Source organism: Heteronotia binoei, chromosome 3 (assembly GCF_032191835.1).
Source record: "Heteronotia binoei isolate CCM8104 ecotype False Entrance Well chromosome 3, APGP_CSIRO_Hbin_v1, whole genome shotgun sequence".
Classification (NCBI taxonomy): Eukaryota; Metazoa; Chordata; class Lepidosauria; order Squamata; family Gekkonidae; genus Heteronotia; species Heteronotia binoei.
Window position 1 is genome coordinate 161,686,103 of NC_083225.1, and position 1,153,433 is coordinate 162,839,535.

Here is a 1,153,433-nt window from a genome sequence, read left to right on the forward strand (position 1 = left end):
TCTTCAGAACTGAGGGGGCTGTCTGTGTGCAAGAAAAGGGTTGCCCCCGGTACTTGTGAAAGAGAACTGTTATTATCCAGTAGAGGTTGCAAATAGTTGATGATGCATTGAACAGTTTGAGTTGAGAGCTGTATGTGACCACTACTGGCATTCTGTTACTGTCTCTTTGGGGCCTATAATGCAACAGATTTTTATTTGAGTACCATTCTGGCTTTGTTAATCTGTTTGTTGACTTCGTCAGGTGGATACTTTAGTTCCAAAAAGGTTTGTTGTAGATCCTTCAAATGGGAAACCCTTTGAAGATTGGAGCCTGGCTGTATACAGTGGATCACTTGGTATGTTTAGGATAGTAGCAGGAGGCGTGTTGGTATGTTTGTTGGTCAGTAGGTTTCCAGTATAAGGTAGTGTCTTTTGAGTCCATTATTTTTACAGTAGTCTCCAGAAAACATATTTCTTGCATAGATTGACTCATTGCCAGGTTGATAGTGGATTGCCTGGTAAAATATGTCCAGATGATAAAAATGACATCAGTGTATCACAGGTATAAGAGAGAGGAGCAGGCAAGAGTTTAGAAAGTGTTGCTCCAAGTCAGCTATAAAGATGTTAGCATACTGTGGGGCCATGTGGGTGCCCATAGCTGTACCATTGATCTGAAGGAACAAGTTATCACATTTGAAGTAGTTATGGATGAGAACAAAACGGTTTGGTTGCAAAGTAAGCTCTGGTGTAGTCAGAAATCATGTTCCTTATTGTTTGTAATCCAATTTTGTATGGGATGTTGGTATACAGATTGCAGTCACGATGGCTAAAATAGTATTCTCTGGAAGGCCGCTCAAAGATTGTATTTTCCTCAGAAAGTCTGTGGTGTTGTACACATAACTAGGAGCATTGATGGCATAGGGTCTTAGAACAGAGGCCATGTATCCAGATACCCCCACAGTGATAATGCCTATGCCTGAGAGAATGGGGCATCCTGGATTGCCAACTTTGTATATTATGGGTAGAATTATGGGTACCTGGTAGAGGTGATAAAAGGTACCTGGTTGAAGTTCCTGTGGTGTGTCTGAAAGGATTTGTTCCTGAATGTGCAGGGGTAATTCCTTCATAATCTTGTTTAGTTCTTTTTTGTATTCCTGAGTCCCACCCTGACCAAATCCAAACATATTTGCATGATGTTTCTGTAAGACAGTGCACAGGTCTCATGGTTTAAACCTTTTGCTCATAAGCCAGCTCTTCACGTAATTACATCATGTATTTAGTATCCCATAGAATAGCCATCCAATCCTGTTACTTCTTTCATCTTCAATTAAATAGCACTGTTTAGCTTCAAAATTAAAAAAAAATGACACTGAAGGAAACTACTTCTGCTTGCCTATATTTTTAATAGAGATTAGAATGGCATAGTATTTATGAACAAAAATTGCTTCCTCTAACAAACATGTTCCCTCATCCTCGAAGCATAAAAGATACTCATTTGTATTGCATTTTGAATACTCACACCACAAAAGGTAAACAGCTATTGCATCTTTCACAGTTGTTTTGAACAAACTAAAATTAGCCAGCCATGAAGAAAACAGGGACTTGTTCTCAGAAATAATGCAAGGGTGGTAGTGTGGGACTGAACGCACGTACAAAAGGAGTAATGGCAAAGAAGGGAAGGAAGTCAGAAGATTCAGAAATTGAAATTTAAAAACACGAAGAGATGACAATCAGTGAAGAAACAAATTGTTTCAAGGCTAGACGCCAAGAATCTTCTTACTGTGGAGGCAGCTGTTTTTGAATGGCTGTTCCTTGCAGGCACAATGGTGATGTCTCCTGGGTTATTCTGAAGCACCTCCTATTCCAATGGATAAAAACAGGGAATAGATGTTTGTACAAGAAATCCTTCATCAGGCACCATGTTGGCCATCACTGGGGTAGCAGGAAGACCCATTGGTCAGTGGCAGACACTGCTCAGGACCTCAGATTTGATGAGGATTGCAGAGAACAGGGCCAAGATAAGATAGACTTTCATCTAAGACACCAAGGAGCCACCATCAGCCAAGCAGACAGTACTGAACAAGGTAGATTGTCTGACAATTAAAAGGCAACTTCATAAGATCACCTTTCTCCCACCAGGATTCCTCCTTCATGTTTTATTCCTAAATATGTATTCCCTTTGTCAATCTTCTCCATTATACAATTAAGGACTCTTATGAGAACTTCAAAAGTATACAACTGGGCACATACAAATATGCATCTATATGTATGGCTGTCTTAAAACACCAAACATGCCTTTAGAGGACATGGCATTAGCTTGTCTGAACACGCTTCTTATTTGAAGAAAATTTGTGCCTGCTGAATTCCTGACATGAACTTGCTACCCCCCACATGGGAGCCCCTGCAAATCAATCGGAAGGCAGCACACAGCCAGCGCATAAATAATTCACATCTCCCCAGAATACAAATTAATAATGCAACAGCCAAGCCACTGACACACATCTCCCCTTCCCCCTGCTAGAACCACTGGCTCTAGGGCTTATTTCAGGGCATGGGCCTCAGAGACACAGGTAATTTCTGAACCAGTCCTCAAAATGCTAAGCAGCCATTTGGAGGTTTCTTTGAAGATTTTTACACAAATGCTTTTAATCCCACTAGCTCCTAGTTGACGTTACAGAGAAAAGGGGTTTTGTGACTGTCCAGATTAGGAACAGGAAATTGTGTACATGGGAGGGCAAGGGTAGACTGCAGCTGATGCATCAGAAGCTTCCAAAGACTGAGAGAAGTTTTACAACAAAACCTAAAGCAGCTTTTCCTTTGCTGAAAGTCTTCAAGGAGAGTCCACCTCTGGTGGCATGCTCGAAGTTTGAGTTGCCTGTATGGAACAGGGGGCTAGACTAGACAACCTACAAGGCCATGTCCAGCTCTAGGATTTTGTGATTTCTATGTAAGGGTGAACACCCTATTCAGAAGGCCACTCTGAGGAAAAGAACACTCCCACGTTTCCCAATCTGGTCTGCCAATGGAAGCAGCCTTCGTACTTGTAACTCTTTACTCATGTGTCAGATGTGTTGGCAGCTGAAAGGCTTTAGGGAACTCTCTTCAGCTCTAGGGCCTCCACCTGCTCAACTTACCGTAAAGCCAAGCTCATATCCCCATCTGCATCATTCATGAAAGGCATATGCAGTAACAGCTCATCATTTGTCAACCTTAAGCATGACCACAATCTCTACAATACCGAGAACAATGGAGGCCAACCCACCCCCTACCACGAGCCTATCTTTCTGGAGAAGCTAGCAAGCAACTTCATTAGCAACCTTGGAACAAGGAATATTTTCTATTAAGAAGTGTTTTTTTTGTGGTGGTGGAAAGCGCCAGATCTGAAATAAATGAGGCCTTGTTGGGCCAGGCCCATGTGTGTCATAAAATGTAATGCCAGGAAGCAGAGATACAAACAGAGGTGCTTTCTTTGTATCTCTCATGGGATCAAGGGAACTGGGCAAAGAAAGCTCTGGCTCTTTTCTTCCTTCCCCAGGGAATGAGGATGGGGCGGAGCCTCAGCCAATAGAAGGAAGAGAGGCTTGGCTCAGTAGCTTTGCTGTGCAATTGAGAGAACCTGGGAAAGCAAGCTCTCCCTCCTCCCCAAGGGAGGACCCTCAGCCAATGGAGAAAAATAGAGGTTTTGCTCTGTAGCTCCTGTGTGATTGAGCAAGCCTGGCAAAACAAGCTGTAATGCAGAAGGAAGCAAAAAAGAAAGCAGATTTGCTCAAGGACCTGACAGGAGTCTTCCAGGGGCCTCATTTGGCCCCTGGGCTGCATGTTTGACATCCCTGCTCTAGGGGATTAGCAAGAGACCACCGTTGGTGGTTTGCCATTGTCTGCCTCTGCATAGTGACCCTGGCCTGTCTTAATGCTTTCCCATCCAAGTACTAACCAGGGCCAACCCTGCATAGCTTCTGAGATCCAATGAGATTGGGAAGCTTTTTAGGGGCTAGTTTAATTACTTCCTCTTAAGGCATTAGCTGCCCCAAGCAGGTCTCTGGAAAGACTAAACAAAATAAATAAGCTTGAGTCCAATGACACCTTCAAGGTGCCAGTGGACCCAAGCTTTGTTCTGTTGCTAACCCACCTGAAAATAAGCATTAACTCTAGAGTGAATTGCCCCAAGGAGTTTAGGGTAGCATGGAGCATTCTGTTCTACAAAATAGGTTAAGAAAGTTTTCTGATCAGCTTTTTTTCCTTGTCTGCACAGCCTGATTGGCAGAAATCATTTTGTATAATTTACTCTTTAAAAATCTTCCTGTAGCCAACGTGCTCAGACTGTGGTATGCATGGCATGAATTGAACTGTGGCTAAGTGCCAAGTGTGAATGCCATGGAATTTAGAATTGTGAGGAACCAAAATTCTCTACCATGATTACAAATGAAAATTTCACTAATTCCTCCCCTTCATGCTGTTCCTGGGGGCTGTCCCCCAGGGCAGCATTCTGGGGGCAATCGTGCAACAGTGGGGTGAGGGAATAAAAAAATCATCTGCTGAGAAATCCTGAGAGCCAGTTTGGTGTAGTGGCTAAGTGTGCAGACTCTTATCTGGGAGAACAGGGTTTGATTCCCCACTTCTCCACTTGCACCTGCTGGAATGGCCTTGGGTTAGCCATAGCTCTGGCAGAGGTTGTCCTTGAAAGGGCAGCTGCTGTGAGAGCCCTCTCAGCCCCACCCACCTCACAGGGTGTCTGTTGTGGGGGAGGAAGGTAAAGGAGATTGTGAGCTGCTCTGAGACTCTTCAAAGTGGAGGGCGGGATATAAATCCAATATCTTCTTCTTCTTCTAGGAGTGGGTATTTTAATCACGGTTCAAGCCTGTATCTGGTTGGATCACTGAGAATTTCACCCACACTTCAGGGAAGTGGGTGTTTGAAGAATATAAATGCAATGTCCAGTTCTGAATTATAATTCTATTCTAGACTAACCACACCTTTAAGGCAGTATTTCAGCATTCTACACCTCCAAAACACTAGTTAAAAACCTTTTATTCTTTGGTTATGAATCAGGGCAATCGCTTGATTTTTTTTTTTTTTAAAAAAACCTACACTAATTAGTAGTTATTCTTAAACTTGAAAAATATTGGGTTGGGGTCCCTTCCCACTACACACCAGAGGCACTTCCACTCACAAAAGATGGAAAGGCTGATTTCTGATATCTCCCCCTTGTAGCTACCTGCCTCCGTCACCATCCAATGGTCTTGAACCAGGAAGGCGGGGGGGGCGGGGAGGTCAGATCGATTCAATGAACAACACTCTACACATGTAGCATGACCAAAGTGCTTCAGGAGGCTGCCCAAGAAAGGAAAAACAAAAATACTTCATTACATTAGCACTCCGATCTGAAGCACATTTAAAGGATATCAGTGGGCACTAATTCATGGCATCTGGAATTAAGACTGAACTGACGGACCCTGATAATCCTGGAATCACTATCAATTAAACAAACGTAAAGATTAATCTATTTGCAGACGACATGGTCCTGTTCCTTTCTGACCCTCAAAAATCACTCCCTAAAATTGTTCATCATCTTGATACATTTGGTACAGTTGCTGAGCTTAATATGGATAACACTTTACTTTTTCCAATTACCTTGTCCAAAGCTAACACCTGTTATATAATGGGCTTTTATAAATCAATTGGATTGCACCCTTCTTAAATCTTCGTTCGCGAAGCCAAGCCGAGAGAGAGAGAGAGAGAGGATGATGTCTAAATGGAAATATTTGGGAATATATGTTCCTCGTAACCTTATAGATCTGCTCAAGGTTAACCACATGGAAATCTCAACTGCTTCATAAACACTTTAATCATTGGTCTACAAAATTACTTCCTTTAGTAGAGCAGGTCCAACTAATCAAGTTGATGATTTTACTGAAAATTATTTTGTATTTTCGTACCGTACCAATCCCCATACCTCTCTCACTCCTGCAAAAATGGCAAGCTAGCATCAACAATTTCATCTGGCAAGGTTAACCACCCAGGTGTTAAAATTCAATACTATCTGTGCCACTACACAAAAAGGTGAACTAGCTGTTCCTGATAGTTGCACATAGCCATTTTCTTGACAACCATAGTCAAACAATACTGGTCCTCCTATATAGCTGAGTGGAAGCGCATGGAAGAATTCCATTTGTCCCCCTACACGTTTCAGGAAGCCCTATGGCACAGTAGTAAATAGTTTGTAAAGTCTCATGTTCTCAGGGTGCAGGCAGGCTGGAGTCCAAAGCCAGTCTAAGGTCAAAGTCCAGGAAGTCAAGCAGGAGCCAAGTCACCAATACAGAATCACAAACTGGAATCAGAAGTCAATGTCCAAAAGCCAAAAGGTCAGGGTGCCAAGGAAATCAAGCAGGTCAGGATCAAGAAGGAGCATGGATGCAAGCCAGAGAATAGACTTGTTGCTTCCACAAGGTTACTAGGTCTTGGGTGGGAGCTATATGGGAGTCTCAATCAGCCTGCTCCCTGGGTGGTAGTGACTCTGCCAGAACTCAGGGCTGAGAGATGTGAAGCATCTGCGAGCTTGTGGACCTCGTATTCCTTCTCGTCATCGACCAGGACAGGAGGCGGCGGTGCTGGAGGTGGCGGTCATATGGAATCCAGTGGTGTAGCAGGAACAAGGAGGGACCAGTGGAAGACCAGGTGGATACGGAGGGTGGCTGGCAGCTGAGAGGGACAGGCGCTGCTTCATGCTTGGCGGTGGCTTTCCAGGCAGCCATCGATGTGGAGACACAGCGTGATTAGGCCTTGCAGTGTGGCCGGTTGGTCTACTTGTGCCAGATCAAAGACTTCATCAGCCAGCCCCTCTGTCCATGAGGGCAGCCTCATTCCAGGCTAGGTCTTGAGCCAGAAGCTTGAACTCAGTGGAGTACTGGGAAACCGAGTCCCTACCCTGCTTCAGGGTCTGGATCTTCCGATTGCCAGTGGTTAGCAAAGGCTACCGCCATATGATCCAGAAAGCCCCGGTAGTCAGTCAGCAGGGGCAATGGGGCTAGAAGCAAGGGGGTAGCCCATTTAGCTGCCTGCCCCTTTAAGAGACTGACAATGAAGCATACCTTGGTCTTGTCGTTGGGGAAATCTCTGGCATGTGATTCAATATACGGGTCGCACTGTACTAGGAATGTAGGAAACTCCACCACCTTCCCAGCGAACTTCTCTGGGGGAAGCACCGGGCACTTGGGTGGGGCAGCGAGAGTGGCTTGCTGCTGATGTTGCAAGTGAGCCACCATTTGAGTGAGGTGCTGTACCTGAGTAAGCAAGGCTGCTAGCTGCACAGAGCCTCCGCTTGCCTCCTCATCCATCTTGTGGAGTGAGTGTGTGGGTGGAAGCAATCTGTCATGTTCTCAGGGTGCAGGCAGGCAGGAGTCCAAAGCCAGACTAAGGACAAAAGTCCAGGAAGTCAAGCAGGAGCCAAGACACCAATGCAGAATCACAAACCAGAATCAGAAGTCAATGCCCAAAAGCCAAAAGGTCAGGGTGCCAAGGAAATCAAGCAGGTCATGATCAGCAAGGAGCGCGGATGCAAGCCAGAGAATAGACTTGTTGCTTCCACAAGGTTACCAGGTCCTGGGTGGGAGCTATATGGGAGTCTCAATCAGCCTGCTCCCTGGGTGGTAGTGACTCTGCTAGAACTCAGGGCTGAGAGATCTGAAGCATCGGCGTGCCTCATGTCTTTGCTCTGAAAGTTCTTTCTGGAGCCTGCTTCAAACTCTTGAGCTGTGAGGAGAGGTTGGAGGAGACTGATCGTCAACAGCTGACACTGGTGCCTGGAGAGTGATTGATGAGCCAGCTGCTGTTTGTTCAGCTGAGGAACTGGCTGGCAACTCTTCCAGGTCTGTTAACCCTTCCAGCTCCTCCTCGTTAGGGCTCATGACATAAAGAATCTTACCCTTTTTTGAAAGCTTTTTTGGTATGGAGAAGGTTGTATCCTTACCTGGCCCTACCAACCTCTCCCCTCACAGAATTTACTAGGCACAAAATTTTCCTGCCAGGCTGCCCAAGAAACTCCTTCCTAGCTTGGAGGCATGGTATCTCCTGTTTAGTGGACATTCTAGCCCAAAGTGACATGAAGCAAAAAAAGCACCTTGGAAAATGAAATTACATCCACAATGCCATGGTTTGAATACCTTCAACTGCAAAACTTTCTTTCATTGCATAATTTCTGTCCTTCCCTCCGAGCAGTTAACAGATTTTGAATGCATCCTATATACTGACCACATCCCAATTAAGGGTCTGATTTCTAAACTCTACTCCATCCTTCTCAACACTGCCACTATTTACTCCAAAAGCAATGAAAGAACAGTGGAGGTCAATATGGACATCAGAGCCAATGCAATCCAAATCTATTAATATACAGCTGCAAGAATACAAAGTCTTCCCAAGGTGGTATCTGACTCCTGTTAAATTATTACACATTTTGCCTTCAGTTCAGCCTTGGTGCTGGAAGAAATGTGGTGAGTGAGGCACTTTCTACCATAACTGGTGGACCTGCAACATTCTGGCAATGAATACTAAAAAATATCACCAGCCGGACGGGTGTTACACTGCCATTAAACCAGCTTTTAATTTAACTGAACCTATGGGGTGCCTTTCTGTTACCAAAATCACAGCAGGAATTTATCTCTCTTGTTTTCACAGCAACGAAACACACAATAGCTTCTACCTGGAAGTCCAAACAATCTCAGTCATTAAAGATATGGGCCCACAAACTCTGGGAGTACTTTAACCTGGATAAGATAGCAGACTTACGTCAGACCAAATGAGACAGCAACACACAACATCCCCCGCTAAGCAAGTGGCAACCATTACTCCTTTCGAACTTTAGTTCTAGTGAACAACCTCACTCAACAGCTTTTGTAGATTATTTGACAATTATTGAATTATACTAAGAATGCACGTTATGGCTTTGTGCCAGGAACTGGACCTGTAGTAATGTCTGTACTGTTTGAAATGTTTCTATTAGCAATATATCCTTTTTGTGTTTTTGTATGTGAAACAAATTATCTGTATCGTTTTGCATTTATCAATAAAAACCACCTTCTTCGAAAAAAAAAAGACTGAAATGCCACTGGAATTAGTATTTCTACCAAATTCAGCACTCATTTATTATGAAGTGCACTGTCACAAAATATTCAGACAAGTGAGCACTAACACGTATTTCAGTTCTCTAAAAGATTTTATTTTGTAAATATACATTATGCCATGAACTCATATGGAATTGGTTCCAGAAGCTCTGGCTCTTTGCCATTGGTTCTCACAAAGTGTGCTTCTCTTGGAGGAGCAGGCTGTAAGTAAAGAAAATAAAGAGAAAACCTTCATTAAAAGCATTATAATTGAACTATAACTGTTTTCACTGCAAATCGGAAATACAAATCTCTACTTGGTTGTTTTTGTACAGTAAGCATGTATTTGCCACATATATTCAGTAAGCCTTCCCTCAAAGTTATTGCTGCTGTTGGAAGATCCCAAATTTCAACACTATACGGAGGTGTTCCCTCCAGATAATTGATTTATGCTAGAGTGCTTAATGGGATGTAGCAATAAGATTATCACATGTACTTACAGGCTGCTGGTGGTTTGGTGGTAGGCAAACAGCTCCATGAATGCATCATTTGGTGAAGTTTGTCTTTTTTTTTTTAAAGAATCCTTTTTATGCCAGACTTTGCTACTCTACGACTTGAGAATGACAGTCCTGCAGCTATTTTTATTTTAATGATGTGGACATAGGAAGTTTTATTTCTCTTAAATGCAGGGGTGGAATTCCAGCAGGAGCTCCTTTGCATATTAGGCCGCATCCCCCTGATGTAGCCAATCCTCCAAGAGCTTAAAAGGCTCTTTTTTGTAAGCTCTTGGAGGATTGGCTACATCAGGGGAATGTGGCCTAATATGCAAAGGAGCTCCTGCTAGAATTCCACCCCTACCTAAATGTGTACAAATAGGACATCTGTAGGAACCAAAAATCGATGGACAGCAGCATACGTGGGCACAATGTCTCCAGCAATGTTTATAGCTTGTAAGTCAGTTTTCCTGAAAGTGACAGGCACAAATCCAATCCAACTCTCTGCTCCCTCATGAACACTTAAGGTCTTCCTCCAATTTTAGAAAAGCCCTACAGATGTTTGGCCCCCTTATGCTATTCCTTTCTTTTAACAGAACTTCAGATTTGGTTTAGTACCGAATAGTGATCATCTATTAGTGCATATGATATATTACCTGGCGTTTCAGTTCAAACCAAGTGCCTTTTGCCTTTGCTTCCTTTTTCTTTCTTTCATTTTCCTTCACACGCTGCAAGAAGCTGTCTCTACTCTTAGAATGCTTAATATGCTCAATACGCACATTAATTCTCTTGGCGAGGATCTTGCCCCTAAAATATGGAAGATGCTGACAGTGTTTATCATATACTGAAAAGAACAGCTAACATCTCAACTAAGTTAGTTGACAATTATTGATTTCAGAATCATAAAGCAAAGACAACACAAGCAAGCTCTCCTCGCTGGGCCAACCTAGACTAATATAGGAATATACAAACATTTAAGTTAAGCAGAAATGTTCAAATTCTGTTTCCTCTGACAGGATCCAAGCCAATTAAGTATAATCTGGTTGGGTTTTAAAAGGATATTCTTTACCCCACTTGAATGGCCAATGAAGACAAGAAATGTCTCAGTGGCAAAGTGAAGCGGGAGATGGAAGCACTTTGGTGTAATGTAGCCACAAATTTAGGAGTCAACAACTAAAACATACTTACTTAACCTTCTTGTTCACAATAATACCAACAGCATGCTGGGTAATGTTGTATACCCTTCCTGTTTTGCCATGGTAACATTTGTGGGGCATTCCTTTCTGAACTGTACCCATGCCCTGTTAATATAAGAAAATTAAAATACACATCATTCTACAGTTTAAAACTGCCAAAGCAGTATATACAGCTGTAATAAAGCCACAGGAAAAGCACCTGAAACACCAACTGTTGACACAACTGGTGTCACAATGAGCCAGCTAATCACTACTCAAAAATGGCTGGATATAGACCACCAATTATTAGATTGAAGCAAAATATTTTCAGATACCAAGAATTTCATAGGAGCAGCTTTACCTTTAGTTTACTACACTAACTACAAAAACCTGAGATTAATCTTCCTTTTGTATTGTCCTAAATCCAGCTAATGTTTTCAAAACACTTTTCCTAAAGCTAGCTAGGAACTCCAGAAGTACAGACTTAATCTTTCAGCAAAATGTTCCATTACATAACTGCAAGTAATCAAAAGGTCACAGTAGTTTTTAAATCTACTGACTTATTCAGTGTGCTTCTAAAATTCCCTCCAGTTCAGAAGATCTAATGCAGGAGGGTCAAATGTACAACCTGGAGGTTGGAACCAGCCCGTCCAGGGCTCTTATCTGGCCCCACGAGCAACTGGCGTTAGGGAGGGAAGGCAGGAGGCTGCTGGGGATGGGGTGAGCTCACATGGTGAGGAGTGTGTGGTCAAAGCTGTCAGGAAATGAAGGAAATGGCTAGGGGGTGGGTACAGTATCCCTTGGAAAAAAACTAGTCTTGCATATGATTAAATACATTTATTGGGCCTTTTATGGTTTCCCTGGTAGATTGTTTTCACTTCTCAGAATCAATTGCTTTTGTTTGTATTTTGAGTAAAAAATAATATTGTTAATTGGATTTGCCTGAGTCATTTATATCTCTGGTACGTGACATTAAATTTTATGGCACACGTGGCCCAGCCTGACAAAGTAACATTTATGTCGGATCTGGCTCTCATAATAAATGAGTTTGACACCTCTGAACTACTGTTTTCCAGTTACCCCCAAAGAAGAACCTTTAAGGTTAGTGAAGAGGTAAGCAAATGGAAGATGAAGGTGTTCTAAAAAGGACATGAAGGATAAAAAGGGAGACAAAAAAGTGGATAAAAGAGGCTTCTAGTTACATGAAGTATGGAGATTCAAGCAGCCAGGCTGAGGGCATCACAACAGCTTAAGCTAATGTGATGGGTGAATGCACAAGTGCCGGCCTGAATCACAAAAGATATGGATTCTCAACTGATCTAAACCATTTATCTGTCACTGTATTCCAAGTGTCCTCAAAGCCAATCCCTGTGCTAACAAGAAGACGCAGTTCTATTCCTGAGGATTAAAACCACTGCTCAGTCTTGGGCTTCTCTATTCCCTGCTTCAGCAGAAAGAAAAGTGCCAAGAAACAGCTGTTTTAGTCGCTTGCCATTTGTTTTTTAAGGAGTCTAATCACACAGCAACCAAATCCAGATTGCTATATGGATCTGTTAGAACACATTTTGAGTAGACCAATGAGCCAGAGCAACTGTTCCTCTATCTTAACATTATTCAAGCAGCCAAACAAAATTAAATACACAGGACAGCCTCATGACAACTCTGATTTGCTTTCAGTGCCGGTGAAATGATTTGCTCACTTTGCTATTATTAAAGCAATCATAGGAGACAGTCATCATCAAGCCCCAGAGTATCAGAGGTGTAGCAAGGCAATGCTCCAATAGGTTGTGAAATTGAACATTAATTCAAGGTTTTGTATTGGTACTCATGCAGTACACTGAAGATGGGTGCCTTTAACAAGTTTATATGCAAGAAATATTAGAAGAGTTTTACTGGAACATTTTTCAGGAACAAATTCCACATTTAATGCCAAGCGAGGAATTACCAGTTCTTGCTACAAACAGCAAAAACTTCAGTGTGCTCGGATTCACTGAAAAGACTGAACTGTATAGCTTTTCCTTAGTATACTTTATAGCATGCATTAGGCAACAGCAGATGAAAAGCAAGCACAACATGGTACAAAATCTAGGATTTTATACTCTGGGGCAATCCAGAGAACAGCCGTTCTATTAAGTAATACTTTCTTATTGTTCAAAAAGAACACAGCAATTTTGACACTAGAGCAATATTTAAAAACTACCTTGATGTCCACAATATCACCCTTCTTGTAAATGCGCATGTATGTGGCCAGAGGGACAACACCTATTAAAAACACAGGAATCAGTCATTTTTATTAGATTTCTATATACAAAAGTGACAGATCTGGGAACCAGTAAAACTCCAGAGTTATTGTAAAAGTTACAGATTCATCCAGTTACCTTTTCTTTCCCTTTGTCTGATGCCTGCAACCAGGGATCAGCCTTTCGGTAAGCCACCTTGAGTCATTAGGTTTGGCAGAAATCATGGCAAGTTATTCTTTGCTTGCTGGTTCATTAAACTAGCAAGCAAAGAATAATTTTGATATTACCTCTAAACTGAAGTCACAGGAGTATGAAACTAGCTTTCAATTCCATAGAAGCTCGGGTTATTTATTTATACATCTTTATATTAAAAACCATCTCCTTTCCCCAAAATTCTCACCCTGCAGATAGCAGCCCTTATAGAAAAGAGTTGTCATTATCCTAGTGATAATGGCAGTTATGGGCACAAAGCATTCTATATTTTTTAGTAAATTTAACAAAACTGCACAAATTCAATTGATCCTGATTAGCTCACTATTGGCTATGAGGTGTGAAGGGGTCACTAAATCCTCCCCTTGAAGGTCAGCCCAAATCACTCCCGTTTGCTCTCCAATCAGTAAAGGCTATTTATAGAACAGCTGGAGCAAGTAACCCACTCACTATCACACCCCTGACAACTACACTGGTTCCAGTACTAGTACTTACCATGTTTGCGGAAGGGTCTCGAGAACATGTAACGAGTCCCTCTCCTCTTCCCCTTTGTATTGGTCATCTTGTCTGATTACTGTGAAAGGAAAAAAAAACAACTGCATAAATAAAAACCTACATGCTTAACTGCAGGGGTCCCCAACCTCCAGTCCGTGGACCAGTACCGGGCCATGAAGTGAGGCAGAGGCTCCGCCCCTTTCACTTGTCTGGGACGAAAGAGGCAGCGCAGCCTCACTCCGAAGCACTACCTCTTTCATTCGCCCAGGTCCTGGGTGGCCCGAAGAGGCAGCGTGGCAGTGACCTTTGCCTAACCCTCATTTAAAGACCGCCCGTGGGGGGCAGGTACAAGGTATGGGCATGGGTACAGTAGTTCTCTCCAAATAAATGAGAACACACTTTGCCCTAATGGATGCCATGCAACCCTAACACACGACAATAACTTCCTAATATATGTTATACAAAGTCATCCTACAGCACTAGTACCACATGGCTATGATACCACCCAAACACTTATAAGTCAACCCCAGGCCAGATGCTTCTGTCCGTCCAGGACTACCTATGAAGCCAAATGGCAGATCAGTCTACAGCACCATAGCACTTTGCATTTTAAATGTGGTACCTGCACTGAAGACCAAGGACCTCACTGGCTATCTTAAAGCTGAATAAAAATCTGTTTTCTTGATGCACCTTGTTCCTCTCACTGATGTGTAAGCTGTGTTCCATAGTATCCAATTCAGGAACATAACATAAGAACATAAGAGAAGCCATGTTCGATCAGGCCAATGGCCCATCCAGTCCAACACTCTGTGTCACACAGTGTCAGATTTTATATATACACACACACTGTGGCTAATAGCCACTGATGGACCTCTGCTCCATATTTTTATCTAAACCCCTCTTGAAGGTGGCTATGCTTGTGGCCGCCACCACCTCCTGTGGCAGTGAATTCCACATGTTAAACACCCTTTGGGTGAAGAAGTACTTCCTTTTATCCGTTTTAACCTGTCTGCTCAACAATTTCATCAAATGCCCATGAGTTCTTGTATTGTGAGAAAGGGAGAAAAGTACTTCTTTCTCTACTTTCTCCATCCCATGCATTATCTTGTAAACCTCTATCATGTCACCCCGCAGTTGACGTTTCTCCAAGCTAAAGAGTCCCAAGCGTTTCAACCTTTCTTCATAGGGAAAGTGTTCCAGCCCTTTAATCATTCTAGTTGTCCTTTTCTGGACTTTCTCCAATGCTATCTCCAGGATGGAGCTTGATGAGTGAGCATGACTGTCAAGACTTCTAACGATCAGTATAAATTGTCTGACATCCAGCTTCAAAACCCAATATAAGGTGCAGCAGTTAATGCAAGCTGCAAAAATATGAGAAATTTGATTCTATTTCATAAAAGCTTCTGTGACAAAAAGTGCGATATTTTAAAGACCAATTTTGATTGCTTTTCATTGCACAAAACCAACATGGATATAGCTCTCGGCCATGCTACTTTTCTGTAACCAAAAGCAACCTAGATTGTACTATGGAGACTTTACATTTAATGAAATGGATACACTTTGGGTGCTTCTTGGCTGTCCAGACAGCCAGGGAGGTGCCACGGAGGCAGCCCAGTGAAAAGGCACCATTTTCAATGTGGTGCCTTTTCAAGCTGGCAAGCTGTGGAGGGCTCAGGGCCAGGAGGGGGGACAGCAGGCAGATGTGTGTAGATGCGCTTTTTAGATCCATCTGCAGTCCCTGGGCCCATCTGTAAGCAGCCTTTGAGGCCAATTAAAGACATTCTGCACATTTCCAGTGGTAAAACCTGCCCTACACTACATTCCTTTGTATTGCTAATTTTAAAAAACTTTTATTTCAGTCTCTCTACCAGAGCTCCAAAGCAAATCACGTGAGCAATCATTTAAAATCATACAACCATAAATAAAATTAAAAATACACATTGTAATCTACCTATGTCAGCAAAATTTTTAAAAATCCACCTACTCGATGCAATTATAAGCAAACAAGCAAGGGTCATATGGCACCAAAATTACAATGACTAAGAGAGCACTTAATTCAAATGCTATCCCATAGCGGGAAGTGGTGCTTTCTGCTCTTCGAAAGAGAGCCTGTCAGGAGCAGAGATTCTTTTGGCCACCTCTGTGTCTTGCCCGGCCCCTATGACTAGTTTTAGAAGCACGGGGAGCAGTCACACATGCAACCCCTTTCTTCTTCTCAGGACGCTGGAGCAGCAATCCGATCCAACAGGATACTTTTTTACTTTCTTACGAGTCTAAGAAAAGCTTCCCCAATTAAACGCCTACAGATCGCACGAGCAGGCCCTAACTCAGAAAGAGAATTTGGGGGGGGGGGGGCTCACGGCAAGTAGAAAGAGGCGTCGTCCTCCATCACGAGGACAACCTAAACTTGCACCACGTGCGCCAGGACCCCCCCCCCGTCCCTCTGGATCACCTTAACCAAGATCACCATCCCCGCTGCCGCCCCCTCCTACTAGCTGCGTTTGCTCTACTTTCTCCTGCCCCATCTGCCGCCTTCCACGCGTTCTTTCCGTCGCTTTCCTGTTCCCTCCATGCTCGCTAAGCCACGCCATCCCTCACGGAGCCGCTGACATCCAATGTGGCTCTGTTTTCCTTTTCCCCTTCCCCAACCTCACCCCAGAGGGACCCCGGCTCTTACAAGCCCCGTTAGCGACTCTGAAAGGAGAACAGAAGAGCAGCGGGCCTCGGCCATGTACCTGCAAAATGGCGTCAGAAGCCGAAAAGAAAGAGGGCGGGGTTTCCTCAGCTCTCCTTCCGTCCTTCCTCCCAGGGTTGGCGATTTACGCTATAAGTGCTGTCCTTCAAGTGCCTGACTGAAAGGTCGAGGAAAAAAAGAAAAACTCTGAGGATGGTCCTGTAAACGGAAGACAAGGAGGCACCCATCTGGCCCCGAAAATCCCCCTCCCCTGTCTACGTAAAAGTTGCCGTAAGCACTGAAGCAGGCAGTCAAGTAGACAGGTTTCGCAAAGGTCCTCTATCGCTCGTATGATTTAAAGGCGACGGAAGCTGAGGGGCGGGGAACGGAACGGGCAGGCGATGTATGGCCGCGTGACGCCCGTGAGAGACTGCGGATTAAGCCCTGCCGTGACCGAGTTCGAATGCAGCGGTGCTGTTTTCCGGCTCTTGTTTGGCTGGCTGAGTTGTAAGAAAATGATCCGGGTGGCGGCTGTGCTGGTCTGAAGCAACAGAACAAATTTGCAGTCCAGTGGCACCTTTAAGACCAACAAAAGTTGCCAGTGGACTCAACATCTGTTGTAAGAAGGTGGTTATTGGTCATTATTGCAACCTAGACTGGAATTTTTAACATAGTTAATTTTTTTTCTCGATCGCAGATCTGCACGCATGTCAAATCACTGCTAATGTAATCCTAGAGAGTTAAGGGGAGTTTAGAAGTAACTACTGAGAATCAAGCTGCTACACAGCCTGTTAGTCTTGTACAGGGGTGGTCAAACTTGATTAATGTAAGACACATAGAATGTCAGATGTTTGAGAGCTGGAAGACATGAGCATCAGATGTTTGGCAGCTGCAAAACAGGAAGGAAGGAAATAAAATAGATGGAGAGGTGGAAAGAAAGCAACTTTAAATGCACTGGCTAGCTTGGAGAAGTGATTTAAAGTGGACGATGGGGGTGATGGGGGGCTTTGAGAGCCACATGATATTTGTGAAAGAGTCACATGTAGCTCCTGAGCTGCAGTTTGGCTGCCCCTGGTCTTGTATCTACATAACCCTGTTTTGTTTCTGGGTCATCATAACTGAGAATTCTGGAGGGCATCTAGCTCACTAGTAGAATCCATGGCTTTCAAGCAGCATACCCAAGATAGATACTATGGTGTCTTCCTAGTTCAGTTGGGATTGCAAAGACTTGAGATACTTGAGATGTTGGAGAGCTACTGTCAAGTGGAGTATATAGCAGCTGGCTCAAGGTTGACTCAGCCTTCCATCCTTCTGAAGTCGGTAAAATAAGTACCTAGCTTGCCGGGGGGGGGGGGGGGGGAGTGTAGATGACTGGGAAAGGCAGTGGCAAACCACCCCATAAAAAAGTCTGGTATGAAAACATTGCAATGCGACGTCACCCCATAGTCGGAAATGACTGGTACTCACACAGGGGACTACCTTTACCTAGCTGGTCTGGTTCAGTGTAGGGCAGCTCCCATATTATTATTATATCCATCTGAAGCTTTTATTTCATCCAAGCCTTTGTCTTGAGTAATGCAAGCTATTGTGAGGGATGTCACGCTATTAAAGTTTCCTTTATCTGCCTGGCCTTCCATCAGTTGATTGCAGAGCTGGAAGTGTGAAAATATGTAATGAACATAATGATTTTCTTTACTAAACAGATGTTATTTATTTAGGGGAAAATTCAAATCAGACTTATTGTTTGCAGCAAGAGATGCAGCTCACTGCTTTTACAATTCATTACTATACAGCACCTTGCATGGAAAGTAGATGTGATTAAAAATCTGATAACTACCCAAATTTTCAGTCTCTAGAATAGATGATTATAGATTGTTACCTTCAGACCCATTTTGCTGTAGGAGCAGTTTCTATAGAGAAATCAAGCTATGCATTAATCCACAATATGCATCTAGTGTGGCATGCATAGGAAGAAAAACTGCCCAGCCATTGCTGTTGTCATATATGGTAGTTTAAAAACTATTGGCAGTTACCCCATGTCCCAGCTATCTGAAAATCACAAATATACTTGATAAATAATAAAGTAGTTCTTCTTATGAGTTGCTTTTCAACTGTAAAACTTCTCAAAGTTTGCTCCCAAAATGAGTTTAAAGGAGCCATGTATAGCAAATATACAACTCTCACTTACGGGCAATGTGTGGTTGCTTACTCCAAACAGTGAAGGCCAACCACTGGGTCAAGGGTCCCTATAATACCACAATATTTGCTGCATCTTGAATGGACCTGCGGCTAGTATGCATGCATACAGGGCAAGGGCCACACCCCTAAACTCTCACTTTGCCTATGGGCAGCATGGCAAGGTGAACTTAGTGGTGGTGAAGATTCCACTGATGCTCTAACCCTTGGCTTGTTCCTTATTACAAAATACTTCTGGTGCTCAGCTTGTGCTTCCTGTCCCTCACTCTCTTGTTCTGTTGCTCACAGTCCTGGTGTTGACACCAGTGAAATCATAATGCCATCCTGCCAGGGCCGACACCAGGATTTTTGGTGTTCTAGGTGAGCCCCAGCACACCAGCCTCCCCCTCTACTGATAGCCCCATGGTGGGTGGGTGGAGTGGCTGGCTGTGTGTTCCCCCCCGCCCCCCCCCCCCCCCCCCCCCGCAGCCCAGAAAAGACAAAATCCCAAGGAACTGTGGTGCTCCAGGAATTGCTCCAGATGAGGACAGGCTGGCCGGACAGCTCTTTGGGGTGCAGGGAGCCCATGCCAGGGATCTGTTGAGGCTGGGTGAGTGGGCGTCAACGTGGCAGATGAGGTTCAATGTGGCCATGTGCAAAGTAATGCACATTGGGGCCAAGAATCCCAGCTACAAATACAAGTTGATGGGGGTGTGAACTGGCAGAGACTGACCAAGAGAGAGATCTTGGGGTCGTGGTAGATAACTCACTGAAAATGTCAAGACAGTGTGAGATTGCAATAAAAAAGGCCAATGCCATGCTGGGAATTATTAGGAAGGGAACTGAAAACAAATCAGCCAGTATCATAATGCCCCTGTATAAATCGATGGTGCAGTCTCATTTGGAATACTGTGTACAATTCTGGTCACCACACCTCAAAGATATTATAGCATTGGAAAAAGTGCAGAAAAGGGCAACTAGAATGATTAAAGGGCTGGAACACTTTCCCTATGAAGAAAGGTTAAAATACTTGGGGCTCTTTAGCTTGGAGAAACGTCGACTGCGGGGTGACATGATAGAGGTTTACAAGATTATGCATGGGATGGAGAAAGTAGAGAAAGAAGTACTTTTCTCCCTTTCTCACAATACAAGAACTCGTGGGCATTCAATGAAATTGCTGAGCAGTCAGGTTAAAATGGATAAAAGGAAGTACTACTTCACCTAAAGAGTGATTAACATGTGGAATTCACTGCCACAGGAGGTGGTGGCGGCCACAAGCATAGCCAGCTTTAAGAGGGGATTGGATAAAAATACGGAGCAGAGGTCCATCAGTGGCTATTAGCCATGGGGTATATATATGTGTGTGTGTGTATGTGTGTGTGTGTCAGCGGGTATGGCTGGTAGAGTGGGTAGGCAGGCAGCCTTTGTTTCTGTGGTGCAGCAGGTCCAGCAGTGACAAGGCTGATTCCCTCCAGCTGACTGCCCTGAGGGCCACCACCCTAGGTGATAACCTGAGTCACCTGGTGGGCACGCTGGCCCTTCATCCTGTCAAGGGATTCTTATGTTGTGCTTGCAACTCAGAAGGGAACCATGTTTAGTGGGTCCTCCTAGGTCCAGGAGGGTTGAAGAGCACTCATGTGGAAGATCAATTAAATGCCCTGTATTTGGAGGGTACAGAAGCCAAATGATAGTCTTGAATATTAGCATGTGAATAAGCTGGAGTTAATATATTTCATTCTTAAATACAGCCAGGTGGGACTTTTAAATTAACTTGCCATCTGCAAGTGCCTATCAAAACTGCAGGTTTCCTAGACATACAATATTCCAAGAGAGGAAGAGAATCAAAACGATTGTACTTTGGTTTTCTTGACAACAAAGCCAGCATTCTTTAAGAATTGATTGCCATACAGACATAACAATTACTCTGCAATCAGCCCTAAACAAGCTGCTACCAATTGTCCCATATTTTCTATCACAGGAAACATTACAACAAACAGCATTTCAATTGACACAGATTTTTAAAATTTTATTTTACAGAGTATCTTTCACAATCCTGAAAATGTTTAATCAGGCCAATCTACACTTTGCAAAAAAGCTGCTGACCAATGTCGCCAATGTGTGTTGAAAAAAAGACATGTGATGTCATTGCATTATACCCTGCTCCATTTGTCTGCCATTTCATGTAGCAGAGCATCAATACAGAAGGGGTTTTTTTTAAATTAACTATTATTCAGACCACATATTTTTAATTTTATCCATTTGTAAAATATAGTACCTTTCCTAGCCTTTGGCAGTTATTAGAATAAAACAAAATCATGTTATTTTATTTGTAGTGTGCCTTTCTCAGTGACATCTGAGGCAGACTACACTATATAAAATAACATGAGAGAGCTACAAAACCCTACCTAGTGCCAACAGGAAAACCTCTACATCAGTGGCTCCCAACCTTTTTGGCACCAGAGACTGGTTTTATGGAAGACAATTTTGCCACAGATGGGGGGGCACTGTTTTGGGTTTTTTTGCTGCCCCTTGCCTGCATTCCATCCTGTCCCTGCCGTCCATGGGGGGAGGGACTGGAGCTGCTTTTGCTGCCTCCCTGCTAGGCGTCCAGGTGGCAGAAACTGCCAATCTGCCTCCCCCTCCCATTTAAAGACCACTACCAATCAGTTGATTGGCGGTGGTCTATAAATGAGAGGTAGGCGAAGGTCACAGCAGCACTGCCCCTTCCGCCCACCTGCGACCCAGGCAGACAAAAGAGGCTATGTAGCCTTCCTTCAAGGCTGTCGCCCCTGCAGGGGTAGGCAGCTTCAAAGCAAGGCTGTGCTGCCTCTTTCATCCGCCCATGTCTGGGAGGGCGAAAGGGGACCCCTGCTCTACATGAATGTTGAAGTCCCCCAGATCAGTCAGTCTAGGGGCTGATATTAAACCATTTCCATCTTCTCAGAAACATCTATAATTTTCTTCCACCCACGTCTCAGTAGATTGGGTGTCCAAACCACTGTCACACAAAACCTAACCTCACCCGGTTATTGTGATGATAAATTAGAGGAGAGCAGAAGCCACTTTGAGGGCCTTTTGGGGAGAAAAGCAGGATATAAACAACATGAAAAAGATTCAGCACAGAGGTTTTGCTCTGGTTTGGAGCATTCTAGGGTTACCAGGTCAGTGTTGGAAAATAGTTGGAGACTTTGGGGGCTGGATCTAGGAGAGGATGGGGTTTGGGGAGGGAAGGGGCCTCATCATAGTACAATGCCATGGAATCTACACTTTGAGACAGCCATTTTCTCCAGGGGAGCTGATCTATGCCAGCCGGAGATCAGTTGTAAAATCAGGAAATCTCCATGCCCCACCTGGAGGCTGGCAACCCTAAAGCATTCATCCCCACCCATCTAGTTTTTGAGTCTCCCACCCACATACATTTTGCTCCAATCTTTCTCAAATTGTATTTGCCTCATTTATAGTCTGTCTTTCTCATCAAGACTCATGGTGAATTACATACTGTACATTAAACAGACAACAGAACGGAATGTCAAACAGAGCAATGGGGATTGGACTGCAAAAAGCTGAAAACAAGCAGAAATCTAAAACTGAGCTGAGACAAACCTGAAACGAAGCATATGGATATAAACAAGGCAGTTAAGCAAGCAGAAATTACCTTAGTAGGGCCATAATTACCAGAGCAGACAGAACACAGTATAGTCCACATTCCCTACCAAGAGAGACGTGTTCCTGCACCGACTTGCACCCCTAGCCTTGGAGGGAGCGCACTTTAAAGAGCCACGCTTTACCACTTGGGCGAGGGAGACCCATTTCAAGTTTGAAATGGAACCAAAGTAGCATAGGCGTGCAGTGAGAGAAAACGCATCTCCTGAGCGGAGATATGATTGGCTGCGCTTCGAGGTCCTGAAACCTGCCACGCGCTAGGATCCAAGTGGAACTTATTTTTGCTATTATTCAACAGCTGCAAACAGACATAGCGGAGAGCCGGAAGAGGGGCCGGCTGGTGCAAGTGTGTATGCGCGCGCAGCCCCTGGCCGGGTACGTGTGTGTGTGGGAGGGGGGAGCGTGAAGAGAGTAAATGGGATCTTTCGCGCGCTCTGGATGCTTGTGCGCATGTGTGTGCGCTCTCTCGCGCCTGCTGTTTCGGTCGCTCACGCGCACGCCCTTCGGCTGTTGAAACTGCTCGGAATAGTTTTCTTGAGGCGGGCGGAGCCGCTGTGTGTCCCGCGGTAAACAGCTGGTTGGAGGCGGCGCCGGGCTGCTTCCCTCCTCCGCTGGGACTCCCCCAGCTCGGTTCGACGTTGTGATTGGGTGGAAAATGGCGCTGCGCGGATGGAAATCCTAATGACAGTCTCCAAATTCGCCTCCATCTGTACCATGGTGAGCCCCTTAGCCGCCCTTCCACGCTGGGGTGTGTGGTGTGCCTGCGTCGAGAAGCGCGGCTCCGCGGTCGGAGGCTGCTCGTGGGTGGGCGGGTGGGTGTGTCTCCCGTGTCACTCCGTAGAGACCGAGGCGTGTGTCGAGTGGAAGAAGGGTGGCGGGCGGCACTGCCCCGGAGGGACACGGATGTACGTAGGCTACGTGTAAACAGCCGGGCTGGGAGCCATGCAGCCTGATCCAAGGCATGTTTCCCTCGAATTAAGCCCCATTTGAGTTCGTTAGGGCTTGCTTCCCCAGGCACGTTTGCATTAAACGGAACTGGGCCGGGGTGTTTTTTTGCAATTCAAACAGCCATTGCAAATCATTGCAAATGTGCCAGGTCAGAAGGTAAAGCTAGATGTGTAGAAAAGCTTGGAGAACGAAGCGGTGGGCTGGAAGTCGTCGTCACATGGTTGTGGTGATGAAAGAGGGCGTATGTGAACAGATTGTGGTGTAAAAAAAACTCTTGAGAGAAATGTGTGGGTGGGAGGGATTTAGGAGACGGGCCTTGAGAAACGTGTGCTCGGTAGAACTGGAATTGTAAGTGTGTACGTGCTATGGAGCTGCACCGAGTTTACCGCAAGGAACGTACCGCTTTCTCTTACAAGGAGACTCAAACCAAGGGGGTTACCTTTATTGGCCTTTTGCAACAAAACAACAACACGGAGTCCTGTGATACCTGATAACCAGGGGTTTTTTCCTAGTAAAAGCCCAGCAGGAACTCATTTGCATATTAGGCAACACCCCTTTGCCACCATTGTTTCACACACAGCTTTGCTGTAGAAAAAGCCCAGCAGGAACTCATTTGCCTATTTGGCCACACCCCCTGACACAAAGCCAGCCGGAACTGCATTTCTGTGAGTTCCTGCTCAAAAAAGGCCCTGCTGATAACATAACTAGATAGCTGTTTCGGTTCACAGCAAAATCCAGTAATGAAAGCCATGGAATACTGTTTAGCACAGTGTGCTATATTATTTTGGTTTTGGCAATGCCTTTCAGCTTAAAGTCCAATAACTATACTGTAGTGTATATGTTTGGTGAGTTGGGGTCTGTTTATTTTACCTTTCTCTCTGAGACAGAATGCAAATTACATAGTGAAAATATGAACAACAGGTTGGGACATCGGTAAACAATGCAATAGGATTTGGATTGCAGAAATCTGAAAGAAAGTGTAACCATTAACATTATACATTAAAGATGTAGTAATTACATAGTAGGATCATACTTAGAGCTACAGGCGGTATCTAGTATGCACAGTAGTGTAGTCCCTATCATTTTACCAAAGCATCTTACTAAGCCATTTTGTTAAGGTACAAGCCTACCACCTGTGCGAAAAACCCATTCTCAATAACTCAGTTTTGCATAGCTTGCCAAAAGCCAGGAGAGTGGGATTCTCTGGGCAGAATGGATGTGCTGGTCCAAACCACAGCGTCTCGTATTTAGGCTTATTTTTTTTTTTTACAATGGTTTGCATTTGATTATGGCATTTCTTTAAAAAAGAGCACAGATTTAAAAGTGATGTTAATCAGCTTTAAAGGATCCAGCTTTTAAAGAATACAAGACAGGTAAATTTTGACATATGTTTTTATTTTACTAGCTATGTAAGAGTCAGACAAATGGGATTCTTTAATTCAGAAAGTCACCTAAAACAAAAAAGCCACAGAAAGAGGAAGCTTCTTCTAAAATCTGGTTTAGCATATGGAGGTGTGTGTTCTTAATCCATGTGTACTGTGAGCTTTTTAAAAGAAAAATTGGAGCTCATGAAAACCATGCTGCTATTTTCTCTTTCGCAAAAGACTGTAAATGTCTCCTTATCAGTATTCAGCTGGTTTATGGTACATCTATCTTGTTGTTCTACCAGTGAGGAAAAACTGAGGGGTCAAAGGTGATACTGATACGTGATTAAGTGAAAGAGTATCAGCCAGCAGCATCTTTTCTCTTAGAGCCTTACGTGCAACATGTATAAGACTTTTTTTCAGTAATAACTCATCACTCCCTTCTCCCCTTTGTTCAGCTTGCCATACCTGTAACCTTGTCCTGCAAAATTTACATTATTTTCATATCTACCGCTCTCTTTCTCCTTCCCTCTGCCTTCCCTTTCACTCAGGTTCAAATATTTCTGCTTTTTATAGTTTACACAATTCCAAATTTTTCTTGTTTTAAAGAGTGAGCTAGCAAGGAAACTTTTGAGTTTTCTATCCAGTTGTTTCTTAAGAGATTCATTAGGGCCCTTTGCAAGATATACACATGAGAATCTATGCTAGTAATGCACAAATGATTGTTTATTTACTGTCTCCTTGCAAATTCTTTTGCATGATAGAGATAGGTAGATTTATTATTCATTAACTGGGTGGGTACATAATTGGAAATTATTCCCTTATACTTAAGTTGCAACTTCTGTTGTTTTGTAGATCTCTATAGGTTATTGCTTCCCTTGGTTACCCTTTAAAGCAGCTTTAGATTCATCTTAATCCCTGTAGTAGAATATACCGTACTTACTGTGCTTATATCTGGCCAGGGCCTAAGACGTAAGTTTTACAGTGTTGCTTCTCCTCAGGTATTAGCCTTTATTTATGAAGGTTAGGTAAACAAAATGATGTTGTTATTCTTTCCCCAGTCTTTACTGGGGGGAAAGGGTCCTAAAATAAGTAGTTTGTAAACATTTTGTCTTTTGAGATTGCGTTTTGTCAATTATCACTTTTCTGGAGCAACAGAAATTATTTCTTCTTTGCATTCTGGTAGACCTAGTCTTGCCAGATAGTATGATGGCTATATAGATGTTCATGAAAACTTGATTCTTCCCTGTATTACTACAGTGGCAGGGAGAAAGCTTTTATTATTTAAAGCTTTGAAGCAAAAAAAAAGTTTGAAAGTCATTTAACATGAATATTTTGGAAGCTTTTTCTCACACAGATTGGTGAAGCTGTCTTTGACAAGCCAATGGAGTTAATAGGTTATGTTTGCTGAACTGGCTTGTAATGTGAGAAACCATTAAGCTTGTAAAGAATTAATGGACTAAACAGAACTGTGAAACATAATTATTTCCAAAGCAATCTTAGTGAAACATCACCACAGCAACACTGAATAATTGTATTACTGCAGTGTCTGCGTGGTTCACAAGGTCTGCTGTTAAGAGTTTTAAATGTGACTTGCTGCTCTCAGTTTAGTCACCAGTCGAACTTAATGCTTTGGTAGGATCAATCAGGGTAACTAAACATCTTTCCAGGGAAGATCAGGTTGTTCTTTTCTGTGTGACTACTTCATGTATAACCTCTGTGAAAGCACTTATCTCTAGTGCTCTGAGGTGTTGTGTGTTACACTGCCTCCTTGCCTTCCTTACTTTTGCTATCATCAAAAGCTCTTGCTTTACAATTCTTAGGTGGACCCCAAAAACAGGATGTCTTAGTTGTATATGATATATTGACAGAACTGTCAGAACATGGTAGTGGCTCTGAGGTGAATGGGGATGCTTTTCTCTAAAATAAAGTGTATCTTAAACACAAGTAGAGTTTATTTGTAACTGAAAAAACACAAGGGTTTCAGGTAGGTATATAAATGTAATTTTAAACACATTTTAGCCATACAGGCTTATTTTCTTACTTGCCACAGGCTAATAACTTCAGCAAAGCTTAACTTCCTCACTTGCAGCTTAGGCTTATAACTTTCTACACAATTATTTTTGTCACTTGCCACTTAGGTTCATAACTTCCACACAGGTTTATTTTCCTCACTTTCCATCAGGCTGATAACTTCCACACATCTTAGCTTCCCAGCTTGCCATGCAGAATAACAACTAGGGGTGTGAGTTTGGCAGTGCAACTCAGCAAGCGAACTCAGAAGGCTTTTTAAATGCTTTTTTTCCATCCACTGAAAGCAATGGAGGATGAGGGCACATTTTGGCCCATAGAATTGGACTCCCGGAAAATTGGGGGGGGGGGGTTGTGTGTGAGGAGAAGCACCAGTAGCTATGCCAATTTGATGCCTCTGCATTAAAAAAAATAGCCCCCTCAAGCCTTAAGTACCTCTAGATCAGTTCTCTATTACACCCCATTACAGTCCCCATAAGGTATAATGGAGTTCGGTTTTCCAAATATTTACCTGAATCTCAGTACCATATCAGTATTGGGATTCAGGAAAATTGGGGAAAACCAATATTTTTCTGGTCCAATAGATAAAAAAAAAAAATTAAGTGGTTTTTTTCCTGCCCTACTAATAACTTCAAAACAGAACACAGGTTAGTGGCACTTCAGTCAGGCTCCTTCCTTGACATGTACACACTCTCTGTGAATTATTTGGTCAACTCCATCCCCATATGGTACAGCTACCATTTAATCAGAAGACACTTCACTCTTTCATCCCCCCCTTTCTTATTCTATTGGCCTACATTTTAGCTCACATCACAGCAACATACATTTAAAACTCCACTTTAAAACACAGAAATAAAATGTGTAGGTATTTACATGGCAAAAACCACAGATAGGTTCAAGAAAATATGGATGCTGTGTTGAAAATGCAGGGCTTCATCTTTTCATTTAATTTGTGAAATAGCCTTCAGACACAGAATATGAAAGCAATCTGATTTTTATTTGAGGTGTTTATTTAGTTTTATTTGAGTTTAATGCATTGGAGTTGTTCATTAGAATAATTACTGATAATTCATACGCAATTCAAATTGTTAGTTGAATTAAAAGGTACTAATATAGCATTTTAGTTGTGATTCATTAGTAGGTCATGCACTGTTTGATTTGTATTTATATTGGAACACTACATTGGTTACTATTGGCTGGAGACCATCATTTCTCAGCTAAAATTTATTTATTTAATTTTATTTATATCCCGCCCTCCGCGCCGAAGCAGGCTCAGGGCGACTCAAAACATAAAATCCCACAAATAATTAAAATTAATGAGTAGTAAAATTACACATTCAATAATAAAATAGATATGCAATAATTAAAACAGTTATATATTATAATAGTTAAAACAGAATATTGAGTTGGTGCTATTCTGGTGGCAACGGCCTTCTTCCACTTCTCTTAAATACCGGTGCCGAGTCAATTGAATGCCAGCTGGAAGAGGACAGTCTTGCAGGCCCTGCAGAACTCCACAGGGTTCCGCAAGGCAGTTCATCTGGCAGTTGGTTCCACCAGCAGGGGGCTACAATTGAGAAGCCCCTGTCTCTGGTTGATTTCAGTTGGGCCCGGGGATTACTAATAGATTTTGTGATCCCGATCTGAGTACTCTCTGGGGAACATGTGGGGAGAGATGGTCCCTAAGGTAGGCAGGTCCTAGGCCATATAAGGCTTTAAAGGTAATAACCAGCACCTTGTAACGAATCCGATAAACTATTGGCAGCCAATGCAGTTCCCACAGTCCCGGCTGAATGTGCTCCCACCTGGGGAGCCCCAATAACAGCCGGGTGGCCGCGCTCTGCACTAGCTGCAGCTTCCAGGTTTGGCATAAGGGTAGCCCCATGTAGAGGGCATTACAGTAGTCCAATCTCGAGGTGACCATTGCATGGATTACTGTTGCCAGGTTGCCATGCTCCAGGAAGGGGACCAACTGCCTTGCCCGCCTAAGATGGAAAAACGTGGATTTAGCAGTGGCTGCTACCTGGGCTTCCATTGTCAAGGGAGGCTCCAGTAGCACCCCCAAGCTCTTGACCTTGTGTACCATTGCCAGAGGTGTACCGTCAAATGCCAGTAGGGGAATTTCTCTTCCCAGACTGCCACGACTCAAGCAAAGGACTTCTGTCTTCGCTGGATTGAGCTTCAATCTACTCAGCCTAAACCATCCAGCCATGGCTTGTAGCGCCAGGTCCAAATTTTCTGGAACACAGTCAGGCTGGCCGTCCATCAGTAGTACTGGTATCAACTCAACCCATACCTCCAGGCAATCTGGGCAAGGGGGCGCATATAGATGTTGAACAACATCGGGGAGAGCACTGCCCCCTGAGGCACCCCGTAGTCAAGCGCGTGCCTCTGGGACAGTTCACCTCCAAGCACCACCTTTTGTCCCCGACCATCAAGAAAGGAGGAAAGCCATTGCAAGGCCAACCCCTGAATCCCTGTGTCAGTGAGATGGTATCAAACGCTGCCGATAGGTCCAACAACATCAGTATCGCTGAGCCGTTTCAATCCAGATGCCGCTGGAGGTCATCCACCAGGGCGACCAGTACTGTCTCCGTCCTGTGACCTGGGCGGAAGCTGGACTGGTGAGGGTCTAGGACGGAAGCATCATCCAGAAAGCTCTGTAATTGTAGCGCTACTGCCCTCTCAGTAATTTTACCCAAAAAAGGTAAATTCGAAACCAGCCGGTAATGTGCCAATTCGGCCGGGTCTGATGTCGATTTTTTTCAGGAGAGGGCGGCCCATAGCCTCTTTACGAGATGTTGGAAAACGCCCTTCCGCAAGGGATCTATTTATGATATCCCATATAGGATATCTTTGCTCCCTCTGGCAAGCTTTAATTAGCCGGGGGGGGGCAAGGGTCCAGATCACAAGTTGTTGGGCGTACTGTAGAGAGGATCCTGTCAACTTCCTCTAGGCTGAGTGTATTGAAGCGGTCCAGAACAGAACCAGAAGACAGGAACAGGGCCTTGAGTTCACATACTGTCTCCAATGTGGTGGGGAAGTCGTGGCAGAGCGACGAGATCTTATCTGCAAAAATGTTCGCAAAAGCCTCACAGTCCATCTCCAATTCCCTAGAATTTGGCCTGCCTTGTGGCAGTATTGTAAGGGTCCAAATTGTGTTAAAGAATTGTGCCGGGTGCAAAATTGCAGACGCAATCTTGGCCGCAAAGTAAATTTTCTTTGTGGTTTTGACTGCCATCTCATAGGACCTCATAAACTATAAGATGTTCTAGTCGCTTCGTCTCGAGTACGCTGCCATTGCCTCTCTAGCCGTCTGAGACTTCGTTTCATTTGCAGCAACTCCAGGTTGTACCATGGTGCTAGCTTAGAGTGAGGGCGCAGAGGACGCTGAGGTGCAATCTCATCGATGGCTCTGGAGAGTCTGTCATGGCAGGACTCAATTAGGTCATTCAGGGAATTGCCAGGGGGGCAGGAATCCCGTAGAGCCATTTGGAACCGTTCCGGGTCCATCTGGCTCCGCAGGTGAGTTAAAATGTGCTCACTGCCTAAATGGGCTTCGGGTGGGACATCCACACATGTTAGCCAAAATGCCCTCAAAACGAGGTTGGGGAATTAGTTAGGTGGGCACCTGGCTCACTAGGAATCTTTTTACCAATTTATACCAGGCTCAACCATCCAGAGGGTAATTGCTCAATAAAAAGGACTCTAATTTGATAAAGACCAATTGTAATTTATTTAGAATAATAGTTCTTTCACACAAGATAAAAATACAAACAATCACACATTCACACAGGTCTAAGAAACACAGATAGATTGATAGGGGAACATATAAGGGTATACAGACAGGGTAATATTTACCTCTCACAGACTTCAAGGAAGGCTCCGGTGGCGACAGTTGAGGGAATGGGGGAGGACCCGAAACTGATCAGGAATCGGGGATGGATCTATGCAGCGGAAGGTGGGTTGCTGAATAGAAGCACACCTGTGGGTAGCTAGTCCACAGGTTATAAGGCCTCACCTGAGCCCTTAGGGGGTGGGAGGCAACGGGGAGGAGGAAGGGGAGGCTCTGTGATGACCATGAAGGCTGGACATTAGCAGAGCCAATGGCGAGTCCCTTGGTGACACCTGATTGGGTGTTTGCTTTGACCAAAGAACTTCACCTTCGTCCTGGGCAACCTGGAAACTTCCAGGTTGCGACAAGGCCTGGGGCGGCTCCAAAGGTGTCAGTATGGAAATGGCTAGGTACTTGGGATTAAGTGGGCTTATCTGGAAAGCTGACAATAGGGAATCAAATATTGACCTAGGTATCCCCGGTGTATACAAAGGACTTGGTTGAGACAGGAGATGTTCTTCCTTTTTTCCAACATCTTCTGGGCAAGAGTTATTGTTTAGGGTATTGCCAGGTAATTAGGACTGACAGTTGAGCTGTTAATCCATTCATGGGGCGAATGGGTTGCTTGCGGGCTAAGGGTGACTCAGGGTGTGTACGTGAGCTTCTCACTATGAAGGAATTAAGTCCAGCCTGGCAGGAAGATGGCTACAAGTGGTGTTAGCGAGACACAGTGGATTCCATGCTCAGCGCTTCAACACCGATCGCCTGGAGAGCTCCGTGGCGGCGCAGCTTCTTCCCTACCATGGCGGACCCACGCAGTGACGGGGAAACGTCCGTGTACGTTGGCAAGCACTCTATACCGGTTTTTGAATGCCTGCACACTTAGGTTGTTTGCACACATGAGTCCCTTTTAGTCCCTGGATGGTTTTGCTCACAACCTCTGGCCAAAGGTGTGTGAGCTCACTTCTCCAGGCGCCCTGGCAACCATGCTGGTGACTATGATATTGGGGAAAGAGGGGTCTTTTCCTCACACACAAGCCTTGAGGACATAGTGGTCCGACAATGGCACTGCTTCAGCAGTAATGCCATCCATTAAAACTCCCGCCACAAAGATCAAATTGAGCATGTGCCCCACCTGGTGAGTGGGCGTTGTAACAAGTTGGGAGAGTCGCAGTGTCACCATGGATGACACTAGGTCCATCGCCTGACTGGAGGTCGTGTCATCGGCATGGACATTGAAGTCAGCCAGGATCAAAAGCCTTGGGTACTCTAATGCCCAGCCTGTTACAGCCTCCCTCAGGGATGGTAAGGCGCCGGCTGGTGCATTAGGCGGACGGTACACCAGCCAGATCGCCAGCCCCGCCCCAACATCCCACACCAGACCGGCACATTCAGTGCCATTAATCTCTGGGGCCAGGAGAGCCCGGAAGGAGTAAACCTCTCATATGAATAGAGCCCCCCCCCACTAGTCCATGATTGGTGAAAGACTGAGTATCCTGGAGGAGCCGTGTAGGAGAGAGTTACAGTCTCCCCATCTTACACCCAGGTCTCAGTCATGCAAGCCAGGTCCACATCCTGCTCAAGCAAGAGCTCCCGAAGGATTGAGATCTTCTTATTTATGGACTTGGCATTATGTAACACCAATGACGAAGGCGAGTAATTCAACCTGACCCCCCTACCTGCCACCATCGGGATGGGACGCAGACTGGAAGGGGACCGAGTGCTATCATGTCTCGGCCTCCTTCCCTTATAATTCGGTCTGTTCCCACCATCATACCTTCCCCTCCCTAGGAGTACTGGAATCCCCAGGCCGGTCATCCCCTGCTGGTCTCCTCCACAGCCGCAGACCAGCTGTGAATAGGTCTGGCTCATCACCCTACTCTGGGTGTTAAACAACAAGCTAGCTCCCCAACCCTCTCCTCTCTCGCCAATCAGTCAGTTTCCTAATTTAAACTAACCTGCTAATAATTTAATAGCTAATTTAATCTAAAACCCCAACCCCACAATTTCCCCTTTAATCAGCTAAAATAATTTAATGAATTCTGATGGCTCCTTAATTGCCAAGACCCACCCAGCCAGTTACCCGCCCCCAATTAATTTGCCAGAAATATAAAATTCATCACATAGCCAATCAGTTAACCAATAGTCAAAATTAATTAACCAATAAGACAATTACTTAACAAATCAGTTTAGCAGTCAGCATTTCAAATTCCCCGTGTGTATTAATCGTTAAGAACAGGTTAAAATGGTGCTGGATAAAAACGCTGCAGTGCTTAAGATGCAAGGTGTTCTTAAAGTGCTGTCCGAACCCCAAGCAGCCCTCCTTCACACAGCTTAGGAGACCCGGGGGGGTGGAAGCCTCCCCCGTGTCCCCCCAGCCGTGCGGTTAAGCACTTCAGGCACCCAGCTGGTAACAGGCACCTTGCAGCCATGTTGGGGTCATATAGTCCAACAGCCCCTGCAATCGAGCACACCAGACCTTCCCACGCCACCCAGCCCCACAGCAGGGCCTCTCAATCGCGGGGCTCCTGGTCGTCGACTAGGCTGGTAGGCAGCACTCCAACAGCCGCCAGCAACAGACGAGGAAGGCTATCCGTGGGGGATGAAACTCCGGGAGAGAGGAGGGAAGCCGCCACCCTGCCAGACAATATCTAAGCCGCCGTAAAGTGTGAAGCCTTCCTTTCAAGAAAGTTCTTTGTGTCAGAGAGAGGACAGAGTGGTAAGAGCTAACTGAAGACTTAAAAAAAAAAAAAAAAAACGGCCATCCAAATTCTTCCTATTTTTTTTTAATGACTATGGTGTTATAGTGCTGCACATGCAAAATATGCTAGTATGTAAAAACATGGTTGTTGCAAGATTGAGTAGGACTTGTAAAGTGGTTGTAGTTACACTTGGGTCTAATTGTTTAATGTGTAATACATCTTTTAAAACATTTGTTTTGAGCAATATAAAAGATTCAGCCGCTGGCTTGTGCTCTGTCTCTCAAAAAACAGACCTGCAGGATATTTAAAGAATCCATGTTATCCCCCATGCTGTTTAGCATATACATGAAGCCTTTAGGAGAGGTTTTTATCTAATCCTGGTGCATTTTGGTTTCTGAATGAGTGCGTGGAGAATATGATAGGCTGGAAGAAAGTTAACAAACTGAATTTCAATCCCGATAACACAGAATTTAGTGAACTATCTAATTGATAGACCTAGTTCCCTATGTGGTGCATGTGGGTGCCCACCAGCAACTTTTCTGGTGCCCATCAAGTGCTTTTAAGAAGTGGGTGGGGCCAGATAGGGCTTTTGCCCAGCAGGCTTCTAATCGACTATTGGAGATTTGATTGACTGTGGTGATTTTTTAAAAAAATGTTGCTTCGGCAGCAACTACCACCATAGCACAATGATCTGTGTGGTGTTACTGAAGTTAAACGGTGGTAGTTATTTTCTGGATGGCTCTGCCTGCTGTGGCAGCCATTTTGTTGCTTTTCCCACCATGTCATATAAGAATTCTAAATGTGCATGTAAGCTTAAAATGGTTGGGGACCCCTGTGATACAGTATTTAGTATGTTCAGTGTTTCTGGTCACATGTTTTGTTCTTAGATTCTCAGTTTTGGGATGCTTGGACCAGGCTTTCTTATTTAATTACTACCGTGATAGATATGGCTAACAACTTGAGCTTGTACAGTTTGGACCAAGCACTAAACTATGGCTCTAGAAGACCACAGAATTGGGAATAGGTTTCAGAGGGTAGCCATGTTGGCCTGCAATAGAACAGCTAGATTGGAGTCCAGTAGCACCTTAGAGACCAACAAGATTTTGGGGGTAAAAGGTTTCAAGAGTCCCTTAGTCAGATAGAGTTGGGGAGAGAGTGGAGAGAAGGGAACATATGACCCTGTGCATGTTCTTAATCCCCAGTCAATCTGATTTCAAGGTAGACTGAAGTATAATTAGCATTCAGTGTTCGCTGCCGCAGTCCAATTTTTATTAAGGAGACCTGTGATCTGCTGTACTGCAGTGGTTCTCTGGGTGCTATTAAGAGATACTGTCAGCTAGGTGGTGGTTGTATACTGCAGCACCAAATCCAAGGCTGCAGTTCTGTGCACTCTGGTTCAGGGGTAAATCCTGTTGAAATCTTTGGCACTGATTCTTCAGCAAGGATACTCCCTGTTTGGCTGTCACTATAATATGGTTGTGTTGACCTTGGAAAGCATATCCTTTCCCCCAGCAATCCCATTTTTGTTTCTCACTAGGAATGCTGTATGACAACAGAGGAATGGAGAAGACATGTATGTTTCAAGCACATGGCAATTTCATGAGGAATTTATTCCCCTTATCTAAAAATTCGTTTGGAAAGTACCAATTGAAATGCAATATCCCATGTTTGGGGGGTGGGAGGATGGGGCTCAATTGGTTGATATATGATAATTTTATGGTGTCTTCTAGTTATCCTAGCAGCTGAAACTCCTCTGCAGAAACCTATTATCCAATCATGTTGAATTCACCACCCCTAACCCAGTGCAGCAGTTCAAACAATGTTGCCAAGTAATTTTTTTACATTGTAAAGCTGAGTGAACTGAAAATGTTCCCCTTTATTTGCAAGGGCACTGGGTCTATACCAGAGTCTTTACTGATAGCCTCTTATTTTACATAGCTTGAAGATATCACAAACTTAGATTTTTATCCCAAAAGTGCTACATTTCCTAAGGCATTTTGTTGAGGGGAACCTTTTGCAAAGATCATCCCCTGCCCCTTAAGCATCCTCATGAGATCTTATCTTGTTTCATTGGACTTTTGGGTTAAAACTTCAAGCACAATATCTGTTACAAGTCATGGGCTCTGATATAAAGATGAACTGATAGATTACAGTTAAATATATCTGCATAATGCCAAAATTTCATGATTGGTGTCTTTTGAAATCGCTTACAATAGATAAATGCTATTGCAGAATGACAAAAGAAAATGCTATCTTCACTGCTTCTTTTTACATTATAGTGCCAGTTATCTTCCAGGAGATCGATATGGTCATATCAATTACATTACTTAGGTAGCAGTACCAAAGGAAATGGTTTTATTGTGGTTGTCTGTTTTCTGGATCCATTGGTTATGCACATACTGAAAGCTATATGTGCGCCTTGGATTCTTGGACCTCCAGAAGTTTTTACCATCAGCTAAATAAATAAATAAATAAATAAATTTTATTTTTATATCCCGCCCTCCCCCACCAAAAGGCGGGCTCAGGGCGGCTCACAGACATGACTACGTCATGATTCAATTAAAAGCAGATAAACATTATGAATACAATACAATTACATATATAGATTAAAATACATAAAAATAGGTGCTATAATTTCTGGTGTCACAATTACATATTATCAGCTTCAGTTACAACATAAGATGGCTAGAGTTAGAATGATTTTATCAAGTTAGTCTGGTCCTAATTCAAATGCGAGTTGGAAAAGAGAGGTTTTGCAAGCCCTGCGGAACTGGTTCAGGTCCCGCAGGGCTCGCACCCCCTCTGGGAGTTGATTCCACCAGCGCGGGGCCACTAATGAGAAGGCTTGCTCCCGAGTTATCTTCATTCTAGCCTCTCTTGGCCCAGGGATTTGTAGGAGGTTTTGGGAGCTAGATCTTAACGCTCTCCTGGGGATATATGGGGAGAGGCGGTCCCTGAGGTAGGCAGGTCCTCGGCCATATAGGGCTTTAAAGGTAATAACCAGCACCTTATACCGAACGCGGTAGACGACCGGTAGCCAATGCAGATCCCGCAGCACCGGCCGCACATGTTCCCACCTAGGTAGTCCCATCAACAGCCTGGCCGCTGCGTTCTGCACTACCTGAAGTCTTCGCGTTCGGCACAAGGGCAGCCCCATGTAGAGGGCATTGCAGTAGTCTAGTCTTGAGGTGACCGTTGCGTGGATCACAGTTGCTAGGTCGTCGCGTTCCAGGAAGGGAGCCAACTGCCTCGCCCTCTTGAGATAGAAGAAGGCGGATCTTGCGGTGGTAGCTATCTGGGCCTCCATTGATAGCGAGGATTCCAGTAGCACCCCCAGGCTCTTGACCCTGCGCACTGGTGTCAGTGGCGCACCGTCAAAAGCTGGCAGAGTGATCTCCCCCCCCGGTCCGTCCCGACCCACGCAAAGGACCTCAGTCTTCGTTGGATTCAACTTCAGCCCGCTCAGCCTGAGCCAGTCAGCCACGGCCTGTAACGCCCGGTCCAAATTTGTAGGGACATCACCAGTCCGGCCTTCCATCAATAGATAGAGCTGGGTATCATCAGCGTACTGATGACAACCAAGCCCATACCTCCGGGCAAGCTGGGCAAGGGGGCGCATAAAGATGTTGAACAATGTCGGGGAGAGAACTGCCCCCTGAGGCACCCCACAATGAAGCGGGTGTCTCTGAGACAGCTTCCCCCCAATTGCCACCCTTTGTCCCCGATTTTCAAGGAAGGAGGAGAGCCATTGTAAGGCTAGCCCCCGAATTCCTGCGTCGGCGAGGCGGCGGGTCAGCAGCCGGTGGTCGACCATGTCGAACGCCGCCGACAGGTCGAGCAGCAGCAATACCGCCGAGCCGCCCCGATCCAGTTGCCGCCGGAGGTCATCTATGAGGGCGACCAAGACTGTTTCCGTCCCATGGCCCGGGCGAAAGCCGGACTGGCATGGGTCCAAGGTGGAAGCGTCTTCCAGAAAATCCTGTAACTGCAACGCCACAGCCCTCTCTATAATTTTGCCCAAAAAGGGCAAATTTGAGACCGGCCGATAATGTGCCAATACGGCCGGGTCTGATGTAGCTTTTTTCAAGAGAGGGCGGACCACTGCCTCTTTCAGAGATGTTGGGAAAACACCCTCCGAAAGAGATCGATTTATAATGTCCCGTATAGGACATTTCAATTCCTCCTGGCAGGCCTTAATTAACCAGGAGGGACATGGGTCCAGATCACAAGTTGTGGATCGTGCAGTGCCAAGAATTCTGTCAACTTCCTCCAAGCTGAGCGGGTCGAAGCAGTCCAAGGTTACATCCGAAGACACGCATTGGGCCTCAAGTTCACTTACTGCGTCTAAATTGGCGGGGCAGTCGTGGCGGAGCGATTGGACCTTATCTGCAAAAAACTTCGCAAAAGCCTCGCAGCCTATCTCCAATTCCTTAGCTTTTGGGTTGCCCTGTGGCAGTGAAGTAAGGTTCCGAATTATTCTAAACAATTGAGCTGGGCGCGAATTTGCAGATGCAATCTTGGTCGCAAAGTATGTTTTCTTTGTGGCCTTGATTGCCATCTCATAGGTCTTCATAAACTTCCTATAAGATGTTCTAGTCGCTTCGTCGCGGGTACGCCGCCATTGCCTCTCTAGCCGTCTAAGGCCTTGCTTCAGCCGGCGCAGTTCCGGGGTATACCACGGAGCCGGCTTAGTCCGAGGCCGCAGAGGACGCCGAGGTGCAATCTCCTCGATGGCTCTGGAGAGCCGATTATTCCAGGACTCAACCAGGCCATCGAGAGAGGTGCCAGAGGGCCAGGGATCCCGCAGAGCCATTTGGAACCGTTCCGGGTCCATCTGGCTCCGCGGGCGAGCCATAATAGGCTCCTCGCCTAAACAGGTTTGGGGAGGCAAGTCTACACGGGCCTTGAGGGCAAAGTGATCCGACCATGGCACCGCCTTGGCGGTTATATCGCTCACAACAACCCCGGCCGCAAAGATCAGGTCTAACATGTGACCAGCCTGGTGAGTGGGGGTTACAACAAGTTGAGAGAGTCCCAGTGTCGCCATGGAAGACACTAGGTCCATCGCCTGACTTGAGGACGGGTCATCAGCATGGACGTTGAAGTCACCCAGGATTATCAACCTTGGGTGCTCCAACGCCCAGCCCGTCGCCGCCTCCAGTAGGGATGGTAAGGCGCTGGCTGGTGCGTTAGGCGTACGGTACACCAGCCAGACCGCCAACCCCTCTCCAGCCTCCCACGCCAGGCCGGCACACTCAATACCTTCAATCTTTGGGGCCGGGAGTGCCCTGAAGGAGTAAGCCTCCCGTACAAACAATGCCACCCCTCCCCCCCGCCCACTAGTCCGTGATTGATGTAGGACTGAGTAACCTGGAGGAGTTGTTTGCGCGAGGGCCACTGTCTCACCCTCCCGGGTCCAGGTTTCAGTCACGCAAGCCAGGTCCATATTTTGTTCGAGAAGAAATTCTCGAAGAATTGAGGTCTTATTATTAATGGACCTGGCGTTGCACAACACCAATGACGGAGGTGGGTTATTCCGTCTGGCCCTACTACCTGTCTGCCTTGGGATGGGACGCAGACTGGAAGAGGACCGAGCACTGTCTTGTCTCTGTCCTCTTCCCTTATAATATCTGCTCCCACCGCTGTATCTCCCCCTCCCCAGGAGCACTGGGATCCCTGAGCCTGCCATCTCTCGCTGGTGGCATGGAAGACACTAGGTCCATCGCCTGACTTGAGGACGGGTCCATCTGGCTATATATTTTGGGAAAGCATCCTGCCCCTTTTATGCACTTCAGTCTGGCTTGTGAGATAAAATAATCCACAGAGTCCTAGATATACACTAACAAGCTAACAGGGAAGTGTAAGGGGTTAGAAATACAGAATATAGAAAATAATAAAAGGACAGTTTTCTTTCTACCTTTTGAGATGACTCCGTCCTGCAAATGGATCACATTCCCCCCAAAAGGCATGTGGAAGAATGCATGACAAAATTGATAAAGCCTTCCTTTCAGTTACATATTTCAAGGAATTTCTCAGAAGCAGGGAGCTTCTGTGGGCCCAGTCAGAAAGTAGGGTGCTCATTTGAACTTTCCACCAAAGGAAGATCTCGCTAATAAGCAATTTCCCCAGCACCAGGGGGACCATTGCTCACAGGATCTACACTGCAGAAAGCAAAAGGAGCAAGTAGGGTTGGGGAGGGAATGAATGTGTGTCTGATCAGACGGCATTCTCCACTGATTTTCTTCCCGGGTTGATATTTGCTATGGCACTGTGATTGACAACCAGGAGTTACACTGGTACATTGATCACTCCCTTTTTGAGATACATATTTGCTTTCCTCTTCACAATATAATTTGTGAAGTTGGTAGAAGACACCACAGAGCTTGGCATGTTTTGTTCACAGAATATAGGGATGTACTCAAGCAGGACTCACGTAGCAAAAGTCCTGTAATTCCACAGATTCACTGAATTCAAAAGAGTGAACTGGAACTGCAGTATGGTATCCAGTTGTGTGTTGTGTGGTTTGCTGGATATTCTTGCCAGAACATTTGATCAAGTCTAACAAAATTGAGCTTGCTCTGTAAAGGCATTAAATGATGTCTTCACTGACTGTTCCAAGTGGGCAGCCATGTTGGTCTGGAGTAGTAGAACAAAATAGTTTTATTCAGAACGTAAGTGGCTGAATTTAAATTCTGCTCCCTGCTTTTGAAAAAAGGTGATTGAGTGTGCAGAATGGAGTTGAGATACCTTGCTTCATCATTTAGTAGAACATCTTGTGATCCCTGGATGAGATCAAACCTTGTCAGGTGAATCTTGCCATTCTCCTAGAAGAGATGAATGGATTAGGGTCTTATTTCTCACCTGCACTGCCAGAACTGCAACATTTATAGGTGTGGGTTTGGTTTTTGATACCTCGTAACCACCAGTGGGTATGCCACCAGTGTTGCACAAGTAGTGCTTAAGTGAATTTCTCTTCTAATGAATGTCTGATTTTAACAATTCTACTTATTGATTTTTGAACTTATGCAATTTTTGTTTGAGGTACATGAGCTATATTTTTGTCTACTGTAGTTCTGCATATAGATACTTTATTTTAAGGATTATAAGCATCTAGATACTGATGAATTTTAGCTGCCTTCTGAAATTTAAGAACTTTAAATTACTGTGATTTAAAATTTATTTATTCGATTTATATCCCACCCTCCCCACCACGGCGGGCTCAGGGCAGCTACTGCACTGAAGTGTGTCTTGTTCAAAGAACAAGGCATTAGAAGCGAAAAGTGCCATCTATTTGAAAGTGGAATAGGCAGGTTTCTAATGTATTTCCTGAATATGCATGTGTAGTAACTTACTGTTGTAATAGTTTAAACATATGCTGAGGGATGGAGAGATCTTCAGAAACAGTATGAGGAATTTAAGCTCTGCCACACTGTGTAGGGGATCAACAAACATTGCCCCCCCCCATGTAAGTGGAGCTTTTCCATGGGATCCAACCCAGTTATTCTTCAGGACATGAAACGCATGTAACATTTTATTGACAGACTCAAAAGTATTCTTAGTTTGTATAATCACAAATAGAACTGACCCAGTGTGTCATATATATTGCTTTACCTTGGGTCACATTTTTACCTTTATTTATTCTTTTTACTATGATTGTTTGATAGTAAGGAATTTAGTTTTTAATTATGTCAGCTTCGAGATAGCATTTTATGCTAGTTTCAGATGAGTCACTATGGCAGTCTGTTGTGCCAAAAATAAACTGGGTTTCTGTGGCGCCTAAAGTTTAACAGAATTGTACTCTAGTAGAAACAGAGAGCCAATTTGGTGTGGTTAAGTGTGCCAACTCTAATCTGGGAGAACCAAGTTTGATTCTCCACTCCTCCATATGCAGCTGCTGGTGTGATCTTGGATCAGCCACAAGTTTTCAGCAGAGCTGTTCTCTTGAGCAGTTTCTGTCAGAGCATTCTCAGCCCCACCACCTCACAGAGTGTCCGTTGTATGGAGGGGAAGGGAAAGGAAATTGTAAACCACTCTGAGACTCAGAGTGAATGGTGGATTATAAATCCAATCTCTTCCTCCATGATCATCCTGGGTGGTATTGTAAAGTCTCTCTTTCCACAGATTCCTACTACAAACAGAGGCTTACACTGATTGTACATGGTGGTAGGTATTAGAGCAAGTTAGGGCCTTTGCTCTTGACATTTATGTAGCTTACTGGTGAATGTCCTGGCTAAGCGACAGATGTGACTTCTGGTCTGGTGTTGATCCCTGAACTGATGACTTTGGATGATTTCAATATTACCACTAATACCACCTTGCCTACTTAAGGCTCAGGACTCCATGCCTACTATAGTACCCACGAGAGTGGACAAAGTTGTTGTCCTGCCCAGTGCATGAGATCAATAATATGCTGAATCAGGGTTTGTTTGTTTTTTTACCAAGCAGGTTTCTGGCGATGAGTTCAGGAGGACACAAGTGAGCCCACACATCCATAAATTGTGACAAGGCCTTATATCCAGCTTTTATTTTTTGCTAGCCAGCTGCAAAGTCCAGTCTCACTGCAACAGTAAGATAATTCCCAGACTAATTGGACCTTACATTAATTGTGCTAGCAAAAGTAAAGCAGTTCTTAAAATTTCTAAGAATTAAATCAGCTATCTCAGTGCTTGCTGTTTTCAGTTTTTTCAAAACTAACACACACATGAAATGTTTTTATTTCAGAATATTATTTTATATCTTCAGCCATTTTGTCTTTTTAACTGGTTTTTGTATTGGTCATCAAGGTTCTGATTTGGTACAGGAAAATTTGCATCATTAGCCTTATTATGGTTTGATGTCTTTCTTTAGTTGTTTTTGAGCAAGCTCCTTTGACCAGTCTATCTGCTTACTTGAGCTATGGTTATAGAACAGTTCCTAGCAATGCTAAACTTTCCTTTTTCCCCCCAGGGCGCTAATGCCTCAGCTTTGGAGAAAGAGATTGGTCCAGAACAGTTTCCAGTCAATGAACACTATTTTGGCTTAGTAAATGTAAGTCCTGTATTTTGCTTGTATTGAAATATTAAGAGGGAAAGGGATTGGGCTGAATCATTATGAGAGAAGTTGTTGAAATACATATAAGACATGAGAGAAGTTGCTAAAATACCATTTGCTTCTGTCTAATGGGATCTAGTATAAGGAAAAAGTATTATTATAAAAATTATTACAGTCCCCAATTAAATACAGTTTATGTTTAAACTAGTATGCACTTTGTCAAGTGTTGGTGCCTTAACACTCTGTATTGATACACCCAAATGCTTTTTCAGCTGTGTTCCAGAGAACCCTGGAGTTCATTTGGATTTCAGCAGGGGGCTCTCAGAACATCAGCAGTGGCAGACAAGGTTTTGTGAAATGTAGCTTGCCCATCTCATTCTTCCCCTGCAGTGAGCAGCCAGATGAGTGTTAGATGTCCTCTAAAACATACTTGTTTATGTGAGACAGTTGTGAGGCTCCATGGCTTGTGTATAATTAATTGCATTTTTATTCCATCCTTTCAAAATGCTTCTTTCTTCCTTCACTTTTCACGTAAGAATCCTGATGAGGTTGCTGAATTGAGATGTCACCCAGTGAGTTTTATAGCAATGTGAGAATGTATGCCTGGGTTTCCCATCCTATCCCCACATTCTAAATTATTTTTTTCCACTTCTTTGTTGCACACTGTAGATCATGCCTGGAGTTTTGTTGCAGTGTTCTGGGGTTTTGTGGCAGATACTCATTGCCAATGTGGAAAAGGTTCCCTGGTAGTATAAAATGCTGGAAAATCTCTGCTCTGCAGTTTAAAAACAATTAAAATAAGGTCATATATTCAGTAGGTAATGCTGCCATGAACTGCTACTATCATAGTTTGCTCTCTTGGTGGCATTTGTGACTTTAGCAAGGAAGGAATTATATTGAAAGTGAAATTTTTAGCAAATGCTTTAAGTTGGTGTAGTTGACTGGAAACTAAATAGATTTAAAAATGCTTCAGGTGTTTAATTTAAGCAACTTATAATGTGGGGTTTTTTCCTAATATGGTAGTTCTGTGCTCACAGAATGATGTAAATACAGTGTTTTGCATCTCTTAAACAGGACTGAGATAATAGATTCATGTGTTCAAAATTTTCTCTTTATTGGCGGTAATTTCCCTTGTCAGCCTTAACCATGGGGTTCATGTTTATTTTCAACATGTGACTACCGTAATCACAGGTCACATCTAAACCAGGGTGTAAATTACCTTTAGAAACCCTGCTTAAGTGGGAACAAGTCAGCCGTAGGTGGAATGATAACTCATAGTGACATCTGATAAGGGAGGCAAAGGGTTGTGCATGACTCTGCAGCCCATTTTGATCTCTTAATCTCATTGAAGAGATCTGCAACATTACATCTTCACTGAATCCTTGTGTTATACAAACTGGACTTTTCAGTGGATGCAGCACAACATAATAACAAAGTTTTTCTGATGTGTTTTCCAAAATCATAATGATGGTTTTGCTGATGCATAGTTATGCATCATGGAAAGGAACCCAGTGGTTACCGGATGCTTCTAAATATAAAACAAAGAAGCCAGATGGCAGTAAATATGTGCCTATACCGCTGACTGTTTAATCTACCACTGGTTGCTGGGTAAGTTACACTTCAGTACTTAAAAAAAAAAAGTAATAAATGTGTCTTAGCAAATTTTCCTTTGTTTCATGCGACTTGCTTACTGGGCAAAGTTTCAGTCTGGGCTAATAGATCATTTCCTTGTGTTCTAGTTTGGAAATACATGCTACTGCAATTCAGTTCTTCAGGCACTTTATTTCTGTCGTCCCTTTCGAGAGAAAGTCTTGGCATATAAGAGTCAGCCTAGAAAAAAAGAGAATCTACTTACCTGCTTAGCTGATCTCTTTCACAGCATAGCCACTCAGAAGAAAAAAGTTGGAGTGATACCTCCAAAAAAGTTCATAACAAGATTGCGAAAAGAAAATGGTAATACTTTATTTTGCTCTTCATACTAATGAAATAGTTGCTTCTCTCATATTTAGTTTTACATAATCAGGGAGGGATCTACCTGTGTGTCTCTCCCCTTTGTTAATAGAAATGGATTTTTGTTTGGTGGTGGTGATGTTCATCTGCCAGCTCTTAGGCAGCTGTTAATTCTGTCAGTGTTTTTCTCAAATGAAAGTTGTTTCTTGACTTTTGGTAATGGCACAGATTTGTTTTGTGGTAGGAAGGGCATCTAGCTGAATGATGATCTAGTCTGAAAGGGTGAAACAATTGTGTATGTGTGCTAAGCACTTTCAAGTCCTTTCTAGCTTATGGCAATCCTGTGAATTAATGACCTTCAAAACATTGTATTGTTAACAGCCTTGCTCAGATCTTGCATACTGAGAATCTACTTACCTGCTTAGCTGATTTCTTTCACAGCATAGCCACTCAGAAGAAAAAAGTTAGAGTGATACCTCCAAAAAAGTTCATAACAAGATTGCGAAAAGAAAATGATGATTGAGTCAATCCATCTTATGTTGGGTCTCTTAAATAGTCTTTAACTTGGAGCTTGGTCTGCTTGCCCATCCAGCAGCTCACTGCACTTGCAATATTATAGGGCCCGTTCACTTGTTCATTCTGCAAGCAAATACAGAAATCAGAATTTTGCCCATCTCCTGTAATAAGTATTTTCAGTGCATTGTGTTGGTAGCAAATTCCTATTCTTTAAAAGGAATCAATTAGGACACCTGAGTGTTAAAACATACAGTATTTTGGATTTTAATTAGTTTGGTTAAGAAACTGGCAACGTGTGTGGGTGGGTGTAAAATACCATCAAGTTGCAGCCAACTTATGGCAACCCCTCATGGGGTTTTCAAGGCAAGAGACTTCAGAGGTGATTTGCTATTGCCCACCTCTGCATTGTGATCCTGGACATCATTGGTAGTCTCCCATTGGTTGACTCTTGCTTAGCTTCTGAGATCTGACAAGACCAGGCCATCCAGGTCAGGGCCCAGAAAGTTGTATCCACATACTTTTCCTCAGGTAGCATTTTTGGACACTACTCCAAATGTATGATTTGATACAGACCTGCAACTCATCTTCTCTAGTCTCTCATGGAACACCAGGAAGTATTTTTCAGAAGTCCTCAGCTAATACAATAGTTTCTCCTCCTCCCAATAAGGTTTTTCTTCACAAATCTTGTAGTATGTGGTCTGAAGCTTCAAGTGTAGCCTTGTGATACATGGTACACCCATCATATACTGAGAGTCTATGCTGTTGTTCACAGTTTGGCTTTAGCTGTTCCTTTACCAGTATTGTAGGTCATCTGTTGACATATTTAACAGTAGTTGCAACTGCAGGAGAATGTGCATGCCTTTAGGTTAAGGGTGTCAAATGTCTGGCCCACCCAGGGCTTTAATCAGACCCCCTCTTCCCCCGCTCCTGTCTTCACACTTTGATGAACCAGTTTGGTGTAGTGGTTAAGTGTGCGACTCTTATCTGGGAGAACCAGGTTTGATTCCCACTCCTCCACTTGCACCTGCTAGAATGGCCTTGGGTCAGCCATAGCTCTGGCAGAGGTTGTCCTTGAAAGGGCAGCTGCTGTGAGAGCCCTCTCCAGCCCCACCCACCTCACAGGGTGTCTGTTGTGGGGGAGGAAGGTAAAGGAGATTGTGAGCCGCTCTGAGACTCTTCAGAGTGGAAGGCGGGATATAAATCCAATATCATCTTCTTCTTCTTTGAACCTCCAAGGCTGCCAAAGTTCACAGCTCCTTCTTCCTTATCCTTGCAGGCTGAAGCAGGAAGCAATTCTGGGCTTGCAAAGCTGCAAAGAAAATGCAGAATGGACTTTCCATTAAGGTCTCTGTGCCCAGATAGACTACTCTGGAAAATCCATTCCGTGTTTTCTTTGCCGCTTTGTCTGTGCTGCAATATATTTTAATGGACTGGAGCTCAGTTTCACTTTTCAGCGTTTATATGGCCAGTTAGAAGCTGTTCCCTGCTGAAGTTGTGTGACCTTGCAAATAAAAAGTTGATGCTTAGAACCAGCATGTCTCTGCTGAATGGACCTTAAAACTGATGCCTTGTGAGTATTCTAAATTGGGAACCCACAGGCAAAGGGAGATATTGCCAATCTGAGTAGACTTGGGGGCAGAAGGAAAAGCTTGCAATGCCCAGCTGTTTCATTTTTTCCTAAGCCCAGAGCATTTTATATTTTTTGTTTATATTTTTAGTTTCTGCTGTGATCCTTGTGCTTTTCCGTGACATTTTATTTTTAGAATTGCATTGCTGGATCCCACATTCCCCCACCTTTTAAGCATGTTTGTATTTTAAGTAAAAAACAATACATTTGTGTTTCTCTGTACCCTTTATAAAGTTTATATTTCCGCTAACTGGCATTACTTTTTATCATATGCATGGTCTGGCCTGACGAAGTCCCATTTATGTCAGATCTGGCCCTTTTAACAATGAGTTTGACACCCCTGTCTTAGGCACTTCTATTTATTTCCAGTAAACACCAAACAGCCCTCCTTCTTCTCCATCTGTGTAGCTGTGGCTTCCCTTTAAACTTTGATCTTGGCAAAAGTCTGTAAAACAGACCCCTATAAGAGGTTCAGTGGTTGCTAGGACAACCATTGCTTAAGGAAGTACACAGTAACAGAAAGGAGTTATTTTTGAAGCATAGATCTGAGAATTTAAGTAAAACGTGTTTGTTTTGTAATGGAGGAGATATTCTTCACTCTCCCTGTCATTGCTGCCTACACTTTCCTGGCTTCTAGCAAATAAACTGTTACTTCGGTTGCAAATAGCAGATATGTGCTACAGATAATCTGGGCCAGGATATTTTGATTCCCTTCATTTTTGGTGCTGCATCTCCTACAAGCATCCTGAAGCTAGTGGCCACTTCGGAGACTCCTAGCTTTATTTTCTCATGAGTTATATCTGCGACAGCCAGGCATGCTCAACCTTTTATTACAGATTGTAAGACAACATGTTGGACAAAGAATTATTCACATAATCATAATTTCAGTTAAGGTTCACAGAGGCTTTTACCTAAGCAGAGAGTTCATATTTCTTCACTTGGATTTTCATCACCCTTTAGCTTCCAAAAAGTGATATTGTATTACTATGGGACTGATGTGCACTGCTGATTAAACCGCATCTGGTAAAGATATTGGCACTGCATCTGATAGAGATCTAAGACTCGAGAAGTTGGCAAACTTTGCTTCTGCTTAAGATATTTTGTCTTATTTAATAATATTTAAGAGATATTTGCACCCAACTTTCAATATCATAACATGCATACTTGGATTGCTTTCTTTGAGTCACTAGTCCTCCAGTGCTTGGGACATGTGTTCTGCCTGTTCAGAGCATTCTACAGATAAGTTGTGTGTTCTTTGCCTCTAACATCTTGAACAAGGCTAGCAGAATGTCACTGAGTGCAGTGTGTGACATGAAAGGGTTTTTATATTGTAAGAGCTCAGTGGTGGAGGTGCAATGCCAATTTGTGAGGTTTCTTGATCTTGCTTCAAGTTTTCTTTCAATAAGACCAAGCTATCCGGTATTAGGTGTGGAAATCAGGTTTTGCCCCCACTGTAATTAATTTTGTTTCTTGTAGGAATGAATGGCAGGTATTAACTTGCATGCAAAAACTTGACCCAGAAGACAACTGGAAGGAGTTTTTTTTTACCACATTAGAGTGTGAAAATCTTTGGGAGATCAAGATGGATTATTAGAACTGTCTTTTATTTAGATAGGGAACATGGCCTAATAAGCAAGTGATATCTCATTTTATCATCTCATTGTAGAGCTTTTTGACAACTACATGCAGCAAGATGCACATGAGTTCTTGAACTATCTGCTGAATACAATTGCTGATATTTTGCAAGAAGAGAGAAAGCAAGAGAAACAAAATGGTCGTCTACCAAATGGCAGCATTGACTGTGAAAACAATAACTGCCCCCCAGACCCCACATGGGTTCATGAAATCTTTCAAGGAACGTTAACGAATGAAACAAGATGTCTTACTTGTGAAACAGTAAGTCTTTTGTGTACATCATTCTTATTTCACACAGTTTTATTTAGAATAACAATTATGGTTTATCACTTTTGGCTAAGATTGTGTGTGTGTGTAAAATTATGGTTTTATATTTTAACTGCCTGTGTAAAACTGCACCTCTGATAGCACTGCTTCACCTGTGTTGTTTTTATTATTGGAAGCTCCTAAATTATTAATATAAGTGATGTGCTTTTATTCAGATTCCTGTAATCAAAGTTCTAGTGCATTTGTTATTAGGTCATATTGAATGTATTCTATGTAATTCATTTTGACTCTTGCTGAGAAAGGCAGATTCATAATATAGTAAATAATGAACGAGCTGAGCAAAATGGGTGTAAGACTAATTCAGGTTTCCCCTATTTAAGTATTCAGTATAATAATAATGAAAGCTGAGCAAAATTGGTGTAAGATCAATTCAGGTTTCACCTATTCAAGTATTCAGTATAGGAAAAACATACAGCTGCTCATTTTACAGTGTAACTTAATGGAACAATATAGTGGCTGTTATTTGTGTGATTTCTATCTTGCCCTTTCTGCCAAAGCATGCTTAGGGCGGATTACAGCACAAAGTCAAACAATAAACGTATCATGTAATAATTTATCTCTATTTTTTTTTAAAAAATCATCAATTTAAATAACATTTAAATAACAATTTTAATAACATTTACTTCATTGAAAAACTTCTGGCTCATGGTGTTTCTTGCTAAAGACCCAAAAATCTACAGTGTTCTGCCAATGTAATGGCAGTCATACTGGCAGAAAGGCATTTTGATGTGGGATGGGAATGTTGACTCCTTTATCCCATTGCAGATCCCCACTGTGTCTCCTATACTGTTGCTGAGAGTCATGTGATAGCCCCTCCCCCCAGGAGCAGCATATCAATGGGCAGCAACAAGTAGGGAGAAGTCCTACCATGCCAATTCCATGCTGCTTGTGGTGCTTTTAATCTAACCTTATAATAAATAGCAGCTAGGGTTTAAGATGAAATCTTGTCTATTTAAAACAGATAAATCTTTCAAAAATCTTATAAAGCCACCAGCCATAGGCCCTCTTGAAATGCAGCCTTGTTCAGATATTTCCATTTGTGCAGAGTGATCTCAAACTGAAGTATAATTTTGTGAACAAATACTGATTAGGGCTCCAGTTAAAAGAATGACACATTTTCTACAACTTTTCTCTGTAGTTTAGTTTAGTTTGATTTATATCCTGCCCTCCCTGCCGAACCAGGCTCAGGGCGGGATATATTTACAAATAAGTAGCAGGGTTCTTCTGGGTACTCGCTGGTTTTTTTTTAATTACCATTTGGTACAGGGGAGAGTAATAATAAAATACATGTGTTTTGTTTTAGTGCTATATTTTGCTGGATTTATAAGGTTTATTCTCAGCAGACAGATCATTTAGAAAATTTTACATCTATTACACTTGCTGGAATACAGTTTCCAGTCCATAATTCATTAATATAACATTATCCAACATTTTGATGAAATATGCATAGGAGATAAATGAGAAATGGAACTTGCCTCGGCAGGTCATTATACTTGAGTATTTGCACCTGAGTTTAGGCCTCTGGCCCATCTCCAGTGTCTGGCTATTGCAGAACTTTCTGTTTAACATGGCTGATAGTTCTTTTGGTCCCCTGGTCCATCTGTAATACTGATATGATTGCTCCTTGATGCCCCCGTCACTCAAGATCAGCTCCCTTGTTTCCCCCAGAATTTCAGCTGATGGCAATAAAATCACTCCCCCTTATGAGTATACCACATTCAAAGCTTTATCCAGTGCTTCAGAAGTCATACAGCAACAGTGTTGCAATGGGATGTTCTCTCTCTGAGGCAGAGGACATCTTGACAGTGACTCTCACCATACCGTCAGGGAAACAGGAACATTTTTTTTCAGTGAGAGCCAGTTTGGTGTAGTGGTTAAGTGTGCGGACTCTTATCTGGGAGAACCGGGTTTAATTCCCCACTCCTCCACTTGCACCTGCTAGCATGGCCTTGGGTCAGCCATAACTCTGGCAGAGGTTGTCCTTAAAAGGGCAGCTGCTGTGAGAGCCCTCTCCAGCCCCACCCACCTCACAGGGTGTCTGTTGTGGGGGAGGAAGGTAAAGGAGATTGTGAGCCGCTCTGAAATTCGAAATGGAGGGCGAGATATAAATCCAATATCTTCTTCTTCATCATCTCTTGCCTGTGAGAGTCACCCCCAGTTTCTTTCCTGCCTCAACAGAGAGAACAGCTAAAGAACAGGCTTTGCCTTTTTCTACACTAAAATCTATTTTTACATTTCTTTTTCAGTCCTTCACTCCTCACTAAAAGTTTCTTCTACTCAAGCCTCAGTTTCTTCTATTCTATCCTGTCACCCTCCTCTAAGCCCTCCTTTGACCCAAACCTCTTCCCTTCCCCTATTTCCGGGAGACTGGCAAAGTACAGCTGTCAAGCTCACTCTTAACAACAGCAACCATTTTGTGGCAGCAACAGAGAGCGAGACATTTGGCTGCTCCAATGATGGTGCAGAAGGGCAGCAGCAGTGCATTTCTATCTGAAGGAGAAACTGACCCATCCTTAATGTTGGACACAAAGGCAACTATTAGAGAAACCAGCAAGGCCTTAGCAGCCACAGCTAACCCCTTCTTGTGAGGAGAGAAAAATTGCAACCCCCCCCCAAAAAAAAAAAGCTAGATGAAGAGCACACCAAGGGAGCATTGCCAGTTTGAACCTTTTGGCTAACAACTGTGGCCATTTTACACAGCCAACTCACAGAGGCAGCTCTTATGCAGGCATGGCAATCCAGAGGATATGAAACCTTGCTGTTCTGTTCTGTCACATCAGTAGCTGAATATCATGTCATTGTGAGATCAGTATAATGTTATAATAATGGGTGTATCAGGTTCATTAAATTCCTAGCTTCCACTTTAAAAAAGTAAGTCTCTAGACCTTTTCCTTGCTGAAATACAAGGGGAAAGGCATTTATGTAAATGGAAAAATGGGAAGTAGGAATTCAGATAACTTGATATATGGATTTTTAAAACAATATATTTCAGTTTAGCCCCTCCCCCAACTGAAGTGAGAGATGGCTGCTATGGGGACCAGGACAGAGAAAATGGCTGCCGCATGGGTGGAACTGGGAAAATCTGCTCACACAGCAGCTATTCAGCCTCTGCTGCAATCTTTCCCAAAACGTTGCAGCAAAGCAGGTTTGGGAAAGATCATAGAAAAGCTGAACAAAAGCATTGAGGTCCATGGGAGCACCACAGTGCTGTTGCAAAGCAGGAGGAGTAAAACTTCCCAAAAGCACTGATACCAGGGCAGATAGCAAGCACATTGGTGAACTGGGGATATCATTTGAGTTTAGGCTAACAGCACAGAAGCAAGGAAAACAAATAGAACATAAGTCTTGGAGACCAGGAGAGTGCTTGCAGATGAATTCATAGCATTGTCCCTGATTTTAAAAAGAAAGAAATATGGATCTTCCCCCACACAGGCTATCTGTTGCAGAGTTCAGCAGGTTTCCAAATCACTGTTCAAGAGCATTTGTTTATAATATACTGGGTTAGCTAATGTCTTTGTCCCTAGTGGACATATCACCACTACAAAAGCTAAGAGGAAATCCAGAAAAGTGACTAATATCTGTTGGTCTTAAAGATAAACTAAGTTGGTCTTAAAGGTGCAATTGACTCCTATTTTGTTCTACTACTTCAGACCAACACGGTTGCTTATTTGGATCTATCTAATATCTGTTCTGTCTGTGAGATTAGTGGAAAAGAAAAAAAGCACACTCAGAGATGCTAAACACTGGACTAAAGGCAGAACTATTGTTGAGAGAAACTGCACTTTTTGAAAGTTGACTCGAAAATATACAATAGGTCTATTTATGAGAAGTCAACCTCAATTAGGAATACCATAAACCTGCCTCCCCACCCCCGCTTTGTATAGATGGGTTTCTGTTTAAAAGGTTTGCAAGTGTGTGATCTTTGGCTATGACAATAGGGCACTGAAGAAGGCACATTGAGCTGAAACACATTTGGCTTGTTGGTTTTATGTAAACAAGCCTTTTGGTCTATAATGAAGTTTTGACATATTGATGGTACTATTCAACTATTGTATTTTATTTTTCAAGTATTTTCACATTTTTAATTGTTATAGAGTAGAATTAATATATGTGGCTTGTTTTAATTGTCAAACTCAACTTTTCTGTACACACCCATTAGTGAAAAAGAAACCAGATCTTTTGGTTTTGATCCAAATTTTAAAATCATACTAAAGAGAAGATTGTATTTAATCTTTTGGTGTACCAACAAGACCTGCTTTCCAGATTAATTGCTATGATTACCTTTATAACTAGCACATTTGTTGGTCACTTTGAGTTCTTTTATATATACACACACACACACACACTCTGGAAGAAGAAATGGGTAAGAGGTTTTTTTTCCTTATTTGTAGATAAGCAGCAAAGATGAAGATTTTTTAGATCTCTCTGTAGATGTGGAGCAAAATACTTCAATTACTCACTGTTTAAGGTATGAGATGTATGCTGTCAGACTCTTGATTCTGTGCTTTCTTGCATGATTGAAAGTTCATTTAAGAGATGAATTAGTTAAAACTGCATGTTTTGTTAGATTAATCTAAGTTGATATTAAATGTAGCAAACTTTTGCATTTCACATATTTTAGCAGACTTGGTGCTAACCAAACTTTGACCATTAAAGATAGATTCAGGTGTGTAGCTGTGTTGGTCAAAAGCAGCAGAACAAAGTTTGAGTCCAGTGGGACCTTTTAAGACCAACAGTTTTATTCATAATACTAGCAATAAGGCCATTGCGGGGGGGATACAACGGGCTCCAGAAAGAGATTCTGGGCAAGTGCCCCCCCTTCACTGTCTTCCCACCCACTCACCCAAGTGGAGGATTCACTCCCCCCAACCTTGGTGTCTTCCCACCCACCCAAGGCAGCTTTTTTCTGTAGGGGAATTGATCTCCTCCCCCCTTCTTGCAGCCTTTACCTAGGAAAATACCAAAGCAGCTTACATCATTCTCCTCTTCCCCTTTTGATCTGCACAACAACCCTGTGAGATGTAGGTTAGGCTGAAAGTTTGTAACTGGTCTGAAATTACAGTGTGAACCAAAGCAGGAGGGAAGCCTCCTCAGCAGGGCATAATGACAGAATCCACCCTGCAAAGCAGCCATTTTCTCCAGGGGAGCTGATTTCTGCCATCTGGAGAACAGTTGTAATTCTGTGTGAGCAACAATGGCTCCTTAGGAGGAAGTGGCTGGTTTGGAGAGTGGAGTCTGTGGCATTGTACCTGTTTGAGGTCCTACCCTTCCTCAAATTCCACCCTCTCCAGGCGCCACCCCTCAAATGTCCTGGAATTTCCCAGCTTGAAGTTGGCAACCCTATCTCCTTCCCAGCAGCAGTAGCAAGCAGCTAGGCATAGGGTGACCATCCTCCAGGAGTCGGAAGATCTAGTATCACAACTGAACTGCAGAAAAAAGATCTCTCTCACCATGGAGAAAATAGCTGCTTTGGAAGGTGAACTCTGTGGCATTTAGAAGCCTCTTCCATCTCCAAACTCTGGCTTCCATAGACTCCACCACAAAATCTCCAAGAATTTCCCACCAACCTGGAACTGGCAACCCTAGTCAGGACTGGGCCCAATGAGTTCTCCCTCAAAGGCCAAACGAGGCCGCATCCTCCCCCCCCCCCCCCGCCTTTTACTGAGAGAACCAAACTTGATTGCCTTTTACTGACAGATGCAAGATCAGTTGCCTAGCAATAGCTACTGTTTAGTAGCTTCCCCAGTGGCCCAATCCTTGTCTGTCCTGGGTCTAGCAGCGGGTGGGGGAGAGGAACATAACCAGCGAATGGCACAGAAGAGCAACTGACTGGCGGTTCATGGGCCAGTCAGTAATATAGTGCACACCACAGCCAATGGGTAAGCCGGACTGGGCCAATTCCATTAGGGAATATTATAGATGATGATATGCTTTTGTGTGCATGCACACACATGAAAGCTTATACTTTGAATAAAATTTTGTTGGTCTTAAAGGTGCCCCTGGACTTGAACTTTGTTCTGTTGGCTATTAAATACCACATTTGTATTTCCTTTCCTTTGAGACCAATGTGTCAATCACAATCTATTGGATTGAAGAATGGAATGTTTTTATTGCTGTACATAGTATCTAGTTTTGTTGGAGGGCTACAGATTAACTGGTATAATTGTGTATTAATCAGTATTCATTCCTTGCATCTTGATGGGTGTTCTCGTGTTTTAGGGGTTTCAGCAACACAGAAACCCTGTGCAGTGAATATAAATATTATTGTGAGGAATGTCGCAGTAAACAAGAAGCACATAAAAGGTATGGAAATGTATATATGTATTAGAATTTGTTAGCAGGTTATTCAAACACTTCTACCTATTTCATCAGCAAGGATAAATGCTTCTATATTATTCAAGGTGTGATTAAAGCTTAATGAGACTTCTTGTTTAAATATGTAATTTCTGTCTCTTACACAGGTACCTAATTTTTTCAATTTTGTTAAAGGTTTTCATAGTACTTTTAAATGTCTTGTCTTTGTCTCCTCCTTCCCTGTCGTCCTCATTTGCAAATGTACTGCACTGGATAAGCTGTAAATATACTTATTCTGGCCAGTGTTATTCCAAATTAAAATCGCCAGAGCTGAGTAAAATGTTTTGAAATGTTATCAGAACATGATTTGTCAGTGGAAAGCAATTCTAAACTACACCTGACCAAAGAGGGACCAGAAAGCAATCGCTTTCTGATTGTGGATGAATGAACTTTTAATGAGTTCATCAGTTGCCAGTCAGTGTAGTGGATCTAATTTTCCTGCTGTAAAGCTTATCCAAACAGCTCTATCTAGTTCTTCATCTTTTGCTTCTATCTTTAAGACATTTCTGTCAACCCTCTCTTCCCAGAAGACCTGGGGTGGGTATGATTAAGCAGAACAAAACAAAAAAGACAACAAATTAAAAACAAACCAACCCAGAATTTAAAATAAACTGCATGTGGATGTTATTCATTTTCTGTATATAATGTTCATAAGAGGCATACTTGGGATGTTCATTCCATTTGCATGCTGCCCAGCCAGACTACTGTGTGAGAATGGGTCAAAGTGGGGAAATTGTTCTTCCCCCTTGGGAGCTATGTCTCATAGAATCACAGAGTTGGAAGGGGCCATACAGGGCATCTGGTCCAACTTCCTGCTAAATGCAGGATCACCCTTCTGCATACCAATATATAAAGTTGCCAAAAAGAATGGGTACTTTTCAAAGGGGAAGAAATCACTAGCCACATTAACCCACCATTTCAGTCAGCTTAGCTTTTAAGTAACAGCACACCTGAGTAGTTTGGGGAGCTGATTCTTCAGAAGTTCTATCTCAAGTTCTCAAAACACATTTTAATTGTAATACATAATAAGGTTGATGCTTTATTTTGTACTATCCACTGGTCCTTTTTTGAGTTCAGCATTTGGAAGGAGCACGGCAACACTTAGCAGGTCTGCCTGATGGCCCTGATTAGGCAGAAAGGTGGGGTACATATTTTTAAAAACATAACTTTATCAGTTTATCACAGTTTTCAGCAGGTGGTAATGGCTGAGATCTGTTGATTTAAGTTCATTCTTGGAAGATTTGCATGCTATCACAAACTTGAATATGAACTGTGTTTTGTTTATTAGTATATTGATTTACTTTATTTCAGAATGAAAGTGAAAAAACTACCAATGATTCTAGCTCTCCATCTGAAGAGGTTTAAGTACATGGATCAGCTACATCGATATACAAAGCTGTCTTATAGGGTAGTATTTCCCTTAGAGCTTCGACTATTTAATACTTCGGGAGATGCCACTAATCCTGACAGAATGTATGATCTTGTGGCTGTGGTAGTTCACTGTGGAAGGTAATAAAATCTGTGTAACCGAGGTAGTATGGTACATTACTGCCTTCAATGTATAGAATGATAGTGCTGTCATATGTCAAGAATCCCTTGATGGCATAAAATATACAGTTATGTTATACCACTGGTTTGAGGAATATAAATGAGATAAAGAAATGCAACAACTACATAGCTGTGTAACTGTGGACCAGTTCTTAATGTACTTGTATGGTGTTGTTTCTGCCTCTGTGAAGGAGGAAAGACAGAGAGGGGAAAGAAACTTAACCCAAAAAAACTGGAGGAAGAAACCTGAAAGGTTAGTATCGAAACTAGAGGGCCAAAAATTAAAAGCTTCAGTGCACTACACATAACTTTTGGCACATAGGCTCTGACCTTACATTGACTTTGATCAATTCTGGACATATTGGTGAGGCATACAACAAGACACTTGATTTAACTTGTATGCCCATGATTAGGACGTAAGGCTGTAGAATAAGAGGCCTTAAGTGCATCTTTGAGCTTTTGTCACTTCTTTAAATTTCCTTGTGGTCCAGCATTGTTCTATTGATTTATTGTATTATGTACCTGTATGTGTATTATTTGTTTGACCTCTGAAGAAGACCAGTCTAGGTCGAAATGCATCAGGTCAAGTAGTTTCCCATTGTGGTTTTATGATTTTATAAAAGAAAGAGACTAATGATGGGCCCCTAAATGTTTTTAACCTTATATAATAAATACATGTATTTTTGTTTATGATTTATTATATTATATATTTTGCTTTTAATTTTTGGCCCTCTAGTTTGCACATTAGCCTTTCAGGTTTCTTACTCTGCTTCTGTGAGGTCTTATGCCACACTGCTCCAGTAATGTCTGAATTCAGACATCACATGAAATGGGCAGTATGGCATATGATTCTGCAGTCCCCTGCTGCATATGTTCTGTAGGTTAACAGAGTAGTGTGGGAAACAGCAGCTATGCTGCTAATGTAATACAGTATTTCTGTATTTAAATCTGTGTATATCATATCTGACATTCTGGCTCCCACATAGTTTCAGAATTCCTAAACTGGTCATTGCAATACATTGCAAAATCTGTTTCCTAACGAAGACTGGTGGTAGTGTGCCAGTAAAAGCAGCAAGGAAGCTGGCCGCTGGCTATCCTTCACTTGCATTTCATGCCAGCTGTGCTGACTGCCAGTGTGGTTCTGGGGCAAATGCAAAATGTGTAAAAGAAATTGTTAAATTAATTCTTGCCAGTTAATCATACCCTGAGACCAGGAGGGCATTAGGCCACTGTTCTTGAGCGAAGAAATCTTTGGAGGAGGATCCCAGAGGCCACAGCATGAATGTAAGAAAAATTATTTGTAAATCAACTGGATGGTATTACATCTTAAGCATCCTATTGTTACATTCCTATTCAACACTTACACAATCATTGTCCAGTTAGTTAGATGGCCAGTCTGAACCAATGGCTTTGAGTATTACATTTAAAGAGGGGCTGTGAATGGTCTGATAAATATTACCTATACACTGTTAGAAGTATGATAACTAGTCTCATCAAGTTATTTTGTTGGAGAGAAAGAAACAGGAAATAAATGGCAAGACTCTCCCACCCCATTCCATAGCCTTTTAGGAACTGTGTTCCTTTATTTTATTTTATTTTTTGAGTGAGCATTCCAAAAGCAACAAGCATGCTCAGAATTCATAAACGGAGGGGGGGCATTTCCTGCATCATTAGGAAGTTCTCCAGGTATCCAAAAAACCAGCCTTTTACATGGGTGTTTCCGTTTCACTTCATATTAGGCTATCAAACATAATGTCTGGTAGATTCAAATCTAATAGTATCTTAGAGAACATCAATATTTCCAGGGTATAAGCTTTTGAACATCACTGCTCCCTTTGTCAGTCAGCGAGTAAAGGAAATAAGTTGGGGTCCCATTAAAATTTTCTGGAGAATGGGAAAGAAGGGAAGACATATTTTTTGGTGTACCTGGGGAGTCTGTCTTACCCAGCACATAAAATTGCTTGCCTTGCCTGTGGCTGGGCCTGGGTTTGTTGCTTTTGTGATTGGCTAAAACTGTCCACTTAATAATAAGTTACAGGGAAAATGATAATATCCCTTTAGAGTGTTTGTTTATCTAAGTAGTCACAGGCCATGATGAGCATGTTTCCCTTCTTTGCAGTGGACCTAACAGAGGACACTACATTGCGATAGTGAAGAGTCATGACTTCTGGTTGCTCTTTGATGACGATATTGTAGAGGTAAGGACAGCTATAAATCTAGGCACAAAATAGTAGCTCAGGAACAGCACTCTGTTTTGCCAAAAAGTTCTGGCTATTCATATATGTTTTCCACAGCATTTTCTTTTCTTCTGTTTGATAACTATGAGGAGCCTTTCATAATAGTAATCTTTGAGCCTGTAAATTATATCATTTATTGAAAAGTTAAAGAACTTTATAAAACTTCATAAAAATTAGAATGGGCTTTGAAAATGATAACCTTTCTATTTTCTTACAGAAAATAGATGCACAAGCTATTGAAGAATTCTACGGGTTGACAACGGACTCCTCTAAAAACTCTGAGTCTGGTTATATCCTCTTCTATCAGTCTCGGGACTGAATGGGATCTGTGGTGAAGAGTGACTTCCAGCCTGACTTCTTTTCTGGCTGTTGTGGAAAGGAGAAAGCACTGATTCTTTTCTTTTTCTTTTGTTTTTTCTTTCCTTCTTTCTTTTGTAAAAGGAATGCAGGGAGTCAAGGGGGTGGCAGCACAGTTTGCACAGAACAAAGCAAAGATTTCAGAGAGGCTTTTTAAAACTCTTCATATCATGTTAATTTAATTTTGCTCAGGTTTCATGGTGACAATGTGATCCACCACAATTGTCCTGTGGGAGCAAATGACAGATAGTCCTGTAAGAGTTTTCCATCAAGCAGCTGAACTGTATCTAGATTTGATCCAAAGTCCATGTCAGTGGAAACACTTTCATACTTTTTAGTATACTTTGAATTTTGGCCAGTGTTGCCCTGAAAGCAAGTGCAACAGAAACAATATAAATCTGACATACTAATTCTCATGTTTATTTTTTTATTATGAGAAGTGCAAATTATTTGGGTGTTTTTTGTTTTGTTTTGTTTTTTGCTTACACTCAGTTCTAAAAGTATAATTTTTTTCTAATTTTCTTGCATGCCTAGTTAGAGAGAGTTAGCCTAACAGTTGCCTTCCTGGCCAGAATAAATTAATAAAATTGATATTTAGACTACAATTAAGAAGGCAAGTATGTTTTGCTTCCTTTAAGAAGCTTACATTACAGTAATATGTACCTCTATGATTGGGAACAGTTTGGGCTTTTAAGCTTCCTATGGGGAAGAACTATAGCTTATTTTTATTTATGCTTTATTGTAACTTCCGGAGGTTGTATATTTTGTATTCTCTTCAATTTCAACAAGTTTTTGGAACCTAGTTTTGTATATTAGCTTGTATCAGATTTGAATCTTGTTTCATGGTTCATCTAAAAGAATTATTTCAACTCTTCATAAAATACCTTCAGAATCTAGGAAAGAGATGTTATTTGTGCGGTTTGGCTGTCACCAGACAAACTGGTATGTTTGGCTATATTGTCATAATTCATTCTGAGAGTCTGAAATTGAAATTTTCTTCTGAAGCTATAAAAAGACGAGTTGTTTTATTGCAATTTGATGCTGGGGCATTGGTGGTGAGCCAGTCATTTTCTTTTCTAAAGAGCTTGACAGTAGGCTAGAATTGCACTGGGGAATACAATAGAACTGGGGAGGCGAAGACATTTGTATTACTTGGATTAATCTGAAGTACCTTTTTAACCATCAATTCCATGATATATTGCAACTTTGTTTGATCCAGCATTAATGTTAAGAATTTAACCAACAAGGTATTCTGAAGGTATGTTACAATGTACAGTCTGTAGTTGGGGCAGAACTGAAAATTTCAGGGCCTTCCTCCTGGATTATTTCATTAAATGGATGAATAGCTGGAAGACTCCTTGCAGTCCTGTGATAGCTATACCAGTAAATTCTAAACATTAATAAAATAGCCTCTGAGATTTGATAAGATTTACAGCAGAAAGGGATAATAGCGCTCAACTCTTGTGATGGATACTTCCAGTCATTACTATATTGACTGACAGTGGCTGAATGTAACTTCTTGGGCAGGAAAAGGCTGAGCATACATTCCCAATGAGTAATCATGCCTATTAATTTGGCATCCTTTTTTCAGAATGTGGGTTTTTTCCTTGTAGTTCTTGTTTTGTTTAAAATGTTAAAAGTTTTCTGTTTGCTGCTATAGTTAATGCGTTTACTTTACACATCTGTTAGCTCAGGAAAATGACTTTCACCTCTTCATGTAACAGATTTTTAAAACAGGGTCACTAAGTGAGCTATTTAACAAATGTGAAAAGGTCATATCAAACTGTAAAGAATTTTTTTTTATAAAATGTTTTGAAGTTTTGTCTTGAACATTCTTTTGTATGAAATAATGTTGTTTGGCTACAACATGAGGATTGGAAAAATTAGCAATCTAGCAAGCTTTTGAGAAGAGTAGGGCATGGCTCTACATGCTACTTTTACATGGAGTCCCTTAAATCTTAAATATTTCTTCAGCTGTTCAATAGGAAGAGTGTGCGGTGAGTCATACCATATTGCATGCTGGGAAAAGTGCACATCTTTTTCACATGTTGCAAAGCAGTGTCAGTAAAAGATACCAGTACAACAGTAGTGAATCACATTTTATCAGTAATGACACTAAGACCAAGATGAGTGGCTAAGCAACAGAAACTGAAGTACTTTTTTAACCATCAGTTCCATGGTCTATTGCAACCTTGTTTTATCTAGTACTTCATAGGACACATGTGTGCTCTGAAAAGTATCCAGAAATTGTAAAGAGACACAGTGTTTAGTGTAAACTGGTCCAAATATCTGTTTTTCTGGCATATTTTGTATTTGAGTGAATTTAACCTTGTTGAAAATTGGTAGGGAAAATCCACTAAGATGTCTAAATGTGATTGGCTTATCCAGTGGTAAGTAGGTATCTGATGCATATTAATAAGGTAAGCAGGTCTATTCTATACTTTGAGAGAACCTAGGAAACTCAGAAATGCAGCTGTGAGCTCTGTGGAGGAAGGATAGGATTGAAGTCCAAGAACATCTTATGGGTCTTAGCTCCTTGCTGTATGCAGCAAAGCATGGTTAGTTCATATATGGGGCTTCTTCATAAAAGGAGCAATGACTTCTACAGTGCATATTAATAGATGGCATTGTTTCACAGCACTGTTTTCCAGACCTTGTTCAAGAGTTTTGACATGTGTGCAACAACCTGTACATACACAGTCAAAAAAAATTGGGCTGGAGTGGATGGTTTCCTTTGAGATAAGGAATCTTTTCAAATAACAGCTCATTGTTTAGTGGAACAGAACCATTTAACTCACGCCAGTGTTTTGATTGAGTTACTTGAGCGCCTAATATCTATGCCGTATTATATCTATCTTGGAAACTCCCATCTACTCCGAGAATAGCTTCCCTTGAAGGGGAGGAAATTACTCTCAAGAAGACCACATTCAAAGCACTCTCGAGCTCACAGAACTGGTTGCATGGCTTTTGGGATCCTGAACATGACATTTTTACTAGTGATATTGAAAACACACACATCTTAATATCAAGAGTTACATACACCAAGCTGCAGCTTAATTTAAGAAATAATGAATTTTTTGTTCAATATGTTAGTCACAGTTTCCACTTTTATGGGATGACGTTAAAACATAACGATGAATACAGTATAGAACAATAACATATAATGTAGAACATCTACTTGGTCCTTGAGCTCATGAATCCATAAATTCCTTCCTAATAGTAAAGGCATAAATTGATCATTTGGAAAATGACTGGCATATTGAGGATATGGGGACAAATGTCTTCAGATGTAAATGAAGCGAATGTCCCAGTGCTGGTTTAAATGATTATTGGAACTGTAGTTCACAGTCTTTTATGTTTGGGTAAGAGCTCTGATATGTTTTCAGTATTCTGTACAGAACCTACTTTATCTCTCTGCATTAATTTTTCAGCTATATGTCCTCAAACTTTAGAAAAAGATCTTTAATTTTTTGCTTTGTTTCATGTGTAATAAATGTAGTATAGAACACCTAGGTCTGGTGATTATGATGGAACATTTTCTGATTGGTAAGCAGTACAAATGTGGCTGACTTTGTACTCTATTTTACAATGCTTTGGTTTCATTAAGCTGTTGTTCCTTTGTATGTTTCCCCTCTATTATTTTTCATATGACATGGAAGTCTTTTCCAACTTAAACCTTAAAAACACATCTGGGATTTGTCTGAAGCCTCTAACTTCATTTTGTTCTTTAATACCAGCAAAATGGCAAACTGAGACAGATTAGCATGTTGAAATAAATGTCCTTGTTGATCATATCTGGGGATGTCAAGTTGGTTCTTGCATCTAAAATGCTATGGATGGTATACAGTAGCTGTACTTGTATATAAGGAGGGAAGAGAATAAGGTTATAGGGCAAACAGACATGGATGATACAAAAAAATCCTTCAGACATGGATAATACAAAGCAGTCTTGGACCAGGGTTCGTTAGAACTGGAATATTGGAGCATAAGGTTATTTTAAAAACTTCATTAGAACAGTGGTTTTCTGGCAAATATTTGTCATCGGAAAAGCATGCATCCAATATGAGTGAACTAATTTGAGTCTATGACAGGAAGCTTGGTGTGTATCTTGATTACTTGTTCTAAGGACCTTTTGCTTTTTTATTTTGAACAGAGTTTTAGGACCTGTGATTTTTTCCCCTCTATCAGCAGAACCTTATTTTGATACAAAGCCTTCCTCCTACTCCATTATTCTGTTTGCTGGTATTTCAGATGCAACCATAAGTTTTGATTGGTATAAAGCAGGTTCTCAACCTTTTTGAGCCTGTGGGCACCTTTAAAATCCTCACACAGTGTGGTAGGCACAATGACAAAATGGCTGCCCCAGCAGGCAGAGCTGCGCACACAGGAAACCCAAGCGCAGGGGAGAAGAGAGAATTTAATAACATTGGGATAGAGGGGTGGGAGAGGACAAAACCAACCCTGTGGTGGCATCTCCCACTGAAACATTCTAATCTGCACAGCCAGCCAGTGCAGAAGCCTTGCTAAACAAGAGTCCCACACTTTCTCAAAATTTCATGGACACTAGGAAAGATTTTGGCAGGCACCATGGGGACTGTGTTGGGGTCCTGTGGTATCAAAGAAATCAGTCAGTATATGGGAGTTACATACTGAGCCTGTTTATCAATTTATAGCCAGCATGTGGCTCTACATAGGACAAATGGCCCTTTGGCCAGTAGCCCAGTGCCCATAGACTCAACATATATCTGGCAGAGCTAACCTGTTGCTGAATTTAGGTTTGCAGCATAGTTTGTAGGTCTTGCCTCCAGCAAAAAGGAGCACAGTCAGAAATCCTACAGTAGATGAGGTTAGACAATCAGTGCTGGAATTATTTGTTCTTAACTTCAGACACAATCACAGCATATCTGCCACTCGTAGTCTTGAATTTTTTACACATCGTCTTACCGATAGCCGAATTTAATGGCTTTGTCTGAGAAATGAGTGTTGGAAACTGCTAAGCTTCAGCTGCTTGGTTCATAACTACCCTAGTTCATAAAAATTTTACGCACTGATTTTATATATAGATTTTATGTATCATAAATACTTAAGAACTGAAGCTTGCAAACCAAATATGGTATGTAGCTAAAAATCACCAGCTGAGGGCAAACTAGCTGACAGGAGAACAGGAACACTGCATCAGTGTTGGCATCTTCCTAAATAAAGAGCAACTTGCCCAAGTGGAAGACTTTTGGCTCATTGCAGGGTAACGTGGCTTTTGTTTTGATTCAAGTCCAGATGACTCAGTGATGGATTATGAGCCAGTATGAAAATAGCCAGCTCTTGTGAGTTGGTTATGTCAGATATTCTTGTACCCAACACTTGAAACTTGAGCATGATGTTTATTTCAAACCAGAGATCAGCACAAAAGGAAGCTGAGCTGCTGATGGGATGTGGCTTGGGTTTGGTGGATAGTGTGCTTACAGTTGCAGCAAGGAACGTTATGCTTGTACAAGGAATTTCTGAGAACACTCCAGATCTTCAGAATGCCTTTATCCATGCAATAGAACATAATTCTGCTTTATATGTAGTTGTATTTAGTCTTTGTAGCAAACCAAAACTCCAGCGGCACCTTGAAGACTTAACAGCATTATCGCAGCTACTTCTTCAGATATGTGAAAGAAAATTCTTAAGCAGAAGATTGGGGGGGGGGGTGTAGATAAGTCAGTGAATGAATTCTGCTATGGATCTTTGTGTGGAGGGGAAAGTGGCAGAGAAGGCGTGAATCCCGTCAGAAAACTTCAGTGTATGAACTCTGTTTCTGAAGCAGAATTAACAGTTAAAATAACAGATGAAGAGAGAGAGGTGCTCTAGGCTGATCCTGCATTCAGCAAGGGATTGGACTAGATGGCCCCCTTCCAACTCTTATGATTCTAGGTCAGAGGTTCAAACAGGTGTAAGGAAAGTGATGAAGTGAAAATTAATATATACAGATTCAATATTATAGTCTGGTAAAAACATCAAAATATACAGATTCAATATTATAGTCTGGTAAAATCAAAATTTCTGCAAAGTGGGTCCTGCAGAACCATTAAAGGTTGTAATGAGTAAGGAAAGCCCAAGATGGCATCTAATTTAGCACTTTTTACATTGTATATTCACTTGGATTATTTATTTTTTAGAACTGTGACTTTAGGGACTTTAATATCATGTATGGTGAGATAAAAATGTGCAACACTGGGTTTTTAAAAAGTTTCTTATATTTGATTTGTGTTGATTTTCTTACCAAAAGTCAACCTGTTTGTTCAGGCTTATCAACTTGCATATCATGATGGCACATGAGGTTGTGTGATATGGAGGTTGTTGAGTTCAGGATGGTGCAGCTGATGTTATTAGGTCCTGAAACTGTATTAACAGAATATATATGGGGACAAAGTTAGCATCTAGCCTTGGTTATAGGATGTAGCTACAACAGAGTGCTACAAAGTTCTGGTACTGACCTTCAAAGCCCTATATGGCTGAGGACCTGTCTATCTAAGGGACCGCCTTTCCCCATATACACCCCAGAGAGCACTGCGTTCAGGAACCCAAAATCTGTTATACATCCCCGGGCCAAAGGAGGCCAGACTAGGCTCTACACAGGCTAGGGCCTTCTCAGCGGCAGCACCAACACTATGGGATGCTCTTATGGCAGAGGCCATAAGGGCCCTGTGGGACCTCTCCCAATTGCGCAGGGCCTGTAAAACAAATCTTTTGACAGACCTACAACAACTAATGGGGGATGAGGCTGCCACTGTTATGCCACTGAGCAATACTATCTGTACGATCACTAACAGAAGAACTGATATATATATATATATAACTGATATATATATATATATAACAGCCTGCATTAACATCTTTTTCATAGCACTAAACGTTTGGTTTTTTAAATTGTCTATAAATGTTAACTTTTTAGAACTGTAATTTTAAAATGTTTTATTATGACTGTTAGCCGCCCAGAGTCCACTCACGGAGTGCGCAGCATATAAATCCAAAGTAAATTAAATAAATAAAAGCTGCTATGGATGTGGGGTGCCTAGGCTGAGAGCAGGTGACTTGCCTTGGGTTTTCTAATGAGTTCACAACTATGGTGCCAGCGCACACAGTTACTTCTCTGCACCAGGTCTCAAGTGAACAGTAAGTTTCTTTGAGCTCCTGAACACCAGGACCTCTACAAAATGTGCAGCAGGATAGACCATATCTCATCCCAAAACGTTTGTCTCGCCCACAAGAATAAATTCTCACAGAGCAGGACTGAATACTTGCCAAATATGCAAACTGACAGGATTATTATTTCACGTTTCCAGCCTGCCCTTCCCAAAACTGGGCTCAGGGTGGGTCACATCAATAATAAAAACAATTACATAGGTTCTAAAACAGCTAACTAAAACATACAACCAGATAATACCAATTTAAAAGTTCAGGTGGTGACCATTTCAAAACCCAATCCTTGGTTGAACAGATGGTGACAACAAAATCAATTGAAGTTCCAGACAGGGCTCATGGGTGGACCAGCAGGTGGCAGAGAGGCCACATTGATAATCAGTGATGTCCACTGCCTCAACTGAAGGCCTGGTGGAACAGCTCTGTTTTGCAGACCCGGCGGAACTGCAATAGGCTCCATAGGGCCTGGATCTCCAGTGGGAGCTTGTTTCACCAGGTGGAGGCCAGGACAGAAAAGGCCCTAGCTGAAGCTAAGTGGACATCCTTTGGCCAGAGATAACCAAGAGATGCTGCTCAGCAGAGCATAAGGCTCTCCAGAGGGTATATGGGGAGAGGCAGTCCCTCAGCTATGCTGGTCCCAGGCTTTAAAAGTTAACACCATTACCTTGAAATGGATCTGGTACTCAACTGGCAGCCAATGCAGTTGGCAGAGCACCAGCTTGATAAGTACCCATATGGGCATCGCAGTCAGCCACATGCCGCCATATTTTACACCAGCTGGAGCTTCCGGATCAAGTTCTAGGGCAAGCCTACATAGACTGTAGTCAGTTGACGCATGCAGGAAAAAAAGGAAGGAAACTACCTGAATAATTTGGGCAGGATGTAATTTTTCAGCTGCTATCCATTCATGATGAAACTTTTAAGATAATAGACATTTGTTCTGGAAGTATTATCTTGATTGTGGGAATTGAGTGCAAATAGACAGATGACTTAGCTAGTTATTTGTACGGTATTGTAATTCCATTGTTTAAATCAAAGATTTAGACAATTATATTCATGTATAGGTTATACTAGGGCATTCATATATGGGTTCCACTCTGTTGATCTGACCTCCAAATGAACAAAGTTTGAGAGTCCAGTGGCACCTTTAAGACCAACAAAGTTTAATTCTGGGTATAATTTTTTGTGTTCATGCACACCAAAGCTTGTACCCCAGATTAAGCTTTGTTGGTCTTAAAAGTGCCACTGGACTTAAACTTTGTTCTGTTGCTTCAGATCAACACATCTGCCCACCTGAATCTAGACCTCCAAATGTTAGAAAATATTTGGCAACCTGTTTTCTCTTTGGTCCCTTTCATCAAGGTGGGTAGAAGCTCTCCCAGGAGTGACGAGTTACTCTCTGGAAAACTAAAAGTCCCTCTCCTCCAGTGCTCCTTAAAGCTACCACACACAGAGTAGCAGCTTCTGTCCTCTTTCTCTTTCCCATGAATATACCTTTGCTCTAGATGGGAGAGCAGCAGCAGCATCCTTTATCATCCATGTCATCTTTAGTGTGCCTGTATGCACCCTTGCTCTGGATGGGAAAGGAGCATGCTGTTGTCTCTTTCCTTGTGCATCAAAGCTGCTATTTGCATCTCCCAGGAGAAAGATAGAGGTAACTGGTATTTGCCAGGTTATTGTACTGTGATGGTGTGTATGTTTTAGGAAGTCTATCATGGGCAGAAGGGCAGAGCTGCCTAAGTTGAAAGAGCCCAACAGGAATGCAACTGAAGACAACGGCCTCTTCTCCTTTTTTGGTTTTAGTTCTCCAAGCTGATCTTCAGCTCAAACTCAAATCAATCTGGGTGCAGGGCATGTAGAATGAGCTGAATAGTACCTAAAGCTGCAACATCTCTCTGAAATATAGCCAAACCATTTTCTTCCATGTAATGAATCTGTTTTCTCCCAGCCTACACTTTGCAGCTAGGATCCTGGTTGATTATTGGCTACTTGTTTTGCTTTTTCTTTCCCCATACCTTTCATAGGCAAATGTCCATAGCTGCCTCTTGAGTGAAGAGAAGACAGACCTTTTGAGAGTCTGATTAGAGGTCTCAGCCTAGCTGCAGACCAAGCAGGGCAGGAAACCTAAGTGATTTCATGGCTCACTCAGAGTCCCCACTGCCCAGTTTTAATGGCAGCATTCTGGAGCCTGTTCCCTGTCCTTTCCTGCCTCCCAGAGTAGTCAGACCTGTACTCCCAACTTCATCGTTTATCCTGAGATTATTTTCCTGTGAGTGTTCTTGTGTCTCAGTTCATTTGTTTTTGTTCCATCAGTGGATAGCTCTGAGAAGGGAGGAAATAGCTGGGTGGGGTCGCATGTTGCCAGGTCACTTAAAATTTGTGTTGGAAGATGGTATGAGATGCAGGGGGTGCCCTTTTGCCCTGAGTAAAACCTAGCTGTGGTTTCTCAAGGACACCAACCAAGGTCCTGCAGCTTTGTTTTGTATTGCCCAGCTTTCTTATTGTCAGTGAATTTTGAAAATGAAAAGGGTGAGTGCTTGAGCATCCCACAATGAAAGCTGGCGTATGCGTGCCGGAGCAGGTGATGGTAGATTGGTTGCACCACATCAGACTGCAGGGGGTGGATTTCACCTTTGTAACTTCACATTGAAAACTCCATGCAAAATGGAAGCTGAGGTGGATCCTGCCTCCATCCTATCTATCCAACGTCAATCATAGCTGACTTATTGCTGCCCTGTAGGGTTTTCAAGGCAAGAGTCATTCAGAAGTGGTTTGCCATTCCCTGCCTCTGTCATAATGACACTGATATTCTTTGGTGGTCTCCCATCCAAATACTGACCAGGGCCAACATCTCCACTGCCTCTGTGTTCAAAAAATACCTTTTTGTATTTGTCCTTGGTTCTAGCATGCATCTGAGAATACAGTATGATTATTCTGCTAACCATAAGCAGGCCTCAGATTCAGTGGGAGCTCACAGGAGCACAGCTCCTGAACCTTTTTTAGAGTTCCACCTCCTTGTCCATTGAATAGTATGTGCAGCTGAATAACAATCCCTGGATTAGCTCTACCTATTTTTCTACAAAATGACCCCTGACCATAAGGTTTCCTGTCCCTTGGGAGTTTGTGTGCAAAGTCAGGAAGAGACACCAACTACAACTTCAGAGCAATGTGTATAACAGAACTGTGATGCTAGTCTCTCATGGAAAAAGAGCAGCTTTTGGTGAAGGATTTTGGGCGGGGGTGGGGGGGTGTACATGCACACATGTACTTCTGTTTCACCTTTTTCTTTTCTGTCTTTTCTCAGCTCTAATTGGCACCCCCAGTAACTTAACTTTGTGAAGCAAAAATGTAAGAAAACATGCATAAGAGCCATGCTAGATTAGACCAATGATCTCTCAAGGGCAGCATCTTGTTTTATAAGTGACCAACCAGTTGTCCTGGAATGCTTTTGTTTCTGTGAACTTAGGGAGAGGTATCTGTGAATTTCCTGCATTGTGCAAGGGGTGGGACTAGATGTCCCCAGAGGTCCCTTCCAGTTCTATGATTCTGTTGCCCATTGGCATTAAGGAAAAAAAGTCAGACTTCCTTCTATTTTCCTGTTCAGATTCCCCACCCCAGTGCTCATTTTCTAACTGCAGCTGACCTCACAGGTATTGCTCATGAATGCCATTAGACTGAGAAAGGAATGCCATTGAGCTGAGAAAGGAAGCCTTGCTAATAACATACTGAAAATTCCACCAGCAACATGACAAGGGGGGATTCTCCATTCTGCCCTCGTTGCTGCTCATTTGTGTTGCCTGCAGGGAACTATAGAAAGTCTCTAGGTGTGACCTACTTTGGCTTAATGACTTTACAAGATACAGACATTCAGACATCACACAGGCTATTGCAGTACAAATTTACAAGATGAGCCAGTAGAGTTTTCCTGTGTGAGCTAAGCAGCATCATTGTTTCAACTCAGTTGACCTTTCATTACTGGAAGTAAACTGACATTCTGGAATATACACTATAAAAGGATGAACCTTTCTATTTTCTTCCTTTTTGACATTGTGTGGCTGATTTCTAGAAATGACACTATGAGATTCCTTAGGGCTTTTCCAAGCAGTTTTTAAGACCTTTGCTACTGTCATTTAAGGCTAGATGCCCCTGACTAAAATTCAGCTCCTGTAACCTGGCCCAGTTGCCAACAACAACAAAAATCTGTGTTTGTTTGGAAAGTGGTACCTCTGCAAAATAATCTGCTAATAAAGCTGCTTGCCCCTCCCCAGTGCAACAGCAATGCCAAATCCAGTGATATGTGGATACAGCCCCTTGTAGCATCTTACACAAGGCAAACAGCTTGCATAAGATGCTTTTCAAACTCCCAGCTGGCACTCAGGAAAAAACAGATAAGCATCATGTGGAGCACCTGGAATGTGTCACCTTGAAATGCATAGAGAGGTGAATGGATAAGCCAGTTCACTAGTAGTTTATTCATGTCTTAAGAATCTATCAGACTTTCATTACAGGAGGAAGTTGCTTCCATGTTTCTTCTGTTATCACTTGGGCCAAGAGAAGGAATCAGCAAAATTTCCTAACTATAAAACTCAGAGCTTATAAGCACTAAGTGACCTGGATCCAACCATGTTAAAGATGCTTAAATGCTCTTAAGTTTTCTTATGGGGTGGTGATCTGTTGCTAATTCACACACACAATGTTCCAACTAAGCTGTGGAGTCTTGTGAGCAGAAATTCTACTTTGTGAGCTACTGGCATTAAAGTGAGCTACTGCAGAAATTAATTTGCTCTAGGGCCATTTTTCCTGAGCTGGAGGCTAAAAAATTGTGAGCTAGCTCACACTAACTCAGCTTAGAGGAAAACACTACACACAAATGTTCCTAAAGATCTGCTGACCCACCCAACCCTAGAACAAAATTTCCTCAGATCTGGGAAGCTAAGCAGGGTTGGCCCTGTTTTAGTATTTGGATAGGAGGCCCCCAAGGAAGTCCAGGTTCACTATTCAGAGGCAGGGAACAGCAAACCACCCCTTTTCATCTGTTGCCTTAAAAGCCCTTATGAGTTGCTATAAGTCTGCTGTGACTTGAAGGCAAAACACAAAAAAAGCAGGTCATGCCCTAAGGTAGTCTAATGTCAAGGAAGTGAGCCATCTTGAGGGGAAATTCCACGTACAGACTTCTCTTTGCCCTGTGGAGTCAACAAGTGCTGCCTACACCTCCATGCAGAGATTATTACCATCAAGGTCGCTCAAGTTGGCCTATTCATTAAGTTCATTGGATGCAGATGGGAGGGGGGATTTGCTCTTCTTTCAAAAGAGACCTTGGACACAGTGCAGTGATAACTGGTAGGAAAGGGTCAGGAGGTCTATGGCCTGCATTTTCCAATGTTGTATATCCCTGCCATGCTTTACCCATAGTAAAGTATGGGCTGTTGGCACAGGGTTGGAAAATACCTGGTGATTTTGGGGATGGAGCCTGGAGAAGGTGAGGCCTGGGTCAAGAAGAGACTTCAGTGGGGTACAATGCCACAAAGTCCACCTTCCAAAGCAGTCATTTTCTCCAAGGGACAGATCTCTGTAGTCTGGAGATCAGTTGGTCAATGTTTTGAGCCTAAGACTCAGGAAAAAACATTAAATGGTTGGGTATTGCAAGCTTTTGTACTTAAGTAACTTCATGCGCTGGTCAGCCAATGGAGAAAATAGAGGCTTTGCTCTATAGCTCCTCACTATTGAGCAAGCCTGGCAAAGCAAACTGATGCAGAAGGAAGCAAGAGAGAGAGAAGGAAGCAGATGACAGTGAGGGGGACCAGGGCAATATGCCTTCCAGTGCCATCTCTCCACTGAATGCAGTGCCACCAAATCATCTTCCATTCCATCAGTCCTCTTTACTCACACATCAGGGCTAACAGGAATCAGAGAAAGCCATTTCTCCCAGTATCTGTCTGCCCAGGAAATAGGAGATTGCCCTAGAGGTGGGGCCTCTGAGTCAGTCTTCCAATTCCTGCTGTGAATAGTTTGGCCAAGTGACTCATCAGAAGTCATCACCATGCAAAGCAGTGTGCCTCAGCTGGTGCCCAGCCATGCTTGTACCTGGTGCCAGCTCTGAGTTTGAGAAGTGAGTTTGGGCATAACTAAGGCTCCTCTTTTAAGTTCTATGAGCTGTGATGTTCTGGTTGTACAATATCCACATGGCAGTCATTTCTCAGTCACTTGGGTGAAGAGAAAAACGTGCTGAGATCTGAATGACAGAAAAAGAGGTGGTGGAACCCACCTGTGTCACCAACTTGCCTCTTCCTCAGGGAAATGATGATAGATCCAGGTGGGCAGCCAGGTTGGTCTGAAGCAGTGGAACAACTTTTGAATACAGTGGCATCTTTAAGTTTATTTAAGTATGAGCTTCTGTGTGCATGCACACTTCCCCAGATTAATTGAAATGGAAGTTTAACTGTTAATATATATAGGCGGATGCCTTTACATAGGTGAACAGCATAAAATGTAAGATGTTTTGACATATGCAAAGACTAAACAGCAACAACAAGCTAAGTTTATAGGTCACAATATGTTTACATTTAATTATGGGGGGAAACTGGAGCAATAAATATGTCAAAGTAGGAGACTAATGTGTAAGAGTATCCTTCTTACTGGTTAAGAGTAATCAAGACTCTGTTGTTATGCTCCATTCATCTCCTCTCAACCATAGAGTTAGTTAACAGCATTCTTTCCTTTGAGGTGCAAAGTTACCGTACATCAGAGGAACACATCCAATATTCATTACATTCACTATTCCAATATACTGTTCCCAAAAAGGAATACACTAAATACAGAGGATGTATAGCCCTTCTTGGTGAGAATATATATATGTAAGGACTGAATGAGTTTAGCATATGTAATGAGATAAGAAACCAATATCCCTGTTAAGTCCAGGGGGGGGGGGGTTGTTCCCAATTTTGTAATAACTTTTCAGTCTGTTTTTGAAGATTGCTTGCAATAAAAACTTTGAGGTCACCTGTTGAATGTCCTGGAAGGTTGAAATGTTCTCCTACAGGTTTCTCAGTCTTGTGATTCCTGATGTCACATTTATGTCCATTTATCCTTTGGTGTAGGGTTTGTCCTGTTTGTCCTATGTAGAGAACTGAAGGGCATTGTTGGCATTTAATAGCATATACAGTGTTAGAAGATGAGCCTGAAATGGTGTAGTTGATGTAGTTAGATCCAGTGGTTTTGTCTGGGTGTATGTGACAGCAAAGTTGGCATTTGGATTTATTACAAGCTCTGGCATCAGTGTCCATGTTCAAATGAGATGTTGCATTGTTGTGGGTGGGGAGTTGTTTGAGATGCGGGGGGGCTGTCTATGTGCAAGAAAATGTTTGCCCCTCAGTACTTGTGAAAGAGAGTTGTCATTATTCAGTAGAGGTTGTAAGTTGCTGATGAGGCATTGATCTCTTTTGAGTTGAGAGCTGTATGTGATCACTAGTTGTGTTCTGCTGTTATCTCTTTTAGACCAATCTTGCAACAGGTTTTCTCTGGGTATCATTCTGGCTTTGTTGATCAGTTTCTTGATTTCATCAAGTGGATACTTTAGTTCCCAAAAGGTTTGTTGTAGATATCTCTGGTGAGAATCTCCGTCTGTAGGGTTGGAGCAGATGCAGCTGTAGCATAGAGCCTGGCTATACAATGGATTGTTTGATACGTTTAGGACGGTAGCTGGAGGCATTTTGATATGTTTGTTGGTCAGTAGGCTTCTGGTATAAGGTGGTGTCTATGCATCCATCGTGTACTTTTACAGTAGTGTCCAGAAAATGTATTTCTTGCATCAGTTGGTTTATTGTCAGGTCTGGGAAATTAAGCTGCTGATGGAGTTGCTAAGGCCTCTTGCTTTACAGTCCCTTCCTCTGAGGAAGAGAGAAGTCAGGATGCCAGTGCACAGAAAAGGAAGGAAGTGATAAATTAACCAAAGAGAAGAGAGAGATCAAATTTTATATCGACTATACCTACCAGCTTCTAGCTCTCTATAAAACAGGCAGGATTTGTAAACATAATTAAAACTCTTCCAGAAAGATTGAAGCAAATTGCTAATAAGCTGGGGGACAGTCACAGCACACTGCTAATTGAGCATTTAAAAACCTGAGTACATTTGACATCACCTCCCTATTAAGTAGTAATTCCAAATCTGATATTCTACCCCGGCTGAAATCCCCTTGATGAATGAAGCTGCAATTTGCCTGTAATCATCCCAACTCCATCAGCTGTAATCTTTCATAAACATAATTATCAACTTCTACAAGTCATCTGGCTTCCACACCAGTAGCAAAATATGTTTGTGTTTGGGAAGGGTTCCTTCTCCCCCCGCCCCAAGAGAGATGCTGGAAAACCATTGCAGAAGAATTACACTCATTATTTCCCCCAACACCACCTCCGTTGATGTCACTAGCAGCAGCATTTCCTAGCCTGGATGAGTTCCACAACTACCCAGCACACTGTCTGCACGCAATAGGTTGTATGGGAAATCAACGAAGGAGCTATAATTTATCTCTCCAGCTGGGGCCGGTTCAGCTGCACAGCAGAAAGGTGCTAATTGACTGGTATTCATTCAAGAAATGATGAGCACGGTGCCCTTTCTGGCTGGTAGGTAATATGAGGGGCTGCTGGGGATTTAATCTTGGAGAGGGGAAAACATCTTTGTATTTGCATTGAGAGTAGAGCAAATGGCTGTCTTAATTTTGTCAGGTTGGATTAACCGCTAGGCTATGTAAACAGCACAGCAGTCCCCAGTGTCCTCAAAACCATTTAATGAAAGTTATCCTTGATTTCTTATTAAGATGCTATCAGTCGTAATACTTAAATGGAACCTCCCTATATCAAGGCAGTAGAATAGTACATGTTTAGCTCTCTCCCAATGAGATCAATGGGACTTACAAAGTGCTTGGAGTTGAAACAGGCTCACAAAATAAAGCCATCAGCTCAAACAGTGCCCTATCTTGAGCACTTGGACTGACAGGTAAGTTGCCCATATTCCAGTCTGCCCCATATGATCTCTGATTTGCATGTTATGCAAACTGCTTGCTAAGCATATGAATCAAGTACCTGAATTGTTTCATTGTCTACCAGATGCTTTGTGTCTGCTCCGGGCAACCCCACAAATTCATCATCGTCTTCCTGTACAGCCCCACATTGGAACTGCCTCAGGGCAGGCCTGCTGCAGAGATAGATTTACTAGCTTATATCATTTCTAGAACTGGGCGGTCCACCCTTGGAGAATAGTGAGAATGCTCGTTTTCCCACCTCAATGGTCATCTGATCTAAGGCAAACTGCCCCCATTCCCTCAGTTCCACCACCACTGTCATAAGCTCTGAAATATTAAATAGAATGAGAGCTCACAGGGGGGAAGGCAGGAGGAAATATGTGTCTGCACAGAAAACATCAATGAACAATAGTTACAGATAAGTGCAACCCTGTTTTGTGGAGGAGGAATCACAAGAAACATCTCTTTACTTTAGGCCAATTGTGCTTGTCTCAACCTTGCTTCTGACTCCACCCCCAAAGTCTCCAGATATTTCTTGAGTAGGACTTGGCAACCCTAGAAGTTGCACCTGAAATTCCATGCTAGAAAGGCAGTTCCCACATGCACCGAGGCTCAATTCAGATCACAACTAGTGTTTACCTGCCCTGAGTAGGCAAATGGCCAGCCTAGGCTAGATACTGGGTCTTGATCTACTTTACCAAGTTTTTGTGAGGATAACAGAGAAGGGGAGAATTATGCATGATGGCCTGGAGTCCTTGGAGAGATAAATATGGAAGTAATAATATCACTTCACTCAAGCAAAGTTTGAAGATTTCCTTCAACCAAAGGCAGCTTCCTCCAGCTTAATCTTTCTCCAGTTAAATCTTCTTCTTCTTCTTCTTCTTCTTCTTCTTCTTCTTCTTCTTCTTCTTCTTCTTCTTCTTCTTCTTCTTCTTCTTCTTCTTCTTCTTCTTCTTCTTCTTCTTCTTCTTCTTCTTCTTCTTCTTCTTCTTCTTCTTCTTCTTCTTCTTCTTCTTCTTCTTCTTCTTCTTCTTCTTCTTCTTCTTCTTCTTCTTCTTCTTCTTCTTCTTCTTCAGCTGAAGGAAGACTCCTCATACTGGAGTCTTATACTGAGCAGACTGGTACACAGCAGAGGCCAACAGTGTATGCTGTCCAGTTCCATGGTGGAATAAAAGCAGGGTATAAATTAGGTAAGTAAAATAAACATCCTGTTTTGGCAGGCATTGGCAGACTGTTGGCTCAAGGCCTGTTCTAGGCAACACATCAAGGAAGCAAACAGCTTTGTAGTACTAGAGATGGTTGGACATGAGCCCCATTTGAAGGCCCAGAGGCCATCCCACTTCTCCCATACAAAACTGCCTTATTGTGAGGACTACTGTGGGAATTTATTTTAAACCTTCAGATCCCCATTTTGAACCAAAAGTCTGGGTCCAATTAGGCCCTTCTACCAAGGTGAGTCCAAAGACTCCCTAACCTGCACAGTGCTTTTCCCCTGGCCCTCCCCTCATTTCTCTGGCTATAAGTTGCTAGGGCTGCCAATCCTCAGGGAATCTTACAGACATGTTCTGAACCTTGTTGGTCTCCTGTGAATGTATTGTAAAGATTGGGTTCCAGTGATAAATAAGCCTCCAAACTGAAGAAAGACGGATGAAACGTCTTGATATCTAGAACAGACATCTTTGGAAGGGATTCTTTTAGTTCCATGAACTAAATACTGGAATATTGTCATTCCTTTGTGATTGGAAAGACTGCTTTTGAACTGTATTCTGTTATTGTTTTTTTTTTTTTGCTACATGCTATTTGAAGTTCTACGTGCAAGCTTTGTCAGAACAACACTGACCTCTACATTACACTGTCTTGTTTAAAATTTATGGTGTCTCTTAGCATTTTTTTTATTTACACAATCCTCAGGTGGGAGCAGTGGATCCCACAGTTTGGAGGGCCTCCTCCTACTTCAGGGTCATCAGAAAGTGGGAGGGGGAGGGAAATGTCTGCTGGGCACGCCATTATTCCCTATGGAGACCAATTCCCACAGGGTATAATGGAAAATTGATCCATGGGTATCTGGGCCTCGGGGGGGGGGCTGTTGTTTGAGGTAAAGGCACCAAATTTTCAGCATACCATCTGGTGCCTCTCTTCAGAATTCCCCCCCCCCAAAAAAATTCAAAAAGATTGGACTGGGGGGGGGGGTCCAATTCTTTGAGCCCCAAAAGAAGGTGCCCCTATCCTTCATTATTCCAAATGGAAGGAAGGCATTTAAAAGGTGCGTGGTCCCTTTAAATGTGATGGCTAGCACTCCCTTCAGAGTTCAATTGTGCTTGTCTCAACCTTGCTTCTGACTCCACCCCCAAAGTCCCCAGATATTTCTTGAGTAGGACTTGGCAACCCTAGAAGTTGCACCTGAAATTCCATGCTAGAAACACAGTTCCCACATGCACCGAGGCTCAATTTAGACACAACTAGGCAAGAAGGAGATTCATCCTTCCTCAACTCATACACACATTTTTCTCCCAACGAAGATTGTAGAGCCTGTGCCCCCTGTTGGAGAGGCCCAGGTGTACCCCATCTGTATACGTAGAGCACCCAGTGAGGCAAGTAGCACCTCCACAGGCCATTTCAGGTCAAGAAAATGCCACCGGGGGCCTGAAGCCCCTAATCCTCGTAGACCATGGTCCCAATCCAAATCAGCCCCAAGCACACTTAGGAATTGAGTTCCCAGCATGAACTCCCAGCACACGCCTGATTATGTGGACTTTGGGGGAAACACAATTTGTATTAAAATACAATTAGAAGGAAAGGAGGCTCTGGATCCAACCTACAGTTTACAAAATGACTCAGAAGCTAATTAAAGATGGATCAACAACAATAACAGGAGTGCAAGGGAGAGGAGATAATGCAAGATGCAAAGTTCTTTAAACACCCAAAAGTCTCCGTGGAAATGCGAAGTGCTACTGCTGCTTGGCATTCACAAAATGCTACAGAAGTGCTTGCATGTTTTCCCCTCAATGATTTCTTAAAGCCATCAGATGAATAGCAAGTTGGATTGCCTTAATATAAGCTGCCAATTTGCTTTAACAAGGACTTCTGCTCAGCTTGTGTATCTTGGCCAGCAGTTTATGCACAAAAAAACAGCTTATGTTCAGCTGGAACGCAGACTGTTTAGCAAGTGGTGCCTTCGTATAATTGGCTGTTGGCATTTAATCCACTGTTGCTGCAGTTCACAGTTACCATAAGCTAAGACAGGGGTGTCAAACTCATTTGTTTTGAGGGCTAGATCTGATATAAATGAGACCTTGTTGGGCTATGCCATGTGTGTCATAAAATGTAATGCCAGGAAGTGGAGATATAAACTTTATAAAGGCCACAGACTAAAGATTTTTAAAAAAACCCAACCTTAAAGTATTAGGACTCTTGCAATATTGTGGTCTGTATCAAAGCAAGCTCTCCCCCCCGCCCACTTCCTCCCCAAGAGAGGAGCCTCAGTCAATGGGGAAAATAGAGGCTTTGCAATTGAGAAATCCTGACAAAGCAAGCTGTGACACAGAAAGAAGCAAGCGAGAGGAAGAAGGAAACAGATTTGCTCGTGGGCCTGATGGGATCCCTCCAGGAGGCTAATCTGGCCCCGGACCACATGTTTGACACCTCTGAGCTTAAGAACTCCAATGTTTCTTGCAATATCCACCTCCTTTTGCTCAATTTGTTGAGTAGCAGCTTGAAGGAGGACTAAATGAGCAGAGATACTTTTTAGGCATTCCTGAACAAACATCCCATTCCATCCAAGGTACATCTTATTCCTTCTGATATATATATATCTTGCAAGAACTGTTTCAAGAGTACCTGTGGGCAAATTTGTTGTGCAGCAATGGTCAGGAACCCGGTTCTCTTTGACACAAGGACACTTTGTTAGCATGAAATTAAGTGTCTCAGTGGTAGAACACGGAATTTATTTGATCCTTCAGAACAGACTGACCCACACTGGATGCCTCAGTGGGTTTAAAGAAAAGAGGTGAAGAAGGCTATTGATGACCCTCTAAGCTCCCAGCACCATCTGGAAATTAGCAGGTTGCATAACAGAACTTATGAGACACTGACTGTTCCCTCTTTTCCTCTCTCCAAAATAAATATGAAATGCATTCCTTTCTCTGAGCATTTCCCTCCCCCTGCTGTCTCCTTCCATAAATCACAGCCATTTAGATACAAAACGAAGCAATCCTAATTCCCCCACACCATCAATGAATCAAAGACTTTATCTGAAAAGGGAAAGGCGGTGTGCATTTTTTAAAATCTCCCCAGTCATTGCTGGGCTCACTCAGGAAAGGATCCAGGCTCCTGTTTCTCTTTCTGTTGGAAGTGCCAATACAAGTGGCCTTATTACGTAAAAACATCTGGGCAAATCTCACCTTTTTGTAATGCCTGTCAAAGACCTTCCCTCTTATTTTTCTTCTTCTAGTAAGTGGGATGTCTCAGGCATGGGCCCAGCAGCTGGACTTGAGCAACCCTTGTGCTCTTACTTTTCTGGCACCTCTGGATGATGGAAAAACTTACAATTGGATGTGAGATGATCACTGGTCTTTTCAGTTTGGCGCTCAGTTACTTGAATGCCTGCCAAGCAGATTGACGTTCATTTTTTTCCCTCCAAAACAGTGCATATGCAAAAGCACTGCAAATCCAGACTACCAGCAATTAACATGCATTACTAAAAGGAGGGAAGGCAGCATGGAATTGCTTGATCTGGCAAGATCTCAGAAGACAAGCAGGGTCAGTACTTGAGCGGGGGGGGGGGGGGCGGGCACAAGATTCTGCAGAGGAACGCAATGGCAAACCACCTCTGCTACTTGCTTGCCTTGAAAGCCCCTTGCTGGGGTTGCCATGAATCAGTTGTGACATGACTGCATGTATGTACATAATATCACTAAAGAGTGCTTAGGAAACAATGAATGGTAAGGTCTTTTTAAAGTGGTTATTTATTAGTGGTTTCTCTATTTGTTGGTGACAAATTTATCAATTCACAGGGCTGTTGTGTAGAAAAAGGCCAGCAGGAACTCATTTGCATATTAGGCCACACCCCTGGTGTCAAGCCAGCCGGAACAGCATTCCGATGTGTTCTCCTCAAAAAAAAGCCCTGTCTATTTAAACTGTCAGCCAAGCAGAACAATGGTGCAGCAAGAGGTAGGAAGGTACTAGAGGGTTATATGAAATGTGCATGTGTGGAAAGTTGATTGCTGTGTACTGTACTGTGAGGAAAGAATGCAATGAAGCAACCTGCTGAATGGCCACAAACCAATCAAAGGTTCCACTCCTTTTCAAACCTCCAAAGAAAAAATGCATTTCTTCACCTTGAAAAAGTTCCCTGCTTATACAAAACTAGCATATAAAAGGGCAGGGAAGAAAGTCTCATTTTGGCATTTGGTTTTCCCTTTGCAGAGAGGCTTGTGGGGGTTAATATAGAAGAGCAGTCATTCACAGTCTGAAAGAGCACAATTAGGCCTTAGCAAGCTCAAGATGTTGCTTTTACTGTGGTTGCACATGCTGCTACTTTCATCATGGAAGTAAAAAGGAATTTGTGTGATTTGCTCTGGTGTGGGAATGCTGAACAGTATATAATGTTCTCTTGTGAACCAGGGCCAGCATGAAGGGTAGCCTTAGGTGGGCAGTCGCCTACCAATGAAAGCTGCTGGTGGGCCTCATCACTCAGCCCTAATTTAGGCTCCACTGTATAATCTTGACCAAGTCACTACAGCTTTTTCTAATCAATCTCTCAGCGTTATTCTCAGATATTTATTTATCTCCGTCTTTCTTCCTCACAGTGGGAAAGGGCCCTGGTTAAATTCCCTTGCCTGAAGCCTACAAAAACCTGGAACCAGCCCTGATGTGAGCTGAGGGCGAACTGCATGTGTCCTGTGTAGTAGCAAGATGCTCTCACTGGTCCAGCCAGATGTAAACCCTGCTGGGTCAGAAGTGACACTACACTGAAGCAAGGGGGTAGGATCCTATCCTACAGCTCACTAGCTCAAAAGGGGAGGATGAGCTCACAGGGAAGCAGGACAGAAGCCCTAACAGAGATGGGGCTGGGCCTCCCACAGTAGGATTCACCTCTGGCTCCCTGGAAGGAGAGAGGGAGGTCAGCAGATAGGGAAGAGGGCATCTCTGTCTCCCTAGCAATGCTTACCTGGCAGCACAAGTACAAGATGGAGGAAGGTATGATGGTATGGGCAAAGCAGTTTGGTGAAGGATTGGGGGAACAATACTGAGTCTGTAAGAAAAAGAAAAATGGCATGACAGTGAGTAAAAGGACAAGGAGAAAATAAATAGGGGGACCCAGAGGTCAAAGGAACAGGCCCAGAGGAGGTCTGAGGATCCTACTACCTGAAGTTACCTTAAACTAAAACCTGGTTTACATACAGGTCGACTAAAAATAATAAATACATTTGCAACATGTACATCTGTGTTAGAAGAAGCAAGTGACATGAAGTGTGAAAAAGAGCCACGTGGTTGCAAACTTGCAGGGAAATCCTGTGGAACCATCTCAGCAACTCATTGACTTGTGTACACCCCATCATCATAAGCAGCAGCCTGTATCCAATCACCCGTGAGCCTCCTGGAGTAGGGCTTTGCCACTTCCCCCTCCTCTTGCAGCCCACTAAGCCTTCCTCAGTTTTGTTCCTCAGGGTCAGTGGACACTCAGGACTGGCCGGGGGGGGGGGGGGGGCAAAGCAGGGTTTGGCAGTAAGAGGGGAATCAATGGAAATGGCCACCTTCATCTTCCATGTACAAAAATGCCCTTTTGTTAGTGGAACTGTGCTGCTGGAAAGGTACCACTTTGCTATTCCATGAGTTCCAATTCATTTGGTACAAAGTCTGCATGATGGAGACCTGGCTGCCTGGAGGACTTTGGGTCAGGCACACTCCTTGAGTTTCACATCTCAGGCACACACAGGGTCAGTTCAGGCCACAAGCATCACAGGTGAAGAGCAGAGACTTCAGTTTTCCTCTCCCTGGGGGGCTGTTTTCCTGAACCCCACTGTACAAATGTGTGCCTAGGAGTCATAGCATAGGACAATGCTTGATTAGTCTTTTCTGTGAACCAATGGAGAGGCAGTAGTTAGAGTGTTAGACTAGGAACTGGGAGAGCCGGTTCAAATCCCCACTCCACCACGAAAACCTGCTGGGTGACCCTGGCCCAGTCACACCCTCTCAGCTAACCTACCTAGCAGGCTTGTGATGAGGATTACATGGAGGAGAGGAGAACAATGTAAGCCACTTTGGGTTCCCACTGGGGAGAAAGGTGGGGTATAAATGAAGTAAATAAACATCTTCAAGGACCTGAACGGCTGTCATCTAGAGGATGGTGCAGAATTGTTTTCTGTTGCCCCAGAAGGTTGGACCAGAACCAGCGGGTTGAAATTAAACTCAAAGAGTTTTCAGCTAAACTTTAGAAAGAACTTCTTGACAGAATGGTTCCTCAGTGGAACAGGCTTCCTCAGGAGGTGGTGGGCTCTCCTTCCTTGTAGGTTTTTTAAGAGAGGCAAGATGGCCATCTGACAGCAATGCTGATTTTGTGAATTTAGGCAGAACTTGGGGGGGGGGGAGTATGAACTTAGGGGGGGGTATTTGTGAGTTTCCTGCATTGTGCAGGGAGTTGGACCAGATGAGCCTGGAGGTCCCTCCCAACTTGATTCTCTCTTTCTCAAAATTTCTCTATGATTCTCTCTTCCTCAAAATCCTCCATAAACATGCCTTTTTAACTGTTGGAGAGTACTCTTGTCTCCCTCTGTGCAACTGGGAGGGGGGGAGAAACAGCTTGAAGGGAAGCATTCTGAATAGAAAATGGCTATGGGTGGGGAGGATGAAGCAACCCTTTTCTCTTGCTTGACCCTTCACACAAACTTACAATCTCACATAGCTGCTGCTTATTATAAAAAAGAAAACACTGGAGCGACTGTTAGACTCATTTGTCTTGTAATGTTTAGCTACAGATGACACTGCTGCGATGAAGCATTGGCTGTTGAAATGAATCTTCCGGTAAGAATCAAGGACGAACGCAATCTTCATAGGGCTGTTGTCGGCCTGTGATATCATCTGGCACAAAGCCCTCCTGCTGAAGCTTTGGAGTGCATTGCAACATCACAAAATATGATTCCACTTCAGAAGACAATGCTCACCCCGTCATCTGCTTCCTGTCAGCGAAAGGAGATGAGCCAGAACAGAACAGCTCTTGCGCAAGGGCATCCAAGGAGGCTCCCTCTCAGTGCTGTCCTTTCCCCTGAATGCAGCAGGAGTAGCTCTGCCATGAGGGAGACATCTCTTGCTTCCAGACCAGCCAGGAAATGGCCTGTCATGAATGGCTGAAGCTCCCTTGGGGGGAAAAGGGGGGGGGGGTGAGGGGAACACATGATGCTACCTTATTCTGAGTCAGACCAGCTGTGCATTGAGTTCAGCATGGTCTATTCTGGCAGGCAGTGACTCTTTGGATCTCAGGTAGTGAGACAGGAAGACCTGAGATTCATTAACTGAATGCTGCATGTGATCTGCCTTTTTGGATTGGATGCTGGATTTATACCCCACCCTTCACTCTGAATCTCAGAGTGGCCTATAATCTCCTTTACCTTCCTCCCCCACAACAGACACCCCATGAGGTAGGTGGGCTTGAGAGAGCTCTCCCAGAAGCTGCCCTTTCAAGGACAGCTCTGCGAAAGCTATGGCTGACCCAAGGCCATTCCAGCAGCTGCAAGTGGAGGAGTGGGGAATCAAACCCAGACTCCCAGATAAGAGACTGCACACTTAACCACTATGCCAAACTGGCTCTCAGCCCCTCTCAATGTCCTTTTTCATGTATTGGACTTCTGGCATTTGAAATTAAACTTGGGTTGTACAGTGGGAAGAAACTAGCCCCTGCTTTGCACATTAAAACGGCTCAGTTTTACAACTCAGGTTTCAATTTCACACACACACTTCTGGCATATATAACTGTACACTTGCACATGAACACATGCCAGACTTCAGTCTACAGGATGGAACATAATGCATGACATAATGCAAAAATTACTTAATTGGAGTCTGCTTATAGCAACAGATAGTATAGTCTACAGTCCCTAACCCTCTACCCAAAGCCTCTTTTCTGAACTACACTGTTACAGTGCAGCCCGATTTCCTGAGCAAAAGGCCCGTTGGATTAATTCAGTTTTGCACAGCTTGCAGAAAGCTGAGGGAGCGAGAGCCTTCCTAGTATCATCAGGCAGCCCATTCTATAAGGTGATGGCCACAACAGAGAGTGCACAGGTACAGACTGAGGAGGAGGAAGAGGATAGGTAGATGACAGATACTATACTTCTTGTATTTGTTTGATTTTTCACTGTCACATAATTGTTAAAGGTTCAGTGACTATCAGGAGAAAAATAGGAGCATTGTGACTCTCTGAATCTGAAGAAATTTAAGGTCAAATGAAAGGTACCAATCTGTACAAGGCAGCAGTGATCCTAAACTAGTAACTTTCCCCCCTCTGGATCCCATCATGCCTTAATTTCTAAGAAGGAAAACATAGCAGAAGGAGTCTTGAGAACAGAATATACTTCTGGCAGTGCAATATTGCCCTCTGGTGGCTTTTAAACCCATTACTGCAACCCATTTCAAACCACTTTTTCACACATGAGAATTAGGGCTACTGACAAGATTATACACTGACCATTTTACGGTCTTGTTCCCACCTTTGCCAAAAGAATAGGGATTGCAAGGATAGGGGTCCTTGTAGAGGAGGACTGAGGAGAAGGAGGGGACCTGAAGCCCTTCCAGGCTTGCCAGTTTTTCTCCTGCCAGCACCTTGCAGCTGTGAGATCCATAAGTCAATCACGTGTTGTCTGAAAATGCACTTTTCTTTGTTTGTTCTCCCTCCTGACATTCCACCACATGTGCAAGTTGGGTCCAGAGGGACACCCCTTTACAGTAACATCTGCATCACCTTGAAAATGCCTCTTGCTCTAGTCTATCCAATTTGTAAAGCCCAGGTTAGTCAGAATGTACATTTACAAGGTCCTGCCCCTGCTTCATGGGTGAAAATATCCTAGAATCGATCCTCTGCTATTAGCAGTGGTCATTTTCCAACGATACATTGTCTAAGGGTACATGTTTGTACATGCATTTATCACATCAGGAGCCACAATTTTGTTGGCATGGTAACATGTTGCCATGGTCCACCAATGGCAGATGGTATATTTCCAGAAACATAGCACTGGATATCAGTCAGTGGCATACTAAAAAAGTGTGACCCAGAGTTAAACACTTTGAATGTGCATTGAGACAAAGCAGTGGGCTCTCAGAGCCTAACTACACATTTTATTTTTAAGAGATTTTTCCAGGAGTTCCCTGTTGAAACTTGAATTTTCAGGCCTGCAGAGGCCCAATTGGATCGGGGCATATAGAGAAAAGGGGCCTAAGCCAGGGTTGCCAAGTCCCTCCTCCTATGTGGTGGGGGACTTCTCACGCATGCAGCATGATGACATCACCCGGAAGTGATGTCATCATGCTGAGCATGTCACATGGGGGATGCTCTAGGAATTGCAGTAAAACTCTTTGGGGGCAGGGATCCCCCAGCAGCCTCCTCTTTGCTGGCGGGTTGGGGCCCCCCAAACCAGGGGATCCCCCGCCCCCAGCAGGAGCTTGGCAGCCCTAGCTTAAGCTCTCCCTGTAATAATTCCACAAGCACACTGTGCCAAAATGATTGAAAGTTTTGTTGGAACAACAGCAAGGCCTTTCCTGACCTCTCTTTGAACAGAATCAGCCAACAACCACAACAGGAAGTAAAACCAAACTACAGCAAAGGCTTTTCAGCCCTCAGGGACCAGGGGAAAGAACTAAAGGGCTCAATAAGGGAATGTAACTAAATCCACAACTTGCCACAATATAATACTCCCCATGACATTTTCCTAACCAGAAATGGACCTTGTGACATGTTGCAACAGGGAATTGCAAGCATGCTCTGCTTGACAGGTTTCTGGGAGGACATTGGGGTGGACCCTGAATGAGTGTAATGCATAGGCAGATCTCAGAAGCAAAGAAAAACAGGGCCCACAAAAAGAGGAACAAAGTGGAGCCCCAATGAGAGAGAGGCCTGAAAAAATGACTTTGCTGGATTTCCTTTGAATCCGCTCTTTCTACCAGGATGCTATCAATAATCATACCTGAATCTAAACATCTATGAGTACATTTATGCTGTCAGTCATTTGTTTACTTATTTGCTCTGTTGAGTTTTCACTCTCCAGTTCAGAAGCTTAAAGTATGACTGAAAGAGAGGATTAAGAGAGTGTAGGGTTACCAACCACAAGGTGGGAGTATGGAGTTCTCTCAGCATCTCAACTGATCTCCAAAGAACAGATCAGTTCCTCTGGAGGAAATCGCAGCTTCAGAGAGCTTATTCTTTGGCATACTATACCATAGACTAGGAGAAAGAGAAGTACTCAAGCAACATCCCATTGAGCTCCCTCCAACCCCAACCCCAAATTCTACCTTCCTCCAGTGCACTTCTCAAAATCTCCAGGAACTGCTCAAGCTAGAGAATACAATCCACCTTTTATCATGATAGCAGCTGTTTCTACGGGAAGAGGGCTTTCCAGTCGCTCACCACTTCTTCTCCAGTGCTGCCCATCTAGTCTGATACTTCAAATCTCAGCTAAGTTTGCCACCTTCTAGTGGTAAGATTTCTTTTTCTCTTTCCTGCATCACTTTAAGAGTTTCAGGATGCAGGAAAAGCAACTATTTGTTGGTCATGGAGAGCCAGTGTGGTTAAGAGCAGGTTTGATTCTGCACTCCTCCACATGAAGCCAGCGGAGTGACTTTGGGTCAGTTACAGCTCTCTCAGCCCCCCAAAATAAGTCTAGCTTGCCACCTACTGGTGCACAGTGCAAAAAGAACTAGAACTTAAGGCTGCCAGACAATCCTAGGATCTCCTGACTACACATATTGTCATATCATAGGAAACAATGAATCTTTAGAAAGGGATAATTTCCCACAGAAAAATAATGCTGATAAGACCATTTATGGGCATTTTGTAATACTTTTAACAGCTTAGTATCAATTAAATAAAAACGTGTTCATCAATGTTATTTTTCTTTGGGAAATGGTTCATTTCTAAAGATTCATTGTTTCCTAAAGTTAATAATAATGAAAAGATGTTATTGCTGACACAATATTAGGCAAGCTTGGCAGTAAAAAGTACATGTATGTTCCAGGGAGAGGGGGAGCAATGCAGCCTAAAATGTTAGGGTTTGTAGAAACTTTCGGGCTCAAGTGCCGTGTTCTACTGGAGAAAGTATTCCTTCCAGATGTTTCATTCTCAGCTGCGGAGAACATCCTCAGTGGCATTGCAGCCGGAGCAGGCGCTCTGACCTTCTTGGCTGCTGTGCATTGAGTGAGGCCAGGGCTGCTGGAGAGCTGCTATTTCTAGGCTGGAGGGGGTGTGATGAAAGGGCAATTGGTTTGTGGATGTGCCCATTGTTTGGTGGGGCTTCCTGGAAGGGTAGTGATAAGGAAACTGGCTGTTGAATGTGACCATTGTTCTGTGTTAATTGCTGGGAGGGTTGGGAGGGGTGTGAAGAAAAGGAAGATGGTTGTTGACTGTGCTGATTGTTCTGTGGAATGTGCTGGTTCTGTGAATTTCTGCAATTTATAGTCTGTAGGGTGTTTTGCAAAGCTGGATACCAAGATTGGTGGATGGAAATGCCTTCTTCCTTTCTGTTAAAGTTGTGCTGGTGTTTGTAAATCTCAATAGCTTCTCTGTTCAGGCGGGTATGATAATGTGAGGCCGTAGAAAGGACTTCAGTTCTTTCAAAGTGGATGACGTGATCTCCTTCTTGAAGTGCATGTTCAGCTACAGCTGATTTTTAGCAGGGAGTTGCAGTGTATTATAAAGACAGCCCTCCATCCTCATGGAATGAATCTTGCAAGAGTTTGGGAATCCCTCTAAAATATGCCACCTGGGTTCTAAAAAACGCCTGCGAGATAGAGACAGATAACAGTAGATCCTCTAGTTCCCACTCCATGCACAAAATGCTGTGAGCCACCGTTGTGCATGGACATGTACATCCAGATGTTTACATCCCAGGTGTAATACAAAAATTAAGGCTGCAGTTCCATACATGCTTATTGAGGCACACCTACTATAACAGTTAAATCTGAGTAAATATGCTCAGGCTCACCCCACACACAATTTTTACTGCTTCGATATGCTCTCAAGCAACCTACAACCTTCCAATTCCATTCTCAATGCTCCTTAAGCACAGTAGCCAGAAAGGTATTAATCGCCATAAAACATTCCTGTGGAGACGAGAAGCTTCCTATTTTTAAGACTCTGAACACTGAAAAGATTAACAACAACAACAACCTTTACTGGCAGAGCAACCATATTAATAACTGAAAAAGAAGAAAGGACAATTCAAGCAGTTATTGGCCCAGTCTATTAATACATTACTCGCCTCACAGATGCAAGGTACAAGAATTTAGCCACAGTTTCAATCACCATTTGATTCCAAGAAGATAACAGAAAAAGGTTTTTGCATTCATCCGATTTCCCAACTTGCTCTCTCAACAAGGGTTCAATAAGTATGGAGTGTGCATCAAGATAGCAAGCACAATGCGAAAAAAAAATGTTCAACTGAAAGGAGTAGAAATATTGAAGACAGTCTTCTTATGAATAAGATTGCTAAGAAAGACTTTGGCTGAAATGTGCCAATACATATTAATCTTTAAAATAGCACTGATTAATATGCAAATAAGTAGAAGAAGAATTGTTTTCTATGCTCTGCTTTTCTCTGCCCTAAGGAGTTCCTTTAAAAAGGTAGTCTCCTGTGCAAGCACCAGTCGTTTCCGACTCTGGGGTGATGTTGCTTTCACGTTTTTACGGCAGACTTTTTCCTTAGCAGCTTACAATTACCTTTCCTTCCTCTCCCTGTAACAGTCACTTTGTGAGGTAGATGGGACTAAGAGAGTTCTGAGAGAACTGTGACTGGTCCCAGGTCACCCAGCTGGCTTCATGTGGGGGAAGAGTGGGGAATCAAACCAGGCTCTCCAGATTAGAGTCTGCCACTTTTAACCAGTCCCCCCCGCTGACTCCCATGTGCCACAGACTCCTAAGATGGTTTATTTAGAAGAAAGTCCCACTTTGTTTAGTAGAGCTTGCTCAGGTACGAATGTATCAGATTGCAGCTCAAGACACAAACACTGATTTTATTTTAATGTAACAAATTTGCCATTTATTTTATTTTTAACTCATTAAAAGGACATTTTGATGGGGCTCCTTCAAGCATGGCTTGCTGCATGCAGAAGCAAATATATGACAAAAAGTGGACTGGACTGTGCCAGTCACCTGGGTCAGTGAAGCAGGAGTCCTCCTGAGGTGATTTCACAGAAATCCAAGCACAGCTGAGGTTATGTAAACTGAAATTAGGTAGCACCCAAAAGTACGTGCCACTAAACTGTTTGCTAATGTAAACTCTCCTTCATCTACATGGACGATATAAATATGCCATTTTAAAAGTTATGGCCTTTTTATTGGTACTTGCAGGCAAGGCAGTGAGCACTTATTCATTTCTGTTTATCTCTCCACTGTAATGTTTTTAGCCTGCCAAGTAAAGGTAAGAGATAACTATAGTGAAACACAGACTGAAAGGCACCAGAGGCGTATTCAAGTTTGGTGTGGTTTTTTTTTTAATTTTAAGAGGAAATATAATTTGATGACCCTCCCTTCCTTGTCTACATGGAACCCTTGAACCACACAGGGACACCAGGAAATAGTTCAAAGAGAAGTCTGTGGTTTGGCAAGCCCACTGTACGATGATGATGAAAATAAAACTTTTTAAAAAAACATTAAACTGATATGGTGGAGAAACAGCTCTGAAGCTACCGTTCTGCATTTATTTTTGTAATAAAATCCCTTGAGGTAATGGAACTGCTTCAAAGAAAATCCTTGGCCATTATCCAGTCAAAGTTAAGTATCCTGCTCACAGTGAAAGATTCCAACACATGACTAGCTGGAATCAATGAGAAACAAGGCCCATTTCATGTTAGTTTGGGGACATATTATCTGAAGAAGTAGGGTCTTTCTTAGGCCATGAAATTAACACCAGGATTCAAATATACACCCTTTTTTGTTTATTTTTTGACTAAAGAAGTCTTCAGCTGAATCCCTAGCATCTTCACCTAAAAGATCCAGGGACTCAATTAGACAAAATTAGACATCACAATTGTGGACAGTTTCAGTTTGCTTATAGGCTGTGCAGGGAGGAGACGGGGGTTTAGCCCCTCAATCCCCATCTCGTTTTGCTGTTCAAAAATCCCCTCTTCCTACTCTATTGACATTTTAAAATGTTGCTAGCAGAACAAGATAACCAATTTCAGATACCAAAACCAAGGGTTAATCTGCCTCTACCTTCCTTGCATGTCCCTGAGGCAAAGAGAGGCTGCATTTTATGGACAGACTGACAGAGAAGCATGATCTTTGTTTCCTCTGTTCAAGCCCTCAGAGAGAGGGTTTCTGTCAATAAAGGCCACTGTCAATAAAGGAAGCTAGAGAAACACCAGCTTTGAGATGAGATGTGCTATAGCCTCTTCCTATGTAGCACAAGACTACTGATACTACCTGCATGACACTGGAAAGAGATGTGCCACAGCAAGCCCCATGTAATTAGGGGTTGCTAACTGGCCTGATGGGAAAAGAATGTCCAGTCCTTTTAGGAGCGGTTTAATGTGATGTTATTTACCACCAAGTCATGAACAGCTGCAAGATACCCATTTGCACACATTGAACCTCTATGAAAAGGACAGGGGATTTGCTTCCTGGCCACTTGACAACCATGGAGCAATACAACAGAATGTAAGAAGGTGTCTTTGTAGATGTTCTATGTACTGTGGAAAATTAGGTGTTAGAATTCTGGACTGCAGGTGGGTCACAGTTCTGAAAATGCCTGCCTCCATATAAAAAGTACATCAGAGAGAAGTCAGGGCTAAATTTGTGTCCCAGATCTGCTAGACTGCTACATACAATTTTTTTCTTAAACCAGGACATATGAATAAATATGGATAAACACATGGAATCCACATATTTCTGTGGCACCTCTCCCTCTCTGACACAGGTGCCTGATAAGAATTGCCATAACGGCACTTCTGCCCATGCCTCTGTACATCAAAATGGTTTCGTGGGTTTCTATCTTCCACGATTATTTAATCTCCTATTAAAATTCTTCAATTTTTTGCATGAGATACAGATTTTCTTTTATGAGCTCAGTGGTGCAGAGTGTTAAAGCTGCAGTACTGCAGTCCTAAGCTCTGCTCACGACCTGAGTTCGATCCCCGGTGGAAGCTGGGTTTTCAGGTAGCCGGCTCAAGGTTGACTCAGCCTTCCATCCTTCTGAGGTCGGTAAAAGGAGTACCCAGCTTGCTGGGGGGGAAGTGTAGATGACTGGGGAAGATAATGGCAAACCACCCCATAAAAAGTCTGCTGTGAAAACGTGAAAGCAATGCCACCCCAGAGTCAGAAACGACTGGTGCTTGCACAGGGGACCTTTCCTTTTCCTAAGTGTTTTATTATATAGGTGAATACTGTTGGGTTATATGGATAGCAGAGTGCACAAGGTTAATAGTGCAGATGAGCCTACCTGGATCATATGCTAGAAAGAAACAAATTCACACATGCAGCCTCTTTATCTATGCAAAACTCAGGGCTTTTTTTGTAGCAGGAACTCCTTTGCATATTAGGCCACACACCCCTGATGTAACCAATCCTCCAAGAGTTTATAGGGTTTTTATTACAGGGCCTACTGTAAGCTCTTTGAGGATTGGTGACATCAGGAATGTGTGGCTTAATATGCAAAGGAGTTCCTGCTACAAAAAAAGCCCTTGGAAACTAATATGAATTCTTTGTTATACAGAACTCCAGTCTGGAGAGGGTAACATAGCGATAGATTCCTAATTTAGCCTAACTTACTAGGATGGATGGAGAGACAGGAGCCATGTCCTGCTCTCATGCTGCCAAGATGGAAAAGACTGGCACTGTGTGGAGCAAGGGCAAAGCCAGAAAGAAGGAAGTTTCCCCTAAGAGTAGCAATCTACATTTCAAAGGGATAGTATCAGAAAAAGAAGGAAAGGATGTTTCATGTCCTAGCCTATCTCTCTCTCTGACTCTCTCTAAGCTAATTTCCCACACTAATGATTAAACAACCAATTAACAGATTAGCCAAGGAAGACATGTTATTTATATCAACCAGTAGCTTCTGGCAAGAAAGGAACAGCCCCATGAGTACTACTAGTCAACTTTATTGTTATTTGCATCATGTGATTAAAAATACCATGTTAACAGAGGTGATGACAGTACTAAGAAAAACACATGATTTGGTTATCTGAATAGAAGCCAGTGCAAGCTGAATGCATTGCTGAATGATCATTAACAATGTGCTTCAAGCAGAATGTTAGCTGAGAAAAGCCTAAACCAAAACTTGCTTGAAGTGATTCTTTCAGAAGTTGCCTCACTTAAAGCCACCAAGTATCCATGACACTGTTGTAATGCCCACCTATGACAATTGTGGCGTCTTTAATCTCTCTGTGGTCATTGTTGAACAAAGTTTGAGACTAGTGGCAGCTTTAAGATGAGTTTTTTTCATGGTATACGCTTGTGTATGGAAGTATACTTTGTCAGATAAAATTTTGTTGGTCTTAAAGGTACTACTGGACTCAAACTTTGTTTTGCTGTTTCAGACCAACAAGACTACCCCACCTGAATCTGTGGCCATTGTTGTATAGCATGAATGCCCAAAATTTGGTAAATGTTAACATATTCACATGTAAGTGTTGAAAACTACAGATAAACCTCTGTGAATGTCCAGCAATAGATAAGAACATAAGAAGAGCCCTGCTGGATCAGACCAGTGGTCCATCTAGCCTAGGTTTCTGTCTCAGATGGTGGCCAACCAGTTCCTCTGGGCAGCCAACAACAGGACATGGAGGCTGAGGCCTTCCCCTGATGCTGCCTCCTGGCTCTGGGATTCAGAGGTTTAGTGTCTCTGACTAGAGGTTCCCCCCAGTCACCATGACTAGTAGCTATTGATAGACTTGTTCTTCCATGAGTCTATTTAATCCCCCTTTAAAGCTATTTATTCCTGTGGCAATCACTACATCCTCTGGCAGAAAATTCCACATTTTAATCACTCTTTGTGTAAAGTAATATTTAGAATCATAGAGTTGGAAGGGACCTCCAGGGTCATCTAGTCCAACCCACTGCACAATGCAGGAAACTCACAAACACCTCCCCCTAAATTCACAGGATCTTCATTGCTGTTAGATGGCCATCCTTTTATCCATCCTGAATCTACTGCTCAATTCCAGGTTATTTAACTAGGACCTCCTATAGACATTCCGGGCTTTCTCTTTAGCTAACAGATTGGTTACAGTAAACATATGTGACTTCCTGTTGACTAACAAAGTTAACTCTATAATTACTGAAGTGTTGCTAATTTGCTAATTCCAACTACTGTAATTTTTTGTTGTTTCATCTCCATGATGCTCTTGTGCATTTCCCGTTTGTTTCAACATGGCTTACATAAGAGAACTACAACTACCCACTGGGTTGTGCCCATAGCAAAAGCTAACAGATCAAATGAATTTGAGACAGATTCAGACAACTATCTGGGCCAAATTACAGAAGCATTTGAGTATCCTGCAGGTTTTCTGTGCTTGGGAAATGGCATCAGATTAAAACGGGGGCAGGGGAGGGAACCCTTTACTAATTGATAACAAGGAAATGATGGCCCAGGGAGTTTTGCCACTGCCCTGTTAATTATTACAGTGGAAGAGCTGTATTCTTTGGTCTCTCTGACCTGTTTGTGGCCCTGGAGGGTTTATTGCAGTCAGCATAGCCTTGGCTGGTATTTGGATTGTGCAGAGAGACACAGCCAAATTGGCAGCAGTCCAGGTCTCTGCAATATGGTACAGTATGCATTGACCCCCTTGTGTTCTGTGGACTTCCTAAGAAGACACTTACCACACCTTCAGCTTTATAATAGAAGAGAACTCTCAGGGTTTTCCTGTTGATTTCCCCAAGACAGAGAATAGTAATTTGAGATAATATCATGTAAAAATGTCCATTTCTTTGGCGGTGGGAAGTGTTAAGTTGCAGCTGATGTACCTTGAGGCAAGAGAAGAACAGAGGTGGTTTGTCATTGCCTGCCCCTGTGTAGTGACCCTGGACTTCCCTGGTGGTCTCCCATCCACATACTAACTAGGGCTGACCTTGTTTAGCGTCTAAGATCTGATGAAAATGTTACACTGGAGGGGCAATTCTGCACAAAACCCAACCCTAATTTTTTTGGGTAGTCTTCTACTCTACCACCTCATCTACTACCTTGAATTAATTTGCTTTTCCCCCTTCAGATGGAAATTGTTTTTCATTTGTTGGGACTTTTTTAAAAAACAAAACCTCTATTAGTAGTAAGATAAGTGATGCAGAAGTTCAACTGGGAGAACAAAACAAGCTTTTAGAAAGAGACTCTCTGTAAGCGAATTAATATAACAGACACATATATTAGTTAAGATAAGCACTGCAAACAGTGTACTTTTTCTCCCCTCAGTTTTTTTTAGAAGTAACATTAAAAGCCTCCATGACTGGGGAGAAAGGCATGATATAAATTTTTACATTTAAAAATATATAACAATATAAAGAAACAGATGCGATGGTCTGATTTGTGAACAATAATGTGAAATTCTTCCCAGGGGGTTGTAAAGAGGTCCAGGAGTCTTTGAATCCCCAGAAACAGTTTAAGAAACCAACTTGTGTCTATTCATGTGTAATGCAGAAGTAAAAGAAAATGTTTTCAATCCAGATCATTAATTTCATTCGCTTTGAAAATGGGGTCAAAATGGTTTCAGACTATGAACCCTTAAGTCTGTCATGTCCCTTGTCACAATAAACAAATACTTAAATTGATGAATCTACCAATTAAAGCATGCAGCCTATGTAAGTAGCAAAACAAGTTTTAGGGTGAAAAATTTGGACACATTTATAGCAAGATCCTCTGTGATATTTCTACAAAAATCATAGACAGTCATTCTCTTGATTACAGGGGCGGCAAGAGGGGACTCAGCTGAGACCAACTACAGCTCTGGAAGCATTTGCTAGGATCCTGTCCCCAGTAAAGAACCACCTCATCCAGCAGAGCTTCCATTCTCAGTCTGCATGAAGCAAGAAAGTCAGACACAGTGGAAGAGAATTCCAGATTAGCTTCTCCACATTAAGGTGTCCCTTATGGTATCTTCATAAACCCTTTGCAGGAAGAGGTACAAACAAAACTTGTTCCCTCCCCTTTACAGAAATGCTTTACCAGTGTTTGGTGATAGAGTAACACATACCTCCACTCAGGTTGCCAACTTCCAGATGGGGCCTGGAGATCTCCCAGAATTACAACAGATCTCCAGATGACAAAGATCAGTTTTCCAAGAGAAAATGGCTGCCTTGGAGTATATGGCATTATCCTGCTGAAGTCTCTCCCATCCCCAATCCCACTCCACCCCCAAAATCTCATGGAATTTTTTTTAAAAACACACACACACACACTTAATCCCCCCTTCAGCTTCTGGACTTTCTTCTAGGGAAGCAAATAGCTTTAACTGGAAGGAAGTTAAAAGGCCACAATGAAGGCAGAGCAAAACCTAATTGCACCATAGGCCGATGACTGCAGTATGAGGGAAGAGAAGCCTATTTCTAACCCCCTCAGTAATCTGTCCACTTGTAGTCCTGTAAACCTTTCCCACAGAACAGTGCCTAGGACCCATAGTACTTTTAGGGGCTCACAAAAGTGAATTAATTTCTTTTAAAATCAGGAGAAAAGTGAACTTTTAGAGTCAAAGAAAATGTTTTCATTTTTGTTCTCACATCAGAAAAAAATGAAATGTTTAGGACCCACATTTTGCTTTAAAAAGAAAAAAATGAAATGTTGAAGCATTTAAAATTATATTTCAGTACTGATATTATTATGGTGGGAAGGGCCCATGAAGACATCATAGCATTGCCAGAGCCCTTGGTGCAGGCAGGGATCACCCAGTTTCAGGCGCTCCTCTCTGCTGGGGGCCTTCTGGCTGTTGGGGGGAATTACACCCCCCCCCCCCCAAAAAAACAGGCATGAAGCTGAAAATAAATGTGATGTGCCCATGCCACCTGGAAGTGATGTAAGCATGTTGATGATGTGGGGGAAGGGCAATGCTTTGGATTTTGGGCAAAACTCTATGGTTAGAAGCTAATTCTACCACAGAGGTCTTGCCCACAAACCAGAGCATCACTCCCAACATCCCTGATGTGTCTGTATCACTTCCAGGTGACACTGGCACAACACATTGATTTCCAGTTTCTTCCCTCCCCACTCCAGGTAAGTTCATCCCCATTCCCTGCCCACTGGTGCAATGGACCTGGAAACCCTACTTAAGTACTTTGTGTCCATTAAACTTTTAGGGCCTGCAAAAATGTTTATTTTTTTTCCGTTAAATGTGAAAAATTAGAATTTTTTTCACAGCTTTAGGCCTAGAAAGTGTGGTTATACTTGTCTTTATACCAGTGCAGTTGTATAATTTTTTAAATATTTTAATAGAGGGAAGGGGCAGGGCCCACAAAAGCAAAAGTGGCAAGGGCTCCCGAAAGTCATAATGCAGCCCTGTTGAACAGAATATGGCTGAATGTGCAGGGATGCCAAGCTAGAGGACAGCTGGAATCTGGCCAAGGTATGTTCCTTGTCAGACCAAATGCTGCTTGCCTGTCCCAAGGGAAACCATATTAGGCTGATTCTGGCTAAATCAATGTGCAAGTCCTTCTATTTTAAGTCTTAGTCTATATTTATTCCCCTATATTCCTCTTTGCCCTGGAAATCTGTAACTTCTTCACTTCTTTCTTATGTGTATCCTGCTTATCTCCTTCATGGGGACTCAAAGCAGATTATCACATCTTTCTCCCCTTTATCGTCACAACAATAACCTTGTAAGGTAGGTAAGGCTGAAAGATTGTGACGGTCCTAAGGTCACCTGGCAAGCTTTCATGGCACAGCTGCTGATGTTGCCTTGCTCCACATTCACAGGAAAGATCTGTGGGGCCCAAAGCGTGACATTTTCTGTGTTGGCACCCATCTTATATTTTGACCAGCCCTACAAAGCAACTTCTGCATCTGTTACATGACAACTCAAAATGTTGTTCTTAGAAGTATTCCCAGATACTGGCTAATGTAATTTTAAAGTTTAATGCCTCATTTATATTATGTATATACTTTACTGCTGAATGTTATGTGGATACATTTGGTGGTGGTGGTTTTAAAACCGTTGTTTATATTTTGCACTTTTGAAGGTTAGTTTGTAAAAACAAATACAAAAATGCGATCAGGATTATGCATCTGTAGAAAGACAATCCATAGTTTTAAATAACTCTTAATACCTTGTTTTCAACCACCAGATTTTGGAAAAAGCCACCTCATTCTGCTCATTCCAGGGTGGGAGTCAGTGTGGCATGGTTAAGAGTGTTTGGCCAGGGAGACCCTGGTTTGAATCACACATTCTGCTAATCTATTTTACAGGGTTGTTGGGATGACAAAATGTGGAAAGGGAGGACCAGAACCAATGGATTGAAATTAAATCAAAAGAGTTTTCAGCTAAACATTAGGAAGACCTTCCTGATGGAGCGGTTCCTCAGTGGAACAGGCTTCCTCAGGAGGTGGTGGCCTCTCCTTCTTTGAAGCTTTTTAAACAGAGCCTAGGTGGCCATCTGATAACAATGGTGATTCTGTAAACTCAGGCAGATCATGAAAGGGAGAGCAGGAGGGATTGCATCAGTTCTTGTGGTCCCTTCTTACATGCCCAGGGAAATGCTGGCCATTTTGCGGGTCAGGCAGCAATTTTTCTCCAGGCCATTCTGGCCAGGGATCCTGGAGGTTTTTTGTTATCTTCTGGGCATGGAGCAGGGGTCACTGGGTATGGGGGTATTTGTGAATTTCCTGCATTGTGCAGGGGGGTGGACTAGATGACCCTGGAGATCCCTTCCAAACTCTAGGATTCTATGATTATAGACCACTTTGAGGAGAAAAGCAGGAGATAGATAGATAGATAGATAGATAGATAGATAGATAGATAGATAGATAGATAGATAGATAGATAGATAGATAGATAGATAGATAGCCAAGTAATATGACACCACATCCCTGCCTTGGTGGATGGATGCTGAACTGGGACAAACACATTCCAAACAAAGCAACAATCTCTACAGCCGGGGAAAACTCTGGGCAAAGATTTTATGACAGGGTGAAATTGGAGGGGTTATGTTTGCTGTTTAAATAGAGGGACCTTGGAGTGCTAGGAAGGGCCTTTGCTGTGAAGCTGCTGACTCCTGAAACGTAGCGCCCTGTTCCCTTATCAACCCTGGTTTATGGCAGGTTTTGTAAATGTTTTATAAGATGCCGATCATTGCGTGGGCAAGGGGGGGACAGGGTGGTGGCTGCTGTCTTTGACTTTCTTTGCACTGTTGACAAAGGATCAAAGGACAGATTACCAGTTTGATAAGATTCCGGGGGTAGGATAAGGATCCAGCCATGGCTTTTTGCCTCTTTGGTTCTAAACAACATATTTGCTGAAGCACAGATTGCAGAGACATAATTCATCTCTTTCCACTGATTTCCTCATCGGCAGAGAGGGGTTTTTTTTTCTTTGTTGAAGACATTTATTTCCCCATAATCAACAGCCCATTTTAAATGTACAGTGAGGGGTCCACAGTCAGATCCCCAGAACCACCACCACCAACGAAACAGTCTAAGGTTGCCAGGTCTGTGTTGAAAAACACCTGGATACTTTAGGGTGGATCCAGGAGAGGGTGGGGTTTGGGGAGGGGAGAGGCCTCGGCATAGTACAATGTCATAAGAGTCCACTCTTCAAAGCAGCCATTTTCTCCACCGGAGCTGATCTCTGCCATCTGGAGATCAGTTGTAAAAGTGAGAGATCTCCAGGCCCCACCTGAAGGCTGGCAACCCTAATAACAGTCACTGTGGAAAGGGAGGGAGGAACATAGTATAGATCAGGGCCACAGCACAGGAGAAGGGAAGGTTAACTCTCCCACACACATAGATTGTTTCCCCAATTGGAAATGTGCTACCTGGGCCAACTTTTAGCTCCAGTAGAGAACAATCACAAAGTAAAACACAGGTACCTGTGTTATTGCTGTGGTGAGTCTAAAAGCAGCAAGATGAGAGAAACACTAGCGAGGAAGAGTTAACGCCTCCTATTCCCAGCACTGTGGCCACAATCCATATTGGGCACCCCACAGCCATTTTGGAGAACTCAATTGAGCATCTGGGGATCTGATAATCATGGATCCCATTATCTACCTTATCTACCATCTGATTTGACCCTTAGTGAATATGCATAGCAAGGGGAGAAGAGTTTTAGCAGCAGACCCCCTCTTACCTACACGTTTGCAGTACCCCATGTGAACAAGAGCCCCGTGGCACAGAGTGGTAAAGCTGCAGTACTGCAGTCGGAGCCCTCTGCTCACAACCTGAGTTCGATCCCTGGTGGAAGCTGGGTTTTCAGGTAGCCAGCTCCAGGTTGACTCAGCCTTCCATCCTTCTGAGGTCAGTAACATGAGTACTCAGCTTGATGGGGGGAAAGTGACTGGGGAAGGCAATGGCAAACCACCCCATAAAAAGTCTGCCACGAAAATGTGAAAGCAACATCACCCCAGAGTCGAAAATGACTGGTGCTTGCACAGGGGACTACCTTTTTCTTTATAATGTGAACAAGATCTACCTGCACATAGTCAACATAAAGATCCCAACTGTGTGACTAGAGATTATACACCTGCAGTTTGCTTTGGCATAAGAGCTGTTCACATGGGCTACTGATCATGTGTAGGTTGAGGGCAAGGGCTTTGCTGCTGCAATCCTGTCCCTGATCTACTAACCCTGTTTGTCTCCTAAAAAGAGCATTTTCCTGTGGTCAGTCCAGAGTTTGTAGATAAGACATCTTAACCTTGAGAAATTCTTATATTCTTTTCTGGAGATATGCTCACTCCAACCATTTGCAATGAATTTTTAGGCAGCATAAATAAATGATATGATGACACCAATAAGAGAGAAATGTTATATGCAGGAAGAGGAAACGCTTTTGTTCCTTCTGTGTACCTTTTTGGGAGACAAAAGCAGTAATGAGCCCCCAGATCTCTGGCTTTACAACATTGCACAATGGGTAGACACTGGTTAGCTCATTCAGTTAATTATTCAGCTTCAAGGTTGGTGGTGGTGGAGGTATCTGCAGGTGACAGAAATAGGAGGTAGAGCTCTCCACGTCTAGCTAAAGAAGTGCTTGGAGTCCATGAAATGACATCACAGTTTCCATCTCAAGAGTGAAATTTTATTTCTAGTTATTTGATTCTCAGTTTTCTTCTCTGTTCCTTGAGAGATGAAAATGTACTTTTTTCTACCTGTGATGAAAGTTATTGCACAAGTGACCAAGTGCAAGCCCTTCCTTTTTTTCCTTTGCAAAGTGCAAAACCAAATTTCGAACTCATGTTGAATTGGAAAAAAAACATAATTAAATTATTTCATAAAGGGATCTGAAAACAATAACCTTACTGGGTTATAATTAATCACAATTAACAATTTAGGATTACACAAATGGTAATTACAGTAACCTTTAAAAACGGAGCAAACTTCCTCAATTTATATAGTTAAAGCAGCAAAAAAAAATGCATTTCAAAATATTGTTTATCTTTAATTTTCTGTTGTGAAGTATAGATTTTACACAATACCTACAAAAGGAATGATGTTTTGAAAAGAAAATTGGATCTACTCTGCTACGAGAACAAGTGACAAGATACTATAACATAGATCCAGGTGGGCAGCCATGTGGGCAGGAAGCATTAGAACAAAGTTAGAGTCCAGTGGCACCTTTTAAGTCCAACAAAGTTTTATTCAAGGTATGAGCTTTCATGTGCACACACACTTCTTCAGATGCAATGAAACAGAAAAAGAATAACAGTCATACATATAGAGAACATAAGAACATAAGAGAAGCCATGTTAGATCAGGCCAATGGCCCATCCAGTCCAACATTCTGTGTCACACAGCGGCCAAATATATATATATATATATATATATATATATATATATATATACACACACACACACACACACACACACACACTGTGGCTAATAGCCACTGATGGACCTCTGCTCCATATTTTTATCTAACCCCTTCTTGAAGGTGGCTATGCTTCTGGACGCCACCACCTCCTGTGGCAGTGAATTCCTTTTATCCGTTTTAACCTGTCTGCTCAGCAATTTCATCGAATGCCCACGAGTTCTTGTATTGTGAGAAAGGGAGAAAAGTACTTCTTTCTCTACTTTCTCCATCCCATGCATTATCTTGTAAACTTCTATCATGTCACCCCTCAGTCGACGTTTCTCCAAGCTAAAGAGCCCTAAGCGTTTCAACCTTTCTTCATAGGGAAGGTGTTCCAGCCCTTTAATCATTTTAGTTGCCCTTTTCTGAACTTTCTCCAATGCTATAATATCCTTTTTGAGGTGCGGCGACCAGAACTGCACACAGTACTCCAAATGAGACCGCACCATCGATTTATACAGAGGCATTATGATACTGGCTGATTTGTTTTCAATTCCCTTCCTAATAATTCCCAGCATAGCGTTGGCCTTTTTTATTGCAAACGCACACTGTCTTGACATTTTCAGTGAATTATCTACCATGACCCCAAGATCTCTCTCTTGGTCTGTCTCTGCCAGTTCACACCCCATCAACTTGTATTTGTAGCTGGGATTCTTGGCCCCAATGTGCATTACTTTGCACTTGGCCACATTGAACCGCATCTGCCACGTTGACGCCCACTCACCCAGCCTCAACAGATCCCTTTGGAGTTCCTCACAATGCTCTCTGGTTCTCACCACCCTGAACAATTTAGTGTCATCCGCAAATTTGGCCACTTCACTGCTCACTCCCAACTCTAAATCATTTACGAACAAGTTAAAGAGGATGGGACCCAGTACCGAGCCCTGCGGCACCCCACTGCTTACCGTCCTCCACTGCGAAGACTGCCCATTTATACTCACTCTCTGCTTCCTATTACTCAGCCAGTTTTTGATCCACAAGAGGACCTGTCCTTTTACTCCATGACTCTCAAGCTTTCTAAGGAGCCTTTGATGAGGAACTTTATCAAAAGCTTTCTGGAAGTCAAGGTAAACAACATCTATCGGGTCTCCTTTGTCCACATGTTTGCTCACCCTCTCAAAGAAATGTAACAGGTTAGTGAGGCAAGATCTTCCCTTGCAGAACCCATGCTGAGTCTTCCTCAATAACCCGTGTTCATCTATGTGCCTACTCATTCTGTCCTTGATAATGGTTTCTACCAACTTTCCCGGTATTGAAGTCAAACTGACTGGCCTGTAATTTCCCGGATCTCCTCTGGAACCCTTTTTAAAGATGGGGGTGACATTTGCTACCTTCCAGTCCTCAGGAACGGAGGCAGATTTCAATGAAAGATTACAGATTTTTGTTAGAAGATCCACAAGTTCAACTTTGAGTTCTTTCAGAACTCTCGGATGTATGCCATCCGGACCCGGTGACTTATTAGTTTTTAATTTGTCTATTAGTTGTAGGACCTCCTCTTTTGTCACCTCAATCTGACTCAGGTCTTTCAACACCCCTTCCAATATTAGTGGTTCTGGGGCGGGCAAACACTTCTCATCTTCCACGGTGAAGACGGAGGCAAAAAATGCATTCAGCTTCTCAGCCATTTCCCCATCCTCCTTCAGGAATCCTTTTACCCCATTGTCATCCAAGGGCCCCACTGCTTCCCTGGCTGGTTTCCTACTTCTAATATATTTGAAGAAATTTTTATTGTTGGTCTTTATGTTTTTTGCAATATGCTCCTCATAGTCCCTTTTTGCCTGCCTGATCACAGTTTTGCATTTGATTTGCCACTGCCTGTGTTCCCTTTTATTAATCTCACTTGGACAGGTTTTCCACCGCCTAAAGGAGTCCTTCTTACCTTTTACAGCTTCCATTACTTTGTTTGTTAACCACGCTGGCCTCTTCTTATACCTGTTTGTGCCTTTCCTAACTTGTGGTATGTATTTTATCTGAGCTTCTAGGATTATAGTTTTAAATAGTCTCCAAGCTTCCCCAAGGGTTTTGACCGTATTTACCTTTCCTTTCAGTTTCCTCCTCACATGCCTCCTCATCTCAGAGAATTTACCCCTTTTAAAGTTAAATGTGGTTGTGGCGGTCTTTTTGGGCAACTCCCTATTTATACAAACGGTGAAATCAATAACATTATGGTCACTGTTCCCAAGCGGCGCAATCACTTTTACGTCTCTCACCAAGTCTTGGGCATTACTTAGGACCAGATCCAGGATCGCCCCACCCCTGGTAGGTTCTGAGACCATCTGCTCCATAGCACAGTCATTGAGAGCATCAAGAAACTCAATCTCTTTCTCTCGACCAGAACACATATTGACCCAATCAATCTGCGGGTAGTTAAAATCACCTATTACGACACAGTTTTTACGTTTAGCCGCTATCTTTAATCCCTCCATCATATTATAATCGTCCTCTCTCTTTTGATTTGGTGGGCGATAACAAACTCCCATAGTTAAATTTCCTTTTGGGCCCTCTATTTCAACCCAAAGCATTTCTAAAAGGGAATCTATTTCTCTGACCTCAGTCTTACTGGACCGTATATCCTCTCTGACATACAGAGCCACCCCACCTCCAACCCTTCCCTCCCTATCCTTCCGATATAACTTATATCCAGGAATCACCGTGTCCCACTGAGACCAGAGGGTGTCCCAGAGGGTGGGCATTAAATTATTGTTGGAATACAAGCTATGTACATTCCAGCCGTTATAGAGTTACCGGTAACTGTTTGTTTACCTGAAAGAGGAAATGATGTATTGTAACCTAAACCCAATTGTAAGCGGAATCTTTCTTTACCCACAAAAGATGTGAACACAACATTGGTCAGAAAGGATGTTAGGTGTGAAATGCTTTGATCTTGTATGCAAGTTGAATTGCTCTTCTTCCCGGTGAAATGCTCTTTGGGAAGAAGAACTGTTAGACAAAGGGGTTGTAGCCATGCAGGACAGACATAGTTAGACTAGCTGGTATGCTAAATTGTTTTTCTGTTTTATCCCAAGTACCCTATCCTGATGTTTTCTAGTAAACTTTATTTCTTTTGATAAGCTTAAACCTCGACTCCAATTATTGCCACTCCAACCCTCTGAATTTAACATGTATTTCCCATCAATTATGCATACAGAATAATAAAGATGTTTTTAACAGATTAAAAAAGAATAACAAGCTTAGTTTATATGGCTATCATCTATTTGGGTTCAACTCCCGCGGAAAAACATAGCAAGGACATAAATATGTCAGAATTGGAGATTGATGTATCCTTAGTTGTGGAATGGTGAGAACCTGTCATTGGCTTCCCTCTGCCTCCTTTCAAGCATGGAGGTGACCTGACTGCATCTTTTTCTTTGAAGTGGGGCAACTGACTGTGTAGAGTTATTTTTCTTGTCCCCAGACCAGAGAAATATAAATGTATATTTATACAAATTATATACCAAGTGTTGGCTCTGCTGGGAGGACCAAGGAACAGAGCCAGGAGTGTCTTCGCAGAACTACAGTAGAGGTTATGGACTCTGTGCAGCATTCAAATGAGCAATGAGAAGCATTCAATTGCTGGTTTCCTAATTTCATTCCTTCTGTTTGGAGAGTTGAAGCTGCTTTCTTGTCCTTGAGGAGGAGGTCCAGGAACTGCCCCATTCAGTCGCACAGGAGCATCTGGTACCTCCCCACGAAGCCTGTAAAGTTAGTCACCTGGAGGCCCATCATTCCAAAGGTATAGACCAAACAGAGGTGGCCAAACTATGGCTCAGGAGTCACATGTGGCTCTTTCACACACATTGTGTGGCTCTCAAAGCTCCCACCACCCCATTGGCTGGCTTGTACAAGGCATTTATCTCTTTAAATCACATCTCCGAGCCAAGCCAGCTTGTGGCTTGAAAAATGCATTTAAAGTTGCTTTCTTTCAACTTCTACCTCCATATGTCTTCCTTCCTTCCTTCCTTCCTTCCTTCCTTCCTTCCTTCCTTCCTTCCTTCCTTCCTTCCTTCCTTCCTTCCTTCCTTCCTTCCTTCCTTCAATATCTGATATTAATGTCTTGTGGCTCTCAGACATCTGACATTTATTCTATGTGACTCTTACATCAAGCGTGTTTGGCCACCCCGGTATAGACTTTCTTCCCTAATGAATTCACATTACATCGCTCTTTGTCAAGGGGTAATGCAAAAGACCTTGGTCTTTGCTTAGATGGGAGAACTTCTGCCCCAAATGAGTTGCCTGGGAGTGAGTAAGGAACTTACATCCATCCTCTTTCATTCTGCAAACATTCTCCAGCTTCTTGACCATAGTGGGGATGGAAGCTAGCTTTGACCAAATCCTGCCTGCCATATCCTGAAGGCAGCCAGACCCACGTTCTCTGAATATAAAGCCTTCAGGATCCAATCTGATGGCTTTGGATCTAATGGAGCTACATCTAAATCCAGGAGCTTAACCATACGTAGAAGCTACTCCTTGGGCCAGCCCTAGACTATCTGGCACCCTAGGCAAGGCTAACTTCTGGTGCTCCTTCCCGCCCCCTCCCCCCTGATAACCAATTTTCAAAAACGGATGAATTGTGGGGGGAAATGAAAAGCACAAAACTTGAAATTGCTCCCTGACCTGGATAGTTTAGTGCTGCCGTCTGCAAATGTATTAAGCAGAGCCATTCTTCACTGATAGCTAAGGAAAAGGACCACCAAAAATTGTAGAGGAAAAAACCCACAAGGTGACAGCTCTGGACAAACAATCCTCTCCTCGCGGTAGGGAAGAGAAGACTGAGGGAAGGTCACTCCACATCTGCCAGTCACATGCCTATTTAGGCAGGAAAGGCAGGCTCTGGATGGGAGGGGGGAGAGCAGTCTCTTAGACTCAATATCTCTTAGACTCTCTAGAATCTTGCAAGTCCTCTCTGTGGTTGGCCTTTGCATGTGTAGTCCCATGTGGGCACAGAAGCCATGAAGACGAACATTTGGGCAGTCAGACAGAGTTGCCCAGCTTAATATTGTGCCCTAGATATAGGAAAACAAGAAGATCATAATGGAAAGTTACAGCTGACTTATGGTGAGGGGTTCAGAGGTGGTTTGCCATTGACTGCCTCTGCATTACTACCCTGGTGTTCCTTGGAGGTCTCCCAAGGGCTGACCCTGCTTTCAAGATCTGACAAGATCAGGCTAGAAGGAGAGAGAGAGAGAGAGAGAGAGAGATTTCAGTTCAAGTGGAAGAAAATATTCTGGAAGGAAATGTTCCATAGGCTGCCAGGATGACAGCTGTAGCCCCAGCAGTGGAAACAGCCAGTAGCTTGAAAACAGTGCAACTTTATGCTGCCTTCAACATGATTGCAAGCAACCTCACATGCCACTGAATTCAGATTGGAAAACATCTCTTGCTTGGCATATGTCTAGTTGATCCTTTTTGCACAGTTACCTGATTTGCATACATAATGAGAGAACAAATATGCAAATAAAATTAATTTACAAATGCAATAATTAGAAAACTGCTCAGGCACAAAGCCAAAATTTTCCACAAGCAAGATGAAATTACCATTACTAATCCCTAATAAACCAGTAAAATAAGATCTGTTGTATGGTTTTTTATTTCATGAGCAGTCTGCTCACAGAACACACATAAAACATCCTTCCTATTATCCAGAAGACCATATTTGAGTTGTCAGTATATAGAATTGGCACCCTCAACAACTTTCACTGTCATTAATTCTACAGGCATTTGTTCCTATCAACCAAAAGTAAAGGTTACTGAAAAAATGACAGTTATTCACATAACATAATTGCAAATTACTATCTTTTCCCATCAGTATCCTTGATATTAAATTATATTGCTTAACTAATGGAATATATGAGCTGGTTTGCTGGATCACACAAACTCTAGATCTGCAACAGCTACATGTCATCTGGAAACTTACAAATAATTGTGAATCGAAAGCAACTAACGGCCTTTTGTTACTGAGTATGAAAGTTCTGCCCAGTTGTTTCTGAATTTCAGTGGTTTTTTAAAAAAGGACCGGCCTATCTACTAGTCATCTCCATATCTGCTGGATTTTCATGCACAATTTTATCTTTTTTTTATCATGACCTGCCATGGACCATTTTTGGAAAGGCAGGATACAAATGTTTTAATTAATAACACATTGTATAAACTATTTCATTGTCCATTATGAACTTTGGTCAATAAACTTGATTGCTGAGGCCCAGCTGTACTCCTGAGAATATCCTCATCATTCATCATGTCATAAACATCTGCCATAGTTCCCCTGAAGCCCACTTTTCAAATGCAGCAGAATAAGGTAGTAGAATTCACAGGTAACATAATGGGCTGAACCACTTTCAAGTGCAGGAGCTGGGGGGGGGGGTCACATGACTAATACTCCACCACTGCCAGTATAGAAACTCCCTGCTAATTAAAAAATGTAGTACATCACAGAAAACAGTTCTTTATCATTTGGATGCTGTACTAGTTTTCTACTCATCTATGTCACCCTTCACTTGCAGTCTGAAGTTGTGCAACCCATTCTGTCACCTCATTCTGCCATATGTATAGATCAGAATTCAGCGATCTTATTTCTAAACTAAAAGTGCCAACTTTTCTCTTACAATATACCAAAGATGCTTTAAATTCTTATTGTCCCATTTCCCAAGGGAGTCCTGAGAACTTTAGCTCAGGGGAGAATGTAAGATCTTTAACAGAGGATTTGCACTCTGTCAAAATACAGGAAAACTGTGACAAAGTAGTATAAAACCAATATATGCACGTAGCATAGACAGGACTTTACTAAGTTAACAGTCAAGTCGCACCAAGTATCTCAGCCTTGCTTAGTTGTTTCTTTTTTCTTTTTCTTTTTTTTTGGGGGGGGGGGGTTATTTGTTTGCCAGAATTGCCAACTCCAGTTTGAGAAATTCCTGGATATTTGTGGGTGGAGCCTGGGGATGGTGGAATATGAAGGGAGGAGAGACCTCAGTCCACCCTCCAAAGTTCTCATTTTCTCCAAATGTGGAGATGTTACACATCCAGATCTTTACCTCTTCCCCACCCCCAGAAAGTTGGCAGTAGCAGACAGCAACCGTATTTATTTTGAATCCATATCCTAACATTAAAACTATTGCCTTTAATTTTCACTGGAAAGCCGGCAAGATTTTATAGTGAACTAAAGGTGGTATTAATTACTGTCAGGATTACGCCGTTAAGTCATTTACACCTTTCTTTTAACATCAGTATTTCTATATTTTGACACAGGAGAATGATGGAAGATTATAAAACTCCAGCAAACTGTGTCAAGCCCAGCAAGTGCAGACCAGCGTCCTTGCTGAGTTTAAAGGCCTGTTCAATGCCAGTATAAATGTCATTTGCAAGAAATCCTCTTTCCACCAGTGTGGTTTTACTGCTTTGTTCTTTTTACTGTAATATTATAATTAATCTCATCAGGCTGCCTGTTGGATTCCCAAGGCTCACAAGCTTAATTTTGGAAAAGACAGTCTTCCTGCTGTGGTAGGTTGGTACCATGCTAAATATGTTTAAGTGTAAACAAAGGCCCTAGCAGAGTACAAAGGTTTGTACATATTAAATCTGTACTGAAAGGACAGGACTTTTTTCCTGGCCAGTTGGTAACCATATTCTCCACATGCCAGAGCTACAATCCTAATTGGTCAACACATTGTGTGCAGGCATTAAGAAGAATCCACAACTCACATCTGTTACTCATGGTAGTGTACTTACACCAACCTGTGTACTCTGCAATGCATGAACTGGATTTGGGTTGCTACTTTTTCTCCCCCCCCCCCCCCCCGTGTAAACTACCTGCTAAAGAGCACTTCACACATTACTGGGAAAGACAACCTTATCCTTTATACTCCCACAGTGTGTCAATTACAACACCTCTATAACATTTGAAGATAAGACTTGTATATGCAAACATACACTTCAGTCGGTCACAGATCCTACAGGAGACTTTCCCAATTTTGGGTTTGTTTAATTTATAGCCTGCCCTTCCTGCAAAGCAGGCTCAGGGCGGGTTACATCAAAAGGTCAGACGATCTAATGGTTAAAACCAGACTAAAATATACAGATCAAATTACTAGACTCAAAAACTAAATGTGGGTTCACATGCAAGTATCTTCCCTTTACAGTGAAGACATGATAAAAAACACTCCAGAAAAGCAGGCATCTGTCTTTGCTACAGCAAGAAAAGGAAACAGAAGGCTGCTAAAATATTTAAAACAATGACAAATGGGCAGATCCAGCCCTGATTTTGGGTATCCGTCTCTTCTTCCTGCTTTCACCTGGCATGCCTAGAATAAAATGGGAAGATATCCCAGGCATCACCATAATCACAAAAAGGGCTTAATGGTCAGAAAGCCCCCTGTTTTCCAGATTTAGTGATACCAGCCTCCAGATGGGACCCCCTGGAATTACAGCTCATCTCCAGACTACAGAGATCAGTTCACCTGGGGAAAAATGGATGCTTTGGAGGGTGGACTCTATGGTATTGTACTCCAGTGAGGTCCCTATCCTCCTCAGACTCCAGCCCCAAACCTTCAGATTTCCCAACCAGGATCTGGTAACCCTACCCCCATCCCCCACCAGTGAACAGCAGGGACCTAGAACTCTACCTGATAGAAATATCCAGATTGTCATCTCACCTCTTTTGATGATGTTACTTCTGAGGGTGTGATGGTTCCAAATCAGTTTTACTAGAGATTTCATCTCATCCCAGTGCCAAAGAAGTTAAAAGTTCTCAAACCCATGAAACCCATACTTTCCTTTCTACCAGAACTTCAGACACCAAGGCCTTTCCCAAGAAATGTTGGAGGAATGTGATAGCTTGAAATGAAATTCTAAGTATTGTATTGACTTTGATTTTTATTGTATAGTTTTATATTGTAAACCCAAATCTTAAGCAAGATGTTCCTATAAATGAGTGCTGCAACCTTATACCATAAAATGCAGCTGAATCAACTCCTAATGGTAAATACTGGGTGAATATTTATGATGTGGTAACCAGCTTCTCACTTCTATCATTCTGCCAAGTGGCCACAGTTACACCATGTTTCTAATTAGAAATCTAGGAAAATACAAAATTCTACTTATCAATAGGCAGGATAATACAGGGGCAAATGAGATGGGATGCTGGAAATTTATAACAAGTTTTCCTTTCCCTTCAAAGTAATTTTAACAGCATCTGCAGGGGAGGGCAGATTTGGATCAAGGCCACCACAGTATTGTGGGGAAGGTTAACCCTTTTCCCCGTGGACACTTGGTACTGCAAATCAACCCCCTGTTGTGCCCTGTTAGGGAAAATTAAATCATATTTACATCCAGGAAAAGTTGCAGAGGAGAGTCAATTCTCCCTTTGCTCAGAACAAAGTCTCAGAGCTGCACTTTTGAAAACTTTAAAGAAACAGATCTGATCATAGTTCACCAATGTCCTATCGTATTTGCCCCCCCAGACAATAAATTTACCCATTGGTTACAAGCATGGGTGAGTGATCATCTCTATCTACTCAACATGCTACTCATACTGTTAATGAGAATAAAGTCTAGTTCAGTGGCACCTTTAAGACCAACAGTTTAATTCTGGATCTAAGCTTTTGTATACATGCACACATCTTCAGATGAGAGTTAGTCTGAGATGGGTAACTCTCATGCCCAGCTATGCTTTTCAAGCAGGGTTGAACAAAAGGACTGGAGAAAAATGTCCTGCTCCTTTAATGGAGGCTTAATATGTAGAAATGGGCATATGAAGCTTTTCATAACACAGAGGTAAGCAGCATCACCTGGTAATTAACATCCTATTAAGCCTCTATTAAAAGGACAGGACCTTTTTCACCTTAAGAAGATTGACAAGTGAGAGACTCTATCAGCATTCATTTGCATTTAATATTTAAAAAGCAAATAACCATTCTGAATTTTTATTATATATGAAAACCCTCTATTTTACATAAGAAAAGTACCATCTATGGCTGCTGCTCTTCATCACTCTGGGGAAAAGAGAATAACCAGAAAACAACCACATCATATCCCAGAACCAAACCTGTTTCTGTGCCCCCCAAAGTCTACCAACACTGACCTCTATCAACATTTAGAGACTACCCCCAAATCTTGAGTCATTCCTAGCCTATCACAGGGAGGTTAGATGTTAGATTTACCAGGAGGCATAAGGTCATGTACCTTTAAGGAAGAACTATAATTCAGCACTTTGTTGACAGGGATTTTTAAATAGATGAAGTTCAGTAAACAGATGAAGTTCAGATAACCAAGCTGACTAACTCCTTCAAGGTCATCTGGCTTATCATAGCCCTTATCACACGGCTTAACTAAGGATACATTAACTAAACCTAGGCACGAAGCTCTTGAATGCTGAGGCCTTTCTACAGCATGTGTTAGAATGTTCCTTAACTACATGGATACAGAAGTTAAGTATACTGTTCTGATACAAGCATCAGAAAGCATGCTGGGTGTTGCGGCTCCAAAACAAAAGTTCCTCCAAATCAAACCAAACCAGATTTCAGAAACGGCCTCTGACTTATCCTGATTTGTTACCTCTTATTCCGAGGAGTCCTTCATGGTGTGCATGAGTTCCAAAGTGCCCAGCCCACCAAGTATTTGTAGAAAGTGTGAGGGAACAAGTAAGGTTTTTTGAATTGTTGTTGTTTATGGTTTAATGCTAACCATGGCTTAACATAAAGTTCTTTACCTGTGCAAATAGTAGATTTTAAAAACAAGGTGGGACTTGCATCTAAAATGCTCAATGCATCTACATGGAATCTCTGTTGAAGCTATCACAGGGGTGGCCAACGGTAGCTCTCCAGATGTTTTTTGCCTGCAACTCCCATCAGCCCCAGCCATTGGCCATGCTGGCTGGGACTGATGAGAGTTGCAGGCAAAAAACATCTGGAGAGCTACCGTTGGCCACCCCTGAGCTATCAGATATTCCCAATTTTAATGTAATTTTTCTAATTTAGGTGGTAGTTGATAATAATACCACTACAGTAAAATGTGTTTTCCTTTTCAAGATTTTTATATCCCAATCAAAATCTAGACAGAATCTCTGCCTTACTGCACACATGTGCAAGACACTCTCACCACCTTTCAGCATTAAGTCTGTCCTTATTTTAAACGAAACTGCAAGTTTAAAATGGCTGTGCTCATGAAAGATGGGCTCACATCAAGGGCAAAGACAGGAACAGAAGCAATTTCCCCCTATTTGTATATGCATCAGTGCATTCCTTTTCCATTTGCATCAGCACTTGCAAAGCAAAGACAGATACTGCCAGATGAGGGTTTCTTAGCTAGCTAAATGTGTATATTTGTTTTGTATATATAACAGAAAATATTTTCAAACAATATCAATTTAAAAGGCATTCTTTTAAACATAGCTTCTGTCTGAAATGTTGAACTGTTTTATCTGAGTTACACATTACTTCACAACCAAGAATTTGTAGTTGGCTCTGCCTCTCATAGCAGCCATTCTGTGGCTGGTTCCGCCGCCTGCAGCAGCCATTTTGTGACTGCACACACCACCCTACCATAGAATTGCTGGGATTCCTAGAAAGGTATGACATCCCTTCTGCAATTTTCCTGGAAGAGATGCTATGCCATCATTCATAGGCTGCCCCTTCCCAGACTCCTGCTGGTTGCCAGACTGGGCCTGGCAGAACTACTTTGGTGTTTACAGTTGTAGTAATAAACTAATTTTAAATATAAACCTGCTCTGAATTTTATTTTTTTTACATTAAACTGAAATAAAATGTAAATCCCCAAAAGATGGGAAATTAATATTTATTCATTTGTGTTGGAAATGAGTGGTACAGAGGACACCATATCAATACTATTATTTGCCAAGGAGCTGTTCAAAAGCACTAGACAAATTTGAACCTTGCATGTGCCAGTTCCACTAAACACTCCCCCCCCCCCAAATCAGGATTAGCTGTTTGCACATTATTTTCTGATAGCACATCCAAAATACCTTTCTTGTTCTCTGCCAGTGAGGAACCAAAACAATTATTTAGTGGCTTTATACAAATGAATAATCATCATGTTAATCTAGTAATCCAGATTACCTGGAAGTATAAATGTCATCATTCTTTTCTGGCAATTTGGTTTTTACTGCTCTTCATTGAGATGATGCCTGAAATTAGGCTTGCCTTTAATAGTTTCCTAAGGACTACAATTTGATAGAGATGTCAACAGTTTTCACCTCTTTAAATTAAGAGTAATTGTCTTTTATAGCACAGCATAAAGATATCAGCTGGTAAAGACCAGGCCATCAATGGCTCTATTTTCTTCCCCTTTATCTATTGATATAGCCCTAATTTGACACTTCTGTGTAGAGTCAGCTTGTAAAGAGGGAAGTCAGCCCTGTAAAGTTGCTTACATTTAGATTAGTCTTACAGCTCACTTAAAAGGCCAGTAAAACGACAAATTAACTGATGTGGCTGTAAACCATCAAGTATATGAAATTAGTTTCATGCCCTCTTGTGTCAATACAACCTCATTAATACTTACTTCTCAGAACAAACATTTATATTGTAGAAGGCACTCCAAATACATTACGAGCTGCAGGCTGGGCAGATTCTCCACCCACATTTCCATTCATTCACAGGCACAAGCAGTCTTCGCCTGTAAAAGCCTACCTGGAACCTTCTTCAGAAAAAGCACATCCTCTGTCATATAAACTATCATCCTGTAGATCTTCCCACAAGGCCTGCTTTGTGTGCCGCCACCATAGGAGGATTAGGGGAAGGCAGGGCCTTTTCTGTGGCAGCACCCAAGATCTGGAACTTTGTACATGGAGGGTCTGACTGGCCCCCTTTAGGCAACAAGTCAAGGTGGCATTGTTTACCTGTACATTTGATCTTGGCTATGCTCGCTCATCTATCCATCCATCCAATTTATACTTTGCCTTTGTTGCTGGGATGCAAGACAGACTGCAAGGTATTTTTTTAAAAACCCAGACAGTAGGGGTGCCATTTTCAACTCAGGAAATATCTGAGGACTTTGGGGATGGAGCCAGGAAACTTTGGGGGTGGAGCCAAGAGCAAGGTTGTGACAAGCATGACTGAACTCTGAAGGAAGTTCTGGCCATCACATTTCAAAGTACCACACTCCTTTTAAATGTCTTCCCTCCATTTGAAAATAATGGAGGATGGAAGCACTTTCTGTGGGGGCCCATAGAATTGAACCTTCTGGTCCAATCTTTTTGAAAGTTGGGAGGAGTTTTGAGGAGAGGCACCGGATGCTATGCTGAAAATCTTGTGTCCCTACCTCAAAAAACAGTGTCCCAAGTCCCAGATGCCCATGGATTGATTCTTCATTATACCCTATGGGGACCAGACTCCATAGGGTACAATGGAGTGTCCAGCAGAGATTCACTCCCCAGTGCACCTGCCACAGTGGGCACACTGGGGAAGGCTGAAGCCATTGGAGAGGTATTTAAAGATGCCTCCCTGCTCCTTCCCCAGCGTGCCAGCCAGAGCCCTGGCCAGCCCAGGCCAAACTCCGCTCCTGTGCTTTCCTGCCCCTCAAAAGCCCTGGTATCATCTACTCTGACTGGCAGTGCCTTCCCAGAGTCTTGGGTGCAGAAGATTCACATCACCTCTGTAATGTACTGGGAGACGAGACGTGGTAAAGGCATTGGTCTTTAATCGCTGGTACATTACAGAACTGGGGAACACGCGGCCGGGTCCGCTAATATATACATGCACCCCGGATCAACCCCCCTGCTGGCCAGCCCAATCCTGGCCAGTTAAACTTCCCGCGCTTGGTCTTGATTGGCGGTGACTTTTCCCGCGCTGCGCCAGGTAACCCGAGGACGTCCCGGCTTGCGCGGCGCGGGTGCAGAGTCCGATACTCAACACTCCTCCCCCCTTAGTTTAAACCACATAGTCCCGGAGGTACGCCGGTGCTCTCCGTTCCCGTGTCGATCTCCTCGGGGTCGCTCTTGGTGCGGAGGCTGGTTCCGTTGTGGGCGATGCTGCTTCTGGCTGCGGGATGTTGGGGTCTGTTTCAGGCTCCGGCTCTGGTTCGGTGTCTCTGGGGGCGTCATAAGTGGGTAGTTCCTGTATTGGCGAGCGCCCTTCCGGACCTTCGGTTGCCCGCGGTTCCCTATTCCCTACCTCCTCTGTTTCTTCGGGTAGGGTGCGGCGGCGCAGCTGATCTATGTGCCGCCTTAGTACCTGGCCCCCTTCGGTGGTCACCTCGTATGACCTGGAACCTGTCACCCTAAGGACTCTCCCCGCGACCCACTCGGGACCGCTTGCGAAGTTCTTCGCGTATACCGGGTCACCCGGAAAGAACCCCCGCACCGCCTCCCGGACCTCTGGGGACCCGCGGACCTCGGGGGCCCGGTCGGGGTGCAGCCTGTCTAGGCGTGTTGTCAGTTTCCTCCCCATAAGCAGTTCTGCGGGGCTGGATCCCGTTATAGGGTTTGGGGTGATCCTGTTGTGGAACAGGAAGGCTGAGAGGCGGTGGTCCCAATCCCCTTGTACTATTCTCCCCAGTGCTTCCTTGGTGGTCCGCACCATCCGCTCTGCCTGGCCGTTGGTGGCCGGATGGAAGGGTGCGGATCTTATGTGTCGTATGAGGTACCTCTCCGTGAACTCCCGGAATTCCCGGGAGGTGAATGCAGTACCGTTATCCGTCACCAGGGTGTCTGGGATCCCGTGCGTGCATAGGACCCTCCTGAGTGCCCGGACGGCTGCTGCTGTGGAGGTCGAGGCTACTGGAATCACCTCCAGCCATTTTGTGTAGGCATCCACAAGTATAAAAAAGATTTGGCCCTGATACGGGCCTGCAAAATCTAAGTGGAGGCGGGACCATGGTCGCCTGTTAGACTCCCATCTGTGGACCGGGGCTGATGGGGGATCGGGCCGGGATTCTTGGCAGGGTTGGCACCTCCTCACCCACCCCTCTATCTCCTCATCCATGCCCGGCCACCACACATAACTACGGGCCAGGGCTTTCATCCTCACGATGCCCGGGTGGGTCTCGTGGAGGTCTTCCAGCACCTGCTTGCGCAAGGGGGGGGGAACCACCACCCGGCTGCCCCAAAGCACACACCCCTTGTGGGTTGATAGCTCGTCCTTCCTGGACGCGAATGGCCTGAACGCGTCTTCGACTTTGCCTGATGGCCACCCCCTCCCCACCCAGTCCCTGACCCGTGCCAGGATGCGGTCCCTCCCTGTTGCCCGAGCCACCTCCGCCGCGTGCAGGGGGCGCTCGGGGAGCGATTCAATGAGCATTACCCCATGTGCAGGGGCGGGATCCGGTTCTGTCATGGGGAGCGGCAGGCGGCTGAGGGCATCGGCGTGTCCCATGGCTTTACCCGGGCGGTGGACCAGTTCATACGTGTAGGAGTTCAGGAACTGGTTCCACCTCAGGACCCTCTGGGATAGGATTTGGGGGGTCTGACGGTCTGGAGCTAGGAGGCCCAGGAGCGGCTTGTGGTCCGTGGCGATGGTGAAACGCCTACCGTAGAGGTAGTCGTTGAACTTGTGCACCCCCGCCACGATCGCCAAGGCCTCCTTGTCAATTTGAGCGTAGTTCCGCTCCGCTGGAGATAGAGTCCGTGAATAGTACGCGACTGGCACTTCCCTCCCGTCCGGGAGTTGGTGCCCCAAAACCGCTCCTACTCCGTAGGGGGAGGCGTCGCAAGCTAGGATCAGGGGTAGGTTTTCGTCGTAGTGGTGAAGTACCGCGTTAGAGACCAAGAGGTCCTTCACTGCTTGGAACGCCGCGGCTTGGCGTTGGCCCCAGACCCACGGGGCCTGTTTATCCAGCAAACGGTGCAACGGTTCCGCTACGGCGGCTTTGTGCGGTAGGAACGTGTGATAAAAGTTCAACAATCCTAAAAAACTCTGTAGTTCTGCCTTGCATTTGGGCGCAGGAGCCTGGACTATGGCCCTGGTCTTGTCCGCCGTCGGGTGTATCCCCGCCGCGTCCACGGCGAACCCCAGGAACTCCACTCGCGGGACCCCTAACAAACATTTCTCCTTTTTGACTCTCAGCCCCGCCGCTTGGAACCGCCTGAGGACCTCGCGCAGGCGGCAGCAGAACTCTCCTTCATTGGGGGCGGCGATTAAAACGTCGTCAAAGAAGGGTTGAACTCCGGGGATCCCTTTAAGGAGAGAGTCCATTATGCTCTGGAATATCCCCGGAGCCACACTGACCCCGAACTGCAGCCGTTTAACCCTGAACGCGCCCCTGTGGGTCACGATCGTCTGCGCCTCCGCTGTCTTAGCGTCGACCGGCAGTTGCTGGTATGCTTGTGCTAAGTCCAGCTTCCCAAAAACCTTCGCCCCGGCTAGCGCTGCTAGGACGTGGCTGACCACCGGGACTGGGTAGGGGTTGTCTTGTAGCGCCTTATTGATCGTGCACTTGTAGTCAGCGCAGATCCTCACCTCCCCATTGGGTTTGACGGGCGTTACTATGGGGGTTTCCCATTCCGCGTATGTTACCGGTTCTAGGACGCCCTGGGCCGTTAGGCGGTCCAGTTCTGCCTCTATTTTCGGCTTAAGGGCGAACGGGACGCGCCTCGCTTTAAGCCTTATGGGCCTGACCATTGGGTCAATCGGTAGGGTGATGGGCGGACCCTTATAGCTCCCCAAAGACCCATCAAAGACCTCGGGGAACTCTCGGCAGACCCCGTCGAAATTGCTTGCCTGCAAGTGGTCCACCCCCACCAGCTGGATCCCCAGGGGATTGAACCAAGCCAACCCTAGAAGTGTGGTCAGTTGGCGCTTGACCACTAGGATGTCCAGGGGCCCTCTGAAACCCCTTCTTTCCACATGCACCCGGGCCCACCCCACGATGTGTACTGGGTTCTTCTGAAAGTCCCTCAGTACGAAGTCCGCTGGCCTCGTTTGAAGGCGGCGGTGGGGGCATAGTTTCTTGAGGGTTTCCTCCGAAATGATGGAGATGGAGGAACCCGAGTCCACTTCCATGGTGCAGGGGGCGCCCTCGATTAGGACCGACATTTTGACCTTGTCTGGGGCCGATAGGGGCAAGTTCAATACCTGCAGAGTGGTGGATGCCGTCGTGTGGGTGTCCAGGGAGTCGTGATGCGCTGATGGTTGTCGGCGGCTGTTCTTGGCCCGGCAAGCCCGAGCGATGTGGCCCGTCTTTCCGCAGCTGCGGCAGTCCAGGTTGCGGTACGGGCAGTCCCGGCGCTCGTGGGGGTCGCCGCAGCTGGCGCACCTGGGACCGGTGGTGGCGGTGGCCCTCTCCGTCGCTCGCTGTCTAGTGGGGGCCCTTGTGTCCGTTCTTTGGGGCCGCCGGAGTTGAAACGCTTCTTCCTCTGTTCGGTCTTCTGGCTCCGTTTCCCCTTGGTGGACTGCTTCACCTCGTGGCTGGCCGAACGCCTTGGTGGCCCTCTCGAAGGCCGTTGCCTCGTTGAAGGCTTGTTGTAGCGTTAGCTCCTCCTTCGCGAAGAGCTTCTGCTGCAATCGCTCGTCGCGGAGGCCCCAGACGAAACGGTCCCGCAGGGCTTCGTCCCTTTTGTCAAAGTTGCAATTTCCGGCGATCTGCCGAAGGGCCGCCAGGTAGACCGCCGCTGTCTCCCCCGACTTTTGGTCCCTCTTGTGGAAGAGGAATCGGCGGGCGACGATGGACGGTTGGGGTGAAAAGTGGCCCGTGAGGAGCCTCACGACTTCCCGGTAGGTCCTCTCCGTCAGCTTAGCTGGAGCGGAGAGACCTCGTGCGATCTCGAAGGTCTCTTCGCCACAGACGCTCAGCAGGACGTCTCTCTTTCTCTCGTCATCGTCGATCAGGTTCGCCCGCAGGTAGCACTCGACCCTTTCGGTGTAGGTCTCCCATCTCTCGGGGTGCTCCGGGTTGAATTCCGCAAGATGGCCCGTCGTTACGCTCGAGTTCGCCATGGTGGCGGCGGGCTGCCCGATCCTGCGGTCTCTCGCCTTCCTCGTCTCCGGCCGGACCTATCTAGATCCCACCTTCGTCGCCAGTGTAATGTACTGGGAGACGAGACGTGGTAAAGGCATTGGTCTTTAATCGCTGGTACATTACAGAACTGGGGAACACGCGGCCGGGTCCGCTAATATATACATGCACCCCGGATCAACCCCCCTGCTGGCCAGCCCAATCCTGGCCAGTTAAACTTCCCGCGCTTGGTCTTGATTGGCGGTGACTTTTCCCGCGCTGCGCCAGGTAACCCGAGGACGTCCCGGCTTGCGCGGCGCGGGTGCAGAGTCCGATACTCAACAACCTCCTACATGGTCTTTCTCAATGGAAGGATGCTAGAGACTAGACATGGGGCCTTCTGCATGTAAAGCAGATGCTTTGAACCATGTGCCTTATCTAAAAGACAAACAGAGGGCCAGGGGACCAGCTGTGAAGAGGTGGGGAAAGCAAATAAAAGCTGATGATACAGCAAAAACAGGACCTCTGGAGGGTGCTGGGCAGGTTGGTAGAAAAGCAAGAGGAATGGTGAAGGCTGGGGAAGTGTGATTCAGGAGCCCAGGAGAGAATGAGGCATGAAGAGACAAGGAGGAATGGGGTATTACTTTGGTGGTCTATGCTAGTAAAATCATTCTTCTTTCACCAGAGGAAGGAATAATCCCAACCACACTGCTCTGCACCTGAAGCAGAAAACAAGAGGCAATTGGACCAAGTTCCGTTCTTTAAGAGAAATCCTGTTCTAGTAAATGTAGTTCTTCACTACAATAAATGAAGGATGAAGGGTATTTCCTTGTCTTAACTCCGTTATTTCACTCTTGCATTTTTAATAATGCTGATTACTCACAAATAATTTATTAAGATCAGTGACAATTACTCCGTGCCCCAGGACCAAATGTGGCTCTTTGGCAAGCCACATAGGGCTCTATTGAACAGTTTTCCCTAGCACCTACTCCATGTTCCAGGAAAGTAAGCAATTTTTAAGAAATTGGAATAATTTCATCATTACTATGGGCCCAAGATAAAACTGGCTGGTTTTTAAAATGTAACTTGTCATGACAATCATATCAAGGCCGTGGAGATGCAAGGGCTCCACATGAGGTGAGATCAACATATGCAGTTGAATAGTGAATACTAACACATAAAACTCCCAGAAAAGGGGAAAGGTAACTTTACATGCTCAGAGGTACTCTGGTAATGAAATTAGCTCCATCAGTATTATATATTATTGTTCGTGTGTCCAATCTTGTACAGAGTGGTGTACAGGGCATATAGTAATCCTGTGTCGCTTTTGACTGATTGGAATTGTGAATGTGGCTCACTGTGATTAACAAAGAGGAGCACTGGTTTAGATCTTGTACCTTCAACTTTGGACCAAGCCATCCTTATTGTACAGATATGCAACAATGCTGCCATCTTTTGGTGAGAGATACTCTAATGCCATGAAAGCTATGCATACTGTCACCTAAGGAAAGAACATTTGTCAGGGATGCGCTAAGCCAGGGGTGGCCAAACGTGCTTAATGTAAGAGCCACATAGAATAAATGTCAGATGTTTGAGGGAAGGAAGGAAATAGATGGGGAGGAAGAGGAGGAAAGAAAGCAATTTTAACTTTAAATGCTGCCTTGGCTTGGAGAAGTTATAAGAGACAAATGCCTTCCCCGCATTGGCCAACAGGGCAATGGGAACCATACAATATGTGTGAAAGAGCCACATGTGACTCTCAAGCCACAGTTTGGCCACCCCTGCATTGACCAGGGAGTTGGACTAGATGGCCTGTATGGCCCCCTTCTAGTTCTGTGATTCTCTGATTCTATGAAATACGTTTTAAAAAAAAACTTTAATCATTAATTATATTCACATTAATTATACTTGAGTCATTAATCATATTATTTGATAGATAAATCGTTCTAAATGGGAAACACCCACTTTATTTAAGTTTAAATGCAAGAGTTGCACACAGGCATCACTGCAGAAGGGGCTTCCTCACTTATCTCAAACACAGAAGACCTCTTCCAAGGGTGGTCGCTAGCTGCAAAACTGAATAAATACAACAATCTTTTGCCTGATTAATCACAGGCATCTTTTCAAAATATGTTATCTATATATTAATGGCAATGTGTGGCCCTCACCTGCAGACACCTACATCCACAGATTGTGGCCACACTGATGCTAAACAGATTTTCCTGCAAACTTGGAAGATTCTAAAAAAAAAAAAAAAATGCTGTGTCATTTCAAATCATAAAACACTGAATTGTCAAATGTACTGTATTATTAACATACCCCTAGGGTGAGTTCACACTACACAAAACAATGCATTTTGCGACTGGATTTTTGCTATTCTTACACAGTAAAAATCCAGTTGCAAAATACATTATTTAGTGTAGCGTGAATGCACCCCAAGACATATACACTTCATACCAGAATCCCATGCCCATGCATAAAGTAGTTCCATAAAAAAAAAAGTCCTAAACCACAAAGAGTGTCCAAAAACATCCAGTCAGTAGTAGTCCATATTGAAGATACCAAAGATGTTACTCCACAATTCTAAACAAAATCCCAGACTCCCAGTAGTGTTTCTTGATCCGTAGTCAAACTTTCCCAATGGAGAATCACTGCTGTATGTCAGGCACAAGCTATCAGGCATACGATGGACTTCCAACGCCCAAAACTGGCATCATTCAACATGGATGTAAGCATCTATCCAGCTAGGGTTAGGAAGAGGACAGGGGACAAAATGGATTGCCAACCTGACCAGCAGGGCTCTTCTCATTCTCTGTAAAAATCAACCTGCACTAGTAGCAAGCTTTATAACATACCTTTCTTACTACATTTGTATTTGTCCTGCACTGCTTCCAAGGAGTTCCCCCACTGTATCTTCATGGCAGTCCTGTAGAATAGCTTAAGCTAAGAGACAGTGGTTGGGCCACAGCTACCCAGTTTGTTATCCCATCCCCCACCAGTGGCTGGGGGACCTGGCAACCCTAGTTATGGCTGAGCAGGGATTTCAATCCACCAGCCCCTGACTCTTTCACTACAGTTCTCTGGAAAGGGACTTTAACTGAGCATCTACTATAGCAATATACTCACCGCCACTAGAGGGAGCAAAAGCTCTTATTAAAATAACATGTACATCCTTTGAGCGCTGTGTGGTTTTTGGGGTGGGGGGGTGGGGGGGGAGAGATGCCAAGCTGACCTACTAGCATGCTGTAAATAGAATATAAACCAAAGGAAGACAGGGATGAACTATGATGAGATTAAGTCCTAAATGGTGTCAGTTTAAGCGAGATTAAAGGGTTCAGGTAGTAGATGATGTGAAAGACCTCTACCTGAGAACCCGGAGAGCCACTACCAGTCAAACTTAAACAATACTGACCTGGACAGACTGAAGGATGCTGCAATCACACAGGAATATCACTTTATTCAAAACAAAAGCCCCTGAGACCTACTACAATGGCTTGCCTAGACAACATATCCAGAGCCATAAATAAAACCGGGGTTGGAATTTATCCAGACTCTGATAGCCTTGAGCAAATATAAACCATGAAATGGACTTCTGAATATTGCAACAGGCCTGGGAAAAAATGTCTTGTCCCTTTAGTAGAGGCTTAACAGAGTGATATATAGCAGCCCCATGGCACAGAGTGGTAAAGCTACAATACTGCAGTTGAAGCTCTCTTCTCACGACCTGAGTTCAATCCTGGCAGAAGCTGGGTTCAGGTAGCTGGCTCAAGGTTAACTCAGCCTTCCGTCCTTCCAAGGTCGGTAAAATGAAGTCTGCTGTAAAAAAAAGTCTGCCATGAAAACGTTGTGATGCGACATCACCCCAGAGTTGGAAATGACTAGTGCTTACGCAGGGGACTACCTTTACCTTTTTAACAGGGTGTTATTTACCAGGTTATATTATTTACCTCCATGCCCATTTCTACACATTAAACCTCTATTAAAGGAAGAGGACATTTTTCTCCAGGCCTGTTGCTCTGAACTAGACAATAGAGTAAGGTTAGGGAACCATACACTGGTCAGTTCAGACATAAGTCTCATGTTATTCTGTGGGATAAACTCCAAGAAAGGGTCTTTACTAGTGTTGCCAATCCCCAGTTGGGGGCGGTTTGGAGGCCCTCCCCCTGCTTCATGGTCATCAGAAAGTGGGGGAGGGAGTGAAATGTCTGCTGGGAACTCCATTAATCCCTATGGAGATTGGTTCCCATAGGGTATAATGGAAAATTGATCTGTGGGTATCTGGGGCTCAGGGCAGAGGCTGTTTTATGAGGCAGATGTATCAAATTTTCAGCATAGCATCCGGTGCTTCTGCTCAAACCTCTCCCCCCCCCCACAATGTTTCAGAAAGATTGGACCGGGGGTCGAATTCTATCAGCCCCCAAAGAAGGTGCCCCTATCCTTCATTATTTCCAACTGGAGGGTAGGCATTTAAAAGGCATAAAGTCCCTTTAAATGTGATGGCCAGAACTCCCTTCGGAGTTCAATTGCGCTTGTATCAACCTTGCTTCTGGCTCCACCTACAAAGTCCCCAGATATTTCTTGAGTCAGACATGGCAACCCTAATCTTTACAATTACTGGCTGAGACTACAGGAGTGTACTTACTAAGCATGCACAACTGGGGATTCCAAAGAAGCAATGAGCCAGTAATGAGCCAGGTGAGACCTGAATGGTTCCTCAGTTCATCTGATTATGCTGGGTCAAAAGCTGCACAATGGTACAGCAGAGCAGTAGAAATTTAGGCTGTCTGTTTCTTCTGCTGCCCTGGTGACTCTGCTTTAAAACCTACTCGTTTACATTATTCCTTCAAGAAGAGCAATATGTGGAAGTGATACCATTTATCCTCTCAAGAAATGGCAGGGTAAGATTCATCTGAGGGAGAGAGACTAACACAAATTTACCTAGTGATCTCCATTGTGGAGTTCCAAATCCAAAAGTATGTGCATCACAATGTACCCAAATAGCAACAACAGATGCCCAAGAAGCACAAGTCAGAATATGTAGGAATGATCTCCTTTTACCCTCTCAAAAATTAGGAACCAGAGCAGCAAGAGTGTCGGTTACTTCCTGGCAGACCTTTTTTTGTAGAAAAAGCCCAGCAGGAACTCATTGGCAGAGAGTTTGGTGTAGTGGTCAAGTGTGCGAACTCTTATATGGGAGAACTGGGTTTGATTCCCCACTCCTCCACTTACAGCTGCTGGAATGGCCTTGGGTTAGCCATAGCTATCACAGGAGTTGACCTTGAAAGGGTAGCTGCTGTGAGAGCCGTCTCAGCCGCACCCACTTCACAGGGTGTGTTGTAGGGGGAGAAGATATAGGAGATTGTAAGCCACTGAGTCTCTCATTCAGAGAGATGGGCAGGGTATAAATCTGCAGTCTTCTTCTTCTTCATCATATTAGGCCACACACCCTGATGCCAACCCAGCCAGAACTGTGTTCCTGTGTGTTCTAAAAAAAAAAGCCCTGCTTCCTGTTAAAGGGGGACCATTTCAGGGAGCTCTTGTACAAGCAGCTGGAAACAGCACTGCATAGAAAGCAACCCCCATCTCCACTACTTTCAAAGGATGAACCTACTGATAATATCCCACCATCAATACAGCAAAGGTATAGTGCGTTGAAAGGCAGGTAGTGCACCTCTCCTGCCCAGCAGACTTCTGTGTCTTCAACAACTGCACAACAGCCAGGGAGGTCCAAAAGGCAAAGCTTCTCCCATCACAGCACCTGCAAGCTGGCAAAACTTTGTCCCATTAAATTTAGGGGTGAGGCAGTGGCTCAGCAGCCAAGCATCTCTCTGCATGCACAAGGGCTCAGGTTCAGTCCTCAGCATTTAAAAAGGGTCAGGGAGCATTTGAGCTGAAAGCCTTCTGAGATCATGGAGAGAGACCCTCTGCCTGTTGTATTGTTGCAAAAGACACAGGATTTCCATTTAGGGTCAAATGATGCCCAGAATCACATGGAGACTGTAATGTACTGAGTGACGAGACGTGTTGAAGGCAACATGCTTTATTAGCGAGTACATCACAAGGCAAGGCAACGCGGGCCGGGTCCCGATTATATACATACCCCAGAACAACTCTCCATCTGGCCAAGTCCAATCCTGGCCAGTTAAACTTCCCGCCACAGATCTTGATTGGCGGAGCGTATTTGCGGAGCTACATCCGGGGACCAGTGGACTTCCACTGGTCACCTCCATAGCATCCGCTGTGTTGTAATTTCGGGACTGAAATGCAAGACACAACAGAGACTGAAACACGGGACAGCCCCCTGCCATTTCCAACTGTGTCATCCTAAACAGAATTAAACAGGAATCCAGTGGTACCTTAAAGATTAACAGATTCAAGTGGGTAGCCATGCTAGTCTGGTCTGAAGCAAGAGGACAAAGTTTGAGTCCAGTGACATCTTTAAGACCAACAAAGTTTAATTTTGAGTATAAACTGGACACCAACTTTGTTTTAAAGACTGACAGAATTTGTTCCAGCATAACTTTTCATAAGTCAGAGCTCCCTTCAGCAGATGCAGTAGGCTAAAACCAGTGTTCCCTCTAAGCTGTGTTAGTGTGAACTAGTTCACAGTTTTTTAGCTTCCAGCTCAGGAAAAATGGCCCCAGAGAAAACTAATTTATGCAGTAGCTCACAACTTTAATGCCAGTAGCTCACAAAGCAGAATTTTTGCTCACAAAACAGCTTAGAGGGAGTATTGGCTAAAACCCCTACCCTTAAAAAGGTAAAGGTAAAAAGGTAAAGTCGTTTCCGACTCTGGGGTGATGTCGCATCACGACGTTTTCACGGCAGACTTTTTACGGGGTGGTTTGTCATTGCCTTCCCTAGCCATCTACACTTTCCCCCCAACAATCTGGGTACTCATTTTACCAACCTCAGAAGGATGGAAGGCTGAGTCAACCTTGAGCCAGCTACCTGAATCCAGCTCAGGATTACACCCTTCTAAGTCCATTGATGGCAATGCCTATCTAATAGCATAGGTGGGGACCACACTGAGTACTTTACATCCACATGTGCATCAATTTCTAAGCAGGGTGGTCCTGCCTAGTGTTTAGATGTAAGACCTCCAAGGAATATCAGGGTTGTGACATGGAGGCAGGCAATAGCAACCCCCCTCTGAACATCTCTTGCCTTGAGAACCCCACAGGGTCACCAATAAGTCAGCAGTGACTTGATGACACTTTCCACCCCTCCCCCCTCATAAGAGAAGCGTGATCGAGCAGGGGAATCTGGATTTGGAACCTTTGTTTCTAAGAGTGAGTCTCATTTGCTGGACTGGGAAGAAAGATCACATAACTCTGGTTGGCTCATGTGCCCTTTGATTTGAATCTTGCTTTCCTTTCTTCCTTGCTCCACCCTGAATCCATGCACATCTGGCAGCGTTTGGGAGGAGGGGGTGATATGACTGCACAACAGAAGAAAAGGTACACAATCATGCAGGGAAAGAAAGTGAGCAAAGGGACCAATGGAGGAATGGAGCACAGGGCTTTTTTGTAGGAGGAACTCCTTTGCATGTTAGACCACACATCCTTGATGTAGCCAATCCACCAAGAGCTTTCAGGGTTCTTCGTACAGGGCCTACTGTAAGCTCCAGGAGTATTGGCTACATCAGGGGTGGGTGGCCTAATATGCAAAGAAGCTCTGCTGCAAAAAAAGCCCTGGAGCACAGGAAGATGGGACATCATCTCTCACAGCCTTGAAACGGCCAAAGAATAGTATTATCTCTGGGCTTCAACAAAGTAGAATAAATACGACAAAAGCACATGCTGTGCATAATTATAACATCCTATATTACTTTATTTGGCATTTTCTACTGTTCCCCAGGCAGAAGAGCAGGCTGATGCAATCAGCTATATCAGCGGCTAACTGCAAAAGAAATCAGAATATAGAATTACATTAGAAGCCTCTAATTAGATGGCAAATGAGTCTCCCAAGAATTGGCTTTATAGTCCATCGCAGACTGCACAGGCAGACAGATGATATTCTCGTATTCCTCCTAGGTCATTATGAATAACCTTCCTAAGCGAAAATATTCTGAGCAATTACAGCTGATTTATTTTGTGGATTTTTCTTATCAGATTTAGTTGGCACAAGGCTTGGTGGAACACAGCAAGGCCCAGCACAGCAGGGAAGAGATTTGGGCCTAATATTTATAAATGAGCAGCAATTACCTTATGTTCTTGGATGCACGTTGATGCCAGCCCTGTACACTGGGGACAGATCAGAGTGATTGCAGAGCTGCACGCATTAAAAATTATCCTCCGACATATTGTCAATAACTGGCACCAGTTCCAGTGAAGCAGGCAGCAGGATTTAATATATTTTCTTCCCCTGGGGCAGTCCTTGCACCTATAGAGTGATTAAGAGGTTAACTATATTGTTTAATGAGAAAATGGAAAAAGCTGGGGAGAGGGAGTGTGGAAGAGAGAAAGAGAGAGAGAGTCTCAGAAGCCTCTTGTACATTGAAGCTGCCATGCTTCAAGCACATGTAATCAGCCAAGGCTCTGCAAACTAGACCTCGGGGCAGCTAGTAGCATCCCATAACAGCGTTATGAGTACAATCTCTCAGGGAGGGACTGTGGCTCAGTAGCAGAGCATCTGATTTGCATGCAGGAAGTCACAGGTTCAAGCCCCAGCATTTCAAATTAAAAAGACTCAGCAGTAAGTTAAATGTGGAGATCCACGACCAGTCAGACCAATAGTTTCCTAGTACCCACCCAGTATTTTTAGAAATTCGGTAGGACTAGGTGGGGCTTTTGCCCAACAAAGTTTCTGATTGGCTGTGCAGATTTTTTAAACATTTCCTTTGGTTGCAGCTACCACCATAGCACAAGGATCTTCACCATGTGACCAAAGGTAAACTACAGCAGCCATTTTGTGGCTAGCTCCTCCTCCTGAAATTGCCATTTTGTGGCAGGTATTTTATGGCTGAGCCTAGAGCCTCATGTCAGAAAGAATCCTAGAAGCACCCCCAGTCCAGACTCAAAAATGCTGGGAACCCCTGGAGTAGACAATACTAACCTTGAAAGACCAGTGGTTGCACTTAGCATAAGGCAGCTTCCTGTGTTCAAAACCTGTCTAAACCAATGGCCGAAATTGTTTTCCTTGTGATTAATATCAGGAGATAATGCCTAAAAAGAAAACCATCTGGCGTAAAGCTTGCAAGGTCCCAACTCAGGGCCTTGACCTGTATCTAACTTAAGGATGAAATCCCATCTAATGTATACTTACTCGGAAGCTAGTCCCATTGAACGCAGCAGGTCTTGCTTCTGAGTCAACATGCATCACCTGTTTCAGGAGCTCAAAGGAAGAGAGCAAGCAGGCACCAACACTGTCAACTCTCTTGTCATGCAGCTCATGGTACCCCTTCCCTTTGCTCCCCTATCTCAAGCCACCAGTCTCTTGTAGGAAACCAAATTCCAATTGCATCTCATATAAAAAGAAGTACTTCTTCACCCAAAGGGTGATTAACACATGGAATTCACTACCACAGGAAGTGGTGGCAGCTACAAGCATAGCTTCAAGAGGGGATTGGATAAACTATGGAGCAGAGGTCCATCAGCGGCTATTAGCCACAGCGTATTGTTGGAACTCTCTGTCTGGGGCAGTGATGCTCTATATTCTTGGTGCCTGCGGGGAGGGGCAACAGAGGGAGGGCTTCGAGTGTCCTGGCCCCACTGATGGACCTCCTAATGGCACCTGGTTTTTTTGGCCACTGTGTGACACAGAGTGTTGAACTGGATGGGCCGTTGGCCTGATCCAACATGGCTTCTCTTATGTTCTTTGTTCTTACCTGAGAGAAAAGAAAGAATGATTGTAATAATGGAAATGGAAGAGGAGCACTGCTGCACACCGTCACATGCTATCTCTGAAATTCTAACTTCAGACTTCAGAGACAATGATGGTGATTTAATATATCACACATCCTGGCTCACGCCAGACTCTGGGCTATATACATCATAAGAGCTGAAAACAACAACAGTTTGATCTGCGTGTGCATCCACAGAAGTCCTTGTATAATTTGGTAAATAAACACATTATGTTAGGGCACCACTGGGGTGGACTGGCCATTTCACTTCCAGGGAGATCTCCCAGTGGGCCACTGCAATAGAAGGCCTCTGGTGATGAGCATAATCATAGCTCTAGTACTCCAGTCAGAGCTGCAGGGGCCATTTGGCTCCAAATGTTCATCAGCAATGGCAGTTATTAGTGTCAGTTCACCAACTGTCATTTCCTCACTCTGCTGCCAGTTTTCAGAAGGGAGCAATGGCTGAGCTACTGCCTGTTGCTGGAACTGCTGGGCTGAACATCCCCAGCAGTGCTGACTTGTAGCGCCAGAAGGGCTACTTGGCTTGGCTTGTTCCAGGGCATTTTCACTTCTCACACCTGGAATGTCACATCCATATCCACAGCATGAGAGTCGGATCTGGCACATTGTTCTCAGTGTGGATAGTCATTCATGCAAATTTAGAACGTGTCCCTTGAATCCAGGTGGCTACGGAGAGTTGTAGCCTGCCCGTCTGGTTGAACCAGCTCAATCTATCAATCAATACATCACTTTTTTAACCCTGCTCTTCCTTCATACGGCATAGGTCATTCTCCCCTCCTTTTCTCTGCAAGGCAGGTTAGGCTGAGAAAGAGGGACCAGTCCAGTGTCACCCTGGGAGTTGCCTGAAGAAGGGGGGATTGGAACCCTGATTCAAGTCGAAGACTGCTCACTGACCACACAGGATGTTATCCCTGTCATACAAAGCAATGCTGAGAATGCAGGTGGACTCTTATATGCACTTCTCCCCTATTGTCTTTTTCTCTACTTTCCCCAGCTCTGCCTTGATCAAAGAGAATACCATTTCAAATTAGGTTATTCCAGGAAAGAGGTACCACAGACCTCTCTCAGGAGACTGGCTCACAGCAGGGAGAAAAGATTCCCTGCCTGCCATCACCACAGTAACAGATTATTAAGTTCAGCACCATTAGATGCTGAAGTTGCATATCCATTAGCAATAAAGAGGACCCTTAGACTTCCTGCAGCCTATCAAATGCAATGGTGACATTTTGGCAGCTCTGAGTATAAATAGCAAAATGGCTGCTCGCTTGAGATGACAGGCTTCTGTTCTAATAATAGAAAGCTTGAAGCAGAGATCAGGAAAAAAAAAGTGCAACTCACCAGTTCTCTCCCATTTGCAAAGAGTCTCCAGTCACAGATGTCTCCGTGCTTTTGCTCTGCCAAGTCGAAGGACAGGAAACTGCAAAGTACAGATTCATTCTGGGGAAACAATAATACAAAAGGTATTTTTAGGAAAGATGCACACAGTGATCTATGCACCATCACTGAGAAGTGAGGTCACTGACAGACAACAGCAACTGGATTGTTACAAACCTTACAACCTACCTGAAAGAAACAAACTGCCCACTGTCTTCAATTTTAGAAGCTGTCTGCTCTGAATGAATGCTCCTTTACAGTAGCCAACAGTGGCATTGCTAGGTTGGCCAGAAATATTATTCCTAAAAGAATAGTACATTGCTCAAAAATATAAGGGCAAGGGCTGGGATACAAAAATGTACAGTAGTGAAGGGTGGCTCACATTTCCCGCCTCTGTGCCAACTTACATCTCCCAAAGAATCTGTTGGGAGTTTTGTGCTCTGGGTGAGGCCTGGAGATCTCTCACTTTTACAACTGATCTCCAGCTGGCAGAGATCAGCTCCCCTGGAGAAAATGGCTGCTTTGAAGAGTGGACTCTATGGCACTGTATCATGCTGAGGCCCCACCCCTCCCCAAACCCCGCCCTCTTCTGGATCCACCCCCAAAGTCTCCAATATTTTCCAACACAGACCTGGCAACCGTAGTTGCCAGCTTCCAGGTGGGACCTGGGGATCTCCTGTAACGAGGGGTGGAATTCCAGCAGGAGCTCCTTTGCATATTGGGCCACACACCCTGATGTAGCCAATCCTCCAAGAGCTTACAAAAAAGAGCCTTGCAAGCTCTTGGAGGATTGGCTACATCAAGGTGTGTGGCCTAATATGCAAAGGAGCTCCTGCTAGAATTCCACCCTTGCCTGTAATTACAACTGAGCTCCAACTAACAGAGATCATTTCACCGGGAGAAAATGGCTGCTTTGGAAGATGGATTCTATTGCATTGTACCTCACTGAGGTTCCTCCTCTGACCAGTCCCTCCCCAGGCTCCATCCTCCTATATCTCCCAGGAGTTTCCCAACCCAGAGTTGGCAATCCTGTCCCAGACTTACATGTACCTTTTTCTTCTCATGGCCAAGGCCCGCAGACAGAAACTGTAGCAACTTTCCTCTCTGTTCTGTTTTCTCCTTAAAGTATCCTGAGCAGCTGATATTGGCTCTCTTTGAAAAATCATGTGACTTTACCACTGCTTCTTCCTGTGCACAGCAGCTGCCAGAAGAAAAGGACATTGCAATATGTAAACTGACTTGATGGAATCATGGAAGCAGGGTTTTAAAATCCTTAATTCTGGATGGCTAATTGCACTGAGAGGTTATCCACTGATACACTCTGGCAACCCCAGTCTTTCCATCTCTCAAAAGCGGGTTGGCAGTCAGGAAGACAAAGGCAAAATAACCCTGGGTTTGCTAGGTGATCTAAAGCACCTTCCCATTCATCAGTTCCATCTTTGGGGGTATATGCTTTGGAACTGGAACTGTAGAAAGTTTAAAACAGAGCATGAAAGGAAATATATAGTTAAGCAGACAATACTGTTGCACAGTGCCGGATTGAACCCTGTGGAGGCCCCTAGGCAGTTGAAATCTTGGGGGGGGCCCTTGCAAATTATCTCAGAGTCTGAGCATCTGCCCCACCACCCACAGCCCCGCTGCAGCCTGCAGGCACCTTCTTAAAAGCCTCTTTTACTAAACTGTGAGGGAGAGGCAGGAAGAGGCAAACTTGGCGACAATGCCAGCAGATAGGGTTGCCAAGTCCAATTCAAGAAATATCTGGGGACTTTGGGGGTGGAGCCAGGAGACTTTGGGGGTGGAGCCAGGAGCAAGGGTGTGACAAGCATAATTGAACTCCAAAGGGAGTTCTGGCCATTACTGTTAAAGGGACCACACACTTTTTTAAATGCCTTCCTTCCATAGGAAATAATGAAGGATAGGGGCACTTTCTTTCGAGGGTCATAGAATTGAACCCTCTGGTCCAATCTTTTTCAAACTTGGGGAGTGGCTATGGATGCTATACTGAAAATATGGTGCCTCTACCTCAAAAAACAGGTGCCCCCAGAGCCCCAGATATCCGCAGATCGATTTTCCATTATTTCCTATGAGAATAAGTCTCTATAGAGAATGATGAAGTGCCCTGCAGACATTTCCCTCCCCTCTCCCCACTTTCTGATGACCCTGAACTTCTGAAGTGGGGAAGAGCTTCCAAACCGGAGGATCCCCTGCCCCCACCTGGGGATTGACAACCCTACCAGCAGCAGTTGCAGCAGGCAAGTCGGGCAAAGAGCAGCTCAGTTGCTGGCTGCTCATGCAGGCTGGGAGGGCTGCAAGCAGAGGGAAAACCTGAGGAGGGGAGCCAGCCTGAGGCCCCTAAAGACATGGGGGCTCATAGGCTAGTGCCTACTTGGCCTAATTGTTAATCCAGCTCTGCTGTTTCAGGAACCTGCTATATGAGCATAATTAATCTTCCTGTCTTTCTCATATAAGAGAGAGTATAAAACATGTAGAAAGATCACATAGTGGTGGGGTCTATTAAGAGGAAAATAACAATAGTATAATACTTTTATATTAAATGTAAAGGTAGTCCCCTGTGCAAGCACCAGTCGTTTTCGACTCTGGGGTGATGTTGCTTTCACAACGTTTTCACGGCAGACTTTTTATGGGGTGGTTTGCCATTGCCTTCCCCAGTCATCTATACTTTCCCTCCAGCAAGCTGGGTACTCATTTTACCGACCTCGGAAGATGGAAGGCTGAGTCAACCTGGAGCTGGCTACCTGAACCAACTTTCGCTGGGATCGAACTCAGGTTGTGAGCAGAGGGCTCTGACTGCAGTACTGCAACTTTACCACTCTGTGCCCCGGGGCTTTTTATATAAAGTATTAATAAATAACAAAAGAACAATAGTATAATGCTCTTTTTACCAACCAAAATATCACACAATACAGGACAAGCCAGTTCCCCAGAACTCAACAGAACTCAAGTTCCCCAGAACTCAACAGTTCAGAAGCCTATTTATTAATTTTTATTCCATCCTTCATCTACAGTGGTCATGGTGATATATACCATTCTCTCCACCCATTTTGGATTTGCACAACAACCTTACTGAGGAAGTTAGGCTGAGAAGGATAGGCTGGCTCCAAGGTTTGTGGCAGTCAGAGATGTGAATCTGGGCTGGCTTCTCCAGACATAGCCCAGCACTTCAACTTGAGGTGAGCAACATTTTATCACTCAAGAGCTAAACTACATCAAAATTCAGAGCAAAACACCAGCAGAGATCCAGTATAAGAAAATCTGCTTCACATAGTTGAAAATACACAGCTTAATATGACTGAAAAATGACAGTTGATAATCCTTAACGTTTCCACAGCTCAGGCACAGGTGGTTGTTAATCCTTTCTCAGGAAGCGGCATACACAAGGTCTTGCAATAAGTCACAAATATACCCAGGAGCATTCTGAGCATTCATTTTAGTTCTCCAGCATAAATCTGTGCATGCTTCACACTTGAATTACTGGCAGGCAGCTATGTACCTCTATCCTTTCCCTTCTTGTCAAGCAGGGATGCTGTGGTGGCAGCTGCTGCCAAAGCAGGTTTTTTTAATGTCTGGCCAGCCAATCAGATCTCCAATAGTCAATCAGAAGCCCTGCTGGGCAAAACCTAGGGTTGCCAGTTCTGGGATGGAAAATACCTGGACACTTTGGGGGCGGAGCTGGGAGAGGGCAGGGTTTGGAGAGGGGAGGGGCCTCAGCATGGTACAACGCCATCGAGTTCAGCTTTCAAAGCAGCCATTTTCTCCAGGGGAGCTAATCTCTGCCAGCTGGAGATCAGTAGTAAAAGCAGGAGATCTCCAGGCCCCACCTGGAGGCTGGCAACCCTAGCCATACCCGGCCCTACCCACATGTGGGAAAATGTGTGGTGGGCCCCCTGGTTCCTGTGGGTACCATGTTGGGGGCTCCTACTTTAAAGGATCTCTAAGGATGATTACAGACCAGCACTTTGGGCTGACTCAGAGACGGCTCTGAAATCAATCCAAAAAACCCTTACACACACAAACATCTGCCGCTCATCCCGTATTCACCCTGTCCCCCAGCCTCTGCAGACTGGCTCAAAAAGCTACCACTTCTGAAGTGGTAGCAAATTTCTGAGTCAACAGCCAGTCACCCAGTTGGAATCTGGAAGCAGCAGGATAGATGCAAGGTGACTTGACTATGTGAAAGCGCCAGGCTGCCCCAAACCACTTCCACCTCCCCCCCCCCTTAACTGTTGGGAGTGCTTGAGCACATGAGCACTTGAGAGCTTAACTTGTTGGGGTGGGGGGAGAGAGAGCGGTCCGGATTCTGAGGGGCCTCTGCATCTGGAGGCATCTGGCCACCTTGCAGACAGGATGCAGGCGCTTCGCTGGAGAGTGTTTGGAGGCTTCGGGATGACTCTTTTCCAGCTGGCCCGATTTGGGACACCTCCCAACCGCCCCAAACTGCTCGTCTGTTAGCAGCCAATGCAAATGGTTCCTGAGTCTGGCAACCACTCTGGATGTTCAGCAAAAGGTGGTGAATAAAAATAAAAAGGAGAGGGGGGGAGGTGTTTCAGGGCATTAATATCTTGCTGGAGAGACTGCTTGACATGCATCTGTTAGAGAAACACAAACTACTGTAGTGGAGGGTGGCTAATCAGTCATAAAGTACAATGCAAGGTCAGCAGGTAAGCAAATGGAAGGTCAAGTATCATCACATAATTTCAAATGAGATTATATTTGCATCTGCTGTTGTTCACATAAAGCCAGATTCCAGAGCGGCAATGAGGAAATAAAACACCTTGAGGAAACTTACTAATGCATTCAGCTGGTGTGGGAGGGATAAGGGTGAGGTATATCTAAAGAGAAAAGGGGTGTCAAGCCTCCAGAGGTGGCTTAGTGTGCAATATTTTCACCCCACTGAGAATTTCTGCAAAATAAAATAAAATGTGTGCAGCATGGGTGGGGGAACGATAGTACACACGCTGACTTTGTCATGCCTTTGGAAGCCCAAACAGGCCTGACACTTCTTAAAGTGTAGTCGCAGCAAAGTAGATACTCAAGCTGTATTTCACAGCTGATTTTTCTTATATAAAAAGTGTCAGATATGAATTGGCCACTTGGGGGAAAGGGGTGGAATTGTAAGGTCATTAAAACGATATATCACAGTGACCGCTTTTTCCCCCTTGGAAGATACTCTTGTTCCTTGTAACAGTGAGAAATTCAGTTGGTTCCTCTTAACCCATCACTACTGATCCATAAGTGAGTTCCAGATCAAATCAAGCCTGAATTCACCCTAGAAGCCAAAATGACTAAACTGAGCCTGTCATACTTTGGTCACATTGTGAGAAGACAAGAGTCACAGGAAAAGGCAATAATGCTAGGAAACGTTGAAGGCAACAAGAAGAGAGGAAGAACCAGCATGACTTTTTGCATGTTACCCGTATTTAAGGCATGCACATCATCAGTTTATCTTCGGTAGTGCACACACAAACACTCAAAGCAATTGCTGCCAACATTATACAGTACGCCTGTGATGCCAACCCCAGTTCTACCTGATGCCCAACACCTCCCCATTCTCCTTGCCTTTCTTGAGGTGCCAGAGTCCTTTTACCCATTATGTAACCCCCTCTTGTCCTAAAAATTGGTCCTTTTCTTCTGTCTGCCTGAAATTATTTAAGGAGGACCCTTTAAATTAATGTTACAATTTCTGAAAATTCTGATTTGGATGAGAAACAAAGAAGTTATCCCCTGATGTTGCCTCCTAACTCAGGAATTCAGAGGTTTAGTACCTCTGGATGGGAAGGAGATTTCCCTCAGTCACCATGACTAGTAACCATTGATTGACTTATCCTCCATGGATCTATCTAATCTCCTTTGAAAGCTTACTCCTGTGGTCATCACTGCCTCTGGCAGCAAATTCCACATTTTAATCATGCTCTGTGTAAAGAAGTATTTCCTTTACCTTACATATAATACATACCCATCAAAGCCACGGTATGAAGAAATCACATGACACAGTGCCTCAACCTTTCACCTAATGTAGTAGTATATTTAAGGCACAGGAAACATTATTAATGTATTGGAGGAGTTTATATCACACCTTTCCTGTGTGCAGGGCAACAAGCAGCAACAGCAATCAATACAAATCCAATAAATAATATCTGGGACCCGGCTCTTCTCCTGATGAGAATTGGTCATGCAGTTCCTTCAGCACTAGCATAATTCAGACTACATTTACAGGGAATCTATACAAGCAATAAGCCAGTCTCTTTATAACTGCTATGACTGCAAAATTCATTACTGTGAATGAGACCGATGAATGTAATAAAAAACTCAACTCTCCCCACGTTATAGTGGTAGTTTAAGGCCTTACTGATTATGCTTTCAAAAATACAAACGCAAGAAGGATTAGACAACTTTGGTTATAAAATATGGAGGAGGGATTGTATATATAACCTTTCTGAAATTTTATTGTTTATGCTTCAATTTTGTTCTTCTTAAAAAATAAATCCTCCCCAATGGGGACTCAAAGCAGTTTACAAAGTTGTTCTCCTCTCCTCCATTGTATTCTCACAATAACAACACTGCAAGGTGTATATGAATTTTTATGCCTATCTGTGCCTTCAGCAACAGCCTGTGGCACAGAAATTTATCAGGTAAAATTCATTCCTTTCATTTCAATTCTGTTTGGTAGTGGCATCGCCTGCTGTGCATCAGGCAGTGGTTAAAGCACTAAGACTAACAACATGAGCTTAGAACAGGTGATTGAACTATGAGAGCTCTGAAGTGGAGGAAACGCTACTGATTCTTTCAGGAGAGTAGGCTGCTTGTCTGCAATACAAGAACTACATCTGAGTCCAGTAGCACCACAGAGTATGGATGAATAAACCAGGAAAATGTAATTAGTGGGTCATGGCATGCCCAGTTCATAAGCCACAAACTGTCATGAACTTTTGGGTGTCAAACTGGTACAGTCTGAGATATTTGTGATGTGATGAGGCAGGACCGGCATGTGGGAGTCAGCGAAGTAGGCTGCCACTTCACCGCAGGGGCAGGAGGTGGGCGCCCCCTTCCCGCTCATGCCGTCCCCACTCATGCTGTCCCTTGCCTGGCCCTCTCTGTCTTCAGAGGGAGTCAGGAAGTGGCAAGAAAGAAGGAGGTGGTCTCTTCCCGGCTTCCTTTGGAGCGGGGGAGGGCCAGGCAAGGGTTGGGCATGGGCCGCACGTTCTTTCTTTGCGAATGCATGTTTTGGCACACCCCCGCCCCTTGCCCACCCCTCTCCCACTTCAAAGGAAGCCAGGAAGAGACCACGTCCTTCTTTCTTGTGAAGAAAGAGGGAGGCGGCCTCGTTTCCAGATCCCTCTGAAGCCGGAGAGGGCCGGGCAAGGGGTGGGGGTGTGCCAAGCCATGCATTCTCAAAGAACATGCAGCCCATGCCTGCCTCTTGCCTGGCCCTCTCCCGCTTCAGAGGGACCCAGAAACGAGGCCGCCTCCTTCTTTCTTCACAAGAAAGAAGAATGTGACCCCTTCCCACCTCTCTTTGAAGCAGGAGAGAAGCAAGCTGAGTGGTCGCGCAAAGCACATGCGAACATAAGACTGGAAAGGGGCAGAGGCGTGGAGTTTGGCCTGGGATGCTATAACCCCTAGCGCTAGGCCTGAGAACAGGTGCCCCTGGCATGCTAGAGACACCACCCTTGCAGGGGACCTCCAGCTGATTCTCCTCTACCTGCCCTCTAAGTTTGATGAGGATTGGATTTAGTGCCCTAGGCAATCATCTAGTTTGCCTTTGATCATAGCAAACCAGCTTTGAGCAAGGTTGCAGCAAAGCAGGGGGAAACTAGAAAAGTGGATGATTAGGGGGCAACATTCTGTGAATGTTCCCAACAAAACTTTATTCAGTTTGGACACCAAGCCAAAACAGCTAGAGACTCATGGAGCTTCAGCAATAAAAGATTTGTCAAAAAGTTTCCTTCTAGCTGTCAGGTTCTGCACAGTTCTCAATAACTCAACCTCTTTGAAATAATTCAAATAAAGTTTTACTTAAATGAGCATCATGTTCACAGTCAAGACGTTTTTTGTTAGAACTGACCCAGCAGGGCCAAGCAATACACTTACCCTTTATCCCAACCATTAATCATGTAAGAAACTAGGATGCGAAGTCAGTGCGGGAAGAGAATTCAAAAGGTATTCTTGGGCAGATGCCCCCCCCCCCTCACCAATCTTAAACTGCTTTCAGAAGAATCAAAAGTCACTGTCTCTGGCTGTATAGATAACAGATGACCTTCACAGCTGCACTGAAGAATGTGTCTTAGCCCATAGAGAGGCCTTTCTGTAGCCAGGGTAGAGAGAGTACATATGATATCATTCCAAAGACATAATACACAGGCTTAGCGCAAAAAGCATGACTACACAGAAGCATTTGATATATGCAATCTCAGAACTACACAGGAATATTTGAAATAGTTGGTGCATACAATATCGACAAGAACCAGTTCTTGACACTAGCTGCCTTCTGTTCCCAACAAATACAAGTTAATTTTTAGTCCTTTATTGGACACTCCGATTCCCTCCCCCACCAAACACACACACACACACACACACTAAATTTCTATTTAACACATTATAGAGAGCATCTGGCAAGGCATATGTACTAAATATGCCTTAATTTACACTCGCTCTTAAGAAAATGAAGCTAGAAATTTCACTGCCCTTATAACTGGGCCAGAATGGAGATTTTATGTTGCCACAAAAGCTTCTGAAATGAAGCCTCAGTCACCGTGCCATGCCTCTGTAAGTGAATGCTAAAATATCTATTGGGCCCTAAATAAGAGTAATTTATGAGCACATTCAGCAGTGTCTCTCTGAGTGGCTGTATATTTCAGGAAGCTGAATGAAATATTTGTATGGAATATCATTTATATAACTTCATTGGCTTTTGCCAGTTGCCTTTTAACTATAAGAGAGAGTATTTAATTCATTTGAAAGCCGAAATGGAAGTGAATGTTGCTCTCTCCTCCTCCAGTTTGGTGTAGTGGTTAAGTGTGCGGACTCTTATCTGGGAGAACCGGGTTTGATTCCCCCCTCCTCCACCTGCACCTGCTGGAATGGCCTTGGGTCAGCCATAGGTCTGGCAGAGGTTGTCCTTGAAAGGGCAGCTGCTGTGAGAGCCCTCTCCAGCCCCACCCACCTCACAGGGTGTCTGTTGTGGGGGAGGAAGGTAAAGAAGATTGTGAGCCGCTCTGAGACTCTTCGGAGTGGAGGGCGGGATATAAATCCAATATCATCATCATCTTCTTCTTCTTCTCCTCCTCCATGTTTTTCATTTTGATTGGGGGGAGCATCCTATTTAGAAATCCCACCCTGTGGAGATGGTTATAGAACCATGTTGTTATCCAGGGACAACACTGATGCCCTTGCTGCCAATACAGAAACATCAGCTGCTTGTAACAAAGGCCAACCCCATGTTTGTGGTCCTTGCTGTGGTTACTCTGTAGTATCTTATTGTATTTTTCATCACTTTTATGGAAGTTTTACACTAGTTTTGCAGCATTAGGATTACTAGGGTTGCCAGATACATTAATGACATGTGGAGTCAGAGAAAAGGGGCAAACCCCTCCCTGCTCCATTGCCTCCTTTTCAACAGGTAGAAGCAAGGTGTAACAGAAAGCCAAAGATCCTTCTCCCACCCCTCAGCATTCCTTCACAGCTCTGAGCAAATGAGCATTTTTTCAGTTCCCCCAAAGTCTGTCTGTCCACAAGTCCATTTGGTCATCCACCACCTGGCATGCGTTGGGTGTATCATGTAGCTTGGCCCTCAAGATTGCTATAGACATCTGAGTACTGTCCTCAGTGAGGCTGGAAATTCAACTCTCTATTAGAAACTGGACTTTGTTACGATCCTGAAGAAAACTGTAGCAGAGGAATCACTGATGCTGGAGTAGGCAATGTTGTGTTGTTTCTAGGAATGCTGCAAGTAAAGAGGTTTGGGAGGCAAATGTATTGATTTGGCACCACCACCACCCAGCATTCCCTCTAAGCTAAGTTAGCATGAGCTAGCTCACAGATTTTTAGCCTCCAGTTCACACATTTTTGTTTTAGCTCAGGAAGGAAGTAGAATTTTTGCTCACAAGACTCTACAGCTTAGAGGGAACATTGCCATCAACACTCATGAGCCAACCTCAGATCTGTAAGCTGTGGTATTTGATTAGTTTCTTTTTACCTTGCAAGCTCCTTTTGTATTTGCATAGTAGGTGAAATGAGCACTGTAATATTTGCTTAATATAGCAGAGTTTTTCCAGTCATAGAAGCATGATATTGTGTGCAGAAAAAATAAATCTCCCAAGAAGTATATTGCAAAAGTAAAACTTACATTTAGTCAAGTAGATCCAGTTCACATTCAGGTTGCAGTCAAAAGAAGAGAGAGAGAGAAAAGTCTAATCTAGAGTATTTTCCCTATTACAAGTGAACAGCTAAATCAGACATCATGCATGTAGAAGTATGAGGACATAGTTTCTGTAGGAAAGACCTGTAAAGACATGTGACTCTAAGAAGAAGTTTGTGAAGAATGGGTGAGAATGAAGCACACAGAGAGAAAAGAGGGGTCAGAGGGCAATCCCAGGTGAGGAGAGAGAGAGATCCCATTCAAGGAAATAACACTTACACACACTTAGAATGATGTGCCCCCCCCCCCTTCCAGGCATGCTGAGTCACTCACTTCAACAATTCTTCTCCCCTAGGGTCATGGAACTGCCAAATCACCTGGTGCAAAATCAGGCCATGAGCAAAACTGGCATGTATTTGAGCATCCCTGCTTGTTGTTTACCTGGATTTGTTCCATGGATGCCATAAAGAACACACTCCATAAACTGTACGGAGATATTGTTCATGCAGAAGTTTTTTTAAAGTATTGATAACTGAGCTATCAAACTGGTAGAGGTTAAAGAGCTATAATGAAGGTGGGTCTTTGCAGTATATTATGGAGCTATCAACTCAGGTTTGAGGACTTCCTGGAGACCTGGATGAGGAGCCTGAGGATGGCAGAGTTAGGAGAGGGAGGGAGCTCCATAAAGATGTGATACCATCAGGGCTTTTTTTGGTAGAAAAAGCCCAGCAGGAACTTATTTGCATATTAGGCCACACCCCCTGACACCACCATTGTTTCACACAGGGATTTTTGTAGAAAACACCCAATGGGAACTCATTTGCATATTAGGTCCCACCCCCAGGTGCCAAAGCGAGCTGGAACTGCGTTCCTGTGCTTTCCTGCACAAAAAAAGCCCTGGATGCCATACTCCAGGGGAACTGATCTCTGTAGTCTGAAGATCAGTTATAATTCCAGGAGAACAACAGCCCTTAGCAAGGCTAAAATGATGACAGATTCAAGTTTGCATACCTACTAAAATGGACAAAGCACAGAATACTGAGCAGGTTCAGGAGCAGATGGATGTCTGGAGAATAACCATTGTGTGTGCAGGAAGCATACTGTGAATCCCTTGCTGGATTTTTTAACAAATGAGGATTGATTCGTGTTGCAACAAGATATAATAAAACACCTCCACATACTCAGATGTCTGAATGTGATAAGAGACAGAAGCAGCTAGGATTGGTTCAGAAGACACTGTATATTAATTAGGAGCTTTTTGTCAGATCCAGTCAAAAGAAATAACATGCTGTGGTTCAGAATGAACTCAAAGGCACAAAAATCTCTAATAAAATAGCTGCCGGAAAGAGCAGTGATTATTTGAGAAAACTTGTTCTGCATAGCTGGACCATCAAGGCAGCTCTATGACCAATTAAATCCATTTAACACATCCATGTACCATGTGGACTGCCAATGAAGCCCTGTTGACAAGAGCCTGTTGCCCTGTGAGGGAGAGAAAGCAGCTCAGCTGACTGGCCCCAAAGTCACCCACCAAGCTTCTGTGGTAGAGGTGAGATTCAAAGCTGGCTCTCCTACATAGTCACTAATCACCGCACAACACTGGCTCTTCTTAAATCCCTTTTGTTTTGTAAAAGAGAGAATATGTTTCATCCTCCCCCTCTGTGCAGCCTTCCTTCCCCAGTATGGGCCCAAAGCAACTCATGTTGTTCTTCTATCCTCCATTTTATCCTCACTGAAAGAATCCGTGAGGTACATTAGGCTGGGAGGGATAACTGGCCCAAGGTCACCCAGCAAGCTTCCATGGCAAATTGGAGATTCGAACCTGGGTCTCTTGGATTCTAGCCAGACACTCTAACTCAAGGGTGTTGAACTCATTTGTTATGAGGGCTGGATCTGACATAAATTACTTTGTTGGGCTGGACCATGTTGGGTTGGGCTGAGCCATATCAGGCTGGACCATGTGTGTACCTATTTAAGATTATGCAGCAGAGATATACATTTTATACAGAACACAGACAAACACATATATATATTTTAAAAAACTTAAAGCATGCTTAAAATGTTAGCACTCACTGGTCTTAAAGATGCTTTCTTTGTATTTCTCCCATGCGATCCAGGGAACTGGGCAAAGGAAGCTCTGGCTCTTTCCTTCTTTCCCCAGGGGACTGGGGGGGGGGCCTCAACCAACAGAAGGGAGAGAGGCTTGGCTCAGTAGCTCTGCTGTGCAATTGAGAGAGCCTGGCGAAGAAGAAGAAGAAGAAGATGTTGGATTTATATCCCGCCCTCCACTCCGAAGAGTCTCAGAGCGGCTCACAATCTCCTTTACCTTCCTCCCCCACAACAGACACCCTGTGAGGTGGGTGGGGCTTGAGAGGGCTCTCACAGCAGCTGCCCTTTCAAGGACAACCTCTGCCAGAGCTATGGCTGACCCAAGGCCATGCTAGCAGGTGCAAGTGGAGGAGTGGGGAATCAAACCCGGTTCTCCCAGATAAGAGTCCGCACACTTAACCACTACACCAAACTGGCAAGCTATTCCTCCCCTCCCTTCTTCCCCAAGGGAGAAGCCTCAGCCAATGAAGAAAATAGAGACTGCTCTGTAGCTCCTGTGCAATTGAGCAAGCCTTGCAAAGTAAGCTGTTATGCAGAAGGAAGCAAGATATAGGGAGAAGAAAGCAGATTACAGCCAGCTGCTTGGGGGCCTGATAGGAGCCCTCCTGGGGCCTGATTCGGCCCCTGAACTGTATGTTTGACACCCCTAACCATTACATCATACTGGCTTTTATAGGTCAAGGAAGCTGTTAAACAGAAGGGATATTTTCTCCCTTCCCTGTCTGTTCTGCCTGCCCTTGCTGGCTTCTGATAAGTAAAACTTTGCTTTCATTGCAAATCACAGAGGGATGGTTAAGAAGCTGGATGTTCCAGGATGTTCCAGTTCCCTTTATTTTTGGGACTGCAATACCCATCATCCAGAAGCTGGTCAATTTTGAAATGCCTAGCTATATTTTCTGAACAGTTATGCCCCTCATAGACAACCTTAACTTCCATTGCAAATAGCATCATGGACTTTTGGAGATAAGCTGGGCCCAGATGTCCTGATATCCTTCAGTCTTGGCACTATGGCTTTCATCATCATTCTGAACTGGGTTGCCAGTTTTCACATGTATTCTGATACCCTACACCTGTCAGAGACAAGTACAGCTTCCAAATGCAAAAGGCAGGGTGGTGAAGTGGGGGGGTTCTAGAGACTAGATGGGCCAGGATCTTCTGATTCCCTTCATGTTTGGCACTGCAACTCCAATGATCATCTTGGAGGCTCCTAGCTTTTATTTCCTGATGAATGACACATGCTGCAGATGGATGGATGGACAGATCCTTTTATTACTGTAGACTAGTGATGACACCATTGATAAACTCTTACTCGCTACATCCAACACTTCGTTTCTCCATGAGCAGAGAGCATGAGCAGAATCCATGACACTTTCACACCCAGGTTTCATGGGGAAGGAGAAAGTCATGTTAAAGCCCATTCATTTATGTCTTCTGACTTTCTATGAGGCTCAAGGTGATGCAAATGGTGGGCACTCAGCCATGTGGCATTTTTGTAGATTAAAAAGAAGTGAGATTTGAGGCTGATGTCATGAGTTTGCAGCCAGGCTCATTTCCTTGCCTAGTACAAGGTGATGCTTACTTTTGCAATGCAGGGGTGTGAGTCTCTTCACCCTCCCAAAGACAGACCAAAAGGAAAAATAGGATAAATTCTTTTGCGGGAGTGGGGGGGGGGGGGAGAGAGTATAATTTAACATGCAATCTATTTCAGCATGTTGGAATTATATTAAGCATACTGTTTCTCATCCAAACTGAGTTTGTTAATATTGACACTATATGAGATTTATGTCTATGAAGCAACACATTTTTGGACATCCAAGCATATCAAGTACTGCAGAACCATATAATTAATTGTTACTCTCGGGGCAAAAGACCACATTGGCTATTTAAATCCAATTTCACAGTCAGGCAAAGAGACCTAAATCATTGGGCTACAACTATTGTGTGTGTGTGTGTGTGTTTGTGTGTGTGCTTTGAGGTATATGCTTTGGAAGTCAGCCACTGAGTTGCTAATCAATAGAAATTTAATGGGCTTCTGTCTCTGCAGCTCAGAGCAAAATTCATTTTAATATATTATGCAGCATTCCAGGAATCCTTGAAAAGACACTGTAAAGTCTGCATGGCATCCCAGTGCTGCTGCTGACCTCTTGGTAAATCTGTGTTTATTCCAGAATAGACTTTGGTGAGTCAGATTTTGCTTCATCAGAAATGCAAAATTATATGCTAAAATAAATGCTGTTAGTACTTGAAGTGCCACTGGACTTCTGTTTTATTCTGCTGCTACATATCCACACAGCAAATCATTTTAAAAACTGTTTATTCTTTGCCCTATTTTTTTAAAAAAATCAAGAGTCCTATTTTTTTTTAAAAAAAAAAATCAAGTGAAGTCTGATGGAAGGGTGCCTGCCAAGACCTCATGTCACTTGAACCTCACTCTGATTTTAATTGATAGAGAATTCTGAAAACACCACAGTGGAGGTTGCACATGAATGCACATGATGCGGCCTTCTACAGAATGAGACCACTGGTCCATCAAAACCAGTATTGTCTACTCAGACTGGCAGTGGCTCCCCTAGGCCTCAGGCAGAGGTCTTTCCCATCACCTGTTGCCTGGTCCTTTTAATTGGAAATGCTGGGGGATTGAACCTGCAACCTTCTGCATACCAAGCACAGGCTCTTCCACTGAGCCACATTCCCTCCCGAATGGCACCAGGAGAAGCACTAGGTAGTGCCTTCCACAAATCATACCGCTTGAAGCCCAAGAATAGCTAGCCAGCGAATTATACTCAGTCAGGATATAATGTCAACACAGGACAGCTGTCCACTGCAATTTTCTTTATCCCCATTTGTTTTTTGTCCTGAATGTGATTGTTCTCTGTCTTTATCTCAAGAGATGGTCAACAGATGTTCAGCAGATATCCTGCACCTCTCCATCACACTCAAAGCACTGCTTGCACGAATAAGCAGCTAAGGGGTATATGATCATTATCACCACATGATTGTCCGTTTTTTAAAAAGGCTTTAACCGTCTTTCTGAATATGGGTTGTGGGGAGGGAGTTTTACCTATTCTTTCAGTGCACACTTTTAAGTTGAAGTGGGGAACTTAGTGACTGAGGGTAGGAAGTGGGATGATGATAGGTTTATGAGCTTAACTAATTTTTCCCTACTGCTCCTTGAATCCATACCAAGAAACACACACACCTCCAGCTGCCAGTTTCACTGAGCGCTCAGCAAGCAAGACAGCTTGTCAAAGCCACATCAAGTCATCACAGCTGACAGGTTCTATTTCCAGACCCAAAATGTTGAAGGGAGGGGAGAGGAAGGAGAAAACGCCATTGTGAAAATCACCCCAAGACTGCAGAGTGCTTCAAGCCAAAGTTGACTGGCTGACATGATGCGGTTAGCACAGTCAACACATTAGTAGCATTGCTGAAGGACAATGTCCAAAAGAGGAGGTGGACAGATGGGCAGAACAACAGGGATACGTTTGTGCCATCATCACTCAGGCGATATTGTCACAAGCAGGCAGCCTTTTCTGAGGAATCATTCTTGTGTGCATAATTGATCACCATGTACGAGGAGCCCATCAGCACCGACTGTGGGGAAAAACTATCATACATAGACAATGTAGAAAATATCATTTACCAAGTGCTGTGGTGTTTTTTGAGGATCTTTATGTCACTCATCTTTTCAAAAGTCCAGAAAGGTCAGCCATTTTACAGATAAGTCATTAAGGCTAAGTGCATTTGCCCCATGACCAGCATTGAACCCATGGTTAAGAAAATTTGCCAGGTCCCCCAAAATCTGAATGTAGTCAATGTTCAGCCTAAGCCCCACTTCAGCAGATCTCTGAAGAGGTGACATAAATATATATTAAATAAATAAATAGGCATTGAGTCTCCTGCTTCCAGTTCTGTCCCCACCCCCATTCATTCCAGCTTCTCCACCATCTCAAGTCCCCTACTATATTCATGGTAATAATCTGAAAGGGCTTCCATGTGGCAGCCATCTATTATTATCCAAAAGGGCAGTGATATATAATGATTATAGTGTCAAGTGAAGCTGTAGAAGACTTGGGTTCGGTTTCCCGCTTTAACACAAAGTTTACTGGGTGATCTTTGGCCAGTCACTGAACCTCAGCTTAACCCACCTCACAAGATTGTTGGAGTTATAAAGCAGGGAAGGAAGAAACATGTACAACACTTGAAGCTCCTTAGAGGAGGGTTGGCATAACAATGTATGAAATATACAGAATGGCATGCCATGTGCAGTGCAGTCCTAAAGAGAGTCATGCCCTTCTAAGTCCATTGCAGTGGAAGAGTATCACTGTGCCTGGGATTAAACTGCAAAAGTTATCATGGGAATAAAATGGGCTCACCCAGGCAAGAACATGAACATGCTATCATTAAATTCTGCACATTCTGATCACGATGTTCTGACTATGCAAAGATTCCTGAAAGATCAATAGATATGCTACCTGCGTTTGTGTGTATTCTAAGGAAAGAAATGAGAAAAAGGTCTCTACAGAACATTGTGTAGAAATATCTGTGTCCACATAAAATAATGTAAATATTTTGTCAGGAAAAGCAACTTTTTACACTGTTTACAAATTGTGCAGTTTTAGGGAAATGTGCTGCTTTCTCTTATTCTGCATAATTTTGCAAATTCTCTCCACTTTTATAATTTATTCTCTGCTTGCTAGTCAAGAAGACCAAGAAACTACGCAGGGTACCTCAGGCTCACATTTTGACCACTAAGAATTGTATTTAGCACCCCAACATTTCAACTGGCATTCTGTATATGCTTTCAATAATATCTTTGCATACTTTTTTGTTGTAATCCACTTGCTGCTGATTTATGGCAATCCTGTAGGGCTTTTAAGGCAAGAAACATTCAGAGTTGGTTTACCATTGCCTGCCTCTGTGTAGCAACCCTAGTATTACTTGATAGTCTCCCATCCAAATACTAATCAGGGCCAACACACAGGAGCACATGAAGCTGCCTTATACTGGTCCATCAAGGTCAATGTTGTCTACTCAGACTGACAGCAGCTCGCCAGGGTCTCTGGTAGAGGTCTTTCACACCACCTCCTACCTCAGCCTTTGAACTGGGGATTGGACCTAGGACTTTTTGCATACCAAGCGGATGCTCTTCCACTTAGCCACAACCCTGTGTAGTTTCTAAGATCCGGATAGCTTGGGTTTTACAGGCATAAAGGCTAGAAAACTGCTTTTTGGATGAAAGTGGGAGATTCTCAGGAAACAGAATTCTTCTGTATTTCCCCTACAATTGTGCTTTATAAACATACACATCTACACAGTCCTCCCAAAAGTCAACAAGTTATTCCTGGAGATTTCAGTGCAATCCAATGAGATAATTTCTCCATATTCTCATTGTGCCCATAATTCACACACGGCAATCCTAAGAACACCTTCCTAGGATAGTTTCAGAGGGTAGCTGTATTGGTCAGCAGTAGAACAGCTAGACTCAAGTCCATTGGCATTTAGAGACCAACAATATTTTCAGTATATAAACCTTCCAGAGTAAAAGCTCCCTTCATCTTGTTGGTCTCTATGGTGCTGCTGAATTTGAATCTCACCTTCCTAAAAATAATGCCAACTGAGTAGAGTTCAACAAAATTCTGAATAGATCTGCTTAGGACTGCATTGTTCCTTACTTGCAATGGATGCTGGCACCCCAGCAATTCAGTTGTGGCCATCATGTTTCTTTTTTGACAGTGTGCATATGTGCTGTATCATAAGGAGATGCAGCATCTGGGCTGATGTCTTAACAATCACTTGGCAGGCACTGGCTGTGATCCAAAAAAAACCCCTTAGCACAGGGGTGGCCAAATTTGCTTAACGTAAGAGCCACATAGAATAAACATCCGATGTCTAAGAGCCGCAAGACATGATGTCAGTTGTAGGAAGGAAGGAAAACATATGAGGGAGGGAGAAAGGGGAGAGAGATGGATTGAAAGCAGCTTTAACTGTAAATGCATTCCCCAAGCAGCTGACCGACTTGGCTTGGAGAAGTGATTTAAAGAGAGAAATGCCTTCTCCAAGCCAGCTGATGGGGCACCATGGGGGCTTCAAGAGCCACGCAATATGTGTGAAAGAGCCACATGCAGCTCCTAAGCCACAGTTTGGCCACCCCTGCACTAGAATCATGGCATAAACATGAAGTTTCGAAGCACAAAACAATAACTACTCTGAATTAAAAGCTCTCTGATTCATAAATAATTATAATTTGGAATACCTTCCAGGCAAGAGTCTCTACACTCATTCATCAGTGCCAGTAATCACTCCAAAACCTCAATTATTTTCTTGCCTTATTGACATTTGGCAAAGGATTGAAGATTTATTGGACATCTTTGTCTTAATTAATAATATGAAAAGTCACACAAAAAGCCCTGTGGATCTTCATGAACAAAGGTGACAAGAAATCTATTAAAGTGGTCTGTTAGGCTGAGAGAGGGGGTTGTGGGTCAGATGAAGGAAATGAATGAGATCATAGCCGCTCACGAAGCCATTGGCAATGTGCCTAGAGCAGAAAGCAACGAATGCATCTTCGACATGTCATCACTCACTTGGCTGTAATTCTTTGACAGCTCACTTGACTTCTTCGTTTGAAAGGTGGACATTAATTAATGGTCTCATCCATATTCATAATTGTCGGGGAAACGCCAAGGCCCAGCTGCAGGAGACCAATGACAAAGGAGCAAATGAGTTTGTCTAAATACATTCTGAGCAGTTTTGAGTATGATTGATGGCAAGCGAAGAACAGGGCATGGCTTTATTAAATGATTAATTTACAGTGGGTGCAAAATTAGTGTCAAGGCCATCTGATCCTTAACTCCAAACTTCACATTGGAGAGAGGGGGAGGAAATGGTTGCTAGCTCGATAATGATCATAAAATACAACACAAACACAAGCTGCTGACTTTGATCCACATCATTCTCACAGCTTATACTCTGCCTAGCTTTGAGGTTGCCTTTTGCTTTACGATCATGCTAGCCAGTGTGCCTTCCATGGGCCAAGTCCACCTAATGAGGGCACAGCAAAACATTCTCCTCATGTTCCTCTTAAATGAAGGCATTTGCTCCATTAGAAATTCAGCCATGGTTGCCAACTCCAGCTTTGGCAATCCCTAGAGATATGATGGTGGAACCAGGGGAGGCAGAATTTGGGAGGGCAGGAAGTTCAGTGGGGATGTGTTTCTATAGAGCGCTCCCTCCAAAAATGCCATTTTTCTCCAGGGAACTGACCTCTGAAGTCTGGGGATCACTGTAATTTTGTGAGAACTCCAGGCCCCAATTGAAGGACTGCAATCCTAAATTCAGCAGAATCTCAACTGCAGAGACCCAACTGAAACTGATCATGGGGAAAGCATGTGCCTTTGTTGTTATTCCATATGGCTGCTTCTCTCATTTAAATGTTCTATGTGCTTCACTTTATGGAAATATGAAGGCCTGGGAGAAAACTGGGGAAATTCAGGATTCCCCTACCTTCTGGGACTCTTTTCAGTCTTTTCCAAATGGGTTGCCAATCTCCAGGTGGAGGCAGGGGATTCCCCAGTTTGGAGGCCCTTCCCTTGCTTCAGGGTCATCAGAAAGCAAGGGGGAGGGAGGGAAATATCTGATGGGCACCCCATTATTCCCTATGGAGACTGATTCCTATGGGGTATAATGAAGAATTGATCCTTGGGTATCTGGGGCTCTGGGGGGACTGTTATTTGAAGAGGCACCAAATTTTCAGCATAGCATCTGGTGCCTCTCCTTGACACATCCTCCAAGTTTCAGAAAGGTTGGACCAGGGGGTCCAATTCTGTGAGTCCCCAAAGGAGGTGCCCCTATCATTCATTATTGCCAATGGAGGGAAGGCATTTAAAATGTGTACAGTCCCTTTAAATGTGATGGCCAGAACTCCCTTTAGAGTTCAACTGTGTTTGTCACAACCTTGCTCCTGGCTCCATCCCCAACATCTCCTGGCTCCACCCCCAAAGTTCCCAGATATTTCTTGAATTGGACATGGCAAACCTATTTACAGAGGAACCCTAAATAAAAACTACAGTGATTCCCCCCCCCCTTTGGAATGAATGAAATGCTTTTTAATACAAAGTTCCATTATCTCAAAATGTCTAACATAAAAAAGCAAGCGGCAGGGTGGGGGGGGGGAGCCCCTATGATCTTTTTTTCTTTTGGAATTGGTGAAATGTATAAAGATAGAATAGGATGCAGCAGTTTGCAGTTCTCTCACTTTAGAGATCAATCCTAAGCATGTCTACTCAAAATTCTACTGAGGTCTATTCAGTGGAATTTATTCCCAGGAAAGTATTCTTAGGATTGCACTACTAGCATTGGGTATATCTGCAGTCTTGCAAGTAGAATGAAGGCATTTATACATTTAAATTCCATAAATATGCCAATTAATACAATTTTAGAAAAACAGCCTGATAGCTTAGCCAAGCCCAGTCTCATCAAAGCCTGAAATATACATGGCTTGACTATGGTTAGTACTTGGAAGCAGAACCAGCCTTGTCTGGCACCCTAGGCAAAGTTAACTTCTGACACACACACCCTCCGCACCACAAACGTCACCAAGTCACATGGGGGGCACCCAATTCAATGCCCCCAGAAGGCTGGCGGCCTAACCAATTGCCTAGTTTACCTAGTAGTGGGGCCAGCCTTGCTTGGAAGAGAGAACAGCAAAGGAAATCCAGGACTGCTATGCAGAAGAAGGCTATGGCAAACCACCTCTGCTTATCTCTTACCTTTAAAACCCCATAGTCCTGAGGTTGCCATGAGTCAGTTGTGACTCACACATAATTATTAAGTTATAAATGGTGTGCTTTGTGTTGTTAAACCATCTGATAGTTTGGGGTGTAATAGGAAAGTAAAGCACAGCTTTCTGCATTTCGTTTCCTTCCTTCAGTGTTCAGTTTGCTATTTCCTCAGGTTTTGTGAGAGTGGTTTTGTCATGTTTTTCCGCTAGTTTTGCTTCCAAGCTGAAGATAAGTCAACAGCATACAGATTCCCTCAGATCCCCCCCTCCCGCCCTGTCCCCAGCCCTCATAGGCCACTCCTCCACCTACATTTTAAATTTTTTCAGGCAGTGTGAGTCTTGTGATAGGAAAAAAGTGAATAGTGCTTTGAGTCAGTTGTAACAGTTATTGTCCAATAGGTTTCCTCAACAATAATGCAGCTTTGCACCACATTGCTGCCAACAGCTGTTTGACTGAGAAAGAAGATGGCTGAACTCTTCACAACTAAAGAGATTAAAGCTTACTATTATTCCCCCCAAAACTGAAAATCATAAGGCAGACTTGATGTCAATATACACGCAAATATATAATTGATTTTAGTAAATTGCATATCAAAACCTAAATTGCTCTTCAACCTTTTCTTCTTAATCATCCACAGCATTGTTATTTACTTCATTTATGCTCTGCCTTTGTCCCCAGAAGAGATCCTGAGTAGTTTACCATTCTCTCCCTTCTTCCACGTTATCCTCACAACAGCCCTGTGAGGTAGGTTAAGGTGGGAGTAAGTGAGTGGCCCAAGGTCACCCAGCAAGCTTCCACAGCAGATCCTAGTCTGACATTCCAATGCCCACAGTGCTTTTCAAGACTGTGCATCTCTTAGAAGAAGTGGGAGAATAAGTTCATTTTCTCCTTTATATAATTTGTAGTGCTGCCATTGTTATCCTAGCATCCTCCCATCAAAGACGAAAGGTTCCATCAAAGCCAACTGCTTCAGTTCTAGACAACGTTCCTGGCAACTGTGTTATTGTTTTTTCTTTTTAAAATTATTCCTAGGACACAAGCCAGCTGCTTCTCAACAGAACTAACACCATACAAGGAAACAAGATGTAAATTTTTGAGAGACTCAACACCCCACAAGATTGTTTCCTGCAGAAATGCCATCTGTAGCTATTTTGCAATCCAAAAGCTCAGGTAATCTTTTATGTTTATTGCCTGCTTTCTGCCAAGGAAAGGAGAAGGGGGGGTATCATTGAAATCTAAGCATTTTCCAAAGGAAATATTTGTTCTAAGGAAAATGTTTGTAGGCTGAATGCAGATACAATAGCATAGAAGTGGCCCAGACAGTTTAATCATGCTTCAGAATGTGCACATTTGGGGGGGCGGGGGGAGCCTGCATGGTATAGTGGTTAAGATTGGTGTACTCTGATCTGGAGAACAGGGTTTGAACCCTCACTCCTCCACATGAAACCTGTTGAGTGATCTGAGGCCAGTCACAGTTCTCTCAGAACTCTCTCAGACCCATCTGCCTCACAAGCAGTGTTGCCTTTAAGCTGAGTTAGCGTGAGCTAGCTTACAATGTTTTAGCCTCTGGCTCACACATATTTGCCTTAGCTCAGGAAGGATGGTCCCAGAACAAACTAATTTATGCAGTAGCCAAATTGCTCGCTCACAACTTTAATGCCAGTAGCTCACAAAGTGGAATTTTTGCTCACAAGACTCCACAGCTTAGAAAAATATTGCCAAAGGAGGGAACTGTAAGCCTCTTTGAGACTCCTTAGGTTAGAGAAAAGTGGGGTATAAAAATCAACCCTTCTTCTTTTTAGTCTGAAAAGGAATTCAGACTTTTGGTATGGTGATTGAATGGTGAAAAATGAGCTTGCTGATCTAACAAATAAACTAACTAAATAGGTGTGTCTCCACAAAGGCTTCTGAATAAATTTAACAGTCATGGTCTAAGAGGATATGTCCTTTCATGGACTGGTTTAAAAAAGAGGAAGCAGAGGGGGAGAGTAAATGTGCAGTTCTTGTAATAAAGGGAGATGAGCAGGGGATCCCCCTGGGGCCTGTGCTGAGGCTCAGTGCTATTCCATTTATTTTTAAATGACCCAGAACTGGGGATAAACATAAAGGCAGAGGCAAACTTTACAGATTGCACCAAATTGTTCAGGATGGTAAACACACAAGGAGATTACAAGGACCTCTCCAAACTAGGTGAATGGGCAGATGCATGTTGGGGCAAACAATACCACCTGGTTTCATTTTTATGCTGAAGGGAGGATGACAGCCCAAGAAAAAACTGTGGGAGTTGGTGGGTGTTTATTAGGAATAGGCACGAACTGGGAAAACACAGTTTGGTTTGTGGCTCAAGGAATGCCCATTTCACGAACCATGGGCCGTCATGAACTGGTGGTAAGCAAACCAGTTCGATTTCTGAGGTCCATAATATGGTAGAAACACACACATCCCGGCATGCTAGAGTCACCAAACTTGCATGAGGTCTCTGGCTGGGTCTTTTCTACCTGCCCTCCTGGTTTGGTGATGAATAGATTTACAGGGTCTGAGTTACACCAACCAAAGAAGGTGCCCCCAGGAAAATGCTTTCTGGGGAAATGACAGGTGCAGGTTCAGGAAGTATAGAGTGGATCCTGTGCAAGCTAGAGATACCAAACTTGCAGAGGACCTCTGGCTGACTCTCCTTTACATGCTCTCCATGCTCTCTGCAGACTAGATTTACAGGGTCTGAGTTCTGACCCATGGGAGAACAGGCGTTCCCTTGGGATACAGCTCCAGTGTAAAGGCCAGCTCCTGGTCCAGCCCTCAAATCAGGAGGATGACTTGCCCCAGGCTGGCCGTACAAGATGGGTTGGCTCAGAACTTTGAGTCCACCTAGCACCCCGAAACCCCAGCAGGGGAGCAGTGCTCACAATCAGGAAGGAATGTGCTCTGCTAGTCTGCTTTTTAACAAGTTCCTTGCCTCTCTATGTAACTGTCAACAACTGACAGAGGGTGAGCTGCTGAGCTGAGCATATATATAGCATTCTGATCCCATAGAGCAGAGTGGGAACTTTATTATTAGCAGCCACCAGTGACTGTTAAGCTTTGGAAGACTCCTATTGGTGTTTCCAACACTGGAGAATTCTGCTCATCCCCTCTGATTGCCTTGGAGTTTTTTAAATGGTTTAATTGAGTGCAGACAGTCTGTATAGAAATATATTCATTCACAAACCACGACAAACTGCACCAATGTTTGTGAAATGGTTGTGCGGGGCACCTTTCCGTGAACATTGCTCTGCAAACCACAAATTTGCCAATATTCCTGACAAACTTTACTTTGTGAGCCAGTTTGTACCCATTCCTAACCCTGCATGCAGCAGTGACATTCCATCTCAAAAAAAGATATACAGAAACTGGGAGAAATACCAAAAAGGGCAAACAAAATGATCACAGTGCTGCAGCAAGGCTAAAGGATCTGGAATTGTTTCTTCAGGAAAAAGATGACTGAGGAGTAGGGCTGCCAATTCCAGGCTGGAAAATTCCTGGAGATTTTGGAATATAGTCTGACCTAGGCATGATTTGGGTAGGGGAGAGACTTCATCAGGTATAATACCATAGAATAGTTCTAATAGTATTTTCCTGGAAGTTGGCACCATTTAACACGCCCTGAGTAGACCTACTTAGGGTTGCTCTGACGGTCTTATTGTTATTTCCATTGTGTTGTCATCAATTTGCTTCCAACTTTTATGATGATTGTATGAATTAATGTCCTCCAAAACGTCCTATCATTAATAGCCTTGCTCAGTTTTTGCAAACCGAGGTCCGTGGCTACTTTTATTGAATCAATTTTATTCATCTCATGTTAGATCTTCCTCTTTTCCTTCTGCATTCAAGTTTTCCTAGCATTAACGCCTTCTCCAGTGACTCTTGTCTTCTTGCAGTTTGTCCAAGTATGATAGCCTCATTTTAGCTTATAGGGAGAATTGAGGCTTGATTTGATCTAGAACTTATTTTTTCGGCAGTCCACAGTATCCATAAAACTCTCCTTCAACACCATGTTTCAAATGAATCAACTTTCTTCCTGTTATCCATCCATCATAAAGCTCCATTTATCAAAACTGCAAGGAGAAACTAATGCTTGAAGAATGACATTAATTGAATTTAATGACCATACTATGAAACTTGCTTACCCATGTGACAAAGATGTCAGAATACTATCCTTTCAAATGTGTCTAAAGACGCAAGATCGAGAAAGATCACTGCAAGTTTCAAAAAAAATTATTTTCATTCTCACATGCATACCAGTGGGGTCCAAAAAATTATTCAAAAGAAAATCAAGATCCTGACACACAAACTCATGACATGTTTAAAGTTATTCACAAAGCAAAGTTAAATAAATAGCTCTGTTAAAAAAGAACCTGAACAGTCACAACATGGTAGGCTTCCCAATCCCCAGGTCCCAAGGGGGATCCCCTGTTTTTACAGGCTTCCCCCTGCCCCCACAGTCACCATGTATCTCTAGAGCTCTGGCAGGTTCAAAAACCTGCAAACAGGTCCGTTTTTAAAATATGTGCTTTTAAAGCTAAGCAGGAAGCAGGAAACAGGAAGTGCTTCTTGGGAAAGGGTCAGTAACAGTTTCGTCAGAGAACAGCCCCTCCCTTTGTTTTGCTTTCATTTTCAGAGCAAGTAAAGTTGTGCAGGAACCAGACCCAGTAAGTGTTTGTGTGTGAGAGAGAGGGAGGGGGCAGGGGATTCCTTGGTTTGGAGGCCCTCCCCCCACTTTAGAAAGTGGGGGGGCGGGGAGGAAATGTCTACTGGGCACTCTATTATTCCCTATGGAGAATGATTCCTATAGGGAATAATGGGGAATTTATCCACGGGTATTAGGGGTTCTGGGGGAGGGACTGTTTTTTGAGATAGAGGCACCAAATTTTTAGTATAGCATCTAGTGCCGCTCCCCAAAATACCCCCAAGTTTTGAAACGATTGGATCAGGAGGTCCAATTTTATGAGCCCCAAAAGAAGGTGCCCCTATCCTTCATTATTTTCTGTGGAAGGAAGGCATTTTAAAAAGTGTGCTGTCCCTTTAAATGTGATGGCCAGAACTCCCTTGGAGTTCAATTATGCTTGTCACATCCTTGTTCCTGGCTCCACCTCCAAAGTCTCCTGGCTTCACCCCCCCCCCCAAGCCTCCTGGCTCCACCCCCAAAGTTCCCAGATATTTCTTGAATTGGACTTGGCAACCCTACAACATGGTCTATTTATTCATAAACATACCTATCATTGAGAAAGTATTTTTCTGGGCCTGGGAGTAAAACAGAGAAATTGAAACATAAATAAATGATGTACAGAAGGACAGTGTTTCTCAGTGGCCACTCTCTCATGTAAATATGGCCCTGTACCTTTAACATCTGCACAGCATGGATATATCTGGAAAATGCACCTTCTCCCAATGCAGAGGACCTGTGAAAATAAACTAATGGCACATTCAGAAATACAGGCATAACTTTCAAGTAAAGATCTAGCAATCTTAGCTATGGCTGCCAGCTCACATTTTACAGTCCTCTCTGTACTCTTGTAAACCAAACTTACATGTCTATCATTCTTGTACCTGCATCCAGTGGTGGACTGGGCAGGGTGTCAGCTTGCCCAATGGCAAGTGGGCCCCTGATGAAGTGGGTCCCCCTTAAACTTTAGACAATATGTTAAAAACGTTAATGACTTTTTAGTAGCTTGAAAATATAATAGACGTTCCAATATCAGTACTGTAATGCAACTAAAATTTAGGTTGTATTTAGGTTGCCAGCCTCCAGTTGGGGCCTGGGGATCTCCTGCTTTTACAACTGATCTCCAGTTGACAAAGATCAGCTCCCCTGGAGAAAATGCAATCTGTGTTTACATTTAGTATCTACTGTATGCTGCCAATAATATGTACAATATATGTACACTGTAATGACTAAAATATATATACTTTATTTTGCAAAAGTTTTAATTGTACCTTTTTCCACTTACATATTTTTCAAAATTGTATTTATTTATTATACAAATTAAATGACAGCCTTATAGTTGTGGGTGGGCCCCCTATGTCTCCTGGCAACCAATATTTTTAGACCCAGTCTGCCACTGCCTGCATCCATCCTCTGGGGACCCAAAGGTGGCATACTTCAAGTTATCTTGTTTTCTCTTCACAATACAACATGGGAGGTTAGGCTGCTAGAGAAAAAAAAAGACCAGACAGTGAATTTCATAACTGGTATCTGAATGTAGACCTCAGTTCCACTCCTCAGCAATTCCTAATGTTACCTATATCCCTGAATGACATTGGTAGAATTGTTCTTCTGCACAGGCTGTGTTTACAATGAAGAATAAGAACTACATCTGGACATGAGTACCGTTGACCTTATTTTTTAGTGTTCTCATCATGCCTCGAGCACACCTTGTTGTGTCACCAGAGGTAACTTGAGGTGAGGTACATGCAGCTCTTTCCTTCATAACCAGATGGCTCAGATGACTGCACGGGTGCTTTAAATAAACACAGCTGCTCCTTTTCTCCGCTTCATTTTCTCTCTTTCCTTCAGAACTTACATCAAAACTCAGGACAGCTGAGTTTTGCCATTCAAGCAGAGGACAAAAGGCCAAAATAGACACAATGGTGGCTGCCATATTTGTTGTTTACATGTCTTTCCTGCTTAGATATGAAGCAGTGAGGTGAGGTGAGCCAGACCCTGTGCTCCTGTACTCTGTTCTCCACAGCATTTTAATTTTACCCTAGTTCCACTAACAGAAATAGGCAAACTTGGAAACCAAATGTCTTGGGCAATGAGCTAGGTGGGGTCAGGCAGGTGAGACCAGCTTGGTTCCCCCACCTGTGTTCTTCTTACTATCTTAAAACTAGATCCACCATCTCCCACTTCATACATGAAGAGGTAAGATCCTAAAGCAAGACCCTTCACATAGCAAAAGAGGGCTGTAGGATCCAATCCATTTCAGTTTAACATAAAACATATTGATTTGGGGAAATGTAGATCAGGTCTTAATTCAGGTCACTCTATGGGCAGCTGCAGTTTACTAATTCAATTGCAAAGTGTTGTAAGAATAATAAGATTTTGCAGAGTTTAATGAAAAGGGACCCACAAACTCAATAAAATTATGCTACAAGAATGAAAGAGATGTCTTCATCAGGTTCAGATGAATGATACATTCTACAAACAGTTTAGTGCTATCTACTTCTCAGAGATGTTGGTAGATTTTTCCAAGATGTCAGCCTCTGTACCTGGTATCTTTTAACTGAAGAAGCTGATGATCAAACCTGTAAAGCATCCCTTTCCTTTTTCAGCAAAAATATTTTATTCAAATGCACTGAGATAGCCAAAATGTTCACACAAGAAGTCTGCATGAAAACCTGTTGGTTGGTTACACAGGTTTGTCTTGACATGGATCTGGTCAGAAGAAAAAACAATGTGAGTGCTGATGACCAGAGATTTAAAATAGAGATGAATCAAAGCACTGGAAAAATTCAAATTTTGGCAACATGCAAGAGTTCAGATTCAGATTTTATTTTTTTTCGATAGATCCAAAATTTACTTTAAAAATTGGCCTGATGGAGATTTCAAAGGTCTTGGTGGTGAATTTTAGAACAATGTTAACTTTGCTTGAAAATTAAGCTGCAGAATATAAATATGACCCCTTTTGGGAAGCCTGTGCTACAAGCCTGTGAAATAAAAGGCTTAGTGGTGGGAAGTGGAAATTAATTCAACCCATTCCCCAGACTGTCTAGGGCAGAGCTTCTACACTGGATACTCAGCTTGTAGCCACCCCACACTTACCGCTTTAAGTTGGAGCAAAATAATTTTTTCCCCTGTTTGAATGGAAATATCTGAGTCACATTTGCCATGGGAGGGGCAATGGCTCAGTGGCAGAGCATCTACTTGGCATGCAGGAAGTCCAGGTTCACTTCCTTGCTTTCTTAAAAAAGTATCAGTTAGTAGGTGATGTGAAAGACATCTACCAGAGAATCTGGAGACATGCCGCTAGTGCACAATACTGACCTTGATAGTTCAATGGTCTCATTCAGTACAAGGCAGTTTCATGTGTTCATGTGTAGAAGCTCTGCAAAACAAACAAACAAAAAAATAAAGTGGGTGCATTCAGCTGGTCTCCATGGGATTATGATAATGCTTTTTTTTCCATGTCTCCTTCCATAAGGAACCACCATATAACACAAGTCTCAAGCATTCGGTTTCCTGTAGTAATAAAACAAGCTGGGGAGGGTAACTGATCTGACTGCTGCCATGATGTAGAACATCCTGTGCCACACAAAGCTGTCATTCTCCCATACCTCACCACATAAACAAGCAATTACCTTCTTGTCACCTCCAGTATTCCCTTTAGAGTAAAACATGGAAGAGACAATTGAGAAAAAAAATTATACAGACATCAGAAATACAAACATATTCCCATATGCAAAGCAGAGGAAGTCAAAATCAGACAGAATACACACATGGCCCATTGAAGATTATATCACCCATATTTGGACTGCATCTCTTATTTGGGATTTATTTCCTAGCTACAGTTGAGTCAGAGCACAGTGTCTTGTCTGTTCCGCTTCCATTTGAGCTGTAACAAAGCCAGCCAATGGAAAGAACACTCTCGCAGCACTTGAACATTTTGTGATGTGTCTTTGCTAAGAGGATGGTGCACTGAGGGCATTGCCTCACAGAAGACAAATCCAAAGGGCAGATTTATGTGACCGTTCTTCCACAAGTGAGAACAGCTTTGGAAATCCCACTGAAGCTGAGAAAGAGGAAGCATAACAGACCTGCAGTTTTCTCTCCTAAGCCTCGTCTGAGGAGAGGAGATTAAAAAATCCTCTTCAGAGAGATCCACATTCTGTTATTGTTTTGCGAGAATGAACATTTCCTTTTGGACGAGACTCAAAAATGCAAGGAAAAGAAGTGCCAATTGTTAAGCATTCCTTTTCCTTCTGCTCTGGAAAGAAAGCTAGCTTATAAGGAGAGGATAAACCTTGTTTGCAGCAGTCCTGAGGTTCAGGTGGAAAGTGTTGTCAAGTCACAGCCAACTTATGGCAACCCCGTAGGGTTTTCTAGACAAAAGACAAAGAGTTTGCCATTGCCTTCCTCTGCATTAGCAACCTTGACTTCTTTGGTGGTTCACCATCTTAGGTAGTAGCCAGGGCTGATCCTGCTTAGCTTCCAAGATCTCACTAGATCAGGCTAACCTGACCCATCCAGATCAGGACCATTTCTCTATGTCTCAAGTTCCTAGGCAGATTTGTAGTAGAGAGCATCTAATATTCACCACAGAATCCTAAACAGAATTACATGCTTATAAGTCCACCGAAATCAGTGAAGTTAGAAGGATGTAATTCTGTTTAGGATGGCACAATCGGTGTCCCATTTTCATGCCACTGGAAACAGATGTCTTGAAGTCCTGGACGTACTGGCAAGATAGGTTTTACAAGGCAAGGAGACATCTAGCTAACTTCACAGTAATGAGCTCTCTATGCCAGCTAATAGGACAGAACAAGAGCTGCTACAGAGTGATGTTGCAATGACAGAGCCCAGAAACTACTGAACAGGTATATAGCTAGCCCTACAGCTCCAAACTCTTTCTCCACATTGATGCTGTCATTTAAGAAGAAGACAATGACATTGGATTTATATTCTGCCCTCCACTCAGAGCCTCAGAACGGCTCACAATCTCCTTTATCTTCCTCCCCCACAATAGACACCATGTGAGGTGGGCGGGGCTGAGAGGACTCTCACAGCAGCTGCCCTTTCAAGGACAACCTCTGCCAGAGCTATGTCTGACCCAAGGTCACATCAGCAGGTGCAAGTGGAGGAGTGGGGAATCAAACCCGGTTCTCCCAGATAGGAGTCCGCACACTTAACCACTACACCAAACTTACTCTCAAGCCAAGTGGTGCCTTTCCTCCCACGCAGAACTATGCCTCCTGCAGGTAAACAAGCACTCTACCTTCTCAGCTGTGGATTTTTCCAACTCCCCCCCCCCCTCCAGCTGACCTTTCTATCCCCTGGAAAATTTATTCCAGCACTACAGTGCCCATGCGGACCAATAGCCATAAGAACATAAGAAGAGCTTTGCTGGCTCAGACTAGTAGTCCAACATCCTGTGATTCCTGTCTCACACAGTGGCCAACCAGTTCCAACAACAGGACATATAGACTGTTGTGTCTTGCATTTCAGTCCCGAAATTACAACACAGCGGACGCTACGGAGATGACCAGTGGAAGTCCACTGGTCCCCGGATGTAGCTCTGCAAATACGCTCCGCCAATCAAGATCTGTGGCAGGAAGTTTAACTGGCCAGGATTGGACCTGGCCAGACGGAGAGTTGTTCCGGGGTATGTATATAATCAGGACCCGGCCCGCGTTGCTTTGCCTTGTAATGTACTCGCTAATAAAGCATGTTGCCTTCAACACATCTCGTCACTCAGTACATTACATAGACTTTCCCCTGATGTAGCTTTCTGGTACTGGATTCAGAAGCTGACTGCCTCTGAACATGGAGGTTCCTCTCAGTCACCATGGCTAGTAGCCCCGATAGACCTATCATCCATAAAATACTCCTCTTTTAAAGCTGTCTATAAATGTTAGGAATGCACAAAAATAACTGCACATTGGAGCATATCTGCCGAAGCCAAGTAAGTACCATTATAGGTCTGATCAGTGCCTAATGGAAGATCTGATGGAAACCTTGTTTATGGGGCCTTGAGTTCCTTGAGGGAAGAGACATGAGACATATATGTAGCAGATAATAATTTCACCTTTTAAGAGTCTGTCAATTCATTAGCATCTAATTTTTACAACTCTGCCTGTTCCCAGGCAGCTGTTGAAGGTCAGAGGGCAACTTAGTATGTCCTCTGTTATGCAGGGGAAATCACTCAACCCACAAGCTGAGACTATACTACTGTGTATAGTAGGATACTGTGAAACTAGGATACTGCTTTGGAATGTTGCATCATTTACTGTGTCATGTTAATACTTATGCTTTACTTCAGTTCTTTTCTTTAGACTTCTGATTTGTCCTTACAACTCTAATTTCTACTGCGTTGTTCATTGAATGTCCCATCCATCAACTAACTCGCTCTGGTGTAATCCAAATTGAGTCCACTTGCACAGGCAGTGCTTCTCTCTCTAAGATATACCAGGTGCCCCTACAATGCTGGTGCCCATTGCCTTTGCCCAGTCAGCCATTATGGTTGAACTGATCCTGCCTAATTGAACCAGGCCTCCATCTGTTGGTCCCTCCCCACTTGACCTAGCATTGTCACTCGGTACAGCACAAGTGTAAAGACACATTGGGATTTGTTAGGGAGGATCTCATGTCTCCAAGGCAACTTGGAGTGCACCCATGGTTGCCAGCTCTGGGTTGAGAAATACCTGGAGGTTTCATAGCTGGAGCTTGAAGAGGGTGAGGTTTGGGGGTAGAAGGGACTTCAAAGGGGTATAATGCCCTTATCTTCCAAAGTGGCCATTTTCTCCAGGTGAATTGACCTCTGTCACCTGGAGAACCAGTTCCTCTGGACGGCCAGAGACAGGGCACAGAGGCCAAGACCTTCCCCGATGTTGCCTCTTGGTTCTGAGAGTCAAAGATTTCGTGCCTCTGAATGTAGAGGTTCCTCTCAGCAGCCATAGCTAGTAGCTACTGATAGATATAACCTCCATGAATTTAATTTAATTTTTCAATTTATACCCCGCCCTATCCCACAAACGGCTCTGGGTGGCTTACAACATTAAAAAACCTTAAAGAAAGATTAAACAAACCACATCCAGACTAGACAATATCACAATTACAACATCTGTAAAATTACAGAATCATAGAATTAGCAAAATAGTATCCAACATAACTTAAGCACCTAGATGGTAAGGTGCTGATAAGGTGCTGGGGTAAGTGATGACTTCAAGGGTCAACCGTCTGGATCAAAGCCTGGTGGAACTTCTCCGTTTTACAGGCCCTGCAAAACTTGGATAGGTTCTGCAGGGCCTGGATCTCCAACGGGAGCTCATTCCACCAGGTGGGGGCCTGGACTGAAAAGGCCCTGGGCCTTGCTGAAGCCAGTTGGGTGTCCTTAGGACCAGGGATCACAAGATGTTGTGCAGCTGACCTCAGGGCCGGGGGTGGGGGGGCGGAATCTATCTAAACTCTTTTTAAAACTGTCAGCCTCATGAGATCTCCAACTACCACTTGAAAGTTGGCAGTCCTAACAAACTTGTCTCACATTTGAGAGCTCTAGTATAAGAGACACTTAGAAATAACTAGCCAGTTCCAATTCCAAAGCCTCTTGCTCCATGTAACTCGCAGAGGTGATTCCCAGCTTTACGTTTTGTAATCATAGATACCCATCTACAAAATATGCAGCCCTCCTAATTTCAAAGTCTGAAACTCTCCTTTTCTATTTCAAAGTAAACCAAAGATGGATTGATTTAATGCTCTCTCCCTCTGCTCTCGGGTACACTAACAAGCATGTTTGTTTTATAATCAGGTAATGTGAAAATTGGCCCGCTGAAAGTAAAAGGGGGATATATTTAAGTTAAAACATCCCTGGGCCAACTTTACTTTCTGTTTATGTTCTCACCTGGCCTTTCCTTAGGAAGTTATTTTTTTATTACATTTCTCTAATCGTTAAAAATACTCCTCTGCCACAAATTCCCCTGCAGCTACTGAATGTGATTGGGCAGCGTTCAAACAGAGCCATGACAAAGCCAGCAAGAAACTGAGCCAGCATCCTGCCAGAACAGAAAGCCTGATCCAGCATCCAAAAGAGAAGCACCAGCTAATAATTTCATTACTATCTCACTCTGCAAACTATGAACACTTCCTCCTGCCTTAGGCTATCAGGCAATTAGAGAACTAATTAGTCAATTAAATGTATAATTCATAAAATATGCATTTATTGGCACATCACTGAGCAATAATTCTGAAGCCAAATTATACCTTTTTGTCCAAACTGCCCTCCCCACAAAACCCATAATTAGCACACGTGTGTTGATCTTAGCCAACCTTGGGATGGCCCAACTTGCTTAACGTAAGAGCCGCATAGAATAAATGTTAGATGTTTGAGAGCTGCAAGATAAGAACATCAGATGTTTGAGAGAAGAAGGGAGGGAGGGAGGAGAGGAGGAAAGAAATCAACTTTAACTTTAAATGCTTTGAGAACTACACAATATGTGTGAAAAGCCATATGTGGCTCCTAAGCCACAATTTGGCCACCCCTGCCTTAGCCAGGAAGGAAGGAAGGAAGGGGGAGAGGTGGAAAGAAAGCAACTTTAATTTTAAATGCATTCTCCAAGACACCAGCTGGCTTGGAGGAGTGATTTAAAGAGAGAAATGCCTTCTCCAAGCTGGCCAACGGGGTGGTGGGGGCTTCAAGAACTGCACAATATGTGTGAAAAGCCACATGTGACTCCTAAACCACAGTTTGGCCACCCCTACCTTAGCCCATAAGGGTAGCTGAGGAAGGAAGGGGACATCACAAGGCTTCCCAGTTATATGGATGTGTCTAATCAGAGATTTGTAACTAACTGCATATAATCCACTATGCTGCATCAGCCTGCGCTGATCCTGCACCAAGCCCACATAGATCTACAAGGATCTATCATCCGATTCAGTAATTAAAAAGATAATACTGGCTATTCAACTTTGAATCTGGGGCTTTTCTTCAGACAGAAGGGAGGATGGCAACTATACTTGCCTGCATGGTGGAGTGGTTAGAATGTTGGACTAGAATCTGGGAGTCCCAGCTTTTATTATCTCTGATCTGCCCCAGGTGACCTTGAGCCAGTCACATACACTCAGCCTAACTTACCTTACAGGTTGTGAGGTATACACAGAAGAGGAGAGAATAATGTTGTAAGACACTTTGGGTCCCCACTGGTATAAATGCATAAAACACTTCCCATCTAATAGAATTAGTATTGACTTACCTTGAATGACCACATCTCCTCTATGGAGATGACCACATCTCTGATATGGAGGTAAAAAGAGATGCAAATTCTACAGCTTAGAAGACTAGAAAGCCTTTGAACAAAAAGTCAGGGGTCCTACAAATGAAACTTCACCGCCTCAATGCTCCTGTACCAGACCTGGGCACTAAAATCCATTCCAATAGGGGCTCTAGAATGCTTTGTAAATCTAGCTTAATGGCGACCAAAAGGAGTGACACAATGGCACAGCTGCTCTGCTTTTACAACTTGCAGGGCAGGCAGACATCCAACAGGTTATTAAGCCTGCAGTGGGTTGGATCCAAAGAACTGTGAGTAGAAAGGAAATTGCTACTAGCAGTGTTCTGGGCACCAGTACACACAGTGCTGTCATAAGCAGGTTCTACTGGAGTACTCACATTTCTTCTTCTGCAAGAAGCTGCCTAAGCTGCTGGAAAAGGGGGTGGGTTACGTTTTTCAGTATTCTAACATGAGGTATAAAACAGCCCTCCCTGGAGAGGAAAATGTCTTCTGCATGCAAATGGACCTCTCTGGATCCAACCCAGTGCTAAGGAATGCTGGAATGCTTCACTTAACACATTTCTTCCTTTCCTGCAACTGTTGAAGGCACAGGCAGGGCTTTTTTTGAGCAGGAACACACAGGAACGCAGTTCCGGCTGGCTTGGTGTCAGGGGGTGTGGCTTGATATGCAAATTATTTCCTGCTGGGCTTCTTCTACAAAAAAGCCCCTTGTGGAACAGTGGAGATGTCAGTGGGTGTGGTTAATATGCAAATGAGTTCCTGCTGGGCTTTTTCTGCAAACAAAGCCCTGGGCACAGGTATATCTCATTTGTGTGGTGGTGCTCTGGCCCCACCTCCTTTTGCTGCTACATTGTACAATGTTATTTTCCTGTAGCTTCTCCCACCTCCCTCCCCCCCCCCCCAAAAAAGTTTCAGAAATAAAGCTCAATGGCATTGTATGCAACAAGTATTCGGGCTCTTTTGTTTTGGCAGGAGATGGGCCAGCTGCAGGTGGCCAGGTCCCCCCAGCCACCAGTGTGGGATGGGGGTCAGGGTTGCCAGATCCAGGTTGGGAAATTCCTGGAGATTTGGGGATGGAGCCTGGGGAGGGCAGTGGATTACAATGCCATGGAGTCCACCATCCAAAGCATCTATATTCTCCAGGGGAACTGATTTCTGTAGTCTAAAGATCAGCTGTAATTTGGGGGATCCCCAATTCCCACTTGCAGGCTGACATCCCTAGTGTAGGCTCCCATGAACCTTCTGAGTTCCCTTCACGGCCATCTTGGCTGCCACTTCCTTCTCTTTTGATCTGTCATGTAATATTCATGATACAATCTTTCCAGGATAATAATGTTGCTTGCTCAACGTTCAGCAATCAGCAAAATTTCCAACAGTACAATCCCAAACAGAATTACACCCTGGATTCAATTCCAGTGAATTCAATAGGCTTACAAGGGGGTGACTTTGTTTAAGACTGCAGCTGAGAAATTCACCCAGTAACATTTATTTCTAAGGTCTTCTTGCATCACTGGCTAGTATCATAAAAGAAGAGCAGGTAGTTGAGAGGCAGGCTGATATAAAGCAAAGGGATTACCCTGAGCAAAATTAAATTCTACTAAAATGGTCATGAGGATATTAGGATTGCACTGTTACTTTATAGCAGTGCAATATACTATGTATTACAGCCTTAAATTAGAAGAGTTTTTATAAAGGACTAGCAGAATTACATCTGATGATATAAAAAGTCATTTTCATTTTTCATTATCAAGATGCATCTAGTATTTTCTATTGGTTTAGCTTTTTCTATATGTGCGGTTCCTCTTATTTTTGACATTGGATTGGTACAGCTGTTGTTTGTAGTTATTGGTATATATAGAAAAAATTAAAAAGCAAGCTGGTAAGCTCTCTCATAAACAGGTGTCACAAGCTTCTCTGGACTGCAAGGCATAAAATCCATGTTGTGTGTGTGTGTGTGTTTGCACAGCCTGACACTCCACAGAAGATTTCCCAAGATGACAGCTTCCAATTGCTTTTGTTCCACTGGGAAGAAGCCTCGAAGCTCAGTCCTTGCCAGAGAAGTGAGTCCTTTCCCTACATTTTAAATCCCCAGACATGCTTCCTGTAGTGGCTCTGATTTCCCTGGTGGACTGTTTTCAGCCATCCAGCCAAGTGATGTATAAAACAGCACATGGAACTGAGGCATGGAACTGCCAGGATAAAAGGTATAGAGCCTGCTGCTAGGTAATTTAATAAATTCTTGGCCTTCCCCCCCCCCCCCCACCCCTTGAGAAGGAACAAACTAACCGTTTAAAATAAGACCATAAAAGAATTTCACAGGGGAGCTGTTGCAACCAATATACTTAATGGAAACTTTACCAGAACCCTGGGTTAATAAATGCTGGGGTTATAGTACATACATCTGGAACAAAAGCTACAGTAAAGAAATTCCACTGGTGGCAATATTATTTTTAATATGTAGGTATGTGGCACTATTTCCATCACTTGACATCCAAGCACTAAAATATATTAAAATAATTACGCTACTGTACACCCAGTCATCACCAGACAACTTGTGGCCCATTCCTTGCCTGCATTTTTTTTAGTGTTCTCTCTTCTCCAAGACATTTGGTGTCCGTAAGGCATGCACCAAACCAAAGCCTACATTTTACTTCCCCGTCTTTCAAATCTATACCTTTCTTTATTTAATTACTCATTCATTTAATTATGTACCTATATTCCACAGTATCTTGTTAAGGCCCACAGCAATTTCCAATGAAAAGAAATAATACAAAAGCTGTTAAAACAATATAGAACAAGAAAACCAGGAAACAGCATAAAATGCACAAAACCGTATAAAAAGTACAAAACAGCATAAACGTGTAAAACCAGAATAAAATCACAAAGTCACATAAAAGTTTTCATCTTTGCTTCCTCCGTCCTTTCCTCAGGGAATTTATCATTGAAGCAGATGGAAATTGCTCTTTCCTCTGGTGACATGGTTTTCTAAAACAAACCATGACATTCTAGTATATTGTTTAATGTTATAGTACAGGGGTGGGGAACGTCTGTCCTGAGACACATCACTTGGTCTCACAGGAACGTCCGTCCTGAGACATATCACTTGGTGTGGCTCTCGGGGTTTGCTGGGCTGAGTCAAGCCACATGGCAGCCTCCCTGGGGCCTGGCTGGCCAGCAAGGATTGTGGGGCCCAGGCGCACTGTGCAGCAGCCTCCCCAGGGCCTGACAGGGATCACAGGGCCCAGCTGCACTGTGCGGCCCTGGGGCCTGGCTGCCTGGCCAGGATTGCTGCAGGGCCTGGAAAAGTTACTGTCACAGGTAAGTTTTCCCCTCATTTCTTTATTTCCGTTTCTTTCGATTTCTTGCCCCAATTGTTTTATTTCCCTTTTTCCCATTTCTTTATTTCTCTTTCTTCTCCCCTTTCTTTCCATTTCTTCCCCACATTTCCCTTTCTTTGTTTCTTCCCCCTTGTTTACCCTTATTCTCCTTTCCTCCTTCCCTTTCATTTTCCTTTATTCCTCTTTCTTCCCCCATTTTTAATTTCCATTTAATTTCCATTTATTTTCCTTTCTCCCCCCCCCCATTTCTTTATTTTCCTTTATTACCCTTTCTTCCCCTCATTTCTTTATTTTCCTTTATTTCCCCTTCCCCTTTTCTCCCTTTCTTTTTTCCTTCCTTCCTCTCTCTCTTTCTCTATGTGGAGCCTGTGTGGTGGGGTATGTGGGTGCCTTTAAAGGACTGCTGGGACCAGCTGCAGTTTCTGCATGAAGGGAGGGAGGGGTGGCAGGGGTGGGGGGTGGGAGCCAGCTACCACCAGTTCAAGTTGCACTTGATTATCCCAGATGGTGTGGCCTAATATGCTAGTATGTGTGATCTAATAAGCTAATAATAGGGGATGTGGTCTAATATGCTAATGAGTTCCTGCTGGACTTTTTTAACAAAAAAAGTCTTGGACCTATGTATTTGCATAGGGCAGTGAACCGTGTGTGTGCGTGCCAGATTAGGTTCTCCCACACGACTTCAAATAGAAAAACAATTAGTTGCATTAATTTTGCCGGCCTGAATCGTTCTCTCTTGGCACTGTTTTTTAAGTTGATAATTTTGTATGGCCTGCAAATGATGTTATAAATATCCATATGGCCCTTGGCAGAAAAAAGGTTCCCCACCGCTGCTATAGTAGAACTCCAATGCCAATGATATTATTTATTTATTTATTAGATTTATATCCCATCCTCCCTGTTGAAGCAGTTTCAGAGTGGCTTACATATCAATAAAGCATTTACATAAAACCAATGAAAACAAATATAGAAAGTAACACAGCAAAAATGTTAAAACAATGACAGGTGCTATATCAACAATCTAGAAATGGTAATATATCTAATGATGGCAGAAGCAGCAAGCAGCAGGGGACTGAGCAACTCGTGGGAAGGGCGGGATATAAATTCTAAATAAATAAAAAAAAAATAAAATACCGTAAGTCTATTTCATATTTTCAACTGTTTCATCCGGATGTTTCATAGAAACATAGGATCAAATCTGTGCATCGTGGTGGTCAAGTATACTTGTTCATTCCTGCTATTTTCCTTACTGTTTTCCTCTGTCAAAGGAACTAGTAAGAATCTATGGCTGTGGATTAATCTATGAACACCTCAATATGGGATCAGAATATTTGCACCTCTATCAGACTATGATTCAAGATTGTGTGCCTGTATTATTAATTTAGAAGCGTGGCTTGATAAAAAGGTATGATTTTAAAATGCCTAGAATTCTGGTGAAAAGAACACTTTATACATGTTTTTTCTTTTAATTTATGTGGAATATTTAGTTGGTAGGGTTTTCAAACTATAACATCAAAGCATGCTAAATTAGCATGCTTGAAGTCTGTGCCACTTCCTGTCCTGACAGCTGCTAGTCCAAAACAGAGATGTCTGACACAAAACCATGACCATCAACCCCAAGGTTTCATTTTGAAAAGTTCATTTTAAATGTTGTAACCTCTGGGTTGGGAAATTCCTGGAGATTTGGGGGTGGAGCCTGGGGAAGGCAGGGCTTTATGCCTGGGAGGAATCTCAGGGGACTACCATGCCATAAAGTCTGCCTTCCAAAGCAACCATTGTCTCCAGGGGACTGTAGTTTGAATCAGTTGTAATTCTGGGAGACTTCCAGGCCGCACCTAGAGGCTGGCAACCCCTTCCATTTTCTTTTGAAACTATAGATGCTGAGGAAGCAACAGTTTTCTGCTTGAGACTCTTTCCTACAATTTTTAGGGTTCCTGTACATAGGTACAAAAGTAGTGCAAGTCACAACTAAGTTATGGCAACCCTAATAAGGAGCTTTCAAGGCAACTGAAAAGCAGGGATGGTTTGCCACCTCTTGTGGAGTCTTCCTCAGTGGTCTCCCATCTCAGACCCAACGAGATTGGGCTATACCAGGGTGGCCAAACTGCAGCTCGGGAGTCACATGTGGCTCTTTCACACATATTGTGGGGCTCCTGAAACCCTCACCACCCCGTCAGCCAGCTTGGAGAAGGCATTTGTCTCTTTAAATCATTTCTCCAAGCCAAGCCAGCCAGTGGCTTGGAGAATGCATTTAAAGTTGCTTTCTTTCCACCTCCATCTCCCTCCCCACCATCTATTTGTCTTCCATCTTTCCGGCTCTCAAACCTCTTATGTTCATGTCTTGTGGCTCTCAAACATCTGACGTTTATTCTGTGTGGCTCTTATGTTAAGCAAGTTTGGCCACACCTGGGCTATACCGTGCCACCTTCCCTCCCAGGCTCCCTTGCAGACAGAATTATCAATTTCAATCCGTGGTGTAGATTAATTTAAATCTGTGGTGTAGATACATCAATAAAGCACATAGCACCTCTATAACGTTTACCCAGATTTCGAGCAATAGTACATTAATGCCACAAGGAAAGGGAGAATATAAATATTTGTATTATTATCGATAATGATGATGATGATGGAATTAAGACTGGTTCAAAAGCAGAGACATACAGGAGCGTGCTGCCTCGAAGGAGCCATCAGCTCCTCCGCCAGGAGTTTGCAGGACGGGCCAATGAGTGCTTGTCGCTTCAAGGTCTTTAAACGGCCAAAGGCAGGTCAGACTCAGAATGCGAATCGAACATATTTTCTAGGCATAATACTTAGCACGCTTAATTGCATATTATGTAAGCCATCTAGCCCTGGTTTGCGCGACCAAGGAATGTGACCAGGCTACACAGGATTCAGGGGCAGTGTCTACTGTGCAAAACGGGAAGAGGCCTTCCAAGCTTGCCAGCCGCTGTGGCCGCACCTACCTGCCTGCCTGCCTGCGATGGAAAGGCACTCCGCACATGTCCAGAAGCAGCCTTCTCATATCCAGTTTTCATCACAAGACTACTAACTCGGGCTCACAGGAAGGGAATGTGGGGAGTAAGAAGTGAAAGCGACGGCGTGACTAAAAGGGGGCCGTAGAACTAGGAGCAATTCGGCGATGAGCGCGAGGCACAGCTCAGGAGGCGGCGGAGGCTGCGTGCCACTCTCGGCACCGAGAAGGTCGCAGCTGCCCAAAAGCTGCCGCCGCGCGTGCGCACTGATCAGCAGCAGGTGTCCTCCTCCTCCTCCCTGCCAGCGCCTCCGCGCGGGAATCTGCGCCCCGTTCCAGCCTCCCCTGCGCGCGCCGCTCCGCCAGCCTACCTTTCTAGCCCAGCGGCTCACGTGGTGCCGAGCGCGGCGCGCCCTCCTGCCTGCCTGCCTGCCTTCCCCTGCTGGCCCTCCGCTGTGCGCGTGCTTGCGCCTAGCTCCGTCTGCGCCAAGCGCCGCGTGCACCCGGGGCCGGCGCAGAAACGGCGGCTGGGCTCGAGCTACCTGCGCTCCTTCTCTGCAGAAGCCCCACTTTGGAGCTCGCGCCGGCGGCTGCTTCGCCCTGCTTGTGCCTGCGCTGTGCAAAACAATGAGCGTGCAAGAACCGTCCGTAGCAGCAGCCGCCCCTTGCCTTGCTGCTGCATAGAAAGGAGACGGGGATCTTCCTTCTCCTCTTCCAGAGGAGAAGCCAAGGTGACGAACCTTCGGAGGGCTAGTCCCGCTGTCTGGCTGTTGTGCTCGTCTCTGTGTATGTATATCCATCGCCTCCATGCGTCTCTCTGTGGGAGGTTAAGGCATAGCCACCGCCACCATTCCTCTGCATGATACCTCCTCCGTTCGCCTCCAGCCTCTATGCTCATCCCCCACCGCCCCGCTTGCTGCCGATTCAGTGCCGGGGGGGGGGGCGATAAAAGCTCTGCAGCAGCGGTGCCCCCACGATCCGTTGAGCCGTAGATGCTGCTAAGGACACGGCCGCTGCCTTGGGAGTTGCAAGACTTTCTCCTCTTAATCGAGGTCAAGAAAGCCTGCGCTGTAGGGCGCCCGCGACGGGTTGCTTGTGGGGTGATGGCTGCATTAATTGGAAGAGCGGAGCCATGGTGGACCTCTTGCTTCCAGCTCCGGGCTGCTTCCAGACAGTGTGGCAAACCGGCGCGGATACCCATGTCTGTATTCAAATCCTTCTTCGGAAAAAGTCTGCCAAACAATTCTAGCTCTCCTGTGGTATTTTATTAGCCCCTTCTCTCCCCTCGTCCCTGCATTTCTCTTTCGTTTTGATAAGAGGGGAGGAGATTGCAGCCCCTGTCCTTTTCTTCCCTTCCCCCTTTTATAAATAAAAAAGGAAGAGTTTTAAATTAAGTGTTTGCCGTCATTGTTGTGTGCTGTAATGTTGATGTATTAAAGTGCCTGCTGGTTTTATTTAGCTGTCTAATATATATATGTGTGTGTATATATATATATATATATATATATATATACATATATGCATGCTGCTGAATAAGTGCTGAACCTCAACATTTAAAAAATTGTTTTTTCATTGAAGAAGAACGGGGTTTAAATATGAATGAAGACCTGGAGGTTAATTTAACGTGGCTGCCTCGGGATCACTTAGAAGCCGGTGCCACAGAGAATGTTTCGGCCGCTGTCACCTCTCTGGTTCCTGTCAGTGACCCCGAGCCTGAGTTTATAGTAAATCCTTGGGACATTGTGCTGTGTACCTCAGGGACCCTGATCTCCTGCGAGAATGCCGTGGTGGTCCTTATTATCTTCCACAATCCTAGTCTTCGTGCCCCTATGTTCCTCCTGATAGGCAGCCTGGCCCTGGCAGACCTCTTAGCGGGGATTGGATTGATCTTCAATTTTATTCTTGCCTACCTTCTCCAGTCTGAAGCTACTAAGCTGGTCACGGTGGGACTAATCGTCGCCTCTTTCTCGGCCTCAGTCTGCAGCTTGCTGGCCATCACCGTCGACCGTTACCTCTCACTTTATTATGCTTTGACTTACAATTCCGAGAGGACCGTCACTTTCACCTATATCATGCTCGTTTTGCTCTGGGGAGCTTCCATCTGTATCGGATTGCTGCCCATCATGGGCTGGAACTGCCTCCAGGACGAATCCACCTGCAGTGTTATCCGGCCGCTCACTAAGAATAACGCGGCCATCCTCTCTGTCTCTTTCTTGCTTATGTTTGCACTCATGTTGCAGCTGTACATTCAGATCTGTAAGATCGTGATGCGCCATGCCCATCAGATAGCCTTGCAGCACCATTTCCTGGCCACTTCCCACTACGTGACGACTCGAAAAGGAGTGTCCACTTTAGCCATTATCCTGGGGACCTTTGCTGCGTGCTGGATGCCTTTTACCCTCTATTCTTTAATAGCTGACTATACCTATCCTTCTATATATACCTATGCTACCCTCCTTCCAGCCACGTACAATTCCATCATCAACCCTGTGATTTATGCTTTCCGAAATCAAGAAATACAAAAAGCACTCTGGCTCATCTGCTGTGGCTGCATCCCTTCTAACCTTTCTGCGAGAGCAAGATCACCCAGTGATGTTTGATTAAGTGAATGGGGGGGCTTTGTTTAGGGCATTGTGTTATGTCGCTTTTGCTGCATTTCATTACATTGTACATAAATGCATACTCAGTCCACAGGGAGTATTGGCCTTTGCAGAAAGAGGAATCCTGCTGATCGAACGAAACCATCTTACGTTGTTCCAGGAGCATTCTTGGAAGCAAGGTGATCTTTTGCCAACTTCTACGTGTAGCTCAGGTTCTGTTGATGTACAGCTAGACCAGTTCCCTTCAACCCAATGGGTTGTTTCACAAGCATTTGCTGTTCTTTCAATGAAGGGGGCAGACCTTTGCACAGGAAAGGATGTTATGTGCAGATCTGCTTTCTCCATTGGAGTGAATGAGGAGTCCACTTGCACTGGAGCTCTGGGTGTGAATCAGAACATGCGTGGGGCTCTTAATCAGGGCCAAGTCTGCAACCCACAACCAACTTTCTGTAGAGCAGTTCCATTGACATTAGTAGAACTGTCTGTCATGGGGTTATTTCTGATATTACTTTTTAAAAGAGATGTATAACTGTTTCCGAAGAGTTGCATGTGGTTCTTAAGATGTGTTGCCGTGATCCAGAGATACTCATACGCAGTATGGCCTTGTGCTTAAGACATTAGGCTGGAATGTACTTCATTGTTTGCCTTGCAAGACAGATAAAAATGCATGGTGTATTGAAAGGCCTGTTTCTGGGTATACATCACAAAGGAGATGTGTGCATTCAGGTGTCTGTTTGCATATGCTCTCTGTGCATGGTACCTGATCCTGCAAGGAACGCCATGCGCAGAAGTTTGCTTAAAATGTAACTTCAGAAGTGACCTCTGTTTTCCTATCACTTCTCTGAAACAAGCAAAAATTTAGCCTCTTTCCAAATTGTTTACATAATTTCAATCAATTATGCTGCATGTATTCCCCCCCTCCCCAATTTTTTGGTCTTGGAAAGACAGAAAAGAGCCAGCGTTCCTGTTAATATAAGCCAAACTGTACATCGAATAGGGATCTTTAGCAACCCTGTTAGCATCGACTAATTTTGTGCAACTAATTTGCAATAAAAGAGATCCCCCCCCTTCCAGGAATAAAGATCAGTATATTCAGTTTCTCAAACGAAATCTTTCAGGCAGTCTTGTCGTTAGTTAGCCACTCACCCACACACTTTGGGTGAGTAACAATTCCTTCTGGTTGTGTAGTTTGCCAAACCCAGTATTCAAGCCATCCTGCGAGATGTCGCTGCACACGAGCAGGCATGCAGGCTGATGACAAAATTACTCAGTGAGCTGGTAATTTCTTTTTATATCCATCTTCCAGACTACAAGAGCAATGTAATGAAATAACTTACTTAAATTCAGGAGTTAACATTTTCAACATGATCTGTGAAGCTTGTCATAGGTTTTTGTGCATTATCTCTGTTTTGACCTCGAATTCTGGAATTTTGATATCCATTCCATTACTTTGCCTAGTGAAATACAGATGAAATTGGTACCCTTTCTGGTTTTCTAGCAGTTCTGTACGTAAATTCATTACTTCTTTTGACGTGCAATAATATATGTATGTCATTCTGTTTCTTCCTAGGATATTAGTTCTTGTCTTGGAGGTCATTGCCTTAACTAGTTAAACCAGGGGTTCCCAATCTTATTAAGCCTGCAGGCACATTTGGAATTCTGACACAGCATGGTGTTTGCAGCAACAAAATGGCTGCCACAAGAGGCAGGTCTAGCCACAAAATGATTGCCACAACTTAACGTCAGTAACAGTGCTGATCTTTGTGCTTTGGTGGCAGTTGCTGCCAGAACAACATTTTAAAAAAACCAAACAGCCAATCAAATCTGCAATAGTCAATCAGAAGGCTTGCTGGGCAAAAGCTGTACCTGGCCCCACCAACTTCCTAAAATGATTTGGTGGGCACCAGAAAAGGTGTTGGTGGACATCATGTTGTGGACCCCTGAGGAAAACTATGTTTTACATCATGAGACAAAACACACTTTTGTAGTTGAAAAGTTTTATCTTTTTTTTTCTTTACAAATGAAAAATCTTGCTGGAGAAATATTGAGGTTGTTGGGATTTCTTCTGTAAATGGCATTTAAAGGGCATTTGTGCTAACTCATCAAATGAAATTTTAATCATTTTGATGAGATGTCAGTGTGTCTATTTCTGCATGAGCCAGAGAGGGGAGATTCTTCAGGTATGTGTCAGTCAGAACCCCAACCTTGGGCTTCTATGCCTCTCTGCTAAGGAGTCAGAGCAGACTGAACTTGGGGGCTACAGGAGAATGAGAAACACTCTTTTACCTCTCCTGTACAGCTAGTAGTACTTCCTCCTGTTTACTGATTCTGTGCCTTTCACTGACTGCAAACAGCAATTTAACATGGGACAGCTTCAGTCAGGAAACACACATACAGCACAGTATAGGGAATTATGGGAGAGTGAGGAATTATAGGACAGTGAAAGAGAGACAGATCCCCTTGGGAGGGGGAGAAAAACAGTGTTATGAGGAGTCAGAAGTATATGAGCCTGGACCTAGAATGTATGTCAAAAGAGTGTGATTGCTATGCATTAACTTGAGTTTACATGTCTTCTGAATGTTAAAGAGATACATTATATTGTTTCTTTGGTATGTTTCTGTACAAACCATGAAAATTTTTTTAATTGTATAACAGAAATATTTAAAGTTATATTTTAAAAGAAGAAGCTGTATAATATATAGATGGAAGAAATTACCGTGTTGCTGATATTCATCTTATTAAATAAATGAAGGGCTGATTCATTCTTACAAAGTTAGTCATAGCAAAGTCTTAAGAGTACAGTAGAGTCTGTTGCCTCATTTTCCAAGTGGGGAATCTTCTGGTCTAGTGCTTTCTCCAATACGTGCTAACTTTTTCATGTAGGGTGCTGTTTTTTCTCTCTTCCCCACAGAGCACTCTTTTAAAATGAGCAATTCCTGCCCTAAAAGTTTAGTTTGTTTGGACCCTGCATTTGGGCTGTGCCTCCTCAGTTAAAGCTGCAATCATAAGGATGCAATTCCTATATTATTCTCACAGGATATCATGGTACTTCCTTCTGAGTAAACCTCCTTACGAGTGCTCAGTTACAGCACTTGAGTTGGTCCTTATTCCTTGTTATTCTGATGACTGCGACATTTTTGTGATTTTGACACAATGGGACTCGCTCCTTGGCTCCTGGGGAGTTGCATTCACATTTACCATTAGCTAAAAGAGCCTCATGACTTCCATGTGCTCTATACACCACCCCAACAAACACACATGCAATAAGAGACAACTATTAATATTAAATAGATAACTATACCTTTTTTTTAGAACAAAGTAGGAGTCAAGTTTCACGTTTTAAGACCAACAAAGTTTTATTCAGAACATAAGCTCTCGTGTGCTCTAAGCACACTTCATCAAATGAGGAATCAGGTACAGTGAGCAGAGCTACATATAGCTGGTAGGCAGTGGTTTAGAATGCAAAATGGTACAAATTTAAAATCCAATGACAAAATAGTAAAATTAACAAATTGAGCAAACCTTTGATCTGGGTAGCATGTGCGTGAGAAAACTATAAAACAGTAACATGTCTGTTCTACAGCTTCAGACCAACACGGCTGCCCACTTGGATGTGAATAAAACTTTGTTGGTCTTAAAGGTGCTACTAGACTCCTACTTTGTTCTACCGCTTCAGACCAACATCGATCTATAGACCCTTTTTAATTACTGGAGTACTTCTGTGTCAGTAGGGCTGTGTTTCCCCATCACTGTTGAACCATAACTGGCCCTTGTGTATCTGAGTGAGGAGAAGAGCCCCCCTCTCGGCTGCCCTGCTCTCTCTCTTCAGCATGAGGCCCAGCAGGTCAGCCAAGAACATGAGATTGCCCAGGTGCCTGGGGTAAGGCTTGTTGGCTGTGGAGAAAAGGGAGTAAAACCACCCACATGCCTACAGCTTGGCTTTTTCTTGGATGGGTACTGTGGTGGGGGGTTTCACTTTCCATTCTCGTTGGCCAGCTTGCTCTATCTGGCAGCAGCATAGCTACTAGGATGAGTGTGGGGAGGCTGCATAGAAGAGTTTGAGGGGTGTTGCTAGAAAGGATATGGCATTTATTTCCATCTCTGACATGAGGCCCACAGGTCAGAGTGGCTTGCAGCTTACCTATCCTCCAGTCCTTCCAGTGTTTCAAGGTGGGAAGTACCTGCTGACCACAAGTCCTGCTGAGCAGTGGGCTGACTCCTTTTACTGGAATTTGGGACAGGCGCTATGGAAACCACGCTCAGAAGAGCCACTGTTGGCATGTGAAAGAGGCTCCCCAGCCACTGAGCGAGTGTCACAGATTGTAAGGTAGATGCAGATAGGATTTCACTTGTATATAGGTCTCCTTTTGTTTGAGATTATAGAGGTTTAAACTACAGTATCTTCCTTTTTAAGCCTCTTGTTTGAAGTTTTCATCTGTAAATTTCTAAGAGTTTATCCTGATCTGTGTAGTAAACCTACCGTGAGTTCTGCAATTGTCAGATGAGTAGATCTGAGCAAGAATCAAGGTCACAATACTGTAATGTATTTCTTTGCTTAATAAGGCAGTTTTGGTGATTTTCAGTTTTCTGTTGTATAATCAGGAAGCATCATTTCATAATGAGGTCTAATATGAATTCTGTAAATTTTCTACAAAGTGTATAACATACACAATGTGACAACTATGTGTTAGTAGCTTGTTTGATAAGATTAAACAGTAAATTTATTTTTTAAAATTTTGTTGTCTGGTAAGACAAATAAGATGTTTGACAACAACTCCTCCTCTTTCTCCCTCTTCAGCATCTTGAGTAATCTGATCCATTGTCTGTATGAACTTGTAAATAGCTACCTGCCTGTAACAAATATGAATCCTTTTAGGTGAGAAGGGCAGGGTAGCTTTTGTGAATTGTAAGGAACTTTGGTCTCCCTGTACACACACAGACTTTCTTTCAGGCCATGAGTGTCACAAATATCTAACACAGGTATGTGTAGGCAGTAGAGTTGCTTGGACAGAAATATCTTCTGAAGCTTGTCATGACATGGAGGTCAATAATATCACCTGAAAAATAACATCTCATTGATTGTGGGAAGCATCATCAAGTTGCAGCTGACTTACGGTTTTCAAAGAAAGAGACGTTCAGAAGTGGTTTGCCGTTGCTTGTCTCCACATAGCAGCCCTGGACTTCCCTGGTGGTCTTCCATCCAAGTACTAATCATGGCTGACCTGATTTAGCTTCCAAGACCTGATGAGATTGGGCTAGTCTGGGCCATCCAGATCAGGTGACCAGGGCCGGCCCTAGGGCACATGGTACCCCAGGCAGACTCGCTGCCCACCTCCCCCCTCTGCGGCACCTCCTCCTCCCTCCCCCACCATTTCAATGCCCGGAAAGGGGCACTTTCTGGGGTATTTAAAGCCCCTCCCCCCGCCAATCGGCTGATTGTTGGGTAAAATTGCCCTGGAGGCTCGCAGCTTCTATGCTGACCCTCTAGTATGATCACTATCAGTGCAGGGTTGAGGGGACAGCAGGGAGGACAAGCAGCCGCCACTGCTTCCTCCTCCCTTTCTTCCTGGATCACATGGGAAGGAAGGGAGGAGGAGGCAGCGGCTGCTCTTTCGGCAGCTCGTTCATCTTCCCGCTGCTGCTGCCCCCTCAACCCCTCACTGATAGTGATCGTGCCAGAGGGCTGGCATAGGAGCTGCGAGTCTCTCACACCATTTTACCCGCTGATCAGCTGATCAGGGGGGCTATAAATAGCCCGGGAAATGCAATGCTCCACCGCCCCTTCCCAGGCTATGAAATGTTGAGGGAGGAGGAGGAGGAGGCTGGGGAGTGCAGCCCTCAAGGCAACTAAGGGATTTGCCTAGGGGGAGGGGAAAGGGCTGAATTTGGTGCCTCCACCCTGCTGGCACCCTAGGCAAATGCCTAATTTGCCTAGTGGGCAGGCCGACCCTGCAGGTGACATCTCATTAATCACCTATTAGAGGAACAGGACATTTTCTTCTCTAGGCAGGTGACAAGCCTAGCAGGCAGGTTGGCTAGTAAAAGCTCTTGTGAGATAATAACTATAACAAACACTTAAGACTTAGGGCCAATTCACATGCTATATAAATCCCTCGTATCCCCCACCTCACATAATCTATTGAGAAATGCTGTCTGGGAATTTCATACTTGGAGCTTAATTCTCAAGCTAGTGAAGGCATAATTTGGATCAGGATCACAGCATGCAGGGAGAGTGGTTTACGTCCCCTTCCCCATGTTGTTTTCCTAACCTGAAACAGCCCCAGGAAGCCACTATTTACCTCACTGGGGAAACTTACACATAGCCATCAGTACACTGGCCACCTTTCCACACAAAAGGATTAAAAACTTTACTTAATGCTTCCTGTGACCTTACATAGTTGGTTAATTTTGTCATTAGCACCATTTTGTGAATTTTCTGGTGCCATTCCATAATAGAAGGAGGTTAGGGCCTTTTTTCAAGTTGCTTCTATACAGAGTTTCGCTGCTGTAAGCATGCTCAAGATAATCTCCAAATCAGATTCTGAAGCTGTCCCCTTCCAAAAATTCAATAATATTGTCTTGGGATCAAAGGGTAATTAGCATCTTGTAAAATGAATCAGATTTATAACTGCATGCCAGAAATTTTGAATTGGAGAGTAATTCCAGGAAAATGTGCAAAAAGCCAGCTGTACTTCCCTGGTATCACAGCATACACCTGGAATACTGTCAAGTGGTGTGGCATAAGATATTTTTCAATAATATAGTCTGTTTCGGGCAATAGTTTGTACCAGAGTATGTTAGCCTTCAAAGTGCTGCCTATCTCTTTGTCTTGTTTGCTGTTTCCACAAGTTTTCCTTGCCTGCAGGGCATCTCTGGTTGGTGAGGCTCATTCGTTCTTGTTCTCTGGTGATAACATTGTCATAATTGCTGAAGTGATTTAATGTGTAGGAAGGCTGATGTGGAATAGGTATGAACTCATAGACGTTCTGTCCCATCATATTTTCTAAGGAGAGTGCCCTCCTTGCTTCTGCATAGAATCCACACAATGATCTAGAGACTGGTGTTCCCATAGGTGCAGATTTGTTAAGCTCCTTTCAGAAGTGTCTGTGAGGCTTTGATCAGGAACAAATATAATTTGCTTCTCCTCTGCTGGTTGTTGCAGGTACACTCACAGCCTCAGAGCATAGTTGTTTAAGTGGTGGGGCACTGGAGGAAGACTACACCACAGCCACAATCCCTACATCATTTCCCACAGCAATATGGATCAGGCCTGTGTGCAAGACAAGCTCACATGGGCGATGTTAAAAAGTGATGGCCAGATTCTGTGGGGCTCCTCACATTGGCAATTATGGATGTAGGCCCCAGTTTAAAGTAAGGATGTGGGAATGCCTAAAGCTCATATACTCCTCCACAAGTATGGTCTGCTATCATCCCAGTCTGTGTGAACTGGCCCTAGATAACCTCTGTCGTATTAAGTATATTCCTTGTGAACAGCACTTCATTTTCAAGAAAAAAGGAGTGGCATCTTGGGAAATGATGTTGCTCACTTTTTAACCAGCTAGATCTTTTCAACCAGTAGAGAATAACTAAGAGCCTTTTGCAGGCCGTCCCCAGATGTTCAAAGCTGTGAGTCACATCGTGATGTTAAACATGGGTTTCTTTTCAGTTTTGCTTTGGTTTTCTTGGGGCTGTGTTGCAGATTTCCTTCTGTGCATTGCATTCTCAAACATATTTTAGGAAAGCAGACAGCAAATGGCCATAGCCATGTATCACTGTGACACAAAATTGATTGAAAGTAAGGCTTTCCAGGGGTTGAACTACACATTACATTTTTCTATGTCCTCCCTGAGTCTGCACAATAAGACAGATGTTGCAAATTCATGCTAGGAACTTAATTCCAAGCACATGTGGGGCCAATTTGGATTGGGATGATAGCACACAGGGGGTAGCACATGTACAATCTCCACCACCACCCCCAATCACTTTCGCACCTTCAAATGGCCTTGGTGGACCCACTAATGTGCCACACCGGAGTGGCTTCCATACAGCTAGTCAATAAATTTGGTTTCCCAATGAAGTGAGTAATGCCACATTGAAGTCTTTTTAGGTGCACATGTGCACATGAAGCTGCCTTATGTTAAATCAGACCATTGGTCTATCATGGTCAGTCTAGTCTGACTGGCAGTGGTTCTCCAAAGTCTGAGGCAAAGGTGAAGAAAATAGCACAGTGGAACACATATAGAGCAAGATAGTGCAATACCACCCCTTGAACTTGTCTTTGAGGGGAGGGAGGGCTTCAGATTGTGTAAATAAATCCTAAATAAAATACTAGCTCAAGGAAAGACCTGTGATAGGGTGTAAACAGGCTGAGCAAATCCCTGTTAACAACAGTAGGAAAATTGCCAATTCAAAAACAATATTAGGTTCCTTTCACACCTCAGCTTTTTACCTCATAAAAAAAGAACAAACCGTTTTGAGATTCTCTTTCAGTTTTTTCTCCCAGAAATGTTTGCTATAAAGGCAACAATGGTTTTAAAAACTAAAATTTAAACCAGAAACATAATGTCCTTTGTTGTCCCTATCCTGTTTGCTGTGGTATTTTTCCTCATGTGTGAGGGTGATCTGGTGGTGACATCTGAAGGGTGTTCTTCCCTCTAAATGTGCACACAAATCCCTGCCCGCCTTGAATCCCTGTGAGAAAGGTAGACTATAAACCAAGTAAATAAATAAAAACAATGTGTGAATTACAGTATTTTTTGCACCATAAGACTCACTTTTCCCCCCAAAAAAAGTGGAGGGAAAAGTGTGTGCGTCTTAAGGAGCGAATACTGCAAAAAATTCACACAAATGCCTCTAAATTCACACAAACGGCTCTAAAAACTAGGTGCGTCTTATGCTCAGGTGCGTCTTATGGAGCGAAAAATACGGGTAAGTGCCACCAAGCTGCACTCCCCTTATGGCGATCCAATATGGTTTTCAAGGCAAGAGTCATTTAGAGGTGCTTTGCTATTGCCTTCCTGTGTGTAGAAACCCTCAGTCTCCCACCCAAATCCTAACTAGGGCTGACCATGCTTAGCTTCTGATGAGCTCGAGCTACCCTGGGACACCTGGCTCAGGGCACAATACATCTTATAAAATCCACAAAAAACTTTCCTCTCTAAATTTAAACATCACAGAGATCCAATTGATGTTGTAACTGCTGCAGTAGGAATAAGAGCTCCATGAATAAGGCTGAGGAAGCTCCCACATGTTTGGAACTTTGAATCATGCTCGTAGTGACTCAGGCTCTGTGTCTGTACCAGATCATTTTCATGCAAGCCATCACTAATAATAGCATGAAGATCTGGTGTAAACAACTTCTTTTCCTATGTTTTACATGATTCCCTTTGATAAGCAAGCTGCTTTCAGGTTTCTGTGAATAACTGTTGTAGTTGAATTGGTAGTACTTCCTGCAATTAGTATGTAAGAGTGTCCATCAGCCAGGTTATTGGCCCATCTCTTCACCCCAGTTTTTAAGATAAACTTAGATTATTTGCACAAATACATCAGTTCATCCTAAACACAGAGTAAAGAGAAGGCTGTTTGTGATCTTACACAAATGTAACCTGTTGTGGGATCTGTTGGAGTTCTCTCAAGGTTTTCCCCTTTGCTTTTCATACCACATAACTCGTTGGTACACATATGCATTCATGGGCTGGCATCTCTCTCGGCTTGGCTTCGCGAACGAAGATTTAAGAAGGGTGCAATAGTCCACGTCTGCTGCAGGCTCGCTGGTGGCTGACAAGACCAATGCGGGACAGGCAGGTCCGGCCACAGTCAGAATTCCAAGCAGTGGTATCTGCATTTATAGTCAACGCAAAAAATTAGGAATGAAATGAGAGTTGTCATGATATTTGCCCAGGTTGTTTGCACTGCCATGGGAAATCCTAACTGATCCTAGTGGAAGGTATTAATGTTTCCTTCTGTTTAAACAACTCTTTCATTTCACAGAGAGCTGTGATTCCTTACCTATAGGTTCATGTTTTGGTTTTCAAATTTTATCTGTGGTGGCATGTAGGGTTACTTCCACAAAAAAGGTAAATGGTAGAGATGTGTAGCCTGGTAATTGACTTGTAAATCCCTGCATGCATTTCAGATATGTTGTTTTTCAAGGTAGTTATATAAAAGATATTTCCATTTCATTTTGAAAGCCAAATGTTAGATTACATAAGAAAACCACAATGCAGAATTTGTCCTGAGGTAATATATACATAAGCAGGCCGCAATCCTATTCTCACTTATTTGGGAGTAATTCCCACTGATCTTGGTGAGATAATTCTCTGCCTAAGTGTGCACAGGACTGGGCTGGCAGACGGCCAGGCTAACCCCACAACATTCTTCAATAGAAGACCAGCTGTGTTGTGGTGGGGTGGCCAAGTCTATGCCTCAGCTTTGAACGGCTATAAAAATGTAACACTGAGCTTCCTACACATTTAGGTTGCAGTTGAACCTCCATGTCTATGAAGCTCTCTGGAGTTCTTTGTGGCTCAGTTTATACATAATACAAAACCATAGTTTATTTCTGGTTCTATTAATCTGTGAGACCAGTGTTAAATCCTGGTGTTCTTCAATAAATGCTGATTTAGTTGCCTATGCTCTGGCATCTCTATAGCTAGGAAATGAGTGAAGACAGTATTATGTATGTGAAGCTATGTCTGGTTTTAGGGTTGTAGTTCCTGCCTGGCTCATTGGAGCCATTTAGGACTGAGCTTGGGGTCACTGAAACAATGGGAAGCAGGATCCAAATCTTTGCTTTCCCGGACCAATCACAGCCCCCTACAGCTTCAAATGAGCCAATGACATTTTAGCATGGGAACTTGAGCTCCATGAAACCACAGCTGAGACTAAGTTAAGATTTCATACCACGATTTGAGATTCTAATGGTGATGGATCACAATTAGTGGAGTTGGTTGCATTTGGAAGATGTCATTAACCATAGTTGGTTTAATTTTAAAACATGGTTTCATTTTATGAGGGAATGGAGCCTATAATTTTGATCCACTGGGCTGTTTCTGTGAATGGAACAATTTCCACTTGGGGGAGCACAGATTTCTCCCCCCCCCCAGTGGCATTTTGGGCTGTTGCAAGATGGGTGAAGGCCAGAAAGTCATGCTCTGCATATGGAAATTGCTCCTATGGATACAAGCCTGTGCCTTTAGTTTGATCTTTCTAATATTCCCAATAAAAAAGAAAAGCCTGGTATTTACTGCTGCCTGGATGCAAAAAACACTTTGGCAAATTTTTAGCAAATTCACAAAGAAATCTGATGAGTACTGTTACAGACACTCATGAGCCTGTTCCAAATGGTTCCAGGTACTTTTGGCTTCAGCTGTGTGAAGAACTGTAACCAGGGCTGACCCTAGACTGTCTGGCACCCTATGTCCCCCTGCACTGATAATGTCACTGAGTCATATGGGGGCACCCAATTTGGTGCCCCATGAAGGCCAGCGCCCTAGGAAATCACCTACGTAGTTTGCCTAGTGGCAGGGCCTGCATTGACTGTAATCACTGACCCAGTTCTGATCAGCAGCAATCCATGTGTGGAAATTGATTTGTAAAGGATGACCATCCCCACCATGTTGGGTAGAGAGAAGTTCCCCATAATCAACATTTGTGTGACCATATGGTTGGCGACCCAACACTGAGGCAGAGAAATTACTTGGAACTTCCTATTTTCTGCTTCATTTGCCCTTCCGATATTATCCAGGCCAGCGGGGCATCATTTCCATTTTAGACCTCTGACTCAGGGCAGTGGTCAAATCTGCTGCAGCCATCTTCTAGTCAAGGAAAATGTTTCTTCAATTTGACCAAGCATTTGATATTTTTAGCAATAATGCATACACATACATCCCCCTCTCCTACCATCCCAACCAGTATGGCACAAGTGAAATATAATTTCATTGCTTGATAGCATCTAGCACAGTTTCCTGACATGGATGGCCCAAGCTAGCCAGATCTTGGAAGCTAAGCAGGGATGGCCCTTGTGAGTATTTGGATGAAAGACCACCAACGATGTCCAGGGTTGCTATGAAGAGGAAAGCAAGTGCAAATCACCTCTGTCTCTTGCTTTGAAAATGCTACAGAGTTGCCACAAGTCAGCTATGACTTGATGGTACTTTACACAAAGACATCTAGCACAGCAGGCTCAAGCAATAGCAAATAAGTAATACAACAATGAAAAGTAAATGAAATCATGAAGTGTCATTTGGTAGGTTTTATCGGAAGGTAAAACCTGAGACAGCCAAACCAATCAGATGTTATTAAAAACACTGAAGAAAGCACTAGCATGGACAAGAGGTTCAGTTTCATGTAAAATGCTAATAAGCCTCATAAATTGTATTATAAAGCCTCCTAAGGCATCATGCTGTTTATGCTGGCAACCTTCTCTGTGACATCAGAGCAAAGGCAGTCAGAATATGCATCATTTGCATGGCCAAGGTCATTGTGACATTAGTGGACCAGTTTTGCTAATTGGCCAGTAAATTAACTAAATCTCTTTTTGGTTATTTCAGTAGATCAGAAGTGTCGGTTTCTAATCATACTTTGTAAAGGGCATGTTTTGCTCCATGTTGAAAAAAACCTCTGCAGGGTACATAAACTAAGATGAAAAAAGATGCCCTCCTAGAATTCTTTTCAGATAAACATTTAGAAAAAATAAGATGCATGCTTATCTGAAATATTTTCGTAAAGAGAGCCTTATAGTGCAGTAAGAATTTTGACTTGGTAGAGCTTGGTTCAGATTCCTGCTGAGCATTCACTGGTTGGTCTTAACACTTTTTTAAAAAAAATATTTATATCCTGCTTTTCTCCCAAAATGGAACATTTCTTTTTTAAAATTGATATCCTTATGTAAGGTGCGGACTCTCATTCTTGGCTTTCAGTCTGCAAAATGGGAGTACTAATGGCTTATCACACCCTGACCTGGATAGCCCAGGCTAGCCTGATCTTGGCAGATCTCGGAGGCTAAACAGGATCGGCCTTGGCTAGTATTTGGGCAGGAGACCACCAAGGAATGCAAGGGTCATGGCACAGAGGCAGGCAATGGCAAACCGCCTCTGAATTTCTCTTCCCTAGAAGACTCTATGACAGGGGTGTCAAACATGTGGCCTGGGAGCCGAATTAAGCCCTCCCGAGCAACTGGCTGTCATCCACTTCCTTCTTCTTCTCTTTTACTTCCTTCTGCATAACAGCTTGCTTTGCAAGGCTTGCTCAATTGCATGGGAGCTACAGAGCAAAACCTGTATTTTCTCCATTGGCTAAGGCGGCTCGTTCCTTGGGGAGGAAGGGGTGGGAGGCAGAGCTTGCTTTCCCAGGCTTTCTCAATTGCACAGCAGAGCTACTAAGCCAAGCCTCTCCTCTTTCTATTGGCTGAGGTTCCTCCCCCTACTGGTCCCCCGGGGAAGGAAAGAAAGAGCCAGAGCTTCCTTTGCCCCGTTCCCTGGATCCCAAGGGAGAAATACAGAGAAAGCATCTTTAAGACCAATGAGTGCTAATGTTTTAATCATGTTTTATTTTAAGATTTTAAAAAAAAATATATTTAATTGTGTTTGTCTGTGTCCTTTATAAAGTTTATATCTCTGCCACCTAATCTTAAATAGGTACACACATGACCTGGCCCAACCTGACATGTCCCAGCCTGACAAGGTCTCATTTATATCAAATCTGGCCCTCATAACAAATGAGTTTGACACTCCTGCTCTATGGGGTCATACTCACCATAAGTCAGATGTAACTCGGCGGTGCTTTCAACCACCATGCTGGCTTATCTCACAGCTATGGTGACAAAGAGAAAGATACCCAACCTTAAATGTTTTCCTATGTTATCCCATGTTATTCAGTGGGACTTAACTCCAGCTCCTAGACCACTGCCAAGAGGAAAACAACAAGCCCCTAAAGATATAAAAGTTAGCCATAGTGGCAAGATAGTTGGATTCACCAGCCTTCTGGTTTCTCAGGCATAACAGCGAAATGTGTGACACAGAAGGAGAAATATAAGCTAAGCTTGCTTTTTCTGAAAGTCACAGTTTTCTGTCAGAATCTTTTTCAGTAATTGGGCCATGTACTGAATACATCATTCCTTACTGTATAAAATTTAATTTATTCAGTATGTTAGTGATGTGTCAGTTATAGATGGGATGTGTTTTTACATTTGCACTGCTCGCAGTCGAACAGACATAGCAGACTTTGAATATGTGACTAAGGATTCCTCATAATTGGCAGCAATGACAATTTCTCTCTCTGTGCCCTTCCATATTCACATTGCCTACGGTCTTGTATAAGCTGCTGCTGTGAAGACTCATGGTGGCTTATAGACAATTAAAATCAGTATTAATATTTATTAACAATACATTAACGATCTTTAAAAAAAAATCAGCCACAAGGCTTCCCTAATTGGCCACTCTTTGAAACAAGATGCTGGACTAGGTGGACCACTGATCCCATTCAGTAGACAAACCTTATCTGTTCCTCTGGGTCAACAAATGTGTCATTAACTAGGGCTTGAAACTTTAGGGTACCCAGCCCTGGATGCATATCTTGCAGTCATTTGACTGCCAGTTTTATTTATTTACCTCATTTATAGTTCCTCTTTCTCACTGAGACTCAAGGCAGATTACACAATAAAAACATTGCAATAAGAACAGTATAATACGATCAAGTGGGATTACAAGATTGACTGTTTATTGGAATGCTTATTTCCAGCTTTTCCCATCCCAATGGGGACCCAAAGTGATTTACAGCATCATTCTCCCTTTCTCCACAACCCTGTGAGGTAGGCTAGGCTGAGAGTATAACTGGCCCAACATCACACAACAAGAGCCAGTGTGGTGTGGTGGTTAAGAGCAGTGGACTCTAACCTGAAGAGCTGGGTTTGATTCCTCACTCCTGCTGGGTGACCTTGGGCCAGTCACAATTCTCAGAACTCTCTCAACCCCATCTACCTCAAAAGGTGACTATTGTGGGGAAGGGAAAGTAATTGCAAGCCACTCTTAAGAAAAGTGGGCTATAAAAACCAACCCTTCTTCCACGGTGGAGAAGGGATTCAAGCCTAGGTCTCACAGACCCTCGTCTGACACTGGAACCCCTGCATCATGCTGTAAAATAGACCAAATCTTTCGGCAGGTCAGAGAGCCAACTCTAAATAGGCAGTTACCAGCCAAGCTTGCAGGAATTCAGAACAGGGAATGGCATGAAAGCTGAAACTATTCCATAATACAAATGAGGGGAGCTGACCATGCTCTCTGACCTGCATCCTATCTTTACCTCATTCTGTGCGTGATTGTGTTCTGATCATGGTCCGTTGCTGCCTCTTTTCTGCCCTTCTGCTGTGCCTTTGACCCCATCCCCATAAAAAGAAGAGAAGAAGGGATTCTATCACAGAGATAGCATGATTTGACCAGCTTAGTGTCTGCATGCCAAATTGTTCCTTAAAATCATAGAAAGACGTGAGCAGGGGGAGGGGGAGAGGTTAGCTGGACATGTGATCATTCAGCTCTTGAAGCAGCTCTTGCTAGCTTCAGTTTTGAATAAGAGTAAAATAGGCAGTAAGGATCAAATGTGCAAAGCAAAAACTCTGTAATATGGGCCAGGTTTACCAATAGGCAGATTAAGCATATACATAGGGGCATGAATTCTTGAGGGTCCTCAGAATCTTTAAAAAAGAAAAAAATGCCCTGGGCAGAAACTCCATTGACACCCCCCACCAATGAATATTTACAAGAGGAAGGTCTGCAAGGACTCAGGGGCAAGGGGACCCCCCCCACACACACACTGCTTCCTTCTTTCTTGCTCCAGCATTTCCCAGCTTCCTTTTACTCCAGTTTTGAGTCCTTTCCCTGATGGCCCTTCTTCTCACCCAGTCTTTTTTTCTATGCCCATTTCATCCTGCTGATGCTTTTACCTTTTCCTTGCTCCCTACCCCCCACCCCCTTTGGATCTGCTCCTTGGTAGTTGACACTGGGTGCTTTCACACACACTAAATAACGCACTTTCAGTCTACTTTCAATGCACTTTGGCCTATTAAGCTCGGGTGTTTTGCCTCACTTTCACCCTGCATGTCCGTCAGGTGTTCTTTTTCATTCTGTGTTGTTTTTTCTCCCTTCAGTGCTCAGTTTGCTGGCTCCCCGTGTTTTCCCTTGCTCCACTTCCAAGCTGAAGGTAATTAAAAAGCATACAGATTCCCTCTTATTTCCCCTTGCCCTTTCCCCACCCCTCGTAAGCCAGTACTGGTCTCCTTACAGACAAGACTATTTATAGCAATTAATGATGTCACATTTTCATCAATTAACTAATTGGTTGATCTCAACAACAGCAGAAAATAATCTTTAATTATCTGAACCAGGGCTTTTTTTTGTAGCAGGAACTCCTTTGCATATTAGGTCATAGTAAGCCCTGTAAGAAGAGCCCTGTAAGGTCTTGGAGGATTGGCTACATCACGGCGGTGTGGCCTAATATGCAAAGGAGCTCTTGCTACAAAAAAAGCTCTGAGAAAAAAAAGAGGCATATAGATAGCTGACCATAGCTGGGCACTCCTCAGATTCTGAACACAGACAACGCCCATTTCTTAGCAGGCTTCAACAAGATGCTTTTAGATGTTTCGCTGGGTGGATTTGGAGGTGGACTTTGCTTGTGTGCCCCTTTTCTTTTGCCAGTCTGTCTCCACTGAATCTGATAAGGAAGGCTCTGCCAGTGGGGGAGTTCTAATACATGTATCTGAGCCACTGCAGTGGAACTATGGACTGCTGTAGATGTAAAAATAGGCCAGACATATTTTTTTTTTCCTTCCAAGTTTAATGATGTGTTCCAATTGCTTCTGGAAAAAGCCCTTAACCCTTGTTTCTTGAAAGGTTACATTACACCTACAAGCTTCACTGAGGCTGATCATTATACTTCTTTACCAGAGACTTAATGAGCCTTCCGTATGGGGAATAAGCATATTAGGTTGCGTTTGAAAATTTGTAGTGACAGAAGATGCTGAAAAATAACAAGTAAGGAATGAAGGTTAGAAGAATCTCATAAAAGGGGATTATAGGGCATTTTTTTTGCACATGCACATAACATGATAACAAAGACAGCAAAAGCATAAATAACTTTTAATAGGCATCCATTTTACTATGTGAGAAATGCAGCAGGAACCTGCTCTTTTTCTTCTTTACCCCCTCCATTCGGGGGGCATGGGCAATCATGGGACCCAGGGCAACTGCCTCTGTTGTCCACTGGCTAAAACCACACCATCCACAGTCACCTAACACTATAGTTAGCCATACTTGTACCTTCTTTTTCATTCATCACAATTCCTGGCTCACTGTAGCCAGGAGGACCATGTTAATAGACTGGATACTGTAGCTACTCAATCCCCTAATGAAATAGACAGTCCACCTAGAAACTGTTCTGCAAAGGCATGATTGAAAGAAACTGAGATAGGAAAGCATTTTCCATTCACTTCAGTGATGCTTGCCCAGTAAGCTGTATTTCAGTAGGATTTTGTGCTTTCTGTGATGTATGTTTACAAAGGTGTGTGCATTGCTTTGTTCTTGTGGTGCTCCCACTGAAATCTATGGGACTTTCACAGGTATCTTTCTGATGGATTGCATTCATTCTGAATTGTAATCCACACAGCGGTGGCTTAACTAACCTTCAGATCTCATGGAATTCCATTAACTTTCCTTTCAAGAGAAAATAAATCATCAAGGCTTTATACACCAGAGACATTATACAATGCGTCTTTCTCATTCTGCAGCAGAAACCTGCACTTGGAAATGGGTTTATGCATATAGATTATCTGTAGTGAGTATGCAAAATGTGCTTCCATGTGCAGCTCAGTTTTAGCCTGCGTGAAAATTACCACTACATTTGAGACTGGTGGCCCATGTCCAGCATTAGAGGTAATTTTCATGAACCTCATCATGTTACCCATTTTGATTCCTATGTAGCCACCTTAGTTTAATGAGCAGGGAATGGAGCCTCTGGAATGAAGTTGTACTAGGTGCATTCTTAACTCCCTAGGTCACTTCCTGAACCTATCAGTCAGAAACCTCTTTGAGTTAGTGGCATCATTTAATTATTTCATTGATTGGACCATAGGGAATATTGGTTTTCATTTCTATGCTATGTAATAAATTGTAAAACTGATAGTACATTGAACTAAGGGAGACCATGGTAGAAATCAAGGGAAATATACTTTATTGCAAGTCATAATAAAAGGAAGCCCACTTCTTATTCCCCTTTTAACATTAAATTGGTAACAACAGCTGCAATACATGTATCTAAATGTACACCTCAGTGAAAATTTAACTCTTACCATTTGAATGTTTTTTAATAAAAACAGCAGTTATGGGATGTATGTTCAAGTTTGCTGCAAGTCTATGAACATAAAGTTGAACTTTGCTTTGAATTGAAAATGCAGAAGATCTTGTGTACAGAACATTGATTAATGCACTTTATTTTTTTTTACAAATAGCACAATTAATACTTTGTTGATAAAGTGTCTGTCATTTGCACTCTGCTGTAATCAGCTGATGAATTTAAAACTGTACAGTTTTGTAGTCTACATCATAATGACTTTGTTAAACACAACTAAAACAACTGTGTGAAAATTAATTTTATATATTGTATATGTAATTAGAATTTTTTTTTTCGTAAAAAAGAGACTACATTACATTACAGAAGTCTGTACATTACAGAAATGTTGTGTCTTGGCTACTGGATGGTTATTTTATTCTTTCTTTAAAAGGGGGAGGGCAATGTGCAGTTCTGCATCTAAAATCAGGTGCATGGTCTTGCAAACTTATTTGCACTTTGAGCTGCTTAGTCCTAATGTCTCAGTACCAGCAAAAACAGTGTGGGCTGTGGCGCTGCTCCTTGATGTCACGCTCAGATCTATTTTATTTTAATTGAGGTACAAAACATTATTTGGCTAGCAATCACGGACATTTATTACTTTTACTTTGTAGCAAACTGGTTAAAACAAGTACTCACAAAATACTTCACTGATATCCAGTGCAATTCTAAGAACACTTTTGTGGGAGAAAGTCCCATTGAACTGACCCAAGTAGGCTTCTGAATAGACCAGTTTAAGATTGCTATCATCATCATATATTCTGATAGTCAATTATGGCCTCATCTGCCACTACTTTGATCTGTGAATTGGGGCCACCTTGACAGAAGAGAGATTTTTCTCCTAACTTGGGGAATTTCCCAGGTTTGTAGAAAAATCTGAGAAGTTTAAAAACACAACTTAGGTTATAAAACCTTAGGGTTGCCAAGTCCAATTCAAGAAATATCTGGGGACTTTGGGGGTGGAGCCAGGAGACATTAGGGGTGGAGCCAAGATCAAGGCTGTGACAAGCATAATTGAACTCCAAAGGGAGTGCTGGCCATCACATTTAAAGGGACAGCACACCTTTTCAATTCCTTCCTTCCATAGGAAATAATGGATAGGGGCACCTTCTTTTGGGGCTCATAGAATTGGACCCCCTGGTCCAATCTTTTTGAAACTTGGGGGGTATTTTGGGGAGAGGCACTAGATGCTATACTGAAAATTTGGTGCCTCTACCCCAAAAAACAGCCCCCCCAGATACCCGCAGATCAATTCTTCATGATTTTCTATGGGAATAAATCTCCATAGGGAATAATAGAGTTCCCAGCAGACATTTCCCTCCCCTCCCCCCGCTTTCTGATGACCCTGAAGCAGGGGGAGGGTCTCCAAACCGGGGGATCCGCTGCCCCGACCTGGGGATTGGCAACCCTATAAAACCTTCAAACACAGGAACATAGGGTTCCCAAGTCCAATTCAAGAAATATCTGGGGACTTTGGGGGTGGAGCCAGGAGACTTTGGGGGTGGAGCCAGGAGACATTAGGGGTGGAGCCAAGATCAAGGCTGTGACAAGCATAATAGAATTCCAAAGGGAGTTCTGGCCATCACATTTAAAGGGACGGCACACCTTTTCAATTCCTTCCTTCCATAGGAAATCATGAAGGATAGAGGCACCTTCTTTTGGGGCTCACAGAATTGGACCCCCTAGTCCAATCTTTTTGAAACTTGGGGGCATTTTGGGGAAGGGCACTGGATGCTATAGGGAAAGTTTGGTGCCTCTACCCCAAAAAACAGCCCCCCCAGAGCCCCAGATACCCACGGATCAATTCTCCATGATTTTCAATGGGAATAAATCTCCACAGGGAATAATAGAGTTCCCAGAAGACATTTCCCTCCCCTCCCCCCGTTTTCTGACGACCCTGAAGCGGGGGAAGGGCCTCAAAACCAGGGGATCCCCTGCCCCCACCTGGGGATTGGCAACCCTACAGGAACAAGTTATCTGTGCAAATACAGACAACATAAACTTAACAGCTGTGGGGAAGGAAGGAGGAGCCAGGTGAACCCATGCTCCCAATTGCAGCTCAGCCTACCTCCTCTGGAGAATGGTGGGCTAAAAAGACCAGTGAGAGCTGTAGGAGTAAGGAGCCACTGCTTCCCTCCTTCGGCCAGCCAGGTTGGTGGGTGGGCAGGGAAGGGAAGCCAGAAGCTGCCATGCCGCGTCCCCAGCAGTGTTCCCTCTAATTTGAGTTTCTGTGAACTAGCTCACAGGGTTTTTTGCCTCTAGCTTACACATTTTGTCTTAGCTCAGGAAAAATGGCCTGAGAGCAAATTAATTTATGCAGTAGCTCAAAACTTCAATGCCAGTAGCTCATAAAGTAGAATTTTTGCTCACAAGACTCCACAGTTTGGAGGGAACATTGCCTCCAAGTAGTAGGGAGATGGACTGGTGGGTGGGTTCTGCTATCACACACACTCGCCCTCAACAGCTTCAATGTGAACTACTTGCTGGCCTGGCTCACATCCCTGTTCACTCACTGATTCTTGGTGTGTGAAATGCGGCATGGTTGGGGGGGGGGGGGGTAAGAAGGCAGCTGCTGCAGAATGAAAGGAGCAAGAAAGTGTAAGTGAGAGAGAGGGGAGTGTGTGTGTGTATGACAAAAGGCATTGGGGGACAGAAAGAGGGAAAATAAAAGTTAGTGTGTGTGAGAGACAGAAAGCACAGGGGGGATGGAGCAAGAAAAGGAATGAATGGCAGCAGGGGATGGATAACAGAATGAGAGAAAAATTGAGAAGCAGTGGTCCAAATTGTGGAGAAAGACTGTACTTTTCCTTGGCAGAGGCTGCAGGGAGGAGGAAGGCGATGGAAATCTGAAGTCAGATCAATTCCTCTACAGAAAACAACCACCTTGGGTGAGTGGGAAGACAGCAAGTGTGGGGGGAACTTGCCCGGAGCCTCTTTTTAGATCCCTGTCACAGGCTGGGGCCGGGTCAGGCAAAGTCCAGGGGCAGTCCAAGGTCTGTAGCTGGTGAGCAAAGAGGGCCCAAGGCGCCAAGACCGAATCGCAGTCCAGGTATCGTAGGTCAGAGGTTCAGAAGCTGAAGTCAGGGGGTCCAGAAGTCAACGCCAAAGTCAGGGAGTCCAGAAGCCAAAGTCAAAAGCCGAAGTGGATGCTAGAATGTCAGGTAAGTGACTAGTTGCTTCCACAAAGCCTCCTCCCAAAGCCCACAGCTATATAGCCCTCTGCTGTCTGTTGCCCATTTGGGCTAATTGCTGGCTCAGAGAGGCAGCCAGGATCCTGCTGAGACTCAAGCATCCTCACTCCTAGAAGGGCCAGAATCCTTTCAAAACTCAGGGCTCAGGGAGCGTCTTGCTTGTGAGCGTGCCGCCCTCCTCCGATCCCTGAGGTCCTGACGAAGGCGGTCACGCACACGAGCCAGGGGGGCTTGGATCTTCTCCAGCAGGAGGCAGGGGCACTGGTGCAGGTGGCAGGGGCACAGTTTCTTCTGCAGGCTCAGCTTCTTCTGCAGGGTCCCCAGCACCCATGACAATCCCATTTTATTTCCCCCCACAACAGGCCTTATTCCTAATATGTCATAAGAACATAAAAGAAGCCATGTTCAATCAGGCCAATGGCCCATCCTGTCCAACACTCTGTGTCACACAGTACAGGAAGCAATTTTCTCTAGGCCAGTTTTGTGAGAGATCCTGGAGGCTTCTTTGTTATCTTCTGGGCATGGAGCAGGGGTCACTGGGTGTGTGTGTGGGGAGGTAGCTGTGAATGTTTTGCATTGTGCAGGGGGTTGGATTAGATGACCCTGGAGTTCCCTTCTAACTCTATAATTCTATGATCTTTGTAATTTATTTGAATAGCATTTTCCCCTAACCAGGAAAAATAAAGGTTTGGGGATACTATGGATGCATTCACCCTACACTAAATAATGTGCTTTGCAACTGGATTTTTGCTATTCTTACATAGTAAAAATCCATTTGCAAAACACATTATTTAGTGTAGGGTGAATACACCCTATGTAAAGCTTCTGTGCTTCCAAGGCAAACTTTTTTTTTACATTTAACCTAATAATCAATGCTTAATTTTAGTAAATAAATTTATTCTGCAACCATCTCCACTTTCTAAAAATACAGCCCCAATTTCATCCTTCCAGCATGAATCAGTGAAAAACTGGAAGTTCTGTGGGTGGTTGTTGAGTTTTAATTGTATTTCATGTTGTGACAGGGGTTCTTTTGTTAAGAGAGTGCTTAGCATGATGGAAATGTTTTTATTTCAGCAGCCAGCTCCATCACCACTTCCACTTCTGCTCCCAAAGCAAGTGCCTATAAAAAGACAGCTTCTTTTTTTTAAAGGGAGCTCTTTCCAGTGACTGCTGCAGAGCAACTAACGGCACTAGAAGAATAAGACTACAGTTACACAGCTGCCCTCAACAACAACAAATGAAAAAGTGTTCCACCCTGTGGTTCCATGTTATGCGGGTATTCCAGAGCTTTATTGCAGAGTACAAAAGCTATGTGCCATATGACTCGGCAAGAGCAACTTGCATACAGGATCAGCTTGCCTCTGCAGAGCAGCCTAAAGCTGAGCCAGATCCACCCAGACCGATATAATCTGTCATGTAGTAAAGCATAAAGCTAAACACACACACACACACACAGGTCTGCAAACTGAGAGTACCACAAGGGATTTGGGAAATTTGGCAAGGTAGGGAACATGGTGCTTCAGCTGTTGTGTAATAGAATCATTATGACAGGAGTTACCTGCCTATTTTCGATACTCATAGAGCCAAAACTGCATGTTGCAATGTTCTATGTTATGTCTGCGTTCCCTATCCTGACTTCAAGCCAGTTAGTTTGCATGTCAGCTGTGAGTTCCCTGTTGGGAATTCATTTTCAAAGCACACAAGGAGAAGATGCTTAAATTCTCTTTCCTCTGTTGATAGCTGTGCAGGTAGTGTAGGGTGCAGGCTATGTGTGGAGCCCCTGATATGGCAAATAGCACCCCTTGGGCCATTTAAAGTCAGGAAGACAGGGCAGGGGTGAGGTCCAGGAGGCTTGAAAAGAGCATTGTGTGCTTGGGTTAATATTTCCCAGTGGATAACTTGCAGCTGGTGTGTGTCTAACTGATTCAAAGCCAGGCTGGGAATCCTGATGCAACATGCCAAAAATCAGAGTATGTAGTTTGGCCTTTAGTGTAACATCTAAAAGCATACCTTTAATTTTTTTTTTTTTAAAAAAATTTTTTTGTATGGTTATAATTACATACACAGAGAGAAAAGGAAATATATCTAGATTAGATTATAGAAATGCACTCTAAATGTGTTTGGAAACTTCAGTTGGTACAAAACACTGCAGCCAGGATGTTGAGTCATATGGACTATATCATTCCGGTCTTGGCCCATCTACACCTGTTTCCAGGTGCAATTCAAGGTGCTGGTGTTGGCCTTTAAAAACCAATATAGCTTGGGACCAGCATACCCTGAAGGACCATCTACTTTGCAATGAACCTACCTAAAGCCCTGCTTTAGGGGCCCTGCTTTCTGAGATTAGGTAGGCAGCAACCCAGGAGAGGGCATTCCTGGTCATGGCACCAAAATAGTGGAACTCTGTCCCCCGAGACACCTGTCGAAAGAACATAAGAAGAGCCCTGCTGGTTCATCTAGCCCAGCATCTTGTCTCACACACTGGCCAAACAGTTCGTCTGGAAGGCCAACAACAGGGCATAAAGGCCAAACATTCCCCTGATGTTGCCTGCTAGCTGTGAGATTCAGAGGATTAGTGTCTCCGAATGTGGAGCTTCCCCTCAGTCACCACAGCTGGTAACCACTGACAGACATCCTCTATGAATCTATCTAAAACCCCTTTTAAAGCTGTTTGTTGCTATGGTCATCATTACATCCTCTGGCAGTGAATTCCACATTTTAATCACTCTCTGTGTAAAGTAGTCTTTCCTTTATCCATCCTGAACTTACTGCCCATCAGCTTCGTTGGATGTCTTTGAGTCCTAGTATTTTGGGAAAGGGAAAAAAATTGTCAGCACTCTCCACCACATGCATAATTTCAGGGCTTTCATTGTAGAAAAAGCCCAGCGCAAACTCATTTACATATTAGGCCACACCCCCTGAAAACCAAGCCTGCCAGAACTGCATTCCTGCTCAAAAAAAGCCCTGCATAACTTAGCCTTTCCCAATAGGGAAGGTGCTCCAAAATGGTTTTTTTTTTAAGATACGGTGACCAGAACTGTACACAGTATTCCAAATGAGGCCACACTATAGATCTGTACAAGGGCATTACAATATCATCTGTTTTATTCTCAGTAATAGTTTACCTTTTTTTCATTGCTGCAGAACATTGGGTTGACACTTTGAGTTATCCACTGCAACCCCAAGATCTTTTCCCCTCTCAGCCTCAACAAGTTCAGACCCCATTAGCCTATACTTGAAGCTGGGATTTGTTGTCCCAGTGTGCATCACCTTACACTTACCAACATTGAACTTCATTTACCACATTGTGGCCCACTCACCCAGTTTGTGGAGGTTCTTTTGGAGCTCTTCACAGTCAGCCTTGGTTTTCACCTTCCTGAATAATTTGGTGTCATCTGCAAACTTGGCCACTATGCCAGTTACCCCTAGTTCCAGATCAATTATGAATAAGTAGTAACCATCCCAATGCTGAATCTTGTGGACTCCACTGCTTACTTCCCTCCTTTGTGAGAACCAGGGCTTTTTTTGAACAGGAATGCAATTCTGGCTGGCTTGACATCAGGGGGTGTGGCCTAACATGCAAATAAGTTCCTGCTGGGCTTTTTTCCTACCAAAAAAGCTCTGGTGAGAACTGTTCATTTATTCCTATTCTTTGTTTCTGGTAATTTAACCATTTTTTTAATCCATAAGAGAACCCATATCCTTATCCCATGACTGCTAAATTTAATGGTCACACCATTAAATCCATCTGCGATGCACCTCTATTATAATCCGCACAACCAATTTTCCGATCAGACAACAGCCAGGCTCCCGTTCTATCCCATGTGGGTCCCATCAGAGTGCTCTACCGGACCTCATTTCATGAGACTTCAATCTGCATTAGCGCAGGCACAGTGATGCCCGTTATCTGCACTATCAAGCAGATCCAGCATCTCCTCCCTTCTCCACGAGAGACCTTGCACATCCACCATGACCTCGTTCTTGAGGGCGGGGATGCACGTCGCTTTTAAATGGGTCAGATCACTAACAGTTTTGCTAGTCCGTTGGCACTATTTTTCCAGCACGAGCACTACGCATGCAGAAAAAACCCCAGGAATTCAAATCAGTTCACATCTAGTTTCAAAAGTGAGTTTTGTTTCCGGACATAGGGATGGGTAAACAATTTATTGAGCCAACATTTGCTCGCTCATTCACTGGCGCAGTGATATCACTTGCAGGGGGCTTTGGGAGGGAAGCGGTGGTGCGCTTCCGACGAGTCGCCAACGATGGAGTGTTCAAACAGAGAAATTCCGCTCAGGAACCGTCAGAAGAATTTTGTTCCGGATTTGAAGCAGTATCAAATTAGTCCGCGCCCCAGTCGTCTCAACGCGGGACTCGAACGAGCTAACCACCATTCGCAGATGCTGACGTTTGGACAACTGCTTAAAATCCGACATGTTTCCGGACTCGACTCATGCCCGTAGCAGGATTTTCTGAACGTCTGACCTCACCCTCAGTTTACTTTGGTGAGGTACTTTGTCAAAGGTCTGGGACCTGGGGGCTGGCAACCCTATTTGCCACTTTCCAATCTTCTGGTAAAGTGGCTGAATTTAGTGATGTTACACATACAAGTTAGTAGATCAACAATCTCACATCTGAGTTTCTTAGAACTCTTAGGTATATGCCATCAGCACCCAGAGATTTATTCCTTTTAATTTGCACAATAGTTCTAGAACATTATCTTTGGGCATCTCAATTTGGCTCAGTTCTTCAGACTCCCTTCATGAAAATAGGGGCCATGGTATGGGTACAGGCCCCACTTTCCACAGTAAACACAAATGCTAAAAAGTCATTGAGCTCCTCTGCCATCTCCCCATCATCCTTTAGCAATCCCTTGATTTGTCACCCAAAGGCTCCACTGCTTCTCTGACTGGTTTCCTGCTCCAGATAGATTTTTAAAAAATGATTATCTTGATGCTTTTAGCAACCCGCTCTTCAAAAATCTCTCTTTGCATGCCTAGCTTTTTTTTGCCAGAGCCTTTGGTCCCTCCTGTTCAAATAATTGGAGCAGACATTCCACTTTTTAAAAGAAGCTTACCGTATTTACTTTTTATAGCTTCCTTGACTTGCCCTGTTAACCACATAGAATGCATTCCACAGGTTAGAAAAGCCTAGTTGGGCTTCATTAGTGTGGTTTTAGCTTCCAAGCATCTTCACTGATTTGACTCTCTTGTATTTCCCCTTAAACTTACATTTTACTATTCCCCATTTGATTTCAAAAGATGGGACTTTACTGTTCTGTAAAGTTCCATCTTTTGAAATAAAATGTTACTATTTTGGACTTTAGGGGTAGCTTTCCATTGACTTGAATGCTGAACTTAATAGCACTGTGGTCACTGTGCCCAATTGGTATAACAACCTCTACATCTCTCACCAGATCTTGAGACCCTCTCAGAACCAAGTCCAAGACCACTACCCCTCTGTGACCATCTGTTCCAGTGCACAGTTCTTTATGATGTCTAGGAATCTCATCTCTATAGCATGACTTGTGCACATGGTTACCCAGTCAATGTGAAGGTAGTTGAAATCTTCCAGTATTTGGTTTTAATGGTTTTTAAGATATGTTTTTAATATATTTCTACCTTGATGGGCCTGATGAGGGGAGAAAGGTAGGATATAATTTTAACATAAAAGATATATTTCCAACAAAAGAAATAAAATATTAAAAATCTCTCTAGAACAAATCATAATGGGCAAACGGTTAAATCTTGTCACGTTATTCATTAAATTTCTTCTTTTTTATATAAAATTGCTTATTGGTGTTCTCATGGCTTTAAAAAAACAAATTTTACCATGTCTACAATGTGTGAAAGAGCCACACATGGTTCCTGAGCCACAGTTTGGCCACCCCTGGTATAAGGTATTAATTAATTCTGGAGTCTGTTTGGCCATGTAAATATTCTAATATCCAAAATCATATTGCTACAAAGTCTGTTTGAGAATTAAAACTGTTGGTTTCATCATATCATTCAATTTAGCCATTACATATATTTTCCAGAGTTTATTATACCAGAGTTCTAAACTGGGACCTTTTTCTGCTTTCCATTTGCTAGCTGTCACTATTGTAGCTGAAAATAGAAGCAATGACATTTTTTTAAAAGTTATATTAGAGGCTTTTACTTCAATTCTTGAAATTAAAAGCAGTGTTTCTGGAGTCAAAAGTTTTTGTCCTGTATTTCTTTTAATACTTTTCTCCAAAATAGTTGAATTTTAGAACAGTCAATCAAACAATGTATATATGCACCGATCTGTTTACAGCATCTCCAGAAATGTGGTTGTACATTTTTTGACATATATTTGTAAAGGGGTGAGATAACAAAATGTCATAATTTTAAGACTGAAATCTTAAAGTAGTTATAGAGGAGCTATTTTCAAGTTATTCCAAATCTCGTCCCAAACTTCTAATGTTAATAGCATTTTACATAGTAGTTGCACAACTGATAAACCTCTTCTCCATGAATTTGGCTAACCCTCTTAAAAGTCACTTATGCTCACAAGCCATCACTATCTCCACTGGTAGCAAATGCAAAAAATTTTACTTGTTGAGTAAAGAAGTATTTCCTGATGTCCATCCTGTACCTACTGGACACCCACAAGTTCTAATATGGGTGAAGGAGATAAACTCCCTCTAACCATTTTTCCCACCCCATGCTGTTTTATAAACCTGAGCCATCCTTTTCTAAACTGTAAGGTCCCAGATTTCTGCCCCCAAATGTAGCTTGAGAGCAATTCTGCCTCAAAACTCTGAAGCAGACTCATCACAGGAGGTCTAAAAATCTCTCTCCGCCACACCCCCACTGCACCCTGAAAACTCACAATAGAATTTGTGGAACATGTTTATTGTTCCTGTATGTTCCTCATTCTTCCCTGTTGCCTGCACCTGCCTCCTCCAAGGAAACGGAAAGCCATTATGAAATGCCTAGAGCTAAGCCCTAATTAATGGCAGAGGAAAATGCATTTGACAAAAAGAGAAACACAGCTAGATAATTTAGTCCCCATGGGAAAAGGATCAAAATTGCAATTTTCTTGCATGACCTTTCCAGTTTTCTACTCTTCTAGCCCCTTTTGTTCTCATGTAGGCTTACAATTTATTGCCTATTAATGCTGATATGCAAAGCAATAGGGGAAGAGATTGACCTGTCTTTGTTTCCTAAACTACCTTTCATTCTGCGTGTAAAAAAACTTTGGTTATTGCATGAGGCTAAAAGTCTCGATTTTCCAAACATAATCTCTGAGGGCCTCTGTTCCCATTGTATATGCAGAGGCAAGGTGACTGATTAGTAGATGCAGAGGGCGATCTTCTCCTTCAAGTCCAGTTTATCAGCCTTCTTCCTGTCAACTTTCGTCACTGTCTGACTTTTACACCCATACATAAAATCACTGGTTTGTAACCTACCACTCCACTTATGGAAGTCTGAAGCCTCCACTTATCCCAGGACTCCTTCCTTTAACAGAATCTTTAGGAATTCACTGAATCTGGAGGAAAAGCCACTTCATCAAAGGAGGGCTCTTTAGGTTAGCCGCCCTGAGTCCGCTTGCGGAGACGGCGGGATATAAATGCGAATGAATGAATGAATGAATAAATAAATAGGTTAGAGAAAAAGCCTCCAACTTTCCAACACAGAAAGTGCAAGCCACTGGTTTCAACCCCAAAACGGTCACTTGTGGATTTTGGCACTGTCCAGGGTTCACAAAAAACCCAGGTTTGCGTGCTGCATCAGACTAGGTCATATCAAAACCAGAAAAAGAAATGGATTTTCTTGACCGCTGTTATAGTTATTGAGATATAATTTCCACAGTTGGCCACCAGAGGTCAATGTCTTTCTACAGAAATATAGCTTTCCCAGCTGCACAGAATCTTGCCCATTTAACATTTAGCTGCTGCTTTGGAAAGTACTCCACAAGCCATCTATATTTGTTTTAAAAACCTTACCAAAAAATGATACAGCACCTGTAGATGAGCTCCACTCAGGCAAAGGAAGACTTCAGCTGAGAGTGCTTAAATGTACTTAAGGATATAAGAGAAGCCATGTTGGATCAGTCCAATGGCTCATCCAGTCCAACACTCTGTGTCACACAGAGGCCAAAACCCAGGTACTTTAAATGAAACATTTACATGTGCTATGTATACCCACTGTTCCCCACATCAGAGATGGCCAACTTATTTGGTCACCATACCACTTTTTTATTTCCTGTGGTTGTTAACCATTCAAAATACCCTAACACACATTAAATGTTCCCATCTCCTAACACTTGTTGCAAGAGAAGCTAATATATGGGCACTACCTAACTGAGATTAAGCAGCTGAAAAGCCATTCACTTAATTGGGAGAAGTGAACATATGCAATTTGCTTTTACTCAGTGCGTAATCAGGTAGATAAAAATAATGTAACAAAGATGTGCATTTGTGATGGCTGTCTTCAAAGATGTTGGAGACTAGTGAAATACGACAGTATTAAGAACTTAAACTGCAACATGATAGCAGAATACCACATTTCCATTGAAGGTAAAGGTAGTCCCCTGTGCAAGCACCGCGTTGTTACTGACCCATGGGGGTGACGTCACATCATGACGTTTTCTTGGCAGACTTTTTACAGGGTGGTTTGCCATTGCCTTCCCCAGCCATCTACACTTTACCCCAGCAAGCTGTGTACTCATTTTACCAACCTTGGAAGGATGGAAGGCTGAGTCAACCTTGAGCCGGCTACCTGAATCCAGCTTGTGCCAAGATAGAACTCAGGTCATAAGCAGAGCTTGGACTGCAGTACTGCAGCTTACAACTCTACGCCATGGGGCTTTTAGCCAGAATCAAAAGCATAAACAAATATCAGTATACAAAGTCCAAAAATGAGCTTTTATTCATAACTGTAAATTTTTACATAACCCAGAATAACATATATAAACATAAAAGTTAGTGTAAATTTAGCACTAAACTTAAAATACATATTTTATTAAAGAAATACTGAAAGATGACAAAAATAGCTTAGAAAAAAAACTGCCTGCCTATGAAACCTCATCAATTCCAAAATCACTTATTCAGTAGTAATTTAAAGTTAATTCAAAATACAAACGTCCTGCAATTCACTCATTTTGTGCTAAAATATATTTTTCATATTTCTACAGCTGAAACAATTGTGACATCTGAATGTTTTATTCAATTAATAGAAAACCTCTCAGAAAAGTATTTTACATCCTGACACTAACAGAGGAGAAATGCAACAGTATTACCTGCCCTACAGCACTACATCGGTTCCATCAAAAGAATGTACTGGTACCTTCACAACCAATACTTATTTCATTGCTATGATTGCCATCCTCGAGCAATACCCAACTGTCAACTCTGCTGCTATCCTAAAGAACATCAAGACTGAATGCATGAAGCAAAAGTAGCCACTGAAGATCTGTACCCATTGTGAATCCAGTACTTTGAGTGGAAAGATCAGGTCACTTGCTAGATTAATCACAACCACCTTTGCTTCCTATAATTCAGCATTGAAATTCTCAGAAAACAGACGAATTCACACCTGTGTAAATGATTAACCATCCTCAATGACAGGGTCCTTTTGTATCATGCATATGAACCACTTTCAGTTCTATATGCAAGGCTAGGAGTAAATTTTCTCAACCTTATTTTAAGGCAACATGAGTACCTACCTGGAAAGTGCTAAGGATTTTTACACAGAAATTACAGTTGTGCTTTGTTTATGGAGATGCTACTCAGTATAGAGCAAGCTTCAGACTCTCTCTGGGAATTAATCAAGAGAGTAAAAGCAATTCTTGTTATATATGTACTTACAATATAAATTGCCCATGGTGGGAGTCCAACTTGGTTAATTGTTTACAAAAGAATATGCAAGTTCCTGAGACAAAGAACTTACCAGGAAAATTTTTTAGTTTTACATGTTATTTTCAGTTTTACATGTTATAAAGCAAAGGACTGCTAGAAATATGAATAAATATGTTCCACACTGTATGTAAAGGAAGTCTTGTTCATTAGGTGTTGTAGTGCCTTCAGCAAGGGGAAAGAATGGAGACAGATAATTTGGGCACAGATCAGCACAAGGAGCTGCTTTTACTGACTGGTGTGGTACTTTATCCAGCCTGTAGCTAATTTTGTAGGATTGGCCAGTTTGCCATATTTAATCAGGCAGTATTCTCAGCTGACCTGCCCACCATCTTCAAGTGTGTAGGCAGTCATTATCTTAGTGAAGTACTAATACCTTTATATTGAAATCATGCAAGGCTGCCTCAACCAAGAAGGCAAAGCACATGTATTAAATATAAAGTACTAATATTGTGAAAATGACTGCATAAACTTGAAACTCTGTACTGAACAAAAAAGCATGTTTCCATCTTCAAACAAAATTATATTCTTAAATTCCTTTTTGTAAGTGTGAGTTCTATGATGCACTGTTCTGAAAAAAGGCAAATCCATTTAAGGTTGTCACATTGCTCAGAAATACATTTTTCCCCCTACACTGTTTAATTTCCACAAGGGTAGTAGTTAGGTTTAGCTGGAGACCCTAATCATGAATGGAATAACTTTAAAATTTCTGGGGCTGAATACTGGTTCAAATTTCATTGCCTCTTCGGTTTGGCTTGTGACTTGCATGAAGCTCGTTATTTCTACAATGAACACTGTGCTGTACAAAACTTGGAATGTGCTCTTAAAATAATTTTAAGATGATAATTCTATATGTATATTTAAATGTGAGCTTTAAATCCCATTATTTCATTACATTCCACCATTTTTGTTGTGACAGAAAGAAACAGGGATGGAGGGAGTACTATTGGTTGGGACAACAATATGTCTTGGACCCTTGTGTGATGGACAGGTTAGGTTCTACCTCTCCCTAAGAATGACCAATGAGAGCTGATGGAATGTTGGGGAGAAACTGCTGGAAAAGGGCAATTGAGGAGGTGGCACCTAGGAGGGTGAGATGGTAAAGAAAAGTGCATCTGACTGAGCGAAGCTAATGTGAAGATCAGCTTAAAGCTAGCTGACTAAAAGAGTCAATCTGTATGACAAGATCAAAAAAACTGGATTAGGGGAACAGTTCATAAGTTCAACAGAAGCTATATATAACTTCCACATTACTTTCTTCAGTGTTATGTTCAAACCACAAATAAAAATTAGCTTTTTTGTTTAACGCTGTAGGCTGTGTATCTCGGAAAGAAACATACACACACAAGTAAAGATCTCAGTATACATATATATTTAGGATATAAATAAATGGTGGTAGCTATGAATGGAACAGTGTGTAAGCCTCCTACCCCAATTACTCAGTGAAGTGTTTTAGTGAGAACCTATTATTAAAGGGGGCTGGGCTACTTTGTCAGCTGATGTTTCTGTGAGTGAGAGGATCTGAGGTGTGAAATAGCCATGGCTCTCTATTTTAAGAGACAAGAAGGGTGGCAAGTATGGTGTCCTGACCTATGTGTAAACCAGAACTTGTGTGAGAGGTTTTAGAGGGCGGTGGGCACTCTGTGAGTGGAAAGGGGCATTGCACCTAGTTATAAGGTCCCCCTCTCACTTATTCCTACAGACAGATGTGGCAAGAATTCTCTATACCAAAGTTGTATTTAAGGTAAATAGCTATCAAGTAGTTAAAATGCAGTATATGAGCATTCCAAGATAAGATGGACAGCCGAGTTGTTCAGAGAGAATTTTCAAATGCCTTACATCTGGTATAGGGGGAAAGGAATGAAACGAAGGAAGGAGTATTCAAATGAAAAATGGATAACTAACTCTTAACCTTTTGGTCAAACTCAAAGTACTTAATCATATGAGATGTGGAATTATACAGTTTTTACTTGCTTTGTTATTTATCAAATGCCCCACATACAAGTCTCAATCAGTATATACATGAGTCTGTGCAACAGCAGCTTTCAATGGATTTTTTCCAAACTTCCTATGCTATGCAATATAAGCAGCATTACAGTATCTGGAACTGTAGCCAATGGGGGTGGGGGATTAGTATTATACTCAATTATAAATAACATGTGAATAATGGAACAAAAACTACAGAAATTTTCTTGATGTATAAGCTTAACACAAAGTGAGGGTTGTAAGCCACTTTTTAAAAAGGGGGCACATGAGAATAAAACATGATGATACAAATGCACCCTTAAGCTGACAATGGCATTACATTACCCATGTTACACACACAATATTGTAACTGTACATGAGAATTATCTATATTACTGATGATTTGAAGCCTATAGCAATAAAATCTAGAGGATGTATTTAGTGGTAGCACCAAAAAAACACTGTTCTTGTTTTCTAAAGAACAGGGAAGAGATAAGGAAACTATCCATATATGTCAACATCAGTTATTCCTAAGAAAAAAAGAGTTCAGTTTTAACATTCATTCAGTGTGCCTGAAGTAAATTAGATTTTTTTATATTATGAAATCAAAATAGTCTAAACAAATAATGATGGCTGGAGGAGCAGATTAGCATTCCAATATATTCCAGTCCTTTTCAGACACAATTGAATACAATTTCTAACTCAACCCATCCAAAGCCCTGAATAATTTAAAAGTCTAGTTAAGATGGTAAATATTAATGAACATACACACAACATGCTAGTGAGAATAGGGCTTAAAAAACCAAAAGAATTTAACTGTTGTCAGTCTAAGGAATTTAGCAAAGTTAGACCAAAAACACAAAATAATGAGATTTTCAACCTGAGTGTGTTGGCCTGCCAAGCAGTACAACTAACCTCCAGCAAGATCTAAACAACCAGTTTCAAAAGAACCAAGGGATACTGAAAATATCAAACAAATATATAAAGAAAAATGCTGCTTTCCCTTTGGTCACATGATTTGCTACATTCAGCGGCACTTGAGTATTATGAAGTAAATACTAAAGACAAACCAAATTTGGGGATCTTCATAAACAGAACATTTCCATGAAAGGTACTACACTAGCAATTTAGGATACTTGTTCAACATACATCCATGCCCACATGGATAATTCGTAACAAAATCCATTAGAATGCTTTGGTGCTCCAGCCTCAGTCTGACCAGTCATTTTCATCACATTCCGAATCATCATCTGAATCACTATACTCCACAGCAATGCGCCTGGAAAGAATTGTGGCCACATCATTTCCAACTGGCTCACGCTTAGCTTCCTGTTCACGCTGCTCTTGTACTTTTTTCAGCTGAATTCCTATAAGATGGCAATCAGACAAGAAATCCTGTAATACATTTTACTGGCACAATTAAAAAACAAAATTATGAAAAAAGTTATGTAAATAAAATTTGTTCATTTACAGGCAGGATTCATAGATTATCCTGATACAATACTAGCTGCATTCATGTGTCACAACACACTGAGTTTGGCTACACACACAGTTTGTTGCCATGGTTCCCTGCTTCCTTGTTCTGCCCACCTCACTTCAAAGATGATGCTCGATTCCAAATTTCCTAGTTTGATCAAACTACAGTTCACCATGACATCTGAATAAACAGCTAGATCTCGGGCATAGTGGAATCTGCTTACTCTGCAAACTGGGAAATCTAAACTGCAATTAGACTGTAAGTAAACAAACTCCAGTCTGCTGAATTATCTGCATTCAGCCCTCAAAGTCAAACCAAGAATTTTTGAACCTAGATGAGAAAATAAAAAAGAAGTGGATGGGTGAAGAGGAGCATGAAAGCATAGCAATGAGCTGAATTCATGTCCAATTTCTGCTTGTCATGATTTCTGAATGCAACCACTGTCTTTGTAAACAAGGAATTCAATGATTCAGCTGCATTACCTGTTGACTGTCCAAGTTTTTTTCAGAGGTCATTGTAGTTCTCAATGGAACTGAGGTCTACCAGGGAAAACAGCCATCCTGGTATTCTTTAAACAAACGTCTTTCCCCATGAAAAAATAATTTAAATCTCTGTGGATTTCACATTAACAGAATCCATACACTTATTTCAAATCCTAATTTATGCTTTGAATATGCAGAATGTCTCAGCATAACTACATGGTGTGTTGAATGTTATATGCTATTTGCTATTGACAATTTGCTAGTCTCACCCTGTTTAAACACACAAATATACCTACCAGTCATTACTGCAATGGTTTGTTCTACTTTCAAGTTTTGAACTTCTACTATGATTTTTATACGAAAAGGCCGCTTTGACAGAACAATACACTGAAATGGCTCTTACTATTTCTATGTTGCTGCTGAGTTTTTGAAAGGATATTACAAGTTTTGGTTGATATTTTTTATGGCAACTATAAACTGAATTAATGGGACAAGAAAGGGATTAAATCCTTTCCTTCCACTCTCCCAGTTAAAGGACAGATGCAGATTTTGAATTTTTAGATGAGGAAAACCTCTTCTCTAGATTTCCAAAGCCCTTCCATTTAATTGTATAAAGCTGTATGGTAATGGAATTTTTTTTAAAAAAATATCCACACTCAGTTTCTGCATAAAATACTAAAATTTTGGATCAGCTTTCCTTAAAAAGGAATAATCACATGCAAAGAATGAGTTGAAATCAGATACTTCAGATACGTCCAATAGCTAGAACTTTCTCAGTGATCTCTTAATTTAAATTAAAACCCTCAACACTTTCTAGCAGTAGAAATCACTTTCCCAAAACGAACACTATTTATATACTATTTATATAGAATAAGAGATGTATCTGAGCACTGTGTCAGATAATGCGATAATCTTACCAGTCTTATACTTCTGATATGCTATCAGCAGACACTGAATCACAACTGAAATATTATTTCCTGAGGAGTAAACAACAACCATTTACCTGCCGATTATTTAATTCAGTTGTGATGAATTCATAAGAACACATCTCACCTGCTGCAGGTAATTTTGGCTACCATCCCATCATGAGACATGAATGAACCTGGCTTTTTGAAAGAACCCAATGTGTGTTCTAGGTCATTACAGAATGGCAAGCTAGTGTTTGCCATTAGCACAGGGAACCAGGAGCCACATCTGAATTCTTTACAAAATCCTACATGTTAAAAAAAATTGAAGTCAGCAGGAAAAGAGGGAGACCCAACATGAGATAGACTGACTCAGCAAAGGAAATCCTAGCCTTTGGTTTGCTTTCTCTCTCAAGACCCGAGCAAGGCTGTTAACAATAGGATGCTTTGGAGGTCATTAATTCATAGAGTCACCCCTAAGTTGGAAGCAACCTGATGGCACATTAACATACACATGAATTTCACTACACTGTGCACAAAAACATGTTAGGAAAATAGGAAGCTATGAAAGCACAGGAGTGACTAGAATGCTAATCTCTAGTTTTCACTATACAATACTCTGTTCACAGACCAGTGATATTTATTTATTTCTATTTTTAGCCCGCCCTTCCTTTAGAACAGGCTCAGGGCAGATAGAGTATGTGCAGTTAAAAACCCCAAATAGTTCAACACAAGAACACAGAGCAGGTTGGGGAATGTTTTAGTGTACACTTACCCATCCGAATAGCAGCAAGCAGATCACTTCGAGCATCACTGACTGGGGACTGTGAGGACTCATGTCGCTTTGCCTCAGCCACTGCAGGAGCATGCATCGGAGAGGATGAGAGAGAGGATCCTGCAGCAGGAGGGCCTGGAGGGGGAGGAGGCGGGCCTGGAGGAGGGGGAGCTGTAACAACAAGCCCAGTAGAAGGTGGATGAAGAGCAGCAGAATACACAGATCCAGTCACTAGTCCAGGATGGGAAGGTGGCACAGGGATTTGGAGAGGACTAACAAAAGCAGTCTGTGCAGAAGGAATCATGGGTGGAGGGGGAGGCGGCAGGGGTCCTGAAGGATTGTAATAATCCACCATCTGAGCTGCAAGCATCCTATATACAAAATAGAACACAATATTTGTTAAACCAAAAAGTGTCAGTCGGCAGATATGCAGTGTGCACCTGTAAACAAAGGCTTCGTTGTTGTTTGGACTGTGTGCAAATGCTGGGCTATTGCTGTTTGTCTCCACTTTCCCAACAACTGAACTTTTCCCAGGACAGGCTTGAGCAATCAGTATACATTAGAAGTTGTTTCCAACAGTGTCTTCTTACTCATTCAATAATGCACACACAAAAAAAGCATTTAGGCTCTTTAAGGCAAATTGAACACATGTTCAATTAGGGGTTGGGGGGAGGTATTTGTGAGTTTCCTGCATGATGCAGGGGTTGGATTAGATGACCCTGGAGGTCCCTTCCAACTCTATGATTCTATGTCTCAGTTTCAATGTCAACATGTCCTCTCTTTTCCTCACATTAAGCAGCTTAAGTGTACCACTGGGAAACAGTAATTTCCATTTTCCCAACTTTGCTGGGATATTTTATTTACTTTATTTATTTATTGGATCTCTATTCCACCCTTCCCAAGCGGGGAGGCCTGAAAGCTGTTTATCCCAGCCTGAAAGCTGTTTACTGGAGCAACCTAGTTATACTACATGCACATCCCCGACATGGACTTTTGTGAACATCAACCAGGGTGAAAACAATAGTTTTACCCATAATCTGCTGGTGCGAGTGGTACAGTGCCATGTTGTCCATCTAGGGCCTGGGGTGGGGGTGGAGGTGGCTGCTGAGGTCTGTTTAAAGTAGCGTGTCGCATTGTTGTGGAAGGTGGCCTATATTCATGTTCAAGGCCCTGGTTTGCAAGCATATATTGAGACCCATCTCCTGCTCCGTACGAAGGCATCACTGGCTGCTGATGGAGAGAATGATTTGGAGTAGCAGGATACGAGTAGTTGATAACATCTGAGACATGGGATCTAAAATTCAAGTAGGAGAAGGGGAAAACTTGAATGAAATATCAATTGCAAATATCCTACTTAAAATTTTTCAGTTTTTGGCAGGCCACAAAACAGGTAGCAACAATTATTAACGCGACAGCAAATCACAGTTCATATTCACAGGATCTGAATGCTCATACTGACCGAGTTGCCTGGCACACAGAAGCCCTTAAAACTACTATGGAAGGTTAACTGTTCGGGGTAAATAACAGCGTCAGGATAGTAAGAAGAAAAGTGAAAGATATAAATTCAGAATATTATCTTTTGCCAAACAAACCAACTTCAAGGCTTTCATCTTGTAGAAGTTGCTTGTTTGTTTGGCTTTTTGCAAATAAGCAGTTGGATTAGAGAGACAGAAAGAACCATTAGCTGAACATGGAGCTCATAAAGATACAAAGTTTCTAGTGCTCATCAACAGAGGCCCATGGACAATTCAAATACCTAAGCTGCAAAAAAAAAGCTGCATTAGTAAGACAAACTGCGCCAAAGCTGTTACTTGGTTAATAAGGATGTCAGTAAAACTGAGGTTCATATTCAGACATTAGCCAGGCAAGCGACAAAGCACCAGAGCTTTGAGAAAAACAAAATGACAAACCCTTTGGGCATCTTGGCCTCTTTTGTCCTTCCTGCCTGCTCTTGTTTCTTTGAATCACTTATGAACTCAATGCCCATTTTCCTTCTCTCCCACTCTTCTCTTCTTGTCCTTACTTTCCTCACATTAATTTGCTGGTGCCGGCTTGGATTCAGTTTGTGTCTTTCTCTCTGAATCACAGTGGGCATAATATAAATGCATTGTAATTAGGCTTCCAGTTAGGAAATAACTTAATTTCCAGTTCCAACAGATACATTTTAAGGACTTTTATAATCAAGATTTATTTTATGTTTTCAGTGCTCTGCATCAGAACAAAGCTGCTTTTACAATACATTGATCATGATTTACTCACAACGAGGCACAGTTTTCACACTATAGAAAAAGATAAAAGAGAAATGTGTTGGTATAACCCTTAAGTAAATTAAGTTGAAGGACAGCACTGTGCCTATGACGGAAGTGAATCAATTCAGTTAATAATGAGTGGGGTGGGTGCTTGATGCGATTCTTATAATGGCAAGAAAGCAGAACTTGCTATTAAGTGACAGGAATATTAACATAATTTCAGAAACATTTTCTTGCTAAAAGTTAGAATAATTTTACAAAGAAATAAAAGATGCATCAGCAGGCATCCAACCATGCAGCTTTGTGTATGAAATGACATTTTCTTTTGTGGAAAGAGGAATTTCTGCCAATTCCTGTCCCGATACAGACTCCCACTTTCTCCCCTGCACTATTGCTGACAGTTTGCTACTCCAGAAGAAAACGGGGGAGGGGAGGGCTCAGCAGACCGAAGCAGGAGAAGGAAGTACCATCCTACAAAATCTGCAAGAAGCTGAATACACGGCAGCACATTTTGTACACTATTTATAAAAAATATTTGAGAGTCTTGCCCTAGTGCAGACAAAGCATCCAGACAATACAGATGGAATCATAGGCGAAACTGGAACGTACCACTATTAGCAAAACTGACTTATTATAAAAAGGAAAGAAAAAATAATCAAAGTAATACATTTGTAAAGAATTGGATACTATTAATTGAACACTGAAGCATCACATTTTGGGAGCCTGTACAACTTTGTGTAATATTTCCCCCCCTACAATAATTTTAAAAATTCTGAATATGAACATTAGAAATAGCAGGTAATTTCCATTTGTATCTTAGCTTCCACAGTAGTTAAAGTCTTGAAGACTTCTTGACCTGCAAATACCACTCTGATTGCTTTCCTGGCCTGTGGTTGTAAAAGGCAGCATAAGGAACAGATGATAGTGAAACTGAAGTTATGCTAACCTACACTTTTTTGTGTTTGTTCCTTGCTCCCAAATACATTAACTTGCAGAACTAATATGAAGAAGTCATGGGACTGCTAGCCAAACAACTTGAACTTTCTGGTTTCTTTATGAGACCTCCCACTTAGCTCAAAGTCAGCGGAGCACCAATGCAAATTCTGCTGTGCTTTGGAAATGTTCTCACTTAAATCAATTTGCTCTAAAGAAAAGTAACAGGTAGGATCCTAAACAACTTCTCCACTGACAGTGTTGTTTTCTTTTTGTATCTGTGGAAGAACCTTCACTCACACCAAAGGAAAACACTATCACTAATGGAAAAAGTTCTGTATGATCCCACCCAACTCTTCTGTAGCTCCCCTTTGAACACAACTTTAATATCATATGAACAAATTTCTTATTATTCGGATCAATTATTAGAAAAAAGTGTATTTCTTTTTATGTTTAAACACTGCTTCTTGAACACCAAAATTAAGCCAAATTTCTCCCACAAAAACCCAATTGCCTTGAAATTATCTGTAATCATATAGTGAAGAAAAACATTTCTACTGAATTGATTATATCAGTGTAACAAGTCAATCCAGAAAAGACAGACATAGTCAACAGACACACATAGCATATTTACAGCATATTTTTATCATTTCGAGATGCACCTGTTCAATTTCTACAGTTAAATGCTTAATGTGTAATAAATCGAAGGATACTAAGTATCTGAATGCTTGCTATAAACATACTTGAAAACAGACCTAGTATCAGGGGACAGAGATCCCTCGGATGATGCTCCATGGTACACATTTTGAGACAACCTGTTGTCTGGTCTAAGCTCTTTGTCATATGCCATCATATTCCACTCTTGGCGCCTGTTCCTTGCTTTTCTAACTTTTTTCACCTCACGGGCTGTGCCATCTATACGTTTTTGTTCCTAACATTATGCAGAGAGAAAGCATGCGAAAGAAAGAAAAGCAGAAGACAGCAAGTTAAATGCTATTAAAAGTATGAAAATAAGCAGATAAGCAGATGAGGCAGGTCAAATACCACCACCACATGTGTAACTTTTGATTACATTTACCATCTTGATTCATTCTCAGCCAGATTCCACAAGCTAATTTTAAATCTTTTTGTGCTTTCTGGTTTTAGCTCCTGCTAGTTGGGTTAAGTTTTAAAGTTAATTATTAATGAGTTTTAGGTTGCACGTTTTATAGCTCCTTAAGCTTTTGGAAAATATCTACATATAATACATACAAAAAATATTTCACTAAGAAGCCATCAAAGCATATCCTTTGATAACTCACTACTAACAAACAAGAACTGTCTTCTTTTCAGATTCTTCCTCATATTGCTCTAGGCATTCTTAGATGATCAAGGTTATCTAGATAACTACCAGTCTAATTTCAGGATAAACTGCCTTGGACACTTTCGAAGATAACTTAGATCAAGCAAGGAACTGTGGTAATTGTTCTCATCCACTCTGCAGCCCTTGATACAAGTCTAATTTCAGGATAAACTGCCAGTCTATCCTTTAGGGCTGCAGGCCCTTTTTTGCAGTACTTTTGCCTCTATCTCATGAGCAGAGCCCCAAAACAGTCCAGCAAGATTTTTCTAGTGAAGCTTAACCTTGTGGAATGTCATGATCTGAAATGCTACAAACTCCATAAAGTATGCTAGCGTTATTATCTGCTTATTATAGAAGGGAGCCAAATACAAGTAAAATAATCCTGTTTAGGTCACTGAAAGTTAGTTAGATATTAGCTAAGAAATACAAAGCTATCTTAACTGTGGTTAAGATTCAGGTTCAGGATGGACAAAAGGAAATATTACTTCACACAGAGAATGATTAGAATGTGGAATTCACAGCCAGAGGATGTAGTGATGGCCACAAGAATAAACAGCTTTATAAGGGAATTAGATAGATTCATGGTAGATAAGTCTATCAGTGCCTACTAGCCATGGTGACTAAGGGGAACCTCAACATTCAGAGGCACTAAGCCTTTGAATCCCAGAGTCAGAAGGCAACATCTGGGGAAGGCCTTGGCCTCTATGCCCTGTTGTTGGCTACCCAGAGGAATTGGTTAGCCACTGTGCGAGACAGAATGCTGGACTAGATGGACTACTGGTCTGATTGAGCAGGGCTCTTCTTATGATATGTTTAACCATAAGATCACAGGTTATGGTTATAGATAACCAGGAATAACTTTTAACCAGAATTTGAAGCTAGTTTGCATAGATGGTCCATTTTTGCCCATGTTGTGTTGAAGGCAGATATGTAAAATGATGCATATAGCTTTCAACGGAAATTTTGAAGAGAAAAATCAATTTACCAATTTCTTATCATTAAAAGATATCAGTCACAGCTGATCTAGACCCTAGCACCCACAGCTAAAAGCATAGAGTAGATGGCAAAGCAGAATGATGGAACAAACTGTAATAGAAGCCATGCTGACAATCAGGTATTTCATTAGTTAGATAGAAAATTAACTTTAAATACATAAATCTTTAAATAAGTAAATCATAACACCCATTTTGTCAAACAGCAACAAAATTAGAGCTTTGTTAAGACATTTGCAACATCTGCAATGTACAGGTTAGAAAAGGAATCAGAAATGCAAGTTTCTATGAAGTACTTAGTTCTAAATAAAACTTTTCCCCCTACATTTCTGAACTCAAAGTTGATGATGAAACAGATAAAGTGACTTTAAAAAATAATTCCAAAGACTTTTCCCATCTTCAAAGCAATAGCTAGCAAGCCAGCAAATTCTATACCTTCGGAAGAGATACACTTCTGGGAAAGTGTGACACAAATAAAATAATGCTTTTTATCCAGTACAAAACAAATTTGAGGAAAATTGAAATATATGCAGTATTTTCCTTATCAGCTATACCACTGTAAGTACACAAAACACATATGTAATCTGGATAACACACAAAATTACAATGTTTGGTACATTTCTGAACTTTTAATGTATGTATTTATTCAATACTTACAAATATACTCAAGTGTTAAAATAGACAAAGCAGAACATTTTATATAAAAGTACGTGCTGTAGTTTGTGCCAATTGGAAAAAAACAAGAAAAGAGACTGAAGCAGAAAATAATTGACTCTGTAGTATATAAAGGAAGTTTTTAATTAGATGGATTTTTTAAAAACATCTTTGTTGTGTGCAGCCAACATTAGCCAGAAACAACACAAAATCTTGTTTATCAGAAGCAATAGTAAAATTAGCCTGCACACCTAAAGCAATCATCCCTCTTTCCAATTGCTTCCAACTTGTTAAAAGAAAACTAGGATCCAACTTTTCTCCTCTGGCAGATATATCAACTGGAGTAAAACAGGATGGTGTTTTGTTGCTTATGTTGTATGACATATACAACCTAAGCAACAGATGTTTTCTACTGGCTTTATAACATTTTATATTTTAACTTGCTTGCTATACAGATTCATACATTATGAAATGCAGAAGTTGGGTCTGGGATTCATACTGTGTGTTAGAAATATTGGAGAGATTTCTGAATAAGAAAAAAAAATCTTCCATTTGTATACTTCAGTGGAACCAATTTACTAAAGGAAAAATAACTTTAAAATGAAAGAATTCCTAAGAAAGGGATATTTATTTTCTAAAACTACTAAAAAGTTTTGATTGTCATTAGCAAGTACTCATGATTTTTTCAAAGAAATGATAGAAAAGTACAGATTTATATTTGAAAGATAAAAGTAAAAATCCTACAATTTCTTTTACAGGCATTCTTATGTGAAAAAATAATTAGAATGTAAACTATTTAGCCAAAAACATGACTGAATCTGTGTGTATGCATGCATTTCCCACCCTCAAGTTGTATCTGTTTACCTTTTGTCGCCTTTTCTCTTTCCGTTTGTCTTCTGTGTCTTGTAACATTTTTTCTTTCCAGAGGTCAAAGAAATAAGAAGGATCAGTATAGAATTTTAATCCATCTTTGTTGTCATCTCTGTGAACACAACACAGCAAATTTTGGGAAATAGTCAACACACAGCAATTCCTCCTGCAGACTGGGTGTTTACTCATGTGTAGGCCCTGAAGGCAAATCTACATAGGAAGTAATGTTAATCTTTTCCCACTTAATTTTAATTGTACCTCCTACATGAATCTGCACTTGACCTTTACAGGTATCAGTATGATCTCTATAAGATTTTTAAAAATGTATTTATTATTATTTATGGGATTTATATCCCACCCATCCCACCAAGATTTTCCCCACTGGCAACCAGCAGCTCTGGGGATGGTGCAATTAAAATGAGAAATATGTCAATGGGAGAAGAAAAAACCTCACTGAGATTAAATGCCAGATTAGGGCTTTCTACAATTATACTTAAAAAGCAAGAGCAAGAGATCCTGATCATAGATCACCTATATCAGCATGTATTAGAGCTTTAAAAGCCCTGTTTAAATCATTAAGATGTATAGAAGAGCTTCATAGTCAGTCTTAATGCTTTCAATGGTGTTCACGGCCATGTCATGGTTCCCACATGGACCATCACAAATGGATAGTCCTCTGAGTTTCAGGATCCTGTAATACTTTTAATTTTAATTCCTGGCAATCAACACACCTCTCAAGCCAGGGGGTCGGGCTGGACACATAATGTTCCATAGGGAGTCACCTATGACCAACACCTTCCTTTCCCTTCCTGTGCCATTTCTTTGTATCTCCCTGTCCACCTCCTTCCATCTCCCTTGTGTTTGTGATACTTCCGCTGGCAGTGTTTCTGCCTCCACTTCAAGGGCCTGGAATCAATTCCTTAGTTCTAATGACACTGAGTGCCATCTCACTTGACACCTTTGGGGTTAGGCTGTAGCACTCTGAGGAGTTTCATTAAGACAGTCAACCACACTGTTGTCCCTTTGACTGCTCTCTCTTTCCCTATACAGGACATCAAGGCTTCTGTTAGTGAACTCCTCTCCTTCCTTGATTTCATGAAGAGTAGCAGTCCTTTCCTCCATGCTCCAAACCTTCTCCTCTTCTATCAACTTACACTTTTGACAAGTGTAGTCCTTCTTGTCCTCAGGGAGGAACACAAACATGGCACACTCCCAGGGGACTGGAAATGGTCCAGAAGCATTCATCATCACTTTCTGAGTCTTGCACCTAGAAATACCTTGATATACCCCACTGATGTACCCTGAAACTTAAAGAATTAACCAAACTGCTACCTGAGGCAAAAGGAGTAAAGCACAACAATGCAAACTTTTCTAAACTACCTAAACTTTTTCTAAACTACCCTAGGCCCAATCTCCAAGCTAAGAGCCCTTTAGCTCTTGCCCTTCAATCACACTAAAGGCTCACACCTCTGGCAAAGAGAAGCTTTGCAATTTCAAGGCTCACAGCCCCCTCTTATGACTCAACAGTCAGCACAACAGTAGAAGCAAGCATCCCCAAGTAGAACAGCAACCATCTCCAAGCAACCAGGCCTTTCTTTCTCAGCAACAAACTGGACAAAAAACACACATAAGAAACCCCTCTCCAGCAATCTCCAAGCACTCAACTCTCCCTCACATGGTGCTCTCTCACAGAACAACCTCATTTAATGCTCCCCAGCAGTTTAGGAAAAGCAAAACTAACACTCACTATGACTATGAAGCTCTCAGGAAGAAGCTGAAAGGAATGGGGGCACAGGTGGTGTTCTTGTTGCCCCTTCTTGCCATAGGAAGGAGAATATGACAAGAGCAGATATAATGAAGGTAAACCACTGGCTGTGTTGGTGGTGCCAGCAGGAGCAATTTGGATTCTGGGACCACAGGCTAGGTTTTCTAGACGATAATCTACTAGCATGTGATGGACCTCACCTGACAAGGTCAGAGAAGAATGTGTTTGGAAGAAACATGGAGAGATTCATCAAGAGGGCTTTAAACTGACACCATGAGAAAAGGAGACAACCAACACAGGAATTAAAATGGAGAGCAAACAACAGAGGCCCACCTGGGAGGACTGGGTCTAATGGAGTGTCTCTGTACCAGTGCCTAAAGCTTGGACAAAAAGAAAGAAAAGCTTGAGCTTCTAATGCAGACAGAGGGATATGATTTACTAGGCATACAGAGACTTGGTGGGATGATTTCCATGACTGGAATGTAGTAGTGGATGGATATGAGTTGTTCAAGAAAAAAACAAAAGGGTTGAAGAGGAGGCAGAGTGGTGCTGAATGTGAAGAAAGGGTTTGTTGTCAGGAAATACTGGAGGAGCAGGGCAACAGCTCAGTGGAAAGTAGCTAGGTGAGGATAAGAGAGGGAAAGACAAACAATATTATGGTTGGAGACTGCTGCAGACCTCCTGTCAGGATGAAGAGGTGGATGCTTCCCTCCCTGAATAACTTGACAGTGTATCCAAACAACATGACCTGGTAGTGATGGGTGATTTCAGCTTCCCTGAAGTGTGCTGGGAAACAAACTTTTGCCAAGTGTCCACAGCCCCACATGTTTCTGACCTGTCTGGCCAACAACTTCCTTCATCAAATGGTGAAGGAAGCTACAAGGGGCTCGGCCATACCCAACTTAATACTTGACCAACAGGAAAGAGATAGTAGATGGGATGAAGGTGGTGGGGACCTTAGGGGGAAGTGACCATGCCCTGCTAGAATTCCTTTTGCTGTGGGGGACCAAGGAAGTTTGTAGCAATATGTGTATGTTAGATTTCAGTTGGGCAGACTTTAATAAACTCAGAGGCATGATGAGAATTATTCCATGGGCAAGACTTCTGGAAGGCAAAGGAGCAAATGAGGGGTGGGCTCTCCTAAAAAAAGAGCTCTTGCAAGCAGAAGCCATTATTATTTCCACAAGGAGGAAACATGGTCGGGGATCCAAAAAGCCAATGTGAATGAATAGAGACCTCTGTGATGTGTTGAGAGAAAAAGGAAATGTTCAAGTACCTGTGGGTTGCTAGGCACTGCAGGTCAGCCAGCAGAGAAGCCAAAGATCACAGTGAGCTAAAGCTGACCAGGGAGGCTTGCTGCAACAAGAAAATCTTCAGGTGAGGAGCAAATGTAAGATAAAAGAGGCGATGGAAATGGAGAAACTCTGACAGGACACAGAGAAAGCAGAAAGGCTGAATGCTTATTTTGCCTCAGGTTTTTCCTGGAAAAAGAATACAGGCTCACCTACAGATGGTAGCAGGCAAGACACAGCATCTGTGCTGCTGGTTAACATGAACAGAAAGGTAGCTGAGAAGCACCTGGCTGCACTGAATGAGTACAAATCCCCTAGGCTGGGTGCACTAAAGAGTGCTCAAAGAACTTTCTAGAGAGCTTACAGAGCCTTTGTTCATGATCGTCCAGACCTCCTGGAGGATGACAGATGTTATTCCCATTTTCCAAAAAGGGAGGAGGGATGACCCAGGAAACTACAGGCCACTCAGTCTGACCTACCCCAGGGAAGATATTGGAGCAGATTTTAAAGGGATCAATCTGCAAGCATCTAAAGCAGCGGTGGCCAAGGGCAGCTCTCCAGATGTTTTTTGCCTACAACTCCCATCAGCCCCAGCCAGCATGGCCAATGGCTGGGGCTGATGGGAGTTGTAGGCAAAAAACATCTGGAGAGCTACTGTCGGCTACCCCTGATCTAAAGGACAACTTGGTGGTCCGGGTAGGTCAGCATGGATATGTCCCCAACAGGTCCTGCCAGATCAACTTCATTTTCTTCTTTGAATAACAAGCTTACCGGAATGCTGCTCATGTTGTTTAACTAGATTTCAGTAAAACTTTTGACAGGGTTCCCCATGATGGGCAAACCAGAGGACTGTGGACTGGACTAGAATAGTTAGGTGGATAGGGAACTAGTTGGAGAGCCACACTCAAAGTGTAGCTGTCAATGGCATTTCATCTGAATGCAGGGAGGTGGCCAGTGGGGTGCCACAGGGTTTGGGGCCCAGTACTTTTCAATATTTTTATCAATGATTTGGATGGTGTAAAGGGGCTAATTAAATTTGCAGATGACACCAAATTGCAAGGAGCAGCAAACACACCAGAAGATATAGAACTCAATGGGATCTGAACATACTGGAAAAGTGAGTGGAAGTGAATGAGATGCAATTTAACAAGTGGCAAATTCTATATCTGGATAACAAAAATGAGGAACATGTATACTGGATGGGGGATACACCTCTGAGTAGCGCTGTGTGTGAACAAGATCTTGCAATATGGGTGGACCATAAGTTAAATATGAGCAGCCAGTGTGATGCCACGACAAAAAAAGGCTGTGATCGTGGGGTGTATCAACAGAGGTATAACATCCAAATCACAAGATGCCTTAGTCCCACTGTACACTGCATTGGTCAGGCTGTACATGGAGTACTGTGTGCAGTTCTGAAGGCCTCACTTCAAGAAGGATGTGGACAGAATGAAGCAGGTGCAAAGGAGAGCAATGAGGATGATCAAGGGCCTGACGACCAAGCCCTATGGGGAAAGGGTGAGTCACATGGGAATGTTCAGTCTGGAGAAGAAGAGTCTGAGGGGGGACATGACTACTCTCTTTAAAGGAGAAGAGGAGGTTGAGAGGGGACATGATTGCTCTCCTTAAGTATTTGAAGGGCTGTCAGAGGAGGGCAGGGAGTTCCTGTTGGTAGCAGAGGATAGCACTTGCAATAATAGGTTTAAATTAAGGGTGGGAAGGTACCTGCTGGATATTAGAAAAACTTCTTTTATAGTAAGAGTTGTTTAACAGTGGAATCAGCTACCAAGGGAGGGGTGAGCTCCCCCTCACTGGCAGTCTTTAAGCAGTGGCTGGATGGACACTTGTTGGGGATGCTCTAGGCTGATCCTGCATTGAACAGGGGGTGGGACTAGATGGCCTGTGTGCCCCCTTCCAACTCTATGATTCAATGAGAGGAAAGCCTCCTTTTAATAGCTTATATCATACAAAGTTCGACTAGCGCAGGCCAGATGAAATGGACAAAGTTACTGTACCTATATGCTGTAAGAATATTCAGTGGAGGTGGTTTGTCACTCAGGTTATAAATATCAGCCACAGGGTTGGGAATACTGTTCTTTGAAACCACTTGCTGATCCTGTATTGTAGAACTTTTGAAAGCTTTCTTCATGTTGATATCCTGTAATGAAACTGTTCATAAAGGAATTAGCTGTATGCATAATAATAAATAATGAATGAATGTATCTAAATCTAATGGCAAAACCAAATTAAAAATATTGAAAAATATCTAAAGAGCAAAATTGATTATATTCTTGTTCTTACATATGTCTTGTGTCGTTCACATAACCTTGGGCTGGAGATTAAACACAGTTACATTCCTTTCTGATCTGATTAGGACATACATTAGCCAACCAAAGTAGGCCAGACCAACTTCTTGAATAGTGGGATACATCAAGATTTGCCCAAAAGCACTAAATTGGATGTAAACTTCTGCAAACACAGCAGAGTCCTCATTCTCTCTCTAATCCGATTTCCCAACTTCCTTCCAAATAAAAATAGCTCCAGACATTTGGATAAGCTTCAGAAATAGTATGGTATACAAATGGGGTTGGAGGAGATGCAGTCAGTGCCGGCTCTAGGATGCGTGGCACCTTAGGCAGGCTCCCTGATTGCTGCCCCAACTCTGTCACCGTCCTCCCTCCCTCCTTCCACAGCGCTTCAACACAGCACCACGCTCCGTTGCCGGGCCCAATGCAGCTGATAGGGCATCAAATCCTTTGAAGCGCGCACGGGAGAAGGCTTCTCCTTCCTGGAACCAGAAGTGAGGGGGAGCGAAACCTTCTCCCGTGCATGTTTCAAAGGATTAGATGCCGCACCGGTCACATCGAAGCCGGTAGGGCCCAGTCTCAGCATGCTCCTTTAATCGTATGGGGGGGGGGGGAGAGGCAAAGTGCAAGGGAAGGGAGGGGGCAGGCAGCGGGAGGGGGGGAGACCCCGTCGCTCTTTCTGGCTCTCTCTGCGTCATTCTTTCCCCGTGTGTGTGTCTCTGTCTGTCTGTCTGTCTTTCTCTCTGTCATTCTCTCCCCCCCTCTCTCTCCTTCCTTTCTTCCTATCATTTCATGTTTTCCCAGGCTGAAAGCATTTTATATTTTTAGTTTTCTGCTATGTGATCCTTGTGCTTTTTCTTTGATTTTTAAAATTGCATTGCAAAATCCCACTATTCTCCTACCTTTCCCAAACAAAATACTGCAAGAGTTTTAAGCATGCTTGTACATAATTTCCTGGCTCCTGGCTCCACCCTCAAAGTCTCCTGGCTCCGCCCGCAAATTTTAGTGGGCCACAAAGGAGAAGTGTAAAAATAACTGGGCCATGGGAGGGAAAAGTTTGGGAAACCCTGCTATAGTGCAAAAGATATGACAATAGATTTTGCATTATGCTTCTGGGTAGTCTACAGGAAGATCCTGCTGGCTTGCTGATGTACCTTACAAAAAGCAAACAAGCTCACTTTATATTTCTCCCTTGCACAATATCCTTTAATGATTAATAGGAGACTACAATTCTTTCATTCAAAGCCCTCTGAAAGCCCTGGTAAAAGAGTGAGATGGGACTGCTTTTAAGAGATGGAATGATTCTTACAAACAAGATAGCCATAACTGTATTTTCACAGGGCTTGTATCTCTTTGATCTCAGCAAAAATGCTACCTGAGTTAAAATGCAGTACATCACAGTGTTAACTAATACTCACCTTCAAATAGATGCACTATATTCTGACAGTTCTGACTAGAATTACAATTAAATTTAGAATCAGTATTTATACATTTAATTTTAGAATTAAAATTTGCAAGAAAGGCTTTTAAATTTCTGTATGTGTTTGTTTTACTTTTGAGGATGTGATCCTTGACAGATTTCAAAAGCTTATATTTGCTTAAGTTTCCACATTGTCCAGGATCCTTAATGAACATAACTATTTTTGTCAGCACATACTAAGGAAGTTAGGGGATAAGCGTTCATTCAGGATGCAATTAGTGTGAAGTCTCCAGAGGCAGTGTATATATGTGGCACCAGTACACTGTGGTTGCAAACTACCATTCTACTAGACAAGCATGATGATCCTTTTACAATTCAGATGATATGCAGAAGGTACCTGAAGCCACTTCTGTGGTACAATCACTCTATGTGGCAATTCATTTCACACATATAAGCTAACTATGGCATCCACATGGTGACAATGATCTATGTTGATTCCATTGCTGCTATAAATGCAGACACTTTTGTAGCAGTGAAAGAGAATCCACAGCATCAACTAAGCAGTGAATTCCCACACAATTCCAGCTGTCTTGCAGCTTCCCCTTTCCATGCCTTCCTAGGAAATCTGGATAAAAACTGCCTGGATCTTCTATTGCCACAACTAGTAGGCTGAAATGAAATGAAAGCTGGGAATTCTGAGGAACTAAGAGATTGTGGTAACAGATGGTTATAACACTATTTTACTACAGTACAATAGTAATTATCACCTTTTTAAAAACCCTCTGGCGATGTGGGAAAAACACTGGCCACAAGGTGCTGATGGAAGGAAATGGCTGACAATGTGGGTGGGATCTTTGAAAATGCATGCCTTCCCATCCAGATGGTGTGCAAACAAGATTGGACTGCTTTATTTTTAGAAGTGTCATAGCATGCCAGGTCTGGGAAAGACCTAAGAAAAGAATATTTAAAAATACTCCAGTTTGGAAGCAAAGGTGGAGAAAAACCTGTGTGGAAGCAGCACATTAAATAACTTGCTTGTATGATGCTGCTTATCAATGAGAAGGGGGCCAACCACAATAAAATCAGTTACATACAGCATCACAATCTTTATGTCCAGTGTTCTAAGAGAATTTGCTATAAATTGTCAAAGAATGAGTGCTTTTTGTGTGTGACAAATCATCCTAATGGGTAGATCTTCCACCCATCCCCAGTCTAGATCTTTTCCCAAAATGCCTACTTTTAAGAGAAGGCAAAACAAAATATGACTCAACAACAGCTCCATGGGAAACGTGCCTGTTGTTCAATTAATTACTGTGCTTTTGTCAATATTACTTCTGACTAGATGCTCAAATTCAATCATCTACCTTCTTCAACAGTTGAATCCAACTGGGTTACTTTGATAGCAAGGCGATCAATTCTGTCTTGAAGGGAGTTTGCTCTAATATAGAAGTTGTTGGCCTCATTAAACAGCTCACCAAATATGTCTTCAGCATGCTTGCCTGTAGAGAAATAAGAGAACATTTCCCTAAGACTTGAAAAGTTTATTGAATCACAGTATGTATTATTGATAAATTAATGTACAAAGCAACCACACAGTTCTTCAGAATTCAATATTCTCACTACACTGCAAACACTATATACAAGTGATCACAGAGATTAAGAACTCCCAGCTTTATCCTGCAATTTGATTGAAAGACATTTGTTTTGGCACAGTCTTTCAGCTGAAATGCCACACATCTCCACATAACCAAAGCAATTCTAAATCCCAGATAAATAGAGACAAACAAGAGATCAAGCTGATAATTATAAGGCCAGGGCATCTGCTTAAGAAAACCCACAGTGCTTCTTCTGCTTGGACTGGCACTCCACAGCAGAAGAAGCACCATACAGAAGCATGTAGCCAGGATGGTACAGCATCTATCCCACTCTCTCTTAGCATAAAATGAATAGTGGGAATGTGAACCACAGTTATCATAGGACAGCTAAGAAAAACTTTTTTAAAATGCTGAACTTACTTAAACTGCTTAGCTGGCGTATAATAGCAGCAAGAGTGCTATTGGTCACACATTCTAATTCACTAGTAATTCCATCAGGCAGAGCTCCTCGGCAAAGGTGCCGAGGTTCAATGTTCCTTTTGACCAATGGCATGATTTAGAATCTGTGAAAGAAAATAATACTACATTAAACTAATACTGATATAACCAACTGATCTAAACATTAAACTAATACAGACATAACCCATTCTCCCTTTCTCACAATACAAGAACTCGTGGGCATTCGATGAAATTGCTGAGCAGACAGGTTAAAACGGATAAAAGGAAGTACTTCTTCACCCAAAGGGTGATTAACATGTGGAATTCACTGCCACAGGAGGTGGTGGCGGCCACAAGTATAGCCACCTTCAAGAAGGGTTTAGATAAAAATATGGAGCACAGGTCCATCAGTGGCTATTAGCCACAGTGTATGTGTGTATATAAAATTTTTTGCCACTGTGTGACACAGACTGTTGGACTTGATGGGCCGTTGGCCTGATCCAACATGGCTTCTCTTATGTTCTTAACCAACTACCATTGCAAATTGATCAACCATTGTGGCGTTCAAATCTTGGTTCCTTTCAGTAAGAGGCAAGGCAGAGGGCCCTTTCTAAGACTATTCTGAAGTCCCAACTCCCCTCCTTCCTACCTTGGAGGGAGGACTCCTTGAGGTCTCACCTAGTATCAACCACCAGGCAATGTGTAAAAGGCTTTGAAATTCCCGATTTCTTCTGGAGTCTGAGTAGCAATTACTTTGTTGCAAAGATGATCACAGTCTTTTTGGAAACTTCCACAGACACTCTTCATATGAAACTGGCTGGGTGGTCTTGAGCAAGTCACATTTCTCTCAAAACTCTCTCAGGCCCACTACCTCACAAGACACCTGATGTGAGGAGGGGCTTGATGTGAGGAGGGGAAGGGAAATGCGATTGTAAGCCATTTTGAGACTCCTTAAGGTAGAAAACAAGTGGGATATAAAAAACCTCTTCTTCTCTGCTGTTTGTATATTCTGCTGTTTGTAGGTCAAAGGAGACACCTTCCTTTATTACCAGTAGAAAAAACACCTGGCTCCAACCCCTTGTGGCATATGAACAAGTGGAATTAGCTGTGAGGTGATGTTCTGGAATTCACAAGGGTTCAACTTGAATACATTTACAGGGCTTTTTTTTTTTTAGCAGAAACACACAGGACCATGTCAGGGTGTGTGTCCTAATTTGCAAATGAGTTCTGCTGGGCTTTTAAAATATTTACATAACCAGTAATGCTCAATATAACAGAGCTGTGAATAACCTGCTAGCTGGGAAAAGACTAGTATAATTCTGAAAACGAAGATAATATCCTCAAGGGAATCCCCACACAGTGCACAAATATTCAAAGCTAAAAGATTAGGATGAATTGTAGCAGTATTTGAAGATTTACCTGCTGTTTATAGAATTTTATTTATTTCATTTATAGTTCACTTTCTCAGACAGAAAGACAGTAAGGCTGCAGTTCGTATTACACTTATCCCAATAAATAAAATAGGCCTGGCTTGTGAGAATACATGCTTAGCATTGCACTGTATACCACTCTGATGCTGGTAAACAAAGACAGGTATCAGAAGATTATTCTAATAGCTGGAAAATTATCTTCCCCTGAAGAGTGAAACATCCAGTACTGACATAAAATGCTGTTCAACTTCACTATTTGCACATCAAATAAAGATACTTGACAGCTCATCAACAGCAAGGCTTTATGCATTAAGTATGCAGTAAAAAACAAAGCAAAATGTTGATTTAGTTTCAAACTCATATGCTTTAATTGCCATACCAACCATTTTTGTTTAGAATGTACATGAATTCTAACATGGCAAACTCGATTCAAATTTATATATTGCCCCCCTTCCCCTGTGACTCAACCACTCTGGTTTTGGCCCAAAGTGCAGCACTTTCAGAAGCATTACTAATATGGAGGTTTCTAAGTAAATGACACCTCATCCCCAGGTATCTGTAAAAAATGGCTATTTTACAAAGTAAATGTTGAATTTGTGAATTCTATCATACCTATATTTTCCTTTCTATACATTCTGCCTTTACTTATATTTCCATGCATGTTTTTATTCTTAATGATATAAACACCAACCTTCCCATCGAAATTCAATTAACTAATCAATTACGTATCTTTCCATAGAAAGGGACTGATGGAAAGCAATAAGAGATAAAATAAATAAATAAATAGGTATCAAAAATATCAAAGATCAAGTCCATAGGCCAAATAAAGTAAAAATGAAAATATGAAACAGAAAGAGTTAGGGGAGAGAATAAACATAATTCATCATTAATTTGTGATAATTCATTCCAATTTAGCACAAAGTATTTAATTACCTACTTAATTCATTTCTAATTTGAATATATCTAAAACACTTTAGTCAGATAATTATAATGTCCAATAACTCCATATAATATCTGTACCAGTTATCCTTATGAGTTTTATGCGTCTTTATATGGATCTATTTCTATAAATATTCACACCACCCAGCCCTCTCATTGCACTAGGCAGCTTCATATGTTCATATGTTCACTCTTATTTATTATTATCCATTCACATATGCCTTTAGAGAGGGTTGGCTGAGAGAGAAGGAAGAAAAAAGAAAGGGGAGGGGGAAGGGGTTAAAAAAGGAGGGAGGGAAAGGGAGAAACCTATGTAAAAGAAATGAGGCGTGAAAAGGAAATAAAAAAGGGGGGGAGAAATGGGGAGGGGGATAAAACCTTTTATCATTAATTTATATCAATTCATTTCTTTTTTAGTTTAATTTTGTAGTTATCCAATTAATTCATTACTGGTTTATACACCCACACACCATATATGTATATACACCCACACACGATATATGTATATACACACACCCATATATATATATATATATACACACACACACACACACACATTCATACTCCTACACATACATATATACATCCACACACATCAGGCACTTAAACTAGTCAGATATTTATACTATAAGATATCTTCATTTTTAACATCATCATATCTTTAACAGTTGCTTCTATGAGTTGTAGTATGTCATCCTATAAGTAAAATAATAATAATAATAAAATAAAAATAAAAACATGAGAAGGAAAGCTTCTTCTTATGTATCTTCCCATCCTATACACTCTGTTCATTTCATTAGTGTTCCAGCTGCAGAAGTATCATCATCAGTAGAAGTTTTTTTTTTCCAAAGTCTAATATTATTGAAAGTCATATCTAAAGTCTGTAGGTGGTAACATAAAATACTTTAAACAAAATATATAGCCATGTTGCAGACATCACATTAAGTACAGTCTCATTGTTATTAAAAGAAAGTTGTCAGTGTTTCACTTCTCACTTATCCTCTGGGACATTTTTAATTTGTGAATTCTAAACATTAAGCTAGACCCACCTAACCCTAACCCTTTCCATTCCATGTAGACAAAGACTTCATATCAAGTTCTGTCTTTCACTCTATCATCATGTTAACCAAATGCCAATTCATACAAAGTGTTGTGCATCTAGATATGTCAAGCACCACAAGACTACAACACTCACTTGGTACACCACTGCATTTGGTTTGGTGGTGCAGGCCCAGCCTATATCCAGGAGTTCTGCCAAGCTCTTCAGCTGAACTGTTTTGCTACTTCCTTCACCTTTTTCCCATCTCTTGATTGGGATATCAACTTTTTCCTGATACCACTTCTACTGATGTACTTTATTGTACTCCTGTAAGCCTTATATCCTGACTGTAAAAGCAGAGCAACAAAGGCCTACTGATTCCAATGGAAATGATCAACACAAGGGGTTTGCCCACTTTTCCTCAAAAATTCCTTATTAACCTTACATAGCAACATTATCTGCCAATGAGTTTCGACTGTAGTCTACAAATAAACTGAAGAATTCTTCAGAACTGGAGTATGGGAATCAGAAGCAATTGATTAGGGGTGTGCTTTAGGTTCGGTAGAACCAAACAGACCTCCAAAAACCCCGATTCGGAAGTATACGGCGTCGTATACTTCTGAATCCAATTTACAGGCATTATACGGGAGCCGTATATGCAGAAGTATTCAGAAGTCCATAGAAAAGGCGCTTCTGCAGGCTCAGGGAAGCTGCTTGCCTCCTTTCCCGCCTTTGGAAGCCTTTTCCCACCTCTCCCATAGCCTCCCTGGGATCAGGGGGGGAGGGGGAGAGGAGCCCCAGCAGCCAATCCAAAGCATGCATTTGCAAAATGCATTGCAAATGCATGCTTTGCAGGGCTGTCGTGTAGCTGATGGCTGGGCTAATCCCCCAACCATCAGCAACATTGTTGTTCTTTTGTTTATTTGGGTATCCAAGTAAACACTGTTCTCTGGCCAATCACAGAGCAGTGGTATTTTTTGAAACTGCTCTGTGTAGGGCCAGAGAACCTTTTTAAGGAGTCTGCCTGGCTGGACTCCATTCCATTGCTGCTGCGTTGGTGTGAGAGAGGCTGTGCTGCGCCGGTCCTTGGCCTCAGTTACTGCTGCTCTCTCAGCCTTGCCTGACCTGCCTGGAGAAGAGACGACATCTGTAAGACAGTCTTGGGGTTCTTGTTTTTATTTTAGTTAGGATAAAAGTAAAAGGACTTTTTAAGACTCAGAGTCCCTTTACTTATCCAAATTTGGGTGGGTATTGGGTAGCTTATTTGGGGTTAGGGTTAGGGGGTTCTGCTGGGGTTGGAGGCCTGGGGTGGGGGGGGTTGCCAATTTGCCTATATCTTACTTTAGTGAGAGGATTTTTAAAATTGCAGTATGCTTTTACTTTTCCTGATTTGGGTGACTTGGATTTCTTGGGGTTAGGGTGATGGTTTTTTGGGGAGGGATTGGTAAAGTCTGGGTTTTTACTGTTTTAAAAGGATTCTGTGTTTGATTTGTTGCTGCTGTGTTGTGCTGCTGTTTCTCTTCTGGGGTGGGGGGGCTGTTTGGCCTAATTTTTATTGTTAAAAAGGTCAGTTTTTTAACAGTTAAGTTTGTTGGCCTTTTCTCAGTGATTTGTTTGGATCTGTTGTTGTTGGTTTTGCATCCTGTCCTGTTGTCCCTTTTCCTGGTTCTGGTTTTGGGGGGGTGGGGTTAAAAGTTAAGTTTCTTTCTGTCACGTTTTGGGGTTTTTAAATTACCTCTGGTTGGTGTGAGGGAGTTGGTGTGTGGGCTGGGTCACTTTCATGTTTTTATAGAGTTATGTTTGGAGTCTGAGGGTGCTTTCAGTTTTGCTAGGGCCACTAAATAGGCTGCCCCACTAATAAGGGTGTTTTTAGGGATTGTGTTTTTTTAAATTTAAAAAAAATTAATCCAGTTTAGGGCTTTATCTTCTTTCAAAATTCAACTAGGCCAGATAGGGGCAATTTAAAAAGATTTTAGGTTTCTCATAAAAGGCAGCATGACTACTAGGCCACATCAGGCTCCCTTTAAAAGACACTAGGGTTGCAGTGCATTTTGCTTTCAGCCACTGAAAGCCGGTGCATCCTTAGATTTCCATAGGGTAAACCACAGCTTCTCTCTAGTTAAAGGGAACACCTGATTTCTAGTTTGCAAGGAAATCCGGTTTGTCCCAGGATCTAGTTAGGATAAGTTTAACTAAGAGGATATAACAAGGATTGCCTTCATCTCAAGATAGCCTTTAAAAAACTGTAGCCAGGGAGAGGCAGGATCACCTAGTCTCCTAAACTTTACCAGACTACTACCCCAACCCAAAAAAGGACAGGTTAGGGACCAAAAAAAAAAAAAAAAAAAGTTTTGGTGGGAGGGTTTTTAAAGAGAAGTCAGGGCACCTGTTGGTTCAGGGTACAGTGTAGTGAGTTAGGTTTGTAAAAAACTCCACTCTCAGTTCAGGTTGTGTGAGACTGGCCAAGGGTGACATGAGTGACAGGCAGCAGAAGAGGGGACCTGGGGGCAAGGCCAAGGAGAAGACTAGAGGGATGGAGGGGAGGGGGAGGACCCAGGTTTCCCCCCCACCTGTGCATAGGGCCACTCCACAGCCACCTTCCAGCACTCTGACTCTGGCCGGAGCGTGATGAAGAAGTCCCGCCTTGGGCCCTTCATCAAGGCTGCCGCTGGGGCGCCCTCAGCAGAGGTGCCATTAAGTGCTGGCACTGAGCAGGGGTCTGCTGCTCAGGCAGTCTCTCCTCCAGCTGATGTCGCTCGGCCTCAGCAGCAGGAGGAGTAGCAGCAGCAAGAGCAGCCCTCCTTGGAGATGAGCTTTGGGGACAGTTTTCTGTCCAAAACAATCACCCCAAGGAGGGTGCAGAGCGTCGTGCAGGAGCTGAAAGAAAGCTGGTTGAGGAGGACCAGCCCCCTTCTTCAGTTCCTTCGGGCACCAGCAGTCCTTCAAGGGATGGCCAGGAGGGGAGGCCACATGCGGTGGAAGGGGGAAGAAATGGAGACACACAAGGTGCTCCATCTCCACCCACTTCCCCCCGGCAGCCAGCTCCTCCTGCCACCCCGAGACACGATGTGTCTGCCCTGAGCACCTCACAGGAGGTGGCTCCGACACCCAAGCTGCTGGTCAGCTTGGGCATCTGTACACCTCCGAAGTCTGGAAGCATTTCCAACTTACGGAGGATCCACACTATACACAGTGCCAGCTGTGGAAGGGCCTGGATCAGTCATGGGTGGGACCCTGCCCAGCTGACTCCGGGGGATATGTGGAACCACCTACGGAAGCACCACCAGGTGATGCTTCTTAAGGGGGAGAAGCAGGCTGGTGCTGGGGTGCCCAAGCGAGTCCTACCGCGACTACCTCTAGAGCTCTCCAGGAGAGTTCCGCAACAGGGCAGGGACACCAGGCATCTCTGCCTGAGATGTTTGGTGGGGGGGGGGGCACCTGTGTGTCAAGAAGGGGAATCAGGTACGGCAGGAGGGTGATCAGCTGGAACCTTGCCAGGTCGGTCGCCCACGGGCTTCCATTTCCAGTGATCGAGAATCCTGGGGTGCTAGGGTTGCTCGAGTACCTGATGCCCTGGTACAAAGTTCCTGCTAGGACCATTAGCAGGACCATTGTGTCATCTGTTTTCAGGGCGACCAGATCTGTGGTGAAGGAGCATTTGTCCCGTGCTGGTGGGGACGGAGCTCCCAACATGCATTCAAGGGGTATCTCTCCCTGACTGCGCATTGGTGGCAACCCAGTAAGCTGCAGAGTGGGGGTGGCAGTAGCAGCAGGTAGGATCAGGGCCACTAGGCCGGCTATCGCTGGGCCTTGCTGCACGCCGAAGCAGTCGACACACTGCACACGGCTGACACTCTCGGAGCCATCCTCTCATGGCAGTGAGAGGGCTGGGTAGGCAGCGGGGACGTCGCCATGGGCTTCGTGGTGACTGACGGTGGCTCCCCGTTGACAGCGGCGCACAAGGTCAAGAGTTTGGGGGTACTATTGGAGCCTTCACTGACAATAGAGGCTCAGATAGCAGCCACTGCCAAGTCTGCATTTTTTCATCTTAGGTGGGCGAGGCAGTTGGCTCCTTTCCTGGAGCATGACAATCTAGCAACGGTGATTCACGCCACGGTCACCTCGAGGTTGGACTACTGTAATGCCCTCTACATGGGGCTGCCCCTGTGCCAAACCCGGAAGTTGCAGTTAGTGCAGAATGCCACTGCCCGGCTGTTATTAGGGCTCCCAAGATGGGAGCACATTCGGCCAGGGCTTCGAGATCTGCACTGGCTGCCAATAATATACTGAGTCCGGTACAAGGTGCTGGTTATCACCTTTAAAGCCCTATATGGCCTAGGACCTGCCTACCTTAGGGACCGTCTCTCCCCACATGTTCCCCAGAGAGTACTGAGATCGGGTTCTCAAAACCTGCTTGTAATCCCTGGGCCAAAGGAGGCCCGTCTGAAATCTACCAGGGACCGGGCCTTTTCGATAACAACGCCTTGCTGGTGGAACCAGCTGCCGGAAGAGGTGAGGGCCCTGCGGGACCTTGGGCAGTTCCGCAGGGCCTGCAAGACAGTCCTCTTCCGGCTGGCTTATAGCTAACTGACACTGGAAACTCAGGGCCTAAAACGCCTTCCTTGCGTGGCCCATCTTCTCCACTTTGTGGTTAAGGACACATTGGGCCAGACGAAAAGTCAGGATCGTCGGTATCTAGCTGTGACCCATAAGTACCGACTTCTGCTCCAGAAGCGTCAGCACATCACGGGTCACTTCTCACGCAGCGATACGGACTCGTATCTGCTGCGTGAGAAACAGACACTGACAGGTGTGCCAGGGCACCGCCTGATCGGTGATTTCAGCACATGCTGGAACTCCACCTGTGCCATGCTGGAGCGCATGGTGGAGCAGAGAGCAGCCCTGGATGCCTTTGTCTCCGAGATGAGGGTCTTTCGGGATGAGAATCATCTCGCCCAAGAGGATTGGGTGGTCATTTCTCAGACTGTGGAGGTTCTTGTGCCCTTCAAGACCCACAGAAATGCTCTCATTTGACATGGCAAGCATCGCACTGGTCATCCCCATGGTCCCCATGGCCCGGGAGGACCTGGCCTCGTTTCTAGTGCCAGCTCAAGGCCGTGCAGACGTTCTTCCAGCGGTGCGCGTCCTGGTTGTTAGGCTGCAGGAAAGGCTTGAGGCCCACTTTCAGACTTTCACGCAGGATAAGGTCACATGATGGCAACCATGTTAGACCCGCGCCTTAAGGGCATGATTGCAGAGCGGGCCAATGAGCTCGAAGAGGAGGGACGGTGGCTCAGTGGTAGAGCATCTGCTTGGGAAGCAGAAGGCCCCAGGTCTAATCCCTGGCATCTCCAAAAAAGGCTCCAGGCAAATAGGTGTGAAAAACCTCAGCTTGAGACCCTGGAGAGCCGCTGCCAGTCTGAGAAGACAATACTGACTTTGATGGACCAAAGGTCTGATTCAGTATAAGGCAGCTTCATATGTTCATATATCGCTGGCAAGACAAGCTCTCCCAGAAGGTCGAGCGCTGCAGAGTCAGGGCGGGCCCAGTGCCGGTAGCTGAGGAGGAGGGGGGTGGAAGCAGCTCATTTGCAACTTCCACTGCTGTTCATCCCCAACCTCCCCGGCTAGGCAGAGTTTCCCACCAGACTCACGCCAAGAAGAGTGCCAAGATGACTGGGTCATGAAGGAGGGGGTCTGGCCGGCCCTATCCTCCGTGGCCAAGGCGTTCCTCTGATGCCCACTGACAAGCATGCAGAGCAAGTGCATCTTTTTGCATATGGACGACATTGTCTACCCACATTGCAATTGCCTGTAACCCCGAACAGTTGAGCAGTTGGTCTTCCTGAAGGTCAACTTGCCTCTGTTCAGCTCCCAGAACGTAGACTTTGAGAGTGAATGATATGAGCATCTACTTGTGCCTGCATCCTCTCTTGGTCCGCGCTTGGAAGGTGCTTGTAAAACGCTCTCCCACTAAACATAGACTAGAGTCCAAAGACAGCCCAAAAACTCACTCACAAATTGATTGGCAGTGCACCCCCCACCCCTCCCCAAACCAAAAGTGAATTAAAATTTGCAAAGCAATCCAAATTTCCCCAGTCCCCATCCACACATGCCTAATAATACTGAAAGGCAATTGCAGCCCCCAACTGTAACCAACAGTGCCCATAGGCCCAGCCAGGATAACCCAGGTTTTTTTTCAGGGGCAGGAGGAAGAAAGAGGGAGGTGCCAGTGATGATGACAGGCAGGCAGCAGCCATACCAATGCTGAGGTCCTTCTAATGGGACAGTGATAGCTGGTATATTGCTGCTGAGCTGAGAGAGAAGGAATGGTTCCCTTCCTCTCACACAATCTGAGGCCCTCCCAGTGATCTTCCTCATTTGGGGTGCAACTCTACCTTGCCTCCTCGTGGTGCACCCTAGGTAACGCAAAAGAGCCTGGACCAGGCAACCACCCATCACTCAAAGTAAGTCTAAATGCTTCTTGCTTTGTGTCAGATACAGAATGATGTGGAGCTAGGTGTGGTCCACCACTTCTCTTGTTTGAGAGTTGTGTTGTTTGGGGCAGGGCTGGAGAGCTGGCATCTGTAGATTGCGTGTTCTGTGGCAGGGAAGCTGGCATCTGGGTGAGAGACCCAGAAAAAGCATGCCTGTTGTACTTGGCCAGTTCTCCTCGCGTTGTTTGGGGCAGGGCTGGAGAGCTGGCATCTGGGTTTACTGCAGCCAGGTCTGCAGAGCAGACCTGGAGCAGATTGTGTTTTGTGTGGCAGTGATGTTGGCAACTGGGTTTATGTTAGTTCCAGGCCAGCAGGGTTCATAGAGTAGATAGATGGATGTAGTGCATTTGGGTCCTATAGAGATTCTCTGGTGTGAAGTTAGGTTTGGCTTTGGGTGCCCCAGGAATTGGACCCCCTGGTCCAAATTTCCTTTGGCCTTGCAGGTTTTGTGTGGGACAGTGCCCTGAAGCTGCACAGCAGTTGGGGGGGGGTCTCCTCAAAACCCCCTGCTCCTCAGAGCCACTTTTCCCACATTAATTGCAGTGGGGGAAGTAGCTCTAATTCGTTTTTTCTCACCATTGGGAACAGTGTTCCTTTTGGAGTGCCCACAGATGCAGTCTTTTTGGACCAGGGGGGCTGCATGCGGGGGAGTCCCCTGAAGCTGCCCTGCAGTTTTGGGGCCTCTCCCTCAAACCCCCCTCTGGCCAGAGCCACTTTCCCCAGCATTAGTGGCAATGGGCCTTTTGGGGAGCCCAAAGATAGGGACCCCCTGGCCCTGCGGGTTCCCTGCAGTTTTGGGGGCTCTCCCTCAAACCCCCTGCCCCCCAATAGCCTCTGATTATGCCCTATGTTGCCATTGCTACCAAATTGCTACCTCTTTAGGTGCCCCTGGAATGGGAACCCCCGGCCCAATCTTTTTGGGACTTGGGGGGTTCATATGGGAGAGTCCCCTGCAAATTTGGGAGCTCTCCCTCAAACCCCTCTCCTCCAGGTGGCTTCCAATATACCCTATTTTGCCATTGATTTCAATGGCCCATAGGGTATAATGGGGCCGTGTATTCGGAAATAGCCGTATATCTCCAGTATATACAGCTATTCCGAGTACTGGTATTCGGAAATATACGGTATTCCAAATATTTTGGCCCCGTATATTTCTGAATCCAATTATTTCCATTTTTTTTTTGCACACCCCTACAATGGATCACAATTTCAGAGCTACATATAGTTGTTTTGGAAATGGATCACAGAAAGAAGCTCTTAAATCAATGTCAGAATGGGGCCTGTAGCAGGAGCAACATTCTCTGAAGCCTCTACAAATGCAGTATTTCTCAAATAACAACCAGTAACAACCACTGATCTAGTTCTGGAGCAAGGGGTGGCTTTCTGGTAAGCATTCAGTGACTGCTTGGTAAACTTGGGAAAGCCACCACTAGCTGGCTCATGCAAACAACATCAAAAAGGGAGGGAAGACAGAACAGCTTCTACCTCTCCTAGCTTCAACCTACCACTGATTGTTACTCAGAACTCTAGAGGACAGTTCAAGTTCAGTGTTTTGCATTTTTTTAGTGTAAGGACAGCGATTCACCATATTAACTGGCTTGTCAAAACCGAAATGCGAACAAGTTCATCTTAGAAGACACAGAATATGTACAGTCATACATGCCATAGATACAGCTCCTAAAAATCTAATGTTTAGTCCTGAGTTAAGTTTTGCGGACTTGAGCCCCTTCCTCATGCATCTGAAGAAGCAGACTCTAGCCTGCAAAAGCTCATGCTGGAATAAAATGTGAAGTACCCTGGACCACATGGCTCCTTTGTCCATGCAAGACCTACAACCCTCCTAGCTTTCTGGAGGTCTAGGAGGCTAATTCCCAATCTTATGTACAATCTTGAATTTATACCTAATTAACTATTCAACTGCTTGTCCCTCTAATATACACACTCCATTTTGCTTTGCTGCTCTTTCAAATGGTGACCAGATTACAGAATTAACAAGAGAAGATGTTAATCCCCTTCTTAACTATAAAAGCTGCTCATCTGCACATAGTATTTTCCAGATGGTTCAGAATGAGATGGGCAAGGCAGAAAGCAACAGATCTCATGCAATCTCAAACCTCTTCAATTGTCTTTGTAGCAAATGTATTTTAACCTCAGTGTACTCACAAAATCCTTCCTCGAAACTGATAGTGTCTTCATTCTGTGTCATAATTTGTACACAATTTACATAAACACACTAGGTCAAATCCAATCTAATTAAAAACACTAGTTACAAGTATTTAATTTTGTTTGAATAATTTTTAATGTTCATTAGCTTAACATTTTTTATTTTCTAACCACTTCAAATAAATTTATCAGGTATTTTTTCATTTCACCATATGATTTGACTTGCCAAACTTCTCACTAATCACCTGAGTTTTCCAGACAATTAAAAGGTAGAATATTTCTCTGGCTTAGCTCCCTCCCAATGCTTGAGAACTGCACCCATCAATGAGATACTTCCTGAAGAGTTTAAACAATTAGGAGAAAGGGCCTCTGTATTATAGGCAACAAGACTTCCCACTTGCAGAGCAGGCACATGGAGGCAAAAAGCAGCACTAAATCACCCTTTCAGACACAAGGCTGCCAACAGGAATGCAAAGTAACTTTTTTTCACAGAATCATAGAGTTGGAAAGGACCTCCAGGGTTATCTAGTCCAACCCTCAGTACAATGCAGAAAACTCACAAATACCTCCCCCACACACAAATCCCCAGTGACACCTGCTCCACACACAGAGGATCGCAAAAACAAAAAACAAAACCCTCCAGGATCCCTGCCAAAACTGGCCTGGAGACAAATTTTCCCTGATGTGTAAGAAGGGGCCATTAGAACTAAGCACTGAAGCAACCCTTCCTGCCATCCTTTGCATGATCTGCCTAAGTTCACAGAATCAGCATTGCCATCAGACGGCCATTTAAGCCTCTGTTTAAAAACTTCCAAAGAAGGAGAGCCCACCACCTCCCATGTAAGCCTGTTCCACTGTGGAACCACTCTTCCAGAAAGTTCTTCCTTATGTTTAGTCAAAAACTTGAATTACTTCATTTATACCCCACTTTGTCCCCAGTGGAGACCCAAAGAGGCATACATCATTCCCTCTTCCATTTTACCCTCACAGCAACCCTGTGAGGTAGGTTAGGCTGAGGGTATGTTACTGGTCCAAGGTCAACCAGCAATCTTCCATGGCACAGTGAGGATTCAGACCTTTTGTCTCCCAGATTCTAGTCTGACATCTACCCACTGTATCATACTGACCCTGACAGTGTGACAGAGAAGCCATAAAATACATAGCCTCTCCATGACAAGATATAAGCAGGGATATGGTGGCCAGTTAATCTAACACAAACCTCAACGAAGTCCATAAAATGCAATAAAGCATCACAGAAACATTGTTTGCCAGTTTGGCTTGTGTTAACAAAAAGAAAAGCCACCAAACTTTAAAAAAAACCCTTCTATGTACTTAAGAGCCCCATGGCACAGAGTGGTAAAGCTGCAGTACTGTAGTCCTAAGCTCTGCTGACGACCTGAGTTCAATCCCAGCAGAAGCTGGGTTCAGGTAGCTGGCTCAAGGTTGACTCAGCCTTCCATCCTTCCGACGTCAGTAAAATGAGTACCCAGGTTGCTGGGGGGAAAGTGTAGATGTCTGGGGATGGCAATGGCAAATCACCCCGTAAAAAAGTCTGCCATGAAAACGTCATGATGTGATGTCATCCCAGAGTCGAAAACGACTGGTGCTTGCACAGGAGATTGCCTTTTTCTATATACTTAACTATAATCTTTGAACTGTAACATGCTTCCATGATACATTGTAACTGCCTGCCTGCTAACAAGACAGTAGGATGGTTCTTATAATATAAACCAGGGGTGGCCAACTGTAGCTCTCCAGATGTTTTTTGCCTACAACTCCCATCAGCCCCAGCCATTGGTCATGCTGGCTGGGGCTGATGGGAGTTGTAGGCAAAAAACATCTGGAGACCTACAGTTGGCCACCCCTGATATAAACTATATACGGTACTAGTTTATATAACTTCTCCCTTGCTTCAACCTTCAGCCCCACATCCCCCAACTACTCATGAGAATTTGAGACCTATCTGGCAGCTGCAATACGGGGGAATTGGCAGGAATCATGCATATTCCTGCACAAGCTCTTGCTATATTTGAGGAAAGAGTTTACACAGTAGGGTGTGAAGCAATTTTTACTGATTTCTCCTCAAACTACAGCTCCTGAACTGCCTCCCACTAATCCGCAATGGTTCCCCAACCTACAGATACAGCTTTTCAGGGAGTTTAGATAGCTGCAGGCTGAAGGAAGATAGATCCAAGCCATGTACGCCCTCATTTTGTGGCTCCTAAAAGTCAACCCAGTGAGAGTAGATTTGATTAACATCCTTCACAAGAACACATCAAAGTCATTATGTAACAGGCCAAAGATTAACACTGATATGGAGAAATACATAATCTGTTCTGACAGGACACTTATCTTTACAAGATAAACAGCTGTTCAGAAAGCATATCTTATTTGGCATAAAATTGAAGCGTAGTACAGATTTGTAGCAATTATTCTTATAAAGCAAGGGATACTTCTCTAACCAAATTGCTACATTTTCTTCTTTAACATACATTTATAGTTGTGGACAATACTATCACTTCAGCAATCCAGCTGTCTAATGAGTACAGGGAGTCAACCAGAATTAAGCAGAGGAGTTTTTGGCTTTTGTATGAGTGGAAAATACTCAAACTAGAGAGTATTTTAGTTTTCACTAATAAAACTTGCAGTAGTCTAATTTGAGAACAGTTTAGGGTTTTTAAAATAAATCTAGTAATGCAAGATTTTCTAAACATCATCACCTAGTCCTAGAACATTCTGATTAAATAGTGAAAAATTTTATTCATCACATTCTAACTCACTCTTCCTTCCAACAGCTCACGGTAGCATGTGTGAAAGTCTTATAACAACCACCCTGTTGAATAGAGTTAAGAGATAACAACTTGCCCAAGACTTCCCCAAGTTAAAAGTTGTCTTTAGGTAGTCAATGTAGATAGTGCCACCAACAAAACATTGAATTATTATAATTATAGCTCATCAATAACTTCTATCCAGAGATAGATTAAACTGGCAATAGTCATGAACGCACTCAGGTTCAGGGTTTGACAAACCCCAGGTGCCAGATCATGATGGTGCCTAAAAACTTCATTGTGGCACCTAGTATTTCAGTATTAGATTTTGTGGTAGCAGTAATTAGAAAATTTGGTAATTAAAATAGAAAACATTTAGAGAAAAGTCCAAGAGCAATTTTTTTTGTCAAGGTCTGTTCTTATTATAAACCCATCAATTTGCATGATATAATCAACACAGTACTCTCAATTTAATTTCTGGCTCCTTTAGCATTAAGTACTACAAATGTTGAAAAATAGATTGTCACATCACATGTATTACATAAATAGCTTGCCAGAAATTTTACATTTATGCTAAATTTCAAAGCCCCCTCCCCAATCTTTATGACTCTTGGAAGGGTACATACTGAGCCATATTTATTCCCCAGAAACTGAAAGTTTTGCCCTAACATATGCAGTTCAAATGATAAATCTGATAATCCTTTAAAGCAAATTAATGCAATAAAAATGCGTGAGCTTGCTTTTTCCCACCCTATCTTGGTTGTGAACTAAGTGCCATCACCTCCAAACATGAGCTGTGGTATAAAACAGAATTGCACTTACATGTAACTGTTGTTCACCAATGTCTTCTATACAGACATACATGGACTGTGCTTGCACAGGCCGGCCATGAGACCTTTTCTTTTGATCTCAAAGACTCCAAAGAGGGGACGCACCGCACCTTTCGGAACTAGTGCATGCAAACCCAACACATCACATGCTCTGTCAGCAGGCACTCCCCTTTGCCCAATTCAGTGAGAACATTTTTCTTAACCATAACTACAGCAGTAGGGGAAAACTCTCAATGGAGAGATAAAAGTGATATAGAAGGGAATACAGGCTCTACAGGATGACTGCCATATTCATGGATGGCTGAAAGGGACCTAGTGTTAAGTGTGCACTGGCTGTACAGTGGTGAAGTATTCAAGGAAGACATGTACACAAGCAAGTATACTACCCCTCTCACTCTCCCTCCTCAACTTCTAAAACCATTCTGAAAGCTGAAGCTGCTACTCACTCAGGGTCAGTTCTACCATTATAATATAGTTGATCAGCAGCTTGTTCCTTGTTAACTAGCCAAAGTTATAAAGCTACATCCACAATATGATTCGTAGTTGCATTTCTGCAGTTACAATTTTAATTTATTCAGAGACCATCCAAACTAACTTAGATCAAAAGGATATCAGTTGACTATCTTAGCCTTCTAGTACTGGTTCTCAACTTATTTACCATATTGCAGCAGGGAAGTGTGAGATCATCACAAGGCTCTGAGCCAAGTCACGTCTATATGGACTGCTGCTGCAAATTAGTGGTGCTATTTATGCAATAGCAGTAGCTCCAAAAATGCTATGCTATGATTTCAGTGATCACATATACAAAATTCACATGGCAGAAAATGTTCACACATAAGGCATCTATTCAAGATGTTGTGAGTTTAACGGTGCCCCCCTACCAAGATGTAAACAGCCCTTGCTTATCAAGCAATCAGTTAAATATTCCAAGCCTCACAGGTAAAGCAGTTATTCTATGAACACTTAGTTTGAAATGCTTTCATAGAATAGAGTAAGCTATTTACACACATGTCAATCAATAGAATTTCCATTGATTTGACTGCAATGATTTCAGCTTGCTTACATGCTGCGGCAATACTGTTTAATGAAATGGCATCCTCCCTCTTCTCCAAAGAGAAGGCAGCTGTTCCTTTAAAGATTCGTAAGATACCATTCACCTCATCTATAAAACAGAAGATGCAAAACACTAGTTAGTAAAAAGTTGACCTCAGCTATTCAAATAATTTTTAACAAACCAAAGCAGATTTGCAATGAACACAGTTTAACTATAGTTTATACTAGATTAACTTCCATTAACAGGACAACTTTATGCAGCTTTTAAATGCTACCATTTTAACTGCAATGGATGAAACATCCAGCAAGAAATATAATATATCACTATATAATTTTATTCATATTGCCATTATCACCAATTCCCCTCTTGCACAACTGGGCCTTTCTTCTACATTTCACAAAGTAACACAAGAAAAAAAAGAAATGAAACCACACCATCTCAGAACACAGTACCTCTCAATATTTTAAACTCTTTTTTGTTCATATTCTACAGAAAAATTATGAAAAACTCAAATTTGAGAACAGCCAGACTTTCAAAGCAACAACAACACATGAGTTTTCCATCCCAAATGCTAGAAGAAATTTGATATGTAACAGATAGATAGATAGATAGATAGATAGATAGATAGATAGATAGATAGATAGATAGATAGATAGATAGATAGATAGATAGATAGATAATTTTATTTGTATCCCGCCCTCCTCGCCGAAGCAGGCTCAGGGCGGCTAACAGCATCATTTAAATTCCAACTATACAAAGAAAGGCAAAGAAAACAGATTACATTTAAACATTAAAATTCTGATTAAGTTTAAAATTAATTAATTAATTTAGTAAAAGTGCTAATGCTATTTGTTCTTTTATGATGGCGGTTATCATTAGCAATTTCTTTCTTCGTCAGCGAAAGCCAGTTGAAAGAGGAAGGTCTTGCAGGCCCTGCGGAATTGTTCAAGATCCCGCAGGGCCCGCATTTCCTCTGGAAGTTGGTTCCATAGGCTCGGGGCTACAGAGGAGAAGGCCCGGTTACGGGTGCATTGCAGCTTCACCTCTCTCGGTCCGGGAGTAGTCAACAAGTTTTTTCCGGCTGACCTCAGTGCTCTCTGGGGTTCATATGGGGAGAGACAGTCCCTAAGGTAGACAGGTCCTCGACCATATAGGGCTTTAAAAGTAATGACCAGCACTTTGTAACGAACCCGGTATATAACTGGCAGCCAGTGCAGCTCGCGCAGTCCAAGCTGTATGTGCTCCCATTTAGGAAGCCCCAGCAACAGTCTAGCCGCTGCATTCTGCACCAGCTGCAGCTTCCGGGTTCGGTACAGAGGCAGCCCCATGTAGAGGGTATTGCAGTAATCCAATCTCGAGGTGACCGTTGTGTGAAGTACCGTTGCCAGATCTTGGCGCTCTAGGAAGGGAGCCAACTGCCTTGCCCGCCTTAGATGGAAAAATGCTGACTTGGCAGTGGCTGCAATCTGGGCCTCCATTGATAACGAAGGCTCCAGTAAAACTCCCAGACTCCTAACCCGGTGCGCCGCTTTCAGCGGCGCCCCGTCGAATACCGAAAGAGGTATTTCCCCTTCCTGAGCGCCCCGACCCAGACAAAGGACTTCTGTCTTCGCTGGATTCAGTTTCAGCCCGCTCCTCCTCAACCAAGTTGCCATATCCTGCAAGGCCCGGTCTAAATTCTCAGGGACGCAGTCAGGCCATCCGTCCATCAGCAGATAGAGTTGGGTGTCATCTGCATATTGATGGCACCCAAGTCCATATCTCCTGGCAATCTGGGCAAGAGGGCGCATATAGATATTGAATAACATTGGTGAGAGAACTGCCCCCTGGGGCACCCCACAATCCAGTGTGCGCCTCCGGGACCGCTCGCCCCCGATTGCCACCCTTTGTCCCCGATTCTCTAGGAAGGAGGACAGCCATTGTAAGGCAGACCCCCTCACCCCTATATCGGCGAGGCGGCGGGTCAGTAGCCGATGGTCGACCGTGTCGAACGCGGCCGACAGATCTAACAGCATCAGCACCGCCACACCGCCCCGATCCAGGTGCCGTTGAAGATCATCTACCAGGGCGACCAGTACTGCCTCCGTCCCATAACCCGGGCGAAAGCCGGACTGGCAAGGGTCTAGGATGGAAGCATCATCCAGAAAGCTCTAAAACTGCGACGCCACTGCCCTCTCTATTATTTTACCTAAAAATGGTAAATTAGAGACCGGCCGGTAGTTTGCCAATTCGGCCGGGTCTGCTGTACTTTTTTTCAAGAGGGGTCGGACCAAAGCCTCTTTCAGGGATGATGGAAAGCGCCCCTCCGAGAGGGATCTATTTATGATGTCCCGTAAAGGACATTCAAGCTCCCTCAGGCAAGATTTAATTAGCCAGGAGGGGCATGGGTCCAAATCACAAGTTGTAGGGTGCGCAGAGGAGAGGATTCCGTCAACTTCCTCCAGGCTGAGCGGGTCGAAATGATCCAGAGTTAAATCAGAAGACAGGCATGGGGCCTTGGGCTCATATACTGTGTCTAAGGTGATGGGCAGGTCCTGGCGGAGCGACGTGATTTTGTCTGCAAAAAAATTCGCAAAAGCTTCACAGCCTATTTCTAATTCTCTAACGTTTGGTCTGTTACATTGAAGTAACATTAATTATCTTTGCCTAAGGATGATCTCACAATTGCTGTTTCAGGCAAATGAGAAAATCCTGATCAAGCAGCACCACCACAAATCACTCCTACCTGCAACACTAGAGCATCAATTCTTTCAAACTGCAGGGTAACAATTGTGAGTCATAAATGAACAGCTAAGTGCTAGTAACAGATTTCTTTCTAGATTCAGCACGTTTTCACACTGATCCATGCCTCTGCAATTTGTATGCTGGATTACTGGAACACACTCTATAGTGAGCTGTCCTTGAATGGAGTTTCAATTAACAAAAATTACTTCTGAGTGTAATCTGAGGTGCTGGTTCTCAGGGCCCAGACAACGAAAGGCCTCTCTCTCTCTGTAAGAACTCACATTACCCTTCTTCAAGCAACTGCTGCTCAATGTCTTTTCCCACCACATGGTACCAGTGACAGCAAGTCACTCTCAAATGTTTTATGCTGGTGCCCTAACCCAGTGGTATGGCTCGTCTGAAAATCTATGATGGCACCACTGATGGCAGTTTTCAGGAAAGAACACAAAGCAGCGCTGTTTAGGGATGTGCAAAAAAAAAAAAATCAGTATTTTTCAGATTTGGATTTTTTTGACCCATAAAAATTCAGTATTGCCTTGAAAACCCAAATTCCAATATTGGTATTGTATTGGAATTTGGAAAAATTTGGGAATCCCAGGGTTTGTTTGTTTTTTGTTGACTGCACTATACCCTATGGGGTCATTGTAGTCAATGGCAAATCTCCTAGGGCCAGGGTGGCTAAACTTGCTTCATGTAAGAGCCACACAGAATACACACCAGATGTTTGAGCACTGCAAGACAGAAAGGAAGACAGGAAGGCAAATATGTGGAAATAGAGGTGGAAATAAAGCAGCTTTAATTTTAAGTGCATTCTCCAAGCTGTTGGCTGGCTTGGCTTGTCAAAGTGATTTAAAGAGAAATGCCTTCTCCAGGCCGGCTGGGGTTGGTTGGGGTTCTGAGAGCCAGTTTGGCCACCCAGGTCCTCGGGTATATTCACTCAGGAGCAGGTTTGAGGTAGAGGCACCAAAATTGCAGTGTAGCTGTTGGAGCCTCTCAGTGTAGCTGCTGGAGCCTCTCACCAAAAGAACTTCCAAGTTTCAAAAAGATTGGATCAGGAGGTCCACTTCTATTGGCACTCAAAGAAGATGCCCCTATCCTCCATTGTTTCCATTGAGGGAGGAAAGCAACGCAGACATACAACAAAGCCCAGCAGATTCTCTCAGAGTGTCTCTGTAGTAGAAAGCGGGTGTGGGGAGAGGGCATGCTTGCAAGGCCAGCAGCAGAACCAGTGCAATGTGCCCAAGCAGAACTAGTGCCACTGTGGTGGTGCCAAAACCCAACAGGACTAAGGTCAGAACTGAGAATCTCTGAAGTAAAGGGGGGCATTTCTGTAAGGACAGAAGAACCAGTGTAATGTACTCCCAGCAGCAGAACCCAATGCCAACCTACTGATAGCCAGTAACAGAATCCAGTGCCAACTTACTAGTGTCGAGCAGCAGAATCCAGTGCCAGCGTGGCAGCGACAGAACTAATGTCACACTAGAGACTCCCAGCAGAACAATCAAAAGTGCATGATGGGAGGCATTTTTGTTAGTCCTCCTGAACTACAGCCAGCCCAATACACAAAAGGCCAGTGAAGATGAGCTGCCATTTGCTAAAATGGCACTGGGTCCTGCTGCTGGGCAGCCACTACGGCGCTGGTTCTGCTGTCCTGCAACCTACCTCCCCCTTGCTTGGATTGTGATTGTGTGCTTGCTATCAGTCCTCTTAAGCTGACACTTGCCACAAAGCCACTGTGTGTTGCTGCTGGGCACTAGTAGATTGGCACTGGGTCCTGCTGCTGGACAGCCACTAAAGTACTGGTTCTGCTGTCCTGCAACCCACCACCCCCTTGCATGGATTCTGTGCTTGACATCAGCCCTGCTGAGCTGGCCTAGCATTTGCCACAATGGCACTGGGTTCTGTTGCTGGACTCTGGCACTGAGTTCTACTGCTGGGCACTAGTATTTTACGCTGGTTCTGCTGTCCTTACAGACATGTCCCCCCTTAATTCAGACATTCTCAGATCTAGCCTTAATCCTGTTGGGTTTTGGCACTGCCACAGTGGCACTGGTTCTGCTGCTGGCGTTGCAAAAAAGCCCCCCCCCCTTACACACACTTCATTTTCAACTGCAGAGATTAACTGGGGACATACTGCTGAGCTTATATTGTCCTGCAACTCCCCCCCCCCCCAAGAAAACAATGAGGATGGGGACACGCTGTTTGGGTGCTCCTAGAATTGGTCCCCCTAGTCCAAACTTTTTGGAACCTGGAAGTTCTTTGGGGGAACAGACTTCAGCAGTTACATTGCAAAATTGGTGCCTCTACTTTAACAGCCTCCCAGCCCATTGATTATATTCTAGGAGATTAGCCATTGACTATAATGACCCCATAGGGTATAATGGAGCCAAAAAAATCAGGATTCCTGAATTCAGGATTCTCTTATAAGTATGCTTAACTAATGTGTGAATCATGCTGAAAAGGCATGATTCAGGTATTAATTTGGCTCAGAAATGCCAAATGCACATCCCTAGCTGTTCCACAGTAGGCTCTGCTGACTCAGTTACTTACTCAGTGTTTGCTCACTTTCTGGCTACTGTAGTCTTCTGCTGATTTTACTGTTATGTTGAAGTTGTTATCAACTGATGGTGAATTGTATAGATTTATATTAAGATTGTTCTTGATAGAGGCATAATAGGGTGTTATCTGCTATGTAATATTCTTAATGCCATGTCATAAAAAGCTTCAGCTGCTCACTTCTACACATTAACCCTCAATTAATGGAACAGGGCAATTTCTGTCCAGGATGTTTGCTACCGTATGTGTGAACCTGGCAGGTACACAGAGACCAAAGCAAGCAGAGAAAAGCGGTAGATGCTGCAGGGCAGAGAAATGACCAGACACAGAGGTGTCAGATGATGCCATTAGCAATGCTTTGCCATTCCAGTCCTTCAGACTTGACTAACAGATGAAAACAACTACACTATATGGAAAGCCAAAGCACCATGCAGGTTTTAATTTGCCAACTCTGACTGCAGAAAAGGCATGACTGAGAAATGTAAAACCATCCCATTACCAAAACAGCTAGAGACTGATGTGATGGACAGAGTTGGTCTGTATGTATAAGATAAACAGGGAATACTCCATTCACATAACACAGGGGTGGCCAATGGTAGCTCTCCAGATGTTTTTTTTTGCCTACAACTCCCATCAGCCCCAGCTATTGGCCATGCTGGCTGGGGCTGATGGGAGTTGTAGGCAAAAATCTGAAGAGCTACCATTGGTCACCCCTGACATAACAGACAGTCAAATGAGAATGAAAGTAAGGAGGAGGAAAGAAAAAGATGTTCCTGAGATCTGTAGTTAGGTAGAGAGAGGGGTGGTATACGTGTATGAAAATCTATGTTGGAATTTACCTATTAAAACACTGGACTCTACTGAAATAAAGATTGCTAAATGCCTAAATTATCTCTCTTACAAGAGATGGCCACTACTTCTTTGAATATCTCCTTAAAATTCAACTCTTTCCTAAACCTTTATTTTAAATGTCATACATACCCGTACTTGCTCACATGCACCTCTTGTTATGCTCATACTCTGTTCCCTCGTCTTTTTTGTTTCCTCCAATCTCTGGTATACCTTGCAATCTGTTTGGGGGTTATATTTTTTCTTACAAAATTCTGGGAGACAACATATAAGGCTATACATACAAAATCAAAATTAATGCTAATTAAGTGACCTTAACAAACTGGTCACTGTTTTGGACTTTTTTGTTATAACATATGTGGTATAGATTTCATAAGAATTCCCAGTCAATGTCAGCACTCACTATTAGTTCACTCTTGAAACTTAAGTCCCATGTTGGGAATTCTGTGAATTTTTAAGTGTTTTCTTCCATTTAAGAAACAGGCACACTGGGGTCAAAACTCAAACTGAGAGAGCACAGAACAAAAGCCTTCCCAACCTGAAACGTACCACAGAACTGTAATTTGCCCTGCTGAGGCAAACATACAAGTCTTGATTACTATTTACCTATTTGCCGCACACAGGATAAAAAGCCACTCAACAGGGTACATCATGTTAAGAAAACAGCATAGAAGGGTCCCACAAGATTCCAGATCTGACTCATGGCCCCAGATGCCTGCTTTTTAAGTGGAAAGCAAGCACTTGGGAACCTTGTTAAAGCTGCAGTAGAATTATCTGTCTTCAGGGGATGCTGCCCATTAAGTCTCATACAAATTACTATTCTAGGCTTGCCTCTTTCCCATCAGGAGGCATCCTCAGATCAGTGATTCATGCAGAAATGCAGGGGGACTGCCTTCTTATACACACTCTAACAGCAAATCTTTTCCTATACTAAAGTTTCCCTCCAATTTTAATTTTTCCTCCAATTTAATTAATTCAGCTATCAGAACCTCAAGAAACACTGTACTAATTGTTGTGGTCACATGTGGTTTGGATTCAGAAAAAATATTGCAGGGTTGCCACTACAATTTTATTTTTCATTTCCCTGATTCTCCCAGATCATTTGTCAATTTCCCTGACCACCATTCAAATATAACTACAAGTTAATGTGGTCGTGTTGCATTAATGCAAGGCTTAATGAAATGTTCCACTCTACAACTATACAAGTCTCAACTGCAAAAATATTTGTCAGAGATTTAATATCAGCATCTTTCAACATTAACTGCAGAAACATCTGTTTTGCAGTTGCACCAAAAATTACACCAAGATACAAACGTCAATTCAAGTAAACTGAATGCTAACAAATACTGTATTTTTCGGACCATTAGACGCACCGGACTATAAGACGCATCTAGTTTTTGGAGGAGGAAAACAGGAAAAAAATTTTTGAAGCTGTGCACCCAGATCTGGGCACCTTCCCCCTCTCAATCCTGCCTCCGATCCCAGCCATTACTAGAAGCAGCAGCTGAAGCCTGGCAGACAGGCACAGAGGAAGCCCCCCCCCCCCGCTCCGCAAACCCAGCGCTTCGCGAAGCGCTGCATTTGCGGGGGGGGGGGCCTTCCTCTTTGCCTGGCTTCAGCTTCTGCTGATAGCAAGGGCTGGGATCCGAGGCTTGGCTGCCTCCGAACCCAGCCCTTGCTATCAGCAGAAGCTGAAGCCACGCAGACAGGGACAGAGGAAGCCCCCCCCTCCGCAAACCCAGCGCTTGGCCAAGCGCTGCCTTTGCGGAGGGGGGGGATTCCTCTCTGCCTGGCTTCAGCTTGTGCTGATAGCACAAGCTGAAGCCACGCAGACAGGGAAAGAGGAATCCCCCCCCTCCGCAAAGGCAGTGTTTGGCCAAGCGCTGCCTTTGCGGAGGGGGGGGGATTCCTTTCTGCCTGGCTTCAGCTTGTGAAGCCACGCAGACAAGGAAAGAGGAATCCCCCCCTCCTGGCCAAGCGCTGCCTTTGCGGAGGGGGGGATTCCTTTCTGCCTGACTTCAGCTTGACAGGGAAAGAGGAATCCCCCCCCCTCTGCAAAGGCAGTGCTTGGCCAAGCACTGCCTTGGCGGAGGGGGGGGGATTCCTTTCTGCCTGGCTTCAGCTTGTGAAGCTGCGCAGACAGGGAAAGAGGAATCCCCCCCACCTCCGCAAAGGCAGCACTTGGCCAAGCGCTGCCTTTGCGGAGGGGGGGGGGGATTCCTTTCTGCCTGGCTTCAGCTTGTGAAGCTGCGCAGACAGGGAAAGAGGAATCCTTTCTGCCTGGCTTCAGCTTGTGAAGCCGCGCAGACAGGGAAAGAGGAATCCCCCCCCTCCGCAAAGGTAGCACTTGGCCAAGCGCTGCCTTTGCGGAGGGGGGGGGGATTCCTTTCTGCCTGGCTTCAGCTTGTGAAGCCGTGCAGACAGGGAAAGAGGAATCCCCCCTCCTCCGCAAAGGCAGCGCTTGGCCAAGCGCTGCCTTTGCGGAGGGGGGGGGATTCCTTTCTGCCTGGCTTCAGCTTGTGAAGCCGCGCAGACAGGGAAAGAGGAATCCCCCCTCCTCCGCAAAGGCAGCGCTTGGCCAAGCGCTGCCTTTGCGGAGGGGGGGGGGGATTCCTTTCTGCCTGGCTTCAGCTTGTGAAGCCACGCAGACAGGCAAAGAGGAATCCACCCCCCTCCGCAAACCCAGCGCTTGGCGATGGGGGCGGAGGGAGCGATCTCGCTGCTTGTCTCCCAGCCAGGCACGCAAGCGCGGGGCAAGCACGCCTGGCTGGAAGACAAGCGGCGAGATCGCTCCCTGCAAAGTGCTGGGTTGGCTATGGGGGCAGAGGGAGCAATCTCGCCGCTTGTCTTCCAGCCAGGTGTGCTTGCCCCGCGCTTGCGATCTCGCCGCTTGTCTCCCAGCCAGGCATGCAAGCGCGGGGCAAGCACGCCTGGCTGGGAGACAAGCAGCGAGATTGCTCCCTGCAAAGTGCTGGGTTGGCGATGGGGGCGGAGGGAGCGATCTCGCCGCTTGTCTCCCGGGGGCTGCAGGCCCCCCCCTCATCTTTTAGTATTCGGACCATAAGACGCACGCACTTTCCCCCCCACTTTTATTTCCCTGACTTTCCAGAAAGTGGCAACCCTGCATTGGTAATAAGCAGACTTTCTTGTCTCAAGGAAAGCTGGCATGCCATTATTGACCCTGTCCTTATGAGGTTCCTTTAGTCTGAGGAAGTATCACGTTAATAGCCTAGAACATATGTCACAAACTTCTAACAGGTTAAGCACACTTCTGTTTTTGCATTAAAATTAGAGGCACATTTCATTCTTACAATTGAGAAGCAGGCAAAAGTAGAAAATGTTCTCAGGAGAACTCATTCCTTCTGTGTTCGTGTGAGATCCACTTTCCTGTGCATGCTTCCTCTGAAGGCAGGTAATTTTACTGCATCCAAAATGACTGAATACGGCCGTGTCACATTTTAATGTCTCCTGTCTAGAAGAACTACAGCTGTGTTTTGTTTTGAAAGCCAAATAACACCATTACTATTCAATTTAAGTTTATAAACACATTTCAGCTAAAGATGCAAGTCAGATGCATGTTTTCAAGGAAGTATGTACTCATTTAAAATAAAAAAGCAGTTATGACAGACAATTTGGAAATTTTCAAACAACAGCTGAAAAAAAGAAAAAGATTCTTGATCTTCTCTCCAAGAATAACATTTTGTAGTTGCATGAAATGTGTAAACAGCTGGCTGAACTCAAGAGGAATGTATGGCTGTCACGGTCATGTTTCACATTCCCTTCCACTCAAAACCATCTGAAGTCACATGAAGGAAAAACATATCATAGACAGGCAAATTTATTTTAAAAGAAATTCAGAAGGATGAAGTCTCTGCAAGCACATATTAAACAAGAATGATTATTGTAGCACATGACCTCTTTGTGAAGAAGGTGGTTTTAAAGGAGAAGATGGCAAGGGCACAGAACCACAACCCGACAGAATACAGACAACTCAGCCACTAATGCACTGAAGTGACAGATTGTGATGCAGAATCAATACTATCCACTCTACAAGGAAAGGGTGGAAAGCACATTTTGGTTAGGAAAGGAAAACAAGAGGTCTATGTCGACAGACACACACACTCTCTTTCCCCATATTAAGAGGATGACAACTGTGAAGGTTGTCATCCTCATAAAGGTTTTTCCTTTATGAGTATGTGCCAGTCTTGCAAAGTCTTACAATCTTAAACAGTTATACTCTTCTAAGCTTACTGACGTCAGTGAATTTAGTAGCATATAATTCTGTTTAGGATTGCACTCTTCATTATTTACATAGTGCCCAAAGTCCTTTCAAGTACTTTCCAGGAAAAAAAACATACTATCAAATTCTAGAAGAGCAATGCTACAAAATCCATTTATGATAGGACAGGACTAGTACTACACCAGTTGATGGTACTTCATCAACTGTTTCCTCAATTGACTACAAGTATCAAATATTAAATCAGCTTTATACCCTTGATCTGATTTTTTCATAGATGAAGTTTTGAAAGATTTTAAAACAGCATAAGTATCTAGTTTATTAACCATGAAATTACAGTCTTCTACTTATTAAACATTAAAAATTTATTATTAGTCCTCATTACCTCAAAAAGCTGCTTTTATAAAAGCTGCTTTTATAAAAGCTAACACATAAGCATTTATTTGTCCAAATGTTTAGCAACATTATCTGTTCAAAGGTTTCCATTATGGTTTAAGGTCCTAAATGGCAACTCAATTAACACAGCAATATAAGGATGCAAGTTTAATCAATATGATCAAGGTTAAAGAGTGAAATTTAAGAAGTGACTCCCACCATAGCTAAAATTCCGAACTAATGAAGGAGAAACAACAGGAGAAAATGAAAGTTTAGCAGAATACTCTGACATACAGATGTCTCATCTCCCTTCCTTGTTGATGTACCACTAGGACAGATTCATGCTTAGACAGTGTCTCAGACAACACATACAATCTTCTAAAAAAGACTATATTCATTCAAAAAGTAAAATATGCAAGGGGAAGGCTGTATACTTAGGAGCATGCAGAACTGCATATATCAGAAATGCCAAACCAGAGATCAAATGAAAGATATACACAGATCACAAAGCCCTTTTACAGTATGTGGTATTATTCTAGCATACAGAAGAACTAGAAATGTCTTAGACAGAAAAACAGCATTAAAAATAACTGGAGACAAAAACCAAAGCAGTAGCACTGCAGGATCAGGGTGCTCCAGATACATAGTATATATTCCTTTTTAAGTAATACACTGATAAGCAGTTGACAGTATAGAATCAAACAGTTGTCAGTTCCAGACTGATCAAAGGCCTTTAAGAGAAAAACTGGACACTCCCCCCGCCCCAAGCCAAACAGGCTATGAACATGTGTTCCTTAAAATAGTTTTCAGTCATCAAAAAGACTGAAAAACTCACATCTAATGGGAACAAAGTTCATAGGTTCGGAGTAAGAAGGTATTATCAATTAGGCAAATATGATAAGGTACGATGAATGCAGGCCACTGATGCTTCCACATGCATTGGCAGTGAGCACATTATAAATGTATGTCATCTTACCCCTACACAATGGAGATTGCCCAAATGCATACAGAAAGCTGTATTCAAAGGAGCTATTTGTATGCAGTTCATGCCTAAGTCAAACTGTGAAGCTAATATCTAGCCAAATATGCACAAAGACTATTCAATGGTATGAACATTTTGTTCAGGTTCTTTCAGTTACTTTGGTACAAGAACCAAGCATAACCACCATAATGATTTTTTCATTAAAAACTACTTGTGCAATTAATAGAACTATGCATTTAATTATAGTTATTTACATAGTGCAACAATGCCACACATCATAGAATTAGAAATGAAAAAGGACTCTACCAATCAGCGACAATTTGCAAGTTTGCAATAGACCTGAAGAACATTCTGACTCAGACACAATTCATGTTTCGTAAAAGTGACATCAATAGTATTTTAATATGAATGAGTAGTCATGCTGGATTCTTGTTTAAACAGTAAGAAAGGAAGCAATGATAACTATTGTTTCTTCTACAAGAATAAATACCAACAGTCAGGGCTTTTTCTGTAGCAGGAACTCCTTTTTATATTAGGACACACACCCCTGTAGTTAATCCTCCTGGAGTTTACAGTAGTCCCTGTACTAAGAACCCTGTAAGCTCTTGGAGAATTGGCTACATCAGGGGTGTGTAGTCTAACACGCAAAGGAGTTCCTGCTACAAAAAAAGCCCCGCCAACAGTGTTAATGTTAACAAAAATATATCTTACAAAAAGCATTATTTTGTTAGAATCATTAAGATATGTGGAACCATCTTATAGTAGTCATAAAGTATTTCAACATCTGCTTATTTAGCACTCATAGCAGCAGATGTTAAGATTCTCATCATGTAATTTAAAAACAAAAAAACCTAAGTTATCAGAAATCCAGAGTAGAGATAACAGAGTTGCAGTAGATGTTGTTCATCAACGTCTTCTGTGCAGACACACATTGGGAATGTACCTGTGCAGGTCAACCACAGACATTTTCTTTCGAGCTTAAAAACTCCAAAAAGGAGGCACCCTGGCCCTTTTGGAGCCGGTGCATGCAGATTCCCCATTCAATGTGTCATGTGCTCTGATAGTGTCCCCTTCCCTCAGTTTGGTGTCGTGGTTAAGTGTGCAGACTCTTATCTGGGAGAACCGGGTTTGATTCCCCACTCCTCCACTTGCACCTGCTAGCATGGCCTTGGGTCAGCCATAGCCCTGGCAGAGGTTGTCCTTGAAAGGGCAGCTGCTGTGAGAGCCCTCTCAGCCCCACCCACCTCACAGGGTGTCTGTTGTGGGGGAGGAAGGTAAAGGAGACTGTGAGCCGCTCTGAGACTCTTCGGAGTGGAGGGCGGGATATAAATCCAATATCTTCTTCTTCTTCTTCAGTTCCCACTAAGCTGCTGCAAGCCCCTTTTCATGGTGTCACAGGCGCTGTGAGAGCTCAAAGCAAGACAGGGCGGAGGAAATGTGTGTCTGCACTGAAGATGTTGATGAACAACAGTTACAGGTAAATGCAACTCTGTTTTCATCATCCATCTTCTCATACAGCCCCACACTGGGACCGTTAGCAAGCTACTCACCATAGGAGGTGGTGAGGGGAGTCTCTCACTGGATCAGCACCTGTAGAATAGCATTGCCCACATCTGCCTCCTTCCTCACCTGAAGATCAAGGACATAATGCTTCACAAATGTCTCCTCCGTCAACCAGATTGCTGCCCTGCCCCTGCAGATATCCAAAAAGGGAACTCTTTGATGAAATGCGGCAGACGATCGCTGCACTCGGGTGGAATGCATTTTCACATTAAGAGAGAATGGCTCCTGGATGCCCTGTAGCAGAAACAGATGGCTGCCACCATCCATCTGGACACAGACTGGACTGAGGCAGCTTTTCCCTTCTTGGGACCCCCAAAACAACAAAAAATCCTTACAGAATAGTTTCTTTCTAAATAGTAAAGGAGGGTCCTCCTAATGTCAAAAGTATACAGGGCCTTTTTTGCCTCCAAGGTTGGAGTCAGGAAAAATACTGGTAGGACCACTTCTTGTGCTAGGTGGAATGTGGAAACTACGGTACTTTAGGTAGGAAGTCCAGACAGGTATAAAACAACCTGCTCACTGAATGCCTTAAGAAAAGCGGGTCTACTATAAGTGCTGCCAGTTTGCTGACCCATCTGGTCACTAAAGGTAATAGCCTATGAAAACACCATCTTCCCTGAGAGTAATGCTTTAGGTTCAAAAGGAGGATTCATCAGGTTATAATACAAAGGGCAACAACCACTGTGGGACACTATGGAGTGCAGGGGTAAGACACTGGACAATCCCTTTAAAAAGCGCTGAGCCAATTTGTGAGCAAACATAGTAGTTCCTTGCATCTCCTCATGAAATGCAGCAATAGCTGCTAAGTGGGTCATACCTGAAGACAGTGCCAAACTGTCCTGTGCTAGTGAGAGCAAGTATTCCAGAAAAATGACAACAGGCAAGTAAAAGGGCATTCCCCTCTAGCAGATGTCCAGGGCTCAAATCAAGTCCACTTCCTCCCATAAGAATACTGAATTGAGTGTTTATGGGTCTAAAGCAAAGTATCTCATACAAACCTTACAGCAAGTCTCTAGAGGGAGAGCAATGTTGTATAGCCACGAGTGTCTCCAGAGAACTATGTCAGATGTCATAGATCTGACTGATACATCCACAGCGAACCTACCCACAATGATCTCTTTTTTTGACAGCTTAATTCCCTCATATTCAATAAGTTTTGCCAGGGACTTGGATTCATCAAGCAGTTTGTCAAAGTAATGGGAAAGGCTCTCAGAGGCAAAGTCAGTAGCCTGCCATAATCACTTGATAATTTGCAACTCAGAAATTAAGATCACATTATGCATAAAACTTCCTCCCCAATGTGCCCACACAGTGGCTTTCTCTGTCTACTGGGAATGAATGCTGACCTTGTTAAGAACATAAGAGAAGCCATGTTGAATCAGGTCAATCGTCCATCCAGTCTAACATTCCGTGTCACACAGTGGCCAAAAAAACCAGGTGCCATCAGGTCTATCAGTGGGGCCAGAACACTAGAAGCCCTCCCACTGCGGTTGTTGGCATGCCTACATGTCCTCTGTGACCAAAAAGGATAGTGGTGGGCACGTGGACAGAAACACATAAGAATCCTGTTTTACTCTATATAAATTCTCAATCTTACAAGGTATAGCTTGGATTGAGGCTGGTTTCTACCATAATGGAACCATGATGTCTAATAGGGCCTCTAAGATCAGAAAAGCCACTACTCCTGGAGTGTCAGAATAGAGTATATTCAGAATCCTGTGTTTCAGATGCCTGTCTGAAGTAGAAACATCAATATCAATGGCTTTTCACTATTCTCAGCGTCTGTTCTCTGTGTTTCAGATAGTTGTCTGAAGTGGAAACATCAATATCAATGGCTTTTCACTATTCTCAACATCTGTTCTCTGTAGAGATGGAGGTCTTTGCCAGGAGATCTGGACTCAGATCGCCCACAGTATCATTGTGTGATTAATTTGAAGCACTCCATTATAACAAGAAGCTATGGAGACCTCTTCCTCTGGTTCATGGTACAGGTACTGGAATGGAACCAACATGGGGTGAGGCCTCTATGTAAACCCCTGCATTTTGGTCATGCTTCCCCAGAATCTGAGAGTGATGTCCAGTCCATCTATTCAAGTAGGATGGTGACATATAGTAAGAGTGCTGGGGAGGGCCCACTGGTTGCTAAGACAAAGGAGATCCAGATTCTGATGGAACCAGTTGTCCCACAGGGATGCTAGGTTAAGTGTCATCTGCATCTGACAAAGAACCAGCAAAGGAGCGTAGGTGAGGTAACGGGGTCTGCAGTGGAATCAGGATGACATCCTGATTAGGGATGTGCATTCGGTTCGGCCGAACCGTATTTACAGCCAAATCACCACTGATTCGGCTGTATACGGAATAGGCTGCAGCCGATCCCCATAGGCGCCCATTATACGGCAGCCGAATACGGCTCGCCGTATACTTACGAATGGCTATTCGGAAGTATACGGCTGTCAATTCAAAAGGCGGGAAAGTAGCTTCTGCAGCCTCAAAGGAGCTGCTTGCCTACTTTCCCGCCTTTAGTTGCTTTTTCCCACCTCTCCCATAGCCTCCCTGGGATCAGGGAGGGGGGGGAGGGGAAGAGGAGCCCCAGCAGCCAATCCAAAGCATGCATTTGCAAAATGCATTGCAAATGCATGCTTTGCAGGGCTTTTTAAAGAGTCTTCCTTCCTGGCTGGACTTCTCCATTGCTGCTGTGTGTGAGAGATTGTGCTGCTGCTGGCTGGCCCTTGGCTTCAGCTGCTGCCTGCTGCTCTCTCACTCAGCCTTACCAGACTTCCCTGGACTAGAGAAGATAAGGTAAGACAGTCTTGGGGTTCTTGTTTTTATTTATTGTTGGTAAAAGGACTTTAAGACTTAGAGTCCCTTTATTTATCCAGATTTGGGTGGTGGTGGTGGTGGTGGTGGGGTAGCTTATTTGGGGTTAGGGGGTTAGGGGTTTCTGCTTGGGGAGGGGGCCTGGGGTGGGGGGGTTGCCAATTTACCCATATCTTAATTTAGTGAGAGGACTTTTAAAAGTGCAGTGTCCTTTTACTTCTCCTGATTTGGGTGGCTTGGATTTCTTGGGGTTAGGGTGAAGGGTTTTTTTGGGGGGGAGGGGTTGGCAAAGTTAATTTTTTTATTGTTTTAAAAGTATTCAGTGTTTGATTTGTTGCTGCTGTGTTGTGCTGCTGCTGTTACTCTTCTCTTCAGGTTCTTGGGGGGGGTGCTGTTTGGCCTAATTTCCATTGTTTAAAAGGCCACTTTTGTCCCCCTTTTCCTGGTTCTGGTTTTAGGGGGGGGTGTTGTTGACTGATTTGGCCTGAGCTTTCTTATTGGTGAAAAGGCCATTTTTTAACACTTGAGTTGTTTGGCCTTTTCTCCTGTTGTCCCTTTTCTTGGTTTGGGGGTGGGGGTGTTGTTGACTTATTTGGCCTGAGCTTTCTTGTTGGTGAAAAGGCCACTTTTTTAACACTTGGCCTTTTGTGATTCTGCTGGTTTTGTTTTGGTTTTTTTAAATTACCTCTGGTTGGTGTGGGGGTTGGCGAGGGTGTGTGTGGGCTGGGTCACTTTCTTGTTTTTATAGAGTAGATGATGTGTTCTGTGGCAGGAAAGCTGGCACCTGGGTGAGAGACCCAGAACCAGCAGGCTTGTTGTAGTTGGCCAGCTCTCTCCGTGTTGTTTGGGGCAGGGCTGGAGAGCTGGCATCTGTAGATTGTGTGTTCTGTGGCAGGGAAGCTGGCACCTGGGTGAGAGATCCAGAACCAGCAGGCTTGTTGTGGTTGGCCAGCTCTCCCCGTGTTGTTTGGGGCAGGGCTGGAGAGCTGGCATCTGTAGATTGTGTGTTCTGTGGCAGGGAAGCTGGCACCTGGGTGAGAGACCCAGAACCAGCAGGCTTGTTGTGGTTGGCCAGCTCTCCCCGTGTTGTTTGGGGCAGGCTGGAGAGCTGGCATTTGGGTTTGCTGCAGCCAGGTCTGCAGAACAGACCTTGAGCAGATTGTGTTTTGTGTGGCAGTGACGTTGGCAACTGGGTTTATATTGCTTCCAGGCCTGCAGGGTTCATAGAGTAGATAGAGGGATGTAGTACATTTGGGTCCTATAGAGATTCTCTGATGTGGTTAGGTTTGGCTTTGGGTGCCCCAGGAATTGGACCCCCTGGTCCAATTTTTTTTGGCCTTGTGGGTTTTGTGTGGGACAGTGCCCTGAAGCTGCACAGCAGTTTGGGGGGGGGGGCTCTCCTCAAAACCCCCTGCTCCCCAGAGCCACTTTTCCCACAACAATTACAGTGAGGAAGTGGCTAATTGGGCTTTCCCCATCATTGTTGGCAATGGGCCTTTTGGGGAGCCCAAAGACAGGGACCCCCTGGCCCAATCTTTTTGGGACTTGGGGGGGTTGGAGGGGAGAGTCCCCTGCAGGTCCCTTGCAAATTTGGGGGCTCTCCCTCAAACCCCCTGCCCCCCAGTAGCCTCTAATTATGCCCTATGTTGCCATTGATTTCAATGGCCCATAGGGTATAATGATGGAATAGGGGCACCCTCTTTGGGTGCCCCTGGAATGGGATCCCCTGGCCCAATCTTTTTGGGACTTGGGGGAGTTGAAGGGGAGAGTCCCCTGCAGGTCCCCTGCAAATTTGGGGGCTCTCCCTCAAACCCCCTCCCCTCCATGCAGCTTCAAATATACCCTATTTGCCATTGATTTCAATGGCCCATAGGGTATAATAGGGCCGTATATTCGGTAATAGCCGCGCACCTACCGTATATGCAGCTATTCCGAATGCGGTATTCAGGAGTATACGGGGATTCCGAATTTTTCCCCCCGTATACTTCCGAATCCGTGTAAAACCGATTTTTTTTTTTTTTTTGCACATCCCTAATCCTGATCTGGCTCCAGACCCTTAGAAGACTTAAGACTTGGATGCAAACTTGGTATTTTGTGCTTTGATTTCTTAAGCTTTTTTGCAGTAGGTTCTGAATGCAATCAGGCCTTAGCCAGAGATTCTGGTGAAGGTGAACCTAGACACCTAGATTCTGGCTCCAGGGCAACAGAAGTGGCCCTCTTTGGAGGGATTGGAGCCATCCTGATAGTCAGACCTCCAGAAACTGAATGGACCCTCAAGGTTTCAGTAGTCAGAGCTGGGGGCAGACCTATGACAGTCAGACCTGAACTCTGAATTGCTTTAGGCAGAGCCGAGGAGGACAAAGCCTTCTCCCACAGCGTAGCTTTCAGCCTAGAGGCCCTGTCATAAGCAGGGGGACCAGGGAGGGCCTCTACAGGCTGCCACCAATCTGGTATGGGTCTGTCTGGGAGGGCCCAGAGCACACACCCAAACCCCTTGAAGCAAGCACCTTTGATCTGTGACAGAAGAGGCCTGCAGACCCAGGCAGTATAACAATAAGTTTATTGTGAGTGCTCACAAACAAGTGGGTTGTATTTTTAGTGCAATACTGAAGAATAAACAAGACAGTAAAGGTGGCTCAGAGAAATAGAAATCCTGACACGATTGGCTACATGTTCCCTTCTTCTGCTTTCAACTCACTCACCCTTCCCTGGATGAGGGAACCCTCATAACTGCAACCTCTCCCCAGCTCAGAGAAAACATTCTTGACTGCAGCTTTCCTCCAGAGAGAACAACTCTCCCTCTGTCAATTGACCTTTTATTTCCTTCTTCCCAGGTCTCACCCCTCTGGCAAGTTTTCCCTCTTAATCTTCTGCCCACCCAATCAGAGAGACAGAAGGGATCCTGGGAAATGTAGGCCTGGTTACTACTCTAACGCAAGCTTCCCTGAAGCCTATAGGTCTCACTAGGCCTAGGATCATGACAGGTCCTATCCGAACAAGCTTTTGGGATAAGGCACTGGCAAACTGGGCAAGTTCCAACACTGTGGACCTCTCCTAAATACAAAAGGCAGAGCCCATTCTCATTGCTGTGCATTATTTTTGTTCTACATTTGGAACATTTTTTAAGCAGTGCATTGAACATCATGATGAGGGACCACAAACAGAGAGAGCCCATCTTATGATTGGGACTGCCTTCCACCAGATAAACTCCTAAAGGAGTGAAAACACAATTCTTCAAAAAGAGAAAGAGGAGTCTATTTTGTCTATACTGATGATGAACATCACAGTATAGCCACAGTCTGTGTGTGTGTGTGTGTGTGTGTGTGTGTGTGTGTGTGTGTGTATATATATATATATATATATAATTTTTTTTGGCCACTGTGTGCCACTGTTCTTAACATCAACAGAATGCACTAGAAAGCTTCCTATCCTCACAGTGATGCAAATGGAACTGAGGGAAGGGGGTGCCTGCCATCAGAGCATGTGACATGTTCGGCAGGGAATCCCACACAAACACCACCTCTGAAAGGGGCAGAGCACCCCCTTCAGAGTTTTTAAGTAGAAAGAAAATGTCCATGGCTAGCCTGTGCAGGAGTAGTCTAAGTGTGGGGGGCTGCACAAGAAGACAGGCAAATAGACAGGTTCAAGAGGGGGTTAGATAAAAATATGGAGCAGAGGTCCATCAGTGGTTATTAGTCACAGTGTGTATATATACGTGTGTGTGTATGTATAATTTTTTTGGCCACTATGTGACACAGAGTGTTGGACTGGATGGGCCACTGGCCTGATCCAACATGGCTTATCTTATATTCTTATGTAATAAAGACTTTCAGTTAAAAAAACAAAATGGGTTAATAATGTCATCAACTCAGCACATATGGGTACAAATTCAGCAATAGCAGCACTGAGCTGTGTGCTGATTGAGTTTATATCCTGGTTTCCTTCCATGTAATCAGTGGCATACACAATGTTCCAAGGATGTCTTGTATCTAGGCTCAGAACTAATGCTGGTCTTCTCAGCTTCACCAGTTTTGTTGCATGCTACCGTTGACTTTTCAGTACTTCCTATCCTGCTTCCTTTTCTGTGCTATCATTGTTGGGAAGTTGCCATCTGGGTGCAGCTTCAGGACAAACATAGTACAATGAAATCTAACTGTGAACTTGTTTACTTAGCATACAGTTTAATCTACAACATGAAAATTCACATGTCAGCTAGTTTCTGTGGTATCTTCTTACTGCTCCAGATAATTCTTTTCTTGGGCAAGTTATTTTTAACAACAGATGTACTCAACCCTTATTTTTTGTTCAAATCATGTGAATAACTGATTCAGTATTGAGGCAGAGAGCCATGCATTTCCTGAAGCTTTCTGAAATGCCAACTAACCAACTTTGGTCTACTTGTCTTCAATAGCTTATAAGGAAGGCAGCAAATCTGCTAAACGTCACCTCTTACTATGTCAAAGCATACAAAATAAGGTGGCTGACATATCTATAACATAGCCTAGGGATATTCACTGCATTTATAACTGAGCTGAAATTGTCATTCATCTGTGCTGACCACCACTTATGGTATGTCATTAACAACTACAATATACTGCTTTTGTTACTAACAAGTACACATATTACACTTATTGAATACAACAGCTTCAAACTAACCCACATGATTTCCTGTAGCAAGTGCTCTAGCTACAACAGATGTACACAAGAAAGCCACTGTGGAAAAATATACCTACATTAGAGGTTACTCCCACACATCTTGCAGTAAGTCATTCCATGGACTGTTTCTAAGTACTATGGGAAGACAATATGGATCCTGGAGAAAATATGATCCAACACTGAGAAGAAGGCAAGCCAAATTCTTAAGATGTCAGAAGAGCTGATCAATTTGGAGCAGTTCATCTTTCATACTCTATCCAGTCAGTTCCCCAGGTATATAAATTCACTCTTATTGCATGTGGAGATATAGCAGTATATTACTCTAAGCTACAGTTAACGCAAACCATGATTTGCAAGTCCTCTTCAGGCATAGTTCCCAATTCCATTTTACTAGGCAATTACAAACCACGGTTCATCAGTTCAGATACCATGCAAACCACAGCTAAGATCGATTAACTCAGCCAACATGTTCTGCAAACACTGAAGCTATCAACCTTCAGAACTAGCTTTACAAAGAGTGCACTAATTAAGCCTTGATGTAACAAAGGCAAACTGTGATAGTACTGTGAAGGTATTTTAGGTACAATCCTACATCCTTCTAAACCCATTGAAGTCATTCCACTGTTCTAGTATGAAGCATGACTTTATTCTAATAATGGAACATGCCCAGCAATCTAGGTGTGCTGAGTGTTATATTAATACTGAAATTGTGCTTGTACAGACTTTGCATTAATTTTTCTCCAGGGTCTAGGTCCCTTGCATAATGCATTTCTGTTCTCCACATTTGTCTTCTTTCCTGATCATGGAATCAATCCATTTCCCTCTGCCTGCAGCCCTAGAAAACTTCTCCTTTCTCATTCTCTTCCCCCCCCCCCTGCAAAGGCAAGGCAACCAAGTGAAAATCTTAAAATTCTCCATCCCCAATAAAAACAAGTATAAAATAATTGAACAGAAAACAGATCCAGGGGTAACTTTGCTTGTGAGTTAAGGACACCTGAGTTGCTCGCACAGTCAATCCCTCACTTTAAACACACAACCTCCCCTCCCCAACCGTTTTTTCAAATGTAAAATCCCTCTAGGTCTCAATATCACATTCAGCAAAGTCCCAAGGGAGAAGTTTCGAAGAAATGTTTGGAGAATACTCAGACGCAAAACCAATTCCGAACACTATAACGAGCGCAAGCCTTACCTACTCTGAACACGAGGGATCTCCAAATTTCAGGGCAGAAAACGCTCTGCTCGGGATTTTTGTTTTTTAGCAGAGAACGACAAAAGGGAACTTCGAACTGTGGGCGGAGGGGCGAGAAGAGGGAGCGGCGGGGGGAGGGATTGCTCCAGTATGGAGGCAGCATGCAAACCGGGTCACAAAAGCCCCAGGGCGGCCGCGGGGAGGGAGGAGAAAGGAGAGGCGACGGGGTGGGGGTGGGGCAGCAGGGCTTCTCCCTCGCGCACTTTGTTGGCAGAGGAGGACCCAACTCCAGCGGAGTTACAGCCGCCGACCGAGCAGCCAGCCCCCCGAGACTAACTCCAGCCGCCAGCTCCCGAAGCCCGGGCTGACCCAGGTCAAGCGCCGGAGCTCGACGGGGTACTTCATCTCGCGTCCCTCCAGCTCCGCACGAAGCAGCTCGGAGTGGCGCTAATCCCCCTGGAGGCGGAAGGAGAGGGAGATTAACGCTTCCCTTTGGGCGGGAAACCTCGAATTACAGAAGACGGGGAACAATTAGCCTGACCTTCTTAAGGCGCAAAACACTTGAGGGAAGGGAGGTTATTGCCACAGGAGGAAAATGCCGCCCTCCCTCCCGGAATGCGCGCTCTATGTCGAACCCCACTTCTCCCGCTTGACGACGGAGGGGGCGCTTAGTCTCAAAATAACGGTTTTATTCGAGGGGGGAGGGTTGAGGGCGCGCGCTTCCCTTACCTCGCGCCACATTCCATCTCGCTCCTCAGTCGCGGGTGGGCGGGCGCGCGCGCTCCCTAAACGGCGCGCGAACACGACTTTCTCCCCTCCTCACACTGGTGGGAGACTCATAGTAAGCAGCAACTAGCTCTCCATTCCACCATTTCGTCCCCTCCCCTTTATCTGGTCCCGCCCACTGCCTTCCTCACGGTGGGGGAGGGGGGTCAGGGCATGTCCTCTCGAGCAAAACTGATTGGAGCTGGCAGTTCTGTGTCTCGCGGGTTTATTTATTTATTTTCAAACCGACGGTGGCATCCCAACAGCCTCTCCCCCTCCCCCCCCGTTGTATCTTCGCCCTGTTGGCCGCTGGTCGGGATCCGTTTCCGTTCTTAATTCAGGCTGACCAGGCTTCACTCTCTCGTCACGCACTGCTCAGGTAGCTTCCGACTCCCTCCAGAGCTCTTAACTCACAGGGCCATGTAGAGGTCCCCACAGGATTCCCCTTCTGAAGGCAATTTTCATTTTAGAAGAGGAGGAGGGCAGAGGGAGTCTGGAGGTCTCACTGAATCCGGCAACACCTTAGACTAGAGACCAATGGGATGTTCAGGGTATAAGTTTTTGAGAGTCAGGGAACTTTTGGAAAATTCATACTTTGGAAATCTTGTTGGCTGCTGGACTCGATTCTAGCTGCTTTACTGCTAACCAACAGTAACTGTCTGGAGGTCTTATTGTTGCTGTTCTAGACTCCATTTGAGAGACCCAAGTTCAAATTCTCAGTTAATCAAGTTCACTTGGTGAAGTTGGGCAAGCAGACTTTCTTCTATTTAACTTGCAGGTTTGTGAGGATAAAACGAGAGGAGGGGGGAAATCCTATTGCCGTTTAAATATTCTGCCTTGCGCACAAAAGGGTTTTTGGCTGCCTCTCTGACTAGGCATGTAACTTTTAAAAGTATAGTTTAATAAGGAATTTTCCTACCACTAGCCTTGGCTATTGAACTTGAAGGTATTTGTTTTCCATTGAATTGTTTTTAGGATTAGATTACTCTTCTCTTCCCATTTATATACATTTCCCCACCAATTATCAAGGCATTTAACAAGAGTATTTATTTTTGTATTTCCATGGAGGATATTTAAAGTTTTGCAGGAATAGGTCTCAATTTCATTTTTAGAATACTGCAGAAGAGGGAAGTGTTGGTCAGGGTAAAGGAGGGAGGTCTCTATCTTGCCTGTATTAATTAAACTAATGTTGCATGAAGAATGTGACCTCATCTTTCTTTGCTTGGGATTTTGTCCTTTGCAGCTAGCTTTGTGACAAAGGCTTTTGTTTAGTTTGTTTAAGGAACCTTAGGAAAAATTTAGCCAGCTGTCATATAAGATTTTGAAGAGTGGGAAGAAATAGGTGATCTTCCCTAACATTTCAGAAAACAGGATTTTAAAGTTATCTTAAATCAAATGCCAATTAGTCTTTTTTAAGCTACCTGAGCAAAGTGGAGGGTTTTGTCCATTATTTTCATTTTAACCCTTGTGGGGCTGGGGATTTGTGAGGGACAAGGCACAAATTAAAACCACAGGAAGCATAGTCGCTAGATCCTCCATAAAGTATTAAGGCCCCTGTTGTATCTGATTAAATATAAGCAGCTTGGCAGATGTGTTGTTAGAGGTATGGACAAAGCCCTTACCTATTCTGCCTGAGATCTTTATATACTTACAACTGCTTAGAGGCTTGGCTACCTTTTTCACATCCAGACCTGCAAACCACATATGCATGTGTAAGTTTATAATGATCTTTTTTAAAATGCATGTTTCTTGATCATCAAAATATGCATTATGTTTATGAATGATGCGTGTGAGGAGAGTTTTGTGCTGAAGCAGAATGTGAAATACATTATCTTTTCCAAAACTCTACAAAAAGGTTTCTGAGCCTTGAATTAAATCATTGAATTAGGGGGAAAGGCCAACTACGGAAGATAACATCCATTGCATTAGTAAGTGAAGGGCAGTTTCCAGGGACAACCAAATTCATAGTACAGTGTCATAGCAATTTTTCCCCTTTTCTTGGCTAATTCCTTTTCTTTTCCAGGAAATATGTTTTCTCCCTGTCTTTTCCTTAAAAATGGATTGCTGCCCAACAATGAACGTAAGCTGGTAAAGGCCAATACAGGGTAACAGCAAGAAAGTGGCACATTCCAGTCTCCCACTTTGAGCTCCCTGAGAGAGTCTGAATAAGAAATTTAAGTTACTTTTTAATCCTTGCTGTATCCTGTACTTTTTCTAACAGGACTTTGCATTATTCCCCCACTTCCAAATGTATGGTAACAACATATTGTATTCTACATGTTTGGATATGGTTGCTAGGTCCAACTTAGGAAACATCTGGGGAGCCAAGAGACTTTGGGGGGTGGAGCCTGGAGACCTTCCAGTTCCCTAAATAAATACAGTAGTGCAGTTTCCCTGAATACAGTCTTCGTTTCCTTGTCCTCTCTTTTGCCTACCCTGGCAGCTGCACTTCCCCTGAATGAAAGTGAGATTTGTCATACCCCCACAAGTCCCCTTGACGGGCTTTGGAAGCATTTCCAAACATGACTTTTAAAAGGGACACATATACGCACTCACAAACTAACCAAAATAAACAGAGTTTGCAAGCCCACATTTTTGTGATCTCATAGGGGCACTTTACTCATGGGAGTTGCTGATTGTAACCATCGACTGTATTTCATCCAGCATCTTCAGACAGGAACACAAAAGGCAAGCAGCCTAGGGGGTGGAGTTTTCCTTCACCCATAATCAGGTTTTAGCTCTTTCTAGCTCTTTCCTGTCCATTTTACTAAAGAAGTGAAACAGAGGGACTCTGGTCTCTACCATTCTCACAAGCTTCACACACTCATGGTTCTGCCTGATCAGCCTGCCCCCTGCTTTCCTCCTGCTAACATTTAAAGGCACACACATTTTCAAAACACAAACAGTTGCAAACGCCTTGTAAGCCTACCGAGATTTAAAGGCACACGGTGGCTGTTGGGGCAGGGCTTTCTCCTACCAGCCAGCTGGCTGGCGGCAGGGAGGAGCCTGCAAAACTGGGGGACCCCCTGCTGGGACCTGGGGACTGACAATCCTATGTTTGGCAGGAAATTATTCTATGCATTACAGAATTTCTCTAGTTTGTACTTTTAAAAGGTAAGTGATACTGGCTTTTTAAAATTATGTGTTAAAATGATGTATATTTCTCATTTCTTTAAACTGAAAAAAAAACCTATAAGGGAAAAAAATCAAAATCCTGCAACTAAATAGAATTTTAAAGAAAAGAAAAGGTGGCGGGCGGGGGGGAAGGGTATATTTAAAGTGGAGACAAATACATAACAACTATGGTGGTAGATCTACACATAAGTTTCTATAAAAAGTTGCCAAATATCTAAAAATAAATCCATACGCGGTTGTCATCTATATGCTTATGCATTCAAATATCCATAAAGCTCTAAGGTTGTCAATTCATTGATTTATTAGAGGTGGGCATTTATCTTTCCAGTGTTGTAAATATTACAATGCTGTATATGAATCAGCCACATTCTGTTAAGAGAATGGAGCTAGCTGAATCAATAAATCATTAGATTCTGTCAGCAGTCCTGTTGTAAACACATCAAGCATCAGAATGCTTAAAATGTTTGCTTTGATTAGCACAACTTTTGGTAGCTTGTCCCTTGACACAGGCTAAAACAACCTCACCAACACATCACTATCATTTATATCTGTTGTAGCAGGAGAAAGAAAATCTATTTTTAAACAAGCTTCCATGCAGAAGTTCTGCCTTCAATCATCACACCATTTCTCCTTTAAGTTGGAGCAAATGAGGCTTTTTCTTTGTGCTGGCTTAAAAGGAGAAGTCTCAAAAGCCCCATGAGTCTTGCTTAGGAAGAGCATGACATCATGTTGAAGCATCCCCAGAAACTGAGGGCATGCTGTGTGAAGCAATCCGAGAAAGTCTTTAAAAAGAGAGTCTAAAATATTCAGAATTCTAGAGCTGAATTGTTAAGACAGGCTGTAAATGCATTCTGGGGAGGAGATATTAAGTCTGCGAAGATATTCTAATGGAAAATATTTGGTTTACCTAAATATTTGGTTGTTATAGCAATCTCTGTATTATTTATATGATTTTATCCTTAGGTAGTAGTGTGCAGAAAGTAAACTATGGTCTTCTGGTCAGTGGACCAACTAGTGCCTGCTGGCTTCTGGGATTCTTTCAAAGACTGATGGATTAAATGAATGTTGTCTCATCCAGAGAAGTACCTTTTATATTCTTAAACAAGAGACCAGTTAATATAGATGAAAAAGGTAGTCCCCTGTGGAAGCACCGAGTTGTTACTGACCCATGGGGTGATGTCACATCCTGACGTTTTCTTGGCAGACTTTTTAGGTGTGGTATAGATTAGTCCCACCTTAACTGATGAGATATCCTGAGTATGCAGACTGGCTTTGTACATTCAAACCACACTAGTAAGCTATGGAAATAGTCATTAAAACAAAGTAGACAGTACAAGACTGAGCATCCACCACTGCCTTAAAGGATATTTTCCTATGTACATGCATACTTCTACCAAGAAATATAGTTGGAAGAGGCCGTGAAAATTAGTTCAGTCAAATTGTATTTTGATTTGATCAACTAACATAATGTTTCATCATTCAGGTGACTTCCAGGAGCACTACACATGACTACCATGCAACAAAACACCACAATATACAAGTATGCAGGGATATTAATGGCCAATGGTTGTATTCAGTAGAGGAACTGAGTGTTAAAAAATTGTTTTACTTTGGGATACTATTTACATATGTGCATGGGGAGAACCTGGTGTTCATATGACACTGCCTCATAGTGAATCAGGCCATTGATCTATCAAAGTCAGTACTGTCTACTCAGACTGGCAGATGCTGGGTCTCAAGAAGAGGTCTTTCACATCAGCCACTACCTGATTCTTTTAGATGGAGGTGCTGGGGAGTGCACCTGGGACCTTCTCCATGTCAAGCAGCAGATGCTCTACCACTGAGCCAGGGCCATCTCCCAATTTATGTTGCAGATTTCATTTTCATTGTTGAGAGCTATACTGACTTCTCTTTTAAAATAATCACATTTAATATTCTCTCCTTGCACCCTCTCAAAACCTAACACAAGGGTGGGGGGAAGCATGTGATACAGAATGCTAAGATGGATCTTTGCCCCCAAGATGATAGTGTTTTTACATGTAAGGAAGTATTAAAACATAATCTAGCCTCAGTTGTACATTATAGGTAAAGTATATCCTGCTGAATATATAAATACCATGTATTGTTGCAAAATTTTAAAGACAAACTCTATTGATTTCATTTGGACTAAACGCCAGTTAAATATCCTTAGAATCACAGATTCACTGTTCAAGAGCAATCCTGAATGTGTGATGACTAATAATTATTTCTATAACAATGCCTAGTACACAAAATTTATGTTTCATTTATTCTATTTGCCTGAAAGGAAGGCAAGTTTTTTTTTCCATATGCGCTGTCAAGAAAAAGAAGGGTGTGTCTTAAATTTGTCTACAAGGTACAATTTCTACAGAAATAAAAACCATTTTGTATATAACCATTTTTGTAGGGGGCAGCAATATTAAACTCAGGGTCATCTTCCTTTCAAATAAATGTAGGTATAGAATCAGAGTTAAAAGGGGCCATACAGACCATCTAGTCCAACCCCCTGCTCCATGCAGGATCAGCCTAAAGCATCTCCAACAAATAATCATCCAACCACATTTTGAAGACTACCAATGAAGGGGAGCTCACCACTTTCCTAGGCAGCTGGTTCCACCTCTGAACTACTCTGACGGTTAAAACAAAAAGTAGGTATTTATGTGAACAAGCTCTTAATTTTGTCAAGCATTAAGTCGTGTATTAATGTCCAGCCTTTTGTTCAGTCAGATATGTAAGGTATAAAAGTCAATATGTAAGGTATAAAAGTTCATTCCCACTTAAGGAGTACTTCTCACATATACTAAATATGAATATAGAGCATACAAACACATGGCAAAAGCAGAAACAAATCTGCTTACCTATAACTTTTGTTTATCTGGTCCAGAGTCAGTGATATTGCTAGCTGGCACAACTAGATGCACTTCTCTGCACAGCTTTTCTTTTGTATGAAAGAGAATAGTCCAACTATGAAAACCAAACTAAAAGGATTGTAAGAAACAGTAGCAGATCACCAGTTCAACTGATACAATAATTGCAAGCATTGTTAGTTGGTAAAAGCAGACATTTTGGGGAAACAAGAGCCTATTATTTAAGAAAAAGAAGATGTCAAAATTGAAAATGATTATCCCTGCACAATAAATGGATAGCAGAAAAGGATAAAGAGAGACCTTAATTTAACTATAATTCTAGCTGAATTCTTTTCCAGTGAGCGTTGAGTTTCCTGGGAAAAGATGTACTTTTTGTGCTTTATACATCAGAAGACCGATTTGATTTCTCATGGGATAAATAAACAGTAATGTAAAAGTAACAAATATGTTTAGAAAACACAGAACATAGCATTTCTCTTAAGCATCTTAATTCAAGAGTTTATTTTTAGCATTACTTTGTACCTGCTTGTTTCTGTGCAATCTGACATTCCAATTTCGTATTATGTACTGTGACAAGGTTCTAATGCACCTGTATTTCTGAATAGTGTAGACCATATTCTTAGTGTAATGCATGAAAGTGTATTTATCTGTTTTCTAATATTGTAGTGCAATTTCTAAATACAGGTTGAATGCTTTACTGTTTTTTAAGTGCCTTGATTCTTTCTATGTCTAATGCTGGTATCAAAATTTTTTTGAATAGGAAGCACGTCCATTTATTTAAAAATTATCTACAAGTACATGTGTTTAGATTCATATCCATGTGGCATGATAAAAATAAGCTGTAACAATAATTAATGTATTAAAAACTTGGCATCACTTTGATACACCACTATGGATTGGCCCTTCTGAACTAAAGATGATAGCTTCCAGATGATGGGAGCTGTTTTTCCCCTTTTTAATTTTTTTTTGCCAAGACCTTCCCCTCCCCTTTTTTCTCTGGTGGAAAAATATGGCATTTTGGAGAACACTGGGGGGGGGGGGAACTTATGAAAAATTTTCCTCTTTTGGAATTAGTAAAATTCTTTTAAAGACAATGTTTTGGACACTTGGGATATGCATTATGAAGATTTTAATATGAAGCAGTTACAACATTAGATAATGGTAATTCCTGTGTGTGCTGTAGACATATACAACATAATTTCAAGCATATATTGCCAAATGTGACTAATTTTGATCTCTTATTGTCTAATCTGATTGGCAGCTAATGCTGGAGATTGAATCTGGAACCTTCTGCATGCAGAGTAGATATGTCCCATAATGGAGCCATGGCCCTACCCCATCCAAATGTGCTCATAGCCCTGTTATGATTGCATCAGAATATTTTATGAAGATAACACACATTTTTTCCTTCACAAAATTTGTGTTTTCTGTTTTCAACTTTAATTTTCCCCCTATGTCACATATGGCAAAAGTAAGGTATTTAGAAAAGAGTGCAGTAGTTGGCAGCAGTAGTTTTTTCTTTGGGTAATAGGTATACCCAATATTGTTCTTGTAGAAAATGAAGGCATATTTCATAAATATGACAAATAATACAATTTTATATGCAAAGTTATAAATGATGCTGTGAGGGAGCCAGTCAGAAACTTTACTCGGGAGGCGAACACTTTACATTTCTCCCCGGTCATCTTCCCTCAGTCCCTCAGTAACACTCCTAGAAATCCTGTCAGAACTATTAATAATTAATAGACGATTTTAAAGTCAAAAACTACAAAATATTTATTAGGTAACAAAAGGCAAGGAAGAGGGGTGAAATAATATTGATTATAACTGTTCAATATTAAAAGGCAGCTGGTTGGCAGAATAAATCAATTACAGAGAGTTGAGACTAATCAGACTGAGGTGAAATATAACACTACTTGGGCAGAATATCTTTAAAATAAACAATAAACCAGGCAGGTTTCAGAATCCCACCAGATTATATTTCACACAGGCTGTGCCTTCTGGGCACTCAAAATGCTGTTACTACAGTTGTTTTACCCCTAGCTTTGGCAGTGCCAAATCATAAGCATAACAAACTTCAATCACTCTTCCACACACACATAGAGAACTGACTGCTGTCAGTATTCTCCCTCACAGACCCTTTCACACTAGCTATCTTCCAGGACTCGCACCCCTCAATACCGATGTGTCTCAGCCCCACAGCTAGTCTTCTGGTCTGAGTCTTGGGTAACCCTGCTGATCACCAGACTCCAGTTCTCCCCTCAATGTGCATTTGTGTGATCTTATTTGTACTTGGAGATTGCCTGATGCTCTGGCAAAATCTCCCTTAGAGAGTTTCAAACCACTTGAAAACTCCCTCTTCCAGACAGAGTCCACTCAGCTCTGTCTCCCACAAGGAGCCCAGCCACTCTGGCCGCTCTCAGCCCCTCGTCCAGTTGGTTTTACAACTGCCCGGCCTAAGCCCACTGTCTTCACTTCAGACTGGTATACTGAAGACTTCTCTCAAAAACTCCCTGGCTCAGACTAAAATCCTGAGGTGTTTCTGCTGCTAAGAAAAACCTCAAAAGGATACTTTTCTGTTGCTCGGGCAACATTCCAGCCAATCGTTGCAAGCCTGTTTCTCAGCTCCTCAGGCTAAGTGCCTGAGTTCGTCACAGATGCATTTTCAGTTGTTAAAGTAACAACTGAATGGCCATCCAGACTCTGCCTCAGATCATCTGTCTGAGGCTTTGGGAGCCATGGCTATGTGGTTGCAACAGAGCTGGTTGAGGCTTAATCTAACCAAGACAGAGGTCCTGTACCTTCGCCAAGGTGGAGTAGAGTTGGTTATCCAGCTCCCAGCCCTGGATGGTGCACTACTTACACTGGCCCAGAAAGTGAAGAGCTTGGGAGTGACCTTGGATGCCTCCCTTTCTATGGAGGCCCAGGTCACTGCAGCTGCCAGATCTATTTTTTATTATCTTTGGCAGATCAGGCAGCTAACACCCTATCTCTCCCCTCAGGACTTGGCTACAGTGACCCATGCAATGGTCACTTCCAGGTTGGATTACTGTAACTCACTCTACACGGGCTTGGCCATGGGGCTAATCTGGAAACTCCAGCTGATGCAAAATGCAGTGGCATGTTTGCTAACTGCATTGCCTTTCTGGGCAAGCATACGGTCAGTTCTGTGCCAATTGCACTGGCTACCTATTGAGTACTGGACTCTCTTCAAGGTTTTGGTACTGACATTTAAAGTTTTGCATGGCCTGGGACTGAAATATCTGAGGGACCATCTCTCCCCATATTTGTCTCAAAGGATTTTGGTTCAGCCAATCACTATCTGCTGGTTGTCCCCAGCCCAAAGAACATCCATCTAGCCTCGACTAGAGCCAGGGCTTTTTCTGCCCTGGCTCTGACCTGGTGGAACATACTTCTATTTGAGATTAGGGCCCTACCTGATTTACTATCTTTTTGACGGGCCAGGACCAGATGTACATTTTTTTGAGCGGTGGCAAAATTAAAAAATGATGCCATCTTGTGGCCCCATTCTATCTTATGGGCCCATAAAATAGAATGGACTCTATACCCAATTTGGCGCGCACCCACTCCACAGTGCCCAGGGCAAGCACCCTCTCTGCCTCTCCCTAGATCTGGCCCTGCATAGGGCCTGTAAAATGGAACTGTTCCGCCAGGACTTTGAGTGAAGTAGCAATGCCCATAGTACATTGAGTCTGGCCTCTATTGTTGCAGCATTCCACTGTCTATCAGGTCTATTGAGATATTATCAGTTCCAGCTTTGTTTGCACTATGGCCAAATTAGTTGTCTTCCACCTGAAATGTAGTAATGTTATTGTTTTAACTGTTTAATTTACTTCTAATTTTATTGCTTATTGTTATTGTTTAAGTTTGTTGTAATCCGCTCTGAGTCCATTCACAGGATAGGGCAGACTAGAAATTAACAAAAATTAACAAAATTAAAAAATAATATTAGACTTATTATTTATTTATTTGTTTTAATTAACAGAGGATTGTCAAAGGGGATATACCCTATGTGTCCTTGAGAACACAATTCAGCACAATTAAAGACAATTCAAGGGCCCAGTTTTAAGGATGCCCCATGTGTAGCTAACTGCTTTTGTTTACGATGGGGTGGTTCTACCACTCCACTGAGCAAAGTTGGAAGCCTTCCTCCAAACTTAAGTTCATACAAAAATTAAACTTTTGATTTTGAAAGTACATTTTTAATTTTAAAATGTTATTTTTTAAAATTGCATTCCATATAAACTTTCTCACTGCTTCTGAGGTGCAGTGATCATAATTTAAAAACTAGTAAAACCTATCAACCATAATCAACAATTTATTGCAAAAAAAATCAAATATTACTGAAAGTCTGGAATGAATTAAAAAGCCACTAACCAACAGAAACAGATGACTGAATATTAAAAAAAAACAACCCTCACTCTCTCAACACAACCAACACCAGTTACTAAAATTAGCCAGGTTAGGCACTAGGAAAACAGCTACAAGGAGGGTTATAGAGATGAGGTACAACAACAGAAAAGGTCCTGTATCAGTGTACACACCTCTCATTTGCAAGTTCAGGATGTATCAAGCAAGACTTTTGCAGACGATCTGAACTGATGGGTAAATTCATAAGTTTATGATGCAGTAGATATATGCAAGGGAAAATATAGCATTATTTTCCATAATAAATCTGTCTGCATATCCATTCTCTGAATTAATCCACACACACATGTTTAACAATAGCAATATTTAATGAATTTTAAAATAATATCTGGTCAGATCAACCATCTGTCTGGAATAGTCTACTATTCTGATAGCTCTTCTTGGCAGATACAAAAGAGCTATTACAAAGTATAAATTACCCATTTCTTCATTATTCATTTTCAGCTTCTGCCCATTTAAGGATTTAACACTGAAGAAATATTTGTTCTATAAATATAAACAATCCTTTCCCCACACAAGCCCCAGAGAGCACTACAATCAAGTTTGTTAAATCTGTTAAAGATCCCCGGGCTAAAGGATGCCCATCTGACTATTATGAGGGCAAGAGCCTTCTCTGTGGCTGCGCCTGCCCTCTGGAATGCCCTCTCTGAAGAGACCAGGGCCTTGCAGGATTTGCTACAATTCTGCAGGGCCTGTAAGACATACCTGTTTAGGCAGGCTTTTAATAACTAACTGGAGGTGCTCCTAACATCTACGGGGGTGCGCAGTACCCAGCATCCCACAGCATTAACATAAATTATTTTGAACCAGTCAGAATGCCAACTGAAACTGTATTTAAAACTGCTTTTAATATTTTAATGTTTTATTGTAATAATTTAAATCTTTTATCAAATTGTTAACTGTTGTTAGCCTCCCTGAGCCTGGCAGGGAAGGGTGGGATATAAGTGCAAATAAATAAATAAATAAAATCCTGAATTTCTATATTATGTTAATGTCATCCATTATCAGTTTCTCAGAATTGTGTCTTTGTAGTAGAAATATGCAAATTGCTTCAGTGTTTTTATAACAGTCTGATAAAGCTACTTGGAACGACCCCTACAGATACTGATAATGGTCACTGTAATAGGTCAGGATATTGCTTAGTCAACTTATCTGGATCAGGAGATTTAAAATACTGCATTTTAAGCAGTTTCTTTTAGCAAGGCCATCTAGCCAGTAAAAAGTACAACTTACATAAACCATATAATTTCATATTTGATTTGGTACCAATCTTGTGTGATTAATCTGGTAACAAACCTTCTATTATATATGACCAATAAAGAATGACAATTTGACTTCTATCCCTTTAATTTTGTGGTGACCTTTAAAGGATCGATACTTTCTTGGCACTAAGGCAAATTACTTAAGGGATCTTGAAAGCAGTGCTAGGGCTTTCCTCTGTTGTGTCTTTGATTACAACAATTCCCTTTTGCTTATCAATAGAGAGATAATTCGTGCTATTTCTAGTATACAGTCAGCACCATGGAGAGCACTAGTTTCCACTACTAATGCAACACTGAGCAGACCATATAGTAAAGACTGGTAGAATCTGAAGACTGCAGATTATTAATATCACAACTGAACACATCTTTAGAGATTTCTCCTAGTACCATTTTCAATTTCAATTTTACATTTTTATTAGTTCTGAATGCTGCATGTGAAGGCCAATGTGAGTTTGCAAAATAAGCTAAATAAAAACCATCTTATATTCTATTGACCTTTCACATTCCTCATAACTGTTGCTCTTTCTATTATTAACTTACAGCACAATCCTCTGTGTGTTTATTCAGAAGTAAGTCCCATGTTATTCAGAGGGGCTTATTCCTAGGAAGCTGTTTTTAGGATTGCAACCATAGTTTCCCAACTGTACCCTTTGGAAAAGAGACCTTGCTGTATGACATGAAGGTCAGATTTAATGACACATACCATTATTTATTTCAGAGGTTTAGCAGCCAAAGCTCATTATATTGTATGCAGTTGTCATGCCCTCTGAAAAGGCCATTGAGAAAGATGTTTTTAAAAGAGCTTATTTTAAAGCTTGGAAAATTTCAGACTAGTTCAGGAGTATCGAATAAATATGAATGAATAAAACCAAATATTTTCCATATATTTATATATAATAAAGTACATATAAATATGAATGAATAAAACCAAATATTTTTTCAGATACTTCAGCCTTATAACAAGCTTAAATTCATTGGTCATAAATTGATATTTTATTGTCATTTAAAGTGCAGAATTGTATTTATGTACTTTACTTATCGTTCACCCAAGGTAGATTAAATATTTTTAAATGCAGTAAAACCAGTATAATATATATAAATATTAAAACAGGATTAGAGTTAAAGAGTGCAAAAATGACAATATAATACATACAACAGATAATTCAATAAAAAGGTTACAAAATTAGAGAACAATTTTGTGAAACTGAATAATATTTAGAATAAACAATGTAATAAAGATGGATTACAAAATCAGAAAAATGCAAAACGAGTTTGACAGATGCAATAAACAATTCAGTGGAAATTTCCTACATTTTCTCATAGCTATCAAAACTACAGTTCTACCTCCAGGTGATGACTGGAGTTCTCCTGGAATTATAACTGATCTCCATGTGACAGATCAGTTCACCTGAAAAAAATGGCCACTTTATGCCACTTTATGCCTCCTTCCTCAGGTATCTCTAGGTATTTTTCAATCAGCAGCTGGCAACACAAATAATGTTATATCACTAAAATAATTTAATGTAATTTAAAAGAATAATGCAAAAAGTTCATTGGATATCCTTAAGAGTCCGGGCACACATGAAATTGCTTTTTTAAATCTTGGTTATCATCTACAGTATACATTTTTTTAACTGGGTGAGGAAGGACAAGAAAACATACAAATATTTGTGCATACATGTGATTATCTGTTTGCATTTCCATTTTTTCCCTAGTCTCATACTTTCAAATAGTGAATGGCCCACAGCTGCAGAAGGGAAGTTGTAGACACTCTGTAATTTTACTGTCAAACAGTCCTGGAGAGGTCTGTAATTTGTGCAAATGGCATTGTTGCTCCAGTTATTCCTTAAAAGACCATCCTTTACAGAGCTTTCCAAGATTCACAATGCAATCTTATGCAAAGTTGCTCCAGGCCTGAGCCCGCTCATTTTAGTGGGCTTAGATTGGAATAATTCCATATAAGATTACTTTGAAAAATAATCAGAGGTTATGGGAGAGATTTTTAAAATTATTGTGTCAGCTATTTTTCTTAAGTAACAAGCTATAGTTTTCTCAAATGGGCCAAGAAGATGGTGTCATGCAAAATCAGCTTTGCATATATGGCTATATCTACTACAAAGTCCAGACTCAGATAAAGTGATACAATTATATTATTTATTTAAAACATTTCTGTGCTGTCTATCCATCCAAATAGAGTGAACATCAAACATTAAAACATTTCAACAGTATTTCTAATAGATAAATTCATAAAGAATTCAATAAAACATACAAGGAACAACACGGTTGGGGAAGAGGGCCAATAACAGTTATTGGGTGTACACCAAGCAAAACAGACTTTGTCTGCTGACAGAAGACAATGATAGAGGAAGACAGAAAATCTCGCTGGGGATGGAGTTCCAAAGTTTTGGTACCATAACACAATGTCCTTTCTTGGATTGCTACCATTCTAGTCTCAGATGGCAGGGGCACCAGAGATAACAGTCTCCAAAGATAACACAAGTGGACAGGTAGGTTCATATGGGAGAATGTGGTCACCTGAACACATTAAACTGCCTTATACTGAATCAGACCTCTGGTTCATCAGTCAGTATTGACTACTCAGACTGGCAGATGTTCTCTAGGGTCTCAAGTAGAGGTCTTTCACATCACCTACTACCTGATCCCATTAAATGGAATTGCTAGGGATTGAACCTGGGACTTTCTCCATGTCAAGCAGATGCTCTACCACTGAGCCACTGCCCCTCCCTTAATGCATGCTGGCCACAAGCTGTATAGGTCTTTAAAGGTCAATATAAAGTGATCACCTTGCTGGATCAGGGGAATGCTCTAGACATCATTTATCTTGATTTCAGTAAGGCTTTTGATAAGGTTCCACATACTATCCTTGTTGACAAGTTGGTAAAATGCGGCTTGGATCCTGTTACTGTTCGGTGGATCTGTCACTGGTTGTGAATGGTTCCTCATCCTCTTGAAGAGGAGTGACAAGTGGAGTGCCTCAACGATCTGCCCTGGGACCTGTTTCGTTCCACATCTTTATCAATGATTTGGATGAGGGAATAGAGGGAAGGCTTATTAAATTTGCAGATGATACTAAATTGGGAGGGGTTGCAAACACAAAAGAAGACAGAAACAGGATACAGGATGACCTTGACAGGCCGGAAAACTGGGCTAAAATCAATAAAATGAATTTTAACAGAGACAAAGGTAAAGTTCTGCATTTAGGTAGGAAAAATCCAATGCATGGTTATAGGATGGGGGAGTCTTGTCTTAGCAGTAGTATGTGCGATAAGGATCTAGGGTCTTAGTGGATCATACGCTGAACATGAGTCAACAGTGTGATGTGGTGGCTAAAAAGGCAAATGCAATTTTGGGCTGTATCAACAGAAGTATAGTGTCCAGATCATGTGATGTGATGGTATTGCTTTACTCTGCTCTGGTAAGACCTCACCTGGAGTATTGTGTTCAGTTTTGGGCACCACATTTTAAGAAGGATATAGACATGCTGGAATGGGTCCAGAGGAGGGCGACAAAGATGGTGGGGGGTCTGGAGACCAAGTCCTATGAGGAAAGGTTGAAGGAGCTGGACATGTTTAGCCTGAAGAGGAGGTGGCTGAGAGGTGATATGATCACCATCTTCAAGTACTTGAAGGGCTGTCATATAGAGGATGGTGTGGAATTGTTTTCTGTGGCCCTGGAAGGTAGGACCAGAACCAATGGGTTTAAATTAAATCAATAGAGTTTCCGGCTCAACATAAGGAAGAACTTCCTGACCATTAGAGCGATTCCTCAGTGGAACAGGCTTCCTTGGGAGGTGGTGGGCTCTCCTTCCTTGGAGGTTTTTAAACAAAGTCTGTACTCCCCCGTTCATCTCCCAGCACAGGTCATTCATCAGAGTGACAAATGTCATTTCACTCCCATAACCAGGCCTGAGAGCGGATTGGAACAGATCCAAACAATCAGCTTCATTTAGGAACGATTGCAGAGCAATCCTCCCCCTGCTGGCTGGAAGCCAATAGGTTCTGACCATCTAGAAAAGTTCCACAATTCAACGGTGGCAGAGAAATATTGCTTCTTCACTGCCATCACCATCATGAAGTAGGCTTTAAAATGAGGTCAGGTCCATCCTTTTTTGGACTTGCCCTTTCTTCACAATTGCTCTAGCTGCCTCTCTTGTGTTTTCATCATCCATGGCCCCTCAGTATAACAAGAGGCTACTTGGGCTCTCAGACCTAGAGGGCTGCCTAGAGTGAACATGTCAGTTGCCTGGGTCATTTTTATTCCAGAGGTCAGCCATGGAATTGACAGGGGTGCTGACCATATCAGTAGAAAAATCTACTAATGCCATCTGAAAATGAGTTGGATCCCTCAGGTTGCAGAGTGAATAGTCTTAATTTCCCATCTCTGCAGAGTCTTAGTATCCCTGTGCAACTAACCCCAGCAAGTAAAGATCTGTCTGTGACTAGAGGACTGTCTTTATCTCTCTGGCTTTACTCTAAGACTTTTAAGAGTACCTTGAACTTCAGTTTCCAGACTGCACTAGGGAATAGACATGACCATTCCACCAGATCGGTTTAAGCACCCACGCCTCAATGGTCCCTAATGCTCAGAGATGGATAACGGCTGTTGACAGACACAGCCTTTATGAATTTCTCTAATTCCTTTTAAAGCTATCTAAACTATTAACACCAGAATCATATCTTATGGCAATAAATTCATGCTGTGAGATACCCCCCCCCGCAAATGTTATAGACCAAAGATACTAAATATAATACTCCTATAACTTTTCCACCCCAAAATCCTTTACTAATACAAGGAAAAAACCCATATGAGTATAAATTCAGATTTAAAATACAAATTTGAGCTAAATGGGTTTGCACTGGAGCCCTTCACCATTAATTTATTTCTGCAGGAATAAATCTGGTACTTCTAAGAGTACTATTTAAAGCTAGCAAAGTCCTAGAAGCCAGCTGTCTGGAGTCTAAGTATTTCAGATTGTATTAGCACCAAGGTTTTAGGCATTTGGAGGATTTTCCAGTCCTGTTGCTACTTATTAAAGTAGCATTACTTTTTAAGCCACGATTAAAAAAATAAACAGCACCAATGAGAATCCATAAGCAATTAAAAATTTGTAAACATACATCTTTTCTGTTTCTTTTTTCCTGCTGGATATAAATGTAAAACTGTCTACCAGTCTTTTTTGAAGTGGTGAGTGGAACTCTAGAGAACAGTGTCCCTTTCACTGCTCATGACTATCTTCAGTCAGAATGCATGACTGTACCTAACATGTTCTCAGGCAAAAATATTAATAATTACTTAAGGATGCTGAATTCTTGACATTCTAGTGACCTTTCTGTTAGACAAATCTGTTGGGTTGAAGTCTGCACATATTTGTGGTGTAATTCTAATCAGAGTTGTGGTGCAGTCCTGATCAGGTAACTTCAAAAATGTGTAACTTGCTTCAGAATTTAATCGTTAATCATCAAGTTGAATAGGAAAGATTTTAACAGATTTGAACAGGAAAGATTTGGATTTGTAGAAAAGTCACTGCTGAATAGAGCTTCTTCAGAGAAGTCTCCTAAAATTTAATCTAAATCTTATATTACAGCTGTGTAATTTGGATTTGGATTTTAAAGGCTTCCCTGGTAAAGCTGTATTTCACAGACCATATTTTAATTCCACTGGACTGCCAAAATAAAGGGCAAATGCCAAGGTTTAACACCTCAGCAGAGGTAAACAGCATTGTTATTCCTGATTAAGCTGTATCCGAGTCTGAGCTATTTCACACATTACACATCAACAAGCCTGAATTTTCCTCTGAATGTACCCAGAAGGGAGCCACATTCAATTTCAGCTATTTTGATAATTGTACCTATCTAATACATATATTTTCAAGTGCCAGATTGTCATTCACCATTTACAATTGATGTATTTTTCAAAGATCCATTCAGAGGCTATAAGACAATGGCCGCTTTGACTGATAAGGCTTCCATTTGGTTACAAAGCAATTTCTAAAAAAATAAAAATAAATCTCTGCTGTAAGGTACATTTGATTTTTCTTCCAAATTCTCTCCACATTAGCACTACTTTTTGTGGCTAAAAAAACATGAAGGAGAGGCAAATGTACTTATTAATGTCATATATAAAAATGCCTCACAGTCTGATGAACTTGCTGTAATTGGTGTACCAGTGTACCGTCAAACTCATTAGCTGCTGGAGAGAATCATAAATATAATGTTCATTGTTCTCAGTGGTTTTGACATTCTAACCATGGCTTCTATGCTGAGGTCACTTGTGTACTATAGAGGAAAGTGTATTAGAGAGGGATTATGAAGGTATCCCTTTAAATTTTCATGAACATCCCTTGAAGTTAAAAGTTGAATGTTTTAAGTACAGGGTGTGCATTAAAATACTATGTATATACTCCCATGTTCTACTAAATATATTGAGTTGCCCTAGAATCTAGGGATTATTCCATGTACAATAGATTGTTGAAGGGAAAATCATTTATTATTATATGGATTGGGCACATTTAATTATATTGTACAAGTTTTTTGTAAATGAACCAGGCATATTCAGTTTTCATGACTATTTGTACTTTGAATGGACAGACAGCTACTGCTCTTGGATGCAGGAAAGGATCAGCTGTTAATTCCCTGAAGCCAAATCAGGACACACACAAAGTCCCTTTTGTTCCAGTCTCCAGCTTCTTAGCAGTTTCCTCACTCCTCAGATCTCTTTACTGTTTCGACAGTCTCCATCTGTCAGTATTTATGTAGCACTCACAGTAAGCAAGAAGGGAATTGAAAGAGTTCTTTGAAAAACCAAGCAAGATAAAGAGAAAAATCTGATGGGATTTCACAATCTCTATTTATAATACTGTACTTCACAATTCTGTTTGTCTTATTCTTTCCCAAATGTGCTGTTGACTTTCAATGTACTTCTGCTCTTAACCTATTGTTTTTCTTCTCATTCTTCCCCATGAATCTCAAAAGATGCAAACAATACAGTCTGTTCCAACTCTTCTAAAAATGTATTCCTGGGATCACACACAAACAGTAATGTGGGTCAAGGGGTTGCAGTGAGGTAATGAAGGGAGGTGAAATCATTCCTCTCCTGTCAGCAGATAAGTGCTTGCAGATTTCACTCTTTCCCCCTCCTCACTGCAACCATCTGATCTACATGACTTTCCACATGAACCCAAAATTCAACTTTCTGAGGGACAGAAGAGGCTGCAGGGAAGTGGAAAGCATGGAAAAAATTCAATCTCTGCTGACAAAACTGCTGGATTCAATCCATAAAGTTCTGCCCCAAAGAGTAAAATATCCATATCCACCAGCACCTTCCACTGATAGATTGCTGGATTGAAGCCTATGGGATGTGCCACCCTTATGTTGCTCTACAATGGATCTTGTAGATTGACTCCTGTACTATGCTCAATACATTATTCACTCAAAGATGGTTCAGAAACAGCAGCTGATGCAAAGCACAGTTCGTTGTTGGCCAGAGTTATCTGTACATTTTACATAACCACTGTAACAGTGGTAGTAACAGAAACAGTAGTAACAGAACTTCCTCCTGTTTATTTATATTAGTTGTTTAGCACATTCACATCAGATTTGGGGCTGGTGCAAAGAGATATTGGTATGTAAAGGAGGATTTAAAGGCACACTCTTAAAGTATTCATGGCTAAATTACCAAGGAAAAAAGTTTCTAAGAGCATTAATCCAGCTTCTAGTACACCTTAACTATGGAAAGTTTATTAACACAAAAAGCAAAAGGTCTTTTGCTGTTTAATTATTTATAACAATAGTGCTCCAGTCAATATTTTGAACTAGTAATCTGGAAGAGATTATTCTGATGAATAATCACAATGGTTACTGCACGCACAGATCTCTAATGACAACCCCTATGGCTGCCATTTTATATTGTAACCTTCTAGGCTAGAATATTTTGAACACAAGAAGTGTAGAATCTCACAATTTTAACAGGGGGTTGACAGATTTTACATTGATACTACATATGGCATGAGTTCTTTAATTCCCTTACTAAGCATAATTGGCAGACTGAGCAACCACATGCAAGAGTGGTAGTAATTATCCACAGCACATGGGTCTATCCTTGTCACTGCTTTCTTTGGTCTAACACAAGAAATCCATTATAATTAATCTTCTAATGTACTGACAAAACAACTAAAACATTTCTCATCTATGTAATGTCTTGATTGAAGTAGGATTTCGGAGATGTTCTTGAGCACAAACTTATATAAAACTGAACGTTCTTTCCTTAAAAAAATTATTAGCATATATTTACCCTCTTAAACTCCACCTCATGTGTTGCTCTGCTGGATTTTGGCGAATGAAAGGATACTCTTTGTTTTCCTGCAACTGTCAGCATTCCCTGCATCCTTTTCCACCTCTGAGCTGAAGATCACTCTGCATAGTTACAGCATAAATTCCAAAGATCACATTTTAAAGGGGAAAAAATGGAATGTATACAAATATAATTTGGTTTAATTAACATTATTGTAGAAAAAGTTTTGATGGTGGGTGCAATTTAAAACTCAATTTTTCGAGGACTTAAAAATTCAATCTTTGAAACAAAAACCTGAGATATTTGCCCTCTGGTGGACTCTGTAAAAACTGCATAAGAAGCACTTCAAATAGTGCAGTCTCAGCTAAAAAACACATTTAGGCAGCTAAAGATAAAGGTAGTTCCCTGTGCAATCACCAGTTGTTTTAGACTCTGGTGATGTTGCTTTCACAACATTTTCACTGCAGACTTTTTACAGGGTGGTTTGCCATTGCCTTCCCCAGTCATCTACACTTTCTCCCCAGCAAGGTTGGGTACTCATTTTACTGACCTTGGAAGGATAGAAGGCTGAGTCAACCTGGAGTTGGCTACCTGAACCAGCTTCTGCTAGGATCGAGCTCAGGTCATGAGCAGAGGGCTCTGACTACAATACTGCAGCTTTACCACTCTGTGCCACAAGGCTCTTCTATTTAGGCAGCTAGCATCATTTAAACAGTAAAAGCAATAATAAGTAAAAATAATGAGTGAATAGAAAGCCACAGCAAAACCTAAAGCAAGAAAAATAAAACCAAGAAAACAGTAAGTATCAGAGCAGCTTAAGGGTCCGAAACTCCAGGTGGGGCCTTGAGTTTTCCTGGAATTACAACTGACCTCCAGACTGAAGATATCAGTTCCCCTGGTAAAAATGGCAGCTTTGGAGGATGGACTCAATAGTATTTCTTAAGAGTCTAGGGGAAACAGAATTCCTAGAGTGATATCACATCACTATTGAGCTCCCTTCCATGCCAGCACTTTGCGATCCCCAGGCACTGTTCCAAAATATCCAGGAATTTCCCAAAATAGAGCTGGTAACCCTCTAATTCAAATCAATGTAAAAATAAGAAAGCACCAGTCGTTTCCGACTCTGGGGTGACATTGCTTTCACAACGTTTTCACCGCAGACTTTTTACAGGGTTGTTTGCCATTGCCTTCCCCAGTCATGTACATTTCTCCACCAGCAAGCTGGGTACTCATTTTACCGACCTTAGAAGGATGGAAGGCTGAGTCAACCTTGAGCCGGTTACCTGAAAACCCAGCTTCCGCCGGGGATTGAACTCAGGTCATGAGCAGAGCTTAGGACTGCAGTACTGCAGCTTTAACACTCTGCGTCACGGGGCCTTAGAGCAGGTATCAAAACAACCATAATAGAAGCAAGTGTGATGACGACCTCTGTCCACAATAGGTACAATTGTTTCTTATGCTTTTTGTATGCTTCCTCCTTTCTTATAGCTTTCTACTTTCAGAAAACTTGCATTAAATTGTTTTTTGTTCCTAACCCAGACCACATTTCACTCCCGCACTCTTGATCTTGACACATCACATGTCCTAGTGAGCCACTGATACCAAAATACAGAGGAGAGCTTGTGAAGAAAATGTTTAAAATATTATAGCCAGAGATATTTGTTTAGGAAACTGAAAGTCATGTTTAATTATTTTCTTAACAATGGCAACCTGTCTTGCAGAGTTCATTGTCATTATGTCTGAAGGTGAAGTTAGATTTGAATTTCTCTCCCTTCTCCCCATTTTTCTAAATTATAAGTACGGTATTATTCATACTAGCAAATATTTATTTCCATTGTGAGTTATAGCCCCTCTATTATATTCTTATCGTGATCAAACAATAAGATGTGAATCCAGTATTAACAAAATACTTTTAAATCCAATCATAGGAATGTTTTACTATTGATTTTTAAAAACACTGATATCCCAATGCATTTTGAGGCATCTGCTTCACAAAAAGTGATAGATTTAGGATTTTCTTGCTGAATCACAGACAGTAGCGGGTTTTTAAATCTATCACATTTTAATCCCACCCTACTTCCAAGGATCTCAAGGTGGTATGCATGATTCTTCCTTCCGCATTTTGCCCTAATAGCCTTGTAAGGTAGGTTAACTGAAAGACTGATTGGCCTCAAAGTCACCCAATAAGTATTGTGTCTGAGTTGGGATTTAAACCTGGGTCAACCAGGTCTGCATCCAACACTTTGACTATTGCAGCTGCCTGAAACTGACTGGCCAGATGTCTCTGGGTAGTTCATATGCAGGATGTGGTTGTAATGGCCATGTCTGTAGCAGCTGATACTCTAGCAAAACATTGCTGTCTCAACGTGGATATTTGCAGGTCAGCTCTAACCAACCCACGTTAAAAGCCAATCCATGGATCACTTAATCTGAATATATTTTGGCCTGATGGTTTACCCTACCAACACATTCCAGAGTCTAATTGCCATTTTCTAATTTCCGTTTTTTTAAATAGAGATTATCACCTCTAGTTCTTGAACCCTTCATTAGTGTGAGAAGTTCTATTAAATCATTTTTATTGAATACTTCAAAATGTAACTCCTGGGATTACTGAATTTCAGGTGTAATCTTACCACAATGAGATAAATCACCAACATATTAACCTCACTCTATTAAATGCACATCATCCTGAGGCATCTTGCTCATGATAGGTATCATACATCAAGAGCCTGGATACCTAAAGCAGCAATTTACCCATTTGTGCTAGACAGGAAACACCAAACAACCTTCAGCAGCAGTGGTCTCTGGAGTGCAGTTACCTCAGATATTTATTAGCAGTAAAATTGTCTGCATGCCATTTCAGAGCTAAAAGCCCAAGGTAAGTTTTCAAGCATCTCTTCATGTGCGAGATTTTTTTTTCCAAGTAGAGGAATACTCCATTATAGTCAGCCTTCCAGTGGAGCTATCACAGCATGGTCTTTATCTTTTGCAAAATAACAAGTACAAATCTACTGTGCAGGAACAGAATGGAATCATGTAACAAGGAAATGACACAGTATTTTCTAACTAGGTTTTTTTCCTGATTACTTTCTTGTGCAAGCCATTCACAGCAGTACTTCCCAACCTCAGCCGCCCTGAGCCCGCCTCGGTGGGGTAGGGCGGGATATAAATCGAATAAAATAAAAATAAAATAAATAAATACTAAATGAACAGTGCAATCTTAAACAGAGTTAATCCTTATAAATAAATTGAAGCTCTAGATAGGAATGTACAGTAAATGTATGGGTTCATAGCTGATGGAAGTACACCGAATCTCATTTTGGCATAACGAACAAAATTCTTGATTCTTTTTCAATGTACTATGGCAGGGGTGGCCAACAGTAGCTCTCCAGATTTTTTTTGCCTACTACTCCTATCAGCCCCAGCCATTGGCCATGCTGGCTGAGGCTGATGGGAGTTGTAGGCAAAAAAACATCTGGAGAGCTACCTTTAGCCACCCCTTTACTATGGTTTTGGGGAACTGGGCTCTTCCTAATATAGTCTGTTTAGAGAAAATAATGGAAGACCTACCATGTAAGCCTAAGAACACATTTCCCAGGGAGTAAATCCCACTGAATAGACCTGAGTAGGATTCTGAGTAAACCAGTTAGGATTGCTGTCCTAGTGCCTTTGGAATTATGAAGACATACCTGATAAAGTAGGACATGAAATTCATTATTAATCTAGGATATTGGTGGCCAAAAATCTTAAATGTGCAATTAATCTCTATTACCATTCACTCAGTCCCATCAGGGTCTGGGCTACGTGTGTTTGCACCATGTTAAATACTATAGCAAAACAGTTATTCTGTTGGTATACTGATCACCCCACCACCTAAGTCTCCTTACCTTAGCTTGCAGAGGTGGTCTTGACATTAGTGATAGAGACTTCTAGGCAACTGCCTAGACCAGGGGTGGCCAACGGTAGCTCTCCAGATGTTTTTTGCCAGCCAATGGCCAGGGCTGATGGGAGTTGTAGGCAAAAAACATCTGGAGAGCTACCATTGGCCATCCCTGCCCTAGACGATCATCAGTATTCACACCAAGATTGCCTTGTAATGGCCCCCATTATAACTGTGAGGCTATCCCAGAAGGTTAAAGGCCCAACACATACTTTTGATTTAGTGTTTCCTGCTTGGGCTAGAAATGGTTATCTGTGAGTAGTGACCATTTCTACTGCTCCATTGTCATATACAGATCATTATCTGGTGAAGTTTATTAAGGCTTCACTGGGACTTGCTACCTCTGTAAGGACGGTGGACAAGTTTGGTTGATCTGCCCTGGGAGATCCAGGCTATTTAGAAGCAGTGCTTGATTATTATTACAAAACAGCATGGGCAATTCTGTGAAAGGCTTGCAGGACATCTAGAATCAGATGACCTAGGCAGCTGACACAATAGCTGTTAATTAATAATTATATGGCAGTGTGTGCAGTATGACCAGGTTATAGTTTCAGTTTATTGACCACCCTGCCCCTGAATACAGCTCAGGGTGGTGAACAACATAACAATAAAATATTAATAAATAACAAAACACTTTAACCCATAGATAAAAACATTCTTAGATGGTGCTGAAAAGACCGTCTGGCAGCCAGAAGTTCTAGCTCTTTTTTGGCATTATGCATCACTAGATGGCAGGCTAGACTTGTTTTTAAGGCAAGAGACATTTCAGAGGTGGTTTGCCATTGCCAGCCTCTGCGGCACACCTCTGGTATTCCTTGGAGGACACCTATCCAAACACTAGCCAGGGCTGGCCCTGCTTAACTTCCAAGATCTGATGAGATCAGGCTAGCCTGGGTTATCCAGGTCAGGACTCTAAGATGTTCACTTCCTTCCAAATGAACCTGTTCAGCAATATTGGAAACAGCATGGATAATGACTGTATAGTAGGTAGAGGAACCCTTGGGATGAACACAACTGAACTCAGCCTACAGCCTACTCTGAGCATGTAATGGCAGGAAAGAAATTAATTCTCCGACCCCATCTTATCCAGATCTATTCAGCGGAACTGTTCTGTATGGCAATATATCTGTTTTATACAAGGTCGAACTGCAAGGCCACGGACTTCCTGAGCTAGGTGAACAGTAGTGGTTCTACTACTCTAGGTGCTTTTGGATGAAACTAAATTTCTAGATTTATTTCAACTGGACTTAAAAAAACTTGTTTCAGAACAAAAACTAGCTAAATGGGTGCCCAAAGTAGTTAATGTGTTTGACCACAACAAATCAGCTAAATCACTTCACTAGATCTGGACACTATACTCCTGTTGATACAGCCCAAAATATGCTTCTCCTCATTTAGAAAGTTTGGTTATTCATTTGGGGGTATATATAGTATATATACTTTTTAACATCAGTTAACAATAAAATGGGCAAAATTCGTATGCAGATTTATGAAAAATAATTTTATTACATAACACCTTGTTTTTAACAATGTTGATTTTTTAAATTCAGAATACCTGTGTAATTCATGTAAAATAGTTGATACAGTACATTGTATGGTATAGTTTTTCCTCAAATTCTAAGGTTCTCCTAACACCTTAATCCTTTGCTTTAATAAGGGTGCTCCCTAAACAAACGTGCAAACATATTCAAAAATAACAGAATTTAAAAACCACTACATCAAGTCAGCTCTCAAAAATTGTGACAAAAAAATCTGAACGAATGCCGCACTTTGTTTTTGCAGGGAGCGTCATTCATGCTTTTTAAAATTCCAAAGCATGCTCAAAAATCAATTAACACCAACAGGAAAAAATAAAACACTATCTATGACAATCATTTTAGTTTGTTTTCTGGACCAAACAGGTTTATCTCAATAACACACTCATTTACTATTGAATAGCAGCTTTAATACCAGTCAAGTCATAGATTTGAGAACAAAATAAAAGTATGTTGAAAATTAATCTTTGGGAGGCTTGTAAATCTGCTGGAAAATGCTCATTTTATATCGTTTTTTTAAAAAAATCTTCTTGTAGCAAATTTGTTGGTCATAAAACATTGATCAGTGTGGAAAATGAATCAACCCACAAAAAAGTCACTAAAAATCAATGTATATCAAAATCTTCTCAATTGGAGCCACAGTTAGTTTTTCATCTTGTTAACACATACTGTATGCTTCAAATACCAGTTAAGAGATTTTGCGTACTATTGGTCAGATAATGTTGTTAACATCAATAGAATTCACAACAACAAAAATGCTTGCCCCTAGCACATTTCACAGCTTCAACTGCTACAGACTGTCACTGAAAACAATGCATTGGTCAGTCTGAACCATGTCAAGTAAACTATGGAAGTAGCATATCCACAACACAAACTGTGCTAGTACTTTCTTTTCAAGTCTAACTCCTTAAACGGGTACAATCTGAGGGAGCCACTACCCCCAACCTGTGAAAAGTAGTGGAACTTGGCTATCAGACATTTTGAAGATGCGATAGTTACAGTACATTCTTGCAGCCCAAGCCAGGTTCCAGGCAGACAGCAGCACGGCCAGTCCTGCAGCCTTAGCAACAGTGCATTGACTTATCCAGGTGCAGCTCAGTACCGGTGCGTCTGGTGAGAGTACTGTGGAGGCTGCTGGGAGGTAGTTGAATATCCCATGCTGCTCTGTGGCTGCGATGTGCTTGGTCCAGGATTTGGATAGGCAGCATGGGGATTGGAACGCTGAAAGAGACATTGGGAAAGAGGTAATTAAGACTGTTCTGCTGTTTGAATTCTGCTGCGCATTCGGTAGCCTGCAGTGAATCAAGAAATGTTATATACCCTCTTCCTTTGAACCACTGCTATAGGAACTTAATCAGGCTCCTTAGGATACAAATATTACAGGATGTTGAGGGCATAAAAAGCTACCCATCTTGTGTTCTGAACTCTTCTACATCATTAATAGCTATTTCGAGATTCAAAGACACTTCATGATCATCTCCCTCAAAGCAATTTCTAAAGCAGGAGTGGCCAAACTTGCTTAACGTAAGAGCCGTATAAAATAATCATCAGATATTTGAGAGCCTCAATACATGACTGTCAGATGTTTGAGAGCTTCAAAAAAGGAGGGGAAAAAGGCAAATAGATGGAGGGAGGGAAGAAGAGAGAGAGGTGGAAAGTGGGCAACCTGAACTTTAAATGCATTTTCCAGGCTGCTGGCTGGCTTGGGTCTGAGAAGTGATTTAAAGAGACAAAGGCCTTCTCCAAGCCAGTCAATTGGGTGCTGGGACTTCCAAGAGCCACACAGTGTGTATGAAAGAGCCACTTGTGGCTCCTGAGCCACAGTTTGGCCACCCCTGTTCTAAAGCAAAGAACAGAATGCAATCTTTTGTGGTGTATGGAATTTCACTTGGAATTTGAGATTCAGGAAGCAGATTTTTACTAACACTTATACATATCTCATTAACTGTTCCTTTCCATGAGGTATATTCTAGGTTTGGAAAGTACATGATACTTAACTCACTCAGACCACACCAGTAGATAGGTCAAAGGAAAAGAGTACTTTCAACACTTTTTTTTTAGTCAAAAATAAAATGGTACTCTATTGTAAAATCACTTCTTTGGAGAGTCCTGCAGGTAGGAATTACTGTTGCAAATTCATGGAGAATTGGGCCTGGGGGCAGGACCCATTTGGGGGGTATAATGCCACAGAGTCTATTCTCCAAAGCAGCTGTTTTCTCCAGGAGAACAGAAACACAATGATTATCATACTCTGCTCCTGTTAACTGAAGCTATACTGTCATTGACCACAGAGTTTCCTATCTAGCTGTCACAACTGATAAAATTATCCATGAATTTGTACAGCCCTTTTAAAAAGGCATATTAGTACCCCTATATTAACTGTGAGGGGAAAAAATACTTACAGATGAACATGTATCCATTTTTCCATGCATATATATAAAATAGATACTTTTGTTTCATGTGATTATGTCCATGTGTTGGATATGCTTCTCATTATATATCAGGATCACTGAAGGAAACTTGTTTTTAGTTAGGTTTTTCTAATTTAAAAAGTTAGATCTTTTCCTATATCCCCCCAGACAAAAAACCCCTCTCCACTTCCCAATTTAATATATTTTTGAACCTGATACAGATGGCATTTGTCAGACTGGCCACAAGGATTTCAAAAATGACCAAAAGAAATTAACTCAGAACATCCAACAATCATTTCTGAATGAGGAGCATACTTTGGAACATAAGAACTGCCCTGCTGGATCAGACTAGCAGCCCATCTAGTCTAGCATCCTGTTTCATACAGTGGGCAGCTTGCTGTTCTGGGGGGCCAACACACAGTGCATAGAGGCCAAAGGCCATCTTCAGTTATATTATTTACTGCATGCATATCACACTTTTCTCCACAATGGGGACCCACAGAAGCTTTTATCGTTCTTCTCTTCTCCATTTTATCCTCACAACAACCTCATAAGGTAGGCTGGGAATGTGTGACTGGCCCAGTGAATTTCTGTGGCAGACTGGGGACTCAAGCTTGGATCTCCCAGATCCCAGTCTAAAATTCTAACCACTACATTACACTGGCTTTCATGGGGTGGCAGCAGTTGAACAGCTGCAAACAGTCAGGCTTGGGTGAGTCATGCAAGCTGGGTGGTAACAAATAGCCAGGAAGCTGCTAGCAGACCAGGCTATGATAAGTCCACCCTTAAGGCCAAAATATAAATGCTGCTTCCATTATTTTGAGTGCTTTTAACCCCTCCCCATGATGTATTATTCTGGAAACCTGGTGTCTTTTCAGGTTTGTAGAAAGATTTGTGTTGTCCATTGCTAGTCTCTGGATTTAAGATTTAACCATGTTGAGAATCAGATATACTGATTTGTAGTATAACATAAAAAATACAAAAGTTTAAAACAGATACCTGATAGTCTGAGGTCATAATAAGTCCACCTGAGGTAGTGGTAGGAGGAACAACTCTCACTTTTTTCAAGGGAGGCCCTTGTGTATGACTGTTGTCTTGGTTCCCTGGGTGACCAGTTCCATTTGTATGGTTATTGCCCTGCTGCTGCTGCTGGTTCTTCTCAATTGGTTGAAGACAAAGTGTAAGGTAATAACTCAGAAGCAGTTCACACAGAACACACACAAAACCTCATAAAAGATTACATGATGTATAAACCTAAATATTTCAATACCTACGATAGTAGTTTCATAACATTCAATCATTATCAATCAAAGTAGTTTCATAACATTCAATCATTATCATGTAATAATATGAGCCTGCCTAGGCGGGGAGGGCGGGATACAAATAAAATTAATAATAATAATAATAATAAAGTTCTACCCTACACATAATTACTCTAATTTATATAGGCTACACTTTATATGTTGATAACTGCAGTCTTAGTCAAAACCAATGAACATTAAAATTAGAATCAGCTGCATTTTTTCTGACATTGGAGCCATCTTATAAAAAAACCATACACTGCTGGGATTTTTATTGGTCTCCCCAAGATGGAAAATCAATTGTAAGGCTAGAAATAAGAGTTACCATGAAGCTTCACTCTTATTGAATGAATAATGGGGCAGTCTTCCAGATGGAAAGAGACCTCCTCTTACTTGCAGACAGCTGCCACAGTGCAGCAACAAGGGGAGAAGGGGCTTCTTCTGAGACTCTAGACCAGGGGTGGTTAAACTTGCTTAATGTACGAGCCACATAGAATAAACATCAGATGTTTGAGAGCCACAAGACATGAATGCCAGATATTTGAGAGCTGGAAAGAAGAAAGGAAGGCAAATAGATGGGGGATGGAGAGGTGGAAAGAAAGCAACTTTAACTTTAAATGCATTCTCAAAGCCAGCTGATGGGACAGTGGTGGCTTTAAGAGCCACACAATATGTGTGAAAGAGCCACAGTGGCTCCCGAGTTGGCCACCCCTGCTCTAGACTAAGAGAAGGTCTGCAAAAGCCCCTATATTCATACCCTAAAAACCGAGATAAACTGGGGGGAGTGGGGACACTTGCAGAAGTTTTTGAAGAACAAGAAAAGTAAGAAAAGATCCTCCCCATATCCAAACTAAGGGAATGAACAGTTATGCCCTCTGGAGGTTGTTCTCCATGGATTGTTTCAAATAGCATATGCACTCCTAATGCCAGTTGGATTAAAAAGAAGAGACTGTTCTTCCTAGAGAGGATTTTAAAAGAACACGAACAGGGCTTCTGATTCTTTGGTTCTAGAGATGTAATAGTTAAGAGTTCTACAAACATCAACATTGTCCCATTCAGATCCTGTTTACTGAACAGGACTGGGACCAAAGGAAGGATGACTTCTTCTGCCCTGTGAAAAACAGAGTTCTTGTCAGAAATACAGTGGAGATCTATATAGAGCACCAATGTCAGTATGTAATATACATAGCTCTCTTTTAACAGAGCGTGCAATATATTCTAAGAGAGGTAAGTGAGAGAACGTTCAAGATATGTGGCCAAAACCTCAGAAGGAGATTTGATTAGTGCTGGCAGAGCTCTATCAAGGTTCCAGGTGGGCAACCTGTGAATTCTGCGAAGTTTGATTAATGATACTCTACTTAGGAATCTACAAATATGCAAATGTGAAGATGGTGTGGGAATAATTTTCCTTCATTATGATATCAAATGATACAAATGGTTGTCAGTACTTCAAGGTGCTCAAAGTCCAGACTTTTCTCCAAACTTTCTTGTAGGAAATCTAGGATGGATTCCACCTGTGGGGTGTTAGGGAATTCAAATAATCAACAGAAGGTCTGCCATGTGGTATTCTAAAGTTTATTAGCTGATAAGGGAGGCAAGAAGTGGCATTTTTGAATTAGCTTAATTAGATGAAGTTCTGCCTTTCAATTCCAAGCTGGAGTTTAGAAGAATATGAAGAATGGAGGATTGGTTCTGGTAAGAGGAAATCTGTTACTTGGGAGATGCCATAATTCCTGGGTGGACCATCTCAGAAGGTCTGCAAAACATGAGCTTCTTGGACACTGAGGAACCAACACTTCCACCTTGTGGTGCTGTAACTTCCATGGGCTCTTGGGAATTAGGTTAATTGGAGGAAACACACAAAGGAATTCTGTTGGGTATAAGCTGTTCAGGGTGTCTATCCCATATGCTTTCTGACAGCAGTAGTGAGAGAAAAACTTGGTCAGCTGATGGTCCTCTGCGGAGGCAAAGAGACCAACTTGAAAAGAGATCAACCTGCAGATTAAGTGGTAACAAATGTGACTCAAAACTGAGTAAAGACATCATCCGATTGGCTCAACATATTAGAGTGCTGTGTTGTTGCCCCTCGTATCTTATCTCTATGTGATATCTCTCTAAATGTATTTCATCCCGTGGAGCTGTGGCCTTTGAGGCCTGTTGATGAATGCCAGTCATTTCAGCTGAAGCCAACTGATCGGCAGGGAAAGTTGGGAAGAAAAAAAGGTGATAATATGAATGATAATAACCTTTTAAAAAACAGACACAGATGAAGAAATTGCAACTGAAATGATAACCAAAAAGCAGTAAGAGGAAGAAAAAAAGCAGAACTCTCTTTGCCCACGTGGTGGAGACAGGAAAGAACTGAAGATTAAGGGCACCATCAAAAAGAGCAAATGGAAATACCAAGTTCTTCCTGCCTCCAAGATGATGAGAAAGGTGGTCTCAATATTCAATGTTATGGCTCTTTTTCAAGTAAAGCAAATGGTAGTGAAATTATGGACATCAAATCTCTCAAAATACTACCACCAATCTTCTCTTTCCTGGCCAGTGGTGAGGAGAAGCACACTGAAAGAAGAGAGAAAATGATTCATCTGTCTGTTCTTGTGTTTTGTGCCTAATTAAAATTCCTCAGAATGCTGAAGCTCTTGGTTTTTCCCAGCTAAAGGCACAGAGAAGAAAAGGGAGTACTGATAGAAAATTTTCCATAAATTAGCTGGTAGAAACTCCACGAATGGGGCTATTATAGTGCTTTCTCCTGGCTAAAAGAGGGGAGAAGAACAGAGAAAACACAACTGTTCATCAGCTTCTAACCCTGAGCAGCCCAGAGCCCCCAAGCTTTTTGAGCCTGTGAGCACATCTGGAATTCTAATAAGGCATGGTGGTGCACAGCAACAAAATGGCTGCAACAGGAAGCAGAGCCAGCCACAAAATGATTGCCATAGTGCAGTTTCAGTAACACAGTGTAGCTCTTTTTGCTGTGGTGGTAAGCTGCTGCCAAAGCAACATTTTTTAAAAAATCTGCAGTGTCAATCAAATCTCCAGTAGTCAATCAGAAGCCTTACTGGGCAAAAGCCCCACCTTCCCTCACCATATGAACATATGAAGCTGCCTTATACTGAATCAGACCTTTGGTCCATCAAAGTCAGTATTGACTTCTCAGACTGGCAGCGGCTCTCCAGAATCTCAAGCTGAGGTTTTTCACACCTATTTACCTTTTTTGGAGATGCCAGGGATCGAACCTGGGACCTTCTGCTCCCCAAGCAGATGCTCTACCACTGAGCCACTGTCCCTCCCCACCAACATCCTGAAAACACTGAGCAGGCAGCAGAAAAGGTGTCAGCAGGTGCTACTGAACTCCCAGGCACCACATTCGGGACCCCTGCTCTAGACACTGCTGCTCTTGCATTCTTCCCCGGCAAAGATGAAGAATCAACTTCCCTAAGGTCTATGAGTGAAGGAGGGGAATGTATGTATTTATTTGTTTGTTCAGTTTAATGAATTACTCCAGTATAAGAATGGTGTGTGTTTTTCCTCCTCAAGCTTCAGCTTGATGGGGAAAGATGCCAAACTGCACCATCCTAAGAAGAGGGAGAATGGAAAGAAATAATTGTTGAATGAGCAGAACCAAATTGCTACCAAACTGGCTACTTCCTTTGCTGCTCTGCATAAATTCAAGAAGAGCCGCCTCCCTGTCTTGAAGACTGCCCCACCCCAAGATTGCTTAAATTGTGTTTGTCTATCACCTGTTTTCTCAAAACACTTTGGTAATTTTAACATATTTTATCACAACCTTCAAGACAGAGTTGAAGCTGAGCACCATATTTCAGAATTCCATAATAAAGAGACATGTGCTAAATGTTACTTCTTTGCTTACATCCTTGTCAAAAGTTTAATTTTCCTTCTGTTCTTTCCCATTAATACAATGTTTTGTGCAGCTTCTCTGCATACATAAATTGAATTGAATCCATATGCAACCCAATACATCAAGTAAGTGCAGCAAAGTATACACAATTTTTGGTATGCTATTTGAAAAATACATCCAAATCAGGCACCAAAATTTTTGGGGGGTCCAATTTAATTTCAAAGTACAGTCACTGGAGATGTCAAATCTATGGACTATAGATATTAATCACTGTTTTTCTATATTGGTTTTAGAAACTGATTTTTTAAAAATTCAGTTTATTCCAATATTTGATGTCTGGATTATGGATTTATCCAATTCTGTACAAGGCTATATATGAACGAGTCATCAATGCTGAAAGTGTTGTTGTGAATGCCAAACAATAGCCCCTGAAGAAATTTGATTTTTTTTTTAAGGTACAGGTGCTGCTTCTGTTATTTTGGGTTTTTTTTTAAAAAAAAAACACCCACCATATTATTTATTTTAGATTTCAGATTTTTAAACAAACTGGGGCCTTTTTTAGTATTTGTAGAAATATCCGTCTTGTCTGTTTATAGCTTCAGTCTCTGGATTTTATTATCTACAGAATTGGCCATGCTGAGAATTAGATATAGTGATAAAAAAGTATTCCATCTCTGCAAATAGAAACATTAACATGATCAAAAATACAACTGCCAGTTAATCATAGAGTAGCATGTAACATTTAGCACACATTTGCAAACTTACTTTTCCCATCACAGTTCAATATCTACTTCAGTTCAATACCTACTTTATCTCCTTTGTCTTCCGGTTCTTCTTCAGTTAAAAATTCTCGTTTTGGGTATGGGATCTGACAACCTGCAAACACACTGCCAAAAAACCAAACAAAAAACAACCAGAAAAATCAACCATATTTATCATATGAAATTAGTTAGAACCACAGGTTAGTCCCCCTCCCCACCTCTATAAATGATGCATTTCTATCTTAGCAGATGGCATAAAAATGTTAAATAAAACATTAAGTATGACCCATGATTAATAACAGCAGCAAATGACCTTTACAGCTGTTGAAGCTATGCTTTGCTATAGCAGACACTTGCCATTTTACAGAGTAACTCTAGCCTTCCAAGAGATTATACTTCTACTTTTGGGAGCTATCAAAGTCTTCTATATGTACATGAAGAATTACTTACACTACTTGTCAGGCAGAGATAGTTATGTACTTTATTGTCTAAATATTGCCTTCAAATCTGTGCCTTCATAGGCCTGATTGCCTTCTGTATGAGGGAGGCAGGACAAATGCATTTACTCCTAACTTATGATGACTCCTGAGATTTATCATATCTCCCAGCTAGAAAATGCTTTGATGTGTCTTGTCCAATTTCATAGTATTGAAGAGACTGTGATTTGGGAACCACCTTCTCTTCCTGTCCTTTCTTATAACATCCCTTGTGATGCAGCCTTCACTACAAGTCCAGTCTCTACACCCTTCTGGTTGTATAAGTAAACCAATACTGACTAAGCTGATATATCTCAATTTTTAGTATATATGCAGTTAAGACAAACACCAGACTATATCTTCTAAATCAGGAAGAACATATTCTTTTATCGCGAAGACATACCCTCTGAAGAAGTGTGCATGCACACGAAAGCTCACATTCTGAATAAAAGTTTGTTGGTCTTAAAGGTGCGACGTGACTCCTGCTTTGTTCTACTGCTTCAGACCAACACGACTGCCCACCTGGATCTACCTCTTGCACCAATTACATGGAAATGTAATGGTTCTGATCTAGAAGGATTCCAATAAGCTTGATATACCCCACTTTATTTTTTGTCCTTTTAATTAAACTGCTAAGGAAGATGCTTTCAAACATAACCTCACAGATATAAGATTTTCAGTATGTTATTTCTATCCACAAAATTCTACATCTGAGGAGTGCTTTTACAACCTCCTTGACAGTCATCTCTACTACCTTTTACACAGTCTTCCCAGTGACCGCTGAAGCTACTTATTGCTTATTACTTTTCTAACAAGTTGAAATGCCAAGATTTAAAGAGAAAAATGCTTTTGCTAAGGGCAATTTAAACAATACCAAGTTAGCAGTTTGATGACTGGCTATAAAGACTGACATGCTCCAGTGAAGTTCGTTTTCAGAAATGGCTTTAAATCCTCATGCTTATATTCAGAAGCAAATGACTTCCCCTCTCCTACCTGTCATTTGCCAACAGTAAAGAAAAGCTTTTATAATCAAGTGTGTGGTTGTTGGGTTTTTGAAAGACCTAAAGCTCAAAATATTGGGATGTATCCTTGAAATAAAGGCCATTTCCCCACTGTAATCAAGAAGAAAACTGGATGTATGAATCAAATCAGTACTCAAGGTCACAAAAAGACTAGGCATGAGTCAATTATAAGTCTGGACTATATTAATTAGGATTTTTTTTAAAAGTCACTGTTCCTAATGATACAAATAATTTTTAGGTTTTAAAAAGTGTGATTATGCTTCAGTTCAGACTACGGTTTTGCCCTCTGAAGGCAGACACTTGTGCTTTTGTCCACCTACTGAACTTACAAAGAAAAATAAACCAATTAGTTAAGTGTCATCTGGTATTTGAGAGGAGACAACTGGACCTGCAGGCAGTTTGCAGTTGCCTGTGAAGATCTATAGCATGCATAATCAACCTGTCAGTGAATAATAGGATTAGTGCTATGAATAATAGGATCAAAGACTCATAAAACAAGAGATTAATGAGGACATTACTTAAAAATGGCAAATGGTAAAGCTTATTATAAATGGTAAGCTTATTTATTTTACTTCTTGAAATTTCTTTTACTGTTATTTTCAGCTGCCACAACCCTACTCCATATTCACTCTCCCCTGGACAGGCTTAGCTAATAAACTGACTACTTACTCAGATGTTGGAAGTGGATCTTCTAAGAAATAAGGATCCTGCATAGCCTGTTCTGAGGTAATTCTCTTTATTGGGTCCATAGTAAGCAATTTCTGTAGCTAAACAAATTTAAACATAAAACATTCAGTGTTATGAAATTAACTACAAAAATATTTTTGCATTACAACTTAATATATGAAGTTGCCTCTTCACAGTGAAACACAATAATATGCCTTAATACCCTGAAAATTTAATTATCAATATGGGGTCTATGATAACACTAATCCTGAAGAAGCTGCATTATAGAATAATGCTTCTAGTCACAGAAGTAGATTGCACAACAGATCACATCTATGCTATGAGCTATGCAGCACTTTTAATTTTCTCTGCAGACAGTTCAGTGTGCAATTATAACCTATAAAGACATAGTCCCATTAAACTTTATATTCCTCCATTCTCCAGTTTGTGATTCTAAGATGATTTTATCATACTTCCCACACACCAAGCCTACAAATAAACACCTTTTTAGCGCTTTTATCATGATCTTGTTATTTGGGTTGGTTTTGATGGCTGGATTTAAGCTAATGGAGGGGAAAGATAATATATTTTAATGAGTTTTTAGAGCATGGGTGTGTGTATGTTTGCGATGTGCTGCCAAGCTGCTTCTGATTTATGGTGACCCTATGAATTAATGCTCTCCAAAACATCTTATCATTAACAGACATGCAAAAATACCCTGCAAAGCAGTGGCTCAATCCTTGTCTGTCTTGGGGCTGGAGTGTGGGAATTGCTCTCCCTTGAGATTGAGTGACAGACAGTTCAGCCAATGGGAGTTTAGGTGAACCCATGACCAATCTGTCTGGAGAATTATATTATATGATGATGATGATTACTGCGCTGCGGACTTTCCCTAGGATAATCTTTCTTTTCTGAAAACTGTGTATGGCACCAGCCTTAGGGGCATGTCTTCATGGTTTTGTGAAGATAAAGTGAATTTGTATTTAATTCGTACTTAAACTGGAAAGGATTGTCCATCTACCTCCAGAATTAACTCACAGCTACTAGATATACTACATAAAACTAGCTTGTTCACATGCAATTATTAAATAATTCATGCACATTGATCCTTTAGGCAATGTAGGTCTTGACTACTGGTCCCCAAACTTTTTGAGCCTGTGGACATCTTTGGGATTTTGAAATTGAGTGATGTGTGCCACCCCAAAATGGCTGTTGCAAGGTGGAGCCAAACCTAATGTCTCTCTGCTTGGTTTGCAAAATAATCCCAGAAAACGTGAAGGGAAGCCAAAGGTGGGTGGGGTGGACCATGGAATAAAAAGAAACAAAAAAAAAAGTCTGAAGAGGGAACGAAAGAGGAAGAAAGATTGTGAGGAAAAAAAAGAAATGAAGAATATTCTGGGGGGAAAGAAGGAGAAAGAGAAGGAGGAATAAAAAGAAGGAAGGCCTAAAGGAAGAATGGAAGCACATATTGACTAAGAGAACCACAGGTGCCTACCAGTGTTCCCTCTAAACTGACTTAGCGTGAGCTAACTCACAGATATTTAGCCTCCAGATCACATTTTTGTCTTAGCTCACGAAAAATAGCTCCAGAGCACAATAATTTATGCAGTAGCTCACAACTTTAATGCCAGTAACTCACAAAGTAGAATTTTTGCTCACAAGACTCTGCAGCTTAGAGGGAACATTGGTGCCTACCAATCCTATGGTTCTCCAGCCCAGTGGTCCCCAACCTTTTTGGCACCAGGGACCGGCAGGGTGGGGGAACTGAATTTGGCCTTCCTCACCCCCCCCCGCGCAGCTGCCCTGCCTCCTCCTCCCTCTGTGTTCATTATGTTAAGCCAGGGGAAGTATCTTCCTGACTCTTTAAAAGTTCGCTTCCTCCCCCCGCCCCCCACAGCAGCAGCAGCGAATGATCTGCTAAACAAGCGGCGCTGCCTTTGCCTCCAGAGGCAAGGGCAGCGCGGCTTGTTCAGCAGTCGCTGGCCACTGCTGCCGGTTTCCCCCACGGATCAGCTGCTGCTGTGGGGGAGGGAGGTGAGCTTTTAAAGAGCCGGGAAGGTGCTTTCCCTGCCTTAACATAACAAACACAGAGGGAGGAGAAGGCGACACGGGAGGAGGAGGTGGCAGCACGGGGGGCGGGAGGCTGTGGGGGGTTCAGCTCAGCTGGTGGCCCGGTTGCTGATGGGCCACGGACCAGTATCGGTCCGGGGGCCCAGTCGTTGGGGACCGCTGCTCCAGCCAATGCAGTTGGTACTGCAACTGTGGAAAACTTTCCTTTGAATGAGGGCAGCCAGGAAAAGTCTGATCTTACAATGACACCCCATTAGGTTACCACAGGCCAGTCACATACTCAAAGCATAACGTATCTTATAAGGTTGTCATGAGAATAAAATGGAGGAGAGGAGCTGTCAGGGCTGCCATGGGCACCATGTCAGGGAATTCTGAGCAAGACCCTAATTCTGAGCACATGACAAATACATGGTTATGGACTTTCAAACTACCTTGGAGATTTAATATAGCTATTAAAAATATGAAGCGTGTTTATTTCCCCAACAAAGGCACACATTCCAGCAATACTGTTCTGGTGTGCTGATTAAGGAAGTGGCTGAATGTCAGATATTTCCACTGATTAAAAACATGCAGACATAAAGCAAAGACTAAATACAGAAAACCTCACAATTACTCATTTCTTCAATAAACGGATCTGTGTGCAGATATTTATTCATTTATTTAAAACATTTATTAGCTGCCTTTCTGCCTTGCAGAATTCAAGGTGGCTTGCAATATTATTAAACAATGATTATAAAAAACACAATAAAAGCTACATAAATAAACATTAATTATAAAAACACAAAATATTTTTATTTAAAATCTCACATTAGACTGCCAATAAATAAAAACTAGATTAGTCAAATGCGGTCCTAAATAAAACTGTTTTCAATTGCTTCTAAAGATTAAAAGTGAGGGGGGCCAAGTGTGCCTCTCTGAGAAAGTTTTTCCATAATTGTGGGTATAATGAACAAAATTTTAAAGGTCTCCAATCAATACTTTTAGAGACAGTAAAAATTCCCATGGACAGCATAATCCTAATAAAAGCTTACCAAGTGGAATGCTTTGCTATCCGGTTTAACTTTATGTTTTTCCATATATTTGATAAGGCTGCAGTTGGTATACCTGAAAAAAGTTGATTTATAGTGTCAGTATCTTCAACATCAAACCGAACAGAAGGTATATTTATGATGAGCGGTATAAAACCTATGGCACTCTTTTCCTTACTTGCTCAGTTACTCTAAACTGAATGGCTTCCCATGACCATAGATCTGGCATGCAATCAAGGGAGGGAAAGATTGAAAAACTATTAGTAACCAACAGTTTAGTTCTTCCCCTCTAAATATTGTAGGTTTTTGTAGTTAGGATTCTCATAATCCATTTAAAAAGCCATTAAAATTAATATTGTGAATTTAACACTTAGAGGTCAAATTACTGTTGGCAATGCTGTGCCAGTCCCATCCCTTTCCTCCCACATTTTCTGCCAGGACAGAGAATCTGGGGATAAGGAAGTACATCTTAAAAAGCAGTACAAGTTTCTTGCTGCTTCTGTCTTAATGCCCAGTGCAAACTGACATACCTCTCCCTCTTCTTGCAATTCAAGCAGAACATTAGGAGAAAAATCTTCATGTGGGAGTCCAAGACAAGAAAAAATGAAGTATGTGAGCTACTGAATCTGTGCAGAACTTACGTATTTCTTCTAAAGTCTTTCATTAATGTTGAATGTTCAGGCATCTTTTTAATATCTTCCCAATCTTTATCTATGAAGTGAGCATTTATTAGTATGTGACTTGCTTTACTTTACAGAGAAAACAGAAGAAAATCACTTCCATGTTCAGAACTGCTATCTTAGCTCTAACTCTTCCACATTTGCTTAACTGTGCTTCTTTCTTGTTCATCTCTGATGAATCTGTTAAGAGTGGAGAAAGTCTCTCTCTCTCATTTTGTCCACAATACCTGCATCAAAGTTCCAAATATGGAACATGCGTTTATTATTCATTTTTGAAATGTTTATTTTGAGGGTTGCTTGCCAATTAACCCGCCCCCACTGCAGTAATTACATGTGGTAGTTCTACAACAGCCACAAGGCATTATTATAAACTGTATGCTGAAAACATACAAGTTCAGCCTTCAAATTATGCTGCTTTATATCTGTCACATTAAAATGTTCAAACTTAAAAATAGCATCAAGACATGGGAATAAATATAAATAACTTTCCCCTCTATCCATTTAAGATAGCGAAATGTTCAATGTATTTCAGTGCTGCACAGTTTACAATATGTTCTATAGCAGCATTACATTGTTTCAAACTGAGCTTTTAAGGTACATTAAAGGTATTTTAATAGCTTTATTGTTCTGACAATTAATGTGAAAAGGCTACCCCCAACAACTCTATCCTGGTTGCAATAGTAGAAGAAACAGCATATATATACCTGCAGGAAATCCCATTACATTGAATATTCTGTCCAGTTGGTCATGGTGATACGGATTACTAGTTTTTATATCCTCTTGTCGGCAGTGGAAGATTGGCTCTGACGTTAGTAGTTCTGCAAATATACACCCTATAGCCCAAATATCTTTACAAAAAGGAAAGAGAAAAACATATTTTTCTAAAAGGAAAAAGCATGGTTTTAGAAACAGCAGCACAGCTTTCATACAGCCTCTCACAGCAATCAAATCAGCTTTTAAATGATTTGGAAATTTTTTTTTTATATTTTAATCTTAACTGTGCTGTATTTCAAGATTTGCCCTTCAGTCATACAACATATCACAATGCCAGACCTCAGCATATGAAATAATGTTTTATTCTTTGGATTAAATAAACAAGACACACTATTAAAGCTTTTAACCTTTGATCAAATTTCTTCTAATGCTGCTTTTTCCTTTCCACTTTTCTTTTCAAAATTTAAGCATGAGCCACCATGCACTCAAAACTTGTTCCACTAGCACAACGTAGGCCAACCTAAATGTTATATTAAAAATGCATCTCTGGATGAAGAGCAGCTGAACATTTAGCTCCCATCTGTGAACTTTACTATAAATTGTTCATGTCGTCATATCACAACATTCTGTTTCTTGCCCCCTGCTCCTCATTCCCATCAAAAGCAACCAACACTACAGAGGGGCAACAGGGAAATGAAGTTCAAAGATGTCAGGTAAATTTTACTAGATGTTACAGAAGCAACAGCTAAATACATGACTTCATTTCTGGGAACATCTATGCATTGAACATACATACATACATACGAAGCTGCCTTATACTGAATCAAACCCTTGGTCTTATTTCACTTGGTTCTTGTTTTAAAGTAATTTTCACGTTTGTCATCACAAATAGGAATGTTTATGGAACCACAAAGCAGAAAGTTCCCAAAGACTGATCTTTAAGGTATCCAGGGATAGTATGCATTATCTCACAGGACACAGTCCAGGGAAACCCTCAAGTCTGGGGACAGGAGAAGGCAAGAATCGATGCAATCCTCAATTACTTGAGCATACTTCTTAAGCAAATAATCCAAAAACTGAATTCCTATGTAAGCCAGTGAGCCTTGCCAGTGAGTTATCCTGGTGCCTGTTTACTCTCAATAAACCATCTCTTCCCCAAAGGTAGTCCAGACCTTCTACCTCACTGGAGGATGTTGTGCTGCAAAGAGGCATCATCTTTGTGTTTGCAGGAAGCACCTCATTCAGAGGCAGCTGTCTCCAGTGTGGGAAGATGGTTGACTTTGCAGCTTCCCAACATTTAATAATTGGCCCCTTCACTCAGTGGAAGCCATTTTGCAACAGATGCCCATGGTAGTTTTGCGGTGATGTCAGTTCCCTGTCCTCAAAATTCCAAAAGTGCCCACAAGCTCAAAAAGATGGGGAGTGCTGTGTAAGCACTCCAAGCCTAATTGGGCTAATTAGCAGCCCTGTGGCGCAGATTGGTAAAGCTGCAGTACTGTAGTCTGAACTCTCTGCTCACGACCTGAGTTCGATCCCAACGGAAGTTGCTTTCAGGTAGCTGGCTCAGGTTGACCCATCCTTCCATCCTTCCAAGGTCGGTAAAATGAGTACCCAGCTTGCTGGGGGGAAAGTGTAGATGACTAGGGAAGGCAATGGCAAACCACCCAGTAAAAAGTCTGCTGTGAAAACGTTGTGAAAGCAATGTCACCCCAGAGTCGGAAATGACTGGTGCTTGCACAGGGGACTACCTTTACATTTTATTTTTTATTTATAGCCCACTTTCTCACTGAGACTCAAGGTGGGTTACACAGTGTACACTTGATGTAGCAGAGTACCTAATTAAGAAAGGGGAGGCCCATGTTTAAATAATCACCTATGAATCTTACTGAAACAGTCAATTTCCTGCTGTATAATCTACCAACCAGGTTGTTATAAGGATAAAATGAAGTTGGAAAGAATCAAATACAATGCCTTAAGCTCCTTCAAAGAAAATCAGGAGAAAAGTAAATGACAGAGATAACCATCTCATTTTTCTCCATCCCTAGTACTGCTCCACATCAGCTGGAGGACAAGAAGGGGAGGTTTTCTAATGTTTGGTTGGTTGGAAAGCATCTTCAAGCTCAGACAAGTTAAGGAACTGCAAGACTTTCTTGCTCCTAAACCTCAAGAGTCTTTGTGAACTAGGCCTTGGGTTAGCTCAGGGACAGCTCAGCTCCCCAAAGTATTAGGATTCAGTCTTTGGATAGCACTTATTTCTGTTAAAATCTGCCAAAACTGTGAAATGAACTAACTTTGTTGTATTTTATAATGGAGTATCATATTGACCTATGAATTAGTTAACAAGGAATTATTCTCATAAGGTTATTCTTGAGGTCAAATTGCTACATGTATACATGACTTGTATAGAAACCAAAAGTATCTGCCTCTAAGGGGCTTGTGCATAGCTAATTCTAGATTCTATGATCTGGACAGAAGAGAAAAAAGTGAAGGAGCATTTGAAAAGATGCTGTCAGGTGGGTTGTTTTTTTTCCCCTTAGCAGAACTAGAACAAAACAGATTTCTTGCAGTTCTAGATAAGACTGACAGAATCAAAACATTTCTGTTGCTGTTCAACAGTAGGCACATGCTTTAGGTTGAAACGCTTGGGACTCTTTAGCTTGGAGAAACGTCGACTGCGGGGTGACATGATAGAGGTTTACAAGATAATGCATGGGATGGACAAAGTAGAGAAAGAAGTACTTTTCTCCCTTTCTCACAATACAAGAACTCGTGGGCATTCGATGAAATTGCTGAGCAGACAGGTTAAAACGGATAAAAGGAAGTACTTCTTCACCCAAAGGGTGATTAACATGTGGAATTCACTGCCACAGGAGGTGGTGGCGGCCACAAGTATAGCCACCTTCAAGAAGGGTTTAGATAAAAATATGGAGCACAGGTCCATCAGTGGCTATTAGCCACAGTGTATGTGTGTATATAAAATTTTTTGCCACTGTGTGACACAGAGTGTTGGACTTGATGGGCCGTTGGCCTGATCCAACATGGCTTCTCTTATGTTCTTAGATAACAGACATTAATCATTTTATTTATTATTTATTCATTTAAAACCCTACCCTTGTTCTTAGCCAAAACACAAGAGATTTATTTAAAACATTTATTAGCCACCTTTCTACCTTGCAGAACTCAAGGCAGCTTACAACGTAACGAAAAACTGTTAGAAAACTGCCACAATTTAAAATCTCAATTAGGAATGTTAATTAAAAACAGTAATTTAATCAAATGCAGTCCTAAATAAGACTGTCTTCAACTGCCCTCTAAAGACTGAATGTGAGGGGGTTAGGAGGCTCTCCTTGGGGAGGCTGTTCCATAACTGTGGGGTTGTCAACAAAAAGGCCCTCTCATGTGCCCACCAGATGTGCTTTATTTGGTGGGACACTCAGGAGGGCCCCTCTCTGCGGTCTCAGTCCCTGGACAGGAATGTATGGCAGAAGATGGTCCTTCAGATATCCTGGTCCCAAGCCATGTAGGGTATACAAAGCCAACACCTTGAATTGGGCGCAGGAGTAGATCAGCAGCCGGTGTAATTGCTGTAGTATTAGGGTCACATGCTCCCAGCAGGTTCCCCCCCAGCAGTCTAGCCCCAGTGTTTTGCATCATCTGCAGCTTCTGAATGCTCTTTTAAGGGTAGCCCCAAGTAGAGTGCATCATAATCAATATTAGAGACATTAATTAGTAAGATTCATATGAAATAAAAGTTAATGATTAAATACATTGCAAGTATTTGAGATTTATTTTATATTATTCACAAGTCTGGGCAACTAATTTATTTACAAATTCTATACTCTGGCTTTCTCCCTTCATCAGATCCACCAAGGCAGCTAACAGGTAAAATAAACATTATAAATGTTAAAGTTTCAGCAAGATGTAGAAAAAAACAAAAACAAAGTTCAACACATTTCTTCTCCATGTTCAAAATGTATTCTTAGATGGATTTTTGTTTTTTTACACATGCAAAGTCACTTTGGTATAACCAGAATATAAATATGCTGTTTTGATAAATCACATATAATCTGTTGCACCAACAACGTGAAACTTACCAATAGCTTTGGTATAATGTCTTGCTCCAAGCAGCAACTCTGGAGCTCGATACCAGAATGTTACAACTACTGGATCCAGATCGGCTAAAGGCTTCAAAGGTGAATTAAATAGCCGGGCAAAGCCCATGTCAGCTGCAAAAGGACGAAGGGAAAAGTGCTTTACATTTTAGCATACAGCCTGCTTACTATGAACTGACTCAGTTCAAATTCACACGCTCTGGTAGAAAGAAGGCCTTTGAAGTCTCTCTTAAACAACCTAACAGAACTTCTTCCAAGATTATTGAGAAAATGTAGCATCGTAAGTCATAGCTAACAGAGGATTCGCCAGTGTTCTGAATCAAAGCTCATCAAGTCCTCAGAAAGCTGTGAAACCCAGACTAGTAGGGGAGAATCAAACCCACTGGAAAATGCCACAAACATTTTTTAAAATATAAAGAGAAGGTGTAACAGGGTAGGTGATATACTAATCTGACAAAAAAAATCAAATTATTAGACAACCCAGGTGTCTAGGAACATTGTATATTTCACCTATACTAATACAAGAAGCCTAGAGAGGCTGGATAGATGACCAATTTAGCTTGGTTCTCTTCAAGCCTAACTGGGAACTATTGCCAATTTTTGCCACTTTTTCTCATTTCAGTAGTTTTTATTCACTTGAATACTAAACACAGAGTGCATTCACATCCATGCTCTCAAGTAGCAGATTACTCTGGCAGTATATATATTTTTTCTGAACCGTCCAATTGAGGGATGATGCAGACTGTATAGAACAGAAATATTTTACTTCTGGATTTTAATGCTGTTGTAAATTATTCCTGTTTGAGAGCGCAGATCAAAATGCATTCCTGCTTGCAAATTCCTTTATACATGAGAATTTGATGTTGCGGTTTTGGGCACAAATGAAAATGAACCATCTCTACGGATACAGAGCTTATATTATTATGGAGCAAAGGCTGCAGATCTTGTGTGTTCACCAGAGGAAAAACTCCTTTAACTTTTCCTGTAAACCGAATGCATATCTTTCTATACATAGACCTATTTAAAAACTGTATTATTTTCATTTTAATAGTTGGAAGCAATCTGCAAGTTTATCTACTGAAAAGCAAGACAAGCATGTAGTTGCTAGGGGTAAAAATAAAACCAAGCTGACCATCTTTTATGGCTGTATAGAGATAGAGTGCAGAGTTTATATTTAAACACCTGTGCTTAAAAATGCAGGTCTAGCACTCTGGAGTGGGGTGGTCCAAGTAAAATGAGTCTTCTGCTTTAATCACACTGTTGACTCACAGGGAAGGGCTCTTTCCTGTCCATCAGCAAGTGTAACCAATCCAGGGAGCAGAATGTTGCAAAAACTGCTTGCAGAAAGAATGGGTGGTCAATTTCTAGTTAACAATGGATAAGTTGTATCACAAGCAACATCACCATAATTAATACTAAATACATTTAGACACTGACATACCCTTCACTGTCTATGTTTTGCTGACAAGAGGACTGCAATCTGCCAGTGTTAGTACTGCTGTGTTTGTTTACAAAACTTGGAGTCTAGAGTGTTCAGCATTACTTTGATTCTATTCCTTCTGAACTGAACAATGAATCACTCATTGACTTCAATTGGAAATAGCTGAAAGCCAGCAATAAGCACAAAAAAATGGCTCCCTGGTTAGAAGATTAATGATCAATAGCCTCGTACAACCAAAAAACATGTAACCATGGAATACTATGTAAGCTATAAAAAGAAATCATCTCAAAGTAGGAGTCAGAGGGAAGAGAAAAGAAAAAAAACTTTAAATATTCAATATGGATTTTTGGGTTATATTAGCTTTATACAGAATGCATATTGGGTATCACCTTGGTGCAATTCACTTATGTCCTCAAGACACCAAGCACATCAGTGAGATGATGGGTTACACTATGAGGAGGATTTTATTCTTGGACTAAAGTTTAATTACTGTTTATAGAGTTTTTAAATAATGGGATTTCTAAAGTATAAAAAGCTCTCACAACCAACATTTGCCCCTATACTTTCATCATTCTCATCTATTTTTAAGATATACTTTATTGGGTATTTCCCTCAATTAATGGGCTTTTTTCTTTGCCTCCTCTAATTGAAGAACCAGCCTACCATCTCAATACTTCACCCAGCCCTCACTAACACCAGATTTTATTACTCAGCATTTTCAGTGAAACAATAATTTTCAGTGAAAGTAAAGGAAATTTTAGGACTTCCCTTGTTCTCTATCCCTCCAAACTGCCTGATGTCGTCCACCATTAATAGAGTTTACCTTCCATTTGATGGGGTTTTTGTCTGAGATCCAGAAAGCATTAACAGTACTATTGACCTGTGCAACTAAACCTTTAGAACATTCTGTCTTAAATGCTACACTGGGACTTATCAAAGATATAAACATACCAATTTTTACTCTTCCTCGCTCAGGACCTTCACCCATAACTAAAATATTAGCAGGTTTCTGTGGAAAAAAAATAAATACACAATACATATACCAAGATAAACCTAAACATTTGTGCCTGAAATTAGCAGATGTTTCCAATTTCAAATTAAAATGCAGTGGTGTATCATATAAATAGTGCCTGTAAACAAGGCTACACATGGAGTAAGTTTCTTGGCCAATTTGGAGCTACTCTCTGTTACAGAGCTTCCCTTCAGTAACTCTTCTCTCTCAGTTAAGAATCAGAGTTCACCCATAAAAACTATTGCTTTTCCCTGCCTCTAAAACATCCAAAATTAGGCAAGTACTGAACATAATCTTTTCCCCATCTTTTCCAGGATTAATTAAACTAATCGCTGTATAATAATTCAACAATAAAGCTAGAGATTCCAAAACCATGGAAGTGAATTACAGTTTTTAAAATCAGCCAATTAGCCCTCAAGAACACACTGCCTTACAGATACTTTCCCCTTTGCAGATATGTTTTTAGGTTCTTTTTCTGAATTGTCAGCCCTCAGTTGGATTTTAAAGGCTTGCTATTAAGGCTTCTTAAAATCCCTTACTTTGGGGCACTGTTTTTCTTCCTCAATGATATTAATGATAATAATATGACAAAAAAAATTGTAACACTTTTGAAAGAGCTGGAGAATCACAATATTAACACGTTGCTATCTTAGGTTATATAAAGTAACTTTAACTGTAGTGGTCTAAACAAAGTAGTATATCCAGCTCTCAGACCTCTCCCCCACTTCAAATCTGAAGAAGAAATTACTACTTTTTTAAAGAAAAAAAAAGAAATCTAGCATCAACAACTCAGAGCACAGAGCTTTGAAGCAGGCTATCATTTAAATATGCAATAAAGGCAATTTTTTACTTATCATTATTGTCACAACTGTGAAAGTGCTATGTGACCACATACTTCTGACCTTTAAGACAGCATAAAATAAGTTTGATAAAAGTAGCTTAGGAAGGCTTTGGATGGATGAAAACACCTTTGATATGAACAGCTGTAACCTGCCATCGTAACAGGGGCAGCATTAAATGTGTGAAAAATTAGTGAAGAGCTGATTTGAAAAGGGATATGCATGACTCTGGACAGGGTTAAAGATGGCCAAAATGCAGTTCCATTAAAATATGTGCCCTTAGCTAAAAAACCCCTATACCTACTATACAGCACTGTTAAGCAACCTGGCTAGTAGTAGTGGTACAACAGATATTTAATAAAGATCAGCCAAAAAGGTAATTCCAACATTGCAAATACTGTGCAAGGAAATAAGTATTTCACAGAAAGATGGAATAACAACATAAATTGGGGCTGGATGCCATTTTTAAAAAATTACTAAGTAAAGGGGATTCATTCTGAGAGGTTTGGAAGAGTCTCATGATCTGTAACCCAGCCTTCCTTTTCTTCTCCCTGTTCTTTCAAGAACAGAGGAGTGATTGCTACTAACTCAGGGGATGGTTAGCCATTCTGCTCTGCTCACCTGTACTGTTACCACTCCTCCCACCACCTCTGCTCTGCTGCCATGGCACTGAACACAACTCTGTTTTTCTCCTTTTTAGTGGAGAAGTGTCTGAGGCAAGTGGTGCAAAGTACCAGGCAGGCTGAATCAGTCTCCCTTTTCCTCCTCTTGAATCCCACTGAATCACAGGTGTTCTCAGCCTAAATGATGCACTTCCATACACTGCAGGGTTTTTTGTTTTTCTAAAAAAGGAAGCAGGGCTGAGAAAAACCCTAACTTTTACGATATGGTGCACAATTGTATAATAACCAGGAAATAATCAGTCTAACATCAGTGAGCTTCCTGCATGTTTAGGTTATTTTGACTGAATTTAACATGAGGAATACCACATATCCATGAGTCTACAGAGTGAAACTAACATGTACTTCTCACACATGTAACAAGGTCCACTGTGTGTGAAGTAGCTCTCTAAAGATTTTAATTCTACTCTAAAGGAGAAGGATTCAACAAACTACTGGCTGAAGTCAGGCAAAGAAACTATGGGGCTTGCTATTTTTCTTCCTATAAGCCAGGCCAAATACTACTATGATATGCAGTTTGCATGCTTGATACTAGAATGCTGGCACAGCTATGTTTAAGCTGTTCAGACTTTACATCTAAGTCCATCTATTTCAGTATAAATCTTTAAAATGGTTACATGTCAAGAGGCTGTACAGAAAGTCCAATCACATTCATTAGAATACTCTTCTGCAGAAAATGTTATTTCACATGTTAGAAAGTATAAGTTAAGGAAATGTTACTGAGAAGTAGCATATCAAATTGTTAAATAAGTTACTACCTGCAGCCCTAAAAGGTAAGGCGAACTATGTGTAAAAAAATCAGTCTCAAAGATAGTATTTATTTTAGGGTTTTCTACTGCCAGACTTACAAGGGGTATAGGGCACATGCAAAGGGTGGATTGAGGTTAAGAATGTCATGGGATGCTCTATGCACAATACTGTGCAACGACAATGCCATGGATGAGGCTACCTCATCAGCAACACACAACAGAGAAGAGATTCTTGCTGAAGAGGGTGAAAGAAAACAAGCTCTGAATACTATTATCATAAGAGGCACTGTTATTGCAGAACTTCACTGCATTATGCTGCAGTGCACTCTGACAATGTCAGGCTGCCATGGCATAGCTCTTATAAATTCCTATTTTGTACAATCATACTTTAGCTCACTACTCATTGGATATTACTTCTGAGAACAGGAAATATTCTTACAATGAAGAGAGACGCTACAGGCAGAGAGAGAAAGTCAGGTGCACATCTTTACTCTCTTTTTTTCACTGGTACAAAGACATGTGATGACTGCATGTTCTCACCCTTTCCTAACCGCTTTCAGGCATTTGTATTTATTCCTTTGAATGGTTTTTGTAAAAAAATCATTTCAGAGGGTAGCCATGTCAGTCTGCAGTAGAACAGCTAGATTCCAGTAGCATCTCAGAGACCAACGAGATTTGGGGGATATGAATTTTTGAGAGTCAGAGCTCCCTTCATCAGATGAGAGTCAGAATGGAAATCTCAGTCCTTGTCTCCCAGTCAGAAAGTGAGAGGGATGCTGCAAAGAAGGTACTCTGGATGCAGAGGTACAATCCATTTTGTCTTGTATCTGATGAAGGTACCTTTGACTCTCTACAGCTTATGTCCCACCCCCATCTTGCTGGGCTCTAAGGTCCTACTGGACCTGAATCTAGCTATTAAAAATACAATACAGTACTTAACTGGAGTTATCACAATATCTCATCTAATATTCCAATCATAATATTAATACAGGTATAAAGATTCAGAATACACACAACAAAATATAGAGGGGAAAATCTACTACCCTACATGGAAAGAACCAAAGTAGCTACACAAAAGGCTTCTGACAGCATTTTATTCTTTAAAAACCCAACCTAAACACCTAATATACGTGCACACACACATAATTTAAACAGGCAATCCATTGCTAATTAGTCTTTTCCTGATGCAACAAAGGTGAACTCTCTTACAAACGGATGCTTCCTTAAAGTTTCAGGATATGAACTGAACATCTGCTGAATAAGGAATTACCAATGATTCAGTTATTCTGCCATCCAGTGTACTATATACCAAGGTTAGAAACCACTGTTAAGCCATTTTATCTGAACAAGCATGATATCTCAAGTATAATACTATCTCAGCCTAAAATTACTTCTAATCTTAACTACTTTTGCTTACAAACTCATACCCAGTCAGATATTAATTTTCCACAAGGCATACTCCCATACCCCTCAGGAACATATTTATTGGCCTTAGGAACATATACTTCATGGATGATGAAGTGAACTTGGACTCTCAAATGCTTACTCTGGAATAAATTGTGTGATAAAGTAAGAGTCCAATGGCACTTTAAAAACTAATTATCTTGGGGCCTTATTTTCCACAACTTAAGTACAGGAACAAGTGGATCACCCAGTTCTTTCTGCTGTTCTATTCAATCTTTCTATATCTTACCTTTCTGTTAATTAGTCCGCTTTCCAGAGCATCTGATTTATTTTCCAATGTTATCATTCAATCTTTATCTTGCTGAACTGATCTAAGCCTTGGTAAATATGATACCCTAACCCGGGGTCCCCAACCTTTTAAAGCCTGAAAGCACCTTTGGAATTTTTACACAGGGTAGCAGGAACAACCACAGAGTCAACCTCAAAATATCAAGGAGTGAGGTTATGCAAAAATCTAAAAGTATCTCTTCAACATTCCAGGCAGAAGCTCTGTTTAACAGAGCTTTTAAAATGTCTTCTGCCTTTTAAAATGAACATGTTGTTTAAAAATAATTTCTTCCATACACACAGCTTACCTTCAGCCACATAGTGAAGATCCTTGTGCTGTGCTGCCAGTTGCTCCCAAAGCAATCTTTTAAAAAAATCTGCAAAGTCAATCAGCTCTCCAGTGGCTATCAGAAACCCTGCTGTGTTAGTCCCACCGTCTCTGTCTACTTACCAAAAACACCTGTACAGGGCCAGCCCGACGCCCTGGGGCGCCCTAGGCAGACTTGCTGCCAGGTGCCCCCCCAAGTGCCCCCCGCCCCTCCCTTCCCCATGTGTCAACTGCAATGCTGGAACTGGCTCTAATGCCACGTTCCAGCGATCTAAACCCCCCCCTCCACCGGTGATGACTCGCTCTGTGGGTAAAACTGTGCCGCGGAGCCGCGCTTGCACTCTGTCTGGTGGACCGGCGGCCTGAAAGGGCGGCCTTGCTGTCGCTGACTCCTCCCCTCCCCGCTTCCTGGATGGGAGATGAGTCAGCAACAGCGAGGCCGCCCTTTCAGGATGCCAGTCCAAACAGTGTGCAAGCAAGGTCCCGCAGTGTGGTTTTACCTGCAAAGCCAGTCATCGCCGGCGGGGGGGGGGGGGGGGAGAGCGCTTTAGATCGCCGGAACACAGCGTTAGAGCCGGTTCTGGCATCGCAATTGACACATGGGGAAGGGAGGGAGGATGTGCGGTGGGGAGGCACGGCGGGGAGGGGGAAGGCGCGGTGCGGCGGCGAAGGAAAGGGAGGGGCGGCAGGGCAGCTATGGTGGGCAAGGAGGCAGGCAAACTAGGTGCTTGCCTGGGGCACCGGGAGGGGGTAGGAAGCTGAATTTTCTGCCCCCAACCTCCCGGCGCCCTAGGCAACCACCTAGTTTGCCTAGTGGGAGAGCCGGCCCTGCACCTGTAGTGCACCACACACCCATACGCACTGTGTTGGGGACCCTTGCCCATACCTGTCAGTTTCAGCTATAAGTATTATAGTCCTTCCAACATAGCATCCTCAATGGAACCCACAGCTTGCTAGAAGTAGCTTACAAGTAAAACAGTATAACATAATGAAACAAATACTGTAACCAACCTCTAAAGCTGATAATATGCAGGTCATACATTTTCCAAATATATACATTATTATCTACAGCAACATCCCAGTATGAGATTTGCTTACACTAGAACAGGGGTGTCAAACATGCAGCCTAAGGGCCAGATCAGGCACTTAGAAAGATACTATCAGGCCCTTGAGCAGCTCACTGCCTCCTTCTCCCTCTTGTTTCCTTCTGCATTACAGCTTGTTTTGACATGCTTGCTCAATCACACAGGAGCTACAGAGCAAAGCCTCCATTTTCTCCATTGGCTGACCAGCACACAAAGAAATTTATGTACAAAATGCCCAGCCATTTTATGCTTTCCTTTAGGTTTTAGGCTCAAAGCATTGACCGTAAGATTTCTATAATGGATGTCAATAAATCAAAAGTAGGTTTGCAACTTACAGATACACATCTGTACACTCAAGATTGCTACAGCACAAACATTGTCTCCAGATTTTGATGCAATAATTCAGAGCAAGAGGTGTCAGTTATCAGAGACTGTTAAATGAACAAAATATTGCCAGAATGCTAATGTTTTAAGCATGTTTTATTTTAAGTTTTTTAAAAAAATCTTTAATTGTGTTTGTCTGTGCCCTTTATAAAGTTTACACCTCTGCTACCTGGCATTAGAGTTTATGACACACATGGCCCAGCCTGACAAAGTCTCATTTTTGTCTGATCTGGCCCTCATAACAAATGAGTGTGACATCCCTGCACTTAGAAGATTGCCCTGCAGGATCTAAACCACTAGTTTTTGCTAGGTTGTCTGAAAAAGCCCAGCACAACAGATACTGTAGCCACTATATGTCTAGACGCTTAGTTTTCTGTAATATGCCCCATGAATAACATCTGCATAGTCTATGATAACCCACTTCTACTTGATGCCTGCATAGAAGAAATAAAGTAAGATTTTGGGGAGAAAAATGCTTAGTTCTCATATTTGAATTCTTTAGTAGTGTTTACTTACAAATCATCATTTCTGAGCAAGAGTAAGACTGAATAAGACACATTTATGGTTCACTCAATTGCTATAGAAAGGGGAATTCAATTAAGGAATCTATGTTTAATATTTCTTAACCTTTCTTAGTAAGAATGACATGTAAATCTGTGCCTTTGTATCACTTCTGCTCATACTGCAGACATTTGGAATTTATCTAATCTAGTCTCTCATGGTCAGATGTACATTATTTGAAGAAAATTACATAGGATAGGCTTTTAAAAAGAGATCAAACTTTAGTCTTCAAGATATTTCACTGGGGATGATGAAACCAGACTGATTTAGCTGCCCAGTGACCTATATTAATTTTTGATCTAGTGGCAGATTCCTATGTAGGGCAATGCCTATGTTTTTTTATCCCATTGCAGCATCACTATTTTTTTTGAGGGGGGGGGGAATCACTGTATATCCCATATGATGTTTGTATGAAACAGATACTGTACTGATGGTTGTATGAAACAAAACATCAACTAAAGTGGTACAGTTTTGGATTAATTGGTAGTTCTGCAAGATAAAATAAATGAACAGCTTATATTTCCATGATGTTTCATTTTTTCCTTCATTTTGTTAAAATTTATACCGGAGGAGCCAAACTGCAGCTTGAGAGCCACATGTGGCTCTTTCACACATATTGAGTGGCTCTTGAAGCCCCCACTGTCCCGTCAGTCAGCTTGGAGAAGGCATTTCTCTATTTAAATTACTTTGCCAAGCCAAGCCAGTCAGGGGTTTGGAGAATGCATTTAAAGTTAAAGTTGTTTTCTTTCCACCTCTCCCTCCCTTCTCCCATCTTCCTTCCTTCCTTCCTTCCTTCCTTCCTTCCTTCCTTCCTTCCTTCCTTCCTTCCTTCCTTCCTTCCTTCCTTCCTTCCTTCCTTCCTTCCTTCCTCTAACATTCATGTCTGTGGCTCTCAAACATCTGATGTTTATTCTATGTGACTCTTATGTTAAGCAAGTTTGGCCACCCCCGATTTACACTGTTATTTTTTCATTCTGATAGCCCCTGTTAGATATTTTATAAAATTGCTCTGGAGAGCTCAGCACCAAAGACCAGGGTAAACATGTTACATACATATATAATAGTGCTGTTTACTGTGGCTTTGCCTCTACTGTACTTAACTGTGGGAATCTGTGAGCAGCAGCACAGCACTATGTCACAGTCAAGCCCCCAGGAGTTGTCCAGGTGTAATTTTTTTTATTTGTTGCAACTGCCACTGATGGCACCCACGTTGCAGAGGTAGGTCATGTAATACAAAATCCCCCAAACAACTGGTTGTTTTGTGCAGCAAGTCAAACCTTTCCAACTGCAACCACAGTTTAAAGGTCAACAACTTATTATAAAACAGCCAAAAAGTAATTTGCAAATGGTTACAATCTAGTCCAGTGATACCCCAATGTGACCTGATGGGAATTATGCTGCCTCCTGCTCTGTTTCCTGGTGCCCATTTACTTCCTACCTAAAGCAGATAACCACTCCTGGGTTTCTTCCACCTCAATGAAGCAAGAGCTGCTTCAGAGGAAACAAGGAGGAATCACTTGTAACTTTGCAGGGAGCACCTATTCAGAAACGACTGCCTCCATTGCTTCTTTCCACCTCCTAACAAATTGTTAACAGGCCCAGCCAGCAATGGTGATACAAGTTCTCCATTATCAAAATTCCAAAATATCTAGGAACTCAACAAACTGAGGACCCTAATTGAGACTGCATTCAAACTGACTAACCTACACAGATCTGTTTTATTTACCCATCTCTCAAATCATTCATTTCATAAATGCAACACTCTTGCATCCATTTTTAAGTTGAACTTGTTTTTTTTTACTGTTCAAAACATTAAACATGAAAAATTTCCTTGATGCTAGTAGTTCTCCGCTTTCGGTGCTACATGAACATCGATGATCATAACATCAGCTGCGCATCTGACAGAAAGATGATCCATGAACTTCAATGTATGTGCAAAGAGTTCCAAGAATAGTCTGCCAAGAACAGCTTTGTACAGAATTCAGTTATTTGATTTTCAAGAGTTCATCCAATGCCTACATTTTTTCTTTAGCACTGAAATTACTTTAAAAGGTTCTTTTGTAACCCCCCCCCCCCACACACACACACACACACTACTCTACTGATTTTCCACATGGTCAAAGTGACTCATGGTCACACAGTTCAGTTTTTCATAAGATCCTCTGCACACATCAGAGCTGCATCTGCAGTGTTTTGGACTGAGCCTTACTATTCTGAGGTTTGCTCCAATAATCAATTTTGCTTGATCTTTTAGTCTGTAACAAGAAACCTGCAAGCCATTTACACTGGCAGCATCAGAAACATTTGCTGGGCAGGAGGATGAAAGACAAATTATCTATGATGGAACATATTTTCAGGGATGATCACTACACTATATGAAAGACCTGAACACTGCAGATGCTGTTCCGAAAGCGCTGAGCAATGCATTAAAAGTATGAAGGCAAACTAAAACTCCAAATGTGTATGAATGCAAACAGCTATTTCCTAAGTGATGTGTGTTGTAAGCTATGTATCCCAGCATTGTTTTACAGATCAAAGTTATTAAGCTAATAAGCAATGTCATTGCTATTGCTGAAAATCAAGAAACTACCACAACTGCTATCTCAAACATAAACAAAAAGTAATACAACATGGGGATGCATACTTCAGCAGACGTACTCCAAAACATTTAACCTGATGTACTTCAAAACATTCAACCTCATTTACAATTCTCTAAGCAGGCTTCTTACAGGTAAGTATCAGTGAGAAAGGCGGACTATAAGTAATGTACATAAAATAATCTTGCAGAAAGTACATTTCCAAAGCCTGAGCTATGGGGAGGTGGGGTTGACGAAGAAGAAGAAAAGAACTGCAGATTTATACCCCACCCTTCTCTCTGAATCAGAGCCCCGTGGCGCAGCATGTTAAAGCTGCAGTACTGCAGTCCTAAGCGCTGCTCACAACCTGAGTTTGATTCCCGGTGGAAGCCAGGTTTTCAAGTAGCCGGCTCGAGGTTGACTCAGCCTTCCATCCTTCTGAGGTCAGTAAAATGAGTACCCAGCTTGCTGAGGGGAAAGTGAACATGACTGAGGAAGGCAATGGCAAACCACCCCATAAAAAGTCTGCCGTGAAAACGTTGTGAAAGCAATGTCACCCCAGAGTCGGAAACGACTGGTGCTTGAACAGGGGACCTTTCCTTTCCTTCTCCCTGAATCAGAGACTCAGAGCGGCTTACAATCTCCTTTACCTTCCTCCCCCACAACAGACACCCTGTGAGGTGGGTGGAGCTGAGAGGGCTCTCACAGCAGCTGCCCTTTCAAGGACAACTTCTGTGAAAGTTATGGCTAACCCAAGGCCATCCCAGCAGCTGTTAAGTGAGGGATGGTACCTTGTCTAATACCTGCTAATGTCTTCTTGTGGTGGTAGCAAAATAAGTTTAGACATGAAGCTACATGATAAGGAATGTAAGGGCATTGTTCTCCATGACATCCTTTCTGCATAATCCTTCAACTAAGCCCTTTCTATGCAATAAGTGAGGACAGTGGTTGAACCTTATGCACACTGCAGCAGCAGCAACTTATGTAAATAGGGGTAGGGAAGGAGAATATTCCTCTCCCTGTCTTTCTTCTCACAGCACTTCCCTGGAACCTTAGCTCATAAACAGTGGGTTAGTGGCAGAGGGAGGAAGTACTACTACATAAAAGCATTAAAAAACTGTTCAGCATTTGGACTTCAGGATTTAACTCAACGTTCACACTACCCAATAGCATGCTTATCCAGCAGCTGAAGGAGGTATGTATTCTTTTTTATATTAGGAAATATAGGGTTGCATCCTATGGTTGCAGAGCAGAACGATTTCACCAAAAGGGTCTTGTCTCACTGAAACTTCATGGAAGAGTAGAGATTCCAACCTGGTTCTCCCACATCCTAGCCCAGTACTCTACCAGCAATTCTCTACATGATCCCAAACCACACAGTTAAAATCAAAGGAACAACCAGGGACTACATGCCACACAGTAAGCTGCAGTACAGATGGCAAATTTGTCAAATTTGCCTTCCGTTGCTTCAGCACAGTGCTCTAACATCACTTGGCAAAGCCCACATGAAAGTATCAGAGGACATTATAATATGTTTACTATCCATTATGTAATTTTTATACTACCCTTCCTTCAAAGAGTTCAGGGTGCTGTACATCATTCTCTCCTTCTCCATTTTATCCTCACAATAATCTTGGGAGCTAGGACAAGCTGAGAAAAAGAGTAACTAGTCCAAGGTCACTCAGTGAGCTTCTTGGCAGAGTGGAGATTTCAACCTGAGTTTCCCAGGTATTAGTCCACCACTCTTAACCACTACCCCATGCTGGCACTCAGTTTGAATACTGTTCTTGTCATCTCTCCTCAGGAGTTGGAGTATCTTCTGGGGTGTTTTAGAGAGGAGGGAAAATGAGAGGGGAATATGTAAGTGGATAGAGTGAACAGCGTATCTCTCAAAATACAACTATTTTGAAGAGAAGTTATCTAATGAAAGTGATTGGCAGCAGATTCAGGAAACAAAAGAATTTGCTCATGCAACACAGACTGCTTACAAAATGAGTTGATGACTAGTCAACTAGATGGCTTTAAACGAGGGCTGTATACAATTCTGGAGGGTAAGTCTATTAATAATTATTAGGAATAACAGTAAATCCATGTTCAGACTCATTGAATTTCTGATTATGACAAGCTGAGGGCAAACAGTGGGAGATGACTACATCCAAGTAGTTTTTGACTGGCCACTGCCAAAGACAGTGATGGATTAGAATGGATATTTGCTCTGATACAGCAATACGATTTCTCATTTCCTTAAAAGGTTAGCATGCATATAAGACAAAATTTCAAAGAAATATCGCTTATGTGATGACAGATGCAACTTAACAATGAGAGTTAATTTTGCTCTGATTGTGGTATTGCTTTTATTCAACCACACAACAGCAGCTACAAGAGAAAAGCATTTCCCTTATAAGACAAAAAGAACTTCCTAAGAAACACACTCAAGCTTAACTGCTAGACATTTAATACAACTGTTAGTAACTCCATACCTAACATCTTCAGTAAAACACTACTAAATATAAGCCTTGCATCTATTTCTAATCCCCACTGTAGAACTACTTACCAAATCCCTGTGTAACACCCAGTTAGCATGTAGGTAATGAATACCATCTAGAATCTGATATAATAGCGATTTCACCATCCCCCGAGGTAACTGAACTGGCTTCTTGTTTGCCTTAGAAGCTCTGTGAAACTTTATAATGTGCTGAAAAACAGAAAACAAGCATGCCTAATAAACCTATATGATAATATTTTGACACGGTGCTTTCATTAAAAATCTCATCTGAATTCATTAACCAGTGGGGCATTCCTTGGGATTTAAACAAAGGAGTGTGCATAGTTCTCCCATAGCAAGATTTATCACCTCCCTTTGGCATCAGTATGATATTCCCACTTAGTACAGCAACCATTGTTTTGTAAATGCTCAGTGTAACTTTGTCCTTAACTCCCATGCATATAAACGCTTCCCACTCACACATAGCCAGTTCAAAGGATTGGAACCAAAGTTGCATTTCTCTGTTCATATTTTAAAGATGCCAGTATTGGTGACATAAACACAGAATGGAGTCTCATCAGAAAGATCAGGCATACATCTGAAATGTGATCACTGTTCAAAAGCTCCACAAGTATCAAAACTGCTTCACACATTTCCAAAGGGAAAACTCAGAAACCAATGGGGAAGTAAGTGTTTCAGTCCTCCCTGGATATTCAGTAATTGAAAGCTGCAGTATTTCAGCAGAAAAGTATGAGAGGGAAATTCCAAGGAGAAACTGCTGTTGGAATTCATATGGAAATATATTATCAGACTCAAATTCAATAGGGATTTTGGGTAGTTAGCTCATTATGAAGAGCAGTTGTTTCCCCCTTACAGGTTCATGTACACTATTCTGATCCATCCTGCAGTATCGGTTCATCAACAGCTGGGAGGGGTCCACAGCCAATCTGAGCAAGCTGTTTATGCTCTTTTGACTGGCCCATGCCTTTTCATCTGGACTTTTTGAACTCTCTTTATAAGAGCTCTCCCCCTATGCCACCCTAGCCCCTAACATGACAGTTCTGTTTCTTGTAGCTCTCTCTCTCTGACAGTTCTTCATACATTTGACAGAATCACCTCTGGCTGACAAGTTTATGCTATAATAAATTTGTTTTTAGGAAGCTGGAAGACTAACACTGCTGCTCCCCTAAAATTTCCAATGTTCTTCACAAAGAGTGATTCCACATTAGCCTTTATCCTGGTCTTGCTCTCGGCTTTTGCGTTTGCATGGGGCAGGGAGTAAGCAGCCCCACTCCAGAGATGCCAATGCAGAATCTGGGGGAAACGGCTGCTGTGAGGAGCCCTGCACAGAAGAGAGGCAAGTGTAAATGTGGAATCAGTCAATGTGTGTATATGCAACGTTCACTGCATGCTTCTAATATATTCCTTATATATACACTTATCTGCACCTTAGACCTGCCCTACTCTTCCTCTGGCAATTCCTTCCTTTTGTGGGATGCATTCGCTCACCACTCTGAAGAGCATCAGCCTTTTAGGTGGTTGCTCCCACTCTGGAGGAGTCTGATAGGAGAGGTACCTGGAGTTTCTACTCTGGCTAGGTTTAAGAAACTCTAAGGCAGCCCTATTCCAGCAGGCTCTTGGTAATTAATATCTTTTTGTTCCAGCTGCTGTAGTGCTCTAACTTTCCATGTGTTCTTAACTGACTGGGCTCACTAACTTCCCTTTTCCAGAGTTTGCAAAAGAGATATTAAGTTTCTGCTATCACATTTGTCTTGGAAATTATATGGGCTGTTTGATGTATCAATATTTTATTTTTGCTAGTTTATATTTATGGCTGTAATGCATGAGCCACTTCATGCAAATAAGCAGTGGGACAGAATTTTCCTCTAAATAAGCACAGGAAAACATAGATCATAGTAGCAGCTCATGGCTTGACAACAATTTTTATTTTGTCATTGACATAATCCCAAGGCCTGGGTCATGGCTCAGTAGAAGAATATCTGCTCTGCATGCAATAAATATCAGGCTCACCCCCTGACATCTCTCATTAAAGGTAACAGGTAATGTGGGAGACTTCAACCTGAGATCCTGAAAAGCAGATCACAGTCAGACAAACTGGTCTGACTCAGTATAAGGAAGCTTCATGCATGTTCAAATTTTAGAAGACAGAACTGAAACACAATATGCTGAAGTATAACTTACGCTTCTGTCCAGACTGACAGCCTCACCTACAGTCACTGACAGCTGTAACTATCACACATTATTTAAAGTTTATTCACCAAGGTTCACAGTCCTTGAATATTTTTAGATACAGAACAGACATTGTCCAAGGACAGATACAGAATGTGTTTCCCAGCACTTCTCATTTATTTATTTCTGAACTATATATTAGAACTGGAAAATATAAAGACATCCAGAAATTTCCTACTAGTATCTAAGAGTTTGAAAGCTGAGACGAGTGTGACCAAAGACCCCTTTTACAGATACTTGAGAACATTACCCTCTTTCCTCAAATGAACTTTAGGGAAGATGCAAAAATGTGTTAGAGTCAGGCCATCACTCTGCATCCACATATTATGATACAATTGCACTGTACTTGCAAATATGGACTGGCATATGTCCAAATATAGGTCCTTGAACCAGGGATCAGCAACTGGAAGGTACTGGACCAAATATGGCCTCTTCATGTAAGGCACAATCCAATGCCATCTCAGCTGCCAATCCAGTGGTATAAAGAGAATGCGAGGGAAGCAACACCTGGCAATGTGTTGGCCAGTTGCTTAAGAAGAGAAGATAGACCTCTATCATTACTCACACAGTTCATAAAGCATTTTTTTTTACTAGTTTCTACTTTTCTCCAGCGAAGGACTAGATTTTGCAGAGAGGATTAATTTTTAAGATTATATGATGTTTATTCATCCATATGCTTGAAATGTCATTGAGGCCAAGGGCAGCTCTGTATGTTCAAGTGCCATTTTTGGAGAACATAAGTAAAGCTGCCAAAGATCAAGGACAAAAATGCATTTGCAAAGAACAAAAAAAAAAATTGAACATGAAGCACTACAAAAAATGGTATGAACTCCTTAGTCACTTCCTTCCATTGCAGCATGCCTCAGTGACAAGCACTTTGTTGTAGTACAAGTTTTATCTGTTGCTGAACAATTTACCCAATTACCTACAGTAGACTTTCTTACCCATAGGTCATGTTCCGCATAATCAAAGAGAAGCCACACTTTTCTGTCAGCATGAGACAGAAACACCTTCTGCAGAGAAATAACATTTGGATGCTTGAGTTCCCGCAGCAGCTGCAAAACAAATGCTATCCATTAGAAAGGTGTCCATACAAGCCAGAGATGAGAACTGACAATTATTTGTATAATTTAGAGCCTTATGAATATGCATGTTTCGCAGTATTAATCTTTGAAGTTTTTAAATCCACAAGTAAAAGCAGCATAAGCTTCATTTTAATTAAGGAATTCCTTATAAATGTAAATCAGACTACAACTAGGGCAAATGAATTTCCCTTAGGACACAGATAGTACTATTTAAGTTTAAATGGTTATAATAAAAATATTAAGTTTATCTACCAGGAAAACCGTGCTTCTTACATAAAAAGATCAAAACAGAGTTTGTTTTCCTGACTTCCTTTATGTCTTTTTTCTAGTAAGAATGAGACTCTGCAAAAATTTATTTAGGTATTGATACCTTGCTTTTCTTCAAATGGAGACCCAAAGTCACTTAGATAATTTTCTCTTCCTCCATTTTATTTTCACAACACAGTAATGTAGTTTAGGCTGAGAGTTCCTGCCTAAGGTCACCAAGCAAGCTTCAATGACAGAGAAGGAATATGAACCTTCCTCTCCCAGATTCTAGTCCAACACTCTAAGCCACTATCCCATAACACATTGTAGTTGTATGGTTTTCTAAAATGTCATCATACCAGTACTTCTCCCCACATCAGAAATGCTGATTTCCCCCTTAAAGGAAGTCCAAAAAGTGGAGTCACTGACATTAGGTCATCAATGCAGATCAGAACAGACAGCCTCATTAGTGAAAAGTCACAGAAAATGTATTCAAGTAGTCTGGTTAAAATAAGTCTTTAAAGAGCTTCATAACAGGAATTTAGTCTCTTTTTTTTCGATTTTATAATTTTTATTAATTTTAACTACAAAAAGAAAAAGCATAAGCACAAGTACAGAAACATCAAGAGGGAGGGGGAAATGCAGAGTGGGAGATCGGAAACAAAGAAAGCTGTAAATATATCAGTTACATTTTTACCTCAAAACAAAATACCTAATCCTTTCTACCTGCAAGTATTGAATTTTCCCCTTATATTCTACCGTCTTCATTTTCCATTATACACTTTTTACTAAAATTTTACTTAAAATACAAGTCTGAACTATTCTTCTTTAGCAAACATGGATATAAAAAAAAGTCACCAAGGTCTCAACACAGAACTAACTGGATAAGCATAACCATATTAAAAATACAAATTGACTTGTTATTTTAACAATGTCATCATTTAGGATAGGCATAAAAAACAAATATTTCTTTATCCTTCTAACTTACATATTTCAAACGGATAGAGAAAAAGATCAAATTTAAAATAACGTAAAATGTGGAGAGATAAGGAAGAAAAATGGTAAACAAGGAGCATATTAGTTTATCTATCTCAATATAAGCAGTTTCCCCAAACAAACATATTAAGAGCAGATCTACCAGATTACAAAAAAAATGTGTTGTCTGTCTTCTTAAAAATTAATCCAAGTTAACTGTTTATTTATCTAAATTTCTTTTCAGAACTTTTCAGTCCTTTAGTTCTTATGTCCTTATTAATCAGAGGAACAAACCTATGTCTCAAAGATCTCACTTTGCCTTTTAAAACTGCATATCTTGCTGAGAGTTCCATATTATCCAGTTACCTACAGAAAGGGAAAACAATTTAAAATCCCTTCTTTCTGAAAGTTTTCCACGTTTTGATTTTTTTGATGAAATGTGCATCCTCTTTGAGTAACGACAGTAAAAATCCCACGACATTAGATCCTCTCAAAAAAACTTCAAACTGCCTTAACTTCCGGTTCTTCTTAGTAACTGCTCCATAAGGTTCCATTTTAGTTTTCTTCTTTTCGTTTCCCGACAGATCTTTTTCCATTTCCAACTCCACAGACGTCACCAAGATCTCTTTGTCACTCTGCCCATGTAGATTCAAGTTTTCACTAGCTTTCAACATAAAAGCTCCCATTTGCTTTTTTATCAACTCTGTTAATAAACCAAGGTCCTGCTTTAGAGCAAATATCTTTTTTATATTTTAGAGCATTGTATCTTTTTTATGAAACATTTTGCTTTGTGATGCCATTTAACTCCACAGAATAACTCAGTCTAATAATCAAAGTTGAAAAGTAACTCAGAGATCCAGTTAGTCTATCCTTCCAAATCTCCACCAGCCGTATATCTTGACTGTTGTCATTTCAGTTGCACTCAGATGACAAATATAAATCTCTTTGGAATATATATCATTTGTTCAGACCAAATTAATCAAATAATAGTCTCTTTATCACTTATTCAATCATAATCTGGGTCGATTTAAGTATCTATATTCAGTCAAATTCAGATTGTTGCAGGCAAAGTTGTTCTTTTTATCTTTTGGAAGCCGGATTCACGAGAAAGTGTGTGTGGGGGGGAATTCACCTCTTTTCCTTCCTTTGAACTGGCCCGTTTGTTGTTATGTAAAACGACCCATTAGCCAATGGTATGAAAAGCAAACTTACTTGCAGAGTAGAATTGCCGTGTTTGAGATAGGAAAGCGATACATCAAAGGTTTGTTAGCAGCAAAGAAAGCAAGCGGTCAGGTGTTCACCTCTTTCTGCCATAATGGCAATCAAGGCAGTGGAGCATTGAAGCACACAAGAAGAGCAGGAACAGCTGCTGCTATATCCCTATCTTCCTGTAAAAGCCCCATGCCGAAAGGAAATCCCTCCAGGGTCCCCCCTAGAGGCACCTCTCCAACTGCCCGATTCAAGGGGCCGCAAGAGACAAGCTCCATGGACCCCCACTGAGCTCAAGGCGACGAAACCCGGAAGTCAGGAATATAGTCTTTACTGGTCTGTTTACTAAATTCTGTGTATTAGGGCTTGAGTATCACAAAATATTTCTTAACTTCTTGGAAGTTTTTTAAAGAATGTGTTTATAGCCACACACCCTTGTAAACTTATTCCACTGCCCATTATGCATATTCTCATTGTAAGATGTCTTAATTTTCCCCAAGTATTTGGCAAAATGGCAAATAATTCTACAGAGATACTAAACATAGCCTAGCCTGATGAAGTTATTTGGACACATAACCTTATTTTTTTCACTCAAAATAAAATGTCCCAATAAAACACACATTACAAAATCCTTGCCCTATCCAGCATATAAAGAAATTCACCGATTTAAAACCCTACATAAAACGGTCTCAAGAAATATGACTGAACTGTGAGAACATCTTCCTGAATTTTGGATTTTGTTCAGTGTCTGCTTCATTATATCGAGGGACACTTTTAGGGCACAATAATTTACTGGTGCAGCTTGCTGTGGCCCCTCACACCACACTCAGTTTTTTGTAACTGCCTTGCAAGTACAGAGAGGCTGGTCCCTTTTGAATACATTTACACAGAAAGTAAATATTTCATTCTTTTGTCTTAAACTTTTTTTTGCTGTCCAGTCACAGCTGACATATGGCGACTCCAGAGGGTTTTCAAGGCAAGAGACATTTAGCCTGCCTCAGTAGCAACAGTGGTATTCTCATCTTCCATCCAAATACTGACCAGGCCTGATCTTGCTTAGCATCTATGATCTGAGAAGATCAGGATAGTCTGGGTTATTCAGGTCAAGGTGTCATAGGCATACACATATCAGAATATATAAACTAAACAGATATGTGCATGGATTAGAACAGCAGATGAGATGTGTCATACCTTAATGCCAGAAGGATATCATTACAGTTTGTTCCACATTTAAAACAAAGAGGTATCCCTCCTGGCCAAGAGTAAAATGGCTGCATTTATACACAAGTTGTGACATGCAGAAGGCATATCCCATCTAGGGGTGTGCATTCAGCAGTAACTGAGCCAAATAAATACCCGAAAAATATCGATAAAGTATTATGTAAGCCCAACTTACAACAGTGATTCATGCTACGGTCACCTCGAGGTTGGACTACTGTAACGCCCTCTACATGGGGCTGCCCCTGTCCTGAACTCGGAAATTACAGCTGGTGCAGAATGCCGCGGCCCGGCTGTTACTGGATCTCCCAAAGTGGGGACACATTCAGCCAGGCCTTCGGACCCTGCACTGGCTTCCAGTGATGTACCGAGTCCGGTACAAGGTGCTGGTTATCACCTTTAAAGCCCTATATGGCTTGGGACCTGTCTACCTGAAGGACCGTCTTTCCCCGCATGTTCCCCAGAGAGTACTGAGGTCGGGAACACAAAATCTCCTTACTGTCCCTGGGCCGAAAGAAGCCCGCTTGAAATCCACCAGAGAAAGGGCTTTCTCTGTTATGGCCCCTACATGGTGGAATCAGCTGCCGGAAGAGGTGAGGGCCCTGCGGGACCTTGTCCAGTTCCGCAGGGCCTGTAAGACGACCCTCTTCCGGCTAGCCTATACCTAGTTTGAGAACTTAACGTACTTGCCAGATCTCTTTTATATACACATGGATTATTTATTAATTTTAAGGTTTTATCTGTTTTATCTGTTTTAAATGTTTAACCCTTTACATGCCTAAATATTGTTTAATTTTTATGTTGGATTCATTATTGGAAGCCGCCCTGAGCCATTCGTGGGAAGGGCGGGATATAAATTCTAAATAAATAAATAAAAATAAATAAATAAAACTTAGATCAGAAGTTTATATTCAGCTACCAATATAGCTGAGCCCCACAAAATCTGATTTTGTGTTCTTTGAGGTGGCCAAACTTGCTTAATGTAAGAGCCACATAGAATAAATGTCAGATGTTTGAGAACCACAAGACATGAACATCAGATGTTTTGAGCTGGAAGGAAGGAAGGCAAATAGACAGGAGGAGGGATGGGGGAGAAAGGTGGAAAGAAAGCAACTTTAAATGCATTCTCCAAGCCTCTGGCTGGTTTGGAGAAATGATTTAAAGAGAGAAATGCCTTCTCCTAGTCACCCAATGGGGTGGGGGCTTTGAGAGCCACACAATATATGTCAAAGAGCCACATATGGCTCCTGAGCCACAGTTTGGCCACTTCAGGGCAGGGGAAGCAAACGGAGTACTGAAATGGCTTCCTCCCAGGGAAACCAATAAGCTCGGCAGGTCTGCCTGTCAGCGGATTGTGTTCTCTGGGAGGGAGACTTTAAAGCCCTCTGCTTTGCAGATTTACCAAGGAGTTAAATGGCTTCCTCCCAAGGGATGCTGATTAACCTTGTGGGTCACTAACCTTATTGGCTCTTTAAACCCTTCTGCTCCCTCTCTCTTATTGATTTAAACTTTAAATACCTCCCCTTCCCTCCCAGAGTCATGCTGCAGCAGTGGCATGTGATTCAGGGAGTCAAGGAAAGATATTTAAAGGGACTACTACCTTCCCTTCACTCCCTGACACATGCTGCAGCTGCCACAGCATTTGGGGAAGGAAGGAAGGTAAAGTATGGTGCCAAATAAATTCAGCAATACTGATTATTTCTTCAATCCCAATATTATATCGATATTGGGATTTGAGAATATTGGTATATACTGGTATTTTTGAGTTTAGTATACCCCCCCCCCAAATACTGATTTTTTTGTACACAATGCCTAATCCCATCTCACCTTTGGAAAGAATTATAAGAAGCCATAAATTAAGTTCCATTTAGTTCCAGAAAGACTCGCTTAAAATTAACATTACTTACTGCTATTTCTCTGCAAGCAGACATAGAAATTCCAGTACCTTCTATTTGCTTTAGAGCATAATCTTTATCGTCTTTCCTGTGAAAAAAGAAAACAAGAAGAGTCTTGTAAAATTGAAGCATTACAAGCACAGTTTAGAATTCCCCCTTCCTCCCACAGATATTTGGAATGGAGAGTAATGCCAAGCAAGGAGGCCTCAACAAACTTTCTTTGGACTGAGGAGTCAACCCAAACAATTAAAAAGTCCATATCGAATACAATTTCCCCCAGCTGTCATATTGAGTGTAATGTTGCTTCTAATGGAGTTGCAAACTGGCCTGAAGAAATGTTCTGTCCTGTCAAATAATGCCCCTTCACCAGTTATCTAGAGTACCAACCCCCCTCTACAACCTCTCTTATTCAGAATATGGGTTATACATAGGTGATGACATTATTATCATTATTATTATTTATTTATTAATTTCATTTATATCCCGCCCTCCCCCACCTCGGCAGGCTCAGGGCGGCTAACAACATTTTATAAAAACATACAGTAATAAATAGAGCCTTAGATTTACAATATAAAACATTAAAACATTAAGCTTAATAACATTAAAACCAGTCTAATAAATGCAGTTATACAGCGGTATAGGTCTTTAGACCGCGTTGGCGGATCCTTAATTACCGATCCTTTTTAGCAGTCCGAGTGTGCAAGTTTAAAAAGGGTGGTCTTGCAGGCCCTGCGGAACTGATCACCAACCAACATTACACTCACCAACCTTCTTATCTCTTCTAAAATCTACAGAGAGACATGACAATTTCACATCTCAGGTCTTCTCTCTCACTCCCAGAGACATCCACAGACAGGGTAGCCAAGACCCCTTTAATAATCAGCCCTCACTTACACAGAGCTACAGGGCATGGGGCTCAAACACCGCTCCAGTCACTTGCCGATGCCATCACTTCATTCAGCTGAATATAAGCAAACTGGGCCTAAACTAATGGGCTCCAGTGGGGTAGCCCTGTTAATTTTGTGGTAACAAAAACAAGAACCCTATGACACTGTAAAGATATGTCCTACAGCATAAGCTTTTAACGACTCACGCCTTTTTTGTTTAAGCTAATGTGGAAAGGAGGGCCAATTGCTACCTCTAGACTACTATGTAAATAGAACAGAAGTGAAAGAATGAAAATACCCAAGAATTAATCTCTTCTCAACTCAAGTACAGTGTGTGTGCATGTTTGTGAGAGAGAGAGAGAGAGAGAGAGAGAGAGAGAGAGAGAGAGAGAGAGAGAATGAATAGATTTTAACAGGAGTCCTCACTTCAGCGATTCAGTAAACCTGGATCATAATACTGTGTACATAATTACTACACCGTCTAAATATAAAACTAGTCACAATGCACTCTATCTGTGCTCTGAATGATTCCTATGCATTGGAAGTTGGCTTGAAAACTGAAAGGATTGTTACTTCCTCTCTGGGCCAGGCTTCCCATCCACCCTCCCCCAACATGGGGAAAGGTCTCTTACCTCTGCCCACTTCACCAAGCACAGTCACCTGCTTGACAGAAATACACAACCAAAGGCAAAAGAGAGCCAGAATCCTCTGAGCCCTGTCTGCAGCAGCGCTCATATCCTAGCAAAAAATGCTACAAGTTTTGCAAGGCATTTCTTCTAAAGGTTGACTCCTTTCCTCCCTCCATCTTTTTAATTCTATAACAGAGTTTATAGGCTAAGGGCCCCCAGAACTTTAGACGCTCTACAAGCAAACATCAGGATGCCTGAAATTACTACTGGTATAGGAAAATGAAAGACAAAACAAGCTGTTGAACATACATTGGAGACCTCCACTTCTGATAAATTAAAATATGACTTTTGTATAGTATACACATCAGATGAATCAACTGCTTGTTGCAGATACATCAAAGCTGATCCCAGGAACACAACGTCACATATGATTATTACCTACATCCCCCCACCCCCAAAAGTACAAATACCTCTATAAGTCACAGGTAACATTATCCCTCAAGAGTTCAGATTTTATACATGCTTTTGAGAACAAATCTTTGCCATGGCTCCAACATGTGAAACACAGGGAATGAAGTATCTATACAGATCAGACCTAAAAGACTCTTCCTTGGATATACAGCAGCAACTTAAATACACAACTATAGTAATCAAGATGACTAAAAATTCAGTTTAAATTTAAGATGAATCTACAGGACTAACATTAATGACATGATTCAAGTTAAGATGTAAACCTTTTTGCAGTGGAAGAAAACTGGCCCAATTAGAAACTGCTATCCTTGCTTCTGGATCATAGATTTCTATCCAATAAAAGCAACAATAAGTGCTGAGACAGATAAGAATTACTCCCAATTTGGTCCCCTTTAAACCTGCTTAAAGCATCTCTGAAATAAGATTATTGTAGAATAGCCACTCAAAGAAGTGGCAGACAGATCTGATAGTATCTGAGAAAATGCTTGTCCTAAAAAATAAAGAAACAACCCCCCACCTTGTCTTCCCCGTCACAATAATGGTGCATAAGAGATCCAAACCACCCAATCTTGCTTGAAGAATATGGACTTTTCCAGCAACTTAACATGTTAACATCTTGCAACTCCTACTTTCAAACAAATATCTTGCATCACAAGTACACCAACTCATCTTTTCTCTCTGTGTATGTCAAGTGCTGAGTTGTTTAGGACTGGAAGCAGGTTCTTTTACACCTGGAGACAGACAACGCAATCCTAAGAAGAAGTCCACTAATTCTGAATAGACCTGTTTAGGATTGCACTGAGAGCCTACTAGGCATTAAACCTGATTTCTCATTCTCTGGCATATTTTCTAAGCCTGAATCGTAGCGCTTCTGTGTCTAGTGAACCCTACCCTTAAACATTCTAGATTGCTGCCTATATGCTCATCATTATCTGTTTTGCACAATCCTATGCTGCCCAACAGTTCATAATATAAGTAAAATATAAATGCCATAAAACAATAAAAACCAGCAACAGCGAAATTAGAAGAATCACTGGACAAAAGATAAATAAAAACAAAAATAATGCAGCTGTAAAACAATAGAACAGCCCAAACTAGGATACAAGTTTGGATACACTGATAGGACTATTCCACTGCTCATTTATCTTTGGTCCACAGCCCCAAGTTCCATTCAACTTTGCTTGCTGCTCACCAAGACACACTGCTCACCTAATGGAAATGGAAACCACTGCTTGTTTCTAAGCAAACCAAGCCCTAATTCCTTGCTTAGCAGGCCTGGCTACCAGCACCTTTAGTATGAAGATAACTTACCTGCCTTTCATCTCTCCAGATGAAGATACACCCTTGAAAATCTGCTCCTAAGGATCAGTGGATGCTTACAAACAGTGCAAGTAGAGATGAAAGGCAGAAAAAGCAATCCTGGAAAATTTCCTGGAAGTTTCTGACTGATCTGGTTTAGCATATTTATTTTAACTTTTATTCAATCAAAATGCATCCGATGTTACTTTTCTCCTCCAATGGTAAGAAAAATGGTTTAAATGGTACATTCAAACACATTCAGAGTTGTACTTGGAAATTATTTTTATTGTAATAATTCTTGTGTAAATTTAAAAATAGTGGCTTAGATCTTGTGTCTTTATTCTACATTTGCTTCTCGCAGCTGCTGCAGAGAATGCTTCCTCTTGCATGCCCACCAACTGCTTGAAGTTTATAATATACTTATTCTGCATTATAGCAGAGTAAATTATTCTAGTGGTACCTTTAAGAAGTTTTATTCAATCTTATACCTTAAATAAAATGTTAGTGGTCTTAAAGGTGCCACTGGACTCAAAACTTTGTTCTGCTGCTTCAGACCAACACACCCACCTGGAATTAAGCTTTCTCAGTGAGCCATGCCTGGGATGCTTACATTGAGACAGCAAGATATAATATCTTAAACTTGGTAACTGATGCTTTTGCAAAGACTAGCTCAATAATACAAGGACAGGTATGTGTGATAGGCAATGAAAATATGTGGTTGAGTTTCCTCCTGTGGGTAGCAGAACAGCAGTATTCAGGGCACAGAGTGCCTCTTGCAGTTGTCATGACATCTGTCCACAGAGCATCATGCGCAGAGAAGGCACTTCCCTGTTGCTAACTCTGTAAATTGTTTGAGTTTTCTGGAAGTTTAGCTTTTTTAATTAACACTGGATGCTGGTCATCTGAACATGGTCTACTAAGAACATAAGAGCAGCCATGTTGGATCAGGCCAATGGCCCATCCAGTCCAAAACTCTGTCACACAGTGGCCAAAAACCAAAAACAAAACTCAGGTGCCATCAGGAGGTTCACAGTGGGGTTAAAAGCCCTTCCGCTTTGCACCCCCCACCACAAGCACCAAGAATACAGAGCATCACTGCTCCAGACAAGAGTTCCAACAATACACTGTGGCTAATAGCCACTGATGGACCTCTGCTCCATGTTTATCCAATCCTCTCTTGAAGCTAGCTATGCTTGTAGCCGCCACCACCTCCTGTGGCAGTGAATTCCACATGTTAATCACCCTTTGGGTGAAGAAGTACTTCCTTTTATCCGTTCTAACCTGACTGCTCAGCAATTTCATTGAATGCCCACAAGTTCTTGTATTGTGAGAAAGGGAGAAAAGTACTTCTTCCTCTGCCTTCTCTATCCCATGTATAATCTTGTAAACCTCTATCATGTCACCTCTCAGTTGTCATCTCTCCAAGCTAAAGAGCCCCAAGAGCTTTAACCTTTCTTCATAGGAAAAGTGTTCCAACCCTTTAAACATTCTAGTTGCACTTTTCTGCACTTTTTCCAATGCAATAATATTTTTTTTTATGTTATTGACCAGAATTGTACACATAATTCCAAATGAGGCCACACCATCGATTTATACAGGGGCATTCAATCAGTTGGGCTCTGAGAGCAGGAAAGGGAGCTGCTCTTGATTCTGGCTAAAAATGTTTAAGTGTTATTTATTACGTTCAATTTCTATTCCACCCTCTCCACAAGCAGACTCAGGGCGGCTAGCAATCAGTTCTATAGTACAATTTAAAACCAATAAAATACAATTTAAACCGTTTTGTGTTATAAGAGGCCAGAGCACTTTAGAGCAGGTCAGTGAATATACAGTCAATGAAAAATATACTAATGTAGGGTTTCAGGACAGGGCACCAAGTGTGGTATTTGTCTTCTTGCACTACACTGAGATAATTCTTAGAAAGTTAAACCAGTCTTGATTGCACAATCCATGCTTACTTTATCTAGTATCTCAACCATAAAAACCTTCATCTTATAAAAGAGCGATCAAAGATAACACTAAAAGCTGTTCTCAGGATGTGGTCAAAGAACATGTTATATCTTGCACCCGCCATCATGCTAGCTTTCCAAAGTACAGCTTCCTCCACGCCAGTGTTCAGATGAAGCAAGCCTCTGTGGTTTTAAAACTCTCTCAAGAAACCTGATCAGAAATAGGACAATTTCATAATCCATGCATTTGAAAGCTTGAGAAAAGAAAAACTGTGTTAAGAATCACAGGAATCATCTTTATTCAGAAATGCAAAATCCTACTGCACAAAAGCTTGATTTTTTCCCAATAATAATTTTTATTAATTTATAAAGTTTTACAATATTTTGTAGAGTTTTAACAGAATGTTTACATAAAGTGTAGTACAATATACTAAAAACTATCATTTTGTATAATAAATAAAAAAAGGTTAATTCAACTAAAATAAATCATAGAATGACATATGGGATTCTTGGTATAATTTCTTGTTCCATCAGAAATGTCAAAATAGGAAACCAGTTCTACTGCCTTATGATAAGAATTCAGAGAAATGTTATTGCAACTACATGCTGGTTTACTTAAAATAAAACAATCCCATAATTTAATTAACTAGTTATCTATAGTAGGGACTTTTATCTGGCTATTTGTACCCAATAAGTGTTTTTGCAGCTAATATTGAAATAGAATTTTTTTTTAACTTTCTTCTTATGTTCTTTGCCATTTCTCTAGCAAAACTGCTTCAGGAGACCGTGGTATGGCCAGCTGAACAGCAGCTGGCCCATCAATCACTCGCCAGGCACCAGTGTCAGCTGTTGACTGATCAATCTCCTCCAAGGTCTCTCCCATCTCAAGAGTTCAAAGCAGGCTCCGGAAAGAACTTTCAAAGCAAAGACATGAGGCACGCCGATGCTTCTGCTCTTTCAGAAGAGTTCTAGCAAAGTCACTGCCACCCAGGGAGCAGGGAGCTCCCATATAACTCTCACCCAGGAAACAAGAAGTCTATTCTCTGGCTCACATCCAGGCTCCTTCCTGATTCCTGATTCCTGATCCTGACCTGCTTGATTTACTTGGCATCCTGACCTTTTGGCTTTTGGACATTGACTTCTGATTCCGATTTGTGATTCTGCATTGGTGACCTGGCTCCTGCTTGACTTCCTGGACTTTAACCTTGGACTGGCTTTGGACTCCTACCTGCCTGCACCCTGAGAATGTGACAGCCACTTGGAGGTTCTGATTAACTAAGTTTCTTATTCGTTGCCAGGTGGCAACAAATATATTTGTTGTATAGGTGGACAAGTCCACTAGCAATGAAAAAAATTCCTTATGAGCCAAATTGTTTAGGACAATATGACCAAAGCTCGTTTTTTTTTTTAACAAACTGACTAAAAATTCAAAATTGCTCCAACCTGGATAGTCCAGGCGAGCTGGATCTTGTCAGATTTGGAAACTAAGCAAAGTCAGTCCTCATTACTTCGGTACTTGAATCGGAGACCAAAAAAATGTTCAGGGTTGCTACCCAGAGGCAGGCAAACCACCTGGAAGGACCGGGCTTGATTCCTCACTTATCTACAAGAAAGCTGCTGGTGTGACCTTGGGTCAAGTTGTCTCAGAGCTGCTCTCTCAAGAGCAGTTCTCAAAAGAGCTTTCTCAGCCCCACCTTCCTCACAGGGTGTCTGTTGTGGGGAGGGAAAGGGAATGGAGATTGTAAACTGCTTTGAGACTCTGAGTGAAGGGCAGGGCATAAATCCAATCTCCTCTTCCTCTTATTCATGTCTCTTGCTTTAAAAACCCTCTGGGGTTGCCATAAGTCATCTGTGACTCAATAGCAAAATAATAATAATAATAAAAAAGCTATTTCTTCCCTCCTCCATTTGACAGGTAGTTCTATATTTCCAATTGTTTGTGATAATATAAAGATAAACTGATATAGTCACTCTTCAGCACAAGTCAATCCAGCACTCCAATAGGTCTAGGCCACGAAGGGCACAACCCATTGTCTTTAACTAAATCTTCCAAAAAGGATGCAACTGTTAATCTGAATAAGACAACGTTTCAACAACAGAAGCTTTCATGGTAATTTAATACTGAAAGGATTTTGCTTCGACTTCATTATCAACTGCATCCCTTTTGCTACTCAAGGGGACATAATATTCCCATTCAGATTTATTCAGTGGGGCTTATGCCTATGAGTGTTCCTAGGATTGCACTGTAATTGAATGAATACTTTTGAGCAGGACAGTTGCTCAATATACACAAGATAGCTGCTTAGCCTTGAAACTTTTTTGGTGTATACAATGGAAAATTGAGGATAGCATAAAATATAAGGCAAGACTGTATTAGCTGCATGCCAGTTTTAACAGTGCAAGTGATTACCGAGGAAAGCTTACTGTTATTGCATGTTCAGTGATTTTTAGCCAGGCTCACATTTTTACAACTAGACAGATATTGTTGGCTAACATTACAGTAGACTACTTGTTTAGCACAGCAGAACTGTTGGCTAATGTTACAATAGACTCCTTGTTTAGCCTAGAGAAACCTACTGGAATTCTCATGAGCTGGAGACTACACATTTGATAGAATTTTCATCATTAGAGTAGGTGGCTGCTTACAGTCTGAGAATACCTTGCATTTCTAAATAGTCTTAGTTTTCCTAACATACTGTTTCAAACAACCTAATCTATTGTTTTCATGTTAAGAATAAATAGGTTAGCATGGGAGATAAGACAGAACCTTGAGGAACTCCATTAATAGAAGAACAGTAGTTTTCCCAGCACCTCCTTCTGGAACTATCCTGCAAAACAGTGAAACTACATTACACTTACGTATTTACATTTATATCCCAACTTTCTCTCAAATGAAGACTCAAAGAGGCTCACACCATTCTCCTCTCCTCTTGTTTTATCTCCATAACACCCCTGTGAGGCAGGTTGGACTAAGAGTGTGTTATGGGCCCAAAATCAGGCAACAAGCTTTCACAGCAGAGTGAGGATTCAAACCTGGATCTCCCAGATTAGTTCCACGCTATTATACTGCATTGGTTCTAACTCCAGTGCGTTTACTTCTAATCCTCAACAGCAGTCCAGAATACCATCAGTAATGGTACTCAAAAGCATTTTGGTTTACCTGGAAAATTAACAGAACCACACTACTCATTCATTTCTCTTTATCTTCTGACACAGATAGGGTAACACAGGCTGTTTCTGTCCTGCACTCCAGCCAGAAGTGAGATACAAATGAATCTAAAAGTTGGAAAATATTTTACCTTTAATTTCAAGGATGACCATAACAAAAGATGTTTTTATTTTGAAAGACTTTAGCCTAGCCTTGAAAAATCTTGATATTTATGTCATGAAAAATACTAGGAAGACACTCACTTTAGCTTCTTCTTCCAGGACCTTTATGAATTTGCAAGGTGAGGGGGGAAATTAGCTTAATGGAGGGGCTGAGTACAGCCCCTATGTGTAGAACCTTTCTCTAATAGAAAGAAGCCTTCCTCCGTGGGAGGCAGTGCACATCCAATGCTAAATTTCTACTTACAGCGGAGGGAAGTTTTGCTGATTTTTTCTCCTTTTTGACTCCAAGGTCACCCAGTGAACTGCATGGCCAGGTGGAGATGTGAACCTTTGTCTTCCAACCCAAGTCCAACAACTGAATCACTGCACCACACTGCTTGTAATGATATTGTTTTCAAAAAGACTGCATTATAACAAGTCAAGAAACACAGGATACACATCCTCATTAACCTTAAAGTAGGTTGTTCTACTTGCAGTGCATTCCATCAGAGCAAGAAGCTCTTGAGCGGGTGTAATGTGCTGTCCCTAGCTGCACACAGTAGTAGGAGACAGTCCATATACTGTATCAAGAGAACACTTTTTGTATAAGCATTTGTATAAGTCACATAAAATATCACTGAGAGTATCTAACACTAATGATTCTAAACATATGAACCTCACAAAGGTTGAAGATCCCCACTAGAGTGCAAAGGCAAATATGAATTCTCTCCAGTAACAAATATACCTCTCCCCCCACCTGAAAATGAGCCTTTCCACCAAGATATATAGATGTGCACAGTTGTTCTAAGAAGGACTGCCATAAAGTACAATTATTAGTACACTGGAGGAGACATGGATTTCTAACCTTGGAAGCTAGTTAACCTGCACAATTATGAATTTCAGTACCAAACCCATATTCATTTCACAGACTGCTTTTGCACTAATTTCCAGTGGAGTTTTTAAAATTATGGCCTCTTAGGCTTATCAATGAAGCAACTAATCATGACTTAGATAAATATAATGATGACAGTCTACTTTGTAGATAGAAAAGATTTAAGCAAGATATGCACAGTGCTATGGCAGCTTGAGGGTTTCAGGGGCACTAAATGAGAACACCAAATACACTATGTCTAGGCAAGCTCCCTCAACCTCTACCACAAAGGAGAACCCAAAGTTTTAATTAACAAACCCTAGTCAAGTGACATCAGGCAAGACACTTTCCCTTAGTCTCCACCACTGCTACACATCACTTAGAGCAGGGGTGGCCAATGGTAGATCTCCAGATGTTTTTTGCCTACAATTCTCATCAGCCCCAGCCAGCATGGCCAGTGGCTGGGGCTGATGGGAGTTGTAGGCAAAAACATCTGGAGAGCTACCATTGGCCACCCCTGACTTAGAGGTAGTTAAGGCAATCTAGACATATTAATGGTTGAACCAATGCCCAACTGGATAGTCCAATAATGATTACAACCTTCACAATTAAACTTTATATCCTGGATATAAGCAACACTCATTGGAAAATAAGCCTATCTACATTTATACTCTGACAGGTACAGGTATATGGGTCCCTGAGGAGGGGTCATGATTTGGTAGCCAAGTATCTGCTTTGCATGCAGAAGGTCTCAGATCCAATTCCTGGCATCTCCATTTAAAAGGATCATGTAGTAGGTGATGGGAAAAGCCTCTTTTAGAGACTTTGGAGAGATACTGTCAGTCAGACTAGACAATACTGACCTTGACAGATCAAGATTCTGATTCAGAATGAAGTAGTTTCATGGGTCCCATTTACTGTTTACAAAGCTATAATTGGTCAGAAAAACAACTGTCTTTGAAGCATTAGAGAAAGCTCCCAGAAATACAGGTAATGAGGTGAACCTGCAAAAAAAAAAAAAGGCTACTTTTACAGTTAATTTGTAAAAAGTCAGAACACAACAAACCTCAAGATTCCTTATACTAGCCATTCTGAAGGAACATGGAAAACCATGTCAAACACCTGTAATAGGCCCAGGGAAGGTTGGTTAAAGGAGGGGTGGGTGGGATGGACATGCCTTGCCTAGAAAAGGAAAGCTTCAAGGCACCTTAATAAGTGTTGGTATATTATTGGCATGAACAGCGTTGCCAGAATACTTCAATGTATTGTATACCAACAGTCAATCCAGAAAACAATCACTGAAACATCGCAGACAGCATACTTGGGCTGCCTGAAATATCAATAATTCATACAGAGCCAAACACAGATATTCTTATTTTGTTCTAACAATATTTGGCACTTTGGAAATAATATACTTTCTGGTACTATTAACTGATTTAAAACATTAGAATGCTTGAAGAACAGCAGTACTTCTAGTTATCTGAAATAAAACTAATCCCACTACCAATGCATTGGAACTATGCACTACCAATCTGAACTGGAACAGTGCTCTAACAATGTACCTGAAATCATGCCAGTTTCGTAGACGTTGCAGAAGTCTTTAACCTGCTTCTTATTTATTTTATTTATTTATCAGATTTATATCCTGCTCTCCTCTGACAGGCTCAGAAGGGCATGTAGATGATACCATGACATTTTATGTAATAGGTAAGCAACCTTTTTCTGTCTAAGAGTGAAAGAACAGCAGCATCCACCTGCAAAGATATTGGTACACTAACAAACAGAGAGAAAAGGGTTGTGCTTCTCAGATGGACTAGGAATAAACAAGTTCACAGCAGCATCACTAACAGCACTAACACCTGGCTGGCAGTTGCATGGGTCAGGGCCATGTCCATCATAATCTCCCACAGCACTTGCTTCAGTGGAGGTGCCAAGTAAGATGATCTGGCACAAAGCTAAATGCCAGGGGTTTCCTACCTCTGGTTTACAACTAAAATGCTGGTGTGACCTTTCACAGACTTCTTTTGGATAGTCTGCAAATTACATCATCTGTGAAAAATAAATGGTTCACAAAAAGAGTGATAAACATTCACACACCTCTGATCAATTTTGGATAAAATTAATTTTCAGTTTTCTGTTTTCAGTACTGAATGGCATTTTCACAAACAGGCATGAAAAGGAGGTAACCGATGTTCCCACCTGCCTTTGAGTTTCACTGTTCTGCATGTTTATTCATGTATAAATTAAATGTACGGATCACCTAATCCCTGAGTCCGCAGGGCTCTCAGCAATACACAACAGCAAATAATAAAATACAATATAAACATACGATCTTAAAAACAGTTGCCAGATGGCTTCCATAAATCAGATTTTAAGCCAGTTCTGGACTGTGCTGCTGCCTCACAGGCAGGGTAGGGAGGAGGCCAAGAGAAGAGAAAAGATGGAAGAAAGGAGGGGGGTGCCAGCCCCTTGCTATCTTCAACCAAAAGCCTGACAGAAAATCCCTTGTCTTGCAGGCCCTGTGAAATTGCATTAAATCCCACAGGGCCCTGATATCAGTTGGCAGAAAGTTCCACCAGGCTGGAGCCAGGGCCAAAAAAGTCAGATGTCTTTGAGGCCAGGGATCACCAGCAGATTGTTCTCAGCAGAGCGCAATGCTCTTTGGGGGACATACCAGAGGAGGCGGTCCCAAAGATAAAATGGTCCCTGACTGCTCATGGTCTTGAATGTCAACATCAAAACCTTGAACATGACTCAGTAGTTCACTGGAAGCCAGTGTAGCTGGCACAGCACAGGCTGAATATGTGCCATCCATGATGTTCCCATCAGGACTCACGCTGCTGCATTCTGGATCAGTTGAGAATTTCTGGGTCAGTCTCAAGGGCAGGCCAGCACAGAGTGAGTCCTGATGGGGTACAAGCACAACTCAACCAGGAAAACTCTCTACACCCTCAAATCCATGTAATGGAGCAGCAGATGAAATTCACATATCTGTAAAGGCAAGCAACCGCTCATACTTCTTCCTGAAGATCAGATGTATTCAAAATGTTGATGCAGAAGACACCATATCAAAAGTACACTGTTGTGGAAATACTCCAAGCTACCTCAGGACTGAGCTCATGTTCCAAAATAATATCACTCTACTGTGAGGGAGAGGGGGGGAATGGGACACCAACAGATGAGTGGCATATAACTGGATAAAAAGGAGGAACGAAAGAGAAGAATGAAATCAGCTATGCTAAAGCAACCCGACAACTCTAATATGATAAATGTTCACAGGAGCTACAAATTAGAAATTACAAAGAATCACATATGACTGCCCTGCTTTCACTGAACATTCTTATAGTGGCATATATACCTAGGATAGTATGCTAAACTTCAAAAAGCCAAGGATTTAATGCAGTTATGTCTATTTTATTCACACTGACAACTAATGTTTTTAAAAATCTGGCAGACAAAATGAAAACAATGTAAGATACACACTGTCGTGGCTGTTTTAAGGCTAACAAATTTAGTAAAATAAAGGTTGCAAAGCCAAAATGATCCAAAATAAAACTTCCCAGTTAGTGTTTATACACAAGCAAATGAACCACTAACTCTTAGAAATATTATTTTTGAAAAGCCAACTGTAATTTAGTTCAGAATACTGAGTGAATCTATTATCCACAGAGAGCACACAGGATTAAGGCATAATTGTATATACCAACAGCAGTCAAAAACTGATAGCTGCCTTGCTGGTCCACATTATAGTAAGGAAGAACTTGTAAGTTAAGGGATACAATACAAGAACCATACAACTGTGACAACATCACACCAACCATGTATTGGCACACTCGCTTCAAAATGGATGGAGCTACAAGTGAGCGTGATATGCAGCTTTGGATTTTTCACACTCAGAAACTTTACTATTCAGTGTTTGAACTGTTAAATACTACAGAACAGAAGAATAAAAACAGGAGAGCAACCTCAGAACTCAAAGCCAAGAGACCTTTTTCATCCAAATAAATTGTAGCACTCAAGCAGATGTGAGCAAAACATAGCTGCTGCTGGGAATGTATTTAAAATTGAAAACAATTATCTGCTTTATACTAACAACTATGACATAAATACTATTTGCAACCACAATTACAATTATTTTTACCAAGAGCTATCCCTTTTAATATACAATGGTCTTAGACATACAGTGCACAAATAACCATCAGATGATTCTCTCTGATGGTTCAAATGAATTTATATTCCCCTTCTCTGAATTATTTTTTAAATCATTCAACAAGCTTAAACTCAATAGTCTGATAGTTCAGCTCTTCCCTCCCAGATTAAAACTGTTCATGTCATAGCACAGCCATGTAAGATTAACCATTATGTTGAACTGAACAGAAAAAAAAGCTGTAGTATTCAGCACACAAAACAGACTTCCAGTTCTCTGTAAAGATTAAGCTGTCTGATCAGCCAGCCACACACACAGGTTGCCCTTATAACCAACAAATATTTTGAGAGCACAGGTTAGGTTACAGTTTCTGCAGTGCAAGATTTTCCTTGTAATAGAGTACATTTTTACAAACTTTTACAAGTCCATGTTGCTGGTGAGCATGATAGCACACGCAATGACAATTTCCTCTCACCTCTAACCATACCCACCCACACCAACTGACCCAAAGGGGCTACATAGCACTTTCATCCCTATGTGCTATTCTAAAATGTCCAGGATTCTTGTGGCACCTTAAAGACCAACCAGTTTTCATTTTAGCACTAACTTCCATGGACTAGAACCCTCTTCATCAGAGACAGAGAGTCAGTCCTACATGCCTTCACATTGACACTTCACCACACATATGAAAAGGTCACATAACAGGTGGCTATACTGCCAAGAAAACGTTGCAATGTGATGTCACCCCATGGATTGGTAATGACTCAGTGCCTGCACAGGGGACTACCTTTACCTTTATATTTTGGAGAACGACAACCAAAAGCTCTAAAAACCCATCCTGAGCCCATATTCGGGAAGGGCAGGATAAAAATCTAAAATAATAAATAAAAACACCTAGTATGTATTTATCACAAAGGCAGACAGCAAGAAAATACAACATGGTGACAAACTACAAATCATGGAACAAGCTATGAAAATTCAGGGCAGCTTGACAAAAACAGAAACTGTGGTTCTGAAATACATAGAGCAATGTATTCAACCCAGAAAGCTCTCCTTATCAAAAAGTTACACAAGAGGATCACTACAGCTGGATACAGCTGGTCATCTGAAGGATCTACTATAACAGGATACTATAGGATGTAAAACGAGAAATGCTAAAAAAAAATTCCTAGGACTAAAACTCTAGTTACTAAGCAGGGCAGGTATGAGATGGAGAAAATGCTAATAGAAACGCAGGAGACAGGAAGCATTGTTAAGGGAAAAGCCAAAGACAAAACGACTGTAAGAAGATAGGAAAAGACAGGGCACATAACTGAAGATTGTTTAACACCCATACTTCTTACCACTTTTTATTCATTATTGGGGAACCTTAGTGTCAATTCTGCCCAGGTATGTTTGCACATGCGATTAGGCATTCTAATCTGTCACCACAAGTGATTGTGAAGACACAGCCAGTAGGTGTCAACTATTCAATCTTCCAAACGAATGAGCTCATGCAGATTAGAGAAGGAAGAGAAGTAAAACGCTGAGATAGAAGGTGATCAAGAGCTTTATAAAGTGGGGAAGGGAGACTGGGAGACAATATATGCCTATGGGCGTGGAGAAAGGGAGTTACAGCTTACCAAAGGAAAAATTACTCTGGTCAAAGCCAACCTAGACTGGAGTAGTAAGTAGGGGTTATATAGGTGAGGGAGCCATGTTAGAAGGTTGTAGCAGAACCAGACAGAACACCAGTAAAGCAATTTTAACCAGCGTTCATTTCAACAGCCTTTCTCGGTAAGCTTTCATTTCGTCAACACGTAGCTGCTTTCGACGCTAGTCCTTTAAGCTAGCTGCCCCTGAACTCCAGTTTGTACTGGGCGCAGCGCAGGAGTGCTTCGTTCGCTTGGAAGCAGGCCGGAGCGCAACTGGCAGACGAACCCAGGACCCCTGCAAGGAGCGTGCTTCCAAGAAGAGATGGGAGAGCTGCCGCCAGGGAGGTGGGGCTGCAGAAGGGCCCGTGACTTTCTCCGGGTTCTGCGGAGCGCTGGGGCCTCTACACACCCACCCCTGGAGAGCGACGGCCAGGCAGACAGCGTGGCAGGCGAGGAAGCCCTCCAAGGAGGGGGCGGGGGGGAGAGGCGGAAGGAAAGGCAATGGAAGGAGGAGGAGAGGAGGGAGGGACGGGTGCGCAGGGAGCCCCGGGGATGTCTGTCTGCCGGCCGACCGGCCCTCCGCCCATCATCACTCACCCGTCTTTCCTCTTGGCCTTGTAGACGTGCCCGTAGGTCCCCCTGCCCACCTTGCAGCCCTCGTACTCGAAGAGGTCCTCCACGCGCTCGCGCTCCCCGGTCAGCTTCACCTTGAAGTCATAGTCCATCTTCATTCAGAGCCCGGACCCGCCGCCGCCTTCACACAACACCGTCCTGCGGAGCCCCCGCCCGCCGCCGCGGCCGCAGGCACCAGGGAGGAGGACGACGACGAGGAGGAGGAGGCCCCGCAGCCGCGGCGCGGACCATCCAGGTGGGGGGAGGCGAGGGAGGGCGTCTGCCGCGCGCGGGGACCGAGGGGAGGAGGCGGGGAGCTTATTTTTCCGCCCCCTTCTTCTTCTCCCCTCCTCAGCCGGCGAAAGAGCCAAGCCGCACAACAGCCGGTATCTCGCGACTCGGAATACGGCAGCCGCGCCTGACTACGTTGCTGCAAAAGGAGAGCGTCGCAAAAAAAAAAAGCCTCCCCCCCGCTTCCTAGGCTCTGCTCTTTCTCCGGATTTCTCCCTCAGTACTAGAGCGAGAGCACACCACGTGGAATCCTACCGGCTCTTCGTCTGCGCCTCCCACCATGCACCGCATCATTCCACCCATCCCAGTTGCCGAATGGAAGCTTGGGAAGTGTAGTCGAAAGTTGAAAAAGAAGAGCCTCACGAAGCGTTATCAAAACAGCTGTCAATTGCGCCTTTAAGACCAGCGTAGTTTTATTCAGAACGTAAGCTTTCGTGTGCATGCACACTTCTTCAGACGAGGAATGGGATACAGTAAGCATAGCTGGTGGGGTTTGGAATGCCAAGTGGTACAAAGTTAAAAACCAATAGCAGAATAGTAAAATTAACAAATGCAGAAAACCTTTGATCTGGGTTGCATTAGCGTGGGAAACCATAAAACAGTAACATGTCAGAATGTTATCAAGTGCATCTTGGGAGTTGTAGGCACGCTGTGATGCCGTCAACCCAAGCATGACGGGAGTGGACGTCTTGGCAAAGGGCCGCCGCGTGTGTTTCCTGGGAGTTGTAGTCAGAGACTCTAAATAACGGAGATACGGATTTGTGGTTCGTGGGAATGGAGAGGGTTCGCAGTAAAGAATAACACAGAAGTCCAGTGGCAACTTAAAAACTGGCACAATTTGTTTCAGTGTGAGCTTTCATTTAACGATTGAAGGCGGAAGAGATGGTTAATACTGAGTCTGGGATTCAGTCCACTAAAAACAACCTGTGCCCCTCTGCAATAGTTGTCAAGGTGGCGCTGCTAGTTTTAGTCTAAATTAGGGTGGTGCCATAGGCGGGATAAGGGTTGTCCTCTAGAACTGGAAAACTTTTTAAAATTATTATTCAGACAGCAAGTGGCTGATTCATGCAGGTATTAAAAACATCTCTGGGACAGACTTTTTCCATCTTGACTGTCAGAGTTCAGTTTAAAACTTTAAATACTTAAACAAAACATGTGCTGTGGTAAAATGGGTCTTTTGTGTCCCGCTCCAAGAGGCTGACAATTTTTGAATCACTTACCTTTAAAAAATCGAGAAAGAGCTGTTGTCTTTACCAGCTTCCCACAGCATTGAGATTATTTCCTACTAGAATCTGTCCTTCATACAAACCGGTTGTATACTTCTCATGGTTTCATTAATGTGTTTCCTCCAGCTGGGCGTTTTCATAACGCCCTGCTATTGTTCCGGATGAGGGTTCACTCATCCAGAAAGATAGACCCAAGTGGGCAGCTGTGTTGGTCTGAAGCAGTAGAACAAAGTAGGAGTCAAGTACACCTTTAAGACCAACCAAGTTTTATTTAGAACGTAAGCTTTCGTGTGCTCCAAGCACACTTCATCAGATGAATACAAAATGGTGCAAATTTAAGATCCAATGACAGAATAGTAAAATTAACAAATTGAGCAAACCCCTTGTTCTGGATAGCATGAGAAAGCAATAAAACAGTAATATGTCAAAATGTCTGTTAATCACTCTGTTGTATTAGCCTTGGCCAAAAAGAGGGCATTTCTTTCTCAGAAGTTTTTCCCATTCAACTACGTAATTTACCTTTTAACATGTAACATACATATAGTTTGCCATTAGAAGAAAAATACATTAAAATATAGTGGAAGATGGGTTTAGTATATGTAATGAGATAAACAGCCAATATCTCTATTTTAGTATGTCAATACAGAGAAATACATTGGATAGTGATGTTCTTGTGCACCTAATTTACTATTTAACATGTAAACATCATTCTAGCCATTAGAAAAAAAGAATACAATATAGTGAAAATGGGTTAAGTATATGTAATGAGATAAACAGCTAATATCCCTGTTTTAAGTATGTCAGTTCCAAAAATTATTCTGATACACTATTCTAAAAGAGAGATACATTGGAATACTATGGATGTATAACTATACTCAGTGAGAGTGGCTTTAGCATCTGTAATGAGATAAAAAACCAATATCCCTGTTCAGTCCTGGAGAGGTGTTTAAGTTTCATAATTTGTAATTTAGCAGTTTCTCTCTCCATTCTGTTTTTGAAGTTCCTTTGCAGTAGAACAGCTACTTTGAGGTCACCCATTGAATGCTCTGGAAGGTTAAAGTGTTCTCCCACAGGTTTCTCAGTTCTGTAATTCCTGATGTCAGATTTGTGTCCATTTATCCTTTGGCATAGGGTTTGTCCTGTTTGTCCTATGTAGAAAACTGAAGGGCATTGTTGGCATTCATTGGCATATATAATGTTGGGAGATGAACAAGTAGATGAGCCCAAAATGTTGTAGTTAATGCTGTTAGGTCCAGTGATTGTGTTGTCTGGGTGTATGTGGCAGCAAAGTTGGCACCTGGGTTTATTGCAAGTCCATACTCAGATGAGATGTTGTAAGTGAGGAGTTGTTTGAGATTAGGGGGCTGTCTGTGTGCAAAAGGTTTAACCCCACCCCCCACCCCGTACTTTTGAAAGAGAGCTGTCACTATCCAATAGAGGTTGTAAGTTGTTGTGTTGAACTGGTTTCAGTCGAGAGTTGTGTGTGACCACTAGTGGTGTTGTTATTGTCTTTTGGGGGTCTGTCTTGTAACAGGTTTTCTCTGGGTATCATTCTGGCTTTGTTAATCTGTTTCCTGACTTCATCAGGTGGGTACATTAGTTCCAAAGAGGTTTGTTGTAGATCCCTCGGGCTCATTCACCTGTTCATCTAATTTAATATGCCATTAAATGCCAGCAATGCCTTTCAGTTCTCTACGGAGTTTGGACTGCAGTACTGCAGCTTTACCACTCCATGTTTACTCGGATGTAAAAGCTGCTGTGCAACCTAGCTTCAGGATTAGCTGCTGGGTACAATTATGCCACAGTTGGTCAAATCAGATTTTTCACGGTTGCACAGCAAACCAGAATATGCAATCGCTGAGCTTTGGCACAGTTATAAGGGGAACACGCGCCTGTTTAGTAAACAATATCTTTTATTTAGACCATATGTAAACAGAAAGCAACTGCATTTTCTACCCGTGGCTGATGCGATTGCACTCAAAGGAATTTCGAGCTACAAATACCTGGAATCGGGCTACTGACAGAAGGCTAAACTACAGCAGGCCGTAAACTCTCCTACATCTCAGCGGAAAACAAAGATCAAATATCCGGATCAGGCATTCCCCTCCCCTTCCCGCCCCCCGAAACATTCCCCAAAGTTCCAGTTGGATGAAACAGATTTTGGGGATGCTTGCGCACGCGCAGTGCACGGCGGAACCTTCAGCCACGCCATAGGGACCCACCGGTTCGGTATCAACGTTGCACTTCGGTGCCTGGAATCTGCTTGGGGCTGGTGGGTCCTGTGCCTGAAAGACGAGGAGGTGGTGGGTCTGTGTGTGTGTGTGTGTGTTTTAAGCGGGACTGTCCCTGGAAGGTGGCTTCCTTCTTCCGGTGCCGTTACGTAGCTGCCCTGACGAAGTCGTGATCTGTCTTCGAGCCCCCTTCCCCTTGGCTTCGCTGGGTGCAGGTGGGAAGTGATGACTGGCCCGTTTCCTTTTACCCCCGCAGGTGCCTAGCTGTATAGCAGTTTTCTCCGTCATTCTCGCTTAGTCCTCCCTTGTCCTCTTAAGCGTGCTAGCGAAGGGGAAGGGACAGTCAGTAGCTCAAGCCAAAATCTGGGTGTTTTCCCCCTGGCCGGGTAAAGGCAAAGACGAGGAAGAATTATCGCCCCTGACTTGGAATACGAATTCCTTTGGTCTAGAAATAGGCTCGTCTGTTGCATTAAAAGCAACAGCAACTGGACAAAGAGTCTAGAGGCAGTTTAAAGGCAGACCAGTTTGTGGTGACATGCACTTATGTGCGCGAGAGCCCATTTCATAAGATGCATGAAAGTGTGTCTTCAGTACAAAACTACGCATATGTATATGGGGATGTATGTGTGAAAGGAAACTGAACTGTGGAATGCGTTTGTCTTGTATGTGCTTGAGTAGAAGCGTCGCATACTATACTTCTTCCATTCTATAGCTTTTAAAAACCATTTTTCAGGATTTCTCCCTTTCCCACGTGAGTATGTATTTCCAGACTTCTTTGTTTGACTTAGAATAATAGCTGGAAGTGTGGGCTCAGGAAGGATGGCAAGGGTCATCCATAAAGTATGTCCTCAAGAGTAGAGATATAAGGACCTGGAATAAACTCCTCCAAAAATGCATGGGGGGAAAGTTGTCTCCCAACACAGTTTTCTGATGGAAAAATTGGGACATCTTGGAGACCACTGAAAATGTTTGTTTCTTCTTTGAGTGAAATGATCTTTAAATATGAATTTATTCATTCAAAATATACAAAAAGAAAAGCTGAGAACTTTTTAAAAAACAGTGGAAATTGGAGGCACTGGGGAAAAAAAACTCCTATGAACTATTTTGGAATGAAATAAATGTTTTTAACACAAGGTTTACTCATTCAAAATGTACAGTGTTAAAGTTGGGAGATCTGGATCAGAACTGCAAAAAATCCCCCCCCCCTTGATTTTTTTTAATTGGAATGAGTTAAGTGTGTTATAAGACAAAATTTTACTCACTGAATATCAAAATTTGGGGCTTAAAAACTTTTATTGTGGATGTTTCCCTTATGATTTCAAAATGTTTGATAATATTGAATCTCTCTTCTGGGGGATTGTAAAACTATGACAGAGAAAGAATTTTGTTTTGCTTAAGTTCTGTAAACATGTGCCATGCTTTTATGGATGAGCTGTCATCATTTGTTGTTTCTTAACAGGTGCCTTTATCTACAACAGCTGTAAGACTGCAGAAGTATAATTGGTGCATTTTCTGTCTCCGTAATTGGGGGCAGGGGGGAAACTGCTGTTCAATTTTTCTCTGGTCACTGATATTTTGGAGCTTCTATCACAGATTAAAGCAACTGTGGTTGACATACAGCCCATAACTACATGTAATTTTCTTGTCTTTCTAGTTTGTAAAACGCTGTTCTTCCCACAATGGACAGTTCTGGGTCTGACTTGGGAGAAGGTGGTGGGCAGACCACCTTTCGAAACCCCAGTGGTGAAGATAAAAGGCAGTGGCAGCAGGAGCGCCTTAACAGGGAAGAAGCCTATTACCAATTTATTAATGAACTCAGTTACGAAGACTACAGGTTAATGAGAGATTGCAACATCCTTGGGACTCCAGGTATGAGATGTGACATACCTATTAGACTTTTATCTTGCCCTTCCTTCAAAGAGCTCAGGACAGAGTATATGGTTGTTTCCTCCCTTTTGTCCTCTGCTGTAATTCTGAGCCATGTAGCTATATGTTTAATCCATCACTTTGAGTGTGTGAAAGAAAAATGTATAAATGAAATAATACTTATTCTGCCTTGAGTCCAAGGAGAATAAGGCAGGACAGATATATTTTAATTAAAATAAGTAAATGCAGACATAATTATTTACTTCATTTACACATCGCCTTTCTCCCACCATGGGACCCAAAGGAGTTTACATTGTTATCTCCTCCTCATTTGTTGTCTTCTCCATATTATCCTCACAATAATTCTGTGAGGTTGGCCAGGCTGAGAGTGACACTCAAGTCATCAAGCAACCATCCATGGTAGAGTGGGGATTGCAACTTGTGTGTTACAGATCCAAGTCTGACACTGTACAAAAATTTGGTCCTAATGTACCTAGGGAGTGCTTTAATTCTAGTTTTCTGGATTCAATTGGAACTTGTATTGTATTGCAAAGTTATTTTTTGTATTTATTACATTAGATTTATATTTCACCCATTCTGCGAAGACTCAAGGCGGCTAACAACATAAAATAAACAGAGGCAACATTTAGTAAACAGTATTAAAACTATAACAATAAAACAATCAAAGAAAATCACAGTGGTGCTACTGAAACGATCATTTCAGAAGATAGCTTGCATTTCAGAGGATAGCTTCAGTAGGTCAGCTAGGTCTGAATCCAGTAGCACATTAGAAACAACAAGATTTTAGGAGTGTAAGCTTTTAGGAGCCAAAGCTCCCTTGGTAGTTAATTGCAGGGAGTCTGACTCTTGAAAACTTATTCCCCCAAAATCTTTTTGGTCTCCGTGTGCTACTCGACTTGGATCTAGTTGTTGCAAATCATGTTCCTGTCCCCCCCCCCCCAATTCCTTGGTTTAGAAAGATGCCTTCAATTGTGCAAAATAGAAGAAATACTTTAGATTTCAGTTCCTTAAACTTTAAATCTGATTCGAAAACATAATACACAGGGAGAAGTTAATTCCAAGATAGGGACCTCAGAACTGTATGTAGGATTTATCAGAATTTTGGTAAGTAGTTGCAGTGTTGAATCTTACTCTCTCTCCTGTTTCTCAGATGCTTTTGCAACTCCATCTTGTTTCTTGTCATTCCAGATTATTTCCCACAATCTTTTTATTGATTTCCAAATTTTATTTCTTCTTTTCTCTTGTATGTCATAGGTTAAAAAAACTGCCCTGTTTGTGTGTACTGTTCAACCAGTAATAACATTGACAATATCATGTGCAACGTTTCAGGAGAAATAACAGCAGATGAGCTGCAGCAACGCTTGCAAGGTGCAAAGGAGCATCTGGTATCCCGAGATGATTCAGAAAATACAGAAGGAGATGCAGTTAGATGTAAGCTGTTTTCTCTGTAACAAAATAGTCTTTGCTACATTGCTGTGAAAACACTGAGTTTTCATCTATAGTATTTTCCTGAATAAAGTTAAGCTAATGAGTTGGGAAGAGCTACAGTATTGGAAAAGTGACACATGGAGTTTCTGAAGCTGGTCTGCAAGATCTACATGTCAGCTTCTCTTAGGGTTCTAGTGTTACGTAACTGCTTCATTAACACCCATTTTTTCCCATTCTCTGACCTTATTTTGCCATTTGTGCAGTATCATTGTCTTATGAAAGTGATGTGTAAACTGCTCAGTACTTCTTTATTATTTATCTATTTATGTATAGCCAACCTTTTTTGCTGATACAATCTAAAACATGAGACAAGTAATCAGCACAAGGCAACCAACAAACAATGCAGTAGGATTAGGACCACAAACATTAGCAACAATTAAATCTGAGATTAGAACTTCTTGTTTCCCTACTCCCCAATAATTACAAATGACTGGAATAGACTTCTAAGGTGATTATTATTGTAATGATAGGACATCTGACACCCATTGCTTTAGTAGCTGCTGTTTACCAGTAATTGCATTAAACTTCATGTCATATGTCAGACAAGTGCATTGGAGAATAATGATAAAATCTTACTTTATAGTTTCACAACTACAAACTTGAGTGAACATAGATTATTAATAATTCAGATTTATATGGTTATAGCTTACTATGGTGGGTACAACATACTATGACAGGGTTTCCCAAAGTGGTACTCATGGGTGCCATGGCACCCACCAGCACCTTTCCTGGTGCCCACCAAATGTTCCCAGAAAGTGGGTGAGACCAGGTGGGGCACTTGCCTAGCGGGCAAAAATAGTGGGGCTGACAATAGTGTGTGCCCTTAGTTCCTGACACATGCACATCCAGCAGTTATGTGAGCATTAATACAGCAATACAAGGTTGCAGGGCTGTCTGCTTAACTCTGAACAAGATTCATTGTTACTCATGGAAGTTGCTTACATTGCGCCTTCCTCCTGTAAATTTTGCAACATTTGTTTATTTTGTGAGTCTGGCTTTTTAGATTTCATAGCAGTGCCTCAAGGGAAGTGGAATGTGAACCCTTTCTGTGATGACTGATTATGTGGTCACTGAAGGTTGTCATTTCAGATATTCCATTTATCAAGAAGTGCAATTACTTCCCTTATATCTCTAAAGTCTTAACACCTTGCAAAATGTGTTTCATTTAACCACTTACAGATTCCGAGATTCTTGGGCTAAACCCAGCCAATGTTTCCCTGCCAGAATGGCAGAGTATGTTCCATCGTGCGGGAAATTCCACCCGCAGTAGCGAACAGAGGGGGAACCAACCTTGGAGAGCTGTGAGCCGGGTGACCCCAACTAATGGAGGATTCCGGTTTAGTCTCGAAATAAATATAGATCATGAATATAATGGTGGGGATAGTCCCACTGAAGAATTTGATGGCATCTCACATGGCTACATGGTCAGAAGCCATGCAGAAAACACATCTCCAGTAGCAGATAGCCCAATAGCCAGCCGAACTAGGAGCAGGGTAGTGAGAGAGACATTTAGCCATGCACTTGCCTCCTCTGAAAGTGGTAGCATAAGTGATTCAGTGGCACAAAGTGGTGAAGAGACACCTCGACTTTTCTTAGGCAGACACAGCAGTAGAAACAGCAGCTTAGCAACACACACCTTTTTAGATGACAATGAACACAACATTATTAGACAGAGGAGAGTACAAAGAGTTACATCAGTGAGACTTCACAGCAGGAGAGCCAGAGCTAGAAACTGGAGGAGGGCAAGACAAAGATCAGAAGCATTGAGGAGTCAGAGCCAGACCCTGTTGGAAGGACAGCAACATAGGGATACTCAGGAAACCCAAAGAAGGTCTAGAAGGATGCATACAGTCCATTCTCCCCCACAACAAGGTGAAATGCAAGTGCCGTCACTGGATATAATTGTGGAAGAGGAGGAATCTGGGAGATCCACAACCATACTTAGAAGACATCCTGCTATTACATTAGATCTTCAGGTAAGAAGAATTCCTCCTGGAGCATACAGAGACCGTCAAAGGATTGGTATAAGAACTCTCTCAGGAGCAGGCATGGCAGAAAACTTGGTTGCTTCTGAAAGTAATAGTGAGGGTTTTCATTGGACCGTTTTACAACCTGAGCACACAGGCATGCAAACTTATGGTAGTGCCATACCTCCTCACAGAATATCAGAAACTGGGCTTAGGGAGTCTTCATCGGTGGCTGTTGGATCAGTCATAAGGCAAATTATGACTGAGTTAGGAGAACTAAGTTCATTAATAGACATAGATAATGAAATTCGGAGGAGTGTTCGGCACTTATCAGAGATGCAGTCAGAGCTGTCTGACTTGCAAAATCTAAGCAGTATTGGTGAATTCAGAGACGCATCACTTGAAAGCAGTCCTGCTGAACATGATAGGAGGGAATGGCAAGGAGAGACCAGTGCTGTGCAGGATGGCCATCATGGTGATGGAGCTCAAGATAACAGTCAGTTTCAAGACACAAGCAATTTAACTGGAAATGGGACACTTTCCATTCTTCGACTTATGCCTGATCTTTTGTTAGATAACTATACCAATGACCGCTTGAGAGGATTAACCAAAGACCAAATGGACAGTCTCTCCACTCGCAGTTATGGGACCACCATTGCAGAGGAAAGTGAAAGAAGTATGACCTGTAGTGTATGCATTAATGACTATGTGGTGGGAAGCAAGCTAAGGCAGTTACCATGCAAGCATGAATTCCATTTTCATTGTATTGATCGTTGGCTTTCTGAAAATTCCACTTGTCCGATCTGTCGGCAATCTGTAGTAAACTAATAGACAGTGAAGTCTTCAAATTCTTGACCCCTCTGAGTCTTGAAAGCTGGCTGATATTTGTGTACCATGAATAAGGGGAAGGGAATTGATGTTTACAACTGGAGAAAATCTGAATATAGGGAATGAACAAGTCTCATTTTCTGGGTAAGGGTAAATGTCATTCTAATAAACTTCATAAAATTAGAATAAAACAGAAATGTAATACCTTGTGCTGTTGAGAACTTGATCTTGTTTCGTTTATTCAGTTTGTTTCATGCAGTTATCAAATAGTATTTCATTTAGGTTGCGAACACCATCTGTTACAAAAGTCTTCCTGGCTGTCTTCCAGGATACTTGGCAGAAGCTACTTAAGTGTTTTAATATGTGGTGCATATTTATGGATATCATTAACATTATGCGCATTTGAGTTTATTTTATAGGCAGTTTTTGCATGTTCTGCCATTTCCTATTTCTGTGTTGACTTTCAAACATTAATTACAGAATGTTCAGGGTGTTTGATATATATTACAACCAGTTCCCATTACTTGGGTTTTTAACAACAGCTAAAGGTTAAAACTGCCAAGGATAAGCAACCTACTTACAGCCTGCATGAAGAATTTTTGCCTGCAATTTTATCAGTTTACTGTAAAACTGTCACAGATGCATAAAACTTGTAGTAACATTGGTCAATCTCAAAGGAAGAATTTCCTGGCCATCAAATGCTATCAACTGTTAAGATAAAATGTACATCAGTTGCTGAGTATTAAGCACAGTTGTATACCTGGACCTTAAGGTTTATATTAATACCTGAATAAAACTGCAGAAACAGAGAGTACATTGTGTGAATCACTTACATACTGTTAACTAAAAGGTAAATGAGAAGGTTGTCATTTGTAATAGTGGTTGAAGCCATACAACTCATTGCATCTAGCTTGCAGAAAACAGTTTTTCTCTTCCCATATGTGTGCATAAATTTTAGATTTAAATGGAGCTACATCAGGAAACTCAAAAACTCAGTCCAGCTTCCTTTGTAAGAGCAGTATTTAATGGGTGGGGGGAAAGTAATATAAAGTTAATACTTAAAAAAATTCCTGTTTCATTCCTATGGCATGTGACATCTATGTTGAAACACAGTTCCAGATTTCAAAATATAGAAAGTCACATATGTATCCCTAACTACAGCTAGATTACTTCAGTATAGCTACAGAATGCTCAGGTGCTAACCTTGTCAGACAACAAGGGAGAGAACAGTCCTTTAGAACTTATCCCTATATGCTTTTCAAATAGTATTTGTGATGAACATAGGTATTAAAGCAGTTTCTGAGTTATAGAGGGCTCAATTTGTTCTTGATGATGATCATCGTGATCTCTGTATCCACAATAATTCTGCCCTGTTTTGTTCCCAAATAGTTCTTAAACTCAGCATTTCTTAACACAATAGCTAAATGCTGGATTCTTGGTCATTTTAGCAGAATGTATTTTCACAGAGCTGATTCATCAGCCGAGCAATGGAGAACTAGTCTATGGTTTTATATGATAATGATGCCTTCATCATGTACATATGGTATCTATCAATCCAGTCTTAATGAAGATGGAAATGGAGCCTGATGAGTCTTCATAAGACAATATTCATGATAATTCTTAAACAATACTTTCCCTTTCTTAAATTATAATATGGAGTTAAATGATCATTTTTCCAGTGAAGCCATACAATTAATTGCATCTAGCTTGCAGAAAATAGTTTTTCTTCACCCCCCCATATGTTTACATAAATTTAAATGGAGTTATATCAGTAAACTAAAAAAATTAGTCCAGCTTCCTTGTGAGAGCAGTGTTTCATGGGTGAAAAAAAGTACTAGCATGCTAGTATATGTAAAAGTACTATCATGCTAGCAACTGCTATGATCTGGGCTGAGTTTGTTTTTTCCTCTTTGCAGGTATTTCCAGTGCACATGCTTAATCACCTTAGGGCATAAGTTTCCCTTTCAGTCTTTAGCATGTGCATAAGCATTAGCCCATTAGTGGGGGATGGAAGGCTGGCGTGCCTCTCCTGTAGCCCTGTCCTGCTCTTCCTCCTGCTTCCACAGTAAAAGGAAAAGTGGGGTATACATTTTTAATAGATTGATTGATAGGGAGGATTGGATTAGGAATGTGGCAGATGTGTACAGGCCACTCAATCTCTGTAATGGCCTGGTAGGCTGAGTGTCCATGAGTGGCCCAGAATACGGGTGTGGTGGGGAGAGAAGCAGGCCCATCTTCAGTCTGTCAAAAGCAAGACGAAACTAAAGGCTACAATCAGCAGTAGTTCCTCGCCTTGGAAACTTAATGAGTTCTGCAGGGGGTCTTTAGATAATAAATATAGTACCTGACATTTTCTAAAGATATTATTTCCACTGCTTCATAAAAAAGCTAATTTAAATGTAATTTTATTTTAGCGCCCCCCCCCCCCCAGAACTCATTAAGTTTCCAAGGTGAGGAACTATTGCTGATTGCAGCCTTCAGTTTCATGTTGCTTTTGACAGACTGAAGTTTATATGAATGATGCTTTATGCAGATTCATTCACTCAGCCACATTCAGCCCTCAAATAAGTTAGTCTGTATGAACCTTATGGGACACTTCTAAAATAAACAGCTTGGTAGTTCTGCCTTAACATTTGTGCCTCTGAACAGACAAAGTCCATTTTGCTCTCATGAGTAATAGTCATTGATGGACCATGTACAATTTTATGTCAGATACATATTAATGATAAAAATAATGAGAAATTTGATTTGGATCCAAACTAGAGATGCAAATATTTTTGCTCATGGAACACAATTCCCACCCCAGCAGTCCAAAATGTCCCCTGAAATCCTAGAATAAAGAGTCCAATGGCACCTTTCAGACCAACAAGGTTTTGTTCAGGGTGTGAGCTTTCCTGTGTACGCTCACTTTCTTGTTCTGTACACATGAAAGCTCACATCCTGAATAAAACTTTGTTGGTCTGAAAGGTGCTGTTGGACTCTAACTTTGTTCTGTTGCTTGAGACCAACATGACTACCCACCTGGATCTATCCTGAAATCCTGGTTTTGGAGCAGGCAGGTCCCAAGGTCAAGATTGGGGGCATTTTGACCTGCTGTGGGAGGAGGATAAACCATTATTGATTTTATTTATTTACTTAGTAGATTTATATTCCGCCCTTTTCCATGACGGGCTCAGGCATAATAACTGTTAAAGCCCAACAATAAAATAATAAAAACAGTCAAAACAAACACAACAAGATAGAACACAGCACAGGCAGTGTGGGCATATCTTACAGATTAAAACATAGATGTCAGCCCGAAATCTAAGAGTCAAGATGGTAAATTAATAGGTCATTGTAGGGGAGGACAAATAGATGGTATAAGCAGTGAAGTGAGGATACCCGCTTGCCTCAACCAAAAGCCTGGCAGAATAGCTCCATCTTGCAGACCCTATGGAATGGCAGTAAGTCTTGTAGGGGCCGAATCTCTGTGGGGAGCTGATTCCACCAGGTCAGGGCTGGGGTCAAAAAAGCCCTGGCCCTAGTTGAGGCAAGCCAGATGTCATTTGGGCCGGGATGGCCAAAGGATTGCAGTAATCTTCAGGGCTCATATGCGAAGAGGCGGTCCTGCAGGTATGTTGGTCCCAGGCCTCGTAAGGCTTTAAATGTCTGTACTAGAACCTTGAAGCGGATCCAGTATTCAATTAGTAGCCAGTGCAATTTGCTCCATGCTCCAACTGCAGAAATACTGATGCCCACAGAAAAGTTAATTTATAGCCAATTCGTAATTTTTACTACCACAGATTAAAGTATCAGGCTAATAACCTCAGCAAGAGCTAGTTGTTGGAAATACAGTGTGCTGCATTGTTGTGAATGCAGTGGAACTAGCCATGGTGCTGAAATTTGTTTAAGATCAGTGGGATAGCTGTAGCTTCCTCTTTGATACTGTCTACTGTTATGTGTTTATTTAGATTTCTATCCCACCCTTCCCAAAAACAGACTCAGGGTGGATCATATCAATACATTTTACATAAATATAAAATAACTAAATAAAACTGCTAAAAGCAAATCTCAAATTTTCAGAGGCAAAATGCCAATGATAGCCAGGTCAAAATCCTAGATCTTGGCTGGCACAGACAAGTAGCAGCGATCAAAGACAGTACCTGCTCAACTAAGACTCGCACTAGGGCCTGCATGTGGAGGCCGTGTTGATGTTTAATGATGTCCACCACCTCAACCAAAGGCCTGGTGGAACAGCTCTGTTTTACAGGCCCTGCAGAATTGCAACAAGCTCCGCAGAGCTCAGATCAACAATGGGAGCTGGTTCCACCAGGTAGGGGCCTAGTTGAGGCTAAGTGGACATCCTTTGAGCCAGCAACAACCAGACAATGTTGTTCAGCAGAGTGCAGAGCTCTCTGGGGGTATATGGGGAGAGGCGGTCCCTAAATTCCATACAATCACTCTCGAAAACAGCTGTAATATTCCTGCACCCCATATTCACATGTCAGTAACTCATTTATAGCAATGTGACTTGAGAAAGATGGGTAAGAAGTTCTACCAAAAAGGTTTTCAAGTTCTCTTTAACTAATACTTTTCACTACAGAAATAGCTACTGTGTAGAATAGCCAAGTTATTTTTAAAGATACCCTTGTAGACCTTGTAGGCGCCCCGTGGCGCAGAGTGGTAAAGCAGCAGTACTGCAGTACTGTGGTCTGAACTCTCTGCTCATGACCTGAGTTCAATTCTGGCGGAAGCTGGATTCAGGTAGCCGGCCCAAGGTTGACTCAGCCTTCCGTTCTTCCGAGGTCAGTAAAATTAGCACCCAGCTTGCTGGGGGGAAAGTGTAAAAGACTGGGGAAGGCGATAGCAAACCACCCTGTAAAAAGTCTGCCGTGAAAACGTTGTGAAAGCAACGTCACCCCAGAGTCGGAAATGACTGGTGCTTCACAGGGGACCTTTCCTTTCCAGTAGGCCCCTAGGATAACAGAACACTGAGCCTCAGTACCCAACTGACTGATTTAGGAAGTCCCTGGTTCAAATGTTGCTGCTGCCATGATATGACTTAGCAAAATGGAACAGCCTGGCCTTTCTTTTGCTTCATGTAAATATTGACTGCATATTGAATGAGTAGCCATTTCCTATTCTTTGCCTACACTGACCTCTAGTGTCTTCTAACAGCTCTGAACACAAAGGGGCAAAGATGGCTACATTTTTGCATGCTTATGTACATGAAAACAAAATTTAGGAGGCAGGCTTTAAATATTTGCTCATTTGGAAGTGAGAGCTGCTATCTTGAACTTGGATGTGAATTCATGGGAGCCCATTCAGTGTGTATGTTTTCTTTTTTATGTGAATTTATTCAGTCCTACATGGTATATTTCATAATTTTGTGATCTTCATCCATCTCCCTAAGTGAGCAAAGCTATTCGGTTAGGAAAAGATCCTTGCCAGTGTGCCTTCTAAGCTGAGTTAGTGTGAGCTAGCTCACAGATTTTTAGTCTCCAGCTCACACATTTTTGTCTTAGTTCAGGAAAAATTGCCCCAGAGCACAATAATTTATGCAGCAGCTCACAACTTTAATGTCAGTAGCTCACAAAGTGGAGTTTTAGTTCACAAGACTCTGCAGCTTAGAGGGAACATTGGTCCCTGCCCACACATGATGATCAGCCTTCCTATGAGGTTACCTCGTGGCTCTGGGATTCAGATTGAGGTTCCCCTCAGTCACTATGGCTAATAGCCATTAACAGACATATTCCTCCATGAATCTATCTAATCCCTTTTAAAGCTGCTTATTCCTTTGGCCATCACTACATCCTCTGGCAGCAAATTCCACATTTTAATTACTTTAGTCATTTTAATCATATTCTGTGTCTCAGTTCATGTGGGATGAGAAGAGACCCAAATATTAGTTTTTAGTTTAGGCAAAAATGGAGAGCTAGGCAGCTGCCTCTTTGCTTTTGCTAAAACTGGAATGCTGCTGAGCAGCTGCCTTTTTGCTTTGGGGGAATCTGATGCAGGATCAGCAATGTTGTTGCCCTTTTAAGGAATCTGCTTGTTTGCCAGGTGCCTCCAGTGCTCTCCAGTTCCAAAGAAACTGACCCAATTAAAGGAGCCACCTCTGACACTTAGAAGTGCTGAGGAAAGCTGGGTGAGCTCCCTCTTCATAAAAGTTTTAAATATACTGCTTTTCATGGGCTCAGTTTGGTGACCAATCCATCATGTGTTTGCAGAGAGAATGGCACAACAGACAAGTATTAATCTTTAAACTAAATTCTGAAACAACTTTTTTTCCTGAACTCCCATTAAACAGCTCTAATTGAGGTAATGGCTGCCTTGTTTTCAGATGTAGCATCCTTCACTCCACTTCTAGGACTGAATCAGACACTCAACAGGACCAAGCATAACAAACATGAGCTAAAGCACTGCTTTATCAGTGTCTTTTTCAGTACATACTTTATATTAGTTCTCAGGGATTAATCTCATCATGAAACATTATTTTACAATAAGCACATACTCAAGCATTTATTAGCATACAACACTGATAATGACATTTCATCAGGTTGTATAACAAGGTGATCCAATTCCATCCGATAGCGAACAACTAATTTTAAGTCTATACTGGAGCATGTCATAAGAACGCTCTAAATGAGCTCCATAATGCTGTTATGAGATTGCTGATTCTCAAACAATATGCTTTACATAAAGTGATATTCCTGGTGGGAGCCAGGGCTTCTGACAGCAAGAATGTTAAGAAGCCTTTGTGAATGTCGATGTTTTTGCAGTGGGACTTGAATGTTAGGGGGGCTATTTTCAAGTTCCCATCAGAGGCTTGTCTAAGAGAGCCCTTCCCGAAAGAATAGCTTAAGTGAGGAAAGAGAGAAGCAGAGAGACATCTGTGAGCTGGCTGAAGTGCCCTGGCCACAAGGGGATCCCTGCCTCTCTTTGTGGATCTGATCTGGGATAGCAGAGTTGCTGTTCTATAGGACTGTCTTTACCAATATTCCCTCTAAGCTGCAGAGTCTTGTGAGCAAAAATTCTACTTCGTGAGCTTCTGGTATTAAAGTTGTGAGCTACTGCATAAGTAATTGTGCTCTGGGGTCAGTTTTCTTGAGCTAAGAAAAAAATGTGTGAGCTGGAGGGTAAAAATCTGTGAGCTAGCTAATGCTAACTCAGTTTAAAGGGAACACTGGTCTTTACCTGTTCTCTACTAATTTTAATAAAGCCAGGATTACAGAACTGTACTAGCATTCCAGTGCTCTCTCCTCTCCTGACAGCCCCTCTTCCACAAATGGGACAGGAACTTCACTTCCTGAGAAGTGAAATGTATATCACATGCCCTAGGACTTATTTGCTACATTTTTATCCTGCAAGGAGCTCTAGGTGGCATACACTGGACTACCTGCCTTCATTTTACCATAGCAACACCTGTGAGAGGAAGGTTAGGCTGAGACAGAGGGACTGACCCAAGATCCCCAGTGAGTTTTCATGGTTTGAATCTTGATTTCCCAGATCCTAGTCAAGCACACTAACCCTAAGCTATGATACAAAGTGGATAGGTGCTCGAATCTCCTTGAAAAGCATATGAAGCTGCCTTAGACTAAACCAGGGGTGGCCAAACTGCAGCTCAGGAGCCACATGTGGCTCTTTCACACATATTGTGTAGCTCTTGAAGCCCCCATTACCCCATCAGTTGGCTCGGAGAAGTTATTTTTCTCTTTAAATCACTTCTCCAAGGCAAGCCAGCTGGCAGCTTGGAGAATACATTTAAAGTTGCTTTCTTTCCACCTCTCCTCCCCAAAATCTATTTTTCTCCCTCCCTTGCAGCTCTCAAACATCTGATGTTCATGTCTTGTGGCTCTCAAACATCTGACGTTTATTCTATGTGGCTCTTGTATTAAGCAAGTTTGGCCACCTTGGACTAAACCAAGCCCTTGGTCAATCAAGGTCAGTACTGTGTACTCAGACTGGCATCAGCCCTCCAGGGTCTCAAGCAGAGATCTCTTGCATGAACTACTACCTGATCCTTTCAGCTGGTGATGCTGGGGATTGAACCAAGGACCTTCTGCATGTCAGGCAGGTTCTCTACCACTGAGCCATGGCCCTTCATAACAAGAGAACATTGTAATGAATGATGGCTTAGGCCAGTTGCATTTAAAGACATTGAAACAGAGTACTAATCATTCCAATCAGTCCTCTTGGAGATGAGAGGTAGCAGCATACTTTCCAGGCTAAAACCCCAACCTGATAATGCCAAGTCAGTTTATCACACAATTATATGCTGGGGACTGGGAATCCTGTGACTGTCGTGGTGTGCTTGGGAGCTCTTCTGATGCATTTGGCTGGCCAGTATTGGGAACTAATTGCTGGACTAGGTGGAGGCAGGCCTCTTCTTGAAGACCCACAGAGTGTGGGCTCCACTGCCACATGATGCAGAAGATCAGCACCCCATGGTTTTTTTACAGCAAGTAGTTGAGAGAGGGACAGGGCTGCCAACCTCCAGGTAGCACCTGGAGATATCCTCCTATTACAGTTGATCCTCTGATGACCAAGATTGGTTTCCCTGGAGAAAATGGTTGTTTGGGAGAGCGGATTATTATACACACTGAGGTCCCTTCTGGCCTTAACTCACGCAGCCTCCAGACCCCGCCCCCCAAAAAAATCACCAGGTATTTCCCAACCCTGAGCTGGCAGCCTTAGAGGGGGAAACCCAGTGGATGTTTCCCTTGTCCCCGTATTGTTTTCCTAACAAATCCATCAGCACTTCTGTTTCCGTTTCCTAGTACCAGCACGTCCCCTCCACAGCATGGAGCCAACCACCACTCTAGTGAGGGGCGATCTGCATGAGGAAACCCTTGCCAGGGAAACACCCCTCTCTTGCACAGTATCAACATCCTGTGGCTGCTGCCTGCTTTTTCACAAAAATTCAAAGGAACAATAAGACACCCACATCATGGATCTGACATGTACTTCGGTGCTCAGTTGATGGCCTAGATAACTGCATGTGGTCCTTCCGGATGGTCTACTCTGCACTGGTCCAACCAGCAAGGAATGGGGGGTTGGGGTAGCCTTACCCTCGGGCCTTAGCGCAGCTCTAATTGGGCACGCACGGGGTAAGTCATGGCCTTTGGGGGAACCGGGTTGCTGGCAGCCCCTGGCTCTTTCGCACATATTGTGTGGCTCTTGAAGCCTCCACTGCCCCCATCGACTGCCTTGGAGAAGGCATTTCTTTAAATCACTTTTCCAAGCCATCTGGCGGCATGGAAAATGCATTTAAAGTTAAATCTGCTTTCTTTCCCTTTCCTTCCCCCATTTATTTGCCTGCCTGCCTTCCATATAGCTCTCGAACATCTGACCTTCTTGTCCTACAGCTCTCGAACATCTGACATCTGTTCTGTGCGGCTCTTACGTTAAGCAAGTTTGGCTACCCTTGGTCCAGGACGGGCTTGTCAAGAAGACACGGGCTTTAATGGTCTCACCCCGCTGCCCGGTCGCCGCCCTTCCTGGCCAAGTTTCTAGCCCACCGCATCACCAGTAGCCGATTGACGATGACAAACGGCAGCCTTTGGTCCTCGGAGGCCGACGGGCACGGGATCGGGCCCGGCTTGCTGCTAACGGGATTGCTTCTACTTGGCTGCGGGCCAGACCGCGAGGGGAATCCGTGCGGTGCCCAAACACCCCCCCCCCGCCCTCCACGCCCCAGCGCCTTCCCCGGGCTGCACTCGCGCGGCTTTGCCCGGCAGCCTCCGGAACAGAGCCACCCCCCCCCCCCCGGCCGGCCGCCGGGCTCCGCAGCCAGGAGGCGAGGAGGCCAAGGGGTCGCTCGCTCGCTCAGCCGCTCCTCCTGCTGCAAAGGAGGCCGAGGCGCCACTGCCAGCCGCAGTCGCCACGCCGTGCGTGTGGGCGGGAGGGAGGGAGGGAGGGAGCGGGCGAGGGGACGGCGCGGCTCCTGCCGCCCTATGGACTCCTGTGCTGGGCGCCGCCGCCGCCTCGGCCCTGAGCTCGCAGCAGCAGCAGCAGCATGTCCAACGCCGGCGGCCTCGACAAGGCGCTGAAGATGTCCCTGCAGAGGAGGAAGTCCAAGATCCACTCGGCGGCCGGTAAGGCGGAGGGAGGAGGCGGGCAGCCCCCCCCCCTCCCTTCTCCCCCCAGCCTCCCTCGGGCTGCTGCGGGCTTGGGGGGCTCCGCCTGTGCGGGACTGAAGAGCGCCTGCATCTTGCAGCTCTGGAGGGCGGGAGGGCGGGAGGAGCCGGGCTGGAGGTGAAGGGCTGCAGCACGCGCGCAATACACACATCCCCCCCCCCCCGCCCCCGAGCCGGTGAGCTCATTTTGCGACCGTGCGGGAAGGGAGTGAGGAAGGATGTGGCGGAAGTTGCAAATCTCTCCGGATCGATCGCTTTCCAGTTTCGCTTTTAGTGTCCTCCGCACCGGAGGAAGGGGGCGGGGGAGCAGATCCGGGAGGGCTGCTTGGTTGCCCGTTGCAATGACCGGCGGGATTTTGGAACTGAGCCCCTCCGCCGCCTCTAGCGTGTGTTTTAACATCCTCTGTTCAAATGCAGAGATTTGAACCTACAACTAGTGCCCGCGGTCCCAGGCGCAGGTTCAGAACACAGATCCATGCCCGGCGTCCTCCTAACCGCATCTACACACGCAGCTCGTTTGCACTCTCTGCCGGCGTGTGATGACGTTCTGTCTGTATCGCGGCCCTTCCCCGCCCACCCTAGATTTGGGAATACCGACGACTCAGCCAGGTGAGACGCCAAGTGCAAAAGACTGGGCTGCAGATCCATTCTCGGCTCAGGGTTCTCTGCCATCTCCTCTCTCCCCTCCGGAATTTAAGCTCCGCATTACCTTCAGCGATCACGGTCCCTTCCCCTGGGGGCACATCCAGTACTTGGAAACTGACACCAATCCAACTATGGCAGGCAGAAGAAGGGAGGCCTGTGGGGACCAATGGGGACCACTTGCAAATGGCACATGTAGAGTTGTGTTTAATTAGGCTTTAAATTGGGCTATGTGCATTCCTGCTTCTCAAGATGCTTAAAAATAAACTCCCCTCTTCCCCCGCCCACCCACCAGGCACACCAAGAACTCATCAGGTCTTAGTTTCTAGACTGCTACACTGCCTGATCTGGGCAAAGCAGCTCTCCCCAAGCTTCAGATGAACGTGTGTTCTGGCTTCCAGTTCTTCTGCTCAGGTCATTTGTTTGCAGGGTTTCTTGACTTTTTGGTTCACCTTCTAAGTGTCACCATAATCTCGTTTTCAACAAATGTAGCCATCTGCTCAGTGGATAAGAGCATCACAGTCCTCACATGGGTATGCGTTTGCAGCGTGGAAGTATATTTGAGTTGAGATGAAATGCTCTTAAAGCTGGTTTTGGTTGGAGCGATCCATCCTGCCTTTGGCTCCCAGTCCTCTTAGTCCAGAGGTTTCAAACTCATTTGTTCCAAGGGTCGGATCTGAGGTAAATGTCGCTTTCCAGGCCATGTGTACCATAAAATGTAGTGCCAGGTACCAGAGATATGAACTTTACCAAGGACACAGGCAACTCCAATTAACAAGATTATGTTTTATTCCAAATACAAACATGCTTAAAACATTAACATTCTTACACTATTTCCTTACAGTAGCTCCCTGATGCCCAGCTTCCCACTTCCACCACCCTGCTATGCATTAGCACTGGGACAGCATACAAGGACATAATACACAGCCTCTGTCATCTGGCAGTAAAGGCAAGTAGTTGCTCACGGGATAGATAAGAGCTCTGGATAGGCCAGTTCTGGCCCATGGGCCGGATGTTTGCCACCTATCTTAGTCTTGGCTAATTTAGTTCCCTTCACTCAAATACTAAGGGTCAAACTATGTGGAGTGAGCCAGGGCAGTGTACAGGTTAAAGTGTCATAGAGACCTACGTTTGAATCTTCGTGTTACCATGGAAAGTCGCTGAGTGACCTTGGGCTAGTCACATACTCCTCATCTAACCTACTGCGCAGGGTTATTGTGAGAATAACATGGAGCCAAGGAGAAGGATGTAAGCTGCTTCCTCCATTGGGGAGAAAGGCAATGGGATAAATGAAGTCGAGGGAAAGTCCATTTTTGGTAGGGTTGCCAGCTCTTTGTTAGGACATACCTGGAGATTTTGAGGGTGGAGCCTGTAGAGGGCAGAGTTTGGGGGGGAGGGACCTCACCAGGGTATAATGTCATAGAGTCCACCTTCCAAAGGGGCTATTTTTTCCAGGTGAACTGATCTCTGTCATCTGGAGATCAGCTGTAATCTGGGAGATAGCAAGCTGCCACCTGGAGGTTGTATAAATAAAAAACCTCTAAGAGACACCATAAATTTTAAACAAGACAGTGTAATGTAGAGGTCAGTAGTGTTCTGGCAAAGCTTGCACATAGAACTTCAAATGAACAAAAGCATGTAGCAAAAAGACATTCACAGAAGACAGTTCAAAAACAGTCTTTCCGATCACAAAGGAGTAACAATATTCCAGTATTTAGTTCAAAGAATTAAAGGAAGTCCTTCCAAAGATGTCTGTTCTAGATATCAAGACATTTCATCCGTCTTTCTTCAGTTTGGAGGCTTATTTATCACTGGAATCCAATCTTTACAATACATTCATAGAAGACCAACAAGGTTCAGAACATGTCTGTTAGATTTTCAGGCTGAACCTCCTTCCCCAGATCATTTCTTCAACAAAAATCACACCAGCATCCCACATGCAATTACCTGCATGGGGGTGGTGGGGAGAAATATATTTTGTGTCTGCTGGTTTTCCTTACAGTAGTGGCCCAGGCTAGCTTGGCCTTATCAGATCTCAGAAGCTAAGCAGGGTTGACTCTGGTTAGGATCTGAATGGAATACTTTATCCCATTCCTCATTCCTTTTCCTGTTTAAAACCAATAAAACTTTTTAAAAACCAGGATCTGAATGGAAGACTGCCAAAAAATTATAGAGTCGCTATGCAGAGGAAGGCAATGGCAAGCCACCTCTGTTCGTCTCTTGCCTTGAAAATCTTATGGGGTTGCCATAATTGGCTGTGACTTGACAGCTCTTTAAACACACACACAAACAAGAGAGGTAACAACAGTTTTCAAGTGCACCTCTGTTATGGGAATGGCACAAGAGGAATTAGCCCCCTTCCCCTCAACGTTAAAAAAAAAAAAGTGAGGTCCAGCCAGTGATCTCTCACATAAGATGTCATGGGGCCTCAAGTTCACCTTGGGAGGGAACAAGTCTTCCTAGAGCTGGAACTAGTCTCAAATGAGAGGTAAGCAGACAGAGTCTGCTTGCCGGGGGTGGGGGTTTGACATGAACACAGTGCCCACACCACTAATGGCCAGCTCTCTGTATTTGGAGGGCATACAGCATTTGCTGAGTAACTTTCCATTCCTCTCGCCTCCTACTTCCCTTTCCCATAGTTGAGAAGATCATTCCTCACTGAAGAGGAACAGCTGTGCAGGTTGGTAGGCTGGAGAGTGGAGGGACCAGGGGGTGAAAATGAGTCCCTTCCTCTGCAGAATTACACTTGAAGAAGTAGGAGGAGGAGCAGTTTCGTCCCTTTGTGCATACCCTTTCTGATCATGGCTGTTTGTATTGTGTGAATCCCACAATCATGGGAATTATCTTTCCACAGATGAGAAGGGGCTGCAGGAACAGGGAGGAATGCAGGAAAACTCCAGTCCATCTCCATTCAAGGACTGTTAGGATACATTGCAATAGTGGTGGAAACTGATGTTAAGTTGCAACTGATTTATGGCGACCCCTGCAGGATTTCCAAGGCAAGAGACATTTAGAGGTGGTTTGCCATTGCCTGCCTCTGTGTTGGGACCCTGGTATTCCTTAGTGGTCTCCCATCCAGATACTAACCAGGGCTGACCTTGCATAGCTTCCAAGATCTGATGAGGTTAGGGTGTATGGCAGTAAAAGCAGCAAAAGGCATTTTGATATCTCACACCAGAAGATTGCAGTGCCCCCTAACAAGGGTGCTGTCCTTTGGGACACTCCTCTAGGGGAGGCAGTGTGAAAGAACAGAGGCTGCCAAGAGCACATGCCTCCCCTTGTATAGCTTCCGTTTATTTTAACAACATCCCAGTGGAATGTATCCCATGTCAGTTAATGAGAGGGAAAGAGCCGGTGTCATATGGTGGTTGATGTGCCGGATTAGGCTCTGGTAGCCCAAGGTTCAAATAGGGGGATCTTCTGTAAAGCTCATTGGTTGATTTGGGCCCAGTCACGATGTTTCCTCACAGGGTTGTTGTGAGGGCATAAAGTTGGAGGAAGGGTGGGATGGAAGTTGTCACTCTGCCATGAATTTCTCTGAGTCGCTCTCCTTCAGACTAATCCAGCTCCCGGGATTATTGTGAGGGATGAACTCCATCCATCATCCTTGGAAGAAGTGCATGATTTTTTTTTTAAAAATGGGTTTTGTACCTCAGGGCCCTCAAACGTATGGGTCAGGTCTCTCTTTCTCCCATCTGTCTGCCATTCACACCACCCAAAATATGCTGTCCTGCATGGCTGCCTGCTTCTATCCAAGAGCCTCAGGGTTTGAGATTGGAAGTTTTAAATGGAATTACTAGGGGCTAAAGGTGGGATGCCCTGACCGGATAGCTCAGGCTAGCCTGATCTCGTCAGACCTCAGAAGCTGAGCAGGGTCAACCCTGGTCAGTATTTGGATGAGAGACCACCAGGAAATATCAGGTTCACTGTGTGGAGCCAGACAATGGCAAACCACCTCTGAATGTTTCTTGCCTTGATAACCCTACAGGGTTGACATAAGCCAGCTTTAATTTGATGGCAAAAAAGTGGGTCCTGTGTACGTGTTCTTCCGCCACTGATCTCTGATTTTCCTGGGTGCTGTTGAGCTCTAGAATCAAGCTCGCATCTTGTCTGCAGGCATAGATTTTCGGAGTTGGCTGGAATGGGGCAAATAGGTTTAGAAGAGTGTATGCTGAAGACAGGACTCAGTAGAGATGTGAGGTTCCCAGGAGGGGGGCAGCCAAGGACAGTGCTGTCTGTTGCCCTTCTGGCTTCTTTCAATTCACAGGGGAAAATGCCCCCCGCCATAAAATAGTTTCCTCATATTTCAGTGAAGAAAGGTCTGCTGAGGGCATCTGCTAGGTGGAATCACATCTGCAAAGTCATTTGAAAAACACCGGCACAATTTCTGTGAGCTAATGTATCTGCATTGAGACCTATCTGTACAAAATACTGTTAATGGCCAAAAAAAATCCAAGACTTCTGGGAACCGCTGAAAACTGGCTGTAGTCCTGAAATTTTGGTTAGATGTTTGAAATGCATATGTGGAATTTCTAAAAGATCTGTGGGACTTTCCCTTATCAGTTAGAATTCTTTGAAAATAATTCCAGGTACCTGTGACTCTGCATTATACTGAATCTGAATGCTAACTTGTGACACAAAAACTCAGTGGTGTTCCCTGCCTTGCTATTTGATCCTTTAACTGGAAATGTTGGAGATTGAACATGTGCTAACATTAAACTAATGTGCTAACATTAGTCCCATTCTCATCAAAAGGTGTCACCTTGAATTCTCTCTCTGCCATTCTCATACCTTGTCCGTAAAATAGTGCTGGCTCCCAAAAATTAGGCCGTCACTGAGAAAGTTCAAGGTTTTTGCAGTCCTGCTGAAGTTCTTTCATAGGTGGTTTGATGGTCTCTGATGCTAATCCTCTCCCCCCCCCCCCCCCGGCCAAAATTGTAGGACAGTGTACATCTACTAGAAAATGAAACATTTTCACATTCTTGCAGCTTGGATTTAGGCTTAGATTTCATTATGTTGGTTTGATTCAATTTCTGTGTCAATTCTTGCTACCTGTTGTAAATCTTTGGGAGGGCAAAAGTTGTGTGTGCGTTCTGTGCTGTCCTGTTGCTTCTGACATACAGTGACTTTGTGAATGAATGACCTACAAAACATCCTAGCAATGATAGCCTTGCTCAGGTACTGCATATTGAAGGCTGTAGCTTAATTTACTGAGAGTCAATGTGTCTCATGTTGGTTCTTCCTTTTTTCCTGCTGCCTTTTCTTAGCATTATTGTCTTTTTGAGTGAATCTTGGTCTTCTCATGATGTGACCAAAGTACAATTGTCTCTGTTTAGACTCAGAGCAAAAGGTAACAATCTAACAAAGTAAGAGAGCCAGCATGGTGTAGTGGTTAAGAGCAGCACACTCTAATCAGGTTTGATGCCCCACTCCTCTGCTTGTAGCCAGCTGGGTAACCTTGGGTCAGTCACAGTTCTCTCAGAGCTCTCCCAGCCACACCTGCCTCACAGGGGGTCTGTGTAGTGAGGACAGGGTATAAATTCTTCTTCTTCTTTTCCTTCCTCCTCCTCCTCCTTCCTCAGTCTTTCCCCAAAACCCTCCTTACTACAGCTTCTGTTCCACATGGCTTTTGTGCATGCAGGCCCCATGATCCACAGCTGGTCAAAGGTGACTCCTCCTTCCTTTGTGAGCAGCAGAAAAAGCTGGTAGAATCCAAACCATTGGATAGCTATATTTGCTTATTGTTTTGGTACTGTACTAGTGAGGGGCACTACTGGACGTTTTGTAGAGGAATAAAGGGATTTCAGTGGAGTACAGGCATGGCAAAATTCCCAACATGGGTCAAAAGCTTGTTTCTGGAGACATTCAAGATTAACTGCCTGGCCTTGTACAGTGTTAAGGACAACTTAGCATATTAAAGCCAATGGATATTTGGATGCCCAGTTCTGTGCAAGACTGTATTTTCAGAAGCTTTGTTTCAGCAATGCTTTTCTGTTGTTAAAGGAGGATGCCTGAGTACTACCAGTCTGCTCAGGAAAGTTTCAAGTATTTCTCCAGCCAAGGGGATCCTTTCTCCAGTGGAAAAGCCCCTTCCTGCAGCATAAGACTTATTAGGCTTCATGAAGGCTTCAAAGTTTTCCTTAGCAGGCTGCTAGGATACAAGCCAGAGGTTAAAAGCCTACTTAGCTGTTGGTCCCTGTAATAGTTTGTAAGAAACTTTTGTGCAGACCTAAATAAGCTGAACAGCCACTGAGCTTGTAAGAATCCCTCATGGAGAGCCAGCAAGGTTTCCTTGAGGAGTGATCACATGTCGTCTGAAACATGCTGAGGTCAGAGGTGTCAAACTCATTTGTTATGAGGGACGGTTCTTACATCATTGTCACTTTGTTGGTGTGGGCCATGCATGCCATAAAATGTAATGCCAGGTACCTCAAAATGCAAACAAAAGCAATTGATTCCTAGCAGTGAAAGCAATTGATTTACTGGAGAGCCCACAAAAGCCCCAAGAAATGTATTTAATCAAATTCAAGATTAGGTTTTTCCCCAAGGGATACCATAAAAGGGGGAGTACCTTGTATTTCCATACCTACAGGTTACTTGTGGGCCAGGTTAAAGCCCTGAATGGGCCAGTTCTGGCCCCCAGGCCTTATGTTTGACACCCTTGATACATCTTCCAAACGCCGCTCTTATTGGTTAGCTACAAAGGAATCATTTTTTTAAAGTAATCAGATTTTATTAATTAAAAAACCTCAGTTATATGAAGTGCCCCTTCAAACAACACAAATAAACATACTGAGACTTCCACTCCTACACACTTCACAAAATCTCTAGCCCTATAGCAAACATAGCTTGGTTATCTGAGTTTTTAAAAAAAGTACAATGCATAAAAGAAGGATTTTTTGGATTAAGCATTAGAAATATGACACAGCAGACTGTGCATTAGTACTGAGCAAAGTGTGACACCCCCCCCCCCTCTGCAACCTGCCCTGTAAGTGGTTCTTTTTTAGAGATCTTCTAGCACCCGCTGAATAATCTTTATTCCAAAAAGGCTTTTTTGAATTTTGACCCCAGTACTTTAAAAATGTAGTATTGTAGCCGGATTCGTTCGTTATGAAATTATTTTAAAAGTAGAAATATGCAAATACAAACATCTACTATTTATTAAGAAAGTACAAGTACAACACAATCAATTCTCAATCGATCTTAAAAGTTTCTACGCTGAAAACCATGTTGCTCTCTGAGGCTACTGGATTTTAATTGCTTTGCTATATCCTGGCTACCCTCTGAAATCACCAGTGGTTACTGGGCAAAACAGTAGTAACAATTTTAATAGAACAGTAGTAATGATTTAAGAATTAGGTGTTAAATAATGACCAGAGATGAATAAGACAGCAATACAAAGAGGGACATTTTCATACAACAGTAAATTTATTTAGAAAAAAAATTGTATGCCGTCTCTCAGTGCTGGTTCCAGGTTTTGGAAAGCCTTGGACTGATTGTGCCCAGGGACCCCCCTCTGCCTACCATCGCCCCTCCATGCTTCCTTTTACACCCACCCACCTGGAAAACCAGAACAGCAATGCAACAGTTCAAAACCAGCCTATCAACAATTTGCCTTATCGTCCCTGTAGCTTGAAAGAGCTCTGCTCAGATACTGCTATCAGAAGCATCATATTTGAAAGCAAGGAAGCCTGCAGTTCCTTCCTTTCCACTCCTAAACCAGAGGTGATCCCAGCCGCTGTTTCTGCCAGATTAGTGAGATCCAACATTTCCTGTAATAAACCCATATCCCTTCAAAAAAAGTGCTTGATTCAAGGTCCTGATCTCTCCTCCCCCCACCCCCCATCCCCACACACCCATGCTCTCTTCTTCCCTTCGATTTGGACCGTGCCATAACAGTTTTGAAATATGAAACGCAACCAGGTCTTGGCCCCATGAAAACATGAAGCTGCCTTATACCCATCTCTCTAGTGCAGGGGTGGCCAAACTGTGGCTCAGGAGCGACATGTGGCTCTTTCACACACATCGAGAGAGAGAAAGAGATTGAGTTTCTTGATGCTCTTTCTGTGCTATGGAGCAGATGGTCTCAGAACCTACCAGGGGTGGGGCGATCCTGGATTTGGTCCTAAGTAATGCCCAAGACTTGGTGAGAGATCTAAAAGTGATTGTGCCGCTTGGGAGCAGTGACCATAATGTTATTGATTTCACCGTTTGTATAAATAGGGAGTTGCCCAAAAAGACCGCCACAACCACGTTTAACTTTAAAAGGAGTAAATTCACTGAGATGAGGAGGCATGTGAGGAGGAAACTGAAAGGAAAGGTAAATACGGTCAAAACCCTTGGGGAAGCTTGGAGACTATTTAAAACTATAATCCTAGAAGCTCAGATAAAATACATACCACAAGTTAGGAAAGGCACAAACAGGCATAAGAAAAGGCCTGCATGGTTAACAAATAAAGTAATGGAAGCTGTAAAAGGTAAGAAGGACTCCTTTAAACGGTGGAAAACCAGTCCAAGTGAGATTAGTAAAAGGGAACACAGGCTGTGGCAAATCAAATGCAAGACTGTGATCAGGCAGGCAAAAAGGGACTATGAGGAGCATATTGCAAAAAAACATAAAGACCAACAATAAAAATTTCTTCAAATATATTAGAAGTAGGAAACCAGCCAGGAAGGAAGTGGGACCCTTGGATGACCATGGGGTAAAAGGCTTACTGAAGGAGGTTTGGGAAATGGCTGAGAAGCTGAATGAATTTTTTGCCTCCGTCTTCACTGTGGAAGATGAGAACTTTTTGCCCGCCCCAGAACCACTAATTTTGGAAGGGGTGTTGAAAGACCTGAGTCAGATTGAGGTGACAAAAGAGGAGGTCCTACAACTGATAGACGAATTAAAAACTAATAAGTCACCAGGTCCGGGTGGCATACATCCGAGAGTTCTGAAGGAACTCAAAGTTGAATTTGTGGATCTTCTAACAAAAATCTGTAATCTTTCATTGAAATCTGCCTCCGTTCCTGAGGACTGGAAGGTAGCAAATGTCACCACCATCTTTAAAAAGGGTTCCAGAGGAGATCCAGGAAATTACAGGCCAGTCAGTCTGACTTCAATACCGGGAAAGTGGTAGAAAGCATTATCAAGGACAGAATGAGTAGGCACATTGATGGACACGGGTTATTGAGGAAGACTCAGCATGGGTTCTGTAAGGGAAGATCTTGCCTCACTAGCCTGTTTCTTTGAGGGGGTGAACAAACATGTGGACAAAGGAGACGCGATAGATGTTGTTTACCTTGACTTCCAGAAAGCTTTTGATAAAGTTCCTCATCAAAGGCTCCTTAGAAAGCTTGAGAGTCATGGAGTAAAAGGACAGGTCCTCTTGTGGATCAAAAACTGGCTGAGTAATAGGAAGCAGAAAGTGAGTATAAATGGGCAGTTTTCGCAGTGGAGGACGGTAAGCAGTGGGGTGCCGCAGGGCACGGTACTGGGTCCCATGCTCTTTAACTTGTTCATTAATGATTTAGAGTTGGGAGTGAGCAGTGAAGTGGCCAAGTTTGTGGATGACACTAAATTGTTCAGGGTGGTGAGAACCAGAGAGGATTGTGAGGAACTCCAAAGGGATCTGTTGAGGCTGGGTGAGTGGGTGTCAACGTGGCAGATGCGGTTCAATGTGGCCAAGTGCAAAGTAATGCACATTGGGGCCAAGAATCCCAGCTACAAATACAAGTTGATGGGGTGTGAACTGGCAGAGACTGACTAAGAGAGAGATCTTGGGGTCGTGGTAGATAACTCACTGAAAATGTCAAGACAGTGTGCATTTGCAATAAAAAAGGCCAACGCCATGCTGGGAATTATTAGGAAGGGAATTGAAAACAAATCAGCCAGTATCATAATGCCCCTGTATAAATCGGTGGTGCGGTCTCATGTGGAGTACTATGTGCAGTTCTGGTCACCGCACCTCAAAAAGGATATTATAGCATTGGAGAAAGTCCAGAAAAGGGCAACTAGAATGATTAAAGGGCTGGAACACTTTCCCTATGAAGAAAGGTTGAAATGCTTGGGACTCTTTAGCTTGGAGACACGTCGACTGCGGGGTGACATGATAGAGGTTTACAAGATAATGCACGGGATGGAGAAAGTAGAGAAAGAAGTACTTTTCTCCCTTTCTCACAATACAAGAACTTGTGGGCATTCGATGAAATTGCTGAGCAGACAGGTTAAAACGGATAAAAGGAAGTACTTCTTCACCCAAAGGGTGATTAATATGTGGAATTCACTGTCACAGGAGGTGGTGGCGGCCACAAGCATAGCCACCTTCAAGAAGGGTTTAGATAAAAATATGGAGCAGAGGTCCATCAGTGGCTATTAGCCACAGTGTGTGTGTGTGTGTGTGTGTGTGTGTGTGTGTGTGTATATATATATATATATATATATATATATATATATATATATATATATATATATATATATATATATAAATATATATTTGTATGTATATCTATCTATCTATCTATCTATCTATCTATCTATCTATCTATCTATCTATCTATCTATCTATCTATCTATCTATCTATCTATCTATCTAAAAATTGCCACTGTGTGACACAGAGTGTTGGACTGGATGGGCCATTGGCCTGATCTAACATGGCTTCTCTTATGTTCTTACATCGTGTGGCTCTTGAAGCCCCCACCAGAGAAGGCATTTGTCTCTTGAAACCATTTCTTCAAGCCATGCCAGTAAGTGGCTTGGAGAATGCATTTAAAGTTCAAGTTGCTTTCTTTCCACCTCTCTCTCTCCCTCCCCACCTATTTTCCTTCCTTCCTTCCCTCAGACATCTGATGTTCAGAGAAGGAGCCAGGCTTTATCTGAAAGAGGTTGTGTGTCTGGTGGCTCTCACACATCTGACATTTATTCTATGTAGCTCTTATGTTAAGCAAATTTGGCCACCCCTACCCTAGTAGGTCCCATCTAACCCCTCCCTAAAACTTCAGGAACACCTGCAAGGAATTTTCCTCTGTGTGTTGTGCTTGGGGGCTGCATTGTGGTTGCACCCCCCCCATGTCAGAATTTCAAAGGTGCCTACAAGTTCAAAAAGGCTGGAGTGCCCTGTTGTCTCTCTGAAGGAGGCCCAGTTAGGGTTGCCAAGTTTGAGTTGGGAAATACCTGGAGATTTGGGGGAAGGAGCCTGAGTTTGGGGAGAGGAGAAGCTTCAATGAGATATGACTCCAGAGCCTCGTGCACGGGGGAGGGATGACGAGGGAACACGCGTGCCCACAGAGAGGGCTCTGAGTGCCGCCTCTGGCACCCGTGCCATAGGTTCACCACTACTGGGTTACTGGGTTAGGCTGTCTCCTGGGGAGGGGGAATGATTCCAGGGCTGCTTGCCTTAACTGTAGCAAGAGAGTAACTGCCTGCTCTGTTTTAGGAGGTACCCAGAGGTGGTTTAACTGCTCAAGGATGAGGTGGTTGCCATTGTATTCCTGGGGACAAACTCTGAAGGCCTTCTGATCTCTTCTGGCTATCCAGGACATTGACTCCTCTGCCAGGGGGTGGGGGGGGGAAAGCAGAGAAATAAGAGATGGGGCAACATGAAGATGAGAAATATCCTGGCCAGCACCTGATAATTTCCACATGCTTATAGGTAAGCTGCTCAAGAGGTGGGCAAGAATATTACTTTCCCAAGGGCAGCTATCCCCCACCCTTTTCTGGCCTTGCCCTCAAATTTGGCTTAGCTTTTGCCTGGCAGAAGCTGAATCCTTCTCTCCACAGTACTGTGCCTTGAACTGGTCATAACTGAGGCCTTCAATTGATTCTGATATAAATGATTCTCTAAGAAGCCTGCCTCCCTTTTCTGTGGAAGCCACAGACTGCTAAGACATTCCTCCTTCCCTTCCTGGCTCTTTTAAGGTCCCTAAAAATAAGGCATTGTCAATAGCACACGGGGTGGTTGCAAAGTGCTTTTCCCCTTTCTTCATCAAGAAGACCGCTGAAGGCTGGCAGAAATACAGAGGTCAAATGCTAGCTTTGTTAATATTGATCAAAATAAAGGAGTGCTGTTGCAATCTTTTGTGATCACTCTCCTTTGGAAGGCAGCACACTGCCACAGCAAAGCCATACTTACAGTATCTCTTTTCTAGATCTTCAAAACTGAATGGTAAATGTTAGATTTGAATGGTATCAGGCTGACTGGGAAATATTATCTGTCTGCTTTTCTCAACATGGCTGGTCATCAGACTTGGAGAAGGTGCTGTGCCCCTCTATTAATATCTTACTAAACAATATTAAAATCTGTGTAGTAGATACTTTCAGGAAACACTGTTGCCTGATGCAGATGTAGATGTATGCTGTGGGTCATGCTTTAGGGATCCAGTACTAGCCCAAACGTGTTTCCTTTCTGCTCTCCTGCCCTTTTCAGATTATCTGGTCCGTTTCCTCTTTTTAAAGCAAACACAACAACTAGGCTCTCATTTCTTTAACTCTCTAATTTTTAAAGAATCTCCCAATAGTTTTTAAATACATCTTGCACAACGCTAACTGTGGTGAATGCTAAACAGGTTTCCACTGAGCCAGTAATGGAGGCCAGATTTTGAGGTGCATAGCCCTGTTGGGGCTAGACCAGGTGGGATATTGCCTATTGGGAAATAATTCTCCATGTAAAATCCTGTCCTCTTTGCATGTAGAAAATTAGAATATTACAGGGAAGGCTAAGCTAGAACACCATGACTTGGCTGGCTCAGGCTAGCCTGATCTCGTCAGATCTCAGAAGCTAAGCACAGTTGGCCCTGGTCAGTACTTTAATGGGATACCACTGAAAAACTCCAAGATTGCTATGCAGAGGCAATTGCAGAGCCAGATCTGTTTATCTCTTGCCTTGAATACCCTATGGGGTTGCTGTAAGTTGGCTCTTCCTTGATGGCTCTTTCTTTTCAACACCACCAGCCTAGAACAGTTTTCCTGATGTACTAGTTTGGCAAGAAGCAGCAGAAAAGATTGGATTTATACTCTGCCCTTCTCTCAGAGTATCAGAACGGTATACATTCTCCTTCCCTTCCTCTCCCCTCAATAGACACTCTGTGAGAGGATAGGTGGGGCTGAGAGAGCTGTGAGAGAACTGTGACTGGCCCAAGGTCAACCAGCTGGCTGCATGTGGAGGAGTGGGGAATCAAACCCTGTTCTCCAGATTAGAATCTGCTGCTCTTGACCACTACACCAAAGTGGCTCTCAGTGCACTGTCTCTGCACAATCCTATTGGAAAGTGCCACTGCACTATGGAACCATTCTTTAATTACATAGGCATAGAAGAAGAAGAAGATGATATTGGATTTATATCCCGCCCTCCACTCCGAAGAGTCTCAGAGCGGCTCACAATCTCCTTTACCTTCCTCCCCCACAACAGACACCCTGTGAGGTTGGAGGGGCTGGAGAGGGCTCTCACAGCAGCTGCCCTTTCAAGGACAACCTCTGCCAGAGCTATGGCTGACCCAAGGCCATTCCAGCAGGTGCAAGTGGAGGAGTGGGGAATCAAACCCGGTTCTCCCAGATAAGAGTCCGCACACTTAACCACTACACCAAACTGGCTCTGCCACTAAGTTTGGAAACTTAGGATCTGCCGCTAAGTTTGGAAACATCACTTATTATTTTGTTTTTAAACATGAGGCAACACTCAGCCATGCCGTTCTCACCCTTGCAGTTTGAGATGGATCTACTTGTTCTTGTGCCACATTACCAGAGCTTTTTTTGTAGCAGGAGCTCTATTGCATATTAGGCCACACACCCCTGATGTAGCCAATCCTCCTGGAGCTTACAGTAGGCCCTGTATTAAAAGCCCTGTGAGCTCTTGGAGGATTGGTTACATTGGGAGGCAGGGTGGCCTAATATGCAAAGGAGTTCCTGCTACAAAAAAAGCTCTGGTTTTTGTGCCACATTACCATTCTGAACATAAAGATCAATCCAAAGAACTGCTTGGTAGTGAAGTAAGGACTGTACATCATTACAGTATATACTAAATACCATCTTGTGCATACTTTGACATCTGTCCAGATTGCAGTTTAAAATACGTGTGCAAACAAGTCATCATCGGTGGGGAGGGCGGGATATAAGTGGAAAAAATAAATAAATAAATCTGGACCAACTGTGCATTGACAGGACTGAACACATGACAACCTCTGCGTAAGTCACCTAGTAATCATTTCCCCCAGATAAAAGAGAGTATGTGTAACTGGGCTGTTATTCTTTTGCCAGTCAAGTGAAGTTGAAGTTTATTACTTATGTAGTGCATTTTATGTAACTGCTCCTCCAAGGAGCTCAGGGCGATGCACATTGTTCTTCCCTCCTCCATTTTATCCTCACAAGAACCCTGTCAGATAGGTGTGGCTGAGAGTATGTTAGAAGAAGAAGAAGATATTGGATTTATATCCCGCCCTCCACTCCAAAGAGTCTCAGAGTGGCTCACACTCTTCTTTACCTTCCTCCCCACAACAGACAACCTATGAGGTGGGTGGGGCTGGAGAGGGCTCTCACAGCAGCTGCCCTTTCAAGGACAACCTCTGCCAGAGCTATGGCTGACCCAAGGCCATGCCAGCAGGTGCAAGTGGAGGAGTGGGGAATCAAATCCGGTTCTCCCAGATAAGAGTCCGCACACTTAACCACTTCACCACACTGGCTCTCCATACTAGCCCAAGTATGCCCAGCAGGCCTCCATAGCAGAGTGGAGATTTGAACTGGGATGTCCCAGATCCTAATCTAACACTTTAATCACTGGTTAAGGTAGTGGTTATTGCCTCTGGAGGACAGTTTTTTTGCATTCACAGCCTGCTCTTTATCCTTGGAGCTCCAGGTGAACAAATGCAACAATAACAATAAAACCAAGGCATGCAGGTGATTTTTGATCTACTCATTTGTGTGTTTGGTAGCATCCTGACAAGCAGAAATGGAATGCCATCTCCCTTCCAAGAAAAGCGTCAGCTACTAAACACATCAGGCTACTTTGGAATTGCACTGGAGCAAGACCAGTAAAAAATATTGGCAATCCTGAGTACTCCACCCTCCTGAACTTGCTGATGTGTGCACATTAGTATCTCCATGGGTCTCTCCATGACCTGCTTCATACATCGGATGTAGGAGTCTCTGGCTCACAGCTGCTCCTGCCACACAGGCCTTTTGGAAGCAAAAAAATAATAATTGCATTTTCTGATGCTGTATCCCCCTCCACAGGCCTGTGCACTTGCAACAAGATGCATGTCATTGGTCCTCTCCCAACAGTAGGCAGAGAAGGAGCCAGGCTTTATCTGAAAGAGGTTGTGTGACCTTGTCTGCAGCACGTAAAGGGCAGCCTGTTCAAATGAATGCCTCACCACTCAAAATCTCTTTGGGCATCCCTGTGGTGGACCAGCGTTAGCAGCTGGCCTCTCTGGTGTCAACTATGAATTGGATTTGCCTGCCCTTTGGGCTGACATATATTAAGCTTTCTTCTCTGTCTGTTTGCATTTGCTCTGGATCCTAACCCTCCCCCTCAGATCATTTGGGAGGGGACGCAAGAGCTGTGATGTGTAGCCATATAAAAGCTTTATACATAAGAGTTTCCAAGATACCTCTCCAAGATACCTTTGTAGGCTTTTCTAGAAGGGAATGCAAAAGAGTTTTCTGATTTCAACACTTTTTGAACACATAATTTACTGGAGCAATTGTGCACCCCTATATCATGCATAAGTTAAAACAGTGGCAGGTTCCTGAAAGCTGTTTGTCCCAGCTCAAAAGACAATGCCATCTCTCCCTGCTCCTGACCAGTTACACAATCTGTACTACACTGAGCAAGCAAAGAGTAGTTGCACTCCAAAATAAGTGCAAGTAGAGTACAGACCTTCAGAGGATCGTTCATGGAATTTTGGGAGGCTGAATGTTACAGTCCTACAGGCCACAGCCTAGTACCAAGAGGTAGACTGGCACCATGGCAACTTGTGGGATACCCCAATTTTACTGAGCCTGTGGGCTCTTCTAGAGAGTTGAGAACAGGGAGTGGGTGCCACTGCACTGCACAATGGTTGCCATGGGGCATTGAGATGAATCACAAAATTTAGGGAGTTTGCAAGCCAATGATCACTCTGTTTCCAAATATGTACACCCTGCAGACATAAAGGTGAGATGGCTCAAGAGTCCTTCTGAAACACCACCTGCTTCAGTGAGAGAGGAGGCTGGCTATTTAGTTTGGGGAAGGGGTGCTTTTGGGAAGAATCAAATGAGTGCTAGAAAACCCACTGATGGACACTGTGTTGGAGATTACTGCACTATATTGTAGCAGTTTCTCTCCTTACTTTAGTTGTTCATTGTTCTATGCCACCCTTCATATTTATTTATGTATTAGAATTGTTTAATGTCACTTTATACTGTGCTTTACACACAAGTTTACATGTAGGTTTACAAGTAGTTTAATACAACAAAATCAAAAAAGCCATCAAAAGAAATCCAAACATCACCTAATTATCCTAAATCTCCTTCAGCCAAATGCTATTCTAAGGAGGAAGATCTCATCTTCTATGGAAACTTAAATATAGCTTTCCTGACAAGAAGGTGGAGGCCACCATCAACAAAGCTCTGATTTATATTAGAAAAAGTGGCTGAGGCTACAAGATTAATTTTAGACCCCTTACCATGACAGATATGTTGATTGCCAGTCAGATAAGGAAACGTACACCCTTCTAAGTCCATTGATAACACTTAGAAGTATGTAACTGATCTCAGTTATGACTTGGATGGCCCAGGCCAGCCCAATCTCATCACAGTCAGTTTGGTGTAGTGGTTAAAAGCAGTGAACTCTAATCTGGAGAACCAGGTGTGATTCCACATGCAGCTGCTGGTGTGACCTTGGGTCAGTCACAGGTCTCTCAGAGCTGTTCTCTCAACTACAGTTCTTTCAGAGCTCTCTCAGCCACCGCTGGAGATTGTAAGCTGCTCTGAGACTCCAAGTAAAGGGCAGGGTATAAATCCAACTCTTCTTCTTCATCAACATCAGGGTTGGTTGTGGTTCCTATTTAGATGGGAGACCACCAAGGAAGATGGGAAACCATGCATCCACCACAAATAAGTGAATGTGCACAAGACTTGCAGGACGATGTTATTTTGCAAAAAATTAAAACACACACAACTTAGGTTAAATGCAGGAACCTACATTAGGAAAACTGATGAGACTTTAGCCACATGTCTCTTTTGTGGCAGAGTTGCCCCATATGGAACAGGATTAGATAGATCCAAGAGAAATGCAATGGGTCAGAAAGGATATTACTGAACAACGTCTGGAAAAATATTTCTAGTTCAAGACACCGCTTTTAAATGGTTGCCTTGGATATTTTAGCCACTACACATGGCTGAGGCATATTTCAGCAGGGAGGAATAGCCTGCTTTGCCAAGCTCACTCAATTGCACAGCAGAACTACTGAGCCAAGCCTCTCTTCCTATTGTTGGCTGAGGCTCCACCCCCCCCCCCCCACCAGTCCCCTGGGGAAGGAAGGAAAGAGCCAGAGCTTCCTTTGCCCAGTTTCCTGGATCCTATGGGAGAAATACAAAGAAAGCACCGATAAGACCAATGAGTGCTAATGTTTTAAGCATGATTTAAGTTTTTTTAAAAAAATGTGTTTGTGTCCTTTATAAAGCTTATATCTCTGCTACCTAATCTTAAATAGGTACACACATGGCCCAGCCCGACAAGGTCTCATTTATGTCAGATCTGGCCCTCATAACAAATTTGACACCCCTGTGTTAGCCATTTCTCCCCCCCCCATTTATTCAGTGACCCAGAGAAAAGGAAGCCCAAATGGGTTAAACAAAGGGGGGAGGGAAACCCACTGTAAATATATGGATTAAAAGAACATGATTGTGTAGCACCTAAAGGGAAAAACTGCTTGGCACGGAGGAAGCTACTGAAGGATCAGAGAGTTTCAAAAAGCCAATTAAAGGATAACGGGCCAAATTCTGAACATAAGAGATAATTATAGGCTGTGCAGGCAGGATTAGAATAGAATAGAGTAGTTGGCATGGCATGTCCTCAGGAACAAAAACGATTACAGCTCATTTGCCAGAGGAGAGAGCAAGAGAGCACAAGGCAAGGTGAGACTGAGAAGAGAAGAAAGTGGTGGAGGAAAAATGGAGACGAGGGACATGAGTGAGGAAGGGATTCAAGCCAACTGGGAGGAATAAACTCTTGGAAGCTAGAGAGGATGCTTTGTTGCCTTTGCACAGAATAGGAGGCATGGGAGACTTAAAGACTGTAATTTTGCTGGACAAATAGTAATTAAAAAGAAAAGTTATCAGCAAGTTCACAGTAGTGTTATTGTGAGGATAAGATATTAAAACCAGGTATGGTACCTGGAAGAACAGGTAGGATCCAAGGGGATAGATGGATAGATCCACTCCTTCTCCAGATGTAATGAATATCTGTGTCAGAGCTCTCCACAAGCAAGGAGACTTCTGTACCAGTGTCTCCTTTGCCATATGTGCAGAACTACATGTGCAAATTGTATATGAATGCCAAGGACTAGATCACTGATTACTTTTTAATTGATCACACGATGTTTAGATAATCAATCCACCTAATGGTGCAGTCCTAGCATACAGCTTTTAGATGATGATGATGATGATGATATTGGATTTATATCCCGCCCTCCACTCTGAAGAGTCTCAGAGCGGCTCACAATCTCCTTTACCTTCCTCCCCCACAACAGACACCCTGTGAGGTGGGTGGGGCTGGAGAGGGCTCTCACAGCAGCTGCCCTTTCAAGGACAACCTCTGCCAGAGCTATGGCTGACCCAAGGCCATGCTAGCAGGTGCAAGTGGAAGAGTGGGGAATCAAACCCGGTTTTCCCAGATAAGAGTCCGCACGCTTAACCACTACACCAAACTGGCTCTCCAGCTGATTAATTTTAATTGATAAAGTGTGGGGACATGTTTGGGCAGTTAATCTAATAAAGTGACCAAGAGCTGCTATTCTAACTTAGTTTTTGGTGTGGATAATGACTGTGAATCAGAGATGTGCACATAACAGCCAGATTTACTGCTTTTGCTTACATCTGCACTTGGCCTGGTCCTGCAGAACCACAAATTACTTTCTGCGCACAGGGGAACTTTAGAATGTGGTTTCTCTGTGTGCTGTGCAGGACTGCAAAATGGCACGTAACTTCTTGAGCTTGCACTAAGGTCTTGCTGGACTGAAGTCAGCCCCTTAATAGAAGATAAGTGGCTGAAACATTTTTCTGCCCAGAACTCTTTTTGCAAACATCTATATACATCATTATCGCCAACAGTACTTATCTAAATGGACCTAAAGCCTTCTGTGGTATAGAGGTCATCTCATCAATGAGGGATATATGAGCATATCACTGTAAATTTCTAGTAGGCATTTTTCAATTTTTGGAAGGGGTTTAGTGTATATTAGGGTTTTAATTAATGCTGTCATTGACTACTGTCTTGTCATTGTCTGGTTCTATTAATTTATTTTAATGGCTTTTTGGCCTGTATATGCCCAGGATATGTGCACTGTGTGTGTGTGCACACACAAATAGTAGAAAATCAGGGTATGACTATTATAAATAATCCCCTCTAAACTTCAAAACTCTGTGAAGCAGGAAAGTCTGAGAGTAGGAATACCATTCCTCAGGTGGGGGTGGGGGATCCCCCACTTTTGTAGACTCCTGCCTGCTGATGGCCCACTGGGCAGCAGGAAGAAATCCGCCCCCAAACAGCAATGCTGTGTGCAACATGCTGATGTCACCCAGAAGTGACATCAGCATCTCAGTGTCATTGTGTGTATGCATGCTCAACGCTGTGCTTTGGGCAGAACTCTATGGTTTGAAGCCAATTTTACCATAGAGTTTTGACCAAAAAGCAGAGCATCACCCCCAATGTCACATCTGGGTGGTATCAATGTATCTTGCAACATCCCCACACACTCCTGTAATGCCCCCTGCTGGTATGACAAAGGGATCTGGCAACCCAAGCTGAGAGCAAGAGATTGGCCCAAGATCACCAGCAAGCTTTTGTGCATGGAGTGAAGGTTTGAACCTAGGTCTCCTAGACCTTAGTATGACATCCGGTGCAACATTACTCAGTTCTATTGCTTTATGGTAAAATACTTCTTGCCACCATTGGCTTTAAATAGTTTTACATCTGTTTTAAACAAATATAATTCAAAAATATATATGCTGCTTTCAAATGTTAACTAGAGCCAGCTTTTCATCTAAAGGACACAGGAAGAGCTAGAAGCTGAAGGAAATGGAAACAAGCTTTTGGGTAATTGAGTGTACAAGCCTTACATTTGCCTGGATCTTCCAGAGGTTTTGATAATTTGTTTTGTACACATATATTTAAGCACTGCAGTATCCAGATTGTATCTGCTGTTCCCATAACACAACAGTAGCTATTTTGAAGTAATTCATCTGGAAATGATGAGTGTTTGGTCTGTGTTCTTACAGTGAGTTCTGTAGGACTTTTAAATCAAGTCTGGTGAACTGCCAGATAATCTCCAAACCTCATCAAGATGCAGCCTGTATTTTAATGTGTGAAACATCATGCAGAAGGTTTGCACTGAGAGGTGATGAATAACTGGCCTATAAAGTTACCAAAAATGTTATGAGAGTCTGTTTTTGAGGACAAATAAGGATTTGGGTTTGCTGCTGTGTTTGTTTATACAATATCATGTAGAATCCTTAGCAGAAAGTGATTAATCACACAGCCTCCTTCTAAAAAAAAAAAATCCTCACAGATCAGTCTTTAACACAAATTTATCCTGTGGTAAAGTATTAATTTTTATTATGTCCCGTTTCCCTGGGGTGCTTATAAGGTCATGAATTGTGTTTCTAAATAAAGCCCTAGAAGAATTTTTGCAGTCTGTGGAGATAATTGTGGAAAGAGTATTTTGTGTGTGTGTTTGTAACCTTCAAGTAGATTTTTCTTTAGCCACCTACAGCAAGTCAAATTTGGCAGCAGCTCAGTTAATAATAATAAACACATACAGGGAGAAAGGAAATTTGAGGAGGGAAAAAAGGGTTTTATCTGCCAATATGATGAATGTTAGTCACTGATACTCATCAGCTTCAAAACATTTTATAAAATCGATAGATGATTGTGCACTAAAGCTTTTGAAAAGTGATAAATACAACTGGAAGATAACTCCTGTTTTGTTGGTCTGTGAGGGGAGGGGCCTTTAACAGCTTCTGGGGCTATTTTAGGTCAGGGAAGCAGGATGAGAAGAAGGCTCAAGCCTCCCCAACTCAAAATTAGGGTTGCCAATCCCCAGTTGGAGGCAGGAGATCCCCCAGTTTGGAGGCCCTTCTCTGCCTCAGAGTTAGCAGATGGAGTCTGGTACTCCATTATACCCTATTGTCCCCATAGGATATAATGGAGAATTGATCCTTGGGTACATGGGGCTGTGGGGGGGACTGTTTTTTATATAGAGGCGCCAAATTTTTAGCATAGCATGTGGTGCCTCTCCTTAAAAAACCCACCGAGTTTCAAAAAGATTGGACCAGGGGGTCAAGTTCTTTGAGCCCCAAAAGAAAGGCCCCCCATCCTCTACTATTTCCAGTGAAGGGAAGGTATTTAAAAGGCATGTGATCCCTTTAAATCTGATGGCCAGAACTCACTTTGGAGTTCAATCATGCTTGTCACAAGCTTGCTCCTGGTTCCACTCCCAAAATCTCCTGGCTCCACTCCCAAAGTCCCTAAATGTCATGGTTCTGACCCAAACTGGATCCTCTCCTGTGGCTGAAAATTAAGGTTCAATACAGAACTCCCATTGCTTGCCTGGCTTGACATGATTCAGTCCAGACCCAGAAAGAGTCTAACATTTGCTTAAGCCCTCAGAACATGGCAATAGAACTACAAACGGCACAAAGCACAACTGAATGAATGTGGTTAACACCAGAATACATATAAAACCTTATTTCTTTATATAAACTATACAGTCAAAGAGGAACAGAATATACAATTTTATGCAGATGAACATATATATAAGGCATGTCAAGAGTCCAGTTACTTTCCTGTCTTCAGACATTTTCATAGGACTCTGGAGATATCAAGCGGTTTTCTGAATCACTGCATAACAATGATGTATCTATTCTTATTGCTTGGTTACAATTCCAAAACCTTTTAAACTGAGAGAAATCCCATGACCTGCTTGGCCCTAATGGGCTGGCAATCACTTCCTCAGACACTGTTGCAGTCTCAAAAACTCACCATTAACATTTCTTTAATGTCTTCCAACTTATCAAATATACCCATAATAGTCACTGGAGGATTTCTTCAATTGGTATCACAGCTCCCAAGGTCAGTTGCTAAATATCATTTAGCAGAATAATTTTGTATTTGAATCACAAAAAGGTGGACAATTTCAAAGTTCTTCCTCATCGCCCCCGAAACCATCCTGCAACGGCTCTTGCAAAGGGGCTCAGTTTATGTTCCTACTATTACACATCACATCAGGGGGCAACTTCTTTGCTTTCCAGTCAAGTTGGGTAAGATTCTAAAGGACTGAGCCCCTCTCCCGAGGGATCTTCCCTACCAAATTTCTGGCTGGACGTTTTGAAGAAAGGCAATGAAACATGTTTGCATCAATAATTTTATTATTTTACAGCCAGTTAGGATTTTCAGAAATTATAGTCCTTATTGAAGTGACCCTTCCTGGACAATTTCAGGCAGACAGACAGACAGGTCAAGGAAGATCACTGACAGCCCATGAAGACGTGCAGAATCATACACCAGACCCAGGGTCTTGTGTTTCAGTTGCACGGTGCATCCCAAGGAGGCTGACAGATACGAAGAGTGCATAGGAAGGCATTTGGCAGTTATTGTGGCAGAACCTTGGTCTTAGGCAGCACCTGATCTCTTGCTTATAGTTTTGGCAACTGAGTGTTAGAGCAGGCATTTGGGTACCCTGAGTAAGGCAGACAGCAGCAGTAAAATGGCAAGGCGGGTTCCTCCCCCACCATGTTCTCTCCTCTCTTTGGGGGGGGAGGGGCACCAGTCATGTCCATTGTTCAAGCAGTGAGTCTTTGAAGCACACAACTCAGTGTTTGGGGGTGCTGTGAAACTCCCACAGGCAGAATACAGAATTAATAGACAAATGTACACTAGAAATCAGTGCTAAAGAGAATAGGGGAGAGCCTCACATGTTAGGTAAATAGCAGCACTCTCACACATTTGTCAAAACAACCAGTCTTTCAGACTCTCTCACAGTCCAGACTTTCATACTCAGATCAGTCAGAGTAGATGCACAGTTTGCAAAACACCAGAAAGAAAGATGCGCAGTCCCTTTGGGAACAAAACAAGTTCAGCAAAGGAGGTACAGGGTAGGACACAGACCATCAATAAACAGTTAAGCCCACTCCTGACTGGTAATGGTTGATATAAATGCTATGGAGGGGACCCACCCCCAAGGAAATTCTAGTTTATTGAGAGACATGCTTAATTCAGGGGATTGGAAACATTCCTGTCATTTTCCATATCAGTCCCTCCCTCCTACCACTAAGCCCAAACCCAGATAAGTAAGCTTCAGAACAGGGCATATCAACAAAATATTGTTAGTCTAGCAATTACAATAATGAATGGGACTTTTTTTCATTAGTTAAGTAATGCGTGCACATCCCTGGTGTCAGAGAACAGGCTAATTTTATTTATGTAAGTATGCAAACATTTCACAATGTAACCCTGACCTGGATAGCACAGGCAAGCCTGATCTCATCAGGTCTTGAAAGCTAAGCAGGGTTGACTCTGTGGTTAGTATTTGGATGGGATACTGTCCTTTGAAGTATCCAGTTGAGAGGATAGGGACAGGCTCTATTCATGCCCCCTCTCTGAATATCCTCCAGGCCCCCAGTAGGGGCCAGTCACCAGAGGCTGACATGACTTCTATGTGCAAACATGCACACAACATGCATGTGCACACATGCAAATTATACATTTTTTTTTTTTTAAAATCACAATGTCCATGATCACTGAACCAAGCTGGCAAACAGTACAGTTAAAGCCATCACCAATCCAAATCCACAAACCAATAACATCTGGCAGTACATCACCCTAGCATCTTCTGTAGTCACACGGTCACTGCCAAAGGCCCACCTGAACAGTGTAGCCTTATGCTGTTAGTAAAAACAGAAGTCATTGTAGGGGCATTCCTCGGATCCTCAGGGAGAATGTCCTAAAGGGTTGAAATGAGAGTTCCCAAATCCAGATTGGGAAATGTTGGGGATCTTGGGGTAGAGACTAGGGAGGGCAGAGTTTGGGGATGGGAGGGACCTCAGCAGAGTAAAATGCTACAGAGGCCACCCTCCAAAGCAGCCATTTTATCCAGGGGAACTGACCTCTGTAGTCTGGAGATCACTTGTAATACCAGAAAATCCCCAGGCCCCGCCTGGAAGTTGGCAATCCCAGTTGGAACCACTGCTGAGAAAGGATAAACTCAGATTGTGACCAAGCAAATAATTTCAAGGGAAGAGTCTATCAAGAAACCCTGGGAAGATTTGAGATAGTATGCAGGCCCTCAGTAGGCAGCCTTTGGGCTCTTCTGCCATTTATGTTGTGATGGACATTCTTTGAATTATATTGTCCAAGAGTTATATCGGCCATGGGAAGGGCTGTAGCTCAGAGGCAGAACATCTGGTTGGCATGCAGAATGTCCCCTGTTCAGTCCCTGGGGTCTCCAGGTAGTAGATGATATGAAAGACTTTTGCCTGGGACTCTGGAGAGTTGCTTCCAGTCAGAGGAGAGAGCACTGGATAGACTAATGGTGCCTGTGATGGTGTAAGTCAGATCTGTGTGTTCTGCCCAATCTGCCTGTAGAATTGTGACTGTCTTCTTTTTTCCAGTGGCAAAGAGTGCACTTTTTTATGGATGGTAGGGCTCAGCTGGGCAGAGCCCCCAAGAGTATTCCCCAAATCATGATGTGCCTTATCACAATGCCAGCCAGCTGTTATCTTGTGTGATCTTAGTGGTATGTGTGTGTCTACAAGAAAATTATCGCTCCTAATTGCTGTCTGATGCATTTCCCGTTGTCAGCTGGTTTGTTTGTTATGCTGTGAACATGTCTGGGAATGTCAGATCTTCGTTAAGGCCAGATTGAGCAGGTGCGCAATGTAAATAATTAACCACTCGAGCTTGCATGCTTCATGTGTGCCTCGGTAATGGTGTCTGGGAGAACTCATGACAGGATTGAGAATTTGCAGTTCTACGGAAATGTTGCCCTTGGGAATTTTGCTAAAGCAATGAAGGAGATTTGTGAGGGAGACTGCTGGTATCATGCAATTTATTTTGTGGAACACTGGGAGCACTTTTCCTTCCCCCAGTCTTGCTTCCATAGCTTGAGAAAAATACCAATAAAGTACTGAAAAAGCCTGGCAGGCTTGCTTTGGTGGTGGAGACGGCCTTTGTAGCAAGGAAATGATGATAATTGTGTTAGCATTTGTATAGCGCTTTCAGTATTCAAAGTGCTTCATATTTATTATTACATCAGTCTTTCTTTGCAAGAGCCCTCGTAAAGTGGGCTGTTGTTGCTGTTACCCCATATTGTAGATTGGGGATGGACTGAGTCAAAGAAGGAATGACTGTTCTAATGTCATATAGTGAGTTGGTGGCAGAAATTAGATTTAAACATGTGTGTGATCCTCTGAATCGCGGGTAAGATCTCATCCTACAAAATAGTAGATGTTGGCTTTAGCAAACCTGGTCTGAAGCAAAAGGGATCATGTGAAATTGTGTGTTCTTGAGACGGCAAACATTGCTGTGGGAAACAGTTAACCTTGAACTGGCTTGCAAAGGGCTTCATGATCACTCATACATAAATAACTCATCTCCTATACTGAAAAGAAAAAAAACCCACCCACTAACTGTAAAGACCATTCCAAACCTACTCTTGTTATGGGCATCAGGCTGTTTGTCCTTTACAGGAAAAAACACCTTCGTCCTCCTGTGGCGCAAACACTAACAAACCGATTCTGGCTGCCCCGTGGCCAGGAGCAGGGGAACCCCTGATTGCTGTGGGGTGGAAGGCCATTGCAGAGACCTGCCCCTTCAAAAAGCTGTAGGCTCAACAGCTGATTTTCAGCAGCAAGGATCAGCTTAGGCAGGAGGAGAGTCACAGCCTTTGTCACAGGCTGGCCAGGCCTCTGGCACTCATGAAGGAGGGAACTATCTCAAGATGGCCAGAGGGCATGTGTGGCCCACTGTGCTGCCTTTAAATAACCAGAAAGAAGCTGACGAGGACAAGTATGAGAGGGAGTCATCAAGATGGAGGATTAAGGTTCTGGAGAAATTTATCCCTTCCTGATTCTGAGGTCATTGGGAGCATCAGTGAGAGACATCTGGAGATGGATCAACAGAGGCAGAGGACTTTGATCCCTCCCCACAGCAGAACAAGCTTTTTGAGGCCCAGGGGTGGCCAACGGTAGCTCTCCAGATGCTTTTTTGCCTACAACTCCCATCAGCCCCAGCCAGCATGGCCAATGGCTGGGGCTGATGGGAGTTGTAGGCAAAAAACTTCTGGAGAGCTACCGATGGCCACCCCTCATTTGAGGTGTATAGTACACTGTGACATTGCTGAATACACACATGGGTCCACTGTGGGTGAAAGTCATTGTTTCGTAAGCACAGTTTGTGAAGAAATGCCTTTTTTCTTTGAAGGTTTGAAATTAGCCAAACCTCCACTTTGAGTTTTAAGGGTTTTTTCTCTCTGGGCAGAGAACAAGTAGGAGGAGGGGAGGGGTTAGTTCAATTGTTTTCCAGACTTACCTCAGCTCACCTTTATACAAATGCTAATAGATCTAGCTAGAGATAATAGGAGGATCCAGTCTCCCTTCTTCAAGCAGGGAACAGAGATTTGGAAGTGTTAAATGCCAGAGAATCTTCAGGAAGGAAAACGCTGGAGGCTCCAGGAAAAGCCTCTTTGACCCGGTTTAAGACAGGCTATTTTAAAGTTGCACCAAGAAGAAGGCAGTCAGTTGGCAAGTGGCTATTCCTCTAAGTGCTTACAAGGCAGTAAAATGTCCCTGTGGTGACCAGATGCTGGGCAGCAGGAGACACAGAGGTAGGGCTGCCAAGTTCCCGTGTGGGGACCCCAATGTCACCAACGCAATGATATCACTCGCACTGACGTCATTGCACTGGCAACGTCGCGTGCTGGCCACTCTAAGAGCTTCCTGGATGTTTTCCTGGATGCTTTCACAATTTGGGAGGGAAAACTCTATGATAACTATTGTACCATAGACTTTTCCCTCCCAAATTGCTAGAGCATCTGAGAAAACCATAGAGGTTCCCTGAAAGCTCCTAGAGCAGCTGGCATATGCCAGTGCGATGATGTCACTTGTAAGTGAAGTCATCGCAACATGCACCAGAGACTACTGGGGACTTGGCAACCCTACACAGAGGCAAGGCCTCAGAACTCAGAAGGGAAGCTGGGAACCCTGATCCTCCCAGCAGACAATTCCTTACAAAGGTCAAGTGGTGATGGCAGGTTACTGGAGAAAGAGAAAAGCCTCTCCAGGTGTTGTAAAAACCATGGAGGGCAGGGTAGAATAGGGCTTGCAGGCCAGAGCAGGCTGGTTCTGCCACACTGTTTTTAAAAAGAGGAACATACTGAAAGCAAGATTTCCATGAGTGAAACAACTGATAGAAGTACACAGGATTCCACAAGGGATCAAGAAGCCAATAGATGGGTCCAGGCATCCATATGGTCAATAACTAGACCAGAAAACACATGTACATGCAGATGTATAATAGCTGGGAATAACAGTCCCTATAAAGACCAGCATAGGGAAAAGTTAGGGAATTGTTTTTTGCACAGTGGGAGAAGAAAACACACATGTACCATGTAAACCACTGACCACTGTTTGCATCATAGAATTATAGAGTAGGAAGGGTCCCCCCAGAGTCATCTAGTTCAACTCCCTGCACAATGCATTTTACATCTATCTTTGCATTGACACAAAGGTTAGTAAATACAGCACCTACAAGAGCTGTATAACTAAGGGGGAACCCTGTGCCACCCTCTTTATTTCCCCTAGGGTTGCCAAGTCCAATTCAAGAAATATCTGGGGACTTTGGGGTGGAGCCAGGAGACTTTGGGGGTGGAGCCAGGAGACATTGGGGGCGGAGCCAGGAACAAGGCTGTGACAAGCATAACTGAACTCCAAGGGAGTTCTGGCCATCACATTTAAAGGGACAGCACAATTTTTAAAATGTCTTCCTTCCATAGGAAATAATGAAGGATAGGGACACCTTCTTTTGGGGCTCATAGAATTGGACCCCCTGGTCCAATCGTTTTGAAACTTGGGGGGGTACTTTGGGGAGAGGCATTAGATACTATACTGAAAATTCGGTGCCTCTACCTCAAAAAATAGCTCCCCCAGAGCCCCCGAATCCTCCAGATCAATTCCCCATTATACTCTATGAGAAATGATCTCCACATAGGGAATAATGAAGAAGTTTCCCTCTCCTCCACACACACACACACCCTTCTCGCAAATCTGATGTAGGGGATTGGCCTCTCTACTCACCAGCCAGCTTCTTCATAGTAACACAGACACAGAAAGTTGAAGCCTTTCACCACCGCCGGAGGTGCAAAGGCACATGGTCCTTTGGGGCGGGGCAGGAAGCAGCCTGGGAAAGCTCTGGCTGCTGCGATGGAGCTGGGTGGGAAGGGGAGGAGCAAGGAGAAGCTGCTGCAATCCAAGGTGAGAAGGGAAGGGAGGAGGAGAAGCATCAGGGATCGGTGGGAAGGGGAGAGGAGAAGCTGCTGGGATCTAGGCTGCGTGGGAAGGGCTGCCATCCCCCCCCCCTTTCTGGATTTTGGGCGATCGGGGGGAGGAGGCTCCAAATCGGGAAGCCTAATATCCACCCCTCCAAATCGGGAAGCCTAATATCCACCCCTCCTTCCAGTGGCTCCCTGGGCTCTTGTGCTCTCTTTCTCCACTCTAGGTCTCTGGGCGACCTCTGTGATGGAAGAGAAGAGTTTGCAAGCCTTCCTATTTCCTCCTCTTTCCCGCCTTCACACACAGTGGAAATAGCCCCTACTTATGAGTCTGCGCTCAGAAGCTGATTGAGGCCCCATTGCTAAGCACACTTACTTAAGACAAGGCCTGCATTAAGGCCTCCTTGACCTCCAGGAGCTGCACAACGTGTGAAAGGGCCACATGTGGTTCCTAGGGTTGCCAATCCCCAGGTGGGGGCAGGGGATCCCCCGGTTTGGAGGCCCTCCCCCCGCTTCAGGGTCGTCAGAAAGCGGGGGGAGGGGAGGGAAATGTCTGCTGGGAACTCTGCTATCCCCTATGGAGATTTATTCCCATATAAAATCATAGAGAATTGATCTGCAGTATCTGGGGCTCTGGGGGGGCTGTTTTTGGGGGTAGCATCTAGTGCCTCTCCCCAAAATACCCACCAAGTTTCAAAAAGATTGGACCAGGGGGTCCAATTCTATGAGCCCCAAAAGAAGGTGCCCCTACCCTTAATTATTTCCTATGGAAGGAAGGAATTGAAAAGGTGTGCCATCCCTTTAAATGTGATGGCCAGAACTCCCTTTGGAGTTCAATTATGTTTGTCACAGCCTTGATCTTGGCTCCACCCCTAAAGTCTCCTGGCTTCACCCCCAAAGTCCCCAGATATTTCTTGAATTGGACTTGGCAACCCTATTCCCAACACTACCTTGGGAAATTTTGGGGGGGTGGCACTTGTGGAGGGGAAGGAGATCGGTGAGATGTGTCACATCCTGTGACATCATATCCAGGTCAAAGGACATCTCCAACTTCTTCCCTTCCTGTGAAGCCACTTCCAAGTTTTAAATCCAAATTAACTGCTTCATATCACTTATCATAAAGGTGTGCCATTCCTTTAAATGTGATGGCCAGAACTCCCTTTGGAGTTCAATTATGCTTGTCACAGCCTTGATCTTGGCTCCACCCCTAATGTCTCCTGGCTCCACCCCCAAAGTCTCCTGGCTCCACCCCCAAAGTCTCCAGGTATTTCTTGAATTGGACTTGGCAACCCTAGTGGTTCCTGAGCTAATTTAACTACCCCGGTGTAGTGGTTAGAGTGTCAAACTAGGATCTGGGAGCCCCAGGTTTGAATCCCCACTCTGCCATGGAAGCTCACTGGGTGACCTTGGGCCAGTCATACCTTCTCAGCCTAACTTATCTCAAAGGTTTGTCATGAGGATAAAGTGGAGGAGAACAATAAAAGTGACTTTGAGCCCCCTTGTGGAGAAAGGCAGGGTATAAATGCAATAAACAAATAAAAAATTGAGCATTCATTATGACTAATAGCCATTGATAGACCTCGCCTACATTTATTTGATTAATAAATACAATAAACCCCACATCTTGTGGTAATGAAGTCCATTCATTAATCATTAATTTAGTAAATTAATGCCTTCCTTTTCTCTGGCCCTCGTGGTAGACAAGATTGTGGGTATGGTTCATATTTAGTAAGGGAATAGCAACTTGGTCACACTCTACATGGCTTGGTGGTGTCTGACAAGGGCCTTCACGTCTGCTTATCTCTCTGAAATGTGTGGTGGTAGATGAAGCATCCAATATACTAATTATTTTAGATTTTAGGGACTTGGCTTCAAAACCACCTGCTATTCTGCCATGGAGTTACTTAAGCATGATTAGAAAATATTTCTTTCAGCTAAAAGTCACACATGTATACAATCGGGACTGTCATAACAATGATTCACAATGCTATGTTGTGCCCTTAAATCATTTGCTGTTAGAAATTTCACAAGGCAGCTGCAATTCTGTAATGTCAGGGTAAGTCAATTCCCACCCACCCCCAAAAGCTACTGCTTATAAAAGGTAATAAATTATTAGCATTGAAGATCCTTTAGTTTGGTGTTACAAAAATCAGCACGACTAAACAGTATCAATCTGGTGTCGCACCCTATCTCTGTATAGCCCAGAGGAGAAACCCCATCTCTAGCAAAAATACCTACTTTAACTGACTTGCTTGCTCCCTGCTCCCCAACCCCCATCCGTTGAATTTAACAACAAATGCAATGATTTGCAACAAACGAAAGCAATTGTTACTGGATTATATTTGAGGCTGTAAATAGGGAAATTATTTGATTGAACACTTTCTAATTCAAGTAAACATGATGTACAAAGTAAACTGGATGAAAAGTGCCTTTATTTATTTATTTTAAATATTTATATATCATTTTTCTGTCATATCTTCAAAGTTGTTTGTTTCCTATGACATCATCAAAAGAAGTAGTAAACTGTACCTCTTGAGATAAGGAATGTTTCAACTACCCCCCTCTTAGGGTTGCCAATCCTCAGGGCAGGGGATCCCCCGGTTTGGAGGCCCTCTCCCCGCTTCAGGGTCATCAGAAAGCGGGGGCGGGGAGGGAAATGTCTGCTGGGCACTCCATTATTCCCTATGGAGATCAATTTGATTCTACAGTGTAAAATGGAGAATTGCTCCTCGGGGCTCTGGTCCCCTATCCTTCATTATTTCCAGTGGAGGGAAGGAATTTAAAAGGTGTGCAGTTTCTTTAAATGTGCTGGCCAGAACTCCCTTTGGAGTTCAATGATGTTTGTCACAACCTTGCTCCTGGCTCCACCCCCAATGTCTCCTGGCTCCACCCCCAAAGTCTCCAGATATTCCTTAAATTGGGCTTCGCAACCCTACCACCCACCCACCCCCACCCCGTTCAGTTCTTAATCAATAAAAAGCTAGTGTGTTAAGGAATAGGCCATAGAACCATTCTCCTAGACATCTGGCATCAGTATGCTGGGATTATTTTATTAATGAAGAAGCATTCAGTCATATGTGACCAAAAACCAGGAGACATCATACGGTCCACCAGTGGGGCTAGATTCCAGAAACCCTGCCACTGTTGCCCCCCCCCCCCCAAAGCACCAAGAAAATAGAACATCACTGCCTCAGACATAGTGTTCCATCTATACCTTTTGGCTAATAGCCACTGATGGACCTCCGCTCCATATGTTTATCTGATCTCCTCTCAAAGCTGTCTATGCTTGTAGCTGCCACCACTTCATGTGGCAGTGAACTCTACTGTGTTAATTACTCTTTGGGTGAAGAAGTACTTCCTTTTATCTGTTCTAAACCTACTGCTCATTAATTTCATTGAATTCCCAGGAGTTCTTGTATTGTGAGCAAGGGAGAAAAATACTTATATCTCTGCCTTCTCTATCCCATGCATAATTTTAGCTCTATAGGGTCACCCCTGTCATTGTTTCCCCAAGTTAAAGAGCCCTAACCTAGAATAATAGAATCATAGAGTTGGAAGGGACCTCTAGAGTCATCTAGTCCAACCCCCTGCACAATGCAGGAAACTCACAAATACCTCCCCCTAAATTCACAGGATCTTCATTGCTGTCAGATGGCCATCTAGCCTCTGTTTAAAAACCTCCAAGGAAGGAGAACCCATCACCTCCGGAGGAAGCTTGATCCACTGAGGAACCACTCTAATGGTCAGGAAGTTCTTCCTAATGTTGAGCTGGAAACCTCCTTAACCTTTCTTCATAGGGAAAGTGTTCCATCCTCTTAATCATTTTAGTTGCCCTTTTCTGCACTTTTCCAATGCTATAGTATCTTATTTGAGGTGCAGTGACCAGAACTGTACACAGTATTCCAAATGAGGCCGCACCATCGATTTATACAGGGACATTATGATACTGGCTGATTTGTTTTCAGTTCCCTTCCTAAAAATCCCCAGCATAGCATTTGCCTTTTTTATTGCTGTCGCACACTGGGTCGACATTTTCAGTGAGCTATCTACCATGACGCTAAGATCTCTCTCCTGATCAGTTCAGACCCCATCACAGTGTATTTATCATTAGTATTTATCATTAGCAGAGGTCCATCAGGGGCTATTAGCCACAGCGTATTGTTGGAACTCTCTGTCTGGGACACGATGCTCTGTATTCTTGGTGCTTGGGGGGGGCACAGTGGGATGGTTTCTAGCCCCACTGGTGGACCTCCTGATGGCACCTGTTTTTTTGCCACTGTGTGACACAGAGTGTTGGACTGGATGTGGCCTGATCCAACATGGCTTCTCTTATGTTAGGACTGGATCTCCTGGTGGGACATGGTTTTTGACCATTGTGTGACACAAAGTGTTGGACTGGATGGGCCACTGGCCTGATTCAACATGGCTTCTCTTATGTTCTTATGTTAGCCAGAAGTGTTATAGCCCAGATCCAGATTTATTTGGGCAAAGTTTAGTGATACCTCTTTTAGTTCATGTAAATATTTGCTGTCACAAGTGTGAAGCAAGAACAGTGTTACCTCATGACCTGCTGCTAGTGTATATTGATCCTAAGAAGTCAGACAACTGACAGTTAGAAGGAACAAAGGGGGAAGAAACCCATCCAGAGAAACAGTGTGGGTACTCATTCTGGGGATGCTTAGTAATAGTGCTGTGGGCAGGGGTCATTTTGTAGAAAAATAGGTGGTGGAGCTCATACAGGAATTGTTATGCAGCTACAATACTATTCCATGGACAAGGAGGTGGAACTCTCAGAAAGGTTCAGGAGCTGTGCTCCTGTGAGCTCCCATTGAATATGAGGCCTGGCTGTGGGTAATGAACAGACAGTGGTGATGAGGGGCAGAGAAATGAGTGAAACCAGCAATTGGTGGGCAGGGACTTGGGGAGATAAATTTGTAATTTGCCTTTGGGAGTAACCTCTTTAAGGACCCCTTATCAAGGAGAAACAGCAATGGTGCATGAATTAGATACCCTTCTTCATTTTAATTTTTACCAGCAAGGGAAATGCACCCATGGAAGCAGCAACTGCAATAATAATAGGAGGTTCAGGGTATCATCTTTTGAGAGTGAAAGCTCCTCTCTAACACACACTTATACCCTGAAACTCTTGTTGGTCACTCAGGCACTACAAGACGTACTAACCTAATGAAATAATGGACCCTGAGGGAATCAGTTGACTTTCAATGATTCTTTATGTTTCACCTCAGAAAAAGTTTTGTGAAGGAGCTCCAGAATGAGTTCCATTCGTCAGTGTTTGATTTCTTCATTCCTTGGTGGTAGGATTTTTCGATGTGAAGATTAACAGTAAGATAACAGCAACAGACAAGTCGCTCAACCCTTTGCTGATCTTATTTCTCAGGAAGCTTTGTTTCCATGGAACTATTCCAGACTTGATTGTTTGTCACTGAACAGATCAACAACTTGTCATGATGACTCAGCACAGCCTATTCCAATTAGTTTCAATGTTAACTAATGGCACTGGCAGTTTATTAAATTACTATTGTATAATTGCTTCCTATATTTTGAAAAATGTGCACAAGTTCCCTGCACAGAGATGACTGACATCTTTTCCAGAACATCTGTCTTTCAGTTCTTTCATGTCTGTGGTATGATTTATTTAAAATGTTTTTTTCCCCTGGGGAAAAAACCACTGTGAATGCATTCAGCATTTTCAAAACCAACTAGATGTTCATCAGCATCAATGTTTATAAAAAGCCAAGCTGCTTCTACAGTATAATATGGTGGTGTGTAATTCAGGCGTTTCCACCAAACTTTAGGTATTGCGGGTGGGGGCAGAATTCCTTGGAATTGTATTGGGAATTCTTCAATGAGAAAAGCTATAGATCAGAATTTTGTATTCTGCCTTTACAAGGAAATGTACTCAAGTGTTAAAAATCATAAAATCTTATTACGTAAAAATTCCTATGAAAATCTAAAATGAAATCTAAAATGCTGGCAGCCTGTATAATTACAAAAGTTCAAGGCAGGGGTTGAAATCTAAACCATAAGCAACAGGTTAATATATCTGTTCAGCTTAAGGCAGCAGAAGTGTGGATTGAATCTTAACCCAAGTGGGGAGTCTGCGGTGCAGTAATATTTTCATCTGCTGTTCCAGCTTCAAATTTCCCCATGGTTCTCCTTTCTCTTCCCATGCCCAAGACTGATAACAAGACGTTTTTGGCGGTAGTGCCATCCCTTTTGGACAGACTTCTAAAAGAAGTCATAGAATCACAGAGTTGGAAGGGGACATACAGGCTGCCTAGTCCAACCTCCTGCTGAATGCAGGATTGGCCTAGCCCAGGGGTGGCCAAACTGTGGCTCAGGAGCTACATGTGGCTCTTACACACATATTGTGTAGCTCTCGAAGTCCCACCACCCCCATTGGCCAACTTGGAGAAGGCATTTCTCTCTTTAAATCACTTCTCCAACCCAAGCCAGCCAGTGGCCTAGAGAATGCATTTAAAGCTAAAATTCCTTTTTTCCCACCTCTCTATCCCTCCTCCCTACCCATCTATTTTCCCTCCTGCCTTCCCTCCCTCCCTCACAGCTCTCAAAAATCTGACATTCATGTCTTGTGGCTCTCAAACATCTGACATTTATTCTATGTGGCTCTTATGTTAAGTGAGTTTGGCCACCCCTGGCCTAGAGTATTCTAGACAAGTCAGGAAGACTTTGGCCTTTCCAGATTCTAGGGAGCACTGCAAATTCTTGCTGGGTAGAAAAGCTTTTGATAGTTGCTAACCCTGTATTCAACAATGTCTGATTTTTAGGTGGTGGAGATTACTGTGGGTTCTAATTATTGTGATGGTACATTTATTGTTGTGTGACTTCTGGTACATGCTGCTTTGTAAGCTGCTTTGAGCCTCCATGGATGGGGGAGAGGGAGGATATAAATATTTCAGTAAATAAATACAGACTTTGGCAGTTATCCATTAGCAGCCTGGCCACTGTATTTTGTACCAATGGTATTTTTTTAACAGTCTGCCTGTAGAGGGTACATTAAAGAAATGCACCTGAATAGGTTGCCAGGTGTAGTTTCTTTTCCTGGAAGTGACATTATCCCATCAACCTGACAGATCCCCCACTCCTGCCAGGGGCCTGGCAACCCCTAACCCTGGATGTTATGAAATTCATTAAATGATGGCCAGGTCTTGGAATGATGGGGTTTGGCTGCAATCACATATGCAAAATAATTCAGTTTCAATCCACTCCACTTTCCAGCTGGATTTTACTTTGAACTGGCAAAATCCAGTTTGAAAGTGCATTGGAAGTGGAATGAAATTGCATTATTTTGCATGTGTGATCACAGCCTTTGTGTGTAGTAGAGGCACAGTATTCCAGGATCCTTTGTCATCCAGGGTTTTGGGGAAAATCGCAGAGGATGATAATGGCATACAGCAGAGTTCTGTTACACTGACTTGGATCAGTGTGGTCATGCATCTTCTTTAATGTCTGGTTTCAAAGAACCATTGATTGAGATCATTGGAAAATTAAGAAACGATATATATGTGTGTGTACATCTGTAATAGTAGTTGTATTATTAATTTATCTTATTAATCCATTTCTGGAAGTGTATCTAATACCATATTAATGTAGATGGAAGCATTCCAAGAAGTTTATATATTGAGAAAAACAAAGCTTGTCTTAATTATACCAATGCAGTTCTATTGCTATAACTGAAGAATGATTTTTTGTGTAGAATGACACAAGCTTGCTAATTCTATCTCATGGTAGGTTGCTATTATAGGTGTCCAGAACTTGCCAAATCAAAATAAGAGCCTGCACCTTATCACTCCACTACAAAGTATAAAGACTTCCTCCAGTTTAAGAAAAGTCAACCAAAATTGGAGGAAGACTTCTTAGGCTGGAAGATGACTTCATCCTTAGCCTGCAGGAATTTCTTCCAGCCTAAAACAGAATATTTCCCAGTATCTTTATCTGGAATAACTAGCATCTGAGGAGATGGAAGCAGTATTTCAGGTTACATGGCACTCATCTTAAGGATTTGGAATATGGAAGAAATTTAAAATAATATATGTGATTGGACCCCATAATTTTTCCTCTAATGGGAAAGGGGGCAATTTTGGTCAGAATTCCACTATAGATGTCTGACTCCAGCCTCAGGGAGTTATTCCTATTGGAAAGTATTTCAAGGATTATTTTGGGCTGAAGGAGGAAGGTAAAAGTGAAGAAGTGCTGTTCTGCTGATGGAAATTGCTTCTATCAGCAGAGATTTACTGTGAGATCTATACGTCCATTGATCTGCCTAGTTATAGTACCCAGCATCCCAATCCATAAGAACATAAGAGAAGCCATGTTGGATCAGGCCAATGGCCCATCCAGTCCAACACTCTGTGTCACACAGTGGCCAAAAAAATTATACACACACACACACATATATATACACACTGTGGCTAATAATCCATGTTTGCAAACTTGCCTGATCTTGTGACCCAACTAAGATGACTGCCATTATACTTCTTCCCATGTGGCTGCAAAACCACACAGTTGCCATCTTACCAAGATCAGACATTAGTTAGTAGGATGGATACTTTACTAGATTACAAAAAACAGTCATGCTGGCAGTGTTTCAAGTCCCCTTACCACTTGGATGGCCCCAGTCATGTTGCCTTTGGGATTAAAGCACATTTTTCACTTCTGAATCAACTCAATTTCTATCAGTCCTTCCTGTTTTTTCTAGTTATATGGTATGTTTAATAACCTGGAGGCAAATGATTTATATGTGCTGGCCAAGCTTGCCTCTTCCTCATCTCGAACAATGGACTGCAGATCTTTTAGTTGCTTGATGAAAAGACGGCTGCCACCGGACATCACACAGAATGCCGGTGATCACTGCTTGGAATTTTAATGCCGCTTATAATGTATGGATTCAGCACTATATAATGGTTTTAAAAATTGTAATATGTTTTTAAACTGGAAAATGTAAATTATGGTTTTATATATTTTATTGGTTTAACTGTGTAGATGATACTGTGAGCCGCCCTGAGTCTGCTTGCGGAGAGGGCGGGATATAAGTCAAATGTAATAAATAAATAAATAAATGCTATTAAATAAGCTGTGCCTATAGGAACCCTTTTATTTGAACCAAAAAGTTTTTAGGAAGGACAGGTAATCAAATTACTAAACACAATGATTTGTTTTTAAGCTCTACATTCTTTGTTTTTGATCTTTTTCTCTGGATTAAAAGTAAGTTATATATTAAGAAAGACATTTGTTCTGATTAGAGGGCAACAAGTTTCTTCATGTGTACCGTGACTGCACGAAATGTAGTCATGGAGTCACTTATGGTTGTTTTTAGGTTGGAATTGTTTCACGTTAGTTTATGGATTACTGTTTTAATATATATTTGATGTATGCATATATTTATTTTGGGCACTTTTAATCTACTTTTATCCAGGCCTCAGATTCAGTGGGAGCTCACAGGAGCACAGCTCCTAAAACTTTCTGAGAGTTCCTCCTCCTCCTTCAGAGAATTCCACCTCCTTGTCCATTGAATAGTATGTGCAGCTGCATAACAATTCCTGAATGAGCTCCAATCGCTCCGCCACGACTGCCCCGCCAATTTAGATGCAGTAAGTGAACTTGAGGCCCAATGCGTGTCTTCAGATTTAACCTTGGACTGTTTCGACCCACTCAGCTTGGAGGAAGTTGACAGAATTCTTGGCACTGCACGATCCACAACTTGTGACCTGGACCCTTGCCCCTCCTGGCTAATTAAGGCCTGCCAGGAGGAACTGAAATGTCCTATACGGGACATCATAAATCGATCCCTTTCGGAGGGTGTTTTCCCAACATCCCTGAAGGAGGCAGTGGTCCGCCCTCTCTTGAAAAAAGTTACATCAGACCCATCCGTATTGGCACACTATTGGCCGGTCTCAAACTTGCCCTTTTTGGGCAAAATTATTGAGAGGGCTGTGGCGTTGCAGTTGCAGGGCTTTCTGGAGGACGCTTCCACCTTGGACCCATGCCAGTCCGGCTTTCGCCCGGGCCATGGGACGGAAACAGTCTTGGTCGCCCTCATAGATGACCTCCGACGGCAACTGGACCGGGGCGGCTCGGCAGTATTGCTGCTGCTCGACCTGTTGGCGGCGTTCGACACCGTCGACCATCGGCTGCTGACCCGCCGCCTCGCCGACGTAGGAATTCAGGGGCTAGCCTTACAGTGGCTCTCCTCCTTCCTTGAAAATCGGGGACAAAGGGTGGCAGTTGGGGGGAAGCTGTCTCAGAGACACCCTCTTCATTGTGGGGTGCCTCAGGGGGCAGTTCTCTCCCCGATATTGTTTAATATCTTTATGCGCCCCCTTGCCCAGATTGCACGGAGGTATGGGCTCGGTTGTCATCAGTACGCTGATGATACCCAGCTCTATCTATTGATGGAAGGCCGGACTGGCGATGTCCCTATAAATTTGGACCGGGCGCTACAAGCCGTGGCTGGCTGGCTCAGGCTGAGTGGGCTGAAATTGAATCCAACGAAGACTGAGGTCCTTTGCGTGGGCCGAGACGGACCGGGAGGGGAGATCATTCTGCCGGCCTTTGACGGTGCACCACTGATACCAGTGCGCAAGGTCAAGAGCTTGGGGGTGCTACTGGAATCCTCGCTATCAATGGAGGCCCAGATAGCTGCCACCGCAAGATCCGCCTTCTTTCATCTTAAGAGGGTGAGGCAGTTTGCTCCCTTCTTGGAACGCGACGACCTAGCAACTGTGATCCACGCAACGGTCACCTCAAGATTAGACTACTGCAATGCCCTCTACATGGGGCTGCCCTTGTGTCGAACACGGAGACTTCAGGTAGTGCAGAATGCGGTGGCCAGGCTGCTGGTGGGACTACCTAGATGGGAACACGTGCGGCCTGTGCTGCGGGATCTGCATTGGCTGCCGATCGTCTACCGTGTTTGCTATAAGGTGCTGGTTATCACCTTTAAAGCCCTATATGGCCGAGGACCTGCCTACCTAAGGGACCGCCTCTCCCCATATATTCCCCAGAGAGCACTAAGATCCAGCTCCCAAAACCTCCTACAAATCCCTGGGCCAGGAGAGGCCAGACTGAAGATAACCCGGGAGCAAGCCTTTTCATTAATGGCCCCTCGTTGGTGGAACCAACTTCCAGAGATGGTGCGAGCCCTGCGGGACTTGAACCAGTTCCGCAGGGCTTGCAAAACCTCTCTTTTTCAGCTCGCATTTAAAACAGGACCAGACCAAACTGATTAATTATTGTAATTTTAGCCACCTCATGTGTAATTGGAACTGATGTATGATAATGCGTAAATTGTGACCGATAGTATAGCACCTATTTCTATCTATTTTTCTATTTTCTATTTTAAACTTTAATTAATTTATAACTGTACCATTTAAATCATTGTGCATCTGTTTTAACCAAATCATGGCTTGCCATGTCTGTGAGCCGCCCTGAGCCCGCCTTTTGGCGGGGGAGGGCGGGCTATAAGAATAAAATTTGCTTTGCTTTGCTTGCTTTGCTTTGCTTTGCTTTGCTTTGCCTGCATAAGAAGGTGTAACATGAGGCCACAGGATAAGCTATCTCAGGCTAGCTTTCAGAGGCAGTGGCATTCCTGAAAGGATTAGCTGATGGATTTTATTGAGATTCTTGGTATAGCCATGTAAAAGGAGAAGAAACTTTCTATAGAGAATTAACGTGTTTCTGTTAGAAAGACTCTCATACATTATGTAGGACTAATGTTAAGAGAATGACAAATGTTGTGCAGTGTGCTAATATCTTCATTGAAAACTCTCAATAAAATGATGCCAATGCAAATACTATACAATTTAAAACACTGAGCTAAGACTTAATGAGAGCGAAAGACTTAATGAGAGCTACAATTTCAAACATTGAGCTAAGACTTAATGAGAGTTAAAATGGATTCTGTATGAGTAGGATAGCGCATGGCAATGAATTCTGTATGCATCTTGGAATTTCAGAGAAAGGGAGGTTCTTGGATCTATGAATTCTGCTGACTCTATTAAAATTGAGTGCACTTCCTCTTTCAAAATACTGCAATGTATTTTGACCAAGACTATTTTGAAAAGTGTGGGAGATCTGCAGAAAATCTGCAGAAGCATGAATTAAATCTCAGTAACCCCATTAAGATGAGAGTATGTTTGGCACACAGGACCTGGGATCCTAAGTGGCCCAGGCTGGATCTTATTATTGCTGCACTGAAGCCATCGAGGCATATCATTCTTAGCAAGCTGTTGCCTCAATCTCCTATTAAATTTGTTTCTTATCTACCCATTTCTTCAAAAGTCCCCAGATGGGACATTTTTATGATTAACCTAGGCATGACATTTCCTCAGTGGAGAACCAGGCAATCCAAATATGGGACAGAACATTTGGTGTAGGCATATTTTATAACTTGGCTGAATTTGGTAGGACTCAGAGGTTGGTGGTCTCCCAGTAGCTGTCAGAGGCATGGCTCTGTAGAACACAAGCTTTCTTTACTGGGATGTGTGAATATGGGGAATGTAGTTATTTTGTCTTTCATGCACACATATATGTTCACCCTTCATCTGTAAATCTTATAAATAACAATTGGAGACATTCATTCTGTAGGTTACTGCAGGGGTCCCATTAATCAACTCTGAGCCCCTCTCATGCTTCAGAAGTCTTAAGGTAATTGCTGCTGATTTCATCATCCTGCTATGCAAAAAAAAAAAAAAAAGTGGTGGTGGGGGAGAATGAACAACATGCCTCTGATATTCTACCGCTGGAGGTAGGGTTGCCAAGTCCAATTCAAGAAATAGCTGGGGACTTTAGAGGTGGAGTGAGGAGACTTTGGGGGTGGAGCCAGGAGACATTAGGGATGGAGCCAAGATCAAGGCTGTGACAAGCATAATTGAACTCCAAAGGGAGTTCTGGCCATCACATTTAAAGGGACAGCACACCTTTTCAATTCCTTCCTTCCATAGGAAATAATGAAGGATAGAGGCACCTTCTTTTGGGGCTCATAGAATTGGACCCCCTGGCCCAATCTTTTTGAAACTTGGGGGGTATTTTGGTGAGAGGTATTAGATGCTATACTGAAAATTTGGTGCCTCTACCCCAAAAAACAGCCCCCCAGAGCCCCAGATACCCGCAGATACTGGAGAAAGTCCAGAAAAGGGCAACTAGAATGATTAAAGGGCTGGAACACTTTCCCTATGAAGAAAGGTTGAAACGCTTGGGACTCTTTAGCTTGGAGAAACGTCGACTGCGGGGTGACATGATAGAGGGTTACAAGATAATGCATGGGATGGAGAAAGTAGAGAAAGAGGCACTTTTCTCCCTTTCTCACAATACAAGAACTTGTGGGCATTCGATGAAATTGCTGAGCAGACAGGTTAAAACGGATAAAAGGAAGTACTTCTTCACCCAAAGGGTGATTAACATGTGGAATTCACTGCCACAGGTGGTGGTGGCGGCCACAAGCATGGCCACCTTCAAGAGGGGTTTAGATAAAAATATGGAGCAGAGGTCCATCAGTGGCTATTAGCCACAGTGTGTGTGTATATATATATATATAAAAATTTGGTCACTGTGTGACACAGTGTTGGACTGGATAGGCCATTGGCCTGATCCAACATGGCTTCTCTTATGTTCTTATGTTCAGATCAATTCTCCATGATTTTCTATGGGAATAAATCTCCATAGGAAATAATAGAGTTCCCAGCAGACATTTCCCTCCCCTCCCCCCACTTTCTGATGACCCTGGAGTGGGGGTAGGGTCTCCAAACCGGGGGATCCCCTGCCCTCACCTGGGGATTGGCAACCCTAGCTGGAGGAGATTCCTGTCTGTAGGCATATGTGCTGTTCAGCGGCTACTTTCTTTGTGCCTTTAATGAAGCTGTTGAAGCAGCAAGAACAATGCATTGAAGCAGAAGGTCAGTCTGCATGTAGAAAAATCTTTAATCTTGCACTTAGAGGCTGTGAATTGTAGGCCTAAAAGCTGCAGGGAGGCCAGGCACCAGAGGTTTAGGCTGGAGGCACAGAAAAGGAATGGTGCCTTTGTTTGCCAACAAAAAGAAAATGAAAAAGTGCCAACTGGCTGGATGACAGGGTCTGTTATACCACTGGGCAGCAAATTAGATCCACATCTGAGGTATATGGCTAGTCGAAAATACATTACCACAGAAGTGGATAAACAATATGTGTGTGGGGAAGCAGCCATGTGCAGTTATATGTCAGAATCATTTCATAATGTTGAGGAAGTTAAAGATATCTTTGAACAAGTAGAAGAAGCGGTGGAGTGGGGGGCGGGTCACTACATAAAATGATTGTTCTTCTTTGTGTTGTCATGTCAACCAGCACTGTTTTATGAGGGGGAAACAGCTATGTCTCTGGCTCCCCCATGGTCCACACATCTCATCAGCACACCACACTGTAGTAAAACATGAAATGCTTAATAGAAGGCTGAAATTAAAAATTGCCTCATATGAAGTAAAATAGAGCATCTGCTTAAAGTAATAAGTGGGGGGGTGGGGGTCCTCATCCACGGTCTTCCCCCTCCGGCCTGTTCAATCCTGTACAAATGGTTTCTTGCTCCTCCTCCTTATTGATGGTGTTGTGGTGGGGTTTGTAAAAAAAGAATGGTATTGACTGAAGGCACCAAAATCTGATGCTTAAGTATGTTGAGGTACTGCGGTGTAGTAACAAAACAGAATATAGATTATTTTTCTATTTATGATCAAACTCTTTATGAAAATGCTGAAGCCACTGCAAGAAAGGAAAAGAGACTGCACAATGCAATGTCTGCTCATTTTTATGGTTCTGGCTGTAAATCAAGGAAAGCACTGGGATTTTCTTCACATTTGCCAGTATGCAAAGATCTGCAGATGTTAGAGTTGTACAGCATATGAGGCATAAATGATATTTTCATCTACACAGTAGCTCAGGAAAGGGTTGGGGGGGAAAGTGCACATATCTTGCCATGTACTGGCTTTAGACAGTTTCACTTTGCCTGCTTTCTAGTAGCCTTGCTGTGGAATCCAGAGCAGAGTTATAACTGTAATAGAATTACTGGGGGACCGCAGTCTCCAGCGGCCATGACTCTGGCCTAAGTCACAGTTTCCTTTGTCTTGAGGGGAGGAGGGAGAGGACAGAGAAAAAAGAGAGGGAAAGGAGAAGGTGGAGGTCTGTACAGAAAACTGCAGCAAAGAGTGGCCTGTGAGAGCTGCAAGGATGCCAGTGAGGCTTGTGGAAGTTGAAGCAGAGGATTTGAATGCCTGTTGTCAAACTGAAGCTTTAGTTAGATGCTTGTTATATTGCCTGTGCCAGTAGTGCCCTGGGAAGAAGGGCCTGGTACCTGGGATGGCATTTCTGCAGTTTTACTCACAAGCACAAAAGGCCTAGTTAAAGCCTTACCCCTTGGAACCCAGTCTCATGGGAACTTTCCTGTTTACTTTCATTACTGAAGTTCTCACTGCTGTTAGTCCTTTTCAAACTGTCTTCTATTTTAATAACTGGTTGCTGATGGGTTTTTTTCTGTCATTTCAGACAGACCCATTTTAGTAACCGGTTGCTAGCAGAATTTATTTACCTGTAAATACAAATCTGTTTGTGTTAGGTTACCAAACCATGGTTGAGCCGCTTTTTAGGAAAATTGCTTTCTTTGTTTTCTACCCCATTATGCTTTTGAATCACTGGGATGCTGTTTAAAATGTCCATAGTGCTTCCTACAGTGCCATTTTTCCCTGCCCTTTTTTGCTGCACAATCTTCCTCTGACATTTTTTGAATGTTCTAACCTGAGCGTGCTATTGCGCTAAACTAATATAGCACTTCAGTGTTTATAGCGGCACTATGATCCCTTGACTCCATTGACTCAATGCATGTTTCCTGTATTCCAAGGCAATTGTTATCTGAGCAAAAGATGTGTCTCAAAACTGCTTCAGCCGCACTTTGAATGTCTTACTCATCCCTGAGATAACAACTGAGGATTAGTGAGTGAACTGTACTTGAGTGTGACTCATTCATTGGAATGAGTTATTGCATATCTTATTTCCTTAGGTGCAAATTTAAAAAAACCCCTACAAAGTGGGGCACTGGGGTTAGGGTGTAACTTTCTGCAAACTCGAGTTGATGTCCCAGGTTTGCACAAAAATATACCAAATTTAAAATTACAGCAGATTAAAATATACCAGATTAATCCACACCCTCTGCAAAGTAGCTAGTGATGTCTGTGCTTGTGCAGATGTAAAGAAAAACAAAATCCAGCCAATATCTTTGGTTGTCTAGCAACTCAAGATGCTCTTTGAGGGAGTTTTTAAGAAACTGCACTATTTTACTGGAAATCAGTGCTGATCTGGGTAAAAATAATTTTTGTTCTGTTTTTAGTCTGTTAGAATCTATTGAAGAAAAAGAATGGGGAGGAGTTGCAGCTCAGTGTTAGAGCAGCTGCTTGGTTTGCAGAAGGTTTTGGGTCCAATCTCTAGCATCTTCAGTTCTGGGGACTGGGAAGTAGGTGATGTGAAAGACTTCTGTCTTAGAATCTGGAGAGCTGCTACAAGTCTGAATAGGTAATACTGATCCTGAGGGACCAAAGGTCTGATTTAGTATAAGAGAGTTTCATGTGTTTAAATGATTATATGGAGTTGTAGCCAGGATTTTTCTAAATGTTTCTATGCACTGCTCTGAAGTTACATTACAATTTTTTTTGAAAAATCCCCAATATGTTTCCCTTTTTGCTTTCTTTATTTTTATTCTTTTAATTCCCCTGTAGCCTGGATGGTGACAGGATGCCTCCAATGACCCTGCTGGAATGAAAATTGACTAAGGCAGAAGTGTTACACTGCTGGGAAGGTGAGGCTGTCCTGCTGGCTGACAGCCCTAAATTTTGATGACCAGAGAAAGTCAGCAGTGGATGCCAGAGTGAGGGCAGGAAAATAGACAGCAGCTGGAGGGCCTGAGTAGCCAGGAAAAGCACCAGACATGGGGGGCAAGCCAAACACCTGGGTGAGCCCAGCAGCTGGGGCAGGAGACCAGAAGGAGTGAGGGGCGCTGACAAAATTGGCTGTGGGGCCGTGAAAGACTTGAGGATGTGGGATGATGAGGAAGAGAGGAGGCTCTGGAGTGGAGGGGGGACCTGCCTACACAAAAACAGCAGTGGCAAGGGCCCTGAAGAAAAGTAGGAGGGCCAGGAACCAGAGGCCTGAGACCAGTGTAGATTGGAGGGGATTGCCTAAGAACTCCAGAACTGCCTTGTACTCAAGAGGGACAAGGGGACAGACTGTAGAGCATGGGAAGGCACAGAGGTTGTAGGGTGAGTGTGCACTGGAACTGGGCACTTGAGATCGGCTCGGATGCTTGACTGTTAAATCAGGTGGCAGAAGAGGAGCCTGGGAGGGAAGCCTTTGCACTCTAGAGCAGAGGCTCCCACAGTAAGCAGTGACATCTCCAAACTAATTTTTTAACTTATGGTTTTTAAGATCTACAATTAAAATTCTGTTTTTCAAAACAAGGGTATTAAAAGTGTTTGTAAGGTAGTCACTCTTAGAAAGGGTGTAATGGCTCACGTATCAATTTTGTGATGTTAATCTTTCTCTCTTGGATATTATTTCTGGTTAAAAGATTCTGGTGCTCTGTACATTCTAAACAAATTTGGTCCTTGTACTTGCTTTTAAAAAATCTCATCAGCACATATTATGCACAACATCATAGAATCATAGAGTTGGAAGGGATCTCCAGGGACATCTAGCCCAACCCCCTGCACAATGCAGGAAACTCACAAATACATCTTCATTTGTCTTGGCCAAACTATGCATATGCAATCCTTTTAATTAAATCCAGCAACTGCTTAATTTCTCTAATATGTTCTTTCCATTCCCTCCCTTTCCACACGCACATAATTTTTTGGGTTCTCTTGTATGGCTGTTGAGAAGAGGACTTGGCTAAATGATGTAGAACAACATTATGGCACCCCTCGTTTTCCTGATATGTAGCAGGAACAAAATTACACTGGGGACACAACATTGCACTTTGCATCTAATAATACAATTATACTCTGACTACTGCCGGCCCTGTTAATTGCCAAGCATCTGCTTCCTGTTTAAAGCTGTGCTCTTCTTTAATTTTCCTCAATTATGTTAGGGTGGCTGCATACTGTACTCAAGCAATGTGATTGCTGCATGTATATTGATAACTCCAGTGTTATCCTTTTCTGCAGCAAACATGTCTACATGTGTCTTTATATCAGATTGGGTCAGATTTCCCAGATGCATGTACACATGAGTTCAAAATTGGTTGAAATATATTATTAGGGTTGCCAGTGACCAGAATATACTGGCCTAACTTGGTTTTCTGTGTGAACTATGGTAATCAGCACTAAAACTTATACAGGTGAGGTACCTATGGAAGTGTTTGGTGAGAACAAAAGATACCACTGCTCTTTACAAGGAACTAATTATTTCTAAGAACTGTCAAGAAGATCCAGGAGAAAACTGTTTCGATTGACAAAACACTTTATTACTGTTTGTCCTTTAGGCCTTCCTCATTTACAATCTTTCTGAGTCACTGTTAGAATCTTGCTGAATCACAGCAAAACTGATGTATCTGCCATAAGGCTGAAAAATGCATCACAATAATCACTTGCATATATATCTACACATCAAGTTTCTGTTAAAGGTTCAGCTGCAATAGCATACTGAAAAGCTGTCAACCTCATGTTGGCAATTTCTGATGCTCTGACTACAGACAATACAACATTAACCTTGGTTTTTCTCACAACAGCCAAGCACTGCCCCCATAAAGGTGTATCTTTGGTTAAACATACAGGTACTCGCTTCATGTACCTGCTGAGTGATTCAGGATGCTTTCCTCTTTTATCTCTTATCTTGCTTTGACATTTTATTTCCATAGGCTTTCCACCAAAAATAGGGCTCTTTGAAAAAACATTTATCTGATCTTAGATGAAAGAAGAGTGTAAGGTCCCCACCTACATTCTTTCACTGCATGATCTAAGCTTTTTGCTCAGAAGCAAGTCCTAGTTAGTTGTCCAATGAGTTGTGACCATCAGGTGGGTAACAGGGCTGTATCAGCTGGACTGTGAACATCTATAAAGTTACTTTCCTTTTCGTCTTCCTTTCTACCAGGCTCAGCCACCTCACCTCTGCCAGTCAGTCCTCCAATGTTCCAGTTGTGCTCACAGTAGAGACTCCCCTAAGTGAGGTCATAACTGGCCTGTTCTCTTCCTGTCTTGTGCCAGTCACATGACTTCCTGTACCACACTTACATCTCAGCTGCCTCTTGAGTGTTAAAGCTGTGTCCTGAGTCTAGAAGAGCTGAAGTCCATGTACTAAGTTCAGTTAAAGTTCTTTCCTAAAAGTGTGCTGAGGATTGCAGCCTTATGTTCTTGGCATTAATGGAAACCTATGTGCCGATTGCCAACATAAAACAACAGAGAAATATGATTAATGAGTCGTTTGTTTCTTTCCTTCTCCATTCATTCTGTGATTTACTGTGAAGCCCTAAGCAGAGTTACAGTGTTCTGAATCCACAGTCAATAGACTTAGAAGGGTGTAATTCTGCTTAGAATTGCAGTGTTAATAGTCACTGTCTTTGCTAGTAAAGCATTGGTTCAAACTGTATCATGTTCCTCCATCACAGGAGCACTTCTTAAAAACTGATCCAAGTGGCACTCTAAGCAGAAGTGGGAAGATCTAAACACCTTTTAGCATATGCATCTCTTGAAAGATATGCAATGTTAGTACACCATCTCCACCAGCAGCTGCTGGAAAGAGCAATACTGGCATGGAATGCTGTACTTCTTTGTGAGGAGGGTTTTACTGCTGCTTCTCTCTCTATGTGAAGAGCTATTGGATGTAGAAGGCTATAATTGTGCTTAGGATTGCACTGCTAATCATGCTTGACTCTTCTATTAACATCTATGAAATGTCCTTTCCATTTCTTCTTAAAGCTATTCATAGAATAAGAATATTAGAAATATAAAAATCACATTATAAAGCATTGAAAGATATATACTGCCTTTTGCTTAGCCAGAACATTGATGTAGGCAGCCCAGTATTGCCCACTCTGACTGGCAGCTGATCTCTGTGGTATCGACTCAGGCAAAGAAAGATGTTTCCTGGTACCTACTACCTACAATGGAGATGCCAAGGATTGCCCTGATGACCTTCTGCATAGCTTGTGTTGTGCCACTGAGTCATAGCAACTGGGTGAACACAACAGTAAAATCAAAAGCGGTTTAAATATACTGTTGCTCTATCTAAAATGAGGTAATTTTCAAAGACAAAATGTCCTTCATAACAAAGCTGTTATTGTCAGCTTTCTAAAGATGGAAAGAGAAATGGGCAAGGAATTCTCTAACTGGGGTTCCACCACAAAGAAGGCCCTGGATCACTCAACTGCCTGCCACACTTCGGCTGAGCATGCACAAAAGTGCTTCTTCAGTCTTAGTACTTCAGAAAGAATATATAGGATGCCTCAACCCCCTAAGCACTTACATGAAAAACTGGTGCTCTGTGGGACTGCTTGTCTGGTTTGGATCCCACAGAAGATTTTGGGGGGTGGAAGTGGGAGGGGGGTGATTTTCAACAATCCCCTTGCTGCAGAACCCCCAATGTATTCCTGGCATCCCCCATACCCCAGGAACAGTATTTGAAGGGGTACTGTGGTCTGCTGCAAGATGGGAGATTAGGCAAAAACCACCTTCTCTTCTTTGTGCAAATGATATTTTAGGCAGGATCCCAGCCTATCTTATTAAATGCTTCGGCCGCTATCTTCTATGTTTCCTTTACTGTGCAAAGCTGTGCAGCTATATGAGGGCGAATTAATTTTTTTAGGAAGTCATGCACATTTCAACCTTCCTGCTTTTACTTATTATTGAGTTCTCTTGCCATAATGCCATAACGTTTTTTCCTTCCTGAACTCTAAATACATTTTATCTTACTACCTGCTAAAGATCGTTTTATTGCTTGTGCCTACTGAAATGGCTTAAGTGGTGGTTACAGCATCTGCAGGCCAGGAATGATTACAGAGTTACATTGTGGCAAAACTCTGCAAGTTCAGCAGCAATCCATCAAATCTAAGGGACAGCAATCTCATTTACCTTCCACTAGATTTATTTTACTTTGGAAATAAATGTTTTGAAGGACACATGATATTCCCTTCATAAACAGATTTTATATTCTTCCCAAGGGTGAAAAATGATCAGAAATTAATAAGCTTGATCTCTTCCTGTGCTTTTCACAGCAGCTTGATGTACAGACATGTGTCTGTGTGTGAGTGTGAAGTGCTATGGAGTTGCTTATAACTTATGGTGACCCTATGAACTAATGACTTCCAAAACCTCCTGTTGTTAACAGCCTTGCTCAGGTCTTGCAAACCGAAGGCCATGGATTGAATCACTCCTTCTCTTGTTGGGTTTTCCTGCTGCCTTCCGCTTTTCCTAGTAATATTGTCTTTTCCACAATGTGACCAAAATGCAATAGCCTCAGTTTGGTCATTTTAGCTTTCATCTACCATCCACTTATTGGTTTTTCTTGCAGTCCATGGTATTCATAAAACTCTTCTCCAACACCACATTTCAAATGAATCAACTTTCTTCCTGTCAGCTTTCTCCACTGTCCAACTTCCACATGCATGCATAGAACTGAGGAATACTACAGTACGAATTATCTTGATCTCACATCCTTATACTCAAAGATATTTTCTAGCCCCTTCATAACTGCCCTTCCCCGTCTCAGTCTCTTAATTTTGGATGATGATGGAGCCAAGAAATAGAAAATCTTTAACAACTATACAATAATTAAAGTTGTGTAATTCCTCAATAGTTATTACTTTTTGTCTTCTAGATGTTCAACTGTAAACCTGCTTTGGCACTTTCTGTTTTAACTTTCAGCAGTAGTTATATCAGGTCTTCACAGTTGTATTAGTAGGTGATAAATATTTATCTCCAATGTTGTGAAAAGTTCAATTTACTAATGTAACTAAAAATGTTTCCCAAGCTACGAACTGCAATTGAAATGGCTACTCTGTTCTCTCTGTGCTTTTATCTTAGCAGAGGCATACATCTATTTTTAAAGTCCATGGCCATTTTTTTTTTTTTGCCAAATTAAACCACATACAATTTGCCTGCACACTTTGAGCTTTCTAAGAATGCCTGGATGGTATAGAAGGCTTAAGTGGTCTCAGAATGTTTCAATGAAATACCATTGAATGAAATACAAGGACTCTGGCTGCTTCTAATATAAAATGATTGACAGTCATTGAATGGTCCTAAATTAAATGAAAGGCCACAAAACTAGCACGGCAATCCTATGCTCATTGACTTCAACAGATGGATGTAAGTCTGTTTAGGACTGTACTGTAGGGATGCTTCATGTTGCCAGCCAGACTTCAAGACTGAAGACTAGTTATATAACTCATCTATGCTGCTGTAAAAATATTCAGCTAGCTTTTTTCTGTAAATTCTTTTAATAATACTTTGTAGCAATTCTTCAGCTCCAAAGCAGACAGGTTTGTGGAATTTGCAAAGCAAGTTACTTTTTTAAATGAAGAGTTCATTTTCATATACTCAATTTTAAAATTAATTTTAGCAATTTTTTCATTACACAATAACAATGACAACATAAAGGCAACACTAATAATCTTGCACTTTCTTAATTATAGTTACAAAAATAGATTATCATTATACATTTTTCACACAACATAAAGTCAGCAACTCAGGTCTGGCAAAACATCTCAAGATCCAAGAGTGGAACTTGATACAGCAAATGACAATGCACTTAATGTTACATTACAACACAGCTTTTTGCAAAATTTGGAGAATACTTTAGATATGTAGGAAGGTAAATTCTATTCTGTTAGCTTCTGTTGCCAGTCAGATTATTTTTAAATCTACAATGAATCATTCCCAGAGAAGATAATTATTAATACTGAGCTCATTTTTTTAGGAAGGGGAAAAGGAATTGAAATGTGTGAAAGTATTTTAAAATCATGAGGTAATTGGAAGCAGCACATATGCCAATGAGATTTATGTTTATTTATTTAAAATTGTATACCGTCTTTCTCCCATGCACCCTAGGACCCAATGATGATTACAATGTCAATCTTTATTAAAGATACAGTATTTCAGTAGTCCATATGTATATATCAGAGAGAAGGGGCTGTGGCTCAGTGGAAGAGCCTCTGCTTTGCATGCAGAAGGTTCCAAATAAGTTCAGTCCCTGGCATTTCCAGTTAAAGGGTCCGGACAGGAGATGGATAAACATATTGAGCAGAGGCCCATCAGTGGCTATTAGTCACAGCATATTGCTGGAACTCTCTGTCTGGGGCAAGTGATGCTCTGTATTCTTGGTGCTTGGGAGGGGCAACAGTGTGAGGACTTTTAGTGTCCTGGCCCCACTGATGGACCTGGGTTTTTTGGCCACTGTGTGGCACAGAGTGTTGGATTGGATGGGCCATTGACCTGATCCAGCATGGCTTCTCTTATGTTCTTATGATGTGAAATATCTCTACCTGAGACTCTGGAGAGCTGCTGCCAGTCTGAGTAGACAATACTGACCTTGATGGACCAATTATCTGATAGCGCCAAGGGTGTTCAACAGATGGGACATTTTTGTGATACTAATTTTGAACAGAGTGAGGGCTTGGAATACAACAGCAAGGAGGCAGAAGATGTGTTCCATAAACTGAGCAAACAGTTTCTGGGTCTAAAGTTTGTGTCCCATCTAGCCCCATTTTAAGTTCAAGAATGTAACAGCCCTGCTGGATCAGATCTGTGGTCCATTTAGCCCAACCAGTTTCCCTAGAGGGCCAACAAGCAGGGCATAGAGGCTGAGGCCTTTCCTAATATTGCCTTTGAAAAGTCCAGGAATGGAATGTTCACTTGATGCCTCCCTTCTTTCACACTGCACTCTATGACAATATAATTTTCCCCTAAGAGAAATATATATGTAACACTGTTAAGATTTTACAAAAACCCTGTTGGATTCTCTAGTAAATACTAGTACTTCTTCTGCAGATGGAATCCTGCAAATTGTTTACTGGTTTCTTGGACCTTAATTGAGTCTGCCTTATTTGTTCCTCCCCTTTTAAGAGCCTTTCTTGCCTAGCCTCTCTGTGATATCAGAGCATGCCAGCCAATTACTTTCAGTTCTTCATGACAACAGAATACCTTATTCATTATAATTTAGATTTTGATATTTAAAAATAACAAAACTGATCTGTCCCTATTTATTATGTCTCAATAGTCATTTAATGTGCTTTGAGTCTTTCAGCCTAGGGGCATTTAAGTATTGTCGTATTGGATGATAGCCAGGCTTATACTTACTTAGTTCTTTTAATTTCCTCTGCAATCAATTTATGTGGTCCTACAGTTATTTTTGTAGTTTTCCTTTCCATTTTCCCAGTATGTACATTGTAAGGGATTTTGTGGTGACAGCAGGGATGAAGCATCAGTTGGCTGTGGTGAGGTGATGTTATGGAATATTTGCAAACATTTTATCTTTTGCAGGAAGTTGTAACCAATAGAATATTAGTAGCAGTCCACTTCCATGACTTTATGTGATTGGTCATTGAATCACAACAGCACAGGTACTAAAGAAGAAGACCGTCGATTTATATCCTGCCCTTCTCTCTTAATCAGTCTCAGAAAGGCTTATAATCTCCTTTATCTTCTTCCCCCACAACAGACACCCTGTGAGGTGGATGGGGCTGAGAGAGTTCTCTGAGAAGCTGCCTTTTCAAGGACAACTCTACGAGAGCTATGACTGATCCAAGGTCGTTCCAGCAGCTGCAAGTGGAGGAGTGGGGAATCAAACCCGGTTCTCCCAGATAAGAGTCTGCACACTTAACCACTACACCAAACTGGCTCCATGCTTTTTGTCCCCATACTAAATGGTCCAGAATGGTCAGAAGATTAAGGAATGCAAAGTTCAGGGTCAGAGCCAGGGCTTTTTTTGAGCAGGAATGCACAGGAATGCAGTTCTGGCTGGCTTGGTGTCAGGGGGTGTAGCCTAATATGTAAATGAGTCCCTGCTGGGCTTTTTCTACAAAAAAGCCCCAATCAGAGCAAACAATATCTCAAATGCATTCCTGTTACTAAAAATGACTAATTCTCCACCAACACCATTACAACCACCCCACAATGTCTAATGAAACTTACCTGTGTCCTTATTTTGTGATGTTGCTGTACCACATCATACTGTGGATGGCAGAGATGGAGAAATGCAGAGGATTGTGATGTCATGGCATGCGTTAACTCCTGCTTACGATGCAGTTGCTTTTTTCTGTGTGAAAGGAATGGAGACAGAGCTGCAGAATTTGGTGGATGACAGATTTCCTGACCTGTGCTGTTGTGTTTCTGTGGTATTGTCAGTGTTTGAATAGGTGCTTTCTTGACAAAGGACTGCAAGAAGAGTCCTCCACATGTCATCGCTTTCTAATAATAACCCTTTCATTCCTCAGGCAGACTGTTTCTGCCACTGTAATTTGCAGTTAGTGCCATGTTAGATCATAGTGTGTTGCACTTATAATTTAGCCTTTTGTCCTCATGTTTTCACTGTGAAACAAAAGAACAAATGGTCAGGTTGTTCAAAGACAGCTAGCATAGTTCCAAAATAATCCTTCTGCTAGAGAGTCACCCAAGTCACCTGGACTTCTTTTAATATACATGACAAAATAGACTTGTGAGAAGCTGTCCATATTTCTCTTACATCTCTAAACTCCACCAAGTGAGCAAAGGCAGTATTCAAAAGTTATTTAATACTAGAACAATTTGGTTGTCCTCTCAAATTGAATTTTCTGATTTGGAATGTGGAACTGCTTAGTTTCATTTGTTTTTCCAGAAGGTAGCCAAGATCATGTATAAAACAAATTGTATGGCAAGAAAACAATATCAAGCCTAATAATTTTATCCTCTTTATTGACCCTCCTGTTTTTAAAAAGGTCTTTTTGATAGTCCCTTATACCTCCCTCCCCCCCACACTCTTTCACTTCTTGGTATGTGTAGGTTATGTTTTTTAAACTTTTCACACTCTGTTATAATCAGCTCTGACCTAGATGGCCCAGTCTCCCCAGATCTTGGAAGCTAAGCAGAGTTGGACCTGGTTAGTACTTGGATGGGAGACCATCAAGAAAGTCCAGGGTTACTTTGCAGAGGCAGGTAATAGCAAACCGCCTCTGAACAGCTCTTGCCTTGAAAACCCTATAGGGTCTCCATAGTTTGGCTGTGATTTGATGGCAATTTTCATCACCATTAATCCATTATTATAATCAACAGGAACTTTTGTTTGCATTTCATAAAATCTTTGATATGGCCTTGGGCTAAACAATAATGTTTTGATTCCTTGATTCATTCTGGGATCAAAGATGTTTTTCTAAAGGTGACTCTGTAGCAGAAGTAGAACTTGAACCTAAGATTCCTACATGGGGTGGGGGGAGGGAAGCATATTGTATGCCCCCTGGACCACATGTCCTATCATTTGATGGACTCTGTCCAAAATTCACTGAAGTCGGTATAGTATTTGGACAAGTTCTTAGTGACCTAACAGTGACTCAAGAAATTAATTACTTTGCACGCATGCCAAAGAGTCCTTTAGCTAAAGTAGCAGGGTTAAAAGAAGAAAATGGAGCTTTATAATGCAATTGATATCTTGCTTACCCTGACCTGTTGCCTGAGGTGAGCCTATTCCTTTGACCATTTAAAAACTGTTCTTATTATAAAGATCTGAATGTGCCCCCAGTGCTGCATGTGATTTTAAGGAACAGAGAGCCAGTTTGGTGTAGTGGTTAAGTGCACGGACTTACCTGGGAGAACTGGGTTTGATTCTCCTCCACTTGCAACTGCTGGAATGGCCTTCGGTCAGCCATAGCTCTTGTAGGAGATGTCCTTGAAAGGGCAGCTGCTGTAAGAGTTCTCTCAGCCCCACCTACCTCACAGGGTGTCTGTTGGGGAGGGAGGTAAAGGAGATTGTGACTGCTCAGAGATTCAGAGTATAGGGCGGGATATAAATCCAATATCATCATCTTCTTCTTCATGAATGAAAGTCACTTTGTACAGTCACCTTATGCTGCAGTTCATGACCTTATGGGTCTCACTCATGTGGTTATTATTTTAGATATTTTGGGGAAGTGGCTCTTGCTTCTACCCCATGGCATATATTGTTTCCTCTTCTTCTCCTGTGGAACATGGTCTGCCCATAGTCTCTCTTGCAATGCCTCTATTAAATTTCAACCCTTCCTTGAAATCACCCTTTTCCCTTCTCTGGTGTAGTGGTTAGAGTCCTGGACTCGAATCTGGGAGACCCTGGTTCAGATAGCCACAGTGTGTATGTGTGTGTGTGTGTGTGTGTGTATGTGTATGTATGTGTGTGTGTGTGTGTGTGTATATATAAATAAATTTTTGGCCACTGTGTGATACAGAGTGTTGGACTGGATGGGCCATTGGCCTGATCCAACATGGCTTCTCTTATGTTCTTATCCCCACTCTGCTGTGGAAGCAGAAGTAAATTTGAATAGAGGTGGAGAAGAGTTTATCAGGAAAAAGAAGAAAGAAAGAATGAGGATAAGGCTACAAACACAGAAAGAACAAGAAAGGATAACAGATAGTAACATATTGATGAAATAATGGGGAAAGCAGGACTTCAAATCACCTCTATAAACGTTAATGGGTTAAATCTAGCACAAAAAAGAAGGAAGATCTTTCATCTACTTAAAAAATTACAATCTAACATAATATGTTTACAAGAGACTCATGTTAAAAAAAAAGATATCAAATTACTTCAAAATAAAAGATTGGGTCAGCTTTACATCTCGGCGGACCGGAAGAAGAAGACAGGAGTTGGGATATATGTTAAAGAACAGATAGAAGCAAAATTGTTGTACAATGATGATTCTGGTAGAATTCTCTTGTTTGAAATAGGTTATGATGGGGGGGAAATGTTGCTCGGGAACATATATGCCCCAAAGGAGAACCAGGAACATTTTTACAAAACTCTACACCAGAAGATTGTTGAATTTGACTACCAAAATTATTGTATTGTAGGTGACTACAATGCTGTCTTTGAGTTGGAAAAAGATAAGTAATTTGGAAAAAAGAATGCCAAAAAATCACGTAGTCAACTTCCTAGATCTTTTTTTCAGAATGGCAGATGAGTTGAATCTAATCAATGCATAGAGAATGAAAAATCCCCAAACCAAAGATTTCTCCTTTTATTCAGATATGCATAAATCTTGGTCAAGGATTGATATGGCATGGATCTCAACATTATTAGCACCGTCATTGGAAGAAGCAAGCATATTACCAAGAACGTTTGCAGACCATAATCCAATACAAATTGTATTTTAGAATAGGATAAAGAGCTTTCGATGGTCTTTAAATCTGCAGATCTTGAAAGAAGAAGTATTTATAGAAGAGGCCAAAAAAGAAATAAAAATGTTCTTTAATTATAATTTGGAAAAAGATACGCCCGTACAAGTAATTTGGGATGCTTTTAAAGCCTTTTTTAGAGGTATTGCAATAAGATACTCCTCAAGAAGGAAGAGAGAAAGAACAGAAATTTGCAATCAACTGATAGAAAAACTAAGTAAACAGGAGAAAATATAAAAAGCGAAAGACACAAAGGAAGTTAGAATGAAAGTTAAAAATATCCAACATCAGATAAACTTATTGTTGAATGAAGAAATAGAGAAAAAACTGAAGTAGATGAAACAAAATTTATTTGAAAATGCAAACAAAACCAGTAGATGGCTTGCATCCAAATTAAGGAAAGAAAGAGAAAAGAAAATAATAAGATCGTTAAAAAATGAAAACCAAGAGGAAGTTACTCAAATGACACAAATTGAAGGAGTTATTAGACAGTTTTACCAAAAACTGTATAAAAAACAGGAGAAGGAAGCACAGCAAGATGAATATATTAAACATGCCAATATAAAACAAATTTCAAGAGAGCAACAAAAAATCTTAGATGGACCAATAACAATGCAAGAAATTGTAGGCGGGATAAGAACCCAGAAAAGTGGAAAAACACTGGGACCAGATGGTATACCAGCTGAATTTTATAAATGTTTTGAAGATATGTTATTGGATCCATATAAAAGAGTGATAGAAGTGATAAAAGAAACATATAAAGTACCAGACTCTTGGAATGAAGCTTTAATTTCTTTAATACATTAAGAAGGGTCAGAGCCAACAAAGATCCAAAATTTCAGACCAATTTCACTCCTGAACACAGATTATAAAATTTTTGCGACCATTTTGACAAACAGATTGAAGAAAATTATACCAGATGTCATACACGAAGATCAAAGTGCTTTTATTCCGAGACAGCAAATGAGTCAGAATATAAGATACATATTGAGCATACTGGAATACTATCGAGAACATCCTGAAAAGCAAATGGCATGTATTATGTTAGAAGTATCAATCCATCCGAATCTTTTTCAGTGGGAACATAATCATAACTATGGGTCCTTATTAGATGATAAAGGTGATTTACAACTTGATGGAAATTCCTTAGATTGGTGGGTTAAATTACAAATTAGATCAAGATATAAAGCTGACAAAAAATTAGGTTTTGTTAAAAAATTTAACGAATTTGACACCTTAATTTTAAGTACTGATCAAAAGTTGATCTCAGAAATTTATAATTGGTTGTTAGAGGTAAGAATGCAGGATGAAGTAGTTAAAGAAAGTTGGGTAAAGTGGATGCAGGATTTTGGTTATAACAGAATTAGTGGATTGGGAGAAAATCTGGAAAGAAAATCTTAAACTAACTAAATTGGCTACACTTAAGGAAAACCTCTATAAGATGGTATATCGTTGGTACTTCACGCCTGAGAAATTAGTAAAAATTTACTCTAACTCATCTAACAAATGCTGGAAATGTAATAAGACAAAAGGAACTTTATATCATTGTTGGTGGCAATGTGAAAAGGCCAAAAAATACTGGGCCCAGATTTACGTATGGGCAAAAAAAATATTGAAAATAAATATACCGCATACACCTGAATTATATCTGTTAAATATATGTAAGAACTCCATTCCTAAAGTAACCAGAGAATTATTATTATATATAGTAACTGTGGCTAGACACATATATGCTAGACACTGGAAAACCCAGCAAGTGCCAGGGAAAGAAGAATTTTTTACAAAAGTTATATGAAGTGGCAGAAATGGACTTTTTAACGACTAAACTGAGAGAAGGAAATACAGAGAAATGTAAAGAAGCTTGGAAACCGTTATACGATTGGGCAAAAAAGTATGATATAGGGTTGCCAAGTCCAATTCAAGAAATATCTGGGGACTTTGGGGTGGAGCCAGGAGACTTTGGGGGTGGAGTCAGGAGCAAGGGTGTGACAAACATGATTGAACTACAAAGGGAGTTCTGGCCATCACATTTAAAGGGACCGCACACCATTTTAAGTGCCTTCCTTGAATTGGAAATAATGAAGAATAGGGACACCTTCTTTGGGGGCTCCTAGAATTGGACCCCCTGGTCCAATCCTTTTGAAACCTGGAGGGTATTTTGGGGAGAGCCATCGGATGCTATGCTGCAAATGTGGTGCCTCTACCTCAAAAAACAGCCCTCCAGAGCCCCAGACACCCACAGATCCTTCTCCATTATACCCTATAATTAGTCTCCATAGGGAATAATGAGTGCCCAGCAGACCTTTCCCTCCCCCCCCCCCACTTTCTGATGACCCTGACGCGGGTTTTTTTTTCCAAACCAGGGGATCCCCTGCCCCCACCTGGGGATTGGCAACCCAAAGGGGACAGGAGGCGCTGAAGGGGAGCCTCCCCACTGCTCACCCGCACACCCTTCATCACTGTCATGTTGTCGTTCTCGTCCGCCTCAAAGGTGACTCTCCGCGAAGTGCTACCACCGCCTCCCATCGCCTCAAGGTCGGTCGGTCACCTGCAGCACCCGACTACGCTGCAAAGCAGCACGGGGCTCAAGGAGACTCGTGCTTCGCCCTCAAGGCCCCCGCCAAGTGTGCCATTGGCCCGTCGCTCTGCTCTTCGCGCCTCCCGCTCTGGAGAGTGCCTTTGCTATTAGTCGGCATGCGGTTGCCCTTAGCAACTGCCCGGCCCGGCAAGTGACAGGAATGTGGAAACTTTTCCTCCCTCATGGGCGACAGAAGAGAGAAACTTCGTTGGGAAGCGCAGAACGAGTCCCAGAATGCATCTATTTATTTATTTTTATTTATTTTATTCTATTTATATCCCGCCCTACCCCACTGGGGTGGGCTCAGGGCGGCTTATCTAGGCAGGGGGTAAGGGCGGGTTGGCACAAGGAAGGCCGGGGTGTGTGGTTCGAAGTAGATTACGGCGGCGCAAGATAGACTGGCGTGCCTTAAAGTCGTGCAGCATGCTGGAGTCTGTAGTTCATACTGGAGGATGAATTGCAGAGTGACCGGGGCCTGGTGGGACGGAGGGATAGGAGACCCTCTGCCGCTCTCCTCAGGCAGCCTGTAGCTCGGGCGGCGATGGCGGTGGCTGCTGCCTGTGCTTGTGCCCGGGCCGGCGGCGCTGGTGGTGGCGGCGCTGGTGTTGCTGTGGTGGCGGCGACCGGGCGCTGTGATGAGGAAGCGCCATCCCCCCCCCACGCTTCCAGATTTTTGGAGAGTGGGGGAGGAGGCTGCAAATTCAGGGGTCCCCTGCCAGGGCGGGGGGGTTAGGAAGCCTTTTATGATAACGGAAAAGATGGAACATGATTCATGTAATGATTTAATGATTTAATCCTTAAGCTCCTTTGTTTGTTATTTATTTATTATTTATTAATTTCATTTATATCCCGCCCTCCCCCACCTTGGCAGGCTCAGGGCGGCTAACAACATTTCATAAAAACATACAGTAGTAAATAAAACCTTAGATTTACAATATAAAACAATAAGACATTAAAACATTAAATTAAAACCAATCCAGTAAATACAGTTATACTGCGGTATAGATCTTTAGACCGCATTGGCGGATCCTTGATTACCGTTTTTCTTAGCAGTCCGAATGTGCTAATTTAAAAAGGGTGGTCTTGCAGGCCCTGCGGAATTGTTCGAGGTTCCACAGGGCCTGCACCTCCTCGGGGAGTCGGTTCCATAGGGTAGGGGCCACGATCAAAAAGGCCCGTGCTCTGGTACTCTGATGTTTAATTTCCTTCAGCCCAGGGATAGTCATTAGGTTTTTCCCCGTTGACCTCAGTGCTCTCTGGGGTTCATATGGGGAAAGATGGTCCCTCAGGTAGGCAGGTCCTCGGCCATATAAGGCTTTAAAGGTAATGACCAACACTTTGTACTGGACCCGGTATATAATCGGCAGCCAGTGCAGTTCATGTAGCCCCGGCCGTATATGTTCCCGTTTTGGTAGTCCCAACAACAGCCTGGCCGCCGCGTTCTGCACTAGCTGCAGTCTCCGGGTCCGGCACAGAGGTAGCCCCAAGTAGAGGGCATTACAGTAGTCTAGTCTTGAGGTGACCGTTGCGTGGATCACTGTTGCGAGGTCCCGGCGCTCAAGGAAAGGGGCCAACTGCCTTGCCCGCTTCAGATGGAAGAATGCTGACTTGGCAGTGGCTGCTATCTGGGCCTCCATCGATAGTGAAGGCTCCAGTAAAACACCCAGACTCTTTACCTGGTGCGCTGCTTTCAATGGCGCACCATCGAAGGCCGGGAGAGCTATTTCCCTTCCCAGAGCGCCACGCATAGGACCTCTGTCTTCGCTGGGTTCAACTTCAGCCCACTCAGCCTGAGCCATGTCGCAACAGCCTGTAAGGCCCGGTCGAGGTTCCCTGGAGCGGGGTCGGGCCATCCATCCATTAGTAGATAGAGCTGGGTGTCATCTGCATATTGATGGCAACCCAGCCCAAACCGCCGGGCAATCTGGGCAAGGGGGCGCATATAGATGTTAAACAACATCGGGGAGAGAACTGCTCCCTGGGGCACCCCACAATCCAGTGTGCGCCTCCGGGACCGCTCGCTCCCAATAGCCACCCTCTGTCCCCAACCTAGGAGAAAGGAGGAAAGCCATTGCAAGGCCAACCCCTCAACCCCAATGTCGGCGAGGCGGCGCGTCAGTAGCCGATGGTCGACTGTATCAAATGCAGCCGACAGATCTAACAGCATCAGCACCGCAACGCCGCCCCGATCCAGTTGCCGTTGGAGGTCATCCACTAAGGCGACCAGCACCGTCTCCGTCCCATGGCCCGGCCGGAAGCCAGACTGACATGTTATGTTAGTTTTTTATTTTTCTTGTATTGTTTCTTTGTCGGGTTTTGTGATTTTTGTTTTATCCAATAAATTTCAAGAAACAGTAAAACAAAAAAGAAACTTGCAGAGTGACCTTGGGCGAATTACACAGGGGGTTGTTGTGAGGATAAAATGAATATAATAACATAAGAAGAGCCTTGCTGGATCAGAACAGTGGTCCATCTAGTCCAGCAGCTTGTTTCTCACAGCAGTCAACCAGTTGTCGGGGAGGTGCAACAAAGAAGATAAAGTGGCCAAGGTCTTCTCTTGATGTTGCCTCCTGGCTCTGGGTTTTCAGAGGTTTGACACCTTGAATATGAAGACTGCCTTTACTCAGTGTGGCTAGTACCCATTAGTGGACATATCCTCCACGAATCTGTCTAACCCCAATTTAACGTCATCTATGCTTTAATTAAACTTTACAGCTTAATTATGCACTGAGTTAATAATAATAATAATAGTTGGTTTTATAACCTGTTCTTTACTACCCAAAGGAGTTTCAGAGCAGCTTACATTCAGCTTCCTTTCCCCTTTCCACAACAGACACCCTGTGAAGTAGATGAGGCTGAGAGAGCGCCAAGAGAGCTGTGACTGACCCATGGTAACCCTGTAGGTTTCTATGTGGAGGAGTAGGGATTCAACCCTGGTTCTCTAGATTAGAGTCCCCTACTCTTAACCGCTGCACCACAGCTGGCTCTCTTTGAGTAAGTAGAGGAGAGGAGAATGATGGAAGCTGCTTTTGATCCCTGTTAGGGGGGAATGTGAGGTATCAATGAAGTAAGGAAATACATACATAATGTATGGAGGTTTATACTACCTTAAAGGCAGAGAGGAAAGACAAAGAGATTGCATCTTCTCATGCCTCAGCAGAAATACCAGTATGTAAATATTTACTACGCATTCCATCTCAGAGAATGTTCTTGGAAGAAGCAGAGATATATGAATATTTCAACCACAATTTTAAAGTGCCATCAAGAAGTTTCAGCCAACTAATGGCAACCCCTTCAAGGCAAGTGAGAAGCAGAGGTAGTTTGCCATTGCCTTCCTTTGCAAATTCTTTCTCAGTGGTCTCCCTTGCAAGTATTGACCCTGCTTAGCTTTCAAGATCTAAGGAGAATGGGCTATACCATACTACCTCCCTTCCCTTGCACATTTTTACCCGGTGAACATAAGGAAATCTGCTGATAAATCTAAAAGTGTAGTAGCTCTTAGTGAGATTAGTGACAGCCATTTTAGTGATGAGGTCTGCTGCGTTTCTTCCTGACAGAGCCTCTGTTAAAAAAGGTTTTTTCCCACCATAGAGCTGTAGTGATGGGGGAAGCTAAATTTGCTGAAGTAAAAAAAGAGAGAGATCTCATAAAGATGTCTCTATAAAATTTTCAAATGTATTTAAAAGGGAGGAAATAAAAGATTAAAAGCCTTCATAAATGTGGAGAAAGTTTCGAATAATAGCAGAAACTGCCAAATGCTTGTCCAATAAAATCACTGCCAGTACAGAGGGGACATGGCAATAAAATGGGGCCCTCTTTTGACAGGCATCAGTCTTTACACAGAAAAATGGCTGTAGGATCTGCAAGATGGAAAAAGGTGTGGTATTTACAGATTGGAAGCAATGGGGGAGGGGAATTCATTATATAAAGTTGCTTGAAAATTGACTTGGAAGAGATGCTATATCAGCTAAGTTGCTAGATGTAATAATTCTGGTATCACATAGTAATTCAGATTGGACAATTGAATTGGCCCTCCAAGCATCCTGTTTAGAATTACAGCACTTCTGGGACTCTGTGGAATCAAAATAAAATGTTTGGGAGCACATACTTGAGTGTTTTTATGGCCTTTTTTCAAAGAAACCCACTTAGGTGCAGGTCACTGCTTCGTTTTCCACAGAGAAGCATTTGAATGTGCTGCATTTTGAACTACCTGCATCCTGAAACAATCATATGAGACTGGTATCATAGAGTCATGCACAAACTAGACCAAAGTGTGCTTTAGATAGAGTTCTGAAAGGACACTGCTAATAGTTTTATTGGAGTCCAGTTAAGTATTGGGCAGACTTTCCTGTGAATGATTCTGTGTCTGTCTGTCTGTCTATACCTACCGACCCACCCACCTACCTACTATAACAATAATCAGGGCTTTTTTTCTGGAAAAAGAAGTGCTGGAACACTTAAGAGGGAAATGAAGGAGAAACACACGGGTATCCCTCATAAAATTTTAAACTTTTTTTAGTTTTATTTCCCAGAAGAGGCTCCAGAACTCTGTTCCACTGCATTCCCCAAGGAAAAAAAAGCCCTGACAATACTTAGAAGATAATGAAGAAGATATTGGATTTCTATCTCGCCCTCCACTCTGAATTTCACCTTTATCTTCCCCCCCCACAAAAGACACCCTGTGAGGTGGGTGGGGCTGAGAGGGCTCTCACAGCAGTTGCCCTTTCAGGGACAGCTCTGCAAGGGCTATGGCTGACCCAAGGCCATTCCAGCAGCTGCAAGGGGAAGAGTGGGGAATCAAACCCGGTTCTCCCAAATAAGAGTCCGCACACTTAACCACTACACCAAACTGGCTCTTAGTGGGGTTGCCATGTCCCACTTGGCAACTGGAAAGGGATAGGGGAGGAGAGGTGGGTTGCCCAATCCAGGTCAGGAATCACCTGGAGATTTGGAGATGAAGCCTGAGGAGGACAGGGACCTCAATGGGATACAATGCCACAGAGTCTCCTCTCCAAAGCATCTATTTTCTCCAGGGCAGCTGGTCTCTGTGGTTTGGAGATAAGCTGCAATTCTAGGGGATCCCCAGGTTCCACCTGGAGGCTGGCATCCCTAATACTTAGTCAAGGTTTTAGAGTGTTCTAGGACAATACTAAGCCATGTTTTTAGAGCATGCAAGGTACATCTCCCTTTCAGGGATTTTTACAGCAGTGCTCCTGGTAGGCTGCCAATATAATTATCCTTACCTTGCTAATAGTGGCTTGTTAAGGCTACCTCGCAGTTCAGGTGGAGGTGAGATTTTGGAGATATTCCAAGAGTGAGCTCTGCCTCCTGTCCACTGCAATAAGCCAGTATTCACACAGAGGAACTGAGTCATATTAGCAGAGGTCTTTTGCCTTGAGGGGAGAACCCCAAACTCTTTAGTTGGACTCTCAAGAAGAGAACTCAGAAGCTTTGCTGTTCATGTCCTCCTCTGGGCTGTGACCTTTCTCTTGTTTCATTGTTTCTTCTCTGGTTTGAGTGTAAGAGAGAAAAGCCACAAACACATGTATTTTTTCCTAATGGCAAACTAGAATGATGTATATATTTATGTTAAAAGGTAAATTAGTTGGACAGGAAAAACTTCTGGGAAAGAAATGCCCTCATTTTGACCCAGGTTTATTAGCAATAGAATAATTAACAGGCATTCTCACATCCTGACATGTTACTGTTTTATGGTTTCCCATGCTAATGCAACCCAGATCAAAGTTTTCTGAATTTGTTAATTTTACTATTCTGCTATTGGATTTTAATTTTGTACCACTTTGCATTCCAAACCCCACCAGCTATATGTGGCTCTGCTTACTGTACCTCATTCCTCGCCTGAAGAAGTGTGCATGCACACGAAAGCTTATGTTCTGAATAAAACTAAGTTGGTCCTAAAGGTGCAATTGACTCCTATTTTTTCCTTTAATCCCGCCTCTCTCCCCCCCCCCCCCCGGGCGTGGTTGAGATCCCCTTTTCCACTGGGGTCTTGCATTATTCATCACAGCCGTTCTTTCAGCTGAAGATCAGGGTGGAGACTCCCCGAGGGAAGAACAAACCAACCGAACGATCGCTTCGATCCACCCCGTTCCCCCTTCGCTTCTGCCTCTTGCCTTTCTTGCAGATTTCTTGGGACCTTTCGACTATTTTATCCTCCAAACCCCGGGCACGTGCGTCTCCGCATCCAGTCAAACCCCAAACCCCTCCGCTGTGCAAACTAAATCCATCGTTGCATATATTGTTTATCAAGGAGCTCCTCCGGTTTGCTGCCGCCGGCGGTGCCAATCAATAAGGGGATGGACTTCCAACTCGTAGCGCCGGCCCTGGAGGGAGTGTAGCCTGGTGCTGTTGGCGTGACTTTGATTATTGTTATTATTAGCTGCCTGCGCGAGCGCCGGGCCAGGTCTGCGCCGCTTCCCTTCCTCTCGCTCTCTTTCTTGCTCGTGCGGCCAGCCGGGCTTTCTGGGGCGCTGCTGGTCTTGCATACACACAGGCGGGCACGCCCAGGGCTGGGCTGGGTAGGGTAGGGCAGGGACGCCGAGGTTTTGCAGCTCTTGCTGGGCTTCCTCCTTCCCCAGGACCGTTTCTCGAGGCGCGGACGCTGCGAGGGGTGGAGGCGCCGGATAAAACGCGTGGCGCTTCTCTCGTCCGGCTGCTCCCTCTCGACTCTTTCTGAGCACTGATTTCTCTTCTCCCCTTTTCTTTCCCTCCTCGGCGGCGGCGGCTGCTGTGCAGGACCCCTTTGCCCCCCTTCGGGCTACAAGAAGGCGGACGATGAGATGTCCGGGGCCATGTCCTCTGTGGACCAGGAGGAGGCAGCAGCCCGCACCATTTACTTGAACCAGCCCCAGCCCTGCAAGTTCCATGACAACCGGGTCAGGTAAGTGCCGGCGAGGGGAAGCAGGCGACGGGAGGCGAGGGAGAGGGGGACTCACTGGGCAAGGGACCAGCAGGAACCCACCGTCTCCTGGATTTATCTTTCTGCATGTTTCTCTCACACGCGCAAACCCTACTCCTCTGCTCATTGGAGGGGAGGGCTGCTTTGAGAGGACACAGGAAGCTGCATCACATTCAGTACAATCTAGTCCGCGTGGCAGGGGCTCTCCAGGGTCTCGGGCAGAGAGCTTTCACATCACCTCCTGTCTGATTCATTTACCTGGAGTTGCCTGGGATTGATGCTGGGACCTTCTGCTTGTGAAGATGCTCTCCCACTGACCCATGGCACCTCCTCCTTGCTTTGAGTGACATGCGGAGGGCCAAGTCCCCAGAATTTCTCCAGTGTCTTCCTAGCTTGCCTCAGTCTTATTTTTCCCTCCATGTTATCTTTGGTCTCTGAGTTGGAAACCGGGAGTATAACTAAGGGGCCAGATCTGGCCCAGAGATTTCCAGTTGCTGAGCTCCCTACCCCAACCAAGTACAGGTTTTTAAAGTGGGGGAAATGAGATTTCATTCTAATCTAGAAATATTTGATTAGCAACTTTGAGGAAGGCTGAAGCTAGTAGGTGTCCATACCAGCCTGATTTCACTTGTTGTTGTTCCTCTTATTGCTGGAAATGATTCCCCCCCCCCTTTTCCCAGTTGTCTCTGGGCTGTGATGAAGCCTTGCCTCTTGAGCAAGGGCAGTAATAGGGTAAAATCAGTTGATTGACAGCATAGCCAGGCAAGAACCCAGTGTGCTTCCTCTGATCAGAGCAGCTAACACAATAAGGGTAAGGTCAGTGGCAGGTGATGGATAATAGACTCTTATTTGCAGAAGAATAGTGTGAGAGTCGGTAACAGGTGGGGCACAATAGCAAGAGATCAGTTACAGAGACTGTACACTGGCTCTCTCAGCAAGACAATTATGAGAGCTAATAACAGACGGTACTGTTTAACTGTTCCCATAACAAGAAGCAGTTGGAGAGGGGGCACAGAGAGATATTCATCCTGATGTCCGGCTCTTGAATGGGTGGTGTGATATGTTACGTTTATGCAGTGGATAAATGTCAAACTCACCCGGAAGTCTCAGACCCTTGGCTCTGTGTGATGTGGAAAGACCAGTTCCTAATATCAGACAAGCGAAATCAGATATCTGAAAATACCAAAATATATTACAAGTTTTGGAAGTACCAGTTCTGAAACGCTGCAGATCGCTTAAATCTGTTAAGGAATTCATTTCTTTAGGTGAAGAACACAGATGACTCTTCATGAATGTGATAAAGTGAAGTGTATATGTTGCATAAGCTTGTTTGGTAAAGATAGGAATCAAAATGGGGTTGGTAGTTTTTACAGGATTGTTTCAAGTCTTTAAGGCTGGCCAAGACTAGATGAATTATTTCCAGTTTTGGCCCCTTTTAACTGATTTGATGCGTTTTAATTGGACCACTATATTCTGTATATTGAGCACAGTTGATTAAAAAGAAGTTACTCATATAAATTGTTTTGGTTTACTGTGTTTGGTTGGGAGTTGAATTTTATTTTATTTATTTATTTATTTATTTATTTATTTATTTATAAATTCAATTTATATACTACCTTCCTTTGTGCACAGGGCAGTGTACAACAATTCTAATAGCCACAGTTACAGATTAAAATAGAACAATTAAAACAATAAAATACAGAACAATTCCAAATGTCAATGAAAGTTAGACCAACCTTGCCTCATGGGAAGAGAACAGAGATGGACAAGCCAGACTGGATGGAAACCATTTCTGTCCTCACCCATAGGCCTGGCAGAACATCTCTGCCTTACATTCTCTGCAGAACGGCATTGGGTCCTTCAGGGCACAAATGTCCTTTGGCAGATAGTTCCACCAAGTTGGGGCCAGGGCCAAAAAAAACCATGCCTCTGGTTGAGGACAGCTAGATTTTTTCTGGGGGGGGGGGCAAGGGATCACCAGACTTTGAAGGTTAATATTAAAACCTTGAACCTGATCCAGTATTCAACTTGAAGCCAGTGCAGCTGGTGGAGCACTGGTGGTCCAGTTGTAGTTTTCAGATCAGTCTCAAGGGCAGCCCTGCATAGAGTGAATTACAGTAGTCTAGCCTAGAGGTAACTTTTGCATGGATTACTGTGGCTAGGTCAGGGCAAGATTGAAAGGGGGCCAGTTGCCTGGCCTGGCACAGCTGGAAAAAACAACAGTCAAGCAAAAACAAAGTCTTGTGTGGTATTTGTTGGAATGTCCCAGACAAGCTTTTCACAGTTTTCCTTAGTGAGTGACACATGTTTGGTGCCTAGTTTCTAAAGAAATGTTGAAGATGAAGGTTTCCTAGATAATGTACTTTTGCCATGTAAACCCATGTCCATCTTTCCAGATGTGTGGAAGATGGTATTACTCAGTGGAGAGGGGAAAGGCTACTCTATACTGTACAAGGCATGTCGCATGAATGAGCCCTGAATTTGAAGACAAGTTCTGCAGATACACCTACAAATCTGGCTCAGATTCAGATCTGTGTGGACTAAGTTCTAATGTATGACGGGTACACACTTTGTGGCATAGTTGCAATTTGGAAGGGAGCCCACAGAGCACTGAAAGTGGCTTCAGCAAAGTCAGTATTAATGGCAGATGGTCTTTTTAGACAGGCTAGAATCAGAGCTGCTGCCCTACGGTTATCTCTCCCTTTCCACCTTGCTGCTGCATGTGGTGATAAATATGTTAATTTACAATTTGAAATACAAACCCTGCAACAAAATAAAACTTGCAGTGGATAGCAAGTTGTAAAAAAAGAAATTCAATTAGGACAATGTTGCTAACAAAGGATGCTTCAGCATTTGGTTGAAGACATTAATAACCCTAATAAATAGGAAGGCTTTGGTCAGCAGGGTTGCGGTGCCTTTGATATGATTGCATCCATTAAAAGAGGTCAACAGTTTGATACAGTGATACAAACATTTTATAAAATGGTGAAAGGAAAATTAAATACAAGGTTAATGGTCTTTAAGCATACACAAAGTTTGTCCAAGTATTGGATTATGCATGTAAAATAATGCACTGAGCATGGAAGGGGGGAGACATAGAAAGGGACTCTCAGAGTCATTGACTACATCCAGAGGAATGAGCCTAAGCATTATGCTGTTGCCTTTTTACACATGCTTGTTCTTGGTTAAGTTTCCGATGGGTTGGTTCCTAATGTTTGTGCATTACTGTGAATTACTTTGTTTAGAGAAGCTATGTTTTATGATGGTTACCTATTATGTAGGGGCTTTTTTCTTAAAATCTGTCTGAAAATAGCATGCACCTTCTGCTGTGTCTAAGTATATAGTGCCCTATTAATTCTACACAACTCCTTGAATAGATGTACTCCTACACAAATACTAGCTTATTTTGTACTGTCCTTAAAACTGTATACAGAATTTTATTATTAAAAATATGGTTTTCCAGTTTTGTCTTAAATGCTGAACAGCTTTTTTTGTTCTACCACTTTTCTGAGTTTCACTTATTCCACTCTGCTACAAGTTAGTTTATGGAATTAGAAGACACCTCCTAGTTTTAGCTACTTGTTACAATAATTTTTGTGTCTCCATTCAATGTACAAAGTGCTTTGCAGATCTCATATCATGGTCCTAACCTTCTTGGGCAGGTTAGAAGAATGATTTCTGTAGATATACTGGTGCTTTTGTTTTATATGTATTCTAAAGGATCAAGCAGTAGGTGATATGAAAGACCTCTGCCTGAGACCCCGGAGAGTTTCTACCAGTCCGAGCAGACAGTATTGACCTCGATAGATCATTTGTCTGACTTGTATAAGGCAGTTTCATATGTACACATGAAATAGCCTTATTGGCTTAGCGCCACTCTACATGTCACAACAGTCGTGGATCCAACTCTTGGCCACCAGTGCCATTTTAGAAGAAAATTTAGCTCGTTAAAAATTGCCGCTGCACTTGTGGTGGCACCAAACAGTCTTGTTTCCCCCCACTCCTTGAAAAGGCACAGGAAGGGGGAGAAAAGGGATTGGGCCCTTGAGGCAATAAATTTCCCTCTGAAATGTTTGTAATGTGTAGTTTGGCTCTGAGTGTATAGACTTTATGGTGTCTACTGTATGAGTCTCAGCCATATGCTTGAGCTGTCTCATTCTCTCTTTCTGAACATATCAGCAACAGAGAGGAGAGGGGGGCCACTCAAAAGATGCCCTGTGCAGTCTTTAGGGGGACATGGCATTGGAGAGGCAGAGGGAAGGCAGAATAAGTAAGATGGCTGATGTTGAAGTTTCCCAAAGTTCTGGTCCATGGTATTGTTTTATTGTTGCTATGGTGCTTTGCCGGCTTCTACCCCATAATGGTTTAGAATCTCCAGAGAAGGTGGCCCTGTTTATCTTTTCTAACAACATTATCAAAGAGCAGTCTGTAGTTCTTTATTAGATTAGCTCCTCCATTTGTGTAATTTATCTATTTACATTGTTTATGGCCTGCCTTTCTCACTGTGACTCAAGGCAGATGACACAGTGGAAAACAGTGCAATCAAATAACCTGAGACATCCAGTAATGCAGTAGGACCAGAATAACAAAAACTAGAAACATTGCTAGAAGTAGAACACACACTCTCTCTCATATATATATATATACATATGACAAAATTTGTCATAAATAATGCAAAAAGAGAGAGAAGAAAAATTCAGTTATATATCTTTGTAGTGTCAGGTTGCAACTGACTTACTATTGTCCCAGCAAAGGGCTTTCAAAGCAAGTGAGAAGCAAAGGTCACTTACCATTGCCATCCCCTGCAGAGTCTTCCTTGGTGGTCTCTCATTCAAGCACCAACCCTGAATAGCTTTTAGGATCTGACAATATCAGGCTATACCACACCATTCCTCATCCCCAAGACAAAGTATATACATACAATACAGAGAAGGGAACTGCAGTCATGTTCCCTTTATAAAAGCATCCTCCATTCTGTTATACTATGGCTTTATTCCCGTTACAGAAATGCCCTCCTGAACAATTCTGTTTTACCCAGTTTGTAGAATGATTTCAAATATTAAGAGATTTATTATGGCATGAAAACAGCCAATACAGGTTTTATTTTTCTTTGCTAAGACTAGAAGAAGATGCTCTTTGGAAACCCTGCTTCAGGAATAAGCACTTCAGATTAATTTTTTTTACTTCAAAGAGGCAGCTGCCTCTTTAAAGAAACATTTATTGTAGTATAAATGTTTATGGATTAGATTCTTCTTAATTTGATCTGTATACAGATTGGTCTACCCTATGAGATTTTATGCAACAATATTTACTTGAAGTTTACTTTTAGTTTAAAAAGTATTTGTTTTATTTGTTTTTATTTATACCCCTCTTTTTCTCTCCAATGTGGAGTCAGTGGCTTACAACATCATTCTCAACATCATCCTCAACAATAACGATGTGAGGGAGGTTGGGCTGAGAGAGAGGGAGGGAGGGAGACTGACCCCAAAGTGTAATCTGAAGCAATGTTGATTGTTCAACTGGATTTCTGCAGAGTATCTCCTGTTTGTTTTACCAAGCAAAAATAAAACCTGTCTTGGCTGTTTTAATTATTGATTTAAAAGGTTTACTGGCACAAGAGACACTGAGAGTAAAAACACATCTCAAGCACAGATGTGTCCAGGGAACAGCAAAATGGATAAAGCTATGCTACATATCTGTGCTGGTTGAAAGTCAAAGGAGGGTGCCGCGTGGATTAATGCTGCAAGCTAAATCATGACTTACGATAGTGGATCTGCAGTGATCGATAGGTAACAAGCCCCTTGGTGAGTCAAAAAGCCTAATAAATATTTTGAACTATAGTTGAGGGCATTACATTTTTAGCTTTGTGGAAGAGATACTTCTTGATAATGTAAAGAGAGGAGTGTATTAAGCTTACCAAGTGATATGGGGCTGATAACTATCAGTGCACTGCCCAGCAGAGTTGTGTGTTTGTGTTAAATGCCATAAAAGCACTTCTGACATGTCAACCCTATGAATTAATTAGTCCTAGAATGTCCTGTCATTAGCAGCCTTGCTCAGATCTTTCAAACTGAAGTCTGTGACTTCCCTGATCGAATCAGTCCCTCTCCTATTGGGCCGTCCCCTTTCCCTGCTGCCTTCAACTTTTCCCAGCATTATTGCCTTTCCCAGTGACTTTTTTCTCATAATGTGACCAAAGTACGATAGCCTCAGTTTAATCATTTTGGCTTCTAGGGAGAGTTCAGATTTGATTTGATCTAGAACCCACTTATTTGTCTTTCTAGTGGACCACGGACTCTAGTTGGACTCTCCTCCAACACCACATTTAAAATAATCAACTTTCTTCCTGTCAGCTTTCTTCATTGTTGAACATTTAAGCCCATGCATAGTAATGGGGAATACCGTCTAAGTCCATTTAAGGCTCTGGGCTTGGAAGAGTATAACCATGTTTAGGATTTCAGTGTATGTCTCAGGCAGCTAAGCTGCATTGCAAGGATAAAGTGACTGGAGCCCTGTTTAAGAGCCCTTTCGAAGGGGAAATTAATAAAGAAATTAATAAAGAATTTAAAAAGAAGGAAAAGTAAACAAATAAATAAAATTAATAATGTTGCATACTCCATTACCACAACTCAGTCTGATTGGTAGGAGTTCTATTGCCTGTGGGATGTATAATGAAAAGAGGAGTTTCCTCCTAGATTGCAGTAGTGCTCTTAGCAAAGGTGTCATGTGAAAATTCTGCTATGATCGTGGCGGAAAGCAGGCTGGAGACATTGTGTGCCCAGCAAAGATCCAGTCCTATGAAAAAGTGACCTCTCCACACCATCTCAAAGTCCTGCCTATTGTGACAAAAATATGCTCCACTCAGAAAAAAATCTGCTGAATTTCCCTTGCCCCCCCTCCGCCCCCATTCTCATATCCTTTACTACATCCTGTCCTCACTTGCTACTTCTATGTACTTCCAGGTCTGCCTAGCTTACCTTATGGTGATGTAGTAGAGGTAAAAGGGGTAGAGGTACTCAAATACATTGCAGGGCACACATGTAGTAAATGTAATTACTTATCCTGTTTGTATTCTGCTTGTCTCCAAAGAGTTTAGCATGGTATCAAGAGATTATACCATTGTTATTTCTTGACAGTAAGTGTAAGTTGTGGGAGAGTGGCTGGTCAGGACATAATATGATGCTCACTACCCCACACCGGTGCAGGCTTGGAAATGGCTAGTTATTTGGGAGTCTAGCCTATAACTAGTTGAAATTGCTCCCAGTCTAGTAGGCAGGGAAGTTCTGCAAATGTTGCATCTTTTTTTTTTTTTTATGTCAGTGTGTGAGGCAGTTGAGGGAACATCGAAAGACTGAGCACTGTCCACAACTTAAGAGTCAATGCTCCTTTTCTCAGAGAAAAGGAGAGTTAACTCTTAAGTTATGAATGGTGCTCTATCTTTCAGTAGCCCCACAGCTGACACACAAGTTTTCTATGTGATGTCAGAGACCCCATGTGCTGTAGTGCTTCAAGTGTCAGGCTTGAGTTCTGGGAGATCCAGCTTTGAATCCTTATCTGTCACTCTTTCAATCTGCCTTGTGTTCTCGGCTTCACAGGGTTGCTGTTGCAAGGATAAAATGGAGGAAGAGAGGACAATGTTGTAAGCTGCTTTGAACTCCCATTGGGCTGTAAAGTGGAGTACAATTTTTTTGAATAACTGAATGAATGAATATGCTTCTCTGTGATGCACAACCACATAGACAGTCAGCATTATCATTGCTGACGCTGGTTGTAGGAGGGATGGGAGCTAATTCCAGGTCTTCCATTCATCCTTTTACAGAAAAATGGACATTACCCAAACTGACAGTGATGACCATCTGATCAGCAGGAGAGCTCTTTGCACACAGCCTATTCCTTCAGTGCCCTTTGAATCATGGCCAGTACATATAATGCTTCCCTGAAAGCGCATGTATTGAGAAGACCATTTTGCACTTCCAAAACAAATGTGTTGGTTGGCCAACAGTACTGCTTTTAGTGCTTCTGGAAGGAAACTGAAAAGCATGAAATACAGCTTATGGGCCCAGGTTATGAAACATTGGAATGCAGGAAAACTTGGTACATGATTGTTTTTCCTTACAGGCTATATGATACAGGGATTAGTGGAAAAAGAGTAACCTTATGATGCCTTGGATTTTGGCAAGAAACCCATTATTTATTTCATGGGCCATAATCTTATTAATTCTTCCCCCCACACACACTCAGTTTCCTGTATAACACTTTTATACAGAACATTTGCTTCCAACCAGTGAAAGACACAGCTACAGACACCAGCACAGGAACAAAGGAAAGTGAAAGCCTCAAAGGTGCTCTTGAAACAGTTCACCCAAGCCCATTGTGTTTGGAGAGTCTGATGGCTTTTCTTCAGGTGCATCAATGGACTGTTTCATCAAGAGACAGCATGCAAAACTGCCTGAGTTTTCTCTCAATTAAACTGGTTCAGTTGGCCTGTGCTGAAGAGTCTTCAGGTTCAAAATATGTCAGCTCTTAATAAACAGTTTCAAGAACTCTATTGAGGGGCTGTCTTCTCTTTGTTCCAAAAACTGGCAAGGGAAAAATGAAAGGGCCATACCAATTACAAAGAAAAGGCAGGCAAAAAAGCAGTGGTGCAATAAAAGAAAATAGCATATTAAATTAATCCCTGAATGGCAGCCATAAATATTCCCTTAAGAACTTTAAAAAATGTTTCTGAGAGTAAATAAAGCTGGAATAGACAACTGGAGGCCCAGGGGCCAAAATTCAGCCCCACTATCCCATCCCCAGCATAGACCTTGAAGCGAAGGACCATGCAATATGCACACCGGCTGCTTTCTCATAAACTGTGACTCAGGCTGCACCTAAACTTAGTTGGATGTTGTTCCATGGTTATGCTATAGCACTCATTCGCTACTGGGTTTCCTTCTACATTTAAGACAGTCTAGGAACTGAAGAATGGCTACAGCATAACAGCATAGTTTCCAGAGATGTGTGTGTGTGTGTGTGTAGTCCAGCAGTCTTTTTCACCCTCTTCTCTGTAGTGTGAACAGCCAGAAAGGCATTGGTGGAAGCTCTGCTTTCAGATATTTCACTTCTGCTTACTCCCATGACTATGCCAAGGCAAACAATAGTTAAGTTAGTATGGTCAGGTGATCCTTATTTCCTTATTATCTTACAAAAGTTATGATGCTATTCCTGAATTGTATTGTTGAAAGATTAGCTCCCCAAAGAATGCTTTAAGAGCGGCTTTGCATCATGATGTCTGTTCCCTGCCATAGTACAAACAATGTTGTGTTCTTTGCCAACTCTTGCCGTGGTTGTTCTGCTTCATGAGCCTCTTAACTGGCTGTCAATTTGTAATAGAAAATATTACTCAACAGCCTGTCACTTTTTCTATAGGGTTTCTATAACAGAAAGGACAAACAGCTAGTACTTCCTCTATTGTTTGTGTGATGGATATTGTTAGAATTTACAGGGTGCAGTGCTCTACTGCTAGGTCATTACAGTCATTTGCAGGAAGGGGGGGGGGTCATCCAGTTCAATGAGCAACAATAATAACTGTGATCAGTTTGTGTCAATCCTATAAAAAGAAACTCAGAAAGGTTATACACCCAATGGGTGGGAAAGGTCGAATAACTTTGGGTTACTTTATTCAGGGTCCTCTTTTTTTTGGTGTCTATCCTCTTTGGGACTCTTTTTAAAAAGCTGATGAAAATCTTTTTGTGTTAGAAGGAGGTTATGAATATTCTTAGTTACTAGCAATTAGCAGGAGTATTTAAAATGAGATTTGTCATAGTGATCACTTGTTTGTAGAAGTCAGTCGGGAAATATGTCCTCTTTTTATTTTCAAAGTATAATAACCCTACTTTGTACTAAGATGCCTGCGAACTGAATAATAGGAGAAACACAAGTGAATAAAGATCATTGGAATATGGAATTAAAGATTTCCTACTGTGCATACTTACCAATGTACACAAACGACGCTGTTACTGAAAGTAAATAACCACTGTTTGAGAGTATAGGTATAAATTAAGTCCTGGGTATGCGTGTGGCGGGGGGGGGGGGGGCTTGGACTTCACAGGGACAGAAGAACTGTGCAGGACTTTCTTTTTCTTAACAATATGTGAAGCTGCCTTGTACAGAACTGGAGCACTGGTCTTTCTGGGCCAGTATTGTTTGCTCCAGCAGCAGTTCTCCAAGGTATCATGCAGAAGTCTTTCCAAAACCTGCTACATCTGAGATCCCTTTCCCTTGAGATGCAAAGAAATGAACCCAGGATATTATGGGTGCAAAGCAGTCCCTCTACTGCTGGCAGAGTCTTGTGGCACTTTAAAAGGCTAACGTTGTTACTGTAGCATAACCTTGTATGAGCAAGAGCCACCTTCACTGAATGCATGGTTCAGTGGGCAGAGAGAGATATGTACCTCTAAGCTACAAACAACTGAAAGGTGATGGGGATGCAAAGCAGGTACACAGGTGCCAGAAAACACAGAAAGGATTCTGATATCACATTGCAGAACACAGATGGAAACTTCAGAAGAGCAAAAAAAGCACTCAGATTGGGTGTGGACGACTCCCAGCTGCTGATAATTTAGCAAAGTAAATATGTCTGATCCTGAAAGGAGAAGCAACAGGATGTGGTGACAGGTAGAACATGAGGGACCTAAGGGAGAGAGGAGAGTCAGATAAAACTGAAGATTTGTGTTGTTCTAGGATAGATGGAGCCACTGCCGATAGAGGTGGAGAATTTCCAGGAAGGTTAAATCTATGCAAGAGGGAGAAGGCCAGAAAACTGATTTGGGGCATCAAGTTTGAATGTATGGCTTCACAAGGAATTAATGTTCAGAAGAACTGGAAAATTATGATTAAAAGGTGTTATTACATATTTTAGGGGTGGGAGTCGTAGGCAAAAAACATCTGGAGAGCTACCGTTGGCAACTCCTGACATATTTTGTTATAATAGAAGACTGCGGTCTGAAAGCGTCAGGTCAAAATGTTTAAATAGAATCCTGCACCTGCTAGAAACCAGAGATTCTAGCCCTGTATATACCTTCCAGTTGTGTGTTTGACCACTGCACGTAGTTGGTTTGACCCTACTGGCCTTGTCCCTACCTCCTTGTGATCACAAGTCAGTGATCCTGGGGAGGGGCTGTGGCTCGCCAGAAGAGCCTCTGCACAAGATCTTGGGTTCACCTGAAGTGAAAAAGGACCAGGCAGTAGGTGACGTGGAGACCCTGGAAAGCTGCTGCTCATCTTGAGTAGGCAGGACTTACCTGGGTGGACTTAGGGTCTGATTCAGTATAAAGCAACTTCATGTGGATGTTGGTGTGGGCCAGCACATTCCTACCAGTTGCACACATTGGTCAAACACACAGTCAGAAGCTTATGTACAAGGCTAGAATAACTGAATAATGTATGCCAGGTACCTTCAACAGGGGCAGGCAGTTGCAGTTCCTTAAGATTTGTCAGGAGCATCTGTATGGCTGATGCTGGGTTAGGTGTACCTTGCTCTGATCCAAGAGGGCTGTTCTTAGGTCCTCCCAACATTTGGTCCTTGTGGTACCTACCAGCAAAGCAGTGTGAACCTTTAGGTCATCCCTCTAAGACACAGCAAGCAGAGGACTGGGTTCTATAGCTCCCTTCCACCAAGCTGACTTCCAACAGAGAAAGAGTTCATCCAACAAAGAAAGATGTTTCTCCATCAGAACAAAAATCATTCTCATCGGAGAAAGTCTTTCTCTGTTGAATGAAGTCCCAGTGGAAGAAAGTCAGAGGAGGCAGTTAGCAGAAGTCCATCAATGGCTATTAGCCACAATGTATAGATGGAACATTATGTCTGGGGCAGTGATGCTCTGTAGTCTTGGTGCTTGGGGGAACAGTGGTGGGAGGGCTTCTGGAGTTCTTGCCCTGCTGGTGGACCTCCTGATGGCACTTGGGTGACACTGAGTTTTGGACTGGATATGCCATTGGCCTGATCCCACATGGCTTCTCTTATACTCCTATTGAACTTCACATACTTACATTTGTATGCCAATGATTATTGCCATTGCTAGATGTGGGGTAATGATATGTAAAGCTGTGGCATTACATTGTACTGAGAGACTTCAAACAACACCGTGTGCTGTTACTGCTCCATATATTGGCAGGCAAGGCTATTCTATTCCCTGGGAATGTGGAAGAATACTTTCAGACCCAGATGTCATCTTTGTGAAAGTCTCCACTTTTCCATAAAGTAGTCCTTACAGTTTCAAGAATATGCTTGAATGGCGGGGAATGTCAAAATCAAAATAAGGGCTAGGATAAGATTTCTGATGGTTGTGTATAGAGTTTAAGTGCTGTACATAATTCCTTGCTGTGTTGTAAGAAGATGAGTTTAAACTATGCTAAATAGCAAAAAATACAGAAGAAAAGAAATGATGGGTTTGTTTCTATAACTTATAGTGGGCACAGTATGATTTTTAGTACAATGCTTACATAGCCCTGTCTGTAGGACTTGGTGTCAGCTTGGTCTGCTTAAAAATTACTGTGAAATGCCAGTTCAGAATTATATGATACAAGTGTGGGCCTGTGAGACTGGTGTGGGAGGGATCCTATCCCCCCCCCCTTTTGGGGGGCCTGCTGCAACTCCCAAGCTCCCCTGTACCTGCCACTGGGTGCACCATGGCTCCCAAGCTGTTCGGCAGCTGCTACCAGGCCCACTATGGCTCCCAGCCTGCTTCACTGCCACTGGGCCCGCTGTGGCTTCTGGATGGCTTTTATTTTTTTTATTTAGGATTTATATCCCGCCCTTCCCACAAGTGGCTCAGGGCGGCTTCCAGTGATAGATCCAACAAAATTACAGTATTTAAACATATAAAGGGATCAGCATTTAAAACAGATAAAAACAGATAAAACCATGGTTATCAATAAATATTAATAAATATTTCAACTGTATATAAAAGAAATCCGGCAAGTTACATTAAAATTCTCAAGCTAGGTATAGGCTAGCCGGAAGAGGGTCGTCTTACAGGCCCTGCGGAACTGTACAAGGTCCCGCAGGGCCCTCACCTCTTCCGGCAGCTGATTCCACCATGTAGGGGCCATAACAGAGAAAGCCCTTTCTCTGGTGGATTTCAAACGGGCTTCCTTCGGCCCAGGGATAGTAAGGAGATTTTGTGTTCCCGACCTCAGTACTCTCTGGGGAACGTGCGGGGAAAGACGGTCCTTCAGGTAGACAGGTCCCAAGCCATATAGGGCTTTAAAGGTGATAACCAGCACCTTGTACCGGACTCGGTATATTACTGGAAGCCAGTGCAGGGTCCGAAGACCCGGCTGAATGTGTTCCCACTTTGGGAGACCCAATAACAGCCGGGCCGCGGCATTCTGCACCAGCTGCAATTTCCGAGTTCGGGACAGGGGCAGCCCCATGTAGAGGGCATTACAGTAGTCTAACCTCGAGGTGACCGTGGCATGGATCACTGTTGCTAGGTCGTCGCGCTTTGCCACCACTGAGTTCATTGCATCTCCCAGGCTTCTTCACTGCTGCCATTGCTGGGCCTGCTGCAGCTCCTGGGCTCTGCCATGTTGAAGGGGGGATTGAAACTCTCCAGGGTATTTTTTTTTTAAGATGTCAGATTTTTCTGCAAATTTGGGAGGGGGTGTTACTTGGGGTAAATCCATTTCATGCAACTGAGGCCCCAGTTTGTGGGTTTAGATACCTACAGATGGGGGGGACACGCTTGAGAAACAGCTGTATGCATTCCTGCTGTGCTTTCCCAAATGCCGTACTGCAGTAGTTCGAAATTTTTGTTTGTTTTGGGGGGCAAGGTTATAGATTTAGGCTTTAAAACCAGGCTTAGTTTTTTTCCTGCAGTGGGAAAAATATTGTTTTCCTCGCATAGCTTTTCTGAACTCTCCCTTTTAAACAAATCACACTTTGTCAAAAGATTAGCTGCTCTGTGGCGTGCTTTGTAACCGAAGAAAGATCCTGTGGATTTTAGAAGGGAGATTTCCTTGTGCACACTAATGTGTAAGAGGATTGTAAACTTACAAGGCTTGGCAGCAGACCAAATCGACCTGACAAGACTCCACGTTTGAGGTGTCTTTCTAGCCGCATTCCTTAAACAGTAGGTTAGTGTCACCAGTGGAAACAGAACCAATGGACCGGAAGGGATCAGCCACATAATTACTGGGTGTGTGTATGTGTGAGACAGCATCAGTAGTGGCTGTTACTTGCAGTGTGTGCTCCCATGGTGAGAAGTGGCACTTATTTGCTATTCTAAGGGAAGCTAGTTTTGCTCTTTTCTATGATACATGCTGGGTATCATATTGAGGATGCATTCAAATATCAGCTCCCAAGTTTGACATTTTTATTTTATTTAGTTAGAATATTTATATGCCACTTTTGTCCTGGAACATAGGACTCAAAGTGGCTTACAGATTTTAAAGTCATAAACTATCTAAAACAACAGCGTAATCACTCAAAATCCAAACACATCAAGACATCTGTTGTTCACACCTCAGAACTCAAACTGTCACGGAACCCAACAAAGTTCAAGTCCAGTGGCATGTTTAAGACTAACAAAGTTTTATTCAAGGTTTAAGATTTTCATGTGTAATCACAGTTCTTCAGACATGTGGAGCCCAGTCTTGACAACATTCAGATCTCACAAGTTTCTTTCAACAATTGCAAAAAAAAAAAAAAAATCTCTAGAGAAATAATTAATCTTGGGGTGAAATCTTTGCCTCTAAAAAAAAGAAAAGAAAAGAAAAATCTGGCAATTGGCTTTTATTTTTAACTAGGAATAAGGTCCATTGTGAAGTAAAGTCCAGTGGGCTCTAGAAAGGGGCTCTGGGCGAGTGTCCCCCCTTGCTGTCTTCCCACCCAAGTGAAGGTATTCATTCCACACACACACACCCAGCTCAAGGGGAGCTGATCTCTGCTATCTGGAGAGCAGTTGTAATTCTGAGTGATCTCCAGCCTTCACCGGGAGATTGGCAACAGTGGTTCCGCAGGAGGAAGTGGCATTGTACCTGTCTGAGGTCGCACCCCTCCTCAAGTCCCAGTCTCTTTAAGCCCCACCCCTTACATTTCCAGGAATTTCCTAACCTGAAGTTGGCAACCCTAACTTTATCTGCCCTTCTGACTTCAGCTTTCCATCGCCTTCCCCCTCCCAGCAGCCTCTACATAGGAAAAGGACAGTCTTTCTCCACAGTGAAGGGGGGGGACCAAGGCAGATTAAATCGTTCTCCTCTCACAACCCTTTGTGGTAGGTTAGGCTGGAAGTCTGTGACTGGTCTGAAATCATCCAGTCAGCTTCCACAGCAAGAACCTGTGTCTGGCAGACCCTGCTCTGAAGCTGTAACTCCTATGCCCTCCTGAAACTCCACCACAGAATCTCCAGGAATTTCCCACCAACCTGGAACTGGCAGCCATAGTCAGGACTGGCCCCAATGAGTTTTACCTCAGAAGCCCGTAGTGATGCCTTTCACACCAACACATTCTCTCTAACTTTCTCTGGGTGTCTCCCTCCTCCTCCCTCCATCAGCCAATTGAAGGAAGGCTTTCTTTCTCTCCTCTGTGAATCAATGCGACAGGCGGCTCAGGCAATGGGAGAGTAGGGAGAACCAGTAAGTGCCAGAACTAAGGTCGTTTGCCTTTCACTGACAGAACCAGCTTTGCTGGGTAGCAACAGCCACTTGGGCAGGAGAGAGGAGCTGACTGAACCAATGGCACGCAAGTACTCTTGATTGATAGTTTGATGGGCCAAAGGTTGATGCAGTGCAGTCCCATCCAGTCACCACTAATCAGGGAGTTCAGATTTGCCAAGATGAAATCAGTTTAATGTCTATAGGATAAATAAATGGTGGTAGCAGCAGGCTTGGTAAAGTCACCTGTTGGTGAACATACTTCATATGAATTTGAGGATCAGTCTTCATTATTGCAGTGGAAAAACATTGCTCTGCAGAATGATGGGGTTTGATTTTTGAGATCTGTTAATAGACAGCATTCAGTTGTTGTGTTTTAGTTCTGGCTGTGCCTCAACAAGATTTCTCCTGCCATGTCCATGGAAGCAGAGGCAGAGACCCACTTCATTAATAACATCCCTGCAAAGAAGGCAACAGCCATGCAGGAAGTCATGAGCATGTCAATTGTAACAGGGCATGCATAGATTTTACATACGAGCTTACAGACATGCCAAAGCTATCTAGTAAGGCCCAGTCAGGTATAACCACTGTCATGAGGTTCAGTGGGTGGCCACACCCAGCAGGGCCTTTTCATTGATGGCTCCAGTGGTAATGTGCCTGTGAGGCACATTAAGCATTATCCTGCTTGACTTTTTAGAAGTATGGTTAAAGCCCCTTTTCCTTGCCAGACTTTTTATTAGCTAATTAGTTCTTGAGGTTAGTTGGTTTTAGTTATCCTGAGCTGCCGTGGCTCTTTCAAAAGTTATAATTAAAAATATTATGTTTTGATTGCTATTTTGAAGTTTTGAAGTGTTTGCCAGATCATCCTTCCCACATCTCATTTTCAGCTCTGATCCTGCACCAATTCTGCTTATAGAGGTGGTGCTGTAGAGACCATCCATCCTCTAGCTTGTTATACCTTGTCTCCAAGGTCAGAAAGAAAGTCTGTCTTGGGTGCTTAGAAATCATTTTTAGACTCTAATCATTTTACATTATAAGTTCAAAAACAAAAAAATGCAGGGCCAGCATTACCTGAAGATGGTAATAAAGTTCAGTGCCAGAAAAAGGCCTTAAAATCACATATTTATTGCTTAGGTTTTGGTTTCATTGAAGTTTCAAACAACACTACATAGTGCCTTTTATTAACATACTTTCTTAAATACAAATGGGGGGGATTGATTTTCACCAGGGTTGCTTTGTATGCTGTTCAAAGCAATTGCAATCCTTTGTAAAGTATTTACTTGGAATATGGAGCCAGCAGTTTCTAAAACCACTTCTTCTGTTCCATTCTCTTGCTTTGATATATGAAATATGAAAGTGTTTCCCCATCCCCCATGGTTCTGCAAACTTTGCCCTTTATAATCATTTAAAAATTCAAATTTATTTTCTAGTTAATTTTTTGTTTTGGGATAGGGCATGCATAATGGGCAAGGTGAAGCTTTTTAGCATTAAACTTTCTGTAGCTAGGATGGCAGGACTAAAGACATTTCATCACTTGTACCCCAAAGTTGAGGAGTTAGAGCTGAGAATAATTTTAGATGCAGAATGAGACGGCCAATTGATGTGTTAAAATTCTGCTGTATCACTCCAGCTGCGTGTTCATATACTTGAAAAAAGCACAACCATCCCTGCATGCAGTAAACAAGTAAATCAGGGAGAGGAGTTTTGGTACACTTTTTCTTGGAGGTGCACATTTGCTGCATGGGGAGATTTTTTAAAAAAAAATTACCTTGGTTTGCATGAGAATTCAAAAATATGGCTGTTTCCCAATCTGAATCTTCAAGTTTACCATATTAATCTACTGTCTTATTATATATAATATTTCTTGAACCAGATCTCCTGGTACATTCTCATGTGCCAGTTATGCTCTTTGGACAGCCTTCCAAGTTTGACATTTGCTTCCAGGTGGTTTTTAGGTACAGCCACCAGACCTAAACATGTCCTGGAGAGAAGGACAGCTTCAGAGGGCACTCTGTGACCTCCCACCCCTGATGAACTCCCTCCTGTCCCCAGACTCCACACTCTTCAGCCACTGCCTCTGAATATCTTGGTATTTCCAATCTGGATTTGTCAACTCTAATTTGTGGATTGGACTATTAGGGCTGGATTGTATAGTGTTATTGCCCCATGTGGCAAGCTATTTGTTATTTAGAAAATTATACAATGGAAAACATGATACAGTAATAACAGATAATAAAAGTTGTTACATAAAAACATCATTAAAATTAACAACCATTAAAATCCAGCCAATAAAAAGACAAAAAGCATAAAATAGTATAAAAACCAGCAAATAAAATATTCAGCAGCCTAATTGATCCTCATAAGAGGCTAGAGAGGATGTCATCAAGAGAGGATTGTGCTTGGTGCCTTTTTATGATGGCATTGAGAAATCAGTACCCTTCCATACACACAGAAAGCACCTGTGCAGAAAACTCTCTCCATATGGTGGTAGCTGCTACATGAGCAATTCTACAAGATCTATGCCAGATTTATTCACGAATAGTCCTGAGACAAAATTGTCTGTTCAGCGAGTTATTGAGGAGGCTGTTTTCTTTGGCTGATCATTAAAAAAAATTATGTTCACACATTGTTACACCACTGGTCTGCAGTGCAGCATATCTTGCAAATGACTCTGAAAATATGTCAACAATATTTTGATTTTTCTCTCTCTTCAATCATCTGTTAAGGAGGCAAGATTAAAACGTGTGCTGCTATTCACATGCATTGCAGATGAACTGGCAACTGTCTGAAATGGGAAGTGATGATAAACTTTGACAGATATAAGTAAGATGATTATTTAAAACAGAGATGGCAATCTGGTGGCCTACAGACTGCATCTGATCCTCAACCAGATTTTCTTGAGCCTTCTCCCCATTGCTCTCTCTAAAACTGGTTGTTCAAATGACCACTTCTTACCTAGTAGGTGACTTCCTTGTTCCCTAGTGGGAGAGGCATAGAATTCAACCTAGGGAACTAGACTTTTCCATGGCTTAAGAAATCAGACTTTTCATTTGTCTGGAGAAATACCAGCTCCTAAGAATGAAGGTTTGCTTCTAACAGATACTTCAGCCATTTTAGAAACCTTTGGAACACTGACTTTGCTGCAAGAATAGGTTTGTATTATGGAGATCAGAGATAAACCTGAATCATATTTAGCATCTTCATTCTTAGAATTATGTCCACTCAATGGAAATGAGATGTCACTCCCATCTCACTTTCCTACCTACTTTGACAATGCTTTCAACTACTGGGATAGGAAAAGATGCTCCACCTATGGCTGTAGACACAACCAGCTGCAACTCCAAGTCAGAAGGTCAAGCTTAGAATGAATGAGATGATGTCACCAAACTTATGTCAAGATCTCTGTCTTTTTTGGGGGTGTGTGTGTGAATAATTTTTATAGTTAATGGAGGCAGTTGTGAGTGTATAAGGCCTAAAAACCACTGGAGATCACAACAGAAGAAGCTGCTTTAAGCCATTTTGCTCATGAGGATCATTCTTTTTTGGAGAGATCAAAGTTTTTACACAGGGACAAGTTCTTCTTCAACCCCTGTAGTTAAAGGCCTTACACAGTTAGCAGTGTTACTGATCCCTCCCTTATCTGGATACTGGGGGGGGAATAGAGTTTGCCCCATAGATCACTACTAGTATATTTCCCCACTCCATGTATTCCAGTGTGCTGATATCATGTATGCCTAGGATGGCACTGACCTGTTTGTTTTTTATAGATATAGATTTGTTAATTCTGTTTGGCAAATGTATAGAAATGGACTGTCTTCATGCTTCAGTTTCTTGCTATGAGACAGTCATAGAGCTTCCCCATTGTCCATTCCGTGTGGGACCAATGGGGGCTTCAGTGCAGAGTTAGGTGGCTGAATCCAGTGAATAAATAACATGCACATGCTGCTGGTATGTACACTGCGCTCTATATTGGATAGAACATCCAAAGGTTTGGAGTATAAATCTCACATTGAAGCTGAACAATATGAAATTGGTTCTGGTCAAGCTTGATAAGTGTGCAAGCATTTGCGGGGAGTAATAAAAGCCTCCATCAATCCATGTTGGTATTATACCACATACTATTAACTCCAAAATAGTTTTCATTGATTTCTCTGAGAGTGTTCTAGAAGAAGCTTGCATGGCACAGCCAACAGGGGGTAGTTCATAAAGGGTAAAGATTTCTCATTACTGTTTATAGTGCCAGCCATAATGAGGAAATGCATTAGTATGAAACAGAAGTGAAATCACCTATTTTTTTAAAAAAACTCCAGATTTTGAGCTCTGGTTTGTCAAAATTTAATTGGAAAGAGTTGATTTGCTGAGTTTGGGGTCCACTTGATGGTCTGTCAAAAGCTGAAGCCTTCTTCCAGCCTCAGAAACCTGGAAGGGTCCTTTTAGTTGGAGGAAGGCTGCTTAAGATGAAAGAATTTCCTCTAAGACAACGTAGGCTACTACCCAGTGTGTTGGAAACAGGTAAACAGCTACTAGCACCGTTCTGCAAAGGCTTGCACAAGAATTCATGCAGTGCCATGACAGGTTGGTTCTCCTGCTGTTTTCCTGCTTCTGGGGACCTTTATGGAAGGAAAATACATTTTTAATTTAGTTTCACTGTCCCTGCTTATTTTAAAATCCTTTTACTCTGCCTTTTTCTTGCAGAGTAGTGCCCAAGGAAGATTATAACAAAAGACACTCTAAACAGGTATAACAGTGTGATGTGGTGGAACATGCCAGCAAGTCACAGCTGACTTGTGGCAATCTGGTAGGATTTTCTAGCTAAGAGATGTTCAGAGGTGGTTTGCCATTCCCTCACTCTGCATGGAGACTCTGGACTTCCTTGGCAGTCTTCCATCCAAATATTTTAGGACTGAACGTACTTAGCTTGCAAGATCTGATATGTCCAGGTCAAGGTATAGTAGTATAATAAGCCACACTAAACCTTTCATATGACATTGCTCAGGTCACAGTCCTTTCCCCAAGGCACAGTCCTTGGAGGGCTTCATGGGGTGCAGCTGAGCACAGTGAATGGAAGATATCTTCTGCATGTAGAGGATGGCTAAACATAAGGTTCAAATATACTCATATATGCAACAGTGTGGTATAGTGGTTAAGAGTGTAGAAGTAGTATCTGGGAGACCTGGACTCGAGTCCCCTTTTGTGCCATGAAAGCTTGCTGGGTGACCTTGGGCCAGTGTCTCACTCTCTCAGCTTAACCTAGCTCATAGGGTGGTTGTAAAGATAAAATGGAGGAGAGAATGATGTATGCTGCTTTGGGTCTCCTTTGGGGAGAAAGGCAGGATATAAATGATTTGAACCAATCAATCAGTATAAAGTTGCACTGATATCCACCTGTTCTCCCCTCAAGACATGGGAGGACCCCCCAAAAGATGGTGGTACACCATTACAGTGAATGCTGTCACCAAAAAAGCCCTGCCCAGTTCATTTTTGAGTGATGAAAAATGTCTCCTGTCTCTGGCAAATTTTAGAAACATTGCATTTTTCAAAGCTCTTTGGTGATCTTTTGTTGCTTCTTCTCAGAGCCATTTATTTTCTTCTTTGCTCTCACTGGCATTTCTTGACCTCACTGTTGTTTAATCTGATTTTCTGCCATAACTCAACCCATATGATTTTGCTGATGATGTAACAATACTAGATGTGATATGATATTGTGTAGAATGGTAGACAGAATCAGTCGAGTCAGTGTAGCCAACAGGATTAGATGGGAAGGTGGGCAAAGATGACAGAAAAGGACACTGAGAAGAAATAGCAAAGCAAAGGGGGTGCTGAGCAAACTTCATAACAATGCAAATGTTTGGTAAAACAAATCTTTTCTTTTAATATTCATTGACAACAGGCGTTATAATGTCAGAGCAAATTTTTGTCTAAATGAGCATCCATTTGTTTATGTACTGTTCACCTCACCCTTTTCTTTTTCAAAAAAAGAATCCAAGATACCTTAAAGCCATTAAATAGTCCTTCCAAAATAAAACCTCAACATAGAAGGAGTTCTTAAAAAGGAACACTGTAAGAGCAAACACCAGGTTTGGAGGTTCAAATCATGATCCTAAAATGAACATGGGACTAGATCATCAACAAATCACATCAAATGAGCAGCAGCAGTCTTCTGTGCCTGCTGGTCTAACTTTAGAGAACATGTTGTTTTCTTGGTTTAGTTATCAGACGGAGAGGAAACCCAGGTATATTTTATAACAGTGGATATGGACAAGGACTCAGATTTTCAAAAATAGCTAAGATAGCATTACAAGGTGACTAGCATGATGTCATGCTTAGTACATCATTTTTTATTATTTGGTTATTTTAGGATAGTTGTGCTGTACATTGAAGGACTGCTTATTTGTTCCCTCACCCTGTGTTCTTACTGCATCTAATACTGTGAATTCATATTGCATATACCACACATTCAGTTCTTCACCCATAACATACAGGAATATTCTTGTTGTGAAGTGACACAATCAGATGAATTTTCTGAACTCTTGGCATGATGTTGTATGATGTTGTCTCATACAGTGACTACTTCTACATAGTATGAGGCACAAGAATTTGATTGAAGGATGCTGTTTTCCACAGCATCTCCATAGTGCTGGTAAAATACAGTTGAGGATATAAAATAATACACTATTGGAAGGGAGCTCTCCATGGTTCTGAATTTGTCTTGTAAATTTACAGTATGTTGGTATGGTTTTGTTGAACAAGCAAGAAGTGGTTTGTTAGTTGCAGAGACTGGGAACCAGTTTTTAAGGTGTCCTGTAGAGTTTGTCTTGAGAGAGGGAGAATTATGTTGTTGCTTATTTTCTAGTGCAAAAATATAAAATCCACCTTTGAACATAAGAACATAAGAGAAGCCATGTTAGATCAGGCCAATGGCCCATCCAGTCCAACTCTGTGTCACACAGTGGCAAATTTATATATATATATATATATATATATATATATATATATATATATATATATATATATATATATATACACACACACACACACACACACACACACACACACACTGTGGCTAATAGCCACTGATGGACCTCTGCTCCATATTTTTATCTAAACCCCTCTTGAAGGTGGCTATGCTTGTGGCCGCCACCACCTCCTGTGGCAGTGAATTCCACATGTTAATCACCCTTTGGGTGAAGAAGTACTTCCTTTTATCCGTTTTAACCTGTCTGCTCAGCAATTTCATCGAATGCCCACGAGTTCTTGTATTGTGAGAAAGGGCGAAAAGTACTTCTTTCTCTGCTTTCTCCATCCCATGCATTATCTTGTAAACCTCTATCATGTCACCCCGCAGTTGACGTTTCTTCAAGCTAAAGAGTCCCAAGCGTTTCAACCTTTCTTCATAGGGAAAGTGTTCCAGCCCTTTGGTTCTTCAATATTTCCTCAAAACAAATTGGAACTACCTGGGACAATATTATGGCTGTTTATAAAATCTATATGGTCTCACAGGAAGGATTTTATGTTGATGGCAGTGATGAAGCCTCTAGCAGTGATTGGCTGAGCAGCCTGCAAGTAATGGATGGGCTGGGCAGTTTGAAGGATCATGGACTGCCGTTGGCTGAGCTACTTGGGTCTTTAAAAAGGGAGGAAGGAAGAAACTAGAGGCACCCTGCTTGTTTTTGTAAACAGCAAGGTCAGTAGTGGAGCATCAGCTTTGCTTTTTTTTGGGGGGGGGGGAGATCAGGCAGTAGGGGATGTAGAAACCCTTGCTTAAGAACTTGGAGAGCTGCTTGCCCGCAAGAATAAACAATACTGAGCTTGGTAGGCTGATGGTCTCTCTCAGTAGAATGGAGCTTCATGTGACCCTTATATTGGCTCATAAGAAATTCATAGGGTAGTGGAAGTAGGATAGGGAGTGGAGGGACCAATTAAAGGAATACAGGAACATAGATGGAAGCATTAGAAGAGAGGAGAGCTGCATGCCAACTTTACAGGAGTTCTTGGAAGGTAACTGAAAGCTGACCATCACTGATTCAACAAAGGTTCAGTACTGAATGTTGACTCTTTCTGGCTGAATCTTACCTGATGTTTTAAAATGTAAGATTGTAATTTAGAATAAGTATTTAAATGATTGTGCATTCTTTTTGTCTAGGTTACAGTGCAGTCCAAAGCAGTGTTACACCCTTCTAAGCATGTTGAGTTAAATGGACTTAGAACAGGGTAACTCTATTGGGATTGCACAGCTATATTGTATAAGCCTTTGGTTTTATGCATATCACAAAGAAATATGTAATAAAAAGGGCATGCATTGCAGAGCTAAAGGGGTTGTGAAGTTCACATATATTAATTTAAAATGACCAGCTGATCTTGAGCTTCAGGCCACTAGTTTAATTTAATACTGAACAACTTGCTCCACTTTTCTTCTTATTGACCTTTAACTCAGTCTTCTTTTTTCATTTCTGAAAACCTGCAGCACAGCCAAGTACAGTGTGGTGACATTTCTACCTCGATTCTTGTATGAGCAGATCAGAAAGGCTGCTAACGCTTTCTTCCTTTTCATTGCCTTATTGCAGGTATGCCTCTGTCACTTAAACACATTAAATTAAAATGACCATGTCTGTTATGCCTTTCTTTAACACAATTACAATTGTGAATGGCCTGGAATAGTGCTGTTCCTTCACATTGGTTTTAGCCTTGCTGGTTCTAAGTGGGGCTTAGGCATACGTAAAAGTTGTGTTACACTCCCTCTCCTAGGAGGGAGCATGTGAATACATGTGTGCGCTCTTGTATTGATGTTATGGGTGCTGTATTCATAGATGTACAATGCCAAGTCCACCCAATAAACCTGGAGGAAGTGTGAACCTTGTATAAGACCTGTGGAAGCATTTAGTGAGCTGGGTTTAAGATATTGGATGTAACTGCCCTGGAAAACTATAGCTGCAGCATTTCTTGGTCAGGAGTGTTTTTCACCAGGAAAGCAAACAAATGCAACCTCTGAAGGGCTTCACCATGGTTGTTATAGATATCAAAATTTACAATCTAAAACTCATTTCTTAGGAAAAGAAATTCTGGAAAGAAACTTTCAGGGCTTGAAAATTCCTTGGTCTTGTATTTTCAACTTAGAAATATTTATTGTACTATAGATTTTACTAAAGTCAACAGAAGGGCAGATACTGTGTTTGAAAAACAGGTGCTTGCCGCTGATCTGGCAGATAAAGGCATTATTTCAAAACGGTCCTCTATGTTAACTTAAACCATTCATAAGAATAGAGTAACAGTTATGAATATATGGGAGAGAGACCTTTGGGTTTCCTTAACTGATAATGACTGGCATAAGGTGTGGACATCATATGCATTCATCTCAGAGACATTAAATATTCAACTTTTATCTTTCAAAATTTGATTGAGATGGTATCTTACCCTACAAAGGTGGCATTTCTGTGGAAAGATTCCAAATGTAGGTTGGGAAAATGTATACAGGTGGGATATTTCTGTCATTATTGGTGGCAATGCCCATCCATTCAAGGGTTTTGGAACAGTGTACTTACCATGATTCATAATATCTGTAATCTAAAGTTAGGACTAGATTCCAAATGGCTATCTTTGGATTTACCTTCTTGTAAGGATATTGATACATCAAAGCTTAAGCTTATTTCAGCTTTACTGGTGACGGCTCATTTGTGTATTGTAACAAACTGGAAAAAGGGTAAACCTTAGTCTTTAATATTGTGGAAAGTTAAAACATGGGACCTTCTGGTTATGGAGAAGATCTCTTTAATGGTTAACCCAACAGATTCAGGCTATGTGGATGCGGGACAAGTGATTCCTATTATCATAAAGGTGGGGAAATTCCCTTCAAATATAGTTTCCTTTTTTCATGATTGTTCAATATATATTTCCTGAAACTGTATTTTGTTTGCTGGTTTTAATGAGCATAGGGCTTAACATCATGCCTGCAGTTTTTGCTCCACTGTAATTGTTGTGTTCTATTTGATTTTATGTATGTGGGATTTCATTTTATTGTTAAGATGTTTGAAATTCTAAAAAAAAAGAACGAGGCTAGGCAGTTGATAGCAGAGGCAGTCTTAAATGATCCTGGGGCCCTGGAAAAGGGTCCAGGAGGAGGCTACAGAATCACCGCCTTCATCTCACAGGGACAGCCTTCATCTTGTGCAAAGTAGGTAGGTGGGCAAGGGAGCCCAACTGGCCAACTGATGCCTGAGCCACAGGGAGAGCAGAAGAGTTTATTTTTATATTTAATTCAATTTAAGAGTGTAGTGGACACCAAACTAGCTGCTGCTCAAGCCTCAGAAGGGACATGTGTGCATGGTGGCTGCTAATGCTGAACCAGCTATCCAAGAGCCAGAAGGGATGAGCATGGCAGGTGTCAGGATCTTGCCTGCTCTTCCTCTTCATTTCCCTTCCATCAGGGGGAGGGGCCATGAGCTCCCCTCTCACAGCACAGGGCAGCTTCCTCCAATGCCTTCTGTCTGATCACCTCTGATTAGTAGTTCTGCTTTGAGCTTGTTGTTTTATGAATACTCTTAGAGCCAGGTTGGGGTGCATCAGGTACTGCCGTGTTGCAAAACGAAGTCACAAAGCCATGCTGCTAATATTTATACCAGTGTGGCAAAACCTAGAGTACCACAGTACAGATCATCTGTATAATGGTGTCTATATAAATATTTATACCAGGCCTGACCAATTAAGACTTTAACTGTGGCTGCCAGTCGCAGGAGTCAGTGTTCTATGTCCCTATATGGCCTTTGTAGCTTCCTAGGTTCAATTAATTGCACATTTCACACACACACACACACACACACACACACATATATACAGGAGGGTTTTTTTTAAAAAAAAAATTACAGCATTTAAAATGGAGATGTAGTGTGCATGTGAGAGGGATGCTTGACTGTTTTACCACCTGCTGCTTCTTGGCTCCAGATTATTCCACCAAGGCAGATTTCCATCATGCTCAGAGCCCCACTGAAGAACACCAATGGAGGGTGGGGGGAAGAGCAATTTGGAACAGAGAAGCAGCAGGGATTGGAAGGGTTAAGTAGTCTACCTCAGTTCTAAATTCCTTACTTCCTGTTTCTAAAATGGCTTTTAATATGTTCATTTGCTTTTCAATGCATTCTCAGAATAAAAAAAACCTATTTTGGTATAACCATCCTGCTCTGTAATCTTTATTTTTAACTTCTTTTTGTTCCTTTTCAGCAAATTCCAGATGTCTCCCCAACTGGAAGATATACCACCTTGGTGCCATTGCTATTTATTCTAACCGTTGCTGGCATCAAAGAGATTATAGAAGACTATGTGAGTCTGTCTAAGGCATTTGAGGGAAACAGGCCACTATTCTGTCCCAGACCCTCTGCAGCTCATCTCAGATTAGCTCTGCTGTGCGATGCAAGAGGTTGGGGGCAGGGAGTGAAGCTGGGCAGATGGAGGCAAAGCCATGATAGATACCTTGCATGATAGACAAAGGACTGTTGCCGTGGCCCATGTATGAGACCCCATTATGTCTGGGAACTAGTAAAGATCTATTTGTTTATATGATTTTTTTTTTAAATCTTGTGTTTCCTGCCTAAGGACAACTGCTTATAAAACCATTCCAAATACAACAAACAAACATTAAAAATGTGTATATTAAAAGGTATATTTATTTATTAAAATATTTATACCTTGCCTTTCCTCTTGGCTGAAGGTGGCTACAAACACAATGCTGTCACCCACTTGAAGACATGGCAGTCAATATGAATTTCAGTTGATTGATTGATTAAATCTATATATATTTGCATTAAAGTTGCCAACTACCTAGAAAAAAATGTCCTACCTCTTTAACAGAGGCTTAATGCAATGCTATTTACCTCCATGCCATTTAAAGGTTTGGCTGCACATTTTCACACACTAAAGGAACAAGACAGCGACCTGACTGGGAGGCCCAGTGGAAGAGCCTCTGTTTTGCATACAGAAGGTCCCAGGTTCAATCCCTGGCATCTTCAGCTGTTTGGCAAACATGTGAGCTATAGAAAGACCTCTGCCTGAGACCCTGGAGAGCTGTTGTCAGTCTCAGGAGACAATACTGACCTCAGTGGACCAAGCAACTGATTCAGTATAAGGCATCTTTTATGTGTCTTACACAAAGTGGTGTGGGTGCTGGAAAATTTTCATTGGAGGATAGGTTTATCTGTGGCTACTAGCCATGGTGACTAGGGAATTTGATGACTAAAGGGGGCCAGCACATTCAGAGGTGGTAAACCTCTGGATCCTAGTCCCAGAAGGCACCACTGGGGAAGGTCTCAGCCTCTGTGCCCTCCTGGACCTTCCCTGGAACTGGTTGGCCACTGTGTGAAACAGGATGTTGGACTAGATGGACCCCTGGTCTGATCCAGCAGGGCTCTTCTTATGTTCTTATGACCCTTTTCAGTTTTGTCCAGGCCTGTTGGTCTACTCTAGTTTGTGTATGAATAAATCAATAATTCTGAAGAGAAAAGTACCATTTTGTTTCGAGACAGACATGAAAATGTTGACCAGCAACCATTTTAGAAGAGGCATTCTTTCTTACATGAGAGAAATGCTTCATCTAAAAAGGACACCTTTATTTTATTTATTTTATTCGATTTATATCCCGCCCTACCCCACCTGCTGAACCCAGGTTTTGTATTAAATGTAATTAACAACTAAAAATAATGTGCTTCCCAGTTAATTAGGCATTTCTCTTTAGTTGGTCAAAAATGTTGAATCAGTTATTCTAATGACTGAGTAATCCTTTGTAAAATTACTCCTGTCTAAACCCATTGGAATCAATGGATTATGGTGTAAAACTTTACGGTGTAAAACTTTAATAGAACAACAGCAGCATACTATAGTTGTCTGATGAACAAAACCTCCCTCTTAAAACCCAGGAGGGAATTAGCCCCATGGATTTTCAGGCCACCACAAATAAGGCCCTGTCCCTTATAGATTGCAACTTCTATAACAAAAATACCTGGAGTAGAGCCCATCTTCAAGATCTCAATTCAGAGGAAGGTTTATGGTATTTTTACAAACTTTCAGCAGTTTAAAATGACCAGGAAGGCACAACTAAGTCATGCTGAAGTTGTGCTTTATTGGCCATAGTTGGGAAGCCTAGAGGTTGGTCTAAAGGCAAGTTCAGTAATTGTGTTGTAGTGAAGCTGAGTGACCTGATCAGCTGGTTTTATAAACTTCCCAGGAAGGTGGGAATCTAAGAATCATAGTTAAACAGTTCTTTGGAGGAATAAGTGTATCAAACAATGTCAGATTGTGCTGTTGCAAATAAAGGAGCTCACAGGATTCAGACAGCATTTTTTTTTTTGCAAGAGAGGAGCCTTTCTTAAGAGCTGCATCCTTGGAGTGGAAATACAAATGCCTTCTTGCCACACTCCACAATTGCCTATTCCATTTGCTGTACACATCCATTGGTGCCTCCCATTTTTTTCTTCCAACCATAAGTCTTTATATTATATTAGAAACCACTCCTAAAGATCCCTGGAGTTTTGGGAAGGGTGTATGGGATTTCTTTGCAAAGGAAAGTCTGGAAGAAACTGCTGTGTGGGCAAAAGCTCTCCACAGGCCCCTTTGGATCCTGGCCTAATTCGCCTGGTATCTATTTGCAAACAGAACCTCTCATCTTTGCCTTTAAGATCGGATCTTGATTGAACATTAGTGAAGTGACGTCACTAAAAGAATTTGTCCTCTGGGATATTTCTGCTAAGGGCTCCACTGTGTCTGCACAGCCTTAGAATTACCGGCACAACCTTGTGTTTTTGTTTTTGTTTTTTTGCCTCTAAAATGCATTGGGAACGTGATACAGAGTATGTTAAATCTGGCTTAGAGCTCCTACCTCAATTCTGTGGCTTGAAGAGCTAAATTGGGAAATGTTTTGCATGCAAAGCAGAGAGCCAGAAATGATCTGCAGTGCTCCCATGGATTTGGATTTAGGACCTGGGAGAGCTGCTTGGCACAGAATGGTAAAGCTGCAGTACTGCAGTCTGAGCTCTCTGCTCACGACCTGAGTTCAGTCCTGGCAGAAGCTGGGTTCATGTAGCAGGCTCAAGGTTGACTCAGCCTTCCATCCTGCCGAGGTCAGCAAAATGAGTACCCAGTTTGCTGGGGGGGGTGGAGTGTAGATGACTGGGGAAGGCAATGGCAAGCCACCCTGTTAAAAAGTCTGCCATGAAAACGTGATGCGACGTCACCCCAGAGTTGGAAATGACTGGTGCTTGCACAGGGGACTACCTTTAAAAAAAAAAAAAGATGAGGTTCAGATCAGTGCTCATCACAGATGTCTTAGGGTGAAACTAGACATTACAGGGGATACCAGAGGTCAGATTTCCAAGTGCTTTATTTTATATGAACAGGGGGAGGGTGGCTGGATTGCTGCTGTGGTGCAGCACTTTTAGGTACCAGTCACTTTTTTTCCTGCTGTGACTGGATGAGGAGAGGCAGTTTTTGGGAGAGAGGAGGGAAGGGATTACACTTATGATTTGGCGCCACACCCTGATCTTGATTGCAACTCCCCCTATGGATGAGTTTAACATTAAAGAAAACATCTGGAGGACTGATCTTGGATCTCCTATGTAACATGTAGTTTGATGCTCAGTTCCCATCTGTAAAATTGCAATATTAATGACCTATCTCGTACGATTGCTGTGTGGATAATATAAAATAAGGGTTGGAGGAACACACTATGCATGTTAAAAGGGTTATGAGAAAAGAGACACAGAGTTTTAAAAATCAGACGGTGAATCCTACCCCCATCATCCCATTTCACTGATCAAAGTTTGAAGCCTTCCTCCAGGCTAAGGTACCTTCCTCCAACTTAAGCAGCTCTTCTGTTGGACGATGAGCCACTGAAATTGGAGAATAGCTCCTTGGACTGGAGGGAGGCCCTTTGGAGGACTGTTATAATCCTTTAATTCTATAACACTTTTTTAGAGCTAGCAGATCTCTTTGGCTTCATCAGGTAGCCCATGGAGGTGGTTAGTCTGAAAGCTGATTCTTTGAATTTTGCATTCACTTGTAGCCACCCAAGTGCCAATTACATGAGCCTCTCATAAAGAGTCACAGGCACATTTGTGAAATACCTGGAAGCAGAGGTCTGCTCTTTTCCCAGTTACTGACACCAAATATTACCATTACTTTCTCATCCCTCATGGGATAACAGTGCCTTGCTGGATTGCAAGGATTATGAAGACAATATAAAGTGCTTACAATATTCATTATATCATTGCAAAAATTCATTGTATATGCATCTGCTTGCCATGAAATATGAGAGAATGGGGGATGTAGGTGATCTTAGGTGACTGCTTAGGGTGCCAGAAGTTGAGGGGCATCAACCAAAACAGCAGCGTGCTGCCTGGCCTCCCATCTGAGGCATCGGGTTTACTCTGAGATATGTCCCAGACCCCAGTGGGAAGCCTGCTTCCTCCTCTCTTCCCTCTATTGGACAAGCCCAGTCTGGGGCCTGGCCCAACCCTGTACCTTTTTCCTTCTGCCACATTTTGCCTTGCTTGACAATGGTCGGAGGATGAAGAGGCAGGCATCTGCTTCCTACCACCCTGCACTGTATGGGGCAAGGAGGATGGGTACTTTGGACTGGACTTTGTTACTTTATTTAACCTTGTTACAATTGCCAATTTTCTGCCTATTGTACACAAAAAGAAACTGACATTCCTTGAAAGAACAGTTGTATCCTCCTTGCCTTTGAGTCCTCCTGCTTTGCTCTAACTTTTTGGCATAGTAGTCACTTATTCTGAATCTAATGAACCATTTCTGTGCTTCCTTATAGAAAAGACACAAAGCTGACAGTACAGTGAACAAAAAGAAAACAGTTGGTAAGGTCATATTTTACATTCTTTCAAAAATAAAACCCTACAACCCCACACATGTGACTTGAAAGAAAAGACCTACTCATAGAATAATTACTTTATTCTTAGTTTGGGTATTAAAATGAGTAAAATATGATTAAATTCCAAGAATTTGCTTTAAAAACCTTGGTTGACATGTGCTAACTTCAATGAACAATAAATGAAAAAAGGTTTCAGATTGATAGTAAATACCCAGTTCTTTCAATGCAATATGGTGGTGTTTAGTGACAGGAGATTTTATCCCTTGTCTGGTTATTATAAAGACTTGTATCCTAATTCACCAAGCAGTGTTGGAAGCCCTACTCTAATCTAAGGAGCCTTCCTTCAATTTAAGAGTCTTTTGCTCCAACAGAAGAGCCAAGTGGAAGAAGTCTTTTTAGATCAGTGGAAATTCTTTCAACCTGGAGTAGGATACCATCCACTGAAATGTGTTGTGGGATTATTAATCTTACCAGCTACCTAAGGATACATGTTTCATTGAAAAAAGGAGCATTCTGCCAATGGAACAGCTGTGCCAATGGAACACATCCAACAATGATAGAATGTATCCTGAGCCAATAAAATATGCTGCCCTTTGAGTGTCATGGTAGAATACAATCCATGATCCGATTATACATTCTCTTACAACTTGTTTTAATCATTTGTTTTTGCTCTGTATTTAGCTCCTTTTTATTTGCTGTCTTGGCTGTTGGCTGATTTGCTGTGATGAGAAGTGATTTCTACTAGCAGTAGATGTGCAACTTTCCACAGCTAAGTCCCACAGCTACAGACAGACATTAGTAATTGTTAGAAAAATAAAAAAACACGAGGAGGGGACAATGCTTGTCTGCAATATCCCATCATTTTCAATTATGTAGAATAATTTACATTAGACATACATTGGAAATGAACTATATTAGTACCTGAGGTTCCATTCCCTTAAATGATTTTAAGCAAAGGCAGTCAATATCTGAGATAATAATTTCATTGATGTATACAATTACTGTCAACTTCCATTTTTATGCACTCTTGGATTCACTGCCAGTTGGGTTGCATAAGAAGGGTTGTTTCCCCCCTGCTGATATGCACCTACAGACAGCATTCAGCTCAAGTTTCACTTTTTTGCTAGAAAACAATCTACCACTTCAAAGAAGTAGAACAATGTAGGTTGAAATCAACAGCAGTTGTGTGGATAAATCTGCCCTGCCACCCACCAAGGCCCCTAAGGGAAGGAGAAAGCCATTGGCTGCAGCAAACTTTCTGGTAAAACAATGTGGGGAGAGGCAGACTGGCTTCTGCTTGTCCACCCACACTTCCCCCCCAAAGATTCGTCCTTCAGCAAAATCAGTTGCCAGCCAGTAATGTGGGAAAGGATATGTTCATTATTTCATAATCAACTCTGGAAAAGTTAAACAAGATGTGTGTGTTTTTTGTTTTTCAGTTTTAAGAAATGGAATGTGGCAAAACATTATGTGGAAAGAGGTAAGAACTGTTTTAACATACGCTCTAGGAATTAGTTACTTTTTGAAGGGGTATTTGATGAACTGGTATTCTTTGGGGTTGGGGTACCAAAATTGATGCTGAGTGTTCTCTTTTGCCACATCTTATAAGAGCATTCAAGTACATTTCAGGACTTATTCTGATTTTTCTTCTTTTCATTCCCAAACTAGTATTTATTAATAATGCAGATATGCAACTTCCATTATAGCAATTATTTGTTTAATATTTTAATTAAAATATTTATATCCTGCATTTCAAAGAGGGTTAGGATTGCCAACTCTTAGTTGGGAAATACCTGGAGATTTTGGGGTGGATTCTGGGGGGGGGGGCAGGGACCTCAATGGGGTATAATGCCATAGAATTCACCCTCCAAAGCTGCCATTTTCTCCGGGTGATCTCTGCCCCCTCCTTCCAAGAGATTTCCTGCTACCACCTGGAGACTTGCAACCCTAAAGAGGGTTCAACATGCCTTACAGACTGCATCTGCAAAAAGAAGGCACAGCGCAAAAACAATTAAAAACCAAAACAAAATGCCAGTGACAATAGAGTATCCCCTGAGAAAAGCAACCACAACGCAGCACAGATTAGCTTCCAAAACTGCATTTCTTCCTTTGCCTTATCTTCTTTGGAAGGCTGTTCTAATGGGAAGGAGACTGTTGTTGAAAATGCCTGATTGGGATGTAGGCAAATATTGTAGCACTGGGGACAGAGGAATGGATAGGAAGAACTTGGTGAAGAAGTGTTTATCAGGAGATCCTGTCTTTGGCTACACAAGTGGAGAGAGCTCGGGCTTCTGCATATATTCAAACATGCTCAGAATAGCTGTAATTTCTATTCCAACACACAATTAAAAATGAATTTCCTTAAATCTTTTTGCAAAAGAGAGTCACTAAACCATTGCCTGAGCCTAATTTTATAAAATGCCATTTACACAACAGCAAGGAAGTGATAAAAACCTTGCAAGCCAGGAAGACCATGGCTATCGTTCACCTCTTAACTCACGTTGATACCTCTTGTTTTATTCTGCAGGGAAGGCCAATATAAATGCACAGAATAAACATATTTAATTTAGTTTTGTACTGAATCAGCATAACGTTCTGTACAGTATGGCTACCTGTTTAACAGTATGCAAATTTCTAAGACTCAAGTGAGTGTGTTGATAGAAATGAATGATAAAGAAGATTTGAATTGTCTTGGCCAGACAGAAATTGTTTTGGCTTTCAGAAAACAAAATATGCTTCAAAATCTCAAAGCAAACGTGAGTTTGCAAGTGTAAAGAGCTTCTGCGGTGGATTTGTCAGACAGCTGACAAAAAAGTAGAATAGGACTTTTATTTTTCAGACCACTTAAATGTTACCACACTCAGTTGTGTTTCAGCAGATTAATTTGTATTCAGGTTTGTAATCTGACATACTGCAGCGGCATGGAGTAGAGTTTCATGTGTGTAAGCATGCAACAGGATGTGAGGCATACTTCTTGAATATCCCCCCCCCCAAAAAAGTCAAAATCATACACTTATTTATGCTTGCCCCTGCAAATACCAGTTTACCCTTGTTGTGTCAGGTGTCAACTATTGGTGGCTCTGGAGTAGCACCATCAGGGCTTTATTGTAGCAGAAACCTCTTTGCATATTAGGTCACACACCCCTGATGTAACCAATCCTCCAAAGGCTTACTGTAGGCCCTGTACTAAGAGCCCTGTAAGCTCTTGGAGGATTGGCTCCATCAGGGGTGTGTGAACTAATATGCAAAGGAGTTCCTGCTGCAAAAAAAAATCCCTGAGCACCATCATCAGAAGGTTTGTTCCCCAGGAAACAGGAAACGGCAGAGCTGGTCAAGCAGTTCTGGGCTCTGACTGTTCTTGTATGGCACACACTGGCTCCACCTTCTCTCTCCATTTCCTTGATGTCCTGGATCCTTTTTTTTCTGAGGATACCTTTTCTGATGTGATTGCATCAGTGTCCACTCTGCTTTTTCCAGTCACACAGCTTGACTGGTTGAGTAAAAGATCCCAAGAGCTGTGAATATCCATTAAGATATGCCATTGCTTTCTTCTCTGGGCCTGGAGGACTGACTAAATAACAGTGTGGGTGGATTCTGTCTCTCTCCCTTTTTCTTTCTGTACTAATTTTCTCTTTTCACGCTGCTGCACTCCTGCCCCTGAATCACTAGGTGGCAGTGGGAGATATTGTCAAGGTCACCAATGGGCAACACCTCCCAGCAGACATGATCATTTTATCTACCAGGTCAGATATTCTGAGTGGGTGTGCAACCATGGTTCTGCTAAACTGAGGCTCTGCAGAAAGATTACTGTGGTTGTTTTTGTTGTTAAAAATTTACCAAGTGTCTTGCAAATAATAAAATAAAAATCTTAACTAAATAGCCTTTAGAGTTAAGCAATTTCAGTTCTACCAAATGTCATACTGTTCCCCTCTTACTAGCACAGGTCACACCCAGGCGTTTCCAGACTTGTAGCTTTTCTTTGTCAAAATGGAGATAGATCAAGATGTGTAGCTGTGTTAGTCTGTATGTAGCAGTAGAAAACAGTAAGAGTCCGGTGGCACTTGAAGGACTTTAAATTTGTGGCAGGATACAAGTTTTTGTGAGTCACTGCTCGCTTCTTCAGATACAGCTAGAATGTGAGTCTACCTGTCCAATATATTGGAAAGTATATTGGAAAAATCACCCCACTTTCCAACATATAGGATAGATAGACTCACATTCTAGTTTTATCTGAAGAAGTGAGCAATGATTCACGAAAGCTCATACCCTATCACATATTTTGTTAGTCTTTAAGGTGCTACTGGACTCTTTTTTCTATTGTCAAAATGTTTTTTGCTGCACTACTACCTATATAAGACCAAATTTCCTGGTATCCTTGATATCAAGGGCAAAATATATAATTTGCATTATATTTACATATTATATTATAGGGCACTTTCACACACACACAATACACTTTCAATCCACTTTGCAACTGGATTTTACTGTGTGAAGTAGCCAAATCCACATCCAAATGGTTGCTGAAGTGGTCACTGAAGCATGTGTGAGAGCGCTCCTCTATTATGCCCTGACCTGGATGGGACAGGCTAGCCCCATCTCCTCAGATCTTGGAATCTAAGCAGGGTCAGCCACCAAAGAAGTTCTTGCCTTGAAAACCATACAGGGTTGACATAAGTCAGCTGCAACTTGAAGGCACTTTACATGCACACATATTATGTGAGAGGCAGCCAACTCATAGGAGCCAGATGAAATGCGCAGAGAGAAGTTTTTTCCCCTCACACTAGTATCACTTAGTTTAGTGGATAGATGACTTTCACTTGAGAAGGAGCCACATCAATCATTTTGCAGATTTGGTTTTTCCATTCAGATTTTGCCAGAAACAGCTCCACTGCCTCCCCCCAACCCAAGTGCTCATTTGTGAAGGGATAGACAGCAACAGAGAGAACTTGTTGGACATGAAAAAGGCTGATCATAGCCTCTTCATCTGACAACACAAATCTCACAGTCCCTGAATTGACTTGGGAGGCAATCTCATTATGCCAGCAGGACATGAAAACTGGAAATATGAGGCTTGTATTAATTTTTAGTTGAATATTATGAGCTTCCCTCCACTTAGTTCTTGTCCCTTAATCCCCTTGCAAATGTGAGCTTTTGTTGAATTGGGATGCAAGGGACCTATAATGACGGATGCCCATTTGGTGCTAAATATGAGAGTTGTGGGTTTTTTCCAAGTACTCAGCAGGGCTTTGTTTCTCAGGCTTAGGCTGAGAGGATTCACTATAGTTCCCACAGTGCTGTGATATTTATTGTATAAATTGAGCGCAATATCCCTTTTAACTCTTTATAACGTTGCATCATTATTTACATAAAACATTGCAGAGATGTTTCGTTTTTGTAACAAAAGCCTCAGTTCACCAGAGTGTGCATGCTCTCAATGTGGTGTTTCCTAATTCTGGATAAAACATTTGTTGTCTTAAATCGTTTTTGTCTGTGTGCATATTTTTTAAAAAGATCATTGGCTGTCAAATCCCTTGTGGTACAAAAATGAACATCAAATTAAGTTAATAGCTTGTGGGGGGAGAAATCAGTTCTGCTGTTTTGGAAATCTGGTGTGCATTTATTATTGTTTGTTTGGTGGGCTTCTTTTTGTGATAGGGTATTGTTAGAGCATGGTGCCAAGTAATTATGTGGTTGATAGATAAATAAAATGCTATTGTGCCTTTACAGTGAACCTCAGGCCATGTGCTATATTGAAACATCTAATCTTGATGGGGAGACAAATCTTAAAATCCGACAGGTAAATCTTAACTGTTTTTTTTCCATTTTTGAAAGCCTGTGAGATGACAGAGAGAGATAGCAGAGAGTCTTCTGCTGTTAGTTAAGAAGAGATGTGCAGCTAAATGCCTGAATGTTGGTTTTTCTATTCAAGTAGCACCATAAACTTATTCTGGTTGCCTTCCTTGGCATGACAGAAAAGCCTATGAAAAAGTGGGAGAGGGGCACAGAGTGACATTCCTGAGTATGTGTTTATTGGGCTGATTTGTTTATATTTTTACTTACTTCTTCTAGAATTTTATTGTTTTAAGTGTGAGATGTCTCACATCTCTCCCCATCAAAAAAAAAAAGAATAATACCTCCTTCTCCAGGATTATAGCCACAAGCTTAGAATGTGTATCTCCTTTGGCAGATGAGAAAACAGAACAGAGCAGTTTGGTTCCCCATTGGGCAGCTACTGCTGGCCTCATCTTTTATCACCCTTAGGAAACTGCCAAGAAAATTGAGGGCAGATGCATGATAGTGGTTTTACATGTGAACATGGAGATGCTGGGCTCTGGGGTGAGCATTTTGTCTTCCTGCACACCTCTGATTTTCACCACAAAACCTATTTTTCAGATTTTTTTTTGTGGTAGAGTGAATATTGGAATCTCACAAGATCCATTTTTTTCAGGGTTCCTGGAAATGTCTGATCTTTCTAGGCCTCCTGAAGCCTGATTCTAGTTTCATTGATTTGTTTGTTTATTTAGGACTACACTTTGTCACAATTTCCATAAGATAAAAAATAAAGTTTAAAACATTTATTAAAATAAGGCAAAAGTGTAAAATCTGTGACAAAAAAAACCTGCAAAAAAGAGACACTTTTTTTTTAAAAAAAGAGCAGTTTAGCAAGAAATGAAAGATTTTTTTTAAAAAAAAACCAGAAAGCAAAGGCGCTAAAATTAACCCAAGTGCCTCAGCAAAAAGAGAAGAATAGGTCTTCCTCGGGTACCTAAAACTAAGCAGACCAGGTACCAAGTGAGCAGGTATAGGGAAGGCCTTCTACCCCCAGAGCTGCATCACAGAAAACTCCCCCCCCCTCCATACTTGGGAAGTAGTTATTTCCCACCCCCTCCATACTTGGGAAGGTACAGGCACACAAAGGAGGGGCTCTGATATTGATCTTAACTGATGGGCAGGTTATACAAGCCACCTGCAAGTACTTTAATTCCAGGCAATTTAGGGTTTAAAAGGTAAGAACCAGTCTTTTGAATTGTGTCCAGAAACAAACCAACAACCATAGAAGTTCTATATGAACTGGCAGGATGCAAATTCTATGGCCCAGGGCAGTTAGCCACCTCGGTGCCACATTTTGTGTCATTTTTCTTCCAAACTAGACAATGAAGGCAAAATGAGATAATATTTTTAACACGAGTCAGACCCTCATCCAATTTGCTGTCATATGTGCCATTGGGGAACTAACATCCCAAGTATGCCAGAGCCCAGTTTGGCTGAGGAGCACGGCACAGGTTGAAAAGGGGTTTCAGCCTCCCCTCCTGTGCTGTTCTCCTGAACTGAAATGGCCATGGAGGAGGGGAGTTTGCCCTGCTGTGGGCACATGTACTAACTGCAGCAGCCATGGAGGAGGGGCGTTTGCCCTGCTGTGGGCACATGTACTAACTGCAGCACATGGAGCCCCAGAGCAAGGCAAACAGAGATATCCACTGCTGTTTCAGCATGGGAAAATGACATGAGAGGGGGATTGTTGAAGCCTCTCCTTCCAGTCTGCTGTCCCAAGCTGAATCAGGCCCTGACATGCTTCAGGATATCAGTTCCCCAATGGCAGATGCAGCTGTAAGTTGGGTCAGGGAAAGCTTGACCAGACTCATGTCAAACAGAAACAGATCATCTAGTTTGGTCTGTAGAATCCCATAGGAAGGAAAAGGGAAAGGTCCCCTGTGCAAGCACCAGTAGTTTCCGACTTTGGGGTGACGTTGCTTTCACATTTTCATGGCAGACTTTTTACGGTGTGGTTTGCCATTGCCTTCCCCAGTCATAGGACTGGCTCCTAAACCTGAGGAGTAGGTATACATAAGGCCTGGTAGAATTCTGTCTGACTGCCAGGTTTCAGGTGCCCATAGGATAGTTACCTGTGTGCTCAGTTTACACCAAGTCAAGCATAACTTCTGTTGAGAGATCCATTGAATGAGTAAAAACATAGAATCAAGGAGTGATGGAAAGAGTATATGAAAACTATAGACTGTACTTTTTCAGTAATTGGGTTTTGATTCTTCAGTGAAGGAGGTTCTTTTTATGTCCTGAAGTCTTGTGTCCATTTACCAGTCAAGAGGAATGTACATTTAGAAACAGCCTAAAATAAAGACAGGGCTGTTATGCTACAGTGCCATTAGGCAGATGTATGCTAAGCAATCTAGACTAAAAATGCATGAGGTCCCAATGGGTGTGTGTTGATAGAGAATACCTGTGTACGTGTTGTACATCCTTCCTCCCTCTGGTCTGTGCCACCTTGGATAAACATATGATTCCCATAATGTGTCATAGAGACAAATGTCGAATGAGTCTGTGCTGATTTAATTGGCTCATCAGAGTCCTGGAAGAGAAAACCCACAACTCAAGTAGGAGGGCAGATCCTTTGCATACCAAAGGTTCTAGGTTTTGCTGCCAGCTTCTCTAGATCTTGTATCTCAACTGGTTCGACAACCTGAGATGTTGAATAGCTGCTGCTAGTTAGAGCAGATCATTAGGGCATTATATGGACCACCATTCTGATTCCATATAATATATGATTACATACTAATATGCTTTTCTATAAGGCCTGGCAAGATAAATAATGATTTGATGATCGTGGTTCCTTGCAGGGCTTGACACAGACTGCTGGTCTCCAATCAAGAGAACAGTTGATTAAAGTGTCTGGGAGGATAGAATGTGAAGGGCCCAACCGCCATCTTTATGACTTCACTGGAAACCTGCGGTTAGATGGCCAAAGGTATTTATTTAACCACTGCTGCCACTTTTTCAAAAACTGTGAGGGCGGGCATAAATGGGGCACTTGCCTAAGGGCAACTTGCACAGTTGGGGCCAACAGCATGCAGGGTAGGGGTCTTCCCTCCATGTGGTGCCCCTCTCCCCTGGACTTCTTACTTGGGACTTTGTCTTTAATTATAGCACCATGGTGCCTATAGTACAGGCTTTCCCTGGTAGTTACTTCACTCCCTGCCTTTAGCTGCTCTTGGAGAGAGCCAGTGTAGTGGTTAAGTGTGCAGACTCTTATTGGGAGAACCAGGTTTGATTTCCCCACTCCTCCACTTGCAGCTGCTGAAATGGCCTTGGGTTAGCCATAGCTATCACAGAGCTTGCCCTTGAAAGGGCAGCTTCTGGGAGAGCTCTCTCAGCCCCACCTACCTCACAGGGTGTCTGTTGTGGGGGAGGAAGATAAAGGAGATTGTAGACTGCTCTGAGACTCTGAGTGGAGGGCAGCATATAAATCCAATGTTGTCTTCTTCTTCTTGATGACCAACCCCAACTATGCTATACCATGGCCTTAATGGCCTTCCCCAGCATCAGGACCTAACCTCTTATTCCAGCCTCTGCCTGCTTAGCCCAGAATCCTTGTAGTCTGAATGACACCACTTTACGGTTAAGGACTGCTGAGACAGCTAGCCACCCTCTTCCCACCATTCTGGTTCTGGGTCAATCCCACACTACTGATTGGCTGGAAGCCTCTGTTCTCTTCATGCCTTGGGTCTCCAGATTTCTTCCTGGGCTGTAGTCCATCCCATGCAGGAGGGCAGAGACCTCCATGTGCCTCCGCCGCTCTGTGCTTGAGTTTTATTCTGGAATATTAAAGCACTTCATTAACACAAAGGAGCCTTCTGCAGTTTGCTTCAGAAGCAGATGGTGGCTGAGGCTGAAGGAAAGTGGCTTGTGGAAGTACGTTTGGGGAAGTGGTGGGATTTGATCGCAGGGCCACTACAGTGCAGGTCATTTTCTTAGTCAAGGACACTACACCAACTTCAGACTGAGCCAAGTGCCATGTATGTCTACAGTGATAGCTCAACTCTTTCCATCCATCCATCCATCCATCCATCCATCCATCCATCCATCCATCCATCCATCCACTGAATTCATTTCAGAGGGCAGTTGTGTTGGTCTACAGTAGAACAGTAGCACCTTAGAGACCAAGATGATTTTTGGGGTAGAAGCTTTTGAGAGTCAAAGCTGGTATCTGACAGAGGGAGCTTTTGACTCCTGAACGCTTATACCCCCCCAAAAAATCTTGTTTGTCTCTAAGGTAATGCTGGGCTTGAATCTAGCTGTTCTACTGAATTAATTAAACACTCATTTAACTGGCTTGGTAATGCCTATTTAAAGTTTTAGAACATCTTGTTTTAAGACTGCATTTTTGACATTACAGCTTTTTTGCTTTTCAGTCCGGTTCCAGTTGGACCTGATCAGATCTTACTAAGAGGTGCACAGATAAGAAACACGCAGTGGGTTTTAGGAATAGTCGTCTACACAGGACACGATACGAAACTTATGCAGGTAAAGTAGCTTTGGTTTTTTTTGTCAATAGTATTGGCTTATTTTTTTACTTATTCTCATTCTTAGTCCCCCTTGCTTGCTGAGATTAAAGACAGATTACAGTTAAGAACAATATAAAACGTACAACCAACTGTGAAGAAATCTGGATGAGAAAAATTAGAGAACAATGCACTAGAAACAGTGTAATGCATTCAGTGGAAAAATATAATATGAAGAAATTGTGCAATGGGACTGAAATGCAGAACTGGAAAACAGTGCAATAAAAAATAGGTAATATATACAAGAAACAAAGCAATGAAAGCTGCCCAGTTTTCACAGACTTTAACTAAAACCTTATTCCCTAGTAAAACATGCTCCTAACACTTATGGGTGTCTCCCCACATGGGGAAGACCAACATTTTTTGACAGTTGTTTTTATTTCATTTGGTTGCCGGCTTTTCAGCTGGCCTTTGTTGCTGTTCCTTTACCATAGACTCGATATGCACTAATTAGCGAGCAAAACATTCCATAGCACATAAATAAATTCTACTACATGGGAATTCCTACAGACCAGTCTTCTGCTAAAGATACAGCTTCAGAGTTCATTGGCAAAGGCTTCAATGCTGCTGAAGAGCAATTATTATAAGACAACCCTTTACTCTTCATTGACATCAATTTAGAATTGCCAACTCTGGGTTGAAAAACTCCTGGAGATTTGGGGGTAGAGCCTGGTGAGGATGGGGTTTGGGGAAGGGAGGGACCTTGGTAGGTGCAATGCCATACAGCCCACCCTTCAAAGCAGCCATTTTCTCCAGGGGAACTGATTTATGTAATCTGGAGATCACTGGTAATTCTGTGAGATCTCCAGGCCTGACCTGGAGGTTGACAACCATGACATCAATACTTGGTGACCACAGTAGCGCCTAACTTAAAAGGCTACTGAGCACTGAGAGAGAATCAGGCATGCTAGCCTCCATCTCTGCCCCTAAATTAGAAGATCGCACAATCTTGACCAGAATGCCAGCATGAAACAGGACGAGTTCCTCTTGTGGAGAAATATATAAGGCAGGGCTTTTTTTATAACAGGAACTCCTTTGCATATTAAGCCACATGCCCCTGAGGTAGCCAATCCTCCTAGAGCTTTACAGTAGGCCCTGTACTAAGAACCCTGTAAGCTCCAGGAGGATTGGCTACATCAGAGGGTGTTATTAGCTATATTTTTTCCTGGCAGAGCTCATGTGTCTTTTAAAAGAAAATGACAGGTAAAACTTCAGGTTGTCTAGCTGTTTCAGATGCAGTGATGGGGAAAATTGTACCTGCTGAGTTTTGGAAGCAATGCATGATTCAAAGCTCTGGAGCACTGTTAGGGAAATAATAGGCACCACACTTATTTATTAGCACTGCAAACATTTGTATGAAGAAATACTCTGCAAACATTTGCTAATAAAAAAAACCCACTGGGGGAGGATTGCCATGTCTACTGCCACCCCTGGCACCAGTGTTCCCTCTAAGCTGAATTTATGTGAGCTAGCTCACAGTTTTTTAGGCTCCAGCTCATACATTTTTGTCTTGGCTCAGGAGAAATGACCCCAGAGCAAACTAATGTATGCAGTAGCTCACAACTGTAATGTCAGTAGCTCACAAGGCTCCACAGCTTAGAGGGAGTATTGCTTGGCACCTATTTTAAAAGAGCACCTTGTCTTAATTTCCTTTGTGTTTATACCCATGTCTGTGAGTTGCTAGACCAGTCACTGTTTGAAATTGGTCTCAGTGACATCATCACCTGTAGTAGCAATGCTCTTGTATTGGAAGCAGAGGCAGGGCATCCTGTTGATGCAGCAGCTTGACACAGTCAGTACACATCAACCAGCACTGAATGTATAGTATGGCCCAGCCACATTGCACCAGAACTGTGATGCAGAACAGATAGTGGTAGGGCTGAGGGCATGCAGGGGCAGAAAAATGAGGCTGAGGCTGGGGCTGATGTTCTGGGAGAACCAAGTTGCCATCAGAAACAGCAGCCTTGCCAGTCCAATCCTAAACAGATTTACTCCAGTTAAAGTCCATTAATTCCATTAGGCTACATTAATTCTGCATTGGATTGCACTTGTACATCTTGCTTCCTCTCCCATTGCCAGTAATGTCCAATGATACTGGAGATGGGGAAATGTCTTTTGAACTGCTAGAGATTACATGGAGAAGAGAAAAATGTGAAGTTTCTGTTTTCAGCAGCAGGCATGGATTTGCTATAACACCTGGTCCTAGCCTGAGAATTTCTATACACCTGAGAATTTCTATACAGAGCAGCCGCTCCTGTCCTTTATAATGAGTTCTGTTAAAGATGATTTATTTAAAATATTTCAAAACCTGCAATTGTCCCCCCCTCCAAATTGTGCTTACATTTTTGCTCCTTTGCAGAATTCAACCAAAGCTCCCTTGAAGAGATCAAATGTGGAAAAAGTGACCAATATGCAGATTCTTATTTTGTTTTGCATCCTCGTTGTCATGGCTCTTGTGAGTTCTGTGGGTGCCTTATTATGGAACAGAACCCATGACAAAGTCGTCTGGTACCTTGGCTCAAATGGTAAGCGGGAGTACGATTGCACGATGTTAGTATTCACAGAAAGAGATGCCTTGCCAAAAACAGGTGTGTGTGTGTGGGGGGGAAGAATAAGTAAAGGCTTAGAAACAACAATGGATGTCCAAACATACATTTTGTCTAACCTTTCACAGACTGTGGTCTGTGGATTTCTGGGCTTTATGGAAAGAGCTGAATGGAGACCAGCAGTGGCGGACAACTGTTCCTGAAAAACACAATGCATCTACTGGCAACCTCTACCATGCTCGGCCACAAGAGTGGATTGCAGGATGCATGTACCTTCAATGTGGCCTGAGTACAAAAGATCAAACAGGCCTGCTAGGATGTCCTGTTTAGACTGAGCCTGCTTCAGAATCCTCTGCAATATTGCAAGTGTTCCATGGCAGGCAGGCAGAGTTTCTTCGGAGTACAAGACAATATGGAAGAGTGATCAGCGATGGTGGAAAGTTTGGAAACTTTCACAGCATAGATTTCCCTCCTCCAGTGAAATTAGCCCCAAACTGGGTTGATGGATTCATCATTTTATATGTATGGAGAGCATACAGTCACAGGAGCTATGTAGCAGGTCCCATTGAAGCCTCTGCTTCATTCAAAAACAAGATTATGGCACTCACCTCCCTCTTAGTTGCTGTTGGCTTCTTCCTGCTCTGATGTGTTGGGGTGCTTCTGCCATTGCTCATGAGCCATGATTACCAGTTGACTGAAACACAGTGGTGAGGAAAAAGCTTTCCCTGCTTTTCTTAAATGGAATCTGTGGGCTGCTGTACAGATACCTGTTCTGCAGTGGAACGGAAGAGATTTTGGTGCAGATGTTCTGACAGTGCTTTGTGGATCTTACTGATCATATTTTATGTCAAGGGAAAATTTAGATGTCAGGTTCTTAAAATGCTTTCTGGATACTATCAGGTGAGGCAGTCATACAAACAACAAATGAATGCCTCTGAAACAGTGTGATGAACGCCTGACTGATAGCCAGAGCCATTGTGAGCTCTTTTTCTCTTGTTGATTTAGATATGTTTGCCGGTTGGGTAGGCCTATTGACAAAACTCTAATCTCCTCAGAGGGCAGAAGCTCTTCTAGAAGGCTTGTAGAGCACTAGAAATGTCCCATCTGGAATGGGCTTCAATTATAGCTTCTGGACAGAATGCTCTTTCCTGCCTAATGGTGTCTTGTTGCTAATTTCTCTTTTTCTTAAAAATAGTTCTGCCAAAATTAGAACAAGAACAAAACAAAAGGCTAGATGGTAAATTTACTAAAAATGGGAGAGGGAGAAATTTAGAGGGAGAGGGAAGGTGGCATGGAATAATCTGATTTCATCAGATGCTGAAAGCAAAGCCGGAGTCAGTGCTTGGATGGGAGACCCTTGAAGAAGTCTCTATGGAGGAAGGCAATGGCAAGCCACCTTCTACTTCTCATTCACCTTGAAAGCCCCTTGAGAGCAAACACTTAGGGCTTCTATACTCCCATGCTAGCGTGGCTCCAGAGCATTTGTGTTCTTTTCATCACACTATATAAATCTCAACTGATTCCGCACATGTTTCCTCAAGCAGCACATGTGGATTCCTAGACAATTTTGTGCCTCTTTCCAGATTCAGAAATGTATTGCTAAAAAAAGTAAGGGATTCAATCCCCTTGAAATAGGGTCTTCCTGCAGTATTCATCCTTGGGAGCTGAGGGTTTTCCAAGAGACATCCCATTCACCTTTTTCTGCCCTTCCCAGTCAAATTTGCCCTTGAGATTGCATGTTCTTCAGACCTTGTCATGCTCTTGGTAACGTGAACATGTAGGGCTCAACAATGGACAATGGTTTAGCTGTTGCTTCACTGCAGAGAGTTAAGTAATCTTTCGCCTTCTAATCCTACATTTTTAAAGGATGCTTTGATCTACCAACCACATGATCCTCCAAACGAAGATGATGCTCGCATGGGGTTAACTGCTTTCCTTTTAAAATTTATATCACTCCTGTATAGTAGAGTCTGATGCTCATTTGCACGTTCCTCTTTTTTGAAGTCTAAGTAGCTTTTGGAGAGTGTGGTTAAGCGCTTGCCTCTCTAGTGACTCTCTGTTGTCCACATTGGCCCACAGAAGCGCTGTCAGTCAACTTTGGATATAATCTGCTCACCTTCATAATCTTGTACAACAACCTCATTCCCATCAGTCTGCTGGTGACTCTGGAAGTAGTGAAGTTTACTCAGGCTCTTTTTATAAACTGGGTGAGTATAGGGATCTTAATGGGAGGGAAACATATCAAATAATGCTATAAAAAGGGCAGCAAAGCTAAATTATAAATATGCAATATGCTTCTGGCTGCCAGTCATAGCTATAAGGTTTTTCTTTTCTTTTTGAGGCAAATTTTTAAAATGGGAAAGATGATCCTTCTATGGACATGCTGAATTCAGGTTTCTTGACTCCGGAGAGAGACCACGGTTGATCAGACCTGATAGCAATATGCAGAAATAACACATGGCACATTTCTTCTTAGCCTGTAGCATTTCTAAACACAAGTGAAACAACTGCATGTTTGATCCTTCCATCACAGGGAGGACATCCTTCATTTGGACAGCTAGCATGTATGTGGCAAAATTTCCAGCCTAGCTTTCTCCCTGATAAGCAAAATTATCATGTGCAAAAACCTGTTGATATAGTTGAATAATCGAACATGGTATTCTCCACCTACATTCCAACCCTTGACTCAACCCTCATTATTTTTTGACCTACTGATTACAATTTTTTACTTATGTCTCTCTATATCTGCTAAATAAAGACATACTTCATGCATATGATAAAGTGGGCTGTAGTCCACAAAAGCTTATACCATGGTAACAAAGTCTGTTAGAGGCCAGAAGACTCTTCTTAAAAAAAAGGTTTTATACTACTGCTGTGTGATTGCAAAAGCCCCATGAAAGAAATAATCCCTCTTCATTGTCAGGGTTTAGATTTGTTCTTGTGCTTCCAGTATCTTCTCTTATGAATATACAGTATTTATATTTAATTAATGTAGAATGTTCCACTGCCCTGATTCTCTCAGTTACTGCCCTGGAGTAGCTTAAACCCAGCTTGAAGCCACAGTTTGTGCACGCATCAGAACCTGGTGAAGACTTGGCAGCAGTGTCGATCAGCCAGTTTCACTGTGAAAGGGCGAAAGTGAATGAGTGGTATCAGAAAGGTGCCCCTGTGAGCACTATGTAGTAACTTTACCAATTAAGAATCCATGTTAAGAACACACCTATAAAATATAAATTATAAATACAAGAAAAGGTATGATAAGTTTGCTATGGATATAACATTAAGAGCACTTCTACCACAGAACATATTTTTACCAAAATCTAGTTAAGTTCAAAACAACCCAAACTAGGTTCCCAAAAGCTGTAGGTGATGATCATACAAATAAAACACTCTATTTGGTATCATATTTACTTAGTGCCCTCCCGTGCTGCACAAGGGAGAACCTCAGATGTACAGCAATGTGTGCCCATACGATGGAACACTGGATTTCAATTTTTCACATGATTGAGTTCTGAGTGTACTCACTTTAAAAAGAAATACGTCACTGGTTTCACTAAAAATAGGCTAGCCAAAGCAGTACAAGTGTTGTTTCAGCACGCGCCATTTCCTTGTACCATGGATCGGCACTCATTCCCCCCAGGATTACGGCTGTTGTTTGAAATGAGATTACTGCCAGTGCAAAATGCATCCTGTGAGCACTAGGATTGGGTGGAGCCTGCTAAAATCATGTTTGTGGCTTCCCTGATATTGTGCATGATGTTTCTACCATCCCTTGTAGATGGCAGTGGGTTGAGGATCACACATTGCACACGACAGTGCTCCTTTTCCACAATGGGTGAGGTTTATCCACGACTAGACAATCAGTGAAATGAACTTTGTTCTATCTCTGCTTTCTAGCACCCTCTTTGAAAGATTTGGGGCAAACTGGAATGGTTATACTATGAAACTGCCACAGATTCAAATGTAGATTAAACTTCATGCCTTTTGCTTGCTTTCACCCTTCTTTCAGGACATAGACATGTATTATAATGAAACAGACACACCTGCAATGGCCAGAACTTCAAATCTTAATGAGGAGCTTGGCCAGGTGAGATCGTGAGCATTTGCTGCTGTATTGAAGCACTTTCATGAAAAAGGAATTAAGGGATCCAGAACTTGGTTGTTCAACTTTTGCAATCTGTGAATGTGCTTGAGGTGTCAGGGAGGCCAGCCCTGAAGCTGCAGATTGCCCCCACCTCACAGCAATGAGCCACAAGATACCTGCATCTCCATTTTTGAAGGCACACCTTCTTAAGCTTTAGATTACCGTGGAAGTTTGCGCAATGCCTAATACAGTATGTTGTGGTACTTTTAGCTTCTCGCTGAACAATGTCACATATCCTACACTCTGTGTTCAGTTAAAATCTCCATTGAAAGGAAGCTTTACATGTTCAACCATTCCTTGATGTGCTTTTTAGTCACCTGTGAATAGAACCTCTGTTTTGAAGCCACAATGCAAAGCAAGATCCATTGTTCAGTGATAGAGCATATGTTTTGCAAGCTGAAGATAGCAGTTTCAGTTCCCAGCATGGGAATGCAGGGAATAACCTTTGTTTGAGAACCTGGAGAGTCCACTGCTTCAAACAGTACTGGTCTAGAGAATAACAGCATCATCAGAGATACCGTACTTCTTTCGAAGCAAGTAGCCAGTAGCACCCTGAGGATTAACAAAACTTGTAGCAGGGTATGAGCTTTTGTGAGTCACTGCTCACTTCTGAAAAGGTGAGAGGGCTTCTGGAGAAGTGAGAAGTGACTGAGGAAAGCCCCACCTCCAAGCTATGTCCCCTAGGTTCATCCCCAACACCTAAAACACACACACACACACACACACTCCCTACACTCCAAACACACACATACACAGCCCCTACACCCTAAACACACACAGTCCCCTACATATACAGCTCCTACACTCAAAACACACACACATCCCCTCCACACAGTCTCTACAACACACACAGAGCCCCTACACTCAAAACACACAGATACATGCAAAGGTGAACCCCCCCACACCTGGTTGGAAGCCTCTCTTTCCCCCCCTCCCCACCATACTGAGGCCTTCCCCCCCCGCCATGTGATCCCCCATGGCAGTCCTGGGGATCACTTGATATAAAGCAGATTCAGATCCTAAATATTTTACTTGCCTACATTTTACTCTCCTAATCTGGCAGTTGATACTTGAACACAAGAAGCTGTTGTATAGTGAGACTGTTGAGGTAACTATGGTCTGCTTGGACTGGCAAAAGCTCTCCCAAGGTCTTTCACATTTCCTGCTACCCCAATCCCTTTATATGGAGATGTGAGGAATTGAACCTGGAGTCTTCTGCATGCAAAGCAGATGCTGTGCTATTAAGCCGGAGCCCCCCCTTTTCTGTTCTGGGGACATGGCCTCTCCTGCAAATGTGCAGTGATATTGGCAATAGGAGAATCATTGTTTGTTGATAATATTGGCATGTTCATTTAAAAAAACCACCAAAAGTGAAAAATGTGGAATCAGCGGTTGTTGATATGCACATACTTTTAGTGCATAATAAATCTGGCCTCCTTTTATAATGGTTTGAGTCCTGTGGTGAGTGAGAAGTTTCCTCTAACAGAAGGAATCCTGTGGAGATAGGTGCCTTCCATCAGAGGAAGACTATTCAGGTTACACCAAGAGATTGTTGGATCAAGCCTTATCCTATGATGACTCAGTCTTTAATATGTTCAGGATTGCAAAAAAAAAAAAAGACCGTTCAAGTTCACAATTCAGGCAACATTAAGCAATCTGGAATTAAATTGGAGAGATTTAAGCACATGCTTAACTCTTTGAAATCATTGTGGTCTAAAAGGGCTACACTTTGCTTGGATTGCAGTTTTGCTTTGCAGTATACATAGTTTGTATCAAATATTGTTTATTTTTATGATGTTGACAGTTCTGGAGCCAGATAATGGGCTAGTGTTGTGTAATGCCATTCTGCAAATCTGTATAACCTTAAAAACATAGCACATAAATGGGTGGTCCTTCAGCTGTGCTGAATTAATCTTTTGTGGATTTTATTATAAAAAAGTGTTTGGAAATTCTATCACTTTCTGGCTAATTATGCCTGTTTCTGTTTCCTGTGATTTCCTTGACTGATACTCATGCATTATACCTCACTGCATTTCATTTGTATTCTAGGTAAAATACCTGTTTTCTGATAAAACGGGTACCTTAACATGCAATATCATGAACTTCAAGAAATGTAGTATTGCTGGAGTTACATATGGGTATGTATCTTTGCAGTATACACTGTAGTAGCTTACTGGTCTAGTGTTATTGGAGTGACAGATTCTTTGGTTTTACATAATACATTGATTACACTGTTACATTTTTTGGGGGGATATTCTTTTCCTCCAGATGAGACTGTAAAGATGTTTTTCTCATCTGAGTTTTGCAAGCAACCCAGATGTTAATAGCAGAATATGATAGCTAAGATACTTCTCTCTGGCCTCCAGTGGGAAGAATCTAATCCCATGGCCATAAGTCATGGCTGATTTGAGGAATGAGGGAAAACTCCTTTCTGTATCCATAAACTTCCATTGAATTCAGAACAGATTGTACATTTTAAGGTTTCCTAAATGGTAAATCCTAGGATTATTTCCAATTTGAAGCTATCTGGCTATCCATTTGTGTTTTTGGTGTGTCATTCTGTTTTTAGTATGAGCACAAATACTTACAGTAGTGGCGTCTATATTTTTCACTGCACTCTGGCTCAGTGGTAGAGCATCTGCTTGGTAAGCAGAAGGTCCCAGGTTCAATCCTCGGCATCTTCAAAAAAGGGTCCAGGCAAAAAGGTGTGAAAAACCTCAGCTTGAGACCCTGGAGAGCTGCTGCCAGTCTGAGTAGACAATACTGACTTTGATGGACCGAAGGTCTGATTCAGTATAAGGCAGCTTCATGTGTTCATATGTATCTCTCTTGGATAACGTGGAGAATACTCAGTTAAAGATCACTGACTAAAAATGGAAGCCTTGCCTTTCAGACATTAAAGGTGGATAGAGTGAGACCAGATAGTGGAAATAAATGCTCCTGACATTAACATAGCCATAAGAGAGTTCCAACAATACACTGTGGGTAATAGCCACTGATGGACCTCTGCTCCACATGTTTATCCAATCCCCTCTTGAAGCTGTCTATGCTTGCAGCTGCCACCACCTCCTATGGCAGTGCATTCTATGTGTTAATCACCTTTGGGTGAAGAAGTACTTCTTTTTATCTGTTCTAACCCGATTCTCAGCAATTTCATTGAATGTCCATGATTTCTTGTATTGTGAGAAAGGGAGAAAAGTACTTTTTTTTCTGCCTTTTTTATCCCATGCATAGTCTTGTAAACCTCTATCATGTCACCCCGCAGTTGACATTTCTCCAAGCTAAAGAGCCCCATTTTAACCTTTCTTCATAGGGAAAGTGTTCCAATCCTTTAATCATTCTAGTTGCCCTTTTCTGCACTTTTCCCAATGCTATAATATCTTTTTGAGGTGCGATGACTAGAATTGTACACAGTATTCCATACTTCAGTAGTTCTCAGCATTATTAGTGGATACATAGGTCTGCTTGTTGGGAAACAGGAGGGAATGTGGCAATTCTGGAACACTGGTCTTAATCAACCATATTATAAAAATAGGGTGGAATCAAGGAGGAGCGCCATAGAGAGCCCAGCCATTATACACCCTGTTTCATAACTTTCTTTGAAGCTGTTATCCCACTGGATACTTAATCTATCCTGGGAAGGAAGAGCATGTAGTCCTTGCAAGTGGCAGGGCTTGGGTTTCTTTGCATTTGAAACTGCATATTTCCATTCCTAGATTCACTTGGCTTTGTCTTTCTGTTTTACTCATTCAGAGGCTCCATTGGATTCAGGTGAAGCTTTGCAACTTTTAGTATGTACTCTTTTATTTTGGCCAGATGGTTAATTAGTTGTGCTCATTCCCTTTTAGTCACTTTCCAGAACTGGCCAGAGAATGTTCATCAGAAGATTTCAGGTAGGTAAACAATCGCTGGCAATATTTTGACATTATTTAGTGGGGAATTCCTCTTATTACAAACCTGAATTGTCATGGGCAAGTGACAAACCTGAATTGGCCCTAGGCAAGTGTCTCGAATGGTTCAGGTGGCAGACATCTGGCACGATTATTTCTGACAGCAGCAGTGCAAGTTTAGGAAATGCAGCCAGAAGAAAGGGTGCCAGAGAAAGCTATAAGCCACATCATATCTGCAACAGAACTAAAGGAAGTATGTTTACTGGAAGCAAATTTATCCTGCCTTTCCACAATTTATTCCCCCAGCCTATAACGAATAAGATCCCAAGATATAACAGGATTTTGGTGTGATGTCTAAATAAAACTCCATTCCTTGCAACCTCCCAAGATACCCCCATCTTCCTACGGTCTCCAAACAGTAATATTTTAGATTTATGTTGACATTTATTTATTCAATTCCACTTTTATCCTGCCCTCCCCGCCAAGGTGGGCTCAGGGCTGCTCACACAGACATGCATGTGCATGAGTCAACGTAATAGTACAGCATTAAAACCATAAAACATAGAGTAAAATAGACATAAAATACATTTAAAAAAATTTCGGTGCCATGATCTTACATTTTTCAATTTTATGCTAAGTTGCTCCATTTCACAGTAGCCAATAAATTAATTTATTTGATTTCTTAAATCCTGCCTAGTCAATCATAGTAGGAGGACATTGTCAGCATAAAGCATTGTGTTAATTAGATGCCCCTCTAACGATGGAGCTATTACAGTCCCTTTTAACAAGAAGGGACTCCGATCATTTAAGTAGAGTGCAAAAAGTGTTGAAGCCAAAATGCAACCCTGCTGCACTCCTTTTACCATAGGTATATTATCTCTTAAAAGATCTTTCCTCAACCACATGACCAACAGAGTTGTGCTAGAGTGCAGTAATTGAATTAGTAATAAACATTTTGAAATTGCATGCTTTTGTAGCTTGGCCCACAACTTTTCTCTCCTTACAGTATCAGAAGCTGATTTTAGTTATTAAAAAGGCAGGATATAGTCCATTTGTCTTTAAATATATTTCAGCCAAATGTGACAAGATTATCGTGTTATACATTATAGAATAACCCTTACTAAAGCCAAATTGTTCAGGTTCCAAAATACTCACTTTGGCAGCACATATACTTAAACCAATGCTTAATTAAACAGTTGTTCCAAAGTGTTCCAAAGAAAAGGAATCACTGCAGAAAAGACCCTATAGCCAGTTTGTCAACACCTTGAACTCTGAAGGTGGGTGGGGTCATCTGGAGCAGGATTTAAGATGAAAATCTTGGGGTTTAATTATACATGACTTGTGACCAGAATCAGATTGGGGATCCCCTGACCTGACCTATATGAAATCAACATTAGCACCAAAATTGTTTTAAATCGTTTTAAACCGTATTAATATTATTTAATTAGTATTAATTGTTAAAATTTTAATTGTTTATTTACTGTTTTATTGTTTTGCTTTGACTGTTGTTAGCCGCTCTAAGCCTGCTTTGGCAGGGAGGGTGGGATATAAATCCAATAAATAAATAAATAAATACAGTCACACATACATTGAGCAACTCATCTTAAAAACTGCTGTATCACTCATGGGGGGGGGGAGCTTCCGCCTTCAGTCCTGCACCCTTTTCCCTAGGAGAAATGTCCACAGAGGGGTCCTGTTTGCCTCTTCCTCTGGCTCCTTGACCACATAATTCCAGGACACATGGACCCTAAGGAGCCAACAGCTTTCCCATGGTTTAAGAATGAGAAGTATGAACATTCTAAAAAGATTATGTGATTAATTTGGCTGCTGTTGTCTAAGTCAGCTCAAGTTTCCAAATGTTCTTCAAAGTCATATATGTGAGTAGGGAGGTGTATCCAACCAATTGCAGACTTTGCAGAGTGACATTTTCCACCTTTCCCTCTCCCACTGCCATCCACTGAAAGCCTGAAAAATTGTTCCTGAGGACCAATGTTGGGAGTAAAATGAAGGTCTATAGCAGGCACGTCCAACTTCGAAAAGGTCATGATCTGTTTTTTTCGGACAAAAGTGCTGGTGATCTACCACCATTAAAATTAGTTTCGAATTAGATTTTAACCCACCAAAGTTGGGTTCCACCGCTCCCCCCCCTTTACAATGCACCTTCTGTCATTTACTGGTAAGTAAAATAAGCAAAAACAAAACAGAGAGACAAAGATCCAGAAAGAACTGCGAACAGTTTTTCTTAACTTTTTATTGTTATAACTTTCTTTAACTGTCTTAATAACTTTCTTTAATTTTTATTGAGTAATTTGTGTTAAATGTAGGTCAAGTATTGATCCAGGCTGATCTTGCCCAATCTATAAAACTTTGCCCTTGCTAATTAGTGAGACGTCTGAGCCTGCATTTCATCCACCAGCTTTTTGAAGTTGGGTGAATATTGCGTGAGGGCCAGTCTCAGGGAATCCAGAAGATGTTCATCTGTCATGTTGTACTCTTTGTCATTTTCAGATGGGAAAACGCAGATTCACACAAATAAGTTGAACTGAAACAGGAGTGTACAGCTTCACTGCGTCTTCTCAAGTTGGGAAATTTGTCTTTAGGCACTAGCTTCCAAAATGATTCTTGCTCAGCACGGGTCTTGAAAAAAATGTCATTTTTAAGGGTTACTATTTCATTTTCAAGAGATGTCTTGTATAATAAGTAATTTTTACTGATAGCAGCTGCAGTTTCCTTAATGTCCTTATCTGCTTTGAATGGGTATGACAAGTACTCCACAACTTTTTCAATTCTTTGGAAGTCACAGAATCTTTTTTCGAATTCCTGGATAACAGAGCAGATTTCTGTCACATACTTCTCGTTCTGAAAAACAAAATTTGGATTTTGTCCCAGATGGTCCTGGGTATTAGGAAAATGATCAAAAGTGTTGTTTGCAAGGTCAGTCATCATTAGCTCAAATTTGCTCTTGTAGGATGAAACTGTACTCATCTCACCAATGCATTTGTTTTTACCTTGTAGTTCAATGTTCATATCACTTAGTTTGCCTGTAAAGTCAGCGAGAAATGCCAGATCACATAACCACTCCTCATCTTCCAACTCTGCTTTGTCATCTTCCCTCTCCGTCAAAAACCTTCTTATTTCATTCAGCAGATCACGAAATCTTTGCAGAAATTTGTGCCTACTTAGCCACCTTACATCTGTGTGCAAAATGATTTCTGCTGCCCCTTCATCAAGAGTAAGATTGAAAAGCCGTCTTTGAAGTGATCTTCAACGAACTGAATATACATTTTTGAAAGTGATGTCCATGACAGTCTTTGTATTGAGTCTCTTGCTTGCCAAAACTTGCTGGTGAATGATGCAGTGGTAAGAAAGGAAATCTGGAAAGTCGTCATACTGTCTACAGAGGCCTATGAAACTGTTAACCTCACCTGTCATTGCTCTTGCTCCATCAGTAGTGATGGAAACAAGTTTATGCAATGGAAGATTACACTTTGTCACAAAAGAATGGAAAGAGCTGAATATTTCCTGACTGGTAGTTCTCCCTTTTAAAGAAATCATTCCAAGTAGTTTTTCTTTAACATCTGGATAATGACTAGTAACTGGGCTGTGTCTCTTATGTCTGTAGATTCATCCATCTGGAATGAGAAAGCAACACAAACTGAAACATCCTCCAACAATTGTTCAGTTGTGTCTCCACACATCTTTTCTATTTGCGGCACGACAGTGTTTCTTGACAATTGTACATCTTGAACAGCAGCTATGATCTCTTTCTTATTCTTAAATCCTTCAAAAAGATTGTCTGCTGCTTCAAGAAAACAATCTTTTACAAATTCTCCTTCATTGAAAGGTTTGCATTTCTTTGCGATCAGGTTGCTGACCTTGAAGAATGCCATGGTTGCATTGACCAAATGTGACCTTGGCTTCGCCAACAACTGTTGTTGTGCAGCCAATTTAGATTTAAGTTCTTTGAGCTTCAGTTTATAAATTTCACTTTTGGGTGGAAAATCAGCATCAAACTTATTGCTATGCAGAGCCTTATAATGATGCTCCAGATTACCCTTTTTGGGCAAGAATACAGAGGTGTTACAAAGTAGACAACAACACTTGTCTTTCACCATGATGAAGTAGTAGTCCATTTCTCATTCATCATGAAAGTGGTAGGTTTTGCTCTTCTTTGGAACACTCATCTTCATTATACAGGGGTGGCTGGGGTGCTAAGTTAACACTGGCTGAATCTGGTCCAAAACTGTCACTGTCCCAAAGTATTAAAGATCAACAGGAACTGAAGACCTCTGGATGATGCCAAAATCATACATGAAATTCTAAAAGTAAAAATAAGAATTCATCATGCTGGCACCAATAATCAAATACCACCACACCAAACAATCATCAAAACCCCCCCAAACTAAGTCTTCAGAACTGCAGGGCTGAATACATGTCAGTGTGCATTAGAGAGACTATTTCATCATCTTCTTTTCAGAACTGCACCCCAAGCAGAAGGCAGCTAAAAATATTTCTTGAAGAGCCTTGCTGGCAGAGAGCCAAAGTTAAATAGTAGAATGTGAACTCTATTTTTCAAGAACCTAGATATTGTAATATTTGGTTAGTATAGCAGAGTTTTGCCCATAGAAGCATGACTCTGAGTACAGTAAATACATTCTCCAGAAAGTTTATTGCAAAAAAGGTAAACTTGCATTTATTCAAGTAGATCCTGTTTACATTCAAGTTGCAGTCAAAGGAGAGAGAAAAACTTACATTTAAAGAGTAGTTTTCCGCATCACAAATGGCCAGCTTGTCCAGCATGGGAGTATAAGGACATTACAGGAGAGACCTGTAGAGATATGTGTCTCCATGGAAGGCCATGTGAAGTGAGAGAGGAGGGGTGAGAGGGCGGCTCCCAGAGTAAGACAAAGAGAGGCATCCCATTCAAGAAGATAACATGCTGTCTAAGCCAGTGTTTCCTCTAAGTCTTGTGAGCAAAAATTCTACTTTATGAGCTACTGGCATTAAAGTTGTGAGCTACTGCATAAGTTAGTGTGCTCTGGGGTCATCCTTCCTGAGCTAAGACAAAAATGTGTTAGCTGGAGGCTAAAAAGCTGAGCTTGCTCATGCGAACTCAGCTTAGAAGGAACACTGGTCTCACCCCATAGCGCCCAGGCATGCTCAGTCACTCCCTCCAACACTTGTCTTATTCCCTGACATTTGTGATGAAAAGACCTTAGGGACCAAGACTTGGGAAAAACTTATTCTCCCTGATGCTCTGGAATATTGCTACCAGTCAAAGTAGATGACAATGAGCCTCAATGGACTGATTAAGTTTAAAGCAGAGGCCGTTTTCGCACTCACGTTTTACTGGCGCCACGACCCTCCTGACGCCGGCGAATCTGCATGGATTTCGCACCAGAAGCGCCGGCGCACCCAGAAGCGCCGGCCACTTCCGTCGCTAAGCCGTCGCTAAGCCAGCGCAAACGGAAATCGCAAAGATGCAGGAAAACGTTTGCGCTGGCTTAGCGACGGAAGTAGCCAGCGCTTCTGGGTGCACCGGCGCTTCTGGTGCGAAATCCATGCAGATTCGCCGGCGTCAGGAGGGTCGTGGCGCCAGTAAAACGTGAGTGCGAAAACACCCAGAGAGTTTGTGCTTGATGGTCTATGCTGTAATATTTCAGGTTTTTGTGTACTACTAATTGCAATGAATGTTTTAAGGCAATTATAATGCTTCGTTTTATTGTGTTTGTAGCCAGCTGTCTCCTTCCACCAGCGACTCTTGTGAATTTGATGACCCAAGACTGTTGCAAAATATTGAATCTGATCATGTAAGTTTACTTTTCCATTGTGAATGGTTCTGCCATTTCCTGCTAAACATCCTTTTTCTTTGGGTTGACTATTAGCTTAAGCCACTGAGCTGGTTCACATTTAGGGCAGCCCCTGGTTTGCACAATTCAGGAGCAGGTGAGGATTGTGGCCAAGCTCTGCTCATGAGAAGAACCTTTTGTTGTAACTGCCTCTCCACGCCTCCATTTTTCCTTTCGTTCACCACCCTGTGAGTTTGGTTAGGCAAAAGAGAATGATAGACCCAAGGTCACCCAATGAGCTTCATGGATGTCTTGAGGGCATGAGTTTGGTAATGGCCGCTGAAGGCTCCCAACAGCTTTAAGAACATACTGGATCAGGCCAGTGCCCCAACATTCTGTCACACAGTGGACAAAAATACCTCAGGTGCCATCAGGAGGTCCACTAGTGGGGCCAGGATGCTAGAAGCCCTCCCACTGTTTTCCCCTCCCCTAGCACCAAGAATACAGAGAAGAAAGATGATATTGGATTTATACCCCAGCCTTCAATCTGAATCACAGAGTCTCAGAGCACTTTACAATCTCCTTCACCTTCCTTGCCAGACGGAAAGTTTAATCTATACCTTGTGGCTGATAGCCACTGATGGATCTCTGCTTCATATGTTTATCCAGTCCCCTCTTGAAGCCATCTATACTTGTAGCCGCCGCCACCTCCTGTGGCAGTTAATTCCATAAAGCCTTGTGTGATCCATATATCTTTTGAGACAATGACAGCTGTAATCCCAAATGCTTTTAAACCCAGCCAACGTGATTGCTGGGAGCCTCTGTTTTCTTTTGTGGCTCATTCTGGCTCTTTGCCCATGGCAAGTGGGATCAAGTACAAATTTGGTCAGTTGTTCAGAAGCCTGCATTAGTCATCTGCTGCAGATCAAGAATCACATGATCTAAGAAAGACAAGCTGGCAGTACAAATGGACCATGGCTGGAAGTAATAGTCACCATTGAAATCTGTGGGTCTTCCTTCCAAGCAAATGTATTTATAGTCAGTGTGTCTTGCATTAAACAGAAATATTGTACAGCTTTTGAAAATGTCATATTGTATAAAGGGTTCTGGTAAAAGCAATAACCAAGAGATAGATATAGCAGAAAAAAAAAGATTAATTTCTAAGATTAATAAGTTTTAGCTGTGTGTTTCTTGGCAGAAAAGAGTAAGGCCAGGGTATTTGATTAATATTTTTTTCTTTAGCAAATGTATCAATTTCCACCAGAGGTTATGTATAAGCTCTAAAATGAGAAGCAGCTCAAAGCAATTAAAAACCCAGAAAAACATGCAGAAAGCAGCAGAAGCAGAAGTGGGAGGGCTTCTAGTGTCCTGGCCCCACTGATGGACCTCCTGATTGTACCTAGTTTTTTTGGCCACTGTGTGACACAGAGTGTTGGACTGGATGGGTCATTGGCCTGATCCAACATGACTTCTCTTATATTCTTATGTTCTTAGAATTAGTTTCCACCATTCAGTCTAAAGCATTGGAGAAAATAGGAAGGTTTGCACTTTCTGCCAGAATGTTAACAATGAAGCAGCCTGGCAGGCCTTCTGGGGCGCCTGATTTTACAGCTGCAGTGCTGCTACTGAGAAAACCCTGCTTGGAGGCCCAGAAGATTTCGCATCATGCAATGTGATGACCTGGAATCGAGCAGAGCAGATCTAAAGGATCCACTAATTCCATTTGGAAGGAGTCTCTAGTGGGGATGACAGTACTCTAAACTAATAAGTGATATTATATCAGGCTCACTTCATGTGTTATTTATGTGGTGCAGGATACTTTGAGATTTGGTGCTGGGGCAGCAAAATAAATATTCAGTGTTAACCCAAGTCTAATAGATAAAGTGCAGGTTAAAATTACTTTCCCCAGCTTGAATAAAGCACTGGAAAATAAAGCAACATGTACCACCCACAAATATCAGGACATTGTTATCTCTGAGGTGGTGTTTTGAACATTTTCTTTTGGCATTAAGCAGTGGAATAAATTCAGGACTGCAGGTTACACACTGTATGTCAAAGAGAGAACAATAGTTGTGTAGTGGAGCTGAAGCGATAAGGCAGGCCTCTTTGTTGCTATAGAATCTGGTGGGTGGAATCTATTGTGTGCTGGGAAAATGGAAGGACAAAAGCAGACTGAATAATTGATTTCATACAGGGAGATTATGGGGTGCCCCCTCTAACGTTCCAATGTGAAACAAAGCTAGATTGTTCTCTGCTGGCTGATGAAACTTGAGATGAGGGTGTGTAGTTGGACAGATGATGACAGCTGTCATACAGACAATAAGAGCCCACAGTGATTGGCCAAGAACTGAGATTGGTCTGATCCACTGAGGCTTTACTTTCAGTCTTGGAGGTAGTAAGTCTGTTTATTTTAGTTCTTGTGTTTGCCAGCCCATATGCATGAAGAGGACCGAGTACACTGGAGCTGGTAGCTTCATCCCGAACCCTGAGATCCACAATGAATTTAGGGAATGACATGCAGTCAGTTTAGGAGGAAGTGATTTGCTTATAATCATGCTGGGAGCCCTTTGTTGGTTTATTCTTTAAGAGATGTTGCAGAGTATAAGGCAGGGAGAAGTGGTTTTAAAACAGTGTTGGGAAATCTAAGGTGTGGGGAAGGTAGCAATTAATCAGTACTTAAATACTAAAACGCGAGGTTCCGGAATGACACCTGCCTGCAGATTCCTTCCTCCATCCTAGAAATTAACTTGTAATGCCAGACAGGTAGATCTGTGTGGTTATTGTGTAGTGAGGAAAAAGTATCCTGTACATGTGCAGAGAGTTTGCAGTCGCTCCATTCATAGAACATATGAATGTAACTCAGATTCACTAAGATTCTCCCATACTACTCTATACTGTACTTGAGAATTATGCCTCCTCAGTCCTTTTACCGTAATCCCAGATTTGAGGAAGGTGAAGACAGGGAGTTTGACACTGTTTGTTGTGAGTTCAGCACATGTTCAGAGATGTACATTCTTTTACACAAGCAAGGTACAGCAAGGTGACTTGCAATGAATGATTCTAAACAGAATCTTTTTTTTTTTTTTTTGGCTTCTGTCTTGGTGTTCCACCTACTCCTGTGAGCCAAGTTGATGTAACAGAGTATTGAACTGAGGATTTTGGGAGACCCAGGCTCGAATCTCTACTCTAAAGACCTCTACAAGACATAAACAGATTGACCAGATTGCATAAATCTAATGTGTATGTATAATTTTTATATGAAAAACACAGAAATTCAAGGAAGCAAAACCATATGTAATATGTGACAATATCCAGAGCTTACTTAAATACACATAAGGCATATATGAACGTGGCGATTTTGTAAGTTGCATAAGAGAAGCTCCCAGCATTTCAAAAATGATCTTTTTCTGTTAGTTCTAAACCTTCCCATTAATTGGTTCTGTTTTGCCACATAAATCTTGAACAAGTATTAATCAAAAACATTTGCAGTTGTAGTAATGAGCAGGGAGTTTAACCATGACTCTTCTCAGCAGATAACCTTTTCTCAGAACTGTAGCCTTCAATCCATTAGAACTAACTGAAGACGATTATTTTTCAAAATGAGTAATATATGGAAGCTCCTGTTATGTGACTTACATAATCTTCATGTTTGCATGCCTCCTATGTGTATTTAAAATGAGCTTTGGATATTGTCACATATTAAACATGGCATTGTCACTTTGGATTTTTGTGTTTTTCATGTAAAACTTATATATACACATTATATTTAGGCATGGTTATCAATTTGTTTACACTTTGTAGAGGTCCTTATTGTGTAGTTTATTTCTTGTTTGCCTTTGTATTGGGACCTCTCTCTCTTTTTTTTTGTATTCCCCCCATGAATCTCCACTCTGCCATGGGCATTTGCTGGGTAATCTTGAGCCACGCACAGGCTCTGAGCCTAACATTCCTCACAGGGTTGTTGTGAGGATAAAGCAGAATGATGTGAGCCACTTCGGGTCCCCACAGGAGAGAAAAGTAGGACATAAATGAAGCCAATAAAATGGATTCTTTGTTGTAAGCAGAGGAGGTTGTCCTAAATAATATAAACATTACTCAAGCTTTCAGCTCAGTGTTCTATGCCCTTGTCACCCTTGACATAAAAGAGAAAACAAACAAGAAAGAGGCAAAATGGGCCGGGGGAGAAAAAGGGATGGGGCCAAGCAGGGAAGAATGAATTTCATAAGCAATTAACTGACACAGTTCAAGCCTTCTTTCAGCCCCCTCTCCCTAAACAATCTGGACAAAAACTGCTTGTATGTTTGCCCTTATAGTTTTACAATGAAAAAGGCGGGAGACTTAATTTTTCTTTCAAAGAAAGTGGGAATTCAGAAAGAGGGGCTTCTGTCTAGCCAAGGGCCTGTGTTTTTGACATGTACTTAGAAAATGACTACATAGCAGTTAAGAAGAATACCAGTAGCCATCATTTGCTTGCTCCTCATAGCAATCAGGGGTTTAGAAGCTCCCTGTGGCATGACTCATTGGATTTAATTGGGTCTCGTCTTGTAGCCCACAGCTGTTCACATCCGGGAATTCCTCAGGCTCTTGGCTGTGTGTCACACCGTTGTTCCTGAAAGAGATGGAAACAAGATAATCTACCAGGCTTCCTCTCCAGGTTGGTCCCTGACTCCCTTTGTGGGAATAGAGAGCCCTTACAAAGAAACAAGTTAACAAGTGTGCTGATCCCAACCACTTAAGAAAATGGCTTTTGAGAGAGCCCAGAGGGCAGTTCACCACAAAAAGGGGCATGTTCTTTCCTTCAAAAATGCTGTTCTTGTGTGTTGTCTATTTTGGCTAGTTTGCACAGAGCAGAGATCTGCCTTGGTCATGATATAAGATTCAGCCCCATCTTCTTGATATGATGAAGGTGGTAGAAAGGGCCATCTAGTTGCAGCCATCCTATGGCACCATCTTCTGGCTGAGTAGCAAAGTGCTCACCCTGGGTTGGCACATCACAAGCATTTGCTTTTAAGGATAAACTTCTAAGGCATTCCCAAATTCTGTGCAACACATGTTGAAAACCACTAGTGCTGTGGGGCAAATGCTGCAATCTTAGAAGCATCTGCTTGGCATGCAGAAAGTCTCTGGTTCAATCCCCAGCATCACCAGTTAAAGAATCAGGTAGAAGGTGAGGTGAAAGATCCCTACCTGAGACCTGAGGGAACACTGCCAGTCAAAGTAGACAATACTGACCTTGGTAGATCAGTGGTCAGCTTCACAAGTTAGTGCTAGCCTGGACGTAAAGCTCTCAGACCCAAGAAGTGCAAGTTAACTACAGTTTGGAGTTGTATTTAACAAATGCATACACAACTTAAAGGGACAGAACAATAAAGAAAGTCTTCTGCCTCCTAACCAGACTTCCAGTGATATATGTGCTTATGAATACTGAATATTGTATGACCACACAGTGAATAATCTTTTAAAAAATATTTTTAAAATATTTTATGTAAAGGCAGTCTCTTTTTTATTGACAGATGAAGGAGCCTTAGTGAAAGGAGCAAAGAAGCTTGGCTATGCCTTCACTGGAAGGACCCCAGATTCTGTTATCATTGATGCGGTAAGAACACACCCAAAACGTTAGGACAAAGTGGTGCATTCTGGGAAGACAGCACACAAAGGGACAGAGAGGCAGATGGAGCGAGGAATGTGATTGGCGTGAGGTGTGGCTGGGATGGAGAAATGTCCTATAGACAGGAAATCAAGCACAAAGCCAGGAAGAAGAAAAACATGGTGCTATGGTGACCCCACCTAGGCAAGATATAAGCACAGGTGGTTTGCCATTGCCCTAGTCTTCCTTGGTGGTATCAATTTACCCTGCTGAGCATCCAAGCCCTGATAGAAAAGGAAAGATCCCCTGTGCAAGCACCAGTCGTTTCCGACTCTGGGGTGATGTCGCTTTCACAACGTTTTCACGGCAGACTTTTTACAGGGTGGTTTGCCATTGCCTTCCCCAGTCCTCTACACTCCCCCCCCCCCGCAAGCTGGGTACTCATTTTACCGACCTCGGAAGGATGGAAGGCTGAGTCAACCTTGGGCTGGCTACCTGAATCCAGCTTCTGCTGGAATCGAACTCAGGTCATGAGCAGAGAGTTCAGACCTCAGTACTGCTGCTTTACCACTCTGCACCACAGGGCCGCTAAGCCCTGATAAGCTCAGGCTAAAATGGGCTACTTGGGCAACTCACATAAAGAAAATGTTCTGGAAATCTACTGTGAGCTTGAAGACAAAATATGATTTGCATAATTACATGTAATTAACATAAATTACATATCAGCTTAATTAAGGCAGCAGTTAAGAGGTTTGGTACTGTAATCCTGAGCAGAGTTACACACTTCTGTGTCTGTTGAAGACAGTGGCTTTAAGAAAGGTGTAACTCTGTTTGGGATCACACTGCAAATTGTGGAACTGAAATGAACGTCTTTTAAACAGAACAGCCACCCCCCCTTCTCCCACATCACTTTGAATGGGAGCTCAGTGGAAGATTCCTAATGAAGTCCCAGAGATTATGCTCCCGGAGACTGTGCTCCAGCAGTGGGCAGCGCTTGAAGAATTACCATGAAATATATGGATAAACAGGAGTAATTAAAGGATTGAGAAGTACACTATTTTCAGCAGCAGAGGGAGTAGTCTGCACATATTTCAGTGCATGTGCTTGCAAACAAAATGGTTCCTCCTATATTTTTGCCATTGCTCATTGTAGTTTTTCCATATTAAAGTTCTATTTTCCATCTCTTTGCAGCTAGGTGAAGAGGAGACATATGAGATCCTTAATGTGCTGGAATTTTCAAGGTAATTTCCTTTTGAAGCTATTTCAATACTGAAGAGAAGATAAATATGAGGGAAAACTCCCAACTATTTTCTGAAAGTACTCTAGGTTCAAAGGCTTCCTATTATAGCCGTAGTTTAATTTCATTAGGTTTGAGCCTCTTCAGAATTATTATTATTTATTAAACTTGATGAATTGTCCGAAGCTCCGCACCAGCTGCACAAGGGGGCACATATAGACATTGGTGCTACGGTTGAGTTCTCTATTAATGATCTAGAACATGTTCCAAAAGGCCTCTCTTTTCAAGTGATAATGCCTTCTACTAGGAAGCATTTCACCCATTTACCATTTTCTGCTTTAGTTTGACAGCATCAGGGCTATCACAGGTATTCCCTTTGCTAATTTTTTTTTTTTTAAGTTCCATTTTCTCAGAGAAGTTTACAGTAGAAACAAACATCATTAATTTAGCCTTAGCCTTTCCTGGCTGCTTTCTCCCTAATAAATCTGATCATTTTCTAATTTTTGAGATAGCCACCAAGACAAAAGCTTCCTCCATCCTTTTTCCTCCATCCTTTTTATCTGTGTGGGTGGAACTAAATAAGAGCTAAGAAAGCACAGAGGAAATAAAAAAGAGCCATTTGTTGTGTTAGATATGCACTTGTTTTAAGTGTACAGCTAAATCTGTAAAATAACTGTGTAAACACATGACATTGTCTTTTAGTGAATTAGACTGTTAGTCTGTTGAGGTCAGCGTTGTCTACTCAAAAGTGGAAGGTTGTATAAAGTCTTAACGTTTGTTTTCTGCGTGTTTCCTTGCAGTATAAATATGTTTAAAATAAGTGCACTTATTCATAATAATTTTTTTTGTTCTGTATTATTTAATGTCTCTGTCCCTCTTGCTCAGTGTAATTGAATAATTATCTGGGTTTTGTGACATTAATTTAATCTCTAATGAGGCACGCATATATGTTTGTAACTGAAGTGGATTTTAAAAATATTTTTTTAAAAAAAAGCAAACTGCTGATTTTTTTTTTTTTCTAATTCACCAATAGAATTTGATGGGTGCTCAAATCACCGTTTTCCTTCACTGACTAAAAGCGCTATGTAGGAATGAAGACTCTCGACACGTGTATTGAGGAAGTGAGGAAAGCTTGCTCTCTGCAAGTCCTCGTTTTATTTATACATCTAGCTGATGCTACTCAGGCAGTTAATGAAACAGGAAGCATTTGTTCACTAGCATGAGGTTATGTCTTCATAGCCTCCAAGATTCGATACAGCCAGCAATTTATCAAGAATACATATGTCAGCAAAAGGAAGCAAGAATATGAGTGTAAGATCGGCGCCTTTTTAGCCTTTCAGACACAACATGGGCGGCTCAGGCTGATATACCAAATGCGTGATTCACCCACATTTCTGTCTTCAGGCTTTGTGTGGTCTGGGGGCTCAAGCGCGTGAGCCCCACATTCCACTCTTTTTTCTTTTTATATGGCTGCTTACATGGGGCAGCAAAACATCAATTTGATTTTGACATTCCCAGGATGGAGTGAAATAACATTACAATGGGATTACGAAGGAGTGGACAAATACAGATGGGGCAAAGATAAGCCACAGGTGGGAAACAAACGATGGATTTATGCATTCACACTGGCACATCTTAGTATTTAATTTTTGTCCATCCAGAAAAGATGCATGTATAGGGGAAGAAGGGTTATTCAGAGGCAGACTTTTGGCTAGGCAGGCCAGCCTTCCACTACAGAGCTGTTTAAGTCTCCATCATGGGACTGGGTATGCAGGCTAGCGTGAGAGGGCCCACCATGTCTCTTGAGGCTAGGCTACCCCCTCTAGCATGAGAGGGCCCACCAGGTTTCTTTTGAAACTAGGCTACCCTCTTTATACAATAGCACTCTGGTATCAGTTCTCCCCCCTCCTGCACTGTACAATTCTTGGAGAGTGTATTCCAAATTGCATGATGTGCTCTCATTTAAGTTTCAAACAACCAAGGTTGAAACACAGTTGAGACAAGAGGGGGATGGGAATGTCAGTTACCAAAAAGTTGGCTCTTCCTGAATGAGGGAAAGCTATGTGTCTTGGTATTGACTATTCTTTATCAATAAACATTACTAGTTATGTTGCAAAAATATAAGATGAATATCTTAACTTCTAGGCACATAAGCAATACTGAGGGACATATGCAAGTAACATGCTATACACTGAATCAATTCATGTGCCTTTATGGCAAACAACATATTGTAGCCTAGGTGATCAAGATACACACATTCAGACATAGGTGAGAGCATGGCCAGAAATGGGCAGTCCATACTGGCCATATTAACATAGGTGAAAGCATTGCCAGAAATGGGCAGTCCATACTGGCACATTATTACAATATAACAACCATTTCAGTGTTCGTTTTTTGTTCCCGTCTTCTTTTAGTCTAACAAAAGGTCTTTTCTCTTGAGTTTATGGAGAGTTTGCGTGCTTTATGCATGACAATCTTTTCACAGGGAAATGTGTTTCTATTGCAGCCAAAAGGAATTCTTTTTATTTGGAAGTACAACTTGGAAGTGGCAGTGGGACTGCTTTTGTGATCTCGCTGGGGCCTCTAGCCTTTTGCTAGGCAGAGGAATTTTCCTGGAAATAAGTTTTTTCCATAACTTAGTTTGGATGGGGTTTTGGGGGAAGCCTTCTTTCCAACATCAATGAGGCATGGCCATGCAAATTTCAGGACCTCTGGATAGATATGGAAGAGCCTGGAAAACATACTTGGAGAAACAAACAAACAAACCAAGCAACAATAATAGATACTTTTTTCCTTTTAAAGCTTTTCTTGGCTGTCCACAAATTGCCATAACTTGAGCTCAACCCTGTTGAAATAGGGTTGCACACATTAGATAAATTACCACACTTGTTTTGGACTGGAGACTTTCTTCTCCTCACATGGAGTCTTAGTTTGACAAGGTCTCTACCCTTCCAATGTTAAAGGGCAAATTTTATACACCATACATTATGCAAAATACAAATTCACAATATAAACCTATGCATCACTTCTCATGATTCAGGCTAGTGTACACCCATATAGAAAGCATGTACCTAGAGATTCATGAGAGGCTTTTTACTTTGTTGCAACAGCTATGAATTTTAAAAAAGAAAACATGAAATTGTGCACAAGATTGGCGCTCCAAAAAGAGATTACCAGAGTTGGAATTACCCCTGGATTCTGAAAATGGTCACAAAAAAGGAAGAAATTTTTTTGCTATAGCTTTGGAACATATGAAATTGTCAAAAATAAAAACTTCAAAAACAAACAAAACAAAACTGAGGCTTCAATAGAACAATGCTAGCTTTAACATACATGTATATGAGGGATCAGACTCAAAATGATTAGAGAACTGGATCAGAGAATTGAAATCAGTGGGGTATCGAATCCCACTGAACCCCATTTTTCTCTGTGCCAGCTCATCCAAAATTTGTTCTGTGGGTCTCACATAGGTGTGAGAGAGGGTTTCAACAAACTTTAACAACAAAGTCCTAAAAGCAAATAATAATTAATTCTTAAACAAACAATTTTTAACAGACATACCTGCAATTCTTAAAACCATCATGATGAACATGCATTTAAACTTGACTTGCAGGTCCAGATTTCCTGCACAGGATATTGAAAAAAAAGATGGGCAAACTTAATAAAACAATGAAAAAATCCTAGAAATCAAATTGTTAATACCTGGTCAAAAACACAAAACAATTCTTAAATTTATTTATAATAAGCATGCAATATATATATAAACTTAGGAGAAAACCTAGTAAGGAGCTTGCACAACCAAGGAGATGTGTGGGGCAGTGCAAAGATAGAATTTAGAACTGATGCATAAAGCAGGGTGCTAAAACATGCACCTTGATGAAGAAGGTTGAAATAATGGAGAGGCTGAAACTTAAAACAAGCAAATGGAAATGTGTAATCCAGTAGCAAGCCTGGCCAGGACTGTAGACTGGATTGAAACACAAAATGAAGCAAAACTGAAGTCCTACCATGGTAAGAACATGAAATATAGAAAGGAATTTTTTAAACAAAACACTCAGAAAAGGTCAAACTCTAGCAAGATACTATAAAGGCATAAAATAAAATAAGCATGTAGATGCCTCTTTCCACAGGTAAGAGGTTCACCAAATAGCTAAATAGGAAGATTAATATACACAGTTCATAGATGAAACATAACTATAAATGACATTAAAAGAGCAAATGAAGATATATATTTGAGGAATGCAGAACATTATTAAAGTCTAGATTTCTAATGAAGACCAAGAGTTTTCAGGAATTCTGCCTAGTGAATTACCAACAGATCTAGAAAAGGTATTTCTATGAGAAACATGACACTGAGAATAATTGGGTCACTGATAAGACAAGGTGTTAGTTTTTCAAGACTTAAGAGAGAAGATGCACAGTGAGAGGGTAGTTTTATCCAAGGAAGGGTACACATGTTCTTCTATAACACATGCTATAACTTTAAATGAAAAGAGGTCTTGTAGGAACCAAAATTTGTGAGGTAGAATTTTAAAACACTGTTCTTTTCAGAAAATAAAAATTCAGTACCTACAACAAAAAGGAATTTTCAGATTTAAATGAATAAAAATTGTGACGCAATTCAAAGTAAGATGAAAACTGTGTTAAATGTAACACTAGTAGCCTTGACAGGAGACAAAATACTTAAATACAAACAACAAAGACTAGTCATGGATTTCATTGTGAGTTGCAAAAATAGCAGCCACCAAATTCTCTGGAGAAGGCTCTTGCCCAGCCTCTTCCAACGTTTGAGGCTGAGATTGAAATTGGGAATCAGATTTGGGAGACCCTGATGCCATGCCATCTTTAGCCAGGCGAATACAACGTGCCAGAACCCACAAAAGACCTGCAAGAGAAAACACATTAGCATACCTGCACCCCCAGGTAAGGGGGGAACTGGACCATGCCAAGTTAATAAGACCAAATTCAATTTGAACCTACATTTGGATAAGAACCTTCATTTTCACTCCTTTTAATTGTTTTTGAAGAGTGGAAGTACATGAAATGCCATGCTGGAATTAAATGTTCCATTGTGTACAAAAATCAACAAATTCAGAAAAATAGGTAAAATAAAATGGAATTCAGCAAAAGAAATACAAAAATATAGATAAAGGCCTTGTCTAGCATGTACAAAACTAACAGGCACATAGTAAAATCTGTTATCACCCCCCTTGTGTTCTTGCAGCAGGGAGGATGTATGTCCGGAACCATTGTTTGTTACTGCTTCTTTCCAGAGAGGACAGATTTTCAGATGCACACTTGTATGGGCAATTTGAAATCACCAGGGCCATTTTTACTGCTGGTGTGTGTACATGTGAGACCATATCTTAACTCTGGAAAATATTAGAACACACTTGAGATTAAATCAAGAAGAAACAAAATTAATTTAGCTCCATGCAAAGAAGCACTAAGCTATTTATTGCTCAGGTGAGACTCTGCTCATTTCCTGTTTTTTTCTAAAGGCAGAGGAAAAGAGGAAACTGGCTCTAAGCACATGTCTTTGTTTGTTTTAATTTAAAAAATTATTCTATGGGGGAAGGAGCAACTTTTGTAAAAAAAATCTGGCTGGGTTTTTTAAGTAATGCTATCTGTCTGTCTGCCGCTCCTCTATTGGCAGTAGGACTTTGTGGGCTGGTTTTTTTTTGTCTGCATTGCACAAGCCTGTTGTTTGTACTTGACCCGCCTTGCAGGGCTGGCGTGCAAGCTCAGAACAGAGTTGTTAGTGATGAGGAAAAAAAATGGGTAAGTGTGCCAATTGCTTTTGGTTCCTACTAAGCATTCAATGAAATTGCTGAGCAATCAGGCTAAAATAGATAAAAGGAAGTACTTTTTCACCCAAAGGGTGATTAACATGTGGAATTTACTGCTACAGGAGGTGGTGGCAGCTACAAGCATAGCCAGCCCCAAGAGGGGGCTAGATAAAAATATAGAGCAGAGATCCATCAGTTGCTATTAGCCACAGTATAGATACACATATATATGTGCATGTGTGTATGCATAGAAGAAGACATTGGATCTATATTGTGCCCTCCCTCACAACAGACACCCTGTGAGGTGGGTGGGGCTGAGAGAGCACTGACAGAAACTGCTCTTAACCAGAACAATCTCTGAGAGGGCTATGACCGCCCAAGGTCACTCCAGCAGTTGTAAGTGGAGGAGTGGGGAATCAAACCCAGCTCTTTCAGATAAGAGTCCACAAACTTAATCACTATACCAAACTGACACATATATTGGTTGCTGAATGACACAGAGTGCTGGACTGGATGGGCTGTTGGTCTGATCCAATACAGCCTCTTCTATGTTTTTATGTTAGTTTGCAAACCACACAGGTTAACAGCATAATCAGGGAGATTAAAATGACTTTAAATAGTGAGCAATGAGAAAAGTAACAACAAGAAATTAAAACCTGCAAGATTAAAAATATAGCCAATCAAATTAGGGTCAATTTGGAAAAATACATGCATCAGGAAGTTGGTGAATCAAATTAAGTGCATATAAGGTATCAACTTTTAAGTTGAAAGCCTGTGTGAATAGTAACAATTTCAACCTGCTGCACTGAGCATTGCCACAAAGCAAAGTGCGTCGTTTACACTTCCTCCCAGCAAATTGAGTACTCATTCGATCAACCTCAGAAAAATGGAAGGCTGAGTAACCTTGAGGCAGCTACCTGAATACAGCTTCCACCAGGATCAAACTCAGGCCGTAAGCAGAGCTCAAGACTGCAGTACAGCAGCTGTAGCACTCTGTACCACGGGGCTCTTTTTGAATCCAAATTAGCATTTTCCTTGGCCAATTTCATCATCAATTTTCCTGCTGCATCAGAATTATCAACCTGTCTTCTGGTTGCTGCCTGAAGACAATTGATAAAGTCTAAATAGGGCTCTTGTGGCTTTTGACAGACAGTTGCAAAACTATGGGCTGGTTTTCCTTCTGTAGGTACCTTGACAAAGGCCTGTAAAGCACATTTCACAGTGTATCTAAAAGATTTTGCACATTGGTTTCCCCTATGCCCATACCTCTGATAGCCTTTACTGATAGGTCAGGCAACTCTTCCCCTGTCAAATGTATAGGGCAAATAGACAACATTTCTGCCAATTCTGGGACATCTTCCAATTTAGCCTGATCAAGTTCCTTCTCCAAAACTTCACAGACCATGCGTCCTGGGGCGTTAGATGGTGGGCCCATGGGTGGATCTGCTGGTGGAGGAGGGGGAAAAGGAGGAGGAAGAAGAGGAGGGGCAGGGGGCACAAGTTGGACACCAGTGCCTTTTAGGAGGCAATCTTTGGAGAGCTGGCTTGGGTTAGAAACAGGCATAAATTTCTCTACTGCATATCTGCATTTATGCCAGACTTGCAGCAGTTCAATAGAAGCTCGGGGCTCTGTGTGAAAGGTTTTTCCTATCTTCTCCCAGTCCCGAAGTTTAAAGGAACCTCCCTTCGAATACCAGGGGCATTGCTTACTGATCTCTTGTAACAGAGTCTTAAGTTGGCCAGAAGTCATGGACCCGCCGGATTTTTGGATCAAAAACTTTAACTTACCTAAATGTTTCTGCTCAGCCTGAGAAAACTGTCCACCCATTACTTACCAAATGAAAGGGGTCGTTTGAAAATGATGGAGTGTGCACGTGGGGCCTCTGCCAGGCATTTGATAAGAAGAGCTGAGCTGCTGGGCTGTGCCAGGTGATACCTGAAAGCAGGAGCCCTCCCTTGTCCCGGGAGCTGAGCTGTCCTTGCTTCGGTGAGCTGTCCCTGTTCGGGCGCCACATGTAGGAATGAAGACTCTCGACACATGTATTGAGGAAGTGAGGAAAGCTTGCTCTCTGCAAGTCCTCGTTTTATTTATACATCTCAGGCAGTTAATGAAACAGAAAGCATGAGGTTATGTCTTCATAGCCCCCAAGATTCGATACAGCCAGCAATTTATCAAGAATATATGTGTCAGCAAAAGGAAGCAAGAATATGAGTGTAAGATGTCTGCGCCCTTTTAGCCTTTCAGACACAAAGTGGGCGGCTCAGGCTGATATGCCAAATGCGTGATCCACCCACATTTCTGTCTTCAGGCTTTGTGGGGTCTGGGGGCTCAAGTGCATGAGCCCCACAGCGCTATTGGTGGGATCTTCTGTTTAACCTAATAAAGAATGAGAAAAAGAATGCTTTCATTTGAAATCCAGTTAATTTGTATAGACAAGATTAGGAAGAGCGGTTCAGGTTTCCCGTGTTGTGGCTTTGCAGGTTTCAAAGGACTCAGAACACATCTGTGGCATAATTGCTTCCTCCCATAAGTTTTCCTTGTATGTAACTTTGGTGTTTTCATTGTGACCTTTACAGTGATATTTCTTTTAGTACTTTCAGCAGTGTTTGTTCCAACCATAAAATGATCTATACTTTCTTGCCTTAACACATAAAATTAGAAGGAATTGTAAAGCTGCAATCTGAAGGTACACTACCAGATGTAGTCAGTCCCATTATGCTTACTAGGACAGACTTCCATGTAGGCACAGTTAGTGTCACATTCTCAGGATGCAGGCAGGCAAGAGTCCAAAGCCAGTCCAAGGTCAAAGTCCAGGATGTCAAGCAGGAGCCAAGTCACCAATGCAGAATCACAAACCAGAATCAAAAGTCAATGCCCAAAAGCCAAAAGGTCAGGGTGCCAAGGAAATCAAGCAGGTCAGGATCAGGAAGGAGCGTGGATGCAAGCCAGAGAATAGACTTGTTGCTTCCACAAGGTTACCAGGTCCTGGGTGGGAGCTATATGGGATTCTCAATCAGCCTGCTCCCTGGGTGGCAGTGACTCTGCTAGAACTCAGGGCTGAGAGATCTGAGGCATCGGCATGCCTCATGTCTTCGCGCTGAAAGTTCTTTCTGGAGCCTGCTTCGAACTCTAGAGATGGGAGGAGGAGAGCATGGAGGGGAGAGTGCCTGGAGAGTGATTGATGGGCCAGCTGCTGTTTGTTCAGTTGAGGAACTGGCCGGCAACTCTTCCAGGTCTGTTAACCCTTCCAGCTCCTCCTTATCAGGGCTCATGTCAGTTAGGATAATTGTTAAGAACTTTGTGCTCCTGCCATTTTACAATTGTACATCCTAGTATATTGAAGTGTAATTTTATATTAATGTGGGTGATCACAAACTCCATTCTATGGGAAACTTCTTCCTGAATCTGATTAGGACACTCTTCCTGATTCTGCAATTTTGCCTATTGCTCATATTTATATGTCTTTAGAGAACTGTAAACTATTCATCCTTCCTCGTTGGGTCAAAGGCTCTATGCTGTAGGTATTTTTCCTTTCCATTGGGGTTTTACATTTACTGGTAGTCTCATAGTCAGCCCTCTGTTTTACTCCATGTGTTTCTCATTCTCCCCTCATGTGTTCTGCTAGCAAGATTTTTTTTTCTCATTTGTGAAATACAGAAGTGCTGGTGACATTGTTTTCCAACAGTCATGATGTGTTGAAGATTTCACACATTCTGTCATTTGTGCACTCGTGTTGTACACATACACATAATTCACAAGTCCCAGGTATAATTTTTTTGGGGCCTGATATAGTCTTGTGTAATGAGCCCCTCTCCCATCCCATATGTAGACTCTCAATCTCATGGTTTACATGACTCATACATAGAGTCATATGATTCATAAAGTCATACATGATTCATTTCAACCCAGGTTGGGTCCCCATGCTCAACTCATGGAAATTCTGGGGGTTCGCCTCTTGGTGGTAGAGAGTGCCAACGTCACACAGCTGACTTATGGCGACCCCATAAGGTTTTCAAGGCAAGAGACATTCAAAGGTGGTTTGCCATTGCTTGCCTCCGCATCAGGACCCTGGTATTCCTTGGAGGTCACCCTTTCAAATACTAGCCAGGTCTGATCCTGCTTAGCTTCTGTGATCTGATGGGATCAGGCCAGCCTGGGCTATCCAGATCTGGGTATTTGCCTCTTAAGGCAGAGCAAACAACAGCAATAAAAACAGCCTTCTCCTTTGCTCTGACTTAAAAGGAGAATGGTGGTTCTGCTGCAGGCACAGATTCTGAATAAAAGCTCTGATTGCAGCTATGCTTCTAATAGCTTCATTTATTTAATCTATAATTCATTAATCTGTAATGTTGCCTTTTACAAATATCATGTGCTGCTTTGTGGACTCTGCCCAAAAAGTAATCAGTCACACAACTGGTTTGTACTCTCAGATCTTTGCATGCCTCACTCCCAACACATCTCACACAGTCATGAAAAAAAAGAGTTTGGAAGGATATGAGCAACAAGCAGCATGGATACTCTGTTAATGTTCCCACCCACTGATGGGCATTTTGCTTATTATTCATAATAATTAAAAATGTTACAGTGAGGACATTTTTTTCTTCTTCTTCCCAGTAATAGAAAGAGAATGTCTGTCATTGTTCGGACTCCAACGGGGCAGCTACGTCTCTACTGCAAAGGAGCTGTAAGTGTCCTGTTTCTGTTAAAGAGACGTTTGTCACCCTGATATCTGTTACAATCTTGACATTTTGTGTTTCGTAAATTAGTGTTCTGTGTAGTAGGGCTCCCATCAGGGTGTAGAAATTTTGGGGTTTCAGCTGAACAGCATTATCACTAAAGCACAGTCCTAAGCATGGATGGCACCTGCTCTCTGGCAAGTATGTTGAGGAGTGCAGGCATACTGTCCTGATTGCTGGCACACACCAAGCACATGGAGGTAGTTTCTAGACATCAGGGCTGGTCTGATAATGGTTCCAAGGTTCAGATACTGGCTAGATGACACTCATGGCTTTGAGTATGAAGGGGAATCCAATATCAAGGTGTCTAGATACAGGCCAAAGTCAGAAATGAGATCAAGGCAAGACGCTAACAGACAAGATGCTTCCACACAGCCTACTCCCTTTTCTGGTGCTTTTAAGCCCCACACTGCTAATTCACCTGTATTGCATCATGTATCTTACCACTGCCTCAGTCCTGCTCCTGCAAGCAGTAATCCTCACTATTGATACTGGGCCATTGTTGTCCCGCTAGCCAGGCATTGCACCGTCTGACTTGAGGGTCTCTCCTTATCTTCATCAGAGGGCATTTCCAAGGCTCTGGTGATGGAGGAGGTGATTTGGCTGGCAACTAGCTCTCTGTGACCAGGCCAAGGTTGGGAAGCTGAGAGGCCGGTGTGCTGGTTCCTAGCTGAGGATCTATGTCAGGCCCTTCAAAGACTGCCTCCTCCTGCAGTGCATCTGCCTCAGAGGACTCCTCACCATCCTGTTGCTGTGCTGGACTTGGCTGGTCCATGACACATAGTCCTGCTTTCAGGATTGAAGTTATGGGATCAGGATAAAACTGGTGGCCATTTCTGTCAGTTGTGATGATGCAGGTCTTCTGCATAGGGGTGAGTCTCAGTTGATCTGTGTGCAGAGGAGTGCAGTTGTTGTTTGCTGAATGTCCATCCTCGTGTGTGGTTTTGTGACTTGGCTGCTATCTTCCTTGCATATAACAAATATATTTCTTGGATTGGCTTTATATTTTTTGGAAAGGCAGAATAGAAATAGCTTAATTAAATTGATAGATATTATATAAACAGTCTGTGTAAATAATGTTTGTTTGTTTACTTCCTTATTGGCAGGATAATGTCATTTTTGAGAGGCTTTCCAAAGATTCCCAGTACATGGAGCAAACGATGTGCCATCTTGAATATTTTGCCACTGAAGGTAGGCAAGATCCTTTAATAGTGTTGGATTTCAGACTCTTTGTATAGAAAAACAGAACAGAGTGCTGTATAAGGCTAACAGACACTTCTGTCTGAGTGGCAAAATTGTCATGATACAAGGATTGTTGCCTATTGTGTATACACTTCCACTTTTCTGCCTCTGGTAAAAAAAGGGCTTGTGAGTTTTCATAGGGTTTCCAAAAATATGAAAAACTGGTTTAAACAGACATGTAACAGCTCTGCTGGATCAGACTGCTGGTCCATGTAGTCCAGCAACCTGTTTCACCCAGCCACCAATCAGTTGTTTTGGAGGGCAAACAAATGGGGCCTAGAGGCAAGGGCCTTCCCCTGATGCTGCCTACCCACTCTGGTTGCTGTCTCTGACTGTGGAGGCTCCCTTGAGTCACAATGGCTAGTAGACATTAATAGAAAAAGGATGGAATAAATTGAGAGTGTGTATACACTAAAGGGGAAAGTGCATCTCATATAATTTTCAACCCTCTTAGTGCTGTAATTTGTCTCCCACCAGAAGTGTGGCTGAAGTGTGACTTATCCGCATCTCAAGCATCCTTCTTAAGCCAATAGTGAAATCTTGCTAGGCAAAAGAGGGACAAGGTCTGTCAAAAACAATGTGGACAGAATGGAGTGGGTGCAAAGGAGAGTGATCAGGGGCCTGGAGACCAAGTCCTATGAGGAAAAGGCTGAGGCACTTGGGAATGTTCAGTCTGGAGAGTGAGGGGGGACATGATTGTTCTCTTTGAAGGGTTGCACTTAGAGGAGGGTAGGGAGCTGTTCCTGTTGGCCACAGAGGAGAAGACTCACAGTAATGGGTTTAGATTAAGTGTGGGAAGGTACCAACTGGATATCAGGAAAAAAATTTTTACAGTAAGAGTTGGTCACTGGTGGAATCAACTACCTAGGGAAGTGGTGAGCCCCCCCCCCTTAAGCAACAGTTGAACAAACACTTATCATGGATGCTCTAGGCTGATCCTGCATTGAGTAGGGGGTTGGACTAGATGGCCTGTATGGCCCCTTCCAATTCTATTTTAATCACTTGAAAGAATGGTAAAGAGCATATTTTGGCTCGCCCGCGGAGCCTGATGGACCCGGAACGGTTCCTGACGACCCTGCAGAATACCTGGCCCACTGGCGATTCCCTGGAGGTTCTGGTTGAGTCCTGAAACGATGGACTCTCCAGGGCTATCGAGGAGATCGTACCTAGGCGTCCTCTGCGCCCCCGCCTCAAACCGTCTCCCTGGTTCAATCAGGAATTACGGCAATTGAAGCGGGACCTCAAACGACTAGAGAGGCTATGGCGGCGTAATCGAGACGAAGTGACCCGAACGTCTTATAGAGAGAGTTTGAAGACCTATGAGATGGCAATCAAATCCGCAAAGAAGACTTACTTTGCGGCTAAGATTGCGTCCGCAACTTCGCGCCCGGCACAATTGTTTGAGATAATTCGAGATCTGACTACCCTGCCCCAAGGCAGACCAAATTCTAGTGAATTGGAGATAGGCTGTGAGGCTTTTGCGAACTATTTTGCGGACAAGATCACATCACTCCGCCTCGACCTCCCCGTCAACTTTGAGACAGTTAACGCAACCGAGGCTCCGAGCATGTCTTCGGATAATATCCTGGACGGTTTCAGCCCCCTCAGCCTGGAGGAAGTCGACAGGATCCTCTCATCTGCCCGCCCAACAACTTGTAAATTGGACCCATGCCCTTCCTGGCTTATTAAATCTTGCCAGGGGGATCTCAGATATACTATACGGGATATCATAAACAGATCCCTAACGGAAGGGCTTTTTCCAGCGCCACTTAAAGAGGCTGTGGTCCGTCCCCTCCTAAAAAAACCATCTCTAGACCCGGCCCAATTGGCACACTATAGGCCGGTCTCAAACCTGCCCTTTTTGGGCAAACTTATTGAGAGGGCAGTGGCGAGGCAGCTACAGACTTTCCTGGAGGACGCTTCCATCCTCGACCCACTTCAGTCCGGCTTTCGTCCAGGTCACGGGACAGAGACGGTGTTGGTTGCCCTGGTAGATGACCTTCAACGGCATCTGGATCGGGGTGGCTCGGCAGTACTGATGCTGTTGGACCTATCAGCGGCATTCGATACGGTTGACCATCAGTTGCTGACTTGCCGCCTCGCTGATGCGGGGATTCAGGGGCTGGCCTTGCAGTGGCTTTCCTCTTTCCTTGAAGGTCGGGGACAAAGGGTCGCGATTGGGGGGGAACTATCCCAGAGGCGCTCACTTAACTGTGGGGTGCCCCAGGGAGCGGTTCTCTCCCCGATGTTATTTAACATCTATATGCGGCCTCTTGCCCAGATTGCCCGAAGGTATGGGCTGGGGTGCCACCAGTATGCTGATGACACCCAGCTCTATCTACTCATGGACGGCCGACCGGTCTGCGCCTCAGATAACCTAGATCGGGCATTACAGGCCGTGGCTGAGTGGCTCAGACTGAGTGGACTGACACTGAATCCTGCGAAGACAGAGGTCCTTTGTTTGGGCTGTCGGGGGCCGGGGGGGGGGAAATCCCCCTGCCAGCTTTTGGTGATGTTCTGCTGAGGCCGGCGGACAGGGTCAAGAGCTTGGGGGTGCTACTGGAGCCGTCCCTAAATATGGAGGCTCAGATAGCGACCACTGCCAAGTCCGCGTTTTTTCATCTTAGACGGGCAAGGCAGTTGGCCCCCTTCCTGGACCCCGACGACCTAGCAACAGTGATCCATGCTACGGTCACCTCGAGGTTGGATTACTGCAATGCCCTCTACATGGGGCTGCTCCTGTGCCGGACCCGGAAATTGCAGCTGGTGCAGAATGCCACGGCCCGGCTGTTATTGGGCCTCCCATGATGGGGGCACATCTGGCCGCGTCTTCGGGCTCTGCACTGGCTTCCAATAATATACCGAGTCCGGTACAAGGTGCTGATCATTACCTTTAAAGCCCTATATGGTCTGGGACCTGCCTACCTGAGGGATCGTCTCTCCCCACACGTTCCCCAGAGAGTACTGAGGTCTGGGACTCAAAATCTTCTCACCATCCCCGGGCCCAAGGAAGTGTGTCTCAAAACAACTAGAGACAGAGCCTTTTCCACAATGGCCCCTATGTGGTGGAACCAGCTACCGGAAGAGGTGAGGGCGCTGCGGGATCTTACTCAGTTCCGCAGGGCCTGTAAGACGACCCTCTTCCGGTTAGCCTACGCCTGATTGGAAAATGTAGCTTTCTAGATTTTTTGTGATTATACTGTATAGTTTCAATGTAAAAATTTTAAGGTTTTTAGGTTTTAAATGCTTGATTTTAAATGTAATAACTTTGTTCCGATTTTATTGTTTTATTGTTTGTTGTAAGCCGCCCTGAGCCACTTGTGGGAAGGGCGGGATCTAAGTTACGGAATGAATGAATGAATGAATAAATAAATAAATAAAGTAATAGATGTGATGTGACTGAACCTCTTAGCTGGAACTAGGGGAGAGATCAGAAATTGGCATATGGGGAATAAAACAAAGGGAACTGAAGAGCAAATGAAATATATAGTAGCTGAATTAGGATAATAGAACCATAGAGTTGGAAGAGACCTCCAGGATCATCTAGTCCAACCCCCTGCACAATACAGGAATTTCACAAATTGTAAAAGCTTAAGGGAAAAAAGTGGAAAAAATTGCATTAAACCTTATGCTCCCACTGGCTTTCCTTAAGATAGAGCACTTATGAGTTTTATACGAAATCAAATATGCTGATCTTATTTCAGAGGAACTCAATGCTAAAGTACAACAACTTGGGGAATGGGCTATGTTCCCTTTATTAGCAACCAGTTTTGGAACCAAATTGGAGAAAGAACCTTATGTCTTCCCAGAACTGAAACATTCTCCCCCCTCCCCAACTTTTTGTTCTGGGAACTCCCACATCCTCAATAATAAAGTATTTTATATGGCCTGCTCTCTCCTTTCCTGGTTGACTTGTGCCAGAAGAGAAATCATTACTTTTATATATGTTGAATTCTGTCAGTGGCCCAATAAAATAACGTTGTTCATATTCCATGTGGACTTTTCCTTCAGATCATTGTGCGTGGTTAGGCCATGTCAACATCAGTGTGAATTACATGTGTCCCGTTAGACGGAAATACCAGGCATTATGCTATTTGCAGTTGGACTATAAATGTGGAGCTGTTCACCTACCTCATGTCATGGTTCTGTGACTTGCAATTTAATTTCAACTATGTTACAGTCAAATATTTCCCACCCACCCCCAACATCGGAAAGCTTTATGAAAGTACTGGAGTTGTTCCTGGATTTTCTAAGATGACAAAAATTGGGTTATTGTAATGCTGCAGAATATTGAAGATGGCACAGCTCATGACCCCAAATATAAAGGACAGATGCACTCTTGCAAAAGAGTGAACAGGTTTCTTTGTTCTGTTCCATTGTTATTTGCGTGTCTGTTCCATACAGTGTTCCTTCATTCCAGTTTAACTAGGATCATGCCTAAAAATTCTAGAACTGCAGCATGTGCACTTGGCTGCCATTTTTACTTCCTTTGGCTTATTTGCCTTTTTGGTCTTTTTTGACATTACCAGTGCACATATTGGCAACAAAAAAAAAAAGACACACTAATGAAATATGCACAGTTAGGATTGAAAGAGAATAAAGTTATAGTCCAGTGGCAACTTAAAAACCAACAAAGATTTATTCAAGGTTATGAGCTTTCACACGTAGGCACACTTTTTTAGAGAAAAAAAATGGAAGAAAACAATTCAAACTTATAGACAGAGGCTCAACATCAAATTAGCATATAACATGATTATTTTTTTCAGTGATGATAATATTTGAGACAAAACAGAAGCAACAAGTTAAGTGTATAGGGTCAACAGCTGTATGGATTTAATTAAGGGGGAAACAACATTTTAAGCAATAAATATGTCAAAATAGGAGGTAAGTGTTTAAGAGGATCCTTTTGATTGTGGTTGACTGAGACTCTTTTATGACAATTGAACGAGAACTAGAGATGAGCATGTGGTTTCTTTAGCAACTCCTTACCGCTTCTAGGTGATTGCCATTCCCATACAGAGCAGGTTTCTTTTTAGCATACATATCACACTATATGCAAATCTTTTTACGGGAAAAGGCGGAATATAGGCCTATTAAATAAAGTAACATAAATAAATTTTTTGGACCAGTTACATTGGTGCCAATGTCATTGCCTTAGTCCCCCAATGCAATCAGCCCCCTCCCCTGTGCTACAGGAGAGCTTTTTTAGTACTTAAAAAAACTTAATAGCTATAACTTTATAGTTCTAAATGGCTTGGGGCTAGGGCACTTCCATATTGTTCTACTTTATATACTTATTTTAGAACACTTATTCGACTCATCCTTGAGTATATAAAGGGTATCAAAGAAGCCTTTGCCAAGTAGGACTTTGGGGGGTTCCAACATCTGGCTATTATCTGACACCTACAGTACGTTCCTAAGAAAAGTTGTGCTCTTCTAAGTCTACTGAAGTCAATGAGATTATTAGGATGAAACTCTGTTTAGGACTGTACTGCTGGTTTCTGATGCATATAAGCCCCTTTTTAGAGCATTTTAGTTGGCTTTAAAGGAGGATTAGACAGATTTGAGGAGGATAGATCTGTCTGTGGCTAGTAGCCATGGTGACTAAAGTGAACCTTCACATTCAAAGGCAGCAAACCTCTGAACACCGGTGATGGGAGGCAACATCAGGAGGAGACCTTGGCTTCTGTGCTGTCTTTGTGGGCCTTCCATGGCAACTGGGTTGCCATTTTGTGATACAGGATACTGGACTTAATGGACCAGTGGTGATCAAGCAGTGCTCTTTGATCTCAAAGGAAGATTTCCCTCCCCCAACATATACCATCAAGAAAGAGAGGGGAGTCTTAAATTTCATACAGGTTACCAGGGCTTTTTTTTTTTTTTTAGAAAAAGCCCAGCAGAAATTCATTAGCATATTAGGCCACCACCCCCCATCACAACATTGCTTCACATAGAGCTTTTTTGTAGAAAAAGCCCAGCAGGAACTAATTTGCATATTAGGACACACCACCTGTTGCTAAGCCAGTTGGAACTGGGTTCCTGTGTGTTCTAGCTCAAAAATAAAAAGCCCTGCAGGTTACAGTTATATACGATAATAACCATTTATGTATAACTGCTTTTTAAGGGGATTTTTTTACATTCAGTCATCTTCCTTTTGAGTAAATGCAGTATCTTATGTTTTTTACAGAAGACTTTGAGCTTGATCCTGTCCAAAATGTCTATGACTGCCTCGTGTTGTTTTGGGAGGATAGTGGAAATCCCAAGGAGCACTAAGAGGGGGAGCTGTAGAGCTGCTGCAGGAGGGGGAAATTGCCAGCCCCTCCTCCTTCCATATGTGGATGTTTTCATGGGACCTAGCCCATTGGGGTCTGCTCTGCATGTGCTTTTCTGAGGATTTTTTTTTCTGATTTGCCCCCTCTTAAACACACATTCACACTTTTTTTTGTCAAGTTATTGGGAGGGTTGTAGGGTGACCATAATGTCTGAAGGCCAGCCAGGGACACTGGGGGGGGGGGGGTGCGCGCGCGAAGTGCACGCGCCGCCGGAAACAGGAAGTGACGTCACTTCCGGTGACGTCACTTCCGGTAACGTCATGCCACCACCGGAAACAGGAAGTGGCATCACTTCCTGTGACATCATTTCCCCCGCGTCACCTGCCGGAAACAGGAAGTGACTTCACAGCACTTCCTGTGACGTCCCCAAAAATCCCCCAAATATCACCGCCGGAAACAATTTTGTTCTCAAATCCTGTATATACTTCATCAGTATATGGGATAAGGCACTTTCTCAACTGTGCTGCATAATGCAGCCTATTTATTTTGTCCTGTTGGCTCTGTTGGCTCTATCTGCGCCACCTTCATCACTTTCGGGGTGTGGATCCCCCAGTGGGGTGGTCTCCCGACTCCCTCCGCTGACTGTTTCTGATAGCCCTGCGCCCCCTCTTTCATTTGATATGTGTCCCGTGCGGGTGCCACCCTCCCGCCGGGAGATGCCGCAAAATGAGCCCCCTTGAGGCTTATGGCGGCAGGGCTCGGGGGAAGCGAGCTAGACTGCTGTTCTTTTGAGGGGTTATAGAGTGTTTCGAGCCCGTCCCTGTGGCATCGGTCCCATCGTTGTGGGACCCAGGGGGCCGGCGCAGCGGCACGCCGAAGCAGCCTGTCACTAATAACACCGGTCAAGATGCAGGACAGGAACCTGGAAGTGACCGACAGGCTGCTTCAGCGTGCCGCTGCGCCGGCCCCCTGGGCCCCACAATGATGGGACCGATGCCACAGGGACGGGCTCGAAACACTCTATAACCCCTCAAAAGAACAGCAGTCTAACTCGCTTCCCCCGAGCCCTGCCGCCATAAGCCTCAAGGGGGCTCATTTTGCGGCATCTCCCGGCGGGAGGGTGGCACCCGCACGGGACACATATCAAATGAAAGAGGGGGCGCAGGGCTATCAGAAACAGCCGGCGGAGGGAGTCGGGAGACCACTCCACTGGGGGATCCACACCCCGAAAGTGATGAAGGTGGCGCAGATAGAGCCAACAGAGCCAACAGGACAAAATAAATAGGCTGCATTATGCAGCACAGTTGAGAAAGTGCCTTATCCCATATACTGATGAAGTAAATACAGGATCTGAGAACAAAATTGCACTAGAAGACACAAACACAAAGCTCCCTTACACTGAATCAGTGCTTGGGTCCACCAAAGTCAGTATTGTCACATAAGAGAAGCCCTGTTGGATCAGGCCAGTGGCCCATCCAGTCCAACACTCTGCGTCACATAAGAACATAAGAGAAGCCCTGTTGGATCAGGCCAGTGGCCCATCCAGTCCAACACTCTGTGTCACATAAGAACATAAGAGAAGCCCTGTTGGATCAGGCCAGTGGCCCATCCAGTCCAACACTCTGTGTCACATAAGAACATGAGAGAAGCCCTGTTGGATCAGGCCAGTGGCCCATCCAGTCCAACACTCTGCGTCACATAAGAACATAAGAGAAGCCCTGTCGGATCAGGCCAGTGGCCCATCCAGTCCAACACTCTGCGTCACATAACAACATAAGAGAAGCCCTGTTGGATCAGGCCAGTGGCCCATCCAGTCCAACACTCTGCGTCACATAACAACATAAGAGAAGCCCTGTTGGATCAGGCCAGTGGCCCATCCAGTCCAACACTCTGCGTCACATAACAACATAAGAGAAGCCCTGTTGGATCAGGCCAGTGGCCCATCCAGTCCAACACTCTGCGTCACATAACAACATAAGAGAAGCCCTGTTGGATCAGGCCAGTGGCCCATCCAGTCCAACACTCTGCGTCACATAACAACATAAGAGAAGCCCTGTTGGATCAGGCCAGTGGCCCATCCAGTCCAACACTCTGTGTCACATAAGAACATAAGGAGGGAGGGAGGGAAGGAAGGAAGGAAGGGAGAAAGGGAGGGAGGGAAGAAGGGAAGAAAGGAAGAAGGGAGGGAGGGAAGGAAGGGAGGGAGGAAGGGAGGGAAGGAAGGAAGGAAGGAGGGAAGGAAGGAAGGAAGGAAGGGGGAGGGAGGGAGGGAAGGAAGGAAGGAAGGAAGGGGGAGGGAGGGAGGGAAGGAAGGAAGGGAGGAGGGAGGGAGGGAAGGAAGGAAGGAAGGGGGGAGGGAGGGAGGGAGGGAAGGAAGGGGGGAGGGAGGGAAGGAAGGAAGGGAAGGGAGTGAGGGAAGGAAGGAAGGAAGGAAGGAAGAAAGGGAGGGAGGGAGGGAGGAGGGAGGGAAGAAAGGAAGGCCGCCCCCCGCCCCCCCCGCTTTCGGCCCCCTTACCTTATTCCAGGGCGGCGGAGTCCAGCGGCGGCGGCGGCGGGGAGTCCTCCGGCGGCGGCCTCGCGGCGAGGGAGGGAGGGAGCTGCCGGCGCTGGCCTCTGGAGGCCTCCAGGGACCAGCGCCGGCTGCTCCGCGGCTTCCCCGCGGCCTCCGCTGGTCCCTGGAGGCCCTCCAGAGACTCTGGAGGGCCTCCAGGGACCAGCGGAGGCCGCGGGGAAGCCTTCGCTGGCCGGCGTTGGTCCCGGAAGGCCTTCCAGAGCCTCTGGAAGGCCTTCCGGGACCAGCGCCGGGTGCCCCGCGGCCTCCCCGCGGCCTCCGCTGGTCCCTGGAGGCCCTCCAGAGACTCTGGAGGGCCTCCAGGGACCAGCGGAGGCCGCGGGGAAGCCTTCGCTGGCCGGCGCTGGTCCCCGAAGGCCTTCCAGAGGCTCTGGAAGGCCTTCCGGGACCAGCGCCGGGTGCCCCGCGGCCTCCCCGCGGCCTCCGCTGGTCCCTGGAGGCCCTCCAGAGACTCTGGAGGGCCTCCAGGGACCAGCGGAGGCCGCGGGGAAGCCTTCGCTGGCCGGCGCTGGTCCCGGAAGGCCTTCCAGAGCCTCTGGAAGGCCTTCCGGGACCAGCGCCGGGTGCCCCGCGGCCTCCCCGCGGCCTCCACTGGTCCCTGGAGGCCCTCCAGAGACTCTGGAGGGCCTCCAGGGACCAGCGGAGGCCGCGGGGAAGCCTTCGCTGGCCGGCGCTGGTCCCCGAAGGCCTTCCAGAGGCTCTGGAAGGCCTTCCGGGACCAGCGCCGGGTGCCCCGCGGCCTCCCCGCGGCCTCCGCTGGTCCCTGGAGGCCCTCCAGAGACTCTGGAGGGCCTCCAGGGACCAGCGGAGGCCGCGGGGAAGCCTTCGCTGGCCGGCGCTGGTCCCCGAAGGCCTTCCAGAGGCTCTGGAAGGCCTTCCGGGACCAGCGCCGGGTGCCCCGCGGCCTCCCCGCGGCCTCCGCTGGTCCCTGGAGGCCCTCCAGAGACTCTGGAGGGCCTCCAGGGACCAGCGGAGGCCGCGGGGAAGCCTTCGCTGGCCGGCGCTGGTCCCCGAAGGCCTTCCAGAGTCTCTGGAAGGCCTTCCGGGACCAGCGCCGGGTGCCCCGCGGCCTCTCCGCGGCCTCCGCTGGTCGCTGGAGGCCCTCCAGAGTCTCTGGAGGGCTTCCAGCGACCAGCGGAGGCCACGGAGAGGCCTCCACCACTGCCGCCGGGCCCCGCGCGCGGGCGGGGAAGGCGGCGAGGGAGGGAGGGAGCGTCCCTGCGCCTGCGCAGGGGCCCTGCGCAGGCGCAGGGACGCTCCCTCCCTCCCTCGCCGCCTTCCCCGCCGGCGCCCGCGGCCCACCGGCTCCGGGGCTGCCTAAACCGGGACCTTTAATGGTCCCGGTATAGGCAGCCCGGGATCCGGGATTGGGTGGCCAGATCCGGGAATGTCCCGGGAGACCGGGACGGTCTGGCCACCCTAGAGGGTTGATATGCAAACCCTTCTGAGTGTTCAGTTCATTGTTAATTTCTCCCAGATTGTAAATTGCATGGCTTTTTGACTGAGTAGTGTTCCATATGATATTGTGCCTGTGTTTCCTTTTTAGGTTTGAGGACTCTGTGCATTGCATATGCAGATCTCTCAGAAAACTCTTACCAGGATTGGTTGAACATTTATAATGAAGCCAGCACCATTTTGAAAGACAGGTCTCAGAAGCTGGAGGAGTGCTATGAGATCATTGAAAAGGTAATGAACAATGGAAGATTTTTCTCCTGCTAACAGCTGAATCCTTGTCCATTTGCATTCACTGTTCTTGCAGTTGGCATTAAGCGTGACTTTATTCAGATGAAGTAATCAGCTTGAAGACAACATGCTGTTCCATTATAAACAGAGGACTTACTTTGCTTGATTGGAAGCAACACCACATGTATTAATTTTAGAACTCTCAACCAGCGTGCTTTAACAAATGGTTTCTCCATTCCTTTAAAAGTACAGTGAATTTCATAGTTAACAATGTATCATTTTGAAAGAAGGAAATCAGAGCATTTCAGTATACTGGTTCATCAGAGTATGGTCTACTCAGAGTGGCAGTGGCTTTCCAGAGTCTCAGGTAGAGGTCTTTCACATCACTTAGTAACTAATCCTTAATTGGAGACATCAGGGGTTGAACCTGGGACTTTCTGCATGCCAAGCAGCTGCTCTTCCACTGAGCCATGACCCCTTCCCAGACTTGCTATACTGGGGGATTCCTGGGTTGTTGCTGGTAGAGAAATAAACCACTTCTATAAGTACTGCTTCCAAAAGCAGGGTTTAAAAATACCATTTGATGTCCATCTGAGGGTGTCTGGAAACTGTTCCCAGCTAAACATTTGAGTGCCAAACATGAAATATTCATGTAGCTGACCAAACATTGCTGGATGTCAATACATTCAGCTTGAGAGCATGACTGTTCCAGTTCTGCAGCTATGGTATCTGTCTAAGCAAGGCAAGCTGTGAAGATCTAGGCAGCCTCTAGGCTACATCCATGTGAAGGATGTGTTTTGGCTTGTGTTCCAGATTGGAGTGGAGTTCTTTTTAGCATCCACATATCCTAATTCAGGGGTGTCAAACGTGCAGCTCAAGGACTGGATCAGTCCTCCAGAGGGCTCCTATCGGCCCTGTGAGCAACTCACTGTTACCTGCTTCCTTCTTTCTCTCTTGCTTCCTTCTGTATCACAACTTGCTTTGCCAGGCTTGCTCAATTACTCAGAAGCTACAGAGCAAAGCCTCTGTTTTCTCCATTGGCTGACCAGCACATGAAGCAGCTTAAGTCAGAAGCTCTCATTGCTCAGCCATTTCATGTTTTCCCCATGGCCTTAGACTCAAAGCATTGACCATGCATTTTCTGTAATGAATGTCAATAAACCAAAAGTAGGTTTGCAACTAACAGACACACACCTGGACAACACCTGAACAGCATACTCAAGATTGCTACAGCCAGGACTTTTTTTGAGCAGGAACACACAGGAACGCAGCTCTGACTGGCATGGTGTTGGGGGGTGTGGCCTAATATGCAAATGAGTTCCTGCTGGAATTTTCCTACAAAAAAGCCCTGCGTAAAACAATGGTGATGCCAGGAGATGCGACCTAATATGCAAATAAGTTCCTGCTGGGCTTTTTCTACAAAGAAAGCTCTGGCTACAGCGCAGACATTGTCTCCAGATTTTGATGCAATAATTAAGAGCATGAGGTGTCATTTATCAGAGACTGTTAAATAAACAAAATATTACAAGAGTGCTAATTTTTTAAGCATATTTTATTTTAAGTTTTTTTAAAAATATATATTTAATTTTGTTTGTCTGCATCCTATATAAAGTTTATCTGCTACCTGGCATCACATTTTATGACACACATGGCTCGTCCTGACAAGGTCTCATTTATGTCAGATCTGGCCCTCATCATAAATGAGTTCAATACCCTGTCCTAATCTTTTTGGAAAAATCACATTAGTGCCATTTTCTTTGCCTCAGCACCCCAGGGCAACTAGCTCCCCCCATGCCATTTAAACATTTTTTTAAAAATGACTTGAGCCCAGAGTACCTGAAAGACCGCTTCCTCCCATATTGTCCAGCCCACCTGTTAAGATCTGCCTCACTAACTCTATTCTTTTTGCTCCCACCTTCAGAGATGAGATGGATGGAAATCAAAGACAGGGCTTTTTCAGTAGTAGCGCCTCACTTGTGGAATGTCCTTCCCCTTCTGCTTAACCTGGCCACCTACATTGCTTTCAAAAATGTTAGGTACCAGGACAAAAAGTTTCTGTTTATGCATGCTTTTAATTAAGGGATTGGTCTTTTATTTCTTTTTTAGTTTGGAAACGGTTATTTTAAGCTGTCTGCTTTTATGGTCTGTGTTTTTATGCTGAGCTGGGGTTTTAGTGCTGGATTTTAATCAGTACCTTTTAGTGTTTTGTTTTTGTTATTTTTATTCTGTAAGTTGCCTGAGGCAGGTTCCTGGAGAGGGAGCAGAATTCCGTCTCTCCAAAATAAATAAATAAATATCATGCGCTAACACTACAGTGGTATAGTAGTTGCCACATTTTTAAAAAACACTCTCCTCCCCCAAATCTTTCTAGTGCCTGAGGGGAGGGGAATGGTGACTGCTAAGGGCTAAGGTAAGGAAAGTGCAGGGAAAACTGCTGTGTGCCTTTTCCTTTGCTAGTGTAAATGCTTCTGTATTCAGCATGTCAAGGAGAGATACACAGGGGTATCAGCCTTGGGTAGAAACAACCATAGTCTGATGCTAAAAACAATCTTTTGAGGCTTTTGGTGGACACCAGGCTGCACCAGCATCTAGAGCTCTGTTTCACTCTTGCGGGGTTTAGAATGGAGCTCTAACTATAGCTTGGAAACTATATCGCTTGTGGGGAGTTTGGGTCTAGCCTCTGGTCCTGGGGAGCACTGAATGTCAGGGCTGAAGGAGGCTTTGCCTGGGACCATGGAGGGTTGTGAGAAGACTGTATTGGGCTGGATGTTAACTAGAACAAGTATATTAAATTTAAAAATTGTGTTCTAGATGTAGGCAATGAACCCTTGTTTATATCCGTCTGTTATCTGAAAGAGGCGGAAGGGGCCCCTGGCATTGATGGGATCAGCTTAATGCTGGGCACTATGCTCTACTGCTTGCAAATTTCAGCAACTTACATCATGCAATCTGATGTTAAGCATTTTTACTGAAAAGTAAGCCTTTCTAAGTTCAGTTGGACTTTATGCCTAAATAGGTGTGCATGGGTTTTAAGCCACTTTTTTTTGTTTGTAGATCTATATGTGCATAAACGGTTAAATGATTGTTTCATTTATACGTGCAAAGTGATTTAGTCAAGTGATAGCTTCATTTTGAATGATTTGCATCTAGTTCATATTTATATTTTGAGACAGGATGTATTTTTAATGACACAATGCCACGCTATCTCTGTTTTCAGAACTTAAGAAATACACCAATTAAAGCTGTTAAGGACGTTGCTATGGCAATCTGGTACATGCACGGCTACATGCCTTTCTCCACTGGCTATCGTTTAAGTTGCAATTACCATTAATTGCTTTTGAAACATTGCCCTCCTTCTGATCAAAGCCCTCACTTCTCTGATAGTCCTCTGAAATGTTCAATTTTCTTCCAGAAGGAACAATGAAAGTTAACTACTTTGTACATCTCTTGTCAGAGGGCAGTAGAAAGGACATGGCACTGGCTGCTGTCATTAATTTGGTTTTTTGAGCACAGTCCAAGCAGAAATTGGTCTGAAGAGAAGAAACGCTCCCAATTCTTTTGTCTCCCATCCATTTTAGGATTTACTGCTTCTTGGAGCTACAGCCATTGAAGACCGCCTTCAAGCTGGTGTCCCAGAAACCATATCCACATTAATGAAAGCAGAGATCAAGATCTGGATATTGACGGGGGACAAACAAGAAACAGCTCTGAACATAGGTAACATCCCTTCAAGTTTTCCAGTAAAGTTGCCCTATTCAAACCAGGCACACAGCAGAAGTGTTTGGTGGATTGAACATGTATGTTTTTTTTTAAAGGTCATTAACTTCACTGATTCAGACTATTAAATCATTGAACTAGGTAAAAGGGGAAAACGCGGAAAATGGATTGCTAAATGTGTGCCGAATTCTATTTTGGCATCTATAGAGATCTGGCATGCTGTAGAAAAAGAAGAGCAGATTTTTATACCACACTTTTCTATATCTTAAGGAGTCTCAAAAAGGCTTACAATTGTTTCCCTTCCCCTCCTCACAACAGGAACTTTGTGAGGTGGGTGGGTCTGAGAGAGTCCAGAGAGATCTGACTGGTCCAAAGCCACCAGGTTTCTTGTGCAGGAGTGAGAGATCAAACCCAGTTCTCCAGATCAGAGGTTGCCTGTCTTAATCACACTTACACCACACTGACTCTCCACTAGTTAGAGTACTGGTTAGAGTGCCAATCAAGACCTGGGACACTCAGATTCATAGCCTCACTCTGGAAGGGCACTGGGTGACCTTGTGCCCCTCACAGCCTCTCAGCTTAACCTACCTCACAGATTTGGTGTCATGAGGACAGAGGAGAGGAGAGAAGAATGATGTGATAAGCCACTTAAGGAATCCCACAAAGGAGAAAAGCAGGATATAAATTAAACCATTAAACTAATAATACACACCACGGGGAAAAAAATTTCACATCCCTGTTCTGTTTTAGTCTTGTATATTTTCACTAATAGTAATTTTTACTTCTTTCCATTTTAATCTCTTCATCTCTTTTTAATTACCGTAATTTGTACACCAAGATCTTTGAAGTCCCCAAAGACAGGACATACAAAAACCTGTGAGATTGGTAGTTAATTTAAGACTAGTTTGAATGCCAAAATTCTGATGTTCTGTGACATCACTTGCATTACCTCAGTGAAGTTTTGGACAGCCAGTAGTTCTTTTTATTTACATTTTTAAAAGATTGCTCTTACTTAAAAGTAAACGTTTAGATGCAGCCTCAATAAATCATAAAAGCTTTGCTTGCTTTACCCCTGCAGAGAAAAAGATTTTAAATGTATTTTTCATTGTAAGACCAAACAAATCAAGGAGGGCATTCTGAATTGATCTTGATAGAATGATTTAATGTGGCTGTCATTTTGAAGGTCCAGATTGCTACTACACCTGGCTTCAAGGGTACATAAAGTCAAGTTTGTAGATTTTGTTTACAAGCCCAACACACAGTCGCTTATGTATACATTTCATGGAAGTCTATGAGGGAACAACATTCTCTTAATTTGAATTTTGATAGTGTGATTGGAGCTGTGAGGTGAAAGTGGGGAAATACAAATTGCTTTCTAAGTCCCCAGTTCAGGTCCTCTAGCACCTTTACAATATGACCATTCATCACAGGTGTGTACTGAAAAGCAACCCTTTCTGAACAGACTCAAAACAAGTAAGGATATTAAAGTGGAAAGCACCCATCACGGAATACTACATGAATTCAGAATCCTGTCTGACTAATCGCTGAGAAATCCAGTAGAACTGCCTTTTCCATTGTTGCTCAAGACTCTGTCTTCCAGCATCAGTTGTCGAATGGCGCCTTTACTTGATTTGAAAGATGTAAAATAAAACAGCCAGCAGCAGCTTAGAAATTACTGTTCATTGTTGCAGCTGTTGTTCCAGTCAAAAACTACCAGAAAATCCCTTTGAATTAGTTATACCGAATTTGTAACACTTAGAGCTGCAGTCGTTCCCTGGGGAAAAGACTGTGCCTGACACGGAGAGACATGGTTGAAGCTATAGGTTTCTTTTCTTTTTCTTTTTTTCAGTGAAATCTTAAAATAAAGATTAGCTTGTAGTGCATGGCCTGATCTATAAATCCTAAGTATTTAAATAAAATTCAGTATGTTGAATTTTATTTTTTTAATAGAGGTTTAAAGAATCTGAATGGTTTTTTGGTCAAAATTCACTCCCCCCTTTATACATGTATTAAAGATTTGGAATAAATCTTTGGAAAGCAGAAAGTCTTCTAAACTTACTGAGAAGGCAAACAAGCCCTGAAGAAAAATGGAGTTCTGTGCGTATGCCTGTATGAACACTGAGTGACCACACTGACTTGAATAAGTGACTGGAACATCACAGAAAAAAGGCCTAGTTGTTATTGGGTTCAACAGTGTTTCTTCGTGACATGTGAAGAACATATCCATGCTATCCAACTGACATAGTCCTTCTTTTGAGTGATAACAAATAGCATATTGGGTAATATTTGACCTCAAAAGTCACAAGTTTGCATTTGCTACATCGACATAGAAAAGACTACATGTCATGGTGTTTAACAGGAAGTAATGGATTCAGTTCTAAAAGATTGTATGTGTACACTTTAATATGGTTGTTTGTATTACATTATGGCAGGGGTTTTTTTTTGAGCAGGAACGCACAGGAATGCAGTTCCGGCTGGCTTGGCATCAGAGGGTGTGGCCTAATATGCAAATGAGCACCTGCTGGGCCTTTACTACAAAAAACCCCTATGTTAAACAGTGGTGATGTCAGGGTGTGTGGCCTAATATGAAAATGAGTCCCTGCTGGGCTTTTTCTACAAAAAAGGCCCTGCATTATGGTATTTAGATATTGGGAACATTTTATCCAGTTTGGGCTCTTTCCATCTATGCTAGATCAGAATCATGTAATCAGAAAAGCACCAGTTCTTGGAATTTTCCCAGTATAAGACTGAAAGGGATGGTCTCTGGCCCACCTCAGCTGAGTGTGTGAATGTGTGCCACATAGGCTAGGTTCACTGGTCCTAGCTTCTGCGCCTCACTTTTTTCTGGGTTTCTCTCTCACTAAAGACTGGGATGTCTGTCAGGGTGTTTATTCTTGCATAGCCTTCATGATCTGTGAGCTTAGATGGCAGGAGTCATTTCTGCAAGAAATTTGCTCTCCCCCAGGATCAGGTGCATAGAAATTTTTTAAATTCTGTTTTTAAAGCTGCATGCTTAAAGTCTTGCTGAATGTAATGAACTTTTATTTGTATCCTTAGTATTAACATTGTTAGACTTTTTCAACTGTTTCTACAGTAAATTCCTCTGGTTGGATAATAGTTGCTGATGTCCACAGTTCCATTGTAAGCCAGTCAGTGTTTGGTTTTGTGTGGTGTTGGATATTATCTTTGTGAGATAAGGTAGGCTGAGATGACTAACTCAATGCCCGGTGTTGGATATTATATATATATATATATATATATATATATTATCCTACCCCACCTATACTACATAGGCCACAGTACATTGTCTTACTGCTCCATTCTGCCCTCACAATATCTTTGTGAGATAAGGTAGGCTGAGATGACTAACTCAATGCCCGGTGTTGGATATTATATATATATATATATATATATATTATCCTACCCCACCTATACTACATAGGCCACAGTACATTGTCTTACTGCTCCATTCTGCCCTCACAATATCTTTGTGAGATAAGGTAGGCTGAGATGACTAACTCAATGCCCGGTGTTGGATATTATATATATATATATATATATTATCCTACCCCACCTATACTACATAGGCCACAGTACATTGTCTTACTGCTCCATTCTGCCCTCACAATATCTTTGTGAGATAAGGTAGGCTGAGATGACTAACTCAATGCCCGGTGTTGGATATTATATATATATATATATATATATATATATATATATATATTATCCTACCCCACCTATACTACATAGGCCACAGTACATTGTCTTACTGCTCCATTCTGCCCTCACAATATCTTTGTGAGATAAGGTAGGCTGAGATGACTAACTCAATGCCCGGTGTTGGATATTATATATATATATATATATATATTATCCTACCCCACCTATACTACATAGGCCACAGTACATTGTCTTACTGCTCCATTCTGCCCTCACAATATCTTTGTGAGATAAGGTAGGCTGAGATGACTAACTCAATGCCCGGTGTTGGATATTATATATATATATATATATATTATCCTACCCCACCTATACTACATAGGCCACAGTACATTGTCTTACTGCTCCATTCTGCCCTCACAATATCTTTGTGAGATAAGGTAGGCTGAGATGACTAACTCAATGCCCGGTGTTGGATATTATATATATATATATATATATATATATATATATATATATATATATATATATATATATATATATATATATATATATATATATATATATTATCCTACCCCACCTATACTACATAGGCCACAGTACATTGTCTTACTGCTCCATTCTGCCCTCACAATATCTTTGTGAGATAAGGTAGGCTGAGATGACTAACTCAATGCCCGGTGTTGGATATTATATATATATATATATATATATATATATATATATATATATATATATATATATATATATATATATTATCCTACCCCACCTATACTACATAGGCCACAGTACATTGTCTTACTGCTCCATTCTGCCCTCACAATATCTTTGTGAGATAAGGTAGGCTGAGATGACTAACTCAATGCCCTCTGAGGAAGCTGGGGCTTTGAAGCCAGTTTCTGTCCTGTGCTAGTTCTGTATTCTAACCACTTCATAACACTGGCTCTCAATGTGGTGGTCCCAGTTGAGACTGACTTTGTCCATGTTTCATTCTCTGTCAACTCTCATTCACTTTAACAATTGTCTAGGTTTTTTAAAATTTAATAGGCCTCTTACCTGATTGATAGCTGTACTCCTTTTTGTTTAATTGTTGATGTTTAACTTTGTGGTTACAATTGCAAAAGCGAAAGTATTGTAGCCAATGTGAGCAGCTTTATCTTTTATTGCGTTGCTTAATTTGTCCGTCTGTTGGTATCTCCATAGGCTACTCCTGCCGGTTAGTGTCTCAGAGTATGTCTCTCATCCTTGTGAATGAAGATTCTTTGGATGTAAGTAAATGTTTGTCATTATTTCTCTTGATCTAAGCAAACCAATGATATGAAATGATGTGACTGAATGTGAATTCATCCTCTTGTTTAGCTTCAGGCAACTTTGGAGTAAAATGCTTCTATTAGATACTAAATAAGGGAGGGAGCGGGGGAGGGGTGTTCACTTCGGAAAAAATCACTCTGTAAATAATTAGATAGTGTTATTAGTTATAGGTGTTAGGGAATTTAGGAGTATAGGAACCTTTCTTAGGATTTCCATCCCACCTGGCTTGACAAGGGGAGAAGTTGAAACTGGCAGGAACTCCATAATTTGTGTGAGAGAAACCTGTTCTAAAGTATTCATGGTTTATTGAAAGAAAACTATATTGCACAAATTTTCTAGCAAGAACCAGTTTCGGTATTCATCTTACAGAAGGGAAAAGACAAACCAATACTTATAAACAAATAGTGCATTTATTATCTTTTTAGGAATGCACTCCAGCCACTTCTGGCAAGACATAACCACGGTGCTGGCAATAGTGCGCTTAATACCTTTTTAGGAATGCATTCCAGCCACTTCTGGCAAGACCTAACCTCAGTGCTGGCAATAGTGCATTTAATACCTTTTTAGGAATGCATTCCAGCCACTTCTGGCAAGACCTAACCACGGTGTTGGCAGAGGAGCCATTATCATCTCGAACACTGGTGTTAAATGCCAGGTTTAGAATCCAGATTAACTGTCACTCAAGAAACCTGATGGTCCTGACGAAACCAGACCCTTCCCTTTTCTGACCTGAGTCATTGCATCACTAGGTTAAAACACCCCACTGTCAAGACAACAGCTTGGAGTCTCAGGTTCTCTTATCTAGATGTTTTGGCTTCATGGCTGGAACTCAAAAATGTAATTATAAACAGTTCTTTTAGAGCAGAGTGCAGGGTGCATTGTCAGGCAGAAGAGCATCCTTCAACACCTTATGGGAGAGAACTAAACAGAGAGGCCTAAGCAAATTCAGGCTGCTGTACAGAACTGTCCTGTCTCGCCTATATAATTCCGCCACAATAGGTCAACTCTCCTTAGCTCAGTTTGAAACTAGTTTGCTATTAGTTTTTGTAGAATAACTCTGTTCAAATCTGAGGACTGAAAGCTGAACAACTTTGTGTTCTGATTGAGATAACTATAAATTCCAGCAGTACTCCTTATTGCCTTGTGTATTACCTCAGTACTGTACGGCCCATGCTTGTTTGCAAATCAAATACATCTGAATGGGGAAAGTTTATATAGCAAGTTGTTGGTACTCAGTCACAAGTTCAAAAGGGAATCAAAGTTATCAGAAGTATCTGGTAAATTCCAGAAGTAATGGAAGCCCTGAAAATTTTGCAAACCATAAAGGGAGAGAAACCAAGACCCTGTTGCTTGTCAGACCATTGGAGAACTGGTTGATTTATATCTATTGTCCTCCTGAGTCTAGACAATTGGTGATTACATGGTCTGCTTTGAGTATGTGCCATGAGAAATATTTAAGCAAAGGCTATGCTTGAACTTCTGAAATGTTTTTCCACCATTAAAAAACAACCCTGACTGATCAAGGACCTGTTTGGTCTAGTCAGTGTTTTTGTGAACCATATCAGTAGCTCATAAGGCAAGAACCCTTTGGTGGCCCCTAGCATTCAAAGGCTTACTGCCTGTGAATATGGAGTGGTCATTCAGTAGTCTTTGCTAATAGCCATTGTTAGGCCTATCTGCCATGAATTTTCCTAATTCTTTTAAAATGCCGACTATGCTAATAGGTCTCACTGTGGCTTCTCAAGTCAATTATGCATTGTATAAGAATGTTGTTAGCTTCAACATGTAGTATCCCATTTATGGAAGAATGCCAGCTAGCTGGAAGTGTCTAATCAGCACAATATCTCTCTGCATTACATCATAAATGCAGGAAGGCTTATCAAAAATACATCAGAGCCTGTCTGTTCTAAGTCCAGACACTCAAGACAAGTACATCAAGGCAATAAGCTAACTGTTCACAGGAGCAACCTACTTCTATAAGCTATTTATTGAGAGTCCGAACTCACACAAGAACACTTTTCTTTTAGAAAATCATGTTGCAGTTTTCCTTTTCCTATTCCTTTTCCTGCAATGCTCTCTGTGGAGGCTGCCCTTGAAAAGTGTTTGTAAACTTCAGTTGATGCAGAATGCTGCAGACAGGATGTTGCTTGGAGTGGGTTGTAGGGACCATATCACTCCAGTTTTGGCCACTACACTGGCTCTGTTTCTGGTTATAATTCAAGGTGCTGGTGTTGACCTTTAAAGCTCTGCATGGTTTGGGACCAACATGCGTAAAGGACACCTACTCCCTTATGAACCTACCCAACAGCTATGGTTAGCTTTGGAGGCCCCCACTTCTGAGATTAGGTGGGTGGCAAGCAACCTGGGAGAGGGCGTTCTTGCTCTTGGGCGTTCCCCAAACTCTGGAACTCTCTCCCCAGGGAGACTCATCTTTCCTTTCTGTTGGCATCTTCAGGGTTCATTGCCCTTTTTAGTTGGTCTGACTTATTGGCTACTTGGTTGACCTCTGAAATTTGGATGTGACTCAGCCTATTGATGTGGTTGTTCCAAAGCTGATTAGACAATTGGATATTAAGCTGTAATTATACTACAGATGTAATATCAAATCTATCACTAGAGGAAGCAAAAAACATGTGGAAAAAGGGGGAGAAAGCCCCAAAGCAATAGCAACATACAAGCAAGGAAAATGAGAATGCAGAAGAGCCCGGATATGCACTTTATTGCCTCTTGGACTCACACACTTGCCAGCCATGTCCAATATAAGCCACTGAGGTTTTGGCTCCACTGCTTCCTCCCAGTTTATCTTGCTGAGTACAGTCAACATCTCCCCCCCATGCTGATTTACCAGCACACCAACATCTTCACAGGTAGATGTGTATTTTTCCAGCACTCAGCCCCAAAAGATTGCCTACACTTAAGCTATCCCTTGTTAGTATTCATTAGCATCAGATAAGCAGAAGTGTATACTGCCCTGAAAATCATAGTGACTCAGCAGCATTAACTATGAAAGGATTCTAGGCAGACTTCTAGTGAAAAAATGATAATATATCTCCCCTTGTGTAATTCTCTTTTATGCTTGAATAAGTTCAGGTGGTATCAAATTACTGATGTTGCTCTGGTGTCTAAAAGTTACTGCTTTTAAAAAATTAGAATATATCACGTGAGCAAGGAAAAATCCATTTTATTACTTTTTACACTATTTTTTTTTAAAAAAATTGTTTTAAAGTGAATTTCATTAATCTTTGTGTTATTCTATTATTGTATACATAAGTATGGGGCAAACATAAGTATTGTATATGTAAGCAGGGCTTTTTATATAGATAAAGCTCAGCAGGAGCTCATTTGTATATTAGACCACATCCCAACATCACCATTGTTTCACACAGAGCTTTTTTGTAGAAAAAGCCCAGCAGGAATTTGTTTGCATATTAGGCCACACCCCCTGACACCAAGTATGGGGTATACATAAGAAAGATCACCCATTTTCATTTCTTAAGTAATTAACATAAAATTACTGCACAAGAATGAAATTGGAATTTCAATGTAGTAGAACAGTTTTCCTATTATGATAGAACCTGTGGTTAGTGTGATAGAACTTGTGGTTAGTGTAGCTTTCTATGCTCTGTGAAGGGAGAAGAAATGAGAAAGCTTTGGAAGTATATGTAATGTTAAGAATGACACAGGGCTTTCTAATGCAGTAAAAGTGCCAGTAGGAGTCTTATAATATTATTGGCATCAGTGATGGATGTCTTGATGTATTTCGATTTTGAGTTGTCTTATTGTTTTAGATTGTTTCTGCCTTTAAAGCTTGAGACCACTTTGGGTCTTATGTTCTAGAATAAAAGTGGCATATAAGTCTTCTAAATAATAACGGTGAGTATTAAAAAGTATGCTCAAAAAGGTGCTATATATTTCATAAGATATTGAAATGTGATTACAGTATCTGAATACTGAGGATTGCTGCCTATGTTAAAGAAGAAGCATTTATACTCATTTTATTGGTGTCATGTGTTGTCTGAGGCAGTTGGTCATCTTTCATTTATTTTCTCCATTAGTAGAAAATAAACTCCATTCAAAAACTCACATTGGGCTGTGGCCAATCATGATACTCCCAGCTTTTTTGTTGCAATCATGTAATAATAAAAATATTTAATTTATATGTAAAAGTATGTGCCTGCCATACTGTTCTCAAACACTGCATTTTAGCAGTGCCATGACTGGAATGTTGGACTAGGACTTAACAGATGTCGTTCAAATCCCTGCTCTATCCCGGTGGTCACTGGATGACACTGGGCCAGTCATGTCTAGCTTACTCCCAGTCCCAGGGCTGTTGGGAGAAGGGAGAAACGTGTGCATTACTAAGAACTTTGTGGAAGAAGAGTAGGCTAAAGGTATAATAGACAGAAGTTACACATATATAACATCATCTGTGCAGAAATTCTTAGATTTCGTAGTGCCTGGAGGGACATTGTATGAGAAATATGGACTACAATCATTAACTTTTTTGCTTTCCATTCTCTTATCCATGCTCTTTTAAAACTGTAATAGACTTTACCCCATAGGTGCTACAGTTACAGAACAGAACTCTTCTCAAATTTTATCTATAGTCTGTCTTTTTCACTGAGACTCAATGCATCCTCAGTGTAAATTAACGCAATCAGCATGATGAAGTATCTAAATAAGCAATGAAAGAGGAATATGGCTCCAAATATTTGAAACAAAGCAAAAAGTGTTAGATGTGATAGCAAACAATTATATTAAAAATGGTATTATAAAAATGGAAAGCAATGCAGTAAAAGCAGGATAATGCAAACAACAAACAAGTAGTAGAAGAAGATGATATTGGATTTATATCCCGCCCTATACTTTTTAGTTGGAGTGAGTGAAAAGTCAGTGTAAACCAAGCTTATTACCTAGTCAAACTTGCTAGATTCATTTTCTTCCCTTTGAATTGTCCTTTTGCTTATCAGCTAAAATCCCAGTGTTCCCAAACTAGACAGGTCTCTCTTTGATTGGAGGATAAAGATAAATTAATCCTGTGACAGATGCTTGAGTTAAGAGAGGTTTTGTATGTATATAGCAGCCAGTGGCTGCACCTTAGCCAGATCGCCCATTCCCCAAACCCGTGGGACCTAGGAGTGGACTCTGGTGTGAGAGAAGCTGCAGCTGGAAATTGAAAACAGAGAAGCCACTGTACACACCCTCAAGTGCTTACACATGTCTAAGCCACACTTTGGATCCCAGCCATAATAACTGTTTCACATATGCAATTTATGGCATAACGCACACTTTAATCAAAACAATTTGAAAATATTTTGCCAAAACGTTATTGAAGGCAAGATTATATAACCCAAAGTCAATTATTTCAGACTTAAAACTCATTTGCTGTTTATTTCAGTTACACTCAAAGTAGAGTTTAGTGAGTATGAAAAGTTTTTAAATGATCAAGTATTGTGTAGTAAAAGTTATTATATTGCTTAATAAAATCAGGTTTTAAAGTACATTTTTTGTGTGTAAAAATCAAATGCATCCCATTTCCAAGGACCAATAGAAGAAGATACTTTGAAGTTAATTACAAGTTATTTAATTTTATTATTTAGGGACTAAATCTGCTTATTCATTTCATTTCCCTGTTCCAGATATAGAGATTTTCATGCACAACCAAGCCCCTATATTAACATTCCTTGCTAGATACTGGCTCTGGAACTCTTTTAATCATATGTGCCTCTGGATCAGGCCCATAAAAAGCAAACCAGTCTACTGTATTTTTAAATGCATCAACCAATACTACCAGCAAGTTGCATAAAGTAGCATGTTAATGCTGATTTCTGGGTTTGGCATGTAAGAAACAAATCAAGGGATTTTTCTCTCATTCAGTAATCAGCAGAATAATTTCAGTATGTGAAGACAGTAGGTTGGAAAAGCAGTAGGATAAATACATAATGGTTAAAAAAACTAAATGGGGTTTTAAGACTCAGCAGTTTTGCAGATCTTGGACTCTTTTTCCTGAGGGAGGCAGCTATGCTGTTTGTATAATATCTAGGGAAGGAGCACAGTTGTCTTAATCATCAGCTAGGCTTGAGCAGCAATTGGTTATTGCAGGCTCTAGTGGGACTTAGCAAAGGAGACTAATTAGGAAAATTGGGGGAGAGAATACATGGGAGGGGGTTTCAACTTCACTGTTGATTTTTATTGCTTGCAGATTTTTAATTTTTCCTTAATCTTTTAGAAATGCTGAGCCACACAAGGAACTGCATCCATCAGATGAAACCACAAGAAATGTGGTTAAATGGATGGAAACCTTGTCTCTCACCGACTCTCTGGGAGGAACAATCGCAAAGTTGCAGAGTGATAATTAGACATTCAATAGCATGTACAACAAGGCAGCAGTGCAAATGTGAAGTAAAATATACAGTTCCCCACATCAAAAAAGAAAAGTTCCTTTCCAGTCTTGAAATCTTTGCCTACAATTACAAGCAAAAGTCCGGCGACTGAATTCCAGGTGCTGGCTAATTGGGCCTCCAGGTTTAAATACACAGCGGTCTGGATAATTCAAGTGTTATTGAATTTCCATTTCTTTGAGGATTTGAACTGTGAGCTGTGGATGGCCTGAAATATTTTTTTAAGAGAGTGTGCCTATAGTTCCATGTCTTACTCACCCTTCCCTTGTTCTGTGCTGTGTGGTAACTGCTATGTTTTTGCTGCAAGATGGCAGCATAACCTTCAGCATCACAGCAGGCACTTGCTTCGGTTTGTACTGATAATGGGAGCACATTAGATCAGAAGTCTCAGCAAGGCTTGCAGTTCAAAAGTTAGCTCTCTGAAGAATCTGGATTTCGCAATTCCTGCTAAACACAGCAAAAGTAAAATAAATGCACCAGCAGAGGAATCTTTACAGTTCATTTTCCATTGCTTCAGTTTGTTCTTTAGTGATCAAGCAGAGCAAAAGGGGTTTTTATTCACTGTTTGCCCTACCTCAGTGCCACAGATTTTTGTCTGAATCAGACAGAGGCCCAAGGAAGCTCTGGTCCCAGCTATTCCTAAGCTGAATGATTGAACTGCATCATGAAAAATAAATAGAAATGAATAGTTAGCATTGTATAAATTCCATGAGAGATCTAAGCGCTTCTCTGTGGTACCTGATATACCCGAGCCGGTTAATTTATGAGGATGTCTGAGAAAATAAATACCCAGGGGTTTTTTTTCCTGCAGAAGAAATGTATATGATCTTGATATCCATGAAGGCTTACCCTTAGTAAATTAATTGGGGCTTTTGCACAGGTTAGTTTCACTTGGCGTAAGGAGAAAGGATGGTAGAACATTTGTGGAAATTTCCTTCTTACTGGAAAGAAGCAGACAAATAATACATGTTTAGCATCTTATGAATATAAATAATTATGGAGGATAATAGATGCTCAATAATCAGTCACCCAATTCATCCACATTGATAAAAGTCTGTTGCAACGGGCAATACAATAACATTGGGCTATTGGGTAATGCAATAACATTGCCACGAATAACAATGGACAGTCCAGGCATTTGATGAAGTGAGCTTGTATAGAAACTTATGCTGGGATAAAGGTGTTTCAGGACTTGTGTTTAATAGTGCAGCAAATATGGAACTGGCACTCAACAAACAGACCCATGAGGTACCATGCAGGATGGCAGGGGGGGGATGAGCTGCCTAAGAGCTATTAAGTTGCAGTTCTTTATGTCTGCAGGTGAAGGCCACAGTCATAGCCCAGTAATACTGGTGAATGCCTCTTTAGCATCTGACTCAAGTTTCATGTTGGTGCTGAGATTCTACCATCCCATTCCATGAGCTTCTGTGCTTCCATAAAGGCCCACTTTACTTGTTTACTCTGGTAGAGTGGCTGCTGATGAACCACATCTCTCAGTGATTGCTTGGAAATTTGGGGGCATCCCAACACATCTTCATGTTGATGCATGTAGCCCACCATATAAGAACATAAGAACATAAGAGAAGCCATGTTAGATCAGGCCAATGGCCCATCCAGTCCAACATTCTGTGTCACACAGCGGCCAAATATATATATATATATATATATATATATATATATATACACACACACACACACTGTGGCTAATAGCCACTGATGGACCTCTGCTCCATATTTTTATCTAACCCCTTCTTGAAGGTGGCTATGCTTGTGGACGCCACCACCTCCTGTGGCAGTGAATTCCACATGTTAATCACCCTTTGGGTGAAGAAGTACTTCCTTTTATCCGTTTTAACCTGTCTGCTCAGCAATTTCATCGAATGCCCACGAGTTCTTGTATTGTGAGAAAGGGAGAAAAGTACTTCTTTCTCTACTTTCTCCATCCCATGCATTATCTTGTAAACTTCTATCATGTCACCCCTCAGTCGACGTTTCTCCAAGCTAAAGAGCCCTAAGCGTTTCAACCTTTCTTCATAGGGAAGGTGTTCCAGCCCTTTAATCATTTTAGTTGCCCTTTTCTGAACTTTCTCCAATGCTATAATATCCTTTTTGAGGTGCGGCGACCAGAACTGCACACAGTACTCCAAATGAGACCGCACCATCGATTTATACAGAGGCATTATGATACTGGCTGATTTGTTTTCAATTCCCTTCCTAATAATTCCCAGCATGGCGTTGGCCTTTTTTATTGCAAATGCACACTGTCTTGACATTTTCAGTGAATTATCTACCATGACCCCAAGATCTCTCTCTTGGTCTGTCTCTGCCAGTTCACACCCCATCAACTTGTATTTGTAGCTGGGATTCTTGGCCCCAATGTGCATTACTTTGCACTTGGCCACATTGAACCGCATCTGCCACGTTGACGCCCACTCACCCAGCCTCAACAGATCCCTTTGGAGTTCCTCACAATCCTCTCTGGTTCTCACCACCCTGAACAATTTAGTGTCATCCGCAAATTTGGCCACTTCACTGCTCACTCCCAACTCTAAATCATTTATGAACAAGTTAAAGAGGATGGGACCCAGTACCGAGCCCTGCGGCACCCCACTGCTTACCGTCCTCCACTGCGAAGACTGCCCATTTATACTCACTCTCTGCTTCCTATTACTCAGCCAGTTTTTGATCCACAAGAGGACCTGTCCTTTTACTCTATGACTCTCAAGCTTTCTAAGGAGCCTTTGATGAGGAACTTTATCAAAAGCTTTCTGGAAGTCAAGGTAAACAACATCTATCGGGTCTCCTTTGTCCACATGTTTGTTCACCCCCTCAAAGAAATGTAACAGGTTAGTGAGGCAAGATCTTCCCTTGCAGAACCCATGCTGAGTCTTCCTCAATAACCCGTGTTCATCAATGTGCCTACTCATTCTGTCCTTGATAATGGTTTCTACCAACTTTCCCGGTATTGAAGTCAGACTGACTGGCCTGTAATTTCCCGGATCTCCTCTGGAACCCTTTTTAAAGATGGGGGTGACATTTGCTACCTTCCAGTCCTCAGGAACGGAGGCAGATTTCAATGAAAGATTACAGATTTTTGTTAGAAGATCCACAAGTTCAACTTTGAGTTCTTTCAGAACTCTCGGATGTATGCCATCCGGACCCGGTGACTTATTAGTTTTTAATTTGTCTATCAGTTGTAGGACCTCCTCTTTTGTCACCTCAATCTGACTCAGGTCTTTCAACACCCCTTCCAATATTAGTGGTTCTGGGGCGGGCAAACACTTCTCATCTTCCACGGTGAAGACGGAGGCAAAAAATGCGTTCAGCTTCTCAGCCATTTCCCCATCCTCCTTCAGTAATCCTTTTACCCCATGGTCATCCAAGGGCCCCACTGCTTCCCTGGCTGGTTTCCTACTTCTAATATATTTGAAGAAATTTTTATTGTTGGTCTTTATGTTTTTTGCAATATGCTCCTCATAGTCCCTTTTTGCCTGCCTGATCACAGTCTTGCATTTGATTTGCCACTGCCTGTGTTCCCTTTTATTAATCTCACTTGGACTGGTTTTCCACCGCTTAAAGGAGTCCTTCTTACCTTTTACAGCTTCCATTACTTTGTTTGTTAACCATGCTGGCCTCTTCTTATATGTGTTTGTGCCTTTCCTAACTTGTGGTATGTATTTTATCTGAGCTTCTAGGATTATAGTTTTAAATAGTCTCCAAGCTTCCCCAAGGGTTTTGACCGTATTTACCTTTCCTTTCAGTTTCCTCCTCACATGCCTCCTCATCTCAGAGAATTTACCCCTTTTAAAGTTAAATGTGGTTGTGGCGGTCTTTTTGGGCAACTCCCTATATTTGCTTTGGTTTTATGTACTGAGTAAATGTTAAATGGTCTGATGGGAGGATGTTCAAACTACTCTGTTCTTGTGATCTGGCCATTACCGGGTGAAGTTTAAATTAACCAATTCAGTCTCTACCGTGGTGAGCATGGGTTCACATGTTTGCCCCCAGGGTTCATTATCTAGGCTGGTATACCTGTTGGATCCTTGGTTGACTCTGGAACTTCAATATGACTCAACATGTTGATGCAGTTGCTTCTAGGTTCCATCTAACTACCATTGGTTGTTGTGCTATCATTATGCTATAGCAGTCATTTACAGTTGGACTGGCTTTGTCCACACAGGATAATCCAATTGCAAAGGAGTGCTGTAGCCCACTGATGGTGCACTATCCAGTGATGTATAAATGCAGCCTTAGATTCTCACTGTCTTTTAGCACAGCCATTTAGCTCCTTGGTTTACTGAGGTGGGGAGAAGCTTAGAGTGCACATAGAAGGAAACTCAAGGGTGTGAATGACCAAAAAAAAGGTACAGCACATTTTTGTGCCTACTTTATGGAAATGATGATGGGCAAAGCACAATTAATCTTCTGCTATTGCACTTTGGTAAGATTGTCCAACATAAATTTTGAATGGTGAACAGCTTGTTTTATTTGATACTGCAAGAGAAAAAAAATGTGGATCATTTGGAAGTCTGCTGTGGTTTCTTTGTGAGACTCTTTGCAGATGAATATTCCTCTCTTTCTCCTTGATTTAGGCTCACTGTTCTCAAGGGATAGTCAGATAAAGATCTTGGAGTGCTGTCTGGCCATAATCGCTTGAATAAAATTTTAATTTTTTTTCTTGGCCTGAGGAAACAAAGAAGTTTTACTACCATCTCTCAACTTTTGCTACAGTTATTTAAGATTGCCTCTTCTCCAGAGATCTGCTTGACTCAATTTCTTTTGTGGTATGAATTTATTATTTGATGGCCAGGTCTGTGATATTTGATATGCACCAGAATGTTAATATTATCAAACTCTATAGACCTGTGTGGCCAGAGTGCAGTATTAACTCACTAGAGATAGCTAGTTGGATTAGTAAATATTAAAAGAGAAAGCTATTCTTTTTGGCCTCCAGCAAAATGCTGTAGGAAATTTAATTTTGTTTCTTTTAAGTTATTTGATAGTGGTTGGTGTGTATTTTTTTCTTTTGACAATTATTTTTCCATAATAATTAGATTAGTAATTTGATGAACTTTAATAACTTTTCAGAAAGACATCCATGTCTAGTGTGCCTGATGGAGAATAAATTTTCCTCATCTCTTAAAATTTATTTGTATTTTTGTACTGCCTACTAAAAATGTAGACAGTGTCTACTAAAAGTGTGAGCAGTCCACTAAGTCTGTGAGTACTGAATCAGTAATTTCAGAACAGGCCCAGTGACAGTGTTTAGATTATTCTGTCGTAATTATTTTGAGAGCTGTAGGCTTCATTTGCAAAGAACAGTGGGCGGTATCCTGCCTTAGTATGGAGGATGTTCTTTTGCCTAAGGCAGGGGTGTCAAACATGCAGCCCCTGGGTCGAATCAGGCCCCTGGAGGACTTCTATCAGGCCCCCGAGCAACTGGTCATCTGCTTTCCTCCCTCTCTCTTGCTTCCTTCTGTATCACAGCTTGCTTTGCAAGGCTTGTTCAATTGCTTAGGAGCTACAGAGCAAAACCTCTAATTTTTCCATTGGCTGAGGCTCCTCCCTTGAGGAGGAAGGGGGTGGGTGGGAGAGTTTGCTTTGCCAGGCTCTCTCCATCACACAGCAGAGCTACTGAGCCAAGCCTCTCTTCCTTCTATTGGCTAAAGCTCCTCCCCCTCCTGGTCCCCTGGGGTAGGAAGGAAAGAGTCAGAGCTTCCTTTGCCCAGTTCGGGAGAGATACAAAGAAATCACCTTTAAGTTCGAGTGCTAACGTTTTAATCATGTTTTAATTTTTTTAAAAAGCTTTAATTGTGTTTGTCTGTGTCCTTTATAAAGTTTATATCTCTGCTGCCTAATCTTAAATAGGAACACACATGGCCCAACCCGACATGGCCCAGCCCAACAAGGTCTCATTTATGTCAGATCTGACCCTCATAACAAATGAGTTCGACACTCCTAGCCTAAGGAGCCTTCCTTCAGCTTAAGTGGCTCTGTCATTAGGGGAAGGACCGTGGCTCAGTGGTAGAGCATCTGCTTGGGAAGCAGAAGGTCCCAGGTTCAATCCCTGGCATCTCCAAAAAAGGGTCCAGGCAAATAGGTGTGAAAAACCTCAGCTTGAGACCCTGGAGAGCCGCTGCCAGTCTGAGAAGACAATACTGACTTTGATGGACCAAAGGTCTGATTCAGTATAAGGCAGCTTCATATGTTCATATGTTCAAGGCTCTGTTGCAGGAAGAGCCACTTAAAGATGAAGGAAAGCTGCCTACATTGCTTTATGGTTATTCGGGCCTGTAAGTAAAATTTTTCAAAGGTACTTTCAAAAATTAGCAAAGATGTCTGTATTCTTGAACATGGCATGAATCTCTATGAAAGGGAAAGCTAGGTCTTTTTGTAAAGGTAATGACTGATGGCCCTGACCTGGATAGGCCAGGCTAGCCCAATCTCACCAGTTCTTGGAATTTACGTAGAGCAGCCCTGGCTAGTATTTAGATGGGAGACCTCCAAGAAACACCAGGGTTGTGATGCAGAGGCAGACCACCTCTGAACATCTCTTGCCTTGAAAACCCTATGGAGTGGCATGTCAGCTCTGACTTTCCATTACCCCAGGTGGTTGAAAGCGAATGTCAGCATGCAAGAGCAGTGCCATTACTGAGGATATCCAGCATGATTTTGTTTGGCCAATGACATGTCAGGGTCATTTGATTTCATTTGTGATTGGTCCAGTACATACAGGAAATTAGAAAAGTGGCAATTGGAGGCATCTATACGCTGTCACAGATTAACCCACTTAAGCAAGCAAAGGTATCTTGTGCTGTTCTAACTGACCTTGTGTATTGAACCCATGAACTACTTTCTGAGAATCATCCTGCACAGTAGAATTATGTGAAATTAAGGTGTGGAGGGAGAGCAGGGAAGGTGAGTACCAGGCTGCAAAAATCCTTTGAGTGGCTTTGCTATGATGTGACAAGTGGCCACTTCTTAAATTCTTCCTTCTACATAACCATGAGATGTCCCATCTGGCCATAACCCAAATTAATAACACATTACTGCTTGTTGTTTAAAATAACTGCAACCATCCTAAAAAGCAAAACAAAGGTAGAGGTAATTGCTAATAATTTGACTTTAAAACAATGTGAAGGCTGAAGCAGCGTTTTAAAAAGAATTCCTACATATAGAAAACACAGCTTCCCTTCTTGTATGAAAGCAAGCATTAAAAATGAAGATTTTTTTTAACCTAACCACAATGTATGGCTAATTGGTTTCAATGGAACTAACATCACAGTAAATGTGTTCAGGCCTGCAATTTAAATCAGGTGAATTATAGTGTGAATTTAACACTCTGGATTAGTCATGGCTGGGGCTGTGAAGAACAGTGGCTGAAAATTTGGAGCACAGCTTTAGGCTCTCTATTGCTACCTAATAAATGTACTTTCAATAGGACTCTTGCCTACTGGATTTCTATGTACAACACTGACTAACTACGATATACACTTCCCCATTAAGCAGCTTTGGAATACAGGCTTGCTTTATGAGCAAAGGTTAATTAGGACCTGAAGGGAGCCTGGGGCAGAAACGTACAGATGCAGGAACTGCAGAAATGAGGTCCACTGGCCAATTTCCCTGATTATAGAGCTGTTACATTTCATTTAAGGCCAGGAGAACTGCTCCCTACCCTCATCAGGCCTGGGACCTTCCAAAAGTCAATGTTCTGCAACAGATAATCTGCATGTCCAATGTACAATTGAATCCTTAACTCCCAGCTGATAAGCGTTTCGGTTGTTGTAGTTTGAACAGGCAGCCTGAATTATTTAAAGGTGAAGATGATGATCTCGAGCCCATTATCAGAGGGTGGGGCATATGTATGAGCCCATGGCCAAATTCAACACTTGCAGAATGCTGTCTTCAAATGGTGGGGCACACATAATCCTGCCTAACAATCCTTCAGGCAGAGAGCAGTAAGAAAGGAAGTGATCCATAGAGCCAGGACATTGTTCCATAATCACATTCTGGTGGCTGGTTATTGATGGGTCCGCAGGCATTGTGCAGCTGAGAATCAATAGGCAATCCAGAGAGGTTCCAACAAGAGAAGGGTAGACCCCAGGAGATTTATTCATTTAGATTTTATATCTCAGTTCAGGCAGAAGGTGAGGAACAAAAGCTGAAGGGAATAAAACAGACTAAAATGTCAACCGCTTACAATGCACTGACATTTCTTCATTGTTTTCTGACTGAACTCCTGGACCTAAAGGCCAACCCTAACATGCAGGTCTCACTCTGTATACGCACTGAGCACAAAGGGTGAAGAGTGGCAGGATCTTGGCAGCAAGTGCCATGCAAATGCGAAGAAGAGGCAAAGAAAATTGGTAGCAAGGAGGCCAAAGCGAAGTTGAATAATTGCCTGAGGGGATATTGGCATGGAGATGGTTCACTGAGAATATTTCTAGTCTTAATTGTAATTATGTTATGCACAGACAGGTAATATTCCTTAACCACCAGCTGTGACAACTTGGCTGAATCCCAGCCTTTTAATGGAAGATATATCCCGTGTCAGCGGTGGGACTGGCTTCTGTGGGACATGTAAGCAGGAAAATTAGCCAAATTTGTTTCCACCTTTTGCTATGCCACAAAATCCCAGTCATCCCATTCCAGGAAAGGCCTCCATGTGTGCAGTTGATGCACATCTCTATCTATGTGTACACACTGCTGTGTTAATCTAGACCCCACTGAACTTGGTGGATGCCAGGGCTTTTTTTGTTGCAGGAACTCCTTTGCATATTAGGCCGCACACCCCTGAAATAGCCAATCCTCCAAGAGTTTACAGGGCTCTTAGTACAGGACTTACTGTGAGGTCCAGTAGGATTGGCTGCATCAGGAGTGTGTGGCCTAATATGCAAAGGAGTTCCTGCTACAAAAAAAGCCCTGGTGGATGCATATTTCAATGGAGATAGAGGTGTGCTTCCCCCATCTGTGACTTGTTGTTATGTGGGATTAGTGATGCATGACAAGAGCTGGACTGGAGCCAGTGAGTATTTGTTCGAATTTTAAATTATGTACAGTGCAATCCTAAACAGTGTTGTACTCTACTAAGCCTATTTACTTAAAGAAAATTAGAAAGGTATAATTTAGTTTAGGATTGCAGAGTCAGTGTGGTCTTTAAATGATTGAGTTAGATTTTAAAGTTGCCCATTCATAAACAAGGTTGGAAGCAGCTGTTTCCATAAGATACTGTGGGCTATTAAGGGTGCCTTATAATAATTATAATTTAGCATGAGGGATGCATGTAAGACCATACTTATGTGGTTTTCTAAATTACAGCCATTATGTTACAAATCCCCCTGCTGGTATTAGAAGCTCAAAGATACATGTGCAGAGACAGAATATAGCCTTACCTCCAAAGTGTTTATACTCTTAATTTTCCAGTAAGTGATCACATATGGAATTTCCTGCTCCTAATTGATATCATTCACATCCCCTGGCCTTATAAATGCAATAAGTTACATTTTGAATGCGAAAATTAAGAGGAGGGAATAAGTTCTGATGGAACTTCTTTATCCTTGGAATGGTTTTTTGGATTTAGTTCTGAATTCACTCTCAGCAAAACCTTTTGTATTAAACACTCATCCAGTTGGTCAAACTGAAGCTCACAAAAAAGTTCTAAACAGCCACCTTTTATATGGTACAAGTCCTCTTTCAGCTTGTCAGTGCAATCCTAAATAGAGTGGCATCCTTCCTAGTTCACTGATATCAGTAGACTTCGAAGGGTATAACTGTTTAGAATTACACTGGATATATCTGGGAAGTGGCCAAGGATGGGGTGGGACATAGAATGGAAAGAATGTGCGTTGGGAGGCACCGGATATTTGTTTAGTCCCCCCCCCCCAGTTGACCTTGTGGGCTAGCCAAGGGAATGCATGTCTTCCCAGAGCATCTTCTTCAGTATCCTTTGAACAGTACTTTATGCCAACGATGCGCATTAAATGTTATGATTTATATGTGAAATGTTCAAACCTTTTGATTTTAAAAAGATATTTCCTGGGACCCTGGGAAAAGGTCAGGGGCTGAAAGAAACATTTAAAAGTAAGTTGCCTTATTTTTAGTGGGAAATGGCTGTTTCCTATGGATTTTAATAGAATACCTAATAATTCAGTTACCCCAATTTTTTTTTAAAAAATTTCTGAAATCCAAAGGGGCATAATCCCAAGTTTTGGTGCTGGTGCAATTAGTGGATTCATTCCCTGGTATCAAGACAGCAAAATATAAGTAGGCGGATATATGATTCAGCCAACTTGGTTTTCTGATCTCTCTAACTAAAATGACAAACATGTCAAATGTTGTGCACTGCTAAACAATGTATTTGCTAGTGTACACTCTGGTCAAATTAAATAAGATCCCCCTCCCAGACATATGGAACTTTTCTAAAATGGTTAAATAATGCCTATTCAAATGTAAACACATCAAGACATTCCATTTCATTAATGAATAAATATAATTTCTTCTCAGCTACTGCATGAAAACATTAGCTATTCTGGAATAAATGTCTATGGGATTCTTATTCTGTGGCTGGAATGATAAATAGATGTTTTCAAGCTGCAGGTAAACATTCAGAGCTGGGGATATACTGTGTCAGGACCAGGTCAGGCCTGGGGGCAGCAATACTTGATCTAGTAAGCCTGGAGGATCTCCCACTCACTGACCCTGAGGTCACTGATTTGAGCAGAGGAAGTTAGAAATACTCCAGACAAATGACATGACTCCAATGGCCAGCAAAGGCCAGAGTTCTACTGTTATACCAGTGCTTTATATTGCCTACTGAGGACAGCAGACGGTGGTACAACCCCTGTGCTTTACTGTGCCGAAAGTTGGACTTGATGGTTGAATCCACACAAGACATGGTAGTTTACTAATATGGGCCTGCAGTTTTCCCAGGTGTCATCTTAGTGAATAACACTTATTCATTTCCCTATTTAGAAAATGTAAATTCTGCCTCCGAGACCTTCTCAGGGCTTACAACTAAGAAGATAAATCACAGCCATTAAAAGCCAAAGCCATTAAAACAAGCCAGGTCATGACAACAACATAAAATACACATTGAGCAGCCCAGAAATGTGTAGATAAAATTGCTCTCAGGACAGAAGAAGACTGTACATCAAGGGTTTAAAAAATAAAATATCTTGGTTAAAAGGAGTTTTATCCTGCTGCATTAAAGAAAGCAAGGTAGGCCTCAGGTGAGCTTCAGAGGGGAGGGCATTCTCAAGGTGAGGTACTGTGACTGAGAAAGCCTGGTCTAATATGCGATTGACTTTTGAGCAGACATATTTAGGATTGCTCCTGAGGTCCCAGGCTTCAGGACATCCAGTGTGTGCTGAAGTCTTTTTTCTCTTTCCATTTTCTATAGAAGTTAAAAAGAAGTATCAGTGAATGTGGGGCTTTTTTTGTAGTAGGAAGTCCTTTGCATATTCGACTGCACCCCCCTGATGTAGCCAATCCTCCAAGAGTGTACAGTAGGCCCTGTAAGTTCTTGGAGGATTGGCTATATTGGGGGGATGCAGCCTAATATGCAAAGGAGTTCCTGATACAAAAAAAGCCCTGAGTGAATGAATGTAACTTACTCTGTGTGTGTGTGTGCGTGCTTACTAGATTTGCTTTATTTCTAGATGCTGTCAAGAAACTGGATCATTCATTGCCTTAAGTCTTTTTCTTGCCGGTTTGATTTGGGCTTTAGCCACATACTCTCACTTTCACACATACAGAGACACACATAATTTCATAACCTGGTTACTTCCACCATTCCATCTCCAATATAAACTCCCTTAGGCCAAATTTCTTGACAGGCCTCTGGGGCACAGGAATTAGGAAGCTTTGACTGAAGCTGTCTTCTCCAAACAGATGGTAATTCCCCCCCCCCCTTCCTCTATGTCCCCCAGGTCATAGTTAAGGTACACTGGAAAATTTGCATCAGCTTTGACAGCAAAATATCTGCTTGACTATGTTCTACAGTTAGATAGGCTCTGTTTTTCTCAGTACTTTGTGACCTATTCAATTTGAGGAAAAAAGATCAAATTCACTTCATCTTTCCAGTAAATTTAAAACTATTTTATCATAGGTAGATACCTGTATTGCTCCAATGAGTAAAGAACAACGGCAAAAGAAGTACCAAAGAAAAATAGATTTTTCATGGAAGTACATGGTCAATAAATTCTGATAGGTTGTAAATAGTTGTGCTGCTTAACTCCCACAGAAGTTAGTAGGATTTAAGCTCCATGACTGTGTAAGAATTTATGTATTTAGATTGTACTACTCCATTTTTCTCCACAGTGGAAACACAAAGTAGCTTATAACCCCTTCTCCCCTTGTCCATTTTATCCGCAGAACAACTACTCTGTGAAGAAGGTTAGGCTAAATGACTAGTCTAAGGTCACCCAGTGGGTTTGGCAGAGTAAGGATTCAAACTTGGCTCTCCCAAATCGTAGCCAAGCCTCAGATTCAGTGGGAGCTCACAGGAGCACAGCTCCTGAACCTTTCTGAGAGTTCCACCTCCTTCTGAGAGTTCCACCTCCTTGTCCATTGAATAGTATTGCAGCTGCATAAAAATCCCTGGATGAGTTCCACCACCTATTTTTCTACAAAATGACCCCTGATTGTAGCCCTATACCTTAACCAGTGTTCCCTCTAAGCTGAGTTAGCATGAGCTAGCTCACAGTTTTTCAGCCTCCAGCTCACACATTTTTGTTGTAGCTCAGAAAAAATGGCCCCAGAGAGCAAACTAATTTATGCAGCAGCTCATGAAGTAGAATTTTGCTCACAAGACTCCACAGTTTAGGGGGAGCATTGCCCTTAACCACTTGGGCTGTCTAGGAATTGTAATAATAAGCCTGGACCCAATAAACCATTCTACTTATTTTCATATTAAACCTTTTTATGTTTTGTATATTCTCATTTGTATTTATTATGCCATTAAAGCTCTGGCATAGTATTTTCCATATCTAATCCAGTTGTGTCACTAAGTAGGATTGCCAGCCTCCAGATGGGACCTGAAGATCTCTCACTTTTACAACTGATCTCCAGCTGGCAGAGATCAGCTCCCCTGGAGAAAATGGCTGCTTTGAGGGGGAGGGTTTCTATGGCATTGTATCATACTGAGGCTCCTCCCTTCCCCAAACCCCGCCCTCTCCCAGATCCACCCCCAAAGTCTCCAGGTATTTTCCAGCACAGACCTGGCAACCCTAAGAACAGCACTTTTTGAACTTGTCCTCTGCTCTTCCCTAGTAGTTACTTGAACACCTTCCGACCTGGGGGGTCCTGTCTACCAGCAGTATACCTTCTTTCATTGTGAGTTGTCTCATCATAGGATTTTCAAGGTATGAGATAATCAGAAGTGGTTTACCATTGCCTTCTTCTGTACAGTACTAACCAAGGTTAGCTGGAGTGTCACTGCCATAGTGACCTTTGCCATTGCCACCTTTCACCACTGCAGCTGCCTGGTAGTTGGAGAAGGGGAGGATGAATTAAGGTGCTTTAAGATGCTTTGAGTCCCCACTGTGGAGAAAGTGGCCTAGAAATGAAGTAAATAAACAATACTTATAGCTGAAGATGGAGGGGCAGATAAAAAGTTTATGGGTGGGTGAGAAGGAAACAGAGGAGGTTGATGATATGAGGGTTGTCAGGGGGAGGGGAAGAATAAACGGTGCGAGGAAGCTGGAATGTGGGGAATGGGTGACCTTGCTGGTTCCCCACTATGCAATTGCGCCTCCACGGCAACTGGCACTGCACATCTAGATCATAGTTTTCCTGGGTCAAGGGGGCCAGGGGTACAGAAGGGTGGAAAACTGGAGATGGGGAGAAAAAAAAGGTAGGCTAGCTGGTGAATGGGAAGACGAGGAGTCAGGAAAGAGGGAGATGCTATGAGGGCTTCCAAGGAAAGGGAAAGAGGAAATGGGAGGGGGAGTGAAATTCACCCCTTAAGTCCTTGTGGGATCTAACTTGTCCCTCCTGAGTGCTGTGCTTGGTGCTTCCTCCTATGGCAGGACTGTGTCTAGTTTGTACAACTTAGCGAACTGCACTTCTTCTCTTACCTCTTAACACCCTTACTGTGGTCATATAAAATATCAATGGGTCTGATTTTTGTTGTTTATTTGCTAAGTTCTATTGACTAGTTGCAGTCCCGTGTATGTTTTTAAAAAGTGATAACACACAAAGAAGTCATCCCAAGGTTTCTTGCAGAACTGCAGGAATATGATCCTGAGAGCAGACCTCCCATGAGTTGTTCTTCAGGATATTCTAATTCTCAAGTTTGTCAACAAATTACTCTCTCTGCTTTAAGATTTATAACAGTTACCCTACTGTTCAGCATGAAATCCTCTGGAGAACAAAATAAAATTATACAGGTCACCAGAGTCAGAAAGTTTGTTTTTTTGTAAACAAAAATTGTATGTGAACAATATTTTAATGATTGCCAGGAGCCTTGTGGTTATGCTTGCAGCTTTTTGAGCGGACAGATGAGAAAATTGAAGTAGTTAAAATGTTTTAGGGTAAAGTTATGGGGGAGGGAGTGGCCAAATGTTAACTACTGCATTTAATTTGCTAATTTAATATGATTCACCATTACATTTGCCATCTTATGGGTTGGGTAGCACAGGGCAACCAAGCAGGCCTTTTTTCTCTGAATTTGTTTATTGCTTTCTCTGTAATGCATCAGACTATCAATCAAAACAGTGCCATTATAGGGCCATGTCATGTTTTTCAGTTATAAGGTCATACTTCAGGGGGCATGTCTAGGTAATTATGACCAGTGGTTCATCAGGGCTAGGTTTGTGGGCAGATGTTCAGGGTTTTAGGCAACTTGTGGTAGGGAAGGGTTAAATGCAATACCTATTGAGTATAACGAGACTTACTTCTGAGTCAATATGCATAAGCCTGATCTCATCAGATCTTGGAAGCTGAGCAAGGTTGGCCCTGGTCAGTAATTGGATGGGAGAATACCAAGGAATACCAGGATTGCTGTACAAATCACCTCTGAACATTTTTTGCCTTAAAAACAGCACAAGGTCATCATAAGTCATCTGTGGCTTTATGGCACTTTACACACACACTCATTCTCTTGCTTTTAGAATGCTTTGAGGACCCAGTCCTGCTCAGTGAGATGGTGCAGGGGAGGAGGGCCTCTTTCCCTCCCAAGGCCATTTTTTGACAGTGGCTCTTGAAAAATCCCCTCTCCACTGAACTGTTAGTATTAAGTCTGCCTTTACACAGTTTGACAGCTACAACATGACAGCAAGTGATCTAGCTGGCAGGCTAGGTCACAGTGACTTTATCTACAAGCCGGTTCTAGCCGGTAAAGGACAGGTGGAAAGTACCTGCTGAGTCAGCATGACTATGGACAGCCAGGATTGGCTGATGGAACTATATATGGACTGCACTACCAGTGCACAGGTCTCTCTTTGAGGAGTCACATGCTGGCGGAGCACTTTGATCCTAAGGTTGATGTATATTACCGCACTAGTGAACGCGTTGTATAGAATCTGTAAATACACTGTTTTAGCACTAGCTGCAGGTGTCTGGCTCACTTACTTACTGGGGCTCACTATTGTATATATCACACCGCTCACTCTGCACACACCCGCACCGACATGAACAGTATCTCAACCCCAAGGCATTTGTAAAGCAAGAGAATGCCTGCTTTAAAATGGTTGCTGCACCCCTGAGTTATTTCCTGGGACACCATAGCATCTAGTTTTGCCCTACATTAGGTCCAAAGGACTTCAGGGGATGGGTTGGTAGTAAGGTTGGCAATGGCCTAGAGAAAAAAGTCTTCTTCCTTTTGTGGTCAGAATACTGGACTAGGGTTTGGAAGAGCCAGGTTTTAATTCCCATTCTGTTGTGGAAGCTTGTTGGGTGAATTCGGCAGAGAAAGTTATTTCTCTTTCTTGTCATGCTACATCAGTTTGTGTTGCTTAGCATGGAGAGAAAGGAAAGATTAGTTTCTCAGACTGTAATACCTTCTCTAGAACAGAATTACTAACTTTTCTTTCTTGCAGGGCTGCTGTACCTTTACCAGCTACAGATTAACAGGAAGCTGTATCAGGAGAAGTTTGCTCTGTTACTTTACATCAGTGGCCCCCAACCTTTTTGGCACCCTGGACCAGCCCCAGGACCAGCCCGCCCACTGCGGCCCCACGGCCAGCAGGATGGGGGCACAGAATTCGGTTTCCCCCCTCCCTCCCCCCGTGGCACCTCCTCCTTCCTCCGTTTCCACAATTTTAAGGTCGGGGGAAACTGGCAGCAGCAGCAAGTGACCCACTGTAAACACGGTGCTGCTTTTGCCTCCTCCCCACTTCCTTCCCACACCCAGGAAGGAAGTGGGAAGAAGACAAGGGCAGTGCAGCTTTTTCAGTGGGTTGCTTGCTGCCGCCGCTTCGGTTTCCCCCACCAATCAGCTAATTGACAGGGGGGGAGGGATCGTCCTTTAAAGAGTCCGGGAGGCACTTCACCGCCTCTTTCCGAGCCTTAAAATTGTGAAAATGGATGGAGGAGGAAGCACGGCGGGGGGTGAAAATGTGTGGCCTGGTTGCTAATAGGCCACAGACTGGTACTGGTCTGAGGCCTGGGGGTTGGGGACCCCTGCTTTACATCATGGGGGAAAGTTTCACATGCTAAGAGTCTACCTGTTCTATGACCATTAAAAGCACAGGTGACCTTTACAAGAGGAAAAAAAATCAGCAATGATATGCTGACACAGTGAAAATTCTTAGGGTGAAAAGTAGTCTCTCTCTTTGCCATTATTTCCTTAAGCAATCTGCGGTCCTCAAAAAGAAAGCCGTATTCCATAGTGAATAGTTATAAATGGTTATATAATTGTCTGCTACAATTCAGCAGAGCAGCTAAATTTTTCCCTAAATTTTCCCCTTATTTTTCTTGCTTTGGCCTTGCAGTTGTAACAAGTTCGCTGTTCCCTAGTGATCAGATAGTGAGTGAGCCATAAGCAACGGTATCTCAATGACCATGGCTAATTACTTGCTGTTATACAGAGGAAGTTTGTTTGCTCAGCAATAACATGGAAGAAAGAAATAAGGCTGATCCTTTAAATCTTTCCCCAGCTGGTAAGGCCCTTTACACAAGGGTATAATAAAGAATAGCACATCATTTTTGTATTAAATAAAATTAGCCCAATCTGTGGGTTTGGTCCAAATTTGATATTTATGCTACAGCTCCAGTTTGCCATGCTTGTTTCCCAAGAGATTTGTTATTAACACTTGTCTTCCTTCCTCTGCTTGCCCTCTAATAGACCTATTTTGTTGCCTTTCTAGTAGGGACGTGAAGGCCTAGAACAATTCAAGAGCAGGAAATAGGGGGGGGGGTATTTTTGAAGGCCTCCACCCCACTTTTTCAGTGGGGAAACATGGAAATTTTGGGAGCACTACACCAAGATATAGAAGATAGAAGAAGAAGATATTGGATTTATATCCCGCCCTCCACTCCGAAGAGTCTCAGAGCGGCTCACAATCTCCTTTACCTTCCTCCCCCACAACAGACACCCTGTGAGGTGGGTGGGGCTGGAGAGGGCTCTCACAGCAGCTGCCCTTTCAAGGACAACCTCTGCCAGAGCTATGGCTGACCCAAGGCCATGCTAGCAGGTGCAAGTGGAGGAGTGGGGAATCAAACCCGGTTCTCCCAGATAAGAGTCCGCACACTTAACCACTACACCAAACTGGCTCTGGAAATGTGGAAACTGGAAATGTGAAATTCATGGAAATGTGAAATTCATGGAAATGTGAAATTCATGGAAACAATGCTTTTATGACAAATTTTTAGTCAAAAATGAAAAAGTAAAACAATTGCATGGTTAAGTAGTAATAATTGTTTGCAATATGTGTATTTTCAAGCATATGTTTGGAAACATCATTCGTCACACTTAAACAATCTGCCATAATGTGTATGATAGCAGAGTACTGAAGAATTCAGTGTCTTCAGTGTTTTACAGTTTAATTTGATATCCAAATATATTGCTAGCCCCTTTAGGACTTTCTGAGAATGTTTCTGCTCAATTAACATCCTTTCCTCCTTTTGCTTAACCCCCCCCCTCTTTTTTTTTCTTCCATGGCTTTCAAGTGTCTGGAACTTTATACGTCTGCTTGCTTTGTTAGCCATCATAGGATCTTGCAAGTAGCCCTAATGGATCTTTTGTCTGTCAACAACCTCCTCATTCAGCTTCTTTTCTCTGAGCCCCACTCACCAGTAGGGTTACCACTTCCCAATTTATCCCCTATGGTTTGCTATACCTTTTAGATGGGGTGAGCTTATTTGGGAATAAGGACTAGTTTTTGAGTGAATAGACATACATGCAAATTCTCAGAAGCTGGTGGATCTAGTTTTCTCCTTTCCCTTATACTGATGCTTCAGCAAGCAGAGCAGCTACTAGCGTTGCCAGCAGATCTGTGAAATAAAATGAGCCTTGCTCTTGTGCTTTTAAATAGCAGCTTGGTAGGGGCAGAATTTGCTTAGACCTTCACCTGCATATCCAGCTGCTGTTAGAAGCTCAGCTGCAGAGAGGGTGGCTCTGTTCAGCTTCCTGTCTTGTTTGATGTTTATGTTTGGTTGGGTTGGAGAGGAGAGGAGGAGAGGAAACAGGACCTCTAAACACTGATCAGCAAGGAAGAGGAAATCTTTCAAAAGATTTGAAGATCGGTCAAGTTGGACCAATTTGGGAGTGGGGCATTTTTTTTCCTGTGTGGATTTCTGCTGTGTTACTTGCTGGGCTTCTTTCTCCTTTTACTGTGGTGGCTTATCAACTGATCTGTTGAGTTCACCTGGTTGTCCTCACAGAAATGTACATGAGCCTCATTCGAAGTGCCCTGTTCATACTATGTACTTGCATGATTGCCAACTGCAGGAGAGGGAAATTTCTGACTAATCAGGATATTATTTAGGTGATGATATTAACCTTCCTGCCATGAAGAATTTTCAGCTTCCCTTTTCCATACATTAGGAGAAAGTTAAGCTTCTGTTAAAGGGACAGGATACTTTTTAAAGGCCTGCTGGGAAAACCCCATGCATTTGAGAAATTGTATTTGCTTTTGCACTTTATAAAATGATGAGTGGGGAAAGTATTCTTCTTTAAAGAGGCTTTGTGTTCAACTTTACCTCAGTTTGCTGTGCAAATGGAATCCATGGAACTTCTCAGGGTCTTTTCTGTGACATGAGACCAAGTTAGGACACATGTTGAAAGGGGGTTGCCCTTTTAATGGTGAGGGGACTGAAGGTGCAGATGTTCAACTTTCTCTGTTACTGAAATGTATCCAATGCTGCAAGAAGTACTATTTGCATTTGCCATGCAGATGAATATGTGAAACTGTCTTATGCTGAGTCAAATCAGGTAAGTCAGTATTGTCTCCTTTGGTGGGCAGTGGCTGTCCAATCTCAGGCCAAGGTCTTTCACTTCACCCATACCCGATCTCTTTAACTGGAGATGCTGAGGACTGATTTATTTACAGAATAATGACCTATCATTGAACCATGGCTCTTCTCCAAGGGTTGTTCATGTCATAAGAGGCTTTGCGCTGTTATACATGCTCATGTATACATCTGTATCCGTACTACACAAATGAATTTGGGATTACTTCACCACTACAGTTTTGTGCCACATCTTGCCTCTTGAATATATTTGGCTGATCCTGCATATAGCAGCTGTCATTTGTAATTTTGTACAACTCCCACAATGTATTGGCACAACTTCTTCCTTGGATTCTCTTTTGCAGTGTGAGGGCTCTGGAGAGCTATGTGGTAGGGAATGCATTGCAATATAAATACAATTATAAGATGTGTTTGAAACCAAAACATGGAAGATATTATTCTGAAATGCTTGCATTAGTCTGTTAGAAAACACCTGCATTTCTTCTTTTTAAAGGAACACTTCCAGTTGCTTTCAGTAGCTCATTGGACAGAATGTTTTGGTTCACTCAGCTGTAGCTTAACAGTTGTGTAGAAATGTAGATAAACATACTGGAAATAGATTAACTAGCTCATGCTTTGGAGAACATCTTGTTCACAGATAATCCTTTTGGTAACAGCGTTCTGAGAGCAAGGCGTTAAGTTTCTGGCTAAGATTTTAAATTTGTCATCTGTGCTATTTACTTCCGACGTAGCAGGACAAATGCTGGTTCATGTATAGGCTCTGTTGCAGTTGTTGAGGGTAAGCTACTTGATATTTTCCCAAAGGAGTTTTACTTTTTTTAAACTGCAGGACTAGTGAATATAGTGATGCTATGAGAGTTCCTAGGCTATAAGAGAAGTCCTTCTGGGTCAGGCTGAGAGCTCACAGTGGCCAACCAGATGTTTCTAGAAAGCTTCATAAGCAGGGCATGGTGTCATGGGCAGTGTTGGGCTAGGATCCCAGTGACCTGGGTTTGAATCTTCACTCTGCCATGGAAGCATTTTGAGTCAGTTACTCTCAGCCTGATCTATTTGACAGGGTTGTTGTTGTGAGGATAAAATGGAACAGGATGTAAACCGCTTTGAGTCCCTGGTGACTAGAAGAGTGGGATATAAATATCTAATAGAAATACAATATACGATAGATCCCGCCCCCCATCAAAGGGTATTATGATGTCCTTTTGTACTCACACAAAGTGCCTATCACTCTCCACAACCTTTCTCAAGTTCAGCATTACAAGTAGGTCAAACCAACACACTTCATTTCCTTTCTATCTCTTTTAAAACCTCTAGAGAACCATTTCACCTCCCAAATCCTCTGTCTCACCCACAGAGACATCAGCAGACAGGGTAGCCCAGCACTCTTTAATAACAGGCCCTCACTCAAACACTACACTGAGTTATTGCGGCTGGGGATTCATACATGGGTCAATTCACACACTGCCACCATTTGTTAATATCCTAAAACATATATAGACCAAGATATTCAATGGTATGTATGTGTTTCTTTCCCTGAGACAAACAGCCCACAGGGTTAAACAAACAAGGAGTCAACTTTTATTTTATTTATGGTTTAAACATAAAACTGGAGAAAGTAAGGTAGAGGCTACAAAGTTTCATTTTCTACTGAATGATTTCCCTATTCCAACATTTGGGATCTTTAGTTAGAAATTGATTTTTCTGTCCAGTTAGCTTTAAACTGCCCTTCACATCAGCTTCACTCAGCCAGACCTACTTTTTACCCTCTCAAATTCCTAGCTGCCAACTCCCCCAACTGCTGTTTTCCAACTGTCAACTTACCAATATTCCATCAGCTTCCTGTCCACTGGTCACTCCTACAGAGAGGTGGAATCTAACCTGTCCATTGCAGGTATTCTTTGGCATTACTGCCTTGAAAAACAGAGTGCCATTTCGCCACCAGAGTCCTATCCTTAGCTGGAAATCATTAAGATGCTTCTAGACTACACATTGTGTGGCTGTCATTCTATTCATATCCCATCCTATTCATATCACTGTAGGCTGTCATCTTATTCATATCCCACTCACTTATAGTACACTAAGTTTGCCCCTCTACCAGTCTGGTGACCAGATACAAAGGTGGACTCCTGTAACTGCTTGATTAGCTGCACCTGTTGAAATGACTAGTTTTGCACTACTCTTAAAGGCATAAAATCTCACCTGCCTTTTACATCTGGGCTGAGGTAGGATTGCCAGGTTTTCAACTTGCCGCTGCACCTGCTTGACATACATACCTTGAAAGTGATAAGACTGCCATGGTGTGAAAAACTTTACCTACAGTTTTTCTCAGAGTCAGGAGGATATCCTAGATCCTTCAGGATTGTTCCTCTTGTTAGAGGCAGAGTCATCATACAGGTTGACTCCTCTCTGGTGATTGTCATAAGCCTCCATTGGCATAGGAGATCATGGTTCCTGGTTCTGGCTACAATGTCAATTAAAGACCAATGGGCTCTACAAGAGGTGAAATTCTGTATAGAGGGGGCATTTTGTACCCACAGCTACGGATACAGGAGAAGCAGTGGCTAAAGAATACAGCTACTTGGTGGTGACCTTTCTGATGGCAGGCATTTATGTACAAATAAAGGTATATGCAGTCATTTGGAATGCCTTCCTTAAGTGCTATCCAAAATTCTGAAGATGCAGGAATATTCCCTGTTTGTAGGGTTTCTCTGGGAAGGTTCAGGAGGATACAGGGCAAGTAATTTCGATGACAGGTCTGCATTATCAGTAGTGTTCTGGGATGTACAGGTAAGGGATTCTTATCATCTTACCTATATACTAGTAGGTTACTCCTTCTGGGGGGGTGTATTTTTTTGTATTTTTATGTGCATATGTGCGTGTGAGTTTGCACCTGGAAGTCATGGCAGCCTCTGATGACTGACTCTTACTGGGGGCATAGAGGATATTCAGAGATGTGGCTGAATAAAGCCTGCCTCCTAATTCAGGCTGTGGTATTCCAAGGAAGTCTCCCATCCAAATACCTGGCAGAGTCAACCCTGCTTAGCTTGCAACATCTGATGCGATCGGACTTGCCTGGACTATCCAGGTCAGGACTATTAGTAGATTGCTGAAGGCTATGGCTCTCATGAAGCTACCAATAGCACAGTTTTTCTAAAACTGTGTGCTGAAATACTTGATGGAGCCACCATCTAAGAACATAAGAAAAGCCATGTTAGATCAGGCCAATGGCCCATCCAGTCCAACATTCTGTGTCACACAGAGGCCAAATACACACACACGCACACACACACACTGTGGCTAATAGCCACTGATGGACCTCGGCTCCATATTTTTATCTAACCCCCTCTTGAAGGTGGCTATGCTTGTGGCCGCCACCACCTCCTGTGGCAGTGAATTCCACATGTTAATCACCCTTTGGGTGAAGAAGTACTTCCTTTTATCCGTTTTAACCTGTCTGCTCAGCAATTTCGTCAAATGCCCACGAGTTCTTGTATTGTGAGAAAGGAAGAAAAGTACTTCTTTCTCTACTTTCTCCATCCCATGCATTATCTTGCAAACCTCTATCATGTCACCCCGCATCAACCTCTATCATGTCACCCCTGAAGCTATGATCAATGTTGCCTAGAAGGAGATGACCCTTAAAACACTTTTCTTGGTAGCCTTCAGCTCAACTCACCAGTCTTAACCTTTGTATCTTCCTTCCTGACAAAGCAGTGCTGAGGATGGAACAAAGTTTAATCCTGTGTTTCATAGATCACAGGATGTGGCTCAAAGAGTCTATAGAAGTGGCATACAGATCATGAACACATATGCAGCTGCCTCATACTGAATTAGACCATTGGTCCATCAAGGCCAGTATTGTCTACTGAGCCATAGCCCTTCTCCTTACAGATTTATGTATTTATTTCACTTTTGTCCCTAATGGGGGTCCAAAGTAGTTTGCAACATTGTCTTCTCCATTTTATTCTCACAACAGGCTTGTGAAATAGCTTAGACAAAGAGCATGTGTGTGGCCCAAGGTCACCCAGTAAACCTCCATAGCATGATGGGGATTCAAATTGGGTCTCCCAGATCCTAGACCTTTCTCTAACCAATGTATTACCTCTTCAGGGTGTTAAAGCACAGTCAGAGGGTGCAGCAATTTTTACCGGTTTGTGAGTGGTGGAGGGGGACTTCGGTGAATTAAATCTGCTGAGATGGCAGATCTTGTGAATTCAGGCTCCTTACATGTGGAATCTGAACCCTGGCTTCAAAGGCAGAGTCAAGCATCCAATCCTCTTCCTCAGAGTAACTTCCACTATGTTCTTCAGGCAGGCCTTGGTCTGTCTTGAGTGATATGAGGTCCCTGCGAATCCACATCTGCCAAGACTCTACCTCAAATTCTTTAGGATATGACATCCTCTTCCTCCTCTTGGCTTTTTCCATTCCTTAAACCCCTTAACGAATTTTAACTGTGTGTGTAACCACAATGTGTTTTCACTACTGATGATAACTGAGCACTAGGTCAGGTTAGACGGCTGTTAGAAATACTTCTTGTGTTGCTCTGAACTAACTTGAGCACATACTGCCTGTGCCAAAAGTGTAATAAAATGATATTCTGCTATATGATGCATGAAATAAATCTGTTTCCGTTTTTGATATAAAACAATTTTAACATTTAATAAGCATTCTTTTCTGCACAGGATTATTAGGCTGGCAGACTGTGTGGGAATGAGGTATTTATAATAGCAGCAGAGAGGAAAGAGGGGAAATGGGTTTTTATAGGATAATACAGGTTGTCACCCTCCCTTTCTGCTAGAGGATTTGTGAATAGTTCAGAAAAATCTGACATTGACAGTTGAGGCCCATATCTGTTGCTGAGAACTAGGAGGTCTCAGGAATCCCACATGGTAGTTTAGTACTTGCCAAGCCCAATAAGTGCAAGTGTTTTGTTCTGTAGAATCTAGGGCTGAGGCAATTTGTATTTTTTCCTTCATCCTAAATAGCCACAGTGGTCAACAGCTGAAGATACTGAAAAGAAAGAGACACAGAAAAGATAATTACTGTGGCTCTCATTTATTGGATGTAAAAGGGATCATGATTTGGGGACCTCACGTGGGTTTGCAAAGGGCCGCCCAGTTGGGTTCATCCTTGGTCCCCCTGCTCCTGCTTCTCTTTTTAATACACCAATTAGTGGTAACAACAAACAGTTCACTCCTTTATAACCAGTGCTCCCCTTGTTAGTTTGTTCCTCATCCACAATAAGTCTGTCGGATGAGGGCAAGCCCTACTCCCTTTACCAGAGGCTGGGCTTCCGGCTCTGAAGGAAAGCTGTCCTTGCCTTCCTCTGTATTACTCATGCCAATAGTGGGTGAGTAGGACAGTAGGCATCTCTCTGTGCAGTTGTCCAACACCTCTCTCCGGCATCCCAGGGTAAACGCTGTTCCTTCCCTTTGCCTTCTTTCTTCAAGGCTCCCACACAGTCATGTGTCTCCTGTCTACTTGTCTTCTTCCCCTGGGAGGCCCCCTGCTGTCTCTTTCACTGACTACATCCTCTTGCCTGACCCCACCCTCTCATTAATGGTGCTGAGACATTCTAATACTCGGGGAGATAGCGGACAGGATGGGAAGCCTCTGGTTCAGGACAAATCAGCCCAAAGGGATGATTGTGTAAACACTGAGGGTAATATTGATAGGAGCATAATAGAACTTGGGAGTGAGGGCATGATGGCAATTAAGGGGCAGTGAGAGACAAGGGTTACTGGAGAGGGAAACACATTTAGGGGTTGCTCAGATGCGCAGTATAATTAGTTGTCGCTTTTGTTTCATACCGGATTAAAAGTGGCTGATCAGACAGCAACATCTGCCTCCCAGTATTAACTCGTAGTAGGGCCCCCCCCCCCCAATCCTGCTCAGAACCAGAGTATTTTGTTACCTGCTCCTTTGCAGTGTTTTTTGAGTTCACCGGTTTCACCTCGTAGTTTCCCTGTCTGGATAGTTCTCAACCAACTTCCGGATGTCTGAAGGCTGTCCCGGAGCAAAAGGAGCCTCAGATATCCAGTTTACGGTCGCCATTTTTTTTTTTTTACTACTTAGTGATATGTGCATAACTGCATAACCACATAATGTTTTAACCTATGTGCATGTCTGCATATGCGTATAATGTGCATAAAAGTGAAGAAAAAAAGAACTGCATGGTGCCATCGGCAGAAGACGGTTTCACCGCGGAGTGATTCAAATTGCAGTATGGCAGTCTGATCAATGATATCCGGAACAAAGATATTCGGAATAGAACCGGGTCAGTTTAACATAGACAACATGCTGTGTGAACAGGGCCTATAGGTGTCTGTATGCCAGTGCTAGACACCTTGAAGCCAAGATGGGGGAGTGCTTGGAGTTCAATTCCAATTTAGATATAATAGTATCTCAGAAACATGGTAGAATGGGGGGGGGGGAGATCTATGGGACACAGTAATTCCTGGGTATAAGCTCTATAGACAGGACAGGGAGGGACAGGTTGGTGTTGATGTTGCACAGCACATCAAATAGAATCAAATAAGTTTTAAACAATCATGGTAATTAGCTAGGGGTGTGGACAAAAAATAGGTATTTTCAGGTTCAAGTATACTGAACCTGAGAAATATTGGTATTTCTCAATATTCCCAAATCATTGTATCAGTACAATGTTGGAATCTGGGAAATGTTTGGGACTGCTGAATTTTTTCAGCATGCAGGCCTGGTTGGGACTCTCAGAGATTCCCACCTCTGCCCCAAAATCTGCTCAGATTGTCAATGGCTCTTAGGTGTAATATCCCCCTTTGGCTGTGGGTCCCCAGGTTAGAGTACTCACTAGACATCAGTTCAAAGATCCATTCAAAAGAGATGTGCTGGTTCAAAGCTTCAACCCTTTGTTTGCAAGGTCACACAACTTCAGCAAGGAACAGCTTCTAACTAGCCATACAAACTCTGAAAAGTGAAACTGAGCTCCACTCAATTAAAATACATCGCAGCACAGACAAAACCACAAGGAAAACACGGAATGGATTTTCCATTAAGGTCTTTGTGCCCAGATAGACTATTCCCAGAGTAGTCTATCTTCAACCTGCAAAGACAAGGAAGACTCAATGTTAGCGATTATTAAGAAAGCAATTTAGAATAAAAACAGCTGCTATTTTAATGCCCCTCTGTGATCTATTATGCAGCCTCATTTGGGATACTATGTTCAGATCTGGTCACTGTAACCCAAAAAGGACATTTCAGAGCTGGAAAAAATACAGAGGGCGGCAACCAAAATTATGAGGGAGTTGGATCAACTTCCCTGTGAGAAAGGCTGAAGAGTGTGAGTTCTTAGTTTAGAAAAGAGACAACTAAGGAGGGACCTGATGCAGGTCTATAAAATTATGCATGGGGTGAAGAGAGTTGAAAAAGAGAACATTTTCCTCAGTCTCCCAAAATACTAGAACTTGAGTGCACCCAATGAAGCTGATAGGCAGTAGATTCAGGACAGACAAAGGGAAATCTACTTTACACAGAAAGTGATTAAAATGTTACATTGGCTGATAGAGGATGTAGTGATGGCCACAGTAATAAATAGCTTTAAAAGGGGATTAGATGGTTTCATGTAGGATACTTGCTGTGGTGACTGAGGGGAACCTCCACATTCAGAGTCACCAAACCTCTGAATTCCAGAGCCAGGAGGCAACATCAGGGGGAGGCCTTGGCCTCTATACCCTGCTGTTGGCCCTCCAGAGGAACTGGTTGGCTGCTGTGTGAAGCAGGATGTTGGAGCAGATGGACCATTGGTCTGATCCAGCAGGGCCCTTCTTATGTTTTTATGCACACAGCATGTTGCGATGCCGCTATTTCATACATCAAATGACTTGTGGCATGCTTATTCATAAAGTTGCCCAATATTGTTTAGGCAAGCTTTCAGATACTTAGGGTTTCATAAATCAGACCAATAGATGTAGATTATTTTATTTAACAAATGTACTCTTGGAAACTTCCAAAAGGAATAGGTTATGCTGGGAATCTCATCACAGAAAATGCTGTAGCACCTTATGAATTAATGACCTCCAGAATGTCCTATCATTAACAGCCTTGCTCACATCTTTCAAACTGAGGGCCATGACTTCCTTGATTTTGTCAACGCACCTCATGTTGAGTTTTCCTCTTTTCCTGCTTCCTTCTGCATTATAGTCTTTTCCAGTGAGTCTTGTCTTCCCATTACCATGCATTGACTTTTCTGATATCATACTGGTGTTTCAAGAGTACTAGTTGCATGAGCAAATGTTTATGTAAGAAGCTGATGCTGTCAGAAGTGGCAGTTGTTTTGCCCAGCAGATGAATATGTAGGATGGTGCATAAATGGCTACTGTGCCTGTTTGACATCCTAAAACGTATTGTTATAGTGGTATTGCAAAGATGTCACACAATGCCATAAGAAGCAGATATGCTGTCACAATTTCAGAAATGGGATCCCCGGTGCTTACTTTAGTTTACAGTCATCTGCATTAAGTGGTTTACCTGCACATTTTATCACATCTGTTTGTCAAATCAGAGGAAATGCTGCAATCCACAAGAATTTTGTGGATTTGTGCCTTTTCCCTGAAGGAATTTCGGTCCATAAAACCGTCATAAGATTACAATGGTACATAAATACAGTACCTTTATTCCTGACAAATATAATCCCACTCCAGCCTTGTTGCCATTATGTAGCTGTTTCTTGCAGCCACGGTTTTGGAGAATTATGCAAGCAAATGTTCTAAAATGTGACAGTATTGTCTATGTGTATGTTTGAGACAATGCAATGCATTTATACAAGTGTTTAACTTGCAGTTGTTCGTCAAACACCAATAACGTATTGTGATATTTTATTTTATGTAAAAGCTGTAATGTTTTTTAAAAGGTAAAAGGTAGTCCCCTGGGCGAGCACCAGTCGTTTTCGACTCTGGGGTGATGTTCCTTTCACAACGTTTTCATGGCAGACTTTTTTACAGGGTGGTTTGCCATTGCCTTCCCCAGTTATCTACACTTTGCCCCCAGCAAGCTGGATACTCATTTTACTGACCTCGGAAGGATGGAAGGCTGAGTCAACCTGGAGCCAGCTACCTGAACCAGCTAACGCTGGGATCGAACTCAGGTAGTGAGCAGAGGGCTCCAACTGCAGTACTGCAGCTTTACCACTCTGCGCCACAGGGCTTTTGTAATACGTTTTACAGCACATATGAACATATATGAACATATGAAGCAGCCTTATACTGAATCAGACCCTTGGTCCATCAAAGTCAGTATTGTCTACTCAGACTGGCAGCGGCTCTCCAGGTTCTCAAGCTGAGGTTTTTCACACCTACTTGCCTGGATCCTTTATTAGTTGGAGATGCTGGGGATTGAACCTGGGACCTTCTGCTTCCCAAGCAGATGCTCTACCACTGAGCCACCATCCCTCCCCCAAGCAATACTCAGTTGTATATAACTGAAAATAATACGTGCATTAACCACCGGACCATAGAATTGATACGCGAGGTTCTGTTTTCCAGGTAGTAAATCTCTTGTTTCAATATGTTAAAAACTGATTGGATCCAGTCAGTTTTTCTGCTGGAGAAAAAGGTCCCCATTCAGCACCCAAATGACTGTGCTGGGGATCATGGGACAAAAGGCATGTGCAATCAGGGCTGTTATAATGGAGGGAATTAATGAAATCAAGTGGAAAAATTGGATCCAACCCACTGTACTGGAAAATTTCTGACATTATCCAGTTTTTTATATGCTCAGGCAGATTTCCACCCTATTAGTACCATCCACAACCACCAAATTACTGCAGAGTATCTCCTCAGTGTAGTCTAGTTGTGTTGTTATGGAAGTCAATGTAAGAGCACCTTTCCCTATGAGTACCATTTCCCCCATTAAAACTTCCACTGATGATTTGTTGGTGGTCCTGTTTGGCCAGTAGCTGTGGCTGAATGGGCTTCTTTGGTGGTGTCCTCTAGTCCTGCTGTGACTCATAACCTGAATATCTTTCAAGAGAGCTTATTTGGAGACCAAGCTGCCTGGTACTTCTGCTGGTGGTTGTTTTTAGTTTTTTGCCAGTGAGGCGAATCAATGGTGTTTTTTTATTATTTTATTATGGTTCATTTTATATACATTGATTGGAGAGTATTGTTTGTGGAAAAGAAACTAAAAATGTTCTAGATTATCTTTGTTTAAAAATGGAACATGCTAACAAGGTTTTAATGTACTTCCATGTACTATAACTTTTCTTTCCCGTCTTGAGAAAAGTGGATAATAGATGCTTTTGGAAATATGTGTCTTCAACCATAGTCCTAACCTACTTTTTTCTGTCTACTAGGAGCAGCATTTTGTTTGTAGTCTTATGGTTTTGCTACTGAAATCCCACTGAAGTTTATTGGGTTTAGCAGTCTGGGTGTAGGATTTAGACCAAAGCCTCTCAAAGTACTTTTGTTTTCCTCCTCTGCTTAAAGGATAAACCATATTTACAAATAGTTTCTATCGTTTCTTGGATGTGAAGTACCTACATTCTTTTTTAAAAATCCTCAGTATCACTGGTTGTTTAAATCATAACCCTCCCCCTTTTTTGTTCCTTTTGAATAAAAGACCTTGGCTTTTATCAGACCCTTGTGTGATTTTATGTGGCTTTCCCCATAAATTATATATTTTTCATGAGTGGAAAGTCTAAAATACCAATGATGGAATCCATAGTGCCTCCAGTAGTTGACCTGATAGAGTGAGTGAGAGTGAGGAAGAAGAGTGGATAGATAGCTGTTGCCTCATTGGTAGGTAATGTGTGTTAATTATGGGTTGTAATGTGTGTTAATTATGGGTTGTAATGTTTACATTTTCTCTTCCTGTCATATTTTTATCTCACCCTTTCTCCAAGGGAGGATGAGAATGATGTTGTAAACTGCTTTGGGTATGCATTGTGGAGAAAATCGGAGTATAAATATCTAAATAAATTAATAGCAGCTCACAATATGATTCTCCCCCCGCTTTCATTTTATCTTCACAACAGCCCTGTTAGACTGAGAGGGTGACTGGCCCAAGTCACTCACTGAGATTTATTGGCTGAGAAGGGTTTTGAACCCAGTTTCTCTCAGTCTAACACTCTAAACAGCTACACTGTACTAATAGAGAAGCTAAACTACTAATCGCATACAATATTATTTTGAAGCACAAGCTGATACCTCTTGATAGGTTTGCAAAACAAACCTATGGAGTACCTGAGCTTCTCTCTCTGAGTTCCAGTTGTACTTTGCTACTGTGGTTTCCAAAAATGGTAAATGACATTAAAATGTAATGTGATTTTTTCCCCCTTGTGTGCATATTTTAGGCAACAAGAGCGACACTGACCCAGCACTGCACGAACCTGGGTGATTCACTGGGCAAAGAAAATGATATTGCTTTGATTATTGATGGCCAGACGTTAAAGTATGCCCTTTCCTTTGAGGTCAGACAGTCCTTCCTGGACCTCGCGCTGTCATGCAAAGCAGTCATCTGTTGCAGGTAGGAAATTTCAGGATATTTCTTTAGGGAATGAAGGTTTCATGCTGGGAGTTAATTGCATCGTTATTACTATATTATATACACCACTGTCTGTTTTGTCTGAAATCTGTCTACAGCCTCTGGGATGCTCTTTAGTCAACTGAACTGGGGACCAGGAAATAGTAAAGTACCAGGATGACTCTGTACCTTCCAACTCCTTCCCAGTCACATCAAAAGCTTTAAAGCATACTTATATATATCTGAAAATAGTTTTTTGTTGTTGTTGTTTGCAGTTTTACCTGTACATGAGGTTATATCCAGTTGGGTCTGGGAGATTTGTTCAATGATCATTTATTTTAAGAAGTGAGCAGTTACGATGGTCAAAAAGGAGAAGAAGGGATGAATAGCCAGTAACCTGTAGAGCAAGGATGGAATCAGAAACAAGGCCTGTGGTGTTAAGCAGGACTGTTCCCAGAATTTTCACAAGAACATTTTCAACTTCTCTTATGTTCTTACAACAGGGGATTTGGATGGGGGCAAAAATTCTTAGAGACCCTCCCTCCGTGCTTATCACCACTCACTCTTGTTTGCTTATTTCTCTAGCCTCAACTTTCTAGATGCTCTAAGTGACTGTGCAGATGGTCACAGAACCTATCAGGGGTGGGGCGATCCTGGATTTGGTCCTAAGTAATGCCCAAGACTTGGTGAGAGATGCAAAAGTGATTGCACCGCTTGGGAGCAGTGACCATAACATTATTGATTTCACCATTTGTATAAATAGGGAGTTGTCCCAAAAGACCAGCACAACCACTTTTAACTTTAAAAGGGGTAAATTCTCTGAGATGAGGAGGCATGTGAAGAGGAAACTGAAAGAAAGGGTAAATACAGCCAAAACCCTTGGGGAAGCTTGGAGGCTGTTTAAAACTACAATCCTAGAAGTGTCAAGTCAGCTGATTCAATAACGAGGCCTTGTTGATACAAAGTTTCTAGTTTATTGATATCATTGTTCTCGACTACAAGGAAGTTGAAAGACTGAGGATCATACAGTAAAGTGTAATCATATAAGGTATACGTCAAAGGGATTCTTTAGGGAGGGGGTACTATGCAGGGCACATTCACACATTGATGTTACAAATTTGTTCTCAGGCCTGTTGTGGCCTTGGGCGGATCCTCCCCCGGTACCCAGCCTGAGAAGGCACCATAATCTCTTTCACATATTCCCATTTCAAAGCAAAACTACATAACAAAGGAAAGGAGGGGGGAAAGGAGAGCTCGAGCTAGCAGCATTGGTATACAGTGTGGCTTTTACCCAGAATGATTCCCCCTGAACCAAAGATGAAATACAGACTTGACCAGAGTTAAAGCAGACTTGACAAGAAGCTGAGATAAAATATATACCACAAGTTAGGAAAGGCACAAACAGGTATAAGAAAAGGCCTGCATGGTTAACAAACAAAGTTACAGAAGCTGTAAAAGGTAAGAAGGACTCCTTTAAGTGGTGGAAAGCTAGTCCAAGTGAGAGCAATAAAAGGCAACACAGGCTGTGGCAAATCAAATGCAAGACTGTGATCAGACAGGCAAAAAGGGACCATGAGGAGCATATTGCAAAAACATAAAGACCAACAATAAAAATTTCTTCAAATATATTAGAAGCAGGAAACCAGCCAAGGAGGCAGTGGGGCCCTTGGATGACCAAGGGGTCAAAGGATTACTGAAGGAGGATAGGGAAATGGCTGAGAAGCTGAATGCATTTTTTGCCTCCGTCTTCACTGTGGAAGATGGGAAGTGTTTGTCCACTCCAGAACCACTAATTTTGGAAGGGGTGTTGAAAGACCTGAGTCAGATTGAGGTGACGAGAGGAGGTCCTGCAATTGATTGACGAATTAAAAACTAATAAGTCACCAGGTCCGGATGGCATACATCCAAGAGTTCTGAAAGAACTCAAAATTGAACTTGTGGATCTCCTGACAAAAATAATGTAATCATTCATTGAAATCTGCCTTCGCTACTGAGGACTGGAAAGTAGCAAATATTACCTCCATCTTTAAAAAGGGTTCCAGAGGAGATCCTGGAAATTACAGGCCAGTCAGTCTGACTTCAATACCAGGAAAGTTGGTAGAAACCATTATCAAGGACAGAATGAGTAGGCACATTGATGAACACAAGTTATTGAAGAAGGCTCAGCAAGGGTTCTGTAAGGCAAGATCTTGTCTCACTAACCTGTTACAGTTCTTTGAGGGGGTGAACAAACATGTGGACAAAGGGGACCCAGTAGATGTTGTTTACCTTGACTTCCAGAAAGATTTTGATAAAGTTCCTCATCAAAGGCTCCTTAGTAAGCTCGAGAGTCATGGAGTAAAAGGACAGGTCCACTTGTGGATCAAAAACTGGCTAATTAATAGGAAGCAGAGAGTGAGTATAAATGGGCAGTCTTCACAGTGGAGGACGGTAAGCAGCAGAGTGCCGCAGGGCTCAGTACTGGGTCCCATGCTCTTTAACTTGTTTATTAATGATCTGGAGCTGGGAGTAAGCAGTGAAGTGGCCAGGTTTGCAGATGACACTAAATTGTTCAGGGTGGTGAGAACCAGAGAGGATTGTGAGGCTCTCCAAAGGGATCTGTTGAGGCTGGGTGAGTGGGCTTCAACATGGCAGATGAGGTTCAATGTGGCCAAGTGCAAAGTAATGCACATTGGGGCCAAGAATCCCAGCTACAAATCCAAGTTGATGGGTTATGAACTGGCAGAGACTGACCAGAGACTTGGGGTCGTGGTAGGTAACTCACTGAAAATGTCAAGACAGTGTGCGATTGCAATAAAAAAGGCCAACGCCATGCTGGGAATTATTAGGAAGGGAATTGAAAACAAATCAGCCAGTATCATAATGCCCCTGTATAAATCGATGGTGCGGTCTCATTTGAAATACTATGTACAGTTTTGGTCACTGCACGTCAAAAAAGATATTATAGCATTGGAAAAGGTGCAGAAAAGGGCAACTAGAATGATTAAAGGTTTGGCACACTTTCCCTATGAAGAAAGGTTAAAACACTTGGGGCTCTTTGGCTTAGAGAAACGTTGACTGCGGGGTGACATGATAGAGGTTTACAGGATCATGCATGGGATGGAGAAAGGAGAGAAAGAAGTACTTTTTTCCCTTTCTCACAATAAAAAAACTCGTGGGCATTCAATGAAATTGCTGAGCAGTCAGGTTAAAACAGATAAAAGGAAGTACTTCTTCACCCAAAGGGTGATTTACATGTGGAATTCACTGCCACAGGAGGTGGTGGTGGCTACAAGCATAGCCAGCTTCAAGAGGGGATTGAATAAACATATGGAGCAGAGGTCCATCAGTAGGTATTAGCCACCGTATGTGTGTGTGTATATATATAGTTGGCTACTGTGTGACACAGAGTGTTGGACTGGATGGGCCATTGGCCTGATCCAACATGGCTTTTCTTATGTTCTTATTTTCTTAACTGGATGCATTTTTTATTTTCTTTTTTTGTTCTCTATTCACCTATCAAGTAATGAATAAGATATGGTACCAGTGCAACAGCCAGTGAGAGCTGCAGATACAAGCAAAACAAAAATGAAAGGAATTGTGGGTGAGGTCAGAGGTTTGCCACTGTACCCTAGAACAGGGGTGGCCAACGGTAGCTCTCCAGATGTTTTTTGCCTACAACTCCCATCAGCCGCAGCCATTGGCCATGCTGTTGTAGGCAAAAAACATCTGGAGAACTACCGTTGGCCACCCCTGCCCTAGAAAATACTGAATTTGGAGAAGACTTTTAAATGTGGATTAGGGAACTGATGCTGAGAAATATGGGTTTCCTGAATGGGGTATGTGTGTACATGACCACCCCCTTTCAAGACTTCAAGAAGAATGTGCTCCAAGATAGATGGATGCAATTCAAGGGCATGGAATGTATTTCATGAAATCTCTTCCCTTAATTTGGTGTAAACTGGTAGATCAGAAGCTGCAAAAGTTCTAATGCACCTGTAGATGTCATCATAGGTAGCTGTCCCAGGAGGTTTATATTGATACCACTGACTAATCAGAGGGTATACATGGAAGCCAACTAGAATTTAAGAACAGGTTTTATAAGTTGCTAGCTTCATTGGTGGAATACCTTTCTTTAACTGCTAAAATCTCATATTTTCTCACATAATTAAATGTGTATAACAACCCTAGTGGAGAGCCACTACAACAGTAAAGTCTGACAAGAACTTTATTGTTCCCTCATGCAGTCATATCATGTTTTGCAAGATGATTGCTTTGTTGTTGTAATGGTGTATACCTCCAAAGAGAGGTTTCTCCCTCAAAAAATTAGAAAGCAGGACTTTAGTGTTGAAGATTTTCTCAGAATTGAGAACTAAAGTTCTACTCATAGCATATAAAATTATCATTCTACCTACTGGTGATAATAGAGACCCTTTACTTATTATTGACATAGAAAAGTAGGCGCTTCTATCGTCTTTTAGCAGTTAGAAATGAACATAGCCTAAGGTTGATTCTACTTCATTAAGCAGAACTGGCTGTACAAAAGGACATAGAGGGACCAGCATGCAATGTCTCAGCAGACCTTACATAACCCCCACTGGTATATGGTGTTCAACTGTAATTATTTTGCATGGTCTTCTCTTGATGGCAGCCCCTTACAATCTGCTTCTGAAATGTTCTCCCATAGTGGCTTACAGATCTGATAAGGGTTGACACTCAGCATCCTTTGTTACAGTTGAGAGATCTGTGAAAATTACATGGCCAATTCTATGTTTTTGAAAAATTTAAACAGAAAACGAAGATGTGTATCTGTGTTGGACATTTGCAGGAGTTACTGTGTAGAAGGGAAAAGGAAACTGAGTGAACTTGATAATTTTAAGTGTCAGTACAATGTTCTTTAACTGAACACTTTATTTGGATAGCGATTTATGTTTAAGAGTGCGGTAGATGTAATAGTTATTTATATAGCACTTCCCCTTTGTGCTCAAAGTGCACCACAGTGGTAATGCTTCCAAAGCTGAGTTTATCTAAACTTAGTTCCATTCTTGCCTGGACAGTAGAATTGTTAGGAATCCTCCATTTTTATTTTTTAAAAATATATTTCTGAATTTTGTGCAGAGATCAGCACATGTGCAGCTTTCCAGAACTTGAAGCTCCTTCATTTCAGGCTTTCCCCTTTTTGTGTTTCTAGTGTGTGCATGTGGAGAAAAGCCAACTAAATGTGGTCGTTATATGTGTGCTCTGCTAATTGTGGTGAAAGCAGGCTGGAGGGGGTGATTTTCACTAGAGAAAATGGATTTGTGGGGGGGGGGGGAGAAATAATTCAAAAGCCCCAGCCTATCTCCCCAATCTAGTCTCCCTCTTAAAACTGCAGCCCCAGTAGCTGCACTTGTTAAAAACAATGGCTAAAAATATAATGGAACTGCTGTAGAGCAATCCTAAACATACCTACTCAAAATCCCACTCAAATCTATTCAAGGGGGCTGACTCCCAGGAAAGTGTTCTTAGGATTGCATTGTCATTGTAGTTTCCCTCACACATTGAGTGTTGAGGGCAGTAGCTAAAAGAATGTAGCTTGCTAGCCCCCGCCCCCCAAGGTTCACAACAAAGGTAAGAGAGATAGATGGAGTTCCAATTCCATGGAATGTGGTTTGATGTGCTGCATTTACCCTAAGGCAAGATAACCTTGTATAGAAGATGATCCCCCTTTTAAAAGTTTTGTCAAGTGCAATTCCAAAAACACTTCACTCAATGTAAGCTCCATAGACCCAAGTAGGATCCTGAGTAAACCTGTGTACAAAACTGCAATTTGCACAAAGGTTAAACGCAGCCCACTCTTTCCCTTGATGGCGCTGTGTGTATGAGTGGGGAGGACTTGCTAAATAATTTCTTGTAGATCATTTTGGTTGTGCAACCTTGAGCAGATACTCTTCTTATCTGAAAGGAAGACTAACTGCTCAAGGTTGCTCAACCAAAATGATCTACAAGAAATTATTTAGCAAGGTGCAGTTGGTTTCAGTGGGCTTAAGCTGGAGTCACTCTGCATAGGATTGCCCTGTAAATGTTACAGTTTGCTTAGCTCTAACACAGGACAATTCATTCCAATTTGCAGATTAAATATTTTAGAAGTTGTATTTAGTTGTGTGTGTTTTGTTTCTTGCTTTTTTCAATCCAGTGACAAAGCAGCATTAGCTAGAATGTACAATGGGTAGGGTGACCCAGGCTAGCCTATTCTCAGCAGATCTCAGAAGCTAAGCAGGGCTGGCTCTGGTTAGTACTTGGGTGGGAGACCACCAAGGAATCCCAGGGCTGCTATACAGAAGAAGTCAATGGCAAACCATCTCTGAGCAGCTCTTGCCTTGGAAACCCTATAGGGTTACTTAAGTCAGTTGCAACTTTATGACACTTTTCACGACCACAATGGGTTTAAAATTGACTGTCACCTACTTTCTGTATTGTGTTAACAACATTTAGAAGTTATGCATTGCAGACGAAAAGGCAGTGTTAACACTGCTTGTAAAAATGTCATAAAATTCACTTACAACTTCTAAGGGTGCAATCCTAAGCACATTTACACTCTTCTGTTTCCATTGTCTTCAGTGGGCTTAGAAGAATGTAGCACTACTTGGGATTGCAACATAAATGAGCTGTATAGTCAAATCAGGGTACCAAAGAAGGCTGTTGTACTTTTAACAGGCATTGTGAACATGTAGTGAGGCTTCCCTGTTTTCTGATTCATATGCCTTTGTATAATGCACCTATTGCTATGGTCATTTTTAAAGCTGTGTGTGCAGTTAATAATCTTTTATAATATCAGTCTGATTGTTTTTTATATTACACCTGTGTCCAGTGCATGTAAGAACACCAAAATCAGACATACTAGCCATAAAACACTGGATATTTTTTAAAAAAGTGCCAGAATGCTTTGCTAACCTTTCATTAAACCTCACCTATTTCTCATCCCCTTTTAAAGTAATCCCGTTAATGGAGACAGCGGGTAACAGATCAATCTATCTTCTTATGTTCTTCCCTCTTCCTACAAAACAGACTCAAATTTACTGTGGTCTCATTTTAAAAGATTACTCCTGAGAGTCAGTTCAGCTGTGCTTAATGTCTAAAGCTGAGCAAATGAATATACCATATATTTTAAGTATATTCAGAATGACAATTGAATGGCAAATACATCTGAAATACCCCTGTGGAAATTTTTTAAAAGCTTACTCTGAATTTATGCTAGATTAACTCCTGTGAATTTGTACTGGTTTAAACTGACAATTGCTGACACAACTCCTAGATTTCAGCACAACAGATTACCTCAATTTAAAAACAAAACAAAAACATGAACCAGACCCCCTGTAACTCCATTAATGTTTTTGTTTGAAGATTCCACATTATTTAATCTGAAATGTCCTCTTCCCTGTGCTAGTTACATTTTAACTTTCTTCCTATGATGTTTTTAAGTGCCCTGCCTTATTTGACATACTATTAAAACAGCCCAGAGTAAGATGAAAAAAAATGTTTTCCTTTCTTTCGACTCAAGCACCTGGCCCAAGCGAAAAAGACCATTTCTGTAAAGCCTTGTAGGCTATTAAAGGCATTCCTCCCTGTCTCCTGAGATTCCAGTCCACTTATTTTTATTTCCTTTTTTAAAACCTATGAAATTACATCACTTTCCCCCTGCTTTTGGTTTATATTTTATTGTAGCTTTCGACATTGTTCTTTTCAAGCATTTTTTTTAAAAAGCACTAATAATTAAAGCTGCTGTGTTGTTTGGCCACCAGAGATATCGGGAGAGGAGATGACTAATGTTGGCAAATTCGTGGCAATGGTGGAGGATTACAGGCAATCAGCTCTGCTGTCAGTCATATGACTAGGGCTAGCTTAAAGAAAGGCTTTGGAAATGGGAATTGATTTGACTGTTGTGTCCCTTTGATCTGCCCTTGACAATGTTTGAAGGAAGCCAGGCATGACTCAAGAGTGTAAAGGTTCTGAGGCCCAAAACATTATGGAAGATACATGAAGCTAATGAGTCCACCGAAATGCTTTTTCAGCATGGGAGACAGTCAAGGGGTTAACAGCTTTGTAGATACCTCGCTCAAACATAAATAATACAGTCAGGAGAACAGGTGATTCTATGTGACCCCAAGTTGGATTTGTTGCTAATACACAGCACTGTCCTGAATGTTTAGATCAATTTATCTTTGTGTTGTCCCTTCAGGTAAGATTATTCCATTTGTTTTTAGCTTTGAGAAGGTTGGTACAGAAGCCCACTTCTGAGTAACTGAAAAGTAGATCATAATTTGGTACAGCCAGTTTGGTGTAGTGGTTAAGTGTGTGGACTCTTATCTGGGAGAACCGGGTTTGATTCCCCACTCCTCCATTTACAGCTGCTGGAATGGCCTTGGGTCAGCCATAGCTATCGCAGGAGTTGTCCTTGAAAGGGCAGCTGCTGTGAGACCCCTCTCAGCCCCACCCACCTCACAGGGTGCCTGTTGTAGGGAGAGAAGATATAGGAGATTGTAAGCCACTCTGAGTCTCTGATTCAGAGAGAAGAGCGGGGTATAAATCTGCAGTCTTCTTCTTCCTTTCTCTCAATCCCAAATGGAACTAACATTTAGAATATCACAACTCTAAATGTGAATAGAAGAAATCGGACAAGATGCTTGACTCATTTTTGAATCTTAATTCTGCCATGAAAGCTCTCTGGGTGATCTTGGGCCAGTCACAAACTCTCAGCCTAACCCCCCTCACAGGGTTGTTGTTTTGGAGCTATAACAGAAGAGGGGGAAAGAGTTCTTTTAAATCTACTGAGTTTCCATGGGAAGGAAAAATGGAGTATAAATGTCACATCATAAAGTAAACATAAAAATAACCCAAACTACATGGACTTTGAATATTATCATACTCAGCTAGTTGAAAATTGACCTTTCTAATGACTTGAAGTTCTGTCATTATGTCTTCTGACACATCCCATCTTTGTGCTCTCCTAAATGCCATGTCTCCAAACCTCATAACATCTGTTAACTATAAAGTCATCCCATCTCTCTTTTCTCCTAAACATGTTCTCATTAGATCAGGGCCCCAGACTGTCTTCTCAACCACTTCACCTAAACTTCATGGTGACCCTGCTGTGAAGCAAAGCGGGTGTCTGTATACAAATATCTCAGAAGTTCCTGCTGGCTGGTGTAGGAGGAGGGGTATAAAGGGGGAGAGAAAGAGAGATCTACCACTTATAGGTTTGGAGAGAGTGGCCGTAACTCAGCAGTAGAACACGTTCTTTGCATGCAAGATGACCCAGGTGTAGCTCCTCAGATAATGGATGTTGTTGGGAAAGACCTTTGCTTCAGATTATGTAGATTCACTGACAGACTGAAGAAGCAGTACTGACTAGATCTAGTGTCCCCAATGTGCTGCCAGTGGCCATTGTGGTACCTGCCAACACCAGTCCTGGTGTCCACCATGTCTTAGAAAGTGGGAAGGGTCAAGTGGGATTTGTGCTGAGTAGAGCTTCTGATTGGCCATTAGGTATTTGATTGACTGTGCAGATTTTTGAAAACATTGCTTTGGCAGCAGCTGCCACCACAGCATCAGGATCTTCACTTTGTGACTGAAGGTAAGCCACGATAAGATGGCTGGTTCTGCCTTGTGTGGTAGGCATTTTGTGCCCGCACCCACCACACTGCATCCAAAGATGCTCACAGGTTCAAAAAGGTTGGATCCCTGGAATGTATGGGCCTGCAGTTTAATGCAGTTGAAGGCAATTTTATATCTTCTTGTGGTAACTGCACTTGATAAACTGATTTCTATATTAACCTATAGGAGCTATGTTGACCAATGGGATGTCCCATGGGGTCCTTGTTTGAAGATCTGGAAGAACAGAGGCCATAATGTAGGGGTGCCAAACTCATTTGTTATGAGGGCCAGATCTGACATAAATGAGACCTGGCCAGGCCAGGCCATGTATGTCATAAAATGTAATGTTGGATAGCAGAGATATAAACTTTATATGGACACAAACACAATTAAAGATTTTTTTAAAAAAAACTTAAAATAAAATACGTTTAAAACATTAGCACTCTTGCAATATTTTATTTAACAGTTTCTGATAACTGACACCTTTTGCCCTGAATTATTGCATCAAAATCTGGAGACAATGTCTATGCCATAGGAATCTTATGTTGTTCAGGTGTTGTTCAAGTATGTATCTCTTATTGCAAACCCACTTTCGGTTTATTGACATTCATTGCAGAAATTTCACTGTCAATGCTTTGAGCATAAGAATCAGGAGAAAACATGAAATGGCTAGGTATTGTGAGCTTTTGTACATAAGTTGCTTCATGTGCTGGTCAACCAATGGAGAAAATAGAAGCTTTGCTCTGTAGCTCCTGTGCGATTGAGCAAGCCTGCTTTAGCAAACTGTGATGCAGAAGGAAACAAGAGAGGGAGAAGGAAGAAGATGACATTGAGCTGCTCACCGGTCTAATAGGTCCTCTCTGGGGGCCACAGCTGGCCATTCGGCTACACATTTGACACCCCTGCCATAATACTTCCCTTTTCTGTGGATCTGTGTAGTTCCAAATCTCTGCCAAGAGTCAGTTTTGCCAGCTGATTCTCATTTGTTTAAAATGGTAGCTCCACTTGAAAAAGCTCAAACAATTTGTTCCTTTCATGACTGAAAGACATGCCTCATATTTTTGGAATCCACACTGCAAGAAGAGATCCTGTCAACTATGGTAAACTCACAGATACTTTACATTGATATGATCTATTCTGTTACAAGGATGAACAGCAAGGCATATATTTAAAGTACAGGCTCTGTTCTCCACTTAATTGCTCCCAAGGCAGTTTACGAGATACAATAAAGCAATAAAAGCAGGGTATTATTGCACTCTTAAAAAGAAGTCTAAAAAACTAACCTAAATGCCATTGGTAAAAGCCAGCAAAGCAATATGATCAGCAGAAAGAGACACAGTATGAAAGCCAAGTAATCAGAACAATTAATAAAGAGGTCAAAGGTGGGAGACTTGCAACACAAATCCATTGACTCTGATGGATCTGTGTTTAGATTTGCACTGTCTGGGTAAAGAAAGAAAAGCCCTTACCTGATGTCTAAAGACAGACAACTTGGTGCTGGGGAAAACCATCATGGGAAAGAATTCTAGAGTCAAGGAATCACTATAGGGAGGTCTCTGTGCCCAGGGGCAGGACTACATTGGCCATTAAAGCGGTTGGGAAAAGTTCCAGTAAGCCAATGGCCTGGAGGGCTGCCCCCCCCCCCCCCTTGAAAGGGCTACGCCAATTTGAGGGTGCTCCCCTTGCAACCACTGGTAGTCCTCACCTTGTCTCGGGTAAATGTGAATTGCTGCTTTCACAAGCCAGCAGCCGCCACTACTCTGTAGCCACTGCCACATGCAAAGTGCATGGGAACTGCTGCTACCACAAGGCAGACATGAGCTGTTGCCACAAGCCATCATTCCCCACATCATGTGAGCTGCCAGCATAAGCTTCCCTCCGATAAGGCAGGTGGGTGGGAGCTGCAACAAGCCGTCTCCTTCTGTTCCCCCTGGGTTAGCTTTCCCTGGAGATCTCCCAGAATTACAACTGGTCTTAGGGTTGCCAATCACTAGTTGGAGGTAGGGGGTCCACTGGTTTGGAGCCCCTCGCCCTGCTTCAGGGCTATCAGAAAGCAGGGGAGGAATATAGCTTCTGGGTGTTCATTTATACCCTATGGAGACTGATCCCCATAGGATATAATGGAGAATCAATCTGTGGGCATCTGGGGCTCTGGGGGGCTGTTTTGGCGGTAAAAAAGGTAAAGGTAGCCCCCTGTGCAAGCACCGAGTTGTTACCAACCCATGGTGTGATGTCACATCACGACATTTTCTTGGGAGACTTCTTTAGAGGCACCAAATTATCAGCATGGCTGCATGGTGTGGCCTTTTATAGAGCTGTTTTTGTTTCCCAGTCTGCACCTCTCCACACACTATCAACCTTGCCCAGGGATGGCCCTGCCTAGACTATCTGGCGCCCACCCTCCACACTGATAACCAATTTTCAAAAACAGATGAATTGTGGGAAAAATGAAAAGCACAAGGTGGTGAGGCTTATTCAGTTAGGGAGCACCATCTCTTCTTGCAAAACCCCCATCCTGCCTGGAAAGCCCTAAAGAACAGAAGGGTGTGTCTGTGCACGCATTTTATTTCTTTCTGAGCAACACATGCCCAGATGGGTGGGTAGCACCAGGAGACAGAGCACAGCCCCAGGCCTTCCTGGAGACCCTGACCTCTTTTTGGCCACCTTGGGTGGGGTGAGAGGGTGGCCAGGTAGGAAGAAGTGCCGGGGTGGGCGGGCAGAATGCATGTGGGCTAGGCAGAGGTGAACTGGCACAACTCCCTTTGTTGTATCACTGACTCCAGGGCAAAAGGCTGAGTCACCTGGGGGGGCGCTCTATGCAAACACCTGTTTTGCCTAGTGGCAGGCTGGCCCTGACCTTGCCTCTGACAGCAGGGGCACACAAAGCCAGGCCTCTTCTTTAGATCTTGGTAGACAGGGCACCTGATATGGATATAAGTGGTCCCTCCAAGCAGTGCATGCCATTTAAATAGCCTGGTGGACTTAGAAGGCTGGAATTGTGCTTAAGATCACATTATAAGTTATATAGCATTAAAATGTAAACAGTAAAGTTTACAGTATAGAATTCCTGACCTCAGTAGTCTGGGTTAGGTGTAATCACATCAGATCTCAGAAGCTAAGTAGGGTCAGCCTTGGTCAGTGTTTGGATGGGAGACCATAAATGAATACCAGGGTCATGATGAAGAGGCAGGCAATGACAAACACTTCTTGCCTTGAAAACCCTACATGGTTGCCGTAAGTCAACTGCAACTTGATGGCAAAAAAAAGCAGGAATGTGGCATTCTGAGGTTTGTCTATTCATCTCTTGTCTTCAAAAGTTCACCTAAAGCAAGCCCTGATTTCTCTTCTCCACCTATGTTCATTCTGAAACCCAATTAATTCTGTGTTTCAGTTCATAGAGGGAACTGACTGAAGGCTATGACATTAATCAGTTCCTTAAGAATTAATTTCAAGCACTAAATAAAGTAATTTCAAGCACTAAATAAAGTAAAGCTTTTTCAGTCACCTGGTTGCCAGTGGAAATGTCTGTGTATGGGATAGGTTTTAGAATACCATTCAAGGGCATATAAATGTCCATGCACAATCAAGATCTCCTCTAGAATGACAGGTCTCAGAAGAGCATAGAGACTGCAGTTTCAAATGCAGAACCCTCAGTGCTAATAGGAAGTGGCAAGGTGAGGGTGGAATTGTGGGCCATGGGCATGGTACTGTGGGAACCACCACTGTGCAAATGTTCATTCTTCTGTTGTATGAATTAACCTATAAGGATGTGAACCAGGGTTCAAACCAAATCAAGGAGCAACCATTGTCCTTCCAGATACCCATGCAATTGATATTTAAATGCATTCATAATCTGAATAGTGATCCTGCCATGGAACTGCACTCACTCTGTTTTGTTCACATGCACAGCCATGTATTCAGTACAGAGCTTAGACAACCATGTTCTTCGTACAGGTAATGAAAGAGTCTTTGCTCAGTTTTGATTGGATGGTCCTTCTGACAAGTGCCTTCTTCCTGGAGCAAAATTTTTTAAATTGAAAAAAGGTTTAATTTTTAAAAGATTTTAATCACTTTACCAGGTATGCTTGTAAGGCGCATAGCAGCGTGTGGGTTGGGGAGGAGGCAGATAGCCTGCCTGAAGCATGGGTTATGGAGGGATGAAGAGGCAATCAGTGTTGAATCGAACAAAGTAGTCCAGTAGCACCTTTAAGACCATCAAAGTTTTTTTCAAAAAGTAAGCTTTCGTATGCATGCATACTTTGTCAGACAATGGAATGAGGTACAGTGAGCAGAGCTACATATAGCTGGCAATTTTAATGCCAGTAGCTCACAAAGTAGAATTTTTGCTCACAAGACTCTGCAGCTTAGAGGAGACATTGAGTGTACACATGAAGCTGCCTTATATTGAATCAGGCCCTTCGCCCATCAAATTCAGTATTGTACACTCAGACTGGCAGCAGCTCTCCAACGTCTCAAGTGGAGGCTTTTCACATCACCTGGTCCTAGAGTTGCCAGAGATTGAACCTGGGACAATCCCTTTAAATTCCTTTTTCTCTTCTATTGGAAACAATGAAGGATAGGGGCACCTTCTTCTGGGGCCCATAGAATTGGAACTCCTGGTCCAATCTTTTTGAAATGTGGGGGAAGATACCTCTACCTCAAAAAATAGGAGGCCCCAGCTCCAGATACCCCCAGATCTCCATTATAACCTTTGGGGATCACTGAATATAATGGTCTCCATAGAGTACAACAGAGCAGGGCGGGCAGGGTGGTGGGGAGAGAGAAGATAATCCTGAATATTTCCTGAAACTGAATACCATACCAGAATTGGGATTCTGGAATATTGGGAAATACTGATATTTTTCAAGTTAAAAATATCCAAAGAATACTTTTATTTTCTTTTTGCACAGCACGCCCCTACCTGGGGCCATTTTGCATGCCAAGCAGATGCTCTACCACTAAATCACAGCCTCACCAGCCTCACTTATTTGAGGAGTGAGCTCAGCAGGGAACGTGAGCTTACCCACTAACAAAAATGCATCAACCTGTGCATATTGGTATGTACAGGGGTGGAATTCTAGCAGGAGCTCCTTTGCATATTAGGCCACACACCCCGTGGTGTAGCCAATCCCCCAAGAGCTTACAAAAAAGAGCCTTGTAAACTCTTGGAGGATTGACTTCATCAGGGGTATGTGGCCTAATATGCACAGCAGCTCCTGCTAGAATTTCACCCTGGGCATGTATATACATTTCCTTTGTGTAGGAATCTTGGTGTGTGTGGGAGGGGAGTATTCCAGCATATGAATCCCCACTTGCAATTTGAAGTGATACTGTCAAGGCACAGGTTTAACATCCCATCTGCTATATGTGAGAATTAGGTTGATAAGATAGCTCAGCTGGGATGCTCACATACAAACGCCTCATGTTCCCCCAAACTTCAGATGTCTGGAAGCAGAGGCAGCAACGGGACAGCACCTTTACCAGCCGTACTGTGTTTACAGCAGTATCTTCACCAATGTTCAACTCTGCTAGAAATTCCCCCTGTGGCATTTTAATTAAAGAGATATTGGTCTCAGTGACTGATTTATTATAATTGAGGCTAGTGGTTATAATGCAGTGTTGATTATCATAAGCATTTAGTTTCCTTTTGGGAATTCATAGGGGCTCAGGAGTCATGAATCCATAGCATAAAGGTATGGATCCAGAGGGGAAACTGGTGTACATCCTTGGTTTTCAGTTGGGGGCAGGGGTTACAGTTTGGGGTGGGTGTGTTACAGCAATCTCCCTCTTCAGTAAAAGCTTTCCCTCTTCTTTGTCATGTTGCATGAGCTCAGCATGATATCCCACCCTAATCCACAAATTACTTTGACCAGAGTGCAGTGTTTTGCAGAATAATCCCATTAATTTCACTGCAACTAAATTTGCCTAAAGCCAAGCTTTAGTACAGTTGTGATTAGGTTCCCAAACAATGGTCTGGTATTTTAAGGGGCTGCTGGCCGACTCACGACCCAGTAGAGCTCCTGGAGAAGCACCGTTTGTATGCACTGATAGCTCCATATGAGGGTGATCATACTGCTCCTGTGATTCATGTAGTCAAGGCAGCTCTGGAAAGGTTCACTACAGTCATGCAAAGGGGCAGGAATCTCTGGTCTGGTCTGTCTCTCTAGGTGTCTGTGATGGTTCATGCAACTTGCACGTGCCCTGAATCCCAAGCAAATGACACGCCAAGCAAGTACGACATCTTATTGAGGCAGGAGTTGCCAATGTCTGTAATGGACATTCTGGTGCAATTGCTCTGTGGTTCATAGCAGAGGAAAAAGTGGACGAGATAAAAAGAAAGGCTTCGAAAACTGTAATTTTAAAAAGTTATACATTTGCCCTTCTATTCTTCTGCCACCAGAAAGGAAACCTCCATTATGTTGCTCACAAAATGAATATCTGGAATATATCTTAAATATTTATGCCCATAAGCCCCATACAGTTGCTAGAGCTAGCTCTTGGTGAATAATTATACCACAATGTAGTTCATATGGTGTTTATTTATTTAACCCACAAAAAAGTGCCTTGTTGATTTTTATTGTTAAAAAGATTCCCACTCCTTCCCTGCGATGAGAAAATTACACCATGTTTTTGATTAAGAATATGCAAACTTGCTATAACATTAATTGGTCCCAAAGAAAATTATGTATGTGTTCCATTTTTCTGGTATATGCGAAGCTGACATACCACCCCCAGCCCACCAGCTATCAGCTACTGAATTATCAATGCTTATTATCTAGTTCTACCTCTGACAATTCATGACAGCCTAGCACTCATCTTAAGACTTTGAAAACCATAAGGGAAAGATCGCTCTGGCAGCTTTCATGTGTGCATGTAATTGAAGGCGGATGAAGGCTTGGGACTGCAGTCAGATCTGGTCTGTCCGAACAGTTATGGAAGCTCCCCTTCTCTGACCATTAAGCTTGGTCTCTTCAATCTGAGTTTAATTGATTGTGAGCCGTAATTCTCCCAAATTTATATATTTCACAGCTTTCTCCAACGAGTTCCTCCTTGGGGATGCACGTAAACGTGAGGATGTTGTGAGTTTGCAAATCCAATTTTCTGTGCTCAATTTTCTGTGCTCAATACCCCCCTCCCCACAAAAAAAAGAAAAGGGCTTGGTATTTGAGCTTTAGGATGGGTGATTTCTGAGCTTTATTATCCTTGTCATCTGCAAAGCTTTGCAGGGTCAGCAGAAAGGCACCTTTTTTTTCTCACTGAACAGTCTTTCTTCTGTTGGTTCTTGTTAATCACCTTCAGAGCTGTGACAGAGATCTGTAGCATCTCTGTCATGGATGGTTTAGCACATCATGATGCAAGAGGTGGAAAATTCTGTTCAACCCCACACTGGCCTCCTGATGGTAAAATTAAGAAAAGGGTAGATGAATGGTGATATCTGCAAGGGACACTTGGCAGATGGGTGGAAGATATTTAATCATTCCTCTGACTGCTGATTATTTCCAGTGTGATGTAGTGGTTAAGAGTGGCAGAGGGTAATCTGGAGGACCAGGTTTGATTCCCCATTCCTCCACATGAGGCCTGCTGGGTGACCTTGGGCTAGTCACAGTTCTCGCAAACTTTTCTCAGCTCCACCTACCTCACAGGGTGCCTGTTATGGGGCGAGGAGGAGAAAGGTGATTGTAAGCCACTTGGAGACTCCTTAAGGTAGAATAAAGTGGGATATAAAGACCTTTGCATCATCTTCTTCCTACAAATGGGCATGGAAGGGATGAAGTGGCTACTCCCCCTGCCTCTTATCTCTTACCCCTTCCCACATTATGTTACTTTGTCAGTTGTCATTTTGGATAAAAGAATTTGTCAAGGAAATGTGTTGCTGTGTCCTGAGCCATTGGAGAGCCCAGTGAGTAAACATTTCATTCTTCTTTGTGCTTGTTACTCAAGGAGGCTGCTCTACCCTTTGGATGCATTAATCACAGAAGACTAAAATAAACACAGGAGTCTTACAATAATCCTCTTATAAAGGGAATATGTGCTTATCAGGTACAAAACATCTGTGATTTATTTGTTCTTTATTTGGCTTTTTTAAAAAAAGGGGGGGGCACAGTGAAAACGTGTCTGTGCTGGGTTTGTGTGTGTGCATTTTTTCCAGCTTTTTTTATTTTTTTAACAATGATAGAGAAAACCTTCCTCTTTTTGCTTCCCCCCCTCATTGTTATGTCAAAAGTGGCAAAAATGTTCACCCATGAGCAGTGTTCCCTCTAAGCTGCAGAGTCTTGTGAGCAAAAGTTCTACTTTGTGAGCTACTGGTATTAAAGTTGTGAACTACTGCATAAATTAGTGTGCTCTTGGGTCATCCTTCCTGGGCTAAGACAAAAATGTGTGAGCTGGAGACTAAAAATCTGTGAGCTAGCTCACGCTAACTCAGCTTAGAGGGAACACTGCCCACGAGGGGAATATTTTTTCATTTGCCAAGATTGGTGTAGCCATTCTGGTAAGATGTTATCATCATGTCCTTCCATGATCCCTGATAGGCTTCAGAGTGGCCCATGTGATTGTTCCAGGCAACAAGACCCAAAGAATTGATAAATGGCACTCAAGGCAGCAGACGATAGGGTAAATGATGACAATGGAGAGGTAGTAGACAAGCTGAGCTACAACATGTTTCAAAATACAAGTATTTTTTTTTAATTCAAAATAAATGTGTTACAAAACAAAATATACAAATGAAATTGTCACTAAAAATAGACATCTGTCTCCACCTCCCTCCCCACGCAAAAAAAAATTAGGCACTGAAAGCCTACGTAAAAAGGTATTGCACTGTATACATCAAATGACACTAGTTTAATCTGGTCTACTCAATCTAGGGGATGGGGAATGGCATGGTATAGCCCAATCTCATCAGTTTTTGCAAGCTAAGTGGGGACAGTACTTGGCTGGGCGACCACCAAGGAAAACTGCAGAGGTAGGCAATAGCAGCCCACCTCTGTTTCCCACTTGCCTGGAAAGTCCCGTGCTGGGGGTCACTATAAATTGGTTGCCACTTGATGGCACATACATACATAATTAATCTATAGTAATTTCTAACCCTCCACCCTCCCCAGCTTTCAAACAGAGGTATGCAGTCACCGTAGGAAGGATGTATCTAATTGTCCCTGAAAACCTACCCTGATTGTAAATGCAAAAAAGCATTAAAATGTGTTGTGTTAAAACAATGATTTTTCCATCTTCCCTCCTCATCATGAAGAAAGTAGTCGTTAGACTACAAATGTTCTTTGCCAAATCCTCATATGAACACATGAAGCTGCCTTATACTGAAGCTGACTGTTGGTCCATTGAATTTAATATTGTCTACTCAGGCTGGAAGCAGCTCTCCAATGTCTCAGGCAAAGCTGTTTCTCATCACCTACTGCCTGTTCCTTGTTATTTGTTATTTTTAACCGGAGGTGCTGGGACTGAACCTGAGACCTCCTGCATGCCTAGCAGATGCTTTACCACTGAGCCACAGTCCCTTCTTTAGGTGCCCTGTGCTGTCCTACAGGTAAGACTCTAGGGGGAAAAAATCACCCATTCTCAGAAGTCACAAAAGGCTGAATTCATGTCGTGCCCCCGGCACCCCCTGGGGTTCCTCGATGTGGCCGTAGCCCCTTAGACTGTGACCGTCCCCTCTGGTCCCTTCCCTGTTGTCCCCTGAGGTCTCAGAAATGGAAGGGGGAGAGAGATGGGTTGCCGCACCTCAGGCTCCCTGTCCCCTCCGGCTGTACTTGGGCTCCTATCTCTTCTTGTTGGCAGCCCCTCTGCAGTATCAGCCAGCTTCCTTCCCGACCTCTTGGCCCTTGGGCCTTTTATCCCTTCTGGAGTTCCCTCCCCACTCCCCCGGTCCTACCCCCGGCTAGCTCTGCTCCTGTTGATAAGCCCAGACACCGAGGAGAGGCGTTCCGGGGCTTGGCCTCTCTGAGGCTGCTGGGGCGTCCTCAGCCGTGGAGAAGCATTGGGGCACAGCGGCACCAGCCGCCGCGGCTTGGTCTGTAGGCCCCTCCTTCTGCTGAGCTCCATCCGCGCCTCTCTTTCCCCGCCGCCACTGGTGCTGCGGAGGGTGTGCTGACTGTGTGGGCTGGGGTGCGTTGCGGGTGGTGTTGCTCCACTCACAGCCCTAGAAGTATGTTGGGGCTTGGGTGTAGGGACTGCCGGCGTCGCTCTGGGTAGTCCCCCGGTTGCCTGTGGGTGGGGAGGGGGTCTAGTGGGTGCGGGGGGGGGCTTCCTGCGGAGTCCCAGCCCAGTTTGGGCGGGACAATTCATAATGATACCATTTTTAAAAGCTGAACTATTATAATGTTCATAAGTAGAGCTGTACTGAATCAGACTAGTGATCTATTTTATTGACTTATTCATTAGATTTTTAGTCCCTTCTCACCCAAAGGGCCTCATAGCAGCTTAACAACATAAAAACTGTATAACAGGGTAAAACCAGCATAAAAACAAATAACACATATAAAATATTAACATTTGAATATTAAACTATTAAAATGTGAATAGTACCATGTCACAAATAAAAACAACCCAAATTTGGCCAATGGCCAACCTCAACAATTCGGCCTTGCATGCCTTGTGGAAATGAAACAAGTCTGGCAGGGCACAGATGTCATCTGAGAGTGCATTTCACAGGGTAAGGGCCACAACTGAGAAGACCCTTTCCCTGGTGAAGCTAATTGAGCCATCTTGGGGCCAGGCATCTCTAACAGGCCCCTAGATGATGACTGAAGGGAGCTTTGGGGGGTGGGGTGGGGGGTAACAGGAGAGGCATTCCCATAGCTATGAGGCTCCCAGAATGTTGTGAGCTTTAAAGATTAACACCAGCCCCTTGAATTGGATCCAGAGACTGATTGATAGCCAATGACTGGATAAAGAACTAATCCAGCACCTCTCACACTAGTTTGGTGTAGTGGTTAAGTGCGTGGACTCTTATCTGGGAGAACTGGATTTGATTCCCCACTCCCTTACTTGAAGCTGCTAGAATGGCCTTGGGTCAGCCATAGCTATCACAGGAGTTTTCCTTGGAAGGGCAGCTGCTGTGAGAACCCTCTCAGCCCCACCCACCTCACAGGGTGTCTGTTGTGGGGGGAGAAGATATAGGAGATTGTAAGCTGCTCTGAGTCTCTGATTAAGAGAGAAGGGCGGGGTATAAATCTGCAGTCTTCCTCTCCCTCCTCCTCTTCCTCCTCCCCCTCCTCCTCCCCTGGAGTTCCAACAAACAGGGAGTAGAGGTCAAAGCCTCACCCTGACATTGCCTCCTAACACTGGCATTCAAAGATGTGTTGAATGTGGAGGTTCCATTTGGTCATTAGAACTAGTAGCCATTGGTGAGTTTGTCCTCCACAAATCTTTCTAATATACTTTCAAAATTATCTCTGCTATTATAATGTCTTCTGGCAGTGAATTTCACAATTAATTAATTGGTAAACAAATATTTATTTTTGCCTTTCCAGAACCTATTGCTCATCAGCTTCATTGGGTGCCTTGAGTTCTAGCATTATGGGAAAGGGAGAGGGCTGGTAAAATGTAGATTGTCTTCAAAACCCACATATACAATAAACTAGAAAATGAGAAAAGTCAGTCTTATCGCTCAATGAAATGTGATTCATTACTTCATATTTGCATGCAGTCTGCAAAGTTTTTAAATAACTGAAGTAAGCAGATTTCACTGGTTTCCCATGGGAGACTGGCTTACAGAATACTAACCATTCTTATGGGAAAATGTTCCTGATATTTAGACTGTAGTTTCCTTTGCATAACCTCATCCTATTATTCTAACAATGGGTACGTATGTTCAGAAATTCCTCTCCCTTCTTTGTATACACTCACGATAATACTATATATCAAATAAAACATCGGATTATTTAGCTTTCTTTAATATTCACAAATCTGCTTACAATTTTCTCAAAGTTTATTTTTATCTGAGAATTATTCGACAAGTACTTTTTAAAGAAGTCCTTCAGCAGGCACAGCTGCAGTTCACTGTGCTTTCTTTAACTTGATTGGAAGGCGGGGAATAGATACGTGGTGGCATTGGTATTCCTTGTGTGAATGAGTCCATTTTAAGGGTTCTTTCATGTGTTCCAAATTTCCTTCATAGAAAGCAAAACTGCTCACCACATTCCCTTTTTGCTGCATGTGCATGCAGTGGACATATGCTGGACAATTGTGGTCAGGGAAGACATTTCAGTCTCTGGACATGCAATGAAACAGATACATGCTCATCTATCATGGCAGTGACATTGGCTTCCTTGGGGTTTTGGTGTGTGTGCTGTCCCCTTTGAACTATAAATATGGTCATTTTTGACTGCTCTGTTTATGTTTTCACACAATGCAAGCCTCCTTAGGCCAGTCACAGATTATATTGAACGCATGCACAATCTGACACACACACACATGCATTGAGTAATTGTCATGTTACATGCAAAGGCATGTACAGTGAATGTTCAGCCTGAAACCAAAACCCATCCAGGTTCTGGTCCCTGGTCTTTTTTCTAAAGGGAAGATTTGTTGGCTCTTCCCTACGAACAGCTGTACACATGTGCATGCAGGATGTATATATGTTCATTGAGCAGAGCAGAAGACTGCAAAATAAATACCATCCTGTCTATGTGTTAAGAGGAGAGATCTAGATTAACTGTTGTCACATTGGTTGCATACGAGATAGTTTAACGTCGTTTTAAAACTACTAGCCATGTACATATGGACAGGCAGAAATATTCCATGCCTGATAACTTGTTCTGTATTCACTGTTGCAGAAGAGAGCTGCTACTTCACTAGATGTATGAAGTTTCACCAACAAGCAATTTAGCATGGGGTCTAGTATGCAGGACAAGATTATCAGTACAATTCTGAGGGCTGCAGTAGTCAACCATTGGCACAAAAGCAGTAATGCTGGTCCATTCCCTGTGGATGTTTCATATGGGGAAATAACAACATGCCTTGCCTGCAAGGTACAGGTAGTATAGCAAGCACTTTGGACTCCATAGCAACCCCAGCAACATCCACCAGTCAGACAACAGCAGCTGATGATTACCCCATGAGTGGCATGCATAGGCACAGCCCATCACGGCCTGCCAGTTTGGCTACTGCCTCTCAGTTCCACTCCACCTTCCCCAACATCCAGCAGACAAGCTGAAAAGACCCTTCCCCACAAATGGAGAGGTGCCACATGCCTCTTTTTGGTTTTGGCACAAAACCAAAAAGAGGCATGTGGCACCTCTCAATTTGTGGGGAAGGGCACCTGTGCAGCAGATAGGACACCCACCCATTCCCCAACAAGGGCCTCATGAGCAGCAAAAGTGCTGTCTCCACACAGCGCCCCCCCCCCGCTGTTCTGAATTTTACACACCCCCTGGGGAAAAAATGAAGAGGCAGAGGCCAGGAACAGCCACCACACCCAAGACCAGCCTTCTAGCCTCTGGGTCCAGAATGTAGGTTCAAAAGAAGAAGAGATTGAATTCATAACCCTGCCCATCACTACCTGAAGGAGTCTCAGAGCAGTTTACAATCTCCTTTCCCTTCTCCTCTCCACAACGGACATCATGTGAGGAAGGTGGAGCTGAGAGAGCTCTAACAGAAACTGCTCTTGAAACAAACAGCTCTGCGAGACCATTACACCAAACTGGCTCTCAAAGAGGCATGCCAGCAGGCATTAGGCGACCCACCACAACCCTGACATCATCACCAGCCACGTGGGGCCAGGCAGAGACCACTGCACAGACACACAAGGATCATTGGAAAGGCAATGGGATAGCACAGCCAGGGGTCTTGGTTCAATCCCCAAGTTTTGCCTATGAGGAGAAGATATGGAAAAAGACATAGGTAGAAAGCATTTATTTTTTTGGGGGGGAGGGGTGTCAAGTCACAGCTGGTTTATAGCAACCACTGATGGGGTTTTGAAGACAACATATTAACAGGGATGGTTTGCCACTGCCTAGCTTGACATATCTTCTTCAGGACTTCTCGCTGGTCTCCCATCCAAATACTGCTTAACTTCCAAGATTTGCTGAGATCATGCTAGCCTGGGCTATCCAGGTCAGGGTTAGAAAACAGCCGTGGAATGGCATTTTCACTGTAAATCTTCAATGAACCAAATGTACAGTTGACATAAGAAGAAATACTGTACAATTTCTCTCCAAGATTTTGTCTTCTAGCAAATTTATTCTTGTGCCTCCAATTCAGGTTTTTCTCCCCTCCCCTCAATTTAAGGAAGTATAACTTTTTCTTAAGGAGAGGGAAAAAACTGAAATTAAGCAGGAATGTTAAAGGTACTTATTCCATTGAATTTTGGGCGAAGCACTTTCAAGTAAACACATTTAAGATTATTCCATGCAGCTAAAATCTTAAATCCATCTACAAGAGAGTTAATCCAGTTGAACACTTCAGAGTACATGTTTGTGATTCTACAAACACCAAGGAAATCACAATGAGAATTATTCTCTGCATAGGATTGGGATGCATATGTGCTGGTAGCTTGTATGGGTGGAAATAAAGTAATAAGAACTGTTTTTATTTACTTTGCACCCGTCTCCTCCATTTTATCCTCACAACAATACTGCAGGTTAGCTACAAGTGTGGGACTGGCCCAAGGTCACCCAGCACACTTCTACGGAAGAGTGGGGATTCAAACCTGGGTCTCCTCCATTCTGGTCTGAGACTCTTAATTGCTATACCATGCTGCCTCCCCTCAGGCCTGAAGTATTTGGCAAGGATCTGGTGGACTGAAGAAGCATGCCTAGAGCTATAGGTAGCCTCTTCGTAGATGTGTTAATCTGTTCACTGTGCCCCCGATGAAAACTTCCTGCAGAAGGGGGTGCCTAATCACTTTTCCTAAATCATTTTTGTGTTCAAATAAGGAAATACGAAGTCCGTTTCAAATTGCATGGAACAAGCAAATGGACATTAAACTACAAAATAACTCCTTTTTCATGTTACATGAGCTAGGCTTTGATTGTCGGATCAGGCGTGATATTCTTGTGTATAGCGCCTTCTGGTTGCACAGCATACAAGAAATGAACAATTGCCCATGATTCAGTGATCCTGATAATGCTCAGACAATATCAGTTTCAACCCTAGAGCTTTTGTATTCTCATTTCCTTCCCCCCCTTTCTTCTTTGAGCACTGTGTTTTGTTTTTAAAGAGAATTTAAAGGAAGATAGGGAAAAATTTTAAAAAGGTGTCTTGACAATCTGCAGAACAGATGACAATAATGTTCTGTGATTTATTGAGTTTTAGGGATAATTAAAAGAAATAACATATTCTGCTGGTCAGTATCATCTCCTTGGAATAATTACTTCTGTGATCATATTTTGTGATCAGATTCTGCGATCAGCGAAAGACTACTGCGTGGCTGGTGTAGCTAAAGGTGTTTAGGCCCTTACAGCTCTTTCCAGTAGAACTGTGTGGGCAATGAGGTCCCAAGAAGATTCTCAAGCTGATGGAGTGTGGTCATGTCATAGGTAAGAGGTGAGGATCACAGTTCATTGGTTTGGATCCTATCAGTGCATTAACCAAAGTTTGAAGCCTGGTTCCAGTGGAAGAGCCACATGGGATGGAGAAGATCTTCTTAGGTTGGAGGAACTTTCAATAAGGTGAAGGTAGGATAGACCAGGCTGACCTGATCTTGGAAGCTAAACAGGGTTGTTCCTCATCACTACTAGTATGGGAGACCACCAAGGAAGTCCAGGGTTACTATGGAGAGGCAGGCAACGGCTTAACCACCTCTGAACATCTCTTGCCTTGAAAATCTTATGGGGTCACTATAACTCATCTGCAGCTTGACAGTAATTTACACGCAGAAGGTAGGATACTGCCCACGGTCTTCAGTTTCATATTATATTTCAGAGCTATTCCAGGAGATTGTGAGACTTTAGTTGTTTGTGGTGTTTTAGACTATGGTTGGCCCATTGACTGTATTTTTTGGGAGCCACTCCATTCTCCCAACAATGATCTGTGAGCCAGAAGTATTTAATTTCACAAACTCATCTTGTGGGTGGTCAAGCTCTAAAATTGGCATCCTCAAGCAATAAGCATAGATATGGAACACATGCTGTCAGGAATAGCTGGAGCTTTATATATAAAACCCCCAAGCAATGTGGTATTAAATTGTACACTGCTATTTATCTTTTACAGCTCTTAAAAATAGTTTGCATTGCATTATGAATGAAACTTTTGCCGTGGCCTGCATGGCCAAGACTAGTGCAATCTCATCAGATTTCAGAAGCTAAGTAGTGTCAGCCCTGGTTACTACTTGGATGGGAGCCCACCAAGGAAGTCCAGTGTTGCTATGCAGAGGCAGGCAATGGTAAACTACCTCTGAACATGTCTTGCCTTAAAAACCGGATAAGTCAGTTGTGACTTTATGGCACTTTCCACCACTATGAATGAAATTATGAGCAAATGTCTACCATTCCATGATTGCACTTTGTTACACCCAACAGGACCTAGACAAATATTGTTTGGTGCAATCAGAGGGCAAATCCCATCACATGAGGTCTTCAGTTTACCATCTGTATTTTAGAACATTCCAGTATGTGACACCCTGATCTGGATGGCTCAGACTAGACCAGTCTTGTCAGATCTTGGATAAGCAGGGTCAGCCATGATTAGAACTTGGATGGGAAACCACCAAGGAAGTCCAGAGGCAGGCAATGGCAAACCACCTCTGTTTGCTTCTTAACCATAAAAACCCTACGAGGCCGCCATAAGTCACTTGCATCTTGATGGCACCTTACACAAGCACAGAGTTCAAGTGGTTTGCTGAAGGGCACCCAGCTTTTTCTTCCTTCTTGAAGGACATGCCTTGGCAGAAAAATAGATAGACATGTTACCAATTTGAAAGGATGTTTGCAGGTGCAGTCACATACTTGTCTTAAGATGCATAGCTGTGAAAAACAATTAATCCAGTCAAATCTCCAGCTTCAAGTTGCTTGCGTTTGTTTTTTCCAACATTCTCCCACTGTTGTTTCTTTCTCTGTGTGTGTGCATGTGCATACATTTATGGATTCTAGTCTTGCACACTGGGTTGACAAGCTGATGCGTGTTAAGTTGTTGCCAATCAACCCTGTCTTGGGGGAATATTGATTTTTGTTCCTAGCTTGTGCTGCAGAAATCAATATTTTACTGGATGGTAGACAGCAGGAGCGCTGGCAGTAAGAGCAATTTAAGAGAGACTGCCGACAACTAGACTGCTGGACATTGCCTGTGTTCAGAGTCTGATCTTAGACTGGGGGGGATATCGAAAAAAAAATATGGCAACAATAAGAGTAAAGCACCAGCACATTATTTTCAAATGCTGCTAAAAATATGTGAAAGACTGGAGAGAGAGGCCAGCAGGTAATTCTAAAGAGTGTAAAAGACTTTCTGTTGGAAATCCTAATTGGCAATGGACAATGATTAAGCAAGGGCAGGAAGCTGTAAGTAGCAAGGAGAGGAGTGAGGAAAAAAAGAAAAAAAAATTCCACTGTATGAAGGAGGCTGCAGACTGAAAAAAGACTTCTGTTCTTCTACATTTCTGGAGCTGTGAAGAAACAAGACTTCTGGCCACCTTAGTTGCTTTGACTAATAATATTGTCCTGCCTTAACTTGTTGAGTTAAGATATTAGATTTAATTCTATCTTAATTAAAATCTAAGCTGTGTTTACATTCACTCCATAGTAAAGTGACTATACATGCATTGATTCTTGTCTTGCAAATGAAACAGAGGCACTGTATTTGAATGGGACCCTGTTCCTGCTTTCTCCTTTTTTTCCTTTTTTTTTTTGCCACTGTTGGAAGAAAAATAATATGTGCCTGTTGCGTATGTTGTAGTGATCAGAATGTTGCCCTCAAACCTGGGAGACCCAGGTTTAAATCTTTAGTCAGGCCTGGAAGCTTCCTAGATCCCCCCCTTGCCACTAGTGGGAGAAAGGGGGGGTAGAGTTGCCTGATCCAGGGAGGGAAACTCCTGGAGATTTGGGGATGGAGGCTGGAGAGGATAGGGACTCAGTGGGGTACAGTGACATAGAGTCCATCCTCCAAAGCATCTTTTTTCTCTGGGAAGCTGCTTTCAATATTCTGGAGGTAAGCTGTAATTCTGGGGAATCCTCAGGTCCCACCTAAAGGCTGGTATCCCTACTAGGTGACCTCAGGCTAGTCGTTTTTTCCTCTTAGCTTGACCAACTTCACAAGAGTTGTTGTGAATGCTAAAGAGGGCTGGGATGGAATGTGAGGAATGAATGCTACATTTGTGACAAAGCAGATGGTGGATGGTTATAACTGATGCTCTGTTTGGAGCTTACTGTAATACTGCAATACTAAACTAAAAAAACATTTATTTATTTTTAGTGCTGGGGTCCAGGCATAAAATTAGACACTTCAGGTTGATCCAGCAATGCACAAGCAGAAACATAAATGGACTTAAAGTGTTTCTGCTGCTGCAACATTTTGTGCAACACCATGTGCTTTCCTGTTATAGTGAGCAGAAATTATTTGCACAATCTCTTGCACAAACAAAAACCCCCTAACTTGGGATATATCATTTTTAACTTAGTGCAAGGGTCTACATGAGTTAAATAAACTTTGGTCAACGGAGTAATCTGACAGGGGTAGGATCCACCACATTGTGTGGCCAGGTCTCCAGCTGTCATGGGAGGCCCACGACTCCAGGCCCCACCACTCGAGCATAGGGTTGCCAAGTCGAATTAAAGAAAAATCTGGGGACTTTGGGGGCGGAGCCAGGAGACTTTGGGGGTGGAGCCAGGAGACATTGGGGGTGGAGCCAGGAACAAGGATGTGACAAGCATAATTGAACTCCAAGGGAGTTCTGGCCATCACATTTAAAGGGACAGCTTACCTTTTTAAATGCCTTTCTTCCATAGGAAATAATTAAGGATAGGGGCACCATCTTTTGGGGCTCATAGAATTGGACCCTCTGGTTCAATCGTTTTGAAACTTGGGGGGTATTTTGGGGAGAGGCACTAGATGCTATACTAAAAATTTGGTGCCTCTACCTCAAAAAATAGCGCTCCCAGAGCCCCCAATACCCACGGATCAATTCCCTATTATTCCTTATGGGAATTGTTCTCCATAGGGAATAATAGAGTGCCTAGTAGACATTTCCCTCCCCCCCCACACGCTTTCTAAAGGGGGGGAGGGCCTCCATACCAGGGAATCCCTCCTCCCTGCCCCCTCCCTCTCTCTCACACACAAATACTTATTTGGTCTTCCGGAGAACTCTGCCTGCTGTGAAAACGAAAGCAAAGAAAGGGAGGGGCCGTTCTTCGAAGCCCTTCCTGTTTCCTCCTTCCTGCCCAGCCTTAAAGGGGCAGACGTTTTACAAACTGCTCAAAAGCTCTACACCAACATGAACCCTACAGGTATGTTCTCCCCCCCCCTCTACCCCCCCACCCCCCTGCTTCCCGATTTCTGGAGACCGGGGGATGAAGCTGCGAACCCAGAAGTCTCCCGCCAAAGCGGGGGGGTTGGGAAGCCTACTCGAGCAGCAGAAGCAAATTTGGTGTTGCGCCAGTGCTGTGATGTCACTTCTGACATGAGCCCAGAAGTAAGACATTGCATCAGGGTGACACACTAGGATTCATTCAAAATGCTTTGGAAAACCATATAAGTGACATTCGGATTCATGGCAGAAGTCAGGCTGCAACATCAACACAGCACTGGTTTCTTTTGCCCTGCCCAGCATCCCTCTATAGTTGCCAGTGCTTGGCTGGCAGTCCTAATTTTATTACCATTTTTATTTCAGCAAAGTGTTAGTGGCCTTGAGTACAAGAAGAAGAAAGGCAGCATATAAATATTGCAGGATTTTTTTGTAGCAGGAACTCCTTTGCATATTAGGCCACACACCCCTGATGTAGCCAATCCTCCAAGAGCTGAGAGTAGGCCCTGTAATATGAGCCCTGTAAGCTCTTGGAGGATTGGCTACATCAGGGGTGTGTGGCCTAATATGCAAAGGCATTCCTGTTACAAAAAAAAGCACTAAATATTTGGCACAAAGAAGTAAATAACACTGTATATTCTCCCCCAGGATGATACTTCTACTATTCAGAAGCAGTAAGTGGAAGTACAGAAGCTGCTCTCTGGATGCACTGTGGAGCAACAACAGTTGAACAATTGAACCATCTTGTCTGCACACTCCTTGTTCTTTTGTACTTCCATTCATGCAGATAAATAAATAACAAGTAATAAGTAACTCTAAAAACTAAAAAGCAAGCACATTGCTGTTTTGCATACTGTGTTCAGACTCTTTGCTTGAATTTAGGAAACACACCGTACAATTTTCTCCATACAAACGAGCAATGAATGAGACAAATCTGATTTAAAATATGCTAAGGAAACTATGTTTATGATCACGGAATCATTAATTAGGTAATCATTCCAATTAACTGATGGAATTCTTGCAGGCTTAGTCATAACTGTCATAGTCAGTCAGATGCATTTCCCAGCAGATGTTCTTCAGGTAAAATAAACCATCTGCGCTTTTCTATGGAAAAGCATTAATAGGAAATCAAGCAAAGAATAATCTCTGTTTAGCAATCTTCTGTTGTGGGAACTACTGGGTCGCTGTCTGCTTTAGATTCATATGGGCACGCTTGCTTTAGTGATGAAACCTGTAGAGGAAGTTACATTATTTTTTCCTCTTAAAAAAGAGGTGTTCCAATTGGTACCAGCCACCAAGCAATAAGGGTATTATTTTTAAAATCTAATTTTCACATGCGCATGTTAAAGAGTTCAAAATTCTCTAATCTACCCCGTTCTTATTCAGGACTATGTATTTCTCACAGAGCCTTGCAGATAGTGTCAAATAGTTCTAAGGAGGTATTCTTCTTCCATCATTTAGCAAGGGCTTCAGAATCTCCAGCGCCTCTAGATGAGAGGAAGAGCCCACTAAGTTTTCAGAACAATTAGTGGAAGCTTGAGAGAACAATTAGTGGAAGCTTATTTATTTTGGTTTTATTCCTGCTTTTCAGGGTTGGCTTCCACAGGAGCTCACAGGTATCAGAATCTAAACCTAAATAATGATTGCCGTGCAGTACAAGATGTTCTTTGTAGAGACAATTCTCAGTTCTGATGGCACCTGGGTTTTTTTGGCCACTGTGTGACACAGAGTGTTGGACTGGATGGACCACTGGCCTGATCCAAAATGCTCTTCTCTTATGTTCTACTGGATCCAGGCCTGCTCAGGGAATGCTTGGCTCCTCCCCCTCCCCCTCCCACCCACAGCCTTCGCAATGCACTTGGGTTGAAGGAAGAGGGACTTCGTCTCCAGAATATGTGCTGAGCTGCAGTTCTTGCCCACAGCTGATGTTGTAGTGATGACTGATCTACTTTCATCAAACTGGTACTTCAGAAATAGATAATAATGGGTGGAGAGGCTGTTTGTAAAGATGGGATAAGTCCCATGTCTGGGGGCAGCCCATCTCCCCCTGCACTTACTGGATTGCTCTGGGGAGGTCGAGAGGGAGGCAGCACATCCCAGTGAAGGTTCTGACCCCCTAATGGCTGCCTGATGCTACTCTGGGCCTTCACAGGCTGGCAGACATGTCAGAGGGGCCAGGCAAACCAACCAATGGGCCCACAAGGAAGCAACCAGTTGGACACTGGCTCCCTAAATGGCTGCAGCCCATGTCTCCATTCAAGGTGAGGGCATTTCCTGCTGTCACTAGAAATGGAGGGGGGGGCAAGCAGTGGATGCTTCATGCAAGGCTCTCATGAGGAGTAGTTCTCTTTGCAAATAAGTAATCAGCAATACCTGCTCTGAGCAGGCAGATCCAGTTGGAGAGGTATGGAACATTGCAGCAAACTGGCTGTTGAATGATGGGCAGCAGACAGCTAGCCCAGCACAGAGTTCAGGTCGGTATGGCTGCCATGGAAAGAAGCCTGAGGGAAGGTAAAGGTGGGGGAAAGACAGAACTCCATCCCAGCTGGATGGATCTCTAATAACTTCATGACCCTCCAGAGGTCCCCAGTCCACAGGCTGGGAACCACTACTTTAATCAGCCAGAGTTAATCTTTGCAGCCACCTTGGCTCATGAGAATAATAAAAATAGACATTGACAGCAGGATAATTCCGTTTTAGTGACCAAAATGTCACAACACAAACTTGTAGAACTCTCGGACTGAGTGTTATTAGTAAACAAAAGTAGCAAAGGCAAGTATTTTTTCAGATATGTAAAATATGTAGCAGTAATTTACGTATTAAAACAATTTTTTTCCCGCTGATCATGATTGGATGTATGGGATGAGGGTTTATGGTATGGTGTGTGGGGGGGCTGTGTTTCAAGTTTGTAATGGGCTTGAAAAAATAGTGCTTGAGACCAGGAGTGGCCAAAATGCAGCTCAGGAACCACATGTGGCTCTTTCACACATATTGTGTGGGTCTCTAAGCCCCCAGCACACCCCATTGGTTGGCTTGGAGAAGGCATTTGTCTCTCTAAATCACTTCTCCAAGTCAAGCCAGATGGCAGAGAATGCGTTTAAAGTTAAGATTGCTTTCTTTCTACCTCTTCCTCCCTCCCCCACCTATTTTCTTCCTTCCTTCTGGCTCTCAAACATCTGATGCTCATGTTTTGCGGCTCTCAAATATCTGACATTTATTCTATGTGGCTCTTACATTAAGCAAGTTTGGCCACCCCTGCTTGAGACCTTAATCTCCATTTGCCAATTTTAATTGGGCAATTCAGGGGAAACAGGAATATGCATGATAGTGAATACAGGTTACTTTATTATTTTACAAAATTTATATCCAGCCTTTTGCCCTCACAATGGCCAACAAGTCAGTGAACAAATTAAATTAAAACATAATAAAACCACATTTAAAAACCATTACCACCCTAAACCAACACACACCCTTAAAACCCCCCTAAAAACAGAGTTTAAAATACACATGTAATGATGTGTTGCATTTTCCTCTTGGTTCTCCCAGGTCCATAGGATTAAGCATGCATTGCGAGATCTGTACTGGAAATTAATCCAACCATACATGGGCCTGATTGGATCAGATATGCACAAAGACAGAGGGTGTAAGCCTTCCCCTCCACCATTTTCTTGACCTGAAGTAGCCCTGGGAGGCTGCTCTTTGCCCCATTGGGAGTTCCGTTTTACCACATCATTTTCCCCAAATTTTAGTTCTCCCAGAACACCCCAGATGATATCTTAATTCTGCTTGGCCTCTTGATGGATCCAACATGTTGGATCACCATAAGCAATCAAGGAGTCCCAACCAATGGCAGTGGTGGCCCATCAGGATCTTCCACCACAGCTAGCCAGAATTCTTTGGTTGCACTGATTACCACAGTGCCTGGGATCTGCTAAGAGGTGCCAATATCTGTTTGAAAAAAGCACCTGTCACTGGAACAACAATGACTTCTGATGATGATTATGATGATTTTTAAATGCACATTCACTACAACAACCACATCATCTTGACCCCATAGGCATTCTGTTTGGCTGCAGATATTTTATGGTGACAGAAAGGGGACAGAGTATAGATCCCAGAACCATGGTGCATGTGGTTCATGAAACACATGTTAAATACTTGAACTGCTGCCCTGTACCAGAAGGGGATGTTGCTGCTTTGGTGTACTGTCAATATAACATCGGGCCTCTGGACACCTGACAGTGAAATATATTTTCCCCTGTAAATTCCTATTATTTCAGGTGTCCAAGGTACAGTCTGTCTACCTATTAATGAGTCTTAGTTGTACATGAGAGAGGTAGGTTGAAACTCAGAGATACATTCCTTGCCTTTGTCTTCAATGTGTATTTCTTTGAGCTGGCGATATGCTTATCCTTCAGTTACATGTTCAAATAGGTAATTTTAGGCAAGTGGGTTGAACATTTTTCAGTTCCTGTCTGGGAGATACTGTACTCCTCCTTATACAATGAGAAGCCTGACCTTACTATCCAGCAAAAAAGTGATGCTTTCCTCATATTAAAAGTTCATGGCATACAGAACTACAAGGATTTAAAATGTCTTTGTCTCTTGATTTCAGCTTGGCCTCTGTCTTTCTGTGTCTGGGGAATCATTGATCCCATGTGCTCCTTCCACTAAGAAAGAAAATTTTAGCATAAAACAGCTATTGGATCCATCATCCAACCCACCATGTCTTACAGTTCCACCCAAAATACTAATCTTTTTGTCAACCTCTAGTAGATCCAGGGTGGTAGCCATATTGGTCTGAAGCAGTAGAACAAGATTTGAGTCCAGAGGCACCTTCCAAGACCAATGAAGTTTCATTCAAGGTATGAGCTTTTGTGTACACACCCAATTCCTCAGATACAATGAAATGGAATGTACCAGATCATACATATAAGGCAGAGGTTGAACAGCAGATTAGCATGTAACATAATGAAGATGTTTTAACAGATGCAAACAAGAATTTGGAGTTAATTTGGATTTAATTCCAGGGAGAACAATAGAGCAAAGAAATATGTCAAAATTGGAGATAGATGTGTAAAATGTATCATTCTTAAACATGGAGTGCTAAAAAATATTTAACTGAGACCTTGTTGTAATTCCACTGTTTCCCCCCCGGAATTAAATCCAGAACATTGGTGACCTTATAATTCTGCTTGTTATTCCTGTTTGCATCTGTTAAAACATCTTCATTCTGTTGTATCCTAATTTGCTGTTCAGCCTCTGCTTTATATGTATGGACTGGTAAATTCCGTTTCATTGTATCTGAAGAAGTGTGTGTGCACATGAAAACTCATACCTTGATAAAACTTTGTTGGTCTTAAAGGTGCCACTGGACTTAAACTTTGTTCTATAAAGTGTTAGCCATTCCTTCCAACTTTACTTTTTCTCCCTGCTTAATAAGTCTTCTTTCCACTTGGTCTTCCAGGTCACTGATAACAATAGTTTACCCACCTTTGCGGTGCATTGCTATTTTTTTAAAATGAAGTATTCCCTTTCCATCTTTTTCATAAGCCATGGATGAAGAATGACATTAACTAACTCAGTTGCTGGGAAATGAGTCCCTTCACAGTATCCAGAGCATTCTGAAGGATCAAATCTACAGTTTTAAAGGTCACTGCTATGGAGAGCTAGAAGAACTATCAAATACTGTACTCCCTCAGCTATTCTGCCTGCGCAATCTATTGTTATCCCATATAACACAAGTCACCAGAAAGGTTTAACAGCAAGTAAGTCAATGAAAACAGTTTCTGCCGCATCAGATGTAGGGTGCTTTCTAGGAATGAGCTTAATCCCTTTGCATTGCTTTTCAAGAAATAAATTTCTGAAAGTGTTGTGTGCAGTGCTTTCTGTGAGATTTGTCAAGTGGGCAGGGAAGGGAATTAACTTCATGCCATTTTTACATTGTCTCTCCCCCCCCCACCCCTTACCCCTGTTAAAGTGAAAAACAACTACTGTCAATATCCTTTCTGCTGTAGAGCTGGTTTGAAAAAAGTACTTCTGTGATATTCTTTGAATAGGTGCAGTATTCAGAGGTTTGGTTGTTTGCTGGAAACTGAGTAACCTTGGATCCTGAAGTGCTCTGATTCATAACAGCCAGGTTCTTACTATGAGAAATGCTCTACATTACTATGATTTGGGGAACACACAGTGGGCACAAACCACTGGCCCTGTGAGTACAGTGCTTGGATGTGGAGGATTATCTAAAATGACACAATATAGTTCTGTTTCCTCTTCCTTGTTCTGCTTTTGTGGGTATGTCATCTCATGTTCAGGCCCCATAGTGGGTTAGGAAATGATGATCTCTGTGCACATCTCACATTCTTGTCCAACCCATTCCTTAGCTTCAGTTTTGTTACTTATGCTCCAAGTAATGTTAATTGAAGTAACCTCATCTCTAATTGCAGTTAGTCCAGGAGGACTAATGTAATCTGCTTGGAAGAGAGAGCCACCATTGTGCAAACACAAGCTCAAAAACCCCTGTAACAAAAAAGTGCCTCTTCAGCAAGGTGCTTTCTATTGTGTACCTGTCAGTCATTGGACTAACATGTGGAAGTGCTTTAGCCTTCATGATTCCTGTTCAGCAAATGCTGGAACAGTCGTCCCCCCCCCCCCATTTGCCTCCTCAGTAACATGAATGGAGTTCTCATCCAATTGCTTTATTGCATGGCTAACTTGCATGTGGTGGGCCATTCATATAATGACTTCACCATATGGCCTGCTACAGTAGGCCATGGAATGATCTGGGGTTACATTTTCAGTTTTGTTTACTTTTTTATCCCTGAAGCAAAGGGCAGGTAAAAATGTTAAACCCAGAAAGCCTAAAATCATCCACACTCCATCTTTGGATACCAGCAAAAGGGGTGGGGCGGTGGGAGTTAAGCCATTTCAGAGAGGCTCTGCATGTTCTGAAACCATTTTGAATGTTCACCAGTTTCATTTTTCAGTGCAAAATAATGTTTTTGTGGTACTGAAACATTTCCACAAAGTCTCTGCTAATCCTGAGAATTTTGTTTTTTCATACCTGGTTGCTTCCAGCCTGTTGGGCAACATGTATTGTAAAGAATAGCATCATAATGATTCTTAACTAATTAGAGTTGGCTTTGTGTTACTGTCACTGAGGGGGAAATTGATTAACACCTTCTTCTTTTGGTACAACAAACTGCAAAGGGAGGCACTTTTGAGTCACCAAAGACATTTATAATAAGCTTCCCATTTCCTTTCAGGACCACCCTAATTCAGTCTCAGCTGGCACACTGGAAGTGTGGACTGCAGAGTTTTGTACTAGTTGAAGTTTTCAAACAATCAAGAAGGGCAGCCCAAAGGTGTACAGTATTTGCAGTAGTCTGGCCTTAAAGTTACAAATGCACAGATAGTGGGCCATAGGCCTGAATCTACAAAAAAAGGCTACAGAATTCTTACAAGCGGGGCTTGAATTCAGCAGGAGCTCACAGGAGCACAGCTCCTGAACCTCCAGCCAGGGTCTGCACGCAGTGGGGAGTTCTCTCCCCACTGCACACAGATCCTGGGGCATATGCAAATGAGATATGCTACTGAGCTCCTGCACCTTTTTCTCTACAAAATTACCCCTGCTTACAAGTAGGAACAATTTCAAGGTTTCTAGAGCATTCAAGTAACCACAGAAAGAGTGAAGTGGCTGGGCCAAAGCCGAAAGGATGCTCAGCTGTGAATGTGTCTGATGGTGAAGGAACAGTCTGATGATGCAAAGAACAATACTGCATCGGAACGTGGAATGTAAGATCTATGAATCAATGTAAGTTAGATGTGGTCAAACAAGAGATTGCAAGACTGAACATCGACATCTTGGGAATCAGTGAACTACAATGGACAGGAATGGGTGAATTTAACTCAGAGGATCACTACATCTATTATTGTGGCCAAGAGTCCCATAGAAGAAATGGTGTTTATAGTTAACAAGAGAGTGAGGAAGGCAGTAATGGGATACAATCTCAAAAATGACAGAATGATCTCGGTCCGTATCCAAGGCAAACCATTCAATATCATAGTAATCCAAGTCTATGCCCCAACCACTGATGCAGAAAAGGCTGAAGTGGACCAGTTCTATGAAGATCTACAACACCTTCTAGAATTACCACCAAAAAAAGATGTCCTCCTCATCATAGGGGACTGGAATGCCAAAGTAGGAAGTCAAAAGGTGACTGGAACAACAGACAAGTTTGGCCTTGGAGAACAAAATGAAGCCGGGCAAAGGCTAAGAGAAGAAGCTGTTTGTAGCGAACACCCTCTTCCAACAACCTAAAAGGCAACTCTACACATGGACATCACCTGATGGGCAGCACAGAAATCAGATTGATTATATACTCTGCAGTCAAAGATGGAGAAGCTCCTTACAGTCAGCAAAAACAAGACCTAGAGCTGACTGTGGCTCAGATCATGAGCTACTCATCACAAAATTCAGGCTGAAACTGAAGAAAACTGGGGAAGCCATTAGGTGATTCAGGTTTGACCATGATCACATCCCTTATAAATATACAGTGGAGGTGAAGAATAGGTTTAAGGAACTAGAGTTGATAGACAGAGTGCCTGAAGAACTATGGACAGAGGTTCGTAACATTGTTCAGAAGGCAGCAATTAGCACCATCCCAAAGAAAAAGAAATGCAGGAAAGCAAAGTGGCTGTCTGATGAGGCTTTACAAATAGCTGAGGAAAGAAGGAAAGCGAAAGGCAAAGGTGAAAAGGAAAGATTCACCCAACTGAATGCAGATTTCCAGAGAACAGCAAGGAGACATAAGGAGGCCTTCCTGAAGGAACAATGCAAAGCAATAGAGGAAAATAATAGAATGGGAAGGACAAGAGATCTCTTCATGAAAAATTGGAGAAATCAAGGGAACGTTTCATGCAAAGATGGCCATGATAAAGGACGAAAAGGGTAGGGACCTAACAGAAGCAGAAGAGATCAGGAAGAGGTGGCAAGAATACACAGAAGAATTATTCAAGAAGGGTCTCAATGTCCACGACAACCGTGATAGTGAAATCGAGGACCTTGAGCCAGACATCCTGGAGTGTGAAGTCAAATGGACTTTAGAAAGCATTACTGACAACAAAGTGAGCAGAGATGATGATATCCCAGTTGAGCTCTTCAAAGTCCTAAAAGATGATGCTGTTAAAGTGATGCACACATTATGTCAACAAATTTGGAAAACACAACAGTGGCCACAGGATTGGAAAAGATCAGTTTATATTCCAATCCCAAAGAAGGGTAATGCCAAGGAATGTTCAAACTATCGCACCATTGCACTCATTTCACATGCCAGCAAGGTCATGTTAAAGATCCTACAAGCTAGGCTTCAGCAGTATGTCGATCGGGAACTACCAGAAGTTCAAGCTGGGTTTTGGAGAGGTAGAGGAACTAGAGATCAAATTGCCAACATTTGATGGATAATGGAGAAAGCACGGGAATATCAGAAATGGTGGAAGACAGGAGGGCCTGGCATGACTTTGTCCATGGGGTTGCAAAGAGTTGGACTTGACTGTGCGACTGAACAACAAAAGAGATTCTACAAGTCTTATGATGTTAGAATTAAACATTCTGCCCTCCTTTGTCTTTGACAATTTTGGAGGATAGATCCAGAAAGTTAATATGCTACAATAGCTGTGTTGGATAAAGCTTATTATAATTATCATTGGTTCAGAAGCAGGAGACTCAACTGTTCCCATTGACATTGGACTAGCTTCCCTGTCCACTGATATCTACAGAAGTTAGAGCCAGCTGTGACAGATGCTCCTTAGGCTATTACTTCTTTGCCTGTTGGTAAAGAGGATATTCAGAGGACTAGGAAATGATCCTTATCTGCTTTCCTGTTTACCAGAGGTGGGGTTATAAAGTAGGCAACACAACATGGCTAGTTCTCCATTGTCTGAAGAAAGGTTCTGCTCAAAGGTTTCCATTAGTTTTCAGGAAGTGCCTGCCATTCCTTCTCTGAAAGCCATCTTGGTAGGTGCAGTGAATTGGGGACTGGTGCCTAATCTGAGCTCTGCAGCACCTGACAGATAACACCACAGTCTGCAATACAGAAGTGATACTTGTGTTTTAAAAAATGGCCATGCATAAACCGGTTCTCATTGCTTAGCTATTGATAAAGAATTGCATATGGGCTCTTTTTACAGACTGTCTTTATCTGTGTCCATTTGTTTCCTCAGAAAAAGACCATTTTGTGAAGATTGTAAAGAGCTTAAAGTTACAGCGAACTAGATACTTTTGAATGAATGGAACTAATTGCTTAGCAACTCTGCTCAGCTTCTTTGTGTGAAGCAAAGAGTGCCCTTGAATGCTGGAGAGCAGACACTCCCTCATTATCTTTATCCTGTTTGGGGGCAGAGCAGGATCTTCTTTCACCTGTTCCCTAGTTATTCGCTTCACTTAGCTTACAGCCTCTAGTTTCAGCCCCACCACCACCACCTGAGGGGAAAAACACTTGGGAAAACAAAAACTCCTTCCCTTTAAAAAAATACTAGCATGGAGAGTGAGGGAGAGGAAGGAGAAGTTGCATTGTTCTTACTTGGCTCTGTTCTTTAGGCCTGAAAGTAAGTAGAATGGAAGCAACCAGAAGACCTGTTCAGTCTGTAAGGCCATAACTGAGGCAGCACTCATCTGATGGTGTTTGTCATACTTTTTGCCAATACAGTGAGTGAGTTTGTGCCATCCTTAACCTCTTTCACTATCAAATGACCCATATAAATGTATGAAGAGGTACAACAGTCTCATGCAGACTTCCCAACCTGGTGACTTCACTGAGCTGCACTCGGCCTACCAACTGTGCATTGAGGCCATCCAGATAACAAAACAACTCCCACTTTGTTTTTGTAGTTCCACATAGGCCACAAAAACAGGACATTTAAATAAACTCTGGGGGGACCACCGCCATTCTAGAATGTGGTGGGAGTGTGTTCAGGTCAAAGAATCAAAAACTGTGTGGGCTTCAGATAATAAGCTGCTCTATACTTTATCCTGTTTATACTTATCAGCTGCTTGGTACATTTACTTGGGACTTGGAGGAGTATGTTTCTTGACAATTCAGTTGAATTGCATTTTGGGTAATGCTGGTTAAGGATACACAAGAAAAACAAGTTTTACTTTGGCAGAATATAGGAATGGAGTATGTCAGTCAATTCATAATTGTGCATAAGAAAAAAAAAAGGCTGGGCTTATGTCACAATCCTGTTATTTAGAAACTATGTAGCACCTCAAAGAGACTGGATTGTGCCCCCCTCCCAGATTTAGTGTTTTTATGAGTTTTTATTATTGATCATTTTATAGTGTTTTTAAAATGCTCTCTCTCTCTCTGATTTAGAGAGAGAGAACATAAAAATAACACTGTAAAGTGATCAATAATAAAAACTCATAAAAACAATACAAAACAATCACCAGCAACATAATGCAATATTCATAAAAGTATCCTCTGCCTAAGGAGACCAGAATAATAGGCTTCATCATTTCTTTTTGGGTGGATTGGGAGGGGATGAGAAATCACCCTTCTGATCTAAAAGAATCAGAACTCTTCAGTGGCTCTAGGAATCCTTAAGCTAGCAGTTAGGATATCCATAATTTGTAAAGCATGTCTGGATTCCCTGGGAAGAAAGAGTCTGAATCCCATACTGAAATATAGTACTCTCTCCCAGCTCTGATTGCATCAATGACTTTGGAGCAAAGCAACTGAAAAAAGAAACCTTCTAAAATTACTGCATCAACTATACATCAGAATTGGAATACTATCCATTTCCCTCACCCCTGCCTATTCCCAATCAAGCATATATATGGCTGATTGGTTAGAGAGGCACAGAAAACTATGTCTGTGTTCTGTTTTAGATCAGGTCAGGAGAGAGTTGATAGAAATCTGGCCTTTTAACACCTACAGAAATCCCAGCCCTAATTATTCAAGCTGTTATTGGATTGCAGAGATTTGTGCTGTGTTACCTTTGGCTAGACAAGCCGCAGCAGAACCATTTTTAACTTGCTAATTTGATCAATTTACCACTGAGCAGCCAGCAGCTGGCCTTCTGCCTCGATTTTGACATTTGCATTCTCTCAGGCACTGGCGCTTCTGTATTTCGTTTATCCCAACCCGCCTCTAGTGGCAAGGAACCCAATAGACCAAGAGCGGGAGATAACTCTGTCCAGCTGCAGAAATGGAAAAATGTGAGAGCCAACATCTGTCTGAGACTCTAGGCTTCAGGCAGAGAGAGATGCACAGCAGTGCTCTGTGGGTTTTGACAACAGGAAGGTAACGCTGTAATGGCTCCAGTGATTAAGGACAGGAATTGATCAAAAGAACACAAATAATATTTTCTGCTTTTGACCCAGTAGAGAACTTCCCCATTTTTAGATGCATTGATTTAGGGCTAATTCATATATTTTAAAGCAGTATACCTGAAGTGTCATAGCCAATTTAAATTGACTTGCAAGTATAACATGCAGATTCCAATAGGTTTTCAAACACCTATTTGCCACATTCACACTTTACATTCTTGGATGTGTGACTTTGTAAAACATGCTCCATTGATCCATTCATTCTCACTAACTGAAAAACAATTTGCTTCTGCAATATTTGCTCCCCTCCAGCAGTTTTCTTGCTTTCAATTTTCAGCACATTCAGAGTAATTTTCAAATAGTTCTTTGGGGACAGGGAGGAAGAAGCAAAACCCTTGTTTATGCTATGGTACTTATCAAGAAATAAGAGAGCTCAGGACAGGAACATCAGCGGTTGAGCTGTGAATTTGCAAATGATGAAGCACCAGGGATCATTGTGCAAATCCAGTTTTCATAGTGCTTGGGAATGTATTTGCTTAATACTGAGATCTTTTAAAGCAACCTTCTGCATGAACGGAAAACATTTTTCACTTCTTATACATATTTTTATCCAGTTGTCGTCTTCAAGCATGAAAAAATATCTCCAATTGAGTGGGAATGTGGAACCCATTAAAATGGGACGGATTTAATTTTCTTGCCTTTTTAAAACCAAAAAGGAATTTTAAAAATTTACATGATAAGAAGCAATACTGATGCTGCTCTTCATTTCACAGGGGGAAGGGGGGCAGGCTTGTGGAATTAAGGCAAATGGATGGATCTAAGCTTTCACTTTAAAAAGAGGGATTTTCCTCTCCCCCACCCAGCCTTTCTGGGTGCAACAATAACTTTAGCAATAATAACCAACACTTAGCTGCTTTCCAGACTGTGCTGATTGATGCACACCAGCTGTGTCGGGATACTAATTCTGAAGTATAGTAGTAACTCAAAATGAAATGCAACAGCTGTGATGGCACCTTTAAGGCTGCTTTTAACCTGCAAATGAAAAAGCAAGACAGGAAGTGAGAGTGACTTGTGCTTCCTGTCCTTCCAGTCAAGATCTCTTGTGAAGTAGCAAGGGAGGTATGACTTCTCCCAGTGAAAGGGAAAAGCACACCCATCTTCCCCTTTGCATTACATCTAGAAGAAGCAACTACATACTCCTTCCCTGTCACTAAGGTTGCCACGTCTGGGTTGAGAAATATCTGGAGATTTTTGGAGGCTTGAGGAGGGTGGGGTTTGGAGGAGGGGAGGAACTTCAATGAGGTGTAATGCCATATAAATCCTACCTCCAAGGTGGCCATTTTCTCCAGATGAACTGATCTCTGTCACCTGAATATCAGTTGTAACAACAGGAGATCTCCAGCTACCACCTGGAGGCTGGCAGTCACTTATTGTTGACAGTGCTTGAAGTGGGCCTTTATTCAGCTATGAAAGGAAGTGAGTGCCAACCTGTCTGGGGAGAGACTGGCACAGTTGGGTATCAAGGGCACAGCTGTTAACCAAATGTTTTGTGACTGGACCAAGACCTTGTGGCAGTTATTTGTTTGTGACCAGCCCCATCCACTGCCCCATTGCATCCATTTTGTCATGGTGGCTGCGATTTTCTGAAAAACCACAAAAGCGCCTGAAGGTTCAACAAGACGAGGGACATTACTGTTACTTTCTTCCCACCTATGTCTGATTTCACATGCAGGAATAGAATTTTAGAGCTTTACCTCTCTGTTTCATGTGTGTTTGAGAAAGACTGAGGGAACAAAGAAAGCAAGTTGAAGTTGCTTCCATTTCTTATTTTCTTATCGTCATCTTTTGACCTTTCCCCTCCATCTCTGTTCTTCTCTGTGCCTTTCATTTCTGTTTAGCTTTTTAGTCTCTCCCACCCTTTTAGACATTATTTCAGGCCCTAGGGTAGGCCTCTGTTAAGCTGTCTCTGCTTCATCTTTTGAGATAATGAACTTCCTGACACTAGCTACATAAATCACTGTTCCTGGAGATGGCATTGAGCAGTAGCAGGGTATAGGAGGCTAATCCAAACTGTCCAAACATCCCATTTTGGTATATATTCAGAATGGGAAATGTATTTCTCTTTTTAAAGTCTTCTCTTCAGTAATTCTCTGGTCTTTAAATGTATTCCAGAAGGAATCACAAGTTACTTAGTAGCCTTCATGGTTGTAGACACTTGGAACCCTGACAAACCAGAAAGGATAGAGGGCTGTTAGTCTCAGCTGAATGGATACATACATACATATATATATATAATTGAATATAATTTAGCCATGCTGGGATAATTGGCCGTGTCTTTTAAGGAGGGCTTGAAAACCAGCCAGCCAGGATATTGGCTTTAATTTTCACCTCACACTGCTGAGATCACCAGCAGGGCAAAACAGCACTATGACTTGGAGCTGGAACATTAGCCACAATTGTGTTTATTCAGTGATTGAAACAAGTTGGGACTAGCTTAAACTGAGTTTCTAGCCTTCCTTCCCATCCTGTCCTCCACCCCATGCAGATACTGAACGGCACTTGGTAAGCAAATGGGTTGAATCTTGAAGAAGAAATTGGTGTTTCTTTCACTCCTTGTTTTTTTTTGTGTTTTTCTTAAAGATCCAATTCTCTAGAGCGTTGTCCCAGAGTTCATTTCCCTGGTTGAAAATCTGCATATGGTAATGCAATATTTTTCTGTTGGGAGAAATTTCATGGCATATGTAAATGAAATAAGACCAGGCCCCTGTGGCATTCACAGGATGCTAAGAAAAGGAAGCAGGCTATGTATTAACGTGCTTACTGTCTAGGTCATTCTAACCGAACCCTGTAGCTCTTAGATTCCACCACCTGGTGCAGAGAGGACTTTAACCTTCAATGACCCATTGTAAAACACCGCCAGAGCCCTAAGTGATTCCAGTTACATGCAAACCTTTTCACAATGTACAATCTAAAAATGCCATGCTTTGAATGTATATATTGCCAAAGTTAATGGTCTCAAGCACACCAAGCACTGACCAAACAGAGACCTCATGAAACAACATACAGTAGAGTCATCGTTTCCTCATTCAACCAAACAGATCAAAGCTTAGGAACCAAAGCGAGTCCCCATATGGTCTGTGCTCATTTTGTTTTCTTTTATTTTGGTTGTGACAAGAAACTTAAGAAGGAATAGGAATGGTCATGCAGAGACAAGAGGGGGCTTATATATAGAAGGAAGGGGTCATGCAGTGGCATTATTTAAAATATTGGAAATTATTTCTTTATGCATTTACCAGGTTTGCCATAGTAGTTACTCTGCAGGATTAAAAAAGGATTTCTTTTCCTTTAGAGCAGCTGAAGCCCCTCATTAAAAAAAATTGAATGGTATACAGCTTTGGGATTCCTTCCCCCAGAAGCCAGATGAAGATGCTGCTGTTTTGGTATGCTTTTGGCTTGGGTAGTAGTTTATGCTCTCTGGAAATGTAACTATATGAACATTGATCCTGGCAGTATAAACAACCTTAGCAAGTAAGTAAAACCTGTAGGTTCTTATTTGATTTTTGTTTGATGTTGCTATGATATCCCCAAATTTGGTACTTATATTTGTTCTTCCAGCCCTGCCATAATAATAATAATAATTGCCATTCAGACTTAAGTGCCTTAAAAGAAAGGAAACTCAAGAATGAAAAGCAAACCTCAGGAACAAATATCAGTTAGATATTAAAAACCAGGGCTTTTTTGTTTTTAAAGCAGGAATGCACAGGAACGCAGTTCCGACTGGCTTGGTGTCAGGGGGTGTGGCCTAATATGCAAATGAGTTCCTGTTTGGCTTTTTCTACCAAAAAAGCCTGTGTGAAACCATTGTGATGTCAAGGAGTATGGCCTAATATGCAAATGAGTTCCTGCTGGGCTTTTTCTACAAAAAAGCTGTTAAAAACAATAGCCCAAGTTGCAGAAGAGATCAAACAAAGAATTCTTGTAAGATCCGAGAAGATCAAAAGTAGGCTCCACCAATACAGAAGAAACTTCTAGTTCCAGACTAGCCAAAAACAGTTCTATAAATCACTAGAGGGAGATGAAAAAGTAAATAACCAGACAAAGAAAATACAACAACCTTCTGGAAAGAACTCTGGGAAGACTCAGAAGAATCCAATAAAAAAAGCTACCTGGATCACAGATGTGGAAGATAAACTGAAAGGAAAGCAAATGGAGGATCTTACAATAACTCTGGAAATCCAAAAACAATTAAAGAAAGTGAAAAACTGGACAGCGTGTGGAAGAGATGAACACCATTGCTATTGCTTTATAAAAAGCTAATAAATCTTCATCCAAGATTGGTGCAACAGCTTAATGATGTGTTCCATTCCAAAACAGTAGAAGACTGGATAACAATTGACAGGACATTTCTCATTCTGAAGAACAAATAAAAAGGTGCAGTGCCAAGCAACAGGACAGCAGCTTTTAAACTATTAACAGGAATTGTAGCCAATTTCATTCAAAAAGATCTACAGCTTGATTCAGATTTACCACATGAACACAAATTTTTTTTCCAAAAATCCCAAGGCACTAAAGATCAGTTACTGATTGATAAAATGGCCTTACAAAATTGTAAGAGGTAGACAATCAACCTGAATGTTGCTTGTATTGATTACAATAAGGCATTTGATTCAATCCTTTATACATGGATCCTGAAAAAAATAAAAATGACAGGCATCTGCAAAACTGTAATACTGCAAAAAGGCAGTTGGCCCCCTTTTTGGAGCGCGACGACCTAGCAACAGTGATCCATGCCACGGTCACCTCGAGGTTAGACTACTGTAATGCCCTCTACATGGGGCTGCCCTTGTCCCGAACTCGGAAATTGCAGCTGGTGCAGAATGCCGCGGCCCGGCTGTTATTGGGTCTCCCAAAGTGGGAACACATTCAGCCGGGTCTTCGGACCCTGCACTGGCTTCCAGTAATATACCGAGTCCGGTACAAGGTGCTGGTTATCACCTTTAAAGCCCTATATGGCTTGGGACCTGTCTACCTGAAGGACCGTCTTTCCCCGCACGTTCCCCAGAGAGTACTGAGGTCGGGAACACAAAATCTCCTTACTATCCCTGGGCCGAAGGAAGCCCGTTTGAAATCCACCAGAGAAAGGGCTTTCTCTGTTATGGCCCCTACATGGTGGAATCAGCTGCCGGAAGAGGTGAGGGCCCTGCGGGACCTTGTTCAGTTCCGCAGGGCCTGTAAGACGACCCTCTTCCGGCTAGCCTATACCTAGCTTGAGAATTTTAATGTAACTTGCCGGATTTCTTTTATATACAGTTGAAATATTTATATTTATATTTATTAATATTTATTGATAATCATGGTTTTATCTGTTTTTATCTGTTTAAATGCTGATCCCTTTATATGTTTAAATATTGTAATTTTGTTGGATCTATCACTGGAAGCCGCCCTGAGCCACTGTGGGAAGGGCGGGATATAAATCCCAAATAAATAAATAAAATAAATAAATAATAATATTTATCAAAACTGGCATGAATAAATGGAACACCAGATTGATAGTGAATGGAAAAGAAACAGGAATAGTTAATATCATATTATGAATTTTCTAAGGAGACTCTCTATCACAGCTAATGCCACTCACCATCCTTCTCAACAGCACAGGCCTAGTATACCACCTTTCAAAGACAGGCCCAATTAATGATTTATGTGTATGAATGATTTGAAAATGTATGAAATGTCATAATCAGAGATTGATTCTTTACTAAACACAGTTTGAATATTCAGAAAAGTTACTGCAATGGAATTTGGCTTTTACAAGTGTGCAGCATTAGCACAGAATAGAGGAGATGCAATTGAATAAGAAGAAATCAAGATGCCAAACAACAACATCAAACTCACTACATTCTAGAAGTGATGTTGATCATCTGTACTTACCACGAAAATTTGGTGGAAGAGGTCTCCTGAAAGTTAAGCAAGCAGCTGAAGAAAAAAAACTAGCACTGAATGACTACACCAAGAAAAGTTAAGAGACACTTCTAGTTGCAGTACAAGGTTCCAGAAACCAAAGATGATTTGCAATCAAAATTCACTTTGACAACTGGAAGGAAAAGCATTTGCATGGACAATATCTGAAAGACGCAGAGAACAAAGATGAAAATACCTGGAAGTGGCTCCAAAATGGACACTGAAGAAAGAAACAGAAGGACTCATTTTAGCTGCACAAGAGCAGACTTTCAAAATGAATAACATGAAAGCAAAGAGTAGTATTGCTCGGGGACCTTGCCATCACAGTTGAAGGTTTGGGGGCTGACGCATGTGGCGTCAGTGGTTTTTGGGCAAAGCTCTATGGGCTTTTTGCCTTCAAAACTATACAGTTTGCCCAGAAACCAGAGTGTTGCCATGCAACATCCCCAGTGCAATGACATCACCTGGAAGTGGTGTCGTCATGTTGGGGATGTCATGCAGTGACATTCCTGTTTGGGGATTAAAGCCCTGCAAAGTGGGGAAACCCCACCTGGGCTCTGGGGGCTGGCAACCCTAGCCAAGATTCAGCAGACCAGTGACGATAGCAAATGTTGACTTTGCAAGACAGCAGATGAAATGGTCAATCAGATGGTCAGTGCCTGCAGTAAAAATGCTCAATTTGACTCTAAAGAATGTCCCATAGAGTTGCAGCTATGTTTGCACTGGAATCTTTGCAAAAAGTATGTCTTACCAGACAAAAATTCATCAGAGCACAAACCAGACAAGATCATAGAAAACAATGAAACAAAGATTCTTTGGGACTTCTGATTATAAATGAATAAACACTTGGAGCTTTCTCATCTCTGCTTTCTCAATTGTAGAAAAACTACAAATAGGGTCTGGATGATTGATATTACAGTCCCAGGAGAAAATAGAGAAGAAAAGAAAGAGCAAGAGAAGATCAAAAATTATCAAGACCTATGAGTAGAGTTAGGGTGCCTCTGGGAGAAGAAGGTTATCATTGTACCAGTTGTTTTTGGAGCCCTTGGAGCAATGCCTAGAAGTCTCAACAAACATCTGGACATTCTGGACACTGAGCAAATAACATCAGCTCATCTCCAGAAGACAGTGTTGCTTGGAACAGCAAGAGTCCTGCAAAGATACATCTGCACTTCCCAAGAACATGGACAGATCTCAAATTACAGAACACCATCTACCAGTCAAATATCTGGCTGTGAAAATTCGTCATTGTCGTCGTCGTCGTCGTCGTCGTCGTCGTCGTCGTCATCATCATCATCATCATCATCATCATCATCATCATCATTTTGCTGATGTTCCTAGAAACTGACCTCCATACACCTTACCAGGTCTCGGTCTTATCAGCAGAATAAAAACTTCTCCAGAATCAGGGTCTTTTTTTTTTGTAGCAGGAACTCCTTTGCCTATTGGCAACCCCTGATGTAGCCAATACTCCAAGAGCTTACAGGGCTCTTAGTAGAGGGCTACTAGTAGAGGGCTTTGGAATTATTGGTGGTGGAAAGTGCCATCAAGTGGGAACCAATTTATGGCAACCCCTCATAGGGTTTTCAAAGCTATAGAGATGAACAGAGGTGGGTTGCCATTGTCTGCCTCTGCAGCATTTATTTATTTATTTATTCATTGAAGGCGAGTCGAAACAGTCTCTGGTATTCCTTAGTAGTCTCCCATTAGTAGCCAACCCTACTTAGCTTCTGAGATCTGATGAGACTGGGTTAGCTTGGCCCATCTAGGTCAGGGTTATAATATCAGGAATCATTTTGTATCAGGATCACCTTTGCATATTAGACCACACACCCCTGATGGAGCCAGTCCTCTAAGAGCTTACAGGGCTCTCAGTACAGGGCCTACAGTAAGCTCTTGGAGGACTGGCTACATCAGTGGTATGTGACCTAATATGCAAAGGAGTTCCTGCTACCAAATGAACCCTGAATAGTATCTTAAAAGCCAGATTTCAGAACATTTACAGATTATTTATCTGAAAGCAAGAATTGCCTTTCAGTTCTTGGTGATCAGGAATCTACATGCATGAATTCCTTCTCGCTTTTAGGCTAATATGTACCATATTGAAGGTACTAGTATTTTGTATAATGCCTAGTTTGATCCCTTCTGTGTCTTTCCAGTACTGTTGAATCCATCAGATGTTATTGCTCTGATGGGTATTGGGATACATTAAGATGCTGCAGATCTGTTCCCAAAGTTAAATGCTTTTTGCCAAGAAAGAAAGTAAACAGTATCCCCACAGCTGCTTTGAGGAGGGCCATTACTTCTGACCCACATAGATTTGGAAGCAAGCCTGTTTGGGTTAACAGTAACTCCAGTTCAGGTTACATGGGTTTTTCCTGAAAGTTTCTTTTTTTTAATTGTATGTAGTGATGCTTGAAATAAGCAAGAGAGCTGTAGAGAGATGATAAGGGAAAGGGCTTTATAGCTCTTGTGATGAGGTATGTTAAAATAAAACAAAATACGGATATTGACTTTTGCTTTTAAAAGTATCATAGTTAATCCTGGACTGCTCTCCTGAAGTCCAGAAGAAAATTACTTTCTGCACCATTTATTCTTGGAGAATGGGATAGCCAATTGGGATTTTCGTAATGGGAAGCCCAGCTTTGAAAGGTCCAGGTCTTCCAATTAACAATTGGCTTCTTAAAGTGGGGAAAATGGTGCTTTCCTTCATTTATAAAAGTTTTAATCAAAAGCAGATTAGAAAAATCCAGAAATTTGGCTGTCAAAAGTTTCCAGGCTGAACTTTAATTTAGATGCATTGGCTGTATTGAAGATGATAGCTTAGTTCTCTGATGGTAAAGCTTCTGAGGCTGTGAGTATTCCTTTGCTTCAGTGACTCTTTAAAAACACCCCTCCTTCTGCATAGAAAAGTACATGGTGTTCAAATTAGGAATCTTGCAGATCTCACCTCAAACGCATTCAACTCAGGCTTGTTTCAAGTTCACACTAGGTCTGCCTGTGAGTAAAGCAAGAAATAGCGAATAGATTATCTTTCCTGCCCAGGCATACTTGTCCAGTTCTCTATCCCTCAAAGAAAAATAGCATTGGATTTCTTGGGATATTGCCTCATTAGATAGCAAAATCTATCTGCAAATAGTGGGTTGAAAGTGCATTATCACTGTGTGTGAAAGCACCCTAATTATATGATTCTGTAAAGATGGCAGCTCCCACCTACAGAGCAGCCTGCCTGAGGACATAATGAAGGTTCCACAGAATGTTATTCCACAGAAGAGGGTATTTTAAAAAATTATTTTGGAATGGTAGTATAATGGAACAGTTCAAGAAAGCTGGTAGTCTACCACACCTTTTGGAGGTATCACCTGATTTTACTGTACTATTTTATACCGTGATCTACTTTCTGAATTGTTTGTAGTATTCCTTACTTTAGAAAGTTGGTTATTCTCAAGGTTCACTAATTCTATAATCCTAGTCTGTTACATTGTTCATTGGCTGTTGTATGCAAGACTACTCTTTTTAAGATGGCCTTCGCTGAATGCTGAGTTAATGATAGATTCTCTGCTGTTGTATTCCGCCATCAATTTATTAAAAACCTGAAAGTTAGCACCATAAATGTTAATTTTAATTGGAATGTTGATTTAAACGATGGTTTTATAATGTAGTATTTATTGAATTATATGATTTTATTGAATTATATTGAATTAATATGTTGTGAGCCGCCCTGAGCCTGCTTCGGCGGGGAGGGCGGGATATAAATAAAAAGTATTATTATTATTATGCTGTCCAGCTGCACTGCTTTGTCTAGTAATCTGCATTGAATATCAGCAAGAAAAGTGGATTGTATAATAAACACATAAATATTTACATATTTTATCCTGATTTCATCCACAATTGCTTAAAATATAATTTCTCCCTCCTCACAACGGTGCTGTGGTATAGATTAGGCAGCGGGAGGACTAGGGTTGCCAAGTCCAATTCAAAAAATATCTGGGGACTTTGGGGGTGGGACCTAGAGAGGACTGACTGGCCCAGGGTCACCCACTGAATGTCCATGAGCTGTAAAATCCAATCTGAGTTCTAAAAATACCTTTTGACTGGGCATGGAAAATATTTTTCAGTGTTGCTTTAAAACAAGGGTGACAGTACTTTGTTTTGTACTGTCATTTCCCCCCCCCCCCAACAAAAGAAACTGAATTAAAACATGGAGGCTAGCACTGCCAACCTCCAGGTGGGACCTAGAGATCACCTGCTTTTACAACCAGGCAACAGAGATCAGTTCCACTAGAGAAAATGGCTGCTTTGGAGGGTGGTCTCTATGACATTCTACCCTCCCTTCCCCAAAACCTCCCTCTTCAGCCTCCACCCCCAAATCTCCAGGTATTTCCCTACCAAGGGCTGGCAACCCTAGGGCAGTTTGGGGACAGGAAGGTTGAATGTAAAATGGTACCACTTCTTTGGAAGATAGTTGAAAAATTATGAGCAAAGTCCTGTGGAAACTGTTCTGTAAGTGGAGAGAACATGCTGAGATGCCCTTTCCAAGGCATTTTCAAGGAAATGGAACACAGGAGTTTTCTAAACAGGCCTTCTAGCCTGACATGTATAGCCCGTTGTAGCCCAATATTGTCAGATCTTGGAAGTTAAGAAGGTTCAGCTCTTTAATACTTGGATGAGAGATCACCAAGGAAGTCCAGGGTTGCTGTGCAAACCACCAGAACCACCTCTGTTTGCCTCTTGCCTCAAGATATTTCCTTCAGCTGTATTTTCCTTTGATTCCACAATGTTTCTTTGCTGCTTAGTCTGTTTTAATTGCAGATTATGCAGCCATACTAGATGCTTCCACAAGTTTACTTTTTTAAATATAAGTTTGCTACTCTTTAAATCTCTGTTGGTCCAAAAAGCATATCATCACAAATTCTCTGGGATATAATTTAGATTAGCAATGACTTTCACTATCAGTGGGATGTTTTAAAGTGATGAATGGCAGCAGAGGTATCCACTCTAAAAAGTTTATTTGCTGCTAAAAGTCTGAAAGCCAGGCAGAAGTTGTAGAATTCACCTCTATTAAAATAAGCCAGTTTTGCATGCATCATAACAGTAAGGCATGCAAGTGCCAAAAAATAAATATACCTCTCCAAATTTGAGCCCCCTTTTGAGCTTGAGGCCCTGGCCAAATTGGTCCTGAGCAGGAGAAGAAATTGCTCCTGACTGGGTGAGGAGATGCAGTCCCACAGCCCAGTTTCTGAATCCATGTTTCCATCAGCCTTTAAAGGTTCAAACTTTTTTCCTAAGAGAGGGTGCTTTAAATATGAGCTCTCACTGCAGGATCTGACCAGCAGATAAGCCTGGATCCTGCATCCGCTCCTTTTATTTCTTTAGAGTTGCTCTTGGCTCAAAAAAGGAGCAATTATAATAATAATACATTTGCTTTTACAACCAACTGTTAAGATAAAACCAAAACTGTGACAAATATCTAATTATCCTGTCACAACAGCCATGTAAGTTTGCCAAGTGCAATTCAGATTAAGAGTCCCAGGAGAGTAAATGCTAAAGTGCAAGTTGACATTAAGGAGGAAATGACAAGCTATAGAAAACAATTGCGGAGCCAACCAACTAATCATGCCGGGAGAGCAGCATAAAGCAATCCCTGGCAAAGCAGAACAGTTACCAGGTGTCCTTTACTTGAAAGAGCTTTCCTTTATTCCAGAATACATTTGGGCCCAGCAGAAATGCATGGAATTAACACTACAGATTGCTTGTAGAACTTTGATTTTGCTAAACCAAAGAGGAGAGTCCATGAACTAATAACTAACAGCTGAATGGAACTGCATGCTCTCAAACCACTGTCTGAGGCTACACACAATCACTGTTTGGATGCTCCAGCATGGTTCTACCTTTTACCAGGCTGGTAGCTACGAGGGGGCCTGTGGGGACACAGCCTCCTGACTGCTAGGCAGGGCCCCCTGACTTGGGGCCCCTAACCAACCTCCAGTGCCTCGGCTGCATCCTTCTCCATTCTGCCCTCATCATACACCATTGTTTCTGCTTGCTTAAGGGTTGGAAGAAATCTCTGACCCCTTAGCAAGCAGAAACAACAGGGCACTTTCAGCGCCCAGGACTGAAAGTTAAGCTCCGCCTTGGGCTGATGTTGGGCTAGAGGGCGCCTGCAAGAAGAGGCCATTCTGGCCCTCAAGTGGGGCAGTGGGGGTAGGGAGCAGATGGCTCCATTGCAGGCTTTCTCTGCCAGACAGGGCAGGGTAGGGTAGGCTGGCGCACACAAATAGAGGTCCCTGCTGCAGTTTGGGGCTGGGGATCAGTGGAGAGGTGATGTTCACCTGCAGGGGTTTTCTGGCCTGGTCTCACTGGCCACCCGACCGAGGGTGGGAGCTGCGCTTGGGCAGCCTCGGCTCACCCTCCGACAGGAAGAAATCTGAATCGGAGGGTGAGGTGTGGCACGTATCTATCTATCTATCTATCTATCTATCTATCTATCTATCTATCTATCTATCTATCTATCTATCTATCTATCTATCTATCTATCTATCTATCTATCTATCTCTTTCCATTTATATCCCGCCCTCTCCGCAAGCGGACTCAGGGCGGCTTACAACATCATAAAAACAATCAATCCAATAAAACATATAAAACCATAATTTACATATATCAACTTTAAAACCATTCTATAGCGCTATTACCTCTAGTGGCTCCCCACCAGAGCTGCTGGAAGAGGGCAGGAAAGGGATCACCTTCGGGCAACTGTGGGGGAGGGAGGCTGTATGGCAGCGAGCTGGCAGCTTTTCTCCTCAGCGGTGGTTGGAGAGAAGGCCATGGGAGTTGGGGCCACTATGTGCCCCCTGCAAAAAATCAGGGTCCCCTAATTCTTCAAATCCTGGCTGCGGGGCTGCCTTTTACCATTCCATTCCTTCTGTTCAAATCATTATCTCTATCTTCACTTTAAACCCACACCCAGGAGAGGAGGTATCCCTCGGAGGAAGTTTCAGGTTGGCAGCCTCCAGTCAGCCGAAGTTAAAGCTGCCTTCCAGGCAAAACTCCAGTCAAGAATTGAGGACCTCAGTTGCCCCACAGACCCTTCTCCAGAAGCACTCTGGGAACACCTAAAAACTACCGTCCTGCAGATCTCTGAAGAAGTCCTCGGGTTCTCCACAAGGAAGAACAAGGACTGGTTTGATGAGAACAATCAAGAGATCCAAGAATTACTGGCAAAAAAGAGATCTGCCTACCAAGCACATCTTGCTCAGCCCTCCTGTCCTGGGAAAAAAGCAACCTTTCGCGCTGCATGTAGCAACCTCCAGCGCAAGCTTCGAGACATTCAGAACGAGTGGTGGACCAAGCTTGCAGAGAGAACCCAGCTGTGTGCAGACACTGGTGATTTAAGAGGGTTCTACGAAGCCCTGAAGGCAGTATATGGTCCATCATATCAGGCTCAGAGTCCCTTGCATAGTGCAGACGGCCAAGTGCTCCTCACAGACAAGGCATCCATATTGAACCGGTGGTCGGAGTATTTTCAGGTTCTCTTCAGTGCCAACCGCGTAGTTCAAGATTCAGCAATCCACCTCACCCCACTTCAACCGGTGAAAACAGAGTTGGATGAGATCCCCACCCTAGAAGAGACTGTTAAAGCCATCAAGCAACTGAAAAGTGGCAAGGCAGCAGGAGTTGATGGAATTCCACCAGAGATCTGGAAGCATGGGGGCACAGTACTACATAGCTCACTTCACAAAGTACTTGTCACCTGCTGGGAACAAGGCAAATTACCACAGGACTTTCGCGATGCAATCATCATCACCCTATACAAGAACAAAGGGGAAAAGTCAGACTGCTCCAACTACCGGGGGATAACCCTGCTCTCCATCGCAGGCAAAATCCTTGCCAGAATACTCCTGAACAGACTGGTGCCCACCATTGCAGAAGAACTCCTCCCAGAGAGCCAGTGCGGCTTCAGAGCTAACAGGAGAACCACCGACATGGTATTTGTTCTCAGGCAGCTCCAAGAGAAATGCAGGGAACAGAACAAGGCTCTGTATGTGACTTTTGTCGACCTTACCAAAGCTTTCGATACCGTTAGCAGGAAAGGCCTGTGGCAAATCTTGGAACGTTTAGGATGTCCCCCAAGGTTCCTCAGCATGATCATCCAGCTACACGAAGACCAGCGAGGCCAAGTCAGACACTGCAACGACCTCTCGGAGCCCTTCCCAATAGGCACAGGTGTAAAGCAAGGCTGCGTTCTCGCGCCAACTCTCTTTACGATCTTCTTTAGCATGATGCTTCAAAGAGCCGCAGTAGATCTAGATGAGGACGATGGTGTCTACATCCGCTATCGCACCGATGGCAGCCTGTTCAACCTGAGGCGACTAGAGGCACACTCCAAGACAATGGAAAAACTCATCCAAGAGCTACTGTTTGCTGATGATGCTGCACTCGTCTCCCACTCGGTATCAGCTCTGCAGCATATGACGTCCTGCTTTGCAGAGGCTGCCAAGCTATTCGGCCTAGAAGTTAGTCTGAAGAAGACAGAAGTTCTCCACCAGCCTGCACCCCAGGAAGATTATCACCCTCCCTGCATCACTGTGGGTGAATCAGTTCTGAAGACAGTCCAGCAGTTCAGCTACCTGGGGTGCATCATCTCCTCAGATGCCAAGATCGACAAGGAGATTGACAACAGGCTGGCAAAGGCAAACCGTGCATTTGGCCGACTGCACAAAAGAGTGTGGAGCAACAAGCATCTGAAAAAAGGCACAAAGATCAATGTTTACAAAGCGGTTGTGATGACAACCCTCATCTATGGCTCCGAATCGTGGGTTTTATACCGTCATCACCTGCGACTCCTTGAGCGCTTTCATCAGCGCTGCCTTCGCACCATCCTCAACATCCACTGGAGTGACTTTGTGACCAACACTGAAGTCCTCAAGCGGGCAGAGGTTACCAGCATCGAGGCACTGCTGTTGAAGACGCAGCTGCGCTGGGCAGGGCATATTTCTAGGATGGAAAACCACCGCCTTCCCAAGATTGCCCTGTATGGCGAACTCTCCACTGGCCATCGAAATAGAGGGGCACCAAAGAAGAGGTACAAGGACTCCTTGAAGAAATCCCTTAGCACCTGTCACATCAACCATCACCAGTGGTCTGACCTAGCCTCAGATCGCAAAGCATGGAGGCACACCATCCACCAGGCTGTCTCTTCCTTTGAGAACGCACGCATAGCTGATCTTGAGGACAAAAGGAGATTGAGGAAGAATCGCACTGCTACAGGACCAACCCTAAATCAGACTTTTCCCTGCAGCCGCTGTGGCCGGACCTGCCTGTCCCACATTGGTCTTGTCAGCCACCAGCGAGCCTGCAGCAAACGTGGACTATTGCACCCTTCTTAAATCTTCGTTCGCGAAGCCAAGCCGAGAGAGAGAGATGATTGCAAAAACCAGAGCTGTTTTCTGATAATACATGGGAGTTTCTGTGGGTGGTTGAAGCTTATATAATAGGTTAATTTATATGCTGCCTTTCTTGCAGTGAAGGTGCCTAACAATCAAAACACGGGTTGTAGGTTTCCTGTTGTGGCAGGCAAGCTCCTACTCCTCTACTCTTTGGCCTGCACTTGTTCAACCAAGTAGCAGGGAGGGGAAATGGGAAGAAATGACATTGTAGATGGTGTGGCATCACTTCCTGGTGATTGTCTTAGGAGTTGTAGGAATTTCCCCAATCCCCAGAGCAGAGGGACTGTGACATCATTTCTGGGCATTCATCTGAAAGTAATGTCACAGCATCAGCTTCTCCCTCCCCAGGCTTTGCCTGCCAAAAGCTCCCAGGGTTTGCAGGCTCAGTACCCTAATGAAAGCATAACATACAGTAAACCAGAAACATTAAAAGTAGTTATGTTTTGATGAGACATATCAACAGCAGGGGGGAAAGTCTATCTGAAAATTCAACTGGCCAAGTTGGTACATATGTAGTGTTTTTGTTTCTCTGATTAACTGAAAATGCTGCCAGCAGCTAAATTTGGTAGGTGTGCACTTGTGTTGCTATTCTAGAAGGACTTCAGAAATGTCTAGAATAGCAACACAAGTGGACACCTGCATATTACCTCCTCCTTGGAGAGGGTTTTCCACAGTTTAGGGACAGTAGCTAGCAGGATTCACCAGAGTATTTCAGATAAGGCAAGTATCTGTAGCAAAGTCTCCAAGGTGGACTTCAGAACCAGGAAGGTTCATTCAAGTTGGAATTGTGATGCACTTACTGAAATATCAAGTGAGCCCTCTTACTTGCGTGTGGAGACATATAAGCAGCTGGTTTGTGTAGTCAGGCTCTTACAAATTCCTTGTGATACTAGCCATAGTTGGTGGGTATTTCAAATTACTTTGTCTTTATTCAGGTAGACAGCCTGATACTGTAAATTACCTTGGTGACAATACTTTGGACTGTGTAAAGTGTTAAATCACTGAAGCATGAAAGGTCCATAATTCCAAATCACACCAGCACTAAATCATTCTTATATTTCTTATTCTGGAATGAGAATGGACAAGGAGGACATTTTTGCTTCTCTTGATAAGGGACTGGCACTGAACACTGCCTCTTTGCTGCCCAAGAGTTCACCTTTGAAGATAACGTGTCAATAGAAATTGCCTCATTACCATGCTGGCTGCCAAAACTTTTCAAAGCTAGTTTCACTTCGGGAAACAGGGTCCTCCAGGCAATGTCCTCCTCTCTGCCTGGAGGAAAAGGTTAGCTGCTTAAAAAATGTGCCCCAACCCTGTATGTATTCTCGAGGTAGGGGGGAGGCCCCTATATTCTAGCAATATTGGTGCCAATGAGACTTAATTGGGCTGCTGCAAAAATTTGTCACAAGAAACTGCCAGAGACTGTAGATTTTGACATTAGAAGATTTTTAACCGTGGAAGCTGGATGGCATGGCATAGTCCATCTCATGCCTCACTTTGAAACCACTGGAAGTGGGCTCTTCTAATGTGCGGACAAGGCTTTATTCTCAGTTACTCAAAGCTGGATTAATAATTTCTAGATTTTCTTTCACTCCTTTATTGTAGCATGAGTAGAGCATTTAGCATGAGGTTAGCTATTTTACAGTTGTGAAAGCATAAGCCATGACACCGGGGTTTGTCTGCTATAAGGTTTTTATTTTAAGCACTCATCCACAATTTAACCAAGTCCCAGAATGCATTCCAAGGGAAGCGCAGGGAGCCCCTCTGAGTTTTACCCATGTTCTTGTCTGTTTGCTGAACTACAGGTATTGGGGATACTACCAAGACATGCACGTCGGGTTAATCATTTATTGCCCTGAGTGTGGACCCCGTGTCTTCTTAATTGGGTAGCAGGTCAGCCTTCTTTCCTTGGAAATCAGTCCCCCATTCCTCTCTATGAGTGCTTAAATCTCTGGCCAGCCCACCTGGCATTCTTGACTGCAGCTGCACTCGTTTTGCCCTCAGGTGCAGACAAGGTATGGCCATTCTTGTGCCTCTTGGGCATCTGCTTCCCTGTTGATCCTCAGATCGCTCACAACAGTGGTAACGTATTCTGTGATATCCCAGTTCCATCTTGTTTGTTGCAGTCTAGCCCTGTGGGAAATTCTGTACCTAGGTGTGCTTCTAACATCTGGATGCCTCTACCATCTACTGTAAGTTATATTGTAACTTCAGTACCTTCAGAACCCCTGGCCCCACTGATGGACCTCCTGATGGCACTTGGGTTTTTTGGCCACTGTGTGACACAGAGTGTTGGACTGGATGGCCATTGGCCTGATCCAACATGGCTTCTCTTATGTTTTTACGTTCTTAATCCCATTATCTATTATGTTTATATTTAATTCGATTTATACCCCACCCTCCCTGCCGAGGCGGACTCAGGGCGGCTATTACTTTCCTCTGCCAATCAGTCTTCTGAGTGGAAGCTGCTGGGTAATCAAAGAGTGAGTTCACTCCTCCCTTTCATCTTGGTTACAAAAAAAAGACCAGACAAAGGATGAAAATCAGGTCTGGTTTTTTTTAGAGGAGGTTAATGGGGAAGAAATAGAAAAAGTCCTTGGTGTACATCTGGCAGCAATGGAGCTAGCTAGCTGCAACCTAATGACGTTACGTACGAATATTTCATATGAGTATGTACTCTCAAACTGAGATAATTGTAGTTTTCTGAGAGCGTTGGTGTTTTGAGCCCACTGTGTGTGTCCCATGTAGAGCATTTTTTAGCCAAGGCAGCCGTTGATGAATAGCACTTCTGTTTAGCTAAACATAACAAGGCAAGCTTAGGTATAATTTGCTACAGAGTGTGCTTCTGAAAATATTAGCCCTGTGGTTTAGAAGGGTGTGACTGCTTACGATAGCCCACAGCCCCACGCCAAACATAACAACTGGTATCATCCTGCATAATACCAATGCTACTTGAGTCCTTTGTCTTGAGTCATTAGATAGTTGAGATTGTATGGTAGGTACTTTACTAGCAGCAAAATTGCTGATCTGGACAGAGTCTTCTCTAGTCTTCAGTGCATTTTCCTTTTCACAGCAATTAAGAGAAACAACCTTAGGACTCAGATCATCAGAGTCTTCCTGTGATTATCTGAGAATGCTGACAGTGTTAATTCTGGGGTTAGGCTTGCCGTGTACTAATGTGAGTCAATGAGAACTGAGATGCTGTTTGTCATTGGGAAACAAGAGGCTCATGCACAGATCTGCACCTTTGAACCTATGCATATTTTATATGACATTGGAAGAGCCCCGCTGGATTAGAATAAAAATCCATCCTCCCATTTCTTTCTGTTTCTAGCAGTGGTCAGACAGGTACTTCCAAGAAGCCTGCAAGCAGAGCATGAGAGCAAGAGCCCCCATCCACTGTTTTCCCATCAGCAACTCTTGTTCAGACATATACTGCCTCTAAACATGGAGGTTCCATGTTGTTTCATGGTCTATAGCCTTCAATAGGTCCGTCTTTATTAATCCATTTTTAAAGCCTTCTGAGACATCAGTATATTTTTAATTGATCAGATTTGTTGCCCTAGGTTTGGCCCTCTGTCATAATCAATATGAATGCTTTCCTTATTTGCTGCTTTATTATTAATATTATTAAGACTTCTGTAAAGCGAAAAAGAGTAGGCATTCTTCACTGCTGCCCCTGAATATAGGACAAAAAATGAGTATCAGTTGCAGAGCAATATTTAACTTAAGTTTGTAAGAAGAATTTCCTAACTAGAAATGGGTAAGGTCATGCACTGAGTTCTCAATGGAGAATTGCAAGCTACTTATTGTGTGTGGTGTTAAAACTAGGTCAGAAATAAGTGCTTGGAAGTAGCCAGACTTGCGCTGATCAAGGAGATGGGCAGAAAATCTCATAGAGTGCATAGCCTACTAATAGAGATCAATGAAAAGTTACTTACCCCTTTAAGGTTCTTTAATCATCGTAATAATGGATGGCCCAGGCTGGCCCAGTCTCATCAGATCTGGGAAGCTAAGCAGGGTTGGGCCTGGTGAGTACTTAGCTGGAAGACCACCAATGAAGTCCAGGGTCACAATGCAGGGCTGGGCAATGACAAACCACCTCTATCCATCTCTTGCTTTGAAAACCCCATGATGGGTCACCATGAGTTGGCTGTTACTTGATGGCACTTTCCACTGCCAATCATTCCCAGTTCTGTGTTAGTCTGTGGCAGCAAATGTAAATAGGAGTTTTGTGGCACCCCTGAAGGCTAACAGAAGTTTAGTCTAGCATAAACTTTGGTGAACTAAATCCCAAGTGAATTCTAGTCTATGAAATCTTAAGTTAAACTAAAAACTGTATATCTTTAAGTTACTGTACAACTCCTGTTGATTTTTCATCATCCTTTTGCACTCACAATTAACTTAGAGTCTTGTGCATGCTTATGCATGGATTCACTTTTTAATCTTTCAGTTGTTGGAGTCTTTGAGACTCCAGAGTCCTGATGCATTTATAGTTGGGCATGACTACTTTGCTGTAGTATGGATGAAGCACTGTATATCAACACGAGTTGAGAAATGGTTCATACATATTGGTCTGTGTCAACACAAACAGTGCTTTTCAGTGGATTCAGTTCAGATCAAAGTCCTCAGATTATGAGCAAGCAAGTTGTAAGGGATAAATAGCGCCCTGCTAAGCGGCTTTCTTTGAAGTCAGTGGACTGACTCTGCTTCACATGGCCAGGCCAGCATCAGGGTTTCTGGCACCCTAGACCCCGCCCCCCCCCCCCACATCGGGCAGACCTGGGAAGGCAAGAGCAGCTAGGTGAGCCATGCATGTGCTCCTTGGAGCCTGCCTTTCCTTGCAAGGGCCGCAGCACTCTTGGTGGGCAGTGGCAAGGGCGAGTGCGGCAGGGAAGGGACAGCAGGGGTGGCAGGGCACGTGGCCCTCCCCTGTGGCCAGGCGGTGCCCTAGGTGCCCTACGTGGTCCACTGAGGCATGCCGGCGCTACACATGGCACTGCAGCTGAGATGCCATGTGTGCGTGAAGTAACACAATTATTCTTGAAATTAATACATTTAGAAGAATAAGCTTGCATTCTTTTCTGAACGGCATCACACAGTTCTTCATACTTAGTGCTTGAGTTTCAATTTATATCCTTAGGAGGTGAATACAATCTGTCTTCATGAAGAATAGTTGGCACTATCTAACGTTCTTCATGCATTCTTTAACCCCTTTCAACCCAGCTTTAGTTTGTGACTGGATGGAACCAAGTGTGGCTGCACAGTACCAGAGCACAGTTTCATCACTGATCTCAGCCATTTTGAAATCTAAAATAAATATGACCATACCCTTTTACTGGGCCAACTTCCACCAACATTAGAATATTGAAGATTTTGAGTTCTTTAGAATTCTCCTACAATGCTGACGGAGATCAGTGTAACCAAAAAGACTTACCTTGTCTTTACACCAAAATCCACTGGCCCAAAAGAAGTGTTGCTGTTCCCGTTTCATATTTCTTGGCAGGCAAACTGTATCCAGTTCTGGGACCAGAAGTACAGGCCCTTTGACTCATTAAAAAGCTGTAAAATACAATGTTGTAGTAGCACTGCTTGACAGGCTTTCTGAACTGTAGCTTCCGTGATACATTAGTGCATTTTGCTTGCTTCTCTTGGGATCAGTGTATGTGGTTAAAAATCAGTAAACCTATACAGGTGTCAGCTTTCCATCTGGGCTGTTTTATGTCCTGGCCTTCCCTACAGATGAGAACAGGCATGGTGTTTTGAAATACTAGTGTATGTTGTAGTAAAAACAGCATAAAATATATGTTCACTTCAATGAAGCCATGGCCAGAGAGGACCTTGCAAACATTAGTAAAAAGCTTTCAAGAAAGCAGGGTATCAAATTAACATGTTTTGTGTTAAAAACATTAAGATAGTTAACTATGTTAACTATTAAGATAGTTAACTATGTTGCTTTAATCCTCTTGCATCATAGAAACAAAAGGATATAATTTCTTCTGCTTAAAGCATGGATTCCCATCTTACCTTCCCTTGTCAACAAGAGTGCCTTTAACGATTACGCAGCAGGAGGGGAAACATATTGTAATAAGATCTCTGTGAAGAAGGAAACAGTGCATAAATCATTGTGGATTCAATTCATTCAATTGTTTTCTTATAAATCGGAAGCAAATAAATAAATGAAAGGGGAGCCAAAGGTGCAAAGCTCTTTATGTATGCATAATAGCTAGGAAAACTGGACACCTTGAGGGTGTGGGTATTCTCACAACTACGGCTGTTTTCATAAGAGACACAAATGATTCTCTGAATTTCTTATATCTGCCAGATAGTGTCATGTTGACTTCCTTTCAAAATGTTTTGATATAAATATTCTTTTGTTTAATAATAATAATAATAATACTTTTTATTTATATCCCGCCCTCCCCGCCGAAGCAGGCTCAGGGCGGCTCACAACATTTTTCATCTCCCTTTTTCTGTGGTGGAAATGCCATGTGTCTTCCTCCCCACTAGAGTTGCGAGCTCCATGTTGGGAAATACCTGGAGAGTTTGAGGAGAGTGGGGTTTGGGGAAGGGAGGGACTTCAGTGAGGTATAATTTCCCATGGAGTCCACCTTCCAAAATGGCCATTTCCTCCAGTGAACTGATTTCTACTGCTTGGAGATCAATTGTAATCCCAGGAGATCTCTAGCCACTACCTACTCCCCACAGTGTGGTAGCCATGTTAGTCCACTGTAACAAAGATAGAAGAGTCAAGTGGCACATTAAAGACTGGCAGTTGAATTGTAGTATAAGTTTTTGTGGACTTGAGTCCAACTGTCATCATTACCATAAAGTAAATTCTTGACCAGCAAGATGTTTATACTTGAAAATACATATATAAAAATTTAAGCTTGTCGTGAATTTGGAATCCCTATAAACTCTTCATATTGGAAATCAAAGGACAGAGAAGTCCTTACCAAATGAATGTGGGAAATACATGTTTTTGTTCCTCTGATGGTGCAGTATCTGTAGAGGTCCACCAAACACTGCCATAAATCTTTCTAACAATACCTGGCTGCATGGTGCCCCTGCTATCTAGAGGCATGTTGGGAAGAAGCTATGGTTCACTGGTAGAACACCTTATTTGCATGCAGAAGGTCCCAGTTTCAATCCCCAATTTCTTCAGTGAAAAAGAAACAGGTAATATGAATAAGGCAGCATACAGTGTATGGTATAGACGTTTTGTGTTAAATGGTAGCCTTGTGTAGGGTTTGAAGACACATGATAGCCTTTCTAAGACTAAGTAGGTCTTAATCAGTACCTGAATATGTAACATGCTGTGTAACCCTATGAAAAATATGTTTAGTTTCATCAAGAAGGGAAAGTGGTCTGTAAGTTGGAAATAAATTCTAAAACTGTGACTATTATTTAATGATACAAGGACAGTGAGTATGTGTTTTCCTGTTCCTTAGAATATTGTATGAAAACAGTGGGTACCATCCTGCCTTTTTCTATTAGAAGAACAACCACTTAAGTAGGAAGGAAGCCTCTTTAGGCTGGAAGAAGGCTTCAGATGTTGCTTAGTGGTGTGGTTGGATACTAACCATTATGAAATCCTGAATTTGTACAAATTCCCATTTTACCTTCCCTAGTCCTCCTGGATTTGTACAGAGTAACATCTTAAATTACAAGAACATAACAAGTTACTTGCTCAATAACTTTTTTTTTTTTAACATGCCCGCACTGCAATGCAACAAAGCAATTGTTGGATATCTAGTGCAGTATTTTTGATCTTTTGTTTCATTCAAAGAGCCAGCCACAGTCTGAGATGCAAGAAGCCTACATGAATGATAAATATGCAAAGATTCTGGGATACAGAGCAGCAATCCAAAGTGCAACTGCTGTAATCTGTGCCTTAGTTGCTCTGTGATTCACAGTACTATCCTAAGCAGACTGACACTCTTCTAAGCCTGTTGACGTCACTGGCCTTAGAAGGTTATAATTCTGTTAAGGATTGCAGTGGCCATCCCATAGGAAGCAAATGTGAAAGCTTTCAAAAGATGACCAATCCTTGAAGAGATGGGCTATGAAGTAGAGAAGTCTAGACTACACTCCTTCAGTTTGCACATGGGTGATATGTCATATTTTTACACTGCCTATAAAGACTTTTCTCCATGTCATAAACTCATGAAAAGAGCTGGCTAAACTTTAGCCACGTGTGCTACTTTATCTGCCAGCTCTCTGAAGTGGTATCGTTCTGAAAGCAAACATCTCACTTTGTGTAGTGTATAGGTGGAGATTTCTTAATTTCAGCGTTGGCTTATAAAGAGTCAAGTAGCTTTGCAGAACTGTGAAAGATTTCAGAGTTGGTACCCTAATCCCCTTTTTCTGGGAAAGGGGAAACTGTTTTGTAAAAAGTGGTACCATATAGGTGTGCATTTGGTCTTTACAATTTCATTTCAGATATGTAATTGGATGCTCAAAGATTATGAGCAGCCACCATTCCTGTTTATAAGAACTAACATGAAGAAATTGTATGCCAAGTGTTGTATGTGTGAGCTCTCTGTAGACTCTAAATATGTGAACAGTCTTCCCCTCTAAGTGAAGTGTAATATTCACAAACTGTGCACAGGGTATACACAATGAAGCCTCTGTCATATGAAGCAGCTTGTCCCCTAACCTGCTACTCTCTGTAAAAAAGGGTCATGTCCCCAATGGGTTTCAAATAAGAGAGGTTTGAATAACTCACCATCTGGCCTCCACCTAGACGTCTGGCACTGAAGAGATGCAGTCTTATGCGTATGGCTTCCCTACCAGCCAGGCTGCTTCTGTCTCTGAGTTGTGCACTCTCTTTCTGAATCCTCTGCACAAATAAAGGAAATCTCCAACATGTGAGCTGTCTGGCTTCCCCTGAAAGAGCATTCATTCTTAAGCCCTCCTGTTTTGTTTCTTATTTGGACTCCAGAAGATGCCCACTTATTTGGAGACCCCCTGGGGTGTCAGCATTCACAAAGTCTTTATACCAAGTTTTCACTCATTACTTCTTTTAGGAGTCCACTTAAGTTTTTAGGCAACTAAATATTTAACATGGGAATGTGAGAAACAGGTGCTTTAAAATGTGTACGGTACTGACAGAATTGTCAGCACTCATGGATTGTCAGTAACTCCCTGCTAAAATTGTTGTCTGTGGCAAATGCAGGTATCTGTGGAAATGTATCCCATTTTCCAATCTGAGATCCAAATTCACACTCAATACCTAGAATGTAAGCAAAAAAAAAAATCTCCCTCTGCTTTCTGACTCTTGCCTTTAAAGAGCTTTTGGTTTACGTTCTATACTTGGTTATTAAACAGGTGTCCTCAAACTGAGCAGTAACCCACACAGAAACTGTAAGGGCACTGCTTGCCCATTGGGGAAACTTAATAGATACTATTGGGCTACATGTACACTGTGGGAAAGTTTCTGCAATGGGGGATTTCAGGTTGGAAGAAGAAGAAGAAGATGATATTGGATTTATATCCTGCCCTCCACTCCGAAGAGTCTCAGAGCGGCTCACAATCTCCTTTACCTTCCTCCCCCACAACAGACACCCTGTGAGGTGGGTGGGGCTGGAGAGGGCTCTCACAGCAGCTGCCCTTTCAAGGACAACCTCTGCCAGAGCTATGGCTGACCCAAGGTGCAAGTGGAGGGTGGGGAATCAAACCCGGTTCTCCTAGATAAGAGTCCGCACACTTAACCACTACACCAAACTGAGTCTCCAATGACTGCATTGGGGAAAGCTTAAACCCAGTCTGAATCAGGTTCCCTTGTGCCTGGGAACTGAGTCTGTTGGCTGTACTTGAGAAAAGTGTAATGTGTAGTTAGACCCTCAGCCATGCTGTCATGTTCTCAGGGTGCAGGCAGGCAGGAGTCTAAAGCCAGTCAAAGGTCAGAGTCCAGGAAGTCAAGCAGGAGCCAAGTCACCAATGCAGAATCACAAACCGGAATCAGAAGTCAATGTCCAAAAGCCAAAAGGTCAGGGTGCCAAGGAAATCAAGCAGGTCAGGATCAGGAAGGAGCATGGGTGCAAGCCAGAGAATAGACTTGTTGCTTCCACAAGGTTACCAGGTCCTGGGTGGGAGCTATATGGGAGTCTCAATCAGCCTGCTCCCTGGGTCGCAGCGACTTTGCTAGAACTCAGGGCTGAGAGATCTGAAGCATCGGCATGCCTCATGTCTTCGCTCTGAAAGTTCTTTCCGGAGCCTGCTTCGAATTCTTGAGATGGGAGAAGGACAGCTTGGAGGAGATTGATCGTCAGCAGCTGACACTGGTGCCTGGAGAGTGATTGATGGGCCAGCTGCTGTTTGTTCAGCGGAGGAACTGGCTGGCAACTCTTTCAGGTCTGTTAACCCTTCCAGCGCCTCCTCGTCAGGGCTCATGACACATTCAGTTTTTCCGATGACCTATGAAACCCAGTATTATTCTACAGAATATTCCACCCCTTAACAAAGGATCTCTGGCCACTAATCCATTCATCCCATTGAACTCAGTGGCAAAATGATCAGTGATGGGTTGGGATCAGCATATTTAAGGGACCGCATCTACCCATATGCCCCCCAAAGAATCTTACGCTTTGCTGAGCAACATCTCCTGGTTGTCCCTTGCCTAAAGGATGTCCATTTTACCTCAGCTAGGGCCAGGGCTTTTCTGTCCTGGTCCTTGTCTGGTGGAAAAAGCTCCCACTGGAGATCCAGGCCCTGCAGAGCCTGTTGCAATTCTGCAGGGTCTGTAAAACAGAGCTGTTCTGCCAGGCCTTTAGTTGAGGCAGTTGGCATCACCAAGGATCAATATGGCCTCCTGTCACATACTGGCCAATTCAGAAATGCAAAGTAATAAATATGACTCTTGAGTTGCAACATCACTGAAATTTGAAACTGAACTGGGAGGAAGACTATCCTCCTTACACCTGAAAGTCATCATCAAGAAAACTTTGAGGGAGCAGCTGAGAGCTTATTAGCCTCCAGAAACCAAACCCTCAACTGGGAGCATTCATGCATTCAGAAGGAATGTTCCGCTAGGGGCAGCCCTTGTGGGAAGCATTTTCCCCCAGCCCTGTGTTTGATTAAGAAGTTTGTTTGCCAACAGAGTGAGTCATTGGACCCAATATCCAAAGTAGCTTGTTGTGGTTTTGTTACTATTCAAGTGTAGGTGGCTTTCAACCTACAGACTACATAGTTCAATACCACTTTGTTCAGCCTAACTAAAATTGTGAGAACAGCTGCATCCATCCAACATTCTCCACTGGCTAGACTTTCCCTCTCCTCAGTGCATCCTTTCTTAAATCTGGTTTGGCAAAGTATTGAGAAAGAATGCAATCCAAGCACATTAGCAAACCATCTAGACAGAATGGGGCATGTTATAGAAGGTCATGTCCACATTGGCACCATGTTCCTTGCTTCAGCCTCCATTGCTGCTATTTCTCCTGCACCACTAAAGGGCCAGCTTTTGTGGACTGAAAGAACAAAAACAAAAAACAATAATTGCTATTATGCTAGTGGAGGAGGAGAAGAAGAAGCCTGTAGCCATTTTCACTGCAGCAATGGATAGGGCTAGGGATCCAGAGCCAAATTACAGGATACATTTTAATAACTCGGTCCATGTTACGCAAATAACTCCCCCAGGGCCACTTTGGCTTGGGAAAATGGCACAGAGAGGTAGGCAGAAACCCCTCTTCACCCCATGCCACAATCCCAAACTGAACCAAGGCCTTTCAGGCTTTAAAAATGATATTCCCCTTGACTGCTGTGTGGTAGCAAGGAAAGCAAGTAAGGAAGCTGGACCACACTAATTAAAAGCATATCATATAGTTTCTCCCTTTCGAAACAAATGAAAACTGGAAACTCAGAGGAACTAATAGATCGTGACAATATATCATTATAGCATTATAGTGCAGTAGCAATTACTGTGCTTTTAGCCCAGAAAAGTTATCTGCTATCAGCACCATGAAATGGTTTTAAATAATTTAAATATGTAATTATGTTTTATTTAATGTCATTATTTCATTTCATTTGATTTGATTTATATTCCGCCCTACCCCACCAAAGCGGGCTCAGGGCGGCTCACAACATAAAAATTCTAACAATAAAATTCAAGAATTAAAATACAATAATAATTTACATAATTAAAACAACTAATATATCAATACATCAAACAGTCTCAGTGTGCTATCTTATAGTCTTCCGTCAGAATATTTCAATATTTCAATGCCGGTCAGTTATAAGCCAACCGGAAGAGGACTGTCTTACAGGCCCTGTGGAACTGTCCAATGTCCCGCAGGGCCCTGACCTCTTCCGGTAACTGGTTCCACCAGCAAGAGGCTGTGATCGAGAAGGCCCTGTCCCTAGTTGACTTCAACCAGGCCTCCTTTGGCCCAGGGATTACAAGCAGATTTCTAGAGCCGGATCGCAGCACTCTCTGGGGAGCATATGGGAAGAGATGGTCCCTAAGGTAGGCAGGTCCTAGGCCATATAGGGCTTTAAGGGTAATAACCAGCACCTTGTACTGGACTCGGTATATTATTGGCAGCCAGTGCAGTCCCCGGAGGCCCGGCTGAATGTGCTCCCGTCTAGGGAGCCCTAATAACAGCCGAGCGGCGGCATTCTGCACTAGCTGCAACTTCTGGATTTGGCACGGGGCAGCCCCATGTAGAGGGCATTACAGTAATCCAACCTTGAGTTGACCGTTGCATGGATCACTGTTGCCAGATCATCCTGCTCCAGGAAAGGAGCCAATTGCCTCACCCGCCTAAGATGAAAAAATGCAGACTTAGCAGTGGCTGCTACTTGGGCCTCCATGGTTAAGGCAGGCTCAAGTATTACCCCCAAGCTCCTGACCCTGTGCACCATTGTCAATGGCGCACCATCAAGAGCTAGTAGGGGAATTTCCCCTCCCGGACCATGGCGACCCAAGCAAAGGACCTCTGTCTTCGCTGGATTTAGTTTCAACCTACTCAGCCTGAGCCATCTAGCCATGGCTTGTAATACCAGGTCCAGGTTTTCTGGGACACAGTCAGGCCGTCCGTCCATGAGTAGATAGAGCTGGGTGTCATCAGCGTACTGGTGGCAACCCAGCCCATACCTCCGGGCAATCTGGGCAAGGGGGCACATGTAGATTGGGGAAAGAACTGCCCCCTGAGGCACCCTGCAATCAAGCGTGTGCCTCCAGGACAACTCAACCCCAATCGCCACCCTCTGTCCTCGACCATCAAGGAACGAGGAGAGCCATTGTAAGGCCAACCCCTGAATCCCCGCGTCGGCGAGATGGCTAGTCAGCAGCTGATGGTCGAGCGTATCGAACACTGCCGATAGGTCTAACAACATCAGCACTGCCGAGCTGCCTCGATCCAGATGCCGCTGGAGATCAACCATCAGAGCGACCAGCACTGTCTCCGTCCCATCACCCGGATGAAAGCTGGACTGATGGGGGTCAAGAACGGAAGCATCCTCCAGAAAACTCTGCAACTGCAATGCCACTGCCCTCTCAATGAGTTTACCCAAAAAGGGTAAATTCGAGACCGGCCGATAGTGTGCCAATTCGGCCGGATCTAACGTTGTTTTTTTCAATAGAGGGCGGACCACCGCCTCTTTAAGAGGTGCTGGAAAATGCCCTTCCATCACGGATCTATTTATGATATCCCATACAGGATATCTAAGCTCCCTCTGGCAAGCTTTAATAAGCCAGGAGGGGCAGGGGTCCAGATTACAAGTTGTAGGCCGAGTAGACAAGAGAATCCTGTCAACTTCCTCCAGGCTGAGAGCATTGAAACCATCCAGGACACACTCCGAAGACAGGCACAGAGCCTCAGGTTCACATACTGTCTCCAATATGGCAGGGAAGTCGTGGTGGAGTGACGTGACCTTATCTGCAAAAAAAAATTCGCAAAAGCCTCACAGCCAATCTCCAATTCATTAAAATTTGGTCTGCCTTGTGGCAGAGTTATCAGGGTCCGAATTGTATTGAACAGTTGTGCCGGACACGAAATTGCAGATGCAACCTTAGCCGCAAAGTATGTTTTCTTTGTGGCCTTGACTGCCATCTCATAGGACCTCATAACTGCTCTATAAGATGTTCTAGTCGCTTCTCTCGAGTACGCCGCCATTGCCTCTCTCGTCGTCTGAGTCCACGCTTTAATTGCCGCCTATATATTTTATTGGTTTTAATGGTAGTAATGTAATGTTGTGAGCCGCCCTGAGTCCACTTGCGGAGAGGGCGGGATATAAGCTTAATGTAATAAATAGATAAATATCATGGCTGAGAAAAAAATGCAGGGGAAAAACTCTGTCTGATGGAGGTAAATGCAGTGCTTACATGGACACTCCATTGCCAGTGCAAATTCCTCAGCATTCACAGTGGTGATGACAAGCAAATGGCCAGTCCTTACCAAGTGGTTGCAGCCAGAGCTCACATCAATTCCTCGTCTCCAAGCATCTTTTTGCAACTCACAGCCACAGAGGTAATTTTGAATGTTTAATTCCAAAACTTTCCAGTGCACTCTTCAGTGGTAAAAAAAAAGTTGAGCACCTCTGTTAAAGCATTTCTTTTTCTTTTTTAAAGCAAAACTAACTTTTTTTCTTTAGCTGTTTCCCACCCCATTCCTGCCCTGCGTTATGGTTTGGAAATGTTCACCTATGAAAATTAAGATCTCTTTTTCTTAAGCATATGAAGGCTGTTTTATGAGAGCACAAAGATGTTGCAGGGGGTTTGCTTTTGAGTGAAATAATTACTGCTATTCATGTGGGTAAAGGTAGTTGGCTTCCCTCCTTGGCTCACGGGACACCTGAGGCACATAACTGATGTACTCCATATATGCAAACCTCTGTTTTGGCTCAGATTCTGTCTGGAGTTCTCACTTTATGAGTTTCAGCAAAGGATGAAACATAATTTTTGCCAGCATTTCAGTGAAGCAGAATACAGAAACGTTAGAATTTAACACCAATCAATGCCCATCAGAGCACCTTTATTTGTTTATTATAAATTGGCATCCCTTTGATGTGATTGTTAGTAATAAGAACTGCAATTTGTCTTGAAATAAGATTCAACTAAATTATATTTTTCAAGGGTTTAAGTTACCATTACTCAATGAGAATTACATGCCAGAAGATATTAGGATTAAATTAGAATTACATGCAAGAAGATATTAGGATTAGCCAAGTTTCCCTTCCCACCCCCTATTCTTGACCTGAATTTACTGCTGGCCCTGCCAGATAAAAATAAGGATATAGCTAGACTGACAATAGAAGTATCAAATTACTTCACTCTGTGGAGCTGCTCTCCACAAGCAAAGCTACTATGTGGACCCAGAAACTCAGGAGGTTCAAGGTTTGCAAAGTACCCAAGACCTTAACATTGTGCTGCAAATTGGTCCATAAGGTCTTATAAATACAAATCAATTTTACAGGATCAGCACCACCATTTGTGTCAGTATCACCAACAGACCAAGGGCCTTCTGCAGTCTTAACAGCATGTGTTAATTCTCATGTGCCAGCCCCAGACACCATCTGCTTAGTGATGAAAGCAGACAGGAGCAAACAGGTGCAGAATAGCAGTCAAAAGCTGCAGAGCTCTGGAAACCATCCCACCTTTCTTCCATCATTGTGTTGAGTACTAACCAAACATTTTGAGAAGTCTCCAAAGCCAGGTCATTGCATTTATCAGTGCCTCTGCCAGATACGGCTGTGCACAAAGTTCTTAAGCAGATAACATGGGTGGGTCTTGAGATGGTTCACAAAAATTAATCTCAACAGCCTTGTGTCTGTCATGTAACCAGCTTTGATGGTGCAAAGCTGTTGCCTAAAATATTTGGCAGTATCCTACCTTAGGCTGGAGGGAGGCTTCAGTGGCGTAGTAGAATGCAGGACACTAGGTTAGATTCAGATTAAATTGGCAGCTTTCTGCTGCAGACATCCTTTGTGCCATTCCTCTGGGTCCCCTATACCCCAGAAGCAGCATTTAACAGATATCAGGGCTAGGGATGGGCACAATCCATATTTTTGCATTTCATGATGGCTCTTCAGTTCACAAACCATGAACCAGCCAAAATTCATCACAAATGTTCGTTTGTGAGCTGGTTCATCCCCATCCCTGATCAGTTCACTGTTATTGAAGGGGGGGCGGGGAGGAGAGTGAGATAGAAACATTCTGTTCTGCCATTGGTAAATTTAATCTGGATCCACCTTATTGTTTCTTCCTGTATCCACCTTACAGTGGATGGTACTGAAGCTGCTCCAGTTCAGCCTTCTCTCTGTGCCAGTTCCAAGTTACTGCTTGGTACACTTAAAACTGTTCATGTGGAGCTGTGAAAAATACCTGAAGGCAATATTACTTTACCAGCAAAGGTGTTGGGAAAATGTTGCTTTATAATATTAGCATGTAGCACATTTTAAATCATAGTGTTTGGATTTGGATGTCATGGTCAGGTGGTGAAGCTGCTTTATACTGAGACCTTTCATCCATTTTACCCAGTGGGTTTTTCCCCTTTCAATCCCCATGGCTCTCTGAGGCCTCTCTCCCAGCTGTGCCTCCTGATGTTATTTGACTCAAAGGTGCCATGGATTGAGCATGAGACACCTCATTTGAGCTTCTTTGTTAAGATCATCATCAAAGGCCCTGCTGCTCTGGGTGTCCCTGTCTTTGGAAGTAAGATGGTGATTGCCGGCAAAGGGGCTTTTGGTGGTGGTGTCTTGTTAGTGGCATTCAGTTTCTGCACATGTTCACCTGACATCTATTGTTTAGTGTTTTATGTGCTGGTTGAAAATGAAGATCGCCCAAGAGTTGATATAACCAAATAACCTATCCTTTGATATTACTTCAGCAGAGTAAAAGTTAATAGTGGAATTGGAGGAGCCATTCCCATTATATGTCTATGACTGTCACTTTTAAAGTTTAGGCCAGTATCTTGTATGATACTGAACCATCCTTGTAGGGGTCACGTGTAATTTGCATGCAGAAGAGTGATTTGCAAAGCATTCCAAAAGTTATCTGATGCTTATGGCTCTCACCCCAAGGAAGAATTACCAGTCCATAGTTTGCACACATAACATGAGACACATAAGTCACTTGTACATATGTAGCGCCTAGCTCTTCGTATAAGATCTGCTTGCAGGATAAGAGACAGTATGTTGCCTTATAGATTTGGAGGAGTTTTCTTTAGAGTAGACTGTTTTCCTATCCTTTATCCTATTACCTAGAGAGCAAATTTGTGACACAGCAGAGTTCCTCCCACTGAAATGACTCCCTTTATAAGGGCATCACTCTTCCTTTTCAAATATGACATCCTTGAGTGTGTCTCATGGCAAAAGCTGGGGACTGGAGTAGTGAGCACATGGCCAGTGTGTGTGAGTAGGCCAAGCAGGTGGCTGCTTAGGGTGCCACCTGGTTAGGGGTGCTGCCAGGCACCCCTCTCCCCACTCACAGCATGAGTACTCCTTGGAGTCTGCCTTCCCCAATGAAAAGCAAGCTCCATGGAGCACAGATGCTGCCCAACTGGTTTCAAGTTCCCCAGCTGGCGCCTGCACAGTGTGCTCCTCGGAGCCCAGCAGGGATAAATTAACCAACTGTAAAAGCTGAAGAAGAGCCAATTACAGTTTCTAAAAAATGGCTCCTGTTGAAGTTGTATGCTGCCACTCATCCTTTCTACTCTACGTTAACAGAGCCATGGGGTGGGAGCCATAGCTCAGTGGTAGAGCATCTTTCTCGCATGCACAAAGGTCTTTTCACTGGCACCTCCAACTAAAAGGATCAAGTAGAAATGGTCATGTAAAGGTCTCGTCCCTGGCACCTCCAGCTAAAAGGATCATGTAGTATTCTCACAATTTGTATTGCTTAATCTCACAGTTTTTTTTTAAAAAAAAATTAAAATAAAAACCTGCAAATTAAAAATGTAAATAGTTTTAGGCTTCTTGATTTCTCCTACAATTCTCTGTTTTTAAATTTTTTTTGGGGGGGCACTAGTGAGCAGCTCACCTAGGGCACCAAAAACCCAAGCACTGGCCCTGAGTGAACATCTTTCTCAAAACTTTGGCAGAGAGATGGAATAGAGAATATACAGCAGAGCCTCACCTGCTGTGTGGGCCAAGTAGTGGTGATTCTGACGCAAGACTGGGGGCCCAACATAGGGGCAAAGGGGAAAGCTTGAACTTAACCATATGGTGCAACAGTTAAGATAAGGGCTTTTTCAATAATCAAAAGCACTCCGTCTGGTATTGCTGATGAGCATTACATTCACACAGCCACATAAAGTACTGTGTTGCAAAACTCCTAAAATCTATCAAGTATTCTTGCTTTCAACCTGTGCATATGTTATTTACTTATAGAGAAGGAATAGTGCTATATTCTCTTTCTAGGTGTGTGGAGGGGGAAGGAGGGAAATCTTTGGCATGCATTCTAAAGCTTGAAGTGTTGGATTAGGAAACTTTCCAGTAACTGCCCTTTTTATATGTCTAAATCTAGATTACAGCTGTCCCTCTGGAAAGTCGCACATAGCGCAGCATGTGGGAAACTTGACTGATGTTTTCTCTCCTCTGTCCTAGGGTGTCTCCTCTGCAGAAGTCTGAAATTGTAGACATGGTAAAGAAACACGTGAATGCCATCACCCTGGCCATTGGGGACGGTGCCAACGATGTGGGAATGATCCAGACAGCTCATGTTGGAGTGGGGATCAGCGGCAATGAAGGCATGCAGGCAACCAACTCCTCTGATTACGCGATAGCACAGGTCAGAGTCACACAGCACAGCAGCTGCCATATCCTGTTGACAGAGGTATTGGCTGTGTGGACAGCATAAACACCTCATTGCTGACCTGGAGGCCAGATGAATTTTTCCTTTCTCCTTCCTTTGAGGCTGCTGGCCTAAAGCAGATACCTCGGAAGTGCTTGGGATCCATTCCATTGCACTGGGCCCTGAGCCATCTTCTCCTAAAGGCTTAGGTTTCTTCTTTACTCACCACAGAACTTCAGGCTACTTTGTAATTGGGGAGAGAAGCCATCCATTATAGTTGTTGAGGCTCATCTAATTATAGTTTTTCTTGCTCTTAATTCCGACACCTTTTGGTAAAACATATTCCTGTTCGACCACCCTGCCACTCTAATTTTTATTTAAATTACTTCAAAATAAAGCTGTTAAGGATAGTTTGCTGGTTCATTTGACGTCACCTGTGGGGATAAGAAGATGGCAGTCAGTGGCAGGTCAATGGTCCTTCCATTTGGAAGAGAGTAGAAATTTTTTACCCCTTCTAACATGCCTGACATGTTACTATATAAGAATATATATAAATATTCCCTTGAATTATCAACTCTATTAAGCTGTTTGATAACAGGGAAATATTTCTCTGTTGTCAAATAGCTTAAAAGAGTTGATAAATCAAGGAAAATGACTTTGGCTCAATGGAAGAGCCAGATTCAGTCCCCAACATCTCCAGTTTAAAGGCAATAGGTGACATGGAAGATCTCAACCTGAGACCCCAGAGACCCACTGCCAGTCAGAGGAGACAATACTGATTCAGTGTCCTTTCTTTGTAGCCACACCTGGGAATAGGGCAGCCCTGCCTTTTGAGGTACACTGGCTATACTCTGTGTTCCCCTCCTCCAAAAAAGCATTAAGTTGTGAGATTGTAGTACGTCTCCCAAAGGATCCTATGAAAAAGAGGAACTGAGCTTGGAGAATTGAGGAAGACACACAAGCACAAATGCTCTGAGGTCAATTGCCTCCTTCTTTTTGAACTCCAACCTCCTGGATCATGTGCCACCCCCAACTCACAGTGCTCTTGCACTGCACATTCCTCTGTTCTGCCAACGCATTGACAGCATGAAGGCAGAACTCAGGTGCCACTCTTAGTCCCATAGAATTGACCCAAAATGTTCATTTTGTGGAAATCATTATTTTTCTGCGTAGCTCAAGCTTTCTTTTTATTACATGGGAATGCCCCATGGCTTGTCCCTTCCTCTGTTTCTCCATCCAGTGCATCTGCATGCAGGGGACTCAGTTTGAAGACAGGTTATGTGATGCTGCAGATTAGAATAAACCTAGGAAGGTTTTAAAAAGAAACTGACCTTCATAGGGATGATTCTTGCAGACATAGTAATGATAGTGGAGTCACAGGTGTTTACAATGAACACTGCCTCATAATCCTTAAAAAGAGACTTCTGATCCAGTGATGTGAGATGTGGCCACTTATGGAAAAATCTGAAGTGTGCCAAAGGAGCCTTGTGGGAAGATCATGTGTGTAAATCAAACAAATACAAGAGAAATTTGACCGGTTGCTTCAAAGTAATAACCTTCCGCAGACATGTGGGAAAAGAGCATCTTTTGGAAGCATCTCTTGTCCTCAAACTATTCGGTGTGCTCCACTGACCCAGTTTAGAGACGCTAGTACCCCCTCCAAATGTATATATATATATATATACACACACACGCACACACACTCACAGACTTTTTTCCCTTAGGCAATTCAGAAATTGAATGCAGATTTTATTGTTATTCAAAGGAGGAATCTATTACATTCAAGTATCAGTTTTATTCTACTGCTGGTTATAGAAATTCTTATATGAATATTGGTCTCATGTTTCCAGGGGGGGCGGGGGAGGACTAGATTATATTCCCTTTTTCTGCATTTCACATCCTGTATTTCATTGAGATAATGAGTGCTGGCAGTCTCTGGGATGCCTGAGGCAAGCCTTGGCCAGCCGCCACCTTGCGGTCCCCAACAGCACAGTGATTGATTCTGCTAGGTGACAAGCACCACAGGCCCAATTCAGGACGGAATCCCATGTTGCCTTCTCAAATGCATGGGTCTGCACTCCTGTACGAGGGAAATGTACAGCCCCCCATCCCCACCCCCCACAATTTTTCTAACATGGAAATGGAACATTAGTGCAGCACTGTAATTTTTCTTCCTGTCAGGAGGTATGTACCGGGACTGCTTCCAGTATGTATATTGGGACAAAAAAAAAATCCTACCATGCCATCTACATCTGAGTGCATACAGATATACATGTTTGCTAGTTAGCCTCGTACTCTCTCTTTTCTAAATTTCTTTCAACGTTTGCCAGAGCCCAGACCTAAGTGTTTTCCACTGTTGATACTAAACTGCTCAGCTTGTTATAAGATCCATTCTGAGATTAACAGTGGGCTTGAAATACTTTGTACCAATATTTCACTACTGACCAACGGAGAGTGTCTCAAGAGCTGAAAATGGATAGGTTACATCAGTGTGGTAGATGGGCTAGCAAAGCCTTGGTTTCAGATGTCTGCTCAGTCAGACTGGATGGCCTTGGGCAAGTCTTTTTCTTGGGCTTATCTGTGCAGCATTCTGAGTTCCTTGGCAGAAAGACGAGATGATGAATAAGTAGATGAGATGGAGATCAGAGCCTGTGCATTTTTAAAGCAAAATCACAGCTATGTGGAGTCTCAGTTTGTAGCACGGGGAGGGGAGAGGGGTTTGATTTTTCCACCCATACGGGTTTATTGGTTGAAACTGGGCCCCACTGCATCACATACACAAATTGTTATTCACCCTTGAAAAGTAGAAACGATGGATGCCCTCCTTTTGCTTGTTTTGTCTTCAATGTGCTAATAGTAACACAGGGGGAAAGATTGGTTGCCATTAGCAAAACCATTTAGGGCTGAAAGAGCCCCCTAAAGAAGGTGCCCTCATCCTCCATTGATTCCAATGGAGAAAAAAGGAAAGGGCAATATAAACCCACAACAGAATCAAAGCCACAGAGAATCTCTGCAGTAGAAACTGAAGGGGTATGGGTGGCATTTCTGCAAGCCCAGCAGAACCAGTACAATGTGCCCAGCAGAACCAGTGTCACTGTGGTAGTGCAAACGCAGTAGGACTAAGGTCAGGGCAAAGAATCTCTGCAGTAGAAACTGAAAGGGGGCATTTTTCGCAAGCCCAGCAGGACCAGTGCAATGTACAGAGTGCCCAGCAGTGCCAGTGCATCCAAAGAGTACCCAGCAATACCAGTGCAATCAAAGAGTTCCAAGCAGAATCTAGTGCATGGTGGCAATGCTAGCTCAACAGGATTGATGTCTAGCACAGAATTACACTCCAAGCAAGAGGGGGGTGTTCTGCAGAACCTGTGCAGTGTACTAGTGCCCAGCAGAACCTAGTGCCACTGGCACTGCAAGCTTAAAAGGACTGGTCTCAAAGCACAGTCACAAATCCAAGCCAGGGGGGATTTTGCAAGCTCTGTGCAAGAAAATGTGAAGGGAATACTAAAGGAATGCAGGCAAAAGGGCAAGACTCTTTAAACTGACATGGCTTGAGAATTCCACACACACACCTTGCTTTGAAGTTTGGTAAATGTTTTGTTTGAGCAGAGACAGTCTGGAAATGTATCTATCCACAAACCAGCACTGAATGTTCACAACCTGCTTGAAAGTTTGTGGAAAGTTCATGCCAGTTGACCTGCCATTAAATTTACTTCATGAGCCACAAACTGACCAGAATTTGTCACGTCATTTAGTTCTTGAGCCAGTTCACGCCCATCCCTATCCAAAACTAAATTGTTGTGAGTTCATGCATGAGAAGAAGTGCTATGTGGAATTTCACCAGAAAGTACTGTCCAAAAGTTATAAAGTGGTATAAAACTAGTTGTGTGGATTGTCCCCAAGAATGCATGTCTGCTCTTTGTATCTCCTTACAAGACTCTTTTTCAGTTATGCTGTGGTGAATCTCTATAGAACTATATATTGAGAAAGGATCCTAAATGGAACTAGCAAAACAGTAAATTCAGTGTGTGGTGGGACAAAAGTAATCTGAATCAGTCTTGAAGTCACACCATTCATAGTGAGCATTATATAATGCTGATTAATTAATAGCTAATGAGTTCCTTTTGCTATATATGTAAAGAGATACAAGATATTTAATTCAATTATTTCCTACTTTTCCTTTTCCAGTTTTCATACTTGGAGAAGTTATTACTTGTCCATGGAGCTTGGAGTTACAACCGAGTGACAAAGTGCATATTGTATTGCTTTTATAAGAATGTGGTTCTATACATTATTGAGGTAAGAATGACCAGAATTATGAACCTTTCTCATGCTTTCTAACTGGTGGTTGGAATAGTGACCTTTCTAATTGATCTTGCGTCACACATTTTGGACTGCCCACAGCACAGTTCAGTAGGTGGTGTATGGAGGGATTATGACTCAGTGGCAGAGCATCTGCTTGGCCTGAAGAACGTCCCAGACTCAGTCCTAAACATCTCTGGTTAAAAGGGGGCAGGTAGTAGGTGATGTGAAAGATCTCTGCCTGAGACTCTAGAGAGCTGTTCCCTGTCTGAGTAGACAGTATTTACCTTGATGGATCAATGGTCTGATTAAGTATAAGACACCTTCATGTCTTCATTGGTATGTGTTATGTGAACAGTTGTTCAAGGGGCTTAGACAAATTTTAATATGCTAATCAAATCTCTGAAAAAGCAGGACTGAATTGATCTGATTGAAATCTGCTCATACTATAAACAACAGAGTTGCAGTTGCATTATATGTGGCCAAGTACAAAGAGCCCCTTCTAACACAGGCGTTTTTAAGACTGCAGCCGCCTTCTGCATTGTTGTGTGTGTTTTGCTGCTTGTGATGATTGCGCTATCTGTGGGATCTGTTCAGACTTCCCCTACAAGTTCCATCTGTTCTGGGGTTCTTGTTGGGTTTTTTGCTCATATATTGAAGCATTTGAACATTTCAGCAGCCTCATTCACTCACCTTCTTTACACATGGCAAGAGCAGCCCCATAGGTAAAGGTAGTCCCCTGTGCAAGCACTGAGTCATTACCGACCCATGGGGTGATGTAACATCATGATGTTTTCTTGGCAGACGTTTTACAGGGTGGTTTGCCATTGCCTTCTCCGATCATCTACACTTTACCCCCAGCAAGCTGAGTACTCATTTTACCAACCTCAGAAGGATGGAAAGCTGAGTCAACCTTGAGCCGGCTATCTGAACCCAGCTTCCACTGGGATTGAACTCAGGTCGTGAGCAGAGCTTGGACTGCAGTACTGCAGCTTACCACTCTGTGCCACGAGGCTCCTCATTTACTCTTGTATAAAGCACAGTAGCTGAAGCACAAAAAATAATTTATTTGCACCATTGGCTTTGATACTGAAGAGGGGGAAAAAGAGGCAGGGGGAGGAGAGCGAGAGAGAGATGCTCTCAAGGCATCCTGAAGCTGTCCTGAAGCAGGCACCTTCCATTGCTAAACCATTTTGCTATTGAGATGCAAATGTTTTTAAAAAACACCCACACCAGCCTGCCCAATCTAGGCAGATTTTGGTGGGATGGTGAGTTTTGCCAGAAGTTGCCAGTGGTTGAAAAACTTAGTTCAGATTACAGAGAAGGGGCTTTATTGAGAATACATTTTGCTTTGGCAGGGGAAGTACAGGATAAACCAGTTTTATTAGGAATGGGGGGGGGAGAATGGGGAAGATATGAGAGTGTGCTGGGATGTTTACAAAGTTGTCTGAACACAAGAAAAACACACAATAAAATCAGGTAATATAAAAGTGGATTTTTAAGGCAATGTGAAAGATGGCATAGTGGTCTGGTTTGGAGGGTGGGGGGTGGCACCTTTAATTCAGTTTAAATATTTCTATTTTCCTCCCCAGTCTGTAATTTACAGGAAGTTAAAACAATAAACCACCATACAGCATGTTTAAGCATGCACGGGCCCTAACTGAGATGTGATAATAAGAGGACATTTTCTCATTAGACAGGGATTGCGAGGGTATATATGTCTCATATTCTTGGTCTCTAATCACATTTCTGTGTGGGTTGTTCACATGGGCGATGTATGTTCTGTTCAGAGGTTTCTTGTCCCCCCCCCCATTAAAGATATCATTAAATATATTTTGAGCCAAGTATAGTAACATGGGTCATAAATTCTAACAGCATACAGTCTGCGGCTGCTATAAGTGGTGAACCATTGAACCATGCAATTTCCAAATGTTCCTAGATCTGCACGCTATGAGAATGGTTACTGCATTCTTCTGCCCCCAATATGCCTCCTAACATTCCAAATGGTTCTAGTTACTTTGTATATTCTTTGAGCTTGTTCCTGAATTGCTACCTAATTTTCTAAAAATTGCATTGAATAAGTGAACATTGTTCTCTTGTGCTGGGGAGTACGATAGGCTGAGTGGCTAACTGCAGTCCTAAACAGAGTTAAACGCAACTAAACAAATTGGTTTAGAAGGGTGTAAGGTTTCTTACAATTGGACAGATTCTCTTCATTTTCATCTAAGGATTCTTTCGCCAGCATCCCCTGGTACATATGTGTCAGGACACTTGCAGCGCACTTCCAAAACATAGCTATACCAATTGATTTCAATGGACTTATAAATCTTACATTTCCTTCCTCTGCTACACATAAAATGTGCTTAGGCCCTGTTTACATGAGAGTGCATACGTTTCAGTTATCATTACAACCCATGTGCAGAGAAGGGGAGTATATGTGCACAGTGGCCTCCATGGCCCACATCACAGCTAATTTATCCTTCTGAGCCCCATGTGAGCTATTCCTAATTTTTCTGCTTAACTTCACTGGTGGTTTAACACCTGAAGAATACTCACAGCAAGCCCTGAATAATTGAACCACCCAAGAATGCTTCTTAGAGGTCACACTGTGAACCTTTTTTGTTTCTTCTTAGTGAAGGGGAGAGATTGTTGTAAGGGATGAAGCTTGAGGATAGCCAGACTTAGGAGTTACAGAAGGCTGCTTTTAGAAAGGGAACAAGCTTGGGTTAAGTAAACAGTGAAGAAATGTCTGAGAAAAACCCAGTGCCCTCTGCCCCCTCCTCCAGAGACCTCTGGGTCATATTTCAACATATTTCTCAAACCACTAAAAATGTAAATGCTTGTCCTTGAGTGGCAAGCGGTGGCAACTGGCATTGGCATTTCATTTGCTAGAATCTGTCTGTTTTTATGGAGTTTAGCCACATAATTGTATAAAAGCATTTTGAAGTTTCCAGTGCCTGTTGGTTATTATATTATGCCATGGCTTTACTTTAAATAAAATTTAGTTTATAATGGTATAGAGCAGTGTTTCCCATTTGCAGGGTCATGACCTGGTACCGGGCCATGGAAGCCTCACTACCGGGTCACAAGAAAAGCCAAAGCTAGCCCCACCCCCAGCAAAGCTAGCCCCGCCCCCAGCAAAGCATGACTTCTGCTCTGCTTCCTTCCTTCCCCCATCTCTCTGTTCTGCAGAGAAAAGCTAGCCTTGAAGACTGACACAGGCTGCAAAGCCTGAGCTCTGTTTGGCTTCCTTCCTTCCCTTGTCTCTGTTGTGCAGAGAGGAGCTGGGCTGCCTCTCCTTCCTTCTCCCCCCCGCCCTAGTGTTTAAGAGAAAAGCTGGAGTCCACTGGCACTTTAGACCCATGAGCTTTCATGTACCTTGCAGTATGTTCTTTTGGGGAGATATCCCTGGGAGGCCTGGGTGGCAAAGAAGGGTGTGTATGTGTGTTTTTCAGCTAGGAGTGGGCATTCCAGTAGGTATTTTTTTTACCAAATGACCCTTGGGCAGAATTGTTGCTGGCTGGGGTCATCTGATGGTGAGAAAGGCTTTTCCCCCCTCCCCTCCCCTCCCTCCCTCCCTCCCTCCCTCCCTCCCTCTCTCTCTCTCTCTCTCTCTCTCTTTCTTTCTTTCTTTCTTTCTTTCTTTCTTTCTTTCTTTCTTTCTTTCTTTCTTTCTTTCTTTCTTTCTTTCTTTCTTTCTTTCTTTCTTTCTTTCTTTCTTTCTTTCTTTCTTTCTTTCCCTGCAAGTGATGCAACAGTGGGAGTGGAAAGAGAGGACCGCCCACTTTCCACCCCCATTTTCTTTCCACCCCCATTTTGGCTCAGCATGAGTTTCAGAGAGATTTTTCTGAAAACGAAGTTACTTAAGAAGCAGAGGCAGAGGCCAGCTTGCAAGCACTCCTAATGCCCATGTTCAATTGCCTACACTACCTACGCACCCCTTCCTCAACAGCACTGGCCAGTGTATGCAATTGGGAGTGCTGTTGCCATTGCCATCAGGAATGACAGCACTGTGTATCACCCACACTGGGCCCTGGCAGCTGCTCTACCTCAAAATATGCTGAAACATTTAGTAGGCCCTTCCTTCAGCTGCTACTACTGGAACCCTGACTCAAGCTATAACCAAGCTTGCTTGGTTTCAAGAAGATCTTTTGACAGCTATTTTCCATACTTTTCTTTGGCTGAAACACTGGGAAATTGCTGTGAAAGATAGCAGAGAATTGTACTGCAATTAATGAATTAATTTCCAGTTATATGAACTTCATATAAGCTTTTCTGTAGTTATCCCAAAAAGGATATTTATGAGGGGCCTGCAGCTTTTTACTGGCTGTGTTTCCCATGTCTTTAAAAGCAACCTGTTTTGCAGACATTTAGCCAGTGAACTTCTTTCATCCTTTTTAATATCTACAGGAGGAGTTTAATTTTGGTGTCAGACAGCTGTTAAAAGCAGGACCAGTAAGATGGTGTCAAAGTCATAGTATCATCACTTCCAGTGCTGTTGAGATATACTGCCATAATCTCCAATAATCTCTTTATGCCCCACACCTTTCTCTCTCACTCACTCACACAGAAATCTCATAGAAAGGCCAGCTGGCTACAAATGGGGATGCCAACTTTTCATTGGCAGAGCTCCTATGTCTGCAACAACAATATGATGAACAGAAAAGTTTCATCTGGTAAAAATGGAAAGAAATAAAGAAGGGGAAAGAATGAAATGGAAGGAGAGGAAAAGAAGACATGGAAAGAAAGAACATAAGAGGAGCTATGTTGGATCAGGCCAGTGGACTATCCAGTCCAAAAACACCAAATGTCCACCAGTGGGACCAGGGCACTAGAAGCCCTCCCACTGTTGCCCTCCCACTCCCTTCCAGCACCAAGAATACAGACAGAGCATCACTTGCAGGGAAAGAAAGAAAGAAGGGGGAGGGGAAAAAGCCTTTCTCACCATCAGATGACCAGAGCCAGCAACAATTCTGCTCAGAGGTCATTTGGTAAAAAAAAAAATAGCTACTGGAATGCCCACTCCACACACACCCTTCTTTGCCACCCAGGCCTCCTGGGGAAATCTCCCCAAAAGAGCTTACTGCAAGGCACATGAAAGCTCATACCTTGAAGAACACTTCATGGGTCTAAAGTGCCAGTTGACTCCAGCTTTTCTCTTAAACACTGGGAGGGGGGGGAGAGAAGGAAGGAGAGGCAGCCCAGCTCCTCTCTGCACAACAGAGAAAGGGGAAGGAAGGAAGCCAAACAGAGCTCAGGCTTTGCAGTCCGTGTCAGACTTCAAGGCTAGCTTTTCTCTGCAGAACAGAGAGACAGGGGAAGGAAGGAAGCAGAGCAGAGGTCATGCTTTGCTGGGGGCGGGGCTAGCTTTGGCTTTTCTTTTGACCTGGTAGTGAGGCTTCCGTGGCCTGGTACCTGGTCATGACCCTGCAAATGGGAAGCACTGCTTTATAATTAAAATGTATCCATGGGTCCCCTCCCCCGATAGGCCAAATGGTACCCCTCCCTGAAACTGTTTCTGGCTAGAAAAAAAATGTGGGTGAATGCTGGAGACCTCCATGCATGCCAAGATATTGATCCGGACTGGGCACTATGCACTCAGGAACTGAGAATCTGCAATTCACCTCCAACTTTTACTTGTGACAGAGCAGAAGCCCTGAGTGACTGTGTGGAAATAGGAAGCACAAGGAACTGCTACCTCATTGTCCATCTGCTTTTGCTTCATCTGAAGCCACTGTATGATGTTATCATGGATAATGATGCTATCATGGAGGGTTTGCCATTCCATTTGGGAGCCACTCTGCAGCACATTTAGCCTTGTGGTAAACCCAGACCTGTCCCTGGATGACATTACACCTCTCTCTCTGAGCCAGTGACTTATTCTTGCTTTACTGTGTTTGCAGTTTGTACTCTACTATTACCAAATATTATATTAGCAAGAGATTTGCTTCACATCTGTTGGACAGTTATATGTTTCTCTAGAGCTGAGGTGAAGCTTCTCTTATGACATACAGGTAAGAACCATGAAATATAGCTGATACAAGTATAGAAGAATACAGGAACATTTTTTTGTCATGATTAGAAAAATTGAAAGATGGCTAGATCAAAGGGAGGGTTGTTGATGCTAGTGAACAGTTCAAAGCCTTGTATCTTCCTAGTGCAGCAGGTAAAGTTTCCAGGTCAAAAAGAATGAATTGAAGAATCCCTGACCCTTCACTGGAACAAACTGTATATTTGTTCTCATGTTTTTTTGTTTGTATGACCTTGGCACTGAAGGAACCCATCTAAAGAATGAATTCCATGTGAAGAAATGACAAAATGTCAGCCTATCCCTTATCTGAAAAAACAAACCAGCAGGGCACAAATATATTCTCCCTAACTGAATTCAGTAAAAGTGAATGGCGTTAACGCCTTCAAATCAGTTGCATTGGAGGACCCAGTTACACTGCAGTTATAATGAGGCTGCAATGGTGGAGTAACCTTAAAATGTGCCCCTGTTGGTTTGCCTTCTTCCAAGCATTTGATGGTTCACTTGTCAAGCCATAAGTAAGGTCCAATGGTTTTTGTTATGTGTTTTTTCCACTCCTTAGCTGTGAATACTTGAGTGCAAAACACATCCTTGGCAGATCAAGTAATGGAGTGCACATGCATGATTTTTAAAGTCCTGTTCTACTTCAACATACGTGTATGGGACATGAATTTGCTGGGTCTGGATGCCACTCATGGGTCTGGACACCATTCATGTTAAAAAGCAACCAGAGTACAAAAAGTGCTTGTAATAATAAGCCATCAGAAGCCTGCTGTTTATTTTTACTCTAATGTGACCAGGTCTTGATCTCCATCTGATGTACCAGAAAGATACTTCATGAAAATATGTTCTGTTATCTCAGCTTCTAGCATGACATGTTAGATCTTAAACCACTAAGGGCTCTGGAACTCCAGTAATATATGAAGTTCTGGTATGAAAACTGAAGTATGTAAAATTCATGTAACTTGATGACTTTGGAGCATTATCTCAGAGCAGGGGTAGCTAAACTGACTTGGGAGCCACATATGGCTCTTTCACACACATCGTGCAGCTCTGGAAGTGCTCTCTCTCCCATCCATCCATCCATCCATCCATCCATCCATCCATCCATCCATCCATCCATCTCCTTCTTTCCTTCCAGCTCTCAAACATCTGATTTCACTCTTTGTGGCTCTTATGTTAAGCAGGTTTGACCACTCATGTTTCAGAGTTTTGATTCTAATTTGGTCTACCTCATGGAGGTGTTACTGCAGCATCACCTGGTGACTTTCATGTATTAATGGATCATCAGAAACAAAATACCACAGCTAGAACCTCAAACCCCCAGCCCTTTTCAATTAGATTAGTTTACATAGTCAGTTGTCAGTGTTCAAATGTATACTAATCAAATGCAAAGAAATCAAGCAGTGTACCAGCCTACAGACAGTAGCAAAATAGTACACAATTCAGATAATGAAACTTCAGATAGCCCTCAGTTTGTGATGTGCATGCAAGGAAGAATATTTCAATTGCATAGTTCCTTGATGAAAGCTGTAGAGCAGATCATGAAAATAATCCATTAAGTCACTGTTTCTGCCTTTTCTAAGTTGTGCAAAGAAAAAAAACTGCAATGATGTATGGTTTATGCAATTGTATGTCACCATAATCTGAAGATGTCCAAGTAATAGTCTACTTCTTGAAAGTTCTTTTGTCTCATTTTGACAAATAGGTCCAAATGTCTCTTTTGCTGATTTACAAGTCCTAGTTTTTATTGCTGTTAGTGACAGTTCCATATTTTACCCCCCTGCTGTGTAAGGAAAATGCAATCTAAATTGCTCATGGGTTTGCCCCTTCCAGAGCTTTAATCCATGATGGACTTCTTGTTTTTGGATTCCTGATTTAGTATGTTAATCCCAAGAGTTGCCAAAGAATCAGCCACAAAGACAAATCTACACTAGTCTTCCTTACATTGCTGTAATGTATGCTGCACAGTGGATCATTAGAGAGGAGTCCATCTTTATTGAAAGTTTTAGCCTCGAGTACTGTGCAATGGTCGGTAAGGTTTTGTGAGCGTTCAGCTGCAAAAAGATCAAACAAATACCTTTTGTTGCTTTTATTCCTTCAGAAACGAATGCTCCGTGTGACACAGTTTGTAATACTTCAGCCTTCAATGCATAATTATGAAGAATTACAAATTAGGTTACATGGCTCAGTCCCTGAATCTCTTGAGTGCCTAAGTAGAATGAAATACAGCAAAGGATTCTAGTGCAGTGCATGAGGTGTTTTGATATTTTATTTGTGAGCTCAAGTGTGCCTAGTATTGTAAAGAGGCTTTATCATGGGTTCATATACATTCAGAATCCTTCCATGGAGAGCAACGCTATTACCACAGCCACTTGGAGCAAGAAATAAATGAACTCCACAGCTTTGCAGGTTTTATACAGTAGCCCTCCTGTGAGAAGTGGAGAAGAGGGGAACATATAAGTTTATGTAGCCTCTACATGATTTGGGGTGGATCACTAAGCTGATATATTCCATCTTCCACACAGCTGTGGCAACAGGACCACAATATGTGAGGGAATTATGAATACATAACCATGACTTAGATAATTGCATCTCAATATTTATAACTGTATCATGTATCATTCATCTACCTTAAATAGTGTTTCAGTCACAAAACATCCCATGCGCTGGAAAGATCTAGTTTGGGAGTTAATTCCTGGTGTATCAGGGCTTCTTAACAATCTTAACCTGCGGTCAGTTAGTTAGCATAAATATTGTAAAAATGCATTTGTAAAATAATTTCCTTCTTTTTGAATGCCCTAATGTAAACCATGTAAATGAAATTACTGTCTGACAAAGAGAATTAAGTGACAGACCCTTGCCAAAAAGAACTTGCCAGCATATTGGACCAATTAGCTTGTAATTCTGTTTTAAGTTCAGAAGCTCTTTCTTGAGTAAAAAATGCAAAAAAACTGCCTTGTCAGCATGAAAGTATCAAAACTCAGTGAAATTGGGTAAATGTGATCATTTTCAGGGAGGCGAGAAGGGGGGAATCCAGTAACTTTCATTCCATTCACCATATCATCTTTATGTATTAAATCAAACTGCTGCCAAAACAGATGGGAAAGTTTTAAAAGAAAAGAATCTCGTTAAAAAAGTGTTGGTCTGCGAGAGACATGTGAGCAAACGTATCATACTAGATTTGGCTGCTCTGCTGCTGTGCGTGCACAAGCTTTTGAAACTTTCCTATAAAAACTTGGCACTTAATTTGGCTGGGTCAAACAAGAGAGTGGCCCAGATCTGATGATACATTCCTAGACCATTCTCCTGTATATAGTAGGGAACAGAGCAGGAGTGTTCCCCAGGCATGGTGTAGTGGTTAAAGTGTCTGACTAGGAGCTGGGGACCCAGGTTCAGATTCCAACCTCTGCCATAGAAGCTTGCTGGGAGACTTTGGGTCGGATACACACTCTCAGCCTAAGCTGCTTTACAGGGTTGTTGTGAGGATAAATTGAAGAAGAATGATGTAAACTGCTTTGGATCCCCACTGGGGAGAAAGGCAGGGTATAAATGAAGTAAATAAATAAAGTACCAAGTGTGCCTTCCCAACCTCTGATATCTGAAAATTCACACAAGAGCATAATAGTCAGATAAACTGTGGATTATGGTGGGGAGAGAGCTTGGAGTGGAGATTAACATGATATGGTGGAGGAGAGGGAAGGCACTCATTACAGTCTGGCTCACAGACATTTTATTTAATATTTAATGATAGTTTTAAGGGGGAAGCTGACATTAAGACACATTTCTTTCAGAGATACTGCCCACACACCCATCATCCCCTCACCTTCTCTGGTAAGGATACAAGGGCCATTTCCACATTGGTTGTCTGCCCCAACCTGAATGCTTTTTAGAAGCACATTTCTATCCTGCTTCTCCACAGCATCATGGTACATTCATGCACATCCTGGGATTTCTCCAATCTTTCTAAAATCTATTTTGCTGTGAAAGTTGGGCAAGATTACACTAAAGCTTGGGTGGCTTAAGGAAGAAGATTAGAAGATATTGGATTTATATCCCGCCCTCCACTCCGAAGAGTCTCAGAGCAGCTCACAATCTCCTTTACCTTCCTCCCCCACAACAGACACCCTGTGAGGTGGGTGGGGCTGGAGAGGGCTCTCACAGCAGCTGCCCTTTCAAGGACAACCTCTGCCAGAGCTATGGCTGACCCAAGGCCATGCTAGCAGGTGCAAGTGGAGGAGTGGGGAATCAAACCCGGTTCTCCCAGATAAGAGTCCGCACACTTAACCACTACACCAAAAACTTCTCTGCAATGGAAAGGGCTAGCAACTTCCTTTTTAAACAAAATGAAAGCAGGGAACCTGGTACACATGTTCACATAGCAATATAGGGATAGTCTAGTGCAGATCTTTTTAAAAAATCACAAACATTCCAGTGGTCCAGGGCAGGGCAAGTGGCAGCACAGTAGGCCACAATTCCTGGGTGAATCTCAGGAATGGCCATCACCCATTTGATGCTGGGGCCACTGGCTGGGCTGTGGTTCCCAGGAATGCTGGTTAATTCAGCACCTGGTAGCAAAGCCTCCATATTCTTACCTTTCCCTATTTTCTTCTCTCCTTCCCACCCACCAACCTACTTTTAGCTGCTCCCATCTACAGCCATATTTATTACTTATTTACTTCGTTTTTACCCAACATTTCTTTACAATGTGGACCCAAGGAGCTTAACTGCCCTCCATTTTATCCTCATAAGTTAGGCTGAGAGCACGGCCGGCGTGTGGGAGTAGGCCAAGTAGGCAGCTGCCTAGGGTGCCACATGGCGCCCACTTCCCTGCACCCGCTGCCATCCGCCTCCCCGTGCCCGCCACTGTCTGCTGCCCTCCCACGCCTTTAGCGTTCCTCCAGGAGTCAACTAGAAGCCCCACTAGTGGCCACACAGAGGAAGAGCCCAGCCGGAGGGCCGCACCAAACGCTGACCATGTGGGGGGGGAGAGGTGTGCCATGAACCCACCCAGGTGCCCTCGGAAGGAAGCTCCCGCAGCCACCTGGCCCTGGGCTAGCCACACTCAGCCCTGCGCAGCCATCTCTGGGGGCGGCAGGAACCGTCCAGGTGCCCTCGGGAGGAACCTGCAGCCACCTGGCCCCAACCAGCCGCGCTCAGCCTCGCGCAGCTGTCTCTGGGGGTGGTAGGACCCTGCCAGCCACCCTTGGGAGGAACCTCGCTTCTGCGGCCACTGGGCCCTGACCAGCCACGCTTGACCCCACGCAGCTATATTTGAGGGTGGCAGGACCCGGCCAGCCACCCTTGGGAAGAACCTCCCTCCCACAGCCACCCGGTCCTGGCCAGCTGTGCTCGGCCCCGTGCAGCCGTCTCTGGGGGCAGCAGGATCCACATTGGGCTTGGCCTGGGCAGCAGAAATGATTACATCATTGTGATGTCATTGGTGTGCACACAAAAACAACAAGGGGGGCAGAGATCAGGGTTCAACCTCCGGGCGCAGGCACCCCCAGCCCCAGGCCTGGCTGAGTATGTGATTGACTCAAGGTCACTGAGCAATCTTTCATGGCAGAGTAGTGATTTGAACCAGGTGTCTCAGATCCTAGTCTGAATCTCTAACCATTATACAACAATGGCTTTTGTGTAGTGGCTACTATTGAACAGTAGCAAGTAGCCATGCTGGGGTAACTTGTACACAAGTCACGTGATAGCAAATCACATGGTGGTTGCTGCCCAACGAGTCCTCCCTCAAAGACCAAAACAGCCCCGGAAAGGGGCCTGCTCTCTGCCTCTGCCTTTTATTAACAAAAGCAAGATTTGAAGGCTGCCAGTGGCAATACAGTTACGGTTGCCTAGCAATGCCCACAATGACAAATGCAAACCTGGGGCTTTTTTCAAGTTAGTAGTAAGATTTGTCAATGCTTTCAGTTTCCAGATTTAAGTATCCACAGATATGGGGACATTGAAAATTAGATATACTGATGCATTATTGCTGTGATTTTTGTGCTATTAACCCAGAATCCAATTCAGAATCAAACGTGCTTATGGTTTTCACTTATGCAGCCATTACTTACATCTTCAGCTGTAGGAAATACCATATTTTCTACATAGTTGTAGCTTTGAAATTAAGGCTACAAAAACATTAGAAGATTTTTAAACTGTTCATCTCTTTCATTTGTGTTAGATTTGAATCAGTTCAGAAGTGCAATGCCTACGTGAAACTACTTTGCTGGGGATCCTATAGGAAAGTTATATTTATTTATTTCCTTAAATTTTACTTACTAAAATTAAATTTACTTACTATTAAAATTACTTACTATTGTATGTAGTAATTTACAATTTAATGAGGAAGAGCTGTCATTAAGCCTGTTTCACACTAAATAAGTTTGGGTCTGAGCTGTACCACTTCAGATTGCATTCAGGTGCTCCCATGACAGATGGTTCTTCCATACCAAAAGATTCCTTCACGCAGAAGACAATCACGTCTACCATAAAGCTAGGATGAAACTCATCTGGCTTAACACACATAGAATAAAATTCAGCCACTTGAGCCCTGACTTGCAATCTGAAGTGTAATGGCAAGGGTTGCTAAGTTCAATTCAAGAAATATCTGGAGATTTTGAGGGTGGAGCCAGGAGACTTTGGGGGTGGAGCCAGGAGACATTGGGGGCGGAGCCAGGAGCAAGTTTGTGGCAAGCATAATTGAACTCCAAACGGACTGCACACCTTTTAAATGCCTTCCCTCCACTGGAAATAATGAAAGATGGGGCACCTTCTTTTGGGGCTCATAGAATTGAACTCCCTAGTCCAATCCTTTTGAAACTTGGAGGGTGTTTTGTGGAGAAGCATTGGATGCCCCACTTGGGGATTGGCAACCCTAGCAATGGCTGAGACATACTAGCTCAGGAGGAGGAAAAACATGATATTTAACGGTGACACAAATCAATGGGCTCAAAAGGCTATGACTAAATGAATTAGTGTTGTTTCTGGAGACAGCCTTATGCCTCTTGCAGTATTGAATTCTGCCCATTGATTCCTTTAGAGATACTTTGTCATTTCTTCTCACTGGGTTAACTGATAATCAAGAATTGCTATACCCTTTTAACTTCAGATCTATAATCACCCTTTGTTGGAATTTAATAATGCCTCACATTACATTTGGGTCCCTGGCAACCTTTGGGAGTGGAGGGGGACTTATTAAAGATGAGAGGGAGGCCCAGGCTACATTGCCATGGTGACATCACTTGCAGCATGTATTGGAAGAGATATCATCACATTGTGACCAATACTCCCTCTAAGCTGTGGAGTCTTGTGATCAAAAACTCTATTTTGTGAGCTACTGACATTGTGACTGAGCGATTTGGCTGCTGCATAAATTAATTTGCTCTAGGGCCAGTCTTCCTTAGCTAGGACAAAAATGTGTGAGCCGAAGGCAGTCACAATTTCCTTTACCTTCCCCACACCAGACACCTGTGAGGTGGGTGGAGCTGCCCTTTCAAGGATAACTGCTGAGATAGCTATGGCTGACCCAAGGCCATTCTAGCAGCTGCAAGTGGAGGAGTGGGGAATCAAATCCAGTTCTCCAAGATAAAAGTCCGCATGCTTAACCACTGCACCAAACTGACTCTCAATATTGTTGTAAATATATACAATGCATCACCCATTTGCTCTTTCTGGGGCAAATAGGTGAGATAAATCCAAGGTATGTGTCGTTTAGAAGGAAACAGTTTTAACTTAGTGTGATGGAATCCTCTACAAAAGAAAACTAGGATAACAGCACTGAGGCCAATGCCAAGGAACAGAGCTGTGGATCCCCATTCAGATCTGGAGCCACGTAGCTTCAGTGTTTTGAAAATGGTTTTAAGCCAGACAATTTCCTAGGGAGAACTTCTGCTGCATCATGCTTTTATCATAATGCCATGCACTTAACCACTACACCAAACTGGCATCATGTGACATCATGGTGATGCTCTGGTATTTGGGCAAAAGCTCTAGAGAGCTGGTTTGGTGTTGGAGTTAAGTGTACAGACTCTTATCTGGGAGAACTGGGTTTGATTCATCACTCCTCCACATGCAACTGCTGGAGTGAACTTGGGTCAGTCATAACTCTCGCTGAGTTGTTCTCTCAAGAGCAGTTTCTATCTGCCCCACCTACCTCACAGGGTGTCTGCTGTGGGAAGGGAAAGGAGATTGTACGCCACTCTGAGACTCCAAGTGAAGGGCGAGTTATAAATCCAATCTCTTCTTCTTCTGTGGTAAAGTGGCTTGTGTCATAGAGTTTTTGCCCGAATACCAGAATCCCCCTGGGATATCAGTGGTGTGTTGATGGCACTTCCAATACGCATTGCAAGTCATGCCACTATGTCATTGGCAACATAGTCTGGGCCCCCCTCTTGCTCCTGGTAATCTCCCCAACCAGTCAGCTGATTGGCAGTGGGATGTGGGGCCTAAGGGCAAGGACTGGCAATCCTACACTATATATGAAGTTGGATATCTGTGATTGGACCTCCAGACATGTAATTTAAGTTTAAAAGTGAGCCACAAGGGGCAGTTTGGACCAGAACTGGTGGTGCTGCTGTTTCCTTGAGAGAAATCATATCCCAAGCTGCTGTTAGATTTAGTAGGTCAAGAAGGTAAAGTGCAAGTGCTCTGACCTGGATAGCGTAGGCAAACCCAAACTTGTCAGATCTCAGAAACTAAGCAGGGTTGACTGTGGTTAGTACTTGAATGGGAGACTTCCTTGAAATACCTAGTTGAGAGAAGAATTGAGCCACCTCTCCAAATATTCAGCCACCTCTCTAAATATCATCCAGGCCCCCTGTAGGGGTCAGTTACCAGACATCAGCATGACTTCCAGGTGCAAACATGTGCATGCACACACACACAAAATATACAAAATACAAAAAAAAATCCTTTAAAAGTAGATAAAGTTCAAGCCAAGAGTCTGTATTTTTCATGATCAAACCTAAAGCCCTTTATGGCCGAGGATCTGCCTACCTTAGGGACCGCCTCTCCCCATATGTTCCCCAGAGAGCACTGAGATCTAGTTCTCAAAATCTTTTTAAAATCCCTGGTCCAAGAGAGGCTAGATTGAAAACAACGAGGGAGCAAGCCTTCTCAGTAATGGCCCCCCGATGGTGGAATCAACTTCCAGAGGTGGTGCAAGCCCTGCAGGACCTGAACCAGTTCCGCAGGGCTTGCAAAACCACCCTCTTTCAGCTCGCTTTCAAGATAGAACCCGGCTAAACTGACTTCTAGCCATCTAACCATCTTATATATGACTGTGAATTGTAGCACCTTAATTATTAATTATTAACATATAACAGCTGTTTTATCTAATTTTATCCTAACTTATAATGGTAATTTAATTGTATTTTAATTTGTCTTATTGTATTGTATTGATTGTATTTTATTGAAATCATGGTTGTTCCATGTCTGTGAGCCGCCCTGAGCCTGCCTTTGGCGGGGGAGGGCGGGATACAAAAATAAATTTACCTTACCTTACCTTTACCTTACCTAATAAAGCTTGGGGACAACTATTTCTCTCAGGGAAGTGGTGTAGGACAAAGAATTAAATACTACTACAACCATAATGTAAATTGTCCCCTTTCCCTGAAATGGCTTCTTATTTAGTTCAAATTATTGGGAGGTCTCTTCACAAATCCCTAACTGCCATGGCTGGTTGGCGCCTTGTATCTTCATCCACTGAATTCTGTTTCTTAAGACTTGATTAAGATTGTCTTTCTACTACACCCCCTCTCAAATCTTTCAAAACTAGGATAATAAGAAACAGTTTCTTTTTGTCTCACCAGGATTAAAGGCTCAAAAAAGATGTCCATATTAAAAACCCATCCAAATAGCAGAATGGAAAACCCAGTGTGGTTTGTGAGACCCACTCGATGAAAGCAGCAAATTACTTTTGCTCTGCACATATCAGGCCTGGATTATTATTTTTTTAAGATCCCCAAACCACTGAAAATTCTCGAATTCACTTGAATACACACTAATAATAATAAAGCGCCTCAATCCAGTCCTGCTAATTAACCACCAGAGATATTTATTTTATTTGGGGATATATTAAAGGCATCTATAACCTAGTTTTTTGAATGCAGGCACAGAATTTAGAGCAAAATACATTTCTTGTATATGCACTGAAAGTTGGGGAGTGAGTGTAGCTTATTTAGTGCTCACGTTGGAACTAGATTTTACAAGAGTTGAATGGCTGCCACAGCAAATAGCAGCCTCATGTCCCCTCCTCTTCTGTCCCTTATAGTATCTAGTAATCCAAAAGTTTATGTTGATGGCCCCACACTCTAAGTTTCTTCTTCAAATTACTGGGGCCCAGCTGCAAGCCCACCAGTAAGCAATGCAGCTCATCTAAGTCTCCATTGAGATGAAGATTTTGTTTCGCATTACAAGTGTTAATGAAGTTGCAAAATTAGGAAGATTATTTTATGATCCATCACAGCTTTTCCGGATCATCGTACTTATTTTTTGCATGTTTGACCATTATGTAGAAAAGCTGTAGACTGGGTCCCTTGCATTTTTTGCCTCTTATTCTCATTATCTGCTAGTTGAGGAATAGGGGTAGGGAGAGATTGAGCCTGATGGGAAAAACCTGCAGATTACTACTGTTCCCAGTGAGCCACCTTGGCCTCAAGAGTGCAAACTTGTTCCCTGAAAACCAGGAGCTCCTTGCACCAAGCACACACCCATGACATCTGTCCAGCTGGCAGATAGTCATACACGTAGAACTCAGTGCAATGCTCTGGATAGCCCCCAGCCACCTCCTGGCATTCTACCTTCATCATTGCTTTTTAAAAATCTCTTTTTATAAATTTCCTAATTATATAGATCTGTTTGTAGAAAGTGTGCTTAGCCTTTTAGAGATGTGGAGATACTAGTGCCCTGGCTTCCTGCTTCTAAACTTGCTCATCTGCTAAACTCACCTGTTTATTCCCTTGTTTCAGACCCTGTGTCATTGGAGCTGGGACACTCTGGCACTGGAGCAAGGCCTGCCACCTTACAGAACCCGGGCCTGCTCATAGCAGCCCTAAATAAATAGCTTAGGCCAAACCTCTACACCCCACTGGAGTCAATCACACTGATTGGGAGTTATCCAATAAAGGAGGATGAGTGAGACAGCCTCTGGTTGATTAAAATAGGTATTGCAGAATGGGAGCTGCTCAGACAAGAGCTCATCTCCTTCCCAGACTGCCTTTTACTTCAAATTCTAATTTAATTTCAAATGTTATTTTCAAATGTTAATTTAGCCCCTCTAGATGTGGATCCTGTAGCCTCAGCAGTTACAGGAGGTCTCTAACTGCTTGTTTTCTTGTGTGTGTGTGTGGGGGTGGAATTCTTTAAAGAATGTGATAATTAGCCTAAAAATTTATATTTAGTTTAAAATTGGACCCCCCCTTTTTTAAAGCCATAACTGTATTTAAACCCTAGCTACAGCTTGTTTTGTGGGGGATTTATTTGTTTTCCTTTTTCTATTACACAAACCTATTTAAGGTTTTGCCTGTTCTTTGAACTCACTATCCTTAGCCTCTGCTATTAGTACTTTAATCTATAGATGTAATAAAGTTTGAAAGTGATATTAGAGCTTAAGGTAGCCCTGTGACCTCAGTTTCTTCCTTTAAGGCATAGGTTATCTATTGAACAGCTAAATTTTGTATTTCTCCAAATCAACATTTTTGGAGGTCAGTTTCTTAAATGTAATTTTCCCTGACATTAGTAGGAAGAGTAAGGCCCTTTTGCAGTGGCAGTAGTGTTAAGACTAAAAATCTAGATGAAAATAGGGTCAGCAAACTGTCTGGGTGAACCAACACTATAGATCATTTTAAGAATAATTACTCATTACTTGGACACTGGGAATTAAGACCTGAATAGTATAAAACAGGGGTGTCAAACTCATTTGTTATGAAAGCTGGATCTAACATAAATGAGACCTTGTTAGGCCAGGCCATGTGAGTTCCTTTTTAAGATTGGGTAACAGAGATAGAAACTTTATAAAGAACACAAATACAATTAAAGTTTTTGTTTTTAAAAAAACTTAAACTTAAAATATTAGCACTTGTTCGTCTTAAAGGTGCTTTCTTTGTATTCCATGGGATCCAGGGAACTGGGCAAAGGAAGCTCTGGCTCTTTCTGTCCTTCCCCCGTGGGACAAGAAGGGGAGGAGCCTCAGCCTATAGAAGGAAGAGAGGCTTGGCTCAGTAGCTCTGCTGTGTGATTGAGAGAGCTTGGCAAAGCAAGCTCTGCCTCCCCCCCTTCCTCCCCAAGAGAGGAGCCTCAGCCAATGGATAAAATAGAGGTTTTGCTCTGTAGCTCCTGTGCAATTGAGCAAGCCTGGCAAAGCAAGCTATGATGCAGAAGGAAGCAAGAGAGAGGGAGAAGGAAGAAGATGACAGCCAGTTGCTTGGGGTTCTGATAGGAGCCTTCCAGGGGCTCGATTCGACCCCTGGGCTGCATGTTTGACATCCCTGGCCTAAAAGGTCTAAGTCTAAAATTATATTTTAAAGATTGAGGTACTTGCTTCTTCAAATATGCAATCATATCTTATTATTCTAGTTTGAGCCCCACTTTCACCTGAAGCCCTGGAGTACAGTTTATTATTTATTTAAATGAAAACATTAAAAGAAACTGGGCTGAGTAAAGGTGTTGGGATTTTTATCCGACATTTTTATTGGTTGGCGTCTATTTGTTCTGGCATTCTCAGTAGGCCTATAGACATTTTAAAAGAAAGAGGTATAGCATTTTGGCAGTTCCTTCAGGCCATGGGGAACCAGTAATTTTTTCCTCTCCTTGGTTCATTCTTGGAGATGTCACCTCATGATCACTGGTCAGAGAGGCAAATATTCAGTGGAATCCTAAATCAGTCTGGTGTTTAGTAACAAAGTAGCTCTCAGCTTTGTTGTTTGCAGTGACAGTTGGTGGCAGGTTCAGTTGTGTTCAGTGAAAGGTGGACTCTGCAGTCAGGGTCATGACCTTCACCAGCCATCACTTGCCAAAGAGTGACAAGTTGACTAGTCTCACTAATCAGCACAGGAGATAGGAAGAAAGACTATTTGGGTTCAACTGGTATTCATTAAACTGGGGCAGTCAAAGAATGCTATCTCTTGGTCTGCCAGAAGTTTGCATGTACATTGTCCAGAACTACAGATAAGCTTTGGTGATGAACATTTGCACTGCCTTCAATTTGGTCTTTTCTGTCTTTCATGTTATCTTTAGCTTTGCTTTATGCTTTCCAAGATAGGGAACTCCAGGGAGCAGCCTTTTGCATGTTTGCTTACCTCCAGAGAAAAGACTACTGCAGAATTGTGGGCTATAATTTACAGGAAGGTAGTTAAGATTAAGAATGAAATGAGACAAGATGCGGAAGATCCATGATTAGACCTTCCAGTATTTAATCTAATGTAAAAGAAGGTCTGGAGACCCCCTGAAATAGGTTTCTTGAGCCTAGTTTAAATGTCAGAGATCATATATTATCTATTGCATGCTTACTGTGCCCTTCCTCTAAGGATCTCAGCCTGTCATTGTCACTGTCATCCCCTGTTGTAATGCACAACAATTCGGTTAGGTACATTAGGCTGAAAGAGGATGACTAGTAATGTAAAATGATGTACCATGATACAGGAATGAAAGTAAAACATTGATCAATCCACTAGTTATTGTAGGTCAGCTTCGTTTCTTACCACAGTTTCCAGAGTCATTGGCTCCATCTAAGAACTTTTAACACAGTGGGGAAGGAATCTTGTTAGATTTTTTTACTTTCTAATAAAGTTGTTATACAACAGCCTTAATGACAGAGCAGCATCCTTCTCCTAGCCACCTACTGCTGTCACATTAAAAATAATGAAGAGAGTTGTAAGCTTCAAAAATTATTAGATGCCAGCAATCAGAAGAATAGCTTGAAGCCATTCCAATAAGCCGGATGCCTGCCGAGTGCAGTACAGCTGTGCTTTGACTAACACCAGTATGAAAAGATGCAATTCCTTAGTGATGTCAAGTAGAGAACATAAAGAGCTGCTTCTGAATGTGATAGAGAGTAACACTTGATTTGGAGTGATCGCAGGCATCCTTCTATAACAGCAAACTAAACCAATTTCTTCTTCATCATCATCGTTGTTGTCATTGTCATTATTATTTAGCTTCCCAACAATCCCAGAAGGTAGTAAGAGAGAACGACTTAATGAAGTCAACTCAGTGAGCTTTAGTTTCAGAAGGTAGCCATATTGGTCTGCAGTAGAACAGTTAGACTTGAGTCTAGTAGCATTTTAGAGAGCAAGAGTTTCAGGGTATAGCTTTCAAGTTTTAAAACTTACATGCTGAAACTCTTGTTGGCCTCTAAGGTGCTACTGAATTCAAATTTAATCTTTGAGCTTTGGTTGGACAGGAATTTGCATTTCTCATAGCTGTGCCTGACACCCTGCACACAGGGCCAGATTAGCCTCCACGCAGGACCAGATTAGCCATTGGGCTGATAGGAATTTGACATTGTTTATTTCTTTGGTCTTCCTGATAAATCTCATGATCAAGCTCAGGAGATAACTCATGCCAGTTAATTTGCTGGACTTGATGAAAAAGGCCAGGTTTTTCTTGCTGCTGGTTTTGAGAGACAGAGAATCAACAACACCGTCTCTCAAAGCCAGCAACAAGAAAAAACTCTGGTATCCTGAATAATGTTATCCTTTGGAATCTGGTATTTTATGTGAGATCTGGAAAGGTATACTTCAGTCATTCAGCAGTTGCAGTCTGAGTGTGCAAAGTGTCTGAATTCATATTCTTCTCAGATATGGGGGGAGGGATGATAAAAGTAAATCTATTTGGATGTACTGTGTTATCACTGAATCTAATTGTTCAGATTATTCCCTAAGGGTTGGAATTGCCTTGTTGCTGTATTTTTCACAAATGATCGCTAACTATAATGTAACTAATTTCTTCTAAAACAAATGTAAACAGTCTTCCAGTTCACCTAACTTAAAAGCATCTCACTGTTTTGTTTTCTTGAGTGCTAAAAGTTACATATGTCATTTTTTAGTTTAGTTTAGTTTATTTATGATTTATAAATACAATAACATCATTCATGACTTTTGTCAGCTAAGTCAGAACAAAACATATTGCGTGAAAAGATTAGCATAGTAAATGATTTATGTTTGAAAATTCTCTGTATGATTTTCATACATTTCAGTCTTTCCTCCTGTTAGGCTTAGGTAGGGTTGCCAGGCCTGTATTGGAGAATACCTGGAGACTTTGGGGGTGGATCCAGGATAGGGTGGAGTTTGGGGCGGGGAAGGGCCTCTGCATAGTACAATGCCATAGAGTCCACCCTTCAAAGCCGCCATTTTCTCCAGGGGAGCTGATCTCTGCTAGCTGGAGATCAGTTGTAAAAGTGGGAGATCTCCAGGCACCTCCTGGAGGCTGGCAACCCTAGCCCCTTCATACCATAATCCAGATGGAAGGGGAGGAATTTATCCCTGGGAATTATTGCAAACACATCTGGGTCTCTTTCAGCCCCATCCCAAGCCAGAGCAATGAGTCAAAAATCGGGCCACTGTCCCCATGGCATGGCTCTTCAGTAGCATTGGTGGGGTTAGTTACCTTCCCCCAGCCAATCAAGAGGTCGCTAGGCACTCTGCCTGCTTTGGCTCCAGATCTTTTCCCATGGTGCAGCAGGAGAGAGCCAGTGTGATGCCCTTTTCCAGAACCATTTAGCTTTCCAGTCTGCCATTGTGCTGAATACATTCCTCCAGCCCCGTCAAATGGCCTGCTATAGCCTCTATAACTCTGCTGCTTTTCTGGAACTCCAAAATCAGGGATTAGTGTCTGTATATTGTGTAGGCTGTGTTGAGGTTGGTGGGTCATAAGTTTGTAAACCTGATTTAACCTCTTCCCTTAGTCTACTCTGATAGTACAACCCGTCCGCATGTCTTCCAACATGGAGGATCATGTCCATTTTTAAAATATCAGCAAACAATAACAGTACATTGTTGTACAGGCAGAGTTCTTATTTATGTACATCCTTTGTGCAGGCAGAGTTCTTATTTCTATGTGTAGCCTGTGCTTCTGGAGTTAAATGTGCTACCTTTGTTCAAACAAAAGCATAAACACAGACTTATTAGCTAATGCCCTCAAACCAAAATTGCTACAAGGATATAAAAGGCAGGGTGAGTATTTCTAAAGAAAGTTTTAAAATTCTATTCATCTGTTCCTGTGACTTGAGACTGATAGGATAGACATCAGTAACTAACCAACAAAACAAAACAGAAAAACTGCAGGCAACTGGAATGCTGTAACTGTAGACACCCATCGTTTGGTTCCAGGAACTGCTTTTTACCCTCAGGTCTTCCTTGAATTCAAATGCCAGAATCGCAGACTGATGCTCCTTATTAGCTGTAGCAGTGGTTCCCTTGCTTGTAAACTGTCTGTAAAGAGTAGTGCCAGGAGATATTGTGAGTAAAATTCAGATCTCCCAAGCAGCTTCTTTAGAAAACTCTTGGAAAAGCTGTTCAGTAATCAGGACAGGAAGTGCTGACAGGGATTCAGCCAACCAAGACAGCATCATCTGGTACAAGAGATCAGACTTACATTGCTTTTTGGTCACAGTAATCTGTGCAAATTGTAAGGGAGAGGGAGTGCTGGAAACAAAGGTCTTGCCTCGAATGCTTCACACAAAATGCACCATCAATGAAATCACTCTTGCTTTCTTATTCACAGCTCTACATACATGCTTTCTCTAATCTGATCTAATATGTAATAATACCTACTAGAAATGTGTTAGTCTTCAAAATGTAACACCTTGTGCCCACAATAAGAAGCCTGACATCTCTCCTCTGTTCTTTTTTTCACTGTCTGTATACAGTTTAGTTTTCTCATATTCCTTTCACTTCAAAATTCAGCATGCCTTAAAGATGAAGCAAATATTTGATATGAAAAATTTCTTCCTCAAAATTAACCTCATTCAGTCTCCCTCTCCACACACCCCCCCCATACTGAGATCTCAGTATGTAGTCTTGTGAACTCTTAGTGGGTATTCATCTCTTAAAGCAACAGATGTGCTTCTGTTATTTTGGAGGTTTTTAACCCGTGTGTGTGCGTGCGCGCATGTGTGTATGTGTGGTTAACTTTTGGGGTTAGCAGAAAAATCCCCCATCTTTCCTTGGCCCTATTGTGTGGAATTTTTTATTAATATTCTAGTGACCCATTCAGAAAGAGATATGTTTATACAGCGAAGCTGAAAGGGCTGCAAATTGTCAAGAGTCACTCCATCTTGTTCCTCTTGTCATGTGTATTCAATTGTATAGTGCTAGGCTGTGCTTCTATGCTATGCTGCGCTTGCTATGCCTTTGATATAAATGTAACCTGTTGCTTATCTGGAGGGAGGATGGCATGTCTGAGAATTGGCTAGTTGCTAGGTAACCAAGGGCAAGAGCTGGAGGAGATGCGAACCATGAACTGATAGCGAGCACCTGCAGTGATGAGAGCTTTGCAAAAAAACCCCACAAACTCCCTGCTTTTGCTTGGCGCACTTTGGCTTGAATTATAACGGTCAGGGCAAAGGTTTATAAGTTGGGGGAACTGATGGAGAGGTCAGTTCCGACAATGCATTTGTATGCCCATGAAGCTGGAATAAAGATCTTGAACTTCAACTGTCTTTTCCTTGACTCTGGGTCTGACATTTTGTCGTAACTGACTTTTCACCCTGGCCTAGCCTAACCCCAGATTCACAATGGCTGGTGAACAGGACCAGGCTATGGGGATTACTAAACTGAATGGTGAGGAAGAACCCAAGCCTGAAGGGCCGCAGGTCACTCCGGTCACCGTGATGGTGCGGAGGAAAGACTGGGGCTCCATGGATTTCCGGGAGAGTATTATCGGAGATCTGAGAGAGGACCCCCAGCAGCACCACCAACTTTCGGGACTGCAATGCTCCTACCACCCGTGGGGGTTCCAGGGCAACAAAAGTCAAGGGGAGGACCCCTGGTCTGGCGGGCCGGGAGACGTGACCGTGGAGTGGGTGCAAGAAGCTTTAGCCACTCAAAGCACCCAACTCCAGGAAGAAATGCAAGCCATGCACACCTTCATGATCCAAGAGATGCAGGACCTCACCTGGCAAATGCAAGCGATGGGGGAGCGGATCGCAGCTGCAACCCCCCTGCAACTAGCCCTTGAAGGGGGGGAAGACCGCCAATTCCTGCTGGGGGGGAACCCCTGCGGGAGGCGAACATCCCATGGGTGGCGACTGGGTGCCACAATCTCAACCTGAACCGGAGGAACCGGTGGTGGTGCCCGGGGGGCCTTGAGTAAGTGAAGCGAGATTTGATGGGAATCCATTAGAACTAGCCTACTTCATTGTGACTGTATGAGGGCACCTCAGCGTCTGGGCTCGAAATTTCCTGACGGAGCAGTCGCAAGTAGTGTACATTGGTAGCTGCCTCCGAGGCTCGGCGGCCCAGTGGTATGTCACCCTATTCAAGAAGCGATCCCCTGCGCTGAACTCGGCCACGGACCTCCTGAAGGCTCTGCGCCGTCACTTCGAAGACCCTCTACAGGAGACCAACGCGATAGCGGCACTACAAGACCTGAAGCAGGGCGCTGGATTGGTCCGAGAGTACCTCAGAAAGTTCAGGGAGCTGAACTCCAAAGTCCAGCGATGGGACAATGGGGCCAGGATCGAACAATTCAAGAGGGGCCTCAACTCTCACATATATGGAGAAGCCCTGAAACTGGGGGAGCCACGGGACCTGGTTGAGTGGACACAGCTAGCTTGCGAAATAAAAGATTGCAAGAAGATGATTGCCCTCGATAAGAAACAACAAGGGCCCCCCCCCAAAGAAGCGCGGGAGAAGACACCCCGACCCAATCTACCCAAGCGCACCCCTAAACAGCTGTCATGTGAGGAGCGCAACCGGAGAGCCAAAGCAAAGTTGTGCTTCAAGTGCAAGGGAGGAATCATATCGCAAGCGAATGCCCCAGCTTTGTAGGAGCTGTGGACCTCTACACCTCTGAAGGCGGAGGCTAAGAAGAAAACTGCCAGCGGCGGAGCCCCAACAGCCAAGGAGGAGGACGGAGAGGCCCAGCTGCCGTGAAGCGACCCAGACCTGCTGTGAGGAGCTGGCAACACCACTATGGGTGAGCTTGTCTGGCAACACCACTACGGGTGAGCTTGTCTGGGACTTTATATTATGTACCCATAACACTAGTAAACCCTGTTACGAAACTATTTTCTTGCATCAGGGCCCTACTGGACTCAGGATGCTCCAAAGGATTAAAGACGGTTCCCCTGCAAGAATCCTGTGTATTTGAGCAAATGGACGGGAGCCCAATGAAGGGGGAGCCATGTAGGATGGGGACCGTGTGCTGCCTACGGGTGGGAGAGCATTGGGAACCTCACATGTTCATTATCACCCTGGCCGCCAAGTTCCAAACCATCCTCAGCCTGGAGTGGCTGGCCGACCACGACCCACGGGTCCAGTGGAGCGGGAGCACCATTTACTTCTCGGATCCGGTGTGTGAGAGTCACTGGTGGAATAAAAAATGGGGCCCACACACCCCTCCCCAGCTTGAGAAACTTTGTGTCACCAAAGTGGAAGTGCCCAGTCTCCCCCTCGCATATCAAGACTTGCAAAAGATGTTTGGTGCCCAAGAGGTGGATGAGCTTCCCCCCCACAGATCCACTGACTGTGCTATTGAACTGCTGGAGGGAGAGCCACTTCCCAAAGCCAAGCTATAGTCAATGAGTTGGGGGGAGAGGGAGGAGCTACAGAGATTCCTGGAACTCAACCTGCGTAGGGGGTTCATACGACCTGCCAAGTCCCCACACGCCGCTCCGGTGCTATTTAGAAAGAAAAAAGATGGCAGTTTACAGCTTTGCACCAACTTTTGCAGCTTGAACGCAATCTCCATGAGTAGCCCCTCCCCTTCATACAGGATCTCTTAGGGGAGGTGTCCCAAGGGAAAATCTTCACTAAACTTGACCTCAGAGATGCGTACTTCTGGGTGCTCATCAAGGAGGGGAGGAGTGGAAAACAGCCTTCAACACACCCCTGGGCCAATACAAGTACTTGGTCATGCCGTTCAGCCTTAAGGGGGCTCAAGGGGTATTCATGAACTTAATCAATGAAGTATTGCATAAATACCTATATAAGAGCTTGGTCTGTTACCTGGATGACGTTTTGATATACTCACAAGACCTGCCCTCACACACCCAGTTGGTAAGGGAAATACTACAAACACTGTATGAGCATAAGTTATTTGCCAAACTGTCCAAGTGTGAGTTCCACAAAACAGAGCTTGACTTTTTGGGATACCACATTTCCACAGGGGGCCTGGCAATGGATCCTACTATAGTACAAGCTATGGCTGAGTGGGAGCCCCCTCAAACCCGTAAACAACTCCAGAGTTTCCTTGGGTTCGCAACTTTTTAGGGGGTTCATCAATAACTTTGCTGAGATCACCCTACCCCTCACAGAACTGTTAAAAACCAAGGGGAAGGGGCCGCAAGCCACTAAGGGCAGCTCTAGCCTCCTGTGGATGGGGGAGTGCCAAAAGGCATTTAATGAACTTAAGGCCCAGTTCACTTCCAAGCCCTGCCCAATACACCCCGATGAAAACAAAAGGTTTGTGGTTCAATGTGACGCGAGCAACGTCGCCCACGCAGCTGTGTTACTCCAGGAGGGGCCAGATGGCCAATTGCACCCCTGTACGTACTTGTCCCAAAAGTTCAGCCTGGCTGAACACAACTGGTCAGTGTGGGACAAGGAAGCCTCTACCATCAAACTGGCCCTAGAAAAATGGAGGCACTACCTAGAAGGGGCGCGGGAACCATTCGAGCTCTGGACAAATCATAAAAACCTGGCCGCCCTCATCACCACCCACAACCTCAACAATAAGCAAGTAAGGTGGGCGGGGCTATTTCGGCAGTTAGCACGTCTTTAGGCTACAATTAGTTGCTAAATTTTGGTTGCACCTCTGTGAACTAGCGGGAATGGAACAAGGGCTCAGATCAGCCTACCACCCACAGACGGACGGACAGATGGAACACACCAATGCGGTACTTGAACAGTTCTTACATTGCTATACGTCCTTCCAACAAGACAATTGGTGACTCTACTACCCTTTGCAGAGTATGCTTACAACAACAGCATACATAGCGCCACTAAAGTGAGCCCCTTCCAAGCGGTGTATGGATATGAAAGCAAGCCATTCCCTGAACTTGCCCCCCCCCCTCATCAGCCCCCACAGACTTCACGGGAGGCTGAGAAATTATAAGACAAAAAGCACTTTGAACTTTGGGATTTAGCCGTGGGAGATAAGGTGTACATTTCGACCAAACACCTAATGCGCAAGACTGCAAAAAATTGGGGATGAAATATTTGGGACCTTTCCCAATCAAAAGGATTATAAATAAGGTAATTGTTGAACTGGAACTGCCAAAAAACCTTAAACGTGTCCACCCTTGTTTCCATGCTAGCTACTTGAAGAAGGACCCTGGACCCTTACGTTGGCACCCCCAGGCAGAACCACCACCTCCGACTCTGGTTTGTGATCAGATTCATCATGAAGAGCAAGAAATCCTTGATGCCAAGATCAAAAGTGGTGAACTGTTCTATCTCATCAAATGGACTCATTTCCCATTAAGTCAGGCTGAGTGGGTCAGTTCCAGAAATACCAATTGCAAGGCATTAATTAAAGATATTTACAACAAACATCCTAATAAACCCAGGGGAAAGGGGTCTGTGGGGGGGGCAGAATGTTAAGAGTCACTCCATCTTGTTCCTCTTGTCATATGTATTCAATTGTATAATGCTAGGCTGTGCTTCTATGCTATGCTGCGCTGATATGCCTTTGATATAAATGTAACTTGTTGCTTATCTGGAGGGAGAATGGCATGTCTGAGAATTGGCTAGTTGCTAGGTAACCAAGGGCAAGAGCTGGAGGAGATGTGAACCATGAACTGATAGCGAGCACCTGCAGTGATGAGAGCTTTGCAAAAACCTCGAGCAACACCCCCCTCCCCTGCTTTTGCTTGGCGCGCTTTGGCTTGAATTATAATGGTCAGGACAAAGGTTTATAAGTTGGGGGAACTGATGGAGAGGTCAGTTCCGGCAATGCGTGTGTATGCCCATGAAGCTGGAATAAAGATCTTGAACTCCAACTGTCTTTTCCTTGACTCTGGGTCTGACACTAGTGCACCTAGTCTGGATCTACATCAACCTCAGCAAATGAGAGACATGGCTCATTTTAGCAGGTGAGCAGCCTGTAATATTTTGAAACCCCTTTGAAAACAGTGTGACTGTCTGTCTGATCTTTATAGCATCCTTCCTCCAAGAAGTTTCTTCAGGAGTTTCTTACATGAAGATGTGTATATAATTACCAGGCTCAATGTTACTTCAGCTGACTAATTATGAGGCCATTCCAAAGAAAAATTCATAAACTATAGTGGGGAGACTTTTGTTTTTAGTATCCAGCTGCCAAGGTTTTAAAATCTGGGGGGTGGAAGGACAGGCAATTCCCTCTTATACTTGGAACTTCTGCTTTCATATAATTGAGGAGCAGGTGCAAAGTTATATATTGCTGGAGCAGCAGGAGCAGGGACATGAATAAATAGCAGTCGTCCCCATCCCTCTCAAACATGCTTTGCTGTGAAGACAGACCTTTTTTTCAAATACCATTGAGCAAAGACACCATGACGTATTAATCAATCTGTCCTCGATTTCTGTGGTACATGTCATGGGAAACTAGAAACCTTCTGATAGAAACCAAAGTCATGTGCTTGATTTCAATATTACCAAAATATTACCATAATATGCAAATGAGGTCACTTGGATTTGGAGAACTTGGAGATGTTGGAAGTTTTCATTGTCATGGAATGGGGAGGAGAGGAGGAGATTGGATTTATACCCCACTCTTAACGTCAAGTCTCAGCAGTTTACAATTTCCTTTCCCTTCTGCTCCCCACAACAGACACCCTGTGAAGTAGGTGGGATCTGAGAGAGCTCTTTCAAAAACTGCTCTTGAGAGAACAGCTATGAGAGAACTGTGACTGGCCCAAGGTCACCCAGCAGCTGCATGTGGAGGAGTGGGGAATCAAACCTGGTTCTCCCAGATTAGAGTCTGTGCTCCTAACCATTACACCAAACTGGTTTAGGGATTTGTGGCCGACCTTTCACCTCACCATGAAGTCCAAGATAGGTACTACTTGCATCCTTAGATTACCACTGAATCAGTATCCTCAGAGAAGTAAGGGTCTGCAGTAACTGAACTGACTGTTGAATTAACCTCTGTGTGTTTTGGAATCTGTGAGGTTCTTGGGAACGGGAAGCAACCTCAGTATGGTTTTGATAGGTTCTGGTTTCTTCCATGTTATAGAGGTACCGATATCTGAGGTACAGGTCTGTGTTTTCAGGATTTGTGTCCTGAACTGCTATTAACACACTAATTGTTTGCCTGTTTCAGTTTCTGGGTTCAATAAAATATGTGAAGTGTAGAAGTACTTGCCTTTTAAAAATGCTATTGAATGTGTGGATGTTCACTTTTTCTCCAAAGCTGGTTACTATAATTGTTTTCCTAACTGCTATGACCTAGATAAGATGTCTTTCTCCATCCCATAGTAACCCCATCCAGTCAGGAATCACACAGGGAACACAATGATGCTATGGCACTGTACAGACAATCCAATCTGGGTACATGCTGACATCACTAAAAGCAAATTACACCAATTTAGACTAGGGTGGTGTTCTCTGGGCTGGTAACAGAATGTGTTGAGGTCAAAGTAAGGGGAAATGAAGTTTATCAGCAGTCCTTGAATAATCACTAAAAGCAGGGTTCTCCAACTTTTTTCACCTTGCAGGCACCTTTGGAATTTTGACACAAAATGGTGAGCATGGTCACAAACTGGCTGCCACTAGAGGCAGAGCCAGCTACAAAATGGCTGCAGCAGCTTATCATCCGTCACATAGTAAGGATTCTTGTGCTGTGGAGGCAACTGCTGCCAAAACAGTGTTTTTAAAAAACTGCACAGCCAATCAAATCTATGGTGGCTACTCAGAAATCTTGTTGGGCAAATTATTCACCAAATGCTTTCCAAGAACTCTTGGTGGGTGCCACGAAAGGTGTTGGTGGATGCCATGGTATCAATGGGTACCACATTTTGGACCCAAATAAAAATGTTCTTAAAGATTGTCCCCCTTCATCTAACACTTGAATATCAGAGAGGAATAATGGTAGCAGCATATGTATTTTGTAAGAGATTGCTTGGTTTTGAAGGTGTAAGGAGCTCACTTTGGAAAGAAAATTCTTGTTTGTAGCAGTATCACAAAAAGTTGTGCTATATAATAAATAAGGAGTATATGAGTACTAAGTAGTGTGTAGATGAAATGACAGCATTTATAAAAGCTATAATTCATTTTGATGAGATCTCAGATGAAGGCGTCTACTATGTAGGTTTGCTGGGGTGGGAGCTTTCAGTTTTTACACACACATAAAAGGCAGTCACAACAAATCCTATGGCCTTCAGTACAGTGTCACTGAACAGAAGAGGTATATGCTCTCTTCAGCTTTCATTATCCCATGCTTTAGTTTCGCTATGGATACAATGAACTGGAAGCCAGCCTCCTTGAATGAATGGGACTTCTTCCTGAGTTAACATACATAGAGAAGTGCACAGTAAGCATTTCCAAAGCCAGGATAGTCAAAGGCCTGAGGAGCATATGTGCTCTCTTTAATCTCTAGCTCTCCAATGCTTCCTAAACAGATTCCAGAAGAAACACTTCAAGGTGTGAATTTCTGTGGATCTTTTCTAATTGTTCATTTTTAAATAGCACTCAGTATACACTGCTCTTTCAGAGATTAAGCAAATGTCCACGATTTGGTTACCGTGCATAAAACTTTACTCCAGCAGCAAAATATGCACACATGCACACTCCACAATGTGTTTGGTTTGAGGAAAATTCCTCCTTGTCATGTGTGGCTGTGTTCAAAAAGCTAGCCAGCTCTTTTCCAGTAGTATTGAAACCTGGCAGCTGGGGAATGCCTTTAGGATGACAGATTGTCAGTGTTGTCAGCAACTTGGAATGTGTCGTGTGTGTGTGTGTGTGTGTGTGTGTGTGTGTATTTTTAGCTGGCAAGGAATGAGCGAGTCCCTTTGGAGCCCAAGCTTCTTTAAAAACGTAAGAAAAAAACCCTGATGCCAGCAAAAGCCCGCAGGAATCCAGCCTATTGTCGCTACTAGGAAGGTGTCAGACGCTCCTGCTCTCCATGCTACTTCTCAGAAGTTGTAAAATGCCACTGAAAGAGAATGTTATTTGCCTTCTGCAGGTAATCTGCAGGATAAGCTCGTGACAATGGTGAAGGGTATTTCTTGGTTGTTCCCATCGAAGAATTTTGGTAGGGGAAGGTGGCTAAAAGTGCTGTCTTATCCATGGCCATTTTCAGTGCACGTGTTGTTATTTATTTATTTTTCCCCAGAGTTCTTTGAATGTGCAACCTGTCTTATCCCTTAGGTGGTCAGAATATGACAAACATGTTTGTAGCCAAGGATACAATACAATTGCACTTCAGCAGGGAGACTAGCCATGCTTGGTTTGAAGTCTTGTGTCACGTCTCTTTATGTGTGCATGTGCTAAATGTTGTCAAGTTGCTTCTGAATTATGGCAGCTGTATGAATAAATATCCTCCAGAATGTCCTGTCATTAACAGACTTCCTCAGTTCTTGCAAACTGAGGGCTTCCTTGATTGTGTGGATCTGTCTCCTGTTGGGTCTTCCTGCTGCTTTCAGCTTTTCCTATCATTATTATATTTTCCAGGGACTCTTCTTGCCTCTTTATACCTTGATTTTTTTAAAAAGCCATGATGTATAACTCATTGATCTCCACTACAGTTTGCCATAATTCTTCTCCACCCAGGGTTGGTATATTGATCCTGTTCATTGAAAGCTCGGCTAAAATAGCAAAATGTTGCAGACACTGTAAATTTTGATAAGACACAGGGAGAGAACAATTTTGGAAAAGCTGCTGAGAATCCATCTGTGGTGGTGGTGGCCAGACTTCATAGCAAATGAGGCACAAGTAAAGTAAGAAGTACAAGAGTGTCACAGTGTTGTGCATGATAATGTGTATAGAGAACTCTCTTCAGTGTGGCTTTGCATTAATTCTGTAAAGCCTTGGAACTGAATTTTGGCAGGCGTTTTTGTATTTTTTTGGGGGGGCGGGTGAGTGTGTGTGCGCCTAGAAGTCATGGTGACCTCTGGTGATTGACCCCTTCTGGGGTCATGGAGAATATTCAGAGAGGTGCCTAAATAAAGTCTGCCTCCAGCTCTGATATTCCAAGGAGGTTTCCCATCCAAGTACTTGCCAGAGTCAACCCTGCTTTGCTTCTGAGGCTTAGTAATCAGGCTTGCCTGGGCTATCCAGGTCAGGGTTGAGCGTTGGAACTAATTTGACATGATTTCCAGGATCAAATGAGAATGAATCCTTTGCAAATTTCCTGCATACCACAAATATGTATATTATCAAGCATGATCTGGTATGGAGTGTGAATGGTTAATATATGGCATAGAAGCAACTAGTGGTACAACCAACAGCATGCAATAGTAAGTCTTCTAAGATGCATCAAGGCCTCACTACACAACACATGGTTCCTGTTCTGTCCCTGAGTCCAATCTGTGCTCAGAACATACATCCCAGGTGCACAAGGGTTTGATTTGGATCAGGATCACAGCATGTGGGGAGTCTTAAGCCTTCCCCCTGCATCATTTTCTGACACCCCATTGGGAAAACCTAAGGTATACATGATGGCTACATGTAAGTTTTCCTATTGAGGCAAACAGTGGCTGCTCAGAGCCATTTCTTTTTGGGGAAATGGTGGATTTGGGGTGGGGGAGAAGGCTTACCGTAATCCTCTTCACCCAACATATCATGGTTGAAATCCAAATCAGGTCCCTGTTTGCTTATGAAATTAATCCCAAGCACATAGCTTTCAGACCACATCTCTCACCATGTTGCAAAGAGAGATGTGAGCTTCATGTGTCCATATAGAAAGCCCTCCCAAAGCTAGCCACTTTATTTGTGGAAAGTTCATAGAAAGCCTTATCAGAGAATTCCCTGCTGTCACAAGTTTTATTTGACTGTGGTAATTAGAACAACATTGCTGTCAGATTTATCTCTCCTGATTCTTCGAGTCAGAACCAGACCCTGAATTGCAGCATTCGTGGTATAAACCAGAAGGAGGGTGGAGAAAATGCAGAGGAATCAAACTCCATCTCTTACTTGAACTGTTTGTGAAGGAAAGGGCTTGCAGACAGATTCCTACTACTTGTCCTACATTTCTAAGAGATTATTTTTCTTGCACAAGAAGGCTGCCAGCAAAACAAGTGCATTTTACCCATACTTCTATGTCATTTTGCACTTGCCTAGAATCTATTTTTTCCTGCTGCTGGTAGTTTTTCTTTACTATAAAAAAAATCTGTTTACAAACCCTGGTGCCTGCTTATGATGAAGAGGGTCCCTGACACTCCATTTCCCTTCTGAACTACCCAGCCAAGGGAATGTAATTGATTTGTCTGCAAAATTTATTTTTGCCCCCTGCCAAACCTCTGAAAAGTGAAGGATAGGTCTGACACAGAATCTTGTTCCCCCTCTGTAACATTAGAAGAACCCTTTGAAGAGACTCACTGAAGACACATGATTATTGCATCCTAACACAAATTCTTCAAGAGTGACAGCTGACTTCTCAAATCCCAGAACTTGATCATCTCTCCCATGTGTTCTGGATATATGCTGTGAACTAGGAATGGGTCACTACTTGCTCCTGATTAAGTGATTTTAAGCCTTTCATCATTTGGATGAAGTGTGCTTGTCTGTATAATGGGAAACAACCAGTATTATTGCCAGGCTTTGTCAAGAGCACTGGGAGCTGTTAATAAATGAATTCTATGTAGGGAACACCATTGATTTTCAAAAAAAACTTCCATTCTTAAATTGGTGGATGGCATTATGATAAAAGCATGATGCAGCAGAAGGAAATTGTCTGGCTTAAGACCATTTTCAAAACACTGAAGCTACATGGCTCCAGATCTGAATGGGGATCCACAGCTCTGTTCCTTGGCATTGGCCTCAGTGCTGTTATCCTAGTTTTCTTTTGTAGAGGATTCCATCACACTAAGTTAAAACTGTTTCCTTCTAAATGACACATACCTTGGATTTATCTCACCTATTTGCCCCAGAAAGAGCAAATGGGTGATGCATTGTATATATTTATAACAATATTGAGAGTCAGTTTGGTGCAGTGGTTAAGTGTGCGGACTCTTACATTGGAGAACTGGGTTTGATTCCCCACTCCTCCACATGCATCTGCTGGAATGGCCTTGGGTTAGCCATAGCTATCTCAGCAGCTGTCCTTGAAAGGGCAGCTGCTGTGAGAGCCCTTTCAGCCCCACCCACCTCACAAAGTGCCTGTTGTGGGGGAGGAAGGTAAAGGAGATTGTGAGCCACTCTGAGACTCTGAGATTTGGAGTGGAGGGTGGGATATAAATCCAGTATCATCATAATCATCATCATATTTTAAGCTGTTAAAATCAATTGTTGAAAAGGTTTATTAAAATTCTATCTTAATTTTTGAGAGGAGAATGTCATGAGGAATTGTTTGCTTTTCAAGTGTCTCATCTTGGCATTTTTCCTAATCTGTCTCCATTTCTAGAAGGTGATTCAGCAGTAATATCTTTAAATGACAACAAGGGAGCTGGAATAAAAGAACTTGAGTTTTAAAACCCCGTTCTGAAATTCTGCAATAAATCTATGTGTCTGGGAATTGTTAATGTCATATAATGGGACAAAGGTGATAAGGAAGTACTTAGGTAACCTGATTCATATATCCTCATTGCTTATTTAAAAGTATATCCAGCACAGAAACAGGCAAAGACAGAGGCAAGAGAGGTGGAGAACGCAAAGGGAGATGCAGGAAGTTTGGTCATTTTGGCTGAACATGACTTAAAGCTCCAGAGGGCTCAAAGAAAGAGCTCTCACACCTCCATTCTAACCACAACAAGTTCCAAGGAACTAAAAAGTCAGATCTGTTTAAGCTTCCCTGTGGATTGAAACTTACAGTTAGGATTGACTGCCAAATTGAGACAGGAGGAGGGAATGTGGTGGCTGTGTAAGTGAAACTCTAAGCCTGCATGATATATAACACTGTAAAATGCAATGAAGGCTCAATAAAAAGAATGTTATTAGTAACAGTAGTGAATCATTTCAACATTGTCAGGGGAAAAAAGGCATCTGAGAACTTCTGAATTTGTTTAGGTACACAATTATCCAACATTAATTTTAGTATTGTCCACATTTGCAACTGAGTAAGGGCTGAAGGGTTAGCAATACTGACTCACTCCCACATGGCAGAGACCTTGAGACTTTGACCTCCTCCCCCAACAGCAGAGATAGAGCCTTTCCTTTAGGCATCTTAGCTGCTCCCTACTCTTTCCATGTACTGTGGCTTGTAGGTAGAAGTAAGATACTATTCTATATAATAAAGGAAGGGCTGTGCCAAGACTGAGTGTAGAACAATGCATATGTTGTACATGTGCCCTTGAGACTTTGGCTGAACTGGTGGCCAAATGAAAAACCTTTGGGGACTATTTGGCCCTCAGTAACAGTTTTAATCTGGTATCACCAAGAAGGAGAAGGACAGGCCTATGTATAAAGGAGCTGGTTTGGTTCTTAGCAGTTCCCAAGGCTTTTTTTGTCGAAAAAGTCCAGGATGAGCTCATTTGCATATTAGGCCACACTCCCTATATCACCATTGTTTTGCACAGAGCTTTTTTGTAGAACATCTCTTGGTACCAAGGCAGCCTGAACTACGTTCCTGTGCGTTCCTTCTCAAAAAAAGCCCTGGCTGTTCCTATTTTGTTTTGTGATTTCAGGGATGGAGGGAAGGTGAAATAGGGCAGGGTATGTGAAGTAAGACTCCAGTTCTTCTGTTTTTCAGCTCTTTTGTCTACTAAACTCGATAGACCTAGAGATGGTGATGATGATACTAAAGTTTATATAACATTATGCAGTGTTTGGAGTGCTAGTGAGTAAGGTATTGTTATTTCCATATTGCAGGTGAAAGAGTGAGGAGGCCTAGCAATAGTACCTTGCTTAAGGACAACTTGAAAGATCACAGCAAATGTGAGATTTCAAACAAGACCTATGAGACCTACCAAGGTCTTCACAGTTCATTCTCCATTTTGCTTGTGATGGCATCTTGCCAGATATTAAAAAATTGTAAAAGCCCATGTACAGGTTCCATTCCCAGCATCGCTGTTCTCATACTTGGTCATAGTGAGCTCCCCTGTGGCAAGATAAATACGTTCCTCCTAGGAGCACTAATTCAGTGCCCAGGGATGCAAATGGGATATTAGGTACTCATGGTCATCAGATGAATGATTTCCTTTCCTGTGTTAACAATGATTTTCCCAAGAAGGCTAAACTTGCCTTCAGACATCTAACACATTGTTTATCTGTTAGTCCAGCAAAGAATGCCGCCAGAAACATAACAGAAACAATGCCTTGTATGCTGTTATCTGGAGAAGATGGAAGTAGCTCAGTTAATAATTAATCAGCTCAGTCTTCCAGGCACTTTTCTCTTTTAAAGTACAAGGAATTATTTTAATGATAAGATTTTATACGGATAAGAAATGGAGGGAAAAGAAATACCCCTCAACTCCATTTTGGCAATGTAATGTTCATTCAAGTGGCTGGTTGGTCTGTAATATCTACAGTTCCAACAAGCTAATGGTCTTGCAATGCCTAGCAATCTTAATAAGGGCTGTTTCTGCCACTGGTGGTCATGCCTGACAAGAACCTTTTGAGTTGTTCAGAAATGCCTCACTGCAATCTGCCTTCCCCGTTGAAGCACTCCTGGCTTTAAATTCCCAGCAAATATTAATTATTCCACAGATTCAGCTTTGCAAAGAAACATTCCATTGATCTTTGTAAAATGATGTGACCACTGGCAGGTATTCTCGTTTTGTTGCCAACAGCGCTAACTCTTAAGGTAAAAGTAACCTGCCCTGAATCAGTGCTTTGAAACAGTACAGAATTATTGCAAATCTGGAGCAAAAAGAAAGGAAAGGAATGGGAGGGTTTCTCACAAATGGCCACTTTCAGCATACAGAGCTATAAGAAATTGCCCTCCCAAGATAGGAGAAAAGTTTTAGGAACTCCAGAAAAATTTGTCTGCTTGGAGAAAGTGTCAAAATAGGTGTTTGGATGCATAACTCTCATCCTTTTATTTGTATGTATATGTGTGTAAGTTGCTGTCAAGTCATAGCCAACGCTTGGTGACCCCAGCAAGGAGCATTCAAGGCAAATAAGGAACAGAGGTGGTTTGTCATTGCCTTCCTCTGCAGAATCTTCTTTGGTGGTCTCCCTTCCAAGTACTGACCCTGCATAGTTTCCAAGAGCTGATGAGATGCAGCTATACAATGCTGGGGAGGGCATGCTCTAGTCTTAATGCCATAAAAATAGCAGCACATGGAGCAAGTCTTCTGAAGGCAGGTTGATATGGAAGCAGGTGGGCTTTAAGTATCTTAGCCTACTTAAGCCAGTGATACTCAGGAGTCAGATGTGGCTCTTTGATATGCCACCTGTATCTCTTCTCGGCACTGTTCCCCAATGATGCACCTGCCTCATGTTTCAGGCAAGGCATAAACTGAGCAAAAAAATAGCCAAAAATACCTTACCGGTATTTTTCAGGTATTATTTGAGCTGAATATATAACAGCGAATCTCCCTGCCACACACAGATCCTGGGCTCCCTTCTACTTCAAGAGAAGCCTCCCAGTCAGTTCTATGTGCTGGAAGATCCTGGAGTCTAAAAAGTGTGCTGCTTTGGAGGTCCCTGAACACAAAATGAAGCCTGAAATGGACTTGTAAAAACAAAGCAGACAACTCAAGGCAGCGATCCTTTGAAGGGTAGTCCATAGACAAGTTGCTCCCCATAGAGCTATATTAAGGATGAGCCAGTCTCCATAGCAAATGTAACTGGAATGACCAGGCTTTGGGCAACCAGATCACTCTTGTTGTATGTGTTTTCAACATATGGTTTTATTCTGAGTGTGCATACTATATGTTGCCCGTGAGACTATTAAACAGAGTTGATTTATGACTAATGTATCATATGCATCATAGAGTGAGATTTCTATGCCTTTATTCCTTTCTGAAGAGTCATATCAAATATGACAGAAAAGGAAGGGAAAAGACAGTTATCCTATAAGATGATATTATATGAGTTGCTTCTAGGAGGCATCTCATAAAAATTGCTTATATTCCTAGACATGTGAGTATCCTCATCACATAGAATGCAAATGGCTGGAATTAAGATCTGATCATATAATTGAGTTTAAAATGTTAAATACTGCAAGGAATAGGGTGTCCCCAAAAAATCTTCCCTCTGAACTTCAGAAGACTTGATCTCTATAAACTGTGCTTCTATACTGTTTTGCTGTGCCAGACTACCCCCATCCTTCCTGTTCCCATCTAGATATACCAAGGATCTCTAAATCTTTTATGAGGGCCAAGGTCCCCAGTTTTAGAAATCTTGCAATACGGATCTGGAAAAAAAATAAACTTTTATCCTCACTACAACAGTCTGTGAGTTACATATGGCTGAGAAGCTGTGACTGACCTAAGATCACCCAGCAGTCTTCCATGGCAGACTGGAAATTTGATGTGGGTCTCTTAAATTCTAGTCAGACACTCTAATCACCAATACGTAATGGAATTGATAACCCCCTAGTTTTTTTTGTAATGAGATTTTTTCCGTTCTCCATTTTCCATTCCACGTTCTTGCTGGTTTCTTGTGACTCAACTTTGCTTCCATTGTAAATACCAGAAGGAAGTTTGGGAGCTATACTGTACCAGGCTGTTCCAGGTTCTTTTTTCTTTTTTAGCGCTACAAGTCCCATCATCATACTAAAGCTGGTGGCCAAGGTTGAGATTCCTAACTTTATTTTTGGATGAGTTATGTCTGCCAAAGACATACCTCATCTTCACCTCCATTGCAAAGAGCATGGTGGGGAGTGTGATGATGAAAATCTAGGCTAGAATTGTCAAATTCCCTTCGTTTTTAGCAGTGCAGCACCCACAGTCATGTTGAAGCTACTGGCCAGTTTTGAAATACCTAGCTTTATTTTTGGATGGCATACACCCACCACAAACAGACAATTTTAGAGAGCCAGTTTGGTGTGGTGGTTAAGTGCACGGACTCTTATCTGGGAAAACTGGGTTTGATTCCTCACTCCTCCACTTGCAGCTGCTGGAATGGCCTTGAGTGAGCTTATAGCTCTCACAGCTGTCCTTGAAAGGGCAGCTTCTGTGAGAGCTCTCTCAGCCCCACCTACCTCACAAGGGTGTCTGTTGTGGGGGAGGAAGGTAAAGGAGATTGCAAGCCACTCTGAGATTCAGAGTGAAGGGTGGGGTATAAATCCAGTATCATAATCTTCTTCTTCCATTGCAGTGGGGCAAAGTGTCTGGAAAAAACCAGGGCCAGAATGTCCCAATTCCCTTCCTTTTTATCATTGCAATTCCAATAATCATCCTGAACATGGTGGCCAATTATCAAATGCCTTGCCTTATTTACTGATGATTTATATCTGCCAGAAAGAAACATAATTTTCAGTAGAAAAGACAGGTGGTCAGGAGATTGCATATGTCAGGACATGCCCATTCCTTTTAAGTTTGGTACTGCAGCTGCCACTGTCATCCTGAAACTGATTACCAGTTTTGAGTTCCCTAGATTCATTTTCATATAAGTTATGCCTGCCACATGGACAGATTAGTACATCTTTGTATTATTATAGATTTCTTCTGTCTGAATTTCTCTAGTCTCCTACTCAGGGGTCCTTTTGTAGAAAAATAGGTGGTGGAGCTCATCCAGGGATTGTTATGCAGCTGCACATACTATTCAATGGACAAGGAGGTAGAACTCTCAGAAGTAGGAGGTGGAACTCTCAGAAAGGTTCAGGAGCTGCACTCCTGTGAGCTCTCACTGAATCTGAGGCCTGCTCCTATATAAGTGCCATCAAGTTGCAATCAATTTGTGACAACCCTAGTTAAGGGGCTTTCACAGCAAATGAGAAGCAGAGGTGACTTGCCATTGCCTTTCTCTGCAGAGCTTTCCTTGCCATTGCCTTTTCCATCCATATACTGACCCTGCTTAGCTTCTGAGGTCTGACAAGACTGGAGTATGCCATTTCGCCTTCCCTCTCTTTCTCCTCTTTTCCTATCTTTAAATGATAGTTATTTTCCAGATAGTCACACCGTGCCTTGATTTTTCAACTTGACCTGGGATGCGTGTCTAGCCATAATTTCAACAGATGCTGTTTCCTCAAACATGTGCACCTAGTGAATTTCTGCCTGACTCATGTATTCATTGTTGCACAGTGGTGAACACCCCCCTAAATGAATACCCTCCCAATAAACTCCTTGAAAAAACAAATTTGCTTGCCAAACAAGTAGGGGCTGCATTTTGTTTGTCATGTGATGTAATGTTATGGTTTTTCATTTCCACAAACTTTTTTCTGCATTAACTTCACATCTAACAGTGCAATCCTAAACAAACTCTGTATCTCTGTTCATTAAATCTCTCACTGCCTTATCTGATTTCATCACCGCTCTGTGATCTATCTGATTTTGTTCATTGCTTGGATTAGCAATCCACTGATTCCTTCCGTCTTTTCTTCTCTTTTCTTTTTTGATCATGCTGTTCATATAACCATATAATTCTGAGAGCAGGTGAGGTAATTTGACTGTAGTGAACTCAGAAGGATGTAACTCAGATTAGGATTACATTTATATTCAACCTCAGCATCAACCGCATGGATTATTTTCCATCACAGATTGCAAAGAAAACTCTCTAAATGATTATGCTGTTATTATGCAGTTTCCAGCAGCAAAAAATGATGTAATATTTCATCTCAGTTGGTTCATTCTAAGCTCTCAACAGTAAGCCAAACATCATTTTTTGCTACTGGAAACTGCATAATAACAGCATAATCATTTAGAGAGTTTTCTTTGCAGTCTGTGATGGAAAATAATATTGCACACTTCAAACAGATGTCAGAAATTTTATATACACCCTGAAGTATATGAAACTTTTCCAAATCCAGTCATTTTTAAACCTCAATAAGTATGTCTTGAATACTGAAAACTTTATATCTTGCTCTGATTAATAATGTGAAATATTGCACTGTACTCCAAATAATATTTCACTTAATAACAAATAATTGTGTGCTGTTAAGTCTCAGCCTTACTCATGATGACTTCTGGACCATGGGGTTTTCAAGGCAAGATATGACCAGAAGTTTTGGGGAAGGGCGGGAAAGAAATGCAAAGTAAAAAATAAATAAAATAAGTAAGTGGTTTGCCATTGCCTTCCTCTGCATAGCAACCCTTGGCTTCTGTGGTGGTCTCCCATCCATGTACTAACCATGTCCAACCCCGCTTAGCTTCTAAGTTCTCATTTTATAATTTTTATTGATTTTAGCTGTAAAAAGAGATATGCACAGATACAGAAACAACAAGAGGGAGGGGTGGATACAGAATGGGAAACCAGAAACAAAGAAAGCTGCAAATGTATCAGTTACATTTCTACCTCAAAACAAAATACCCAATTCTTTCTACCTGCAAGTATTGAATTTTCCCTTATATTCTACTGTCTTCATTTTCCATTATACACTTTTTACTAATCTGTAGCTTAAGATACGAGTCTAAACTTTTCTTCTTCAGCACATATAGATATAAAAAGTCAGAGAAGTCACAACACAAAACTAACTGGCTAAACTTAACCGTATTAAAAGTACAAGCTGACTTGTTATTTTAGCGATATCATTTGGATAAGCATAAAAAAATATTTTATCCTTTTAACTTACTTCAAACGGAGAGAAAGAAAGCAAATTTGAAATAACATAAAAAGTAGAGATATAAAAAATGACAAACAAAAAATATAATAGTTTATCTGTCTCAATATAAACGGCTTCTCCAGTCAAACATATTAAGAGCAGATCTACCAGATTACAAAATAATTGTGTTGTCTGCCTTCTTAAAAATTGATCCAAGTTAACTGTTTATTTATGTAAAATTCTTTTTAAAGCTTTAGGATACTATAACTCCTATATCCATATTGCTCTGAGAGGCACAAACCTACCATAATAGCCACAACTCTCACACTTATTTATTTTTACCCAAAAAGAACAAATAAAGCATCTATTATCTCTATAGCTTGCTCTTTAATACATAGCTCTATTTAACTTTATTTTTAAAAAAATAACAGACAAAAGAGCATCCATGTCTCAAGGATCTCACTTGGCCTTTTGAAATCGCATGTCAGTTCTTGTTAAGAGTTCCGTATTAGCCAATTACCTACAGAAAGAAAAACAATTTAAAATCCCTTCTTATTTAAAGTTTTCCACGTCTTGATTTTTGTACTGAAATGTGCCTCCTCTCTCCTTAGTGCGTTCATCCCTCTCGGTAAAAATAATAAGGCTCCCACGCCATCAATTCCTCTCAGAAAAGCTTTAGTCAGTTTTGATTTCCGGTCCTTCTTAATAACTGCGCAATCCGGCTCCATTTTAATTTTAATTTTCTTCAGCTCCTTCCCCAACGGATCTTTCTCTATTTGTATTAACTCCACAGACTTCACAGAGATCTCTTTAACACTCTGCTCATGTAGATTTAAGGTTTCGCTGCCTTTCAGAATAAAAGCTCCCACTTGCTCTTTTATCAACTCTGTTAATGAATCAAGGTCCTGCTTTAGAGAAATTATGGTATCCATTATATCTTTTTTATGCCATTTTCCTCCACAGAATAACTCAGTCTAGTAATCAAAGTTGAAAAGTAACTCAGAAATCCAGTTAGTCTATCCTTCCAATCTCCTCCAGCCGTGTGTTTTGATTGTTGTCATTTCAGTTCCACTCAGGCAACAAATACAAATCTCTCTAAAATATATCTCGTTTTTGTTCAGACCAAATTATAACCGGGTAATGGCCACCTTATCACTTATTCAATCATAAACCGGGTTGATTTAAGTATCTATATTCAGTCTAATTCATATTGTTGCAAATGCTCAGTTATTCTTTGTCTTTTTGAAGCCACACTCACGGAAAAGTGGGGGGAAATTCACCTCTTTCCCTTCCTTTGAACTGTCCCATTTGTTGTTATGTATTAGCCAATGGTATTGAAGAGCAAACTTACTTGCGAAGTAGAATTACAGTGCTTAAGGTAGAAAAGCGATGCATCAGAAGCTTATTAGAAGAAGAAAGCAAGTGGCCGGGTATTCACCTCTTTCTGCCATAATGGCAACCATGATGGCGGAGCACTGGAGCACACCAGAAGAACAGGGAACAGCCACCGCTATTTCCCTGGCTCCCTGCAAAGCCCCATGCTAACAGGAAACCCCTCAAGGGTCTCCCTAGAGATGCCGTGACTGCAGCACCTCTCCAACCACCCCGTTCAGGGGGGTCGCTAGAGACAAGCTCCGCGGACCCCCACTGAGCTTAAGGCGACGAAGCCCGGAAGACCTTAGCTTCCAAGTTCTGATGAGGTCAGGATAGTCAGTTATTCAGGCTGCTTCATAATAATTTATTAATTCTTAGAGAAACTACTTATAAATAATGTGTAACATATATAATCCCAATAATCTATTTTCAAACAAATGATTTGAAATATTTGACTTAACAGCTTTGCACCTTGAGAAATAATAAACTGATAATTGCAGTGTTACTGTACCACTTCCTTTCACCCGATTAAAAAGGTAAAGTCCCCTGTGCAACGACCAAATCATTACTGACCGATGGAGTGACATCACATCACAACATTTGCTTGGCAGGCTTTTTGTTATGGAGTGGTTTGCCATTACCTTCTCCAGTCATCTACACTTTACCCTGAATAAGTTAGGTATTCATTTTAACAACCTTGGAAGGATGGAAGGCTGAGTCAGTGTTGAGCCAGGTTGGTTACCTGCACCCAGCTTCTGCCAGGATTCAACTCAGGTTGTAAACAGAGCTTGGACTGCAGTCCTGCAGCTTACCACTCTGCACCATGGTGCTCCCTTTCACCTTATTACAATTGCCAATTATTCTGAGACTTCTAAATATAGAATAGCCTCCTAATAGTGTTTTAATGATACAAAGATATTATTTCTGAGTATTTAATTTGCCATAAATATAGGCAAGCAAAATTAGATAATCATTAAAATCAATCAGTAGCTCTTTTATATGTTTGCGGGGAAGTTGTTGGGGCAATATTGATTAATGGAATGATATATCGCTAAAACACTTCCCGCTAATCTCTAGAGCAGTTTGACAAGTCTTTAAAATGTTCCTCTCTTCTTTAGCAGTACAATGAAGACTGAATAGAAATTGGTGTTTTTTCTTTTGCATATACATAGTGCTATATACCTGTCTAATTGGGCATGCCTCCACATATGATAGCAGTGGCAAGTTTGATGGGTTACCAGCCTTCAGTTTGTGTTGTATATGTCATGAGTATTGTGAGGCTAGGAATAAGCTATGCTTACTCCACAGGTGAAAAATCTATTGTTACTGTAAATATTGTATCTGGTTTAAGATGATAGCTTGTATACTTCTTTAACAGCAGAAGTTGGTAATCTTCAATCATTTGCTATAATTCTATTTTTTCTTATTTCCTAGGAACCATTTAATTATTATGGGGATGAAATATGAGAGAGAGAATTTGCACCAAAGTACAATTTCTCTCTTTCTCTCTCTCTCCTTGCTCTCACCTCTATCCTCCACATCCAGGTGTCATCCTTAATTTCCATTGTGAACAATTATTTCAGCTAAACTGTTTCTACAAAATCCTGTGAAAATCCATGAAAACCAGAGGGCATATTCCTGACCTTAAGTCCTAAGGCAATCTGCTGGTCATTTACTGTGAGATATTTTTTTTCTTCCACAAGGCTCACTGGTTTTCTACCCCGAGGATAGAAGATAAAGTTTCTTTTTTAAAATGTGTGACATTATATTAGAATAGTATAAAAATTTATAGTGTAATCCTCTGAGATTAAAACCACTGTTTCTATGCTTCTGTTCTGCTGTTAATTGCTGTTATGAAACTCTGAATCTCTCTTAGCAGTTTTTGAAGCAACCAACATTGCTTTCATTACTGGGCTACCACCAGGTTTTGATATATCCCGAGCAAGAGACCTGCAGTTGCTCTCAGACATGGATCTCTTTCCATGAAGGTTAAGCAACTATAGGTAACAACCGCAGCATCACTGAGCAAGGAAACTGACAGGATGAGTAGAAATGACTGCAGCAGGCATTTTTTTAGTTTTGATCCATGGAGGAAAGAGGCAGATCAGGAAAGTGAGATGTCAGACAGGGGGGAAAAATAATGGTGAAAAGGTGGAACACCAGTTGTCCAGAAGCAATTCCAAGGGCTTTGGTTGCCCGTGGGCTTCTGCTAGGCCATTGTTTCTGAACAGTGTTTGATCAGGAACTGCAATATGCAATTCATGAAAAAAAATTAAGAAAAGACCAATATTTCATATACTTTTCCAATTGCAGGCAGAAACTGACAGGTAGACTTCATAGACAAGTTAGGTGGAGTTCATAAATAATGTTCCAGCAGGAACTACAATGTTCAGTCCACTAAATAAAGAACATTGTCTTGTATTTGTCAACAGGTAAAGACTAATCTTTCATATACTTTTCAATTGCAGGCAGAAACTGATAGGTAGAGTTCATAAACAAGTGAAGTAGAATTCATAAACAATGTCCCAGCAGGATCTCAAGTCTATAATCCACCAAGTAAAGAATAATCTCTTGTATATTTCCCAACCATACTTTGTACAGTAAAAGAGCCATTTCAGATGAGATTCTTTCTCAGGAGATGTATAAATCCAATTGTGGTGCAATAATCAGTGAGCAGCAGAAAAATCAGATGGAGCACATACCGTAACCTCCCAACACATTCACAGCACAATGGCACTCAATACAAAGGGCTAGGTGCTCCCCATGAGTTTCAGCAGATATAATGCCTATCCTCATCCCTAGGCCTGCAGACACTCCAAAACATAAGCTAAAGTTTTCAGCCATTGTATTGCAAATTAATTAATTGTTAATTGTATTGATCAAACTTCTGGCTATTAATTAACTGTATTGATCAAGCTCCTGGCTTTGCCTCACACTTTTTCCATCTCCGGAATTTAGGCTGTAAGGGTAGGAGAAGCTGTGGCTTAGTGGTAGAGCATCTCCTTGGCATGCAGAAGGTTCCAGGTTCAATCCTTAGCATTTCCAGTGTAAAAGATCAGGTAGTAGGTAATATGAAACTGTGGAGAGCCACTCCCTGTCTGAGTAGACAGTACTGACTATGATCGACCAATGGTCTGATTCAGTTTAAGAAAGCTTCATGTGTTCAAGGGAGAATCACAAGGGTACCACCAAACCCAGCAGCTCTATATCTCCTCTTCCTCTCTCCTCCAGGAACAGTTCAAACAAAACACATGATGCAACTTAGTTGTAACCCAGTGTTTCCCCACTACATAAGAAGCAGCCCATGATAATAAGCCATGCATTAGCTTTTTACAGCAAAAAATAAGGGGAAAGTGGAGGAGCCACAGAACTGCTGCTTTCGCTTTCACGCATCTCCTCTCTAAGCCCCACTCAGCATCCAAATAAACTTGCATTGGTTAAGGTAGCACATCTTCAGATTTCTACCTACTCAAAACACACCACAAACACAGGTTTCAAGCTGATAGAGATTTTTACATTTCATATGTGGAAAGAAATCTAATGGTTTTCCAAAAAACGTTCAAATAAACATAATTTTTTTAATAGCCAAAATTACATTGCTGAATATTTGACTGGTGGAATTATTTCATATGCTTACAGTGTTCTGTGTATTTTGGCAAAAGAATTGCTTGGGCTGCAAGACCCTTTTAGCTTTTGCCAGGATGTACAGAGAAAAAAAAATAAAAGTATTTTCCCAGAAATGCATTGGAATGTTTTTCAGGTGGAGAAGGTAAAGAGGAGCACAGAAGGGAAATAAATGTCATAGTGGCATAGGTGTTGGTAGGAGAAAAGCTTGCATGCATTTCTGAAGCAGTAGGTGGAAAGGACAGCTGGAAGGAGGACAGTAGAGGCCCATGCTCCCTGCTTGACTACTTTACATTGGTAAAATGTGGTTTGGATCCTATTACTGTTAGGTGGATCTGCAACTGGTAGTCAGATCTTACCCAAAGTGCTTATGAATGGTTCCTCATCCTCTTGGAGAGGAGTGACAAGTGGAGTGCCTCAAGGATCTGTCCTGGGACCTTTTTTGTTCAGTAATGATTTGGATGAAGGAATAGAGGGAATACTTATTAAATTTGCAAATGATACTAAATTGGGAAGGGTAGCAGATATGGTAGAAGATAGAGACAGGATACAGGATGATCTTAACAGTCTGGAAAACTGGGCTGATACCAATAAAAATTCATTAAAATTCAACAGGGGATAACTGTAAAGTTCTGCATTTAGGTGGGAAAAAATCAAAGGCAGCATTAGCAAATGAAGGAGACGTGTCTTGGCAATAGTTTGTGTGAAAAGGATCTAGGGGTCTTAGTAGTGAACATGAGTCAGCAGTGTAATATGGTAGCTAAAAAGGCAAATGCAATTTTGGGCTAGATCAACAGAAGTTATAATGTCCAGATTACATGAAGTGATGGTATCACTTTAGTCTGTTCTGGTTAGACCTCACCTAGAGTATTGTGTCCAGTTTTGGGCACCACAATTTAGGCAGTATATAGACAAGCTGGAACATGTCCTGCTAGAAGAGGCAGTTTTGGAGTGAGGCCATACCACCTCTTTCGCCCGTCTGGGACCCAGGTGGGCAAAGGGGGCGGTGCAGCCCAGTTGCTATCAGGCCACAGACCAGTACCAGTCTGTGGACCGGTGGTTGGGGACTTCTGATATAGAGGATGGTGCAGAATTGTTTTCTGTTGTTCCAGAAGGTCAGACCAGTACCAATGAGTACCAACGAACGTTCAACTAAACATTAGGAAGAACTTCCTGGCAGTTAGAGCGGTTCCTCAGTGGAATAGGCTTTCTCAGGAGGTGGTGGGCTTTCCTTCTTTGAAGGTTTTCAAACAGAGGCTAGATGGCCATCTGATAGCAATTATCATCCTGTGGACGTAGGCAGATCATAAAAGGGAGGCCAGGAAGGGTTGAATCTAATGCTCCATCTAAGCTGTAGAGTCCTGTGATCAAAAAATCTACTTTGTACGCTACTGGTATTAAAGTTGTAAGCAGTCAATTCAGCTATTTCATAAATTAGTTTGCTCTGGGGCCATCCTTCCCGAGCTAAGACAAAAACGTGTGAACCGGAGGCTAAAAAACTGAGCTATCTCACACTAACTCAGCTTAGAGGAAACACTGGATCAGTGCTAAGATTTTTTTTTTTTTTGCCATCTTCTGCGTGTGGAGCAGAGGTAACTGGGGTTGGAGGGAGGTATTTGTAAACTTCTTCATTGTGCAGGGGATTGGACTAGCTGACCTTGGAGGTCCCTTCCAGTTCTATGATTTTATGCTGAGCATTCACTCCAGGACTCACCTGCCATTCACCGGAGTGGTAGTCAAGTAGAGAGCCAAGATAGTGCTGGGGGAAAGACAGGGTTACCAGCTCTGGGTTGGAAAATACCTGGAGATTTGGGGGATGGAGCCTGTAGAGTGTGGGGAGGGGAGGGACTTCAGTGGGGTACAATGCCATAGAATCCACCTTCCAAAGCAGTCATTTTCTCCAGGTGAACAGATCTCTATTGCCTGGAGATCAATTATAATGCAAAGAGATTTCCAGCTACCTGAATGTTGGCACCCATAGGGGAAGATGAGAATATTTGGCTGTCAACTCTATTATCCAGCAGCTATGGGAGTGGTCCCAGTCTTCATGATAGCCACCTTTAAGCAAGATAGGCCTAACACTGGTGGATTAGGCCCTCTTTTGGTTGCCACTTGCTACTTGTAATGGACAAGTATAGTTTAATTATTTGCTATCTAGCATCGCTGTGAAAACAAATACAGTTCCATGGTGGTGGAATGTGCCATCAAGTTGCAAGCAACTTATGGCAACCCCATAGGGTTTCAAAGCTAATGACAGAGATAGATTACTATGGTCATAGTAATGCTGAACTTTCTTGGTCTCACATCCAAGTACTAACCAGGGAGACCCTGCTTAACTTCCCAGACTGTTTAGAACCTTGAGGGTTAATATCAAAACCTTGAGCCTGATCTGATATTCAACCTGGAGCCAATGCAGCTGGAGAATGTGTTGAATGTGTGCTGTCCATGGGGTTTCAGTAAAAACCCATGACACTGCATTCTGGACCAGTGCAATTTCCAAGTCAATCTCAAGGGTAGCCCTCTGTAGAGTGAGTTATAGTAGTCTAGCCTGGAGGTGACCATTGTGTGGATTACTGTGGTTACATCAGGGTGAGACAGGAATGGGGCCAGTCATCTGACCTGCTGCAGTTGAAAAAATGCCAGTCTGGCAATATTTGTGATCTGGGCCTCCATCAATAATGAGGCTTCCAGAAGCACACCCAGGCTCTTGACCGTCAGCACCAGCTAAGAGCTAGGAGTTGGTACCCCAACCCTCTGTCACCCCACCCCACCCAGCCAGTTTCAGCCAGCTGTGTTTTAGCCAACCCACCAAAGACTTATTGATTATCCAAGACTTATTTTCTGTTTATGATCTCCTTTTGGACACATTAGCATGAAGTTGCTTTATGCTGTCAGACCACTGGTCTATCATGGTCTGTATTGTTTTCTCTAACTGACAGAGCTCTTCAGTGTGTCAGACAGATGCTTTTTTACATAACCTTGTTCCACTTACACTGCCTTGTTCCATGGACTCCTAGTTTGCTTCTGGGCTCAATTCAAGATGCTGGTATTGACTTTTAAAGCTCTATACAACTTGGGGACAGCATACCTCAAGGGCAGTGTTTCCTCTAAGCTGTGTTAGTCTGAGCTAGCTTACAGTTTTTTAGCTTCCAGCTCACACATTTTTGTCTTAGCTCAGGAAGGATGGGCCCAAAGCAAACTGATTTATGCAGTAGCCAAATCACTGCTTACAACTTTAATGCCAGTAGCTCACAAAGTAGAATTTTTGCTCACAGGACTCCACAGCTTAGAGGAAGTATTGCTCGAGGACCGTCTACCTGACATCTGTGGTCATTTTCAAAGGCCCTGCTTCAGGTGCCCCTGTCATCTAAAGCTAGAGAGGTAGCAATTCAAGAAGAGGCTATCTTAGTAGTGTCACTAACCCCTATGGAATTCCCCAGGGAGATTCATCTCTCTCCTTCCATCGCTGTCTTTCACCAGTGGATGAAGACTTCTTGTTCTGCTTGCCATTCCCTGACTAACCCTGCTTCACATTTATGTGGTTAATTTTTTTGTTTAGTTTTTGCTTTTAATTGTGTGTATCTTAAAGCTATTTTTAATTTTTAGATTGTTCACTCTCTTGGGGACACTAGGTTGTGATGAAAGGTGGCATTAAAATGGCTTAAATAAAACAAATAAACAAAATAACCTTCTACCCTGATCCTTTTCACTGGAGACATCAGTATTGAACTTGGGACTTTCTATATGGAAAGAAAAAGTTCTACCACTGACCTATGACTTCTCCCACCTAGAATAACAGAAAGATCATTATATTTAAAGTTATTTAGCAAACATGTGTAATGTACACATACTGGATTTTGTTTCTTCTTCAGTGTATTAAAGCATCAAAAATGAGATTAAACCATAAGAGAAATTTAATATTCTCTCTCTACTTTTTTTTTCTTGTGTGACCTGAGAAACTTGATGAAAGATTAAACATTTTCCATAGAACCAAAAATGTGCAGGCAAAGTATGCTTTTGAAATGTGTCATTCTTTTATTTGATTATTTGAATTCTACTTGAAGCAGGATATTAGGAAATCTATTTCAGCCTGTTCCAGCATGACATATGTTTATATCTGGACTCCCTAATACTCTCCATTTGCCAGCCTGAAACCTTCTGAGTAATCATAGTCTTCGGGCGGGGGGGGTGCTCTTGTGCCTGCAGACAATAAGAAGTCAAGACATTGGTCCCAGTGGCACAGAAAAGCCACCATAAAAATACCCAATGCTTGTTCCAGTCAGCACAGGGGATATCTCTTCTCTGGGGAAGACATAGAACCATATGACTTTAAGAGGTGGCAGTTATTATCCATCCCCTTCCTTGTAGACTTTAGGGATATGATTGCCTTTCATTTTTGTGAAAACCCATGCATATCTGCAAAGAGTTTAGAGAACAGCATATGCAATTAGAGCATTATGAGATCCATACCAGTAGCTCCCCCATAATACATGTGCATGTCATTTCTATAAGCCCCATACCACAGACTCCTGTGGCACTCCGTTTTTAATAATAGGGGACTTCTTTTCTAATAGCTGCTGTGTGTTGGAGTTTGATGCCTTTTTTATTAGAAATCTAGCTAATCCACATTTGGGATGTTGCCCAAAACTAAACCACTATCCTAAAAAAAAAAATCAGAAACCAAATACAAAGCCTGGATAATAAGACACACAACATGGTGTAACACATCCAGACTTTTTAAAAAAGAAAAAAGAAACAAACCCTTGAATTTCTGCCTAAACTATAATCCTTTCCTTCATCAGCACAGAGCTTGCCTGTAAGATATATATATAATTCATGGCTTTAAAATGTCAATACAAATGCGCCTTGGTTTTTGAAAGGGCGAGCAGATTGTTTCAAACCACATGAAAGCCTAGCCTTCTCTTCATGTGAGACGCTGGTCAATTATACTGTGGTGAACACCGTATCATAGAATCAGAGTCTGGAATGATTGCAAACTTCAGCTGAACAGATACTGCAGATTCTCATTAACATACATCCAGCTATTAATAGCGAAAGACATTTTATATTCCTGAGGAACACAGAGGCAGCAGCAAATATTAGAGAGAAAGAGTAGTGGGAAGACATTCTTTGGAAAGAAGCTACAAGATCACGTAAGGGTGAAGAGAAACAAAGCACTTCTAGGTGAACGGGGTCTGTTCTGGATGTGCTGTCACTGCATTCAGTACAAATGTATCTTTCTCATGCTGCTGTCATGCTCTTAAAAACAATAACAAGGTTCTGCAAGTTTGCACTGAGAGTTTTCCATTCACAAACACTAATTGCCTAGTATTTGTAGCATCACTAAGACAGCTTCTTCACAGTTCCTGTAAGAGCTTTGCAACTATTAAAACTATATCCAGCTTTTAAAAAAAAATGAGGTGCAAGATGAATGTATACATAGACAGGAAAATGTGTGATGTGGCATAAGGAAGGGCCAAGGCTTATAAAGTATGCATCTGACACACAAATTATAATGCTAGGTGGAAGACCACATAGTCTGCAGCACCCATTGTGACTTCTCTTCCTATGTGTATGTGCATGCATGTGTGTTAAGTGCCATTTTTCAACTTACGGTGGCCCTATGAGTTAATATCTTCCAAAATGTGTTATCACTAGGAGTCTTGCAAACTGAGGACTGTGGCTTTCTTGGTTGAGTCCATCCATCTCCTGTTGGGTCTTCCCCTTTTCCTGTCCCCTTGAAGTTTCCCTAGCATTATTGTCTTTTCCAGTGACTCTTGTCTTCTAATAATGTGGCCAAAATACAGTAATTTCAGTTTGGTTATTTTAACTTCTAGGAAGAGTTCCGGCTTTATTTAATCTAGAATGATGATTTGACTTTTTGACTCTCCATCAGTATATTATTTCTGTTCTCATAGACTGAGGACCAAAACCTGATATGATAAGAGACCATCATTCATTTGCCCGTGTGGCAGTGGGTATGTGTGTGCCTCAGTTTAGCAGTAAAAAGAGCACACAAGAACAAGACTCCAAATCTATCCTCCCAAACTCATTCTTTCACAATAGATTGCTTTAGCCAGTTTCAATGTTCCCTCTAAGCTGCAGAGTCTTGTGAGCAAAAATTCTACCTTGTGAGAAGAAGAAGAAGAAGATATTGGATTTCTATCCCGCCCTCCACTCCGAAGAGTCTCAGAGCGGCTCACAATCTCCTTTACCTTCCTCCCCCACAACAGACACCCTGTGAGGTGGGTGGGGCTGGAGAGGGCTCTCACAGCAGCTGCCCTTTCAAGGACAACCTCTGCCAGAGCTATGGCTGACCCAAGGCCATCTCAGCAGGTGCAAGTGGAGGAGTGGGGAATCAAACCCGGTTCTCCCAGATAAGAGTCCGCACACTTAACCACTACACCAAACTGGCTCTCCATGAGCTTTCCACGAGCTATTGGCATTAAAGTTGTTAGCTACTAGCATTAATGTTGTGAGCTACTGCATGAATTATTGTGCTCTGGGGTCATCCTTCCTGAGCTAAGACAAAAATGTATGATCTGGAGGCTAAAAATCTGTGAGCTAGCTCATGTTAACTCGGCTTAGAGGGAACACTGGCCAGTTTCTGCTGCTTCCTCTAATACCATATCTGAGCCAAGAAAAGTAAGGGGAAATAAGGTGCTGGATATTTATTTATTTTATTTTATCAGATTTATATCCCGCACTCCCCTAACGGGCTGAGAGTTAGCATATCTTTCCTATGTGTTCTGCTGTATACTCACTAAATGGTCCTACTTTCTCTCCCTCTTTGTGAACATCAAATTCATTTCATTCTGGCTCCTATCTCATAATAGACCATCTTTTTGCTACCTTCAGGCTGAAACCCAGAAAAACTGGTGTGGTGGCTCCCTCATGCCCAGAGTGGAGCTTTGGACAGTTCTCTGTCATATGGTGCCTTGAAATTTGGGGAAACCTCAAAAGTGGGTTATAGTGCAAGCTGAGGAACTCATCAGAGGATTTTTTAAAAATAGTTCAAACCACTTTAAAAATAGTTCAAAGCACTGTAGTGACCTTGCATCAAAAGCCATTTTCTAGACCCCAGAGTATCTAGCATAAATTTCACTAGCAGAGTTCAAATGAATGGCTTTCAGTGGTGCCATGCAAGTTATACTTGCTATATTGCAAACATTTATTTGTTTATGCCCTATATTTCTCCCCACTGGGGACCCAAACCAGCTTACATTGTTTGCCTCTCCTCCATTTTACCTTCACAACCCTGTGAAGTAGATTAAGCGAACAGCATGTAACTGGCCCAAGGTTCAGCCAACAGGCTCCCAAGGCAAAGTGAGGATTAAAACCTCTGACTTCTAAACTACACTTCAATGATCTTCAAGCATGTTGGCAGACTCTTTGGTTCCTGGACTAGTCATGAGTAGGCACCCTGTGACCTGTTCAGAGGTGTCAAACTCATTTGTTACGAGGGCTGGATCTAACATAAATGTCACTTTGTTGGGCTGGACCATGTATGCTATAAAATGTAACGTGAGGTACCAGAGATATCAGCTTCATGAAGGTGATCTGAGATGCTGAATGGGAATAGCAGATGAATGACAGTAGCAGGCTTGATTGGATTAGGTGTGATTTGCAGGGGGTAGTAGGCATGGAGATACCAGTGTTGGTAATGAGAAAGGAAACCTAGGTCTCAAATCCATCCAGGAGGATTCAGTCCAGGAAGATGCAAAGGATAAATTGACATAAGTCTGACATTAGAAACCACAACATTCAGTTGCTGATCTAAGAGAAGCAGTGCTCTTACAAAAGAATTTCAAAGGGAGATTAGAAAGAGAGACTGCTGAATTGAAATTGATAATGAAGCTCAAGAAGATAATGCATCCTCCAGGACTGAACTGAAAGCTAGTTTTCCTGGCTCATTATCAGTGTGCGCTATTGTCATTTGGCATCTGAAATCACTCCACTCTCCAAGATGTGAGGACTAATCCAAGTATTCTAAAGCCTAATCAGGGTCTTTTTGAAAGAAAATAAAATCCAGATAGAGAGAAATCCAATTAAAAAAATAAGGTAAAATAATTTCAGAATAATTTTCAGAATAAGGTAAAATAACTTCCTCAATGTAAATTGTACTTGTCAGAAGAATCCATCCATCCATCCACCCTCCCTCCCTCTGAAGAAGTGTACTTGCACACAACAGCTGGAAAACAATATTGTTGGTTTTAAAGCTGCCATGGGACTCCAACTTTGCTCCCCCCCTTTCCTTCCCCTTCCTTCCCAAAAGAGACCAAGCAGCTCCAGAGAAGGAAGCAGAACCTGTCTGTGTGTGTGTGTGGGGGGGCTTATCTTTGTATCTCTCTGCAGGAAGCAGCCATAGAGCTCTCTCTCTCTCTCTCTCTCTCTCTCTCTGAGAGAGAGAGGGGGGGGTGGAGGAAGGCAAGTGGCAGGAAAGAGGAAGCAAAGAGCTGCTGAGAGAGCTGGGGGGAATCAAGCTATGGTGTGGCTGCAGCAGCAGCCCTGGAAAAGGAAGCAGGAGAGGGAAGTTGCTCATCAGCCAGATCTGAGCCCTGCAGGGTCTGGAAACAGCCCATGGGCTGTATGTTTGACACCTCTGCAGGCTAGGGTTGCCAAGTCCCCAGCTTCCAGTAGAGGTTTCCTAAAAATGTCAAGAGCAGCCCTGCACAGGTGCTGTCATTTTGATGACATCACTTCCGGGTGATGTCATTGCGCCAGCAACATTGGGGGAGGTTCCCCCACATTGGGCCAGTGGGTTGGGAACCTCCCGGGCAGGGGAACTCCTGCCCGGACCTGGGGCTTGGCAGTCCTACTGCAGGCCTTTGCATATTATAGCAAAACATTCTCAGAAGAAGATATTGGATTTATATCCCGCCCTCCACTCCGAAGAGTCTCAGAGCGGCTCACAATCTCCTTTACCTTCCTCCCCCACAACAGACACCCTGTGAGGTGGGTGGGGCTGGAGAGGGCTCTCACAGGAGCTGCCCTTTCAAGGACAACCTCTGCCAGAGCTATGGCTGACCCAAGGCCATGCTAGCAGGTGCAAGTGGAGGAGTGGGGAATCAAACCCGGTTCTCCCAGATAAGAGTCCGTACACTTAACCACTACACCAAACTGGCTTATAAATTAGACTCTTGGACTGCTTACTAGAAACATGAACTTTATGGAAGGGGGGTTACATTCAGCTGGTTTGGCACATAGTAACCTCATGTACATCAAGTGTTTTATGTTGTCAGTGCTGGGACTCTTAAAGCTATTATTCCAAAAGCTACCGCAGCAGATTCCAGATTAGAGTTGGCAAACTCCAGGACTAGTGAGAACTTCAAGTGAGTCAGAAGGGCCTGCATATGAGTAGCCTAGCAGCTTCCCCCAGAGGAGACCAGGATAAGCTACCACCATGCCTCTTCAGACCATGATGTAAAACTTTCCTTTTCTTTCAGTCATTCCCATGATGATCAGTAAAGACAAAAGCAGCCAGCAGAGCTCCAGGTGCTTGTGGGAGCCTTACTGTCTAGTCAACAATGCTGCTGAGCTTGTGCACTTTTTAATTTTTTAAAGATGCTTCTGCCCCACTGGAACGTTTACCCCCCTGAAAGTCAGTGGGATTAAATCAGTTTAAATTCTAAGTACTTAGAATAAACTGATACAGATTTAGTGTGTCCTTCAGCATAACGAGTTTATCGATCTGATCTCTGTGTTTAAATTCAGAGGAGGGACTCTTGGAGGATTTTTATGTACAAAGCTAGCCAAAACTACAACTTTTAACAACTTTCCTTACTTAGTGCTACACGCACAGCAGTTTTGAACATCCATACATTTAAAAAAATACCTTCTGTGGCTATTTGGAAACCAGTACAAGCCCTTTGACTCCTTTCCTACCTGGCAGGGGAGACTCCTTGATCACAAAGGAGGTTTTCCCACGGTGAGGCTCATCCATTGCACTCTGGGTGTGCTGACCCCTGCAATTTCCCCAAATGCGGGAAACTCAACTTCATAATTTGTGGTAGTGAAATCACTACAATCTGGCACACAACATCTGCTGACCATCCCTGGTCTGAAGGACATTCTGCTTGCCTCAACCAGGGCCAGGCCTTTTTGGCCTTGGCCCCAGCCTGGTGGAATCAGCTCCCTTTAGAGATCCGGGCCCTTACTGAATTGTTACCTTTCCATAGGGCCTACAAAATGGAGCTATTCCACCAGGCCTTTGGCTGAGGCAGCGGGCGTCCTATTCCTTCGGCTGGCCCTATGCTATGGTACCATCTCTGCTGTAATATGAATTTTACTCTATCTGCTGTTTTAGACTCTCAGTTTATATAACATTTGCCCAACTGAGCCACTATTTGTTTATAACTTATTATGATCTATCAAATTGCATTGATCACATTGATTTGGCTTTTAACTGTTGTTCTATACTGTTTTTAGAATGTTGTGATCTGCCCTGAGCCCATTTTGGGAAAGAGTAGAATATAAATTGCCTAAATAAATAAATAAAATTCATTCACACCTATAGCCTGTCAACCATAGTAAGAATAACCAAAATACAGTACAATTATTAATCCACAAAGCTTCCCCACCTTTCTCCGAAAGTGTCAAGCTTGGACTTTCTTGAGTCTCTAGTAAGAAGAGGTTCGTTATCATGGCTTCTCTGCAGGCACGCATACAGAAGGCCACTCGATGAACCACAGTTACAGGTAAGAACATAAGAGAAACCATGTTGGATCAGGCCAATGCCCCATCCAGTCCAACACTCTGTGTCACATAGTGGCCAAAAAAGCAAGGAGGTTCACAAGTGGGGCTAGAAACCCTTCCACTTTGCCCCCCCAAGCACCAAGAATACAGAGCATCACTGCCTCAGACAGTTCCAATAATATGCTGTGGCTAATAGCCACTGATAGACCTCTGCTCCATATTTTTATCCAAGCCCCTCTTGAAGGTGGCTATGCTTGTAGCCACCACCACCTCCTGTGGCAGTGAATTCCACATGTTAATCACCCTTTGGGTGAAGAAGTACTTCCTTCTAACCCTACTGCTCAGCAATTTCATTGAATGCCCACGAGTTCTTGTACTGTGAGAAAGGGAGAAAAGTACTTCTTTCTCTACTTTCTCCATCCCATGCATAATCTTGTAAACCTCTGTAGTCACCCCACAGTCAACATTTCTCCAAGCTAAAGAGCCCCAAGTGTTTTAACCTTTCTTCATAGGGAAAGTGTTTCAAACCTTTAATCATTCTAGTTGGCATTTTCTGGACTTTTTCCAAAGCTATAATATCCTTTTTGAGGTGTGATGACCAGAATTGTACACAGTATTCCAAATGAGAACGCACCATCGATTTATACAGGGGCACTATGATACTGGCTGATTTGTTTTCAATTCCCTTCCTAATAATTCCCAGCAATGGTGTTGGCCATTTTTATTGCAATCACACACTGTATTGACATTTTCAGTGAGTTACCTACAACGACCCCAAGATCTCTCTCTTGGTCAGTCTCTGCCAGTTCACACCCCATCAACCTGTATTTGTAGCTGGGATTTTTGGCCCCAATCTGCATTACTTCGCACTTGTCCACATTGAACCTCATCTGCCACATTGACGCCCACTCACCCAGCCTCAACAGATCTCTTTGGAGTTCCTCACAATCCTCTCTGGTTCTTACCACCCTGAACAATTTAGTGTCATCTGCAAACTTAGCCACTTCACTGCTTCCTATCAACTCCAAATCATTTATGAACACGTTAAAGAGCATGGGACCCAGTACTGAGCCCTGCAGCACCCTACTGCTTACGTCTTCCACTGCGAAGATTGCCCATTTATACTCCCTGTTTCCTATTAATTAGCCAGTTTTTAATCCACAAGAGGACTTGTCCTTTTACTCCATGACTCTCAGTCTTACTAAGAAGTCTTTGATGAGGACTTGACAGCAGTTTCCACCACCACCAGAAATATCCCCGTATATATATCTGCCACCTGTTAAAATAAATAGCCAGCAACAAGCCTGCTGGTTGGGGTGGGGGTGGGGCAGAAATAGACCCAAGGGGAAATGCCAGAGATAGGTGGGCAGTTGCAGAAATCCATACATTCCCATCCACGCTTTCCATAACTCACTTTGGATACCATCAGGAAAGGTCTACTAAAGCAGGTCTGGTAAAACCAGCAGGGAAGCTGAGGAAAATGAAGAAGAGGCAGACTGCGCAATGTCTTGCAGACTGGTTGTTAGGCCACATCCCCTGATGCCAAGCCAACTGAAACTGCATTCCTGTGCGTTCCTACTAAAAAAAAAAAAGCCCTGTTTTTGCAGAATTCTGAAAAGGAACTGCTGCAGTTTGGTGGAGAACCCAGAGGAAAATCTACATGTGGAAGCAGCCTTAGTAAACCCCAAATAGTGTCTAGTGTCTAGAGTGTGTCTTCTGACCTACAGTGTGATAGTATCCTAAAGAAGGAGTCCTTTGTCAACGAGTCCTGAAGGTCATTTATCAGCAATCTTGCTAAACAAAACAGGCTAGGGTCTGATGAGTGCCTGGAATTGGGTTCTCTTGAAAACCCTATGTATGTCACTACGAGTTTCACAGGGCAGGATATAACTATAATGGTAAATTAAAATATCTCCGTTAGCATGTTCAGGACAGGATCATTCTGTTAGCATGTTAAGTTGAAACAAAAATTCTTTGTATTCTTTTGTTAATAACCAGAGGATAATTGGCAAGTTAAGGATGTCAGTAATTCTGTCACATTCTGTTTTTTGGTGTGTGTGTGTGTGTGTGTGTTTTTAAAGAAAATCCTGTACTTCTGCTGTAGTCTGGTAACAAAGACTTTTTTAAGGCTGTGTGCTCTTGAACAGGATGAGACTTTTATATTGAAAAATTCATCTGTCACCAAGAGTATTTTAATCAGGATATGTTATTAATGAACTGAATGTGAGATAAATAAACCTGCTTTATTAGGCAAACTTTTAAAAAAGCATATTTGGAAAATGCATGCCAAATGAGTGTGGAAGGAAAGGCTGTTTTGAGAAGTTAACACATCTCTGTGTTGTTAAGGCTTCCAGTCTGGCTATAATTGGTGTTTGTGGTGATTGCTGATATCCTGACAACATCAGCTTTTCATGCCCTTTGGCAAGATTGGGGGGTGTGTGTGTGTGGATTCTATACCTCATTAAGCTGTCTATTATCAAGACATCATAAATGTACATAGAAGAGATTATTTGCTATCCTGCTACCTTAAAGCGCTTAAATAAATTAGTTCCCACTATTTCAAGCGTTTAATGTTCCATAATAATTATGTGCAAAGCTTTAAAGTGCAATTAAAATTGCCCAGGATCTTGTTCAGCTGAGACCATTTTCTGAAATATATTCTGAGCTTCTTAAAATATATTCTACAGCAGGTTTTTAAGCTATATGACTCAGAAAATCTGTAAGAGGCCACCATCTTTCACCTCTAGGTCATCCATTTGGATTTGGTTTGTGGCATCAGCCCCCCCAAAGTTATTGATTCATAGATACTCACTACTGAAGCAGTCTTTGCATGAATGGGTAAGAGCCCATATCTCATGAGTTCATAGAAGAGCATGAGGCTGTAAATCAGAGGTGCTGTTTACTTAGTTGGTCTTACTGAAGTGAAAAAACATTGGCTATGTTCTGTATACGCTACAGAAAAAGTTGGGTACCTGCAAGGAAATACAGAAATGGGAGACAATTTTGAAATTCCACCTCAAAATCATCCCCTCCATTGAGTCTTCAGGAGCAAGGCAATCTTCCCCATCTTCCTCTGCTCTCCCCGCCCCTATTAATTAATTCTCAACTACTCCCAGTGGGATTCCTTAGGTTAATTTACAAAGGCAGGATTCTCTGCATGCCTCTGAATATACAGAAGCTCTGCCTTGATTGAGGGAAGCCTGGTGTTGCTGCTGTGTGACCATAATGGTGGGACCACCACTTTACTAAGTGAAAATATTAACTCTAGGCAGACATTATATGTTGCTTAACACTGTACACATGTGCATTCTACAAATGTGCATGCTCAGGCTCTTCCACATGACCAGGGAAGCAATGAAAAGCAGTCTTCTTGATTATGTGGAGGAACATATACACATGTGTGCATGGTTAGAGCCCATTGCTGAAATTTGGCTGAAAGCACAGATGTTGGGTTCATGGCCAGTGGGCTCAATCTCACTTGTTTGTATGTGTACAGGAAATGCAGTGTAGGACTTCTGCCCAGAGCTGTACAGAAATGCCCATTCCTGAGCAATAGAAAGGATTGTTATGAAGACAGATTGCTGGTGGAAAGTGGCATCAGGTCGCAGCCAACTTATGGTGATCCCATAGGGTTTTCAAGGCAGGAGACAAACAGAGATGGCATGCTATTGTGTACCTATGCATTAGCATCCCTAGACTTCCATAGTGGTTTCCCATCCACGTGCCAGGCTGACCTTGCCTCGCTTCCAAAATCTGATGCAATTGGACTAGCCTGGGCCATCCAGGTCAGGGCAAAGAGGATTTTTCGTTCTTTTTTGCTGTCAAGTTACAGTTTACTTACAGTGACCTCATGGCTTTTCAAGGCAAGGGATATTCAGAGGTGGTTTGCCATTGCCTGCCTCTGCATAGTGACTCGGGTATTCCTTGATGTCCTCCCATCCAAATACTAACTATGGCTGACCCTGCTTAGCTTCTGAGATCTGATAAGTTCAGGCTAGCCTGGGCCATCCAGAGATAAGGAAGGAGGGAAAGGAAGTCAGTACAGGGTAAAGTAGCTGAAGTAAGTCCAGAGATAAGGGAGAAGAACAAGGAAGCAGATATGTCCCATGAACAGTATATGGAATGCTTATCCAGATATTTAAGTATTTTGAATGTTTATATCAGTGGTATGGGGGGTGGCTAACCACCCACTAGATTGATGGTCAGTCTCAGTCTCCTAAAGTGACTTTGAGGATCATGCCTTTGAGGTACCTGGTTTTTGGCCACTGTGTGACAGAGTACTGGACTGGATGGGCCATTGGCCTGATCCAACATGTTCTCGTATTTGTATTGTAGACATTACAATAGCATTTCTAAAACACAGGAACACATTTTAAAACAAGATCACTGAAGGCACCCCACTTGGAAACAGAAAGAGTTTTTCTCTGTATGGAATGGTAGTTAGACTGCCTCCTCTGTACTTTCAACATGCTCTGTTTCCTTTGAATGTTACAGTTCATCTCAGATCTCTGCTACATCAGCTCTAATAAAAGTGAGGTAATGATAGTGCGTCAACCTGGATTTTCAGCCTTAAGCCTGAATTTCCTGGCATTTGAATCAGACCCTTGAATATTAACTCAGATGTCTCTCTCTCTCTCTCTCTCTCTCTCTCTGTTTATATATATGGGTGTGGGTGTGGGGGGTGTCCTGTGGCTCCATTATAAATAAGCAGCTCTGGCTTGTGTGGCAGGCAGGCAACAGTTAAATGAGAGCAAAGAAAGCTCCTTTCCCAAAATCAGAAAAGTCATTTAATAACCTTGGGCCCATTTGCTCATAGCCGTGCTGCAGTTGTGGCCTGCAATCCCCAGGAGCTTGGCAAGCAGAGCCAGACTTGGCAAACATTCCTACCAACTCACCAAGTCTGAGTCAACCATGGGCAGGCTCCAGCATCGTGCACAGCTTTAAACAGAGTTAGTCTCTCTTGTTAAAACTGGGAAACTTGGAAAGGGGTGTCTTCCCCTCCCCCCCCCCACCCAAGAAAGTAACCTTTAGCCATCACAGATAACAAGGGGTTTGTGAACTGTGCCATATGGTTGATGGGTAATGGTGGTTTCAAAGTAAAGATGTGTATGTGTGTTTGTGTGTCTAGTGTCCTTCACTGTCAAAGACATTATAGTTTATGGTTCTTGACTTTTGTTGGATATTAAGGAAATGGAATATGACTTTTATGTGTGCTGATTGGTTAGTTGGCATAAAACTGCAAAGCAAGCTAGCCTGTTGTTTTTATGTACTATGTCATAACTGTAGCAACATTGTTCCAAAAGGAAAAAGAGAGAAACAGGTATTCTACTATGAGGGTTGAAAAGACAACATTATGATTCATTTTTACAGGTACAGCTCTCACTAGAAAGCATCCCAAGTAGTATTTTCATTTTCAAATATTTATTACTTTCTTTCTTCCTTAAATCCTCACATTTCCGTTGGTTTAGGCTCATCTATATAGTAGCCTAATTTGAAGCAAGTGGGTTTGATTATCCAACAGAGGATTATTTTAATAAAAGATACTTTTCTAAGGCTGGGCACGGTTTCAGCAGATTTTTATTTTGCCTATAAAATTCCCAGCAGCACCTGCAACTGATAAAAATGAGTCCAAAAAACTCAGTAAAAAGTTACAAGTAATGTTTATATAGCAAAGTCAGATTCATTTCTTTTCTAGGGAAGGGGGATGTTTGGAAGAGACAGAAACAAACTCCCAGCAGCTTTCTGTAAAATTGACAGACTGGTCCAGTGATACAGGATAAATGGTTCAGCAAAGGTTTGTTTTGTTTTGTTAAATGCTGAATAGATCTGTATTGTCTAAGAATTGAACTTCTAAAGCACACTAGAGAGTTAAAAAGTAATCCACAAATACTGATGCTGGGATGAGGGTTACAGCCAAATGGTAGGTGAAAGTAGCCATAAGGAAAGCAGGGTCTAAGTCAGTAAATAATAAATGTTGACAGTAGCCTTATTAGAGTGGAAACAAAGTGTGTTTGAGTGTAGGGAGTATTCTTGAATAAATCTGCATAATTCAGATTTGCTTAATTATTCAAACATGTATTTTCTTCACCACCCTGCCAGCATTCTCTGTCATAAATGTTATTATATTGTGTATTTGCAGTGGAGGTTTTTGACCAGTGGTAAATTGAATGTGGTAAATTGACCTGTGGATAATATTGAATGTGGTAAATTGATACTTAATGTTGATAGCCTTAAACATTTATCAAAACCCAGAGAGATTTAGGTTTCTTTTTATAATGTATTCCTCCAGATTGAATTCCCAAAGCAAAATTTGAAACCTTTAGAATTTGATTTAGAATTTTGAAATTTGTGATAAAATTTCATTTTGGCTGTAGTAATTACTGAGCTAAGATATTTGGGGATTGCTGTGAATTGTGTACTGAAGATGTCTGCATAAAGCAACAGGGAAATGAGGGGGCTGGATTTAGAATTAGGAGTCTCTGTTATTGTGTTTAGGAGCTTTGTGGTGCAGAGTGGTAAGCCACAGTACTTCAGTCCAAGCTCTAAGAACAACCTGAGTTTGATCCTGGTGGAAGCTGGATTCAGGTAGCCGGCTCAAGGTTGACTCAGCCTTCCATCCTTCCAAGGTTGATAAATTGAGTACCCAGGTTGCTGGGGGTAAAGTGTAGATGACTGGGGAAGGCAATTGCAAACCACCCTGTAAAAAGTCTGCCAAGAAAATGTCATGATGTCACCCCATGGGTCAGTAATGACTTGGTGCTTGCGCAGGAGACGCCATTTACCTTTTTACCTTTTTATTATTTTATATGTTGTGGGAGGGATCTCTGGCATTGACAACATGTCCCTTGGGATAAGATGAGTCCCAGATTAAGCCTCGTACCTTAGCAATCAAACATGCAAGAATGACTTGTGCTTCCTCATGTGTATCAGTGAGTATACTAGGGTGGAAGGAGAAGCACATATTCCCTGCAGAGAAATGCAGTGTCTCTTGATGTGATGACAGAATATCTACCTCCCTATATTGGTGTGGGGTTACATACCTCTCCCCAAATCTGGAAAAGACTTGGAAATGTGGGGTTGGATCCAGCTCAAAATTTGTGCTTGCACGAGCACTTTTGATCAAGTTGAAACACAAGATAAAGCACAAGCGGTTTCTACTACATTAACCATTACATCCCCACTTGCATTTCTGTTTGTGCAAGATCATGCTAGGTGTTGTGCAGAGGACTGCTGTAAGCCCATTCAAGTGTCAGTTTATCTACTTAAAACATTATTTTGCCACCTTTCTCTCTGCAGAACTCAAGGCAGCTTACAATATAAATAAAATACTCTAAAACATACAATAAAACACAAAACAACATTTATAAAACCAATAGAAACAAAAAAATAAAAATAGATTTTTAACAATTTAAAAACTCCAATTAGGACTGACAATAATAAAAGCAAAATAAATCAAATGCAGTCTTAAATAAAACTGTCTTCACCTGCCTCCTGAAGAGGAACAATGAGGGGCCAGGTGCACCTCATTGAGGAGGTTGTCCCATAATTGGGGGGCTGCCACAGAAAAGGTTGTCTCTAGTGTACCCACCATGCAGACATTTTTAATTGGAGGGACATTCATGAGCCCCTCTCCTTGTGGTCTTAATTCCTGAGCAGGAATGTATGGGAGAAGACCAACCTTCAGATACCCTGGTCCCAAATAGGGTTGCCAAGCTCCTGCTTGGGGTGAGTTTTCCCCCAGTTTGGGGACCCCCCCAACCCACCGGCACAGAGCAGGCTGCTGAGGAGATCCTTGCCCCCAAAGAGCTCCGTTATTGTGTGATGTGCCCAGCACAATGATGTCACCCAGAAATGACATCATTGTGTTAGCACATTGTGTGGGGGATGGTCTAGCATTTGGGTAAAAACTCTATGGGATCATAGAGTTTTTACCTGAATCCTAGAGTGTCCCCGCTGCAATGTGCCCAGCGCCATGGTGTCACTTCCAGGTGACATCATTGTGCCACATGTTCTTTGCGCATGTGAAAAAATCCCATCGCCGAAGCCAGGGTAGGATTTAGCAACCCTAGTACCAAGCAATGTAGGGATTTAAAGGCCATCATTGAATTTTAGTCCTGAATTGCCAGTCATTCACACTTTGTTTCCTGCCACTGCTTAGAAACATCTAAAGTGGCTCATAACAAGACCATTCAAACTCTCAGCAGACAAACTATCAACTGCAAACAGGAGAATAAATTGCAAACTATCAGTACCCCAGATTTCTCTCACCTATTTTATTACAATTTCCTCCACCTTTTCCCCAAACAATTATCTCGTTTCATTAAAAGTGAAAGAACATTCTTAAAACTAAGTTTTGAACATACATGATACCAGGGTTTGTTTTCTGGGAAAAGAGGTGCCAGAAAATTCTCACGAGGGAAATGAAGGAGAAACACAAGGATGCCCCTCACAAACTTTTAAACACCTTTTGGGAACTCTGTTCCACTACATTCCCCCAGAAAAAGCCCTATGTGAAGCTGTGTTATGCCAGGTCAAACCATTGGTCTATCAGGGCCTGTACTGTCTACTCTGCTTTCCTGGGTCTCAGGCAGATCACCTACACCAAATGGGGCTGCAAATGACTGCCGCCCAATAAAATAACAATATGTGGATACAGCTTCAGTCTAGGAAGCTCCAGGCAATGTTTTTAATAGTGTGTTTTATTCTGCTGGGTTTGAAAACCTGCAAAAACGCACACTTGAAAAATGCTTATCGTGGTATATTGATTCTTTATGTCTGTGTATATCATTCTTTTGATGTATATGCTACTTTACAAATAACCAGACAACAGGGATCGGATCATACTCTGAAATTTAACATAATGGAGACCATAAAGGCAGTGGAGAGTAGGGGAAGAGGGGACACGGGGAAAGTTTTGTACACAACATTCTGTGTGACTGTACCTATTGTAGGCCAAAATGCCCTCAAAACGAGGTTGGGGAATCGTCGTGTGGGCACCTGGCTCACTCAGGATCTTTTACGTGTGTATACAGGATTCCACGACCAGAAAAGTAATGCTTAAAATATTAGGGACTCTAATTAAGTAAAACAATTATAATTTATTAAGAAAAATATAGGCTTCCATACAAGATAAAATACTCATAAAAACACACATTCAGTCCTAGGAAACATAGGATAGGGGAACACATAGGTAGACAAACAGGGTGATATTTACCTATCGTAGTCTTTGAGGAAGGCTCCAATGGCGACAAGCGAGAAAGTGGGAGAAGGGACCCGAAACTGATCAGGAATCGGGGTTGGATCTATGCAGCGGAAGTTGGGATACTGATAGAAGCACACCTGTGGGTAGCTAGTCCACAGATTATAAGGACTTTCTTGAGCCCTTAGGGGATGGGAGGTACGAGGGAGGAGGAAGGTGGCCAGCTGGTGCATGACCTCACAAAAAGGGGAGGTTTCGCAGTGACCATAAGGGCTAGACTACTGCGACAACCAATAGAAAGTTCATTGGTGGCACCTAATTGGGTGCTTGCTCTTGACCAATGGACTGGCTTGGATCCTGGATACCTGAGTGAACTTTCAGGTTGAAATGGACCAAGGGGAGGCTCCAAAATGATAGTTGGGGAGAAGAATAGAGAGATTACTTGGGTGGGGAGATGCTTAGGACTATTAGACTTATCTAAAAGGGTGACAATAGAGAGTCCAATCATGGCCTAGGTAACACCCAGTTTGTACAAAGGAACCTGACTCTGGCTGAAGATGGTCTTCCTCTTCTTCTGTCTTCTCCTTGGCACTAGTCTTTGTCTTGAGTTCCGTCAAAGAAAGTGGCGGTTGGACGATTAACCACTCCTGGGGTGGGTAGGTTGCTTGCAGGCATAGGTGACATCTGGTGTGTATGTGAGCCGTTCGCTTCGCTGGAATGGAGTCAAGCCTGGTAGGAAGATGGCTGTGTGTGGTGTTAGCCCTCCACGGTGGATTCCATGGTCAGAACTTCAAAACCATTTGCCTGGATAGCTCCTGGCAGCACAGTTTCCTCCGCTTCATGGCTGGGATGGATGTCATACAGAACGACGGGAAACCATCCGTTCTCCTAGTGGGCACTCTTGTACCGGTTTAGAGTGCCTTTGTAGCGTTGTGGCTGCTTGTACTGCATAAGTCCCTGTTGCCCCTTGATAGGTTTACTCACACTCTCTGGCCAGACGTGTGCGAGTCACTTTTCCAGGTGCTCTGGCAACCAAGCTGGTGATCACGATATTCTGTAAGGGGGTTTTTCCTCACACTATAATGTAGTCTTGTGTTGAGGAATATGCTGGAATTTGCCCACAACAAAGGATCTTCGTATAGATCTACAAGAGGTTTGTTATTTTAGAGCAGTGATGTGAATTCTGTAGATTGTTCCATTGAGTTCAGAGGTGTTGCTGTATTTAACCACTGAACAACTGTCCAGCGCTATGAATGCTTATTTTTAGTGCCTGCTTGGCAGCTGTCTCCAGATGATGGTCCACATTCCACACTCTTCTCCTCTTTGAGGCATGGAAATATTTGTGTCATGTTGATCTAAAGCTGTGTGTAAACTTTCTTCTATTCCAGCTTTGGTTTGCATTCATGAATGGATTTTCGGGGCAGATTTTATTTGAGCGATGGTGCATCGGCCTATACAATGTGGTAAGTGTCTGTGTCTGAGTTTGATGGCATGCAGAACCCATGCAGTATTCCATTGCTGTTTATGTCTATGTGATTAATCTCATTTGGTCATCTGTATAAGCATTCTGAGGTACAATACACTTGCTTTCCTTTGGGTTTAGAAAAAGGCAAGGTCTTCTACTTGCTATTGCTAATCTGTAACAGAGCCTTGAAAATATTAGCAAAAGATCCACCAAGCTCAAGACAGCCCACCCACTTGCCAGATGCTTTGCCAATCTCTCTGCTTTTGCAGGCCAGACAGACAACAGAAGCAAAATGGTTTTTGAGCCTCTGTTGGGTTTCTATACATTTATGGAAGGCTGTATTTGTTTTGCTGGTTCACAAGTTGTGCAAGCCTGTGTTCTCATGTTTCTCTCAATTTCATGAATGAATGAGATTTTCACAACATTAGTCAATGCGGGCTTTTTACTGCATTCCATTATGGTTGACATTTAAAAGAAAAGTCCTCTATCTAGAGGGACCCCTTATTTTCATGCAAGGGATTATGGTCTTCCTATTTTAAAAAAGCAATTCTTGATTTAGCTTAAGAGAGTCTTACCAGATTGCATATCGGAGAACCAGACACACAGACAATAGAATATCACATTACAACTTGGAGACCTGCATTCATATCACATCTCAGCCATAAAAGTGATTTGGTGACAGTGGACCAGATACATCCTGTCAGCCTAACCTACCTGAGGACCAAACTGCACAACATTTTTTTTAATGAATTGGGTCCAAGTTCTGGACCAACTCACTTTCCTCATGGTCAGACAACAAATACTTAAAATGGGGCAAATAACTCTCCCTAGGGTCCATTTTGGCTTGGTTAAACAGCACATGGGGAAGCAGGAACCCCTCCTCCCTCCTTGCTGCAGTCCCAAATCAAGCCCTCACAGACATTTAAAATGGCATTCCCCACAGCTGCTGTGTGGCTGTGGGGGAAATGAGTTGGGAAACGTGGACCCAGCTAGTTTTTTTTTTAAAAATGTGTAGTTTGGCCCTCAGAGGGATGTTGTAAGGGTAGATTGGAGCAGGAGAGAAGTACTATATGCTGCCCTGAGCCTTTGACTTCAATGGTATACTGAAAGATCATGCAGCTGCTCCTGACTGGGGTATGCATTCTGATATTTCTGCACTGAAACAACTCTCAAAATTGCTTTGTTTTAGGTTGGGAATACTCTAAAACACTCATGAAATTTTGGGAGTATTTTGGCTTTGGAGGGGCAGCAGATGGCAGAATGGTGTGGGAGGAGGAAGAGAAAAAGAGATCACTCCAGCTGTCTAGCTAGCCTGCTGGCCCATGGTCACCATGGCCTTTTAATACCCTTTAAAGTTCCTGGGCTGTAGACATAGCCTGTGGAGGCCAGAACTAATGTCTATCCAAATTAGTTTGTGATATACCTGGCTGAGTCTAGACAGCAGGTCTGCTGCCTATTAGGTGTCAAGAACCAGAGGTCAGGTCTACCCCTACTGTTTTCAAAGGGTGGTAGACCAGGTCTACAGCCCAGGAGCCAAGTTTAAAGGCTGATTAAAGGACTGTGGCAGAATTGGCATCATGACCCAACTTAGATATGCTGTCTCTTTCTCCTCTGTCCTGAACCACTCCTGCTGCCTCATTTTGTACAGTCACAGTTAGGCTTCCCAACCCTCCCGCCCTGGCGGGGGACCCCAGAATTCCCAGCCTCTTCCCCCGCTCCCCAAAAAAACGGAAGCGGGGGGGAGGGGGGCTCTTCGCTCACCATAGCTGCTCCTCCGAGATGGGCTCAGGCTGGGCCCATCTCGGAGGAGCAGCTGGGATGGGGCGGGGAGGGGGTGGCAGCAGCGCAGCGGCATCGCCCACTCCGCTCCACCTCTGGGCGGACCCCAGGGGCCGGTGGAAGTGGCCAGGAAGAGCAGCTTCCGAGCGGGCTGCATCCGGTCTTGGCCCAGCCCCGCTGGGGGGGAGGTGCTCCGCTGGAGAGGCTGCCAGAGAAGCGCTGGAGTGTGCCGCACCGAACCCAGCAGCCGGGTGTCATGGGGGAGTGTTGTGGAGGAAGAGGTGGCGGTGGCACAGCAGGGGCCCTGTGGCAGCGGGCAGCCAGCCAGCGGGACTGCGGAGAAAGCAGGAGCTGCAGCAAGCGCTAGCCCGGGTCTCTCGCCTCCCCGTGCCGTCGCTGCTGCCCGAGCCCATGAGCCTCAATGAGCACTCCATGCTGCTCTCCGGCTTCGCCATGGCTGCTCCTCCGAGCAGGCTCAGGCTGGGCCCATCTTGGAGGAGCGGCTGCGGTGGTGCAGGGAAGAGGCGGTGGCAGCACGGCGGCATTGCCCGCTCCGCCTCTGGGGTGGAATTGGAGAAGGGGAGGGTGGAGGGAAGGAGTTCAATTGTGCTTGTCACACCCTTGCTCCTAGCTCCACCCCAGTGTCTCCTGGCTCCACCCCCAAAGTCTCCTGGCTCCACCCCCAAAGTCCCCAGATATTTCTGGAAGTGGACTTGGCAACCCTAGTCACAGTTTTATTTGCCAATATGCCTAAACCTGAGAAATGTTCCTTAAACTAGTTTCCAGAATGGTATCAATATTCCTGAAATGTTAAGATAACAAAAATAATGCCTTTTCCAAAATGAAATTAAAATGAACATTGCTGAAGTTTTTTCCCCAACTTCAGACTGGCACTCTAACTGATCCTTCTTTTCTGCTTACTTAGCAATTCGACTAGTGGTTCCTCCCAGGAGGTTACAGAGAAGGAAGAATGGATGGTCCATGAATAAATGGACCTGAGGCAGAGCAAGTCTCCCACTACATAGCAAATGTAAAAGGAAAAGTTCATTTTTTCAGATTGCAGCCTGGCTATGCCAGAAGTGTTGCTGCCCCCTGTTTATCTACCTTTTATATTTTTCTACTTCAAACACTTTTTTCTTTATCACTTTCATAACACTTCTTACATTTCAAAGCACTTCACTTTCTTTGTTGTGTTTGACCCCACAATTACCCCTGCAAGTTACATCACTGTTTGCATTTTAAGCATGTGAAGCCTCTGGGTAAGGCCAGCTTTCTAAACACAGAGACATATGGGTTTCTAATTTCCTGATCTATAGGCATCATGGACAATGAATTTTGGTAATCATGAGACTGGGGGACGGTATTGTTTGTTCTTGTAAATTTCAACCTGGACTCTGCTTACTATGAGCTTGCGTTCATGTGCTCCAGGATACATAAAAAGGAAGTTGTGGTGTACTTCTGGTACCAGTAAAAAGGAAGTTGTAGTGTACTTCTTAAGGTCAGTAAGACAACAGGGGTTGCCCCCCTTCTGCTACCTTATTAAGGAAAAAGCTCCAAATCAACCTTTCAGTTTGGGATAAGTTAGACGAATATCTCAACAATCTAGTTTTTAGATGTATTTCTGAAATTCTCCTCATTCAAAGTCCTTCTAAGATTTTGGAGATCTAAATTACCTAACTTTGTTCTAAAGGATTTTCCATTGCTGTTAAAATTTCAAAATTGTGTGTATCGTGTACATATAATTTTTAGTTCATATTTTTCTCACACTCTCCACCATTGGTCTTGTGCACCCACCCACAACAACACTTGGGATTAGTATTCAGAAAAATGAACAAGAAAACTATATAAACAATAAAAACAAAATCAAGAAGAAGAAAAAAGAAAAGAAAATAGAGTGGAGAAACATATCCTTACAGTTTAACGAAATCCAAGAAATAGCTCGGCAGCAAAGCAAAATACAATAATTTATTACCACTCTTGATGAGATTTTGCATGTAGTTGCATTACAGTTCCTTTAATACAGTGTTTTACTTGTGCATAATTGCATCCCTGTACATTGGCAAAACAAAATACCACACAAAACAATTGTTTGATCATATGAGTGTAAATACTTCTTTTTGCAGTGTTTTATCAATGTATACATTTTCTTTTGTCCTGTAAAGGGGAAGGAGAGAGAGAAGTATTGAAGGAGCTAGATTCCAGTTCTAGAATTAATTTCAGCAATATTCCTGATTCAGCCAGAATTCAGGTGGAAAGAAACAGAAAGCCCAACAAACAAATGGTAAAAGAAACATAACTCGCAAAATCTTTTTTGCCCTACAAGTTATCAGCACTGATAACTGAATAGTAAGAATCTTCTTTAGTGTCCCCCTGCTTGTTCAGCCAACAGTTGTGATTGCAGCAATCTCCATAAAAGGCAAATTGTGACTTGCTCCTTATGTGTGTTGAACACACACAGGCAAGTCAGTCATGTGAGTTCCCATTAGTTGTGGCTCTCATCTAGCACACAAGCATACAGAATGTTTTCCGTGCAGCCATCTGGTCTGTTGCTTTGTGACTAATTCAAAGGAGGAGGATGACATCATTGGGCTAGGAAATGTACTTGCTGTTACTGATCCCCAGGAATACCCGGCCTTTTGTTGCAGCTGATCTTCACCTGCATTTTCCAGGTTTCTGATACATTTCTGGCAAGAATCACAGTGCAAACTGTGAAAAGAAAGTGTTGCGGGGGAGAGTGCTCAGAAAGAAAACAAATAGAAACTGTACATAATTAGGGACACCTGGTTGAATGTAAATATAGTGCAGAGGTATAAATTTAGGTGAGAAATAAAGTTGGAATGATACACAACTTGTAAAATGAGAGGTAAGTGAGGAGACTGTTGTATGAGTTGTGGAATGTTATTTCAAGTGTCTATTCAGTAGGATGTAGTGGCTTCAGTATACTCATGAAAGTTTCTGTCTGTACGTGAATCTCCCCATGCATGCAGCGGCAAACTTGGTTTTCTTCTGTGGGTTGGGAATATTCTTCTTGTGCAAGTGTGGGTTGTTCTCAGGAATGGAGTGGAAGAGAACCCTGACCTGGATAGCGCAGGTGAGCCTGATCTCATCAGATCTTGGAAGCTAAACAGGGCCAACTCCAGCAAGTACTTGGATGGGAGACCTCCAAGGAATACCAGGGTTGGGACACAAAGGCAGGAAATAGAGCCTCTCTGAACATCCAAGCTCCAGTAGGAGTCACCAGAAGTCAACCATGACTTCCAGGCAGGCAGGCACACACACACATAAACAAATATTAAAAAAATATTAAAATACTAAAAAAAGAAGAATGGAGTGGAAAATAAGAGAAGTGTCTTCAAGGCTCTAAATGCTCATGGATGCCACGTAAAGTGATGGCACCTCTCTAGTGATTCTTGCACGGAAAGCTTACACATCACATGATCACATTCATTTTCTCTGGTGGTTCCCACATTGCGGAACAAGCCTGTCTGAGGTGATGAGGAAGGTTCCCCCAGCACTATCATTCCACCAAATGTGCAAAACAGAAATATTCAGATGGGCATTCCTATAATCAGATTGATGTGATTCAAATTATAAATGGCACATAAACCACAGATTCTCCAGTAATGTGAGTCTGCCCTATGAGACAAAGACCCTGAAATCATGTGTGGGGACTGTACAGTAAGGAGGTCTGGCAGAAGCATAGATGGGGAAGGGAGAATTGCTCCAAGGCAGAGTACCTGCTTTACATGCTGAAAGGCCCATGGTGATCCATCCCAAGCATCTAGGCCTCCCTATTTACCTGCCCCCAGAAGGAATTTACCTGCCTCATCTCAGTTTCTCACACCTGAAGAAGTGAGGAATGGGAGAGAAAAAATGGACTCCACATAGTGAATTTGTAGAGGAGGCAGTTTACAGCATCATTGGAAGCAAGATCATGTCCTCTCCAAATTCTGCCCTCTTCAGGCAGTGTCCAAAAACCTCCCAGCGTTTGGGGAAGCAGAGTTAGGAAACTTACCAACGTTTCTGTTTAAAGGATTTCTGGCAGCAGATGTTGGCAAAAGTCCTTTCATTGCCTGAGATCCTGGAAAGCTATGTGGAGTGGTCATCAAATCACTTCTTATGTTAACAGGGCTTCAGGGACTGGGCTATGAGAGGTTTCTTGTGTGTTTTAACAGTGCCATTCTAACAGAGTTTCACCCTTCTAAGCCCATTGACTGAAGTGCCTTCAAAAGGGTGATGTTCTTCTTAGGATTGCACATGGCTTTTTTAAAAAAGCAGGAACTCATTTGCATATTAGGCCACACCTCCTGACACCATTGTTTCACACAGGGCTTTTTTCTAGAAAAAGCCCAGCAGGAGCTCATTTGCATATTAGGCCATGCCCCCTTGACATCAGTATTGGTGGAAGAATTTTCTTTATGCAGCCTTATGTACTTACTGGAAGTTCTTATCAGAAGTGACAAAGGATAGGTTTAGCAATTGCCTGAAAGCCTTAGCTATTTCCAGGGTGGCTCTAAGGAATCATCTGGTGATTCTTTCAGCTAGCCTTTGTCACTTTTGATAAGAAGTTCCAGTAAGTATACAAGGCTGCATTTTGATTTTTAAAAAATTCTGTCAACGACTCTGGCTGCCCTAGTAGGTAACCTTGGGCTAGTTACTCTCTTTTAATCTAGCCTACATCTCAGGCTTGTTGTGTTCAAGATGAGATAGCAAATGGGAAAAGCATGTTGTAAGCCCAGGGCTTTTTTTTTTAACAGGAACACATAGAAACGCAGTTCTGGCTGGCTTGATGTCAGGGTGTATGGCCTAATATGCAAATGATTCCTGCTGGGCTTTTTCTACAAAAAGAGCCCTGTTAAGCCATTTTTTGCTCTCCACTAGGAAAAAAGTGAGTTATAAATAGCTAAATTTAATAAGTTCACAGTACGCTGATGGTGAATGCTCTTTTACTTTGTACTATTTAGATTGGTTCCATTGCTGTTGTTGTTGTTTGGACCTTCTGGAGTTGCTTTTAACATTCTCTTCCGATAGGAAGCAACTTGTTAAAAAACTTAATGGTGTGATGTTTTAATTTGCCATTTTGTTTTCTCTAGATTTTCACAGCATTGCCTCCCTTTACCTTGGGAATCTTTGAACGGTCCTGCACTCAAGACAGCATGCTTATGTTTCCTCAGCTCTACAAAATTACTCAAAATGCTGATGGGTTCAATAGCAGGGTAAGAGGTGATATTTATTTTTTGGGGGGAGAAAAGAAAACAAGTTTACTGTATTATTTCAGCTTTGCACCATTTAACATAATCATAATATTCAAGAATATAAATTCACAGTTATCTATCTTTGTTTTCTGATTTTTATTGCAGTTTTTAATATATAGTCATTAATCATATTCTTGCTGTATGGGAGCTGAACATTACTGTAATTGTAACAGGCCAAAGCTAGGAAAGTTTATTTAAAATTGAGGTTTTGCCTGCACAGTATAGAAGTTTGATTGGAAAACATTCATTTGAATTATTGACATCAGCAACTGCTACTAATTATCTTTGTCCAGTGGACATGTTGAGTTCATGCCCATGAAAAATGGAAAGCATTGCTTTGTGTTGTTGTGGTTGTTGTTCTTATTATTTTAATGTGTGTTTCCACATTCCTATCTCTTTGTTGACATGGGATGCTAAAAAGTGGATAATACAAGCAACTAAAGAAAAACGAATTTTGATAGCAATGCAATATTGTTTTAATCACATGTTAGGTGTCTCCATACAAGGAGAAAGCAGCAGCAGCGTTTTTTCTCTCTCTCCAGAGAAAACAAGAAAATCACTCCAACAGCTTGGCTTCGCCTTTCTTGTTCCAACTGAAAGTGTCTACTCTTCTCTCCCTACCACATATAAGAGCAGCTAGTGCCAGGGAGAACATAGAAGGGAAAAAGTTGGTGTGGTGGTGTTCCCAAGTGTGTCCTGTTTCTCTAACTTCCCCCTTGTCTTTGGAATTCCAGATTACCTGTTCTTGTTTCTGATATTAAACTGGTGTTTTAGGAATGTGGCAGTGCTTCCAAAATTTTATTTCCAATTTTTCATCCTTTTCATTCTTTTTCTCCCTTTTACATTATTGATGTGTGTGTGTGTTGATAGAACACCGCAATAAAATGCCCAAACATACATATCAAGATACAATCATATTATGATTCTTTTCTTACATGGCATTTTATCAATGGATAGAAGAATGTGTATGCAATACTAAAGCACTACACAAAAGAGTCTTGCTGCAGTTTTACAATCACAAGTATTGTTTTTGAAGTGTTTTATCAATGCACAGGTACATATTGGTAATGTATAGTAGTGGGTAAAAAGAAGCAAATGAGCCAAAGGAACAGAACAAAGGAACACAGGCTGCAATTTTGGAATTAACATTAGAATTTTTTCTGGTTAAATAGAAAGCGAGGAGCAGAACACCAAACAAAACTCCAAAGACAATGAATGAACAGAACTGAGGACATCCACTTATCCCTACAGTGACCTTGTTTTCCTGACAAGGAGCCATGATGCTCCTTTGTGTTGGGGTAGTGGTCTTCAAGTATAGGAAGAGGTGGTCTCCAAGTAAATGGAACCCAGCCCATAGAGGACTTTAAAGGTCATATATAGACTGGAAGATTATATTTCTGATTCCAAATATATGAGGGCTGGTTGTTCTTACTCAAAGATTAAGAAGATATTGGATTTAACGATCTGTCTATCTAAGTGACTGCCTTTCTCCATATATACCCCAGAGAGCACCGCGTTCAGGAAGTCAACATCTGTTATCCATCCCCGGACCAAGGGAGGCCAGATTATGCTCTACACGGGCTAAGGCCTTCTCTGTAGCAGCCTCTAATTTATGGAACGCACTTCCAGAGGCCACGAGAGCCCTGTGGGATCTCTCTCAATTCAGCAGGGCCTGCAAAACTGACCTTTTCAGGCAGGCTTACAGTAACTAATGCGTGAGGAGCTGCCATTAGTATGTCGCTGAGTACTGTCATCCATCTATAAGACACCTAATAGACCACTACAGAGAATTAAGAATTATAATGAAGCTGGACGGCCTATGAAAAAAATGTTATAGAACCATTTTAAATTTTTAAATTATAAATTGTTATATGTTTTTGATTTTATAACCATAAGGCATTGTTATGATGGTATTGTGACTGTGAGCTGCCCAGAGTCCATATGGAGTGGGTGGCATACAAATGTAAATTATTATAAGATTTATACCTTGCTCTCCCCTCCGAATCTCAGAGTCTCAGAATCAGCTCACAATCTCCTTTAACTTCCTCCCTCACAACAGACATGATGGGTGGGGCTGAGAGAGCTCTCCCAGAAGCTGCCCTTTCAAGGACAACTCTATGAGAGCTATGGCTGACCCAAGGGTATTCCAGCAGCTGCAAGTGGATGAGTAGGGAATCAAACCCAGTTCTCTCAGATAAGAGTCTGTACACTTAACCACTACATCAAACTGAATGTTCTTTATTCACATTTTTTGTCCAGAACAGGTTAAACATTAGAAGCAAGTTCAAAGAATAGGGTATGGTAAAACCTGTCTTAATTTCAGCCCTAAATGTTGACTTATAACAGCTGGCTCATACAACACACTGAGCCTTTAGCAGTCTTATGGTACTTGCTTGATATTATGTGCCCAAAGTAGTTCCCTGTTGGAGTTCACTGTGTGTTAAAGTGACATGCATCCAGCCGGCTCAGTTCTATGAATGCATCAGCTGAAGTTTGGATGGGCTGACTTAGAAAATGCACCCACCATGAGCTCAACAGGTCTAGTGCACTGGCCTTTAATAAAAGTCTAAATGGGAATATTGGCTGTAGAATTCATGCATATTTAAGAGAGTTTGTTTCCTAAACCTGCATGTGAATTTATCAGCCTCACAATGTGTGTCCTATGTGGCGTCTTCTGAGACCTTGGAGGGACTGTGACTGATTTTTGTGTTTTATAACAAAATGTTCCCACACTTCTACCTGCTGGCCTTTTTTGAACCCCCCCCCAACCCCCCCCCCCCCATGAGATTTTTGTGAAAATATTGAGATGACTTTATTGTTCCTGTCAGGGTGCTGGTTTAAAAAGATGTTTCGGTGAGATATGCAGGTAAAATTACACTGATGTATTTTCTTTTCATATTTTGGAGAATTCCCTTTGCTCTCAACTCCCTTGTTTTATTAACCTATTCATACTAACAAAGCTTCAGAACTATGAGTTTTATTTTTGAAACAAAAAAAAGTACTGTTCATACAAAGAAAAGCTCTGAAGTTTTGGTCATCTGTCTAAGATTTCAAGAGATAGACGTTACAGTTTCAAGTAGGATTTATAAAACACAGAAAGTCCAAACTGAGGGTAGTTTTGTTTCTTTCTACTTCTCATCTTGTCTTAATTTTCCTCAAGATGACTAGAAAAGATAATAAAGGGGTCTATTATGTCCTCATATTTTTCTGAATATTTGAGGTAACAACATTATCATTTCGAAGCTGACATGGTGGAATGCACAATCAAGAAACTATCTTCTGTAGTGGGATCAGGAGTGAACATCAGCTATTAAAGGCAGAACATCTTAGAAACCCTTAGGAAAGTAGATAACTTTATGGTCCAAGTCCGAGTACATTTTATAACAAAATATGGGTGACCCGTGGTCACCAAACAAAGAGAGCTTTTAGACCTATGACTTCTTTGAAGGAACCATCTGAAAATGTGGCACTACAATAGGGAAAAAGCTGCAAAGGCAAGGAAGGGGGGTTATACTTATCCAAGGTTATGCCTCCTCCTCATATAGAAATTCAATTCCAGAAGTAGGAATAAAGGGTAACCCGCTAGAGTATTTGGTTTAGATCCAAACAAACATTTACATGAGCATGTGGGCTTCTGCTTGCAGACCATCACCACCACCACCACCCCGCCCCGCTTCCATGGCAGTTTGGAATGCCCTCTGAAATCAGGATATTCTGGATCCAAGGCTCTGGATTTCAACCTCTAAGCACATAAAACAGATGAGACCAACAAGTTACCCTCCACACATGTTGGATGTGAAATATTTGTTTTATTGTATATTTGTATAGGTGTAGGAAAAGGGCATTTCATTTCAGATTGGCCGCATTAGTGGTTTAAATTTTAGTTCTTGTATTAAGCTGCAGAAAAACCATTCTCATTTAAAACAAAGTGTGTTTTTTTGGGGGGGGGGAGAAAGAACTACTTTATAATGAGTTGTTTGATGGGTGTTAAACAACATTTGAGAGTTTGGCCTGACTTTATTTTGTTTGGTTTTCTCATAGGTTTTCTGGGGTCACTGCATCAATGCCTTGATCCACTCCATCATTCTCTTTTGGCTTCCACTGAAAGCACTGGAACATGGTAAATGCTTTATCCTTTTTCAAATGTTAAGCCCAGTACTGTTCAATCTTTCTAACTCAGCTTCAGTGTGTTTTTAGGTCACAGCAGGTTCTTAGGAAATTAATCACAAGAGACAAACCCGCATTTTCTAGGCCCCCAAAATTTGTCAGCGGTGACCTCCCAGATCCTCCCTTTTGCACACAGTGTTCCATAAACAGCAATTTCCATCTTTCAGAAGATACAAAGTGAAATTGTGGAAAGTGTGCAAGGTAGCCTGATCATATTAATTTTCGGCAGTATGTTGGCTTTCTTTGTAATAGTTTGTACTTGAGGCAGATTGAAAGCCATCAATAAGAGGAATGTGAACAGCTTTGTGACCCTATAAATGAGGTGCAACACATTAATAATTATGGCATTATTTTGAGTTCAAATAAAACGAGCTCTGTGCATACCTGCTAATGTGTGAAAGAACTCTATTTAATGTACTATCAAATACTATTACATTGAAAAGGCTTGGTTTTTTAACATGTGGTTTAAATACCATGTTGAAAAGATGAGTTAATTCATTAAAACAATTCATTGGTAGTGATAACTGGGAGTGATGCTGCTTATGTGCTCCTGATTATCAGTGAATGGTATAAAATAATATCCAGCAATTTGCTTTCAGGCTGCTACCAACAGTTCATTGACCCAGGGCATCTGACCTTAAAAAGCATATCCTGATTTAAATACAATGTAGGTGAGGCAAAAGAACTTACCTGTGCAGCTTTGTTTGACTTGGGATAGCTGCCCAATTGAAACAGGAACTGGGTATGTGCTAAGTTATACAGATGAACTCAGGACTTTTTGTAGCACAAACTCCTTTGCATATTAGGCCACACACCCCTGATGTAGCCAATCCTCCTGGAGCTTACGGTAGGCCCTGTACTAAGAGTCCTGTAAGTTCTTTGAGGATTGGCTATATCAGGGGTATGTGGCCTAATATGCAAAGGAGTTCCTGCTTCAAAAAAAGCCTGGATGCATTAGCCCCACCAGCATTACGACTGAACCAGACATCAGTTAATGGCTGTAAAGTCAATGAGTTGCAAATTGTGGCCTAGATATTTTGACAATCAGAACAGCATAACCAAAAAAACAAACAAAAAAGCTTCTGTTGCAGTAAAGCTGTTGATCTTAAAGGTGCCTCAAGCTTCTTTTGGGTGTTTTCTTGCATTGTTTAAGATAACTTATATTGAGAGGTATCGGTAAGCCTCTGAAGTAACCCGGTCACCTTATGCATGCCATTCTCTCTCAACTCCAGTCCTCCTCCTATAGTATGGAAGTAGTAATATTGTTTGTAAGGACTGCAACCAAGTAATGTATTTGAAGCATTTTGAGCACATTGAAAAGGCTTGGTTTTCTAGCATGTGGTTTAAATACCATGTTGAAAAGATGAGTTAATTCATTAAAACAAAAACAGCTAGCCCTGACCTGGATAGTCCAGGCAAGCCCAGTCTCATCAGATCTCAGAAGCTAAGCAGTGTCGACTCTGGCAAGTACTTGGATGGGAGACCTCCTTGAAATACCACAGGCAGGAGGTGTCCTCCATGCCCCCAGTTAGGGTCTGTCACCAGGAGTCACCATCTGCAGTCGGAACCCTCTGCTCTCGACTTGAGTTCGATCCCAGCGAAAGCTGGTTCAGGTAGCCGGCTCCAGGTTGACTCAGCCTTCCATCCTTCCGAGGTTGGTAAAATGAGTACCCAGCTTGCTGGGGGGAAAGTGTAGATGACTGGGGAAGGCAATGGCAAACCACCCAGTAAAAAGTCTGCCGTGAAAACGTTGTGAACGCAATGTCACCCTTGAGTCGGAAATGTAGATGACTGGGGAAGGCAATGGCAAACCACCCTGTAAAAAAGTGCCGTGAAAACGTTGTGAAAGCAACATCACCCCAGAGTCGAAAACGACTGGTGCTTGCACAGGGGACTACCTTTTTTTTTTTTTTACAGTTCTTTAGAATTCATTGTAGAGTTTTATACAGCAGCTGTGTGCTCTTTTTGTAGGAAGCCTTATTTGTTTACATACAAGAAGATAAGCATGAATAAATGACTACTTGAAGTACTGCCAAGGCCGACACTGTCATATATGTTACACAAACATGAGCAGTGCAATCTTAAGTGGAATTATGCTCTTCTAAACCCATTGATTTCAATGTATTTAGAAGCCTACAGCTCTATGTAGGATTGCACTAATAGAGAAAGAATGGTAGAAGGGTAAAATGCCAGTCACTTGATGCATTAACACCAACCAACAGCTTTTAAGATGTTAGATATATGTACTAGATATATGGTTTTGCTTCTTTTTAAAATGTTTGGATAAAATAATTCCCTTTAACCTCAAGGGAATATCAAATAAAAGAAAACATAGCAGGAATGTCTCTGGTTAGTATTTTGCCATAGATGATGTGGCAACTAGATTTTTTCATCTTTTGTATATAATTTGATTATTAGTGCTTGGCACAAATTTGCTGTTCTGCTCATACAACTCCTGATGGCCAAGTTATGTGTGTGTGATTATGTACTGTTAAAACATTTTATGACTCCAGCACCAGCCAACACAATCACTGCTCTATTTGCTTCCAATAGGCTGCTTTTGAAAATGCTTTGAGAAACCCAGTGTGAAAAATTTATTCTCTACAAAGAGAAATCCAGAAAACATTTCAAAAACACATCAGGCAGCTAAAATGTACTCAGTCAGAATGCTTTTATTAATGGTTACTTTTCATTACATTTGCCGAAATGATGTTCATAATCTACAACCAGTTAAATGTAAACTGTTGCACACACAAACACACACACACATACACACACACACATATGATTGATACTTCAAAGGCATTATTGTATTTTTGCTAATATACTTTTCTTCTGCTAGCCTTTTCTTTAATCCATTCCTTAGTTCTTTTTAAACTCAACCTCCTGTTTCTGTTAAGATATTTTGCTGAGCACATTTTTAAAATTGTTACCATTTGTATTTAATTGTTTATAATGCTTGAAAAAAACCTCAAAATAAAGATTTTTTAAAAAAGAAAATCTATTAGAATGAATGTGCTATTTAATTTTTGTTTATCTTTTTTCAGATGCAGTATTTACAAATGGCCAGAGCGTAGATTATCTGTTTGTTGGGAACATCGTTTATACAGTAAGCTAGCAGAATGTTGGGCAGTTACCTGTTCTTAAATCTCAATGATTTCAATGGTATATTAAACATGAATTTTTATTTCTCATATGGTACGTGGTAAACTTGAGCTTACTACTATATAGGATACACCTGTTGGATTTCCATGAGTCATGCATTAAAAGACAGAAAATTTCTGTCAGTACAAACAGGTGACAATTCTAGGAAGGTTTTGGTACTCCCAGAAGCTGCCCTTTCAAGGACAACTCTTGTGAGGACTATGGCTGGGCCAAGGCCATTACAGCAGTTGCAAGTGAAGGAGTGGGGAATCATACCCGGTTCTCCCAGATCAAACCCGGTTCTCCCAGATCTCCCTGTGCACTTAACCACTATACCAAATTTTTATGAGTCACTGCTCACTTCTTCAGATAATGATATAGGTATCTGTATCTTCAGGTATCTGTATCTGAAGAAGCGAGCAGTGACTCATAAAATCTCATGCCCTACCACAAATGTTGTTGGTCTTTAAGGTGCTACTGGATTCTTACTCTTTTCTAGGATAAAAGTTAAACTAGGATAAAACTGGATGTTTGAGTTACACTGGTGTAAAACTGGGGCATATAGGATTGGAATTTGGCCCTTTAAAGTGAGAATATGTTTTATGGTCATATCAAGATTATTCTAATTCAGGTGAACTGGGGCACTGCTGTTGTTATTCTGATCACTACAGTTCAAATATGAAGAGTCCATAAACCTCCATGCTAAGCAGAAGCTTTTCATGCACCATATGTGCAACCAGAGGACCACAATATACAAATCAGAGGGCCACAATATACAAATGCTTTTGCATATGTTGGTCCCTTATTCCATCACTATTGCTGATAGAGCAGCACCAAATCTGCATGAGTGTGATAAGCATGGAGGTGCCCTGTGGGAAGGGATACCTGCTTTAACATTTCTCATGCTCCTAGGACTCTCCTATGGTACTTCACCAACCAGGAGCACTAGAAGATGCCCCCAGAGTACTCTGATGACTGAGCCTATTTGTGGGAAAGGCGGGATAGAAATCTAAAATAATACATACATACATACATTTTCGGGAGGGAGTGATACTTTCAGATTTCTTTCTTACTCCTGTACCCTGAAGCATGTTGGTCATGTGAAAAATAAAAAGTATTTCTGGACCAAGTTGCATTCATGAGAAAATGTTAATTTATGTATTGTTTTCTTTTTGGATGAGTCAAAGAGTTTTGAGTGAAAAATAAATGCTGGGATTAAATTATTTTCCTGCATTTTTCTTTTTTTGGCAGTATGTTGTGGTGACAGTCTGTTTGAAAGCTGGTTTGGAAACCACAGCTTGGACAAAAGTAAGTATTAAGACATGTTTTAAATTGTAACTTTCCATCCTCTTCCAATTTTATGCTATAATTAAGAAAATAATACATTTGGAATATATGTTATATAATGTAGGTGTTGAATTACGAGATCTATCATTGGCATTTTTCCTACAGTGCCTGCAGCCTGAAAAGTTAAGCAACTAAAATAAGTTTATTTGAAGATAGTGACTTATTGTATATCTTTCTGATTGTTCCTTTTCACTATAAAAGTCTTTAGGTCTGTTTTCTGGTTGTTCCATAATCAGTGTGGTTGTGCTATTAATTTGCCAACAAAAAATAACAAAAAAAATCCTGTAAGCAGAAAGACTATAAACAAGTAAATATCAATAAAAACAGTAATGCAAGGCATTACAGCTAATGTTCAAAGATGTAATTAAAAAGTATGAACTTGGTCTGGAACTAATGGTGCCAGGTGAAGTTCTCTGGAATGGGGATTCCAAAGGAGGGACGTCACCAAAGGAAAGACACTTTCCCAGGTAGCATTCCACCTAACTTCTGAAGGTAGAACCTGGAGAAGAGCCTCTGAAGATGATGGTTTCATACATGAGAATGACATTCCTGATACCATATCATTCAAGATTTTATGTCAAAACCGGGGCGGGGGGGTTGTAGCAGGAACTCCTTTGCATACGAGGTTACAGTCCCCTGATGTAGCCCATCCTCCAAGAGCTTACAGTAAGAAGAACCCTGTAAGCTCTTGGAGGATGGGCTACATCAGCCTAATATGCAAAGGAGTTCCTGCTACAAAAAAAAACCTGGTTAAAACAAACACGCTGAACTGATGTTGGAAGGCCAACTCAGCTGCCATCTAGCTCCAGTCTGATTCTTAATATACCATATCACTGTTTTCTCAGCACATGAGAGAAGCATACATCACAGACTGTTGTTACTATGAGGCCTCCTTCTAGGAGAACACTACAGAGATCTAGTCCAGGGAAGAAGGGCCAGTCTCCTAAAGGTTCTTGTCAAGGGACCACAAAACTAAAAAAAATGTGTCCTGGTAATAACTCAGTAGAAACTGTGCATCCATGATTTTAACAAAAATGACCCGGCATCCTAAATAAATCTAAACACACCTGCTAATTACATAAAGGAAAATGAGGCAGGAATAAGAAAACCTCTTAGTTAGCTTTCAGTTAGTTTTGAGGAAGATGTCTTTTGACCTTTAAAGCTGTAAATGATCTGATTCCAGGGCTGTTTTCACACCAAAGATTTACCACATCTCCACATGACATTGTCCTCTATTTGTGCACAGGGTGTTAACAGCCTGCTCCTTCCACACACAAAAATCTTCTTTATTTTAAACCTGTAAAAATCCCCAGTGTTTCCTGAGCAAGATGCTATCAGCAGCAGCAGTCTGGAAACGGAATAACTGAAGGACTTCAGCAAACTGCTAGTCAGTTACTCCATTAATTTCTTGATGCTAGCAAAGAGCCAATTCCCAAGAGGAATTAACATAACAGAAGAGGACTGCCTTCCTTGTAGACAGAGGGGAGCAGATCTTTGGAGGATAAGGTTTATCTTTAAAAGGCATTGTGTTATTCCTGTCCAGCATTATTCATGCTCTTGTGTTTGTTTTTTTCAAACAACAAGAGAGAAGAGAATCATCCACAACTCAACCTGCCTTTTAGGGAGGTGCAGGGGGGTTGTCAGAGGCATCTGTAAACATGGGGAGATTTTTTAAAAAAGTTTTGCATGATTTCTATGCAGTGTTACCCACAGGGTAACTGTTTACCACAAGGTAGACTTCCTGGTACCCTAGGCAAGACTAACTTCTGGTGCCCCCCCTGCACTGATAACATCACCAAGTCACATGGGGGGGGGTGCCCAGTTGGCACCCCCAGAAGACTGGCACCCTAGACAATCACCTAGTTTGCCTAGTGGCAGGCCAGCCCTGATTACCCATGTTCTTAAAAAAAAATAAACAGAGTGGCTGAACAATCATGTGATAACATAGTGGGGTAGCTTTCAGTGCACATCAGGTGTGAAAGGGAAACCATAGCTAACAGTAATGAGAAAAATCCAGGTGGGCAGCTGTGTTGGTCTGAAGTAACTAATCACCCTCGGCTATCTGGAATCCCCATTGCAAAGATGATTTTGCAGAGGATCTCATCAGCAACCAGACTAATGTGAAAATCACTCTGATGTGGAAACGGCCCAGGACGCATCAAAGATCACTTTCTTCCAATATAAACTGATCCATCCTTCAAAGATTTTCCTCAGGATCCCTGATCCATGCCCCCCCTCCAATTGTCTGAGTAGGTAATTATATGAGATAGAGCCTCTGTCCCTTTCTCTATACATGCCCTGTCAGATGTTAAATAGGACAGGGTCATTTTGCTTTAAGATGTTCTAGGTCTCTACAGTGGCTCCATTACCTTGAAGCTTCCCTCAGCTCTGGAGTTGAGCACATGGTCAATGGCTGTCCTGTGAGAGGAGAGGTCTTTATGTGCTCATAGATGCAGCATCCCAGGGAAAAAGACCACCTTCTTGCAAGGAGATTTTATCATTTTTGGTACTCCACCCATTGACCAGGTTACGCCAGGTCAAAGAGGTGTTTCCTGGAGATCTGCAGGAATTTCCTTCCTGGAGACTATTTAGGATTTTATCCCTTCAAATTGCTGTTCCCTGCTATGGGGAAGGGGGGGGGACTTGCCCATTCCAATATCTCTGGCTAGACTTATTGATATTTCTTAAGAGGTAGCTACAGGGCTGGATTGGGGGGGCAGAGGGGGGTGCTTGCCCTGGGTGCTGACAGAGGGGGGCGCCAAATTGGGTATGGAGTCCATTGTATTCTATGGGACCATAAGATAGAATGGCCCATAAAGGGGCATCATTTTTTAATTTTGCCCCCCCCTCAAAAAACACGTAGATCCAGTCCTGGGTAGCTGAGGTGAACCTGAACAGCCATGAACAGACTTCCTTCTTCCCTGCCTGTTCTCTGCCCAGGGGGAAAAAACTGTTAAAATGCACAGTGGGGTTCTCCCCCCCCCCCCCTGCCCAAGCAATAAGGCACTTCTTCACACCATCATTGACATCAACTATGAAAAACTATTGAAACAGCAGATAAACTGCATCATAGAATAAAAACTCCTGGTAGCCATAGTTTAATTTAATTTAATTCAGTTTAAAGTAACATTTCCTTTTCATTATCTCATATTCATTGTCTTCACCACTCTGAACTCACCCATACAAAAAGTGTGTGGCTATGTTCATGGCTTAGACATAGGGCATGCCTTTAAACCTTATTAAACTCTGTATAATATTATGCTTCTTCTCTATCTAATTGCCCCCCAGTGGCTGAAGAGACATCAATTACTGATCTGCTTTCTGAACTGAGCCAAAAAAGGCTCTCCTGAAACCCAATAAATCTGGTGTTCAGAAAGAAAATAGCTTGTTTCACTTAATTTGTGGATGTGTTTTTTATGATGAAGGGGGTCATTTTCTTCTCAGTCTATCGTTCGATCTTACCAACTCTGTGGCTGGCAAGACTTATTGTTTCAGCTGTAGGCGACTTGCCCCATTTAGACCTCTTCCCAGAACTTGCAGATTGTTGCTGTCGAGTTAAGCTTCATTTCCATCATCAGGTGGATTTGTTACATGTAGCTTTGTCTGAGGCGTGAGAAAGTCTCATTCTAACAAGAGGATGTGATAGGGGGAAATGAAGGCCTGAATAAATAAATAAGGGGGGGATGCACAGTAGCTGTCACTTAACAGAGCTGAGAGAAAGTTTCTGATTGTTTGCATTTTCAGCAACGTTGATGATTATCTTTTCAACCTCACCACTGAGAAACATTTGTGGTTATTGCAAGTTTTGTTTGTACATGTTGTGCATGAAATACTACCTTAGCTTTGCAAACTGAATTCTGAAAATCAACGTCTGTGAAAATGTGTGCTTTTATCTCTATTGGGGTATCATATAATGAGCACCAAGGTCTGCAGCAGGGAGAGATTATTGAAACGTATTCCCTTTCTGCCCATGGATATGCAAGGCAGAAAGGTAGTTTTATAGAGCACCAATTCTGCAATCCCATATCTCTGACCATCACATTTAAAGGGACCACACACCTTTTAAATGCCTTCCCTCCATTGGAAATAATGGAAGATAGGGACACCTTTTGGGGCTCATAGAATTGGACCCCCAGTCTTGGAGAGGGTTTTGAGGAGAAGCTATGCTGCAAATTTGGTGTCTCTTCCTTAAAAAACAGGGGGGCCCAGAGCCCTAGATACCCACAGATTGATTCTCCATTCTATTCCCCCCCCCCCCCACTTTATCACTGTATTTCTTAAGTGTCCTTCAAAGCAAATAAACAGTCCTTAGTAGAAACTCAAACTTTAAATGTTGCCGGGTATGAAACTCTGCTGTCTTCTTGTCTTTCTGTTAAGAGACGCAGATAGCCCGGCTGTTCCTCTTTGAAGAGTAATTCAACATGTGTAGTAGCAGCAACACGAGTCCTAGGTTTAAGTTCGTGTTTCCTTTACACTTCCTCTGGCCTGTTGAATTACTCTTCAAAGGACACTTAAAAATTACAGTGATAAAGTGGTTGAGTAAAAGAGTGTTTTACACTTATATTGCAACATTTGGTCCATGGGGTTTTCTTGCTTTGCCTAAACTCCACACTGCAATTTTCCTTATTTACCGCCTAACTGGGGATTGGCAACTCTAACATCATCATGAAATACAATGCTGCCTTACATTTAGGGCTGATTCACACATGCATGGGCATAATATGTCTTAAAAGCAGTATCAAAAAGGACAATATTAGGGTAGATTGTCCCTTAAATATAATAGAAGACTGTATAGAGCTTTAGAGTTTTGTTGGGGGATTGTTTTTAATATGGATATCAGGCTTGGACTGAATGTAGGTTAGGATCTTGAGCCTGTACTATTCCTGAGTCCACCAGATCTAGCACTAAAATATTTTTCTTTTGAATGCCATATAATTCTGATCTAGGTTTTCTAGTGCACTTAAGGATTTGTAAGGGTGATTATTGTTGTTGTTATTCAAAACAGCATCTTTCTGCCCAGGGCCGTAGCCAGGGTTTTGTGAGTTGGGGGGGGCATTTTTAAAAGTCAGGGGGCACCTTTTCCCATTCACTGCAGGGCTTGCCACTTCTCAGAAGCTTTGTAGGGTAGGAGCAAAAGCTGGAGGCTCTGAATACAGCCAAATTGAGACAGCCCACCCTAAAACTTTGGAGTGAAGAAGGGACTGCACCTTGCGTGCTAGCGGGGGTGGGTGGGGGGGTGGGGTTCCTTCCATTTCCTCTCTCCCACCCTGGCACTTTGCAGCCAGCAGGTCTATCCATTCTCCCCTCCCCTCCCCACCCCATTCCACATGGCTTTCTCTGCCTCCCTTCTCTCTACCTGTTGCTTTTGCTGCCACTAGGGTTGCCAAGTCCAATTCAAGAAATATCTGGGGACTTTGGGGGTGGAGCCAGGAGACTTTGAGGGTGGAGCCAGGAGACATTGGGGCGGAGTCAGGAACAAGGGTGTGACAAGCATAATTGAACTCCAAGGGAGTTCTGGCCATCACATTTAAAGGGACAGCACACCTTTTTAAATGTCTTCCTTCCATAGGAAATAGGATAGGGGCATCTTCTTTTGGGGCTCATAGAATTGGACCCCCTGGTCCAATCGTTTTGAAACTTGGGGGGTACTTTGGGGAGAGGCACTAGATACTATACTGAAACTTTGGTGCCTTTACCAGAGCCCCCGAAACCTCCAGATCAATTCCCCATTATACCTTATGAGAATCGATCTCCACATAGGAAATAATGAAGTGCTCAGCAGATGTCCCCCCCCCCCTTTCTGGTGACTCTGAAGCGACGGATTGGCATCTCTACTCACGAGTTGCTGCTAACTTCTTCAAAGTAACACAGACACACCATCCCAAGAGGAAGCCTTTCAATCGGAGACTGAAGCCTCCAAAGGCACATGGTCCTCTGGGGGCAGGGCTTCCCCCCACCGGCCAGCTGACTGGAGGTGGGAAGGAGCCTGGGAAAGCGGAAGAACCCCCACTGGGACCTGGGGATTGGCAAGCCTAGCTGCCACTGTAAACTGTGCCCTGCTCAGCTCTCCTGGCTCTGGCTGCCACTGATGGTGCTTCAACAGCTCAGCCATGGCAAAACGAAAATGAAAAAAAAAAAATAGACTGCATGCTGGAGGTCCCCTAGAAGTTGGGGGGCTCTACCTGGATGTCAGGGGGCAGTGCCCCCACAGGCCCCCCCCCCGTGACTACAGGCCTGTTTCTGCCCAAGGTGGCTAACAAATTAAAACATAAAAATTAAAATCTCATCTTGAAAGCCATTAAAACCAACAAACCATTACATCATTAGAACAGGATAAAAATGGAGCTTAAAATAAGTACAAAAGCTAAAATTAAAACAGTGGGGAGGAAGGAGGAATCATTGAGGGGATGTCAAGCAAAACCTTTTTAAAAAGTCTTCATCTCTTGGCAAAAGATGGCAATAACTAGTCATTTGACATAGACCGAATGGGAAGAGGGAAGTACTGTTTCATTGATTTATTTACTTTATTTAGAATACTAGACAAAGAGAATGTTTATCAAACAGGACTGATTAACTTGGCAAGCTTTGTTGTTCTCCCAAAATGGAGTTTGGCATTTATAAATAGGTAGGATGGTCAACTTCCAGGTGGGATCTGGAGATCTCCCAGAATTGTAACTGATCTCCAGACAATAAAAATCAGTTTTCCTGGAGAAAATGCCTGCTTTAAAGGGAGGTGGTCCCTCCCTTCCCCAAATCCTCCCCTCCCCAGGGTCCACCCCTAAACCTTAAGGAATTTCCCACCCCAGAGCTGGTAACCCTGGTGATCTGCCACAGCAATCTAGAGATCTCCCAGAATTAAAAGTGTGCTCCAAAAGACATAGGTCAGTTCTTCTAGAGAAAATGGCTACTTTAGGGGATTACTTCCATGGCATTATATCCCACAAAGGTCCTCCCCTGCCCAAACCCTACCTTGTCCAGGCTCCATCACCAGATCCCCAGGAATTTCTGAACCTGGAGTTGGCAGCCCAAGTGCTTTATCAATCACCAGTCTCAGGTGGACCATTCAAGACAGTTTTTAAAAGGCGGTTTGTTGTGCCAACAGACAGGAGAAATTTTACCTTAATCTCTTCATCTTGCTATTGAATTTTTATTTTAAAGTCCCTCAGAGACATGTGGCAGAACATAGTGGAACTAAAGGTTCCTTGTCCTTTGACTCAGCCTCCTCTGTCCCTCAGTGGCAGAAATTTTTGGCATAAATAAATGTCTGGGGAGGAGGGGTGTCCAGTGAGGTCCTGACCAAGAAACCAACATGCTGTCTCATAGAGAACATAACATGAGAGTTTTCTGAGCAGTATAATCAGTCTTGCTCCACATTTCAAAAGTGAGTGAGATGTCAAAAGGTCTCTGTGGGAAAAATTAAAAAGAAGGATCCGAAACAAAAGGATACCTGAGAGGGGAGAGGGAGAGAGACTTCCTCTGCTGGGCCTTGATTGTTTCTTTTTCCTACAGTTCAGTCACTTGGCTGTGTGGGGAAGCATGCTGCTATGGCTGGTGTTCTTTGGAGCCTACTCGTGCATCTGGCCTGTCATCCCTATTGCCCCGGACATGCTTGGACAGGTCAGTTCCTTTGCTTCACGGTGGTAGAGAGCTGGGCAAGCAGATTTTCCAGAAAAAGCATTTCAGACCTGTTCATAGCTGTACATTTAAGTCGAATGTAAGACTGTGGTGGTGGTTTCAAAAGGAATGCTGTGAAGTTGCAGTTTGGTTTAAATGTCTTCCTGGTGTAAAGTTTTTTTTTTTTTTTAATTCAGCTGAAGACATGGCTTAGATCCTAAGTTCCTAACCAAGGGCAGCCTTACCCCTTTCTCATCTTTGGGAGAGGTGAGATTCAGTTTCACAGCCACTCCCTCCACCCCAGAACTTTTTTTGGTAGCAGGAACTCCTGTGCATATTAGGCCACACACCCCTGATGTCGCCAATCCTCCTGGAACTTACAGTAGGCCCTGTACTAAGAGCCCTGTAATCTCTTGGAGGATTGGCTACATCACGGGTGTGTGGCCTAATATGCAAAGGAGTTCCTGCTGCAAAAAAAAAGTCCTGCTCCACCCCCATCTTGATTTGTATTTGTCAACCATACAAATCAGAATGACTCCACATACCATTGCTGTGCAGGCACAGCCCAGATACCTTGCAAAGAGGTCACAGAAAGCGAAAGCAGTATGCACCCAATTCTCTTTTTAAAAAATTATGTTATAAAGCCAATGGTGTAAGAAGTATCTGTAGACTGGTTATTCTAATGATGTTGTTTTTGATTTATATTTTGTCTTCTTGTGATCAATTGTAATGGCCTTCGGCTGTAAGCAAAAATATACTACCTTATCATATTGTCATAAACCAAACTATCTAGCATAGAAGACCAGGACATGATTTGGAAAGGGGGAGGGGGTTGCCACACTGTAAAGAGCTCGTGGAAGCAAAGCCTCCAGATGCATATCAGCCAGGCCTTGTGAACAAAAGCCTATGTATGAAGGAAGGGAAGGTTTGCATCCAGAAAGCTGGTAACACTTTTATAACTTGTGTTTATAAATCTATGCACATATATTTCTCTCAGTTGTGGGTAGTGCACTTTCAGGATTTGGCATTAGTAATGTGATATTTTCCAGTTGGTGGTTTCTTGTATGGAATAGCGCTTGCAAACTAAATGTTTTCTAAAGCAGTATTGTATATCTTTTCTGATTGCCCAGCTTTTTTCTAGTACACTTTGACTTGCAGAAAGGAAAAGAAAATATACCTGTAAAATAAATTACTGGGTGACCATAACCAGGAGGGAGCGGCATGTGTCACTAGCAGTTACTTGTACAATGTTAAGAGAGGGTTTGGATTTGTTCCTTCAGCATCTATTGAGTTCCAGGTGGTGAAATTCTCCCTTTCAGTGTCATGATTTCATCCCTTGGAGAATAGGGAAAAATAATGAGCCTGTCAAAACCACTCAGGAGTCCGATGGGACTCTGTAAAATAGAAGACTCCTGGGGAAAAATGAAAGCTTAATCAATGTAAGTGAAAATACTACAGGGAGCAAACTCATAGTAAATGAAAATGTGTTGTTCTAGCAAGTTGGAAGCCACATTTACAAGTGTAAGAAAACACCCTATGAGTGACTGAATGACTTTTATATGTTTTCACAACCAATGGTCATGGCAATATATATCCACAGAAGATTAAACAAAGAAGTTAGAGAAATAAAATCATATGGAAAAGATGAATGCTTCAGAAAATTCTCCTCTTACTAGTTTTTCCCTGGATTTTTGATTTCCAAAATGCTTGCTCTAGTTTTCAAAGTACAATGGATTTCACTCCTCTCCAAAAGAATCCCATCGCAAATTTCTGTTCTATGGCCAAGCAAAATGTTTGCATTTGCAGAGAACTTATTCCTCCTTTTTCCATGATCTTTAACCTGGATCTGAACATGTGGCATGTGAGATTTCCTTTACAAAATGGAGCATGCACTCTATTGCAACTTGTGTGTTTTAGCATTTTCCTCTCCAACTGGCTATTTTCTGGTCACTGAGAGCCAGGGTGGTGTTGTGGTTAAAATGTGGACTAGGAGCTGGTAGTAGATCCAGGTTCAAATCCCCACTTTGCCATGGAAGGCCTGTGGCTGCGTTTAGACCAGTCACACACTCTCAGCTGAACCTACCTCACACAGGTTGTTGTGAAGATAAAATGAAGGACAAGAAAATGATCTTAGTTGTTTTGGATCTCAATTGTGGAGAAAGGTAGTGTGCAAAGGAAGTAAAGAAATAAATTTCAGAATTGAGATCAAATTTGCTTCAAAAAACAGCAGGCAGAGCATGGGGTGAGGGGGGGGCAGCTCCAGTTTTGACTGAACTGCAGCCCACCCTCCACCTTATGTGAATGGCTGAGCTCCTCATATTGAGGTCCTTCCATATTTACTTTTAAATAAAATAAAGTCAATGAAGAGATTCCAGATTCTTAATCAGTGGACCTTTCTTACACAGAATAATTATGTTATGCTCCATCTCTGATCTTTCTCATGTTTTATAAGTATGTATGCAATTTACTGTTGCAAAGTGGGGTGAGCTTTAAGCCGCTTTCTCCGTTCCTCCCCATAGTCTTCAAGGCAGATGGCGGTTTATTCCTGTGGGGGCAGAACCTGGCCTTCTGGCTCTGTCCCCTTCTATCCTGCCTGCCTATATGTGCCTCCAAGGAGTTTGCCTTTGTCCCACGCAGGGCAAAGTAGCTGGCTGGTTGTCTTTTAAGAGGCCTTAGCCTTTGTTATTAGGCATCTCCCATATGAGGACAAGCCGTTTATCATGAACCACAGCTTCTGCTATCTACCAGACACTGACAAAAACAATAATATAGTTCATGCAAACACAGGACCGTGGTCATATTGACTAAGAATTTTATTAAAGGCAGTGAGCTGATTTGGAGAGTGGGAGTGCTATGCACGAAAAAGGTAATTGGGACATTCCTGTTTGGTGAGAAGATCAGTCCACTGCTCAGGTTGGGTTTATATCTCCGTCGGACACATATCAGCAGTGTCATTCTCTGTCCTCACTGCCCCTCCAGCCTCCCATGACCTAGGAAAATGAAAGCTGAGAGAACAGTGGCAGAGCAGAACTGCTCCTAAATGCAGAAATCATTCTGTTCCAACTAGGATCATTTACATCATTGTTTTATGAAGACATATGGTTCTGATGCGGTTATGACTATGAAATTCCAACTCTGTATCTCTAATTCAAAGTAGATGTCCTCTGTGACAGGAGATCAAATTTTGCTATCTTGGTTTGTTAGGCAAACAAAATGACTCAAAATGCAGCTATCCAAAATTTTTGGAAAAGACACCTTTTTTAAGATTAAAATACAGCAAGTAGCATAATATATAATAGATTATATCATTTAGAAATAGATTATTGTTAAGTAACTAGCCATTTGGTATACCTGCCATCAGGACTGGCCTTTGGACGCATAGAGCCCTAGGCAGACTCAGGCCCCCTGCACCCCCCCCCCCCCGTGCACTGCCACGGAAGTGGGGAGGAGGCAGCAGCAGTGCCGTGGCCACCCTTTTAGGCTTGGTGGCCCACTGCTGCTGACCTGCCTGGGCATTGGCAGTGCGCCCCATGGTTTTACCCGTCGATCAGCTGATCGTGGGGGGGGGTATGCCTTTAGATAGTCCGGAGCCTGGTGCTCCATCGATGGTTCTAGGCATTTAAATAGACTTTGGGGGGAGGGAGGGGGAAGCTGGGGAGCAGGCAAACTCGGTGTTTGCCGAGGGGGGAAGGCCGAATTCAGTGCCCCCACCCTGCCGGTGCTCTAGGCAACTGCCTAGTTTGCCTAGTGGGTGAGCCAGCCCTGCCTGCCACATGACTCTTTGATCTTGTAAAACCTGTGAGGTGTTTTCAGAGATAAATAGAAAACTCTGGGGTAGAAAGATTCTAGCAGTGGATCTAAGCTTACTGATAGTCACTTAAAAGCTTATTGATAGTCACGAAAAAGCTGCATGTTAGAAAAGAAGAAAACAGTTTTGAAGCAAATTAACGTTTGGTAAAATTATTATATCATTTCATCTACTAAATAAGAGGAACTCTGAAATCCTCCTGTATAAAATCTGGTTGTGTTCTAATAAATATTTCATTATGTTGTGATAGGAGATAGTAGAAGTCATGGCAGATGGTTGTGGACAGCTTTCTAGAGTGAGGAGAGAGAGTGACAGGTGATAGGGCATGAGCTGTTGGTAGGCTCATGACTGACAATGTTTAGAAAACTAAATGCCTTGGATAATTTCCTCTGGCATCCTCAGTATGCTTCACAGAGCCATTTGCTTCAGGACATCTCATTCATATTTCCATAAATTAGGGGGAGATTTGACTAGCAGCATTGTACAGAGCCACAAAACATGCTTTGCATCCTCGGGCAGTAAACTCATAGTGCTTCTGCTAATATATCAGTATATGAAATATACCATTGACCTAGGATCACAAATTAGAAGCTTTGTTTAAAAAAAAAAATCACGGCCAATTGAAGTGTTTATGAGAACTTGTTTTATTTGACACTTCACTGAATATTCTCCAGTTTCTATTTTCAGATCAAAAACAGCAATTTTAATGATGAATAATTTCTGGAAAACATTTAGATTGTTCAGATATTCACTTTTTCACTAACCTGTTCTATCCCCCCTCAGCAGTGGCGGCTGCTTTGGCTCACTTTTTCCTTTTGACTACAATTTATCTTCCTTGGTCATTCACATGGTTGGTTGATCATAGCTAATCAGGAAGCTCAGAGGCAATGAGATGGTATGTTGCTACATATCCAATCAGATTTTAGTGATATGGTGACATCACTGGGGAAAAATGTGGACAGTTGAGAGCACTTCTTGGATGAGGGATGCCTGCCAATCAAAGTCATAATTAGCAGGTTGACATCAAAATGTTACATGGTTAGTCAGATTTGCCTATGTAGCCATGCCACTGAGGACTTGTAAAATGTAATAATAGTGAGAGCAAGTCCGATAAAATAAATGAATAAATAGATATTTCTCCAGGGATATAAAAAAGTAAGTAATTTGAACTCAGCCTTAATTTTATTGCATCTAAAGAGGGGTGTGGGATTCTGCATCAGAGTTGTGCTTGGCATCTGCTTCATATATACTTCCTTCAAAAAAAAATTGTACTTCAAATATATTATTTATACTCACTGGACTTCCTGAAACAAATGATGTGAGAAGTGGCATTAATGCTTCACTATGGCTGACAGTACTGGAGATTATTTTTATGCAAACCATAATGTTTACACTGTGTGTGATTGAGTGTGGTCATTAACATTGTCCAGTACTTGTAGCACTGTATTCCTAGATCAGATCAATTACCCAGCATGTTAAAGGTCCATTCATCATCTAAGCAAGAATAAAGAGATCTGGGAGAAAGGGAGTCAATCCAAGCATAAAGATTGCTTCTAGCATTCAGATTAAATTTGAGAACATCTCTCTGTAATAGAATTGTCAGTGTTTGTCTCCCAGGACTATATGTTATAAATAAAGCCCAAGAGAGGATTAAAATATAAATCTCCCACCCTCCTTCTATGAAAGATGGCCCATAACAATTCAATGGAAGAGGTGGAATATATGAAACTTCAGTTAATAGTAAAAGAAGTCTGCTGCCAGTATATAATAACAATTTCACAGGAGCCTGGAGGCGGAAAGTGCCATCAAGTTACTGGCATCCCTATAGAGATTTCAAGGCAAGGGACAAACAAGAAATTATTTGCCATTGCCTGTCTCTGCATAGCAACCCAGGAATTCCTTGGTTTTGCCTATCCAAGTACTAACCACAGCCGACCCTGCCTAGCTTCCAGGATCTGATGAGAAAGGGCTAGCCTGGGCCATCCAAGTCAGTGGGGAGTCATGCTAATCCATGATTAAGGAATATTCCTTCCGCTATAGTGTTCTCTCTGTCTCTGTACACACACACACATATACATACATAGTGCTTTACAAATGGGCAAAATCCCAAAATCATGTCATATGTAAGCAAGCCCTGGTGCTCCTAAAGGAGCTGTCCAATAATTATGAGACTAGTTTTCACTCTTTTTTATTATTTAAAATGGCAGAACAGAGCTTGAATGAGAAGGTAACCAGTAAAGTGCAATAGCTGTAGGTAGAGCTAGGATGCTAAAGGTGTTGCATATCAGATTTCAGGTTGCATCCTCAGCTGAGGTAAAAAAACAACAACAAAGAGATAAATAGGAGGGCAGCAGCACCAATCTTCAGAAGAACAGGTGACCAGGCAAACCTAGAAAGGTATGAAACACAATAATTCTGTTTACCAGATCCGTCCAAATTAACTTGATGGATGCGTTTTGAGCACAACAACCTCTTCATCAGAGGCAAATTGTTGGTTATTGCTTTTTCTCCGAGATGAGAAGTATCATTCCTTTTGCAAACAAAAAGGATTGTAAGTGCTCTCTTGATCTGAAAAGAAACCCTTCATCTCATAAACAAACAAACAAAAAAAGACCAACAATTTCTCTCTGATGAAGAATATGTAGTACTCAAAATGCATCAGGCTAGTTAATTGGGAGTACATCACTAAATAGAACAGCTTCATTTAGACACCTTTTGAGGTTTGCTTCTTTACTTGTTGCTTTGTTGTTGAGAAATATTCCTCTTTTATCCTTTCCTCTTATGCCTTTAATACTGAAGGTGAGGTACTTTACTTCATGGGTGTTTTATTCTTTCCTTTGAAGCATCTGCCATAAGGCATCCCTGGATACAGCATATTAAATCTGATGGACCATTAATAGGTTCTGGTTTGGTAATTCCCATTTCCCTTTCTCAGTGTAAGCGTCTCAAGTTTTGTCATGGATTAATTTATTTTGATCCTCTAGAACAGAAACCACTGTTCTTTTTTAATTTTTAGGGGCTTCCTTTAGGAAGAGATCTTTTCATATACTGTGCTGCAATATGAAGTATTTATTGCTTTTTTGAATGACTTGTTGTATCATCTTGTCTAAGAAAGGATTGCTTTGATTTAGATTGCCTTGATCGCAGCAGATCAAGTGTAGTTCTTCCGCGCCAAGCCAGTAGTTAGAGGTCCATTTTTTCCCATCATTTTCTAGTTTGTGCCCAGTTACATAATCAGTTTTCACTTCAAGATTCTGCCTATTTCTAAACGTATGCCTCGAAAGCTGTGGAGAGACAGCTGCTGGCAACTGTCTGCTGCATCACATGAGCAATACTTAGAGTGATCTACTTGTATTACAGGAAAAGGAAAGGTCTCCTGTGCAAGCACCAGTCATTTCCGACTCTGGGGTGATGTTGCTTTCACAATGTTTTCATGGCAGACGGGGTGGTTTGCCATTGCCTTCCCCAGTCATCTACACTTTCCCCCCAGCAAGCTGGGTATGAATTTTACCAGCCTTGAAAGGATGGAAGGCTGTATCAACCTGGAGCCGGCTACCTGAACCAGATTTTGCTGGGATTGAATTTACGGTAGGTTGTGAGCAGAGGGCCCCAACTGTAGTACTCTAGCTTTACCACTCTGTACCATGGGGCTCTTACTTGTATTACAACCTTTCCTAAAACTGTTTGTAAAGTTTAGGCAAGACATTTGGCCTTATTTCAACTTATCGAGCATCCACAAAACCTAAACATGTGACAATAAGGCTAGAGATAGACTCAGCTGCAGGCCTCCTCTTTGAGATGGAGTCCAGGGTTCCTGTACAGGGGCTGGCAATGGCAAACTACTTCTGTGAGTCTCTTGTCTTGGAAACTACAGGATTGCTCTAAGTCAGCCACAATTTGACAGCACTTTACACAGATGTGCAATATTGCCAAGGTGTCAAGTAGACTTCTTCTAGAATTCAGACTCTTGACAACTGAAATCAACTCCTACAATGCTTGAACAGTGTAGCAGGGGTGGGGGTGGGGGATGTGTGTGTTGCCTGCCTTTACAAACTGCAGTCAAATATCTAATTTCCTCAAAAAAAACTGAAGGAGATTGTGTCATGAGTCGGGATTGGCATGAACCAGGAAAATGTGATTTGGTCCATGATATGTGGTGTGTGTGGTTTACAAAACATGGACCATCATGAATTTTTTATGCTAGACAAACTGGTGTGGTTTATGGTGCAGAGAAACCAGACTTGCACTAGATCTCTGGCTGCCTTTCCTCTGCTTGCCCTCCATATTTGGTGAGGATTGGATTTACAGGGTCCGAGTCATGCCCCCCCCCCCGCAAGAAGGTGCCCCCAGGAAAGTGCTTTCTGGGGAAATGATGTGCAGGTTCAGGAGGGTATAGAATAGATTCTTTGTAAGCTAGAGACACCAAACTCACAACAGATCTCCAGCTGACTCTCTTCTACCTGCCCTCTGAGTTTGGTGCCAATTAGATATATGGAGTCCAAGTTACAGCCCCATCCTCCATTGTTTCCAATGGAGTAAGATTAAAACAGAGAATCTCTCAGTAGAAACTGAAGGTGGGGGGCATTTTTACAAGCCCAGCAGAACCAGTGCACTGTGGCAGTGCAAACTCAACAAGACAAAGGTCAAACCAGGAAAGTACTTTTGGGGAAATTGTCAGGCATAGGTTCAAAAGTGTATAAAATGGACCCCCTAAAAGCTACACATACCAAACATACAGGGAACCTCAACCTGCCACTGACTCTTCTACAATCTCTCCAAGTTGGAGGTGGATTACATTTCTTGAGGTACACAGCCTTCACTGCTGCCAACAGGTTGGTGCCAGTCACCATGAAGCCATGGACAATATTGCTGCCACCCACCTATTCCCTCAGATTACTCTGTATCATGGTGATGATGTTTTGTGCCATGTGGTCTGCCTCCATCCCTGCACATTAAGCAGAACCACTTAGTAGCCCAGTAGCAGGACTGTCCCCTCCTGGGGCCTAAGTTGCACCCTGAGAGTTTGGATAGACAGGTCCTCTGGTTGCCACCAGTTGGCAGTGAGGGGAAGCAGCCATGCTGCTGGCTGCTCCAGAGGTCTGCTGATAAGTGCACATTTTGTCTTGCACTCTGGAGAGCTGAGCCTTGACCATCACCACTGTGATGTGATGCATGGTGAGCAAGCCATGTTAGCTCATGGTCCTCCGCAAGGGGACAGAGTACTAGGGAACCAGATGTTGCAGCAGCTGGTGAAAGACTATGTCCTCTATCAAGGCAAGTGACTGTTGCCTGCACCCTCCATGTAGCCCTTCTGGATGGCACTGTTGGCATCCCAAAGGGAATGACCATTTGAAGGGTGGCCTGCCTTGATATCCCACCACCCATGGTACCCTGAGTGCCTTTCTTGGAGAGGCCTTCTGCTCCCCCTCTGCTTCTCCCTGCTGAGAGAGAGTGGGCCTCTTCTTCCTCCCACTGGCCACCACTCTTTCCCTCGCTGTGGAGGACAGAGGATGACAAGTGTTGGGGAGTTGCGCCCCTCCAAACATGGGCATGGCACACCTGGCACCCTGCCACACAGGAGTGACTGGGAAGGGTACAGAAATGTTTCCAAAGCATGGGCTGGAAATGATGCCCCAGGACTGAAGAAGGTGAGAGGAGGAACAGCTACTTTCTGACATTAGACTGGGAGGGACCATGGAAGGATGTACTGGAGGCTGGAGCAGCAATAGGGTGTTGTGTGGAAGGGGAGGATGCTTAACCCCACTTCTGAATCACTGCTGTCAGTGACTTATCCAAAGAATGTTAGTAACCACTGGTCTTTGGGCAGAGCTAACAACTCTTTGTCCTCTGTGGAGAGCCCCAGGAACAGATCAGGGGAAGAAGGCTCCAGAATCTCTGGTGATGCCCTGCTGAGGGCAGACTCCTTGGGAATGTCAGGATGGGTTTGGTGCCCAAAGACGAGGGCCTATGCTACAGAGTGAGTGAAGAACATCTTCCCCCCATGATGAGCCCCCTTTGCACCCACTTTCACTCTCATGGCACAGAGGAGTCGGTTCACAATCAGGAGGAATGGAAGGGTATGAAATATGGGACCTCAGCCAAGGAACCCAGTAGCCCTGAGTCCTCCTAAGACCCCCAACCCCGGCAGGGGAGAGAAATCACAATCAAAATGTGGGTCCTCAGCAAAGGAACCCATCAGCTAAGCCCCTCTGTTCGGTATGAGCAGACTCCTGTAGCTTTTGGAATGTAGCTTTGCCAGACTCCTGTTCACATAGCTTTGGAATGTTTAATGGTTTTAATGTTTTATCTGCTCTAAATGTTTTAATTGTTTATATATTCAAATAATTTTTTAATTTTATGTCTGACTAATTGTTGGGAGCCGCCCTGAGCCACTTGTGGGAAGGGCGGGATACAAATCATAAATAAATAAATAAATAAGAGACAGGATGACTCAGAGCCTTGAGTCCACCTAACATTAAAATCCTAGCAGCAGGGAGGAGTTCCCAGTCATTTTTTTTAATTCAAGTTTTTTTTATAAGGAGTTCCCAATCATGAGGGAATGTGCTCTGCTACTTTTAAAAAGTTCCCTGCCTCTGTGTGTAACTGCAAACAGCTCAGAGAAAAGCTGCAGAGAAATATGTAGCATTCTGATCCCATAGAGCAGAATGGGAACTCTGTTAATGGCAGCCTCCAGTGCCTGTTAAGCTTTGGAGGGCTCCGATTGGTGTTTCCAAGGCTGGAGAATTCTGCCCTGCCTCAATTTCCTTTGCGTTTTGTAAACAGTTAATTGAACGGAGGCTGTCTGGAAAATGTAATCATTCACAAACTACCACAAACCATTCAAAATTCGTTAGGAACTTTGTGAGCTGGTTGGTGCCCATCTCTAATCATGAGGGTGTTGTACATAACTGCAGATTTATGATCAGCTTCACAGGGACATGTGAGATAACCAGCTGCTAGGCATGCATAGTTGTTGGAAGGTTGCTTTTCTGTGTGCACCTTAAGAGAAATCACTACAGTCAGCTTCCTTCTTGCTGTAGCGTACAGATCTGACAGTCAGAAGGCCATATGTTAGGCCTTGACTACTTCCGAGCTTTTACTTAGTTGTAAGAAGCAACTTAAGAAACTAAGGGATAATTCTCTCAGTGATCACATTTTGCATTAACTAAACTGCTGATATTTGCAGCTCCAAAGTATTTCTGAAGATTTTTTTCCCCCTTATATTTTTCAATGTAGGTTTTCTTCTTCTTGGATAGTGGTTTCTGTTATTGCCCTTCTGGTTTCTCATGTTTCAGCAGCATTTGGCACTGATTGGAAGATTAGCTGTTCCAACTGTGGCTTGTTTGTATATGAGCTCTCACACGCATTATACCACAATGTGGACATTACAGCCCATGGAAAAGCTTCATTCACATATTAAGCCTGAAATCAGATTTCTGTCTGCAGACGTAGGCTTTTGGTGCTGATCTTGTTTGCTTTCATTGTTAATGGTCTCTGGTCTGTTTGATGTGGCTTTAGAACTTTTCTGGACTATACCCGAGGCAGACAGATCAGCATGGCATAATGACACATGCGTGTGTGTTTTTCAAAGCTGTATTGAAGGGATTTCAGAGGTTCTCAAGCTGTGAGCTAAACTTCCCCAAGGAGGCACAAGCTATTCTTGGGAGAGGGAGGGCATAAGAGCTTTTGCTTGACTTCTCCAAGACCAGCTTTAGTGTGCGTGCTTTAATTTGACTTTGGTGCTAAGTACTGACTTGTAATCCACACCTGTTCTTTACAAATGCACTATGGAAGACTGTAGGCAGCTGTTGGAACACTCACCCTTCCCTGCTGTGATATGTACTCCCTGGAGCAAGGCCTGCCATTTTCCTTGGGCAGAAGTGGAAGAAGCTGATTCCAGAAAAGGCTGGTCAGAGAGGGGGAAAAGCTGGAGGCACCTTAGCAGCCTTATATTATTTGTCACCAATCAGGTAGCACTGTTAACAACTTGAAGGCAACTGACAGATTCCATTTTGGAATTAGCAGAAATCTGCAACGCTGGATGAGGCAGAAGCACACTTACCATTGGGTTTTTCTTGACTGGTATGTGTGCAGTGCCGTGTGTGTGTGTGCGCAGTGCCATCATGCCGCAGCCCATTTACTGCAACTCTGTGGGGTTTTCAAAACAAGAGACTAACAGGTGGTTTGCCATTACCTTCATCAGCATGGTGACCCTGGACTTCTTGGTGGTCTCCCATCCAAATACTAACCAGGGCTGACCCATCATGGCTTCCAAGATTTGATAAGCTGCCCCTGTTGCCCATTGGCTAAGACCACCTCTGCCCAAACTTCCAAGTGCTGGTTCTGCTGGTGGATGGGTTAAGTATGGGCATTACCTAGATAACACTATATGAGCATATCCAATATTTACAAAAAGGCCCTGTGCAGACATGCCAATTATATGAGAAAGCAAGGATTTAGCATGCTGTTGTCTAGACATTAAATAGTAGCTGTAGTGATGTGAAGTTGGAGAATTCCTAGTTCAGACATTTTTTGGCTATGTCTGCACTTCGCAGCTGTCTGTTGTATTTCTTCATTCCTTTGGATTTTTGTCCTTGATTCTCCCACAGTGTGCATTACCCTTCATCTGTTTTCTGCGTGTATGCCCTTCCTCTTCAGGGAATCATAGGCTGTTCTTTGGATTGGATAATTTTTAATTAAAAAATTGCCTTAAATGGGCAAAAAAATCTGGGGTAATCTTTCTCTAGCATTTGGAAATAGGTTAGCTATTGTAGTCAGGAAAGATTAAATTTAATTACATGAGATGGAAATTGGTGAAGATGGATGGAAGAATAGGAGGACTGGTGAACATGTGCATATTCATGGTGTGAATTCATATCTCCTTTTTTCCTGTACTCTGTATTACAAGATTGCCTTTATTGGAATTGCCAAATTCAATAGATATTTTAACAAAAAGATTTATAACATAAAATACCAAAATGTTGATGATGCATAGTTTAGAGACAATAATAAGTGACAATTTATGTATTTTAAGAAAGTATTGCAGATGTAGACTTGTATTCTTTGAAAGTATTTTTTATGCAGAATAAGATGAATATGTACTTTCATTTCCTATCCCTTCCTACTCCATATCCCCAATTTCTTGAAATCAATACAACTTTAAAATAGAGAACATGTGCATATTCAGAGTGAAGTTTTGAAGGGAAGTGGGATAAAAATTCTGTTGTTGTAGGAAATACTAATGAATAATGTGTGGGGGCTATACAGTGATGTGGAGAGAATGCATCGCTTTCCCCTGATGACCTCAAAGGAGGGGAGGAGGAGGATGGATAGCAGGATAGGAAGGACAGATTTAGTAGTCAAAATCATGCCAGGATGAGATTACAGATCCCTAGGTTTTTACCCTGTGTTCTGTTTAACACTTCCACGTGAACTGTGGGTGTATCCTATGTTCCCACATGTGTGTTATCTAATTCAAATTGCATCTGTAGCCCAGTGAAGAAGGGGTTGCAGCCTTTTCCCCCATTTTCATGACCTGAAGCAGTCTCAGGAGGTTCTATTTGGTCTGTTGGGGAAATTCACGAGTGTACATGTGGGTTTTTCCAAAAGGCTAAATATCCCCCTCCCTTAGCAAATAGTACCCTCCAGGAACAAGTTAAGTCAAGAAAATGGCATGAGGGGAAGGCTGAAGCACCTTCTTCAAGTGTGTCAGTCAAGAATCTGAATTAGGCAAAGGAACTGAACCTTCAACTTACATGTAACACAGAACACTGGGGTATGCAAAAAAAAATTGGTATTCCTGAGTATTCCCAAATCCTAATATCAATATGATATTGGGTTTGGGGTTAACATTTGGGAAACCTGAATTTATTTCGCTCCATTATACCCTATGGGGAATGGCCAGAAGGTATAATGGAGTTCAGAAGGCATTTAAAGCAGTAGTGGCACAACTCCACGAGTTCAGAAGAGTTTACTTGCTGGGTTGTGCCACTGTGGCAGCACAACTTGGTGAGTGAACTCAGAAAGAACTTTAAAAGACTATGGTTTCTTTAAACGACTTCTAGTCACACCCAAATAAAAGCCAAATAATATCAACTTTTATTTGGCCATAGCTATTTCGGTAGCAGAATCAGATTGTATAATATGTATTTGGCTGAATAAATCCCTGATAAATACTGATTAGGTATTTTTTTAGTATTTATTCGGCTCAATATATACCGAGTGCACATCCCTAGTGGCAACCCAAAATCTAACCTGTGTACTCTGTAATGTGTAAACAGATCTTTTAATTTCTCCTCACCTGTTCACATGATCCTGATTCAGGCTGATGTTGTGCATAGATTTAGAAACTGCTAGGAGATCTGTTATCTCCATCTCATAACGTTTGATCTCTTGTGTGGTAGAAAGAGCCATCAAGTCACAGCTGACTTACAGCAACCCCATTAGGTTTTTCAGGCAAGAGACATTCAGAGGTGGTTTGCCATTGCCTGCCTTTGCGTAATGACCCTGGACTTCCTTGGTGGTTTCCCATCCAAATACTAAGCAGAGCTGACCCTGTTTAGCTTCCAAGATCTGACAACATCAGGCTAGCCTTGTAAATGATAATAAAGAATTAAGACTGATTGTTGGCCCCAGAGAGCTTACTAAATTTAGACAGAGGCAAGACAGAAATTCAGCAAAGGGAGGGCAAGCAGATGGAAGAATACCAAGTGATGAATGTGAGCAACTGCTATATCAAGTACTTTGGTCCGTTTGTTTGGTGATGATGAAAACTTAAGCCATAGGCTTCACTGAAGAACTACAATTTGTAGAGTGCTGAGTTGAAACAGGATATTTACTTCTTTTCAAACTGGTGTATCTTTCAGCACAATGCTGCAGTGCCCATTCACTTATCAGATGTATTCATTGCAGACAGGGCTTTTTTTGTAGAAAAACCCAGCAGGAACTCATTGGCATATCAGGCTACACCCCCTGAAATCACCATACTTTCACACAGGGCTTTTTTTGTAGAAAAAGCCCAGCAGGAACACATTTGCATATTAGGTCATACCTCCTGGGACGAAGCCAGTTGGAACTACATCCCTATGCGTTCCTGCTCAAAAAAAGCCTGATTGTAGGCAACAGTGAGCTCCTATCCTACCCCAAGAAGGCCCAAGACAAAAGAAAAATAAAAGCTAAGTAATCCATCTTTGGCGTTGGTTTGACAAAGTTTCCAGATACAAGGGACAAACCTCCATGATGTCAGTAATATATTAGCTTAATGGGCATATTCTATTCTTTGCTGAATTAAAAAAAAGTTGTCTCAGGCTCACACTGTTTGCTGCGGTTTACATTCTAAGTAGAGCGTTTGATTTGTTGCAGTTTTCTGGGAAAATAATGGTGTGAACCAAAGCCCTGCTTGGGATTTAAACGCCTCTGATCTAGTCCGGTAGAACATGTTCTGCTTCACCCTCTCAAGAGGCTGGGGGGGGGGGGGGTGTGTGCATGGTGAACAATTCTTGCTAGGGAAGGCGAGGTGTTGCTGGGGGCATTTGTGTTTATGATGAACCTGGACTGTAAAATACTGACATCTGCCTGCACAATCTCTTGTTCTGTGAACAATTGCATTCTTTCTTTCTCTCCTTCTGCTGGCTCCCATGGTGAATACTCACAGGCTTTGTTCCAAAGATTGCAACCAAAAGGGATACAGCATTATAATACACAGGAGATCTGTTGATTTCATTACAGAAACTTCAGAGGAATGTTTGTGCACTCTTGCCTTTGACATCACATCCAGGAAATTCTTCATTGGCTTGTTCAGTGCAATAAACAGACCTCCTGTATGCAATCATCTCCTGAAGAAATCCCCGTGGTAATGTGTAAAGCTAAGAACCCTCCCATGTTGGATGTAGGATTTCAAATTCTTTCAAGGGGAAAAAAAGAGGCTGAGAGAAATAACTAACAGTGCAATCCTAAACCGAATTACAGTCTTCTAAGTCCATTGAAGTCATTGTGCTTAAAAGGGTGTTACTGTATTTAGAGCTGCAGTGCATACATTTCAAGGTTCTCTGCCTGTTCTTGAATATTCTGCTGAGCAAACAAGCCTCATAAGGTGACAGAGATATTTGATAACTAATTGACCAGCTGACAAAAGGTAAAATATTAAAATGAGACAAGCTGATTAGACTGAATAGGTAAATTCCAGTTAAATCTCTGGGGCCTCATGAAGAGGATCCTAAATGTTTCATAAAATATGCCTAAGCAGAGCTGTATGAACACATGTTGCATCATTCAAAAAGGCTGTGAAGTGGACTGGCGGTCACAGACTGTTACACAGACGAGTTTTAGACTTTCTCTTTTAAGATGACAAGAGCAGTTGCACAGGCCAGAAAAGAAATGTCAAGTGGAGCAAGGAGAAACAAGAGCCATGGAGGACATTGCCCGAGTTAAATTATGCTCATTAATTCAATTTCAGCCAGGAATGTGTGTAAATAAACCTTGGCAGCTGTAGCAGCTCTCATTTCTGCAGGGCTTCGGCAGGAATGTGGTAGACCAGTGGACACGAAAACTTGGCTGTCATTGAGAAATTGCAGGCAGACAGCTACACAACTGCAGTTGCTGAGACAGTAGTTGCTGAAAAGATGAAAGAATGATTTTTTTTAAAACAGCCTATGAAAATAACGACAGAGTACCAAATAGGTAGACAATATCATCCACTCAGACTGGGTCTGAAACCATTCTAATTAACGGATTAATGAGCCATTAAATTGCAAATTTAAACTATGGATTTTCAGCCAAATATTTAAACTGAGACCGATTTCCTACTCACCTTGTTTCAGTCTTGTTGCTCCTTTTCCCTGCAGGGCTATTGCTGAATTTTGCACAAGCTGCCCCTAGCCGGCGAGTTGCCCCACCCCTTTTCAAGTTCCCTCCTTGGCGGACAGAAACTGGTTTTCAGAGGATCCTGCCTGCTGTGCGGAGGGAACCTGAAGAGAGGCGGAGCAACTTGCTGGTCTGGGGCATTTTGTGTGAAATCCAGCAGCAGCCCCGTGGAGAAGAGGAGAGTGAGAGCAGCGTAACTTTAATGGAAAATCAGTCTGATTTTTGTGTGAGTGAAGAGTGATTAATGGTCAGGAAATTTCTAGCAAATACTGACATCACAGAACGAGGCTGCAGCTTGGCATAATGACCATTAGGTCCAGGTGCAGATGAAAGGGACAACAGGTGTAGTTAGAGAAATGTGTGGTGTGATTTCAGCAGACTATGCATTTCTCTGCCCCACTCCACATTTTTGTCACCATCTTAGCCTCTTAGATGGGGAGGCACTAGCAGAGGAACCAAGCATAGAGCTTCAGTTCAGTACCCAGTGCCAGGACAAATTGGAACACCCTCAGCTAGATACATCTATACCCGTACCCTCCAATGAACTATCGTATTTTTCGCACCATAAGGCGCTCCGGAGGATAGGATGCACCTTCCTCCTGGGGAGCAATCTGCTGTCTCTGCCTCTGATCCGGCGCTTCCCCCACGCCTGCCTGGCTCCATCTTCTTCAGGCAAGCGCTGGGATCGCTCCACGTGGCCCCACCACAAACCCAGCACTTTGCAAGTGCCGGCTGTGGAGGGGGCAGCGTGCTTCCTCCCTGTCTGTGTGCCTGGCTTCAACTGTGATGCTTAAAGCAAGTGCTGGGATTGCTCCCTCCCCCCTCCAATCCCAGCGCTTGCTTTAAGCATCACAGCTGAAGCCAGGCACACAGGCAAGGAGGAAGCACCCGCCCCCACCGCAAACCCAGCGCTTTGCAAGCGCCGGCTGTGGAGAGGGCAGCGTGCTTCCTCCTTGCCTGTGTGCCTGGCTTCAGCTGTGATGTTTAAAGCAAGCGCTGGGATTGGAGGGCAGAGGGAGCGATCCCAGCGCTTGCTTTAAACATCACAGCTGAAGCTAGGCACACAGGTAAGGAGGAAGCATGCTGCCCCCTCCGCAGCCGGCGCTTGCGAAGCGCTGGGTTTGCGGTGGGGCCACGTGGAGCGATTCCAGCGCTTGCCTGAAGAAGATGGAGCCAGGCAGGCAGGCGCGGGGGAAGCGCTGGATCGGAGGAAGAGGCAGCAGATCGCCCCCCCCCCCCCCGGAAGGTACGTACCTTCGGACCATAAGACGCACACACTTCCCCCCCACTTTTTTGGGGGGGGAAGTGCATCTTATGGTCCAAAAAATACGGTAATTATTTATGTTATTCGTTTTAAACATAAAAACAATCTAAAAACATGAAAATCAAATATCAAGAAACAATCCAAAATCATAAACAATTGAGAAAACAAGTGAAAGCAGTCCAGCGTAGTAGCAGGTAAACCCTGAGATAAAACCATTGTGTCAGTAGATTAAATTATTTGTGATCCTTCTTTTTTTACACACACTCCAGAAAAGCCAGTGAATCCATCTAAAATAACAAATGGGCACAAAATGAGTACAAAATAGCCAGTGTCCCTTTGAAGGTCTCCATTTGTTCAGAAGGAGTGCTTCAGTGCTGAGATAGATAGTAGGGCTAAGGGGATTATAAGTAGGGGTGTGTAGTTTTTCTCTCTCGGTATGTTACGGTTTGGATCTGTTGGACCTCAAAAAAATTCCAAATTCCTGGGGAAAAAACCCAGATCCCAATACTGGTAAAATATTTGGATCTGGGATTTTTCAGAAATCTGCATTTTTTTTCAGGTCCAATAGACCCAAATTAAAAAATAGAGAGAGGGGGAAAGCAGCATCAAAGCTGCAAAAAAAACAGCTAAGAGGTGGCTCAGCGGGGTTTCTTTTGTGCAGCCCCTTTAAACCAGACTGTCCAAAAGAGCCTGCATAGCAGCTAGTACCACGGGGAGAATTTTTTGCACAGCTCAGCTGGGGCTCTCTTGGGCATTTTGAACTGCCCAAGGGAGCCCCAGCTGAGCTGCAGGGAGCTCTCCCCACCCCCCTGAATCAGCTGCCATCTAGGCACTTTGGGGCAGCCAGGTTTAAATTAGACTGCGCAAAAGAGCCCCAGCTGAGCTGTGGGGAGAGTTCTCCCCCCAGGGTCAGCTGCTGTGCAGGCTCTTTTGGACAGTCTGGTTTAAAGAGGCTGCTCAAAAGATCCCCAGCTGAACCATGCGGAGAGTTCTCCCCACAGGATTAGTCACATTGCAGGCTGCTTTGGGCAGTCCAGTTTAAACAAACTGCCCAAGAGAGCCCCATCTGAGCCGGGCGAAGGGAGAGTGGTTCCCCCCTCCCCAGCTTGGCTGTTTTGCAGACTGTCTCTGCAGGTCCCTTTAAACACCCCGTGTTTACAGGGATTGCTGAAGAAACCTGAAAACACCTGAGCAGCAGGAGCAATCTGCTCTAGCCCCTCAGCTGTTTTCAGGGTGTCAGTAATCCCCAAATATATCTGAGGGTGGGTGGGATTTCCCTCCCCCCCTCAGTTCTGCCAAAAAATCCTAAATACATTTGGGGTGCCAAAATATACTCCCAAAATACCAGTAAGGTGTTTTGGGGTATATTTTCAGATCAGGTAGATCCAAATGCACACCTCAGTTATAAAGACTTGATCTGGCTTTGGCTGTCATGGAAAAGTTCTCATCTGTATATGAACTTTCTGGGTGCCTTGGATTCTGTCTCTGGACCTGTTCCTGTTCTTGACCTTTCAGCTGTTCTGTGGCTGAAAAAGAATGTTTTCCTGCTTGTTGAGTGAATTGCCCTTCTGATCAATTGTCTTCTGATCACTTTGGTGAGTCCTACACTCTGGAACAAGTAATTGTTAGCTGGTTGCTGAATGTGGACTGGGAAGCTCTTGGATGTGGTAGTGTTACAGCATGCATTCCCAAAACTCCACATTGGGAGGAGATAAGGAGAGCCCATCCATTCCCAACTTTCCCTACTTAGATGGCATGGCAGTACCAGTTGAACATATGAATCCACCTTATAGTGAATCAGACTGTTGGTCCATGAGTGTCAGTATTATCTACTCAGACTGGCAGCAGCTCTTTGGGGTCTCAGGAGGAGATATTTCCCATCACCTCCTACATGGTTCTTTTAACTGGAGATGTCAAGGATCGAACCTGGGACCTTTTGTAAGCAAAGCAGAAGCACTACCACTGATCCATAGCCCATCCCCTTCCAGTAAACTAACACGTGAGAATGCACATCTCCTTTAAAGAGCATAGTCGTTATGGGGTCCATGCTGTGGTATGTTTTATTAGGCCTGAATTTGGGCACAAGATTTTATCTGGCTGAACTTGTTGGACATGTCAATACCATGACATGACATGTCAATACCATGTGTCATTTTTGTCCCACACAGAACTGTGTCTCTTTCATACAACTGAAGATAAACAGCAAGCACTTCTACACAAATCTTTCCCCCCTGAAAATATTCCCCAAATTCATTTTTAATTTAACGCACATTAAGCATTCAGGTTCAGTCTTCAGTGAACACATGAAGCTGCGTTATACTGAACCTGAACCTGGGACTATCAAAATCAGTATTGTCTGTTCTGACTGGCAGCAGCTCTTCAGGGTCTCCGTTTGAGGTCTTTCACATCATCTGCTACCTGACCCTGATAGTGGCAATTACTATCTGTCCATTTTATCCAGCAATAGAATTCTAACTTTTCTGCAGCATTTCTTGGGGTTATTGTTGAGGACAATTCAGCCAGGAGACACAGAACTGCAGAAGGCTCCAGAGTCCCCAGCAGCAGCTGATTGAATTTCATAAGGCTGCTGAGCAGCCCGGCTTGAAATTCAGTAATTGCCTGCATTTTACTCTCTCATTTTCCAGTAGGAATATAATAGCAGCTGCAGTAAAGTTCCTAGTGGCTCACTGACACCTCTCCATCCTCTCTCGGAGTTTTAGATGTATTAAATAGAAGAAGAAGAAGAAGAAGAAGAAGAAGAAGAAGAAGAAGAAGAAGAAGAAGAAGAAGAAGAAGAAGAAGAAGAAGAAGAAGAAGAAGAAGAAGAAGAAGAAGAAGAAGAAGAAGAAGAAGAAGAAGAAGAAGAAGAAGAAGAAGACGACGACGACGACGACGACGACGACGACGACGACGACGACGACGACTGCAGATTCTCATGTTCTTCAGAGACATGCACACATCCATATGATTATCTCATGGACTAAACCATGAGCGAGACATAACTGGGTCTCTTATTATTTTAAAATAATCAGAGACTCAGAGCAGCTTACAATCTCCTATATCTTCTCCCCCCACAACAGACACCCTGCGAGGTGGGTGGGCTGAGAGGGCTCTCACTGCAGCTGCCCTTTCAAGGACAACTCCTGTGATAGCTATGGCTACCCCAAGGCCATTCCAGCAGCTGCAAGTGGAGGAGTGGGGAATCAAACCCGGTTCTCCCAGATAAGAGTCTGCACACTTAATCACTACACCAAATTGACTCTCTAAATTGGTCTCATCCAGATCAGATCAGCCACTGGGATTTCTGGGCTTGGTGTTATGCCACATGTGCTAATGAAAACATGGGGCAAATGGCCAATTGCTCATATTGCCCATGGAGTTTTGCAGCATTCCACCATTCAGCTGGTATCTTGGCATTTTGTTGCTAGTGAATTCAAATCAAGTTCAGTCTTCTGAGGTGTTACCCCATGACCCTGGGGGAGCACATGCATGTGGCCATTCTCACATGCACCCTCAACTCCAGGCCACTTGAGACCTGACTCTTTGTATATACAGATTACAGATTAATGTGATTCATGTGGTATTTTCCCATAAAACAGTGAGACCATTGTTTTAAAATAATCAGTCCTTTACTAGTTACAAAGGGATAGATTGAAAACATGACAGAAAGGAAATTTAGAAAGCAGTTGGCAATCAAAACAGTTGGCAAGTCAGAATATTTCAAATATCTACTTGGTAAGTCCAGATTCAACAGTTATTAAAATATTTGATAATTAAGTTGCCCAGTTATGTCTCACTCATGGTTTAGTCCATGAGATAGTCATATGGATGTGTGCATGTCTCTGAAGAACATGAGAGGAGGAAGGCTAGATGACAGAGAGAAAGAGGATGAAAGGTAACATTAAGAAGACTTGAGGACCTGAGAGGGAGAGTTATACTAGAAACATAGAGAAATGTAGGATGCAGGAGGTAGAGAACCAAGAGATCTGGAGAGGGGCTTTGGGAGAAACAGGAGTCTCTGTGGCAGGAACCAGCAGCAGTATCAGAGCAATGGGAAGAAAGAGTGTGGGGATCTTGGGCCATAGTGAGAGAAAGAGGGAGTATAAGACAAAGGGAGAGCCAGTTTGGTGTAGTGGTTAAGTGCATGGACTCTAATCTGGGAGAACTGGGGTTGATTCCCCACTCTTTCACACACACCTGCTGATGTGACCATAAGTCAGTCACAAGTTCTCACAGAGCTGTTCCTCTCAAGATCAGTTTTTGTCAGAACTCTCTCATCTCCACCTACCTTACAGAGTGTCTGTTGTGGGGAGGGGAAGGGAAAGGAGGTTGTAAACTGTGAAGTATAAATCCAATCTCTAATCTTCTTCACTCAGGAAGAGCTGGTGGTGCCTCCTTAGTGGTGGAAGGGGGAGAACCAGATCTGAAATGTATAGCTGAAACCCAGATTTTAGATACTTTATTTCCTAGTGTTGGAGGCTGACAGAGAGAAAAATGCCTCACACGTATGTGCTCTATTTGTGTTTAATTGTAGACCCCATCCCATCTTTAGACATGAGCAGTGGATTAGCACACAAGGATCCCCCTATTATATATTATTTGAATTCACCTCCATTCTGGGGCTGCCAGATCTTTATCTTAGTAAACAATAATTTTAATGGCCTATAAAATAGTGTTCTTTTCACCTGTGTGCCTGAATTTGGAAGGCTGGATCCTTTGGTGAAGGAGACAGTCCTTGGGAATTTCATTCCGTTGAATGAGGGGGAAATTACTTTGGGAATTGTGTTTCCATGGATTTCAACAGAAAACGCAGTTCTCAATAGTAGTAGTTGTAGCAGCAGCAGCAGTAGCAGCAGCAATAATAATAACAACAAGCAAAATTGGAAAATGCAAATAAAAGAAAAATGATTTTATGTGCACATCCATAGATCAAATTAGATGTGACATGTTTCTTACATCTCCCACTAAAATTCTATACTGCTTGGACAATATATGCTTTGCCTGGTCTGTTGTACCAATCCTCTCTGTTAGGGTTTGTAGAATCTTTCGGGCTCAAGTGCCGTGTTCTACTGGAGAAAGTTTTCCTTCCAGACGTTTCGTTCTCAGCTGCAGAGAACATCCTCAGTGGCGTTGCAGCCGGAGCAGGCGCTCTGACCTTCTTGGCTGCTGATCAGAGCGCCTGCTCCGGCTGCAACGCCACTGAGGATGTTCTCCGCAGCTGAGAACGAAACGTCTGGAAGGAAAACTTTCTCCAGTAGAACACGGCACTTGAACCCGAAAGATTCTACAAACCCTAATGATGTTACCAGCTGTGAAAACCTGAAATCTTTGATAATCCTCTCTGTTGTGTTTACTTCTGATTATAAGCAATACATGAACTGAACTGTGATGGCCTGAATTAAGTAGCCACTACAGCAGATCTTCTCCAATCCGTTAAGCGATTCTCACATATACATGCAAGACAAAGCAATGAACATTCCGATGATGTACATGCTTGTGAAGCATCCTATAGCAACACTTGGACATGCATTTAGAGTCAATTGCTTTTCCCCTTTGGTGTGCCCCTGTGCCCCTATTTCTCTGTTCTTTCCGCTCTTGACTGCTGTTTTTCCTTTCCTGTTATGCATATGAACCCCCTAGCGTGATATAACTTTTCCTTTCCATACACAGACTTTTTTCAATTAAATGGCTTTAAATTTAAAGCATTTGACACTTGAACAGTTGCCTTGTGCTGATTTCCTTTGCATCCCCATTCCTTGACTTTTCCTATGTTCCTGCAAGCTGGTCAGGCATAGGGTAAAGGACTGTTCTTAGGGGTTTGCAATGGCTTCTCTTTCTTTCCCTCCTGGATTTCTCACAGAGCAACAAAAACTGAGGACATAGGGACAGACGATTAAATCTCTCCTCCATTCTGTGTGAGCCACAGCAGTTAATTGAACAATCTCGAGTCTAGTGAAGAATTGTTCTGTTGCCCTGGACTGTTTAGCACGTATCCCAGCAGGGGCTTCAAAGGAATAAGAAAGGCTCAGGGGGAAAACAAGCCTGCAATTCTGCAAAAAAAAAAAAATCCTGCAGGCTGAAAAAGGAACTGAAGGGCATTTTCCAAAGAGTCCTTCATTAATGAGTGCCTGTGCTGCTAAGGAGAGTTCCTGTACCCCAGGTAAAACTTTGACCTAAAGCCAGCACTACAGGGATCCCCCGCTGAACAATGAAGTGTAGCCCTTTCTCTCCTTGATATTCAACATTTTCCTTTTGCTACCAAAGGGACTTCACTAGGACAAGAGTCATGGCCTCTCTAAAAAAAAATTATATCAGAGAAGAATACATTACTGAACATAACCATGGCCCTTTTTTTGTTTTACTTCTGCCTATAGTCAGTGTTTTGCATTTCCTCCTATAGACAGTTGGGCTTCTAACTGCTTTCACACAGTATGCGCTCTGGATATCGAACTGAAGCTTGTTTCTAAAATCCACACAGACATTCACAGAAATACATGAACATATGAAGCTACCTTATACTGTAAAGAGGTGAAGGACCTGTGTAAGCCAAAATGCCCTCGAAACGAGGTTGGGGAATTAGTCAGGTGGGCACTTGGCTCACTCAGGATCTTTTTACCTATGTATACAAAATACATGTCCAGAAAGTAATGCTTAAAATAATAGGGACTCTAATTTAGTAAAATCAATTATAATTTATTAGGAAAATATAGTCTTTCATACAAGAGAAAATACTCATCAAAACACACATTCAGTCCTAGGAAACATAGATAGAGAGATAGGGGAACACACAGGTAGACAAACAGGGTGATATTTACCTATCGTAGTCTTCAAGGAAGGCTCCAATGGCGACAAGCGAGGAAGTGAGAGAAGGGACCCAAAACTGATCAGGAATTGGGGATGGATCTATGCAGCGGAAGTTGGGATACTGATAGAAGCACACCTGTGGGTAGCTAGTCCACAGATTATAAGGACTCTCTTGAGCCCTCGGGGGATGGGGGGTACAAGGGAGGAGAAAGGGGGAGGCTCTGCAGTGACCATAAGGGCTGGACTCCTGCAGTAGCCAATAGAAAGTTCATTGGTGGCACCTAATTGGGTGCCTGTTCTTGACCAATGGACTTGCCTGGATCCAGGATACCTGAGAGAATTTTCAGGTTGAAACGGACCAGGGGGCAGCTCCAAAGTGACAGTTGGAAAGGAGAATAGAAGTGACTACTGGGTGGAGAACACTTTAAGATTAGGGAACTTATCTGAAAGGGTGACAATAGAAAGTCGAATTGTGGCTTAGGTAACACCCAGCATGTACAAAGGAACTTGGCTCTTGGCTGAAGATGGTCTTCCTCTTCTTCTGTCTTCTTCTAGGCACCAGTCTTTGTCTAGAGTTCCGTTAAACAAAGAAAGTGGCAGTTGGACTGTTAACCACTCCTGGGGTGGGTAGGTTGCTTGTAGGCCAAAGGTGACATCTGGTGTGTACGTGAGCCTTCTGCTGGGATGAACTGGAGTCAAGCCTGGCGGGAAGATGGCTACGTGTGGTGTTAGCCCTCCACGATGGATTCCATGGTCAGCGCTTCATAACCATTCGCCTGGATAGCTCCTGGCGGCGCAGTCTCTTCCGCTCCACGGCTAGTACACGAAACGACGGGAGGATGTTCGTGCTGCTGGTAGGCACTCTTGTACCGGTCTAGAGTGCCTTTGTGGCATTATGGCTGCTTGTACAGCATAAGTCCCTTGTGCCCCTGGGTGGGTATACCCACACTCTCTTGCCAGACGTGTGTGAGTTACTTCTCCAGGTGCTCTGGCAACCAAGCTGGTAACTACGATGTTCGAAAAGGGGGCTTTTTCCTCACACCTGGGAGTGCAGGTTGTGTTTTCTTCAGTTCTTTCTGTCAGAAGTTGTGGCTTAGGAAGGGAAAGAAGAATACCGCCAATAATTGACTGGCTAAATAGGTGGTGTCATCAGGAAAGGTTTGGGGGGGGTTGGGGGGATTATGGCTTACACTTTCAAGATGAAGCTCTTCTATCAGGAAATTATTTGCATATCACAAGGGTAGGAAAAATGTGTTTTGTAAGAGCCTTGTAAATCTAATAAGGAGAGCTTTAAACTAAATCCTATGAAGGAGCAAGACAAAAATTCAAAGCCTATTATGATACCAGTAACTAGAGATAAATACACTAAAGTTTTACAGGGAGTGGCACATATGCTAGGAAACATTAACTCACAAGTTACTCACAAGTAAGTAGACAAACATTAACTCACAAGTAAGTAGACAAACAAAAACCTCAGGGCACATAAACCATGGATTCTGATGTCTCTACACTAATACACAGAGTATGGGAAACACAGGAGGAACTTGAAGTCCTAATACAGGAAGAAGACTATGACCTAGTAGGCTTTACTGAAACTTGGTGGGATGACACAATTGGAATACTAGGATTGAGGAGTACAACTTGTTTAAAAGGAATAAACAAATAAGGAAGGGCGGAGGAATCACATTATATGTAAAGGAGGTATATACTTGTGAGGAAATACATTTATCTGTGCATGGAAGTTCAGTTGAGAGTCTCTGGATAAAAATAAAAGGAGTAAGAAATGATAGAGATACTATGGTGGGGGTCTGCTATAGATCATCAAGCCAAGCAGAGGACTTGGATGAGACATTCCTACAACAAATTACAAAATTCTCAAAGATATGGGACACAGTAGTCATGGGAGATTTTAATTACCTGGATATCTGTTGGAAGTCCAACTCTTCTAAAAAAATGAAAAGTCAAATAAATTCCTGACTTGTCTTGTTGACAACTTCATTTTCCAGAAAGTAGGGAGAGAAACAAGGGGATCTGCTATCTTGGACTTGATTCTCACCAACAGGGAAGAGCTGGTGGTTGACGAGGTGAAAGTAGTGGGCACCCTGGGTAGTCGTGACCATGTAACTTGGAATTTAGAGTCTTGGGAATGGAAAAGCTGTACATAGTCAGACATATAGGTTGGACTTCAGGAAAGCAAATTATGACAACTTAAAGTTATGCTAGGTAGAATCCCATGGTCAGAAATACTTAAGGAAAAGGGAGTTCAAGAGGGGTGAGAGTTTCTTAAAAGCGAAATACTGAAGGCATAATCACAAACAATTCCTATGACAAGGAAAAATGGGAGGAGTCTAAAGATGTCAGTGTGGCTCCATACACATTGTTTAAGGACTTGAGAAATACAAAAGACTCATTTAGGAAATGGAAGGAGGGTCTTATAACCAAGGATGAATATATACAAATAACCAGTGCTTGTAGAGAAAGTGTTAGGAAAGCTAAAGCTCAGTATGAACTTGGGCTAGTGAGAAATGCTAAAAATAACCAAAAAGGGTTATGTTCTTATTACAAAGTTAGAAAAAAAACAAGGACATGTTAGGCCCCTTTTAGAAACAGGAAGGTGAATTTGTAACAGGTGGTGAAAAAAGGGCAGAACTGCTCAATTCCTACTTTTCCTCAGTCTTCTCTTGGGAGGAAAACAGTACTAAACATGACAAAAACAGAATACACAATGAAGGAAGGGAATTATAGCCTAGAATCTGCACAGGGGTAGTACATAAACACCTAGTTTCTTTAAATGAAGTCCTCAGGGTCAGATGATGTGCATCCAAGGGTACTAAAAGAACTTGTGAGCCTCTGGCCATTGTTTCTGAAAATTCTTGGAGAACAAGTGAGGTGCCAGAAGTTTGAAGGTGGGGAAATGTTGTCCAGGGTGAAGTGTCTTTCACATCACATGCTCACTGATCCTATTAGTTAGATGAAGATGCTGGGAATTGAACTGGGAACCTTCTGCATGCCAAGCAAATCCTTTACCAGTGAGCCACGGCCCATCCACATAAGATACCTGTCTGCTGGGAATTATGTAAAATAGTAGGACAAGCCCTTTGTTGGCTTCTTTATCCCGCCAGGTTCCAATCTTCATGCAGTTAATGTACATGCACACATCATCCCAGGATTATGGCCTGTTTTTTGTGGATATGTTTACATACAGCTGTATTCTATACATATTGCGGGTGCCCAAAGCCCCCTGCTACCCAAAGTAAGTTGGTAGAGTTATCTAAATAGAATAATGAGGAGTTACTGAAGAAATGAAGAATAAAAATTGTTCCATTTAAACAGTGAATGAATGAATGGGGGTGGGCATAGCTCAGTGGTAGAGCATCTGCCCAGGTTCACCCTTCAGTATCTCCAGTTAAAAGCATTGGTAGTAGGTGATGTGAAAGGTCTGTACCTGAGAACCTGGACAGCACCATCACTCAGATCATACTGATCTCAATATACCAAAGATCTTCTCAGTAGCCCTGTGCTCACAGTCCCTCCTGTGCACACAGTCAGTGTCTAGAGGGAAAGTGGAAATTTGGAAAGGAGCATCTCCCCTAATCCAAAGATTTAAAAAGCAGAGTTGACTGAGAGGTTGTGTACTCAGGCCTTGTATAAAGCAGCTGCATGGTCAACAATGAACAACGGTTATGACTGAACTGCATGCTACATGGGCAATTTGTATGGGGACAAAATTGGCAGATTGGTTTATTACAAGCCATGTCAACTTTGTCCCCATACAGTCATTTCAATTTCATACCTTTATTGGCATAAAGTAACCATATAATCATTGGACCTAGCAACACCAGCCGTACCATCTGACTCATACACCTGCCCATTTCCCAGTGTTATATATGCCATCAAGTGTCAACAATGTTCTTCTACTCTCTACATTGAACAAACAGGCCATCCCCTATGCAAATGAATAAATAGACATCTGACATTTTAAAAATGACAATTCTTAGACACCAGTGGGGAAATACTTTAATCTTGCAGGACATTCCATTGTCGATCTAAGGGTGGCAGTTCTCCTGCAGAGATATTCCAAAGGAAGAGTACAACATGACATTGCTGAACTAGATTTCATTAACAAATTCAGGACAATGAAACCCAGGGCTAAACAAGGATGTAGGATACTTATTACTGGTGCTAATTTTCTGCATTTCCTATTTCAATATATCTCTCCTTGCTCTAACCAAGCTTATTAGATTTTGCATTCTACTCTTATATCCTGGCTCCAATTTAATGGGTTGAACTGCATTAACCTGTTTTTTTCAAATGTTAGATACTCGTTATGACAGTAGTCTTTAATGTAAGTTATCACAGTTGATGTAACCCTCCCCACAAAGCATTGAATGTGAGCTTCTGTGCCCATAAACTTTATTGTTAAGTAATATATGCACATCATGGAAGGAAAATACATCAGAAGGGTTAAGAATCCATAAAAGAGATTATGGATCAAATGGCTGCAGTGATGGAAGGGCAACTTAAGACTGAATGAGGCCTTGAGCTTTCTTGGAATGAAATGCCGCCAGCTGCTGTTATAATCCCATCATTTTTTAAACAAGTGCCTGCTAAGGGCCAAGCCACTGATCTCTCCAAAAATCTATATTAAACGAATTTCTTTTCAAAGTGACATACCATGTTATGTCATTTTCAGAATTAAGAGGTCTGCAGTGTGCATCTGTACACATCTGTAACTGCTCAGGAATGCTTAGAAAGTTATCGTGGTTTTAGGAACTGCAGCAGCAGGAAAACAAAAACAAAGCAAAAAAATAGGGCTGAATGGTTCTGACTGAAACTGGCTTTTCAGTCCAGACGTGGGTGTGTACTTGGAGGCAGTGGGGGTGATGAATTGATCTTCTTTGTATCGTCTCACTGGCTACCCCTTTGTACTTTTTGTTCATGCTATATGTCTGGGATAATGCCTCTTGTAGGCAGGGGATTAAATGCACCACAAGAGCATACAGTGGTTTCCTCTGAGCCTAGGAATCCCTCCTTGGCAAACAGCACAGTGGAAAGAAAAGAAAAGAAAAATCCACACACAAAAATTGCACATTATGTTCATTTGACACCAATTGGAATAGAGAGCTAATACCTGGGAACTGACACCATTCAGAGACTTTCATGATATGATGGCAAAATACTCTACATTAATGGTAAAACTACCTACATGCTTTTTCCCCTTGTCGGGTCACAGCTGATTTATGGTAACCCTATCGGTTTTTTCAAGGCAAAAGTTTGCCATTGCCTACCTCTGCATAGTGACCATGGACTTCTTGGTGGTCTCCCATCCAAATACTGACCAGGGCCAACTCTTGCTTAGCTGGCAAGATCTGATGAGATTGGATTGGCTGCTACAGGAGACTTAACAGTTGCTGTCCTAGTTCTGTATCTCATCCTCTCACCTTTGTAATACATTGCTTCTAAAATGTGCTGTTTGTCAAGTTCAGAATTTCCCTGCCATCATGCCTTCTCTTTGACGATTTGTCAACAGCATATTTGTCAACAACCCAAGATGGGTTTGGCTAGAGAGAAAGCTGGTCTCCATACTCCATAGGTAATTTGAAAAACACTTTGGGATATTTTTTTTTGTTGGTGGGAGATAATCTGGGTTTGTATCCAGCTATTCCACTTAACAATGTTCGAATGTTTCCACCAATTTAAGGATACTTCCTCCAGTGGAATCTGTAGGAATATATAGAATTTGAAGGAAGAGCTGTTTCTGTTGGATGAAGGCTTCTTAGGCTGATTGGAGTGGGCTTAATTTGGAATAACTGCATAGGACTGTACTGTGAGTCCTGTAGAACTGTTAGGAGCCAACTTCTGTATAGATGGATATTAGTGGTGTGCTTTCTTCCATGTCAGTATAAAAACCAGGCAAATTAATTTCAGTTTATAATTTTATGCATCAATAGGGTAGAGGGTATTGAATCTAGGCTTCTAAGAGTATATTCAGATTGGCAGAGCCTTGCATTTTCTATTGCAAAAATTACACAACAACTTCAAACAACAACATTCAGAACCTTATTTTAGCCAGATTCCCAGCAGACAAAGCATAAACTTGCTTTCTACCAGCCTGTTATATCCCACCTCTGCTGTACTCCCCACAATCTGATTTCAATTTTGTTTTCAAGTTTGTTACTCTGTGTGGCCAAAAGACCTGGATACCTTAACCATGGGTTGATGTGAATGTGGCCAGCATTCTACTCTGAGTCCTAAGGCATACTATATAGCTTAGACTTAAGGAAGAAAACCTTCCTTTTGCCACCTTTTATCTCTGCTTAAAAAGCCATTGGCATGAGACTACATGGCTGCTTTGGATTTTGACAACAATGAAAGGGGGGTAGAAGCCCTACATCCCCCCCCCCACCCCGCACCATGGTCCCAAGCAGGGTTGAGCAGCACCACACTCTAAAATGGTGGTACATCCCCATGACAGTCTTTGGGATGTGGTATTGTTTAGCCCTTAGGCTTTTTACCTGCTTTAAAGGGATACCCCCAATTTGGGCAGTGACTCAGAAAATGGCTGAAAGGGATCTGTTGACAAAGTGGTGAAGCTTGGAAGGAACATTAAGAATCCTGATAGAGCAAAACCAGAAATAAACATTTGGGGTGGGGAATAATACAACTGAAGCAGTTAAAATAGTATCAAGCATTCGTGTAGATAGATCCAGGTGGGCAGCCATGTTGGTCAGTTTTGCATATGAATTCATTGCCCACTCCCTATATGTCAGACTGCTAATTCCATTCCATACTATTGTCTGATGAAGTGCGCTTTTAGCATATGAAAGTTCACATTTTTAATATTACCAAATATTAGAAGTCTGCATCAGAAGCCATAATTCATATCATCCAAATGTTTGCAAGAGTCAAAATGGGTAGAAATCAGAAGCAGCTATCACTACCTATTTATTCTGGTTTGTGCAAAGTTCTGATTCCCAAACTCTTGAATAGCCAAAAATCTTTTTAAAAGTAACCAAATTGAAGAGAAGCAGTGCTATTCTGCTGGCTCTCTTTTCTTCTGTTATAGTAATAGCCAGAAATTGTTAATCAGTCTGACACAAAGATAGAGAAGAGATATTAGCCTTAACACCAAGATAAACAGGGGGAAAGGTATGGATTAAAATGGAGGCATATTGGCAACAGTCTTGAGCAACTTTTCTTGATTTATAAGGTTGCCAAGTCTTACTGGGCTCTGGGCAGGGAATTCTTCTTTTGCATGCAAAGTGCACAGGGTGTGATGATATCATCCAGAAGTGATGGTATAACACCAGACACATCACGCATGCAACACTCTAGCAATTGGGTAAAAACTCGATGACACCATAGTGTTTTTTGCCTGATTGTTAGAGCATTGCATGCATGATGTGCCTGGCTTGATACCATCACTTCCGGGTGATGTCATCATGCCAGGCACATCCCAGTGCACCGGAGCTTTTGGGGGACTGGGCTGCTCTCACTGGTCCATTATTGGGGGGGGGGAGGTCCTGAAATCAGGGGAGCCCCCACTTCTGGCTGGAACCTGGGAACCCAGCTTAATTATATTACTGTATATGCAAGGCATATGTTTACATTTTGAAAGTGTGCTTACAAGGAAAATAGATGACCATCAAAGAGTTGGATCCTATGACTCTGTTCTGCTAATTAGCTCCTTCAGCTTTCTTCCTATATGTCAAGGGTCCCAGAGATATTTGAGCCTGAGGGCACCTCTGGAATTCTGGAGCAGTCAAAAAACAGCTGTCACAAAATGGCTACTATATGAGGTGGAACCCACCACACAATGACTGCTGCAGCTTACCTTCACTCATGCAATGAAGATCCTTGTGTTGTGATGGCAGCTGCTGAAGCAACATTTTAAAAAATCTGCACAGCCAATCAAATCTCCAGTGGTCCATCAGAAGCCTTACTGGGTAAAAGCCCCACTTGACCCTACTCATTTTCTAAAACCCCTTGGTGGGCTCCAGGAAGGGTGTTCACAGGCACCACAACACCCCCGGGCACCACACTGAGGATCCCTGTGACAAGTCTTCCTTCAACATATAAACACTTCCTGTGATGGAGATAGATGTAGTAAAGTTTCATCAGATGAACAGAAGTTTTTCTTTGTTGAAGGAAGTCTTTCTTGTTGGAGGAAAGCTTTGGGTAGACAACCTAACATCTTTTAAAGGTTTTCAAAAGAAAGCTAGATGAGCATCTACCAGGGAGAGTGAGGTATAATGCCAGCATCACACTTAAATTGGGCCATAGACCTCAAAGAATTGAATGTCATCTTGTGCTTGCCACTGAACATATGCATCTAACTTTTTATTGAGTAAATAATACTAAAAGAAATTGTTAAATGACTATGTCTGTAATACTATGCATTCTTGTTTAGGCGTAAGCCAAATTGAACATAAAGGATTTACTTCTCATTTATAGGATCAGACGGCATCTTTTTTTGTGTAATTACAATTATTGGTTTGTAACTTTTTTTTTGTAAAGTGTTCTTCTAGATCTAAAATATTTCCTTATACCATAAGGTATAAAAGATGTTTGCTTCTGTTTTCTTATGGCTTTCTTAAAGGGGAAAAATCATTTGGTACACTTTGGTCCCTTTTTATTAATTTAAAAGCCTCGGAATACTTTTTTCAAATGCACTTAAAAATGATCATGCTTCTGTGAAAAAAAATTATCTCAAGTCTTGTTTCTATGGGTTGTGACTGCAGGCAAACGATAATTAAAGTCATCTGAAGACTCTTGTTATAAATATCCCCTAAATACATGCAGAGGGCTGAAAATGAACAATTCAAATGGTATATTGTAAAAGGACACAGGCCTATTGATTTCACAGCTGCTAACCCTTTCAGTTCCACAGTGCATACCTTGTTACCTAACTTCCCAGAGATTCTTTTAATTGTCTAGGAAGTAATATACTTTAGGGGGGAAGGGGAAAGTACAGATAAATGCAAATAAAATCCTGTCCCAAATCCATGCTTTAAATTCATTCTGCATTCCGTTCACCCCTTCCCTATGGATTAATGTCTGTATAGATATTTTAAACATTAAAAAGAAATATATAGGAAGGAAGTGATGTCATTTGAGTTAACACACAAAGGGACAATTTTGAGTGATTTTTATTTCTATACTATTTCTGTGTTAAATATAGATCAGAAATTTCATTACAGTAGTTTATATGTGTATGTATATGAACGTATATAAATAATTTTTTCTTTTTCTAAATTAAAATTATAGAAAGGGTTGGTCCACATACTCTTGTGTGTCACTTGGTTTCTGTAAGCTTGAGTTTTCAACACTTAGGCACAAATGATATTTTGACAAGCCCCACCCAGTGTTTGTGCAAATATGTAAATCATATGTGTACAGTTTAGATAGCACCACCTCTTTGAACTGCAAAATTACTGCCTATATACTTCATTGATTGATTGTGTAGGAAGCACCAAACTGTATAAATCAGGAATTGATGACTGTCAGCGGTACATGTGCAGTGGTTCTATTGAAAAACATTGTCTGTCAGATGATGAACTGTGATGGTGGACAGGTCATGGCTCAGTGGTAGAACATCTGCTTTGTATGCAGAAGGCCCCAAGTTCAAATGGAGCCTTCAAGTAACAGTGGCAAAGGAATAATCTCAAGGTAGAGCTAACCAAATTGAATTGAACAACAGCACTTTATGCATCAAATTAGGCACAGGAGCCTCTTTCATTAATGTTCTACAAAAAGATATACCCAAAATATCATTAGGACATTCCATTACCCAAACCTCTAAAGATAGTGGTAAAGGTAGGACTGCCAAGCTCCTGTTGGAGGTAGGGTTTCAACCCCAAAATCTCCAGGAATTTCCCAACTTAGAGTTGGCAGCCCTATTTTAATTATGCAATATGTATTCACACCAGTAAAATATCGCAGCCAACAAAATAATCTTCCACTACTTGTCATCCAAGAAAAGAAGTGAAGGGAGTTAAAATTCAAATGGGCACAAAATATTCAGGATACCTACATATCATTCAAGGCTCTTTCAAGAAAGGTGGGGAACCATGCAGGAAATGACAGCCTAGTTCTGTGTTCCCGATGAGATCCATTCTAGATCAGTCCCTTAGTCCCTCAAAGAAAAGACAGAACAGCAATGTGACCAGTTGTAAAAAGAGAGCATGACTTCCCCTGTAGCATTTTCAGAATGGGCCACTCTCATACTGCCTATAGTAAAACAAGACAATTCATTGTGGAGATTATAAATTGACCATGAATCATGTTTCTATATTGGACAGAAATCTACTGGAAGCCTTGTGAGGGAGGTTGAATTTCAGCAAGATAGACATATTTGTGAAGGGATTGTGAACAGTTTTCCATTATGTACTCACAAAGGCTTATAAGAATACAGGCAGTTGCCTTATGGAATTTCTTCTGCCCTAGGGGTTTTCCAAAGAACTGTCCAGAATTTGTGGGAAGGAATTTCAACAGGCAGAGGTGCAAATTAATGGCATTGTTGCCATAGGTTAAAATGTCAGAGAACATACTTCAGCCTTAGAAGGGGTACTTCATGATTAGGAAGAATAGATTTTCACGTCTTTAAAAAACCAAGTATTATTTTATGAAACCTGAGCTACTGAATAGACAGAGAAGGCATTCATTCTTTTTGCCACCAAGCCATTCAAAGGGTCGCAGCTCCACAAAACTCAGCTGAATAATGTGCATACTTGGAAATGTTGAACTTCTACTACAAGTTTCCTCCCAACAGCCCTGTTGGAACCACTGTATCATCTCTTGTGGTAGTGGCCAAAAGATCAAGAAAAAGCATTTCAAGATTCCAACCCCCCCCCCCTCAGTTCTCACTCATTTTGACCAGCCAAACAACTAATTGTATTTTGTTATGTATTTTCCTGTGGATTGTGAGAGTGATTGCTTCATACAATGGAATGAAGAAACACATTGCATAGGCTTCTAGAAATAGGACTATTCTCAACTGGAGAAGGAGAATTTAGTTATTATCTTTGTCATTAAAAAGTTCCATCAGTAATTGTATAGGAAACAGTTTTGTATCCTGACAGATCACACAAACCATTTGTAGGGCTCTAACATAAGAAGGTGGGAGGAGTGGATGGAAGCCATGAGGTTCTAATGCTGGCTTCATAAGTCTACGTGTTAATATACAAAGCAGGGTCACAACAAACACTGATGCCCTCCTTTGTTTGCTTGCATCAGAATCAATCAGAGATTTTCATGGATATACCAGGTGAAGTAAAGTCGCTGATGTAAAGTTATTGATTAAGGAAACACCTTAAAGGCTTTATAAATCAGAACCTATACAAGAGGAAACCCAGCTTTTCTCTTGGTTGTTACAAGAGCAGTGAAACAAAAGCACAAAGGAGACATAAGCCTTTATTCAAACTGGGAAGACAGAACTAAGCAAAAATAATGATGTATATGGTGTTTTCTTTTTTTGAAGGTTTTAGTGCTCCTCCCCAAGGGCACAGCAAGTCCTGAAAGAACTCCATGAGATTCCATGAAGTTAGTAAACAACTAGTGTTGCCAACCTCCTGGTGGTGGCTGGATATTTCCTGGAATTACAGCTGATCTCCAGGTGCCAGAAATCAGTTTACCTGGAGAAAATGACCACTTTGGAAGGTTGACTCTATGGCATTATACCCCAAAGAAGTCCCTCTCCTTCCCAGCCTCTGCCCTCCTCGGGCTCTACTCCCAACCTGGATATGATGACCCTGCACATTTGCCATTCTTATCATGTCTACATGGTTGTGTGATAGGTTTTTTAAAAGATCTGGTTTTTGTCTTATATAGCAAAGGAAGTAAGGTTGTCAGTCGACAATCTGTGTTATCACGGACAGTGATGGTGAAAGGACTAACTACTCCCTCATGAAACAACTGTCTCTAGGCTTCCCAGTCTCCCACTGGGGGCGGGGATTCCCCCGGTTTCAGGGGCCCTTACCTGCCGGCATGGAGCTGGCTGGCAGGGGCATTCCTGCCTCCAAAGAGCTCTGTCACACCTGATGCATGTGGTGCAATGATGGCACTTCTGGATGACATCATTGCATTGGGCATGTAATGTGAGGGGCGCTCTAGCAATTTGGGTAAAGACTCTATGGCACCATTTTTTTTTTTTTTGCGCAAATTGCTAGAGCATGCCCACATGACATGCCCAGCATGATGATATCACTTCCAGGAAGATTCCCTCTGCCAGGAGCCAAGTAAGACCTGGCAACCCTGTCTCAATATTTTCAAAATTATAAGGCTTCATTACAGGGATGCCAACAAAAATAACTTCTTGCTCATTTTTTAAAAGTAGGTTTGCCTGAATCTTGTGGCAAATTTGAAGACTTTTCAACTTTGATCCTTTCAATTGATTTCACTTTCTGTTTCTTTAGTGTCTACTCTGGAAACTAGAGGGGCAAACTCAAAATGGATAATCTGAATACTTAAACTATATTTCATTTATTCTGTTTTCAAGCATCCATTTAGGATGCAGCTTAGATTATTTATTGAAAGGAAAAGAAAAATCTGTTCTGCTACAAATACATCAAACATTTTTTCCCAAACTGGTATAAAGATTATTCAGAATAATGTGTACTAATTAGATTTCTAGTAGTAAAAGTGGATACTTGCTACAGTACTATAACTTTAAAAATGCTGAAGCTTTAGACTGGATTTTAATGGTAGAAGTTCTAGAATGATTAAAGGGTTGGAATACTTTCCCTATGAAGAAAGGTTAAAATGCTTGGGGCTCTTTAGCTTGGAGAAACGTTGACTGAAGGGTGACATGATAGAGGTTTACAAGATTATGCATGGGATGGAGAAAGTAGAGAAAGAAGTACTTTTCTCCCTTTTTCACATTACAAGAACTCGTGGGCATTCGATGAAATTGCTGAGCAGTCGGGTTAAAATGGATAAAAGGAAGTACTTCTTCACCCAAAGGGTGATTAACATGTGGAATTCACTGCCACAGGAGATGGTGGCAGCTACAAGCATAGACAGCTTCAAGAGGGGGTTAGATAAAAATATGGAGCGGAGATCCATCAGTGGCTATTAGCCACAGTGTGTATATGTGTGTGTGTGTGTGTGTGTGTGTATGTATATAATTAATTTTTTTTTTGGCCACTGTGTGACACAGAGTGTTGGACTGGATGGGCCATTGGCCTGATTCAACATGACTTCTCTTATGTTCTTATTAATGAGATCCAGGAAGGCAATTCTTCTGTGCGGTCTGGGTAGCAGAAATGGTCCATATGTATTCCAGTTGGCTTTGTAACCATGCAGGCCAATAAAAAAAATTAAATTTATATTAGGACATTCAGGGTTTTGGCCTGAGTAGAAACAGTAGAAGCGAGTAGAAGCAGGTTTCTGTCCTCTATGGTGTGTTGTACATATAGTTAGGGATTTGGTGTTTAATTATATTGAGGCAGGGCTTTTTCAACAGAAAAGGCCCAGGAGGAACTCATTTGCATATTAGGCTATACCCCTTGATGTCACCATTGTTTTGCACAGGGCTTTTTTGTAGAAAAGCCGACAGGAAGTCATTTGCATATTAGGCCACACACTCCTGACACCAAGTCAGCTGGAACTGCATTCCTGTGTGTTCAATCTCCAAAAAAAAGCCCTGTATTGAGGGTTTATGACATAAAGAATGCATATGACGAGTTTATTTGAAATTCAATTCAAAACATAATAGTATGAATGAGCAAAAATAACAATTAATTCAACATCAAATAGATCATTTGTGACATACTCTGGAGGGCTCCCTTGTTTCATTGTACTTATAAATGATTTGATGAGAATATCACATGTATAATTCTGTAAGCCGGTGCCAGCACTGGGTGAATAATACATAACAGTAAACTTCAGACTGTATTTAGAAGAATTTCAGGTCTTCAGCACCACAATCCTAAGAAGAGTTACAACCTTCTAAGTCCATTGAATTCAGTGGATTCAGAGGTTTGTAACTCTGTTTAGGATTGCAGTGCAAGAGACCTAGTAATTAAATTGGAAGTGCAGTTTAATGCAAACAGATGTCAAATAGTGAGTCTAGTAGCAACCATGTGAAACAGAGAGTATCTCTTAAATGGAACAGTCATAAATTCAAATGAGCAGAAAGGATATTGAGGTCTGTTGTACAAAGATGTTTGAAAATATCTGCCAACTGTAATTCTGAAGCCAAAAAAGAAATCGAAATATAATACCAGGAAACATCAATAGAGGGACAGAATATTGCCTGAATCAAAGAAAGCAATATTTTTATTGAAGTATGCACTGCAGGATCAGAGAGCAGGAAGAACAAAGATAACAGTAGGGGTCCAAGAGAATGAGCCCGTGGAGATTATAGGCACACCAGTTCATTTTGGGGATTGAGTGGTGGCTGAAAGTAATCTCAGTTCTTTGTACTTATTTATTTATATGTATAACCTACCTCTTCCTAAAGGCTCAGAAAAGGTAATAATAGAGTAAAAAAACATCTCCCAGTATCTCCCTGTTGGCAGGTATAATTCAGTTTTTGAGAGAAGAAAACAGATTCGATCTGTCAGGTTGCCAGGTGACAAAATGAGGAAGCTATTAGAGTTCTAGATGTCTTTGGGAGGAATAAGCAGTTGGTATTCAGACATGAAAATTTCTTGAGGAAAGCCTACATAAGAAGATGAATCTTGTGGGCTTTGTACACTAGACCTTGAGAAGGGATGTTGGAAATGGCAATGTCTGGTGTACAAAGAAGAAGAGAAGAACACCCTGCAGGGGGCAGCAAGGAGACAATTAGATAGGATAGCATGGACAGCACCATCTCTCTCCTGTTAAGTGTCTTTCAGTGTCTGTCCCCAGATCTTAGGGCAATTTCCCCCTTCTTCTTGGGAGTGCCACATTCAGTCTTACCCACTCTCTCAGCTAGAGACGTAGTTAGGAACCTATCTCTGTCTCTCCTCTTTCCTATCAAGTATATTAATTCCTAACCAAACCTTTATCTACTTTTTAATCATGTTGTGCACCGTTTCTGGGTTAATTAAAAATAACTGAAAATAATTACATAATTAAAACTTTATTAATTTTATTTATTTAATTCAATTTTTATCCTGCCCTCCCTGCTGAGGCAGGCTCAGGGTGGCTCACGTTGTCATGCATATGCATGAATATCTCTCTCTCTCTCGGCTTGGCTTCGCAAACGAAGATTTAAGAAGGGTGCAATAGTCCACGTCTTCTGCAGGCTCGCTGGTGGCTGACAAGACCAATGCGGGACAGGCAGGTCTGGCCACAGTGGCTGCAGGGAAAAGTCTGATTTAGGGATGGTGCTGTAGCAGTGCGATTCTTCCTCAATCTCCTTTTGTCCTCAAGACCAGCTATGCGTGCGTTCTCAAAAGAAGAAACAGCCTAGTGGATGGTGTGCCTCCATGCTTTGCGATCTGAGGCTAGGTCAGACCACTGGTGATGGTTGATGCGACAGGTGCCAAGGGATTTCTTCAAGGAGTCCTTGTACCTCTTCTTTGGTGCCCCTCTATTTCGATGGCCGGTGGAGAGTTCGCCATACAGGGCAATCTTGGGAAGGCGGTGGTTTTCCATCCTAGAAATATGCCCTGCCCAGCGCATGAATATAAACAAATAATAAAACATTAAAACATAGAAATTGACATTTCCATTCAGGTGCTATGATCTTTAGGTGCTTTCACTTTGGTAAGCAAAGTATTATGATAGCTGAGGGCTACAATAGTAGCAAAAGCTATTCATACCAAGTTGTAGATAAGGATGTAACCAAAGCCAACGATGTCCTTCAAGATATCTTGCCACAGCCTTTCACAACAGCTGTTCTATTTTAAGGGTGAGTGCATACAACAAATTTTAGACATCCCATGGCTGGTACAGTTGCTGAATGGCAAGTTTAGGCATTGCTTGATGCAGGCCTCAGGAGAACTGAAAAAGAATTATCATGCCTTATTGTTCAAATTACAAATGCTAAATAAAGAAAACATTTCAACTAAAATAGCTTGCTTAGCCAAAGCAAAACAGACCAACTACGAGAAGGAATTTCCAGTCAATTTAACGCTCTGACATTCACTTTTAACAGTAGCAATGAAATGAAATCATTTTTTTTGAAGAAATTAAAGGAAGATATTAATGGAGGAACCCATTTTCTTCTTTAAGTGAAACAATTGAACATGAAAACACTCTTTTACGTGTAGAGCTGAAGGAGCCTAGACTCCAGGCCTATTCACAAATTATAATGAACATGTAGGGTTGCCAGGCTGGTGTTGAAAATTACCTGGAGATCAGGGAGAGGGTGGGGTTTGGGGAAGGGAGAGGCCTCAGCATGGTGCAATGCCATAGAGCCCACCCTTCCAAGCAGCCATTTTCTCCAAGGGAGCTGATCACTGCCAGCTGGAGATCAGTTGTCAAAGCAGGAGATCTCCAGGCCCCACTTGGAGGCTGGCAGCCCTATGAACATGTGTACAATTCCTATATAGCTTGCTCTTGATTGATCCGGGGGAGAGGCTGTGCCCCAAACAGCGACATTGCCAATTCAATGGTGTCACCCAGGGACACTTTGGTTTGAGGGTAAAATTTTGTGGTAAAATTGCTCTCAAACCAGAGCATCTCCACATGACATAACCGGCATGATCACTTTCTCATGATGCCATTGTGTCGGCAGTGTTGCACAGGGGCCTTACTGTTTGGCCATGGGGTTTCCAAAAGTGGAGGAACCCCCACCCAGACTTGTGGGCTGGCAACCCTACCCCTAGAGAAAATGACTGCTTTGGAGGCTGGATTCTATAGCACTGTACCATGCTGAGGGCCCTCAAGGCTGTACCCTCAAATCTCCAGGAATTACCCAGCCCAAAGTTGGCAACCCTATACACCAATAGGATGTTGCAGATAGAAGCTGGCTTGAGTATTTAATGCTGGGATATATATCTTTGAAAACCTGTTTATTTTTGTGTGTTTACTTTAGAAATGCAAAATAGCAAGTGGTAAAAATTGTATATTTGAAGAACTGAATTCCATATAGAAACATTACCATACAGAAAGTTAGCATGTGAGAGAGAAGGCTGCTCTAGGATCCCTTCTTCTTGGCATCTGATTTCTGGGGGAGGGTATAATCAGCTTGCAGTGCAGGTTAACCATCTCATCTGCTGTTAGTGAAGACTGGTTAGTAGCAAGTGAAATAGAAAAACAGAAGTGTTACAGAGAAGAAGATATTGGATTTATATCTCGCCCTCCACTTCGAATTTCAGAGCAGCTCACTATCTTCTTTATCTTCCTCCCCCACAACAGACACCCTGTGAGGTGGGTGGGGCTGAGAGGGCTCTCACAGCAGCTGCCCTTTCTAGGACAACCTGTGCCAGAGCTATGGCTGACCCAAGGCCATCCCAGCAGGTGCAAGTGGAGGAGTGGGGAATCAAACCCGGTTCTCCCAGATAAGAGTCCACACACTTAACCACTACACCAAACTGGCTCTCCCAGTTTGTTACTGAGGATGTGGCTGGAATATACAGTATGCCTTTGCATGCTTTTTAAAAGCTATAGTTCTTTTCTTTTGCATCCTCCAGCCTTTTGTGTCAATTTAAATTGTCCACTTGGATATTGAATACACTGTTTCGTGTACAGGGAATAGGATATTGTAACGTGACACATTTGTTTCCTGAAGAAGATAGCCTGTTCAATGTTAAAATGGGGGGTGGGATGTTCTGTTTGCAAAGTTAAACCATGTAGAGGGAAATATAACCCAAAAAATAGGCTCAAAATACACAATGAAGTGTGGGGTTTTTGTTGGTTTTCTTTGCAGGTCTCCATTTGTAAATTGTAATATTAATAATAGCAATCCATTTGAAGCCTAACCTGTGGAATCATTTCAACCATCTGCTTTGTGTCCGATTTTGGCCACTTGGAAAGTGCTAATTTGTGTTAAGTCTGCATGAGAGACTTGTTTAATGAGCAGATTAAAAGGATGATTGTACGCCCTTTTAAAAAGTGCTTACTTTGTGGAAGGGAATGGGGATTGAGAACGGACCTCATGATGCCACTGTCTCCCACCCCACCCCACCCCCATTTTGGCACCACAACATAGAGCAGTCTCTTTTAATTAACTCTGCAGGGTCATGGGGACCCAGGCTGTTTGCTTCATTAAACCCTGATGGCGCCTTTGGAACAAGCCCCTCTAAACTGCACTGTCACAATTGTATCTAAATTAGCATCTGAGCTGACCCTCTTTTCGCTCCTTCCCAAACCTCAGCTGACAGGGATTGGCAGAAGATGCTAATTGGTGAGGCTAGGCTAGGAACAATAGACTTGCCAAGATAACAAAAGGACTAATGTTTCTTTCAATATGCATCCAGATTCACATAAGTACCTCTTTTAATTACCGAGAATTATTGTAATGCCTAGTCAATGGAATAATTGACCCTCAACAGCAAGGGCTTATTATGTAATAAGTAATGGCACAGGTCTTGTCAGAGTAGCAGGTAACTGCAGTTGATTTTGCGGGTCTGAAAAGAGATTTTCTCAGCTAGGGTCCTGTGATGTACCAAGGCATCCCAGTAGGGGTCCAGCAGAAGGGACTAATTCGAGTTTAACTGAGAGGAAATGCGCTGAAAGCAGTTTTAGGCTTATCCACATGATGACAAAAGAGGGGAATAAAAAGGATTGAGATGGTAGTTTGGCAGCTTACAAATGGAGCATTAATCATTCCTATGTTGGGCAGTTGCCTGGACAGTTTTCATTTTGCTTTACAGGGTGATTCCCCACCCCCCAAGTTTTCCAGTATTTTAAGTTTTTCAAAATTTATACTAGATAAAAAAATCAGTTTTTAAATAAATAGAAACAGATAACCAGAATTACAGGATCATTATTTTCATGTCATTACAGTGAAGTAATTCCCAAATACCTCCATTACAGCATTACAATAATCATACTACTTAGTTGTCTCATGAAATTTAACTGTGTTCCTGTACTTTGTAAAAAGCTGCCAATTTTCAACTAAGAACATGTAATCTACACTCTATTTCCCCTTGACTGTTTAAAATATGTAAGTGTATTCATTAATAGTACCTGCCACACCATTCTGCTCCAGTCATTTATGATAAAATTATTTGATTCTTCTCATTTTAACCAGTAATACCTTTGTCATTGGTCATAAATTAACTGTCTGCAATTCTTTTAAAGACCTTTTCTTCTAGAATTCAGAATAAGATGGGATGACTACATAATTCTGCGCCATCTGTCCCTCCCATTAACTGCAACCCATTTTCATTTTCAAAAGCAGAACTTATTTTATTCTACATAGTTATAATATAGGATATCCTATATTATTTTATTTAAAATTCCTACTTGCAATTTTTTTAAAAAAAATCTAGGCACAATGTATATTCTGCTCACATTTGTATTGGAGATTAATTCATGCTGGCTGCTCTCCTTTACCTTTCTTGAAAATAAAGAAATTGACCATTTTTATATTCATCTGCAGACAATATACAGTAGACAACGAAGAAAGCTAATACCCAGATTCAAGCAATGCTCTGGGGAGAGTCACTATTAACAAATATATATGGAAAGCATATACAAGCATGGGAAACCCCTTCCTTATTGCAGTTTGATCATGCAGGCAGGCATGCAGGGCAGCCCCATGGGAAATGTGCTTGCAACCTCATTTATAACAAAGATCTAATCTCAGTATTGCAGGTTTTGCTGAAGTGTACCAAGCCTGCAAAGTGCAAGCCCAAACTTACCATGGATCAAAACAGATCTGAAGTCTTTGTTGAGGTCATTCCTGCAAAGATGGTGGGTGGGTGGACGGACAGACGGACAGACGGACAGACAGACAGACAGACAGACAGACAGACAGACAGACAGACAGATAGATAGATAGATAGATAGATAGATAGATAGATAGATAGATAGATAGATAGATAGATAGATTAGGCTATGAAAATGAATGTTGTTGCTGTCTTTGCCTTCTTGTAATGGAAACCCTTTTGCGTTTGAGAAAATCAATTATTTCTCTCTAAAAAAAAGGTAAGGATAGGTCTACCTGTTACAATTGCTGCAGGAAACACTACACAGTAAATACCTTAAGTATAAAGACCTTGGTGTGTGTCCATATGAATATGATCACACTCAGGGGACCTTTTGTAGAAAAATAGGTAGTGGAGCTCATCCAGGAATTGTTATGCAGCTGCAGCTACTTTTCAATGGATAAGGTGGGAAGGAGGAGGGGGAACCGTCAGAAAGGTTCAGGAGCTGAGCTAACTTAATATGCTCACTTAACTTAATATGCTCACAACTGTGTAATGAACCTCACTTTAATTGCAATCCACCCTCCTCTTTTTTCTAATATAAAGGACTATTGGTATTTACACTGTTAAGTACAGAGAGAGTTCATTGTGGAGGCACTATTTTGGATTTCACCAAGACGGGGGCAAGGATTTCAGTGAGAGACTTCTAGCCCGTGCTTGAAAGTCCAGTCCTTAGGCTCCTGGATATACTCAAGAAGGTTGTAGCAAAATATTTAGAAATGGATTATGTGTTTTAAGAACATTTATTAGGTTTAATTCTTTCTCATACTTCAGGATAGTGTCATATTAGAATTCATAGAAGTTTGCTGGTTGAAACAAACTTGGCCTAGTCACATGCTCTTAACCTAACCAACCTCACAGGGTCATTATGAGAATAAGACGCTGATAAGGAGAATGATGTAAGCCTTTTTGGGTCCCTATTGGTGGAAAAGTCAATAAATGAAGTAAAACCAACTTTTTAAAAGGGGGAGGGGGGATTTGTACTCTGTACCAAGAATTTAGGCCAATTCAGTTGTTTACAATAATAGAAACTTAGTATAGAAATAGAAGCATCACATTGGCCAGAATCATGTAGTGTAGTCTGAAATGGGGTCATGAATTGACTACTTCTGTCTAATGATGTCCAGGATTCATTATATTATCTAATAATATAACAATATTATTTTTGCTCAGTCTTTTAAGACATTGTACTTTAAAAACACACACAACAGTAGCAGCATACCGTTCATAGTACCGTTCATATTCGAAGAAGCTATTTTTTTTTGTACTTCTCATGTTCTTTAACAAAAACTACAGAGACATCCACCAAGAGATTTTAAAAAGCAAGAGAAATACTTCAGTCAAATGCTGATGATAAGCAGGGTATTAATGGAGGAGAAAATGTTAGATTAATTACACATAACTTGTACTAAGCCCCTTCCATTTTAAATTGGCTCTAGATTCTGTTCCTTAAATCTGTCCCCTTGAGAAGTAGTCTGAATTTTGTCAGGTTTGTAGAGGAGAGGGAGAGAGAGAGAAAGGGAAGGGAAGGGAAGAACTTTCAGCCAGTCTAAGAGACAAAATCTGTCTGACCAGTCCAATCCTTCTCTTTAAAGTCTCCTTTGTTTGCCCTGATATTCATGGGGGGAGGGGGTGGAAAACAGCTTTTACCAAGCTTGGCCACATAGTGTTGGACTTTTCCTCACATGATCACCAGCGCAGTTATTTTCTTACCTATGAATCACACTTCAGCTCTGCTTTTAAGATGTCACCAGATCCCAGTAAAAGTTTACATATATGAACAGGTTGATCTTACGTATTTGAATAGGTTCTTGACCTACTACCATATTTATTTCTAGCCTTATTGGAGGGGCTGAGAGGAAAACACCATGGCTCAGGGTATAGTGGCTTTCCTCTCAACAGGGAATTCAAGGCAGGGAGGGAAACAATTGAAAATGCTGGCAGTTTTTGTGTGTTTTCCTGTTATGTAGCTGGTTGTCCACTTTAACCACTTGTTTTATGCTTTTATGCTGTTTTTGTATACATCTTTTGAGCCGCTGGGGCACTGTTTTTAGGATGAAAGGCTATAAATTCTTCAAATAAATTTTGAGTATTAGTCTACACAAGAAAGTTAGCCTTTTCAGGATTGTGCTATACCACCCAATTTGCTCATGCTTTGGGTTGCCAGGTCTACTTACCCAGCTGGCGGGGGAGGGGGGCATCTTCCAGGAGTGGTGAGGGGAGGGGTGACATTGCTGCTCATGATATCATCAGCACAATGTTGTCATGCAAAAATTATATCATTACATCAAGCACTACATGCAGTGACGCTCTAGCATGTTGGTCAAATATCTATGGTTACCATAGAGTTTTTGGCCAAAATGCTAGAGCATTATCACACAATGTGTCCAGCATGATGATGTTACTTCCCCGTAACATCATTGTGCCAAAGATGTCAATGTGGGAAGGGGCTGTTTGGGGGTGGGGCTACTCCCACCAACTAGCTGGTCAGTGGTGGATTGAGCCCCCAAAATTGGGAAAAACTCCGTCTGGACCAGGGGTCTGGCGACCCTGCCCATACAAGCTTTTGTCTGTGTGTTTTCCCTTGCATGGTGTAGTTGAGTCACAAATACTCAAACAGTCCCCCTGAGGCAAAACATCAGACCAATTTGGAAAGAAACTAAACTGCTTTGAGAAGGTAGGGGGAAAAAATCTTCTTTTGCATCCCTAGTCACATAGGCTGCTTTCTGCTTCACAACTGCTGGAGAATAGGAAAAGGCCATGTTCACCAATTCTATGGTTTGACAACTTGTGAGTTATCCCAGTCTTCACACATATCCCTCACATCTCTGATTTTTTTCCCTTACTGCCTTGATAATACAATGGTGACCTCAGGTGAAAGTAAATAGTTAGCCATATATTGTGCCTTCAGAGGAAATGTTTTGCATGCTCCTAGGAGCGAATTCTCAGAATCCAACCTCTCCAGTTCACCGTTTTCTACAGACCTATACCTAGTTATAGTAGCAAAACTGGGACATCTGTTAACCTTGGCTTAGATAATAGACATGAATTCCAGATATGATGGATACTTGGCCTGCTGTGCTAGGCAACAGAAGGGTATTTAGTAGCCTCTGATAAGGGATTAACCCTTTTGTTCAACACATGCACGATGCTTTGATAAAGCGTCTTTCTTTCAAGGCTGACAGAAGTGGAGTGGTGCTGCTCTTTGATTTTTGTTTGGCTGGCTGGGGAGCAGCTTTGTCCTTTTTGTGCCAATCAATGTGCAGCCCCTGTAAGGCAACAAAGCAACACACTGCTGAAAAATTCCTCCAAACATAAAACTTCCTTGTGTTCTTCCTGTGGTACTCTCTGTAGTATGCAGGTGAATGTATGTTTTTTCTCACATCCATGCTTGACAAATTTCTTCTTGCCAGTTCATAGGATGATACCAAAGAAGACCAGTTTGTCCCAGAGTAGTCTGGTTGTCTGAATAGTATCATAGAAACTTTCATACCAGTCTTTTGATTTCTGTTTCTATTCCTCTTCACCGCACCCCCCCCCCTGTTTTCTTGCAAATGCCCTTCCCACCTCTTTCTCCTTTTCCTTTCCATGAGTACTCATCCATTTATCTCTCTTCAGGGATATTCAGACCTCCCAGCCACTCTCCAGGAGAAGGACCAAGTTTATCTTTTAAAAATTTTATCTTCCCCTTCCTGGAATGTTCAGCTGCTTCTGTTTGCAGATGTGTAGGTTTGCAGGAAAATAATTGCTTACAAGCATGCAGTGGCTCATTGACCTACCTGCTAGCCAGAGAGGGGATCCATCCTGAACCTTGCACTGGCAATCTATATTCTTTACACCCCCAGCAACAATTGCATGATCTGAAGTTAGGTCTGTTTTAGCCACCATAACAACTAGGGCTGTCAACAGGCCTGGAGAAAAATGTCCTGTCCCTTAAATAGAGGCTGAATGTGTGGAAATAGCTACTGAAGCTATTCACTGCACGGAGGTAAATAAATTCCATTAAGCCTCTATTCAAAGGACAGGACATTTTCATCCAGCCCTGTTGGCAGCCCTGTGGTACTTAGTTTAGGTGTCTTTCTTAAGCAAAGAACTGATGACCCAGAGTGAAAGTCCTGTAATCCTTCCATAGTTCTTATAGGGTGTGGTCACACATCACATTAAAAGCGGGTCTGTAGCGCTCAAATTTGAACCGCTGAATATTGATTCGATGCAAGGCCAATCAGACGAGCATCCAAGAATGCAACTCATTCTGTTGTTGAGCGATCAGACATCCAATACTATCACGCTCTTTTCTTGGTGCATGCGTGATCAGATGGTGATTTCTGGGAGGGGGGGTGGTCCAATGAACATGCGCCCAACTGTTTGGAGGTGGGAAATCAAATGTTGCTTCAGAGGGGGGGGGAGGGGGGAAAGTTTCCGGAATTAACGTTGCCAAATCAAACCAGGGAACTGCCAGGATCCCCCCTCCCTTCCAATCCTGTATTGATTGGAGAAGCATCAGCTCAGATTCCAGGATAATCTGGCAATGTGCATGTCTGCTGGGGCTTTTTAAAAAAAAAAAAAAAAGGTGGGGGGGGACAGTAAACATTCCAAGGGGCAGTATCGCGCGTGAGCTGTCCAAACAGGAAAAAACCGATCTTGTGCCGCTTTTTTGAAAAAGGGCCAGACTTTCTGCGCTGTCAAATTAATGCGGCATTGAGCCGCAGCAAGCCAGGATGACCCTGGATGATGCTCGATTGCCAAATGTGGATGTCTGGACGAACATATTTAATCCATCAGCGAGATGGAGCTGTGTCGCCACTAATGGTACTTCTGACTGCATCCGTAGACTTGCCAACATAGTGAAAAGGGACCACAGAAAATAAACTATCAATTTAATAACTATGGTGGACAGTTACAGGAACCACAGAAGATCTTTCTCTGTTTGCACTGAGAGTTCCTGTACATAGGGAGAAAACCTAAGCAAGTCTGCTCAGTCGTAAGTTCCTTGTTATTCTAGAATTACTCTAGGATTACCAACCTCCAGGTGAGGCCTGGAGATCTCCCAGAATTACAACTGATCTCCATATTACAGAGGTCAGTTCCCTTGGAGAACATGGCTCCTTTGACATGTGGACTCTGTGGCATTATACCCCACTGAGGTCCTTTCCCAACCCCTGCTCTCCCCAAATGTCTGGGAATTTCCCAGCCCAGAGTTGGCAACCCTCCCTGGAAAGTGTCCTTAGTAGAGCAGCCAAAAATAGCATTTAAATTGTCTAAGCAAAGTGGGAAGAGTAAAATATCCAACTTCTAGGGTTGTTTGTTAGCCAGAAAAATAAGTAGTAGCCTTGACTGCTCTTCTGCTTTTAATAGCAGCATGCAGAAATCAGTAGGTGAGGCTTTTCACAATACAGAGACATTCATAACACTACCTGCTATGATACCCACCTGCCCTACAAGTGCAAGAGTCTGTTGAAATGCTGGTTACCCTTCATACATTGAGAGTCACTACCTTTTGAATATGGAAGGAAAACCAAACAATTTCTAGCTTTGATTTTTTTTTTTTGCACACTTATACAAATATGCAACAAATTCTTCTTTAAGATAACAGGTTGGAAGAACCTTTTTATTTAAAAAAAATACCCATAGACATTGGGGGGGGGAGTTAATTGTCAGTTTTTATGGACTCTTTAATAGCTACATAAAACATCAGGTTGCATCTAAGCTAGTTAGAAAAAAGCTGGTAATTCTAATATTTGCATAAGAGATTAGATGGATTATTAAACTTGGCCTTCCTTTTTGCTGCTGAGCTCTCTGCAGAGCTACTGCTAGTGTGTGTATGTTCACAAGAGAAATATGAACTGGAGGGAACATCAGACTGTCTCCAGAATATATTTAATTTGCTTAGCTGCCCTACAAGCCAAGCAATACCATGAAGAGCTGAGTCCCAGAAGCTGGCTCCTTCAGTTTTTGATTGATTAAGTGATGTACCTCTAAGCATTAGAAAAAAATGTGCTAAATTTATAGTGCGGAAAATATTTATTTCATAGCTTATTTGAGCAGATGTGAGCAAGTGTGAGAAGTATGTTAATATATGGAAACACATAACTTTTTCAAGGCAAATGTTTTCACAGTTTGTAACATCACTGAGCAGAGATTAAATTTCCATTTAAAGCCGCAGTGAGAGCTCTTTGCTTTAGTATCCTTCACAAAGCCATAGTCACTGTTAAGGAGATGATAAGGGAAGTCATAATTCTGAATTCTTTCCCCTGATAAACTAAAGAACAGACCTGTAGAGTCTGTAGTTATTGAAGCTACAAACAGCAGACCTCTTACTCTGGAACAAGCCCATAACAGACTGTTAAAGAAATCCATAGCTGATGAGTCAAAGACTGCCATCAAATTTTGTATAAGCTGCTATTTTTTTTTTTTTTAAAAAAATGGATATATACAAAACCTCCTTATACTGAGTCAGACCATGGGTCTGTCAAGGTCAGAATTTTCTAATCTGACTGGTAACAGCTCTCCAGGGTCTTTCACATCTCCTCCTGCCTGATCCTTTTAACTAGCGTTGAACCTGGGACTTTCATGCAAAGCAGATGCTCTACCACTGAACTGTGAACCCTCCCCTTATATCTCCTGATAGATAGATACTTTTAACAAAATTTAATGATTTAGCCACTGGAATTTCTTAATAGATAGTTCAGCAGCTCATCAGATCCATTGGGTTGGATCCAGTGAAAATTTTCCATTGACAGAAGAGGGAGGGCATTTCTGCCACTTCCTCTACCAACACCTACTTTATGCTTTCCTTGGAGTCTCCTGTTCTCCAATAGCAGCATTTGGGGGAGAATTTTGGGCTGCAGATGGAAGGGAAGGCAAGAGGTCCCACTCTGTGTAGGGGGAATCCTTTCTATCAGTAAGGACTTTCCATGGAATCCAAACCAAGGTCCTTTTCTTGCTGGGATTAGCAAGGATGGCTGTATCATGTAGGCTTCTCCCTTATTTTTGGGAGCTAGTAAGGAATTACAAATTCTTCTTTGTTACTAATGAGCAGCTAAAACACTCAAAATGCATAGGTGCATCCAGATCTGCTCACACTGGACAAACTGAGCAGGTTTGCTGTACAGAGGGCAGGGAATGGCAAGACAAAGAAAGTTACCAACTGGAGAAGCTATATCTTCCTCATGTCCCAGTTTATCTGATAACTAAAAAATGCAGCATGGATTTTTGGTTACTGACTTGGCAAGCCTAATAATATTTGATAGGTACCATTTATTGTTGTGGTTGTTGCTGTTACTATTTGTCACAGTCAGATATTTGACTAGTAGATGATGTTCTGTAATTTGAAATCTAGCAAGGTTTTTGGGAATTCTTGTGTCATGCAGTCATCTCCCTTATTTTGGGGGGTTTGCAAGACAGGATTCTTACTGTTTCAAACACTGTGTTAAGCAATATTATTATTAATAAGACTAATTTCCACTACATGCAGAATTTGTTCTTTATATTACAATCAACCTTTTTGAATCTGGGGGCACCTTTGGAATTCTGACACAGTGTGGTGGGCTGAGCCACAAAATGGCTGCTGCTGGAGACAAAGTAGGATTGCCATCCCCACCATCCTGGCAGGGAAACCTCTGGTTTTCAGGGATTAAGCCCACTGGCCAGTGGGAAAAGTCCCACCCCCAAACAAGGATGTCACTGTGCTACATCCACACTGTGATCACATCACCTGGAAGTGACATCATCATGGTGACGCTCTAGTTTTTGGGCAAAACTCTATTGTTTGATGCCAAATTTACCATATTTATTTATTTTATTTATTTATTCCGTAATTTATATCCCGCCCTTCCCACAGAATGGCTCAGGGCGGCTCACAACAACGACAAAACGATAGAACAATAAAACAGAAGCAAAGCAAAGCAATACATAGAGTCTTGCCCAAAAACTAGAGTGTCACCCTTGATGTTGTCACTGTGATGATGATACTTCTGGGTGACATCATCACACAGTGCAACATCATTGCCCTCTCCCTGACCCCCCCCCCCCAAAGCCCCCTGCTGGAGCAATGGTAACTAATGCCAACTAAGACAAAGCTAGCCACAAAATGGCTGCTGCAGATTTCCTTCAGTCACACAGTGAAGATCCTTCTGATATGATAGCAGCTGCTGCCAAAACAACTTTTAAAAAAATCTGTACAGCCAATCAGAGCTCCAGTGGCCAATTAGAAGATTTGCTAAGCAAAAAGCCTCACCTACTTTCTAAAAACACTTGGTGGGAACCTGGAAAGGTGCTGATAGGCACCAAGACATCCATGGACACCACACTGAAGATTCCTGGATTAGAGAATCTCTTCCAGATGTATTTTAGAAAGGCAGTTCCCTTGCTTTAATAGCAAGCATTACAATGCAGCTACCAACCACCATAAGTGAGTTAGCACTTACATGTTCCTCAGCTGGTAATCAGAAGAAGTGATTACTTGCATATGAGAAACAGCAATCAGAGATTAAACAGAAGTTTGGAAATCACGTGGTATTGCCTTATTTCCGTGGAGAAAGTTCACATATTCAATTGTCAATCATTCAGTGCCATGGGTTTGAAAGGGTGTAACTCTGCTTAGGGTGGTATAGAATGAGGGCAAAATTATTAAGATCAACTGATATGCATACACAGTTTTTTACATTTTAAAATTCTGGAACAGTACTGAGAGGAGCTAAATTTATACACTGCAGTAAAAATAAAGGCTTGGATCCCACTGAAAATCTCTGCTAAAAGAAGGATTTCTGTCTATAGAACAGGATTTTGCAGTTGTCGCACCCCGGGCACCCCTCCCGGTCTCCCGGTGCAGCCGACGTCCCACTATCCTGGGCAGCCCCCCTTGGGTACTTTGTGGGTGTTCCCCGGAGGTCTTAGAAACAGGGGTGGGAGCCAGGTTACTTCACCACAGGCCCCCGTTCCCCTTCTGGCTGTGCAGCGGCTCCTGTCCCTCTCTCTCTGGAGGCAACCTCAATAAGCACCGGCCAGCTTCCTCCCCGACCTCCTGCCTCACTCCCTTTTATCCTCCCATCCCAGTCCTTCCCCCCTCCTGCATTCTACCCCTCCCTGGCTCCACCCCCTTTCAAAGCCCAGGAGAGGTGTGCCGGGGCTGGGCTGCCTGGGCGTGCCTCGGGCGTCCTGGGCCTCTGCAGCGTGATGGGGTGCGGCATCTCTCCTCCTCTTTGCCCGGCGCTGGGCTTGGCTTCTTCCTCCTGATCCCCGACATCTCACTCTGGCCATGCTCCTCGGACCCGGAGACGAGCACGTCGGCCAAGGTGAGCGGCGGGCCGCCACGGGAGCTTGGGGAGGTGTGGGAAGCTCTCGGGGCGGCGACGGGGGGGTTGGCTGGCGAGCGCAGGGGGGTCCCGCTTGTGCAGTCCTCGCCTGGGCCAGGAGGGACAACAGTCTCCACCCTCCTGTTACAGCCTGTATTGGTGAATGAAGCCTAAGGAACAGTATGAAGGCAGGGAATCAGAGAGGTCTGCAAAGAGGAGGAGGGAATTGACAAAAATTGCCGTCTTGTACAGATGAAATGATGGGCAGGATCCAGCATTTAGAGCAGTGGCATTGCAGTCTTAAAATGTGTGGGAAATGTCTAGTTCAAGGAAATATCTGGCTCAAGTTATGATATTTATTTTATCTAATAATATTGCATTTCTACAATGTTAAGGCTCCTTGATGTGGGTTCCAAAACTCCACAAATTCTTCCAAATCTCATGAGAGAACTGGTTTTATGCATTTCTTATACCTATCTTCTTCTCTTTTTAGGGGGTGGGTGTTTCCTGTCAAGTTGCAGCTGATATAGTGACCCCATAGAGTTTTCAAGGAAAGAGTCTTTCAGGGGTGGTTTGCCATTGCCTACCTCTGCATAGCAACTCTGGTATTCCTTGGAAGTTGCCCATCTAAATACTAACCATGTCTGACCCTGCTTAGCAGCTGAGGTCTGATGAGACCGGGCTAACCTGGGCTATCCAAGTCAGGAGTTGTGTATCTATTCAGTATGTATTTAGCCATACTTCAATTAGCTAGTCTGAAATATCCAGAAGGCCATTTTTTAAAAGCACCTAATAGAAGAACTTTGTCGAGACCTGTTGTCCTGTCTCTTCTATCTGGCCAGTTACCACCATGTGTGAGACCAGCCGCTTTGTTTTTCTGTCCAATGATACCATGGTTATTATATCTGAATTGTCCGTTCCAAGCATATGCTTTGTTTGTTTTTACTCCAGCCTTTTATTGCACACTTGGAGCACAGCGATGACAATGACATCAGATCCCTTTTGCTCACTTTCACCTATTTTTTTTATTTTTTTTTAAATTTAATTTTATTGGATTTATATCTTGACCTCCCCACAGAAACACATGGCAAAGCTAAATTGCAAAGAGCTGTACTTTTCTATCAATTGTAAACCAAGTGAATTGCTCTTCTCCCCACCTCCCAATCCGTACCCTACTCTCTTCATGCCCCATCCACTCCAAATGGCCCGAAAGCAGACTAGCTTCACTGCCTGTTCTAAACATCAGCAGAGCTAGCTGACTTCAGGCTTGTACAGAAGTAGAACAGAGTTGACAACAGGATCCTGTTATGGAATTGCCTCCATGTGTGAAAACTGTCAGGAAGCAGCATCTGTTTCTGGTCACTGCCGTACTGTATTTAGTAGTCTTTCTTAACCAGCTGTCTTAACCTCCTGAACAAAACTGCTTCAGTTTGGAATTTAAAAGTCAGTATGTAACCTATTTACCAGGATAATTTAATGAGAATGTTAGCAGCTACTGTGTATTTTTCCTTTACTTATGTATATGTTGTACACACAATGTTCTGTGGTACGGAAGAATTTGTGTGTATTAGGGAACACTTGTTTGCCTTAGGGGGCTCAGTGTTTGTCTGGTCTTGCTCTAAGTACCATATGTGGAATGATGATCATATGTAATAGTTTGTGAACACCCAAATGTGGCAAGATACAGACTGACTGTGCTTCTAATTTCTTCCAGGGTTGTTGTTGTTGTTTTTTAGTAATGGAGAGTTTTGATCCAAAATCCCACCCTGATCTGCTTCATCACGCACTCACCCCATGGTTGGTCGATCAGATTACTGCTGCATGGCAACCATGGAGCAGGGGTTGGGCAGCTTTTGTGCATGTGCATAACTGCATAGTTGAGGCACTGCATGGTACCACCCCACAGTACATCATCAGTGTATCACCCCAAAAATCAGCAGAGAGGGGTTTTGCCCTTGAATTTGTTACTAAAAAAAAAACCCCTCCTGGGACTCCCAATCCAAACAAGGTGTTTCACAGTGTAAACATGCATGCAGTGCTTCACAGCCATGGTGCAAATATGCAGTAGTGTGCATATCGTTAACTGACTTTTTTTAAAAAGGTGAAAAACTGGAACAGAACGTTCATACTTCCCAAACAGCTTGAGAACATGATGGGTTGATCAGGCATCAGGAAATGTGGGATGAAACCACTGACATCCATAAAGACTGGACTTTCCCCAGTGTCAAATAATTCTGACTCGAAGATGAGTGAGAACGGGATGCTGATGACTAGGCAACAGGAGGCAAGTGGCAGCCATTAAGTACATTGGTGGCAGGGGAATGCTGAGCACAGTGGGTGGCAGTTTCAGAGTCCTTCACTATTGGTTACAAGTGTGATGTGGAGGAGGAGGAGGAGGAGAAGACTGCAGATTTATACCCCGCCCTTCTCTCTGAATCAGGGATTTAGAGCGACTTACAATCTCCAATATCTTCTCCCCCCACAACAGACACCCTGTGAGGTGGGTGGGGCTGAGAGGGCTCTCACAGCAGCTGCCCTTTCAAGGACAACCTCTGCCAGAGCTATGGCTGACTCAAGGCCATTCCAGCAGGTGCAAGTGGAGGAGTGGAGAATCAAACCCAGTTCTCCCAGATAAGAGTCTGCACACTTAACCACTACACCAAACTGCCCTTACATTCTCTGTAATGTTTAGGTTGGTCTTGAATTCCTTCTAGTGAATTGAGCATATTTTCTTTTAGTCACTAGCTATGGTTTTCTGGCCACAAACTGTTAGATAGCAACCAGACCCCGCACACACATTTTTCCATTCTCAAGTTGGCTCCAAGAATACTTGTTAAGCCCCTTGGTGAGCCGTCATATGTAACTAGTAGGCTGCATTCAGCCGATCAGTCACTAGGGATGCAAGCATGGCCTTATTATGCATGCCATGCAGGTCTTAGTACTGTTGTGAGACACAGCTCACACACACAGGTTTCCAGTGCTGCTTCAGCAAATGCCAGGAGATTTTGGAAGCAGTGCCAGGGGAGGGCAGAGTTGGGAATCATAGAGTTGGAAGGGACCTCTAGGGTCATCAAGTCCAACCCCTGCACAATGCAGAAAACTCACAAGCACTTCCCCCTAAATTCACAGGATCTTCATTGCTGTCAGATGGCCATCTAGCCTCTGTTTAAAAACCTCCAAGGAAGGAGAGCCCAACACCTCCCGAGGAAGCCTGTTCCACCGAGGAATCACTCTAACAGTCAGGAAGTTCTTACTAATGTTGAGCCAGAAACTCTTTTGATTTAATTTCAACCCATTGGTTCTGGTCGTACCTTCCAGGGCCGCAGAAAACACTTCCACGCCATCCTCTATATGACAGCCCTTCAAGTACTTGAAGATGGTGATCATATCACCTCTCAGCTGCCTCCTCTCCAGGCTAAACATCCCCAGCTCCTTCAACCTTTCCTCATAGGACTTGGTCTCCAGACCCTTCACCATCTTCATCGTACTCCTCTGGACTCGTTCCAGCTTGTCTATATCCTTCTTTAAATGTGGTGCCCAAAACTGAACACAATACTCCAGGTGAGGTCTTACCAGAGCAGCGTAAAGTGATACCATTACATCATGTGATCTGGACACTATACTTCTGTTGATACAGCCCAAAATTGCATTTGCCTTTTTAGCCACTGTTGACTCATGTTCAGCGTATGATCCACTAAGACCCCTAGATCCTTTTCGCACATACTACTGCTAAGACAAGTCTCCCCCATCCTATAACCACGCATTGGGTTTTTCCTACCTAAATGCAGAACTTTACAATCCCTGTTAAAATTAATTTTATTGATTTTAGCCCAGTTTTCCAGCCTGTCAAGGACATCCTGTATCCTGTTTCTGTCTTGTGTTTGCAACCCCTCCCAATTTAGTATCATCTGCAAATTTAATAAGCATTCTCTCTATTCCCTCATCCAAATCATTGATAAAGATGTTGAACAAAACAGGTCCCAGGACAGATCCTTGAAGCACTTCGCTTATCACTCCTCTCCAAGAGGATGAGGAACCATTCACAAGCACATGAGGAACCATTCACAACCATTCACAGATCCACCTAACGGTAACAGGATCCAAACCACATTTTACCAACTTGTCAACAAGGATAGTATGTGGAACCTTATCAAAAGCCTTACTGAAATCAAGATAAATGATGTCTAGAGCATGCCCCTGATCCAGCAAGGTGGACACTTTCTCAAAAAAAGAGATCAGGTTAGTCTGACATGACTTGTTCTGACCTCACTATTCAGATGACATTTTTTTTCTCCCACTCCTCGGTTTCTTGGGTGGAAGATTAGCGCTGAGGGCTGGTAATTCTCCACCCTGAATAGGTAAATGGGAGGCCTAGCATTCAAATTACTGTACCTCAGTAAATTGTCTTCTGGGGAGATGTTGCTTTTCCATCTCTTTTTCCACATGTTACTCTCTATATCCACATGCCAATGCTCAGGATTTTTCTTTCCTGTCTTTCAACATCTTTTTCCACTTCTCCATTGCCCTTCATTCTTTATCCTTTCCCCACACAAACACCAGGTCACACCATATATCTGAACTGTTTTTCCCAGCCCACTGTTCTTGGGCTCCCTGTTATTGAAGCTGTCACACCATGCTACTATTGCCATATTTTTCTCCCAAATCCTTCCTCTCCCTCTGTGTCTAAGAGTTAGTTTTAATGTGCTTCCTTCAAAGAATAATTCACATGGAACATATGTAGTAATTAAAAAATCTATGCAGAGTGATTCCTGTAAAGCATACTGTATTCATGTCTTCTGCTCACAAGACGTCAACTGCCTACAAAATTTAGGTATGCTTTAATTCTAGTGCAGCTTTTTCCACATGCATTGATACAGGTGCATTTCCAAGTTTACATTGGAATCAACCAAGCACAGCTCTCCATCTTTGCTCTCCCTTGAGCTAGTTTGGGAAACGGCAGCTATTTTAAAGTATCAGTTCTAAGCTTAACATTAAGTTTTATATTTAAATATAAGCAAAATATTTTCAGAAGGGTGATAGAGAAATAAGTGTTGTGATTTTTTTTAAGTGCCTTCACTGTGCTTTTAAAAGAAAAGTGTTGCCTGTTATTTGTTTTATTTCAGTTTGTTTATTAACTCTGCCTTATAGACCAAAGCAAGATAAAAAGTGGGATCAAAATAATTTACATTATTTTATATATTATATATAATTATTGTGTTGGATCCTAAGAAGGCAACAATGAGACTTGTTTTGCTGTTGTTTAGAAGAACTTTCCGATTTCAGGGATTCCCATCCCAGAAACATCAGGTGTGCCTGCAGTGCCAGTGCCGAATAAGAAATCCCATCATTGTCACTTGAGTAAAAGGTGAGGACATGATGGGAAAGACTCTCCTTGGCTGCCAAAAGATTAGCCACTTTAAATATTTATAGGGTCTTATCTTCACTGCCAATTGGTTATTAATTCCTTGAATTGAGGCAGGGCTGCATGAATCCCCAGAGCTTTAAAAAATCATATCCACTCTGAATTATTCTGAACCTTTAATGGAGAATTGGGACTTTAAACCTTCCACTAGCAGTTTCCTTCCCTTTTGCATTGCAGTACTCTCCTATCTTTTCCTTTCTTTGGCTGGTTCTCACAGTTCAGAAGACCTATGCACTTAGAACAGGAAGAAGAATAGAATCCTTTATTTTACCTAAGAATATGTGCCTCGATTGAGCACTGTTACATGTAAACCTGTTTACCAGTATTATAAACATTTATGGCAGTTTTAAATTTTTGTTTTGGCATTCCTGATTAGTTTATTTTGTGATTAGGTCCGGCCCTCTTAGGAACCTGGCAAAAGCTGCTGAATATATTTAAAGCTACCTTTGAGAGGACATGTTTTTGCCTGATAGTTAACTGCCTGATGATGGCAATGGAACCTTTGGTAATGCCTCAGCTGCCTGTAGTAAATGGGTTTATTGTGTGATTCATCAGGAGTAGTTTAGTGAAAGGAAAAATGAATTTACAAGCTGAAATTAAAACAGACCAGTAAAATGTACTGTGGGGAGGTATGATGTAAAATTCTACCTCTGTTAATTTGGAGGTTGCAAATGACACTCAACATTGTTCATGGACAAAGTTTTCTGGTAAGTGAGAAAACAAAAAAATATATAAGGACGATTTTCTTAATTGTAGCTTTATTTCCATATAGCCTGCATGACTGTACTAAACAATAATAAGAGGAATAAAGATTAGGGGCAATTGAAAATATACCTTCACATGGGAAAACTCCGCAGAAACTGAAGTTACCTTCAAAAAAAAAGTTTCCAAAAATACAATAGACTTGTACACCCCAGGCAAGCCTAATCAAAGTTAAAAGACAAAGTAAGTAACTGAAGGCTGTTGTAGGTCTCATAAAACCCAAGAACTAAAATCTGGATTATCCAATTAGACAGAGCAGCTCCTTTCCTCCTGCTTGGATCTATTGGATATTGGCTGGAGAAAGAAAGGAAGAGCCTTGAGGCTGGAGCTCAGTCCTTGCTCTTTCTTCCAGCAATTTGTGAGCTCTGTGACCTGAAAAAGAAAATCCTGCCTCACAAAATGGAAGCAATGCAGTGTTTCCACAGGCTACTTCTCTGTAGCTCCAACAACTCAGCTGCTTCATATCCTGGAAACTTCTTCCATTGGATTTTATCTTTCAGAAATCTTCCAAATGTAATAGAAGCTCTTGGTTTGTCTGAAGCATAAAGTGGAGCAGGGGTGGGGGATGTTTTAGGAGAACTGCTGAAAGTTTGTGAGCTTTGTGGGGAGACTCATGCCTGAGTTTGTCTCTGGCATTATTGTTTGAGTGGACTGTTGTTTGATGGTGGCTAAGCATAGTGTTTATTTTGAGACCCTCGTGTTCTCACTTATAATCCTCCGCTGAAATGCAGATTTGCTTTCCTGTTGATTTAGTTTGGTTGTCTAAGAGCTCCCAGCCTCACCTCATCTGGACTTTAGTGCTATTGAGACCAACAGCTGTTGGGCCTTGCTGAAAGATGTGTGAGGAAATTCAGATCTCAGTTCTTGCCGTGTCCATGTGTTCCATATTTGCCAGTAGGGCTGCCAGGTCTGTGTTGGAAAGTACCTGGAGACTTTGGGGGTGAATCCAGGGGATGGAGGGGTTTGAGGAGGGGAGGGGCCTGAGCATGGTGTAAGAAAAAGCCCCCTACTTTTACACATGGACATCGTGATCACAAGTATGGTTGCCAGGGTGCCTGGAATTTTCACTCGCACATATCTGCTCTAAGATTTGGACTTTGCCCATGGTTTCTAAGGCTTATGTGAATACTATAAGCCTCAGCTTTGCAGAAGCATTCTACATCTCTGGATGGGTGTTAGCCAGAACTACAGATGAGCCTCCAGCCGCTCCTTGCGTGCACAATCTCGGCCGTTGTAGTGGAAGAAGCCACGCCGCCATGAACTGTACAGGCAAACAGTTTCCAGCCTGTTTCCATGAACCAAAGGCTAACACCACCAGAATCCATCTTGTTTTCCTGACTCCATTACAGCAAAACAAGAGACTCACGTATCCAACAGCTGCTTCAACTTCTGCATAAGGCAATCAAGCTTATCTTAGGCGTGGATCCTGCCAGACTGCCTAAGCTTTTGTCCAACGGAACCCAAGACAAAGGATGGTGCCAGCAGAGGAGTAAAGAAGAGGAAGAACAGCTTCACTCAGAGCCATAGTTATTGTATAAATCAGGTGTCAATTTGATCCTCTATTGTCACTTATAGATAAGTTTGGATAGCTTGTTTAATCACCTTCACCCAATACCTCCACCCATGCCCTGCCCTAACTGTCACACTGGAGCCTCCCCCTTGCCCATTGTTACCTGGAAGCCCAATCAGGTAACCAGGGCAGGTCCGCTCATTGGCCAGGTATGGGTATCCAATCAGGTACCCCCAATAAACTGGCCATTGGCTACCGCACAAGTCCAGGCCTTATGGTCATTGCAGAGCCTCCCCTTTTTCTGAGGTCATGTACCAGCTGACCACCTGTCATCTGCCCCTGAACCTCCTACCCCCTTAGGGGTCAAGGTAGACTTTATAACCTCTGACCCAACATTCTGCACGTGTGCATCTAGCAGTACCCCATTCCTGCTGTTTAGATACATCCTCGATTCCTGATCAGTTGAGGGTCCCTTCCCCCATCGCCCTAGTTTGTCACCATTGGAGCCTTCCTCGAAGACTACGATCAATAATTATCACTCTGCTTGTCTATCCCTGTGTTATCTCTGTGCATTTCTCTCTATTTTTATTAGGTCTGTATGTGTGTTATATGTATTCATTACCTTGTATGTGTGTTCTATAAGTTTCTGTAATGAAAGCATAATTGTTTTACTTAATTAGTGTCCTTGGTAAATTTAGCAATAATTTCTGGAAGTGGAATTCTGTATACATAGATTCTAGGTCCTTTAGAGCCAAAGTTGCCCACCTGTCAATTCCCCAACCTCTTTTGAGGGCATTTTGGCTTACAATGGTATAATGCCATAGAGTCCATCCTTTAAAGCAGCCATTTTCTTCAGGGGAGCTGATCTCTGCCAGCTGGAGATCTGTTGTAAAAGCAGGAAATCTCCAGGCCGTACCTGGAGGCTGGCAGGCCTATTTGCCAGCCTTTATAGAACAGGAAGGAATAAGGTAGGTAGGTAGGTAGGTAATTTTATTTATATCCCGCCCTCCCCGCCGGAGCAGGCTCAGGGCGGCTAACAACATCATTCAGTTATACAAAAAACAAAGTCAAAACAAAGTTACACTTAACATTAAAATTCTGATAAATTTAAAATTAATTAATTAATTAATAATAAAAGTGCTAATGCTGCTTGTTCTTTTTTTATGATGGCGGTAATCATTAGCAACTACTTTCTTCGTCAACGAAAGCCAGTCGAAAGAGGAAAGTTTTGCAGGCCCTGCGGAATTGTTCAAGGTCCCGCAGGGCCCGCATTTCCTCTGGAAGTTGGTTCCATAGGTTCGGGGCTACAGAGGAGAAGGCCCGATTGCGGGTGCATTGCAGCTTCACCTCTCTTGGTCCGGGGGTGGACAGCAAGTTTTTTCCAGCTGACCTCAGTGCTCTCTGGGGTTCATATGGGGAAAGACGGTCCCTAAGGTAGACAGGTCCTCGACCATATAGGGCTTTAAAGGTGATGACCAGCACTTTGTAACGAACCCGGAATATAACCGGCAGCCAGTGCAGCTCGCACAGCCCAGGCCGTATGTGCTCCCATTTAGGGAGCCCCAGCAACAGTCTGGCCGCTGCGTTCTGCACCAGCTGCAGCCTCCGGGTTCGGTACAGAGGCAGCCCCATGTAGAGGGCATTACAGTAATCCAGTCTCAAGGTGACCGTTGCATGAAGTACCGTTGCCAGGTCTTGGCGCTCTAGGAAGGGAGCCAACTGCCTTGCCCGCCTCAAATGGAAAAAGGCTGACTTGGCAGCGGCTGCTATCTGGGCCTCCATTGATAATGAAGGCTCCAGTAGAACTCCCAGACTCCTAACCCGGTGCGCCGCTTTCAGCCTCAAAGACTGAGGCATTGTTGGTTGATAATAAAACTGGTGGAGGAATATAGAGAGAGTTGGTATTTTGAGATTAGGATTTCTATATCCATATTAGAAAATTTGTGAAGATTTGGTGGTGGATCCTGGGGAGGGTGGGATTTGGTAAGGGGAAGGACCTCGGCAGGGTATAATCCCACAGAGTCCACCCTCCAAACCAGCCGTTTTCTCTAGCAGAATCGATCTGCAATCAATTGTAATTCTAGAAAATCTCTGGGCCCTGCTTGAAGACTGACGATAATACTGAGGTGGGAGTGTGGATCTCTGGGACGTGTATGCCTTTGCCCATCTTAGCCACAGTTATTCATGCTCTGTTTGTAACCAATTTCGATTATTTTGGTGTGCTCTACCTTTCCCATTGTTCAAATCCTATGATACCTCAAATCCTGACATCAGCCTCCCATCATTTCAACATCCAGAACAAATTCCTTGTCACCTTTGAAACTTTTCATGGTGTTTCTGCACCCACTCATTACTGGTGACAGTGTTTTTAACAACAGGAGAAAATGACAACGCAGTTCTCACTTTGCCAACTACATGCACATGAATTGGTAGAGGATCCATTCAAATATTATGGGCACTGTGCTTCTTCCACATGATGGCAGCTCCTCAAAAGTTTGAAATTTGCTTGCCAGTTGATTAACCCCATTTGCAAACATAGGGATGGATGGATGCCCACAGAAGCCTACACAGGGCAGCTTCCTTTTGTGACTCAGTAGCCATTTGATGCACTACTAACCTGTGCAGCAGTAAAGAGCATACGGACCAACTGCACATTAGGATGCAGCAAGGGTAAAAACTGTTCCACAGATTTGCACTTGTACAGTTCTAGCCCTAGACAGCAGATGCAAGCATTGTTGAGGAAGAAAAAGGAGAGCAACTTGTTCGTATTATTAATGGAATTTGGTCAGTAACAATGCTTTGACTTGTGCTCTTGTCATACCTTGAACTCTTGTGTCAATCAAACTTTTCTTTTAAAGGCTCCTGGCAAATTTATTTTGGATACTTTCTGAACAGGTGTTTCCTTTACATTGTGTGAATGGTTTAAATGAGAGACTTGCTTTATGTCCGGAGTTTTCAGCTGAAATCACAGGGCCGTCTGACACAGGCGCTTGTATGTTTATTCATCTGTGCTAATGCTGACAGCAGATTCCCACAGTTGGCCCGGGTTGGACACAGAACAGATGTTGGGGATTAAGGGGAAGGATTCGGCAAGGCTTTGGGCCTGTGTGTTTGCGGAAGTAATTCATTGTGGAGCCACAGACAGGGCCTGCTGAACTTCCACAGTGGAATTCTTGAAAATGTGCTGCAGTACAGCTCCTTTCCAGTATCCAAAACCAAATGTATTTCCCCCCAGTAATGTTGTTTGAATGAAAACATAAATCATTAGCATGAAGCATACTGAACCATAAAGCTATTATGTTACTACCTCCTCTATCCTCATAAAGGCTTGAAATTCTTCATTACTTAAAGTCACAATTATTTCCTTTATCCAGAAATGCAGGTTTCCTAAATTAGAATTAGCAAGATTTTCAAGAACAGGAGTACGACTACGAATAAACTGAGCCCACTGAACTATCCAAAAGAGTCTAGCGCATAACTGAATCTGATTGCACCATGCATTTGGAAATCTAAAGGCATCTGGCTTGCTTTCTATTACAGGATATTTTTATCCCATCTTTCCAACAAGACCAGTGCTGCATACGTGATTTCTCTGTGGCTCAGGGTTACCCAGTGAGATTCACGACAGATCTGCTACCAGGTCAGGATACTTGAAAACAGGAAGATGTTTTATACTGAGTCTAGTGTCGCCAGGTCTGGATTGGAAAATACCTGGAGATTTTGGGGGTGGATCCGGAAGAGGATAGGAATAGGGCATGGGAGGGGCCTCAGCATGCCATAGAGTCCCCCCTTCCAAGCAGCCATTTTCTCCAGGGGAGCTGATCTCTGTCAGCTGAAGATCAGTTGTAAAAGCGGGAGATCTCCAGGCCCCACTTGAAGGCTAATATCAACAAATCAACCTGGAGGTTGACAACCCTAAGCTGCATCTAGGTCAGTATTGACTGATAGCAGCTCTAAAAGAGTCCTTCACGTCACCTAGTACTCAGTACTTTTAAATGGAAAAGTCAGGAACTGAATCTGCAAATGCCACAGTCCTTCCCAGTCTGGGTCTGGAGTTAAATTAGGGTCTTCCATATCCTAATCTGACACATGGAACTCTGACTATCTTGGCCATGCTGAAATATGGTGGTGCTGGATTCCATCATACAATTAATGCCTTCAAACAATCCCATCTCTTGTAATTGAAAGTCATCATGCTAGGGAGGAGGATCATATGAAACCACATTTGCAACAACATAGATATGTATATTTAACACTTCCTTCTAAAATGAGAAAGCAGTAGATTCGAGCTCAGATATTTGGTTGAAGACTAACTGGCCATTCTTCTGATCAGACTGTCCTCCGCTGGGTGACAGATGCTGAAAACATTCAACATGCAGTAAGAGATAACTGCACATGCACATCTGCCTGCTGCTCATATTAACTGACAGCAGTAATCCTCTATTTCAGGGAGTGGGACAGGATTCCATTCCTGCAGTCTCGTTTGTCTCAGACTGGTGATTGGCGTAATCAGAAATGATAACACCAGCCAGGTGTTTCCAGTTCAGTAAAGGCGACAAAGGACAGCTTCATATACTCAGTAGAGATGTGCTTTTGTGCAAATCTGGGGTCTCCAACAGGTAGTATGTGAGGTCACTGGCTGCCAAGAGTAAGACCCCAAAAAGTCTGCAAACTATTCTGCTTTTTAAAAAACAAACAAAAAACTGCTGTGTTGCTTAGTTCAGATGTCCTTAATCCATGTTCTGAGCTGTAGGGGGTAGGAGAGTAGCTGTGGATATTTTTGATTGCTCTCATTAAAAAAAAAAAAAGGCTGGAGGCCTCCAATATAGATGAGGTAATGCAGCCATCCCTTACAATGTAGATAGTAGGGAAATCCTTCACAACTCTCATGGGGGCTCTGGATTTGGGATTGCAATGGATTGGATCCTGAGATGTGCCATTGGAAAGGAAAATTTAGTCAGCCCAGTTCTATTTGTGCAACCAGTAGCCCAACAGCTGCAGCAACACATGTGTGTGTATGGAATGTGTCATCAAATCACAGCTGATTTATAACAGCCCTGTAGGGTTTTCAAGGAAAGAGATTAATAGAGCTGGTTTGCCATTGTCCACTTCTGTATAGCAACCCTGGGCTTCCTTGGTGGTCTCTCATCCAAATCCTAACTAGGGCCAACCCTCTTAGCTTCCGAGATCTGATAATGACATCAGGCTAGCCTGGGCTATCCAAATCAGGGTGTGTGACAACACATAGTGCTTTTGTAATTTTTAATTCTGATGATGATAAAGAAGAGCAGGTTTTTATACCCTGTTTTTCTCTACCTTAAGGCATCTCAAAGTGCCTTACAATCACATTCCCTCCTCTCCCCATAACAGGGATTTTGTGAGGTAGGTGGGGCTGAGAGTGAGAGAACTGTGACTGGGCCAAGGTCACCCAGTGGGCTTCATGTAGAGGAGTGGGGACTCAAAGCTGGTTCTCCAGTTTAGAGTCCACTGCTCTTAACCACTACACCACAGTCTCTAATGAAACAACAGTGTTCACATGGAGCTATGGAACGTGCAGCAAATGGTTCTCAGGAGTTCGTTTAAATTGGTGTGGAAATTGCATTAGAAGAAATGTTTTGTGCTATGTGTCTTGTACTCATGGATAAGATAGTGGGGTTACACAGTTACTTTTACTTGGTCACAAACAGACAGCAAGGAGTCATTTTAGCATTTCAGCTTTTGTAAGGATTGTTGTGCTTGTGAAAATCTTCTGTTGAAACCACCCTGGTGTCTTGTTCTTATTTTCAATGTCTTATCAAAAGTATTTTGGAAGGAAGAAGCTTGCTAAAAATATTCCCTTCCCCTTTCCATCCCTAGTTAGTATAACATACAGATATCAAACCATTTCAATATTATTATTCACTCTGTACTCTTAATTTGGCCCATTGGTGCATTGATCCAGCATTTTGTATTACTGTACTAGATATCTTCATTGGGAATCCTTGGCTTTCTGTTCAATATAATTACTCCCTGTGAGCCTTTCATTCAAAGGTGGGCTTCTGTAAAATTTAATTATTTTCCCCCTGCAGCGTACATGATAAAGGCATAAATGTTATATAAAACTGCCACTATGTAAGACTGGCTGCTTGTAAAAGCTGCCGAATAAGAGATCCAACTACCAATGCAAAAGTGACGATAACTCAAAATGGCTTTGAATGTCATAAATTATATGTTCGGTGTGGCAGTTCACATCAAAAGAGTGATTAAGCCATGTAACTTTGCCCCATTGTCTGTTCCATCAAACCTACTTTCCCCCAGATTTTGTGATATATTTTTCTCAGTGTATAGCTTCATTTTAAAACAAGAGTGTGCTGCTTGCTGCATACGCTATGAATATATATATCGGGGTGTACAATTAAACCTTTAGGAATTATTGTAACCTGTCAATCTCCCCTGGGATAACTTTGAAAATGATTTTGTTTCTACAGAAATTTCTCAGCTTAGCAAGGCTGCTAATGAGTAAGAAATTGTATTTCCTGCATAAAATTACATTAGAATGTACCCTGGACACTGTGACATCAATAACAGGAGTGCAGTCTGATTAAATCCTTAACCCTCTACTATTTGGAAAATAATGAGAAAATGATACAAGAATCTCCCAACCTTATGCATTATTGTGTTTATTATGGATTAGCCAAATTAACTAAACCTGGCATTTAATGACCCATAGTGAAGACTAGGTAAAATATGTGTATCTGAAAGATGGATTTAAATTAGGGCTGTACACCAGTTAAAGAATTTGTAGTTCATTGGCGTTATGTTTTCAGTTGATCAATTAAAAGTTTCATTATATGTAACAAATATCCTTGCAGTTGGCTACAAGACATAGAGTTGTACTGCCTGTGCAAGAATTCACTGTTTAAAATATTCTGAAATATATTAGTATTTTCAAGGTAAAAAAGAGGAAAAGATACAGATCCAGGGGTTTTTTTGAGCAAGAATGCACAGGAACACTGTTCTGGTTGGCTAGGCCAGGGCTCCAGCTCAAAAAACGGTATCTGGCAGAAGGAAGGCACTAGGCAGCCATGAACTCCCAAACCGCATGCTCTGTCCTCTCTGCCACCTCCAGCCTCCAGTAGGCTTGCAAAGAGAGTAGCAAATGCAGAGCCGCCCATGAGCGCCCCCTCCTGTGAGAAGCTGGGCCTGCTATTGCCTGCTCTGCCACACATGGTGTTCTCTCTCTCTCTGGGCATATTTTTTTGTGGGGAGGGGGGCGTGAAACAAGGTCTCGCATTGGGCTGTGTGAGAACACACATCTATGAAATGCAGCTGATGGCACAGTACTGTTCTTTGTCGGTATGTGGAAAGTAACCTACAGAACAGGTGATGTCAGTTCCAGTGATGTCAGGGGTGTCACCTAATATGTAAATGAGTTCCTGATGGGCTTGTTCTACAAAAAAAAGCCTTCTACAGGCTTAAGGGAATCTTAAGGGTTAACCAAACTATGTCATTCAAGCCACATTCACTGGCAATATATTTTTCAATAATTCATAAAAGAATCCTACTTTCCCACTCTGATACTTCTCCTCACTTAGCTGAACGTATTTCTCCATTTCACAGGTTGTACATATTCCATTTTCATTTAGCCTTTCTGTAGTCCACACTGTACTAACAAGATCTTCTCCAGTAAGATGAAGGAGCCATTCTTTATGTTGCAGTATAGCAGCAGATCAAATTATGTCACAATTCTTCAATATTGTTTTGATGTGTGGAGCTCCTAGGTCTCAGAGAACAGATTCATTTCCTTGTACCTAGGGCTGCCAGCCTGTTGTGCTAGACCAGGGGTGGCCAAACTGCGGCTCTGGAGTCACATGTGGCTCCTTCACACCTATTGTGTGACTCTTGAACCTCCACTGCCCTATTGGCTGACTTGAAAAGGGCATTTATCTCTTTAAATCACTTTAAAGAGATAAATGTGCACATTGTGCACTTTCCGGAAGCTTGGAGAATGCATTTGAAGTTAAAGTTGCTTTCTTTCCATCTCTCTCTCCCTCCCCCATCTATTTTCCTTCCTCCCTCACTCCCTTGTCTTGCGGCTCTCAAACATCTGATGTTCATATCTGGCGGCTCTCAAATATCTAGCATTTATTCTATGCAGCTCTTGCATTAAGCAAGTTTGGCCACCCTTGTGCTAGACAGAGAGGTATGTGGATGAGTCTTGACAGAGAGGTATGTGGATGACAGCCTTTTTCTCTCTTTCCCAATATATTACAACTCAAAGGCAACCAATGATGTTGATGGTTTTATTTTAGGTCAGCCACAGTTCTTGCTGAGCTGTTCTCTCAAAAGCAGTTCTTTGAGAACTCTCTCAGCCCCACCTACCTCACAGGGTGCCTGTTGTGGGTAGAGGAAGGAAAGGAGATTGTAAGCCACTCTGAGACTTCAAGTGAAGGGTGAGGTGTAAGTCCAGTCTCCTCCTCCTCTTCTAATATTAAGAGGCAACATCAAGAGAAGGCTTTGGCCTCTATGCTTTTTAAAATTGGTGTTTTTGTAGTCTATAGTGGGTTTATTAGTTAATTTTATTTGGCTATTTTTGAATGATATCAAGCTGCAGTTTTGCTGCTTGAGTGCATTTTTGATGTTTTTCTTTCTATATGTTTTATATGGTGTAGATTGTGTTCTCAAAATCATAATTTTTGTTCTCAAGATCATAATTTTTTTAATATGGCTGTACTGTTTTAGAACTGATTTTGTAGCTTTTTGCGTGGATTTACTGTTTGTTGTATTTTAGTATTTATTGTGACATAAGCTGAGGAACAAGATATAAAATTTAAAATAAATGATTAAAAATAGCCTATGATTAAGGATGCATATATTGAAGGTTGCCTTTAGATCCAGTATTATAATTGATTCTCATTTATTCTATTATAATTTTTTTCCATTCCCATAAAGACTGCAAATCCATATTCCACCAAATCCATATTCCACTGAATAACTAATATCTCTTGCAATTATCAATTAAAATGTTGTTATCTGCCCTGATACCTTTCTGGGATAGGGTGGAATATAAATAGTCTAGATAAATTTTTTTAAAATGACTTGATTTGTTTTAAAAAGCTTATTGTGCACTTTCCAAACATGTTACAGGCAAGAGAAATAATATCAAATAAGGTATGTTGTGACTTTACAAAGGGTTTGGTATGTCTGATTTTTATAAACTAACACAGTGATCTAGCAGTAAGTTTTCCCCCATTGGCTGAGAAAACTAAAATTGGGTTATGCTCCTTGCTTCCTATTTTGCTTTACAAAACAAAAATATAATCCACACCTGTGAGGCAAAAAGGTCTCTGAGAGAACTGAAAGGGCTGGGAAGGAAAATAAGAGAAATCCCTGTTGAATTTTGTCTCAATTGCCAAAATCCAAAAGATAAAAAAGCAAAGAAAATCTTGAGATATTACTTTATGTCCCTCATGGGTGGGTTTTATAGCAAGCTAGTTCTTTTCCTGCCTTAATATGTAAAAACAGATGTCTCAACAATGTGGTCATTCTCCTAACCTTGGTAACAGATTGAAATTAAAAACCTTAGAGAAACTTATTAAGAAATGTCATATCATTGTTTCAGATTGAGCAGTGTTTTAGATTCCTCATCTTCCTGACTAGCCTGTGGACAATCTGGTTTTACAAAGCTGAGTCAATTTGTGCCTTCAGTGATCTTGTAACTTCCATCTTTGGTTAAGAACTGAGTTGGATCCAACCTCCCCTACCCCTGTGTTTCAAGAAGGCAACTTTTACCAATTACCCTCTCTTGTGGCAGCCCTCAGACTTCCCTTCATTCTATTCCTGGGGGTTCCCAGGAACAATGCTTCCATCTACAGAAATTTTTACTCAGGATCCATCCCAATGACAACCAAATTGTTTCTGGCAAGTCGTTCTGACTCATTTTCTGTTCATATTCTTCCGTAGAGAAGATCTGCTGTGTTGGAATTTGTCCATGAAGTGCATATTGAGATCTGATTGAGGCATGTGTGCATGTGGAAGCAGTGATTAAGCAATCTCTAGCTCTTATCTCATCCAAACCCATTAGGGCCGCCAAGCTCCCGCCGGGGGCAATATGGAGGGCCCCAACTCACCGGCAGGGAGCAGGCCTCCTGGGGGATTCCCACCCCTGAAGAAACCTGTCACCATGTGCAAGTTCACCCCGGAAGAGAAGTTGTTGCACCGGGGACATTCTAGGACTATGGTATCATAGAGTTTTATTGCAAGTCTTAGAGTGTCCCCAGCATGATGCTCTAGGAATCGCAGTAAAATTCTATGGTACCATAGAGTTTTATTGCAAGTCCTACAGCATTCCTGGTGCAATGCCCCCAGCATGATGACATCGCTTCTGGTGATGTCATCACGCTGTGTGCACTTTGCGTGTGCGAGAAAACAGTCCTCTGCCTCAGCAGTGGAGGGACTTGGCAACCCTAAAACCCATACACACTTTAAACCGGGGGTGTCAAATGTTCGGCTCATGGGTCAGAACCTGCCCAGGTCTTTAATCAGGCCTGAGGGGCTCTTTTCTCCTCCTTCCTGTCCTCACCCTTTGAAGCTCTGAAGCTGCTCATGTTCCCAGATCCTTCTTCCTTGTCTTTGCAGGCTGAAGCAGGAAGCAGTTCTGGGCTTGCAAAGAAAATGCAGAATGGACTTTCCATTAAGGTCTCTGTTCCCAGATAGACTACTCTGGAAAATCCACTCCATGTTTTCCTTGCAGCTTTGTCTGTGCTGCAATGTATTTTAATGGAGTGGAGCTGAGTTTCACTTTGCAGCATTTATATGGCCAGTTAGAAAAACTGTTCCTTGCTGGAGTTGTATGACCTTGCAAATAAAGGGTTGATACTTTGAGTCAGCATGTCTCTGCTGAATGGACCTTAGAACTGATGCCTAGTGAGTAGTCTAACCTGGGAACCCACAGCCAAAGCGAGATATTGCCAATCTGAGTAGACCTGGGGCCAGGGGGAAAAGCTTGCAGTGCCCACCATTTCATCTTTTCCTAAGAATTTTATATTTTTGGTTTATATTTTTAGTTTCTGTTGTGATCCTTGTGTTTTTTCTTTATTTTTAAAATTGCATTGCCAAATCCCACTATTCCCCACCTTTCCATTTTAAACAAAACATTGCAAGAGTTTTAAGCCTGTTTGTATTTTAAGTTAAATATATACATATATATTTAATTGTGTTTCTGTATATCTTTATAAAGTTTTATCTCCACTACCTGGCATTATATGAGACACGTGGTCTGGCCCCACAAAGTCCCATTTATGTCAGATCCGGCCCTCACAACAAATGAGTTCGACAGCCCCTGCTTTAGACACTTAGTGTAAAACAGAGGTGAATCATATCAGTGCAGCTCCCCCGTTTTTCTAATATATGTGTTAAAGTCTTGCTTCACAAGAAATATTGCATGGGGATGCCATTCTCCAGGTAGGACCTGGGGATTCCCTGGAATTATAGCTCATATCTAGACTACAGAGAGTTCTCCTGGAGAAAATAGATGCTTTGTGAACTCTATGGCATTTTACTCCACTGAGGTTCCTGTCCCCCCAGACACCACCTCCCAAATCTCCAGGAGTTTCCAAATGTGGATCTGGCAATCCTAACTGTATGATGTGCACAGCATACATCACATGGTCATACTGAATCTCTCATAAATTACCCTGCAGTTAAGCATGAAATCAATTAATTAAAAATCAGATCATTGCTGAAGTGCAGTGTAAGTGTGGCCAGGTGTATCTTGCTAATGCCCAAACATGTATTATTCAGTGTTAGCACACTTTATTCATCTGCATGGAGATAGAGCTGACAGGGGTGCAAGTCCTGCCTTTGTGATGTTTGACCATATCAAAGACACAAGGGCTACCTGAAATGGGTAGAATTTAAATCAGGATTGATTCTGTCACAAGATCAGCAGATCTGCTCCTGTAAACATGGATCTATTTGTTGAATTTGATAGGTGTGGTCAGCTCAGCACTTCCAGCAAAAATTGTTCTTTTTAATTTATTGTGCAGAAGCTACTTTCAGAAGCCAACTTGCACATTGTTTGGGAATGAATTTTACTTACTAGTTAAAATTGGTTCTGAGGTTGGGAATTTGTTTATTTCTTGCTCCAGGGTGTCCATAAATGTCTTAGCACGGCATACGTCTTATCTTCATTTTCTGTACATTTATCACTGATGTACCATTAACAGAAACAGCATGGAAGATTGAGCATCAAAGAACTGATAAATATATTGAAGAGCACCTGTCCAGCACTTGTGCTGTTCTGACAGCTTTGTTGCTAAATATGGCTGAATTGTAAAGTGGCCACCCGAAAAACATGCAAATAAATCTGTCATGCCCTAAGACTCATCAGTCACCATAAACCAGGGGCACAGTTAAAATCTATTCTGAGTTATCCATGTTCCATCACACCAAATAGTGGAACCTTTAGCTGTCCAATTGATTAGCAGAGTTGACTTGAGTGTAATATACTTGATTACAAAGAGAGTGCTGGAGTATATTATGGAGAAAGAAGACCTCATGGCTAATTGTGTGAGAGGCTTTTTTCTGAAGTGATACTGACAATTAATATTAATGAACACAAGCACCATTACTTTCAAGTGTTAAAACAAAGGCTTTGACCACATAATATCACTGAAATTTTTCAACATACTATAGACCAGGAGTAGGCAAACTTTCTCAATGTAAGAGCCACATAAAATGACATCAGAGGTTCAAGAGCCATGAGACATGAACATCAGATGTTTGAGGGAAGGAAGGAAGGAAGGAGGGAAGGAAGGAAGGAAGGAAGGAAGGAAGGAAGGAAGGAAGGAAGGAAGGAAGGAAGGAAGGAAGGAAGGAAGGAAGGAAGGAAGGAAGGAAGGAAGGAAGGAAAATACATGGGGGAAAGGAGGAGGGAAGAAGAGATGAAAAGAAAGCAACTTTAAATGCATTCTCCAAGCCAGCCAATGGAGTGTGAAAGAACCACATGTGGCTCCCAAGCCACAGTTTGGCCACCTCTGCTGTAGGCTATGGGTTAGAAGAAATCCACAGTGATAAAGGAGATGATAAAGGAGGTATTTGATACATGCAAATTAACATGACACTGTTTATCTAAAATCTGGCTCTTGGGATTAGCTCAGATTTACAGTGATTAGATATTTTCATCCTTTCACAGATCAAAGTAGAGGGATGGCTTGTGAACAGCCCTGTTCAGACACAGTCCCCACAAACACATGCTTTTGTTAGTTAGCCTCAACATTTTAAAATGTTACATGTTGCTAAAGGCAACTGTACTCTATAGAAATTAACCCAGAAATAGCCTGTCTTCCCATGGTTTCTGAGATCATAATTTTAAAAAAAAATTCTTCATACCACTTAGTGCACAGTAAACCTGGTTTTTTTATTATTATAGAACAGGTCACCTCAAAACATGTCTAAAAATTTTACTATCTGAGTAAAGGCTGTAGGGGATGGGCCAAGAGAAGTTAGGTTGAAGGCCACTAGGGAGCAGGCCTTCTCGGTGATAGCCCCTCGCTGGTGGAACGATCTACCAGAGATGGTGCGAGCCCTGCGGGACCTGAACCAGTTCCGCAGGGCTTGCAAAACATTTCTCTTTCAGTTGGCATTTGAGACAACATGTGGTAATTGAATTGATATAGAACCGGATCAACGAATGAACAGATATTTAGCCATCCTAAATACATCTGGATTACATCATTCTAGCACCTACCTTAATATATCTTATTATATTTTATTTGTTTTTATGTATTTTAAATAACTATTTGTAATTAATGTCAAATTATTATGTTTTTATGAATCATGGGACTCCCATGTCTGTTATACTGTCCAATAAGAATCATGGGATTCCCGTGCCTGTTAGCCGCCCTGAGCCCGCCTGGCGGGGAGGGCGGGATATAAAAATAAAATATTATTATTATTATTATTATTATTATAAGGGAAGCTGGTAAGCCACTTATTGTAAGCCCCTTAAGTCCTGCAAGGGAGAAAGGCAGCTAATAAATGTTCTGAATAAATAAATAAAATAAGTAGTGCATTGTAATGCATATGAGCATAGATGAGCAACTGTTTTAAAAAGACATTCCCAAAATTTTAAGAAGACATTCCCCAGCAGGAAAAAAAAATGGAGATTGTGATATACGGGTTTATTGAAATCATTTAGGAATTGGTTTCTATATATTATTTCCCTGCAATATGTGTACATAATATTTAATAAATAACAGCAACATATTCATTAATCATAATATGGAGTGGCTGTGAGAATGCATCTGTGTGACCCAAGTGTACTTTTGAAAACACTGGATTAATATATATAAAACATTCTGCTTTTCAGTAGTATTTGTTAGATTTGTTTTTAGCATTATCGTCCCACCTTTTCTTCACCAACCAATAGGCTCTACACTGTCATAGAATAATGATTAATGCCTTTTTTTTAATTGCTACTTCTTCACAGGCAGGAATGGTGCTGAGATGTGGCTACTTCTGGCTTGGTTTATTTTTGGTGCCCACAGCGTGCCTTGTTAAAGACGTGGCGTGGAGAGCGTAAGTTGGAAATGTGTAACATTTTAATTATGCTTCTTACAGAACTTTTTAAAAAGAAACTATCTCTGTTTTAGTCATACAGCCGCTAATTTTCCTCTAAAGGGAATATTACAGTTAAAGGTTTTGCAGAAACTTTGGCTAAGGAAAACATGGAAGATCTTAATGGCCTTGTTACCATCAGCAAAAAAACCTGGTAGCAGCAGTATTCGTAAAGACTGATGCTGCGACAAGACTGAGAGGCTATGCACATTAGAAACAGTAATATTTACCTATTTCTTTCCTGACAAGTTCTTTCCTGTCTATTAATATGTTGATTGGGACGGAATGGTTCTTTATTTGATCATTAGTATGAAACAGTTCTTTTCATACTAATTCTACCATCAGACTTCCAGAAACACTCAACTGCAGACAACATTTCTGCTATGACTGTGAATCTCACACTCTTTCTAGGATGATGCTGAAGAATCATGATTTTTTTCCTACAAAGTACTAATATGAAACCACAAATGAAAAGGGGGTTTCATTCTTTTCTAGCACATTACTGAAGGACTTACATCTTTGCTTCTGTTTTATCTGAGTAGGACAGAATGTCTTTAAGCCCCATGGCTTCTGTTGCTTCTATTTGAAAGGATATGTCAAAACGCTCCTTGATAGATTGAGCAACGGACATAACAGCTGTTGCAATGGAATGAAGTGGACAAGCATTTAAAAGGGTTACATATATGCGGTTTGTCATGAAGTCCAAATACCAAGTATTATAAGTTATAATATAAGTATAATTTAAGTATAATTATAACGTAAGCATAATTTATTATCCTTAATGCATGCATTCCATGGCCAGATTTGATTTAGGGAATGTTTAAGACAGTCATCTGAATGGATGCTATACTGGTCAGGTTCTCTTCCAACACCCACTCTGAAAGACATTTCAAGCTTCCAGCTATTTTTCATTCTGTTCATCAGAAGAGGACTGTCTGTCAGGAGCCTTGCTATGCAGGGAAGGGTGGTCTATACATTGAATATAATAAATAATAAATAAATAAGATAGGAGCTAAATGTTGCTGAGAAGGAGCAGCCTCTATTAGTCTCCATTTTTGCATGTATGTTGACTGACTTGAGAAAAACAGAGTTGATCTTTACTCTCTGGGTTGATAGTACTGGAAGGAAGGAGCTGATTTTGATAAAAGCAAAATACTTGCCATTATGATAAGGGTTCATGTTTCAAAGATACTGGGAAGGATAACTGTGAGAGATGGAGAGCAAGGTGTATCCTCCCTGAAGCAGTGTATCCAAATCCAATACTTTTCCTTCTGCCACAAAGTGGGAGGTAATCATTCATTTGTCTGGAAGAAACAGAACAGGTATATTCAGGAATTGTAGTAAAGTTGAGGAGCCAAGACCTGTAATTGCCCATAATGACCCCTTGGAACTTCTACTCTTTAGAATCAAGATTGCTTCTGTCTGTGTATCTTCACTTCAGTTTCTTTTTTGTCATGGACTGTTGGGAACTGGTGCGCGTGTTTAATTAGCAGAAAACCAGACTGACAGAGTCTGTGTGAAGGAAAGGTTTGTATGCTCAAAGATGGGTGGGGCCCTGCTGGGGGACTCATTGAAGCCCCCTTCAGAATTCTATCTACCTATGTCCAGACTTCCTAAAAATCAGAGATGAAGGGCATTGAAACTGGCTGCCCTCCCCCGGCTCCTTGTTAGTCTCATAAAAAGCAGTAGCAGCAGCAAGGACAGGCAACTGCTGGCCCTTAACATCATATTCTATCCTCCTCCCCCCCAGCATAATTTCAGACTTCAATAACATTTATTGGCATGATATCGAACATAACAAGGAACCAATCCATCCATCAAATTGTAAGCCAAAATGCCCTCAAACAAGGTTGGGGAATTGACAGGTGGGCACCTTTGGCTTAAAAAGGATCTAGAATCTATGTATACAGGATTCCACTTCCAGAAATGATTCCTAAATTTACCAAGGACACTAATTAAGTAAAACAATCATGAATTTATTACAGAAAAATATAGAACACACGCATACAAGATAATAGACTCATATAACATACATACAGACCTAATAAAAATAGAGAGAAATGCATAGCGGTAACATAAGGATGGACAAACAGGGTAATAATTACTGATCATAGTCTTCAAGGAAGGCTCCAATGGCGACAAACGAGGACTAGGGGGAAGGGGACCCTCAACTGACCAAGAATTGAGGCTGTATCTAAACAGCAGGAATGTGGTACTGCTAGATGCACACCTGTGGAGAGCTGGGTCACAGGTTATAAGGACTACCTTGAGCCCTTAGGGGATGGGAGGTACAGGGGTGGATGACAAGTGGTCAGCTGGTACATGACCTCAGAAAAAAGGGAGGATCCGCAAGGACTTCTGCGGTGGCCAATAGCCAGTTTATTGGGGGCACCTGATTGGATGCCCATACCTGGCCAATGTGCAGACTTGGCCCTGGTTACCTGATTGGACTTCCAGGTAACAATGGGCCAAAGCGGGAGACTCCAGGATGACCATTAAGGGAAAGATGGGAGAAATTATTGGGGTGGAGGTGATTAAGGCTATCAAAACTTATCTAAAAGGTAACAATAGATGGCCAGATTGCTACCTAAGGTAACACCCGATCTATACAAAGAACTTGGCTCTGGGTGAAGATGTTCTTCGTCTTCTTCATTCCTCTACTGGCACCATCCTTTGCCTTGGGTTCCATTGGACAAAGGCTTAGGCAGTCTGATAGGATCCACGCCTAAGATAAGCTTGATTGCCTTATGCATAGGTGACATCTGTTGCGTACATGAGCCTCCCGCTTTGCTGTAATGGAGTCTGGCACTGCAGGAAGATAGCTGTTGGTGATGTTAGCCTACCAATATGGATTCTATGGTCAAGGCTGGAAACTGCTTGCCCGGACAGTTCCTGGCAGTGCAACTTCTTCTGCTGCAACGGCCGAGATGGTGAGCGCACGGAACGACTGGAAACCCATTTGTTCTCCTGGTTAGCACTCTTCCAGAGACATGGAGTGCTGCTGCAAAGTTATGGCTGTTAGTACTCACATAAGTCCCTTACAGTCTGGTAGACAAAACCCACGTTCTCCTGGCAGATGTGTGTGAGTTGAATCTCCAGGCACCCTGGCAACCAAACGGGTGACTACGATGTTCTGAAATTAGGGGTCTTTTTCTCACAAAATGGCAATATGCAAATACATCAAGCGCCTCCTAGATATTAAATATAAAAATTTTGCAACAGTTTCAATTACCAATTGGTTCTGAGTTGACAACAGGAAGACAATTTTATATTTGTCAGGCTTCACTGTTTGCTCACTCAGAAAAGGGTCAATCAGTATGGAGCGTAGGTCAGAGTAAAAAGTACAGTTTATGAACACATGTTCTAAAACAGTGGCCCCCAACCTTTTTGGTACCAGGGACTGGCCCCAGGCCCGGCCCGCCCAACATGGCCCCAGGGCCAGCAGGGCGGGGGCACCAAATTAGCCTCCCCCCGCCCCTGCAGCGCCTCCTCTTCCACCCGCTTTCACAATTTTAAGGCCCAGGAAGGGGTGATGAAGTCCCTCCTGGGCTCTTTAAAGGCCAACATGCCTTCCCGCCTATCAGCTGATGGGCGGGGAAAACCACGGCAGCAACAAGCGACCTGCTGAAAAAGTGGCACCGCCCTTTCTTCCTCCTCACTTCCTTCCTGGGCGTGGGAAGGAAGTGGGGAGGAGGCAAGGGCAGCGCCGCTTTTTCTGCAGGTCACTCATTGCTGTTGCTGCGGTTTCCCCTGCTGATTAGGTGATCGACGAGGGGGGTCAGCCTTTGAAGAGCCCAGGAGGGGCTTCACCGCCCCCTCCCAGGCCTTAAAATTGTAAAAATGGAGGGAGAAGGAGGCATTGCGGGGGGGGGCGGTGAGGCTGCACAGTGCTCAGGGGGTGGGGTGGCAAGGCTGCATGGCCTGGTACCGGTCTGTGGCCCAGGGGTTGAGGACCCCTGTTCTGAAGTTTCTATCTCTGGACATGCACAAGTGCACAGTCTGTTAGCATAGGGAGTTTTATGGAATCTTCCAAGAAGTATCGCAGATGGTAGCACATTGAACCTAGCTAGCAAATAGGCTCTGTGTTGCCCAGGGGCCATTAGGCAGATATTCAGCCCTACACCCAGGAGGTTAAAACCCCAAACTCAGGGTGAACATCTGCCTTTAGCAAGGCCTTCAAGAACCTGCAATTCAATGTCATCCAATCTTTGTCTGATTAATAAGAAAGCTGATTTTTCTGTATACAGAAAAAAACAATATCCAATATTAATTCCGATTGAATTGATTTTGTCCTCTATGTGGCACACCCACGCAGAGGACTGAAACTCCATTAACAAGTGAGCATGTCTCTTACAGTGCAGACCTAAAGAGCAGAGTTCAAGTCCATGGCACTTTTAAGACCAACAAAGTTTTATTCAAGACATAAGCTTTCATGTACATACACACTCTTCAGATACATCGAAATGAAAGTTACCAGTTCACACTAGGGAAGCCAGGTCCAATTCAAGAACTATCTGGGGACTTTGGGGGTGGAGCCAGGAGCAAGGTTGTGACAAGCATAATTGAACTCCAAATGGAGTTCTGGCCATCACATTTAAAGGGATCACACATCTTTTCAGTGCCTTCCCTCCGTTAGAAATCATGAAGGATAGGGGCATTTTCTTTTGGGGCTCATAGAATTGGATGCCGTGGTCCAATCCTTTTGAAACTTGGAAAGTGCTTGGAAGAGAGGCATTGGATGCTACACTGCAAGTTTGGTACCTCTACTTTAAAAAAAAAGAGCCCCCCCCCCCGAGCACCAGATACCTGCAGATCAATTATCCATTATACTAGGGAATCAGTCTCCATAAGGAATGATGGTGTGCCCAGCAGACATATCCCTCCCCCCCCCCCGCCCACTTTCTGAGGATCCTGAAGCGGGGAAAGGGCCTCCAAACTGGGGAATCCCTTGTCCCCACCTGGGGATTGACAACCCTAGTTCATATACAGAGGCATAGGGTGAGCAGCAAAGTGTAGTACACAACGTAATGAAGATGTTTAACAGATTCAAGGACCAAATGGGAATAACAGTTCCACCTGAAACGTTTTTATTGTTTATTTACTTCTAATTTTTATTGCTTATTGTTATTGTTTAATTCTATTGGGATCTGCCCTGAGCCCGCTCACGGGATAGGGCGGACTAGAAATTAACACAAATAAATAAATAAAACAAGCTTAGTTTATGTGATCACCATTTGTTTGGGTTTAATTCGGTGGGGGGACATAGTACAGGAAATAAATAAAAATCGGAGATTGATGGGCAGATGTACCCTTCTTAATAGTGGAATGCTGAGAGTAATGAACTGAGGCCCTGCCATTACACTCCATCTGTCTCCTCTCAAGCATGGTGGTGACCTTAAATTTCCTCTTCTTTGAAGTGGAGTTGTTGGCTATGTAGAGTTATCTCCTCTGTTCCCAGACCAGAGAAATACATTCCAATCTACCATTCCAAATTACATTACATTCTGCTATTCATTACATTACATTGCAATCTACTACTCCAATCTACTATTCCAAATAAGATAAAACAAAGAGGATCTATAGCCCTTCTGGGGGACTGGTGAGAACAGTTATGTCAGTGGGCTTAGAAGGATGAAATTCTGCTTAAAATTGCATTGTTAGCCCTTGTAGTGCTGACAGGGTTTGCATCTATTGTGAAGTTGTCTGGGAGACGGTCTGATCAAAAGAGGGGTGTGACACTGTAAAATTATTGTTATTATTATTATTTATTGCACTTATATCCCGCCCTCCCCAGACGGGCTCAGGGCTCACAATTCGATGACAGATTCACATTATAACAATAAAACATTATTAAAACATTAAAATATTAAAACAGTTTAGGAAAAATAAGAAAATCCATGCTACGGTCACCTCAAGGTTGGACTACTGCAACGCCCTCTACATGGGGCTGCCCTTGTCTCGGACCCGGAAACTGCAGCTGGTGCAGAATGCCGCGGCCCGGCTGTTATTGGGTCTCCCAAAGTGGGAACACATCCAGCCGGGTCTCCGGACTCTGCACTGGCTTCCAGTGATATACCGAGTCCGGTACAAGGTGCTGGTTATTACCTTTAAAGCCCTATATGGCCTGGGACCTGTCTACCTGAAGGACCGTCTCTCCCCACATGTTCCCCAGAGAGCACTGAGGTCAGGAACACAAAATCTCCTCACTATCCCCGGGCCAAAAGAAGCCCGCCTGAAAGCCACCAGGGAAAGGGCTTTCTCCGTTATGGCCCCCGGAAGAGGTGAGGGCCCTGCGGGACCTAGCGCAGTTCCGCAGGGCCTGTAAGACGACCCTCTTCCGGCTAGCCTATACCTAGCCTACATTTAGCTAGGATAATAACTTGAGGAAACTGGCCAGCCATCTGTTTATAGTAAATTGAATTACTCTGTTTTAATGTTTTAACTGCTTAAATTATTTAACTGTTTTATATTTGAAATTGTTTACTTTTAAGTTTGACTAATTGTTGGAAGCCGCCCTGAGCCATTCGTGGGAAGGGCGGGATATAAATCCCAAATAAATAAAATAAATAAATAAATAAAAAACAATACATAAAATTACTAAATAAACTATAAGCATTCCAGTGAAGTCTAATTGCATGAGTAACTGACATTCAGCTTCCAGTTTAACCAGCGATGACATGCCGCAAGTTCCAACCAGTGATGTAGTCTAATGCACGGGGAACAGAGCCCATAGCTGATGATGTGCTGCCTCTTTTGCAATGAATACAGCTTCTTATTGATTGGAGCAGTTCTCATGGCTTCCAGGAGTTCTGCAATAATTAACCAATTGGGAAATGAAAGCAAGACTCGTAGTGTGAATGACCAGTCTTTTCCACTTGTACTAGCCTGTGCCCTTCAGGGGGTTAACACCAGCTGAGCCCTTTGAGATTCAGATCTTTTCTGCACACACAGTCTTTTACACAATAAATGCAAGGCTTCTTTTGGCCACTCCCAAAGCCCAATACAAGGTGAGAGAATGAGGCTGCCATTCAACTAGCCAGATGATGCACTTCACAACCAGTGTTCCTTTTAAGCTGAGTTAGTGTGAGCTAGCTCACAGGTTTTTTAGCCTGCGGCTCACACATTTTTGCCTTTGCTCAGGAAAAAGGGCCCCAGAGCAAAGTAGTTTATACAGGAGCTCACAATTATATTGCCAGTTGCTCACAACTTTATTCCAGTAGCTCACAAAGCAGAATTTTTGCTCACAAGACTCCACAGCTTAGAGGGAACACTGCTCACAACATGACTTTGAAGTTGGAAGGTATTCAGAAATGATAGGAGACATTTTCATCACTCCTAAATTGTCTCCTCGCCTGGTGCGATATGGATGGCTAACTCTTCGCCTGAGCCCTCTGTACCTGCCAGAGAAACTGGGGTGAGAGATAACCACAAATCAAGGCTAGCTGTTCGGACCTTGGGAGTAGCCCTCAGTCAGACTGACCTTAACTCACACGGATGCTTAGGCATGTTGCTTTCTATGCAGAACTGTGTAACATCAGAATTGGGTTATATATATTCTGGGTGTTTCATGATGATGCAAAACTGGAGGCCTCAGATTCAAGGTGCTATAGAACTTGCCCATAAATGAAAACAACACCCTCAAACCATTGGATCTTCTTCGTGGTCTCTGTGCAGTCCCACACATGGGTCTTGCCGCAGGCAACGGATCCATACCTCGGAGCTCCAATAGCTCGTTTATAACGTCTTTTGGCGCGCTTTCCTCCAGCCCTGGGGAGCAGGCAGCGACTGCGCATGCCTGGAGCGGGGGGAGAGCGCCCATTCCACTCAGTTTCTTCTCTACCGCCGCCCGGTCAACACCTACCTCGCTGCGTTTCCTCCTTAGCTCGTTCTTCTCCTCATCATCCGCTATCAACAGACCTAGGGAATCGACTTCGACTTCCGGAGTAATGGATCCAAAGACCTCCGCCTCAGCTCAACTCTTACTTCCGCCTGAGCTAGCGGCGCCTTCCGATGTCATCACTGACATGCCGCAGCTGACGCCCCATTCTCCTACGCTCGAGGTAATACCAATCCACTCCCGCTCGCCTTCGGTTCATAGCGTTGTGCCGTCTGAGTTCCTCGAGCCCGACCCTACCACTGACCAAACCCAAGCATACCTCAAGTCATCTCTCCGAGCCGGGTCCTTCCGGGACATCGCGGTTTCTCCCTTGTACAGGGAATCAGCAACTCAGGTTTCCACCCACTCTCGTTCACCAACCGATCGCGCCCCCGTGCATCGAATCCGTCACCGCTCTCCAATGCATCTTTCGACTCTTCGAACCCGGTCTCGCTCCCCTCGTAGACGCCACGATTCCGGTTCCTCCACTTATTACGACTATCAGGATTACTTTCCGCGAGATCGTTATGACTACTCGCCTTCGCGATCTCCCTCATCTAGACGCCGGTACCTCCATCGCCCTTCGCGCTCTCCTTCTGACGAGAGAAGGCGCCGCCCCCGGGAACCAGCTCCCTTCTTGGGCCGTGAGGTCCTTCCCCCTCGGATTCGACATGTCGATTCTCCTCGGCTCCGGGACTACGATCGAACCCGAGACTCGCCTCGAATCCGCTACCAGGATCGCATCACGGAACCTGATTACTTTCCATCTCTCCACACGGAGTCACTCCGAGACTATCGCCATGCAGATACTATACCTCGCACGGCCCCTGCAATGGTCTCCGTCGCTCCGCCACTAACTTCGGCTCAACCCAGATCTCCCGGAGACCATCAGCCTCAGACCAAGCTTCAGGTTGCCCCTACGGGTCCGGTATCACCGCGCCACTCTCCTCCCAGGGAGGACCTCCAATCCGATGTCGAATCTTCAGCATCATCGGACTCAGACAACCATGATTCCGTAGTCTCCGACTCCACACCTCAGCCCCGCCTCTCACCATCGGATGCCTCCAAGGCTTATTTAAATTTGATCACCACCATGGCCGAGACTTTAAAAATCGCTCTGCCTTCTGACTCTCCCAAGGTCTCTGACATTGTACATGACCTGGTCCAGGCTGATTTCCCTCCAGGATCACTGCTACCGATGCTCCCAGTGCATCTCGAGGGCCTCCGTGAGGCTTGGGACAAACCTGCTTCAGTTCCACCCACCTCTAAGCGTTTCGAATCCCTGTATAGAGTTCATGCACCAGATGCAAAGTTTCTCGCCTCACACCCAGCACCGAACTCTATCATCGTTCACTCAGCTACTAAAGCTAAGCCTTCCAGACATCCCACACCACCGGATCGAGAAGGCAGGAAATTAGACACCCTGGCTAGGAAGATGTTCAATCTAGCCTCTACCAACTCGAAGTTAAATAATTATTTGGCCTATTTTTCAGCCTACATCTTCAATTTGGCTAACCAATTTACACCCCTCATTCCATCTCTTCCCGAGACCTCACAGAGAACGGCTTCCAACCTGGTGTCCGAACTTTCCAGAGTATCCAAACAGCAGATCAACTCCATCCGCCATGCTGTTTCCTGCTCATCCAGGGTCTTCGCTGCCTCTGTTGCCTTACGCCGTCACGCTTGGTTAAGATCCACTAACCTGCAACCAGACATCAAGCAGAAAATCGAAGATCTCCCTTTTGATGGTCTGGGACTCTTCCATGCTTCCACAGATGAAGTGTTAACCTCTGTTGATGATGGCCGGAAGCGTGCCAAGCGCCTGGGAGTTTACCAACCACCCTCCCAACAATTCAGCCGCGCAAAGCCCTGGAGACCATCGTTCCAGAAGCGCCAACGGTCCCCTAAGCAACAGGACTACTGGAAGAGGAAGGGCGTGCAGCACAAACCTCAGTTCCAACAAAGGCCTCGGTCACAGCAGACCAAGAAGACCTCCCTCCCCTCCAAGCAGTCTCTTTGACTTTCTTCACATTCCACCTCCTTACCACACGCGTCTCTTTCCGTTTCTCCCGACCTGGAACTCGATCACAACCGACTCCTGGGTGCTTACCATCGTGCGCCTAGGTTACGCAATCGAGTTCATTTCTCCACCTCGCCACCACTACTTCACTGCTACCCCCCCTTCTTCACTCCTCCTTCAGGAAATTCTGGACTTGCTCCAGAAAAATGCCATAGAACCTGTTCCTCCTCAACATCGAGGGACCGGCTTCTACTCCAGATACTTCCTGGTCCCCAAGAGGGATGGAGGCAAGCGTCCTATCTTAGATCTCCGGAAGCTAAACAGATACATCGAGTACAGGAAGTTCAGAATGATATCCCTACAGTCCATTCTGCCTCTGATCCCCAAAAACTCCTGGATGGCTTCCCTGGATCTTCAGGACGCTTATTTCCATGTGACAATCCGACCTCAGCATCGGAAGTATCTCCAGTTTGCCATGGGCCACGACCATTTCCAGTACATCTCCCTGCCATTCGGCCTATCCACTGCACCCAGGGTTTTCACCAAGTGCATGGCAGTGGTGGCAGCTGCCCTTCGCATTCGGAACATCCCTGTCTTCCCATATATCGACGACTGGCTCTTCATAGCACCGTCTCAACATCAACTGCAGAGCAACCTTCACACAGCTCTCATCCTTCTGAATTCCCTGGGTCTTCGTGTGAATACCATCAAATCACACCTCACACCTACCCAGGACCTCAAATTCATAGGGGCCCGTCTATGCACCTCTCTCCATCTAGCTTTCCTCCCACACGATCGAGCGCTGACAATCATTGCCTTAGCCAGATCAGTTCAACAGCAGCCTCTTCAGTCTGCTTTCACCATCCAACGCCTGCTGGGCCTTATGGCCGCCACGACATCGGTCCTTTACTTTGCCAGGCTACGAATGAGACAGCTACAGCTCTGGTTTGTACGAGCCTATCATCCTCAACTGCAACCGCAGAGCGTTTTACTCACCGTTCCCCAGAGAGCACTTCTTTCTCTCACGTGGTGGACTGTACCCGACAACCTCCTCGCAGGCATGCCATTTCTACCGACTCCTCCGACGGCTATTGTAACAACAGACGCCTCCAAGTGGGGATGGGGAGCCCACTTAGAGGACAAGACTGTCAGAGGGCTTTGGACTCCCTCGGAGAGGGTCATGCACATAAACTGCTTAGAACTGATTGCTGTGCACAGAGCGCTCCAATCATTCCTTCCACTGATCAAGGGTCGGCACGTTCAGATCTCCACAGACAATATGGCAACAGTTTTTTACATAAACAAACAGGGGGGTACCAGATCCCTCCGGCTGTGCCGTATAGCCATACTGCTCTGGTAATAGTGTGTCAAGCACAACATCTACATGACTGCCATCCACCTCCCGGGTGTGGAGAATCTTCTGGCCGACTCTCTCAGCAGGATTCGCATAGACGACCACGAATGGTCCATCAATCTAACCTACCTCCGTCGCATCTTCCGGTGTTTCGGAACGCCCAAGGTGGACGCCTTTGCTTCCAGGGACAATGCGAAGTGCCCTCGATTCTATTGCAGGAGGGGCAACGATGCCTTCCTACATGTCTGGAGAGGTTCTCTTCATTACATCTTCCCTCCAACCCCCCTACTGACACGGGTGCTGACAAAGATCACACGAGACGGCACGGACTGCATCCTCATTGCTCCTTGGTGGCCACGGCAACCCTGGTTCACCAGGCTTCTGCAGATGTCCCATCACACCTACCGCCGCCTCCCTCTGGTGGGCGACCTCCTCTCTCAGGCGAACGGCCAGGTATTACATCACAACCCTCAGGTTCTGGTCCTAACAGCCTGGAGGATACACCCTCATGTCTCTCCGCGGAAGTAGCCAACATCATCCTGAACGCACGAAAGCCTTCCACCAGACTTTCGTACCAACGCAAATGGAAGCGCTTCTGTTCATTTGCATCATCTAATCATCTACAACCACAATCAGCACCCTTGAACTTGATCCTTGATTATCTACTGTCTTTACAGAAATCAGGACTATGCTACTCTTCTCTAAAAGTCCACTTATCTGCCATTTCTGCGTTCCATCACCCAGTTGAGGGCAAGACTGTCTTCTCTCATTCCTTGTCCAAATCATTCCTCAAGGGCATGTTACACCTGCACCCGCCTGTCAAACCCTTTGTTCCGGCTTGGAGCCTATCTTGAGTTCTCTCCTGTTTAATGAAAACTCCCTTTGAACCCATGGCTACTATAGACCTCAACCTTCTCTCTTGGAAGACGGCATTACTAGTAGCCCTTACTTCGGGTAAACGGGCAAGTGACTTATGCGCCTTCCGGCACGATTCTCCATATACCATTTTCCACAAAGACAAGGTTGTCCTGCGACCTGACCCTGCATTCCTTCCTAAAGTTGTCTCCCAGTTCCACCTATCCACTTCGACTTCTTTACCAACGTTTTTCCCCAACCCTGCCGACCCAGGACAACGTGCCCTACATTCCTTGGATGTTAGAAGGGCTTTGTCTTTCTATCTTGCTCGTACACAACCTTTCCGTAAGGACCCTAATTTGTTTGTGGCCTACGGTAAACCTCATACAGGACACAAGATTTCTACCCAGAGACTATCTAAATGGGTAGTTAGTGCCATTAGGTTGTGTTACGAACTGGCTAAGCAGCCTATACCTGAAGGCCTTAAGGCTCACTCTACCAGAGCGGTCTCGACGTCTTCGGCCTTTCTGCAGGGCGTCTCTCTAGAGGACATCTGTGCTGCTGCATCGTGGTCCTCTTCATCCACGTTCGTCTCCCACTATGCCCTAGACGTTCGTGCAAGACGAGACGCCTCCTTCGGCCAAGCGGTCCTCAAATCCATCTTCCACTGAAGTTATGGGTGAGTGCATCTGCTTCCATCACTATGTGATATTCTATGATATGATATGTTTATGTGACTAATTCTCCCTTTTTTACCAGCACCCTCCTCCAGGTCATTCAGCTGGCTAGTCACCCATGTGTGGGACTGCACAGAGACCACGAAGAAGATAAACAGGTTGCTTACCTGTAACTGATGATCTTCGAGTGGTCATCTGTGCAGTCACACACGCCCACCCAGCCTTCCCCGCTGCTGGTCTCCTGTAATTGTTGCTTAACTTTGTATAGTGTCAGTGCCAGTGGCGGCTGGAAGAAACTGAGTGGAATGGGCGCTCTCCCCCCGCTCCAGGCATGCGCAGTCGCTGCCTGCTCCCCAGGGCGGGAGGAAAGCGCGCCAAAAGACGTTATAAACGAGCTATTGGAGCTCCGAGGTATGGATCCGTTGCCTGTGGCAAGACCCATGTGTGTGACTGCACAGATGACCACTCGAAGATCATCAGTTACAGGTAAGCAACCTGTTTTTCCCCATTCTGCCTGACTTTCTATCTCAAAGGTAGTGAGAGAGATCACAAGATCAGTTGTCACATGTTAGCTGATTTCTCTAAAACACTGATAGACTTGGAGTTTTTCCCTGTCATACAAACCATGCATAGATTTTATAAGCAGTTGTGACTTACGTAGTCATGGCCTGTGGGAAGAGGATGGGGAATGGAAAGATATTGCAGTAACTACAGCTGCCTAACAGTGTATTCCAGACATGTACCAACAAGGTGCGCATATGCAAAAGTTTTTCTCTAGCATAGGCAACAGGTTTCTTTCTGTACATGTGACAGTTGTTGGCACATGTTCAGGATAAATTGACTCCTCTAGTCATTTTGGTTGCCACATAATACCACAGGCTACATTTGGATTAGGGTTGCCAAGTCCAATTCAAGAAATATCTGGGGACTTTGGGGGTGGAACCAGGAGACTTTGGGGGTGGAGCCAGAAGACATTGGGGCGGAGCCAGGAACATGGGTGTGACAAGCATAATTGAACTCCAAGGGAGTTCTGGCCATCACATTTAAAAGGACATTTTTAAATGTCTTCCTTCCATAGGAAATAATGAAGGATAGGGGCACCTTCTTTTGGGGCTCATAGAATTGGACCCCCTGGTTCAATCATTTTGAAACTTGGGGGGTACTTTGGGGAGAGGCACTAGATATTATACTGAAAATTTGGTGCCTCTACCTCAAAAAACAGCTCCCTCAGAGCCCCCGAAACCTCCAGATCAATTCCCCATTATACCCTATGAGAATCGATCTCCACATAGGGAATAATGAAGTGCTCAGCAGATGTTTCGCTCTCTCCCCCCCCTTTTCTGGCGACTCTGAAGTGAGGAATTGGCCTCTCTACTCACGAGTTGCTGCCAACTTCTTCAAAGTAACACAGACACACCATCCCAAAAGGAAGCCTTTTAATCGGAAACTGAAGCCTCCGGAGGTTGAAAGGCACATGGTCCTCTGGGAGTGGGGCTTCCCCCCACCGGCCAGCTGACTGGGGGAGGGAAGGAGTCTGGGAAAGTGGAAGAACCCTCGCTGCGACCTGGGGATTGGCAAGCCTAATTTGGATCAAAACTAAACATTCCAGCAAGCCAAGCATATAATCATAAAAACAGTGTTGCTTTTTAGGCAGAAAACAGGAAGTCTGTCCTTTTAATAGTGACGGGGTGTCACTAATACCGGTCCTTAAGGTCAAGAGCTTAGGTGTGCTCCTGGAGTCCTCTCTTAAAATGGAGGCCCAAGCAGCAGCCACTACTAGATCCGCCTTTTTTCATCTTCGGCGGTTGCGGCAGTTGGCCCCTTTCCTGGAGCGCAACGATTTAGCAGTGGTGATCCATGCTACGGTCACCTCAAGAATAGATCACTGTAATGCTCTTTACATGGGGCTACCCTTGGCGCTGACCGAGAAACTACAGCAGTGCAGAACGCTGCAGCGCAGCTGTTAATGGGGCTCCCCTGGCACATTCAGCCAGTGCTGAGAGAGCTGCACTGGTTACCTATTGTGTTCCAAGTCCATTTAAAGGTGTTGGTATTGTCCTTTGAAGCCCTCTGTGGTCAGGGGCCTGTCTATCTGTGGGACCGCCTTTCTCCACACGTTCCCCAGAGAGGGACCAAAGGAGGCTAGGTTGCGGCTGACGCGAGGTGGCAGCACCAGAATTGTGGAATGCTCTCCTGGAGGCCATAAGGGCCCTGCGGGATCTCTCTACTTTCCGCAGGGCCTGTAAGACCGAACTGTTTCGACAGGCCTTTGAGATCTAACCGGGGAAGAGCTGCCACCCTACATCACTATAGAGTACCATGATCACCACTTATATTATATTGTAGTGATACAGCACCATGAAATGAAATGTTTTTAAATAATTTTAAACTGTAGCTATTTTTTATTGGTTTAATTTGTAAAAATGAATGTTGTTAGCCGCCCTGAGTCCGCTTGCGGAGAGGGCGGGATAGAAATTTAAAGTAATAAATACATAAATAAATTCAACATCCAGTCAGCCATAAAATGAAAAATAGAAACCTCAAATGTATTTATTTATTTATTTCTGTTTGTATCCCGCCCTCCCTACAAACAGGCTCAGAACAGCTAACAGCAAATTAACATCATAAAATACAATAATCTACTATAAAATAGTATTAAAATAAAACATTAAACAATTATTAAAACCATAATATATATAATTAACATCTTTAGTGCTATGTCTGCTGATATGTAATATATAAGACAAATAAATAAATGGGCGGCGTCCTATAGTTCTTCATGGTTTCTCATAATTTTCAGATATGCTAATGACCTAGGTTGATGTCTCACAAAAGTGCAATGGTTCAAAAGGTTCTTTTATCTAATGTTTGTGCATTGCCAGACAGTTCTGTCTCTCTGCTTTTTCTAGCCTGTTTGGTGTAGTGCTTAAGTGTGCAGACTCTTATCTTGGAGAACCAGGTTTGATTCCCCACTCCTCCACTTGCACCTGCTGGAATGGCCTTGGGTCAGCCATCGCTCTGGCAGAGGTTGTCCTTGAAAGGGCAGCTGCTGTGAGAGTCCTCTCAGCCCCACCCACCTCACAAGGTGTCTGTTGTGGGGGAGGGAGATAAAGGAGATTGTGAACCGCTCTGAGATTCGGAGTGGAGGGTGGGATATAAATCCAATATCTTCTTCTTCACTTATTCTGAGCTGAAATATGGCCAAGGGATGGTTCAGAAGCATCATCTGAACCTTGTCCTGCCTCCCCCTCCCCGCCCCCATTCCTCCTCCCATTGCCAGATTGGGAATGGAAGGCACTGCCTCTTAACTAGTAGAGATAGCTATGACCTTTCATTTACTGGTGCTCGTCAGATTCTTGTGGGAGGTGGGGATAGATTCTTCCTGTCCAAGCTTTTTGGGAGGAAAGAGTAGTGATGTCATGGCCTTGGGTAGTCCAACCCTTGATCCTTGGCTGAGGGGAGTTAGATTCAAACAGGTGGCCATCACTAATCAATGCAATTTAACAGGAGAATAAGTTTGCAGCTGGTAAGATATGATCACACACCTTGGCTGCTTATAGATGAGGAAGAACCATCCAGTTTTTTTCTCCCTCCTTTGTGTATGTTTTTTCAACATTTAATGCTTGCCAGGCTGAAAGAAAAATGGTCATGGCAGGTGCCTCACTTTCTGTTTTCATTTAAGTGAATAGGATTTTGCAAAGGCCACAGTGGGATCAACCGCAAAGCCTGCCTGCGTTTTTTGTATTTAGCTACTCACTGGCCTCTTGTGTTACTGTGGATATTAAATGAGTCAAGATTTTCCATCTCTTGAATGGATCCGGTTCAAGATCTCATCCAGTACATTGACATTGCTGTTACTCTTTGTGTCTTTAATTTATAGGTAGGTAGTTAGAAACATCATATTTTGGCTAGGTTCCCTAAAATATAAAGGGATGAGGATGTTTCATTGAAATCAATATGTTTTGGTTGTAAATATGACTACTGTAGTATTCTATAATATTTAAAATTACTTCCTTATTCTCAGTCTTTCCTATTACAATATTTTGTGCTTATAATGAAACTGTCCCGGTACATTGCCTCACAAATCCATGCTTTGATAGCTATGTAATAACTTCTTAAGTGCTGTATATGTCATGTTCTGCTGTATATGCCAGATCAAGCCTAAACAACCCATGACTCACCAGGCTGAATGCAGCCTACCACCTGTGTATGTAGTCCACTGGGGGTGAAAAATGCTCCAGCTTTGCTCCTTTTCGAAACCTACAAAAACAGGGGTCTTGTACAACATGACTGGTAGGTTCTATTTAGTTTGGTGGGTCACAAAATGGGCAGGATACACAAATCATCATTAGTGAAAGTGATTCAAACTATGGTAAAACAGCTAATCAAACTATGGTAAAACATAGCTTACGCAAACTATGGTAAAACAGCTAATCATTCAGGTAAATGTAATGTCATTGGTTTGCACTGATTTGTTGGAAATTTAGAAACTTGTGGTGGAGCAGAGATGGTCCAAGTTCGATCCAAAGTTAGTCATCTGATGTGGGCTATCCTACTCTGCTGAATGGTAAGGCTGGATCTGGGATGGAATGATGATCTCATCTGGACTTTTGCCTGTTGAAGGAAACAGTGTCAGAGAGGAAAGAAGAGGTGGAGACTGGATGGCTGTGTTAAAAGTAACAGGCTGCAATCTTAAGCAAGCTTACTGTAGGGCTGACTTCTAAGGAAATATGCCTATGGGTTGTGTCAGACAGAAGTTTAAAAGTCCCAGACTTTACCTTCCAAAATCTACTGTATCAAAAATTGTCTCTTTTACAGCAGGAGGAGAGGTCAAGGTCAATATATTTAATATATTTAATCAAATTGAGAGGCATGTGGAAGTAAAGTAAATAGGAAAGATTATTAAGAGTTAATAGCCCAAAGCTTAAAGTGGGTTTTATTTGTTAAGAAAAAAAATGTTTCTAAAGTTTCATTTTGCAAAAGGGAAGTTGAGTCTAATCATTCCCTAAGTCATTTCAGTAACTTGAATCTAATTAAGTTTTTGTGTAGTTCTGGGTAATTTCACTTGGAAGAATTTATATCTTGAGAGTAGCTGGGCTGCTGTTTCCATTGCTCACAGGATGATACCTGTGTTCTCTATCAGGTCTCACAAAAGCAGGGCTTTTTTGTAGAAAAAACCTGGCAGGAACTCATTTGCATATTAGGCCACACCTTGACATCACCATTACTTCCTCTTCTTCCTCATAAGAAGGGTGGTTTGGGTGTGACTCCAGCACTCTACCTCCTTGCTTCTTCTGGAGGAAGTGTAGGGTTACCAGCTCTGGGTTGTTGTTGTTGTTTAGATTTGGTAATCGCCCCAACTCCAGGTGGTGTACAAAATACATAATAAAAGCAATTTATAGTTAAAACCAACATAAATTAGATTAAAATTTACAAAAATCCCAGATGGCACCCTGTGAGGTTTTGTTTATATTCTGGACTACCAGAGAGTAATACCGGGGAGGGACGGGGACTTACAAAGCGTCTTGAGTGTTTGGGAAAGGGTGGTGTCAGGTGATGAAAACCATTGCCAACTCCAATCAAAACCCCTGTGGAATCGGATAAGATCCTGCAGGGCCCTGAAGTCATCTTGCAGAGAGTTCCACCAGGTTGGGGCCAGGACTGAAAGGGCCCTGGCCCTAGTTGAAGAGAACCGGACTTTCCGAAGGCCAAGGGTCACTAGAGAAGCATTACCAGTAGAGCTTAATGCTCTTCCAAGAACATACCAGAGGAGACAATCCCAGATACATTGGTCCCAGACCTCTCAAGACCTTAAGGTCAGAACCAAAACCTTAAATCTGACATGGTACTTCACTGGGAGCCACTGTAGCTGGCACAGCACTGGTAGAAAACATGCCATCCATGGCACTTCCATCAGGACTTGCATCGGCACATTCTGGGCCCGCTGAAATTTCTGGGTCAGTCTCAAGGGAAGGCCAGCATAAAGCAAGTTACAGTAATCTAATCTGGAGGTGACTATTACATGGATTACTGAGGCTAGGTTAGGGCGCGACAGGATGGGAGCCAGTCACTGAGCTAGGCGAAGATTTGGCAATATGCGTGACCTGGGCCTCCATCAAAAGGGAGGTATCCAGACAGTGCCAGTATCAGTGGCACTCTATCAAGAGCCAGGCGCCTGCAGTCCAGTGCCAGTTCCACCCACCCCCAGCCACAGAATCCCCATCTTTGACGGATTCAGCTCCAACCTGCTTTTTCTTAGCCATTCCACCATGGCCTTCAATCTCACAGCTTGATTTTGCAGAACAGCAGCTGACTGGCCACCCAAAAACAGGTACAGCTGGATGTCATCAGCATACTGATGACACCCAAGCCCAAAACTCCTTGCCAGCTGGGCAAGGGGGTGCATATAGATGTTAAACAACATTGGGGAAAGGAGTCCCATCTGAAGAACCCTGCATAGCAAGAGGCACCTAGTGGACACAACCTCCCCCTGTGCCACCCTCTGTCCGCAACCCCACAGAAATGAGGAAAACCATTGAAGGCTACCCCATGAACCCCCACATTGGTGAGGTCATAATTGACTGTGTCGAACACTGCTGTGAGGTCAAACAGCAACAGCTGCACCAACCCACCTTGAGCCAGCTGTGTACAGAGATCATCGGTCAGGGCGACTAGCACAGTCTCTGTCCCATGGCCAGGGTGGAAGCTGGACTGGACTGGATCTAGCACCAGTGTGTCATTCAGGAAACCCTGGACCTATTCAGCTGCCACTCTCTCAATTACCATACCCAGAAATGGCAAGTTTGAAAATGGACGATAATTGGCTGGATCTAAAGGTTCCAAAGATACTTTTTTCGAGAGGCACAACTTCTTAGGATCCTCCAAACATTCTGAAAGTAAGGTAGTGGGGAGTATGTGTATTTTTAACACAGTAAAAATGTTTTGTTAAAAGGAAGTGTTTCATTATCTGTATATGGATGGATACTGTCCTCAATACTGTACCAAGCTGAACTTGACTTATTCTCCTGTGCACCCTCTTTCTTTCCAAATATTCCAGAATGCAAGTTTGACTCCATTGCATAAGCAACCAGTTGGCCATTGGGGATTGGTTATATTTTAAGGAGACAGCTTGTAATCTGAGAGTTGCTCTCCAGTTCTCTTTGCAAGACTGTAGAAGATCCAGAGCAGTCAAAATGCCTGGGCTCAGCCTTGCCAAAGTAATGTCTTTGCCAGTCTGACTCTGAGCAGGAAAAACAGGGTCTTTTACAGCCAATGAAAGTTGATGTGTTGGTGTCTCTGTTTTGTGTCTTTCTCTTGTGATACAGGGCCAAGCATACCTACCATAAAACTTTGCTGGAACAGGTTCAAGAGTTGGAAACTAAGTCCAAAGAGATGGGGAAATCTATGCTGCGTGATAGTAATGGAAAGAGGTGGGGCAATTCCATATTAACAGAAAGCATGGCAGATCAATATTTTTTTTTACCCACTTCTCCATCCTTTTTTTCTCCATGCATTGCAACCTGGAGGGGTTCTCAAGACCCCTCTGCCTTTTTATTGATTCACCTGCTTTATTTATTTAAAAAAAATCCTTCCCTGCTCCATTCATCATCTGCTGGTGCACAAAGCCAGATCTGAGGTTTCACATAATGCTTCTTGCATGAGCGCATGTAAAAATTTTGTTGGACTATGAGACTGACCTAAAGACATTTTGTTTTACTTCCCCGGCCTCAATGATGGATTCTACACCTGGCCTGGACACAAACAGTAGGGCAGGAAAGCAGAAAGGAATGGGAAATGACAAGCCAGAATCTCTTTTCTCCAAGCCATCTTGTGTTAAGAGTTGTGCAGGAAATGTATATGAATTTCTATGGGGTTTAGGCAGAATTTTTCAGTGGGTTTTCGATGGATCAAAGTTAGCAAGCAGCTGATACAACAGCATGTGGTCAGAGGACCATTGGTATTACCAAATCATATATCACCATTTATCTACAGTGCTAGTGTATTACAAAAGCCAGTATTTTTCTCCCATTGGTATCAGCATTGCACAATAAATCATTACACACACTATGGCCGAGGTCAGACGCACATAAACTGACGAGATGGGCATGGATGAAAGCCAGATACATGTCGGATTTTATGCAGTTGTCCAAACATCAGCATCTGACAATGGTTGTTGGCTCGTTCGTGTCCTGAACTGCCACAACTGAGATGCGGACTTTTTTGATAGTACATTAAATCCGGAATAAGAATGCTTCCGACGACTCCCGTGCGTACTTTCTATGTTTGAAAGCTGCATTGTAGCCGACTCTTCGCAAGCGCACATCCGCTTCCCTACGCTTCCCCACTCCAAATGATATCATTGTGCCAGCAATTGTTGACTCAGCCTTCCAACCTTCTGAGGTCGGTAAAATATGTACCCAGCTTGCTGGGGTGGGGGGGGGGAGTGTAATGACCGGGGAAGGCAATGGCAAACCACCCCCTAAAAGGTCTGCCGTGAAAACTTTGTGAAAGCAGCATCACCCCAGATTCGAAAACAACTGGTGCTTGCACAGGGGACCTTTCCTAAATGGGGCGGGAGGCAGATCGTTCACCTTTGCTGTCTCCCTGCCAGGGGAGGAAGATGACCCACCTTTGCCGTCTCCCCGCCAGGCGGAGAGACAGCAAAGAGAGTTGCCGTGCTCCCCCCCCCCCATTTAAACACCACGGCGGGGTGTTTAAATGGGGGGGAGGAAGATCCCCCACCTTTGCTGTCTCCCCGCCAGGCAGAGAGACAGCAAAGAGAGTTGCCGTGCTCCCCCACATTTAAACACCACGTTGGGGTGTTTAAATGGGGGGGGGAGGAAGATCACCCACCTTTGCTGTCTCCCCGCCAGTTGGAGAGACAGCAAAGAGAATTGCCTTGCTCCCCCCCCCCATTTAAACACCACGGCGGGGTGTTTAAATGGGGGGGGAGGAAGATGACCCACCTTTGCTGTCTCCCCGCCAGGTGGAGAGACAGCAAAGAGAACTCCTGGGCTTCCCCTTCCTTTCTGGGTGTTTAAATGGGGGGGGGGGGCAGATCGCCCACCTTTTCTGGCACCTTTAAAAAAAAAAAAAGCCAAGCACGATATCCCACGGTACTGCGCTTGCATGAGTGTGGAATGCCATCTCAAAAAATGAGGTCCGGTTGAGACCTCTGATCAACCAACCTCTGATGGGACCAACGCTGCTTAGAACTGAAGGATGGAGGGATGTCTGATCAGGAAATTCATTGTAAAAAAGCTGCAGGGTATAATAGCGGGTTAGGGATGGATTTAATGGTGAGTGTGACTGCGGCCTTTGTGTACATTTGGCTGCGCTGCTTTCTGTCACTAGAATGACGATTGCCTCAGCTCTTGAAAAATATGCTCGGAGAGTGAACAACACTTTAGTCTCAACATTATGCTAATTACATTTTTGGTTTTAAAATTGTACCTTTAAATTAACACAACTCTCATTTGCAGAAATCTTTGGATGGTAAGTTAGATGTCTCCATTGTAATAAGACCATATGGGATGTGCTGCTGTTATTGAATTATTCAGTGTATGGGAGAGTATGTTCTATGTGGGACTTTTTGTCTGGTGTGAAAGACACTAAAAAAGATTCCTACTGAGCTTTTTTTCCCTCAGACAGTTTCATTTATCCCTTTTTAGAATGCAATTGTTGTTCGGCAAATCGAAGAGCTCTGTAAGTTCAAAAAGGTTCTATAACTAACACTTGTGTTCTTCAAACAATATGGCACTGTGTGACCTGCCAAGGAACTTCACAATAATTAAACGGGATTTTAACAGACCTTCTAAACTACCAACCTAAGTGGAATGGGACTTCAGAGAAACATTTCATTCTGGAAGGGCAGGGTCAGCCTTTGAGTCTTTTATACTTACGCTGAGATAAACTAATTGCCATATTGTAGCTGTGGCTGAAATAGTGGAGGAATAAACCTATAATTCATTTCATTAAATAGTGCCTATTAAGTCACAGTTAGATATGCTGCAAACTTGACACTCTTCATAATAAAACCTAGAAATTTCACAGATATTTCTGGTTGCATTTAGCCTACTTACTTGCATATCATCACACAATTGCCTAGGTTTCTTAGGACATTTGTGTTTGCCTAGATATAAATTTTTAAAAATAAGAATACCTCCCACTCTGCTTTGCTCTCTCAAACTCTGGTTGAATTACTAATTTGTTGACAATAAAATTGAAAATGTGACAAAACAATTCAATTAAGAATTAATTAAAATAATTAAAATGTTACCCCAAAAAGTCAGAAAACATTTTTTTAATTAGAATAATATATGTCACTGCTCACAGTTTGAATTGGGCCCCAAAATTAGCTAGATGAGAGAATCAGACATCTCTAACTAGATCTTTTGTTGATGGTATCAAAAACCATAACGATGTCCTGTAGGAATAGCAGGGATATACCCTTCTATCCAACATAAACCATTGGCCAGACTGATTCATGTAAAAGTGTATTGAAATTGATCTCCTTAATTGGTATCATATCTGACATCACACTGCTACCATGTGCTCACACACCTTACCTGCAAATGGAAAAGCAGAGACCACACAAAAATTACTGAGATCAGATATATCAAAAGAGGGTTTCTTAAACAATGGCTTCCTCACCATCTGCTTCAGATGGGTGGGAAACAGACAGGCATTTATAGCTTCTCCCAAGCACCCATCTAGTTCTGTGTTCCTTCTGCATACAGGAATAGACCTCACACCTCCCCAAAGCCTGTCTACACCCTAAACTTGCCAGTCCCCCCACCACAGGGGCAGAAGTACCCCTTCTCCCAGCTCCCATTGCCCACCACCAAGAGAAAAATAAAATATGTCTTTTGGGTTTATGGCCTCTCTAGGAATCATTGGAAAGTCTGTGGTAAAATCATGTCTTCCATCCCCAAGTGATGTTAGTCCTTTCTCATCCCACAGATTGAGAGACCTGCCTTAGGGCTGCTCTCAGCCATAGTAGCAATCTAGTCAACCATCCGGAGTAACAAAATTCCAGGGATGCCTGCCTCTACTATGTAAATGTCTTGAAGATTAAGCCATTGCCCACATTTTCTTTTTAATTTAGCTGCTTTTTCAGTTTGCATATAGGTGAAATGGGGATTCAAATCTATATTGGTCATGTTGCCAAAAAACCTGTGAGTGTGTAATTAATCCAGCTTGACCAGTATGGAATATAATAGTGTGAGAATGAAGCTATGTAGAAACAAAAAATAATTCCCCAGTCACCTCTTCATTGTTGAATGTGATGTACTAACACCATTCAAGCAACACACAAGCTGATATTTGGATGTGAGTTGCCATTTGTATAGGCTAGCAAAGAACTATTTGCCAATCAGCCTGGTAACCCTGAAACTGAAATTGTGTTGATCAGTTGCTGTAGTGGAGGGACTTGCTGTATACAGAACCCTGTTTTCCCCTTCCGACACCTAATTTGTGTGATTTCAGTTTCTTTTACAAGACTACACACATGTAAACCTAGCTGATGGCTGAGGCTGGGGGAACACCCATTTGCACGTATGAGTTCCCTGTCTAGTTCCCTGAACATGTGTGCAAGCCTGTATTTAGCCCCAAGCTGAGCCAGGGTATCAATTTATATGACTTTTTGCCAAGCGATGTTGTTTAGTTGCTTCAAGTTTATACTTTTAATTTTTTCTTAACTTAGAACTCTGTAGTTCAGTGGTCCCCAACCTTTTTTGCCCCAGGGCCAACCCACTGACTGTGGCCCCAGGGCTGGCAGAGTGGGGGCACCCAATTTGGTCTCTCCCCCAACCCCGCAGCACCTTTTCCCGCCCCATTTTCCTCCCCTATTTCCTCCTCTCTCCTCTGCCCCCCCATGCAGCCTCTCCACCGCTCACACAGCCTCACAGTCTCCTCCTCCCTCCGTTTCCTCCTCCCTCCCTCTTTTGCCCCTTTGCAGCCTCTTAAGGGTGCAACTTGACTCTTGCTTTGTTCTGCTGCTTCAGACCAACACAGCTGCCCACTGGAATTTATTCTCCTCCTCCATTTTCTCCTCCCTCCTTTGCCCGCCCCCCATGCAGCCTCGCAGCCTCCCCCCCCCCCCCGTTTTCACCATTTTAAGGCTGGGGAAGGGGCCATGAAGCTCCTCCCAGGCCGACCCTCCCCCTGGGAAGGAGGCAAGGGCAGAGCTCGCTGCAGCTGCTGTGGTTTTCCCATTAGATCAGCTGATCGGCGGGGGGGAGGTCGGCCTGGGAGGCACTTCACTGCTCCTTCCCCAGCCTTAAAATGGTGAAATCGGGGAAGGGGAGGAGTAGAGGCACCGCAGGGGCAGGGCTGTGAAGCTGCGCGGCCCATTGCAAACAGGTTGCGGCCCAGTTCCGGTCCCCGGCCTGGGGGTTGGGGACCCCTGCTGTAGTTGACCTAAGCTTTTCATTAAAATGGGTTTTGAAGTCAGAATTTTTTACATTTTTACAAAGCAAATGTCTTGTTTTCTAAAGAGACTAATTGTTTGATGTTTGAAGCATCCACGCTGAAATTTATGAGCAGCTAATACCTTTTGGAATTTGTCACCAGATTTTTGGGGGGGCTGAAGTGTCCACATTGGAGGTGTCAATAAGAGTAACTTTCAGAATGCTAGTTTCAAAATTTCAAAAATTTCAAGAATGAGCTGTGATTCATGAAGCTTATACTGACATTCATGGAAGATAGATCTATCTGTAGCTACTAGCCACGGTGACTGTGAGGAGCCAAAACGGAAGAGAGATAAAACCCAGCCATAAGAAACAACAAAGTTTGGGTGAGAGGGAATTTTGTTATTGTTGAGAAACAAACAAAATAAATGTATTTATTATAAAGTTCACTAAAACAATACTTTAAGAACATTGGCACAATCTGACCTTGAAGTGGCAGATATTCGAACTCAGAAGTCCTGAATCTATATAACCTGATGTATTTTGATATTTATAAGTTAAAAGTTTTGAACCAATAAGACAGGACCAATAATTCAGTATATCTAGGTTGATACCCTTGAACCATGTTAAAATAGGACCAAATGTTCTTGTAGAATGATAGTTGTCTTTAAGGTGCTAGTGGGACCTCCATTTAATTTTGCTATGGCAGACTAGTACAGCAACCCCTCTGCAATTGTTGAAGCGGTTATATTTGTAGGAAATGCCACATTTTTTAAATTTTAATATATCATTGAATATGAACATATGAAGCTGCCATACTGAATCAGACCCTTGGTCCATCAAAGTCAGTATTGTCTACTCAGACTGGCAGCGGCTCTCCAGGGACTCAAGCTGAGGTTTTTCACACCTATTTGCCTGGACCCTTTTTTGGAGATGCCAGAGATTGAACCTGGGACCTTCTGCTTCCCAAGCAGATGCTCTACCACTGAGCCACCGTCCCTCCCCTTAATTATATGCTATTGTAATTATAAGAAACTTTAGTTTGCAGTCAGTCCATCCTAAATGTTTTCACCCCAGGACAGATACTGAGGCCAGGCACTTTTAGAAATCCTTCCTACCAGTTGTTTGGGAGGGAGACAGGGAGGGGATTTCAGTTCTTTAAACAGATTTCTGTGCATGTGACCTCACTGCAAGCTCTCTGTTGGTTGCAGCTTTTGTACATAAACTAAAATCAAGGTTGAAAGATCATTAATTGTCACAGGAAACTGAGGAAAGGCACTGGAGGGGCCTGTGTGCATGTGTGTTTCAGCAGATGTGTATGTAGAGCTCAGTTTATCTCAGTATATGTGATCAGTTTTCCACAGTCGGGTTAACTTACTGTTTTGCTGTTCTGTAATTTAACAGCCATGTTGAGATTCATGGTTACTTAATGTATTATCATAGCCTTCTACTTCATTATGTTCTCTTTTCAAATGCTTTCATCTGCACTGCTTTTCTTGATTGACTTCCTTCATTCTTGGAATGCTTGCATGAAGACAGTGAAAGAAATTTCTGCCTTCCCCTTTAGCCTGTTTCCCCACCCTCAAAGGTCCCCTCCTCCCTTCCTCTACAAGCACATTTGTGTTTTTCTCTCCCCACCCCCCTTCCTAATTGCACCCAGGTTTTCTGGGTGGTCCATCTGCAAACTAGATAATGGTGGAGTGTCTCGGCCTGCCTGAAGTTGAAGCGTCATGCTTACAATGAGGCCTCTTGAGCGCTTTCTGAAAACTTTTCTGTCTTTTATTGCCTTGTTTGTGTCCAGGCTCTTTCACACCTGCTTGAAAACATGTGCTTGTCTTTTGGGAATGCACTGGGAAATTCCTGACCGTACAATCTGTCCTATTTGGATACAATTTAAAAACACACAAACACACCTTTCTATCATATGTGCTGTAGTGATTCTTTCACTTTGTCTGTGCTGGGAGCCCACAGTAATATTCTGCTCTCCTTTTTTGTCATGCAAATGGCCTTGGAGTGTTGATTTGTTTCTTATGAGTTACGTACAGACTGAGTGTGTGCCGTTCGGGTGGTGGCAGCAGCAGCAGCATCCTGCTGGCTTCTTCTGAGTAAATGTTAGTGTTCATTAGAAGGACTCCTGCAAGTATCCCCTCCCCACTAGAAGCTGGGGGGTTTTCTGGAAGATAAGCAGCCTGTCATCAGGATCTGTTTGTCTGGTCTCACATGGTATCCTGCTGTATGTTTATTTTACATTGTCTTTTCATAGCAAAGTATTACAAAATACTTATCACTGAACAGAAGTTTAAGAGGATGATTGGTGGAACTAATTGCATTTGTATAGCTGCAGCCATATCTGTAAGGATGGGATTCTGGATCTGAATGCAGAGAAGCAGTGCTGTTCAAAGAAAAGCCGTGTCCCTTCTAAAGCCTAGCTAGAAGGACAGAGGAGGGGTACAAATTGCCTTGCGGCTTAATTGCTTTGGTTGTTCTCCCAAGGGACACTTCTCTCATTCCTAGTAACTGTGTGATGATGTCAGAGTGACCCACATTAGGCATCTTTACATGTTGATATTCTTGCCTAGCATCCAGAAATGTGTGGGCTCATTTGTACATGCCCTGTTGTGTCGACTTGTACAAATGGTGGTGCCCAGGAGAAAAGCTTTGGGCTGACGAACTCTCCCCCACTGCGTGTTGTGTCTTTAATGTGAACTAGTGCCTACACTATGAAATGTTTCTGTTGCACAGTCTGTCTGCCCTGTTTTCATGATGGATGGATTGCCTGAGCAAGGCCTGTTTTGCTGAACTGAAGGCCTGTAGACTGAATATATACAGAGCTGTCTTATGCCATGATACATTTTATTTTCATTTTTATTTTATTGATGGGATTTATATCCTGCCCATCCCACCAAAGTAGACTCAGGATGGGTAACAACATAAAAACATATACATTGATCCATTAAAATCCTAAAATCATCAGACCAATAAATCACAATTCACAACATTAGTTAAGCACAAGATGGCTATAATCTATGAATCTGCTCCAGGCATGCTGATGATAATATCACAGATGTTCCAAACAATGAGCAGTCAAAGACAGGTCTGGCCAATATCCAACCAGTGTACAGCATACAACAGGAGGGGCAGATGGAATCAGATGTCCAAATCTCATTGGAAGGCCTGGCGGAAAAGCTCTATCTTACAGGCTCTGCAGAACTGCAATAGATCCCACAGGGCCCTGATTTCCATGGGGAGCTCATTCCACCAGGTGAGTACCAGAACCGAAAAGGCTCTGGTCCTAGTAGAAATGAGATGGCTGATTCTGAAGTGTGGTATCTCTTCTGTTGGTGGGATCCTTCTGAGTCTAAAGCTGAAAAGCTTTAGCCCTTGTAATGTGGTAGATTACCCCCGGGTGAATGTCTGAAATTGTCATATGATGACATCATTGATCCAGCCATAAATAAAATCAAGATCTGGTTTACCTGGGTTCAGAAGAGCCCCAAATGAAGCAGGAGTTGGAATGACAGAGAATTCAATCAGCTTTATATGTATTTTCTTAGAATCAAATCCCACTAGTTAAATGAACTTTTGCTCAGTTTTTCCAGCTGTTCTTCAGACCATTTCAGAGAAGGAATATCCAAAAATAAAATTTCCATGACTGTTCTGAACAACCAGGTCACTTGTATTTTTACAGGATTTTCCTCTTCGTTTATATATATATATATATATATAACAAAACATTAGAACTTTTTGTACTGGTAAAATGAACATGAAATGATATCAGTGTAACTGTTTACTAAATTATTCCAGATGCCACATGACGAACTTTCCATTGACAGTACAGAATCACAAAAGTATACTTGACTGTGTTTTGGGTTGTTATTCCGATAAATAACAAGCAACCAGATCATTTTTAAATATATTCAAATGTGTAGGTGATGTGAAAGACCTGAGACCCTGGGAGCTGCTGCCGGTCTGAGTGGATAATACTGACACTGATGGACAAATGGTCTGATTCAGTTTAAGACAACTTCATATGTTCACATGTTTGTGTCATTGTGTGTAGTCTCCTGCTTCAAAGTTGGATCTGCTGTAGAGAGTAGGTGCTTCAGATGTGTACTGATTAACCCTGTTGTGTATAATAACTATACTTAAAGCAAAGTATATGGTGCCATGGTGCTTGTAGAGCCAACAGTTCCCATCTCCAGTGTTTTGACTGTTAAGATGTATAGACTATTGTTCTCATATTCAAGACAGTTCATGATGAACTACCCATAGGATCGCCATGTAACAGATGAAATATAAAATATACTACCAAAACAGCAATAACATTATACAAAATTTAAGTCACATTCAGAGGCAATTTACCTCTGAAACCAGGTGCTAGAGGACAAGAGTAAGAAAAATTTTGCACTCTGAGCCCCTTCTTATGTAGACTAATGAGGTCTCCTGCTTTGATGGGAGACCTCCTGCCCCAGCCCCCACCACTTTCACTGCTGCTTGGTGGAGAAGCAGGATCCAAAGTTGGGCAGGGGCAATTGCCCCCCTGTGTGTGTTGGGCGTTGCCAGTGCTGGGGTGGCAACCCTACTCTTGTGGGCCTTTCAGAATATCTGGTTGATCATCATGGGAAAGAGGATCCTAGACTATTTTTATTTTATTTAATTTATTTTATTGTATTTATATCTCACCCTCCCCCGCCGAAGCAGGCTCAGGGCAACTGAGGGATCCTTGGTCTGATCTAGCAGGGGTGTTCTTATTGCTCATAACATCTAGGCACTGCTATGAAAAGTGACTTGTTTCTGGCTCTCATTGACTCCACCAAACATAAAGGGGGTACCATCAATAGTTCATGTTGGCTCCACCTTAACACACCCACCCCATAGACGGGGTGGAGATGATCCAGTTGGTCTGGCAATGAGTTTCCTACTCTGTCCCCTGAATGACAGTCTTTAATCCCAGAGCATGATCAAAGTTTGTCCACTGAATGGCCTCAAAAGACTATAGAACTGGTACATATATATATATATATCTGCTTCACCCAACAGTGTTTAGCAGTAACAACTCCTGTTACTGTGGGAGAAGGCAGGAGATGGAGGAATCTTGAAAGCATAGGCAAGGAAAGAATTCTTTCACTTTGCTTTTTAGCATGGCCAACACCACCTTACCTGATCATTTGAGAAGAGGATATGTTAAAGTCCACAGACCAAACATGTCTATTGGTACAGAACATAGAATTGTGCATTTTCTGCTCAGGAAACTTAAAGTAAATCCATCTCCTGTGTCTGAGAATGGGAAGCAGTATGTGGGGAAAGTCTTCAAATCCAGAGAGTCCAGTTCCTTTCTTTTAGCATCTGAGCACATCACCTACTCTCTTGCAAAGCTATAGGTTTCCCGAAGTAGTAATAATATATGACATTGCTCTCTGCCAGATCAGTTCAGTTTGATGGAGTCAACAGAAGGATGGATTTGAACCAGGGAAACTTTGTTTCAGCCTCATAGCTCACCAGAAGTACTTGGGCCAGTGGTTGTCTATCAGTCTAGCTTATCCCACAAGTCTGTTATGAGGATGAAATTGAGTGGGGTGTTTGAGAAAACAACAACATATAATTGCCCTGGGCTCCTTGGAGGATGGGTGATTTACAAACTTAATACCAATGCAATCAAAAGTCTTTTGCTGTTCTGCACTATAGGTTCTCACTTGATTATTGTTGGGTACTGTCAAGGAAACGATAAGAACAGGAGTATGACTAAAACAATCATTCGTGAAACTGTGGCTAAAATAATTTTAAAAGAGCAAAGAATACAGTATGGTTGGTATTGAACATCATCCCAGATAATTTTTTAAAAAATAAGTTGGTAAAACATTGATGTAGTGATTATTATGAAGTGGATTTTATCCATATTTGGTAGGACACTGTACAAATAAGAACATACTTCCATGAAAATCTTCAATTTAATCCGTCTATCCATATTCCCTTCAGTCCTATCAATATTTCCTTACAGTGTTAATGATCACTGTCATCAAATCCATGTAGCACCAACTTGGGACCACCTAAAGACAAATCAGATACCAGCAAGAATTAAATGGTGTTGTTCTCAAACACCTTCTATGATTCAGTGGCTAAAGCAAAGCTGTAATATAACAATTTACTAAGAATAGGAGAGGTTTCTTTTTAAGCCATAATGGTAGTTTGAAAGGGTAGTAATTATTGGAACAGAGATTAATTAATAAATATTTTTATCTTTGTAGTTGCTTTTATGTGCCTGTTTTGGGGAGTGGCTGTGGTTTAGAGCTTTGCATGCCAAAAAATCCCAGGTTCAAACACGGGCATCAGGGAGCAGGTGATGTAAAACATCCTGAAAGGGCAGTGCCAGCAAGAGTAGATGGTACTTATCATAGTTAGGGTTGCCAGTTCCAGGTTGGGAAATCAATGGAGATATGTGGGTGGAGACTGGGGGAGAGCAGGGTTTGGGGAGCAAAGGAGCCTCCCCCTCCAAAGCGGCCATTTTCTCCAGGTGAACTGATCTCTGTCGCCTGGAGATCGGTTGATCCCAAGAGATCTCCAGCCACCACCTGGAGGTTGGCAAACCTAATTCTGGTAGACCAGTGGTTTGGCTGAGTACAAGGCTGTTCCATGTTTAATTTGATGGGGATTTTCCCCTTAAAATAAAGCCAGTTTATAATTTTAAAAACCAGAAAAATAGAAAATGTGAGCAAATTTACATAGCACCTTTGTTATTTTTTGAGAGAAAGAATATGCTTTTGATTATGATTTTATCAGTGTTCCTGAAAACCTAATGTGTCTATTTGAGAGGTTCTTATAAAATGAGTTTTGGAAGAGCTGTGATTCCTAGAGATTATAAAAGCAAACAGAGAGCTAAAAGGCAAGATTAAATCACCAGGGTCTACAGAAAGTGTAAAAGATAGGTAAGGTAGTCTCTTAGCTGAGATAACATAATGCACAGAAAGCTGCAAATTGACTTGATTATAAAAAAGTGAAGTTGAGAAGAAAAGTAGTACCGATAAAAGAAGACTCTCCTCCTCATTGTTCATACCTAATCCTGAGTAAATTGACCTGAGTTTCACATGCGAAGAAAGAAGCTGAAGAGGATGCCCCAGAAAACATGTTATTCCATGAGGCCTGCTCCCAGTAAAGTTAAATAGCTTGAATAGATTCTAGGGCCTATACCCCCATCCATTCCTGGTCAGGTTGCCAACTCCAGGTTGTGAAGTTCCTGGAGATTTGGGGGTAGAGCCCAGGGCAGACATTGTTTGGGTAGAGAAGGAAGCTCAGCAGGAATTTGATGCCATAGAGTCCCCCCACCCCTGAAATTGGCTTTTTCTCCCGGGGAACTGATCTCAGTCTGAAGATCAGTTCTGATAGAACACTAGACCTCATCTGGAGGTTGACACGCCTAGGTGGCTCTGTTTCTAGAGGTGCCCGTAAAGCAGCCGTGCACGATCTGAGAAGTACACCCTTATAAATCTTGCTTTTTCTTAGTGTTTATTTAGGCTTTTCTTTCTGGTGCCAGTATGGAAGTTTTCCTAAGAACAAAGCTAAAAAACACATTTCTTATTGGCGGCTGAAAGAGAAGGAGCCCATTACTTAGCTGAGTTTTGAGGGATGTCACTTTGGCCAAAATTATAAATTAAAAAATATAACCCGTAGTCATAAATGTTGGCCCTGGAAACTTAGTTTTGTAAAAAACCATTATTACGAATTATAGTTTTGATAAAGAACCAGAGGGGAGCTGTAAGCCTCAGGATGAAGTCTTCAGTGAAAAGTAGGCCATGTGTCGGCCTGTATTTCACAGTGAAAATGGGCTTATTTCACAGAACAATTTGCATTTTTAATGGGGAAAATTGCTTATTTCATGGCACAGTATTAACATATATAGAAAAGCCTGATAGCATTTAAAAAAGAGGTTTTTTAAAAAAAGCACAGAAGCAGCCGTGTGAGCCCTGCCCGCACCTACATGGCCCTGTTTTTCCAGCATCTTTCTTCCTGTGCCAGCAGGATCTCAGGCCTCTACAGCAGCTCCAAATAAAAAAAAAGGCATCTTAAACATATTTCCTTGGAAGCAAGCCCAAACTGAAATGAATAACAGATGCATAAATAATCAGTGGTGCTTTTATGCATTTCAATGGCACGAAGTCCCAGGAAGAGCATGACCTTTTGTTTGTTAGAAATTACCAACCAATATTCTGCAGGGTCGTTCACAAATCGTTGTCACCGCACAGATTCATGTTAGAGGTAGGGGGGGAGGAGGACCTGAATTTTGAACTGATGCTCACATTTCTCCAAGATGAGCCTGTTATATGGGAGACACCTGCAAACACTTTAACCTCTCCTTATGCGTGAGCCTTGCTTTTTGCCACCAGCCAATTAGTGAACTCTGGAGGACATTCTGGGTCACTCTGTAGTGAGTGCCTCAAATCCTCATTAACGTTAATTAGTGCTCAGTAGGTTAATTGGTGGTGAAGCTCATCTTTTTTTAATTACTCTAACGAATAAGCCTTTGGGACCCTGTGGTCAGCTTTGAATTATTCTATTTGTTTTGATGCTCTTCATCTGAATGTGTAAAGACAGATGCTTCTTGCCAAGGCTTGGGGCTGCTTGCTTTTCCGGAGGGGAGGAGGGCCTGAAAGGCAGAGACTCTCCCTTTTTTAACAATTGTTAATTGGGGGCTTAGCTGCTTCTGTCCTAGAAGAATTCTCTACTCCACCCCCCATTTCCCTTTGGAGATGGAAAAGCGTTAGGGCCTGGGACACAGGATATGTTACAATTCAGAATGATAATGTCTTAAATCATTTTCCCCTATTGGGTCCCCATCATATCGCACTGATGGGGAAGTCCAAATTCAAACATGGTCTCAGAAAGACTGCCAAAATGGAAGCTAGAAGACCTGTCTTTTTAATAAGGACTGTAGAAATAATTTATTTTGCCCTTGCCAAATCAAATTCGTGTATTAAAACTTTTGAGTCCACCTTTTCCCATAGAGTCGTAGAATTGGAAGGAATCTCCAGGGTCTTCTAGTCCAACCCCCTGCATAATGCAGGAATTTCACAAATACTTCGCCACCACACACATACATCCCCAGTGACCCTTGCTTCATGGCCAGAAGATGGCAAAAACCTCTAGGATCCCTAGCCAAACTGGCCTGGAGAAAAATTGCTGACTGACCCCAAAGTGGGCAAGCAAGAAAGGGCTACAAGAACTAAGCACTGATGCAACCCTTCCTGCCCTCCTTCTCATGATCTGCCTAAGTTCACAGAATCAGCATTGCTGTCAGATGGCCATCTAGCCTCTGTTTAAAAACCTCCAAGAAAGGAGAGCCCACCATCTCCCCAGGAAGCCTGTTCCACTGTGGAACTGCTGTCCATCAGTGGCTATTAGCCACAGTGTGTGTGTGTGTGTGCTTATATATATATATATATATATATATATATATATATATATATATATATATATATATATATATATAAATTTTGGCCACTGTGTGACACAGAATGTTGGACTAGATGGGCCATTGGCCTGATCCAACATGGCTTCTCTTATGTTCTTAGGAAGTTCTTCCTGTTTAAATGGAAACTCTTTTGATATAATTTCAACCCATTGGTTCTGGTCTGACAGAAAACAATTCTGCACCATCCTCTATATGATAGCCCTTCAAGTATCTGAAGATGGTGATCATAATTGCCATTTTTCAGGGAAATTTATATACAAAATATCATAAAACCCCAAATAATCTTTCCACATGTTTGTAGTTGCCCAATTCATGATGGTGACCAAAATTGCAGACCCAGGTTATTCTAGGGGCCATTACCCCATATCACATGAGTAAAGTCGCATCTAGGGAAGGGGCCAAGGTTTGGTGGAAGAGCATTCTGAATGGTCGAGGTTCAGTCTCTGGCATTCTAAGTAAGCCTCCCTAGCCTGAGAGGTCTGCCTGCTATTTAATTGGTGTCCAGTTAGAGCCTGGTTGAAGTCATACAGCTGGAGTCAATACTGCTGACATTTCACTACAATATATATATATAATGGATAGCAAAAGCCACATGAACAATCTACCCAGCAGCTTTTCAGGGTGATGTGCAATGGCTTTTGCAAGGCTTTCTGGCAGGGACCTAGGTGATCGCCTAGGGCATTGAGATTGAAGAGAATCGTGGCAAGCACAATTGCTGTTACTGCCTGCCTGCCCCACTGTGGTGTCAGGATAGGTCATGGCAAGCAGCAGCCCCAGCTGCAGGGACCCTACTCATTTCTTCCTTCCTCAGGAAGAGGGTGGTCATCTTCCTTTTCCCACTCCACTCTTCTGTCTTTCCATTCCTTCCTCCCACAATGATGCTGGGCTAGGGGTGTGTGACGGAACAGGCACCTGCCCTCAGTCCTTGCAACTGTGCAGCCGTCTGAGGCTTGCAAGTCCTGCTGCCACCCTACCCCACCCCCTGCTGGGTGTAACCTTTCCTTAGTTTGCTGCCACCACTCACTGAATTTGTCACTGCCATCTTAGAGGGACAGTGAGACCCCTGTGGCTGAATCTCCTTGGTTGAAGGTGAAATCTCCAATCTTTGGGGTAGTCCTGGAGAGTTGGCAGCCCAAAAAAGGCCTCTCCTTTTCCTTCCCAGGATTCCCTTTCCTTTCTTGGTAATGTGCAGAGCAGGGGAGACTAAATGGTCAGAGCACAACTCCAGTAGTTAATTCCAAAAATATAAGGATTTATTCAAACTATATACATTATAAACAGGGAACATATATATTGATTGAGCAAGGCAGACTACAAGGGAAAGCTTATACTGGGGACCAACAGGACACAAATAAACCAGAAGAAAAACACAGTCCTCTACCCCTATACACTTCCCTAACTACCCTCTCTCCCTGGGAGGTTGCCATGCAGGACAGATCTTTCTCCACCAGGCCTCCAGCTCTCCTTCGCCTCTCTCTCTCTCTCTCTCTCTACAGAGGACAAGGAAACCTCCAGTCTATCCCAGACTGGTTGTAGCTGAATGCCTTGGGGTTCCAACTCTGACTTGCAGGGTTCTCCACCTCTGTGGCCTGTTCACCCTGCACAGATCTTCCACAGGAGTCTCTCCCCCTCTCCAGTAGAACCAAGACTGCCTGCTTCCTGCTTGGATCAGACTCTATCTAGAGGTCATCCCGCCCCTTGGGGAAGTTCTCCTTTTCCCGCACTTTTTTAGGCCCAAGTGCTGCTGGACCTTGTAGGCCAGAGGAGGAGGACATTTTAACACCTAAACTACAAACAGCAGTAGGCTTGCCAATCCCCAGGTCCCAGCGGAGGTTCTTCCGCTTTCCCAGGCTCCTTTCCGCCCCCAGTCAGCTGGCCGGCAGGGGAAGCCCCGCCCCCAGAGGACCATGTGCCTTTCCACCTCCAGAGGCTTCAGTCTCCGATTGAAAGGCTTCCTCTTGGGACGGCGTGTCTGTGTTACTTTGAAGAAGTTGGCAGTAACTCGGGAGTAGAGAGGCCAATCCCTCACTTCAGAGTTGCCAGAAGCAGGTGGGGAGGGGAGAGAAACATCTGCTGAGCACTTCATTATTCCCTATGTGGAGATCGATTCTCATAGGGTATAATGGGGAATTGATCTGGAGGTTTCGGGGGCTCTGGGGGAGCTGTTTTTTGAGGTAGAGGCACCAGAGTTTCAGTATAGTATCTAGTGCCTCTCCCCAAAGTACCCCCCAAGTTTCAAATGATTGGACTAGGGGGTCCAATTCTATGAGCCCCAAAAGAAGATGCCCCTATCCTTCATTATTTCCTATGGAAGGAAGACATTTTAAAAGGTATGCTGTCCCTTTAAATGTGATGGCCAGAACTCCCTTGGAGTTCAATTATGCTTGTCACACCCTTGTTCCTGGCTCCGCCCCCAATGTCTCCTGGCTCCACCCCCAAAGTCCCCAGATATTTCTTGAATGGACTTGGCAACCCCAAACAGCAGCCATTTAAAACCAGCCACTTTAACCATTTCGTTACAGGGGGCATGCAGTGGACTCCTGCCTCCCCATAGATGGATGAGCAAAGGGTGTACAGTGGTCTCCTACCTCACTTCACCTCTCCTTAGCATTTTGGAGGGGGGGGGAGATGTGCAGATAACAGGCTTTGTAGTATGGGAGGGAAGGAGTCCATATGGTGGATTTCCAGCTCACTCCCCACACCATGGAGAGGGGTGCAAGGCTCCCTCACTGCTTAGGGAACAAAAAACGCCTCAGGCCAGCCTTGCTTTCTGGGTACCCCTTCAATGTCTGCAAAGGCCTTCACACCCTTTCCTGCATCATAATAACAGCTGGGTGTTGTGCCAGGGCTTCAGGTATAATAAACAATCTAGTTAAAGTGTATGGTTTCCCCTAGCCCAGGGTTTGTTCCTGCTTCTATGTTTTGAGATACAGTTAGAGTACACAAAGAAGGCATGTGGACAGAGGTTGAAAATTCACCACTTGTGTGTACCTGTTTATGTTTTGCTTAGTATCCTGAGGCAGCAGTAGTATGTTTGTGTTGGCTTATCTATTGGAAACCAAATGCCAGATATTTGGGGTACTTGCAGCAGTACTGGCATGAGTTTGCAGAGATTAGTCTGTATTATGTTTACTGTTTCTTTTCAGGAGAGTAGGAAATTAGATCCGTTTCACCACTTCAGGAAATGGTTGTAGGCAAGTTTATCCCAGTACAAGAAGCTCTACCTCCCAGTACGAGAAGCTCTACCTAATTGGTTTAAGCTGCCTGTGTCTTTTCTTTGCTTTACATGGCCTCTGTGGAACCCGATGGGCATCACGCTTGGCCCAACAAATGCTTTGTTGCTTATCCAGTGAGCTTTTACTGTAATTTCTGAGCAAGAGTAAATAAGTCTCATGCTAGACTGCCTGCAGCCATCCTGGGGACTACAGTTTCAATGTGGTAGCTTAATGGTGGGAGAAACAAAGGCATTTCAAAAAAATTATTCAGAGTCCCACACCGTTTTATGGGACTACTAGTATAATCTTAAAAAGAGTTACAGCCTTCCGAGACTATTGAAGTCAATGGGATTAGAAGGGTTTAGCTCTGCTAACTGATCTGTACATTTGTTTTTTTGTAAAAACCTATATGGTCCTGAATAAATTGTGAAGTATTTGAGGTGTCTCACTTGTTTCCAACTAAGACTCAATATCCTGTTGCAGACAGGTGTAACAGAAACGTTGAGCATATGGTTAATAACATCACATTGCACTTTTTCTTGACAGTCATTTGGAACCAAAGAAAGTTTGCAAGCTGTCCAAAGTTGGTAGAAACTTTCCAGCTAATGTGTGTTTGATATGTGTATGGCCAAACCATTATGGATCACCCCCATGAGCATATTAGAACTGACTGAGTGCTGATCTTTGGTAGAAAGGTGTTAGACATATGCAAGGTCTGTATAGCATCACAGTGGTATTCACATTTAGAAGAAGAGCCATTATTTCATTAGCTGGATTCTTAGATGTTCGGGGACTCATTTTGTGCGGTTTTATTCTTGCAGCGTGAATGAACGCGACCACTTGTTAAAAAGGCTTGGCAGAAAAACACCACCGAGTCTCTTCCGTGCTCATTCTGTCCAGCAAGGAGTGCCACGTAAGTAATAGATGATGTGTAAATATTTCATGGTACTGGCATCCCACAAGAAGTGAATGACAGGAGGTGGTTTTCCTGGGACTCCTATGTAAGCTCTATAGAAATGAATGGAAGGCACACCAAAGCATGTTTAGTGGATGAACAGTATGGCCCTAAGCAGAGTTACATCCTTCTAAGTAACTTCGCTTAGGATTGCACTGCAAACCTGAACTGTTGGGATTGGGAAATAATAAAATAAGACTTCTAGCCTTAAAATCTTAATACCCTACAAAAAGTTGAATATTTATAGAACTAGAACAGAATATTTATAGAATATTTATAGACTAGAACAGTGCACGCCTCCTGTAGTTTTAGAAAAGAACCAAACTGAGATGAACAGGGCCCTTTGCAGTTCTGAGAACCAGCCTCAAGGTCTCCTGCTATCCTCAGCACCTGATTACCACAGGGACTAAACTCCTTCTTTGGGGCCCCCTGGAGAACTGGCAACCCATTGCCCTGGGCTGCTTGTCTTCCCCCTTCCCAGGACTCTCCTTTTAAAGTAGCATGGCCTAAGGCAGTTGGGGAACTGTGTGGCACAGAGATTTTCTGCCAGCATTTAAAATATTAAAATGTTTACTGAAAAGAAAAGTTACAAGCATACTGCTAGCACAGCACCAAATCAGTAACCAAAAGGACCAATGAAAGTTGGTTTTAATCACATCCTTCTCTCCTTGGTTCTCAAAACATGCTCGATGAGATGATGAAGTAGAACAGGCAATCCTAAACTTAGTAAGTTACAAAAGGTTCTAAAGGATACCTCAAGCTTCCTGCATCCACCCAGACAACCCAGCCCAACCACATGGTCAATATGGCCGCTGGCAGCTGTCCAAAGCTCAGCAGTCTGTTCTCTTCCAATGAACAGCATCAAGAGAGCCTCCTCTTCTGAGTCACACCCTGCTTTTATTTAGCCTCTGACTCCGCCCATTTTACATCACTCTCCACCCCTTTTTATCTGGTCCCAGGCTTCTTTTTCTGTTGTCTCCTTTTTGGGAGGCATCCTGGGAACCCCCATGTGTTCTGGAACATCTCCAGCTCATTCTGGTGCTGGTCTAGCCCAACACGCTCCCTACTTTGTTTCCTGCCTGGAGGAGGGGGATGATGATCTGGCTGAACCTATCTTCTCTTCTGCCAGTTCCACCAGCATCTCTTAAGAGGTAGCCCAGCTGTTTCTGTGATGCCATGGGCTAATTCCGCTCCCCTCCTGCTTGTCTCAGGCTCAGAGACAGAAGCCTTTAAAGCCTGCTTGCCACCTCTCCAGGAGGCAAGGCATTTATCCACAAACCCCAACCCAAACCATACAGATAATGATGGCCCTGTGAATTTAAAAACGCAGCTGAATCAGTCAAAAACAGTTCACTTCCAAAGGCCCTCTGTCTTGAATGCCTTTCTAAATGCAGCCAGGGAAGGTGCCCTCCACACTCACTCTGGTAAAGCCATTCTAGAGAGTTTTACCTACCACAGAGCAAAAGCTGTTGCCCCATATGGACAAGACAAGGAGAAGTGTTAAGCCAAATGCCCTCAAAACGAGGTTGGGGAATTAGTTAGGTGGACACCTGACTTATTAGGAATCTTTTTACCAATGTATACCAGGCTCAACCATCCAGAGTGTACTGTTCAATAAATGGACTCTAATTTAATAAAACCCAATTGTAATTTATTTAGAATGATAGTTCTTACACACAAGATAAAAATACAAAACAATCACACATTCACACAGGCCTAAGAAACACAGATAGATTGATAGGGGAACATATAGGGGTAAACAGACAGGGTAATATTTACCATCGTAGTCTTCAAGGAAGGTTCCAATGGCGACATAAGAGGACAGGGGAAATGGACCCAAAACTGTGGCCAGAATTGGGGATGGATCTAGACAGCGGACCTGGGATACTGTTAGATGCGCACATGAGTGGAGTTGGGTCGGAGGTTAAATAGGCTCCCTCAGACCCTTAGGGGCTGGGAGGTCTTGGGGAGGAGCAGGGGGAGGCTCTGTGATGACCATGAAGGCTGGACATTAGCAGAGCCAATGGCGAGTCCCTTGCTGACACCAAATTGGATGCCAGTTTTGACCAATGAACATCACCTTAGTCCGGTGAACCTGGAAATTTCCAAGCTGCAATGTTGCCTGAGGCGGCTCCAAGGTATTAGACTGGGGTGAGAAATGGGAATGGCTGGATGCTTAAGGTTAAATGGGATTATCTGGGAAGGTGACAATAGGGAATCAAATACTGGCCTACGTATCCCCGGTGTAGACAAAAGAGTTGACAATGACAGGAGATGTTCTTCTTCTTATCCCATCAGCTTATGGGCAGGAAACATTGTTTAAGGTTCTGCTAAACAATCAGGACTAACAGTTGGGCTATTAATCCATTCATGAGGCAAATGGGTTGCTTGCAGGCCAAGGGTGACACAGGGTGTGTATGCGAGCTTCCCACTAAGAAGGAATGGAGTCCAGCCTGGCAGGGTATGCTTGGATCAGGAAAGCAAGATGGATTCTGGTGGTGTTAAGCCTTTGGTTCATGGAGACAGGCTGAAAACATGGTGGTCTGGCTTCTTCCACTGCAGCGGCCAAGACTGGGCACACAAGGAGCAGAGTTCTGGCTAACACGCATCCAGAGGTGTAGAATGCAAAGCTGCCACATAAGCCTTAGAAACCGTGGGCAAAGTCCACTTCTTAGAGAAGATGTGTGAGAGTCAAATCTCCAGGCACCCTGGCAACCATACTGGTGATCACGATGTCCATATGTATGAAAAGTAGGGGGCTTTTCCTCACAGTTGGCTGCCTGGGAAACACAACTGGTTCATGGGCTCAGTCAATGGGCTTAGGGGTGTGATTGTGCTTAGGATATTGCACTGTAAGTAACCCTCATGTGTCGGATGTTGCCCTTGTCCCACAAACTGCCTGTAAATGATACAAGTGATTGCTCTTAACCAAAACTACATGCTTGTGCTGTACCCTGCAAGTGCATCTTTAGCTGAAAACGTGTCTGTTGGTCCATGTCATGGGTTGACAGAATAGTGGTAGAAAGTGTTATCAAATTGCAGCTGGTTTATGGCAACCCTTCATTTGGTTTTCAAAGCAAGATACAAACAGAGGTGGTTTGCCTTTGCCTACCTCTGCATAGCTCCCTGGGCTTCTTTGGTGGTTATGAGTAGCCCCTCTATTACACCATGACAATTGTTCGATCAGTGATAGTTACAGCAGGCCCTCCATCCATTATTTCTGATGCCCTCCTCTCATACATAGACAACATGACAAATAAAAGCTTTGGTTGACACCATTTTTGGAAATCAGACACCTGATTATGCAAGCCATTGGTCTCACTACATAAGGCGGTATGTCTGCCTATTATATCCTGCTGAGAGGATTCCAGTTCAGAGATTATTTATAGGAACACTCTGAGTAAAGCATTGTTGAATTGTACCCTCACCCCACAAGCTCTGGATTTGGTCCAAAGCTGCATCACTGAAAACCAGATAATAATGCTAAAACCCTCCTCTCCAGACAAATTCATGCATAGCAGGAGGGGTTGTATGACAACTGTCAGAACAAAAGTGTGAAAAACAACATTCTGTGCACATGTAGCATGCCAGAGAACACTTGTGCTGTCAAATGTGACCTATGAGGTCGTGTGTATTTTTGAAGGCATTGCTAAGCTTTTAACAGGTTGTTAAGCTATAGGAAGGAAGAAGAAGGTATCAAAATAAATTTCAGCTCTTTTCACCTGCCCTTCTTAAATGCTAAACGAGCTAGTCCAGAGAGAGTAGGAGGCCATCATATGCCTGTTTTCTTTCTGAACATAAATTTTCATGATAATCTTAAGTAAAAAAGGGGGTTGTAGCCAGCTGACAATTTCTTCTTGGATAATATTGGTCTCAAGGGGAAGAAGACTTGTGGCACCTTAAGGACTATATATTGCGATGTAATTTTTTTGTCCATTATAGTCCCCTTCATCAGATATATGAACTGTATGCACATTTGGTAGTGACCCACACCAACATGGACATAGAAGGAAAAAATAGTAAAGCAATTGGGTCAAATTGAATGAAATGCAAGCATTCTGGTCTGACATTTCTGTGCAAAACTCAAATGTATGCAAGATAAGCACAGTGACTATTTGTAACAGCAGTAACAGATTATAATCTAATCTTGCTAGACTTTATTTACATGCATAGAAACCATCTGCATATCAAATAGATTGTGTGTGTGTTAACTGACATTGTTGCTTCCAACTTCTGGCAACCCTATGAATTAACATCCTCCAGGACATCCTATCATTAACACCCTTGCTCAGGTCTTGCAAAACTGAGGGTCATGACTTCCTTGACTGAGTCAGTCCATCTCATGTTAGGTCTTCCTCTTTTCCCACTGCCTTCAACTTTTCCTAACATTGTCTTTTCCATTGTCTCATTTGTTCTCATAGTGTGACCAAAGTATTGTAGCCTCAGTTTAGTCATTTTAGCTCCACAAGAGAGTTCAGGCTTGATTTGATCAGGAATCCAATGATTTGACTTTTTGGCACTCCTTAAGATCTGTAAAACTCCCCTCCAACTCCACATTTTAAATTAATCAATTTATGAATCAAGATTATTGATGGGGTAGGTATTTGTGGGTTTCCTGCATTGTGCAGGGGGTTGGACTAGATGACCCTGGAGGTCCCTTCCAACTCTATGAATCTATAAGTAGAATTGTCCCTTTCTAAATTGCTTTCCACACACCAGTACAGCATAGTGGGAATGGGACTTCCGTGTGGCAGGTTCCCCCATAATTTCCTTGTTGCTGTTCCCAGCAGCAGCCATCAGGGACCATCCCCTGCACCACCAGGGCTTTCCAGATTTTTTTTTAAATTGGCAATTTAATATTGTCATATTAATATAAAATTGTAACAATATGTGTAACAAGTTATTTGAATTCCCTGCTTTTTTTAAAAAAATGTAAGCCTCTTGCCACTTTTGTTGCTAACATTTGCCCTTCCCCTTATCTCTCCACTACAAAAGGGGATAAAGACTTACTTTTTCTTGAAGGAAAACTTGTTGTAATGTCATATTGATACAGTGATACTCAGTTGCTGATTTTTAAAACCCTGCTGTATTCTCAGAATACAAAAACAAGCTTAGTAGAGGTCCCATTTTGTTGCATACATTTTTTGCTCATTCCTACAATGCTTGCTATGGGCATTGACCTTCTAGATAAAGTTCTGTAGTTTGGTTCCCCAGAAGGGCAAAGGCACTGGCAAAGAGAGGACCCCTCTCTTTTCTGTTCCCTCTCCAAGACTAATAACAGCCAAGGAGTTGTCAGTTTCAGTCAGCAACTTGAATTGTAGAGAAAGTCCTATCTAACCTTGCGGTGTAGTCCCGATCAGAACCAGAGCCCGGCATGCTAGTGCAATTTTTATGCTGACTTTCAAGAGTTTTATTACTAGTTGTGAACAATCTGTTGATTCTTGAGTTCTCCCTCCCCCACTCCCCACAAATTCATAAACACCTCCTTCAGTTTAAGGAGCCCCTGGTGTATGAAATCTCCACACAAATATTTTGAGGTTAAAAAATGGCATAGATGCCATCTGCTCATTGCACACGACCCTATAGAAACACCAAGAAAACAATCAGTCAGCTGTGCTAAGGAACTACTTTTAGTATATAACTGTAGCCTTAATGGAAGACTTGAACTGTAATCTCTCTCAGAGAAGGGATATCAAAACTAACAAGATACTTCTATAATTTAGCAGGCAGAGTGATAGCATCCAGAAAATAGGAAACCTTATATTTTGATTATATTACAAACTTTGCTTCCCACCACAAATAGCTCCCAAACCATCAGATAACTTAGAAATCCTCCTCAAGTCACAGATGATTGAAGAGGCTAAGAATTCAGGACTGCTTTTTGTCTGATCCTCTACTAAATTCCCCTCCACTTTGCTCTTCCACTCTTGGACAGCTGTAAATACTGTGAACAATAAGTAACTTGTTCTTCAGAATGGAATAATAGGTGAAGCTTGAAAAGTGGGAGTTGGGGTGAAGTTCAAGCTTTCAAAAGGCGCTGTTGTAAGTGTGAGACGGAATCTTCATTGTTTGGTTTCTAAAGATAGTGGAAATGTACAATTAGTCAATTCTTGGGCCATAAAAGAGGAGGAGAGAGACAGAGAGAGATACCAGCCTTTTTTTCTTTGTCCTTCCAACTGTAGCAAATGGAAGGACTGAATTAAACATGGCACACAAAGTGTTGTACATGGTGGAGTTCTGCCTCAGGGGTGGAGGATGGCTCTCTTAGAGTTCAAGGGTTTCCCAGTGTGAAAAATATGAGCTGTTTGCTTCTGGCACAAGCGTTTCTTTAAAATTCCCCACAAGTCACGACATGGAGACTGTTTTCTCCTCATGGAACAGGAGCTAGGACTAAGTGCTCAACCTGAGGAGAATTCAGAGCTGTAAGAGCCTGGCCAGCATAAGCAGAATAATGTTAAGGGACATACTACTCTAGAGAGCAAAGTAAATGGATAGACTTCTTTCTAGGTTTTTCTATATCTTAATAGCAGAAGTCGCCATTATTAGTAGTCACTGGTCACTGCTTGCTAAGTGACTGGTTACTACAAGGCATTGGATTTTTGTCTAGGATTTTAAAAGTTGGGAGCATGTTAAAAAGCCAGGGGGTACTTAATGGCTCCCTTATCCTGGCTGCCGCTGTGGCTCAGGGCACCTAACCTTCCCTTCCACCCTCACCACAGCAAGGCTGCAGGGATGAAAGCTGAGAGCCAGGGGCTGCCCCCTCCCTCCTCTGTGATTTAAATTGCACGGTAGGGGTACCCAGGAGCAGCCACTGCCCCTCCCATGCCATTTAAAGGGCCAGGAGGAGTGGCAGCTTTTCCCAGGTATGCCTCCCACGCAATTTAAATCATGGGCTGAGGGAGGGGGCGGCCCCCAGCCTCTCAACTTTAACCCCCATAGTGGTGGCAGGGGAAGGGGAGGGAGGAAAGGTCAGTGGCATCTGAGTTGGGGCACTCAGCAGGAAGGCCGGGGGCAGGGCCCCCACAGACCCCCTGTAGCTACAGACCTGCATGTCAGGAACAGACTGAAGGTCGACTTTGGGTGCTCTAGTCCGGAGTTCTAGTCCACTGGCACAAAACAGTTCTGGGGAAGATGGATAGTTTGCCTTTGAAGGACTGATGCTATTCTACTTCTCCTTCTTTCTCCTACTCAACTTGTATATGCATCCTGTATGCTCTCCTCACAAGGAAACTGAAACTGTGAAAGGCCAATCTAAAAAGTTCCTAACCATCGTGGTAATGGGATGTACAAAACAACATATTCTATGCTGCATCAGATGCTCAGGAGCCAAGCAAGGCTGCATAAAGATTTAGAGACACTCTCTCCAGGATATAGTTAGGGTGAGCCGTATGCAGAAGGAGGCTTCTTAGCAGGTCACCTTGTTCAGAAGTAAAGCACCTGCTTGGCATGCCGAAGTTCCCAGGTTCAGGCTTTATATTTAAAAGGATCAGATAGTAGGTGATATAAAAAACCACCACCTGAGACCCTGGAGAGCTGTTGCCATCTGACAATAGTGACATTGGCAGACCAGTAGTCTGACTCAATATAAGTTAGCTTCCTGTGGACATGTTCATTTTTTCAAGGAGTCTGCACATAGCTAAGAATGCTGCGTGTACTAATGCTCTCTCTACCCTACAGTTAGGGCTTCCCCTTTGCTAGACCAGTAACAGAGAGACGTTCTAGTCACCTGTTTGGACAGGCAGGGTTAGCTGAATCCATTTATGCTCCCTTTCCCATCTATGACCAAATGCTCACTGTCTAAAGCTTCCAGGGGGTTGTATGTCACCCATTTCTAAGGCTCTGCGAATCAGTGAATGTCATCTGTGCCCAGTTCATGTGTGAACAATAGGAGGCAGGAAAGAATTTGCTCTATCACAAAACTGGTTTCTTTCCTTACATATGATGAACGTTTAAGTAGGAGAGGTGATCTAAATGCTAATTCATGCATTTTAAATTTTCTATTCAGAAATTATATTACCAAGTTCAGAAATGTGTAATTATCATGTAATGTGTGATGATTTCAGGCATATGTTTTGTTTTCTGTTTTCATTGCATGTGTCCATGTGCTAAGAAGCAGTAACTGGTTGCAGCCCTTTAATAAAACTATCTAGCCCAGGAGTGTCAAACATATGGCCCACGGGCTGGAACTGGCCCCCAGAGGGCTCTTTTCCGTTCCGCCAGCAAGTGGCTGTCTCCTGCTTTCTCCTCCAGAGCAGTTACAGCTTGCTTCGCCAGGCTGCCTGAATCACGGGTAGCAGAAATAACAAGCCAAGCCCAGCTTCCCTCTGCTGGCTGAGGCTCCTCCCCTCCTGAGGAGGAAGGGAGGTGGAAGGAGGAAAAGAGCCCCAGGGCTTGCTTTGCCAGGCTGCTTCTGAAAGAACTCCAGAGCTTGCTTTGAAAGGTTGCCTGAATCACCCAGCAGAAATAGCAAGCCAAGCCCAGCTTCCCTCTGTCAGCTGAGGCTCCTCCTCTCTGAAGAGGAAGAGAAGTGGAGGGAGGGAAAGAGCCCCAGGGCTTGCTTTGCTAGGCTGTCTAAATTGCACAGGAGAAATGTGAAGTCCACTCCAGCTTCACTGGGAAAGAGTTTCAGAGCTTGCTTTACCAGGCTGCATGAATTGTAGGGGAGAAATAGGAAGTCCACCTCAGCTTCACTGGAAAAGAGCCCCAGAATTTGCTTTGCAAGGCTGCCTGAATTGCACGAGAAAAATAGCAAGCCCAGCCCAGCTTCCCTCTTTGACTGAAGCTCCTCCCCTCTGAGGAGGAAGGGAGGTGGAGGGTGGGAAAGAGCCCCAAAGCTTTTTTTATCAGGCTGCCTCAATAGCAGTGGAGAAATACAAAACACCTTTAAGACCAAAGTTTTATTCAAAGATATGAGCTTTTGTGTGCCTTGCTACAGTGTGTTTGTGCATTCTTTGTTGACTTGTTACGCTACTGCTCTCCTGGTTGCAACTGGGTTCACCTCTCCCCCACTTCCTCTTTATCACTGTATTGAATGTCCAGTCTTTCTCAGTAGGAGAGCAATATGAACTAGATGAGGAATAGCAACAAGCCAATGAATGAGAGTGTGTGTCCAGACCAAGTTCACCCAGCACATTTCCTTTGTAGACTTTTATCTACATTTCCTTGTAGATTTTGAACCTAGACTTCACAGATAGTAGGCTGATACTGACTACTATGCGTTGCTGTTGCTCTAATCTTGCACTGCCTCATAGGAGTTACAGTTATTTTTCTGGGAACACTATAGTTTTGTAGACAAACACATAGCCCTCAGTATGTGTCATGGTACTTTCACATGTTCTTGACCAGCACAAAGTGTATAATGTTCAACCAATTTCATGTTTTCTCCTGGGTCTTAGGGCACATAGCATTGACCATGAGATTTTAGCAATGTCAATAAATCAAAAGTCGGTTTGCAGTTTGCAGAAACACACCTGAACAGCATACTCAAAATTGCTATAGCACAGACATTTTGATGCAGTAATTCAGAGCATGAGGTCAGTTATCAGAGACTGTTAAATAAACACAATATTGCAAGAGTGCTAGCATTTTAAGCATGTTTTTATTTTAAGTTTAAAATTAATATCTTTAATTGTGTTTGTGTCCCTTTATAAAGTTTATATCTCTGCTACCTGGCATTACATTTTATGACACACATGTCCCAGCCCAATCAGGTCTCATGTACGTCAGATTCAGCCCTCATAACAAATGAGTTTGACATCCCTGATTTAGCCTGTGAAATGCACACTACGATCTATACACAGGTTTCCTGCTACTTCTGTGTAGGAAATGTAAGCTGTGTGAAACTGCCCTACGAAAGTTATAATAAAGAAATCTTCGGAACAGAACTTTGAGTGAGATCATTGGGACTAATGTAGCCCTCTTCTTGAGAAAACCACCTTAATTCCTCAGAAATCTTCATACAAAGCAAAACAATGGAGACGTGTAACAAAAAACTTGTGATCTGGGGAGGGGAACTGATTCTTTTGTTCTTCTTTTCTTTTTCTCCATCTGAGTTATTATTATGTCCAACTATTTAACAAGCAAGCTGTTGTCATTTCTAAGCCTTTTAAAATTTCTGTTCTCTGCTTTTTTTTAGATGGGTATGCATTTTCTCAAGAAGAACACGGGGTCGTTTCGCAGTCACAAGTTGTTCGGTCCTACGACACCACAAAGCAGAAAGCTGGACAAGAGTAGTGCATTGCTCTCCCTTGTCTGGTGGTGGAAGTAATGCCGTTTGGATCAATGTGTCCACTGTTAATAACGTCCTTGACGAAGGTTGGCAACAGCAGTCTAAACACCAGAAAAGCCCGTTACTGTGGCCTTAGCCAACACGTTTGTTATGTATTCTTCTTGCAAACCTTGAGCACACATGGTGGGAGGGGGGGCGTGAAAATCATCATTTGAAGTCAGCCTGCCTTGCTCTGCCTAACATTTCTTTATGTTGTTTATGTAGCATTTGGCTGTGCTACATGAGGTGTGAAATTGGAAACATTTTGTTTTTACCTCCATTAAAAAGGGAGGGAAATATCCATATGCACAGCACTTGGAGGAAAGTAAAGAGGTTATATGTTCCATGACGAATCTGCTTTTGCTTAATTCAAATAGGAGTGCTGGCATTTCCTGTTTTGTCATGCCCAGATTCAACTGCGCAGGGCTGCATGTATGAAACCTTCTTTTATAATACTCAGTGTTTATTTGACTGAAATGTTTGTGGACAGAGCTGGAGGGGGGCACTTAGTTTGCTGTTGCAGGGAAACAAACCCATCGCAGAGAACCAGGAAAGAAACCAAGCCTGCAAGAGGAAGAATAAGCTCCCTAACAAGACAAACCGTATAAAATAGGTCAGAGAAATATTTAGTTATTTACACACAGACAGACACACACTCACAAGTTATCTTCAGTCACAAATATCTATCCATTGCCCTAGTCGTCTGCATGGCAGGACGTGGATGCTGTTTGCATGGCATTCTGCTTGAGACGTGACTCAAACGACAGCTAAAATGCAGCCTTGTGTTTATTGCTGGGGTACATGAACGTATGAAGCTGCCTTACCCTGAATCAAGCCATGGGTCCATCCAAGTTAGTATTATTTACCTAGAGCAGTGGCTCTCCACGTTCTCAGGCTTTCACATCACGTCCTCAATGTTCTTTTTAATTGGAGATGATGAGGATTAAGGTTAGATGCTCTACCCCACTGCCAAGCCATGGCCCCTTCTCAATCTGAATGCAGTCTACAGGTTTTGGCTCTGGGCATTCCAGCCCACAGAAACATCTTCTAGCTGTACACAAACCATTCAAAGGAATGCTCCAGTTTCAAGGGGGAGGTGTAAAATGAGTTTAGGTATTTTGCTTCCCAGCTCTTTTTATTTCTACTGGCCTTTCTTACAGTGTTTTAAAAGATGGTGCCTTTATATCTGTTAGAACTAAATGAGAATTTTGGGAGGCAGAACACATGAACTTATGAAGGTGGGCTTCTACCGAGTCAGACCTTGGATCTATCAAGGTCAGCATTGTCTGCTCAGACTGGCAGCAGCTCTCCAGAGACTCATGCAGAGGTCTTTCACATCAGCTCCCACCTGATCCTTTGAACTGGAGATTCCAGAGAATGAACCTGAAACGTGCATTCTAATCTGAGTAAGAATTCATTTCAGTTATACTTCTGAAATCCTCCTCATCCAGATTTTTTCTGGGAATTCTGACCTATCTGCTTTTGTTTCCAAACTGGTTCACCAGGCATCCTCCATCCTTCCATTTTTTTATTATCCACGTTTTGCACAGAGTTCTTTACATGCACAGTTTTCCAAAACTTTCCATTGCTTTGGTGTCTTCTCCCCCCATTACTTGCGTACATTTATGTTCTTATAAAACACTACACAGAAGCAGTCTTGATAGGGTTGTATATACAATTGTACCAGATGTCTTTTTTGTTTGGCGATCTAAAAATGCACAGGTGTGCACATGCAGATCAGTAAAATATCAAACAAAAAAGAAGCCTAATGTAATCATACATAAATCAGGATTGTGTGTTTTATTTTTGGTGTTTGATTAGTAATGTGTGTTGATTGGTAAAGTGGGGGAAGAGACAAGGGGCTTGAACCAGTGCCTGCTCTGATTCCAGGATTCGTTTTAGAATTTGTCCTAGTTAAACTGAAATTCAGGAGGAGAAGAATAGCAGGTAGACTGAAAGCATGGAACAGTGAAGGAACAGAGAAAGGTGGCTGGCCAAATCAATCTGGGATTATCCTGCCCTTGAGGTAGGTGATTTTCTCCGCCACATCAGTAAACATTACAAACCCTTTATTCTAAATCAGAGTCCAAAATGAAAAGTGGAGGGCGGGGGAGAGCACCTCTTACCAAACAAACACATTTTAGACGTAAGCCTCTTCCCTGAGAATACATACGAGAGACCAGGAAATTCAACCCCAGAATGAGCTCAGTGCTGACAAAGCATTGCCTGTTTCTACTCAACACCTTGGAGACATGGTGCAAGACTGTTTTAGACATCACAAACAGAAACCCAGGCTCCATATCCTGGCATCACCACTCCAGGGCAATGTTTCCTGTCTGGAATACTTTCATAAAAATTAGACTAGCTATAGGTTTTCCCACACTGTTGTTGTTTTTCTGCATGGGCTTTTCCAGTGGCATAAGAGGGAGAAATTCAGTCAGCAGATGATGCCTTTCTCCAGACAAAGATATCATAATTGTGGGATCAGAGGAAGAAACAACTTCACTCACTAGATTTTTGGCCACTATGTAGAAGTTAATAGCACAGGAGCCCTTCCAGAAAACACTGGCAATTCTACTTAGCATAGCAGTGAGCAGAACACCTGTTAATTGAGCTCTTGTTCACTCCTCATTTCAGATGCCAGTGAAATTATGAGAGAGGAAGAGAATTCTTGTTCTGTTGATTTCCCACATGGAACAAGCATACCCAGTACATGCTTCGGAATCATGCATAATTCTAGGAAAAGAAGTGAATGGAGCCCTTACATTCATCTACCACCGTTCTTCAGACATGGCCAATTAATTTTAGTAGTCAGACCATGGTTTTGAATAGCAGAAGGGTAAACACTGATACATAGCTTGTCTTCAGCTAACTCTCTCATTTATCATGCATGCTATGCACAGGCTGTTCAAATGCTGTCACTGTTTTATGCCCTTTTGCTGACCGCCCTGTGGAACTTTTCTTGATTTAAGTGTATCCGAAAGCAATTCACATATGAATATTTATGCCCGTCAAACCAAAAGAAAATAGCCACCTGGCTCCCACCCTGGACTAATCTTCCTAAAAGTTTCAGATGAATTCTAGGGCCTGAGTACTGCCATTCAGGTCTTGGTGCCACCTTTAGGAATCTGAAATCCCTCCTCACATGGAGCACACAGTTTTCGGTTCCTGCTGGATTTTTCTTGGATTGGCACTGGAATGCTGAAAATATCTCCATCTCCCCATTGGAATTGCTAAATGAAGGAGGAAAAGCAATTATGCATTAAGAACTAGAAACATTTTGCCAATAGCCATGGATGTCAAGGGGCCAAATGTTTGTGTGTGTTTTCACGTGTGTGTGTACATATATGACAGAGCAGGTAATGTTTTGGAGACTGTAAGCAGCAGAAGAATCAAGTCAAGGAGGAAACTAAGTTAGTTAATAAAGGGCCTTTCTAGTAGTAGAGGCTTTCCTCTTTCTTTAAACTATCCTATTTAGTTTTCAGATTAGGAGCATGATCCAGCCAAAATCAAGTATAATTAAGTCTCATTGACTGCAGTAGAAGAGAATGAAACACAAATTTAATCCATATAATTCAGTGGGTCTTAAATCAGCTTTGGGTGGACCAACCTCAGAGTCTGCTTGGAAAACACAGGAAGTGGTCCACTTTTAAAAAAACAAAACAAAACTATTCTCCTTGTTAGTAGCACCAAGGTCCTACAAAATCAAGCAGGTGCTCAGGTCAGTTTTTCTACACTGTTCTGCTCTTTTTAGGCAATAATTCCAAGTAAAATGGGGTGGGAGGCCTTAAACATTGAGAAGTTATTTGGTTAATACAGCCAAGTGAACAAAATTGGGGAGGAACAGCTGTGAAGTGACATGGTTTATATTACTAGAAAAGGCTCTGGGGGTGGGTGTCTTTTTGACCTATCTCTAAATGGAGGTCAACCAGTGTCACATTCAAACTCTCCCCAGAGTGACTAGTTGGCATGAACCGAGGTACATATGTTAGGTGTCAACTCAACAGAAATTACACACAGGGCTTGTCACACAGCGATATAGTATGTGACACTAAGAGTGGCAGGTCAAACTTTTGTCAGCACTGGTAGACCAGGGTTTGACTCTGGGTTAATCCTACAAAACCCACCCAGGTCAAGACCTGACATTCTTCATGTTCTCTGGAGTCATTGCAAACACTAATCTATTGTAGCAAAATACGTATATCTTGACAGGATTCCGTGTGTGTGTTTGCTTCTCATCTTAGTGAATAGACTTAATGGTAAACAAAGATGCATATCCTGACTATCAAGTCAAAAGGAAATCAGCAGTTAGATAAACAAATTTTGTGTCCATTTGCAGAAATTCATATAGCCAGGAGTCATAGCTTTGAAAGCATAGCTTGGGGGAAAAAATACCAACTTGACCAGATACTACAGCAGAATAAATGGGTGCTTTCACACACCCTAAATAACGTGCTTTGCAACTTTGCTTTTACTGTGTAAGAACAGCAAAATCCACTTGCCAGCAGTCGCCATGTGAAAGCATCCAATGTCTGCTTGATTAACAATTCTGTACGTTTTTTAAATGTAAGAAGTGAGGACTCCTTGGCAGCTTTCTGTCTTGACCACTTCACCAGATTTTTTTTATTATTTTTTAATTATTCTGAGGAGAAATTAATGTCTGTGTTTCCTTGTTAGGGGGAAAAACAGCTATAACTTGTCTCCTTGGGTCCATATGATGCCTGCCTAGACTTGACACACAAAAGACAACATTGGTTAACAAATATCTACTCACAGATCTAAAACATGAACTAGGATTTGAGTCAGGCTCCTCTGAGAAATCTGTCGACATTTTCTGTTCCCTGACAGGGCTTCAGGTGCTGCTGTAGGGAGTTACCAGGGACCTCATAATAACTTGTCAAAGAAGAAACAGTGAATTGTGAATAACACGATCCGAGTCAAGGCCTGTTGCTAATGTACCAAAAAGGAAATAAAAAATATGTGTAGAGCAAACATTGACTCTATGGGTTGTAAATTAAGATAACAGTCTAGCCTTGCTAATCTGCACTTTGCTAGACCACACACTTCTTAATGCAAGCCAAACTGCTGGAGCACAGTTTCCAGTTACATTATTTTTAGAAAGAGCAGGATTGTGTTTATCAGGAGACTTCTCCATTCTTATCCTAAATAATTGAAACCAAACTGAGGACGACAAAATAGAGTGTTTATCTTGCATTATTTGTGGCTTGTCCAAGAAATGCACTCTGCTTGCACAAAGTACAATATCTCGTAGGCTCTTCTGTGAAAAAAAATTGTGTTTTACTTGTGGGGTTTCTTGAACTGAGAAATGGAACTCCCCAAAGATGATGGCACTTTTGCTAGGGAAGGGATAGCAGAGGCAGAAGGCAAAGACTGAAGGCTGAGGATAAAAAGAGGAAAGAAAGTAAGGAAAGTCAGTGAAAGACTAGTGAAAACCTGAAATGGAGGGGCAAAAGCTTCAGAGGAAGTTCTGAAAGGCTTGTGACTGAACATTGCCCTGCTAGGTTTCCCCCAAATATTAGGCTTGGATGTGATGCTGGCAAGGTAAAAACACTGCTCCCTGGGACTTTTATGCTCATGCTCCTGTAAACAGCTGCTACCCAAGCAAAGTAACAACATGGCAGACACAGGTGCCTTGAATAGATAGCAACCCAGTTTAAATGAGATCCTGTGCAAATTTATGTTTCAGGATGAGGGTTGAGGCTTAAATGCCTTTTCTTCAGCCAGAATTCTGTCTTAAGTTAAGGCTTTGTTCCCTCATACAGCCCTAGTATGTTCATACCATAGTGGAAGAAGATGAAAAAGAAGATATTGGATTTATAGCCTGCCCTCCACTCTGAATTTCAGAGTCTCAGAGCGGCTCACAATCTCCTTTATCTTCCTCCCTCACAACAGACACCCTGTGAGGTGGGTGGGGTTGAGAGGATGTTGTAAATTGAGTTGTAAATTGTAGTTCATTTATTTTTTAAAAACTTACAGATGGTCTCTCCAAAATTCAGTTGTCAAAATATGGTAGATAAAAGCAATTCCTTTAACAAATCCTAAGAATTATAGTTTTGTAAGGGTGCTAAACAACACTCTCAAAGACTCTTAGCCAGTTTGGTGTAGTCGTTAAGTGTGCGGAGAACTGGGTTTGTTTCCCCACTCCTCCACTTGCACCTGTTGGAATGGCTTTGGGTTAGCCATAGCTATCACAGAGGTTGTCCTTGAAAGACAGCTGCTGTGAGAGCCCTTTCAGCCCCACCCATCTCACAGGGTGTCTGTTGTCTGGGGAGAAGATATAGGAGATTGTAAACTGCTCTGAATCTCTGATTCAAAGAGAAGGGCAGGGTATAAATCTGCAGTTGTCGTCGTCTTCTTCCTTCCAAATGACCTTCCTAGCATACTTTGAAGGGTGGTCTCAGTTCTGGAAATATTTAAACATTACAATTGAGAACAACTCTTCCAACAACTCTTACAACTGTTCTGTATAGGGTCTGGCTATGCATTATGCTTTCCTGAGGGCATTTCCAGTTCATTTGGAGGGGTGTGACTTTCCCAGGCATAAGCAGGCCTAGTTCTGATTGGGACTAGGGTACATGAAGAGAGGAGGCTCAGACCTTCAAAGTTCTGTGCAATTTTCCCTACCTGAAATAGCCCCAGGGTGCTGTTTATGTATGCTACGTGGACATACGTATCAATGAGCTACACATTATGTTTCCAAAAGGAGATAAATTGCACTTTCCCAAGGCTGCTTCAAATCAGGAAAAGGGCGTAAGCCTCCTCTCTCCATACGCTGGAATCCCAATCTGGGCCCATGCTCACCTGAGAGGTGCAGAACTTCAGAAGATGCTTCTTCACCCAGGCCACCTGACATGATATACCAGAGCCCAAAAATATCACAAGAGAGCCCAAAAATATCACAATGGCCTTCCTTACCTTACTCACTTATTTTGCTTATGGGAAACAAGTAAAATCTTCATCTAACCTTCTCTCAGATATCAAGAATTGTCAGTTGTCAGAAATCGTGACAAATATAATTTTTGAATCTTTCCAGTCATCTTAGGGATGACAGATGGGTCAACACGCAGAAAATAATTCCTTTCCTGAGAAGGTTGAATCTTCTGTCGCAGATCACTAATTTATTTATTGTTCTGAAATTTCCTTTGGAATCAAGACAGGTTGGTTGTTTTTTTTAAGCTATTGTACATCTAAGTGCTAGCACACAGTTTCACTTGCTGGACTTAAACTGGGTTATGTTTAAATGGATGGATTTTTGTAAAAATTATTTCTCTGTTAAATAGCTTGTCAAGTAGGAGTGCCAGATCCAGAAAAAGTTTCAGACATGCCTCCACAGAGAAGCTGAGGCAGCGGTTAGTATGTCCATCTTGTTCTGTACACACAGCTTTCTCCACCAACATCACTTCCATTTTGTTCTGGATTCATCCTCTGTCTATTCTTATTTCTCATCAGCCTGCCAATGGCCAAACAACATTAATTAGATTGTATATTTCTGATTTAATTCCACATGAATTATATTCTCACAAAGCCCAAATACAACCAGGGAAAGGTGTTTATATAGATGTGTGAACAAAAATGGTCCCTCTTACATCTAGGCAGGCATGAACAACAATATGAAAATACTTGGGAAACTCTGCTTTTATGTACTCTCTCACAAACTGTAATAATTTGTAATGTTTCTGTGTAAAGGAGCAAGACCTTGCTGTATAATAGCCATAGAGACATGGCTTTATCCTACTGAGCATTCATGTAAATAAAAAGCCTTACATTTATTTAAAAAAATACTCCAGGAAAACAGTGTCTTCTCTTTCCATTGAAGGCTCAGGTATTTTAACTTGAAACTTATATTCGATGCATATTGTTCCCATTCCAGGGCTTTTTTTGAGCAGAAATACAGTTCTGGCTGGCTTCGCATCAGGTGGTGTAGGCTAATATGCAAATCAGTTCCTGCTTGGCTTTTTTTACAAAAAGCCCTGTGTGAAGCATTGGTGACATCATGGGGTGCTGCCTAATATGCAAATAAGTTCCTACTGGGCTTTGTCTACAAAAAAAAAAGCCTTGTTCTATTCTATTTTGTTTGGTGGCTTCAGGAAAATTCTTGCATATGTTTTGCCCTCATTTTGAATCCTCAGGCTGATTCTCTGTCTTGATTCTGTAAAGACCAAAGAAGCAATAGCTTCCCCAAAAAACCCAAAAACATATTTTGTGGGAATACCTAATAGTTATGAACTAGGAAGAAAGAACTTACAAGATATTTTAGTAATTCCTCACTCCCTTACCACAGAATTTTCAGCCATACGAGAGACACATTCAGCTTTCAAATGTATCAGTGCTGGTAGAGAGAACAGCTGTGGAGTTTGCCCTTCTCAGATCCCACAAATATTCCACTCCAGCAGTCAAGAAGGAGAGACAGAAAAGGATTTTCTTAACACAGCAATGGCCAACCTTTTTGGCTACCATGCCAAAAATCCAATCCAAAACATAACAGAGGACATGTTAACAGTATACATAACAGGAATGGTTTTGCCTTTTGTCTAATAGCAAACTGGAGATAAATAGGAATATGGCACTATAAAGGCAGACAGGAGCATGAATGCATCTACACAGGGATTTTTTTTTTTACCACATGTGTGATTAAAAGCCCAGACAGTTAACAAAAGTTGCACATAATGTCATACCCAGTGAGGGCATGACATCTGCCTGTTTTCCCCCCATTTGAACCCAAGAATATAAATACCTTATTTTCTCCAACTTAGCAGGGCATCTATATGGATGCTGTACCTACAGCCAATAGGGGGAGGGCAGCAAAGATAAGCAGTGCTTTCAAAACAGTGCAGGGCAACTTCTTGTTGTATCATGCTACCACCACCCTTTAGCCTTTTAAAGGAGTTTTGTTCTTTTTCCCTGCTGAGCTGTACTGTAGCCTTACAAAATAGAGAAACAGAAAGCGAGGGAGCAAGTTGGTTCCAGGCCACAAATCTGTGTTTTTGTGGCAGATGTAATGGAGAAGGGGGGGGGGGGTTGAACAAGGGGGATATGGGGACAGCTGCAGAAAGCATTGCAAGAATAGGTCTGTTGTAGTGGGGCATGCAGATGTTGCCTTTGCCTGAAACAGGACAGCAACTGCAGTGAGTACTGCTAATATGTGTCATCAAGTTCCTCCAGCCTCTAGAGCTTTCCTCCAGTCTAAGGAGCCTTAAGCAATTCTTCCATTGGAGGGAAAGCCTCAAGCTGCACAAATGCTCCTTAGACTGTAGAAAGGCTTCAGACTTTGCTAAGTGAAGTGGTGGGCTTTGGTGGTTGCCAGTACCACTGCAGTGTCCATATCAAAGACTGGCTGTCCTTGAACTATTTTAAATAATCCAGTGAAATTAAGAAACAAACTGCTATTTATCAGTGGCTCCCTGTGTCACCTGGTGCTGGTCACACAGTGCATGTGAATTTCAGGAGGAAATTCATAATGACCTTTATTAAAAGGTTAAACATTTATCCCAAATCCCGTCATTGTATGCTGTGGGGGGGGAGGGAATTAAATGTCTGAGGGAATTCTCTCAAGATTCCACACCCAGTGATGCAAGCATTCCCTTCTTGACCAACACAGCTAGGTTGCAGCCCAATGAATACCCAGATGGGATTACTGAGAACTGAAAGCAGATTCCATTACTGCGTATGGATAGCCCAGAGAGAGGGAAAACATGCTAATGGAGAGAGATAGTTGTTTTGTGGACTGACTACCTTGCTGGGTGGTTTCACTGAGAAGATCTTCCAGATGTGATTTTGGCACTAATTAATCTAAACAGAAAACATCTGTCACATATCTTTAAATGCACAATTAGGCAGCTGTTGTGTCCATGTCTTGGTTTCCGGCTTTGGTCTTCTTCCTGCAGGAAATGGTTGTAACATCTTGCCACACTCCTCAGTGGCTAGTGCCCTTCAGAAAATATTGAAACTTCTCCATACATCACTTCCAAAAACTAGGTTCCAAATCAAATAAAGTAATTAGGCAGTTAAGGTTCATGAGACATAAACAGGGTGGGTGGCAGGAGGTAGAGAGGCCTGCCTTCATGTTCAAAAGACCATCCTATTACTCTAGTGCTCTAAATGTAGTCAGCAGAGGTCAAATTTTAGCTATTTGAGGGGCAGGAGATCGTTGTGTCTTTTTGTTTTCAATTACTGGAGAGTCATGTCATGAACCCAATTTCCTGTCATATCAAAGTATTTAAGGTCTCATTGCACAAGACGTCTGGTGTGGGTTGCATTTGAAAGACTCATAACCTATCTCCTGTCAGAAGTGTGACCAAGGCTTCACCTTTCTGCACCCAGTTTGCTCCTGCAGGCTAGCATAGTGGGAAGAGAGGCTATAGCCTTCTGTCCCTTCCACTGCACTCCTCTTGGGTAACTAAAAAGCTGCTGAGGGAGTGCCTGTGTGTCCTGCTGCCAGGGAACAGGTGTCTGTAAAGGCGAATCGGCAGAAAATACTTTCAAAGCCCATCAGTCACGTGTCTGATGTAAAATGGGTTGGCATTTTCTAACCCAACTTGCATCAGATGTCTTGTGTAATGAAACCCTTAGATTTCTTTCTTTTCCTTCCTTCCTTCTTTCCGGCTTTAATCAGGATCTGCCAACTAGCATTATGCTATGAGAGGAAGTTTAATTGGCTCCCAGCTGATTGGCACAAACTCCCAGTAGTTGTATTGGTCCATCATAGGCTCCCCTCCTCACAGTCGTCTTCGAGTGTTGCCATTTTTAAAACTTTCTATTAATGCCCTCTGGTAGTTGAAAGACTGCAATGTGTTACATCTGAGGATGTTTTCCTCGAACAGCAGATACAAAGGAATATCATTGGACTTGTTACTCGAGATAGTCTGTAGCACTGAACAGGCTTGCTAATTGGAGATGGGGTTTGTATGTGAGTGTGTGTACATGTGCCCCAAAGTTATTTCCAATAATTTTTTTCTTAAAGTAAATGAGTCAACAATGGTTTTGCTTATTTGGATTATGTATTTGTTTTTTTCTATCAACCCAACACCCTAGGGTTAGTGTGGAGTTTCGACATCAGATGCATTCAAGGGATTGTCTATGAATTAAGTTATTTCTAAGTACTTGGGAAGAAAGATGTCAAGGCTTCATCACTGACATCTCTAATTCTTTTTTTTTTTAATGCAACAGATTTCAGAGGGAGCAATTCAGATCAAATTTAGCTCAATTTCCTGCAAAAGCAGTATGGAAAGACCAATGAAATTTCTAGAAATTGTGTAACATTTTGTAGATTGTACCAAGTGAAAATGAAATAATCACCAAAATAAATTAATCTAAGCAAGCTGGTGACTTTCTCCTAATCCACTGCAGTTCAGGCAACCCCTTTGCTCCACTAAAGCAGGCCGAACATGTGCACAGAAGGTTAATAATTCTATTTCTCTTTCCCAAACTATCATGTTGTTCTAACAGCAGATATAAATCAAGACATTTTTTTTTTACTAAAACTATCTGGAACATCCAGGGCAATTTTTTTTTAACTAAAATTATCTGGAACATCCAGGGGAAAATTTGTGGAAGCCAATGTAGAAGTTATAAAGTGATTACAGACGGCCAGCTCGGGGCAGCATGAAGCCACCCCAAAGAGAGTCGGTCAGAAAAGGAGTAGACCGGAAGCCCTCAGGTGGCACATGGCCTGCCACAAGAACAGGGACAGGCTGCATGCACCCCAGATGAGCTTCTGAAGCACCTTTGTGCCTCCCGGTCACTCCCCAGGTGCTTCCCAGCTGTCCAGACGGCTGGGAAGTGCCTCCAAGCTGCCTCAGAATTTACAAAGTGGTGCCTTTCCAAGGTGGCTTTGATTCGGCCCCGGGCGGGCTGCAGTCGGGATGGGGACAGGAGGCAGATGTGTGCATGTGGAGGTGCTTTTTTGGTCCGCCTGTCTCTTGTCCCCAAGGCAACTTAAAACGTCCATCTATTATCAGCCATAGTGTCTAATAAGAATCTGGGAGAGACAACGGTTCAAATTCCCAATTCTACCATGGAAGTTTGCTGGGTGACCTTGGGGATGGATGGATGGATGGATGGATGGATGGATGGATGGATGAAAGAGAGAGAGAGAGACTGCCAGAATGGCAACCTAACTTTTGTGAGGGGCAGTTACAAGTGCAGGAGAATGATGACTCTTTCAGCTCTGGATTCTCTTATTTATTTAAATAACAAATAATAGAATCCAGAGCTGCATGAGACATCATTCTCCTGTGCTTATACTGCCCCTAGCAAGAGTTAGGCTGCCATTTTGGTTGCACTCACAACCAGCAACCAAAATGGTGGCCAAACTCTCATGAGAATCAAGAATTTTACAGAATTTCAGGAACTGGGATGTGTAGAGCTTGATTCACTGGGGGGATCAAGACAATAAGGAGATCTCCTAAGGCTTCCAGAGGGGGGAATGTAGCCAAGTAAATGACAATTGGTCAGGCAGGCTGGTGACGGAATGCTGGTGGTATCCTTCATAATCTAATGCCTGAGGAGGCTACCCAATTGTGCCTTGCTTGCCCCACCCTTAGCCCCAGTCTCCAGCCCATGAGAACTGAGGAGCAGAAGAAAAAGTGGCCTACATACTGATGCCTCAGGAATTTGTCTTGGCCACCCCTGCTCTTGGAATTGTGAGGAATGCTATGGTAAGGATTTCTTGTAAGGAGATGAGGTCTTGTTTTTTTGTTCTCCTGCCATCATGTCTAGCAGTGGCAGGCAACAGGACCTGTGGCTTGGCTGTCTTATATCTTCCCCAAACACCATCCTCCCTAGCTACCACACACAAAATCTCCCCAAACTTGCCTAGGCAGTGTTAGGAACCCAATGTGACAGGCTGTTTCTATCAACAGAGGAGATTCACGCAGTCTCCTATACTTTTGGGAAACCCAGGTTTATTTTAAACTATAAACCTTCCCCTCAGTTACCAGGTGTTTTAAAGGTAGCATGTATATAGGCTTTGGCTTCACTGCTGTGAGGTAAGTTTTGTGGTGCACAAGTAGAATATGAAGGTCACTGAGGCAGGAAATATATATTAACAACAAAGAAGATTTATTTACTTACAAGTAGGTTTCAAGGAACAGATCAGCAGCATAGGTCTCCAGCTAGACAAAAGAGAGACCTGGCTGAGGCACAGCAATTTAGAGAGTAGTTTCAACTGTCTTTAATTCTTCCAAGAATGAACAGGCTTTTGCCAATTAGTCACTAGGTTGGATCCTAACACACACACAGGATTTCACCCACACCAGCCTGCCCTTTCCCAAGAGTCAAGCTAAGTGGCCCGAGGTCTGCTCATTGCCAGAGACAGACCTAATAATTGGGTACTCTATTCTCTGTCAAGTAGAGCCAAACCACTATGCCATGCAACTGAGCAGCGCTACCTTTCTCTCTGTCTGCTCTTTTCCTGAGCCAGATGTGAGCTCTCACTCTTTTTTCCCAAAGCAGAACTGAATTCAACTCTCACTGTGTTTCTCTCCAACATTCCACCCTCCTTCTCAAAGGTGATTAAATGCTGGAGCATAGGCTCTAGTGAATGACTGTTTTCCCTTCACGGGTGGGACAGCCTTCTGTCTATCACACCCAACATCTTAGACAACTCAGGTTGCCTTATTATAGAACTGGCCATAAGTCTTCAATGCTTCATCTAAAGAAGAACCCAGACCCAGAAGCATTGGCCTCCTAGACGGGGCCAGCTTGCCCACTAGGCAAACTAGGCAATTGCCTAGGGCGCTGAGAAGGAGGGCACCAAATTGGGCTCCCCCTCTGCCCAAGACAATTGCCTGTTTGTCTCCCCCACCCTCTCCCTTCCCCAGCACAGTGCTGTGCTCCGCCCCTCCTCCCCTGTGTGATCAGAGGAACACCGAGGCTTGGCCCTACCTGCTTTGCAAGGGCCTGGGCTTCTCCTAAGTTGTTTGAAGAGCACGCTGGAGGAGTTTCACTCCCCCCTCACTTCCTGTTCTGCCCTTGTGAAGCAGGTAGGACTGAGGCTTGTTGCTGCGCTCTTCTGATTGTGCCAAGGGGGGGCAGGCAATGGAGCGTGGCACTGTGTTGCGGCGCTGCAGAGAGTGGGCAGGGGGGCAATGGGTGGGTAGCCTGCCTGGCACTGCTCCTAGAACTTCTCACTGCTTGGGAATATCAGAGGTGCATCACACCACACATAATCTTTCCTCAGGCCCGTTAACTATCTGGAGGAAAGCTGACCCAGTTTGAGAAACATTGAGCTAAATAATGGTTGGTCAATATCCTGGTCTCGTTTAGCAGAAAGGTCAGAGCCAATAAGTTTGGGCCCTAGCTTCTGAAGTTCAAAGAAACTGTTTAAATAATAGAGAGGAACCCCCGGCTGTCAAGCATTTTCCTTCTCTTTCCGAAATACCCTCCTGTGCATACATTATACTTTCCCATTGTTTTGATTAAAAATTCTTTTGCAACGAACACACACACAAACACACAGAGCCTGTGGTGCTGCTGAGTGGCAACCTGCAATCCCAAGGAACGGCTGGAGTCGGCTTACAAATGAAGTTTGACTGGGTGGGTCTGAGTTGCTGCTGTCAAGAGAATGAGAGCAGTGCATTAGTCTTGAACAAAGCTGGGGCGCTAACTATTCTTCCTTCTGTTGCACAGCAGGAATAACAGCAGCTGCCTTCGAAATCTCTTTACAGGGAGGAAGCGGACAGCAGAGAAAGGAACTTCTCTTTAAACAAAAAAAGAAGAAAAGGAAGAAACATATTGGATTTATAATTGGGAGGGGGAATCCTCTCTGCTAATCTTGAAAGGAAAGAACACCTCCAAGCAAATCAATTTAATATTTTTAGCTGGTTAAAAAAAATTATATGATCCTGCTTCTCAATTAATTTAGGCATAAAGACCAATATCAGAATGTAGTTGATAAGGCAAGCGGCAGGCATGCTCCAAACTCCTCTGAAGAGCAATAATTAAGGGCTTTACACTAGCTTAACACACACACACGTACACACAAAATTTGAAATCCTTCCTTTTCTTTTTCCCAAAGAGTTCCAAAAAGAATTTATGGGATTGTACTCTGTTCAGTGTTCCATTAAAATGGTATTTCACTTAGAGCCCTCCTGTACTCCAAAAGAGGGACTTAGACAGCAATAGATGTTGTTTGGGCTCTAGGCCAGCTAGGGTTGCCATCCTCCAGGTGTGGCCTGGAGTTCTCCCAGGATTACAGCTTATCTACAGACTGCAGAGATCAGTTCGCCTGGAGCAAAGGGCAGTTTTGGAAGACAGACTGCATGCAACCACTGCCCATGGAGCTCCCTTTCTCCCCAAACTCTGCCCTCCCAAGGCTTCATTGCCAGATCTCCAGGGATTTCCTAAACCAGAGCTGGCTGTAAGCCAAAATGCCCTCAAAACTGAGGTTGGGGAATTGTCAGGTGGGCACCTGGCTTAATCAGGATCTTTTTACCTATGTATACAGGATTCCACGTCCAGAAATTAATGCTTAAATTTATCAAGGACACTAATTAAATCGAATAAAGTAAAGTATTAAGTAAAACAATTAAAATTTATTCCAGAAAAAATATAGAACTCACATACAAGGCAATGTGCTCATGAAACATACATACAGTCCTAAGAAAAATAGAGAGAGATATAGAGACAACACATGGATAGACAAACAGAGTGATAATTACCAATCATAGTCTTCAAGGAAGGCTCCAATGGCGATGAAAGAGGATGGGGGAAATGGGACCCTCAACTGTGGCCAGAATCGGGGATGGATCTAGACAGCAGAACTGGAGTACTGCTAGATGCACACATGTGTGGAGCTGGGTCACAGGTTATAAAGACTACTTTGGACCCTCAGGGAATGGGAGGTACAGGGGTGGATGACAGGTGGTCAGCTGGTACATGACCTCAGAAAAGGGGAGGCTCTGCAGTGACCATAAGGGCTGGACTAGTGCAGTAGCCAATAGCCAGTTGATTGGCAACCCCTGATGGGACGCTCATAGCTAGCCAATGAGTGGACTTGGCCTTAGTTACCTGATTGGCTGTCCAGGTAGCAATGGGTCAAGTGGGAGGCTCCAGGATGACTGTTGGGGAAAAGAATCTAAAAAGGTGACAATAGATGGCCCAATTGCTACCTAAGGTAACACCCAGTTTACACAAAGGAACTTGGCTCTGGCTGAAGATAGTCTTCCTCTTCTTCAGAGTTCTTCTTGACACCAGTCTTTGTCCTTAGTTCCGTTGGACAAAGGCTTAGGTGGTCTGGCAGGATCCATACCTAAGAAAAGCTTGATTGCCTTATGCAGAAGTTGAAGCAGCTGTTGGATACGTGAGTTTCTTGCTTTGCTGTAATGGAGTCAGGAAAACAAGATGGATTCTGGTGGTATTAGCCTTTGGTTCATGGAAACAGGCTGGAAACTGTTTGCCTGTACAGTTTATGGTGGCGTGGCTTCTTCCACTGCAGTGGCCAAGACTGGGCATGCAAGGAGCAGCTGGAAGCTCGTCTGTAGTTCTGGCTAACACCCATCCAGAGATGTAGAATGCTGCTGCAAAGCTGAGGCTTATAGTATCCACATAAGCCTTAGAAACCGGGGGGCAAAGTCCACTTCTTAGAACAGATGTGTGCGAGTCACTCCAGGCACCCTGGCAACCACACTGGTGATCACGATGTCCATGTGTATGAAAAGTAGAGGCTTTTTCTTACATGGCAACTCTAAGGCCAGCGCTTTTCATCTTCCTCATAATTTCTATTAACTGATTTTACACAGATAGAAAGAAGAGGTTTCTAAAATGCTATTGGGATTTTAATATTCCTCCAAAGGTGCTGGGTAGATAATATTTAAAAACTCATGATCAACAACCAGAGCTTTTTTTCCCTTGAGGGAACACACTGGAACAGAATTCTGGAACCTCTTTGTGAAAACAAAATTATCAAAAAAATGTCCAAAAGATTATGAGAGGCACCAGGAGCGCACGACAGTCTTTGTTCCAACAAAGTATGTTACAATACGGTTGCTTCAAGGTCATCATTCAGTGACAGCAACCAAAAGCAAGACCCAAAAAAGAGCTGAAGAAATTGGCAGCATGCATAAAGTTTGGAAACTGCTTTAAAGCAGAGGTAAGTTTGTAGTGCATGAAAATAATATTGTTTCAAAGAATCCTGTGTGTTTCTCCTTCATTTCCCTCTTGAGTGTTCCAGCACCTCTTTTTCCAAATGCCTTCTCCGAGCAGTAGCATGACTCAGTGTGTGAACTCATTTCTGTCTTTCCGCCCTCCACTGAAAGCAATGGAGGATGAAAGCAATGGGCCCCTTCTTTCGGGCCCATAGAATTGGACTCCCTGGTCCAATATTTTTAAAACATGAGAAGTTTTTGAGGAGAGATACCAGAAACGCTGCTGCAAATTTGGTGCCTCTGGGTCAAAAAACAACCCCCAGAGACCCCAATACCCCAGATCAATTCTGTATTTTACCCTATGGGGATGATCCCCATGGAGTATAATGGAATCAAATAAATTCAGGTTTCCTGAATATTTACCTGAATCCCAACATTACACCAATAATGGGATTCAGGAATATTGGGAAATAACATTTCCCCCCCCAATACACTCCAATCCAGGAAAAAAAGTTTTCCCTGCACATTGCTAGTTATAATGTTGCTATATTATAATGAAAAAAATCCATGTCATAATGCAATCAACTTTGCACTTTAAAAATTAGCGAATTGATCAGAGAACAACCTGGGGAGGCGGGGGGAGGGAGGGAGGGAGTAAAAATGCAACACTGACTATACAAAAGGGCAGCAGGAAACAAAATTGAAAACTGGGAATTCTTCATTGGAAAACTGTGAGTTCAGCTCCAAAGGGAAAAAAAATGGAGAAAAGTGGATTTGGAAAACACAAGGTGACAAGGCACTAAATTCAGATCTATGCCTGGGGTGTCAAAAAGCTGTGCAGAAAGTTTTACAAGTTTCATTTATTTATGAACACAGATAAAGAGGTTTGTACTCATGCAGAATTTGAACAGGTGGCAATCAGCAGCTGAAGAAGGGCATTAGGTGTTCTTCAACGTACTGCAAGTGTATAGCACACGCCTATAATCAATTAAAAAATCCCACATGTAAGAGAGTCAGTTCAGTTCAACTTTTTTTCAAAGAATTTGTCTAATCAGAGGATTAATCCCACAAATACTTCCTATGAAAATTGAATGAATAACCTATTAGTATAGGTAACTCATTCCCCTACAGCAGGGTTTCCCAAACTTTTCTTTTCCATGGCACAGTTATTTTTACACTTCTCCTTCGTGGCCCACCAAAATTTGGGGCTGGAGCCGGGAGACAGGATTATGTCATTTCCTGTGGTGTCAAGGACCAAGTGATGTCACTTCCGGGGCACACTGAACCAAAACTCCACCTTTTCCTGTGATGTCACTTCCAGGGCACTTCCCCAAACCTGCCTTTTCTTCGGAAGTAAATTCATTTTCAGAAAAATCTCTCTGAATCTCTCTGAAACTCACCCCCACACCTGCATGTACCTATCTGTTTGTGTATTTTTCTCCAGCTTGCAAGCACTTCTAATGCCCATGTTCAATTGCTTGCACCACCTACACATCCCTTCCTCAACAGCACTAGCCAGTGCATGCAGTTGGGACTGCTGTTGCCATTGCTATCAGGAATGAAAGCACTGTGTATCACCCACACTGGGCTGCTCTACCTCAAAATATGCTGAAACATTTAGTAGGCCCTTCCTTCAGCTGCTACTACTGGAACCATGACTCAAGCTATAACTAAGCTTGCTTGGTTTCAAGAAAATCTTTCGACAGCTATTTTTCATTCTTTTCTTTGGCTGAAACACTGGGAAATTGCTGTGAAAGATAGCAGAGAATTGTACTGCAATTAATTAATTAATTTCCAGTTATATGAAGTTCATACAAGCTTTTCTGTAGTTATCCCAAAAAGGATATTTATGAGGGGCCTGCTGCTTTTTACTGGCTGTGTTTCCCATGCCTTTAAAAGCAACCTGTTTTGCAGACATTTAGCCAGTGAACAACAGGAAGAGTTTAATTTTGGTGTCAGACAGCTGTTAAAAGCAGGACCAGTAAAATGGTGCCAAGTTCATAGTACCATCTCTTCCACTGCTGTTGAGATATACTGCCGTAATCTCCAATAATCTCTTTCTGCCCCACACCTCTTACTCTCACTCACACAGAAATCTCATAGAAGGCCACCTGGCTACATCTGGGGGTGCCAACTTTTCATTGGTAGAGCTCTTATGTCTGCAACAACAGTATGATGAACAGAAAAGTTTCATCCAGCAAAAATGGAAGGAAAGAAAGAAAGAGAAAGGGAAAGAATGAAATGGAAGGAAAGGAAAGGCATGGAAAGAAAGAACATAAACATAAGAGAAGCCATGTTGGATCAGACCAGTGGACTATCCAGTCCAAAATTCCCTGATACAGTGCCCAAAAAGCACCAGAATGTCCACCAGTGGGGCCAGGGCACTAGAAGTCCTCCCACTGTTGCTCCCCACCCCCTCTTTCTCTCTCGGCTTGACTTCGCGAATGAAGATTTAAGAAGGGTGCAGTAGTCCATGTCTGCTGCAGGCTTGCTGGCGGCTGACAAGACCAATGTGGGACAGGCAGATCCAGCCACAGTGGCTGCAGGGAAAAGTCTGATTTGTGGTTGGTGCTGTAGCAGTGCTCCCCCCCCCCCAACACCAAGAATACAGACAGAGCATCGCAGGGAAAGAAAGAAAGAAAGAAAGAAAGAAAGAAAGAAAGAAAGAAAGAAAGAAAGAAAGAAAGAAAGAAAGAAAGAAAGAAAGAAAGAAAGAAAGAAAGAAAGAAAGAAAGAAAGAAAGCTAGTGGAAAAAACACACACACCCTTCTTTGCTGCCAAGGCCTCCCGGGGAAATCTCCCCAAAAGAACATACTGAAAGGCACATGAAAGCTCATGCCTTGAAGAACACTTCATGCGTCTAAAGTGCCAGTGGATGCTAGCTTTTCTCTCGAACACTGGGAGCAGGGGAGAAGGAAGGAGATGCAGCCCAGCTCCTCTCTGCACAACACAGAGATGGGCGGGGCTACCTTTGCTGGGGGCAGGGCTAGATTTGGCTTTTCTTGTGACCCGGTAGTGAGGCTTCCATGGCCTGGTACCAGGTCACGACCCTGCAAATGGGAAACACTGCCCTACAGAATACAGAGTTTTATGGGACTATAAGTTATCCATAGCACATATTTCCCTGGGTGGGAGAGGTTCCCCTGAATGGAAAAAAATTGTGGCATTGGCATTTTGCAAAAATCACAAAGAGATAAATGTGCAGATATGGCACCATGGATCCCGCCAAGAATAAGTCTTTCCCTGCAGAAACTTAGCTGTCTCCAGTATAGAACACTGTGTACAGTCCTGGGCATTTCCATAAACCTCTGAAAGATGCCAAATTACAGAGAGGAAAAGTGAAATGGAATTAGCTAAGGAGCAGTTTATTTAGACAAACAACAGATTTAAGCCTTTGCTGTGGTGTTGAAGTATGACTACTTAGATTTATGAATCTAAGTGCCATGAATAAATCTAAGGGGTATAAAAACACCAAGGGGAAAAGAGAAATTATTTAGGGTGGTCCAAGATTGGGATGGAATGGAGCAAACAAAAACAGTGGCTGCCATCCATTTTCTGCTCAGTGCATCACTGGAAGGATCCTGTTTATGGGAGAAATTCCACACCATAAGGAGATGGCCATAAGGACTTCCAAGACCAAATGCATTGATAAATGAGTGGCCGAAAAAAAGTTACCATTATCTAGAATGTGTTGGGAATGGGCATCCTGGAACCTTCAAAAAGTGCTGTTTTCCCCAACCAGGAGATAACAAAACTACTTTAATCTTCAGCTAAGAGAAGAAAAAGCTATTTATTTATTTCTAATATTTCTCACTGGGACTTAAGGCAGATTACGCAGAGTGAGTCAATACTCTCAACAAGATGGGACATTCAATAAACAATGAAATAGGATTTGGACTGTGGAACCAACCAGAAGTCTGAAAACAGATCTCAAGCTGAAGATAAGTGTTAACTTGCCACATGAAATTGTGCAAAATTACATGATAGGATTCAGCCCATAGCAAACTATACACAGTAATACAAACCACAGCCCCCAACAATTTATCCAAGTAACTTTGTGAAACCTCTTGTTCAGTGCTATCCTATTGCCCACGTAGAAGAGCCTCCGCATGGTGCAATGCCATAGAGTCCAGGGAAGTTGGTCTCTTTCCAGGGGAGCTGATCTCTGTTAGCTGGAGATCAGCCATAAAATCTCCAGGCCCCACCTAGAGGCTGGCAACCCTAATTCTATGTCTTCTTCCCCAAGCCAATGTATCCATACCCTGAATACCAGAAACACACTTCTGTGCCCTGATCCTTTACTGCCTTGTTGGTTGCTCCAACTAGGGTTGTCACCAACCTGGGGGAAAATGTCCTGTCCCTTTAATAGAAGTTTAAGGAGATGTTCTCTATCAGATGATATTTACCTCCATACCAGGGCTTTTTGTAGAAAGAAAGCCCAGCAGAAATCCATTTGCATATTAAGCCACACCTCTGACATCACTATTGCTTCACACACGGCTTTTTGTTGGAAAAAGCTCAGCGGGAAGAAGAAGAAGAAGAAGAAGAAGAAGAAGAAGAAGAAGAAGAAGAAGAAGAAGAAGAAGAAGAAGAAGAAGAAGAAGAAGAAGAAGAAGAAGAATTTTCCTTACAAATATCAATAATTTGTGTTGTGGCATATCTATCATCTGGATACTGACTGGAATTACTTGTTTGCTGCATTTTAATCTCACTCTACAGCAATGAGCTCAGAGGGTCATACACATTTTTCTCACTCCTGTTCTATTCTCACAATAATCCTGTGAGGTAGGTTAAGCTAAGAGCAGGGACTGGCTTTTGGACATCTATTTATTTATCAGATTTATATCCTGCCCTCCCCTGACAGGCTCAGGGCAGCTAACAACAGTTTAAAACATTAACAAACATCTAGTGATCTTTTTGTAAGCGAGAGCTGAGTTGAAAAAGCAGGGATTCTCACTCCATGTACAACATTCTGTCCACCATGTTGGTTCTCCAGACTAACACACAAACACAAGATATTAGCAATTGTATACATGAACTGGCCTGACCTGGATAGCCCAGACTAGCCCCATCTCATCAGCTGTCAGAAGCTAAGAAGGGTCACCCCATCCCTGGCTAATATTTGGATGGGAAACCACCAAGGAATACCAGGAGCACCACACAGAGGCAGAAATGGCAAAGCACCTCTGAACATATCTTGAAAACTCCACAGGGTTGAAGAAGAAGATATTGGATTTATATCCTGCCCTTCACTCTGAATCTCAGAGTCTCAGAGCAGCTCACAATCTCTTTTACCTTCCTCCCCAACAACAGACACCCTGTGAGGTGGGTGGGGCTAAGAGAGCTCTCACAGAAGCTGCCCTTTCAAGGACAACTCAGTGATAGCTATGGCTGACCCAAGGCCATTCCAGCAGCTGCAAGTGAAGGTGTGCAGAATCAAACTCAGTTCTCTCAGATAAGAGTTCTCACACTTAACCACTGCATCAAACTGCCATAAGTCAGCTACAAATGGATAGCAAAAAAATTAGTGCTAACTACTATTGTGCCAGAATGCCACAATGCAAAACCAATATAAACACCCCCTCCCGCTACATTCCCAGTTCTACCTTTTTTTGTTGTTGTTATTCTCTTGACGAGGAATGTTTTAAACATAAAGTCAGAGCCTATGCCCTGTCACAGATGTTTAATACATTGCTTAATTTCTTAAATTAGGTTTCACAGAAGTCATTTGTCCAGGAAGCTGCTCGACCTAAGCCCAGATACTGGGAGAAGGTCTGTCTTTGAAGGTGAGGAAAATACTCTCAGTATCCAAGTCAAAGAGCATTCTTCTTCACCACAGGTTTCAAAAGAGTTATTTGGAAAGCCCTGGCAAAACGTTGCTCAAATGAAGTCCCATTTCAAGACAAGCAAAGGGCTGCTATTGCAACCTCAGCAACTGGGCAGATGTAAGTTTTTTTAAATGACCCCCCAGCAATAAATCTTCACTGAGAACTGCAGGCAAGAGATCTCTCCCTTCTCCAGTGAAAACATGCTGTTCCCTCCCCTTCTTTTGTAACTCTTCAGTCTACTCCTCCAGAAATTTTCCCAAGGAGAAGAAAAGATGGAAGAAGATGGTGTTAAATCTGAGACTGAAATCAGTTGGTTCTTTGAAGACCAACTGACCTCAGGCAGCTATAGTCTTGCTGAATGCTAGAACCTGGAGCACTTCTCAGTCCTGCCCTCTTCTTGGGCCAAATGTATAAAGTACTAGAGAGTGAAAGTATCTCTGTCCGTTTCCCTCCTCTTCTCTTACGTATATTGCCTGTAGATTCAGGTGGGTAGCCAAAGAATCTGAAGAAGTGTGTGTTTACACATGAAAGCTTATACCTCGAATAAAACCTTGTTGGTCTTAAAGGTGCTACTGGACTCTAATATATCACCTGTGTCACATTGATGCTTTCCCTCTGGCTGGTGCAATACCCTCAGCTGTCGCTGTACCTTCCACTGGTAGAGAAAAGTAGCAGCATGTTTGTTTCCTTGAAACGTTGTGCCTGATTGCATGATCTGTTGCTGCAAAATATTGATTTGGGCTCTTAGAGCCTAATCCTTATTATACACAGATGCAAGTCCCATTGTTTTCTGTGATGTTCATTCCCAGGGAAGTGTGCATGAAGGAAAAGGAAAACATTAAATAAGTTTTCTATCACAATTTAGTGGGAATTTAAACTAGACTCTGGTCTAGAGAAATAATATAGTCATGTTTACATCCTATTGAAATAAATGAGAGCTGAGTTGGATGGTATCTACTAACTTCAGCATGCCCTTTTCCCCTTGGGTCTCTGGCCCATTATTTCTTTGCTCCAGTTGCCCTCCTCCATCTTCCTAGCCAGTTATTTACTGTTATGCTTCCATGTATTTTTGCAGAGCAAGTGAATTTTCAAAAAGCATTAGCAGATATCCTAGACCAATTGTGTGATAGATGAATTGCATGGCACAAATTAAGTCAGACCTGCTGTTTTCCCATGGCAGCTTGGTTGTGCAAAATGGCTTACCAAAGACGAGCTTTTGTATTACAATAATGCCAGTCCCCAAGCAAATTAGACCTGGTGTGTACATGTAATATGCTGCCCCCCAAGCCCCAGTGTCTCAAGTGTCATGAATGAGACATTTCTATTTCCAAATTATATAAATAGACCAGATTACAGTAATAGTCTTGCTGTGGGTGCTAGCCCCTCCCCGCCCCTAGATCCTGGGACCCTGACAAATTGTACCCATTTCCTTCCTTGCTCTCCTCTGCTTGGATCACAGGTAATGATGGAACTGAGGGGTGCGAAAGAACTTCTGCGCCTGAGGTTGGTGGAGCTTGAACTGAGATCTGCTAGAGCTAGTCTTTCTGCACACATTTTCTTAGGGAAGCAAGCCGAAGTACTGTCCCCAGCCAGGTACCTTTTCAACATCACTATCCCAAAATATCGGATAGCTTTCTCAAAAGCACGACTCAATGCACTTCTCTCTTCGGTGCTTTTGGAACGTTACGCTGGGTACCCATATCTGGAAAGATTGTGCCCCTGCAATTGCAATGAGGTTGAAACAACTCTCCACATCGTTTTGCACTGCCCTAATTACAATGACTTGAGGGCAAGATTAATCTCTCCGATTCTTGGGTCCTTGGCGGGCAGGCAGGAGGATGAGCAAATTGCCTTCCTCCTGTCTGACGCTCATTCTGATGTTTCATCTAAGATTGCCCGTTTCTGTTATGCTGCTCAGTTGGAAAGGAGGAAAATTGAGAATGTAAATCTTGGTTATGAGTTTTAACAATATGTGTAGTAGCAGGAGTCAGGAATTTTGTGTAAGAGGTGATGGGTTTGTTTTTATGATTTTGTTTGTATTAAGCTGGTCGGATGACCGTGAATAAAGAACTACTACTACTACTACTACCCATTTCCTTCCTTGCTCTCCTCTGCTTGGATCACAGGTAATGCAAGCTTGCCAAGTAAATGGGTCCCACAAGCAAATCACACAGCCACTCTCATGAGACAGTTTGGAGAGGGGCCATGACTTACTGGCTGTGCACCTGCTTGATATGCAGATAGGGTTGCCAAGTCCAATTCAAGAAATATCTGGGGACTTTGGGGGTGGAGCCAGGAGACATTAGGGGTGGAGCCAAGATCAAGGCTGTGACAAGCATAACTGAACTCCAAAGGGAGTTCTGGCCATCACATTTAAAGGGACGGCACACCTTTTCAATTCCTCCCTTCCATAGGAAATAATGGATAGGGGCACCTTCTTTTGGGGCTCATAGAATTGGACCCCCTGGTCCAATCTTCTTGAAACTTGGGGGGTATTTTGGGAAGTGGCACTAGATGCTATACTGAAAATTTGGTGTCTCTACCCCAAAAAACAACCCCCCCAGAGCTTCGGATACCCGTGGATCAATTCATGATTTTCTATGGGAATAAATCTCCATAGGGAATAACAGAGCTCCCAGCAGACATTTCCCTCCCCTCCCCCCGCTTTCTGATGACCCTGAAGCGGGGGGAGGGTCTCCAAACTGGGGGATCCCCTGCCCCCACCTGGGGATTGGCAACCCTATACGCAGAAGGAATCAGGTTCAATCCCTGGCATCTCCAGTTTAAAGGATCAGGTAGGAGGTGATATGAAAGACCTCTGCCTGAGACCCTGGAGAGCTGCTGGAGACTCTGAAAAGGTGATGTGAAAGGCCTCTGCCTTATACCCTGGAGAGCCACTGCCTGTCTGAGTAGACAATACTGCTTTTGGTGGACCAATGGTCTGATTCAGTATAAGGCAGCTTCATGCATTCACATGCATAAAAATGTACTACTCATACACTGGTGGTGGAAAGTGCTGTCAAGTTGCAGCCAATTTATGGCAACCCTGTACAGTTTTCAAGGCAAGAGATAAACAAAGGTGATTTGTCATTACCTGCCTCTGTGTAGTGACCTTGGATTTCTTGCATGGTCCCGCTTCCAAGTACAAACCAGGGCCGGCCTTGCTTAGTTTCTGAGAGCTGATTAGCCTGAGCCAGCCAGGCCAGGGCACTCATAAACTGAGGGGCGGGGGGGACTTACCTTTTGCATTTACCAATATGCAGCTAAAGGCCTTTCCGATAGTCTAGTTATCCTGTTATGGGTACAATCCTCATGCAGCTGGGCGAGGGGGGAACACAACATTGTGAACAAGTACTGAATATATCTTGCATGAAAAAAATGTAGTTTCTTGCACTTGCTAAAGTCATTATCTAGATGTTTTACTAGGGAAATTAGTCCTAAAAATCAACATTGTGCTTCCCCCCTCTCAACTATTCCTGGGGCCCAAAAAGTGCTTGAATTTAAGAATACAAATTTAACAGTCTGGCAGCTATTCAGTGAACGGTATCATTTTATACCACCTTTTCCCCCGCTGAGAGGAAAGACTGTGCGTGCTTCGGCTCCAGTTGCAGTGAATGGCAAAATGCCTACAGGACTTCAATGGGAGCAGGATTTTGGTACTTTATGTGATCCTGCCAGGTGCAAGCTGTAATGTGCAAGACCGTAAATGATTGGGATGCAGTTGGGAGCTCTATGGCAGTGGCTTCCCATTAGAAACAGTTATAGAGATTAATTCTGCAAGGAGACTAGCGCTGCTGTAATCAAGGGCTTAATTGCGTGCTTAAAGTTAAACACATGCTTGAATACCTTGGTGGAATACCAGGTGGAAACACTTCCTTAGGAAAGGAAAAAAATGATCCTGTGCCCCCAAAGCTGTATTTTGTTTCCTGCTTCGTACATGATTTCTGAAATGTATTTTTGAAGATGTGCAGCTTTGGAGGCCACAGTGTGACCCACCTGTCCTTTGCACTGGGAAAGCTGTACTGACGTCTTGGAGAGCACGTTGCAGCAAGTGTGCACAGGCATATGAAGCCATAGAGTATATGCGAAATAGTGGACATAGGGCTAAATTGCAGAGGGTGTTTGGACCACAGCAATAAAACTACCCATGGCCCCTAGTGAGATCATATGCAAGTGAATTACCTTATGGACAAATGCTTGCTGAAGAAGAGAGTTTGTGTGGGTTATAGGCAGTGCTGTAGTGTGGTTAGCAGAACAGAACAAGGCTGGGAGGACACAGCAGTGCAGATGGCCACTGAACTAGCTGGGTAACCTCAGCTAAGTTACTCACAGCCTGTCTGACATGAATACAGGAAAGTGTCTTATCAGGGCTTTTTTTGTAGCAGAAACTCCTTTGCATATTAGGCCACACAAACCTGATTTAGCCAATCCTCCAAGAGCTTACAGGGTTTTTATTACAGGACCTACTATAAGCTCAAGGACTGGCTACATCAGGGATGTGTGGCCTAATATGCAAAGGAGTTCCTGCTACAAAAGCCTGTATCTTATACTGAGTCAGACCATTGGTCCAGTTTTATCAACTCAAACTGGCAAGTTTTTCAGATTCTCAGATGAGGTCTTTCACATCACCCACTATCTGATCCAATCTACCTCACAGGGTTGTTCTGAAGATAAAATGGTGTGTTCATGGGGAATATGGAAGGCAGTCTAAATAAATAAATAAGAGGAAAAGACCATCCTGAGCTCCTGGAGGAAGGGTGGGGTTAGGGAAAGCATGGTGTAGTGGTTAGAGTACCAGACTAGGATCTAAGAGACCAAAGTTCAAATCCCCCCTCTGCCATGGAAACTCGCTAAATGATGTTGGAGCAGCGTAACTTATGTACCTCACAGGGTTTTGTGAGATAAAATGGAGAGGATATTGTAAATTCCCATTGGAGAGAAACGTTGTGCATAAATGAAGCAAATAGATATATAAGTAAACAGACATGACAAAGAATAACATTTTCAGTCCAGAGTACCTCACAGTTCTCTTTATATCATTTCCCCAATGGCCCTTCACAGGAACCTCACAGGCCAGCTTGGTTATTATTAGTAGTGCCTATCTGGCATTAAAGTCTCCCAAGATCATAATCTGGGCAGTTGAAAATTTCTTCGTTACTGACAGCATATATTCAGAAAATCTCACCCATTTGTCTGTTGGCTTTTCTTCAGACTAGAAGCTGGCTTGACACAGGTGACCAACCTGTTGTTCTATCCCAACTGTTGCCCTCTCAGTATAGTCTCATCTGACTCACAGTTGGCTGTTCAGGGTCTCCAACAGAAATCTTTCTTATTATCTGCTTACCTTATCCTTTAGACAGATGTGTTAGGAATTCAAGCAGGAAACTTGAGCATAGAAAACATGGTATGCTCTGGAGCAGGGGTGGCCAAAGGTAGCTCTCCAGATGTTTTTTGCCTACAACTCCCATCAGCCGCAGCCAGCATGACCAATGGCTGGGGCTGATGGGAGTTGTAGGCAGAAAACATCCAGAGCTACCATTGGCCATCCCTGCTCTAGAGCCATGGCCCCAGGAAATTCAAGAAATACTGCCCCTGAGCATGGAACTTTTACTTAGCTACAATGATTAACCATCACTGATAGAGCCAATGCAAACAAAGATAGGACTCCCTATACTTTTAAGAGCTGTGTAGAAGAGGTAATTTTGGCCAGTGCAGCTTAACTAACACAAGTACCAAAAACGACACCACTGAAATAAAATTCTACAGAACCATCAGAAGCCCCCCCCCCCCCCGCATTGCTTCTGACCCCCTAAGCATTTCTCCATGACTTTATCTAACGTTTTAAAATAATCCAATCTTAACAATTTCCACTGATGGGAAGTTTGAGTAAGTACTAAAGTTTCCCATGGAAATAAATGGGATTTCAATATGTGGAAGTCTGGCTGGATCATGCCTTGTATATTTGCATCTTTAAGCATCCCCAAACAAGTGAGAAATGAGGAACTGTCAACTAAGCTGAAAGGGAGAACAAAAATCACACCATAAAATATTTATTATGAAACAAAAGATCTTTTGTCTTCACTTGTAAGAATCATCTACTCATGTTTTAAAAAATTATGCCAAACATTAACATTGGTTTTAGATTATTATACAAGACATATAAAACACCACGTCACAAACTTTTTAAAAAAATTACAACTCAGAGCATATTTTCCATCTGTTGTAAATTAATTTCTAAATAGTTTCAATTTAATTTATTCATAAACAAGTAAACAAAGAGATTCACCCGATTCTTTACGTAAGCAAAAGGGCGTGTGCAGTGAAAGCTGCGAAACTTGGAACTCTGGGAAAGGGAAGACAAGATGGCTGACTTCATTCACAGCTGGAAAAAAGCCAACCTCTGAGCCCATCTTCCTGTAGAGAAACAGTGGGGCTAATCTAGTGAGCTGCTGAGCATCCTCAGTATCATTTCAATCCAGAAACACTTGGAAAGGGAGCATCTTTGGCCCTGCAAGAAGTTTTCAGCGGGATTTCCTAAAGGTGAGACTTAGGTGTTTCCAGACATCCTTAACGTTCCAGTTTCACTTCCCTTTGTTACTGCCCCCACCTTTTTTCACACAGCTTCGCTAGCAGTCCCTTGCTGTTCCAGTTGTTTCTATGCTTTTCCCCCACTCTTACTGAAACTTGAGGAAAACATGTTTCAGAAAGAGCAGGAAGAAAAATGCTGAAAAACCAGGACAGCAAGGGATTGTCAACAAAGCTTTGTGGAAATGAGGTGGGGGGGACGTAACAAAGGGAAATGAAACTGGAACATTAAGGCTGTCTGGAAAATGCAAATATCTTTGCTACTCAACACACAGAAAGGTGGCTGCACAGGAATCACTTTTTCTTTTTCCAGTGTAGTACTTTGTAGGGGGCAATCACGAGCCAGGTGCTTTTGATGCAGTAAATTCTTACAGGGTGTAAGATTCATACATGCAAAAGCCCAGAAGGAGAATCAAGAATGCACACAGTTATCTGGGCTGGAATTCTGACTATCAGGGTGTACTCATATGCTAATTTCATTGGTTAAGAAGCTTCTCCCCTCCCCTTTTGTGTTTTTTTTTTACTTGTGCATATAAAAAAAATAAGCCAACGGATTTAGCACAGTGTCAACACATGTCTAACTTTTGTAAACAGAAACATATTGAATGTTTCATTTATTGCTGCTTTTAAACATGGAAACAAATCTTGCAGCAAAAGCTCATGAATGTTTACCCAGAAGAAAACCCGACTGTATTCCATGCAGCTTACACCTACTCATATCTTGCAAAGGATTGCTGCCTTGCAAACACTGGGCCCTGGAAGCATAAAATGCATGTAAATATTTCTACAGGCCTTCCATTTCTTTTTTTAACAACTCCCACAACATTAGTTAATGACTGACAGAATCCATCAAGATTAGTGCAATAACATCCTTTCAGATCATGCTCATTCACCTGGAAGATTTTAACTTTCCCAAAGCTTTTACCCTTTACAGAAATAATTTGTTAATAAATTTTTACACAGTGGAAAGCTACAAAGATGTTGCTGTCTGCCATTCCCCTCCCCAAAGCATTTAGGTGATTTTAGTATTTACTTCCAGCACCCTTTAAAGAGATCTTTCTATAGTTGTACCGTTATAACTGTGCAAGCCTCTCTATATTCAACTGTTTGGGCTGACTTCACACGCATAAGAGCACAGATGGTCACTAAGAGCAGTTTTAAAAATGAACACCACTTTCTCGGCCCACACCACCTGGGTCTGGATTTTGTTTTTAGATTCCATTTAACCAGAAAGCGGGGTTCTGCTAGAGACACCCTTGGATGCAATCCATCGCGTGCCACTGAAGCTAAACTATAAAGCAAGTGTGTTTTGAAGAGTGCAGTAGCCTCGGCAAACTTTGTCTGCAAATGCAATCAGACTTGAAACGTGCAGGACCAAAAGCCAAAATCATCGTTTCTGTGGTTATTTCGGGCTGGAACAAAACCTTTTCTGCTTCTGATCTGAAAACTGTTGAGGTAAGCAACACTTCTGCAAATTGTTAGAAGTTCCTGACCAACAAGTTCTTGAAACCAACAAACTTCCTTAGCAGCTCAGTCCAAGAAACCAAAGGGCCTTTAGGGGCTTGTAACATTCCTTTGTGTCACTTGACTAACCTCTCTAAGGGGACTTTCAATAGCAGGTATAGCTAATGAAAGAAAAAAGGGGGGTGGGCAAACTTTGGATCCCAGCCAATGGATAAAAGGACCCAAAAAAGTAGGATAATTTCAGACCCCTCTGGAAATGAAATTGTTTGCACATTTCCTATAGAGGAAATTATTTGTCATAAAATGTAGTAAGGCTGAATCCAGATGGCCAGTTTGGGCCAACACAGGCACCCCCCACGTCCAGATTAAAAAGGTGTGTTCAAACACGCACATCTGGGTCCTGCCTCGCTCCCGGCCTTACCTTGTCCTCCGCTGTCTTTCTCCCACTTTAAAAAGCCACCAGTTTATAACTGGTGGCAAATCTGGGGCGCCTTTCCTGAGCAGTCAGGGAGCACCTCCCATTTGCTTGAGTGGTGTGTCAGCCGCTCCAGGGCACATGCAGCACCTCCCTGTTCCGGCAGCAGGCTGCACACTGTCTGCCCACCCCGGGGTGCTTTCCACAATGCCAGCTTTCTTCTGAGATGGGAGGCTGCCGCCCCAAGCTGCCCATCTGTACCCAGCCTAATTTCAGATTAAGCTCCAAGGGCTCTGTAACTAACAAGGAATGCACTGTATTGCCTTCTGTCATCACCGTGATTGTCAGTACAGCAAATATGAAGTTAACCTAGAGGATGAGGGGTGGGGGAAGGGTAAGAAAAGATGCTTTTAAAACAATGTCTTGTACAGCATAACAAAACCTTTTCTATTATCTAGGCAAATTCCTCTGACTATGGTGCACCTGAAGGGCATGTATTGGCTGAGGCACCTAATCACTCTTACATACACTTGCCTGGCTGAAATGTAGATACCTCTTCAGTATAATCCTTTGCCTCTGTAAATCATGCACTGGAATGGAAGCACTATCTGGAAATGTTAATTCAAAGATATCTTCATAGAGGGTGTTCTCCTTTTTTGGCAAATAAATCCAACAAAAAGAAAACCATTTATAAACACAGTCTGACATGCAAGAGCCATCCGAAATTATTTACAAATGATGTTCAGCAAACCTCCTCCCAAAAGCATTTCTTGGCTGCTCACAGTCTGTTGCAGCAATATAATTTTTTTTGCTTCTGTGGTTTATTTCAACCCCCCCCCTCCCCCCAAGTTATACAGTTACTGCTGGGTACATCTTCTGTTCGCTATTGCTGTGCGGATAGGGGGACTGAATTGGCCTGTATCCACTTTGCAGACTGTCCAAAAAAGGGGGAACGGGAGGCATGGAGTCATGCTGCACAGCGTATCCAACGTACTGTGGGTGCAAATACTGTCCTTGGTGCGGCACTATCTGTGTAGCCTGCTGGCAGTTCAGTACTGAGAAATTTGTAGGCATGTTGACGTATACATTATTCATGGCCCCTTCTGGTAAACAGCAGTTGGTTTGTGACCTGGTAGGGGGGCCCCGGGCACCTGAGTTGGCACTGGAACTGGAGCTGGCAGCAGTACTTGATTGGCGTGAGGAGGACCCTCGGGAAGTGCTGGCACTTGGAATCATGGGAATGGTCTCCATCATCCGGTTGCTTCCAGGAGCTCTGCTCTGCTGAGGCTCTTGCTTGGGTCGCAGGCATCGGCAGCAACAAGCTGCCACCAGAGAGCCCAGGATGATGAACGCAACAAAAACAGATCCGACGATAAGGAACGGCACATAGATAGGCACTGTCAACAGAAGACAACACATTAAGCCACTCTCATTGCCCAAATATGCATTACTAAGCAACATGATGAGGCTTGTGCCTTAAAAAAACCCAGACAAGTGTTAGTACATATGCTTAAACTGTAATGGAAGAGAAGATTTTTACAAGTATGCATTTTTCTAGCTGCTTTTCTTCTTATATTTAATTGGGGGGGGGATATCGTAGGGCTGCTTTTTGACAAGTTTGTGGCATGGAAATAAGACCTGTTTGAGTACAAAATAAAAATACAATTAAACAACACTGGCAGCTTCAACATTCAGAACTGTTGATACTGTATTTTCTAATTGGGCCACTAGGCTATCACTGGCCACAAGGCAAAGACCATATTTCTTTAAGATCAAGAAGCCAGGAGCAAAAGAACAGCACTGCAACAACCAGACAATGAACCTGTCTAGAAGAGGCTACATGATGAAGTGCCCTTAACTTCCTTCTCTTTAAGCAATCCACCAAGCGTGGCTGTTGCTTGAGCTCCACTGATTTCAATGGGAGACTTGCACAAACCTTGTTCCAAGAGTCAGTGAAATTAATGCACGCTCTGCAACACGTACTTTTTAGGAGTAAACCATCTCTAATTATAACATCACTTCAGGCTAGTGCTGGTAAGCTCAGGATTCACAAACAGCAGGCCAAGTGCCGGATATCTATTGAGGCTTCCCCAAAGAGATGTCAAAAGACTGAAGTTTACCCTTGAAATCCAGTTACATAAGCACATGATTAAGAGGCAGTGTGGTTTATTTATTTATGGTATAGCAACAGGTAGGTTAGACAGTAAAATGAAATGTTATGTTACTTAGGGATGTTTTTTGAGAAAAATTTTTGCTTTTCTGAGTTTTTCTCATTAGTATTTTTAATTGGATGGATACAAAAATCAATGCTAAAAAAGGATGTGCAATACTAACATTTGTAAAGTCTGAATAAGCTGCTGAATCAAACTACAGGCACCCACACAGATACCACATAGTATCTATGACACTACATAGATACTAGTACTTCCTTTCTCCCCCTTTCATCAACGCTTTAGTGAGAAGGAGGTCTTATTTTTCCATTTCCGGAGCATTTTACTTCCCTTTTCCCAAAAAAGAACTACATAAAGCTATCTGAAGAGCGTCTCTGCCCCCATTCCATTTTTTGCAGCCTGATCAGTGTTTAAATTGCATTTAAAGCTTCCTTTATTTAATTTATTTAAAACATTATATGCCACCTTCCCACCCAAACAGGGTCCTCTTTGGCAATCCACTTACTGGGATCTATCCAGGAATATGTGAAATGAGATCAGAGGTAGACAGAGGGTGCTTTCATACAGCAGCTGTTTGCAAGTGGATTTTGCTATTCTTCTTACACAGTAAAAAACCCAGTTGTGAAGTATGTTATTTAGTGTGAACACCCAGTATGAAATAAACAGAGCTGTCCTGGTTCAACTCCTGTTCCTGCCATGATATTATGTAACTGTAGGCAAACTACACAGGGGGTTGTGTCTCAGTGGCAGACCATCAGTTTTCCATGTGGAAGGTCCCAAGGTTTAAACCCTGGTATCTCAAGCTAAAAAGATCAGGCAGTAAGTGATGGCAAAGGCAGAGATCCTGGCGAATTGCTACCAGACAAGAGTAGACAATACTGACTTTGACAGACCAATGGGTTTTACTCAGCAAAAAGCAGGTTCATGTGACACTCCTTTTCCTCAGCTTCTCACATCTATAATATAAGGAATAATTCTGACCTATCTTAGAGAGAAGTGTAAAAATAATTGGCTAATACATGCAAAAATTTTGAACGCTATAAAATGTCTCCTTGTCAACTGATTAAGGATGTGACCCTTCGTCCTTGAGAGTTGCCAAGCTGTGCCCAGCAACTGGTTGGAGCTTCAAAGGTGGGGGATATGAACAGGGCCAAGTCATTTGCGCCATGATGTCACTTCCAGGAAAATCCAGAAGTGACATTGGGTAGTTCTAGGAATTGCCAGAAACAGTATGGTAAAACCTAGAGCCACCCAGGTTTCCCCTGGATGTGATGTTGCAGTGAAAACAACATTGATAGTCTTTCTTTTAGTGACAGGCCTGACAGTCTATCATCCCCTACCCTAAAAAAGGATTAAGAAAAGGTGAGTCCAGGTTCTCACTTGATGCAGAGCTTCTATCTGAGATCCCCCTAAGCCTCCAAATGAATGGGACCTCAGTTGCTTCAACTTCGCATCATAACCAACTTTTAATAATTTTGTAAAGAAATACAACCACTTGGGGGAGGAGGCTGCAAACTAACGAAAACTCTAGGTGTCTACATCAAATAGAGTTCACAAATAAGAGTTCTTCCATAACAAGATTCAATTCTGTCTCATGGAACCTGACTCTCCAATCTTCAGCCTGGGAGTTCTAAAAACTCTCTTTTTGTTCTCCCTCATTGTCTCTCCCAAGTGACCTCACTGTCTCTCCAAGAGGAGCTGTTCTCTTTATCTAACCTTGAGGTCCCAATACACTTCTTAGGGGCTCGTCCTTCAATAAACCAAGGTGCCCTCTCTAAGAAGCCTTGCACACAGTGTTTCATCCCAGAAGTCCTTGTTGCATAGAGACTGGGTTCAGTAGGTCTGCTTTCCAGTTTCCTCTCAGGCGTATCTTTATCACAACCTGGCAAAAACCAGTTTTCCCTGACTCAATAGGCCCAGAGGAGTTGTTCACAGTAAGGAGCTTTCAGATCCATCCATGTCAAAGGGAGAGTCACATATATGCTTAACTTTGTGTACACCTTTTATTCATTGAGACTTCAAAAGCTAACTACTGAACCAGAGTGATGTAATGGTTTGAGAGCTGAGCTATAATCTGAGAGACCTGCATTCAGATGCAGACTCTACCAAGAAGTTTGCTGGGTGAGTTTGGGCCTGCCACTCTTTGCTTTCAGCCTAACCTACCTCACAGAGTATTTGTGAAGATAAAATAAAATAAGGGACAGCCATGCATGCTGCCTGGAGCTCTGTGGAGGAAGGGCAGGATAAACATATATTAGACTAAACTTCTGAATCCCAGAGCCAGGAAGCAACATCAGAGGAAGGCCTCGGCCTCTATGCCCTGTTATTGGCCTTCCAGAGGAACTGGTTGGTCACTGTTTGAGACAGAGATGGGCCATTGGTCTGATCCAGCAGAGCTCTTGTTCTGTTCTTAGACAGACACAACTACAGCTGGATTACAAGATAGCCAGTGCGGTGTAGTGGTTAAGAGTGCTGGACTAGTATCTGGGAGACCCAGGTTCAAATCCCCACTCTTGTCAGAAACTCACTGGATGACCTTGGGCCAGTCACACCCTGCCTAACCTGTGGGTTATTGTGAGGACAAAATGGAGGAGAATGGAACAATGTAACCCACTTTGGGTCCCCATTGAGGAGAAAAGTGGGCTACAAATGAATTAAATAAATAAAATTATGCTGGTAAAACATAATTAGATGACTAAACAGTGACTTTGGGCTAGTCACTCTCCCTGACTACCCTACTGTGGTAATGAGCAGGGCTTTTTCTGAGCAGGAATGCAGTTCTGGCTGGCTTGGTGTCAGGGCTTGGCTTGGTGGCCTGATATGCAACTAAGTTTCTGCTGGGCTTTTTCTACAAAAAAGCCCTGGTAATGAGTAGAGCCCCATGGCGCAGAGTGGTAAAGCTGCAGTATTGCAGTCAGAGCCCTCTGCTCACAACCTGAGTTTGATCCCAGCGGAAGTTGGGTTCAGGTAGCCGGCTCAAGGTTGACTCAGCCTTCCATCCTTCCGAGGTCGGTAAAATAAGTACCCAGCTTGCTGGGGGGAAAGTGCAGATGACTGGGGAAGGCAATGTAAAAAGTCTGCTGTGAAAACGTGATGCGACGTCACCCCAGAGTCGGAAATGACTGGTGCTTGCACAGGGGACTACCTTTACTTTAATGAGTATACAAAATGATGCAGTTAATAAAGATTTAATGTATGGAGGAGAGTTTATCTGTCTGCTGGTGGTGTCCAGGAGGAAGAACCTGGAGATGGGATTGTTAAGATGGCTGCTGGGATAGCTGCAGTTAGGGCCTCAAGGTCCATAATATGCCAAGAAACATGTTGAGTTACTTCACAAGGTCCTGGGATAAGTTTTGGTGGAACCTGGAGGACCTGATGATGAACTTCCTGCTTTCTAATTACCTGCGTTCCCATTGCCTTGCTTCAAGGGGCTCTGGTTGTAAGGATGGAATTGTATGAGGAGAAGAATGCTGTTATCCACTTTGGGTGGGTGTCCACAGTGGAGAAAAACGGGGTATAAATAAAATAAGATACTGAGTTTTTATGAGTTTTTAACTCCTGGACTATATGAGGCCAAGTGACAGGTGGTTGGCTGCTGTCAACTAAATCATCCACCGTGATGGTTTCTGGAGATTGCTCTAGTTTAAGGGTCACCTTCTGTATTTGTGGCAGCGGAAGCAGATTGTGTCTGGAGATCATTCAGTTACAGAATAAAGTTACAGAATAAAAGCATAATGAGCCCAAAGTATCAAAGCAGTAAATAGAGCATTTATCAGAACGTTTTGGAAAGGAAAGCCCTGGGAGGTGCCTGGGTAGGAAACCCTCCAAGCCCACCAAATCTGTCATAGCTACACATACAAACACAATCTAAGAAAAGGAGGTGGGGAGGAACTTCCTGTTTATCTGCAAGGAAAGGGCAGCCCAGCCAAACTCTACCTACTTCTCCATCACTCCTCCCACCAAAAGGGGAGAGGCTACATCTCAATGGCAGACCACATGCTTTGAATACAGAAGATCCCTGGCATCTCAGTTAAGTGGCTGCCAATAACTAGTTTGAAGGGAAAGACTTTTCTGTGCCTGAAGCTCTGGAGATCTGCTGCCTGACAAAGTGGGTAAGGCTGAACTAGATGGACCTGTAGTTTGACTCTGTATAAGACAACTTCATACATTTATATATGTCATATAACCAAGTAATAGAAGCTAAAATAACTAAATTGAGGCTATCATATTTTGGTCACTTTATGAGAAAAGAATCGTCACTGGAAAGACAATGATGCTAGGAAAAGCTGATGGCAGCAGAAAAACAGGAAGACCCAACATGAGGTGAATTGACATTAAAAGGAAGTCATGGCCCTCAGACTGTAGTACCTGAGCAAGGCCATGAATTCATAGGGTTGCCTTAAGTTAGATGCTACCTGACAGCACTGAACACACATATTTCTTATATCTTATAGCTTATATCTTAACAATGAGAGACAAATGCTAAATGTAGACTAGATGCCCTAAGTTAGAAGCAACTTGATGGCACTTAACACACACAGTGATAGAAGGCACTTTTTATAATGGTTTTGGGGAACGAAGAGGGCCTTTTTGGCAGCCCACACTCTATGGATGGTAGCAAAACACTGCTAGATCCTCTCAAAAACACACATATGCAAGCTAGGGCAATTTTCACCCATTTCCCACCCTCCTATGGCAGCCCTCCAACTCTCCCCTCCCCATGCTGCTACTGGAGATCCCCCGTGCACCAGAAGCAGAATTTCAGGGAGGGTTTGTTCAGGGAGGAGGGAGGCTGGGACATAGCACTTCCATGCCTAGAAATTTTAGATGGGATCCAACCCACTGCAATTACCATTACCGTAAACACAAGGTTAAACAGGAACAAATCTCGTTAGCTACACATTACTTATTTTCTGAGTACCCACTAGTATAGTAAATAAGAAATTATTTAGGGTTTTTTAATTGATAAAACTTTTGCTTAGGTTTCAAACTGCATACACTTCCATGTAAAAGGAGCTGAACTACTGAGAATCCCAGAGGATAGCTGTGTTGGTCAACAGTAGAACAGCCAGATTCGAGACAAGCAGCACCTGAGAGACAGGCAAGATTTTTGGGGTATAAACTTTTGAGAGTCAAAGCTCCCTTCATCATACAGCTTTGACTCTCAAAAGCTTATGCCTGAAAAATATTGTTGGTCTCTCAGGTGCCGCTGGATTTGGCTCTTCAGATTACAGCAGTACACCTCTGTGTCAGCCAAACTCTTTCTAAATCTAATATAAATGGCTTTTAAGAGTACCTCAGCATCTACGACATGCTTATCCTGCCTTTTGTTCACAGGGCTCAGGGGACCCTATGTGACACTCCCCTCTGTTTATTTCCACCACAATCCTGTGAGGGAAGTTTAAGGCTGAAAGAGTGTGACTGGCCCAAGCTCACCTCGTGAGTGCCACAGCAGAGCACTTAGCCTGGAGCCCAGGGTGCAAGTTTTCAGGAGTCAAAGCTCCCTTTGTTAGACACAAGTACAAATTTGAACCCAGGACTCCCCAGTCCTAACAGAAAACTCTAACCACTATCCCACAAAGTTTTAATTTGTCATTTTGTTTCAAACGGCTATAGATATGTGGAAGAGGGACAGACAGAAGGGAAGGGAAGAAGATGACATGAATCACTTACTTTCAATGGCTGGTATGTGGGCCATGAGAATTTTACTAACTCTGCCTTTTATACTGAATCAACAACTTTCACATGAGTTATGTGCTCATAGGCCACTTCCTAATGTCTCCTATTTAAAAAGATTTCAGGTTTTCACGGATGGCAACATCATTAGGGTTTGTAGAATCTTTCGGGCTCAAGTGCCGTGTTCTACTGGAGAAAGTTTTCCTTCCAGACGTTTCGTTCTCAGCTGTGGAGAACATCCTCAGTGGCATTGCAGCCGGAGCAGGCGCTCTCTTATTTACACTTTGAATGAAAGGCCTATATTGGCTAACATTTGGCCCCATTTTTATACTGCCTATACCAGCCTCATCAGTTGATGAAGTGACAAACAGAATTAGTACTGTGGTTTTTGTTGCTTTTGCCACCAAGTCGCAGCCGATTTATGGGGACCCTAAGGGGTTTTCAAGGCAAGAGATGTTTAGAGGTGGTTTGCCATTGCCTGCCTCTGTGTCACAACCCTGGCATTTCATGAGGGATCTCCCATCCAGATGCTAACCAGTGCTGACCCTGCTTAGCTATAGCTCCCGAGATCTGACAAGATCAGGCTATGGGCCACAGGTAGGTCCAGGTAGCAGTGTGGTACCCAGTTCAACTGTCATGTCCACCAGGCACTGGCCTTAGTCACTTTCTCCCAGGTTCACTCCCCCTTTGAAACATGGGGGTAATAATATCAGTCTGTTGTAAGAACTGCAGTAAGCTTATCTGAAGAGATGTGCCTGCGCAGGGGAGCTCATAACTTGAATACAACTTTGTAAAGGTACCACTGGAATCTAACTTTCTTCAAATACGAAAAACAATTATTCCGAAGCAGCACATTTCAGGCGTTATTGCTTTCGCTTGGAAGGAAGCCCCTTGTCCTACTTCTAGCTAAACAGGAGCGCCTGGGAGGCAAAATGTAATGCTAAGTAGGAATCTCATGTATGTGCAGGCATAAGGAGAAAATCAGCACGGAGTTGCAGCTTGCGCAGCTCTTCGTTCCCTGTCCTGTAATGAGCAGCAGGCACAACACACACATCCTCACCCCGGCAAGGGAAGAACTGCCGCTGCTGCTTTCACGAGCAAACCAGTCGCGGGGGGGGGGGGGGGGGAGGGGATTGCGCGCTCGAGGCTCCTACCTGCTGCGCCGTCCGGAAGGTCCTTATCCGGCCGGCCGTGCTCCACTCCCCCCAATTGCCTGTCGTTGTCGCACACGCCCTGATCCAGCCGGGCCTCGGCTCGGGAGCAGCAGTAGCGAAGGGCGCAAGTGCCGCAGCAAATGGTTGCGTCGCCGTCGTCGAAGTGCTCCGGGCACTGGAAGCCGTCCCGCCAGACCGCCCCGTCCAGCCAGCCGTGGCAGTACTCGCCGCTGGCCCGCGTCCTCGCCGCCAGCCCCAGCAGCAGCAGCAGCAAGAGCCACCCGCCCAGCGTCGCCCGCCTCAGCGAACAGCGCCCCCTCCACATGGCACCGCTAGGGGGCGGCGGCAGCAGCAGCGCCCGGCGCCCAAACCTCGGGCCCTGCTCAGAGGCTCAGTCCCCCAGCCAGGCCTGCGCGCCTCTCCTCCGGCTGTCGTGCGAAGCAGACCACGCGCAGTGTCCGAACTAATGCCTGGGAGTGTTATAATAAGGCTTTGCGTGGTGAGGGCGCAACTGCGGGAGGTCACACCGAAGAATGTGTGGGACGTGACAGTTCTCCAAACAGAGAGGGTCACAGAAAAGCAGCTCTGTCTAGGCTCGGTCTGGCTGTACTGGGGAGAAGGGGACCCTGCCGAGGGCCTGGCTAGGCTGGGACACTCAAGCGTGCCCTCAACTGCGCCACTTTGGCATCGCGGGCCGAGCGCCCCCGGCTTGCATGGGGCAAACTACGCGTGGATCTGGAAGTTAGGGCGCTCCCGGGGAAGTTCCTCGTGGCCGGCCACGGAGGACGAGCTTTGGGGGCCTCCCACCCGCGAGGTGCGTGGGGCGCTTCAGAGCGCGATATCCGGTCCACACAGCGAGGCCACTTGGTGAGCGGGAAGCGAGAGCGGCTCGCCTGAGCCGAAGCGATGAATCCCCCCGGCGAGCGCCCCAAGGACCAGGCAAGGCAGGCTGGTGGACTCATTTGCCGGCAGCGCCTCCGAGGCTGCTCAGGAGCTTCCCAGGCGCGCGCGGGCTCCCCTCCTCAGCAGTCCGGAGCGAAACCGCGGGGAGGCTTCCGAGAGTCTCTTGCCCGAGCGGGTCAGTGGCCTCAGCACAGCCGGGCAGCCGAGGCGGGTGGAGAAGGTCCCCGGGCAGGCGAGGCGGGTCCCTGGGCCGGCGCCTGTCTGTGCCTCAAGGGGCGGGCGGGACGGCAGGAGGGCGACCCTGGCGGCAAGGCGGGGGGAAAGGCTCTCCCGCGGCGCGCGCCTCACTTTCAAGCCGCATCCCCCGCCGGCCCGGGAGCCTTGCAGACGCTGGAGAGAGGGTCAGGTGGCCTCGCCAAAAGTCGCCATTCCCGGGCGGCAGGCAACTCCCGCGCGCGAAGCCTGCAGCAGGAGGCACGAGGTGGACCGCCCAGCGCCGCGCCTCTCTCTGCCCTCTCCTCTCTCGGCCGCCGGTTCTTCTGTTGCCTCCCCGCTCCTTTGGAGGGGCTGCAGGAGCGCCCGGCGGTCCGGCTCTCCCGCTCTCCGGGAAAGAGGCGCCACTCGCAGCCCACCAGCCTTTCCCTGGGAAACTCCTGGACTCGCCTGCCGGAGGGAGCCGCCAACAGCAGCTGCCGGGGCGCCAGGGCTCCCTTCACTGCGCCTTCGCGGACTTGCTTTCTGTGTTATTATAGGCACCCTACACCCTCCAGGCGCGCATGCGTCCTCAAGACCGGCTGTGCTCCCACCCGCCTCTTTCTCCATGAATGGAGAGCTTTGCGTTTTCTGCCTTTCGCCGCCACTGAGAGCGGGGGAGACGGATCAATAATATCCCAGTAAGAAAACAGGAGAGAAGGTGGCGATAGGTTGATGGGGAAAGCGCAGCATGATGAAGAATAGTGGTAGCCCGCTAATGCTTATATCCTTGCAAGCCTACAGGAGAGAATAGGCACTCTTTTGTTACTTTGAAAGCTAGAGAGGTGCACGCGCTCCTCAAATCACCACGAGAAAATGTAACGTGGGAAGAGCAGTACAGTCAGGTATTTCAGAGCAAATAACACTGAGGGATGCAACTGTTTTTTTGACTCGATCAAGCAGCCTCCCTAAAACACATTTCATATACAGGATATAAATTCTTCGTGAGAATTTTGTACCCTGTGTGTACATTGCAAAGAGCACACACATTTGTGTCAGTGCATGTACCACATGACAAGAAGCACTCTCCTCACTGATACTACATCCCACCACATAGAGGTATAGGTGTGCTTAAGACCATAAGAAGAGCCCTGCTGGATCAGACCAGTGATCCATCTAATCCAGCATCCTGCCTCACACAGTGGTCAGCCAGTTCCTCTGGAGGGCCAACAGCATATTACATATGCAGAATAGTACATGTGCAGGTTGCACATTTGGAAGGAGAATCTTTCAGTTGGAGGGACTGGGACATAATTATCATTTGAAACCATGCTGCACAAACAAAACTGTGGAAAATCATTTGTACAATGAAAAGGTTAAAAAAGGTAGTCACCTGTGCAAGCACCAGTTATTTCCAACTCTGGGGTGACGTGAGTTATGTTTCCTGGTACCCATTTTCCTCTACCCCAAATGTGAGAGAGTCTTGGCTTTCCTCCACTGGAGCAGAAAGTGCTCCAGAGGAACTCAGGAAATGTCTTTGTATCTGCAATGAGGACCGCACCTCTTAAGAAACCTCCATTGTAAGGAAAATGCTTGGTTTGCAGCTACCTGACATTTTGTGATTGGCCCCAGCATCCCATCAATCTCCTCTTCTCCAGAATGCTCATTCTGGAGGAGAAGAGATTGAGGGGGGACATGATTGCTCTCTTTAAATATTTGAAAGGCTATCATTTAGAGGAGGGCAAGGAACTGTTCCACTTAGCAGCCGAGGAAGGACTTGAAGCAATGGGCTCAAATTACAAGCAGAAATGTACTGGCTGGATATTAGAAAAAAATTTTTTATAGTCTTGAGTAGTTCAGAGGTGGAACCAGCTGCCTAGGAAGGTGGTGAGCTTCCCTTCATTGGCAGTCTTCAAAATGTGGCTGGATGATTATTTGTTGGATTTGCTTTAGGCTGATCCTGCATATGGCAGGGGGTAGGACTAGATGGTCTGTATGGCCCCTTCTAACTCTATGATTTTATGTTAGCCATTTTGTGAATGCCTTCTGTAGTATCCATTTTCTGCTGGTGCCCACTCCAGTTCCCAGAATTCTGTGAGCACCTACAGGCTCAACAAGACTGAGGGTCCCTTCTGTACTATATGAGCAACTGGCCTGATCCATCAGAGTAATAGAATTACAGAGATAGAAAAGTCCATACAGGCCATCTAGTCCAACCTCCTGCTTAATGCAGGATCAGCCTAAAACATCCCTTATGCTAAGTGTCCAACCATTGTTTGAAGACTGTCAGTGAGGGCGGGAGGAGGCTCACCACCTCCCTAGGTAGCCAATTCCACTGCTGAACTGTAAAACAAAAGCCTAAGATCCAGCTGATATCTTTCCACCTGTAACTTAAATTGTGAGTCCTATCCTCTGCTACCAATGGGAACAGCTCCCTGCCCTCCTCTATGTGACAGAAGGGTACACCTTTGGAAGATATCTGCCATGTAGTGACCTGGTCCTTTTCCGATACCTTCATTCACCACTACTCTTGATGTGAACACATGGAGGGACTTAGCAGCTGGCAAAACTGCTTCTTCATTCTCTGCTCCAGTAACTCACCCCACCTCCAAGGTAAGGAGATTTTTATTCTCCAAATGTGGGAATGCACTGAAGACTGAAGATGAAAACAAGATTGCATTTACCTGTATCCGTTGTTCATCAAGGTCTTCTGTGCAGGCACACATTCCCTCTCCTCTGCCCCCCTGTGAGTGTACTGTCTTTTGGCTCATGGGAGCTCAGGTGGGACTGGGGAATGGAGGGAGCTCCTCTTAGCAGGCACATGACTGATGAGTGCGAGGAGGCTCAAATGGCCTTCTATAGTGGAAGGATCCTCTTGCAATGCCTTTTAGAACAAGCAGCTGTAGAGAGCCTCTGGTGGCTGGCCTGCTTAAGTGCAGTTCCCAGTGTGTGCCTGCACAAGATCTTGATGACCAAAGGTTGCAGGTAAGTGCAACCCTGTTTTATTCACCTGCCCACTTTTCCAGTGTGTCCCATTCTCCTTACATTGTACTTTTAAGGTTCTACAATTAATCTGAGCCAAAAGAGAAGTTGTGACCCTTGATTTTGATGGGAAAGATCTGCAGAAATGCTTTAAAATCTTGCTGTGATCAATGGGGCTTAAAAGTGTCTTATCTTGATTTCATGTCTGTCTTTTATAGACAGCTGGATAATTTTTCCTGTCACATACACTAAGCACAAAGTTACTTTCCAAATGTGCACGTGAGAAAGAATGAAATGATGTTGATTTGTTGTTAGTTTTTGCCTTCACATAGCATTTTATACATTGTATGCTATTGCTGTCTAGAGAGCCAGTTTGGTGTAGACTATAGAGAGACTACAGAGCCAGTTTGGTGTAATTAAGTGCACAGACTCTTATCTGGGATAACCGGGTTTGATTTCCCACTCTTCCACTTGCAGCTGCTGGAATGGTCTTGGGTCAGCCGTAGCTCTTGCAGAGTTGTCCTTGAAAGGGCAGCTTCTGTGAGTCCTCTCAGTCCCACCTACCTCACAGGGTGTTTGTTGTGGGGGAGGAAGATAATGGAGATTGTGAGCCGCTCTGAGACTCTTCAGAGTGGAGGGCGGAATATAAATCTAATATCTTCTTCTGTCTCCAGATAGAGTTACTGTCCTTTCATAATGCAAGGAAGCCACATTAGTAAGAATGAAGCATGCCAAATAATGTCCAAAAAAATGGGGAGTTGATGTCAGACAACTAGCCTTGGGGCAGAACTAACAAAATTTGTTGTAGGGAATGAGCTTTTGTGAGTTGCTGCTCACTTCTTCAGATCCAGCTAGAATGTGAGTCCATCTGTCCTATATATTGGAAAGTGGAGTGATTTCAGATGCCAAATGACATTAGCAGGCAAAAGGCAATTGCAAGTATGATTGGATTAGGTCTGATATGCAGAGAGGTAGTAGGCATGGAGAAATCAGCATTGGTAATAAGTCGGAAAACCTAGGTCTCGATTCAGTCCAGGTGGATGTATTGTCTTGATTGGACTGAATTGAGACCTAGGTTTCCTGTCTCATTACCAAAGCTTATATCCTATAACAAATTTTGTTAGTCTTTACTGTGCTATTGGACTCTTACTGTTTTCTACTGCTACAGACAGACTAACACGGCTACCCATTTTGACTTATCTCCATTGGGGGAAGAGCTACTTACTACGGAGGAAGGGTTGTGGAAGGCATCAAACTTTGCTTAGTAGAATGGTAGAATACAACCCAGTGATTAGTATATCCAGCCAAATCTTTAAAGCACCTCTACTGGATCCCACCAAATCTTAGGCAAAATAGATTTTTCTGCCTTCTTACAAGATGTTACAGAAGCATGGGAAAGTTATCTTTTTAAGGATTACTTGCTTTTTGAGGATGGGGAAAGTATTAATTTAAAACACTTTACACAAATTGCATTTACAGTTTTTTATCGAGCAGAAAATGCCTATGGTCCTAATGTTTTAGTGCATGGTCATGGAAAAATCAGTGCAACAAAGCAAGATATACTGCACTTGAAATCAGATTGGACTGTTTTTAAAGTAAGAATATGCCTGGACAAGAGCAATTCTTTTGTTCTTCAAGGAATCTGCAAGAAGAAGGGATGGTAATGCTCAGCCACGTGCGAGACAAGAACTGGCTCAGTCAGACAATGTCTATATTGGGAAAGTACATCCCATCTACCCCTCCCAATTCCCCAAATCGTTAGCCTGCCTGAACTGGAAAGAAACTCCTTACGGATTGCTAATATGGTGATCAGCTGTACTCAGAGTGTGCCTGCCAAATCAAGGCATAAAGCAAAGCACTGAAGATAAAAGTTTTCGCAGCAGTACTTCCAGAACAGAGGAGATGCTGCAGGAAGCCAACGAGGCTACATTTTTCTGCTAGATTTAAACAGCTGTGTGAAATTCACCAAAAGGTTGCCAAGAAGCCGATCTGAGCATAAAAAAATGTAAAGTGGTGTGAATGGTGTGCTATAAATAATAATAATAATAACAGGGTCCATAATAATCCCAGGGACATTTCCAGCAAGACAGCAGGAGATGACTATATAGAACCAAAGGACAGATTCCCATCTCTCTAGAGGCTGCTTTTCAATATTTACACAGAGCATGTTGCATGCTGGGAAAGGTTTCAGGAGTTCATTGTGTGAATTCTCACGGAGACAGTACACTGCAGACATGATCAATAAACTTCCTAGTTATGTATCTCAAAGCAGAGTCTGGGCTCACTGATGTAGGGAACTCCTGGGATTGAAGGACACACAAGATGTGTGATATGGTGAAAACAAAAATACAGAAGCAAAACCTGGAATTATTATCTTCTGGGCAGGGGAGCTACTAACATTTCCATAATAAACTGATGGAGACTGCTATGTCACATGTGGAAATAGTTAAGAAAAAGGAGCAAGAAGTCATTTTATTGGAAGCAACCCATGATTCTAAAGATTGATATGATTATTTTTTTACTGCTTTAGCCTTAGATAAATAGGAACACATCTGGATTTATATTTCCCCCCAAAATAGAACCTCTTCACTGTACACATAGCTGCCTGGATTCAATGGCACAGTTTTGAAGCCTTAATGTCATATAAGTTTTCTTAAGAGTGAATGGCAAGGTCTACCAATTTACCCCATCAAATCAGCTCATTGAGCCTAAGGTTGCCAACTCCAACTTGTGAAATTCCTGGAGATTGCAGGGGGAGGGGCTGATCCCCAAGAGCATGATAATTTGCCTAGTGGCAAAAAGGCCAGTTCACTTATTGCAATCAACTATTAATTATTTAGATATTGGTGGTGGCAGGAAGTGTTGCCAAATCACAGGTGACCCAGTTTGGTTTTCAAGGCTAGAGATGTCCAGAGATGGTTAGCCATTGCCTGGCTCTGTGTCACAACTCTAGTATTCCATGGAGGTCTTCCATCCAGATATGAAGCAGGGCAGACCCTGCTTAACTTCCAAGTTCTGATGACATCAGCCTAGCCTGGGCTATCAAGATCAGGATATTTGGATATTCAAACTCTGCTTTTCTTTCTATTGAGGACTCAACCATGCTGGATTCTTCTGTGCCACTTAAGCAGTGTCCAAAGCACTGATTCTCACAACCTAGTCTATGAAATGAGAGCCAGTGTTGTGTAGTGGTTAGAGTGTCAGACTAGAATCTGGGAGACCTGGGTTCAAATCCCCACTCTACCACAGAAGTTCACAAAGTGACTCTGGGCCAGTCACTTTTGCTCAGCCTACCTCACATCATAGGATTTTTGTGAAGATAAAATGGAGCCAGAGAGAACAATGTTATAACTAGGCCATTTTGGTTCTCCACTGTAGAGAAAAATAGGGTATACATATCTAAATAAATGAAATCATCATTCCCTCCTAAAACAGACAAAAGCCTACAGTAGCTCTGCTTGCCACAAAATGGGGTGTTCCAACTGGACCCCTCCCATCTCTACTGCAGTTGCTGCATAAAGGAACACCTCAGGGGCAGCACCCAGATGTTATGGGTGACTATGTGTGTCTACAAGGGGCCCATAAGAGTGGCATGTCCTCCAAGTTGTTGCTTTGAAATTATGTAAACATTTTGATTGAGCAGAGACTGTCTGGAAATGTCTCTGCTTGAAAACAACTCCACAAACAGCTTGGAAGTTTGTGGAATGTTCATGCTGATTGACCTGTCACAAACGTGATTTTGCGAACCACAAACCAGCCAAAATTCATCACAAGCCAATTTGTATCCATCCCTATTCAAGAGATTTGTGTCTACCTACACCACTAGCATCCTGTTGCCACTCATTTGGATTTCCAGCTCCAAGGAAAGACACTGCTTATATTTAGAAGCAGATGATGACCTAAGAGGGGCTTTGAAGGACCAAGGACCAATCCTTGCCTTTATTTCGTAGGGCTACATATGGGTGGTGCAGATGATATGCTGGTCTGTACAATCCAGCACTTGAATGTCCACTGCAGTCAGCATAACAGACACTAGTTAGAGCTGTAACAATAGCAATCCTGACAGTGGCTCTATAAAATATTTATGTTTCAGTGAATCTTCTCTCCCCCCTGCCCCCATTACCTTAGTCAGCAGCAACTGAAGACTGGTAAATATGCAACCAGACAGTAAGGGCTTTGCTTCCCCTTTGCAACAGATTTGAATAATACATTGAGCCCCAAAGTAATTTACATCTCAATAAAATGCATATTATTTCCCTGACTTATCTTTTGCTGCTCCTTAAGAGGACTTAAAAATATTAATACTACCAGCTGGCTATCTTAAGACCCACTTCTAAAACTCACCCTGATCTGTGACTATTTGCATCTGTGGTAACCACTGCTCTGCACAGCTGGTGTATTAGATGCCCCCATAGAGTGGCATGGACAGACATGAACTGGCGATATAGAGGGGGTTATTATTATTAATTTATTTATTATACTTTTATATCACCCTCCCTGGCTTGTCATCTAATAGTTTCTGTTCCTTGGAGAAAAATTGCTATGCAGAGAGGGCATATATTGGAAACATACCCCCAAATCACAGGACTCCACATAATTTGTCTGTGCACATAAAGGGAGTTAAGACCAAGGTCCATCTAATCCAGCTGTGGAGACTGGATATCTCTGAGAAGTTCACTGGCATTATCCTCATCCACCTCTTCTTCCTCATTTACAACCCACTCTTCTCACTGGAACTGAAGGCAGATTACAGGTACAATTAAGTTGATCACAAAATATAACATCAGGCCATCAGTGAATAAATTTCAATATATTTGTTTATTTAAAACATTTTTATACTTCCTTTCCACCCAATCAAGGTCCACAAAGTGGTGAACATTAAAACACTAAACAAAATACAGTTAAAACTATAACATTCAATTATTATTATTATTATTTAGTTAATTTATATTCCGCCCTTTCCCACGAATGGGCTCAGGGTGGAGTACAACATATAAAACCATTAAAACAATTCAACAATAAATTAAAAACCATAGCACTATGAGTCAATCAAAAGAGGTGCTTAAATTCCAATAGGAGGTGACCCAGTAATAGGCCGGGAAGATATCATATCAACTCTACAGCAACAACACACAGCAAGGGAGACCAGATTAGATGTATCACAGATGCCCACTGCCTCAACCAAAGGCCTAGCGAAACAGCTCCATCTTACAGACCCTACAAAAGGATAAGGATTTGGGTAGGGCCCAGATTCAAAAACACATAAACACCAGAAGAAGGGCTAAATCCATTGTTGGGAGTACATCAGATGAAACAAAAAGTCTTCACCTACTGGCAAAAGACACCTTTAGAGGGAGACAGGTGTATCTCTCTGGGGAGGGAGTCAGTGCTGGATTAAAACCTGTGGAGGCCCCTAGGCAGTCAAAATCTTGGGGGCCCCCTTGGAAATTATCTTAGAAACTGGGCACCTGCCCCAATACCCATGGCCCTGCTGTAGACTGCAGGCACCTTCTTAAAAGCCTCTTTGATAAAGCTGCGGGGGAGAGACATAGGCAAACTTGGTGACAATGCCAGCAGCAGCTGCACCAGGCAAGTCAGGCAAAGAGCAGCTCAGTTGCTGACTGCGCTTGTAGGCTGGGAGGGCTGAAAGCAGGGGGAAACCGGGGCGGGCTGGCCTGGGGCCCCTAAAGGCATGGGGGCCCATAGGCCAGTGCCTACTTGGCCTAATTGTTAATCTGGCTCTGGAGGGAGTGCCAAAGTTTTGGTGCCATGATGGAGAACTACTGCACCAAACTGGAGAAGGCCCTTTCTTGGGTTGCCACTGATGTAACCTCAGATGGTGAGGACAACTGAAGTAGGGCCTCTGAGGATGACCAGAATGCGTAGAGAGGTTCATGAGAGAGATGGCTGTTGTGGCGGCTATGGCGGAGGGGGAGACTTTGAGGCAACTGCCTTCTAGACTGACAATTTGCCCTGTACTTTGCTCTGGTCTCTCCTATAGATTCTTACAGCAACACTATGAGTGGAAATAGTGGGCCCAAAAGGAAGCTGAACTCTAGGAGTTTGTTATTGCTCATCAGATCAAAGGTTAGATTGAAGAGGAGGTTTTAAAAACAGCAAAAAATACAACCTATTACATTTTTGTCCTGCCCCTCCGCTAAGTGGCTATCTCATTCTCCCTTCCTCCCTGTTGTCCTTACAACAACCCTGTGAGCTAGTTTAGGTCGAGTGAATGACTAAGATCACCTAGTGAGTGAATGACTAAGATGAGTGAGCAGGGATTCAAGCCTGGGTCTCCCCTGCATGATGCTACCCATTGAACTACATTGTCTCTGTATGGTTCATAACTTTACCAACTTCCATAACAGTTTCCCTTGGTCTCTCCCTTCCCTCCCCACAAAGAAGCTCCAGGTTTTTGATGATAACAAAGGTATTCCGATGCTTTGATCATTTCAGTGCTGCTTGGTGTAGTGATCAAGTGCGCAGACACAAGTTCTCTCAAGGCTGTTCTGCTAAAGAGCAGTTCTTGGAGAGTTTTCTCAACCCCACCTACCTCACAGGGTAATAGATCAAAGTTGGAGTCCAGTAGCATCTTTTAAGACCAACCAAGTTTTATTCAGAATGTAAGCTTCCGTATGCATGCATACGATGTATGATGAAGTATGCATGCCTATGAAAGCTTACATTCTGAATAAAACTTGGTTGGTCTTAAAGGTGTTACTGGACTCCAACTTTGTTCTATTGCTATTGCTTCAGACTAATATGGCTAGCCACCTGGATCTACCTCACAGGGTGTCTTTTGTGGGGAGGGGAAGGAAAAAGAGATTTGTAAGCTTCTCTGAGACTTTCTTGGCTAGTGAAGGGTGGGGTATAAATTCAATCTCTTCTTTTTTCTTCTATTTCCCCCTTGCTCTCAAATATGTTTTTAAATGGGGCACGTTCATGCATAAGACATGTCAATTTTATATTGTTTTCACAAACATTGCAGATAAATTTCAGCATGTTTATTCTGTACTACAGCAGTCCAAAGGCAGTGCGGTGCTTGCAGTGGAAGATCCAACTATCAGGGCCCTTCTTTATTCTTACTGGTTCATCAATCAGCCATTCTGGTCCCTTCCCAGTCAAAGCAGAAGGTTTTATACCCCATCTTTCACTACTTGAAAGAGTCTCAGAGTGGCTTACCTTTGTCTCCCCACAACAGATGCCCTGTGAGGTAGGCGGGGCTGAGAGAGCTCTGAGAGAATTGTGACTGACCTAAGGTCACCCAGCTGGTTTCATGTGGAGAAGCGGGAAATCAAACCTGGTTCTCCAGATTAGAGTCTACCACTCTTAACCACTACACCACAGCTGGCTCTCATAGAAATCCCAGTTCCAAGACTCCATTTAATATGCAGTCCTCAAATAGAGGATATATCAGATATTAAACTGATAAGAACAAATGACTTTATAGACAATGCTCTCCCAGCCAAAAGGCTGAGAAGCAAAGATGAAGATGAGCTTTCCAAAGGGATTTGAAGGAAGCAGAGTGATGGCAGAGGTCTATGCAGTCATTCCTTAACTTCATTTCTATTTTATGGGTGTACATACTGATCTTTCGTTTTGGGGTCTGAGCTTTAGAAGAGCGTTAATGCCATGCTTTTATAATTCTTCAAGAGCAAGTCTTGTGATATAGACCAGCATCCTTTTCAGTAGCTCAGTGGACAGTTATTACTAAAGCAGCTACAATTCTGAAAATGGGTTTAACAGACTGCTTTTTTCCCCTCCTTCTCTGTGTGCTGCATATGCTACTAGTCACTTGACTCTTGAATGGAAAAGATGATATATAAAAGGACAAAAACTTTATAGAGCTGTTCAGAACAATCCTAAAACAGTTACACTGTTCTAAGCTTATTGGCTTCATTGGGTTTAAGAGGCTGTAATTGACCTGAATAGCCCAGCCTAGCCTGATCATATAGCATCTTGGAAGCTAAGCAGTATCAGCCCTGGTTAGTATTCAGATGGGAGAGAAGAGTTGTTATGACGAGGAAGACAATGGCAAACTATCTCTAAACATCTCTTGCCTTGAAAACTGTACAGTGTGGTTCAGTCACCCCAGACTATTTTTTTAAAAAAGCAGTAATGTAATATCTTTGAGCAGGGGGAGACCAACCTGAACATGACAAAATAATGGTCTGGAAGAATTCCAGAAGAGTAGAATGGTCTGGAAGAGTAGAAGAGTTCACTGGTGGGATTGGTGGAATGGGTCTGTCCTCATGATCCCCAAGCTGCCCTAAACTCCTCTCTGAGGACTGGGAGTTAAAGACAAATGTGCCACAGGATGGGGCATTGCAGTGACGTGTGGGAATCAGGTAAAATTGCCTCTTTCTCTCCCACTGAGATTTGAATCAGCAGAAAAGAAGAAAGTTGCTTTTATATTATTCACTCTGGGTGCTGGTGTGTCCTGTCCTGTGAAGTGTTTGGCTTGCCTCCAGGTTCTCAGATAAGATTTCTTGGCTGCTTGGGGAAATTGGGTAAAGAGCCACAATGCCAACTTCTTCCATAAAGTCTTGTGTTGGATTTTAACGTTCAGGTTTTCTGCAACACCTTCTGGTCTCCATTTCAAGAAGGTTTTAGGCTTTTTCATTGTGTTCTGATGAACAGTTCTGGGGAGACTTCCGGTCTATGGCGGGCTGAGAAGGACGCGTCTACTCCCTGCTCCGGTAAAGTTTAAAGCTTTCTCCAGCTGTACTGCCCGAAAAGAAAACATTGAACTTTTTTGCTCACAGTTTACAAGTGATGAATTGCTTAAGTGCCTAGTTGCGCTTATCTGGTGATTTATAGCCGCCTGGCAACCTGTTTAAGTTGCGAGCTGTTAAATTTCCTCTGGTGCTTCTGTGCTCCTGTGTTCTGAGCTGGCCGTTTGTGCTGTTTGACTCGTCCTTGTTGGAGTTAAGACCCAGTGAGGTGGCTGTTTCTGTTCTTGGTTTTGAGAAGAACTTGGAAAGAATTTGGAAAGGTGGCGTCTGGAACTAGGAGCGCAGCCAGAATGGGGAAAAACAACAAAGATAAGCCTGGGGAGGCGGCTGAAGCTCCTTCTGCTACACTTGACTCATTAGCGGCCATGTTAGAAACTATGCGGCAAGAACTCAAGCCTTTGAAAGATATACCAGTCTATATTACACAGCTTCGAGCTGATATCAGAGAGCTAAAAATTGAACTTTCTGCTATGCAAGAAAAATTCCAGTCAGTGAGTGCCAAATGCATTGAAGTGGAGGAAAGACTTGCCACCCACGAGACATCATGCAATGAAAAAATTGCCTTATTAACTAGTCGGGTGGATCAATTTGACTCTGCACTGAGGCGCCGTTCTCTCAAGGTACTCGGGTTGATTGGTGTGGAGGCAAGAACCAACGCCGAGTGGGTAGACTTCATGGACCTTTTTTTCAGGCAAGTCTTCAAGTTGGACCAAGCATACCCCTTGGACATTGAAAAAGTAAATAGATTCTTCTCCCCCCATCGTGAGGGGGAGGGAATACAAGTTATTTCAGTCCAATTTCTCAAAATTGCAACCCGAGACGATATTTTGGCTAAGTTTCGACAGTATACTGCTAAGGAGCCTCTGTGCTGGGGGGCAAATGAACGGAAAATTATGATCTTTCCTGATTATGCAAAACATATTGTGGAGGCCAGGAAAAGATTCAAACTAGCGAAGGACATGGCCCGTCAGTTGCGACTGGAATACTATCTGGGCTTCCCAGCAGTCCTATCAATCACACATGCAGAAGAGACTAGGCGCTTCTCCAGTCCTAGAAAAGCAGAAAAGTACCTGCAACAGATTAAGGACCAGTCTTAACATGTCCTTAGTCTAACTAATGAGAGTATTAATTCATTTATTAATCTATTAATTATTTGAGTTTCTGAGTCTCTAGGGATTTGTTATTAAGTGTAAAAACTGTTATATGTATATATATGTGGAGGGCAAATGAATTAAATTAATTAAGCATTTAAGTTGCCGGTTGGGTAAAAGAATAATGGGTATTTATGAAAGCAGATTTCTAATTTAAAATGGAGTGTGGCAGAGCTAGTAGCGGGGAAATATATATATATATGGTGTGAACTGTTTTTCTGTGTATGAGTTGGGCAGCAAAAACAGCTAAACAGCTGGAGGTTTTATAGATACCTCTCTAAGGGGGTAGGGAGTGGCAGAGATCCCGGAAGCACCCCATATAATCGGAAGTCCTTGGGAGTATCACAGGGGTGGGTCAGGGGTGGGGGGGAAAAACACACATGTATTAAACAAAATGAAATTGATAGGCTTAAACACTATATGGTTAGCTTTAAGTTCTAGAAATGGACAGAAACAAGAAAGAAGGCACTCATCTAATATTATAATCTATGGTATATACAAGATTAAGTTGAAAGTATTGTTTCTTTGTTTACATGTTTCATAATTAAGAATAAGGGTGATTTAAGATGGTAAAGATTCTAACGGTTAATATACATGGCGCTAGGACTACAAAAAAGAGAATGTTGCTCTGGCAAACGTGTAAGTCCATGGGTGTAGGGATAATATTTATTCAAGAAACCCATACCTTAAGTTCGGAATGTAGTTGGTTCTGTCAGGAGAAGGGAACTCAGGTTTTTTCCACCGATTATAATATTAATTCACGTGGCGTGGCAATTCTAATACGCAAGATTGCTAATGTGTCAGTTCAACAAGTCATCTCAGATCCAGAAGGAAGATATATTGTGTTGCATACTCATATGTATGGAAAAAAGGTTTTATTGATTTCAATATATGGTTCAAACCGTGATCAACCTGCTGTTCTTCATAAAATAGGAGAAAGTATCCAGAATATGGAGTGGGATGACATTGTTTTTGGTGGTGACTTCAACGTAACTATGGACCCGCTTCTGGATAGGAGCGACGCTAATATAAATAGACTCCCACAAGTTAGAGCAGTGTTGAGTGGCTATATGAAGGATTTGAGGTTGACTGATATATGGAGATTGTTACATCCTACACTCAGGGAATACACATTTTATTCAAGGGTTCATAACCTGATGTCTAGACTTGATTTCTTCTTGTTATCTCCCGATTTAATTTCAAAGGTGAATACTTGCGAGATAATCCATTCAACAATCTCTGACCACAATATGGTCCTGTTAGATATTCACTTGGCTCTTCAAGAAAAACCAAAAACAGCTTGGTGCTTTAATGCTACTTTGTTAGCGGATGACACATTTGTATCACAAATGCGAAGAGAAATCAATGAGTTCTTTGAGATAAATGAAGGCTCGTCATCTTCTAGATCTATAGAATGGGAAGCATTTAAAGCAGTGATCCGTGGGAAAGTTATTGCCTATACTGCACATAAAAAAAGAACAAGCGAAGAGCGGCTTGTATCTCTGGAGAATGAGTTAACTCAGGCTTGGACAATAATGTATCAAAGCCCAAATGTGCTATCCTATAAATTGATCCAAAATTTGAATTATCAAATTAATTTATTAAAATATCATACACTTGAGCAAATCATGTACAAATCTCGTCATCAGCACTGGGAGTCAGGTGATAGAATAGGAAGAATATTATCAAATAAATTAAAAAGGGAAAAAGCTGATAAAAAAATCATTGCGATTAAAAATAGACAGAATAAGATCTGCATAGATTCACAGGAGATTGTTAACTCTTTCTTTGAGTTCTATCAACAATTATATAATATCCCACAGATAGCAGAAGAGTCACAGATATCTAGCTTTCTGAAATGGGTAGAACTAAGTAAATTAAATAGTGAACAAAAAGTGGATCTTGCGCAAAAAATAACTAGTCTAGAGATTAAGGTCGCAATTGATTCCTTAAAACGCCGTACAGCCCCTGGCCCAGATGGTTTTATATCTGAATGGTACCTTGAATTTCAGGATGTGCTGATTCCTAAGTTACATCAGTTATATAACTCTTGGTATCAAAATGACTCTATACCAGAAGTAATGAATGAGTCTTTGATAATCGTGATCCCGAAACCCAATAAAGATCGGTTGGAATGTACTAGTTACAGACCAATTTCTCTAATTAATCTTGATATAAAAATCTTAGCAATAATTTTGGCTAATCGGGTTAAGAGAGTAGCGGGGTCTTTGATACACAAAGACCAAACAGGATTTATGTACGGCAGAAATGGGCAGGACAATATCCGGTTGGCATTAGACATAATTGATCTGCAAAGAGATTCTATGGAAAACTCAGCGCTAATCTCTTTGGATGCTGAAAAAGCGTTCGATTCAATCCATAAGAACTTTATTTTTTCGGTTTTATCACATTTGAATTTTCCTCAATCATTGATAAAATGGATTAAATTACTATACCATAATCCATCATCCCGATTAAAAATTAATGATAATTTATCACCTCCTATTCGATTAAATCGCGGTGTGAGACAGGGGTGTCCTCTCTCACCTCTTATTTTCAATTTGTGTATTGAACCTTTAGCGGCAGCCATTAGAAAATCTAAGGACGTTATAGGGATTAAATTTAAGAGTTTGGAATATAAACTTGCTTTATACGCAGATGATCTATTGCTGTTTGTGTCGAACCCTGAGCATTCTATCCCAGCTGTAATGACAATAATTGACAATTTCGGCAAGTTAGCTGGGTATAAAATAAACTGGTCTAAATCTGAGCTGATGCCATTAGGGCGTGGAAGTTTAGATTATAGCTCTTTCCAGTTAGCAGTTACAACAGGGCAGGTGAAATATTTAGGCCTTTTTTTGCCCAACGATCTATCGCAGCTAGTTAAGATTAATTTAGATAGGGTATTAACCAATATAACGACAGATCTAGAAAGGTGGAAGGGCTTGACCCTGTCATTATGGGGGAAAATTAATACTTTAAAAATGTGCATATTTCCAAAATTAATTTATATTTTGAGAGGCATTCCTATTCTAATCCCTAAGAAATGGTTCAATAAAATCGATGGGATCCTATCTAAGTTTATTTGGGGCTCCAGTCGACCTAAGATCTCTATGCTTAAGCTTCAGAGAGAGGTGAAGGAAGGTGGTTTTGGGGTTCCGAACCTGTTATTATATCACAGAGCCCTTTTATTAGCTGCAGTTAAATGGTGGAATCTTGTCAGCTTGGATAACGCACCGACCTGGGCATCGCTTGAGGGCGCAATGATATTTCCATTGGAGGGATGCTATGCACTAGGTTCGACGTTCTCTGTGATAAAACATCCACTGAGATCAATTACTTCAGCTAGAAAAGTATGGGAGCTGACACTGAAACTGGTTAACGCTGACCCTTTCTCGCATGAAAAAGCCTCTTTGTGGGGCAATCCTTTAATTAAGATAGGCAATAAGCCGGTTTTTTGGCTTCGGTGGATGCACGCCGGTATTGTTTCTTTGGATCAGTTAAAAAATCAAGAGGATGAGTTTATTGCACACTATGAACTTCCAACTCAAATAACATCTTTACCATTATATCAGTGGAATTTTATGCAAATAAAACAAGCCTTGCGAACTGTGTTCGGGCCTGATGCGTTGGCGGCATCACAGTGCCCGCCATTGTTTGGTCAACTGTCTGAGGCATTTGAGCAGAAGAAATCCAATTTAGTGTTGTATAATATACTGAAGGAGATTACAATACCTGACCTATCTGCACTAAATCAAAAATGGAATCTAGAGGTTCAATGTCACGTGAACTTGGACCAATGGGAAGATTGTTGTAATAAAATTAGGAAGTCCACTCTGGACATCAGGTTGATAACTATACAACAGAAAGTATTGCATAGAGTTTATTGGACCCCACTTCGTATGTTTAAGAGAGCAATGCTATCCTCAGCAGAGTGTTGGAGATGTAAGAGCAGAGAGGCAAATCTCACACATATGCTATTTAACTGTGAGGTGATTCAGAATTTTTGGCAACAGGTGTTATTGAAAATAAAGGATACAATTAAACGTCAACTACCATGGCAAGATAGTCACTTAATACTAAACTTTTTTCCGAAAGAATGGAAATTAAAGAAGGGGCAAAAATTATGGTTAGGAAGGGCTCTGTTGATAGCAAAACGCCAAATTCTTAAACATTGGAAACAAAATGATGTAATTCCAATTCTTCTTTGGGAAGATGACTTATTGAAACTTGCAGCTTTTGAAAAAATATCGTTTTCTGGTCGTAGACAAATGTGTCGTTTTAATGAGATTTGGAGTCCATTTATGCAAATGATGAATGTTTAGCTGATTTGATTTGATATCGTTGTAAACTGTATCGCTTTACTTTTCTTGTATTCACTATATGAAAGTTAGGTTGATGTTCTTCTTTCTGATATCTATTAATGTTTAACTTGAGTAACTATTGTAATTTTATGCACTGGGGTTTCACATGTGGGGTTTTTAAAACAACAATAAAATAAAAAAAAAATTAAAAAAAAAAACTTCTTCCATAAAGTCTTGTGTTGGATTTTAACGTTCAGGTTTTCTGCAACACCTTCTGGTCTCCATTTCAAGAAGGTTTTAGGCTTTTTCATTGTGTTCTGATGAACAGTTCTGGGGAATTTGAAAGCTTGCAGTCACCATTTCTGGATGGGCCTGATCCAAAGGCATTACCCTACTCTGTTTGGGATTTTCCTGTGAAACAGCATAAACTACCTACAGTCTTTATTTTCAGATCGTGTGATATTTTGATCTAATAAGTGGCTGGATCTGGAAAATGTTTGAAGAGATGTGCATATACAGGGCTTTTTTTGCTGGAAAAAGAGGTGCTGGAACTCTCAAGAGGTAAATGGAGAAACACATGAGTGCCCTCATGAACTTTTTACAGTTTTTTGAGAATGTTGAACAAAGCAGGAGTCAAGTGGCACCTTTAAGACCAACCAATGTTTATTTAGAACGTAAGCTTTCGTGTGGTCTAAAGCACACTTCATTGGACGAGAATTCCAGCACAGTGAGCAAAGCCATACATAGCTGAGCAGAGGCATACATAACTGGTAGGCAGTGGCCCAGAATGCAACATGGTACAGATTTAAGAACCAATGATAGTGAAGTAAAATTATCTGGTAGGCAGTGGTTTAGAATGTTACACTGCCTACCAAATAATTTTACTTCACTGTCATTGGTTCTTAAATCTGCACCATGTTGCATTCTGGGCCACTGCCTATCAGTTATGTATGGCTTTGCACACCGTGCTGGATTCCTTGTCTGATGAAGCACGAAAGTTTACATTCTAAATAAAAATTGGTTGGTGTTAAAGGTGCAACTTGACTCCTGCTTTGTTCAACTGCTTCAGACCAACACGACTGCTTGCTTGGATCTATCTTTTGAGAATGTTGTTTCCGTTAAGAGGTTCTGGAACTCCATTCTGACACATTCCCCCAGAAAAAAAGCCCTGTGTGCACGTTTCATAGATGGTGTGGGGAAAATAGCTTCCGCTCCTATGAGACTGGCCACCATTGCCTGCTTTAACACAGAGGTAAGCCTGGTGGGTACATAGGGCAGGGCTTTTTACAGTTGTAGTCCCCAGCCAAGGGAATCCCATACCCTGCCGAGTCTTCATGCCCCCCGGCATTTAGCTGCCTGATGCCTAATCAAAATCATTTTATTTCAAAATGCTTTTGGTTTTTTATTTGATAATTTTTTAATTTTACTTCTTAGCTAAAAGATTCCAAAGTGGTTTACTGGCTGATTAGATGCTGTTTTTATCTGTATGGATAGTTCAATTACTTAATTTTCTTAATTACTACTACTTTTACTATCTCTGCTGATATTACTGTTGTTAACTGTTGCTGCTGTTCTGTAATCATGTTTTATGCTGCTGGTGGTTGCTGGAGTTACAGTAGTCTAAATCAGTTGGAATAAATAGACTTGGACTGTACTAAGGCCAGATAGGGTAGCACTGCAAGCTAGGCATTATACTTTTTATTTTGTTTTTAGTTTTTAATTTTATTGTTGAAAACTATTTTGAGTGCTGTTTTCATAGGAGAGAGTCCAGGCATAAACCTCACAAATCAATACCGTTATCTATTATACTGGAAAATTGCGAGGATTGATGAGAAAAGGATTCTGATTAATGGATTAGAAATCTATCTAGTACATTTTCATTCCACCCTTCCTCTAAAGAGCTCAAGGTAGGGGGTGGGGTTTGAGGGAGGTCCTCTTCCCTTTTGTCTTCACAATAACCCTGTGATGTAGGTTAGGCCAACAATGAGTGACCTAGGATCACCCACAATTTGGTTCTCAGCACTGGAATCTAAGCCCCCTGGCATCAATGAACTTCTTAATGGCACTGCCAGCAAGTGTCACAACTGAATGCAACTTTGAACACTGGTCACTGGTCTCCTGAGCTCTGGTCCACCCCTGTAATCACTACTATGCCTTGTCTCACTTTCCAGACTGAGATCTTGCCTTGGACTGGAGGTGGACTAATTGATAATCTTTAAAAAGACATCATCTGGTCTCAGCATTTTGTGATCTTATAACAGCTCAAATTTACTTTTTAGGAAATAAGCTTTAAATATATCCTATTAACTTTCCTCACTCTTCTTTCAGCTTTTTTTTTTTTTAGGGGGGGACTGTAATTCATTATGGCAATAAATTTTGGTACCTGGTAAGCTAGCAATTCATTATATATATAATAGTAAATTAAATTTCAAGGGTAATTGTTTAAGAGACCAAAGCTGAGCTAATGCTGCCATTCCATTTGTGAATTTATTTGGGAGATGGTGAGGGGAGGAGAAATAAGACCTCATTTTTGTTTTATTAAGCAGTCACAAGAGTTTACGGAAGGTATAAAATTGAGGGCATTTGGAAATGAGGTCATCTGTTTATCCACCAAAGAGATTCAGGATGGGCTGAGAGTTAAACTAGTATAACCCCGGCTGCAATTTAAAATTAATTTCAGCAGTGCCTTAATGCTTGAAATTAACACCACGGAAATTTAATCCAGCCTTTGGCTAATTTGAAGACTTTATGTCATATGCAATTATTAAATAAAATAACAGGCATCTTAATTTTAAAAAGAAAAACCGCAAATATTTAAAACAGAAACGTCATAGACTTACCACTCCTCTTTATTATAGATCCATAGGTGGGGGAGGACCTATGCTTGCCCATTTTGTTTGCTATGCCAGAGTAGCCAGAGAAACTCACTGACTGCTTGTCTCTTCTGCTGCTGTTTCTAGCAAACCTGAGGGTCACTTCACACTTTGCCACACTCCACCTTTGCCATATGAAGAGGCCACACATCATCCATAAGGTAACCCATTCAGGGTTTTGCCCACATGGGGCACCTTGTTTGTATATAGTTCCCATGCCCTGTGCCGTCATGAATATCTGGAAGTGGTGTAAATTCTCTTGATGCGATGTGTTTCTGCTGGTGGGAAGATGTGTTGTAATGTTATAATTGCTGTAGGAAGCCCACCAGTTAAGACCCTCTTCACAAGCACTGTTCTCTGTCCCCCTGCCTGAGGAAGTGGGTGGACACCAGAGACAGGGCCTTTTCAGTGATGGCCCGTCATCTATGTGATATGCTACCCCTGATGGCCTGTCATTTGTGTGATGTGCTACCTGGCACTTACTCTATGCTCTTTTAGATGGCAGGCAAAAAGGTTTATTTTTACCCAGACTTTTAATTAAGCAGACTGATCTTTTAAAATTGCTTCTGTTCTGAGGACAGTTTAACAAGGATCATTTTAGACTGCTACTTGCTTTATGTTGTGGCTGTGTTTTTAATGGTTTGTTACTTTTGATGATTTTCATTTCATTTTATGGTTTGGTGTTGTTTTACTCCATTCTGTGGAGTGGTGGCATAGAAATTTCCTAAGTGATATACTAATATTAATCTCTTTTGGCCCTGACCTGAATAACCCAGGCTAGCCCAATCTCATCTAATCTCAGAAGCTAAGCAAGATCGGCCCTGGGTAGTACTTGGGTGGGAGACATCCAAGGAGTTCCAGGGTTGCTAATGCAGAGGCAGGCAATGGCAAACCACCTCTGAACGTCTCTTGCCTAAACAGTCTTATGGGGGTCACCTTAAATGGGCTGTGACTTAACATTACTTTCCACCACCAAGCTTGCCTTTGGGGAGGTGGCAGATACATTTTTTCAATAAATAAATAATTACACAGAGGTTGCTCCAAGTACCACATATTGTGCACATTTCAGAGAGCTCTGAGAGAGAGCAGATAAGAAGTCCTATAAGGGTGAGGTTTGGCTTTCTGAACAGCTGGGGGAATTGCTGAGAATTTCTGAGTTTGTGTGACTGTGTGATTGCTGAAATTTCTGTGGTTGCTGGGGAACTGCTGTTTGTTTGGTTTGAGTGGGCTAAAGGTGATTGTTGCTGATTGATTAGGAGTGGCTGTCTTCCTGGGGCAGACTGAGGCCCCACCCTCTTTGCATTATTAAGCTGCGCCTTGCCAGAGGCGTGAGTCTTTGGCGCAAGCCGAAAGGCGAGAGCTAAAGGGCTCTTGGCCTGTGGCTCTTAGGCTGGGGACTGTGTAAGGACCAGGAACCCAGATCCCTATTGTCCTTGTGTTCCCAATAAGGTAAGTAGACCCTCCAGAAGGAGAGCCACATAAACAAACAGGATTAAAGGGGGACTGTATATTTTAAAAAAGCTATCATGAAGGTAGAATGCCAGCAGAGGGGTGGGGGCTTTCCAGTGTTTTGCACTGAGGGTCACATGTATGACTATCTGCCCACAGGACAGAAGTCTTGGGTGTGTGCTCGATGCAAGGAGCTCCTGGTACTCAGGGAACGAGTTCGTACCCTTGAGGCCGAGGAGACTGACCTGGGGAAGCAGAGACAGTCAGTTAGGCACTCAGAGAAGACTCTTGGGGACGTATTAGATGAGCCCTACTCTGAATGTGGCAGCCCCGTTGCTGCCAGGGAGCATGAGGGTCGAGAGGGAACAGGGCACCGTGCTGAGGATAAGGGGAATGCGCCCTCAGAAGGGACCTCTTCTTCAGTTGGTGAGCGGGTATCATTTTGCGCCAAGGAACCATCCGTGGGCAGGGAGAGATGGGGTGGTCTTGGTAGTTAATGATTCAATCCTTAGGCAAGTAGACAGCTGGATGGCAAAACCACGTACTGACCATATGGTGACTTGCTTGCCTGGTGCGAAGGTAGCGGACATTACGCGTGTTGTAGATAGTCTGACAGAAGTGCTGGGGAGGAGCCAGTGGTGGTGGTGCATGTTGGCGCCAACGATGTGGGGAAATGCAGTCGTGAGGTCCTGGAGGGAAAATTTAGGCTGCTAGGCGGAAGACTTAAGGCCAGGACCTCCAAGGTAGCCTTCTCAGAAGTGCTACCTGTTCCACGTGCAGGGCTGGAGAGACAGGCACAAATTAGAAGTCTCAATGTGTGGATGAGACAATGGTGTAGGGAGGAAGGGTTTAAGTTTGTTAGGCACTGGGATGCTTTCTGGAACAAGCGGGAGCTGTACAAAAGAGACGGTCTCCACTTGTCCCCAGATGGAACCAAGCTGCTGCTTAAAATCAAAAAGGGGGCAGAGCAGTTTTTAAACTAAATCTTGGGGGAAAACCGACAGGAGATTAAATGTCTCTGGTTCGGGAGGACTAGTCTCAAAGAGATGAAGGGTTAGCTGTTACCTTTCTACCGGGTAATGGATCAGAGTTGTCCACTGAGATGGTGACAAACAGTATGGAGTGTCTGTCAAAGTCTCGAGGCAGCAGGAGGAAGGCGGCGGGCCTAACTTGCCTGGGAAATTATAGATGTTTGTATACAAATCCTAGAAGTGTTCGAAGTAAAATTGGTGAGTTGGAATTGGTGAGTTTAGTGTTGGGAGAAAACATAGACATTGTGGGAATTTCAGAAACTTGGTGGAATGAAGAGAATCAGTGGGACACGGTGGCTCCTGGATATAAGTTATATCGGAAGGATAGGGAGGGAAGGGTTGGAGGTGGGGTGGCTCTGTATGTCAGAGGGGGTATACAGTCCAGTAAGACTGAGGTCAGAGAATTAGATTCCCTTCTAGAAATCCATTGGGTCAAAATAGAGGGCTCAAAAGGAAATTTAACTATGGGAGTTTGTTATCGCCCACCAAATCAAAAGATAGAGGACGATTATAATATGATGGAAGGATTAAAGGCAGCAGCTAAACATAAAAACTGTGTCGTAATAGGTGATTTTAACTACCCGCAGATTGATTGGGTCAATGTGTGTTCAGGTTGAGAGAAAGAGACTGAGTTTCTAGACGCTCTCAATGACTGTGCTATGAAGCAGATGGTCACAGAACTTACCAGGGGTGGGGCAATCCTGGATTTGGTCCTAAGTAATGCCCAAGACTTGGTGAGAGATGTAAAAGTGATCGCATCGCTTGGGAGCAGTGACCATAACGTTATTGATTTCACCATTTGTATAAATAGGGAGTTGCCCCAAAAGACCAGCACAACCACATTTAACTTTAAAAGGGGTAAATTCTCTGAGATGAGGAGGCATGTGAAGAGGAAACTGAAAGGAAAGGTAAATACAGTCAAAACCCTTGGGGAAGCTTGGAGGCTATTTAAAACTACAATCCAAGAAGCTCAGATAAAATATATACCACAAGTTAGGAAAGGCACAAGCAGGTATAAAAAAAGGCCTGCATGGTTAACAAACAAAGTAATGGAAGCTGTAAAAGGTAAGAAGGACTCCTTTAAGCGGTGGAAAGCTAGTCCAAGTGAGATTAATAAAAGGGAACACAGGCTGTGGCAAATCAAATGCAAGACTGTGATAAGGCAGGCAAAAAGGGACTATGAGGAGCATATTGCAAAAAACATAAAGACCAACAATAAAAATTTCTTCAAATATATTAGAAGCAGGAAACAAGTCAGGGAGGCAGTGGGGCCCTTGGATGACCAAGGGGTAAAAGGATTACTGAAGGAGGATAGGGAAATGGCTGAGAAGCTGAATGTATTTTTTGCCTCAGTCTTCACTGTGGAAGATGAGAAGTGTCTGCCCGCTCCAGAATCACTAATTTTGGAAGGGGTGTTGAAAGATTTCAGTCAAATTGAGGTGACAAGAGAGGAGGTCCTACAACTGATTGACGAATTAAAAACTAATAAGTCACCAGGTCCGGATGGCATACATCCAAGAGTTCTGAAAGAACTCAAAGTTGAGCTTGTGGATCTCCTGACAAAAATATGTAATCTTTCATTGAAATCTGCCTCCATTCCTGAGGACTGGAAGGTAGCAAATGTCACCCCCATCTTTAAAAAGGGTTCCGGAGGAGATCTGGGAAATTACAGGCCAGTCAGTCTGACTTCAATACCGGGAAAGTTGGTAGAAACCATTATCAAGGACAGAATGAGTAGGCACATTGATGAACACAAGTTATTGAGGAATACTCAGCATGGGTTCTGTAAGGGAAGATCTTGCCTCACTAACCTGTTACAGTTCTTTGAGGGGGTGAACAAACATGTGGACAAAGGGGACCCAATAAATGTTGTTTACCTTGACTTCCAGAAAGCTTTTGATAAAGTTCCTTATCAAAGGCTCCTTAGTAAGCTCGAGAGTCATGGAGTAAAAGGACAGGTCCTCTTGTGAATCAAAAACTGGCTAATTAATAGGAAGCAGAGAGTGAGTATAAATGGGCAGTCTTCACAGTGGAGGACGGTAAGCAGTGGGGTGCCACAGGGCTCAGTACTGGGTCCCATGCTCTTTAACTTGTTCATTAATGATCGGGAGTTGGGAGTAAGCAGTGAAGTGGCTAGGATTGCAGATGACACTAAATTGTTCAGGGTGGTGAGAACCAGAGAGGATTGTGAGGCACTCCAAAGGGATCTGTTAAGGCTGGGTGAGTGGGCGTCAACGTGGCAGATGAGGTTAAATGTGGCCAAGTGCAAAGTAATGCACATTGGGGCCAAGAATCCCAGCTACAAATACAAGTTGATGGGTTGTGAACTGGCAGAGACTAACTAAGAAAGAGATCTTGGGGTCATGGTAGATAACTCATTGAAAATGTCAAGACAGTGTACAATTGCAATAAAAAAGGCCAACGCCATGCTGGGAATTATTAGGAAGGGAATTGAAAACAAAGCCAGTATCATAATGCCCCTGTAGAAATCGATGGTGCGGTCTCATTTGGAATACTGTGTACAATTCTGGTCACCGCACCTCAAAAAGGATATTATAGCATTGGAAAAAATGCAGAAAAGGGCAACTAGAATGATTAAAGGTTTGGAACACTTTCTCTATGAAGAAAGGTTAAAACGCTTGGGGCTCTTTAGCTTGAAGAAACATGGACTGCAGGGTGACATGGTAGAGGTTTACAAGATAATGCATGGGATGGAGAAAGAAGTACTTTTCTCCCTTTCTCACAATACAAGAACTCGTGGGCATTCAATGAAATTGCTGAGCAGTCAGTTTAGAATGGATAAAAGGAAGTACTTCTTCACCCAAAGGGTGATTAACATGTGGAACTCACTGCCACAGGAGGTAGTGGCGGCTACAAGCATAGCCAGCTTTAAGAGGGGATTGGATAAAAATATGGAGCAGAGGTCCATCAGTGGGTATTAGCCACAGTATATATATGTGTGTGTATATATATGTGTGTGTATGTATGTATGTATATGTGTGTGTGTGTGTATATATACACACACACATATATTGTGACACAGAGTATTGGACTGGATGGGTCATTGGCCTGATCCAACATGGCTTCTCTTATGTTCTTATGTGCCAAAATGCGCAGAGAGATGCTGGGTTCAGACAGCCATGTTATCCTGCACTTAGTCCAGTTATCCTGCAGTTATTGTGTAACACCCTGATGGTTTAAAATTTCCAGAGCATGGTGAACGGTCATAATATTCCCTTTCCATCACTTAACAGCAGTGGCCACTGATAGAAGACAAGCACCTGTGAATATAGCTCCATGGAGGAATGACAACTTTACAAGTGGCCTCTGTAGCTGTGCTTTGAAGTGCTGCTTGATATACAGCTAAGCAAGTCTGGGTGGTGCCATTGTGTCTGCAGGGGAGACCTCAAGAATGCTATGTGTTTATTTTTATTTTATTCATTTATTCCTTGTTTCCCCCCCCCCCCCCAACTGGGAGCTAAAGAAGCTTAGATTGATAGAATCATAGAGTTGGAAGGGATCTCCAGGGTCATCTAGTCTAACCCCTTACACAATGCAGGAAATTCATAAATATGTCCCACACACACACACACACACACACCTAGTGACCCCTGCTCCACACCTGGCAGATGGGGCAGGGGGAACTCCTCCAGGATCCCTGACAAAACTGGCCTGGAAAAAAACTGCTTCCTGTCTCCAAAGTGGCAATCAGCATTTCCTGGGCATTTAAGAAAGGGCCATGAGAACTGAACACTGATGTAACCCTTCCTGCCCTCGCTTTCATGATCTGCCTGAGTTCACAGAATCAGCATTGCTGTCAAATGGCCATCTAGCCTCTATTTAAAAAGCTTCTAAGAAGGAGAGCCCACCACCTCCCAAGGAAGCCTTTTCCACTGAGGAACTGCTCTGTCAGGAAATTCATCCTAATGTTTAGGCAAAAACTGTTTTGATTTAAATTCGAACAGTTGGTTCTGGTCTGATCTGGAACAACAGATAACAATTCTGCACCATCCTCTATATGACAGCCCTTCAAGTACAACGCCATTCTTTCCACCCCCGTTTTCTCACAACAACTCTGTGAGGTAGGTTAGGCTGAAAGAGTGTGACTGGCCCAAGATCACCCAGTGAGCTTTCCTTGGCAGAGTAGGGCTGTAAATCTACTTCCACTGAACCATCCGTAGTCTTTAGGGGTGGCTCAGTGGCACAACATCTGCTTTCCATGCAGAAGGTCCCAGGGTCAATCCGTGGCATATCCAGTGAACAGGCTCAGATAGTAAGGGATAGATGTAAAAGACCGCCGCCTGAGACACTGGAGAGCAGCTGCCAGTCAGAGTAGACAGCTCAGACCCTGATAGACCAATGGGCTGACTGAGTGCAAGGCAGCTTCATGTCTTTGTATATTAATGATACATGATCACAAACAAGCTTGGGGGTTGGCACTAACTCTGAATGGTTAGTGTTGCTAGATTGTACAGTGTTGTAGTGAAACTGGCAGCGGCAGAAGACAGGACATTAGCTTGCCAGGAAGTGACCCGTTTAAATTTCCATCACTGATCAGAATTGGAATTTGGAAGTATTATTTCTTGGATGGTGCTAAGCTTTGGCTGTACTGACAATCGCCGCTGAGAGGTGCCTGGGATGGAAAGAAAAAGAACAATTGAGAGACAGCTCCTTAGTGCATTCTTGGTAGATTGATGGGCCTTTGCAGGGATATTTTCATGCTGGAACAGAATTCCAGCCACTTATTGCCCCCTTGTGGTGATGCTCATATGTGATGACAGCCAAAAAGGATTCAGAGTTGGAGTCCAGTAGCACCTTTAAGATCAACAAAGTTTTATTCACGGTGTAACTTTTTGTGTGCTAGAAAGCTTAACTTGTGAATAAAACTTTGCTGGTCTTAAAGATGCTACTGGACTCCAGCTTTGTTCTATTGCTTCAGACCAACACGGCTGCCCACCTGGATCTAAGAGGATTCAAAGGTAGTGTTGCACAAATTAGACTTTGAGGCCAGTGGCACCTTAAAGACCAAAAAAGTTTTATTCAAGGTATAAACTTCCGTGTGCATGCGCATGAAAGCTTATACTTTGAATAAAATGTTGTTGATGTTAAAGGTGCCACTGGACTCAAACTTTGTTCTAATAATAAAACAAGAGTTTCATTTCAAATTAGGAATGCTGCAATCTTATTTTACTCGTGCTCCCAAAAGTGTATTTCATTTATAAGATCCTGCTGGCTGACACGCCATTGGCTGTGCCGCTTAAGCAGGAGTTTGTTTCCAAGAGCAAGTGTGAGTGATTGACAACAGTCACTCTCAACTTTAGAACACTGAAGTAAGTTACGTTCAGTCCTCCCCACCCCCAAGGCTCAAGTAGACTCTTTAATCAATGGATCCCACTCACCCACCCCAGAAGCAGCTCTGAAGAGGATGGCATCAAACAATAAAATGTTCACTTTGCCTCAAGGCACTAAATGTAAAAAGTTGTACAAGCACATGAAACCTTCACAGGCAAAGTCACGCCCTGACCTACCCTGTCCAATGTTGTCTACCTTGACCATCAGTGGCTCTCCAAGGTCCTGTTCTATTGCTGCGGGCCCTTTAACCGGAGATGCCAAAGACTGAGTGTGACACCTTCCAGAGGCAAAACACGAACCCAGCAACAGAATTTATAGTTATTATAAGCAGAGCAGTAAGCTTGTTTTTTGCTGAGGAAGAGCCTGGCTAAAATCTCTCATAATCTATCAAGCTTCTTAAATAGATTTGGACACAGTCCCCCACCCCCGACTGTGTGTGTTATGTGCCATCACATTGCTTCAAACTTATGGCAACTCTATAAATTAATGACCTTCAAAGCATCCCATTGTTAACAGCCTCGCTCAGGTCTTGCAAACAGAAGGTTGTGGCTGCCTTATTGAGTCACTGTATCCCACAATGGGTCTTCCTTTTTTCCTGCCTTCAACTTTAAAAAAAAAATTATATCCTGCCCTATACTTTGAATTGCAGAGTCAGAGTGGTCACAATCTCCTTTACCTCCCCCCCCCCCCAACACACACAACAGACACCCTGTGAGATAGGTGGGGCTGAGAGAGCTCTTGAAGCAGCTGCCCTTTCAAGGACAACTCCTATGAGAGCTATGGCTGACCCAAGGCCATTCCAGCAGCTGCAAATGGAGGAGTGGGGAATCAAACCCAGTTCTCCCAGATAAGTGTCCACACACTTAACCACTACACCAAACTGGCTCTCTTTTCTAGCATTATTGTCTTTTCCAGTGAGCCTTCTTATGATGAGACCAAAGTACAATAGCTTGTTTAATGATTTTAGCTTCTTAGGAGAGTTCCCAGTGTACTTGAGAGTTAAGATCATCCTCTGATGACAAGCACTCTGTGGACATACAACCAGAAGCAGAGGTGATTTAATGACCCTGAACCTCCCAGATCCTAGTCTGACACAATAACCTATGAGACCAATCCGGCTTTCATGTTACTTCAGCATGGTTACAAGATCGCGTGAGATTTGAAATGTACTTAGTACAAATGGAAATGCTTCAGAAATGAAATCTTCAAACACTACCTTTGACCAGTTATCAGAACATCAGTTTCACGGTAATTAGCTAACCTGGGTCTTCGTGGATTGATGTCTTCTCTGTAGATGGATGAAGGGATGATCCAACAGGAAATTCTGTGTTAAGTCCCATTGAAACAGAACAAAGATCTGATTTTTATTTTAATGTAGTAATTTTGGGTTGGATCTTGGCAGCTTTCCTGCTGGCAAAAGAGGAACCCACTTTGGATGACCAGAAAGGCTATTCCAGGGACAGGGCTCATAGAAGCCATAGAGAACACAGAATGGAGGGGAATCAGGCAAGATCCAGAGGGAAAGGTGGCATGAACCAACCCTCAAATGCACAAATAATTCCAATTGTTCTACCATTTAAACATTGTGAAGAAACATTATTAATGTAGCAACCTATGGATCTCATTATTTGTTACTAAAGTCTTAATTACTAGTGGTATCCCAGTGCTTCAGGGATAAAGCATTTCAAGCAGAGGGGGTAAGCAGCACCAAAAATTTTAAAAATACAGTTCGCAATGCAGACTATTGTGTTATTAGATGCATTATCTAAGGGGGTGGGGCAGAGAGCCTCTACAAGTGGAAGACATCAGATTGTAAAGTCTTTGGAATACAGAACAACAAACCATTTAATAGGAGCCAATGAAGTGGGAGGAAAAAGAAAACACTGGAACTGATTAAGAAACCAGTATCCAGCTGTACACGTACCGATTAGAGCTTTCTGTAAGTTGGATTGGTTTCCCACTGGTACAAATGCTTTTCAAAATATATTTTTTAAAAAAGTGCACAGGAAAAAACAATTAATTTCAAGTGGGTGGGATCGCTAGAATACTGTGGAACTAGTTCCGTTATTCCAGGGGGGATATGTTTGCTCGACACAGCAGCTTCCTTGCCTCTAAGGCTAGTGACAAATTGCTTTTGAAACAGAGGGTTCTTTCCTGTTGTTAAAGAAAAAGTAAACCAAAATTAACTAGGCTAATGTGAAGGCCCTTCGGTTAGCCTGACCAGCTCCTTGGATCCCAGCTAATGTGTCTGCATTATCTTGGGCCAGAAGTGGTACAGAATCTGGCGTTCTGCTTTAGCACCTTTAGAATTCTGATGCCTCCTTAGTACAAAATATTAATAATTGTTTTCTCCCACCCTGTGTGCCTCTTTGAGACCTTTGTTCCACTAGAATAAAAGCTATGTGAGTCAGTTGCTTCAAAATTCAGGTTTAGTGGCACATCAGCAAAATCTTCCAGGGCATGGTGAGCTTTGGCTCATGAAAGCTTATTCACTGGAAAATTTTGTTGCATTAAAGATGCCACTGGTCTTGAATTTTGTTTGCCTGCTACAAATTATCAATTGCTCAAGAGTACCAATCTAAACCCAATTTTAAAAAAAATCACCAGAAAGGACTTGGGGTCAATAACAGCCCAAATAAAGAGGATGGAGGAGATAAAACTATTGGTCTCACATGGAAGAAACTGAGCCTTCTTTGACAGGAAGGGTGAAATATAAATCTAATAAAATAAAATAAAAAATAAGCTAGTTTAACATGCCAATGACTACTGCTGATGTTCATACAGCAGTTAAAATTAAGTACTAACTACCTGATATTTGCTCTCATACACACAGCTTTGGAGTTGAAAAGGGGGGAAAAGCAACTGAATTATTGGAAGCAGAAACTGGACAACACCCCGCAGATATTTCTCTTAGCATAACAAGTTATTAACAATACATTTCCCAGCTACTGCTGATGCCAACATGGAAGGTGATGCCTGGTTCCCACATTATACTGTCTATACAAGTGTACAAGTGAGACCCATCAGGACTGCTCCAATATGGAAGAAAATACGTTTATTCATCTTCATTTATACCACCTTTCTCCTAAATGAAGACTGAAAGCTGCTTATGCACACTGGCTTGTGTACATTGGTCTTTGGTTCCACTGAGCATAGTCTTCATGTCAATGAGTGCAGTAGAATCACTGCCTAGGTCTTTGGGGAAATAGGGACACATTCAGAAATAAAGACAATTTTTAATAACAAGGCACACTTAAATCAGTTTTTAATTGTGAAACAGAAAGCTGCACATGTGGACAAAGACAACAGTTAAAAAAATAGCTTCACAAATTATATACAGCAAGGAAATTCAGTGGTTCAATGTTGTAATCTTGTAAAAAGCAGGGAAACACACATCAGGTTTGCTTTTCTTTAAACTGAAGCCTAATACAAGCCCAACACTAATTCAAAATAAAACTGTGGTCTGAAATGAATTTTAAGCTTTTCTTAATCCCATCAGGTTTAAAAGCTCTACCCTCCTTTAAAATAAACAAATAAAACCCAACAACCTGCTCATACTTCAAATGTTGCTTGCACATGTGTATAAAGGTGAAAAGCCTTGTGCTAAGCAAGCTATTCCCCTTTATTTCTGAACACAACACATTCAAGACTCACACATCTGCCTGATTATTTATTACGTAAGACATAAAACCAGCAGAACTTACAAAAATAATACTAAACCGAAGGCAGACAAGTTCAAAACCAGAATATGTACAATTACACTTTCTAAAGGTGCCTACATGAGAACTGCAAATATTTGCTTGGATTATATACAAAAAAGTTTCTATGTAAAAAGACGAGACCTCACTGAAGTTCTACACAGACACATGCAGCAGTATTGAGACTGGCTGATTTACAGCCCACACCCCTGAAATAAATGGCCTAGCAAAAGCCCCATTGAAATGAAAGGGATCTGTGCTGACAGCACTGGGCAGCCCCTAGTTTAAGGAAACCAGCGTTCCCATTACGTTGCTTTTACTTCGCAGAAGACGGGGCTTCAAAATGCAAGGATGCCATCACCTGAACTCAAACAAGACTAGAATTACAGCTGTTTCCCAGCGTCTACTCTTAGTATATGACCTTGAGCTACACTTTGCAGCTACTTATTGTGCCCTGCTGTCCTTGAGCATAAAAGCAAGTATCTCCTTTTTGGAACCAATGCTTGTCTCAGAACAGCACAGGCTTTGTCTATATTGGAAATAAACGCCCTAAACAAAGTGGACTCATTTGTTCTGAAATAGCCCCAGTCAGTGCTGAATTCTTTTGCATACTGCTTATGTGCATAGCACAAGGTGAGACAAGGAAGTCTGCAGAAGATGCTGCAAATTTTCACTAGATGTTTCCTCATCCTTGGTGCACTCTGCTTCTAGAAGTTTTGCCACGCCTTTCCCAGAGTGCTCTTCTGTTATGCTGTTCATACAAGGAGAGCCACTCATGAGAGTTTTTTGTGCAGATTGGGGCTATTTCAGAATGCATGAATCAGCCATCTGCTCTCCAAAGTTACGGGTTCCTTCTGAAGCCCTGAAGCTGAAAATATCGCCAGGGTTCAAAACTAATCAGCTTGAGTATGTTAACTGTGAACACACAGTTCAACGCAATGAATGGAAACAAAATAAGAATGGTTATCAGATGAGACAACTTGCTATGTTTCATGTCTTGAAAATACATGCATTAATACATTTGTGTTTGATATGCTGGAACACTATGTGCATATTTGTGGAAGGGGTGAGAACTACTCAGAACCAAAACTGAATTTGGAAGCGTTTAAGAGATCCCCACAGATCGCTCTCCTCCACATGACAGGGTACAGGGATAAGAAACAACCCATATCTCCCTCTTCACACAGCATTCCTCCCTCACCTCTGACATCGACTTGAGGGTGTAATATCCCAGGAGGTCCATCCATTACAGGGACCATGTCCCACATAAGATCTGATAAACTGAAAAGGCAGCCTTAGTTGATGCACATTGGTTTGTACATGTGTAGCCCCATCAAAACATTATGCTCAGTGGCCATGGAGGTGGAGCAGGGACCAGGCAGGGCAGCAAAGCATGTTCTTGCCCTTGTTCTCCAGCACACACGAGGGCCTCAACTGTGGACCCCACCTCTACCTAACTCTCTATCTTATGAGAAAAGTTTTAAATGAATTAAATGTACCAAGTATGCACACTCAGCTGTGTATTTGTACTGTATATATTTACATACATATACACTAAACCACCCTGATGATTTTAAAAGGTGAAACAGACAATACGGGCTCTAGCATATTTTACTAGAATATAACTTTCTCTATACAAAAACCAAAACCCTCCAAGTATGCATGTTTCTACATGGTTTAAAGCTTATCGACAAAAATATTCTGCTACTGTTAGAAGGTTAAATATATGATTTTACAGGATTCTTTAATCATGAAATACATATCTAAACCTAAGACCAAAAAAAATTCTTAATTGGGCTTTGATTCACAAGAAAATAGCTGTTTGTTACATTTTAATAATCCAGGACAGGAAGAAGTAGCAAAATGTTATAAATCTCCAAGATGCAGAGCACCTATTTTATCAGCGTAAAAAAATAGATTTTCTCACAATGAGCCGCGTGAATGCAGCAACGCCCTCCTCCTCTCGGCCCCCGCCTGCCCTTGTGCCTCCCCCTTTCTGCCCTTCATCTCTTCCCCCTCTTGTTTCCAGCTGGGGGTTTCTTCAGCTGAAGAAGTTGTCCTCCTGTGCCAAAGCTTGCAGAGGCTGGATTGGACACCCCAAATGTCAGGCCAGCAGATGCTGTGATGCCAGGATTGCTGAAGTTAAACCCAGATGTGCTTGAACTGCCAAAGCCTTGGAGGGGAGGGGAAAATATTTCAACATGAGATGATGCGGAGACTCAGTTATTTCTTTCATCTAATAAAAAGTTACGTTTTCACCCAAATGGTAAGTGGGAAACAACTGCATGCATACACTGCCATTCAGGGAATTCATCATAAAGCTATGGCTGTCAGTCTGAGAATACAGGAATAGATCACTTGCTTTAAGGCGCTACACTTCAACATACATAACGGCTGCAATGGAAAAACTGCCTCCCATTGCTGGTTATCCTTCAGGCCACATGAAATGTCCTATGACGAGAGAACTTGTCTGCGCAACTTGTGTGCCCAAGGATAGTGAGTCACTTCATACATACACAAAAATCTCCAAAAAGAACTAGGCCAGGATGCGCTGTTGCTGTACTGTGCTGAAGAAAGGCAAATTACCAACTATAGCTGGAATGCCCGAGGGGCAACATTTTGCATTAACTCCTGATTTTACCATCAGGAATATTATGTGAGGCTCCCAACTGGTATACTGCTCTTTTGCTCATTTTTCAGGGTGACAGGCAATAAATATATATATACATATACATTCAAGAGAACCCATTCTTCTCTCTACACAGAAACACGCATTTCAGTATGCAGTGTGGTTTGATTAATCCTTGTCCAGTGAAACAAGTTTTCCTACAAACTAGCATAAATTGCATACTGAAGAGAAGGCGTAAGTGTGTGTTTCTTCTAATAAGGTGTGTGCATAATAGAGGTTTACAAGATTATGCATGGGATGGAGAAAGTAGAGAAAGAAGTACTTTTCTCCCTTTCTCACAGTACAAGAACTCGTGGGCATTCAATGAAATTGCTGAGCAGTCAGTTTAGAATGGATAAAAGGAAGTACTTCTTTACCCAAAGGGTGATTAACATGTGGAATTCACTGCCACAGGAGGTGGTGGCGGCTACAAGCATAGCCAGCTTTAAGAGGGGATTGGATAAAAATATGGAGCAGAGGTCTGTCAGTGGCTATTAGACACAGTATATATATATGTGTGTGTGTGTGTGTGTGTATGTATGTATGTATACACACACACACATATTGGCCACTGTGTGACACAAAGTGTTGGACTGGATGGGCCATTGGCCTGATCCAACATGGCTTCTCTTATGTTCTTATGCATGTGTATGGGCGGAGAGGGGTTGATGATGGAGGATGGTAGCAAAATCCCATATGTACACCATGTATTGGTACAGATCAGAGTCCGGAATATGATGCCTCAAGTAGGTATCATAGTAAAAGAAAATGCAAGTCAGACATGTGTTCTATTAGCCAAGGGAGAACCAGGAGTCAAATAAAGCAGCATATAAGAATGAAGAGATGCAACCTGCTACAGATATGCCCAACCACAAGCACACAGAGGCATGTCCTGACAAACCGAAAATCTTAACAAGCAGTGCGGAAAAGAGCTGTGAGGCTACAAAACAAAGCCTTTTGTGCAAATGGTTGAAGTTGGTTTCTTTAAAAAAAAATTATCCATGAGTTATTAGAGTCCTCAGATGCAAACCTCCATCCTAACCCTAGGATGGAGATCCAGAATGCGCCCTAGATTCCCTTCTGCTTCCCTCACGTCAGGGGAAGTTTATCACTGAACAAGGAGATTCCTGCAGAGACCACACAAGTCAAAGGTCACTGGCAATTAGTTTTGTGTTACCTTGAAGGATGATGGTGTTATTGGGCCTTGTTTATAAAACTGGGCTCTGCAGAACAGACAGTTGGTTCTATAGGTGCAGTGGACCTGGGCCCCTACATTGCGAACTCTTTAAGCATACGACTACTTCAGTAGTTTGCAGAAGGAGGGCTGTATAACCCAGCACCCTACAAAGGGGTTTATTTATCTAAGGAATGTTCAACTTGGGAAATATATGTAATCTGCTTTCTTTAAAAAAAGGCATGAGGTCAACAGCTGAAATTCTGACTTGCTGCTTCCAAAAACACAGTATAGATAACCTCAAGTCATTTAATGAAGACTAAAGTGCCAAAGCTACTATGCACACAAGGAGTATTTGATTGTCTCCAAAGGTATCTTGCTAGGCTAGGCTGCCTGAGTGTCTAAGAGGGAATGCTATAAGGCAGCTAAGTGACAGGGTTACCATAGCAGCAGCAGTTTCTCAGTTGTGTATCAGTTAGCAGTAAGGTAATTGATTCTTTTCAACAAACCGAAAAAAAAATCTAGCATGTGAAATTACATCTAGCCTAGAAACAAGGCAATGTACGTATTATTAGTGTACCATAGCTACATCCAGACATCAGAAGCTGCAATTTGAAAGTGATGAGTCTGAAATACTCTGGCTTATATGTCCCTTCACTTAAGAGCGTGCAGCACAATGTTGGTTGATTACTCTGAATTTTGATGCATTAACAAACTGATGTTTGTTGCTTCTGTTCAAAGCAGGATTAAGCTATACTTCAAAATCAAAGTTTGCAGGTAAACAGAAAAATCTCAACTGTGTTCAAATCCAGATATCATAATTGTGATTAGATTGAAGATTTCCTAAATTTACAAGTCTTCAATCTTGGCTCCACATGGAAGGAGAGAGATGATTGAGTATGGAAGCCCAAGGATTCCAGAAGTGTTTATACTAACAGCTATGGTTTGTTGTGACATTTGAATGTTGCCCATTTTTACATAAAGCAGGGGAAAACTTATTAGAAATCATATCACAAGCAATGAAACATTTACAAGTTTCCTCTCTTGTATTCTGAGTTGTCATTTAACCAATTTAGAGAGCTCACAGGAATAACTATACACTTGGTTTAAAAAGAAACATTCAATTTTAGCATAACTGTAAAGCTGTAAGCCTACATTTAGAGTTGGGAGAAAGCAGGCTAAAACGTTTTAAACAAATAATACTGCAGGACTGATAAAAATAAGAGACTTTTAAAATAACAAAGTAAGGTGGCAGCACTGAAGGCTGGAATCTTCCACTATTTGTTTACAAAGACATTGGCTGGGATCTTAAGAGTTAACTTTAAGAGAACCCAGGAACCTGGGCATGCCCAGTAGGATTTTCACTTTCCCCCTTTCACTAGCAAAGGGGAACTGCTTTTCAAACTGTCTTCAGCTTCATAGGAGTCTTGCCTTTCAACTTGAGGGACTGCTATGAGGGAAAAAAATCTAACACAGCCTTTCCTGTGCAGAATTGGCTTAGAAGGGTATGTCTGCTCAGAATAGCACTGCAAGTTTCTTGAACATGCAGAACTTGAATCTAGGTTTGCACTTAGTGGTGGAAAGCACTTGTCAAGTCATGGCTGACTTGTGGCAGCCATATAGGATTTTCAAGGCAAGAGATGTTCAGAGGTGGTTTGCCATTGCCTGCCTCTGTGTCACAACCCTGGTATTCCTTGGAGATCTTCCATCCAAGTAGTAGCTATGGCCGACCCTATTTAGCTTCTGAGACTGGATGAGATCGGGCTATTCAGGGCAGGGCAGGCTAGGTACTTAGAGCAACTTAATTACCTTAACATTGGAAAAACAAAAAAAAGACAAACCTGCACTAAGGCTTCCTGAAGGCTTATTTGTCGTTCCAAATCCAAATGATGATGCACCTGTAGCAGTGCTTCCAAAACCAGAGCTACTTCCAAATCCTAATGGAACAGCAGTGAAGACATGGGACACAAATTAAAACAATGTACACACAGGGCTGGCTTGAATTAAAGGACTTGGGCTCCCTTAAAAGGCCTGATCAGCCACCAAGGTGAAGCTGTTCCTGAATACAGTGGGCAGAAAAATTCACTGCCTTTGTAGTACTTTCAAGAAGACACTCCATTGTGAAGACTGCAATGTTTAATTGAGATGCCTACAGATGGACACACATTTTAATAACGCTGAAGGACCAGCCTTGCTAATGTGGATGCAGCTGCAGAAGATTTATGGCTGCACTAGGCATTTGCCAAGAGACAAACTCTTCTTTAAGTAGTAGAAAGATACAAAAAGGCATCCTCCTCTTAAAGCCCATGTGCTGGACAGCTGTGCGAGGCATGGTTTTACTGCCATTACTGCGCAATCAAGCAAGCACAGAATCGCTCCTTCTGCCTTCGTGCAAGGGCCTGATGGGGATGAATGTACCTGTCTTTTCTCCCTCATATAGGGCTGGAAAGAAACCGTGTGCATGCTCAGGATCTCTGTTTAAGGTAACAAATGGGTGCAGCTCACAATTTCCACTTATTTCCTGAAGTAGAAATCAATGGGCAAGAAGCTTCAAGTCTGCCTCTGAACCTAACCACCCTGCTGCGGGTTAAAAAAAAAGACAGGTGTTATAGTAATGTCTTACTCCCGTGCAGCAATGAGAACAGGAAGACTCAGAGTATTCTACAATACAATCCTAGGCATGTCTACTCAGAAATTAGTCACTTCCAGGTAAGTGTGCATAGGATTGAAGCCTAGGTATTCTAAATTATTTTTGGAGGTGGTCTAAATTATTTCTGGAGGTGGGGGGGGAGGGGAAAGCATGAGATCATGATTTGCACACAGAAGAACAGCAAGCGTGTGTTCTGCAGCCCAGGTGATGCTCAACTTTAATGCTTCCAAAACCGTTACTATTCCTTTTCTTGCCTTAAAGGTGTGCTTGTAAGTTGTGTACATAAGACAGACTTTTAAAACAGGGAAAGGCAATGTGGCTGTTTTGCAAGAGGTATGATACACTTTGCTGGGCCTTTGGCATGGTACATTGTTATGGCAAGTCAACATGCAAAGTAAGAGTACCAATGTTCCTTATGTCTGTTCATGTACTATGGGGAAGTCAGCAGCACTCCTTACAAGGAGAACAAACGTTACTGCTTTTGAAAGTGTGAACTATACTAGCCGCCTCTCTCTCTATCACACGCTGGGTCCTGAAACATGCTACCCCTCACCACCACCACCCCCAAAAAAGCAAGAACTCCTGTACAATATCCTGAAGCGTCTATCTTCTGAATGGAGCACAGCATTACTTTTCAAACATGCCCCACTACTTAGTCTCAAAGCAGATAACAAAATACAAGCTTATGTACACACAGCTTTTAAGAGATACTTCAGGCACTAATTATCTGTAACAGCTAGAAGCAGTTCATAACCAAGATATATTCCTGAAAAGTGAGACTGTAACCTCATACAATCAAAAGGGTGCTTGTCCTGACAGACTGGAGACCATGATGGAATGAGTGAGACAAAAGTCTTTAAGGGTATACAATAAATATGCCTGTGCAGACAAATGCCTTTAATTAATCTTCACTGTTCTCAAGCAAGATGTATTAAAGAATGGCAGAAGATTAGATTGCTGACTCTTGCAATGCATGCTTGGTATTTCAACCAACCTAAATCGGAGGCTTGGGTACAGAACCAGAAACTGGTAATTATTTCAGATCGATTAAAATGGAACACAGGGGGGCTTGGCCTTGCCTATCTGGCATAAACATACATTGGGGGCTAAAAGTTCTACCAGGGAAGTGTGCTGCCCAGTTCAGTCTACGAAGTGCTGTATAGTAATTCAGTGAAACATTAGAAAAGTTAAAGTGTACCTCCAAGGCTTGAAGAGCCTAAGCCACTTGATTGCAAGCCAGTGCCAATACCTGAACCGAATGGTGTTCCAAAACTAACTCCCAGAGACGGCTGTGGCCCTGGTATAAAAAAAAATGAAAACAAAGCTTGCCTTACTCTTGCGCAACAGAGATCCCTTTCATTAAAAAAGTAAAACATCACAGCTTTAGTAGATGCCTCCTAAAGTACCAAGACTTTCATTAGAACTCCTCCCCAAGCTACCTGAGTGTTTAAATTAATAAATCTAGCATTTGGAACACAATACAAGGTGAAACAACTGATGAATCTAACAAGTTATGCCAAAGCATAAGAGCAAAGTATTTACAATAGCTCTGAATGTAAGTTAGAATTTCTGTTCCTTGAGGGGACTACGTTTGAACGCCCTATAAGCTATTCAGTCATGGCTCTTTAAAAGCCAAGCTTAAATTCCAACATGACTAAAATCATCATGTTACCAATGTTTGATATTAAATACTCATTTGAGTATTGTATTTTTAAAAAAACTAAACAAAACAAGTGGATAAAAAACAAGACAATGGCATTGTTTTATTAAATTTATTATTCATTTTAGAGCAAGTCAATTACACAGTAACATGACAATTCAAACTGGTTCACACAAAAATGATAATTACTGAGTTGTTAGAACTTCCCTACATTTACAACAATTTATGCCTGTTTAAATAAACATTTACAAAAAGGCACAGCTGCACACCTTACCCAATACATTCAAAAGTTTCAGATCCAGAAGTGTCTACTATTGTTTAAAAGTTTGGAAACAATGGCTTCCCTTCATATACACACAGCCAAAAGCCATTTATTATACAACACAGAGAAACAATCTATAGTCTCAGCCCATTTTCCTGTGTGTGTATGCGCGTGCACCTGCGCGTTGGGGGGGGGAGGGATGGGGGATGATGATAACCTACTAACTTGCTAGGCTCTCATAATAAATATAACTGCAATAAAGATCTGGAGGTTCATTTAGCAGCTTATAAAAGTCAGCTGATAGTTTTCACAGTACAATCTGTACTCCTACTTTTAAGCACAGCAATCAGTGCATGAGTTAAACCTGAAAGATTTGTCAAGTTCAAACACTGTGCATATACCTTCATATTTATATATTCCTCCTGCACCAACATCCAGGGATGCAATCCTGCAAATGCTGCTCTCAGGAAAACTCATGAGAAATGAATTGTTCAAAATATACAGCAATACATGCTGGCTTGCCTCCCAAAATGACAGTCTTGTTGATAAACACAAAGTGTGTAGAACACATTTAAATGGAATACCCTGGCCGATATCTGCTTTTGAAATCTTTGGATTCTCAACTTTTTCTAGATATTGATCATTTGTGGCAGAGATTCCATTATTGCATTACAGTACTTAGCTCTCATCTACCATGTGTCTGTAGTGACAACTCACAGAAAGGAAACCTTGGTTAAAAAAAACAAAAACCTTTTAGCCTGCATTGTGTAGGTCAGACAAAGTGTTCATGGTCCCCTTCTGGCCTTACAGATATATATAAATACTTGAGGTTTTTCTTGTAATGGCGCTAATTAAACAGATGGCCAAATAAAAAAATCAAGCAAAAGGCACTGTTCTGCATTAGGACTTTTGCAAAGAATTTACCCATGCCTTAGTAATTATTCAATGCAAAAGTGAGGTTGCTCTATTCAAGGTTGCATTAAGCTGTTACAAAGCGCAACAAGAGCTATCAGCTCACAGCTTGTACTTAGCACTTATTTGGCAAGTTGAGGTTCTATCTGCGTTCCATTAATACAACAAACACTAACTACAGGACTTTTCTTCTGTAGAAGAAGCGTTGCATTTCAAGTTAAAAACTGGATGTAAACAAATTTAAGACTCTCTACCTAGCAGCTCCTCAAAACAGATTTCCAGTACGAGTCAATCAGGTGTCTAACAATAACAAAAACGTCCAGTGTTCTAAAGGAATTGTTGCCAGTTTTCCATCTTAAGGGGAGGGAGGCACTGCCGGTGGAAGACCTTTAGATAGTTTGATGACACCACAGTCCTCCAAGCCAAGCTGGCATTCAAACACACTTTTTAAAGTAGTTCACAACAGAACTATATTCAAATTACAAGAACACAGGGTTTCATACTTAAAGCCGACAAAGCTCTCAACTGAACAGCACTCCCATATCAGTGGCTCTTTCAGTACCAGAAAAACAAAACAAAACAAAAATCTCTCATTTAAAATTTAGATATATGTGCATAATAATTTAAACAATGCTAAAGATCGTCTAAGCCAAAAGACATTAGTAAACATTGTCACCTTTGGATAACATGCCATTTAACCTACAATTACTAGCAGTGATTTTAAATCTCTCTCTATATAAATATTTGCCCTATAGAGCAGTTTTAGTTCAATAAATATATGCTTTTAAGAGCTCAGTTGGCATACATTGTAAACAAGGATTCACACTAGCCTTGACAAACATTACTCAAAACTGTCTTATAGTGGGAGCAAACTCAAATTGTTCAGGTCTAACCAGATATCTGGCAAGTCTACTTGCTAATAAAGTGAGCTGAACCCTGGTTTTAACTACATTTGTGTGGCAAGACACTGTATTTTAAACATGGAAATGGTTCAAGCACAAAATCTAATTTAGTGTCATTATTAGGACAGGTAGAAAAGTTTAAAAACTGTATACCCAGCAAAATCAAAGATAAGGTTTTAAATGATCGAAGCTATTATGAGCACAGCAAAGCAAAATGCTTTAAAAGCAAGGTAACTCAATTTTGATTGCATCCTTTGCTTAAGACTGTAATTACACAACTGTTTTTGCTGTTAACAGATCTTGATAGCACAGCCATCGAGGCAGTAAGCAGCAAGCGGCAGTATTCTTACTGTCCAGTAAGAATGCTGCCGCTTGCTGCTTACTGCCTCGATGGCTGTGCTATCAAGATCTGCTTTGGACTGCCTACTGTAGTGTACAAGCACTATTCTTGTAGTGCTTGTACAAGATAACATTTTTAATTTGCTTACTGTCCTTCATGCCCAACATGTCGGCAGTAATCCACCGTATACTTATTTGGAAGCAAGTTCCACTAAAATCAATGTGTCTTGCTTCTGCAAAAGGGCAATCAGGAAAAACAAGTTTCTATTGAGATTCATGAGGCTTCAGGCAATGTGCTGATTCATTACCTGGTAAGGCGCTATGCATTCTTACTTTAATAACTTTGGGGAAAAGATCTTAACAGGTCTATGGTTTTGGTCATTATGGACCACCTAATTTACACCACCTTCTGTATAAAAATTGTAAAAAGCATTCAACAAAGATTATTAGTCACATACTTAATGTATGCTATAGTAAAAGATAACGTATTTTCTACTTAAAAACATGACCCATAAAATTATGTTGCTACAGTGAACTAGAAGGATGCAATAGTCCTTCCTTTCAGGCTGTAATCTTTCTGGACTTGTCTATTATAGGATATAGCTGCCAACACCTAGTAGAGGTCAAAGCTAGAAATACCCTGTAGACCTCATTACTTAACAGCAGTACCTCATTTAATGGCTCTGTAGGTAGTGAGTTATGTATGTACATAGCATGTTGCTTTTCCACCAAGTTGTACAAACACCACAATGAGACTGAAGAGGGCAGAAAGAACCGTGGAGATTTATGTAGATTTAGGCCAGAGAACACTGTAGTGCAAAACTGTATACAGGTCTCTAACCAAGTGTGCATGACTTTAGGAATCAAAGTCAGTTTCCTAGTCTCTCTCTTTCTACGAGTGACTTACAAACTCCAGAATTATCTGTGGAAGGGTCAGAACTTTAAGAAAAGTGGCCAAAATGGCACTAGCATTGAACTTCAAGCATCTAGACTGGTATGTGATTTGAAAATTTCTTTGTAGTGCCCACAGTTGTTTCTTTCCTATCCAAGTTTACTTCCAAGTGAGGATGACCTCAAAATAATTTTATGATCCTTCTTCATAGTCACAATCTAAGATACCAGCACCTACTTTTTAACACCCTTCCTTTCAAGTGGCCCATGTTTTCCACTTTGAGCCACATTTCAAAATGTGCAATGCAGAAACAAAAAAGTTTTGTTCAAATGGAAAATTGTGAATTTGACTTGGGTTCTCTCAACAGATTAGAAAAATGTACACAATAGTGTCTTAGTTTTGGAAAGACATTATCCTATGCATATTCAGAGGTGACAAAGACTCACATTCCAAGGGGCTAAGTAATACAGTAACAAGCTATTTATTACAAGTAAAGTCACAAGAGTAAATACTGTGTGTATAATTATTGCTAAGTCTATCCTGCATTTTTCTATTACCTATGTTTTGATAAATTGTCACTCACAATTTTTAGATTTCCAACACAAAGGAAGACCTTATATATAAAACATTGTACAAGTTTACTATTTTTGTGGCACTAAAAGCTATAACTTGAATGCACTCAGACCTGTAGCAGGTGGCTGCTGCTGTGTAAGTGTTGCAGCCATGGCAACAGCTGCTGCATTTGGTAGGTTGCTGAAAGGAGTAGGTCCAGTTGTAACGCGTGGGGCAGTTTGCCACTTCTTGGCTTCTGCTCGCCTTGCCTCAAATACATCCACAGAATCTCCCAGAAAGGTTTTTCTATAACCGAGATACTGGTCTTTGAGCATCTGAAGAGAGACAAGAAAATCTATTCTAGTTCACCACATGCAACTTTAACATTTAGTTTTTGACAGCTCCACTGCAAACTGGAGAACAAAACCAGAGATCAAAGGTATAGATTTAAAACACACATCCTGGTTTTCTGTAAACTCACAGAACATTGAATCACAACACAGACAGTGAATATCACTCTTCCTAGAGTAACTGGGGATACCTTGCTAAATACATTGGTAAAATGGGATCAATCTGTAAAATAGCAGAATATCTCAGTTTGCCAGCAACAGAAATACCTACAGTATCCTAACTTTTGTATATGGGGCCAATCCATATACAAAAGAACCCCCTCAGGTAAGCTCCTTCATTAGCATGTCACAGCCCAGGAATGATTCAGCCCTACCCCCACCTGCCTGAGTAGATATAAATTACCTGCCTACCAACTTCTTCTCAATTTGACTCAGAGAGAACTCCAGTTTTCTAGGTTACACCTCTGAGGATGCCAGCCAGGTCTCACAATGCCAAGACCACGGCCACACAGCCCGGAAAATCTACAATAGCCAAATGTCACCAAATCTACAATAACCAAATGTTAACAAGGGGTCAGCATATTCTATTAGCATGCTTTACAAAGTAATCAGAAAAACAATTGTTAATAGAGTAGTTATGTAAGAACACACAGATATTCATGCTATGGTATTATTCCTATAACTCACATGTATGCACCTGGAACTATGGCTTACCTTCACATTTTCATGTATTGATTGAAGCTGTGCAGCCAGAGCTACAAAGGTTTGATAAATTTTCTGCATTGCCATAGATAAATCTGCAAGACATGAAGATTTACAGTGTCAAATCATGTTGCAACATAAAATTATCTCAGAGGTGCTGGGGTTTTTGCCACCCCAGTCTCCCCCTTCCCCCCTTTAAAGACCCCATGTGGGGCAGGGATGGGACGTAGATGGCGGGGTGGGGGGGAGCTTGGGGCGGCAAAACCCCCAGCACCACCCTCCCCAAGTCTGTGGAAAAATTGTCTTCCATGAAACTGGTCCCTGGCGCCAAAAAGGCTGGGGGCCACTGATTTAAACTGATTTCAATCTCTGACAAGCATCTACAACATTACAGAAGCTGCATGATTGTTAAATGCCTCTTCTGGAAAGAACCCAAACTCAAAATGGAGGAGAAACCATCTTTTTGGTGGTTTATCAAAGTATCACAACCGCTCAATACAAGTAGAAGATAAGAAGAAGATATTGGATTTATATCCCGCCCTCCACTCTGAAGAGTCTCAGAGCGGCTCACAATCTCCTTTACCTTCCTCCCCCACAACAGACACCCTGTGAGGTGGGTGGGGCTGGAGAGGGCTCTCACAGCAGCTGCCCTTTCAAGGACAACCTCTGCCAGAGCTATGGCTGACCCAAGGCCATCTCAGCAGGTGCAAGTGGAGGAGTGGGGAATCAAACCCGGTTCTTCCAGATAAGAGTCCGCACACTTAACCACTACACCAAACTGGCTCTAAGTTGCTAAGTTTTAAAGCCATAGTTTCAATTACTTTGTAACTCCAATGGAGCAGTCCTCTGCAAAATTGCTCCAGTTTCAGCATTTTAGTTTCAGTGGGATTGAAGGAACTCTGCAGTGGACTGCACTAGTAGTATGGTTCAATGTGTCATTTTATTGACAATAAACTGCCTGGCTGTAACAAGAAGCAGTAAAATCTTATGAGCTGACTCAAATTTGCCAATTTGCCTTAAAGCAACCCAAATTGTGTGCACATACTGGAATTCATGCACTACCTTTTTTCCATGCTAATTGCTATAAAAAGATATCTGCATGAAAGACAGATTTGAGAGAGATGCTAAAGATTTGGGTGCTGTGTTTTCAGGGGGTAGGAAGGAATGTGTCATGATCCTGGGCCTAGTGAGGCCTGCAGGCCCCAGGGAAGCCTGCTTAGGAGTTACTGGGAAAAGCCTACTTCTCCCAGGATCCCCTCTGTCCCTCTGATTGGGTGGCCAGGTTTTGGGAGGGAAACTAGCCCAGAGAGGGGTGGGGCCTGGGAGGAGGACATCAAAGGGCCAACCCCAAGAAGTGGGTGTTCTTTCCCTGGAAGGCTGAGCTGGAGGTAGGCTGTGCCTGGAGAGCTTGAGCAGGGGAAAGCTTCCTCATCCAAGGCAAGGGGTGAGTGTTGGTATTAGGTAGGGACTGTAAGATAGACACGTTAGGGCATTTGTTTATTTTCCCTTCACCCTTTTACTGGTTAATGCACCTTGTTAATTTATATTGCACTAAAATAAACCTTTTTGTTGTTCACTCTGCCTGGTCCTCACGCCTATTATTTGGCCTAAGCTACAGAAGGCCTGAAGGGCTTGGGAAGAGACTCTGGGTCTTCTCAAGGGGAACCGTTAACCCAGAGTGGTGGCAGCAATTGATAATACCCCCCCCCCCCGAGTCGTGACAGAATGTTCCATTCCCTGCAGGACAAACCATTTTTTCAGTTTAGAGGGATTAGTAGTATGCACTCTGGTAATGTACAGGTCCAAAATTAAGTGTTAAAGTAACCCACAGTGGCACCTAACTGTGGCAACATCTGAACAAAGAAATCCCTGCAAGTAGTAGTAGTAAAAACATTGTACAAACTTAGCAAACTTGTTAAGGCACCAGTTTTTACCTTGTGGAGTTATATATGAATTATTTGCCTGAGTAGCTAGATGATTTTCCAGCTCTTCAATCTGTTGTCTGTACTGTTGCAGTTGTACTTCAAACTGTTCAACCAAGATCCTGAAGTAACTAGAACATTTTAATTGCAGTCGATTAATAATCTCACAAAAACAGTTCTGTGGTTATGAAAGGTTAATGACAGTAATGACCAATTTACATACAAGCACTAGCATACAGAATATTTGTTGACAACACCCCCATCAGTCCTCTAGAACCTTAGTTGTTTGTCAAAAAACATTCAACTAACTTTTAAATCACACACTATGCTTATTCTAAAGGAAAGGCAACAAGGAGGAAGAAATCACTTACAACAGTTAGGCATCAAGATGGACCATGATAATATCATACCTTCTGACACCAATTAGAAATAAGTTGAAAGGATTAGATGGATTTGAGTAGAAGGTAAAGAGCAGTTAGGACTGGTTCACAAATGCTTGTGCAAAACTTGCACAAGAGTCCTCCTGCCTAGTACTATAGTGATTCCTATTCTTGTGCAGCAGCTTGAATAAGCCTTTGAATTTAATTCCTCTTTTCATGTACAACACTCTAGTTACTAACAGGGAGTAAAAAAATCCCCTGCAAAACTCAGCCCTTTCGTGAACAGAGCACACTTCCACATGCAGAAGGGAACTTCTAGATCCAAGTGAATTGTTACATATCCTACATAGAGTAGAGGAAGCCACAGCAGACAATGAAGGAAGTCGTCATTTCAAATCCTGTACTTACTCAGCTGGCGCTGTGTTTTCATGTTGAAGACCGGGAGGTGTTTTCTGTGTTCTTAATGCTATTTCAGCATTTTTGAGTTCCTATGGAAGTAGGAGAGAAAAAGAATGGATCTTGTTTAAATGTAATTAATAGCAATATTGTAATAAACAGTCATGCTGAACTTGTCCCGTTAATTGTGCTTGTCCCCATGTTTGTGATGCTGAGAAGAGAAACTGAGTCTAGGGATGGGCACAAACCTTGTCCTGGACCTAAGTTCATCACAAAAGTCACTTAATTTGTGAGCCGAAGATCGTGCAATCACATCTGCAATGAACCTCCATGTTTTCCCATGGATGTTTGTGTGGTTTGTGTCAGCGGTTTGTGTGGCAGACATGCTGGTGATGGTCAATTATTGGTCAAGGCAACAGAGGGGATGGACTTCTGTAATCACAGAAACACCAACAGTAGCCTCCAAAGCCTGACAGGCAGTACTGGCTGCCAACAAGAGAGCTCCCATTCTGTTTTATGGGAGCAGAATTGATAAATACCCCCAGCTCACACACAGCTGTTTTTACTTTGCAGCATTGCAGCATCCTCCATTTTCTCGGTTCATGTCCATCCCTAGCTGAGTCACCACTACAGTGGCCATAACACAAATGATGTTTGTGAATGTACATCAATCCCACAGCCCTCGCCATAAGATGGGAACTAGCCAATGATCTGTCACTACTATGGCTTAAAGCTATAGATACAAACGTTAAATCAATACCTATAGCCCAAGCTCTTCAGACTGACTGTTGGGGACGGGAGGAGGGAAGACAAACAGAGTGTAGTCTACTGCAGTTATTTTATGTATGACCTTGTTCTTACTGATTGTCTTCTACTTTTGAAATTCCATTTTCTGGATTGTTTATGGCCATGTTTTATAGAGTTTGCACTGTTTTCTAATTTTGTACTCCTAGTCCAATTGCACTGGTATTTTATACTGCCTGACTTTGTCATGTTTATATTTTCTAATCTGCCTTGAGTCTCAGTGACAAAGGCGAGCTGTAAAGCAGATAACATTAAATAAAACCATCATCAAGTATCCTTACTTCCCCAAAGATCACACAGCCGGTCTCAGAACTATTTCAGTTGAAAGCAGTGCAGTTACACTGGCACATGATTCAAAGCAAAATTTATGATTCTCAGCTGACACTAGGTGCAACAACTGTCTATGCAAACTGACTTAAGTAAACACACACACACAAGCAGTGTTTCTAAAAAAGCAGGTAATGTAGTCATCTATATTGGGACTAGATGATAACAAAAGGTCTTAATCAGCTGTCATACCTGAGCGGTTTCCACTTTCAGTTTGTCAATATTAAGAGTATTTCTTTGTAACCCACTGGCAGCCACTGACAAAAGCTGTTTCAAAGCTTTAATGTCCTCCTGCACTTTAAGCATTGCTTTGGAAGACATTCGACTGATTTCCTCCTGAACCTGTTTTTGTTCTTTTACAAACTTCCTGAAGAAAAGGGGAGGGGGAGAGAAAATGCCACTTAGTTATGCCAAAAAATATATACAAACTTCTTCCTTAGATCTATTGTTTTACTCAAAATGTGACTCAGTCTGCACAGGACTCAAGATACCAAACAACAGTGGGAACATCTGGTGGCCCCCAGATACCAGAATGGTAAATAAAACCAGTTAGAAAAGTAACTAGTTTTATCTACTATTAATCAATCACTATATTAATATCAGAAAAACTTAAAAGTATATACAAAATGAATGGCAATGAGAATAATACACTGAGGTTAACTATTAAAAGCAGTATTTACAAAAACTTATTAGGTCAGGGCCAGCAGAAGAGCTTATGGAATGAGTTTGCAATGCAGCTTTTTCTTCATTTCCCCATCCCTCTCCTTTGCTAGCACCAACAGTTCAAAACCTGCTAATTCTGATCTAAGTTTACTTTAATTAGAATCACGGAATTGGAAGGGGCTATACAGGCAATTCTAATCTGTTCAATGCAGGGGGTTGTCCAGCTACTGCTTAAAGACTGCCAGTGAGGGGGAGCTCACCAACTCCCTCAGTAGTTGATTCCACTGTTGAACAGCACTGCATTAAACCAATTGAGATGAAACTCCCAAGCTGGGGGGGTGGGGGCTCAATATCAAGATGGTATGTTACTGCCCAAGCTCTGAGACAATCAATTTAGTGAGTCACTTGGAAGGCCATTTTTTGACTACTGTCTTTGCATTATTTGAAATTTAAATGAGAAAATACTTACTGGAGATTTTCTACATCTTGGCAGATTACTGGAGGTAGATTTTCATCTTTAAGTGCTTTACTGTCCCTGCCAACATACAATACTTTATTACTATTATTACTTCATAAAATCTATAAAACAATAAAACCAGTAAAACAATAGATGGCAGCTATGAAAAAATAACAAGAAACCCATGCCTCCTGTCAGATGAATATAAATGTCCCAAATGCCTACTTTATTAGGAGCCACAGCTTCTGCCACCATAGTAACAAAGTATTACATTTAAGATGGAATTGTCAGCATGGTCCATCCTAAAGCTCACAGATCATAGTGGAAAGCAGTTCTCATATCTTCAGTATTTCATCCTACCACCTGCTATTATTTTTGCCACATAGAAATACAAGAATCTCCATCCTGGGAAACTACACCATCTTCATTATCTTCACTTTTAACAATCAGATAAGATCTTATCAATATGTGTTTTCAAAACAACACAGTATATTTTAGAACACAAGTTCTAAGGAATATGTCTTTGATTAGAAAAATCTGGCATACTTACTCTGGTCTAATTCCTGTTTTGTCACCTAAAACAAGTTAAAAACAAAAACAAGTTCTTATGAAAAATTTACAATAAAGCAACTTCTTGATTTTACCTATGAAAATGTAATAAAGTTGCCTTAGCTGAAAGCCTTCAGCTCCCTTACTCACATTATATAAGCACCCAGATCACTCCACAAGGGCGGCATTTGCTTGGGTGAGGTGGAGGACTGGAGCCAGCCAAAATCACCCTCCAACCCACACCACACCCTAGATCTAAACTGAGCCCTTAAAAACAAAACACACTCATGCCACCTAGTTTGACCCAAAGACTACAACCTTATGTACATTTGACTGGGAACAAGCCTCAGTGGATGAAGTGGGATACACCGCCATGCAGAGGACCCAGCTGCAAGAGTCCAGTGATTCCCATAAACAAGAGCTAGTAATTACCTGGCAAAAAAAGCATTTCTAATTGACCTGAGAAATACATACCCACACCATATATTAGAAGAGTATTCATTATTTGAAGATCAGATCACATTACAGAACTCAACACAGTTCTGTATACAGAAAAAAGAGTCCAAGACCATATAGACAGGGTATGGGGATGATCTTGAGGAGAACATCCTCCTGGGTCCTAGAACCTATAACTTCCTAGACACTGGGCCCTGAAGAAAGCCCACATAATGAACACATCATGTCATTTATAACACCTAAACTCAGAAGTCATTTTATTTTCTTTTTAGATAAAAAAGTTTCTTTTCATGCCATCAGCTTGAAAGATGTTTCAAATTCAGTTTTAAGCACAGAATAATGTGCTTATGTTGTTGTATTTTAAGCCAGGTAGTTTTCAAAAAGACTTCCTCTAATTTTAACATCTCCCCTCACATAAAAATTCTATCTTAAAATAATCTTTTTTGTAACTGGAAAACTTATTATTTAAGCTAACATTTTAAGCCGTGTTCATACACATACACACACGCACACACACACACACTTACTCTTTTTATCTGAAGAACTGCTGAAGTCTATGCCACCAAGCCCTTCATTAATGGTGGTGGCTGGGGCTGGAGCTGCCCCAAGAGTCAAACCCAAAGCATTCTGTCCAAGCCCTGCAAATAATCCAACAAATGTATCACATACATCTTGTAGTCTTCAGATATCAGCACTTAAGTAAACAGATTTTTTTTAAAGTGAGAATTATAATTCCACTGAAAACTGAAGGCACATCATGTTTATATGAAGTGACTGAAACCCCATGCAAATGCCAGAGGCTGCAGACTTTGCATTCTGGATAGCCAATCAAAATTTGTGCTTGCCACTTCACCGGGGTGTGTGTGTCCTTTTACAGTTGAAAATATAGTTTCAGCATTAAAGCTTCAGTCCAAGCACTTCAAACATATCTGACTGTATGCTTGATTCTGCTTTTTAAAAATTAGGATGCTATGTTTTTATGGGATTTAAGTGAGGTTTGGAGCTGCATGGAGGTGCAAAATACCCTCAAGATGCAGCTGACATATGGCAACCCTATAGGAGTCCACCCAATTAACAAAACTGGTTGGACCCCAATCCTGATCCTCTTTTTTAAAAGGTATGGGTGGATGAAATGTAGATGAGGTTTGCAAAGGCTCAGCCAGAAAGACAAACTGTCATCAACCAATCAATCTGGACATCCACAGCAGGCAGGAAAGGGGAGAGAACTGAATGTGACATTGGACCAGAGGAAAGAAAACATAGAAGAACAAAAAACCTCACTGGAAGATCTTCACAGTGTGTCAAAATGGGACCCTGATGTGTGGAACAGTATATTCAAGGTGGAAAGTACTGTTAGGCTGCAGCTATGGCAACTCCACAGGGTTTTCAAGGCAAGATATCTTCAGAGGTGGTTTGCCATTACCTGCCTCTGCATCATGGCCCTGATATTCCTTGGAAGTCTCCCATTCAAGCACTAACCAGGACTGATTCTACTTAGCTTCCAAGACTGGACTAGCCTGGGCTATGCAAGTCTACTGAACTGTATTATTTGTTTCACAGTTTTATAAGTTGAATGTTACCTTAGGTTCCTTCAGGCAGAGAGCTCTTTGCATTACATTAATACATATTAAATTTTTTTTCAAAGCCCCTCATCATTGTCCAATAGCCAGCCTGATTATCTGACCACACCAGCTACACCAAAAGTTTTTCATGAGACAACTCTTAGGCTTATTTTATTATGCAGCTTCTTATATTACAGAGCTTAAAGCCTGATCAGTGTCCAAATTCCGAAGTGTCTGAAAATCTGTCACTGAACGTAAGCTCCAGCATGAAAAGGCTAAATCACAAGACAGAGGATTCTCACCAGTTGCAGCTGTGCTTGCACTTGGAAAAAGCGTCCCTCCTAGTCCAGCTAAGGCTCCTCCTAGAGACAGACCCGTGGATACAGTTGTGGTTGGTGCAGCTGTGCCTCCCAAATTTAAAGTAAAACCAGAGGACCCTGATCAAAGAAAAAATTGTGATGTCATGCTTTGAAGACAAGATCTTGATTTCTGTTTTAGTAACAGCCATACCACCACCAGCCTAATCAACTTTCGTTTGGTTATGGGAATAAGGACCATCTTCTTTTTTTTTTTTTACAAATTCTATTTAGAATTACTTTTTAGGTTTTTTCACTGAATAGGTGAGACTATTCAATTCAAGCAATATCCTAAGGGCTCAGAACAGGGTACTACTAGCCAAAAATAATTATAAATGAGATAACGTAACTTATATACACACCACATACTTGCCATCGGCAATCTAGATGCCTTAAATACACCATAAAATGCTCTCCAAGAGATTCAGACAAACCAGGAGTTCCATAAGTGTCCCAAAGTCAAAGACTTCTGCATGTAATCTGAACTCATGAGCCACTGCACACGTATGACTCCTCAAAGAAGAGCCCCTGAAAGTCCCACTGCAACCTGCTACACTTAGTCCTTGGTCGGGGTTGCATAAATGAACTAAAAATGTGTTGGGACATGGCAAGTGACATGTCCTTACTGTACAAGACTTCTCTGAATGTAACCCAACACTGCACCCATAAGAACGTAAGAGCCCTGCTGGATCAGACCAACGGACCGTCTAATAAAGCACCCTGTATTACACAGTGGCCAAACAGTTCTTCTGAATGACCAACAACAGAGCATAAAGGCTGAGACCTTCCCCTGGTTTTGCCTCCTGGCTCAGGGATTCAGAGACTTAGTGCCTCTGAATGTGAAAGTTCTCCTCAGTCACAATGGCTGAAAGCCACCAAGACACCTGTTCTTCATGAATCCAATTCCCCTTTAAAGCTGTTTATTCCTGTGGCCATCGCTACATCCTTTGGCTGCAAATTCTACATTTCAATCACTCTCTGTGTAAAGAGGTATTTCCTTTTGTCCATCCGGAAACTACTAGCTATCAGTTTCATTGGATACTCACAAGTTCTAGTATTTTGGGAGAGGAAGAAAAAGTCTTGTTAGCTCTCTCCACCTCATGCATAATTTTATAAATCTCTATCATGTTCCGCCCAGTTGTCTCTAGGGATGGGCATGAACCAGAAAAATTTGCCAAGCCACAAACCAAACTGGGAGGTTCATTCACAGACTGAACCAGTTCATGGCCCTGCAAACCCTTTGCAGAAAGCCCCCCCCTCCCCCCAAAAATAAAAGTTGTGTGGCAGGGACCACCTCTCTGCCGCCCACCTGTATTTGCTATTTTCATGGGGAACCCAAAGTGCGGATTTAAAGGGACTTTGAGTCCCATTAACCCCCCTGCTTTCTGCTCTAGCCATGAACCACTTTAAAAGTTCATGGAACTTTGTGACAGTAGGCCTATAATTAATTTTGGTTCGTGAACCCCAAACAAGGCAAAATTAGTGACAAATTTTGCTTCATTATACGGTTCCTGTCCATCCCTAGTCATCTCTTCTCTACATTGAAAAACCCCAGACTCTTCAGCCTTTCCTCATAGGAAAGGTGCTCCAACCCCCTAACCATCTTGGTCATCCTCCTCTGTACTTTTCCGCCTTTATAAACTAAGGACATTTTAATGGCAAAATGGCATTGCTGACTCTCTGTGCCTCTCCCCTAAGCACAGGATGCAGCTTCTAGCTACAGCAAGAACAAGACAACTAGCTACTCTTGATTAGTTCCTGTTATCTTGGCCATGTTCTCATGCAGCACTGTAACGCTTACTCTAAAAAACCTTGCCACTGAAAGAAAACTGAAGGAAGTGGAAGCTTTATTAGCAGCCACATATAGCACTAATTGCAGTATACCACCAACAGTATATTACACTGACCATTATTAGTTTAGCAGCAATGGAATTCTTAGTATTAAACACAATTCAAATCATTGAATACAAACCCTCTTTTGCCAAGAATCACATAGATCCATCCCCCTCAGGTTACTTATTTCTGAAGTGTAATGCTTAGACCTCTACATATGTAACCCCATAGGGGTGCCAGAATGGAAAATAGGGTGCTCTGAAAACAAAATGGTTTCTGCCTTACCTGCTGCAGGAGTTGATGAAAGAGCAGAAGAAAGTGAAAGGCCAGCAGAGGTAGAAGTGATAGGCAACGCAAATGGCGTGGCTGATCCTGCGGGTTTGTTAAATCCTAAACTAAAGCCTGTAGTGGAGGCAGAAGTAGTAGCAGGTGTGCCTGTAAAAGAACAATTGCCTTGTTATATGTGATGCAACGTCTGTTCTCACTGCCCCCAGCCAAACTGAACGTGATTAGAATTCCAATAAAAGATAGCTTCAGATATAACAGCAAACCATGCACCTGCCCTAAAAACCAAAATTCCAAAGGAGGACTAAACCATTGTGAGGCAAATGCAAACCATAGGTGACCAATTCAGATGCAGTGGCTGGCAGCAAACTCAGAAATAACTAATTGTCTCATTACTGGTGAGAGGTGAGCATGGTACTTAGGGAACTCCAGGTTCCTTCCTATAGCAAATGAAGAAAGTAACTATACTCTAAGCTTGCTAGTTAGATCTGCATACTGTCTGGTAAAACCAAGGAGGAACTGACCAGATCATATTACCTTGGACCTATCGCTGGACCTAGCTCAGATGTACGTTCTCTCTACAACAGGGGCCCCAAGAATAGTAGAGAGCCAGTATGGTGTACTGGTTAAAACTGTCAGACTAGGATCTGGAAGACCTAGGTTTGACTCCCCACTCTGCTATTGAAGCTTGCTGGGTGATCTTTAGGCCAATCACACATTCTCAGCTTAACCTACCACACAAGGTTGTTGTCAGGATAAAATGGAGAATGGGAGAATGTCGTAAAAGCTACTTTTGGTTCCCCACTGAGGAGAAAAGTGGGGGTGAATTTAAGAAAGTAAACTATATAACAAATAAGAGCAAGGACTCTTCCCAGTGGTAACTTCTATTCTGGCATAATCCTCACTAACAGCTCTTGACACACAGAAACCATTGTAACATAACAGACCCACTGCAATCTCAGAGTTTACCCAGGATTCCTAAATAATGGCCAGACACAAGACTCATTAGGGAGCTACAGTTACACTCTTTTTCAGTAAAAGGAAAGCTAGTGCTGAATAGACAATACTTACCAAGTGACAATCCAGTAGCAATGGTTGTTGCTGTTCCTGTAAAGCAGTGGAAAACCAGATCAAGATTTATCATTGCAAGGGCAAAATTAAAATCTTCTGGAAGTCCTCCTATAATGCTATAGAAGCAGTGTATTTATGCTTAAAATACCTGTGAGAAGCAAAACCTCTGTGTAGCAAAAAACAACAAAATCGGCCTACAAATCAATGTACCACAACAGCACACACCACAATACATACATAGCTTCTACCTCCATGTAGTTTCTCCTTATAGTCTTAAATTAGGAAGCAGGCAGCAGTATTGATTTGCCTATCAAAGCCAGACCCTTTTTACCTACCATAAACCCCTACCATGGCATGACTGGTAAGATCAAGTTATATAGTATTACTGTAATATTTTAGTTCTAACGACACATAAATACTCTGATAGTCTCATCTACTAATTTTTTGGGTTTCCCTACAAGAGTAAGAAATGCATGCAGATTTAATAAATATATAATCTAATAACATCCAATAAAAAATTCTAAAATTGATGTAATTTTCAGCTTACTAATGGACACATAAAATGCAATTACACTTTATGGAATAAGATGGCCAGCCTTTTGTATTATATGGATAATAAAGTAAACCATACCAACTCTGTGAAACATAGTTCCCATTTTATTAGCTTCACCTTGAACCATTAATTCTTAGGTCACATCAGTTATTAGATCAATGTACTTTATTCATATCCTGTATAAGTATATGTTACCTGTATTTGTTCCTCCCAGCGTAAAACTAGTGGCAGGTTTTGTGCTAAAGATTCCAGTTCCAAAGCCTACAGAAGAAGCTGTTGTTGTGGTTGTAGCTGTTGAGCCCAAGGTCCCAAAATTAAGTCCTCCTGTAGAACTAAATTATAGGAGAAATATAAAGTTAAATCTCCCCCATATCTTCATCATAACATTTCTGCAAAATGTTCTGAAAGTCAAGTTAAATGTCACTGGTGGGTTCCTTTTAAATCATTTAAAAATGCAACCAGCAAACATTTTGCTGTCAACTAAACCAAAGGTTGAGTTCATTTTTAAGTGTCCTTTTGTGACAGAAGAGAAACTGAAGCATCCAACAGCTTAACATGTTCATGCTAGGAAGTTTATCCCATCAGTAATCTTATTCCCATTCTGAGGATCTGACAGATACATACCAAAAATACCTACTGCAATTTCAACCCACTGCAATGAAACATTATCCAATTGCCTTCAGGTTATACCTTTGACAGTCTCTCTATAGTGGGGGGGGATCCCCAAAGTGGTGCCTGATACCATCTTTCTTGGTGGGTGGAGCTCCTGCCCAACAGTGCTTCTGATCTGCCACTGAGGATCTCACTGGCTATGCAGATTAAAATAACACTGACCGATTTCACACTCAGTTTACCTCACTGTCATGTTCCTCTTCTCCGCGCAGCATCCTTCGGATTTCCCACTATCTGCTCTGGAGCTGCAGGAAAACTGCGGTTTTTGTGGGGCAAACAGAAACTGGTTTTTAGCAATTTGTTTGCCGTGCAAAAACAGCAATGTTTGCTGCAGCTTCGGAGCATAGTGGGAAATCCGAAGGACGCTGCGCGGAGAAGAGGAACATGACAGCGGGGTAAGCTGAGTGCGAAATCGGTCACTGTTTCACCGGCAGCTGCAACTACAGTGTTTTATTCTCTCACCTGTCTTTCTCAGTGTATTTTTTTTAATTACCCCCTTCTCCCCTGGACTTGGGCTTCCACTGTGTTGTGTGTGTGTGGCTATTTTGTGGTTGTGACCACCACCTTGTGTCTGAATTCTAAACACGCCCACAGAGTCAGAAAGGCTGGGGACCCCTACTCTTTGGGACCACAATTTTTTCCAGTTTCACTTTCGAAGCTGAAATCAGTTTCAAATAATTATTAACAGACTGATGTGGAAACTGAACTTCCAAATAAACTGAAACCCTAGAACAGAGGGTCCCAAACCCCTTCAGGCTGAAAGAACCTTTGGAAATCTGACACAGAGTGATGGTGTAGAGCCACAAAGTGGCTGCCACAGGTTACTGATCCAGCCACAAAATATCAGGGAGTGAGGTCGTGCATAACTCTGACATCAACATTTCAGACAGAAACTGTTTAGCAGAGTGCCTTTAAAATGAACATACTGTTTTAAAATATTTTCTTATACACACAGACACAGCTTACCATCATTACTGAACTGAAGATCTTTGTGCTATGGTGACAGCACCTGTCACAGCAACTTTAAAAAAAAGATCTGCACACCCAATACGGCCACTCAGAAGCCCTGGTGGACAAAAGGCTTGTCTGCCCTCACCTACTTTCTGAAAGCACTTGACAGACACCAAGAAAGGTGTCAGCGGGCATCATAGCACCCACAGGCACCATGCTAGAAAAAAGACATCAGGCCTTAAAACAACATGATTCTCTCATACAGGGTTGGCTCTTAAGAAAGAGTTTGTGGAAGTGCTGGTAGAGTTGGTCTTTCTATTTGTCTTCTTTTTTCCAGGCACCCTGTTGTTTGTATTGAAACAACTCAACCTTTAAACAAAACACGTTTCAGGTTGGGAAAATCAGGGATAGTCACCTCTGCCACTCATAGTTTGTGCCCCATAATCATTGCAGTTCCCTGTCCTGCCATGCATTCTGTTCATGAGCAGAGTTTCAGGGTAAATAGTAGGTAGCTTAAGAAGTCAAAGAAAAATCCACTCTCCCCAAAAAACCTCTTCCATTGGATCTGACCCACAAGCTTCCTAGATCCTACTGTTCCCATCTTGTGAACTCCATCTTGAGACAAATGACATGGCTGCATGTTGCTGCTGTGAGACTATTCGCTAGGCAGCACGCTGTCTTCCTAAACACAGAAAAGTCACATGGTACATGTCATGGGACATTTCAGAGTTGAGATATTAGGATCACTATTACATGGATGCTGAAATACCTGAAAACGCTGAAAATGAAAAGTAACACAAATGGTATTGATGTTCTCCTGGTCAACTTATAACAACCAAATGAAAGGTTAAGTTGTGACCCTAATATGCTTGCAAGCAAAAGCTCAACAATGTAATATACCTCTTGTCTACCATTCTCACTATGGTTTTAAAATCTTTTTATTTTAATAAAATCAACTAAAAACATTCAAAGCACATCCCACTTATTACTGCAGAAATATGTACAACAGACTTGTAAGGTACACCAAAATCTTTATCCACATGCACAACTGAGTTGAGATTTGAATCAGGGGCTGCAATCACACAGACTAAATAATGCACTTTCAATCCAGTTTCAGTGCACTTTTCAACTGGATTTTACTTTGTGAACTGGCAAATTCAATCGGAAAGTGCACTGAAAGTCAGTTGAAAGTGCATTATTTAGTGTGTGTGACCATAGCCTTGGTTTCCCAGCTTCTTAACTACTTAAGTTATTTTTTAAAAATCTTCTTTAAAAATGCAGCCATAAATGTATCTAAATCTCAACACAGACAAATCTGTGGATACTTAAGTACAGTAACTGCAGCCATGAATAGACAAGACAGATCTTTTTTCAAACCTGAAAAAAATGCCAAAGGCTTGCAGAAAAATCCAAAAACTTAAAGGGAAGAAAGCTTCGACTTCTCAAAATAATAGAAGCAGCACCTGTGGTTTTAAGAAACAAATGCCCTCAGTGCTAGGCAAGCACACTGTATTACCAGACTTTGTTTCAGGTAAGCAAAAGGGGGCAGGACACTGTCCTGGGATGTTTCAGTCTTTGAGGGAGACTCAAAGGCAGGCTCAGGCAGCAACCACAGGGCTCCTTCCATGACTCACCCAGGCCTGGCTCCTCGCTACTGTTTAGCAGCAACCACTGTATGGCGTAGTGCTTAAGCATTTTAGACTAGGATCTGGGAGATGTAGGTTTGAATCACCAGTATGCTGTGGAAACTCATTGAATGCCTTTGGGCCACTTACACATTCTCAACCTCAATTACCTTGAAGGGTTGTTGTGAGGATAAAATACAGGAGAGGAGAATGATGTAAATCGCTTTGGGTCCCCATTGCATAGAAGAGCAGAGAGCGCTAATGAAGTAATGTAAGTGAAGATGGGGAGGGGCAGATTTTATTTATTTATTATCTTCTATTTCTAATCCCACAAGTGGGCTCAGATAGCAAGTAGGAGCAGCCGTTCCTCACAGGCTAATCTAATAACTTCTCCATATTCACAATTTTGCCCAATGGGAGAAACGAGAGCTGCTCCAGATTGACAGCAAAACTAAAAATGTTCACAAAAGCATATTAATCACTGCCTCATGTATATACTTCAAATCTACATCTGTATGATGGTTATTTGTCCCAAATCATGTAACAACTACTACTTAACTTTGGTAGCTGATACACAACAGTTATATAATCTTATTACTTTAAAGCTGCACATTAAAAAAAACCCCTCAAGTCCCATTCCCTCCCTCATCAGAGCATGTCAAAGATGATGAAAAACATGACTATTTTCTTGTAAAAGGAAAAAACAAAGTTTGAGTCCAGTTGTACCTTTAAGACCATCACATATAGGAAGAGAGGATAATGTATTGTTGAAAAATTCTTTTCACTGTATCTGAAATGTGCTTGCACACAAAAGGTTATACCTTGAATTGGACTCAAACTTTGTTCTACTACTTCAGACCAACATGGCTACCCACCTGAATCTTGTAAACGAAAAGAAAGAGAAAAACAACCAAGTGATTTTTCTGGAAGCTCCTAGGCTCCTTTTTTAAAAAAATGGCCTTCAATACCAACAGGACAATCCTATACAGTTACTTCAGTCTAAGCCTACTGAAATCAGCAAAAACGTCCTACTGACAGGGAGTTTTAGACACCCACAATTTATTCCGATACTGGTTGTACTCATGAGGTGATGGAGAGCTGTTCTCGTTGCGCAGTTTATTCCCTTCAATGGGTTTTCCCTTCAATGGCGAACCTCGCCAACGACAAGGTGCCCAAGGGAGGGGGCACCAAAAAGGGGAACGTAGCAGCTCGCTTGAAAACCAGCCCCAAGCGAGCGACTCTGCCCGTCCCACCTCCACATTAGGACAAGGAAGCTCACAAGGCAATCGGAGTGCCACACTTCCAAATCCATTCTAGTAAATGGGACGAGAACGCTGTGACAGTGCCTTGGTCTGAATGACATGTTCTCCCTCACTGTACGTGGCCAGCTACTTCATGAATATCCGCGCCCCTTTCTCCGCTCACCTCGGAGCGGCGGCTCCAAAGGAGAACCCCCCTCCGCCGCTCCCTCCTCCAGTTCCAGCCGCAGCGGCAGCAGCAGTCGCCAGAGTGCCGGCTCCGAAAGAGAAGCCCGTCGACATGGCGGCAGAGGCGAGGAAAGCCCCGCCAGACTACCGCGGGGTCCGGAACTCCGCAAGGCCTTTTTCCTCCCTCCTCAACCGGGAGGAAGGTTCCCGGCCCTCCGCGCTTCTTCCCGGCGGGAACTTCGAACAAGCACCGACGCATCTACTGCGCCATCAGAGGCGCCGCGAGTGACAGAGAGGAAATGTCGTCACGGAGGGACGTCTTTCCCGCGCATGCGCATGCCGTAGCGCACCACTAGGGGAGAGAAGAGTCAGATCTACTTGCTCGGCGTATCTCTTTCTCTCCGACCCGCTCACTTGAGTAGAGGCTTCTCAGTACCGGAAGGAAAGCGCCCTCTGATCCTAAGTGGTTTTTATCTACAAGGAAATACTACTGAACAAGTCCTTCTAAGTCCAATATCCAGCTCCTCCGGTTGGCTGTTGTTATGTTCACTCGCACAGTCGAGTCCGACTCTCTGCGACATCATGGACAAAGTCACGCCAGGCCCTCCTGTCTTCCACCATCCTCCGAAGTCTGCTCAAATTCGTGTTTGTTACATCAGTGACACTGTCCAGCCATCTCATCTTTTGCCGTCCCCTTCTTCTTTTGCCTTCTGTCTTTCCTCACATCAGGATCTTCTCCAGAGAGTGCTCCCTTCTCATTTGGTGGCCAAAGTATTTGAGCTTCAGCATCTGACCTTCCGGTGAACAGTCTGGGTTGATTTCCCCTAGGACTGACTGATTTGATCTTCTTGCAGTCCAAGGGACTCTCAAGAGTCTTCTCCAGCACATCTCAAAAGCATCTATTCTGCGCTCCGCCTTCCTTATGGTCCAGCTCTCACAGCCATAAATTACTACTGGGAATACCCTCGCTTTGACTATACGGACTTTTGTTGGCAGAGTGATGTCTCTATTTATTATAATGCCCAGGTTTGCCATAGCTGTCCTCCCAAGGACCAAACGTCTTTTAATTTCATGCCTACAGTCACCATCTGCAGTGATCTTGGATCCCAGAAATCTGAAGTCTGTCACTGCTTCTATGACTTCCCCTTCTATTTGCCAATGTGTGATGGGGCCAGATGCCATGATTTTTGGGTTTTTTGATGTTGAGTTTCAAGCCTACTTTTGTGCTCTCCTCTTTCACCCTCAATAAGAGGTTCTTTAGGTCCTCCTCACTTTCTGCCATTAGAGTGGTGTCATCTGTACATCTGAAGTTGTTGATGTTTTTCCCGGCAATCTTAATTCCAGCTTGCGCTTCATCCAGGCCGGCATTCCGCATGGTGTACTCTGCATATAAATTAAATAAGCAGGGTGACAATATACATCCTTGTCAAACTCCTTTTCCTATTCTAAACCAATCTGTTCCATATGCCGTTCTGACAGCTGCTTCTTGACCCTTATACAGGTTTCTCAGGAGACGTGAGGTGGTCTGGTACTCCCATCTCCTTAAGGACTTGCCACAGTTTGTCGTGATCCACACAATCAAAGGCTTTAGCATAGTCAATGAAGCAGAAATAGATGTTTTTCTGATACTCCTGTGCTTTCTCCATAATTCATCGAACGTTGGCAATTTGATCTCTAGTTCCTCTACCTCTCCGAAACCCAGCTTGAACTTCTGGTAGTTCCCGATCGACATACTGCTGAAGCCTAGCTTGTAGGATCTTTAACATGACCTTGCTGGCATGTGAAATGAGTGCAATGGTGCAATAGTTTGAACATTCCTTGGCATTACCCTTCTTTGGGACTGGAATATAAACTGATCTTTTCCAATCCTGTGGCCACTGTTGTGTTTTCCAAATATGTTGATAGAATGTGTGCATCACTTTAACAGCATCATCTTTTAGGACTTTGAATAGTGCAACTGGGATACCATCATCTCCGCTTGCTTTGTTGTTAGTAATGCTTTCTAAAGCCCATTTGACTTCACACTCCAGGATGTCTGGCTCAAGGTCATCGATTTTGCTGTCATGGTTGTCCAGGACATTGAGATCCTTCTTGTATAATTCTTCTGTGTATTCTTGCCACCTCTTCCTGATCTCTTCTGCTTCTGTTAGGTCCCTACCATTTTTGTCCTTTATCATGGCCATCTTTGCACGAAACATTCCCTTGATTTCTCCAATTTTCTTGAATAGATCTCTTGTCCTTCCCATTCTATTATTTTTCTCTGTTGCTTTGCATTGTTCCTTCAGGAAGGCCTCCTTATCTCTCCTTGCTGTTCTCTGGAAATCTGCATTCAGTTGGGTGAATCTTTCCTTTTCACCTTTGTCTTTCACTTTCCTTCTTTCCTCAGCTATTTGTAAAGCCTCATCAGACAGCCACTTTGCTTTCTTGCATTTCTTTTTCTTTGGGATGGTGCTGATTGCTGCCTTCTGTACAATGTCATGAACCTCCGTCCATAGTTCTTTAGGCAGTTTGTCTATCAACTCTAGTTCCTTAAACCTATTCTTCACCTCCACTGTATATTTATAAGGGATGTGATCAAGGTCAAACCTGAATCACCTAATGGCTTCCCCAGTTTTCTTCTGTTTAAGCCTGAATTTTGCGATGAGTAGCTCATGATCTGAGCCACAGTCAGCTCCAGGTCTTGTTTTTACTGACTAAGGAGCTTCTCCATCTTTGACTGCAGAGTATATAATCAATCTGATTTCTGTGTTGCCCATCAGGTGATGTCCATGTGTAGAGTTGCCTTTTAGGTTGTTGGAAGAGAGTGTTCGCTATGACCAGCTTGTTCTCTTGACAAAACTCTATTAGCCTTTGTCCAGCTTTATTTTGTTCTCCAAGGCCAAACTTGTTTGTTCCGGTCACCTTTTGACTTCTTACTTTGGCATTCCAGTCCCCTATGATGAGGAGGACATCTTTTTTTGGTGTTAATTCTAGAAGGTGTTGTAGATCTTCATAGAACTCGTCCATTTCAGCCTTTTCTGCATCAGTGGTTGGGGCACAGACTTGGATTACTGTGATACTGAATGGCTTGCCTTGGATATAGACCGAGATCATTCTGTCATTTTTGAAATTGTATCCCATTACTGCCTTCCTCACTCTCTTGTTAACTATAAAAGCAACACCATTTCTTCTACGGGACTCTTGGCCACAATAATAGATGTAATGATCCACTGAGTAAAATTCACCCATTCCCATCCATTTTAGTTCACTGATTCCCAAGATGTCAACGTTCAGTCTTGCCATCTCTTGTTTGACCACATCTAGCTTACCTTGATTCATAGATCTTACATTCCACGTTCCGATGCAGTATCAGACTGTTCTTTCACCATCAGACACATCCACAGCTGAGCGTCCTTTCAGCTTTGGCCCAGCCGCTTCACTCTTTCTGTGGTTACTTGAATGCTCTTCCCCAGTAGCATATTGGGCACCTTCTGACCTGAGGGGCTCATCTTCCAGCACCATATCTTTTAGCCTTTTGTTTCTGTTCATGGGGTTTCTTGGCAAGGATGCTGGAGTGGTTTGCCATTTTCTTCTCCAGTGGATCATATTTAGTCTGGGTTCTCAGCTGTGGCCTGTCCATCTCGGGTGGCCCTGCATGGCATAGCCCACAGCCTCATTGAACTGCGTGAGCCCTCTCGCCACGACAAGGCAGCAATCCATGAGAGGGTCGGTTGGCTAGGGATATCCTTGTATCAACTTCTTAAGGCTTAAGAGTGTAATCCTTTGAAGTTTGCCAGACCTGGGGACTTTGGGGGTGGAGCCAGGAGTCTTTCCTATTCCTTTAAATAAATGAATGAATGAATGAATAAAAATAAAATTTAGTGGCAGTGCAGTTCTCTTGAATACAGTCCATTTCTTCCTCCTCTTTTCTACCTTCAAAGAGTTCCCCAAGCAGCTGCACTTCCACTAAAGTGAACACACATTCACAAAGCAGCCACAATAAAAACTTTGCAAGCCCACACTTTTGTGATCTCTTTTTTTAAAAAGGCTATAAAATGGAAGAGGTACACTGTGATACTTGTATACAAAATTAAAAGTATACCACATGAGCACAGTTATTATTCACAACAGTTGTGTAACAAGAACAACTATACTAGATCACACCAATGGTTTATCTAGTCCAGCAACCTGTTAAGTGCCCCAGCAAAGACTTGAGAGTAGGGTTAAGAATGTCGGGGTGGAGGGATCAGTACGATAGCATTGTTACTTCTGGGAAAAACCAGGAAGTGATGTCACATCATTTTGAATGTCTGGAAACAATGATAAAACCATAGAGCTTAAGATCCCTAGAGCAACATGACGGCTTCTGGTTTCTATTTTTCCTCCCATTGTTTAGCCTGAAGAGGAGATCCCCCCCCATGACTGCTAACATTGCCATATTGTTTAAATGCTTTGAATGTACAAATACTGTATGTTTTAAATACTGTTTTTTTATCATTTTAACTTGTTTTATATTGTATTAATGAAATTGTTGTAAACTCATGTAACAGGAGAGCAGTTTTTAAAAACCCATTTAATTAATTAAATAAATAATAAAATAGTCTACTATCCCCAAGTATACAATATTATCGTTTAATACCCTCCTACATTTATAAAAATATTTATATGCCACCTTTCCCACCAAAGAACCTGACATAGGTAACAAAGAATTAATAGAAAACATACAAAAAAGACACAGCCATACAACTTTCCCTCAAAATATCCTGTAACATCAACTGCCAAATGCCCTCCTACAAACAATGGTGTTACATTTCTTACAGAACGGTGACAGCATAGGGGCCTGCTGTATCTTCTTGGGGAGGGCATTCAATAACACTATAGCTGTTGCCAAAAAGGGTAGCCAAACAGACAACGTGAAGGGACAGTTCAATCCAGACAAGGCCTTGTGTAGTTTGTGAGGTGCGAATGGACTCATAAACAACAGTTAGGACATAAAACTTCCTACCTGGGTGCAGTGTTGGCTTTATTGCCACCTCTCCAGAAAAGCCCCAGATTAGTGAGGTCGTTTTTTTTTGCCATGACTCTTAGCAAAACACTTTCTGTTCTACAGGCAATTTCATCTGCTTACAGTTTGCGTTCTAACTGTAAAAACAGAAGCAGATAAGGCAGTGTGCCAATTAACCCAGTTTGCACAGCCTAGGCCACACTCCATTGCTGTTTGAAATTCATTGATTGGCTAGGTGTATCATGATGTCACAAGCAGACCAGTTGCTAGGGTTGTGAAGTTCTCCCTGGCTACCGGTGAGGTATGGCCAGTAGGGCTGCCAGATCTGAGTTGGGAAATCCCTGGATATCTGGGGAATGGAACCTGTAGAGTACAGGGACTTCAGTGGGGTACATTGTCAGCGTGCACCCTCCAATGCATCCATTTTTCTCCAGGGAAACTTATCTCTGTAGTCTGGAGATAAGTTGTAATTCTGGGGGATCCCCAAGTCCCACCTTGAAGTTGGTAACCCTAGCCTATTAGTATCACTGTCACAGCCCCAGACCAGTTAAGCTTCTAATGGGCTAGCCCTTCTCGATGGGCTGCTTGAAATCAAAGACAATAAAAGGTAAAGGTAGTCCCCTGTGCAAGCACCAGTCATTTTCGACTCTGGGGTGACGTTGCTTTCACAACGTTTTTACGGCAGACTTTTTACTTGGTGGTTTGCCATTGCCTTCCCCAGTCATCTACACTCCCCCCCCCCCCCAGCAAGCTGGGTATTCATTTTACTGACGTCGGAAGGATGGAAAGCTGAGTCAACCTAGAGCTGGCTACCTGAACCAGCTTCCGCTGGAATCGAACTCAGGTCATGAGCAGAGGGCTCTGACTGCAGTCCTGCAGCTTTATCACTCTGCGCCGCGGGGCTGTATTAGTAATAACACTGTTTGAAATATTTCCTTAAGCAGTACAAGTGCTTTTTTTTCATGCTATGAAGTTGAACCCAACTTCTGGTGATCTTGTAGGGTTTTCAAGGCAAGAGATATTCAGAGGTAATTTGCCATTGCCTGCCTCTGTCTAGTAACTCTGGTATTCCTAGGTGGTCTCCCTTCCAAATACTAACCAGTCCTGACCCTGCTTAGCTGCCAAGATCTGATGAGATCGAGCTGTCCTGGGCTATCCAGGTCAGAGCAGTGCAAGTTAGACAGCTGTAAATATCCCAAATAAGGTAAAACACAGATAACAGGTAGATTCAGCTGCAGTCCTATACACACTTACTTCTTAGTTGATACCAATTCTAAGTAAACTTTTCCAAAAATCTGTAAAAATAAAGGGCTTACATTTTCAAAAAACAAAAGGTCTGAAAGCGGTAAAAGACAATGCTTTGCACCTACACACAAGTAAAATTCCCAGAATTAATTGTAGCATGTATTCTGACATGCCATATCCTGAAATTATAAATTCTGGGATAGAATTCAGTAGTTTTAGCCAAGACTGGAGCACAAAACTGTCCACTCATAAGATATGCAGCTAATTATTTTTTAAAAAACAAAACAAAAACATTTCTTGTTCTTTTGGCAATTGGCCTGAAGGAAAATGAAAACTGCCCACTGTTTTTATTTTTTGGAAAATTCAGCTTAGTGGGATTTGGGCAGCAATCCCATGCATATTTACTTTTTTTATTACTGGAAACAGGTTTACAAAATATTGAGTGTAAGTTACTTGAGTGTAAGTTCACTGAACCCATGGTGATTGACTTCCCAGTGAGTATACACAGGATTGGTCAGCGTGTGTCTAGTCAATTGCACACTTAATTGGGAATAAAACTGATTCAGCTCGACAGGATGTTGTTACTGCTAGTCCCCATTAGAGTCAGAGGAACTAGCAAGAAAACTGTTTTAGGATCATAATCTATGGTTTGTGGCCTAGTCATGCTCTCACCGGCTGCATCAGAAGATGATGCATGGGAGGGGGGGGGGTCAGGAATTGCAGCCACTGACCCTTCCTATGACCTCTACATGTTTCTCATGTCTGGTCTGGTTTAGACATGCAATTCAGTGAGGTGGCATAATGCTAAGTGGTTGCATGGGCTGTACCACTGCAGACTTCCCCTCCAGGTTAGGAGGATATTCCTGGAAGTCTGCAGGCAGGAGTTCAGCAAGAATGTGATGCCATAGAGTCCACCCTCTGAAGCATTCATTTTTCTTCAGGGGAACTAATTTCTGTAGTCTGGAGATCAACTGTAATTCTGGGAGAGTTCTAGGCCACATCTGGACTTTGGCAACCATATCTGCAGAGTAGGAGGATTAGTCACAATTCTCCTACATTAAACTCTAATCAGAGAAAGTGCCATCAAGTTGCAGCCAACTTAATGGTAACTCCACAAGGTTTTCAAGGCAAGAGACAGTCAGAGGTGTTTTGCCATTGCCTGCCTATCATCATGACCCTGTTATTCCTTGGTGGTCTCCCATACAAATACTAGCCAGGGCGGATCCTGCTTAGCTTCCAAGTTCTGTTGAGCAGGGGCGGCCAAACTGGCTTATGTAAGAGCCACATAGAATAAATGTCTGAAAGCCACAAGACATGAATGTCAGATGTTTAAAAACTGCAAGGACGGAAGGAAAGAAGGTAGGCAGGCAAAGAGGGGGAGCGAAGAAGGGTGGAAATAAAGCAACTTTAACTTTAAATGTATTTCCAGGCCACTGGCTGGCTTGGGTTGGAGAAGTGATTTAAAGTGGGGTGATGGGACGTCGAGACGAGAGCCAGAAAATATGTATGAAAGAGCTATATGTGGCTCCCGAGCCACAGTTTGAACACGCCTGAGCCGGGCTATCCAGATATCCCATTCGGCCCCGCAATTCATCCAGCCTCCCCTCACCTTCTCCAGTTTTTTCCCGCTTTACGTCCTCCATGTCCTAGGGGTCGCTGTGGGACCATTTCGCACTCTTCCTAGCTGCGCTCGCTTTCCTTCACCTCAATGGTCCGGAAGCGTCTCCAGGAGACGCCGGGTGGACCGCACTGCCTGTCTGAAAGGGGCGGCGGCAGGCTTCGGCGCCGTGGCATCATGGAGCACATCCGTACCACGAAGGTAATTGAACGGAGCTGGGCCTAGTCGGCGGCGTTTTGTTCCTCAGAGGAGCCGCTTTCCTCCCTTCTCTTTTCTTGCTCGCTTAGTCCTTCTTCGCAGCCCCGAGGGAATGAGGCAGGCTCTCCCCGTAATGCTTTCTCTGGGCTGGGGTTTCATTTGGGCTGTCTGTGGACTGCCCAGTTTTGTGCTTGAAGCGGACAGGTGGCAGCAAAATTTAATATGTGCCAACAGAAACGGCACGGGAGCCTCCTGCCGGGTACATCAAAGGCGAGGCAGGTATATACTGTGGCAAATGGAGCTTCGGTGGGCTACCAGGCGCTTTCCCCAGAGGAACAGTAAAGCGGCCACTAGCCCACGAAAATGGTTTAGGAACTCGGGTTTCGGTTCTGAGGCTGATGACTTTCTGTCGCGCCCCACTGCAGGGCTTAACTTCCCACTGCACATGCAGGAACGATACATAAACACACTTAATAGGAAGTTACTGTCATTGAATTGGGCGGGGCTTGTTTCCTATGTTTGTCTAATTAGCAGTCCAAGGGCTTGAGCTGACTTAAAAGACAAAGCTCATCTTCCCCCTATGAAAATATTTAGCCCCACTCCATCCAAGGCGGTGGAAGGGGAATGCACCTGCTATTATGTATGTGATGATGTTCTTTTGGTGTTGCTTGTCCGATTTGTAGCACTGGTAAGAGATTCCACAGCTGTCCCTGACATAAATGATCCATATTTTTTTTAGGAGAAATATGTTTAAATTTGGGATTGAGACTGCAGTGCATGATTTCCTAGTGTTGAGGGGAGGGGAGCGGGCTGGGTTCTGTCAATGCTTTACCTCCTCTGTCGATGCCATAAGAATGAATGCCCATAATTTGTTGATTGGGCACAGAGAGAGCCTGTTATGCTACATTTTGCTTGTAGTAGTTCTTTGTTGGACTGTGCATGATAAAAGATAACTTATTGCCTTGTATTTCGCCCCACCCGGAGCTTTTGAATATGTAGCATTAACTGCTCAGGGCAGAGAGTTGATGAAATTGGCAAATGAAGAACCAAAGGAGCCAGATTCTTGACTCAGTCCCAGCTTTCGAGGATTTATTTCCCACATATCAAAAGTCATGTGTCCTTTGGGGAGCGGGTGGCTTCTTTAAAATTGTATGCATAATTGCCTGACAGTTTGGATGGTCTGCAGCATAAAAACCAGTGTATCAGCTGGCACTCTTTAGTATAATGTAGAATAACAAAATAGATTAATGGCTTCCATGATTGGGTGTGTCTGTTCTCTCACATGGCAATATTTTCTGATGGGTTTGCCAACCATGATAGAGTACACTTTTCCTGAGGTTATTGTATTTGGCAATGAAAAGCACTTTTCAGATTCCATTCCCATCTCTTTCTACTAGATCTTTTCAGCGGGAATCTAAGTAAGAGATTTTTGTCAGTTAGCATCTTAAGTTATATCATGTAATTAACGGAATTGTTGTAATATGGGAAAGAACATTTCAGACAAATTGAGTTTCCTTTTTTGCTTTCCCATCTTCTGTCTTAAATCTTTAGCAGCATTTCTTTATATGGGTGGCAGGGAAAACTTTAAAGTAATGGGATTTTAAAAAGGATTAAGGTTGAGTGCTTGAATCTTGTTCTGCAGCCATTTACTTATTTTATTGCTTGCAGCAAAAGCTCATTTGTATTGCAGAACGTCATTGATATTTCCCTACTGTATGATGTAAGTGTCAATAAGCAATATGGAGTGTCCACCATCAGTGAAGCACAGGATAAGCTATGCAACACCAGTTAATTTTTATAGCTGTTCTGTACTGACCTGCAGTATCTTCATATTAATTTTTTTTCTATCAGAATATGTTAAAAGGGAAGGAGAAATCTGGTGGGTATTCTACTATTGAAATCCAGAGGTTTCAAAGAGCAATCTGAAATGAATTGCTATTCTAATGCTGGAAGAGTCCAAAGAAAAATATCTCATATACAGGGAGTTGCAATCATCATGAAAATAATGGCAATCATAAACTGAGATTGAAAAACGTAAAACAATTGTATGGGATTTAAAATGGAGATCTGTTGAAAGAAGGATGTATCAGTTAAAGGTCTGAGCTATATGGAGTTGAAAATTTTGAGTGGGATTTACAACAAAAATTGTGACCACCACTGTATGGAAACAAAGTGGGTGGAATATGTCCTTTATTGTTTTGGAGGCCTGCCAGTTTCCTTTATACCAAATTAGCTTTTGGTTGCCACTCCTTAAGTCTATACACTTGTGCCTTCTCTGTTTTAATGTGCCATACAAATGCAAACAGTTTAACAACTCTTCAGGCTCTTAGTTGACAGCTAGGTTGCTGTTTTTCAAACGAAAAGAAAAACCTAACAACCTGACCATTGAACTGTAAACTGGCTTAGGGAGAAAAGGAATTATGTTTAATGTTTTTTTAAAAATGCACTTAGTATCTTTCAAAAGACTCAGTCTTTTAAAATGTTGGCTCCTGTCCTGAAGAGTATAAATTGATACCCATACAGTTGATCTTCATTCCTGAGAATTTATTTATTGATGTATAGCCTGTGCATATCAAAAAGGCATAGGGTGACTTGGTAGGGTGCTGTTGTTCATAATACTGACAAGTGTATCATTGAAGGGCTCACTTCATTTACAGCTGACTCATATGACTTGCCTAGCTGTGTAGCTGATTCTAGTTAGCAGGATACTTTGGTTCCATACTGGTTGAAATTGTTGGCTGAAATTCTAGTTTCCCATTTGCTGCGGATGAGCATGGATTGAATTAACTTTGATTCTATCAATATATTCCCAAAATACATATTTAAAAGATGTTTACTGATCTGGGCTGTTGACATTTTTAAAAAGCAAAGGATCAATTAATAGATATTCTTAGCCAGTTCAAGCATCAGCGATGAAATGGCATCCAGGAATTGCAAACATCTGTACTGCTAATGCAGGATGTTCTTTTACTGCAGCTATCTCCCTTGAGTTCCAATCCTGCTTTATACAGAATTTAAGAGACGCGCTCTCTCTGAATCTAATGTCAGAGCCCTTGCTGGAAGTCTAGCAGCAGGCTTTTGAGTTAGCACTAATGAGGTAATTCTGCCAAGAAAGTAAGAGGAAAATTAATCCTTGCTGAAGCTTTTAGTGCCTCTTTTGTTTTTGTGTTTTTGGCATAATGATAGGATTCAGGCAACATTACAAATTAGTTTCATGTCAGGTTGAAAATGATGGAACTTTTTAGCATAGGGTTTTTAAATATCTGTCTTTGGCCCACTGTAATTTGGAACCATGAGCTTTGTTTTCTGTAATGAATGATTTCTGAATACAAATGGGTAGACGCAGTGCCTCCTTTTTAGGTTTGTGTCTGCTCTTAACTCTCAGATGTATCAAAGACTACAAAATGGGTTGTACAGGGGCTGCCCCTCTGATGGTTTGGGGGTTTTTTCATCCGAGCATACGTAATGGATTTTTGTCTGAGAGATTGAAAAGTCATTCTAGGACCTGAAATGTGGTATGTCCCAGGTCTCCCTTTTCTCTCCATTGTTCTTTAACAGATTCAGCTGCTGAATGAGATCATCTTGAGTTTGGGGATTAGATATCATTAATATGCTGATGACTTCAATCTAAGTTAGATTGAATCTAAATTAGATTAGTCAACCTGCTAGAAGCATCTGTCTGTATCTTGGGCCAGTGTTTTGAATGATATTGGTCTGGAAAGTTGGATTAAGGGTGATTGTCCCATTTAAGATCATGTTTGGCTGACTTAAACTGGTCAGATGAAGTATTTGAAGGTGTCCTGGAGCTCAGCTTTGCTGATGGTGGAGTTGATGGAGGAGTAGTTGCTAGGAGTGCTTTCTGCCATCTTCATCTTACTTGTAAATTATCATTTTCTTTGCTCACATTGGTCCATTCTTTTGAAATCTGTAGACTGGATTGTTGTAACATGATCCGTGTAGGACCACCCTTAAATGCAACTCAAAAGTTTCATTTGCTTCAGAATGTGGTGGCTTGTCTGACTGGCCCTGTTCCTTATGTCCTTATCAGGCAAATGCTAAATAGCTACACTTATTGTCAGCATGCTTCTTAGCTTTAAAGTTCTTCATGGTCACCTGTATCCTTGCATCAACCAGTACACCAACTCTGTTCAGCCCAGCATGTTCTCTTTACAGGACCCTCATGGTAGTCAGTATGTACCACTGCTACCTGCTCAAGAGCTGCTTTTCTATCATCGCTTCTTCTCTTTGGAGTGGGCTTCTGGCTTTGCATTTTGAATACCTTTCTGTGGTTTTTCAGATGGAAACCCATTCCCTCAATCTTAGGCCAGAACTAGGCACAGTATCTGCCATAAGCAGCAGCTCTATGTTATACTCTTTAGTTTCCTTTCCTGCAGGTGGCAGCCAGTGAAACAGAAAAGAGCAGAGAAGCTCAGAACATAAGAACATCCATGTCTTGTTTTACTATATGTTATTAGGAAAGAGTTCTGCTAGACATAGGTAGATGCCACTTTCAGTGGCAGCTGTGCATTTCTGCCATAATAGTTGTTCAGTTTGACAAGGCCAGCAAAATAAAATGATGCCCCCATAATCTTGTTTAAAGGTAAAATCGTAGAAGTTTAAAGTTTAAGCAGTATAGGCTTAGGCTGTCAATAGCATAGGGTTAATGTTGCTGACAATATTTGCAGTGGTTTGAAACCACAATTGAAGAGAACTGTCCCTTCATCTGTATGAGGAACACTTTTATTTCACTTTTCCTTTGGACCTCTGGCAGGCATACCTGCTGCCTGAAGAGTAGTTTTCTTGTTGTAGCCTTCTGCTTGGGCAGATTGCCATAAATTTGCCTTTCAATCCAGAGTCTCCTTTCTTGATCAGGGAACTGGGAAGCCCATGATGTGAAGATGAAGTGGGAGGTGGAGTATAAGGGCTACCCCATCTCTATCAATGGCTACATGAAAATACAGCTTTTAAATTCAGAAGCAATATACTGATGGGGCATTAGCCGAACATATTTTTCAGTATTACTAAACTGCTCCAGCTAGACAGCCTTTGCAAAGATGGACTCTGGAACCAGGAACATTAAAGTTGCTTCCCACACAGAATATTACTGGCCTGTTTGGGATTTTATCCTCCTGGTTGGTTGCCAGAATTAGAAATTGCAAAACCAGGAAAATGTTCTATCTGAGCTGTCCTTGCTGTTAGTGTGCATGGATGAGTTGTCATGGCACACATGTACACAAGCTCGTTGCGTAACTTGGTGAGTGCATAAATAGGGTGCTGTTCTGTGGGGACTGAAGTTGTAAATATAAATGCCATGTGCATTGCATTATCAGGCAGAGCACTGTGCTCTGGGTAAGAACATAAGAAAGGTCCTTCTGGATCAGACCAATAGTCTGTCTGTTCCAGCATCCTGTCTTACACTGTGACCAACTAGTTCCTCTGGACAACCAACAATGGGGCATAGAAGCTGAGGCCTTCCCCTGGTTTGGCTCCTGGCTCTGGGATTCAGAAAATTAGTGCCTTTGAATGTGGAGGTTTCTCTCAGTCACTATGGCTAGAGAGCCATTGATACTTATCCTCCATGAATCCATCTAATCCCTTTTTAATCTGTTTATTCCTGTTGCAGTCACTACATCCTCTGGTAGTGAATTCCACATTTTTAATCACTCTCTCTGTAAAGCAGTATTTCTTTTTGTCCGTTCTGAACCTGCTGCCCGTCAGCTTCATTGAATGCCCTTGAGTTCTAGCATTTTGGGAGAGGTAAAATAAGTTCTCTTTGTCAACTCTCCACCCCGTACATAATTTTATAAACCTCTATCATGTTTCCCCTTAGTCATCTCTTAGTCTCAGACTCTTCAACCTTTTGGAGATATGGTGACCAGAACTGTACACAGTATTCCAATTGAGGCTGCACCTCTATACAGGGGCATTACAACAAAGCTTGCCTTTTTCACCACTGCAGCATACTGGAATTACATTTCCATTGAGCTATCCACTATGACCCCCAAGATCTTTTTCCCTCTTGGTCTTAGCAAGTTCAGACCCCATTAGCCTCCAGCTTTTCAAAGCAAGACCTTACTTCTCAATGTATTGTGGTTTTCAGAACTCACTTGCAAAAGTAACTTCATGCTACTTTCCCCTCACCTTGCATAAAGCACTGGGTTGTTACCTCCATTAGTGTGTTTAAAGTTTGTTTTTCATGGTTAATATTTAAATGTGTAGCATTACTGAGCTACAGGCCATATTTGACCCTTTTGCATTTCATGCTGATGAGTTACTCAAATCTGCCATCTAGTGCCTCCTCCTCCCAGTTTTTTCTGTCCTTCCCCCCCCTGGTTTTGAGACCCCGCTGTGAGAATGTCATAACTCGCTTTTAAATTCCCAACCTACAGTCTGAGAGCCACGGACTTAAAAGAATCATGAAGGCATCTCATTTGGTTAGAGCACATCAGGATGTTTGTCTCACAGGTGCTGTGCAGATGAGCCAAAGTAGAACCTGTGCCAAGGGACCATCAGGCTATCCTTCAGGGAATGCACTGTCTCTGGGGGCCTTCATCTCCCTAGTCTGAGATGAAGGACAGCAGATTCTCCAGCATGCCCAGTCAAACTCTGAGCAGATGCTAAAGAATTATTTTCAGAAGAGAAAAGTATTTGTTGCACATACTCATAGAATCACAGAATTGGAAGAGATCTCCAGGGTCATTTAGTCAAAAACCATGCATAATTCAGGAAAATAACAAATACCTTTCCCCCCAAACACCCCTGCTCCAAGTCCAGAAGTTGGCAAAAAATCTCCTGGTCAAATTGGCCTGGAGAAGATTTGCTTCTTGACCCCAAAGTGGCAAACAGCATTTCCCTGGGCTTGCAAGAAAGGGCCATGAGAACTAAGCACTGATGCAACACTTCCTGACCTCCCTCTCATGATATGCCTAAGTTCACAAAATCAGCATTGCTGTCAGATGACCATCTACCCCCCATTTAAAAACCTCGAAAGAAGGAAAGCCCACCACCTCCTGAAGAAGCCTGTTCCACTGAGGAGCTGCTCTGTCAGGAAGTTCTTCCTAATGTTTAGCCAAAAACTCTTTTGATTTAATTTCAGTCGTCTCTTCTCCAGGCTAAACATATCAAGCTTCTTCAACATTTCCTCATAGGACTCTCCAGACCCCTCACCATCTACATTGCCCTCCTGTGGACACATTCCAGCTTATCTATATGCTTTTTAAATTGTGGTGCCCAAAACTCAACACAATACTCTAGGTGAGGTCTAAGCAGAGCAGAGCAAAGTGAGACAAAGTGCTCAGGAACACTTTGCCCATAGTCTTACTGTCAGGTTCTCTTCAAAAACAGGAAACAAGCAAAGTTGTTGTTGTGGACTTTTTTTTTTTTGGCTTAATTTTTAAACTATATAGCCTTAAGCATACCAAGTGATTGGAGTTTTGCTAAGTCAGAGCTGTGTTTCATATGTACCTCATGGGAATATCTCTTTCCACCTTTTCACTCACAGGTTGAACAGGTGAAATTGCTAGACAGATTCAGCACAAGCAGCAAGTCACAAACCGGAACGCTTTACCTTACAGCCACTCATCTCTTATTTATAGATGCTAGCCAGAAAGAGACATGGGTAAGGATTCTCAATATACGTTGGTCATTCCTTTAATCACATTTTGTGCATCTTCTGGGGGCAAAATGGACTGATATATGTAAGTCCCCCAAATCAGTGTCTTGGCTTGTGATGAGCAGAAGGCTGATCCTTAGGAATGCAGAGATGATGAGTATGTGGTGAGCATTTTGACCAGAGAGTGACTGTGCTGCCTGGGGTGAAGGCTGCAGGGATGAAGCGCCTTCTACACGGGGGAGTTTTAGTGGGGGAGGGATGAGTGAATAGTCCTGATATCTCAGTATCATTGGCATCAATGGAAGCTCAGAACAGATACTGCAGTGTAGTTCTGGGGCCTGGAAGATAAAATTTAGATTGCTTGGCAGGAGGCTAAAGCCCAGGATCTCCAAGGTTCCACTCACAGATCCAGCTGGAAAGGTGGAGATTAGGTCTCTGTGTGTAAATGTGACAGTGGTGCTTGGTGGATGAAGACAGCATGCTGATCTTCTATTAAAAAGGGCTGTACTTGAACAGAAATGGAACTAGACTCCTGGTGTTTCACATCAGAAATCCTGCAGCTTTTGAACCAACTCCTGGGGAAGAGTCAAGAGGAGCCAACGAGCATCCCAGTTCAGGATAACTGATCCCTGAAGGGAGAATGATGGGTTAACTGGGATTGTTAATGTAGTCAGGGACAGTCCAGTACTCGACAGTCCAGTGCTTGAGAGATTTAAGGAGACCAAAAGACAATAAGGAAAAATGTGCATTTGCAGGGCACTTGGAGAAGGAAACAAACTGTAGATGTTTATGTGTAAATACAGAAACCTTCAAGCCAAGACTCAAAAGCTGGAGTAATTTGCTAAATGAAAACACAGATGTAGGTGAGCATTTTAGAAACCTAGCAAAGGTCAGTGGGATACAGCTATCCCCAGGTATAAGTTATCTAAGGAGGACCAGGAAGGATGTGTCAGAAGTGGAGTGACTCTCTGTCAGAGAGGGCATGGAGTCCAGTAAACTAGAAAACTGGAATAGATCCCTCCCAAATCCATATAGGTGGAAATATCAATTCCATGAGAACTTAATATTGAGCACTTGTTATTCCCTGCAGATCAAATCTCAGGGTTGGGGGAGGGGAGGATCTGAAGTTAAGAAAGAAATAGAGGAGGCCATCAGAGAAGAAAGTTATGAAATAATGGGTTATTTCAGGCACTCTCACAGTGGCTAGATAAATGTGAATTCAGCTCATGAGAAATGACACAGAAATTCTGGACTGGTGGTGCTTGCGATGGTGTAGCTTGGGATGTGAATGTGGTGTAGCACCTTTTACCAATTGGGAATAGTGATCACATTATAATGAAGTTCAGTGGGAAGATTACCCAGTAGGTCCACACCCATGTTTGATTTCTAAAGAGGAAACCTCAAAAATGAACTGGTTCGCCACAAGGAAGCTGAGGCTAAAGAGGGTCAAGGCCTTTTGATATGCTTGGAAATAATTTAAATCCATGATAATGGAAGTTCAGAGTATATACACTGCAGATCAGGGATACTTGTAAGAGTTTACAAGACAGCATCCTTTAAAAAGGAAAGTCTTGTCCAAACAAGGTAAGTTACAATGATTACAGGCTCTGGCAAAGGACGTATCAGACTAACAATACAGTGAGTGAAAAGAGACTAGGGAGCATACTGCTAAAAATATTGAGACTAACCATAACAGTTTCTTTAGATGCTTTAGAAGCAGGAAACCAGCAACTGGGGCTGGTGGAGCCTTGCATAACAAAAGAGTGAAAGGATTGCTAAAGGACAATGGGGAAATTGCAGAGAAACAATGAATTGTTTGAGCCAGTGTTCACTGCAGAAAATGTGTTACCCACAGCAGAGCCACTGTTTTCTGCCAAGGTATTGAAATAAATGAATCAAATAGAGGCAAGGAGGCAAAGTTTTAAGACTAAACAGACAAATAAGAAACTAATAAGTCACCATGTTTAAATAGCATACATCCAAGCATTCTTGAGGACCTCAGATGTGGGGAATCTTTTTTTTTTTGCATTTTTATGTGCATATGTGAGTGCGTGTGTGCACCTGGAAGTCATGGCAGCCTCTGGTGACTGACCCCTACTGGGAACATGGGCGATATTCAGAAACATGGACGATATTCTGCCCTTCCAGCTCTGGTATTCCAAGGAGGTCACCCATCCAAGTACTTGCCAGGGTCAGCCCTGCTTAACTTCCAAGATCTGATGAGATCAGGCTTGCCTGGGCTGTCCAGGTCAGGGCTTACTTAATCGCCATATTTAAAAAAAGGATAATGAGGTGCTGGAAGAGTTACAGCAAAGCACAATCAAAAGGATCCTGGGGCCACAGCACCTTCTCTAGGAGGAAAGATGAAGGTATTTGAAACTCTTTCTTTTACAGAAATATTAACAAGATGGCACATGATACAGGTTTGTAAAATTAAGCATGGGCTAGAGAAAGTGGATAGAAAGAGCTTTTCTTCTCCATGCTAGCACTTGTGGGAACCCAGTGAAGTTCTTTGCCTGGGATAGTTTCAAGTAGCACAAAATGATCAAAAAGGAGCTGATCATGACATGCTGAGGTGTGGATTTCATGGTCTTGTTATTAAAGTAGGGTTGATCAGATCCATCAGTCATCTTTTCTGGGTTTTCGTTTGTTACAGATACTGCACCACCATATTGCTGCTGTAGAGAAACTTGCCTTGACAACATCAGGTTGCCCTCTGGTGATCCAGTGCAAAAACTTCAGGATAGTTCATTTCATTGTTCCCAGGGAAAGGGATTGCCATGATATTTATAATTCTTTGCTTCAGCTCTCTAAACCAGGTAATAGATCCTGACTGGCTGCCTCTGTCATTGGTATGCTTTGAACTGATGTATCTCTTCAAATGTTCTCCTAGAATTAAGCATCAGGAGACACACTTTCTCTCCACCCCCCACCCCCCTCTTGTCTTGTTTAGCAAGATACGATGAACTTTATGCCTTCTCATACAATCCAAAGCAAAGCGAGGTGGAACGAGTACAAGGCTGGCATCTTATTGACCTTGCAGAAGAGTACAATCGGATGGGTGTGCCTAACTCCAACTGGCAACTGTCAGATGCAAATCGTGATTATAAGGTAATAGATTACCTGTCCCTGCAGAAGAAGAATTGTAAAAGAGTACATTCTCTCTGTAAATTGGGTTTTATGAAATGGTTTAAATTGTGAGAGCTTTCCTTTGGCACTGACAGAGAATCTGATTTGTTCCTTCTTCCCATAGGAGAACTCTGTTTAAAAAGTCATCTCTAGATACCTTGTGTTCTGCAGCCCTTTTGTAGATTTGGATTAAGTTCATGCCCCCTTTGTGTATACAGATGGTAGATAACCCTTACTGATCTTAGAGGAATTCATTTTGGCCTCCTTCCCTGCTATATCAGAGCTCAAGGTGGCTGTGAATGGGAGGCCGTGGGTAACCTTCAGAGCCAGTTTGGTGTAGCGGTTAAGAGCACAGATTCTAATCTGGGAGAATCAGGTTTGATTCCTCACTCCTCCACATGTGGCTGCTGGTGTGACCTTGAGTCAGTCACAAGTTTTGTCATAACTGTTCACTCAAGATCAATTCTTGAAAGAGCTCTCTCAGCCCCACCTACCTCACAGGGTGTCTGTTGTGGAGAGGGGAAGGGAAGGGAAGGAGATTGTAAAATCCTCTGAGACTCCAAGTGAAGGGCAGGATATAATGAAATCTCTTCTCTCTCTTCCTCTTCATCCTCCTATAGTTGTTGGTCTCTCTGGCAACAATTTGCATTTTTCACTCCCTAACTAGAAATATCATATAAACTAGCAGGTTTGTTTTTGTTTCAATGCCAGGAGTTGATTTTTTCTAAGGTTAATTTGGTCACTCTCTCCACTGCCTCAATTCCCTACTCTCTATCCTATATTTTAATGAACTGCTCTGCCTCCTGCTTTGATAGTACTGTAAATTTCTGACATGTCCAGAGAATTTTACTCCAGGCTTATGCTGGGCTGTCTCTTGGATTTTTGGTACTCGAGTGGTCTCTCATCTAGCATTCTGGGTTGGTTGTTATTCCTTAGAATAGCATTTTACTACCACCTACATTTCTGTAGGCATGGTGGGGTTGAGTTTTGCAGATCCTCCCCTTCTGCAGGAAATCTCTGATTCTTCTCCAAAGCTAATCCTGGAAATCACATAGAGCAGTCTTCTAGGGGGTAGGATTGGATTTCTGTGGGAGGGAGGAATCGGTGAAAATTTCATGTCCACACACTGCTACAAATCTAGCCATTGGCTTTCTTTAGGTCTTTCTGTTAACTGTCAGCTTCAGAAGTGTAACTTTTCGAATCTGAGGTCTGAGATGACTCATTTTATGTACCTTTGTGACATATTCCCATTTTTTTGTGTCCTTTTTAGTGCTTCATGGACAATGTCACATTTTTTTTCCTGTACAAAGTAAGCATTTCGCCCCTCAATAAATTTGTGGGAAGGACATATTTTAGTGTTTTTTCAGTCATCATTTTGAAATTCTTCAGACCTGAAGATCAAAACAAAGGTTTCCTTTGAGGGGCTGAGGAAGCTGGGTGTGGGATGAGTTCCTTGTCAGGCGATTGAACTCCTGCTCAATAATAATAAGCCTCTTAGGATACAGGGTTTTTACTTTATCTGCTAGGCAAGTGGGCCCAATCACACATGATTTCCCTAATAATGCAATATTATGAACAATGATGCTTTGCTTCTGTCATTCTCCCTTTTTCTTAACCCCCTTTTTCAAAGTTGATCAGAAGTCTGTGGACTTCTCTTCACTTGGAGCTGTTTTCTGTTCCCACTTACTCATCTCAAGACTTCTTCTCTATCCTAGATAATTACCTGCAACCTGTCAACTAGGAACCAAAGTGGCATCTGATGTACAGCCTTCTAAATGAAGCGCTTCACCAGTGTGACCTTCCTTGTTGATTTCAATGGGTGCCTACTTACATGCCACAGTTAAATGTGTGAATGTTCATTACAATTCCTTTTTATCCCTCTCTTTTACAGATCTGCGAAACATATCCCAGAGAACTTTATGCTCCCAGGAGTGCGAGCAAGCCCATAATTGTTGGCAGTTCTAAGTTCCGAAGCAAAGGAAGGTTCCCTGTGCTGTCATATTATCATAAAGATAATGAGGTATAGTCTGATTTCCTTTCAGTGCAAGTGGGCTAAAGGCTATTTTCCAACCCAGGAAAAGACAAGAGGGTAAGTGCAGGATCCTGGGCCCCCCTTGATCTTTTGTAGTTCTGCAGAAATGGGTGCTAGTGGCATATAACAATATGGGGCTTGTAGCTGCACTGATCTTGTCAAGCTTCAAGATATAGAACTTAACTTTTCATATAACATTTATTTGGTGGGGGGGAGTCAATATTTCAGAAGTCTTTTCCCCCCAGGGATAGGGGAGGGAAAGAATTGAAGCTGTAACTAATACCTTGTGTGGAGCTTTAAAAACAAGCTATGGTGTCTTGGAAATTTAAACCAGCATGCATGCTCTTGTTTAGTTGTTGTTTTAAGAAACTTAATTTGGATGTATCATCTTCAGCTTTATCCTTAAAAATTAGGTAAATACTCTGTATATCAAAAGAACAAACCATGAACTATGTGCAAAAATGTACATTTCAGATGTCTTCTGAAAGTGTTGCATGTTCAGAGACATCACAGCCCTGGTTTTAACTTCTCTTGTTAGAACTTGTGGACCAAACTCAAGACACTGTTTGCATCCTCTGACGTGCTTGCTTAGGTCTCTTACTCCCTGCTTCTTATTTTTGTTCTCTTTGCCTTCTTGCTAGGCTGCCATTTGCAGATGTAGTCAGCCTCTCTCAGGGTTCAGTGCCAGGTGTTTGGAGGATGAGCACATGTTGCAGGCAATCAGCAAAGCCAATCCTACTAACCGTTATATGTATGTTGTGGACACTAGGCCTAAGGTATGTTTCCTCCTCTGGTGGCTGATGTTTCCATATTAATGCCACGGTTCTGGGATAGGAAGGAGCACAGTTATTGTTGTACTAAAGTATGTTGGTGGGGGGGTCTCAGTTTGATCAGTGTCCTGAAGGCAATAACTGAATTGCTTATCTGTGGCTTTTGTCCCTATCTATAACAATACCTAACCACTTTTGGAGAGCCAGTTTGGTGTAGTGGTTAAGTGTGTAGACTCTTATCTGGGAGAACCAGGTTTGATTCCCCATTCCTCCACTTACAGCTGCTGGGATGGCCTTGGGTTAGCCATGGCTTTTGTAGGAGTTGTCCTTGAAAGGGCAGCTGCTGTGAGAACCCTCTCGGCCCCACCCACCTCACGGGGTGTCTGTTGTGGAGGGAGAAGATATAGGGGATTGTAAGCCGCTCTGAGTCTCTGATTCAGAGAGAAGGGTGGGGTATAAATCTGCAGTCTTCTTCTTCTATTTACGTACTCGATCCAGCCTTTTGGTCAGGATCCAGAGGACTGTGAAACTAGCTCTAAGCACTTACGTTGAGAAACAGTAGTCCTCCAAACCATAGATCAAACCACAAGCAATTGGTCATGTGGTATGGAACCTGTGGTTCAAGGGGTGGAGGGGGCAGGTCCTCACAGAGCATGTCTAAGCTCCTGAGTTTAACAGTATCCTGCTTTCTCTCTCCCCCCCCCCTTTTTCTAGAAACAAAGGCAGCATGTGTTGGGTTCCCAAGTGGCTTCCCATCCAGGTATTGGCCCACACCTGCTTAGCTTCAGGAAGTTGTTGTATCACTTGCATTCAGGCCATTCCCTTTGGATCCTGGCTGTTGTTTCTTTGACATATAGGCAGTGCTTGTTTCTACACATCCAGCATTGGTTTCAGAGAGTAGCTGTGTTGGACTGCAGTAGAACAGCTAATAGTTAGGTGCTGCTGGACTCAGATCAAGCTATTCAGTATATGTGGCTCTGCTATATGGTCCAGTCTCCATCCCCTCAACTGTGTAACTTCATTAAATACACAGAGAGGATGGTTCCTGGCACTTCCTGTACCCAAGATTCAATGTGGTTAGTGAGCTGGCTTCACATTCCCAGAATTGTTCTAGAATCTGGGAACCAAATGGGGCCAGATCTTCATGTAATGTCTTTCTTGAATACAACAAAGTAGTAAAAGGTTGTTTTCCCCCCTGTTTTTTGACTTACTTTTACCTTTCCTGTCTTTAAGCTGAATGCAATGGCAAACAGAGCAGCAGGTAAAGGTTATGAAAATGAAGACAACTATTCTAATATTAGATTCCAGTTTGTTGGTATTGAGAACATCCATGTTATGAGATCTAGCCTGCAGAAACTGTTGGAAGGTATGTATATATAACAGGAGTAAGGGAGATTGTGTTTGTTTGTTTATTACTTTGCATTTTTATCCCACCCTTCCCAAAGACGGGCTCAGGGCAGGTCGCATCAATAAAACAATTACTTACTTTTAAAACATCTAGCTATAAAACAACTCTATTAACAATTTCAGATGGCAGCCAAATCAAAATCCTAGCCCCTAGCTGAGCATATGAAAACAAAAGGTAAAAAGGTAGTAGTCAGAATCAGTTCCTGCTCTAGCTAGGATTCATAATGGGCCTCCATGTGACAGGGAGTCCATATTGGTGTTCAGTTATGTCCACCACCTCAACTAAAGGCCTGCTGGAACAGCCCTTAGAAATTGCAGCAGGCTCCACAGAGCCCAGATCTCCAGTGGGAGCTTGTTCCACCAGGTAGGGGCCAGGACAGAAAAAGCCCTCTCTCTAGTAGAGGCTAAATGGACATCCTTTGGGCCAGGGACAACCAGAAGATGTTGCTTAGCAGAACGTAGAGCTCTCGGGGGAGGGGTATATGGGGAGAGGCAGTCACTCAGATATGCTGGTCTCAGGCCGTTAAGGGCTTTACAAATTAGTACCATTACCTTGAAACTGATCCGGTATTCAGCTGATAGCCAGTGCATAAAAGGCTTTAAACAGAGATATCTTTTTTTTTTTAAAAAAAGTAATGCATGTGTATTACATAAATTACTGAGTCAGCATCTCATTCTGCAGGTATGCATGAGCAGGGAAGAATTCCTGCCATCTATCTGGTTTGAGGAAACTGGTTTGCTGTGGGGAATACCCATCAGCCTTTGCTGATCAAACTTCATTTAAACAAAATATTTTTATTTCTCTGATGTGTGAACAAGTATCTAACATAATAATTGGGCTTAGCTCAGCACTGCAATAAGTCAGTCTCTTAAATGATACACATGAAAAATCTACTTAATGGAAATCTCATGAACATCCCTTCAACTTGAGTAGATTGTTATGCTGCTTGTAACAGATTCATTATCCCAAAGGAGGAGGCACTTCACACGGCAATTGTGTTTGTTGCAGCTGATTCTCACAGTTAAGTACCTAAAGTATGGAAAGCAGATGTGATTCCCTAAAAACACAGGAATATACACTGTGGAACCATGTCCAGCTTCCATTATTAATGGATTCCTTTAAAGAGGGGTTTCAGTTGCAGAGGAACTCCACTCATACCTATAGTGCGAAGGAACAGCTCATACCAATTTGCTACGACAGCTTCAGCAAGCATACAGGGAAACTAAAGCTTGGATGGGGAGACAATGTACTTGTTTACTTGATAATGTAAACGGGAGGGAGGGACGGTGGCTTAGTGGTAGAGCATCTGCTTGGGAAGCAGAAGGTCCCGGGTTCAATCCCTGGCATCTCCAAAAAAGGGTCCAGGCAAATAGGTGTGGAAAACCTCAGCTTGAGACCCTGGAGAGCCGCTGCCAGTCTGAGAAGACAATACTGACTTTGATGGACCAAGGGTCTGATTCAGTATAAGGCAGCTTCATATGTTCATATGTAACTGTTTCTAGAGTTGTGAGCAGGACCTTACCTTTCTACTCTCTACAGAAATGTATTACACAAAGTAACACGTTCTGGTGTAATTTCATATTAACACAGTCCTATTTCTGATATCACTAGCAGTCTAGTACTATGTGTGGTGTAGATAAAGGAACTTTTTTACTTGTATAATTAGCAAGCCCTGATATCTAGAAATTCTGATTTCTTTAAAGTAATTCAGACAATTCTGAAAAGTTAAGAGAAACTTTCACTCCTAGTAGAAGAAACTGCTGCTATTTGAATTTAACAGCCTTTTGGTCTGTTCTAGTCTGTGGTACGAGAGGGCTTTCGGTCAATGACTTTCTGTCTGGTTTGGAGAGTTCTGGATGGCTGCGACACATCAAAGCTGTGCTGGAGGCTGCTATCTTCTTAGCCAAAGTAATTTGCATATTTTAAGTTTTGGGTGGTGGGAAGATAACTGCATTTGGCAATCAGTTAGAAGCCAGGCTACAAAGTTGCCCAAATCCTAAAGAAGCCAATAGTCATCTAAGTAAATAATTTCTGATGTGAGTCTAGGAAAACAGAAATACAAAAGAAGTTGACCTTCTTTTGATTGTGTTTATGTGACCTCTGCACCCTTTCTGTATTGACAATGTTGTCAGCTTGTAATAGTACTGAGTGCTTACAACATGTTGTTATGGAGGCTAGGGGAAGGGGTGGTGTACTGGCTGACTTTCTGTCCCTCACCCTTCGATGGTTAAAGCTGTAAATGCATTCAGAATTCCCTACAGCCTGTTGTGCTGGTGCTGGAGGAGACCCAAGACAAGATCTCTCCTGCTGTATCAGGAGAGTTGCAAGTGATGATCAAAGCCTGTTTCTGCAAATGGTGTGGGCTGTATATTTGGAACAGACTGTATTAGCGGGATGCATTTCTCCTTTTTGTGGCACAGATATAAGTAAGGCTTCTTGTCCTCTTATAGGCCATAGCTTTTGAGGGTGCGAGTGTGCTTGTGCATTGTTCTGATGGCTGGGACCGGACATCTCAGGTGTGTTCGCTGGGCTCTCTGTTGTTGGATCCCTTTTATAGAACAGTTAAAGGATTCATGGTAAGTACTTACGTCAGCAAACTGAGTTGTGTTTAGTTGGCACTAGGAGTGTGCAAATTTTTTTTATATTTTTCAGGTTTGGGTATATTGAACCTGAAAAATATCAGTATTTCCTGATATTCCCAAATCCCAATATCAGTATGGTATTCAGATTTGAAAAATATTTGAGATTGCCAAATACTTTTGACTCCATTATAGCCTATTGGGACTGTTATAGTCAATGGTCCCCATAGGTTATAATGGAGAATCACATGTGGGATATCTGTGGCTCTAGAGGGGCTGTTTTTTGTTTGTTTGTTTTGAGGTGGAGGCACCAGATTTGCAACATAGCTGCTGGTGCCTCTCCTTAAGAAAAAGAACCCCAAGTTTGAAAATGATTGGACCAGGGGGCCCAGTTCTGTGGCTGGGGCTGGCAAGTATAGCTGATACACCCTAACAAAAGCAAAGGAGGGGCATTTTTTTGGGCTCAGCTATATTGGTAGCTGAATACAGATCTCTGTTCTGTATTTAGTTTTAGTTTTCAAGTATTTTTTCAGTTCAGTTTATGCTGAATGCAAACCCCTGACTGGCACGTTTGAAATCAAGCTCTTGAGTGTAAGGATAGATCAAGATGGCAGTCATGCTAGTCTGTCTGTAGCAGCAGAAAAGCGTAAGAGTCCAGTAACTTGCCAAATGAACAAGTAAGTGGGTTCTAGATCAAATCAAGCCTGGATTCTTCTTAGAAGCTAAAACGACTAAACTGAGGCTATCGCACTTTGGTCATAACAAGACCAGAGTCACTGGAAAAGACAAAAATGCTAGGAAGAGTTGAAGGCAGTAGGAAAACAGGAAAGACTCCACATGAGTTGGATTGACTTAATAAAGGAAGCCATGGCCCTAAGATTGCAAGACCTGAGAATGGCTATGAACAATAGGACATTTTGGAGGTTATTAATTCATAGGGTCACCATAAGTTAGAAGTGACTTGATGGCACTTAACACACTCAAACAATTTTAGTTGAATTGATTTTATTCTTCAGTACTTTTTACACTTAAATTTAAAATTAGTATGTATGAAGATGGGACTTTTCTGAGAACTATGCTTGCATTTGGAGAACCAAGCAAAGAAATCCATAGTGACAGCTTTGACTGAGAGGTTATCCAAACTGAAATGTACAGAATATACACAGAGGGAGAGCATTTTTGGGAGCACAGTTTGTTTCTTCATGACTGATGCCTTGTTTTCTTACAGGTTTTGATAGAAAAAGATTGGATTGCTTTTGGACACAAGTTTTCAGACAGGTAATAGTCTCTTGCCCTAAGTGCTTCAAAAATGTTGCATGTTCCAATATATGATTCTAAATATGTTCAGTCATGCAGTGGATATTTGTAAACTTACAGGAATATGCAGTCTCTTAGTGTAGCTTTTATCTAACTTGAGAACTCTTATTGGGCTGAACCATCTTAAAGAGTGGAATTTTAAAGTTTTTTAAAGCCCTGCCCTCTATATGTGGTATCTCTTTCATATCAGCCTATTAATGTGAGACTTGTGCCTTCCAGGTGTAATCATACTACATAGTGCTAGTCTTGGTTTTCCTTTTGAGAACTATGGACGATATGCAGCTTGCTCATGCTGCCAGTTCCATGCATAGGTATTCATATGCAGGTGCTCCCACATCATCAGCTGATCCCACAAAATATATCAAGACATCATAATTAGGCCACCCATCTTGCTTTGTATGTATGTTTCCTGCAGGTTGATTCCCCTCCCCCTCAAAAATGTATATTCCTGCATTTTCCAGAATCCATCTGAGGTGGCTTGGGGGGGTATTTTTTATTTTATAAACAGACAAAATCCATAATAATACCAAAAACAACTACAGTCATTCATAAAACATGGACAGTAATCTTACATAAACATAAGCATAAACAATAATTCGTTCTACAACTGTTTCATCTACCATATCTAAATCATACATAATTACAATACTGCATAAACTACATCCTACAGTAATCTAATTCATTACAGTTGTCAATCAGGACTTGCTTGCTTACATAAAACTTACACCGTTACTTTTACACTTCTGTTTATCTTTCCCTCATCACTTCATGTCTAAGAATTCCATTTTACAAAATATGTTGCCTGAGTCTACCTTTTAGTCATTCTCTGCTTTAATGATTTAATCCTAATTATCAGCAATATATTTTAAAGCTGCCTTCCCTTCTTCTTGGAATTCTGAAATTGGTATATTATGTAAATAAGATGTTAGTTTTGCCATTGTCACATTCATTTAGCTTGTTTTTACATTCCATCAGTTGTGGATATTTCTGCACTTTCCATTTTGCCGCAAATGTTTACCCTTGCTGCATGAACTAATTGTTGTCTTGTAAATGAGGCTAAACTTGATACGTAATTGCCAAAGGCATGTACAGTGTGTTATAATGTGGCTATACAGGACTAGTCTTTGTCCAGTATTCCCATGGGTTGGATCCAGACTAGATTCTCCATTACTGGAAGGAACTTCCATCAGCAGAACTAAACTTTCCTGCCTCTTCCCTCTCACTGCAGCCTCTTGATCTCCAATAAATGCTGCTTCTGGAGGAGTGGGACAAATCAGAGGTCTACAGCAAGAAGAGGGAATTGGCAGAAATTACACTAATGGAAGAATTTAGTATGGATCCAACCCTTTGTTGTTTTATCTTGAAAGTTTTCCTGCAGCACTTATGATTTGTAGAATAGAGTTGCAAGCAACTTTTGTTTTGTTGGTAAAACCAAAAAGATAGAAATTCCAATTCCCGTACCGTCATACCAATATATGTATCAAGAGATATTACTATAGTAATAATCCTGTGCAGCATGGAAAATGTGAACATTGGCGTTACTGATGTGGACCTGTATTTTATAGATGTGGCCAACTAGATGGAGACCCGAAGGAAATCTCACCAGTGTTTGCTCAATTTTTGGAAAGTGTCTGGCATCTGACTGAGCAGTTTCCACAAGCTTTTGAGTTCAACGAGGCTTTTCTCCTCCAGATCCATGAACATGTCCATTCGTGCCAATTCGGAAACTTCATTGGAAACTGCCAAAAAGAGCGAGAAGAACTCAAGTAGGACTTGTTACAATACAATACAGGAGGATTTGGGGAATCTTCCTTGGATGCTAACAGTAGTTAGACATGATCTGTGGTTAGTGATGGGGCATGCTTTCATGGACTGAAAAGCAGCAAAGGGTCTGTAAATCATTGATGCTTAACATTGTCTTTCTAGCAAGGAAAATCCGATATTACAACTGTTTTCTGCCGAATAAATTTGTGCAGTACTGTATTAATTGTTAGACTGAAATGAGCTGTAGTGTAGAGTATCTGCTCTAGGCACATGTGGGTTTATCCTGCTCCTTTTCCTGGAATCCCAGGTGCCTCTGCATTCAAGAACAGCAGAGCAATGGCCATATTCCCAGTTCAAATTAACTTGGCCTACTAATGTATGTATGCTTGTTTGCAAAAGGAGCAGAAGGGACACAATACTATATATTACAGCACATCTTAGGAATTAGCTGGTCAGATCTATAGGATTATAGGAAAGGGGCCTTTTTGTGTGCATTAAAATGCTTATGAGGCAGAAAGGAGCATGGACTCATACTGTGGTTCTTTGTGGAGTTTCCCACTCCTTTAATTTAGTACTGTTGGTTGACTCCTAAAATTCTGTGTCAGAATTGTGAGTTTTCCCTGTCTTAAACTTCTCTAACAGGGCTTTTGTGATAACAAATAGCCAGAAAACTGCTGAGACTTCTTAAAGCAGGTTTTACTATGTCACAGCTACTTGACAGAACACTGGTTTTGGATTAATTGTTCTGCTATAAAAATAGTGGATAATATTAACTGGTTGACATTTTCTTATTCCACAAATGATTGATTTATGTTGAGGCACCTTAATAGATATTATATTGGTGGGGGGGCTCTGTCTCCTTCTACATTATAGAAGGTACTTTTGTACCATGGCCTGAAAATTAGTCTGGTCTGAGTAATCTGCAACTTACCTTTGTGTGAGCCAAGTTGTAACTGATTTATGGTGGCCCCCAATCATGGGGTCTTCAAGGCAAGAGATGAACAGAGGTAGTTTTCTGTTGCCTTCCTCACCATAGCGACCGTGATATTCATTGGTTGTCTCCCAGCCAACTACTAACCAGGGGCCAACCCTGGTTAGCTTCCAGGCTCTGATGAGATTGGGTAGTGTGGGCTATTTAGGGCAGGGGTGTCAAACTCATGAGGGCCGGATCTGACATAAATGAGACCTTGTTGGGCCGGGCCATGTCAGGTTGGGCCGAGCTATGCCAGACCGGGCCATGTGTGTACCTATTTAAGATTAGGTAGCAGAGATATAAATTTTACAAAAAACACAGACAAACACAAATATATATATTTTTTAAAAACATGCTTAAAACATTAGCACTCATTGGTCTTAAAGATGCTTTCTTTGTATTTCTCCCATGGGATCCAGGGAACTGGGCAAAGGAAGCTCTTTCGTTTCTTCCCTAGGGAATGGGGAGGGGGGCCTCAGCCAATAGAAGGAAGAGAGGCTTGGTACAGTAACTGTGCTCTGCAATTGAGAGAGCCTGGCAAAGCAAGCTACGCCTCCCCAATGGAGGAGCCTCAGCCAATGGAGAAAATAGAGGTTTTGCTCTGTAGCTCCTGTGCAATTGAGCAAGCCTTGCAAAGCAAGCTGTTATTCAGAAGGAAACAAGACATAGTGAGAGGGAAGCAAATGACAGCCAGTTGCTCGGGGACCTGATAGGAGCCCTCTGGGGGCCTGATTTGGCCTCCAACTGCATGTTTGACACCCCTGATTTAGGGTGTTTCAGTTTGCTTTTTAAATCTAACATGAAAGTTTTTCTGCTGCTAGTGTTGTTTGACTTTAAGTTCTCCTTATTTAAAGACTGAAAGAGAAGACTTATTCCTTGTGGCCTTTCCTCCTGGATGAACAAAAGAAATACCAAAATCCCATCTACAGTGAGCATTTTTCTCAGTCGTTTGCAGTTCTGGAGCCTGACACAGTGTCCTTTAATTTTAAGTAAGTTTTAATTTAGTTGCATCTTTTTGTTTATATTTCAGTGATCTGCCTAGAGCGTTAAAATATTTTTTATGGTTGAAACCTGCAGGTTTTGGAGAAACATGTATCATCAGTTTGATCACACGATGCATCCCAGGCAGTCTGTACTCAACCATGTCATGAACATGAGAGAACAAAATAAGCTGCTAGAGAAAGACATCAAGGAATTGGAAGCAGTGAGTATTAGGAAGTAACTAGTTTTATTTCCGATTGTCAGGACTGCTTTTATTTTTCCTAAAAAGATTATCCCTGTGTTGAAAAATGCAATTCTCAACCCGTATGTTACTTTTATTTTTATTGCTCTTCTGGGATTGGTTAAAAAAAATCAGGTAGCAATCGTATCTCCCGGTCTATTCAAGAATGTGCAGACTAGTATGCACTGGGTTAAGGAGTCGGGATTAAATGGAGACATGCCAGATGTGTCAATCCATTTTTACAGAACACTTTTGTATCTAGATGACATACACAATGACTTCCATGGTAACTCTCTAGAGCTGGCTCTAGATAGTTATCTGGAGACGCTGATTACAACAGCAGTGGGTAGAATTTTCAGTAACATCAAAGGGTGAAGGAAATCTGGAGGATCTGATTTTATAAGCAGATAAGGGATGCCTGCGGCAATGAGTGGGTCAGGAGGAGAGCATAGAACCTCAGGTTCACTCTCTGACGCCTCCCATTAATGGATCACAGGAAGCAGGTATTGAGGGAGGTCTTTCTCAGCCACAGTTGGGAGAGGACAGTGCTAGGCTAGATAGATGAGCGGTTTTGAGTTGATGCAAGGCTGTTTCATGTGTTGGATCCAGTGCAAAGTTCCCACATTGGTTAGAGCTCTTGCATAAGAAGAAACACAAGAAAAAAAACTGCAGTAGCTCCTTGCACTAAGTCAAACGTGTTGGATTGTGACTTGCCTTTCTACTTGTACAGGATATTGTGCAGTCAATCCCAGGGTTTCAGGAAGTAACACTAGCAGCTTCTTTATTCTTGAAATAATTTACAGTGTGGGAGAGGGAGGGACTTGTTGCACAAGATCTTGCATATGTATGTTGGTGTGTGGATGAGCAAACTAGGACAGGAGCGGGAGATGTTAGACAAGGTTTTGCTCAAGTCCCTTCTGCAAGCAGAACTACACTTAAGTGGATTTCTTTTTCCATTTGCCCATTGCTCAATTGAACCCCATGTGTTCACAGAGGAAGGTGAGGAGTTCTGAGGACTGAGTGTGAACAACAGGTAATCAGGAGAGGTGGAAACAATGGAGAAGCAAAAAGGTTAGGAAACTACTGACTTTGAATAATCCCACTTTAATTTCAGAAATTGGGGCATCATGCAACCAAGGAGGAGACAGATGCAGCCTTCACCAAGGAATCTTTGCGGTCTGTTCATCCCGTGTCCCCAGTCCATAAAACACTCCAGTGCTTTAAGAAAGAGCAGCCTCTGCTGCGTGCAAATGACTGCATCCGAACGATAGAGGGCGCCAATGCAGCAGACAACCGGTACAGCGAGTATATGGAAGAGCTCTCCAAAACAGAGCCTGGCGTGGTTAGCCTGGAGTACGGAGTGGCGAGGATGACTTGTTAGGCATTGAATGGAGGATGTCGCTCTCTTCCTGTCAAAAAAGCCTCATGGTCAAGACAACAGGCATTCTGATGAGAGTGACCTCTTGGTGCATGACCAAAAACTGACTTGTGTAATCGGAGAGATGCGTCAGCATAAACTTAGAGTAGCACATTAGTTATTAAAGAAATGTTTGCTTTTTTTTTTTTTTTGCCTCGTGAGGAGTCATTGAATATAGCAACCTTGAAAGAAATTTGGAGAACTTAGTTATCCTTTTGTGTGTATGTGTGGCTTAAAGAACTGAGGAATGAAAAGTGGGGTATGTCTTTGCAGTATAACAAACATAGTTTGCACTAGGTAATTCAGAATGTTACTACTTAATGTGTTAATTGCCAAATTATTAATGATCTTTGTAATTCTACTTCTAAGAAACAACAGACTACTAACTGGGACAGCTGAAAGTGTGTATATAAACTGTGTAAAGTGTGTATGTGTATATGTATACTTAATCTGTTGCTTGTTATTTTTTGATATCTCAGATGCCATGAAAAGTACTGTATACCAAACTAGGAAGAACGGGCCTTATGTTTCTCAGTTCATTGCGCTGTTTTTGTTTGGTTTGTGTGTGTGTGTGCAGTGTGTGTGTCTGTTGAGGGCATCAGATACCACTGCTTGTTATTCCTGTATATTGGCATCAGGTTTTGGGATCCTTGAGAGAGGCACTCAGCAGGTTACATCTGTAGAGGTGTTTATTGGCAGCAGTAGCTGTTAAATTCCAATGTCCTTTCTTTTACAAAATCTGTACAATTGGATTACCAGGATATGGTTAATGGTCTGAAATTGTATCCTTGAAGCTGTTAATCTTCTGTACAGTTCCAGGCTGGCAACTTGGAAGATAATTTTATGATGAGACTTGTAATGTGTGTGTCCATGCGAGCTATTAAAATTTTTTGGATTAGGATGCTTGTTTCAGTGAAAACAAAAAGTACTGAACAAAAGTTAAGCTTTTAGACTGTGCAAATGTACACAAACCATTCAGGGCACTGAATGAAAACAAACTGTTGTAGGGGGCAGAGAGCCTGTTACATTTTTTGAACAAATTGCTTGTCTGCTGGACTTTCATTTCAGTTTCTCAAATTGTTTTTAAAAGAAGCTGCTGACAGAAGCGTGCAAGGTCCATTTTATTATTATTATTATTAGATGATCTGTAGAAAAAAACCTACACCTGTGACTTATGCTTAAATTTGGTGACTAAGGGAGCCTTTTCTCGTTTGGGAAGATTGGGGGTGGAGAGAGGCCCAGACCAGAAGACCAGATTCTCTGTAAAGCTAAATCTTGTTAATGTTCACATCGTTGGGATACAATAATACCACCTGGGAATGAACTGATCTGTAGTTAACAAGAAGGCATGGTTAGGAGGATTATACCGTCCATCTCCTGTAGGTAAATCAATTGTATCCCTCAATGTCTTTTGTTTGTACTTCATCAAGGAAGAAAATGACTTTGTTTTCAGCCTATGCTCCTGCCTCTGTTTGCTTTTTCCAATTTGTTTTTATAGTCCAAATGAAGAAAGGAAATGAGTTTTGTGAGTCAGAATTACAAACATGCACGCCTAGGGGTATTAAGCTCCCTAGGTGGTGTGGTGCACTAATTTGTACCTGAGGGATCAAATGCTTATTTGGCTCAAAGCAAAAATTAGTTTAGACTCATTCTAGTCCCTGAAGACTGTTTGATCAAAACTGCCAATGCAGCACACAGAACTTGACACAGTTGGCTATGCCTCCTGCAGGTGAGACCTCGGTTGTTGTAATAAGGGCGATGCAGGTCATAATCAAATGGAACTAGCAAAGTTGTGTTGTGGGGAGGGGAGGGGAACAACTTTAACTGTGTCTAGGCAGATACTCTGTTTTGAAGTAAGGCATAGCTGACTGCAGTGGAGGGGGCAAGTTTGCACAACAAATGTGTTTCTCCACCCCACCGCCCACACACTGCTGGGTCAGTTTTTTACCCATCTTTCAGCGTTGGAAGGGGCCATACAGCCCATCTAGTCCAACTGCCTGCTCAATTCAAGGGCAGCCTAAGGCATAGGTGTCTAATTCATTTGCTACAAGGTGTGGATGTGACATAAATGGTACTTTGTCAGGCTGGGCCATGTGTGCCATAAAATGTAATGCCAGGTCCCAGAGATATAAACTTTATAAAGGACACAGACAAACCCAATTAATAATATTATTTGTTTAACTCAAAACTTAAAAAAGTAATTGATTCCTAGCAAAGAATGCAATATATTTACTGGGGAACCCACAGAAGCCTGCCTTACTAAAACCTAACATACCTGTCTGCCTTACTAAGGTCTAACATATATGTCTGGCTCTCTAACATAAGTCTAACATACATGCCGGACCTTCCTTGGCTCTCCACAGCCAAAAGAATTCTAGGAGGACATGGTCACTTCCTCCTAAAGTCCCCACCACCTTCAACCAATCTACCAGTTCTTACCTGCTGGTTAATAGTAAGTCAAGTATGGCCCAGTCCCTCATAGCATCACCATTTGAAAAAGAAAGCTGCCAGGCATTCAGATAGATCAGAAAGCTGCATAACTTTGGATGCTTAGCGAAGATTGTCTCTTAACCCCCATCAGGAAAATTGAAGTTACCCATAACTACAAGGTCATGGTGCTTAGATACACTGCCAGTCTGCTCAAGGAGGGTAGCATCCACTTCCTCCCTTGTCCTCACCCATATTCCTGGCACTAGGGTTTTAAACGCTTGCAAGTAAACTGTGTGTGAGAGAGAGACTTAAAAATAACTTTAAAACTCCCAAGTTGTGCTATTGGAATATGAGGGGAGGAGCCAAAGCTGATGGCTGAACTGACAGAAGCGTGCAAGGTCCATTGTAAAGCTGAAGGACCTGCTGTGTTAAAATTATGGATCTGGCTTCAGACAAGACCTGGTAGCTGTTTAGTTTCTGGCCTGCCATGTAAATGGCAACTGTCAGAAGAAGAAGAAGAGTTGGTTTTATACCCTTCCCTTCACTACCTGAAGGAGTCTCAGAGCAGCTTACAATAACCTTCCCTGCCTCTCCCCACAACAGGCACCCTGTGAGCAATGTTCCCTCTAAGCTACAGTCTTATGAGCAAAAATTCTACTTTGAGCTCCTGGTATTAAAGTTGTGAGCTGCTGCATAAATTATTGTGCTCTGGGGTCATCCTTCCTGAGCTAAGACAAAAATGTGTGAGCTGGAGGCTAAAAATCTGTGAGCTAACTCACATTAACTCAGCTTCCAGGGAACATTGCCTGTGGGGGAGGTGGGGCTGAGAGAGCTGTGACCGACCCAAGGTCACTCAGCTAGGTTCATATGGAGGAGTGGAGAATCAAACCCAGTTCTCCAGATGAGAGTCTGCTGCTCTTAACCACTACATCAAGCTTGCTCTTTTTCACAACTTGAGATCCACAGGGTGATAGCAAACCCCCCCCCCCAAAAAAAACCCCAATCAACCTTAGTGTTCCTTTTTACTAAAGGGGGGGGGGTAATGCTTGGCTCACGCATGATGGATACTTCCTTATGTGAGGTGGACCCACATCCCATCTGCAGACACCCCCTTGATTCTGTACATCTGGGAAAGGCAACTCAATTAAACTTGTGCTTACTTGATGGGCTAGGCTTTGGAGGCTTGCCCTTCCCAGCTGCCCCCTCCCTTGGCCAACAATGAATAATTTGTGCCAGGAAGCAGCTGTTGCACTTTCTTCCCGCTATGCCGCTTCTGTGCCAAGATGACTTAAAGTGCCTGGGATCTGATGCAAGCAAAGTGAAGCACCTGGATCTGCCTCTGCAGTCCTCCCAGGAGCCTGGATCCAGGAGTGGGGGGTGGGGATCCTCTTGAAAAACAGACAGAACTGGCAGTCAGGGAGGAGAAAATGCTGGGAACATGATGAAAAAGACTCTGCTGATTGTATTGGATCAAGAGATAGACGTTCCATGGGTTTCCAAGCAAAGCAGCCCGGGTCCCTATTCAGATCGGTGCCTTTATGTATTCAAGTAGGGTGATGTTTGAGTTTCACAGAGCTGTTATAAATAGTCTTATGCCAGTGCTGAGACATGCCTGTCCTTTGAAGGTAAAGGAGGTAGTCCCAGTTTGATCTTCAAATTAATGAAAGTGTCTCTCACACAGAACCTCTGATTTAAAAAAAAAAAGGTACTGCAGCGCCAATGCCTTTGTTCCTGAGAGCCTGTCCCATTTTTGAGCGTTCTCTCCAGCTGCATATAGGTACCATTCTGTTAGAAGCCCCCTATGCGGGAGAGTTAATTGTGTGTTGGGATCCCTTTTGTTTAATTAGAGCTTCAAATTGCCAGGCCGTTTGGTTTTGTAGGACAGCTGCCAAATGGGTATACGAGTAAATGCAGGAGGGCCTTGCTGAGTTGGTGCGTTTTCTGTACAGATCCAATTACCAGCGACCTGAATGCAGGAAGACAGCAGTCAAAACGTGTAGAGTTGTAAAGAGGAGCAGAAGCATCCGTACCAGTTGCCTGTTCTCTCACCCGCCTTTGCAGTCTCACAACCATCCGCTTGGCTGTGTGTGCTTCGGAGGACAGGCTGAAACGAGAAACGATACTTCATGCAAATACAGTAGGGACCCTGTTCTTGGCTGGGGTGGAAGAATTTCCTTCTAGGAAATGGTATTATGCCTTCTCATCTGTGACCGTTATTTTCTTTCCAAAGACCTTTTTATCGCACTCCTGCAGCAGTGCTGCACATCTGGCAAGAGCTGAGAGAAGGCCATACTCTGATACTGCTGTGTTGTGAAAAGAGCCATGCCCCCATCCATTATGCCTTTAACAAAGGCCCCCGCAGCTGCTTTATCAAGAGAGGGAACAGCGCCAGGATGGCAAGGCTTAGCAGCCGTTGTCCTTGCAAATTGCGCCATGGAATTTCTACGGATTATTCATGTTACAGATTTCTCCCCCACACTCAGCAAGTATTTATAACATTGCACTGTTCTGGCTGTAGATCAGGGCTGCCTCCCTTCCAGGCACCCGTGATTGAATGTCTGGAGGCGAATAAAGTCCTTGAAAGAAGCTGTGGTGGTGGGAGAGAATGACTGGTTAAATCTCTTGGCCTGGTAGAAATGAACAGTAGTCAAGGCTGGCTGAATCCCAAGGCACGGTGGAGGTCTTCCCATAGATGACAAATTCTGACTCAGTTTAAAGGGTGTAACATTTGGATTATTTATGTCCATGCTATCTTGTCCCTGGACCCTAATCTTTCAGTCTCCTCTCCAGCTGCTGAGGGAGGAGCTGGCAGCATCTCCCTTCTGCAGAAGACATTGCCTCCATCTGAGTGACAAACTGATGCACGAGACTTGAGCCCAGTGTGCTGCTTACCCAAGTGCCATCCTTGAGTCGCTTTCCCCTTCTCTGCTGGAGCTCAAAGAGGTTGTGCAACCCACACAGAGAATCACGACAATAATAGGCAGGGGAATACAAAGCACTAGGCTCAAAGAGGCGGCAGCCAGCCTACCAGGTGTGATTAGGAGGAGGAAAGGGAGAGTGAATAGTGGTAAGCTGAGGACAAGATCAAGGCGCTGCAGAAGTGAGCGTTTAGATTCAGGAGACTGAAGAAGAGGCTGAGTGAGAGCTGGGGAGGGTACTCTAATCCAATTGCCATTTCTTTTGTGTTACAATACTATGCAGCTCTGTTGGTCACTTTGGTTTATGTTGGTAGCATTTTCTAGCAATATATCTAGTTCTCAGAGTGGCCCCATCTATGGATACTAAAATTCAGAGATGTGAGCCATGGCTGACAAGCCCCAGGTTTGCAGAAAAATCTGAAATCTAAAAAAGCACATTGGGCAGGGGGAGATTTTAAAAGCCCAAAATAATAGAAGCAACATCTTTAGCTTTAATAAATGAATACCCTCTCAGTGGCCATCGCTAGGCAACCACAACAGTATTGTTAGTTGTCATGCCTTGGCTTCTGTCATTAAAAGCAGGGGGAGGGGATTGGCCAGTTCCTGGGCTGTTTTGGTCTTTTGAGAGGACTCATCAGGGCCAGGCCTGGCAGCAACCACCAGGTGACTAGCTACCACCCTGCTTGTATGACTTGCCTAGGTCTGTCTGCTTGCTACTACTATTGAACAATGAAAGTCAGTATTGGTGTAGTTAAGAGTTTTCAACTTGGATCTGAGGTCTGAATCCCCTCCCTACTCCAGGGGTGGCCAACGGTAGCTCTCCAGATGTTTTTTTCCTACAACTCCTATCACCCCCAGCCATTGGTCATGCTGGCTGGGGCTGATGGGAATTGTTGGCAAAAAACATCTGGAGAGCTACCGTTGGCCACCCCTGGCCTACTCGGCCATGGAAGCTCACTGGGTGACCTTGGGCTAGTCACACACTCTCATCCTAACCTACTTCACAGAGTTATTGTGAGTATAAAATGGAGAAGAGAATGGTGAAAGCTGCTTTGGGTCTCCATTTTAGTGAAAGACAAGGTAAAAATTAAATAAGTGTAGCTGATAAAAGGTATGTTGGTTGGTGGGTCAGAAGGAGAGAAGGAAGCAGAGAAAGGTGACAATATAGGGGCTGGCTAGAAGAGGGAAATATGAAATCATGTGGGGAGGCAGACAAAGGAAAAGGTGAGGTAAGCCCCCCTCACAAATCCTTGAGGGTTCCCCACCATGCAGCAGTTCCATAGTGCGTTACCCTGTAACTGAGCTGGAGTTTCCCAGAGAGAGGCTGTTAGAGAGAGGGAGGGAGCAAAAGCTAAAGACCAGAAGGGGCAGATAAAGGTAGGTTAGCTGGCAAGTGGGAAGAGGAGAAAGAAACAGGAAAAGAGGAGAGGCTATGGGGGTTTTCAGGAAAGAAAGAAGAAATAGTAGGAGAGGGAATAATGAGATGCCTCCTGGAACTCCTTGCCACTCCCCCATTTGTACCATTATATTCTGGAGTATGAATTACATGTGGGGCTGGTAATTCTAATTGGGCTTCTCAGATGTAAGCTATTAATTTGGTTTTACATCAAAAGTGGGGAGTATCACATCTGTTCTGAATGAACAGAAACTCTTTGGGTTGGTTTTTGTTTTGAACCATCTTCTCTTTGTAACATTCCACTCCCTTTCTATTTAGGGTTGCCAGGTCTGACTCAGGAAATATCAGGCAACTTTGGAGGTGGAGTTAGGAGCAAGGGTGTGACAGGCACAACTGAACTCCAAAGGGAGTTCTGGCCACCACATGTAAAGGGACCGTACACCTTTTAAATGCCTTCCCTCCATTTGGAAATAATGGATAGGGGCACTTTCTTTTGGGGCTCATAGACTTGCCCCCACTGTCCAATATTTTTGAAATGGGGTGTGTGTGTTTTGAGGAGAGGTTCTGGATGCTATGCTGAAAATTTGGTGCCTCTACCTCAAAAAACAGTCCCCCCCAAGCCCCAGATACCCACGGATCAATTCCCCATTATACCCTATGTGAATTGGTCTCCACAGGGTATAATGGAGTGTCCAGAAGACATCCCTCCCCCCGCTTTCTGATAACCCTGAAGCAGGGGGAGGGCCTCCAAATTGGGGGATCCCTTGCCCCCAACTGGGGATTGGCAACCCAATCTCTATGGCATTTATAAATCAGGCAAATCTAGCACATATGATGTAGTGAGCTCTGACTCACAAAAACTTATGCTAAAATAAATTTTGTTAGTCTTTAAGGAATCACTGTTTTATTCTGCAGTGGGTGGGATCCTTCTCTTTGTGCAAGAGGTAAGTATCACCAATAGCAGAATTAACCTATAAAAGCCAGCCATATCGTTTAATACAGGTTTGACCTAGAATAAGTGGTCTTGAAAACACCTTTATCATTTCAGCCCTGGTAGAGGAAGAGGGGGAGACTAAATTAGGGCTTGCTAGGTGTGGGTCCTGCCCTCCATGTTATTTTAAGCCCAACTGACATATCTCTGTTGGGTGTATCTGACAGAATCAAATTGGGGGGGAGGAGTCAGTGTTGTGCACACTATATGTAAAAGAGAAGGGTAGAGTGGGGGATTGTAAACTGTCACAGGCCATGTGGAAGAATGCTAGAATGTAATTTGAGTAAGAGGGGCAGCTACTTCAAAGGCCCAGAGGAGTTCCAAATGGGTTGATTCATAATGAATGAACCTCACAAGCCTGTCAGCGAATAGTTTGATCGGTCTTGATAAGTGGTTTAAGAGTTTTTTGCCGTTATTCAAATTACCCTTTAGGCTTTGTAATCTGTGTTTGTTTCTACATAATTCCTCATGTCCCCAGCTTCCCTGACATAGCTGCTGGCCTCTAAAAAGTTAACTGTAAAAATCTTTTGGGTGTGGCCTCCAAAACAGTGGTTTTCAGTTTCTAGAACTCAAGTCATTGCCCCCCTCCCTTCATGTTGACTGTATATATTTCTTTAGGCCACCCTTCCTCTAAAGCAGTATGTAACAACAACACCCGCAGTATTTAATTGTAAGCTCCAATGACAAGGATGTATCGTACATGCTTTCAGAGTAATGTGAACACATCTACTACAAATTACTAAATACTATGGATTTACTAAATATTTGCAAATTTTGATTTATAGGTTAAAATTGGTTGTTTTGATAGGTTAAGTTAAACATTAGATAAACAGCAGTGCATTCATTGTGCATGTTTTTCAATACACTTTGGCATCGTTGGTTTCCTTGGCTAGCAGTGCTTTCTCATTTATTTTAGATAACTGTGCCATCTTAGGCAAAGTTGCACCTTTCCAAGGCCATTGACTTCAATGGACTTAGAGTGGCACTGTCAGGCACTGAGGAGGATCCCGCTATGTTACCAAGGTTTAGGGCAGGGATCCCCAACACGATGCCTGTGGGCATCTGAGCACCCACAACACCTTTCCTGGCACCCACCAAGTATATTTAGAAAATGGGCAGGACCAGGTAGGTGTTTTACCAAGAGTTCTGATTGGCCACTGGAGATCTGATTGGCTTACAGATTTGTAAAAACATCGCTAAGTGACAGTTGGCCCCACTATACTAGGATCCTTACTGTATACTTGAAGGTAAGCTGAAGGCCCTGTTTCATGGCTGGCTCCACCTCCTGCTGCAGCCAATTTTTGTCCAGGACTTTATTTGTAGAAAAAGCCCAGCAGGAACTCATTTGCATATTAGGCCACACCCCAACATTGTTTCACACAAGGCTTTTTTGCATATTAGGCAACACACCCTCTGCCAACCAAGCCAGCCGGAACTGCATTCCTTTGCATTCCTGCTCAAAAAAAGCCCTGACTATGCTCACCATGCTGTGTCAGAATTCCAACAATGCCCACGGACTCAAAAAAACTTGGGGAACCACTGGTTTAGAAGGAAACATTGCTGCTGAACGTTTTCCTTGTAATCCTCCCCTATGAAATCTGCCACAGTTATAAAAACTGAACTATTTCCTAGTTTATGAAATGTGCCACAATTATTGATCAGTTCTTCCTGGCTTATAAACATGTGTCTAAAGCGAAAGAACCCTTTTGATAGAGCATTGGACTATTCTTGCTCTTTAGACAAGGTTGCATCACCGGACTCTTCAATAGGCACAGAATTTAATCCACTAGTAAGTAGAGCACAGGTTAATTGGTTTTATGGACTTCACTCTATAGACGTAGTCTGGAAAAAGAAAAGTAGCTGCTTAATTCAAAACCGGCAGCACCAAGTTCCCCTCACGGTACAGTTTGCTGCAGTGTAGTCCTCAAACAATGGGCTGGATCCAGCAAGGTACGAGCAGCAAGAAAAATTTACTTAGTGCAGTCTTGTTTGCGCAAGCCATAGAACAATGCCTGCAGCAACACACAACACTTTTAATTGTTAACCAAATAACAATGTGCGTATGGAGGAAAGGAACATACAACAGATGGTTCATGTAATTTGATTTGATTTTGAAATTATATCAGAAGAAATATCTTGTGCTGTGTCTTGCGTACATGGAAAAGACAGTGGAGATACAATTGCTTCTACTTAGCAAAAAAAAAAAAGGAAAGAAAGCAGGAATTGTTTTAGCACCTGTAGTTGCAAATGGACTGTTGTAAATGCAGAACTCTTCTATGGGACCCTATTTTTATCCAAGCCAAGACAGCTTGGTTTTTCTCTTGGACCTACTCCAAAATAATTTTTATTTTTACTTACCCCATTTTGTGTGTTCTGTTTGCTACCAGACTTTAAAAATAAATAAAAAGTTTACTCAGACATTGATAAACACCCTAGAGTATTGTAGAATTTAAAAAAAAACCTTGTCAGACAGGCATATATTTATCTGTGCCTGAAACTGCATTGACAATGTTGTTATCTCTGTGTAAAGCATAGCTGATGTTTCTGCATTAAAATTCTGTCTCAGAACTTTGTGAGCTGGTTCCTTATTCCTCACTGAAGAAGCGTGGAGCTGGAACCGAAGCTGCAGATTTCAACCCATTGGACACAGGACAACTTGAAACACCGTGACCCAATTTCCTTCCCAGGACACTATTGGAAGGAGCAAGCAGAGGGTCAAAAGGCAAGACATAAAAACAGGCCAAGTCTGACTCTACTTATCCTATATATAAAAAAGCCTAGCCATATTGGGAACAACTTACCTAACCACCCTTTGGCTGAGCTATGTGTCACTCATAGAGCAGCCCCACCCTCCAGCCCCTGGACAGGCAAGGACTGGGTCACACTGGGGAAGCTGCTAGGCAATGGCTGTTGCTACGCAACCACACTTGGTTCTGTCAGTAAAAGACAGGGGAAGGCCCTTTCTGGACCTATTTTGGCCTTTGTGGAAGAACTTATTGGGGCCAGTCCTAACTAGGGTTACCAGCTCCAGGTTGGTGGGAAATTCCTGGAGATTTTGTGGCAGATTCTACAGAAGACAGACTTTGGGAAGGGGAGAGGCTGCAGCTGAATAGAATGCCACAGAGTCTACTCTCCAAAGCAGTTATTTTCTCCAGAGGGAGAGAGATCTATTGTCTGGAGTTCAGTTGTGATACCAGGAAATCTTCAGGCTCCACCTGGAGGTTGCCTACTATAGGCCTGGCAGCACCATCTTGGTGACCTGATGCCACCTGACTGGCATGATTTAACTGGGCCTGGTTGCTAGGGAGGGAATTATAAGCTGCAGAGAGGGGGAAGGAGATGGAAAGCTGAAGTCAGAGGGGCAGATAAAGGTAGGTTGGTGGTTGGCTGGGAAGGAAATAGGGTTGCCAATTCCAGGTTGGGAAATTCCTGGAGATTTGAGGGATGGAGCCTGGAGAGGGTGGGGTTTGAGGAGGGGTGGAACCTCAGGTAGGTACAATGTCATATACTCCACCCTCCAAACCAGCCATTTTCTCCTGAGGAATCATTGTTGTTAATCTCCAAGTGAGAGCTAGAGATCACTCAGAATTACAACCGCTTTCCAGGTGGCAGAGATCACTCCCCCTGGAGAAAATGGCTGCTTTGCAGGGTGAGCTTTGTGTCATTATACCCTGCAGGCTTCCTTCCTGCTTTGGTCCACACTGTGGAGGAAGATTTTACTTTTCCTAGGTAGAGGCTGCAGAGAGGGGGGAGGAGATCAAAAGCTGAAGCCAGATCAATTCTCCTACAGAAAACAGCTGCCTTGAGGTGCATACTCTATGGTATACCATAACACAACCAAGCCAGGCCAACCCCGCCCCTCCCAGATCACACCAAAAGCACACACTGATGCTAAATGCCACAAAGCAGAATATGACAAGAAAAGATGACAACAATGCACTGCAGATTGAAGGAACACTGAGCTTCAGTGTCCGCATGATTGTCACATGCCACAACAAATTGATGCTGATTGTCACATACCACAACAAATTGATGTTGAGTGCCCAAGGCCAGAGCATTTTCCCAGATCCTCTATCTAGAACCCCTTTTATTTATTTTCACAACTGGCCTTATTCCTCTAGTTAACTATAAATAAGCTATACAGGAGAAGGAAGGAAGGAAGGAAGGAAGGAAGGAAGGAAGGAAGGAAGGAAGGAAGGAAGGAAGGAAGGAAGGAAGGAAGGAAGGAAGGAAGGAAGGAAGGAAGGAAGGAAGGAAGGAAGGGAGGACAATAGATGTGGGGAGGGAAGAGGGAGGGAGAGGTGGAAAGAATGCAACTTTAACTTGAATTGCACTCTCCAAGCTGCTGGTTGGCTTGGTTTGGAAAAGTAATTTAAAGAGACAAATACCTTCTCTTTAAATCATACAGCTAAAATGTCAAGAGTAGTGGACAAACAATCCCAAAAGTTTTCCATGGTCTGGGGTTTTAAAAGATTTAAATAAAGAGCCAGTTTGGTGTAGTGGCTAAGTGTGCTGACTCTTATCTGGGAGAACCGGGTTTGATTCCCCACTCCTCCACTTGCACCTGCTGGCATGGCCTGGGGTCAGCCATAGCTCTGGCAGAGGTTGTCCTTGAAAGGGCAACTGCTGTGAGAGCCCTCTCCAGCCCCACCCACCTCACAGGGTGTCTGTTGTGGGGGAGGAAGGTAAAGGAGATTGTGAGCCGCTCTGAGACTCTTCGGAGTGGAGGGCAGGATATAAATCCAATATCATCATCTTCTTCTCCAAGCTAGTTGTTGGGCAGTGGCAGCTTCAAGAGCTACACAATATGTGTGAAAGAGCCACATGTGGCTCCCGAGCCACAGTTTGGCCACCCCTGGGGTAGACAGAGGCTCTGGTGGAAGTGGTCTATCCTACATACTCCCCACATCCCCGAAAAAAAAGATTCATACACTCAGAGATGAACCTTGTTTACCACCTTGTCAGGCCTAAGAACAGAAGACCAGCCCTGCTGAATCAGACCAGTGGTCCTTCTAACTCAGCATCCTGTGTCACACAGCAGCCATAGAGATATGTGTTTTGCTAATTTCCCCTTTAGCCTATATAAGTGATGGCTTGAGCACACAAATGGTGCTTTACACTGTCAGACCATTGGTCTATCAAAGTCAGTGCTGTCTCCTCTGACTGGCAGGGACTCTTGGGTAGAGATCTTTTAACTGGAAGCTAAACCTGGAATCTTCCACATACATAGTAAATGTTCTGCCACGGAGTCACAGAACTTCCAGCTACCAAGCGGAAAATAAGTTCACCTGAGTATCTTTAATGGGTGGAGCATAGTCAAAGGCTTCAGCAGAGGGCAAACAAGAGAGAATTTACGTGAGCTGAGTCCCAGGATTAATAAAAAGTTTGTCAGCACACACTTTGGAGTGTTGCAAATGATAGCCAAGAAACTTATCTCTTGCTTGATCTGGGATTAGTTATTGCAAATATTTGTGGCAGCTTGTGGAAAAGGCAAGTTGAAAAGTCAATGTTAGTCAAACGCAGCCTGCTAATAAGATTTCCTAGAGGACTTCCTGTTGGGGATGAATATTTCATAAACAAAATAAACACCAGTGTGTATACCCATCAAACACCCAGGTGTCTGATACGGAACTGTAGTAGACCAACAGACTGGCATGCTTGCAACATGACTGTAAACATCTTTTATTGTAAGAACAGTTTAAGAAACTGGCTAAAGCCAGCTTTGCATATGCATTTCTTGTCATTCCAAAAGTCCAGAGGTTATGGGTATGTTGTATGTTCTTCATCATAAAAATGTTAGTGCACATTTTAGTGCCTGCTTCTAGTAATACGGAGAAGTAAAGGAACTTTTTTTGGTGGACAGTTAAGTTGGATCCAGCTAGCTTTCACGCTCCTTCTCACTCAATTCTCCTCCTTACAACAACAGCCCACTTGGCTTTTGTCCATGCAGATTCTATAATCTCAGCACAGACATTTTGATAGTCAAAAAGGACCCCATTAAGGTTGCGAGTTTAGATATAGCTGGTCGAACTAGACCCAAAAAATACCTTATTTGAATCTGGAGCAATATTTGGGATTGTTGAGAATACTGGGTTCCAGGTCCTATAATTTGGGAAGAACTTCCTGACCGTTAGAACGGTTCCTCAGTGGAACAGGCTTCCTCAGGAGGTGGTGGGCGCTCCTTCTTTGGAGGTTTTGAAATAGAGGCTAGATGGCCATCTGACAGCAATGAAGATCCTGTGGATTTAGGGGGAGGTATTTGTGAGTTTCCTGCATTGTGCAGAGGGTTGGACTAGATGATCCTGGAGGTCCCTTCGAACTCTATGATTCTATATTTCCAGAAAAATCTAGGAATATCCAGGGCTGGCATTTCCATGGAGGAAAATAGCTTGTGGGGGGAGGCAGGAGCCTTTTCACCCCCAGCAGAAGCATTTCAAGTCCAGTTGGACTCTCCATTTTAAAAAGCTGTTCCCAGCAGCTGTTATATGACTGCAAAAAAAAAAAAGGTAAAGGTAGTCTGTGCAAGCACCAGTCATTTCTGACTCTGGGGTGACGTCGTATCATGACGTTTTCGCAGCAGACTTTTTATGGGGTGGTTTGCCATTGCCTTCCCCAGTCATCTACACTTTCCCCCCAGCAAGCTGGGTACTCATTTTACTGACCTCAGAAGGATTCAAGGTTGAATCAACCTTGAGCTGGCTACCTAAACCCAGCTTCTGCTGGGATAGAACTCAGGTCATGAGCAGAGAGAGTTTGACTGCAGTACTGCAGCTTTACCACTCTGCGCCACGGGGCTTTTACTATATGACTGCAGGGGACCCTAATTGGGAACACGTAGTTTGGTCCTGAGTTCTCAGCTGCCATTATGGAGGTTGCTAGGTAACCACAATGATATTGCTTAGTGTTCCAAGTCTCAGTTTCTGTAGAGCAAATCATAGGGAGGAGCAGGAGTAGACTTGGACAAAACAGCCCTTGAAGAAGGGTCCCAGCCCCCTCAGCTGTCATATTCCCTGATGGAAGAGGACTTGGGGCCAGCACCACCAATGAGCCAGACTTTTCCCAGGAGAGACTGCCAAAGGGAAGGAAAGCTGAAGACAGAAGCAGATAAAGGAAACAGGGAAAGTGGAGGGAGAGGCTGTGAGTAATGCCAGAGAAGGAAAATAGAAAACAGTGGAGGAAGGGATACAGAGAGAAATAAGATGCCCTCTGAAGGTCCTTGTAGGTCTACCACTTGTTTCTTTATATTTTTGGATAGAAGAAGATTGCATAGTGGTGATGGGGAGTAATTATGCTAGCTTTGTGAAATTGAAGTGGATGCAACCTAATTTCATCCATATTTTCTTGGAAGTGAGTCCCACTGGATAGGACTTCAGCTCGTTTTGGGGATGAGAGGAAAATTAATTGAAGTAACCATTTAGGCTTCTGGGAGGAAATGGAGAGTAAGCCCCTTCAACAGTTGTCGGTCCAAACACAGGAAGGTTCAGCGTCCACAATTCAAGATATAGGCTACACAGCTATGTGCCCATTGCCTGGCCTCTGTCCATCTAGCTGAGTCCTGGAACCTTGGGGGAATGAGCTTCAGCAAACTTATTAGGATTGGAAAGAGATTAACCTATACCTCAAAGAAGGCAGATGAGGGGATGTTCAACAGAGTGTAATTAATTCTAGCTGTGGTGGTGGAAAGTGTTGTCAAGCTGCAGGTGACGGGGTAACCCTGCATGGTTTTCAAGGCAAGAGATATTCAGAGCTAGCTTGCCATTGACTGCTTCTGCATAGTGACCCTGGACTTCCATGGTGGTGGTCTCCCACCAAGTACTACCCAAGGTCAACAATGCAATTCCACAGGGCCTGTAAGGTGGAGATGTTCTGCCATGCCTTCAGTTGAAGACAGCAACAGTTCCATCTTGGCTGGCACCTTTTTCTGTTTTTTCTGTGTACCTCCCCTCCTCCCCCTGCCCCCGTCCATGAAGTAGCAGGCAGCTGGGATTGGGTTTGACTATTTCTCACCATCTGACTATTGGAATGTTGTGGATGTTTTAACTGGTTTTATTTTGTTGTTTTTCTCAAATTTGTACATCGCCCAGAGCCCTGCCTGCAGCAGGGAGTGGGTGATTCATAAATATTCACAACAACCCTGCTTCGCTTCTAAGATCTGATCAGATCCAGCTAGCTTGGCCCATCCAGATCAGCTCTAGCTAGCACTGTTTGCTTTCTCAAGCCAGCCCTACTACATTTCTCTTTTCTGTAAAATCCTTCCTAAATTATCTGTGCTTCCTCTAATTAGATGTTTAGTGGAATTAAGTGCCTGAATCTTGGGGGAAAGAGATTCCTTTAGATAAAAAAAACTCCAGCCCACTTGTCTCCACACATTGTTCAGGCTATGTTGACAGATGCCTCCATCTCTAGTTTAGAAGGAAACCCAGAAGTAAGGGAGTAAGCAGCTGGGAAGGGTGAGATCAAGGTTCTCTCTCTCTCTCTCTCTCTCTCTCACACACACACACACTCACACACTCTGAGGTGGACCACAAAGCATCTTTTCCAGTATTATACTGGGAATTCCGGTAGCTGGAACTTCTTGGATTGTGTTGAGCACTACCTGGTTCTGATCCAGACTGGATGGAAGGAGCCCAAACTGGATAAAGTGTTCCCCAGAAATTCTGTCTCCTTGGGGACTTAGTGCAGGTGCCGAGCTGGCAACAGCGAGCTAAGTACCAGTATAGACAAGGCTCATCATAGGTCCTTGCTTTGAATATAAGATATAAGCCAAAAATACAAAGATTTCTCTTTACCATCAACATGCAAATAGACCTGGAAGCACACACTATGAGTGTCATGAAGATGTTGCTAAAAATGACCTTCCCAAAGCACAATATATACAGGCTACAGAGAGTCCTAGATTAATAGAAATGCCAGATGGATATTAAAATGACTTGGCAGGTTTTCCCATGGGTCTCTTGAAATAATTATTTCCCAGATGCATCACGCTCAGTGAGATCTGGATTGCAGCCTTACTGGTAACTGGATTCAAAGAATTCTGATGCACATAGAGTCAGTGGGCTCAAAGAATAGATCTGAGAAGACAGGAAAGAACAAGGAATGAGAGTCGTTTAAAGTTGAGGAGAACTGGTGATAGGAATGGAGGAGAATAAGATTATAAAAAGATCCTGCTGGATCAGACCAGTGGGCCATTTAGTCCAGCTTACTGTTTCACACAACAACAACAACAAAATTTTATTTATATCCCGCCCTCCCCGCCGGGGCAGGCTCAGGGCGGCTAACAACACAATTCAAGTTTAGCTATACAGATAGATAAAATTACAGTTAAACAACATGAACATTTAATTAAAAATCTGCTTAAGTTTTAAAATTAAATTAAATTAAATTAAATTAATAAAAGTGCTAATGCTATGTTTACTTTATGTTTGCTTTTATGATGGCGGTTTCCTTATCAATTTCCATTTTCATCAGCGAAAGCCAGTCAGAAGAGGAAGGTCTTGCAGGCCCTGCGGAACTGTTCAAGGTCCCGCAGGGCCCGCATTTCCTCTGGAAGTTGGTTCCATAGGCTCGGAGCTATAGAGGAGAAGGCCCGATTGTGGGTACATTGCAACTTCACCTCTCTCGGTCCGGGAATAGTCAACAGGTTTTTCCCGGCTGACCTCAGTGCTCTCTGGGGTTCATATGGGGAGAGACGGTCCCTAAGGTAGACAGGTCCTCGACCATATAGGGCTTTAAAGGTAATGACCAGCACTTTGTAACGGACCCGGTATATAACTGGCAACCAGTGCAGTTCGTGCAGCCCAGGCTGTATGTGTTCCCATTTAGGAAGCCCTAACAACAGTCTGGCCACTGCATTCTGCTCCGGGTTCGGTACAGAGGCAGCCCCATGTAGAGGGCATTACAGTAATCCAGTCTCGTGGTGACCGTTGCGTGAAGCACCATTGCCAGATCTTGGCGCTCTAGGAAGGGAGCCAACTGCTTTGCCCGCCTTAGACGGAAAAAGGTTGACTTGGCAGTGGCTGCAATCTGGGCCTCCATTGATAGTGCAGGCTCCAGTAAAACTCCCAAGCTCCTAACCCAGTGCGCCGCTTTTAGCGGCGCCCCGTCGAAGACAGGGAGAGGTATTTCCCCTCCCCGAGCGCCCCGACCTAGACAGAGGACTTCTGTCTTCGCTGGATTCAATTTCAGCCCACTCCTCCTCAACCAAGTTGCCAAATCCTGCAGGGCCCGGTCTAAATTCTCTGGGACTCAGTCAGGCCGGCCGTCCATTAGCAGATAGAGTTGGGTGTCATCTGCATATTGATGGCACCCAAGTCCATGTCTCCTGGCGATCTGGGCAAGGGGGCGCATATAGATATTAAATAACATTGGTGAGAGAACTGCCCCCTGAGGCACTCCACAGTCCAGTGTGCGCCTCTGGGACCGCTCGCCCCCAATTGCCACCCTTTGTCCCCGATCCTCAAGGAAGGAGGAGAGCCATTGTAAGGCAGACCCCCTCACCCCTACGTCGGCGAGGCGGCGGGTCAGTAGCCGATGGTCGACCGTGTCGAACGCAGCCGACAGGTCCAACAACATCAGCACCGCCACACCGCCCCGATCCAGATGCCGTTGAAGATCATCTACCAGGGCGACCAGTACTGTCTCCGTCCCATAACCCGGGCGAAAGCCGGATTGGCAAGGGTCACAGTGGTCTACCAGGGCCAACAGCAGGGCACAGAGGCTGGGACATTCCCCTGCTGCTGCCTACCAGCACTGGTGTTCAGATGTTTTGCTGCCTCTGTAGATGGAGGCTTCCTTCAGTCATCATAGCTGATAGTCATTGATGGACCTCTCCTCTATGAATCTATCTAACTCCCATTTTAAGCTATCTATGGCCATGGCCATCACTACTTCCACAGGCAGTGAATTCCAAAGCCTGAATACTCAGCGAGTGAAGAAGCATTTCCTTTTGCCTGTCCTGAACGTTCTCAACAATTTCAATAGCTGCCCCTGATTTCTAGCATTATGCTAGAAGGCGAAAATGCTTCCTTTATATACTTTCTCTACCCTCTATAATCCTCTATCATGCCTTTTCTTAGCCATCTGTTTTCCAGACTGAAAAGTCACAGGCTCTCCAGCCTCTCCCATAGGAAAGATGCTCCAACCCTATAATCATATTGGTTCCCCTCCTTTGTACCTCTTTCAAGGCTTGGGATCTATTTATTTATTTATTTAGTAGTCTTATATTCCGCCTTTTCCTGTAAACGGGCTCAAGGCAGATCACAACATATAAAAATAACAATAAAAATCTACATATCAAAGTTAAAACATCAAATTAAAATTAACAGTAAAAACAATAAATAAAATGCACCACCGGTGGACAGGGCACAGCATATCAATAACCAGTTGTAGGCCTACCTTAAATGATGGTAATAACAATAGGATAGCACTGTAATAAAGCATGATGTCACCACAAGGGAGGCCAAATGATGGAATAATAGGATGCCCGCTGCCTCAACCATAGGCCCGGCGGAACAGCTCCATCTTGCAGGCCCTATGAAATGGCAGTAATTCACATAGGGCCCAGATCTCCAGAGGGAGCTGATTCCACCAAGCAGGGGCCAGGGCTGAAAAGGCCCTGGCTCTGGTTGAGGCAAGTCGGACGTCCTTAGGCCCAGGAGTGCTCAGGAGGTGTTGCGTAGCTGATCACAACAACCTCTGGGACGCATATGGGGAAAGGTGGTCCCTCAGATCTGTTGGTCCCAGACTGCGTAAGACTTTAAATGTCAGTACCAAAACCTTGAAGTGGATCTGGTACTCAATAGGTAGCCAGTGCAGTTGGTGCAGCACTGGCTGAATGCTTGCCCGTAAAGGCAATGCAGTTAACAGCTGTGCTGCCACATTCTACACTAGCTGGAGTTTCCGGATCAGCTGCAAGGGTAAGCCTGCGTAGAGCGAGTTATAGTAATCCAACCTGGAAGTGACCGTTGCATGGATCACAGTAGCTAAATCCTGGGGGGATAGGTAGGGCACCAGCTGCCTGGCCTGCCGAAGATGGTGAAAGGCAGATTGAGCAACTGCTGTGACCTGGGCCTCCATGGTAAGTGAGACATCCAGTATCACTCCCAGACTCCTCACTTTATGAACTGGTGCAAGAGATGCACCATCCAGGGTTGGGAGTCAGAGGTCCAACTCTAGTCCCCCAAGGTTCAGGTACAGGACCTCCATCTTGGTTGGATTGAGTTTCAGTGGGCTTTGTCGCAATCATCCAGCCACAGCTTCCAAGGCCCCGGTCAAATGCTCCAGAGTGATGTCTGAATGGCCGGCCATCAACAGATAGAGCTTGGTGTCATCTGCATATTGGTGACAGCCCAGCCCAAAACCTTGAACAATCAGGGTAAGGGGGCACATATAGATGTTAAACATCACTGGTGAGAGAATAGCTCCTTGCGGTACACCACAATCTAGTGAGTGTTGCAAAGAGATCTGCACACCAAGGGCCACCTTTTGTCCCTGACCACGGAGAAAGGAGGAAAACCACTGTAAGGCAATACCCTGGACTCCTATGTCAGCAAGGCGGTGGGTCATTAGATCATAGTCGACGGTGTCAAACGCTGCTGAAAGATCTAGTAATAGCAGCAGCGCTGACCCGCCTTGATCCAGATGCCTTCTGAGGTCATCTGTGAGGTCATCTCTGAAATGCATGGTGGAATGAGTAAATCAATAGGACATGTACCCCTGAGTATAAACTCTATAGATAGTGGAAGGTTTCCCCAACTGAGGTGAACAAAAGAAGCACAAGTTCTGGCCAAACAAATGTAATTTGACAATAAGGAAAGAAAGAGCAAATCCGAGGAGTGGATGATGAAAAACATTAAGATAATCAATAAGCATTTCTACAGACGTATCAGGAGCAAGAAACTGGCTAGGGGTAGTTTAATATGTTTGCTAATGTTTTAAAACTGTTGTTAGCTGCCCTGAGCCTGTCAGGGGAGGGTGGGATATAAATCTGATAGATAAATAAATAAATAAATGGTTGAGCCTTTGCGTGACTAAGTGGTGCTCCAGGAAAGGGGCCAACTGCCGCACCCGCCAAAGATTATTTATTTTTTATTATTATTATTTATTTCCATTCATATCCTGCCCTCCCCACCGAAGCAGGATAGTGAACAAGCCCAGTAGGCAAACTGAAATATTAAAACCAATGAAAGTCATTACAATAACATTAAAAGTTATTGTGCTATACTAAAGTGCTACAGTAGCCTTGTCCTCCCAACTGCTTCATCCAGGCGGAGTACGAGGAATGCCCAGATTTTGAGAGCTGTGCAGCTGATACTAGATGATGATGATTTACGACATTTGTATCCCACCTTTCTGTTCTTACAAGAGTCAAACACAAACATAAGAGAATCGCATACTTACAAGAGCCAAGGCATCTAACATCTTAAAATTTACATTAAAAAAAATCACATTTTAAAAGTCCCTCGAGGGAGGGACTGTGGCTCAGTGGTAGAGCATCTGCTTGGGAAGCAGAAGGTCCCAGGTTCAATCCCCGGCATCTCCAAAAAAAGGGTCCAGGCAAAAAGGTGTGAAAAACCTCCGCTTGAGACCCTGGAGAGCCGCTGCCAGTCTGAGAAGACAATACTGACTTTGATGGACCAAGGGTCTGATTCAATATGTTCATATGTTCATATGTGACAAAGGAACAAAAGGATTGCTTAAGGAAGATGAGGAAATGACAGAGAAACTGAATGAATTATTTGCATCTGTTTCACTATGGAAAATGTGGGGCATATATAATTGCTGGAGCTGCTGTTTTTAGGAAGGGTGTCTAAAGAACTGAGTCAAATTGTGGTGATGAAGTTCTAAGACTATTGGACAAACTGAAAACGAATAAAATAAAGTTAGAGTCCACTGGCACCTTTAAGACCAATAAACTTTTATTCAAGGTATGAGCTTTCATGTGCATACACACTTCTTCAGATATAATGAAATGGAAAGCTTCAGATGGCATACACCCTCAGTTCTTAAGGAACTCAAATGTCAAATTGTTGATCTACTAGTAATATGTAACTTGTTGCTAAAATTGGCCTCCATTCTGGATGACTGGGAAACAGCAAATGTCATCCCAGTTTTTATAAGGAGTCCAGAGAAGATCCAGGAAGTTACAGGACAGTTTGCTTAACATTTGTTCCAGGTAAATTAGTAGAAACTGTTATTAAAGAGAATTATTAAACATAGTGAGAGGCGCATAGTGTGCTGGGGGAAAATCAGCATGGCTTGCCTCACCAATCTCTTGGAGATCTTTGAGAAAGAGAACAAATGTGGGCAAGGGCAATCCTTGACAAAGTATCTCACCAAAGACTCCTGGGAAAATTTAATAATAATGGGATAACAGTACTGGTCCTTTCATGGATTAAAACCTGGTTAAATATCAGGAAGCAGAGAATAAGAATAAACTGAAAATTCTCACAATGGAAGGAAATGAAGAGTGGGGTCCCACTAGGGATGGGCATGAACTGGCTCATGAATGAAAGTTTGTGACAAACTTTGATCAGTTTTTGATTTGCAAAGTGACGTTTATGGCAGGTCAACCAACAAAAACTTTCCACAAACTTTCAAGCTGTTCGTGGTAGTTCGTGAATTGATATATTTCCAAACAGACTGTTTCCACTTGTTCTGTTGGGCTTGCAACCTCTCCCCACCTTGCTTGGACTGTGATTCTATGCTAGTGAAAATATGGAGTGGATATATTTTCAATTAATATATCTGGGCCCAGATAAACTGCTCTGGGACTGGAATAACAGGCCCCAGAGTGGATTGTTGGTACCCAGAAATAGAGTGAGTGCTCTGGGAATGGAATGATAGCCCCCAAAGTGGAATGACAGCCCCTTGAAGTAGCAGAAGTGTTCAGGGAATGGGATGACAGCCTCCAGAGTGCAATGACAGCCCCTGGGAGTAGCAGAAATGTTTTGGCCCTGAAATGAGAGCCCCCCAACTAGAATGATGGCTTCTGTGAGTAGCAGAAGTGTTCTGGGACTGGGGCTGTAACTCAAACTCTATAAATCCAATCCTCATTTCCCTCCCCACCATACTTTCTGATGAGCCTGAAGTGGAGAGAGGGCCTCCAAATTGGGGGATCCCTTGCCCCCAACAGGGGATTGGCAACCCTAAGGACTTTCCACAGTTTCTATCCTTCTTCAGCCTGATCTCTCGTTAAAGCTGCTTCACAGAGCTAATATCACAAAAAACACTGTTAACATTCAGACCTTCCCTCAACAATACACAGAAAAACCGTAAAATAACCTGGTTCTCCCAGATAAGAGTTTGTGCACTTAACCAATACACCAGACTGGCTTTCACACCAAACTTCTTATTTCTTTCTGGCTCCTCTGGGAATATAACCTGGGTAACTGGAATTCGTTAGAAGTAAATTTCCTACAGTATTTTTAATCAACTCGGTAATTGTACTGTTAATGGCTCTTTAAAATTACCTCTGTTCTCTTGTCTTGTATACACTTCTTAGTAAATGAAGTCAACCTAGCTAAATAGCAATGCCTCAGCCTTTCTTTTTGGGGTAATACTGTTCCAAGAGGCATCAGCACATACAAAGACTCAGATCCCAAAACCCAAGTCTGGAAAATACATGCATATTGAGATGCCTAAAAATGTCAACCCCTATTCCCTTTGGGGACTAACAGTTCATTTATGACTTTTAGCCATGAATGGTTAGATAGTATGGGTTACATCTGAATACTGTATCAGTTACTGCAGAGAGGATGAACAGGAAGAGTATGAAGGTAGGGTTTAGAGGACTCTGTGTTTATATATTTTTTCCCCCTCCGTGCTCAGCCTGATGCCTCTACAGACCACGTGGACTCTTTTTGTTTATTAAACTTGCTTATATTATGAATGTCTGGAGCTTGATCTCTGTACCCACACTACGCCTGATTTGGGCAGCTTTCTAATCAGCAGTCACAGGGAGGGGCACTGGTTCTGAGAAGGAACTCTTGCTCAGGAGTTTATTTCAAAGGCTTCTTTCAGTTCTGCTCCTTGATTTAAAACACCATTTCTATAGACCCACAATGCACTTGTACCATGTGTCCTCACAAGCAAATGATCTGATCCCATACATGTGAGTCACAAAAAAGAAGCTATTTAATTCATTTCAATGGAATCAACCAAGTTCATCTGGACCTTATCCTATTTGGAATATATCCAGTTTATCTGGGATGTGGAACAGTATTGTATAGACCAGGGATGGCCAAACTGACTTTTTCACTCATATTGTGTGGCTCTTGAAGCTGGCAGCTTGGAGAATGCATTTAAATTTAAAGTTGCTTTCTTTCCACCTCTCCCTCCTTCCTCCCTTTCCTATCTATTTTCCTTCCTTCCTTCCTGTCTTGTGGTTGTCGAACATCTGACATTTATTCAATGTGGTTCTTGCATTAAGCAAGTTTGGCCACCCCTGGTATAGCCCAATTTCATCAGATCGTGGAAACTAAATGAGGACAATACTTAGATGGGAGCCCACCAAGGAAGACTTTGCAGATGAAAGCAACAACAAAGCACTTCTGCTTAATTACTTGCCTTGAACACCCTATGAGGTCTCCATAAATCAGTTGTGACTTGACAGCACATTACATATATACATTGTTCATTTAGTGCATTTTTATCCTTCCTTCATTGAGGCAAGTTGACAGACATGGATCTCCTGTCCTCCATTTTATCCTTACAACATCCTCGAGGTCAGTCAAACAGAAAGGCAATGACTGCCTCAAGGGCACCTAGTAAGTTTTGCTTGATGCTGATCTCCTGAGCCCTAGTTCAGCACTCTAATCACTCACTATTCCATAGTGGCAATAACTGAAGGGACTTTGGGCAGTTACTTTGGGCATTTGTGTGCAGTAAATGCACCATTATTGCTCAGTTGCATCAACAGAAGCACTTCAGTATCAAGCACTTTTTCAGAATCATTCTGGCCAAACTTCTCTGTGATCCATAATCAAATGAAGCCATTTGTATTTTCATCACACTGTTTATAATAAAATGAACAGCATTTGAGTCTGGAAAGATATTTCTGGAGAAAGGCATCTGGAACAAGGAAATGCAGGTCTCCTACTCAGTAATGGGGCAAGTAAATCCGATAGGATAGAAGCCCTGACTATATTAGAATAGGTAATGAGTGCCTGATACATACTTGTATTGTCTCACAACTATATTAAAGCCACTTGTTCTGCTGTAAAAAATGAGGTTTTCTCAGCACATAAAGAACTACCTCCCCTTTCTGTAAATATGAAATATGTATGTATAGATCAACTTCTCTATCCTGAGCAGTAATACAATATAGATGGGTTTCCGCTTAGGTGTTATTCATTCACTTCTACCTAATTTGTTAGCATCATGGGAGAAACATGCTTCAAAATAACTGAGCAGCAGCAGCAGCACAATATGTGGTATACAACATCATTTTTCTTTTCTCTGCAATATGAAAGCTGGTCTGTCTAATAAAAGAGATGACCCACTTCTCAATTTCCACAAAGTACCTGGAGCATTTTACACATAATGATGTGCTTTTCATATGAGGACAAGAGGCTGTCTGTTCATCTGTCCCCTATCCATGCTGTCTACTCCAAATGGCAATGGTCCTTTGGAGCCTCTCGTGAGGCCTTTATCAGCCAAGATTCTTTTGCTGGATCTAATTCCTATCAAGGAGAGGGCAGGCACTACACTAGAACCAGTATAGTTCATACCAGCTTTGAAGAAAATTCTCTTTCTCCCATTCTTTTTTTATTTGTACACAGTCAGCAGTGTTCAGCACTGCCGCATTTTAAAAAATGCATGCTACAGGTGTTTGATTAGTAATTGTGAGCACCGTGGTCGCTTGAACTCAAGACTGATGGAGGCCCACGTTTAAATAACATTTTTTGTTTGGAGAGGAGGCAGTGGAAGGAATGCAGTCTGCATGAGGGTTGATTCTTTTGAAATCTTCTTTGGATTAATCCACTGCATACCCAGTTCTGATTTACTGTGTCATCACATATACCTAACCCTGTCTGCAAGTTTTAATGAACACATGTATAATCCACATGTACTGATGCAGGAAACTTAGAGACGGCACTGTTAAAGTTTGTGCTCAAGACTGAAGCAATTCAATATTTCAGTTTCCAAAGGCTCTTTATTAATTTTTGTCTTAGGCTGTTTGGCCTCATTGGTCTTGAATGGGCAACTTTGGGTTGATGCTATTTTGCCACACTCTTTGTTCCCATTCTAATACTGAGCTTTTATACACCAATCTCCCTTTCACACACGCGCGAATTGGCTCCTGCTGCTGATTCTGTACCATCCTGTTGTGTCCTAGGCTCAAATGGGAGAACTGTTACTTTTGGAGGGAACTGTTACTTTTGGAGGGAAGCTGAACAAGCCAAAGCTTGTACTCCACACCAGGGTTCCAGAGAAGGCCTAAGCGTGCCCAATCAGGGGAAGGATTGAAACATAAGTAGCCAATTAACATCTAGGCTCATACTGTACCCTGATAGGCCCTTAGGCCCCTGTGAGTGGCCAATCCATGTACATGGTTAAGGACCAATCAGAGGGGGGCAAGAATTGTATAAAGGAGCGGGAGGTTTGAATAGAGCTCAGTCTGTGTTTGTGTTCCTGAAGTAAAGCTTGCTGAAATCACTCTCCGACTCTGGTCTCTTACTGCGTCGACCCCAGTACTTTACACATCCACACTAGACTGTCTATGAAGCATAACACTATTTCCAAGACCCTTTAAATTTACCCAGTCACACATTGCATTATTTTAAGGAATTGTCACTTCCTCCTTTTTTCTTCCCCTGCCCCCATGCTTTTGGTGTCATTGTGGGGGAAGGGGCAGTGAAAGACAACTTTATTTTTGCCTTAGGGATGATGTGACTTTGTGTGGAACCAGTGTGGCAGGCAAACATGCTATGTTCAACGGCCACAGTCACTCACAAGCCAATCTTTGGACCTGTCTGCCCACCATCCAGCTCAGAAAGCTGTCCAGGGCTTTTTTTGAGCAGGAACACACAGGAATGCAGTTCTGCCTGGCTTGGTGTCAAATGAGTTCCTGCTGGGCTTTTTCTGCAAAAAAGCCCTGTGCAAAACAGTGGTGATGTCAGGAGGTGTGGCCTAATATGCAAATAAGTTCCTGCTGTGTTTTTTCTATTTAAAAAGCCCTGAAGCTGTCCATACCTGCACAGTAAACTGTAGTGATACAGTTTCATTTCCTTTGGCCTTGCAAGCTGCTCTTGATCCTACTATTGAGATATTTGGTTAATATAGCAAAATTTGCCGAATCATAGAAGCCTGATACTGAATGCAGTAAATATATCTCCCAAGAAGGATATTGCAAAAAGGGTAAACTTACATTTATTCAAGTGGATTCAGTTCGCATTCAGGTTGCAGTCAAAAGGAGAGAGAGAAGTACTAAAGAGTACTTTCCCTGTCACAAATGGCTAGCTAATCTGGCATCATGTGTGTGGGAGTAGAAGGGCATTGTCTCTACAGGAAAGACCTGCAGAGACATGTGTCTCCATGGAAAGACATGTGGGCAAAGAGAGGACAAAGCAAGAGACAGCTAGAGGAGGGATTAGAGGGCAGCTCCCAGGTCAAGACAAAGAGGGGCATCCCAGGCCTTTCAAGGAGATAGTACCTATTAGGCCACACACCCCTGGTGTAGCCAATCCTCCAAGAGCTTATAGTAGGCCCTGTAAGAATTGCCCTGTAAGTTCTTTGAGGATTGGCTACATCAGGGGTGTGTGGCCTAATATGCAAAGGAGTTTCTGCTACAAAAAAAGCCCTGGTACCTATTCACATTTACAGGGATGTAGCACACACACACACACCCACACACATCCAGGCATGCTGACTTGCCCATTCCAACACCTATCACCAATTTCTGATGCCCCCTTTCTCTTAAGACTAACAGGAACTCAAGTCTGGTCACTCATGTCTGAATAGTCATAATAAACCAGTGGTTCACCAATACTGGAAAAGGTGCAGTTCATGCTGAAGATAAAAATCAAAGTTACTTTAAGCCTTGGGTGCAGCCAGTGGGATTTTTGACCCCCCCCCCTTGAATGGCATCTCTCCTCAACCACCTTAACACAAAGTCCATTCCATTGGGGCATGGTGGTGCTGCTGGTGGTGGTTTCTTAGTCATGAACCACAAATCCAAGGCTTTGGGCTTACAGAATTCCAGCACAATCCTGTGAATTGCACCGCCCTTTTAAACCCATTGACTTCCATTGATTTAGATGGGTTTGAATGCTGCTAACCCAAGCTACCCAGATCTCATTGGATCTTGGAAGCTGAGCAGAATTGGCCCTGGTTACTATTTGGATGGGAGACTACCCAGGAATACCAGGGAGTCTAAGCCGAGGCAGGCATTGGCCAACTGCCTCTCTTAGTCTCTTGCCTTGAAATTGGCTGTGACCTGACAGCAAAAACAAAACAAGGTACTGCATTGCCAGTTACTCAGTTCTTCTTTAGACCATAACCTTTAAAATAAGTAGCAGAACTTTTCCTTACTTCCTCTGAATGCCAGATCCAAGCTCCTGTACCTGTAGAGTGTTTTATCCTTGGCTGGTTTTTAACACAGTCTTGAAATCGCTGTTTTGGGAACTGCTTTATTGTACATGAAAGAAAACAGGCCAGACAAAGCAGATTAAAGCTGGGAGCTGGTGTAGAAAGTGGAAAATTTGCAGTGGGAGCAGTCATGCAGATTTTGCCTTTGCTTCAGTGGAAGTGAAGGACATGAACGAGACCCCCTGGCAGAGGTGAAACTTTGAGTGAACCTATCCAGATGGCAAACGACATGGGATGATGGGGGGAGGGCTCTCTATTCTCTGGATGCCGCTGACAGCTCTCCATCAGCTTGTCCAACTTTGCTCAACAGAAACAGATGGGAAACAAATGGAGAAGGGGGGAGACAAGGTTAACACAAATTGACTCATTCACTGTGTGTTTAGGCAGAGAAGACATGCTAATAAATACAGAAACCTTAATAGTCATTAGCCGCTATTTCAAAACATATCTTACATGTGTTCAGCTCTAACCAACTGTATAAAATCTAACAGCAAACTGTGAAGTGGGGCTCAAGCTGCAAAGAGATTCCACCCTTCCTGCAACCACTTGTCAAGCTTTGTTTTGCTAGAAACATTCTGAGAGTTGACCTGAAAGCAACAGCAGCATTCAAGAGCAGCTGGAGTACAGGACAGGAGGTCCATTTGCCCTGGGCCTGAAGCTTAAATTTGTGGCTTTTGATAAGTTTTGCAGCTTGATTTTATATTTGTCCCTGTTAGGGATGCCAGCTGTTCCTCAGCAAATGCTAGTTGATTTTGAGGGCAATGCTTGGGAAGGGTGGAGTTTAGGCTGCATGTGATGTCACCTCTGGATGATGCTGTAGGGATGTTCTTAATCTCTATGGTAAAGACCATAGAGACTTGGGTAAATTCCTAGAGCATCATCATGGAGGCCATTTTCTGGCCATTTTTTCCTCCTGCCCCTCATTTTTTTGAGGATGAGGGATTGAGGCCAATGTGGGGGTTGACAACCCAAACTTTTATGAGTACAAAATATGACGTTATGTAAATAACAGATTGATCTGGAAAAAAAGGGTTTGAGGTTCAGTTCTGAGGCAAGAGTGTTTTTTCAGGTTTACACTGTGATGGGGCAAATTGCAGGTTTGCCCCGCACAAGATTCCGGCGTGGAGCAACTGGTGCGAAATCGCCAGTTTGCTCCACCCAGAAACGAAAGCCTGCCCCGGAGGAAGGTGAGTGCGAAATCAGCCTATGTTTAATATAAAATGTGTAATTGCATGACAGCTTGATTTTTCCCTCAGTGATTAGTGTGTTTGCACAGAAAAAGTCTAGAAATCCATTTGTTAAATTTAAAACATAACATTGTCTCACTTTAAATGCCTTATTTTATTTTCATGTGTCATCATTTGATAAAGCTAGAAATGAGCTGGACCTTTGAAAGGGCCTGGTAGCATCTGCACATGTAGACCCTGAAGCCAAATGTAAGTGTGATACACAGCATTGTGTTTAAACTGGGCACAATGCCAGTATTCACACAGCATTGACACGGCAGTGGAGTGCTACTTGGGCTATGAATCTCTGATAGATTAACAATGCACACGCAGTGGCAGAGGGAATAACACACTGTGGGCGTATGGAGTCACATGGTAAGTCCTTCCTGTTTGTTAGTATTGCATTTAAATCAAACTTTCAAGTAGTGGAATAAGGCCAAATCCATTTCTTACTGGGATGCCCACCAATGTGTTAGAGAAATCGGCTATCTGAAATACTCTTGATTTTTGCTATAGTAATCACCTAAGGGTTTTTTGGCAGTCTGTAGCAGAACCTGAAAACCCACATTCTAAAAATAAAAGTAAAGAACTTGTCCAGGATCAAAAGCCCCACCCCCACACTTAACAGTTCCAAGACGGCCTCCTAAATGGGTGGCATGGGCTCCTCCAATAGCCAGAGATGTCCAGTCACCCTCAGGACCCAATTCCTGACAGGGAGCGATGGAGGGAGGGGCTGGAAGAGCAGTTGCACAGGGAGATGGGTCATAGCTGGGTGGCCTGGGAGGCAGATCAACCCACCACTTGATTTGGTAGAGAGGCAGAGCTCAGTGCAGCAGTGCAGCTGAGTCTGAAGTGGTGGCCCCAGCATTTTAGGTCTCCATCCGTGAGTCAGGGAAGTAGCCCTTTGAGTAATCAGGAGTGGATGTAGTATGAGAGAAGTAGGTCCAGACTGAGAGTTTATTGGTGTTGGTTTCCCATGCCCCACAGAACCCCACCACAGGTCAATGAGTATTGTGTGAGCCATCCCACCCCCAAAGGCACATTTAAAAGTCTGGCCTAGGGAAGGCCAAGGAGGATGAGCCAGTAGGGTTGCCAATCCCCAGTTGGGGGCCGGGGATCCCCTGGTTTGGAGGCCCTCCTCCCACTTCAGGGTCATCAGAAAGTTGGGGGGGGGGAATGTCTTCTGGGCACTTCATTATTCCCTATGGAGATCAATTCCCACAGGGTATAATGGAGAATTGATCCATGGGTATCTGCGCCTCTGGGGGGGGGCTGTATTTGAGGTAGAGACACCAAATTTTCGGCATAGCATCCAGTCCCTCTCCCCAAAGTACCCTCGAAGTTTCAAATGGATTGGACCAGGGAGTCCAATGCTATGAGCCTCAAAAGAAGGTGCCCCTATCCTTCATTATTTCCAGTGGAGGGAAGGCATTTAAAAGGTGTGCGGTCCCTTTAAATGTGATGGTCAGCACTCCCTTTGGCGTTCAATTATGCTTGACACAGCCTTACTCCTGGCTCCACCCCCCCCCAAAGTCTCCTGGCTCCGCCCCCAAAGTCCACAGATAGTTCTTGAATTGGATTTGGCAACCCTACGAGCCAGGCCTCTCCCATTTAGCCAGAGAAGAGGTGTGAGGTGGGAGATGGAGAGGACTCTAGGTGGCATGGGACCCCTTCCCCCATTTGACTGAGGTATACTTTGAGACTTGCCTCAAAAGGATGCTGGAGGTAGCAGCAGCCCTGGACTCTGACCCACTGGAGTCAGAGCCTGGCAGAATTGCTACAGTTCAACATGTTTTTAGTCAAATACAGAAGTTCTGTGAACCAGTCACAAACATTAGGTCAGTGTTCTTCAGTCTCTGTTCACTATAAACTGGACCTGATTTCTACTTCCGGGCTCCGTCATCTTGCCTTCAGAGGTGTCCGCAGATCGTCGTCCTACTGTACCTCTGATTCTGGCTGTTGGAGGAGTGTCACCAAAGTGGCACCCCCATAGAAAAGCCCTGGAGGGGGTTTTCTTTGGCATAGGACTTTTGCGAGGAGCGAGGGGTACAGTGGCAGCTGCCCCTGTGCTTTCTGCATGTCCCGAGGCTCTGCAGTCATGAAAGCTGGTGCACCAGCAGAAAAAGATGAATGCCCGATTGCTTTCTTTCTTTCGCTTTTCTCAATACGCCTTTGATGTAGCACCTTTCTACTCCTAATGTGGCAATTCTACTTGACAAGTAAGTGACTTTTCAATACCGCTGGCTAATGGGTCGCTTTGCATAACAACGAGAGGCTAGCTCAAAGGAAGAGAGAAATGAGGCCTCGAAAAGTCTATGAGCAATCTTAAATATCGGTAACTATTTAAATTGGATTGAATACAAATACCAAAATTGACCCAGATTATAATTGGACATATGCTAAAGAGACTATTATTAGGCTGCAATATGATCTGAACAAAAAGGAGATATATTTTAGAGAGATCTGTCGCTGTTGCCTGACTGCATTTGAAATGATAACATTTGAAATCTCAGCTGGAGCTGTCGTGGAATGTGGATTTAACAGGATCTTGAAGCTACTTTTCAACTTGGATTAAGAAAAATGGCACTGCCTAGCGAAATGTCTTATAAAAAAGATATCTTATGGAATATTAATTCTCTGAGATAGGATCTTGGTTCATTAATGCAGCTTATTAGAAAGCAAATGGGTTTTATGCTGAAAGCTAGCGAAATTGCAAATCTACAGGAGTTGAGTGCTAAAGAGATTCTGCTGACATTCGTGGAATTGGAATGGGAAAGTGATACGCTCTGAAACGAACAAAAGAAAATCAAAATGGATCTCTATGTCGCAGCAGTAAAACAAGACCGGAAATTAGGATTCAGTGAAGTCATGCTGAGAGGGAAAAATGGCGTTGAATTCTTCCTCTCATTGTCGAGGGGGCAGGCCACATTGAGAAGAGAAAAGGTACATCCCGACCAGCAAATTAAGAAAGCTTTCAGGAAGAAGGATCTTGAACTTTTCTCATTTTTGTGGATGGCTGGATATGGAACCCTCATTAAGGAGTGACATGCGATTTTAAAAGGCAAAGTGTGATGTTTGGGTCACATTAAATGGGTTGTCTCTGGTGTAATATGGATATAAAAGTTAAAGGAATCCAAAAGTTTTTAAATTTTGGGAAGAAGGATTCCTGAACTTTGATTTTTCTTTTTTTTGTCAGTAAACAAATATGCAATTATTAATAATTAATAGATATGTGATTTTAAAAGAACAAGGGAGATCCTAAAGAAGATCCTAATGCTAAAGAGTGCAGATAACACATTATATATATATATATATATATATATATATATATATAAGATTTATTCATAGTATATTTATTTGGTGAAAATGCTCATACTGATGTAAGAGTTGGATTAATTGTTGAAAAGGCAGATAGCACAATTGTTTTGTAATCTAGTAGATTTGTTTCTAACATGCCCCTTTGGAAAAACTGTTTAGACTGAGATAGACAAATTATTAAGTTGTATCTTTTGTAATTTGTTAAAGATAAAGATATGATTTTTGTGTGTTTATTTTAATAAGGATTTTGTTAAACCAACAATTTAATTTGTGCTTATAATAGGGTTAAGCTAAATCAGACAAAATTGGTGTTGAGATGGTTTTGAATTTTTTTTTTAACTTTATATACTTATCTGTGTTCAAGAAGAATTGTTTAGATTCATATTGCTAGTATTAGTTTACTAAAAAATTTCTGTAATGAAAAAAAGGATGGTAAAATATATGGAGATCTTTATACTTGCAGGTAGAATGATTTGGGTATTTTATTTGGAGGTAGAATTGTAATTGATATATTTGTACTTTTTTCTGTTTCTGCTTTTCCTATTCTGTAAATGCCCCTTTCCCCCTTTTATGTATCTTTTGCACTGCTTTTTCTTTTTGTAGTTAAAATCAATAAAAATTATAAAATCTACAAACTGGACCTGATTTCTACAGTTCTGTGGACCAGTTTGATAGAGAAATTCAGGGTTGATCCAATGCCACAAATAAAATAAAAGCAGTTGCTTGGGCAACAACCTTTTTAGAGGCACCAATGAAAGAGATAAGGATGAGGATGATAAGGATGCCCCAAGATTTCTTGTCCTGTGGCTGAGAAGAGGTTCTCGAAGCCTGAAACACAGCCAAGATAATTTTAAAACATCTGCCTTTGCTATGTGGAGAACAGCAAGCCACAGAACAACAGGCCACAAGCGGACTAAGCCTCCCTGCATGTTTTCGTTTATGAAACTTAATCTGCTTTTTATGGATTTCTGTTTTGTCAGAGGTTGTCTGAGAGTGGGCTTTAAAGAAACAGTGTGTGCATGTTAAGTGCTGTCAAGTCTCTTCTGATTTGAAACAGTACCAATATAAATTCCAGAGGGGTACCAGTGTGCAATAGTACATTTGTAACAACACAATGTCTCTGGCCACAGAAAGCTGTCGCTGAAGGATGTTCCTAATGCTGGAGGGTTGAACCAGTGCCCATCAGCTCTTTTCAGTTTTATGACTCTGTGATTTTGATAGACTAATATATTGTTTGGCCAGTTTGGTGTAGTGGTTAAGTGTGCGGACTCTTATCTGGGAGAAAGGGATTTGATTCCTCACTCCTCCACTTACAGCTGCTGGAATGGCTTTGGGTCAGCCATAGCTCTGACAGAGGTTGTCTTTGAAAGGGCAGCTGCTGTGAGAGCCCTCTCAGCCCACTTCACAGGGTGTCTGTTGTGCTGTGTCTTCCGTTCTTTAGTCCACTCTCACCTCCAGTTCCTTCCCCTTCTCACTACAGTGCATCTCCATTTGACACCAATATTACTACAAAGGTTGTAGCTGATGACAGTGTGCCTTTGAAGCTGAGCCTTCCTAAACCCCCTTCACAATCTGTGGGTCATCTGAGGTGCCCATATCTTTTAAGAGAGGAGATTAGGATTTAGGTCCAACCAATTTTGTTTATTTTTAGCTTCAAAATTCTGGCTTTCCATCTGCCTTTTTTTTTTTTTAGCAGCTTCAGTTATCCACTTATGCCTTTCATTAGTTCCTTTGAAACAGTTCTTTGCGTTGCCTAAAGGTCTCCTCTTTGCATTACATTCTCCACATGCTGTCCATATGGTTCTATCAAACATCTTCATTGTTTGTTACCCCTTCTCTTCTTGTCTTGACTAAATGTCCCTTTCCCCTCCCACAGTGGTAACTTCTATTCATTTTTCATTAACATTTATCATGGATTAATTGCAAAACAATTACTTCATAGCATTCCTGTAGTATTTGAACAGTCAGAAGAATAGATTTTGGATGTTTTGACCCTCAAACATTCCTTTGGGCTAAATCCAGCAAAAAAAAAAAAGTTTGCTGGTACAAACCCAACTAAAATGATTCACATTTATTTCAAATGGACTTGTGTGGGAGAATTTCCCACCATGTTGTGCTTTTTGCTAATACTGAATTCTGTTGTGAACACCATGCATCTTTTCTGGGTTTAGTGACACACACAATCCAAGAGCTGCAATTTCAATAACTACTTTTGCAGCTGACTGAAAACCGTTTGTGATTCTTCAGAAGCGAATGAGAAGAATCCAGATAATTTCTGGCACAGGCTGCTATAAGTAATGTCATAATTAATGGGGAAAATGCTTCACAGTTTTAACCACTCTCTTCCACCATAAGCCTGTGATGCTGATCAGTATTATGTTCATTTTACAACCAGAGTCAGTTTAATGTAGTTAGTGCGTGGACTCTTATCTGGGAGAACAGGTTTGATTCTCCACTTCTTCCACTGCTGGAATGGCCTTGGGTTAGCCACAGCTATCGCAGGGGTTGTCCTTGAAAGGGCAGCTTCTATGAGAACCCTCTTAGCTCCACCCACCTCACAGGGTGTCTGTTGTGGGGGGAGAAGATATAGGAGATTGTAAACCGTTCGGAGTCTCTGATTCAGAGAGAAGGATGGAGTATAAATCTGCAGTCTTCTTCTTCTTCAACCCAAGAATTCACTAAGGCTTCAACACTGCATCTTGTCCAAGGTACTTCAGAGCACATAACTTACACACTAAATATTTAAGGTAGTATAAAACACCTTTAAAATCAATTTCACTTTCACGATTTACCTAAAAAGATCCTGGGAAAGGTAATAATAATTGTGACAACAATAATTTCTGGATGTTAACAGGCTGCTGGCCATCAACTTCTATTTTGCATATAAGGGTATCAGGTACTGCAGAATACAGAATGGTTTGAGGATTAGGACACAGTATCAATTAAGTCCCAAAAGAGTCTGGGGTGATCAGGAAACAGTGGCTTGGAGTACTACTCAGAGAACAGATTCTGGTAATAACATTCATAGTTCACTCTGTTACTTTGGGAGTATAAAGCAGATTCAGAGTTTGGCAAATGCAATTCATACATCCTTGCCTACACAGAAGCAGATTAACGATGTGCAGCGCCAGTATTCTTGCAGGAACACTTTTTAATGGGCACAAAACACATTTCTGTGATTTACAGATTGCTTTTATTAATAGCCCTCTCCGTTCCACAGAACAAGAAGGCACCTCACAGTCCTCTTTTGTGCATGAGAGCCACAGAGTCCACTGCTCTGCTAATTCTTGAGGGGTGACCAAACTGCAGAAAAATAAACAGGAATCTTATGGCATCTTCAAGATGAACAAGGCGCCAGAAAGTTTCATGACATTTATTCTCAGCTGCACATTACACAGTTGATGTACATCCAAATGTGAATCTACATCTGAGCTGCCTGCAACCATCAAATGCTGAATGCCATACAGTGAGTTGTTGAATCAGCTTCAGGAAATGTGCCAGCAACCACAATAGCTACACATGTGCTCCACAGCCATCGCATCCAGACACATCACATACTATTGAACATGAAGATCACAATGCAGCCAAAGGGATCCACAGAGGCTTCCACATCCATATGCCCATCCATGGATGACTATAAAAAATTAAGGTTTATTCAATCATAGACCACATTTCTAGAGTTATTTAAATGTGTAACATGTAATAAATGACCCATCTAAGAAGAGGGCTTGAAGTCTTAAAAAATAATCTTGGAAAATAATTTGTTAAAAAAAAAAATTAAAACCCTTGGTTGTAGCCTAAGCAACCGGGTATCCAAATCACTAATTCAAATCAGATTAGAACATCTTTAGGTTAATGGGTCAGTAATCCACACGTGCTAAAATATGGGTTACCAGTTAAATCTCTTGAGGCTCCGAAATTCAGATAAACCAAGCAGGGATTAAGCTGCTCAGGCTGTATTAGTCTCTTTAGGAAATCCCAAATTGAATTTTTACAGATAAAGACTTCAAGTGAACAGTGGTCAGGCATCTGATGGGGTGAATGGAGCAGGCACCTTTCTAAGAAGAGTTATTTCTAAGTGTTCATCATCTGCTCCCCGGTTACTGACATCTTGGAAGATATTGACTGGGAAAATGAACATGACTCTTTGTAAAACATGCAACATTGTTTAGTTTTATGCTTCTCTGGCAGAGGAGTCGTCATGACTTCATGAGTGAAAGAAAATAATGGCTGCTTTTGGGGAGAGCTTCCACATGATGCTGTGCTTTTCCTGAGGGGGTCCTAGGACTTTACCCTTTAAACCAGAGCAAAGTGAAATGCCTTCATGCAAATGCTCTGCTCACAACCAATGCAAGTAGGGGGTGGAGCTAAATTTTCATCTAATTTCACCTCCACTCTGCTCGCTGCTTCATCCATAGTAGGGGTGACTTTTCACAACCCAATGTGACAGTAAGAGTCTGCGCTTTCATATTGTATCCAACCTGTGAAGTTCTTTTGGAGAAGAACAATAACCTCCTTCAAAAGAAACTTCACAGATGCACATTTCTATGAATCTGAGAAACTGAGCTCTAACTCATCAAAGCTCGTGCTGAAATAAATGTTGGTAATCTTCAAATGTTGGTAATCTTCAAAGTGCTATTGAACTCCTGTGTAATTTTTCTGCAGCATACTAACATGACTCCCCCTCTGGAAATATACATGCAAAGTGACCATACACAATAGATAGCCCCAGATGAATATAGAGGATTTCCTCTGCCTTTCAAAGTGTTTTTGATTGCATTTCTGCCTCATCTCTCTCTAAGCAGTTCAGGAAAGCATGCATGAAGTCCTCAGGAGATGAGTTAGGCTGAGGGTGTGTCCCACACATCACCTGATGACCCGTAACCCTGAGCAGAAGCTTCAGCCCAAGTCAGCACTACATCCATGACACCTTCTGACTCTCAGCATACTTTCCTTTTTAGAAGTTTTCTTGTTCGCCAATAATGTCCTTCTGCTGTCTACATGGGACAAACAGGTTGGTCTCTACTTAAAAGAATTAATGGACACAAATTGAACACCCAGAATCACAACAGCCAGAAACTCCTCAGAGAACATTTCCATCTACCAAGATTCTCTTTTATTGCTGACTTGAAAGGCAATATTCTTCAAAAAAGACTCCAGAAAACTACTGGTTTCCAAACACATACCCCGATAGGTTTAATTGTTCTGTGTAGAATTTAGATAGACCCAAGAGCTTTCTTGGCTTTTATAGTTATTACATTACTTAATGTAACACCATAGTCTGTGAGATCACCACCTACAGCTATCTTGCATGGTGACTGCACTTGTCTTGTGTTCATTGAGTCTTGCCTATGAATATCACAAACAGTGCCACTTCAGTTTCATGCCCTTTTAAGCCACTCTCAACCTCTTTCACCCTCACCAACTCTGTATTTATTTATACGAAGATCTTTATTCATCCATATGAAATAGGGATGCTAGTCTCCAGGGGTGGCCAGGGACCCCTCTCCCCCAAATTACAGCAAGTCTCCAGACTACAGAGACTAATTCTGCTGGAGAAAATTGATGCTTTGGAGGGTGGACTCTGTGGCATTATACCCCACTGAGGTCCCTGTCCTCCCCAGCCTCCATTCCCCAAACTCCAGGAGTTTCCCATCCTGGAAATGGCAACCCAACATCCTTCCCCAGTGGCAGGGGGTGGAGGTGGGGTTTGGCAACCCTAATATGAAGGCCCACCAAAGCTTATTGCTCAATAAATCTGGTAACTTTTCTGGTGTAACAGGATTTTTGTGTGTGTGTGTGTTCAGTATTTAAAAGGAGCCCCGTGGCACAGAGTGTTAAAGCTGCAGTACTACAGTCCTAAGCTCTGCTCATGACCTGAGTTCGATCCCCGGTGGAAGCTGAGTTTTCAGGTAGCGGGCTCGAGGTTGACTCAGCCTTCCATCCTTCTGAGGTCGGTAAAATGAGTAACCCAGCTTGCTGGGTGGGAGGGAAGTGTATGACTGGGGAAGGCAATGGCAAACCACCCCATAAAAAGTCTGCTGTGAAAACGCTGTGAAAGCAATGTCACCCCAGAGTTGGAAACGACTGATGCTTTCACAGGGGACCTTTCCTTTTTCCTAGTATCTAAGGAAAACCACAGGGGATTTTGTGTGTGTGTGTGTGTGTATCTGTTTGTCTGTCTGTGCCTGGAAGTCATCAACCTCTAGTGACAGATTTCTACAGGGGACATGGAGGATATTCAGAGAGGTGTCTACCCTCGACTACTGGTATTTTAAGGAGGTCTCCCATCCAAGTACTTGCCAGAGTCAACTCTGCTTAGCAGTAGCAGACTGGGTCTAAAAATATTGCTTGCCAGGAGAAAAGGGGGCCCACCCATAACTATAAGGCTATCATTTAATTTTTATAAGAAATAAATAAAATTTTCAAAAAATACAAAAGTGGAAAAAAGGTACAATTAAAACTTTTTCAAAATAAATGTGTGTGTGTGTGTGTATATATATTTAGTAATTACAGTGAAGAAGAAGAAGATATTGGATTTATATCCCGCCCTCCACTCCAAAGAGTCTCAGAGCAGCTCACAAGCTCCTTTACCTTCCTCCCTCACAACAGACTCCCTGTGAGGTGGGTGGGGCTGGAAAGGGCTCTCACAGCAGCTGCCCTTTTAAGGACAACCTCTGCCAGAGCTTTGCCCCCCCAAGTCAGAATAAAGAGATGGACTCAATTAGATTGGTGAAACTATGGGCCACTTTATTAAATAACACAGCAATGGCAAGGGCAACCAAACTGCGGCCAGGTCAGGGCCAGGGGTCTCCTCAGACTGCTCCCCTGCCTTTTTCAGCGGGCGAGAGACCTGGCCCCCCAGCCGGAGCTGTGTTCCACAGCTCCCGCCAGGCAGGCCCAGCAGGGAGGCTCGCACCGGAGGGCCCAGACACCAGACGCGAGTCTCAGTGAAAGGCACCCATCCAATCGAGTCTCCAGGACAGTCTGCATTCACACACCTCGGGCCGCACCCAAAGGTTGATCCTGCCAGACCCCTAACTCCCCAGAAGGGGGAGGCTAACCGGTCCTCCCCAGGCTGCAAGGTGCCATAAACCCCGTAAAACCTGCCACAGCTAAGGCCAAGTCTCTACTTAGGGCTTAGCACCCACCAAAAGGCCCTAAATCAACACAAGCCCTTGCCGCAGATCCCTCAGGAAAAGCATATTACCCTTTTCTGAGAGATGCACCCCATCCCCTCTGTAGAGGTCAGGATATTCCGTAGAAATATCCGGATGGGGCAAAAAGTGGCCCAAACCACCCTCCAACGCCTTGCGAATCTCCTTATTCGCCCTGTAACGAGCCCTCTCAATCCCAGCAGGATTCCAAGCACAGTGTCACACCAAGCGTGGAATCATGGCCTACCAAACTATAATGGTCTCGGGCCATCTCTTCCTAATGTACTTGAAATCATCCCGAGCTTGCAAGATCAAAGCCTTGCCTTTAATCAGCCCGAGATCATTCCCTCCCAGGTGAATAATTAAAACCTGAGGAGGAGGGCCCACACACCCATGAAACAAAAGCGGGAGCAAGCCAGGCCACTGAAGACCCCGGCGCCCCCGCCACTCCACCGTAACATATTTGCTGAGCCCCAGCTGAGCGCCAACAGCAGTTCTCCAAGCTTGATGTGCCGCCCAAAACACATAACTGTGCCCGCAGATGAGAACTCTGCTCCTCCAGCCAGGAACAACAGCATCTAAAAAGAAAAACAGACAAGTTATAAAACCCAACCTCAACTACCCCAGCTCCTAATCACAAACTACCAGTGGAGCAAAGGGTGAATATAACCTTTGTAAGCCTGAGACCGCCAACGTCAAAGGCGCTGGATTGACGAAGTAGGATAACCCAAGGCAGCAGCCATAGAGGCTGCGCCGATTCTAAAGGAATGTGTACCAAACTTCACTCCAGACAACCCCAACAAGGCTAAGGCCCTGGACCCCAACAAGGCTAAGGCCCCAAACTGATGTTTTGTCAGAGGGCTGTACTCATTTTCTACACCTGTCATCCTTCCCCAGATATAGCCTAGGATCTGCAATGAGGTCTTCTCTGCCTATACAAGGCAAATGATGGTGTGTTATTGGGGGAAAGTGGCCATGATCTTTATGCCTGAAAAAGACACAATGGGTTGGATCAGACCAAATCTTCCATCAGTGGAGTGGTACTTTCTTGCCTCCTACCCCAAGCCCAAAGGCATTCCACAAATCTGTCTTGGGGGATAGGGCACCCTGACAAACAACATGACTAAAAGGTAACAAGGATACATTTAATACATTTCAAATAACCTAAGATGCATTGTTGCTGTTGTTCATTGTGTTAGCATCACTTAGTAGATGTATACAAGAGCTGACAATTCCCTTCCCAAGGCATGTTGGATTTAATAAAGTGCTCTTCTTTTGCTTTAGCTTAATTGACCTAACAAGGAAGGATGACAGCTGTGAAGGTGGGGATGACAAATACCTGCACCTGCCTTGCATTTGATGGCAATCATCCTGACAGCAGATTATCTGATGATGCTGGAGCCATTGTCTACATGAGAAGAGCTGAGCTTTTGAAAGTCTTCGTCTAAAAGGAAATGTGAGAATCTACATTTTCTCATCTGTATGACCACTTCTATCCAGGGACAATTCTCCATTGTGGACTCATTGCCTCTGTGAATGCAGAAGCATGTTCAATTACAGCAGAGCATCCATCCCAGATGATTGTCCATTCTTTCCTCCCTTTCCTCTTGTGCCTGCAATTTTTTTCTCCACTTCTTATTTCAGAGGGCTTTTTGCCAGCTTTGAAAATCAAATCAGTAGCGGATATATCCCTGTAGTGTTTTAGCAAGGCTACTGCTGAATTTTTAAAATGTCAACAAGCCAACCAGTGGCAAGGATAGACTGGTAGGCAGAAAGAAGAAATGGTGACTGATGTAGCAGGGAGGTATGGAAATCCATACTTTCCCATCCACATGTGTGCAGATCAATGTTGACTTCAAAGTTTCCAGAAGGATTGGAGCAAAGCAGATTTAGGAAACATCAAGACAAACCTCTGGAAACCACAGATTGTGGTAGAAGGAGCCTGGCTGGAGGACCAGACAATCTTTCATGGCAAAGCAATCCATGTTATTAGAATTATTTTTTTAAAATTGTTGTAAAGTGGTGAAGACAACTGAGTGGCCACGGTGGGAGGCAACTGAGTGGCCACGGTGGGAGGCAGAATACAGAGGCAACTGAGTGGCCACAGTGGGAGGCAGAATACAGTTCTAAATGGATTTTGGTTTGATCTGGCAAGACAACCCTTATTGTTATAACAACAATAATTGTGTGCTGTGTGAAGCCGCAACCAACTCATGTGGCCCTAGGGTTTTTCAAGGCAGGAGGTGAGCAGAGGTGGTTTGCCATTGCCTTCCTCTGCATAGCAGCCCCAGTCTTCCTTGGTGGTGTCCCATCCAACTACTGGCCATGCCAATCCTGCTTAGTTTCCAAGCTCTGATGAGATCAGGTTAGGCTAGGTTATTAAGCTGCTATTGTAATTACTTTCAAAACTTATAATAGAAAACTCCATATTTTCATATTAAGTTATCTATAGGTTTTGATTATGATCACCCCAGGCTTGAGAAGCATAAAAAGAGCCCCACTGGTTCAGACCAATGGACCACCTAGTCTAGCATCTGATTTCATACAGTCAGTTATTCCCCATTTTTGGGGTGTTGCTGCTGACTTCTTTAAATAACAATAACAATAAATTAGTTTGTGCAACAACATTTACTTCAACACTGTTTGAAAAGATAGAGTGGTCCATAAAAATACCAAAGAGGATACTATATCTGCTGTACTATGGCTACCAAGAAAACATTTGGGCATCTCTCTGGCAGGAATGTTTTAGATGAGGGGTATTGTGTTTTAACCAAACTGGTCTTGTTTGGTGAGTGGTTTGGCAAGAGCCAGTTTGGTGGTGTTGTGGTTAAGTGTGTGGACTGTTATCTGAGAGAGCTGAGTTTGATCCCCCACTTCTTCAAACCTGCTGATGTGACCTTGGGTCAGCCACAAGTTCTCTCAAAGCTGTTCTGCTCAAGAGCAGTTTCTGTCAGAACTCTCTCAGCTCACCTACTTCACAGGGTGTCTGTTGTGGAGAGGGGAAGGGAAAGGAGATTGTAAGCCATTCTGAGACTCCTTTGAGTAGTAAAGAGCAGGGTATAAATCCAATTTCTTCTTCTTCTAATTGTGTCTGTGCAATTATATGAATATTAGGGTATTTCACTACAAGCAACAAGAGTCCTTATGGTGACACTGAATTAATTTCAGTGGAATGGATCTTGGTGATAACTTTTAGAATGAATAAAACATGTCTGAGTTCACTGGAAACTCATTGCTTTCTCTCATTAATCAAAGTGGAAAGCAAAACAGAGATTAGTCAAGACTGGAAATTATCTTTTTTATTTGTTTTAGACTTCACACAGTCAAGATGACTATGTAATTGTCCTACAATACTGGCATATTTCAGTCTCTCACAAAAAAGTGGATGTACCAAATTCCAGCCAAAGGACATAAAAATAAGCACTGTGATGCTGGGTCAAAGCCATGATCCTAAGTTCTGCATCCTGTCTAACAACTAGAGGTCAGAGAATGTCTGAGGGAGTTGGGTCTACAAGCTTGGTAGTTGTGAGATCTTGTTGCGATCCCTTCGCAGCTAGTAGTGGAGTGGTATACCGTATCTTAAATAGGCTGCAGTGATGGTGAAAGGTGCTGTCAAGTCACAGCTGACATGTCAGTCACATAGGGTTTTCAAGACAAGAGACATTGAGAGGTGATTTGCCATTGTCTGCCTCTGCAAGGCACCTCTGGACTTCCTCGGTGATCTCCTATCCAAGTACTAACCAGAGCTGACCATGCTTTGCTTCCAAGATTTGATGAAATCTAGCCAGCTGGGTCATCTAGGTCAGAGCAAATAGACTGTAATCTTTATTTATTTATTTAGTACTTTTTAATGTTGCTCTTCTTCCAATGAGTTCCAAGGAGGATTATTTCGCTCCACCTCCATTTTATCCTTGCAACAACAATCCTGTGAAGTGTATTAGCTTGAGAGAGAGTTGTTGGCTCAGGGTTACCCAGCAAGCTTCCATGGCAGAGTGGGGGTTCAAACCAGGGTCTCCCAGATGTTTGTTTAACACTCTAGCAACTACATTGCAAGGGCTCTCATGACTTGCTCCACATAGGTCTTCATAAAAAAAATGTCCATGGTAGCCACTGCAATGGACACAATGATATGTACTAATGGAAAACCAGATTGCATTATCTCTGCCCGCTGGTTTTCTTTGTAAGTTAAATTCCAGACCTCTAATAAAAATGATTTGAGTAATACAAAAGCATAAGGGGCTGTGAGAAAGAATGGGCAATTGCTTTGCTTTGTTTTAAGCAAGGTGGTCTTTATCAGTTGTTGCATTCATTTCAGCAAGGCTTGGGATAAACTCTACACAGCAACGGAAGGCAAAATTAACCACATGACTTGAGCATTAAGGTCAGGGTTGGATTAATCATTATGGTATATGCTGTACCATGCAGAACCCCAGGCCAAATTGCCAAGCTTCAGTGATTTGGGAACTTTCCAATGTGAAGAATGTTATAATGGAGAGCTAATGTAGCTTATTAGTAGCAATGAGTGTGAGAGCTGGAAAAATCTCTTGTTCAGATCTCATTCTAGCTGTAAACCTTCGGTGTTCATTCGCATTCAAACCTCCAGTTGCACTAATGGAGATTTTGGTTTGAGAAGTGTCAGGAGGAGGGATGCATAATCCTTTTCCGGTCTATGGATTCTACCCTTCAAATGGCTTGAGAGCCAGTTTGCTGTAGTGGTTAAGTGCGCAAATTCTTATCTGGGAGAACTGGGTTTGATTCCCAACTTCTCTGCTTGCAGCTGCTGAAATGGCCTTGGCATAGCTCTTCCAGAGGTTGTCTCTCTCAGCCCCACAGAGTGTCTGTTGTGGGGAAAGAAGATAAAGGAGATTGTAAGCTGCTCCGAGACTCTGATTCAGAGAGAAGGGCGTGGTATAAATATATGGTTTTCTTCTTCTTCTTCTTTCCCATGCACAGGGTTCAGATCTTTACTTCACCACACCTTGGGGCCCTTTAGCTTGGAGAAATGTCAACTGAGGGGGTGACATGATAGAGGTTTACAAGATTATCCATGGGACAGAGAAGGTAGAGAAAGAACTACTTTTCTTCCTTTCTCACAATACAAGAATTTGTGGGCACTCAATGAAATTGCTGAGCAGTCGGGTTAGAACTGATAAAAGGAAGTACTTCCACACCCAAAGAGTGATTAACACATGGAATTCACTGCCACAGGAGGTGGTGGCAGCTACAAACATGAACAGCTTCAAGAGGGGTTTGGATAAACATCTGGAGCAGAGGTCCATTGGTAGCTATTAGCCACAGGGTATAGATGAAACTCTTTGTCTGGGGGCAGTGATGCTTTGTATTCTTGGTGTTTGAGGGAGGCAACAGAGGGAGGGCTTCTAGGTCCTGGCCCCACTGGTGGACCTCCAGATGGCATCTGGTTTTTTGGCCACTGTGTGATAGTGTTGGACTGGATGAGCCATTGGCCTGATCCAACATGGCTTCTCTTATGTTCCTATGTCCTTAGCATTATTCAATCTCTGTATCTGATTCTAGGTATATAGACCTAATAGTATCTGATGAAGGGACTTTTGATTCAGAAGCTTATACCCTGGAAATCTTGTGGGTCTTTAAGGTGCCACTGGTCTCAAATCTCACTCTGCAACATGCCATGACTTGTTAGGTTGAGCATGTGCTTGCCCAGAAAGGATCCCAGGCTTAATTCCTTACATCTTCAAGTTAAAAAGACTTCAGCTGCTGCCTGTTGCAATATGGGCTTCAGACAGACCACTGATCCAGTTCAGGAAAAAGCAGCTTCATGTTAATCTGAGCAGCATCCTCATATTACAAAACCCATACATCTTCATCTGTAAGTACAGCTCTGTGTGTCCAAAATGTCTGAGCAGGAGGACATTAAGAGGAGAGTCTTCATATGGGTTATAGAGTACAGCAAAATACTACATCTTGCAAGAATCTTGCTCCTGTGTTTTGAGTGGAGATGTGGATATATGTAACATTTGTATTAAAGGTACAGATGTGAAGGCCCAGAAAAAAAACTGGAAAAATTCAGCAAAACCCCAGTTTTTTTCTGTTTTTTTTTTTCCTGAAGCCTTTTTTGTTTTTTCCCCGAAAGATTGAAAAAAGAAAAAAAAAGATTATGGAATGTTTTATTTTAACATGATGAATGATTTTTTTAATTTTCATTTAATATTACGGAGAGGAAATATGAATAATTGTTACTTCACAATTTTAAAAAATTGTTTTGTGGAGGTCTTTTTATCTATTCCACAAACTAGTAAACAGTTCAGGAGATTGTTGCTCCATTTGTTGCAATAACAAATAAATATTATTTTAAAAATAAATTCAGTTTGTAATAATTGTTTGGATACACTATATTTTTAATATGCTAGTTGTGATAATTTCATGCCAAGTAAAATTGTCATAGTCATATTTTATGTTCCTAAAGTAACAGAATGGGCGTTTTCGCACTGACCTTAATCAGCAGCGACGCCCCTCTTCACCGTGCAGGATCGGCGCGGATTTCGCACTAATTGCCGCGGAGCACCCGGAAGAGCCAGAAAGTCCCGCAGCTTTTGCAGCGCAAATGGAAACTGGTTTTTGGCGGGTCCGTTTGCACCGCAAAAGCCGCGGGACTTTCCGGCTCTTCCGGGTGCTCCGCAGCAATTAGTGCGAAATCCGCACCGATCCTGCGCGGTGAAGAGGGGTGTCGCTGCTGATTAAGGTCAGTGCGAAAACGCCCAATGACTTTTAATCTGGAAAAGAAAAAAATGCCAATGTAGCATTTTTTTTTCAATTTTCCCCAAAATTTCTGTTTTCCCCCGAAAAAACCCCGGGTTTTTTCTCGAGCTTCAAAATTTCCAGAAATTTTACATCTCTAATTAAAGGGAGATGTTTGCTAGACTGTGGTTTATCCTGCGTAACTATTTAGAGTCGTAAAGATTGTATTTATTTGTTATTTTTTTCTTATTTGTTTGCTTGCTGGGTTTAGTCTCTCTAGTCAGTCGATGGAAGAAATTAAAACCCCAACATCAGCCATAATCCTTATGGATATAAAGCTGGGATTGGATGTTGTAGGTTCTTAAGAGAGCCCAGGCACAACATATACTGAGCTATGGCAGGATTAATTGGAGAGGGTTTAAATAAAATGCAGTAGGTTAATGCACTGCCATCTTATTAATTAGAAGTAAATCCCTCTGTCCGGGAAAAACATCAATGATGCATCTTTTTAATTTGTGTCTAGTTTTTAAGATAACCCACATCACACTTTGTGATGGGAAAGACCAGCAAAAGAAAAAAAAAAAAGAATAATTTCTGCTTTGATTCCCCCCCCCCCCCCTTTTAGGTTGGAAACCAAGAGTTCAAACAGGGTGGCTGTTAAAACAGAAGAAAACAAAAAGAAAACCCTCCTATGCAGTACAGCTACTTCTCTGCTGGGATCTATCCACCACCACTATGAACGGCATGGAGATCATCTGCCCTTATTGGTAACCATTGGGAAGTTGCTGCGGAGTCAGGAGCTATCTCAGGAGCACACAGCAATCACCCCTCTGGCCTGGCCAGCAGCCCTCACTGACATCAGCAGCCTGTGCCCACACTGGAAGGCGCCAGCTAATCTGCAGCTGCACATTTGCACAGAGCTAGCTGAAAGATGCCCCCTGAAGCCTCCATCATTGCTTCCCAGGGATGACAGGTAAGGCATGCTTTCTCCTCCCACACTATCGCCTTGCAGTGGTGGCCAGAAGTGAACCACTCCACTGGCTGCCATTAGAATAAAATAGTGACTATAATAGGCCTCAAGCAGGGTCAGATAGCCCTGAGTTCTCTCCTAGCCTCTAGTATTGTGACCTTAGCCTCTTTTGCTGAAAGACTTCTTGGCATCAAACTGATGTTGGTTGGTTGGTTTTGTGTGTTTACTTAACAGGTACAGAGAGGCTGCTTGCATCAGCGCCACTGCTCCAGTTGAAGTCATTGCCCCCTCAGCTTGCTTTAAAGTTTTAAAAAGCGGGAAAATCTGACACTAGATCTATCACATCATGCATGGTTTGGCACTGGGAGTGAGATATCAGGTAACAGAAGAAGTGAACTATGTATCTCTTTGCATATATACTAATCCTCCAGTATGACAGTCCATGTTGCACCCTCCCAGAACTCTAATCGTACACACAAAGCACTCACAGCATGATGACATCACCCAGAAGTGACGTCATTGTGATGGTGTGCTTTGCTCAAATGTTCTTTCTTGGCTCTGATCTCTCAGAGTCAAGAAAGAACTCTCAGCCCGCCCCTTACCCAGCCCTCTCCTGCTTCAGAGGGAGCTGGGCAGGGGCTGTATCATTCTTTCTTCGCTCTGAGCAATTGGAGCGAAGAAAGAACGATGCGGAGTATCAGGGTCAGTGAGAGTGGGGACAGGGAGGGGGCACCCGCCCCCTTACCTGCAGTGAGGTGGCACCCTAGGCAGCCGCCTATCTCGCCTACTTCCATGCACTAGCCCTGACCTTACCTATGGTATGTACAAGTGCAACACAAAGTGCTGACTACTATAGTTTAAGAAAACAGGATTTGTGTTAAAAGTTAGTTTGCCCTATGAGGTGAGGAATGTAGACTTTTGGAGACAAACTGAAAGCACAGATAACAGTGCTGGTTCGGCACGGGGTCAAAAGTTTCCCTCAATTCTTTACTTGACCTTCACAGACACAGCTACACTATGGCTCATTCACTTTCCACCATTTCCCCCTTCAATTCAGAAGCATTTCCCATGATCATGGAATGTCCAAATGGCAGTATTCCCTACACTTCTCTTGCCTCAGCCCCACACAACCACCATTTCCCTCTCCCACTGACGCAGACTCAGGGCAGGTTACTACATAAAACCATACAATAGTAGATAAGATCAATAAAAATCTAAAATGACATCCATTTTAAAATAACATTAAGATGGCAGACATTCATCATTGGGTCCCGGATCTGATCAGGTATCTCATACATAACTCTGCTCCATGATGGTTCGAGCCAACAGTTTAACTGGACAATTCAGGCAATGAGTAAGTAAGCATGAGTAAGTTTACCACTGGAGGGCTTATGTAAATTAATAGTTCTTATATCACTAAATTTTATAATGTTAGTTTCTCTCAGTTCCCAACCTCTTTTTTTAAAGAACGTTTTTAGCCCATTTTGTTATTGAGATATGAGAGATACAAGTTCTCCACAATCCTTACATATCATTATTATTTAAATTACTTTTATGCCACATGTCTCAGTCTGAAAAGAGTTGCAAAGCAGCTTTGGGCATATAAAAAGGTCACATTAAGAAACACTAAAACTATCAGTAAGAACAATAATAGAACAGTTGATAATTTAAAAGCTTTTATTTGGTGCACACATCTTGAAACGATTAGTGGGAGCACAGTACAGATGTGGCCCCATGTGGGAGAACACATGCCCACATACAAAGAAGCAGAAGATCCTTTCATTCTTCGCCTGACTTTGAGAAACCCCTGTGGCAGAATATCTGAAGGAAATGCTGCAAAAAATCAGGATTCGTCACTTGCAAACATTTAATCATATTCTACAGTTGCTTCCAGCTCTGCTTGTGAGGCTTTTTTGTTCACTTTTTTCCAACATGGGCTTCTGTTTACTTGGGTTGTGAAAGAATGGTTTTGTGTGAATATCTCCATTATGTAATGTGGCAGCTGTGGGTGGCTTGTTGGCAAGGAGGACTGGATGCTAGACCTCTGGACCTAACATCAGAAGCCTTCTTTGCTGGAGAATAAAAAAACCCAAGCCTACAGCAAACTCACAAGGCACTTTCCCTGACCCAGATTCCAGATATGCATCATCCTCTATGGTCAGGAACAGGGAGCAGGATTTCTACTCTGGCTATTTTTTTTACTTTTATGCTTTGACAGTCTAGTTTTTTCTTGGATTTATTCAAAAGGCTTCTGGTTTAAGATAAAGCACTACTGTATCAAAAGGAACAATCATTTTCTTGAGTCTAACCAAAGGTGGATTCAGACAAACCAGTTTGTCACACTAGATGGAGAGGATGGCATTCTTTTAAAAATTACCCTGAACAATGACTGTTTAATGGTGGTTCCTTTTTGGAACTGCTGGACTTTTCAATGGAAATCAAGTGGCTTCAGCATTAAATGACCACAGAGGTGAATGCTGCAGCTGCAATCTTGAGGTCACTTACCAGGGAGTAAAACATCTTTATTCACAGTTCTTCCATTGAGAGCCAATTTGGTGTAGTGGTTAAGATCACGGACGCTAATCTGGGAGAACTGGGTTTGATTCTCCATCCCAGCACATACAGCTGCTGGTTGTGACCCTGGGTCAGTCACAGTTCTCTTGGAGCTGTATTCTCTTGGTCAGAAGGTACATTAGTGTAGAGACATCAGAATCCATGTTTTATGCATCCTGAGGGATTGGTCAGAATTTTTTAAAAGGATGCCATCCTCTCCATCTAGTGTGAAAAACTGGTTTGTCTGAATCCACCTTTGGTTAGACTCAAGAAAATGATTGTTCCTTTTGATACAGTAGTGCTTTATCTTAAACCAGAAGCCTTTTGAATAAATCCAAGAAAAAACTAGACTGTCAAAGCACAAAAGTAAAAAAATAGTCAGAGTAGAAATCCTGCTCCTTGTTCCTGACCATAGAGGATGATGCATATCTGGAATCTGGGTCAGGGAAAGTGCCTTGTGAGTTTGCTATAAGCTTGGGTTTTTTTATGGCTCTTGGTCAGAAGGTAAAGGAGCTGGTTGCACAGGTTGTGTTCTTGTTGGTGCTTCATGTTGAAGACTGTGGCTTAGGACAAGAAAGAAGAATACTTCAAATAAACGACTGACTACGTCAATGGTGTCGTCAGGAAAGATTTGGATTTCTGGACCATAAGAACATAAGAGAAGCCATGTTAGATCAGGCCAATGGCCCATCCAGTCCAACACTCTGTGTCACACAGTGGCAAAATTTATATACACACACACACTGTGGCGAATAGCCACTGATGGACCTCTGCTCCATATTTTTATCTAAACCCCTCTAGAAGGTGGCTATGCTTGTGGCCGCCACCACTTCCTGTGGCAGTGAATTCCACATGTTAATCACCCTTTGGGTGAAGAAGGACTTCCTTTTATCCGTTTTAACCTGTCTGCTCAGCAATTTCATCGAATGCCCACGAGTTCTTGTATTGTGAGAAAGGGAGAAAAATACTTCTTTCTCTACTTTCTCCATCCCATGCATTATCTTGTAAACCTCTATCGTCACCCCGCAGTCGACATTTCTCCAAGCTAAAGAGCCCCAAGCGTTTCAACCTTTCTTCATAGGGAAAGTGTTCCAGCCCTTTAATCATTCTAGTTGCCCTTTTCTGGACTTTCTCCAATGCTATAATATCCTTTTTGAGGTGCGGCGACCAGAACTGCACACAGTGCTCCAAATGAGACCGCACCATCGATTTATTCAGGGGCATTATGATACTGGCTGATTTGTTTTCACTTCCCTTCCTAATAATTCCCAGCATGGCATTGGCCTTTTTTATTGCAAACGCACACTGTCCTGACATTTTCAGTGAGTTATCCACCATGACCCCAAGATCTCTCTCTTGGTCAGTCTCTGCCAGTTCACACCCCATCAACTTGTATTTGTAGCTGGGATTCTTGGCCCCAATGTGCATTACTTTGCACTTGGCCACATTGAACCGCATCTGCCACATTGACGCCCACTCACCCAGCCTCAATAGATCCCTTTGGAGTACCTCACAATCCTCTCTGGTTCTCACCACCCTGAACAATTTACTGTCATCCACAAACTTGGCCACTTCACTGCTCACTCCCAACTCTAAATCATTTATTAACAAGTTAAAGAGCATGGGACCCAGTACCGAGCCCTGCAGCACCCCACTGCTTACCGTCCTCCACTGCGAAGACTGCCCATTTATACTCACTCTCTGCTTCCTGTTACTCAGCCAGTTTTTGATCCACAAGAGGACCTGTCCTTTTACTCCATGACTCTCAAGCTTTCTAAGGAGCCTTTGATGAGGAACTTTATCAAAAGCTTTCTAGAAGTCAAGGTAAACAACATCTATCGGGTCTCCTTTGTCCACATGTTTGTTCACCCCCTTAAAGAAATGTAACAGGTTAGTGAGGCATGATTTTCCCTTACAGAACCCATACTGAGTTTTATGAAGCTGCCTTATACTGAATCAGACCCTTGGTCCATCAAAGTCAGTATTGTCTTCTAAGACTGGCAGCAGCTCTCCAGGGTCTCAAGCTGAGGTTTTTCGCACCTTTTTTGCCTGGACCCTTTTTTGGAGATGACGGGGATTGAACCTGGGACCTTCTGCTTACCAAGCAGATGCTCTACCACTGAGCCACCGTCCCTCCCCTATGGACCATGGTTTATGCTTTTGAGATGGTGGTCTTCTATCGGGAGATAGCTTGCACCTTACGGTGGTAGGGAAAAGGATGTTTGGTAACAGCCTTGCTAACCTAATAAGGAGGGCTTTAAACTAAATTGTATGGGGGAGTGAGACAATAATTTAAAGCCTCGTATGATGCCAGAAACTGGGGATAAGAACATTAAAGATTTGCAAAGAGTGTTGCATATGCTTGGTAATGTTAACTTGCAGGCTTGGACGAAAACCAAACTCTCGAGATGCTTAAAACGTGGATTCCGATGTCTCTACACTAATGCACAGAGTATGGGAAACAAACAGGAGAAACTGGAAGTCCTAATAAAGGAAGGAGACTATGACATAATAGGTCTTACTGAAACTTGGTGGGATGACACTCACAACTGAAATATTAGGATTCCGGGATACAACTTATTTAAAAGGGACAGGCAAATGAAAAAGGGCGGAGGTGTAGCAGTATATGTGAAGGAGGTATATACTTGTGAGGAAATATGTGAATCTGAGCATGGCAGCTTAGTTGAGAGTCTCTGGGTAAAAATAAAAAGAGCAAGAAATAACAGTGATATTATTGTGGGGGTCTACTGTAGACCACCAAGCGAGGCAGAGGACTTGGATGAGATACTCCTACAACAGACTGCAAAGTTCTCCAAGAGAAGGGATACAGTGATCATGGGAGATTTCAATTACCTAGACATCTGTTGGAAATCCAACTCTGCTAAAAATGAAAGGTCAAATAGATTCCTGACTTGTCTTGCTGACAACTTCCTTTTCCAGAAAGTGAAGATGGAAACAAGGGGATCTTCTATCTTGGATTTGATTCTCACCAACAAAAAGAATTAGAAATAGTGGGCACCCTGGGCAGTAGTGACCATGTGATTTTGGAATTTACAGTCTTAGGGAAGGGGAAAGTTATACGTAGTCAGACCGATAGGTTGGACTTCAGAAAGGCAAACTGATAAATTTAGAACTATGCTGGGTAAAACCCCATGGTCAGAAATACTTAGGAGGAAGGGGATTCAGAAGGGGTGGAAGTTTCTTAAAAGTGAAATACTGAAAGCGCAATCACAGACGATTCCTATGAGAAGAAAAAATGGAAAAAGCCTAAAGAAGCTGAGTTGGCTCCATAAACAGCTCTCTAAAGAGTTGAGAAATAAAAAAGACTCCTTTAGGAATTGGAAGGAGGGCCTTATAACCAAGGATGAATATAAACAAATCACCAGTGCTTATAGAGAAAAAGTTAGGAAAGCTAAAGCTCACTATGAGCTTAGGCTGGCCAAAGATGCTAAAAACAACAAAAAAAGGGGAGGGGTTATGTTCAGAGTAAGAAACAGAGCAAGGACACGGTAGGTCCATTGTGAGGGCAAGAAAGTGAAATTGTAACAGGTAATGAAGAGAGGGCGAACTGCTCAATTCCTACTTTCCTCAGTCTTCTCTTCTGAGGGAAACGGTGCTCAATATGGCAAAAACAGAACATATAAGGAGGGCATGGAATTCCAACCTAGGATCAGCATAGGGGTAGTACATAAACGCCTAGTTTCTTTAAATGAAACTAAGTCCTCAGGGCCAGATGAATTGCATCCAAGGGTTCTAAAAGAGCTTGCAGATGTAATTTCTGAAACTCTGGCTATTATTTTTGAGAATTCTTGGCGAACAGGAGAGATGCCGGAAGATTGGAGGCGGGCAAATGTTGTCCCCATCTTCAAGAAAGGAAAAAAAGAGGATCCGGGTAACTACCGACCCATCAGCTTGACGTCAATACCTGGAAAAGTTTTAGAACAAATCATCAAACAGTTGGTCCTGGAACATTTAGAAAGAATGGATGTGATTACTAAGAGCCAGCATGGTTTTCTCAAGAACAAGTCATGTCAGACTAACCTCTTTTTTTGAGAAAGTGACTACCTTGCTGGATCACGGGAATGCTGTAGACATTGTTTATCTTGATTTCAGTAAGGCTTTTGATAAAGTTCCACATACTGTCCTTGTTGACAAGTTGGTAAAATGTGGTTTGGATCCTGTTACCATTTGGTGGATCTGTAACTGGTTGACAGATCGCACCCAAAGAGTGCTTGTGAATGGTTCCTCATCCTCTTGGAGTGGAGTGACAAGCGGACTGCCTCAAGGATCTGTTCTGGGACCTGTATTGTTCAGCATCTTTATCAATGATTTGGAAGAAGGAATAGAGGGAATGCTTATTAAATTTGCAGATGATACTAAATTGGGAGGGGTTGCAAACACAGAAGAAGATAGAAACAGGATACAGGATGACCTTGACAGGCTGGAAAACTGGGCTAAAATCAAAAAAATGAAAAAGGGATAAATGTAAAGTTTTGCATTTAGGTAGGAAAAATCCAATGCATGGTTATAGGATGGGGGAGACTTCAGCAGTATGTGCAAAAAGGATCTAGGGGTCTTAGTGGATCATATGCTGAACATGAGTCAACAGTGTGATGCAGTGGCTAAAAAGGCAAATGCAATTTTGGGCTGTATCAACAGAAGTATAGTGTCCAGATCACGTGATGTGATGGTATCGCTTTACTCTGCTCTGGTAAGACCTCACCTGGAGTATTGTGTTCAGTTTTGGGCACCACATTTTAAGAAGGATATAGACAAGCTGGAACAGGTCCAAAGGAGGGCAATGAAGATGGTGAGGGGTGTGGAGATCAAGTCCTATGAGGAAAGATTGAAGGAGCTGGGGATGTTTAGCCTGGAGAGGAGGCGGCTGAGAGGTGATATGATCACCATCTTCAAGTACTTGACGGGCTGTCATATAGAGGATGGTGTGGAATTGTTTTCTGTGTCCCTGGAAAGTAGGACCAGAACCAATGGGTTGAAATTAAATCAAAAGAGTTTCCAGCTCAACATTAGGAAGAACTTCCTGACTGTTAGAGCGATTCCTCAGTGGAACAGGATTCCTTGGGTGGGTTCTTCTTCCTTGGAGGTTTTTAAACAGAGGCTGGATGGCCATCTGACAGCAATGAAGATCCTGTGAATTTAGAGGGAAGTGTTTGTGAGTCTCCTGCATTGTGCAGGGGGTTGGACTAGATGACCCTAGAGGTCCCTTCCAACTCTATGATTCTATGATTCTCAAAAGCAGTTCTTGAAGGAGTTCTCTCAGCCCATCTACCTCACAGAGTGTCTGTTGTGGGGAGGAGAAAGGAAAGGAAATTGTAAACTGCTCTGTGACTCTGAGTGAAGGATGGGGTATAAATCTCCTCCTCCTCTTCTTCCTTTAATACTATGGGATTTAATTTTAAGAATTAAAGAACTGAATAAACATACGGAGCAGAGGTCCATCAGTGGCTATTCGCCACAGTGTATTGATGGAACTCTCTGTCTGGGGCAGTGATGCTCTTTATTCTTGGTGCTTAGGAGAGACAACAGTGGGAGGGCTTCTAGTGTCCTGGCTCCACTGATGGACCTCCTGATGGCATCTGGGTTTTTTAGGCCACTGTGTGACACAAAGTGTTTGACTGGATGGGCCATTGGCCTGATCCAACCTGGCTTCTCTTATGTTCTTAAGAAAGCAGAGGATCAGCCTGTCTAACCTACTGGAAGCAGAGCTAGACTGGAGTCCAGTAGCAGCTTAGAGACCAACAAGAACTTAGTGGTATAAACTTTTGAGAATCAAAACTCACTTTGTCAGCGGAAGCACATGACTTGAGAGCCAAGGTGGCAAAGTGGTTGAGTGCTGGTCTAGAACCAGGGAGACCTGATGTCAAATTCCTGCTTTCTATGAATGATATACAGAGCTGCCCTGTGCGGTGCCAATCATTCTGTCCCCACCCAAGCTATGTCCGTGTTGTGAGCGTAAACTAAAGGAGGGAGAATACATGTATACAGAATACTGTCTGGAGCTCCATGGAAGAAGTGTAGGGTAAAAACACATTAAACAAATACATTTGCCAGTATATGATAACTACATGTTTATCTTACAGCACAGCATGAAATGTGACTGTCTTATAGTAAGTGTCCAGCATATTTGGGGAATACACTGTGGGGGGGGGGGGGGGTGAGATGATCACATAACTTAAATCCCATTTTATTTACATAAAAGCATAGTTCTCCCAATGTGTTTAGTGCCTTGCTAACAGTGCTGTATGACCTACCATGCTATAGCACATTTATCTGTCATTCGCAAAATCAGCCTGTTCTATTTATTTTCAAAGACCTGAACAGACCATGTTCTACATACCTGAAAGAAAGGAAAGGAAAGGTCTCCTGTGCAAGCACCAGTCATTTTCGACTCTGGGGTGACATTGCTTTCACAACGTTTTCACGGCAAATTTTTATTGGGTGGTTTGCCATTGACTTCCCCAGTCATCTACACTTTCCCCCCAGCAAGCTGGGTACTCATTTTACCGACCTCGGAAGGATGGAAGGCTGATTCAACCTTGAGCCTGCTACCTGGAAACCCAGTTTCCACCAGGAATCGAACTCAGGTCGTGAGCAGAGCATAGGACTGCAGTACTGCAGCTTTAACACTCTGCGCCACGGGGCTCTTATACCTGAAAGAAAACCACCTCCTATATATGAAAACAGCACACCCAAAACTGCCTTGTGCTGAGTTTAACCACTGTTTTTTCTGGGTTGGCATTTTCTACTCTGACTGGCAGCAACTTTGCTGGGTCTCCCGCAGACGTTCTACACATCATCCACTATCTGACCCTTTTAACTGGAAATTTCAGGATCTGAACCTAGAGCCTCCTGCATGTAAAGCAGATACTCTACCACTGACCTATCATTCCTCCACTCATATTTTCAGCTTTTCCAGAGGAGGGGGAGTTGGTTTTATACCATGCCCTTCACTACCCTGAGAGCTGCTTATAATCACCTTCCCTTCCTCTCCTCACAACAGGCACCTTGTGAGGTAGGTGAAGTGGGGCTGAGAGTTCTAAGAGAACTGTGACTGTACTGAGGTCACCCAGCTGGCATTATATGGAGAAGTGGGGAATCAAATCTGGTTCTTCAAATTTGAGTCCACCACTCTTAACAACCACACCAAACTGGCCCCCTACTTTCTGAAGTGTTCTCCACTGTGGCACTTGCTCCCTGGAACATCTTTCCTAGAGAGACCTGATGTCTCTTTCCCTCCCTATATTTAGGAGAATGGGGATTCAAGCCTCAGTCTCTCACAACCTAGTCTGAAACTCTAACCACTAAACCACGCTGGCTGTCAGTGTATTGTCTCTGCTTTTATACTTTATGCATGTTTCATTCTGCTTTGCCTGTGTTTTTATTTTATTTCATAGCGCTTCCTGGTATTTTCATTTGTCAGATGATTCAAAAGTCATGTTTGGCTGAGAATGGAGTAAAAATGTGGTTCTGTTGTTGTTGATATGATGATGATTATGCCACTCAATTCTTGTGCTTCTTCTTGTTCCATTTACACAAAATATTCCTACCATATGGCTATAAGCCACTAGTAATTTGAACTTGCAATTTGAATATATTTTTCCCAATGCATGCTGCATGTGATTTGTTTATGTAACACCTTTGTTCTGAATCACTGAGCAAGGGGAATGGAAGGACACCGAAACAGCACAAAATGCAGGAAATATAAAATAAAAAGAATGATAAAAACTTGCAGTGACGGATTTGCCTGTTCATCTGCCTACCTCTTTCTGCTGCATCTTCAACCCCCTGGCATGAGACCCTGTAGTACTGAAGAGCTGTAAGAACAAATTGTCCCTGCTGAAAGTATAAAGATGACCAGCAGGCAACACTACAACTATGTGCTGTTCCTATACCAGATGAGTGGGTACAATACACTTTCATTGTAAACCTAAGCAAAGTTACACCCTTCTAAATCAATTGAAGTCATGGCTTAGATGAGGCGTAGCTCTTATGATTACAGTTTCTCTGTTTAAATTGGTGCAGTCAAACACAGTGAACAAACCTCTAATAAGCCTGGTTAATCGTCCTGCTCCCATGCTCCCACCCTCCCTTAGCATGCAATTTATGAAACTTCCTGGCTTGGGAAGTCTTCTGTCTAACTCTAATTTGTTATGGTATTCCAGTGAGAGTGCTTGGGGAAACCTGGAGTTACCTTCCTTCCTTCCTTCTTTCCTCCCTACAAACTGGATACTAATTAAACTGGGTTAGAATGTCAGGGTGCTGGAACAGAAGTATGTTCCTGACATTTGAACAAAGGCTGTGTTCAGAGATCACAGCAAACTTAAAATATGTTTACACAACCAACTCCTTCCCCATAGGATCCAGTCCACCACCTTCTTCAGGGTCAAGGTAACACTTGAGATGAGATCAAGCTGTACAGTGGAATTCACTGCCACAGGAGGTGGTGGCGGCTGCAAGCACAGACAGCTTCAAGAGAGGATTGGATAAACATACGGATCAGAGGTCCATCAGTGGCTATTAGCCACAGCATATTGTTGGAACTCTGTCTGGGGCAGTGAAGCTCTGTATTCTTTGTGCTTGTGGGGGCACTGTGGGAGGAGTTTTAATGTCCTGGCCCCACTGATGGACCTCCTGATGGCACCTGGGTTTTTTGGCCACTGTGTGACACAGAGTGTTGGACTGGATTGGCCATTGGCCTGATCCAACATGGCTTCTCTTATGTTCTTATGTTCATACTGTGTTCCCTCCCACCTATAACATAATATCCCTGCCATTTTATTAAAGATTATGGCTTGTACTGGATCTGTCCAGAAATCCATCCTCTGATCTGGGGAAAGATCGTCAAACAAGTTACATTTGGATGAGGAACATTTTTACCAGTATGTAACTGAGAGTCATTCCAGCAATTACCCTCATGAATGCAAAATGTCTTGGCAGAACAAATCTTTAACAAAACTGTTCAGAGGCTTTAAAAAAGGAAGGACTGACAACACTCTTCATAGCAGAGGAGGTTTGGAATAGAAATTACTACAGTTTTCACCAGTTGAAAATCTTACCTCTTTTGTCATGTAGGTGGTAACTAGCTTGTATACAGTGTTTCCTCTAAGCTGTGTGTGAGAGCGCTGCTCATTAACACAGGAAGCCCCGCTCAGCAGCAGTCTGGACCACACAGGATCCTGCACTGCCCATTGCCCATTTTAAGACTACAGTAGTTATATTCTGCTCAGGATATAAACTCCTCCACTCAGAAGGGGAGGGGGGGAATTAGAGGCAACATTGCTTGCGTATAACTACAGAAGTGCTCCCATATATCACACCTGACCTGGGTCCAAAAACCATACAAAAAGTCAAGGAATCAATATCGGTATCTGAGAAGATGCATGAATGGCCAGGGACTACCTTGGAGTTGGATCCTTAACATTTGTGTTTTCCTTGGAAAGCCACATCTTCTGCAGAACTGTTTGAACTCTTTCCACACACCCTGCACCAGTATTGATTTTTTAAAATGTGCATAATCTGCATAGGTCGATGTCACACCTGAATTTGCACCTCATGCTGGAATTTCCCTGATCACTGAACATAATTTCATTACTTCCATAACATTTTTTTTTACTTTGAGAACTTAATTGCTCCATTCCCCGCAGAATTTTAAAATTCTGAATGTTGTTGTGAGCCATCCTGTGACGGCATGAAGTGCAAAATATGTATTTTGAAATTAATATTTTTCAAGTATTTGCCAAAGACTGTTACATCGCACTGACGTGGTGCAATGTTTTTGGCTAGCGACGTTCACTATAACAACGAGGCATTTGTGGTTTCTTCCGCCAATGTGAGATGCGCATCTTTCTTTCCTAACATGCATAACCGAGTGACACCTTTCTAAACCCATGGATCCACAGCGCAGTTTAGGATTGCGCTATAAAAACGTGAGGCGCGAAACCGTCTTCTAGGCAGTTTGCAAACGACTCATGTGCCCCAAATAAAGCTGCGTTCCCCCCTCCACCTCCATCGCTCCCTGCACAAACATATGCTCCGTAAGAGTGAGCAGCCGCAGTCAGAGCAGCCCCTAATGGATTGTTATATAAGCCTCCCCCCACCACCATGTTTTCGAGAGCAGGCGAGCGATGGAGTAGTATGGGGAGGAGGGGGAACACGGCCTCTGCCTGCCTTCTTTCTCTCTGGCTCAGATTGTGACTGCTGCCGCTCAGGTTGATTGGGAGGGGACGGCGGAGAGGCCTGGCGCAGGCCCAGGCCCGAGGAAAGCTGCTTAGCCCTGCCTCGGTTGCCATGGAGACGAGCAGGAGGCGGCGGCGGCGGCAGCAGCGAGGCTGTCAGTAAGCGAGCGAGGGAACTCGGGCGCTTGCAGCCGCGGGGGGCTGCAGGAGGGGAAGGCAGCCTCCTCCTCCTCCTCCTCCGCCACGGCCGCCGCCATGGACATGCACTGCGATTGTGGGGAACCCACCGCGGTCGGGGAGCCGCAGCAGCCCTCCGGCAAGCTCAACCGGACTGCTTTCAAATTGTTTAAGCGGAGGAAATCCGGCGGCGCCATGCCAAGCATCTTCGGCGTGCGAGGCGGCAAAGGCAAAAGCGGCGAAGGCGGTGGCGGCGGCGGCGGGCAGGCTGGCATGGTGAGGAGCAAGACGCACGACGGGCTGGCCGAGGCTGTGCTGGAGAGCGGCAAGAAGGAGGAACCGGGCGGCGGCGGCGGCGGAGGGGACCAGCAGCTCGGCGACGGGGCCAAGGAGCCTTCCCCTTCCTCCTCCTCCTCCACCGCGGCGGCTGCTGCGGCGGCGGCGGCGGTGGGCAAGTCGCACAGCTTCTTTGCGCTCCTGCGCAAAAGCGGCGGCAAAGGCGAGCGGCCGAAAGGGCGCGGAGGGCTCAAGGGGCTCTTCAGCAGCATGCGGTGGCCCCGCAGGGAGAACAAGCCCGGCGGCGGCGCCAAGGAAGACGAGGTCGGCGGCGAGAGCTCCGAGAGCCAGCCCAGCCCCAGCCTCCTCATGCCAGGCTCCCTGACGGCCAGCCTGGAATGCATCAAAGAGGAGGCGCCGCGGCCGCCCGCCGAAGCCCCCCCAAGCTCGCCAGCCTTGGCCGCGGGCGACAAGCTGCTGCCTCCCCAGACCCCCGAGGCCACCACCGCTCAAGAGAAGGAGGACGTGGAGGCCCAGGAGCCCCAGGCCGCCCTGCACAGCCCCCGGGGAGAGGAGCCCCCCAGGATCCAGGCCAAGGAGAGGCACCCTCAGGCGCCAGAGAGCGAGGGCCAAGAGACCAAGGAGGACTCGGCTATAACAGGTGACATCCCCATCGGGCCTTCCCCCCCTGTTGAACCCGAGTGTGAGCGCAGCCAAGAGAAGGCAGCAGCCCCTGACCCTTCCTCTCTTGATCCACCCTCTGAGCCGTCCATTGACCGTATTTGTTTGATGTTTGCTGACGTGACTTCACTGAAAAGCTTTGACTCTCTTACAGGCTGTGGGGACATTATTGCTGACCAGGAGGATGACACGGGCAGCGGCGGCGGCAGTGGTGGAGGTGGAAGTGACAAGAGCGCCACTGGGGTCAGCAGGCCGGGAGCCTCCAAAAAGCCTCCCAGCGTGGTGGCTTACCAAGGCGGAGGAGAGGAGATGGCCAGCCCTGAGCAGGTGGGGGACACTTGCGCCCCGGAGTTCTGGGAGACATTGTCCCAAACAGAGGAGAAGTCGCAGGAGACCCCAGGAGGGCCGGAATCCCTTGAGGCCGCCAAAGATGGCAGAAGAGTTCAGGATGGCTCAACAAGTGAGAAGCACACTGGCGTCAACCAGATTCCAGTTCACCACAAAGATCAGAAGAGGGAAAAGGAGCAACAAGAGGCTGTCCCCAGCAGTGACGAGGGCTATTGGGATTCTACCACACCCGGACCTGAGGAAGACAATGCTAACAGTATCCAGAAAGAGGTAATTCCCAGGGACAGCTACAGTGGGGATGCTCTGTATGATCTGTACACCGATCCAGATGAGAACATAGCTGCGGTGACTTCTGCAGATGTCACCTCTGTGAGTTGCTGCAAGCCACAGTCTCCAGTAACCAGCACATGCCCAGTCAAAACCCATACAACTTCACTCAAGGATTCCAAGATACCCATCAGTATCAAGCATTTTACATCGCCGCATGGCAGTCACGGTCCAGATGCCAGTAATAGCCATCATACTGCACATCACCAGCCCACCAAAAGTGAGATCCCTAGAACAAAAATCCCAGTTTCTAAAGTGCTCGTGCACCGGGCCAGTTATCGGAGCTTAGCAGGGACAACAGGTAAAACAGCCACATATCATGAAAGTGCCAAGAAATAGGAGGCAAAGGTGGGCAAGTGAGTCTTTGCAGTTTGGCATCATTCAATGAAGACACCTACATGTGCCCCTTCTATGAATCCAAGAGACATGTGCTTCTAATTCCATTTATATATGGAATTAAATTCCTTTGGAGCACTTTTTAACATTTGTATTTTTTTCTGAAGCACTAAATACTCGGGTGGCCACTTTTCCATGCCTTTTGTGGAAGCAGGACTTTGATTAGGAATATAGTTAATATTGCAAAACTTGTGCCATGAATTCTTCAAAGAAGACACTACTATGGGGGAGAGAAAACCAAGAGATTTTTCCAATATATATATATATATAGCATTGGCTTTTTTATTTTTGTTCTTTTGGCTTACACTGAGAGATAATGTGCATTCTAGTGTGGGGAAAATGTCAAGCAAAAATAATAATGGCAAAATTAATACAAACTCTAGTGTTCAGCCTGAGGTATAGAGAGCATTGTCAACCAACAGCAGATTCAACATACTTGTAAAAGATAGCTTTTCAGCAAGAGGTTGATTTCTGTAATAAGAAAGGGGGGGATTGCCTGTCTGTTTGTTTACTTTGTAAATGGTTAATGAAGACATCTAACAAACTCTCAGATACCTACATCAATTTTTTTTCTAGTGCATAAAATAATCAGTTTCAGGGAATAATTTTTTTTCCAAATGCCAGTAAAGAGACAGCTACAATATTTATACAATAAATTATTGTTCATGTATAGATAGATACATGTTATTTAGTGGTATGTTTTTTTAAGAAAATATATTAAAATGTCTTTCTGTATTTACTAGAGTTAAAGCAAAATTAGTTTTTATAGTTAGATAATTTTACAATTGTAGATTTATGGGCCTTCCTAAAGAACCATAAATTAAGGAAAAAAATTATATGGGTTCTTAACAGCTTCTCCCCCCACCCCCAGATCTATTGTGTTGCTCTTATGCTAGCGATGCATGTGTAATACTGGAGCTAAGGTTCCAGTGGGATTGTTGCAAGCCCCTGTTTTCAGGAGTTTCTAAAAAGAACCTCATCTCAGACCTTGTAGAGCTGCAAACTCCCCCACTGACCCGTAATAATAATAATCAATTTTTAATAAAGAATTTTTAAAAATAGCTTTGAGTATTTAAAAAAAGATCAAATTTCCCCCACCCCCAAGATTTAGATGTCAAGATTATTTTACTGTAATACATAAAAGAAATTTGGCAAACTGTTAGTCTAAGAAATGGTTCAGTCATCTTGGATGTAACAGACATTGTTGAAGGCCACTGAGTAGTGGTCAAAGAAGCATGATCATATGATGTGCCTAAAGATCTGTTTTCAAGATAGATTGAAACAGCCTGATAGAAGAACAATGTTGTTTTTAAAATGCAAAACCAAAAAGAAAAACTCCTCAGTACCACTAAGCAAAGAAGCTGTTTCAGTGCATCTGGAAAATAAAGCATATTTTAAAACATGCTTTAAAAACAATATATATTTTATGAATCAAAATATATTTCATCCTAGTTAGAACTTTGTTTTATTCTATCCTTTTGTGTTCCAGTAAGTAAAAGTAAGAATGGGGGAATATAGAAATAAATAAGAGCATAAAGGCTGTCTGTAACTGAAGAAAAGCTTGGAAATATAAAAACTGCAATCTTGCATGCTGCTACATTGCTTAAATCTCATTGGTTTAAATGGCATTGATGCAGCTTCTATACAGAATTGCAGCCAGAAGAAAGAACAAGAATGTTTACTTACAAGGCCCAAGACCCCAAGAGCTGCTTTTGGCACATCCAAGGGTTAGGGCATGCCTAGTGTGCTTTTCACATTTTTATTTCTTTGAGTTGTTTCCCCTTCTTCATACCATATCAAAGCTGCTTTTGAAAAGTTCCCTCAGTTTCAAAAGCAGTTTGCTCTGTGGCAGTTGGTGGGGGGCTTGCTGTTCATGAAATCTTATTCCCCAAAGTTTGCCAGCTTCCAGATGGCACCTGGATAACTCCTGCTATTAATCTCTAGGTGGCAGAGATCAGCTCCCCTGGAGAAAATGGCTGCTTTGCAGGTTGGACTCTGGCATTATACCCTGCTGAGGACCCTCCTCTCCACAAACTCCACCCTGCCCAGGCTCCACCCCCAAAGTCTCCATGTATTTCCCATCCCAGAGCTGCCAATAGGGTTGCCAGGTCTGTGTTGGAAAATACCTGGAGACTTTGGGGGTGGATCCAGGAGAGGGAGGGGAGGGGCTTCAGTGTAGTACAATGCCATAGAGTCTACTCTTCCAAGCAGCCATTTTCTCCAGGGGAGTTGATCTCTGCCAGCTGGAGATCAGTTGTAAAAGCAGGAGATCTTCAGGCCCCACCTGGAGGCTAACAATGCTGCCTAGACAGTTCTTCAGATTCTAATCAAGATTTCTGCTCACAATTATAAAGAATTGTGAAATGAGTTATGAGATCCTTAAGGGGACACCAGCACCCTTCTCTCTTTGTCCTTCATGGCAAACTGCTTTTGAAAGGGGAGGTTTTCAAAAGAAGTTTATAATATGGCATGGGTTCAGTTAAAAATAAAGTTTACTGAGTTAACACAAGTCTTTCTCATTGATCAGCTCTTTGGATCACTGTCGATATCTCTGGCTTGCAACCATGTAGATATAGGCTAAGATCCTCAAGCCACTTAACTCTGGAGAATATTGGGAATACCATTACTAAACATGCAAAAAAAGTTGAGATTGATCATGTCTTCCAGTGTCCCAGAGGAGGGAGCCAGGGTTGAATTTTAGCCTGTCATTCCATGTCCTTTGTTGCTTTTTGTTACAGCCTGATAGCCAAATTCTAAATTTGCTAAGCTATATATAAATTATATAATAATTTATATTATTATAATTTATATATATATTGAAATTGTTGAGTCTCCTGAGTAAAATACATGCTTAGAATCAGGACGCCAGTGTGCTTAAAGGTGATTTATTTTGTATACTTTCTCAGAGTGTATTTGTGGGTAGATGCAGGTGCATCCATTCACATGCAGACATGTACATATGCATGTATATTCCTATGGACACACATACTGTACATGCCCACACTTCTGCGTATGTTAAGGGGCACATACACTTCCATGCACAGATTAATAGGCCAAGAGTACCTACAGCAGATCTTGTGAGATCATGTTGACTATTATTTATGTTTGCCTGAGAAACAGATTCACAGTGACCTGATTTTACTTAATGTTTTTTGGTGAAGATTTGGGGGTGGGGGTGGAATGGAGATAGTGATTGGCTCACCCTTCTGTATTCCCATTGAAGGATGTGAGCACCCCAGATTAAATAGTTGCCTCCTTGTAGCTGTTGTATTTTGGAAGGAAATAATATAGAGAACCCTGAATTCTATTCCTGGTCATGTAACAATCAATTGTTCTCTGCTTTCCATCCGTGATGCCATGCCTCTCCTTTTGCATGCTGTTTTTGCAAAACTATCAACATTTTGCTTGTCTTGTTTTGATGGAGCACTTGTGTAAAGAAGAGGTGCAGGGATCCTGAAAGTCAATCTGGAGAGAGGATGTGATATGCAGGAGGAATTGCTTGCAGGTCAAAAAAGCTATGTGTGCACTATCTGGAGGAGTAAGAATCAATGTTATCATTTTGACTGTCTTTGTTTCTCTTGGAAATTTTCACCATGATGCAATCCTGTATGTATTAAGAAACACTAGTTAAGCATAAATACACTTCCTCTACCTAAGACACACCATTAAAATATTTTGTCTTTCTTTCATTTTCTTGCTTTTTCATTTTCCATCCTGTTGTTGCGTCTCTCCCCTCCCCCACCACCACCTGAAAGAGCCAGAAGTGTTGTACGCACCATCATATAGGGGAAGCATTAATTTCTGCCAATAGCTACTGTAGTTGTTGGCAACATCTACAGCCTCTGTGGTGCATAGGAAAGTGTCTGTATGATCAAAGTGCTCCTGTGACTGCTGGTAAAGGTATGTTAGCACAATGTATGCAACTAACTAGCAATAATATATTAAGATAGCAACATTTGCATTGAACATTGTCTCTCACATGATGCTTTGATAATAAACCAATAATAATAGTTTTGTGACTATGTCAGCTGTGGTGGAATCTTCCCTAGTTTATTCCACTGGAAGTACATTAATAATAATAAAGGGAAAAATAACGCAAATCCTTTAACACATACACTTGCGTAAATGAAATGGTTGGCATCTGGTTAATGGATCTGAAGCTTTGAAATGTGAAGAAGAGTGAAGGAAAGAGGAAGAAATAAGGGCTTCTGTAATTTGCAACCACTGATGTGTGGTGGCAGCTCGTTTGACTATTAGTGCTGTTTGTAAGTTGATGACAATCATTTCTTCTGGAAAAGGAGGAGGAGATAATAAATGTGCTTTTTATCACAATAATACACTTGATTCACAAGTAAGGGTATGCAAAGCTTATAGAACTAAACAGATGAGTCTGCATTTTGAAAACAAAGAGTTTTACATGTGTCTGTTGCTACCACAGACTTGTAAGTTCACTGAGTTTATTGCCAGAATTTCAGGTAATTTTGGGCTACAGAAATATGTGAAATTCATTCTCATGTTGTATTTTGTCTACACAGAAAGTGGAGAGCTTCCACAACAGCAACACAATAGCATGTGAAAACAACCACTTTACTTGGAGACCACAGTGACATGAGAGTTGAATGTGTATATACTGACTTTATGTGATACTTCCTGTGTGCACCTTAGTGTTTCGATGTATGCCCATATTTTACCATGCCCTGTCATGGTTAACCCGCATACCGCTGTGAACTAATGCCAATGCCATAAGAAACTGTCCATGAATTATTCATAAAACATACTTCTTAAGTGGCTAATGATTTTTTAAATTTCCAATTCTGCAGATTTACAACCTTGAAAATATTTTTTTTGTCAGGAGGCATTTATTTTTTAATAAGAGGAATATATTTGTATTTCAGACCGTAAAACAATACCCAAGATAATGCGCTGAAAGTGAGGTTCATCAGGATGGGTGTATTTCATTTCCTATAACCTGCAGAGCACTCTAATTAATGAGTGAAGGGGAAATGGCAACGTGCTAGAATTAATACAACATAACGCAAGGAGATTACCTCGCTGATGGCATTCTATAGAAATGTGTACTTTAATCATTCTTGTACTTCTACCGCGATAGGCAGAAATGATCTTCCAGGTTCCAAAGATGTTTTATTCTTTGATAACAATGACATTATTTTTTTTCTTTAAGCCTTATTTTGTCAAATTGTGCTTGGGATAATTACTTGTACAGTTGTTATCTTGCACCTAACATGTAAACTATGTGTTAGATCAGCTACTTGGCATTTTATACTACTTGCACTTCTAGGTCATCTGGTAAAATTTTATATGTTTTTAGAATATATTGTGTAACACTTGATAATTCCAGTCTTTTCTCCTTGTGCATTTTTTAAATGAAATATGTTTTTCTTTTATTAACACAAGCTGCTGTCTTTGTGAGCTTACTTTGTTCCCATAGATGTAAAGTTCCTTGTTCCCATAGGTGTGGTCTGCCTCTAAAACAAAGCATTCTCATCTTTGTGAATACGTATCACTCACTGTCAACAGCCCACAATCCACTTATTCTGAAGAATTCAGTTGACTTCAGTAGCCTGGAATAAATGGTTTGTGGACTGTAGCCATTAACAGTCACAGAAATAAAGCACACACAGTATATTTAAGACAGACCCTTTTCTTTACAAAGCAAACACATGATCAGTGTCGCTGAAGAACTGATTGTCCTGCAAACATCTCAGCCACAGCAATCCTAGGTTAGCTATGCAGCATGAGAAGCATTCTGTTATGTAGATTTCTCCTATGAAAATTCCTTCTCTAGTTAATTTTTAATAGCATCTGCTGTATTATTTATCTAGACTAAAATGACATTGCAGACAAGTCTTCCAAAACGTCCAATTTGGAGGGCAATTTCAACAAAGTGTTCCTATTTCAGAGAAGCCAAATCACCAGGCTTTGCTTAGTGAAGCAAAACAAGTTAGTTGGTCTGGAAATTTATGGGATTTCCCAAGCTCAAAAGATTTCATTGTTGGCTCCTGAGCCTCACTCGGATGTTTGTGACCCTGCTATAACAACATGTTTTCTAAAAAGAGCTCTTTTTTTCCTTTAAAGAATGCTGGGGGCGGGGATTTTGATCCTAAAGTGAGTCTTAGAAAGTAAGTATTTCATAGCAGAAATGCAGGTTTTGTAAAGAAACTGTTGAAATAGGCAAAAGGACATGTATTCTTCTATGGTTGTGGAGCAATCTCAGAAAAGAATACGTCTGCAGTATCTCCTGTCCAGTCTGCATTCATGTATCCCACTTGTCTGGGATTATCACTTATTGGTAACAGAGAGTTTCGGGGACTTTGCAAGTCTTTTGACTGCATTCCAGTCCCTTTTGACTGGTGATTCTGTCTTCCTGTATAACATGCCCAAAGTTGCTGTGATGTCAGAATGTGTCAATATGCTTATGTATAGCAATTTTTCCAATTGAAATAGAGTTGGCAGTGCATTCTCATTGTTAGGAAATTTTATTGTATTTCCGTTAGGTGAGGAAAAAACTACATAAATAGCAGGTGACATCTGTAAAATTGAGCAGTAGCATACTTCATGTGGCATGCAGCTGCTCTTCAACTATTTCTTAGGCTGAGATCTGTGGTTGCCAAACAGGCCTGGGGAGAGATGTCCTGTAACTTTAATAGAGGCTTAATGTGTAGAAAAGGACCACTGAAGCTTTTCATGTCATGGGGGTAAAGAACATACTATTAAATAATATACTATTGCGCCTCTATTAAAGGGGCATTATATGTTTTCCCTTCAGATAGCTGGCAACCCTTGAAACCACCGATTTGCCCATGCATGTATACCGGCATGCACTACTGCTGTTCTGATCAGCAACAGAAAATTGAACTAATCTTTACCTTGGGATGGTAGTCAAACCACAGAGCTGTCCCTGCAATAACTATATTGAAATGTTTTTGGAAGGCTTCTTGTCTCCCGAGGAAGTACATCTCAGAGTCTATTCAAATAAAAAAAATTGCTTGTGTATACACTATATATTTCAAACACATGCCTCACATAGGCATTTCCTGAAGAGCTTGTCAAGAGTGCATCTTTGGTGGTTTCCGCACAGGGACAAGGTTATATGGTTTCCCTGTGGCTGCTCATGCAGCACAGCTGCCGCAAAGCTTCCACCTAAGCAGGTTTCCCTACACTGAGGTTTTCAGGAGTTTTTTTGCATTAAGTAATTGAATATTGGTATATATTTATGTAATGTTATATGTGCAACATATCCTCTTAATTCTCAGGTTTCATTTCAAAAACTAAGTCTCTAGCCTATTTAATTGAGATACGCCTTTCCCCTTAAATCTCAACAAAGGAAGGGGCTACATACTTTTTTAAAATAAATGAAAGCTGGAAATTCAGAGAACCTGTTACAAATCTACCTTTATAGCATTATATCAATATATGAAACTCAACTGAAGATTTCTGAAAACAAAGCCCACTGATACCAGGAGAAGGAAATGGACACCATGGGGATAGTGTGAGGTAAAATGGCTGCCATGCAGGTGAGAAAGTCTGAACTTTCCCACCTGCACAGAAGCCTTCCCAGCTTTACTTCATAGTAGTGCAGCTTTGAGAAAGAAAAGCTGGGAAGGTACACTGATGCACCACAATGCTATGGGAAAGCAGGAAATGTATGGAAATGGCCTTTGTCAAACCTAGTTTTGTTATCATGTGATCTGTGGAACTACTCTGTGTGAGCTCTGATAAACATATTACCATGTGAAAATGGTCAGCACATGTAATATCATAGCTTGCATGCAGACAGATTATACAGGAATAGTGAGGGAGAGTCTTGATTCAGAAGGGTTCTCTTCCTCTCCACACAGTTTGACCATTTTTAGTACCCTACAGGCTTGAATAGGCAAATAAGTGTTTTCCAGCTTATGGGTTGGGACCCAAAAGTGGGCTGCAATGCCAGACAAGTGTGTCATAGGTCAGCTGTCCCTAATGGCTGCCCCTGCCCTTTCCATTGTTCTCTTTTGTATCTTAGAAACCAAAATTTGACCTTGGAAACAGTATCTTCAATTTTTCTTCACTGCATGTACTGCCATTAAAGTTGCGAACGAGTAATTTGTCTACTGCATAAATTAATTTGCTCTGGGGTCATCCTTCCTGAGCTAAGACAAAAATGTGTGAGCCGGAGGTGAAATAACTGTTGATCAAGTAAAATTAAATGTATCCTGATGGTCACTAGATTGAGTGAGAATCTTGAGGAAGGGGGGATTAGAGAGAGAGTAATGGAGAAGGGGAGGGTGGTCGAAAACTGGAATGTAACTTTCATATGAAAGGCTGTGTGTGTGTGTCAGAATGTCACTTGCTTGTTGTTCATAGTGGGGTTAGCTGTGCTCTTTGTATGCCGTTGGTTTGTCACCTGGCTAGCCACTACAGAAATGGACTGCTGAAATGGATGGGCCAGCCCTGGATTGGGTCACCATACCAAAAAGGTTTGGAACCGCTGGTATAGAAGACCAAGCACTGTTTGGTTGCACTCCATCAACATAGTCTTTTTCCCCACACACACATAGGCAATATTTGACATTGCCTGTAAGTGCTGTCTTCATGCGAAGCTCCTCTATGCCCTGATAGCACACACATTTGGGTTGTAATTACAATCGACACCTCTTCCTTCCAGTGCCAGCAGTGTATTTTTAACTCATCTTCCTATCACTACCACTGTGTACCTTCTCACTGCCTTCAGTGCATGCACCCTGCTCCTTTGCCAGCAACAGTTATTAAATTTGGCTGATCCTCCATCCCATTTGTCTGCTGCCAGCAATGCTATCTCTATATCCTTCCTCCTGTCACCCAAATAGCAGTGAATTGTCCAGGAACATCCTCTTCCTCCACATGCCAAACAATATGCTATTTCCCACAACCAGCGCTCCAAGCTGTATGTTCATGTCACACCTCGGGAGTGCGTGTTGCATGAACATCCTGACCTATTCAGTGTTATGAGCACATCATGCCTTTAGGCTAACTCATCCTTGGAAATCTTCTCTCCATTACCGCTACATTCTGAATTTATTAATCTTCAGTGAATAGTATGTGGTTCATTTTTTAAAAAATGGCAGTTTATTCATTAATATTATTTGAAAGTAAGTCTTGTTTAGGATGGGTGTAGCTATTCATTGTGAAAACGCAAAATTAGTAAAACGCAGGGCTTTTTGTAGCAGGAACTCCTTTGCATATTAGGCCCCACCCCCTGATGTAGCCAATCCTCCAAGAGCTTACAGGGCTCTTAGTACAGGGCCTACCGTAAGCTCTTGGAGGATTGGCTACACCATGAGGGTGTGGCCTAATAGGCAAAGGAGTTCCTGCTACAAGAAAAGCCCTGGAAATGTATGGTGAGTGACTGGTTTGTCATTTTGACTTTCCTAAATCCATATGGACCAGAAATAAATAGTTCTTATCAGGGACTAAGGAGACAAGTTGGCGTTTTCTCAGCTAGACTAAAATTGATGTAGTCAGAAGCTTTGAACACAAAGTCAGCATCACTTAGCTCAGAATAGTTAGCACCTTAAGAAACTTTAACCATTCTTTTATGCACAGGAGCAAGATACTTGAAGAACAGCAACAAGATTTCTCTTCCCACTCCCTTCTCTTTTGCTACCTTAACATATGCAGAATAAATGTAATCCAATCAGTGTCATAAATGGGTAGTCATTCTGGAGTAAATAATCCAAAATAAAAGAGTTCGATTTTTGCTATGTGTCAATGGGGCAGGAATACTGAACATGTCTATACTGTAAGGCAAAATATTTACACCAAATGGTGACAGAATTGGGTCCCAGCTCAAAGTGTAAATAACATCCAACTGTGCTTTCTACTTCAGTTTAAAGATTTAACTTTTCACTGCTTTATAGGAAATATATTCGGTCATGTATATTGTTCTGTTTTTTTCTTTGTATCTGTTCTAAATGCAAATCTTGTCTGCCTTTTAAAAAATGTGTTCCCTCCTAACAAGCAGCCACTCCAGGACTTGACCCTGGCGTTCAGCATGTTCAGTTTGAAGCTAACACAATCATTGCTGTCCTTAATTTAGCTTGCGATGGCAGAAATTGGATGAGACCCTTTCAAGTACAGCGAATCCTCTGAGCTGGCTATTGTGTTGTTCAGCCTGCCCTCATTTTGTGATATGTAAACGAATACTTTCCCCCTCTTTTAACTGCAATTTCAAGTACAAAACAATATTCTTTAGTGAGATTATGATGTTGATCCGGGATTGTAAGAACTGACATATGATTCATTATTATCATTATTACTGCTATGGCTATTATTTATTTTGATCAGTGTTACATTAAAGAAATCGCCATTTAAGTATCAAAGTAGTTCAGTCCTTTTTCCCTACACACAGACATTGAAGAAGAAAGGGTCCTCCTACCCCACTTTGAATGAATGGCTGTTTATACATAAATAGCTGTAGCCACACCCACTGCCAGTGTTAGTGTTCTAATTATCCTAATTTTCTTGGGCCATAGGTATTAGTGGAGCAGCCATGGATTCTGGAGGCAACTATAATGGAGTGCAAAACAAGAATTCAGGACTTCTATCCTGTCCAGGCATTATACATATGTACTAGCAGCTTGGTGGTAGAGTTGCCAGATCCAGCTCAGGAAATATCTGAGGACTTTGGAGGTTGAGCCAGGGGCAAGGTTGTGACAAGCATGATTGAACTCTGAAGGGACTTCTGGCCATCACATTTAAAGGGACCACACTCCTTTCCTTCTATTGGAAATAATGGAGATGGGGCACCTTCTTTGGAGCTCATAAAATCTTTTTGAAATTTTGGGGGGAGGGTTGTAAGGAGAGGAGCCAGATGGTATGCTGAAAATTTGGTGCCTCTACCTCAAAAAACTGGGGCCCCTAGCCCCAGATACCCACAGATTGATTCTCCATTATACCCTATGGGACTGGTCTCCATAGGGTATAATGGAATGCTCAGTGGACTTCTCCCCCTTGCTTTCTGCTAACTCTGAAGTGGGGATAGGTCTCCAAACCAGAGTACCCCCTGCCTCCAAATGGGGATTGACAACCCTACTTGGAAGCCATGTGGAGATCCTCCTGATAAACAACAGTTCCCATGTTGTTTGAAGGGGGGCATACGTTTTTGCATGCACTTACAGCTTTGATATGTGTATATATCAACCACTGGATTTTCAAGGGTTCAGGTTTGCACATATAAAAGCTGTACATGCTTGCAATATTTGCATGTTTCCCGTGTTGAGACAACATAGTGACTGCACATTTAGGGAGCATTGTGGATAGGACATGCTCCCAATACCTGTGGTTGTTGGGTTCCTAGTCGGCAGAAATATAACACTGGGAAAGAGTTTCCATGTTGTTGTAATCACAGACATTTTACCTGAGCCAGCATATATTATGTACACTAGAACTAGGCTGTGTGCATAGACACTATAGATGCAGGCAGGACCCCTTTTTTTTGAGCAGGAACACACAGGAATGCAGTTCTGGCCGGCTTGGTGTCAGGGTGTGTGGTCTAATACGCAAATGAGCTCCTTTGGGGCTTTTTCTACAAAGAAGCCCTGTGTGAAAAAATGGTGATGTCAGGGTGTGTGGCCTAATATACAAATGTTCCTGCTGGGCTTTTTCTACCAAAAAAGCCCTGGATGCAGGTGTGCCTTTGCATGCACCTCTGCCTCATCTGAACCCTATTGAACTGTGGTCTGATATGCCTTATGATATTTGTATGGATTCTCAGTCCTATCTGAGGACTGAAGACACTACCTGTAACTAGTTACCTATGGCAGGTTCTGGTTTAGAGCCACTTTCTTCGGGATCTGTAATTGCTAGCTGGTTGGGTGTGTAGTTACATGACCACAGGAATAAACAGCTTTAAAAATAAAGATTCATGGAGTTTAAGTCTATCAATGGCTGCTAGCCATGATGACTGAGGCACTAATCTTCTAAATCCCAGAGCCAAGAAGCAACACCAGGCAAAGGCTCACCTTTATGCCTTGTTTTTGGCCCTCCAGAGGAACTGGTTGGCCACTGTGTGAGACAGGAGGTTGGTCTGATCCAGCAAGGCTCTTCTTATGTGCTTATGTTCTTATTTATTATTATATATGTGAGAGGCAGTTTGGTGTAGTGGTTAAGAGGGGCAGGACTCTAATATAGAGGTCCAGGTTTGATTCCCTGCTGCTCCACAAGAAGCCAGCTGGGTGACCTGTCCTGGGGTCAGTCACAGTTCTCAGAGCTCTTTCAGCCCACCAACAAGTCGAGCTCACTGCTCTAGTGGTGCATAACACTAAATGAGTTAGAACTTGGGCTGCCAGACCATCTTTGGATCTCCTGGCTCTACAACACACACTGCTATACAATCATTATCATCATCATATATGTCCACTTTCTTCTAGAAACGACAGGATCCAAAGGAAGATAGGGTTCCTGTGCCTATTATAGTCGCTGCACTGCACATCAAAGTTCAGAAATTCTAATAAGCACCATACTACGCAAATTGTACATGTTCAGAATTTTTATGTTTTTTACACAATTTATATCCTGCCTTTCTGTATTGTAACCCTACAATACCACATTATGTACATCAACATGCTGCTATGGATGTGATCTCTTTTGATTGAAGAGGACAATTACACCTTGGCTTAGAATTGATACCAAGCCATGGCTTCATTCTATGTGGTCTAGGGCTTGTGTGCTCCTCCTCCCTCCCCATTCTCTCCTCCCCCTCAAATGCCATGAGCATATTAATAATTTTAGTGACAAACCACAGCTTGTCATTAGAGTGAAACTAACAGGCTGTGTTTTGTGCTTGCCCTGCAAACCAGGATTGCAAACAAGTGATTTGTGCAAACTATGCTTGATTTCAGGCAAGAATAAACCATAGCTGGTCAGTTTGGATGTAGCAGCAAACTATAGTTTGCCTCAAAATTGGAATTAATTAATTATACTGTGGAATGTAAGGGAAGGGGAAACAAAAAAGAAGAATCGGTATGGGCAAATGGATATCTTTGAGGCTTCTGTGTTACCCCAAGTGTTATTGTTTGCCCAAAGGGCTTGTGTTGGGGGAATTAACCAGGAGACAGACAACTTGTGAGAGTGAGGCGTCAGTTAGTGAGATTTCCCCACCTATATTTTACAGGGATTTTTTTCCTTTAGAGAACTCTCAGAAATAACCAGTCCATTTGTCATGATCCCAGGCCTAGTGAGGCCTACAGGCTCCAGGGAAGCCTGTGTTAGAGTAACTACAGGTAGGGTTGTCAAGTCCTCTTCATCCCCCGGTGGGGGACATTCGCGCACGTAAGTGACATCATCAAAATGGTGGTGCCCGTATGGGGCCGCTCTAGGCGTTTCCGGGAAAACTCTATGCTATTCCTGGATGCTCTAGCCATTTGGGAGGTTAAATTTATGGTGCAAAAGTACCAATGTGGGCTGGCGGGTTGAGAACCTCCCGGGCAGGAGATTCCCCGCCGGACTGAGGGGTTGGCAGCCCAAGCTACAGGGCCTACATTTCCCAGCAATAACATGTTTGTAATTCTGTTTCAAATTCAGTTTTAGATTGTTCAAAACCATGCAATCTGTTATCTGCTTTAAACCTTTCTAATAATTGTGCATTAAAAACATTTGCAAGTATATCCTTCTGTTATCAAATCTTCTCTTAATTTCATTTTACAACCCCCTTGAGAAAAATCTGATGTATCATGATACGTTAACCATTTATGCTTGGTTATAATTTCTCATCTATAGAATGCTTCTTGGGCTGATAGCCACAAGCTGACATCTATCCTCCTGCCCTCCCTCCCAGTCCCCAATCTGCCATGCTGCCCAGAGATTGGTTCCTGTTACTCATATGCTGATGTCACAATGTCAGCATCATCATAATGCCCCAGGGAGACAGAGATGTAGAAATGCGCTTGAGCCTCAGCAGTTGGATTCACAGCTGCAAACCAAGAAGTTTGAATTGAATCTCTATAGCTTGAAAAAGGCCTGTTGTTGGGCTATTGGTAAGTCATCAAGAGGGACAATGTCGAATTTTAAAGTGGAAGTTGGTTGGGAAAAGGATGGTTGGCAGGAGACAGGAGATGGTGAAGGAGGAGGTGGATAGGAGGCAGCTGAAGACAGTTTTATTGAAGACTGCATTTGACTGGTTTAGTTTCAAATAACTGGCAGTCCAAACTGGAGTTTTCCATTGTAAATTCTAATGTTTTTTTATAATTGTTGTTTTATTTGTATTGTTTCAAAGGCTTTAGAAACAGCAAGAGCAGAAAAGGGGTGTGTGGAAGATGCAGTGAACTGGAGTTTCCACTCCATCCCCTCCCCAGCTCACCAGAATCCCCTCCTCCACTAACTATCTCTATTTCCTCTCTTTCAACCACCCCCACTGTGTCTTCTAACCAATTATCTCCACCATCTCCACTGTTTGTTGTTTCCTCTCTCCCAGCCCTCTTTCCCTTTCCTTCTCTACCGCCACAATCCTTTCTTCCTTTGCCTTTCCTGCCCCCACCATCCCCACTTCCCTTCCCTTCCCTTCCCTCCTCCATCTCCACTATCCCACTAACTTACCTGCCCATGTCCTCATTGTATCTATTTCCCCTGGCTGGGGTGGTGGAGGGAATGGAATAGGGAGTGATAGGGGGTGGTGAAGGAAAGGGAAATAGGTACATGCCAGCTACAGACGCCCCATTCTATTGTTAGAATGGGTCAGAAGACACAGCGGGGGTGGTCAAAAGACAGGAAGTGGGAGTGGTAGGGAGTAGGGGTGTGCAAAAAAAAAAATCGGAATTAATCAGATTCAGAAATATACGGGGCCAAAATATTTGGGATACCGTATATTTCCAAATACCAGTACTTGGAATAGCCGCATATAAAGGCTATTTCCAAATATACAGCCACATTATACCCTATGGGCCATTGAAATCAATAGCAAAATAGGGTATATTGGAAGCTGCCTGGAGGGGAGGTGATTTGAGAGCCCCCAAATTTTCAGGGGACTTGCAGAGGACTCTCCCCTATGAACCCCCCAAGTTCCAAAAAGATTGGGCCAGGGGGTCCCATTCCAGGGGCACCCAAAGAGGGTGCCCCTATCCCACCATTATACCCTATGGGCCAGTGAAATCAGTGGCAACATAGGGCATAATCAGAGGCTACTGGGGGGCAGGGGGTTCAAGTGAGAGCCCCCAAAACTGCAGGGAACTTGCAGGGGACTCTCCCCTACAAAACCCTCAAGTTCCAAAAAGATTGGGCCAGGGGGTCCCTGTCTTTGGGCTTCCCAAAAGGTTCATTGTCACCAATGCTGGGGAAAGCCCAATTAGGCACTTCCTCCAATATAATTGCTGTGGGGAAAGTGGCTCTGCTCAGAGGGAGGTTTGAGGGAGAGACCCCAAAACTGCAGGACAGCTTCAGGGGACTCCCCCACATGCAACCCCCCTGGCCCTAAAGACTGCACCCATCTGTGGGCACCCCAAAAGGAACACTGTTCCCAATAGGCTTCCCAACCCCCCTGCCCTGCCGGGGGACCCCTGAATTAGCAGCCTCAACCCCCGCTCTCTAAAAATCTGGAAGCGGGGTGGGGGGTGGAACGGCGCCGTGTCTCTTTCCCTGCCTGGCTTCAGGCTTCTTGTTGGAACTCAGTCCTAAAATGGCTGACTGACTCCATCTTAGGTAATAGTAATGTTGTTTCTGCATGTCATGCTGAGTCATGCTGCATCATGGTCCAGCTGTTACCTGTTACTGAGGTAAGGTGGAATGACCTCACTTGTAATTAGGCTTTGTGCTGACTCACAGAGCTGATGCAACCTTGCATGAGTGATATGTGTATTTAGGGAAGCTCAGTGAGCTTGCTCAGTCTGCCTGTAAGGATTGTGGGTACTGTGAGACTCACTGTCTGGGTGGCAGCGAACATTGCTGGTGTAGGATCCTATGCTACTGTGCTTGGATCGTGCTGTGTATACTTACTGCTGTATACTGTTATCTACTGAAGTGTGTACTGATTACTGTGTATGACCTGCCTGGCAACAACTCTGAATATTGGATACTATCCTGGTAAATATATCTACCATTGAATACAGTTGTTTCTCTTGTCTATTAATTCCTGTGTTTTGCCTGTCCCTCTCCTTCAGCTCTTCTGCTGCGTGCAAAATCTCTAACATTGGTTATGGGCCCAGAGCTCCCAGTGCTTCCAGTGTTTCTAGAGGTGCTGCTGTTCTGAAGACAGAGGAGGCAACACAGTGTTTTTGGAAGAGACAGAGGCAGACTGCCAAGTTGCCCAGGTGTCCAGTGATAAGTAGCAGAGATGGAAGCTGCAAATGTTGTTTCCTTCTCTGGGCTCAGCATTACTAAGCTGAATGGGACTAACTATGCCACTTGGTCCCAGAAGGTCAGTCTGTTATTAAAGCACCAAGAGCTGTGGGAGGTGGTGGCTGCTCCTTTACGGGGGTTGTTGGCAGCTGCTGAAGACAGAAAAGCTGTAGACCTTTTGCGTAAAAAGGATGTCAAGGCTTTGTCTTTAATAGGTCTTTCTCTAGATGACTCCCAGCTGGTGCATATAGCAGGACTGGAGACGGCTAATGACTGCTGGAATGCTTTGAAGCAAATTTACGTCCGAGGAACAGTCGGCTCTCAGATACGTCTGGTGAGGAAGCTTCTGCATACCAGGTTGGCAGCTAATGCAGATATGTTATCTCATATAGAGTCTATGCGTAGAATGCTTCTAGAACTAAGAGAGCATAACCAAATGTTTTCTGAATCACAGGAGGTGTGCATACTTTTAAGTTCCCTAGATGCATCATATGACGCTGTGATAACGAGCCTGGAGGGTTTGCCTGAGACAGGGTTAACCATGAATGTCGTAACTGGACGGCTTCTTGATGAATTTGGCAAGAGACAGTCCAATTCCTCTCTACGTGTGGAGAAAAAGCCTGTCTGTAAGCCAGAGAGGGGCAGTGGATTTACTGTTAAGGAGGATCCTGACTGTCAAACCGGTAATGTAATGGCAGTAAGGAAAAAATGCTTCCGGTGTGGCTCTTCTAAACATTTGTTTAGGAATTGTCAAGGCCAGAAAGGGAAAGAGAGACGGTCTGAACAGAGGTCTGCTGATAAGAGTGGTAATGTGCATCTCGTTACTACTGGTAAGTCAACTAATCACACTCAATCTTTCCTAATTGACAGCGGAGCGTCGGAGAACCTCTGTAGAGAGAGGAGTTTGTTTACTTCTTACACACCTGTTGATAACCAGTCTGTTATTTTGGCAGATGGAGTTAAAGCAACTGTTTTTGGCAGAGGGAAAGTGTTCCTGCCAAGCCTGAGGAAAGAGCTGCATATGAGTTTTGTTCCTTCACTTAAGATGAATCTGCTGTCTGTGTCTGCTCTGTGCAGGGAAGGTTTCAAACTGCAATTTGACACCTCGTACTGTGAGCTGAGGACCAGTGACGGTTTGTGTGTGAAGGCTATGCTGAAGGAAGATTTATACTTCTTGCATACCAAGGTACAAACATGTAATAACGTCTGTGTAAATAAACCAGTGCATGATAATTGCTGTCATCTTTTACACAGGAAATTAGGGCATGCTGGTTTTCCTGCTCTAAAGAAGACTGTGGAACAGGCAGAAGGCATTAGTCTTAGACCTTGCAAGGAATTTCTTGACTGTGAAATCTGCAAGCTGGTGAAGTCTACAAAAGCTCCTGTTCATATTCCAAGTAAATTTACCAGTAAAAAACCTCTTGACCTAGTGTTCTTAGATCTGATAGGGCCCTTTAAGGAGTCGGTAGGCGGGGCCAAATATGTATTAAGCATAGAAGATCACTATTCAAGGTATGGGTTTGTTTACCTGTTGAAAGCTAAAACTGAAACCTTTCAAAATATGCAGAATTGGCTAAGGTTTGTTAAGAGAAAAACTGGACATGTGCCTGCATGTATTATTTCTGATAGAGGCTCGGAATTTGTTAATAAACGTTTTCAAAGTTTGTTTGCAGAATTTGGGATTGAGCACAGATTGACTGCTCCATACAGACCTATCCATAATGCTTTTTGTGAAAGAAGGGGCCATACATTGCAAGACATGTGCCAGTGTATGTTACTTGATGCAGATATGCCCTGGAGATTTTGGGCAGAGGCTATGTGCTGTGCCAACTACAACCTGAACAGAGTTTGGTGTTCATCTACTGGCAAAATACCAGCAAGCCTATGGCATGACAAGGTAACTAACTTAGCAAATTTACATGTATTTGGTGTTACAGCTTTTGTCCATATTCCTCAACAGCTCAGACGTAAAGGCCAACTGAAGGCTAGACGTATGAGGTTTCTCGGGTATGAGAGAAACGGGAGCTGTTATCATTTTGGCACGCTCAACAGTCATGAGGTGGTGATTAGTGCTTCAGCCACGTTTCTGGAGAGATCAGAGGGCTGGGATCATTGCACCCAATCGCCAGCGTTCTGTCCTGAGGATGACCAAGGAATCCGGTTACAAGTCAGCTCGATGCCTAGCAATCCAGAGGAGGGAGAGGCGGCTGAGTTAACCCCAAAAGAAGAGGTGCCTGACGAGGAGGAGATGGAGGAGAAGCCTACTCGTGAGGAATTATCCGGGAGGAATGTGCCAACTGACGAGCCTGCATTGAAGAGATCTACACGTGAAAGAAGAGCTCCTGATAGATTTAGTCCTGTAATGTCTGCTATACATGAGCCTGAGAAATATACTGATATTTTCTCTTTGTCCAATGAAGAGCAGTGTAACTGGAAGGCTGCTATGGACGATGAACTTTCTTCCCTGAAACGTTTAAATGTTTATGTTGAGACTGATACTGTACCTGCTGGTGTAAAACCCATAGGCACTAGATGGGTATACAAGGTGAAAACAGACCAGTCTGGGGGGGGGGAAAGTATAAGGCGAGGCTTGTAGCATAAGGTTGCAGACAGACTAATGAGACTTATGACGAAGTGTTTGCTCCAACGTTAAAGAGCAGTTCACTTCTGACTGCGTTGACTGTGGCAGCTAGAGAAAAACTCCATTTTACCCATTTGGATGTCTGTGTGGCATACCTAAATGCTAATTTGGAGCACCAAATTTATTTAAAGAGACCAGAAGGTATTCCTGGTACTGGAAAGGGATACTGGTTGCTAAATAAGAGCTTGTATGGTCTAAAGCAAAGCGGTCATCAATGGTCAAAATGCCTAGTGGGTACACTTAAACAGCTAGGGTTTACCCAGAGCATTGCTGATCCATGTGTGTTTACCAAGGGAAGTGGTGAAACAAGATGTATTGTTCTTACTTTTGTGGATGACTTGGGGATTCTAACCAAGACAAAGAAACAAACAGATGATATTGTTTCAGCCTTAAGTAAGAAGTTTAAACTGAGAAATCTTGGTACTGTACAGACCTATGTGGGTGTAGATATTGCAAAAACTACACAAGGTTTTAAACTGTCACAAAAACCTAAAATCATAGATTTGTTGGACAAGTACAAGATGACTGATTGCAAAACTGTTTCAACCCCTATGGTGACTGGCTTTGTAAATGATGTTACTGATAGCCCACCATGTAATGTTGAAATGTACAGGTCGTTAATTGGTAGTCTGAGCTATATCAGTAATTGGACACGGCCAGACATATCAGTAGCCTGTAATCTGTTGGCAAGAGCTACCCAGAACCCTAAGCAGAATCACTGGATCGCTGCTAAGCGAGTATTGCGATATTTAAAGAACACTGCTGACTGGTGTCTTTATATCGAACCGAGGGGGGAGCTAGCACTGAAGGTGTATACAGATGCAAGTTTTGCAAGTGACTGTGAAACCAGAAAGTCAACAACAGGTCTTTCCATTTATTTGGGAGAGGTGTTAGTATGCTGGAAGACACAAAAGCAGCGTGTGGTTGCATTGTCCACCGCCAAGGCAGAGAAACTTGTTGAAATTCTGGAAGACAATCAAGCTGTGATTGAGATTGCAAAAGCTGAAGGAGTAAAGACAAGGAATAGGTACACTGACATACGGTACCAGAATGTCAGATCATGTATCATGGAAGGGTTGATAAACATACAGTATTGTGATACTGGCCACAATACAGCAGATATGTTTACTAAACCCCAGACTATGGAAAAGCATAATGAGCACTGTAAAAGGCTCGGATTGAGAAACGAACAGAACTAATAAGAGGAGAATGTTGGAACTCAGTCCTAAAATGGCTGACTGACTCCATCTTAGGTAATAGTAATAGTAATGTTGTTTCTGCATGTCATGCATGTCAGGCTTCAGTCGCTGATTGAAAGGCTTCCTCTTGGGATGGTGTGTCTGTGTTACTTTGAAGAAGTTGGCAGCAACTCATGAGTAGAGAGGCCAATCCCCCTTCAGAGTCACCAGAAACGGGGGGAGGGACATCTGCTGAGCATTATTCTCTATGTGGAGATTGATTCTCATAGGGTATAATGGGGAATTGATCTGGAGGTTTTGGGGGCTCTGGGGGAGCTGTTTTTTTAGGTAGAGGCACTGAATTTTTACTATAGTATCTAGTGACTCTCCCCAAAGTATCTCCCAAGTTTCAAAACAATTGGACCAGGGGGTCCCATTCTTTGAGCCCCAAAAGAAGGTGCCCCTATCCTTCATTATTTCCTATGGAAGGAAGACATTTAAAAGGTGTGCGGTTTCACGAGCTGGGGCCAGGCCAGGCGAAGTCCAGGGGCAGTCCAAGGTCTGTAGCTGGGTAGCAAGGAGGGTCCAAAGCGCCAAAACCGAATCACCGTCCAGGTATCACAGGTCAGAGGTTCAGAAGCCGAAGTTAGGGGGTCCAGAAGTCAATGCCAGAGTCAGGGGGTCCAGAAGCCGACGTCAAAAGCCGAAGTGGATGCTAGAACGTCAGGTAAGTAACTAGTTGCTTCCACAAAGCCTCCTCCTAAAGCCCACAGTTATATAGCCCTCTGCTGTCTGTTGCTCATTTGGGCTAATTGCTGGCTCAGAGAGGCAGCCAGGATCCTGCTGAGACTCAAGCATCCTCACTCCTAGAAGGGCCAGAATCCTTTTAAAACTCAGGGCTCAGGGAGCGTCTTGCTCATGAGCATGCCGCCCTCCTTCGATCCCTGAGGTCCTGACGAAGGCGGTCACGCACACGAGCCACCCGAGAGGGCGAGGCAGGGGGGCTTGACTCTTCTCCAGCAGGAGGCAGGGGCACTGGTGCAGGTGGCAGGGGCACAGTTTCTTCCACAGGCTCAGCTTCTTCCGCAGGGTCCCCAGCACCCATGACATGCGGTTCCTTTAAATGTGATGGTCAGAACTCCCTTGGAGTTCAATTATGCTTGTCACACCCTTGTTCCTGGCTCCACCCCGATGTCTCCTGGCTCCACCCCCAAAGTCCCCAGATATTTCTTGAATTGGACTTGGCAACCCTAGTTGCCAATTGTGAGAAAAAAACAATTAGAGGCACTTCCCCCACTGTAATTGTTGTGGGGAAAGTGGCTCTGGGGAGCAGGGGGTATTAAGGAGAGCCCCCCAAACTGCTGTGCAAGTTCATGGCACTGTCCCACACAATACCCGCAAGGTAAATAAAAATTGGACCAGGGGGTCCAATTTTACAAACCTAACTCACTGCACTGTACCCTGAACCAACAGGTGCCCTGACTTCTTTTTAAAACCCTCCCACCAAAACTTGTTTGTTTGTTTTTTTGGTCCCTAACCTGTCCTTCTTTAGGTTGGGGTAGTAGTAGTCTGGTAAAGTTTAGGAGACTAGGTGATCCTGCCTCTACCTGGCTACAGTTTTTAAAAGGCTACCTTGAGATGAAGGCAATCCTTGTTATATCCTCCTAGTTAAACTTCTCCTAACTAGATCCTGGGACAAACTGGATTTCCTTGCAAACTAGAAATCAGGTGTCCCCTATAACTAGAGAGAAGCTGTGGTTTACCCTATGGAAATCTAAGGATGCACCAGCTTTCAGTGGCTGAAAGCAAGATGCACTTCAACCCTAGTCTCTTTAAAAGGAAGCCTGATGTGGCCTAGTAGTCATGCTGCCTTTTATGAGAAACCTAAAATCTTTTTAAATTGCCCCTATCTGGCCTAGTTGAATTTTGAAAAAAGATAAAGCCCTAAACTGGATATATTTTTTTTAATTTCAAAAAACACAATCCCTAAAAACACCCTTATTAGTGGGGCAGCCTATTTAGTGGCCCTAGCCAAACCAAAAGCACCCTTAGACTCCAAAAATAAGTCTATAAAAACATGAAAGTGACCCACCCCACACAACCCACACACCAACCCCCTCACACCAACCAGGGGTAATTTGAAAAAACCAAAACGTGTCAGAAAGAAACTTAACTTTTAACACACACAACCCCAAACCAGAACCAGGAAAAGGGACAACAGAACAGGATGCAAAACCAACAACAACAGATCCAAACAAATCACTGAGAAAAGGCCAAGAAACTCAACTGTTGAAAAAGTGACCTTTTTAACAATGAAAATTAGGCCAAACAGCACCCCCCCCCAAGAACCAGAACCAGAAGAGAAAAGGAACAACAGCAGCACAACACAGCAGCAACAAATCAAACACAGAATCCTTTTAAAACCATGAAAAACATGACTTTTAACAATACAGGAACTTTATCCCAAAAAAACCTTCACCCTAACCCCAAGACATCCAAGCCACCCAAATCAGGAAAAGTAAAAGGACACTGCACTTTTAAAAGTCCTCTCACTAAAGTAAGATATAGGCAAATTGGCAACCCCCCCACCCCAGGCCCCCACCCCCAACAGACCCCCTAACCCCAAATAAGCTACCCAGTACCCACCTACCCAAATCTGGATAAGTAAAGGGACTCTGAGTCTTTAAAAGTCCTTTTACTTTTATCCTAACTAAAATAAAAACCCCAAGTCTGTCTTACCTTAGATGTCTTCTCTTCTCCAGGCAGGTCAGGCAATGCTGAGAGAGAGCAGCAGCAGCTGACGCCAAGGGCTAGCGCAGCACAATCTCTCTCTCACACCAACACACCAACACAGCAGCAATGGAATGGAGTCCAGCCAGGCAGACTTCTTAAAAAGGTTCTCTGGCCCTAAACAGAGCAGTTTCAAAAAATACCACTGCTCTGTGATTGGCCAGAGAACAGTGTTTACTTGGATACCCAAGTAAACAAAAGAACAACAATGTTGCTGATGGCTGGGGGATTAGCCCAGCCATCAGCTACACAACAGCCCTGCAAAGCATGCATTTGCAATGCATTTTGCAAATGCATGCTTTGGATTGGCTGCTGGGGCTCCTCTCCCCCTCCCTCCCTGATTCCAGGGAGGCTATGGGAGAGCCGGGAAAAGGCTTCCAAAAGTGGGAAAGGAGGCAAGCAGCTCCCCTGAGGCTGCAGAAGCTCCTTTCCCGCCTTTTCTATGGACTTCTGTATACTTCCGAATATTGATTCGGAAGTATATGGCACCGTATACTTCCGAATCAGGGGGTATTCGGAAGTTTATTCAGTTCAGCTGAACCAAATGCACACCCCTAGTAGGGAGTGTTGAAGGGAAGGGAAACAGGTACATGCCAGCTACAGACCTCCCATTCTGTTTTTCCCCAAAAGGCCTGTGGCTGACCCTATCCTCTTCCTACTCCCTGGGGAACTCCATAGTAGCTGTGCTGGGCAGCCCTTTGCTAGAGAAGTCTTTCACTGGAGCCAGTGAGGTAAGCACTTTGCTTTGTAATGTGTTCAACTCAATCTCATAAGCAAATTTGCATGATCCCATCTGTTGCCTTGACACAGTAACTGGCAATTCACCATCTGATGTTGTGAATGCTCTTTTTAAATGTAGTTGTATTGAAACAATTTTTTTTAGCAAAACCATTTAGAAAATCAAGTTTTAAAGAATCAGAAACAAATGATTACTAAGGTGAAAGAGTTATTTGGATCTTGAGGAATACAGAAGAGATGCGTTCCTTGACGGTGCATGCCTTCAGGTTTCTTCCTATTAAGGAAAGAAAGAAAGTGTCAAGACCCTGTGAGGATACTATGCTTTCAATTGAACGCCTGAACACATGAAATTGCCTTATACTGAATCAGACCTTTGGTCCATCAAAGTCAGTATTGTCTACTCAGACTGGCAGTGACACTCTTAGGCAGGGGCCTTTCACATCACTCACTGCTAGCACTTTTAACTGAAGACATCAGGGATTGAACCTGGAGCCTTCTGCATGCCAAGCAGATGTTCTGCCACTGTTTGGTGCTGAACATGATACAAATCCCAGAAGGTCAGAGCAGATAAGCAGAGTCATGGTTGAAGCAGCAAGTCAGTTCTCCAGCGTCTTTGGGATTCATCATCACAGCTTCAGTGCAGGCATACACTGTGAGTGTGTGCAGGCCAGCTGAAGAAAAGATGTCTAAGTCATTCTAGTGAAAAATAAACTACATTTAAAGATTAAATGTGTCTGGGTTTCTGCTGTGTCATTATGGGCCAAAAAGGGCCTCCTCGTGATTGTACCAACTGTGGCTTTAAAAATGATGCTGATAAAAGCTGATTCTCTGCACCTTCTCTGACTAGGGGTTCACACAACAGAGTGCTGAGCTAAGATCTGGAAGAACCAAGTTCAAATGCCAGTCTGTCTGAAAACTTGCTTGGGACCTTGGACCCATCACATTCTCTCAACCTGATCAGTCTCTCAAGGTTCTGGTGAGAGTGGGCCCTGACCTGGATAGATCTCAGAAGCTAAGCAGGGTCAACTCTGACAAGTACTTGGATGGGAGACCTGTTTGGAATACCAGAAGTCAGAATGACAGAGGCAGGCTTTATTCAGCCACCTCTCTGAACATCCTCCATGCCCCCAGTAGGTGTCAGTCAACAAAGGTCACCATGATTTCCAGGTTCTCTCTCTCTCTCTCTCTCTCTCACACACACACACACACAAATACCCCCCCCCAAAAAAAACAGGAGGTTCTGGTGAACATCTGTATGATGGACTGAAGAAATAACAGCACTCAGGACATGACAACAGAGAGACCACAGAAGCTGTATTCAGCAATATTCTGAAGAGATGTCCATTTCCCAACCACATTGTTGCTATGTGTCAATCATGTACCCTAATGTTCCGTCCTCCCTCCACAGGAAGGAAGACTCAAATTTCCAGGGACCCATCATCAAAAGGACAGGAAACAAAGTCACAGTTCAATTTTTCAGTGACTTATCATTTCACAGTCCGTCCATACTGGTCTTGCAATTAAGCGTATTGTGTGTTTCCAGGCCATGAGGGCCACCAGTAACCAGGGGGCATGCAAAGATACTCTTTTTACCCTAAAACACAATAATTTAGACCTGGATCATCCTCCACATTCTTATTACTAGCCCACTGTTCCTCAGGGCTTTCATGGCTCATTTCTAAGAAAAGTCCCAGCATTCCCCAGGGTTTGTGCCAACCTGAGGTGGCTTTGGTTTACCTTGGTGGCGATAGCAGAAATCAACTACCATAGGAGCCACTATCAAACTAGGCACTGTTGAAGGAGAAGTACACTTACGAGTGGGAACAATAAATCTAAAGCAAAAATCTATGTTAAATGAATTTACAGTGTATATTTGATACTGTTTTGTTCATAATTTTAGCCATATAGGTAACATCACAAATGTAAAACAAAAACACTTTTCAGAAAGTTATTTGTCTCCCAAATTTGTCCTAGGAGAACCTCACTTTTGAGCGGCTGGCACAAGAACTACACTTTGGACCAGAACATAGCATATGATCTCTCAGAGAGGAGAATCCCCTGAACATGGTATATGACTTGTAGTGGTCCAACCCTAATTTTGGTGTATACAGGGCATACAGTTTTTTTCCAGTTCCTTATTCAAATCTTTGAAATGCAGGCCTTTTGGTGGCAGTCCAAATAGAAGTTTGTGTGTCAGAACCGGTGTTTGGACCATGTGCCACTGTATGCCCTATTTCAGGGGACAATCTCCAGAGTGTGGGGATGTGTCATTTGGGGTGGTCCAAAGATTGTTTTGGAGCGCAGTCGGTGTCTGCTTGTGTGATTGTCCTGGGGCCCTCCACTTTGGAGCAGCTGGCATGAAAACTGTGCTTTGGACCAGGAAACACCACATGTCCCCTTGAAGGGGAGAGTCCCCTGTATGTGGGAGGTATGGTTTATGGTGGTCCACACCATAAGAAGTCATCCCAGGATCACCTGAACAGGTGGATTGCCTGAGCAGATGCATCGTAGTGGTCCATGGGATGTCAGGGCTGGAACCCCCAAGGGATCATGGTACATTTATTTTATTTATTTTAGGCAATTTATATTCCACCCTTTCCCAAAAATGGGCTCAGGGCAGATAACAACATTCTAAAAACAGTATAAAACAACAGTTAAAACCAAATCGATATGAACAATACAGTTTGACAGATCATAATACGTTATAAATGGAGGCTCAGCTGGGTACATGTTATATATGCTAAGAGTCTAGAACAGTGAGTAAAATAAAATTAATGTTACAGCAGAGGTGGTATCACAGCATAGGGCCAGCTGACGGATTAGGACACCCACTACCTTCCTAAGGGGAGCTGCCACATTGGCAGCTATCGTCCCCTGAACATGGTGGTGTATGGTATGTGGTGGTCCAGACCTTATTTTGGGCTGTAGAGGGCAAACAGTCAAACAGCTTCTTATTCAGATCTCCTTTGAAATACGAATACCAGAACCAGTGTTTGGACTGGACATCACTGTATGTTGCCTTGCAGGGGACAGTCTCCAGAGCATGGGGATGTGTTTGTAGTGATACAACAGCCTCCTAGGACTCCTACTGGTAAATTATTGCTATGAAATGCTACATAAAACATCTCTCATAAGTAGCAATTTATTTCTTGTCTCTAAATTAAAAAAAAAAGTAAATGGTCAATTTAAACTAAATCATAACTACATCATAGACCAAATTTCCATTTACAACTGACACTCATAAAAGGAAAATATTTAAGAAAGATTTAGCATACATTTGAGGAAGCTGAAATAAGCTTGATGAAAGCTGACGGATATGTATTGTTATAAAACATTGTGTTCAGCACTTTGCAACTGACAATTTGTAATTAGATGACATATCCTGTGTTGTTTGGGTTAAGCTACTTTCTGTGCAATATAACATATGCCAAAATTTAAGATATGAATTAGAAAAACACAGAATCCCCTTCTCATTTCACTTGACTTTTTTAAACCTCCAAGCAGGTACATAGGTTTGCAGAGACCTTGAAAGATATACGTTGATCCGTGCCAGAAAATATGTACTCTGTGGCTCCGTCTGGAATGATTGTTTACTAATGAGAGATTGAGCAGAGGAAGAACCTCGAAACTGTCTTGAAGTTCTGCAAAGGACAAGTTTGGCACTATATTGTGATACTGTATTGTTTTGATATATTATTTGCATTGTGATTTGGTGCAATTTGTTTCCATTTTCTCCAGGGGAGTTGATATCTGCCAGCTGGAGATCAGTTGTAAAAGCGGGAGATCCCCAGGCCCCACCTGGAGGCTGGCAAGCCTGCTGACCAGCCCCGAAGACCAAATGTTTCACCTGTACAAGTTATGCGGTTTGAAGCTAATGACAACAGTTGGGTAGAAAGATCCAAGTGGGCAGCTGTGTTGGTCTGAAGCAGTAGAACAAAGTAGGACTCAAGTACACTTTTAAGACCAACAAAGTTTTATTCAGAACGTAAACTTTCGTGTGCTCCTAGCACACTTCATCAGATGAAGTATCAGGTACAATGAGCAGAGCTACATATAACTGGTAGGCAGTGGTTTAGAATGCAAATTGGTACAAATTTAAGATCCAATGACAAAATAGTAAAATTAACAAATTGAGCAAACCTTTAATCTGAGTAGCATGAGTATGAGAAAGCAATAAAACAGTAATATGTCAAAATGTGAGAACGTCTGTTAATTACTCTATTGCAGGGGTGGCCAACGATAGCTCTCCAGATGTTTTTGCCTACAACTCCCATCAGCCCCAGCCAGCATGGCCAATGGCTGGGGCTGATGGAAGCTGTAGGCAAAAAACATCTGGAGAGCTACCGTTGGCCACCCTGCCTATGGTATAAGTCTGCCCCAAAAAGAGGGCATTTCTTTCTCAGAAGTTTTTCCCATCCAACTAATTTACCTTTTAACATGTAACATACATATAGTTTGCCATTGGAAGATGGGTTTAGTATACGTAATGAGATAAACGGCCAATATCCCTATTTGAGTATGTCTTTATTAGCACCAGGTACAATCCATCTGCAGGTTTCATGAAAGCACCATTCCAATCCAGGGAGGCAGTTGGCAACAATGTTCTTGAATAGCTCCTGTTCATTTTATTAAGGCTTGCTTATATAGAATAACTTTACAAAGGAATGTGTCCACTCCCAGTGATACTATAGCCTCTAGTTTTACTTTTATAAAGTATTTTAAGAACACAAGTAACTTTATTCTTGCTTTCTGGCAGTTTATACAATGCTGCAAATACTTACATTGGGCCTGATTTAGGGTTGCCAGCCTCCTCCTGAAAGTACAGTAGACCTCCAGACTACAGAGAATAGTTCCCCTGGAGAAAATAGCTCCTTTGGAGGGTGAACTCATAGAATCCTAGAATCCTAGAGCTGGAAGGAACCTCCATGTTCATCTTGTCCAACCCCCTGCACAATGCAGGAAACTCACAAATACCTCCCCCTAAATTCACAGGATCTTCATTGCTGTCAGAACACCATCCAGTCTCTGTTTAAAAACCTCTATGGAAGGAGAGCCCATCACCTCCAGAGGAATCCTGTTCCACTGAGGAACCACTCTAACGGTCAGGAAGTTCTTCCTAATGTTGAGCCAGAAAATCTTTTGATTTAATTTCAACCCATTGGTTCTGGTCCTACCTTCTGGGGCCACAGAAAACAATTCCACACTATCTTCTATATGACAGCCCTTCAACTACTTGAAGATGGTGATCATATCACCTCTCAGCTGCTTCCTCTCCAGGCTAAACATGCCCAGCTCCTTCAAGCTTTCCTCATAGGACTTGGTCTCCAGACCTCTCACCATCTTTGTCGCCCTCCTCTGGACCCGTTCCAGCTTGTCTATATCCTTCTTAAAATGTGGTGCCCAAAACTCAACACAATACTCCAGGTGACGTCTTACCAGAGCAGAGTAAAGTGATACCATCACTTTGCATGATCTGGACACTATGCTTCTGTTGATACAGTCCATAATTGCATTTGCCTTTTTAACCACCACATCACACTGTTGACTCATGTTCAACATATGGTCCACTAAGACCCCTAGATCCTTTCACACATACTACTGCTAAAACAAGTCTCCCCCATCCTATAATCATGCATTGGATTTTTCCTACCTAAATGCAGAACTTTACATTTCTCCTTATTAAAATTCATTGTATTGGTTTTAGTCCAATTTTCCAGCCTGTCAAGGTCATCCTGTATCTTATTTCTGTCTTCTACTGTATTTGTAACCCCTCCCAATTTAGTCTCATCTGCAAATTTAAAAAGCATTCCCTCTATTCCTTCATCCAAATCATTTATAAAGATGTTGAACAAAACATGTCCCAGGACAGATCCTTGAGGCACTCCGCTTGTCACTCCTCTCCAAGAGGATGAGGAACCATTCACAAACACTCTTTGGGTGCGATCTGTCAACCAGATACAGATCCACCTAACGGTAACAGGATCCAAACCACATTTTACCAACTTGTCAACAAGGATACTATGTGGAACCTTATCAAAAGCCTTACTGAAATCAAGATAAACGATGTCTACAGCATTCCCCTGATCCAGCAAGGTAGTCACTTTCTCAAAAAAAGAGATCAGTTTAGTCTGACATGACTTGTTCTTGAGAAACCCATGCTGGCTGTTAGTAATCACAGCCATCCTCTCAAAATGTTCCAGGACTGACTGATTTGTTCTAAAACTTTTCCAGGTATAGACGTCAAGCTGACCGGTCGGTAGTTACCCAGATCCTCCTTTTTCCCCTTCTTGAAGATGGGGACAACATTCAACCGCCTCCGATCTTTTGGCACCTCTCCAAGAATTCTCAAAAATAATAGCCAGAGGCTCAGAAATTACATTTGCAAGCTCTTTTAGAACCCTTGGATGCAGTTCATCTGGCCCTGAGGACTTAGTTTCATTTAAAGAAACTAGGTGTTTATGTGCTACCTTTATGTTGATCCTAGGTTGGAACATCATACCCTCATTATATGTTCTTTTTTTGCCATGCTGAGCACTGCTTCCCTCAGAAGAGAAGACTGAGGAAAAGTAGGAATTGAGCAGTTCCGCCCTCTCTTCATTGCCTGTTACAATTTCACTTTCCTGCCCTTGCAATGAGCCTACCATGTCCTTGCTCTTTTTCTTACTCTAAACATAAGAAAAGAACCCTTTTTTGTTGTTTTTAGCATCTTTGGCCAGCCTAAGCTCATAGTGAGCTTTAGCTTTCCTTACTTTTTCTCTACAAGCACTGATGATTTGTTTATATTCATCCTTGGTTATAAGGCCCTCCTTCCAATTCCTAAAGGAGTCTTTTTTATTTCTCCCCCATACAATTTAGTTTAAAGCCCTCCTTATTAGGTTAGCAAGGGCTCCTTATTAGGTTACCAAACACCCTTTTTCCTATCGCCATAAGGTGCAAACCATCTCCCAATAGAAGACCACTATCTTGAAAGCGTAAGCCATAGTCCAGAAATCCGAATCTTTCCTGATGACACCATCGACATAGCCAGTCGTTTATTTGAAGTATTCTTCTTTCTCATCCTAAGCCACGGCCTTCAACAGGAAGAACTGATGGGAACGCAACCTGTGTGTCCAGCTCTTTCACTTTCTGACCCAGAGCCACATAGTCTTTTCTAATACATTCAAGGTTATGACAGGCAGTATCATTTGTTCCCACGTGGATCAGCAAGAAAGGATAGTAATCCATGGGCTTGATAAATCTTCCAATCCTTTCTGCCACATTCTGGATGCCATCCTGGACTCTATGGCATTATGTCTCCACCAGCCTCCACCCCACCCTTGATCTCCAGGAGTTTTCATACCCAGAGTTGGCAACCCTAACCTGATCTTCTTGAGTCCCTTTTTTGCTGTCCCACTCCCGCTACAAGCATGTGGGCACATATGGTGGCTATCCAAAGGTAACTGAAGAAAATGAGAGAGAAGTGATACATCCCATGTGCTGCCTGAACCCTCCTCTGTGTTCTAAGCAAGTTGCTCATGCTCATATCACAAATAGCTTGAGGAGGACATGAAGATGTAGATGTGCATCAGCATCCTGTTTTCTGCGCTGCCACTTTGGCTGGCTATTCATGTACTCAGGCACTTGTGGGTAGCGGATAAGGAAAACAGGACTGCTTCAAAGTACTTCCATGCACTTGCACTTAAAGAGATATAGCCTACTTAAATCATAAACATTTATGATTGTGTCATTGTGAATGCTGAGTGTTCCTAGAATCACTATGAGAACACACACACAAACATGCACTACACAAAGTTTGACTGAATTCGCTTTTCTCTTTGGATTCATTCAAGCAGGAAAAAATACACTTGTCTATATGTATGTAATACTAGACATACATTTTCTTTTTTGTTGACTGGTGAGAATATAGTTTTACACAAGTGCACAAATATCCTATGGAAATAACTAGGATTTGCATGCATAAAATTGTGTAGGATGAGAGTGGCTGCCAGTTGATGGTGCTGATCTTAATGCAAAGATGAAATCCTACAAGCATCATTTTGAAGTAACTATTGTTGGTTTCCATTGAATGAATTTGTTAGCTTTTCTGCCCCCCTTCCCATATCTCAAAGCTGCTTATATGTGTTCTGAGACAGCATCCCATTCCAACATCTCACCGGACTTACAGATCAGTAGATTTAACAATACATTTAATTGATAGAGACGAGTACCTATTTTATATATGGTTATAGGGTCACTGTAAGTCAACTGTGACTTGATGGCAAAAAAAAAAAACCCAAACCAAAAAAGTTTCCTCACAAGGTGCAACATCTACTCATGGTAAAAAAACAAATTACACTGTAGAAAAAGATAAAAGGTGACAGTACAGCAAGTGCAGAAAGGCAAATGTCAGCTTCCTAACTCAGAAAGAGCTGTGATTTGGGGCAGAGATACAAAGCCTCCTCTTTCCTGCACCAATTCAAGTGACTCTGTGAGCACTATTTATAGAACAGCGCATTACAGTTCCATTAGCATATCTTCCCTCTGAGGATCTACGTGACTAACCCGAGCAAAAGCCTTGTCTGTTCAGTTCTGCACAGAAAGGCCTGTGTGAAACCAGCCATTCTTAAGAATAACTTTAACGCTTATTGGTCACCGGAATGAACCAGCAGCTTCCAACATTACATTATTTATGTCTCAAGAGAACACCTACAAGATACTGTTATATTTGCAAGCATAATGGAGGAAGAGTTTACAGTTAGCCAATGGCAGGATGTTCCAGCCCATCTCTGGCCTGTAGTTTCAGGGGGTCCATCATCTCATGTACCTACTGAGCTGGCTCCCAGTGCCAGAGCCAGCCCCTGACTGTATGACACTCTAGGCAAGGCTAACTTCTGGCACCTCCCCCGCTGCACTGATAATGTCACCGAGTCACATGGGGGTGCCCAATTTGTCACCCCCAGAAGGACAGCGCGCTAGGCAATCACCTAGTTTGCCTAGTGACAGGGCCGGCCCTGCCCAGTGCTGAAGTCTCAGCTGTCAGCCTTTCATTAATGATGCTACAACTGAGAATAAGGCAGCAGAGGCCAACATGAGCATAGGAAGATACAAAGATACTGTGAAGAGGAAAGGGGGCTCAGAGGGCCAGCTGGTGACTTACTGAGGGTCTTCTTCTTGAAGAAGAAATCTCTTTCTGTGCAGGGGAATTATCACCGGTTGTGGTGCTATGTTGCTGACCCCTGAGCCACCCACAGATGTTGTGAGCAATGCATGTTAACTAGCGTCCCAAAAGAAGCTGCATCCTAGTCCTGCTCTAAGCAAAGCCAGCCCTGCCACTAGGCAAACTAGGTGATTGCCTAGGGTGCTGGCCTTCTGGGTGTGCCGAATGGGGTGCCCCCCATGTGACTCAGTGATGCTATCAGTGCAGTGGGGGGGGGGGGCAGAAGTTAGCCTTGCCTAGAGTGCCAGACGTCTAGGGCCATCCCTAGTTCTAAGCAGCGTGCATGTGTGAGGGGCCTTGGATCCACTTGCAGGGCATCCTAGCTCCCCTCCTTCCTCTCTTTCAGGTTACTTGCCATCAGCCAGACTCTTGGTGTTCCCCCGTCTCCCTCCCAGTCTTCCAGCTCACTGAAAGTGGAGTGTTGCCTGTGCATGTATATGGAGGATGCTAGTCCCCTTCAAATGTGAGGGTGATCTGGCTGCGACATCTGTCACCCCATTGATCACCAGGGTTGATTCAGCTGATCTGGCTGGCTAGGCTGGTGTCCCCTCCCTGCTCCATGTGCGTCCCTCCCAAAGTTGTGTGCTCGGTGAAAGAGGACGACCATCCCAGATAGAAGAAATGTACCATTCTTCGGTCAAGGGTATACAATAGCTAGTCCCCCATCCCTTTTTTTTAATACTGAAATCATATTCCTTTTGTTCAGTGCTCTTTTTTTGTTGAAAAAGCCCAGCAGGAGCATATTTGCATATTAGGCCACACCACCTGGCCTGGGAGCACGTGGCTGCCACATGGCGGGTCAGGCCAGCCAAAGCCCTAGCCAACCTAGGTGGAGCTCTGCTTCTGTGGGCTCCAGCAGAAAATAAGTCCTGCTTTTGTTGTATCTGATTGTATGTTTATGTGTTGTAAATTGCTTTTGATCCTGTTATGGAGAAGAGGGGCCATTGAATATGCATGTTTTCCTGACCTGCATAATCCAGGCTAGCCTGAGCTCATCAGATCTTGGAAACTAAACAGGGACCAGCCCTGGCCAGTATTTGGATGAGCGACTACCAAGGAATATCAAGGCTATGATGCAAAGACAGGCAATGGCAAACATCCTTTGAATATCTCTTGCCTTGAAAACCCCATGAGATTGCCATCAATTGGCTGCAACTTGATGGCAACCGCACCCCCGAACAACAACAACAACAATGAAATGTTAACTATCTAGCCCACCTGTCTGCCTCAAAGTTGTTCTGGGCCATGTAGGTATATGAGTTAGTCACGCAAGTGGGATCTTGCTAGGGTAGCTGTCAAGACCTTAGTTTGTCTCCCGGGAAGACTAATTTCTACTGATCTACTCCTCTTACTGCCTTTCCAGATGGTAGTAGGTTTCTTAACAAGCTTTCTAATCTTTCTTTTTCCTTGGGGATTTCATTTCAACCTTATCTTGTCACATCTGGTTTTCTCCAAGCTGGTGATTTGTATTCAAGGTGTCAGATATTTTCTTCTGCAAGATTTTACCAGCCATCGGAGGCTATTTCAGAGGCTTCATCTAAGAGCATTTTTACTTTTTGCATCAAACACTGTTCTTGCGTTGGTCACTCTATGCAGCAACGTCAGTGACACAGAAATGAAAAATGTAAGCATCTTTGTTTTACTCTTCAGGCCCATTAATCTGCATCATGGAGGCTCTTTACGGCCCCTGGAGTCTTTCCATTCTGATGGTTCAGCTTTTTTTGGCCTTTCAACTGCCTCCATTATGGTGTCTAAAATGAATTAAGGGGATTCTCCAGGGAAGATTAGTTAATACAATATTGTGTGAGCAGGGGAGTGGCTTGGAGTCTGTTTTAAAGCTCTGCCACAGATTCTCCAAGGGCTCTTGAGGTTGTCCTTTATTCTTGATGCTTGAAAACTCATGATGTAAGTAAATATGCACAGTGACTACAGAACATAATTTTATTAGAACTCTTCAAACATTTAACTTGCTACTTCAGATCAGATCAATATGTGTATTCAGCCTTTTCCGTATCTGCAGGTACTAGGCATTTGCCTTTTTTCCTTTTGTTAATCTTCTCTTTCAAGGTTTATTTCTATTTTTCTTCTACTTTACTCCATCTTTCACCTCTTCATCCATTTTTCTGGACCATTCCCTTTCCTGACCCTTGTTTCTTAAACTCCTCTATTTCTTATGGTATGTTTATAACTTAAGTCCCTACCTCATCTTCCTAGATGCATCTTTCTATTCCCTCTTTTTCTAAACTCCCCAGCTCCTCTTTGGAATTAAAGACACTCTGCCAATAGCAACTAGAGACTCTTCTGACCGCTCTGTGATGTCACAACGGCTTAGCCAATCATTGTCAGAACCTTCATAACCATTAGAAAACTTCAGTACATCACAATATAGAATCTTTCACCAGTGGCATCTATCTCCTGTTCAGATCTTCAGAATATTTGGAATAGCAATGATAAATGTTGGTTCTGTGGAGATCTGAAAGCTACCTTTTTGCATATGTGCTAGTCCTGTATTAGAGTAGACTTCTTTGCAGACAGTTAATTTGATGTCTGTAGCTTTTAAAGTGACCTTGAAGAAATCAGCTGAGTTGGTTCTTCTTAACTATATTGTGTCTATTCCAAAACTGTACCAGACCATATCATTGTACTTGTCAACAGCAGCGTGTCTAGCATTTGCTAAACCTTGGAAATCAAAGAATAGACCATCAATAGATGAGTGGCTGGTTATTTAAAGTTAAAAGTCACTATCTCTTTGTTTAAACAGGAGGAAATTTTGGCCTGCCTTTCTTCTGCCCCATTTGCAAAATATTTTTATGAAAGTTTAAATTGCTGAGATTAACTTTATTGCAAAGATCACAAGGTCATTAAAGTGTTACAAGAACCTGAAATAATGTAATTTACAAAACTGCACGTGCTTTACAATAAACAGTTATGTAATATGTATAGTGTAAGATGACTGTGTATTATTTTTGAATTGAAGTTTGTAACTTTTAAGTCTATAATAAAAATACAGAAGGGGGGAGAGAAGGTGAAAAAACCAGAAGCTATCTAGCTGTACAGATCAAGTATACTTTAATCCGTGTATCTGTTTAGATCCACAAGAGCAAAAAATCTGCTTTCCATATTTTGATCCTTTTTTAATATTACACCCTCTTTTATTTTCTATAAATTAAATACAACATACTTTAGATTTGCAGTGTTAAGCATTGACTCATAAAAATATTTTGCAAATGGGGCAGAAGAAAGGCAGGCCAAAATTTCCTCCTGTTTAAACAAAGAGATAATGACTTGACAAAGCTTACCCAATGAGTTCTTTGCAGAGCAATACTTTGAACCAAGAACACCTAACAGTCTGCTAACTGTAGCACCCCAGGAATTTCCTTACATTAACCTTCCTAGACCTAATCCTCAATCCTATTAATCTGGAGTACCTTGGTTTGGGCAAGTTTTAATCAAGTAGCACAGTTTCAGATGCTTTATCTGTGCTTTGTGTTCCTGTTTCTGAAACTTGCAGAGAAATAGATTGCTCAGATGTGAAACAAACCAAATCAGTAATAAAATTATTTTGCAATTACAGAGAATGACTTGCTCAGGATCAGCATTTTATACACAGTTCCAGCTGGTATGGATGAAGCACTCCACTGTACACTTTAGTTACATTGACAGATGCAGAAAAAAAACAAGTTGATGTGCCAACCTCACCTTTGATGGGCTTTAATCACAAATCTGAAAACTTAACCAAATGTTAGCTTGAGAGTGAGTGCTATGATTGCACAGGCAATTCAGGTAAATAACCCCTGCCTATCAGGATCTGCCTGGTATCCTAAAACAATTAACTCTTTTTGCCATGTTTGGAATTGTGGTAGTTTAATAAAAATGTGATTCCAGGTTGCTATAAATACCAAGGGCAAGGTAGTGTTGCACACACCATCTGTGCCCAAAAGTTGAGTCCAGACCAATTGAAGAGACTCAACAGCCAGAGTTCCAAGTGAGTTGATCCAGAGACTTCTTTATTACCACCAGTGGCAAGAGCAAAAAGCCATACTCTTTCTATACCACCATCCTTTCTGCGTTTTTCCTCAAACCCACCTTTACAAACATAGCATATTTATACAAAGCAGGTCTCGTGGATTGGTTACAAATCCTTGCTCTTAGCCTTTTGTGGTATCTCATTGGCTTAAAGAAACCCGTCTCTACCAGGGTGAGGTAATTCCTTGGGTATTTCTTTGTTCTCTACTCCCAATCTCCCGTCTTCCTGGCATCCAGCATCCTCCCGGTTTCTGGTTTTGTTCCAGAGAATTTGCCAGTAAGTACAATCTCTACTGTGTGGGCATGATGGCTCCTTTCAGACTAGGAGGTCCTTCCTTGAGGCAGGGAGAAAAGTTTTCCTTATCGAAGGATGCTAAGCTAACAGAACTTTGATAACGTTCTCCTGCTAGAGAAATGTGCTTTGTGATACACAATGTGCTTCCTTTCATGTATATTATGCTTAGCAAGGACTCTTAATAGAGGGGGCCTATTGTCCATTGTTCCCCAGACCACTTCAGGACTGGAATAGAGAGAGAAAAGGCAAGCCATGCAAATATAATATTTTGGATGTAATGGTTTTGTTACAACTGTTAAGGCAGATTAGTGCAAATGAGTTCTATGAAAAGGATTAGTGCAATTCTATTTGTCACTCTGTCCATGCTCTAATGCAAATCTGAATCTGCATCCTACAATAGTGAGAGGTCCCTAGAAGCCCTTTCTCTCAGAACCTTATGCTTCCATAGGAGAGAAAGGATGCGGATTTGGTTTGTGATTATGCCCTCATCAATATTGTACTCATCATTGCTAAGGCTAGACTCAACAGGTTGGATCCAGCCAGGTTTTCTGACGACCGAAAGGGAGGAGAGGGTTCCCTTTGACCACTAAAAAGGCTTTTCTGAGGCTCATGGAACCAGAATGGACAAAAGGTATGTGCAGCGGGAGTTGGAGTAAAGAGGGAAAGATCTGAGTGAAAAAGCTTTCTGGATCCAACTCAATGGCTATGTGAACTTGAGCACTCTGTCACCTCACTGCACACTGCATTGGTCAGGCCACACCTGGAGTATTGTGCACAGTTCTGGAGGCCTCACTTCAAAAAGGATGTGGACAGAATGGAGCGGGTACAGAGGAAAGCAACAAGGATGACCAGGGGCCTGGAGACCAAGCCCTATGAGGAAAGGCTGAGGGACTTGGGAATGTTCATTCTGGAGAAAAGGAGGTTGAGGGCAAACATGATTGCTCTCCTTAAGGATTTGAAGGGCTGTCACTTAAGAGGAGGGCAGGGAGCTGTTCCTGTTGGCCGTAGATGATAGGGCTCACCATAATGGGTTTCAATTAAGAGCAGGAAGGTACCGGCTGGATATTAAGGAAACCTTTTTTACAGTAAGAGTTGTTCAACAGTGGAATCAGGTATCTAGGGAGGTGGTGAGCTCCCCCTCAGTAGCAGTCTTTAAATAGGGGCTGGAGTCTGGACAAACAGTTTTTAGTGATGCTGTAGGCTGAACCTGCATTGAGCAGGGGGTTGGACTAGATGGCCTGTATGGCCCCTTCCAACTCTGATTCTATGATACTTCATGTTGGAATCTATCACCCTTTTACTCAAGACGAGTTTGTCAAGGCATTTTATAACTTTGTTTTACTAACATTTCCCCCCTTCCCTTACCCCTTTCTCAGTGATCCATTGCTGTCCACCTACATGAACATGATAAAGCTATACAGAATCAACAACATTGTCTTCTCGTGGAACTCTAAACATGTTAGCTGGTCATGTAAAAGAAGAGAGGCTGGCATTGCTGAAGTGCGGAATGTAAGAAAGAAGGGACAGACTGCATGTGCATATCTCCATGAAATTCTATGCAAAATTAGTGTATATTGTCTCTGTGTACGTTTGATTATGCCTTACAGATTTTCAAACCTATTCGCCAAATCCAGCAATTCAATCTCCTTGCATCTCTGAGCTGTGTAATGATTTTCGTATATGCTCCCCCCCCCCCCCAAAAAATCCTGGAAGTATTTGCTTATTCAGTTCTGACTTTCAATCTTGCAGTCCTTTGTTATTCAGTTGAGACATGAAACTGTGTCAACAATCAGGGAGGTTGACATGACCTTGACCAAGGACAAGAGGGGCAGGAACTCCAAATTCAGATGCAGGCTGGGCTCCAACCAGGCTCAAGGTGAGAGCTCCAATTTCAGAGCTAGATTAAGATAACGCAGGATGAAAGTTCAAGCTTCAGGCAAGGAGTAAAACTAAATGTAGGTATGGACTGTTAAGGAACAGAACAGACATTGTAAGAAATGGACTCTCAACAGATGCAGCAACCTACCACCAACACAGGTTTACTGGTTTTATAAAATCTATCTATTAGCTCCTTTAAAAATACTGTATGTAATCCGAACTATTAGCCAATCAGACTACACTCAGGTTAGTCAACTGAACCTGGTATTTAGTAAAAATAAATAAATGATAAATATTAAATAAAAAAACGGAGGAGAGAGGAATGATGTGAACCACTTTGGGTCCTCTCCAGAGCCAGTTTGGTGCAGTGGTTAAGTGTGCGACTCTTATCTGGGAGAACCGGGTTTGATTCCCCACTCCTCCATTTGCACCTGCTGGAATGGCCTTGGGTCAGCCATAGCTCTGGCAGAGTTTGTCCTTGAAAGGGCAGCTGCTGTCAGAGCCCTCTCAGCCCCACCCACCTCACAGGGTGTCTGTTGTGGGGGAGGAAGATAAAGGAGATTGTGAGCCGCTCTGAAACTTTGAGTGGAGGGCGGAATATAAATCCAATGTCGTTGTTGTCTTCTTCTCCCACTGGGGTGGAGGGAGAGCTATAAATGAAGTACATGAATGTAAATAAATGAACAAGTTTGAAGATAAATATAAACATATGCAAGTTTTAAATTGCTCGCTGACTTGACCAGCTTGCATAATATCTGAATAAAGTATAAACTAGTCATTCTGTAGGCAAATTTTTAAAAAATCACTACCACTGGATTTGTGTAAATTTTGTGCTCTCAGAAAAGTTTCATGGAATATCTATCTCCTAATAAGACAAAGATCTCTGTTGCAACTTGCATGTCAATTTGCAAAAAGTTGCTTGCTTTGACTGTTGATGAGTGGCTTGGGACCAGAGAGCTCTTTCCCTTCCTTAGCCCATCCTGGAAAACATCTCTGCTTTACAGTGTATGTGAATTTTGCTCCTACACAATGTATAATTTTCATTAATTGTTTAAAGTGCTCTAATTTTTAGATGGTCTTGAAAGGATCTTTGTTTACACTGATAGCAGAGGGTGATATTTCCAGCACTAGTAACCATGGCAATGAATAATTCTATTCTCAGATTCAGTGCCAGCTGCTGTAGCGTCTCGATGGTAGCACTCAGCTTGCTAATGAGAGACTGCATGGCTGGGAGAGGGAGGTTTTCGCTAGTCGAAGAATTAGCTTGTGGTTTCTTGAAAACCCATTATCTTTTTGATTAATATCAAAAAAGTGAATTCTACAACTAGTTGTCATTCATGGCTTCTTTCCTTTTTTCAAAAAGGAGAATATTTGCATAGATAAAACAGAACCTTATTATTTTTAAAAGTATGTTATTTTAGGATCAATGGTTGTTTAAAAGTCAAGCCAAGAATATCTTTTGCAGCCCATTCCTTGTATGTGTTCTCAATAGAAATTCCCGTTATGTTCAAACAGCATTCACTGCCGAGGAAATGTACACAAGAGTGTAGCTTCAGGCCTCTACTGTGGTGCTTGTGAAGATAATTAATGCAACATAGCTGAGTTGCAATCGCAATCCTATGTCCTGGGAGCAAAGCCAACTGAATAAAATGCAACTTACTTATGAGTAGATCTCTTTGGCTTGCTTCCATAGAATGTGAGAAACTGCCATTTTAAAATCACATGTAAATTCATATCATTGTGGCTCATTCATTTGATTTTCATGACCATGGAAACAAGCCTTTTAGCACCACACTTGAAATTAGTACAACTCCAAACAGGTTTATTTAGAGGTAAGCCCCACTGTATTAAATAGAGATCACTCCTGAGTAAATGTGGATAAGATTACACTGTCAATGCCTTTGGGAGACCACCAAGGAAGTCCAGAGCTGCTACCCAGAGACAGGACATGACAAACCGCCTCTGAATGTCTCTTGTGTTGAAAACCGCTTGGGGTCTCTGGTCACCATATGTCACCTGTGACTTTTTAAAAAAATTATTTTTTAATTGAATTGTAATATAACAGTGTGAGCCAAATAGAGTCCACCTGGTAAGGTGCTACAGGACTCTAACTTTATTCTGTTGTGTCAGACCAACACAGCTACCCCCTTGGATCTATGTTCAGTGTTAGCAAAAAGTATTATAGAGGTATACTTAAAAAAACATATCATAAAGCTATATCGGGCTACAATACTGAATTGGTTAAAAATATGAAACATAAGGAAAGGAAGAGAAAGAAAATTATATTCCCTTCTTTTGCTATCCCTACATCTTCTTTGTAACAAAGTTAAAAAAAACAATTTAAAAAAGAAAAACTTAATAGGTAGCATTAATGGCTTCAATAATAGAGAAAAATTCTTCCTTTGATTCTAAGTATTCCAGTACTGGGAACCAGACAGCCACAACGTTTATAAGGGTCCAATTCTTGTAGAGATAAAGAATATGATTTAGTCTCGTATACAAGATACTTGGACTTTCATTAGCCAGTTCATGTGAGTCAAAGTTTTATTAAGTTTTCAATATTTTGCAACCACTTGCCTGGCAGCTGCTGTTAATTTTTCTCTCAATTCTAATTATTTGAACTTAGGTTAAAATTCATCCACACATTCAGAACTAACAATTCCATTTTAAATGGAATTTTATAACCTAATGTTACCTGTGACTTGATGCCCCCCCAAAGTAGCTTCTATAAGCAAAACTATAAGCAAAATAAGAACGACAATATGGTGATGATAATAAACAGGAAAAAAATCTAATTCGGGGAGTCTCTGGAATTCTTCATGATGTATCTTTATGCCTTTCAGAGGAGCCATGATTCTAGGCAAGGTTTGGAAATGTGGCAAGTAGCCATGGTAAAAAACTGGTTCTCTATTGTTCTCTTAAAAATAACTAAAGGGAAGCATGGAATCCTTTGTCTGCTTTTAATGGAAGGACATCATCCATGTAATCTACAGCAGTGCTCTGATTTTTTTTCTAATAACTGAAGAAATGAGTTTAAATATTTCACAAGACTGACATAAATAATTGAACCCTAGCTAAAGAACCATGGTGGAATTTATTTTGACTCTGGATGTCTTGCTTCATTTCTGTTTCCCCCCTACCTCTTGCCATTCTGAAAACATTTCAAAAATACAATTCACATTCTACAGACATAGATACATTCCTGACCTGCTGCTGTTCTTAGGGTTGCCAGCTGCCTGGAGGGGAAAAAATATTCCATGCCTTTAATATAAACTTTTATGAGAGATTATTTGCTTCCAGCCACTGAAAGTTTCAGCTGAGCCTCTGTTAAAGGTATAGGACATTTCCCTCCAGGTCAGTTGGCAACCCCAGCTGTACATCACCCCTCTCCCATTCTGAGGTGGGTTTTGTTGTATGAAGGAGACACTCCCTCAGCCTTGGTTTTCCTGTGCTGATTGTGGTTATGAAGCAGACTTAATTTTTCACTTTTTGAAGCAGAAAGGTTAAAATGTCTCAACTTTATATATTTTTAATCAATTGGTGTGCCCTGATCCTTCATGTATACCCCAGCTATTTGTTGTAATTCTTTAATAATATACTCCATAGGAAGTAATTACATGTATTTGTATAGATCCTTTTTAAACATAGGCACATATGACTATAACATTTTGTGGACTGTGGACAAAATAAATAAGCTACAGTTTAGGGTCTCATATTAAAAGGGATTTCTATATTTATTTATTTTATTTGCTTTATTTCTCCCTCACCTTTCTCCCCAAAGGGAACCCAAAGTTGCTTGCATTGTTCTGTCTTCCTCCATTTTATCCCCACAACAACCCTGTGAGGCAATTTAGGCTGAGACTGCATAACTGTCCCAAGTCACTCAGCATACTTCTGAGGCAGAATGGGGATTTGAACCTGGGTCTCCCAAATCCTAGTCTCTCTAAATTACACTTTTGGCTGCGAGGTACTCTATAGGGCCTCTTAACTTGATATAGTTTAGGATCTCAGTATGTCTTAATTTGTTCTCTTATTTGGGAAATATCACATTCAAACCTTTTCTGCCATGTTCTGATGGAACCAAGTGGATGAGATTTCAGATGTTTCTGAATCTTTGGTTTAAGACTGAGATTGACCATTGAAAATAAGATGTTGCTGACCTTTGAGAGGTTACATCTATAGTCATTGTATGGCACAGACCAATCGAGCAGAGTGTGCAAAAAATGTCTTGTGAATACTTTGATATTTTTCCAGGCCAGCATTTATCACATTCTACTTCAACCTACTTTTCAAATATTGTCTAAGACAGGGTGAATTTTCTGTCTTAAAATATTCAAACTCCATGTATGAAACTAAATGTAGTAAGAAAACCTTTTAAAATAATTTTCTTTCACTGAACTGCATTTTGCTTTATCCCTAGTATAACTGGTGTTTTTTTTCTGGGAGCATAAAAAGGTGCATTTAGAGGATTTTTGATGGCATATGCTTATGCTGATATCCTGAAGACAGGAGATTCATTGGTTGAACTATTATTTTAACTCAACATGGATGAAGGCTGAATAGTAGGATTAAATCCATCTATTCAGAACATATTTTATACTATGAAAGGCCCATTGTGAAGGAAAATACAACGGGCTCTAGAAAGAGGCTCTGGGTGAGTGCTCCCCCCCCTTGCTGTCTTCCTACCCACCCACCCAAGAGAAGGCATTCACTCCCACCTTGGTGTCTTCCAACCCATCCACCCCCCAACTTCCCACCCCCTCCAACTACCCCACCACCACTTCTTTCTCTCAACTACCCATACACATTTGGCATGCCGCTACTCCCCCCACTCATAACATTCACTCACCCCACCCTTGCTGTCTTCCCACCCGCCATTTCTTGGCCTTCACTAGCACCCCCATCCTTACTGTCTTCCCACCTACCTCCAACCCTTAGCATTCCTCACTTCCCCTTGCTGTCTTCCCACCCAGCAGCTGAAAGAGATGCTGGCTCCCCTGCCCTTATGTGTGTGTGTCCCCATGTTTGTGGTGGCTCAAAGCCCTAAAACAGACCCGAAATTGAGAGAAGAATAATTATGGGGGGGATGACAACAGTCAGTCACACATACACTGACGCTTCCTTTTGTTTGCAGCGCATTTTCGCTGCCTTTTCCTGTCATATTCAGCCTTGTGGTATTTAGCATCAGTGTGAGCTTGTGGCGTGATCTGGGTTTTTTGTCTGGCTTGGTTGTGAGTATGCGCCTCAAGGTGGCCATTTTCTGTAGGAAAATTGATCTGACTTCAGCTTTCCATCTCCTCCCCCCCTCTCTGCAGCCTCTACCTAGGACAAGTACAGCTTTTTTCCACAGTGTGGAACAAAGCAGGAAGGAAGCGACCTCAGCGAGGTACGACACATAGTCCACCTTGTAAATCAGCTATTTTTTCCCAGGCAAACTGACCTTTGCCATCTGGAGAGCAGTAGTAATTCTGAGTGCTCTCCAGCCCTTAATCTGGAGATTGGCAACAATAGTTCCTGAGGAGGAAGTGGCTGGTTTGGAGTGTGAAATCTATGGGACTGTACCTGTCTGAGATCTCACCCCTCCTCAAACCCCACCCTTTCCAGGCTCTACCCTTTGAATCTCCAGGAATTCCCAATCTGGAGTTGGCAACCCTATCTTCTCTCCAGCCGCAGTAGCAAACAGCCAGTGTGGGGTAGCCAACCTCCCAGTGAAGCCTAAAGATCTTCTGGTATTATAGCTGAACTCCAGGCAACAGATCCCTGTCTCCCTGGAGAAAATAACTGCTTTAGAGGGTGGGCTCTGTGGCATTCTATTGAGAAGAGGCCATCTCCCTTCACTGACAGAAGCAACCTTGGTTGTCTAGCAGCAGCCCCCGGATAGTAGCTTCCTCAGTGGTCCAATCCTTATCTGTCTGGGGGCAAGGCTGAGGGGAGGATGGAAAGAAGGAATGACAGGAATGTGGCAGCTGCCATGGCCTCTGAAGAAATGCTCCCAGTAGGGCCAGGCCTTGCCACCAAGTTGCATTACCACCTTCATTCCCTGTCTTTTCACCGTTTCTCTACCACTGCTGCCTACTTTCTCTTCTTGAATGCCACAGAGAATCAGTAAGCAACAGTGGGCAGGAGAAAGGAGTAGGCCCAGCTAATGGCATGCACATTTTCTTGAGTGCTGGTTGATGGACCAAACACTGATGGAATGCACACCACAACCAATGGGAATGCCAGATTTGGCCAATTCTATTAGAAAATCTAATGAAGGAGATTGGATTTATAAACTAGGGTTGTCAATTCCAATTCAAGAAATATCTGGGGACTTTGGGGGAGGAGACAGGAGACATTGGGGATGGAGCCAGGAGCAACATTGTGGCATGCATAATTGTATTTATTTATTTATATGGAATAGGAAAGTCTCCCAGCTCCACCCCCAAAGTTCCCAGATACTTCCTGATTGGACCTGACAACTCTCTTTCCAGCCTAAATAATTTTGTCTGCAGAAATATCCTTTGCCCTGATGAGAAAAAAAAATTCCCCTCTTCAGGCTAAACTTCAGCTAGTTTACAAAAACTGGAAACTAAAACTAGATCTCCACTCAATAGGACCAAACCAAATCACACATGTATTAGAGGAAGAACTGGTTGTTCCATTACATGTATACATGTATACATTAATTATACCACACCCCTCAGGGCCAAATGGCAACTTGGGGGAAGTTTAGACTGGAAAAACAGCATAGGAAACAACACAGGAAACACCCTATTCTTCAGAGTTGCCGCTTCAATCCAATCTATTGTCATTTTCCTTCATTGCTCCTATTAATAATAATTTTAAAAAGTGGATCTGGAAAGCCAGTCTTAGGTTTCACCTATAACTGTAGCTTGCCCCTCATAATGATGTATATGAGTTACTTCACTAAAAAAACCCCACAGGGATTGAGCCTGGAGAAGTTTGTGTTAAAAGACCTTTGTTATGTTTTCTTTAATGTTGGAGCTGTAAGGAAACAGGAAGAAACTGTGTCTGATGAAAAGAGTTTCTAGGGGGCACAGACTGGAGTATTTAGCATTCAGAGATGTTTAAAATTTCCTTTAAACAATTTAAAATAGTTCACACTAAAGGCAGGATACTAAACTAGATGAATTGTTAGCCTGACCCAGTAAGGTCTTAGGTTACTCTTGATTTACATAGCTGTGAGAGAGTTACTGAGCACAGAGAAGAGCTGTTTAATCCATATAAATCAAGGAAACAATACCGGAAGGAAGGCCAAAGCCTTTATACCATAGCCAATTTCAACTGGATTCTTGCCAGGCTCTGGATACTGCAGTACCTTGACCCTAGCTGTAAAAATGTAGTCCCCCGATTTAAATGAGTGACTGAATAAAGTTCTATAGAGCTTCTTTGTATGTGTCTGTGAGAGGGAATAAGCAGAGATGCTAGTTAGGTTTTCAGTAAGGGGAACCTACATTTGGAAGGAGAAAAAAGGATCTGGGCTGAAGTATCTCATGTTTTATGTGCTAGCTCCAGAACCTTCTTTTCAAAAAGCTACAATACTGTTCATTAGAAGTAATTAATCTCCCATGTACTCTTCTTTTGTCAGTTCTCTGCACTGTCACATGCTCTGTCAGCCATGAAGAAACCGGCACCAGAGGCTGACAAGCTTCTCAGATTTCTCCTTCACATGGCTTTCTCACAGGTGCTGGACCAACAACAGCCAGAGTAATTCATCTTGAGGAAGTGTTCCTAAAATGACCCACTTTTACATTTATTTTCCTCATACATCCTATTCAGGGGAAGAATTAGCTGTGACAGGAAACATGGAGCTGCTCTTCTCAACAGCTCTTTTCCCAACAACATGTGGTATAATATACATGGAAATATGATACTGCCATTGTGCTATACATTGTACCACCTGTATTGGAGAGAAACACTTACCTAGACAGCAGACCCATGTTCATTCATAATGTTTATATTCTGCCCTTCATCCAAGGCGTTTGTGAAGATGTTCTGAAGGGCTCATCCTGTTTGTTTTTCCTTACCACAACTCTGAGAGGTAGGCTACTGTGAGAAACTGATGGGCCCAGTACTACCCAGTGAGCTTCAAGGTCAGAACAGGGCTTCAAATCCAGGTTCCAGGTCCAGTCCTCTAACCTTTATATCACTCTGATTCTCTTATAAGGTTCTAGTTCCACTTCTAGAAGATGCATTTGCCATACCATGTATCATTCCTCTTTTGCCCTCCCAGTTTCTATAGTTTATCTAATGCTGTACTCAGACACACCTCATCCCCCAGCTCCTAAGCACTCCCTTTCCATGCAGCATTCATATCTTCTGCATGAAGTCACTACAATAGTCAAAGTAATGTAACCTCATTCCTTCATTTTAGTTTCTTGTGGTCCAGGCTTGAGGTACCAGCAGTTCCCTGCTGAAACGTAGATTCTCTGGTTCATGGAGGCTAATTAGGATAGGGACAATGGCACACACCAGGAGGGAACTTAAGCCTCCCTCTCTCCCTCCTGTCACGTTCTCAGACACCTCCCATTTTCCTGGCCTGAAATGGCACTAGAGAGCCATTATTTGTCCCACTGGGGACACTTAAATGTAGCCCACACATACATGTAAGTTTCCCCAATGGCAAAGATGGGGTATGGGTGTGGTGGGAGGAAAGTTGGAATGAGGGGAGCATCTGGGCAGAGGAAAGAGCGAGACAGAGACGGGGGAAGGCAGAGGTGGCAATAAGAGAGCCAGCATGGTATAGTGGTTAAGAGTGGTGGTCGATGGACTCAAATCTGGACAACCAGGTTTGATTCTGCAGTCCTCCACATAAAGCCAACTGAGTGACCTTGGGTCAGTCAGAGCTCTCTCAGCACCTCCCCCCCCCCCACAATAAGTCTAGCTTACCACCTAGTGGTGCAAAACACTAAAAGAGTTAGAACTTAAAGCTGCCAGACAATCTTCGGATCACCTGGCTATACTGCACACAATGTCATATGATAATTATTAATTAGAGCTGGCAGTGAAGGGGGGAAGTGAGTCCTTGTGGATGCCTGTGTTTTTACAGATTTCTTATCCTAAAAACTTAAATATGAGTGCAAAAAAAAGCAAAAAATTATTAAAAGTGTTTCTGACAAGCTCGACAATTGACAAGAAACACAAAAAGCAGAATTTAGCAAAGGACAAGTTTTAAGCCAGCCTGTACTTTCTTCCTTCCTTGTCCCATTTTGCATCTTCACAGCCGGAAACTCACTTGGAAAGTTTTATGAGATGGATGTTATTGGCCCATTAATTCCAAAGCTCTTGGGGGGAATTCTGCCTACTCTCCTCCACAGATCTGTTGCCATCTGAGTTGCTCTTATTTATATAACCTGCCTGCCTCCTTGCTACAGGCCTCGGATATATCACAGATGCCATTTAACATTAGCTCAGTTTAATTAAGTACATAGTGATATAGCAGGGAAGAACAATAGAGCTCAGGGCGCTCATTCATTCTTTACTGCTGCCTGGCTCACAAGTGGTGTTTGCTCTATACAAATATGGAATGTTCGACAGCCACGCTACCTGATGCTGGTGCTGCTTTTTAAAACTCCCCCAGACTGGATTAGACTGCTTTATGCTGGACTAGTCAGTCACATGATATGCAATGCACTCTTTTCTGTGACATTATGTACCAGCTCAGGGAGAGATTTTGGCTCAAAGGCCCCGGTTCAATCCCAGGCATGTCCAGCCAAACAGATCAGGCAATAGGTGATGTGAAAGACCCCCTTCCTGGGACCCTGGAGAACTGCAGCCAATCAGAGGAGACAATACTGACTTTGATAGACCAAGAATCTGACTTGCTAGCAGGTGTGGCAGAATTTATTTTGGGTTGGCCCTCTTCATGATCCTAACCATATTCTTTATGCTCTCAAACATAATCTTTATGAAATTGGCAACAAGAGTCCTAAGCTTTTCAGCAATATTAAACATTCATATTTCTCTAGACAGCAATAATTGCTCTCAGCAGCTCTAAGCTGTTGATCTTGGATGCAGTTATGAAATTTGGCCACCAGAGGTCTCAGTCTTTCAGCATCATGGAGCCTCTATAGAGGGCCAGATGGGGTAATTGGGTGAAAGTTCAATCAGCCTCTTCTACGGAGGACATGAAACCAGATGAAGGAGGCAGCTATTGGCATAAACCCAACAATTAGGTTTAGGAAAATGGTTGCCTGAGGCGTTCTCAGCCATTATTGTTTATTTTGCTGCAAAATTATTTACTGCTGAATGACACAAGTAGCTGTGTGTATGAGGTCATTAAAGCCTATATAAGCTGTGGATTTTTTGGCTCACGCCCAGACCTGGACCCAGAGTGTAGCCACTCTATCTCTGTGTCAGATTATGCCACACTAATTGGGACTTAGATTCTAGGGCTGCTCTGCAGAGAGAATTCTTCTGCTGAACAGCCTAAGAGGAGAAACAGCCTTTGCTAATTTAAACCATCTTTGGTTTGAGATCTCAAACATAGAGAAAATGCTCAGACTTCTAATCTAGAGCACAGCATCTACTAGGGATTTGGGACTTAGATTGTAAAGGGGGAAATGTAGACTACTAGGGCTAAGTCCTGTTGGGACATCCATTTTTCAGCACGCTCTCTGCTTTATTGTACTTTATGCTTTATGTTCTAAATGTGTAACTGTTTTCTGTCTTGTTCTCTACCCATATATTTTAAGCCTCCTAAAGGAGTCTTCTTAAGTCTAAAGGAAAAACTGTATTAATGTAATCTCTTGTTTTGCCTTTCTAACTGTATTTGAAGCCTTCTGTGCAAAGGAGAAACTAGGAGTCTAATAAACTGATAACTGTTTTTTAACACATGGAGTCTAAGAAAGTTTATCTCCGAGGTCTTAAAACTTATTAGTGAGTATGTATTAGCCTTCTGATAACTGCAGGTTGTTTGGATAACTGCAGGTCTTGATTTTGGTGTTTCATATTGTTGGGGGTACAATAGAAATCCCCCAACAGCAGGCACTTTCATCATGTGTAGTTGCTGCCAAACAGATCCTCCTTGTACGATTGAGCATCCTTTCCTTCACTTTATAGTCTTCTTTTCTCACAGTGGCTCAGAGCAGATCACACAACTGCACACAATGCATCAAGAACAATGTAAACCTGTATGGAAAATGTGCTGTTTCTGCTGTAAATTTAAATGTCACTTAGTGTAACTTAAAAATGTATGTTTATTTCCTAGTGGGTTTTTGTACTCCTCTCTTGTATTTGTAATTTTAAAAGTCCTTTGGAAATGAACAGGAGAAACCATACTGTGAGCAGAGACTAAAACTGCTTTACAAGATTAGAAAACAATGCACTAAAATCAGTATAATAAATACAAACAATACAACAGACGGCAAAATTGGAGAACAATTCAGTGAAGTTTGTAGCGCAGGTGTACCCCACCCCAACACCAGAAACACACTTCTGTCAGGTTCCACTGGGGATGGGTCCGAGTTCAGGCTGTCTCATCTTCCAGGTTTGTTTTTGTTGGGCTAGTGTCCCAGAGTAACCTCAGAATACAGCACTCTCTCTCTCTCTGTGCTGTGTGTGTGTGTGTGTGTGTAGTTCCCACATTCTGGTCTGCTGAAGACTTATTCCCACCTGCTGAGGAGCAGGTCTGGCTCTTCCTCCCTGGCTGCTCCTGGCCACATCTTTTAAATGGTCCTCCAGAGGAGGGCAGACCCCAGGCTCAGCCAATCCTCCCTCCCAAACCAAGTCCTAGCCCAGTGTATTTTGTGGCACAATGAGAATTTGAAGCTGGGGCTTCCTGATTCTAGTCTAACCACTACACAGTCCCATCTGTCACTAGTTTCCATTAAGGAATCATGGCTTATAGCTGTTGGGAGAACAGTCATCCATGAATTTGTCTCTTCCAGTGAAATATTAAACATCCCCAGCAAATTCTGTAATGGTTCTTGGTTATCATGTGGCGTGTTTCTCCACCCTCCTACTCCACTCTGCATTTCTAGTGCAAGCATCAAGAAGGCTTATGGCCATGTGCAAATACAGGCACATGGAGTTCAGTCTCTTAGGCTGACTTCACACTGTGAAATTGACGTGATATCCCTTCGCCAAAAAACCTGCTTCAGTTTGGTCCATTTCCAGGCTATCAGACAGCCGCTGTTGAAGTGGCAGGATCCCAGCAGTGGTCCGTGGCTGCCTATTCACATTGCTAGCGTGGCTCAACCACGGACCTGCTGGTGAAAGGGTTGTTCTTTTTTAAAAAGTCCCCCGTGTGTGCGCTCAAGCAGAGAAGCGCACAAGCACTCCTCAGAGAGGGGTTGGGGGGGAGGGGGAACCCAATTGTGCTGGAAATGGCTTGGTGTGATCACACAGCTCTTCCACTTATCAGTTGCTCCTGGGCATTCAGACAGACAGCAGTTATGCAACCTGAATGCATTGCAGGGGAATACTACTGGGATGATCCAGGTAGCTTTTTAATGCGAATGGGAGGCATTTGGAGACGGGGTGCGAACGGGTGCAGCTCAGAAGGCAGATGTGCTATTGTGTTTGTGCGCTTTTAATCTGAATGGGAGGCGGGGCTATGTCAGGCCAAATCTCTTGTGTGAAACCACCCTTAACTACCAGATGGGGGTATGATTTTGCAGGTCCTTTTTTGGAAACACTTATTTTAGGAGGAAGACCCTGTGCATGTGCTCATAGCGGACATCTCATGTGCCAGAAATTTTGTAAACGTAAAATCAGCAAGCCCAAATCACATTGAATACAAATCAAGCTGTCTGTACTAAATCAGATCCTTGGTCTAGCAAGGTCAGTACTGTTTACTCAGCCTGGCAGTGGCTCTCCAGGTTCTCAGGCTGAGGTCTTTCACATGACCTGCTGCCAGATCATTTAACTGGAGATGTCAGGGATTTAACCTGAGACTTTCTGCATGCCAAACAGATACGCTGCCACTGAGCCACGGCCCATCCTGGAGATGCTTGAATGTATCTCATTAACTACAACCAGGGGTGGAATTCTAGCATGAGCTCCTTTGCATATTAGACCACACACCCCTGATGTAGCCAATCCTCTGAGAGCTTGTAAGCTCTCGGAGAAGTGGCTGCATCAGGGGTGTGTGGCCCAATATGCAAAGGAGCTCCTGCTAATTCCACCCCTGACTACAACAGTATACTGGGCAGTAGTGACTGGCTTCATTTACCTCCACACCTGCAGAGATGGATCTGAAACCTACATTTCCTCTTAGAGGGCTCCCATCTGTCAGTTGCCTTAAAACTCTGTGTGTCTAGTTCAGACCTTCACAAGTAAGAATAAATTATGCTGCAAGTAGTTGATATTTCTTCCGATGGAATTACTTGAATGATTTTAAAAAAGGAGCTGAGGACCTTTCCGCAAACAGTCAACAGAGAGCAAAAGCCCTGGGCCTACTGAATTGTCTGAAGAAGAGTTCTGAAATATTATTGTTGAAGTTCAGGTGCTTGCATGGGAAACCATAAGAAAAGCTGCTCTGAGCTCTTGGTGGAACATCAGCTGATAAATAGTTAAAAGCCATCAGAATCAATCAGACACCTGCAGAGATGGATCTGAAACCTACATTTCTCTCTTAGAAGGCTCCCAGCTGTCAGTTGCCTTAAAATTCTGTGTGTCTAGTTCAGACCTCAATGGAAATGGGAACAATATTCATCCACTTATGGCAGCATTTTCAGTGCGTAAGTGTGGGTTTCCCAATTATATTTTCTCAGAGCCAACAATAAGCATCTCTTTGCTGGTGTATTTTGAAGGCTAAGGGAGATGTCATTTTTATTAGAATGTGGCGATAAAGAGTACTTCAACAGAATGAAGTAACTGGTGTAAAGAGCTCAGAGACAAGGTTCCACATTTGCAATTCCAGCTTTTGATCCTCCAGAGAGAAGATGGGTCCCATTAAAAGCTGTCTCTGGATCTGTGCTTCAACACCACCGTACTGTAGAGCTGGCATTTGAGAAATCCGCTTTTTCCAGTGCAGTTCTATCCACCCACGGAGTGTTTCATAAACAGTGCTGCAACAAGGCTGCTTCACTACTCTGGTTTTAGGATTTTATCCATTACCAAGGGGTTTAACAGATGGTTCCTGTCCAAACTGATTAGGGAAGAAGGTCTGCCTGAGAGAGGCAGCTGACAAGCAAGCTTAAACATAATCAAAGCGGTCAATTTTGAGGGACAGCAAATCTCTCCCGAAGGGGACAGCACAATGAAAAGGAACACAGAGAGTAAAGTCTGTAGCAGCAGATATTAGAGATGCCAAGCATTTGGATGGAAATGTTCAATGACCATCCCCCACCCTCCAAAGAACAAAGCTTCACCTGGGATTATGATTCAGAGGGCAACAGCAGACATTGGTTGTTAGGCTTTGTAATGGTTCTTTGAAGCATTAGAAGTGATTCTCGAATGTTGTCACAGTCAGCCTTACAACAGCGCACCAAGGCAGGACAAGATCATTAGTCCCATACCAATAATGGCAGGGGTGGCCAGACTGTAGCTCGGGAGCCACATATGGCTCTTTCACACATATTGTGTGGCTCTCAAAGCCCCCACCACCCTGTTTGCCAGCTTCAAGAAGGCATTTGTCTCTCTAAATCACTTCTCCAAACCAAACCAGTCAGCAGCTTGGGGAATGCATTTAAAGTTAAAGTTGCTTTCTTTCTACCTCCCCCTCAACTATTTGCCTCTCTCTCTCCCTCCCCCCCTCCCTCCCTTCCTTCCATGCAGCTCTCAAACATCTGACGTTTATTCTGTGTGGCTCTTACACTAAACAAGTTTGGCCACCCCTTGATAATGGGGAGCAATGCTAAGCAGGTCTACTCAGAATCCTATTTAAGTCAATTCCAATAAGATGGCTCTGCTTGTGGATTCATGGCTGCAGTGGAATTTGACTTGAAAAAGGATTAAGAGAGGCAAGGCTTCCCCCTCGCACCCATCAGCATGGCTATATAGTTAAATGTGGCATCTCCTCTACAGAGGAGATTGGGTAGAATAAGAGGAGGTGTCGGTCAAGCAAATTGCCAGATATCGGAAGCCAAGTGTTCACTATCTGCAGAGCTTTTTGGGGGGGGGCGATCCCAACAGGAACTCATTTGCATATTAGGCCACACCCCCAGCACCAAACAGCCAGAACGGTGTTCCTGTGCGTTCCTGTTAAAAACAAAAACCATGACTATCTACGTTCGAGTTCAGTAGCACCTTAAAGATCAACAGGATTTCCAGGGTATAGGCTACAGAGAGTCAAAGCTCCCTTTCTTGTATCTGACAAAGGGATCTTTGACTTGTGAAATCTTATATTCCGAAAATCCTGTTAGTCTTCGAGGTGCTGTTGCACTTGCATCTTGCTCTTCTTCTGCAGACCAACATGGCTACCTGCCTGAAACTATGTTTGCTATCTGTAATTGAAGTTAGATTTCATTTCAAGAAGGTGCTTGTGTCCTCACTTCAGCTCTGCCAGGCATAATCAAAAGAACTAGAATCAGGACTTTTTTTGTGTGTTAGCAGGAACATAGTTCCAGCTGGCTTGGTATCAGGGGGTGTGGCCTAATATGCAAACAAGTCCCTGCTGAGCTTTTTCTACAAAAAAGCCCTGTGAGAAACAATGGTGATGTCAGGGGGTGTGGCCTAATATGCCAATGAATCCCTGCTGGGCTTTTTCTAAAAAAAATAGCCCTGACTAGATGCATTCCTTTCCATGGAGGTACCAGTTCCCTATTGCTCCCCTATCTCAACAGCAGCAGGCAGCTAATTGGACAGGAGCGGATACAGAACAAAAGCCTGCTCTGCTTTTGGGCTGTAGATATTGCATATGCCTTATGGGTCCAGATGCCCCAACAAATAAATGTAAAACATGGGCCCTAAATTTTGTGGTTGATTTTAATGATTTAAAAAAATTCCTGCAATTATATTTAATGCCAGAAGATGGCAGTCATAAAACACAAGTGTCTAAATGATGCGCCCCTTCCCCCTCCCAATCAGGACCCTCCTTTCCTGTTGGAGAAAACTTATCTGCTGCTCCTGGAATGGAAAAGATTTGCTAAAATGTGAGCTGTATAAACCATGGAGTTCAATTACAGTTTATTAACAATACTAGATTTTTTTTTAAAAAAAGTCATTAGGTTAAAAATACCTAGCAACTGATCATTGTGCACCTACGTCCCAACTTCCTTTCCCATTAATTGATGTTACGCACACACACACACTTTATAGTGAGAATCTCAGTAAATGTTCAAATGTAGGCCATATATGTACATTTTAAAATCTAATTCACTCTTTGAAATAGGCAGTTGATGAGTGAACCCCCATGTTCAGCCCCAAAGAGTTCACTTTTTTGGAATTGCTACTGGCAAACATTTGAAAATGTGTGCTGGGATTTGTACAAGTTTAATGGGATGCGTGCACGCCCTCACATATGCAAATGTCCTACCCTCAAATCCTCACTCTGTCTGCCAGTGCCCCAGACTTTACCTTTCAAGCTACAGGGGAATAAAACATACACAACAAGCATCTATTGATGTCTATCCTTTCTGGTAGACTATTCTTCCCAATCATCCCCACTATACTTCCTCCTGACATTGGTGAAAATTGTGTAGTTTTGCAGCTTCCCCCAACCATGCCTCACACTGCACTCAATTGATTTTAGCTGTTTTTTCTCCAGTGCTGGCTGGCTTCCAATATTGGAAGTTGGCTGAAAGAAAAATGCTTTATACACCCAAATAAGGCCCGATTTAAATGTCAGGCTGGTGAGGAAATAGTGGTTCTGGAGGCACATTTGTGGTTAGGAAAATGGCAAAGGTTAAACTCCGCTCTGCCCACCAGCTACAACCCTGGTCCAAATCTATTTAAAAAGCTAAAGGTAGTTCCCTGTGCAAGCAACAGTCTCTCAGGTGACGTTGCTTTCACAATGTTTTCACGGCAGATTTTTTATGGGGTGGTTTGCTGTTGCCTTCCCCAGTCATCTACACTTTCCCCCCAGCAAGCTGGGTATTAATTTTACCAATCTCAGAAGGATGGAAGGCTTAGTCAACCTTGAGCAGGCTATTATTATTATTATTATTATTATTATTATTTCTATTAGTTTACTGTTAAAAACTTCCCAGGTGTTATATTCCTGGATCTGTCTGTGGCTTGTCTAGGTTGCATTCATCCCTTAAAGAAGAAGAAGATATTGGATTTGTATCCTGCCCTTCACTCTGAATCTCAGAGTCTCAGAGCAGCTCACAATATCCTTTACCCTCCTCCCCAACAACAAACACCCTGTGAGGTAGGTGGGACTGAGAGAGCTCTAACAGAAGCTGCCCTTTCAAGGACAACTCTGTGATAGCTATGGCTGACCCAAGGCCATTCCAGGAGCTGCAAGTGGAGGAGTGGGGAATCAAATCTGGTTTTCCCAGATAAGAGTCCGTGCACTTAGCCACTACACCAAACCTATAAAGACATGGCTTAAGTTTCATTAAGAATGTTAATTAGTAGGAAACCTTGTGGCAAAGATAGGCAGCTTCAGCCTCTGAACTCAAAGGCCTTGTGCTACCACCTTGCCCCCAGTGCAAAGTCTAGCCATTAATTTATTAAAGTGTGATCACCTGCAGACTTATGCATATATACATGGGAGTGAGTCCACCTGAATATGAGTGTGTAAATCATAATTACACAGGCATAGGATAGTACTGACTCCGGTATGCGAGCTGTGAACATGAGAAGATTGAAGAGAGGAATCTGAATGACACAATGAAAAAAAAGGCATTTGCTATTTGTAAATATAAACAGCAGGTTCCTTTAGATTAAAGGCAAAGTATCTATTCAAGGTGAAATTCCAATTTCAAAATATTTCCTTCACTGCTGTAATTGTTATTGAGGCAGCTTTGGTGATGTTGCTGGATGTGCAAGTATGCCTATACCCAGGTGAAGCTTGTTCGTTCGTTCATTCATTCATTCGTTCGTTCATTCATTCATTCATTCATTCATTCATTCATTCATTCATTCTCTCTCTCTGTCTTCTCATTACAGTACAATACTATGCATATCTGTTCAGAAGCAAGTTCCATTTTGTTCAGCAGGGTTAATTCCTAGGTAAATTTGCAGAGAATAAACTAGCAGTTGACTAATTCTTCTTCCTTTTACTGCGCTTAACTCTTTGCCCCCACACCTTTCTCCGTTCTTCACTTTCACTTTCTGCTGCTGCTATGTGTCCTCCTCTTTATTTCAACATAAAATACTACAAAGGAACACACATACACTGACCCAGACAGGAGGTTCTCAGTTTCACTTGGGGTCTGCTGTTGAGCAGGCCTCCATTTGTGTGCACCCCAAACTCTAGCCATGATGGCATCTCACCTAGGAAAGAAACAAATTTCAGTTAAGATGTATGAAGTCTAACTGAAGACTTACCGTACATTTCCAATCCAGGCATGCTGTGAAAGAGATGGAGGAAGGGAGCACATGAACCAGACACTGAACAAGGTTTGAGAGCCAGTTTGGTGTAGTGGTTAAGTGTGCGGACTCTTATCTGGGAGAACCGGGTTTGATCCCCCACTCCTCCACTTGCACCTGCTAGCATGGCCTTGGGTCAGCCATAGCTCTGTCAGAGGGTGTCCTTGAAAGGGCAGCTGCTGTGAGAGTCCTCTCCAGCCCCACCCACCTCACAGGGTGTCTGATGGGGGGAGGGAGATAAAGGAGATTGTGAGCCACTCTGAGATTCAGAGTGGAGGGCAGAATATAAATCCAATGTCATCTTCTTCTTCTCATCATCAGACATGTGAATGTGTAAATTATCTATTCAAGATCAACTGGGATATGTTTTCAAAGTTTCAGTGGCTCTTTCCACTCTGTTGAGATCACTTGGGTAGGAAGAACCCTTTTTGTGAGGAGAAAAAAAAGATGTGATGGTTGCTGAATGGAAAGCTCCTAGTCATTAGTTGATTAATTTTATGCAAGTACATATAGCCTGTTTTCCCTTGTGCCTCAAAGTGGCTTGCAAGTCACAATTAAAACACTGCATTGAAGTACGACTGATTCCTCCAGATGGGCTACCTTGGGGGCAAGGGATGGGATGTGGCAGCTACATTGACTCTTGTGTGCAAAGTAGCAGGATATAAAGGCTGACAACTGATGTCCTGTGAAGGAGGAGACCAACTCTAAGTAGAGGCTGTTTCACTTTATAAAATCCCAAAACAGAAGGCCTTATGACAACAGCTTATCAGTCTATCAGGAAGGAGACATTACCTCATTGTGGTCTGTTAAACTGAGGGACAGTCTTCAGCCCTACATGACTTCCAGTGGTGCACCATCCCTTGGTCATTCAAAAAAGAAGCCATTTGGATTAATGAATTGTTGAGCTCTTCGCCAGCCAGGCCTTCAAGAGCAAAACAGGGCTGACCTCTAAGCCACACAGAGGCACACAAGTGATTTAGTTAATTCTGTTAACGTTACTTTTAGCCCACCTTTTGCAATGACTCAAGGTGGGTTACAGCATAATATAAGACAACAAGCAGGACCTGTAAGGAACTAACAGGAAGGGGGCATCCCGTTCCCCCTTCTTTTCTTTCTCCCCTCTCCCCACCCCTTTTCCCAGTTACTCTTTCTTTCTCTCTCTTTCTTCCCCCACCCCTTCTTTTCATGCTCTTTCTCTTTCTCTCTCCCTCCATTATATGTGATGGGGGTTTGGCTCGGTTGCCTGCCCCTTCCCCACTGCTGGGCTTGCTTGTTTGCCTAGGCATGTCTCCCACTCTGAGCACCTGACCCAGCTGCATGCCCCCCACTCTATTCAGTTGCCCAGCTGCTGGCTCATGTTGCAGTGGGGGGGCAGCAAAGCAGGGGCATGGGGGCAAAGGATCCTGCTACTCCTCAGCCACCCTACAAGACAGTGGTAGAAAAATTTGGCTTGCTCGCCCCTCCCCACTGCTTTGCCTGGCCACTCAACTACCCCCCCCCCCGTTGTTCTGCCCAAGTTGAAGCAGCAACTGCAGCTGCCATTCCAGTAGGTTGGTAGCAAAAGGGGTTACAGGGGGCATGGCAGAGGTTCCTGGTCCTTCTCATCCTCCCTCTAAGGTGGCAGTGGAGGAAATGGTGTCGGGTGTGGGATGTGGGAGGTGTGGCAGCAGAGGCTCCTGGTTTTCCTCCCCCACCCACCTGGAGTATTGGCTTGGAGGCAGTTTTTGCACCAGTGTAGACAACTGCTTTTTTAAAAAATCCTCTTATTATGGTTTGAGTTTTTTTTTGTTTTTTGCAGACCTGGGGTTCTTGTTGTTCAGTCGCGCAGTCGAGTCCAACTCTTTGCAACCCCATGGACAAAGTCACACCAGGCCCTCCTGTCTTCCATCATCCTCCAAAGTCTGCTCAAATTCGTGTTTGTCACATCAGTAACACTGTCCAGCCATCTCATCTTTTGCCGTCCCATTCTTCTTTTGCCTTCTGTCTTTCCTCACTTCAGGATCTTCTCCAGGGAGTGCTCCCTTCTCATTTGGTGGCCAAAGTATTTGAGCTTCAGCTTCAGCATCTGACCTTCCAGTGAACAGTCTGGGTTGATTTCCCTTAGGACTGACTGATTTGATCTTCTTGCAGTCCAAAGGACTCTCAAGAGTCTTCTCCAGCACCACATCTCAAAAGCATCTATTCTGCTGCGCTCCGCCTTCCTTATGGTGTGGGGATTCATTCAGTTTAATACAGAGAAGCGTGTTGGAATGCAGGCTTGAGAACAGAAAGAGATAAGAACTTGGACGGGATGTTTTGCAGCCTAGTTTGATTTATGTCTCAAAGAAACTTGCTGTTGTTTTTATTGTACGCATGTGTGAGCTACTGTCTCTGGGCAGAATACACAGGGTAATTAATTGGCTGGTACAGGTGGCATGTTATTAAGTCATGAAAGATATAAAAGGCAGCCCTCGGTATTGGGAGAGGTCTCTTTTTTGGTCCTGTAGGAACTAAGAATGTACCAAGAAGATAATAAAGAGTTTTTGAGTTATGAAGAAGCTTCTGACTGATTTGCGCAACACTAGATAATTTTTCCAGGCGCCTCCTTGTGTGCATGTGTGTGTTTTTCTTTTGGTGTAAATCTTTCTCTTATCACCAGTGCGTGGGCTGGATCTACGCACTTGGTCCCAGCTTCTGCATTACGACATTATGGTCCAGCTCTCACAGCCATACATTACTACTGGGAATACCATCGCTTTGACTATACAGACTTTTGTTGGCAGCGTGATGTCTCTACTTTTTATTATACTGCCCAGGTTCGCCACAGCTGTCCTCCCAAGCAGCAAACGTCTTTTAATTTCATGGCTACAGTCACCATCTGAAGTGATCTTGGACCCCAGAAATGTGAAGTCTATCACTACTTCCATGTCTTCCCCTTCTATTTGCCAAAGTGTGATGGGGTCAGATGCCATAATCTTAGTTTTTTTGATGTTGAGTTTCAAGCCTACTTTTGTGCTCTCCTCTTTCACCCTCAACAAGAGGTTCTTTAGGTCCTCCTCACTTTCTGCCATTAGAGTAGTGTCATCTGCATATCCGAGGTTTTTTTATGTTTTCCCCGGCAATCTTAATTCCAGTTTGTGCTTCATCCAGGCCAGCATTCCACATGATGTACTCTGTATATAAATTAAATAACCAGGGTGACAATATACAACCTTGTCAAATTCCTTTTCCTATTCTAAACCAATCAGTTGTTCCATATCCCGTTCTGACAGTTGCTTCTTGACCCTTATACAGGTTTCTCAGGAGACATGTGAGGTGGTCTGGTACTCCCCATTTCTTTAAGGACTTGCCACAGTTTGTTGTGATCCACACAATCAAAGGCTTTAGCATAGTCAATGAAGAAGAAATAGAAGTTTTTCTGATACTCCTGTGCTTTTTCCATAATCCATCGAATATTGGCAATTTTATCTCTAGTTCCTCTACCTCTCCAAAACCCAGCTTGAACTTCTGGTAGTTCCCGATCGACATACTGCTGAAGCCTAGCTTGTAGGATCTTTAACATGACCTTGCTGGCATGTGAAATGAGTGCACTGGTGCAACAGTTTGAACATTCCTTGGCATTACTCTTCTTTGGGATTGGAATATAAACTTATCTTTTCCAATCCTGTGGCCACTGTTGTGTTTTCCAAATTTGTTGACATAATGTGTGCATCACTTTAACAGCATCATCTTTTAGGACTTTGAATAGCTCAATTGCGATACCATCATCTCCGCTCACTTTGTTGTTAGTAATGCTTTCTAAAGCCCATTTGACTTCACACTCCAGGATGTCTGGCTCAAGGTCATCAATTTCACTGTCATGGTTGTCCGGGACATTGAGATCCTTCTTGTATAATTCTTCTGTGTATTCTTGCCACCTCTCCCTAATCTCTTCTGCTTCTGTTAGGTCACTACCATTTTTGTCCTTTATCATGGCCATCTTTGCATGAAACATTCCCTTGATTTCTCCAGTTTTCTTGAAGAGATCTCTTGCCCTTCTCATTCTATTATTTTCCTCTATTGCTTTGCATTGTTCCTTCAGGAAGGCCTCCTTATCTCTCCTTGCTGTTCTCTGGAAATCTGCATTCAGTTGGGTGAATTTTTCCTTTTTATCTTTGTCTTTCACTTTCCTTCTTTCCTCAGCTATTTGTAAAGCCTCATCAGACAGCCACTTTGCTTTCTTGCATTTCTTTTTCTTTGGGATGGTGCTGATTGCTGCCTTCTGTACAATGTCACAAAGCTCTGTCCATAGTTCTTCAGGCACTCTGTCTATCAACTCTAGTTCCTTAAACCTATTCTTCACCTCCACTGTATATTCATAAGGGATGTGATCAAGGTCAAACCTGAATGGCCTAATGGCTTCCCCAGTTTTCTTCAGTTTAAGCCTGAATTTTGCAATGAGTAGCTCATGATCTGAGCCGCAGTCAGCTCCAGGTCTTGTTTTTGTAAGGAGCTTCTCCATCTTTGACTGCAGAGTATATAATCAATCTGATTTCTGTGCTGCCCATCAGGTGTTCGCGATGACCAGCTTGTTTTCACAAAGCTCTATTAGCCTTTGCCTGGCTTCATTTTGTTCTCCAAGGCCAAACTTGTCAGTTGTTCCGATCACCTTTTGACTTCCTACTTTGGCATTCCAGTCCTCTATGATGAGGAGGACATCTTTTTTTGGTATTAATTCTAGAAGGTGTTGTAGATCTTTATAGAACTGGTCCACTTCAGCCTCTTCTGCATCAGTGGTTGGGGCATAGACTTGGATTACTGTGATATTGAATGGTTGCCTTGGATACAGAGCGAGATCATTCTGTCATTTTTGAGATTGTATCCCATTACTGCCTTCCTCACTCTCTTGTTAGCTATAAAGGTCACACCATTTCTTCTACGGGACTCTTGGCCACAATAATAGATGCAGTGATCCTCTGAGTTAAATTCACCCATTCCCATCCATTTTAGTTCACTGATTCCCAAGATGTTGATGTTCAGTCTTGCCATCTCTTGTTTGACCACATCTAGCTTATCTTGATTCATAGATCTTACATTACACATTTTGATGCAGTATTGTTCTTTGCAGCATCGGACTGTTCTTTTACCATCAGACACATTCACAGCTGAGCGTCCTTTCAGCTTTGGCCCAGCCGCTTCACTCTTTCTGTGGTTACTTGAATGCTCTTCCCTAGTAGCATATTGGGCACCTTCTGACCTGAGGGGCTCATCTTCCAGCGCCAGATCTTTTAGCCTTTTGTTACTGTTCATGGGGTTTTCTTGGCAAGAATACTGGAGTGGTTTGCCATTTCCTTCTCCAGTGGATCACATTTAGTCTGGGTTCTCAGCTGCGACCTGTCCATCTTGGGTGGCCCTGCATGGCTTAGTCCATAGCCTCATTGAACCGTGCAAGCCCTCTTGCCACAAGGCAGCAATCCATGAGAGGGAGACCTGGGGTAGTTTCCCCCAAATATGTAGAAAGATCTCCTTTTTCTCAAAATTGTCCCTATACCCAGATTTAAGTATCTGAAGATGGGATCATGCTGACTATTAGAAACACTGATGGTATCAGACACCCATTAGAGAGTCATTGAACACTGCAGTAGGGCTAGGATTACAGGATCGGAAAACAGTGCAAACAACAAACTGTCTAAGACAAAGTATACTATAACTAATGTAGAAAATGCAATTACAAAGGCAGAAGACAATGTCATAAAAGCTATTTTATACCTATGGTAAACATTGCATTAGACTGCTTCATTATAAAGGCACCCTCCTGAACTGTTCCATTTAACTACAGTTCTAATCACTTTATTAAAATGCCCTCCTGAATGTTTCTATTTTGTAAATTCTGTGGAATGGCAGAAGCATGGGATCCTCCCTGACCTCTTCAGGCAGGCTGCTAGGCAAGGCAAGAGCTATCACAGAGAATGCATGTGAATGGGCAGCTTGCCCATGTGACCCATTTGTGAGGTGATGTAGGTGGTAACAGTCTGGTAGCCTATAAACAGAACTGGAGATATTTCACCAGGTAGCCCAAGACAAGAAGGAAAGCCAGGGCACAAGAGTTCTGGTACTGCGGACAGCTCCCAGCCAACAACTTCCAGCAGTTTCAAAAACAGAACTGAGGCCTACTTAGGAGGGCAGGCCCAGAACTTTCAAACTCCACTTCCTTTAGGTTAAACTAGCTTAGACATGGACACTGTATTACCTGATTATTACTTTTTTAAAAACAGAAATACAGCTGGGGAGAGGCTGCCAATATGCCAATAGGTTGGTGTGTGTTTATGTGTGCGCCCTTAATCCTGTGGCTTGTTTTATCAATCAAAATTGCCCACCCCAAGATGCCTTTCTCACTGCAGAGCAAAATGGATGCGGGCTCCTATTTCTTTTCTTAGTTGGCAAGAAAGCAGCTGCAGTTATCTATTATGACTTGAAAAATAGTCCATGAGGAAAGAACTATGTATCTCTTTCTTGGGCTGCTCCAATCAAATCTGCGCTCTCACTCAGCTGTCTTTCAGTTAAACAAATGCATTGTGAAATGGCTGAAAACATCTCATGAGTCTTACCTCGTCTGCAGTGTTAGATAGCAATCCTCACACTGCAGAGCTCTTGGGATCTATGGTAATCACAGATACCTTAGATATCAGATGGTTTTTCATTTGGCTAAGACAAATGCTTTTCCCTCTGCTGTTTTGGTGGGTAGATTCTGAGTACCCTACTCAGATATGTGGGCATGGGATGACTGAAACATTATCTCATATTTTCTTTGATTGTGTGTTGATTGCCTGTTTGTATCCATATGCGTAGATACAACCAGTAACAGTTTATGAGGTGTTCCTTGTTTCTATTCTTCCATCCTATCTGATCCTGATCTTGGTATTACTTTGGCCATGGCTAAATATCTGGCGCCTGTCATTTCTATGTGAGGATGGAAACTGAGGGTGGTATTTGTAAGACTGGTTCTGTCCAAGAGCACTGGGTGATTGGATTGTTTAACAAAAACAAACACCCAATCACAAAGACTGAATCATCTGAATAAGAAATTCTAAGGTTTTCATCACAGGCTGAGAAATTATAAGGGTGGGGCTCAGCAGACACTATCTGGAGCACTGAAGTCAACAAGAGGTCATAAACATTGTGTGTATCTCAAAAGCACTGGCATCCAGTAAGACTTGGCAGACAACAGAAAGGAGAAATACATACTTCAACTACCATGAGAATAAGATGACCAACAATTAGTTGCCTTTCAAACCCAGTCTCTGTCACAAAAGGTGTTCAACAGGGTTGAATTTTTGGCACTCAGATTTGTTTAATCTGTGTTTATATGATCTTTCAAATAAATTACAAGCTAATCATTTTCATGCTCCTAGCCTTGCTGCGAATCCCATTCCGGTTTTACGTTATGCAGATGCTGCTGCTCTTCTTTCTTGTTTGAGGGTGGGATTAAGTCATCTTCTCCAAATGTTTGTCTCCTGTTGCCATGATAATCTGCTCCCTATTAATTAAAACAAATCTATAATAATTTGTTTCCAGAAATACCCAATATGGGCAAAAAAGCAGACCCATGGATCCAGGATGGGCATTTGATTTTCTAATTTCTTTAGACCTTCATTTTGCCTCTTCTAATAAATGGAAATTTCACTATTCTTGCCTCCTCAAGTCCACCAAAGTACATCTAGCAGCAATCATTAGATTTTTTTAAAATAATTCCAGAGGGCAATTTGTACCTTTTGCTCTGGAAGTTTACAAAGCAAAATTTAGACCCTTTCTGTTGTATGGAGTTTCACTTTGGTTTCCAGCTCTTACTTCCAAAATTGAATCTTTACAGTTAATATTTCTCTGTGCTACCTTTCAAGCACCTAATTGCATTCCAACTCCATCTTGGATATAAAAGCTGGTCTTACTTCCATCTCTCTGATGGTATGAAAGGCCATGGTGAAATTTAGATTTTATTTGATAGACCTAGATTTTCTTCCTGACCTTCTAAAATGGACCAAACCTGATCCTTTTGTGTTCTCCTGAATAAAGTTATTAGATGAAAGACTCTCAGATCTGTGTATTCCTTACTCTAGTTTTCCTTCAGATCTTCCTTTATGAACAAGATAATTATTAGCCTAGAACAAGGGGACTTTGAGTTCATGCAGTGATACGAAAAGGAAATGCTCTACTCCTTAACAAATTATTTGATAGATTCTCAGGTAGTATGATTGAACAGAGAACCTGCAGAGACAAAATACTTACTAATTTCTTATTTAGTTGTGATTCAAATTCCTCAATAAGATCGATTTTTGTTTCTCCATTAATCTCAAACTTCCCTGTACATTCACATGATTTACTATATCTGTTGTCTGGCAAAGATAAGGCTATTATCCTCTCCATAATCCGTTATCTAATTGCAGCTTTGAAGATTAGGTCAATAACATCACTAATTTCTGTGTAGATGCTCATATACATACAGACAGTCTTTTGGGACTGGAACTGGAAATGCATGGACATGGCTAGTAGTTGTAGTGGGTGTTGCCTGTTCACATGATCTATTGGACATCCCTGTCTACTGTGGCTGGGATGAATAGAAAGACAGAGAGATAAGAGCCTGAAGTGTGGGAACTTTAAACATGCTCATGATCTGGATGGTCATCTCCTGTAACTTGACAAGATTCAGATATAAGAAAGCTATTGTTATTCATTCATCTCTCTGCAATAGGAAAATAAGACCTGTGTATAAATTGAGGACTTGAATTCACTTGTCAGTCCCCTAGATATAATTACTACAGCATATTTCAGATGGCTGGAGGGAAGAATTCCCCATTCTACCTGTATCTTGCGCCTTGTGACCAGCTCATGCTGCATTGCAGACTTCTGAACAGAAAAGCTGTCTCAGATTTGAGTCCAGTAGTTAGGGTTGCCAAGTCTTACCTTGGCTCCAGAGGGAATTTGCATGTGTGGTGCAATGCATCACCTGGAAGTGATGTCATTGCACTGGGCACGTTGCACTAGGGATGCTCTAACATTCAGGGTAAAAACTCTATGGTACCATAGAGTTTTAATGAATGCTAGAGTGTCCCTGGCACAATGTGCCCAGCATGATGATGTCACCTCCAGGTAACTTCATTGCATTGGCATGTCACGTGACTATGGAGCTCTTTGGGAGCGGGGATCCCCCCAGTGACCCACTCCATGCTGGCAGGTTGGGGGCCTCCAAACTGGGGGTAACCCTGCTCCCAGCAGGAGCTTCGCAGCCTTACCAATAATACCATAAAAGAGTTCTCAGGAGTCAAAACTTCCTTCACCAGATAAGAAGTAATACTGTTCCAGGTTGACTGTTCTTATGGAAGACGTTCTCCCAGCAGGAACTGTTCAGCTCCTTATCACATAGATGACATCTTGCTAAAATACAATACTGATTGCAACCTCTGATTCGCTAAATAATGTAGGCCTCAAGTCCTAGGGAAAAAAAGAGAACCAAAGACTGACAGAACAAGTCACAGCATTTAATGAAATGGTTGAAATTGCCACATAAGGCACCATTTGTGCACTACAATCACAAGATTCTCTCTGAATGGCCTCACATACATGCACGCACACACACTGATGGCATTGTGTCATTTAGTGGATGATGCTGTTTAGGCTCAGGGACCCAGTCCACAGCAAATTTCATTAACTTGTCAAAACACTCCAGTCCAGAGCGCTTGTGGGCCAGTGTGGAGAATTAGGGCATGAAAGACAGCTTATGTGAGAAGTCATAGACTATGAAAGGAAAAGGCTACCATGCTGGAGGCAAATCTCATTCATCAGAGTCTTGTCAGTCTGGTTAGGGACTGCTGAATAGATGTGTCTAATCACATTTTGTTTAACCAGGCCTAGAAAAACAAAGGTTATAAGGATGTCCTTTGACTTTCCATAAGACAAATGGAGGTCAGGGAGCACACACATCTATTGCTGTTCTTTTTACAAATTTCTGCTATGCCACCTGCATATGATTTCTTACTTGTCTTCTTTTTAAACCACATTCACATAATCTCCTTCCTGAAAACACTGTAACTGTGATAAGTGGAGCACAGTCAAGGAAAACTCTGGAGAGGTGGCATAAAAACTTCCTAAATACAAGATAAATAAATGGGCAGTGGGTCTTTATCCAGCCCTGCCCTAAAATGCAATGCAATCAATAACATGGGCATTTTTACATACTTTCATGCCAGTGGCTCATATTTTCACCATTCTTCACTACAGATTGTTGCTGTTTTTGCCATCAAGCTGATTTATAGTGATATTGTGGGGTTTCAAAGGCAAGAGATATTCAGAAATGGTTTGGAATTGCCTGCCTCCATGTCACAATCCTGGTACTACACAGATATATATGTACATACATCTATGCTTGCTATACATATCATATTGTATATATAAGGAGAACCCACAACTCCACAGTACTGCCAGATTTTAAATTGTGATAACTGGCCATTAAATTCAGGTGTCTGTGCTCCTTATGTGTGCAATCCTGTGAACATAATTCACGTAACCCTTCTAATTGGCCAGACCACCCCACTTAAGAGCCAATGAGATTTGTGACTGGAACCTGGAGATCTATCCCATCAAAGGGCTTAGTGGAACAGCACATGCAGATCCCTGTCTCTGTTGGACAGCTGCTTCCAGTTGGAGAAAATTATACTAGATGAGCTAATGGTCTGACAATATTTAGTTATTCACCTATTTATATCCCACTTTTCTCCCCAACCCAAAGTGGCTTACAGTAGTATCCCCCTTCTCTATTTTATTCTCACAACAAACTGTGGGAGCATGATATATTTGACCTATTGCCTAGACATCCGAGAACAAATAGTTCCCCTTTCATGTTTCTGTTCCCTTTCCATGTTTTGTTCCTCTTTCTTGAGAAGTGCATCTCTAGAAATAGGCATTGTGGGCTAGCATTTAATCTTGATAAGAGATGTAAACACCATCTCCTTATTTGGAGTAAGATAGACTTCCGGGGTAGGAAAATGCCGAGCTGAGCTGCTTCTCATAAAGGGAGCAGGCTGGAACTTCTGTTCAGGGTAGTGGAAGGCAAATTAATGCCTACTGCCTACTTTTCTCAGTCAGAGATTAGTCCAAGATATGCACAAAAAAATTTGAGGAGATTTACCTTGGCTAAAAGGGAGTCTCGGGGGGGGGCTCCTTTGAGGCTTTGAGGGGTCTCCGGAGAAGAGTTGCATTTTCATCATCTGCAGAAGTTTCCAGGGTCATTTATTTGACATAAGCTTGACAGAATCATAACCTTCTTGGACATTACTAAACATCTAAAGCTACACAAGACCAGTGTGGATCTGGATAATTTGCAGAAAACGTACAGATTGCTATCTTTCATTCCGGGACTATTTAAAGTTAAACAGAATAAATTCAGAAGGTGGAAATGGAAATCTAGAAAGCTTGGAAGAAGAAGGGATGAAGAGGTGAAATTTGGACTTTTTTAAATTTAAAGGACAGTGTAAAAAGTGAGAATGAATTTATTGTTTGGTCTACTTGTGGTTTTGAAAAAAGAGCACCATTGTCACAGGCCTGCAGCATACACAGTCAACACAAGAAGTACGTCAAGTATTGTGAGATCTCTCTACCAGCGAAAACAGGATTTGGTGGCAAGTAAAGCAGGAAGCATTAGATGAAAAGCCTACTCTAGGACTATAATACCATAGAAAAACATCAGTGGCCATTGCAAGGAGGTCAAAATTAAAATATTTTAAGGTGTTCGGGACATTAATAATTGTTGGAAACAATTGAGGTGGTGATGAAAAGATAAATACTATTGGACATTATTGTTAATAATGGATTTTAGAAGCTTTTAAAGGAAAAAAGAAAATTTTTAAAAGGGAAGTAGAAAGTCGTGACCGCCATTTTGAAAGAAATAAAAACTTTAAAAATTAATATCTCAGCCTAGGAGGCTTTGAGGACGGCGAAATTAGGCTTGTTGGAAAAAGCAAGCTCTAATCTTTTGAATCTGATAGTCAAATCTTAAATTGGTTAGAGTAAAATTTTCGGTGTTTTTACATGTCAGAGCATAAGCAAACCCGTACACGAGATACTTCTCTGGAGAAAATGCAGGAACAATTAGAGGCAATGGAGGCTAGAATGATGAAAGGTATGAAAGAGATGATAACTGTCATGCCTTTTATATGCCTTTCTATCAGTTAGCACTTGTCACAGTTCTTTCATAATTCTTACTCTATTGCCTCCCACTATCAATGACTTTTCAAAGTTTTTATTCATGATCTTTCCCACCATTTCTTTTGTCATAAATCTTATGACCACATCTCTTGGCAGATTGTTCTTTTTTTGTTCTTTCCACACACCCCCAGGCTCAGATATTAATGTTTAAAGCTTTTATTTCTCCCAAAATGGTGGTCGCAACTTTTGCTTCACTTAAAAAAAAATTCTTTTTTCCCTTTTACCAGGTCAAATCTTCTTATCTACTATCCAACAGTAGTAATTTTTTAATTGCCAAATCTGTTAACTCCACCAATTTTTAATGTCCCAGTCACTTTAAAAATGATGTTAAAACTTAGTCCTCCCAACAACAATGGCCACCGATGTTTCTCTCTGGTATTATAATCCTAGAGTAGGCTGTTTACTTTGTTGACTTCCTTCTTCTTCCTCCAATACTTCCTGCTTTTCTTGCCTTCAAATCTCATTTCACTGGTAGAGAAATCTCACGATATCTGACGTATTTTCTGTGTTGACTGTGAACGCTGCAGATCTGTAACAATGGGGCTGCCTCCTCAACCACAGATAGACTTATCAATAAATTCCTTTCTTCTTTTAACACTCTCTTTTAAGTTTACAAAGTTCAAATTTAGCCCCTTATCTTCTTCTCCTTTTAGGCTTTCAGTATTTCCAACTCCCACCTTTTACTTTTGTTTTGTTTAACTTTAATTAGTCCCGGAATTAAGAGATAGCAATCAATACCTTTTTTCTGTAGTTTATCCAAATCAACACCAGTCCTTTGTAGATTAGATGTTTAAAATTGTAAAAGAAGATTTGGATCCTGTCAAGCTTATGCCAAATTGATGACTCTGGAAACTTCTGCAGACGATGAATATGCAACTTCTCTCTGGAGATCCCTCAAAGGAGCCCCCCTCCCCCCCCCGGGACTCCCTTTCAGCCAAAGTAAGTCTCCTCAAAGTATCTGTGCATATCTTGGACAGTTCTCTAGCTGAGAAATGTAGGCAGAAGGCATTAATTTGCCTTTTACTACCCTGAACAGAAGTGTCAGTCTGCCCCCGTTAGGGAAAGCAACTCAGCTCGCCATTTCCCAACCCTGGAAGTAGACTTTATGGTATACTAAAATGCCCACCCTACAAAGTTGTCATTTCTCTCCTTTGTAGTCTGAAAATCAATTGGAATTCTGGGGAAACAAACCCTCACGTTACTCACGATACAGGATGAAACATTTTTACTATGGCCCTTCTTTCAGTTTTAGTCCTCATTAGATCTGTGATCACAATAGATTTCCTGTTGTGCTACAGGGAATGCTAGAGTTTCTTGAACATTTATCTGGGGGATCTCACTAAGATCAGTAAAGGTTGATAAGACATTGTGCCCATCCTTCCAATCTTCTCTTTCAGTGTTCAGTTCAATATTAAGGGTGTGTTATATATTTCATCCTCAGTTTGCATAGACCAATGAAGAGTCCTGTGAGCTGAATATATAACTTGAACTGAGATTGTATACTAGCAGATGTCTCAAAATCCTTTGCATTATATGGGATTCTACAACACATGTGAAACTATTCTTATTACCATTCTTTTTTTGAAAAACAATACATTTTTTCGTATAAAATAAAGCAGAAAATACAGTCAGATTTAAAATTAGCAAAATTTGTAAAATCAGATTTAAAACACTAGACAGAATAATTATAGTATCAACCTCTGTCAAAGGCCTTCTGGAATGAATAGATCTTGAAGCTCTTCCAGAAGGGAAAGGGGCAAAGGTACCGCCTACTGGACAAAGCACCACAACCTAGAGGTGGTAGTTGAGACAGCCTTTGTACAGGCCTCTAGTCCAACCTCTGAAAGAGCAGTTCTCACAGAAAGTTTACCCTTCCCCGCAGTGTTCTCAGGATCGCACAAATTGAGGTAGGTGGTCCTTCAGCAACATTTGTTCTGAGTCATTTAGGGCTTCAAAGGTCTAAAACAGCACTTTGAACTACCCTGGACTTGAAAGCAAACTCTTAAAGAAGATTCAAGCCTGTGTGAAACTGGTTCCCTAGAGGCAAGGGCATTAAAAACCATTGGGACACTTACTGGGCTTAGATTATGTATGGCTTTGACCACTATTCTTTCTCCCTCCTTGCCAAATGGAAACAACAGTGACCCACCTTACAAGGTTGTGAGCACAAGCATGACAGAGATGATAAAGCTGTCTGTAATCGATAAAGCAGCAGGCTGTGGCCAAGACACAGCTGAGGATGGCTGCCTTCCAGTTAACTAATGTTCCATGTGCTTTTTAAGTCCTTTGATAAAATTATTGTAATGGAATTATGAATTCAAATAAGGGGAGCCCTTGTGGCCTTTCTCTACAAGTGGAGTATTGTTTCACATGCAGTTGTGCTGAATGGTTCTTATGGTGGGGTTGGAGGGAAGCCATGGAAAGAAATACTGAAAGTACAACAGCACCCATTTTCTCTGTATAATAATGCTTACCTAGATGCAGAGTAGCTCTTTTGTTCAAGCATAAATCATGCATTCATTTCCCATTTGCGATCTTATCTAGAAAATCTGAGTGACCCTGAGACTCTTTTGAAAGGTTGGCTCACAAAGGGAAAGAAATCCTTCCACATCCGGAGTGCTGTCACATTAGGCTTCTTAATGCGACCTTTTTTGTGAAAAAACAATAGCAATTGGAAGCCACACTACTGTAATTTTGAACTATATTAGTAACAAGTCTGGCAGGGGTGCTGAGAGAGAGAGAGATGAGATGAGGGAGGAACTGGTTAGTGAAAGGTGAGATAGTTCTATTAATCAAAGATGCATTATCATGATGGGGCAAGACAGAAGGAGTCAGCTAGGTGGGACTATAGACTAGTGGTCCCAAAGTTTTTGAGCCTACAAGCACCTCAAAATGGTTGCTGGGGCAGGGAGAGAGTTACAAAATGGCTGCCACAGCTTACCTTCAGCCACACAGTGAAGATCCTTATGTTGTAGTGGCAGCTACTGTCAAAGCAATTTAAAAAATTGCACAGCCATTTAAATCTCCTATGGCCAATCAGAAGCCTTGCTGAGTAAAGCCCCATCTGACCCACCCACTTTCTAAAAACACTTGGCAGGCATCAGAAAGATGTAGGCAGGCACCAGAGCACCCATGAAAACTCCATTGGGGAACCTTGCTGTAGCCCAAGAGTAGACACAAGAGATGGGAAGAGAGCCAAGCAGGTGAAAAAATACATAATAAATAATAAAGAGGCCATTGCAGAAAACAACTTACCACCTTGCTCTCAGGCCAATGATAATAGAAACTACCATGCAGTTGTGGGCTGGGTAGGAATGAGGGGCGCTGCAAACCCAGTGCCTTTCCTGAAGCTTCAGGGGATCTGTACAACAGAGCAACAAAGAGGCAGCCCAAAGCCATAACCAGGATTTTACAAGTCAGGGGGCTTTTTAAAAAGTGAGGGGGCACCCATTTCCACCCACTGCAGGGCTTGCTGCTTCTCAGAAGCTTTTTGGGGTAGGGGCAGAAGCTGGAGGCTCTGAATGTAGCCAAATTGAGACAGCCAACCCTAAAACTTTGGAGTGAAGAAAGGACTGTACTTTGTGTGCTAGTGGGGGGCGGTTTCTTTCCACCTCCCTCTCTCCCACCCTGGCACTTTGCACCACCCTGTCCCCCCTTCCCAGCTCATTCCACATGGCTTCCTCTGCCTTCCTGAGCCCTGCTCAACTGTCTCTGGCTGCCACTGATAATGCTTTGCCAGGTCAGCCATGGTAAAAAGAAAGTGAAAAAAGCAGACTGCGCTCAGGAGGCATTTCCCTGCAGGAAGTCTTCATCCCCCATCTCCTCATTACATGGGAACAGTCCTTGCACAATACCAAGCAAAGGCAAACAGGTGCTCCGAGAGTGCTCGAAGAACCTTCTAGAGAGCTTGCAGAGCCTTTGTCCATCATCTTTCAGACCTCTTGGAGGATGGGAGATGTGCCACAAGACTGGAGGAGGGCAGATGTTATCCCAATATTTAATAAGGGAGAAGGGAGGACCCAGGAAACTACAGACCAGTCCGTCTGACCTCTGTCCCAGGGAAGACACTGGAGCAGATTTTAAAGGGATCAGTCTGCACACATCTAAAGGACAACTTGGTGATCCAGGGAAGTCCAGAGCCGGCGTGTCCATTAGACAACATCCGGCAATTGCCTGGGGCGCCGGCCCTTGCGTGGTGCATTGTTTCTGGGCGTGGAGGGGTCAGAGGAGCTCCCCGGCCCCTCAGCCCCCCAAAACAATGGCACTTTAAATCCTTGGCGCTCTCCGAACTTGGAGAGTGCTGAGGACTGAAAGCACCACGTTGTTTCTGGGCTCAGATGGGTCGGAGGAACTCCCCCGACCCTTCAGCACCCAGAAACAATGGCACTTTTGCAACTGACGTCACCTCTGTGTGACATCATCATGCTGCGCGCTCGCATGCTTTGCACGCTCAAAAAGTTTTCCTGGGGGAGTTGGGCGCACGTTGGGGTTCTGCCTCGGACGACAGAACTCCACACACCGGCCCTGGAGAAGTCAGCACAGATTTGTCCTTCTCTGATCAAGTGACAAGCTTACTGGATTGAGGAAATGATATTTACCTAGATTTCAGTAAAATGTTTATCTAGATTTTAGTAAAGTGTTTGACAGGGTTCCCCATGATGTTCTGATGGGAAAACTAGAAGACTGTGAACTAGACTCTAGGATAGTTAGGTGGATAGGGAACTGGTTGAAGAACTGCACTCGAAGAGTAGTTTTTAATGGCATTTCATCTGAATGGCGGGAAGTGTCCAGCGGGTGTCACAGGGCTCGGTTCTGGGCCCAGTTTTCATTTTACAAAATGGTTCCTTACCTTAGCTTGACTGATAGCAATGGAACTTCATTAGCATAGGTCTAAATACCCTAGCTACAAAGCTGTTAAGAAAACATGCAAGAGGTGTTACCACAAGGACAGACAGCTTAGAATATGCATTTGGGTTAGACATATACATTTTAATAAGCAAAGTTTAAAAACACCATCTAGCTAGTGCACACATCAGCTGTTGGTGGAACTCCTTGCCAATTGTCAAAATGCTTCTGTTCTCACTGCTGTTAGTTATCCAACTGAAAAATAAGGCAGTAAAAATAAACAGTTGTTAAATATTTATACAATCACAGAAAACAGACCTCATGATTCCCTTCTCTTTTAATTTAATAATCTACAAGGAGGTTTTATTTTTAAGAACAGAGGCATAAGATGACTTCAAAGTGGTTCCCCGGCACAGATGAAGGGCTGTCAACAGTGTGGACAGGTGATGTTCGCTTCAAAGCATGTAGCTACTCTCAGGAAGCAGGGAGTGAATCAGCTGCCTGTGTGTTCACTTTGCTAAGGATGAATAGACAGTTGTGTCCCCAGGGCTGTCAAGCGCAGCAAGTTGCTTTTGGAAAGGAAAAATGTTCACCTGGATATAAACCTATGTTGAACTGTCAACCTTGTTTATTTTTTAAAGCAAAATTTTCATACCCCCCCAAAGAAGACCTTTGATTTCATAAAGCCTTCAACCATCCATTACTTAACAAATTTTATACGTGTGTGTGTGTTTGCACGTGTATCTGCTGTCAGGTTACCACGATCTTATGGTGACCCCATAAGGTTTTCAAGGCATGAGATGTTCTGAGGTGGTATGACATTGCCTTCCTCTGCATAGTGACTCTGGACTTCCCTGGTGGTGTACCATCCAAATGCTGACAAGGACTAACCCTGGTTAGCTTCCGGGATTTGACAAGATTGGGCTAGACTAAACTATCCAGGTCAGGGAATATACACAGACAACACACACATTTACATAGGCCCTCATATATGCTGTTTGGTGTAGTGGTTAAGTGCATGGACTCTTATCTGGGAGAACCGGGTTTGATTCCCCACTCCTCCACTTGCACCTGCTAGCATGGCTTTGGGTCAGCATGGCTTTGGGTCAGCTCTGGCAGAAGTTGTCCTTAAAAGGGCAGCTGCTGTGAGAGCCCTCTCAGCCCCACCTACCTCACAGGGTGTCTGTTGTGGTGGGGAGAAGATATAGGAGATTGTATGCAGCTCTGAGTCTCTGATTCAGAGAGAAGGATGGGTATAAATCTGCAATTCTTCTTTTTCTTCTTCCTTACTTCCACCTCCTGAAAGAGTGAAAGAATTGTCTCAAATGACCTCAGTCCTTTTAAGATCTCAGGATGTTTATTTTCCTTATTTCTATTCTACCCTTTCATTATATGTGTGGTCTTCAGGGCAGTCCTTGCTTGCTCCCGCAAAAGGAATACACACAATAGAAAGAGGTCTGTTTCAGTAGTCCATTTCTGGTCCTTTCATGGTGTTCCACTAAGTTGTCTCCAAGAAGCATCTTCTGTATAAAGCTCCAGAAACACCTGAACCCAGCAATTAACCCCTTCTTTACTTATATAAAGGCTACTGTTAAAAATAACATGGAAACTCCTCTAGATTTTCTACTGAAGTTACTCTATAAAAGGCCGTGTACATTAATGGTGTTGTGACCATCATAAAATTTGGAACATCGTAATACTCACACATTGTTGTTTTACTAAGATAGAGGGTGGACCCAGCATGTTTTTCAACACCACTGTCCAAATAAATCCTGGTGTTGATTCTAGAGTTTCCTATATGGAGACAATTATTCATAAAGGCTCGTGAGCTGCTCCCTTGCTTCTTCTCAGTAATTAGGGACAAGTGAAGTTGAAACTGGTATTCTACACAGCCCTTAACATAGTTTCAGAGGGCAGCTGTGTTGGTCTGCAGTGGAACAGCTAGATTCTAGATACCTGACAAAGGGAGCTTTGACTTTTGAAAGCTTAAACCCTAAAATTCTTGTTGGTCTCTAAGGTGCTACTGGGCTCCAATCCAGCAAGCCTTAATATAGCTTCCTATTACCCATAAAAAGTCAGGATGGACAAGATATAACTATATGCTTACAAATAAGTCAGTCTTTTCAGAAAGCGTCCCACTTATTTCTTACATTCTCCCGTTAAATTTTGGTAATCTTATAGCCTAGTTCAGAGGTGGCCAATGGTAGCTCTCCAGATGTTTTTTGCCTACAACTCCCATCAGCCCCAGCCATCAGCCATGCTGGCTGGGGCTGATGGGAGTTGTAGGCAAAAAACATCTGGAGAGCTACCATTGGCCACCCCTAGCCTAATTAGTTATATCAGTTAAAGTGGCTACAGAATTAGGAATTGCTCTTTGTTATAAGCATTTGTTACATGGAATAAGAATCAAGGCTTAATTACTGGTTTTTCCTTGCAGCCAAAGCAATTGCTCATTATTTTTCCTTCTCCCCCCCCCACAATGGTAATTGTAAAAAAAAAGTAATTTTTAATAACAAGAAATATAAAATTATGATAATTTAACTTTTTTTAAAATCCACAAAGTGAAAAGCAGTAATCAAGTGGTCCCTGGGAAAATGAACTGATAAGAATCAGTTCAATAATGTTGTATGTGACCAAGAAGTAACTAATTAAGCAATAATGAGTGCAGATTAGCAAAACTAGTAGCTTGATAGTGCTTGCTAGACAGGCTGGAACTCTGATCCTGTTTTAATTTTAAAATATTACCACAAACAGGTCTGAAACAAGATAAGAGAGCAACAAGGACAACAGGGAAAACAGGAGCACAATGGAATGACAATGATGTCATATAGATTCCCTTGTTAAGAGTGATATGTCTGCATTGAGTCCCTGTTATTAGGGAGAAAGACAGGCTTATAAATATTTTAAATGAATAATACAATACTAAGCAGGTGGTATGGAAGCAATGATAGACACCTTCTTTCTCACATTGAACAGCCTCTTTGCCCTGGGAATAGCCCTTTTTTATTTGTTTCTCTTTTATTAGGGATTGTAGAATCTTTCGGGCTCAAGTGCCGTGTTCTACTGGAGAAAGTTTTTCTTCCAGACGTTTCGTTCTTGGCTGCGGAGAACATCCTCAGTGGCGTTGCAGCCGGAGCAGGCGCTCTGACCTTGGCTGCTGTGGATTGAGTGAGGCCAGGGCTGCTGGAGAGCTGCTATTTCTAGGCTGGAGGGGGTGTGGTGAAAGGGCAATAGGTTTGTGGATGTGCCCATTGTTTGGTGGGGCTTCCTGGAAGGGTAGTGATAAGGAAACTGGCTGTTGAATGTGGCCATTGTTCTGTGTTAATTGCTGGGAGGGTTGGAAGGGGTGTGAAGAAAAGGAAGATGGTTGTTGACTGTGCTGATTGTTCTGTGGAATGTACTGGTTGTTCTGTGAATTTCTGCAATTTATAGTCTGTAGGGTGTTATGCAGAGCTGGATACCAAGATTGGTGGATGGAAATGCCTTCTTCCTTTCTGTTAAAGTTGTGCTGGTGTTTGTAAATCTCAATAGCTTCTCTGTTCAGGCGGGTATGATAATGTGAGGCCGTAGAAAGGACTTCAGTTCTTTCAAAGTGGATGACACGGTCTCCTTCTTGAAGTGCATGTTCAGCTACAGCTGATTTTTCTGGCTGAAACAGAAAAAGAAGCTGAAACAGAAGAAGAAGCTGTTCCTCTTTTCTTTCTGCATTTATTTCACTTTTTTTGTATATGATTTGGGTTTTCTAGGTAAGGGCTTCTCTCTACACAACTGTCAAATCTCTGCTCCATATGTTATTTTGGCTTCTGAGAAGGGCCTTAAAATGCTCTGAAGTAAATATAAACAGTATTCCTTCCTACTGTTTTCTTGTTGGGTTGGTTAATAAACCACCAAACATCTTCAAGCAAATCTGTGCCTCTAACAGCATCTGCGTCTCCGACTAACCTCAAGGCGTAAAGGGGCCCACCAGTCAGTGACCATAATCTAAACCATGTCATGGGGTAACAATCCTTTTCCTCTTCAGCAGAGTGTGTAAGTACCAGTGGGAGGGTCAGTGGGGGTCTCCTGCTTTTGTGTCCCACTTGGGAATCAAAGGGAAAACCCTCTCAATCTTCAGCTGTTTAAGAATGCTTGACCTGTCCTCTGAGGCGTTCACTGCCTTGTACAGAATTGTCTCTTCTTTCCCCCCAGCTCCTTTTGTCAGGAAAACACAAGCAGAAACAGAAGTGAGGACAATGAGCAAATCGCCCCACACTTAATAAAGGGGAGCTGTCTGGGGAGAGCTTAAACAAATCTCATTGATTTCCTTCCCCTCCCCGTTCACAACACATCCATTGTTGCAAGTTTTTATGCACAGAGCTCCAGAACTGTTTTTTTTTTAAGCTGCCATCAGCTTTCTGTCTTGTTTTCCCTAATTGAGGAGAAACTTCAAACAAGCACTCTGCCTTATCCAGAGCTCTTTCAAAGGTACCCCAGTGCTTCCAATTGCATTCCATTTCAGAGCATTTGGCAGGCTCTACCATACCTCATTTCTTAAGGACTTCCTGTCACGCTCCTGATCAGTTTTTATAGTCCCTGTTTCTAAAGTTTGCTACCATCTCTTTGTTTGCGTTCCTTCTTGCATTTTCACTATTTGGTACAATATGGTGAAAACAGAGTTGGATGAGATCCCCACCCTAGAAGAGACTGTTAAAGCCATCAAGCAACTGAAAAGTGGCAAGGCAGCAGGAGTTGATGGAATTCCACCAGAGATCTGGAAGCATGGGGGCACAGTACTACATAGCTCACTTCACAAAGTACTTGTCACCTGCTGGGAACAAGGCAAATTACCACAGGACTTTCGCGATGCAATCATCATCACCCTATACAAGAACAAAGGGGAAAAGTCAGACTGCTCCAACTACCGGGGGATAACCCTGCTCTCCATCGCAGGCAAAATCCTTGCCAGAATACTCCTGAACAGACTGGTGCCCACCATTGCAGAAGAACTCCTCCCAGAGAGCCAGTGCGGCTTCAGAGCTAACAGGAGCACCACCGACATGGTATTTGTTCTCAGACAGCTCCAAGAGAAATGCAGGGAACAGAACAAGGGTCTGTATGTGACTTTTGTCGACCTTACCAAAGCTTTCGATACCGTTAGCAGGAAAGGCCTGTGGCAAATCTTGGAACGTTTAGGATGTCCCCCAAGGTTCCTCAGCATGATCATCCAGCTACACGAAGACCAGCGAGGCCAAGTCAGACACTGCAACGACCTCTCGGAGCCCTTCCCAATAGGCACAGGTGTAAAGCAAGGCTGCGTTCTCGCGCCAACTCTCTTTACGATCTTCTTTAGCATGATGCTTCAAAGAGCCGCAGTAGATCTAGATGAGGACGATGGTGTCTACATCCGCTATCGCACCGATGGCAGCCTGTTCAACCTGAGGCGACTAAAGGCACACTCCAAGACAATGGAAAAACTCATCCGAGAGCTACTGTTTGCTGATGATGCTGCACTCGTCTCCCACTCGGTATCAGCTCTGCAGCATATGACGTCCTGCTTTGCAGAGGCTGCCAAGCTATTCGGCCTAGAAGTTAGTCTGAAGAAGACAGAAGTTCTCCACCAGCCTGCACCCCAGGAAGATTATCACCCTCCCTGCATCACTGTGGGTGAATCAGTTCTGAAGACAGTCCAGCAGTTCAGCTACCTGGGGTGCATCATCTCCTCAGATGCCAAGATCGACAAGGAGATTGACAACAGGCTGGCAAAGGCAAACCGTGCATTTGGCCGACTGCACAAAAGAGTGTGGAGCAACAAGCATCTGAAAAAAGGCACAAAGATCAATGTTTACAAAGCGGTTGTGATGACAACCCTCATCTACGGCTCCGAATCGTGGGTTTTATACCGTCATCACCTGCGACTCCTTGAGCGCTTTCATCAGCGCTGCCTTCGCACCATCCTCAACATCCACTGGAGTGACTTTGTGACCAACACTGAAGTCCTCAAGCGGGCAGAGGTTACCAGCATCGAGGCACTGCTGTTGAAGACGCAGCTGCGCTGGGCAGGGCATATTTCTAGGATGGAAAACCACCGCCTTCCCAAGATTGCTCTGTATGGCGAACTCTCCACCGGCCATCGAAATAGAGGGGCACCAAAGAAGAGGTACAAGGACTCCTTGAAGAAATCCCTTAGCACCTGTCACATCAACCATACCAGTGGTCTGACCTAGCCTCAGATCGCAAAGCATGGAGGCACACCATCCACCAGGCTGTCTCTTCCTTTGAGAACACACGCATAGCTGGTCTTGAGGACAAAAGGAGATTGAGGAAGAATCGCACTGCTACAGGACCAACCCTAAATCAGACTTTTCCCTGCAGCCGCTGTGGCCGGACCTGCCTGTCCCACATTGGTCTTGTCAGCCACCAGCGAGCCTGCAGCGGACGTGGACTGCTGCACCCTTCTTGGATCTTCGTTCGCGAAGCCAAGCCGAGAGAGAGTGTTCTCATTCCACTGTTCCTCTAAGGATCTCAGGAGAGCAAACACAGTCCCACCCTCCACCCCCTCATTTTATCCAACTATTCTGTAACAGTGTGTGAGAGAGCCATGCAATGAGCTTCAGGACAGAGTGTAGATTTCTCAGGCCCTTCTGGTGCATATTTGCATACAGACAGGCAAGTGGTGCAAGATTAATCTGCTATGACTGTCCATATCTAGGGATGTGGAGGAGGGCTGGTCATTGCTGCTTCTCGGATGGACAGCACGTGACTCTCTTATCCACCTCTGAATCACCTCCTTCTTCCCACTCCATCTCGGCTAATATTTTCTATAGTTGACAGACTCCAGGTGGGTCCTGGAGATCTTCTGGAATTAGAACAGACAACAGCAATCAGTTCCCTTGGAGAAAATGGCTGCTTTGGAAGGTAGACTCTATGGCATTAAACCTAGTGGAAGTCCCTTTATTTCCCAAACTCTGTCCTCTTCAGCCTCCACGCCCCAAATCTCCAGGAATTCTACCCTGGACCTGGCAACCCTGTTTCCACCAAATCACACACACAGTTGCTATGGTTTTTCACTGGGGGACACAGATTTCAATCTCTGAGTTTAAAGAAAATGTTATATCTTGCAAATTCTTGGTGTGTATCTTATATTAATAATAAACATGTGAGAGACTAACACCACAATCCCTTGCAGACTTGCACAGGAACGACTCTATGTAGCACTGTGCTGTATGAGCAATCTTGGCTATGTGGATTGGCTGCTGTGGTGGCAGGAATGGTAGTGAAGCTGTGACAAGGGGGTTAGCTAGACAAATTCACAGAGGACTGATTTTCAATAGCCATTAGCCATAATAGTGAAATTGGACTTCCTTATTTAGAGATAGGATGCCTCTGAGTACTGACGCTGGGGGACAAAGAACAGGAGAGCAGAAGCTTCCTCTGTATGTGAAGGATCTCAGCAGGGCCAAAAGTGAAGTGCTCTAAGATGTTATTTTAGCCCCTAGCCAAAAAGATAAGAATTACAAAGTGATGGAAAACAGAGAAAACACAAGAATTAACCAGAATGAAATGGCTTTTTTTGGTCAATGAATACTTGTTATTTAGCACACAGAGATTTCCCTCCTCTTCCAATTAGCGTTGTTCTTCCTCAAAGGCTTCTAATGGTCTTAAATTCAAAGACCTCTCTTATTTCTTATCCCTGGGGGATTAATGAGGATAAAAGGTTAGCTCCACGTTTTGATGCATATTTATTGCCCAGGCCATGCGGTGGCGGGCGGAGGACTGGCCTTTCGACTTGCCTCTGAATAAACATTAGAGCGTCATTTTTTAAAACAACAACAACAACAACAACTATATACCCTGGCTAAGAGCATGTAAGACTAGCTGACTGCGGATTGCGCTAGGAATGTATGAATCTGGCATCTTGGGCAGCGCCGGCAGACTCTGCCTTGATGGTGACGACGGTGCGAGATCAAAGGCAAGTCGCATTTTTCACCCAGATCCCTCCTCTAGAAGTTTTTGAAACACTGTAAGGACCGAGATGTTAGAACAGAGAAGCAGCTCACAGCACGATCTTCAAGACCTCGCAAAGACCGGTGTGTGCGCACGTTTCCTCCACGTATGATTGCTCCAGCGACCAGCAGCCTCGCAGAGCTGAAGACACTGCTCAAAGTAGGTATGTCTTTGCACCTTTTGTTGGTTTGGGAAGGGCTGACCTTTGGGTATAGTTTATCCTGCTTGATAAGTCCAGCTGGCATTAGGTGTGCCACAGTCAATGAAGCTCCAGTTGGGCAGAAAGAAAAGAAAAAAATGCTGTGAGGCACCCCAGACACAAGCAGGATTGTGTGTAAAAGTCTGTGACCAGCGCTCTTCCAGTTGTGACGATATCCCGCCATCCCTCGGTGTTCCAGGCGCTTGCAAACAAAGCGCACATGACAGGAGCCCGGGCAGAGCCGGTGGCCATGGCAACGGGAAGGGACTGAAACGGCGGCGGGTGCCTAACTTTGGACAGTTGCTTCAACTCGTTGTGTTCGCCACGAGGCACAGCAAAGGGCGGCTCTCTCCAAAGCCCTTTAGCATTCGGAAAAGTTTTCCGATTTGCCATTTTCCTGAGCTGAGCGGTTGGATAGAAACAGAAAAGGCTGTTTTGTCAGCAAAAGGCTCTCTCTTTTGACCTTCAGCTCAACTTTTCCATTTGCTAATTAGGAAACATAAGGCAAATTCATGGCGGCGGCGGGGAGGCCTCGGTCTCCCTGCATGTTGATTGGCTTGATTTTATTCCCACTGGCATTTAGTGTCAGGGGATGATGTGACGCGGCCTGGTAAGCAGGCCGCTGAGAAACAGCCAGGGCGGCAGAAATGTTAACAAGTGCGTGGGACTTTGGTGGTAATTTATTCCTCTTCCTCACGTTGTGTTTGTTAACTGGCTGGAAAACATGCTTGATATTGAAAACAGTTGACCTTGAAACAATTGCTTTTAACACTGTTTCTGGTGAAGAGCATAAATCTAGCTATTATTGAGGATTCTGGGATTGTGGTTTCTAGGGCTAAGGATTTCATACTGGGGCCGGCTCTTGAAATTGTAGGTGGGCAATTTCACCTTAATATGATTGCTGTTAACAACTGTGTATAACTTTGTGTCCTCACCCGCCCACAATGATTTCATATGGCCGCAATAAACTCAGTGGTTGTATGAACTGGCTCTTAGCCCCAGCACCACGGAAGAGAATTTAGAAACTATGCTTTTAATATTTCTATATATAGTTTGTACATTGAGCTACTAAGAAGAATATGGAAGAACAATGCTGAGTCAACGGTCTGGTGTACTTGCAGAACAGTGTTATTCAGCTTGGGAAGCAGAGCATATCCAGTAGTGGAGGCCAAGGGCATCAGCCTGGAAGGACGAAGTTTATAACAAATTGGGAGAGGGAAATCCTTATTTTCCCTCTACCCCTCCCCACCAGGGTCACTCGCACCTTATTGGGAAAGCCTTTGCAGGTGGAGTTTGGGGTGTGGAGAAACGCCATCTTAGTCAATGTTGGTGCTTCATTGGAAGGGAACATTAAACTACTAAAGTAGGCTTTGGCCTAGCCTCCCTCCATCCCCTCCTCCCTTCCAGAGTTAAACCATCAACTCTAGGGGGGAAAGCCTCCTAGAGGGGCAGGAAGTTCTTTAGCCTTCCCCTCATTCCCTCCTCCCTTCTGGAGTTAAACCAGCAACTCTAGGGGGGAAAGCCTCCTAGAGGGGCAGGAAGTTCTTTTGTTCTTTTATTTGAGTTAGGCGGGAAAAGGCCAGTTTTTTCAGCTGGCGCTAAAGGAGAAAGGTTGGTAGCCTGGGCTCCTGCCTGTGGGGGTGGCCCCAAGGCAGTCATTCACAAGGTAGGGCCAGTTGACACCAGGGATGAGCAGATGCGTTTAAATCCACCTTTATTTGTCCTCTGGTGGCTATTCAGGTGTTGTGCTAAACTTTTACATGTAACTGTTTTTGTTTTTTTTATTTTCTTTCTCTTCTTATTAAACATTTTTTTTCTGTTTTGAATGCTGGCAGTCAAACTCTGTACCACATAGATCCCGACCGCTTAGACCACGCTGCTTTATGAAGGGGGCCCCGGGGAAGGGGAAGGCATGCAGTTGGATAAGGTGCCAATCCTCCAGGGGTTCCCCGAAGAAGTGCTGTGGTCTCTGTGATACCCAAGTACAGGGTGGCAGAGGACTTTGAGGCCTGGCCTCATAGCTGGAGAGGGGGATTGGGAGTCCTGTTCCTCTCAATCTGAACCCCTAGACTGAGCAGGTGGTGGCAGCGAGCCCAAGTGGCCGGAGGAGAAATAGCTCCCTCCAGGAATTGGCGACTCAATAGGGAGTTGATGGGACCGGGTCTGAAGGCAGAATCGGGCCGGTTCTGTCACATGGGGAAAGGAGGGAACTCAATGGTGAATAATGCCATAGAGCAGGGGTGTCAAACTCATTTGTTTTGAAGGATGGATCTGACATAAATGAGACCTTGTCGGGCCAGACCATGTCAGCCTGGGCCATGTATGTTTTTATTTTGGATTAGGTAGCAGAGATATAAACTTTATAAAGGACACAGACAAACACAAATAAAGATTTTTTAAAAAATAAAACTTAAAACATGCTTAAAACAGCACTCGTTTGCGTTAAGGGTGCTTTCTTTGTATTTCTCCCATGGGATCCAGGAAACTGGGCAAAGGAAGCTCTGGCTCTTTCCTTCCTTCCCCAGGAGACCAGGAAGGGGGAGCCTTAGCCGATAGAAGGAAGAGAGGCCTGGCTCAGTAGCTCTGCTGTGGAATTAGAGAGCCTGGCAAAGCAATCTCTGCCTCCCACCCTTCCTTCCCAAGGGAGGAACCTCAGCCAATTGAAAAAACAGAGACTTTGCTCTGTGATTGAGCAGGCCTGGCAAAGCACGCTGAAATGCAGAAGAAATCAAGTGAGAGAGAGAAGGAAGCAGATGACAGACAGTTGCTCGGGGGCCTGATAGGAGCCCTCCAGGGGCCTAATTCGGCCCCCCGGCCTGATGTTTGACACCCCTGCCCTAGAGTCCACCATTCAATGTTCCATTTTCTCCAGGTGGATTGATTTTTGTAGTCTGGAGATCAGTTGTAATCCCAGATCTCCAGACCCCACTTGGCAACCCTACTCCTTGCCTCTGGCTCAACTTCCCTCACCTCACCCACTTGCATGCCACCGCCTCCTCATTCCACATGCCTGAACTTTCTTCCTCTGCCACTTGCCTGTGCTTCAGCTTCCTGTTCCACTTTTGCCCTCCTGCTATTCACCTCTCTTCCCTTGCTAGCATAGTGAAAGGAGGGAGATGCTTGTGGGTGTTGATGGAAGGCAAGCCCTTTTTCAGGAATTGGTGTCCCATTATTTGTGTTTTTTTCCTTTAAAATACAGATATTTGTAGAACTGTATATTGTATCTGCTGCTAGTCCCATTGCCTAGATTTACCTATCCACACAGGAACCCCTGTTATCTATTGGATGTAGGGAAAAAGCTGGTAAAGAACAAAGCGCATAGAGAAGTACAGGAAGAACACAGCTTGAAGAAGAAGAGAAAGTTTTTATTCCTCTCTTGTCTCAAAGTGGGTTTTTATACCCCTTTTGTCTCAAAGTGGATTTTTATACTCCTCTTAAGGAGTCCCAAAGTGGCTTACAATCTCCTTTCCCCACAACAGCCACCTTGTGAGGTACATGGGGCTGAGAGAGCTCTGAGAAAACTGTGACTGTGGCCCAAGGTCACCAAGCTGGCTTAACATGGAGGAGTGGGGAATCAAACCTGGTTCTCCAGATTAGACTCCACTGCTCTTAACCACTGCAACCACTCATGTGAACTATAATTGTTAAGAGTCCTATTAAAAATCAGGTTTAAGGATCTTCCAAAGTGGGACATGACCTCCCTGAAAGGGAGGGACATGTGTGAGGAAAAACCCCTTATAGAACATCGCAGTCACCACCTTGGTTGCCAGAGCACCTGGAGAAGTAGCTCACACACGTCTGGCCAGAGAGTCTGAGTAAACCTATCCAGGGGTGAATGGGACTTATGCAGTACTAGCAGCCATAACGCTTCAAAGGCACTCAAGACCGATACAAGAGTGCCCACCAGGAGAACAGATGGCTTCCTGTCGTTCTGTATGACGTCTATCTCGGCCGTGGAGCAGAGGAGGTTGCGCCGCCTGGAGCTATCCAGGCGAACGGTTTTGAAGCACTGACCATGGAATCCACTGTGGAGGGCTAACACCACACGCAGCTATCTTCCTACCAGGCCAGACTCCATTCCAGCGAAGCGAACGGCTCACATACTCGCCAGATGTCACCTGTGACTGCAGGCAATCGACCCACCCCAGGTGTGGACAACTGTCCAACTGCTGCTGTCTTTGTCCAGCGAAACCTTGGATAAAACACTGGTGACAATAGAAGATTGAAGAAGAGAAAGAACATCTTCACCCGGAGCCAAGTGTCTTTTTACCGTCTGGGTGTTACCGACTGGGCCATCTATTGTCATCACCTCGGTCTAATTCAAACCACTCCCATGAACCTCCACCCCAGTGATTTCCCCCATTCTTCTCTGTACCTTCACCTTGGAGCACCCCCACCCTGGTCCATTTCAACCTGAAAGTTCACTCAGGTAACCAGGACCCAAGCCTGTTCATTGGTCAGTTATGGGCACCCAATTAGGTGCCACCAATTAACTTGCTATTGGCTATCGCAGTGGTCCAGCCCTTATGGTCACTGCAAAGCCTCCCCTTTTTGGGAGGTCACGCATCAGCTGATCACCTTCCTCCTCCCTCGTACCTCCCATCCCCTAAGGGCTCTAGTCCTTATAACCTGTGGACTAGCTACCCACAGGTGTGCTTCTAGCAGTATCCCAATTCCACTGTCTAGATCCATCCCCGATTCTAAGGGCAAGTTTCGGGTCCCCTCTCCCATTTCCTCGCTTGTCGCCATTGGAGCCTTCCTTGAAGACTACGATCGGTAAATATCACCCTGTTCGTCTACCCATGTGTTTCTCTATATCTCTCTCTATTTTTCTTAGGACTGTATGTATGATTTTATGAGTATTTTGATCTTGTGTGTGTGATCTGTAATTTTCTAGAATAAATTTTAATTGTTTTTACTTAATTAGTGTCCTTGCCATATTTGAGCAATAGTTTCTGGATGTGGAGCCTGTATATAGAGACTATTGTTCCTTTTAAAGTCAAGTGCCCACCTGTCAATTCCCCATTTTGGCTTACAGGTGAAAGTGGGACATGACTTCCCTGAAAGGGAGGTGCTGAAAATCTTGACTGTAGAGATGCAGTAACCTTGAAAAGGAGATGAAGGAACATAGAGAAAAAGGGAGAGTACAGGCTCGTGGTGATGGTTTGAAGGTGTGTTTAGGACTAGGTGCAGGGAAAATAAGAGCACCTGGAAATAAAATGCAGCATGCAGGCTTGGTTGGTTGCGGCACTCTAGCCTCAACTCCTAGTTCATCTGGTGGGTTCTGGCCCATGATCCTGGCCCTGACAAAAGCAAAATGAGAATAGCCTGGATCCTGTTCTGTCTAGCCTTGTCCAGTCAAGAGGTGTAAATGGAACTGAGTCTGGAGGAGACAGACTGTGTAGAGGCAGGGACTTGGAAAGACTCATCCTCCTTCAAAAAGTTCTGTCTTGCTGCAGTGCTTACCTGTTACTTTGTGGACCAGAATAGAAGAGAATTTTTTTTTTTTTGGCTGTGTACTGCCCTGACTAACTTTTTGTAACACAGCAAGGAAGGAAAAATATCACCTGCTAAATATTTGCCCATTAATTTATCTCCTGCATCTGGACAGTGTATGTGAGAGACAGAGAGAGAGAGTTGTGACTTAAAACTGAGATGCAAGGGGCACATAAGTCTATATGTCTATATCAGGAATGCCTGTCAAGGGCAAAACAGTGAGAGATCAAGATGGTGAAAGAGCAGCTGTCACAGACACTGTTTGTTAGTGAAATGAAGCCTTGTTTCAATAGCTACCTTGCTGGTTACTGATGGCAAGGTTGTGCAGAACAATTCATGTGGTTGTATTTTATGCTTCACTACTGTTGCCTGTTTTTAAGATCAGATGGTTTAAAAATATTTTTAATCCGTAAATGTTCTTGCATTCATACCTATTTTTGTAACACTATATTAAATATAAAGTGTGTGATTAAAAAACCCCAATAAAATGGCCATGTGGTGTCACCTAGAGGTGCATTTTGTGATCAGACTTGAAAAGGCTGCTAGACAGTACATGACGGATGGATTCCATTGCTCATGTTGTCCCACTTTGAGTGCTCTCTGATGAAGGTATTGACACTTTTTTAAAAGATGCACTAAACTGTTATATTAAAGAGTATACATTTTATAGTGTTTCTGTTAATGAGACATGACTAACAGTAGCCTTGGGAGAAATGTTCTGTTAAAAAGTCACTTCCCAACTATAATAAAATTGGGAACGGGTTTTCACCAAAGATTGGGTTTCTGTTTTATCATGCAGCATCGAGCCTTGTTTGCTGCAGCACAACAAATATACACAAATGCCTCTCTTTATTAGCCAGCCACTAAAAG

General features: G+C 42.7%; 11 protein-coding genes, 2 non-coding genes and 2 pseudogenes across 30 annotated transcripts; 7 read left to right on the forward strand and 8 right to left on the reverse strand.

Annotated features, from left to right (window-relative positions):
• Positions 1 to 9,168: 9,168 nt before the first annotated feature.
• On the reverse strand, positions 9,169 to 22,273 carry RPL21 (ribosomal protein L21). 3 transcript variants are annotated; one of them, XM_060234749.1, is made up of 9 exons: positions 22,193 to 22,273; positions 17,830 to 18,014; positions 16,343 to 16,540; positions 14,311 to 14,391; positions 13,689 to 13,767; positions 12,944 to 13,005; positions 10,757 to 10,869; positions 10,225 to 10,375; positions 9,169 to 9,296 (listed from the first exon to the last, which is right to left on the reverse strand). In XM_060234749.1, the coding sequence occupies exons 5-9, from the start codon at positions 13,753 to 13,755 to the stop codon at positions 9,207 to 9,209; spliced, it is 483 nt and encodes a 160-aa protein (XP_060090732.1). In that variant the 5' UTR covers positions 13,756 to 13,767; positions 14,311 to 14,391; positions 16,343 to 16,540; positions 17,830 to 18,014; positions 22,193 to 22,273; the 3' UTR covers positions 9,169 to 9,206. The 3 variants fall into 3 exon arrangements, with proteins under 3 accessions (XP_060090732.1, XP_060090730.1, XP_060090733.1); XM_060234747.1 differs by lacking the exon at positions 14,311 to 14,391 and having other exon boundaries at positions 16,424 to 16,540; XM_060234750.1 differs by lacking the exons at positions 14,311 to 14,391; positions 17,830 to 18,014; positions 22,193 to 22,273 and having other exon boundaries at positions 16,424 to 16,712.
• Positions 10,567 to 10,696, reverse strand: LOC132569215 (small nucleolar RNA SNORA27). Its single transcript, XR_009555256.1, has one exon. It is a non-coding gene; the product is annotated as a small nucleolar RNA SNORA27 (small nucleolar RNA).
• Positions 12,412 to 12,488, reverse strand: LOC132569206 (small nucleolar RNA SNORD102). Its single transcript, XR_009555247.1, has one exon. It is a non-coding gene; the product is annotated as a small nucleolar RNA SNORD102 (small nucleolar RNA).
• A 306-nt stretch (positions 22,274 to 22,579) lies between the features above and the next one.
• On the forward strand, positions 22,580 to 60,491 carry USP12 (ubiquitin specific peptidase 12). 2 transcript variants are annotated; one of them, XM_060234751.1, is made up of 9 exons: positions 22,580 to 22,917; positions 42,027 to 42,107; positions 43,850 to 44,063; positions 47,870 to 48,099; positions 52,557 to 52,633; positions 54,385 to 54,468; positions 55,831 to 56,028; positions 58,187 to 58,265; positions 58,522 to 60,491. In XM_060234751.1, the coding sequence occupies exons 1-9, from the start codon at positions 22,870 to 22,872 to the stop codon at positions 58,621 to 58,623; spliced, it is 1,113 nt and encodes a 370-aa protein (XP_060090734.1). In that variant the 5' UTR covers positions 22,580 to 22,869; the 3' UTR covers positions 58,624 to 60,491. The 2 variants fall into 2 exon arrangements, with proteins under 2 accessions (XP_060090734.1, XP_060090735.1); XM_060234752.1 differs by lacking the exon at positions 43,850 to 44,063 and having other exon boundaries at positions 22,698 to 22,917.
• Positions 60,492 to 172,408: 111,917 nt separating this feature from the next.
• On the forward strand, positions 172,409 to 176,025 carry GPR12 (G protein-coupled receptor 12). Its single transcript, XM_060234759.1, has 2 exons — positions 172,409 to 172,435; positions 173,283 to 176,025. Exon 2 carries the CDS (start codon positions 173,300 to 173,302, stop codon positions 174,302 to 174,304), a length of 1,005 nt encoding a protein of 334 aa, XP_060090742.1. The 5' UTR covers positions 172,409 to 172,435; positions 173,283 to 173,299; the 3' UTR covers positions 174,305 to 176,025.
• A 28,711-nt stretch (positions 176,026 to 204,736) lies between these two features.
• On the reverse strand, positions 204,737 to 266,850 carry WASF3 (WASP family member 3). 4 transcript variants are annotated; one of them, XM_060234762.1, is made up of 11 exons: positions 265,882 to 266,323; positions 257,207 to 257,349; positions 243,943 to 244,041; positions 227,196 to 227,338; positions 226,545 to 226,679; positions 223,470 to 223,623; positions 218,392 to 218,509; positions 215,295 to 215,470; positions 212,388 to 212,651; positions 211,358 to 211,728; positions 204,737 to 209,085 (listed from the first exon to the last, which is right to left on the reverse strand). In XM_060234762.1, the coding sequence occupies exons 4-11, from the start codon at positions 227,326 to 227,328 to the stop codon at positions 208,928 to 208,930; spliced, it is 1,509 nt and encodes a 502-aa protein (XP_060090745.1). In that variant the 5' UTR covers positions 227,329 to 227,338; positions 243,943 to 244,041; positions 257,207 to 257,349; positions 265,882 to 266,323; the 3' UTR covers positions 204,737 to 208,927. The 4 variants fall into 4 exon arrangements, with proteins under 4 accessions (XP_060090745.1, XP_060090744.1, XP_060090746.1 ...); XM_060234761.1 differs by lacking the exons at positions 257,207 to 257,349; positions 265,882 to 266,323 and adding an exon at positions 266,611 to 266,830; XM_060234763.1 differs by lacking the exons at positions 215,295 to 215,470; positions 257,207 to 257,349; positions 265,882 to 266,323 and adding exons at positions 213,268 to 213,434; positions 266,611 to 266,628.
• Positions 266,851 to 292,396: 25,546 nt separating this feature from the next.
• On the reverse strand, positions 292,397 to 350,380 carry CDK8 (cyclin dependent kinase 8). Of its 3 annotated transcripts, none has more exons than XM_060234772.1 (13): positions 349,808 to 350,380; positions 334,027 to 334,102; positions 328,331 to 328,441; positions 325,206 to 325,346; positions 313,658 to 313,715; positions 311,248 to 311,379; positions 307,144 to 307,287; positions 306,401 to 306,470; positions 305,763 to 305,835; positions 302,665 to 302,762; positions 300,545 to 300,623; positions 295,573 to 295,728; positions 292,397 to 293,383 (listed from the first exon to the last, which is right to left on the reverse strand). In XM_060234772.1, the coding sequence occupies exons 1-13, from the start codon at positions 349,939 to 349,941 to the stop codon at positions 293,258 to 293,260; spliced, it is 1,398 nt and encodes a 465-aa protein (XP_060090755.1). In that variant the 5' UTR covers positions 349,942 to 350,380; the 3' UTR covers positions 292,397 to 293,257. The 3 variants fall into 3 exon arrangements, with proteins under 3 accessions (XP_060090755.1, XP_060090754.1, XP_060090756.1); XM_060234771.1 differs by having other exon boundaries at positions 295,573 to 295,731; positions 349,808 to 350,277; XM_060234773.1 differs by lacking the exons at positions 313,658 to 313,715; positions 328,331 to 328,441; positions 334,027 to 334,102; positions 349,808 to 350,380 and having other exon boundaries at positions 295,573 to 295,731; positions 325,206 to 325,347.
• Positions 350,381 to 353,524: 3,144 nt separating this feature from the next.
• Positions 353,525 to 360,551, forward strand: RNF6 (ring finger protein 6). Of its 6 annotated transcripts, none has more exons than XM_060234766.1 (4): positions 353,525 to 353,785; positions 355,225 to 355,439; positions 356,787 to 356,888; positions 358,125 to 360,551. In XM_060234766.1, exons 2-4 carry the CDS (start codon positions 355,250 to 355,252, stop codon positions 359,738 to 359,740), a joined length of 1,908 nt encoding a protein of 635 aa, XP_060090749.1. In that variant the 5' UTR covers positions 353,525 to 353,785; positions 355,225 to 355,249; the 3' UTR covers positions 359,741 to 360,551. The 6 variants fall into 6 exon arrangements, with proteins under 6 accessions (XP_060090749.1, XP_060090751.1, XP_060090748.1 ...); XM_060234768.1 differs by having other exon boundaries at positions 353,525 to 353,611; XM_060234765.1 differs by having other exon boundaries at positions 353,566 to 353,642.
• A 9,187-nt stretch (positions 360,552 to 369,738) lies between these two features.
• Positions 369,739 to 868,779, forward strand: ATP8A2 (ATPase phospholipid transporting 8A2). Of its 3 annotated transcripts, XM_060234774.1 has the most exons (37): positions 369,739 to 369,816; positions 436,928 to 437,072; positions 461,194 to 461,293; positions 463,941 to 464,039; positions 468,535 to 468,580; positions 470,034 to 470,074; positions 472,264 to 472,337; positions 474,322 to 474,391; positions 477,228 to 477,355; positions 478,800 to 478,911; positions 481,309 to 481,474; positions 483,575 to 483,702; positions 485,505 to 485,582; positions 487,689 to 487,777; positions 489,488 to 489,532; positions 495,264 to 495,339; positions 499,867 to 499,972; positions 500,832 to 500,914; positions 502,097 to 502,146; positions 512,547 to 512,616; positions 513,775 to 513,859; positions 524,301 to 524,440; positions 528,016 to 528,154; positions 533,018 to 533,082; positions 570,260 to 570,432; positions 645,722 to 645,905; positions 650,094 to 650,204; positions 718,396 to 718,470; positions 725,345 to 725,467; positions 729,548 to 729,626; positions 732,721 to 732,782; positions 734,069 to 734,125; positions 741,674 to 741,781; positions 817,781 to 817,869; positions 838,016 to 838,120; positions 856,600 to 856,691; positions 866,869 to 868,779. In XM_060234774.1, the coding sequence occupies exons 1-37, from the start codon at positions 369,774 to 369,776 to the stop codon at positions 866,964 to 866,966; spliced, it is 3,534 nt and encodes a 1,177-aa protein (XP_060090757.1). In that variant the 5' UTR covers positions 369,739 to 369,773; the 3' UTR covers positions 866,967 to 868,779. The 3 variants fall into 3 exon arrangements, with proteins under 3 accessions (XP_060090757.1, XP_060090758.1, XP_060090759.1); XM_060234775.1 differs by lacking the exons at positions 369,739 to 369,816; positions 436,928 to 437,072; positions 472,264 to 472,337 and having other exon boundaries at positions 461,246 to 461,293; XM_060234776.1 differs by lacking the exons at positions 369,739 to 369,816; positions 436,928 to 437,072; positions 461,194 to 461,293; ... (2 more) ...; positions 470,034 to 470,074; positions 472,264 to 472,337 and adding an exon at positions 473,945 to 474,033.
• Positions 706,991 to 707,134, forward strand: LOC132569182 (U1 spliceosomal RNA; annotated as a pseudogene).
• A 29,891-nt stretch (positions 868,780 to 898,670) lies between the features above and the next one.
• Positions 898,671 to 907,761, reverse strand: SHISA2 (shisa family member 2). The gene is made up of 2 exons (XM_060234777.1): positions 907,399 to 907,761; positions 898,671 to 899,794 (listed from the first exon to the last, which is right to left on the reverse strand). Exons 1-2 carry the CDS (start codon positions 907,721 to 907,723, stop codon positions 899,247 to 899,249), a joined length of 873 nt encoding a protein of 290 aa, XP_060090760.1. The 5' UTR covers positions 907,724 to 907,761; the 3' UTR covers positions 898,671 to 899,246.
• An 11,027-nt stretch (positions 907,762 to 918,788) lies between these two features.
• On the reverse strand, positions 918,789 to 918,960 carry LOC132569187 (U2 spliceosomal RNA; annotated as a pseudogene).
• Positions 918,961 to 939,618: 20,658 nt separating this feature from the next.
• NUP58 (nucleoporin 58) lies at positions 939,619 to 969,597 on the reverse strand. 3 transcript variants are annotated; one of them, XM_060234794.1, is made up of 16 exons: positions 969,419 to 969,597; positions 964,941 to 965,077; positions 964,193 to 964,228; positions 963,122 to 963,271; positions 960,950 to 961,084; positions 959,613 to 959,723; positions 958,631 to 958,655; positions 958,093 to 958,158; positions 957,153 to 957,327; positions 955,842 to 955,921; positions 955,066 to 955,184; positions 953,144 to 953,226; positions 952,213 to 952,414; positions 947,759 to 947,857; positions 945,752 to 945,847; positions 939,619 to 942,241 (listed from the first exon to the last, which is right to left on the reverse strand). In XM_060234794.1, exons 1-16 carry the CDS (start codon positions 969,532 to 969,534, stop codon positions 942,072 to 942,074), a joined length of 1,800 nt encoding a protein of 599 aa, XP_060090777.1. In that variant the 5' UTR covers positions 969,535 to 969,597; the 3' UTR covers positions 939,619 to 942,071. The 3 variants fall into 3 exon arrangements, with proteins under 3 accessions (XP_060090777.1, XP_060090778.1, XP_060090779.1); XM_060234795.1 differs by lacking the exon at positions 964,193 to 964,228; XM_060234796.1 differs by lacking the exon at positions 945,752 to 945,847.
• Positions 969,598 to 977,303: 7,706 nt separating this feature from the next.
• MTMR6 (myotubularin related protein 6) lies at positions 977,304 to 1,002,586 on the forward strand. The gene is made up of 14 exons (XM_060234793.1): positions 977,304 to 977,468; positions 984,967 to 985,083; positions 987,734 to 987,896; positions 988,031 to 988,188; positions 990,098 to 990,226; positions 990,880 to 991,014; positions 992,242 to 992,374; positions 994,215 to 994,324; positions 994,867 to 994,992; positions 996,224 to 996,273; positions 997,878 to 998,078; positions 999,904 to 1,000,038; positions 1,000,127 to 1,000,253; positions 1,001,386 to 1,002,586. Exons 1-14 carry the CDS (start codon positions 977,358 to 977,360, stop codon positions 1,001,650 to 1,001,652), a joined length of 1,962 nt encoding a protein of 653 aa, XP_060090776.1. The 5' UTR covers positions 977,304 to 977,357; the 3' UTR covers positions 1,001,653 to 1,002,586.
• A 59,524-nt stretch (positions 1,002,587 to 1,062,110) lies between these two features.
• Positions 1,062,111 to 1,065,376, forward strand: AMER2 (APC membrane recruitment protein 2). The gene is made up of 2 exons (XM_060234778.1): positions 1,062,111 to 1,063,263; positions 1,063,438 to 1,065,376. The coding sequence occupies exons 1-2, from the start codon at positions 1,062,405 to 1,062,407 to the stop codon at positions 1,064,295 to 1,064,297; spliced, it is 1,719 nt and encodes a 572-aa protein (XP_060090761.1). The 5' UTR covers positions 1,062,111 to 1,062,404; the 3' UTR covers positions 1,064,298 to 1,065,376.
• The last annotated feature ends 88,057 nt before the right edge of the window (positions 1,065,377 to 1,153,433 follow it).

Excerpts from the sequence above, each read along its gene's own strand:
- RPL21 (XM_060234747.1), bottom strand. The coding sequence starts at position 13,755 with ATGACCAATACAAAGGGGAAGAGGAGAGGGACTCGTTACATGTTCTCG. Across the intron at positions 10,870-12,943 it reads GTGATATTGTGGACATCAAG|GGCATGGGTACAGTTCAGAA; the intron begins GTAGTTTTTAAA and ends TTATATTAACAG. Across the intron at positions 9,297-10,224 it reads GGTTTGAACTGAAACGCCAG|CCTGCTCCTCCAAGAGAAGC; the intron begins GTAATATATCAT and ends CTTTACTTACAG.
- USP12 (XM_060234751.1), top strand. The coding sequence starts at position 22,870 with ATGGAAATCCTAATGACAGTCTCCAAATTCGCCTCCATCTGTACCATG. Across the intron at positions 22,918-42,026 it reads TCGCCTCCATCTGTACCATG|GGCGCTAATGCCTCAGCTTT; the intron begins GTGAGCCCCTTA and ends TTTTCCCCCCAG. Across the intron at positions 44,064-47,869 it reads AAGATTGCGAAAAGAAAATG|AGCTTTTTGACAACTACATG; the intron begins GTAATACTTTAT and ends ATCTCATTGTAG.
- GPR12 (XM_060234759.1), top strand. The coding sequence starts at position 173,300 with ATGAATGAAGACCTGGAGGTTAATTTAACGTGGCTGCCTCGGGATCAC.
- WASF3 (XM_060234760.1), bottom strand. The coding sequence starts at position 227,328 with ATGCCATTGGTCAAAAGGAACATTGAACCTCGGCACCTTTGCCGAGGA. Across the intron at positions 218,510-223,469 it reads AATATTCTTACAGCATATAG|AGATGACAACAAAGATGGAT; the intron begins GTACAGTAACTT and ends TTGTGTTCACAG. Across the intron at positions 215,471-218,391 it reads AAGAGAAAAGGCGACAAAAG|GAACAAAAACGTATAGATGG; the intron begins GTAAACAGATAC and ends GCATAATGTTAG.
- CDK8 (XM_060234771.1), bottom strand. The coding sequence starts at position 349,941 with ATGAAGATGGACTATGACTTCAAGGTGAAGCTGACCGGGGAGCGCGAG. Across the intron at positions 311,380-313,657 it reads GCGAGGAAGAGTAAAAATTG|CTGACATGGGCTTTGCCCGG; the intron begins GTATGTTTATAT and ends GTCCTTTTGCAG. Across the intron at positions 300,624-302,664 it reads GATCCACTTCCAACATCTGA|TGTGTTTGCAGGTTGTCAGA; the intron begins GTAAGTAGTCAG and ends GTTTTTTGGCAG.
- RNF6 (XM_060234766.1), top strand. The coding sequence starts at position 355,250 with ATGGACAGTTCTGGGTCTGACTTGGGAGAAGGTGGTGGGCAGACCACC. Across the intron at positions 355,440-356,786 it reads CAACATCCTTGGGACTCCAG|GAGAAATAACAGCAGATGAG; the intron begins GTATGAGATGTG and ends GCAACGTTTCAG. Across the intron at positions 356,889-358,124 it reads AGAAGGAGATGCAGTTAGAT|ATTCCGAGATTCTTGGGCTA; the intron begins GTAAGCTGTTTT and ends AACCACTTACAG.
- ATP8A2 (XM_060234774.1), top strand. The coding sequence starts at position 369,774 with ATGTCCCTGCAGAGGAGGAAGTCCAAGATCCACTCGGCGGCCG. Across the intron at positions 483,703-485,504 it reads AGGCTCTTTTTATAAACTGG|GACATAGACATGTATTATAA; the intron begins GTGAGTATAGGG and ends CCCTTCTTTCAG. Across the intron at positions 729,627-732,720 it reads ACTGAAAGCACTGGAACATG|ATGCAGTATTTACAAATGGC; the intron begins GTAAATGCTTTA and ends ATCTTTTTTCAG.
- SHISA2 (XM_060234777.1), bottom strand. The coding sequence starts at position 907,723 with ATGTGGAGGGGGCGCTGTTCGCTGAGGCGGGCGACGCTGGGCGGGTGG. Across the intron at positions 899,795-907,398 it reads CCTTCCGGACGGCGCAGCAG|TGCCTATCTATGTGCCGTTC; the intron begins GTAGGAGCCTCG and ends TTCTGTTGACAG.
- NUP58 (XM_060234794.1), bottom strand. The coding sequence starts at position 969,534 with ATGTCGACGGGCTTCTCTTTCGGAGCCGGCACTCTGGCGACTGCTGCT. Across the intron at positions 965,078-969,418 it reads TTTGGAGCCGCCGCTCCGAG|TTCTACAGGAGGACTTAATT; the intron begins GTGAGCGGAGAA and ends CCTATAATTTAG. Across the intron at positions 952,415-953,143 it reads CAATACATGAAAATGTGAAG|ATGCTCAAAGACCAGTATCT; the intron begins GTAAGCCATAGT and ends GTCTCTCTTCAG.
- MTMR6 (XM_060234793.1), top strand. The coding sequence starts at position 977,358 with ATGGTCCGGAAGCGTCTCCAGGAGACGCCGGGTGGACCGCACTGCCTG. Across the intron at positions 992,375-994,214 it reads CCTGCAGAAACTGTTGGAAG|TCTGTGGTACGAGAGGGCTT; the intron begins GTATGTATATAT and ends GGTCTGTTCTAG. Across the intron at positions 994,325-994,866 it reads CTGCTATCTTCTTAGCCAAA|GCCATAGCTTTTGAGGGTGC; the intron begins GTAATTTGCATA and ends GTCCTCTTATAG.
- AMER2 (XM_060234778.1), top strand. The coding sequence starts at position 1,062,405 with ATGGACATGCACTGCGATTGTGGGGAACCCACCGCGGTCGGGGAGCCG. Across the intron at positions 1,063,264-1,063,437 it reads GGAGGACTCGGCTATAACAG|GCTGTGGGGACATTATTGCT; the intron begins GTGACATCCCCA and ends ACTCTCTTACAG.